A 975,175-nucleotide genomic window follows, 5' to 3' on the forward strand; every position below is an offset into this window, starting at 1 on the left:
GAACGCCCTGCACTACCCCGATAACAATAGTGAGTGCGGGTATGTAGAGTTACAAAAAACCACTCTCCCCGGCCCATGTATTTCTCTATTCGCCGACGAAGGGTTCAATCATACATAACACAGTTTTTTATGTTCGGAATTCCGAATGCCTCTCGTAATGTTTCATCGAATGGGTCGCTCGGAATCGAATCGAAATTTTGGCTGTAATTAATTATTTTTCATGCGGTAGGTTTAAATTGCCTTTCATTATCGAAAAAAAAGCGGTAATTAAGATGGAGTGGTGATGGAGTAGTGGTTATCGTCGCAAGCTCCCAACTTGGTGACCAGGGTTCACAGCTGCATTACGGCGATACGTTTTATCGTCTTCTATTTGATCCTGTCCGCCCGATTTCAATTTAATTTCAATTCAGCAAGCCTAGGCAACAGGAAAATGTTTTTATCACCATAATAGCTTTAATGTAATTGAGTAGTCGTATTCTGAGCGTGAATATAGAAGGGCTAAACAAGAAAGGGTGGTGTGCGCCCAAACATTAATGTTTAGTATAGCTTACACCAATCAACTTCATAATCAAAAATGAAACCTGATTTATGAGAGAACACTACATTGAGGCTGGATAGAGGCGGATATACATGTGGGGAGCTCGGCAGGCGCCCCCCTCCCTCATTTAAGGGGCCGCCCGCATTGCCCAACATTGCAGAACCACAATTGTAACTTATTTATATCATAATATGGCGTTGTCTTGTACATTCGTAAGTATTATCTGTTTAAATGAAGCTTTCCTAAACTTTGCTAATCGATACTCCCACTCCACAAACGCTCAACAATCGCCGATCGAATCAATTCCGTTATTGTGGAAGCCCAGCAATATGAATGCGCCGAGCTGTAGGTAGCCGGAACATAAACGTTCGCTCGCCTCCAATTCTCCAAGCTTCGGAGGTGAGCGTTTGTGTTCCGGCTATTGACAGCGGATCGCATTCGTATTGTTAGGCTCCTAGATGAGCGGATTTCCCCACCCTTGATTCTTTTTCTGTGCCCGCTGCAGAGGCTAGATGTGAGAAGCATCATGCATTCATATGTAATGAAGAAGAACACAAAACGAATATTAATTACCTCTCAAGCACTCCTGTAATTCACGTTACTGAAAAAAGGAGTTTACTTGCAAAGTCCCTAATTTGAATGAAACATTCTGAAATTACTTTAAGTGCTTAAGTTAAAATATAATATATACTGTTGTCGATGTTTGATTCACAGTGTTACACTCCTATGGTAGATGCACAACAGCCCTCGTTTTTTTCCTTATGCTTAGCTCTCGAATGTTCTTTTTACTTCTGTATCTCTTCATTTTAACGAAGAAACTACCCATTGACCCTCCTCGTGGGGGATTTTCTACAATTTTCACTTATATTATAATTCTCATGTAATTTGCGCGTATATTGGTAGTATCTACCCGCAGGGTCCTTCTCTGATGCAAAGTTCTCTTTAGTTTCCATTGTTTCCGAATCTTCTGAAAGCCTACTTGTTTCCAATTGTACTCATCAATTCAATCCTCAGCACCTATTGTAACTAATAACTCAAACTTTCTTAATTGAATATGTGTGAAGTATAATTTAACCAGGGGTGCAGCCAGGAATTAAGGCTGGTGGGGGTTTAGGTGCAACTAATAACGGGGTGTGTGGGGATATGGAATACCCATCAGAATAAGCGGTAGGTGCGAGATTAATAAATTGCGGAAATTTAAGATAAATGGTTCAAAATGGTGATTTTTACGGCTTTCTGAGGGATATTTTATTAATCCTTGCATTATTATATTAGTAATATCAATTCATTCAAGTAAAATGGATTAAACTTAAAATTTCTCTGAGCCCTGGGGGGGGGGGGGTTATCCCCCAAACCCCCCCCTTGCTGCGCCACTAAAATTGAACAATGCAAGGATATTATTTCTCATTCCTTTAAATATATTCGTCTCCATGTATTATTGAAAGGAAGAGATTTTAGGAGGTATCTCTTTGTGATGCCAGTAGCATTTTTTTTTTCTGGCGTAACCGAGGACTCTCAAATATTCCTTAAACTTTCTCCGAACACACTATACTCTTGAGAAAAACTCAGATTACCTGTCCCATGTAGGAATTAACTTTAACCTGACTTTTTAATCCTCATGAATCAAACACATGTTAACTGACAGTTCTGACTTAAAGTTTGTTTTGTTAGAAACCAACGAAAGAGTGGAAGATGATGCTTTACTCCAGAAAAAGAAGTCTTTTCCTCAAGCCTAAACGTTACATCTCTTCTAGGATTTATTTATTCTTCCTCTCTCTAAAGCACAATCGCCAACTTCCAAGGACGCAATCTCGGTACTCTGGTTAAAAGATTTTTCTTTTTATTTTGCAGGAAGTTTCAGAAAAATGGGAAACACTCCAGATTGTTTTTTCCCCAAATATTTTTCTTTAGAAAATTAAAAAAGTTCAGTTTATTATTTTCATGCATAAATACCTACCAAATAATGCGAATATTCAATGGATTCACGAAAAATTGACGGGCTGAGTTGAACTTTTTTCATAATAGGTAATTCAAAACAAAAAAAAAAAAAACTAATGTTTAAGGCATCAATTTATGAAAAATATGGGTCGATGCAAAAAAGGTATTTATGAATTCAATTTATTGCCAGGTAAAGAATATTGATCGTCAAATTTTCAGTGAGTACTCAAAAAAATTAAGGGACGTGCCGTTTGAAGGATTCGTAAGGAGAAGTTGAATGAAATAAAGTGCTAATGAAATAATGCTGTCGTCTATTTTGGTGATGGGAGGCTAATAAACATGTTAGTTCGCAAAATACAACAAGACTTAAAGGAAAACATATGAACGTAGACTCGTGATAGCTACGGAATGTATTTAAAGTAGGGATGGTCGGATCGGATACTTCGGATCCAAATATCCGCGGTTATTTCCCTTCATCGGATACATCGGATCCAAAGTCGCGGAAGACATCGGATCTAGATCCGAAATTTTAAATAATAGCTTCAGTGAATGCAACACCCCATAAGGATGGAAAGAGTTCCGATTCTGTCTTCGAATGCGCCGTCGCATGCGATTCTTGTCCTACTCATGAACTGTTTCATTTGAAAGCTCTGGCAGAGGTTGCGTAGAAGAATTTCAGCTGTGGAAAATAAAAATGGCAAAATATGACTGCCATATAGTGTGACTCTTCCCAAGAGATTGAACGATCATTGGAGGAATCTCAGCGTCAGGAATTTGAAAATGGATTTGGATCCAAAAATAGCCGATCCGAAAGATCCGGCTCCGAAAATCAAGGATCCGATCCGAATCCGGATACGAGAAAAATCCTGGATCCGTCCATCTCTAATTTAAAGGGCATGATAATACTTATAATTAACATTATTAATAGCGCTGCAGGCTGGCACTGTGATGTGATTTGGAAAAACTGTTTCAGGATTCAAATCAAAATGATGAGGAGACATTTTAATTGGCGGAACTTCCTCGTTCAAGTAACTGCCCAGCACCATGGCTACGTATAAGAGGGATTATTTTATTTAAATCGTTTATCACAGTCCAGATCGGATCGTTTTACGATTATTACATTCAGGTACTGATCCATCGCATATCCTTCGTCCATTTCCCCAGAGTGGCAATGGGTACTAGCCGTCTGTCCTTGGGGCACTCGAGGGCGCTAATGAGACTCTTCTCATATGGGATTGGCAAGCCGGGGATAGCTTAGGGGAACAGCTCTTCCATGCTTGAGGAAAACCTCAAGGGACAGTGCTTATGGGAGACAGTGAAGTTCGTTTCCGCAATCCTTCCGAGAATTGCAAATGACTTAGCTGTAAGTGGAAGGATCGAAGGCGCTGCTGAGGCAGTATCCCTTGGTTCTCACAGGAGAGCAAGTGAAGTGATACGTAATGATCGAAAATGAAAAGGAGACTTCGTTGATTTCCACTGATTTATTTCGTCCGTACGACATGTTTCGAACCATAGAGGTCATTATCAAGTACAACAAATTTGACTCCCACAAATTTGAACTCCCACATCCCCTTCAAGGAGTGGATATGTTTGCTTACCATTCAAATTTGTTGTACTTGATAATGACCTCTATGGTTCGAAACATGTCGTACGGACGAAATAAATCAGTGGAAATCGGAGAAGTCTCCCTTTCATTTTCGAATATTAACTTCCAATTAGTTGAGCCTAATACAATTGAACAAATATGTAATTATTCCGGTATACCGGGACTAGCTACGGTGATAGCTATACGGAATCACTCGCAATGTGTAAATGCGCATTTCCACAGAGAAAAAAAATCATTCACCTTTCACTTGCCATGACCAGAATGATGGATGATTTTTCTCTGTGGAGGTCCGCACATTAGTTTATTTCGGGGGACTTCTCAAGTTATCACCGTGGCTAGTCCTGGTACACTAGAATCAATCAAGAGCGAACACCTCTATTGTTTGTTCCTAAGTTCGGGGTTTGCTCCTCGGTGGCGGCGCAGTCACACGACTTGGACTACTACACGCATAGTATGTTCAGTAGTTTATTCCGTAAAACATCCTCCTTGAACCATCTTGTAAAACCAGATGCACTCATTGGCACGGAAAAGATATGGAAAAGATATTGGAGCAATTAGATCATAGGTATGAGAGTTCCTTTTTCCAATTTCTATCACTTCTTTTCCTGCTACGATGTATTGCGTATGTCCACTTGAGGGTAAAAACCGCACACAATTCTCTATAACGACCGTAAATGAGTCGGTCGTTTTAAGTTCGAGCATGAAGGGTAGGTATTAAATAAATTCAAAGCAAACAACAGTACTTTTTATTCTAAAATTCGACAATAATGCAAATTTTTGTGACCATGAGGGTTAAGTGAAAATAAAAAGCAATAACCCCACATTTTATTAAACTATGCGTACATGAAAGAGTGAAGTAACACTGTTAACTATCAGATAGAAATGTTATTATTTCCAGTGGCTATCCCTCTGAGAATGCGTATGAGGTAGATTCGTGGCTAGGTATGGCTCACTATCCCTTAGTCCAGAGTTCAAATCTTGCCGTTGGCGGAGACTTTTCAGTGGTTGCCCTATCTGTGCTAGAGAGTAGAGCGGAGGAATTTTCACAGCCCTAACTCCGTCGTATGGAACACAAAGTCATCGTCCTCTTGACACCTTTCGTACAGAGATCGCTATCACCGAATCCAAGACACTCAACTCTAGCTTCCTGATCCTCCACATTTGGATAGTACGAATTAAGCAGTCAGATCCGATTTCTAATACCTCAATACAATGAAACCAAGCCGAACTACAGTGGATTCCGGTTATCGCACCTTGCAGGCGCTCAATTTTGTCTTTACGTTGAATTATCGGAGGTATTTACTTCATTGAAGCATTACTGTTTGTAATCACTTAATTGAAAACACATTCGAGCGTTTCTCCAAATATGCTTTATATATATTCTTTAATTTCATAATAATTATACATTCTTTTCATGAATTCCTCTAATTAAATATGCTTATATGTTAATTTAGTTAGTTAATTTACAATCTCTTTCACTGTCGATGACGACATATTTTATTTAATATGTTAAATGTTTTTCAGGAAAATTGATTGGTTTTCTCTTCAGAAACATAAAAATATAACTGTTTGACATGATTTAAACGAACTTTCACTAGTTTTAGTTTTAGTATCATTCTGTTTCATTATTTACCGTGCATGGAAACATGGTAACTAAAATCCAAATTTGGTAAGGCAATCTTCAAATCACTTTGAATTGCACCAGTTAATGCACATTAGAAAGTTAAGTAACAAAATGCTATGTTTTTCCGTGTGCACATTAAACTTTTATTGTTCAAATAGAAATAAGTTTTGAGGTCCCGGTTTCGAATGCATTGATAGGAAATTTCTGCTACGGGACACTTATATTCAACACTCCAATAGACTCAAATATGTGTAATGGACTTACAGACAACAAAAGTCTTAAAATATTTCGCCTAGATGAGTTATATTTAATCTTTGTAAATGGTATCAAGTTGAGAGTCAAAGAAGAAGCCTGATTATGATTTCAAAATGTTACAAATTTATTTAAAAAATGTCAAATGTTCATTTTTAGTATTATCAAAGTGCAATGTTATATGGAATGGCTGTATGAAAACTAAAATATGCACGGGTAAAAATGAAAACTTTACTTTTATATGCTATCTCCTAAGTCTACACAAAATGCATTACTTGATCTGACCGATCAATTCTGCCGAACATGGTAGGATTTGTATTGCGTCTATCAGAAGGTTAAGGAAAACAATTAACCACGTGAGAGATTTTTTATCCTTTAATCTTCATTTGATATGATATAATTTTTAAATACATTGTAGAAATGGCATAAGTCAAAAATGGCGGCAATCAAATTAAACGTGGGATAAAAATGAATTCCCGTACAAAAAAAGCGTAGTATTGAAATTTTGAGTGATATATTGAAAGAAAGAACTCCGCATATTTAATGGGATAATTTCTTTGTAGGATAAATTCTTCCACCGCATTCAATTTCTCATAAGATTGTTTAGCTTCCTTACTCTAGAGGAAACGTAGTATTTTCTTCCGTGGTAATCCCTATAATAACACATTTCTTTGATTTTTTTCGTAAACAATTTGACGCGGGGAGTCCCAAATGAAATTGACTCTAATCAGGTACTAACTTCAAATCATTTCCTCCGCTTATTAAAACCAGTGACTAAGACAAAGTTTACTTGCTGCTGGCGAAGGATAACCAGATGCAAAATCTCCCACAATTCAAACGATGGAGACTAACTTAGGTTCATAAAACGATTCTTGCGAAATAAGATCCTTCCTTCTAGTCCTGGGATTAGTAATTATTCAAGTAAACTTAAGGCATATTAGTGCAAGAGACTCTGTTGCATCAAGAGGTTTTAATGCAGGTATCTTTTAGTTAGTACACGTTTCAAGCGATAACATATATTACCATATCTTCAAAGTTGTGTTTTTGCATCAATAAACTTCCGCCTTTGCTATAATCCTATCTTGAAACTTTTCGGTATAAGAATCAACCTTAAGCGTGGTTAATCAGAGAAACCTCAAAACTATGAATGTTTCGTTGAAAGACGTGTTACCCTATAGGTACACTTAATTTTTCTAATCATTTCTTTATTTTTAATAAAATTAATCCATATATTGGAAATCGATTTTGCCCGTTAGCAGTAGTTTTACTTCACTTATTCTAAATATTTCCAAATAATGGCGTCTGTTTAAAATAATACGCAAAAGAAGTGGTACGGGCGGTTGGGAGGTACCTCAATGTCTTTTTATTTCAAACTTATTGTTTGTTTAAAACTACCTCGATCATTTTAAAATTTTCTGGGTTAAATGATGAACCGTTGTTAATTAAGGCACTTACTTCAATAACGAAAGTATTTTCTCAGTAATTTCCCCGAAGGAAATATTTCTATTATAGACACCGGTAAATGATACCAAGGGTTCATTCAATATACCCTGAATGGTTGCCAACACATTGTTCCGTTTAATTTTCTCGCCCGATTTCACCACTGACTACTCTATTTCTTCCCAAGGTCTTCCCGATAGTTCGTAACTGAGTGTTCCTTAGGGAAATGTTTAACCTCAGATGTCTTGGACTTGGACGCTTATTCCAATGGCTGTGACGGAGACCCATCTCAATTTTACCATAACGAGACCTGGCTATTTAGTACATAAGGATTGTAATTTTAAAGCCGAATTTATCATAATCCGAGGCTCATCCCAGATTCGACTGTATTGGAGTTGATTTTTCATCTTGAAGTTTTTTTTATGAAGCCAATCAGCATTCTATCCTAGAGTATTTCTACTTTTTGCCACAAGTTATATTTTTTTGAATATTTTATCAACATTTTACGAAGCTAATTTGATTGGAATCCTTCTGATAAACATTAACACACACAATAATTGTTTATAAATATAAAATTTGTCATGGAGGGACAAGTTAGCTCCTTTTTCAAGTTTATTGATTGTCTAATCCTCAGTAGTTACGAGTTCAACCCAGTTTCTGCAAAATAATATAATTTGTGTTGCCTCTCGTTGAGTTTTAAAGTTATTGAGTCCAAAGACAAAGTCGTCGTTGATTTTCGACTTTCAAGAGGCAAATTAAATACCATATATACGAATATTTCCTATTTTATATTTTCGACAGATCCTGCCTTTCTTCCACCCTTTCTCTTTTCTTACAATAACATTCTACCAGAAAATATAAATTCCTTCAGCTCCTTTCAATGTAAAATTTTCAGCCTCCCTTTTCCTGAATAAGCGCATTCCTTTTCACATTTCTAACAATGATTCATTATTTGAGTGATGCATTTTATAAGCAGATACAGGTTATTCGATACAGGTTATTTTGACAGAGGTTTTAAAAAATGTTTATTCAGCGGTCGATTTCTGGAGCCTCCATCTCAACGATGTTATTGATTATGTGTCATCTCCTGACTTTCTCCCTTTCATAAAACCAGCTGTAGACCTTTTGTCTGAGAAAGAAAAAAATCTCTACGGCGAGAAAGAAAAAGTATTTTCAATGATATTTGTTTTTTACACATTCTATGTAATGAAAGATTTTATCTTATAAATTTGTTTTTGGCCTGCCTTTGCATAAGCGATTACTTTCGATCCTTAACGCGGTCGAGATGGTACTTACGATTGAAAATGATTATGAGACTAAGGTAAAAACTATATTCTAAGTCATTTCACAAAATATATTAGTTGCGCAATTAAGTTCCCGCCGTTTGTTGTTAGATACTTCTAGCACTAATTGCAGGTTGATTTTGACTTATCAGAAACGTCATGAACCAAGCTAAGACATCTGGTAAACAAACCGTTTCACGACAATGGTGAGTTTGTGTTGGCGTCAAATCCTTATTGTTGCGTGAAAATATCCGAGTTATTGGGTGCTTTCCATTCATGTGACTCACGCGTCGACTTGTGTCGACTCGCGTCATTTGTTTATAACTCTCCTATTCCTGTGCGTTACCGTTTGTTGACTTGTGTCACAACAGTCGGCGACATACACAGAATGGAACACGAAAACCGTGACGCAAGTCGACTTGTGTCGACGTGTGTCAATGAATGGAAAGCACCCATTGCCAAGTAATTGTCATTTGCGGGAAGAGTTGATTTTCTTCTTTAATTCGGATAAAACGGCGGTCAAAGCGCATCGAGGGTTCCAAAAAGTTTTCGGAGATGCTGCTATTGGTTCAACAACGTGCCGTGATTGGTTCCGTCGCGTCGCTTCAAAGACGGTCAATTCAACGTTGACGACCGTTCGCGTGAAGGGAGACCAAAAATCTTCGAAGACACTGAAATTGAGGCATTGCTCTATGAAGATCCATGCCAAACTCAAGAAGGGCTTGCTTCAGCATTATGAGTTAGTCGACTAGCTATTTCCAAGCGGTTGTTGCGATAGGAATGATTCAAAGGTCATTGGACATTGGATCCAAGGGACATTGATCGACGTTTTGTCTCCTATGAAAAATAGCTCCATCGTCAAAAAAGTAAGGTTTTCTTCATCGCATCACGACTAGTGATGAAAAATGGATTTATTACGGAAACTTAAACAGAGAAAAGTCTTCGGTACTGCGTGGTCATAGCTCTATGTCGTCGGCTTGGCCGATATTCACGCAGCGAAGGTTATGCTGTGTGTTTAGTGGGACTAGGTTGGTATTCGTTCAATAGTATTAGGCTCAACTATATGGAAATTAATGCACGAAAATGAAAAGGAGATTTCGTTGATTTCCACAGATTTATTTCGTCCGTACGACATATTTCGAGCCATAGAGGTCATTATCAAGTACGAAAATGTCGAATGTTAAGCAAACATATATACTCTTTGAAGGGGGTTGGGGGAAAGAGTGGAAGGAGTGGGTGTCAGGAGGGGGGGGAGGGGAAGGTGCTGGGTGCTGAACCCAACATGGAAAATGGAAAACATGTCATACGGACGGAATAAATCTATGGAAATCAACTAAGTCTCCTTTTCACTTCAGGTCGATATTATTTACTATGAACTGTAGAAACCAAACAAAACCATTTCTGGGGAACGGTATGGACACCAATTGATACGGTTGAGCTGAGTACCGTGCGTGCGAAAAACGCCACAATACGAGCAGGGGCAGGACAGTGTTATTCTACAGCATTACAATGCCCGACCTCATGTTGCCAAACCCCTTAAAACCTACCTGGAAACTCTAAAATGGGAAGTCCTAACCCACTCGCTATATTCTTCAGATATTGCGCCGTCCGATTATCACTTTTTCGGTTTGATGGCACATGTCCAGGCTGATCAGAAGTTTCACTCACATGAAGACCTCAAAAAATGGCTTGATTAGTGGATAGCCACATAAGATGAACACCTTTTCCCGTAACGGTATTCGAGCTCTGCCAAAAATATGGGAAAAAGTTTTAGTTAGCGATGTAAAATACTTTGAATGATTCATTTGTAAAAAAAATTACAATAAAGTTATGATTTCATTAATAAACAGCGAGAACTTAGTTGCGCACAAAATATTTTCATAAAATTATATTCTATGTCATTTGAAAACCATTAGAATCATATTCCCTTTTTTTCATCTCACTCACTCAATAACTGATTCAAACCGAAGGTTAGTTCCGTTATATGACGGTATAACTAACCTTGAACTAAGCCGCTGGTGTGTAAATTCCACACATTCAGGGCGGGAGGGCCAGATCATATCACTGGTCCACCTTGTACTTGGAGGATTTTGTTATAAAGTCATCCGAAGGCTTCGTCCTTCCATCATCAGGCAATTTAGTTTCCCATTTAATTTCATCCTGTGATTATTTCAGCACTTAAATGCCTTCCGATTTGAAACCTTGAAAGTAGATTAATTTTAAAAAAATTCAAGTGTAGAAGTAGAGTCATTTCGCTTAAAATCAACATTATTTTAAATTAATGTTACCGCACAAAGTTTTCCATTTGAGAGATCTGATTATCACGCTTTATATGATACTTTCTGAAATTTATGTCGCTTCGTATTAAATTGATGCCACAGTTTTTGGATTTTTCTGCAGGATAAAATTATTTTAACAATTTGTTTTCTGACTTAAGACTCCTTTGGGATTTTTTAAGCTGTCAGGACCAAGCGCAAGTTTTCATGGAATGCTTACGAAGATGGAAATTAAAAAGATTTAAATGAGTGATCTGGCAACGAAACCTAGTCTCCTTCTTATGAAATAATTGCTTAAATTAAATAACCTATGGAAGTAAACGAAGAAATATTTTAAAAAATCAGCGGAATATATATGAAAAAATAAAAAAATGGAATGATATATCGTAATGGTTAAATATGCCTCTAAAATTGTAGGGTGACTGATTTTTTTGCATGAATAGTAGAATGAAAATTATTTGGATGAGTCTACTTCTTTTTTCCAAACCGGTCACCTATATGAAAACATTGAGCATAACTAAGATAAGTATTTATTTCTGTGAAGCAATTTTTTTTTTAATTAGGCCAGTTACTTCAGTGCCATATGAACTGCAATTAAAATTTCTCTAGCGTCACCATGTTTGCAATGGGAAACGAGCGACTGTTCCCCATTAACGAGCAATAACGGTCAAAAATGCTTGCTATTGATTCAAATTCATCTAAGATGTGTCCACAAATATTGTCAATGCATTTTTGCAGTTGACGTTTAATTACGAAGATATGTTTTTCATGTATTTTTACGAATTTTCATTTAATTGACGATCCATCATCTGCTAATTAATGATCATCCAATTTGTGTCTGTGTACCTGATTAATTAGCCTCCACAATTTCCAATAACTAATGGAAAACGGTTTTCTTCTCTTCGTTACTGTTTACGGCCGATTTTTAATTAAAAATCACAACTGTCTTTGATGGGAGCATATCAAAACCTGAAACACCTTAATTGTTTCAGTGACAAGCAAATGGAAATTTTCATTTTCCCCTTTATTTATTTAAAAATAAAAATAACTATTAACTTTTTTATGAGCTTTTGACCCTTCAATCAGGAGAATGCTCCTACTTTTCAGTCACTGTCCTAACAAAGTCATAAAATTATATCCACTACGTTCAGCGTAACAGTGGCTTATTTATAACGCTTGAACACTAATGATTGAAACGAGAGACTTTAATATGCATAAAGGTTATGTTAATGCATGAAAAATATCATAGATAACTATCAAGCCCCCATAAAAATCAGATAATTTATGATTTTAAATTTTCTCCTTATTTAGCGGATCAAATAACGGGAGAAGAATACAGGCAACTAAAATCTAGCAATTTAGGCATCCTAAACGTCAAGCATAATCAGGAAATCCAATTAAAATCTAAATTTATCACCAAACTTTTGATTTTATATAAATATTCTTTCATGATTGGTCATGCAAATAAAGTACATTAACACATCTTATGATTAAATGATCATATGTAGTAATCACGTTCTTGTGACTACAATAATTCGTATTGCCATATTATTACCTCATGTAGTCCTCAATCGTAGAATCAATTAGTTTTATCAGTGAAAGTGATATCGAAGAATTTTTGAGAGCAAAAAGTGGTTCGGTTTTTGCAGTTTGATATCTAGACCGCTTGTGAATGTAGCTTTGACTGGTTTTATACCGCCTTTGTACGGCTGTTAATTGGCCCGCGACAAAATACGGCATTGTTTTAATATCACGAAAAGAAACTACTTTGTATTATATAAATTGAGTATTCAGCTTAGTAAAACCACTTGTCTGTTTCCACACACTTTTATTTACACCGACCATGGTTTAAATAAAAGTGTGTGGAAACAGACAAGTGGTTTTACCAAGCTGAATATCAAAAATATTTCCACCGTATCACGCCGGACACTGTATCTTTTATGCATTGATTATAATGAATTCATATGATGGAATGATGATTGGCTGACTCAGTCAATATCAAACAGATTTAATTAGTTATTAATATTAATTTATGTACTCATTTAGGGAGAATTAATACATAATGTGATAGCAAAAACAATATTAAATTATGTCTGATCCATTGTGATGCATATAATCATCATTACAACTTTTCATTAATCACTTATTCATTACTGGCAGTCAATGATTGCGAATGTTTCATGCACATCTATTTGTTCTCACAGTGCAGCTTATGCATAGCATAACCTTAGTGTACACATAAGCTTCACTAGATAAATTAGTGTTCAGCTTAGAGAAGCCATTTTATTGCCCCAAATCCACTAAGAATGACGAAGTGGGGAACATTATTAAGTAAATTATTATAGAATGAATACCTTAGATCTAACTAGAAGAAGGGTCAATCCATTTAAAATCATCCAGGCCATGTTGCTCAACATTTTTAACTGTCCTGTTTTTTTTTATCATTGGTTCCCTGCAAGTAGGGCAAGTTAGCACACCGGCTTGGTTAAATAATTACTGTAACAATAAGTATTGTTTAAACTAAAATTACAGTTTTAATAAAAATTCATTTAAATAAAGAAATATTTTGAATCGTTGGCATCGTGACCACCATCTGTTTGAAACATTCTGTACTGCAGCTTACTCCCGCAAGTTCGTTGTGGTTGTAACAGACTGCGGTCACGATGCAGACCATGAAAAATATTTATTTTTTTATAAATTTTAATTATAAGTGTACATTTAATATTTCAACCAATACTTATTGTCACATTAATTATTTGATCAAGCCCCTGTGTGCTAGCTTACACTGTTCGAGCCCTTCTTTTCACTGAAGGAGAATGTAAAGTGGTTGCATTTTCATTGGAATTCACTGCTCCACTACTCTGAATGCTCAGTCTCAATGAGTATCACTCATGAGTTTTTTTGTGAGATATTTACACGTATATAAATAACGTTCTGTAAAATTTTCACCTGTTTCCATTCAGCCCCTTTTTAGACCTGTGAAAATCGATGTGAAAAGGCTTTCGGCATTATTTGACAAGCTCTAGAAAAAAAGGAGTGCATTCTCAGTGCTAAAACTTATACTGCAATTATATAGCTCAGAAAAAAAAATATTTTATTAGTGAGTCTCGTTTCCTTCATAAAAATGTATGGCATTAAAAACTTAGTATTTACAAAATTATCCCGAGTTTTTACGGTAAGATTTTGTCTGACTGTATTTTATGATAGAAAAATAATTTTAAAAATGGTTTACAAAAGTTCTTTTGAACCAGAAATAAAACTGTCTTGGAAAATAGTTACCTAGATCATTATTGAAATATGTCACTCTCTTACTTCAGTAGAGTAAATCGTGGAGAGACGTCGCACACGGGATAGACTGCGCACTAGGCCGGCCCTTATTTTTCAGAATTGCGAAAAGTTATGTTTTCCTGGTCTCAAAATGATCCAAATCGTTTTTATATTCACGTGTTAAAATTTGGTTACTTTAAAATAACGGCAACCCGTGCCCCAAGGGCCCTAAGTACTAAGGACCCTCAATTGAGTATTTTGGGGCCGAAAAAGCGCTATTTCTATGTAAAACGTAAAAGTAAAGCCCTTTAGGGCCAATTTTCTGTTTGTTTTAACCTATCTCTAAGCGTTTAGGAGATATTGTCCGTCGTAATGCAATCCCCCCCTAGGGCGCCACCCCGCACCGCGGCACCGCTGAGGTACGTCCCGCACCACTTACTAGAGGCTTCCCCTCAACCCCCTCCCCTCCCTCGGCAAAGACTTTGCTCCTGATGACAAGATTTACATGCTAGTGGTACAGTATTGAATAGGTTGTTCCTCTTGTGTCATGATTAATGTTGTTAAAGCCTATAATGTCAATTTCCGTCCTATGTACTGGGTACCGACCCCTTAAACGTTGATTTTTGCCGCCATACGGCCGCGAACCATTCCAGCAGGCTTTGTTCCAAAGTGCTTTTTATGTACAAAATATTATAAGCATGTGTTACAAATGTGTCTATGAATAATAAAGGAATGAAGGGAATGAGAAGGGCTTCCAGGGCTCCAACAGTAAATAGAAATATTCAAGGAAGAAGAAACGAGGCAGTCAGCTCACGGATGTAGACCACTGTGGATAGATAGAGATAGTTCTTGTGTATAGTGTGCAAAGGATAGGAAGTGCTAAGTTTTTAGGATGTAAGGAGAAAAGTGGTGAAATAAATACTTTATCATGAACGTGACGTTCATTTTAAGAATAGACCAACAAGGAACGGCATGTAATCAAGACTAAATCCAGGCATTGAACTGGTTGGAAAAGAAAGTGAAGAAATACTCGGCTAAAATTTACCGACAGTGAGAGAAGTACTGCGTGTTTTCTCTATCACCTAATGGGTTCTAAATTTGTAAGACTTAGTGCGAGAAAAACCGTGAGAAATGCGTCTCATCCATAGTATATAACTAGAATTCCTGTTGTTACGGAAAATAAGGCGATTGAAAAGTTAGAAAAATGACGCAAAGAATGGATGAACGTGCAACGGCATAAAGAGAGCGCGAACTACAGTGGATATGAAGAGAAGAGAATCTTTCGTAACAAAACTTGATGATTTGCTTGACATTGCAAGGAGCGGTACCATTGCATTCTTGACGCGCGAGGAGGAAAGTGCAGTTAATATTTCGGATAAATGTGCTTGGACTGAAGAAATAAAGTTCTTACGCAAATAAAGAGGAGAACGAAATGCAGTTATTGGTTGAATAGATGTCAATACATTCAAGAAGAAATGAAAAGATGTGGTTCTCCGCTCCTTTTGTTGCATTAGCTCCCATCAGTGACCCGCAGTTCCTACAAAGACTTGTTAATTACGAAAGTGTTAACCTGGACATAGCGAAAGCAGCACAAAAGAGGTTTTCAAACCACTTGTGGTACATGAGTGAGGAGTTGGTATGCCTGTCATTCTTTGACGGATCCATTTCTAGGTGTGAAAAAAACATGATACGCCGTATGTGCTCTTGTGTAGGAAAATATGATCCACCGAAGAAGGCATTCTATAAACGTAAAGACATGACTAAGGTATCTATACCAAATTTTGTCACCACTAATTCGAGAAAGCTATTTAATGTATTGTAAATATGTATTGCATTCTTTGATGTGAACATGCGAGAATGTGATGAACATACAAGAACGATTTGAAAATTATTCGGGGTCATTAAGTGGGAAATTATTGTGCAGCGAGAGGAGTGAAACTAATTCAAGATTTTTAGGCAGTCACGTTTAAGGAAGAGAGCTTTCAAAATATGACTAACAATAAGTGTGACTTTTCATCGCAATACAACCCTTACGTGCGGAAAGGCACTTTAATTGCCAAATATGGGATGTCAGTGAAAAATTAGAAATACGATGAAAATCAATTTTATTTTGGTTAATGTACCGAAATTCATGGGCAGAGTGAAAATAAATTGATTTCATGGATTGGAAGTATTGTTATAGCAATTAAATTCTTTCTAAAGTAAGCACATTTCTTCAGAGGCTAGATCTTGACATCAGGAGCAAAGTCTTTGCCGAGGGAGGGGAGGGGGTTGAGGGGAAGCCTCTAGTAAGTGGTGCGGGACGTACCTCAGCGGTGCCGCGGTGCGGGGTGGCGCCCTAGGGGGGGATTGCATTACGACGGACAATATCTCCTAAACGCTTAGAGATAGGTTAAAACAAACAGAAAATCGGCCCTAAAGGGCTTTACTTTTACGTTTTACATAGAAATAGCGCTTTTTCGGCCCCAAAATACTCAATTGAGGGTCCTTAGTACTTAGGGCCCTTGGGGCACGGGTTGCCGTTATTTTAAAGTAACCAAATTTTAACACGTGAATATAAACACGATTTGGATCATTTTGAGACCAGGAAAACATAACTTTTCGCAATTCTGAAAAATAAGGGCCGGCCTACTGCGCACCCTCCTTAGTTCCGGCTTTTGCTGGCAGATTGCGGGCAGATGCGCAATGCAGATGCGCAGTGCATGCCAGGCAATAAGTGATGATGTCCCGTTTGTGTTTCATTCGTTTTAAATATTTTAAAACGCAAATACTGAGGTAATCCTGGTATTTTACCTCCATAATTTCATCTCTCAATTTATTTTATTTAATGGAAAAAAATACTGATCGATTCCAAAACAACTAAAGAGGTTGTGTATGTTATCAGTAATCATCAAGGAGGTTGTGAATACCTGGAGGGGGCACCACTGGTTTCGAGATTGGAGCGAAGTGTGGCTGGAATGGGGGGGATGGGTCACGCCCACTTTGCCCAAAACATTGGCAATCTCATAAGGGTCAATGCTAACTATATGATGACGTCTAACGTTGAAACCATGGTCGTGAATATATATTAATGTGAAAGAACAAAGTTCTTCTTTTTTAATTTAACTAACTATTTGGTGAAATATTTGGTCATAACTCGTTAAAACATTAAAATAAACTATGGAATGCACAATGTAAACCTTTTTTCCTACTCCATTGGCAGGCTTCGCGAAGTTATGACTCAAACATCTTTTCCTAGGAAAAATTATTATCAATCACCAAGGTTAAGTTCTACAACCAACTCAGCCTAAAATAAAATTTTACGGAAGTAAACTAGTCATTTTCCTGCATATACATTTTGGTATTGAATTTCAATTTAGCCTGAATATACGGAATATAGGGAAATTAACAAACAGAGTAGTAAAGTATATTTTTAAGGATATTCCCACTGGTAAAGTGGCCTACGGAAACAGTGTTTATGCAGTATCGCGAATGATGGGAAAAATCTAATGACAACCACGGGCGAAATAATAGTGATTATCGTAGCGTTTTTCACTCATTGCTATACCTTTTCAGAACAAAACTTAGCCACCTCAAAATATCAGTCTGAGACTGAGTCCAAAAATTGTCAAACTGAGATGATGGAAATTTATCCACGCCAAAAACTCGGAAACAGCGCCTCCAGTTAATTACAACCTCCTTTTTAATCATATAAATTCTATAAAATTTCTCTTTACGCAGTTATTTACTCCTATTTTTATTTATAAAGTGGCTAATCTCCCTAAGCCACCATTTCTATGCCGCGGCTTTTGATTGCCACTAGCGCTGCAAAATTTGGCAACCAGTTTACTTTGCTTCCGAGGTTGCCATAAAGGCACTCTGAGGCTACGGCGAGTGAGTGATTCCTCGTCGCCGGGCATAAATCCAAGTGACTCTAACGACGTCATTTATTACATCGAGTACGGTCGACCGGTTAGTGAGAACCTGTGGGTCCAAAAGGACACACATTTCTTTGAGCTTCTTTTTTTTCGAGACCCGAAGTCGCCAAATTAAGTAAACACATCAATCTAATCAATTCTCCTCTGCCGGCCCTCAAGGCTCCCATTCCTCGCAATTCAGGTTTGTATTCACCTCGTTTCATCCTCACTCGTCGCTCGTAAATCAATTCGCATCCAACCCATGGCTTCGACTCCCCACGGAGTCCCATTAATGCCCCGCTCTTCTTCGCAGCCGGTAGGTACTCTTCCCGCAAAGTTCTTTGCCGGCAGCTCTCCAAACTTACCCAGCCGTGCTGATCGGAGATACACTTTTTCCGTGTGGGGGTCACCCTGAAGACGTGGGTAAAGGAAGGAAAGATGTACAAAATGCTTAATTTTAAGTAATTAAAGGAATTTTCTGTACACTTTACCATTATCGTATGCATTACGTTTGATTTTCAAATAGAGAAAACAATTTCGTAGACAACACCTTTACATTTACTCGGCTTGATCGCTTTGAAGGAAATAACTTACAGCATGAAATTTAAGCCGTTCCTCTTGCTTTTATTAAATTCCAGAAAGAAAAACTTCCATCAGTGTAATTACATCAATATGGTAGGCGTTGACATTATTTACAAAAAGGGAGTGCGTTTGAGTGTACGATATTAATATGATATTTATAAATTTCTTAATTATATATTCTTTTATCTCTTATCATGACCCCATTTAATTTATGATTAAATAACTCTTGGAGTATAGGTCACATATAATGCAAATGATTTGCAGATATTTTTTTATTCATAGCAAACAAATATATGCAAAACTAAGCCCGGATGAAGGTTTTAAAATAAACCGTAACGTTGGCCAACAACTTTTTGCACTATATAACCTAAACTCCAGGAATTATTTGATCATTAATTGAGGACAAAAAATGAAAAAGATATACAAAATGTTTACTTTTAAATCATTAAAGAAATTTATTTTTTGCCGAAAGCCCTCGCTAGAAAGAAAGCCTGCGCTATTCTACCGACAATTTTTTTCTTGTTTCGTTCATCGTTGGTAATTCGGCTTCCCGGGTAAGAAAGCTCTTTCATCTCTTCAATCTTATGCTTCCCTAGGCTAATCTTTGCCTTAGCCTCCTTTTATTTGCTACAAATTAATATCTTAGTTATCTTTTTATTGATTATTTAATATGATATTAATAAATTTCTTTTAAAAGAATGTAGGGCTCCACAATATTTGTTGCGATTTTCTGTGGATAAAGTAGCCCTTTAGCCTCATACCCATACTGACTGGTCGAAGATATACTTTTTCCGTGTGAGAGTTCTCTATAAAGACATGTGTAGTGGAGGAACAGAACGAGAAAAGGATAAAATTTGCTTACTTTTAAATCATCAAAGGATTTCAATCATCATTTTCATAAGAATTTACAATAATTATTTTCTATAACTTATTTGTGTGCAATTAAAACATGAACAATAGATTTTCTGCAGATATTCTTGCAAATTTGCCTCATTATTATACTGACTAATCGAGGATACACTTATTTTACACAATGTGAAGACGTGTGTAGAGGAAGACAAAATGGCATCAAATTTGCGTCATTTTTAATCATTAATGGAATGTTTTCATTACTCTCTATTTGATTTTTGGACAGTTAACCATGAGCGATACATTTTCTCTGGGTGCTCTTGTTCTTTGACTCCATGACTGTAGTCTTCATAATTGAGGAGTTGTTTATAAAATTCGTTACTATTACAGTAATATGCAAATTTTTCTTTCATTGCCTTAGCATAAACAATTATTTTTCATATGTTTTGAATTAACCGCAGCTTAATTATCGATCACGGCTCTCAAGAATCACGTTTGGCATTTGCACATGTGGCAAACGCTTATTTGTGAGTAAATTTGCAGCCAGACCCCCCAAGCTTCCGGTAAATTCAACAAAACTCGCAGAACGAATAAATTGGCTAAATTTAGTTTTCCTCAGATCCACCCGAAACATAAAATACATGTAAAAATACATATGTAATATATATATAATTAAATGTAATCAGGTGAACCCAGTTTCTCATGTTGACCTGAAAGTTCCTGTCTAATGTTTGTGATGTCCTCAAAAATATCTGGAACGTGATCCAATAACCTCGGCAATTTGTGCAATGGTTCAAAATATTTTTCCAACAAATTGGCCCGCCTCATTTGTGTCACTTGACGAAATTTGACTCCCTCTATTTTTGTATGTTATTCTAAGAACACGCAAATGAAGTGGGGTAACATATGATTTGTGTTTGCTTTTCAATCATGGAATACAATTTCGCAAACGGCGCCTTTACATTCACTCGGGTTGATCACTATGAAGGAAAGAACATCATGGCTCTTTTTTAATGATATAATATCTTGCTTTGTATAATATATTAATGCATTTTTGGCTGCATTTTGATTTTTAAATTGATTTTGTGCGAAATGGCAGTAACCTTTCATATTTTGCTATTGTAACTGTTTATTGACTAACATGCTATAAATAAACAAGTGCAAAAGGTGCCATCATACAGAATAATGAGCGTTGTTGAAGTTATCATGTAATAAAATCATTCAAACAAGCATTCAACTTTTATCCCTGCACCCATACAACAAACAATTTTTTTTCTTCCCACCAAAAGCAGTGCGAGATAAATCAGTTACCCCGCCAATATAAAGTGAAGATTTCGAAAACAATTTTAGTGTAAAAAAATCAAATTTAAAAATTTATACAGCATTATCATAATTTGGGGTAACTAAGTTACCCCACAGAGTTACGGAAGGGATAAGGTAACCAATCAAAATAATTTCCATCCTCAAGTGAGTGGGTTTGAATGAAATACAAATAAAGTGAAATTCAAACTCTTATTAAAAGCATAAGAGACTGAATTACATTTATTGGGGAGCATTTTTGATCAATTGTATATCTACGAACACCATCTGCTGCAATCTCTTTCGTTCATTCATGTTTTCGCTTTATTAATGCGATTTCCTATGCAAATCTTCTTCAAGCCCTCTGAAGGCGCCGTTCTTCTGAGGAAGAGGAGACCATGGTCGTAAGCAACTCGCGATTTATTTTTCTGATGCTATCGTAAGACCTGCAATTTTACTTATCTGTGATACGTGGTTCCACTTCATTTCCCGGAGCCGTGTGACAATCACCAGTTGCTGACTCACTTGGCCCATCATGGAAGGTATACTTTGCAATGTAATTATTCCTACCCATGTTGCACAGTTATAAGTCCTACTCAATGTCCATGTTGTAAGGGCATGAAGAATTATGGTACCAACCAACATCGGCCAAATGTTCCAGACTAAGTTCCCACTGTACTTAAGAGTTCAATCGATGAATCTTGGCACGAACTACTACGGAAAAAGTCTCCGCTAATATCAGTATTAGAACCACTACTATTGTATTAGAAAACATATTTGCATTATCATACCACGCTGGCACCTTGCTTAATTTTACCATAAGTACCTGGTGCGCACGTATGATTCAAAATTATTTGGACAGCAGACAAAGAATTTCTATGCCTTCTCAATTTCATACATACCTACGTATATATGAGCGTAATTAGGCATTTTAAAAAGCCTAATGACTTAGGAAAATTTCTATTTTCAGCTCTTTTGCAAGAAAATTGGGCCGCAAAACGTATCCGTTGATTTGCCGGTGCAAACCCCTTTTTTTCCTTTTTTTCGTTATTCGGGAGGTATACTAATGAACTCCCCGTTATAAGGATACATTCGTAGACAAAATACTTTCAGGTAATTTGCTCTGTCACGTTATAGATGGAATAATATTTTGAAATAAAAAAATCTCACATTCAATCATAGGGGTAGCACGGCGATGATATAGTATGGAGTAAAACTTAGGAAATATAGTGTCTGGATTTCCTACTAATTTTTTATTGAGGATAACGACAAAAATAATGTCTTCTTACAAGTAAATTGAAGTCACAGTTTGATCATTTTTACATGACCAAATCAGATTTCTGCAGGAATCTGCTCGGTTTCGTTTATTCAAATTTTTCTTCATTCGTGCCATTTTCTCTGCACCTTTGCATTTTCATGTCAGCTTTTATTTTTTTGCTTTTATTTTTTCATCTTTAACCTCTTTCATTTATCGCGACATCTACTGTTTCGTCGCGAGAACAGCTTGGGGGGTGTCCTAAGTGGTGAAGTCTTCGAGGTCGTTGAGAAACTTCACTCTTCAAGTTTAAAGTTTTCGCGCTTTCCCACGAGAGCACGCCTATATTATCCGCGTGGGCTTGGTATTTTTTATCCAATATCCAGCCGGGGAATTTCACAAACTTTTCCGAGTTTTTACTTTGAGACGTGGTCCCATAAGGTAAAGGCTCAAATAAGAATTGGGACCAATTCCCCTTAGACTAGTCAGGATTTCTCAGCAGCCAATACAGAAGTTCACTGAGCAATTTAGATGGATCATAAATAAGCCAAGCATATAGAAATGGGGAACCGAAATTCTTATTTAATTCCAAAATTTATTTCCAAATAAGTTAATTAGATTTGGTGTCTACTCCGATCATGTTTGATTTAAAAATACATCGTTTCTCAAATCTCAGGTATTGGCTTCAAAAAAGCGTATTAAAATGTAAGATAAATGTCAACTTGGATATGCATTCAAGCAAATATGATTGAGTAATTCTGTAAGTGGATTAACATTCAGACATTAATCAATTAATGTAGAAAAAATCACCTCCAACACCTAAATTTTTAATATAGAATTGTCGCGGTTGTTAAATATATTAATTATATTAAGATTTATGGAACTCTACCTAGTCTTCAATGTTTGTTATAATAGAAGTAGCCTCTTTCAATCCCCTTCATAAATTTTAAAGCTTGAGAAACAAATTATACGAAATTTCATTCTCCAGGATATGTATTATGTTTTTCATGTTTTCGAGCCATTTTCACAGTAATTATTAGTAAAAGTAACAAAAGCAGGCGAGATATAGTGAAATAAAATTCTATACGTATTGTAAAGTGCCATCCTAAAGTGTTCTCTCTCTCTCTGTTCTTATTTGTTTTCGTTCGATTCGTTTATTTGGATCCGTTCAACACTTATAGCAATTGTTAGCACCAAGGGTGAAATTTGCCTTGAAAATTCATTAGGCTAAATCGGAATCCAAAATCAGATTTCTAAATTATCGGTGCGGTAAGCCACCAATTAACTCAGCTTCTTCCAAAGAAGATTTTAGACTAGGTTTTCAGAACAAAGTTGCTTAGATAATGTGGTAATTTTCCGCGTGAGCAGTGGACTAGGCCAACCTGCAGCCAAAAAGCCTCAATGACGAGTGGACATGGCCGGGGAAAATAGGGTCGCATCGTTATGTGGTTGGTGGATTCCTGATAAAGGGAAGGATAGTAGGCTCGTTCTAAAGTGGTGAGAGATATTAAACCGGTATCGAAGGAAATATATTTCCATTACAAACTTGGAGGAGACGTTTGTTATGACACTTCAGAGTATAGAGTTCATCTGTTCAACTTATTCGTAATTCCCCGTATTTTGATAGCGCCACGGAAAAATGCACGCCACTTACGTGGGAATTGATGACCTCCAATTTTCTAAAATATATGACGTGAAAGTACAACGAATATTCATAAAGTAAAGTCGGTTTGATCACAGGAAAAAATATACTCATGTAAAACACATTTTATTGGCACTTTTAGTTAGCTACAAACCTAGCTGAAATTCAGCAGTCGAGAATCCTTTTCTATACAAGAATCGTATGCCAGAATGCACTTCACCGCTACCGGGATCAACGATTATCGCGGACATTTTTGTTTGCATACAATGACAAGCAAGCTACTTCTGAAACAAAACAAATGCTGCAATAGCCTCTCAATAAATGAGTATATGGCGCTGCAGCAGTAAAACTGTGTTCTGAAGCGCCAATCTTTAAATATTTGCAATAGGCCCTTACTTATGAATATGCCTCGTACATTGAAGTAATTTAGGCAGTAGAAAGCTTTAGCATTGGATTACCTTTCCTCACCTGGAGCGTGTGCTCCACAGTTTTTCTTCTCTTAAATGAATTATGAGAGTACTGCTTCATTGAAATCACTTTATTGCTTATTTTCATACCATATGCTTTAATGTAAATCTACTTTATTACGCTTATATCCTCTTCTGTGTGAATTAAACATAGTAACTGAATTGAAATCCCCGTTACCTATGATAAAAAAATAGTTTGAGGCGTTTATCGGTATACGTTTACACTGCCTAACGTTTTTTCAGCCACTGACACCAATCATTAAAATCTTGTTCGAAACATATTTTTAAGCCTGATCCTTCTTGCAAGGAAGGGTAATGTTGGAGTTGTCTACTCAGTTAATATTTTCGTGTAGACATGCATTAATCTTTATAACCATAAAAATAGGTACGGATATAAGAATTGTTGTTACGTTACATCCCTAGATTCTGACTGTTGTCCTAGAAAAGAATATACTCTTGTCATTAAGGAATGAGACTTGATAATCTGATATTATATTCTGCCAAAATTGTCTATTAAAATCGTTAAAGACAAAGAAATCCAGGATATGCGACTTATGCCTTCGGTTTTAAGTATATTTGTCCAAAATGAATTACCTTGTTTCCCCTCCATATGCGATATCGTAAACTGGTCTGATACATTATCCTCTATAAATCCATTCGTCTTAGCATTCACCCGGGATATTAACCACTGACTTGAGGTATTTGTGACTAATTTCCTCTCTCTCTCGGTCATTTGAGTCAAAATAACGCCCATTTAGATTAATTTATCCCCCCCTTTCTCCTTGTCTAAATATCTTGATCCTCATCGTAAAAAGAGCGTTGAAACACCTCGGTATCTTAACTCCTTCATTTTCCAGGAATTAACTTCAAAGGCAGGGAAAATGAATATGCGTCGAGGGAATATGTACACATTTATAGCCAAAGGAGTGTCCTCGATCAGAAGATTATAATTTGTCATGTTAACCCATTTATAGTACGACTGTCTAATTAGATTGTCTAGGCATTCACACTTACGGCGAATGGAAGACATGAGTTCATGAGACCCTTCGGATGAAGCTGGATGGTTAATTCCAAAGAGGCATATTTCCCTTTTTCAGATAATTTACTGTTTTACTAAAATATTTTGTCCTAATGAATCAATAACATTTTTTATTGTTTTAAATTAAGATGTGTGACGAAAACTTCAGTTCTGTGGCGCGCTCAAAGCAAATGACGCACGATTCTTCTACGATTATGGTTTAAGTTCATGGGAATTGATATCTTCAGTCGCAAGTCAATAATGCGAGGAACCTTGTTGCAGCTAATTTATGGATACGGTTGATAGATATTTCGAATGAACGAGGATTCAAGCCACTGCCTTACCACACCAGTTACACAACCTAATATTTGTGACGTTTTCCATAAAAATCAGCAAAACATGTGATGTAGGCTTTGATTTCGGTCGACTATAGCCATGCAAAAAACTCACCTTCACTTTCACGATATCAATAACGTGACGTAATTGAAACAATCCAGTTGGATCATTTGATAATTGAAATAAATATGAGAAAGGTCATTGCTTATTTTCAATTTCAGTTTGCCATGGTAAACGAGTAGAGGAGTAATATGATATTGGTCGCGTAATTTTGTTTCCTGGAACTCTATGCTAACATATTGAAAGAATTTTGAGATTTTTTCTTTTTATCTTCACAGTAAATTAGGTTGCTGAATTTGTTCTGGGACGTTTTAAACTATTTAGGTTCACAACTGAGTCGTTACCTTATTACTAACTTTTACGTGAATAATAACAAATTATTTGATGACTTTAATATCATGCAAAAGCTGAGCTGAAGTCTGGCTATTTTGCAATAAAAATATTATAGGGGATATCTCTAACATGATATTTATATAAAGGGAGTAGGTATTTTCAAACTATATTCCTTATTTCATTACGCTAAATTGATTTCAATTCATTTATTTTTTCTTTAGTTCATATTTACTGTAATTACTTATGTATCAAACGTTCATCTAGAAGACATATATTGCTATGCAACAATGTGCAAAGTATTACGATTGCAATTCTGAAGGTGATCCCACCAATAGGCAATAGTGTCTAATAAAAAAGCGACGGGGAGAACTTAAGAAGAAAGTTTTGTTTCTCCGCGGCAACGATCGTTCACACATGTTAATTCGAACCCAAGGTGGTACCCATTCGAACCCATGGTTATTCGAACCCCTTGGATGGTTTGTGATACATATGGGCTAAATTCCACCGTAATCGATCAATCGTATCAAATGATCATCGGTTCCCAAACATCGATCCAGTGTAAAATTCGGGATGGCATAATCGATATTTTTGAAAATCGGTTGAATCATATGATTTTTTAGCAGGCATCGAGTCATATGATCTACCTATTATGTGCAGCAACGAATCATATGACTTTTCAGTAAGTATCGAGTCATATGATTTTTAGTGGGCATCGAAGTGATGTGTTTCTATCGATTATGTGCAGGCAACTAATCATACGATTATAGCGATTCTATGTTCGATAATCGCGAGGATATCATATGATTTTTTGATTAGAATTTTCCCTATCATTATCAATTCAAATATACTTCGATATAATTTCTATATAAAAATCACGCGATTAGAGATATAATAAAAACAACAACTAGTGCCGCCGATTTTTCAAGTGAAGATCGAGCTAAAATAATCGATTCAACGATTAAGTAGACACCCCATATTCGAATACATCATCGAAAGAATCGGAACACAATAATCGATTATCATCGAAAATCGATTTATTCACCCGTCACTAGTTTGGGATGAGAATTTTTTAATGACCTGCCATCAAGGAGGTTGTAAATATCTGGAGGCGCTGTATTCCGCCATCTTGGTTTCACAATTTTCAGACTTAACTCAAACAGTGTTCGTATATAATCAAGTATTCTATTCCTTATATCGCCTCTGTTTTATTAAAAGAAAAGGAAACAATTACTTCTAGATTGTCGTCGGAGTTTTCCGATCGTTCGTCATACTACTGTGTATACTAAACTGTACATATATATTCATAACGCGGTGATAATATATCTAAAGATATTCGAGGCATATTTTCACGAAGCCTTCCCATTGTGACAGAAAAATAGACTGTGTTCATTTGCGATAGTTTGTTTCAACGTAACAACGATCATGACCGAATCTTTCATCATTACTTAGCCTCGACTCTTGTTGGATTATCAATGTTTTGGTGATAGTAGGCGTGGCTATCCTACCCAAGCACCCCTATTCCTGCCACACTGCGCTCAACGCTCGGGACCAGTGATGCCCCCTCTAGTATATTTACAACCTCCTCCCCACCACACAGCCCGAATTTAGCGCTGAGAGACTACCAACTGTTCCCATCGATGAAGACGTGGCTACGATTCGACAATGACAATAACCTGCATGCCGGCGTAGCTTAGCCGTTGATTGAACTCGCTGACGGCAGATTTCTACTGAGAGGGTATTAAAAGGCTTGCATTACGTCATGATAAATGCCTATATTTAAATGGTAATCATGGATAAAAATAATTTATGAGTTATACTTCAAAATTGATATGATAAAAATTGTTATTTTCACTATTTTTACTTATTATTTCACAGCATCTGTTACTTCCTGAATAGCCCTAGTACGAGGCCGTAATATCAATTTTATTAAAATTATCGTATTTTTTAGCCATGAACGTGATAAATTCCTTGCCGTTATCCTTCTGGCTTTCACGAATTCTAAGTCGAGAGGATGCGAATTTCTGAGATGAAAAACATCCTCGGAGGGTATTTTTTTTCTCCTTCAGCGCGCGTCACCATGGCAAAACGAGTGGGATAATGTGAGGTTGAATTTATTATGATGAGTGGAAACGGTTCAAGTGGCTGAGATCCTGTCGGTGGAGGAGGAAACGGTAGGAAAAATTCTTTCACGAAAGAAGGCAGTGAAAGAGCCGGGCGGAAGAGCGCAGACGGAAACGGAATGCGGAGATAAGATGGGAGGTTCGCTAAGGAAGATTCCTTTAAAATTTGCGTGCAGACATGCATTGTGTCCCCTTTAAAGGATGTACCGTCATATATCATTAGATTCTAGCGGGTTAAAAAGGAAACGGATAAAACCCTCTTTGATAATGAGTGGGAGGTGGAGTTATATATAATTGGGACTAGAATGGGGAGCTGAGGAAGCTTCCAATGGGGGATTGTAGAAAACCTTGGACGCTTACTCTGTGGAAAGGATGTGGGGTTGCGGCAGGAAACGATGAGTAAGGAGACATTACGGGCGTTGAGAAGTGTGAGAGACTCTTCCATGAGAAGTGGCATGTATACAGTTTATAAAGGTGAAGGGCAGGAGTTGACGCAACTCCTTGGAAGTAGCAGTTATATGGTGAGGATGAAAAGGCTCCGAAGGGAACTGGAAAGAAAGCCAAAATTTTAGTTTTCTTGGAAACGCTTATGCCCCACGGGATATTTCTCAAGCTTCAAGCAAACTCTCCTTAGGAGAGGAAGAGAAATAGTTCAGATCAGAATTTCTCGGAAGAAAACGGGAAGAAGGACATTTTGCTGTAAAGCGTTGGTGTTTAAAATACGAGAAAAAATAATCCCCAATAAACCCACCCGTGGGCAACATTGCCATTTTCAGTGGATAAAGTAGACCAATATACAATTTTCACGCACTTAGGCAAAGATTCAATCCGAAGGCTGGTTTGGATACACAAGGGTAGAGCTTTCCCTGGACTAAGCCAAAGGCGTGTGAATTTCACAATTTCATGGTCGGTGGTACAGTTTCTTTCCCTCGGCGTTTTGATTTGGGATGTTCGAAGGTTCATTTGGGGGAGTGAGTGTGAATGTATTTTAGACTTCGGTAAACCTATCCCCTTCAAAAATTTAAAATTGGTCCCTATGAATGATATTTTGTAGGAATTCGCAAGAATGCTAGTTTTTTTTGCGATTTGTCGAATATTTAATGGTTAACTTCGTATTTGCAATTTTTATGGTTACTATATAATGCTGCGCAAATGCCGTGCGAATTTTGGCTCTCGTTACCACTTAAGTTCTATATTTACTGCCTCATGTATTTTAAATAAGGTGAGGTGGGGGTAAGTGCGACCCTTAAATAGCATATATCAATTTTAACTAGCATAAGAAAATTTTCTAGGCTTTCTTTTCTTGCTAAAAATATGAGATTCAATGTAAAGTATAAATGTTAATCACCGAAAAACATAATCTGATTTATATTCCTCTCTCAGTAAAGTGGTCATTTTTTTACCTTTTTTTCTTGCGTGCGATTTGCCCAGAAATTCAGCTTTACATTACTTTTTAAAGTACCAAATTATGTTTAACCATTCTTGAGAAATCAACTTTTATCTTAGGCAAGGTAAGTACATTTTTATGGAATTTTCGGTTTATTATGACGTAATATGAAATTTTAGTGAAATGTGTTTTTTATGACAGTAACAGTATTCAACTTTTACAAATTAATCTGCAATGGTATTAAAATAGCTACTCCGCAAAAAAACTGAATATATAATAATGAAAATAATATAAATATTATATACAACAACATACCTGTATACAAACTAGAAAACTAACAAAAATTGCTTCTCTAATGTAGCTTGCGGTATAAATATAAAAATACAAAATTAAGGAAAACTCGTGGTCTTCAAGCAATTGAACATTGAATATTGATTTGTTTATTTTAAGCTGTACCTACCCCGAGAAATATAGGCATTACCCCTTAATTAATATCCGCTTTATTCACATTACCTATTAATTAATATTAGAACAGAAAAATAATTTGACTAAAAATTGAAGAGAAATTCTATTCGCATCAGTCATCATTCTTTTGTTTGGGTCTCAGCCATGTATTCATGACTTTTTCGTAACATGCAAGCTATTTGAAACCAGGGATGGCAATCGAAACTAAACGAAAGTGAAAAGCAGTAAAATTTCAATAGTTTCTTTCCCGGGAGCGAAATGTGGAAACGAAACGAAATGGATTTAAACCCGAGGAGCTAAACTCAGGGTCGAAACGGAATCGGAGTCAAAACCACTTCGGGACGAAACTAAACTAAACCTCCGGGACGAAATGAAACACAGATATGTTTCGCACCAGAGGGACCACGTGCTTCGCCTTCGAAAAGTTTAGTTTCGACCCACACACATAGTACGAAGTATAGTTGAATGGAGTAGAGGTTCGCCCTACCGCCTCTAGATGCATTGGTAACTTTTCCACTCATGATGCGCAGCACAGTATTCCGTGGCGATATTACGAAGCTAAATGCTACAACCTCTCTGCATTCTGTAATGAAGTGGGTAGAAACGATTCACTCATTCCCCCCCACTCGGTTTCTGGGGTCGAAACTATGAGTATCGATTAATTAAGTTTCCTTCCCGAGAGTAAGGTTTCCTCCCGGGTCGAGACTGAACATTTTCTTTTCGTTTCACTGTCATCACTGCTTGAAACGTAAAGTGTGTTACATTTGATATCAAGCTAAACAAACGCCCATTCAAGGCCAGCAAGCGTGTAAATTGACAAAGTATGGAAGACAATTGCATATGACTGTATAAGCTCTTTTTCTTTTCCATATTTCTTAACCTATTTCTCATTTTTCCTCCGCCTCAACAGTTAAGCACTTGAAATGTGTCAATCAACTGTTTTACAAAGAATTCATCTTGAAAACAAGATTACAGAACGCTGAAATATCTTGATTCAATTTCAAATATGTCCACTGACTAACTTATAGGATGAGTGCCATTATTTACCTCCTCGAAATTGAAAAAGGTCATCCATTTTAAGCGCAAAATTCCAATTCATCTCCTTTCTTATTATGGGTGGCTGGTTATGTTTATCTCTGCGTAACAATATGACTTCAGTGATTAATGGTCAATTAAATGAGATTTATTGCTTTCGCACTTCAGTGAGCGCTTCAAGCAATAATTGATTCAACTCACGCAAATTAAACTGTCACGGCGGTCCATTAAATTTTATCTCCTCCACTTGTTTGTCAAACTTCTTCAGCAACCGGCGATTTATGGCTGGAAAGCTTGACACGCCACTTGAGTCCAACACGGGCTATTATTTTTTTTAACGATGAAAGCTACATAACAGCAGGTCCAACGCTATTGATTTTTATGCGTGTTATAACTTCAGTTGCTAAGATATTACTAGCAAAGATTTCAGGATGATCAAGCCAAATGCAGATCATTGTTGCGGATGTTCACAGCCAAAACCGATCGTTTTATTGATTCTTCAACAGTCTGGTGGTCAAAAAAATAATCTGCTAGCAAAACGGATGCATTTAATTGTGGTAGAAAGGAAAATTATGATAGATATTATATGGAGTTTAAAAGTAGAATGGGAAAAATAGGACGAGGGATTACAAATTGATTATTTCACCTTTGACGCCATCGTTTACCTTATTCCTTTTGATGAATGTAGTTGAATATAATTTGAGAAGATGACCATGAGAGGGAATAGAGGTTGGTTTGCAAAAATAATTCAACACACCTTTCATTAAGATTATACATTTATAAACTTAGAAATTTTTCTACTCTTTCGATACCGCTGGTGCTTAATTTCTTATCACACATTTAAGGTAAAATTGTGTGTATAATGATTTCTTAACAGAGTAATACCTGGATTTCCTCTTGAATCCTTAATTTCAGTTCCAAAGTGGCACTTTTATATGTAAGTATAATGAGTAAAGAATTGAAAAGGAACTCTGGGAATCAGAAGTCCCAAATATTACCTTGTTTTATCAGAGATATGACTAAAGTAATATCAGAACTAGTGCTGGTGAATTACGTTGAAGTTCAGTGAAAAGGCAGAGCAGGAATTGTGGTGGAGTGCTGAAAAATAGATTAAGGAAGAGCTCTATGTTTTACTGAAGGTGTGCCAACGCTTATGTTGACGCTCAGTATATGCTAAGGACTCATAATCTGAGAAAATAGAAAGAATTGTCCCCCAAAGAAGGAAGATAATATAATAAGGACGTGAGATAATACATTTTGAAAGCAAAATAACGACCATGAATGTGATAAACCAATCAAGGATTATAAGTGCTATGGAGGGCTAGGACATAGAATAAAGCAGCGAACAATGGCCAAAATCGCATATTTCAATTTATTTCGCGATGTTCCACCACCTAAAAATTTTTCCAATAAACTTAACGAAATTTATTAAAAAACGCCAACGGAAAACATTTTTTCTTTGTGGCCCTCTAGAAATTATTGTATGAAAACATGCTCACATCCTTTAGAAATTTTCAAATCGACGCCATTTCTCCTTGCCCCACTGAAAATTATTTTCTTTAATCGGACATCTGCCCAACTGAAATAGCTTTCAAATTCCGAAAACTGAATTAATATGATTTCTAGTCCGAGATATCTTAAAAACAATGAAAATCAAATTTTCGAGCTAGTCAGCCCTGGTGGACCTCTATTGTACTGGAGGAATGGGGTAATTTGTTCTTTTTGATCCCAAATCTGATGCCCTAAGTATGGGAAAAATCGCGGAGGGGGGACTTTTCACCCAATAATACATGCCCTGTATGCTATGTTTTCACAGTTACAGATTTTGTCCCAAAGATGGTACATCTCCATGTTTCTTTATAATAGATAAACAAAAAATACTAATTACTCATTTAAAGTAGAGGATGATTTGGTGGACTTATCTTATGCTTTTCGCAGAGGAAGCAAATCATGTTTACCTGAGGTAAACTTACTCTAGGATTGTGTTAATTGCGAAATCTGATAGATGCATGATTCAGTGTTCTTTGAGTAAAAAATTACGCTCTCCTTCCTTTTTAATGATATATTCATGAATAAAGAAAATCGTGTCAAAAAAACATGAGCAAGCATTCTGAAGCGTTATTTTTCCGGTTACACTCATAAATCACGTGAGGTGATGAAGGAGGGGGAGAGAGTTGATGAATATTCACGAGGTATCACGTACGATTTTGTTTGGTAAATCACGTTTATTTTCATCAAACGGTACGCATAAATTAATTTTGTTATGACTTTTTTCTTTACTTTACGTTCTTTTACTTAACGTTTTAAAAATATCAATTACAATCAGGCCACTCGGCGTTGCTCGGGAAGGATAGTACCCAGAACTTAGAATTTATGATGACAGGGGTGGATTTTTAGGCTAAGGAGCAAAGCAGATATGATGACGATATACGTATGAAACAGAAAGCAATCTAAAATACGATTTCCGTATACCGCGCTTGGGATAAGCGTATACCCCGCTCCACAACATTGATCGTCATGTATATCCGTACTAGAGTAGACCAAAAACTTCATGTGAACGCATAGTCTAGCAAAATGGTTTGCACCAAGAATATTAATATTTAAGAGTAGATTCCTTTGAGTTATGCTTTCTCTTCGATCGAGTCAAGATATGGGCCTACTCCGTAGGATGTCCAATCACCTAAGTTGTGTGACGTGACGTAAAAAATGTTAATGAGAAAAGGATGCGTTGGATGAAACCAAAAAGAGCACTGCAGACTTTGGAAACATCAAATACACCTGCGCACTGATTTTGGCTGCAATTGGTGCAGCTATATGGAAATTCATAGCGGACAGACAAACAAACATTATCATTTATATAAGGATAGAAAGATATAGATCCTTTTTTATATGTATAAAAAAGGATCTATATCTTTTGTATAAAAATATGCTCTACAAAGTTATTCATTCATTCCATTTTCAAACTAAATCCCCAAGGAAATGTGTTAAACAACAATTTACAGTAGTTTTGCATCAGGAAATATTTTAAGATTTGCAAAGATGTTAATGGTGTGAAAACTCGCCTTAAGACTATTTCGCCAGCTTATGACGTCACAATCACTTCAAGGTACTCAGGTGTGTTCCCTTATTTTGTTTTTACCAAAAACTTAATATGTTGCTAAAATACCTCCACAATGGTGCTATTTAAAAGTGTCTGTAACATAATTCTTTAATACATACGTGAAAAAGTAATTTAAACAATACTTTGCATTTTGAATCCTCTCCTAGGTTTACAACCCAGTCGCGGACGTAGTAAATGAACGTAACACCTTCGTCAAAGTAGGTTTAAAAATCAGGAGATATAATTTCTTTCTAAATGTGATCATTTTCAGCGCAGTAATGGAAAAATAGTCGCTGGGCGGTAATGGGTAAATGCTCTACAATTTTTTTGTGATATCTTAACCGAATAATAGTATTTTACTAACATTTTGCTTTTAACATCAAAAGAAAAACACATCAATTGTGATCTTATAATCTCTCTGATGGCCTATGCCTATTGAATTATAATGTTGGAAGCATTGAAGTACCTTTGAAATAGTGGTAAATTTGATAAATTTACTGCTATAGTCAGATCCCTTATTACGACATGAAGAAAAATGTTTAGATGCTGAAAAAGCGCTGAAATATCGGTTTTTTACCTTAACCAGAGTTTGCACCGTTCTTTCAGAGTTATAAATCTCTACTATTTATTCCGTTAGTTTTCCCAACTAGGTTCCAACAAAATGGGAAGTACGCGCATTAGTTTATGCTTTAGGTAACCCCTTTGCGTGTAAGTTTAGACAGGCTTAGTGTGTAAAGAAGATGGCGGAGAGTAGGTTGTTGTCCATGGCGAAATGTGGGGGGTGAAGATCGAGGGGGGAGGAGGTGAAGGGGAGGGGAGGCAGACACTGAGGCACCGCTAATGAGCAAACTCTCCACGACAGACAGGGAGAAGCAGAATCGCCCTGTGACCCCTCTCCTCCTCCGTCCCCTCACAACCCTAGTGCTACTTCAGCTCCCCTTCGGCCATGAGTTCTCCCTTATGGTCCTTAGGCAGTTTCCTCATGCTCCACCTGATGAGATAATAAGAATATAAGAAGCACACGCACGGCTTACTTTCAGGTAAACAGCTTTAGTGAGGGCCTTGAGTTCGTCTGATGGCTAGCGTGTTGGCTTCCCTCCCCATGGATTCGGGTTCGAGTCTTGGCGGGGACGGAAATTTTTCCGAGACTGCCCGAACTCCGCTTTAGTGCTTTGTTGAGGGCACTTAATAACAGCTATCCGTCCGTCGGATGGGACGTAAAGATGTGGTTCACTTGGTGCCTTTCACTTGGGCATTTCAAACACAACTTTCTGTCCGTTGGATGGGACGTTAAGCCGCTATCCCCTTGGCGTCTTTTGTCAAGAGCAGACTATTGCCGACGCCGGGATTCTCTCCACTCTTCCTTCCATAATCATCCCTCATGGCGCAAATAACCTCAGTACCATCCTCCAAATACCACCGAGGGTCAAATGCGTCAGGTGTTCGATTCATCCAATTACAATACCATTATGCTGCACTTCATTTTGTCTGAATAAACGTATTGACATTCGTTTTGGAGGTGCAGGAATTGCAGGAGGTGGCCAGCAACGCAGATCAAACGCGGTTCGAGAGATTCTTAGGAGGGAATAATAGTGAGAAAAGAAGAGTCAGTAATGGCCAAGTCTAAACGAAAGTTGACAAGAAGATCATTGCTCAATGTCCCATCTGACGGATGGAATGTACTCCTCTGAAGGCAGGAGTCGGGTAATCTTTGAAAATCTCCGAAACTACAAGGATTTGAACATTTTATCTTTATTTGAGTCTTGAAATTTTAATCCTGTCGAAGCGAACGCAAATATTTAATTATTGGTCTTAAAAACAGTATAATCAAACTTTGAAATTTATAATTGAAGCTTGAAGCTGTTGGGCTGTGTTTTGTTTGCACCAATCTCTACCCAAATTTCTTGGAATACCCGTCCATATTTCCTGAGAAACCACATGAAAGGCTTCATTAAGGTACATTCCCTGCCTTGTGTTTTGGACACCACCACGGAATCGCTTTCAATGGCCAAATAGATGTCATTATACCCCGGCTCAATATTGTCAAATACGGCTTTCGTGTTATGTTAGGTAAAGGAGAATTGTAATCTCGGGTTGTGAAGAAACATGTTATTGCTTCTGACAAGTGTTTTTCGCTGGATCTTGATTGTATTTTTTGACGGATAACGTCCTAAATTTTATTGTTAAATAGATATTATATGGATAAAATATACCCAGTTTTTGCGCTTCTGTACCTGCAGCTCATACTAAAAATAACTCTTATTTCCCGTGAAATTACTACATAACTTCACTTTACATATTTCAGTGGGAAAAAATGCCAGTGATTCCATAATTCTATTGTGACATTGCTTCAAATTTATTTACAAATACTTCCCCGCCAGCCTCCCCAATAGTCTTGTCGCGAGAGTTAACAAAAAGGAAAAAAAGATCGCGTTGGATATATTTGACAAATGAGTCCTACCTAGGATTTATTAATGCCCTTAATTGTTTACTGGGTAAAACAAAGTTCTATGTAAATTCTGTTCGGTAAAGCATCTCTCTAATGTTATCCATACTAAATACAAGCACTCTATCAAGCAGCTTCCAAGTCTCTAACGGATACCTCAAGGAGGCAGCTTAATTCGCGTAAAAGCTGTGTAAAGCAATACGCAATATATTGATAAGTTCGATAATTTGGATTAAAAATAAACAAGATTGATATATGTATTAGCTTTTGAATTCAAAGTTTTTATGGGTATCAATTGTTGAGTTTTCCACTTTTCACAAAGTTATATCGTCACAATCACAAGTCGTATAGAAGCCCTCGTGGATATTAACTTATAGATTCTGGAGAATATGGAATTATCGGTTTCCAAGATGGTGATCAAAAAGATAGTACCGAGAGAGATAGACCGAATCAGAAATGGTATAGTCCTAAGAAGACTAGACTAGAAGAGAATCTTCATAAAAGCAGACATAAGAAGACGGAGTAGCCTTATAGGTCTAAGACATGATGGCCTAATGAAGACAACCGTAGAGGGACAAGTTGATGGCAAGAACGGAAAAGGAAGACCTCGAATGAAATATATTGAACAAGAGCAGAAGGATGTGTAAGAGAAGAAATAGATGTGAAAAGATTTGCCAGTCGGAGAACTGAGTGGAGAGCTGCGTCGAGCCAATTTTAAGATTGTTGACCAGAGACGACGATGATGATGCTGAAGAAGAATATATTAATTCAATCAGAAGCACATAGTGCTGGCCAGTAATTTGTTACGCGAAGGTTTTTTTTATTATGAGCTGTATATCGGTCAAGCCGAGAGTCATAACTTAATGTGAATTTTCTTTACATAGTTTGAACGCTATCATTGGCATTTTTCAAATGATAACGCTTCAGAAATTTCGAGATAGCCCATTTGAGCCATATAGTGGTTAAATATGTTATACGTAATTGATAATATTTCGATTCGAAAATCGTATGTCTGGTGTCTTGAGTAGCAAAATTGATGGACGTAAAGGCAGAAGATTAATCATCAGCTATCACATGCTATTGTTTAACCATGATTAAAACTTCAGTAAAATTGCTTCCTTCTAAAAAAACTAAATTGTTATCACGGATACTTATCTTATTCTTTTTAATTGAAGGTTTTGTTTTATACATGTATGATTCTTTAAAATTTGACGTGGAATACTTATATGCAAAATATTTTAATTCTGAATCTGCTTTGAATATCAATCTCCCGAACATTTTGTTTATTCAAAGCGGTGTATATACATACTTATACTTACAAGTAGGTGACCATTTGCCATATTTTTGCTTTCTAATGGCTATTCAGTAAAGACAATCTGGCGTTTTATTATCGTCCTATTGTGTCAACTTCGTCGATTCAATTCGTGTCCTTATGATAATTGGACGTTACAAGTAGCATTCCAAAGGGCTTTTACATTTACTTTTCTATCAGTTAACCTGTACAACATTTTTTTCTGCAATTCCTCGGAGAGTAGTATAAGAAGCTCAGAATGATAAAATTATGAAATGGTCATCACCTTTAATTCATTCTTTCCTTATTCATGAAATCCATCTAGGTATCTCATATATGCGTGCTCTTGCCACATACCTAATCTCTGGACAACATTATTGAGAATCCAATATTTACGTACAGGAATCTATTCACAAAATATATGTTTCACTGTCAGAGAAATAGTAGCCTTTATGAGCAATCTGATGCAGCATTGATACCTTATATGAGTTTTATACCCAGAGTAAAATATTAAACACCAATAGTAATTTCCACAGTTAAATACACAACTCCAATACCGACCAATGGTATTGACACATTAAGGTCATACTCAAAGAGTTGTGTATATAGTGTAGAAATTACTATTGGTGCTTCATCTTTAATCGTAGATGTGTGTATTATAGTAGTAGGGAATTACGGTTTGTGTTTTATATTTTATCATGGATATGTCGTTCTTCCCCCACGTCAACTACGTCATTGAAACGATTACAAGCGTGAGTTTTATCTAAAATATTTACGGAAAATATTGTTCCCTCACAGCAGGTATATTTCTTCTTTCTGTTGTATATATATACCTATCTCACGCATCTGTGGGTTGAATCATAAAATACATTCAAATTCTAAAATACTAGCGAGGTTCACTGGTGATAGTTTAGATAGTTCATTTAGAATGCAGCGCACGTCCCTTTCACCAAACTCTCGTGAAATTGCATTCATATGTCCCGATAGGTCGCCTCTTTTATCCTCCCAACGCGTCCAAATGGCGCTTTGACGCAATACGGTTGACCTTTCCTCCTCCTGTGGAGTTTAGTCACTTGCTTGATAATTCACCCTCATCCGCCGTCCCCGGCTCAACAAAGGTCACTCCCCAGCTTGATTTGGGCGCAAAGTACGACTGATGGTAGGAAAGAATTGATTTGAAAGTAGAGGAATGGAAGCCTCGCCCAGCTGAAAATGTCTCAGAGGTTCCGAAAGTGGATTTCAATCTTTTAGCATAGAATGAATAAGTAATCTATTTTCATTTCCTTCAACATGTAGCTCAACGTCGTCTGATACTTACATTGTCGTTGTACAAGAATTATAATACCTATTTTCACAACCTATCCATGTCAGAAAGTTCATGAGATCTTCACGTCTAGGAAACGCTAAGATAAAAGTGTGTTTTTTAGAGTTTTATCATTGTTCAATTAAGGGTATATCATGTAAAAAATTTACGTCACAAGACTTAAATAGGTACCACTCGAAAGTTCATATCAATGAGTTACTTATTGAATTCCTGATACAAATCTTCATAGAATACGGTTTTGGGCAAAATATTTCCTTTTCTTCAACAGTTCTTTGTCCAAAAATGAATATTACATAACATTCATAACTCATTTATGATCAAAAAATAGAAGGATGCCTATATTATTTGACCAAAGAAATATATGTGAAATCATAAGTGAATAATTTAAGTATCGTTAGCAATAGATAGCTACGCAATTCCTACCATTTTTACATCGCCATCCTCTAAAATTAGATACGTTTTGATTGTGATCGCAGGAAATCCTTGAAAATGTCCTAGTATATCGATACCATGGTCGATAGTTGAGTTTTTTTTACTAAGTTGTGGAAATAACCATCTGTAGTTTTTATCATGAATGCATCTTACTTCCACCAAGTTAAGCCTGAAGCGATTATATACATTTTATAAGAATTAAAATACTTATTTTCTCAGTCTGTCCACCTCATAAAGTTCCTATGACCTTCACCTCTAGGAAACGTTCAGATCAATGAGTGATTTACAGAGTTGCTTAACTATTCAATCAAGAATACGTCAAGTAGCAGCATTTTATGTACAAGGCTCTAATAGGTACCGCTCCAATGTGCATACCGAAGTGTTCGTTATTGGTTATCTGATGCTTCTTAGTTAGTTATCAGTTCTTCTTATGTGGTAGTGGGCGTAGACGATTTCCTTTATTCAGTTATTTTTGTGAATGATCAAAATTTACATAAGATTCATACCTTATATAAATCCATGGGAAGTAGGAGGATGTTACTATTATTATACCAAAATAATGTATATGAAATCAGAAGTGAATAAGTTAAACATCATTAAAAACACATTTTTACGCCATTTCTACGAGTTTTACTTCGTCAACCTCTTCAAAAAAAGTCATCTGAAAGGTTTTCGCAGAGGTTTTTTTTAATAATATTAATTTCATTAAAATAATGCATAGATTGAGAATGAATTTATCTTGAAAAGTTTTGGCCAAAAGTTCTTGCGTGCCGCTCTTAGTTTGCATGCACAATATGTAAGTTATTGATGGACTGATTGGTAGTAACATCTTTAGAGTTCACATTAGAAGTTTCAAAGAGGAGTGATATTTCATTTCAAATTCATGACTTTAGAACTTTTAATTGGTGTGAAAACAATTTGAACTTTAGATCTACTTGGTATATTTCACGGTATTATGTAATATATCACCCCTTAACTACCCAATGGCTTCTATTGCGTAACTGCCGTAATCAGTGGTTAGGTTGTGTGTTCCGGCTTTGCAATTCATGCCCTTATCAAGGTGCTGCTACTAGTTTTCTTAGTGTTTTAATTCTATTAGTTTCTTTCATGATGTGTTGTTGTGAGCATGTAGAATGTAAGCAATCTCTGATATCAAAACGATATAAATTTTCAATTTTGTGAAATACATTCCTATGATTTATCCTTTGTCACCTTTAAAACCAAATTAAAAATCACGAACATTGCATACCGATTCCAGAAAATATAGCATAGAGAGTCATATCATATGACCCTTATTTACAACTATTTCCTATATCTTGTCCATTTGTGAATACCTACCTATTATAATAATATAAAATAATTTATTATCGTGAATAAGGGACATAATATTCTTATCCTAGATCCAACCCATTCTTATCTTATGCCCATATGATCATTACATAAGAGTGGGTTGTGAATACTAGTGCACAATTCTTCTTGTAGAACTAGAAGGGATTTATTTGACAACATATTTAAATCGAGTAGCTGATGTCTAAATATTAAGTACGTCGCATATAAGTGGGAAGCGTTTAACTTTGGGAATATATTTCTGGCTCAAGTGATCAAAAAGTTTTTCTGCGTGTTGTATTGCAGCTGTCATTAACCTTATCGATATCTAGCTTAAAAGTGATAGTAGTATATAGGAAGCGTTGAACTATGGAAATATAGTTTTTGCATCAAACTTTAAAAGGTACATTTTATTCCCAGTATGTGAAATACTACCGGTACGTCCTATTCCTGAATTTATGTTCTAGCATTTCCATGGTTTCTCGGTAAAACGTATCTCTGCAACTGGCCTCCTTTTCTCGTCGCATCATACAGCCTTGCCCACACGTTATGGGTCTCATATCCCCTCCCCATCGCCCTGCGGTCACCTTGGTCACTATCTCTGTCCCTCAACATCAACTTCAATGGCTTGCAGTTCCATGGAGACCCTCGGGGCAAAAGCAAACGAGGGTCATCGGTGGCCATTTCTCCCACGTTTTTCTCAGCAGTTTGTAGAGTTTGGTAAGGGGGAGGGGAGAGGGGGATGATTTAGACAGCCCGGAGGGGCAGACTCTTGTCAAGGGTTGAAATGTGACTGGATGAGGGTCTCTTAGGCGGCGTATGGCAGACGTAGGGGGTAGACATAAGATAAGTGTAGGTAGTGAATGCTCCTACCCAATCCGTCATGTAGACTTGGTAGGGATTTATTTGACAACAAATATTAATCTAAGTAATTAAATGTAAGGTACACCGTATATTTCTAGCATCAAGTGATCAAAAGGTTCTGGTATACTGTAGCTGTTATTAACTTAATACACCTCATTCTCAAAAGTATTATATTTTTTTGTGAAATAAGAAAATTTATGAACAAGCAAGGACCAAAACTCGACCATATATCTTTCTAATATATTTCACGCTGGATGAATTTGCCTGAAACTTGCGAATATGCTTTCCAGAAAATTTGTTTCAGTGTTGATGGTATCTCATGGCGGCCTCCTGCCCAGATCCTTCAAATAATTCCCTGATGAAAAGTTTCACCGGAAATATCAAGCATATTTTGTATTCATGCGGTAAGTGGTTTGGATTTTAAAAACAGGTCCCTTTTAAATACATAGAAAATTGATACATTCAGTGGAAAGTGATGCTACTTAGACTTTAATTTGTTTAAATTTTGAGAAAGCATTAGGTTAAAAAAACATTCAAATTCCATAATACCTTCCGCGAGATCGTTAATGAACAGGTGACTTGCTAAACCCCAAATGAAAGTACTAGAGAAATAAAAGTTATTGTTAAACACTCGCGTCTTTCATTATCGAGAGAGACATGAGTCGCTCTTGTGATGGAGACGATAAAAAACGAAGATGGTTATCAAACTGTATTATTATTTTTAAATGCTCATATGTGAGGTGCTTGGTAATATATACTTACTATGTACGAGTATAAAAGTTCTGCAATTCAGAAAATAATCAGGAATAATTGTCGAATTTCTTATACAAATGTTTGTGGATTCTATGTGCTCTGAAAATTTGAAGCGGAAATAACTTGCGGTTAAAAAATAATACGTCAAAAAGAAAGGCCTCTGAAGAAGGAGTGGTTAACCCTTTTGCGTTTCGTAACTTGCTGCTTGCACCATAACTACGAGTACTCGTCGTTTACTCCTGATTTCAGGTCAATGGTAATTTTTCATCATATCTGAATGGAAATAGTTGTTTACTGTCACTCCCTTATCCAAATTACGCCCTGTCAGTGCTCCATTTTCATCGCATTAAAGATTAAGCACGATATTCTCTGGTGATTGATGCATGTCGAATTTATTGTCTTTATGTTGATCTGTGGCCCAAAGTCTTGCTCCACGTATTCGTTTGCGGTTGGGCACTTTTGACCTTGGTGCACCGCTATTAAACTTAATGGAGCGACACACAAGACACATCATACCGCACAGTGATCCTGCGAAGAATTTCTGTTGATATTACACCTTCACGACAAAAAAGCACCTTATAGTACCTTACTCTAAACGTAATGTTTGTGAATAGCGATGGAACTATTTTGTTACGGGTACTACCACCTTCTCCAGCGTTTTAGCATCATTTTGTGGCATGCAGATGATTTCAAGAGCCTAACGGTCCACTGATGCTAATCACCGAATAAATTGTACAGAAGTTTTCCAATCTATGGTATTTATAAGGTTTTCATTATAATAATCCTCGCATCTTGAAGGGGCTACTTTTTTATCAATTTTGATTCAGTATTTATGCTAGTTTTGAAAATAATGAATCTATGACATCAAACTTGATACCTGAGTTCGGTAGTGATTCCCGCATACAGACCAAGAAAATAAGTGACGCTTGGGGGTAAGGAAGAAATGTTTGTGGGAGGAAATGGAGCGGAAATAGTAAGGGTATCCGGTAAAAAGAAATGGAAAAAAGAAGAAGGGAGAGGCTTGTTTAGGAAGGGCTGAGTAAGGTGAAAGGAGCGAGGGTCCAGGACTTAGCCTTGTGGTACCACTCCCCAAGGCATGACTGCGATGACTTTCATGAGACTGGGTGCCTCATTCCGCCGCAAGTCATGCAAGTAATAGGTGGAAAGAAAGGAGGTGAAATGGGTTGATCGGGAGATACGATTATGTAAGGTTGGAAGGGTCATCCTCGTGGCGACTCCAATCGTGATTTGGTGGAAATAAAGGCATCGAGTGAAAAGGAAGGACATTCCCTCCACTGAGTCCACTTCCAATGAATGAGACTGGACACTCTCCCAGGAGACCTTATATTTTTCTCCCTCATAAAAACGTGCTTACTTCCTCATTTTTGGATCGCTTGAGTTTTCTGGTGCGTAATTTAAACTGAAGAGGTACTGGTGAAGACGACATAGGAATAACTATTTTTTTATGCTCCATATGAATTTTCATGAGAAAAGTGTGGATTGGTTAATAATTTTCAGTGTCCCCGGTAGATAATATAATTTTATTCTTGCTTATAATCACCCCACGTATTTTGCATAAGGTTTTTAAATAGCTCTTTTAAAATTAAAAAAGCTCTTTATTTTTTTAATTATTATCAGAAATATTTTACTCCTCAATGATATAGTAACTGTAGATAGAACCAATCAGCGAAGTTGTTATAAATTTTAGGTCACACATTTAGAATTCAAGTATAATATATGGAGAGTAGTGAACTATTAACTCTATGCTTAGGCATTTACTCCTGGTCATTAGGCATTTACTCTTCGGACTGTGCATCAATAAAACATGATCCAAGTTTTAAATTTTCGTGTTCATTCCTAATCCGCCACCGCATCAAGATATTTGAAGTTCATCTTTTCCAAAGAGTATACGCTTTGAAATTGATTTTCATATTCAATATTCAGGGGGTTCGTTATTAATAGACACATATCGATGGCTAAGTTCCAACAACACGTATCTCAAATTCGGCCGGTGTGAGACAGGTATCTTAAACAAAGTGCAATATAATTTTAAAAATAAAATACAAGCAAAGAACAACTCTTCATTTGCAAATGAATGCTTCTTTTGCAGTTTTATGAGCTTTTGGTTTTTAATTTCAGTGCGCAAGTAAAAGAAATTAATCGTTTTTTTGCTCTCCTGAAAAGTTTCTATTTTTGAGATACGTGATATTAGAACTTAGCCATCGATATGACTACTTCGTCATTTTTAAGCAAGTAACCGTGATGAGAGTATACGATAGGCATTAATAGCAAGCATAAAACTTTTATTCGAGTATTTGTATCGATCAAAAAGGAAATATTTTTATTTGCCAAAATTTTTATTTGATGAACATTAATCCTACAATTGAAATTCAATAATAATATTAACAGAGTTTGACATCAGCGCCTCTAAAATTCAAATTTATGTAATCCCTATTGGTGACTCATTCACCGCTACAATTATGGGTTTATTCCGTTACTGGTAATGGCAGCTACATAATCCATAAATGTTCTAGCATGATTACTATCTTGAGTTACTTATTATTTTTAATCACAAAATAAACTTTATAGCGTTATAGTCTTTCTTCTATGTCTGTAATGTTTGACATTTTCGGACATTTTTTAATCAAAAGAAACTTGATTCAAAAAGTAACTGAAATAGTTGTTTTCTAAACGTGTTCTTTGTATAGTTTTATATTGATCAATCCTGATGCAGCTTTAGAAATATCGCGAAACATTGGACTTAGCAAGTTTTTGTTTTCAGTTTGAGAAAAACCACCGAAAAGGAAGATTAATATAGTAGTGCTTGAAAACAAAAACATGAGTTGTGTTTCTGCGATATAGATCATATCGATAGACCGTATTTTGGAAGTGTGGAGTGTGATCTTTTAATTCCATAACGTAAGGGAGCAGTGAAATGAGCAATTATTCCATTTTGCATACCAACCTGAAACTTTAGACTTCCAAGCTTTTTTCTGTAACAGCATCGGTCCAAGTGACGGCCAACTCTTAAAGCTGAAGTGACTTTCCACGATTTCCAAACCATTGTTTCCGCCCAAAAATCAAATGACGACCTCGGAAGAACTTGCACGTGCCCATCAAAGAAAGGGGATGGACAGCGTTTACGGATGTTATCCGTGCCCTATCCGTGAATCGAAGGCACGTCTTGCAGAGGATTTGGTCTAGGGGGACCAGAGAAAAGATCCATGGAAGAGTTGGGGGCTCACAGGGAGAGTTAGAGTGGACAGGAGAAGTCGATGTGTCAAGGGGGTGCTGCCAAAGAAGGTGTAATCATGATATCCTCGTCCCTGAAATCCCCGAACAAGGGCGGTTACTCTATATTTCAGAATGAAAACTAATATACTCCGAGAGCTTTTAAATCTTCCTATGAATTTCCTATTTTTTTCCTAAATTTTTTTCCTAAAATTTCCTAAAATTCCTATTTTGGCAGTTAGAATTAAATTTGGAAAAATGCGTCGTAATGAATTTCTGGAAGAAGAATAACTCCCTACAGCGTAACTATATCATTCGGGGCACTCAGTTAAAGGCAGTTGAATCCGTGAAATATCTAGGGGTTAGACTCAATAATGATCTATCGTGGAATAAACATATTCGAGAAATAACCGGTCAAGCTAATCGTAAAATGGGTTTTGTTAAAAGAATATTAGGAAAGTGCGACGACAAAGTGAGAGAAATTAGCTACTTTTCCCTCGTTAGACCACATTTGGAATACGCTGCCAGTGTTTGGGACCCTCATGAAAAAGGCTTAATAACAGAGTTAGAACGCGTGCAAAGAAGAGCTGCCAGGTATGTGAAAGGTCGTTACGATAGTCTTGTTAGTGTAACTGACCTCTTAGATAAACTCGGATGGGAATCTCTGTCGGACCGTAGATTGAAAAATAGACTAAACCTTTTAGATAAATTCAAGAGCAGTGTCTTTTCTGACGAAGTTAACCATATCTTGCGGACGCCAACGTACTACGGAAGATCAGATCATATAAATAAAATAAGAGAGATAGATTGCAGAACAGACAGATTCCGAATGTCTGTTTTTCCTCGATCAATAAGAGATTATAACGGCAGCAATAGACCTCGTAAATAGATTGCATGACTTGTAGTGTAGCCTACTAACCTATGTAAAACTTAAAGCATGTTTCTGAATTTCTATTCTATATTCTATTTCTAACAGCATATAGTAGTATAGTTTGTTATTATACGGGACGTTTTTTGGACGGTGTGGTGTGCATGTGGGAGTCCAAATACATGCTGCATGCTGGTGATTGATCACCCCCTGCCAAACACCCTAGAGGTGGCTCGCAGGGTATTATGTAGATGCAGATGTAGATGAATCATAGAATGAGTCATTCATTTCTCGAGACTACAAGTATGACGGGGTGGAAATGAACCGCTCACGTAAGAGAGAACCGTAAATCGCGCGAAATAGGAGTTAACTGTTTGAATTTCCAAACAACGCCATAGGTTGGCTAAATCTGTGACGTCACCCCAATTTGAAAACTAATTCTGAAATATAGCGGGTTTATTCTGTACCTGCGAGTAGAAATGACCTTGTTCAGGGTGCTGGAAAAACTTCAAATGAATCGTTCAATGAGTCATTCATTGCTCTTAACAGCGATAAGTCGATAGTAATGAATTTTAATTTAGAGGCATAATAATGTCCCAAAGGGGTTTTCAGAGGAACAAATGTAATGAGAGAACGTGCAGTAATTATGTGAGAGAATTCAGGTGAGCGTGAAAATCTGAGGCATAAATGGTTAATAACATTCCATAATAACACAATTAGAAAATACTTAAGTGCTTTATATCTTGTATTTAAACAATGTCAATTTTCATAATGAACGTAGTATCATAGGTCGATTTTGTTCATTCCTTCCTACACAGAAATGAACTTTGGTAGTTATTAGATTCCTCATAACTCCTTATTCATCAAAATCCTTTTTTGATTACCGCACCCATATCTGTCATAAAGGTCAGTGACACCTTGAAGCAAACTTGAGGATTTTAAGGAGGATGGGATATTAATATTGTGAACTCCGGCTCCCTTCAGCAAAAAGACAAAAGAGAGAGAGAAATACATGGTTCCAAGGAGTGAATTAGGTGGCGCGGAACGAAGGAGGAAATGATAACTCGTTACACAGCTTTTGAATGTCGGGCAGGGCCTTTGATGTTCCTCTAATTTCTCAGCCACTTTCCCAGTCTTCGAAGAGATTTTCCACGATGTACCCACTTCCAGGCATGATGCGTTGACTTCCTTCATGCAAAGAGTTCCTTGCTCCCGTCCTACATTCAACAATTAACTCGCCGTCTGAAGTTCTGGCGTTAACTTTTGGATGAGGATCAGTATGTGTGAAACGATGGCGAAATTACCAAATCCATGAAAGGATGGATATTTTAAGGCGTGACTTGGTGAAATTGCTTCATGTTGAATCAAAAGCCCTTGTAAATTTTCTGGGGGAGGAACGCAAGGGTCTGATAGGTTTTCTCATGTGTGAGAATAAAAACGAAATACAAAAATTGCTGTATAAAATAACCTCTTTATTTTGATAAGAAAGTTATTAATATTAAATTAAATGATTGAGGCTATGTAATGCACAAAATTAAACGAATGTAATGATAACCGCATTAAAAATCTTGTCTTTTTTCAAGCGTGTGTATGGGGGGGGAGGGGCACGTGCCTCTGTAACCCCCCACAAATTCGAATCCACCTATGTATACAGCGGGGAGTCAGTAGGGTTGCTAGGCTTGCCAAGGTAGGCGACCAGTCCAAGACAACCTTTGTCCCCCACCTCCCATTTTGTGTACTTCCCATTTTGTGACTTTGTATGACTTGAGTTAGTGAGAGCGGCATCGGCTGAAATCAAGTGATGTACTCCACCGACCCGTACTGGGCCGGCGGGACATATCTTGGTGTGCACTCCAGCTTGAAAATCTTTGGCGCTCTCGTGCACCGAAACTGACAAATTTTGCTGTCAGAATACCAACATTGAGCGGTTAATTTGATTTCAATGATATCTCATTTAACAGCATTATTAACACCGTTTTGAGTAAAGAAAATAATTATGAAAACTAATTCGTCCCATTCGACGGACGGAGTGTTTCGCTTGAAATGTCCTCCGCACAACACTCAAGCAGGGATCGGGCAGTCTCTGAAAAAAAAATCCGGAATATCTAGCCCATTATTGTTCAATTATTTAAGATATGCGCATGGCATTGACATATGTCAATCCCGATGTTGCACCAAGTCGCATTTAATCTTCTTCATTTAAAACGATACCGCAAAATATGTTGGAAATAAAAATGAAAACACCGATAAAGAAATTGATGTATCCTAAGGGATTTTGCACAAAAAATTATTTTTCAGCTTACCTTGAAGAGATACCTTTTCATACTGGTATTTTCATGCAAAGGAATAAATAGCAAAAATGTCCCGAATTTTGAAACTCTACATTTTTCCTGACTTATTATTTTTATCAGCGTAAATTTTAGTGATTCATAATTTGTGAGCATTGCAGAATATTACGCGAAGACTTAATTATAAATTATGTATATTCGGGCCAACGATTATATAATAATTTTGACACAAATTTATTTATAAGGAATACAAATATTTATGTGGAACTACAAAGTTTTCTTTGCTTTTCACTATGACAGGTAGATTTTATAAAGTCACGTCTGAACCAACTAATAATAATTAAAATGTTTGCGTTTGGATTCACCTGATCATACACGTATACCGTATTTTTCAAAAGCAGATTAAACATTAGGAGTATATGTACTGCTTGTCGACTCCTTATCTCCCAGGAAGTAATTCAAGACGGGATTCAACGAAGGAGTGTGTATCTTCATTAAAAGACCCTATTGTCAAACCCTTACTTCTTCGCCTCCATTCTTCCGCGTCAACCCACGTCCCATTGAAAAATAGGGAGTATTTTTTATCACGAAAAAGCGACCATCTTCCCTAGCTCCTTTTCACCTCTCCCTAATGCTGCTCGTAGAGAATCCTGTATCATCTGCCACAATGCGCCAAGGGCGGACAGACCCCTTCACACTCCAACCCTTCTCCTGGTCATTGAAACCCTTCTCCACCCCACACTCTTCGCGAACTACCCCCAGGCATCCACTCATTCTTGCCGCGTACACATAAATCACTTGTGCCGGGGTTGAGGGGTGCGTGGGGAGGCATAGGACGAAGCCGAAGAGGTGAAGCCTGAGTGGCTCTCTACATGCGGGGGTATGGCATGAAGACGATATCCAGGGAGGGGCCGCGTCCACAGGGAGGATACAAGTGCACGCGTTAGTCTTTTACGTTTGCTTGTTAATTTTGAGGTATTTTTTACATAGCCGTCGAATGCTTGAATGTTTTAAAATGACTTTTTCATTCCCATGAAAGCAAACCAAAAATATTCTATACTATGTATCCTATATTACCAATCGCCGTTGGTTGAGAAATTAACTCATGAAATAAACATTAAAATACATAGAAAAAATAACACTGGGACAATAAAAGCTAATATTTATTTACCACTCAATCTTATAAATTACTGAATAATTTTATTTTTTCTGCTGGTATCATGCACGAAGATAATTTGCTTCTGTGAACGTATATCCTGCATGAGCATTGCCCTCTTCTTCATTAACGGATAGATTAAAAGATTAACTTTCTCGACTATTTTATGCAGTTAGATTAGTTATTGACTCCTCAAAACGATCTATAGCTACGCTTAGTATCATCGTTACAAGGTTATTGATATAGTGTATCGCGCAAATAGTTACGGGGTTTTTGTTCAAGGAATATTATATTCGCTTTGATTGAAGGAATTTATCAATCTCTAAGCTCACTTTTCCGATTATTTGGAAGGCAATATTGTAAATCAATGCTTTTGAAATTCTCATGCTTGTATCACAACTCTTCACTGTTCACTCACTACCCTGATGAAGTTGAATGCCGAAAGATTTAGCAGATCTACGTTTTGGAGAATTTTAATTTTTTTGCCTGAAGATTTGCGCAGCTTCTTTTATCTATCAGGTAAGTTCTTTTCGGGAAATCTAAGTTGGAAGCATTTTCGGTTCGACACTTTACTCCTCTGATAAAAAAAAACTTCTCTTGAAAGCGCTCCCAGTAGATCAGTGGAACGCTGAGCCAAAAGTGTTTCCAACGCAGAATTCCCCAATAGAAACTTACCATATAACATTAATTTTTAAATCACGCGTTTTAGAGAACATACAACATATGTGTGTGTTTTCAAATTGTTTTTTGAATTGAATTAATAAGAGGTATAGAGGTGGTAGACTCAAAGTCAGCCTTTCTAGAGGAGACACGGGTAAAAGCAAGATACAGGGGTGGTCCCTGGAGAGGTAGGCGTGCGTAGGCGAAGGCAGAGGGGCGGCGGACCGTGAAGAATGTCTCCTGGAGAAAATTTATTAAGTATCCCACCCACGCTGAACACTCTCACGACCCACTTGCCTCCCTCAAATCAGACAGCCTCACAGTACTGCCACGAGTGCCACGCCATCTTCCTGCTATCTCCCGCAAAAATGATAACGAATTCATTATCACGATGTTTACAAACCAGGTGTTTAATTTCCTCAGATTTTATTTCTCGACTATTTATGCTTTGACAATATACAGTGTCACTTTTGACAGACTTTTCACAGTGACTTTTGATAGAGATCAGGACACCAAGATGGGTCCTCTGAGGGTTACTAGGCACCGGGGTCCGGAACCAAGTCCGAGACTTGCTCCCGGCTCCCGTCGACCTTGCTCGACCGTGACGACCGTGCTCCCGGGGAGGGGTTTGGATGGAAAGGAACAAGGAAAGAGGTGCCGTCGCGATAGGAGCCCGACGAAACCTCTGGGGCAGGGATAGGTTTGGAAGAGAGGGAAGAGGTAAACACCTCACTGCTATAGAAGCGGTAGAGGCCCACTAAATAGTGAAACCAGGCCTCAGCCATTAATATGCTAACGATTTTGGTGGATTTTCCTATTAAAGAGAAAAATCAACCGATAAAATCTTCGAACTTTTGAATGCGTCATTCGATAATGACAGTGTCATCATCATCATCATCGGTCAACAATCCTAAGATTGATTTGACGCAACTCTCCATTCCTCTCTCCTATCCACTAGTCTTTTAATAGGGACGTATTTCTCCGCTTTTATATCCTTTATAACATGCCCTTTTAAACTCATTCGGGGTCGTCCCTTGCCCTTCTTACCTTCCACTTATCCTTCTATGATTGTTTTCATCAGACCATTATGTCTCATAATGTGACAAACTAATATGTCCCGTCTTATGCTTAAGGTTTTTACAAGATTTCTCATTTCTCCCACTCTCCTTAGCACTTTGTCATTACTTACTCGTTCGATCCATGTTCTTTTAATCATTCTTTGGTTGCGCTACATTTTGAATGCTAATGATAGGGTATATTTTCAAAAGCTAGGTCGGTTTATGCATAAAATCTGTGGAAATAAAAAAAATTTTTTATATTTATCATGATATTGATTCGCGATTTCCACAATTTATCGCCTAAGACCTTAAACTCAGTTCACCATTTCATTGCATATAATGTGAAAAAGAAATAATTCGAGCGTATTGGATGTGATGAGAAAATGTGCGAGTGATTTTAATACCCTGAAATATTACAGTATTTTTAATTATCTGTCATCATTGATTCAACATGAAGGCAGATATCAATGAGTGAACAAAAATCCATTTTGTCCACCAGCAATTATCAATGTAACATAGTAGGCATGTCTAAATTTCGGTTGCTAGAATTTACATCAAGTTCTGTTGATAAATGATTTTATAAATACCCGAGACAAATATCCATACAATGGGAGCTTGGTGGCCCGTTGGTTTGTAAGTACGCTAAAAATAAGATAATTTCGCTAAAAATAAGATAATAATGTCTTCCAGCTTTTCCTCAATTCCTTTCTCAAGTCAAGAGGGAGGACATTCATTAATACCTACAGTTGAGATGTATAAATTACTCCTTGAGCATGAATTTCTTACATTTTTGGAGAAAAAAATTGAATGGAAGTCATAATGTAGGCGGGAAGGAAGTATTTGGAGATGAGATGACTAAGAGAGAGGGAAGCGGAGGCTTCAGTTAAGAAAATGAAGAAAGCAACTGGGGTTTTGCGCGCATCACAAGATAAGAGGAAAAGACGGAGAGAAAATCAGAGCGGCTTTAGTGTAATACGTCCCCTGAGCATCAGAAAAGTAGCTCTGAGCCGGAAAGATTGCGTTAAATATAAGTACCGAAGATTAACGTGTTCATGGCAAGGCAGCAGAAGTAAATTATTGTGAAGAATAAAGGAAAAAGGATCAATGAGACAAATTTAGAAACAGAGAATGTCGAAGATGATGGCTTGGGAAGTGAAAGTAAAATTAATTAAAATTAACCATTAAATTCGATTGTAAGGAGAGAGTCATTTGTAGTAGCAAACATACCTAGGTTAACATTATATAAATGCTGTTTTCTTTACATGGGGCCAAAGTTATTTCATTTGCTGCTCGAAATAATTTATAAAAAATTCCTCAAATGAAATGTTAAGACTTGCCAATGACTGGCATTTCTCACAAGAAATAATTGAAAATTTATTTTAATACTGTTTACTTAAAACACTCATGTATCATTTTCTGAATTATTATTTTTTAATTTGCATACATTTTGTTATTTGATGGTGGCTCAATTCTGGTCCTCTGACCTTGGAGACCACCTAAAGCTCCTTCTCTCTTTGTTACTTTTGTATTCAGATGTAAAAACAAAATGTAGGAGTAAATAAGTTATTGTTAATATACTGATTTCAATTATAAAATGAGTGCAATATTTAGCTGTCAATTTATATGCGCATTTAAGTAAATTTTAATGGAATTTATGTATGTTAATAACGCTAGAAAGAAGTGGCTTAGCCAGGAATTTCGTTCGGGGGGGGGTCCAAAACCAGGGGGGAAAATTATCAAAAACAGGGTACCAAGTAATGAGTTTTAACCTAATTTTAGCATACAAGACACGGTCTTAGGCGTTACTTTGTGGAATTACTTCGTTATAGATTAAATAAAATAACTTTGTTTAATCCCACACTTTATTTTGATGATAGTATTAGATGATGAAACTCGGGTCGTGTTATTCAAAATGAAGTGTAGAATAAAACAAAGTTATATTATTAAATCTATAATTTTAACACTTTTCATACTGATCGAAAAAACTTCATTCGTTGAAAAATATTTTATAAATTCATGATTTTTAATATTTTGTCTTCTTTTAAGAAAGAAAATAATTGTGTTTATATTTTTCAGGGGGTTCTGACCCCCCCTGAAGTAGTTAAAATTATACTTTGAATTCGGTAATTCTAATTTCGACTATAAAATGTGTATAATATTTAACTGTTGATCTACTGTACACGAATTTAAGTAGGTTTTAATGGAATTTATATATTTTAATGATGCTAGAAAGGGGAGGGGAAAAATATTAGTATTTACTTAGAAAACAATCACAATATCCTAGGAGAGGAAGATTTCCTTCGAAATATAGTAGTAGCATTAAAATTATACATTGAATACGATTACTAGACGAGTGAATATTTTCTTCTTCATGAAGTTTTCCTTTTGCTTTGAATTTCTGAATACGATGGAAAAAAATCGATTGCAAAATATGCGTACCTGGAAAATTTTGGGAATTTTCACACGCAAGGTAATTGTTAATTAATTATTTTATTTTTACGTTTCCCCAATCACTCAAGGGAAAACACAATACATTGATTACTAATTACAATAATGATTTCAAAACCTTTTGCAAAAAAAATAATTAAAAAAAACATTTCAAATTAGGTATGCACTTGTTTCCCAAAACTGCAATAATGTTTTAAAGAAAAATATAAAATTCACTTGCAAGCAATGCATAATTCACAGTTCGTCATTACGCATATTTCATTATAATGAAATTTACCTGGGAGGTGAATACATTAAACCCCACGATAAATCTGCATCTGCATGCTAAATGCACACATAAAGTGTTTTATTCCTTATAAATTCTTGAACAAGGTGAGTTGCAATAATATCTGGATTTGAAAAATGGAATAAACAAAGTTTCTTGATACCTTTGGTTTAATTTTGGGGCGTAAAAAATTAATTTATGCAGGGTTGTCCTCTCTTAACCATACTTCATACTTCGTTAAGAATCTATAACCTATGCCCTTCCTTCTTGAAATATTGGTTACAAGTTCATAAAAATGCTGCAGGTGTTTATAAGTTATACAATTTTCGTACATTGGATACACTTTATATGCCCTGTAGAATAGAACTACAAAAAAGTGTTTTCGCTATTAACCCCTCAAGCGCGGCGGGCATTAATTAAATCCCATCTCAGCGGCCGGATGAGATTTAAATGACTTCGCCTTTTTGGCATAGTATCATTCAATAATTTATATCTTTCATAATATACGATCAGTATAATTGAAATTTTTAGTAAACTTGCGTAATATAATGCGCTACTATATAATAATTTTTCCAGCGATTTGAAAAATATGTATTGTTTTATGTATCTCCTTTTATGAACTAATGAATAAATTTTCAATTTCGAAAGATTTTAATTTGGTTTCGAATAAGCTGCGAGATCTCTAACATTCCATGCATTAAAAAACGCAATTACATTATGTAATTTAGTTATTTGGGGTTGAAAATGTCATAACAGATTGGATACTTTCGATAGGATTACCGGTTTCGCCTACTTGAAAATTTACCACTACGCCCACTTCTCTGACTTTGTTCCATTACTACCGTATCCTTTCATTTAGATAATCACGTGATAATGTTTCAAACGTCAATATTTTAATATTCAAATGATTTTACCTTAGAAAATCTGCTTTGTTTGACTTGATTTGAAGCAATTCAAACATAATCCCACTGCACATTTTTCACACCAGTACACGCAGTCTCTTCATTTCCCATATTAGGCACAAACTGCACACCTCCTTTGAGACTTTGATTTCTTCCCAGCTGCAGGAATTGTCTTTAGGAAATGTATTTCTGTGAGTACTGGTACTAAATTGTGTAATGAGTGACGGCCATGTCCAAACAGTTCGTATGACGTTGGATATTTCAAAAATATTACCTCGACCAATGGCACGCGAAATGATAAGTCAAATTTTTATACGTGTTTTTCCTATGATCAACATATGAATTTAGGACCGCCGCATTCAATAGTATCCTAAATAACTTCATACACCTCTTGTAATGGCGTTTTCTTTCCATTAGTTACGAATGCAATAACAGGTCCTTGAAATTTACCCCACCAATGAATTTACTATAACCTAACACACAAACAGACCTCCGAGTCTCTATTTTGCCTTTCAATACTATTCCAATTTCGTAGGATCCCCAATTATAAAAAAATACCACTCACAGGAAGTACACCCGATGAGAATTTCAACACACTGCCTGATAGAACTCCACACAGCATGAATGACTCTAGTGGACTGAAGCTCGTGGTTTAGAAGCTACTTCGAGACGAGAAAATATCTCGAAGGGGCCCTGGTATATGCTGACTCTTTAGATGGAATCTTATCTTCGTTGATTACTGTCCAGAAAAAAATATAAAAAAATAAATGCAGAGCAAAGCACATGGCCCCTTCGCCTAGGACGCTAAGGACTAACGAGGCGGGCCAAACACACTTGGGGCTCGAGGTGACGACAAACAAGGAGAAGACGGAGAGAAGGCATTCAGCTTAGAAGATACCATATCTCAAGCTAAAGTAGCTGACCCTTCTTGACGTCTCTCAAGCAGAATAGGCGGAAGTTTTCATGATAGAACAGTTGAAGGAAGGCGTTGAGTTTTTGGACCGCAGTCGTCCACGCGCTGGTTTAAAACGGAATTTTATCGAAGCATTTTAAAAACATCTTGAAGACATAAAGCCGTAATGAATATTTTAATGGAGAGGAAAAATATTTCTTCAAATGATAGAGTAATTAGTTTTAATTTAACATGCAATATCTGGCGGAGAAAAAATATTATATAGAGTAGGTCAGGAAGCGTACTGGGTACGCATGACGGCGGCATACGAAATTTAAAGGGCGCGTACTGGGTACGCATGACGGCGTTGAGGGGTTAAATATATTACTGCATGATATGTCTGCTACTCAGGCGCTATTTTATTTAGAAGCTTCCGTCCTTCCACTTCAATAACTATTCGTTTATTCGAATATAGGAAAACAGTATCATATGCACCGAGATATGACTATACATATTTCCTTTACCTTATAGTAATGAAATGGCCTAGTTACATGTATTTACATAGGTCATTATCCTGAGTTAGTTCTCGGTTATTGGTCAATTAGCTACAATATGTATTTTAATGCATAGCATTTTACAATATTGCCACCTTTATAACGTTATTTTCCGTCGATATGATTAGTTGTACCCTATTAACATTATAATTGTGGACTAGTGCTTTTTGTCTAATAGTGTGTAGTGCTTTTTGTCTTCATTATAGGGGTACTGTAACCTTACGGGTATTGTACATGGTGCTCTGACTTTAGCAAAAATTATAAAGAAAACATTTTATCTTCAGTAATTTTTTTCCACTCATCAAGCGTCAGATAAAGTTTTGTTCTTAAATTACCGGATTAAACCTAGCAGTTTTTTTAACGGTTAGTTGAAAGAATTTATAACACTGACTGGTTATGAATAAATGTTTTCCACAGAAATATCCTCTCTCGCGACAACCGATCATAAAATCAGCCGATAAATGTCCATGCCGGCGCGTTTCACTCAACAGCGAGAATCACGGCTAATAAATATTATTTTTCCGGAAAAAAGGCTCCAAACGCACATGAAGCGTAGCGACGGTGACCCCACACCGCAACCCTGCAGCGCGGCCGGAAATCAATTAGCCTCACGTTGAGATTGATAGCGGAACGCGCTCCGCTGATTGGCACGGAAACCGAACCGTTACAGAACCGCGGGTCGGTGAACATCGAAAGCGACCGGTACGCGTGAGTTATCCAGGGAAAGTGTGCGTGAAAGATAATTATTTATGGATTTATTCGGGCAGTGTGGGTGTAATTGTATTCTAGGATCCGGAGTACCTCAGGTCCCCAAGTTAAATTAGAACAAATATTTCAAAAACCGAAACGACCGTAATAGAAGATCAGACATTGACAACCTAAGTTACTTTTTTATTTATTTTTATTTAATAAATACAAAATTGACGGTATCTAAGACATTGCACGAGCTAATTTAAAATCAGTAAACAAGTATGTGAAAATATGGTACGTTACAATTCTATTCTCTTCTTTTTAATTTATGAACAATTGAATTTTTTAAATTTTTTTATTATAAAAAACATCCTATACCAACCAAAAATTATTATTCAATGTATCAATTTAATGTAAGCATTATCATTCATAGTCCTGGAGAGGAGATATAAGAAAAAATATTGATACGTTGGCAAACAAAATTGTATATCATTTTTAGAACTATGCTCCGAGACGTTAATAATAATTAAATTATTGAGGTCACGAAAAATAAATCGATATAATAAATATGTCCTTGATTTTTTTGCCGACTTCGCTCGGTTAACCCTTCTCTGCATTCTGTATTTTATACCGTACACTACACTAATTGCCGATTATTTCTCAAGGTCAAAATTCTTTCTCTCGTGGTGTATCAGATATGTGGTGTACATGCCATGTGGTTCTCCAAGCAGTCAGTATGTACCAAAGGTGATCATCATCCAATTATGTCGAAGGAAATCAGCTCTCCGCATGAGAAACAAGGAAAAGAATTTTCCTGAGTGTTATCTACATATGTAATTACTAAATGTACGGGCGCCAATCAGAAGTTTTCAGAAATAAAAACTTTTTGTGGGAAATTGCAAAATCAGTGACACATATCCATTTAATTTAAAAGTTATCTATAACCATACGGTGTCATATGTAATGCATATTAAAAAGTTTCGTTAAAAATAAATAAATATCAGAAAAAGTTAATGAAATGTAGTGAGAAAAGCATTTCTGGATATATTTTACGAAGTAAATACTTTTTGGCATGTATTTCGAAATTCATGCAGTAAGGGTTAATTTTTTCGTTGTGTTGTGTTCATCCAAGCGGTAGGCCAGTGGGTTCACCGCTCGGTAAATTTTTTTTGGACGCATCCGTTTTCACGTGAATCGCGGCAAGGATTGTTGAGTGCGTGGAGAGTTCGTGGAAGGTTGAATGGAGGTAAAGGGATGGAACGGCAGGGTGACGAAGGGTGAGAAATTTGGGAGACACGGCATGACCACGGTGACACGACACTCTATATATGAATCATGGGTCGTAAAATTGTGACATGGGCAAGCGATGCCATGAAATATTTGTGCTACAGCGGGGAGAAGAACAAAATTCTTTCTTTTATTCCGGGAAAATTTTATTGGAAAAGAGAAAAGAAAAAAGGAAACCGCTTGTCACCTAAAAAAATTGCTGTTTTTACGCAACGTCGCATCTTCACCTATTTCAAGAGAATTGAAAGTTTTAAAAAAAATCCCCTTATGATACAAATAGTCGATGGTGATTGAAATTTCCTAGCTTTTGTCTTTTTCCCAGTTCGAACTCTAAAATCAATTAGTGCACAGTAAAAATTAAATATTTACCTCACAATGGCGGTGCATGCAATTTTTATAAGAGGAAAAGGTTTTAAAAAATTCTTCCAGCGAGTTATTTTATTTTAACAGCTTCCTCATCTGCGGGAAAATATAGTGAGATTTACCTTGTCCACATTAAAGAAAAAATATTGAGCATGTGTTCTGCCATTTTATAATGAGATAGTAGAAAAATGATAGGCAATTACGAGGAACAAACAATAAATGCTTTTCTCTTAATAAATCGTTGTAAAAATTGCTATTCATAAATATTTTTTTTTTGTTTGCAATTCATCAGGAAGTAATTGAGAGTTAACTCGGGACTTTGTGCTTTTGTTACTTGTGAAATGTGATTCCCAGCAAATAATGTGGGTAGACTCTTTTTTAGATTCCCATTGGGGTAAATTATTCAAATTTGCCAACGTTTCAAACTCCAACTCGAGACATCCTCAGAACAACCCTGACGTTCCCACATTTTTTGCTTGTTTTCAAAAGAATGGTCATAGGAGCTGGGTAGTATTGATGACTTGATTTTGAATGCTATATTTAGCGTTTATCCACCTGAAATATTTGGAAAAATCCTGTTTAGAATATAGGTTTTTTATTATAGGTTTATATATAGGAATATAGGTTGCAAAAAAATCTGATTGTTTCTTAATGTTTTAAATATTCTTTTTCATTTTACCCCCCACCCTTCAAGTTTTATCAAGCCGTATACATATTTTCGTCTCCAAATAAGGAAATTATTCATTTAAAATACAATTTCTTTCAATGAAAATGGGAGATATTTTAATGCTGATGCTCAAGACAAAAAGTAGAGGAAGATTGATGCTGGAGAGGAACAGACTGGAAACACTTCTCAATATTAAAACACCACTCTATATTTCTTTTAAATTTCACGAGGTTTCTCTTTTAGTCTGTGCGCAAAATCAATATCAGAAAAAATGAGCAGCATACTTTCATTGTTATTTTCATGTTTAAATTCAAGATTACAAATTCGCCCGGGGTAACAATTATTTTGATGAGTCAAGAAGCCGACTAAAGGTTAAAGGGGAGAGAGATAGATTGGAATATTTGAGGGAAGTGTCACCTTTTATGGAGACTATCAAAACATTTTCTCACCTTCTTCCAGTCTGGCTGTTCGATTGGAAAAACCTCATGTAGCAGTTACCACCAAACTTCCAATGTGCTACATTACGCAGATATTTTGTTGTAAGAAATGCACCTTAATGAATTTAAGAAATTGAAGGATGGCAGTGCCACAGGTTTTGGATAAGGGTTAGGTGGTCTTGGATCTTTAATGTCTTTCGTCATCGATGGTGAAGTCAACATTGAGCTGCTTTCAAAGTTTGAATATAAAGCTTCAGGCAGATGCGTTTGATCAATTAAATCTACAAATGTACATCGTAAAATTTCACTAGGAAAATGTTTTGAAATGACAGCAGTCGTAATTTATGTCTAGCGTAGTAATCTATCTGTATGACAAACGTGTTAAAACATAGTGATTATTATTAAAAAAATTATTAGCTTGAATTGCTATTTGGTAATTCAACTCGCTTACGGAGTATGTAATCGAAGTAGAGTCCTTTCACGTATAAATTTTCTCGTATAAATAAATACTAAAGTTACATTATAGTTGTTGAATCGCATTATTTAGGTCGTTTAATCAACAAACATCCGATGTTAAGCTATGCATTGGTACTTATTATTTTTTTACTCTTGGATTCAACTTTGGTATTGGAACCATATTGTACTTTCCCGGCTGCCCATAGTCGGAACCGATTGGTGTTTCAGATGTTGCGATCGTGTTCCCAAAGACTTGTGAAGTCAACGTGGTCATTCTGTTATTGTGAAAGAATGGTTTCATCCTTGATGTGCATCCCATTCTATGTGAAGACGTTTGCAAAAGGAATATGGGAGCCTGAATCATACTATACCTCGGGAGTCCCCCATGCGCATCAGATGTTACCCTCTATAATACCATTCGAGGCGAAAAAAACAGGAGGGAAATAGAGCAGCAAGTGTGGTTGGCACCTGGGACGCATAATAGACCCCTGTAAAATTCATGGCCGAGACAAATGGCCATCAAATCAGACTGCCCATGAATTCTCTTATTCTCTTTCCAAATTTCGTCTGAGTCGTCTTTTGTTTCACAGTTTCAAATATTTTTTCCATAAATTTCAGTATTTGAGAGGATGCATTAAGCCATGTATTCTCGATGAATTTACCCTTGCAATCATCTCATACGATAAATGGTCAGATAAGTGCACGAAATTAGAGTTGGGCCAATTTTCTGATCATATATTGGTACATTTGTTCAATTTTGAGTGTTCACATGTTACAATCTTGATGGAAAATGTATTAAGGCAAATACCTGCGTGTATAATTAATCGTCTGAACATGCTTTACCACTACTCCTCCAGATTGTTTTTTAATTTATCGTAAAACTTTTGAACAACTTGTAAACTCCTTCAAATTGTAAATATTTGCAGGGTAAAAAGAATAATCCCTTGCCTGCAATTAATTTTCTGTTGAATATAAAAGAAATTAGTCCGAGAAAACACTCGAGGGAAAAGCATACATTGATAATACAGGTGAAGGTTGAAAAGGTCTATTTTATGCACCTACTATGAAATTTTAAAATGATATGCTTATGTTCTGAACGAGTGTTTAACTAATTTATAGTAATGCAATCCCTATATTGCAGACCTTCATTTCTCCCTTTCCAAAGCCAATTCCTTCAGTTTCCTGATATGCATCTTCTTTGCATCCTTCTTAAGCTGCCTCAAGTACTTGTTTCATGATCGTCCACGGTGGACTTTCTTTCGATTTTTCCCTCCGTTATATATCTCAAATTATGTCTATTTTATGGCATTGCCTATCCACAGGGCCCTTATCTGGGGTATGGTGCTTCACCACTCTATTTCGTCTCCATTTATTTTTCCATTTGTCCTGAAACAACTGAAACCAGCAACAGGACTTAGAGACAGGCTTTAAGTATATACAATATTATTCCTTTTCTGGACCGTCAAAACTTCGTATATTGCTGTCATGGCTTCCGGAGAGGTAGATTAAATTACAGCTCAAGCTCTTTTTTCACGATATTCTCAAAACTGACGAATCGAAAAGAGAAGCTGACGCATTTTTTTAGATTTTAAGAAAGCTTTTGACGCGGTACCTCACAAAAACTTAGAGCAATTTACAGTCATACGGATCACACAAAACAGTAGTAAACTACATATGCACTTTTCTGAGTTATCGGAAGAAAAAAGTAGTCATTGCGCATATCGCTGCGCAATCCAGGGTTTTGATACTAAGACAATCGTCCGTGGTTTTATTCCCAGTATAGAATAATTTCTCTCCATGGCAATTAATTTTAATGCCTATGTTCATCTGCCGATGACGTAAGTGTGATTTTATCATAAACATGGGTGATTACTAATTTCTCAGTAATTGGAATAGATGGAAAAACGTGGTTGGCGAACTATCTCTCAACAAGTGACATGGGTATAGGAGCGTGGTATGATGGAGCAATTGAATCCAAAAAGTTCAAAAAGATAGCAGAAAACTGACGGTATGTAAATATATCCAAGTGTGCCCAAGAGGATTCGTGACCAATATTGGATTTCGCTCATCGACACAACACGGTTCGTGTATTTGAATCTCTTGAAGGTACTTCTGTCTGTGGATCATTGGACCCATGTCAACTGCAGTTGGGCTGCATCAGCGCTGAGATGATGCGCGTTTTGATGGATCAGAACACTTCCAGAAGTCAGCATGTCTCTTCTTTTGTTCTGAATGGGAATGGACGTAATTTCTCACATTGTTTCAAACTTTAGCCACAGTGCATTTAAAGAAATTCTCTTTTATCGGCATAAAGGTCAAGACATGTCAATGCTGACGCCATTCAGCGAGTTTTCTGACTGTCTCTCTGACTGACTGACTGACAGTGCACAATTGGCGGGATAATCAATTGAGGCAGTGTAGTTAATAAGATTGCTCCTAACTTTAAACTAACAACTTATGGTCAGAAAGGACTTGAGGGTGTGGTACGGAGGACGCGCAATTGCTCTACCTGCGCAGTACCCATCTGTCGCTTGTATGGCGTTTTTTTCTGAGCGACCGGAGGTTGATATAAACCACCCTCGTAGTATTTTCTCTCCATGGCAATGAATATGAATGTCTACGATTATCTACCGATGACGCGTGTGTGATTTTATCTGAAATATAGGGGCTATCATCAACTTTTAATTCTTTTATCGGCCAAAAATGACACCTTTCTAGCAATTTTCATGAAAAAATAAATTTTCAGTGAATTTATAAATTCACATATCCAATACTTTTTTAATTTGGAGAGTAAATTAGTAAAAACGATTCCTTAACTATGTGATCGTTTATGGGCCATTTATATAATTTATGTTGATCAATTTTGTTTACCTTGTTGGTAAGAGCAACGCCGAGAAAAATAAAGGCGCGTAAATGCTAATTTGAGTGGATATTTCTAATACACCGGATAATAATATTAAACTTTTACAGGTAGTTACATATTCTATAACATAAAATAGGTTCTAAATACGATTAAATCCGTGCTGAAATTATTAAATTTTTATATCCAATTTATTCTTTCTAAAGTTGAAATATTTTTTATATCCTCCTGTGCTTATAGTAAGTACAAGTTGATTAACTCTAAGCAAACTACATACTATTACCGCAAATTTGAAATGAAATAATCGCTGAGAGGAAAACTATGCATCAGAAATCACTCAGAATATTCGCAAATCACAATTATTTACTTTTACTTCGGATTTTAATTTATTTTCGTTGAATAATAATTATGCTACTCAATGAAAAGTTCAGGCCTACTCAAAGGATCCTAGGTAATTCCCTTGTGGACCAAGTTCTATGCCCTGGAAACTTTTCACATTATTCCCATTCACCTCTGTTGGTTTCGCTTAGGTATTCCACCGGGTTTTCTGCCTGAAAGGTGTTTCCTCGGCGTTGTATCGTCCTTTGACCCCACAACTTCTGCCATGGGGATTTTGCGATCCATCATCTGTCCTCTCACCTCTTCGCATGAGGAACTTCAGAAAAACTGCCTTTCACTCAAAATCCCTATAGAAACCCACAGTTTTTGACCAAACTGGGAATTTAACTCTCGAAGATACTGCTTTACCTTTACGCCATTAAAAGGACTTAATCGCATCATAAAAAGGACCGGAAATTCCGAAATAGCTCGGAAAAACGTTTCTGTGCATCTGTATAACTTTACTCTAAATGAGTGTGCAAACAAACACCCACAGGCACAAAGATAATTGCTAAAACTATCACTATCCCCACAGGTTTTCTATGAGAGATAATAGATAATTTTATGTGGAGTAATCAGAATAAAATTATCTTTTTTGATAGCGTTTTGCAGAATAAGTTTTTTTTTTCAATTACAACTTTTTTGCCAACTTTTCAGTAGAACTTTACAGTACTCTTGGGTTATTTTTTAAATTTCAGATGCTTCAAAAAATACGTTTCTGTTTGATACTGTTTTACAGCTTTCTTCCTCTTATCACACATTCTCTGATAGCTCTGATAAAGGTGCATAAATATTCCAAAACGTTGTCACCAAACTTGGCATTGGCACTTGGTTGGCATATAACATTTATCAAGACCTACACTCCAAGATTCTGATTAAATATTATATATAAAGGTCAAGAGAGAAAATTTTCCATGAAATTATCACCAAATAATGTAATTTTGCATAATACTTATAAAAAAGTGACGAATCTATGACACGACTGAGGGAACAGCTTTGCTTATAATATAAATGCTTAATGTTGAAGCTAGTTCGTCATTATTAATTATTTTATCATGATCACTCCATTAATTTTTAAAGAGGACAATTCGATAGTACCTACGTATTGCCCGCAGAGGTGATAATTTCGCTAAGCACACTCAGAATAGTCCCCATCCTAGATAGCTAGTCTTGTATGTGTGAAATCCAGAGTGCTAGTCCCTCTCTCTTGCTGGATCTGGTGGAATTTTTCTTGTGAAAAGAGCTTCTAGTACAAAGCTCTGTCAGTATTCAATTTATGCGGAAAATTAAATACCTCTTAGCTCATCCTTCTCTTGGTCCTTTTATCTTGCTCTCTCTATCCTTTGGTAGAGATATTGAGGTCGTTCCCTGATGCATCAACTCCTTCCTCTGTTAAATTATTATTGATGCGTGAAAGCCTGGGTTATTCTGTCATTTCTTTCCTCTTATCCCACCGATATTTCTATTTGTTAAAGTTTAAGTGATACTCGGCGTCTTTTCCTCTTGGCTTTTTCTATCTCAATAATCACTTGTCCCATCAAATTCTCATTTACGTGAGCCCCCATTTAGAATTCACAGTATAATCTTCCTTTTAATTAATATTAAGTTGAATAGTATGGAATTAAGGTCACTTCAGCACAAATTTTATAAATATATAATTTTCATAATATGCGACATTTTATTTGTTCTTTATTTTGATCTTTCTTTTATTCTTTACGCTTTTTTATCAAAAAAGTAAAAAAATACAAGGAAAATGAGAAGTATTTAGAAGTTTTGAATCTAGGGGTTTTCATTATTGGAATCCATGATATTATAAGGAACATATTTTTAGCCATAATTTTCGGCATATTTCCTTTATGCTGGGTATGATAGCGATAGCACGTCAGCGACGGATTCTTTATTACTCAAAGTTTAGAAAACGAAAAGAATACCAAACACGAAGCTAACCAACACGGTATTTGTAGTCTACGTAGCGCAGGAGACAGCCTTATAAAACCAGTCGCGGAAATATTACACCATGCATTGTTTTTATTGGATAATAGAGTATCTCATTAAATAAGCAATTTACTTTATACAGAATAAGACAACGAAATCAATAGCAACATACGAGGTTACCTGATTTAAGAAATTCATTCCGAGAAACCTTATATTTACCAAGCGTTCCCCGACGGGCGCACGGAAATCTTTACACAAATGTTAAACGAATTAGGCCTAGAGCCGATAAACGCTCGGACCCTGAGCGCTAGGTTTAGATTGCTTGAGCATTTGAGAAGAGATATCTTCAAGAGTAACTCGAATGATATCATGTTAAAACCCCGTAATATTTCCAGGTCCAACAGGAACAATACATTAGGAGATATATTTTGGGAATTTGTTTTTATCCCTTACAATAACTCAGTGTAATAAATGATGAACGTGATTTCGTCAAAGCATTTCCTTCTTATTTGAAAACAACTGGTGTCTTAACTTCTCCCGCCTCTAAACTATTGAGATGTATTGGGATAGTATGCAGATGAAAGCTTAGATGAATAATGGAAGTTAATATTTGGTTTATGGTAAGTGTTTACAACGGAATTTTTTTTTACCGATATTCTATGTCGTCGCGTATTTTTTATACAACATGGATCGATTATTCTAAGTCCTTGATCGATATCTTTGACCATGTTAACATTATATGCATTGCTAGGGCATTATACTAGACAAGATCATTTGTGAAGAAACATGAGGAACTCGTCTCGGGCCACTGGCCTCATACACCTCATACCTCACGATGAGCAACTACGAGCAGAAACAACGAACTTAAAGTCATGGATAAATGGGTTCGTGGAATAGAAATGTCAGATGGAGTAAACGGCGAGGTGTGAGTGGTACAAGGTTATGTTAGGACTAGCTGCCTCAATGGTAAAGCAGAGTATAAAACGGGATATTTTTTACGCATACGATCAAAGATAAGAGCTAAAATCAACAAACAATATTACGCTCAATAAAAAGCATGGTTTAATCAATAGTTTGCCATGTCACTCAGTGAAAACTCTTGGTGATGAAATAAGAATTTCACACGCATTCAACGAGTGGTTTCGTCACCGCGAGGCGTGCATTGGAACAGTTATTTGCCTTCATTGCTATCACCGTTCCATCTCTATATATCAAGCGCATTTTATATGTAACTTAGTATGTCACACCGCGTTGAAACCAGTCGTTTAAAATTATGCTCGTGAAATTTACAAACTTTTTCATTTTAACACGAAGCAATCTGACAGAGTTCAGGAGAAAATTGTCAATTTTATCACGAATGAATTCAATTAGTGTTGTTTTTTATTTATTTGAGTTTTAATTTAAGTTTTCTCACCTCAAAATTTCCTTAGTTCCGATCATACGTTCAGGCGGAAACAAAATCGTTCCGGACACCTCAAACGTCTCTCCCCCTTTTGGTTCCATTCCCCCCACCTCTGTCATACCCCTCTCACTCCCCTCACCTCCCCTTCCCTCCCAACTTTGGCGCTCGACTTTGCCGAGTCGTCTCAGTCCGTAAAGAGAGTTCGGGGCGAGCGGGCGACAAGTGCACCGCCGGTCACGTCCACAGCCTCCGCATTTTACCCTGTGTGATATCGGCTTTTCCCCCGTGCAGACACGTCGGGCGGGCAGTCGTCATGCGCCCTTCGGAAGGGCTCGGACGCAGCGGGGTTCAGCCGACTGCCGTCGGGGTCTGATGCCTCGGTTTCCGTCAAAAGTTAACCGCAATCCGAGTGGGCTCGCCGGCCGCCCACCTTCGACTAGCCGCCAAGCTCATGGTACGGATGCCGGGGTCACGTATCGCACCACCCATTTAGTCTGCTGATGACATTAAACTGATTAACGTCCATGGATTGGGACGGATGAACAAAATCGTTTGACGATACGCAATCAGTGAAGCAGTGAAGGAATTTGTGAACCACGGAAATATGAATTCAAAACTTAAAGCGACCTCAAAGAATTATTCTCACCTCTAACCTCAAGAGGAAGTGTTGTGATAATTAGCATGTGATTAGAGACCATGAAGGGTTGAGTGATAACGTAAATAATAAAAATTAGTACCGTGTTTTTTTTATTTAGGCAGCGACATCAGTTCGTCTTGATTATTTGACCGTGGATTTAATCGCTATAAAGACTGAGTTTAAAAATATAAGCGAACTCTGGAGTTAGTAGAGAAATGGGAACATGTTAGAATATAAATTGCGAAGTGACGATTCTTAATTGATTGTTACTGTAGTTCAAAATTACTATAATTTAATATATTTTTATCGCTAGTAGATAGCCGCTTCATGAAAAATTTGATACTTTGTAACCAGAGCTGTTCCTTGAAGTTTCAGTATATGTCCCATTCACGACTTTGAGTACTTTTCGTAAATATTTTCGTCAAATGTAATCTGGTGTAAAGATCTTCTTGCAATCCTTGTCATGAATTGTAATTTTGACTCCACGCATGCTCTGCCATTAAAATCGCCAACAGCGTACGAGAGAGAACTGGAGAAAATCATGGAATGAAGCATATATTTTATGAATCCCGCTCAAATTCTTGTTACTCTAGTGACTTTCCTTCGGCAGTCTTCCACATTCACGTCGTGTTCATTCATAAAACGCATCCTGGACTCCACATGCCGTTTCTACTGCGTGTTCAACGTTAGTGGTTTTGAGTGGAGTGGAAAATTGACAGCAACAGGTTGAGAAGAAATGAAAAGACACACTGAATACCTCGACATGAATTCAAGAATATTTTTCTCCTTAATATAACAATTTTCGCGAACGAAATTATTCGTGGACTTTCTAGGGCAGTGTTTATCGATTCCCGAATCTTGAACTTTCGATTTATTTCTTCCAAGTCATGATGACTGAAACGCTACTCTGATAGAAAATTAAAAGGGTTTCGCCAGTTTAACTTTCTATTGTGATATAACTTAATTAAGGAACATATTGCAAATCTTTAATTTTTTCCCAAAACTTGTAAGCATTATATGCTCCCATTGATTTCTAAGCCTAATTTACGATCAAAAATTACACACTTAAGTGATCATTGATTATTACTCATTCAAATAAATACATTACGATTGGTGTTATGCTAAATAAGCTTCAGATCCCTTTTAAACACTGACTTTGTAATTAAACCATGTGTTGGTTTAGGTAGGTGAGGGTATAGCTCACCCAGAACTAACTTCAGGCGTTTGAAATTCACTGGCCCAGCTCTAACTCTCCGATCTAATAGTTCAAGATATAGTGGCACATAGTTTTCGCAGTTTGTGAGCCAAGGAACTCCACTACTTTACTACTGCCACACTACTCCAGACGCCGAGAAAGTAACTACCATTTGTATCGTTGTAACTCGTGAAAACGTGTTCGCATCCATTTTGGGGAAAATAAGCAGACCATGCATAGTATAGCGTGCATTCAGAGAAAACTATACCTACTATTTGACTTATCGCATGTTGTATTACGCTACCGCATTTTTGGAGAGCCATCTGGGATCAAATAAGCTGTTCTACTATACCTTTCATCGAAATAATACCAATTGAGTAGTATTTGATTCGTCGCTTGATGTGTCACGTATCTTATCCCACCATGTCTTCGCAGCCGGGCAATGTGCGTCGGCTGGCCCCAATAGTCGTGCTCCTTCTCGCCTCGCTATTACACGTGTGTCTCCCTCAGGAAGCGGCCGACGAGGAAGACAACGGTGGAGGAGCGCTGGACTTGCTGATGATGGAGGAGGAGGAGGACGAGGAGGCGTGGGAGGAGGACGATTGGGGCGACTATGAGGATGAGGAGGAGGAGGGGGAAGATGGGGAGGGGGAGAGGGCGGGTGGAGGGGGAAACGACCACAACTGGACGCACGAGGAGGACGCAGCGGCCGCGTGGAATGCTGGGAACGGAGAAGATGCGGATGACGCACCCGGTGAGTCCTTTATGCCGCTTTTCTTCTAAAAGTAAAATGTCGCCTCCGGTGCACGCAATAGTCTGGGGGTTGCGAGCCCATGGGGTGCATTGCACCAAATGGCACGCACGTGCGAGGGAGCGCTCAGGAATGGGGGCTGGGTCCATTCGGATAAAATAAATCTTCGACATAGGAACACGATGCGTTCCATGACCTTGGTCGTAAATTGAAAAACCTTGCATCATGCATCAAAAAGTGTACTCATCTCACTGCATACAGCACTCCGCAAAAACTTCGCGTTAACTCATGATCGCCACAAATAGTTCCCTGCACATTTGACATGGTTGGGGGCGGATAAATTTCACTGCCCGTGGGTTGCAATACGGGAAGGAAACGCTGAATGTTTTCTGACTTTATGAATGTTAAATTGATAATTAAAATTATATCATTTCATTTTAAATCCATTCGTCTTGAATTTTATTCCCAAAATGCGAGATCCTCCTCGCCGCACCGGCAGTCCCATCGGCCGACTGAAAAGGCGTAGAATTTGAAATTTCTGAAACTTTTTAATGTTTCGATTGGGTACGGTTGTTCTTATTGCTGATTATCGTAGTCATATTTTCGTAATTTGAGGACTAATTGTATAAGGAGTCGAGATTCCAATGCAATCGCTTCACGAAAATCGAACCTTCAAGTTTTAGCCTATTTTTACAGCACTTGTTCTGTTCCACGTCGTTTATTCCCTTGAACAAGAGGAAAACCGATTACACTGTTCTGCAAAAAAATTGTTCAAAAAATTCCTGGCTACAATTTAGGGTGCTTCTGGCTAATTTTCGGTCGCTGAATCCGAAAATTACCTCCGTTTTTTTCTATCACCCTCCATTTTTACGCAACCCCTAAATTGGGGAAAACAACCCCTTCTCTAAACTTATCGCTTTTCAAGGGACTTTTACTAATGTTATCTGCTTCTGATTGAAAAAAACTGACGTTTTAAGGCAATTAAAGTCTAGAGAGAGACAAACTTCACTGGGGTTGAAAAGATTTAGGGGGTGAAAATTGAAAAAAAAACTTTAAAAAACATCAAAATAACCATTTTTCTTCGTTTTTTGTGACATATGATATGGTAGCTAATGGAAAAGTTTTTAAGGGATGAATACACTCTTCACCCCCCCTATTTTGTAAAGGATTAATATAACATAAAATACAAGAGAAGAAGGGGGTATACGAGTGGTATAGGAGGGGGTTTAGGAGGTGGTATAAAGAGCTGCCACAAAAATCTGGAATATGGGTTTCCTTTAAAACAGTGGCATATCCAACAGGAACCGAAGGTAAATCGTGGCCGTTGTTCAGTAAAACAACCATGAAACTTGCCTTCGACGAGTCGATGAATAGCCTACATTGGTCTGGATCATTCTTAATCGCTAATTCCCTCATCAGTCCTTCAATATCAGTGCAGAAAATCATATCATCATTTTCATCATCCGTTGAAAAAAATTGAGTAAGGGTTGACTGTCTGCCTCTGTAGTAAGATACATTCACATTATCGGCCAAAAGATTCCACAGCTACAAATGAGAGCCTAAAAGTTGTGCTTTACCCTTTGGTAAGTCTAAATCTTGTATAAGATGACTTAGGTCCTCGTGTTATGGGATGAGGTGCCCTTTTTGACTAGTCTAGGGTCCTTCTACATCAGGGCTGTAATATTCACCTCGATGGCTAGGACCTGCTTCCACTTCCGGTGTAGCTTCGTTCACTAAGACATCAGAATCGAATAATTATTGAAGATTTTTTGGCTCAAATTAATGTTAATTTAGGTTCCTTCTTCTGTCTTTATCTTTTAAGCCATTAAGTAGCTCATATTGATCATTTCAAAGGTGCGTCCCAAAAGTATCGCAATTATTTTTTTTAAAGAAAGTTATTAAACATATTTGCACAAGCACTTTATATTCTTCAAAGTCCTTCCCTTGGAGTTCTACGCATTTTTTCAAGCGTATCGGGCATAATCGGTGCGCGCCCAGGAGGGCATCTTCGGAGATCTCTCGCAAGGTCCTCATCACGGCCGATTGTCTCTCCTCTAAGTAAGAAAAATGGGTTGATTTCCGGACTGCCTTCATCTGAGGTAATAGAAAGAAGTCTACTGGGGTGACCTCTGAACTATAGGGGGTTGGAGCAGCGTTAGAACCTCATGTTTAGCTAGGAACTCGCGGTCACGCAGAGTGTTGTGGCAAGGCGCTTTGCCGAGATGGAGTAGCCATGTAGCGGAGATGTCCTCTTTCGTCCAGATGACCCTTTTTAAGAATCTTTCCGGCACTTTCATGTAAGGAGCAGCATCAACTGTTCATCCTTGAGAAATAAATTCCTTATAGACCACTTCTTAACAGTCTAAGAAGACAATGAACACTGATTTCACATTTCATTCTTGCCATTTTTGGGATTCACTTCTTCCAGGCCCTTCTTTAGGGCCTTTGAAACCTCAAAACTTGACAAAGCAGAGTCCCCGTAAACCTTGTTAATCATTTTATTTGTCTTCACAAGGGATTTTTTCAGTTTAGCATAAAATCATTGCATTCAAAAAATTCTCTTTTATCAGCATAAAAGTCAAGACCAAGGCCGTAGCCAGGGGGGGTTAGAGGGGGATTGATCCCCCCCCCCCTAAATGAAAAAAATTAATAGATGTTCTATGCTCGCTTGGTGCTCACACGACGATATTATATAGCGGCGCAGGGACATCTAGTAGTCCACTGCGACTCAAGTCAATAATTATCTAAGCGAATTTGTAGGTGCAGTGTGTGAAATAACAGTGCTGTGAATTAGTAGAGAGGTGAGTGACTTATGAACCTACTGAGGGACCGCTGAATTGACATCGACACCGAGGAGTTAATTCATTTGTTCGCTGCAAAGAAAGCTAGAAGACTAAATTCAATTTTATAATAATATTTTTATATTTTCCTTTAAGGGTATTAATTATAAATATGTGTACTTAACTGTTTACGCTATTCTATTTATCCTATAAAAATAATTTTATGTTTGTTTACTACTCCATAAAATATTTTATAATTATTTAAAAAATTTGAAAATATTTTCTGGCTACAGCCTTGGTCAAGACATGTCAATGCAGAAGCCATTCGGCGAGTTTTCTGGCTGTCTCTCCGCAGTGCACACTCGGCGGGATAATTAATTGAGGCAGTGTATATATGCGATTGCTACTAACCTTAAACTAACAACTTATGGTCAGAAAGGACTTGAGGGTGTGGTACAGAGGATGCGCAATTGCCCTACCTGCGTAGTACCCATCTGTCGCTTGTATGGTGTTTTTTCTGAGCGACCGGAGGTTGAAAAAACCACCCTCGTATTATCGGCATATAAGTCAAGACATTTCAATGCTGAAGCCATTCGGCGAATTTTCCGGCTGTCGCTCCTCAGTGCACACTTGGTGTGAGAATCAGTTGAAGCAATCTAATTGATGAGATGACCGCTTACCTGAAACTAACAATTTAGAGTCAGAGATGACGTCAGCCTGTGGTGTGGAGGACGCGCAGTTGCCCTATCTGCGCAGTACCTCGCTGTCGCTTTTATGGTGTTTTTGCTGAGCGATTGGAGGTCATCGTACTTCATTGTAGCACTTTCCACACGTGTTTCATCCTTTCCGATCATGGCTTCGTTTAAGAGTAATAAAATAAAACCGGTCGGTAATAAAATAATTGTGTAATTATACCAAATCTTTTTCATCGAGAAATCCTTTGTAAATATCCCCAAATTTATTCACTCAAGGGCCCATACTCATTATTTAATCCTTACTTAGCTCTAAATTTTGATTGCAACACCATCCTAAGCCTAAGTCAAATTCTACAGTTAGCGCATATGCTTACTATAGACTATTTAAACTGAGCGACTTTTGCTTATTCCCAAACACATACAGTGCAGCCCAGTAGTAAAGGAAGGAGTTCATTCTGCAAAGTTTTGAAACTACTTTCTAACTTTCTTACATTTAATACTTTTATAGTTCGAAATTGTATCAATTTGTATATTAGTAAGAGCAAACATTTTTCACAGTTTCACATTGCGAATTTTGCAAATAACCTAAGAAATAATTTAGACTACAAGGGGAAAAATTGATTTTGGAGTCATTTTATATTGACATCGCGTTTAGTCGAGATTGAAACAAAACATCTCCTATCGGATTGGAAAGTTAGTATTAGATGCAACCACAAAATCTTTATGTGCCTGTTTACGGTTAATGTCATGCATCTACATTAATGTAATAAGCCATCATAAATGTATGTTTCAGAGGGGAAAACAGTGTATTAAACGATAAAGTTAACTCAAATTATGTGAGAACCATTGTAAATTCTTCTCAATGATAGTTATATTCAGGTGTTAAATTGATTACAGCAAAACAATCGTAGCAATAAGACGCATATTCAAATTTTAATGCTTACAAAATTTGTTTGTTTAAATTATTAACGTATGTAAAAATTTGCAATGAATATCACAAAGCTATTAGCATGTAACGTATTATACCTAAAGTTGCGTGGCGTATATCAGACTCCAAAAACAAAAAAAATATCAAAATTAATTCCATAAACGTTGAAAAACATATAATCATGTTGGTGGCTATTTCAGAATCATAAAGTAATGACTTACAAGGAATATGAGTTCCATAACTATGAAAATACGATGTGGGTAAAGAAAAGAAAATTGCTAGAAGACGCCACGCGACCAACGGAGTTAATGGCTCAGATGATATATATGTCTTTAAGGTAGACCTCAAATCTCTAGCTCCGGTTCCAAGCCTAATTTATATAAAGCTGTGAAACATATTGAGTTTCTAAGGCCTCATTTTTTCGCCGTAAAACATTTTGATGTTCTATGATTTCTTTCTTCGTATCGAAAGATATTGCGGTATTGAAGATATAACAATATAGTGTATTGAAGATATAACAATACTGCATATCGTTATATCTTCAATGGTAATAAAGAGTAATGAAATAAAAGCGAGCAAAGCTATTAACATGTAACGTATTATACCTTGTTAGTGTGGCAAGTGGAGATGGCGTAGCCATGTAGCGGAGATGTTCACTATTCACCATTGAAAAGCATGGGATACTGTAAAGTATAATGACACATTATACCTTAGTTAGCTCGTCTACGTTTTGAAATATATTGAGTGGTTCTCCGTACCACTTAGAAAGACATCAGTTCTTAATTTATTCGTTCAATCTAACCTACGCACGAAGCTTCCGAGTCTCTGGTGACACCCAGTCACGTGAAATATTGATATACTGGGAAAAGTGTACTATATATATATGTACCGATGTAAACCGCAAATCCTTACCTCGAAGTGTCGTCGGGAAAGAGGTCCAGCGTCGCGTCGCCCACGCTAGAGTTATCTCTCCGTGAGGGGAAATACACCGGGGAAAGAGTTGGGATGGCGCGTGGGTGTTGAGGAGGGAGACGGCGGCAGTCGGGCCGTGGGTGGCCGGGAGAGGATTCAGAGCAGCGCCAGTGTTTAGGGGCCCCCTGAACTTTTTTCTCCCCGATTGACTCGTCTTCCCCCGTGGGTGATGGTGGAAAAGCTGCAAAGAGAAAAGTTCCAACGAGGCTCTCATCCTCTCTTTCTTTCTCTCATTTATGCCCAAAGTTTTCTTTTTTCTTTCTCACTTCCATATTCTTTCTCTCTTTCTCTCCTCGCTATCAAACCCCTCCATTCTATTTGTTTTTCAGGGTAAAAAATGTACTCTGCTAAAAGTTACGTCTGTAATTGATGAGTAGTTTTGGGTCTAGAAAGTTTTTTATTGTTAGATAACATTACAAATATTTGCCAAGCATAATTCAGCCAATTGATAAGTGTTCAGTAACTATTAATTCCTCGTATCTTTACTGCTAATTTCATATCATTCTGTTCGTATTTGAAGTATTTTATGAAACTCGATTTAAAGTAATGAGAATATGGTTCTGCAATCCATTTGGAGGAGGGCATTCTCAAAATATGGCGTATTAAAATATAAAGTTTTATTTCTTTGTCTTAAAATAATTTCTAGGAACGGAAATTGCTTTCCTCAGACTTTTTCCTGTTTTGATAAAGAAAGAAAAAGTCTCATTTTTATATAAAAACTCTACTGTTATTTCTTCACATACTTCATGCATATTATGCGTCAATAAATAACAGTCTTACAGCCTCCTTTATTCGCAAAATATTTTAGAATTGGCACAAATACGAATACATTATTTTCGTAATTTTTCTGACAGCGAATAAAACAAACTTTTGGGTATAAATATGAATGAACTCACTCCAAGTTTCCCATATCCTCTAAATAAAAAAATGAGCTCTATTAAATCGGCGAATAAATTCTAATCCTCTGTTCAAGTCATAGTCAGGTCAAAGAGTGGAACTGGAGACTTCTTGGAAGCAAAAAAAGCGTTTTTTTTCTATTTATGTTCCTGACCCCGCCATTTAGACATGATATCGAAAATAAGAGTTTTAATGCAGTAGTGTGAGGGAATTTTGTCCAATGAAACTTGTAAGTTGTAAAAAAATTCCGGGGGTTTGGAAACAAGAGGTACGGCTAACCTCATTCTCAACCTTAAAATTAATGTTGTGCCTAGAGTGGTAAGGTTGCAGGATAAAATATGTCCCAATTATGGGATATGACGAGTCAATTATTTCAGCCTACCTTAAATATTTTTACCTTCTCATTCTTTCCGTAATACTTTCATTGTTCAAGCGTTAAAATGAAAATGCATCCTTGTTCAATTGAGAGAATCAGTCATATCCTTCTAGGTACCTACTCTGGTAGGTAGGTTCTGTTTTAGATAGATTTTTTAAGCTCACCTTAAATCACTTTGGTTAATTGCACAGGCTTAATGGATTTCACACGTAGAACGAAGAAGTAATTTCTAAAGTATGCTTTAGTAAAATTGTCATAGAATGTGATAAATGGAACCGGAGAGTTCTTCAAAAGCAAAAAACTAAGCGCTTTCATGGCAAATGAAAAGGCAACTTCAGTCCGGAAATATCTAGTATAGTTAACAGTCATGAAGAAAAAATAAAAATATTTATGCAGTATAATAAATATCCAAAAAAATACTGCATACCATGTCAATATTTTCGAAATATCAGGCAAAACTTCGATAGTTAGCTAAATTTTATCACCACTATCCTTGTACCCAGTAGTGGGGGAGAAATTCCTAGCGTGAATTAGAACTTAGCGCGAAATAAAAAAAAAACATCCACTAGACATGGAGACTGAAGAGCTCCCATTGCCTGTAGATCTTTTAATTGGCTCTTGCGTCATCAAATTTAGAGGAACCAAGACTTCGATACATCATCACGGTTAAATCATTCCACAACGTTGTCCTCTATTACCTCTAAAACACTCTAAATGCGGATCACTCTGAGGCCGTTTCTTCATTTCTTCATTTTTGAGGATTTTAAATGACAATTTTAGTTAGTACCTTTGACTTGAATCGTGAGAAAATACATTGGGTCGATAACTATAGAAAATTAATTAGTTATAAATCACCGTCATGCAAAGCTTCGGTATATTTCTGTGGTTTATTATGGTTTTAGCTACATTTTTTTTGTATTAAGATATATTTTTTATTGCCAATAACTCTATACCAGCTACTCCAAAGTGGATACCACAGCTGCGGTGAGGATGAAAAATTTTAAAAACTCATTTTTAACTTTGCGGTATTCCATCATAACATTTCTTGGATATTACACTTACCGACACGGATTTCGATGAATTATCATCATCTTCAGGCGTAAACTATGATATTTTTATCTAATAATCTAAATTATGATCTATTTATTTTCATAATTTAGATTCCCGTTATGTAAAAAAGCCGTGGTAGAAGTTACAGTGTAATTTGCAAGAAAAATTGGATAACTATTGCTTGTGCTACTTCTTTTTTATTAATGCGACCTATGTTTCGTTGAATAATCATCATCATAATAATTGATGCCTGAAGATGATGATTATTAATTGATACCTGGGTCACTTCAATTTAAAAAGGGAAGTGAAATAAGTAATGGTTATCCAATTGAAAAACTTTGATATGAAATTTGATCAAGGTAAAACTGAATTCGGGAATCTTATATTTCATGAGCTATCGAGAATGTATTATAAATAAGGAAGCTGTCATGAACTCGTCACTGTGTGACGTACTACAATGACGTTGATAGGGGAATTACCATTGATAATCCTGTGTTAACGCAAATCACCCATTTTCTGTCATTGCGAAACATTTATGCATTGTTAATGTATAGTCGCATTAGTAAACCCACTCGCATTGAATTCAAGAGCTTCCCGCTAATCCATTGTGCGTCCTTAAATTCACCCCCAAAACGGTAATTATTCGGAGATATCAGACGGTGAATTTTTCATCACCGCTTTAACTCTTGCAATCTACGCTCTCTTTAGAATCGCTAATGGCCTTTCCGCGAAAATGAACGTGAATCTCTCTTCGCTGTCCTGTCAACCCCTCCCGCCGCACCCCACCCAACCGAGTTCTTTGTGCCCCGAAACTCATCAAGTTGGCCTTATCCTCACTCGCATTTGGAAAACCCATCCCCTTTTCTACTTAACCATATGCTCTGAGAATAAGAGAACCACGATCGTCCTAATCTCTGAAAATCGTTCTCTCGTAATTTTCGAAAATCCGCGGCTAGAATTACTTCCTGTCCCCTTGCCAGTGGCGTAGCGAGGTGGGAGGTCCAGGGGGTCCGGAAACCCCCCCCCCCCCACGAACCCAGAAATATAGAAACACAGTTATTTGGCTTCATAAAAGAAAACAATTATGACAAATCAAGAATTTACAAAAGAATTCTTTGAAAAATTAAGATTTTTCTATTATTTAAAGTGTTAAAATTAGTTTGAAACCTTCCTCTTAGTATGCTTTCTTTTATATTTCCCCCCCTGGTTTTGACCACCCTTCTCCCCAAAAAAAATTCCTGGCTACCCCTCAGCCACTCGCCACCCTGTCAATTGGTCCTCTATGGCCTACCATCTTTCTTCGAACGCAAAAAATAGTCTATCCTTTTATCATCCTTCATTTATACTCTTTTATTCTTCAAGAACAGCAACGAGACTTATGAGAACATTACATAATGGGATCAGTAGGAAAGATTCAATGATTATCTCCTTATTCTTTATCTTATTTTTTTATTCTTTCCAGATACTGGGTGAAATTTTCGTGCATTTTCTTGTATTTAAATACATCCATGCTTACATTAGCTCTTTCTCAGAAGGTTCTCGCAGGTTTATACACCCCTCTTTCTGTTAGGAGTTTTCCTGGGGATCGGGTTGGTGTGGTGGATAGTGTGTGGTCTTCAACATTCCATAAAAGAGCATGATCGGAGGTTTTTCTATTCTTCTATTTTAATACGTTGGCCAATTAAATTTCTGAGATTGGAGGAGTGGCTAATACGGTATGAAGGAATATTTCTGGGTATCGGGTTGGTGTGTCGGCTAGAAGTTTGGCTTCCCACACAGTGGGCTCGGGTTCAAATCCCGGCGGTGGCAGAGAATTTTCAGAGACTGCCCGATCCCTGCTTGAATGTTGTGTGGAGAAATTTACAAGGGCAACACTCCGTCCGGACGGAGATGGGACGTTAAGCTGTGGTACCCTTGGCGCCTTTCGTTAAGAGTAGGCTAACGCCGACGCCGGGTTTCTCTCCACCCTTCCTTCCATACACTTCCGTCATGACGCAAATGACCTTAGCTGTCGGTCGCCTCATTCACATACAGTACCAAACCAGGAGTTTTCCTGCAGTAGGTTTATTTTCCAACGAAAGACAATATTTTACGTTTTTTTTTCATGTTTTTCCACATCTTTTTACACTTGGTAAACGTAAGTATCTTTGTTCACTTTGCATTTTTTTAAGAATTCTACTCTGTCTCTTTTGTCATAATTTGAATGCATCTAATTTCAACCGCAACTTGACAATGTATTGCTCTGCAAATATTTAATGTATGATTAGGGATTATATAGAAGATGGCACTTTGAATTTCCAATCCCGCCCAATAAAGAAGAATGGTCTCAAATTAATCAAATGTTGATAGTTAGGCCGTTATAAACTGAAAAAGATCATAAAGAGTGATTTTGAAAAATGTATTTATATTGTCAAGTTAAAATAGTTCTTGGAGTGTAGGTCAATGTATGTTATGCAAAAAAGTTTTAGCCAACGTTTCTGTTTATTTGAAACTATCATCAGGGCTTACCTTTGCACATATTTAGAAAATTACTTTTACATTACATGTACATTTTTTGTTTTATTTTTTGTTTATTTTTTGTTTATTTTGCTTTGATGATAGTTTAAAAAAAACAGAAACGTTGCCTAATACATTTTTGCATAGCATACATTGACCTACACTCCAAGAACTATTTAAACATTAATTAAACGAGGTCAAGATAAGGAAAAAAATTTATATTATCATACATCTTTTACCTTATCTCTGCGACTTTGAAAAAATAAGCCTTTTTTATTAATGCCTTTAACCCTTTTAATACCAAATTTAGATTTTCGATAAAAATTTTAGCAATTTATAACCTCACGGTCAAATTTGGCAAGATCGAGTCGGAAGGCATTTATTGGCATCTTGAGTATAAATTAATCCTGTATTTAGGTGCATTTTCCCTTTATTACTAAATTCCGTTAGGACATGAACTTGGTCATTTTTCAATACTATTGTTCGCTGAAGTCGAAGGACGCCTGAAATAGTGTGGGACAACAAAAATAAATAACAATAGTTCCAGGAAGAGAAATGAGTTAGGTAAGTAAGATCGAGATATGAAATGGAATGGAGACGGAAATGGTGAAAAAAGTGACGGGAAAACAAAACCAGAGGACATGGATAACTCTTATGTCCGGCTTCCGCTTTTTACGGCTGGCCACGAAGATGATGCTGGTGGCTACCCTTACCGGGCTCAACCTCATTATTTCCCCTTATCTTTCTCGCACACCCATACTCGGGGAAGCGTTGGTACGGTCAAGTGTGTGATGCAAGGGTTAGAGCGGAGGAGTAGGACGGGGTGGATAAATATAAAAATAATATTTATAGCACTCGTGTCATCCACTTTTTTTACCGGCAATAATCAAACAAATCTCCGAAAGAAATTCTACATAACTGTTAAGATTAAATATTATTGCACCATGACACTGCTTTGAGGAGCAAACGAAATATTAATTTACACAATTGGCCTTCAAATATTACACGATAGGTGAATAATAATGTAGAAAAGAGCCTTATATTTAATTACACGAGAAAAACTTAAGGCAATCACATATTGACATGTAAAAGTATAATTTCATAACCTAACCTAAGGATATAAGGTTTAACACTTTCCGGCGAACAAGTTTATGTAAGAGCGCCGCTCTTACATATTCGAACCCGCGAGAAGAGTTTATACTAACCTGAGGATATGTATAGTTCATTTTCAACCTTTGGTGTTATAACATCACTCAATGTATTCATGATTATAACCAAAATAATGCCAGGAAATACATTATCATTATCGCACAGCAAAGAGATATAAAGATATCTGCAAAATGGAAAAAGCTTCTAAATGTAAACGATCTTAGTAGAGAGGAGAAAAATAAAAAACCTTCGAGGAGGTAGTACTAGCTATTTCCAAGAAAAATAAGGTGGTGCTATTCACATGTACACGGTTAATTTAACAGTCGAAGAAATATTTATTTATATAAAGTATTTTTCACATAAAAGTAAATTCAATTACTCAAGTTACGGCATGCTTTTATTTAATAATGCAGGTAGGCCACCATCAATCACCATACGGCCTTGTAGCTTCAAAAAGAATATGAATTTCACAAATGAACTCAATTGTTTTCAAATTCCACTCTCTGATGCAGCGGTTACTTTTTAAGATAAAATTTTAATATTTATAAGAAACATATACCTAACGTGTTGGAACAGAAATATCCTGCTTGAATTTGATGTATGTCAACAAATTCACTTTTGTTTTGTTCCCAGAAAACCTAGAGCTCCAAATCTACTCACATCTCTGCATTGTCCTGAGAATATTTTCCAACTACAAGTTGACAAAATCTAGGTACTGCCTCGCTACGTCATCATGATTTACTCTTATGAAATATGCATATGTGCATTTGGTCCTTTAAAAGAAACCACTGCCACCAATTTGTTGAATTAAAACTTTTGACAATTCAATCTAAGTTCAGGACTTTTAAAGGTATGTGTTAAAGTGAGGAGAATTTCGTCGAGGCAAGCGGGTGTGTATTTATTCCACCGCATACTCTGAGAGTGGGATGCCGGCAACATCGGAAGGGTTGAGGGTGGAGAGATTTGGCTTGGGGAGCCAGAAAGGGGAGGTGGAGAAGTAGATAGGGCATGCGATGGGGATGGAACCAAAGGGGTCGGACCATGTGTTGAGAGGGTAGTAGGGGGATGAAAATATGAACGAAAAGCGATAAAAGGGTTGGTGGAGGGGTCGGTGATGCCCTACCCGAGTTCATCCCCTTATCGTTACCCCGGGTTTCAGGCTGGGGGGAGAGCGATATGGTGTTGTGGGTGGTGTTTTTCAAGCTCACCCCTTCTTGCCCATTGTTACCACGCGTGCCGGCGGACGGCGCGGGCGCCCTCTGATCTCTGCGGTCGCTACGGTCACGACTGCTTGGGGAGAGTTGGTATACAGGATGTCTATAAGGGCAGTGGGGCGTGGGCAGGAAGGTGTGGTGAGAGATATCGAGAGGAATTGGGCCGATATCGTTCGCACATGGGAATGTGTGCATGCATTTACTGCTTTGGATTTAACTACCTGAAGCTCATTGAATTCGCATATCGCTTCGCTTTTGTTTCAGTGTTTCAGCCTTCCGCAAATGACACAGCGGAGACTTTCGCAGTTGGTCACTTATGTGTCGTCAAAAACCTTGTATTTAAATGGATTTACAAAAGTCGCCACTCGTGTCACTGACGGCAGAGCGATCCAAATTTCAAGTTAATAAAGATATAATTATAGTAAAGCCTATGTTATTTATTATGTTATATAATGTTATGTCTTAGACCATTCCTCCGTAAAAAAAAAGTCATCCAATCGGTGAAGAACTTTGATGCCGGTCGAATGAAGCGGCCCTGTACCCCTTACGAATAAATATAATAGCTTTTTTTACGTCAAATGATTGGGGCAATATGGATGAGTTTTCATTGATTTACTGAAAATACGAGAATATTTCGTCGATATTTTGTTTATAAATTCATAATATTGCCGTGAAAATCAACTACACATACCTGTGCTACCTTTATATGACTGCTTTAATACTCTCATTAGGACCAATTTCGGACACCGGCCTCTGGAATGGGATTACTATTCGCTTGTACGATTATATTACGTATTTTTTACGTTTCAATTGCTGGTTAATTCTTTTTATTTTAAATTAAATTCTCTAAATTAATTAATATAATTTTTTCCTTGATTTAAGCTTACATCGTAAATCCTGTTCCGTAATTAGTTATTTTACTATGTAATTCGATAGCTACAGTATCAAACCTTACCTCTTTCATCAAATATTCCAAGGAAGTCACGTGAATGTAATATTTTACACTACCAGTTTTGCGCTTATCACAAAATAGTAGCGTATACAACTCAAAATTATTAGTAACTTTTCCTTTAGCTCAAATCAATAACTTGAAGGCTGGTGGAGAAAACTTTCATTATAAAACTATGAGTGCCGAAATAAGAGAATTTTGAATTAGCAATTTCTCGTGTTTCAGCTAGCCAATTAATGGCATAAAACCCATCATTAATATAAGTACGCAGCACATCGTCTTAGGCATGCGAATCTCGATCGTTACGTTGCGTCTCAGTTGATGCCCATGTGGTTCTAATCGAAGTAATTTCCTGGTGCTTAATGTGCCTGCTCCATTGGCAGTCACAGTGACTTCCGGGTCTAGAGATCGTGAGGTTACGCGACGGAACCTATTTCATGCGAACTCCCGAGCGCTTTCAACGCTTCCGTTCCTGCTGGAACTAATGATTGATGATTAGCAGCCAGCTATTAAACCCTGCATTAGAAATAAATATGATTAAAAACTGAGCAATAGATATATCAGGATACATTTATCAGCGGTTAAGCTGTTTTGAACCAATATTTTTGCATGTCTGATGTCATTACATCTAGCCGATTACTTAATTATTAAGAGTTATAATGCTATCTTCGATTAAATTCAACAGCTTCGTAAAAGTATCATAGGATATTTTTGTGTTGCAATTAAGCAGTTTGACTTTGAATCAATGAAATATCCACTGCTGATTTTTAAAAAATTGCACTTACTTGTATGCTGGGTCTAAGCGGAGTACACTAATTCACATATAAGTTTAAGCTATTCCGAAAATTGAAAGAGATCCCCGATTATCAGTAAATAAATAAGGGTCTGATATCAATAGCATCTTATTTCTATGACTAGGAATTGAAATAAAATTAGTCCCTTAATCTTACAACCTTTCGCTAGGTAGGGCATAGCAAAATTCTTGTTGTTTTAAAGGTGAACTAAAATAATGATCTCTAATCACATGTTATTGAGAGCCAATCTAATTTATGTTTCATTTTGAAGGATAGTTTAAGCCAATAAGAAGAATAATATAAGAATAAAGTCCGTATTGGTTAACTTCAACGCTGAATGTATTTATTTAGAAAATCTTTCATTGAGTGAGTTCTAAATTTGAATAACAAATAAGTGTGCACATCAATTGGATCACATTTAAGAGCTGAAAAAAACAATTAATTTCTTTCATTAAATTGAACGAAATGGATCAGAAACTTTTATTTAGTATCTAAATGAAAGTTTCTCCAAAAGTAAAAGTTGACGTTTTATTCGCTAGCGGTTTGTATTTTAATTAATTTACGCCTTGTTTCTGGTGAATCCATGGTTTGCGCAAACCTTTTTTGCTTAGAAATAGGAAAAAGCAGGAAAATAGGTGATAAATGGTTTGTTACTTTAGTCTGGAATGAACCCAAAGGCATGAAAAATTTATTCTTTTCAAGCCTTTATCTATTCAATTTTTCTTTTTTTAATTTTGATTTCAAATAACTAAACTTTAGGGTGGTTTACCACTTTAGGAGGAAGAGTTTAGGTTGAAATTTTGGTTCCAACGACTTTTCGATACTTGCCTTGGCAACAGAAAGGTGATAGTTTCCGAAGGTTTCGATGATCAGTGAAGAATGAAAAGGCTTTTGCTTAATTTAGCGGAATGAAAAACGGTTGAAGAAATCGTTAATGAGGCACATACTCTCAATGGTAAAACTATGCTTGTCTTTACGCTAATACTTTACATTCCTTTACTTTACCACTTAATATTCACAACTAATATGTATAAATGATATATCTCAGTAAAAATAAATAATTATTTTTCTTTGTTTTCATGTGTTCGTGAGATTCTTTAGCGGGTTTTTTGTCTTCACGATACCACAAAACCCACTTCAAGCCACTGTCTGACTAATGCATACATATTTTTTGGGAAGACGCGACGAAATATGACGAAAATTAATAGAATCGACCCCCTCTAAATCATATGAAAACGAGGAACAAATTCCCGAAACATTGAAAGTTAAATTTTATATCTATTAAAGTGTTGCCAACTCTTTCTACGCCTCTAATTTTTGCGGGGTTTTGGTCGAATATTTGAACACTTTTTAATGACATCAAATTCATCGAGGCAGCCTCTAGTCCGCACCTTGCGTCAGTGAGACAGCGTGGAAGCCAAGAACTGTTTGGCATTCCTTGTATTCAGTTTAATTTGATTGTACATGTATCACAAGCAAACAACGATTATTAAGGAACAAACGGTCTTTTCTGGTCACTCATCCTGCTTATTACAGGAGTGTAATCGTGTATACAGGGACAGATTCAGGATTTTTTTTCTGGTGAAGGCTCAAGGGTCTGACATGTCATCTCATATTTGAGATTAAAAACAAAATAGAACAATTAATACTGAAAATATTCTCTTTATTTTGATATGAAAGTTAATAATATTAAATTAAATGATTAAGGCTCAGTAATACACAAAATAAAACGAAAGTAATGATAACCATATTTAAAATCTTATCTATATTTTAAGCGTCTGGGGGGGGGGGGGGAGCGTGCCCCCTTCCTAAATCTGCCTGTGCGTGTATATATGATAAGAAGATACCATACGACTATGCGACGTCCTAAAAGTGCCGTAAAAATATGGAAGTTAGAGTGGAGGGTACGAAAAAAGATGAATAATTTTATCAATGTTCCAGTACATCCATTGTGCAGCCTTAACCTTACCGTAAAGTAGAGTGGGTATCTTGAAATCAGTCGGGAAAAAAGATAAATAATGAGCCCATTATAAACATGAATTAATGAGGATACTCTCCGAGCGGAAAAATAAAGTAATAAAAAAGCAGCTTGTGGAATAAATCAAGTTTCATGTGGCAAAAGTTGAATTATTTCTTACAGTAAAAATACCTAATTTGTACGAAAATTATTTCAATTGTCATTTAGAGGCCATCACATTCCCATGATAATAAATACAGTTCAAATGTTCTGCTGTTTGGCGGAATTTCGATTTACATCAAACTTCTTGTTCACCTGTCCTTGAATTTTTTCTTTCGAGTCTGGACTAATGCGTCTTTTTTCTAAAAACTCTTAAGGCTAAAATGATAGGCTAATTTATGTTTACCATGCATTAAAACTCATATCACGAGGAGTGCACTTTAGTTATTCATTCCGAACCGCAGCAAATGTATGCCTGGCCGGTCCACGTAGTGGACTAGAGCTGAATTGATTCCTGCACCACTCTTCTAAAAATTTCGACTTTATCGCAAAAGGAAAACGGGTCGAGGAAAAATAAATCAGCGAGCGTGCTAAGGCGAGAGAGTCCATAGCAAGAGAATCAGGAAAGGGCGAGAAAGGATTTCTTTAAAGCCTTTTGCCGTAAATTGTTGGTGAATGTGGTGGAAAGGAACGATACGGCCGATAGGATTAAGGTCCCTTACCCCCTCCAAACCTTTGCGCCACCTCTGTTCCATATCCATCGGATCCTTTGGACCTCCTTATACACCCTCCCCAAACACCTCCAAAAAAAACAACCCTTTCTTCCCTCATGGCGCGTCGTTTATCCCAAAAAAAAGAACGAGGATAAACCCTGAACCGCCCTACTCGACTCGACAAACCTATCCCGGTAGAGCATCATGCCCACGAAAGGGGACAGCTAGCCGGGAGAATAGATTGTGGGAGTAGTAGTAGATACACCCTTTCGTATTATCTTACTCCCGCTTTTTGCCACCCGTTTTGGCAAAGAAAGTAAGATGAAGGTTTGCCGGAAGGCCAGCTTTCGATGACTCCCGTTCCATTTCAGCGTATCTTAGCCGATTTATACGAGGAATCTGTGTGAATAATGTATGAGAAGGTTATGTAAGTGAAGAGGTGCAATGAAATTTTTACCGTGCAAAAAGTCGGATGAATGCACCAATATTTGCATGCAGTTTATCGTGCAAAAAGTCGGATGAATGCACCAATATTTGCATGCAGCTCATGTCAGATGAATGCACAAAAGAAAACATACTATATGCAACCCGGGATATTGCTTCGTTTTTAATTTTTCTCTCGCACAATCTACTTTTAAAAATTGTGCATGCATCGGTGTATTTGTTTATTAGCCTCGCACAAAAATGAATGCACGTGACTTAATTGCGAAGGGGTGACGTAGAGGATGGTTAGTGACTAACAAAAACGTTTGTCTTTGCAAAACACCAATAAAAGCATCTGCACTAAATAGAGCAAGACATCCTCTGGTGCAATCACTGTAAAAGTGAAAGAAGAAGATATTTGCATGTTTATTTGCTCTGGGAAGTAATCTTGAAGCACAAAAAGAAGGCTCAAGATCTTCTTTGTTGAGTATTTATAGTTTATAACAAAAAATGGCTACAATCACAAAAATGTACAATAATGTGATAAAATTCATAATTCAAAGGACTGAGATCACCTTGAAAGTCTACAGATCAACTAAACGTAAAATACACATCCAGATGATAGAAGCTTCAGTGCATGAAAAATAAAGATTCAAACATGTTGAAATAGAATACAGTAACTAAAAAATGGCCAATGAAATAATCTCCATTAGTATCAAACTATTTACAAAGACATTATAAATCAGTCTTTACTGTAGTGGATAATTGGCAAGTGCTGCCTTTCGTATTAACTGTCTCCCATCCAACCAACTAATCAATTTGACAAAGGAAGATAGGTTAAGAATTGTCTAAGGCAGATGAACCGCCTTCGAAGAATCAAATTTCGTTTCAGGAGTATCATGGCCGTGGTATACGAAGTATTCGAGTGGATTATGTAAATGAAGAGATGCAATGAAAATGGAATCATGCAGAAAGCTAGAAGAATCCACCAATATTTGTATGTGACCCGGAAAAATGACTTCAATTTTTATTTTTCTCACGCACGCGGCATTTAGCATCTCTGCATTGATCAGAGTGTAATGGCTATTGCCTTAGTTAAATTTGAACGGATGTGACTTAAATTTTATAGAGTAACCCTAAGGGTGGCAACCAAGCTGCTTCTTTCAAGGTCAATCCCATCTTCCATCTTAACTCTAGTAGATATGGAAAGGATGGGTGATATATTCCGTGAGGCCTCAAAATCAAACTCAATATTTTGATTGCTCATCGAAGTTAATTTACCATCATTTTTTTACATTTGTTTATGCATAATATTTCAAGCCTAGTGGTACAACACCTAATACCATGAGCCTCGAAAGAATTGCTATGGGTAATCGGGCACCTGGATAGCTAAGTGCTCTGCGCAGTGACCCGGAAAACCTAAGGTCCGAGGTTCAATTCCCATTCGAGTAGAATTCTCATCATTATCACAGGTCAGAAAACCTAAGATTGAAATGATGCAGATCTCCACTCAATTCTCGTTACAGCTAATCTTTTTACACCCACATATCTCTTCTCTTTCACATACTTCTTTACCTGTTCCTCATATTTTGTTCGAGGATTTCCTTTTCCGTTCTTACCATCCACTTGTTCGGCTATTGTCTTCATCAGGTCATCATGCCATAGGAAAGGGAATCCTATACCATGACAGTCCATATAAAAACAGAATAAAGTAACGCCTTGCGAAACACCTGCAAACATCATATCTCAGGGGAGCAGGGCCCTCCAGGCTAGGAGAGGGACTGCGTGGGAGTGTTTGGTGAAGAGGAGAGATACACCCTTTCGTGTTATCTCGCCTTCAGCCACCCGTTTGAAAAAGTAGGGTGGTGGGATAAGGCGGCCCACGCCTCAAGACCTCCCTCTCCTCTCCTTTGATGCTTCGGAATCCCATTCAAGGGAATAAAATCGATCGAGTGAGTCATAGGAAGACGAACACGGAGCCAAAAAGTTTCACTTTTGGAGAGCGGTGTGGCATGTTAAGGGGTTGGCAAAGGGTGAAGGGAGGTAGTTAGGAGGTAGAGAGGAAGAGAAAACAGTTTATTTCGTTATGTCATTTCAGAATATTGGACAAAAATTTGCCACATATTCCGAGGCTGCTCAGCCTCACATGAGCCTTGTAATTTTTTGCCAATTCATCCTCAATATTCTTCCGCAGTAGATACTTATTTTGAAAATTTCACATTTTTATTCAGTATATTATTCTCCTCGATTAAATGTCATTTCGCCAAAACTACATTTTGTGAAATTATTTATTTAAATGAATTTGAAACCATCTATCTTTATTAGTCAAAAATAATAGACATTTAAAAGTTTACCACTTCGAACTCCCTCACCAGAATTGCCACTTTTGCTATTTCTTTTCAAATAAATGCAATGTCAAAATTTATTTTCAAAATTATAAAGCAAAATGTGGCGAATTTTTAAACCGTTATCATTAATCTGCAACGTTTAATTTGTTTGAAAAATATCTGCAATCGTGACCTTCCACTTTGTGCATGAATTTGAATAGAGACGTCACAGTGTAATAATAGTGACCGTAAAGCTGATATTATGAGAGAGAGAGAAAACATTTTTTTTTCGTATTCCCAGCACGAATATTGAACAAAAATTTTTATCGTACTCGAAGGCTACTCAGCCACATATGAGCATTCTATAAATTTAAAATTGAATAATCGGCCGTACCGTGCAAATATACCAGTAGTTAGCGGACCATTTTTGTTGGTAATACAATGAAAACAAGAAAGTGACACAAGTAAATCTATAAGACAATTTATGAACTATTACAGAGACAAAAATTCGTTACGATATACCATTTTTAGTGCATTAATTTACATTTATTTCATATAAATATAAAAACTAATACAGAAGCATTTTTTACGCAAATATACCGATCATTGCACATAATTACATTCATTATTGTAAAGCCAGATCAGAGTGAAAAATTGTTTGAGAAACAGGTAGTTAAAGAGTCTATACCTATATATTCTGCTACTTTTGGTACTTCGTAGTTCACTTGGTAAGACATTGTAAACTTTTGAACCATTTACTACGAAGGGTCTATCAAAGGACATACTTTGAAAAAGGTAGAGTGTGGGGGTAAGCGTAAGTGGAGGGGGTTGAATCGGGTGGGCTAAGAGGGGAGGAGGAGATAAGGAATGGAGGGGCAGAGTGGGAGCGTAACATTTTTTTTTCGTGTTTTTATTTTTTTAGGTGGTTGGGGTGGGGTGAAATGTGGCTCTGGACAAGATATGGCAGGGACTAAGGTGGGGGCCGATCCTCAGAGGCCGATAAATGCATAGAAACGGCTATTTTATGCTGGGGGAATTTTATACAGCCCCGAAAACCGCTCAATGCATCAATGACACGTAGAAATTATATTCTGGGAAAGTGTAGGGGGAAATGTCAATGCTTTAAATTTCAGAAATGCGTCGTTTTAAATTTTCATAGATAGCTTGATAAATTTACTTTTCTTCAAGCAATTGAGACACATCTTTAGCGAAAAGAAATTTATGCCTCTCTCCCTTAATCCTTTAAGGTCCATAAATATTCTACCCTTTAAATTGCATTAAAAAATACGTTTTTAGGCTAATATTAATGCATAGATGTTAACAACATTATATGGAAACGATATCTCAAATAGTTTTTGATATACAGTCTGGGTCGTGAAATAATCCCAATTCTCGCTCCCTTATGATCTATAGGGACATGTATGTCCCATAACATAGAACACTAGTTTTGTGAAAATTAAAGCTCAAATGCGTGCTCACTCCACAGGCATGGTACACATAAAGGATAAACCGAAGGTCCTGTAAAAAATGACCTTCACGGACACCGATATAAATGAATTTAAATTCCCACCTCATCAGATTCCCTTGAGAAAGCGACCAGCATCGGTCGGAAAACGTTGGGGCCACCCAAAATTGACGCGGCGATATAGCCCAATTTTTTTTATTTAACACGACGAATATCCGCGAAAGTTTTAACGAAGAATTGTTCCATACAATTAGCGTCATGCGCCTCTAGTGTAGCCATGTGCATCTGCAACCCCGGAATGAAATCAAGTCATGAATGGGCTCCTTTGGTGACTTTGTTGAGTGTGTGACGTCAATTATCCGGGTCCGAAAAGATTGGAGCTATTAGATTTCATTACAAAATAATTTTTTAGGCTAATATTATTGCGTAGATTCCAAAAAACATTAAATGAAAGCGATATCTCTAATAGTTTCTGAGATACAGTCTGGGACGTGAAATAATACCAATTCTCGCTCCCTATGATCCATAGGAACATATATGTGTCCCATGGCATAAAAACACTTTTTTTTTAATTAAAGGAAAAATGCGGAGTTTTTCGTACTAACTCCACAGGCTAGGTACACATTAAGGATAAACCGAAAGTCCTGTTGTAATTGACCTCCTTATTGATTTGTTATAAACTATCTAATTTCCACTTCACAAACAACATTTCAAGTGAAAGTTTTTAACAATGTGGAAACTACAATACCTAAAGGATATTCCAATAAGAATTTAAAATTAGAAGCCAATAGCCTATTATTTAATAGAACCAATTCTTACAATCCTACACCTTTTCATTTAATTTCGCGATAATTTAAAAAATTTGGGACACATATGTCCCTAGGACCTCAAAGGGTTAAGATGAGGCAACTTCTTTTTGATAAACAACCATTACATGATATTTTTAAATCGAATATTCCGCAGTGATGGTATGTTCTCTGAATTTTCTCGGGTATTCTTCCGCGTCAGTTCACTTTTGACCAGTTAGTAGGTCTAAGGGCATGGGTATGGGGCGACCTTCGACCTAAAGATGCGGGAAGGGTAGTCAGCGGAACTGTTATCCACAAGCCTACTGATGAGGATGATAACCCGAGTAATGTATGATTTGATATGTGTAGGAATATGGTGATCAAGAAGTGAATCTAAAAAGAGATAAATTACTTTGCTTCCAGCACAGCAAATGCAATTTGCAATTTAGCCTTTAATCGCGTAACACTATCCTCAAGTTGGAGCAACACATGTGCACTAGTTGCCTTCAACCTTTATACGAGAGCACAGTCAAATAATTCTTGTAACTATTCTAGTTAGTTGGATTCACACTTAAAAATGTTTTATGAAGAGTTTAGTTGACCAATTACTAAAGCAGGATTTTTTTCGTCTTATTGCGATATTTTCTTTGAGGAGTATGCTCGTTTACCCGGCTCTTGGACTGTTGTCAATCTCAGCAAAATTTTATTGGCTTGTAGCCTCGAAACACACGGCACAGAAAAAAATATTGGTGAGGAATTTGGCCATTAGTATGCGTTTGAATGGACAATATATCGACAGTATATACGAAATTTGATGGCGAAAAATATTTTATATCATCATTATAATGCATATTTTTCAGCGTATGTTTCAACTACATACCTGTATTAGGAGGAGGAGAAGACGCTTGATATATTTTTTCCGATTATCTATATACAGAGGTTAGTAAGTTTAAAAACACCAGGCCAATTTTTGTTTACTGTCATTGATCATTTTTTTCCTTTCTTAATTCGTAGAAAGTTAATTGGATTAGGATAATCGTAGTCAGATTTCAATAATTCTCATCATTTTAATTCCATTTTTCGTGCATACTCTTAAAAACTGGTGGTGATAAATTACACGTGTAAAAATTCAAGTGAGACAAGTTTTTCAACTACCATCTTGTAGCCTCGTTCCATCTCATATTGGTAGTATGACCTAATTTTCATTAATTATAATTGCAACAGTTTTACAGGAGAAGTTGATGGAGCGAGTTCTAAGCAGGGAGGGAAGAATGTTACGTAATGATGGGTTACTAAGAGTAGGGAGTGGAAATTTCAGTTTGGGCATTAGAGACTGTTGGGATGATTTTCAAAGCACTCCGTGAAAACCGACTTACAATGGCAGTAAACATTAATCAAGAAGTATAACCAGTTTTTTTAATAACTTGCGTTACTTTTCTTTATACTTTTTGGTTATACCACCTTTCTTGTATGCAAATTAAAGTATATGTTTGCATATCGTAGATCAATAGACTTTGACACCGAGTTTATGCAATTTATCTATGAGATTTTCCCACTTTTATGACCGCTGGAGGTCCCCCAAACAGTCCATATTCTGAGCATTGGGTTCGGTGAAGCGATTTTTTTTATTAATTGCACTTTCACTCAAAAATAGATGGTTGGTATATTTTTACGGCGTGGGTGATAATATCACGTTTTTGCTAAGCAATTATACCGGTTTTCTTTTAGACATTTTATTTATTTTTTTAATCCAGTTTTTAGGGACAAAAATATCAACTTTTTTCGTGAAATCAAAATTAAGGTTAAGGGATCCCGCCTAAGTCAAGTATTTTTTCATGGCGAACTTCATCCTCCGATGTATTTAACTTTCACCCGTGCGCATGACTGCGTCATAAGTCACTTGTTCCTGCAGTGCTTTAATCAAAAATAACATATATCCTCGGCAATCAGAGGCAAAAAATACCGGCGATGATCATGAAATTATCAATAGCTGAGTGAGTTTTAAATATGATATTATTTCCAATCATATTGCATAGAGTGCTGAAAGTTAGGGTTTGATAATTACGCCTCATTCGATAACTTAGTCTTAAACATGAGAACCCTATAAGCCAAGTATACAAGTGGAATTTTTATAATGCTGCAGATAAGTGCAGATAATTATTGGTGGGGTGTACAATACTGTTGTTGCTAAGGGATACTAGTGAATCACTGAGAAATAAAAATATTTATAATGTTAATTAAATCTATTAATTTATCAGTGATTCGGTTGTAGGTCTTTCTCGCAGCAATATTGTAAATCCCATCAACCATTATCTGCGCTTATATACAAAATTATAATAATAGTACTTGCGTACTTCGCTTCTACGTTCTTCATATAGGTACGTTGAGGTGATGAATCATACACGCATTAGGCATACAGGCTTAGAAACACCAGCCGGATTACTACATCCGTGCAATATCCATGTTAGTCCAATTAACGTTGTATGGATGTCTGTCAAACATCCAAAGGACCCACAAAACATTTGGCATTTGGTATTTGGCATTTCCATGAAAATGTCAACTTTTTCTCTCAAATTAAAACTTAGGCTGGAAATATTTTATCTTGATAAATCGACAGTTAAATGATTTAATTTTATGAAATCAATATTTGAAGGATTATTCAGTGCCTTATTAAAAGTTTTCAAATTATTCTTAGAATCACAGTTTTAAAGTTGTTTGAAATATTACTCTTAGGAGGTTGACCTGGCAGTAATTCCGTCACATGTTAATTTTGGGCATATTTAGAAGGTATTTCGATAATTTATTTTTTTTTTTATTTTAAAAATCACCGACATAAATGTTTTTTGATCATGCTTATTTAGAAGTTTGGCATTTTTTTGTGTTTTACAATTTTGTCGAAATATCCTATGGCATAATTTTCTCTAAAGATAATTCCGTCACAACTGGAATTACTCTATTACCCACTACATCTCTTAGATATCTTCTCAATACCTAAGGAGCAGAAACTGGCTATGCTTATCATAGTTTTTGGTTATCCCCAGTTAAACAAACAAAACACATTTGCTCTTCACTTCTTTACAGAACATACTAACGACGGATACACTCAGGAAAAGCAATTTTTTATTTCACAGTTTTTACAACTTGAATATCAATACTATGTTATTTTTACAACTCGTCGTGAATTTAAAAAGAATGATATCTATGTTACATTTTCAAAATATCCATCGTGTAATAACAACCCCGAGCAGCAGATTATATCCATTCAATACCCATTTAATAATATGTCAAAATAACTGCTTTAATATCCGTAATATATCCAGTACATCAGTATAACCTTGTATGATTATTCAGACAATATCAGAGCTTTCACCCTTTCACATGTCAATAGAATATTGATAGCTAACATTCACACACTTTTATAGCACAGTCTCATGGACATTCGAATAATAAACACCTCGTCTCGTAGGCCCCTGCAGCAAACACTTTTGCTGCATAATTTAATGCAGTAATATAATCATGATTGTGAATTAATTTTTTAACAATTGCAATAAATTTACAAATACATACGTAAGTACTTATAAGTAATTATTAGCGCGTGTGTTACTCAGAAATGTTATATGAATATTACCGGGATATCTTTGCATGGATATTACCGCTGAATATCCATTGAATGTTACATGTTGGATCCAACGGCTTTTGGATATTTTTAACCTTTTTTGGATATATAAGTGCAACATTTTCTGCTACTGGGGAACGTGTGTTGGATATATGAACATCATATAGATATTCTATGGATATCGTCTACAGCTTTGGATAGTACTTGATAACACCCCTGGGGTCAAGACCTAATAAATACGTGGAAAACAGAGAGTGGTCAATGAGAAGAGCACTTTTGAGAACGGTGCGAATCTAATTGAACGAAATCGAGCGGGTTGGTAGTAAACACTACGTTACCAAGGAGAAGAAAAAGAAAGCAGATAGATATGGCCTTCTTGGAGAGAGAGAGAGACACCGCCGGCTTCATCTAATACCTTCCCATCAAGGCCTCTGCCTGCGCGTTCTCTTGAATGCTGCATGAGCCGTGGGAAGAGTGGAATGAGGAGAGGGATATAACTGCCACGAAATCCCACTAAGTGGTCCGGGGCCGGAAATGCACGAAGCGTAAACGGCTTTTCATCAATCTAGGCTCTGTGCCGAGCCGTGTAACCGCCTCCCGAAATTAATCCTACCTTCGAGAAGATTATCCAGAAACTAGCTAATCACTCAACTCATGTGCATGAGCTATTGATGCAACTGAGATTCGGGAAGGAAATGATTTCTGTCATTCCTCAGGGATGAATTGATACTTGAAATACGAGTGATTGCGTCCGTAATATTAAGTTGGGAAAATTTAATTAGCATGGTAATGACTGTCAGTAGGTCACAGTTGATAGAAAATGCATTGTGACATGCAGCCTTGTTTTCAAACATCTGATTTGCGCGAGCCATTAGTACAACCGATATTCGGGAAGGAAATGCAATCTGTGATTCCTTAGGGTTGAATTCGTCTACCTAATACAAGGGATTACGTCAGTAGTATAAAGTTGGGAAAGTTTGAATACCACGATAGTGTCTATTAGTAGGTCACACTTGATAGAAATACCTATACGCTACGACTTATTCTAGCATGCATAAAGTGTCCAACTAAATAAAAGTCTCCTTATATTTAGGCTCAATATATTCTGTGCAAAGCAGTCCTCTTAAGAGCTAGAAATTTGAATGTAATTATCATTTCATTTTAATCCTTGGGTTAAATGTTTACCCGTTTATATTTTACTACGGCGGCATGATCACCTGATGTATCTTCCCTAGTATCTGTCTCTTACCACAATTGCTTTTTGAAATTGGTTATATTTTCCTTAGTCCTCTTCACAAAAGAACTTTTGTACTTAACAGGCATGTTTATCTTGAAAAACAATCCGCTAAATACGTGGCTTTTATACAAACCCATGATTTTATCACATTCAAATAAAAAATTGGTCTTTCATTCTAACCGTTTTGAATGACTGTCATTAATTACCTATTTATCAATAGGATCATCCTTGATTATTTCAATAGAGTTTCATCAATTAATGCATCTTAACAATGTCATCAAGCAATAAATATATCTATTTTATATATGTGCTCAGTATAAACTGTTTCATGCTTTTATTCAAGCTATGTTTCTTTGGTTAGTATTAGCTGTTAATGAACAAGCTAATGTAGTCTTCATGAATGCACCACACGAGTAATTCAATATTGGTAAAGAAATAACAGCCATTGGCATTGAGTAAATAGAACATTATTTTAAAATATGTGAGTAAAATGTCAAGAATATGAGTACTATGTAATGTCTAATAAAGAAGGCATGAAGTGCTTACTATGAATGATAGTTATCCTGGCGAGCTATAGGAAAGGCTGAACGTTAATTAAGGAGTAAGAAGAAATTTTCAATCAGTTACCGCATGAAAATAAAGCATGCACAAATTATCCAGAATAATGTTATCATATCAAGTTAAATTGAATAAGAATAAGCATAGAAGATGCTTCTTCGTTGACAGTGTTAAGTAGAAAAAGATATTCAGACCGTCTAAATTGGTGCTATTACTTCATATTTGCAACTTCAGATTTCTACTTCTCGGCTTTACGGAGCAAGTATTTATTTCAATGCTGGTTTAATACTTGGAGAGGCATAATGATATTCCAACAGTTCGTGTGATGGCAAAATTCCAACTTTAATAAGATTGCCAATTATTACGCTACCTTTCAAAGTTGGGACTATGCAGTTCTCAGCATCTACAAAATAGAAAGTAAATAGTTTTAAAATCCATTCTTTTTTATTTTGGCTAATATGTTTAAATTCGTCCCTAGTGATTTAGCCACTTTTAAAGATGTCTTACCTTCCCTGTTGAATATTTGCTCCGCATGTCAAAGGCTAATGCATTTCCGCACATCCCAATATAGCGCAGCCTGAAGGCAAGGCGCGTTTCCAAAATATAATGGATTTGTAAAGTCTTGAAGCCACAGATCACTACTCATAGGCATAATTTTCTAAACAAACCTTTCCTGCCTTTTTAAAAGCATTGAGTACAGTAAAGTCATTTTTCCTATCTCACCACGGGATTCTTAGAGTTATACTTTGCTGAAATTATTAGTTAGCTGAATATTATTAGGCATGAACTTATTACTTTTGTACTTTATCACATAGATTCTGTACATACCAAAGCACTATCAGATAATATTGAACCCGAAATTACACTTTCTATTTATAAAGCTCGCCCCTGAACGGCCATTTTTACAAATGTGATTAACTTTTGTTTTTTATTCAATTACCTAACAATAAGTATATTTAAATAGTTCTTGAAGTAAGTACATCATAAATCTAATAGTTCATTTTATTGTTTGAAATATATTATATGGAGATTTTTAACTTTAATTTATAGCAGTAGAGAAAAGAAGCGTTTTCCGCAACAACGACTAGAAACGGGCGAACTACTAGACTCGCAAAAACATCGGTCGATTGTGAGTACCCAGTAGGAAGTTTCATTAAGTAGTGAGATGAAGGCGTAAAAATACTACAGAGAGCAGACATTCCCTGTTCCAGAATTCCCAAATACACTTTATCAGTGCACAAGAACAATCACTAACAATAGAAGAACCAAACGCGTCATTTTGATGGGTAACCTCGAATTACTATATCATATTCCCTATAAATGTTTTCTATGATCTTAACTTCTTCTTAATTTCCCTTATTCTTAATGGAAATTCTGATTTCTATTAAAAAAACGATATAATTTTTTTCACATGTAGTTGAAGTTATACCCCCATCTACCTTAAAAGACCAACACCAGTCAAAATGACGATTTTTGCCTTTCTATTTTATTTGCCACAGTAACTTGTGTTTTATTCAGGAAATCACTACTCTACATCACGTCTACTCCTCTATACCAATCTGACCATTTTAGTTAGCAATTTTACCCATTTTACATTCGTTATTACATTTTAAATGGAAATAATACCATACCGAGTGGCAAGTGATAGGCCAGTGCAGAGGAAACAGCGGCGTGACCGCTGTTTATTTGAAATTTTTTTGTAAAGTTATTTGTAAAAAATTACTCATTTATATTGATAGATAAATAATAAGTTTATATTAATATTTATATAATATTTAATGTAATTCAGCTTTCAATTAATTTTAGCATAAACGAAATAATTACTGTTTAAAATAATTCACGTCAAAATGACCAGTATTGGTCCTTCTAGGTAGCCATACGACCCCGGTCCTTGTTGTGCTTAGAACTCCTTATGGCAGATATTGCATCCGCTGTATTTGGACAAAAAGTTGGTGATCAACATCTCCATGGTAATTACAAAAGAGGATCATCAAGTCGTCATCTGAATGAGTAGTCGAACACCGATCATTTAAATGGGTTTACAAAAGTCGCCACTCGCGTCGCTGACGGACAAAGTTATCCGAGTTTCACGCGGAAATAAGGTATAATTAGGGGTATGGACCGAAATTTATAACCACGATGATGTGATCCATCAAATATATTCATTTTCAATGCTATTCTCTGCTCTGCTAATGACCTTAGTTTTCGATGCACCCGTAACCCCAAACCTACTACATTATACTCAAAAATATTGGAAAAAAATGGACCGCATAGCACTCATCACCGCGATGTGGACAATTTTGAAAACCGATTAAAATGCGACCGAAGTGATAGCAGATATTAGCCTTATAAGGAATGTAATTTGTCCTCCTCTAAGCATTCTCATTGACCGTAGCAAACGGCTGCCGTGATGTCAGACTTTATCGGTTCGTAGGACCAATCCCTTTGTAGTCCCCCAGGCCGCGTTAGCACTCGCAGAATATGCCGCACCCACCGCCGTTCACAAGCCCGTGTCGGTGACCGCCGGGTCCAAATGGGTGCCGCACCCACGCATACCAACACCACAACCACCGCTGGACCAATATCTCTTCACACTTTCCCCTTCACTCTGCTATTAAAGGCCTGAGTTATGGATTTCGGAGCATCAAATTTTCGTTGACGATGCCCGAACACGTAACTATCACGTAGCTTCCCACACGCGGTTATAAATCGGGCTGTAATTTGCGCAGGGTCCACACTTCATGAGCGACGTTCTTGATATTTATTTCTCTCTTCGTTGGTTGGTTAGGATAAGTGAGGCTAGAGCTCACCCCTATCTTAGCCACAGGCAGGCGTGTGAATATCACACCTTCGGGTTAGGAAGATCTATTTGTTTCCATGGTTCACGTCCCACTTTTTTTGGGGGTGGGTCGGAAGGCTTCACCCAAGATGTGACCCTGGGAACCTACGATCAGTAACCCAATCTCTATCCATTGGGCCACCACACTCCCCCTTAACACAACAAATAAATTAGGTTTTTTCTCTATCACCGTCTGTTTAAAACGGTCTAAAGTGAAGTGAATACTTTTGTATTCGAAGAGCTATCACTAAGTCTCAAAAAAGCAAGATTTCATGCGTGAAAATAATTAAATCAATGTTCAATATCCAGTTGTTTTTCATTACTATAAGAATAAGTGCTGTTATAGTTTAAATTTTTGAAAGTATGAACCCTGAGTCAATTCTCATACTGGAAATGAAATATTTCTTGGATTCGTACGTCTATTACTTACAATTGGAAAAGGTTGTATGAGTACCAGTGAGTTAGATTTAAACAATTGATTTGTTCCGATGGTTTATCTTTTTTAGGTTTTTGCCTATGGGAAAAAATTACGCATTTATTTATTCATTAATGCAATATTATATCATTATGTTAATCAAGATATCCTGTTGCGTCTCCTTGTAGGAATTGCCAAATGCCAGAGCCTCTTCTTTCCAAACCTCTTTTGAAATTCAACATCTAACATTGTATCATAGGGATTCTTCGATGCTTGAGTGAATTTTATGTGAAGTTGAATGAATATTTATTGCTAGGAGAGTTGAAATTTTTTTTAAGGATTTTTTTTGATACAGAGAGATAAATGGCCTTGACTGAGTTAGAAATCATTTTTTTTCCTCTCCTTATCAAGAGAACTCTCTGTATGTAAGAAGAAAGGCAGGAAAAAAATGCTATGAAATCATAGAGCTCTGCGAGCAATATCATATTTTCCGTCTCAAGGATAGGGGAGCGTTCCAATTTGTGTTTAACTTTGCTCTACGGAGGAAGACTGGAAGTCGAAATCACCGAGTCGGGGAAAAGCAAACGTTTAATCTAGCCGAGTGCGTCACTATATTCCAGGAAAAAATCTAGTAATTAAAACGAGCCGAAAAATTGCCTTGGCCGGAAATTGCCTCATGCCTAAATGAAATTCAAGCGATATTTTGGCACAAAATTTTTGTATGAATAAAGGTATTTTTACTGAATCATATATTTACTACAACAGACCCTTACATTGTAAATGAAGTAGCTGAATCGCCTCATGACTAACTGACATTCAAGCAATATTTTGTCACAAAATTTTTGTATGAAAAAAGGTAAAATTACTAAAACATATATTTACTATAACAGACCCTTACGCTGCAATTAATGAAGTAGCTAATTCGCTTTATGACTACATGAATTTCCAGCGATATTTTGGCACAAAATTTTTGCATGAAAAAAGGTATCTTCACCGGTCTTGTTTTAAAACCTTAAATTGTGAATAATGAACTAGCTCAATTACTTTATGGCTAAATGAAATTCAAGTGATGTTTTTGCACTACATTTTTATATGAACGAAGGCATTTCTATCAAAACATAGCCTTGTTTTAAAGCCTTACTTTGTGAATAATGAAGTAGCTGAATCACTTTATGACTAAATGAAATTCAAGCGATATTTTGGCACTACAGTGTTATTTGAATGAAGTCATTTTGATTCAAACATAGTCTTGTTGTAAAACCTTACAGTCTACATAATATTAGTTGTTTGGGTTGGAAGAATGAAAAAGCTACATTCCCAACAGTGATGGAAAAACAGCGTATAATTTAAGTTTAAAAAAGTGTCTTCGATCAATATTTAACGGCTATTTAAATCGGATGATATATTGTATTGATGTTACAAAAATTGTAACATCAATACAATTTATCAATTCATTCGATTTACATACAATTTAAAGCAATTTGTGCAAAATAATTGCTGTACTCAAAAATAAATATTATATAACTATTTTGTGCCAACTCGAGTTTTCTGGACTGGATCACTGCGTTACGTTAGTTATCGCAATCAGCAAATTAAGAAGCAGTTTTTGTGAGTCTTGTTTTTTATAATACTAATATGTGTGGTCATACACTAATAGAAAAAATATATTTTAAAAATCTCAGTGAAATTCAGGAAGAATAACTCATCCAATTCGGAGTTTTTCTTTTTTTTCAATAAAACAATATATATAGTTTTTAAATACCTAATTCTCATGGAGGTTATAATGTATAGTTTTCATAATTAGCATTTATTCTGCATATTATTTTCCGCACTTCCGAAAACAGCAGTATTCCAATGCCCTGGAAAGAGTAACATACCCAGGCAGAACTTGAACTCGCGACTTTTGATTTGGTAGACGAAGACTTTACCCCGCTGCCACAGAGGCCATCAATCTTTACGAAGGAGCAAATCATTTTGAAGCTGATTTCCCTTTAGAATAAAATTTCATTAGACTTCTAATCCGAATATAGCCGGGACATTCACTGTGAATTTTAATCCAGGGTATTAAGTCTCTGAACATCATTTTGCATGTACTGCTAATAACTTGGAAATAGCAGTAAAATGGTCAAGCAACCCAATTAATAGGAGGAGGTCACAGGAAAATTAAGCAGAATCATTCTGGGAGAGGCGTTGCGCAAAATGACTTGCCAGTGATGTTTATAGGTGAATCGGGATGAGTCATCGTCGAATAAGGGAAACTTTCCCGCAAAATTGTGTGTAAAAGCTTCGGGAGTGGCGTGGAGAAACACCGGAGGGTTGGTCGATGAAATTTTTGGAGTCCCATGGCTTCGGAGAGGTCTGCGAGAAAGGCATACGCAGAATAATTGGGGCGAAAGTTGGTGTGGAATAGGAGTCGACGAGTTTCCTTGGTTCAGTTGAGTACCTGAATTAGGAGTAGTCATGCAACTTAGGCAGCTTTGGTAATATGGGGACAGAAATAACAGGGAGTATGTTCAAAATTCCTCCAACCATTTTCGTCACCTAGTCTAAAAATTTAGAATTGTACCAGCTCAGTTAATCCACTTAATAACAAAAATAAGGGAAAATAATCTAAATTAACTTAAAACCCAATTCTTTTGTTTTCAAGTTACTATCTAATTCAGGGGTTCCCAAACTTTTTTGTACCACGCCCCCCCCCCCCCCCCGCCACACAGATCAGCTTTCTATTTTGCATACCCTATTACCACGGTGCCGCACATACCACCTCCTACTTGTAAAAGTACTTGTACTCGTACTAGTATGTGCCTACTTGATAAGGTGAGTAGGTAGATTTTTTTTTCACTGTTGAATGCAGTAACGCATGTGACTGATGAATGATGGGTAGGTGTGGAGAATGCAAAGATTCAATAATTGTACGTATGATGAAAATTAAAACAAGTATTACATGAAAAACGAATATAATTACTGATACAAAATTTAACATTGCAACACAGATACATTTTCAATTTAAGGAAGGTGAAACAATAGGCCTACCTACTTAAAAAAAAAACATAAAATGTAATTTAGTGAGATGGGTGCGCTTGCATGTTGATAAGTTAACAGATCCTGGGTTGAGTTTCAGACAAAGCACAGCGTAGGTCACCTTCGACATCAAGTTTGTTGCGGTACTTGGTTTTGATCGCCACAAGAGTTGAAAACGCTTCTTCGCACATGTATGTTGTTGAAAAAGGCAAGTACATCCAACAGCTTTCTCTGAAACACTGGGGTAAACTTTTAAGTACTTTAACCAGTACTGTAACCTTCTTTGATAAATTTTACAACTGTATTGAAACTTTACAAAAACAATTATGAAAACTTAGGAAGACTTTATTTCAAAGATCTGAGGAAATTATTTTGGTAATTTTTTTCATTTTTTTCATTTGGGTGCCCCCCCTGGACTTTCTCCACGCCCCCCAGTTTGGGAACCCCTGATATAATTTGTGTCACGTTTTACATTTGCCGTAAAAGGGTAAACGATATATCATATATATAATAAATATATCCATTATTGTAAATTATTCTACCATCTTAAGTATTTCAGTATTGGGAAAAAATGAATTAATCGTTATTACAAAATTAAAAGAATACTTTATATGCATGAGAAAAATTAAGGAAGCATTTTGGAAATAATTTTATGCAGTGAACATTGTGACCATGTTTTACCTTGTCAGAGTATGTAGCAAATAATGATTCAATAGCAGTAAAGATCTTGTTCGTTTTACCTAAATGTTGAATGATTAGTTATTGCAGCCATATTTCACAATCATCCGAAATTATACTGTTTCCTATGAGTTTCTAAAATAAATCAGCTCTTCTAAAAAACCAGGCATAAAATAGGTTTTATAACTTTTGATAGGTAAAAGCTTCATATTTCGTCAACAAATTTGGAGCCTTCTACACATTTTTTCCTAAAAGTCGCTGAGTGTACCAAAAACTTAATTTATGTAGAAATACCGACGATATTCTGGATGTAACCAGCGATTTCATCTTTCGAAATTGCGGGTGGGTATAATTCCTCCCGTTTGGAGCCGGATATTAATTCACTTAGTTCGAAAAATCATTCCAGCCAGACTGCAGACTTCGAGGTGGGCGAGATAAAATCTTCCATTTCGATTTTTTCGTCCCATATCACTCCCCGGATTGCTGATACCTAAATTTCATTTCGGCGGAGAATGTAAGAACTGTCTCACATCCAATTCCAAATGTTTCTTTTCTCATCCAAGGCAGCACTGACATCCTCTCCCGTCGTGTTGGCCCGCCTTGCTCTGCTCTAACCCTACGCAGTTTTCATTCCGACGAGAGGGACCTAATATCCCAATATTCTTTTAACGTGGATATTTTAATATATTCAGTCTCACCCGATGCCCAACGTTCCCTTCGCCCAAACGAAAAGCAATCCAACCGCCAGTGCTACCCCCTCCCTTCCTTTCCTTCTCCCCCACCCTCAACCCCCACCCCTTCCACCCTCCCCTCTGTCTTTCCCCTGGAGCAGTACTTTCGCGAGAATGCCTCTGGAATCGGCCAAACTCCAGTTTCGCTCCTTCATCCCTATCCCAATCTATTGTTGCGGTATTGTTTTACGAATACATCTACACCTGGATTTACTCTTCTCTCAAGGTAGTTAAAAGTAAAAAATATTTGATGAAGCATTGGTCATATATTTTTTTAAAGTCGACCTCTCCATGATTCAAAGAACAAGGTATTCCCATGTGCCGTTCTTGAGAATTTTGACGGTAAAGTTAACATAAGTTATGGTCATTTATGACATGGTCATTTATGTCATGGTCATTTGTGGAGAAGTATGGTTTTTTCGAGCTAATGAAGCTGTATGTAACAATTAGTTGTTGATACTTAATTGATTAGAAGCAAAATTTTGTGGCAAGTCTAAATATGCACGGAAAAGTATAAGTTCATGATGGAATAAGTAAGATTTTGGTTTTAAAGCTTCCGCAGCGATTAGATGCACTATTACATTCCATTTTTCGGGTGTACGTCTGCGTGCTTAATATATAACGACGACATTCCCAGCAGGAGGAACGAAAGGTCAATATTAAGCACGCAGACGTACACCCGAAAAATGGAATTTAATAATGCAAATAAGAAAGATATTTGCGAAAAATTGCCTGAAACTGGCAAGATGGCCGCCGGGATCTCTGGTACCTATCAACATCGCACAACAAAAACCATTACACCGACTTCGCCTAAATTAAACAAATGTATTTAGTTTCCCGGATTTTACATGCGTCTTTTACAGCTTTTGTTTATGAAAAAATATATTTATTAAGGATTTACCACTCAGACTGTGAATATTCAGTCAAGATGTGTCGTCATCATTTGTTATGCGTCATCAGACTGGAAGAATTGTTGAAACTAGTCAAGTTGATTACTCTTAATACTTTTTAAAATATCGTTTTTGACGTTTTCATTTTGCTGAGGTGCAAAATTGCTCTCAAATTTAATTCATAATTATATTTGTTTTGTTCAAATTCTTTTTTGACGACTATTTTGCGTAAATAATTGGTAGTTTGAGTACATCACTTGACTTCAGCTATGCTGCTCTAAGTTCATTAAACCAGGATTTCTCGGGAAATATCAAGCCATCTTCTCCTAGCGTATTTCGACATAAATTGCAGAAATTTTCGTGACGCATGCAAGACACGTTATAGTAGGTTCCGAAGAATTTCATGGTGTTGATCAGATGATCTGAGTCAACAAAAGGCAACGGAAGCGGTGAGAACTCGAAAAAATACAGAGATCATACCATCCATTATTAATTAATGCCTAAACATTTCCCTTCGACTAAAATTTTCCGAATGTGTTTAGGAAAGGAAATAATTTAGGCACAAAAGTTGTCGGCTTGTATCAGGAAGGCTGAGCGGAACGTCAAAAACCGCTACGGGCGTACAGATAGCGTTACCCAGATATTAAGGGAGTTAGGCTGGGAGCCACTGGAGACTTGGAGGCGGCACTAGGCTTAGATTGCTTCAACAATTGAGAATGGATATCTTTAACGACACGGATAAAATAATATTACCGCCCCACTATATTTCCAGGTCCGACAGAAGCGATAAATTAAAAGAGATATTTTGCCGAACCGAAAGATATGGGTATTCGTTTTCCCCCCGAACCGTTAAGGACATTAATCTAATCCTAATTTCCTTAGAGCACTTCCATTTTATGTAAGAACGGCTGGTGTCCTAAGATCCCCTGCCATACACATTTTTGGCGAGGTATTATAATAATAATAATAAATAAATTTTTTTGGCTGTAGGAGCTTATCCTTTGGAGCCTATATTAGTAAATACATGAACGCTCAGACTGAAAAAGTAATACATGAAAAAAAAAAGAAATCATAAAAACACTCGGTATGATGTGGAAAGCAAAGATAACAAGTTCTTATGTTATTTCATACATTATCAGTCATTCATATTTATACTACATAATGGTATGCTATATAATGTTAATTCATACATGAAATTTCATCAAAACAAATGTAAACAAAAATGTTTATAAAGATATGCAACAGCATGCAATAATCTTTTTTTTCCTTTCTCATCAAAACAACTGTAATTTTCAACATAAATAATTTTAGTGATTTTTAACAATGCAAAATTATACAATAACCATACAACAATCGAGATAAATTTATTAATATTATTAATATTATCGAGATAAATTATGCAGATGTAGATATCGACTTTGCTCACGATCTTTCATCCTTATACATACTTTATGCGTTGACGCATATTTTAAAAATTGTAAGATGATGTTGTTATCAACAAAACAATATTGACATTTGCAAAATATTCAGTGTCACCCGATGCCCAACGTTTCCTACGCCCAAACCGGAAGCAATCCAACCGCCAATGCTAACCCCTCCCTTTCTCTCTCCCTCACCCCCTACAAACCCCCTCCCACCTTTCTACCCTCCCCTCTCCCTTCCCCCTGGAGCAGTACTTTCGTGCGACTGCCTCTGGAATCAGCCAAACTCCAGTTTCGCTCCTTCGTCCCGCACACAACACCGAGGGCCACAGCAGAACCCCCTCTCTCTCCCCTCTCTCCACACGTTTGGTTTAATTCCCCAAAGCCTCGCCTCTCTTCCTCCCGGAAAGAGCTACACAGAAGAAAACACATTCACCTCTCCCCTATTTCCTTCGTCTCCCTCTTTTGCTCCTACATCTGTGACGAAACGTGTTTAAATTTTGCATATTCGTAACGCAAGCCCAGACACAGGGAACTCCGATCGTCTGTCACTAACTGGATGAGGGAAAGACTCCACAAAACAAGAATAATCAGCAGTCAGAGAAACAATTGCGACAAAATTACAAGTCATGTTCAATCAAAATGTGCTCCAAGTAGAATTATTCAAAATCAAAAGTCATACAAAAATCAACGATGACAACTAATAATCTCATAAGGAACATTACCCACAATTTGAAAAGCTAAGTACAAAGCTGTGTTTGCCTGCCAGCTCCACAAATGATTTTTTAAGAGATCACTCTCTCAGCCGACCGATGTCACCGCGACGAAAGCCCGTGACCAAGAGGCTTGCCGTGACCGGGAACAGAGGCAGTGCGGAATGAGGGAATTTAGCAGAGGGGGCGTTGCCCACTACACCATTTCATTCTTCTCTCTATATTTCTGATTCTTCGAAGACCACACATAGTGCCGGAAAATCTATTCGATTACGATCGAAAATCGAGCTTTAACAGTTGAAGATGAAGGAAATCGATATCGATCGAGTCGAGTTTCGATCGAAATCAGTTTTTGAGGTACCATTAGAGATAAAAATAATATCCTTATTATTCCAAGGCAAATTCTGACTGAGTTTTTGGCAGTCCTGTCTGAGAATCGTCTTGGAAGCACATTGCTTATGATAGCATACTTGATGGCGATTCGGGATTCGAATCCTTGGTGTGTAAAGTGATTTTTCCTTGTAAAATTTCATTCTTGGTGTAAATTTTCACTGTGAGATTGACTGCGTACAAAGTGTCCAGTTAAATGGAGTGCTTAGTTTTGGCACATTAGTTCACCAGCAGGTTTATTTTCTAGTCATCAAATTCTCATCAAATTTTAGAATATCTTATTATCCCAAGAATGCTAACTTGATTTAAATATTCATAATACCATGAATATTAGACGCGTAGATCTTTGAAATACGGGTACCTCTTATTGAATTGAGTCAGTTGCAATAGTCTCAATTTCGAAAGCAAATAAATGAAATTCAGTTTTATTTGGAAAAATGGACTTTTTAATGAAAGCTTATCCATAAATTTTTATCTTATTTCATATTCCATTGGAGGGATATCCGCCTTTCTTGAGTAATGCTGCTTGGAATAGTGAAACATATGCCATTAGGAAACAAAAACTTCATGCATATGCAATGTGCATTGCATTTCGTTTCTTTGTTGCGAAGTGCTCTCAAGTGCTGATCTTTGGAGACCAGGGAGGTGGCAAGTAATGCTGTGAATTCGAGGACCATCTTGAAACTGCTTCAAGAAGCAATGAATGTGTGGAGGAGGACGCTTCAGACTTGAGTGGAGCACTTGGCCCGTCTCGTCACCTCAACGGCGAACGAGCTACACACCATAAATTCACTACCCTCAAGTTTCTCTTACGGCAGCAGCGTGCTTGACCTGTTTGGTGACGGAGGTGTGAACAATATCGGCCAGGGATCCTCGAAAATCCTGCAATCTTCTTCGAAATGCTCGAGAGAGAGAATAAGGTAATTACGTGTGGTACTTCACCGTAATCTCTTCGAGAATTTGACGCAAGAGTGTAGTTTTGTAAGACAAGGGTCTTTATACGTGAAATCAACGCAAAAAAGGTGACGTTTTCGACCCAAGGCGCTCTTCTAACACAATTAGACATAACTAGCAATTTAGTCAGATATGTGTGGTCTTGAGGGCGCCACGGATAGACAACGTTTTCGTGCACACGTGACAGTGGAAAAGGCGTCACGCTTGTTGCGTTGAGGATGAATATTTTATTCATCGGGCGAGAAACCGTCGAAGGAAAAAGCGATTCTCTACCTATCACGCTAACGGATAGTGGAGCTGATCTTCTTTGCTTCCACTTAGAACTGATCTTCTATCGAATTCCTGTCACGGGCATTTTTTTAACTTAGACCAGGAATAAATATCGCATTCTTATTCTCACAAGGTTTTTCTAATTCTTTTTTATTTTCCCACGGGTCAGTGTCAATACTGACCCATTGAGAAACCTGAGTAGTCTCCAAAGGTTTTCAAACCAGCCCTCTTTCAGTTTATTTCAAATTAGGAATATGTTATGACTTTGTCCAAGTGGTTTTCTTTCTTATTTAAGCCGGCTTTCATTATTAGCATGTATTTTCTTACTTCACCCCATTTTTCTTCTTGAAAACGTGCATTACATCTAGAAACCAGTTTGACAAAGCTCAAGTTTAATCAATAAGGCTGGGTAGTAAGTGGGGAGTATGAATGTGAGATCACAGCTTATTCATTCTTATAAAAAATCAATTGGTTTGAAAGTTATTGAATTCGATACTTTCCATAGCTTATTGAGTTTATAGAGCTTGCTTTTTTGCATTAACAGCATTCGGTTCTCGAGTTTATAATGTTGATGATGATGATAAAATACGTTACATTACAGCAATCGTGAAAAGCATTCATAGTAACACGGTATTGGTAGTTCATCCAGTTAAGGCTGTAACCTAACCACGAGTGCATTTTTAAATGAAGATACCTTTTCCGTTTCTGATTTATTTACAAAATTGGAAGAGGACTCCCAATATCTCATTTGCCACCATAATTCCGCAATTTATGACGAGGATTATTTGAATTATTTTCCGCTGCACACTATTTGCGTCTGCAAAGGGAAGAAAAATTACTTTGCTGAGATTTTACGAAAAAGAGGGTAATTATATATAACCAAAATATTAAAGGGCTACAGAAAACTTTACTGCCTATGCGCAAATGTTTTCACCCAAATTTTTTCAGATTTTTTTTCATTTAAAATCTTATTTTTGCGTCGTGTCTACTTTTTCATCATGTGCGTGATTGCAAAGAAAGTTTATCTTTTAGTTTTCTCAATATTTACGGTACTCATACAATTTTTGAGTTAACATTTAATATCAGTTGCACTATTGCACAAAAAAATGTTTTAACTTTCAAACCAGTGTAATATAGAGTAATCTCTGAGTGGAAAATTAATAGTCTTCTTCTCACGCCATAGAATGAGCCCTGGATAACGCGCTTAGGTAATGTTCTTTCCAATACATTCCGAGTTGTTTTCCTCTTGGTTCTCCGATACGTAATTTTACTCCACACTGTACCACCTACTTGCAAGCTGTTTGTCTTTTCAAGGCATTCCGCCCTTTGATATCGGAGACACGCCCTTCCCTGCGTATGCATTGGAAGCAGGTGCGCTGTACACATCCGGGTAAATACCTTTACGACCTTCCCTCCGTAAGCTCGCTTCCAGCATTGCATGCGGAGACGTAGGAAAACTACCGGAGACAGCAGAGGGATAGGACGTCTAAGCTTGGAAGGGTGGTTGGGAAGGTGAGCTGGGCAACTTCGATGCAGGACATAGAGGCAATGGCAGGAGAAATGGAACCAAAGCATAAGGAGGGGGAGGGAAGGCTTAGTTTCCATGGTGACGGCTGTTTGGCCCTAGTGCTATCCCGAGTCCCTATTTAGAGAGCGGCATTCGACGGTCGTATTGCACGCCGTTTGTTTCACCGATCGGCCGCGAGAGAAAATATTGCGACGGTGACGGCGAAAACAGTTTTACGGGCGGGAAGGTGTCGTTTTGAGGCCGCCGCGGGTCGACACAGTTTGTGTGTTCGCGCGGAGCCGTCTAAAAGGGCGTCACGCTCGTCGTACCTACGTAGCGGACAAATATTTTTTCACCGCGCGAGGAACCCCTCGTAGGAAAAAGCGATTCTATGCCCATCACGCTAACGGATAGAAGAGCTGGTCTTCCCTTGCTTCCACTTTGCACCGGTCGTCTATCGAAATCCAATGGTCTATTACGGAGCATGCCGCTGCATCGCACCGTTAGTTCGCATGGAATACGGCAATGAACGGGATGCGAGGAGGAATTAATACCACTGCTTTGGGTGGTTTACTATTTAGAAACAAGCGCCCATTCTACAGAGCCGTTTTCGATAGGTACTGGAGTAAAAAAATTCCTCCGCTTTTAGGCACAATTGAAACAAATTTGAAAGTGTTTTACACCAAGTGCGAAAGGTAATAGGTAGCCGTAAGGGAATAACGGTCTGTGCGAGAGACTATAAGGTGGGTGAAATAAATTCCAAGGAAAGGCCATTAAGGAAATGTTAGCCAAACAGAAAAAATGGAAATGTTACAAGGAATAGCTTGAGTTACCTTTTAACGAAAAAGCCACTTCAAAATTATTTATTTTTTATTCTGTTCTCAGGGTAAGATTATCTTATAATACAACTATTATTATGTCAGATAAACTCGTTTAAATCACGTTTTTTCCGTATTTTGGATGTTATAAGTTACACAAAGTCATTTTTATCTCTCTTTAGCAACCGTAAAAACTGCTTATGAGGTAGCAATATTTTTGCTGGAAAATGTATACTGTATAGAAAATTTACTGCCAAAGTATACCTTTCCGTAGAACGAAATTTTTTTCGGGTAGGCATTTATTTATAGGAGGGATTAGCAGCTGAGTAAGGACACTCACAATATATATGCGCGAATGAGAATTTTTTAGTAAGAGAGAAAATTCTTTGGTTGTAGATGATATCTCTCGAGTCATTATTGAGGGCGATTGGAAACGAAAAAAATGGACTTAGCAAGTCAAAGGATTGATATTGTATATTTGCGGCAGTCTTATGCACATATTTCATTTTTTATGTTTTTAGGTAACTACCAAATAAATTTCCAAATAATAATTCCCATTTCTCCGTCACCACGATGCTGGTTAAGTGAATGGAAAATCATCCTTCGTAATTATTCCGGAGAACCAATGAAACGACGAGTTTATTAAGGTATCCGATTTTATTATCTTGCGATAAAATGAACTCCAGGCGATATTTATGGCAATTGCTTACGTAATATCTCCAGGCCAAAGAAGAGCAAAAGCATCATATCATTGCATCGGTACAGTTGAATTAGTTTTAAATATAACTCTATTTTTCTCTTACTTGGACGTCATTAATTTCACAAATTTGATTAGAAGTAGTAATTTCACCAATTCCTCAGTATCTTTAATGGAATTCTTTTAAATCTAACTTACTTATTACTGAATTTATGTGTTTCGGGGCCGGATTGTCCAAAAAACGACAAAGACTCAATAATGACCCCAGAAAGATTTTGAGTCTTTTTCTCACAATCCGCCTTATTAAGAAATAATGGGCGTTGCCTCAAATAATGAAATAAATTGTCCGATTTTGGACATTTTAAGCAGGTCTCACTTGATATTATGTTATTGATACCCGAGTTTTCTTTGGTCTCTTCCAATTTGTGGACAAACAGGCATTTTGAGCTCTAAAAGATGTAAAATTCTGTCTTATAGTAATTGAAATATTGCTCGCAAGGGCGTAATGGAAGGGCTACATAAGGGATGGATATTGCACGATAAAATTCCACTTTGCTTTATATTTGGCAGGAATAAGCGCTTATAATTTGTAACAAAATCCAACTGTTTGCTCAAATCCATAAGAATGGGCTTGTTCAGCAATTTTCTTTTTTTTGCCAGTTGTGATAGAATTTTAAAATGTAATATTATTTTAACCATTCCGTATTTTTAGAGCTATCTGATGCAAAAAATCTAAGTTCTGAAATCCCCGTTCAAAACAACTTAACCGAGCGTAGTTGACTTAGTCGGCACTCTGATCCATTTGTGAAATATTCCACCAATCAAAATTAAGACACTGTAACGATAGTGAAATGGTCATATGAGAGCTTTTAATCGTTCACTTGGCCGTCGATAAATATTATTATTTTCGTGGCCTTTAGCTACTTTCTAGATATAATTGATCTTAATATTTGATGCTTTCACCGCGAATAATGTGGGTAAACTTCTTTTAAGATTCCCACCGGGTTCAAAACTATTTCTGCAGCTATTTGAGTAAAAGCAGATATTTCCGCTGAGTTCCGCCAAGTGACTTATACCGCGCCTTTTCTATGAAGCTTCTGCATTCTGAGACTGGAGTAAAATCCTGCTCACACTAGCTAACCCCGAATTTTAAATCGTGTTATCAAACTTGCGGTCTACTCCGACTCTGTATCGCGGCGGCGGAGAGTACGGCGACGCGGCAAGCGTGTAGATGCTTTATGGCCATATTCGTTTTACTATCTTGATAATCTATATGATAGAGATATAAAAATAATCACCATGAGGGAATGAAAATCACTACAAATGGCACTTATAACCTCCATTGTCACGCCAAATTATGTCAAATTAAGCCGTTATGAACGGGGCTTATTTATTGAGTACCTAATATACAGAAATAAAAACTGAACATGGTTATTATTCCGAATATGACCACCAAATGCCATTGGAGGAGCTGCAAACTTTACTGGTGTAATGAAGTCTCTTCAGAAAACTGGTATATCAATGTCCGCCGAAACGTAGTTGTGGGCGACTCTTGATCAGGGGCGGATCCCGCGCAAACAAATCTGAAAAGTCGATGAGCATGTAAGATTATGAAATTAACACTTGCTAGTCTTTATATAACACTCTTGTCTCTTAGCGAAAGTGATTATAGTCTTACATGCGCGCCATGTTTTCCCTTTTTTGATATCTGAAGCGTTCTTCAAAAACTTATTGTAACCTTCTCATTCAGTATATTTCAAATTTTCAATGCTTTAACGGGGTCATTAATTTCTTCCTTTCAATTAAACTCCGATGTTTATTAAACATTGTATTTTTTATATAGTAATATTTCATATTAACATATTATAAGGCTTTTGTAATATTCTACAATATAAAAAATCAAATGATAGTACAATAATGAAAATTATAAATGTTTATTTGTCCCTTTCATTTTTGCGCATCTTTTTCACATCACTTTTAGCCTCTTCTCTTCGCTCACAACCATCTGTGGATGGTTACCACGGCTTAAATTCAAGCTGTTCCGTGCTCTATCGCGTGTGCCGGAAAGAGACGCATTCACAGATGGCTCATCTCTCCCTCAACCAGCTTTCTCTTTGCTGCTACTACTACTACTTTCATTTCATTTTGCCCTACCGAACTCTTAGCACGCTGCGACCTTGATGAATGGTTTGCAGCGGCGAATACCGGAGAGGCCTTTTGAACCCTATCACGTACTCTCTAGGATACGTGCGGGAAAACTGACTTCGCTCTAATTTCGCGGCGGTGCAACCTGTACGCGAGGAATTAACCCTTTCTAACCCAGAGCTGCATCTGGGAGAAATCAAGTTTCAAGATATTTCATTTTGAAAACTTGACAATTTCGCACTCAATCACGATTATCGTGGCAGCTGAATATTTCGTCTTTAAAATGTACACTACAAAAATAATGCGTAGTTAAGTAATTTCCTGTATGGAGCTGAAAATTTATACATTTTTGATGTTGCTTAGAAGCAAAATTGGGTTAACCCATTAGTTCATAGCGTCCGATATATCGGACACTCACATTTAATTTTTTCCTGGGCTCCAGTTGACTTGCGCTACATTTTGATACTATATCAAGTTCAAATGGATATCTGTCTTCACCGCCCCACTAATATTTTATTCGACTCCTTCAATTTATTGACTTGAGATGCATTTTTGTGAGACATGGCCTTGAAAGAGTTTTCAGTCGCCCTTACGGGTAAGTAAATTATTTTTTACGGTAGTATTTTGCTCAATATGTTGATAACTTTTATCTCATTTTTCTTCTAAATAAGGTCTTTTTATTGTCTATCTTATAAAGTTTTTCTATACTATTTTGAATGTGTAATCAACACTGAAAAATGACCGTCCGATACATTATGTATTATTTAAACTATTGGTTGTAAAAATTTAAAAATTCAGGAAATAAGTTAAAATGAACCTTCTTAGCCAGAATAATTACTTTCTAAATGAATATTTGACAAAAATAACTTTATGTACTAATGGATTAAGATGGGTTAGAGGACAACTCTAATGCATTCTCTGGCGGAAACACCTCGCAAATGCATCAGATTCATTTAAGATGAATGCACTTGTTTATTCGGTAGTTAAAATAAAGAAACTGCGCGTATACTTCAACATAAAATGTGTTCGATTCTTGCAATTTTCCACGATAATTAGTTTACATTCTGAACTACTTAGGTTTCGATATTACGTCATCATCATTAATATAAAAATTGTACAAAAACCATTTTGTACCTTGCATATGATGTGGTTACATGGATACCTAGGTAGGAATAAAAGTTTATAATCATGGAAAATTGCATGTGTTTATTTCAATATGGAAAAATTCCACTACGATTGGTAATTTTGTTTTTATAATGTGTTCGATTTTATTTGTGAATTATGCTTCGATAGGGATCATTTAACAAACCATCCGAATATTTCGAGTATTCCTTTTCGATTGTAAACATGTGACCTCTGACTAGGTGTGCCTGAAACTCATCATAATTATTCCGATTTATTTTCATTAGGAGCGGTTGTTACCGATTGGTTGCTATGCGATCGGAATTCGTTCGATCTACCTACTCATCACAGGGATCACCCCGTCGCCGAAATGAAATATTTCAAACTCATCAAATTCCGATCTCGTTGCCAGCCGCTCTGAATTTAACCATTCGTAATAAAAACTGATCAGTATAAAGATGATCCCCGTGGAAAATTTTGGACCTAATATTTGAAGAATTTCTTTTACCACAGTCGCGATACTTGAAAGGAAAACTAATAATTTGATTAAAATAAAATATTCTTATTTCTTATTAATATATGTGCGCTATTTTTTAAGACGGCCGACAAAATTTGACATTTAAAATATAATTGAGTGTATCGACCGGTGTTTGTAAGAACAAGAGCCTAAATAATGATAGACCTTACACCCAAGCATCGTGTGAATATCTTTAATTGTCAGTTATTTTGTGGGAGATATTTTGAAAAAGTGATATAACTGCTATAAAAACTTCGCCATCTGATGTATAAATGAAGTCCCGTCTATCGCATTTGTAAATTTTTAACTCCTGGCGGGCAAAATTTCAATGTCGTCCATGTCCTCTACCATCTATCTGTTCCTATGACCACGTTTACATCTAGGATGGGCCGAAGTTGGGTTTTACATAAATGCATTAATAATAGGATGACTCCATGTATATCATAGTGTTTTGACGTTACTCGGTTAGCACCAGAATGAATGAGCATCTTTTCATTTTCGAAGAAAATAACGTTTCATAGGCTTCTGAGTTTGAAACATACACTCAAGTTCAACAGGTAGGAAACACACATTAGGTACGAATAAAAAGCAATAACATGCAATCTGTGCTCGATGAGTCACCATGTGAAAATATTCGTCTGAGAATGGCATTTTAATGAGAATGTCCGTGGGATTTTATAGCCACTCATTAAGTTTGCTATCGGATATGTAGATGATGGTGCGTGAGGAACCGGCTAAAATGCAAGTGAAATGTGACTAACGTTATTAATGGCCCAGCACGCCGTAAGATAAAGGGTATTGTGGCTTTAACATGGAAAGGGGGGAGAGGCTACGGAGGTGACACGCAAGGTTTTCGAAGCCAGCTGGGTGGAAATAAAGGGAAAGCACAAACAGTTAATAATGAGAGCGTAAGCGCACACTCAATGAGCTTAGTCTATTTATCAATGAGTTGATGTGAGCTGATTATTTTATGCGCTAAAAATTTTATATTGAAAGCAGATCTGATATCCTTTCATAATATATCTCACCTTTTTTTTAATTTTCCTTTCTAATATAACAGCCAGTTTTTAAAGCATAGTACATGTATTATTGATGCTCATTCGAAACTTGCGTTTCATCATTTCAAATTCACCTATTTTTGTAATCATTCTTTGGTAGTATAAATAGTTTTCTATTGTTTATATTTTAGGAAAATTAATTTTTTTAATTTCCTTCTACAAAGTCTTTACAGATTCCAGCATGTAACCCTTGGGTAGATGAATTTCGATGAATTCACACGATTATTTATTTATTTTACATTTATACATTAAGCAGTAGGTACATATAATTGGAATGAAGGTGAAATTGGAAGAAATATTTTGTGCTTTCACAGAAAAATAAAATATATAGTTCTCTTATACTGTCAACAAGAATAAATTGGTGAATCTAGAATTTCATTTTACGTAGAAACACAAATAATTACTTCAAATGTCATAGAAGAATTTTATGAGAATATTTTTGGTAGTTGACTTTAAATTCAACTTGATGGTAAAAAAAACTTTAAGTCAGCAAATAGTGAAAATTATAAATACAAATATTAGTTATATTGAATGAATTAATGGTATTCAGTAGAGGAAAAATTCCTTTATCATCAAATTAAAAGTTACTGAATGATGCAAATTACATTGAAATCTGTCGTAAAGTGAAATTATTTGTTGAAAATTGCCTGTAAATTGTAATTTAATAATATGTTAGAATTCCACCAGATCGATCCCTTAACAACTCTCTATTTTCTAAACAGATGAGGGACATTAAAAATGGGTCTAAAACCGTGGTCATAAAACCATCATCAGAAGGTGTGAGTAGGGACGGGGTCAAGGACATAGTGGTTGAGAGGTTTCCGAGAGCAAGGATACGAGTTAAGGCGAAACGCAGTGCAAGCTCAGTCGGTTGGAAAGAGGGTCGACCGCTGGGTCGCCGACGACGGAATTTCCGCGGGGGAAAGGGTTTGGAATCAGGCGAAGGTGTCGCCGCCGACGCCCGTCACTGCAGATTAAGCGGCGACCCTTTGCGAGCATTTCACCTTGGCCTCGCGGTTGTGATAGGGGCAGTGAGAAACTGAAGATTTTGCTTTATCTTTAATGTTATTCAAGCTAAAGGTTCATGCTACTGCAACCTACATTTCTGAGGTTGTTATTTGGAGTAGATTGTCGACAGCGAAGGTCATTTGCGCCAAGTGAGAAAGATAGCACCTGTGCTTTTCTTTGCTGTTAATTACCACGACGATATTGATTTCTAACAATAAAAATATCTTTAATAACATTGACAAAAACATAGTTATTTCGTATATTCCCATATTATTCGTCAATGATTAATTACTTCAAATCACGTACCTATGTATTATTGTAGATTCATCACATATTTTATTATTTTTAGAGAATTAAGGTAATATTTCTGCTGTGTATGGGGTAAATTTAGGATTTAGCTGGAAAGAAACCCGGCGTTGGTTTAAAATCTTATCGAAAGGCGCCAAAGAGCCCATGGTTTATGGTCTCTTCCGACGGGCGGAGTTTTGCGCTTGAAGAATTCTCCACACAACACATAAGCAGGGATTGGTTGTTCAATGACATTACTCAGCCACAACCGGAATTGGGCTTACGGGGTTATATCACGATTTTCCATTTTCTTCTGGCATACTTAAGTGAAATATTTGCACACCTCTAGGTAAAATACAAATTCATGACAATTTTCCACAAATGATTTTATCTTACCAGTTCCGATTGTACAATTTGTAATATCATCAGGTGGACATCTATCACTGAAGTATCTAAGTATCGAAAACTTTCTTGAATAAATTTCCTCTGGCGCTATCAAGAATTTACGGTGATACTGAAAAGTTCTCATTTAAGTGCACAAAACCCTCTCATACTAAAGCTGATATTTATGGGAGCTATAAAAATGCTTGAATTTGAGATGCGATTGCAAAAGCATTTTACGACCATGGGAATCAATATTTGTCGAAAGATGCGGAAACGCGATATAATTTTGAGCATCGGTAAACACGAAGTTTCCTACATTAAGTTCAATCGAATCACCATCAATTTAATTCATTAATTAAAGTTGAAGTTGTTTTTATGTGAAAAGAAAATGCTTTTTAATCGAAAATTAAATTCTCCACAAGTTTTAAAAATTTCCAAATCTTCAGGCCAAGTAGATGTGAAGAATTGTCTACGCATGAGGTAGAGCAATTGAAAAAAAATATTTCATCCACAAATGCACGTCTCACAGCATCAGTTAGTAACACATGTTTATTTCATGCTAAAAAGTGAATATAAGGTTACCTTATCGCAGAAAATGTCGTATTTTACCGGTAAAATTGACAACTTGGGTAACATAGGGATTAGTCTTACTTATGACGATGAAGTGTAGTCCCAAGTACAGATACAAATTACCAAATATTGAATCAGGATGTAAAAAGGATAATAGAAAATTTATTTTCACTACTCCATTATGCGTTTTGCAAGACACCATTTGAATCTTTAAAATATTCAATATTTTTATGCTGATTGAAGCCTTAAAAAAAACAGTTTTTGTAGGTATTTAACTTTGATAACTTCTCAAATGGGATCAATCCAGTCAATTTCAGTACTGCTTGAGATTATGTTATCCATGTCTTGAAACTAGTGGAACCGAAACGTCAAATTGGTGGAAAATCCGTAATATATTTTCAATTAACCGCGTGGCGTATTTGCTGGAATTTTTCATAAAAGACATCGACCGTGCACATGGTTTCAAAACTGTTATATCAAGATTTCTGCCTTTACTTTGTGGAAACATGATGTACGGATATAAATTTCGCTTTTCATGTTTTTCTCGGAATTTTAATTTACAACGACGATGATTTCAATACTACTTTAACAGTATTTGGTCCGGGTTAATATGTTACAGCGTAGAAGGTAAAAAGTGAACTTTTTTATCCCTGTATAATGGTTCCTCAAATTTATACGGGAAACCATATGAAGTTTTCAAACATTTTCTATCCATGGCTTTGATTTTTGTTTTTTCAACCATCATAAAAACTTTATCTTATCCTAAAACTAAGCGTTGAATGAAAAATGAATTATCAATACGGTGTAGGTACGTAATTTAAGTATTCAGAAGATAGAGCGGTCATTGAAGCGATCAACGCGATGCGGAGTTTATGGGATCACTGATAGTTATTTTACATGCTCTCATACAGCCTCGATCATTCCCCTTTTCTCTTTACATTCATGTTCATAATACTCATAGTTAAACCTCCCATTTAACATAAAGAGTAGCGGGCCCGAGCTGGACACCTTCTTACGGCGTTGGACGGCCATGTCCAGAGGGCTCCAGCACTATGCAGGGAGAGGACTACCGGTTGGTCTGGGAGTGTGGAATATAGAAAGTTAATTTTGAAATTTTAATCCTTACCCTCTTGAGATTGAATTGATTTTTACCAGATTGAATTATATTAATTTATTATTTTGTCTACTCAAAACGGTTTTAATTATGCTGTCAAATGAGACATCATTGAAATCAAGTTAACTGCTCAATTTCGGCATTCTGACAGTAAAATTCGTCAGTTTCGGAACAGAAAGATTTCCAGGCTCGAGGGGGCACTGGGATACGTCCCGGTGCCCCGGTGGCCCAGCACGGGCCTGAAGAGTAGGCATATTTGGTAAAGTTGATGAAAAATCAACTCTTCCCAACCATCCACGAGCTTGAGGGTATTATGTAGATGCAGAAGTAGGATGGAAATTAGCAAGGAAGCGAGAAAGTATGAGTGCAGGAGGGTAGGATCGCCAGAGGGGTTAAGAAGGCCATGGACACGCAATCCCGACCCTTTTTAGGCCCTTGATGACGCATTTGCGTGGGTCAAGTCCTTTGCTTTCGATTTTCTTCATCCTCGCCTCCCCAAAAAGCCACATTTCCCATGGCCTGCTCCACCGTAGCTACCCCTCTTAAAAACACACACGAACGCGTGAAGAAAGGAAATTCGGCGTGTGTATAACCCACATACGTGCCCGACTGCCCGCCCATTTACAAGTCAGATGAAGAATAGCTGGGTTGAGGGCATAAAATGGGAGGTGTTCACAGTGGAAGAGGAAGTGTAAGGGAACTGATAAGATGAGGGGAAGAAAGAAAGGCGGAAGAAGAAGAAGAAGGTCTGTTCTGTGAGGTCGAAGCAATAGAGGAAGACGGCTTATGGCACGCTAACAAGAGTGAGGTCTGCTGCTTTGGTCAAAAACCTCGGAAAGTTTCCTTTCTTGTAGTGTTGAAAAGAGCAGTGGAATGCGATGAAAACACCACAAGTGAGCAACATCGCATAACCGTGATTACTTCTTGCTGCTTATCTACATCTCCATAATAGCCTGTGAGGATGGCCTACTCTAGGTTGTTTGGCAGGGGTTGATCATTGATCAATCACCTACATGCTGCATGCAAGATTATTCCTAAATGTACACCATACGGTCATAAAAATGTTACGAATACTAATAAATTATAATTTCACATTCAAGCAAGGGCAAAACTTACCAAATACTCATGGAGCCTTGAGTATTATAGGCCAGATAGTGCCTATCTGCCTTCGAAGTAAGAACATGCAAAACATGATGTTAGAAATACTAGCAAAATTCATAAATATGCATAGAGGAATACATAAGTTAGCAGGGCACAAGTCAACTAACGTATTAGTAAGTCCTAACGTTAATAGTCTCTGGTTGATCGCGGAAAAATATATTTTGAATCTTTTCTGCAGTCTCTCTAATTTTATTTTTATGACCTCATCATACTTGGATCGTATAAGATCGTTCGTTAGTTCATCCCCATCTTTATTGCAACGGGTTTCCCTGTAAATTACAGCGTCGTCTGCAAGTAATCGAAGTTTACTGTCTACTTAGTCATCAGTGTCATTGATATAGAGAAAGAAGAAGAGTGTGCCTATGACACTACACTGAGGGATGCCAAAAGTGACACTAGCCTCGTTATGTTTTAGGAGGAGCTGATTTTACACGTTCGTCCACGAGTAATACGGTACAAAATTCTTTAGTCGGCCGATGAATGTGCTGTCACCCACTTGGAATTTAAATGGGTTTACATAAGTCCCCAGTGGCGAAGTTGACGGTAGAACGATTCAAATGTCACGGGGAAATAAAAACAATCTTAGGGCTGTAAACCGATACTAATATTGGTGATGATATGGCCTATTGAATTCATGAATTTTCAATTCTGTTCTCACGATTAAGAATACTCTATGACAAGAACAAAATAAATGGTTCGCTTTGCGGTCATTGACTTGCTGTAGAAAAATTTGTAAACCTAGTAAAAATCGCGCGTAAATGACAGCAAAAATCAAGCTTCTGCGAGACGAAATGAGTCTTCTTGCTACGGCATATATACTGTCCAATACTACTGCTCAATAAATATGACTTTGCGCTCATACCTACTTAAAGCTAATTGGTTCCGAATAAATGCAAACAAGAGCAATGCTGGTGATTTTCAATTTATTTTCAGTTACACCGCGTCCAGTATGGCCGATGACTATAGTTATATACAGGTCAAACCTGAGGATGCCAGATGAATCAGTAGCAATTAGAGCGATATGGAGTGTCTGTTCATGTGACCAAGATTGAAATGTCAAAATCCGAGATCGCGTGACAGGACGTGTGGATCTGATTGGCTGTGAATGCTGATAGCCTTTTTTTATGCTTTTATTTAAAATGTAAATTCAGTTTTCTATTTTAAAGTCTCGAGAAGGGAAGTAAGGCTTGTGGCATAGATTCCATTTTAAATTTAATTTAAACCAGATTGGTCAGATATTTATTTTATCTTTGATAACTATTCATCCATTTTGATAACTCTTCCACTACTTCATGATTGGCCATGGAGATTTAGCGAGATCTTCGATTGATGATAAATGAGACATAGTACAGAGCAGAGTAAATACATTGGATATTCTAATACAATAGGGCTATTTTTGTTGATTTTCTTGGCATTACTTTAATTTTGGTGTTCCTCATGAGCGTAAATGAATAATAGCAAAATATCTGTAGCAGCGGTGCCGAATCCATGGGTCTAGAGGGGACCCGAGCCCCTTCCAAAATTTGTTATGGGGGGGTGAGGAAAAAATGTGTCAGGCTTGTCGATATTTCCCGGGGTGTACAGTTATCGAGAGTCGAGTTTTCAGGGTTCTAATGTTCATAGTATGACTCCTAAAATGCTTTAAAAACTTTAAAACTCATAACCCACGGTATGGGCCCCCACAATATTTCAATAAGTCAGCCCTTGATATGTAGTACCATGGGAATACTGCAAGTGATACTGAAGTACATAGGAGATTCTTCTCGTGATAACTCTTACTTTTTATTTGCTTTGCTTTTTAGAGTAGTTCGTCAATCATAATCATCCAAGGGCCAATTGAAGTTGGAGGTCACTTTGAGAGAGGTGGAGAAAAATGCACTGTTGTTCTAATGTTCTCGAATTCAATTTCAGTCAAAAATGAGAATATCAATGCTCTATAACTCTACATGCAAGCATAAGAGAAAATTAATTCGTATTAATCATTGCAAGTAGCTTAACAATTCATTAATTTGATTAATTTTAATCATATAGCCTTTCATCCCTCACATTTCTTTGTCGAAAATTTCAGCAATAACTGTGCCAGTTTTTAACTATCGATAATTTTTGCCTATACAACGGCCTAGTTTTTTGTTCTTGCATCGGAGTGTGTGAGCTATTTTAAGTCCATTCCACATTTACTTTCATGGATACAAGGAAACAGGTTCACCACCTCGCGATCAAAAAAAACTGCGATGCACTGCGTTAAAACTGCGTCCTGCCCATGTAGTTAAAAAAATTACTTACATCGTCGATGAGGATATGAGCATAAGTTGTTAAGAATAAGATTTACAAGATTTTACTTTTCACTATGTTGAGTCGATCCCATGAAGTCTCCTAGGACAGCGAATTAAAACAAGACATCGCTTGTTATTTGCAGCCGACAGTCGATAAGGTACAGAATATTTATATTTTTGAACAACGAAGCCTTTATTTTGAAATTCCCTTACAAATTGTACATTATTCTGTGTTTGTAAATGTTTCTCGTGCTAACCTCCTTAATTCAATAAGATGAAAATTCAACGTGCGAGAGATTTCTACACCGAAATGAAAACCTGATAAGAAATGAAATTGAAATAGTTTTCTATTTTTTTACGAGTAACATGGAGACCGGGCGCGAAAACTGGGAATCCAAATGAGAAATTCAAGTGTCTAATCCCAGGATAACACGGGTCTAATGAAGGTTTAAAAGGCTGAACTCACCGGTAGGAAAGGGGAGGGGGACTATAAAGGCATTATGTGTCTACGGCCAACGAGGGCATATTAGGGTGATTACTGCAGGAAGGAAGGCTCTTCCCCCACTGTGGGCTGCGTGGGTCCGGGAGACAGACGGGGGTTTAGCGGCGGACGGAGAACGGAGGAAGCGGCGAACGAGATTAGGAAGGATGCCGTAAAGAGGTGCGGGCGGGAGCGGTCCAAAGCCGACCGTAGAGGCTGGAAGAGCTGAATTGCGGGGAGGGGCAAGAATACAATGGCGGAGGTGGTTATGGGGCAATGTGGCACAAACAGGAAGTATGGCGCCAATGATGAAGTCATGAGTGAAACTAATTAATTACATTTACTTTTGCCTGTTATTAAACCTTTCGTCAGGCGAAATATTGGAATTGCTGAATTCAGGCGCAGATGTGAAAAAAAATTATTAACTCACAGCATGACTCAGTGGTATGCCTTTAAAGTTTAATTCACGATAATCATCGTAGTTGAACACTTAAATGATGTTATATGTGCTACTCATGTACCCTTTTACACACCGTCCGATCGGACCGATATAGCAAGTTGCGATTTCACGTGCTCTTTATTAATATTTTTATTATTATTATCATTAAATTTTAACACGTAGGCCATTGGCCTGGTGGTAACATGAACATGCGTTGCAAAACAGTTGGAAACGTCATAAGAAACCCTTGGTCCTTACTTCTTCAACCGCTTTTCTAAAATATGCAAATTTTTCGGGAAGGGCTCAAATAGTTTTGCTGGTAGGTCGTTCCAGCCCCTCATGGTCCTATTCAAGAAGGAGAACTGCTTTGCTTTCGTCCTTTGTGATCGTCACCTTATCTTGAACTGGTGATCATTTTTTCCAACAAAGCTGGGTTTTGCAGTGTCCTTTCCAAACTCCATCCATGCTTTTTCCCCACTCATTATTTTAAACATACCGCATGCCGCGCCTTCTTTCCTCCTCTCCTGTAAACTCTCCCACCTCAGAACTCTGAACATTTCTTAAACTCTCTCCATTTTCTTGTGCTTTCCCTACACATACCTAGCTGCTTTTATGTGCACCTTCTCCAAGTTCGTCACCTCTCCTTTATAATGTGGGTCCCAAACAAGAGATGCGTACCCTAATGATGGTCGTACTAGAGTTCTATTGGCCATTTCTTTTGTGGCCCTGGCGCTTCCACTGAGGTTTCTCATCACCCAGTGCAATATTTCAAATGATATTTTGATCGTGTGTTTGACGCGTAAACCCCATCATAAATGTTTTGTTAAATGGACTCCTAAATATTTAAAGCTATTTGATTTTGGCATTGAACTACCCGAGAATTCATAAATTCTATTTCCGCATTTTTTTTCTGTGACTGAAGTTAACATAATTGCATTAATTTGCATTTAATGCTTTTTATGCTATAACGTATTGTGTTATGTAATGTATTTTAACGTGTGAATTCTATAAGATATTTTTTTTCGCTAACTTATTTAGCTAATAATGAATTTATTTTGCTTTATTTTGCCATTATTTTGTTTAACTATGCCAAGTAATCCACCACTGATCAGTCGACATAAAAGCAAAATTTAAAAGGCTGTGTAGAGCATGTCAAAACAAACAGCTACTAAAAGCGCCAAGGTTCTATGCCACCTAGTGGCACAGAGAAATGAAAAGACACTCGCGCGGTGCCTGTCAGATCCATTGCGCCCGACGAAAGGTTAATCTAATTTGACTGTATAGTTATGAAATATTAAACTTTCTTCCGGCGAATAGATGACGTAAAAGTTTTCAGCTGTAAAAGCATACATAAGGGAAATTTATTCCGAAGTGATATTGGAAGTGGCTACAAATAAGATCATAATAAGATAATCAAATAAGATTTACCTTCTGACCTTTATTTCATTCAACGTTTCAGATGGAGACGGAGATGGAAGAAATCAGGGGAATGATAAATAAATGTTTATGTAATTGAAAGAATGTTTCTCATGCTGCTCATCGGGTAATGATTCTAATAAATGCCAACGCACAGCCAGCTGAAATCGAATAAAAAGTGTAAGAAAATGAAAAATGACTTTTTCAGTGGTTTGAAGCCGAAAATTTGTGACAGTATATAAAAATTGTTTACAATTAACGCAAAAGAAGTTCATTGTCATTTTATAAATTCATTTGTGGCTTTAATTAAAGTTATTTACTGTAAAAGTGTTCCTCAGGCTGTTCGACTAGTGATGCTTCGTACAAGCGCGAATGGGCAGCGGGCTGAAATCGAAAAAAGTGGAAAATAATGAAAAATTACCCCTCCAGAGATCATATCCTTAACATTTTCTACAGTATTTAAAACTGGTGATAATAAATGCAAAGGAAGTCATATTTGCCATGCACATTCTTCGTTGTTTGTATACAGGAATGCAAAATAGCGTATCTTTCGGCATTAGAAGCAGATTGCTGATTTTTCTTCAGATGTCTTCACTCCTCTTCAATGCAACCCATTGCATGAATGCACTTTTCTGGTTAAACGCTAGTTTTTTTTGGCATTTTATCCCAAAAACACGTTAAATTAGCGTAGGACACTAAGGAAAGTTACGGCTACCTGGCTTAGTTAAAATCTCAGAGACTTACAATGCGTTACAATAAAGTATCTGGTTACTAGATGATACCATTTTATTATCTCATTGAATTATTTCTAAAGCATAACATTTCTAGATTATAGCGTCAGATTTAAGCGTAAAATCGATCACAAGAAAGGTAAAACAACACGACCGTTTGACTAGAAGTTATGCGTTCCTTTCATGCTGAAATTGGATCTTTCAAATTCCGTTATTTATAATTATTTTAAATTTATTCATAGCACACTACCATATCATGAATAAAATTACTATTTTTCATGCCTCGCAGCATACATAAAACCTCCAAACCCACAATGGTAGACTATATAAAATCCTGTCCTCTTTTATACTTTACGTAATAGATTAAAGTGATTACGTAATAGTTTAATGTAGTTATTCTTATAAAATTATCCTTTCTGCGATTTTGATTTTCCATTGTGTTTTTCCTGCAAATGGGAATCCATTAGTAAATCTACAGTGCTTACACAGTACAGAATCCCTAAAGATTGAAAATTTGATCAATTTCCAATAAAATATTGCTTCAGAATCGGTCAAACTCGAATTGAATCAACGGCTTAAGGGGAGAAGTTAGATCTAAAAGTTTTATAAATCCAACTCACTAGGTGGGTTTAAGGAAATCAAATACGATTTTCTTTTAATCCCACTCCATAACATTTTATTAACAGGAATGTTACCTTTTTTACAATGAAGCGAAAGTTGAAAATGTTAAAACACTAGTTTTTTTCCTACTTGGTACGGTAAAACACCTGCTGGTGGCTTTATTCTGATATTCTCCTTCAACTCCGCGAAGTGCATCAATTATTACTTAGATATACGGGGAAGGTTGAGGTCATGGGATGGTGCACTGGGTATCGGGAGGCTTAGTGAGTCAGGGTTACGTGTGATCAAGCGGGATCAAATATGAAACGGCGAGGACGGTGGAGCTTTCAAAAGCCAATGGATATTGCATCTGGACTTCGTGGACAGTAATGGTGGGCGTTTCTAAGTGACAGTACAGAATGGGTACTTAGCTTCGCCGGTAACTACAACAGAGGCACTTAAAACAGCGATTAAATTCTCGACGATAACGAGAATTTATCATTCACTCTTTAGTACTCCTACGTTGATATTCCTATTCATAACTGCAAAGGATATCAGTATTGAATATCTGCTTCTTCAGAACTTAACATAGGATTGACCAATTTGCAAAAGGGCACTGTCAATCAAGTCTCGGCACCTTTTGCGATAGATTTATTTTCCATCCGCTGATCACGAGCACTTAAAGTGCGCAAATTTCATGGAGGGAAAATTATTTATATTGACCATTATTCGAAACTAAATCTCACGAATTCACACTCTGTTTTCACCTAGTTAGCTCAAGAAAATAAATCGTAAATTAAATTTATGAGGTTATTATTAAAAAAAAAATTATCCACATGACCAACTAGTCTGTGCTAGTACTATAGTCTGGTCAGAATCCGTCATGTTAGACTTCCACCAGATTACGCCTGAATTTATTCTCTGCATAAAGACAGAACTCCGTTACGGAAGAATATGCCTTGGTAGTTCAAGTGGTGTCCCGGTCAGTATGAATGGTTCTTCTTCTGTAGGATTTTCACAGCTGACGGCTGTTAAAGAGCTGCTGTTTATTTTCATAATCTTATATTTTTGCCCTTCGCATTGCTTTTCTGGTTGTTAACACTTTAAACGAAATTCTCCCCATAGGGTCTTATTTCCCATCGGGGAGCGTCTTCAACGTCAACTTTTTCCCCACCTTACTCGTCAACGATTCGATTTCTTCATCCAACATAGTTACCATAAATATATCACACCCTCAACGAAGTATACGATGATTTTATTTAAACGGCAATCAGATGGACTTGCATGGTAATGAACGAATTAATTTAAGATATTGTCAATTATCGCTGAGCCATTCCGCTAAAAAGAATTGTCTCTGCTGTCGGTTAGCTCTTATGAGCCAAAGAGAAGCGTTCACCATCACCATTTCAATGCAGTTGTTACGCTTTAATACCCTACGAAAGATCTCCAAAATAATAAGCTCTCACAAAAAATAAGATACGGCTTATGAATTTAAAACGAATTCAATGGCACTACATATAACTCTTATGTTATTTGAATGAAATGCATTAGATGATAATGCGCCAATTTTTAGGATGAGCCGTGAGTTCAACGAACGCATAAAGACCGTTAGTAATTACTTTCTCACATATGCTTCTTACACCAAATTACGTAATAGTGACTCATTACACAGTGAAACTGAACGGCGGAAAATTTTAAGGGTCTGAACTGATAACTACCATAAGTATGACATCATTGTTCAATCATAATTAGTATGACATGGGTGACACCCGATCATGAGTTTTAAGTGCAATATGTCGGCATCCCGCAGGTGATTGCCACAATCTAGTATTTATTTAACTTCAGCCTGCTTCTGCTGGTAACTAATATTGGCACTTCTAATTCACATAAACCTTCCCTGGGGGAGTCTTAATTCCCTTTGGCATCCTCATCAACCACCAATCTTCCCCACCTCAATCATAGACGTCTCCCTCTCACCATCCCTTAACATGGCATGCAAGCATTAAGTTACACCCCACACGGCTCTCGCTGTAATAATCGCTTTAGTTTCCCAAAATAAAACTCTCCATTTCCCCATCCATCTCCCATCGAAAGCGTCGTGCTCAGCCTCTCTCTACCTGTCCTGACACCTCTCCCACGATGAACCTTTTCCTCAGTTTCTGCTCTTTTCAAATCCTCCGCTGCTCCTGACGTTTTCTGATTCCCTTATCACATTATTCCGTCGTCGAGTACGTTGAAAGCGCGGTTGACGTGGCGTAACGCAGTTTGTTTCCCTTGATGGGCCTTGATGCCGGCTTAAGGGCCTAGCGTGCCCTCTCGAAAATGTGTCACCCTTACCCCATGAGAAAATCAGGATTAATTAGGCATTGATTGTTGCTGAAAATTTTATAGCCATCTAACCATGACATAAAATGGAATTTTTTCATCAATTTATCGTGGTAAGATATATTTAGAGGTGAACCATATATTTGTAGATATTCACCTTTTTAATCCATCCCAGCTTCCTGAGAAGATTATCCCAACTTTCATGAGAAGGTGAAATGTTATTAAATTATATGGGTCTCTCTCATTTTCCTATATGTACTTACTTAATATAGGATAAAGTTTATATTGTATTACTGTATATATGTTTCTCCGTGTTTATGTTTTTTTTAATTGCAACGTTTAGCTGGGTAAAATTAGTCATTATTACCTTTGGACCTAATCTTCTTTCGTGGTAACTTTATTTATTAATAATAATAAAATCGATACACAGAATATTAAACTTAAACTGAACAGTGTGGGCACTAAAAAGCAATATTTTAGTGAAGAATTCACACAGAAGCTACTATAACGGACGAAATTACTTTAACGTTTTAAGTAAAAGAAGGTGAATTTCCTCGTGGAATTTCAGAGTTCGCGGTAAAATTATTTTGAAACATTTCTGTTCTCGAAAAAATATTAAAAATTTTGTAGATCCAAACCCAGTTTCCATATTAAGTAGGGCCTATTGCAAGGAAATGCTGCTCTCTCCTTGAACAAGTGCTTATCCACAATCAATACAATGAGGAAGTGCCTTAGGTGATAACTTTCCTAGTGATATTCATAATATTTTGAAAGGAATATACCTCCAGGGATCTGCTATAGCATCGCCGAGAGGGCTCATATCTTTCTTGAGTCACGCTTCCGGGTTTTTTTAGCCCCTCACATTTATGAGGATTTATTGTCCTCCGGAATAATTTTAAAACCAAATTAGCTCCTCTGAATTTCATCTTGTGTATAATGCAACTCTATCATTTTGTGTCCGACCCTTTGGTCTTATGAATATTCATTGCCAAATCCACTTCCTCATGTTCTCCATTCCCAGCTCCGCTCTTAATGCAGCCCGCAAGCATAGGCCACGAGGCACTTCTCAATCTCATCTGAACCGGTAGAGGAGAGCACTTTCGGGAACCCGCCCTACTGCGGTATCATTTCGCGTCATACCATCATGTGGATGGGGGATTCGCAAAATATCATACTGTGTCTAAGGAAGAAACCGAGTCCATTGTTAGGCGTTTGGTTGGTGGAGGGTGCTTAGTAAACATTTTCCTGTCTGGGAACCACGAAGTTTTGAAAATCGTTTAGAAAAACAGAAGTTCATCAAAATGTTTTACCACGAAATATTAAATTCCAAATGATAAATCACCTTCTTTTATTACCATTTGGGGATTTCCTCTGGTGTTATACCTATTTTGCGTACTCTACATCGTAATATTACATAATAGAGACATTAACAAAATTGTTGCGACATATTAAAGACAAACCATACACTACGCGAAAAAGACATTTTTAGATAAACAGTATTTAAGGTAAATAAATGGCTTAATGTTTCACACTAGTTATCTAAAAAAATTGACTTTTTCGCGTCATTTATTGCATGCATAGCGGAAAATGAGGCGGCATGCTGCGTCCACCCCACAAACGTTCTTTCGGGGACACGATGCAAAGCCATTTTCTCGATAATTATAAGGGATATAGCTGACGCTTGTGGTCTAAAATATCAATGTAAGTGATAAATTATACTTCATTTTAAAAAAGAATTCTCCCTTAAAATCAAATTGATTTTATTTACAATTTTTACATTTTTCGTTAAAACTACAAAATTTGATGGTGGAATTGAGAGCAAAAGATTTAAACCGATTTGGAAAAAAATCGTATTTGTAATATCTATCCACTTTTATCGGGTATTTCGACTCGTTCCTAGAAACGAAGTGGCAAAACGAGTCACCGTTTGTTTTCCCTCCCAGCACCATGCTACCTGTCACCTTGATCAAGATTATAGAGCGAACTGTTATACCATACAAACGATACTATTGCATTGTTAGGGAACAATATCTCGAAATCCTGGCATTATCGATCAGTTATAAAAGAAAAGTTCAATTTTAAGTGTAATAATGTTTTGGAAACACACTTATTAATGAATGTCTTGAATTAAGTACATGAGAAAATAAAATCATGAGATTTATATATATTCATGGAAATTTGGAGGTGAAATATTTAGAAATTTCAAATACATGCCTCGGAAATTCATATCAAATCCAAGCAAAGATGTTAATGAAGCATCAAAAATATCTCGATTACACCGTCCTTTTCGGAGAAAATATTTTGCGTTAAAACTTAGGAAAAGCTTTGTATTGAGTGGCCTAAACATTATTATTACTCTAAAAATATAGATTTTAATTTGCACACCACTTAAGCTCTAAATTTAATTAAAAATAATTTAATTAAAAGGGGCAGGTTAGTAAATTTTTTGCCTAGAATTTCATTGATCGAAGGTTAACTTTGTAGACCATTGTCAAATACCACGTCATTCTTCTATTTCATCATAATCGAAATGATTAAATTTTAATCATGGAACATTTAAAATCTCTTGCGTCAAATAAATACTGCCAATTCCCGTTGAGGAGCATGTCGGCGCTAATTATAGAGTTCATATGTCTGCCATCCCCATCATAGAGTCAAGTATCTCTGAGGAAAATCAATTCAATTCGGAAGCTGCACTCACTATTCCTCTCTTAAACTGTCTTCATTTTGCGTGCCAATTAAGTGGGACCTAATTGATGCGAATGACCTCCCCAGTTTGGAAGCCACCTAATTTTAATCGTATCCCACACTATTCGTCCCTCTTCGCCATTTGACTTCATACGCGGAGGAATATTCACTATCCCTGGGAACAATGCATGCACTGGGCCGCATATAATTCTTCCATCCTAATATAGCCTCATCTTGTCACTTGCAAAATTTCACCCATCTCCTCCCATCAAAACTGCATCTTCGTCTACACTGCCTTGCGTCTTTCTCTAAGGGGTGTTTCCGAGGGCCTACAAAGCCTTCGTCAATGAGTGTTGATTGTTCCCGCGGATGTTAAAACTGAGCATTCTCCGGGCGACCGCTAAATGTGTTGCCACACAGCGCGTATTTATATAGGTTTACGAAAGTCGTCACTCGCGTCGCTGAAGGCAAAGTGATCCGAATTTCATGAGGAAGTAAGATATATTGAGGGGAGAAGAAAGATTTGATGCTTTCCCGGCTAGCTGCGTGACGAGTTCTCATGATCGCCGCAGGGTCATCGTCCTCAGGTCTATGGCTCATAGCCCTGAAAACTATGGCCAAGGAAAAATAACACGTTGAGAGTAATGCAGTTCCTGACCTGGAGGCGAGTTCAAGAACTATTCGTGCGCTATATTTGGGAATATCATCCAAAATTTAAACCCACGATGATATAATGTATCTTAAGAATGATTTTTCTTTGTCTATCTTTAGGTGTGCAAAAGTTCAATTACCAATATTGGGGTTGCGTGAATTTTTTTAATCCAATAAAAACATGACCAAAATAGCAGAATAAATCAATCTCCCATCAATTTGGGACAAACTGGAGCTTCAGTTACACATTCCCCTTGATTGTCCTCCTCAGGAAGACAGTTAATTATGATTTCAGTCTGATCACAGGCCTTTCAGAGAGCCATTGCCGGGGGCATTTCCGATCATGCCGCAGTACTGCTGAAAAGCATCAGTTAAATAAAAGATAGTTAGGTGCAAAGCGCTCAAAAAGACGGCTGTTATTATAACAGCGGATTCTCCAGCGTGCAATTTGATGTGCCATCATCCACCGCAAGTAGTATGAATAAATCACCTTGTCGCGTAGTAGACGGTATGGCGATCCAAATTTCGTACGTGAAGAAGCTATTTTTAGAGCTTTTTACTTATATTTATACTTTTGATAATATAAATACTCAGATTTACAGCTGGAAATCGGGTTGGAGTGGTGGTTAGAGTGTAGGCTTCCCACCCCGTGAGATCGAGTTCGAATCACGGCCTTGGCAGAGAATATTCAGAGACTGTCCGATCCCTGCTTGAATGTTGTGTCGAGGGCATTTCAAGCTCAACCCAAGTCCGTCGGATGGGACGTTGAGCGGTGGTCCCCTTGGCCTATTTCGTTAAGAGCAGGCTAATGCCGACGCCCGGTTTCTCTCCACCCTTTCTTACCTACCATTCCCTAATGGCGCTAATGACTTCATCTATCGGTCACCTTCTCCATATACTATGCCTGAATGAGCTGGAAATAGCGGTATTCCGTAGTCTGCATGAGTAACACTAATCGGGGAAGGATGATGAATAATTTGCTACTTTACTGCTGCCCTGTGCTGGCTGCATTGAATTTAAGAAGCATGAATTTCGTATGCAGTACATTTAAAAGTGTTGAACTCGGTAAAGTGGCAGTGCATCTCAAGAAGCTACCACTCTTCTGTTGATTGCTGTACAAGTGTAATTTAGGACTCCTTTGGTACGGATTTGCTTTTAAAAATCACGCAAATGTGTGAGTGCAAATGCTCTATTGCAAACATCCAAAATAATAGGGTCACCCTGCGCTCATCGCCGCGCAAAGGACATTTACGGAAACCGATAAGAATGCGCGCAAAGTGGCAACATGAATCAAATTTCTGCGGAACACATTGGTAATTTCTCTACATATTCCCTTTGGAGTAGGAATTTTTCTCTTTGACCGATCTTTTTTTTCGTTGGGTTTCACTAAATTCAATTTTATGCACAATCATTCTTGTACATCTACATTTACATCTACACACGACCCTGCTAGCCGCCTCGATAGGCGTTTGGCGGAGGTGTTTAGACGCCAGAAATCGGTCAAAAATAGTCCATGTGATAGCCGTTTGTGTCATCTATTTCGATCTAATTTGGCAAATCGTCAATACGTACATCGCCCATCCGTCCACTCATTTTATTTCAGAGCATGTAAAGTAGACCATTGTAAACAATTTCCTGAATAAAAATAAAAGTGTTTACCTCAGTATCATCTCCTACTTGTATGTTTTACATTTATAGTTTTATTATGCAAAGAGTGTGTTGCATTTATCATTAAAATTTCAAGAGATTCAGACTGGTAATACGCCAAGGAGAGAAGTAGCAAAATGCAATCTGTCAATTAGGCGTCGGAGTAGATAACTTATGAAATATATTGAACGGAACGGAGATGCGGACTTTTTAATGCTGAACAGGTACCTCTGTCCATGCAAAGTAATTATTTCGTATTGAAAAAAATCGTATTGTCAGTAAGAGTGAGTTTATGTATTATTATTGAGAATGATCTGCAATGAGGAGGTAAAAATTAACTGAGAATACGAAATAGTCAAGGCCTCATTCCTTTAACCCTTGGTTTGACCATTTCTTTCCAATTTCCTGAAAAAAAATGACTTTAACACTTAACCTTATATTGAAGCAGAGGTCGCAGCAATAAGTAAAACTAGTGCCTTTCAGTAAAATGATTATATGCACATAATATGGTCCTACTTTATGTATCAGATAAATTATTAATTATTATAAAGTCGGGGTTGTGTGTTTGAGTCTAAACACACAACCCTGACCGTCTTACAGTTGTTTAGTTCATATTTTTTTTGGAAAAATCGGACCAGGTATTGTCAATGATATCATACCTACATATCACATTTCCAAATTAGCTTGTGCAAGTATAGTTATTTATTTTTGATTCTCGTTGCCATGTTTTTTAATAGACTGTATAAGCTATTTACCGGTCTGGTACATCCTGATTGTACGAATCCAGTTGCACGTTTCCATAGTAACCTTATTTTCCTGTTTTATTAAGCCTCAGTAACTTTCTCTTTATCTTTATACAAACAGGATCCCAAAATGTCAATTCAAAAGGTTCTATCCATAATGCTATCGTTTCCCCTATCCTGGGAATCCCTTAATCCTCAGAATTTACAATGTCCTGCGTCTGCAAATTATAAGAAGTGTAATTTATAACCCGTGAAATTGATTTCATCGAAGCCCTTAAAAAATAAAATTTACCCATTGAATTTCAAGATTTGTGCTTTTATGGAGAGATTGTCACTGATGACGTACCTCGTAATGTCCTGTTATAGCTGTCGTCGTTCTTCACTCATGTCTCATATGTTTCACCGCACTGAATTATAATACACAACATTTTGCTCAATAACATAAATGCATTCCAAAAAAAATATGGCTACATTTAACGTTTGTTACAGAGCAATTTAAGCTCATAACTAAAGCATGTATATTTTTCAGAGAAATTGAAAGCTTTGATAGAATCATTTTTTATTTATAACTAATGATTACAGGCTTAACTGTATGAAACGCATGCATTACGGAAAAAGGAAAGGCTAAACTTTATTAGGTCCACTAATTTGTTATTTTAAATTGTAAATAGGTTAGGTTATTTTAGGTCCACTATTAAATACATTTAAATCTAAATGCATGTATTGGTGAATGTATGACCCGGGCATAAATAATTTAACAGTGAACCTATAAGCGTTTTTTTCTTTCATTTTACATATTTTTAATTTTTTTTAGTACTGGGGTGTTCTATATTATATTATATTGTTCTATTGTATGATATTAGAATTAATTTATATTATTTTTTTACTATAGGTGCCTTTCCTGTTTCTTACTTGTTAGTTATTAGGTAGGTACATTTATTATTCATGTGTGTCATCTACAGTATGCTGCCGCCAGCCAATTGTCTACTTGCAGCAATTTGTAATAATAATAATATCACACTCTTCCCCTTTGGTTATACAACTACATTACATGGCTCATTGGGGTAGTGATAAAAATAACCATACTGTAATTGAGAATAAATTCGCAAAGAATTTAGACGCACCACAAAGAGCTGACGCAACTAAATAGGTGGCCGTCAATTTTTTTCCTTTCATTATCTAGGGTGAGCGTTTTTCCTCCAGCCTTTGTTTTCACCCCGCCTAAATGCCGCGTCTTTTCGCATGAAATTTGATTGGACCGATGCTCTCATCTCCCTTCGCTGGCTGCGCCAACCACTTTCACTCTCTCTCTCCAGCCCGCTCCCTCTCGCCTTCCAAAATTATACATCCCATCCCCTGACACCACCCCCACCCCAGCAGTCTACACCCCCAGACCCTCATCTAATCATGTTTTCAACCAGCCTTTTTTCGCCTTTTCTTTCCGTCTGTTTTCCAGTCCTCGAGAAATAAAATAGCCCCGGTAAATTCTATCCGATTGAAAACAAAAACTTTTCCTCCTTTTCTCGCCGCATCTTCAATTCCATTCCATCCCTCTTCACTTAATCATATCACCCTCATATTTTCATTCGAACTCACCGCTCTCTCAACTGCTATCCGAACGCTCTCCGTTAGGCGAGCAATAAAAAAATAATTCCAAGCTCACAGGGATGAGAATTCCATTTCTTTTGCCAAAAAGGGAAAGTGATGGGAAAATGGGAACCCACGGAACACACGTTTTTTCCCCTGAACAAGTCAATTATATCACCAAATTTAATGTGTAAACACCTTAGCTTTACGGAATAAATTCCAAGCATGAAATTGGATGAAATTTCGAATGTGATCACATTTTTATTCATAAAGACCGATCAATATTGAACTTTCGTGTTCTGCAGATCGTTAAGACTCATTTTTTTCGAACTCTAGAGTAAACCTGAGATGATAAAGCATTTGTAACCCAGCAAATGAAAACGGAATTCACGACGCTTTGCAAGTTTTGAACAAGAAATAGCAATTTACATTTTATGAATGCTGCGGAAATCTCAAGCCCGTCTCATATTACTTATAAGTAAATAATAATTCTTTTCTATGACTTTGGCGTCTTTAAGTATCAAATGAAGTGTTTTAATTAGCCTCTATGTAAATTAGTGCATCATATTTCGAGCATTTGAATTTCAGGTGACAGGTATTTTGTAAATAGCACCGCCCCTCCCCCCTCCGGGTAAAACAATGTTTGATTAATTTGGTGAAGGAGCAAGGGAGGATTCTAATTGATTATAGTCACCAGTCTGCGTTACGTTACTTAACTGCCGTACCCTTAAATATGGAAGAAGGGTACAAAATAATATTTGGTAGTCTCATGAGGATGAAGACATTGCGAAACCATCGCATCGAACGTAAATCATGCATGCACATTTTCTTCTCGAGACACTGAAGTAAGTGTGGAAAGACCGATAACGTCAGTGAAAATTTAATTTTTTTTAAATAAATTGGGTTTATCACGAAATTTTCAGCAGCTAACAAGGAATTATATTAAAAATATTTTATTCGACAAAATCGGGATCTTAAATTAGTATTAGAAATTCTTCGTACTTCCCACAAACGACTCAACTTCTACCTAGCCTCATGTCCGCCATTCTAGATTGGCCCAACAACTTTGTTTCCTTACAACCGTATTTTAGAGGCAGTATTTAGTTGGAGATTATAAAAATTATATGTGTCAATCCGGATTTGGTATCTCAGGTAATGGTTTACCGCATGCTGTAAGTTCTTCAAACCTTAATTATATTCTGTGCTTATTTTTCCGTCAGAAACTACTAACCCACGATGATACTAGTATCTAGAAAAATAGCATATTTTTGCGTGAAAAAAATTATCTAACTATACATCAAACACTTTTACAGTTTAGGTAAATAAATTTATTATTATTATTTTTGAGTTTATCTCGGAAAATCTTCTACAAAACTATTTGCGTATTCCATGTCGGCAATTCCGAAGTCAGCTCATTCATCTTTGATGAAGTACCCTTCCTTACCAAAATGTCACTTTCACCATAATATACACTAATGGACGTTCTTTTTTTCTAGGTCTATTAAACTCTAATTTTTGTTTTACACTTCAAAAAACGTATTTTCCTTTATCGCTCATTATTTGGCATTTCATCTATTCTAGCTTACATCCCTCACCAGAAGCTCGTAATTCCAATCCACGACAATCCTGATCCCCAAAGATTTTATTTAATCCCTGCATATTTTTCAAGAGGCAAGTTAAAATAATTTCAAACGCCTTCCATATGAATGCATTTTTTTGTAAGGAGAGTAACTGTACTACTTATTGAATATTTGTCAAGCAACTCATTTATGTTTTCAAAAAAACCTTATGTGCTGTTTTAAGTAAAAAATGTTGTAATTATTTTTTCACTTATTCTTCTTTCAATTACTATCCTCAGAAGAGAGTCTGATGGGAGATAATTGAGGTTGTTCAAATCTGTAAAGGTTGTCCTTCCTTCCCTTCCTTCAGTTTGAATTTTTAATAATGTTATTAGAATGAGAAATTCATCTATAATTTTTGAATTATTTAGCACGTAGGATCGATTTCTGAATGGAAATGTTTCACACATGAAAAAGTCAGGTATAACAATTACCAATTCGGATAGGTCTCCCTTCCATGATTATTTAAATACTGAACTATTGCTGAAAACATTTTCCTTCTATGTTGAATTTTTTATTTTATTTTTTATTCCAATTTGATCACATCAATACTTGTTTCTGTTTCACCTGATCCTATGTTGACATTCCATGCCATTCATATCGCTTTTGTATCCAATTTCCAAATATATTCCTTCATTTGTTGTCTCTCTGCCAGTCTGACAGACAATATCTTATTCCTTGAAGTCATTGAGCTTTAATTTATGATTTTTTCATTGATTATTAACTCTTTAGGCAACTTATAGTCAATAAGAGGTATACGTTACCATTTATTCCTTCTTCCTATATAGGAATTACGAACTGGTAGAAGTGTAATTAATGTTTCGTTATTCTTCGAAGACACGATCAAAAAACAATTTCAAAAAGTGTTCTAAATTCTAAGCATAAAAATCTTTCGTGAAATATTTTAGACGTTGATACATGTAGAAAATTTATTAAGAAACCCATGAACAACAAGAATCAGAATTTATTATAAATATTTTCTAGGTATTTTTTGGTAATAAACAAAGCGTTCGTCCCAGAAAAAACTTTAATTTTTGGTAGAGTATTTTCCATACTCGCAAATCGTCTTAGTTCGTAGTTTCTCCATATTTAAGGACTTTTTTGGATTATTTCTGTTTTTAAATTGATGGAATGTTTTTCTTACTTTTCGAAATCCCAAAATAGAGCAATAACTAGGGGCAGGAAAGTGAGCAATTGGAACGAGACTAGACATCTCTGAAATGCAAGCAAAAACACTTTTCTCCGTCTCAATGGGCAATTAGGTCCTCTCATTTGGACTAGCATTTCTCTTCATCCGCTTAGCAATCCCATTTCCCTCTTTGAGAAATAGGCGATCCATTTTTAGTTTATTCCTTTTCAGGAAACCACTCATCGCTAATCGATAGTATTTTATGTTATTTGAACTAGTAGCTAATTTTCTTTAAGAGACCTGATAATGCTAATTGACGGATTGTTAACGATGCTTCAGAGTACCCTTGATATTTTTCACGCAACAAAATATTGATTTCATTACAAAGATGTGCGTTAAAAAGATAAATATTTTCCTTTTTCAATGGATCCCAGAGGCAATGAGGAGACGTGGCTTTTTCAACTTTTAAAAAATATTTACCACTCTGTGCATTATAGGATACGTAAAAAATACCCCACTAGAAAGTTGCACAGACTAATACCATATTACTACAGATACCATGGTTCTAATCTGATGATTAAGCCAAAATACTATCCCGTAATGTGGTATCAACGTCTAATATATTAAGAGCAAAAAATGCCACCAAAATACCCACTAAGCAACCTGGATAATTTGCAAATTGTATTATCACTATCACTACTGGTCCTATACTAGACTCTGCGTTATTATGAAACTCGGGTCGTGCTTTTTTATAAGCACATTAGTGAACATTTTAAGATATATTATATTTATTTTCCATAATGAAAAGATTATCTGATAGTAGAGCTGCGTCAAACTAATCTTCGGATTGTGGGTAAACTCTTCTCGGGATTCCCACCGGGTTAAATTATCCATATTACCCAATTTTTTAACTTTAAAAAATTGTTAGCGCTCACTGCATTATATCCAGCAGCCCTGAGGACGAGTCCCGAGTCTGAGCTTGAAACGTTGGCTAATATGGACAATTTAACCCGGTGGGAATTTCGAGAAGAGTTCATCCACATTATTCACCGGGAAAGATTCAAATCATATTTCGCTAATCTTCGGATTGATTACTTATGATGATGGTTACTTTACAAACCTGACAAAATATTTTTTTTAACTCCTTTTTAACAAAAGTAGGATCTAAGGTTTTCCCGGTGAACAGACTGGAGGAAGAGTTTTCGGGATATCCAGCTGGGTCTAAGGGTTTTTCAGCACCGACGTTTCGAAGGCTAAGCCTGCCATCGTCTTCAGGGTCATTAATCACCCTGAAGACGATGGCAGACAGGCCCCTTTCAGACGCAACGGCTTTTCGCCGGCCGCCGTCCACGGCACCACGCCGTGAAATTCAGGCAGCTTTCAGACGAGACGACTTTCCGCCGGTCGCCGTTCACGGCGCGGCGCGCCGTTAAATACAGAGAACAGTACGGCAAGCAATCGGCACGGCCATCAGCGACATTTATTCAATAGTTCTTGAGTCGTCATCATGAATAGGAGCGAATTTTAAAATAATAATATAAATTATTATTTTAATTGTTTATCTATACTGCTGATATAAATTTTATCTATGCTGCTCATATATAAAATTTAGTTTAGGGAACCTCGATACAAATATGAAATCTGTAACTAGCTAATGAGTAACTCATTTGATAGGTTATTATTATTTAATTTCTTTTTAAAATTACTTATTTAAGCATTATTTTTCATAAAATTGTTTTTAGACAAAGGAAACATAAAATTTCATTACTAAGGAAAGATAATGTAATAGATATTAACACTTTCATGTGAGCTGGGGAGTGCATCATAGTGATTTTTTCATTCAGTCCGATTTTAGAATTTTTTATTGTTTACTTCTCAAAACATTATCTATCAGAAATTCTTTCCAGTACTTTCAAATAATTAAAAAAATCAAACAGGAAGAAAAAAAACAAAGAATTTTTACAAAATACATAAAATATTGATAAAGTTGAAACCTTTCGCTGCATCCCAAATCCCAAAACACTATACCACTTCTCTCACAGAATAAGTTGACTGGTTTGACGGCGTAGAATTAAGTGATGTCGGAGAACGAATTGATCCAGCTAGAGGAGAAGAAACTGCTCACAACTGCTGTATCCTCTCCAGAATGTTCAATACCTCGATTTGGTAGTTAACTGTTTCCGCATCCTTGAGGTTATGCATGCTAGGTAGAGTTCCTTTAAAAAAGTTTAAATTACTAGGCTCCTCTTTTCCTCAGGCTCCACTTTTATGTCCATGTAGGATTATAAAAAAAAGATCACCGAGTTACCTCGAGATATTTACACCACATATGCAACAAAACCTATAGAGAGTGATACCAAAAGGAGAAAGCGACCACCCGCGACGCCGAAATTAAGATCGATTTTTCGAACGTGTGGCACAGTTCGGAGCTTTCAGCTGTCCACGGGGAATACCGTGCTCGACGGACGTTGGAAAGTGAATTTTTTAGCAAGTTAATTACATATAAGAAATAATTTATTTAGTGCCACCTTCAATTTACATTTCATATAACCTAATTTCTTCGTTATAATTATCGATATTTATCGTCGATACGATACAAATTGTAGGACTGTTTTTCGTCGAAACTTTGTATTTATTTGGGATTATAAGAAAAGGATCACCGCGCTATCTCAAGATATTTACATTAATTTACATCAAACTTTTTAGAGTGTCCATCAAAAGAAATCAAATACGACCATTAGAATCAACTAAAAATAAAAATCGATGTTTTTGCCGCGCGCGCAGTCCGCGACAGCTCCCCGATCATGTGGAATGTCTAGACTCGGTGTAATTTACAATTGATATGTACATAAAGTCATATAGACTATTTTTGCGTACATCGTTAGTATTATTATTTACTTAATAGAATACACATATTTTAGCCTTTTTTCTCTATTTCTCCATTTAAATAAATTATTAGCTCTAGATAGGTTGATAGCTGTTGGACATATCGCACACGTAATTGCATGACTTGGATTTGGTAGAAAAGCGTCAACGTCCACTACAAAATCTCCCATCTCGCTCAAAAACACAATTTAAAATATGGGAACGATGAAATATTATTCATGTCCGCATTTCTTCGCCGATCACGCTACTCTGAATTCTATAGAACTACGCGGCGGACGGCATAAGTCGACGCGTCTGAACAGTCCAATACACCACAGTGTTTATTTCACGCCGTGGACGGCGTACGCCGGGCCGGATTGAAATGGGAGCCATGGATACCACGGCGGCCGTCCACGGCGTCGTGTCGTCCACGGCGTGATTCGACTCGTCTGAAGACACCCATTGCTAACTATGGTTATTTAAAGGCATTGTGCCGTGCCGTGGACGGCGGCCGGCGAAAAGCCGTCACGTCTGAATTAGTCTTCGAAACGTCGCACAGTGGGCTAGAATCGAAAAAAGCTGGCCAAAACCTCAAAATCGATTTTTTTGAGCTAGGAAGTTGAAACTTCGCATACACATTTTCAAATAAATTGTCCATAACTACCCAGATTATTTTGGACCTGTGTTTTCACTTTAACAATATATGTGAGGTCAAAGTTGAGCAAATTTAGCGAAAAACGACCACCCTCGAATTTTTCTGAAAATTGCCGACTTTATCCTCGTGCAGTGGTTTTAAAAATAGTTTTATCGAATAAACTTTTATACCATCTTAATTGGCACTTCTTATTCTTTCATTTGAAGGGTTTTTAAAGATTTTGTTTCATCAATAACTATAGATACATAACAAAATGGCGGAGCCTGTTTTCAACCCATTTTTTTACAAAAACGTAGAAAAAAAGTAGACATTGTCACCGGCTTACACTAAGTAACTTATATCATGTCGTTCTTTGAAGCTTCTATATTGTGAATCTAAAGTCAAACCTTGCACCAATTTGCAACCCCGAATTTTAAATCGTTTTTTCGAACGCACGGACGACTCCGGTTCTGGCCGGCGGCGGCGGAGAGTACGGCGACGCGGCAAGCGGGTGGATGCAATATGGTCTCATTCACTTTTATGTGTGGATAACAGATATATTAGTGACAGAAAATAATCACCAGAAAGTAAAATTAATAAATATTGCTACGAACGACTCTCATTATGCAATCGCTGGGCACTGCAAGAGGTGCACTGAAAGGTTTCTTTCTTTGAGTGCATTCCGTGGAGAATGGACTTTAATCGCGTGCTTTAAGTGGGGAAACGGACTCTTTTACTAACTAATAAACTTTTTAACAATAACAATTAATATATTCCTTATACGTGATGGAAAATGGCTCAATACAGTACTTCATTTTGCCGAATTTTCCCAAATCAAGTACTGTCTTGGTGCTTGAAGAGTTCATTATTCTTATCCAGTAAGGTTATTTAGTTTATATTCTTGATTTAAAGCAATTAATAACTATTCCTTATGCAGCACAATTTACATGTTGCTCTAGTTAAGCCAGTGCAGATGGACGTCAATTCATGTTTTCAGGGTTGTATCGAGAGAACGAAAAGGAGGAAAACGAATGCAAAAGGAAGATACAGTGACCATCCTCGGAGGCAAGAAGAACTCTTGCTAAGTGGATAAAATGCAACCCCAAGTATTATGTTATGTCAGATTAAGAGGCCCTCTCACTAAGTAATTGTTTCCATGCAGCTCACACAATTTCGGTGTAAGGGTCTTCGAAAATCTGAAATGCCAGGGATATAATATTAACCCCGGCGATGAGAGAGTGACGCGAGCATATGATTTCATTTACCTGAGTGAAATAATTGTAGCAGAGGTTACATAAGAAGTTTCCAAAAATGGTTCTGCATCTTACTGCGACTCGAATCTTAACGTGCATTTCCACAGATCCAAGTTTCGCGTCGAATATAAAGTGCACTTTAATTTGTAAACACGGCTTTGACAGCAGTTAGGACATGCGCAATATAATCGAACGTGAGAACGAAGGCCTATGTCTCATGAATTATTGCTCGTGAGCACCTTTGTGCCTTCTTGTTTAGGTAAAAAATGCGGTTCGTTTGGCGAAGCATGAAAGAGGCACGAGTATTCAAAAGCCATCACAATTATTCTAGATTTCCTCTCCAAATAATTTAATTTTCTCTCTCTCTTACTGGCGCTTTAAAAACAATTTTGCTATGCCACCAACCGTACATAAGGTCTTCATTCACGGAGCTGACATTGCAAAAGAGTCCATTGTTAATTTCGACAACTGTCAGGGGAAGCAATATAGGCACGGTATAAGGACGTGAGAAAGTTCCGTGAATGGTTGACTAGAAAAATGGCACGAGTGGCCACAAATAGGGATTTATTCCGAAGACAACTCCTAATGTCATAACTGATAATGACAAAAATTACGCCAATTAAACTGGAGGAAACACACAGCTTGCCGAAAAATGTAATGGATCTGTTTTTGAAAAAGGAAAACTATGCTTTAGCTCAGACAATGAAAGTGATAAAAACTCGTCAGATAGTGAATGAAAAACGGTAATCTTTTATTGCTGACAGTGCTAATGGCAGTATGTTAGTTGGGAAAAGTGTAAATTGTGTTGCTTTTGTTTGTGTTATGTTTGTATGGTAAAATATTTCTGAAAAATAACCATTTTGTCAGCAGCGCAGTTTATTAAGAATAATGACGTCGATATATAGGTAAGAGATTTAAATCAATACTTTAAATTGAGCATAAGACATAGATTAAAATGAACTGTATTTCTTAGAAAGAATACATTATTCGATGTGAGTAATATGCCTTCCGAAACTTTTAAAGCTAGCAGGAGTTCAAACCAAAAACAAGTTCGAAGGGCTCGGCACTACAACAATACTATAAAACGACCGTTGTCAGAAGGCCTTTAAATATGTATGGCAGGTTAGGAAGTGGAGGCCATGGATCATCGAGGGCTCTTGCCTAGAAATAGAGCTTGTTAGTTAGTAAAAGAGTCCGTTTCCCCACTTAAAGCACGCGATTAAAGTCCATTCTCCACGGAATGCACTCAAAGAAAGAAACCTTTCAGTGCACCTCTTGCAGTGCCCAGCGATTGCATAATGAGAGTCGTTCGTAGCAATATTTATTAATTTTACTTTCTGGTGATTATTTTCTGTCACTAATATATCTGTTATCCACACATAAAAGTGAATGAGACCATATTGCATCCACCCGCTTGCCGCGTCGCCGTACTCTCCGCCGCCGCCGGCCAGAACCGGAGTCGTCCGTGCGTTCGAAAAAACGATTTAAAATTCGGGGTTGCAAATTGGTGCAAGGTTTGACTTTAGATTCACAATATAGAAGCTTCAAAGAACGACATGATATAAGTTACTTAGTGTAAGCCGGTGACAATGTCTACTTTTTTTCTACGTTTTTGTAAAAAAATGGGTTGAAAACAGGCTCCGCCATTTTGTTATGTATCTATGGTTATTGATGAAACAAAATCTTTAAAAACCCTTCAAATGAAAGAATAAGAAGTGCCAATTAAGATGGTATAACAGTTTATTCGATAAAACTATTTTTAAAACCACTGCACGAGGATAAAGTCGGCAATTTTCAGAAAAATTCGAGGGTGGTCGTTTTTCGCTAAATTTGCTCAACTTTGACCTCACATATATTGTTAAAGTGAAAACACAGGTCCAAAATAATCTGGGTAGTTATGGACAATTTATTTGAGAATGTGTATGCGAAGTTTCAACTTCCTAGCTCAAAAAAATCGATTTTGAGGTTTTGGCCAGCTTTTTTCGATTCTAGCCCACTTTGCGTCGGAGCTGAAAAACCCTTGGACCCGGCTGGAAACCCGAGAACTCTTCCTCCAGTCCTTTTTAACATTTTCAACGAAGTATAAGGCTTTCGGTATTAAAAAAATCAATACAAGCTTGACAAGAACCGATTGTCCGAATCTGGGGGAATATGTGCACAATTCGGTGGAGGAGGGTAAAGCAAGGGGGGCCGTGGCCAGTCCGGGTGATATATTGAGAGAAGCAATGGAAGGGGAGAGCATTAGGCGTTCGTGGAGATGGCCGGAGGATTTTCAAGGAGAGAAATTTATTAACGAAGCGAGTGGGGGGGGATAATCTGGGTAAAGGGGGTGGGGTAGGTTTAGGTTGGGCGTTGGGCGTTGGGCGTACCAGCCCGTGCACCGTCTTTTGTTTGGTCTCCTCCATTCTCTACAGCCGCGGCCGCTGCGGTCCTTTGCGTCGAAATGCCCCAGCCAGGGGTTCCCCAGAGGGGGCGCATTGCGGGGTGACCAGGGGTCAGGGGCGGGTGAAGCATGCTCAAGGAGCAAAGCGGTCGACCACACAAGGTTCCGAGGAGACAGAAGGCGGCAGCCGAGCCGCAGAATCTGGAGAATGGTGGGGCGCACTTAAACGCCCGGAAAGCGTACAGATTTTGAATAGAAGCTCTCTCTCTTTTCCACCTTCTTGGTCATTCCTTTCCTTCACTCCTGTTCTGCTACCATGACGTGGGAATCCAGCTGAAGACACGTTGGTGCAAGGATAAGAAGACAAGATCACGGATTGAAGTCATTCGCTATGATACAAATTTCGGAGCTCATTTAAACATTCGGTGCATGGAAGGGAAGATCGCTATTTCCTAAGATGGCTATGGATATGGCAATATATGGTTGGAGACCAGTTCGGAGACCTAGCAAGACATGGATAGATGAATTAAGAGAAGACTTGCATTAGCTAGAAATCTGCCCGAATTGGCGGAACATAGCACACGACAGAAGGGAATGGAAAGCCTTATATGTCATGCGGTCCTCTGGGCCTAATTGCATAAAGTAAAGTAGCATGGAAGAGAAAAAGAAGTCACCGCGGAGTAAAAAAAATATTTCATTCATCAATTCTTCAATATCAAAGCACTGCATGAGGCAAAAGACATTGTACCAAGGAGTAGGGATGCCGACTCACAAAAAATATTGGGGGGGCCCAAACCGGGAATCTTGCCCCGGGAAATTTTATAAGTAGTAAGTTTTAAGTTTTCTAAGCATTTTAGAAGAGCCATATGATCAACATTAGAACCCTGATAACTCGAATCTCTATATCTGGACACTCCGGGGAAAATCGGCAAGCCTAACACATTTTTTCCTCACACCCATAACGAGTTTTTGAGGGGGCTCGGGCCCCCTCAGGCCCCATGGAGTCGGCGCCACTGGCAAGGAGGTTTTAAATATCTGGAGGTGGTCTTTCCGAGTTTTTGGTATGGTTAAAGTTGCACCATCTTAGTTTGACAATTTTTGGACTTTGTCTCCAAATGATATTATGAGGTGGCTAAGTTTTGTTCTGAAAATGAACTACCTACATGAAGTAAAAAATGCCATATTTCGCCCGTGATTGTAATAGGATTTTTTCCATCATTCGCGATACTTCTATTAATGTATAAACTCTGTGCCAGTTACCCACATTACTGGTGGGGACATCCTTGAAAGTATACTTTATTAATTTAATTGTTAATTGCCGTTGGCTATGTTGAAGTTCAGGTAAATGACTAGTTTGCTCTCGTAAAATTTTATTTTAAGCTGAGCTGGTTGTAGAACGTAGTCGTGATGATTGATAATAATTTTTCCCTGGGAAAAGATGATTGAGTGATAACTTCGTGAAGCCTACCAACGAAGTAAGAAAAAAAGGTTTAAATTGTGCGTTTCATAGTTTCTTTTGATGCATTGCCGAGTTATGACTAACAATTTTGCTAAATAGTAAGCATTGGCCCTTATGGGATTGTCAATGTTTTGGTCAAAGTGGGCGTGGCTTGTCCTACCCAAGCACCCCCATTCCGGCCACACTTCGCTCCACGGTCGAAACCAGTGATGCCCCCTCCAGATATTTACAACCTCCTTGCATCGTACGCAGTCATGCGCAGCCATGTGTAAAGTTATTTTCTCCATGAATGAATTTCGTCACAAAAGTACAGGGTGAGCATAAAGTCTTGCCCTGATTATAATAATTTATTGTACAATAACGGTTTGACACAATAATCTCAATGCTGCTGTTGCATAGATCAATGCTACTAGTTTTTTTAAGGCAACTTACGTTAGTAAACTTCAGTGTGTGCCCCCCAGGTAGCTTGGAGAATGTCGAAGTGGTATTTCAGTTCTCGCCAGAACTCGTGTTACGAAACACCTGGCGGGAATACCGATTTGTCATTTTCCGAGTTACCAACGGGGCACTCGTACGTCTCGACTCCCTGGTTTTGAAGATGCAACAATGTATGCTTCTGAAATTTGCTTCGAAAAAATATCACTCTCTTTCTCTCTTAACTTCCATCAAAGTGCGTGTTGGGAATTGATAGATTCATGAAGAATGTGTTCCCTGCAAGTCAACGTTAACTAAAATGTATAGGTAAAAATATATTTTTTGAGTTTGACATACGTTTCCCGTCATTCCGTATTGAGTTGGGTAGCTTGCACTCATTTCCCCACCTTGAGTCGGATAAAAAAAAACACTTTTAGAGGCTTTCAAAGGTAGAAATTACTGGACCGGGCAATGAGCCCCACTTATAGAGGTTTCTCACTTTTTGAGGTTTGATTGCATATCTTTCCTCACTTTAACGTCACTTCACAGAACACCATGCAATGTAACATGAATTCGATGGTGGTTCTACGTTCGATATGGTCTGGTCTCCACTGGTCTCAGGATTTTGTTTGATTAGATATGATGATTATTTTGTCGCAATTCGTTTTCTTCTTTTCAATTTAGCATTATAACTATCGCAGCGTAATACAATAACCGCAGTAAAAAAAAACTGATTTATACAAGAGGAAATGCGCTGCATGTCACTGACAGCAGAGACTGCTGATGTATTTTTCTTACTTGTTGATGATCAACTTTCCCACTAATATGAGCTCCATTCTGATTTTATTTGCCGGCTCATGCAACTTCGTTTATTAGATTCGGGGAAATCTTTATGTAAATATGTGAAAATATATATGCAGACAAACCGAATTCAATTGCACCTTTTTCCTATTTCTGAGAAAATGTGGTAAAAAGAGATAACGAACCTTACTCAGTTTATATTCATCGAAGGATTTCCCATTGCTGCATATAATTACTATATAGAATAGATTTGTTCCTTAATCAATCTATAGGGTTAATTTTTTCTATTTATTTGAGTATTCATTCAAATTATAAGTAGCAACACAAGTTACGGAAGCTATTTACATTGCTACGACGCATGGCTGATGATTCCACGAGAAGTGTAACTAGAATAATAAGCCCATCTTCTGTACGAGTATGATCCAATGCAAATAACATCTGAATAATTGCGTATCGAATAATGAAATGTGAGCTTGTATGATATTAGGCACGATGTGGTGGAAGTTCGTAATATTGTTGAAATGACACATTGCAATATTTCCACTTATAGATTTATTTTACACTACGCGTTTCGTCGTTACAGCGACATTTTGAAAATGTCGCTGTAACGACGAAACGCGTAGTGTAAAATAAATCTATAAGTGGAAATATTGCAACGTGTCATTTCAACAATACGAAATGTGAGCTTTTTATTTTCCTTGAGTGACTCATTTACTCCTGAGATGGGATCTATAGCACAAAACTATACGGTGGAAGATATTACAGAAATATTTTGGCAGAGCCCTGTAGAGCAGGGATATGCGACCTTTTTTAGTGCAAGGGCCAACAATAGATTTCACTTCGTCCAGGGGGCCACGATGCATCACGTCACCTTACCACCACATCAATAAAAAAATTTTAAGCATATTATTTCAAAAAATCAATCATTTTTATTGGTTAAAAAGTTCAGTCAATCAATGCGAAATTTGGCATTGCTTATTTTTGACGAGTGTGTCAATATTTGTTTCGCGATATTAGAATATTTTCTTTTGCCTCTAGAGGCCGCAAGAAATTAGGGGGCCACGGGTTGAAGACCCTTGCTTTAGAGGATGGGATTCGATAAGTGTACTGCGGGAAGATTTTCGGACGAGAAGTTAAAAGAGAGGTTCTAATTCACACTCGTGCGGTCTCGCCTTGAATATGCAGCGAACAAAGGTATGGCATGCGGTGCGGAAAGGTTTAATCAGTGAACTAAATAAAATACAAACGAAAGCGGCGCGATTCATTAAATGCTGCTGAGGGCATACAGTATGGGTTACAGAATCTACTGATTTGATCGATAGATTTTTCTTCCTCATAGGAAAATCTACTAAAATTGGTAGCATATTAATTGCGTAAGCTTGGTTTCGTTAGTAGTAGGACCTGCCCGCCTTTGTGACGGTGCAGGATTCCTCGTCCCTTCCTTCCTTCCCCGTCCTTTCCCTGGAGGCGTCGTCGGGCTCTCATCGCGGCGGCGCCTCCTTTCCTTGTTCCCTCCCGTCCTTCCCCTTCTGGTGGCAGAGGAAAAAAGCTGATCGCTTATAGTCCCTGCTCCAGGAGTGTATCCTGCGAACCCGACCCAAGGGTTTCGTTCCTATAGTATGGGTTACAGATGTTAAACGAATTAGGTTGGGAGCCGCTAGAGACTCGGGAGGCTGCGCGGCTATGTTTGCTTGAGCAAATGAGAATAGATATCTTTAAGAGCGTCACAGAGAACATCATATTAGCACCTGCTATATTTCCAGGTCCACCAAAAAATGATAAATTAAGAGAGATATTTTACCGATCGAATAGGTATGGAAAATTCATTTTTCCCCGAACAATAAAGCACTTAAATAAATGCTTGGAATAATTTCGTTTGAGAATTTCCTTTTTATATTCAAAAGTCTAGTGTCCTAACCCCCCCTCGCCACTGGCCTATTGTGGGGGCATGTGGGGTGGTATATAGATGCAGATGGGAGTACAAGGCTCCTACGTTCAGGCGTCTCGCACAATATGTTTGGGAAACTGAGATACTTTTGGGGGTTTCTCAAGCCCTTTTAGCACCTCTCCTGGTTACGCACCTGCTGTTGGGGGTGAGCGGCTGCAGGACATACGTACGCCTTTCGTGGAATAAATCATTCTCTTGGTGTGATAATTCGTGCGCCGCAGCTCGCCCCTTCCCCCATCTCTACCCCGCAGAGCAATAAATACAGCCGCGATTCTGCATCTTTTCTTCTTCTCTTCGGGAGCCCTCGTCCACCTTCCTTTGCCCTTAGAGCCACCGCAGAAAAAGCTGCTGAGCTGCGGTTACATTTGAAATTATGGAGAAATCGCATAAAGCCTACCTACGCAAAAAGAGGCTTTATAAATTTTAAGTCTTAGGAGAAAGATCACGACGCCCGTTGCGCTGTATAAAATGTTTTGGGGCTAAAATAGTATATCTTTTTAAAACCGTATTTTTTTAAAAGTATGAGAAATTTAAATGATGCATTTCACAGTATTTGAAATAGTAAGCGATATTATAAGCACCGTGCGACAACCAGAATGATCGCGTCTGGTCACTCGCTTTACGGGCATCCGGCGAATTTAAATTGAATTGCCAATCCTTGCCCCTAATATTTCCCTTAACCTCATCTTCTCTCCCTACCCTTGTCTATAGCCTTGCAAAGCTCTCCAATTAGCTTATTTACCCATCCCGGAATGGTTGCCATTATTTTCATTAAATGGAAACGTTTATGCTTTTATTGACTTGTATCCCTTTGCCGCGACAATATTCTGCACCCTTACAACCATTATCAGCACTAATATCCATAGTTGTTGGCCTCGGTGGCGGCGGAGAAGAGCTTACATCTTCAAAACAAAGGTCGCGGGTTGGAGTCCCACCTGTTTCGGAAGCCCTTATCCAGGACATGGGTGCTTTTATTCATTCATTGTTAACTGTTGAATATCCCCCGTAGAAAAATACTGCATTTGTTCTGTTTTCGGAGCAAATTTGTATTTCGAAACAATTTTAAACATAACAACTATAAAATTTTATTTTTCAATTATAATACAAGTAATACATATGTGTATGCATAAAATACTTAAACTTCTTCAAAAATAATCCGCAGCACAGCATGTTTAGTCAACAATAGTATATAGGTCTTGAATGAGAGTTTTATATTTTCATTTCAGCCAAATTAATCTTCTAATTTATAACAATTTAGTTATAATTGCACTGTATAAAGCTGCTCTCGTTTATTTAGATTTCACGTTGGATCCAAGTCCACGGAATAATGAACCATCTTAATTAATAGGCCCCCAAAGATTTCTACGGTGCTGAAATGAGAAGGAGTATGTGGAAGAACGGGAAACGGGATGTACCCCTTGACCTCAAAAAGGAAAGAGACGCATTCGAGATGGGAACAAAAGAAATGTGAGTGACGCAAGCCGATACGAGGGAGGAGGAGGGTAGAGGGATAGATTTACATCTGTATGAGTGTGCAGCATCCCTCTCCCACGCCGCTTCACAAGTCTCGCTCGGCCGACCTCCTCGCGACCCAATGAACGATTCTCTTCCGCCAACGATCGGCGATTTTCTCCTTTGCCGAGTCTCACACCACTCCCGTCTTTGAGTGAATACGTCCACCCTTACCATTCCCACTGCTTTTAACATCAATCCCTCTTTCCATTCAACTTCCCTTTGGATTGAATGGGCGAAATAACAATACGTAAACCCTTCCCCCTCCCCAAAAAAAATAGGACGAGTTGACCCACGCAAACCGTGGCGGGTGACGTAGACGGATGAAAATATCCACACTAATATTCCATCTCACTGGTTTCCTAGTTCTTATTTAGCAGCTCCTATTTTTGGGCATTCTAACCTTTTCTCTCTTGCTTTGTCTTTTAGGTGGGGAGATATGTATCGAAAGGGCAAATGTAAATACAGGTCTTCGAAGTGAGCGCTTGAATGAGCAAATGTAAATAATAAGTTAAAGTCATGATTTCTCTCTGTGTGAGATTCGTTAGTGACGTAATAAAGGGCTTTAAACTGGGTCAAAGGCAAGAGTGAAATTTAGCCCATTTTTAAAGTTCCATAAATTCAACGATATACAGCTCACGCTAGAAAACCCGCATTGATTACAATTGCCAAACAACAATTCGCGGCACTCTGCAAGTAACAATGAATTCAGTCAAGCGCACGGATGCAAAGTTACGTACACCACTGATGAACTTTGCCATGCATAAATTATTTGGCATAGCCGGGATTCGAACCCGGATCTCGCAGGTGCCGGTCAGGTTACTACTAGTTACACGGCTTTAGGTCGTAAATGGTAGCATACTTGATCGTCAATCGGGAGAGACGGGTTCGTATCCCGGTATGCTAAATATATTTTTCATCGCTGATCTCAACCATTGATGAAAAACGACATTTAATTTCCTGTATAGCGGGGGAAAATATTTTTGGGAATGTCAGAGTATAAGCCACACTATTCAATTAGCTACCCTAGCAGTGCGTTTGGATGCATGAGCAAAACATCTCGAAATATTTCTTGATAACATTTATCCGCCTAAGCAGTATTAAATAAGCTCTTACAGAACTGTATAAAAATACCATCAATACGTGTTGCGTCAATCTTTAAGGATTAAACATGCAAGACTGTCGACTTTCTACCTTCTATTTGGATTTTATTGTTAGTAATAACTATTTTTGGATATTCATTCATCAGGTTAGGTGCACACGTGGTAATGCTCAACCATTTTACACAGTCACCCCAGTCTTCCACCGTTCCCTAGTCCCTATCGCTTGCATCATTTTGGCGTGAGGGTTATAGCATTCATCTCAGGCACTTATTCAATAATGTCACTGACTTTTGCTCGCTTACCCTCCGAGGTACATACACTTAGCGTGAGCTTTAAAGCACAGTGGGATTGACACATTTGCCTTCTTCATTGACCTCGTTGTTTACACCTTGAAAACCTCCAGCATGTTTTTCTCGTCCTCCTCGTTCTGATTTCTACCCCATCATAGGATATCTTCCGTATTAATCTCTTTTACCTCTCCTTTGTATCCCTAAACCATTCTCTTTTAGTCATCTTGTTTCATATTCATAAATACCATATTTTACACTGCTATCATCCATCTAGATCTTTTAATGATGTCCCCGATTTCATTCAACGTGCTACCCTAATATTTATGTTATTCGTTATTTCCTCTTGTATTTTTTACTATCTATGACTATGTTCACTTCAAGATCTCTGCCATCAAAACCTTAACACATCTGTATGACTTCGGTTTCCCAATGGCAAACCTTCGTACAATATTGACCGCAGTATTTAACTGGGACATACCACAACGTCTACAAGCCTTTTGTCAATTGGTATGACTTCAAATTGAAAAAAAACTAACTAAATTCTAGGTATAAGGTCTAAAATGGAAGATACTTCTCATTTTATTAGCGTTGTAAACACCGTTTAAGAGATAGAACGATAGGTGTTTTAATTTAATTTGATCAGAGCTCAGCATGATCAAATTTTGGTCGCAGCAGCTAGCAAAAATTTCGGCAATTCTTGCGTTCAGCCTCTTGTTCCTGAGAAATTATGTGGAATAAATCAATTTTGGACGAATATCAAGGACGTATACGTTCGAGTATCGAAAGGTATGAGAGAAACTCAGAAGGCCGTTTCCGATTATTCTATTCTCCGGGACCGTAGCCAAGAATCTTTTTCTATTCGCGTCTCATAGATTGAGGAGGGCGTGGAGGAGACTTGAGTGAAAGGCTTCGGGAATTGTGAGCCGGGCATCAGAATAATAGAGAGGTGGTAGGCTTCGTGACAGCGGAGGTGAACAGGAAAGAGGGCGCTCTTGAAATATTCCCCCCGGCCGAGGAAGGAATATTATTATTCTAAAGAGGGAGACTGTTGGGTTTGATACGGTCGAGGTTCCATTTTTTGCGGTCGTTGGCCCGGCTGCATTAGCGGTTCGTATTCGAGTTTCACGGTTGGAATGGCAATGATTAATGGACGGGAGAAAGAAAAGGGGAGAAATGTATAAAAAGGGGAGTTTCCAGAGACGGTTTTTTTTTCATTGTGTGACTCAGCTCCTCACTTGCGTAATCTGGATTGTATCCACCGCGGATAACTTTCTTGAATTAGAATCTTGAGTTATCCACCGAGGATAACTTTCTTGAATCTGTTCATTTATCTTTACCGCACTGAGTCTTAGAGGTAAAATGCATAATGCATTGCAATTACCTCATCACTTCTTCGGCTTTCTTAAACTAATTATTCCTCTTATAATGTTGAATAAATGTGAGAATTTAAAGCGACTTTGCAAATTTAAAAATCTTGATTGACTGTCAATGACAAAATATAAAAAAACAAATGATAATTTTCGAACTATGATACATAACTCACTACCGAACATGGTTTTAAGGTTGGAAATGACCTTGAAAATTACGAGTTGCTTCGAAACCATGGTCGGTAGAGGATTTATCTATTAAAGTGTGAAAATTACCATTTGTTCATTTTATATTATGATGTACATGTGGAATTTCCACCACGACAATCCTGAAACGATTTTACAAGTTGATTTTGCGTGGAAAACTTTATGTTGAGGATTACCAAGAACAGGAAGAGCGGCATAGGTTGAGCTCTTGGCAAATGATCGATAGGTTCCATTGACCAGGATCATCTCGACGCTAGGGGTGGCCCAGAAACAGGAATTGGCTCCCCTGCCGTTGATGTTTGAAGGTGGAACTTAACAAGCCTGTAGCTTGGCCTAGGGTTAGGTCTACCCTACCCTATCCAAATCAACCTTCTGGTTTAATCGCTGAATAAGTGAATTACAGACGCATGCTCCTTCAGAAATTTTCCCCATTCAAGCAGGTTAACAATGGTATGGTGCGTAGTTATGAAAGTGCTTACATTTTTTTATTAATTCGCCGCAGCCAAATTAATCTCTTCATTTATAGTAATTTGTTTCACATTGTAATGCTCAAAGCTGCTCCCGTTTATTTAGATTTAACGTTCGTCCTTCTTCCTCGGAAAAAGCCCTCAAAATTAAAAGTGATCTCTCTATGCAATAAATATATTGCAAGCATCGAAAAAAGAAAACGGAGATATAGAATTCATTGATAAGAAGGCTAACTAACGTATGTGACTCTAGTGTATTCGTGTATCTGAATATTAGCAAAAGTAACTCAACTTTTAAAGCTTACTTCCTTCTCATGAAATCTTCCATAGTATGCTTAACCAATTGCAATTTGATTAAAATGTCCGCTCAATAATCTAAGTATCAATAAAATCGATTTAAATACGTTGAGTACCCCTGCACAGTGTGCTTAAATTGAAAAAGCCGAAATTCATATCTTCAACGTTTCTTTGACTAGGGTAATGAATTTCCCATTTTCATGCTCCAGAGGTCTAGGATGCAAATACAGCATTACAACCTTAAAACAAGACAGCGACGCTACACGTTGTAAGGCCTTACACGGACGTTCGACTTTAATTTTCTTATCTCAGAATTAAAGTATTATTAACTTCAGAAAGAAAATTAACCAGTCAATTTTTATTTCCACATCAGAACCAGTGAATATTTAAATAATTACCAGATTAGCTACACCTCGGGAAATATTTTTCCACTAACTCATATTTCTCTCGCTAAAATCCGTGGTTAGGGTTTAACTAGCAATTTTTTGAAAGTTATCCTCCATTTCAGCTTCCTTGAAATTTTTTGTAGAGTAATTTGTCTATACTTCTAAATTTCTCAGTGCCTAAACTCCAAGGCTCCTTTAGCTCATGGTAACTTTGAATGCAGTAAGAATTGAAGGCTATGAAATTGAACGAATAATTCGAACTGAGAAGCGGCAAACGTTGAGTTAACTTTACAGGCAAAGGATATTATTACGGGTTGCTTTTTCTTCAATGTGATACGAATGAGAGATCAATGGCACCGCACGATCTAATTTATCTATATGAAATATAAATTTCTCGCAATGATGGGGTGAAGTAAAAAATTCCTTCTCGCCATCCTCATTTTCTTTGTTTCTGTGCTGCTGCCAACACGAAGCGTATCGATACTCTAGCGACACTTCTGTGTTTTGGCAATAGTAAGAGTGAGATATTTTTTTGAGTCTGCAGATAGACCAGCTATAGAGAAATAAATCATTTGCGTTGACCGGGATTCAAACCCAGATCCCCCGATTTCGGGTCGAGTGCTTTAGCCAGTTAAGGTACCGAAGTCATTATCCCCTGTGGAAACTTGTGGACGTCTTGACCGGATATCGGGGGATCCGGGTTCGAATCCCAGGCAACGCCAATGATATTTTTCTGTGTAATTTCCGATACATTTGTGCAAACGGGTGACTCCGTTACAGTTATCCCCCAGGCTGGTCCCGGTAAACTAAAACAATATTTTTTTGAGCTTCTGCTAATTAGTAGTTAACTTCAACGTGTAAATTAGGTCCAAGACTCTATTTTCAAAACTTTTCATGGGGTTTTTGTATTACTTGACACCTTACTACCCGCTCTCTATAGCATTAATGGGACATTTCCTAGCAATAACATGTTTAGTCGACTTACTTTGAACCGCTGCACAGTGGTCCGAAATCGGAAAAAGCCGGACAAAATTCCAAAATAGCGTTTTTTGAGGTAGAGACTTGAAATTTGACGTATATGCTCACAAATGATTGGTGATCATGAAACAATAAGTCGTTTTTCATAAATCTCATCCGTTGCAAAGATACAGAGGACCAAACACGACCAAATTTCCAAAAACACGCCTGATCTCATTGTTCTTCGAAACACTTAGAAGTTAAGCTGCTCGTAGAGTTTTTGAAGGATTTTAATGCAGTAAAAAACATTATATTCCAGTAATATGATACTTTATCTACATTTTACATTATTTTTAAATATTTTGGTTGATATCGAGGTGGTATAATGTCGCAAAATGGCGGCTCCGTTTTTATGGCAAAACCTGACATAAAGTAGACATTATCTTTAGTTTGAGAAATAATAGTTCTCCAATTTTTACTGAGAGTATTTAGTAGAGATAGCTTAAGAGTATAAAGCAAACATCTTGGAAAAAAGTTTGCAGCTGCGGAAATGAGCGCAACTTTTTTATCGCACTTCACGTCCCGGCTCCGCGACGCGGGGGCTTAGAGACTCTGAGACACTGTTGGATATTTCACTTTCTCTGGAACTTAATTATTTAAAGTCGTCGTTTTATGCACAGTAAATAGTCTCTATAGACCCTAAATACTTAATTGAAGATACTGCTAAGATATTTGATCGATATACTATGTTACTGAACGCGTAAATCTGGTAAACATGCTTTGGTTTCCAAACTCAACGGAATCAGGTCGCATATTACGAACATCCTTTGAGTAGGATTGAAGTTTTCTCGCGTCGACTGACATGTACAATTACCAGGAAAGGCAACAAATGGCATTCTATCACAAATTAATTCCCTTTTCAACCTTGCCGTGGAGGTGCGTGCCAAAAAGGGACATTTTATCATGCCGCGCAGCCTTTGTTGTTATACAATGGATATTTAAGAAGACGGTTTTTCCGCTTCCTATCCTGTTTTAGCATACCATATAACCTACCACGAGGAAATTATAGTTATTAAGGGATAATATCATGAATTAATAGCTTTTTTTAAAGAAATTTTTGTTATATAATAATAAAATGTGAATTCATGCAGTTAGTATAATTTTACAATTCAAAGTTTTACCTTTTTAAAATCCCGTCAGAATAGAGAATATATACAGTATATGCCTTATTCAATGATAAAAAAATACAGAATGATAAAAATAGTTAAAGCAATAGGAATAAAATGTTGAATTTAGACTCCTCGAGAGAATAGTTTGAAATCATTAATCTAATGAAACATTAATCAAAACAACTTAAATATAACTCCAACGTATGATTTACAATGAACTTGAAGGTTAGAGAACTAAGAAAGTGTACACAAATGAATTTACCTAATACCGCGCTGGTTTTTTGTAATCATGGTCATAGTTTGAAACTCTATAAATTCATGAATTCAGTCCTCCGAAGAATCTTGGCCATTACTACAATCTGATTCTTCTCCTTCACTTTCCTCTAAAATCAAAACTTCCCTCAATTCTTTAGGCATCTTCCTTGATATTTTTGATTTGAATTCACGGTAGACGAAATATACGGATCTGACGTAATCAAAAGTCTTTGGAAGATGTCGTGATTTGTGGCCACTCTTGAGTGCTTCCTGGTGAATCTTTGTCGAAATTTTCTGGTGTCCTTATTTCTTGCTTCTAATGCCTCTTCGGAAAGTTGCCCCAGTGAGAGAATTGCCTCCTTTCCAATTTCCCCTCCATGCATCAGTACTTTATGAACTGTGGTTGGCATATAGTACCACGGGTACAGCTCCACGTACAGTTCCGCCGTTCCCTGGCAGTATTGCGAGAATGCTGCATATTTTAGGCTTATTTCACAGGATATTGCCCTTAGACTTTACTTCCTTCAACTGTTCTATCAAGAAAACTACCGCCTATTCTGCTTGTGGGACATCAAGAAGGGTCAGCTGCTTTAGCTTGAGATACGGTATCTTCTGAGCCCACTGCCATCTCTCCACCTTTTTCTAGTGTGTCATCACCTCGAGCCCCAAGTGTGTTTGGTCCGCCTCGTTAGTCCTAAGCGTCCTAAGCGAAGGGGCCATGTGCCTCGCTCTGCATTTATTTTTTTATTTTTTTTACTGGACAGTAATCAACGAAGATAAGATTCCTCCTAAACAGTCAGCGTATACCAGGACCCCTTCGAAATGTTTTCTCGTCTCTTGATGGATCTTCGCACGCGCTTCAGTCCACTAGAGTCGTTCATGGGAAATGAAGAGACTGCGTGTACTGGTGTGAAAAATGTGCAGTGGGATTATGTTTTTATTGCTTGAAATCAAGTCACACAACGCAGATTTTCTAAGATAAAATCATTTGAATATTAACATATTGACGTTTGAAACATTAGCACGTGAATACCTATATGAAATGATACGGTAATTACAGAACAAATACGGAGAAATGGGCGAAGAGATAACTTTTTAAGTAGGTGTAACGGGTAATCCTATCGAAAGTATCCAATCTGTTATGAAATTTTCGACCCCAAATAGCTAAAATACATCATGTAATTGTATTTTAAAAAATACATGGAATCTTAGAGATCTCAAAGCTTATATGAATCCAAATTTAAATCTTTAAAAACTGAAAATTTATTCATGAGTTCATAGAAGGAGATATATAAACAATAAAAATTTATTCAATTCGAACAAAAAATTATTATACAGTAGCGCATTATATTACGCAAGTTCACAAAATCTTCAATGATACTGATTGTATATTATGAAAGATATAAATATTAATTAATTAATTGAATAATAGTATGCCAAAAACGTTAAGTCATTTAAATCTAATCCGGCCGCTGGGATGGGATTTAATTAAATGCCAGCCGCGCTTAAGGGGTTAAGTTTTGCGTCTGGTCGGTCAATAATGTGAAGAATGTTGCTCCGATTGATATTTAGCGTTAATTGAAAGAAATGTATGGCTCAAAGTGTGGGGGCAATGGAATGACGAAAAACTGGAAGGCCTGTGTAGCGGAGACTATATTTGGGCATAAAAACAAAGCATGTTTACCAGATTTACGCGTTCAGTAACATAGTATATCGATCAAATATCTTAGCAGTATCTTCAATTAAGTATTTAGGGTCTATAGAGACTATTTACTGTGCATAAAACGACGACTTTAAATAATTAAGTTCCAGAGAAAGTGAAATATCCAACAGTGTCTCAGAGTCTCTAAGCCCCCGCGTCGCGGAGCCGGGACGTGAAGTGCGATAAAAAAGTTGCGCTCATTTCCGCAGCTGCAAACTTTTTTCCAAGATGTTTGCTTTATACTCTTAAGCTATCTCTACTAAATACTCTCAGTAAAAATTGGAGAACTATTATTTCTCAAACTAAAGATAATGTCTACTTTATGTCAGGTTTTGCCATAAAAACGGAGCCGCCATTTTGCGACATTATACCACCTCGATATCAACCAAAATATTTAAAAATAATGTAAAATGTAGATAAAGTATCATATTACTGGAATATAATGTTTTTTACTGCATTAAAATCCTTCAAAAACTCTACGAGCAGCTTAACTTCTAAGTGTTTCGAAGAACAATGAGATCAGGCGTGTTTTTGGAAATTTGGTCGTGTTTGGTCCTCTGTATCTTTGCAACGGATGAGATTTATGAAAAACGAATTATTGTTTCATGATCACCAATCATTTGTGAGCATATACGTCAAATTTCAAGTCTCTACCTCAAAAAACGCTATTTTGGAATTTTGTCCGGCTTTTTCCGATTTCGGACCACTGTGCGCTGTCAGTTTTACTTTACCTAGGAAATTCCGTTCCTTAATGTAATTTTCTAGTACCACCACTCACAGTGAAATGCAGTTTGAGCACTTGAGCATAGAGGCGACGTCATTTTAAAAAGTTGGACACAATTGAAAATTAACGTCTCCTTCTGAGAAAAAAACGGCATGTTTCAGACTTCCGTCGTCTTTAAGTTCGATGTTCGTCCGAAAAATTTTATTCTCGTAAAATGAAAGATGAGTTTGGAGAACTTTTTTTCTTCAGGGAGCAACTTTTACTTATTAAGTTGCCCCTCGGTGGTGGAATAGGGGTGGCCCCTGCACGGGGAAAGGTGAACTAAAGTAGGGAAAAAACAGGGTAGGATGAACGCACAAAGACAAGAAGCGGAAGGACAACGCAGCGTGGCCTCCGCAGGGGCTGATGGGACATCTTCGCTCCAGTTGCCGAGGAGCTAGGAATAATAAAATCGAGAAAAAGTTCAAGGTAGTTTGGGTACCTACCTTAAACTAATGAAAAAAAAGTCTTGGAAAGCAAGCGGGACTTTATACTGCTCGGTGGGAGCGAGGGGATGAGAAAATTAATATGGAAAGAGTTGGCGAATGTCGTAATATCTCCTCGCGCGGGATGAATGGCCCGTTAAAATGCGACAAAACCGGGAGTTGTGTACAGCGGTTATGTCTCATTGGAGAGGAAATAAACGGAAAACACTATATACGTATATGCACTTTTTACGGGCGTTAGAAACCTGAGCTTTTTTCAAGGCTTCTTGGGGTGTTACTACCCTTTCCTATTCATTTTAAGCTAAAAAAAAAACTTCCAATAGCAGTTTTTTTATTTTGAGTAAAGGTACAACGGTATTATTGCCGCGCCAGAAACAATAGCATTTTTTGAAAGTCTCAGGAAAAACCAATATATAGGTACAAATTATTGTACTTGGTGTTTCGAAATGAATAGCGTTGTTTTAACACTTCATTACGATTCAATATGCTTAACTTACAGCTACGAATAATATTTCAAATGAAAGAGCAACTCAGACAGTTGTGTTTGGGAACAATGCAAATTTGTACCCTATGTTACCGCGTCATTCGTTAGAGAGCGCTAGTAGCAAATATGGCGACTAGTGAACAGAATGCTGTTTGTATTTTACACATTGCTGAGACGGAATCTGTAGTTACTGTGGCAGTTGCGTTCCGTTTTAAATTCCTTTGTCATCCTCAAGATGGATAATCCTCCACTAACAGCTGACCTTTCGGAATTGAGAAACAGGATTGACGTAGCTATGGCAACAATTACTTGAGAGACAATAATCAACGTTTAGGAAGAACTCGGATGTCATTTTGACGTGTGCCGTATGACGAACGGTATTCTAATTAAGCATTTGCAGGCTTTTCTATAAAACTTTTTGAGTTGCTCTTTCATTTTATGTTAATTTATTTCTGTATGTTTTGTTTAATAAATATAAGAAAGCATCAAAAGCTCGCTATAAATGTTGAAACACTCTATACTATGTATGGAATAGGTATATTCTTCTTCGATTTTCATCTATTTCATCGAGTATACGGGTCGTTGTGGGAGCTTAATGTTTGGGCATGTCTCGAGTTCAGAGGAGCAGATATTGCCGTCTGTCTAGAATCCCAAGTCCCCCGGGAGCTCATGAATTCAGGGTCGGTGTGCTACTTTGACTTATGGGTCTATAATTTGGAGTGCGCACGAATAGCCAAAGGTCACGAGGATCTCCCAATCAGAGAAGCTGTATTACTTCCTGATTGCCGGTATCGATTGAAGCACTGGTGCCACTACTTGCGATTCTTTCCCGGCTAATAAAATGTGTGAAAGGAGATTCTGTCGTTCAAATAATAAGAAAGCAAACTAATTTATCCCAGTTTATGTATTTATTCTTGTTTTTGATTAGAAAGCAGGGAAATTTACTTCTATAACATTTGTATATCCTATGAAATCTTTAAAACACGAAAAATGAACACGTAAGGCCAGAAAACAATGTAATAGATACCTTTAATCTAACATCCTTAAAATTTTTAACAATCTTGATTTATCGCAATATCAAGAGATTTTTGTATGTAGTTAGATAGAAAAAATGATAACGTTAACATTTTCTTAGATTCTCAACTCTTAGGGTCATTTCATGGGGTCAAGTACAAAGAAGGTGTCCGGTAGGTAAGTATAAATTTATAGGCAGAGTAGGAAAGTAAGAGACAATTTTATTTGCTTAAAATGAATATTAGAAACTTAAAAAAACGGAAGCCTATTCAAAACTAAAGTCATGGATAAGTTAAAAAAAATGTTCTAACTGCTTATAAAACGACTATATGCTTTGTTTTTTAGACGCTTGCAATCATCATGAGATGCGATCATGATATGTAAGACTGATTCTTTTTACACCACTCCCTTTTCCCTGACCAACTTAATAACAGCTAAAATTAGAAAACGCATAGCATGCAGCAATCTTAACTGTCACCCTTGGCTTTTAATATAAAAAAATGTTCCCGCTTTTTCATTAAAATTCCAAGAAAAATGCATGATTGTGAAAATAACGAGATAGGACTTTGCTTTGCTAAAACACCCTTTAGTGGCAACATTTATTTTCCCAGGTGATATAAAGAATAAACACGCCACTAATTTCGACTTGGCAGGAGTCAGGGGAGGTTTCAGAAATATGTGTTGGAGCACAAACAATTTCTACGGCTGCCGAGTGTATGCTTAAATTATTTCCTCGTGAGGCCTCCCAATCTGATACCTAAATCACGTTGTTTCTTATTTCATAGTCCCTGTGATACATGGTGAATATAACTCTTAAGGTGGATGAAAAAAATGCAAATTGTGGGAGTAAATAAAAAATGGCGGTTTAATCCATGTCATGCAGATGGCGTAAATTTACATTGGACTGGATAAAATAAATAAGGAGTAGAGAACTACAAATATCCTCCCATTTTCTCTAAATATTCCAACCACCCTTAACCCTAAGTGTGCCCCACAAATATTTACTGATGATCGAAGCCATGGTATCGAATTTACTGTCACATTATTGGTGTCAAAGCAACTCTCATCATTACTTCAATTACTAATGACTATCTTTTTCTTTTCATAGGCTGTTTAATCTTCTCGTGTTTTTCAATTACTTAAAGTCATAATTGCCGATTTTTTTCACAGCTAGATTAGCTTTATGATTACTTTGTCACACTCTCACACTTAATATTCAAAACTTGGTTGCTTATAATGGTGACTATGAATTGAATTACTTTTAAAATGGCAGCTATTACAAAAAAAATGAGTCTGAAGTAGATTTTGAAATGAAATCGTATCTATTCAGCAATCGTATTTCACCTCGAATGACAGCAGGCTCATTTGTAAGTGAACTTCATGGTCATAGTGAGCGCCTGAGCATGCGCGGGTGCCGAATAAGCACTGAGAAAGCTCAAACATTTTAAACACAGTAAAAACAGAAAGAAAATATGGAATCGTACCTAATTGTAGTAAATCTTGTCAACTACAATTCAATACGTCCCAAGCGCGGCGCATATTTACCAAGTAATGCGATCCCTTCAAATTATAATGTGCGCGTAAATTTTCCAGAAAACTGAACTCTTGCCGTGCCAATCCTTTTCAAGTTACTCGGGATTTTTTCCCCGGGTCATGCAAAGATATTTCAGGGGCAATGCTTCTTTCAAAACTCAGAAAAATATTATCGGGTCAAAAGATTTTTAGAGCCCTCTCTTTCGTAGCTCTCAGTAAGTAGGGGACTAAAATATATAGATTTAAGTACAGCGTGAATGATACTATAATTAACTCCACGGAAACTACTGTCTGGCACTCTTAGGTCGACGGTTGCATTTTTTGAAGAAAAAATATTACTATTGCCTGTATTTATGACATCTTGATCAATCAAACGTATTCAGGAAACTCGAAAAAAATGATCGTAATTTGTGATCGTAAAAATGACCATTTTTGTAACAGTTAATTATGATGATGATGAACAACAGAGGTTAATGAAATTAATAAAAATAATTTATTTACTCCTGCACTTTGTTTTACATGTGAATACAAAAATAACAGAGAGAAGGAGCTTTAGGTGGTCTCCAAGGCCATAGGACCAGAATTGAGCCACCATCAAATAACAAAATGTATGCAAATTAAAAAATAATAATGAAGTAAATGATGCATGAGTATTTTAAATAAATAACATCAAAATCAATTTTCAATTATTTCTTGCGAGAAAATCTAATCTTTGGCAAGCCTTAACATTAGCTCTTTTCTTGCTCTAAAATTGCTCTTTTCTCATTGATAAGTCTCTTTTTCCATTCATTTACGTGTACTTATGCATTTTAAGGGCTGGGATATAACTTAGGTTACGAATGTGTGTCTTATAATATTTTCTGGAGTTATTTAAGTCAATTCCGAGAGACAAAAATAGAAGCATGGAATTTGAAAGTGATGTTAGAATGCATTAGACTCAACACTGGATAGTTTTCGACAAAGGAATCTTGGAGAGAGATTGATCAAACAAACGTTTCTGTCTGTGACACGATCTTTCCAATAACATTTTGGTGGGTACACTCGTTGCGCTAGAAGCGTCCTTTGTGTCCACGCACTTTCATTGTTTATCTTTCGTTCTTTGACATGCCCCTGGTTACGTGTCCGACACAGCCACTAGTTCACTTTCACGTAGAACTAGGCCTGCTATTGTAGCTTCAAAATCATATAGTGGTTATACGATATAATATTTCCTGGAGTTGAGGTCAATTTTAAAACAAGTTTCAGCCAACTTTTCGATTTATTTTTAAATCATCATCAGGGCTATGTAAGAAAAAAGTATGAACAATATAAAATACAAAGATTAAAACGATATACAATATTTATGCATAAAAAAAGGTACAATCGGGTTTTTTATACAATAATACAATTTAAAAAAAATATAAATATAAACATATATACATATATAAGAACAGAATGGAATACACAAAAAATATTGACAGATATATTGTTCATACTTTTTTCTTACATAGCCCTGATGATGATTTAAAAATAAATCGAAACGTTGGCTGAAATTTGTTTTAAAATTGACCTAAACTCCAGGAAATATTATATCGTATATTAAACAAGGTCAAGAAAAAGAAAAAAAAATAGTGGTTATATACACCAAGAAATGAATTTGCTATGAAAAAATATTTAGGCTATTATTTAATACTAATTCACTTGTTTTGTGCTCATCTTATGTAGTGGTGTTTACTTAAATATATAGTACCATCAACCAACTACCATGATCACACGGTCAAATCTCTTAGGTAATCTTCAAAATGTATTCCTGAAATGAAAACAGTAGGATTAATGTCATACGAAGTAAATATGGAGCGTATATATGGGAAAATCACAAAAGCAGACTTTCACGCAGGCCAATTTTTTCATGATATAAGAGATGCGCTTACATTTTCCGAGAGGTTATTTTTTGCCATTATTTGGCATCTGGGTACCTCTTTTTGGGAATATATTGTGCCAAACCAACTTATTGAAATTTGAAGCGTAATTTTATCTCTCGAAACTTTCGTCTCGTGATCTCCTTATAGTAGCAGAGGCTGTAATCGTACCCATCTCCTCTTACGGCTTCGTGTCCACTCAGCCTTCCTGGGCTCTCCTGACAGTGATTGTCTAACAGTTACTCTTCATTCAAAGGACCTTATATCTTTAAGGCCACTGTGAGACGAGCGGTGTTCTTAACAGACCTGAGTTTTGCTGGTCCTTTGCGGTGGCTGGTCTTCATCTCCTCAGGGGTTAACGCAAGGTCCTCGATATTTATCCCACGGTCGAACTAAGAACCCAGTTAGTCCTTCACACTGCGTCTCGGGCGAGTGGTCGAAGATATTTTATGTTTGGGACTGGAAGACTCCTTAGTATATTCCTATTCCATCGCCCTATTTATTCTTAACCATGTGGGGAAAACGTTTACACAACTCTTCCTGCGAATTTTCTTCAAGCAAGAATTGGAGGTTTCAGTGACAATGTTATAACATTGGGTGTGACCCTATAGGGTCACGCCCATGTTTTCCTTCTTCTATCAATTCTTCTTTAGTCTGTCTTCACAATTTTTTTATCCCTTATTAGTGCGTCCCTCCACAAATCCCGCTTATCAATATATTTCCTGTAAAATCTTTGTTTTCAAACTTGCTAGCATCTTATCTGCAATAGATATAATCCCTACCATCGGCAGAAATGTAGCCGTTGGCTTACCACCTGTTAAATTTCCCTCGATTTCAACCTCCTTGCAGGGATCATGATCATTTTGGTGAAAGTGATTATCATAATAAATTTTTCAAAGAATGTATATTAACACCATGAAGGGTGGATTTTCATGCACTCAAGGCAAGATGCTTGATACACCAAAAGAGCATCAAAGATATAATTCATACGCAATTATCATTATAAATGCTATCATCTCATTAAGCATTTATATTAATACCAGTATTTTTGGCTAGTACTATTGAACACAATTGTTTTTTGCGTCTTATATCCTACCGAAAAATACTTGTACTTGTTAGCAATGGATACACTCAGATTTTAATCATGGGAAAGTGCCCTTTTCCGAACCAAAGCGAAGGAGGGAAACGATCGAGAAGAAAGAAAACCTTGAAGTTATTATGAAAAATAACGTCGTTTTTGGAGGCAGCCTGCTTGAAGACAAACATCTGTGAAGGTAAACAAGCCTCTTCCCCAGGTTTTGGTTCAATAAACATTGAAAGTTTATGCTCAGGCTTAACGAGAAGGCAGGAATAAGTAATCATCAGTGGTAGGAAAAGAATAGGGAAACTTTCCCCAAAGCAAGGCGTTCTTTCAAAAGACACCCGGGGTGCACGCGAAATAAAATGTTTTCGGAGAGAATGCGGTGGAAAAAAAGTTGAGCAGTGACGCTTTGGTGGGAAGAGAAGTGAATCTATAAGGATTTTCTGAATTTACCGGACTACTTCGCAGTAACAGAACTAAGTTTTGAAGTCAACTATTATAAGAGGCATCGGAAATGCTGGAGTTGTATATTCCTTCGATTACAAATTTTGAGATGATATTTGAATTCTTAACAGTACTCATCACTTCCTCTCAAACTTCCCATTTATCGTCAAATTACTCTAACGTTTTCAGACTATACAGATCCAACGTTCCCTGTTAGCTAAAATTAGTTCAAGCTTGTACATTAATAGGCGATTCAGATACTGTACACTGGTGGTACAGGTAGTACACGGCCAGTCGTGCGGCGTAATTTATACGCCACGGGTGTCGGGTTCCTCTTGGCGATCTAAAAAAATTGCTGCAATACTTTGTGCTTCAAAAACTCACGCTATAGACAGTCAAAATGACATAGAGAGATTGCACGAGGCTATTCAAGAAAAGCAAAGCACGAGGTACAGGGCCGGTCGCGCTGCGTACTTTGTACACCTCGGGTGGCGGTTTTTCTTGACGGTCAAAAAATAAATTAGCTACAATTGAAAAGTCGCACTATAGACAGTCAAAGTTCAATGTAAGAATACACGAAGCCATCCTATAACAAGAGGTACGTACAATGCTGAAATCCTTGGTTTTCGAATATAGGCGTACTTTATACGCCAGCGCGTCCGATCGAGGGTTAATGCTGAAATGTTTACGTCAGTAATTTTTCAGAAATTTTTACGCTTAATATGCATGCAAATTTTGAAATTGGTCAACTTGATATAATATGATTACTTCAATGTTATAATAGAAGTTATATATGAGCGAATAGGGACGAAAAATAATATGACCGATTGTTAGGGTAGTATAATGAGTCCTTCCAGGACGCATACGCTCAATTTCCCATACAATTGTTAGGTGTTGTTAAAACTAAATTTAATTGCAAAATGAAAAAATAACTTATTGATGTACTACCCGTAGCTCATTTTTTCAGCATATTAAAGGATGTTTTTATAACGCTCTCGAATTGCAATAGAAGAGGCAATTTTTGCAAGCATCTTCAGATAAGTTTAGATTGCCACGAACAGAAACGATATTTCTACCTTATTTAACTATCCGGAGCGGGATTGAGTAACTATAATTTCACTAAGTAATTCGCCCATAATTCGCTACCATATAATTATGTATTCTGTGATAGGCTGGTCGATTTGTAGCATAAAAACACAATTTAATGAAGAAGAAATTATTTGGACTAAGACATCGAGGATTTATAAACCTTCCTATTTTAATTGTGTTGTAAATATTTCCAAAATTATACCCTCTCAAAATACTGAAAACGGATTGATAGGAGTAACGTCGTTTAGGTTATCGATTTAGCTCGATTAAAATGGCAAATAATATTACTTTAAAGAAATTTACAGTTTTTTTGGCAAAAAAAGACGCGAGCTTTATATCAGGTGCATATTATTGTCATCTACTGCATATTCAACGAATAAGAATTGCGAAAATACATTTGGTGAGGGATGGAGGAATTTCATTTTCCACTATTATTGAATCATGTCATTGGTTGTTCAAACAGTGAAATTTAAGATCATTACATTATTATTTAATTGAAAAAAATGATCGAAATAGTTTGAATATCGCTCTCATTAATTTCTCCCAAAAGAGTTTGGGTACGCTCTCTTCTTTTTCAGAGAAAGGAATAATAACGCATTATTACTTTTTGGCATTTTGGATTAAAAATTATATTTACATACATTGCAAAATATTGACAGATATTTTGTTTATAATTAATTTTTTTCTTCGTATCTTGACCTCATTAATCAATGGTAAAATAATTCTTGGAGTATAGGTCAAATGTATATGATGCAAAAAAGCTGTTAGCCAACGTTTCACTTTATTTAAAACTATCATCAGGACAATGAATGAAAACATGAGAACAATATAAAATACGATGATGTACAAAAGTTTTACTTAAATAAATGTTACGAAAGATTTTTTTTTCATTTACAATAATATAATTTTTTTAATATATAAGAAGAGAATGCACAAAAAATTTTGACAAACCTTGTCTTTGCACATATTTATTGATATAACGTTACTAAGCTATTACCAAACCTAGTTACCATTAATTTTGATTTATTATAAAATTTATCATATAGACTTAACTTCTAGGAAGAAAAACTTTAAATATTAAATAGTTCTCAAACTAGCTACAGTGAACCGGTAAGAGTATTTTTTAATGCATTCATGTGAATTTAAAAAGCATGTCCGTACCACAGGAGTCAAATACTACAATGATACAGCAATAAACAGAGGAGTGGTAGCTTTTTAAGAGGTGCATTGCCAATTTACATCAATGCCACTATGAATAGTACAGTGGTGGCTGATTTTGAGTACCAGTGCCGTTTTTCCGAGTTCAGTGGTTAAATGTTTTTAAATGTGGAATGTATGTTACTTCAATTCAATAAAGCTGGCTTAGCAACTTGAAGTTCAAAATAATTATAAAATACTAATGCTTCATTCAAAAACAGGATACAGGGTACAACAACTATTGAACTAATACAAATTGATAATTTTTTTTTAAATTTGGGGGTGGGTAATGACCCCTGTTACCCCACCCCACGAAATCCGCCAGTGGAGGTTGGTCGGTTAAATGGGTCCTTTGCTGCCCTCCACTTCGTACACGCTTAACTGTTGCTCACCGGACTACCGGAATCATTGGCACCCGGATGACGCGAGTTTCAAACCGGACACAGCGTCAACAACCTCGGATACACCGTCATTGAAGTGCTCGGTCGCCGGGAAACTCCCTGAGCCCTTCCCGCTTCTCCCAACAACATCCCTGCCTTCAAAGTATTCACACACTTCCTCAACCGGCGTAGGTGGTGAATAATCATTAAGCCCTTATGCATTCCATTAGATAAGCTCCGACATCCGGGCCGGAAACTGCATTAGATGAGCTGCAGACTGCCTGCCATGCTTTGGTTACCCTCGTGGAGTTTGGGACAGTTTGAGGGAAGATGGCAAGCGATATCCTCAATCTTCTCCTTTAGCTATGCTCTATTGTTCAACGAACGGGGTTTGTCGCCCCGGTGGATTCGGGTCGGAAGTATAAACGAGACAGGCATTGATCACAGGGTCATGTTGTTAAATTAGCACAACATAGGATGAGGATGAGTGGTCGTTATGCAAACGTGATGATGCATTGAAAAACAGCCATTTCAGAACCTCAAGAGATTTTTTGAACATGTTATAACCTGCCCTAAATTCCGTGGCAAAGCTACACACATTTTTTATGATAAAAAATCATTATTTTCTTATAATTTGTTTTGTAAAAACTTCAACAATGGTCGTAATTCAAAGTTTTTAAATTTACGTTTAGAAAAAGGTGCATATGTAATCCAAATCTTCATTTAAAACCTTAATTTGTGTAATTAGATGTATAAAGATATAGTGGCAGCTAAAGTTTCAATTTCCCAAGTATTCACACACTAATGGGTAACATAAGCATGCTGAAACTAGAATGTATTTCCGAGAACTACTTTGAATTTAGGAAAAATGGAAGACTGTGCTTTCCTCTTTCTTCTACTTTAACCAGGCTCGGAATTCAAGGAGAGCGTCCGTAAAGAAAATATGGGAACAGATGAGGTTATTGCTATGACGACTAGCTTCTGTGGAATTGATGAATTTCTATATATCCCTCCCTCACTCTTTCGTTTGGATTTTGTATCAGAAAATTGCAAAAAAAATTTAAATTTCTTTAGTTGACTCCATATACATTCTACTTAAAACTTGAAACGTAAGACGAGTGAGATATTAAGTACCTCAAAAACCGGCGAAATAGACGTTTTCAGATGCGCACATCCGGATTTGACTATACAAAATTAAGAATATTATCTCTAAATAGCCATTTTTTGTTTAAATTTTATAATTATGTTCAATAGAGGACTTAATTAGTATTTTTTATTCGTGAAATTTATTTACAGTCGCGACTTATTTCAAGACAAATTTATAAGTAATGAAAATGGTTAATTATGTAAATGAGAAAATTATTGGTTCATGTTTTTATCATTCATCTCTCGATATTTTATCACCCTTTCTCCAAATGAGTCGCTCAAATATTATTAGAAAAATTATTTATATGTCTTAGATGTACGTCAGCAATAAAACTTCCTCGCACAATTTACCCAGATCTATTGTTGCTTGTGCCAGTTCAAACCTATTCTGAAAGCTTACATGGAAGCGTGTTCCCAAATATTCCTTGTAAATCAACATATACGTATGATAACATGGTCGGGCTTACATGGAAACAATGGAATTACTTTATCCTTGCAGGTTATGTCTCTGTTGATTATTAATAAATTGATTTAATGTGTCTTCTGTCTCAAATTTCCTTAGTTCTAACTATACTTAAAGCCATAGTGACGCCATCCAAACACAATTATACTAGAATGGTCCCTATTTCCAAAGCCTGCGATTTTAAATCAGGTGTGACATGCTTAAACTTAAATTTATTTATTATTTTTGGATATTTTGTAGTGGTCGATTTTTATTTTTTTTAATTCTTAAATATATCTATTTCACTGAGAAAATTCATTTTCATTTTGGTATGCAGCTGAATTTTTTTATAATAATGTTTTTAACATCCATGCCGATTCCGAAGCAATAAACATCAGTGTGCATCATTTTTTACTGGACCAAATGGTGACAAGCAGCGAGTCTTCATCCTATAACATCAATGCTGCTCATGTGGCAAGCATGGTGCTGCTTGCTGCATTCCATGAAACAAGATATCTAGCTCTAGGCGAGGATAACCTTTCCCTCTTTCGAAAAAACTAAAGCCGGTCGCATTCCATTAGTTACCTGCCCATCCTTCCCTTAGCCTAGAGCCCTCATTGCTTACAATCCCCCAAAAAATTTCCTCTCCGGTAATATGTTCATATGAGTTAATTGGCATATTATCCCTCCTCTATGTATCCCATCTCGAAATAGTACTCTCCATGCGAAATCCCACCAAGTGCATTTTTCTTCGTATGATATTCCGTCAATCTCACTTTTCTATTATCTCTATACTCATATCTATTAAAGCTGCTACCCGTTAATACATTTATTCACCATCATAACTCCATTCCTCTATCCTATCCGCTAGTCTTTTCATAGCGACGTATTTCTTCCCTTTTACATCCTATATAAAAATTCCTATGTAACTCATTCGGGGCGGTTCCTCGCCTTTCTTCCCTTCCAACTGTCCTTCTATGATTGCTTTCTTGAGGCCATTATGCCTCATAATGTGGCCAACTAAGTTCTCCCGTCTTCTCATAAAGGTTTTTAGAAGACTTGTCTATTCTTCCACTCTTCTCAGCACTTTCTCATTACTTACACTGTCAATGCATTTTATCTTCATCATTCTTCGGCACCAGCACATTTCGAATGGTTCCACTCTTGACTTCTCTGCTGCTGTCAACATCTAAGCTTCGCTTCCACAGAGAAAGAATCATGCTTTTCTATGGTTTGGAATGTATAACTGCCTTTATTTTACCTCTCTTGTCTATCTATATATTCTCACATCCGCGGTCAATTGGGATTCCAAAATATTTTTCATTCTCTTTATTCTATTTTTGACCACAATTTCCTCCCAATGGGCATCTTCACTTCTAGCATGCTGAACCTCACAGCTATTTTATTTTTAGTAGCTCATTATCTGGGCGGATCCACAGGGAGCTGAGGATGAACCGTGAACATCAAAAAATATGTTTTTATTTCTATCTTAAAATTGATTGGAGCGGGATGTGGGGTAGGCCGTATGAAAGAGGTCAAGCGAATGATTAAAATAACTCCTTTCCAAATCTCACTTTCTTTTTTCATAGGATTAATCTTATTGTTGACCATACTAATAAGCCCTTCAGTTCTTCTTCTTATTGTGAATCTCATTATATTCCATGCATACCCTGCCACATATCTACATCGGGGAAGTTAAAAATATGTGATTCCTTCAATTTTTCCATGGACTCACGTCCATTTATTAACCAATTATTATTTTATTTTATTTATTCGCTGATTTTCACGACCAATTAGCAAAATTTCATATGATATAAATTCATTTTTACTTCACGTATTCTATTTTGATTGCATTAAACATCACCCAAGTATGCTTTCACCCCATCAGAAGTACCACCAATTTTATGGACAGCAACCACACCATTATATCTATTTTTACGCGCATGCTCAACTTCCCTTCAAACTAAGACCACTTTGGCTGTTGAACTCAACAAAATAACTTTCCTGGTTATTTGAGTTACAGTGGTATGCTTTCCGTAAAATTTCGAAATAAATTACTAATAAAAGAGTGAAATATAATTAATCTTCTTTTCAATTTCTATCCTCATTTGACTCTTCTTTTTTCTTACCATCCAATTCGAATAGCCCGTTGCTTGTCTTCATTACCAAGAGTTTCACTATCCCAATCCTAGTCAGTATTATATCTAAAACGCCAGCAGCCGGTTGATGAATTTAGTTTTGATCGTTAATCACATTCAATGGTAGTAACATTATTCTTACTATCAATTCACGTACTCATCCTCCAAATTATACCCTGATTACTAAGTTCTCCATATTAGCATCCTTCCACAGTCGATTAAGGGCCTCTAAAACTTGTTTAGTTATTCCATCATCTCCCTATTTAGCTAGTCAGTCTATCTTAGGCCACATTGACTATGAACCTTAATAACATGAGGTTATAATAATAATAATAATTTGCCTTTACTGGTTGAGATTGGGACTAGAAAGTCCCATCTTCCATCTAACCTCTCGTCATATATTAAATATTTGCAGAAGAATTCATTGGCAAGTTTCTCCCGAAATTAAATGAAACCAAATTATAGCAAAAGAGTCACAGACAGTTCTTGGTGGTTCGTGGTGAAATACAATTTTTTTATAAATCCATTATCTTAGACAGTCTATCTGTTATCGAATTAATTTTGAACCTCAACAACATGAGGTCCGTGGAGAAATTAGGATAGAGTAGTACCTACGCTGGCCATGGAGGCCAGGTTGCAAAGTGATAAGAGTGGATTAGCACATCAGGGAGGTGGGACTTTTTTAGAGGCACTCCGTCCCCCTTATGCTCGATTGGACTTATCCATGATCCACAACCAATCAAGGAACTCTACTACTGTTTTTTAATTATTACATTATCTCCCTATTTGGCTATTTAGTCTAACTTAAGACCACATAGGCTATGCACTCCAACAACATTTGTTTCGTGGTGAATTTGGGAAAGAGCAGTGCGGTACCCATGGAGGTCTGGATGCAAGGTGATGAGATGAGAACTCTGCTTATCCCTTGAGTCGAGACACATCCTAGATAAAATCGAAATTTTTGGAGGTTGCCACTTTATACAGAAGTATTTAGTTATATTTTCCGATATAATTAGGTACATACTTAAACGATTAGAAATACAAACAATCTCTTAGCTTATGACCTACTTTATACCCTCTTGATATGCTACAATCCAGGGTCATATACAGAGAAGGGCTATGGGGGATTGTAGACCCCCCCTGGGTATCCAATGTACACTAGATAGAGTGGTAATTTTGTTCGGACCCCCTTCACTGAGGCCACCTTTATCCCCATCCTGGATCCGCCACTTATATATATATATATATATATATACTACTTCATTCATTCACACGACGCCTTAAGCGTAAACATACAAATAAATTCACAGGTAAGGAAAGAAAGGGATAGGAACATGGAATAGAAAAAGGACATGGACAACGGTGCTGTGGTAGGTGGAAAAAAAGCCAGAAATCAGAGGGTAAAAATGCGGCCTGACTGGGACAGTCCCAGTCAGGCCGCATTTTTACCCTCTGATTTCTGGCTTTTTTTCCACCTACCACAGCACCGTTGTCCATGTCCTTTTTCTATTCCATGTTCCTATCCCTTTCTTTCCTTACCTGTGAATTTATTTGTATGTTTACGCTTAAGGCGTCGTGTGAATGAATGAAGTAGTGTATCGGCCATATTGGCTTATTTCACTTGGGCTCTGCGTGCCCCGAAACGCATGTTCCTGTCTCTTTCCTGCTATCGTGTGAGTGTGTACCTTTCCTTTCATCCTTGTGTCCTCGTCCATTCCTTCCGTTGGTGAGTGGTGAGCTGCCCCAGTGCCATCTATTGGTTACTCTTGTGGGCCAAAGCAAAGGGAGTTTCCTGTGTATAAACCCCCGCCGAAATCATGGTAAATCTAAGCGTCCTGGTAGCGCAACTGGTAGAGCACCTGGCCGGCAACCAGGAGGTTCTGGGTTCGTGTCCCAGTCAGGCCGCATTTTTACCCTCTGATTTCTGGCTTTTTTTCCACCTACCACAGCACCGTTGTCCATGTCCTTTTTCTATTCCATGTTCCTATCCCTTTCTTTCCTTACCTGTGAATTTATTTGTATATATATATATATATATATATATTCAATGTTTTGCAGAAATGCGATGCAACGTAGCACATAATATGAAAGTTAAAAAACACAGTCACCAAAAATAGACACAAAATAAACAAGAAAACACTCACACGAAAATTAAACTGAGAGACTTTCGCGGTTGTAGCCGCTTCATCAGTCAAGGAGAGAATGAGGTGGGAAGGAGTGTATAAATAAATGCCATGATAGGCCACAAAAAACACAGACACAAATAAAAGAGGACTCACACGTTAGTTTCTTTCAAATTTTCGACCTCTTAGGGTCTTCGTCGGGAGGGAGGCAAGAAGAGTCTCTTCTTGCCTCCCTCCCGACGAAGACCCTAAGAGGTCGAAAATTTGAAAGAAACTAACGTGTGAGTCCTCTTTTATTTGTGTCTGTGTTTTTTGTGGCCTATCATGGCATTTATTTATATTCATATCACCTGTGGTGTCTTTCATAAGTAACATATATATATATATATAAATAATTTAAGTTAATGTCAATACACACAGAGACACAAAAAAGAAACACTCACATTGGATAAATAAACTTGAAGCTATCGAAGCACTTCCGGCTTCTTCGTCAGCTGAAGAATGAATGGTGAGGAAAGGAGAGGGTTGGAAAAAGGAAAAAGAGGGGTAAGGGGAGAGGTGTATTATATATATATATATATATATATATATATATATATATATATATATCATGCATATTTACATTGTGTTCAAAAGGGAGTGATTAGTTTCATTAAAACACATTAAAAAATACTACATATTTCAAAAACTAAGTGATACGTGCAGATGGTTTTGTTTCTTCATGTTTTACTTACTATACAAGTATCGAGTAATAATGAATTTGGGAAAGATTTGTCGGAATGATCGCCAAGCTAAAAGGAAATGGCATTTTCACTCAGAAATTGAATGAAAAAATACCTTATGTTCGAGTGAACATAATTGAATGTAATAAAATTCCACAATCACTGGAGATAAATGGTATACACCAAGGATGAAATTTACCATGAAAAAATCATTTGGCTTACTCAGCAGCTTAATCTAATGATATTTTCATGATTTTTGATGGTTGATTTTTTTCATTGGGAATTTCTTCCTTGGTGCCTGTAACTTTGAACTTGTGCGTGCATAGTTATTTTTTCCTTTGTGATTCGAAATGGATGATATTCAAAATCATAGGCTCTTTTTATCCGACGTTCCTGGAGTAGGAGTAAGTGAGAGGAATAATGGCGAAAGAAAAATAGGAATTGATAGATTCCCTCCGCCAGCGGTCGGCGATGAAGTCCATACCAAAAAATAGGATGCGGACTGCACGCGGGTATATGAAAAAATGAAAAAAAGAAAGCAGGGAAGGAGGATTAGCGATGTGGAATTGTAATATGGAGTGTGGGGGATTAGGGAGTAGGGTATAGAGGCGCCAGGGTTTGAGTGCAGGAAGTATTTTTTAATGGGAGGGGAATATCTTCATCCATCCGAAATTTATATAATTATCATGCACATTTACATTCTATTCATAAGAGAGTGATTAGTTTTATTTAAACACGTTTAAAAAATACTACATATTTTTAAAAAAATACACTTATTCATACGTGCTGATGGTTTTTCGGTATGATCGCCAAGCTAAAAACGCTGGAGAAAACAAGGATTAAATAATTTAAGGATATGTATGAAAAGGAAGTATGAGCATATTAACCTGAGGACTTTTGATGGTTGAATTTATTCATTGCGAATTTCTTCCTTGGTGCATATAACGTTGAACTCGTGAGTACAAAGTTATATTCCTCCTTTCAGTGATTCGAAATAGATGGTATTCAAAATCATAGACACTTTCTATTCGTCGTTCCTGGAGTAGGAGTAGGTGAAAGGAAAAATGGCGAAAGACAATAGGAGTTGATAGATTCCCTCCGCAAGCGGTCGGCGATGAAGTCGATACCAAAAAATAGGATACGGCTGCACGCTGGTTTATGAAAAAAATATAAAAAAAGAAAGCAGGGAAGGAGGAGAGCGATGAGGAAGTGTAATATGGAGTGTGGGGGATTAGGGAGAGGCCAGGGTTTGAGTGCAGGAAGTATTTTGTGCCGTGAGGGGAAGAGGGCGAATGAAATATTAAGGTCTCGCGGCGCGTGGGTCCAGATGCGCCGGTTCACGCAACCTCAAAACACGACCGAAAGGGGGAGTAGCAGCGCATTAACACCCAGGTGGGCGTGTGGGATGCTCTCCCGTTTTCGGGTGCGGCGCACACTCCCTCACACACCGCGCCGACGATCCCCACCGAATCCGAGCGGCACTTGCCGCTCCCACAGCCGAGAGCCGCGAATCCCCCATTAGCCTCGGCTCCCCATCCGCCGATCCTCCCACTCCGTTCCGACGCCGCATGGTTCGGGGCTGTTATTGGTCCTCGGCCGGCCGTGAAGTGGAATGGCACGTTCCTGGGGGTTACCATAAGGGGGACTTGGCTGCCTCTATAACATACCCCCCACTTCACTGTTGTACTCTGCTCCCGTCTTATCACTTTGTACCCTGGTCTCCATGGTTAGCGTACGTCTCTATCCCAAATTCACCGCGAACCTCATGTTGTTGAGGGTCACAATCAATTAGGTCTTATATAGGCTATAAAAGTTAGTGGAATAATACAAAAATGTAATTCACCACGGACCTGCGTACGAACTTCTACGTCTCTTTTGCTATAATTTGATTGCATTTAATTTCAATGGTAACTTGGCAGTGAAATCCTCTGCAAACCTTTAAGATATAAGGAGGGGTTGGACGGAAGATGGGAACTTCTTGTCCCAATCTCGAACAATAAATACGAAGTATTATAATAATTATTATTTAACTTCATGTTCATTAGGTTCATATTCTTTTTAGCCTCAGGATAGGCTGGATAGCCAAATAAGGAGACAACAGAAAATTATTTAGTTCCAGGATTGGTTGTGGAAGGATGGTAGGATGAAAAACCTCAGTGATAAGAAATATCCTTCGGAGTAGGGATAAACAGAGTTCAATCAATCATAAGAACATAGCACGCCCTAACTGCAACTTCTGCAACTCTCATCTCATCACCTTGCATCCTGACCTCCATGGGTACCGTACTGCTCTATCCCAAATTCACCACTAAACAAATGTTGTTGGAGTACATAGTCAATGTGGTCTTAAGTTAGACTAAATAGCCAAATGGGGAGATAATGGAATAATTAAAAAAAAGTTGTAGAGTTCCTTGATTGGTTGCGGATCATCCTTCAAATCCCTCTAACCATCTACTCCGTTCCGACACCGCGTGGTTCGAGGCTGTTATTGGTCCTCAGCCGCCCGTGAAGAGTAATGGCACGCTCGTGGAGGTTAACCCTGAGGTGGCTGGTGGGAGGTGGCTGCCCCTACAAAACCTCCACCTCCCTGTCGTGCCACCTCTCCTCTTATCACCTTACATCCTGGCCTCTATGGTCAGCTTGCTACTCTAATTATCGTACAACTCTGCTATCCCAATTTTACCGTGAAACCCATATTTTTGATGTTCGGGGTAAAAATGGGATAGGCTGAACCTAAGATAGACTAGACCTCATGATAGCCTGGAAACCTAAATAGTAAGATACTGGAATCATTAAAAATGCTGAAGAATTACTTAATTGGCTGTGGAAGTATGCTAGGATGGGGAACTTTGAATATGTGCTGATTTATAAACCTGTATTTACAAAAAAAACACACGTATAATATCAGAGAAGTTAAGTTTGAAATGAAGTGACACTTCGGCTCTTATTTTTTGAATAGCATCAGAAATATTTGCCATGCTATCATACAAAATGTGTCAAGCTTTGTCAAATATTTAAGGACCGGGTTAAAAAGAAGGAAACATAAAATAGTTTATTCGTAATTTACCATTGTGATAGCCCCCTCATATATAGAACCCTTAGCCCACCATATAGATCCGTCACTGTTTCTGTTGAATCAATTACAAAATGCACAATCCTTACATTACAAAATACTTCCTGCACTCAAACCCTGGCCTCTCTATGCCCTACTGAGTAGGGAGTATTAGGGAGTAGGTTCCCTACTCTCTAATCCCCTACACTACATATTACAATCTCTCATCGCTCTCCTCCTCCCGTGCTTTCTTTTTTTTCATAAATCGGCGTGTAGCCCGCGTCCTATTTATAGGTATAGACTTCATCGCCGACTGCTGGCGTAGGAAATGTATTAACTCCTATTTTACTTCGACATTTTTCTTCTCACTTACTCGTACCACAGGAACGACGGGTTTAAAGAGTGTAAGATTCAGCCCTTACGCTCTCATGGCGATTTCCGCGTTCACTCCGAGAGAGCTCAAGCCCGAATCAAGAACGCGTACTGTGTATATGCAAACAAATTTTATGTAAACACAAATGTGTCCTGAATTCAATAATAATCGCGGGGTACAAATCCGCGAAATACAAGAATATTTCTTCTCCCGCCTCCCTTCATGTTGGACAACGCATTCTCTGCCCTGCACTGCCAAATCTACGGGCCCCCTTCCCTACCCACCGTCACGAGGACATGATACGAAAGCCACGACGAGGGTATTAAGGTGCACGGCCACAGCCTAACACAAAATTCCGTCACACAGAACGCAACCGCAAACGCCGCAGCTTTAACTTATAATCTATTCATCGCGTAAAAGCAGAGGGCCACTCACTCGCACCCTTATTCTTCGTTACCAAACCCCCCATCGCTCCCCCCTCTCCCTCCTTTTCTAAAAGAGCCCCTCCAAACCATATTCAACCCATCCCCTGTTTCATATTCAATATCGCTCCACCTCGAGCCCGCATCATGCCCCCATTTATCAAGTCTTCGGGAAAATAGGAAGTTTCGTTTGGAGATAAGAAGGAGGCAAAAAATGTGTGCCACCCGTCCCACAATGGACGCACTCCTGAATCCTTGCCTTTCGCGTCTAATTTTCTATCGCCCGTGTCGCTCATGCCCACCTTACCCCGTGGCGGATTAAGGGGCTTGGCCGCTCCTCGGTAGATTTGATAAAAAATTGAAAATATTTATTATTCAAATTCCGAAATCAAATTTCCAATACGACTCTCTAATGTTCTTTTTCACCAGTTTATCGAACAGTGATAAAGAATAATTTACGCATATTTATAGTTTAAAAATGGTGTTTTTTCAAGCAAAGCATCATTCGTAATTTTGATTCCTATTGGCATCAGCTACCCAAGGCTCAAATTTCATAGCATAATTTTTCTCCATCCTTTATAAAACGCATGGGAGCCGGCCAGGATTGGAGGACCCAGAAGGGCATCTGCCTGCCTTTAACGCGTTGTCTTTCAAACCTCACCACCGTATAACTCTTCATGGTATTAATTTCATCTCTCGGCTTTATTTTGGTTTTCAATCAAACTATTTCCATGCTTGTCCCTTGTGGTATAACATCTTGCACTACGTTTCTTGATATACGAGTTACTCTCGTAGTTACTCACTAATCTTAAGACCGCTTCTACTTTCCCTTGTACCAGATTATTTACCATTAATGATATATCTAATATGATTAAATAATATACGCAAGGAGGTATATTGGTGGAATATCTATGTCTTAGTTAAGTTATTTCATGCATTCAATTCATAGGAAAATTTTAAATTTGTTCGCACAAATCTTGTATTTATTTTGTATATTAGCCAGCATTGAGCCTCCTTTGTTCAAATATGTATAATAGCACCCATTAAATTTTAAAAATCAATAGGTAAAACGAGTCGGTGACTCTAAAACAGAATCTTCATTCTAATGGGTACCTATTTCGCAAATTATACATGTAATAATAAACATTGTGTGGAATAAATATACACATTATCATCTCCATCAGGTATTGCATACCAACAGGATGCTTCAGTAACAATGAACCGCCAAAAACAACAACCTAAATCCGCACTTGCGTGGCGGTATTCCTTTATTTGAATAACAATTTGTCCTTTCTTGTTTTAAATAAGTGTGCTCTCTTTATAGATTAAGTGGCACAAACAAAAATGAGTTTAAATTAAATATGCTATTGATGGCCGATTTCAATAGATTAGATAAAAGAGGAAAAAACCGAAGACAGGGAAGTAATATAATAAATCACGATGGTAAAATAAGAATCAAGTATTTCCGTTGCTTTCTTATAAATCCTGTCCATAATTTTTTGCCAAAGCTTGACATATTTTGTATGCTAATATGGCAATATTTTCTGATGTTATGTGAAAAAATGAGAACCGTAGTGGTACTCCTTTCTGATGTTATATGCGTTTTTTGTAAATATAAATTTATAAATCAGTACATATTGTTACTTTATGCATTTAAAGCCTTATTTTGTGAAATTGCATGCGTGAATCGACACTTTTCGAACAAAGTTTCACTTTGCCTAGTATTTTTAAGTTAAAGGTAATATAAAAACTCCGAAAAACATTAAATTTCAGAGAACTACTTGAGAACTTGGAAAAATGGCCACTGTGAATTGCCCGTACTTGAGATATCGAAACTTTAAGACCGGTGCGGTGTACCCACGAACTGATCGGGCTGTATATTTTAAATGCTATTTAACTATTCTTTTCAATGCTGTGGAACGCAGTATACTTAATGGAAACCAAATACTTCCTCGTTTCATCGATTAGATTACGTTTATTTGTTCTTCGACGAGCGATGCCTCATACATTGCTGAATGCATTGCCATGCAAGGTGGCATTAAAGCAATTGCATCCCTTTCAATCAAAATAATTTCATAAAAAATTTAGTTTGTAGTTTCCGGCGATATTGTGGAATTTGCTGAACATTTTAAGTTAATTACTTATACTTTTTTTCCATCGAATTTTTTTAATATCTCGACCATGGTTTCGACTGTTAAACAGACGGTTTTGAGCAGATGACGACAACCGATGAAACACTGGTCGCGATTTATTAAAAAATTCTTAGGAAAAACAAAGTTTAAGATATTCATTCAAAACATTTAATTCAAGCTCAAAAAACTTAGTGAATTAATTATATAGGCCTCTGTTCTTTTACCGAGAGGCTGTAAGAACCTTTTTTGTTCCTATGCCTAATTTACATGCAGAATTCTAGGAGCTCTAAAATTCTGAGGAAAATATAAATCATTCTCTCGTTTGCACTTTTGAAAATTCCATCTCCAATATGTTCAAGGAACTAGAAGTTAGTGTCAGGCTTTCTTTGTGATAGAAGCACCTTAGCATGGTATAAATGGCTTGAAATTAAATGTACAGTTTACATATTTGCCGTTTATAGATAGAAATGCTAGGGTGCACTCGCCGTAATAAAGGTTGAACAACGAAAATTTAAAAATAATGTATTTAACACCCCATCATTTCATTGTTCAAGACATTTTCCAAATTTCCATTCTTCATCTCCCATTGAAGTTATCGCGCAGAAATCGCCATTGATAATATCGCATATCTTCCGTGTTTTCGTATTTCTAGGATTCTCGTAAGAGGTATTTCAATATGTATCCCGAATGACCTAGGAATTAATAACATCAAGCCTCGCAAATAGATATACTCAAACTAATTGTAAATCATTTGACCACGAGTAAAAAATTTCATAGAAATGGAATTTTAAATAAGTGAATAAATGATAACGATTATTTTCTATACGTCAATCAATTAAAATTTGTGAATATGACAAGGAAAATAACGGGTAGCGATTGTGAAATTTTGGATTTTGAGCCAAATAAAAACATTAGTTGGATGAAACTAGATTTTTGATCTTGATTAATATTGTTAAATAATGCGTTTTTCATTAAATAATTCAGTGTATGGCGATATCTGGTGGAAATGTTTTATATCCACAATTGTGTGGAAGTTTACCATTTTATTTTATTCTCATGGCGTTTTTCACTACCTAGAGTGTTGGTGGTTGCTACTATAAGCGCTGGATAGTAAACTCTCTGGCTTAGCTTTTATCCACCTACCAAGCTTTTACTTTTCTCTTGATCAAGCTGTATTTTTGTGTAGCAATATAACAGGTGTGTCTACTCTCTTTACTCTCCTGCAGCTGTATTCAAGTGCCTGGCAACGGGACTAAAAATAAATAACATTAGTTTTTCGGGATTCAAAAGAAATTTATGAGATATTAAGTGCCGTCTCTCTGCAGAGTTTACATGGGAAGTTCCATGATTTTCTTTTGAATGTGAAGATAAGTTTCATGGGAAGGCTGGAGAGCGTTTGCCTCCCATTTTGTAGTCTTGGGTTTGCATTAATTTTAGCGGCAGTACTGGATGTGTATCATGTAACTGTAACCCTAATAGTTATTGTGTGGAGGCGAAATGAATACCTAAAATCCGTTAGTTGAATGGGACGTCAAATTATGATTTGATTGGATCCCTTCGTTTAGTTTGGCAAAAATCTTGCACCAGGTTTACCTCCATGATTCTTCCTTTTCTCTTCCTCTTACTACGCAAGTGACTCTCACTGTTTGTAACTGTTCCTACTAAAATATCATCCTTCATGATATGCTATGTCTTAATCCCTTTTAAATAGCAGCCATAATTACGAATCAAGTGAAATTGTGATAAATCTATAAACAAAGATAATTGTATATAAAATTTCAAGTTATTTGCTAGATAAGTGCATATGCTGACGATATGAATCAACGCTATTGTAAAAACTTTCCATTAATTGCAGGTATCGGTCAAACTAATTTCATATCCGTGCTATCTCTCGCAGTTAATACCAACGGGAACAAGGAGAGAACAGTAACAAATACAAGATTTTTGATAAAAGCGATTTGAATCACAAATATTTCAGAATGATCCTGAGATCACACTGGCATGTGTGGTAGAAACATGATTATTCTCAGGGACCAACCATTAAAGATAATCGGAAGGTGGAAAAGTTTGCCACGCGGTATAGAAAAATATTTCAAGAGGTAGGTTGTATCACACCTCGCTTGAATAAATGAATACATCAATTCTTTCGTACCCTTTTGTTCTCCATCTGCGAAAATGCTCATCCCTCCAATTGATGATCTGCGAAACTCGCGCTCTGAAGGGGGGAAAAAATTGGCTGACAGCGTTGTTAAAGTGGGGAATATCTTCATGCCGTCTTCGAACCCCTTCCACTCTTCCGTCAAGGTATAGCTAAAGAGCCTCGCTCCCCCTCCTCCCCCTCTCTTTACCCTCATCAGAGAGCCACGCCCACCTTTCCAGTCTGCCCTATCTCCTCCAATTCCTCATTCATTCATTTTCGCCGTGGAGAAATTGTGGTCCATTACGAAGATGCATCGTCGCTGTACCTTTGTTCGCATCTACCACCCTTAATTTTCCCACACTCCATCCTTTCCCATCGGTCCTGACTCCTCCAGCATCCTTCATTCCAAAGCGTCCGTGTATCCTTTATAAACAGCTACAAGACAGCAACCACGGTCGCACATGGCAGACGATCGCCTAACGCAGCGGTATCCTACCTTTTTTATTTCCTCCCTTACCCCTCTATATGTATATAACTAATTTTGCACCCCCAAATATGTAACGTGCATATTTTATTACATAATTTGACTTCGGGTAGGTGAAAATTTTAGTTGTAAACAATTTTATAAACAGAAACTTTGTTTTAAATACCTAATGTAATATGTAGACGTATTTCCTGGTTAAGAGATACATAGTTCATGGCGTTCGCCGATTATTTTCTGCATTCCTCCGACTGGGTCGTCGCGTGCGCCCAGGGGTACGCTAGCCTCCGTTTGGGACCCGCTGTTCTAACGAAATCCTAATTTATAAAAGCTTCGCTTGCCGTTACGGGGCTAAACTATAGAGATAAATATAATTAAAATGTGTATGCTATGAAGATTGCTTGAGGGTGACGTTCGCTAGCAGGCCTTACCGGCATTTGGGAGAACCGGGTTCGAAACCTGGCTAAACCAAATATTTTTTCATGGGGAGCCTTATCCTTGGCGTATATAAACTTGAGAAGTGCCTATTCACAAAAAGTTGATACGGTGAAACTCAGCATAACATAGACCTGCGTTGAGAAAAGCTAAAAAATTAAAAATTATTCTGGAATGTTTATGTGTCTAGGACGAGAGGTTTATCAAGATCTATTAAAGACTGCAGCTCTTTTTAAATTTACAGCACGTTTAATACTCAGTCTAAGATCTGGAACTCATTAGTTACTGCTTAGGGTCGTATTAGTCAAGCCGTAATGAACGGCGCTTTAGCCAACGTGATGTAGCTGATGGAAAGCGGTAATTCGCAATAAACTGAAATTCAGGTTATTTTCAACTAAATATTTTTAATAACAGAGTTAGATACAATTCTGCTCTATTGCGAATAATATGGAATGAAAACTCTGAGGTTGGAATTTTCATTTATATTTACGCCTTTTTTTATGAATAGTAATATGTCGATTTTTTTCGAAAGGCTAACCCAGTCACAAACTTCTTTTTGAAGAAAATTTTCTAGCAACCTCATAAAATGAGGAAATGCCAGACCTTGCAAGAATTACTTTTTGCCCAAAATTAATTTTATGAAAATGTTACATTAGAGATAAGAATGGCTATTTGAGCTCGGAAAACAGCTTCTTAATGATTGTTTGTGAATTAAGGACTCACAAGAAAATTAATAATGAGCTGAAAATTTTCGGAGGAATGTAGAAGGTAATTTTATTCCACAGGGTTGTAAGGGTCACATCTCCGAAACTTTAGGCCACTGGAGGGATTGGCTATAGACGCTAGGGCCTCGGGAGTTCACTAGCCTTTCTACTCCGTGAATCCGCAGTAGATACCTCTCCCTTCCGTTGTTTCTTTTCCTCTAGGGACAACTCGTGCAAACTCGTTTGTCCTGCCTAGAAGGCATTTGCACTGCCGAATAAAGGGCATTGATAGACGCCCTCAATCGGTGGATCACATGGGGACATGAGATTTAACTGAGAATTCAATTATTCTTTCATTCTGATCATATGATCTAGTGGTTTATATTCTCAAGTAGTGTAACAAATGTGCTCAGGCAATGGTCTCATAGGAGATCACCTTATAACCTCAGTTATATATTGGTTCTGAAATGTGGATTATATCCTTTAATAATTTGAAAAATACGACTCGAAAAAATATGCGATCAACGAAATCTACATTTCTAAAAAAGAAGACCCTCATTAGGCCGTAAAATATATATTTTTAGCATCCTATGCAATGTCTAACGCAACGCAATACTCTTTCTTTAGGGGAAAATAAAACAATTTTTATCATTAAATTGCCTAACAAGATGAGCCTCAGTCGAATAAATGTTATAGGGCTGGAAATATACGTAAAAACCTAATTAGGTAGCGTGTTACAATTTATCAGCGCCCGACTCATCATTTTACACCTACTATCGCCGCAAAAAAGGTAGAAGGCTGAACTTAAAGCGTTTGCATTAAATCCTGCCGAATTTCCATAGGGCCGTGTCATATATCGTTTTACTCATTGTTTATGCGGCTACAATAATGAAACATTAAACATTGTTTAAACGTAAGCGTTTAGCTTCTACGGTCGAAAGAGTGGAGAAAAACGCGCGAAAAACTATGAGAACGGCGAAACTGTCGTCTTCTTCATCTCGTCAAAGACAAAATATTTTATTGGTGCATTTCATTTCATTTTATTATTATTATTTTTTCCTCTTCTATTCTTGACCTTGTTTAATACATTTTATAATATTTCTTGGAGTTTAGGTCAATGTAAAACAAGTAATAGCCAACGTTTCGATTTATTTTAAATCATTCTCAGGGCTATGAAAGAAAAAACATGAACAATATAAAATACAAAGATGACAACGAAATACAATAAATAAAAATAAATTATACTGAGGTTATCAATGTCAGTTTTTTTATTACAACTGTTTTTTGTTTTTGACATGTAAACCATTTCTTTGAAAAAAAAATTTTTTAATATAACCTCATGATCTAAAAGATCAAAAACATGGCCATTCCTTATGCTGTGGCTAGCAAGAGCACACAGTGTTATACTACCTTCTACTGATGATTTGTGTTGTGAAATCCTATTTTTTAAATATTGTGATGTTTTTCCTGTATAGCAAGTGTTACAATCGAGGCATGAAATTTTATATATTATACTAATTTTCAGATTTTTAGGGGTTTCAGATTTTAATTTTGTGTATAGGAGCTTGTTTAGAGTATTATGATTTTTGTGTGCAATTTTATAATTTATTTTTTTGAATACCTTCATTTTATTTGTTATAGAGACATATTTTTATTACAAAGAGCACTTAAAAATTAAATTTTACCCATTCCTTGTTTTTTTAAATGGCCGAAGGGTAGATATCAATTCTCGAGGTGTAGGATAGTAGCTACATAAATATCGAAGTTACGCATGCTTTATGAAAAAGATATTCTAAACTTGTTATGTAAGGAAATGTTTATATTAAGTATTTCTCTAACTTACAATAAACCAATAGTACGAAAATCGCCATTTTGGTAGTGCGCATTGCCGCAACGACCGTTTCGCCGTTTTCATAGTTTTTCGCGTGTTCTTCTTCACTCTTCCGACCATAGAAGCCAAACTTTTACGTTTAAACAACGGTTAATGATTCATTATTGTAGTCGAATAAATAATGAATAGAGCGATAAGTGACGCGAACCTATAGAGCTTCGCCAGAATTTCATAAAAAGGCTTAAATTTCAGCGTTCTACCTTTTATGTGCCGATAGTACATACTGGGATAACGTACCAGTATTTATACTTAGGAAGTAGGAATGAAATTGGTGTTAGTCTTCTTCGGTGTAACTGGGTTGGCTGAAACAACCTAGAAAAACCCACTGTATATCACTTTTCCCAAAAGGTATTAAACCAAGAGTCACTTTTTCTTCCTGTTTTTTTAAATGTTTTTGGCCGTGTATTTACTTAAACTTTTGATTCATCCGTACCCAAATTACTTGTTTCGAATAGTTTTTTTTTCTTTTAAATGCATGATAAAAAGTAGCTGTTAATGAAAATGACCTCGTCCCATGCATTGCTCCTGCAAATCCATACGCCATATAGGTTATTTTCTTGTTTTCAAAAGTAAGTATTTAACTTTTAATGCCGTATCCAAACGTTATTCGAGAAAACAATCATCTTTAGATTTTTTGTATTTTCAACATTGTTACGCATGAACATAAATTAAATTAATTCCTGCAACAGGAAAACACCACGACTTGTGACGTATTTTACCACTTCAAGCTACCACACCAATTGCGTATGACTTATTTTGCACCGATCTCAGTTTTTAAGTCGCTATGGGGAAACACCTTGGAATCCTGTTTCCATATTTACAGCATCAATCCCCAGGGAAAGAACGCATACAACCGTGATAAAGCAGTGACTACTACCCGCGGAATGGGTAAACAAGAGTTGACCCGGAAGCCCAAAGAAGGAGTCTGTGCAGTTAACTGTAAATCCATCTCGAGGAAAAGTTCCGGATAAAGGTCTCCAGCGCGGTACAAAATTTACGGTCCCAAAGAGAATTGAACAACCTTTTCTGCCGGCCTAAAGAGATAACCGATTCAACAAGACACTCCCTTTCCTTAGGTACCATGCCCCAATATTTGAATTTGGCCAAAAAGGGAAAAGTGTTGCGGCGAAGTTGGTGTGGTCTCATGAGAGGTCAAAGGCTTGAGTTTTAAGGTGAATGAGATGTGTTTTTAAGGCCTGAGTGCGTGTTTCCCCGCATAATATATGATCATTTGGATCATATTCACTGGTAAGTTGGTAGATATGAGGGAAAATTCATCCCTCGCTTGCGCTTCGTCATCTTAAATTCTTTCTTTTGCGATCTTTGCTCCGCCTATTCGCAAACGTGTGTTTTCATTCAGCCCTCAGAGACATGTATTTTTCATCGCATGTCCTTATTAGTGAGTCTTCCCCTCTCTCTATGGCCTCAAAGTCCTCTCCCTAATTTGATAAATCCAAATTTACGCATGCAAGAATTTTTTCGGCATTATATTAATCTATCATTTAATTTTTCAGTTTTATGACTTTAGTAAAATTTTTCATTTCGGAGAGAATTAAAAAAAAAATTTTCTTTCAATATGACAGCACCATTGTTAATAAAAAAGAAAGAAGGAGCAAAAATTGGTCTATAATTAAAGCCCAATTTAACTCTCATTATTTTTTAAACATTTCATGTCTTTGCATTACATTAAAATATTAATTCAATGATTTAAGGTGTTTGTGCCAAGATTAGTGCAACTGAGTTCAGATGATAGCTTTTTTTTGATGGTAGAGATTACATAACTGTAAATGCTTTGAAATTATGTTATTGAAGAAATAATGGTAAACTCCCTTATGATGTATTTTAAGTTCCTTACAATAATTCAGTTCTAGTTTAATGGTAGTTATCTCTATCGAGTATCATTCTAGGGTACCATTCCAGCTGGATATGCATTTAATGATAAGGTATTTTGGCTTTTTGGGCGAAATACGGCAACATTTAGCCCAAAAAAAGTAAAACAGGCACAGGCACTTATCTCTACTTGGCCCACTCGCACTACTTTATCTTTCCAAAAACGTGGTTATGGTAATTGAAGGATCACTATACAATCATATAGATGACATTCGATGAAATATTATAGTTTTACTTCCGTTATCCAAATGAAGTCAGCCAGTTTAAAATATGTTTTGAGTGCTCAAGTCATTAAAATAAATTAAAATTATTTTTTTTACTTGAAACTATGATAGGACAGAAGACTTTGCAGTTAGTATTATATTACATAGAACCAAGTAAGCGCGATAATCGGACATTTGTTTTCAAAATGCTATTCAATTTGAGCTAAGTATCATGAAAGCAGCTTTTATACATTATTCAAAATGTAATTTTCATTTCCGTTGGATTGGTATTCCCCAATTGTCTTGTTTTTTGGTACATTTTAAGGCTTCTATTCGAGGATCCATCCACTATCTAACATGAGTATTAATAATGAAAGACACTTTGTTTCTTCCTTAATAAGGAGCCCTTCCACCACGTAAGTGCCTCTAGTTTCGATTTATTCTAACATGAGTACTCATTCACCATAGTAATCCCTTTCTTTATAACCAAATATGAGGTGGGAAAATAATATTTAGATATTTCTATAAAGGTTCCACTGAGAGTTTTAACGGCACAAAATTAACAAATTGTATTCACGGTTGTTTTCCTTGTCGACGCCGATGAGAACGTGAGCGACGGTTCAGATGATGTGGTAATTCAGGAGATGTGGATGTCGGAATGTGTAACCTGTCACATGTGAACCATCTAGAACCGAAGAAAATGAAACCATCAAACGGCTTAGTGATAATAAAGCTCCAGAGATTGATGGTATCCCTATAGAGATGTAAATATTTGAAGGGAAGACGCTTCAGATCAATCTACATAAAACTTGCCCTAGAAGTATGGAGGAAAAACTCAAGGCCTGATGATTGGAATGAAGCATTGATGACTTAAATTTGAAAAAGGGGAGATAAAACGTAATTTTTCAGCTTCAAAGGGGATTCAAAGGATCTCTTACATGCGCAGATTATAAAATATTGCCAAAAATAATTTAATGGGATAAAAGTCTATATAGGAGAATATATAGAGGACCGTAAAGCTGGATTTGTCCACAGGCATTCTACGACTGACCAAATATTTGCCATCAAGCAATCTCTTTCAAAACATTGGACACATAACTACAATATTTATCTACTGTTTACACAGCTTCAAAGGCACCTGATAGAGAGGGAATGTTTGAAAAAAAATTTAAAAAAATTGGAATCCCTGATAAACTTATCAACCTGAATAGAATGCAAATGAGGCAAAACCTTCCTTAGGTTTCAATGGCTTAGGAGGTTAGGTATGGCAAGTCTATTGAATAAATTCTGCGCTCTTCAAGAGACAGAATTTTTACACATCAAAATAAACTCGCAATGCTTTAGTTCCATAAATTCTAGGTAATATTTCTAGATATATGCTTATATTTCAATACTTAGGCCTTTTTGGAATTGATGAGGAAATTTTGAAATTGAAAAAGAGACTAGCTGGGATGGTATGCAAAATTCTCCATGATAACCTTGAATAAAAATAATAAATTGGTTGCGAGAGGAATTAAGTAATTATACTTGCTTGAAGCTATACCGTGTTGTATGGTGTTATTAAATGATTGTTTTTTGAGTTAAATCTATTCTATGAACAACAAGGCCTCAGAATGACGAGTTTCTCGGTAGCAGCCTTGTAATTCACTACTCCAGTTTTCCCACTGCTTCTACATCCTTATTAACTTTTAACGCGCACTGGCTCTGAAATATTTCTTCGCTAGTGTGGAAGAATGGAAAATTCCGTTGAGCTTACCTGATCGCATATTTCTTGGGGTCCACCGCATGATTATAAGGACCGTACCCTCGAAGAACCCACGAAAACTCCCAGTGGAGGCGTGCCTCACAATTTAGGGTCTACGGTTGAAAATTTCTCTGGTATCGCGAAAACCTACGAGAGAAATAAAGCTGGCAAGACTATATTCATGGGATCCCTGAGGTGGAATCCTTGGAGAGACTATATCAGGTACTGCTAGGTAATGATTGCCATGCAAAAACGTGAGGCTTAAATGAATTAAAAAGGTGTTGCAATATACTTCGATGCAAATTTAACAGCAATATGGGAAAAGATAACCTAATCAACAATTTCTATTATAAAAAATTCGCTCTACTTTGATAATATAAATAATATTTCGATGGTCAAACTTCTTGTTTTTCAGTTTGATTTACTTTTACGTTTTTGTGTGCATGGTGAGCATAATTATTGCTACACTCATGGTTATTGCAATTAAAAGAAGGAAATCATTAAACAATTATCTCTTTGTGAATATACTGGGCAGTAATTCCAGCTAATTAATCCTCAAACAATTCTTTCTACGCTTTGCTCGCTGATTAGCAATAGTCTCTCACCAGCAACATATGGCTGGAGTCAGTGGATGTTTTTCGCCTTCCATTTTATTGTTGACTTTATTGATAGATTGAATCATTCTTATAAATTTAATTCATACTATGAATTAATTAAAAGTGTTGAATATAAAAATTTAAGCCGCAGTATTAGGTATCTCGTAACAGTAGCCAGTCCACAGTCATTTACTTGAAAGAGGGCAGACATGTTAGGAAGGGGCGATTTACATGTGAAATCTAACATATCCATGGACAAACGGTACGGATGGTATGGTATTTGAAGGAGGTGACCGACAGCTGAGGTCATTTGCGGCATAAGGGAAGGGTATGGAAGGAAGGGTGGAGAGAAACCCGGCGTCGGCATTAGCCTGCTCTTAACGAAAGGCGCCAAGGGGACCACGGTTTAACGTCCTATCCGGTGGAAGGAGTGCTCAGCTTGACTTGTGCTCCACACAACACTCTAGCAGGGATCGAGCAGTCTCTTCAAATTCTCGACCACCGCCGGGATTCGACCCCAAGTCCACTGGGTGGAAAGCCAACACTTTAGCCACAACACCAATCCAATCCCCTGCAGGAAGGAGGTAGTTCCGCTTGCGTAAGGGGGATTGGATTTAAATGTAAGGAGTTTTGGGTAGGTATCGCAGAGGTAATGTGTTTTTTGTGGTGGGAGCCGCAAAGGTTTGTGAGCTGGAGATTCGTTCAGCCAGGGAAAACCCTATGTAGAAGGTGAAAATGATAAAGGGCGAATTTAAAGTTTTGCGCTGTTGAGCACTTTCGGGCGACAAGAAATCTCAAGGGAGTTTGAATATGGGACAAGGAGTGATATCAAAAATTGAACGCGATTCGGAAGGAGTGAGGGGAGGCATAGGTCTGCGTTTTGATAAAAGGGAGATGTGGCTGATGGTGCAGCGAACGGTGGAAGTGAGTGTTGGTTTGATCGGGATAATTTTAGTCACAGCATTTCATTCAGTCGAGAGGCAATCACATCGCTAGAGTTTTATACGGTTCTATTGTTGTTGAAAAAAATTGGCCACACTTATAAGCTTTTGTGTTGGCTTGAAAAAAATGCATTCAACATAATATGCTAAATATTGTACCGTAATTTTGTGTGGAAGACAACTGTAATTAACGCTAATTATTCGATGATAGAATAATCGCTTTTGTTTCTTATGGTAGTTTTGGAATAGGCATTATAATATTCTGGATGGAAATGAAGAGGTTCTTAGTTTTTCCTTAAGATTAAGTGAAAAGGGAAGAAACAAATGATTTTATAAAAAGTGTGTGAACATACGTGTCACCTATCCTACATTTTGATCTCTCCGTATAAATTTACCCGATAAAATGTCGACTTAGTCTCTTAATTTCGTAAACTTAGAGCATGCATTTTTACGTTCAATCATTTCCACGATAACATGTTTCAAATGAAGAAAGAGGAGATTTTTCTGATGAAATAGTAGCAAACTTTTATTTTGCATTCGTTATTTATTGAATGAATCTCATATCAAAAAAACAATGTTTTCTCCAAGTCGGTTTTGAAATAAATAACCGAAGTAACATTTCATGAGTTAGGAGTGCGATACAATTCAGAGTACGTAAAAAGGAAAAATAAGTAAATAAAATTGATAAGATAGTGATGATTTTTGATACAATAATTCATGAAAATATTATACCGATTTTCATCCTTTTTGAATGTACTATTGTAAATTTAATGGTAGAATTTGAACATAAAAATTTAAGGACGTTTCAAAATGTTATCATATAATAGCATTAGCGATTAATTGAAGAATTGGCATTGATATGAGCGTGGCAAATCGAAAGGGTCGTAGCAAATGGGTACGCAGGGGCTTTAAATTACTAGTGACAACCGATTAGCGTGGAATTGTGGCCCTGGGATAATTAGGTAGCCAGATCCGCCAGAATAATAAAATCACTCGAATCACTAATACATTTTTCTCTTCTTGAAAGTATGAATGATAAACGCTTCAGTTTCACCTCTGACCTTTTGTCTCTTTTGGTGCCGTCATAATTCTATTTTAGATACGTATCCTGTCCCGTTCTTCCATGGCTGCAAGGTACTGAGTACTCTGACTCGTCTTGCAATGTTTCATTTCTAAAGGTAGATATGTACAATGTTTTGCACTAAAAATTACTCCGAAATCCAATGTCGCCAAGCAACAGGAATATATTTATAATCAATTTATTGTATGATTAGAAATTATAGCGTTCAAACCAGCATTATTTTCCAATAATAACCTCATTCATAGTTGAATTATATGAAACGGATGGGAGAATATTTCATACTTGTACATACATACCGTCGTAGCTTAGTTCCACCGCTGGCCTAATGTCTATTTCGGTGCAGTTATAATTCAATTTTAGGTACATATAGATTTCCTATGTTTCTACTGTGGCTACAAGGTACTGAGTACCCTGACTTGTCTGGAACTGTTTTATTTACAGCAGTCTGTACAAATTTTTGCACCAAAAATTACTCCTGGAGTTTCAATTGAAAATCTTTTGTTTTCTGTGCGTAAAATGTCCCTGTTTTGTAAATCAAAGAGGGAAACTTAAAATATTCAGGAATACGTACTAGAAAATTGCATAAAAATTGGTAAGCATATTCATTCGCCTAATTTGTTCATTGAAATTGTTCATTTGTTCAATGAACATTGTCGTGTAAGTACCCCTTGGCTTCTCATTCCCTCATATACTTACATCGTGTATAGCTGTCATAAATATGTGCCAAATTATTATTAGTCAAGGAGCTGGGATTTTTCATTCTCTTGTGAATGTTTGTATGCTAAAAAATACGCGCAAAAGAACTTACCTCTGCAAAATTTAAATCCATTTATTAAAAATCTAACACTTGATATTTGCAAGAGCTGTGGGGATGAACTTATCTACGAACTCTCTGCACATTTACACTGTTCATATACTTAGGTCGTTTTTAATTACACAAAACTAAATAATCGTGTATAAATGAAATTCCAAGTTCAAGGGTGAGCCTTATTTCAGAATATCAATTTTAAATGGGTTTTATTTTCAATCTAGATATCCTAACAACCAAATATTATATGATTACTATTATCACTCTTCGTAAAATACATTAGTTCATCAATTATTTCTCTAAAATCGGGTGAAAGGTGACAATATTATTAAATCAGCAAAAAATAGATTTCTACTCTCCGTTTGAATCATTTCACTGATTACATTATCTGTGCAGTCTGTATAATAGTAGCATCAAAGAAATACATAAATTGAAAGTGAATAATTTATACCTAAACCTGGCTCTGTGATGTACATTCTATGTTACTGAAATATCTTTTTTTCTGCGATAAAGTCACCTCGCTACAAAATATCAAATGATATCACGTTAAGTTGGTTACAAGATAGCGATTATGGAAGTAGAATAATGCCAAAGAATACTCGTTTTTCTTGCAAGCACATTAGATACTTTATAGACCACCTTAATACTATCTGTCATTTTACCGAATACGTTCTATGTGTAGTCTGTAATACAGTTGAGTGTAGGATATACATAAATTTTAAATGAATAATGGCATACCTAGTACATTCATTGTAAATTAATAATAATATACCTAAACCTGGTTATATTATGTACATTCGATATCAATCAAACATTTTTTTCTCTGTGATAAAGTCACCTCGTTAAAAAATATCAAATGATATCATCTTAAGCTGGAGAGAGGAGAGCGATGATGGTAGCCGAATAATGCCGATGAATACTCGTTTTTCTTGCAAGCATGTTAAATACTGGGTAGACCACTTTTATACTCGCTAGCATTTTACCGGATAATGTTTATGTGCAGTCTGCAATATAGTATTGTACGTGTCAAAGAAATGCATACATTTTTAATGAATAATTACATACCTTATACATTAGAAAGTAATAATAATAATAATAACATACCTAAACCTGGATATATATTGTACATTTGACATCAATCAAACATCTTTTTCTCAGGGATAAAGTCACTTTGCTGCAAAATATAAAATGATATCTCCTTAAGCTGCAGAGAAGAGAGCGATGATGGTAGCAGAATAATGCCGATGAATACTCTTTTTTTTTGTTTCACACGTTAGATACTGGATAGACCACAAAAGAGTTCCTTACCGCGGGCAAAGCTTCTTCCTTCACTCAAAGCCCTTCTCTCCTTCACCCTCATCTCCGTCCCCGACCCCCGGCACAATCTCCTTTCGGAGTGAGAAACACCTCTCTCCAAGTCTCCCGAGGCAATCCTTTTACCGCGAAACGGAGCGGGTTGCCGCGGAGCAGAGCAGGGGGGGAATGCGGCAGGGAGCGGTGCGGGAGGGACATGCATCTAGGTAAAGGAGCAGGAAGGAAGGCGATAGATGCAGTAGTGACTGGAGATTCTGAGAGGAGTCGATGTCTACACGAGACAAGCGACATTCCTCCACATGGCGGAAGGTGTCTTCCCTCAGAGTCCTCTGGATGGCAATTCTCTGTTTTGATCTACTACTGAGGAATTAACTGAATTTGCATTTAATAGGTTGAAAAAGGCTACCTAAAAGGTTGACTTTCTGTCGATTTTTTAAAATCTATAAATCATTGTTGAGTCCACTTAAATGATTCACCTTCACCTTGTCGGTCAGCTTGCTTGGATCTGATAACGAGGAAATTAATTAATTTGTACTTATAATTCGGTCCGTCTAAAAGCTTGATACTTTCTTACAATTTCTTTTGAATCGACTACTAAGGAACACAATTCCAAAACGTTGAGATTTTCACTCAGATTGTCATATGATTTTCTTTATTTCAATAAATACAAAAACCGAAATACCTCTCTCAGAGGCTTTCTATACGATATTTACGTCAACTTCTCGCCAGTCGTTTTTATTTGCATGTGTTAAGGTCCTGTGTAAATGCACGACGTTTGCTTATTTTTTGGTGCTGTTGTCGGGTATACCGGACGTTCTCTTTTGTCCATTCTCCAAAACTCCTTCACTACTCCCTACACCAAGTCGCCGCATACATTTCCAATGTGGGAATTGAGAATTCCGCCATATTTGTTCCACGTTTCTATAGAGTGCTATGGGGAAAAGTGAAAGTAACTTAGTTTCATAAATGCGCGATTCCCGTCGCATTCCGGGTGATCATATTTTATAACAAATTCTGTCTAGATCTTGTAGTAGAACATTTTAACAATACTTTATAAATGATAAAACGTGAAAAATAAAAAATTGATCGCGTATTATTCATATTTTGATATTTTTCACAGGACTTTGCCAACCATTACGCTTCATTTCCATTGTAAATAAAGGAAAATCCTAAGGAGCCACCATCTTTTACTTTCACACAGTTAACAAGATGTGCAGAGGAAAAAAATGGTGGAAAGCGACGATGACGTATTGCATCCAGAGTACCCCGTGTTCCCTCAGAGTCCTCTATATTGCCATATAATAACATGATGAGAGAGTAGTGTTGAGAGAGCAATCTAGAGGACTCTGGTGTTCCCTTGCACGCCAACTCCACCTATCGGCGCCGACGGTGAAATCCACTCTTGCCCCATTCACCAATATAATGGAGCTCTTTCCCGAAATAACGGGTGAGCAGGAGAGAGGTGGTGGTTTGGGAAAGAGAGGTTTTTAGAGGTCTTAAGAGTGTTTCAGTCTGCCGATGCGGTAAGAGTGGACTTAGACACAGGGAAGGTGCTTTGTTTTGTTCGAGATGCTCCCTCGTTCTGGGGTTTTTAAAAGGTCTTCGCGTTGGCGGCAGATGGCAGATATTTACGGCCCGCCGGAGACTTAAGACCCCATCGCTCCAATCAGCTTTGGAATCAAAATTCCTTTGATCGAAAAGGGTGGAGACGTAATCGTGTGGCCATTAATAATGGAAAAAGCTGAGAAAATGGACATTTTCTGTTACCCACTCGTACATTTCAACTCCGGAACTTATCGTATTTTAAGGAAATTTAGCATTAGCTTATCATATTCTCATGTTGGTAAATTTATATATTGATATATATTTTTCTCTAGGCATAGAGAATAATGTTTAACACATTTTTTCATCCAGGATATCCATTTTCGTGAACGCCAGTGGCTTAGTTTATCTGCGTATGATAGTCACTCATCCTTGAGGTAGCTAAAATCCTGTAACTCTTTATTGCTTTGATTGGGCGTTTTATCTCTGGCTATTTCTTATTCATAAATATCAGAGAACTAAATGCATTTATAAATCAAATTTCTAATTTATGACGTAAACATATTCTTTTGAACACCCACTCAAAATAATCTCCTATCAATTTTCGAATATCATTATTTGTAATTAGTAGTTTATTTCCATAATAACCTATATAAGTTAATCTATTACCACTTTCAAGAGCCAGAAAGTAATCGAATCTTGATGTAATTTGATTAATAATTGTTAGAAGAAATCCTTGCGATGAAAATTACAGTCAGCCTGAAGAATGTTCAGTATGTGTGGATAACCGAAATGAAATGATCATCTTTATCTAACTTACTTATAACCCTTTGACTAAGATAATTAGGTTCTTGAGCGAGGAGATAGATGCTGTCTTATTGAGCCTAGAACAGTTGACAGCACAGTAGCGTTCATTGGGGTTTAAAGCGTTGCCATCGTGTAGCAGTGCTTAAAGTTAATTCATATTCTATCCAATGATAACTCGATAATATTTCCAATAGTTTTAATTGGCCCATGCGAGCTATGTATTGTTGCATGGTGAAGCATTTTTGCCAATCTTTAGAGCAACCAGAAAATAAAGATGAAAAACTGATTTATTATTATAATGGCTTAATGCATATGAGTGGATGAGAAGCCAAGCAGTACAAGTAATTTTTTCCTATACAGAGTTAGATACAGAAATTGAATGAAGAAACGTACAAAAAATTGATGGGACACGAGTTAGTGCCCGTTTGAGCTTTCTTTGAGTTTGTACTGAAATCGAGAGGATAATAAAATGCACTACCAAATATCTAGTTGATTTCTTTTGTTTCATTTGCCTAGTTTGTGTACCTAGCTCTGTTTAGAAAAAAATCGCTTGTACCTCTTGGCTTCAAATCCCTCATATGCTTGCTTTATGTATAGCTGTCATTCATATGTGCGAAATAATCATTAGACTAGGAGTTGGCATTTTTCGCAATCTCGCGAATTTTTAATAATAAAAGATAAAAGAGAGAAAGGTAAACAAGAGATTAAAAAAAGAACTTAACGTTCTTAAGCAAAATTGAAATCCATGTATTAAAAATCTAGCTCTTGTCATATGAAATAGTTTGGGAGATAAATTTTTCTACGTATTCTCTCGACATTTTCACAGTTTACATTGACGCCTTTCTCTGCGTTCTCTGTGTCACCATTCCCTGTTTCTCTTCCTGCTCTCGATAACTATTAAATGAACGAATTTATCTAACTTAGTGATAACTCATTAGAAATATTTATACTCTTGAGCGATGAGGTGTATATTATTTTTGTTTCCTAAGAATTTTTAAGAGCACAGTAGCGTTCGTTGCCGTTTAAAACTTTGTCATCGTGAAGAAGTGCCGTTAATCAATTTTATACCTAAAGGTAACTAAAGACTATTTCCAGTATTTAAGTTGGGTACGAGCTACGTATTGGTGCATGGAGAAGCATCTTAGCCCATGTCTAGAGTATTGCGTGTATAGCTGTAGTAATTAGACACGAAATAAGTATTAGACTAGAAGATAACAATTTTAATTATTTTGTGAACTTTTCCATTTATAAGAATACAAAAAAATAACATGACTTTCTTCCAAAAAATTGCCATCCATTTCGTAAAAAACGAGCTCCTCATATCTGAAATTATTGGCGTGATTAATTTTCTACGTACTTTCTTCACATTTACACAATTCATATGGACGTTTTTCTCATCGTTTGCTATTCCCTGTTTCACTTCCTGCACTAGGTAACTATCAAATGAACGTTTTATCGAACTTATTGTTAATGCTAACCCTTTAACTTAGATACCTAGGCGATGAGGTAGATATCGTTTTCCCTCTGAATGATGAAGACAGTAGCATTCATGAAAAAGCACAAATGGTAATTTCCACAAAATTTAATTTAGCACTTAAATACAGGCCATAGTTTCGACACTTTGTGTTATTTTTGCGTCTTTATGACCTTGAAGATGACGCAAAAAGTCGAAACCATGGTCGGTCCTTAGGTGTTAAATTTAATAATGTGGAAATTACCATTTGTGTTTTTATCGTGGATCCAGCAATATTCCACAAAATCAAGCCTGTAACGGTTTTATACTGGAGTAGCGTTCGTTGCTGTTTAAAACGTTTTCATCGCGAAGCAGTGCCGTTAATTAATTTTCTATCTAAACATAACTCATTAATTTTCCCATTAGTTCCAAAGGGTCGATCTGAGCTACGTATTGATTCATGGTGTAATTCACCTTCGCTAATCTTAAAGAGTTTCCACCAAATTAAAATGAGAAATGTATTAATTTTTATAATGGCTTAATTTATATACTTTCTACCTTTGTAGTTTTTGCAAATAGATGTATAGATGGATTGTTGCAAATAGATGTATAGATGGATTGTTGCAAATAGATGTATAGTTGTTTTGTGATTTTTTCCATGCTAAAAATACAGAAAAAAGTAATATTTTGTCTACAGCAGTAGTAAATAGATGCAAAGCACGAATTAGACTAGAAGCTGGAAATTTTCACTCCCTTTTGCATTTTTGAATGCTTAAAAATACAGAAAAGAGAAGCATATCTTTCTTCTACAAGACTGTGCTCTTGTTATCAGAAAGAGTTGGCGAGATAAATTTATCTACGTACTTTCTTCACACTAGCACGATTCATGTGGACGCTTTTCTCTACGTTACCCTGTGTCGCTTTACCCTGTCCCTCTTCCTGCACTCGATAACAAGCCTTATCCCTAGCAGATGTTGTGCGAAGCGGTTTCCGAAAGCGTCGGAAATAGGGACCCTGGTGAAATAGGGCCGGCGCGGCGTGGGGTATACGGCCTCCACATAGAATGCGGTCGAAGGGACGGGTCACTGGGTAAGAGCCCATATCCCTGATGTCCGACCTACATTGTTGAATTTATACGTTTCGCAGCTTTACAGCGTGACGGCGCATAAGGAAAGGACATGCATAAAACCGCACCATTAGGAGCTGCGTACAAGGTGCGACGAGCGAATTCGGGTGTCCCTTGAACCTTTGAAGTTTGAGAATGGTTTTATACCTTCTTTGAATGGCGATCTGTGAGTGTTGTTGGCTAAAAAAAAGTTCTGGCCAGTCGGGGGTGTAACGATCAATGATCGTCGGAAGAGCGATGCAATTTTGACAATGTATTTATTCCAATTTATCAATACTTGATACAATATTATACTTTGCTACACGTTGGATTTCATCTCGATATATCATCATGTATTTCATCATTTGATATTTTTAAATGCCACTGACCATTACCAGGAGCTTGCTGTTGGAATTTAATGAATTCTAGTTGCTCTGTTAGCGTATGGAAAAATAGTGTTGATTGAGAGGATAAACCTGGTAATAATTGATTGAGTTCAATTTTTTCTTATTTAAATTTCATTTTGAGGTGAAACTTTTAAATGTTTAGAGAATCTACCTGTAAGCAGAGCATATCATGTGGTTTCAAGCTTAAATTTTTCCACAACTTTTTTATTTTATTCTGTATTTGGCGTGTTGAGCATTAGCTTTTTACAGTTAATCGTTATTTTCCCATTCATAGTAAGGTATTTTCAGTGTAAATCCTTAGATTGCCTATTGTTGGATTACTCACAGAGCATCTAAAATAATCCCTATTAAAAATGAATGAGTAATAATTGAGAAGTTCTACTCTTCATTGCGGTCTATGTTGGTAAAATATAGAAATGAGAGGTGAATGGAGGACTGAACATAAAAAAAAAACTCCGAAATGTGCACTGCAATCGGGGGTATACATGCTACAGGGGTGATAACTTGCGTAGTATTTGATCTCGGTTCACTGTATTTTTATTTCCCGATATTGTGATCAAATGGTATAAAAATTGAGGAAAACATTTCTCTGGCCGTTTTTCAATGTAGCAACTTCCGAATAACATAGGCGCAGCGTAGCACTTCTTGCCGTAAACGTGTTCACACGTAACAAGTTGTGGAGCCCAACTTTGGCGAATCCCTCCCCTTCCGCGTATCATTCGTACGACCCACCAGTTTTAACGAACCGCCGCTAATTAAAATGCCTCGTCGAGGTGAGGGGGCACGACGATGCGAAGATACCGCCCGTCCTTTGCATAAATCACTGTCTGATTAAAAATGAGGAGAAACGTGCGGAACAACTCCTCTTAATGTGCCTGCATGCGAGAACGATACGTCTGGATGGTCTTTGGGGAACTTTGGATTCAAGTTTCCGCCATACATATTCATTTGCTAATACACTCGTCGCCAAGTCAGGCGCACGTATAATTCTTAATCTGTTTCCTTTCCCCGACTCTCTTCCCTCTCGTCGGAGTCACCGGAATCTCCGAATAGGTTAACCCACTCCCACTGTTTTTTAAAACTCTCTGAGTGTTCCAAATAGGGATGGCAATCGAGACTAAACGAAGGTGAAAACCAGTAAAATTTCAATAGTATCATTCCCGAGAGCGAAACATAGAAACGATACGAAAAGGATTCAAACCAAGGGAGCTAAATTCGGGGTTGAAACTAAATCGGAATCAAAACTAAGTCGGGTTGAAACTAAACTAAAACTCTGGGACGAGACTGGGACAAATATTACTATTTCAATTTCAATAGGGATTATTTTAGATGTTCTGTGATCAAATCAAGTAATCAAACAATAGATTATCTAAGGATTTACACTGAAAATACCTTGCTATGAATGGGAAAATGACAATTGACAGTAGAAATTTAATTTTCAACACGCCAAATACACAATGAAATCAAAACGTCTGCAAGTCGCTGACACAAATTGGCTTATGGAAAAATATAGCTTAAAACCACTTACTAAGCTCTGCTTACAAGTAGATTCTCAAAATGTTGAAAAGTTTCACCTCAAAATGAAATTTAAATACGACAAAAATTGAGTACTTAATGTTGTTTACAAAACTCATTTAATTATTTACAGTTTTTTTCTTTAGTAATTATATTTTTCCATATGCTATCAGAGCAAGTAAAATTATTACATTCCAAAAGCAATCTCCTGGGAATGCTGAGTGGCATTTTTACGTACTATTCAATATTCCTTGATAAAATTCAATGTGTTAGAAAAATATGATATTGTATCAAGCTATGATTTAGACCAAGTAAATTGACAAAAACGAAACGCAGTGCTTTACCTTCGAACAGCTTAGTTTTGACCCACACACCGAGTACGAAGCATGGTTGAATGAAATTATTACCACGAACAGGAGAACGGTGAACGCAAACTGGCCATTAGATTTTTTTTTCCAATATTTTAACCTCTCTACACGTATGCCAAACGTTATGGGTCGAAACTATTCCCTCTTCTCCCCCTCCACCCAACTTCTGGGATCGAAACTTAACTATGAGCATAGGAGTTTCGATTAATTTAGTTTCGTTGCCGGGAGTAAAGTTTCGTTCCCGTGTCGAAACTAAACTCCTTGGTGATTTTAATTTCGTGTGGGAACGAAACTAAACCCGAGAATTGTATTTTCGTTTCCCTCCTGGTCGAAACGAAACATTTTCGTTTCGTTTCACTAGCCATCCTTGGTTCCAAGGCCCTCCGTTTACTTATGCCCCAGTACCCTCTTCCTACGACCTCAATTTTAATTTTCACGATTGTCCTTCACCTCTGCCTTTTGACTCTCTGTATTTATTCCTTTGCCATTACCAGTGATTGGCAAGTGATTTGGTTTCTTTATAAGATTTAAATGCCAGGTACTTTAAAAACTAAAGTGGAGAAGGAATTGGCAGAGTTTCTAACTGAAAAATGTTGAGAATGAACCATTTTCGTGTCCCAGTGCTAACTCAGGTGGTCAATAAGATAATAATAGTAATAATAATATTTCTCCACACACAAATTACATGACAATAGCAAAATTGAGTTGTTTTAGGTAGTCTCGAAGGATAACCTGTTTGAGGCTACCATCCAAAATAATAATAATAATATAGTACACTGCTTTACATACAGTGTAGCTCATTTTGTGCTGCCTTGGTAATCTATGTCAACAAAACTTAAGTGCGTACATGAAATATAACAACGAAAATAGTATTTATAATTAATTTACATCAATATTTTTCTACTCTTTCTTTAGTGATAAGCCTATAATATGCATTTCGCAAAAACGTTTTCAAAGACTTCGAAATGAAGCATGGCTGGGGTAACAAATTAAATACCTTTGGTCCTATATACTAGAAACATCTCTTAAACAAATTCAAATTTGGCTGCGATAAGGGCACTCTTCTTTTAGGCAGGATAAAGGGAGAAGGCAGGAACTGAAATATTTGAGGTTTACCAATTCTAGAATAAAAACATCGTAGGACCTCATAAATATATAGCCTAAAAGGAAGCAAGCGTAAATGAAGAAAAAGTGGGAAATATCTTTCAAACCTTTACTTTTTCAAAATAATACTTACAATTCTTATTATTATATACGTAAAATTATATAGATAATTATTTCATAATTTCAAATTCCCTCTGGTCGTCGCCAAACTGCGATTTCGTTCGATTATGCGTGGACTTCTGCGAGCTTTTGTTTTCCATTGAATATTTTCCTTGTTTGCTGAGCATGTATATGCTAAGAAATATTTTCATGTATATGCGATACCTTTCCCAAAATTGCCATTTATTTTTTAAAAACAATAAATGATTTTTCTTATGAGGATCTGCATTGATTTTTTTGTAATTGATAAAATGATGATGCTCCAATATAAATATCGGAGTTTTAACGCTTTTCAATACTTAATTCATTAAATCCACAGGTTTAAATCATACAGAGCAACCCAAACAGTTTTACTTGATAACCTACGAGTGTTCACTATGAGTACCAATCGTACGCGGTACATTTTAGGACGATATGTCTTCAAATGTTCGTCCTACACGTTTATTACTGTCCCTCAAGTGATTACAAAAGCTGCCTCAACCCTTTTTCTTAATTCGGAAAGGTCAGCGGGTAATTGAGGCGCTCATGCTATTATCACCCGGAGGAAAAGGACTGGTTCAAAGGGCTAACTATTCCATTCCGTGTTTAACCCTCACCACCGCCCTTTCAACCAGTCCTTTTCCTTTCCGATAGATGCCCTCACTGTCACTTGTGTACTTTGTCTATAAATGTATGATGCATGCAAGATCAGTCACCTGACGATGTAACCAAGTTACGAAACCCGGGTCGTGCCCATAATTAAATAACAGTTAACCTTACAAAGTTTTATTTCCTCACTTCCAATAAGTATTTTATTGACCACCTGGGTGATCACTACTTCCAAGTAAGAAAGTGGTTCTTTTTCAGTCTTTTTTATTTAGTAGCAATCCAATTTTTTTCTTTCTGCGTCCTCCACTCCAGTTGACAAAGTAATCCTTCCCCTAATATATTTTCGCATATATTATATATGCGGCCTCGTATGCGGTTTTCATTCAGGATTAAATGACGATAAAAAAAAACTTTAGAAAAACATTGTTTTCATGTGAGGAAAAACCTAGGCGAGATGTTTATATATTTAAAAGTTTTTGCTTTTAATGTCAAAACTCAAGCTTTGTACTTACTAAATATTGCCTTTGTGATTGGCGGATAAAATTATTTACCTAATTCTGTCTCTAAGCCAATATGTTTAAACGTTTCCTCGTATCCTGAATAAAATGCTGCTGTACAACTATTTGCATCAATTACTGGGCCTTTAGGTTTTATTAATGAAGAGTTTAGCGATCACGATGAGTATTGATAGATTTCAACATTTATCACTCTAAATCCCTAAATTCTGAAGGCAGTAATATTTACAAATCAACTGAATAAAATCAGCGTCACATGTTATTCCCTTTTCGATCAAGTTTTTTTTATTTAAATAAAAAATTCTACTTTCAAATATATCCGACTTAACCTTCACCCAATCGTGCTTTACGAGATCAAAATTCCTGGAAAAGCGAGATTTCAATTTAGACGGAACTTCCATTCTGCGCAACTTCTCTTTCCTGGTCTCCTCCCTTTTTCACTCCAATATTCAGTTTTTCATTGTCTTTCTTCCTCCAGCCTCTCTTCCATAATCCTTTGTTCTCTCCCGTGTCTCTGAGGAGGTTGAAACCAAATAGTATCTGTGTTGAGAGTCTATTACCGTCGTCCTTACATGACTATCTGCGAGATCACGCATTATGGCTGTGCAGAAACAAAAAGCTGATGCCAACGTATAAACCTCACTTCATTATGACGTAGGGAAATGGGAGAAGTTTGTACATGAAACACCTTTATAAGAATTGAATTTAAATTTTCTTACTTTGAGACCGTCCATCTTTAAAATAAAGGAAATATTCCAAGCTAAGAGTGAATTCCACTAAAGGAAAAATCTACTTACATCGGGGAATTTTAAAATAGAATGACACGATTTTACAGATAATACGAATATGCTTTTCTGCGGCCTTCGAAATGTGGTGCCACACTAGAATAATGAGAATCAAATGAATCAACAGAGTAACTATTAAGTAGAGTTATTATCGGAATTAGAAAAGCTGGCTAATGAAATAATTCTGATAATGATTTGCTTAAAATCCTAACTCCGAAACATTCTTAAATTATTTATTTTTCTTAGATGTAATTAACATGCTAATGCAAGGTGAAGAGTCGTAATTACGAAATATTTTTACTAATTATTTTTACTTGACCCGTTGCAACCCAATGTTGTTCATGAGCAACTCTAAAAATGTATAAATGTTCAGATCCATTTAGGAAATATCTAAACTGCGTATCATTTTGTGGTGTAAGGTTCAATGATGAAATATTTAACTGGCAAAATAATTGTGATTAAATGCAAATTTTTCAAGCTTACAAAATGAAAAATCTTGAAATAATATTTCTCCCAGAAGCAGCTCTGGATTAGAAAGAGATAATTATTTAGTTTTCCATAAGAAGCGATAAATTAAGAGAGATATTTTGTCGAACAGATAGATATGCGAATTCCTCTTTCCCCCAAACCATAAAGGATATTAATAAATGCCGGTCGTAATTTCGTTGGAGCGTTTTCTTTTTATGTGCAAATGGCTGGTGTCCTAATACCCCGTGCCACGCTTCTTTTAGGTGGCTTGCGGGGTAGTAATTAGATGTAGATGAATATCACTGGGTTTAAGGGTTTGGGGTTGGCCTCGGCTTTTCAGCTACCTAAAGCGCTCTCACTCTGAGATGGACACCACTAAAAAATCTTACGGCTACGGTCTCAAAAATATCATTTTGATGCCATTTAACCTACTGTCGGTGTCAAAATTACGTACCGCTATATTTTGCAAATTTATATCTGGACTTCAGTGCATGGCATAATAATGAATAATGCATCATTTCAAAGGAAATTTTATTGTCAATTGTACTATATTTGTGTTTTCTGAAAAATTCAAAAAACCAAGAAACGCGAGGGCAATAAATGACTCCGCGCAGCATAAAATTAGCCGTTTTGTCAACTTCTAGAACTTTTTAACTCAACCTAGGGAAAACTACTACATGTATGGTTGCAAACATTAATGTAAACTAATAAATGGCTTTCACGTATTTTTATAACGCATATTTTATCGTAAAATAACAAAAATGTTTAAACATTATCTAGTCCTACACTTTCCCTTGAAATAAAAAATAAGACAAATAGAAACACTTCATAATTTTTATGTAGTATAGATTACATATGGGAATTAAAAAAAAACGTCGAAGCGAACGAATGCTGCGTTGCCACGTCTGTGGCGCGAATCTTTGCTTTCTGGTAACCAGCACTGGCTCGGCGCGGCCCCGGTTGGCAACATGACATTAATAGTAGTTATAAACATTGAAAAATATCGATATTTTTATAGAGTATGGATCATAGAAAAATATAAAAAAATTAAGAAGTGTTTTTATCAGTTTTATTTTTTCTTTCGAGGTATAATGCCGGACTAGATAATGTTTAAACGTTTCTGTTATTTTACATCAAAATATGCGTTCTAAAAATACACAAAAGCCATTTTATTAATTTAAATTAACGTTTGCATCTTACTGTGGAATGTAAATGTTGTACCCGTAGTAGTTTTCCCTAGGTTGTGTTACAAAGTTCATGTAGTTGACAAAACGGCTAATTTTATGCTGCGCGGAGTCATTTGTTGCCCACGCGTGTCTTTATTTTTGAATTTTTCATAAAACAAAAAATACATTGTAATTGAGAATAAAATTTACTTTGAAATAATGTATTATTCATTATTATGGCATGCACTGAAGTTCAGATATAAATTTGTTAAGTACAGCGGCACATCATTTTGACGCCGACAGTAGTGCATACATGCTGTATCAAGTGGAGGCCAAAAGTCCCTCATATTTCTCCCAAGCCCTGACGCAAGGTTTCTTCCCGATTGAGGGTGTCTCGGCCTTCAACTAGCGACGTTCAACCATTAAGGGCATTACTCCCTAATTGCAAAGCGGAAGATGCTGTGGGAACCGAGAGCTCTCGACAAGGTTGGGGTCTGAAGCATCCTAAACGAAAGGATCTCACCTCATGCCTCGCCTCCACTTTTGTTTCTCAGACGAGATGGCGGGCACTCTGCCTTAATGAATTAAGAGAATAATTTACATCGAAGGAAATGGCTCTTCAAATTTAGGGAATGGAGATAATATTTTGAACCTTCTTGTCACCTTGAAGCTATTATTTTTTCTACCCATCAACTTTCTTCGCCCATTCTTTAGCGCTAAAATATCAAATCGAATATGAAAATTCTATATCAGGTATATTTTCTGCGATGCGGTTCAATACCGTTAGGAAGGCATTCAAGACTAATATCCCCGTTTTCGATGAAATATGTCGTATTTAATAATATTATATTGTATTGCTTTGTTCATTCTGGGATGACTTAGGCCAGTTAGCTTCTGATTTTATTCTATTTTATTCTAAGAACTTATATATGCTTGAAAAATGCAGGCAGGTGTTACACGTTAATTTTATGATACGTAATAGTCACGGAAGAGCGAGAAAAATTACATATGATTAGGGAAATATAAATAGTGAACCGGAAAATTAACAATTAAATATAAGTTTTTAAAAAATATTAAAAAACAAAGGATAAGATATGAAAACAGTGAGCTACAATCATACAAATATACACATGACTAACAATGCATAATTTTTAACTGCAGAAGGAACGTACCCCCAAAGTACTCCCTTTAGAGTATATTGACGCTGTACGTCTTGTGGTACAGAAATAATTTACCACGTGGGTAGTCCATGTTGCTTGCCTGCCAGAAAACCATGGAAATATATTCTACCAGAGTCCATTGTCCGTTAAGAGACGATTATTGTGTGTGATTGTTCTATTGCTTTCCTCATGGAACTCCAAAACAATTAGTCAAAATGGGTTATCATATCCTACCAAGCCCAACAAGTTACAGGATTATCATTTTCCTCCAAATAGTCATTCATTGAATTTTCGACTTCCCGATATTGTTATACCATTTTGGGTGTAAGAAGAAATAATGTCTAAATAAAAGGATGCGAGGGAAATATTAGGGGTCAGCTGAGAGTAAAAACATTTACCTATCGCAGAAATCCTCGAGGATATCAATTAATTGATGCTGACGATTTACAGCCATATTTCAAATCAACAATTCCAGCCACTAGGCAGAATTTTTTTCTGAATATTTCATATACACTCATATTTCTCCTATAATGATGCTGTATTTGCAGTGCTGTGACCGATACCCATGTGTTTGTTTCGTTCACTAAGTCACTCATTTCAAATGTGTCATTTAATAAAATTTCAAACAGTTATGCCTTGCATAGCTTAATTTCTTGTCTTGTCAATATTAATGGTATAAAGGACGAATATATAGAAGTAAGGAAAATGAGCATTATCTAAAGTTTACCATAAAAATGGAATGTCACCATTTGGATTGTAAATAGTTCATAGACACCACTAAGGAGGTTTTCACTTTCAAATATGCATGGTATCTATCAAAATTTGTAGATGTACCATAAAAATTACCAAATGGTACTAATGCTTGTAAAAGACCACTAAAATTGGATTTTAAAGACTTCCACGGACAAAACTTATACCATGCAAGCGTAACAGTCGAGTTTTTGAGGAAGCATATGCTGATACATATTTTTCCAAATGATGAGGTTAACTTTCAAGTTCTCAATTTTCACCGAATGCAAAACACTCAAATACCTTACATATAGGAGATATTTAAATTTTTATTTCTTACGTCACAAACAATAAATACTTAATTTGTATGGCGTGGAGGTTAGATAAAGAGGCAAAATGCAGCTAAGGTAAGTTGAGCCAAAGGGTAGGGTAATAAGGGTGGAGAGAAACCCAGCGTCGGTATCAACCTGCTATTTATCTACATCTACATATTATCATCAAGCCGCCCCAACAAGCATATGGCGGGAGATGTTAGGACACCAGCCGTTTCATTGCATGTAAATGAAATGCTAATGAGTGATCGCGCCTATCATTTATTGTAGTCCTTTTCGAGAAGAAAACGAATTGCGATACTTATCCTATCGGACCTGGAAATTCAGTGGGGTTCTTCGTGTCGCTCTTAAAAATATGCTTTGTGTTTTATTAAGTTCATGGATGAATAAACGATTTAATTTTTTTTCCTTTGTATTTTATTAAGTTCATGGATAAAGTTTATCTGCGTCGGATCCCATATGATCGCTAAATAATCAAGTTGTGTCCGGATGAGTGGTTCTCTTAACGAATGGGTCAAGTGGATCACGGCTTAACGTACCATCAGTCAGATGAAGTACTGTTTTTGATGTGTCCTCCAAAAAGTACTCAACGGTAGTCTCTGAAATATCTCATCCACCGTCGAGACTTGAATTCGGTCCCATATAGTAGGAAACCAGAGGACCCTGGTAGGAAACTAACCGTCTACCCACCAATCCAACTTTAATTTGTCTTCTCTCCGCATTTTTAGTCCTTAGATGTAAGTACTCAAGCATGGAGAATTAATCAAGATCAAATTTCCCGGGGCGTTCGTGAAAGTGAGAAACCTTCGAGGCTGTAAGGAATTCCCAAGCTGAATTCCATGCTTTTCTTACCTCCAGGCTCTCTACTGTTGGAACGGAGTGACTTGAGGCGTGAAAGTAATTGTATCCGAAATAATCCAAGCACTAACTCGCAACACTTTCTAACTCTTTGCTGGACCCTATTTATCCTAGCCGTCACCTTCTCTTAGCAACCTACAATGTGTGCTTATGACCTGGGGTAGCCAGGTAATATTTTAGTGCCGATGTCTTGGCCCGAGGCGGTGAAAGTAAAATAACCATAAGTCTTATTGGCACAAGAGCAAAGATACAGTTTGGAATTTTTGCGAAAATGTCCTTAGGGTTGAGCTCAGCAAATATCTTATGGGGCTAAGAAAAGCTAGCGAGGCCTTTGTTGAATTGTTTTCATTAAGGGACAACAAATATTTGCATCGATTTAAAAAATTACTATACTCCAGATATCTTACTATTTTTATTACCTCTTATGCAACTTTAATTCCTTCGTTTACGTTTTCAGCAGATTTGTGCAGATTCTACTTTGGGAATAAGGTTGGTCTTTCACATTTGAATGGTCGCCCCAAATGATGATAAAAATACATTGTATTTGTAGCCATATCATTTTCAAAGATAATTAATCACTCTTAATGACGAATACTCTGAAATAGTCACGTTCGGGAAATAAGTGTCGGGATATTATCCTGGAGACGGAGCACACTTGCTGGATTGATTCTCGAGAAGTCTTTCTTACAGCCATCACAGGAGCATTCACTTTTGTCTAGCATTGGAATGTTACTTCGGTTAGTTGACACAGGAAATGAGTCCAATGCGCAAATATTGTTCTGATCTCGAAAAAATTGAAAGACAGTTGCACCTCCAAATACGCATGTAGCCATCTTGGAAAGGACCTACCAGTATTGCTCCCCATTACTCTCATGAGAAACGCAAGGAACCGCGGATATTTTTTCTGCGTTCACATTATTCGAATAGAAATCATATCAGGGTAATCTATGGCTGGCATCGTATACAAGAGTGTGAGCACCTTAGAAAGCACCTTACTCAAAGCATATTTTGGAACATTATTCAATTCACATTGAAAGCTCTTTTGCTCTGGAATACATGACCGTCTTACATCAGTTGATTCCGTACGCAGTATTTTGCGATCGCCATTCCATTGAATAATTTTCAGAGGAATTTTGGGTGTTAAATGATCAGTAAGTTACCAATTGGCCAATTGTTGTCGTTGTCTAGAGAAAAATCTCTCGATAATTCTATTCAAAGGATGGTCTTCGCTTTCTCTAGTAACGGTGCAATCGGTTTCTCTCACCGCCATTTAAGTGACGCAGTAATCTTCCATTCTTTCCCTTGCACACCTATCCTAACTCCGCAGACGTCGGCCGGCTCCAATCGTGGCGTCACCTACTTCCATTTTTTTACTCGCTTTTCCTTAACTCACAAAGTGATTGTGTATGTTTCATCAATAGAATTTTGTAATTGATTTTTAACATACTTCTCGTTGCCGGATCAGATCGACATTTCGTACTATTTTGTTTCTGATGGCAATATAATATTCAAATATCAGGCATTTGAAAATTTGTTATATTGTGCTTTAATTAATTTACTTAATTTCGATATTAAACACAATTTTAAAGTATCTTGATAACGAGCAAAAGTTATATTTTTTTATACATTTCTTTAACAATTCTTGTTTAATCGAATACATGATTCACCACTAAAAAGTAGAAAATAAAATAAAATACACCTTTTTCCAAAAATAAAACAATTAAAATTCACTCAAAAGTAACATGCATTAACATTTCATCACTCGAAGAATAAATCGTAGGAGCTGATTAGGTTGAGATAAAAGTATCGCGTGCCAATCCTTACTCACCTAATAGGCTCTTCAACACTAAATCGTAATAAACTTAAGAAGAACGCAAGATTTATTCTCAAAGGGATGAAAAGCTTATCATCTTTACTTTTTAGTATGTTCTATTCTGATTTTTGAAGAAGCGCGATGATTTAATTTTTTTCTTTTTCCTAATGCCCTCCCCCCTCCTGAGTTACGGAAGTAAAAGTCTCGGGAGAGATATGAACTTGGCCTCAGGAGTGCTCCCCCGTGGGCCCGCTCAGAGTTTTGCTTCCATTTCACGTCCGCCATATCGATGAACTATTCCGCTCATTTTGATCCTTGGCCTTCCGTCAGGTGCAATATTGGAGTTGCTAACGTGAGGCACAATTTTCCTGACAGGCACTGATGTGAAAAAAAAGCATTATTAACTCTTACCATGGCTCAGTGGCGAACCTTTTAAGTTCCAAGTACCATTATTATTAGGTTAAACGAACACTTTAATGATATCTTATTTGCTATCTTATTTCCCTGTACACACCTCTATACGGTCCCTGACCGATTCTGCGATATTACGTGCTCTTTAGGCTATAAATTATTATTGTATGTTATGTTATTTGGCTTTTGAATTCTATAAAATCAGTGAGTTTTGTTTTGCTAACTTATTAAAGCTAATAATGCTTTTATTTTGCTTTATTGTGCCATTATTTTGTTTAAAAATGCTAAATAATCCGCCACTGATCTGCCGGCATAAATGCGAACATCAAAATATTGCATAGAGCATGTCAAAAAAAAGCACCTGCTGTTTGCGCCAAGGGTCTATACTGCCTAGTAGCAACGAGAAATGAAAAAAAATCACGCTCTGTGCCTATCAGATCCATGGCTCTCGCCGTAAGGTTAAGGTTTTCTCATAGGTGATTCATATTATTCCATCCTCAGCTGAGTAAACACTCAAATCTCCGCTCGCCTCAGGGTCCGATTTTCGCTTTCACTTGAAAATTGATCGATCGCCTTCATACCGCCAGTTACAAGGAACCATCAATCCTAGGTGATGCATGTGTTTTTGGTGAATTATTACCCTTTCGAATCTTAGCCCACACATTTTAATTTATGAAATTCTTGAAGTATATCGTAGTCCATGTTCGTCTGTATCTCAAATTTGAATTCATTATAAAATAATAAAAATCTCATTCTTTTTATAAATTTTATTTGTAAAATACATGTTTAGTATACGCTAATCCTGAATGCTAATGGTAGTATTTATTTATACTGTATACATATTGGTCAAAGAAACCATTTTTCAGTGCAACATTTTCAGCAGTTTTAGTGACCATCGACGAAGTTTTCATTCAACTTACATGTTCTATCTTCAACTACAGCATAATTTTTCTGAGAACTGAAGAAGAACTTTGGTGAGATAATTATTTTCTTCGCGACCGCAATGCTGAGATGCACTTAGAATCACTCTTTGCGGAAACAAAATAGTAGTTAATTTGTACTATTCATAGTTTTTACAGCGGCTACAATCGTTTATTTAGAAAATTTTACGTACTTCGTCCCTCACTCGAACCTCATCGATCCTCAATCTGGTGTCATCGAGTCCCGTGGATTTCACGCAGAGGCCTAGGGGAAAAAGTAACTATATTCCTACTCTATTTGCGTTTCACAGTTTTACAGCTTGACAAAGCGTAATACGCAGCTGCTTCCCAAAGCCCCCGATTCAATTTCAGTCCCTCAGTATTTTAAGCATGCCATGATCCTAGTGTTCCAAGATTATTCCTGCTTAGCCTATACAGCCCATATTATTGTTCAGTTGTTGGAAAAAAATAGTATTACTGGTGTATTTCCTGACGCCAATACTGCGCTAGTCAATAAGGGGCATTTTTAATAAATTTACACTTCATATGGCGTTATGAGGTCAAGAAAGGATAGACAACGTAGTTACTTATAAATTAATGCGCATTGCACAGGGATAAAGTTTAAGTATTTTTTTGGTTTACTCTTAATGCATAAAATCAGTGCAGGCAAAGGTAATGTACCATTTAGAGAATCAATATGATCATGCAATGAATCTCTAGCCTCCTTGAAATGCACTTCCCTAATGTCAGAACATGAGTGTGAGCAGATTACGTAACATTCTAATTTTTAAAGTAAATCGTGATTCTCCTTTCCTTGGCCACTCATTAACGTCTCCGGTTTCATATTTCATGAATAATAGCTTCCTGGACGCCAATTCTCCAAATAATGAGACAAAATAGTAATGTTTCAAAATTTATAGAATTGGGAGCGAATTTTGGATATTTTCGTCATGATTAAGTAAAATTGATATCCTTGCTGGGCTTGAAAATAATTCTGAATTCATTTAGAACATAAATTTTAATGTTCACCGTGAGAGCTATAAGCTGGAATTGAGAATTTTAAATTTTCATCATCGTCTGAGAATTTATGAACTCACTAAAAGTACATGATATTATAATGTATGACTAAAATAAATTCTGTTGTTAATAAGTAAGCCATCCAACCTTCATAGCTCCTTAAATTTTGTCACCCATTTTCAAATACCAATTATCAATACATGCAATTTTTCTATATATTTATCTTTTCGTTAGATAACTTTCGAAGCTATATTATATCTTGTCGGCTTGTTTCTGTTTAATTCTCACATACCAAAATAATTTTCTTTAAATTGTGACTTGGTGACTGTATTCTGTGAATGAATTTAAAAAACCATATTCGTTAAATGAATACCAATTTTTTTTAAGTAAAGATAATCAATATTTTCATCATCGTCAGAAAATTTATTTGCTAAATAATAGTACTCGTTTATACAAGAGCTGACTATGTACATAAACTTGAAGTCATCCAAGATATCGGAAAAGAAATTATTTTTAATTTTTTCCCATAAATTTATATGTTTCCCTTCTACTTTCCTACCGTTCGCTGATTCTAATATTTCTGCTACATTTTTGCCATGTGCATTAGTTTTTAAATGTTTTGTCTGTTTATTCATTGAAAATTATAAGTCAATGTATCTCATTTAAAGGCCAAGATAATTCGGATTTGTATTAGGATTGTAGGATTTTCACTAAAAGGTATTATAGCGGCATAGTGTGAAGTATTGGGTTGAAATGCAAAGTGGTTATTCGTCTAATCTGAGACTTGCTCGATTGTTTTGCAGTGAGCACGGTGAGCGTTGAGGCGGTGGTGGGTCGAAGTGTTGGACTGCCCTGTGACATCGAACCAACAACACCGGCCGACCGCGTCTACATGGTGCTGTGGTTTCGTGAGTCCGCAGGAAAGCCCATGTACAGGTCAGTACACTCTGCGCCATTCACCCTCCTAAAAAAAAGGTATCCCTCTGCAGTGTATGCCCACGAGTATCGAGTAGCCGAGGAATTTTGGGTCAAAACGTCTGCATGCGTTTATCAAGGGAATCGGAATAGAATTTAAGTCTTTAATCCCACCGGAGACAATTTTATTTTTAAATTATATTTTAACCGTCTTATAATGACCAATCTTATAGATTTGAGCATATCAATACCAATCAAATGCTTCTCTTGCATTTTCTGTCTAAATAACTTCATAAATCACGTCTTTACCCGTTGCCTAACCTACTATAATAGTTGAGGCGTTTTATGATTTCGGGATGCCTATATTTTGTTTTGATGATAACACATTTTCAACATCATTATTTATTTTTTTTTATATATCTGCCAAAGTCATTATGTGGTCCTCCTGAAAATTAGGTCCAATTTGGTGTGATTCAATTTAACTATATAAATTTTAGAAATAATTTTTGCCTATTAAAAATATGCTGCATTATTTTTTGTTTTTTAAACTGATAACTGGAAATATCTCAACCCTCTTCCGTTATTAAGCTGCGATTCTGGATCAGTGTAACTCAATCTGATATACCTCGCATTGTGCACAAAAAACAGGGTTCATCAGGGGGCTTCTAAAGCCATAGGACAACCGCCAATTAATAGTACTGATTTTTTTTAAATTTCATTTTGGTGGTCATAGAGAATAGACTTCACGATTATTTCGTCAGGAAATTCTTAAATTATTCTTTGTTAATATAATTGTGTTCAAAAATACTTACTTTAAAGAGGATAGAGTTAGCAATTTGCCATCTATAACCATAGGGTATTAAAACGGCACAGCATGACCATAAAGCTTGCTAAATACTGAGGCTGAGGCCACTTTAATCAGTTTGATGTTTTTGTTATGTTTTCTTATTGCTTGAGTTGTAGTTTTAATTGGCTTATTTGTTTAGTTTTTAATTGTTATGAATTAACATTAAATTGGCATTCTTGCTGTATGTGTGCCATTTCATTCAAAGTAAAATGAAATGGAGTATTTAAATAGTAATATTGTTTATCTCGGTATTCCTCCAGCCTCCCTGAAAGTAAACGAGAAGCTTTAAACGTAGACGCCGCACAAATGACTGCATTTAATTTTGAGCAGGCAACGGAGACCACCAATAAATGATTCTGATTCTTTACACCGCTTTTATATTGGTAGAGAAGAGACTTCTCGCCACTTCGTAAGGATATTCTTAAAATATTTTTCTTCTATGCAACTGATTTAGAACACTTTAATTTGACTCAGGATAGAGTTAGCTAATTGTATAAAAAATATGATGGTTGTAATTTCTCGCCTTCCGTAACCAATTTTAACGGCATGGTGTATTTAAAATATTATTCTTGTTTTTCCCCTTATTTATCTAACATCCATGAAAGTAAACGAGAGTATATAAATGGACGGTCCGCACATTGACCCGCGGACTGAACTTACTTGAACCGGGATAGAGTTAGCAAGTTGGATAAAGAAATAAGGTGGTAGTAATTTCTCACCTCTCGTAACCAATTATAATTGAAATATTATTCATCTTTTTCCCCATATTAATCTAACTCTCCTGAAAGTTAATGAGAAGATGTGTAAACGGACGTGTCGTAAAAATGGCTGCCTTCAATTTTGAGCAGGAAACGCAGGCCATCCGCCTGATCGTAAAGCCTTCTGCAGCCGGGCCACTCTGAAAAAACGAAACGCTATCCGCACTGGCAGAAAGCCGCACTCACTATGACGCACAGTCGTGCCCGAATGCAGCAGCGAGTGTGGCGCAAGGGATGAATACGCTAGAATGGCCGAGCAGCACTCACGGGACGAAAGGACGGCGAGCGGGGGACCCTCAAATGTGGCGCGATCTCTTCCTCCTCGTGCACGCCACTCATCCTCGGCGTATCCTCGCTTCACGCCTCGCTAAGTGTATCGGTTTACATCACTCACACCTCTTCTTGCTTTAGCGTTTGGCAGTTTGCAGAGGGCGACGCGAACGGCAAATCTCTCTCTCTCTCTCTCCACCCTGCAGATCGTTAATGATCACCTCTCGCGCGGGAGGGAATTGTCGGACCGTATTCGCGAGGAACTGAACGCTGAGTGTATGCAATTTTTTGGGGGAAAATTTTCCACCAAAAAAATGCCTATGAGAAAGTGATAGACACTTTTCGATATATAAATCTGATTTATTAGCATATCGATGGCAACACGTATCTCAAAAATAGCAACTTTTCAGGGAGCAAAAAAAACGATTATTTATTTTACACTTGTACACTGAAATTAAAAACCAAAAGTTCATAAAACTGAAAAAGGAGCATTCATTTGCAAATAAAGAGTTGTTTTTTGCTTGTTTATTATTCTTTGAATGTTGTTACACTTTGTTTAAGATGCCTTTCTCAAACCAGCCGAATTTGATACACGTGTTGTTAGAACTTAGCCATCGATTTTCATAAAATGAGGGCCGTTTGGTCACAGGAAATATTCAAAAAATACAATAAATACTATACTCTTATGAAATACATTTTATTGGAACTTTTAGATAGCTTGAAACTTACTTCACTTCTCCACATAATCGTCGTTCACTTCTAAGCATTTTTCGTCCGGCTGCTCCAGCTTCTTTTAACCCCTCTGCACAGAAGCTCTTCGCCGGAGAGTTGAACCAATTGACAACGCCGTTTTTGAGTCCTTCGGTATCGAAACGTTGCCCACCGACCCACTGTTTCACGTACAAGAAGAGGAAGTAGTCGCTAGGTGCAATATTAGGACTGTATGGTGGGTGGTCAAAGAGTTCCTAACGATATTTTTGAATTTTCCTGGTGGTTTTGACAGCAGTGTGATCCTGTGGCGTAGTCCAATTGGTTCACTCTCAGGCAGTGAGCGTCTGTGGAGAGGAGTTAAATAATATGGTGCAGTAGTCCGAAAATCTTAGAAGTGAACGGCGATTATGTAGAGAAGTGAAGTAAGTTTCAAGCTAACTAAAAGTTTCAATAAAATTTGTTTCTTATGAGTATATTTTTCATATGAGTATAATCATCGCACATAGTGAAACCATATTTATGAAGAGCAGTAGACGTTGATGCCTCGAAATTTTTGCGAGACCGGTGTCTCCTCTTCCAAGAAATTATTTTGAGGAAAATCAATATATGAATTTTTCAACATCCTCACACATATATTTTGTCCAGTTAAAGTTTGACTATTGCGAGGTCTTACTGAATTATACCCTCGTTTCGTAAAAACTACTGGTTGATGTACAATAACCCAACTATAACCTTTTCTGGATTTTTGAACAATTTGAAGCTCGGAAATGGAGTAATTGTTAATGACATTGTTTTTATGGCAGTCGTATCCATATATCATTAGCACATCCTTGATTTACGCGTCGCTTGGTGCAGTATTGGTTATCTTGCCTCAACCTCTGGGAATATAATTCAGAACATCCTCATTTGGGGGGAACACCCGAAGTGTGGTGTTTCCCAGTCTTCACAAATTATGTTGAATTCAAAAATTGTGTAATGCTCAATAGCGAAATAGTATTTGACATTGTCCACTGCAATCATCCTTAGTATATCCCTGATTTAGAACTAAGTTTGCAGGTAAGCATCATTCACACCTCTCGCTTTAGAGCTTATCAGTTTGTAGGTCGCGACGCGTCGGGTAAATCAATCATCCCACACTCCGGCCACCCGTACTGAAAGCCACGCCGGAATATCACTTTGTTTTTACCTTCCACCAGTCCCAACCAAAAGCCGTCTCCATTTCGCTTCAATATAAGTTTTCAGTCCTTTAAATTTTTATATTTTACAATTTAGTCACATTATGGCAGTCGGGTAAAGTAAGGGGAGTGGATATGGTTGGCTAAAAGGTTGGATTGTGGGCTTCGGTGGGTTACGTTTGCAGACGGTTCTTACAAAGGGTTCCTGCTCCTGCATATGATGTGCAGTTCTCGTGTGCCCATCCTTGGCACTGGCTGCACTATATCCAGTCTTCGGTAATCGGCTCACTGTATTTTTCAGTACACTCCAAGCAAAAGAAATCTGATATAGCATTTTTATTCTTAGATTTCTCTGTCTTCTTGCAACTGCTAGGCCCTGAAAATTCAGTATCTTTGTCCTTTTTAAATTATCATATTTTATGGCCTGCTCAGCTCGAACAGAAGTCGTCGGCAATATATTTTTTTTTGTCTCTTGTGTTAACGATTTGTTTTGGGAGCAACCATATCTGGAATGAGTCTGATTTGCAGTGGTTTAAATATCGCCGAGCATGCTGGTGTTGATCGTCTTTCTGCATGCCCCTAAGATATTTTTGCAATTGACATTGAAAAAGGCATTGCTGCAAAAAATATGTAAAAACCTTTGAGAAAAATGTTAGAAAACAACCAGTCGCCAAACCAATCAGCTGACCTGGACTACGCGTATCGTGACGCCATCTATCAGCGATTCGTGATAAAACCGCTTATTATTCCTCTAACCCGCAAAATGCTTCTTGCCCGGACCTCCCGTAAGCTTCTCTTGTATTTAACTGGTATTTCAATAAACCTCAAATGTCATCGTTTTGATGTCACTTTCGATCAAAGCTTCCATTTACATTCAGTATTCATCGTCAATAGTAATTTAGGGTGTCTAGTTTAAGAATTTCTCCCCTAAATTGGAATGAATGACAGTCCAATTTTCAATCGAATTAACGCTCAAGTAATCACCTTGATCACACAGTGAGAGCTATTCAAGCGTCAAACGCTACATAAGCATTGAACTAACACAGCAGCTTTGTGTCATGCATCAAAAAAGGAAGAGTTGAAACGCATTTATTCTGAAAGAAAATTTGTTAAAAAGCATGCATAACTATTCATTTACAGGATGAGCAAAATATTTCTTCTCTTAAGCCTTTCCATCGTTTCAAAATTGTTCTCTTGGAGACCATTCTTTAATATTGAAAAATTTCAATGTTCAATAACCCAATCGGTGAATAGCTGCTTTAGTTACCATACAACCTGAACGATTGTGCTGTAGAGCAACTTCAATGCCCAGTACGTTGACACCTCACCTAGAATCATGTCATTAAAATTATGTTTAAATAACTGTGATTTATCTCCTCATTTCACTTCATATCTCATACTCACTACCTAAAACTGTGTAGTGATATCTTGAAAACACAAAATAGTTTTGATATGACGGCATTAAATCATACAATGCATTTTAAAACAATTCATGGGTCATCATTTTAGGACGTGATCTCACTCTGAGGCTTCTAAAATTTTTTTATAAGTTTTAGTTGAATCACTAAGTACAATAAGTGTACTTGATAATAGAAGCCTTATGTCTCCCACATAAGCAATCTAGTATCTTTAGTTTTAACTACTCTTGCCGAACTCGTAAGAGAACCCTTTCGCGTCTTAATTTCCTTGTTCACGTCCTGAAATAAATATAGTTGTTACTCATTACTTTTCTGTCGGTGATGAAATATATCTTTTCCAGCTTATTACATCAAATATTTCTTACTAGTGGAATGGATCTGGCAGTAAATTACTCATTAATATATATTATTAATAATTTTACTCTTCACCCTCAATTTCAACATGCATTATTTCTTTTTGTATATCATATTCATCATAATTTATGGGCTCAGAAATTTTTAAAATATAGGTTGAATAAATATCTCACACTCTGAATAATTATCTAGCGACATAAATCTTCCATCCTACGAACAAACTCTTCCCATTTGCATTTTTGTTCTGATTAACCGAATGATAAATGAGACGTTTATCAGTTCGTTTTAAGTGAGGGAAATGTTTTCCTTCCAATGGCTACAAAAACTTCTTCCTCCCTCATGAAAAGATTCCTTCACATTAGCATCACCGAATTACAATTTGATTTGTAAAAATTTGAACGTGGTAAAATAGAAAGCATTTGTGAGAAAAATATCTACGTTTTCTTCCAAATTCATTCTGATTTAAGCAGATAGTCCAAATTAATTGAATAATACACATTTTTTCTGTGCTATTTCGCAGAAAGAACGTGGCGATTCAAAAATTGTTGAGGTAATAAGGTCGGTGATGTATTTAAAATACGCTTCTGTGTCTATCATTTCTATTTCTCACATTTTTGTCCTGGTTTGAAATAAAAAATGGTTTCGGGGAAATAAACAACTTACAAATCCACTCTACCTTTTTGTCAATTCATCACAAACCTTAGTTTGCATTTTTTGTTTAAGCTCGTGTCAACACCATCTTTTGAACCAAATACCCGTTTGGTCGAACGCAGTTGGTCTCTCACATTACCGTGACCCGCATTGGTGCAGTTTTCGAAACGTGACGTTTCATGAGCTTAGCATTCGTGCATCTGTTCAGCCAGGAATGTAAAGGTGTCTCGGTCTCTATTTAACATGTAAAATCGCGTATAAACCACATACTTGCATTGAGAAACATTTTTGGTTGAGGTTCATGTCAATCTGTATATTCACATCCACTCAATTTTTTTCTGTTTTCACTGAATGTAGCATAAAGTTTTGAACAACTCATCTTTCACTTTTCTAATTGCCAATTTTCTCGAGAGGTTAGTTCTGAAGGTAATGATTTTACACTTGACAGCAGGCCATTGATTAGAAAATCACAGTAAGTAGAAGGCATAAAGGATCTACAATTATAATGGCATGCATGGAGAAATATTATTTCTTTTTCCTACTTCTTAGGTGACCGTCTCTCACTTCCATATTTAATGTCAATCAAAAAATAATGGAGGTGTTTGTCCCACCTTAAACAATGCCTTGAGTTGCCCATGCATGGTTAAAAAAAAATAAAACAACAGTCTCAGAGTATTCATTTTGAGGTGAATTTAGACCCATATAGACAATTTCATAAAAATCTGTGGCTCTAAGGGACAAACCTTTGTTTGATTGAGGTGAACACGCTTCAGAAAACTATTTAATCTGCTTAATAATTAAAGAAGCTCATAATTTATCATAATGAATTTCAAACCTATTTATCTATGTAAAACCATTACAAATTCTGATAAATAAATTGGACGCAGATGAATGTTTGAAACAAGTCTCTCGTTCCCTCCACGATGCCCTCGATTGAGCGACTCCGGGAAAATATTTGTCGCACGACCCAAGCAGTCGAGCCACCTGAGACCTTTCCTTACCTTTCCAATTCCTAAGTTTTCGTAAAGATGTAATATACCCGAGTTTCAGCACTCGCTTTTAGAAAGTTTTAGTGCAAAAGTTTTGCACAAACAGACCGATTAGAACTTGGAAAACCCAAGCAGGCAGGATTCGTGCTGCGAACTTTCTTTTGTCCGAAAACCTATTATTATATTGGCGGTTTGTGGGTTAGACTGGATCCCTAATCCTCAGAGTTTTAGGTTCAAATCTATCAGCTTTATATATTCATGAAACCCATGCGAGTGAGTAATGTTGTTAATTTGGGGAGATATAGTATTTTTGATATCAAGGGTGGAATATGTTTTTATTCTTCATAAGAAACGAATATCCCACGATAGTCGATCAGTTCTTTATGCAGATCTATCATTTCATGTCATATTACACTATCATACTCTCATATACTCTAAAATCTGCATCTCCCTCTACATACTACCACGCAAGCCGCCTACAAGGCGTGTGGCAGGGGGTGCTAGGACACTGGCTATTTACATATGAAAAGGAAGTGCTCTAACAAAATTACGACCAGCATTTATTAAAGTCCTTTATGTTTCAGGGGAAAAACGAATTCCCATATATATCCGTTCGGCAAAACATCTCTCTTAATTTATCTCTTATTTCTATAAATCAATGATGCAGCAGATTAAACTGCGTTTATCTTAAGCCATACGACATGTTAAATATCTCATAAACATAATGAAGGTATTGCTGAAGGAAAATCTCAAACCTGAGGAAGGCCAAGCATGAATACCTCATGAGGCATATAATGAAAGAGAGGAACATCAGAAAACTATATTGAAATTCATAATGAAAGGGTAAAGCTGGTAAACTTACACCATAAATGTTTGCCATACACCGACCATATTTTCAAGCCATGGAGTCAACACCAAGGTAAGGACAGCTCGGAGGTCTCACGAATATATGTACTACATAATCAGAGAGGGCAAGCTGAGTGTGAGTGTGTAGTATTTATAATGAATATATATACGTGTATTGTGAAACCCACCAGATTTCTCATTTCAATACGGATACTCAGAATTTCTGGTAATTTTCGACATTATTTTATACCATCAGAATGCTAGCTTTTGAGAGAGAGAAATAAAGGCCTGAAGTATCTTAGGATCCTATTATCTTAGGGTTACAGTTTTCGTAATTCACGAACCAAGCTTTATTAATCTGCTCAGTTTTTGTCCCCTGAACGTAGCTGACCCTTGAGTTTTTTTATGAAAAATGGAACACATGCTAGCCTCTCCAAATAAAGATTATAATTTTAGGCGCTTCGCGATAATCTAATAAACCAGTGAATTACAGGTATTGGTAAAATTTATTTTAATATCTTCAAGTATTATGCCCACTATATTAAAATTTTTATTGTTTTTATTAAATTGATTTATCAAATAATTGTATAACCAGCATGTTAATCAAATTTCCAATTTTAGTATTTTTCAAATTTTCTAAAGGCGTGGGACATAAATAATCTGCTTATGATATATTTCCTGTGATTTAATCACTTAAAAATTGGCTATGAGCGTATAATTCAATGAAGGACCTCCATTTAAATATTCCGGGTATTAAGCTGTTTTATGTATCGGCTTTATCGAAACGCTCAAAAAAATTATTAAGAGATGTTAACGTATGATTCTTCTGATGACAGTTCGCTTAATTACTTCCCGCGAACTAACGAAATACTCAATAGGGAAACAGTGCTGTTCTGATAAGCATTTTACGTATATTATTATCATCCCGAAGTAAAATTTAAATGTATTCTGAATTTTATCAATCAAATTGACAACAATATTTTATTAATTTCCGGGAAAAGCTTATATTGAATTGATAAGAAATGATATAGTCAGTGATACAAAATGTTATAATGTTTAAGCGAATATTTTTTTTCACCTACGTGCAATCATTTGAATCTAGGGGAACGCAACCGTTTAATATGTGCGTTTTCAGACAAATCGTCTCGTATTGTGATTATATTTGCTCAAATTTGCACTTGAATAAATGATTTCGCGTGATTGAGATACATTTTTAATGAGAATAATTGAGAGATCCTGATGGAACCCATGCTGAAATTATACATAGGACACTCAGTCTTGAATTTGATTTTTATTCATAGGGTAAATATTTTGTTGACTGGAGTCATTCGTCTGAAAAAAGAACTTCGGCAATTTTATCAAATAAATCATTTTTGGATAGTTATTTCATCCATTATTTTAATACGAGAACACTTATTGGGTAAAGTTTGGGAAATAGTGACCCGTGAAGTTTTTCATGCTATGAGGCAGATTTGAAGGAAACTTTTGAGTATAGATTTTGCTGGACTTTTGAAAAATGTTATCTATTTTGTTGAAACGAAGCATTTAAATAATATATTCAGACAATTAAAACTAAAAATTTCCGAAAACTTAATAAACTAGACATCTGTATTTTTCACCATATTGTATTTTCATTAAAATGTATAATTGAATGAAAACAAGGAAAACCTAGATTAAAATTTTTTCGAACTTTCTGAAGGTGTTTTGGAACAAAAAAGTCTGAATTAAGTATTAATGAAAAATATATTATATGAAAAAGCAAACTAATTTACTTTTGATAGGTTTGAATTGCTTTAAATACGTATCGTCAAAAAAAAACTATATCCTACGTTTTTAATGGAGTTTTTGTCTGTAATTATGTTAATGAAGTCAATGAAAAGCAAATTTCGTAATATTCTAAAACTAATAATAGCCATGAAGATGCTAATTGTTAACAGTGACACGTAGACCTAGAGAAGTGCTTTTAATGTTTATGTATGAACATAAAAATTGAGCTAAACGCCAGAAATAACTTAAAAATAAGTAATATTGGTCAACAAAGGTATATCGCGTAAATTATTAATAGTGCAACATGGTGATCAAAGTATAAGAAAAATCTTGATATCCGGATTACCAGAGAACGTCCTTATCCTGACCCGCGAAAACCGCAGGGTTCGCCTTTATAGGTTTAATTTTGCACAAGCCTTTTAACTTGTGCCATACCTGGTTTGTTCACGTAGTAGCAGCTTAGTAATTATGTGTGACAGTTTCTGAATTATTACATCTAAAGGTGAAAAGGGTTTAAGTAACTCCTTTGTGACTTTGTAATTATGTCCACGTCCATTTGAGTTTGTAGCCAATTAGTGCGACAGCGACCATGCAATTTCCTCAATTTTCGTAGGCTGTGTTCACTATTTGGGTTTCCTTTGTACATATATTGTTCATTTTCAGAAAATGAAACAGCATAAATGATTTGTTGCTAAAACTGAATTGGAGACATTTGATGATAACATCGTCACATTCAAAGGCTTCATATTCAATCTTACACAGTAATTGTCCTTCGTTATCATTTTGTCAGAATCAACTATTTTGAACAATATACATTATACCAAATTGTATTCAGTTCCATCCGACATCACGTTGCATGGTTAAAACATTATGCGATATCGCAATGGAAATCTTTTCCTCTTCCCTACTCACTCTTCTGTATGTTTATTAGCGTGTGATGTCATTGATTTTATATTCTTACTGCAATTCTCTTTGATTATTACTGAAAGTTTTATTACATTGTTACTCGCTCATTAACGTAGTATGCTAAATATTTTCGAACGCTATTTAGGATTTTATCGTAATTGATGATAAAATAATTATGCGAGATGGTAATAAAATTGACGATGATTTATTGTTTTAAATCCTGCCGATAGAGCAATGCAAATAATTTAATTTGAATACTATTGGTTTAATTATTTTTAAGATTAAAGCGCATACAAAAAAGATCAGCTCAGTTCGTTGTTGCGGTGACTTCATTTGAATCTGCCGTTTTCATTTTTTATCAAAAATGTCACATTATTAAATGCTATTTTGGTATTTCTATAGGTCCCACACAAATTTCATGTACAAGGTTCAGTAATTATGATTTGACTGTGGAAGTGTTCAATCAAGTTTAGATCACCAATTCATGTTTCCAATGATTTTGTGATCGGTGTATGCAAAGGCTGATTGTGTATTTATGAAATTCGTAATGAGAATAAATTTTGGCTTTAATATAATGAACTACTTACTGTAGAGAAATCCGTGAATAGCACTATGCGGCATTAAAAAAAATTACATTCGATTTAAAATATTCTCCAAATGGTGGCTTAAAAAAGCATTTCCAAAGATTCATAGGTTTCGTGAGTCTTTGAAGTCATTCTTATAACAATGATGCAAAAAATATGGCTCCCTAACCTTGAGCCCCGGTGCACAGATGACATCATTAGCTAGTCTAAATACTACGAGTTTCACTTCCGGGAGGCGTCTTTGGTTTACTTCCGCAAGAGTCAACAGAACTTGTTTTAAATTTATGGGAGACACTAGAACGTCAAGAAAATCACTGTTTTTTATAACCTTTACAGCTTGCTTTCCTAGAGCAAACAATGGATCCCTCTCAATAATTGCATTAACTTTCTAGGGCGAAGAAAATATGTTTTTGACAACAGAATGAAAATCGGCAAAAGTAGCCACTCGTTTTGCACAGTCATCTTTCAACAAATTTACTTTATGAAACCGTGACCACACAATGGTTTTATTTACGACGCCAATACCTATTTTTGTCCCAAGCATGTAATTGAGAAACTGTCTCTTCAGGCGATTTTTAAAAGTATCAAGCGCAAGGATGCAATAATGAATATATTGTACTCCTGAAAAGGGCTTGAAATTGTGGAATGTGAAGTGATGAATTTATCTTTATCATATAACCAAGGGTTATAAGAGTCATAAAAGGAACGTTAGTAATTGTACATATTTTATTAATAGTCATAGTGTAATCATTTTTAGTCGATTTTAATAACATGCGGCGTGTCACCCACAGCATACAGGATAGACGCCGCGATGTAATTTTTAAAAAATAATTCTTAAAGCTAAGAGAGGATTTATATGAGTAGACGTTTTGGTGTGTACGTCATAAATAAGAGTAGTCACTATATTTACTTCTTAGCTTAATCGAAAAAGCAAAATAGGACTAAATATAGTTGTTTTACAAAATGTGCGCCATCTAATTTACCCTATGTAAAATATGTAGGTAGGTAATTATAATGTCCTAGTTTCCATAAAATGTATTGTTAGATATCGGTAAAAAAAACATACACAGCATCTAATTATTACTTGTATTAACATCGGCAAAATCGTTGAAACATATGGTGACTATTCTTTCCACTATGATATTTTTTCATATGAGCAATTCAACTATTTAGGCAGTACGTTAGAGGAAAACGGATACAGTAGTAAGGACATCAGGAAGAGAATTGCATTAGCGAAGGAGGCGTTCATGAACAGGAAGAAGCTTCTAAGAGGATCGTTATGTAAGAGTTTAAAGAAAAGGTTAGTGAAGAGTTTGATCTGGAGTGTAGCTCTATGGTGCGGAAACGTGGACACTGAGGAAAGAAGACGAGAGAAGATTGGAGGCTTTCGAGATGTGGGTGTGTAGAAGAATGGAGAGGTGAAATGGACGGAGAGGAAAAGGAACGACGAAGTACTGGACATGGTTTTCGAGGAGATCAGCTTTTAAATGAGATACGCAGGAGACAGAAGGTATGGATGGAGTTAGTGCTTAGCGGTGAGGGGATGTTGAAAATTGTGTTGGAGGGTAGAATGTTAGGGAAACGAGGGAGGGGAAGGAAAAGAACAGGATTTCTAGATAGATTGAAAGAGAGTAGGCCTTACAGTGAATTAAAGAAGGCAGTGCTGGAAGGAAATGGAGGCCACCAGATCACTTCTTGAATACTCCATGCAAACCTACCTTAATCGGTAGAATACTATAATAATGTATCCAAATTCAATCTGGCACCGGCCAGACGCACGGCTGCAACAATAACTTTTACAGATTCTTCTCTGTAATTTTTCCACAGTTTCGATGTTCGCGGCCGGGCGTTCGCAAAGGCCAAACTGTGGTCGGACGAGCACGCTTTCGGGCCGCGTGCTTACTTCGTGACGGTGTCACGACCCGCGCAGCTCACCCTCGACGCGGTCATCGAAGAGGACGAGGGAGCTTACAGGTGTCGCGTGGACTTCAAGAATTCGCCCACCCGCAATTCCATCGTCAATCTCACCGTCATCGGTAAGTATACTTCATTCCCATTTTTACCTTGTTTTTCCCCAAAATTTACGACGAGAACAGGTGGAATATTTCAACTCCATCGCAATAACGACGGCGAATCTCAAATGAATTGCAATGGGAAAAAGTTCTGCTCAATCGAGAAGGACGTTTAGGTGGCTATGTGGAAATTCCATTACATTGCCATCTTGGATAGACTGCAACCTATGAACCCCTTTAATATTACCAAGGGATTCAACGGACCTGAATGGTGTATTGTCCTGCGCAGTGGCTATGAAACTCACAAAGTTTCGTGGTTAGATTCCCAGTCCAAGACAATTTTTCTAGTTAATGAGTGCTAAAAGAGGCATGATCTGGAAAATTAACGAGTACAATCCCTCAGTATAAATGTAATGAACAATATTTACAATGTTGTATTAAACTAGCCTTCTTGTTTGTGTCCTATACCGGAAAAAATCTTGCAACTTGACAAATTTTGACCACTTCCTGATCTACTAGAGCACTGAATAGCTCGCAACTGGATGACAAAGCAATTTTCTTGCACTTTTACCATGAATGAAACAGCATCTCGAGTAATACTCAGAAATAAAAAATTTTGTATGGATGTTAGTTCCAAAAAAGGCCACCAAATTCCAGTGTAGGCGCTGCAATCATTACAGGTGCAGAGTCCTCTAGATTGCTCTCTCAACACTACTCTCTCATCATAGGTATTATATGGCAATATAGAGGACTCTGTACAGGTGTATTAAGTATCTTGAGAACTCTGGCATATCAAGTTCCGCCGCTGCCTTGTTATTTCGGTGAGTTTTCATCGTTTCAACCGAGCTGGGGGCCAGGATCTAGGCTCTCGAGAAGCCAGTATTTTAGGCGTAGCCGTTTTCTGCTCTAAATAAACTAATAGGTCTCAAATTTACTTACTTACTTCCTCGACACTACAGCCCGGTATGGGCTTTGGCCTCCCTCAAGACGCCTGTCCATTCTCTCCTGTTCTGCACTTTCTCCCACCATCTGACAATCCTCATAACCTTTATGTCTTCTTCCACATCCTGCATCCATCTTTTCCTCGGTCTTCCTCTTTTTCTCTTTCCATCCATATTTCCATGTAGAATCTTCTTAGGCATCCTTTCTTCACTCATTCTTTTTACATGACCTAGCCAAGCTAGCCGTTGGGTCTTCACAAATCTCACTATGCCTTCGCCTCGGATAATATTTTCTATGTCCTTGTTTGTTCTTATCCTCCAAGTTACCCCATCTGTCACGGGACCATACATCTTTCGCAAAACCTTCCGTTCAAATATCTGCAGAGCTTGCTCGTTTCCAGCGGAGATGCTCCACGTTTCTGCTCCATATGTCACGACCGGTCTGATAAGTGTCTCATAGATCTTGAATTTGATCTCCTTAGATAGAACAGTTGACTTCAGGAGCTTAATATTATCAAAGTAAGCCCTATATCCAGCAATAATCCTCTTGTTGATCTCTTCTGTCATTGAGTTCTTACAGTTTAAATTAGTACCGAGGTAGCTGAAATATTTTAAATTTTCAAAGTTGTACTGCCCAAATGTAACGTTTTGAATCCATCATCTGTCTTCCGTGGTCGACATTTTCATGTATTTCGTTTTTCTGTCATGGATTCTGAGCCCTATATTCTTACTCTTCTGTTCTAAGATTTTGAATATTTCTTTCAGAGAATCCATATTCGGTGCCATTAGAACTATAGAGGATCTCCTTGTCTTACTCCAGTTGTTATCTTAAAGGCTTCACTAGTTTTGCCCCCGAATTACCCCTAGGTTTCAAATTACCATATAAAATATTAATTAGTCATTAATACTTGCTGGAAAATAGATATATTCTAGTCTCTTAGAAAAAAGTGAATATAATCATACAAGTGCACCACAATTTTCGTTGTTTATATCTGAAAAGTTCTAAAATTCACTGCAACTTTCTTATCAGATATATTTGATATTTGCAACCATTTTAGGAACTGTAGGCGGATATTTCCTTCTTTTAAATAAAAAGTGATTTTAAAACTTTATTTTTTATACTGTAATAATATTCATCTTATTTTTCTCCAAATTTACAACTAGAAGAGGAGGGATACTTCTGTCCTGTCGCAAGAACGGCGGTGAACCTCTCATTAATTGCCTTAGGATAAAATTCTGCTGTATCGAGAAGGACTTTGGAAGGGCTGAGTGATTTTTTGGATGCCCAGATTCAGTAGCGTTGACACAATAGATTTACTGCAAGGATCTAACGCCCAAGGCAACGAAACTCTGTAATATTGCCAAGGGATTCCATGGAAGTCTGTGGCATAGTGGCGACACGAAAACCTAAGTTCCGTGGTTTGTTTCCCAATCCAAGAGAATTTCTCCGATAAATACGGACTAAAGGAGACATATTCAGAAAAACTAACTCGTACAATCCCTCCGTATAAACAAATCAAGCGATTCCTGGCTTCTGCCCTTAGGAACAGCATGACGAAACCCAAGATATTGTGTTCACTGCAGGGTCTTATTGGCGATGATTATAGTACATATGTTATTTATTTAAATATAAAGTATATCTTTTAAAGTTATTCTATCGCTAGTTTTTTACACTTCCCAAAATAATACTGAATTTCTTGTTTCGATGTTGACCTAAGCCTCATGTATATGCTCTACCGCCTTGTGTAATCCAGTTTTAAAAACATTGATTATAGTCTTAGCGAAATCTTACGTCTTTAAATGCACAAAACTGAGAGTGATAAATAAAAGGGAGGAGTAACGTTAATAAACGGAGAAGAAATTGCCCATATGGTGGACATAATTGCCACGTTAGTCTGTGGGTAGAAATATACTTTCGAGTCGCATAAAAAATAACCCCTTAAACTCAGAAGGAAGAGATAACTAATCTTCCATAATCCTTACAATTTATTAGCTGGAGACACCAAAATTCTTTGAGGACATACGAAGATATCAAATTTGCGAGTTAAAATTGTAAAAACTGGTTCAATGATGTCAAAATTCCCGTTGCGAAAAAACGGTCTTTAAGAGTATCTAAGAGTAAACACATGATATGTTTTAATCTGTAAAGAAAACGTTCCGAAAATGAGTCACTTTTAGAGGCTCCAAAATTAACTGTATGATAAACTTTTTATCCCCCTCAGCTGCCTCCCACGTGACTTGGACATTACACCCGAAGGTGATCCGACATTACACCCGAAGGTGAAGGGTCAAACTAGGAACCACATTACGGTCAACGAAGAATTTTGGCATTTTTGGTATCATTTTTTTACTATTCATTTTAAATAAGGATAGTACGGGATAATTCCGTTGTATAAATATGGAAATATTTTTAATTTAAGCTGTACTAAATTTGGTACCTTACATTATTATATATTTATATTCTTCTGCTTCATCATTCGATATTTTACGGCACACTCTAAATACTATTATCGTATCTGTCACCAGATCATGTTTATTTTTTATGTCCTAAATTGCAGTTTTCATCTTTTTTCTACATTATGTCATAGTATGGTGCGTGTTTAATCTTTTCCCAAAAAAAATTCCTTTGGTTAGAAATATTATACATTTATTATTTATTATTTGTAAGCTGTGTGACAGTATTACAAAATAACTTTATTCCCGCTAGGGAATCATTTAGCATTTTTCCTCTATAATTCAACCCATATCCAATAAAATATCGAAATATTTAAAAGCGTTTAGCCAAAATATAGTCATTATACAGCTTTAATAACCTGATGTGCGTACGAAAACTTACTATTGGACTTTTATACACTAACGCGTTATTTACCTGCATTTTTACTCTGAAAGGAAGACGTGCATCCATTTAAACAACTAACTTAGCCCTTGTTACATCTTTACCAATAAATATCATTGTTCATTTACACACTCTCGGATTATTCCCACCTCTTTGGAGGAAATAAATATACTGAGGCTCGGCTGTTTGCGTTTCAGATGGAGGTCAGTTTGCGCAAGCGAGTCCGGCGCTCAAATAAATTCAACAAACACGCACGCAATCCTATGCAGCAAACACATGCGTGGGACACACACACACACGCACCCAGGGCTCAAACACACGAACGCACGAACGCGGTGGGATTCACCCCTGCCAAACTCCCTCATTACTTAAGGGAACCTTTTACATTGGTCTCCCCGCCGGTCACTCCTTTCTCTCTCCACCCTACACATTTCCCCTGTCCCTCGAACTCACCTTGGTCCCTTAAACATTTCTCCTTCTATCTCACCCCTATTCCGGACCCTAGTGTGTCTCCCTCTCTCTGTCTCGTCGCCCACGGTCTCGGTCTTCCGGCATGAGCTCGAAATTTGTGGATATTACGCACAGTGTCAACAGGATCGGGGAAGGGTGGTCTCTCCTCCACCCCCTAGACTCGTAGGCCTCCCACAATACATTGGCGTGTCTCGGAGCTCACCCGTTCCCTGGGGTAATGCAAGGGAGGTACTAAAGGAAGGGTAAAGCCCTATAGCTCCTTTCACTCCTCACGAGTTCGCTTGCAGATGGAGAGGCAAAGGGCCTCAGCAAGTAGAAAGGGGTCATGAGAAGATGTGAACTTCATTTCTGACCTCCCGAAAATGCCAAATACGGTAAAGAATATCTCTTTATCGTATTGAGTGAGCGTAGTTTAAAATATGCCAAATAATTTTATGCTGAGAAACCTTAATTAGCCAGTTTGTCTTTGAAGTTATTGGTTATATCATTGCTAAATTATTTACAAGGAAATCATGTTATTATTTCGGTCGAAGCCATGGGCGAAGTTTATCGTTTTACGTTCGAGAGGGGGCTGCAATCCTGCCGGGGTTTCAGAGGCTATGGAACACTACACAGTAAAACGGAGGGTATTCCATAGACCCTGAGTTTTCCTGAAAATTTTGTTTAAATTAGCCTCTGAAAATAATATTTGAAGTACTATCTAGGACTTATATTTATTTAAAACTTTTGATTTCATCATATTTGAATGTACAGGTTCCGTATATTTTTCGGACAAATTACCATTTAAGTTGGGGCGCCAGACTTCCCTGAGCCCCTTAAAACTCCGCCCATGATCAGAGCGTATTGGCAAGCCATGTGACTTTGAGATAAGATCAGCCTTGGATTTAATGAAGTGAAAATTGATGAAATTATTTACGCATTAAGTTTTGATTTCTATGTAAAGGTAAAGAAAAATGTACTAATTGAAATGTGCAATATCTCTGTTTTAGGAGCTGTAATCATGGTCAGTTGTGTAGATAGTCCCTCATTATATTCCATTTTCGTATTTAGTGAGCAGTGTCCAAAAATTAACACTCAAAATTGAATATTTTTTTTCTAATTTCCAATAGTAATTCAAATCGGCCTATTTATAAAATAATTTTTTGCAACAATAATCAAAACTATTTGGACATGAATTGATTTTAGATGTCAATTTTTCATGATGCCTAGTTTGAATATTTTTATTCGCAAGGTCTTTAAGTAACTCCATAAGCAATAAGTGAATTGCTTTATTTATTGTATAAGTTCCGGTCGGATATATAATAATAAATCAAAATACATCTTGCCTTGATAGAATGAAATTTAATAGTCCAATGTTCTTTACTTCCTGCGTATAACATTGACCTCTTAGCAGTTTTCTTCTACTTGGACAGTATTTCGAGTCGAAAAGGCTGTTATCCTTTGGGAAAGGTAAAGCTAACCCGCTAATTTTGTTTCTCGAAGCGTTGAGGAATCTTCTTGTGCAAGGATAAGCATTTATGTGGCATGTAAGTTTCTGCAACCAAGTAATTTCCATAGATCTCTTTTGATAGGTCCTTAAGAGAGTCCTACGTTACAGCAGTATACCTACCTACTCAAATGCAAGGCTTCACCTGAACACGTATTTCAATTGGAACAGCTAAACCGTCTCTCATTTGAAAGTGTAATTATACTGGAAGCGTAATGCCTGATTGGTGCTTGCTCAAACAGCTAATTTTGCTGAAACTTACTGAATAATCCATAAGAATAGATGTTCCTCACTTTTACGTCACTATTCCCATCAATTGTCAAAAAGCTATAAACTTACCGTCAAAGTGAGTCGTCATATCACTACTTTGGATCACGACATGGTATACAATTCCCTGTTATAATTAATACGACGGATTCATGGTATCTATGATCATAAGCATATGGGGCTTTAAATATTTATTAAAAGTCGTCAATGAAGCAATAAATCTCATCATTAGCGACCGATAGGACGAATATATGAGGCGGATTTCTCGAATGTATTGTATTTTTTATCCTGTTTGTATCCTTTTTTAAATTTTGTTTTTTGGTAAAACCTTTTATTTGGTAAAATTTTCATTTCCAATCGTTATTTTTTCAAATCGTAATAAACATGGGAAATTTATGATGCATCAGATTATACGTTAAATACAGTTTCATATTGTCAAATACTGATGTTTGTTTTAATCAAATTATGATGTCTAGGTCTCTTAATTAAGTATCGAAAGAGCCTTTATATTAAGAGACTTCTTTTTTCGACACACACTTAAAGAAAGGAAATAAAATTCACTTTAGTAGTTCGACAATGCTTGTTTATCGAAATCTACCACGGTTTCAATACATTTGTAAAATCATCAAGGTCTAATAAAAGTATCAAAGCTCTCCTTGGTATTAATAAACATTCACTGTGTATCGTATAAAGTAAATTTTACGTTCCCATATCGTTAATCTACAAAGTTGAGCCGGAAACCTTAAACGGCTTTTCACATTTTAACGCAATGACAGCTTGTTACACCACACTCTCTGCAATACATTAGATCCAAGTTAAGCCGCGTAGGAACATAAATGGGAAAACTTCTTCCAGGTCTGAATCGTGGACTCCACGAAGATAGTTGGACGTCAGGACTCACTTGCGCAACGAAAGGGTGAGCTCTTGGCTGTGTACAACGCTGCATGTCGGGGGCAGCCTTATTTTCTTGAAGGCTAGAGATGCGTGCTCAAGACTTCATTGTCCAAAGGGGGAAACACTGGTGAGGTTCTCCAGGGCTCGTTACATTGAATACGTGCCCGTGATTACCATTAGCTCGGTGCTTTGCGGGGTTTCCTCATTACACACCTCTCTCCTCACTCACTTATCTTTCCTTGGTTCCTGAAGGAGGACCAACAAGAGAGGATGGAGAGAGGAAAGAGAACTCGTGAGCCTGCGTGGAGATGAATAATTTGACACTAATACGGAGGAGACATTTGATGTCAAGAGGTTGGAGTGAACCATTAGGAAAGAAAAAAATCTCTAGGAACCAATCCATTGAAACTCGTACGGGTAGTAGAATGGTAGTAAAGCTGACTTCACACGATTATTCTACGAGTAAACACTCTTTTATGCCTCAGAAGATGTAGAGAATACAATGGTTTGATTAGTTCCGTGCATCCTAAGATTTTCAGTGATTAACTATTTTATTTCTCAGTTGAAAATACGGTAAACACGAATGATACATTCACTTAAGTGATTATTGGCTTATGCGCATCTTAGATTTAACCCTCATATGGATTTACGACTTTAGTTACGTCATTGGATCTACGGCGCCGCAGCGGCGCAGCGTTATATTTTGTTATTATCTTGCTAACTTGGCCTTTATTGGCATATTTTCTGATTGACAATGTTAGCTACATCTCTTTCTGTTATTCCTCGCCGTGGTTTGCTAGATTAAGCCCATTATTGCAGAAATTGTACCAAAAAATCTTGAACGCTGCATTCTTTTCATTTTTGTTGCCTTAGTACTCTCTATTTCACTTCCTTTTGTCAGTTAATATCAAATGAAAGATTTAATTCCATGTGTAATGGTTTTTTTAAATACTTTTTTCTGATATGCAGTGCTGAATTTAACTCTGCTTTTAAATGTGTAAATTGTCTTATTTTTTATGCATCTTAATACTAAAAATGAGGACCGAATAAAAGTCATATGGATCCATTTGATATATTTTGCTTCACTGAGTCCACCTACATGTTATAGCTTTGTAGTGTACATAGAAGTCTGAGTTCTTAAGACTAGAATACCGGACAGTGTCATTTTCATGCCATACACGTACATTTTTTTTAAAGCTAGCCTTTGAAGAGTGTTGTAGAATGTAATATTTCGTAACTTTCAAGCATTTTTAGGGCTTCATAAGACGACAGCGTTAAATTATAGGAACCTACATCACGTAATGTATCTGATAGACAAACCACGATGAAAGCATTTGTTAAAATTCTATTAATTTAGTTTGGATATTTTATTTCCATAAAATGTAACATTTACCAAGAAGGAAACATGACAAGAGTTCAATAAAATCTTATTAAATGTATACATCCATACGCCTGCATATATCCAATCTTAGGTTTTTGGATAGCATATCCATTCGTAAAGAGTGTTATAGCGACTTGATTTCATGATCTAATTTTTTTCATCTTGTGTCAACACCAAAAGCTTTAATTTTTATAACTTGTAACGATAAAATGTTTTTTAAATATATTTTTCGAGAATCTAACTAGCTAGAAGCTATTTCTAGTATACCTATGCATATAAATTTCTTTCGATACTTCTAATGGTTATGTGCAGTCTAGTTATGTGCAGTTGTAAATTAATTTTGCTCTGTAGCTACATTCACACTAAAGCACCATCACATTAGGAAATGAAGCGTATAATTCGTAGATCATGTGGTACAAGAAAAGATTTAAATCGGTGGCGAAGAAAACCGAAGACTGTAATTAAATATAGTTTATATCCCAAAATATAGAATCCAATTGATACAAAGGAATTATTATGTAGCAACTAATAATACGTTTCATGTAACTACGCGGTTAAGAATGGAAAATATGTACTTAAAAATTAAACCATCCATGATTCTTGCTGTTATTAGCTAAGAATAATAATGTTGCCTAAGATTTTCAGTCATTGATCATTTTATTTCTCATATGAAAATAAATATATCACTGATGGGATTTCACTTCTTAAATTAAAGAAACGAATATGCCAACGATGTCTTTTCAGAAGTAACTAAATTGTGAGTTTATTAATGGCAAACTTAAAGTTCTTAGACTAGGAAGAAATATCAACGTAATGTGCGGAGAATCGGGTCTACCGTCTCCATAATATATTTGAAACAAATATATTGCTCACCTTATTTAGGGGAGCCAATTGTCAGGCATTATTGCATTCTCGTATTTTTCATTCACGTCACCGGGAATTTATTTACCTTATCAATCACCTATGGGGCACGTAATGCACTTTCAATTTGCTGAATGGAGAAAAATGTCTCAGACAATGAAAAGGGCGCCAGTTGGGAGACTGTGACCCGTGAATTGGCATCGTGCCACCGCAAGAATCAATTGAGAATGATTTAGGGCCATACGGGGTGGAAAAAAAGCAACGGAAGAGATTTTATTCAAAATTCGAATTCCCAGGGTAACCAGCTGCTTTCCGTCGCCCCTTCGAGTGGAAACCATATTCTGCGGCGTTTGCCACCCCGGTTGGTCATTTTGGGAGGATCTGTCAGAGGTGGCAGCCACTAGCGTCCGATTCGAAGAGCCACTTTCATTTTTTTTCCACATTGCCATCCAACCTCAAATATACCCTTATCCACGATGAGGTTTTATCTAAGGCGAAATATTAGGTAGGCATCGTCGTGTGATTCTCCATATGTCGCCGCATTCTCTTCAAATATCACTTTGCAATCGATTGTGGCTCAGTGGCTTTAGGTCAGTTTACCGTTTCTAATTATCCTAATTATCAATCAAACTTTCTTTTGCGAAACAGGGATCTGAATGCTGCAGGTTTTAATTCTACCTAGCTAGGTATTTTTACCTCCTATCGCATTGACGTGGGACAAGACATCTGTAAGAGAAAGCTACTACTTATTTCTAAACATTCTTCCTTCCTTATCCTTCAAATATTCTAACCTCAAATATACCCTAATCCACGAAGGGGTTTTATCTAAGGCGAAATATTAGGTAGGTATCGTCATGTGGTTCTCCATATTTCACCGCTTATTTTTTTTAAATATGACTTCTCCATTTATTGGCGTTGTGGTTCAGTTTCCCGTTGCTAATTTTCTGATTCTCTCTCTTGTGAAACAGGTGGCATTGTAGGCTGCAGGCATGCATACTAGCTGGCTGAATATTTTTACCACAATAGACATGGGACAAGAAACTTGTAAGAGGCAACCACTTATTTTCAAATATCTCTGTGCAACATTATATTCTGGCCTAGTGCAATATCCTACGTGATTTCCTCATCTTATGCAATCAATAAATTCGTCCTGTAATATTATTTTACTTATTATAAATAGCTATGCATAGTTCTATAGATAATAATTGTGTCTCAGCAACGAACTTAGAATAGGTCTCAGACAAAATACTTAATTTTACACCCTACAGCGTTTGTTTTTGAAACATTGAAAGTCTGGGAAAGCAAGGCAGAGGTTTACATAAAACGTCATTCCAAAAAAGGATATACGTGAAAATCGTCAACAATTTTAAGCGAGCATAATGATTCTTCGTAAAAATGTAATATACAATGCCTCATTAAATTGAATAAGTTGGTGAGATTGTGTCTCAACCAAAATATTTGAGCAGAGGAAATATAAGCGCGTACTTTAAACTCCAAAGCCTCCTTTTGTGAAAGATCAGGGTGTTGGAATGAATGAATTCAGAGTCTGGGACAGCTAAGCAAAGGTTAATATAGAACTTAATTCCGAAAAAGGATGTGCGTGAAAATCATCAAAAATATTAAGTGAGCATAGAAATGAATATTTGCAATGCAAAAATTAAATAAATAAAAATATTGGTGAGGTAAAAGGAGCAGTAACTTATCTATTGCATATGACGTTCCATTATTATATCGGGATATAACCAACCTCCTTTACTGCCAAAGTATTTTGTCTCATATATATAAGGGGCATGGAGCTAAAAAAAAAGTAAAAAAAGGATCTTTGCTGAGATGTATTGAGAACATATTTACATTTTTCCCTCACTGCTCACTTTGTTATTCCTTGATTATAACACGTCCACCTTTTCTTCTTCTTCTTAATGCTCTTTAGTAGCTCTAGAAATCTAGCCTTCGTCATTCCGACGGCACATGAAAATCTTGTCCCCCCATCACTAATTCAATGTTTGAGAGGACGGTTTTATCGCGCTTGTACCGAATTCCATTCCCCCGGCTTTAAATGCATCCGGTCCTCATCTGCGTCGACTAGCCGAATTGCCCGGACTCTTTCTTTCCTGGAGAAAGGAAGGTCGCGGACCGGGACTCGAGATAAAAATTTTGGACCAGGCATGATCGCTTTTAACTTCGGCGCGCGCACCATATATATTTGCCCTGCCCCGGATGTCGTTGGAAAGGCGGCAGAGTGAGATGGGGAAAAGGGGGTTAACTGTGGAGCCAAGGCCTGTGCCCAGGATTAAAGGAGATTCAGCGACAGTTAAAACCGGATTTACGGAATGAATTTGGAAACGCGCGCGAGCAAGGAAAATGGGATTAAGAGATAAAAGGGAATGCGATAAAGGCTTTTTTCCTTGAGCTTTCTCTTCTCACTCTTTTCTGTTCACATCTCCCTCCCTCCCCGGTAAATAAAAAACAAATGCCGGTAGATATTCATCGTGGCGTGATCAAAACTCGCGATTCCTATCTGGGAGATGCGTAAACTTTGTGTTCTTCTCCGGAAAACAAATATATTGCAAGCTGACTCTTCCTTTGTATCCGGGAAATGCAAATTACTTTTTTACTCGCGAGGATATATCCTTTTACTTCCAACATGAACGTTAATTTCTTTGTAAAATTGCGTGGTTGCATTAAATATCGATTGTAATTTATTTAAAACTTATATTGCCCAAAAATGTATCCTTCTATCACTTGTTATAAGTAATATGAAGGAAATGAAATGGATCGTTTATTCATAATATGCATATAATGATGTCTGCATTACAAATCGATTGCAATTTATTTCAAAATGGTATTTTCTAGCACTTAGCCTTCTATCGCTTATTGTAGCTCATAAAAATTTAATTAAAAGGGTCGTTTATACGAAATATGCATATTAACGTAGCATCATTTATACTGATAATTAAAATTACAACTTAAAAACGCTTCCCAAAAATCTATTATATCTAAAAATGGGAGCCGTTATCACCTAAACTATTAAACGACCGAAAGCACGACCTAAATTAAATTTACCTTTGGAGATTATTTGCATGATGCATTGTTCAACTAAAATATGAAATGATGAATTTAAAATATTTCTGTAATTTAATTCATCAAAAACAAATTTAATTTTGCAGCAGAAAATATCTATGCTCATGTTCTGTGTTAAAGTCGAAATGTTAGCACACTATGACAGAAGAATGTATTCATACTGATCATGAAAATATCTATGCCCATGTTCTATGATATAGTCGAAATGTTAGCAGAGCATGACAGAAGAGTTGGTGCATGCATTGCATTCCTCTTTCATCTGATGGTTTTTCTACCTAGAAAAAATTATTATCGCTTCCATAAAAGATTAAAGAGAGACATACGGGTGTATTCCGCGTGATGCATCTGAGATTTCCCCGACGTTTCGCGACCGACTGCTGGTCACTTCTTCAAGAGAATGGTGCCGGAATTTGGTTCTGCAGCATTTTTATTTCAGGTGAGAGAGGTGGTCGGAGGGGGTGAGGAGTGAGGACTGGAAGGGGAAGATGAAGAAATTTTGTGGATGACTGGGTTCCATGTATTGCTAACTCTCAATCCGGTGTCTCTGTTATGATTTTTTTTATAATTATGGCTTCGCGGATGTGTCGGGATTTGAAACGTTTCACCTTTACGATGATTCTAGATTTTTCGAAATCGATCCAGTATCCCGTGGCTTCGTACTCCGCTACTGCTGACTTCGTAGGGTAACTCAGTCGAATGGCCCGCTTATGCTCCTCTAGTTGAGCTTTGACTGTTCGTCCAGTTTCCCCGATGTCTTTCTTATCGCAAGTTCCGCAGGGTATTTCGTACACTCCTTCAATTTGAATTGGCTTCCCGTCCTTGACATTTCCCTGGAAGTGTCGTACCTGGGTGTGTGGTTTAAAAATGGCTTTTATGTCAAACTTCCGTCAGGGCAATTTCCGATTCATCACGCGGCAAACACCCGTATGTTTCTCTTTAATCACCATGAAAGTTTTAATCACGAAATGCTTCCATAAAAGGTTTAGAAAAGTAAACTATGGTGGGTAGAGACTCGGAGCAATAGAATTGTTAATAAATATGAATTCATTACTTGAGTTAAGGGTATTTATTTCTTCAGTCTTTTTTCCAGTTCGAGATTCAGGTAAATTAGGTGAGAAAAATAGGTAACAGTTGAGATAAGAAATAAGGAATTTTTCACCATTAATATTGCCATGTAATAGGTTAAGTCATTGTTCGATTTATTGAACGAATGCCTATTTTATGATTTACTTCAACAGATACTGTCTTACGAAGATTTGTTGCATCATGATGGGCTATGCAAGTATGGAATATTATTTTTATATATATGAATCCTGGACTAGCCTCTAGGTTATTATTTTTCAATTCCTGGATTCAGGGAAATTATGTGAGATATTTCGGTAGTTGAGATCATAAATAAGTAGTTTTCCACCTTTAATATTACCATTTAATACGTAAATTCATTGCTCCATTGATTGAACCAATGTCTGCGTTATAATCTTCTGCAGTAGTGTTGTCTTACGAAACTTTGCTGTCCAATGAGGCAAATATGTAATATCATTGCTTATAAATATAAAATCATTACTTGTGTCTAAGTTATTTATTTTCTATGTAAGGATTCGGGTAAATTATGTAGGTATTTAGGTAGTTGAGGCTATAAATATGGAATTTTTCAACTTTAGTATTGTCATTTAATAGCTCGAGTCAGTGATCGATTTATTGTACTTTATAATTTTTCACAGCAGCCGAAGTTATATTGTCGTATGGTGACGGGTGAGAAAAATACGTAATAGTATTGTTAATAAATATAAATTCGATACTTGCGAGTAGGTTCTTAATTTTCCCTGAGCGAGATTTAGGTAAATTAGGTGAGATATTTAGGTAACGGCTGGGATGAGAAATGATAAATTAAAAATAATAAATGTTTTGCATGTAATATTGCTATTCAATAGGTTAAGCCGTTGCTAGATTTATTGAACGAATGTATATGTTGTAATTGTCTGCAGCATCTGCTGTCTTACGAAGCTTTGTCGTCGTACGATGATGGGTGACACAAAGCTTCGGCTATCCAAGTGTAAAGTGGTGATGAAACTAACTTTACGGCCGAATCACCCCAACGGATCAGCCGCATGTTTCACCAAACCGTGAATCCCGCGTCCATAAAGAGAATCACCCAACGTCACCATTAAATGAGCGCGCGGTGTCGCGTTGCCCCACATCCGATAGGCCACGTGCTGATTTTATTTTCGGGCACGGTTTACTGTCTAATCCATTAAATCCCACATTCCCCGGCTTTCACCACGGCAATTCAAACTTAAAATGCGTGTGTCGTATGCATGTATTCATATTATTTCTAGATGCGCCTTGATTAAATAGGACTTTTTTCTTTTTCCTTTCCGAAATAGCGTTTTGAGCAAACGCTTCAGCGCTAGAGCCAGGCGCTGTTTGCAACCATGGTGGATAAAGTTCATCTTCCTCGCGGCTTGACCGCATTTGATTCAAAATTACCTACCTACGCTAGTTCAGTTCAATTAGCGCCGCTCTGTGTAAAGAAAGATTTGTAGCTTGGTTGCCGCATAGCACCAAGAGCGATTTTCAATCGGAGGTCATTTCAAGTTGTAGTACATAGCTGGATTACTTATCGCATTTTTATTCGTAATATGCTGGGCATAAACTAAATTCGTTGCCAAGATTCTTTACAGAAAACACAGTTTTTTGTTTGCGTTTGGCGATAGGTTTAGCAAAATGTCGAAAAAATTGATAGTTGAAAAAGGTAAGTATGCCTATGCCCTGTTGACAATTACCTCTAATTCAATCAATAAATGAATCCTTAATAGCAGAATGACAACTTGTCCAATTTATGATGATTTATATTTTTTATTATTTGTCGATAGGTGCAAGGATAAACATTTCCTACCAAAAGGAAACATGTCATGGTAACATTGAGTATATGCTTCCATAACACGTTTCCCTTTAGTAAGAAACGTTGAGTCTCCCACCTAGAAGCAACTTAAAGAAGAAAAAAGAAAAACCGTCCATTTTGGACATGATGCACGTGGACTAGCATCCAATTTATCTTAAGCACTTTGCGTGTACTTCATTTCGAGAGCAGTGAAAGATCAAATTAAGCTGTAAAAATCACTGATTTGTGTAATAATATTACTCATTTTATAAGTAAAATTTCACATTTCATTTATAGGCACTATTGCATTGCCATAATGTGTTTCCCATTATCAAGTAGAGTTATATTTCCACTCGTCGAATCGTTGTTACTGACTGATTAGGGTTCCAAAGAACCTTAAATACATTTAAAAACTTTGTCATGGCCACACTGAAAACAAGAAATGAGTGAAATAAATGTGGTTATGAAAGTGATACTTAAGAATAGAAGTACAATACGCAAAATGGACTCAATCAATTGTCCTCCTCTCCATTTCCCTCTATCTTGGGTACATTTTTTGCCACTTATTACGACTTTATTTTCAAATGCAAAGCGGAAATTTTTAACCGTGACTACTGCGATAGTAAATATTATCACCTTTCCTTGGTCTCTAGTTCATGTTATCCCGAAGAATAATAGAATGATATAAAGATAGCCCTAAATTTCGAGTTACAGTTGAAAACTTTTCATCTAAAGAGATTCATCTATATTAAATATGTGGGGTAACGTCTAGTATTACGTGGTATTTAGTAAAAGCAACTCTTTCTTTATTTTTCTTATTCTTTTCCTATTCGCATCCTTATTAAAGCTGCAAAAATGAAAAGACAGTAAAGATATTCTATACTTATTCCATAAATTTATGACGGTTTGAGAGATGTGATAAATTTCTATTTCCATCTTTATGATTTCTCAAGTCAAAGTGATTAATTTTTCAGAACCTTTTTTGCTTATAAATATACCGTTCCTATGTGATGATATATTTGAATTTTATTCATTAACATTCTTCCCATGGTTTTATTGATGTTATAGGGCTATATAACTCAGACACTATAATGCTTCGTAAGGGCAACGTTGAAAATATTTTTAAAAAATGTAAATAAAATATAAATAAAATAATTGAGAACACTAAAACTTGCTAGAAGCAAGACATGTGTAATATATTTCTTCGCTTGTTTACTCCTCCATTCTTTCATCTACTTCCCATAATATCTTCAATTTACAAAAATTTTATTAAATTCATGGCGAAGTTAGTACCTTCGGTTACTTTAACATGGATTTATCCATATTTTATGTTTAGTAGATTTTTATTGGAAACCCTAATAGTTCAAGCAATTTTTCCCGAGGTCGCGTCGACAGTTGCAAAATAAAGATTTTACGGAATGATGGTAAGTAATTATCTTCTACAAAAGTTGGAAAATATTCATTGGTAAAATAATTCCCATGGGTGCTAAAAGATAAAGTTATTCGTAGTTTATATTTTATAGATTTTGAGTGGAAATCTTCTAGTCCTAGCTAATTTGCCCGAAGTCGCGGAGATGGGTTCATATATTTTTTTACGGAATCATGGTACGTAATTACCTACCTTTCTGAATGCGTCTAGCGTACCACCCTCATTTCCCCTGAGCACTTGAGGGCTAGCCATACACGTGTAGAGGAGGCCTCGGATAGCGTCCGGCCTTTCTTTCCTCCCTCGTAAAACGGTGCCTCTCGTCATTTAGCGAGGACTTAATAGCTCGCGAGCCCTCGTATATAGCCCGTCGCTCACAGTCCAGCTCGCGGAACAATGACGTTGACGGACAGGTATCAAATGGGATCGAAGTGCGCGAAAATAGAGAGACATACAGCGTTGCATTCAGAGTGAAGGCTTGATGGATAAGTGTAGCGATGTGGGAAGTGTTGCGGAAGTGTGGAGAAGGATGTGTTGGGAGCTGGTTACGTTGGCCTGTTGACCGGTGTGTCAATCTGGACCAAGTATGCGGCAAGCGGGAGCTATAAACTTATGCACCCTACCTCTATGAAGCCATCTTCTATATCTCTCAATTAGTTCCGAAATAGACAACTGGCCAATGGCCATGCTTGCTTAAAACATTTCCGCCCATAAGGCTTTCTGCTTGCGATTATTATATATTATAGTAGGTACGTTGTTGTTGTGGTCATCGTTAGTGATCAATTGAAATATTTTTGTGATATATCAACTTGTTTGATCTCCCGGGGAATGATGCCTTGTAGTTGAATTCGGCCACCTGACATTCACCTTCTGCCTATATATCCCGGCCACATTTCTTCTCACGTCGCTTGCCCAGAAGACGAAAACCAGCTCGGTTTTCGAAACGCCGGCATCAATGGAGACCTTCACCCGGTGGACAGCCCTAATTCAACAACAAAATATATACTTGTTTCTTCAGAATAACCTGTAGCCATATAGCTAAATTCGGTGATGACGAGATCATTATCAAGTGTTGTTCATTTTCTACGAGTGACCTTAATGGATAAGATCAATCTTCAGGGCAAGCATATTTATTGGATGAAGGAAAGTTAACATAATCTATGCATTGCCATTTCCTATCTCCTTTTATGATACTATCATGAGACTTACAGGCAGTCCACATTTAATATTCGTTTGACACCAGAAATGGTTCCGTCAGTGGGCACATTAGAATAAATTTTAGTCATTCAAATTTGAAAAAATTTTCCTCAGCATTTTCTCGGATGTAATATTTTATACAGGCAGATGTTTATAAAGGTCTATTCCGATTCTTCCTCAAATTTTCAAATACGATTGCGTAAATTTTAAAGGAGTAATTTAACGCCGAAAATATGAAATAATATGACCAATGAAGAGAAAAAGATGCTCATAAGTGAGAGGAGTACTATGATTTTAAGTTTAAGAGACCACCTCGTTTGTGTAAAAGATCCGATTGGCCTTATGACTCCAGGAGTTAATAATATCCTTTGTGAGAGTGGTGATGTTTACGTGGGGGAGACTGGACAAACAATATCTACTCGACTCAAAGGACACCAAAGGCATTTCCGACTTGGTAAACCAGAAAATTCAGCTATGGTCGAGCATAGCCTGGGTGAACACCATAAAATAAGGTGGGATGACGCCAGAGTTTAATGGCGATCGAACCAAATTTGGGATCGTTTAACTAAGGAGGCTATATAGATAAGACTGAAAAATAAATATGTTACAGAGATACCGGATATTCGATCAGTAGCTCTTGGAATCGAACTCTAGAAAAAATATGATTGCCAGAGCTAAGTTTACGCTGGTCCACGGTCCTCCGCGACAACAATCGGGACTTGACCAATCCCGCCCCTCCTGGTGCTAACAAAAGCTTCAACGGTCACTCCAAATATTTATTCAGTAGCCTTGAGAATGGGTGACGAGTCGGAATCCGATACGTCGGCGCTCTTAGAATACATTACCCGTGCGGAAACCCGAGAAAAATTTAAATATGAGTGAAGTACTCTTAATCCGCGCGAAGCCTTAGAATGAGTCTTTAAAGGAAAACTCGGAAGAAATCATAAGGTTATTCACATAATGATAGGTTTCACCGAATCATATGTGCCATGTCCAAGTATTAATGTAATGATTCCTCTACACATATTATGCGTCGCAATATTTCTCGTAACAACATGATATCCCTTTCAGGGCTAATGAATCCTGAAAATTTGTGGTATTGCGAACTGAAAATACCCTCTTTCATTAGATTCATTACAATCCCTCATTTTAACGAATGACCTAAATAAAATATAAAAAAAACAGTGCGATTCGTCGAAAACTGTAACGATAGAAAAAATGGCTCAACTTAGCTTTCGTACAAGAATAAATTTGAAAGTCGCTAGAGACTCCGAGGCTTCGTGACAGACTATGATCATTTGAGCAAATAAGAACGGATATTTTTCACCGGCATGGCAGTATCAATGTGGAACGCGTTCACTGCCAGGGGATACTAATTTGGTTCTCGCAAATTCTTAAACAAACACAATAATTGCAACAATTGAACTAATCAAAAAACGGATAAATTTAACATTTTTCAATTAAGGTACACATCTTTTTGCACTACTCAAAATGTTATTTAATGCTGTTTATCATATGACTGAGATTCTATTTTTGCAATATTGCCTACACCGATTGACCGCATCTTCTTCAATTTCTTAATAATGCATTAAAGTCCTTAGGAAGAGCATTTACATGTTCGAACCGTCGGCGAACAGAAGTATTTTATTTATAGACCAACGTATCAAGACAAATATGTATAATTAATGTGCTAATTAATTACTTAGGTAACAAGAACACTTTCCATTTATCAAATTTAAGGCTCAAGAAAAAGAATTACTGGTCAGCATTTTAACGGAACACATGTAAGTATTCCATAGCGGTGCCTTCTCATATTCCCGTGGTAACACTAAAGTTGAGGTTTCAATATCAGTTACGGCTTTATGGTACTACGCATTCACCTTGAGCATCCTTGTATTTTTATCTCTAAGACTGTACCTTACTAGTTGTCTCTCTGCCAGCACCGTCAATGAATAAAAAACGCCTTTTCCGCAACACACTGTGGCAAGTAAATATATTTAAATTTATGGAAGATGTGTTACAATTTTTAATTTAGAAACTAACTGTGAACCAAGAGTTCATTGAGTATATATGCTTGCTTAAAATTCAATTTTTTTTTGTATTTAAAATGACCTCTTTGGATCGAAACATGTCGTCCCAAGAAAAAAAACAAGTGGAAGTCAACGAAATCTTCTTTTCATTTCTGAACCAAGATCCCACCAACACTACCCCCTCACTCACAAAAATCAAGTTTTAAAAGATAGCACTCTAGCATACCCAAAATCTTCAATAGCGTATTTCCTTAAGCTTTTTCGGGACTTTATCTTTGCTAGACCCCTTCCCTATTCCATTTAATAGATGACAATCTCCCCTTCAAGTTTTTCATTTGTCCCTCCGACCTGTGGCACGCAACAATCGAGCCGATGACAGCCCTCTGACGCCCACGGAGTGACATCAAACATTTACGGAGCAAATCCCGCGGAGGAAATTGTTTGCGCCTAATCCAAACATCTACATTGTCCTGCTGCGCCAGACCAATAACCACGGGCGGGTGTAAAGCCTTGGGCATCCTCTTCGGGAAACCATCGTCGACGCCAATGGAGGTAAATATAATATTTCGAGATAAAAAAGTTGAGGCGAAATAGTATAGACTCCAAATATCCTCGTACGAGATTTTCCACGGGAGAAAGTGGAATGACGTGAATATATTCAATAAAACACTAAACAGCTTATTTCCGTTTATACGAAGAAATCAATAAAATAATTCACACTTCCATTCATACTTCGAGCTTCATATGCATTAAATGCACGACTCAATTTAATATATTTAAAATCACCATTGAGATGAAATTTAGACCATTTATCTAGTTGAATAGTGTTTATAATTTCTATTCCTAATTCACCTAACATTAATTTATTCAAAGACCACTATGTTTTAACTTATTTCGAAAATTAACAAATTTATTACTAAAATATTTAGTAAAAAAACGTCAGAACAGTTTAGATAGTGAAAATAAAAGAAGCCTCATAATTATCTCTGGTCAACAATCCTAAGATTGGTTTGACGCAGCTCTCCATTCAAATTTGTTACTATCACCTATCATTTTAACACTTATGTATTTCTTCTCTTTTACCTCCATTTTGCCTGTTCCATATATTTTGTGTGAGATCTTCCTTTTCCATTCTTTCCATCTACTTGTCCCCCCACGATTGTCTTCATCAAGTCATTAAGTCTTAATAAATGGCTCATAAGGTTGTTCCGTCTTCTTGTCAATGATTTCATGAGGCTTTTCTCCTCCCTACTATTCTTGGGACTTCCAATGTTATTTATTTCCAAATTTAAGACATTCGCCAGAAATTTGGCGATAGAGCAGCAGTGGCGCCGACTCCATGGGGCCTGAGGGGGCCCGAGCCCCCTCAATAATTCAAGAAAATAATTAAGTTATTATGCTTTGTGAAATCACAAATATATTCGTAATTTTTATTTCCCATGTTTGACGATAGTTACCCTTTAAATAAATTTAACAATGAGTGTTGAAACAAATAATTATAAGGTTAAGCAGGTTAACTGAATGAAGTGGTGTGAATCATGGTAGTGTTTCGGTGCTGCGACACACTTTGAATTTAACCTCTTCCCGGGGCAAGATATGGGCCGATATGGGCCCCCCCAATATTTTTTATAAGTCGGCGCCCCTGTAGAGCAGTAATAATTCGTAACTAATTTATGAACGAATATGCGAGATTCTAGATGCCATAACAGTGAAACCAGGTTATATAGCATCTCTTGCGGATGTAAGATATTATTCATATTAAAGCTCGAAATAATTCATTTTTAGAATGACTTATAATTTTAATTTTGGTACTTTTAAGCAAATAGGTATCTTTTACCGAGGACAAGATTCTTATTTAAAAAAACAATTTCCAGGCACTGCAGCAAAATCCCTTTCATGGAAGCGTTTCGTGGTAAAAAAAATCGTACCAAACGAATGCGTTAGTAATTCCCATGATTATCCCGAATGTCCCTCGTTTTAAAAAGTCCCCTGTCCCCTAAACATGCGGCTCTTCTTCCCTCACTCTCCGAAGTTGGCAGCAGGGTACAGCAAACGAATGCTTTTCTCTTATGCCTCATTCACATTACGATGGTTCCAGCCGTCGTCGGAACTATCGTGCATTCACACAACGATGGTTAAAACCTGTGCTGCCCTCTACTGCTGACATCTAAAGTTAACGGGAAATTGACGGTTAGCAAAGCTGTTGAGGTATACATGGACAAGATATTACTGTGTTCAGCGTGTATTTACCGAATAATTTTTCTTCCGCCCATATTCTTCCTTCCAAGGACAAATCCATGAAATGTCCATGAAAAAAATAGAGCTACACGAGCTTTTCGCCTTTCTCTTGTCGCTTCCGTTTCCGGTCTCCCAGCGCCTAACCATCGTAAAGTGGCAACGTTCGGAACTACGTCAACTATAGTCAGAACTTGCATTCGCACGGCTAGTTCGGTCAACTATCGTTAGGACAACGGCTCGGACGATCGTAATGTGAATGAGGCATTAGCAAACTTCCTCTCCACTGTAAAATTTCCGCGTGTCGAATTGATCCCTTTCGTCAAGAGCGTACTTAATCGTGGTCGGAGATTAGTGTGAAAACGGGCAGTAAGGTCATTCAATTATACCCAAAATCTTTATTCATCGAAAAGATTCGATGAATGGAAGGGAATGATAAGATGTAAAGAAAATATCGAGGTGATTTTTTTATTCCTTTCAAGCGAAAAAACGCAAAAGTCGTCTCTTTTCATGAGCTGGTGATGTCTTTTGAGCTTCGGGTTCTTAGCGTGTTCAGAGAAAGCCTCACATGTAGGGAAGAAATCACTCATAAGCGTGTAAACAACAAATAACCGCGCGAGACCAATGCTCGCGGCCGTGAGGTAGGTAAGACATGTGACTTCCTCGAAAAAAGCCAGTGACATCATCACCTTATGTGAGAACTTAACAAAATATTAGTTTCTGTACTTATCAATCTCCATCACAATCGATAAAAAAATTATGAACATACTCACTGTGTCTGATGTTGGACGAGAAAATTTTATTATGTAATACGGATAGTTCTAATCTAAGAGAGAGAGATCAAATTTTACCATTTTTTAATTAAAAAATTCCAAATATTCTTCTCCAATGATTCTACGTTGACTGACGGCCACAAAAAAGTCTTTTCAATACTTATTTCGTTTAAATTGGATTTTGAAGACGCATTTCAGATTCTTATAGAAACACCTACACGTGTAAATAGAGGGGAAATATTGATTATTGCTAAAAATTTACATCGTTTCGATAAAATGCTGTGATCAGGAATGACAAAATTAGCATCATTACCATCTCAAAGAGCTCAAAACTAATCGGAAACAGGAAGATAAAAGTATTATATTATCAACACTGTATGTGCTCTATTTCACCCTGATAGTTGTTGTTTATGATAGCAAAAAAACCTATTTTTATCGATACTCACAGGAAAAATGTTGGTCTGGGATTGCACAGGAGCGGAATGGCCTCCTTAATTGTGATCAAAAAGCGGAGGAGGGGTTAATTTTATGATGGCAAACGGAGAGACTTTAATGCCCGAGATACGCTCTCCTGATTCTTCACTACGACGATGTCCAGTCATGTTAGGCGGTGGTCCCGTTTTTGCGTGGTGTCGGTAATGGGGATTGAAGACGAGTGAGTGTGTGTAGGCTTTGGCCAATAGGGATGGTAAGGGATTTAAAAGTTGTTTGCGCAAGGCGGATGAGGTTCGGGCGATGTTTTCCCTGTTCGTGTGCTCGACCCAGTTTGCTGCTAAGAGGACCTTTAGCTTCGCTCCACGGCTCTCCAACACCCCCCAACCCCCGATGTACACGATCTTCGTCCGCCATGTAAACGTTCACGAATACTCTCGGATTCTGAGCGGTCGTCACGAGGGAGATTATCATTCCTTGTACATGAGACCACTAAGGAGAAATTTTTACTTTAATTTGTGAGAGGAATTATTTTTCGGCCCGAAAGGAAAGTATCTATACTATATTTCTCAGCGGGGAACATTCACTTTTTTTAAGTTCTATAATAAGAAGGTCCCTTCCTCAAATGTACTTGCCGAAAATATGGCGGATGAATAGTGTTCTTTAGCTGAACAATGAGTCTTTAAAAATTAACCTTCATCGGCTGCTCGAATACACGACGTCATCGGAGCGTGATGTCACGGTACGATATCCACTGTAGTTTAAAGTTTAGAGATAATATTGAGGTGGATTAAATAAGAATATTTTCCTATGACCTATAATTTTCTCTCTAATATTCTATATATTAGAGTTTTACGGTAATATGCCTCCGTAGAATTAGTGGCCAAACAAATGAGAATAAACAAACTCTATCAGGAAACAAGTTGAGTGATATGAATAGTTAAATTTTTCATTGGTTGATATCATCGATAAAAGTCGCTTTGCCACTAAGTACTATCATTAATAGTAGACGCTTCATCATTCATTAGCAAATGGGTCAGTTATATTTCGGAATTTACTTCGTTTATTTCATTATATTAATTGACAAAAATGATATGTAATTAAATTTACATTAACATTTTGAAATCGTGAGAGCGAAAATAAAATGGCATTGATTTCATTTTCCCGTCACAATTTTATATTTTATGGTATACCCCAGATATCTTCAAAATGCATAAATAGGAATAATACCTATTGACAAAAAATAATAAATTATATTTACGGTACATTCTGTAATTTAAAATAAAGTACCTACGAAAACAATTCCCGATTGATGTTATATGCACCCGCAAGAAATTTTTTAAGTTACTAATAAATACCTCCTAAATACCAATTTCATTACAACTGCTTTCAATGGCAAATTTTTACTGTATGTCATTGAAGGGACAAGATAAACTGGAAAATCAAGCCTCGGTCAATCGTTTTGAAAACTAAGAAACTGAGTACGTTTGTAGTGTGTTTCAGTAGAAAGAAAATGTCGTAGTTCAGCTCAGTAAGTAAATTATAGAATGAAAAGTGTGCTTGCGGTGTAAATAATTCAACAATAAGTTACAAATGGAACAATTGCAAATCAATTTAATAAACTAATGGAGCACTTAACATTTTCCTGTTCAAAAATGTGTAGTGTTATACTCATCTTACCTTTTCTCGTTACTTACTTTGAGCGTATTTAAAATAAATTAAAATTGATTTTTCATAAAAAAAATCTCTATTGCAATCATGCATCTGGGAGTATTTTTTATATATCACATTTTTGCATCCACATGAAAACCAAACGCATTTTAATGCCGGTTCCTAGATGAGAAATGCGAGATCCAAAATTAAACATGAACGATTTTCTCAAGGACCAAATATGAAATACCTTTGAAATAGCTGAAGTAATTATCGTCTTATTACAATATTTTGGAATGAAATGGAAATTGGCATTCTATTTTAAAGAAAAATTTTCTGAATTACTATGGGCTGGTTCAGTTACAGTTCAAGAAAATAGTTTTTATTCGAACAAAATGATATTAATTACAGTTCAAAAGATAAATAAACTTTGATTATTTTAACAATCAAAGGAAATGCTGAATATTTATCAAGTCATGAAAGGGAACTTAAATTTAATTCAAACTAATCGCTATTTATAAAGGAAGAAACATAAAAAGTGGTATGTTACGTAACATATCATCAGGGTGCCTTATACTGTGTTCAGTTATGATTTCATATAGGTATATTAAGTTTACTTCACGAGAATTAAATCATTAACAAAGAAGTTGGTTAAAGTTTGATTACTATCGACCCCGAAATTACCTGATCCCGTATTTGTCGCAAGGATGGAAAAATGCAGGTGAGCAAACGGCTCTTCAGTGAGGAATTCCTGATGACACAGTTTGAAGGTAATTCAGGTGCCTTCAAAGGAGTGGTGAAGTGGTTTAGTAGACCCCGGGGGAGTTTCGATGGGTGCGAGAGAAGAGAAGCTTCGCTCTGAGCAAACAGCAGAGTGAGAATCGAGTGGAATAAGGGCAAGACATCCGTGGGAATGTTGGTAAGGCAGAGATTTAGAAGAGAGATGCAAACAAGGTGTTGAAGAAATAGGATTTAAAATATTCTGGCAAATTAAATCCCGACTTTTCACCTCGCAGCAGTGGTGCTATGTTTGGAAGAAAGTTACACAATCAATTAGATCGCACCAAATCGATAGGATTGGGAAATACTTAAGCACATTATATCCAAATGTTTCTTCAAAGTAATATCAAAAATATGTACATTTTCAGCTATGTTCAGGAAATATGTATAGTACATGTTTTTTGTGCTATAAAGTTTAATGGCCAAACATGTAGCTGCCACAATAATTATGACAGAGTAGTAACAGAAGTATTGAAATTTAATTTCTTCCAGAATCAGCTTAGGGTTAGAGAGGGTTCAAATCAAAGTCTAAACATAAAATTTACCATCAGACTTTGAAATGGTTAAGCACATCTTTTCGCAGGCTTTTTCACTTAAAATTCATGTTTCTCGATATCTCAAACTAAACCGTACGCGTCGTTTTACGCAAAAATAATTTAAATTCAGAAATAAAATTGCATCATTTTTTAATCTTGGCACGAAAATGTTAATGCGAATCCAAAACTACGTTGATTTTTTTGCCGAATAATATATGACAAACATCAAAGCTCTTGAATATTTATGCTCTCAATCACAAATGAGCGGCATTATATTCACAATGGGTAACAAGCTATTGACCTCAGCTAAGAGTGAAGTCACCATCAATAAACATATAAATTTCCCAAAACGGTTTATGGGATACCTTTCCGCGATCTTGTTCGGAATATCAATTATACATCCACACTATTAATGCAAAGGTTTATAGATATATGAAAAGGGTAGTCAATCAATTAAACTATCTTAATGATAAATGTGATATATTTGTTAGTTCATATGCGACAGAAACTGGACAAATCACTAATGTTTTGAAAATATATTTAAGACAGCTCTAAGAGTTTTCCATTAGTATAAACTTAAAAAATAGAAAAAAACTTACTACAACGAAGGAAGTTTTGAATTAACAAAACGATTTCTCAATATAGTTTAATTTTTACCCGTTAAATTGGCTGTATCTGTAATACTGATGACATGGATATTAAATTAAGATGAAAGTTTGAAATAAACGAGTGTATAATATCATCGTAAAATTCGTTCTGAGATCAGGATTGATCGCTGGATTGAAAACTTTGTTCCCGATGAGATTGTATGTATCTTTGGTAAGCACACAAATTATGATTTTCCTAAGGCAACCAAAAATTTATGACACCTGCAATAAATTTATATCTGTGATATTTTCTCTGCAGGATAATTCATTGAGATTTTAAAAATAAAAACTGCCTGTTATGTGGCTTTAAAAAAAATTGGACTACAATGGATTTATTGCCAGTGCTGATGTATTCGAAAGCCATAAGCTGTTAAAAGATTTTTACGGATAAATACACATTCTCCGATGCAATAAACAGTTGTAAAGATTATATCCTAAAGCTAGGCTTCACAAACCTAGGTGTTGTAACTAATGAGATCATCTAGGTATGCAGAATGCTGAATTGGCGTCAACTTGTTAAATTATGAATCATGTGTAACTGCTCATGACAAATCGTTAGAATAAAAAATTAAGAGACATAATATCACTACGGCATATTTGAACTTAAATATGTTACGTGTTACGAAATAATATCTGTCCAATTCTAAGCTAAAAAATATTTTATACCGCCTTAAGCATATTTGAAAAACTCAAGGTGAAAAGGTAAAAAGAATTGAAAATATGGGCTGGTAAAATATAAAACTAAAACATATTTTTAAAGAGATTTTTTACAGAATTGTAATTTGTAGGAAAAAAGGTTAATACAATCCCAACAAATGGTAAATGGTAAACGAAAAACGGCAACCATGCATTTTTTCTGCATACGAGCAGTTATTTAATTCATGTTATTTTTTTCTAAACTTGGTAGTATCAAAATATTTTCCCAATTTTAAAATAAGCACTCAAGGCGGGAGGTATAAACAATAACACGACGTATCTATATTCATCATCTGTTTTCTGTTTAAGATCATTCAGGGAGGTTTATGTTTTCTCATGGACCGGCTGCAGCATAAAAATATGAATCATTCTCATTTACCTTCCATCAGGCGCAATATTTGAACAGCTGAGTTCAAACGGAATGTGCCTGATAGACACACATGCCAAAAAACACTATTTACTCTTAGCACAGCTCAGTGTTACAACTTCAAAGTTTAAAACACCGTTTTAAGTGCAGTCAAACACTTCATTGATGCCTTATTTCCTATTAATATACCCCTTTGCACACCGTAATATGTCCTTAAAAACGATTCAGCAAGGGTTGATTGAACGTGCTCTTTAGGCTATTAACTATTATTACATATAATTGTTAATGCATGTAAATAGGGTAGTGTCCTTCATCAACGAAAACGAAAGGCATTGATTGCGATTCGTTATCCACCATTAGTGTATTCATAATAAACAAATTATTTGGCTTTAGAAATCCCAGTTCAGACGAATGTTAATGGTCAATTTTAACCTCATTTGAAAAAGGCCATATTGGCGCCCATGCGATGTCACTCCACGTGACATCACTGGGACCTAGATTCTATACGATTAGTCAGGAGTTTTACATCGACTGAGATTACAAATGAATGCATGAGGCATAGAGCTCAGGAAAACATCTCTTAATAATCACTTATTAAAATTGCCTATGGTCGGAAAGTTTCCTTCGTTTGATGTGGGCATTAATAATCCTTATTGAAGCCAAGCGCTACCTGCTAGCCTAGTACCCTGCTACCTCCTAGCAGCCTGCATCGTAGCGGCGCTCAGAGTGGCCTCACATGGCCGCAGCCCGAACTAGAATGACGTCACACGGGTTTTTCCCAGCATTCATACTTAGCCGTCGCGTTTTTGCGCGCTTGAGAATTTTCACTTTTCATTAAATCGCGAAAAATGCATATTGTCATTTAAAAATCTAAAATTTTCAAATTATGCTATTACGTTGCCCAATTATGCTAAATAATACGCCAATGATGTATCTGTAAAAATGCAACAAACGAAAAGGCTTCATAGAGCGTGTTAAAAGAAACAGCTGCTATGACCGTCATAGGTCGATGCCGGCAAGTGGTGCGGAGAAGTGAAAAAACACTCGCGCTGTGCGTGTTTGATCCATTGCGTCCGATGGAAGGTTAAATTAAAGTTATATGTGTAAGTTTCTTAACTTATTTTCACGCTGAAAGACACTTGTATCGCGTAAAAGAATAATATGACTTCAACTCAGATCGATTGACACTTCATTTAAAGAACATCACATAAGAAGGTATTGTTGCTGAGAGCGCATAAAATAATGTGGTTGGTCGCCAGTAAACGAGGGAAAAACATCAGTGATAAAGAAGTACACATAAAAAACAACTGAAAATTAGAAATACAACAATACGAGCCTTATTTGGAAAATTAAGCCTCATTAATTCATAGTCAGTGTTATCATAACACTCATGAAATGTATGTTCTCGTCTCGTACTATTCATTTAGAGAATCTCAAAGAAATTAGCTCAGCTACTTCTCAGTCAATAATAGTTCTTCATGTCTCTAATCAGTACATTTTAATTGTTGCAGTGCCGCCTACTGATGTAAGAATCACCAAATCATCTGGAGAGGAACTTCAAGGTTCGACTCTCGGGCCCTTCTTCGAAGGGGATGACGTCATCCTAGATTGCTACGCCATTGGAGGTAAGTTGATGCCGAGATACTTGGCATGAAACTTTTTATACTGCCGTTCAGCTTTAGAGATCATGTCACTTTGCTTTCAATTTTTTTAAATGCACACACGTTTATTTATATTTTAAAAGGGTATTCCCTAAAACAAAAGTATCATTCCGCTGGTTTTTGGACTCTTGATTTTTCTGCATAATCTACGCGTAGAAGACCTGTATAGAGGATTAACATTTTTTACCTGGAGGCTATAATTGAGAATATATATATAATTAAATTAACTTAGTAATTATTAACAACAAATTAATTTTTAAAAATTATAATATATAATAAATTAGATTGATATCACAATACATGAAAAAAAATTGAAACTTCCCCTTTTCATCGGTCGAAAACTTGTTCATTTTGGATTTTGCACTAGAATGAATAGGAGGTTTTGAAAATGTAGATTCTTTAATGAATTTTTTTAATAACCCTGCATTTCATCTATATGATAAGAATAGTGATCGAAATATTTCTGACGCACTCAAATTTCGATATTTGAATACAGTATTTTTTTAAGGAAGTGCTGCACCAATATTTGGACATTTTATTCTTACTTTGCATTCCTATATCCTTCCACAAAGGAGTCGAAGAAGCATTTTATGATTGTCTCGATTCTCGTGTGTCGAACGGCGCGCCGTTCTTGCCAGAACGGGAATATATCTCACCGTAGCCGGTGAATAGACTGATGGCATGAAATATTGAATAGATTACTTCTACTGCCTTGAGATACCCCGCATCTGTCACGCGCTTAACGCAAGCGTGTCGAGGAACTCGTCCATAAATCACGGCAGTCGACGAGTCAGCGAGTAGCAATGAGTGGTATTTTCCCACCTCCCCTTTTTCCTCGCGCTGTTCTAAAATGCGTCGCTGATCCAGATAACATGCGGTTTCTGCTTCGTCCACTCCACGCAGTGGACCCGTATCGGAATGGATTCCTCGCCGTTTTCAAATCCCAAACGGCGCGGCGGCCGCCGATGGGTAAGCAACGTCGCATACGGTCACGTCAAATCGCAACTCGGGAGGGATGCACGGCAGCGGGAAATTTTATTTTGCGAATCCTCCGAGAAGACAGACTGATCTGCTTTCCTTCGATACGAAATAAATAATTATTCTTTTGTTTCATCATAATTTTTGGCCTTTTTATCCGTCCGAGTTGTTGTGTCTTAGCTTTTGAGTTTTCATGACTAACCCGCCATATATTATTTGAGCAGAGTATTATTTAATTAATTGAAATGTAAATACACAACCTTGGTGAATTTTTACTGGAAATTTTCACTTGAGAATGAGGCCTCAGCGTCGATACGCGTCATACCAATAAATACTTTCCAGTGAAAATTTACCAAGGTTATATTTTTCATTTCAACACTTATTTTCACAAAGCAAAAGCCGAATCGAGTGATTTCATCTGATTAATTATTAATAATTATGAAAATAATGTCCCACGAAAAGAATATGTTATCCATTTCATTCATAAAATCTTACAATCATAAACCCTGATTAAGCAATGGCAATGATACGTAAGACATAAACGTATTTAAATTTCTTCATACATTTAAACGACGCTATAACCGCACACATACGAATAAGTTCGTAGGATAGGAATGCTTAACAGAAAATGGGCAAAGGCAACGGCGGTATGGTAGATGGATTACCTAAGCTAAAAGTCAGGGTGTAGAAATGCGGCCAGACTGGGTAACAAACCCAGAACCTTCCAATTGCCGGTTCGATGCTCTAACAGATGCGCTACCTGGACGATTTAAAATTTATATTTAATCATAAATTGGTGACTTTCAGTCTCTTGGACCGGTAAAAGAAACTGTGTACCCACGGCGGGCCTGTGTAGGATATTAGCTATTCGATAACGACCTCAGATTAATCCAATAGCGTATTTTTCCATTTTTAGTATCATCGAAAACTTGTCGAAAGATGCAAAATGTTTTGGTAAATCTTTTTTAAGCGTCGTTTAAATCAATTATGACCTCAAATTTGACCAGTGGCCACAGCATTTAGAGTTTTTTTAAAGCAAAAATATTCAAAGAACTTCCGGGATGCATGTTGTTTAGAAATGGCCCTTCGGATGGAGGATCCCTAATCTATTACACTCGTGCATAGACTCAAGATGGCGGCATCTTAAAGTTCAGCTGCAAAGCGCTGCGATCTTACCAACATCCCATGACCATGTGTCTGTTACCAGTAGGTTGACTACCTAATTGCGTTCGTGGCGTCCTGTGCCAGTTTTGCAAGCGCATTGCGACCAGGGAGGCCGCTGAGACTTTGAGACTGACATGAGAGGTTGAATTTCGGCTTTCGGGTATACTTAATTGCTGACAGACATTATAATTTTTAATTGATGAAGCAGAAAATTAGCTAAAGGCACGAAAATTGATTCTTGTAAGTAATTATCCCTACTTTTTAGTCAAATTGACCTTGTGTAGTAGACTTCATGCTCCATGTCAGATCAGCAGTTAATTGACACTTAGGTTCTCTGATTCGAACCAAACTTTTTACATAGGTAAAGCGTCTTAATTTTTTTTGTTTCTAGGGACAATCAATGTTTTGAGCATTATTCGTAGAAGTTATTTTACTTTTCACCATATCTCCTAAACGATAACTGTTAGAAAAATGGTATAGTTGTCATTTATTTTTTTATTGCAAAATAAGATTTTTAAGAATTCGAACTATTGAAACTTTGTTGCAGTTTGTATTTTAAATACCATATGCAAAAATAGCGTTCCATTAAATTTTAATTTTCTTTTTAACGAAAAGTTTATTAGTGGCCTGGGGAAAAAAGATTTATTTAACTTCAAAGATTGCCACGCCCTTGTTCTCCGCGAGGTTTTGCAAGTTTTCGCAGGGTGACGTCTTATTCCCATCCCATTACAAATCATCCCATGCACAATCATCCCACCCCATACACAAATATCGAGATTGCGTATAACAGTGTTATATTGAACAATTTTATACTATAACATGATATCCATCGTTAAGCATAGTGTTCGATAAAATCCTTTTATAAAAAACATAATATTCTTTATCGAAACCTGCCATAAGGTAAATACCTTCCTGTCATATGCATTCAATAATAAATAGATCAATTGCAAGCATCTACAACCAATCCTCTTGAAAACCATATTTAAAAAATTACCTTCAACATTATAACTTAAAAAAGTTATTACACTGATGGCACACATTTAAAGTTTTCGCGTAGGCTAGAAATCACAGCTGAATTCCTGTTAACACTTCCTCATTTACCCATTTTTGTGCTCCTGAAGAAGTATGCAATTATATTTCTATGGGTTTGGTTATTTAAAGTGATTACTCTTGATAGGGTTGATATCACAGCTGATTTCCTGTTATCTATTTCTTCGTTTACCGATTAATGTGCTCCTGAAGTGGAATGCCTGAGCATAAGCAAAAAATTAAATGCTTCAAAATATCTTGAAAATAAAATGTATACTTTTTTATTTAATTTTCATTCATTATCCATTCTTATACAGTTCTCACTTAAGTTTCACATTCCCAGAGATTACCCACAAATTAAAGTCCATCCTTTTTCTTTTCTATGTCACCGTATAAATTCTACGACTACTGTAAGCAATCATCAATCTTTCTTTCCCTACGTATGCAAAAGCAAAAAATCAAATGCTTCCGAATATGCTGAAAATTTAATTAAAATTTATTTTGATTAAAATTCATTCCGTATATTAGATGATTCATTTTCCCTCCTTATATTTATCTTCATTTAAGTCTTGCATTCCCGGAAATCATCTACGAATGAAATTCAGTCCTTTTTTCCTCTATTCCATGATACCGTATAAATTCTACGACTACTCTAAGCATCCATCAATCTTTCCTGCCCGTCCTACAGCTAAGCAAAGCCGAATTTCGATTAAGGCGAGCCCCGCCATTGGAGCCAAAATTTTTGATTGACAAAAAATATATAAAACCTACGGTACACGACGACGATGACGGAATTCATTCGCTTCGATTGTGCGAAGGCCGACGGCCGTGTTTATCTTTTTCCGACGAAACACATCGTTGACCTTGTTTGGCGGCTGCAGTATCCGATGATCCGCGGTAAAATAAATATGCTTATTTTTGCTCGCACCCCTTTTTTTGGACCGCACCTACCCCTCTACCGTGTTCGGCGGCTCTGCACCTCTCTGCCGCACCCTCTATCGTCACAAAAGTGCACCGCGGCTCAGCGCCGCCATAGCTTGCTGTCACAATTTCCCATGAGCCCTTGCAATCGCGCACCCACCAAATCTACATTTATTTGCGGAAATAAAACGTATTAGTGTGCGACAGGGCTCTTGTCGCGGCCCGCTTGTTTCATTTTATTTTTACCTCATAAATCTGTTTCCACGTATGAATAACCGCCGACAATGCCATCCACGCGATCTCACAGCTTTCGCGTACCCCTTACCTCGGCCGCAATTCCTCACCTATATAACTCCCACTATTCCCTACGTTCTTCCCCCATGCTGCCATTCCCATCTCGTTCATGCGAGCCCTTTGGCCAATTTCAACGTTTTCTGTCTTGTTTCGCACTCGTTTTTGCAAAGTATTTCAGATGATTAAAAAATCGTATTTTTTAACGTTGTACTCACATATATTGCATTATATATCCATCGAAAATTTTATTTAAAAAAATTATATCTTAAAGCAGAAAAGCCTTCCCTTGACCAATTTAAAAAACTTTAATTAATCAGTTGATGGGCTCAGTGATTTGATGGATCGATTAGTTTAGTTATTTCTGCTAGCCATACGCTGTTCCATGAGGCAATTAATCACTAAAAAATAATAATAAGTAAAATTTGATTAATCATATTTGTGGTCAGTCATTTAATTTATCATAAAACATGGTTGCCATTATACGATCACGATTATCCCATCAGAAGTACAGAGAGCAGAAAGCACGTTTTTCTCCATTGAATATTATCAGTGAAATAGATAACTTTTAAGATCGGTCTATAAAAATTAAATTATAATTAGAAGCATTCCAATGGAATAAATTAAATTTCATTTTATAAGATTTTGGTTAGCCCTAATAGTTTGTCATAGCATTAAGTATTTACTTTCACATATTGCTATACCATATTGCTAATAAAAAGATGTGATATTTAGTTAAAACCAATAAATAACATGCATGAATAAGGAGTGGATGAATAAAATAATTAAATTTAGGACTATTTTGTGCAATATTCGAAGTTAAGGGATTATATGAAGTGGAACCATTCACCCAAAGTCAATTAGAAAAGTTTTAGGGGCATAGTTTTTGTCGGCACTTCCTCCTGTCAAGCAAATTCTATTTAGAAAGAAAAATAGTTTCCCTCAATCCGTTTGTTTTTCTTGGTTACGCACCGCTAATATATCGTATGTACGTGAAGGAATTCAAAGGGTGAAGTTACTTTATTATTGCAAATACATCATACTATTTCGATTCACGTTAAATTTCATTATTATTTTATGTGCATTTACTGCGGACTTGCTCCTGTTTAGTATTTCACTTACCTATTATAAATTTTGATTATGAAAGACTTTGAGTTACCTAGAAGGAAAAGAAATTCTTGCGTAAAAGATGGAAGTAGAATTGAGTCGTTGGGTTTTACATACAATTTCTATTTCATCTTGTTCACTCATTTTGTAATATTTACATTTTTCCAATTATTTTAAATTCACTGCCATTGCTTTATGTGCTTCAGGATTTGTAGTTTGTCCTATAAAAGTTAGAAATTGCGAAAGGGACGTAAGGAATTTGCAAAACAATGAAAAATGCTATTTCAGTGAATCTACGATAATTAGGAACTTGAAAATAAACACAAAAGGAATAAGTTGGCTGAAATTATTATTACATCACGGGGATTCGATCCCGAAGTCTTCACTTCTACATCAACTCACCTTCCCCGCTGTGATACCCCAGCACCTTACGCGTTATAAGAATGATGTTACATTCCAACGCAATTACTTTAAGTCAAATTTTGATGCAGTCCAAGACATCAAAAAATTTAAAGCCCGAGGTCTTGAATATTTTGCATGTATCCTATCAGGCATAATCAGCATCTATATTGGAATCGGAAGAACATTTCTTGGACGGTACGGAGTGTGATTGAAATTAGTGTTTACATTTCTAAGTTTGTGGTGCGCGGCTGTGTTCATATTCCGCGGAGAAAGATTGCTATGTGATAATTTTATACGTATTATACGTTACATAAATGTGTTTTCTAACTTTTTATATTTTCATTTTTAGGTATTTAAGTTAAGTTTTAAGTCAGCTTTTAATTTTTCACATAAGTTTAAAAAAAATGAATGGTTATTTTCACATACTGAGGGTGTGCTTAGATAATTCATTGGAGTTAGGATCAGAGCCGGATTGTAATTAGTGTTTGCATGTTTCTAAGTGAGTGTGCGCGGGCCTGTTCTTATTCTACATAGATTGACTGGTATACAATGTTTTATCTAAATGTCTCGGCCAACATATTTTGTTCCAATCAATATTTTTAGTCATAAGTATGTACATTCATGCATGATGTGCATAAAGATGTTTGTTATAATATCGGGAAAAAAATTTTTTGAATGGTTTAAAATTAAAAATAGTAATAAAATAATGTTAATTATTTTAAAAAATACATAAAATTATTAAATTGACAGTCTAAGAACTTTGCAATGTATTTGAGGAGAGAATCATTTTTTTAAAGTCAGTTTCATAGTCGTAATCCAGTATCATGAAAAATATTCCCCCATTATTGCAGGGCATAATTAACAATCAATATTTTCACTGTCGTTTATAGCAAAATATCCAATCTTGTTAAAAAAAAGTTAATTTTTCTTTATTTTCAATATTATTTTCGGAATTAGCGACCTCGAAAACTATTATATTTCAGATTTCTAACAGAATACATGATTTTTACTTATTATGACCATCTTTTAAGAATTCCGCCCCACTGTGCGGCGGTGTAATAAAACGTAAGGTATAAACCAGCAATGGAACTAGGATAAGTAAGCACTAAATGCACACTAGCTTATCCAACATAAAGCGAAACTGAGTGATAAATTTGGAATAATGGAGCGACTTCTCCCTTTGAGTGCATATATATTCGAGCACAAACTAAATATTTGCTGTGTGTAACCAAAGACACCAAAAGGAGAAAGGGACTCTAAATTTTCTTTAGAAGCTGAAGTGGGCCAACAAACTTAACCCAACAACTTTTGAAAGTAACTGTACACAGAGGGAAGAAGTAAATCTGATATTAACCGTCCAAGAGCCTAATTGCGGCATTCGCAGCTAAATATTTGCAAAGTTAGTGTAATAAAGGAGAGGAGAAAACATTTTTCATGACTTATAATACTATAGTAATACTTATAATACTATAGTAATGAGTGCCACTCTATATATCTGAAGGGCCATTAGAAGACGTCATCGGCATAGAATAGGAACATCGATACTTGGTGCTAGGGCCAGTGAGATAAACAAGAAACAAGTAAATATGTATTAAGTATAATTGTCGAAGTACTTAAGAAACAGAACTGTGTAACACAAAAGTACCTCATCAATCAGCAATCCTAAAATAAGTTTTACGTATCTCTGCATTCTCTCTCCTATCTGATAGCCTCGACGTATTTCTCCTCTTTTGCATCCTCTATAACCTGCCCTATGTAACTCATTGAGGCCATGCATTACCCTTCTACCCACCTGTCCTTTTATGATTGTTTCCATCAGGTCGTCATGCCTCATAATGCACCAAATTAAGCAATCCCGTCTGCTACTTAATGATTTTCGAAGACTACTTAAAGAAAGTATTACTTATTTGTAAACATCGTACCATACTTATTACACGAGCACATGCCGGAGAGAATGTCCTTAGGGATAAAAATGAATTGGCACGGGAAAGCAATAATAATAATGCGTTTACCCTGGAGCTACATTGTGACTTGAAAGTTCCTCTACTGAATCCCCTCCATTACATACAATATCTAATACCTAGAAATATCCCTATTCTTGAAACAACAAGTTTAAAATGAAGAAATAAAGACACTTGAACGAATTGGGTGAAAACACGCCTTATAACAATTTAAAATGCTAGCAGTAACGCTGAAAGGCAATCCCTTTAATAAAAAATTACAATTCGTAAAGATATCAAAATATCTATTTACTAAAAGTGCAGACATATGTGAGAATTTTTAGGATAGAAAATATAACGATATTGACTGTTAAATTCATTCATTCAGGTTGATTCATCCTTTTAGTAAAACAAAAAGGAGGCAGTGAAAACCAAGCGAAAACTTCTGAGAAATATCTATCGTGAACGTTGACTTGGAAGAAGTTGATAGCCATAGTATGGCAACCGAAGGATTGTTTTATTAACTGAATATTAAATGCGCATGGAAACGCATCTCCTCAGACAAAATGGGCGTATCACTTAACTCTTTCCGGGGTATAGGTATGTACCAAATTGTGTCTTACCAAATCGTTGTACGGCTATTAACTCAAAAGCGGCCTAATTTTATCTTGTGCCGCTTTTTAATGAATCGCCGAGTGACGATTCAGAGAAGAATTCTCCAATAGTAATGCTTTGCCCTTAATTTAAAAATTGCTGAAAATTCTGATGCGATGGATTAACCTGTATTTATAATGTTAAATTCCAGCTAATTTTTGTTTTGAATATTCCTGAAAGACGTGCTTTGATTCTTTCATGGATTGCAATCAATTAAGACCATTTTTATGGATAAGTAGTTCGTTTTATGAATATATCCCTAAAATATCTTAAACTTACCAATTTTAAACTATAGAAAGCTATTATTACGACCCGAGTTTTGTTTTTGAAAGATCTTAAGATCTTAAGGGAAATCCTGGTCGTAATTGAAGTTTTTCAGTTTGCTGAATTGGTATATATTTGATTTCTTAGAGACGGTGATGTTACGCAACAATATGAAAACGCCTAAATTATTTCAATGTTTACCTTTTATTCATGTATTGTGACTATTTTTTAACATATTATTCGCATAAACTACAGTATGCACTGCCTCTATGAAAAAAATACCATTTTGCGTACTTCGGACCGGCACGCTTTCGTTAACTTTGCCCGGGGAATATGCTTTTCCCAATTTTATCCTCCACAGTGCGTATTCGTGTGGCGTATATTATAAAGCCATTTGTCTTCTGTCAAGTTGAATAGCTTCCCAAACGTTCATTTCGCGTTTAAATTTAGTTTGTTCAAGTTGTAATTTGATTTAGCCGCGTCATTCCAGCCTTTAACGAATTTCGGCGGGGAGAAATGCGGAAAACCGTCAACAATTTTTCAAATTAGAATACTTTTATTTTTATTTGTGGCTCAGGCCGTTTCGTTCCAAGCGCCAACAAATATCTGTTATATTTCAACAAATGAAGGTTTTTCCTCATGCATATTTTCTCGCGGAATTTGAATAATTAAAGGGTTCTTTTTTTTATTTTGGCCATCCCCATCGTCCGAACGCCTCATTTATTAGAAAAAAGTTTTAATTTATTTAGGGAGCAGTCCCATCACGTGGAGAGGGGTAAAAAAAAGTAATGTATTTTTTTCGCGGTCGGTGTTGACAAGCGTGGTTGAAGTCTCATTGTTAATGCATCCCTGAAACCGAGCAATCACATTTTTTTGCCTTTATTCCATTCCTTCTCCTTGTCTCAGCACTTATTCTCTCCCCTCTCTCCCGATTCCTTCCTACTTGAAATTGATGGTATGCGATTTTACTGAGTGGAATCGTGGCATGATAAATTAAAAGTATACTTTGTTGTATTCCACACAAATTTTATTAAATGAATCGACCTGTGCCAACCTTTACGGATCATTGCCAATGTTGGAGTGTGTGATTTTTATTGTTACTGCATTTATATTATTCATATCGACATCACGTAAGTTGTCTATTTTGAGTATCGTCGTCTTTTGCCTGGAAAGTAAGCCAGTTGCCAGATGCTATCGCTTTGTATGTTTATTTGGTTGATTGTGCTATGTAAGTATCGAAGTGTAACTACGTCTTTGGCATTTTATAAAAATCGGTGACAAAAAAATATGTAAGTACATGCTCTTTTTCTCAAGTTCTGCTTCACGAGATATGAATTGATAAGTAAGTATTCAACTATAAATTGCAACAAATAAGAGATTAACAAATAGATATGCAGACAGGGCGGTAAATATACTTATGAGGGGATCACAATAATTGAACGCAGGGGTCGAAGCAAGGGAGAACTACAAGGACGGTAGTAAGTGATTAGGAAGCTATAAAAATGGTTGGAGGGAGGAATGTAGAGAAAGGTAAGTCAACAGACAAAAAATTGAAAAACTGGTGGGTTAATGACAACAAATCTGAATATGGGGGTGGGGATGGGTATTGAATAAAAAAATGAGGAATTAGAAGGGGATATGTCATTTAACAAATCATTCTTACATGCCTTCAGATATGATAAAATTTCAGAGTTCTTTATAATATTCATTTTCTTCCCTTTGTCACACGTATATAAAAATTTTCGAATTAAATCAGAGAAATAGTCATTTTCTTTCCCCTTACCCAACTTTCAATAGTTTAGAGACCCTATATAAATATATATACCACTCTGTCTGTATATCTACTCGTTCAACTCATCACAATGACCTGTAAAGGTTGAAACCGGTCGCGTCTTTTACCTTTCATCGCGCGCGATATATCTGACAGGAACAGCGGGAGTTTTTTTTCATTTCTCCGCTCCACTAAAAAGAAGAGACCAATGCCGTTCATTGTAGCTGTTTCTTTTTGCACGCTCTATCCAACCGATTTTCCCATTTGTACCGTCAGATCAGTGGCGGAGTATTAAGCACTATAAAACAAAATAATACTATAATTAACAAGCTGACTTAGCAAAATAAATAATGCTGATCGCATAGAATTCAAATGAAAAAATACATAACATTTAAAACACTTAATATATATAAAGATGAGGGCATATCATGGGGTTTATTCAGAGCTCGTAAGACATCATTGAAGCGTAAGACTACACCAGAGATTCCCAACCTCTGTTTTTTTCCTCCTGTTCCTCTCTATATGCATAAAACTAATATTGCACCCCCAAAAATGAAATGCGCAAATTTTATTACATAATTTTACTATGGGTAGGTAACACTTTTAGTTATAAATAATTCTATGAATAGAAATTTATTTAAATATCCCATATAATATGTTTGCATATTTCCAGGTTACGAGATACATTTTTCCTGGCGGCCGCCATCACCGATTATTTTCGGCTTACCCCCGACGAGGGGTACGCTTACCCCCTTCGGGAACCGTTGGACTACACTAATAATAAAGCTTTAAACATTCAAGTTGCACCACTAATCCATCCCTTGAGTTTATATTGTTCTTTCGCATGCATGCCTATCAGGCACATTCCGTTTAAACTCAGTAGTTCAAATATTGCGCCTGATGGAAGTTTAACGAGTATTTTTCATATTTTTATGCTGCGGTCGGTCCATGAGAAAACATAAACATCCCTGAACGATCTTTTGCAGTAAACAGATGATGAATGTAGATGCGTCATATCTTTTTTAATCTCCCGCCTTGACTTCATATTTTTAAAATTGGGAAGGTATTTTGGTATTAGGTACCAATTAAAAAAAAAAAAAAACATGAATTTAATGACTGCTCGATTGCAGAAAAAAATGCCTGGTTGCCATTTTTCGTTTGCTACTTATACCATTTGTAGGGATTGTAACAACTTTTTATTCAACTAAAACATTTTATCTAGTGCAATTCTATTTTTTTTTTATCTCTTTAAAAATATTTTTTTGCTTTAATTTTTACAAGTCCATAATTTCAATCTTTTTTTTACTTTTCAATCTGAGTTTTTTTTTTATCTTTAAGGCAGCATGAAATATGTTTTCATTTACTATTTGATTCTGTCTCGTAATTTTTTATTCTATTGATTTTTTCATAGGCAGTTACACATTAATCATAATTTAACAAGTTAACGCCAATTCAGCTTTCTGCGTGCCAAGATGGTGTCATTAGTTACAACACCTAGGTTTGTGCAGCCTAGCTTAAGGATACAAACATTCATGACTATTTATTGCACATAGGGGGTGTATATTTATCCGTAAAATTGATTAGGCACATTGAGCCTAAACGCAGCAGTTAATATACTGCGCCTGATGAAATTTTTATCAAATCTGTGTTGAAAACAACAAAGTTTACTATTAATCTATCCTTTCTATTTCCCTTCTTCTGCCAAACTCACTCTCAACTTTTCGAACCATTTTGCTCCGTCCTTTCTTCCGTTTTACGGCGTCCCATCCTCTTTTGCAGCCCCTCTAAATACTCTCTTCCCTCTTCCATAGCCGTATGTGCGACGGTAACGATACCCAAGGGCACATTTCCGCTTTCTCTCCCCCCCTCCTCCTATCCGCCGGCCAACTTTTGCGGGTCCCCGCAGGCGGAAATGATTTATCTGCCCCAACCCGGGGCGGCTGTTTCAACGCCGCGACCGCCGCTGCGAAGACGCATGCCAGCCAATCGGATGTCGCGGAATAATCGGGTTTTCACCGCGCTGACATCGTTAGCAGCGCTGGAATCGTTCGTTTTCCCATGGATGTCATAGTCCCTCAACCCCTTCCCTTCGGCTGGGAATTGAGGAGGGAAATTTGTGTTTCTTTTTGCTGGATTAGCTTAAATTGACAGTAGAAATGGTTTCGAATTTACGAGTAAATATTATCCTAGTGCGGCGCTTGTTTGCCGTTCATAGCCATTTCTTATTCAATTATTCTTCAGAGTTGTTGTTTTATTTATTATCTATCTCAAATGATATTTTGTGAGGTTGGAAACGGTTTATATTCATTTAAGATTATTTATTTAACCCTATTCTGCTTATGTTAAAATATCCTCACATTCTATATTTAGAATTTCTTAGTTCATCATACGCAGGTCATGTCATAGTCCTTCATGCTCTCCCTCAGCTAAATATTAGGGAGGGGCAATTTGCAGTCTTTTTCACAGTGTTGGCAGTTGGATTGCTTTAGATTAGTTGTACTTTAAGTTAAACATTTTATTAGCACTTTGCATAACTGTGTTAGGGATTATATTTAAACTTTTAAATATTAATCAGGGTTCTGATTTACTTCAGGAGCTTCCATTAGATAGGTAGGAGCTATCATTGATCGCTTAGGACACCTGTCATCACGCAATGCAATTCATCTGTAGCTCCTATATTCTCTTTTAGAATAAAGTATTCGTGTTTATTAAGGTTAACATAGGCAAAGTAAACTTAGACGGAGCTAAGTTTTTATTAAGACTCTTTTCGATGGCTTTTTTGTTTAGAACTTAAATTAAATTCATTTTGATAAGAAAGGAAATAAATTATATTTTTGGGTGTTTTCCTGTTCCTTTATATGACCAATATCCTGCAAAGGATATTTCCTAAAAAACTCAGATATTTATCTGTTATTAACCGCTAATTTTGGTTTTATGATTTCATTTATCCAATCAGTATAATATTGTTGAATACCGATCTTTAGATTGTGTCCTCGAGAACTATCAGTTACTCAATACTTTTTTCTTTCCTCTATGTCATGACGCTGAAGTGCTGAATTGACCGAATTGAATTGGATCAATGTTACAGAGAACCCGTGTTATGAATAATGATCCTATTAATTGCAAGGGCTAATGTGTGAAAAAATTAACTCTCAAATCATCCTTGTGAAGCGGAAAAGCTATCCGGCGAGTTAGGCCTGATTTTAAGTGTATTTAGGAATTTATTAGGTATTTATTTTTGTTGCATTTATGATAATATATATTCCATCATATTACCTTCACGTCATGGTTCTGCTGACCAATATTTAGCTTATCATCAGGTTCCTGATTGAATATTATCAACAGAGACATTTATTTAACCTTAACGTCATCAGCTGTAATTCTGTGTTGCTTGTGCATAATGTGTTAAGTCACTCGATCATAGTTTTGAGATAATTGCATTTGAAAATTCACTCGCCCATCATAAATCCAAGCGTATGAATTATTGTGAGATAAATAGCTCATAAGCGACCTCCTCATGTGCTGTTACTATTACCACACTATGCACAAACGATTCTATATGATTCATTTGATGGTTAGGTGAGAGTCCCATTTTTGGGGTTTGGACTTAACACATTATGCACAAGCAACACAGAATTATAATATACATCTGAAATACCAACATTACAATAATTAATAATTCATAGTCATCTCTTAAAACCAGAGCTATTAAGTTGAAAATTCTAAATACATTACTTGCATGGAATTGTTGTTATGACCATGTCTCTATATATCTCTTAAACCTCTCTAAATATGTAAAAATTTATTTCTCTATTTCTCGGCGCTATCATAATATGCTCAATTTCTTTTTCGATATTCTTTGGACGTCCTCACCATTCCGGTAAATTCGTTGTTAGAGTAAGAATGACACTTAAATGGAGGTGATGCAAAACGAGGCCGAAACAGAACGATTCGAAACTGAATTAATGTCTATTTTCCTTGACGCTTGAGTGCGGCGAGAAATGACGGTCGTCCCAAGGTATTTGCGAGGAAAAGAGGATCAGTGCTGCCATCTAATTTCAAATTCAAGCACTTCTTGCCGCACGTTAGTTACCGAATGATGTGCTGAAGCTATTATCAACGGAATAAAGGGAAACCTATGCATTAAAATTTTGGGAAGAGATAAAATATAAGAGGGATAGCGAGGAGGATTTCGATCAAGCGCGGGAAGGAAATTTAATGGGGATTCTGAGGAATAGCGGACCAGAGATAGCTTTTATTCCCTAAAAGTGTTATCATTCCATTTCGGGCCCGCCTGCTGTATACGGTGAGAGCATCCCTAATCTTTGTTGGTGTAAATTCTGGGATGAAAATATCGCCCGTGGGATTTATGTTGGTAGCCGCGCATTTTTTTTTCCTTCTCAGCTCTTAACAATGTGCCTCCGTTTTTTAAGGCCTCAGTTTCGTTTTATTCACAATATTTTCAGTACGGCCCATATTTTATCGCAAATATCCTATTTTTTTAGCATGATTTTGCATCTAAAATGTATTTTTTCTTCCATGAAACCAAAAATATCAAAGGTTTATCTTATAGCTTAACCAGGTTGTTCCATAAGTTTTCCTGGACTTGCAATTCAAGCAAACCCTATTTTATTCAATATGTTAAAAGCAAAAATCAAAAAGAGGTATTCCAGGTGTCGTAGTGTCGAGAAATTTCCTTAAAAGTCCGCATTGAGAAGATTAAAATTTATTCAGACCTAGGGAAATATATTGCATCAGATTGAGTCGGATAAACAACAGTTTTTGAAGAATTCTGCTAACTTTAGTCATAAAATCAGTCTTGAATATTTTTTTAGAATGAACTTATATCTAACGTTTCGATAAGAGATGTGATTGCGAGTAAAATACCGGAATACCTTATCTCAAATATATTTGCATTGTTGAAATACCATGCTTGGAAACAATATTGATCAAATTAACCTTCATTTGCATTAGTCATTAAAATTATTCTGAGATAAAATAATGCGTCGCAGTTAATGACGTAATTATTTTCAGCATAATTTTAAAAATACTAATGTATTTTAGTGCATATTGGCATCTAGCCCGCACCGTGGCTCCCATTCGTTTCCTTTGGCATTCCTCGTTGGCATAATTCACAAATAGGATCGTATTGAACTCAGGAATCACGCTGGAAGGATAATCTAGGTCAATTTTAATTGCCACCGTGCAACGCAATTTTGAGATGGCTCAAAAGGTTTTGCACTTCATCATCTCCCGTATGTATCCATCTATCACCTTCACGTAATCACCACTAAATCCTAAGCACCTAGAAGCCAATTGGATGCCGCGCCGAATGGAAAAATGAAAATAGCAAACGGCTCAATTTTTTAACGAGTACGAATCGTTAGCAAATCCGTGCGCATCATTTTTTTTCTTCGTCTTTGGCAATGAAACAAAATAGAGGAGATAGACGTAGCGGATGAGTCGGAACTGCTTGCACGTGCAGAAACATTCCTCGCTCTAAATGAATAATAAATTTTGCTCGCGGAACACTTGCTGAGAAAATTTTGAACGGCATATTGCGTACACGGTGGTGGTTGGCAGGTGCGGTATAGCCCATGTATCCCAGAGGAGGGATTCCAACCAAAGCCCCGAACGTGGGAATCCACGTACGTCACTTCACGAATGCCTTGCTTCAGAAATTTGCGCACGATGTGGCCCGCCGATAGGAATTTCGTCGTGCTTTCGATCGCAGCTGAACCTCTGCAGTGATAGAATTGTGTACTTTTTCTATGCTAAATTTCCGTAAAAGCGTCTACATTTTTAGACATTTCTCCCCAGTTCATTTTAACATGAACAATTTTTTAATTAATATGCACCATCATAGATACATTATATATAATATCCGAATTATCAAGCGTGATGGAGTGGAAGTTTTCCAAATCGAAATAAATACTCAATATTTTCCACGATTTTAGAGGAAAAAGAACGGCGAAGTGCTGGATATGGTTGGTGCGGGAGGCAGCTTTTAGATGAGGCACGGAGGAGACAGAATGTATGGATGAAGCGAATACTTAGCGAGGAGGGGATGCTGAAAATGGTGTTAGAGGGTAGAATGTTAGGGAAACGAGGGAGGGGAAGGAAAAGAATAGGATTTTTAGATAGAGTGAAAGGGAGTTGGCCTTACAGTGAATTGGAGAAGGCTGCGCTGGAAGGAAAGGGAGGCTCCCAAATCACTTCTTTAATACTCCATGGAAAACTATCGTATCGGTAGAATACTATAATAATAATAACATTTATTACACCATAGGTTTCAATGTCACTGTATCGTCTTCAAGGTGATTGAATCTTACTTGCGATGTTACATCACCATCTTCATCTTCAATGTACTTTCAAGGTTACTACATTATACACAAGTACCTTGAAGATCATGCAGTAACGTTGAAGCCTTGGTCGCAATAAAGTTTATAATTGTGAAAAATTGCAAGTACATATTTCAACACAGACATTTCCGAGGAAAATATGAAAATTTAATCGCATCATCATCAATAGTCACCAATCCTAACATTGGTTCCACACAGCTCTCCACTCAATTATTCTATCGGTTAAGCATTATTCACAAACATATTACTTTAGTCTTACCTTCATCATTACCTACTCCATATACAACATGTATATCATACTTAGAGATATTACGTGAAAATAGCACTCTGATTTTAATTTTATAGCACTGTCAATTACAATTTATAGAATTTTTTAGCATCTATTTTTTGTTTATTTCCATAATGTAGTTGAAGACAAAGTGAGATGAAACACATCAATTTGAAAAATTACGGAATAGTTTAAATAATTATGGGATAGAGCAATAATAAATTAAAGTATAAGATGCAAAATAAATAATCAAAAATGATATAATTAGCCTGAATATCATTTAATCTAGTTGAACATCAACATCGGAAAAGTTTCAACACTTTCTTCCTTCAACCAGTTGAGTCTGTCTGTCACAACTAGAATGTACTGGCTGAAAAATCTCTCTGCATCCACTATGCTGTCTCGCGTCCATATTGTGTGCAGTGCAGCATTAACAAACTCAGTTTTTCTATGCAGGTGGAAAGAAATATTAAGAAACTACCAGGGTTCTCCGTAAACCTCTCCTGTAGCTGCCGATAATTTTTTTAAAAATACATGTAACTATTTATGAAGCTGTAATGCCCAGTGGCGTAGCGAGGAGCAGGCTCGGCTCTAAATTTACAAATTTTTCCGTCGAAAAGGCAAATTTGCGGTTAAAATATCTTAGGAATCCAGTCATCGCGCCTACGTCGCAATTTATTCACGTGTGTCGCATCGACCTCGCATTTATCGCAAATGCGATTTTCACGTATCACTAATCATACTATATGTACCTCATACTAGATATCTCTTTGCCGTACTTTTCTTCAACAGCTGACTAGTTAAGAGTACTGCTTTTTGAGGAAAACTAATTTTTGACATTTAGAGTGCAATATCTCTGAAATTCTAAGGAATTATTGAATGACCCTCATATTAGAACCCCTTAACATTTCGAGGTCCGGCAGGAACGATAAATTACGAGAGACATTTTGCCGTACGGATTGGAATAGGACTTATGGGTATTCGTTTTACCCCCGAGCAATAAATGGCTTTGATAAAAGCTAGGCGGAACTTCGTTTGTGTTTTCCCTTCATTTGATAACGGCTGGTTTCCTAACAAACTATCGTTGACACACGACTTGTGGGGTAGCATGAAGATGCAGATGGGCAGGAAGGGATGTACGACGATTCCATTTTCTTTCATGATTTTTTTTTCACCTTCATCCTAGGCTTAGGTGGTGGAATACACATCGCAACTCCAGCCATACTCTTCACGTGTCCGCATTGGGATAGTCGGGTGGCAACGTCCGCACAAGCAGTACCGGTGGGGAGTGCGTCAAGCGTGGCCGGCCGGCGTCGGACCCTCGCAATTATCTCTCTTCAAATTTCCAATTCGAGCCCGTCTGCCGCGCGGACCACCTCCATTTCGTATTTCTCTCTCTCTCTCTCTGCGTTGCACTGAGCGCCATTAATCTTGCACCGGCTTATGCGTGCGCGATTTGTCAAGTGGAGGCCGCACACTCCTATAAATGCCCCGGCGTAGACGCGGTACGTGCGATATCTAGGACGACGGCCCGGCACGGGGGCGAGGAAGATTTGCTTCGGCATCCACCGCTCTCTGAGTGGATGCCGGGGTGCGGGGAGGAGCTTAAGGGGAGTGGGAGAGGAAACGATGCCGCACCGCGGAGCTCCACCGCCTTTCTCCCGCTGCACCCAAGCGCCATGCGAAAATTTTTCCTATTTAAGATACCGAGCACACTTCTACATTCAATTCAAGCCATTGGCTGTTTTGTATGCGGACTTTATACATTCAGACTGGACATAATTCAATATTATGCATTGCTTATAATTAAAAAAGACTCATTATATGCATTGCATTAAAAAAATATGCTCTTAAATGCAATCCCTAGCGAAAATATTGTATTCAATTACTACCCTAAATGCGTGCAACGAATAATTTTTATAGAAATATAATTACAGTTATATAACCTACTAAGTATACAAAATATGCTAATGTATTCTTTTAATAAATGGAAATGCATTTTATATGATAATAAATACATTTTATGCTTATTTTATTTTAATAAAAACATAAATGAAGGTAATGTATACAATACTCAAACAAAAGGCTTACCAAACAAGAAATTTGGCACCGTTTCTATGCAACTTTATAGTGAATTCAATTATGTATTGGTATATTTAGAATTAGGTGTGCTGTAGAGGAGGCATGGGCAATAAAAACATCAGAGAAGTCAAGACTGGAGGCATTTGAAATGTACATCGCAGAAGAACGATGAAAATCAAATGGAATGATCGTTTAAGTAATGTGGGAGTGTTAGGAGAATAGGGGAGGAGAAAATCCTCTTAAAACCTTTGGAAGAAGATGGAACAACTTATTAGGAGACAACATAAAATACGATAGCCTCATGAAAACAATCTTTGCTGGGTATATCAGCTGTATTAATGCCATAGTTTCATTGTTGTTGCCGATTGTGGTAAATAACTTTTATTTGTATAGAAAAATGGATAAAAGTGAGTATCGTACGGTGGTTAAACAATTGTTTTTAAAAGGACTAATGCCGAAAGAAGTCAAATTTGAGCTGTATAAGGTTCATCTCATATCTTCTCTTGTGTTTGCAATTATTTACAATTGGGCAAATGAAATTGAACGTGGCCGTACGTCCAAAAAAATTAACATCGTTCCAGGCGCCCTGTAGAAGTGTCTGCCACCGATATGATTGAAAAAATCCACGGCATGGTTTTAAAAGACAGACAAATCAAATATAGTTGAGGCCACAGGCATATCGCAACGCACAATCGCTTTATTCGCAACGCAAAATCGCTTTAAGTTTGCACGAAAAATTGGTCGTGAAAAATCTCGACAATATGGCTGCCGCGTTTGCTCGCAGTGGAGAATAAACGAAATCGAGTGGTCCACTCCGAGGCTGTTTTGGCGCGTTTCCGACACAATCCTGAGGATTTTCCTTTCCATTGCATAGCTTGTGGTGAAATATGGATTCATCACTACACTACAGAGAAAAAACAGTCGAAATAATGGAATTCTGAAGGTGAACACGCTCCAAAGTAGGCGAAGATGGTGAAATGGGGCTGTCAGGTCACGGCAACGACATTTTGGGATGCATGCAGAGTAATCTATATTGATTACTTAAAAAAGAAAAAAGCGACCACGAGAGAGTATAATGCCTCGTTATTGGACCGGTTGATGGTAGAAATTAAGAAAAGCGTCCTCATTTGAAAGGGAAAAAAAGTTCCTTCTTCAGCAAGACAATACACGGTAGCACACCTACACAGTTGTATCGGCCAAAATTACGGAATTAATGGTGTTAATTATATTTTACGGAATTAATGGTAATTAACGTTCCAATTGTTACAAAACTTTCCGTATGCACAAGATTTGACACCCAATTACTTTTTCTCATTTCCCAACTTGAACAAATGACTTGGTGAACAAAGGTTTACGTCTAGTAATACGTTTGTGCGCACGGACGAGTGCGAAATAACTCCTATTTTCCTACTTTTTAATCCAAAAATCTTCCCACAATATGCTTAAAGAATCCTATCTTCTTGAGGGCTCTACCACTAAATATTTCTAATATTTTTATCCCCGATAGGCTATAAGTTATAAATTATCCTAACTCCCACATGATTCACTTCATCTGCCATCATTATGTTTACACCATCAAGGGGCGCAGCAAAGAATTAAAGCTAGGGGGGTTTTACGCGCAACTAATACTGGGCAGTCTGGGGGGGTATGGAATACCCGCCAGAATAAGTGGGAGGTGCTGGGGCCCTCTCTAAGAAATTTTTCAGATAAATGGTTCAAAATGGTGAGTTTTACAGCTTTACTGAGGGATATGTTATTAATCCTTACACTAATCTATAAGTTATGTTAACCCGAGTAAGTAAAATGGATTAAAATTACAATTTTCTGTGAGCTCTGGGGGGAGGGGGTGGGGTTTATATCCCAAAACCCCACCTCGCTGCACCACTGACACCATCCATAACATATAACCGGGGAAATTTGGACGACCTATGCAAGGAATGTACCGTCATGCATTTGCTCAGATTAATTTTTAGTCCCCACCCCTGGCTCCACGCATAAACGTTGTTGAAATACGATGATTGAATGTCAAAGCCAAAGTGATCTATGATTTTGATGATTTTGCGATAGATGACAGCTTCGTCAGCAAATAAACGTATTTTACAGCTTATTCGGGTGAGTTTTATTAATAACCTAAACACGTCATCATTTCTCTTCCACTCACCTTTTCCATTTTTCTCTATATCCTTAACTCGATCGCCTCCAGTCTTTTCTCGTTCGCCTCTAGATTGTAGAAAATCTATAATGATAGCATGGTTACCATGGTGAGCCTTCAAGGAGTATATTTGTTTGAGCAAATTTACTTTAAATTCAAAATATTTGTACTTGAAAATGACCTCAATGGATCGAAACATGTCGAACCATGAAAATAAATCAGTTGAAGTCAACGATGTCATCTTTTCATTTGTGAATATCAACTTCCATATAATTGATACCATTGAACACTCTTGACTCTTTTAAAGATGAAACATCAAAAATGCTACTTATATGATTATGAAATCCAAGTTCCAAGTTTCCCACTTCAGTGGGTTCTATCATTCTCAGCGACTTCGGGTGGACTGCTAGGAAACTAATAAGTAGATTAAGTCATTACAAGGATCAACAAAATATTTGTGGAAATTTAACAGCAAGAGGGAGTGCGAGTTTCCTTTGAGAGCCTAATATGTTCAGAATGGTAGGATGTAGCCGTATGAATACGGTGGGCGGAATAATATCCCCTTGAGCTTGACCCTCACTTTGGTCTTCTTGTGATTAACCTTAGCGCCTTATCCCTCGTAGCGATTAACCCAAGCACTAGCTAAGTGGGAAAGAATGATCACAAATTCAAGATAAAGTGCCAATCACAAAGGAATAATGTGAAGCAGATCTCCTTCTTGAACAGGGCCTTTTTCTTTAATATCTTCTTTAATATTTCTTTTATAATTATACAATAATATTAATATTTCTTTTTCTTTTATGATTAAAATATTTATGATTTTCTTATAATATTTTCAATTTTTTCATTGCATTTTCATGATACCACGAGGCCAATGGCTTAGTTGTAACGATTAAATAATAATAATAGTACGTTCAACCCTTTCGTTGACTGACTGACCGTTGCTTGATTATCCTCGAACCTCACTTTTAAAGCTCGTTTCTAACGCCACCTACGCTCCTTTGCCTTCTCTTCAGAATTAAAGTTAAATACCAAGGACAATATGGGACAAATTTACCTTATTCCTTGGACAATTATTGCATCTGACTCTTTATCACCCTCATGCGGCATGAATTTTTAAAGCAATCAAATATAATTAGAGGGGAGAATTTTTTCTTTGAAAATTCGGAATTAAATCATCGTTTATATATCAATATTTCATTATTATTGCCTCTCCTGGGCAGAGGGTTTCCAAAAAAATATGTTTATTTAAATTCCAGAAAAAATAACAATATTTTAATTAAATAAGCTATCAGATATGTAAAGATCGGACAACAATGAATAAAACCTTGACATAATTATTTTTTATGTATTCATTTTTTTTTAATATTGAAACCAATGTTTGCTTAAAATAATGCTCGAACTCTTCCGGTACCTAAAGGCTCCACTTTTTTCCAATGATATCTTCATGGAAACCTTTTGTTTCACTCTCCAATCTCGAATAAAATATCTGGTTTAAATTGCATTCGTGACCATCTTTTGGGTCCTTTTATGCACTCATTTTTCCCACTTGAACAGTCTCTGATAAGGCTCAGGAAACAGGGTAAAATGAGAAATGACGAGAAAGATAATCAATGATGAATCAACTTCATCATCACTTTTGGACTTTGTATCACAGCCGACCGACCGAAAGATATTTAAACTAGAGTGTAATAGCAGTTGTGGCAGCAGATTATAAATGAACATTACAGAAAAATAATGTCACGTGGAAAAATTATACCAATTTTTGCATTGAAACATATTAGAAAATAATAAATAGTAATTTTAAGTGATTCATGAATTTTGATAATCTTGCATAACTGCAGATGGACGTGGCGAATGGTCACTTAAGACAAATATTTGAAAGCTGTAGCAGTAATATGTTATTTCTTCATTTTATACGACGCACTACTTATAACCTAAACATAACTCTTAATTCTCGTAATGTAACCATCAACTTTAAAAGCTGATGGCAGCTCTGTGTATCCCCGATGACTTTTGACGGAACTGGAATACTTGCGCTGAAGATGTTTAGAATTAGAAAGGATTCTTTTCTCCTATACTAAGCATGACACACAAGCCTTGTATTTGTATAATAGTCATCCAATTAAGTGATTCCTGGGTGAGGCTTGGGTTTGAATTATCCCAACATTTCATGAGCAAACCTCCCCTCAAATGTGCGCATTGCAGATTTTCAATGTTTTATGAATAATTCACCACACGATTTAATTTGATTTCTTGGCTGAGGCAATGGCTTAATTCACGGAATATGACTGCGCTGTTATTCTTTTGCCATTGTGATTGTATTTTTTTCAATAAATATGACCATTCCCTGCATTTTTCATGATGCATGAACTCGCTTAGTTTCAATTGGGAATAAAATTCGGCGAATTCATATAAACAACCTTAACGTGGCGGCAAATATCACTCCCCAATGAAATATGTCGGGATGATTTTTTAACCCAATGCCAGAAATACCTCACCATACTGTCATCCATCAAATTAAGGTGCATATTTTAAGTACACAAGTGATAAAAAAAAATAATGCTCCAAAATAAGTGATCAATTTACCATAATTGAATTTAATGAACGCGAAGTATCGGTCAACGCTCATACGCCGATATTGCCGTTGCCATTAGTGTCCTTACGCAATTTGTAATCAGCGTTTTCTTTCCCATGCACCTATGCTGAACAGTGAACATGGTATTATAATGAATGGTAGCCATAAAAACGTACCTATACGTGGTGAATGAGGTTAGTCGTGAGATATTTTTTGTAAAAAAGTATATGATAAGACATAGCAATACATTATAGTAATAGTAGTACTAGTTTTTATTTCAAGAATCACGGCCCTCAGACTTTCGGTTCAAGTAAATACATTATAGTAATAGTAGTACTAGTTTTTATTTCAAGAATCACGGCCCTCAGACTTTCGGTTCAAGTATGTTACAGTGATGACATAAATGTACTCTCACAGCTTCAGCTGGGCTTCATCAGCACTGAGATGACGGTCGTTGTCATGGATCTGTATACTTTCAGAAGTCAGCATGTCTCTTCTTTTTATTTTGAATGGGAATGGACGTAACGTTTCACACTCTAGCCACAGTGCATTAAAAAAATTCTCTTTTATCAGCATAAAGGTGAAGAAATGACAACGCTTAGGTCATTCGACGAGTTTTCTGGCTGTCGCTCCGCAGTGCACACTAGTCGGGAGAATCAATTGAGGCAAAGTAGCTAATGAGATTGCCACTAACCTTAAACTAACATCTTATGGTCAGAAATTAGTTGAGCGAGTGGTGCGGAGGACGTGCAGATGCCCTATCCGCAGAGTACCCGCCTATCGCTTGTACGGTATTTTGCTGATCTATCCGAGGTTAAAAGAAACGGCACTCGCACTAGTACAAATACAAGAATTTTACTCTTTTAAGAGATGTTTTATGTTAAAATTATTCTAGTAATATGCTAGATTTTCCAGATGTTAGATTCTGATCGTAACCACGATTTTCTTTGCAGGTTATGATATGAATCATTTTTTAGCATACTCCATCGATGTATATATTTCATCAATAATGATAGTGTATAATTTATCAATCTCACACTCAGTAATTCCACACGGAGGTTGTTTCTGATAGGCGAGGGTAGAGCTCACTCCAAACTTAGCCATTGTCGTGTGAATACCTTCGGAATACATTTATGGTAGAGAGGTCAGTTCCTTTCCCTGGGCCACCGCGCACTTCTAGTATTTTACTTGGAGATATCAAAAGGGTTAACGGAGATTAGAAGCCAAGCGCTCCACCCGCTAGGCTTTCACGCCCTCATAATTAATCAATAACACTGCCAATTATATACTCCCTTTTTTCTGTCTTTAATCGGAAAAAATGGAGAATGAGAAATTGCGCAGGCAATATTCAAACTCTTCAAGAGTAATTTTCAGTCATTATAACCAATATCAATTAAAATTACGCAAAAACTATTTTCCTTTTAAATTGTTTTTTTGTGGCTCAAACCATTGCAGTTGGTGAACTGAAAATTACCTAATAATTTTAAGTGTACCAAAATAACGATTTAGATATATCTCGTTCATTTGATTATGAAGGCGATTCCAATATATAACTTACATTATAAAATTATACCTTAATGACAACAATATGTAAATTATACCTTACTTCTGTTAAATTTTTATATTCCATCAAATAAACAGTGCCAGATTTCCTGTAACTATTAATACTCCTGATATTAAAAAATTAATCACATTCGTGCTCAAAAATGTTCATCTCCGACCTGTTTTGAAATATTTTTTGAGTGAGAATTGAATAAAAAAAAGGTCTAAGAGTAATGACCTACATCCTTTTTATTCGCCGGAGCAAAGGCAGAAATATAGAATGAACTCCACCGGCGCAGTGCGCAATTGGTACCCAAAATGTCTCCTATCGGTACCCACCACTTCCTTTCCCGATGTAATTCCAAGACGGCTTCCCCCACTTCTGAGGCTCCGCTAGAAAATACATTCAGCATCGTGCACAAGGATGTCCTATTTCAGCCGCCCTTTTGGGGAGGAAAAATTTGCGTCGCACCCGAGGCGTCGTAAAACTAACGAAAACATCAAGGAGGGGAGGGCCAAAGGCACAGGGGGAGGGGAAGGAGCACTTTTCTCCCGTGCCCGGAGGATCTAGCAGAATCCACATAAACCTCCACGGAGCCGAGGTAACATAAGCGGCGAAGCCATTCCTTAGGGTGGTCCAACAGACGGAAGATATTGCAGCGCAGGAGCGGGAGGAGGAATAGGAGAAAATAAAAGAAAAACGATGGGAAACTTAGGGAAGGAAGAATTATTCCAAGACATCCCGTAAGGAAAATGAATTTTGAGAGAAATATTTGTCGGAATAAGCATTTCTCTCCACGGTAGAGCGTTGCATAAAGATCCGCCGTTTCGATCCTAAAATATCCTGCCCCGATGGCCGAGTTATTGTGATGTTTTCAAATTAATCAAAGAATGTGCGCTGCCGTTACGTTTTTCATGCATCTTGGGTCTTTGAATAAGTTATTTTTGGAATGTATTGCATCTTACATGAAATGAGTCGAGAGTTAAACGTTTTTAAATGTAAACCGTGGAATCTACAACTTGGATAGCTTCATTTCATACATCTTGGATCTTTAAATGAGTTATTTTTGGAATTTATTGCATCTTACATAAAATGAGTTGGGAGTTGAATTTATTTAAATGTAAGCCGTGGAATCCACAACTTGGATAGCTTTTTAGTCCATATCTTCATTCTCCATCATGAAAACATTCGCCGTTTTCTGATTTTTTTTCAACTACGACGGCATTAAATTTTGGAAAAAAAAGTTTTGATACTAAACAATATTTTAATTTTCCTTTTTTGGCATATTATCTGATTATTAAACATTAAAAAGATACTCTAATAGAAAACTAAGATATGTTTACCACCTCAGCTATAGTCTAAATTCTCTTCGATGCAAGCCAGTAAAACTAAAACGTGTAACTTCGGACTCATTGTCAACGGAAGCTGTCTTTGAAGAATAAAGCACACTGAGCTATGGCATTCCAGTTTAGCTGAAAAAATGAAGCGCATACATTCTTATGTTTTCGCTGACACTGATTAACCTCTCACCTTCATCTTCATATTTTTCAGTCATTCTCTAATGAATCGTCGTTTAATAAAATACCACTCCACAGTCATTGGTTGTAACAAATATCCTAATCTGGCGTCCGATATCTTCTATTTTATTTCCTTAATTAGTTTAAAGGAAAGATTAATAGCAAGCTAGATTTGGAATTACATGAAACATACATGAATATGGGCAACAAATTTAGTTTTTCCTATTCAATTTCACTGGATCACTATGTCTGGAACTGAACCAACCCATTCCCTGGTTGTGCGCTCAGCTATAATTTCCAGTCAGTCAACACATTTGCCATTAACAGGATTTGCTGTCAAAATCGCTATATCTCCTCAAATTTTCGATTGATATATTTTATCACCCGTACAGGTCACCTTTCTTTTTTGACTTAAAAAAACTCCAATGAGATTCTCAGTGGCTTTACCTCTCATTCATTCGAAAGAAAATTTCTCGACATTGAAAAACTGGCTCTTCAAAAACAAAAAACACGCTAGATATATTAAGTATGGTGATCATACATCAAGTATGGTATTAGAACGAAATGTCAAATTATTTACAAAACCTTTTCAATCTCTGATATATTCTGATACATAAAAATAAAATCTCTAATAATTTATTCCAGTTTTTATAGTGACGGTGTTATTAATTATAATAAAGTATAGGAATTAATTAATTTTCTCACCAGTGAGGTTTCCAAATATTTTGTTTCTCATTTTTTGAAAAATCATATAGCTAGGTACACGCATAACCTCTCCCAATCATCACGCCTGTTATTATCACAAATCAGTTTTCAAGATCTAAAATCAATGTCTTCACTTCAATTCTTATCCGAACCATCCAATAAAAATATTTCCATTGCTAGCAAAATGACGGTCGGTTAAGACCTTACGATACCGCGTCACATTCTTTATATTTAGTATATTCATTATTTGTTGGACAATTTTTATCTTCAACTAAGCAAATTTTATCTCCGGAATTTTTTAAATTACAGATGAAGTATAAAAATATCTAATGATTTTCTGGGTATTTACTGAAACCATCCGTCAAGCAGATGACTACTGGTAATATTAGTGAGCCAATTATTAAATCGACTGTAAAAGAGATGGATCTAGGAATCGTTTGATAAATTATGTGGCACTTGTATCCTCAAATTAACTAATTTAATGATTAGAACACCTGGACCTTGGACTTGCGATTTTTAAGACCGGAAGGAAGTTTTTAACTCGAATTTATGTACTTGCGATTTTTAAGACACTACCAGGAATTAGTAATTGCTAATTTGTACAAAAAATATCTTATATTCGGAGTATACCAAGACTAGACCATACCATGTTCTATCTGCAGCAAAGCAAAATCGTTTCAAGTTTTTATGTGTGCATCAACTTTTTCTTGCCAATATTGAAATTCACATTCATCTAAAATTCATGATCATTATGGTAAAAAAATTAAATTTAATATAACTCGGTGAATAGACTGACATTTTTACTCAAGGAAATGCAGGCTTAAAAAGAATGCAGATCACCGCGACTTTATTTTGGCCGTAATAAGAAATCGTCATGATGGATCCTAACGGAACATACCTGAAAATCTTGACCATAAAACTTCACGATCTTTATGGTAAAAATAACAAAATATCCAGTTATATTAGCCTCGGCGAAATTTCCAAGGAAATTTATAAACTTAGATATCAAAGCAATTTGCGCTACAGTTACGTGGTTCCATTTGCAATTGAGGAGAATATTTATCCATGATTTCCGAGCCTCTGCGCAGAACACTGCGCCATACAGGTTTCTTGTGGAAATTTTACCGAGGTTCAATGGTGCAAGATGTTTGGCCTACTTGCCTTTGTATCCTTATTGGACCTGCACATTGGCCCGGAATTTCAAAGGTACATGGTTCGTATCTCAATCCAGGGGAATATCTTCTCATGGCAATCAATCTGAATAATTTTATCTTGACACCTGTTCGATTATTAACGTTTAAGAACTTAGCCCTCTATGTACCTTGCAAAAATATATAATATGGGTGGACGCTTTGAAGCAAAATTATATCACATGGGCACATACGACTTTATTCGATCATCATTTTTAGTATTGAGTTGCATAAAAAAAATAAGACAATGTAAACATTAAGAAGTGGAGTTCGTCCAGCACTGCATATCAGAAAAAATATTTAAAACAACAGCTACACATGAAATTTAAACTTTCATTTGAAAATAACAGACAAAGGGAACAGAAATAGAGAGCACTACGGCAACAAAAGGAAAAGCATGCAACGTTCATGATTTTTTGCTATAACTTCCACAATAATGGGTTAAACCTAGAAAAACACGGTAAGAAATGAAGTTAATAGATGTAACTACCATTATCAATCAGAAAACATCTCAATTAAGGTTAACTTTGTAAGATAATAACAAGAAATAACGCTGTTGCGCCGTAAATTCAACGACGTAACTAAATTCGTAAATTCATGTGAGGGTTAATGAAATAAAAACTTTTTTAGTAAAATGAGTGACTTGATAGTGGCATTGACGTCAAATTTAATCGATAGTTATTATTTCATAGATGTAAATTGCCTTATTTTACAGCATTATTTATCATCGTATGCCTCGTACATAGGATGCCTTAGGGTAGAGCAATGATTTTGTTCTCTGAGGTTTCCCTCTTCTTTTTCAGGTAAACCTCCTCCGACTGTGTCCTGGTTCGTTCAGGATAAACTGGTCAGTGGAATCCACGAAGAGAGGCACCCGGGAAGACCGATGAATAGGTTGGAGATCCGGAATCTACGAAGGAGTCACCTCAACGCAACGCTGAAATGCCAAGCGTCGAACACGAAACTTGCTATTCCCTCGGAGAAGTCTGTCAAGCTTGATATGTTGTGTAAGTATTGCCTGTGTATTTCGATTTCCTCCCCAGTTTTGATTCAAACTTTTTAATTAAAAAAGTAGTACAATCCTGGTAGGTCAAACTTGAGTCAACTGAATATCGAGCAAACTAATGCGATTCCACCTATTATAGAAATCGCTGTTATGAAATGAAGTAGTTTTGATAAAACAGGGAAATGTTTGTGTGACACTTAGCCCTCTAGTTCTAGACAATAGGCTCGTTAACTTATTGTCAGGTACACGTTCGAAATTTAAATGCAGAAAATTATTTTCAAATTATCACAACTGATGGCGTGAATGGAAAATGGTTGGCAGAAATTTCTTTGGCAACTCTGGTTTTATTGAGTACGTATTTCTCTACTAAAAATTATGTAACAGACAAACTGTTTTTTGACGTGCTTTTTCCAAAAACAGTATAAAATCCACTAAGGAGAAAAAAATAAGCCCTTCAACACTCGGCACATTGTTTCACTTTCACTTAGCCTGGGTGCTATGGTAGTGTTTGAAAAATAAATACATCTGTATTTTACCGTTTCTTTTCTTCCTCCACTACTTCTATAGCTATTCGCTGCAAAAATTCAACGATCTTGAACCCTAAGCAGATAAGTGGGTGACGTCACAAATTCACGCCATCCGCGTAATCGCTTCTTAGTTACTCCCGGGCATCACCCTTGTTGGTGTTGTTTATACACTTGTAAGCGATTCCTTAGTACAATGAATGGCTCTCTCTGAATGACTGAATGACCAGATCTCTCATGACGTCACCAAACCATGAAAAGTGGGAGGTAACTTTCGCGTTTCCTAAATTTAAACTTACGAGGAAATGGCTAAATAAGGACGATTTTTTTCGTAGAAACTTTTCTTTCCCTGTCATCTATTGTGTTATTTTTAATTAGGTACGATTTCGTATCTTAGTGAAACACCCTATTCAAACTCACTACATTCTTAATATGATCATGAAGCCTCGAAACCTTGTAATTCTATTAAATTAATATTATTTTTATTGGTATTCGGTGCGCAACTAATTTCCCGCTGTTTTTTGAACGAAAATACATCTTTATTGTGAAAAAATTGTTATAAATGAATCATTCAAAGTATTGTCCATCGCTACCTACAACTTTTCCCCATCAATGTGGCAGAGGCCAAAACCGTAACGGTAAAGTGCTCTTTTTTGAGGCTACCCACGAATCATGCCATTTTTTGGTGTCTTCGTAGGAGCGCAACTGCAGATCAGCTAGACCATGTGTCATATAACAGAACAAGTAATAATCGGACGGCGTAATATCTGGGGAATACAGCGGGGGGTCAGGACTTCCCGTGTGAGCGTTTACAGGTAGGTTTTAACGGGTTTTGCAACGTGGGGTCGAGCGTTGTCATGCTGTAGAATCACTTGGAATCTTAAGGAATCCAAGCTCATTGCCTTTTCATAAATCTCAACGCATTCAATCGCTTGGAAATGGATTGGTGGGTAATCCCTAATGCATAAGCAAGCTCTTCTTGAGTTTGGTACTGATCTTCATTGAGCAATGCTTCCAATTCAGCATCTCCGAAAGTTTTTGGTCTTCCTCCACGTCAGCATTTGAATGACCGTCATTGAAGCGATCATGGCACATTGTTTCACTTAGAACAGCATCTCCGTAAACGTTTTGGAGCTCTCGATGCACGTCAGCATCTGTTTTCTTCGAATGAAAGAAGAAAATAAGCACTCCCCGCAAATGGCGGTAACCTGGCAACAAACTCGGACATTTGCACGCAACAATAAGGATGATATGTCGCTTAAAAAAAACTCTCCATTGTTATCCAGCGGTTTGTTTACCAAATGTCTAACAATAAGCTTGATTCGTGACGTTTCCGATACGTCAAAATCGACCAGTCATCACTGCTAGAGCCATCTGTTAACAAGCAGCGGGAACTTAGCTGCGCACCTAATATTATTAATATTATATTATACAAGATTTTTTCAAAGGGTATCGTGTGGTGAATTTCTATATTTTATTCGCACGTAAAGCAAGGACAAAGAACAGAATTGCATATAATGTAAATTATCACTCTAAAAATAAATTATTTCTTCACAGTACCTATTATCTGAAAAAAGTTGTTAGCTGAAAAATCTCAACCGCATTAATTGGTTGAACAGAGTTTTCTTTAATTTCTCAACAGGATACTTGTTTTCATACTGGGTATGCTACTAAAAATTCGTCAGTCTTCCTCCCCGAAAATGGTGATGTATCCATTATAAATTCTTCACCTGTGGTCTCAAATCACCTATGGTATCATTTTTTCTTCATAAATGCTTCTCATACTCTGCTTTTTAATAATTAAATGAGTGAATCAATGTGAACTAGAGTTTGATTAATAGTAATACGCCCATTGCATAAACTTCATACCTTAAATTTTCATATTTTCTAACTTCTTAAACAAACGATAATTAACTTTTTAAGTACGAGTATGGAACTCACTGTTTGTTCACGTTTCTTTTCCATTCGTATACCATTTGTAACAACTTGGGGGAAAATCATTCAACTGACTGCCAATAATATTTTAAGTCTCTGTCCTGCCCATTCAACCCCAAAATCGAACCATATTTGGCAAGCAGAAGGGAACTCCGCTTTATGACGCTGTATTTTAACGGCGCTTGGTGCAAAAAATATTAACTTTCAGGATATTGCCACCCATTATAGCACAGATAATGCAAAGCACCCTAGTTTTCTCAAGGCATCAATCTCAGTCAGCTTTATCGAGGATTTCTATCTCAGACATGAAATAGATTCATCTCTTTTTGAGAAAAACCGAATAATTTGTTGTACTCTGAATTTAAAAACCAAAAGTGCATAAAACTGAAAAAGAAGCATTAATTTGCAAAACAATGGTTGTATTTTGCTCGTATTTTACTTTTTTAATGTTATTACACTTTGATTAAGATACCTCTCTCAAACCGGCCCAATTTCAGAGACATTTTGTTAGAACTTCGCCATCGTTATGCTTTTAATTAAGTAAAAGTTACCGGAGCTATTTCTTCCAAATATTTGCTTTATCAGTAAATTTTCATTTCCCTAGTTTAATTTTCATCTCAAGTAAGGAAAATATTTCATTTAGCGAGGTTTTTGATGTAGTAATAAAAAGTGTAGGAAGTAATACGGTGTATTTGATGGTAAATTTAATCTCAGCCGCTTGAATTTCAGTTGAAAATAAACGAGCAGATCCCGCCCTTTAAAATGACGGAACCGGAAGCCTTACAAATTGAATCCCACGTCAATCAATCCTATGACCTAGAAAATCGTAGCCCTATTATACGTAGATAAATATCTTTAAAGTAGGGTACTGAATCAAGATTTTCGATCGCGTTTAATTTAAATCCGAGTTTAATATTAGGGCTACGGTATATTGTTTTCTTTTTCCTTCTGAAACAGTTTTTACTATGAGCGGAGGAGGAAATACTTCGCCGTCATTATCGGCATCATTAAAGCTGGATCTGCAAGAAAGGCTTTTACGGCTAACGCAACTGATTTAAAGCTTAAAAACGCTCGCTGCAGTTTGCCAAGATATTTACAGCAGTAGCTCTTAAATAAATAACGCGGGTATCAGCGAAGAGCCATTTCTGCAGCACACGCAGAGAGAAAGAGAGAAAAGTTTTGTCTCGGATAAAAAGAAGCCATAAACCATACGCAGAGCTGTTGGCCGCAATCCTCGGAGCACACATCCTGTCTCCTTAAAAAAATAAAATAAAAAAAGCTCTATTCTCAAAGCGGCTCGGCTTATTATAAGGAATGAAACAAAAAAAAATCACGGGGCGCTCACTGTAAATTATCTCCAAACTTCATTTCCACGCATCTACCTAACTCTATTTCAATTAACGAACTTTTCTCTGAGTGGGGCCCCTTAAACGCGTAAATTAAGCCTCGCAGGCCCAAGGGGTTAAGACTCCTTTGATTTTTTCGACCTTTCTTCCGCCCTCCTCGCCACCACCCCAAAAAAACTAGAACGGCGTTGTGGAATAAAATGAAAAAAAGAAAGAGCGACACTCAAAACGAATACCGTGGCAATCGCGGAAGAAAGGAAAAACACACCAGCAGCGGGAAGGTCTTTTCGCGTGGATAAGTGGGTCTGAGAAAATTTTCTCCCGGAGCTTATTAGGAATTCCGGCCATCGGAGCAAGGAGGAGTAAGGGTGGGGTATCCGGAGTGTAGGAAGGAGTAAGATATAAAGGGTATATTTTTATCGGCAATATCCACGGGTGCGGACTGTTCTCGAGAAGGGACCCTTCGGATACACTTTTCGGACAGTTTTACTGCTTGTTTTATGCCTCAAAAAAGGGTCGTTTCCGCAAAACAAGTCGGGCACACGAGGTTTGGAGCGTGAATGGTGTGTAAGGGTTGGGTCGGGAAAAAAAGGGATGAAGCCCCGTTAACAACAACTTAACTTGGCGTAACTCAACTCATTATGAGCATGATCAATTAAAATATCAATAAATAAATTCATGCAAAAGGAAACTAGCCATTTATCAATCATGAAGTCAAGATCACTCACCTTATTTTTGTCACTGAAGACACTTGTCTTTCTTGTTACTGATTCATTTCTTGAGAAGCTTGATCTTTTCTCAACTTACGGCCATCTCAGCATCAGAATTGCAGCGTGAATGGTGTGTATGGGTTGGGTTGGGGAAGGAATTTATAAAGCCGCCTTAACATCAACTTATCTTGACGTAACTCAACTCATTATGAGCATTATCAATTGAAATGTCAATCAATAAATTCCTACAATCTCAGCACAAGCCACGTATCAACCTTGAAGCCAAGATTACTCACGATGTTTTGGTCCTGAAGACACTCTTCTTTCTTGTTACTGATTAATTTCTTGAGAAGCCTGATCTTTTCTCAACTTATGGCCATTCTTGTGTGCCCGACTTTTTGTCATGGAACAAGTAGAGCACACAAGGTTTGGAGCATGAATGGTGTGCAAGGCTTGGGTTTGGAAAAAAAAGATATGAAGCCCCATTAACAACAACTTAACTTGACGTAACTAAACTCTTAATGAGCAGGATCAATTAATGCCTCGAGTAAAAAATTCCTGAAGGTACAGCACAAAGTAAATATTAACCTTGAAATCAAAACTATTCACAATATTACGATAGATAAGATTATATATATTTTCACTCGAGTTTTATCTTTCTTGTTATTGAATAATTTTGTAAAAATCTTTTCTCCAGTTATGGCCATCTCATCATTAGAATTGCAGCGTGAATGGTGTGTAAGGGTTGGTTGGGAAATAAAGGATAAATCCACGTTAAAATCGACTTAACTTGACGTGACTGGACTCATTATGAGCGAGATCAATTCATGATAAATTCCTGCAATCATAGCATAAACCATATATCAATCTTGAAATCAAGATGATTCACGATTCACGATAATATTTTTGTCAATCAATAGACCCATTTCTCTTGTTACTGATTAATTTCATGAGAAGCTTGAACTTTTGTCAATTTATGATCATCCCGGACAGATAGCTAAAATTTTTCAACTATCGCACCCCTATCCGCGCAATAATTGTGAATTCTATGCAAAGTATTATTCTCGGATTATAAGAGTCACTATAGACAGAAAAATTTTCTTTTACTCCAGTTAAGTCATTTAGAGTCGTTGTTAACCAACATAAGCCCTCATTAAAGGCCATTGCAGTTTCCCATTGTGTAAGCTCTCTTACAACTGCCGCCGCACAGTAACACCAGTTCCTAATGTGCTTCCGTAGTGAAAGAAAAAGTGTAATGATTCAGTTAGGTTTCGAAACCAAAGCATGTTTACCAGAGTTACGGCGTTCAGTAACCAAGTATATCGATCCAATATTCTAGTAATGTCTTCAGTTAAGTATTTTGGGTCAATAGAGACTGTATAGTGTGCTTAAAATTACGATTTTAAATAATTAAGTTCCAAACAAAGTGAAATATCCAACGGTGTCCCCGAGTCTCTAGGCCCCCGTGTCGCGGAGCCGGGACGTGCAGCGCGATCGAAAAATCGCGTTCATTAATGAAGGGGCAAACTTTTTTCAAAGATTTTTGCTCCATTCTCTTAAATGATGTCTATTAAATACTCTGAGGAAAAATTGGAGATATGTTTTTTCTTAAACTAAAGATATTGTCTACTTTATGTCAAATTTGGCCAGAAAAAAGGGTCCGCCATTTTGCGACATTATACTGCAGCAATACTAACCAAAAAGTTAAAAAATAATGGAAAATGTAGATAAAGTACCATATTTTTGGAATATAACGTTTTTTACTGCATTAAAATCCTTCAAAAACTCTACCAGCAGTTTAACTCCGAAGTTTTTCGGAGAAAAACGAGATCGGGCGTGTTTTTGGAAATTTGGTCATGTTTGATCCCCTGTATCTCAGTAACAGATTAGATATAGGAGAAATAACTTATTATACCGTGATCACCAACTATTTGTGAGTATACACGCCAAGTTTCAAGTCTCTACCTCAAAAAACGCAATTTTGGACTTTTGTCCAGCTTTTTCCGATTTCAGACCACTGTGCGCCGTTTCGCATTCTGAGTCGACAGCCATCTTCTGGGTACACGAATAGAAATCCTCCAGGAAATTAGCCCTAAAGATGGATCCCGACTCGTGAGGAAACTGAAACGTCGCTATTAATGAGATAACTTACCCAGAGAGCAACCCGAAAAACTATTATTGAGTTAGTGCTGCGGAAAGACTTCAGAATATACTCAATAGAAGCTCCTTTTTAGGTTTCAGCTTTAAACAGGGTGGATAAAAATTGTGTGGTAAAATTTTAACCCTGGATAGATGATGACAGTAAAAACCAAAATTACTGATGATATTTAGGTCGACAACGCACCATTTTTAAACTACAGAAACTTTATGCAAAGCTCTCTGATTGGCCGCAAGTTTGCCCTGTTGCCAGATGTCTTGGATACATCACCATCTCCGGCAGGCTAAGCATTCGAAGTTATGAGTTGTCCTGATTATCTGGCAACAGGACAAATTAAAGGTTTCTGCAGCTTAAAAATGATACCATTTCGATTTAAACATCATTGTTAATTTTAGTTGTAACTGGCATCAGCTATTCAGGACAAGGGCGTACCCAGGATCAAAACTAGGAGGGGCAAGCCATGGTGTTTCTAGTTACAGGTAATATTTAAGCATGGAAAAGGTGAATGAAACTAACATTCATTTTAAGGAAACTGACAGCTCTTCATTAGTTTTTAAAATTATTTGCTTGAAAAAATATTATTTTCCTTATAGACATTTGCGATTTTTGCTTCTAGGGGGGGGCAGCTACCCCCTCCTGCCCCTCGCTGTGTACGCTCATGATTAAAATTTCGTGACACGATTATTTTCCACCCTGTATAGAGTCTAAAAATACAAAAAGAGCTTCTGATGTGTATAGTCTGAGGCATTTCCACCCCACTGCCTCATTCTTTCCTTACATGGGTTTTCGGGTTTCTCTCCGAGTAAGTTTTTTCATGATTGGTGACGTTTCGTTTTCGCATCGAGTTGGGGTCCATCTTTAGGGCTCCTTGGGAATCGCTCCTCGCAAATCATGAGATTAGAGGATGGTTGTCCACTCGAGTCCCGAAATATCGGCAGTTACGATAGATCTAACCCCATGGGAAACCAGAATTGCCTTAACCCTCTAGGGGGCGCGCCGGCGTATAAGTACGCCAATCTTCGGAACCAAAGGATTTTGACATTTAACGTACATTCTGATCCAAAATTGCCTCATGTATTCTTAAAATGTACTTCGACTACCTATAGTGCGTGTTTTCAAAGCACGAAGTATTGTAGCTAATTTATTTTTAGATCGGTATGCGGGACGTCGGTGGCGTACAAAGTAAGACGCGAGACCGGCCGTGTACCTCATGCTTCGCTTTGTTGAGTGGCCTCGTGTATTCTTATAATGCCATTTTGCCTCTCTGTAGCGTGAGTTTTTAAAGCATGAGGTACTGTTGGAATTTTATTTTAGATCAGCAAGAAGAACCCGACACCCGTGGTGTATAAATTACGCCGCGCGACCAGCCGTGTACCACCTGTGTACCTTTATATCTGTATAACCTATAAATGTTCAAGCTTGGACTTATTTCCACAAATAAAGATAAATTTTGCTGCACAAAGGTTGAGAAAAGACTTCGCTGTTTCACAAAATAAATTTAACAAGATAATTTTTTTTAATCGAGTGTTATCATATAAATGCATGTATCGTGAACAAAGTACGCCACGCGCCCGTCGTGTAAAATATCAGGCGCGCCAGCTCGAGGGTTAAATGAGAGCTTATTTATTTATCAAGTTATTTCTTTATCCTCATCACCTGGAAAACAGTTGATTAAAGGCTTTACGCATCTGGAGAATCAACGTGTATGAACGACAATCTCACACAGCAATGCCCAGAGTTGATAAAATTTACGCAGGCGGTACTCGAACCCGCGACCTTCAGTTTGGCAAGTGAGGACTTTGCCTCGCCGCCAACGGCTTTATGTTGGCTAACAACGACCGTAAAGTTACTGTGCGGGTGACTCCGTAAAGTTATCAACGTGTACACTTAAATTAGGCAAACCCGGTACACTTAAATTAGGCAAAAACGAACAAGTGTTCATAGTTTGAGCTTTGCTCTATAGCTGCGACGCTGCGCGCACGATTTGGACTGCTTGTCACATCACATGCTCAGCAGTCCATATCAGCTTGTCCGTTACAGTCCTCAAATTTCCACAGAGGAGGATGACGCCTCAAGAGCTTAACTGGCTAAAGCACTCTACCGGAAATCGGAAGATCCGAGTTTGAATCCCATGCAACGCGAATGATTTTTTTTTCTCTATGGATTTTCGCACGACTGTAAATCTTTTTAATCGAGTATGGACAATAATTAGTTTGACAAAATTGTCTATTTGTCTTGAAATTCGCTAACTGCATTGTTACGCCAGGTAACGTAGTATAGTGATCAAGTTAAGCTGTTATGGGAACGTCTTGAAAGTTCGAGGAAGGGTAGGAATAAGTGCTGAGACGCAGAAGATAGAAAGAAACAAAGGGAATAAGGAAGGATGGAGATCGCATGAGAGAGAAAAAGATGACTTTGAGGGACTTTGGGGGAGAGGCTGTTCTGGTTGGGAGGCTGTGAAGGGGAGTGAGAGTAAATCAGAGGCCGTTGATGGCGCACGAGTGAATGCAGCTGTTGCTCAGGCAGTTTGAACCGGGAGGGCAGGGTAAGAGTCCTTTCGCGAGAGGAGAAATCCTGAGAATGGTTTTCGGGACGGAGTTTCCGCAAGAGTGGGGAGAGGCTGGAAGGAAATGGGCGTGGCCTCTTTAGAGGGCAAGTTGAAGCGAATTATTGGCGGCGTTTTGGGGAATGGCTCGGTGGGAGTTTGAACCCCATCAACTTAACGACAACTTAACTTGACGTAACTTGATTTATTACGGGGTTATTGAGTTGCACTAACAGTTGGATAAAATTAATATGTCCGAAGACAGGATATGCAAATGCCAATGCAAGTTAGAAGAGAAAAAACTATTTCCTAAATCGATTTTTCGACTGCCTTAACCGATCATCAACGGGGATGAGAACAGGTATCAGCCCGCCGAGGACCAGGCTGTAAGTCATGAGTCATGCCTCTCCGAAAAGAAGACAATTTGGCTACGACGGCAGTTTTTTCATTTTAAATGCAATGCTTAATAGTAATTTTTCTCATTATGTAAGTTGAATATATGAATATGTGAAGAATATACAATGAACAACATGAATGTATGAATGTATAAAATGTATGAATGCAATCAATACTCCAAGTTTATTATTTCCTATATTTTCCCTAGTGAATGAGATACAAAAGTCAGAGCAGAGGATGGGCCTAATGAAAGCGTGCCACTCAATGAACATCAATTATTTTGTCGTTAAAGTAGCACCGATATCACGATTAAAATAACACCATACACCACGTTTTATAAGACGATAATATTTGTATTTTCTAACTTGAATCCGATGGTATCTATAGGAACGGATTACCTGGTGTTTGATATCGAATAGGAAACAGAAAAAAAATCAAAAAAAAAATAGGAATTCCCGTAATTTTTTTAACACACCTCGTAAACCCTTTTACTAAGGATTATATGAACTGCGGTCAAAATGACAGCGTTAAGCTTTCTTGGTTGGCTGACAAGTTCATGTGTTAGTGTTACAGGAGATATAGAAGGAATCAGTGTACAAGGGCGGATCCAGGATATTTTCTGGGGGGGGGGGGGGGCTCAAGGGTCTGAAAGCCAAATGATCTTCTCATACTTGAGATGTAAAAAAATCACAACATTTACGGAACGAAATATTATTTTTATTTTGATACCGAAGTTTTAATATGAAAATATTAATAAGTTACAAATATAATAATGATAGTTCCCCTTACAGCTCGGGGATGCTTTTTTTCGAGCGCTGACTGGAGAGTGCACGACTGCACGTGCCCCCCTCCCCGTAAATTCGCTTATGTCCTGTAAAATACATTAGAAATCCTAGAAAATACATCATGGCATGTTTCATGTTCAATGTCCTCTAATATCGAAGCTTTATGTATTTGATTTATCTTTTTCTCACAAATAGTAAAAACACGAATTTAGTAACACGACAAGAGTTTTTTGTATGCCCCACAAACACAGTTGAAAAATCTTTTACAGCTGTTGCCTCAAAACTGTGGAACAAATTTGTATAAACAGGAAAAATACCGAGCTTCACTTGAAATATTTACAACAAAGCAGAGTCCCCGAAGCCTCACGAATTATTTTGCTTGTCTCTTCAAGGGATTTCTTCAGTTTTACACCAGATTAAAATTTTTTCGATTGGCGATTTATTTTTTCCGTAACATAGGTGATGTGCAGAGGTTTACAATGACTGACGTCCCAACGCATCCACTGCTTGGAGACCACTGAAATCGGTATCGTTAAGAAGCTTAGCGTCCACTCCACCTACTGCTAGTAGTAAGATAGGTGCGGCGCAGGAAATTCAATTGCATTACTTTCGAAAAGTACCCTGTATATTCTGACAGAGGTATTTTTTTCTGTAATTGTTTGATTAACTTGTTCATTGATACATTTTATGTTCATTTACTGTCAGACGAGGAAATTGAGCTTTTTTTTGTTGCATGAATATTTGATTGCTCCTAAGTCTATTGTCAACTGAGTTTTTTGATTTATTTGTTTATGGATACGTTTAATTTTTATTTTCTGTTAGAAGAAGAAATCAGTTATTTTCATGTTGTTTTGAATGTTGGTGGTTGTTTTCGGCAATTGCTGCGTTGGTAACATTTTCTTACTCGACGTTTCACTCCTCCTACTGGGGGCGTTTTCAAGAGAATGGGCAAAAAAACGCTCCCATTCCATTCTATTTCCATTTTCCATTCTTCCCATTCTCTTGTAAACGCTCCCTGAAGGAGGAGTGAAACGTCGAGTAAGAAAATGTTACCCACACAGCAATTCCCGAAAGCAACCAACAACATTGATAAAAATTGTGAAAATCTTCATAGTAAAATTCACATTGTTTTATGAATCCTTTGTTACCTCTATGTTTATTGTCAATGCACAACTTGTTATTAAATTCTATGTTCTAAAGGATTTCAGCCTCCTAGAGCAGTACATGAATGTATTTATTTATTTATGTCAGTATATAATGAGGGAGGAGGAAGGCTTTTGATGGACGCTGTGAGAGAGAGAGAGATGCTAAGGGGTGCGAAAGGGTTAAGGCGTGTAGTGTGCTCTTGGAAGGGGTTGAGGGTGCGGCTGCGATTGTCACCGCGAGGTTTGAGAGGGAGACAACAGCCAAAGACGAGAGAAGTGGCGTTGGAGGTTCGCTGCAATGCGTGGAAATGACGCCGGAGAATCATAAAAGGTGGCTTAAGTGTGAGATAACCGTCTTACTCTCACCCTTGAAACTGACAGCCACTCTTGACGACTCCCACTTCGTGCCCAGTATTCGATCATAAATTATTCCCTCGGAATGGTTTTAGCGTCTGTTCGTCGTAAAAAAAATACATAACAAGAATTATGAGGGGGATTTCGGAAGCATTGGTTTATTCTCAGCGGGAATAATATTGTTGGCCAGCATGAATACGGAGGATCCACAGGAAAGACGTATTTTGTTTTTTTATATGAAGCATATAATGAAACGGCAGAGCGATGTCCCAAAAGCGTTTTTGTTTTCAAAATTTTACTATTTCTTTTGGTGTTTTTTAAAAAATTAGTACTTTTTGCTGGGCTATTTTACGGCAGTCAGTTGTCCTCCCGTCCTTTTCACTTTCAACCTATTGTTACAAGTGCTAGTTCTTTCAGATTGCTGAAGAGGGCCACTTTGTGCGCCAAAATACTTATTCGACCTGTTCCTCGTCCCCTTCTGACCATCGACTGTGCTCTTCTTGAAGCAATTTTTTTTCTGGAGTGTTGGGGCCACAAGCCATTCTCGTGTGTGAGTGAATCTGTGTGTGATTGTTTTTTTTTCAGAGCGCTTGTTTGCGTACATCGTCATACCACCAGGCATCCTTTAGCAGGAGCGGATTAAGCATGAAAATTGGAGCGTCTTGACCTGGGTCTAGGAAGTATGGAAAACCCCGCGGAAGAGGCTTTTTCCCGTTTAAATTCTTTTTAAATACCCATTTTGGAGCCAATAATAATTTAATTTTTATTCTTAAAAACGGATTAAATTGAACAGTTTTAGACAATTAATGGTATAAATACTATTGGACTGGTAAATATTAAAAAATGTTGATAAAACTTTGGGAGCGATGACCCCTGTGATGCCCCCCTATATTCTCCACTGTTCTTAGCCGGGTCTGTGGATAATCCCAGGCTGTCAACCAGGAAGCTTTAAGTTGGCTCCCTTCAGCCCTCACAAAGGATGTTGTCTTGGTTGTATGTATGAGTATGTGCACATTTTTGGGTGTGAATTTGGCTTTTGCAATTGAGATGCTGGATTTGGGTCCCTGCAGTAAATCTCTCCTTATACGGCACACCAACACTGTGATTAAGTGTTGCAAGATAGATGATAGCAGATTTATTGTTGGAAAAAATCATACGACCCATTGAATTTCCATTTCATATTGCTTACAGTTTCTTTGAAAAAATCGGTGAACAAGAATCTTTCCTTCCCAACAGGAATGCTGTAATTTTTTATTCAATTACTGTAATACAAAATTTAAATCAATGAAAGTAAATGGTAACTTCTGGTTATATTCTTGTGTATAACCATGAATCTTTTTTCTAATGAATTAATTCTTAATGAAACTTACTTTATTTCCGGCAACCCATTAATGCTTCCAAGATCATCAAGCGTGTGTGGTGCATAATATTTGGTTAACTTGTTTCAGTGTAACGTAATTATCTGCGTGTCACGAATACATAGGATAACAATGAAGAGAATTTGTGACCTCCACAGTTTATTTACCATAGAACGACCAGTTTGGGAAGTCAAGTTATTTACAAGTGCATTCGAAAATATGGAGAGGGCAGGTTTATATATACTATGAGAAGTTGTTAATCTGTAAAGGGTGTTTTAGGAGGTGCTGGAGGAGAAAATCTTTAGAATTTTTTGTTCCATTGACATGGGTTCGCGACTCCTTAGTTACTAGCTATGGCAATACAAATATTTTATTTTATACACTTTGCAGTTAACATGAAAACGCTAAATAACGTAATGTGCAACGATGTAAGGGATCTGGAACTTGTTTTGAATGTGCTTGAGATATGTTTCTTTCATTTTATGCTGTACACAAAGAGCTTATGTGTGTTGAATTGTAGCTTAGTTGTGGTGAATTCATTAATCTGTATTTCCTCCCTTGTGTCAAGCTCCATTGCTGTTGCATATCACTCCGGTGGCTGAAATGCATGCTATTATCCGTAGTCCATTGTAAAAATAAGTTATAATTTTCTTTGTGGATAGAATAAAGGGAAAGAAACAACTTTCCAGCAAAATCAGCTTCAGGTCCCATTCATCACTGCACATAACGTTATTTAACGTTATCATGGTATCTGCTGAAAGCATTCAAAAAATGTCTGCGTTGCCATATCTCACTAACTAAAGAGTTCAATTTTTACAGTACAATAATGCTTAAAATTGTCTCCCCTACCAACTCCTGAAATATTACAAATTCCTCCTGAAAAAAACTGTATAAACCTGCCCACTCCATGTTTTTCAACGTACTTTGAAATTGTTTGACAGCCTAAACCGGTCGTTCTATGCTAAATGAAATGTGCAAATCACTAAGTCTCTTCATTGTTATTATTTTGAGCCTTTCTACCACGTCATAGCTTCCAATTTCGATTTAAATACGAAGGATAATACGTGGTAGTTCTTTTTTTTTCATCTTTCTCCCTTCCCAAAAATTATGTTTTTCCCCCATCTCCTTGCTTCGATCCAAATTTCCATACTTTTTTCTCTCTCCTACCTGACCCTTCTCATTCTCGTCTTATTTCGCGATACCAAGACTCTTATAAGTCTCTCATCTCACAATGCGTCATTCATCTACATTTTCACCACCTCTTTTTCTCTCCCAATTCTTCCTCCAGTACTCCTATATTATTTTCACATCTTTCCGCACAACTTAAAAACCACCTCACCTTTCCCTTCGTCCTGACGAATCTCTTTTAATGCCTCCGATCTTCTGCGCTAATTGCCCGTCTTTTGTTTCTTCTCACCATTTAGAAGCGATAAAATTATATTCTTAAGCGTATGGAGATAAGAGCTTCTGCCGTTAAATTATTCCATATAGAGCCACTCGGATGCCGAAGTGAACAAAAGCCTCTTCGCTTCATTCAATTTTCAACGGCTCTGCCGTGGGTCATAGATCATAATTAAAGACCACTAAAATATCAGGTAAAAATTAACCCATGTATGTATTGTACATATTTATTGACCTTTTTGTGGGCATATCGTAAGTTTTAATTAATAGGCGAAGTAGATCGGATTCAAATATCCTTTTACTCAGTTCTACCGACACTTGAGTTCATAACTCTTTGGGGTTAATATGATCCTATTGGATAGCGTAAGACTCTATATAACTTAATTAGCATATCACTTCATAATTTTAGAAAATTTGTCAAAAAGTCACTTAAAATCTGTTTTCCTGATTTAAATGGATGCATAGATGGTTTTGAAAGAAAGCAATTTGGCCTTTATTCTCATTTATGACATGCATTTCTCAAATTAAGTGCTCTTTACATCTTCACTTTTTGGTCCTAAGATAGCGCCATTTGATAGTTAAAGGCTTCTAATATTAAATAACGAGAAGCATTGGCTATGATGTTCATAAATTTTAGATAAGTCTACGCAATTCTAAATCCATACCATGAAATAAGAAGTTTATATTTGATCAGGCGCATCAAGTCCGTGACGGTATATTTCCATTTTCCCAAACCAAATCTACACAACATTATGGCATATATGAACCATTGTAGATATATTTTTTAAACGCCGATTCAATTACTTGCCTGAAAAAAACGAATTAAACTGGTGGAAATCGGATCTTAAAAATCTAAATGTAAGCTTTAAATACGATCGGATGGTATAACACCCCTCCTATTCCATTTTATGCTAGCGTAAACACATAGGCAGCAGTTAATTTGAGATATGTAGGTCGAACAGTTTAATTTTAAATCACATTACTTGGTATAAATAGGGTTCGCAAATGATTGGATTTAGGCCACACTTCATTACGGTAACATCTAGTGTCATTTTAATGGTCTTATTTCATTTTAATTACACCTGAGCTGATAATTTCAGACTTTATTTAATACTGATCACACTTGGTGACGAGGATCATGAATTTATACTTGTTTCAAAATAACAAGTTGCCTATAACGAAGGCTAAAGGACACGTAGATGCTATTAAAATTAAAAAGCTCTCTGCTTACTGTCATTGATACGAAAAGGTACGGCATTGATAGAGTACTTGAGAGATTATAGATAGGAGATGAAAAATAACTAAGACATGGTTACCTGTTACCCAAAGTTTCTACATTTTCCATAATATTCGTGAACTAGTGAATATTTCGTGATTCTATTCAGACAGTGGATTCGGGGATCCCAGGGCGGGCCCGGCAAAGGATACGCTCTCGAGGGCCGGGGACCAAGTCCGAGACTTATACGCCCGTGCCACCTCGAGAGGGGGAGGACAGAGGAAGCATAAGGATGGGAGGCATCGCCGCGATGAGAGCCCGACGACACCTCCAGGGGAAGGATAGGAAAGGAAGGGAGGGGACGAGGAATCCCGCAACGTCACAAAGGCGGGCGGGTCCTACTACTAACGAAACCAAGCTTACGCAATTAATGTGCCAGCGATTTTTGTGGGTTTTCCTATGAGGAAGAAAAATCTATCGATCAAATCGCTAGATATTCTATTCAGACTGTGAAGTAGTGGCGATTAACAAACAATTATTTGCCGGTGTAAATTTATAAATATTATATCAATGCATTTGATCCAACAAATATGGCCGTTTGACTTCAATAGCAATTGGAGGAATGAAAACGCTGGATGGCTTTTCAATTCTTCAGGACAAAACTGTATTTAATTTGTTCGTTTTCGTGGTTCAAATAATTTCTCAAGGTAACTTTTATAGGAGTGGGAAATAGTTTGCACTCAGTCCATATTTTTCGAGACTTTTTCGAGAGAGTTTTTTTATGACCGTTTTATGTACAGCGCAGTAATTATTGTAATTTCATTTCCAGTGCGGCCATTATCAGTGCGTTTACTCAACAAGCCAGTCCAATTACGAGCTAATAAGGAATACCAAGTGACTTGTGAGGCTGTAGGGTCAAGGCCAAGACCCGTTTTTTCGTGGTATAAGGATGGTAGAAAGGTGAAAAAATCCAAGGTAAGTGGTAAGCATTTAAATTTTAAAAGGGGATATCAATAAAATCTCTCTCTAAGCAATATAACTAAGAGCTAATTTGAATAGCAAGTAACGCATAAATTTGAGTTCTGAAAAAAAATGTCCCACACTAAAAGACATTCAAAATCGACCTCTCATTAGATTTTATATTGAATCACAAATATCTCATTTTTCATGATCCAGATGATCTCCGATCTGTGTTATGACATTTTATATGATCATATTGGCGCAAGCAGTTTTTACGCAATTTGTACCAATAAAGTAAATGAGGTAAATGAGTAAAATCTATGTTTCAAGTCAACTTCATATTTCTCTCGTAAATCACGGCTATAAAAAAGGGACACAGCTTGCATCAACAGGATAACCGTTTGAAAATGAATTATGTGATCCATTATCCAGTATCACCTTCATTGCACAGTTTGATGTTCACTGACCAATTGAATATTGTTCCATGGTGGGCTCTCTCAGCCTTGCTGTGATCACATTGTATTGAAATTTGTACCTTTTAGATAACTATATGCTACTTTTTCTATCTAAATGGATTTTCCGATATCTAATTTATAATCGTGAGAGAAAAGTATCATCTTTCCTCTCAGGTGGCTTAATATTGATAACCGATGGGAATATCGGATATTAATTCTCATATTTAACGGATCATTATTAAGTGTCCAAGCTATGTTCATCTATGAATAACTTTAATTTCAATGCACATAAAACATTGGCAAGAAACAAAGAGTTTTCTTTACTCCACCATTTTGCATGTGTATGGCAAAGAAGTATATGCCACTACAAATAAGATTTGGAAACATTTCAAGGAACGAAATAAGAGCCTGTGTAAATTTAAATCAGTTCGAGAAGCACCTCACTAGTCATCTGATTTAATAAACAAAACGAAAATCATTATACTAGCTGGCCGGTCAAATTTGCCCAAAAAATACATAAATTCCCAATTAGCTGAAAATTTACAGAGACGTTAGGAATACCACTCATATGAAATCCTGAAAAGTCCCCATCGATCCCGTGTGTGCAAAAAAATTTATTCAAGGTCAAAGGTTATAAACGGTTATTTTATGATAAAAAGTGTTCAAACCAAAAATTTTTGATGAGGCAATTATCTTCAAAGTTGTCACTATGTTGTTTTTTCTCTAATATTTACCATTTCTGAGAAAAAGCCATTCGAAAGTTAGCAGGAGCCGTATTCTCCGTAATGTGCATGACTATTTGTTGCGCTCTCCGAACATTATTGGACAGATCCAGTAAACTCTCGAATTACTTTTTTTCAGAAATATTACATCTTACAGAGAAGTATAATACAGTTTTGTAGGTAATTTTCTGTTCTGCAATTTTTGCATGGGGAAATTTTTATCGTAAAACTAACCGTTTGGCCAAAAAATGTAAAAAAAAAATTTTTGTAACCTTTGACCTTGTATAAATTTTTTTGCACTCATGGGATCGATGGGGTCTTATCAGGATTTCATAAGAGTGGTGTTCATGGCGTTCCTGCAAATTTTCACCTGGTTGGAAATGTTTGCAGGGCTCAATGCCTATTTTGACCGAACTATATTGTCAAACCTCGATAAGCGTGAACTGGTTGAATGAGAAACCTGTATAAGCGAGACTTATTGCCAGTTCCAGACACTTTTACCTTTGTAAGTCTCTGTAAGTGAGAGATTTTTAAGCAGGAATAAGATGGGGAAATATGTGCACGCTGTCCTACTCAATACAGAATGAGGGGAAGCCTCAAACTTTGGATTTGTATACATTTTCGCTAACGTTGAATTGAAGGGAACACTTTCTTCACGAATGTAAATCACCTTTCAATTCCCAACACGCGCTTAGTCGGAAGATAAGAGGTAAAGATAGACAGTGATATTTTTTTTAAGAAAATTTCGGAAGTTTATATTGTTCTGTCTTCGAAACCAATTAATCGAGACATGCCATTGCAGAGTCTTTTCAAAAAGGTAACAATCTATCTTTGATGAGATTTATGGGATCAAAAAACATATCAATAATATCATAACAGAATCTCAAAAGACATTTACAGATTTCTTTAGCCCTTTATAGACCGAACCAACTTACCAACTGATTTCCTTATTTTTGTGTATATCTTATTTATTTTAAAACCAATTAAAAGATATTATGAAAGAAAACCCGAACAATAAGTTTTAAATGCGTTTTCAAGCATGTTCCCAAATGTGAACACGACACGAAAAAAATTTACTAATGCTTGGAAAAAAAATATACACTTGACCAAAAAATTAAGGTAATCTTTTGAATGAATGAGCATTTGTTACTGTAGAACGAGTGTAGGGAAAAATATCGAATAAAGCGCATACTCACTACATAGGTGATGAAAATAACCCATATTGAAAAGATATAATTAACGTCCCATGCATGCACAAGTCATGCAATTCACTTTTAAAAAATACTTCCACACTTTATTTACATATCAAAAGCTATATAAGTAATCACAGAGGCGATTGATATATTTTCATAAATTTTTATAAATATGTTCCCAAATGGGAACATTGGACTGTAAACGAGTAAATGAACATTGTAAATAATTTAAATTACATGGATAATTATATATTTAATAAGCTGATAACGGTCGATTCCCAACAATAGCCTCTGCCTACATCCTTACTTACTAGTGTAAAAAGTGCCGGTTCCTTGAACATTCACTTGTCATGGTTTGACTGAATCCTGAACTTAAATCATTTGGACAAAATGCAATTCATTTGCAAATATAATGTGAGCGAGGAAATTATTTTCAAAGTGGCCTTGTAACCTGCGAATATTATTGTGCCTGGAACTATTTTTTTGTGTGTTTTGTGATCATATCATTTTAATGAGTCTGTTGATTTCGATTTTTTTTTCTTTTATTGTATGAAAGTTCCCGGGGACAGTTTTTCCCTGAGCATAAATATATCGTCTACATATCTATTTAATAACTTTATTTTTCAAATCAATTTCAGTGGCACGAGTCCGGCAATGAAACCGTGGCTGTGAGTGTATTGACGATTACGCCGATTCCAGATGACGATCGCCATCAAGTCAAGTGCCACGCCCACAACCCTTATATTTCGTCATCGGGATACGAAGATATACTCAATTTGAACGTCCTCTGTAAGTTTTTTTATATCTTCTTCTGTTATAAGATAAATTAGTGGGAAATACTGATAGCAAATATTTTGACCTTTTATTTTGGCAGACCACACAGCATAAAATCGAATTTTTCTCAACTCCGTGTACTCCAAGATAGATTTTTGCATTGATATTAATTCTATTTACAATGCAACCTTTTTTTCACATTTTTATCCTTTATTTATAGTTTACTCAAATTATTAATGTAGCCATGCATACTTCGTGTTTTTCCATCATTTCAGTTTCTGTAAGTGAGGAAATAGTCTTTCGCTCAAATATTATTAAAAATGGTGTAAGTGACAAGCATTATTAATTCTGAGATTCTCGAAGCTGTTTTATTATATTTTTTACTGAATCAATAAATGGCATAGATGATAATAAAATTCAATGCACTAATTGTATCGAAAAATCTTGTAATTTTCAAATAGATAACTTTAATCTCGACCAGTTTCGTCGCTGGGCAACATCATTCATCAGATAAAAATGCATAGAAAAAAATACCACGTTAATGGCACTTAATCTAAAATATACATTTGAATTAGCGAAAGTGTAATACAGGGTACCGGCGGACGCAGTTTGCAAGTAGCAAATTTCTTCATTTTGTAGTCTTTTTTTATTTGGATTTTTTTTATGAAGCAATAAAAATATATTGCAATTAAGCGAATAAGGTATAAATATTAACTTACTAAAGATGGTGGCTATAAATACTTTTAAAAATTCAATGTTTCACACCATCCTGGACCTGTCGAGAAATAATGCTAATAATAATAATAATAAACATGCTAATAATATGTACCCACTTGGATACATATTATTAGCATGTTCATTGATAATAATTTTTAAATTAGTATTATGCAACGAATTGGGATAGCAAAAAATATATTAATATTGTAATATTAGTGAATCTCTTACCATCTTAGTCAGAAATTCAATCTCTCATGGAAAAAGGGAGGTACTTTATTGTATAAGACAGAGGTTGTAGCAGGAAATCAATTTTCAATAACCACATAGCGCCGGCAGGTGCTTTCGACAGGAAAGAGGGCAATATTGCAGGAATATGGGATGAAATTTTAAAGCTGAGATGTATTTTTATTGCATTTGCTTAAGGAGATTGAGTTCAGCTAGAAAATAAGTATCGTCAAAAATTCAATTTGGCTGACTATACCTGCGATTAAAAAATAAGCTCCATGCTGAATACACCTCTTATTCTCTCCAAATTTACATAATTTTAATTTTAATTACGTTTTCAACCGGATCCCGATCGTATATGTGCATATGTGAACAAAATATTTACATTCCTTGACCTTTGAACCAACGCTCTCATCGAAACTATGCTTTATCTTTAAATTTTTACATGATTCGATTCATGTTTATCTAGGTTATTCCCGATATTTCTTTTGAAACGAAGAAAATCGCGTAATTAATGAACACCGTGTTCAAGAGATACCTATTATTATTTATGGAATTTGTAGGTTTGCGTTGCATTAAAATTGTGAATTTGGAGCGATCGGTAATGTAACTGTTTGGTGCTTTTTTTCTCAAAAATAAAACGTTACAAAATTATGGCAAGCACCAATGAGTTTATTTTATTTTTTCATTTAAAAAAATGTTTCGTTAAATTAAAAGGAACATATTCTTAATGCTAGCATCGAAGAGGTGATTCGAGATTTTAGAATATTCCCTTACCTGACGGAGTCGGGTCTGTTACCATGGTTTTTTCATGGCCTGAAGCTCGTTAAGTTTAAGAAAAAATCTACTTTTTCCATCCTCTTATCCAACGCCTATTGGTTATAATACTTTGTATTTTTCAAGAAAGCATTCTAAATTGAAGGAGTTGGCCACAATTTACTATCAAAATGATATCCTTAAATTTATGCTATCTTTAAACTACTATTCTATAAGGATCCCCTCTTAAAGTAAGGAAACTGTGGGTACCTATTTTAGATGGATATACCCTTTATACGAGTGGACGCTTCTGGATTTAAGAAAACCTATTTTTCAGAGCACTGTTTCAATGGCTTCATGGTACGTTATCGAAGGTATTTAGAGAAGTCCCTGCGTTCTGTAAGCTCGTGTCAGGGAACGTGTGTATGTGCACAGAGCGATGTAGGAAATGGGCTCGTCAGCGTGCACGATTTCCCTAATTGATTGCATCTCCGTTCCATTTGCAGATGCACCCCAGGTGAGCCTCAAGTTGGGCAGCTCCCTCAACCCAGACGAGATCAAGGAGGGTGACGACGTCTACTTCGAGTGCCAAGTGAGGGCCAACCCACGCGAGCAGAAGATATTGTGGAAGCACGAGGCAAGTACCACACAATCCCTCCCTGCGGTACCAACAGGAAATCCACTCGACGCTCCTCACTGGCGAAGCGCGGGTTCCTGAGGACAAAGGCAGATGCAAGGAGCACGATAAAACTCCCCCTAAAAATATAATATAAAAAAATGTAATCTAATTTTTAAAGCTCTGTGACTGTATGAGAATCTGAATAGTAATTAGATGGTCTAATTCTATCTGATGAGCATTTTTGACCCAAATTTGACCCAAAAGAGAATTTTTTTTCTCATCACTTATGCTTGCCATGCCCGGATGGCTCATTTTGAACCAAACTATCAAATCCATTTGAAGTCTTTCTACTAGTTCTTTGTATACAATGTAACGGTGTGTGCTTTAATTTTTTGTCAAAATATTACTGTAATTTTTTTCCTGATACCATTGAAATTCATCGTACCTCTCAAACCCATCAGAGCAAAAGTTATAGGTATTCACAAATTTGTGGAAGCTAGTTTCCCATAACATCATAGAAATTGTTGAACAACGACAGTTTTAATATTTTTCCTCTAATTAAATTTTCTTCTACCCTCCCAAATGTTTTATAAACAATATTAATAAATAAACTGGGAAGGAATTAAGTATTTTGAGTAAAATATGCAAACATGGTAATATTGGGTCAAAATGACCAACTCGGGCATAATAGGGTGTAATGATGGGTCGGGCATGCAGTGTTAAGAGAAAACTATGCCATAGGATATTTCGATAAAATTCTAAAATACAAAAAAGTCAAACTAAGCATCATCAGAAAACATTTATGAAGGTGATCTTCATATACAGAAAAAAATAAATTATCGAAATACCTTCAAAATATGCCCAAAATTAACATGTGACGGAATTAATGTCGTGTTCAACCTCCTAAGTGTAATTATTTCAAACATCTCCAAAACTCTGTTAATCGAAGTGTAATTTGTAAACTTTTGATAAGGTTCAGAATAATGATTCAAATACTGATTTCATGAAATTAAATTATTTAGCTGTAGGTTTATCAAGATAAAATATTTCCGGGCTAAATTTTAATTTGAGAGAAAAAGTTGACGTTTAAATGGAAATGCACCATTGCTAGTTAACCTTTAAACGCGTAGCCAGGGGAAAGAGCTCCATTCGGTGCCTGGCGGTCGAAATAAAGGCATGCAAATTTTTACGGTAAAAAGAAAATCATAATAAAATCCGCCAGGGATATTTTTACGCCTAAAATGTGTAAGACAATCTAAAAAAATATGTTACATAGTGGTTTTACCATAGTTATTTTTAATTTATTAATAATTTCACTGAAGGGAATGGATTTATACAATAAACATCCATTACTGTTTTGTCGCAGATGAAAATTGACCAGTCCCTTTTGCAAAAAAAAACTTGTGAGTAACCATATTAAATCCGGGATACCGTTCATAGTTTAATACATACTTTGGCACGTGGACTACGATCTTTTCAAATTGTCAAGCATGTAATATTTTTGAGTTTCTAAGGGCTTTCTCTTCTTAATTCTTCGTGTTGACCTTTTTCGGTTGCTCTTGAAAAGGTTTAATTCAAATTGAGTATTTTTTCATTAACATGTGTTAAAATATTTAAAAACGGCAAACTAAAGAAGTTTCAGAGAGATAGTGAGATTAAACGATTGGTAACAAAATAGGTTAATTAAGAACCAGAGGATACTTCATTTAAGTGTTTTTTAAGTGTTACTCAATCATATTTTTGAATGCCTAAGATATTATAGACTTGAAAATTTACTGTGTCCTGATTTAGATCTTTTTTTGCTGCTGACCTTTGTAAACAATATTCAAATATAGCACAAAAATATTTCTTGGATTTATTGCTTAATTTAACAATAAGATTGAGATTTTTGCCATCAGTTGTAAAATCCCGTCCCACTAAGGGCTGAAATTAAAAAAGAAGAACGAATAATCAAAATTTAGGTTTTTTATTTCTTATTGAGGATGAACAATAAGCATTTTAGAATACATAGATGAGACAACTCAGGAAGATTTTTGTTTAGTATTTTTTGTGGCAATCTGCCAATTCCGAATAGAAATGGATGAAATCTATATAGAGAGTTAGTTTATTACGATATATTGATTTTTTTTCTATTTTAGAGAGTCAGTTCATTTTAAGAGTAACCATTAGCAATTTAATTTTTCCAGAGTAGGTTGATTTGAACAATTTCCTAACGGACTTTTATTTTTTGATATTGAGTTTCATTTGAAATATGCAATCTTTTAAATCTGTTAGGAGATTTAATTACAATATAATTGCAAATTTTGTTTTTTAACTATCGTAAAGAGGTTGTAAAGAGGTTAAAGAGTATCCATCAATAATATTACTCATTAATAACAGTATTCTTTAGAGTGTGTTCAGTTAAAATTTTTCTTGATTGACTTTTATTGAAAAGATTTGTTGTTCATTTGAATTTTGACACTTTTACGTAAAGTTTAAGCTGTTGCAATCATTAAATTAATTTTCGTCGCCTGTCACTCTTGAGATATTTACCCTTGCTGTAGGATTAACATATATTTTATTCGTCAGACTGGTCATGTGATCGGGGTAAGAGCCTCCTAATTCCTCCCTCTTCCCCGCTCCCCTACGCAGCACCCCTGACTCCGCTTAAGCCTCCTGCTGCAAGCCTGTTCCCTGTTCCCGCTTGCCTCCTCGTGCGGGGAGCCAAACAATTGGGCAGCGAAGCATCCGTTGGCCGGAAGCTGCGAATCTCTCTCTCTCTCCCTCTCCACTAGGAGCTAAGGCCACGGTCCCACAGATTGTGCTTGGCTGGGAGAGGATTTGGCTTGAGCCTAATTACGCCGCCCCGCGGGCAAATGGCGAAACTTTCGTAATGGCCCTGTTAAGCCCTCTTGAAGGGACCAAGTAGCGATTCACACTGGTTGGGTCTAGTTTCTCGTCTGCTTCCGTGTTTTTTTTTTCTCCCAATCCTGATGCATGAGTCATTTATCAGAATTCTTTATGCAATTCGTTCTCAGGAGGTAAGCGCCGTTGAAAACTGTTGCTGACTCCATTTTTTTTTAGTTTAAGAGTAGGTTTTTTATGTTTTAGGTATCACTCACACTTGACCAGTGTTTTCACTGAGATACTTCTTGTTAATAACGTACGCAACCATCTTGAAATGTTCCGTGTAGATTAAGTTGACCATTATAAATATACTCTATTTCACAAATTTGAAAATTTACTATTTTATTTCTGTATTTTTATTTTGAAAAATCCACATTTGAAGCTCTAAATTCAGTATTTTCCGTGAGTATCTTATGTAAAACTTTCATATTCAAGGCAAAGAAAAATACAAAGGTCTTTTCTACCTACTTCTGGGATTTCAGGATGATTAAACAAGTTTTAAATGAGTCATACGCCACAGGAAAAACAATAAACGACCGATGAATTGGAAGGGATGCGTACTCCTGAGTATAACCGCATTTTTTTAAACTAAAAATTTGTAAAAAAAACTAAAGATATCGAAGATTTTTCAAGCACAAAAGCACTTTGATACATATTTAGACTAAGTTGAAAGACTTAGACGAAACACATATCTTAATATCACTTGCAAAATGTAATAAACGTGTCATAATCCATCATGTTTACTGAAGAACTGCGCGCCCCAAATTAATACGTGCTATTGAATCCCGATACCAAATACACCAAACCCAATATTTGATATCTAAATTTGCTTTTATGCAGTTTCCTATGGTGTTATCTCTCGAGCGGTGAGTTACTTAAAATGCTAAAAATATTTGCTATCATCATGAAATTTTCCGCGTTTATCAAGTTTACAGTTATAAATATACTCCATGTCTTAAAATTTGTAAATTTAACTCCAAATACACCAAACCCAATATTAGATATCTAAATTTGCTTTTATGCAGTTTCCTATGGTGTTATCTCTCGAGCGGTGAGTTACTTAAAATGCTAAACATATTTGCTAAAATCATGAAATTTTCCGCGTTTATCAAGTTTACAGTTATAAATATACCTACTCCATGTCTTAAAGTTGTAAATTTAACTAAAGTATTTTCTCATAAGTAATTTTGTGGGGGCACAGAAAAATGTAGACAAAGGTCTATGTACTCCAGAATGATGACGCAAGTTTAAAATGAGTTACACGCCACGTAAAACCTAAATAACGGCCGATGTATGGGAAAAGATGCGGAAATATGAAGGGATGCTTACTCGTAGCTAAATGCGCCCACATTGCTTTAAATTAAAAAGTCGTAAAAACTAAATGCATCTAAAATATTTGAAGTACAAAAGCACTTTGACGAAAGACTGAGACCTATTATGAGCACTTATCTTCATATCACTTGCAATACATCCTCAACCTGTCATAAATCATCATGTTTATTGAAGAATAGCAGAGCAAATGTTAGTACCTGCAATTGATTTTCAATACCTGATACACTATTCACGATAGTTGATATCTAAGTTTGCTTAAATGCAGTTTCTTGCAGTGCTCTTTCCAGAGGAAGGCAAAAATACGTATATACGATGACTTGAATTCTAACCTCACTATATCCCAATATTCTATATTAATATTGTTGTCTTGAGGCTGTGGCAGTATTTGCACAATGGTGATGGTTTTCCGGGTTTACACCGCGTTGATTCATGTTTTGCGGACGACAGTTTCGGGCGCGTTCCAGCTCCCGTCTTCGGGTCGGGTTCGGGTTCTTCGGGTTCGGGTTCTTTCCGGTTTTGGACCCGAAGACGGGAGCTGGAACGCGCCCGAAAATGTCGTCCGCAAAACATGAATCAACGCGGTGTAAACCCGGAAAACCATCACCAATCAACTCACCGCGGAAGCCTCCGTAATAATATTTGCACAATGTTCTTTTTCCCTAATGAACGTTTTTTAAGTATCTTGTCCTTACCTAAAAAAAAGTATTTGTGAGCTCAATTTCTACATACATTTTTTAACGTTTTTTTCCCTTACTGCACTTATTTTCAAGAAAATGGTGTGTCCATTCTTAGCTTCAGCCCTTGGAAGAGAAAAGAAAGGATGAGTGAGCTTGAGCACATTGCAGGCTGAATAGGCAACATAGCGTATGGGTGCAGAATTGAACTGAGCTGAATCTGATAATTTGTCTCGGCGTTGAGCATCGAACTGTTAGCCATCCCATCCCCATATAACCCACGCCAGCTCTGTATAGGGAGGGACAGCATACCTCACATCAACAACTGCAGCACATAGATGGGGAGATGTGGGTGAGTATATAAACCACTCGGAGATATTCCAAGCGAGGAAAACTCGATTCCGCAGGATTCTTCTTTGTTTTTTTTTAATTCGCTCAAAAATTCTGAAAGTTGCAGTTTGATTATATATCTTGAATCATCCTAACACACCCATTCAAATTCATTGAAGGCATGTGACAGATTTCAAATTTGGCATTAAAAATTGTAAACTACCTCATTAGAGCTCACCTTCCATCTGTAACAACCAGTTATGAGAGTTTAAACTCTTCCAGATCCTAAATCGTCTGCGGCGCCGAGCCGTAAATTTCTGCGGGAACTGTGGAAAAATCCTCAGGCCTTGCGTAATTTTTGCTTAAAACTAAAGCGCGAGATTGGAAAATAATATTACCCTTATAGTTATTAATCTTCACTGAATGTTTTTAATGGGCTCGAATCGGGTTTTATAACGTATTTACATCTTCAGGTGAATGCCAAGTCACCATTCCCATGTCATGTCCATTAAACATGCATAGCGAAACTTTCTAAGTGTGATATTTTTTCCAAAGTGGAAAGCATCATAATTCTAAAGTTTAACAAGTCTAAAATTATTGGTAATAAAGTACCTGATGTTCACATGATGACTCTATTTGGTAGTAACTCAAATTGCGCCTTTAACACGTTTGTGAATAACTCGTTGATGTATTGCATATGCCTAGATGTCGTCTAGGCCTCTCGCCGGAGGCTAAGGAAATTCTTTTCTTTGCTCCGTCGTTTCTACTTTGTTGCCAATCCTCATGAAAGATCTAAACTACGCGCTACTTTCCACAGTTAATTAGTCATTTCATTAGGGTAATACATTCCGTATATTTGGGAAGTAATCATCCAAAAATACAACTTTTCCGTTTGCAAAAACTTTTCAAGCAAAATATTGTGTGAAAACGATGAAAAAAATGTAAAAATCAGAGTTTTAGCATTTGAATTAAGAAAAACAATTTCGATTTGACTACGTTGACTGACATATGTTGTAGTATCAGTAGTAATAGTATTCAATATTACATATTAAGCAAATATTGCCATAATTAAAAAAGTTAAAATAGTGCAATAATCGATGTTTAACTTGATTACAGGGCAAAATTCCATTACAGCGCTGCATTTTTCTAGAAATTAAACGAGAAAGGTAAAGAATATTTTGGATGACTTTTAAATACTTTCTAATATGAATGACAATATGCATTTTGACTTTCAATCATCTCTTAGTATTCTTAAAGGTATGACTGAAGTCAGATTTAGGAAAAGTAAAGTTTAATGATGAGATTTTATCGTTCTCCCATTTTGATGGTACGTGGTTAACATGGGTAGCAGCTATGAGCTTATCCTATACATTTTCATTAAGTGGATGATGAATTTTAAAATGCTTTAGCAATAAGGATGTAATAACGCTTTCTACAGATGTAATAATGCTATGAGATAAAATTTATTTCAAAATTAGGCTAGGTGAATGAGCTTACAAAAAATATTTTTTTTCATTCATAAGATTGCAATATACAAAGGAGCCATGATAAAAAGAAGAACACAATGGTAATTTCCACACTTTTAATGTCACAACTCAGCAACCGACCATGGTTTCAACACGTAAGTGTCATTTTCAAGGTTGTGTTCTTCTTTTTATCATGGATATAAAGAACTACCACAAAGTCGATCCGGATACGATTTTATACATACAAAGGAGCACCTTCGCACGCAAATAAATGCATAAAAACTTTAATATGGTAGAAAAGACTCGAGAAACTACGACAAGCCACCAATCTAACAAGTAAGTAGAGGTAGATGAGCAAGTTTGATTGGAATAGGACATCGCACTACCATTCTGTTCTTCGGAGCCTAAAAGGTTTCATGGTACGTCTCTCCGGATTCTCTCAGTGTGTCGCAAAGTTTTAATGCCAAAGAAACAAATGAAGAGCCTGCCTTAGAATAACTCGAAAGGCCTGGTCTCGTTTTCAACTTCAAGGCTTCCCATTTTTCACTGCACGGTACATCTGGATCACCTCTGAAGTTTGACCTACAGCTCTCTGTGCACGCAGTCGAAGTTTTGTCGTTGAGATACGAGCAGTTCAGTGACAAGAACTATTGAGTTCCTGATGAGCGAAATAAGTTCGTTCACATTAGCTATATCGCACAGAGGGCGGAATACGAAAACATCTGGCCAAAACCCCAATTTTGCGCTTTTTTGTATTGATCAAAAATTGGACTATTTTTGTTTTAGAATGCCTAGATACCTAAATACGTTAATTTATTTTTCTTCGTTTATTTTCGCTGTAAGAATGTTAATCTTCAAAATGTGATTTAAAAAACTGCGTAAGTTTAAACATATATTTTTTGCAAAATATCCCAATGTTTTTTGCAAAATATCTCAATTTTTTTGCCTTGGTGTGTGAGCAAAACATATAGATTGGTCTCTTAGCGAATATATAAGGATAAAACATATCTCTTAAATACTATTAAGCTATGGTTCTTGGGAAATATCACTTTCTGAATGACCATTATACATTAATTAAACATTAACCATTTTTCCCTTAAATCTTTACTAAATCTGAGATAAACCTACTTATCTCCGCTTATCTATGAGCAGATATGTTCATTAACAGTTAGATTATTGTTTATTATACGTAAAAGAACCATAAAATCCTGCGCACATCTTGCAGCTTTCCGATTTTTTCACGCGTCGGGTTCAAATATACGAAGTATATCTAAAATTATCCAACTAATTCACAGTCACTAATTTAATTTTCTACCCAATAATAATAACTCATCTATCGATGAATAAAACAAAATCAAATTCTTTTTGTTGTGCGTGTTGCTAGGCTAGCGGCTAGCGTCTATTTTGGATGATAACTTCAAAAAAAAACGTGATGAAACGAAAATTAATACAACTACAAATCCATCAAAACAATTTATATAACATTTTCTTCTAAAAAAATGTTAACCAAATAAAGTTTATTAGCCTCGTTTTAATTACATTACACAGTTAAATTATAACAGTCAGCTTTTTTTGAGAATTTTTTCAATACCTACTTAGTTGGTTCAAGTTAGAAATTTGTGCTGCATTGTAATTATTTTTCTTCAAATAACATCCACTATTTCTTTTAATTCTTTGGAAATTAAGAGTTATTCGATTTAAATTCTTACAATAATAGCCATTTTTAATTAATAATTCTACCGAATTTAAACATATTATTCGACCCTCTCCTTCAATGAAAAGCTGGATTGAATGCTTTTAGATTTCCATCTGTATGAAATGCAATTATTTTACCCTGAATATAGTCATATTTATGTCATAATCGTTCTTTTTAATTTATCCATCGTAATTTGCCACTTCAATTTACCGAATATTATAGTAGAAATATGTTAACTGCGGATTTCAGTTGATTGGAAAAGCTATTGAGTACAACCGAGGATTAAATAGAGCTAATTATATTCCACATCTGGTCACCGAGAACGGTGGCAGTCTTTCAGCAATAGCTTGGTTGTAAAGTATGTACGTAGCCTTATTTGATGAAGTAAGAATGTACATTAATTAAGGGGACGTGATCCAGTGGCTGGAGGTGGATCGTATCTTGAACATGAACACTCTGGGAAATAAGAATGATGGAGCTGGTTCCTCAAAACTCAACTCTAAGTAGGAGTGGAGAAATCTTAACCAACCTATCGTAACTTATGGGAATAATTCTGGAGTATTGGGTCGGCTTACACACTGTAAACTTAACGATGAAATAGAGTGAACCCGCAATGCATCTTGTGTTATTCAAGCAATTTCTGGTTTGAATACCTTCAAGTAAAGGTGTAGTCATTCTTCGGAAGGCTAATTAACCGTAGGAAAAGCGTCGTCACGTATCTCAAGACATGGAGCTTGTTTCCATGCTCGGGGCAATAAATCAAGCATCTTCTTCATCGCTAACGGAGGTACCGCAATAGCAGAGACTCGAACCAGAAAAATTCCGTCTATTATGAATTATTTTATCAAATCCTTCATCGGGACAAAAATCTTATTTATGTTTTCTTAACTAAGAATTACACGTTTTCCGCAGTGGTTTTATTGTGTTTGCCAAGAAATTTTCCTGTTTCATTAACCGTGGGCAATGTTGCTCTGTAGAAATGGTGTCGCTAATAGTCCTGATGAGATATCCTCGGGATAAAATACACTTACAGAAGGAATTTAGATCCATATAAGCATTTATTAAATGCTTAATAGTAAACAAATTTGCAATCACTCGTGAATATTTTATTCCAATCCTTCTAATTAATTGATCCTGCATTGATTTTCCCAATCTTTCGTATTAATTGCGTAATTGTTCTAATTACGCTTGCTGTTTGATTTTTCATCTTGCTTAATTAAATTTTTCTTTTCTTTTGCACACCCGTTTGCCCCTACATAATATCCATTCTCATGAAATGTCTTCCAATATTTAGACAACTTCGTACTGAATTTAGTTGTCAGAATATTGGACTTTTTGCTTTTCGCCGCTTTAATCATTTCAATTAAAATACTCCTCAGCAAAATCTCCTTAGAATAAACACACAAAGGTCGGTTAATAATCTTTCGAGTAAAATCAAGGAGGAGAAGGTCGGTTAACGTGACAGGAGGATGTGGTGACAACTTTGGAGTTCGGGACCCGCCAGTGGTCAGAAAATCAGTTAACCCGTTAACGCCTAGCGGTACCAATTGCTACCAGCTGGTAGTGCACTGATAAACGTAACTTTTTTGTCATCGTAATTTATTAGGATTTTTGAGAGTTTTCAATTGATAAAAATATTTTAAATAACATTTTTCCAAAGAGTTTGCTATTTTAAAGTTGTATTTAACGTTATTAGAGCCGTTTGAAAATTGGTAATTATCAACTAGCCGAAAAAACGGAAGTTTTAGAGCAAGCATTTCGATTTTCTTTACTTACGCCTTATGTACACTTAATGCGAAGTTTTTTAAATGTAATTATGATTGCTATAACATGTATATCTCATATAAAGCATGGTTATTTAATGTGAGCCTAATATTTGGGATGCTATAATGCAAAACATTTTGATGGTAGCATATGGTAGTAAACTATTAGTGGTAAAAGAATATGTTTTGCACCTAATGACTCAGAATTTCATTGATATTTGGATAAGTACATGATTGCCACAAAAATCGCAGAAACTTTTTAATTCAGGCGTTACCGGGTTAATGGTGATGAATGATGTTTCATAAATGAAGCCTAATATTGACCAAATTTATCATTTTTCTCGAAATGGAATGTATGAAATGGATCATTAAATTAAAATTAAGGAACCATTTCTAACAAATATCACCTCAAGTCAAGAAAAAAATAATTAATATTGCTAATATTAGCTTTCGTATGCAGTATCCACGTTCGTGTTTTCATAACTTCGTGTAAGCGTACCTTTGAAATTTTTCATCTGTGCGTGATAAGCAAATTTAAACACAGAATATCATTTTATTTAAAAAAAAAAAAAAAGAAACACAGTTTAATACTGCTATGTATTTGTTTTGACAGTGAATCACATCCAAACTCATTATTTTCGTTACTACCAATACAAATGCGTAGATATACGTAAACTTGAAAGAAAAGCGCGCCAGACTATCAAAATATTTATGAAATAAGAATGATTTCTTAATCATAGATGGGCAAAAATGGAGCAATAATATTTCCGAAATTTCAGCGGCTGCACCGCTATTATCAATTGTGTCTAGACTAGTCTATCTCAATGAAAATAGCGGTGCGGTTTCTGAAATGCCTGAAATTTTTGCGTCTCAATTTTCTTGAACGTATCTGTGTTTGAGAAGCTTTATTTATGTTGTATACACTCCAATTGTACATAGATAGAGCCTCATGCGTGATATAAATGCAGGGAAATAAACATGCAAAGGCAAACTTAGATTCACTACGCTACTGCACCGTATAGAAAACCCTTCCGGAGTACACAGCCAGCTAGCTATATTTTCAGTGCCGATACGGAACTCAAGTCGGCCGCGATGCATTTCGAGGCACTAGAGAACGTGTGCAAATCCCGTCCATTAATCGCTGAGGCGCGGCTGGAGAGAGCAAAAAAAAGCGGGGAAGTGGATGGTGGAAGAGGTGGTTGGGGCGAGAAGGGATAAAAAGAAATATTATCTGGAATCGAAACGGAGTCCAGCAGGGCGGGGGATTTGCAGTGTGGGAGTGAGTCCATGGCACTGCCGAAGGAAAGGGGAGAAATGGAAAGATGAGATTTGGATGGTTGTGAATGAGCGGATATAGATAGGAAGGAAGGAGATAGAAGAAAGGCCATACACTAGGATTATCCCGCCCGGGTCGGTGACCTACGAAATATAATAACAATAAAAAGCAGTTATTTTCGTGAACTCAACGGTCATCAAGACATTGATAAATAAATAAAATCAATAGTTCTCGAGTTGCTTCGTGTAATAGTGACATTATAGGTTCAAAATTAAAAATTGATATATTCCACACAGTAATTATTGGAAACTACCGGTATCGACCTTTCCAGGCCATAATCAATGTGTAACAAAACAATAAAATATACATGCAAAAATTATATTTGCATTGAAAATTTACTGGATATACGAATTACTATATTATATATAAGAAAATAAATACTTTTAGATTTTTTTGTTTTTCCCCTAAAAATCTGAAAAGTAATATAACATATAAAATTTCATGCCTCGATTATAACACTTGCTATGTAGGACAAATATCACAATATTTCAAAAATAGGATTTCACAGCACAAGTCATCAGTAAAATGCGGTATAACACTGTGTGCTCTTGATAGCCACAGCATAAGCAATGGCCATGTTTTTGATTTTGGCAACGCCGAAATTTTAGATCATGAGTTTATTTTGGAGAAAGACTTTTCAAATAAATGGTTCACATATCTAAATCAATAATCAGTTGTATTAAAAAAAACAGACATTGAAAACCTTGGCAAAATTTATTTTTATTTAATTAATCAGAATAAATGGTAACTAGCTTAGTAACCTAATATCATAAATATGTGGAAATCTAAGGTGTGTCAAAATTTTTGTGTATTCTCTCCTTATTTTTTTAATTATATTATTGTAAAAAACTCTTTCGTAACATTTATTTATGCAACAATATTGTATTTCATTGTATTTTATATTTTTCTCATGTTTTCATTCATAGCCCTGATGATAGTTTAAAATAAACTGAAACGTTGGATAGCAACTTTTTTTCATCATGTACATTTGGCCTATACTCCAAGAATTGTTTTATCGTTAAAATAAATATTGTGTGGAATATAACAACAACAATATGTTAATCTATTTATGAATGAACAACAAAAAATACAACTCCAAGATCCTGAATAAAAATATAAGTAATATCACGTAGAGTAAATGATAATGTGTACGTAATATCACGTAATAGATTATAAATGGATTGACCGTGTGAGTAACCAGGAAGTGCTAAGGAGAGTAGGAGAAAAGAGAAGCCTCCTAAAAACATTAAGCAGAAGAAGGGACAACTTAGTTGGCCACATTTTGAGGCACGATGGTCTGATGAAGACAATCGTTGAAGGACAAGTGGAAGGGAAAAAGGGCAAGGGACGGCCCCGAATGAGTTATATAGGACAGGTTATAAAGGATGTAAAAGAGAATAAATATGTAGCTATGGAGAGATTAGCGGATAGGAGAGAGAAATGGAGAGCTGCGTCAAACCAATCTTAGGATTGTTGACTAATGATGATGATGAGATTATAATCCAATGATACATGAATCAATTTCACTTTTCATATAAATGCGTTGGAATTGATCAAATAGAAAACATTTCTTTAAAACTCGCGATGGCATTACATGCCCTAACATTATCAGGCAACGATTTCCAACTGCGGGAAATGGACAATATTAATGATTTATGATACATCTCTGTACGACCGTGTTGAATCAATAGATTGGAAAGATGAGTTCTTGTATAACGTTGTTAAACATTACTTTTGGAGACAAATTTGTGGAAAAAGCTAGGTGGACATCCAGATTTATGAATTTTAAATGCCGTTATCAGGGTAAAATGGACTAGTCTTTCGCGTGCTGTTAGTCATTTTAGAGTTATGAATGCCTCACTTAAATGCTCCCAACATTTAAGGTCGCAAGTTAATCTTGCTGAAGCATAAATTTCTACTTGAAGCCCGCTGTTAAAATTCACGAAAGGATGACCAGATGCTGAAGAGACGTTGCTTTTTGGCCCTAATCAATCAAATATCTTTATAATCATGTAATTGGCTCCTTCAATGTTTTTCTTTTATAAACGGCCTAATGATTATGGCAGAGTTAAGAAAACCTAGATACCCGTACTCCACTGTTTTGTTATCTACCACCGACTTACCGAGCTATTCACGGCGAAAAATCAACGGTCTTATGGCATGAGATGCATGCTAAGTGATTTTTCATTTACCACATAACCTCCCAATCGAAGTCGGAATACAGAGAACGCAGCATGTGCGTTCTCGCTATTCCGTTCTTAAGTGGTGCTTTTTAATCGTATGTATTTAAATCGCCCAGGGTGCTTTAATTCGGTAGCACTGAAGATTTTGTGCAGACAGTAAGTAAAAACTGTTTAGCGTCGTAATCGCACTCCGAAAAAATTTCTAAAGCATTACATTCTATATAATTGTGTGAACTTGATAATTATTAATACAGTTAATAGGTATTTACAATTTTCAGAGTCGTTTACTTTTGTCTGCTCCCTATAGTAGTTGACCTGTATGTGGTGTTGCTCAGAAAGGGTCCTCCACAGGTTCCTTGGCAGTTTTTACATATGTATCCTTTCTCATGCCACTTTCCGTTTTCCTCAATCACAACGACCCTCTCGTCTATTTCATTGATGACTGAAAATTGAAATATTGCCCAAAAATGTCTTTCATTTGGGTGGAGGTGGATCTCTTAAATTCATCTTTTCTAAGCAACTAGCTCACTTAACTTTTGAAAGAATGCGGGTGAACAATTTATATGAATGCTAAAGGATACATTCTCCGACGAAATTCGATGAAAATCATTCTGATATATAACATAATGAATGCACTTGTTTGCACATAAGCACTTGTCGGTAAATAATGCCATTTTCAAACGGCACTATGAGCCGAAACCTGAATCGGTAGAAATACGTCGATAAAGCCTGGGTCGGTAACAAATAAAATTACTTGTATATTTCCACACTTCTCTATTTCTACCGACCCACGTTTCGGCTCCTGAAATAACTTTAAACTTTGAAAATGGCATTCTGTGCCGAAATTACTTTTTTAAATCTTGAAAAAACTGTTAAAAGGAATAATTATGTTCAGATGAAATCATTGCAGTCAAATTTATTTTGCGTTCCCCCGAATAAAAAGAGATCAATAGAATTCATTCGGAGTACCGTCTCATCATGATTCACCACTTATGCAAAACTTGCTGCTAACGATAGCATTCATATTTAGCATTATGAAAGCACTTCAAGGTTTCACTTTCAAGCTTTGAAAATGGGATTATGTGCCGAAACCTAGGTCTGTAGAAATAATGAAGTGTAATAATGAGCAAGTATTTTCATATTGTTATCGTTAGCAACAACTTTTTTATAGTTGGTGAATCATGGTCGCACGAGAAGAGTACATCAGTACACCAGTAAATAGTACAGGTATTTTCATAATTTTATCATTGGCAACAATTTTTTTTATAGTTAGTGAATCATGGTCGCAAGAGAAAAGTACATCTGTGATAATGTTTGCGCTGCCCCCGTCAGGAGAAGGAAAAGGCAGATTGCTACCCGGGGCTGACCCCGCGGTACGGGGCAAAGTTTCGGTGGTGGGGGGATGCAGGAATTGGAGTGAGGGGTAAAGGGTAGGACGGAGGGTTGGCGGTACGTTTTGCGGCCGCTATGAGCCGATGATGAAGTGCAATCGAGAGCATTTTGGGTCTCCGTGAGCCCTCGTCCCAATTGTAAGCGACGGAGTAGGGACAGCAGGGATGGTTGACTAGATTTATTTTTTTTCTCCCACTTTTCACCATTTTTTTGCCTCTCTCTCTCCTTGGCGCGACCCATCTTTCCATTCGCATCGAGTCCTTCTTTTGTCGTTCCCATGAGCGAGTTTTGAATTCGAGCCGACAGTAAAAAAAATAATAAAGGTCGAAAAATATATTCACGACTTCATGCTGCGATGTATTCAGGCAGACGACTCCCTTCTCCCAATGAATTCTATTCAGCTCTTTTTTATTCAAGTGAATGAAAAATATCTTTGACTGCAGCGATTCCATCTGAACCTAATTATTCCTTTTAATAGTGTCTGCATTACCTAAGGGCGTAATACCGCCTACCATTTCCAAGATTGTGGGGGTAGTAATGATGTTAATAACGGTAGGAGTAGAAGGAATAATAACTTGGCTATTTCCACATGGTAATTTATTGAGACTGACTATGGTTTCGATACAGCTTAACATTGCCAAGGTGATGAATAACGGGTAAATTGACAAGTATATATAGCAGAAGGTTGGGTATTTATACTTGTCGATTTACCTGTAATTCGTCACCTTGACAACGTTACGCCTTAACGAAACCATGGTCGGTCTCAATAAATTACCATGTGGAAATAGCAAAGTTATTATTCCTTCTATTCCTATGATTAAGGATTTCCACCAATTAACGACCGCTACTATTAATTATTAATGTTAATAATAATAATTTAACGCCTTAACTCGAGCGGTACTAAGAAAATGAAGTCCCATATTTCATCCAAACCCTTAGACAGTGTAGAAATGTTTTCTATGTTACTTTGTGAATTCTTTCTGCAAATTGATATTGACTTTACTATTAGGTCATGGATTCTCTCTTACATGAACCCTTAATTTATCAATGGAGGTCTAGCATAGTATTTAGAATTTAAAATAATTTGTGTCTATTCAAGAATGTGCAGTTGTGATAATTTTATTCCAGAATACGTATTTAGATCAAGGGATGAAATTCGCCATGAACATAATCACTTGAAAGGAATCCTAATTGAGATCTCTACCAGTATCGCTAGGCTATAACATTTCATCAATATGTTTGTATTGGATATAGTGATATCTGTCCATAACTTCTCACGCTTGGTAAAAGTGAGGTGGAAGTATCATCTATCGAAGAAAATTCATGCAAATTACGCTAACACGCAACCAGAACATATGCGAGATGGTGTAAAGTACTAGAGGGACCCCCATGAAACAAAAATGGCGACTTTTGTTCACATCAGGTGATTGTGTCGACGTTGTTAAGTTCCAATAGATGTATGTAGAGTGCGAGAATATTTCATCAATATTTTGTTGTTCCATTTGTCAAACTGCAGAGCAAACAAACCTCGAAAACTTCTTCTAATCTTAAATGATTGCAATTAACAATCGTATCCCGATACTGACCTTTGAAACAGCATTTGTATGCACTATTATGATTATTCTAGGATATTATTCCGCCGTCTACCCTCTTTGCTCCTAGATTTTAGATCATTTTTTTAGGTTTAGCATGGATTTCCCGAACACCGGTTTTTTCTACTTCATAATGCCTAAAGTATAAATCCATTGTAAATACTAACACGCATAAAAGTTACATCTCTAATGGATTATGTCGATATTTTACATATTAAAATGGAATAAACGCATAATTTTCTAGCCTACTTTTGTGTCATTTTACCGGGAGTAGAAAATGGGCCACGAATCCAGGAGAGCTGATACCAGCAGGAACCAAAAATTTTGATGATTTTTAGGTCTAAAAAATGTTTTTAAAAAAAACTTACTCAATTTTAAACTCCAGAAACTTTGAGCTAAGCGCTCCCATTGGCCGCGAGTTTGCCATGTTTCCTATTGTATTGGATGCATCGAGATCTCCGCTAAGCATAGCATTCGAAGTCACGAGTTGTCCATAACAGAACAACGGCAGGAAAAACTCGCGGATAATTATTATTAATTACTCGCGGATTAAATACTGGTTGATGGGTTTTGATAAATATTATGCTCTGTTTGTTGTAATAAATAGTTGATTTTTCTCATTATTGTGTTTTTATTTTGCAAAAAAACTATAGGTGATTGAGAGTGTCGGAAGTTATTTTTGAAATCAGCGTACCTTAAAACATAAAATTCAGCAAAAATATCTCATGCAGCTGAAAAAAAAACATTTTTTGCAGACCTGGGTAATCGGTGAGCTTGACGTTCGAGTAGTTTAAAAATAGTGCTTTTTCGACCAAAACCATAAGTAATTTTTCATATAGTGACGGTTCATACTAACACTATCTATGTTAAAATTTCGTGCGACATTTTTTTCCCCACCCTGTAGAATGGCTTAGCTCTTACCGAAAAAGCATGATCGTCTGAGAGCTGTGACCGATGCATCCGCTCGTACTATGCACACTCGCTAGATCAGCTCTGCCGTTTACCCTGGGGACTAATCGCATCGGACCCCGACACCCTGGGGTGACGCTTGATAAAAAATATAAGGATTTTCTTCCTTTTTTTCCTAGCGGAGCGCGGATGAAGTCCCGAATCTCGGCTTGACGACTCGCAAAACAAGTGAATGAAGTAGATGATGGCCGGTTCGCGCCGGTGCGCTTAATATTCCCAGAGCAATCGTTTTGACGAATGGAAAAGAGAGTCCCGGTCGTGATTTCTCTCGGCCGTAAGGACTTCCCTTCGTTTTTTTCGGCCTTTAATTCCTACCGATCCATAAAACTTTCTGCTTCCGATTTTTCCCCTTTCCCAACGTGCCTTTGACTTCATGCTGGAGTGGACAATGGGTTAGTTCGCCCACGATTTTCACTCACCCTCCCTCCCCCTCTCTGAAAGTGAGCATAGGGTGAGATATGCCTTTTCGAAAAAAGTGGAGCGTACGTGTTGTAAATGGAAGTAACCTCATAACTATGGATCGGTAAATTACTGCGCTCTGTTCATCATCAAACTTCATGCTCACAACCCAGGAAAATTTCGAATACTATACGAAGTAGTATAGATACTACTTCCTGCTTTAGCCGGCCTCGGTGGCGCCGGGGTAAAGTCCCCGACTACTAACCTTGAGGTCGCGGGTTTGAATCCCGCCTGGGTGGATTGATCACCATCCAGGGCATGGATGTTTGTGATTGTCAATCAAGTTAAATGTAAGAGAGGACAATTCTGTCCTAAATTCGCTTGAAAAATAAGAACAATTATTATTATTACATACGCAAATGCATCTTATTAGAGAGTCACCAGTGCTCTAACTACGAAAATCTCCAAATTACGCTAACTATTGCTTCAATATTATGGAAAGAACTATAGTTTTTTAAGTTTTTTTATGAAACTTTCTACCCATAATCCTCAAAAGTGTTTTCAAAAAGTATTTTTCATGAAACTTTCTACCCATAATCCTCAAAAGTGGTGAATACTTCATAAAGTAGTATCCAGCGTACCCATGAAAACCCATAATTGTACAATACCTGCCGTGTTAAATGCTAATAAGTACTTTAAATCAAAATTAAATATTGTATTTTTCCGCTTCATTTAACTCCTCGGTGGCGGCGGGGTAACGTTCTCGCCTGCCAAACAAGAGGTCGCGGGTTCGAGTCCCGCCTGGGTAGGTTTCCCCGGTCCAGGGCATGGTCGTTTGTGTACGTTTACTTGTTACATTTGTTAAACACCCCGGTGTAAAATGGCCAGTAAGAGCTGTATCCGGTGGTTTGAGAATAAAATAAAAATAAAAAAATAACATTTGAGCGAGCGGGAACCTTTTACGCTAAGAAAATCAAAATATGACAAATGTTAAACTTACACAATATCTATATCAGCTCGTTTTCATCTTTCCTGAAAAAAAAATTGTTGGAGTTTTTACGAAAAATATTTTTATACAATCTACTCATTGGAAATGAATTCCTCCCACTAGTGAGTGTTATTAAACAGAATAGCTTTCCTCTTATCTAATTAGTGAATGTTTCGGGTAGGAATATTTTATTACCTTCTTACTCAAATCCAGCAACTTCTCAGTTCTTTAACGACTCTTAACTACAGAGAAAGGTAATTATCAAAGTGAATAAAAAACGAACGCCATTTTTTATCTGAGAAAAACTCTTTAATTCCTTGATCACTATTGAAAGGATACTAAATGCATAAATGATAAGCGCCATGCTCACTGAAGTTTCCAGAGCGCGCGTCGTTAAGCTCGTCACTTAAGCGTACGAGAACTGGCACGCCAAAAGAAACGCTATTATTTTTTCATGAGGAGAGAGAGAGAATAAAAAACGATGAATATTTAGTTCGACTTACAATTGATCTCTCTCTCTCTTTTAGTCTTTTGAACTAAGTCCACGAGAGAGGCGGCAAGTGACGTCACAAAGAAGGGAGTAGGTTAGCGGCACATAAATTAAATTTTAACAGCCCGGGAGCGTTAAAAAAATGTGGGAAGAAAGGAAAAACAAATGTTGCTCCAACGATTATGGGTTGGAGGAGAGATAAAAAAAAAGGGAATTTTGATGGACCGCTCGGGTGGAGAAAAAAAACTCTACGGTTCCCAGTTCAAGAGAGTGAGTGGGAACGGCTAGCTCTATGATACCGCTAAGGGTATGGCTGTACATTTTGCGTCCCTCGAATACCGCGATGGCAGAAAAACGCTCTCGGCCCACTTGTATCCGGGGCTATGTCACCCGTGTTGAAAGTACGTATGTCTCGTCCGTGCCTCTGTAGTGTTTTCATCAATTTTATTTTTTTCCACGGCTCGCGCGCCGCTCATTTTTTTATGGCTCTCGTTCACGCTTTAAAAAAAGTAGCATCCCTCATTCATGGTAATCACAAGAGGGCTATTCTCATTTGGAGGAAAAATTATATTTTTTAAAAACCCGCCCTGTTTTAATTCCCCCCTTTCTGTTTTTTCTCACGCTCTTCATGTACGCACAGTATATCGCCGACACCTCTCCAACTCGTTCTTTTGTCTTCTTTTCGTTTCAATTTCCGGAGCCGCGTGTTTGGTCCTTTATCCTTCGCACTTTCCTATCCTCCCTCCACCCCTTGCCATCCCCCTGTACTTGCATGGACTTCTCTTTAGTGCCCACTTCGCATTTTTTGTCCTTTTCCAAAAAAATATACCACGCTACCAGAGTGTCCCGACTCAACTTTTATTCGGCAACAACGCTCTTCGTGAAGTGTGAGCGTTTTAAACACGCCTTTTGACGGTAAACGTGACTGATGATTGTTAACAGAGTGGATTGGTGCCTGAAAAATTCCTGTGTACTCCATGTGACAGCTGGTACCTACTTATACATTCCGAATACAGAGGTGCATGCCCAACTTTGGAATGCCTAAAAACAGTTGAAAAATATGTATAAGTCTGAGAATGGAACTATAGGAGATTAAGGGATTAGGCCCGTATTCTTAGTCGACCCTACATATCCGTCCCTAAATAACAGGAGGCCCATACATGCGTTTCTCAGCGACCAGTGGCGCCGACTCCATGGGGCCTGAGGGGGCCCGAGCCCCCTCAAAAATTCGTTATGGATGTGAGGAAAAAATGTGTCTGGCTTGTCGACTTTCCCCGGAGTGTCCAGATGTCGAGATTTGAGTTATCAGGGTTCTAATGTTGATCATATGACTCTTCTAAAATGCTTAAAAACTTGAAACCCACTACTTATAAAATTTCCCGGGGCAAGATCCCCGGTTTGGGCCCCCCCAATATTTTTTGTAAGTCGGCACCACTGTCAGCGACCCTACATAAGTGGTGGGGGGTAATTCCGTCTTCAAGTTCTCAGAAATGACGTATATGATGGCACAGCGCCATTTTCAGTTTTCATTTACAGTTTTCCACTCTGGTTGCGTAATGAGACCTAACTATGAAACTAAGAAAACACGTCCGATAATTTTCTAGCGTATTTTTAGGGTAACGGCTCAAGGTACATAAACAATCGATGTCGTCCGCCAGATCGTTTCGGTGCATTAGTTATCGCTACAAATACTCTCACATCGAGCCAAAATTACAATCATATTGTCTTTAAATTACTTCAAAAGCGGTATGTACAAGACAGTGATAAGTACGGGGCAAATATGATCATTGACGTGAGAACTTACGTTGCATCATCAAGGTTCGTCTTTCACTATTACCTTCTTTAGTGGCAAAAAGCGACATGAAAATATGTTTTCTATGGTTGTACGTTTCTCAAAAACGTAACAAGTGCCAAACGAGAAAAATAGTAATATACATCCGCAGAAACAAGGTGATGGACTTCAAACGAAACCATTCAAAACTTATCTCTTCAAAGTAGCCGTGTTTTCCTAAAAACATTTCGGTGCATCCGTTAACGTCGTCGTAATGTAGAAAATTGAGCCTGGTCAATAAATACAAGAAAGTATTACCAAGTGTAGGATTTCTGTGAAGATTTTATTTATTAGCTTTTGAGGGTATTTAGTAAAATAAACTACGAACGCAAAACTCATAGATGACACAAAGACACCGATAACCTTTATATAAAAATTTTCCGCCATTTTTTTCTTTATCTACATTCCACGATTAGGATGCATTCTTGATCTTGAATGTTTGCATCACAATAGTCACGACGAATACCGTGATGAATCAGTCTGTAAATCCTCTTTTGCTGACCAAACCAACGGTATGATTTTTCTGAGTACCTTGGGCTCTTCCATAAAGTATTCGGTGCATCTAAAGAACTTTTCACTGTAAAAACAGTATTGTAGTGCGTACAACAATTGCTTGGTTCTGAAGTAAAGGTAGTGGAGGAAAGCCCTTCATGATTCCTTTGCCATGGGGATCCCGATATCTATTATGCGACAAAGACCATATCAATGGCTAAGTTCTAACAACACGTATCTAAAAAATAGCAACATTTCAGGAGAGCAAAAAAACGATTATTTTTTCTAATTGTACGCTAAAATTAAAAACTAAAAATTCATAAAACTGAAAAATAAGCATACACTGCCAACAAAGAGTTGTCTTTTGCTTGAATTCTATTTTTTAATGTTATTACACTTTGCTTAAGACACCTGTGTCAAACCGTTGTTAGAACTTAGCCATCGATATGTCGCGCGAAAATACTTCTGGGATATCTTCCCCGTGAACGGTAGATGTCCACACTCTGCAAAAAATATAGATGCCTTTTTACTATTTATAAGCATGTTTTTCACGCTTAACTGGATTTTTTACGGATGATCCGATGGCGTAGGAAATTAATGTGACAGCATTTTTGTCGCCATTTTCCACGGCTCTTTAGTTCTTCCTATCTTCCTGCGTTTATAAAGGTACTATCAGAAATATGACTGACTGTACGTCGTTCTCGGCGTGTTGATGTGCGTGGGCACTGCTCGAATTATGGCCCGCGTCACCGTCGATCAAGTGATCTCCGTCATCATCGGTGTCACCCCACTATTGAGGAACTAATGGAGCAGTGATATTGCTCTTCCCCACCCACCCTGGAAAGAATGCAAATGCACTCTGGCTTTTCATCGCCAAGTCACCTTTCATGCTGCATAGGATGACGAAAGGTTAAAAATACTTGATACTATGATTACGACCTATTTCCAGTGATCTAAAAGTAGTCGAGTCACTTTTTCCCAATTTTAAAGTTTTAGTACACATCTCTCTTGCTTACTAGTTTTCAGTACTTTCGACCACTGCTAACTGCCCGTTGACTACAACAAGACAATAAATTGTATTCATGAACAGCTTTTTATTTTTTTCCTCCATCTTTCAATTGGCCTGATTAAAATGTGGAACCTTTCAATTAGGCCAATGTTATCTTTATGTCTGGTTAACTTTTTTTCAGCCCAAATATTTCTTAGAGGCCCCAAAAAAATTGTTTGAGAGAGAAAAAAGCTGTATTATACAACAAAATAAAATATTTTTACTTAAATATTTATTTTATACATCTCTACATACTTCTAAATTTTATTTCAGCTAAATATCTTTAAATATCAGAAAATGACAATGGGAATTGACATAGAATATCCGGACTTACAAGGTCTCCGTATCTAAAATACCTTAGACCCCTAAAGTTTAAGTTTAGTCTCTGTTAGTTTATAATTTTCAATACTTTCTATAGCTGCTAACACATTGCCTTTAACACTACATTGCTATAAAGTACTAAATATTAAATTTTTATTGCGGTCAATTTTTTTCAAGTTTATTCTGAATATATTTCTAATTGATCAAATTTTAGCCCGGAACATAGCAAGAATATAACTATTTCTTCATTTCATAACTGAGGCTTCGTTTACCATTTTAACCAAGAAACCCAGGCACTACCATTATTTTAGATAACTATACCGTAATAGGTACCTACCATACTTTTTTAATTCAACCTTTTACTTCTTACAGGGAGTCAGGGTCATTTTTTTAGAGTATTGTCACTTAGTCCCTCCGAACAAGTTCACTCTTGAGTGTTTGTCACATCTCCTATTTTCTTTTTAAATATGTTTTCATCATAATTTTAAGTCTCTCATGAGGAATCAGAGCAAATTCACGTTTTCAATTATGTCTAAATACTCACAGAACCCTTTTGTATATAATTGCACCCAAGCGAGCAATCTTGAAATTTTACCTTCTTTTTTTCAAAATGATACGGAATGGTTATGAATTGAATTGCTTATCACCCTTTGGTAATTTTAATTAAACTCTACTTCAAACGCACCTACAGACGTACAGATTTAAAAGAAAATCATTTTTCATTCCAACAGTTTTTTTATTCAAATTTTCTATTTATTCGTATGAATACTAGCCCATTGTTTCGGGAACGTACTGCGAGAGGCAATTATGCGTTCAAGACAAAGTTCCTCAATTCTTGCCTAGCATTTAAGCAAGGTAGTTTGACACGTTAGGGAAAGACCTTTCATGACGGAAAATCTGAAAAAGTGAAATGATCGAAATGATTGATTGCCTTCCATCTCGAAAGGTACTGACGTTTTCCAACTGCTATACAGAGGTTATTATTTTTATTATCAATCACCAGATGGTCTCAGCTTCATTGGCTTGAGTTCACGTTTCCTCTCTGATGCAGACCAGGACAAATCGTGGATGGAAATAAATCAACATCTGTGTTTGTTCAATCCGTCGTGAGCACAATTTTTCTTCATTTTTCTACCATTCATCAAAGTCTCTCAATTCGGTATTCCGGTTGACATGTAATTTTGGACAACCCTTTTGATACTGAACCTTGAATGATATGTTATTTTCAAGAATCTATTTATTTGAATTAGCCCTTGAGTGCATGCAGCTTTTCACAGGGATGAAAATATTTGTGATCAAACTGAGGGTAAAGGGATAAAAATATAATATAAAATATTATTCTCTGGTTTTTAAAGGTAAGTAAAATACAGTTGATATGTAACAGACAGTATGATAGAAATTGATTCACACTTGATAGCTTTCAGAGATAGGGAAACGAGGATATACTAGGCATAGTAAGCCAGGAGATTAGATATGGAGACAGAGGGTCTAGATGGATCGATTATTGAGGGCTTACGGGATGGAGGGAGGAGGGCTAAGGGATGGAGGGAGCAGGGCTAAAACTCTTATTAAGGCCGTTTTACACGGGGCACGTATTGCGCAGGTTAAAACTTCATTCATTTCTAAATTGGCATGGAAATGCGAGAATGCATGAACGAAATTGGAACAGGGGCTATTTCCCCATCTCTCGTCCACGCATTCACGCATGTGTTCGAGCAATTCAGCGCCTTAAACGACGCAATTTTGACTGCGCCTCCGTACACGCGTCAGATTGTGCAAGTACGTGTCCCGTGTAAAACGGCCGTTAGAGGGAAGAATGTTGAGTTAATGGGGTCCAAGGAGACAAAAAATAGGATTTATAGGAATTGTGAAAGATTGTAGATCTTATTGTGCATTAAAAGGTAAATCCAGGGGTAATGGGAGAGAGGCCGGGGTAATTCCTGAAATTTCGCGTGCAGAATTTAAATAACAGGTAAAATGATTCATAAAGAACCGTTTAGGCGAAGGACCAAGACTAAGGAAAGGAAAAATCTCCAAAATACTCCCTTGATACTGAGAGCAAAAAAAATTGAATAGGCAAGATTCAATATGGAGGTTGTGGTACTGAAAATATCTAGGATGAAAATGCACCGTAATTAGTAGTCCAAATATTTCGGATCCCTCAAGTTTGAATCCAAATGGAATAAAACATGCTTTCGAAATAAAAAGTGAACTCCATCCCTGGGTCACTTGCTTCCAGCGCTCCCTTCTTCCAAAAGCCTTGAATTCAACGTAATCCGCGCGTAATATTCTTAAAAGGGGGCCTCTTGACGGGCACAGCGCATTAACTGTACATTGCTGAAGCCAAACTCGGGGGCAGCAGCTTTCAGTGATGCCAAGTTTTAAAGGGTCTCTCTCTCTCCACTAATCTGAATGCGGGGACGACGGAAGCATCATCGCAGCCCTAAAGGGATAAAAAGTGAGCAGGCAAACTGCTCATCGTTCTTTTCAGATTCGCCGCCAGAGGCGCCCTTCTGTCCTTCCGGTTCGCGTTTCTTCCAAACCGGGGAAATCGTCGAGATTTTGAAGCATGAGTAAATGGGACTGAAAGGAAGAGAGAAGAGGAGTATGAAGAGAGGGGTTGAAGGAAGGAGCAGGTTCATTCATTCCTGGGAACCGGAGGCAAAGAGGTTGAGCTTGACGTATTCACTGAGGTGTTCCCTCACAAATAGTATACGCACAAGGACGGGGTGGAAATAAAATACGTTGATGTTGGGATGCATCCTAGGGTCGTTGCGCTGTTGGGAATAGTATTGGTACAAATAGAAAATAAGTAATGGGAGGCAATTAGGAATGCTTTACCAGTAATGAAATGGTTAAGTGTCCCTCCACGCCGATATGTAGCTAGAGGAGTAGGTGCGTAGTTGGCGGGCGGGTTTGTGGAAAAGGCCACGGTATATGTGTAAGAAGGGAGTAATGCATCAAAAACAATCAGGCTATTAAATCGTAGAATCATATTTCTCAGTCACTGTCCTACGCTAGACTAGAATAGCAAAGTTTGAAATTGCACACATTTCCACTTTATTGGGATGAATGGATAAATAATATTATATTTGGCGGCGTAGGTGGGTTTAAAGAAGTTAAAAGGCTGCGTTATGTGTGAAATAAGGGAGTATAGAATCAAAAATTATCAGGATAGAATGTCGTGGAATCAAATTTCTTAATCACTGACTAGGCAAGACTAGAATAGCTAAGTTGGCAAATTTCACATATTTCAACTTCATTGCGGTGAATGGATGAATACATTATATTTTGCGGAGTAGGTGGCTTCAAAAAGTGAAAAAGCTACGTTAAATGTGAAAGAAGGGGTCATTGAATCAGGCTATAAAATCATGGAATCTCATTTCGTAGTAACTGACTAGGCTAGACTAGAATAGCTACGCTGGAAAATTTCACACGTTTCAAATTTATTTTCAAAGAATGGATGAATGACATTGCATTATTTTAAGTGGCTCACCTTCCCAGAGATTTTTGCGAACATTATGTCTAACACAGAGCAGAGTGCATTGAAAATGAAACTTTAAAAATTCCAAAATCACCCAGAATTTTTGCAAGTATACTCTCTCAAAATGTTTACACTTATCACAACCATTATACCTATTATTTTTTTAATTCTCTCTAGAATAGCTTCCTCCAAATTATACACTAGGCACGTCTGATTCATTCTTTGAGAGGAAGTTACTCGAACTGGTTATTAATAATTTTTCCATGACCGCTTCCCTCGTAGGTAGCATGGGTATGCTCATGCTATGTTTTTTGCAATATCTCGGCTACTCAATTTAACTGTTGTTATATTGTTTTCCATATAAGAGATAGGTGATATTATGGAGTCTTTTTTTAATTAATGGTATTATATTCACCGAAAAATATTTTTCTCCAAAGTTATCTCGATTACCATATTTCAAAATCATTTTGGTAAAAAGGCAATTGATTTATTTTTTGTCCAAGGGCCTACGATTCAGAATCATACTAATCAAAATAAAATATACCTTGGGAGCCTCATTTGAATTCCAATCAAGTGTAGATCTGACGATGACACCATTGTAAGCAAAACCATTGCTCACGATAATGCTTAGGATGCTTTGTAGAAGTATGTATTCATACACACTGTGATAATCAATCGAGAAAACTTGTTGGTTGTGTTTGTAGCAAATAACGTTTAATCAATATAAAGTATGATGAATAACAGTAGTGGGATGTCTTGGAACAGGTAAATGTAGCGGAAGCGATACAACAAGCAAATAAGAAATTCTTGAAAAAAGATTCAACATGGATGTGATTCAATAAATCTATACACTCCATCTATACACAACTAGAGAGGCATTGCAGGATAAGAATAACTGCTAGTAAAAAAATATTGACTGAAAATATCTGGTAGACCATTCATTTTGGCGCAAATACGATTTCATAAAATGAAATAAGGTTTCATAAAATTCTCTGTAAAACGTTGGATTTTAACTCCAATTCATTAAGTTTTTGATATCAACATTTTCATGGTCTCGATTTTATTTTTATTCAGTGGTGAATAAATAAAATGGATGCTACCTCTTTCGTTTTTAATGTATAGAGAGACTGTATCTACCTTTACATCGTAATTTCTCTTAGTACTGCGAAAACTAAATCGTTTATATTATGCAGTGTATCGACACCAGTCCTCTCATTTAGTTGTTATTAACATAAGACGGCGGTACCCCTGTGGGGTACGCGTTGAACCAGTCGGAGATACGATGAAAATAATCGGTAATGGCGGAAGCCAGGAACAATGTATCTCTCAACCAGGAAATATGTTTTTGTACACATTTTATGGAGCATTTAAAACAAAGTCAATGTCTATCAAATTTGTCCTTTCGACATTACCGCCACAGCAACACAGCAATTGAGGAATTGGTCGTGCCTGTGGACAAGTTTTACTATACCTTCTTAACGGAATGTTGCTGCAAATGACTTCCAATGAATTATGCCTTTGTCCTGAAGCTTATCGTCCGTTCGAAAACGCTCCCCTCCTAGCCACATCTTCATTTCAGCGCAAAGATGGAAGTCGCACGGTACTTGGTCGGCATTGCACGGCGGGTTATCGAAAATGTCCCATTGAAATTGCTCAAGGAGTGGTTGGAATGCATCAGTGTTGAGATGGAGGGCGTTGTTACTGATCAGAACACTTCCAGAATTCAGCAGGTCTCCACTTCTGCTTTTAAGTGGGAATGAGCGTAATTTTTCACACTATTTCACACTCTAGCCACTCTGGATTAAAGAAAAATTCTCTTTTATCGGCATAAAGGTAAAGACATGCCAATGCTGAAGCCGTTCGGCGAGTTTTCTAGCTGTCTCTCCGCAGTGCACACTTGGTGGGAGAATGAATTGAGGCAATGTAGTTAATGATATTGCTACTAACCTTAAACTAACAACTTAGGATAAAAATGACTTGAGCGTGTGCTGCGCAGGACGCGCAATTGTCCTACCTGTGCAGTACCCGCCTGTCGCTTGTATGGTGTTTTTGCTGAGCTATCGGGAGTTGAAAAAAAAACCTCCCTCGTAATATTCCCTCCCTCGTTACATTTTTGGGGTACAATATTAGTTATATATACATATGGAGTGGGAACGGGAGGAGGAAAAGGTTGGAAATCGCTGACATAAGTAGGAAAAGTAGGTGACGGAACCACCACGTCTACCTAAGTACTTCAGCATTTTTAGTTGAGCCAAAAAGAGTACTCATTTCGTTGCGATTACGGCTCAAGGGGAAAGTGGGCGGAATTGACTCGATAAAATTCGTCACAAAGTTCTCTTTATTTTACGTCGAGCAAACACGAAATCCCACCTCCATCAACTTTCACGGCTGGGTAGGATACGAATTGTGTTCGCGGAGGAAATAAAAACATGGATGCGTGAGTTCGAGGTGGGTCTCGTTTTTTTGACCAAAAACGTGGGTGGTTATTTTCGTCTCCGTATCTCACTTTCTTTTTTTTATCCACGTATCCCATCATTCCTCTGTATTTTTCCCGTCGCAACCATAAATACCGCTCTCTTTTCTTTTTTTTATTATCATTCCTTCAACTCCCCCTTACGTATACATATATATATTTCGCAACCTCTTTCACCCCCGCCCTCCCAAAAACCGGAGCAGTAAACTCGGTCCGACCATGCGTGAGGCCTTCCGTCTTATTCGAAAGCGTCGGGCTTTTTCGCGGGACCCACAATCCTCAGCAGTTCCCCCTTCGTTCGTTATTTAGGTCCTTTCATTTTCTCTTTTTCACGCGCTCTTTTGTCCGTTCGCACCGCAGCCGACACACCGATTCAGCGGCGGCGTGGTCTCTACCACTCATCAAACTGGTCAGGGAGACCCCTTTTCATCGGCGCGCAAAATAAAAAAAATAGAACGGGATAAATATATGTGCCGCTATATTTCAGCTCCGAGCGTAGGCCGACTCTTAAAAGCCCTTAATTGATCAGCTCTTTCCCCGATTGTGAGCTCATTTTTCTCATTTCCTATTTTCCCTCCAGTCCCGTTCATTTAGCTCTTAGGCGAGTTTTTGGGCAACGCCTGATCGTCTTCATAGGATAAGGTATTGCAAATTTTAATTACATACTAATTTTCACTTTTATTTATGTGATGCTAGTTTGTGAGAAAATTGTAAAGAAACTGCGAAAGTACCTACTTTTTGAATGATAAGTTCAAATAAGGACATTACTTCTGTCGACGTACAACATATTTTTTTATATCCTAGACAGTGTTGTAGCACGTGTGCATGTTTTCCACAGGGACCGGAATGACTATAACTTTATTTTCAATTTGTCACTTCTTTTTGCCATCGCCAGTGCTTAGATTTGAACAGTGTGACTGGTTCATATTTAATGCATTTGTATATTAAATCCACCTGCACCCCGTAAATTTAGGAAAAAATTGAGAAAAATTGAATGCAGATATTCCCGAATTTTGAAAGCATTTCTGCAAGGTGACATCATATCTCATTGAATGTGAATTTTTTAAATAAATTTTGTTCAATTGATTTTAAAATTAAACAAATATATCGTCATAACTTCCTTTACATCCCCTAATACTGCTTTTTCAAAATATATTCCTTATATATTGCATAGTTTTGTGATATTTGAACCTATAGTAAGAACGAAATATTTTACTCTATCTCTGCTCACGTAAAATATCTTGTTTAAAATTAGGCTTAAATTAATTACTTAATGATTAGTACTTATTTGAACTCATCGTTTAAGTTAATAATATCTTCCGGACAAAACTTGCACCGAAAAAAATGTTTTTTGCTTTGCCAGAATAATCGGAAGTTCTTTCCACGCTAGGTAGTCACTTTTATGTCTCCCATGTGGTCTAGTGGCTAGGATATCTGGCTTTCACCCAGAAGGCCCGGGTTCGATTCCCGGCATGGGAACTTTTTTTTGCTGGCCTCAATGGCAAGTTGGGGGGGGTTACAACGTACAGTCCTCTCTTGCTAAATAAGAGGTCGCGGGTTCAAGTCCCGACTGGGAGGGTTATTACCATCCAGGTCATAGTGATTCGTGCCCTTTGAATAGTTAACTTGTTGAAAAACCCATTTGAGGCCAATATACGCTATTCTATGTCGTATGGAATTAAAAAAAAAGTTTTCTACTGTTTACGGAGAATAATTTAGTTCTTTTTTCGCTACTACTTACGCAGAATAATTTACATTTCCAGAATACAAGTAGAATATTTTATATTTGTAATAACGTTTCACGATAAACATTATAAAAATATGGAATCCCCCTTGAAAGTTTTTGCTTGCTACGATCGACTTATTCGAGTTTTAATATGCAAATTTTCCTTATCAACATTATCATTTGTCCGTAGGCCGCTTCTTTCTACGAATTAAATTACTCCGAAATGCTTGATTAATCAGAATAAATTGATTTCACTCTAAAAATAACTATAAGACGTATTTTTTTAATATTCAACTTTACGCAACGATCTCAGACTAAATTACGTAACTGGAATAAAAGATAATTTTAAATACAGCTAGAATATGTCAACCGCTACATATATCTAATGCTAGATATGTTAACTCTTCACTTCGATATTTTTTAATCCTGTTGCCGCTACTCACTACGATGATTTCCTCACGGTCACGAGGAAATCTGGAACGTTTAAGCTAACAGTGATCATAACTCCATTTCAGACATCGCGATCAGCAAATTTAAAATTCAATCGTTGACCGACCGTCTAGAAATATACATAATAGATATGTATTCAAAACAAAGAGCTTGGGATGCAGTCTTTCTTTCGACTCAGAACATGACTTATTGACTTCCCACCCTGTCGGTCCAGGCTCAAATCCCCGCGGTGGCTGAGATTTTTCAGGGACTCGCCGATCCACGATATGCTTTATGGGGGACACTTCAAGTTCAAGATTCCGCCTCTCGAATTGGAGTGCCGTATACGCCATGATCCCCTTGGCGCCTATCGTTTAGAGCAGACTGATTCCGACGCCAGGTTTCTCTCCACCCTTCTTCCCTTCCTTCCCACCCTTCATGGCTCAAATGACCAAAGCTTTCGGACGCCTCGCCGGTACGAATGCGGTATCACAGATGGCGTTATTTGCGGTTTTGTATACCGACTCCCAGGGGCGGATCCAGGATTTCTTTCTGGGGGGGGCACAAGCAAGGCCGTATTCAGGATTTGGTTCTGGGAGGGGCACAAGGATACCCCGTAATACAAAACGAATGCAATGTTAATGGGACCGTATTAAAAATCTAGCATATTTTTGAGGGTCTGGGGGGGGGCACGTGCCCCCGTGCCCCCCCCCCTGGATCCGCCTATGCCGACTCCCACTCCTAAAAACTTAGCAGGCCAATGCCGACACCGTGTGTCTCTCCATTCTTCCTTTTTTCCTCCCTTCCTTCCCTTACGGAACAAATCACTTTACCTTTCGATCGTCTACACAGTATAAATGCGGTACCGCACGGAGTATTATTTGCGGTTTCTATCGGTCTCCCATTTCTGAAAATTTATCAGACTGATGTCGACGCTGGGTTTCTCTCCACCTTTCCTTTTCTCATGGCCTTAAGTTTCGGTCGCCTCCTTGGTACGAATGCGGCACTGCACGTGGTATTATTTGCGGTTTTCTATCGAACGGGGTATTATTTGCGGTTTTCTATTCCGACTCCCATTCCTGAAAACTTATCAGACTCATGCCGGATTTTCCTCCAGCCTTCATTCCCTCATGATCTAAGTTTTCGATCTCCTTCTCGGTACGACTTTATTCATTATACTCATTAATGACCTCTGCTCCCGCACTAGCAGTAAAAAACGTTTATTTGCTGACGACGCTGTCATCTATCTCGAAATTAGTGATCACTCTGACTACGAAATTCTATCATCGGGTTTAAACAACGTTCATTTGTGGAGCCAAGAGTGGGGACTCTAACTTAATCTGAGCAAATGCATGTCGGTGCATTTCTTGCGGAGTTCGTCAAACTATAACCATGGTTATACTGTGGATGGTATCAACATAAAGGCAACAGACGAAGTGAAGTACCTATGAGTTACGATAACCTCAAACCTGTCGTGGGGAACACATAAAAGGAATATTTGTGGCATAACCCTGAATAAATTAGGATTCGTCAAGCGTATTGTGGGAAGATTTTCGGATGAGAAAGTAAAAGAAAGGTGCTATTTCGCACTCGTCCGACCGCACCTTGAATATGCAGCGAGCGTATGGGATCCGGTACAGAAAGGCAAATTGAATAAAATACAAAGGAAGGCTGCGCGGTTCGTGAAAAACTACAACGGGTGTACAGACAGCGTTACCCAGATGTTAAACGAATTAGTCTGGGAGCCGCTGGAGACTCGGAGGCTGCGCAATAGGCTTAGATTTCTTGAACAATTGAGAATGGATATTTTTAAGAGCGACACGGAGAAGATGACATTAGAGCCCCACTATATCTCCAAGTCCGATAGAAGCGATAAATTAAGAGAGATGTTTATCCGAACGGATAGATATGGGAATTCGTTTTTCCCCCGAACCATGAAGGACTTTAACAAATGCCATTGCTATAACTTATTGCTTGCTTATAACTTCGTTAGAGAACTTCATTTTTATGTGTAAACGGCTGGCGTCCTAACACCCCCTGCCACACGCCATTTAGGCGGCTTACGGGGCATTATGTGCATGTAGAATGCGGTGCCGCACGGAGTATTATTTGCTGTTTTCCATCGGACAACCATCCCTGTAAACTCCACCCAAGAGCAGAGACCTCCTGTTACTCATCATCCCCGTGAAGTTCGCCAGCCTTTCTCTCTCCTGGGTCGGTCGTCCTCGTCTCTTGCGTTTGAGCGCCTGTCGTCACACCGGCCAAGTCATCTCATTAAATACCTCCGAGCTGCAAGACTCCTCCGACGTCCTCACCGCATAATTACGCTCTCCTCCACTCTCTACCTCTTCAGCTCACTCCTCTTTTCCTCACTCATTAAAATAAATCCCACCGACGACGCGACGGAATAAAACGTGGCGTAAAAACTCGTCCTTAAAAATCCCGGCTTGAGTCGCATCAAACGTTAAGCTCTCGAGGCTATCCTCATAGCCTCAAGGCCCTGTCCGCAAACTTTGCCATCGCGGAAAAACACTAGAGCTACAAGGCAGGGGTGGCTAATATACTGCATTCGACTCCTTTCAACCGCGTGGCAGTGAAAAAGGAATAAAATAAAGGGATGTTGTGAGTCGAAGGAAGAGTTCTACCCCCAACAGCACTTTGCCCTGAATACGTCTCTATCGTGTATCTTTCGAGACGTTTGGTCAACGATTGAATTTTCATTTTCTCCTTAACAATATTCTTTTATACCTATATATTTTATATATCTCTGTTATATAGTATATTTATATTAGTACAGTCTTCAGGGCCAGCAACTGAGGTACAACGAGATATTTAAGTATTGAAACAAACTTATACCTGGAATTTTACACGGATAATTAAAACTGATACTCACTATTTAAACCCAGATAGTGAATTCATCAAAAATGCGTCTCGTCTTACTCTGGAACTATGAATTCATTCAATTACTTCGATAAAATATTGTGGCACCGTTTAAGATTGAAACGATGAAAAAAAAACTTGCATGAAAATTATTTTCAAAAATAGGACTAGTTAACTATCTAATATGACGAAAATCATTGAATCTTCATCGCCTCAAGACCCTGTCTGCTCGCTTTGTCATCGTAGAAGGACTAGAGCTACAAGGCATAATGTAATTCATTCGACTCCTCTCAAGCGCGTGGCAGTGCGATTCTCAGTAAAAAAAAAAAGGAATAAAAATACGTTATATTTTGAGTCGAAGGAAAGATTCAATCCCTAAAAGCTCTTTGCTTCGGATACATCTCTTTCGTGTGACATTCTAGACATTTAGTCAGCGGTTGAATTTAAATTTTGTGGCTAACTATAGTTTCGAGAAATATATTTATGTTAGCACAATCTTCAGGGCCAAAAACTGATGTACCACAGTATATTAAAGTAATAAGTCAAAATAAATAAAAAATTATACCTCGGATTGAACAAATCCCATTAAAACCAGATACTGAATGCATAACAAATATAAATATCTAATTCTACTCTTTCATTAGGCATCCATTTAATTACTTCGGTTGAAGATTGCGGAACCGTTTTAGAAGAAAAGGTCTTAAATTGCAAAACAAAAACTTTTACAGGGTAGCTATTCAGCCTTCTTAAATTGCGGAGATTTTGAAATGCGCGTGAAAAATCAACTTATGTTAAAAAATTATGATTGATAATAATTAACTAAACGTAAAACCTTCATGGTATCATTGATCGCACATGAAAAATACTGCATAATAAAAATGTACCCAATTGTTTGAAAAGAATGTAGTGAGTATAAATGAATCCTTAGTATATCTCCCATCAAAGCGGCTGCATAGGGAGCTATTCCTCTTTCCGTAATGACGGGTGAAGCCAGGAGGCGTGGGAATTTATTTCTTTAAACCTCAAGTGAAGCAGAAATACGCAGGTAAATATGCCTACGGAAACTCAAACTTGTCTTCAGAATACTTCGGTGGACTCAGATTACAGCAAAATTGACCATTTATTTAACATGCATGCTTACGGAAAACGCAGCCAACACGATTGATCAATAAGGCTCCTGATGGCTTCTCGGTAAAGTACTAACGACCCTATCACCTCCTACGATCTCATTCTTTTCCAAAAACTGGCTTATAATAAAATGCGGTGGTTTGGTGATTTGGAAAAAATGGTGCAGTTTTGAACAATGTTTAAATTAAAACAGAATTACTTACAGCTTATGCTTTCTTATTTTTCGAATTCGCGGTCTCAATCATTTTTTTACCAAAATTAATAAATTATTATATGTGCGGCCTTAGTCGCTCTGCAAGAGAGACAGTCGTCATTTTCGATTCCTGACGGTAGGCACCAAGGTGACCATGGCTTAACGTCTCGATGAATTTGCTTGCTGTACTTGAAGTGCCCTCCTCAAGGCACTCAAGCGGGCAGCCTCTGAAAAATCGCTGTCACCTTAACCCTACTCGATAACTCCACTGCACAAACGCTCAACAATCGCCCACCTAATCAAATTCGCTCACCTAGTACTCCTAGGGCTGTCTTCCAAAGAATAACTGGAACCGCATCATTCTTTTGTGGTAACCCACTATAAGGGTAGAAAAAGTCGTCTATACCTTTTCCTCTGGGTTTGGGCTCGAGGGCCAATTTGTATGAGCGGAGGTTATCGTAGGGCCAAACCCTTTACATTCATTAAATTCCTCAGTTAACATTATACATATTTGGTTTCAGAAAAAGTATGAATTGTATCATAAAAATTAAACAATGGTGGTAGTTATATTCTACTTATTTATTTGATTGATTTGATATTAGTATCATTTCTAGCTGCCAGAAAATTTAATTATGTAACCAATTTAATGAGGCAAGTGTACCCTATCACTTTTTTTGCGTTTTTTTATCAAATTTTCGATAGTGCACAGGAAGCAATTCTAAGGTAAAGATAAGTTTGTTCCGAATATTTTGACGGGCCAAAAAGACTTTGACGGGCCACAATTTTCCCTAGGTGCATGTTCAGGTTAAATGATGTCCGGACATTTAGTACATCAGTAGTGTAAAAATGAGGATACTGGGACAGTCGCCATCTTGGATTCTCCGCCATCTTGAATTTTTCCTCGAAGGTGCTGCCATCTGGCAAAACAAATGAATATCGAAAATCTAAACGTCTCGTGGATGAACTGAGGATACTGGGACAGCCACAATCTTGGTGATGATGGTCTGAGGGTGTAGAGGTCAAGTGATAAATTAAAAGAATGGATAACAATAATTATTTATTTTCATAATATTAATACAATTCATCAGTCTGCGTTGCAAAATCTCTCACATCCTTAAAAATTTTATTTCCCCCTAAAAAAACTTCTTGCTGCGTTGGCCATGCTCGCACGTTTGGAACACTTAATTTTGTATGCACCACTCGCGACTTCTTAGAGGATGAGAAACTGTAGAGGCATTCGTTATGAGGGTATCTGTATTCTCCGGTCTGGGAATAATTGTTCATGGAAAAAGTATATATTAAATACTTTTCCCACAGGTACACGTAAAAGGAGACTTGAAGTGGCAGACAACAGAATTGAACAGATATCTGCGGTGAACCTTCTTGAGTAAACAGTTTAATGAAATTATGGGGAATCTGCTCATCAATAAAACGGGATGGGATAGGGAGGGATCGACAAAGGTTTTTCAGTAATGAATCTTCTACTGGGTGAATTTCATAAATGGAATGCACAAGAGACTTAATCGAAATCATTTTCAAACTCAGTGGGGTAAACTTCACTTTAGCCGGCCTGCATTCTGTGAGTATCTTGCTCACAAATGCGTTGAATTTCTGAAATAAGTGAGGAAAGAGAAATGAATTAAATTGTTTTTCAAACTTATTTCTCCATATTCCCACTTATTTTCCTCTCTTTCCAATGGGAATACTGAGACAGTCACAATCTTGGTGATGATGGTCTGAGGGTGTAGAGGTCAAGTGATAAATTAAAAGAATGGATAACAATAATTATTTATTTTCATAATATCAATACAATAATTCTTCAGTCTGCGTTGTGGCATCTCTCACATCCTTATGTATTTTTTTTCCCACAAAATTTCATGCGGTGTTGTCCATGGTGGTACTTTTTGGAAAATTGTATATTTATGTGCGTTTCTTCGATTCCTCGACAATTTATAACACATGAGGCATTCATAATGGGGATATAAGTCTAGACCGGTCTGCGAATAATTATTAATGGAAAATGTATAAATGAAATAACTTTCCCACAAGTGTTGATAATATGAGAAACTCATTGGAAGGCAACAGTATTGTACCAATATTTGCGGAGGACCATCTTGAGAATACAGAGACATGAGTATTTGGGAAAATATTTTGTCAAAAAATCTGAAGGGGATGGGAAGGATTTGGCAAAGGTTCTCTATCCTTGGTAACGAATCTTCTTCGCGAACTTTATGAATGCATCGCACAACAGCGTTGACCGAAAGCAACTGCAAATTTAGTGGGCAAAACTTCACCATAGCTGGCCTGCACAATGCGGTCGTCGTATTCACAAATGTGTTCAATTTCTGAAATAATCAGCGGAAAGAGAGGAATATGAGTAGGAATTTGAAGGAATAAAATTTCAACAAAAAAGATTGAATATGTTATATATTTTTCAAGACAAATTATGAAAAAAAGAGGAACAGAAAAAACAATGAACATCGAAACTAAATTGAAACAAAATCAAATAAAATGAAAAATATTCACAAATCTCTCAAAAAAATCAGTTTTAGGAACAAATCACATATTTAGGAATTCAAGAAATAATATAAAAATTAAAGACAATAAAAATAATTGTATCATGATATTAAAAAATATGAAAAAACAAAAAAAATATTAACTGAAAAAACTACTCCCAAAACAACATGAATCCTCACAAAAGTGCATGTAAATTTTTTTTCCCTCTTATCCCCCGAGGATCTCTACACACCTTTTTCTTCGGAACCTCATCATCAATGGAGAGTCTTTTCATAGGTGACTTTATAACAGACGTAGAAGCTGAGTGAGCTCCATCACTTTGTAAAACAGGCATATCAAGAACTTGAGCCTCCGAGGACGCACGCGAATGTGACGATGGGATCCACTGCACATCGTCCTCCGATGATCTCGGTGACTGAATAACAATGGAAGGAGATCTTGGCGGTGGATTTGTAGGCTCTGGGGATGATGGAGGTGATGGTGAGCAAAGACCTTCGGTATCGGGTGGTGGCGATGCGGGCGACTCAACTTCAAGCTGTGGTGTTACAGCAAGAGGTTGAGTATCCGGCATCGGAGATGTGGGGGAATGTGCTCCAGGCAGGGATGGAGACGTCAACGGTTGCGAGGTCGGCTGCGGTGCTGGTGATGTGGGGGGTTGCACCGCAAGCAGGGATGGTGATGTCGCCGGCTGAGTTGTAGGGCGTGGTGGTGATGGTTGAGTTGTGGATGGCCTGCTCAGGCGAGATATGGGCGGTGGTGGTGTTGAACGCCCCGATGCTGCTGATGCTGTGGACGGTAGAGATGATGTCTCCTCGTCGTAAGACCGCCCCATCCGCGAAATGGGGATAAGTGGAGGCGGTGGAGAATGTGATGACGATCTCCGCGTTAAATCAAGTGCCTCCACCCGTCCAATCTGTGGAATGGGGATAAGCGGAGGCGGTGGAGAATGTGATGGCAATCTCCGCGCTAAATCAAGCGCCTCCGCCTCATTAAACAGCGCCGAAACGAGGTCGTCAAATGACATATCACTCGGTGAATCATCCTCTGCATACCCCCAGTAGTATGGAGCTAAACAGAAGTTAACTTCGTTCCGCGATCCATTCCACACCTCAGCCATAGGCCTACACGTGGAGCACCTATGCGCTGGCTGATCAACAGTAATTAGAGGTCCATCACACAGATCGCAAACAAAGCGTGGAATACGTAGGCGGGACGAATAAATTGAGTGCCTAGTTTCCACATGCGAAAGTTCAATATATTGAAGACGAATCCGACACCATCTGCAAATGGACACTGTGGCCCTCGATGTCGACCGCGTATCCAATGCGTGGTAAATGGTTGCCTGAACGCAATGGAATGATTCCATGGTGGATGTATGATGTGTTTTCTTACACAGCGTATATATAAGACTGTCCCACGTGACATTATTCGATATCTAAGGATGAAGCTATTGGAGGAACTCTCAACCCAATGAGCTCACAGGGCCGATGGTCTGAGGAGGCGTAAACCTTGAGGTCGGTCCCCCCACAGCTTCAAGATTTCATGCTGGCGACCCCAATCGGCTGGGGCATTGACGCACGAAGGAGAAGTCAGAGACCTTCGATTAAGATTAGCAATCGACCCTCATAAAAATTGATGACCGGCTGTGCGATTGACGCAAGCAAGCGGAGACAGACGGGTGATAAAGATTAATGAGCGACCCTCGTACGATCGGTTGGGGCATTGACGCACGAAGGAGAAGTCAGAGACCTTCAATTAAGATTAGCAATCAACCCTCATAAGAATTGATGACCGGCTGTGCGATTGACGCAAGCAAGCGGAGACAGACGGGTGATAAAGATTAATGAGCGACCCTCGTACGATCGGTTGGGGCATTGACGCACGAAGGAGAAGTCAGAGACCTTCAATTAAGATTAGCAATCGACCCTCATAAAAATTGATGACCGGCTGTGCGATTGACGCAAGCAAGCGGAGACAGACGGGTGATAAAGATTAATGAGTGACCCTCGTACGATCGGTTGGGGCATTGACGCACGAAGGAGAAGTCAGAGACCTTCAATTAAGATTAGCAATCGACCCTCATAAAAATTGATGACCGGCTGTGCGATTGACGCAAGCAAGCGGAGACAGACGGGTGATAAAGATTAATGAGTGACCCTCGAACGATCGGTTGGGGCATTGACGCACGAAGGAGAAGTCAGAGACCTTCAATTAAGATTAGCAATCGGCCCTCATAAAAATTGATGACCGGCTGTGCGATTGACGTAAATTACCTAGAGGTCGAAAAACAATTCACTCCACCCACCCCGATGGGATGGGGGAAATTCAGTATATAAAGGCATAGCAGAGCTCTCACAACCATACTCACAGCAAGAACGCCTTACGGTACCACAGAAAGTAGCAGCAGAACCAGCATCAGCAGAAAGAAGCCAGGAGAAGGAAGAAGTTCCCGATAATTTCCAACACCAGCAGTTGCCCTCACAATCCTCAACGATAGCGTGAGTAAAATCATATCATTAGTTTTTAAATGTATAAAAATTCAAGTCCTATGAGGATTTAGCTAGAAAAACTGCTAAAATGCTCATTTATTCTATCTACTTCAGATGGACGCTTTGAAGATCAAGTTGCTTACGCAGCAGGAGGAGGCAAAATTCTTGAAAAAGGAGGAGCTTAAGGAGGGTCTGGCATATGAGGTGGAGAAACTTTCTCCCACTATTACAAAATATGGGAGCAGCATAATAGCGGAGATAAATTTTGAAAATGCAAAGAGGAAAATATTCCTCCCCAAGCATTTCATCCTCACTCTTGACGAAATCGAGGCCTTTAATGCCGACGCATGGGGCGTTGGGCTAAAAATATCCAGAAAGGATAATTCAGTTGTTTTATTGTAAAAAATTAAAATAATACATGTCTTCGCTTATAAATGACCATACTGAATAATCTTGTTTCATTTAAAATAACCCTCAAATACACGTTAGGTTACTTATGTATAAAGCCTAATTCTCATATATAGAATTTCATTTCCACTGGAAAAACCAACCAGACGATAATGGAAGAGATGGTGCTATGCCCGGTATGCTACGTCTATTACCACCCAAGGTACAGAGCCGGCCATGAGATGTCGGAAGTTCATCACCGCCATGCAATCAGACAAGTTGGAAGAGGAGCTGACGCTTCTTCTTCAATTGTAGAGATTGAATCAGCGGTTAAAGGACGGCTTAAAACCTTTTGGGTGAGTGCAGGTGGGGAGCATACAGACCTGGTAATTTTTTTAAACAGCAAAAAGGATTTACTTTTAGAGAAAATTAGAATTTATCTCAAAGATACAGCATTAAAAATAAACATACTGGTGAAAGCTAAATTTCATAATGATAAGAATGAAGAAAGAGTTGAAACACAGGATAGATGGTTTAAAACAAAAAATGTTAAAGTTTTTGAAGCAGATGATGTGAATGAAATTTTAGAAATACTATTTGCGAAATTGTTGAAAGAAAAATCAGAAAGCTCATCTAAGGGATCAGGTTGGTCACTAAGTGAAATAATCGGCCTCGAATTACGGATAAATAGATACATCCCGCTAAGAGGGTCATCTTTCATTGACCTTCCTGCTAAAATTAAACTCACCCACTCAGTTATCAACGTAAAGAATGAGGATGCCTTCTGCTTCAAGTACGCCATATGGGGGAAGAAAATAAAGTGTCATCCCGAACGCCTTTCAAAATATAATAATATAGAGTTTTATCAAGGATACAATTGGGATTGCATTAATCATCCAGTAGAATTATCAAAAATTTCAAAGTTTGAGCATGAAAATTCAATTTCAATAAATGTTTTCGGTCTTGATGAAAAAAATAATGTATATCCAATTAAAGTTGTTGATCAGGAGTTAGATGACCACCGCGATCTTCTCTACCTTGTTAAGAAGGACAAGACGCATTTCTGCTGGATCAAAAATTTTGGTAGATTGATTCGATCACAAATGTCAAAACATAAAAATGCGTTACACGTATGCAAACGCTGTTTTAAACCTTGCTATTCGAGTGATACTCTCATAGAACATAATATTGATTGCTGTAGAAATTCTCCAACAAAAATAATAGTTCCAACTGCTGATGACAACATCTTGAAATTCAAAAACTTCTCACATTCCGTCAGAATTCCCTATGTTGTATACGCTGATTTTGAATGCATCCTTAGTAAACATTTGAGTTGCTCTCCCAATGATGAGCATTCATATACAAATAAGCAGCACCAGCATGAAGTCATGTCCTTCTGCATGCTTATGGTATCAGATACTGGAGAAGTATTCGAACCATTTCTTTACCGAGGTAAAGGTGCGGTAGATATTTTTCTTGAAAAGCTGAAGCAAATGGCTCTCTTTGCACGAAATAAGTATAAAAATATAATACCTATTGATACTTTGACCGAGAGTGAGAATGTTGCTTTCATTTCAGCACAAATATGTCATATATGTCAAAATGAGCTCGGTTCGGATAGAGTGAAAGATCATGATCATTTAACGGGTAAATTTCGTGGGGCGGCTCATAAGAGTTGTAACGTGAATTTCCAAGTGCCTGACTACCTACCTGTTTTCATTCATAATCTTTCAAATTATGATGCTCATTTGATTGTCCCACATCTCGGCTGTGATGAAATGAAAATATCATGCATCCCTAATAATGAAGAGAAGTACATTTCGTTTGGAAAAAATGTAGATAAGACTTTTTCATATCGTTTCATTGATAGCTTTAGGTTTTTAGGGACATCCCTATCTAAATTGGTTAGCTCGATCCCAAAAGATAAATTTACGAGATTATCCAAGAATTTTGGTGATAAAAGTGATCTCGTGATGCGTAAAGGTATCTTCCCATATGAGTATGTGGATTCGTGGGAAAAGCTTGGTGAGGATAGATTACCTAATATTGATGAGTTTTACAGCACCCTTACCCAGGAAACTATTAGTTCAGATGACTATGAATTTGCTCAGGCGGTTTGGAACGAATTCCAGTGTAAATCTCTGGGGGGATATTCTGACCTATATTTGCTAACAGACGTCTTGTTATTAGCAGATGTATTTGAAAATTTTAGAGACGTATGTTTATCTACATATGAGTTAGATCCTGGTTGGTATTATACCGCACCAGGACTGTCTTTTGATGCGATGTTGAAGCACACAGGGGTGGTACTTCATCTTTTAACAGATTATGATATGATACTTATGATGGAGAAGGGAATTCGTGGTGGTATAAGCCAGTGTGTTAAAAGGTACTCCGAAGCTAATAATAAACATATGAAGGAATTCAACCCTAGTTTAGATTCCAGATATATTGCATACGTAGATGCTAACAATTTATATGGTTGGGCGTTGTCAGAACCTCTCCCAAAGTCCAACTTTCAATGGATAGACCATGTAGATGTCATGAATGTTCCAGACAATTCCAACAAGGGATATATTCTAGAGGTGGATTTGGAATATCCTAGCGAACTGCATGACTTGCACTCTGATTTGCCCTTCTGTCCTGAGAAGAAAATTCCACCAACTGGGAAACATCAAAAGTTAATGACTACGCTTGATCATAAAGAGCGATATGTGATTCACTATAGAGCACTGAAGCAAGCGCTTTCTTTTGGTCTGAAGCTTAAAAAGATACATCGGGTCATTGAATTTGAACAATCGCCTTGGATGAAGACCTATATTGATATTAATTCACAAAAACGCAAATTGGCCAACAATGACTTTGATAGAGATTTTTACAAATTAATGAACAATGCCGTTTTTGGAAAAACAATGGAAAATGTTAGAAAAAGGATTGACCTTGAACTTGTTTGCAATCCCAAAAGACTTGATAAAGTGATATCTAGTTCACTCTTCATTGATCGCACAATTTATTCAGAGAATTTAGTCGCGATTCATAAAAGGAAAAATTTTGTTAAAATGTATAAACCGTTGTATATAGGACAGGCTGTTCTGGATCTTTCAAAAACACTTATGTACCAATTTTTTTACGAAAATCTTAAACCGAAGTATGGGAATAACGTACATCTCATGTACATGGATACAGATAGTTATATTGTTGAAGTAATGTCTGATGATTTTTATACCGATTTGGTCAAAGACTTATCTTCCTATGATACTTCCAATTATCCTAGAGATCATCCATGCTATTCAGCGAACAACGCTAAAGTCATTGGTAAGATGAAGGATGAATGTGGAGGAAAGATAATGACTCATTTTGTAGGACTGAGAAGTAAATTATATTCCTACCGTGTTCAAGGTGATGTGGAAGGAAAGCGTGCCAAAGGTATTAAGAAGAATGTAATCGATAAATCCTTAACATTTGATGACTATGTCACATGTTTGAAAGAAAAAATTCAATTATATAGGAAAATGACACTAATAAGGTCGCAGAAACATCAAATACACACCGTTGAAATAAATAAAACTGCTTTGTGTGCAAACGATGATAAGAGATTCGTCTGTGAGGATGGAATAAACACCCTCCCTTGGGGCCATTATAAAGTAGACCGCAAAAGATCATATGGAGAGGCCTTTCCAGATTCTTGATAGGCAGCAAGAATTTTTTGTCTTTATCGCTGCTGAAATACTCGATGCTTGTTTTCTTCGCAACACGCAAAAAAATATGACCTTGTGAAGTTGCTATAAATACTGAACTCTCCTCAGCGGGATACTCATTTACAATCATGAACAGCAACCGCTTGGATGGTGTTGGAAACCTACCAATGGATGGTGAGTTGGCTGATGAGAGAGCTAAAGCGAAGGTCTTCGAAAAATTCTTGATGGAATTTTTTTGTGGGAAAAATCATGCGGATATCCCACCATTATTGGATGAAAAGAAAATTTCAGAGGAAATGGCGAGATTTAGATTCAAAAGAAATATCGAATGTGGGAAATGCGAGTGTAAGCTGAATAATCCCCCTATTTTTAAAAAACCGGATAAAGAAGAAGATATTTATAAATTCGTACAGTATAAAACAAAGCGTGCAAGCTCAAAAGTCGCTGAAAATGAGACAAAATGTCCTTTGAAACATTCACTTTCATCTACCCCTATGAGCAGCAAAAATACGAGTAAGGCAGCAAACCCTTCATTCGAAGAGATTTTTAGCAAAGTGGATTCCACAATTAAGAAATTCTTGAAGTATCCTTGCATTTCAAAACTAACTGACGTTGAGATTGCCCATCTTCCTCCATCGCTGGTGTTAAAAATAGCTCCAAGTCAAATGACGCGATTAATGGAAAGACGGGGTATAAGGGATTGGAGATATGAAAAATGTACCGAACATTATAACAAGGGAAGAACGCAAATAGATGGTCCACCGCCTTTGCGAATGGATTGCTTAACTTGTCGGTTGAAATATCTATAGAAGATTCGCAGGCGTCTTTTTTTATTTTTTCGCTCACCTTTTTTCATAATTTAAAAAACGCATTACAAATTGAAATGGTCACTCGTTATAAAGCCCATTTCTTAAAAAGACTCTGAAATGTGCAGAATGATGAAATTGCTCATTTTCTTAAATTTATTTTTCTTCTCACTAGGGAAAAATCACACACTTAATAATACAGCATGCGTAGTGAGTTACCTTAGCGAATATGGTTATCTTAACTTGAATACAACAGAAATAAGTCAAGTAAGGCTCGAATCAGTTAAGGATGCTATAAAAAATTTTCAAGAGTATAACAACCTCAGCATAGATGGGGAGCTTAATGAGGAAACAATGAACTTGATAAACAAACCGCGCTGTGGTGTACCAGATGATATAAGTTACTCACTCTTTTACTATAAGTGGAATAAATCTGTATTAAAATGGCGTTACGCTTTCGCAAATGCCAAACTTCAAGAACTGACAAGGGCAGCTTTCGATGCTTGGAGTAGAAATACAAATCTAATCTTCATGCATGATTTAGACAATCCAGACATAGTAATTATGAATACTCGTCTTACACATAAAAATTTTAAAAAGGGAGGATTATGTCCTGCCTCTTTTAACGGGAGAGGAGGCGCTATTGCTCATGCAGATTATCCTAAAAGTGATGGTCGAACCGTTGAAATTCACATCGATATGGATGAAAATTTCTATTATGAATTAAATAATAGAACTGGTTACGATGAAATTAATTTGTACAAAGTTTTGGTGCATGAAATCGGTCATGCTTTAGGCATATCTCATTCTCTTAATCAGAATGCTATCATGTATGCACAATACATGAATGGATATAAATTAGATCTCGATGAGGATGATGTGTTAGCTATTCAAAGTTTATACGGAGTTCGAAAAAAAAATGAAGAAATTGAGGAGGATGAGAGCGTAGAAAATGCGGATGAAATCACACCGACAGAAGCTGTACAGCCAGCTATAAAAAAACCGTCACTATGCGACGTTGAAATGGATCTTAATACTTTTCTAATAGCAAACCGAATGATGTACATTTTTTACGAGAAATGGGTTTGGTTACTAGATTTGGAAGACCCAAATCGAGGTCTTCAAGGTCCCATTTCCATCAAAGACTGGTTGACGTTTCTTCCGAACAGTTTTAGTAAAATAGATGCTATATATCAGAGACCTTCTGGTGAGATAGTTATATTCGTAGACGGTGTTGTCTATATGATAAGATTTCCCAGCATCGAATTAGTGGATGGATATCCTAAACGAATAATAGATATAGGATACCCTCAACATACAGTGATTCAAGCCGTTGTAAACACTTACTCGGGACGAACTTATGTCTTTTTTAGTGATAATTTTGTGATTGAGTTAAATGAATGTGAATTCAGACCAATGAGCATTTCTGGATTGTCCAGGGTGTTCCCACAATTACCTCCAGGTCTTACTTCAGCTTTTCGGTACACAAATGGGCTCTTATATTTCTTCCGAGGTCGGAACTATTTCGAATTCAACGAGTTCAACAATACCTTAACTAAAGCTGGTATGAATTCTATATCATTATTTGGAGTCCACTGTCGCAAGAAGTCAGTCTTCCCAGAATTAATAGCAAATTTGAAAAGTATTATACACAAATTAGAGGGGAATAACTCAATGGAGAGCTTCTGAAATGATATTATTAAAAGTAAAGAGAAATTTGTAGATGGGGTGTGAAAAAATACTTAAAAACAGATTGTTTCTACTGCTTTCCATTCTAAGCCAATGAGATGTTGAAGTGGAAACATCCTTTCACTTGCATTTTAGCCGGACCCTCCGGTTCTGGGAAAACGAGTTTCGTGTTAAAATTAGTCAATTCGAAATTAATCGATGTTGAGATAAAAAAAATTATTTGGTGTTGTAATCGTTACAGCAGACCTAAAGATAAAGAGTTAAACACGCTCAAGAATACCACTGTAATGTTTCGAAATGATATCCCAAATTTTGAAATAGGAAGCAAGAATAAGATGCCCACTCTGTATGTAATAGATGATTTAATGTATGACTGTTACAATAAAAGAATTTCCGAAGTATTCACGCGAGGTTCACATCATTTAGGTATTTCAGTCATTCTTATAACGCAGAATGTTTTCTACCAGAGCCCACAAGCACGTACTATTTCACTTAACGTGAAGTACTTAGTGGTATTTAAGAACCCTCGCGATCAATCACAATTCTCACACCTTGCTAGACAAGTTTATCCCAAAAAACCGGATGAGCTCTTAAGAATATTTAATGAAGTGACATGCAGACCATTCACTTACTTACTCCTCGACCTTCATCAGAAAACGAACGATCTCCTTCGATTTAGAACGGAAATTTTCGACGAATGCAAAGCGATAGTATTTGTACCCACAAATACTGCGGAATATGAAGAGGTTGAAACGTAACAAACATCTTTTCGTACTCTTAAAGACTGCTGAACCTAAGTTACGAAAGGCAATAATTAGTAAGCTGAGTGACGATCAAATAAAAGCCTTGGGTGATTGTTGTAGCCTAATTTTAAGTGGAAAATATAGGATTAAAAAGTCGCTAGAACAGAAATTGGGAAAGCACAAGAACTTACTCAGAAAGTTGAGTTGTAAAAAAATCACTGTTAGCAAGAAACGAAACTTAATACAACAGAAAGGTGGTTTCTTATCCTTATTAGTAAGTTCCGTGCTAGGTGGTCTAATAAGTAAGTTAGCCGGTTTAGCATAATGAGTCTGAAAAAGATGATTCTCATTGAACCGTCCTCGTTAAAGAAAGAGCGATTAACAACTAACATCACAAATCTAGATGATCGTATGCGTAAGATTCTATCAAGTGATATGGATGACACTAAAAAGTGGCATCATTATCGTCGGGAATTGGATTCTTATTTAAACGCAGTGAGTGAACGAGGTGGGCCCATTTCATATTCTTTCTTAGAAGATTCAGCTGCTAATGTCAATGAAGAAAAACAATTGAAAACAAGAAGTAGGAGTTTAAAAAGGAAAAAAATAACCTCCAACAGTGGTAGAAAAATTTTGCGAGCTAATCGCAAAATCGGAGAACAATGGGAAAAAACGTTGGAAAGAGCGGGAAATATGGAGGACTTGTTGGAAAATCTAGAGAGAGAGATAAGCTCCGCGGAGGTGAAGTCAGAAGACTCATCTCCCGAAAGAGAAATAAAAGTTCTGTTCCAATCACCTCGAAGAAAACGAGCAAAAAAACCGAAAAAAATATTCTCTCCGTCTTAAGTTTAACTCCACAAAGCAAAAGTCGTTCGAAGAAAAAAAAAGTTAACAAAAATGATGATGGGAATTTGAGTAAAACTGATATTAATAATCTCTTGAGTTCAACCTATTTTGATCCTGGAAATCCCGCCAGTTATTCAACGGTCGGTAGACTTTGGGAGGGTATAGGGAAAAAAATCCCGCGAAGCTATGTGAAAAAGTGGTTGGAGGCTCAGGATTCGTACACTTTACACAGACCTGTGCGAAAGAAATTTCAGAGGAATAGATACACAGTGTCTTATATTGACGATACCTGGCAATGCGATCTGAATGATGTTCAGAATTTGAAAAAACATAACTCCGGATATAAATATCTTCTCACTGTGGTGGATATATTCTCGAAGTATGCCTGGGTAAAGCCCATCAAAAGTAAGTCGGCCGATGATGTTATTCGAGCTTTTAGAAATATCTTAAAAGATGGTCGAAAGCCTTTGAAAGTTCAGAGCGATAAGGGAAAAGAATTCAATAACGAAAAATTTAGGAAATTCCTTACTTCTCGGGGAATTACATTCTACACTACCAATAATCCTGACGTAAAAGCCGCCGTAGTGGAAAGATTCAACCGAACGTTAAAAAGTATTATGTATCGATACTTCACTAAATCAAATTCACGTTCCTATCTGACCGCATTACCAAAACTCGTAAATGCTTACAATCAGCGCTATCACTCCAGTATTGGTATAGCTCCTACTAAAGTGAGTGATAAAAACGCATTCCAAGTAGCGCTTCGTTTAACGTCACGTGATAAAAAAAGGAAACCTCGTTTCTCTGTTGGAGACTTTGTTCGTATATCTAAAGAAAGATCGCCTTTCACAAAGGGTTATACTCAGAATTTCTCCAAGGAAATTTTCACAGTGGTTAAAATAAATGAAAATTTAATTGTTCCTACATATCAATTAAATGATTTAAATGGTAAACGTATAAAAGGTGAATTCTACGGTTCAGAGCTGACAAAGACGGAAGTTAGCGAGAATAAAGAATATGAAATAGAAAAGATTTTAAAGAGTAGGGGCACTGGGAAGAAGCTTGAATACTTGGTTAAATGGGTGGGGTATGGTGATGATTTCAACAGTTGGATCGCAGCATCTCAAGTAAACAAGTTAAAATAATGGAGCAAGGAGAATTCTACGTGACCCTCATGAGTGATAGCTCGGGTTCTAATTTGAACACGATAGCAAAATTTCGATCAAAACTACAAAAGCGAGTGGAAGTTGCCGGTAAATGGGTAGTGGGACTTGTGGAAGTTATTCTACCAGACTTTGAATCACCACCGAGAAATTGTCAGTATGATGGAGAATATATTGAGATAGAGATTGTGAAGGGGGTAACTTATAAGTTGCTCGATCATCATACATACATTCTTGATAAAATGCTCATTGATATGAGAAAATCTTTAAGCAATGACTTACATCGCACTGAATTTGATATAATTGTGGAGAAATTCTTTAATTCGTTGAATGCGGATAAAAAAGCATCCCTCAGCAAGGCAGATATCACATCCAGTAAAGGTTGTGAACATATAGCAATAATTGTTACGGCTACTAACCACATTGTACGGTTGGCTTGTGCTCGTTACACCCTGATTGAACTATTGAATACGCTCTATGAAAACACCCCAAAGAAGTTTCAGAGAGGTTTTCATAATCTCTTAACAAATGCAATGCATATTAATAAACAGATAAGACGGAAAAGATCTGCGGTAAATGAAAATGATGAACTTCAGCAAGTATTTGTTTACACGGACTTGGTAGACCCTCAAATTGTCGGAGACAAGTTAATTTCATGCATAAGGATAGTAAATATTGGTTCGGGAAACCATCAACTATTCAATCCGCCATACTACATTCCACTCTCCAAGAGAGAATTCGATACCGTGAGTATTGAACTAAGAGATAAGATGGGTGAGCTTTTCCCATTCACATCCAGCGTGAATCCTGCAACCTTAGTACTACACTTTGTTAGGCATTCATAAATATATACAAAAGATAATACACGCCTCATTCATAGACGTGATGTCGAGGGATGTGGATCGATATATGAGATATTTTTCTCAGACTGGTGGTGATTTAGGCCCAGTGTATCGCGCGAGTATATATAGACAGAGAGGCAGGGGATTGGGAAGTTTTTTCAGCGGTCTTTGGAAATTTGTCAGACCTTTAGTTTTTAGCGGTGCCAGAGCTGTTGGAAAAGAGGCTAAGGAGGCTGGGTTAAAAGCTCTATCGGACATTAACAGCGGTAAATCACTCAAAGAAATCTTACAAACACGTTCTGGAGAAGCTGTTCGTAACTTGAAAACAAAATTAGAGAGTAAAATTGGGGAAATGAGCGGATCAGGTTTGAAACGGGCGAAAATTCGTAAAGTTGCGATTAAAAAGAAAAAAAACCACACTGGCTCTAGAAAACAAAGTAAGAAGTCTAAGCAGATTGGAGGGGGTCTACGAAAACACAAAAAAAATCCAGGCAAAAAGAGGCAATCACGTAAGGGACGTGATATATTTGGATAAATACTTGAATAATTTCATATAATTGCTTAATAGACGATCAGTCGTCGAAGAGTTATCATCATGTCAGAGTACATTCCATCGTGTTTGCAAATGTTCCAACGCCCGCCTATACAAACGAGCATTATTGGTAATAGAATTATAGAATACAAGCCCGTTTCCTCTCTAGATGGTGCTAAGGAGTTGAGATTTTCGATTAAGGACAACGGTGATCTATACAAGGATCTTAGTGGAATTGTCTTAAATGTCAGAGTAAAGTTATGTAAATCGGACGGTTCAGATTATAAGTCAAGCGATGCGGACCAACCCGGTGTTGTCAATAATCTCCTCCACTCCATGTTTTCTCAATGCAACGTATTCTTTAACGGGGACAGAATGACATCTTCTGAAAATTACAATTATGCCGCATACTTTGAAAATTTGCTGAATTATGGTAACGATGCCGCACGTACACACCTTGAGTGTGATGGGTGGTGTTTAGATACCGGTGATAATTTGAATGAGCAAGGAGAGCATAATAAGGGATTCTTAGCTAGAAAGAAATGGTTTGCAAACAGTAATGAGAGAGAATTAGAAGGAAAGCTACACGTTGATCTATTCAATCTCCCACACTACCTCGTAAATGGTGTCTCAATTGACATAGTGCTCAAGTTGGCCGAACCTGAGTTTTACATTAAAGAAGGTGAAAGCGGATCATCAATTCTAAAGATAACCCAAGCCACTCTCAAAGTACCCCATTTTGACATTAGTCCTTCAATTCTTCTATCACATAATCGACTTATGCAGAAGGGTGAGGTCGCTTTCTATCCATACAAGAACGTTGAGGTTAAAACGTTTTCTGTCTCTGCAGGGAATTCGGAAATAACCTGTGATAATCTCATACTAGGTAAACTCCCAATCACATTAATGGTAGCATTAGTAGATGATGATGCGTTTCATGGTAGAAGGTCTAAAAACCCGTTCAGCTTGAATCATTACAGCATGACCAAATGCGGTCTGCACGTCAATGGTACTCCTCACGAAGTTGAAATGTCTTACGATGGCTCGAGCAATCATGCCGTACAGCCCTTTAGGCAACTGTATTCCGCTTTAGGTGTGCATCATAACGACTGGGGAAATCAAGTAACTTTACACATGTTCACCCATGGGAGCTCTGTATTTGTTTGGAATTTAACTCCAGACAAAAGTGGAAACGATGATCATATATCCAAACCGGAGACGGGCAATATACGATTAGTGATGACATTCAAGGATGCTTTACCCAATGCTGTCACAGCAATTGTGTATGCCGAATATGAAGCAGCTCTCGCCATTGATTTTAATAGAGTTGCTATGGTACAGAAAGTCTAAGTAATGAATAAGCATGCAAACAGAAGACATCGAGCGATCCCTTTCAAAAGACTCTCGCACGAGAGCGTCTTTTCGCGGAGTTTTTCCTTCAGATAAACTTCCCAGTAATCCTAATTATGGAACTTATGTGATAAATTTTGATCCCTCTGGTAGCCCAGGAACTCACTGGGTTGCAGTTAATGTCCCTAAGTCAAGAAAGAAGGCCGAGTATTTTGACTCTTATGGATTCCCTCCTTTCGTTCAAGATATAATTACCTTTCTTCAACCTTTCACTGTGAAATTTAACCGTACTCGTTTACAAAATTATGAATCAGATCTTTGTGGTGAATACTGCTGTCTGTATGCTCTCTTCAAGTCCACCAAAGGGTCCCTATCTCAGTTCACCTCCCTTTTCCCGAATCCTGAATTAAACGACTGTGAAGTTGTTCGCCTCTTCTCTGAAGAGTTTGGATCAGTTAGGAGACGACTTAAGTGTCATCCACGCTCGCAAAAGTGTTGTGCTCTGATAGAAAAAAAATCCATGAGCAAAAGAGCCATTCGCGCTCGCAAAAGTGCAAAAAAACAAAATCCGCATTTAAGTGACATACTTCCTTAGACGTGGTCAGTTACGATGCAGGAGTCGTACGGGAAACGTCGGAGATCATCATCATCAGAATCTGAGGAAGAAGACGTGGAAGTTGATACATCAATTCTCGACACACCCATCACCATCGGCAAAAGCAAATCAGTTGAAATTGGTTGGCTCATAGACTCTTCACTCTATCTCTCCGGACCTTGTGTGGTGATTTCATCGTTGGGGAAGACTGTGAAATTAAAGGCGCATGAGTGGACAAAACTAGATTGCGAAGAACCTGCAATAACAGACTACTTCAAAGGTGCAGCGAAACCTGCGTATGTGAAATCATTAATCCGATTTCCCAAATTCTTTGGTAAACCTCACATTACTTTGGGGGAAGAACGTGTACCATTAAACGCCTCTGATTGGGAGACGTTTACACACTCATTTGAACAGATTAATGCGATCTTAGATTACCTTGAAAATCGAAGAGGTGAAGTGCTTCACAATCTGAGTAGGATCTTGCAAGCCTTGGAAGATTTCAACCTCGATGAGGTGTGTATCACCTTTGGTGAGAATCCATTCAGCAAGTTAAGAATACCATTCCCAAAGGATGTATCACACTGAACAGTGCCCCAGTAGAGGCAAGGAAATAAAGGCGGCGGTCTTGGATTTCCAAGCGCTCGTTGATGGGGGAAACAATTTTATCGTTCGCGAACTTGCTATCGAGGATCTCGAATATGACCGACGAAAGTCGTGGGTATTCCAGATGCCTTCCGATAAGCAGTTGGACGACGACAATGTGAGAAATGAATGGCTGGTGAGATCTTACCATGGAATTCCCATTGATGCGGGAACAGTATCATACGAGGAATTTCCCAGAATTCTGAAGGAACAAATCAGGTCGTACGACTTCTTATTCGCAAAGGGTGTGGAAAAGTGTCAATTCCTTTCATACGCGTGCGATCGTACGGTGTTTGAATTGGAAAAATATTTTAACGTTCCCTCTCTAAAGAAACTTGAATCATCGGGAGTTGAGTGCTCTTTATTGACTCATAGGAAGGATGATTTCGCATGTGCTGTGAAAAACTGCTCCAAGTTGAAAAAGTGGCTTCTTTCGAATGTGTCAAAGAACAAAATATTGGCGGTGATGGAGACTGTGACAATGAAGTGAAACATATACATTTATCAGTGATGTGATTTCCTTTACCTCAAAGAAATGGTGATGGACCTACTATGTGGAAAAAAAGATTTTTTCATTTATATGATTTCTGTCTTATTCTTCATTATAATAATGTTTTATGGGGATTAATTACTTATGTGAATCTGGTGTTTTTATTGATGTACAATGTAATGATAAAAAAAAATATAATTATTTTATTTCGTCATATGTGTTTCTTTTTTTAAAAAATAACTTCCCCACCTCACCCTCACGAATGCGCAATCCACCACACTTTCAAACAGCTAATCACTAAGCTTGTAGCAAAAGCGGGGAAATCCCAGCATCCCCAATCAACTTCCCCTCCCTATTGTCTCACTAATAAGTGTATATATACGTGGTCCCCGAGATTATTAGCTCATTCAACGTTGACATTAGCTCAAGAACTGTTGCTAAGATGCTAAGAGCTTCTGCAGCCGCTCACTCACTCGAAGCTAACATGACCTCCAGAAATGTTGCTGAGCTGCGAGGTTATCCTGTAGCCACCCTGGGGAATACTGACCTCCGGGTGGAGAGGCAGTCAGATCCTGATACTTACATTATACACATCCCTCATCGAGGTAAAGATTTTGTGCTCACGTTGTATTTTGAGGAAGAGCACATCTGCGTATTCCGATACGAGAAGAGGAAATTTACTTATATCGGAGAGAATGCGATATTCTCAGGTTTCAAGAATGAGAGTGGTGTAGTGGAGAGATTTAATATAACTCATCAGGATGATATCACCGATCCGGAAAAGCGGCGCCTTGCGGAAAAGCAGCACCCAATCATCTGGTGTGATGTGTACGAAAGCATCCGGCCTCGATGCTACGCTAAAGGACTTAAATGTGTTTCCACTGACGGTCCTAAACCTGTGTGTTATACTGACCATCAACGATCAAAAGTGAATTATATTACCGTTGAGGCTAAGAAAGGTAGCCGTCTGCGTTGTATTAAGTTTATACTTCAACTTGAGGACGATATGGATGTATATTGAATAAAGAAAATTTAGTCATTTAAAAAAAATTGTTGTTCTGATTTCTCCTTGAAAAAAAGAACAGGGTATTGTTTTTTCATTCGTTTAATCACCTCAACCACCACGAGGTTCCACTATAGGTCACGTGAGCACTAACAACCAATCAAAACGCTGGGATATCCATACATTTCAAAAAAAAGTGCGCGAAAAAATACCTCCTAAACCAAGCGCACCCTCTTATTCATTTGTTTCATCACCTCAACCACCACGAGGCGCCACTATAGGTCACGTGACCACAAACAACCAATCAAAACGCTTGGATTTCGTTAACTCGATATATCGAATCGAAAAATTCAAGATGGCGGAGAATCCAAGATGGCGACTGTCCCAGTATCCTCATTTTTACACTACTTACATCCGCCATAGTGAGTCGAGGACTCGAGGTTAGTTGGTAAATGGAAACCATGAAGGCCGACTGAGCCCCGTTGATTAGCATAGGGCAACCGCCCTTCCTCTTCTATCCCCACGCAGCATGACTCCCTCCTGGTTTTTCTCTTTTACTGTCTGTCGCTAGCTCTAAATTAGTGCACGGGGGCTGTGAAATCGCGGCAAAGTTCGCGTCTCCGCTTCGTCTTGGATGAAATGAAAAATAATTCCGTCTGCTGAGCACGCTCAAAGTATTATGACGTCAAGTCATTTCTCCGATTAAGTGCCTTCCCGTGAGTTCAAGCTCATAAACAGAATCGAAACGTTTTCCTTGTAAAATTTACCTATTATTGTCTGAAATCTGTGAAACGACCCTCAGTGATAATCTTTCGAGATTACGGTTGAGCGATAAAGTTTGCTAATTAAATAATTCTTGCGTTTTACTACTTTATAGAGGCTTAGGAAGCATCGATTTATTTAAGGGTCAGAACCAAGCCCCTGTTTTATAAACCGTTATAAGTAATTCTTCGAGAAAACTTTCGCGGGAACTCGTCATGATAAATAAAAACTTTTGGGCTATGTCACCGCGTCATTTTCTTTTTTGCCCCAACGTTTCCGGACCGATGCTGGTCTCTTTCTCAAGGGAAAGGTTATAGGTAGTTTATAAATACATTTCTAATTGAAATTGCTGCTGCTTATATATCTAGTCCATAACACTGGCTCAATATGTTTAAGTATCAGGTTTAATACGTCTCAACGCTTGTAATTGGACTCGTTCCCAATTTTTGTCATTTTGTAGATCGCGATAGTTTGAAAAATAAAGAGACCCATATTTTTTCGTTTTCTGATTCGTCGCTTACTTCTCGAGCTACTAGCGGCGAATTATCGGCGGGCTTACCATTTTCTCTGAAAAGTTTATGTCTTTACTGACTCTTTCCGAATAGCTCACCGCATTTCCGATACTTGTCGGCCTCGCGCATCTGTCCAACGTGGCTCGTTGACATAAAGACTCTAATGATCAATTATTTCCGTCAAAGATTGGATTACCTTGAACCACTTAATGAACCAGAATTTAAATGACGTCATTGTAAGGTTTTTCCACGTTAATGAATCTGCAAAGTTTGCATCCCTTATGATCACGTCTAATTTCAATGTCTCCTAAATCAATTTAAGGAATATAGTTTATAAAAAAAAGATGAATTACCTAGGGCCGTACTGAGCGAAAAAAGGGGGAATAGGTAGATGGAAGGATAGGATATCCTCCCCTTACCTACATCCCATCCATTTTTTCGCCCAGTAAAAAGTGCGGCTTCGGTAAATTCATTTTCTTTCAACTATTTAAAGGCAATAGAACTTTCATTTAATTATAAAAATAATTTTTTTCACTCTTTTCAACACTTGGATTTAGAGTACAGGCTGGTAAATCATTCACGTGAACTGGAATCAGATAGGTAACTCCGTAACTCGCCCCAAAATCGCGCCATTTAATCACAGACATCTCTCTCCTATTTTTTACTTTAGAGTAAAAGGTCTTGTACGTTGCCTGACATATTATGCTAAGAGGTAACAAAATATTCATCAAGAATTGAGAATTACATAGGTGATTATTATACGTAGTATTAAGAGATCAAGCCATCAAAGACATTTGGAACTATTACCGTAATTTCTCGTGTATTGCAAATACTAAACCTCCATTTTTGATTTGCGCAATACAAAATGTCATTATTTCAAATTCCTTAGGAAAATTAGAGCCAAATTACGAGTAACTTCTGTTACTACATAGTTTTCCTTGTCAATTACCTAGGATTCACATTATACCGACTTTACTCCCAGATAACTTGAAAAAATGATCAATTGTGACACATACGCATACATATGATGAATTTATCATCTTAAGCGTTTATCATTGCGTAATTTTAATCAAATAGTTTACAAGTATTTTCGCATTAACTAGTTATTACCAAAAAATAGATAAATCGGTTTTGATTTAAATTACAATACCTCATAGGTGTTCGACACTTCCTCTAGTGATAACCAGTGCTTAATTCCAAAAATTTAACGCTATTATTGAAAAAACTTAGACCTTAGGGCATTTTAAGCTGAGTATGTATGTACCTGCTTTATAAAATGTTATTCAATAGAAACAATCAGCGGCCCTGGTAACCGCTGATACAAATGTTCCTGAAATGTAATTATTAAAAAAAGCATATTTCGAGTTATCGTTAGCATAGGTACTTTGTTGATATGGTTTGAGACATCGCGCCTAGCGAGAGAAAATTTCCCCAGTGAATTTTAATTATTCTATAATTGGCTCCAACGTGATTTTTCCCTCCTCCAAATGATACAAAGTTAGTATGACGCATAAAAGCTGATGTTTTGATAGCTGAAAAAATGCATTGTGTTTGGCGCGGAGGTCGGCAACCTAACAATATTATCGAGCTGAAAAAAAATACAATGGGCCACGACCATGTAAATGAGTGACGGTTATGGACGTGTTTCCAACCGCTCTTAATAATTCCCTGCGTAATTGGTATGATGACGTCAATGCTAGTTCAATAATTACTATCGATTACTCATTATTTCTGGACGTTGATTATAATGTGTAATTTAGCCTTGTGCCCGCTCGTTCGCCATATTTGCTGAACAGATATCGGTTTGGGAGCTAATGGAACATTCAGTATGCTTGCTCACGAAAAAATAGTTCACTTCATAACGTCTGCTGGAAATTCGAGTGATGATATTTTAGGACGATGTTCATTTAGCTATTTTGAAACCAATTAAATTAGCAATATCATGAAAGCAATTTGTGGACTTTGACTTCTCCGCAACTACCTAAACCAAACATAGCAATGCCAATTTTGTAAACTTGTAAAGATGGAAATGGAAATTATTTTATTAATTAGATAATAGCTGTGTTCGGAATGAAATTGGTTAAAATAAATAATTATTGTTAGTTATATGCTTTTTTCTAGCAGCGACATACATTTTTTCCGATATAAAACACTTTCAAGAGGCACCACGGAAAAAAGAACGTAAAACTTTGTTTTTTGAAATAAGATCACTTTTCTCCAAAACTCATAACTGCCCATCACTGTTGTTTCCTTGCCTTACATCATGAAATGTGGTACACGCAATGTGATCTACAGAGAGATGGACAGTTCATAGAGATTTTTTGACCTGATTTTTTTCATGTTATCATTTCCTGCGTTATTTTTGGTCTTCTCTCCTTCTAAATTTAATTGAATACATCAGCACGCAAATATTCAAAACAAATTTACGTAATCCATTGTAATTTTAAATTTTTAATTCAAATTATCAAATGAAACACTTTTAACAAAGACACTTTTCCAGGGTATTTATTCATGGCGGAAATCGGAAGCGACGACACGCACTATTACTTCAGAAATCTAATTAACAAAACTTGCAAATACAATCCAAGAAAAATGCTCACGAAAAAAGTCGGGATCAAAATACGAACACATTGCGAACACCATATGTACATGGGGCGAAACATCGGGAGAGACGACGCGTACAACCGAATGCTACTATTTTCATTACATTTCTCCCATTTTTGTTTATTTCGCGTCGTCAACTAGAATTGTTGTCCATTATCACGTAATTTCTTCATGCCGTCAACAAGAATTATTACAGCATTTATTAGGCACTGATTTTAGAAGTAGAGTTGAATATAGCGATTCTTACAAATCCCATAATGAGTTACGTGTATACCCACTCAACATTTTCTCTAAAATCACACAACTCAGTCATAAAACTACGCAATTTATCGAATGCATGAAACTGCACTGTGAATGAGAATCGACGACAGCTGAGGGAAGTGTACAAATTAGGTGCCATGCGTGGAAGTAAAATCACTCCTCTCGCAATGCAAAATCTCGTCTGCATCGTCTTTCGCGTGGCATATATATCTTGCGGAACTCGGCCCACGGGACGCATAACCATGAGAGTTCCTGCTTAAGCCTCTTCCCTCCCTGTTTCATACCTAGCGAGCGCATTAAGATGCTTCCGATTAGGCGTATTAATCAAGTGAGGGCTATATATCTCGGCAAGAGGCAAAGTTGGACATTTTCCCTTCACCCGAACTGGATATTCCCGAAACTACAACCGAAATGGTAATTACCCAGAGGAGGGCGGTGCATTGGAATGTTGCCTCGATAAATCAATTGGCTGAAGCAGAAGTACTAAAGCAACGCCCGCCCTAATGAGGTACAGCCTCACGGGTGTTATCTCCTAGAAATACCAAATAAACACGGATTCAGTCACAAAAAAGTCAGCACGGATTTATCCGCTAATGAACGCGAGCTAATAATTAAAAAATATAGGATGACTAAAGCCGCCACGAAGGAAGCGTTCAGGAATGCGTTCACGAATTTTAAAAGAAAAACACTAGTAGAGCAGTTACAGGATAACCCAAAAGCATTTTGGTCATATGTTAGGGAAGTTCAAGGTAAACGATCTACCGTATGTTCGCTGAGAAACGACAATGGAGATGTGTTGACAAGCAGTTACGATAAAGCCAATTTATTAAATTCCTACTTTAAGAGCGTGTTCACGGAGCCTTCCGAAAACTCACCCGAGACCGATGACAATCCCTGTATACATAAGATGCCAGCTATTGATATTAGTACGCTCGGAATAGAAAATATATTGAAATCGCTTAGTCTAAATAAATCACCTGGTCCAGACGAAATCCCTTCTCGTGTATATAAAGAACTAGCCTCAGAAATTGCCCATTACTTGCAGTTAATATTCAGTAAATCCATCAAGCAACACGAAGTACCTAATGACTGGAAAATCGCTAATGTAACGCCAATATTTAAAAGTGGAGACAAGGAACAGCCATCTAATTACAGACCGATATCTTTAACGTCCATCTCTTGCAAAGTCCTTGAACACATCGTAGTCAGCTCGGTAATGAAACACCTAGACGCGCAAAACTTATTAATGGGAACTCAACATGGATTCAGGAAAAGCAGATCGTGCGAAACTCAGTTAGCGCTTTTCGCCCACGATATTCTAGTCTCCGGGGAAGACAACATTCCAGTAGACGCGATTTTTCTTGATTTCAAAAAGGCATTTGATAAAGTACCCCACGGAAAGTTAATAATAAAACTGAAATCTTATGGTCTAGACGAAGATGTCATTTCCTGGATTAGAGAATTTTTGAGCGACCGCGTCCAAAGAGTAGTATTAGACGGTGCAGTCTCCAATGAGGTTAGAGTGACTTCTGGCGTTCCTCAGGGTAGTGTCATTGGCCCACTCCTATTCCTTCTTTATATAAACGACATTGGCGAAGTAGTGCAGAGTAAGTTACGATTATTTGCAGACGACGCTGTAGTTTACAGAGAAATCCGTTCCAGCAAAGATATAGATGAACTAACGAATGACCTTGCTGCTATCCAAGCTTGGTGCGATGCTTGGCAGTTAGAATTAAATTTGGAAAAATGCGTCGTAATGAATTTCTGGAAGAAGGATAACTCCCTACAGCGTAACTATGTCATTCGGGGCACGCAGTTAAAGGCAGTTGAATCTGTGAAATATCTAGGGGTTAGACTCAATAATGATCTATCGTGGAATAAACATATTCGAGAAATAACCGGTCAAGCTAATCGTAAAATGGGTTTTGTTAAAAGAATATTAGGAAAGTGCGACGACAAAGTGAGAGAAATTAGCTACTTTTCCCTCGTTAGACCACATTTGGAATACGCTGCCAGTGTTTGGGACCCTCATGAAAAAGGCTTAATAACAGAGTTAGAACGCGTGCAAAGAAGAGCTGCCAGGTATGTGAAAGGTCGTTACGATAGTCTTGTTAGTGTAACTGACCTCTTAGATAAACTCGGATGGGAATCTCTGTCGGACCGTAGATTGAAAAATAGACTAAACCTTTTAGATAAATTCAAGAGCAGTGTCTTTTCTGACGAAGTTAACCATATCTTGCGGACGCCAACGTACTACGGAAGATCAGATCATATAAATAAAATAAGAGAGATACATTGCAGAACAGACAGATTCCGAATGTCATTTTTTCCACGATCAATAAGAGATTATAACGGCAGCAATAGAACGCGTAAATAGATTGCATGACTTGTAGTGTAGCCTACTAACCTATGTAAAACTTACTGCATGTTTCTGAATTTCTATTCTATATTCTATTTCTAACAGCATATAGTAGTATAGTTTGTTATTATACGGGACGTTTCTTGGACGGTGTGGTGTGCATGTGGGAGTCCAAATGCATGCTGCATGCTGGTGATTGATCACCCCCTGCCAAACACCCTAGAGGTGGCTCGCAGGGTAATTTGTAGATGTAGATGTAGATGAACACTTAAAAGCCAATATCCAAGGCAAATTTTCCACTTGGGAAGGTAGCCTGCAACGTGGAGGCAATGGGATTCCGCCACTCAGAATGTGAAACCAGAAGCAGGTCGAACAAAAACACATACTCACAGCAGGCATTTGAATTTGTAAAACTGATTATAATTTAGTAGTTAAAAGTTATCAGGATACTTAGTGTGCGGTTTTTTTGTTCAGAGTGATATAAAATTTGAAGAAAAGAAAATTATTCACATCGGTATAATTTTTTGAATCAATTTTCATTCCATACGAGATCTATAAAAATGTACGTATATTTATAAGTAAACAAAGATTCATAGAACCAATTAATTGTTATTTTACCTGAGTCTCTATAAAGATTCAAATTTAGGTGAACGTACTGAAGTCATTACATTACTACCAATTTCTACTGTCTTCTCTATTTTTTTCGCAACAGCAAATTTGAAACATTCAATAGATCAAATACCCCATGTCAGAACCTACAGCCATTATCCTCGTGGAAGGAAGAATAATTATCAAATTGGTTTTTACTAAGCAAAGTGCGTGTGAGGAGTTTTTCAGAGTGATCTATAAAAGAAAAATAGCTAGTTTCTTTATGGGTTGGACCTAAAAAAAAAATAACTGCATACCCTAAATATATCTTTAAAATGATACGCCCACGTTGTTGACTATTTCCCATGAGTTGGTGCCATTGATTGATTACCGTAAACGTGGATTTATTTGGCCCTAGGGTCCTTCTTTGGCCCAAACTGAGAAAATAGTACATCGTATTCCGGTTACCTTAAGGAAATAGTTTTTCGACTGATTACAGCAGTTTCCATTAGGGTGCAGCATAAAGCTTTTACTGATGTATTCTAAGTATTTGATTGCTCACAATTTGGATCAGCACCAGTGGTTTTCTTTTCTTCGTGCAACCATTTGTTTTTCTGTGCTCTTAAACTTTTATTTGTGAACACAGCTCTGCATCTGCCATAATTCTGGGAAGTATCTGTTAATTAGCAAAATTTAATAGTTAAGAAATTGGTATAAGTAGTTGAATTTTTATTTACTATTAAGGTTTTTATGCAAAAATTTTATAATGACAACGGGTCTCCTGATCTCAAAATTAAGACCTACTTGGCCCACCATTTTTCTGGGACAAAGTAGGTTGTACTTTAGCAAAACATTTTTTCCCTCCATAATAAATATTTTAAATGCATATTGCGTTCTTTTTTCTGAGTCAAAGTGGGTAGTAGGCCAACATTTTAGTTTTTCTTTATTATATCTGTCCTGTTTTCGGCACCAGCTCTATTGCTGGTAAAACAACCGAATATAAGTGTATAAACTTATAATTTAAAAAATATGATTATTTGAATATATCAGCCATCTGGGCCGACATATTTATGTAATATATTTATTTAGTAGAATGCAACAAAGCAACATGCTGAGTCTGCTGGGGTCACATGTTAAGCCACGTATTTGTATAATATTTTCATAGACAAGGATTTAAAAAATTAGATAATTTTTATTCGATTATTTTAAAAGTAAATAGGTAAAAAATTAAAAATAAAACAACACTCATATTCTTCTATACTTTTACTTTCTTTTAAAAATATATATTTAACTTAAACCGCCTTTAAAATGTGTTTTTCTGTAAAACATTTTTTTAATTAACACAATTTAAGAAAGGAGTTAAAACTATTCAAATATTGTACTAAAGACTGTCTATATGGGTCATAATGTTCTAAAGGCCTGAAAAAATAAAATAGCGAACCATAAGAAAATCTTTAAAAAAATGTTTGACAGCGGGGCTAAAGTAGCCCGTTTTTACGGTACGAAAAAGAGCAAATTTTTGTCTTCTTTATGATTACAATGCGTGTAAATATAGGTCGTTAACATTCTATTTATGTTCAAAAAAGGCTATTCGGGTTTCCAGCCGGGTGGTCTCCCTCCATTCTGAAGAGTAAACAAGCTGGCAAACTTCATCCACTCACCATTAGCCCTGAGGATGGAACCCGACTCGTGTTCCAAAACGTCGGCAGAATGGAGGGAGACCACCCGGCTGGAAGCCCGAATATCCTTTTTTGAACATATTCGCCGGGAAAGCATCAGATTTTAATTCTATTTATGTCATTACTGCCTCCATTATCTTTATTTTCATTTGATGAAAGATGACTATTCATTAAAATATATCGAAGTTACATAATCTCCTCCATAGTTTCTGACATTTAGGCATGTATTTTAGTTTATGATAGTTTCAACCATAAAGATCGCCTCATGTGGTATTCATCTAGGGAAAAAAATGTGAAATATCATTTATTGTGTGGATATCTCTTCGTAGACTATGCTAAAGTTAAACAATGATTCAAAGAATCAATTCGCACTTTCATCGTTATTATCCCTGAGTCTCTATAAAGACCCAAATTTAAGCAAACGTACTCAAGCCGTTAAGTCACTACAAGGGTCATTTCTCCCCTATTTCTTTAGCGAAAACAAATTTGATCGCGGAACACATGGACTCGGGTATGAAAATTGGAGGGCCTTGGTTCCAAAAGTTACACCTGTGATTAATATGTCCTCCGAGCCGCTTTTCTCCTCTCCTTGAGTTCGAAAGACAAATAAATGAGGAGACCTTGAGTATTTAAGCTCCCTTTACGCTTTGGCGTCGTGGTATCCCTGGAAACCGAAATGACTCTCACAGCCCGGCCCCACCCATGTACTGCGGCAAATGCATCAAGGGACTCAGAGGCGCGCTTCCTTCTTAAAACGATGCATTATGAAAGAGGCGTAAACTCTTGGGGATTATGCACTGCCGCTTTGTTTCGGATTCAAATCCGTGGCTTCCGAAGCGGTGAGGCGGAAGGGGAGGATGGTCTAGGCGAGGGGCGTTCTTCATTTTTTTTGTTTGGAGTGTTGCGGGAGATTAGCGCCGTCATGAGGCGCCAAGGTAGACTGAGGAGTTGGGAGAAGCAAGAGGAAAACGACGAAGTGGTGTTCCCTTAGGTGTGGGAGCACGGTTGAGCCTTTTGGGGAAAAATAATATTTTGTTTGCACCTTTTTCGACCGGAAATTCCATTCGTTTTCCTTTTTAAGCCGGATGTGAATCGAAAGTCGAGAACATGAGACTCCCCAGCTACTTTTAAAAAAATTCTCAAGGCTCTTGAAGGTGGAAATACATCCTTTCGTTCCATCCAAAAATAAATTTCACTCGTAAATATTTGAAAAATGCTGTACTTATGAAAGAAATAAAGATAGAATTTTCATTTTTCTGCTTCGTGTGGTTCAATGACTTTGATGTAAGCATTTATCTCGTGATGTAGAACCGTGGTCTCGAAATGAAATATCCTTCATTTTTCGTAGCTCTAACCCTCCTCCTTATTCAAAGTCCGTCAGTCTTGTTCAAATTATTTAGTCATTATGTACATACTAACATGATGCCCGAAAGATTGGGTACCTAAATCAAGTGCTGGTTAAGATTGCTGTCGGCGAAAGTGGTCATAACAAAACTTTCATCCTAAGCCAACAGTCCAAAGTTTGGGATGACGTAGCTATCCACTCTGCTTTCCTGTAAATTAACCTTTTCCCACTGATGTATTTTAAATGTACAAAAAAATAACCTAATCATGCTACAAAATTCAATCATTTTAGTGTCAGGAACGATGGGAAGTTTTAAGGGATGGTGCTGCAACTATTTGGGTCGAAAGTTAGTTCTTCTTACGCAGCTCTTAGTTTTCGTTAAAAGACGGATGTGAATTAAAAGTTGATTAAAAAGATAACTGCGAGCTAGTTTGTAAACACTGAATAGTTTAGAAAGGTCGAATATTAGCTGTTTTTGTTTATTGAAATTCAATGAACTTTTCGTGTCATATTGTTGTTATTTAATTTATTCGTAAATAAAATTTTGAATGTTATATATGCAATGTAAATAATATCTCAGTAGGGCAATTTTATTCACAATATTAAATGCAATACTTGTCACTATGTCGTAACATAATGGGATCTTCTTGCGAGCTTTATGGATATGAAGGACCAGGTGTGTATAAATGCAAATCAAGTCTTTTATTCTCTAAATTGTATGCCAAAACACGCTCAAGATACTTATTTGTTAACTAATACAGAAATTACGCGGGATTTCGGAGTTAGACACATCGCGTTTCCTCTAGGAAGCCGAATCCTAGAGGAAATGCATCGATCTAGGCTTCAAAGTAAAATTCTGTGAGTCCTGCGGTTAAATTGCTATATTCTTTCTTTGATTTGTGCAAATCTTTTGCTTTGCTTTGTGCAAATCTTGCTTTGTTTTGTGCAAACGGACTGCATAGAAGAGGCCCAATCCCAACCCATAGAAGTTTGATTTATGTGCCACTTCGGTCGCATTTTAATCGGTTTTCAAAAATGTCCGCGGCGCGGTGATGAGTCCAATGAGATCCAAGATTTTGCAGTATGCCTTTGCAAATGCGAGGAATAGCTTTGATAAACAATGACTTTGATAGATCACATTATCATGTGTATAAATTTTAGTTAATACCCCCAATCATACCTTATTACCCGTAGAACTCGGATTAATTTGTCCGTCAGCGACGCGAGTGGCGACTTTTGTAAATCAAAGTAAATGCGCCGTGGTTGACAACACATTTATAGGCCGATTTGTGGATCCTCTTTTGTAATATTCGTGGTTTTTTGTGTTTCAGGAAACGCTTTTGGTGCAGAATACGAGTGCCGGCGTCATCATGAGCGGATCGAGCCTAGTGCTTCAGCGAGTGAGGCGACGTCATGCCGGCAACTACCGCTGTGCTGCCTCCAATTCGGAGGGCGACTCCACGAGTGACCAAGTCCGCCTCAGGGTGCAGTGTAAGTATTCACAAACAAATCTCCCTTTTCGTGTATGCCTAGTACACATTACGATTGTCCGAGCGATCGTCGTAACGATAGTTGGCCGAACTAGCAGTGTGAATGCATGTCCTGACAATAGTTCACGTAGTTCCGAACGTTGCCACCTTACGATGGTTAGGCGCTGGGAGACCGGAAACGGAAGCGGCAAGTGAAAGGCTCGTGAAGCTCTATTTTTTCATGAATTTGTCCTAGGAAGGAAGAATATGGGTGGAAGAAAAATTATTCGGTAAATACACGTTGATCACAGTAATATCTTGACCCTGCAACCTGCATACCTCAACAGCTTCGCTAACCATCAATTTCACTTTAGATGTCAGCACTAGAGGGCACGACAGATTTTAACCATCGTTGTGTGAATGCACGATAGTCAGTGGCCCCGACTCTGGGCCTGAGAGGGCCCGAGCCCCCTCAAAAATTCATTATGGGTGTGAGGAAAAAATGTGCCAGGCTTGTCGATTTTCCCCGGAGTGTCCAGATATCTAGATTCGAGTAATCAGGGTTCTAATTTTGATCATAATACTCTTCTAAAACACTTAAAAACTTAAAATTCACTACTTATAAAATTTCTCGGGGCAAAATCCCCGGTTTGGGCCCCCCAATATTTTTGTAAGTCGGCATCCCTGACGATAGTTCCAACGATTGCTGGAACAATCGAAATCTGAACGAGGCATTAGGCCCCTCGCACACACACCGATTTTGCACGGCCGGTAAAATATCAGCCGTACACATTCCAATAGTGAACAATGGGAGGGCACGGGAGCTTGCGCACAGGCCGATCACGAACCAGCACCGGTAAAAAGCCGGTCGTCACCGGAGCCGACGCAACAACCAGGGATGTGATCGTATGACTTGTAAAAAAAATCCGGCGTGTGTGCAAGCAGCGCTTCTCCGGTAAAATATCGGCCTTCCGAAATCGGTGCTTGTGCAAGGGGCCTTACAGTCTTACACGCTTTTTACGACGATTTTATAAATTCGCTTTGTTGATTGTCATCTTGTCCGGGCCAAACTTTGCATTCAATTTCAACCCACTTTCCGAATAGCTATGGAGCTGAAATTTCGAGGATAATTCAGAACCGAATGAAAATGCAATATTCTAACACTTACATTTTGATTTGAACTATATCTCGATGATTTTTACACCAGAATTTAAAATTGAATACGGAGAAAAGTTCAAAATGGCCACCGATGGCGGCATTGCGAATATTTAAAGGAATGAGAATAACTGTCACAACAACAAATTTATTCTCACCATTGTTCATTGAAAAATTGATTGAACAAAAATTTACTTACATTCTTTTTTGCTCGCAATAACAATTTTTATTATAAAATTTAGATTTATTTAGTATTTTTTTATTCTTAACATGCTTCGTTTGTTTCATCTATGGAATTTTATGATTAAGATTTCACCCACTTCTTACAGTCGAATCGGCTTGAAACATTCCTCATTAGCTTGCTTCTAATGACAATGTAATATTCATTAATCAGATATTAGAAATTTTGATTGCATTATGTTCAAATTAACTAGATTTCCCTAAGGAAGAATATTTTTAATTTTCTCAATAGATGGCGTTAGTTATAATTTTTGGGCAGATATTTCTTTAACAGCCCTGATTTAATCAATAATATGATTCACCGCTAAAAAAACAGAGGATAATATAATAAAATAATGTAAGAATTGCAAAAAACACGCTTTTTAAAGAAGCAGTTTAAAATGCACTAAAAAGTGAAAAATAATATTTTCAATGTAACACCTAATAATAATATAGTAACTCATTCGAATAAAACTCTTCGATGAAAGTGAGTGTAACTACTAACTTAAAATATTATCATTTCCATCCAACGCTTTCTCATTTTGTAGACTTTTACTCTCAATCCTAATTAAGTTATTCAGCACCCACGCCGAAATCCCCGGGTGATGAAAAAGTTTTTCCTACCTATTTTTTATTGTATTTTACGGTTTTCAGAAAAAGCATATTTTTTTAATCTTTTTGTTTTATTTCATTTGCCACTTAAAAAGGAAGGGCGCATATCTTTCTCTCGACTGATCTTTTTGGTTAATAATTATTTGCTTAGAAGTTATCATATTGACCGACATTAAACGTTAAACGAGTTTGGCTGGGAGTCTATAGACTTGGAAGCTTATAGCCTCAGATCATTCGTCATAGCATGCAATCACAACATATAAACCAACACCCGTCAAAATGACAGGTTAAGCATTTCTATTTTAATTGTGATTTAAATATTTGCTAATTGAAAATTATCAAACTTAAATAATGTCACGATTTTTCTTCAAACACCATGCGTTAAGTTTTTCAATTCGAAATTTCGCGTAGAATACCACGGTAGCAACTTGAAAACGTTTAATTTCGCGAATGGAAAAGTGTGTGCGAAATTTTGTCTAATTTCGTAAAAATTTAAAGTGGCAAATTTAAACTTGTTGCTGCTTTGTGCACCAACGTAGCAACTTTAATGGTCAATTGAGAAATTCGAAAAATATACTATTGGCGAAATTTCTCGGTCTCCAACCTAACGTAATCCGGGCTCTCATATTTAATCGCATTTAGTCATTTAAATTAAAATGCATGCAACAGCAGAAATCAAAGCTGAAGGAGGAAAATGAAGACGGTTATAACAGAATGTATAAACTAAGCAGACTAATTTGAGTGATATCATAAACATGAATAATTGTATTATTGTAAGCTTGCAGACCATAAACCTAAGCATACTAATTTGAAGGATACGATAAAAAGGAATTATTTTATTACTCTACACTTGCTAAAATGCCTGCTAGTTTCTCTGGTGATTATAAGTCGCTTTCTCAATTGAATAAATCTCACACTTTCGTTACTGGATGGGGGGATGTCATGGATAAATAACATTGTAGTAATGTCTCCGAAGCTATAAGCAATGAGTACAAGCGAGAGAGAGACCAACATGATCGCCAACTGCTCGATTGTAAGAATAAACTCATGGATATATTAGGTCTTCTGCTATAATTTTGGTTTACCTGAGGCACTACTGAAACATCTAATCACACCGATAGATGAATTTAACACACCGTATGCTGAGTTATTGGGCCAATGTAAATCTTAATCATTTCGACTACGAGTTGAAAATAGAGACAGTGAAAATATGCATAGTAATTATGATCATAAATATAGTACTAAGTGAATATTTTTATTCATGATTATCCCAGAGAGTAATACTAACATAATTTTTAGAATTATATGGAAGTGCTGGTATATACTAATTATGAAAAACCTACATGAATTAATTCCTCTAACAAAAGGCAAATATTGTGTTTCAATTAGGCCATGGCCTAATTTACTTATGTATTCTTCGCTATAGCCATATAATTGTATCATGAAAGTTCCCTCGCCCTTGACATACGTATATTCTGTATCCTGGCATTGGACTTGCGGTATAAAAAAGACAAATGTGATAAATTTGATATTCAGTTTCATAGCTTTATGCTCTAAAAAATAAATTGGTAGCTTTAATTGTAAGTTCTCGGTGATCACCCATTAAATAATACTAAAGGAGGTTTATAATTATGTATAAGGTGTTGTAAAAAATCCAAAAAAACTTTATAAAATATAAAAACTTAAAAATATTAGGAAAAAAATTATTCTAATCGATCGCAACTTCACTAAATTCACTGACGCAAATGAAGATTATTTTACCTTTTTTTCCGAAGCTCACTTGAGTTTCATTCTGTAAGCACAATCTAATCCTCACAATGAGGTTGCGAAGCGCACCGCTTTCGAATAAAAGGATTCGCGCATTTCATGTTGATGAGAGTTGGCCATCTTAGAATTTCCTCTTAAAAACTAAGGGCACGTTACGTTACCTTACTGCATGGCGCCCTTAGCAACGAAACACTGGAGAACGGTCTATAATGGGAATAGATAGAATGCAATTCTGTTGAGATAGGGAAGAAAAACGTCACTAAACCAAACGCAAATACTGAGAGTTATTCTTGATTGCCGCGGAGTTAGGAGTGCTTCTGGCGGGTTTAGTAGATCTAATAACTAGACGAGCTCAGCGGCTAAAGCCCCTCTATCTCTTCTTTCGTCTCGTCTTCGATTTTACTGCTTGGATGGAATGAGAATTTGGTATTTTATAGCCAAGACGTGCACTTCTTGCAGTGGCGGACTGGGAGATGAGGGATATATCTTTCCATGCGATTATATTTTCTTTCCCGCGAGAAAAATGCTTTCGGTCGCATTTTATTGCTTTCGAAATGGTTATGTCGGCCTCCGTAACATTTTTAGAACTTCAAATCCCGTTTAACACCCAGAGAACATCACGTTATAATGGATTTTCAGAAGCGAACTTAATTTTATCGTACCCGGGCGCTCTTAAGTTTGGCTATACGACACTAAATGAAGTCACCATTATGAGTCTTTTTGCCAGGTTACGAGTAAGGAATACATTCGCAAAGGTTCCGATTAAAAGGCATCAAATGCCAAGTTCGACTCAATTCAACGACCCAGGTTACGATTTGCATTTCAAATCGATTCCATCCTATCCAGAAAATGAATAATGGTTCCGAGCGCTTATTGTATGGTATTTGGTGTAAGCTATCTACAGCCTGGGTCATATTTGCTACTGAACATAATACTTACATTTATCTGGCTATATTTTTATTTTTACAGCAAACAGATTTGTTTAGATTATAAAATATAAGTTCGGACCAATTTTTATATGGATTAATTGATAAAAACCAACTAATTATTATTTAAACATTTAAATTCAAAAGTAATACAGAAGGGCAATGAATGAACTACTTATGTGCACATCAGAGCCTTATGCAAATTCTTGGTTTTAAAATATTTTATAAGCCGGGGCGACAATTTGGAGGTGAAATAGGAGAAATTAAATAATCAAACGCACGTTTTCTTGGAAAAAATACAAAAAAAATCAAAATGCGCAAAATATTTTTTCTCACAACAGTTTCGGATTAGGGTTAGTTAAAGGGTCATATATGGATATCCATGTAGACATGTTTATCGAAATTTGAGATCCTAAGGGACAAACATTTGTTGATTAGAGGTGGAATGACCCATCAGGCCTGGAAATAGGGCGGAGCGGAGGAGGCACGTGACTCGGGCGGCAGATTTCAGGGAGCGGCAAAATTTTAAAAAATCTTATTTTAAAAAGTTATTTAATTTTTATTACTTATTTAATTACTCAGCAGTAATTAATAACAATTAATTACAGCAAACATCCAGTGCGTCATTTCAACTACCGCATCTCAAAAATATAGCTTAGGGATGTATTATATTTTAGTTGTATTGTATTTAGGGAGAGATTGAGGGTGGATCTTATTTATATATGAGGGTGGATATAGTTTAATAATTTATAAATTAATAATTATTGTTAAGTAATTTAATAAGAAAAATTTAATAACTTTGTTAAATAAAGTTTTCAAAATTTTGCCGCTCCTTGAAATCTGCCGCCCGGGGCATGTGCCCTCTCAGCTCCGCCCTAGTTCTGGGCCTGATGGGTCATTCCACCTCTATGTATATAGTATACAGACTGTTGTTCCGGCCCTGTGACCCATATACATAAATGCTGCTTCCACAGTCGCTCCTATATGCGCCACTGGAGGGCCTCCGAGTGCGGAAGGCGGCCACGTGGACCAGGGAATCATGGTGGTGGGCGCGTCGCTGGAGGAGCGGCTGAGCGTGCGGTGCGAGGTGTCTGCGGATCCTCCGGACGTGGCGTTCTCGTGGCAGTTTAGCAACTCGGGCGAGGGCTTCGAGGTGCCGTCTGGGAGGCACGCCTCCTCCAACGGAACCGTCTCCGTGCTCGCCTACACGCCCAGGACGGATCACGACTACGGTACCCTCTCCTGCCTCGGAGCCAACGCCATCGGCAGACAGGCCGCACCGTGCCTCTTCCAAGTCGTCCCAGCAGGTACGTACTGGCTACAGTTGGAGCCTGTGGCGGCGACAGGAGTGAGTCCACCCGAATTTTTTTCGTCCCACCTTCTGGCCTGCCCAAATAAGACAGACAAATTTCAGAATCGAAGTCCAAAATGTAAACTTCATTTTATGAAATTGAAATAAATTGTGTACAGTCCCAGGCATATGGAAAACCATTCTGTTAATTTGCAAAACAATTTTTTACTGTCCATATTTATTTATATTTCAGGGTCTTTCGATTTTTTCTCAGAGTAATCAATAATTTACCTGTTTTTTTAAGTGGATAAAAAATGAATGCACTCTTGAAAACGCGTTGAGGCTTGAAGCATAATTTGTTTTTGCTGCGAGGCATATCAGGAAAAGGGTGCCATTCGTGTAAGGTTAATAAATACATTTTTAAAACTATATTCTGTTCTTTGTATTTATCCAAATTAAATCAAGGCTAGCCCCACCTATTTTATGACATGGTCCACCCATATGGCAAATACTAGAACCGCTGCTAGTTTGATGACATGTTTATCAGAGAATCTCGAGATCGGTCAGATCGGACCCCCCTTCAGCTGCGGTAGCTAGATTGCTGCGTCCCCATTTCGCTTACATTTTCACTTGATATTTTTATCAGATCACCTTTCTGCTTTGGGTTAAGTTTGCGAAGGTGGATGCGTTAATGATAGAGTTCAGTTTCCCCCTTGTAAATCGTATCAGATTACCTTCCGTATTGGTTTACATAAGCAGAAGCTTTTATGGATCGAATGGAGGTAAGTTTTTCCCTCGAAAAACGTATCACATTACCTTTCCGTACTGGATTACATTCGCGGGATCACGGGAAAGGGGAGAGCTTTGAGCTTTCTTCTAAATGGTTTCACTTTACCTTTCGGTATCGTATTTGGGAGAGGCAGGTGGACGGATTTCGTAAGACTAAGGAGGTACGTGTTCAATTAATGAGCGCCAATTTTTGTCTACTCTGTCCCCATTCCCGAGAAAGATCTGGAGTTAGCTCTCTAGCCCTATCAAAATATCTCTGATACCGTCTTATCCTTGATGGATGTAGTCTTGTCAACCTGCAAATGTTGCGTTTACTCGAGATCGTCCTAATATTATGAGCTCGATTGCTTGAGCATACTATCTTCATTGTGTTTACGGAGTGCCCGTAAATCGATAGGGATCGGATCCAACTGAAAGAATTCCAGAGCTTCACTGGATTCACGTCAATCGCCAAGAAACGTAATGTTTGTGATAACGGATTGGGTGAATAGGTTTCGGAACACTGGCAAGACAGAAAGCATTCTATTTGATGATTCTTAACCTAATTTTATTATACCGGGACCGGTGAAAACATTGTGCAGTCTCCCTTAATAAATTAATTTAGCGAAAATTCCGCAGAGAAAAAAATTATTCGCCTTGGATTTGAACCCGGATCTGACTAAAGCACTCAACTGGAAATCGGGGGATCTGGATTCGAATCCCGGTTGAGGTGTATTATTTTTCTACCCATGGAATTTTCGCACAATTCTCAGCCCGTTATACTAAATATCGCCTTGAAATTATTTTACTGCTTAAAATCGTAGGAAACTGGAGATTTCAAGTATTGATACTGTTTAATTAATACAATTGTATCTCGTTGAGTAATTGATCTGTTGCAGCTGTAATAATAATCGATGGCAATTTATTTTCACGATTTTTAATATTATTATTAGTGATCCTTCAAGATTAACCATTTTTTAAACTGGATTTGAAACAATTTATTTAAATTATGCGTATATATTTATTTATTTATTTATTTATTTTTAATTAATTTTTATAACTGGATTTAACTATTTTTTTACTACGTTTTGTATGACACAGTATTGGCACTCAGAAACAGTAGTGCCACTTTCAATGCTACCTTTTTAATTGCTATCGCTTTATCCCATTCCCTTACATAAAATACCATCACCTGCTGTTATTATGCATTCACACTATGTAACAAAACACTTTATACAACTTTTTGCAATGGAATCCACTTTTTCTAAATCAATATATTAGGTATATAGCAATGTTGAGTAAGTATACAACTTTTATATTTATATTACCAGTGGCGCCGACTCCATGAGGCCTGAGGGGGCCCAAGCCACCTCAAAAATTCGTTATGGGTATGAGGAAAAAATGTGTCAGGCTAGTCGATTTTCCCCGGAATGTCCTGATATCGAGATTCCCTCTACCCTTCGACTTCGACAGATCGACTTCACTCTACCCTACCTCCTCCAATTTACATACTATACAGCAGTGGTGCAGCGAGGGGGGCTCAGAGAATTTTTTCAAGTTTAATCCATTTTACTTAATTGGATTGATATTACTAATGGAATAGGGTAAGGATGAATAAAATATCCCTCAGAAAGCCGTAAAACTCACTATTTTGAACCATGTATCTTCAAAATTTCGCAATTTACTAATCTCGCACCTACCGCTACCGCTATACTATACCTCCACACACCCTGGTATTAGTTGCACGTAAACCCCTCCCAGCCTTAATTCCTAGCTGCACCCCTGCCATACAGTACCATATTATCCTGCTAAAGGTTAGGATAAAGGCCAGTGGTGAATCTAGGGGGCTATAGCTCTCCCCTTTGGGTTGAAACATTCACTAGATAAAATAGAAATTTTTGGAGGTTGCCACTTTGGACATAAGTATTCAGTTATATTTTCCGATATAGGTATGTATTTACCTACTTTAACAAATTGAAATACACTTATTATTTCTTAGGGCGTATTTTACATAGAATTAAACTTAGGGCCTATTTTAGATGCATTACGTTACAATCTAGTGGAAGATCCAGAGAGGGTCTAGAGGGATTACCTATATTATCCCTTAGGCATTCAATTTACAATGGATAAAATGGTAGTTTTCTTTGTAACCCCTTGTTCCCACTGGCGCAGCTAGGAATTAAGGCAAGGGGGGTTTTAGGCACAACTAAACCTGGGGAGTATGGTATACCCGCCAGGATAAGGGGGAGGTGGTGAGGGGGCCCTCCCCCAGAAATTTTTTAAGATTAATGGTTAAAAATGGTGAGTTTCATGACTTTCAGAGAGATATTTCATCAATCCTTACACTCTTCTATAAGTATATTAATGAAGTAAATCAAATTTAGTAAAATGGATTAAACTTAAAAGTTTCTCTGAGGGTGTTTTATCCCCCAAACCCCCCCCCTTGCTGCACCACAGCTTGTTCCTATTGTGGATTCGCGATTCACCACTATTGGAGACTAAGACTCAGGCATGTGAAATTGAAATTCACTCGTTCAGCATAGGGGCAGAGATGGATTTAGGGCGTGGGGGGTCACAGGGATTCCCTTCTTCCCCAAATTTTATCTAAAATTTCTGATTTGTATATGTTTAATAGTTTTTGTATCCTTGTAAAGGAGCTAATGCATGTCTATACGTCCCAAACGTGAGAGAAGTTTTAATTGTATTTTTTGTAGAACGTAGCTTTCCCTACTATAAAAATCCCCATCTCTCTCAGGTGATATTCCATTCTCCCAAAACCCAGGTCATGACAACCCCTAAATTTCATGCTGAATCCGCCCCTGGGTTGGGGATCCATTTTCTTTCCTTGGACTACCTTTCCAGTGGCCCCGGCTCCTAGGGGCCTGAGGGGGCCCAAGCACTCTCAAAAATTTGTTATGGGTGTGAGGGAAAAATGTGTCAGGCTTGTCGATTTTCCCCGGAGTGTCCAGATATCTAGATTCGAGTTATCAGGGTTCTAATTTTGACCATATGACTCTTATAAAATGCTTAAAAAACTTAAAACTCACGACTTACAAAATTTCCTTGGGCAAGAATTTGTTTTAACTGCCCCAATATTTTTTGTAAGTTGGCATCCCTGTAGGATTATTTTTTTTGGGGGGGGGGATTGTCAGAAGGCTAGATTTGCTGAGATAAATAATGATAGTCAGTATAATGGCTAAAACAGTTATATTAATGTCACATGATACCTATGGTTGTCAAAAAACTTTTTGGCTTTCTCTGATCCACCCTCTGAGTTTTTTCACTTTAATTTCCATGGCATAAATTTTTAAAAAATCAAAATACATACAAGTTTCCATATTCTATTCGGTATATTGATATTATTAAAGCAGTATAGTGTATAGGTTTCATTCAGAGATGAATGATGATCACTTTGTTTTTTATGCATGACACTTTCCTCGTAGGTTGTGTTCCAGCTTAACATATGACATATTGTATTGTGATTCAGGGCGGCCGGCTCCACTGAGCAACTGCACATTGGGAAATCGCAGCACTGATTGGGCAGAGGTGGAGTGTGCTCCCGGCTTTGATGGTGGTCTCCCGCAGTTCTTTCTCCTTGAGGCTTATGATGCCCGTACCTCACGTCTACGCCTCAACGTCACCCGTAATGATGCTCCACTCTTCCGCCTCACCGACCTTGCTCCTGGCTCCTCCCTTAGACTCCTGCTCTATGCTGCCAATGCCAAGGGACACTCTGAACCCACTGTGCTTGAAGATGTGTCGCTGTGGGATGCCGAGGAACGAACAGGTAATCAAATACATTAGATTATAAGGCGCGTGGAGGTTTAGTAATACAGTTGAGGACCTCAAATCCTTGGGACCAAAGGGTTTCTGAATTTCTGGGTTGTTCTGGATTTCTGGCCTTCAGCGTGCGGAAAAAGTGGTACACTTTTATTTGATAATTTTAATGCAATATATGTCAAATCACGACCGTAGCTTCCACAGCATAAACTATACCTGGTTAATACTGGATGAGAATGAGCAATAAATACATCTTTTTGTTCATGATCAACAGCTTTCATTGATAGCATTCGTTTGCAGACGTTGTGATATCTATCGATACCTTCCTTAGTCCGACAGTAAATCTGTGCAAATACTTCTATTATTTGTTAATTAATTAATTTATGAATGTATTCAGGCTCTTGTGATTGATATTTAAAATCCCTACATGCCCTTGCCTAGATTGTTAGTATATGTTAGCATAGCATGTGCTAACTTCCTATTCGTCCCAGCCCAAGGCTCGGAGAGTGGTGCCACAAGGTGGCAAGTCGAAACACTGTGCAGACGAATTTGGTTCCGGATTTCTGTTTTCCGGGTTTCTGGATTCCGGATTTGAGGTCCTCAACTGTATTTTAAGAGGACACCGGGACACCATAATAAAAATTGAAAATTGAAGCCAATAAAGGAAGAGAAGCAAACAAGGTATAAAACAATAAATAAATACCAGCCTGCATACGTTCAGGTTGATAACCTCAACCGAGAATAAGGAAAAAGGTATGAATAAGAGATCTTTCAAAAAAAAGATAAAATATAAATAAACTATTTCTTAAAAAAGAAAGAACCAAAAACAACAACAAAAACAAATTTATTAAAAGAAACAAATTTAAATTATTTTTCCTAAAGTAAAACCCAGTTCTAGCAAGAATTATTAAACGACAGATTCAAAATCTAAGTAAGACCAACCCATAAGATAAAATATCCTGACCAAAATAATAACCAATTCCACTATAATAAAAAGGTATATGACCAAATAAAAAAAAGATATAAATAATAACAATAGAAAGGAAAAAAAAGTTCAATAATTAACAAAAAAAACAAGTAGGGACCATAAAAAGAATAAAAAATAAAAATTTTAACATTGCAGAATATTAAGATTTACAAACTGGTCTCTACCGTGACTACGAATTATTGATACTAAAATAGCGAAACCCAGAGCCCCTTCACAAACTCTAAAAGTAAGAAAATATATTAAAAAATATAAATCCATAAAATTCAAAATTAAAAGGAAAAATATATAAAAAAATATAGATAAAACCATAAATTCTAGTCTAAGTAAAGTAGACAATAAATGTTTATGCTTACTTACAAAAGAAAATAAACCACAGAAAAAGAAAAAAATAACCTTATAAAGAATTAACATTAGTTACAGTAGTTTATTAAAACATTGGTCTTGTAAACCAAAATTGAGAATTAATTTCTCCTAGAACAACCCCCCCCCCCCCCTAATCAGAGGTATATAATTATATTCATACCCAGATGGCACAGAATCCTCCGTATCTAATTCGTATGCAGATAGTATCCATTGACGAAAAGCAATGGAGCAGTAGTCAATGGATACTATCTGCATACGAATTAGATACGAAGGATTCTGTGCCGTCTGGGCATGTAGGTATTCTCACACATGAGTAGTTAAGTCTGAACCACATGATGATTTTTTCCATCCCTTTTGAGGGACTGCTCACGGGATCACATCAATGATGGCAGAAAAAATTATCATTTTGCACCGTGGCTTTAGGGATGGATATCCCATCCTTTTCTCCATCACTCAGCATGTCCCTTTTTCCGTCGCTGAAACTATTGCTGGCACCGTCCTTCAGCCAATCAAAATGTATGGCGCGAAAAATCCACAGAGAAAAAATCATTCGCCTTGACCGGGATTCGAACCCGGTCAAGGCGAATGATTTTTTTCTCTGTGGATTTTTCGCACAATTGTGCATTGCGGGTGACTCCCGTAAAAGTTATCACCGTGGCTAGTCCCGGTATACTTAAAAATGTATGGCCTCTAACAATGATTGTATGCCATGCTTGGCTTTTAATTGTATATCAGTTTTAAATACAGAAAGTGACGTAAAGGACAGTGGGAATGACTATGTGATTCAGAAAATGATGGTTTGAACGAACATTCTTTCATTTTCTGAAAATCTATCATTGGAGATACTATTCTGAAGGACGGAAAAAATGATCTTGTGATTTAGGTTTTAGGAATAAATAGATCAATTCAGGTAAATGTTTCTAACTTTGGAAAAATTATTTTATCCAAATAATGAAGGATGTAAGAATGCTGACAAAACCTCAGATAGTGTGTTGAAAGAGCCATTGAAAGCGTAAGCATAATGTCCTGCATGAATTGAAAATCGTCAATGAGACACCCATATCTATCTTACTTTCTATTATAATATGTCCAATGCAAGATGTGTCTTAGTGATTTTATATCCTGCTCCTTTTTATTCATTTTTATTTGATATTTTAAATAGCTAATTGCATCTTCTATGAGTTTATTGTTTTGTTTGTTCATAGCAGAATGTTTTTAATTCCCAGAACAGTTTTTTGTCCAACTACTTGACTTAAGTGATGAAGAGGAGAAAAGGTTAAAATGTATTAGTACTCCACAGGGCAATCAATTTGAGGTACAAATTCTCTTATGGGGAAAATTCTAAAGACAGGAAAATCCAAATTACGGTAAAATAAAAAAATTTTTGAAAAAGAAATGTTTCATAAACAGGTTTTATTGACTTTATTGACAGATTTAATTTCCATCATTAAGCCCAATAGATGATATTCATGTCAATAAAAACCACTTTTGGAGATATTTATTTCCTTTAATGTAATTAGTCACTGTAATTTTTTCTAACTTTGGACATTTCCTTTTTGGTGCTGTTGAGTTATTTATTGCATTCACTTCTTGCCCAAATCCTCTTTTTGGATACTGAATGGAAGGTCTTAACAAAAGGTAGTAAAAGCATTCTGAAACAAACGGCTGAGCTGAAAGGCTCTTGGAAGATTCTTTTGGCAGTGTGAATATATGCAATAAAAGCAATTAAAATGAGCAATACATAAAATCACCAAGAAATATACATGTACATTGAACATACGAAAATTAATTGTGAAAAGGAATGGCTGCTTGATGATTGTATATGTATGCAGGACATTTTACCTATGCTTAGAACAGTTCTTTCAATACACTACTTGAGGTATCCTCATCATTATTTCATCCTTTTTTTATTCCATGCATCCTACAAGTTGTTTAAATGACTAGTTGCCAGAAAATTAATTTTTTAAACACTTACAATTAGGGAATATTTTATCCTGAAAGCCTTGGATAACATTATCTGGGCAACTTATTTTTCATTTGATAGAGTACATATTAGGAATATTATCATCCATTTTTATTATTTTCTTAATAGCCCTGTAAACACAAATAGCTGCTGAAGCGCTGCAGCAGCGCTGCACCGTAGCGCTGCAGACGGTGCCCACGCGCTGCTGACGCGCGACAGCAACCTTCAAATTTCCGTTTTTTGAATGCCACACGCGCTGCTAGAGCGCCACTGTAGCGCTGCAGAACAGCTGCGGCAGCGTAACGGAGGAGCATCACGAGCGCTGCTGAATAGCTGCAGCAGCGCCGTTCAGTTGCTGCGGCAGCGCTGCAACAACCGTCTTGCAGCGCTGTAGAAATGCATTAGCAACGCTACACCAGCGGTGCTGCGGCGCCCGAATTTCGCTTTAATTGCGTACTGAATCAAGCTTATCCTTGCCAATTACTACCCGGTGGCCTATCCCCAAAAGCAATTCCATCATTCATGTGCAGGTCTGAATTATCATCGCTGCAATGCTCGTAGATATGTCTACTTGTCCGGGCACTCGTCAGCCTGGCAGGTGAATGAAGAAATAGCTATTGGGCAATGGGCATACGCTATGAAAGAGTACTGAAATAAATTATTAGGTCTTGATTGAATTACGCAGTTCAATCAAGACCTAATAATTTGTTTCAGTACTCCTTCATAGCTTATGCCCAGTAGCTATTTCTTCATTCACCTGCCAGGCTGACTAGTGCCCGGACAAGTAGACATATCTACGAGCATAGCAGCGATGATAATTCAGACCTGCACATGAATGATGGAATTGCTTTTGGGGATTTACACTGAAAGCATACCATCAATGAAAAGGTCCGGAATAACCTGCATAACTATGGCCACAGGGTAGTAAACCAAAACGAAATTACCTTGACAAGAAGTTTGGCACACAGGGTAGAATTCTATGACGGTCATAACCTAGAAAGTAAAATTTTCATAGACTTTCACTCTAGGCTTACCATCAGTACTTCACTCAGCCAAAACAGCACTAGTTCTCAAATCTCGAATCAAAAAAAGAATGCAAAATTAAGAACTGGTAACCACTCCATACAAAGCGTACAACAATCCTCAGAATAACTAAGCATACCTTAAACACAGATACTTACTCACCATTCGCTATATAGCATTATCCTTACAGCAGAATGAGTTTATGGTAGAAGAATAAAATCGCAAAAATTCAAAATATGCTTAAAAAAATTTATTTTCAGTGCATCATTTAATTTGCATCCCAAACAGTTACAGAACAAAGAGACAGTATGCAAGGCCAGATTTAAATAGCAATTAATGGCAGTGGAAGTTTCTCTGCCCTCTCCTCAGAATATAAATTTGAAAATTAGAGAATAAACAAAATTCATGTTAAGTAATTAATGCATGATATGTCAGCAGAAGCAATGCAACGAAAAATCATCAAAAGCAAAGGCAACAAACATAGTACTCAATATAGAATGAGAATGCACCACAATTCCTAGTTACAGAACAAAATGACAGTACCCAAGGGCAGAATTGCATGGCATATAATAGCAGTGGAAGTTTTTATGCTCTTTCTTCGAATTACAAAACTGAAAATTTGAGAATAAATAGTGGTCGTTTAAAGTAATTATGCTAGACACATCAGATGAAGCAAGAGCAATAGGGTTGTTCACCATATTTTTTTTATTTAAGAAATCGAAAGATCGTGCTTCAGAAGGAGCAATGACAATAATATTATGCCATTTTCTTAATTGTACATGTTTAGAGAAGGCTTTAAACAGTGACAAATTTTACGTTACGCCAAAAAGCCCTACTTCCATCTTGAATTGATGTGTGACGTCACAAGCCTGTAGATGCCCTACTGCAGTGTTGTTTAAGTGGCTCGGCAGGGTTATTCCACTTTTTTTCAAGATCTCCAGCGTCTGCCGCCAGATCAGTGTTTAAAGAAAATCCAAATTTATCCTTTAATAAGAGTAATAATAAGCAAAATTACCCTTACTTGTACATATTTATTGCTCATCATATCATAAATAGCACTACAACGTACACATTTCACGAGTTGTCTTTTTGATACGAATTATTCGAATATATTCCGAATCAACTGATTCAATGAAAAACTTGACTCACAATAAATATAAAACACTAATAAAACATGATAATCGGTTTTCCAATCACTATGCACACGCTAAAAGAATTTGCACTCCTTGAAGTTCGAAAGATTCTCCACACCTCACTTCTCACTCATCACTAACGACTTAGAATCAGTTTACGTTATTTCACATTGACATTTCGAGGACAATGAAATGAATAGGCTGAAACAAATAGCTAAACCGGTTATTGTAACATCAAAAAACTTCGAATTTCACTATTACTCTTACCCGTACTCTTACCGTAACCAAAATATGACCAAAACAAAAACAAACAACAGCGCAACGAAATTCGTGAAATGTAAACACTCGTGAATGCTCAAAATGAATAGGTAATAAAATCAAACGGAACTTAGAAGCGAACAAACGATTGAAAATTAATATGCGTTCGATGTATCCCTAAAGCACAACTATCTCAAATATGAAAAATATCCCCTGGGCAATAGTTAGATACCTTAGATCGAAATGTATAGGGTTGATTGAACTAGCATGGAAGAAATAAATAATTTCGTCGAAGCAGTTACATTCACAACTCACTTCACTCTTTACTTCATCGTCTATATGCAATCATTCACTTAGGGGTACATTAAGGGCACAAATTGTGTTCACTTGCACTAGAAGCACAATGAAAGTTCACTGCACGTAGTTTCCTAGCAAATGCAGCAATATAAAACTTTCAATTCCTGTCAACGCTACATACATTGCCTGCCTAACTTGAAGAATGGATTTCATGTCGCCTTGATCCATCCGGAAGCTTCATGCACAACAAAGGCCATTTCAAAATAAGGAATAACCTTGGCAAATGTCCAGTCGGCATGCAGAGTACTCAGCTTGGCATCGAGCGATCGAGGGTACAGGCCAGCCGTACAGGCTTGTGTCGTCATCACCTCTATTTCAAGATGGCCGACCGTTTTTGGCGGCGTTTAAAATTGTTCGAATTTTGATTGCTAATAATTCCATCATTACTTTTTCAACGCATCTGTCATTCATCCCAATCAAAATGAAATTACATCAGAAGTGATATACATTCGTTTTTTTAGACCGTTTTGATAGGCTTGAACAACCCTATTCAATGAAAAACAAAAGCATATATTCATAATAATGCAACAGTACACACAATCGCTGTCAAAAACAGATCTCCTTATCCTGGTGCAATTGCTGGTACCACTCTCCTATCTTTTTATTTATTTTACCAAAACCAACATGAACCAGCGTAGGCTTCTTATCAGCATCTGAGGAAATGCCAAAGAACACACATAAAGCATCTACTGATACAAAAGACGCAATCAATGGGAGATCAATTGTGAAAGGAGGGAAGGAATAAATGACAAGAGTAAAAACTATACCAAGAATAGCTTTGCAATAATTATAATATTTATCATTATGAATCAAAAGCACGCAAGAGGATTCCCACATGCACACCACACGGTCACAACAATGTTACATACGCCAGAAAATTACACTTTCTCATTTATATAAAGGCTAAACTTGCCAAACACTCATGAAGGCAATCTACCCTGAAGCTAGAACTTGCAAAAACATTGTCAATATTTTCTAATTTGTTCTCAGAAGGTTCAGTGAACACACTCTTGAAGTAGGAATTCAATAAATTGACTTTCACGAAACTGTTTGCTAATACTTATCCATAATCGTATTTTAGCGATCAAACGGAAAATATTTTACATTGCTCGTACTTCCCTAACACCAGACTAAAATGCTTTTGAGTTATCCCGTTACTCCTCTACCAGCGTTTTCATTTTAAAATTCGTCAATGCATTCTTGAAGGCTTCCTTAAGCTTTAAACAACTTATATTTTTTAATTAGTAACACGAGATAATTACTGGATAAATCAGTATTGACATCTTCCATTTTAGCAGGGCATTCTCTCTGTCGCTTTAATGATTTTTTCACTCCCGCGTCAGCCCATCTCGTTGGACAATCTTTTTAGTATTTTACTAAAAAGGTTGGCTAACTAAAAACTTTTCAGCTGTGAACTTTTCCTGAGATATGCGTTACAAATTTCCTATTTCACTATTAATGGAAACCTATATGATTATTATTTTAAAGCTTATTTCCAATGGTTCCAAACATAACTACGACCACGTATGTAAACAAAAACACTCACTCTTAAAATGTGTTTATATTCACCATGAAAGAAAGCCAATCCTACCTAATTTCAAGGAGCATTGAATTTAAAGTAACTAAAATTATACATTTTAAAAGAAGATGATAAATTCTTACCTTATTAGAATCCCCAAGGACGATCAACAGTTCCACGACGTTGGCCGCCATAGCCTCAGCAAACTTCCCAAGCACCCTGGTAAACAATCGCGTATCACGTAGCGGAGGATTGTTGCACAAACTCGCATTTGCAGCGTTCCAGCAGCGTGCTGCAGGCATGCTTTGGGCATGCGCTGTTGATGCGCTGCAAGTGCATGTTTCGCCAGCGTGCTGCGAAAGAGCGCTGCACAAGCGCTGTTACCGCGCTTCATTGAAACGGAAACGAACTTGCAGCTGTGAAACCCCTGTGCAGCGCTGCTGCAGCTATTTGTGTTTACAGGGAGTGGTCATTTGGACATTGCATGACTTTTCAAGTCCCACGTTAGATGGGAACAAATGATGACATGAGATTTTCCCTTACAGAATCAGTGAGTGCAGCAGGATCAGGGACCATGGGTGCCCTTCCCTTACTTGCTCTACTACTCGGAGTCCTCCTTGCCTTGTCCTCGATGACTCTGGTCGCTGCCATGGCTGCTCGACACCGTCGAAATGCGGATCAACCCAGTTTACCCAGTGGAGAAGTCTCAGTCCCACCTTTACTTTATCCAAAGGCTCCACCTCCAGAGCCTGTACCCTCACAACAATTACACCACCACCAGGAACACCAGCTTCAACATCAAATGGAACAGCCAAGGTTGGAGACAAACAGAGGTGGGCTGATGGTGTCATACACTTTAAAGGCTGATAACAACAGGGCAGAATGGTCGAGTGGTAATATTCTCCAGGGACAAAATGAAACGCCAGCACCTGACATACTAGTGGATAAGCACTATGGTGAGTAATGAGATTAATGAAGTGCTTTTGAAAATCATCAATAAAACTAGGTATTGACGTTCAAATGTCATGAGCAAATGACAATTATATCATATAGGATGTGTGAACAATCTGCAATGTGGCAAATTCTCTTGTGTGAAACATTTTTTTGATTTCCTTGGCCTATGGTAGAGACTTCCCAGACAGCACACATGCTACTGTATACATTAAATATACGTATACGTAGTGTATAACATGCGTATACAGTAGAAGATACACGTATACTGTATACGTATAAAAACCTTCTACCCACCATCTACCAAATGTATATAACGCAGCAAATGTCCTCCTACCACGCATATACAGTATACGTATACAGTATACAAGACATATATATATACAGTATACAAGACGTATATATGTATGAAAGCAGAAAATTACTGCAGAATTCCAGGTTTTCTAGGGAAATTTTACTAAATTCCAGGTCAATCTTACGAGATAAAAGCTATGTATACGAATTTTACAACACTACATTTACTTAATACTTTTAATTAATTCTATAATTATGTATTGTCCTAATTAAAATTCTTACATTTTTAAAAGAAATTATTCACTTATTTTATGAATGCAACACTTGGAATATCAACAAATTTTTTCAAAATTGTAAAAGTTATCTAAACAGTGTTTGCACTCATAAAGTGCAATTTAAAATGCAATCAATGCATTTTGAAGCATGCATGTAAGTATATAAAATAGGCCTTGCACTGACAAATTTCATGTGAAACGAGTTTGAAATAAAAGATTTTAAATGCAAAGCAGGAGCAAAAATTCATGGATATTTTTAGTGACAAAAAATCATGCATATTTCCAGATTCCCAATCACTAAACACCCTGAGTATATTTTTCTTCATTGAGCAAAATCCTGAATGCAGCTGTTGACATACACTGCCGTATTAAAACTGAAATTAAAGTAGCAAAACGAAAACTAAATCTCTGTTCTGGTGCCAGTGTGAATTTAGTGCAAGCGTGGAAGTACTAGTACATTCATTTTGTCATTTAGTGTGAGTGACATCTCCAGCATTTCACAGTGTTTACGTACATTTGAGAACATCCTGTCTAAGCAGCAGAGAGCGTTCATAAACATAATGTAACATGCTAGTGTGTTTTGCATTGTTCTGTGGGAACACTTACCAGTTTGTTTGAGACTTCTTGCTGACAATAAAGTGAATAGAGAAAAAAATCTGTGAGATTCAGGTCTTAAAGGGTCTACAGAGGAAATGGAAAACACATGTGTGCTGTTAAAACGAAATAATTATATTTAACTAAATATTACACATTTTTACTAATATACCACACAATCTCAGAAATACATAAGATATTGAATTCATTAGACACAATAAAGGGGCCAAGCCCGGATGGTAAACCACATTTTGTGCTTAATTATCGTCAAGAGGTTTTAGTGGATCCTCTCACAGTATTATTTAATCAGTCTATTCATCCAATGTAAAAAAACATCTTATCGTATGAGTAAATTCACTAAGCATAGTAAGTTAAAAGTCAATTTAAGAAGTAGTAAGAATTTAGATGTCAAATATAACTAGACAAATATTTTCTGAATATTTTGATGAGTGTTGATAAATAACAAATACCGTTAGAAATGCCTTTATTCAATGTAAACGAAAATAAAGACCAATAGGATCAATATCAATGTTTTTGCCTGATTATCCTTCCTTAAGGTCACAAGAATCCATGAAGAACAAGCTCACTTTTCCTCGTATTTCTTCATCATTGGCAATTTGGAAAATTCTTCCTTACTACACCTGTAAATAATATCACATAAACTTTATTAGAATCTATTAGTGATACATCTAATTTGTCTAGTTAAAGTAAGTCATTTTGTTAAAAAGTAATCTCTATTGATGTGATTTTCCCTTAAGCTATATAAATACCAACTATCAACAAAGGATATTTCGAAAAAATTCCCCATCAGTTCTATATGTAAAAAACGATAAGTTATTCACCTTGAATAATCGAAGTACTAAATTGATTTGAGAATTTAATTCTTAATAATTTAAAACCGATTTGTCTAAACCTAAAGAGTGAAATACCCTCTGATCTCCAACATATATGATTACATTTTAAAGGAAGCAACACTAATGGCACAACAGCCAATTAAAAAAATGTAAATAACTTTAAATGACTTAATAAATAGTAAAGTCGAGAAATGTTTGTTCACATTCCTCCCACACTACGGTGATTAAATGCGTCAAGCACATAAATAAATTAAAGTTTACGCAAATGCAAAGTTTTTCAATCAATAGAAGATGGATCCCTCAGTCTCAGAAAGTGTGAGAAGGTTGAAAATATTAAGAATTTGCGTCATTTAAGAAAGAAAAATGTGGCAATGGCAACACTTCTACTTACCCAGATTGTGATGAAGGAAGCAAAAGTAGCACTTGAGCGGTTGATAAACTTTCATTGGACAAGTTTCGCAAACAGCAAACACAACACTACAAAGTTAAGTTATAACGGTAATTGATTGCCTAGGTGCAGGTGAAACAAGTAAATGAAGAACTTAAGAGGCTGATAAACTTCGGCAGGATCAATTTCGCAAACGACGAACACAACACAGTGAACGCAACATTATTCGCGTGGTCTTTGATTGTGAAAGCGGTTATGGACGCATTTACGTTTTCATATGTTTGTATCTGTGGAAATCGACAACTGGTGGAATCGACTATCGACGGAATCCACTATCGATAGGTCGAAATCACGGGCGGGAGTCCAAATCTTGGCATTCAAAAAAATTAAGTTTCGCGTTATGACTCGAGGAATAAATTCCACTGAAAAATATCTTTTTTGTTTCATCGCCTCAGTAGATAAAAAAGCACGATTGAAATCACATTTCGAAGAGCATTTTTCTCTATGAAAAGAGGGACTTTTCATGGCAGGATTTTTTACATCTTAAGGCAGTTCATTGATTTTTTAAATTAATCTGGATTTCTTAATAACCCAGGCGGACGGCGTTCTTGGGTGTTCCGAACAGAAATGATAAAACACTCTCCAGTACCGTTATCAGCCTCCTTCATTTTTGCCAGGGCTGCCTGAAGCCAACCGGGGAAAATAAATTAACTGATGAATCAGTTTAAAGATATTAAATGAGACGACGTCTTTATCCAATGAAACCAGAAGGAGAATAAGAAGAGAGTAGTGGCTCGAGCCGATACCTTTACAAAGAATGAAGATACATGTACAAACGTAATTATTTGCTTTGCCAACCTCGCTGCCGTGAATGACACCTGCCCTTTGCGAAAAGGTCCCACTCCATGTTTTCAGGGAAGAGTTAGCTGGTAAGGTTTTCCAACTAAATTCCAACAGTGTTTTTCACGTGACACCATCACGTGGACTACCATTCGTCTGGCTCCTACCCTTCCACATAGTTGGCGTGAGTGGCCCTTCCTGAGGTAATTTAGATTTATTCCTGTCAGTGTAGCTCTTGGGGTCATAGGAGCACGCAAGTAACGGAAAGGTTTTAGCCCATTGGAAAGGACGCTGTGTATACTGAAGGCTACATATGGAAATAGTATACGGACAGAGTAACCTTTAAAGGACACTAATTGTTTACTAATGGCTACACAGTAGCGGATACAGAAAAAAAACTCTAGAGGGGGGCGTAAAAGATATCTTGACCAACCTTTACTTTTATCCTAAAAAAATAATCAAGTCACATGCAAAGTTTAAGAAAGTGTTATTTTAACTGATTATACGCACATGAAATACAAAGCCATCTTATGACATAAAAAAGTTAAAATTGTAGTCCTGCAATGTTTGGTTATGCGGGCGGCCAGGAAAGGGTTGGGGGGCGCGCCTCCCATATGCATCCGCCACTGAGATTACATATGGAAACAGTATATGAAAGGTATACATATACCTTTCAGATACTGTTTCCATATGTAGCACATACGTATACAGTATATGAAAGGTATACAGATACCTTTCGTATACTGTATACGTATACGCTTCAGGATACTGTTTATGTATACCTAGAATCTAAAACATGTATACAGATTCTCAAGGAAACAGTATACACCTGGTATACTTACGGTATACGTATACCGTTACCAGTGTGCTGTCTGGGTTGTATCCAGTCAAAAACCCAGCAGATTCCAACTTATCTCCATTTGTTGCCCAAGTACATTTTCACACTCTTTGGTGTGATGTTGAAACCCGTCCATGACAAACTACCCAAGTCGTCAGAGTTCAGTTGGGCTTTGCATGCCAACTTAACAGTGGTGGACCTGCCCCACCCAAATTTTTTCAGCCCACTCTCCAGCCCTCCCAAATAAGAGGCAAAATTTTCAGAATAGGAGTCCAAAGTTAAACTTAATTTTCTAATATTAAAATTATCTGTTTATATAAAATAATCATATGTAAAACCACTCTCTTAACTTGCAAGGTAGTTTTGTATTGTCCAATGTTAATTTATTTATGTTTTGCAGCAAGGGCAGATCCAGGATTCTTTTCTGGGGGGGAGGTCTGACAGGCAAACGGTCTCCGCATATTTGATATTGTAGACAGCATGCAACAATTAATTTATGAAATATTCTCTTTATTTTAATATGAAATGAAATGATTGAGGCTCTAAAATGCACTAAACAAAACGAAGGTGATAATAACTGTATTCAAAATCTCAAAACTCAAAAAACTTTTAAAGCATCTGGGGGGGCAGGTGCGCCTATGCCCCACCCCAAAATCCACCTTTATTTCAGTTTTTCACTTTCTTCTCAGTCAATAAATTTTGCTGCTTTCCACATGAATATAAAATGAATGCACTCACAAAAATGTATTTAGGCCTGAGGCATAATTATTTTGCCACGTGGCATATCAGGAAAGTGATGCTATTTTTGTGAAGTCAATATATAAATGTTTAAAATTATGTTTTGTCCTTCCTATTTATCCCCTTAAACTCATTTTATTACCTGGCTCACTCTTGGCCCACCCATGTGACACATGAAACTTAATGAGGGAAATGAGAAGCCTCACTAAAAGCCAAACATTTGTCTATCATTTGCACACTGCATTCAGAAATGAATTAAAATTTAAAAGTGCATACACAAGAACACATATTTGATCAATCCCTCCTAACCACACACTCCTGAGATGCACCAATTTTTTAAAAATTACTTCTTTTCCCTTTTAGCCATATGGAAATTCTCCCTTTGAGTTCACAGTAAGGATTCCTTTACCTATAGAATCCTCTGTCCTTCATTTTATTTAAACTTCATTCACACATCCAAAGTGGAAATAATTGCACTTTATTTCCTTTCTTTTTATTGCCATGAGTTAATCCTCCCCGTGGCTACAAATGAAATATCATTTGCCAGGAGGATATGGTGCTGTTTTCAGGGGTAATTGAGATAAATAAATAAATAGACAGAAGCATACCTTTCAGTCCAGATATTTTTCTCATTCTTTTGCATGCTGTTACTTAGCATCATGGTTTTCTTAGCTTTAGTCTTCATTAAATTAAGGTAAGTATTACACAAATGGGCCCAGATAACACGGCATTTGTATTACATCAATAATACAAAAAAAAAAACGTGACCAAATACATATGTATAAGATGGAATACGATCGTATTACATCGGTATATTTCACGTAGAAGTGGTTCAAAAGTCCCTATGGATGTATGTATTCGTACGTATTACAAATTGGAAATCTGAATACCCATACATGAATTATACATATGTATACAATGGAATACAATTGTATTACGTCTGTATATTTCACGTAAAAGTGGCTCAAAAGTCCCTCAGGATGTATGTATACATGCGTATTACAAATTGGAAATCTGAATATCCTTACATGTAATATACATATGTATCTGCAGGCCCTCGTACACGAATTATACATATTGATTTTCTGACCCACATCCACTTAATATCAATATGGATCAAATGGATGAATAAATATAAGGAAACCAGAACGTACAGATAATAAAACATTTATTCAAAGAGAAAAATAAAATAATACACACAAATAACAAGTGTGGCCATGAATATTGCTAACAAGCATTAAGGGCCAGCAAACAGTAGGTGAAACTTAGTTAAAAAAAATGGCACAAAGATAAATCAAGTACAAACAATGGTTTGAGTTGGAAAATAGAAAAAAATGTTAGCACGGAACAAGCGTTGTAACCCATTGCACAAGAAGAAACCTGAATTCAGGAAACCAACTCTGCACAATTAGCCACTTTCTGAAAGGAGAAAAGAAGATGTCAAGTTTAAAAGTCATGCAAAAATATATCTTTTTGTAAGATCTGAATAGGAGCTCAAGGCCTTTCAATTTTATTTTTATCAATTCATATAGGCAGTCAGTATTCTGTGAAGTCTGTAATTTTAGTACTAATTCTGTATTCTGAATGCAAATGAAAGTTTGGCTTCTCTGATAGATTCCAGACATAAGTTTTAAATTTTTTCATTTACCAATTATGTCGAGGTCCCAGCTAGCACAGATTTGACCTTGTCCTTTGAGAAATCATATATTTTGGGGATATGCTTTCATTTTACAAAATTAATAGCCTTTCTCTTAAGAAGAATGAGAAATATGAGAAAAGATCATATGACTACTTTTAAATATAAATTAACTAGGAAAACGTGAATCCATTGGTATGCTTATTTATTACATGATACTAATATATTACTACCATGATTTAGTAGCGGATGACTCACACAGAAAAATATAAACTTGTGATATCAAATTTTCAAACAAATAAATTTCATACATAACCGATAATTTCAGGCTTAACTTTAAGAAACCTCTCCATTATGGTAAAAAAAAAATTTCCCTCAAAGCTTACCTCGGTATTAACAATTCCACCTGGTCTTCTGGCTTTGCTTCGTCGTCTTTTCCGTAATCCATTCTCCTCTTGTCCAGGCCAAGCTATTTACATCGTCGCCTGCTGGGTATGCGCGAAAGAGCATGAAAAGAAAATTATAATTAATTAATTTGGCCCGTACGCACCTTTTTCTTACATATAATGACAAACTTTCGCATGAAAATTACGTATTTATCTTGTGTTAATAATAATGACGAAATGCACCTTGATTGACTGCATTTTAAGATGAAAGAAGTATTACATTTTGCTTTAAGGGAACCGATATTACACGACCAATACTTCTTGTTCGTTAAATAATTAGAAGTAGAGAGCAAAACCGCTCGGAACCTCGAGGAATCTATTAGTGACAAGGCTACGCTGATAAGTCTACGGTCAAAGATGTTATGACTAAAGCATAGGATAACTAGGAATGCAAGAACTACAATACAGTAGGTTGTGGTAATAAACAGCGATAAAACAACTTACACGTGAACGAAAACATTCCTTAAACAATTTTTTCTGCTCTTAATTAAGAGAAGAAAAAATTTAACTTCAGCCGCGAAGCACGGAATTACTATACGACGCATAATCTATTAATTTATACGTACAAGATTGACATTACTATGTTTTACCATATAACTTCAATGGAGACCAGTCTCCTCGATACATAACTCAACAAAAAAGGAAAACAATAGCCAAACATAAACAAAATAATTACCTCTATTGGCGCAATGTGGTCAACAAATTGCGCCAATAGTTGTATCCAAATATACTCAAATAACATAATTAATGTAGTCTATGTAGGCGTACAATACAATAAAAGAGAAATCATACCTTACCTTAATAATCCAGTGACAGGAAACTGCTGGAGCTGGCTTGCACGAATCGCAATAACGTGTGGGATTGAAGCACATTTCCAGCAAAACATAGCTTTGGGTTGAGCACACCATCCACACGCACCGGTTATCGAGGATTAAAACACTATGTCAATTCTTCCAATAAGTATAATAATACAAACAAATATAAAATTAACTATACATCAGTAGCTAGTTAATAACGGATTTCCTTTTGTTTATTAGCGTAGATGCCGGAGTTCCTCCTACAGCACGTTCTCGTAGTCTCGAACGAAATGCCGAGGCCGAGGTTTACTGTCAACGAGATTATAACGATTATAACTGTATCACTCCCACTCACTTCCCTAGCGACAGTGAGCCGCGGAATTGAGAATTTAATTTTTTGTCTAAACAGTTACATTAAAATATTGTTTAATAAATCAAACTTCGCTTTTACTTTTGATCTGTGCAAGTACTATGTTTTGTATTTTTCATGTATTGTGAACCATTTTTCCATGTGTATATTTCGTGGATAGAAACTGAATTTTACATATGTAATACGTCTGTATTTCGCGTGCATTTACAAATTAACATAAACAGCCGCCATATTTACTACCCTTGCTCACATCGACCAGTATATGATTTATTTTTAAGCTTTCTGGGTATAAATTCGAATGGATGAATGATCATTAAAATAGGGAAATCTGGCGTTTGCTGTGAACATATTATTTCTGGAAAAAATGTTTATGAACGTTTCGCAAGACGCCACGAAAATCTACCTCCCAAGTATTACAGGAAATATACATAATGTATATTTTGTGTATTTTTGACCACATTTACATACGTATTTCCTCTGTATTCATACATATGTAAAAGTGGTACGTGTTGTGGTACTTGTTACACGATAAGTACAAATGTACTTATCGTGTAACAAGTGCCACTTTTACTTATGTATGAATACAAAGGAAATACATTCAATAATACATATGTACTACAGATGTAATACATAACAAAAATATATATGTATGTGACCCATGAAAATACAATATATATACATATGTATATCCAAATGTGTGTTGTTGGGGGGGACACAAGTGAAATGGTTTACTTGGAGAATTCTCTCATACAATTCATACATATACCACAATTCTTTTTCTAATTTCTTACTTCACTGCACAACTACCAAACATTTATAGATTTCGTTTCATTCATTTATTTACATTTTGTTGGCCTCGGTGGCGGCGGGAATAAGTCCTCGCCTACCATACTGAAGGTCGTGGGTTCGAATCCCGCCTGGATTGGTTGCCCCTTCAAGGACATAGGTGTGTGCAACGTCTGTTGTTGATTGTTTAAACACCCGATGTAAGGGTCACATTGTGCTGTTTTCGGGGGTAATTGAGATAAATAAATAGATTGAAGCATACCGACCTTAAAGTCCAGATATTTGTCTCATTCTTTTGCATGCTGTTAGTTAGTATCATGAAATCCAAGCATGCTCACTTCCTGTCATACATTTCAAATATTTAGCAGGTTTGAACCCATAACCAGTTGTAATTTATAAAAATAGGTCCATAGTTCTGAAAATCATTGAAAGCATTGAAACATTAACGTTTTCAAGTTCACTTACCATTATTGACTATTGTTACTAGCTATAGTAACATTCACAGAGCTCCTAGTGACTAAGCCATCAATTACACTTGAGGAATTGCGTAGTGAAAGATAAACTCGTAACTTCCACCCCAAAAGTCTGGTCACTCCATCCCACGGATTCCTAGCATATCCAATTTCATCTTTGGATTTCCACCATCTGTTTCTCCAGTCTTCTACAGATTCAAAGTGATCCCTCATTCCACTTCCCAACCCTTAGCATTTTATAACACTTGACCAATATAATCCCTTCAGTAGTTCCCAACAGGGGAGATTGAAGTCCACCTATGGAATATTTTACTTGAGACTCCATCAAGTCTGATATTAAAGAAATGTGTGGAGTAGCTGAAACTCCTCAGGATGATAATATTCTGATTTCTCCTTGCCTTCCACACCCCAGTGCTTTAACATAAAATTAACCATTACCAAGCCAGCCTTGGGAAACAGAAGTACTCCATCGCCAAGTCATGGCTTCCTATCACTTCATGGAAAAATTAGCAGTGCCCGAACGCACTTTCCTTAACTTTTTTTTAGAAATGTGTGTGTTTTTTATTGCAAGTTATTATTTACATTTTATTCTACCTTTTTTATGGTTACAAAGGTATATATTAGAAATTTTCAGGCACCAAAATTGATAAAAGTGCTATTCAAGTACATATTACATATATATTTTGCTGACCAGTGCTGGAACAGTGTTCAGGTGTGCTCTGGCACCATGAAACTACTGATGGCTTCTTCTCTGGTTTTGGAATGACTTACATGGCCTAGCCTACTAAAAAAAAACACTGACACCCCTTCAGAATGCTATAATTTTTTTTTCCTGACTGCATATTTTATGCGTAATATTACGTTTGTTGCAGACTATATACTTTTATTTCTAAAGCTTGACCCACCATCTGTTGTGAGTGGGTGCTTTTGGTGGCTTTAAGCTTAGCAGCAATCTTATCATTCTACTTCTACCAACGCAATACTCATTTGCATTTTTATAAATTTGAATAATAAAAAAACACCAGTGTTAACATCTATTATGAATAAACCACGTTTCTAGATAAATATTCTGTAATTATATGAAAATTTCAAATTTCTTTGCAGGCCTCGGAGTATCAGAGACAGGTTACCCACTCAGACACTGCAGCGGCTTGCAGATGGATCACAGAGATCCAATGTCTAGAGTAGCTCTTCCAAATCACATCTCTCACCCAAGTGCAGTGCACTCAAGTTTATACATGGAGGACCATTCAACATTAGAAAATATACAGGTGAGAATACAACATGCTTTTACTCTGGAAGGACCAGACTGTTCATTTTGATGCTTAATCTCATGCATATGTGTTTTTTTAATTGATGATTTTAACTGGTAAATATCGACAAAATATTTTTATATTTACTGAAATAAGTTATAGCAATGTGATACATAAGTTATAGCAAATTAACACTTCCAGCGCCACTTCGGTCATAATGACCAAATCATGTACTTCGTCTCCACACCATTTCGGTCATTATTCGGACTGAAGAATGAGCCTTTCTTTTGGCCACTCATAGCATGCCATCGGTCACAGCGACCCAGGTACTTATTCAACGTGACCTATGTGACCATCAGGCCTGATCATGATACCATGTATACGAAACCAGTCGCAGTATTTATTAAATTGTGGAACCTGCCATTGTCTTTCCTTTTTTGATTCAGCCAATACATGTTTTGGCCCGCCTCACAAAAAGAGTCAATCATACTGCCTATAATTTTTTTTCTGTCATCTTAATTTTTTCTGAATTCTATTTATTTTCTATTGCACATATCCTATTAAAATATTACTTAATTTTTTCACACATAAATGGAGTTATACCATTGCTTTTTACCTTAAATGACCAACACCCATCAAAATGACAGGTGAGGCATTTCTATTTTATTTGTAACAGTAATAAGTGTTTTGCTATCTCATTATTAACTTTCTGGTATTCCTTTATAAGTTTTCTTGGTTATTGCACTATATCTTATACCACTTCTTTTTCACATAGCACGACCCGCGTTTTGATGATTTGTCATTAATTTGCACCTGAAGATGATGATAATTCATTAAAACCCAGGTCGCACTATGTAAAATAGAAGTGGTGTAAGTAATAGTGTAATATCCAAGAAAATTAACAAGTGTTTTATTCAGGAAATCAATACACACTATTAACCCTAAGACTGCAGGAACATTTTTCAGCATTTTGTATGCTGACTACGGGAAAAATATTTTTAAACGTTTGACTACCTACTTAAGTTTCCCAAAATTTTTATTGCTACCCAGGTATAGCCAAAGTGTACTTTCCCTCACTGCAGGGAACACTAATACACCTTAACTCTTCCCAGCCAGCCCAGAAAAACAAAATGTTTAAAAACTTTTCCCCAGTCTAGGGTTAAGCCTGGCCATTTTCATATTTTAGTTAGCACATTTATGCATCAAACATTCCCATACTACATTTTGAATGGCAATAAGGAGAATATCAGCCATACCAAGTGACGTGTGGTAAGCCAGAGCAGGGAAAGCAGGAGAGACGTGACCTCTGTTCATTTTAAATTTTTTAATGATCGGTAAATACCTGCCGTGACGTGACCTCTTTTCATTTTAAATTTTAAAATGATCAGTAAATCATTACTCAGACAATAAATAAAGTAAAGTTTATCATGAATGAATATATCAATCAGTTTTATCATAAGCAAAGAAGTATTCAAAATAATTATTACCCATCAAAATGACGGTCAATGGTCCTTCTAGGTAGCCATATAACCCTGGTCCTTCCAGTGTTAAACAGCATTTATTATCAAAGTGCAAAAAAAATATCTGTTCAGTTGCTGAGGTGCTTGGGACAGGGGTCATTTTGATCGGTAATGGCAAATACCATTATGCATCTTTTCTGTAAGTGCCATGCAATAGGGTGGATGCCATATTCTTGAGGAAGAGGAGTGGTGGAACAGGGTTGTGACTCCAGGTTGTAACTTAGCAGCATGGCTTCATTTATTTCCCCACCTCAGTTCCAGCAGTAATGTCTCAGATGAGGGAAAATGTCATCTTTTCTATGGCTGGGGTGGGTGCAAAAACTTATGGAAACAAAAGTTAGTTGTACTTTTCCATAGTTATTTTAATGTGTACGACATGTTTTGGCTCTCAGAGAATTTTGGTGCTGTGTCACTTCCACGATATCACTCCTGAATCAATTGATTTTACAAATCTTATTATTGCTTAAGGTTGTGCCTACATCCCTGTTCCACCTGTGATTTCATAACGAGCAGAAAATGCCCATCATTTCTGTGCCTAGAGCTAAAGGATGTGGACACAACAACCATGAGGTGTAGAGGGATGTAACTCGAATTAATCATTATTGAGCGTCTAGCATTCATTACGTCCCCTGTAATTGGGGAGCTCTTATGACCTAGAAATAGAATCAATGATTCTGATGAAATGACATTGATGTGTCCCATTTAGTAGAGGCATTCTTTTCTTTTTGGGTCACTATGTCAGAAAACATACGTGTATATCTGACAAAATTATATGAAGAGATGATGAATGGGGGGATATCAGGGACAAAGTGAGTTTGAAAACGGTATTCATACCCTTCAGTAGCGATTTAACTTTTACTTGAGGTTCAAATTCCTGGGTTTTTACCTAAGGCGACGTTAGGTTTTACATCATGAAGTACTTTTCAAGCTAATCCACAAACATCTAACAAGCTTAAACATCAATACCCACATGAGGTGGGCATTAATGCATCTTAGAAAATATATAAAATTGCAATAGCAGTTCATGCACTTTTGAAGACAATTAGCTCTTATTTGAAGAATATATGTATTTTAGGGCTCCTTGTGTAGACCTTTAAGGTCTCAGTTTCATCATATTTTCTTTATGAATTTGATATATTTGCACAAAAATGTCACAAAATACTATTTATTATCATCAACATCATAAGTTAACAATCCTAAGATTGGTTTGACGCAGCTCTCCATTCCTCTCTCCTATCCACTAGCCTTTTCATAGTGACACATTTCTCCTCTTCTACATCCTTTCCAATCTGTCCAATGCACATAAGTCATTCCTCATAAGTCATACATAAGTTCTCCTCTTCTACAACCTTTGCCCTTCTTCCCTTCCACCTGTTCTTCTATCGTTGTTTTCATCAGGCCATCATGTCTCATAATGTGGCTAACTAAGTTGTCCTGTCTTTTCCTTAACGTTTTTAGAGGAAGAAGGGAAATTTGTGATGTTATTATGGAAAAATAACTGGGAACAATAAATACCTATGAACTACAAAACTTCTTAATTTTTACATTTATATGGGTTTTAGGTGAGTGGGTGCTAAAAGTAGCATTTTTATTTGCTTAAAATGATTTAATTTTATGAATAATATCAATTGTCAAAAATAAGTAGGTAGTTAAAATTCAGGATACATTGGGATGATACAGGGAAAAATCTAGGAATTGTGACTTTGATAAGGAAAAGTAGCAGCTACCTGTCAAAATGACGAGTTTGACTCCCCTGATGTTAAAATTCAAGATTGTATTTTTATTAACTTGCCTTACAGGAAATACCAAGAGCAATGCAAGATAGGACCACAAACTTTCTTCCATGGCCGAAAGGAAGAGAAGAAAATAGTTCTTTTGTATCCTATGAATTAAATGGCAAATTCATCAAGGAGCAACTTTTATCTGATGATGTGCCTGAAAGTTGTGTATGACCACAAATAAATGTATTTCATGGCAAAGTGAGTAGGCTGTGAAAGAAACTCAAGAACAAGCTGTGAGAATGGATGTAAATGTATGATAAACTGCCAAATTTTTTCCCAGTGAAATATTTATGAAATTCTACCAGTGGTAGGACACAGTACTACTGGATTCAGCTCATTGGAATCAAGATCAGAAGCATACGAGTACTCAAGAAATAATCTGCATGTACATGATTGTTTTTGACAGCCTTTCTGTCATGTCTTTACTCGAAAACGTGAACTTGTTAGTTATGGGTTAAATGCTTCCCATGTGTTACTAGCGGGAACTCAATCGTATAGAGTATTGTATAAAATATTTATAAAACTTTTAAAATGTATTGAACAATAAAGGAGAGAAACTCCTTCAGCTTTGTTAAGGGCTGTTTAAATTATTCTCAAAAGGTCCATTAAAATTTCTTGCAGAAGACCAAATATGCAGAGAGAAAAAAATGAAGAATTAAGTGTCTCTTTTATTTTTACAATTATGCATGTATTGTTTTTTTTTATTTTGCGCATATAGGGTGATTTAAATTCCATAATCCATATGTTCACCTATGTATATCAAATTTTCTATTCAGGAGGACCAATATTCCTTCCAATTTTTTCTTTATATGTAACAGTAATTTTTTATCATCCAAAATATTTTTCATCCAAATGAATTATTTTTCATACGAAGCATGTTTTTACCCTTTTTTACCAGTTTATCAAGTTATTTAATTTTTGTGCTCACAGTTTTGGAAGGTTTAAGCTATGGACATATTTTACATCAAATTCAAGTATGTATCTAATCCTTGTGTAAAGCTATCGAAATATGTATGTACCTACAATGCAATTTTTACTTTATTGGGGATTACCTTACAAAACCAAATTACATAGATGTATATAAAGAGATGAAAGATAATTTTATAAAGAAGAATAACCCAGAGATTTTGACGTAGATGGAGGCTTTCTGACAGGGGAGATTTCTTCCAAATCAATTTTTTTGTCTTCCTGGACTGTAATCCAGGGTGAGCTCTACCTTCATCAGTCCAGCACACTCAAAATGGATCACTATGACTAAGGTTTCTCTGCTGATTGGTTTTCCAGCATGCCGCCTTCTGAATAATGAGGTAACTTAAGTGCATGAATATTTTTCAACCAAATCATCTTTTAAGTGTTTCAACCAGATTGAACACAAAGGGTAGAAAATTGATTTAGATGTACATATATGATTCAAAAAGGAAATTCCTCGGTAAAAGTGGAAAATTAGTAAGGTTGATCAGTTGGAGATTAAGGCCAGGAAGAGCAGAAAACACCAGCAGGGATGTGGACACTGTGGACCTTCTTATACCCACTGTGTTATAACTTGTCCATGTTATTGTCTCATCTTTAGTGATCATTCAGTAGATGGCAGTAAGGACAGTTTCCCTAGATAACCATTGCACACACATAGGGAATTCAATGGGAAAATGTATATTTTCTAATTTCTTTTCTATTTTCATCGACAAAATGAATACCGCATACTTTTCTTTATGCTACTGTCTTGTTACTGTAGCAATTTCAATAGCAAATTCCATGTCCAAGTTATTTTACACCTTCTGTCATCTTGGTGGACATTTTGAACACCTCCATAAGTATGAGGGATAGAAGTCAATTCATCAAATTATCACTTACACTTGAAAGGTAACACTGGCCCCTTACACCTGTTTTGTGCCAATTGTCTGCTTTTTGCGTTCAACCGCACCACCAATTCTTCTAAAGAGGTGGAAATTTGCACACCATCAAGTGGACCTGTGCCCGGTATATGTATCAGGGAGCAGGGGCACAGCTAAGAATTAAAGTTAGGGGGGGTTGTAGGCACAACTAATACTTAGGAGTGTGGGGGTATTGCATACCCACCAGGGTAAGCAGCCGTTGCGGAGGCCCTCCTCCAGAAAAATTTTAACAATAATGGTTCAAAATGGTTAGTTTTACTGATTTCTGAGGGATATTTGACACTAACACTATGCTATGAGTAATATTGATCCAATTAAGTAAAATGGATTAAATTCAAAAATTTCTCTGAGCTCTGGGGGGGGGGGGAGCTATCCTCCAAAACCCTCCCTTGCTGCGCCACTGTCAGGGAGATAATTGTGGATTGTCACCATCAATTCGTCAAATGGTGAAGCAGTATGTTCTACAACTTGGAAGGCAATGGTCAATGGCAGTAAACCAGGATGTACACAAGAACCAATTATTTAGAGCAGCAACCATGATATTGTTACAAGGACCAAAACAAAACTCTTCAAAGTGGTTCATACGAAAAGGAAACAGGAGGAGGATTTTGAAATGCTGCCCTGTTGATATGAAAAAAATAGAGACTGGAGATCAATTGAGGAGATCTACACACTCTTTATTATTATTTCTTTATTTCTGCTATCACTATTTCTACTACAATCACTGCTACTATTCGGTATTTATTTTTATTTTTCACTTCTTCCTGTCTTTTGTCATTTCTTCATATTTTTCATTTATTCCAATGTTATTATTTAATTGGCTATATTGAGTAGTATTTTTCTTTCTCGAATTATTTTCATTTTTTTTTCTCTGCCCTTATTTCTTCTTTTATCGGACTGATTTTACTTTTGCGTTTTTTTTGTTGTCTTTTCTCCTCTATGATTATTGATTGTTTCAATTGGAAAAAAATCGTTTAATTCTTTCTAATTTAATTGTTATTCTTTAATATTTTTTTATTTTATTATTCTTCCCTTGCGAGGACTACCACCTTGTCGTTGATGGGGGTCTTAAATGGATTAAGTGTTTTTATCCTATAGGAAATGCGCTCTTTGGGAGCTGTAATCACGGTTTTAGTTTCCTGGAATTCTACAAAGAATAGTGCATTCCCTCTAACGGCAAATATTCATGCTTTCTTGTATTTAGGTCTTCTCTTGTTAATATTTATCGAAACATGGACTTCCAACATGGTATTCTATTTTCTTTTACTCTTCTCAATTTTCTGCAATAAAAGGTTGAACTGATTTTGTGTTATCTGGAAACATTGAAAAACCTATTAACAATGAAAACACTTTGTTACTTCCACACAATACACAGTTTCTATTTATTACCGGTTTCGGCTCCATTGCATATTTTCTCTATTGCACCATTTTCAAATACTTTGGATATTTGAAAATGGTGTAATAGCCGAAACCGGTAATAAATAGAAACTGTGTATTTTGTGGAAGTAACAAAGTGTTTTCATTGTTAATATGGAACCCTTCCACCACGTAAATGCTTCAAGTTTTGATTTAATTGAAAAACCTTTCTTTTTCATCCATGAGTGCCTAATAAAGAGTCCAATATTCTCCATCTACTTTTCCTCGTTTTAAACTCTTACATACACTAAAACAACAATGTCGCACACATTCGCACATTTTATTTCTATATAAAAAAACAGATATTTAAAAATCATGGATTTACAAAATATTTCTTCAGCATATGAAGTTTTTCGATTATGAAGTGTTCAAATTAGTTTAAAACCCATTACTCATGTTAGTACCCTGTTTTTCAAAAATTTTCCCCGCTGGTTTTGAACCCCCCTTGAATGAAATTCCTGGCTTCGCCACTGTGGTGACATGTCCCTAAACCAAGGGGACTGCATAGAGAAGGCCCAATTCCATATAATAGAAGGCTGATTTCTGTTGCCACTTCGGTCGCATTTTAATTGGTTTTCAAAAAAGTCCGCAGCGCGCAGATCAGAGAAACGAGATCCACTTTTTGCCAATATTTTGCAGTACCTACCATGTTTTTACTTGTGAGGGATTGCACTGAAAAGTTATGAATTTGATAGATAAAAATCATAATGCATAAAAATTTTAGTTACTACCTCTAATCATACCTTACTTCCCCGGGAAACCCATTGGTCTGTCAGCGACGCAAGTGGCGACTTTAGTAAACTCATTTAGATGCGCGGTGGTTGGAAATACATTAAGACTTTAGGATCCTATTTTGTAATATTCGTGCCCTAAACACTCACAATATATATCTTGCTTAAGAAACGCACGAGATAAATGTCAATTTTTGAGCCTCACTCGTCAGATGCAGCCGAAAAATATTGGACTCTTACAGGAGGCATTTGACGATGCGCCGGAAAAGCCTCGCGGTTATTTATTCACTGGTTTAAAACAGTCAACGCCTGACAAGTATCGCTATCGCTCCGAAGTATTTCCGGATATTACCACCATTTATTTTTATGAACTAAAGAAATAATATTCGATGAAAAGTAAAAAATCCAACTCTATGTGCTCCCAAGTCACTTCTAGATTATTTCGGTCACCACGTTGGGGTTCATCTCATTTCCATTATGCCGACTGTGTTCACAGATGACCCGACGAGAGTAAACTCCATTCCGGGTGAGACGAGGGCGAGGCATACTTCGGAGAATATGCGGAAGAACTCGTAGTTTGGTCTTTTATGTGCGACGCGTATGATTAATATACCCGGTACAAGGGGTTTTGTGGTTTGAAAATTTCCGGTTGCATGCGCGAATTACGATGACAACATATTGGAAGGCAGACGACTTCGAGTAGTTCCTGAGCTGGCCGCTTTCAGATGCCACTGAACTTAGCGTTCATTTTTTCCGCCACAGTCAGTGATGTCATGGTGCGGCGGGTGCGGCACTGGCTAACAAAAGACATAATAGTCAAATGAAATTTTTAACAATGCTGTTGCCTCCAAATTTCTAATACATACATTCGTAACCAAAACACAAAATGTTGTAATAAAATGTAAATAATAACTTGTAATAAAAAAAACAAACAAACTACTATTTCACTTCTTAAAAAAGTTATATGAAGTGCGTTTCGGCACTGCTAATTTTGCCATGACGTCACTGTCCGCAGTACAAACAATGCCTACATCGTTTTTCCACTTCCTATGCTAGTGAAGAGAGGAAACCATTAGAAAGACAGCGATACAACGCATACCAAGAGAACGGAAAACTCGGAGAGTAGAGGCACAGTAACGACTGTTCCTCTCAGCCCTGAGGTTATTACGTCCATCTCTCGCAAATTTCAGAAGAGGTGAGTTCCTCCCAGGGACGGTCTGGCCAGGTCGGTTGGTCGGCAAACGCCGAGGGGCCCCAAGATTAGGGGGCCCACACAACTCTCGCGTCAATCTTGAAGCATATGTGAAAGGTGTAATATGAAAGAACCTTAAGTTCTTTTGCAATTATAAAATTATATGTTTTCATTAGCTGATTTATTTACAACATAGTGTAAAAATATTATAACAAGAAATAAATAAAGGTGTCAGAAGGTAAAAGAGAACCTGAGGCTCTATTGAAAGGATTAATCGAAAAGGCTATTTTAGAGTTTTTTTAGATTTCAGTGCGGTTTCTAGGAAAAAAACTGTCTTATATCTATATATAATAAAGACCACTTACGACCACTCACTCACCTATACAAATGTTTGGGGTGAACGAGACGAGATACGGCAAAAAGTCTAATGAAGACCCCCTCTAAAATTGTCAATGGCGGCGCGACAGTCATACAAACGAACAATCATAGCAACATATTTGTTTATGCAAACAAGAGGAGCTAAATTGGGAAAGAAGATAAAGGAATTAAAACGAAAAACTGATAAATATAAGGAAGGAAATCAAGAAAGTAATATTTGAAGTGTCTATTTCTTTGCGTCTTCTTTTCGCAGGAACAAACATCTGTTTAAATCAAAGCGCATTCAAATGAAAAGCGGAGAAGTATACGGTAGGAAATTAGTTGTTGTTTTTGGTATATTACATCGAAAGTGTGGTGGTTATGAATTTCAAAGTTAACAAGTGCACTAAATGCCAATTAAGAAATATGATTCGTGCTGTTGACTATAGTTCGTATCTTGTTGGCGATACACGATTGTAGTAGAAAGACTTTCAAACAAGTCTTACATAATATAGGTAGGTAAAAATGATTTTATTTTCATTATTTGTGATGGTGATAACTTTTTATTTTTGTTTACATTCTTTTTTCCGTTAATATCCTTTTTAATGTACAATGTTATCCGTGAGCTGCAGGAGTGAATAGGCAGTGAATAATACAGTATGGAAGATAAGTGCAAATAAAGGTATTTCTTATTCAATTATTTGTCTTGCGAAAAGCACGTTTCCTTGAGTGACTATGTTATTCAACTGTGAAAATTGTCGAAATCTTGACATTCTCAATGTCTTGTACACCAAAGGCTGTGATCCGTTACTCACCAGATTTATTGCGCATTGCGTTGAATATTAAAGCTGAGATATTTGTGTATCCCGATTCATTAAAACTTTAAATAGAGGCATTTCTGAAGTGAAATCATTCGCGATCACGATAAATAATATTTCGATAAGATTCGTTATACTAGCCCCAATTCATGCTAAGGCGCATTTGTTTCTAGATATTGATATTCAGTCCCAACGTAATTCGCTTACGAAGGGGAACAGTTGTTACATCTTATTCGTATATCAATAATTTGGTTGAGTTTTGTGGAAAAAAATTAATAAACGTGTTTTTCATTGTAATTCGAAAAGTCGTTATGTTATGATATTACGTATGCATTGGGTGGTACAGTGGAACGTGGTCTCAACGTTTTTTGTATTTGAATTGAATAAATTAGAGAAACTCGTAGAAATTTATTTTACTTTTTTAGCCCCTCAGAAAAACATTTCTCTTTACAAATATTTACATTCATATTGTAGCCTACGTACCATGCGCTCGTTTTACGTGAAAGTGGAAATATTGCTTATACCTAAGCTAGCCAGCTTAAAAGTAAACGATCCTTAAGTAACAAGTAGCAAACAAAAAGTGTAAGACCTCCCATAGTGAGCATAACAGGCCGCAGACCTTTTTCGGGGGGGCCTAGGGGGGGCAGAGCCCCCCCAGCGAGCAAAGCGAGTATATGTAATAGAACCGTAATGCGTTTTTTATATTTTATAAGCTGTGGAATTCTCTCTTCTCTCTATTTTTCTTACAAAATTGCTATTTTTCATTACATTTCATCAAGTTTTTAGAGCCAGAATACCGTCTAAATTTATTTCTGGGTATGCAATTTCCTAATATTTTCTAAAGTGACCCATGAATCTCCTAGACAGGAAGGCCGCATCATAATCCCTATTCTGAGGCCCTCAATCACCTCAGACCGCCCCTACTAGTAGTTCTTCCTTACACGTCTGTTGGTATCTGGAAAAAATATCAGGAGACCCGAACAATGACTATCTGTCATTAATGATATTCAATTGTTTACTTAAAATGAGAATATGAGACATCGGTATATTAATGGCTTTTTTCCTTATTTTTACCTATCAATCCTAATGCTGGTGTAATTCAAAAGCTTATCAAGGCCACTGATTTTGTTTACCAGAAAAACGTCATAAGGGTTCATGATGTATACATCTGTAGTCTCATTAGATCTTTGTTTCGTCCATGATATAATTGCATTATAGCTGAATTGACATAAAAGTCTCTGGTAAATAGAAATCGGTTTCATTTTGAAAAATATTATCTTTCATAATTTAAGAAATGAAAATAAGATCAAATTTTGTCGTTTTTTACTCGGATGCCGAGCTTTTTATCCGCGCAGGTAAACTTCAATGAGTTGGTAATACTATTTACAAGTTCGTTGATAGGGGAAAGGCAGGAAATTCGGTATTACGAATAAATATAAGTCCTAAAACAATATTCAGATTGGATCAGGCTTGGATTTTAACCAGAGAATACCTGAATATGAAGTTGGCACTCTGCTAACACAAAGCCAAAAATCATTCTGGACTACAAGGAAAGAGGGCAAATGAATTTTTAACACAAGAAGGAACGGGGTTGTAGGCTACCTAGCAGGACCATTACCCGAAATTTTTACGGGTAGTAAATACTTTTAATATTTATTCGTTGATGTTAACATTAATTTCTAAATTCGTTGATTATAATCTTTTCGTTTATTTATCAATACAACTGAGTAATCTTTCTCTTCTTCTTTCTTCCAGGATTAGGCTACTAAGCCTGTTCCGGGACCATATTACCATCTTTTTCTTAGTTTTCCAATACTTCTCTTGCCAATTGATTGATATTCCATTGCTTGTTTTGGAATTCTTTCATTTGGTATTCGAAGTATATATGCTCCTTCCATCTTTTTGTAGTCTTGTAATTTATCATTGACTGCCTGGACACCCAGTTCATCTCTTATTTGAATGTTTCTTAATTTATCCATCTTGTGCAGCCTTTCACTGATCTTAAAAATTTCATATCCCATGATTCTATCTGCCTTAATTCATTATTTTTTGGTACCCAACATTCAGATCCGTAGAGTACAGTAGGGACTGCCGTCACTTTATAAAGTTTTTTATTTGGGTTTCTTTTCTCGTTTTGCTTTTTAGAGTTCTTCTGATTGTGCCACATATTCTCTGGAAAGTATTAACTTTATTTAAATTAAAAAGTAATTTTTTTACAAATTCTTTTAAAACGAAAAATTTTAAATGAACATAGGTCACGTGGCTCCAGCTACCTCTACCATGGCCTACAACACACGGCGCGCCGCTCGGTATAGTAGATATGCCGCCCATTTCCACCGACAACGTAATACGGAATAAAATTATAACAGAGGCTTCCGAGGTAATTAAATTGATGGTTATTTTTCGGGTTAGTTCCACGTCGACTCATTTTTTGCGGACGACAATTTCGGGTGCGTTCCAGCTCCCGTCTTCGGGTAAAAAAAAAAAAAAAAAATTCTGTGGCATTCTTGGTTAGGTGTGGGCGAAGCATTCTTCGGAGAATACGAGGGAGGACCCAAAAATAAGCGGACGGAAATCACTGAGCACGTAACTCTTATATTTTGGGCTTCTCTCGCTAGAAAGGTGTTATTTCATCATTTCTGAGGTTTCTGAGTCAGAATGCGAAACGGCGTGGCTTTAGACGGTTGTAGCGAGCCCCTGTGATAGTTTACATTCGAAGAATTTTTTGATCTCTTCGATTTTTAAACTGTTTTTTTTTTAACCGGAAGACGGGAGCTGGAACGCGCCCGAAATTGTCGTCCGCAAAAAATGAGTCGACGCGGCATTAGCCATTAAAAAATAATCATCATTATACGGAATGTTAAATGCTTAAATTTGCTACCTAAAACATCAAGATCGCCAGACGTGATTTAGAAAAGTGATTTCATAAATAAAACACGCGTACCAGTTATAAATAAAATAGATACCTACCCTGTCATGTGTACTGTTTAACGGGTTGTCTTTTGAAGTAGACAGAAATGGTGTTATGGCAAAATCAGCAGTGCCGAAACGCACTTAGGTACATTACAGCAAGACACGATTCACCCATCCAATTCGCCCAACCAGCAGTTTTTTTCACCAAATATGGTATAAAAAGTCGAAAAAAAATCGTTTTGGCAACGAATGTATACATTATACATTTTGTGGCACCAGAATTGGTAAAAGTGTTACTTGAATATTATGTCTTTTCTTAACCAGTGCCGGAACGACTTTGACACGACTGATATGCAGGTCCTCCATTCGCTCTCGCCGCTCCTCCAACTCCATTTCTATGTGAAAAAAACGAATTATATTTTAACAGAGTACGCACTTTAATAAAGAAATAAAATTCAGAAAAAATCAAGGCAACAGAAAAAAAATTCTATGAAATATGATTAATTAAGTAGAAGTTAAACGTATAATTACGGGTTTGGTCCTTCTGGTGTTGAAATAATGAATAGAAAAAGAATGAACACATTCGTGGTAAGTTATTAATACTGTTGACATTGGAAAGGCACTAGAATGAAGTTCATCTCATTTTCTTTAAGTCGGCTGTGTTCACGAATGTCACGACGCGACGGGAGTGAACGTTCTTAGTTAGACGTGGGCGAAGCATACTTCGGAGAATATGAGGAAGAAGTCGTACTTGCGTCTTCTTTCGCATTGTCACTCTGCTACGGATATGATTTATTTTCCTGGTATTACGGGTAAGCGGTTTGAAGAATGAGAGCATCACGAGGAAAAAATTTTGGAATAGTTCCTGAGCTGGCCGCATTCAGACGCCGATGAACTTTGCGTAATTTTTTTCGCCACTGCAATCACTGGCAGTTAAATTACACCGAAAGCCACGATGACACAGATAAAATAACAAGCCAAACAATAGCTAAAAAGCTCAACCGATTATAAGATAAGAAACCACACTACCAATATACATAATAGGAAGTATTAGTAAACTGGGAATAAAAGCTATATTAGGACCAGAAAACTTACACAGAAAAAGCAATAGCACGTTACCGACCAGACATTACACTTCAGAACCAAAGGAAAAAGTTATCTAAATTTTTGACGCATCAATTTGCTGAGTTCAAAATATTCATCACATGTACAATGAAAAAATGTAGGTACCCCTTGCAATAGAGCTAGAAAACATTTGGATACAAAACCTAGTATACATTATTATATCTATAATTATGTCCGCTACTGGTAATACACCACGTAGTTTCAAAGAAAACCACTTCTTCTTTTACTTGAATAAAATATTCTATCCAAGAATACAAAAAAATGAAGCCATGCGATATGATCATAAAATTTATAACACCACTGCAGTAAAAAAATAGAATACAACTTGACTACCGCCCGCAATATTTGAAACTGCCAGAACTGTTTTATTCTATCATAAAAATGAATAATAATAAATTATAATGCAAAATACACCCTGAATGATAAAATCACAACCGAAGATATATTTCCAAGATGTTTTTAAGTGCCAGGAACAATTCAACATATCATCCCACATAACACAAAATATCCTCTAGGTGCCTAGAAAATATCTTCAATGTCTTGGATATTTTAAACATCTGTAGATGTCTAGAAAATATCTTCAATGTCTTGGATACTTTAAATAATATATCCTACTTAATCATGCCTAGAATATTCTTGTGTTGCACAGTGGGGACCAGGGAGTTCGGACATCCCCTACCCCGCTCAAAATATTAAAGCAGGCTTCCTTTGCTTCATAAAAGGAAAAAAAAATCATTAATTTTTAAATTTGTAGGGGGGGGGTCCAGGAGTCCGTACCCCTCTGAAAAATAACAACACATTTACTTTGCTTCATAAAAGAAAAAAATGAAAAATCATCAATTTCTATGTTTCGTTGCGGGGAGGGGGGGTCCGGACCCCCTTCGACCCCCCCTCCTGAAATCCGAAATAGAAAAACATATTAACTTTGCCTCATAAAAGGAAAAATTGAAAAAGTCATCAATTTTTATTTTTGGGGTGGTCCAGTGGGTCCGGACCCTCCCCCCTCCCCAAATATATAAAAACACATTTCTTGCCTTATTAAAGAAAATAAATTTTGAAATTTGTGGGGGGGGGGGGAATTGGGGGGGGAACCGGACCCCCCAGACCCACCTACTCGCTATTCCACTGATTGAGGTTCTGTGATAGGTACACAAAATTAAACGATCATAATGGTAAAATGTCTTGAAATTGTTGCCTAATTTTAAACCATCTAGGGGGTACGTGCCCCCTTGCCCCCCCATAAATCCTCCTATGTTGGCTGGGATCATTAGCGAATCATTTACCCTGAATTTTCCTAATGGATCCAATTTGAATATGATTGTCTAGAAAATATTTTCTCAAAGATATCTAGTAGATATCGGAAAAGCGGGCATTCAGATATCTACAAAATATCTAGAAGATATTACAAGATATTTTCTAGACATTAGCTGAAGACATTCTAGATATTTTCTAGACATCTAGAAGTTATTTTGTGCTATGTGGGATATATAATTTTAATGTGTTGGCCAATAGAGAATATCTAATGATACAATGAAGTTGCAAATATTATCCATCAAAAACTGGCCTATTAGTGCAAATTAGTGGATACTAAGAATCCATATTCTGAAAAACCAACCCGAAACTGTGTGTGAAAACAGTTCATTACTCTATTACGATTTATCGATCCAATCAGATAAAAATCATCGTCAATAATATACCAGAAATTATGTTAATTAATAAGAACAATAAAGGTTGTTACATTGATAATATTGAAGTACCACTCTCACATAGCATCGAAAAGACTATATTCGGAAAAACTAACAAGTTCCAATAATTGGCAATAGCAAAAAAAAGAATATGGAACAAGTTTTAAAAGCGTCTGTTGTCATTTTTGATACTTATATCGTCCCACAAAAATGAAAAATAGTTTTAAAACACTAAATCTTAATAGAAATACATTTATTAAATTGCAAAAGACCATAAATAACTCATTCTGCTACATCACGAGAAAATTTCTCAGCTCAGTACAACAGTTAAGGGTTACTTTGATGACAACTTTGCATAAAGCGCAGTGAAACTTGGAAAATAAAATGAAAAATATGAGGGTAGTCCTTTAAGTGTCGGAAATAGAACGTTCTTTATCACCTAGCAACTATAAATGGTGTTTATTAACAACTTTTTGAGTTGGTTAATGCCCATGCAAAGTTTCATTAAGATCAGCCTGATAGTTTTAAAACGGTGGCGTGTCAAAGTTCCCAAGTCGCTGTACGAGATGGAATTAAGTCATGAATAGAGCCGCACCATGATTTTACATAACTTTCGACGAAGCCTCGCCCAGCAAGAATGAGTTTCTGAACTTTTTGTTGTTTTTGGCGAAGAAGCACCATCAAAGACAACTGTTTATCGCTGGTATGCAGAGTTTCAGCGAGGACGCTCTAGCCTCAATGACCGCGTGAAGGGCGGCAAAAATTCGCCATCACTCAAGAAAACGTGTATGCTGTACGTAACATGACTATGGAAGATCGTCATGTTAGATACCGCGAGATTCAGGAATTGTTGGACATCTCAGGGACCTCAGTTCAAAAGATCTTACACGAAGAGTTAGGTGTTAAAAAATTGTTTTCTCGCTGTATACCGCACCTCCTCACGGAAGAACAGAAAGCAGCTCGAGTCAAATGGTGTCGAAATACTCTACAACGATTCAACTCAGGAGCATCAAAGCACGTTCACAACATCGTAAGTGGTGATGAATCATGTATCTATAGCTACGAGCCTGAATCAAAACGCCAATTTTCAGTATGGGTCTTCCAAAGTGAGCTCAAACCGACAAAAGTTGCTCGCTCTCGCAGCGTTTCCAAGAAAATGGTCGCATCGTTCGTAGCCAAATCAGGGCAAGTAGCGACGATCGATCTTGAAAATCAAAGAACAGATAATGCTCAATGGTATACGGCCATTTTCTTGCCAGAAGTGATTACCGAGCTTCGGAAAGATAACCCAAATTACGCTCCATCATGACAATGCAAGCTCACACACTGCTCGAGTCACAAAGTCGTTTTTTAAACAGCAAAACGTCTAAATTCTTGATCATCCTCCATACAGCCCGGACTTAAGCCCCAATGATTTTTTTCACATTCCCCAGAATCAAGAATATGCTACAAGGAAAGCGCTTCTAGACGTCTGAAAAAGCGGTTGATGCCTACAAAATAGCCATTTTGACTACCCCTACTTCGGCATGGAATATATGTTTTTAACTACTGATTCCATCGAATGCAGAATTGTATTGAGTATCGTGGAGAATACATTGAAAAACAATAAAAAAATTGTGTTATTGTACCTCATATAGTTTTCTTCATTCCCGATACTTAAAAGGCTACCCTCGTATAATATTATCATTGTCATTATTTTGTATAATAGTAAATAATACTAAATATTATATTTTCAATGAATTGCACAGTCAATGGAAATAGTACCTACATGAATAAATTTTTATACGATCGTAGCTAAAAGCGATTAATAGCACATAAAAACATAGTGGTACTGAGACTTAGCCAATGAGAGGACGGAGTTGAAAACTGCGTAAAATTATTTTCAGCATCATTCACCATAGACGATAAGATGAAAATTAGATAAGGATTATTACCCGCCAATAGAAGTTTCAACTTTTAAAGGGAAGCGAGCAAACTTGGCTGATACTTATCCTCTTATCTGCTGTAATCGGTGCAGCAGGCACTAAGGTAAATAGAGTCATGAGATAATTGAATTCCATTGACCGGCAAAGCCTTGACGTGACAGCGTTGAACGAGTACCGTATCATAAAACTAATACTCGAAGAAAATCGCCGAAGAAAAATTATTTCATTTAAACGAGCTTCAATAGTTGATTATTTGGCGATTAACGAAAGCGAGAGAACCGAATTCGTGCCCCTGTCAAGAGAAATTATTATAAATAATCAAAGATATTTATTGCACAATGGAGACAGAGAAAAATATTGGCGTGGAAAAAGATGTTTTCAAGAGGAAATTTAGATCCCCGAATGGACTTATGAGCAAATATTTTAGGATGAGTCTTACGAAGAGTTTTGTCTGGAGTTGCAAAGGAGGTTAATCGAATTTTATTGGAACTAGAGATGTGGAAATCGATTAGAATAAAGAGAGTAAATTGAGATGACGGACGAAAAGAAAAAATGCCATTTCTGAACTATATTTTCTAGAAATACATTAAATAATCCGCATTTATAAAGGCTCTCATGGAAATACTTAACTTGGCATGGGAAAAAAGTTGATTACTGCGAGAAAACACAAGTCATCTGAACAAAAAAAAGTATAACCATTGCTTTACCATAAGAACAACGATGAAAATAAAATGAAGATACGTTTCTGTAGGTGCTTCTAATTGAAATAATGGTTAATAAAATCTGTTGATATAGCTAAATCACTTTAGTTGAATCATGAAAATGGCTCTACAGTCGGCTGAAATAGCAAGCTAAAAAATATGAGGAGTGAATTTTCCCCATTCTTAACACCTTAAATTAGCTTTTTGAGTGAAACGGATACCATATATAATGGTAAATCTATTTTATAGCACACGCTGAAGTTATCAGTTTGTAATTGCGCAAGCGCGGATATAGCCTTTAAAACGAAATGTAAACTTAGCAAATTAAAATTTAACAGACGAAAAGAAAACGAAAATGAATCTTTTCACAGGGCCATTCGTTAGTACGATATTCCGTCGTAAATAAACCTTAGCAACACAAGGCGTATTTTCGATGTAATTTTGAAGATCGCAGGATCATTGGGTAGCCGTACGAACAATGCTGAAAACAAATAATATAACATGTAAAAATACAGATGTCGTAAAAAATAAATTAGTGGAAACAAAATTTCGTGTTTAATGCACACTAAGTATTTTATTTTATGTTATTACTCAAAAAATGAGTAAATTGAAAAAAAGTCATTAAGAAGTAATCATTAAGTATTTGCAAGTAATCATTTTAAGTGTTAATCACATTGATGTCAACAGCAAACTTTTCATTTTGGTATATCCTGTGTGTAAGAGTGGTTCCAAGACGTTACAGGAAAATTATTTTTTCTTTCATCAATTAATCTCTAAAAAACTATAAAAATATTTGTTGACAAATTTTCAGCTCATTTTGATAGCAATGACATTCAGGCGCACAGCTAGGAATTAAGGCTAGGGGGTTTTAGGAGCAACTAATACTGGAGGGTATGAAATACAGGAGGTGCGGGAGCCCTCCCCCAGAAAATGTTCTAGATTAATGGTTCAAAATGGTGAGTTTTACCACTTTCTGAGGGGTATTTTATTAGTCCTTACACAATTCTACAAGTAATATTAACACAATTAAGTAAAATGGATTGAACTTTAAAATTTCTCTGAGGTCTACGGGGGAGGGGTTGATCCCCCAAAACCCCCTTCGCTGCGCCACTGATGATATTGGCTTTTGGAAATACAGTTAATTATAAAAATTGTGGATAAATTGTAATTATGGCGTACCTAAATCATCCCTAACAATCTAAATGTTATTATTTGACCTCTCTCTAGGTGAATTATCTGGGTAATCACCCTGTATCGTAAAAACAGTTGAAATGGAGACACATATTCGTTATCGAAATCACCGATATCAAGCAATTCAAAGATTGGTTTGACTCAGCTCTCCTCTCTTTTCTCTTATCAGCTAGCGTTTTCACTTTGAAATTATTCTACTTCCTATCCTTCGTCACCTGATCGATAATCTTATTTGAGACATCCAGTCGAGACGTCTGCAGCACTTCGCCACCACTTTTCCTTCAATGAACGTTTTCGTGACAGCATCATGTCTCATGATATGGCCCATCAAGTTTCCCAGTCTTCTTCTTCAAGATTTTAAGGAGCCTTCCCTTTTCTCCTATTATTCTCAGGAATTCCTTATTGGACACACAATCAATCCATTTCATATTCATCATCCTTATAAAAACACATTTCGAATGCAATAATATCCGTCAATGATGACGAGATATTTCAAGAAAAAAGACTTTGGCAACATTTCATAAAAAAATCATTAATAGCCGGAGTGGAAAAAAGTTTTATTGATGGCATCATAATCGTTCTTCTTTCTATCATATTCTTAAGGCACCTCAAATCGTTACGAATTTCATGTTAATATTTGATTATTATATGTAGTTTCTTTGAGCGATGGATATCTATGAATAATGATGTCTAAGATGATAAGCTTTCCCTGCGAACAAGTTAAAGGAATTCTTCCCGGGTTCTTCACAGGTTTATATTCTCCATGGCCAACGTTTCAATGCTTAACTCGAGTATCCTCCTCAGGGCTGATGAGTGTCCATAGGATGAGGATTCCCCTCTCCAACAATATATACCCTAGCCTGGAGGTCAGATGCCACGCGAATTATCGCCACAGTGACTGTCTTCTTTACAGCCAACCCGGTGATCCTTTGATGTTTCAAAAATTTCAAAACGGGTTTCCAGGAATTGTTTTTCAAAATTTTGAATTTCAATTAAACCCCCAAATAAAGGACAAAATTATTTAAAACCAGGGTTGGCGAAACGAAAATGTTTCGTTTCGACCCGGAGGGGAACGAAAATACGAGGCCTAGGTTTAGTTTCGCTCCCGAACGAAATTAAAATCACCAAGGAGGTTTCGACTCGGGACGAAACTTTACTCCCTGGAACCAAAATAAATTAATCGAAACTCCGCTGCTCTTAGTTAAGTTTCGAACCCACAAGTTGAGTGGAGGGGGATAAGAGAGAATAGTTTCGACCCATTAGATACCTTTGACATACGTGTAGAGAGGCTAAAACATTGAGCTTAAAATCGGATGGCCAGTTTGCGTTCACCGTTCTCCTGTTACTGATAAAAATATGACTGCCCCATGCATCTCATGGCGGTAGGCCGAACCTCTACTTCATTCAACCATACTTCGTACTCAGTGTGTGGGTCGAAACTATACTGTTTATAAGGTGAAGTATGCGGTCCCTCCGGTGAGAAACATTCTCTTCGTTTCGTTTCGTCCCAAAGTTTTAGTTTAGTTTCGACCCGAAGTAGTTTTTACTCCGATTTCGTTTCGACCTTCCCCGGGTTTAAATCCATTCCGTTTCTACATACCGCTCCCTGGAACGAAACTATTGAAATTTTACTGGTTTCGACATTTGTTTCGTTTCACTTGCCAACCCTGTTTAAAACATAATCCAGTAGAATTATGGAAAACAAAAACTTTCAAAAAAAATGCCAAAAGAGAAAGTTTATATTTTAAACATCTTAATGTGTTCAACTTTTCTTATTTTTATTTTGCACTCTAAAAATATTTTTTTCCTGCTGTGGACCGAAATTTGGCCAAACGCCGGCGCAGTGTTTATGACCATTAGTTGTAAATTTGTTAATATTAGTTTAATTTTTTAAATCTTGAGTTTCTCAGGTTTGCATAAGTCTTTCTAATTTGATGAGCATCGCACGCGCTCGACTTTTACTTCAAATTCTCCTTGACTTGCACTGGAAATGTATACACTGGTCCACTTACATATTTTTTACGTCATTCCCTTTGTTCGAGCCTAGTGCACGAACTTTATGGTTGAAAAGGGAATTTTTCGCATCGAATCACTACATCCACATCTGCAAACTACGCCGCAAGTCGCCTAAAAAGGAGTGTGGCAGGAGGCGTTTGCATATAAAAAGGAAATGCTCAAACGAAAGTACGACTCGTATTTACTAAAGTTCTTTATGGTTCGGGGGAAAAAGGAACTCGCATATCTATCCGTTCGGCAAAATATCTCTCTTAATTTCTTGCTTCTGTCGGACCTGGAAATATAGTGGGGCTCTAATATTATTCTCAATTGTTCAAGCAATCTAAGCCTGGCGCGCAGCCTCCGAGTCTCCAATGGCTCTCAGCCTAATTTGTTTAACATCTGGGTAACACTGTCTGTACGCCCGTAGCAGTTTTTGACGAAACGTGCAGCCTTCCTTTGTATTTTATTCAATTCGGGGATTAAGTCTTTCTGCACCGGATCCCATACGCTCGCTGCATATTCAAGGTGCGGTCGGACGAGTGCGAAATAACACCTTTCTTTTACTTTCGCATCCGAAAATCTTCCCGCAATACGCTTGACGAAAAATCAGAAGAGGAAGCACGGCCGAAAGGCCAAACCAATGAAAGCGTGACGTCTCAGCTTGACACTCATGAAAACTGAGGACGATACCTGAGTTGAGCATTGAAACGTTGGCCATGATGAGTCTCAACCGGTGGAGAACCCGAAAATAATTGATTTTTATTCGCAAAACTCCGTCAAAAAAACAGGAGTATGGATTCACTTCATGCTGTTTTACACGGGGAAAGTAATAACGCAGGTTAGAATTTCATTAAAGTCTCATTACGCACCCGAAATTGCGCGTATAAACGAACAAAATTAGAACGGGGGCCATTGAGCCATCTCATGTTCACGCATTCTCGTATGCGTTCTAGAAATTCACTACTGTACACAACACATATTTAACTGCGCATTCGTGCACACGTCAGATTGTGCAATTATGTGTTCCGTGTAAAACGGTCTTTACACCGTAAGTTGGACAGCTAACAAACTAAACCTCGGTAAACTTGCCGCTGAATTTGAAGAGCCTGGTTAGCGTTGTGGTCTGCGCAGTAGCTCCGAAATCCAAATCATTCCATCAATCTTCGTCCCTAAAATTGTTATCCCATGCGGAAAGTGCAGGTCTGCATGCATGGGATCCGTTATTTATTCTTTTGTATTATTATATGTTTATTTATATAAACAAAACAACTACAAGTAGTACCTACCTTACAATTGAATAGGTGAGAGGCCAACGAGTACAACTGATCTTTTTTATAAACAAAGTTAAGTACAAAAATCAGGTAAAGAAAAAAAATGGGATCAACTAGATATATGGTCGTGAATTTGATTTTCCACTCGATGTCAGCACAGAAGAACCAAAGAAGAGAGACAAATTCGTACCCCTTGGCCACCAAGTTTTAAAAATATTTTTCAGTCAATTTCTGTACATAACTCTGTTTAGAAAAAAATTACTGGTAAATTTCACCCCCTCAATTAGTAAATAAAAATGTAATAAACAAACAACTACATAGCATCAAATTGCTTTCACCCGCCGTATTCCGTTATATATTCAACAGTTTTTTGTATTACAAAATCAAGTGCCTTTTTATGGGAATCGGAATTTGTATTGGATAATTATTTCCACGATAATTACATTTGAAAATCAAAATGAAACCTTCCCCTCTTTTTTTCATAACGGTGCATTTCATTGGCAACTAATGAATAAGTTTTCCGGTAAATCGGGACTTCAGCTGCCGAGCTGGGCATGCATTTAGGTCTGCAAATGTTCTCCCTAGTTTTAGTGCTTTCTTAAAAAGGTATTTACCCCCAAATCAAGAATGGAACTGACGCATGAATCACTTACGCTTTCCTCCGAGTGCCCCCTTAACCCAAATGTCCGCTTCGAGTGAAAGTTCTTAACAATTTAAAAGCTACAATATCTAAAGGATATCGCAAAAAATAATTTAAAGTTAAATCAAAGAACCTATTCTTCAATAGAATCAATCATTACAATCACAGGCCTTCTCGATTGAATTTGAGAGCATTTTAAAAATGAGGGACATATATGTTCCTAGCACCTTAAATGGTTAACCCATAGACGCTCAAGGTGCCGTTATATCGGTTTTTAGTTTTCACCTTAGATCGCTCAAGGTTTTGCTATGTAAACAAACACATGAAATGATATAAAATTGCTGTATTTAGTTGCATATTCTGCAGTTATTTGGATGGTCCCGTGGTTAATCGCATGTAAAAATATTGTTTTTTAATATTTTGAGTTAGTTTCACTTTCGTTCGGGAGATTAAATAAATGCTTATTACTCCTAATGAAATGTTATTTCTTCTATAGTATTTAGTTATCTCTAGAAACGAAGTAATTTGTTTATATAAAACGCTAAATTCAAAAAATGCTGACGAGTTCTTAAATTGGGCTTGAAGTTTCAAGGAGTGAAAACGGAAATTTACGTGAGAGGGAATCAGCCACCAAACTCCGTTTTTTTTATTTTAAACATTAGAAAAATATTGAGAAATAAATACAAATGATGGCATTATTGAGAGAACGTTGTATCAAAATATTTATAAAACATCTATAAATTTAAAAAATTGAAACACAAAGATTATTAGCTTAAATAAATAAGTCGCACGTTTAATTAAATAAATAAGTTTGTTATAAGTTAATAAGCATAAATAGGCTAGGTATAAGTTATAAATAAATATTTTTAAAAATAACGAACCCTTTCACTCAGTTAACTTGTTACAAAAGGCGGCACTACGAATTAGTAAGTTCATTCGTAAAATAGTTCAAATATAAATTATACATGCACATCGCCATTCAACTCCTCCCTTTTGTCTACTCGCCGATGATCATAGAAATATAGCAACGTAAATTATTGCATTCAAATCAGTGCGTCAATGAGTTTGAAAATTTGTCAATTTAGAATAAACCCCGCCAATAATGCCAGTGGATTTAGAAATTTATCAATTCTAATTGTAAGTGTTTTCTTTCAACTCATTGCTAATCACTTCCACTTCAATTTATTTTCTCAATATCATACTCCCTTCCTTTATTTATGTTTTATGTGGTTATTTTTTAAATGGATTAGTGGGTATTGAAATGATATTTTCCAGTTTGTAATAAAAAATTAGAACAGTAAAATAAAAAGTGATTATAATTTCATATTGTAAAGTATTGGCCAATGCACGCTAACATTTTCGCGGGGTAATTTTCATCTTTGTGGTTTAGTTTAAGTAGTAGGAAAAATATCAACATTTTCTATCATGAAATGTTTCGAAATATTTTTTTATATATAGCACACATAACTTCAATATTCGTGCAATATTCTACACCTCGGAAATTGAAATGAACCTTTGGCCATTTAAAAAAATCAAAGAATGGGTAAAATTTATTTTTAACAAGGTATTTGTAATGCGAAGATGTTGTTCTTTCAATAAAAAAACAATGAATAGCAGCAATCAAATTTTTTTCCTGTGATGATATGAACAAGACGACCGTTTCGCCATTCTTATAGTTTTTCGCGTGTTCTTCTTCACTCTTTCGACCGTAGAAACTCAACGCTTACGTTTAAATAATGTTTGATGACTCATTGTTGTAGACGAATAAACAATGAGGAAAAGGATATATGACACGACCCAATGGAGCTTCGGCAAAATTGCATACAAATTCTTAAAGTATAGCGTTCTGCCTTTTCTACGTACTAAGTTCGCAGAGCTGCCTTTGGGGAGAGATCGTTTGAATATCGCGGCTGCGCGCCGTGCGCAACAGACGGAAGGAAAGGAGGCTTTTGCACACGGCCCGCTTCCCTTTCAACACGGCATATCGATCTGCGATGCGGTGACGTATCCTTGCGTGCCGGCAGAAACACTCCCCGCTTCCTGGACCTCGGACACGGCGCACTCGCTACTATAAATAGGAGGAAGACGCAGCAGTCGGTACAGAGAGCATTTTGAGCCCAACACAGCAGCAGCTGAAAGGATAGAAGAGCTGTCAACGCTTGAAGAGTCGAATAATCGAGACACTACACTTCCACCATGCCGGACCCATGCTGTGAAGCCTGCAAGGGTAAGCAACCGGTCACTGATATACGTTCTTATTGATCACCACAATAACTTTTAGATGACCTACCGCCCGGCGGATAGAGGTCTTTTAAGTTATGACCAGCATGAATGCTCATTTTTTCTCAAGGATTGTAAACACGGTATATAAATTCGCAGGAATTTATGTCCTAATGTTTTTTTAATAATTGTTCAATAATTTTTTAAATATTTTTTCTTTTATATTTTTTTAATTGCATTGATGTTTTTTTTATATTTGCCAACACAATTGAAAATTCTTAACTCTAGAAGTTGGAAACACTCTTAGAATTATAGTTACTAGATGAGATAGTGTGCATGTAGTTGGAATTGTTGGATCATAATTTCAAATTTCTATTATTAGTTTCCCCGAACCTGGACTTGCACGAAAGTCTTTCATTGTTATGTTACACTGTTTGCAGTTAGCATGGCTTAATGCGATAGCAAATGCTAAGCCTATGGCACGTTAGATGTTCCATTACGATCCACCAAAATCATTCATGCAGTCAGACATTAACACGTAATGAAGTGTGTAAATTGGCCTTTAGTTAATCGAGAGAGAAATAAATCTTCCAGTGGAGCAGAGAATTTTGGGTCTGCATTATTTTTCCAGGTCTGATAGAAGCGTTAAAATAAGAGGGATCCATTTATTATTGGATCTAGTAGTTTTAAATAGCTTCATTAGGTCAGTAATTGCATGACGTAAGCTGCTCTGTGTCAAACTACTTTAATAAATGAGTGTACTCATTGGCATAACTATGGGGAGGGGATGAAAGGGATAGATCTACCCCCCCAAAAGCCTGAGAGCGTTAAAAAATATTCATAACTATTGTCTAGTTTTAACATATAATAACTGCACATGCTTAATGTTAAATGTCATTCATTATAAACGATGTAAAAAGGATTTCCAGGCATGTCACTTATTAAAAAATTTTCCCAGACCCCCAATTGGGGGGGAGGGTCACCCTCACCTTTTGGGTGTTTAGCATGTGTTTAGTATTCTTCCACAGGGTGAACTGACCTGCATGTATATAAGCTAATACTATATACTAAATCCGTCTATATAAACGTTAGAACTTCGTTTAAAATTTCCTCACGCTCAGAAAAAAACACGAAATTCATTTTGAATTTTAAAAAATCGATACGAACAACAAGTATTTGCATATTTATATTACTATCACAATGACATGTCATAGAGAAATATAGGGGTTGGTAATCACCAAGCATGCACCATTCGTTCTGTTACAACACTATTCATATACCAACCCATCAGTACTATTGGGCACAGTGACGGATCCAGGATAGGGTCATGGAAGGAGCTAGGGGGCTCTCCTCTCCTGTATATGTTCGAGTTCGACAGCTAAACAAAATTACCATGTATCTAGTGTAAATTGGATACCCCAGGGGGGTCTATTGCCCTCCCTTGCCCTTATCTGGATCCACTGCTGACTGGGCATGATCAGCAAGAATTCATAATTTTTCTTAGGTGTTAAAATCTACATCAGACAGCTAGACTTGGAGTCTCTATGTGCTACAATTATATGGCGAGACATTATTTTTCAAGGTTCTATGGAAACAATAAACTAAGAGAGAATGAAAGATGAATGAGCATAAGAACTTTCTGAATGGATAATACATAGGTATATTTACATGAACCATTCATTAATTTGGTTTGTCTTCAATAGAGGAAAAATAAAATCCTCACACAAACGAATCTAATTGACTGGTATTAGTTGAAGATTATTATTAGTATCAGAGAATAATTTCCAACAAATACTTTTTCACAATCAATTCATTCAACTCCAAACAGATTTAAATATAGACACCTATTTTATTTTCATGGAAATATTATGAACTGATGGGATATCTGCCTTGCCAAAGAACTGTATGAGAAAAAATTTTTAATATGCATTACTGAACGGAAAAAACAGTAATTTATGGAATAATCTTATGCAATTCGTAAATGTAAATATAAGTCAATTACTTGATCAGATAATTCAATGCTGACATTACTATATTCCTCCAAATATAGTCCCCCTCGGAATATATTCCCCCCCCCCTAATTTTGAGGCTTGAGTTTTGGGAAAAAATTTAAAAAATGGGTTTGAATATAGTCCCCCCCTTAACTTTTATCTCGGGCATTTTTGGAAAAAAAGGGGGGACTATATTTAACATATATGTACATTATGACCAAAAGTTTGAGTGTTTGTTTTTTATATTCTAGGTTTTATATTTTGAACCTAGACTAAATTGGTATGTAACTTAATTAGGGCTGTTAGAAAATGAACGTGGTTTCAATTTCTGCAGTTTACCATGTACCTTGAAAATTAGCACTGATTATGGGAAGTGAAAAATAAAAAAAATAATCTTAATAAATTTTCAAATTATTTGTGGTGTTTATTCTAAATTGAAGACTTTGTAACTATGTAATTGATGTACTGATTTTGATGCAATAATTTAAATTTCAATGCATGTACATACTTTGTTCTTTATTTTTCTTATTGACATTGCTGTTTACATGACCAGCTTGAAGACAAAGGGATTGAAAAATTGTAAATTTTTAATTAAAGAATTTCCTTAGGTCATTCTTTAAAAAAAAGAAAAACATTTTAGGCAGTGAAAATGTTCCATATTGGAAAAATTTGTCTGTTTTTACTGTGACAATTTTATTCCTCAATTTTTTTTCCAAAGGTATGGTTCTTAAAGCCATGTGCTCTACTTCTATTCATTGAGAATATTTTGTAACCCATAATGAACTGAAATAGCAAGGTTGTTATTATTTCATGACGGGTCACAGTAATGATGATTTATTGCTTCCTTTTCAGACACTTGTGCCAAAGCAGAGGGGAAGAAGTGTGCTGACAGCTGCAACTGTGGTTCAGATTGCAAATGCTGCAGCAAGGCAGATCCAGGTGAGGTTATCTATCATCTATCCAATCATTAACCCTTCAGTTGGCTCGTTTAATTTTGTTACGCAGTTCTGCATGCAGGCCACACTGGTCAGGTGCACAGCTATGACAAGGCTACCCCTAGTTGCAAACAGCAATTAAACACAGCGGTAACCAGGCGCGTGGCTAGAAATTAAGGCTGGGGGGGGGGGGGGGGGTTTAGGAGCAACTAATACTGGTGGATATGAAATACGAGAGGTGTGGGTGCCATCCCCCAGAAAATTTTTGAAATCCATGTCCATGTCCTCCCAGATGCTTAAAAAAAATAGACAAGATTTTAAATACCGTTATTATTATGTTCACTTTGTTTTAAATATTTCATAGCCTCAAGCATTTTATTTCCTATTTATAACATATTAAAACAAAGAGAATATTTTGTATAGAGAGAATGAGGGCTCAAGGGGAGCCATTCAGGGATACAACACACCAGGGCCAGGAACCAAGTCAGTGACTTATACGCCCGATCACTCAGGGAGGGGGAGGAGACGAGGGAAAAAGGAAAGAGGCGCCGCCCCGATAGGAGCCCATCGACGCCTCTGGGGTAGGGATAGGTTCGGAAGGGACGGGACGGGGAAAAAACACCTTAACGCTATAGAAGCAAAAAGGGCCCAAATAAATAGCGAAACCAGGCAAAGCCATTAATGTGCCAGCGAATTTGGAGGATTATTCTACGAGGAAGAAAAATCCATCGATCAAATCGCTAGATAATATTTTGTACTGTAATTGTTTCACGCTGTTGATTACTGTTAGACTAAGGGAACGTTTTTTAACATTTTTTTTCTTGAATGGCCGGAGAGACTTAAGCCACATTAGCGATCCTTACCGTGAGAAAGAGTGCACTTGTAACCAGGGGCGGATCCAGAATTTATTTCTGGGGGGGGGCACAAGCAAGGCCATATCCAGGAATTTTTTCTGGGGGGGGGGCACAATTTTTCTGTAGTTCCTCATACTTTGTATCCTTCTTTAGGCAAAAATAAGTTCTTACTGTTCTTCGAAATACATGTAAAAAATTACACTCAAGCACAAAAATAATATAGGTACATACATTATTGCTGGAGTAGTTTTTGTCTTTTACAAAGCCTTGTTTCACAGGAAAGTGCTTCTGAGGGAAATGGAATGTGCATGATTTAGAATCTCATTAATAGTTTTCAAAGAAGTTATCTTCATATTAATTAATGCCTAGAATTTATATGCTCAAAATATTTCTGTAAAAAGTAATTTCTCTGCTAGCTATAAAAATAATCTCCACATTTATTGTAGTTCCATATTTCTATTGTAGTGCCATAGTTTTTGTGCCTAAACGCATTCTAGGTTACGTAAAGCAAAATTGAAAATTGAAGATTGTACATGGTGGAAGGGTTCAATATTAACAATGAAAAAGAAGTGACAGGGTGTCAAATCCGTTGACCGTGGAGCCCAGCTGAGACATGCTAAGTCGCCACCTCCTTGACGACTGATCCAATGGCTCGGTAGAGTTTCATTCAGATATTCAAGCACTTGGCGACTCCAGTGAGGGGGTCTTATTTAAAATTGAAGTTGCCTTCGTACAGCTATGGAAACAACCAAGGCGTAATGATCGGTAGTTTGGACAAAATAATAATTTATACTGCATACATTCTTTTCGAAATACCCTGTACATTGAAATTCCACAAGATTATGCTGGAAACTACTCTTTGAATGCTTATAAAATATTCAATGCCTCCTTGCATTGGAAAGTCAAGTTAGGATTGTTATTGCAATTTTCCCAATTCTCTGTGAGATCAGGGGGTCCTTGCCCTCCCTCCCCCATCCCTCTTAAATCCGTTGCTTTGCACTGTTAGCTCAGTGGTGTCTTTTATTTTCGACCAGTTTTATTTGTGTGCCTTGCAAAAAAAATAAAATCGCATGTTCCCAAATTGATTATTCCAGTTCACGATTTAATGTTTCTTTTTCTTCTCTCCCTGTAGGAAATTGCTGCTGCAAGAAAGGGAGTGACTGCAAGTGCCCAAAAGGATCATGCAGCTGCAAGTGAAGGGGACGCAGTGAAGAGCTGTTCATCGTTATCATTAGCTTTCAGAAACCAGCGAGTTACTCACACACGATACATTTATCAGAGCTTCCCATGAAAAGAAGTGAATGAAGCAGATGTGATGCAACATTCCTTTGTTCCTACACTAAGAGAAGGATTTGTTTTTACTAAAACACTATATGTTATTATTTTTCACCATGTTTTTGAATAAATGTTTATAATTTGAAGTGTGTACTCTATCTACTAACCTGGTTTGATACTAAAAATGCGTTCCATATCCTTGCAAAGTTCAATATACTACTCTCGGGAAAAGTGCTGGCAAAATCTGTCATAGTAATGGGTCGATTACCTCGAGTTATCGGTCAAGATTGAAATCCGTAACTAATCAGTTTAAGTTACATTTCCATGCATTAAAAAATGATTAGCACCTGAGGGTATTAAGTTCCAAATAATTGGAATATGTATTGTCTTCTGAATGCGTTAGTCATTCTTGGTGGGCTCCATCCTCCAGTACCCAAAGAGGGGCAAGATATTTAACTTTCATCTTACTACACAAAATAGCACACAGTGAGGTTTTGGCTGTGGAAAGAGGTTCACAAGTTTTTTTAAGAACGGGAATCATGCTTCTGTCTCTCAAAGTGGGCAAAATAGTCAAGTTTCATCGATTGTATCAGCCGATGATTGAAATTCACTGTCCTTAGGCATGGATCACATAAGCTATTTGCAAAGGTCCAGTTAAAAAAAAATAACAGTGTGACGGCTGTGTGATGGCATTTAAGCAGACTTGATAGTGGGCTATAAGCTATATCTCATGGTTCACTTTATGAAGGAGCTGAAGACTTAAATTGACTTTCATGGTGTTGATTTCAAATCAGCCCTGCTCTTCAACGTGGTTAAATCGGGTAAAATTATTGTCAGCCATGTAAACTATAACTTCAACTATGGAGCCAAACTTTGCGTAGATATCACTGGACGGCATGAAAATCGGCCCTGACACCATTCCTGCTAATTCTTTGGTAAAATGACCTCCTAAATCCAAATATGAACTCTGTTTTATTCCAACACCCACCATTTTCCGGGGAGCTCCCCTCCCTCCAATTTTCATAACTTTTCGGTCATTTGGAGGAATTGAAAGGAATATTTTAGCATTTAAATTTTTCTAGGGGTTTTGAGGGGAGCAAAATCCTAAAAAATCAATATTTATGGTAAAGAGGTAGATTTGACGGGAAATAGTCTCCGTAAATTGTGTAAAAACGCATTGAAAATGATGAAGTTTGCATTTTTTTTTCGCAAATTTTCGCGAATTTTAAAAAAATTTCCAGCTTCCATTTCTTATCATCCTACCCCAAATGATAAAAATATATAACAACTAGAAATGTCAGTAATAATAAAAATATTTTGCTGCATAGCATAGCAACAACAATTAAAAAATGTAGCAATGGCTCGGAAGATTCACTTTACTACAATGGACTCTCCCGCCTGTCCTGCTCAGGCTTGGACGGCAATTTGCTTTCGCAGCTAAAAAAGGAAAAGTAACCCTTTCTTATTATACGAATAATATAAAATTGAGATTTTTATACTCTCATTGGAGTTAAAAATTATTCTTTCTCCTTAATCATGGAGTTCCACAAAGTATCAGCCTCTCAAATCAATTATGTATATTGAAGTTGTCGTCACCTTCCCTCAGTATACCTCTAATGATTGCAGAGTCAACTATTTCCGTGTTCTGGATAAGGGTCCTTTTTTCAAAGTAGTTTAAATTGTGCAACACAATAAAAGTTGTTGTACTCCGGCTTTTTCCGAGTGAATGTCAGTATGTGGGCTTGAGTTGTGATTATTACCATGATTTAATTTGTAAATATGTTACGCGTGTGTAAAAATCATCCTCATCGCTTAAGCTATGTTTGCAGTGAATTGACTTAAACATCGCAACAATAACCTCTTTCTTTAATTCTTAAAAATGCATATAAATTTTACTCTGACTCAAATTGGCGGTCAGGGCTAGGATTAAGCTCCAAGTGTTTGCTGTACCACTTGTTACACTGATTTGACGAAATACTTGGTCAAACTACTATCATAGAGTAAGTATATATACTTACAAGTATATATACTTAGAATATACTTACTCTATGCTACTATTGCTGCTTCTGAACTGCTTCCTTTGTGAATACAACAGCCGCGCCTGAGAAAAACATTACATCTTACGGAACTGGCCTCTGCGAGAAAGCTTCACACATGGTTATAAAAATGTCGCTCATGTTTCCCTACTTCCAGCAGAAAATGTTCACTTGCCACCATTGCACATCAAACTAGGACAGATGAAATATTTTGTGAAAGTAATCAACAAGACAGGAGCTGAATTTCAATTTTTAACTTAAAGTCTTCGTTTTAGTGTGGCTTAAACCAAGGAAGAAATTCGTGGGCCCCCAGGATAGGAAACTTTTCCAAGATTCGACGTTTATGAAACACCTGAATCATAAATAGAATTGAGCTTGCCATGGATTCTGGAACGTGTGTTAGAACTTTTTGGGTGACAACGAAGTGATGATTATGTTGCCCATGTCGAGGAATTGCTGTCAGAGTATTAGGCCATGGGGTTTAACATATCACTAAATATGAATTTCCTTCATTCACACCTGGACCTTTTCATAGAATATGTTGACGCAGTTTCAAATTAACATAGGGAACGGTTCCATGAAGATATCACCAAAGGAGAGGAGATTTTTTGAGAAGTTGAATGCGGGCATGTTGGTATGTATATTAGGCCTACTGCTGGTTTTTGTATGAGAAACTCCTACCTCAGGGTATAAAGGGAAATCAAATACCAAATTACTTTTGTTATTCATTGTTCTTCACATTTGTTATTTTCTCTTTGTTGATGTGCGTATGGTATTGAGGGCGCCAGCGTGGTAGCGTGCCTTCTGAACTGTTGGCACAAATTTTCATTATTTTTTCTGTGCCGTGTTCTTAAATATTTTTATTATTGCTAATATGAACTGTTGATATATATTTTATCCATCATTCTGGGATATTTCGGGTAGGGGAAGATGAAATGGGAGCTGAAAAATGAAGAAAATAAGTGAAAAAATTGCAAAAAAAGGAAAGGATGATAATTTTTAATGCGTTTTTAAAATCATTAACAGAAACTAATCCCCCCAAATCTACATCTTTATCATTAATTATCATGTTTCAGGACTTTTCACCTCTCAAAAACCTAGTAAGAAATATAAACGTTAATATAATCCTTTTCATTCCTACAAATTATTGCAAAAGAGATGAAAATCAGAGGGGGAGCTGCCCCCAGAAAATGGTGGCTGATGGAGGAAAACGGATGTCATATTCGGATTCAGGAGGTCATTTTACATAAGAAGCGGCAGGAATGGTACCAGGGCTTGAGAAAAAATTACTTTTTGCCATCCAGTGTATTCTGAGCATGGGTACCATAGACCATAGAAATACGCCATCTTCTAGGAGCCCTTGATGTTGGCTCAACGGGTCTGCACCCGGTTAGGTGATGTTTTGGTAGCTTACACTACTCCCATCTGCAACAGTTACGAGCAGGATTGCAGCTAAGAATTAAGGCTAAGGGAGGTTTTAGGTGCAACTAATACTTAGGGGTGTGGGGGTATTGCATACCCACCAGGGTAAGCAGGAGTTGCAGGGGCCCTCCTCCAGAAAATTTTTAAGATTAATGGTTCAAAATGGCGAGTTTTACGGCTTTCTGAAGGATATTTGATCGATCCTAACACTATTCTATAAGTAACACTGATCCAATTAAGTAAAGAGGATTAAACTTAAAATTTCTCTGAGCTCTGGGGGGGGGGGGGTCGTTTTATCCCACAACCCCCCCCCCCCACCCCCTTGCTTCACCACTGGTGACGAGAGCAGGTTTACGTAAGAAAGAACGAAGAGGGCATGAACAATGATCACTCTAAATACCTAATGGTGCTAGCAGAGCCATTTGACAAAGGGGTTGGATGAAAAACTATACTCCCACATGCAATTCCAAGAAGCCCTCTTATCCTCTCGGAAAGAGTCTAATCTTTTATCCACCAAGAGAGGATTGCATGACTCTTCATCCTCAGATAAAGAGGATAAGAAACAGCTGCTTTTGGCCTATAAGTATGTGCAGGGCGACCAAATGAAACTGTATAAAAAATGAGGATGATGAGCAACAAAAATGAGGACAAAGTAAGAAAAAAGAGGACACACAGAAACAAGGCTCAAAATTAATTAATAGACATAAGATAGGTTGCTAAACTATTATTTGTACTGGTTTGGAAGATCCAATTTTCAGCAGAAGAGCAGGCTTTCTTAGGAGAAAGTTGTACAAAGATGCTCAAGAAAATTCTTTCAAATTATAATGGACCATCAGCATGCCTTTAATTGTTTCAAAGGTCAGCCTATTCCTGTCATCTTCCCACTTTTTTGTAATGAGCAAAAATGCTTAGAACAATTACATTTTACTGCAGTCACTTTTGCAAAAAACAAGGACAATATAAGAATCTGCCTGGACCCCGGACGAAGGAAGGCATGTCTGGATTTATCCGCACGCCCGGTCATCATAAGCTTCAGGCCAAGGTTGAAATGAAAAATAACATTAAGTGACTCTCCTCCCTTCGAGCTGGGTTTCACTGGTGCCCATAGGTGCCCTGGAGCAATGTGGCAAAAGGGTCCCGATGGGAGCATAACCTCTCTAAAAATTATTGGACAAATTTTGGAGATCACATGGTAAACAAACAAAGTAAACAAAACAATTCGAAACAAAACAAGCAAATACGGCACAGCGGCAAGTACGGCGTTTTGAGTCAGCGGCAGTTCCAGGAGAAGGTCCTAGAAATCCTTCGAGGCAGCTCCGAAGTTTGGAGTCTTTGAGAAGTCCCCTGGTCGAGGTCCAGAGACATCCCCAAATGATGGCAAAGTACTAGCTGGGAATTAAAAAGATTAGTGAAAGCGTCAGAATTAAGATTTTTTCAAAATTAAATAGTTAATTTCCTTAATTGCCACTGGAAAATGGATATGTGCATAGTGTTCTGTAGTTTGAGACGTATATACAGCATTAACACCGTTTAGGAAATTTCCTCTTCAGGGCTTGTCAACATGATATTTCAACATTTGTTAGTGAGCATGTAGCAGCAGGGGCACAGCCAGGAATCAAGGCTGGGGGGGTTTAGGTGCAATTAATACTGGGGTGTGTGGGGGTATGGAATACCCACCAGGATGAGCAGTAGGTGTGAGATTAATAAATTGCGGAATTTTAAGATAAACCGTTCAAAATGGTGAGTTTTACGGCTTTCTGAGGGATATTTTATTTATTCTTACACTAGTCTATTAGAAATATCAATCCAATTAAGTACAATGGATTAAACTTACAAATTTCTCTGGGCTCTGGGGGGGGGGGTTTTAACCCCCAACACTCCCCACTCACTACACCACTGTGTAGCAGCATATTGCAGTCACACATATTAACTGGAACTCTTTTCTTCTGGGATGGCTTTTGGTCTGGCATTTATCTGAGTTGTGACCGTCAAAACCCCACACATAGAATGCTCAATGCTCCCAGAGTCACATTCCTATATATACCTATTCCCGATTTCCCGATGGGTGCAGGTGGCAATCGGAGGGGTGGGAATGAGGGGTAGTATCATAGGCAGATTTAGGAGGGGACACGTGCCCCCCCAAACGCTTTAAAAAATGCATGTTATTTTTAATACGGTTATCATTAGGATCATTTAGTGATACGTAATATGCAGACTCATTCATTCAATTCATGCTAAAAATTAATTCGATATTAAAATAAAGAAATTATTTCGTAAAGTAATTGTTATATGTTATTTTTAATCTCAAAAATGAGAAGACCAATTGCCTGTCAGACCCTGGTGCCACAGAAAAAAATCCTGGATCAACCCTTGGGTAGTTTGCCCCCATAAAAGTTCAAGAGGTCATGAATGATTTCCTGGAAATGCTCCTGGTCACATGCACGGACTCCAGGGCAAGGATTCCAAGAGTCCAGGATGGTAAAAGTGGCAAAACGCTTCCTTTCCCTCATTGAGATGTATATTCAGCTCACCCAAGGGCATACCCAGGATCAAAACGAGAGGGGGGCAAGCCATGGTTTTCCAAGTTGTAGGTAAAATTTAAGCATGGAAAAGGTGAATGAATTCAACATTTTAAGGAAACTGTAACAGCTCTTTATCAGTTTTTAAAATTATTTCCTTGAAAAAATATTATTTTCCATTGAGACATTTGCGATTTTTGCTTCTGGGGATGGGCAGCTGCCCCCTCCTGCCCCTCACTGGGTATGCCCATGAGCTCACCACACCTTGACCACATTTTCCTAAACCTCATTTGTTGAACGCAGGCTTTGAAATGGTGGGAGGGAAGAAGGACTGGGCGCCAGATTTCAGGGGACGGAAAAATTTTTAAAGTGTATTTTTAAAAGTTGTTTAATTTTTCTAATTAAATTACTCAAAAATAATCTATGCATATAAAATAGGATGTCTGTTTGTATGTCCACTATATGTGTCCAAACAGCAGTACGGATTGGGACCAAAAGTAATACACAGGTGAATCTCATGATCCCAAACCCCATAGTGCTACTTTCGGTTGCGTCATACGCGTTCTGTGCGTCGTTTTTTCATTGCCGCTTGTTACGATACCTCATAGAATTTCTGCGTTTTGGCATCCTGCCGGGTAGGCACACCTCTTGACACGCTCAAAGAGAAAATATGAAAATCCTACGATGCGACCATGAATTTCAAGTTTCCCGCTTCTCTGTACACTATGCTTCCCGCCTATGAGAAACGCCGGATGGCCTGCTAGTTAAATAATAAATTATTAAACAATAGTATCAATACAACGTCTTAATGGTAAGCATACGGTGTGTAATTTCAACTACCGCATCTAAAAAAAAAATAGCTTACGGATGCATTATTTTCTAGTGGTGGGGGAGGGGGAGTGAGGTTAGATCAGGGGAGGGGGGCGGCAAACTATTTGGCCCCCCTGACAAAACTCCTGCCTCCGGCTCTGGCTGAGCGTATCACATATGCGTAAGTTGACTGTCATTATTCAGAAATGCCACCATCTGAAGATGACGCAATAGTTGTTTTGCATGCTACCTGGGATCGAGTGGAAAATCAAATGATATACCAAATATCTAGTTGATCTCTAGTGTTTTCTTTACCTAATTTCTGTACCTAACTCTGTTTTTAACAAAAAAAATCACTTGTACCCCTTGGCTTCTAACCCCCTCATAGATAAAATTTTATAACAACAATCCAGATAATAATTGTCATACCCTCGTAGTTGTTCTACGGAAGGTAACTAAGATACGCTCAGTATTATTTCAAATCGGCATAAAATTTATTTTTGAGTATTTAATTTGCTAACTCTTGAAATCTACTGATTTTGGCGTGACTTGGTGACTAGTTTCGACGGCTATAACGTCATTATCAAGACAAACAACTTGTCTGACTGTTTGTCTTGATAATGACGCCATAGCCGTCGAAACTAGTCAACAGCAAATAAAAGTTTGTGGAATGGTCCTGGGTTTTGTTTTACCATGAATTGCTGACTCTATCAAATTGTCGTAAATGTGTAGGCTTTTTCTTTAAAACAGGACGATTTCATTGTTGGTCACAACTGTTTAACATTTAATCGGAAAATAGATCTGCTCCCAAATTTATGTAAACCATCAGTTTCGGAAAATCTAACGAGGTAGAAAATGGCTTGGTGGGATAGTATATGGCTTGCTCGTCTAAGGTGATAAGAATTATCTCTGTAGCGATAACATTCCCAGCTTTCGACAGGCAATGGTCCCAAACCAAAAATTTTGCACAAGGTTGAGTTGTGTTAGCCGCGGATACGAAGGCAAAGCACTAACGGCTGTTGGGTATTCCAAGTATTGAGCACCAAAATGTCATCAAAAGGACAAGGAAATCCAAGCATCGGCGGCTCAGGATCGGAGAAAGGTGTGTATCACTCAATTACATTAGCATTTAGTTAAGGACAAATTTACTGCAGGAAATTCGTCTTATGACGACCAGATACGAATTGGGAACATTTGATTAACGTCCTTAAAATTGGGGAACAGGCCGTTGAGGCAGTCAGGAATTTCGTTCGAGGGGTACAAAACCAGGGGGGGAAATAAAAAAAAACAGGGTACTAAGTATAGGGTTTTAAACTAATTTTTAACACTTTTCATAATCGAAAAAACTTCATTCGTCGAGGAAATCTTTTGTAAATGATATGAATTCGATAAGAATTGTCTCTGTAGCGATAACATTTTCAGCTTTCGAGCCCTATAGAGATAATTCACAATTTTTCAATATTTTGTTTTCTTTTACGAAGAAAGTAGTTGTGTTTTTATATTTCGGGGGAGGGGGTCCGGACCCCTCGGACATCCCCCCTTGCTCCGCCTCTGGAACAGGCGAAAATAGGGAAAAATATTAAAATTCTAGAAGGAGAGAACGCCCACGAAGGGGTTTTTATAATTATTTCTTTACCAGTAAGCGATCAAAGGATTCGGGTTTCTTGTCTAGCCTTTCGTGAAGTTATTAAAGGCATTGACAAAGTATCCTTCAATTACCCGGAATTGTTCTTGAAATATATACAGATATGAAGTTATCCGTACAAAATCTGATAGTTTGTGGAATAAAATACTAGTTCCAAGTTATCAAAAGCATTATTTAATCTAATATGAGACTGAATTTAAAACTTGCTAAGAGACTAAAGCTCTCTGGAAGGGCAAAATTTGGTTGAAACGGATATTTTGGTTTTAATTTACTAACCTTTTACCTGTGGAAAGATATACCAATATTTTTATGCAAATCTCAAAATTTAGACCCTGAGATGAAACTTAACGGCATCCGGTTAATTTATGCTAAAACACCAAGATATCCTTAAATATATTTTAAAATTATGGCGATATCAGGGACAGTTGCTGCTGAAAATTCAAGATGAAAACAGGCTAAAAAGGAAATGAAATCATTGCCTTAAATCTTCAATAAGAAATCAAAAACTGGTAGTGCTTCTTTGTACAAATGCGTGCGCTTGATGGATATAAGTACTTTTTATCGACGAACTGGCAAAAAATAGAATTCCGAAGTTGCATTTTTCAGTAGGTCTCATGTTTGAGCAACCGAATCTTCATACAGTCTCTTCAGGCGATAGCTCCCTAGGCATGCAAAAAAAATTGATCACCGCTAGAATATATGTCGTCTGATGCAAACTGTTATAAGGTTCGTTCGTTAATGAAAAATAGGCAGCAACTTACGCGTTGTTCTATTTTGAACTGACGTGGATGATTGGCTGAATGAGGAGAAATTTTCCCCCTTATCTACCCTCTCTGCCGACCGAATTATTTTAATGAATTTATCTTCGTGAACCAGGCCATTCTAATAGCTTTGTTTTTGGTGTACCACCCCAAGTAGCAAAATCTTATGTAAAAATTATTTTAAAATATATTGCAAGATTATTTTAAAATGGTTTTAAAATAATTTTGAAAACATATTAGCTTTCTCTGTTTCAATGTTACAAATATTTTTTACATTATTTTAAAATGATTTTAACATAAGTTTAAAATATGTTAAAGTCTTGAAGAAGTTTTGAATTATAACTATAAAATCATTTTAAAATATTCTTAACATATTTCAGCATACTTTTAAAATAATTTTAACACAGGTTTAAAACATGTTAAACCCTTGAAGAAGCTATGAATTTTTTCTTTAAAATTGTCTCAATTTTAGCATATTTTTAAAATAATTTTTACACAAGTTTAAAATGTTAAAGCATTGAAGAAAATATGAACTATTATTTCAAAATTTGTTTTTATCCCGATATTTTAAAAATTCGCAAAATATAATTCACTGGGAATTCAATTCAGATCGGTTAAGTTTTGGGCATGACTGTAGCCATAGCCACGGCTGGAGACACCGCACTTCCACGTCGCAAGTATGAGAACTCTAATGCTGGTTTATTTCACTTTGATATGACAAAGATTATGCGGTTATGCAAATTTATATGAGGGTTTTTAAATGATTTTAAAATGATTTCAAAATAATTTTAAAATGTTTTCAAAATCATCTCGAAATTGTTTTAAAATAAGTTTGCTTAATATTTTTCTGCGAAATTTAAAAAAACAAAATTTCATGCAAAACAATAAGTCATTGCTTATTACATATCCATATATGCACTATCAACAACATTAGGCGACATGATACTGGACTTAAAAAAAGCAATACCTAATACATTATTTTAAAATTATTTTAAAATCTTGAAAAAGTCATGAATTTAGCCATCTTATGACATTTTCATTTAAAAATCATTTTAAAATCATTTTTCAATATTTTTTTGCTACTTGGGACAGGGTCCTTGACTCCGTCTGGCGGCCAGCCTAAGAAGTCAGCCAGGCCGTTCTGCAACTGTACCCGAGGTGGCCCTTGCACCTGCCCCTACGGAGTGTGCAAGTGCAAGAAATGAGCCAAGAATCCACAACAAAATAACAATACTTCCTCACGGATAGGTCCTTGAAAGGTCCACGGATACGTCAGGTTCCCATTGGGAATGTATTAAGACGCGGGTAAACCAAAAGTATTACCTAGCTCGGTGGAGCCAGGCTAAAGGCAGACCTTGACCTCGAAACACGACCGACTAACATCTATTTTAATTGCAAAAATGCATAAAATTCTAATGTGAGAATATTGTATTTCGAGACGCAAGAACTGTCTCATTCGCTCTCGGTAATATATTACCAGCCGCAATATTATACAAATTATGAAATAAAATGAGAAACATTTTTCAGAGTTGCGTGATTTTCCCATAGAACGCGATTTTCGAGTTCTTCTCATTATAGTAAAATGCGCGGTTTTGGCTTTGGTTGGGGAGGGGATGGCAGCATTCCTTTATTTAGAGTTTCGTAAAGTAAAGGACCGCCGCAATAACAAGACTTAAGACTGCCAAAATGTATTCATTAATTTATGTATTACTTAATGTTAAGATAAACCAAACTAAAATTTGAGTGAGACCTTGTTAATTTGAAAAAAAAAATTTTTTAATGCAAATAAATGTAATAAAAAATGAAAATTTCTATCTTTTTTCCATCGCTTCAGTAGACAATCATTACCTGCCGAATGCATACGAGAGGAATGTTATTAAAAAGAGACCTAGGAGACCTCTCAGAGAAGCACTTCTCCGGGAATACAAAGTATGACTCAGAACTTGTGTCTCAAGTAGTCGGCGATAACATAAATATGTGAATCTTATAGTTATGAAATAGGATGAAGATTATAATTCTTATTGTGTAATGAGTTTCTTTTGAGTTATGCAATTATTTATAAAATATTATCCGGGTAGAAAAATTTGAATCCATTTCTGATGCATTTTTATAAATTGCGATCACGAATATTTCAATGGAGATAATTACTCCTTTTATTTAAAAAGCAATCTAAATCAAATAATTTCTTAATAATATCATGAATTCTACAGGGTAATTTCACCTCAATTTAATAAAAGTTTGTCCCTTTGGGTCTCAGATTTCGATGAAAATTTCTATATGCGTCAGTATTTATCTCAAGATAAATACCTCGAGAGTGTTTTGCGAAAAAAAAATTGTTGTGCGTTTCAGGCGCAAATGCAGCGCATTTTAATTTTTTCGCATTTTTATCATAAGAACGTGCCTTGAATCATAATATTCCTTCTATTTCACCACTAAATTGTCGTAGAGCCATGAATTATGTTGCATTTTAAAGATAATTTCAGAATTCGCCGGAGACTTCTTCATTCAACAGTTCTTAAAAAATCCTAGGCAAATGAGCAGAAAGTTTTGAATGTGAGTCTTACAGCAATGAAGTGAGAGTATCTTCATTTGAACCACGTTGTCATCCAATGAATTTGTAATCGAAGACTCCATTTGGATGCAACGTAAATTGTCACAGAAAAGTTTTCCAATATCATTATTTTTCCTTCGAAGAGTATTTGAGGGGTGAAACGCCCTCTTTGACATAGTCAATTTTTTTCTGCATTAGTTTTTACTTTCATTGATATGATAAAGGATTACTCATGCTTTTCATGAATCATCACAGGCCCCAATAACCCCAGACCGCCTCTGCCTACGTGTTAGAGAATTCAAATGGTCCAAATTCCCTACAAGTCGATGAGGCAACGTCAGGGAGGAGATACGCGAAAAAGGTGAATTTTGGAAAGAAGCAACTAGAACCTAAGGATTGAGTACATAAAGATAAGCATTATCTCGGCGATAAGGTTTATAATCTTCATCAAGCTCGGGAAAGAGACCAGAGTCTTCATGAGAGCCATGCATTTGAATCCGCCGCGAGGCCTATAAGATTTTCGGCAGTCCACTACCATGTAATACGAGGCCAAAGTGAAAACCAATTTTTTCCATGGTTCCCACCCCAACATACACCGGAGATGATTTCTCTGATCATGTGCAATGAAGTGATGCATTTAGGTGAAATATTATCGTTGTGTGCCATGAGATTGATGGTTTGAAATGTGACGGTACAAAAAGTAACGTCCAGTGGTGAAGAGATTGCACCGTTTGTCAAAGGTAAGCGATAAATTCAACTCTGCGGGGAGATTTGCAGTACTTTTGAACTTATTTGGTAGGAATTGCGAAGCATGATTAGCAGTAGTAGTAAGAATTCGTCTTCTGTGTTTGAGTGAAAACATTATCCAAACCCTATCAAAATTTGGCAACATTGTTGGTGATATTTTCCAAATTAAACTGCACTTCTACTTGCTTAAACCAAGAAAGGTCGGCTTCTCAACCCTAAAATTCGAGGATATGGAAGGTAAAGCTACCATTACGATACATGCGAGTTCTGACGAAAATGTGTTCTAACGAGTACGTCCCAATTTGTTCGAAAAAACAAACGCCTGTTTTCCAGTGAAAGTGTTTAAACTGGCAGCGACTACCACGTCAAGACATGCAAGAGGTCGCCAGAAGAAGTTGAACGATCAAAAAAATTAAATTTTTTATAGAATAAAATAAAGTAACTTTGTTTTATTCCACACTTTATTTTAAATAGCACGACCCGGGTTTCAGCTTCTAATGCTATCATCAGGATAGATGGATATCACCTAATGATAGCATTAGATGCTGAAACCCGGGTCGTGCTATTTAAAATACAGTGTGAAATAAAACAAAGCTATTTTATTTTATTCTATAATGAAGCTATTCCACAAAGTAACGCCTGAGACTGTGTCTTATATTGATTTTTTTAGTCTGCTATCGGCGTTTTATTGGTGTTGGTATTTTTTTTTGTTTTATTAATGACTTTATTTTCGAGTGATTTGGTTATTTCATTATGGATAAGGAAAAATTGATAAATACACCAAAGAATGAAGTTCGCCATGAAAAAATATATTTGACTTAGCCGGGATTCGAACCCGGATCTACCGACTGCCATTCAGGTGTGTTAGCCATTCATTTGCCACAGTGGGAACGAAACCCTTAGGTAAATATAGGACGGGCTCGCGGGATACACTCCTGAGGCAGGGACTATAAGCGATCAGCTTTTTTCCTCTGCCACCAGAAGGGGAAGGACAAGAAGGAACAAGGAAAGGAGGCGCCGCCGCCGCGATGAGAGCCCGACGACGCCTCCAGGGGAAGGACGGGGAAGGAAGGGAGGGGACGAGGAATCCTGCACCGTCACAAGGCGGGCAGGTCCTACCATCAGCGAAACCAAGCTTACGCAATTAATATGCCACCAATTTTAGTAGATTTTCCTATGAGGAAGAAAAATCTATCGATCAAATCGGTAGATATTCATTAGCCACAGTGTGGACTTGTGACGTCAACATCTTGTTCGCTAGAACTCATCCCGAAGTTCATTCTGAAAAAAATAACTTGGTAGTGTAACTGACTAGCACACTTGACCGGTAAGCGGGAGATCCGGGTTCGAATCCCCGCTAAGTCAAATATTTTTTCACGGCGAACTTCATCCTTTGGTGTATTTAACTTTGCACCCGTGCGCGTGACTGCGTACAAAGTCACTCGTTTCTGTAGTGCTTTATAAATTGATAAGTATAAATTGTTAACTTATAGTTAAAAAAAAGAAACCCTATCAAAAATAAATTTCCGATCTGAAAGAGAGCGCCTCTATGTGTTCAAAGTTCGGGCCTTACTTTCCCGCTGTGGCGCTGCCAACACGATTTGGACTGCTTGTCGTATAATTTGCAGCAGTGTGATTATGTGGATCGTATACTATTGATATGGAACTTAATACTAGTTTTCCTCGCTCTCAAGTGAAGTACCTCAATGAATGGATCTCTGGAACTTATAGTTTCCTACCTGTTCCAGATCTTATCAGAACATTTTCACTGATGACTTTCATTGGAAACTGGTATAAACTCTCTGAAAATAGTAACACTGAATTTAATATATAAGTATACCGGGACTAGCCATGGTGATAACTTTACGGAGTCAACCGCAATGCAAAAATTGTTCAAAAAAATCCACAGAGAAAAAATCATTCGCCTTGTCTAGGCAAATGATTTTTTCGCTATGGATTTTTCTCACAATTACTGATTCAAATTGGAGACCAAGTGAAAACATGGAAGGAGAATCTAAATATCACGGAGCTGAATCATGGACTATCGACAAAAGAACGGAAAATAAGTTAATTGTCTTCGAAAATAAAGCGTTAAGGAAAGTTTTTGGACCAGCGAGATAAAATGGAACCTGGAGAATAAAACACAACAGGAAAATCAGGGACCTTTTCGACTCGCCAGACGTAGTAGCTGAAGAAAAGAGCCGCAGATTGCGATGGGCAGGACACATAATACAAAGAGAGCTAGAGGCCCTATTAAAACAAGTCTGTGCAGAAAACCCTGATGGAAGACGACCTCCAGGAAGACCGAGAAAAAGATGGAAGGATGAGGTGGTGATTGATATGGGGAAAATGGGAGTCACCGTGGCGGATGCAGAAGAGAGTCAGAAGGAGTTGGAGGCAGAAGTATATACTCTAAATGGAATTTGCGAAGCTAAATACCATTTAGAGTATAAATGGCCATGGGAGTGAGTGAAATAGTATCTAAATATTGAAAAATTTATGCATCGAAAAAACCTTTCAGTTCAATTAATTGAAGAGAAAACCAGGAGAGCGAAGTCGAAAAGGATGACGTGGGAGCTTCATTAATAAGATGGACTGAATTTGACGCCTCAATAAATGACCTAAGGATGAATAAAGCATCTGGAATTCATGATATTCCTGCAGAGATTAATAAAAATACGAATGCACCCAGCTGGCAATAGCCGGAGTACAAACGCTCACCTCCAATTCTCCACACTTAGGAGGTGAGCGTTTGTGCTCCGGTTATCGCCAGCTGAGCGTAATTGTTGGACTCCTAGATGAGCGGATGTGAATCGATGGGCCATTGCTCAGCGCTTGTGCAAGGGAGGTAGCGAATAGTTCCGGAAAAAGTTGAGTATTGGCGGCGGCGTCACCGCTAATCATCAGTAGTTCGCGCCGAAGGCGCGTTTACTCTGCTGTACCGGTGAGAACAAACTCACCACAACCAGCCAGTTTACAATAGAAAATTTAAATAAATGGCGCATGTGTAATGTTGTCAGTGTTAGTGTTTGTTATGAGAAAAAGAAAAACAATTTTATTTTAATTTTGCATAACAAAATGCATCAAATAATCTATTATTTTTTAATTCTTTTTGGCTAATTATTAATGGATTTAGATATTTTTTTTCATCACATTTGGAAATACGGATGCAGGTAAAAGGTCACCAATTTTGACCGGGCTTTATACCCGCTGACGGTCAAACTGCCGGTGAGTATATATGCCACCTCTTCAGCGGTGATGATTTTACGCGAAGTGCGTAATCGGGACAAAAATGACAATGCAAGAGTAAAGGGACCAGTGTGACCTTTCCAGTGTTAGTGAAGGAGAATTAGAAAGACAGGCTTATAGTGAGCGCGTGCAAAAGCACTCTAAAATTACGAAGACTAAACTTAAACGGCGTCGGAAGCCGGGAACGGCCCTGATTGGCCCAAAACATAACAGGCAATAACTTCAATACTAACATGGTAACTACCCCCTCTCTGAAATAACTTACTTTTGCCTATCACCTCCGTACATATTGTTCTATTCACCTAGTTTAGCAAATCGCGCAAAGCGCTCGAAGGTTTGGAGTAATCAGAGCATTGGAGACATCTATCAGATGAGGTAGGAGGTTGGGAATCAGCCGTTCAAATGCTGCGCCATCTTTTGAAGAAATTTATGTGAATTCAAATTCGTGCATAATAAGTAACTTCAGAGGCCAAGAGAATGCAGCACTGCATGTGATTCTACTTATGTCAGGCTCTCGAATGTTCTCGAAGAAATGACGCTATGCTCCCGAAAAGATGACGCGATAATCTCGAAGTCTCTGAAGAACAATACCTTCATTTAGAATGGCGACAGAGGTGGGAGAATAAACAAGTTATTTTGGATTACTCAAGAAATTTATCCGCTCAGCTCTACCTACTATTTTTCCCGTGCCTACAATAAAGGTAAATAAGTTTCAGCTTCTTAAATCTTTCAGATAATAGAATTCAATAGGGTGATTTGTAGTGATTTAGTAATGAGCCCCGATTGGAATTAGCAAATTTCTAAATCAATCCCCATGATTTCGTCTCGTCTTTCCATATGAAATATTAGCTTAAGAAACTTCTAATTATTAGAAATTCATGCAGATAATACGCCAAATTAAAAAAAACTAAAATACATTCTCTTAAAGGGAGAAAATTTCCTCAAGCGTAGGGCTTTTTTATCCTTAAATTTTCGAGTTTATCCACTGCTTTTTTATATCATGGGTACCCGGATAAAAATAAGGTCAACTGTTTAACATTTAGAATTCGTGAATGTGAATCGTGAGTGTCGTGTGAGAATGAAGTGTGGTGTGTCACCTACCTCTGACGGTGAAGCTGTCGATTCCGTTGTTATTGCAAGGGGGATCATCATTGGGATAAAAAGTTGACATCAGCAATATATCGACAATGCATTCCGCGTTGGTAGTCGCTGAGCGGGTAACCCAAACCGTGCAATCTTAGTAGGTACGTTTTATGAGGTTCCGTGTGGCAGAGGAATTTGTCCAGCTGCGTGAAATGAAAAGAAATTTATACTTGAAGGACTTAGATGTGCCCCATTTTGATTCATATTCACCAAATCCCCTCATTTACGTAAATTAATCATTGACCCCATCAACAAAAAACTACCCAGAAAATCCCCTCAGCCTTAGGAAGGAGGGTGAAGTCAAGTTCGTCTAGATAAAAAATGGAAAAGTGCACATGATAAAAAGCGAAGGTGCCGATCGAGTCTAGGTGAAGACCAAGAAGATTGAAATATTACTGGAGGCGCTGTTTACGAATTTTTAGCGTTGTCCGCCATCTTAGTTTCACAAATTTTGGACTTGATCTCCGACTGATAGTTGATGTGTAGTTTTCCGCGGCGTTGTCTAGATGATGTCTCCATGTTCCTGGGTTTCACCGCGTGGATTTTCTTTGTGACGACAGTTTCGCCGGTATTCCAACCGGCGTCTTCAGGTCGAACCTTTATCTTCAGGTGAAACCCAGGAACATGGAGACATCACCTCCGACTGATATTTTGAGGTGGCTAAATTTTGTTCTGGAAAATACATTAAGTGAAAAATGCTACTATAATCGTTAGTATTTCGCCGGTGATTGTCATCGGAGTTTTCCCATTATTCAAGATACTTCTGTTAGTATATTGTTTTTGGCGTGGTCAATGTTCCGCCGCCTTAGTTTGACAACTTTTGGACTTAGTCTCCGACTGGTATTTTGAGATGGCTAAGTTTTGTTCTACATTAAGTGAAAAACACTACCAATATCACTAGTGTTCAGCCCGTAATTGTCATCGTAGTTTCCCCAGCATTCACGATACTTCTATTAATGTATAAACTCTTGTCCTATTAGCCATTTTACTGGTGGGGATATCCTTGAAAATATACTTTTTTACTATGATTGTTAGATTTCCATTGACAATAATAAAATTCTATACCAATATAAGCACAGGGAATGACTAGTTTTCACTCGTAATGTTTCATTTTCAGCTGTGCCGGTCATAGAGCGTAACCGTGGTGATTGATAATATTTTTTTTCCTGGGAAAATATGTTTGAGACATAACTTCGCGAAACCTACGATAAAGTAAATGATGAAGGTTTTCTGTATGCGTTCCATGAAGTATTTAAATGCATAAACGAGTTATGACCAAAAAATTTCACCAAAACGTATGCATGAACCCTTATGAGATTGCCAACGTTTCGGTCGAAGTAGGTGTGGCTTATCCTACCCAAGCACCCCCATTCCTACCACACTTCGCTCCACGCTCGGAACCAGTGGTGTGAACCCCCTTCAGTATTTACTAGAGATGGGTAGAATAGCAGATTTCTCGAATTCGAATATCGGATTCGAATATTAAATCATAGCTCGAATATTCGAATACCTCGAATACTAAATGATGAATGCTGGAATGTTTGACTCGGTTGCCTATGCAGCAGGCAACACAAGATTTTGGGGAGTAATTTTGATTTCCTTAAAATGATTCGAACAGGAATTTAGCTGATTAATGAATAATTTAATTTTATGGAAACAATTGGGCATATAATTAATTCAACTAACATCGCTTTACCCCCACTCCTGCTGCCAAGTGCTAGCTGACAATCTGAGGCGTTTTGCAAAATACAAGCTCTTTTCCACCGGATTTTCTTCAATTATTTTCAGTCCATCTTTGGGAGTTCTCACGAGATAAGAAGATGAATTGGAATTGCTATCAGGGAGAAACCAAATATTCTGAGAAAATATCCTTTTGTCTGTGACTGTAACAATAAAGATTTATAGCACCACTCATAAATTGTAACTTGATATATGTTTTCGGAAAAAAATACCGCATCAACTTCCGAGAAGCTCTGCTGCTCATATCGAGTTTCGCCAGAATGCTAAGTCTCCGTCGTGTTTTGACATTTATTTCTTTGCGTAAAATGCTTAAATAAACTCAGAAATACGTCGTGTTTGGTCTTATTCTTTTTGAAATTACGCGCACATTACTAATATTTCAATTCAATAAAGGTGTAACATCAATTGACGAAAGTCATTCTTAGACACCCTTTGTGCTAATAGATGACTCATGCAGCGGTTGACCTCCACAGAAATGGGGAACTTCGAAGCTGGTAGGAAAAAAAAAGTCAGTGGGGGAGGAAAGGGAGGGCCCGAAACACGTTTCTATTGTTCTCGCGTATTTTTTCGAAGCTAAGGTCTTCGTAATATGATCCCTGCGCGAGCTGTGACCTTTTTTTTATTTTGAAGAAGAGGAAAGCCTCAGAGGGGGGGCTAGTGCTGAATGGAGAGGGATACCGGACCTTGGGAAATGCGCTAATGTAAGTATCCCACAGTACTCACACAGCAGTTGACCTCCAGAAATGGGGAACTTCGAAGCAGGTAGCCAGAAAAAGGTCAGTGGGTGAGAAAAGGGAGGAGGGCGTGAAACACGTTTTTATTGTTCTCGTAACTCGATATTTGTTTCGAAGCAGGGGTCTTCGTAATGCGATCCCTGCGCGAGCTGGGACCTTTTGTTTGATTTCGGAGAAGAGGAAAGCGTCAGAGTGGTTGAGGCGAGTGCTGAATGGAGGGGGATAGAGGATCGTGGGAAATGCCCTAAGGTTGCTATCCCACGGCACTGAGTTTCTCCTGGTGGGGGGAATCGGGGATTTTCGGATTTTTTCACCCGACTATTTTCGGTTCCCCTCGTCGAACACTTTTCACCGCTAAAATCCACGAATTTGATGCAATTCGTCAACTTGCGTAAAACGGCGCTGCGAGCACTAAATGACTACAGTTCTCTACATTTTTCCGAGTCACTACCAACGACGTGCGTGCGACAGTGTATGACGCGAAATTCAAAGTATTCGAGGTATTCGAGGCGGTACTTTTCGCATAACTATTCGAAATCTCGAATATCGAATACTTTCTAGTATTCGAGGTATTCGAGTATTCGCGGATACTATTCGCACATCTCTAGTATTTACCAACCAGGGGCGCAGCCAGGAATTAAGGCTAGGGGAGATTTTAGGCGCAACTAATACTTACGGGTGTGGGGGCGTTGCATACCAACCAGGGTAAGCAGGAGTTGCGGGGGCCCTCCTCCAGAAAAATTTTAAGAATAATGGTTCAAAATGGCGAGTTTTACGGCTTCCTGAGGGATATTTGATTAATCCTAACACTATTCTATAAGTAATACCGATCCAAATAAGTAAAATGGATTAAACTTAAAATTTCTATGAGCTCTGGGGGGGGGGGGGGGGGTTATATCCCCCAAAACCGCCACCTCGCTGCGCCACTGATACCAACATCCTTGGTGAATACCGAAGAAAACCTGCTGAGGGTCAAATAGGATACAAGTGCATACAGAGAGGCCGACTCACAAAAAATATTGGGGGGCCCAACCCAGGGATCTTGCCCCGGGAAATTTTATAAGTAGTGAGTTTTAAGTTTTTTAAGCATTTTAGAAGAGTTGTATGATCAACATTAGAACTCTGATAACTCGAATCTCGATATCTGGACACTCCGGGGAAACTCAACAAGCCTGACACATTTTTTCCTCACACCCATAACGAATTTTTGAGGGGGCTTGGGCCTCCTCAGGCCCCACGAAGTCGGCTCCACTGTGTGCATGTTAAAACTAGGGATGGTAAGTGAAAAGAAACGAAAATGTTTCGTTTCGACCCGGGAGGAAATTAAAATATGATGCCTAGGTTTAAGCCGTGTCCCAATTGGCCATTTGGCTATGCCAATTCCAGGATTTAGCCATGACGCCATCTTGGAAGGATGTCCCAACTCGTTAGCCAGCATAAGGGAGGGAATTTAGGCAGCTAACGCGGCCGCCAGATTTAGGCATCGAGGAGTGCATCCTTCGCCCGACTTTTCCCATGATTCAAAGCGTGCAAAGCGTCTTCAGGAGATAGGGCATCATGGCTGTCAACAAGGGATAGTACTTGTTTGCAAGTAGTGTTGATATTTTGAGACTTGTTCGAATAATTATTAATTTTTATTTTGTTTATAATAATGAAATTGCGTTAATGGAAGTGTAAGAATTACGGAGAAATTAGTTAATAAGAAAGCGGCGTTAATTTTAACGCCATAATTAATGTTTGTATGCTTCATACGTATGTATATGTTATTTTATAACTTTTTATACCGATCATATGCTATCTTTTGCTACCGTTTACTTTTTTAACGTGTTAAAAAATGCTTAATTATGTAACACTATGTCTAAATTCTTATTTAACACTTTTTGTACATTAGGTTAACACCCGTAAGAATAAACAATTATTATTATATGTTATTGGACAAAGTCCCGAAATTGGAATCGGAATAAGTAACAACATTTAAAATCTATTGTGATTATAAGATATGATACCGAAACCTGATTTATGTACGTCAACCATACTTAAAATAAATTTTGAAAATAATTCCCAAGTCAGACGGTAACCGTTTGAATAGACTAAATAGACCTGTTCTTAATAATACAAAACTAGAAATTAAATTGCTAAAATATAAGGTATTCGAAAAAGTACTTGGTTGAGAGACGATTGAAATATTACAAACCAATTAAAAGGAATATACGCTAACATTTCGCCACAAACTTAGCTAAAACCTCTTTAACAAAACCATACAGAACTAAAAATACGAATTTGAAAGTAAACCCCTACTTTACTATTACAAAAAGTTTGTCTAAGATACTAAAATTATGATTAAATACTCTTCTCCGACATCTAATGCTCAAAATCACTTGACACATCACATTTTAACAATTTAGGGTGGGTTTTGTTCATCATTTGTTCAAATCATTCCGATTATCTCTTGTTTTGCATTGGCCCAGTGCCCAGTAGATTGCAGCACCTGCGTAAGGATGTCCCAATTCATGCTCCCTTGTGGTTGGCTGCCCAGAATCTGGCTGGCTAAATACATGATGCCTAATGGCTAACGAGTTGGGACACGGCTTTAGTTTCGCTTTCGTTCCCGCACGAAATTAAAATCGCCAAGGAGTTTAGTTTCGACCCGGGACGAAACATTACTCCCAGGAAGGAAACTAAATTAATGGAAAATCCGCTGCTCATTGATTAGTTTCGATCCCAAAAGTTGTGTGGATGGGTGTAATAGAGAATAATTTCGACCCATTGCATGACAGAATGTGGAGAGGTTAAAACATTGACGTTAAAAAACGAATGGCCAGTTTGCGTAAACCGTTCTCCTGTTTGTGGTAAAAATATGAGTGCCCCATTCATCTAATGGCGGTAGGAAGAACCTCTACTTCATTCAACCATACTTCGCACTAGGTGTTTGGATCGAAACTAAACTGATAGAAGGTGAAGCACGTGGTCCCTCCGGTGCGAAACATATTCTGTTTCATTTCGTCCCAGAGGTGTACTTTAATTTCGACCCGAAGTAGTTTTGACTCCGATTTCGTTTCGACCCTGAGTTAAGCTCCCCCGGGTTTAATTCTTTTCCCAGCCTTTATATCAACTCACCAACCTGTCTGTTTGTTTGTCTGTTTGTCTGGTACAAATCTTGTAACTCAAATTTGACTCACTTCCTGTGAAGCAAAAATGCTGAAATTTTGCACACTTCTTCATTTCCGATGACAATACATGAAAATATAACTTTTTCTCTCCAACCCCCCTTTAACCACCCCCCCAGTCAACCTATAGCCCCCCAAAACATGTTTTTGATCTAAGAAGCTCCAAATGGTCGATTTTCGTGTTTTGCGACCACAGTAAAAGTTATCCACTTTAGGCATATCCACATAGTAGGCATTTAAAAGCATAGGGGTGGCATTTTGAAACATAGGGGGCTTACCATTCACTGAAAATTTAATAAATATAGTGACTTTTTTAATACGTCACTTTTGGTTTTTCGGGGTCACTGAGTTTTTTTGCTTTGTGTCATATATAAACGTTGCTCATCCCCTGTAATCTAAATATAAAGGCTGGTTTTAAAAAAAAAATTTTTTATAAGTGCTTATTCGTTTCGTTTCTACGTTTCGCACTCGGGAACGAAACTATTGAAATTTCACTGGGTTCGACATTCGCTTCGTTTCATATGCCATCCCCAGTTAAAACTCCGAAATTTACACATTACCTTTAAGTACGAAAGTTTTTTTCTGCGAGTGATCCATCGAACCTTAATGTATTCACATCAATGCTCAATCTTTATTTGCGCACAGTGATGGATTTTGACTCTGCTTTCTTCCGAAAAGTTATATTTTAATCAGAATATCTAAAACATGGCTTGAAGGACATATAATAAATGATATGGAGAAGCTTCAAAATTATCAGTTAATTTGGAATGATTGACTTGATAGAGGCGGTGGTGGCGTGGCTGCCTATATTCATGTTTCTAATGCAAATGGCACGTTATTGATTGTAGGTACTCGTGCATAAACCACAAAATAGCTGTTACATACGTGCTGATTTTGAAACTTTGATTTGAAAAACCTTTTCTTTACATGAAAATATCATTCTTTGTGGCAATTTCAACAGTGATGTGCTCAAAGATACACGTAACAGAGCTTATCATAAGAATTTATTGTTTTTTTTTCATAATCTTCATCGCCTTATTTTCAATTGCTCATATCTTGGAATCAAGTCAAACATTGCTTTTCTGTTTATGATGCAAGTAAACTGGTCAACAACCCGTAAACTATCTATCAAAGAATGACTTAGACTATGTTAATTATGTCTTCAACACGCCGCCATACAAATCTCCTGAAATCCTTTTCTAGGATGTGGCTAAAATGTTTACGATAGGAACGGACGGGAAAGGTCTTTCGCGGGAGAATTTCTTTTGAACGCGTGATGTCAATGAAAAAGTTAAAATATTCAATGCCGGACTTACTTGTCTTCTATATAGACACTTTATGTGTAATATTGTACATTATAAGCACATCACTCCATACTGCAATGGATAAAAAATTTTAAAAACAAAAAAAAAATTCAAAAGGTGCTCTCCATGTACATACTTTTACAATCTGGAACTCCTTTCTACATTATCCAGCCTTGCATCGATGACTCTTTGGAAAAAACAAGGAATTACAGAAATAAGAATAAATTAATGGCACCTTGACATAGAACTACTGTGTATCGAAGTTTCTTTTATATCAATTCATATGCTATGCATGGAATTTGAGTCCCCCAAAGTTGAAAGATATCTCATCTGTTCAAATAAATTTTAAAAAATTTTCTTCAATTTTATTTTCATGAAACTTGATAATTTTATTAGCATGAAGAATTTTTTTATTTACGCGCTTTCGTGCTTACAAGATTTTTGTTTATTATTGTATGATTAAGAACAAAAAACAGAAGAAATGGAAAGGAAAGCACTAGGATGGTATGGACATGCGGTTAGGATGGAGGAAGATAGGAAGCCAATAGAGGTGATGGAAGTAAGACCGGAGGGAAGGCGAGGAAGAGGACGGCGGAGGCTGGAGTGGGAAGGTTATGTGGAGAGACTGGCAGCCCAGCGCGGGCTGAGTGTAAACGATGTGAAGCGGTTCGCTCAGAATAGGAGGGAGTTTAGAAAGTGGCTGGTGGAACCCGACGCCTAACAGCAAAAGGGGAAAAGAGAAAGATGAAGAAGAAGAGATTGCAAGATTCTTGTATGATTTTTAACGTTAGAGCCAGAGTGTCTATATATTTGTATAGGCCTCAAAGGAGTTTTATAGAGCCACTAAAATGCATTGATTCATTATTTCACTTCATTCATTCACAAGACGCCTTGAGCGTAAACATTCAAATAAATTCAGAGGAAGGAAAGAAAGGGATAGGAACATATAATAGAAAAAGGACAAGGACAACGGTGCTGTGGTAGATGGAAAAAGCCAGAAATCAGAGGGTAAAAATGCTACCTGACTGGAACTCGAACCCAGAACCTCCCGGTTGCCGGCCGGGTGCTCTAACCAGTTGATGTCCCTGGAGCGAAGGTCTAAATTTATTTGCTGAGGATTTGTACAATGTTTTATCTGCTTTTATGATTAATGTTGTTGAATCCTACAATTTCACCACCACTGTTATTTTATTGAATCTCTCTATCCATTTTACTGACGCTCATGTTTACATTGTTAACCCGTCGTTGGAACACTTCGTCAGTTCAAACCTGTGCAAGGGCTATCGAATGCAGTTATGATCCAAGGCAAATATAAAGTAACGCTTTTAAAAGTAAAGGTTTTTGGATAAAAATTGAAAGCAAAAACAAATTAAAACTTTGCATGATTTCACTGTGCACACTAAATTTACACAACAAATAGTAGCCAGTACCAGGATCATGGATACTAAAGCGGTTCCGATTTACCTGCTTATAAATACAGAATACAGTATATTCTTCAAATGTTCCGCAACACATTTTTACTGACGGAAGAAATTGAACTTTTTAAATGCATGAAGTGAGATTTTATATTTAATATCATCAGGAATATTACTTTACAGGCTAAGTTCTGAGTGACTGGGGCCTTTGAGGCAGAGAGCAAGAGTATTGATTAGAGAGATAATATTTATTAATTGGTTGAAATGATCACGTTAACAGATAATTTAGAAAGGTTTTCTTTAACGATGCAGGAACATATAAAGATACATGAGGGAAGTGTTGAGATTTTATAATTAGTCAAGAAATGTTTGCCTGAAGCGAGAATAGGGACTTGACACATAGCTTTGATAGCTTGTTTTTTACCTATAGAAGCCCGTTTAGAAGCGGACGAATTCCCTCAAAACGGGATACCATATGAAATATAAAGATGTACTTAGGCGCAGAATTCCATTTTAATAGAATCATACGACGTATTAGGAGGTAGCCTCCTTATCATGTACGTACACACAGAGATTTTGCTGATTATAACCAGCGTATGAGTTGCCCAATCTGGTCATAAGAGATTAAATGCCCCAGGAAGCCAGCACAAGTGACGTCACAAGAGTGATTAATTTTATCAATTTGCAGGATGAGGTCATGCTTATTTGTTTTTTTAGAAGGAATTGAGAGAAAACAGCTTCCCCGTCGTTAGCAATGAGATTGCGAGTATTACGACACTGTTGCATTTCCATCATAGTGAAATTAGCAGAAAAAATACATTTTGAATTTTTTTGTTTTAGTAATGGTGGAGGTGTCGTCAGCATAAAGAATGGTTTCGCTGTGGGACGGGCGATTGGGTAGGTCATTGACGACGAGTGGGAATAGCAGCGGTCCAAGGAGGTATCCTTGAGGTACTCCCTTCGTATAGTGCATTAAATGGAATAACAGTTCACTGAAATTTTCGTGTACACTTCAAGTAAATCTAGCATTAATTTTCAAAGCAGATATTACAATCGAGACATAACTGATATATACTATCATTGTGCTTTCGAAATAATACGCAATTATATTACGCACCGATAAGACCTGCCAGTGTCACCGGTATGTTTTTATAGCGAATTTTTTGCTCCTCCTCCCATCGACGCTGAGTCAGCAAATTAAGTCTCTATCACGAGGAAGTACGTATAATTCAGAGCACTTGGTAGTACGCTCGAACACTGTCTAAAACTGACCCTCTTGACAGTAAATGCATCTAGAAGATTTGACAAACCCACATATTGCCCCGCGTTGCTCGATCGCAAATGTTTTTCTCCAGCGTAAGACCTCTACACCTTCCACAGATCTTACATTTCGGATTACCAAATTCCGTAAGAAGGTACTTACGTTACCGGAAACTGACCAGCATTAGATTTTCCTTCTTGAGGAAATAAAGACAACGATAATGTGCAGTGGCGCAGCGAGTGGGGTTTTTGGGGGATAAACCCTCCTCCCCCCCCCCCAGAGCTCAGAAATTTTTAAGTTAAACCCATTTTACTTATTTGCAATAATATCACTTATAGAATTTTGTAAGGATTTATAAAATATCCCTCAGAAAGTCGTAAAACTCACTATTTATCCTAATTTTTTCTGGTAGGGCCCCCGCACCCCCCCCCCCCCCCCAATCACCTTGGCGGGTATGCCATACCCCCAGACACCAATGTATTAGTTGCGCCTAAATCCCATCCTAGCCTTAATTCCTAGCTGCGCCCCTGATAAAGAGGACAATAAATAGTAAACGAACAGTACAGTGGACCAACCCAGTCGTTGCTTGGTGGCGTAGCAAAACGTAATAAGAAGTAAAGTTGTTGATTATATGCTCATTTTCATTAACTGACCAAGGTTTACCCCACTCTTGTGAGTATAATTTCGAAGAAAAGTGGCAGGGTGATAGATATACAAAGTTAGAATTGTCGGAGCAATGGAAACTCAATTTGGTGAATCACAATTTGTGTAAACTTCACAAATTATTATTCTACATCCTAAAGAGGTAAATGAATTCTGTTATCTCGAAAGCCGAATAATCAGCGATGGAAGAAGCCACAAAGAAATAAACGGGCTGTCTCGGGTTGCATCGCTGAGCGAATGACCATAGAACGCTCAAAATGGCTACGCAGAAGTTGAAAGCTGGGACCAATCCCTCAACTTCACTACTATCCTAGATAGTAAATTATATTTAATACATACAATAAGAATTTTTTGTGAAATTTATTTTAAAAATTAATATGGAATTAATTAATGAATGAATAATTAAGCTTCACAGCGAAAATTATATTTCACACATTTAAGTATATAAATTTGAAAACCACATTACGTAATACATTAAACTAACGCAAAAGCCTCATAATTCATTCATTACGCTGGTACAATAGATAAAATTTCCTGTATAGAAGAATGCTTGCCCAAAATATAAGAGCCGGAAATAGAATAGGGACTTTAGAAAATTAAATACCTAAAAGTACATATACTTCATCAATCCTTTTTCTTTCCTCACCTGTGACTGTGTTATTGAAAAGAAGGTCTAAAATCTAGCTGCAGAACATGCAAAGGAATGATGTTGTTGTAATTTGCCGAAAAGCGAGCTATACAGAGGGCGTGCTTGACACAGATCAGGGATTATTCTGATTTTTTCGTTACGAGTGGTTGACATCGAGTGGTTGGCAAGGCGAATGGCGTTGGTGTGTTTTGAAAATATTAATTTCGACGACTCATTAGTCATTAACCCTTTCTAAGCCAGAGCTGCTTTTGGGATAAATTACATTTTAAGAATTCTCATTTTAAAAATGTGAATTTTTTCTACTCAATCATGATTATTGTAGCAGCTACATATTTCGCCATTAAACTTTTAAAGCACAAAAGGACACGTTGTTTAAGTGTTTCCTGATAAATAGATGAAAGTTTTTTGATGAAACATTTGATAAAATGAAGCATTTTTAATGCTGCCTAGAAGCAGCATTGGGTGATAATGGGTTAAAATAGCTCATCCAGTCGTCAGAAAGGAAACTTTCAAACATAGCCAACTCGAATTGCATTTCCAGCCACGCGTATCGATAAGCGATCGGAATAATTCCGATAAGCGTCGAAGACACCTCACCCCAGTAAAGAAAGGTCGGAGGAGGAGGAGCTATGGGATCACGCGATTTGGAATATACCCAATTAATCTTGGTCGCACGAACAGGAGGAAATAACTTGTTTTTACTCGTTTATTAACTTGCTTAATCTGTCTATTTGTCGCTTTCATCGATAGATTCTTGTAATTGATTTTTAACATTAGATCGGCTTGCAATTTTTTCACACTTGCTTGTTTCTGATGACAATGCAATAGTCAACAATGAAACACTTGAAATTTTCTTCCATTTTGCTCTAATTGACTAAATTTTATTTTTTTTAATTTCGCAATAGATGGCGTTAGTTTCTTTTAGAACTTTTGACACTGAAATTTTATCGAAGGAAACGAGTTCATTCCGAAACTTTGTTTTTTCAAATTTTAACTTTTTTTGTATTCCGCAATCAGTTACTAGCTCTAGCTCAGCTCTAGTACACTTTCCTCTAATAAACCTATTCAGAATCCACGCTTTAATCGCTTTCAAGATAATATATACATAGCATGGTAATATTGCATACATGGTACCATGGTATTCGTGGTATTCCTAGCAAAGTTTCAAATACGTTTATAATTTAAACTAACAACTTTCTAAAGCATTAAATTTTGGATATGCGTCTTATTGCTACGAATATTTTATTGTAATCAGTTTGATATAATTTCGATGGAAGAAAAACTGTAAGAAACTTCAATATAGTTTTATTCAGTCTTTTATTAATACAAATATCTCCATCATTATCATGCGTAAATCTGTAGTCCATTCATGAAATTAAGTATTCAGTGAATTTTAAATATTTATTCCACCTCTGACTATGAAGGCTATCTGATATCCTACTATAGTACAACTTGGTTACATTGTCAGTTAACCCAAAAGGATCAATTGCAAGAGATGATGGTACCATGTTAAGGCTGATTAAGTATAGAGTATAGAAGAACATTATTGGGGCTAAACTGAAAAAGAATTTGACCGTTTTCATGGCACATGAGATGGAAAGCAATATAGTGACTCTATCCGTATCTCGGCAGAGATCCCTACAGCAATTGGAGTTAATATTATTTCATCAGTCCTTTTGCTTTTAAAGTCATCAAGTCGGATGAAAATCTTTGCTAGAAATATTTTAAGCAGCCACCGATTTTTGGTTGAATAATTATAACTGTACCCCTCCACAAAATTTGTATAAATCTATCTTTACGACGCCCTTCACTGTATTATAGCATCTTGAGTTAATCATCAAAATCCTCCTTTTTCCTCACCCGTGACTGTGATTAAAAAATTTAATTACAACTGCAGAACGTGCAAATGAACGATATCATCGTAAACTTCAAGAGAAAATAACCGTTGTCATAACACCAAAGACGGTAACAAATACAGTGACTCCATCCGTACCTTTGCAATCGTTCGCTACAGCTATTGGAGTAAATATGATTTCATAAGATCTAATGGCTCTAATGAAAGATATCTAATCGGGTGATAATCTTCGCTAGATATTTTATGAAACAGCCATGGAATTTGATTGAATAATTATTGTAACCCTCCGCAAAATATAACTATCTTTACGATGCCTTTCACTGCCTTATAGTATCTTCAGCTAATCATCAAAATCTTATTTTTTCCTTACCCGTGATTGTAGTATGGAAAAAATTGAATTTTCCATTCGAATTAATGAAAGTGCAAAGTAATGCCATGGTGTGGAATGAACGTACAAAGGATTGCCAGTCCTTCATATTACATTTTCATATTGACATTTATTGGTATTAAGCAATAACATTTTGTGGATAACTATAAGGAATAGCACCATAAATATTCTACTTTCACTACTTACTATTCACTTCTAGCAAGTGAATCCTGAAGGTGTACTTATGGGTAATGAATTAATTATGGTTTAATTCCTTTGCAACTTTGCGCCATGTTAAATATGAAACGGGTGTTGGTTTTTTCTCTTCCGTTCAACGATATCATTGGAGTACTTAATAATTGGTCGCTAATCATTTCCAACTCACGTGCCACTGTTAGCATTTTATCTTTATTTGAAGCCGGCTCCTTGTGAGAGTGATCATTGATTGTACATCTACTGACGCAAACGAATCTAAACATAACTCGCTCGATCTTTTTTTGAAATAATCGTTTGTAATGCTGAAGAGAATAAAATTTTTAACGTGACTTGACGTAATTGCCGTGACATTGGAAATGACAAAAGATTACGAGCACTAAATTTTCATGCGCTAACGATCCATTACTTTAGTTTGCCTTTTAACATACTCTCCTTAGGTTGTGGTGCATATTGGTCACCATAACATCTGAGGAAAATCGATTAGCGATATTCGCTTGATTTTATTTTTTATTTTTAACGTCTCCTGATATTTTTTGCCACAGATTCCGTAGCAGGCCTGACGGACCAGGAAACAACTAACGCCTCATTTGCCAGGCGAGGTGCTTCTGGTAAGTCATCATCCGTTGACACCCGCACTTTAATCTTTATGTATTTGTACTGTAATCATGAATAGGTAATCCATGTGGTTTAATTTTTTATTATATTTAAGCTATTTGACTCATTTATGTTTTTTTTTAATTCATTTATTTGTTGATGGAGTTTGGTTTTGATTGCGGTCTAGGAAGTAATAGAAAATGCGGCACTAGACTCAAGGCTCGGTTCTCCTCAAATTTCTCAGTCCATGTCTACTTCGGTATCGTACCATCTAACTCCTTTGAAAGTCCTCTGGAAGTCTTCCACCTTGGTAGCTATCATTTATAAAAATCATGTAGGGCTTGACTTTATTTCCGACCACCTAGATGGTTACTCCGTTGATGCTGACTGCTTCAGGTGCTTACTTCACCTTGAGATGCTTCACCTCAATGAGGACTTGTTTAATTTTCTCTACACTTCTTCTACTTCTTCGTGGTTAGAGGTCGACAAGTAAACGATACCAGACCCTACGAGTATCACGATACTCGTAGGGTCTGGTATCCACCATCAGCTTTACCATCAGAATCCTTTTGCTGAACGGCCAGACTGACTCCACTTTCCTGCCCCATTCTTTCCTCAGCATGATTCCCACACCTGTGCCCCTTTGGTTTTCTCCAAAGTATATCACTCGATATCCGGTGCTCCAGTAGTCGTCTCGTCCACTATATCTCGCTGACTCCCAGTATATTTATCCCCAACTCTACCATCTCCATCTTCGCGTTTTCCAACTTCCCGGTCACCTCTAGAGATCATACGTTCCATGTCCCTATCCTGCATCTATCTTCCCTAATCGACGGAGGATCGGGTTGGTGTGGTGGCCAGAGCGTTGGCTTCCCACCCTGAGGACTCGGGTACAAATTCCGTCGTTGGCAGAGAAGACTTTTTAGAGACTGCCTGATCCCTGCTTGATTGTTGTGTGGACGACAATTCAAGCTCAACACTCCGTCCGTCGGGTGGGACGTTAAGCCGCGGTCCCCTGGGCGTCTTTCGCTAAGAGCAGGCTAATGGCGACGCCGGGTTTCTATCCACCTTTCCTTCCATATCTTTCCTTCATGGTGAAAATGACACAATTTGTCGGTCGCCTCCTCCAAATACCATAGTATACCCTGTCCGAAGTTTCCTTCCCAGAAGTCCCCATCCTGATGTCCGATTGAGGGACTGTTTTACCTCTGGAATAATCTACCGAGAAAAATTCGATCATTTCATATATCGGCTGAGAGATTGTCTCATGATGTGCCCGATTAAACTGATTAGTATTCCCTTCATTGTTAAAAAAAATACTTATTCGCTCCGTTACTCATCCTAAGACTTAAAATTATAAGTCGGTGGCAAGGGTTGAGGTTGAGACCAACTTCCACAATTGTAAATCGTATGACAGTGTGCATCTGTTTGCGAGTACGATCGAGGGACTTAAAACATTCAGTATTATTTTGTGCTATCTGATGTTTCCATACATTAAATTTACTCGCAAAAAGTCACGAGAGAAAATTTTCGTTCCACAATTCATCATAGCATACAACGGAGATTACCAAGACACGGGATGGACATTGATCAACTTACTTCCACATTTGAGGACAAAACCTTTTCTTTTGCCAATTCGAAACGCTGCTATGACGAGTTTTAACCGTGACTCCCGTTCGCGCAATGTTTAAAGCAGCTAAGGGAATCGATGAAATCTCTCTCAGCCGATATATGAAATGAGTGAATTTTTCTCAGTAAATTATTCCGGAGGTAAAACAGTCCCTCAATCGGACATCAGGATGGGAACTTATGGGAATGAAACTTCGGACAGGGTATACTATGGTATTCGGAGGAGGCGACCGACAAGTTATTTCATTTGCACCATGAAGGAAAGATGGAGAGAAACCCGGCGTCGGCGTTTAAAATCAGTTCAGGGAGATCTGACAGTGGGTATCTGCATCTACATAATAACCCTGCGAGGCACCTCTAGGGTGCTTGGCCGGGGGTTGACGTAATAAGTAATATGGTTTAACAATTTCCCATGTCTTCAGGTTCACACAAGAGGGAATCGATGTTTAATCATCCTGCTTTTCTTATTGCACAGGCACCTCCTATTTAACCAGAGGCACAAGTTCAGATCATTACTTCATCCATGACTGAAAAGCCGTCAAATCGACAAAGGAAACTCTCAGCGGAGTCCAAAGTGTTTAAATTGGCCCATTATCAAGAGGAGGAAATGATAGATAAGCCAGGTAATCTATCAACATAGCTGTTAAAGATGTTGGTCCGAGAAACTAGGTAAGTACCTACCGGCGATTTTCAATAAACTTTTCAAGTATGCTCCTTTTATTATCCTTCATCGAATGATGGCCACAAAAAATAGGTCATCCGTACTGTAATTTTTGGAAATATAATGTGAAAGTCCACATTTTTACATTGATTCTTATTGCAATACTTGTCAAAAAGGTCCGAAAAATGCTCATTACGGCTTGAACACACTTCCATTTCAATTTCACAAAAATATTCAACGCTCATCAACCCTTTAAAAACTTCACCAAAAAATGAAACTTATGCACGTCACCGGAATAATTTTTGAGTGATTACAAAATGAATGCTGTGATTGAAGTCAATTTACGTTAGTTGCCTAAAAATGGCGCTGCACTCGAATCTATACCAAGGGGGCGACATACCCATAAGGATAATGCGTATAGGTTTTGATACATCAGTGCCATCTATGCCAGTGGTCCAAGGCTGCCGCGAAATTTGAATGGACATCTCGGCGCCTGTTCTTTTACGCGTCACGATAGGGCGTGCTATTCAGGCTTAATAATGCTACTGCGATTGCGAGAAACTTAAAAGCAATGAATGTGGGAAAATCTTCCTGATGAACTTCCCCAGGTTACTTAACTAGTAAACATAATACAAGATTCATGTACAAAGTCAACTGGCGATCTGGTTGTTGGTAAGAATAATGATCTCGGAAACTTACTTCAGTGGACATTGGTATTTATTGATACAATAACTGGTAAAAGAAATACAACAATAACAAGTTCAATATGACATACTAGAGATGAAATCTGTGGAAGTTAACAATTCTACAAGCACATGAGATGCACAAGCAACAAATATCAATAACAACATGAGATAGCAGCCTTTGCGTAATAGGAGAAAGATTCCATTACTTAAGTTAACACTCCACAGTTACAGACAAAGAGGGTGACCCAGTATTCCTTGAGGTAGATGTATCTTGCAACACCTCTGGGACTGGGAAAATAATGCTAATCCTGAAACCATAGACCATAACATTACTTCACTAGAAATAAGCATGCAGGTTTGAATATCATTTAATGGAAGATAATTATTTAATTATGAAAGGAGAAGGACATTATTTCGTAGGAAGTAGTTCATGACGAGTACCCATTAAGATAGCATATCTTGGCAGAGGAGTCTTAAAATGAAAGGTTCTTGTAAGTTAATATCCATCACTTATACGAAAGAAAGTATCCCAAAAGTAGAAAACGAGAAAAGTGAAGAATATTTTGTAACAATGTAGTAGAAATTAAGTTCTTACTTCAAAGGGAAAGAGATTAAAGTTTTAAGAAATGTAAACATCGTAGAACACTTAATGAATAATGCTCAATTAATGACAATTAAACAGTTGAAAGGGCAGAGTTGAAATAGCAAATTACATACATAACCAACAAAATGATTAGCATTAAACAAACCAAAGAATAGCACTAGCGATAAATGAGTAGTTTGAACACTAGAAAAACTGCAAGTACAATGAAAAACATATTGAAATATAAGGAATAGGAGTCACCATAAAATTTTGAAAACATGAGAAAAGGTTAGCTAATCACAGGTTGAAATCAAAATGGAATAATGAAGGAAACAGAATTACTCACATTTTCATCAACAAATACATGTCATACCCACGCAATTTAGTAATAATCAAGATCATTGAGACTCGTATCCTTAATCGAGCACATTCCAAAATCGTAAGGGACACTGTAAGCAATAAAAAAAGTCTGCAGTTAACACTAATGACTATCAATACGCCTCAATATCACGTTTGTTTACAGCGAGATTCAATATGGCAGCCCCCAGTTCATTACTGCTCAGAAAAACAGGCTACACCAGCGCCTCTATGTTGGGTAGGCCGTTGGACCACTGGGGCTCCGGAAAAATCAAAACAAAAGAGGTTTTCCATACGATATATCGCAGTTTTGTCGCCCCCTTGTCTATACTGCGGACGAATACTTGAACTTTGGAAACGCCGGGGAAGGTTGATGCTGAGGCATAATCTGCAGTTTGGAGTGAGAAATACTCCACATTTCACCTTTCAACAATCTCTCTCCCTCCAAGACCTCATCCTACCATTTTTCTCCCCTCGTTGGCTACCAATTGCCTATCTGAATTTTCCTCACCCCACTTGGGAACTTATACAATATAGAAGATTGTGAAGAAGGAGGTATTCCCCGCAGAGTATTTTGGTTCCCAAGCCATGCTTGGAATGTGAGAAGGTACTGTTCTGGAGTTTCCTGTCAACACAGGTGAAGCAGAGAAAATTGGACCGTTTGGGCTGACCGGTGTCTGAAGTTAGCCTCGGAACGAACATCCCCTATGAAAAAATTGTATAAAACCGTATAAAATTTCTATACAGTTTATACAGGTTGTATACAATTTGTATACATTGCATACAAATTGTATACATTGTATACAAATTGTATAAACTGTATTAATTCACATGCTGTATACAGCATATACAATTTGTATAAAATGTATACAATTTATATACAATGTATACAATTTGTACACAATGTATACAATTTGTATAACAGCAATTCAAAGTAGGCCTCAAAAACTGAAGTCCAAAAATGAACTTAGTAGGGGACAAAAATAATGTTCCACATTCGAGAGTTCAATTGCTTCTAAAGATCATGAATCGCGTTTTAAACAAGATTCTCGGAGATCCATCAACGCTAGTCATTCAATGCCACTTGGAAAATTTTCAACCGAGGCGTCAAAAATTTAAGTCCAAAAATGAACTTAGTAGGGGACAAAAATAATGTTCCACATTCGAGAGTTCAATTGCTTCTAAAGATCATGAATCGCGTTTTAAACAAGATTCTCGGAGATCCATCAACGCTAGTCATTCAATGCCACTTGGAAAATTTTCAACCGAGGCGTCAAAAATTTAAGTCCAAAAATGAACTTAGTAGGGGACAAAAATAATGTTCCACATTCGAGAGTTCAATTGCTTCTAAAGATCATGAATCGCGTTTTAAACAAGATTCTCGGAGATCCATCAACGCTAGTCATTCAATGCCACTTGGAAAATTTTCAATCGAGGCGTCAAAAATTTAAGTCCAAAAATGAACTTAGTAGGGGACAAAAATAATGTTCCACATTCGAGAGTTCAATTGCTTCTAAAGATCATGAATCGCGTTTTAAACAAGATTCTCGGAGATCCATCAACGCTAGTCATTCAATGCCACTTGGAAAATTTTCAACCGAGGCGTCAAAAATTTAAGTCCAAAACTGAACTTAGTAGGGGACAAAAATAATGTTCCACATTCGAGAGTTCAATTGCTTCTAAAGATCATGAATCGCGTTTTAAACAAGAGTCTTGGAGATCCATCAACGCTAGTCATTCAATGCCACTTGGAAGATTCAATGTCACCAGCGGGCGTCCATATCTTCATAGTGTCCCCGTGTCCCGTTTGTATGAAGCGGTACGAAGGTTTTAAACAGTACACTGACAAATTCATATACAGCGATAAAATTGTATCACATACGCCCAAATTTCCTAAAAACTCGTGATTTAATATATGACACAGTAGTCATTTCGTTTCTGGATACTCTGGATAAAAAAATTCATATCCGGTGTGGAACTATTTTCTTTTGCGGATGGGGCCATAGCCACCGAGAAAGAGAGCCCGCTGACCGCTGGAGCCCGCGGAAGGATCGCCCAGGATCGCCGTTGGAGATTATGTGGTTTACGTTGTTTCACCATATTCCTTAGATTTTTGTGGTTAAGTTGGTGAAAATTAGAGTTTTTGTGAATAGTGAAGTTTCCGTTATTCTTTAATTTCATTCGGTGGGCTTCAGAAACTTGTTTGTGAGGCATTTTTGTTAAATATGCCTTTCTCGTGTGTGGTGCCGGTATGCGAAGGAAACACCCAAAGTTCAAGTTTTTACCTTTCCTATAGATCTTCATGGATTGAAGAAGAAGTGTATTTTGGCGATAAGAAGAGACAATTTCACCCCTACGGAAAACATTAAGGTATGTACCCTTTCTCCCTGAAATTCTTTGGACGTAATTTCTAGTTAAAAGTGGCTTCATGATGTTGATGTACAGGACAAAGTGGTGTTTTAAAATATTGTAGCAGCAATTCATTTGGAAATTCTTGCATTTTAGTTTTGTTCGTTGTATTCTGTCGTTCGGATCTGTCGTGCAACAATTGCTCTATGAAAAATGTTCTTAATTATAATATATGTATTACTAGTATATTTTATAACTTTCATTTATAAATATATAATGTATTAATATTTTTACTAAAAATATTTTCTTTTTTAAGAAGAAGAAAAATCCAAAGAAAAGTTTCTAAAATGTTTACGGCCTAAAATGGACAGGTTTCCTAATTTTGAAACCTTAAGAATGTTAAACACGAGACTAATAAGACTGTAGTTTCCTGTCTTATGTAATCTGCTTGTTACCTACAAGAGACAATTTCTTGCTACAATGAAATTTTTATATACTTCATTACTACAGTAGCAGTGCAGGAGAGCATGTCAGTCCCTGAAAAAGATGTGGAGGTGGCTATTAGAAACTCACTAAGGCACGCCAAGTGACAGCAACAACACGGTTGCAGGGGGAGAAGAAAATTAAGTACATAATACTTATGTAGTTTCTTGTGTTGTATTATTTCACCAAAGAAGCCCAATAAATATTGTGTATGGAATTGAAGCCTAATTTATTTAAATTCTTGTCTGGACCTATTATTTAGATACTAGTATCGAACGAAATTCAGTCCTAACCTAAACGTGTCTTAAAGGTGTCCGTGTGCTGTGTGGGAAGTACCTTGTAGACGTTTATTTTTTTATGAGTAAGTGATGTTTTACTTTGAATTAATTACATGCTATTCTTAATTTCCACTGTTTAACTTGAGAATCCCCTATTTATCATTTAAAAATCTGGTATTGAATGGTTGGTTAGTTTTCAGTTTAACAATGTTTAAAGGATTATAATGTTATATTTTGGACAGCATTCACTCCATTTTTATTTATGCCTTTGTATGCATGTGAGTTCCTAGAGGAAGTATGGTAAGGGAAATGGTCTGTTGGAATAATTTTTATGAGTTTTTCTTTATGACCTGAGATGAAATGAGGAAGAAAATGGGTAGTATTACTCCACCTATTTTGGATGAGGTATTCTTAGGTCTTCTTTCATACAGTTTGTATACAATTCTTATTCAGCCCGTATACAGCCCATGTACAATTCTTATGCTGCCCATGTTTAATTCTTATGCAGCCCATGTACAATTCTAATACAGCGTGTATGTAATTTGTGTAAAAATGCATATTTTTATACAAATTGTATATGTAGACTCATTTTTGTATCCTATCTATATACAGCCGGCGTGGTGACTGACTCACTCATGGATACAAATTCCCGACCACTTCTAGAAGTGCTGGAGAGCTGAAATTTGGCACGCTTGCGGGGAACCCGAAATGATCCGGAGGAAAAATCCGAAAACCGGAAGTTTCCGCCACGTGTCGTCGCTAGGACGACAAAATGGCCGAAATCGGGCTTTTTTCGGGGACAGTCTTTCGGTTTTTATTTTACTGCGCGCGAATGGTGTGTGCCACACGGATCGCTAATGCATTTCCTGAAAGCTGATAAATGTGGGCACGTAATTACGTAATGCTGTTAATTTCTTTTTAAGAAAATTGCAGCCAAAATGGCGTCCAAAAATTCGTTTTTCTATTAAAATTTCATAACTTCCGCTCCCTTCGACTTAATTTAAGGTATAGGATAACGAAAATGATTAATATATATGCTTATAACATCGTCTACGAAATTTAGGTAACAATTTCCTTTCGTCGTCCTTGGTTACTCAGAAAAAAATTAAAATATTCCGAAAATCACCGAAAATTACGATTTCCGAAAGATTAACACAAGATTATGTCAATTTTAACCTGACCGATTTCTTTCAAACTTTGTAGTTACATACACTTATTTATTGTCTTTCAGAAAACATGAACGTTTAATAAATGATTTAATGTATTTAACCGCGAAAAAATAAAAATGGCGGGTTATACTCACTTTTTTCGGGGACTGGTTTGCTTTTTATTGTTTTACTCTCGAAATATAGATGTCATAGGGCACACTTCTGTTAGATATGACAGTAAATGAATGTGACCATATAGTATTGTCATCTTTAAACCCCCCGAAACCCCCTAAAAAATTAAAATTTGCACAAAAGTAGCCTTTTCGGGTACTTTTCGTCACAATTCCGCCCTTTTTCCAAGCTTTAACAGTCATCGCTACGGGATTGATGTGGACGATAGATGACCGCTGGCAGTAAAAACCTATAAACCCCCGGTAAACCCTCATACACCCCCACAAAAAATAAAATGTTGCATATAAGTCTACTTTTTGGGTATTTTTCGTGACTATTCCACCGCCCCCAACGACTCATCCCCACGGAATTTATGTAAATGGATGGTGAACGCCAAGAGTACGCACATTTAAACCCCCGGTATCCCCCTTAAAACCCTCCCAAATGTAAAATGTGTCATTTAGTCTCCTATTTGGGTACTTCTCGCAAACATTACGCCACACTACCCGTCCCCTCTGAGGTCTAGATCCGGAATATTTGGTGAGGGCGAGCAACCGTAAACCATACGGGAAAAAATACCAGAAACCCCCGATCACCTCCTGGAACATCGCTGAAAAAAAATAAATGAATTTTAAAGTCGCCTTTCCGAGTAGTTTTCGTCACAATTTAACCGGTGCCCCTACCACTTATTAAAACCCCCGAAAACCCCGTGAAACCTCACAAAACATTTCTAATAAATCGCCTCTCCAGGTAAAAGAATCGTCAGACCACTGTTCCGGACCCCTAGGACTTATCGGCACGGAATTTATGAGAACGATTTGTGACCACTGGTTTAACACAAGTATAAAGCCCCCCGGTATTCCGTTGGAACCCCCGCAAAAAATGAAAAACTTGCCATTAAGTCTTCTTTTATGGGTACTTGTCGCCACTATTACTCCGCGTTGCACTACCCTTTACAATCATCGCTACGTGATCACTGTGGACGATTAGTGACCGCATGCATAACACATTAAAACCCCCGAATCCCCCTGGGCACCCCTCTCGGTGGAGAAGAGCATTAATGAGAACTAAGCGGAGCAGCCGCGGGGGGGCTCATCGACCCCAAGGCGGCGAAGCCGCCCCACAACGATGAACGGCGAAGCCGTTCCGAGGAGTGACTGGCGTAGGCGAGGGGGAGCTTCAGTAACCTTGGGCGGCGAAGCCGCCCTGACGTTCAAGCGGCGCAGCCGCTGTAGACTCCACCCATCTCAACTCACACTCAACCCCTGGGCGGCGAAGCCGCCCTCCAGCGAGGAACGGCGAAGCCGTTTCGAGGAATGAGTGGGGCGCCTCCCTACCCCCTGGCCGGCGAAGCCGGCCCCTAGCTGAGGTGAGATTATTCGAACTTCAAAAGTCTTCGAGCGACCACAAATGTAGACGGCGAAGCCGGAACCGGGGTTTTTAAGGGGCGGAGCCCCTTAACGAGCGCGCGGAGCGTGCGAGTATAACTTATATACAGACTGTATAACATCTGTATAGAAATTTTATACAATCTGTATTGAGACTGTATACAACTTGTATAACATTCTATACAGAATGTATACAAAAATTTTATACGGGTTTTATACAATTTTTTCATAGGGTAGGTCTTCTTTCATACAATCCGTATGCAATTCTTATTCAGCCCGTATACAATTGTATACAGCCCATATACAATTCTTATACAGCCTGTATATAATTTGTATAAAAATGTATATTTTTATACAAATTGTATACACTCATTTTTGTATATAACGTATACAGACTGTATAAAATCTGTATAGAGATTTTATACAATCTGTATAGAGACTGTATACAACTTGTATATAATTCTATACAGAATGTATACAAAATTTTTATACAATTTTATACAGGTTTTATACAATTTTTTCATAGGGGATGCCTTTCTCGTCGGAGTAACATCGCCCTTGTTTGACAGAGATACTCAAAATGTTTTTTCGTGACGCCGTTCAACTTATTTCTTGTATGGTTAAGGTTTGTTTTGGAGAATAGTAGTTGCTTTATGTTATTACTGAAATACTTATTGAAATTGAAATACCGTTACCTAATGAAATTGAAGTACTTATGCTTGAAATAGTTGTTTAATGAATCCTCTATGTACTTCTGATATAATTGCTCTCTCGCTCGTTATGTTCTTGCCTTTTTGGAGTTTTCCCCTCGCTTGATCAGCGGCAGATGAAAAGAGTTCCTTTTGTTAGGACTGTCACAAAAATTTTATTCGCATTTAAAAATGGGGATGATTTTGACAACGTTAGGTCAGTTTATTATTATTATTATTATCATCATTATTATATTAACTTTGATCGCAAATGGTTAAATTCCAAGACAGACGTATGCAAACAAGCTTTTCGTATTGAGAATTGATATCACACCCAAATAAACACTCATTCAAGCTACCTTATAGTGGCCTCCCTTGTGAGAGACTTATCTCTCAGTAAGAATGCAAACACAATTCGCACCCTATCACACCATACAGTGGTTATCTTCCGACCGAAATTGGAAAACCCCAGTTCCTGAGAACTTTTTCACTCCCAGTAAGAACGCGAACGCAATTCGGTCCAGTGGCGTGGCGAGGGGGGAGGTCAAAGGGGTCCGGACCCCCCCCTCAATAAATATAAAAACACAATTTCTCTCCTTCATAAAAGAAAACAAAATACAAAAAAAGTCATCCATGCTGTGATTTTTGGAAATAAAATGTGAAAGTCCACATTTTTACACATATTCTTATTGCAATACTTGTCCAAAAGCACGAAAAATACTCATTACCGCTAAAACACACTTCCATTTCAATTTCACAAAAAAGATACAACGTTCACCAAAACTTTAAAAACTTAACGAAAAAAATTAAAATTACAAAAGATTTTGGATTGGATCCAATTCACAAAAGATTTCTTTGACAAATGAAGTTAAATCGATTATGAAAAGTAGGGATGTGCGAGTACTCAAAAATTCGAGTCGAGTCGAGTAGTTGGTACTCGACTCGAGGTTTCGATTAGTGTTACAAATGTCGAGTCGAGAAGTTGGGTTACACATCTCTCGAGGCCAGTAAGTTCGAAATCTTCCGACGTGAGGTGCTATCTTGAATCTCATATAGTAGTATCGTTTTTTAGCGTCGATAATTCGTTCTAAGGCTTTGGCTTAGGAGTTTCAGCTTGCTGTATGCGTAGCAGTCAAGCACAATAGCAGTCGACGTGGGCGCCCATTACCTTTTCGTCAACCGCGGCGGTCATTTCGCTACCGTTCTCGTACGTGCGAAAGAGATTTCACCGTGTTTGAGGGAGTAAGTGAGTGAGGTAGTGAGTGAATCCTCCATTTCGAGCATACCAAATTCACTCGCCGTTCGAAAAAAGGTCACTTTAATCATACGAACCCTTCCCTCGCATGCGAGTGAAAACTCAGGCATAGGCAGTCGGGACCCCCCCTTCCGAAATATAAAAACAGAATTACTTTCCTTCATAAAAGAAAACAAAATATAAGAAAATCATGAATTTACAAAAGATTTATTTGACAAATGAATTTTTTTATTACGGAATGTGCTAAAATTAGTTTAAAACTTTCTATTTACTAGCCTGTTTTTCAAAAATTGTCCCCCCTGATTTTGGACAGCCCCCGAACGAAATTCCTGGCTACCCCACTTGGCATAGGCTCCTTTCTTTCGCCCGCAGAAAATCTTTTTACTCTGACTACGTTGTAAATAAAGCAACTAATGACTAAATAAAATTTTATGATGGCAAAAAAACTTAGCTTCAAGTTATCCGAGTATTTTTATTACCCCTTTCATATATGCTTCACGGTAGACGTGTTATGAGGGTCCCCAAATCTCGGGGCCCTCGGCGACCGCCGACCGGCCGACCCGGCCAGACCGCCCCTGATTTAAGCCCCTTCGTTCCGTAATTTTTCCCGAGGAATGTTGAAATACCTCCTTAACTACAAATCCTTCTTTAAATGTTCACTAATGGAATTAAAAAGCAAAGATTTTTTTAAGAGAAAAATAGAGTTGCAATATATGTATACATGAAAAAAAATCAGGATGGATTATCAAGGTAAAACCTGATGTGTCACTTTCACCCAACGTGAGTTTTACGTAATACTTCAACTGTACATTTGCGCAATTTTGTGTGTAAAAACGGTGCAATTTCGATGGTGAATGTTTTAACGCATCTTTCCGGGCGGGTAAATTCATCGAGCAAACACTTGCCTTAGTGATGAAACTACTGTCTCGGATGGAATTGATGGAATCACGAAAACCTCACACATTCTTCTAATTATAACTTCTGAGAAGTACTTTTCCCAAGAGCAATTTTCCACTGCGATTAGTATCTAACGGAAATGGAATGGAAATTTAAAAGCTTCTGCGATTTTTTCACAGGTTTTATATCGAGTAGGTGGCTGATATATCGTTATCTACAAAGCTATCAGGCAGAAAAAGTTCACGTCCTTCATTGGAACTCAAAAACATTCCTAACCTCAAACTTAAAGTCTAATGCGTTTAAGGTATCGGAGAAGGGGTGACTCACAGTTTTCCATCGCGCCACAGATATTATGTCATATCCTCTGATGTTGAGGATATCTTATCAAATATCTTCGGCTCCCGTCCGCTACCTGTGGATTACGTAGACTCATCCGGGAGCCATATATGTGGAAAGATATTGCACGTACCTATTCCATGAAGGGTGGTGTTATATCCATATAACTACACTATAAAATACATCATTTGAACAGCATATGAGTTTCTAGGACAAAACTAAGAGGTAGGAAGCCCAATATGAGGCCCAATTTCATCCCATAAAAGGCTGATTTCTGTTGCCACTTCGGTCGCGTTGTAATCGGTTTTCAAAAATGTCCGCGGCGCGGTGATGAGTGGGATGCCGACTTACAAAAAATATTGGGGGGGCCCAAACCGGGGATGATGCCCTGGGAAATTTTATAAGTAGTGAGTTTTAAGTTTTTTAAGCATTTTAGAAGAAGATTAGTCATAAGATCAACATTAGAACCCTGATAACTCGAATCTCGATATCTGGACACTCCGAGGAAAATCGACAAGCCTGACACATTTTTTTCTCACGCCCATAACGAAATTTTGAGGGGGCTCGGGCCCCCTCGGGCCCCATGGAGTCGGCGCCACTGGCAATGCGATCCACTTTTCTCCAATATTTTGCGGTGTAATGTTTGTAATAGGGTTGTTTCCTATTTTTTAATTGCCTAAATCGAAAGATTATTACTCCTGTACAACGTATTTCGCGCTTTTAGATTTTTAAATGACGATATCTATTTTTCGCGATTAAATGGAAAGTGAAAATTTTCAATCGTGCGAAAACGCGACGGCTAAGTACGAATGCTGGGAAAAGCCCGTGTGACGTCTGGCTGCTGCTGTGTGAGGCCACCTGGGTACGAGGCTAAGAACGCCGCTACGATGCAGGATGCTTGCTGCCGAGCATGGCAGTAGCATAGAGTACCCTGCTAGCAGGTAGCGCTTGGCTTAAATAAGGATTATTAATACCCTATCAAACGAAGGAAACTTTCCGACCATAGGCAATTTGAATAGGTGATTATTAAGAAATGTTTCCCTTGGCTCTGTGCCACATGCATGCATTGATAATCTCAGACGATGTAAAACTCCTGACTACTCGTATAGAATCTAGGTCCCTGTGACGTCACGTGGAGTAGCATGGCATGGGCGCCAATTTTTCAAATGAAGTTAAAATTGACCATTAACATTCGTCTAAACTGGGATTTCTAAAACCAAATAATTTGTATATCATGGATACACTAATCGGGGTAACGAATCGCAATCAATACCTTTAGTTTTATTTGATGAAGAAAACTACCCTATTGCGATGAATAGCTTTGAAAAGTAATGAATGTGATAGATCATATCATCATGTGTACACATTTCGGTTAATACTCCTAATTATACCTTATTTCCCCGTGAAAATCGGATCAATTTGTCCGTCAGTGACACGAGTGGCACCCTCTGTAAACCCATTTAAATGCGCGATTGGTGACAACACTTTTAGAGGCCGACTTGAGGATCCTCTTTTGTAATATTCGTGTGTGGTATTATATCCACTGAACTACTCTTACATCACATAAACACCGAATGCATTTCTAGGGCAAAATATTGGTACCACCACCAAAACTGTATTCAACTAGCAACTTGCAAACTTTTCGGGGATCTAATAATGACATTTAATGATCTTTTAAGGATCTTTGAATGACAGGGGTCCAGTATCACTCTTACACTTTTGTCTTGATTTTTTCAAGGTATTTATGGTAAAACCTTTTCAACATTTATCTCCACCTCAAGTATAAAAATTAAGCATCTTGACTGAGGCTTGTTTTTCACATGCAATATTCAGTTAAATATTGACTAGGGTTTATTACTTGCATTATGCATTATAAATTGTTAAACATATAATATATGTATTCCAAATATCCAGTGGCATAGCAAGAGGGGGTTCCGGACCCTCTCCCCCTCCTAAATATATAAACACAATTATTTTGCTTCATAAAATAAAAAAAATATCGAAAAATCATGAATTTACAAAAGATTTCTTTGAAAAATTAAGTTTTTTTGATTATGAAAATTGTGAATATTAGTTTAAAACCCTCTACTAGGTACCTTGTTTTTTAAAATCCCCCCCCCCCTGATTTTGGACCCTCCTCCCCCTAACAAAATTCCTGGCCACCCTGGGGCAAATATAAAAAAGAAAGCATGATTATAAGAAAAAAGAGTAACAGTCGAGCTAAGTTGACGCGAAAAAATTGTATGAGCACCTTTTTCTCGTCTCATTGACCAATACTACCATTTCTACCCAAACAGTCATGATATACCGAATGGCAGAAGAGGAGACATGCGTAGCTGAATAATGAGGGCTGCCATGTGGTGGTAGCCAATGAAAACTGAGCAGGGGAGAGCGTTTGCAAGGTAAATGATCACAAATGGTTGATATATGTGAACGGTTGTTGTCCTAACTCCTAACTATTGTTGGTTGCAGGCTACAGGTTTGTGACGGTAGTGAGGGGGGGGGATTTTGAGGGATAAACCCCCCCCCCCCCCCTAGAGCTCAGAGAAATTATTAAGTTTAATCCATTTTACTTAATTGGATTGATACTACTAAGAGAATAGCATAAGGATTAATAAATATCCCTCAGAAAGCCGTAAAACTCACCATTTATCTTAAAATTTCGCAATTTATTAATCTCGCACATACCGCTTATCCTGGTGGGTATTCCATACCCCCACACATCCCGGTATTAGTTGTACCTAAACCCCCCCTCCCCCAGTCTTAATTCCTAACTGCACCCCTGTGTGATGGTACTAAACCGTCACAAACATGTAGACATGGCTTGCAGGGTAGTGAGTAGATATAGATGATGTAGATGAATTTATAAATTCGTTATTGACTCCAGTGCAGTCACTTAAGTCAATCACACGTAAAACCGAGAACCCTATAAGTAAGGTTCTTGTGTAAAACATTATTTTTCTTAAAAATCAGACACATTGCAGCTATTTTATTAAATGTACCATTAATTTATCGGGTGGAGACAAATTCAAGATTTTAAAGAATGACCCGATCTTAATTTATCAGGCAGAGTTAAAATCCACGAGTTCTGTGATTTAAAAAATATGTAAAAAGAATTCGCTCCTTGCTCTGTAATGTACCTCAAGCATCTAATGTTAAAATCCTTCTTCACTACATCTCTCAATTCAAGTGTTCTTACGGTGCTGAAAATTCCATTGTGTTTGCTAATAAATTAATATGGTCTTCATCTACCCCTGAACAGCAAACTGTTGTCCTTTGGCATCAAAAGTTTGTCCATTTCTGTACACACAGTAGAAGAGGTATCCCTCGCAGTCCGTCATGAAGAAATCGGAGTGTAGTATTTTGTATGTAGTACAGCATCAAATAGTACAGCATCATCAAACCAAAATCTTATAGCGTTCTTGAGCACAAACCAATATAAGTTTCAGTTTAATTATAAATCGCTACCAAGTCGCAGTGAAATAGGGCTCAAGAAGTTTTTGTCAGCCATTTTTTATTCACTCACACGGACTATTTTTTATGGTCACAGCCAACTCCGGAGAGTTTATTCTGTTTTTTAAGTGTCTAGTTAATAAACCACAGAAACAGACTGAAGATTAAAAGATCGCACAAATGTTTATTTATGATTTTCTTAAGGAATTTGGTTGAAATGGGTATTTTGGATGTTCTGGCAACAGTAAGGAGCTGACTTGGGAAATTGAACTGAGAAACCAGTGCTTACCTAGAGACCTTGGCTAAGACTGATCTATTGCGACATTGATGGTCATTAATAGGTGTCGTAGGTAATATCGTAGATGCCCACTTTTACATTACTAATGAATCTAACATGAACGCAAAAGCGCTATTAATAAAAGTGGACTTCCATGGTAATCTATCACTCATATGCATCTGTAGAAAATTTCACATGTTCCTACTTCTAGGGCAAAATCAATATCTCCTTTCCTGACAAGTGGTTTATAATGGTTTATAGTGGTTTATCTGTAATAATATGGCCCCAATTCATATTTAAAGCAACCCATTTTTCCTTCTGAATGCAAGTTATAGTTATTTTTTTATTATAATATACATACATGAAAAAGACAAGGCAATGCCTTCGAATTTTGCTTCAGGCGTGGCATAAGGGCTAAAATTTGCATCATGGGTGAACCCAGCCAATGGCATGTGCAGGGGCGGTGTAGCCAGGTCAGCTGGTCAGCGCTCACCGAGAGTCCCTAGCTTAAGAGGGCCTCAACACGCTTACGTCCATCATGAAACGTATGTAAAAGGCGTAATAAAGGAAGACTCATATTACTTGAACCAATTTTTTTGCAATTAGAAAATAATACTTTTTTATTATTTGCTTTATTTACAACATACAAAGTGTAAAAAGATTATATGAAAGTTCAACCAAACAAAGGTATGAGGAGATAATAGAGAATCTGATGCTTTTTTGTTACTCGGAAAAGTTATATAAGAGGTTTTTTTTAGATTTAAGCGCGGAAATTCACTAAATAATAGATAATAGAACCATAATAAATCATTAACATTAATTAGCTGTGTAATTCTAACTTTTCATACGCATAGTTATTTCTTAAGAAAATGCTGATTTTACCATTTATAGTTTTTAAGAACCAGAATAGCGTAAAAATCCATTTACGTGCATGCAATTTCCTAAAATTTTCCGGGGGAGGACCCCTGAATCCCACGTTAAGGAGGGTCCCTTCATGAGGCCTAGCTGAGGGGGTCGGCCAGGCCTGCAATAAATACCAAACACCTAGACCAATAAATACTCTCGTTTGGAAACCATTGGCTTTCGTGGAGAAATTTATTCTATCACATTTGAAAATAATTTTCACTCAAAACACTTGATGAAAAATTTTAGTTTTGGAAATCTAAAGGCATGTGATCTTATTTCTGTAAAATTTCCACAGTTATTTGGTGTTTTTAGACGTTATATAGCCATACGTTTTCAATTCATCGATGTGCCCCTCTTTACTACAACTTTCATAAAAATAATCACCCCAGAATGTCCCCGGGCACGAGTCTAAAAAAAATACCGCCCCAATGTAAACAATGCACATTGTGTGGAGCAAAATGTACGATTGCTTTTAAGGGATTGTTTACTTTTCAGAAATATTCGAAACTGAAGATGGAATTCCACGGCAGAAATGAAATTAACCGCCCGCTGTATGTACGGAGGGCACTGGACTTCAAACGACGGAGGAGGACTCAGCAATTCTTTCACAGCACATCAAACAACTTTCATGCATATAAAGAAAACAACAATTTACCAAAGATATTTATTTTATAATCATCGCCAATCGACAATGAAGAATATTAATGACGCAGCTCTCTTCTCAATTTTTATACTAGCCACCTTATTACATGTTGAAACATCTCATTCTCATTAAAATACATGTTAAAAGGGGAAAAAAAAACAATGATTGAATACGCTAATGTGATGAAACAATGATGAAATGAAATGATTTTATATGTGTTTTAAAATATATTTATATAAAAAAAATTGCATTTTAATTTCTTCAACACAAGACCTACAATCCAAGAAACTCATTTTCTATTAAAAAGGAGGTCAAGAAAAAAACCTCATTTTATTAAATATATTTTTACACAGAATTCAGCAATAGGTGAACATCTCTATTAAATAATTGCAAAGAAAGTGACTTCAAGAGGCGAGATTTGATGTGAGTATATGACGGTCTGGATATCTTGTCAGACATAATTTACTAAATATATTAGCTGAAAACGGTGCAAACACACCTAGAAAAAAATACTTGAAATTGGTGATACTCACTCCTGGGCTTTAACAATGTTAGTTTTGAAACTTAAAGGAAGAGCTCACCCCAAATCAAACATAGGCAAAACAATTTTAAAAATTAAGGAGGTGAATTCCTTCCCTTGTGCTGTGAGGATTTCTCACTCGGAACATTCAATGCCTTCACCTAGATCAGAGCACACCCTTGCATGATCCCAAGTAGCAAAAGAATATTGAAAAATGATTTAAAAATTATTTCAAATAATTTTAAAATCAAAATGTCATAAGATTGCTAAATTCGTGGCTTTTTCAAGATTTTCAAATAATTTTAAAATAATGTATTAGGTGTTGCTCTTTTTAATTCTTGTACCATTTGATCTCATTTTGTTAATATGTAGTGTATACATGGATATGTAGAAAGTAATGGCTTATTTATTGCATAAAATGTTCCTTTTTTAATTTCACTGAAAAATAATTATGTGAACATTATTTTAAAACAATTTCAAAATTATTTTACACACATTTTCAAATAATTTGATTACTATTATTTTCTAATCATTTTAACCTAATGTTGAAATCATTTTAACATAATTTTGAAATCATTTCCAACATAATTTTTAAATCATTTTAACAAAATTTTGAAATAATTAGGTAATTATTTTGAAATCTTTTTAAAACACTCATTTAAATTTTCATTGGTAAGTATACAGTCTCAGTCATATACCAATGTGATAAAATGAACCAGTATAAAAATTCTTATTCCTTTGAGGTGAATGTGAATAACTGACAAGTAGCTTTACATAAAAGAAGTAATACAGATGAGTTTGGAGACTTTTTCTACCAAAAATGAATCCCTTTTTTCAAAAGTGAGTTTGAATTTTGCTGTTTTCAGGCCTTCTTGAAATCCATAAAGCAGTATTTTTTGGCAGTCTTCCATAAGATTTCTAAAATTTTAAATAATGAATTTAAAGGAAATATATCCCAAAATGAAGGCATATCATCGAAAATGGACTTTGAATGATCCGAGAATGCAATCAAGCAATGCCTGAAAACACTCTCAATATGTACTTTATTGCATACGAAAAAGGGATAAGACCTAAGTTTATGACATCTACTATTACATTTGCCTTATAATCCCAACAAGGACATCAGATTTGAATGTCTTCAACACGTCTCGGGTGATGATGGGCAGTCAGTGAAAGCATGCAGATAAGGAATTCTTTATTTCTCATGATGCTTGTACTACTTCATTCGAAATATTCACGCATGCAAAACTATATTGCCGTAGGATAATTACTGCGTGCGAAAACATTTTTTTACTGTTTCTGGCACAGTTCGTAATTTCAAACGTGTTTACTTATATTGTATTAGCATAAAAATTAATCATTTTAAAAGGAGGCTGAATTAGTTACAAGGTGTTTTAAAACAATTTAAAAAGTATAATTCATAGCTCCTTCGAGTTTTACAATAAATTTTTAAATAATTTTTACATTGCTACTTGAGATAGGTATTTGGAAGAGGCAGCCAACAGCTTCTTTAGGCTCCCTTCATACCTTCCGCTGGATTGGTTATTGTTGATAATGATTACTCTCTTAAAACATGCTATAATCTTGACATTTTTGGGCCCTATGGAGTAAACCCTGGTCAATATTTGCCTTATTTCAAAAATTTATCTCAATATGTCCTCAGTCATCTGCTGAGATGAGACAATGCTGATATATATCTATAGCTACATAGAATGAAAAAAGTTGAACACCGTATATACATAAAGTGTTTGACGCGGATGCCAAAAAATTAAAGCTAATTGACACATTACCTTGAGCACATGATCAAAATGAACATAAACAATAAATATTTCAATAAAATTTATTGCCATTCGTTCAAAAAAGTAAGTTCAAGTATATGTAGTTACATAATTATATACATCCCTTTGAATTCAGCGACATTATCCAAAGGTGACTTGACTTCTTGGCAAGAGAAGACAGCGTCTTTTGCATCATAAATAGCCCAATTATAAACAACAAACATCCTAGGCCTCTCTCTGCCTGTCTACATCAAGTGTTGGTCCACACAACAGGGAACTGGTAGTACATGCAGTTTTCTCTTGTTCAGGGGGTGGCCGCTTGATTTGCTGATTCGAATTGTATGCCAGGGAGCAAGGCTTGGCCACCAGAGGTTTGAGATATTTTCATTTGAAAGGGTGGATCAGAATTGCTCTTCTGACTTGTAATATAGTGTTGAAAGTACGCTGGAATTAAGGATGTGTAGAAGTTTGCAACTTATGATTACTTTTGTAACAATTACTCTCATTCTCACCACACAGCAGGAGTTCTGAGCCTATGCCGTAGCCAGAAAACATATTTTTTTTGAGATGGTAATACTGAGAGAGTTGTTCAATTTAATGTGTTCACTTACAACCATAACCCCCAAATATATTGCAAATATGCTTAACCCATGACTGCAATACAGCCTTGTTTAGAACAGTCATCAAATTTTTTGCTCAACAATGTCTTCCTGGTAGGCAAATGATTGCAACAAGAATTGAATATGTTCAAGGAAATATATAAGTAAGTATGTGAAAGAAAAGATTCAGAGTACATATAGTGACAAGATCAGCCCACAACATCTAGGTAGTGAGTTCATCTGGCAATCTTTAATGGCTTGTTTACATGGTACAAAACACATACGACTTAATTTCAGAATGCAACAGTGATTTTGATGGACCGGAACAGAACCAGGACAAATGTATGAATCAAATTAGAACAGGTTCTATGTTCTGTTCATGGATTCGCACACATTGGGTGGTAATGCGGTGCATTCATACATTCGTTTACCTGTTCATGTACTTCCGCACAAATCCGTACATGTTAATATATAGAGTAACCAGGGCTTTAGACACACTCAAATGGCAATTAATAATCTGATGATGGATCAATTGTAAGAAAATCAAGCCTTCATAGCAGACAGGTTCAGCTCCATCATTCTACACTTCAGCACTAACACTCATGAACTTCCTGATCCACCCCTTTGAATGACATAACCCCAACCTCAAACAGTCACACCTTGTTTCCTGGTGCCTATTCCAAACCAGCAAATTACCCAGCCATCCCTCGTGATTGAGAAGAAAGGGAATCAACACCAGTCAAAGGGTTAAAACGTCCAACCAGGACTGATGAACAGACTTCAAATTTGTCTTCCCACAAAAGGCACTGATAAATTAACTGTCATCCTGACTACAGTGAAAGTAGAAATCCTCCTTCCACAAAAAATCGTTCTTCTGAGCATTTCAAGGAAGTAGTCGGCAATGAAAACCACTGCACACCAATTAGTATTCCTTCAACTGTTTTAAAAAAAAAAGCTCTTAAAATGATGCCTTTCTAAAACTTCATTGACCAATTACGGCACATCAATCTTTAACCTCATAAAATTAATCAAATTACAATCTCTGTCAACTTCATCAATAAACAACAAATATCATATTTTTCATAACATTCACACTGCGAATCATCTGTACATATGCAATACAGAATTTTTTCTTCCCTTTGGCATTAATAATAAAAACTGAAGTGCTATATACCAATACCTCCTTTCACTCCATGCATTACCCCATGGTAAAATTGAACCACCAATAATGATGGTGACATAACTTAGCATTTACCAGGAAAAATCACGGCAGTATTATGCGTCCTTCAGATGTTTCTCTTTCAAAGATGACAGTATGGCCAAGAAGCAACAAGCACTCTACCACCAACCAAACTATACTGCCACCAGTTTATATCTGAGTGGTTCTGTTTTTCAGTTGGTCAGTTTTCTTCCTCTCAATGGGATATCAAATGTATAAGCCGATATCTTCCAACAACCATGAGCAATGTAAGACTTTTGCTATGGGCAGGAGTGGACCCAAAACTTAGTTAATTACTCACTCTCACCAATATCACAATTAACAGATTAAAACAAAATTTAAAAAGCTATCACAACATTCAAACTCCAAATTCCAAATACACACAACCAGCTAGAGGCTATCTACCCAGGAGTTATTCTACGATTGCCTTCAGGCTTATGAACACCTCCTGGATATGATTATAGCTTGTAGCGAGTCGCGTGACTGAATTTCAATGTCTCCCCTCATGTGGTTCTGATACATAGAGTGTAATTAACAGAGACTTTGGTAGACTCCAAACCCATGGTTCTATTGCTTACGGCAGTAGTGGGAAGGAGCTCACTCAATTCAATGTCAGCCATATCAGCTCAACACTTCCCATCACGGGATAAATCAGTCATTTGTACAACATTGCAGTCGGTGTCACCGTTTCTCGACCACGACTCACGACGCCACCGTTTCGCTCCCCACTTCCTTTCCCCCCTCCCCCAACTCCACCTCCTCCTCCTCCTCCTCTTCCTGACCTGTCTCGTCCTCCTCCCGGTCCGACGAATCCGACGTGCTGCTGCTCTCCTCCCCCCCACTCTGCACTTGGCGCACGATGGATGAGAACAAACGACTCTCGACGCCCGTGCGCCTCACGCTCATCAGCGGGTGGAGCGCAGAGCGCAGGCTCCAGAAGAGGCGCGGGAAGAGTATTTCCTGCTGCGCAAGCAGTTGCTTTGTTCGGTGCCTCTCCTGCAAAGCAAATTTACTCACATGTGATCAGGGCAGTCAGATTATGATAGGTTATAAGCAGGTTTACAAGGTCTATTTAAACCCTCAGTTGTGGGGAACGTTTAAGTACCGGTGATTGGGGAAAAACATACATAAATGGTCAACCATTTCTTTTTATTTGTCCTCCAAGGCTCTCCTTATCTATTTGGCCCAAACTCTTTCTTTTATGAATGAGAGAATTGGAAAACCTCCTATCTTACCCAAACTAGAACCTCCCTTGCTCTTTAGCAGTGTCAATCGTTCTCTTGAGGTACTACCCTGTCCATCCATTATCCTCTCAATGTGCTCTGATATTTTTACCACTAGTTGTACTTGCTCACACCCATGAACCATCTCCAGATCTGCCCTTTTCCATGTTTTTGTGTGCGCGTGTTATTTTTTAACTTCCTCACTATCGTGGCAAGTAACAGTAATTATGCTAGAAAGTATGTTGTACTTGCAGAATCACGAAAAATTTACCCAAAGCTTAGCAAGAAAAAATTATTTCTAATGAAGGCATTCACAGTTTTCATACAATTCTGATGGTGAAAATGAAAATTTTCTGCATCGTCAGAATCTTTGAACCAGAGATGAGAATGAAGACAGTATTTTTGATGGTAATGTATTTACATCTTTAATTTTTATCATTTAATCATTTTATGTTTGCTATAAAGATTTTGGCCCTTGGAATAATTTTTCCAAATGATACTCCATGAATGTGTTCCTTATCGGATGGGGTCTTTCCTGTGGGCCCTTGGGAAAAAAATTGGGAGGGAGCCGCAAGGGCTTCTTGCCAGCTCTGCCCCTCTGCCAAAAAAAAGACTTCAGGTTCTGGCAAATTTTATTGTACAAAGAGGAAGACTTGCGATCAAGCTACTGCAGCTGAAGGGTTCACTAATACCCATGCCTATCCCCCTTCACATATTGAGCTTCTGTACTCCCCTGCTTTCTGAGCATGAACATTGGTATTGAACACGTAAGCCATAAAGCGTATACTGTAAAATGTCAGCAGTAAGAAGTTGCCAGTCTGCATTAGAGACTAAAGCCATAAGAAAAAATTTCAAAATCACAGTCATGAAGGCACTGATGGAAACAGCTGAGTTCAGATATCATATCTGGCACTCGACACTCGTGTTTCATTGCCATCTTTTTGCTGGATACTGAAGTTTACCAAACTACTTCCTGCAATATGTATTCTCCCACAGCCCTGATTCAGTTATGTATTTTGTGTAACATATAACTACAGATGTATGTACCTGATTTTTCAATGTTTTTAACCACATAGAGCAACTTAGTACAAGTTTTGTTGGTGTGACCTACTCTCCTATTATTTTTTTCTTTATTCTTAGGCGGTAGTTAATATCAAACGTCTTCAAAATCGATGAACAAGTACATTACATAGTTGTATTTCACCGCTATGTTATGGGTATAGAACTATTTACACGTACCACATAAAAAAATATAGGATGTCACTACAGTGACGTCTTTGAAATAGATTACAGCTAAAATAAAAACACTAACAAGGAGACATCGCCAAAGTGATGTTCGGGATCTGGATGTAAATGTTATTATCTGAAACTATATAGGTAAGGTAGAAAAAGTGTCACTGCTTTCTTCCACATAGGCCCGGGTTCGAGAGATGTATAGATTTTGCGCAGCATTAGGTCCCTTGAGTAAGATGGTCTTCTCAAATGTGGCCGTGGTGGTGTGGTCTAGGGCGTTAGTCCCCTAATTTGTAGTTGATATTCCGGGTTTGAGTCCCAGTGTCGGCAATATTTTTTCTCTCTTCTAATTTTTGAAATCACTGTTACATTTTATCCCATTTCGTTTTATTTAGTTACTTCGCGATATTTTAAATTTAATATCAATTTATGGATTTTAAACGAAACTCCGAATTGTGCCTTACCACGCGAATTATAGGACGTTTATATGTAATTGCTTACACGCAAATTTCCGGGGAATTTGATCATCCTTGCCCTAGCCATTGCTCCCACAGCCTCTTCGTATATTCGTAATCTCAAGTCTTTCTTATCAACAAACAAACACCAATGCCTATCCTCACATTCAGTTACTGACCCTAGCCAGTTTCCCCTTCCACCCACCCAGCACAATGATCCTGCTTTTCAGCAGCCTACTCAAGCCGTTTTCGAGGTCTTCTATGTTTACCTTTCGCACCCGCTTTCACACAATTGGGCCTTGGCGCCTTATTCAGGGATTATTGAGGGTCAGTTGTGGACGGAGGGTTGTTGGGACGTATTTGAAGGACGCTAGAAGGCAGGTCATAAGGTAGGCATGGTGAGTGTAAGGACATTCTGTTTTAAAGATCGAGATTCGTTGGGAAGACAGTGCGTGGCCGGTGAAGAAATCTAATGGAGGGAATGCCTAGAGGAAATGAAATTTTGAATAAAAAACGTTGAAGCTGGAAAATACTGGTGCTGCAGAAATGTAAAAAAGGCATTGAAAGTGGAGGCACACGCGTCAAAAACCGGGGAACGATTCATGAATAGATTTACAATCGGTTAATTGATGCGAGGCAGAGGTGTGCATCGGTGCACATGATAAGCACATTACACGGAAATTCATGTGTAAGTAATTACAAACGTCCTCTAATTCGCGTAGTAAGGAACATTTCGGAGTTTCGTTTAAAATCCATAAATTGATATTAAATTTAAAAAATCGCGAAGTAAATAAATAAAACGAATTGGGATAAAATGTAACAGTGATTTCGAAAATTGGAAGAGAGAAAAAATATTGCCAGCGCTGGGACTCGAACCCGGAATATCAACTACAGATTAGGGGATTATAACGCCCAAGACCACACCGCCACAACCACATTTGAGAAGACTATCTTACTCAAGGGAGCTGATGCTGCGCGAAATCTTTACATGTGAATATCTCTCGAACCCGGGCCTATGTTGAAGAAAGCCGTGACACTTTTTCTACCTTACCTATAAAGTTACAGATAATAACATTTACATCCAGATCCCGAACATCACTTTGGCGATGTCTCCTTGAAAGTACATAAAATATTTCACATTGTATACACAGGACTCCTACAAGACCAAATATAATTGTGAGGAAGAGTATTATTGTAAGAGTATTATTTTTGGAAAATGTTCGAAAATCAAATTACTTCATTTCACAAAAATGCAGTGTGATAAGAGTCAATTAGCTTCATATCCTGATGAATGATGAAAAAGTCATCTTAGAAATCTATACAGGATGGTGGTAAAGAAAAAACTTGCATGCTATTGCAAGCATTTAATGATAAATAATCAATGAAATTTAACATATTGGCTATTTCTGGTTTGAATTAAGGCCAAAAGGCAAAAAAAATATAACATGCGTGCATTACGAAAACATAAAATTGCTCGCGCATAAGGCACTAAAGACAAATAAAAATAAATCCAAGTTATGCATTGCTCCTCATTCTTTATAAGACATCTATTAATTTAGTTTCTACCATGTTATTTCACTTGACAACATGATAACTCATAAAGAATCCTCACACAACAGAAAAGAATGGAAAATTCAGTCATGTACTCACCTTCGGAGCCTCAAAACACATTGGGCAGTTTTCTGGAATAATTGGCAGCCTTTTCCCCTCAGCAAACTGCCTTATTGTTTTCTCCCGCACATACACAAACGGCCTTATGACTCGAAGGTCCCTTTCCCTATACGTGGAGAACATGCAATTCCATGTAGCTGACTATACAGAAAACACTTCTCTCTCACACTCTCAGCACAAGAACAATTAGGCTTTTCAACTTGTTTCAAAGGTGAATATTTTCACCCTTGCATATTTTTTTGAACAATGAAATGACTTATGGAGCAAAGTGTTAATTATTACCAAGAAAATTACAAATAATTGAGGAGTTAATAAATGTTATTAGTACCAGTTTAGTATATCAAAATTGGTTTCCATGCAAAATCCAAAAATAATTTGAAAAACACTTTGAAATTTTCTGTTCATCACACACAACAGTGGCATACTAAGGCTACTTGGTGCCCAGAACAAACTACAGCAGACTCCTGATTATCCAGGCTAACCACGGGGAGAGGCGACACAAATACAGTGGAACTTGGTAAGTACGTTCCTCCTGAGCACGATGATTACTCACGGTCCCAGTACCATCCGAGCAAAATACATGTAAATCTATTTGGTTAATATGCTTGCAATAGTGGCACTTCCCTGGGTAGGACACTAGGGTGCCTTTTTTTGCCACTTTTATTTAGGAGCGAATCGTAATACCCGGCAAAAGTTGCGTACCCATGTGGGTATTACAGATATGAATTCTTTTCAAAATCGGTTAATATCTTCTGTTCGCCATTTTGTCTTAAAATTTCGAAATTTTTAACGAAAAACGTTAAAAATGTAAATAATTTTAATTTGGTTTTAGCAAGCACTAATTTATTCCAATGGTGTACAACATTGGTCTTTCCTTGATATTTTAGATCAAATATGTCAACTCTATTCCTTTTAATTATCGAGAAAATGACCTTTTATCGTGTCCCCGAAAGAAGTTTTAGTGGGAAGGCAATCCGCAACACACAGTCTCATTCTACGCTATTCATGCGATAAATGACGCGACATAGAGATTTTTTTTCAGTCAAAAACGTGTAAATCATGTCTGAAGTTGTCAAGGGTAGTCACTAGGATGAGTGTATGCTCTTCAGTGGCGCCGACTCCATGGGGCCTGAGGGGGCCCGAGCCCCCTCAAAGTTTCTTTAGGGGGGGCGGAGCCCCCTCAATAATGCAAGGTAATAATTAAGCTGTATTATACTTTGTGAAATCATAAAAATATATTGGTATTTTTTATTTGCCATGTTTGACGATAGTTACCTTTTAAAATACATTCAACAATGTGTTAAAACAAATAATTATAAGGTTGTAAGAAGGTTAACTGGAAACAAGTGGTGTGAATTATGATAGTGTTACGGTGCTTCGACGCACTTTGAATTTAACCTCTTCTCCGGGGCAAGACCCCTGATATGGGCCCCCCAATATTTTTTATAAGTCGGCGCCCCTGATGCTCTTTTATGCCATCGCCGACTATATTGACCATATTTTCGAGTAAGAAGATATCACTGAAGTTTCTGTCAAGGTAGGTATGTGCTGCTTGGAAAAAAGCGTCTATTTTAGTAGTTACGTAAATAAGAGTACTTCAACTCATCTCACACTACGTACTGAAAACAATATGACAAATTCTAAAGAGTAAAACGGTATTTCAGAAAACATAGGATGACTTATTAAAGTCTTTTACTAAGGAGGCGACAAAACTGTTTGATATAGCCTTCTGCAAATGTGCCAACTTTCCCAAATGTGTCCGTTATAAGGAAAAAATGTTTCTATCCTAGAGCACCAGTTAGCTGTACGAGAAATCTATGAAAACGTCTGGGAAATCTATGAAAATAGTATGGAATACGGGAGGTGCGAATCCCCTCCCCCAGAAAATTTTTATAGGAAATGTTGAGTTTTGTGGCTTTCTGAGGGATATTTCATTAATCCTTATACTATTCTATCAGTAATATTTATCCAATTAAGTAAAATGGATTAAATTTTAAAATTTCTCTGAGCTCAAGGGGGGGTTTTTATCCATAAAAACCCCCCCTCGCTGCACCACTGCTCCCCTTTTCAATGCCTGAGGCATCTGCCCCCTTGGTATGCCACTGCATGATACTGAAACATTGGCACAGCACAAAAGAAGGTATAGATTTATATGAAGCTTGAAGAAAAAGACGATCAAGTATCAAATACGAAATGCACAACAAGAGAATGACAGTGGAATCATAAGCGTCCAAAAACCTGAATTCTTAGCTTCAATCAGTTAGCTTACTTGAAAATAGGCACCCTTCTTGCACATACATGCCATAAAAAAACAATAATCAAAGAAATTTATGACACATGATAAATAACAACCAACCTGACACGATAGTTGGCCTTCATTGTTCTGAGCCTTCCATTGTGGAATATTGACATTAAAAAGCTCTCGACAAGGTCATCCAAATGCTGGCCGAGTGCAAGAACATTGTAGCCCTCACGTCGGGCTGATGCATACAATCGACCCCTCTTCATTCGACTGCAAAAGCTGCAAACAGAAGTGCCTTCGGGTAGAGTGGAGGCCTTCTCGATTATCTCTGGAATAGAAGAAGATATATATATACATAATTGAAAGCATTTAATACCAACTACATAAATGAATGGCTCTATAGATACACTAACAGACAGTACGCAGGTTAAATAACAATGGAAAGTCAGCAAGTTAGTCATAGAGAAAATATTACTTAATCCATAGAAATTATACATATTGATAACATATTAAATAAGAATACTACATATTCAATAGAAATTTCAATATCACAAGAAATATTGCACATTGATAGATGTATTACATAGTAAAGAAGTACATACAGTGCCACCTCGATAAAATGAGACCCCACGGTGCTCCAATAAACACTCGCTATAGCGAAATGTCGCTTTACCGGAGGTGGAGCAAATAATAGCCAATATACCTATTGCGAACAGTTATACAGGAACAGGAGTGGTGTGGTGACAGAGAAATTTCTATCTGATAAACGTAAGCATAAATCCAGACGAGAGGCGATGTTTTTTTTTGCATCACTAAATTTCCTTACTTAAACAACAATTTATATGCGCTGCACTGAATAAAAATCATGCAAAGCATTGTTTTGTCAATCATTATGCCAATGCACGACCGACAAAGCCATTTTTCTATGTACTTAATCAGTGAATTTATGTAATCATTCCATTATTTTGGTATTTTCCACTGAAAATTCAAATTTTAACTGATAAAACTATATCGCGGTTATTTAATGCCTCAGATGCTTCTATTGGTGTATGTTTATTTTTCCTGTACGTTAAGCGGCAGTTAAGTGAAATAACGTATGGCATTTTTTTTCTGCAGTCGAAAATGGTGGAAAGTTGTATAACGATCCTGCCTCGGAAGACTTGTTCTATCATATAATGTAATGTCTTCATTATCTACGGTAAAAAGTTTGCTAAGCATGCAAAATGATGTGATTAAAATTGCCATTGTTAAAAAAAGTTCCTTTTTGAGAGTTACGCTTGCGATGCATTTGAAATAATACACTACCACGGCACAGCAATAAAAACGTTTTGAATCAAAATTGGTAATATTAGAAAAGATATTGACGTGATATTAGTTCATGAAAAAATATAACGCAGATACTATGCTGATATCACTTAAGTAAAAAAAAGCAAGATGCAAGAAACTGCGACGAATATAACTCACATGGGTAATATTTGCGGCAAAAAAACGGAAAGGCATACACATCTGATGGACCCTAAGGCCAAAACAACTTAAGAGTATGAATTTATTGGTATAGCATTCTCAATAATGACTGAGAAACATGAAAAAGGAATGCAGAATTTTTTAAATTAAATAAACTAAAAGCACAGCATCAGCTCTTCACCTATGCCTTCTGTGGCGGCGCCAAATGCATACGACATGGCACCAAACGAGAGTCAGTTGTTCTCTGAGTTCTTCCAGCCACCAGGGGATGCTCGGCTACCCAGGTGATGGAAGAGAGCACCAGTACGACTCCGACCACTGACGCAAAATAGTTCACCGTTGTGAATAGTACATTGTGGTCGTGACCATTACTTGTAACCGCAACAGAGAATAAATACGTCCATCCGGACAATTCACGCTGAGTATCATTGCATCGTACATCCTACATCATCGCTAAGGCGCACTACCTACCTCTAGAAGCATCATTGCAAGAAATACCTCGTACTGAAAGGATTTTGTCGGGGATTAGGTTGTCAAAGAGTTTCATTTCGTCTATGTTATATCACGCGAGGAATACTTCTTAAGATACTTAGGATCGGAGTCCTTTCTTCCACGACTTCCGGTTTACACCGCAGGCATCACCAGCAATTATGACGGGAGATAACGCTTTGGTGCTTTGCATTAGTATAATCAACCTTCCGAACTCTTGAAGTTCTCGATACGCAATCTATCCCTGAAATACTCCGCTTTAGGCTTAAGCATAGCCCCTTTCTCAGAAGTTCCCGCAGATTGAAGTGAGCAAAACCACCCGAACAAAGCTCCTTCTAACTCTACATAGTCTGCATTTCTTGGGCACTTTTGTTTTTTTTATTGCGAAGAGCGAATAGGAAGATAAATTAATTTTGCCACTCTCATATTGCTCTATTACTTTTATTTTCTTGCTTAGACATGTTTGGTGTTTTTTGTCCATGGTGGCTGTCATCAAATGCTTTCTATTCACGCAACTCACGGACGTGCGGGTGTGCTGCTGACTGCTTTCTGCTGCCCAACGAACAAAAGAAGATCAAGCATTCGCGAATGTTAATGCCACAATATTTTCACCAAAATGAACTTCTTATTTATCGAACGACAGTATACTACATGAATTTGAGACTGAGCACTCCATTTTAACTTCATTTCTAACGGATTGCAAGAAATTACAGAGATAAGGGACTCTTAGTGAAGGTTTTCCGGTGATGGAAACTCTCGCAATGGCGAGTGCCAACACCAAAAGGGCCTCATACAAACGAATTTTTTTACATGATTATTATAGGGTCAATTGACAGTGCATTGGCTATCTCTCGTAATGGCGGGGGTCTCACAATAGCCCGTACTCGCTTTAACGAGGTTCCACTGTAGTGAGTTTGAAAACAGTGAATGAAATAGATACACATTAAGCTAACTATGATTTTGCTTTCGATTTGAATCAACTCTTATTTTCTTTTGCTTCCAGGTAGCTGGGCATTTGCTACACATAACTATGATGATATGGAATGGACTATTTTTTTAGTGCTAATTCTAAAAGACTACAATAAATAGATTTGTATCACTACTAGCCACTAAGGTGTGATTCTAGGGCTGCAGAAGACAACCTTTGCAATCATGAGGGCCGCAATTCAACATCTCTCCATCAATATCTTTCACAAATTAAACTACATACACTTATGGGAATCCATACAATAACAGTTACACAGGCCTTTTAGCTTGTAATGTGAGTCACTGGCTCATTGTTTAGAGCAGGGAATCAGACCAGAGCTAAACCAGAAAAAAAGAGCTGATTCAAGGTTTTTTTGCCAAAGTGGTTGAACTTGTGATCTGACTGACTTACTCTGCTCCTCATAGAAGTAGGGCACTCCCAAATACTTGAGGTACGGTATGAGCGGCCGTGGGTCGTACGCTGTGCTCCCTGGGTCCACAGTGGCTGCTCCAAGGACAAAGTTGATGCCCTTTGCGCGTGCATGGTACTGATATTGATGAAGAGTGTGCAGTAAGGTAAGAGAGTCCTTTCCGCCGGACAAACAAACCAGCACATGGTCTCCATTGCGAATCATTTCAAATTCTTGAATAGCCTGGAGAATTGATGTGGAAGGAAAACAGGAGATCAAGCAAAGTTGAGACGGACAAAAATAGCATTAATGGTTCTAGACATAGATCTCCCCAGGGTCGTAGCCAGGAGGGGTCTGGGGGTCTGGACACCCCCCCAAATTTAAAAATAAATTTTTTTCCTTCATAAAAGAAAACAAAATATTGAAAAATCATGAATTTACCAAATATTTCTTTAACAAATGAAGTTTTTTCGATTATGAAGAGTATTAAAATTAGTTTAAAACTAGCGATGGGTCGATTCCAAAATTTTATCGATTCCGATCCCGATTCCGATTCTGACATTTCGATTCCGATTCTACCGATACCGATTCCATCGATTCTGACGAAATAGGCTCCAAGAAAAAGACCACTTATAAATACAAGGGAGAGCCCTGAGTAAAGTCATATTCACAGTTATAATTAAGATTAAATACTGCTTATATGAATCGTGTAATATTTGGCCCTTACAAATTCTCAAGCAGAAAAACCAACATGCTCATGCTCAGCCAGCAGGTTTTGATGTCTCCATGTCACTGTATTACTGCCTGCAGAAAATTGCCTTTTGCTACATAATTGTGTGACTGGGAAAGTACTTTCCTCCCTAAATTGCAAGATTTCGGAAACTTGAAGTATATCATCGATCTTTGTGGATCTTGAAACCTCATGGAACTCAAGTTGCCTAAGCAAATGAAGTAAAGAACTTAGCTTTAGTTTTGTAGAGCCAAAAATACCTATACTTCTCACGTCGTTTAATCAGCCTTAAAACTCTTGCTTTTTTAAGTTCAAGAAAGAAACTAAACGCTACAAATGAATATCACATTGGACGGACACAGTATTAAAAAAGGCTAAAAGATGCCTTGTGATGTGAAAACTCTGCTTTCCGCGCGACTCACCTTTGCGAAGGTGGAGAGGGAAAAAGGGTATCGGCTGTTGCCTTTCGAGGAAACAGTTCATTTTCCTCTCTCTTAAGCATGCCGAATTAATCTCTTCACTTTACTTCAATACCCGAGCCATATTTCTTATGCGTGGGATGGTTCCCGAAAAATATCCAATCCTTAGTATTTTCACTCGAGTAATGCGTTAAATGGTCAAGTCGATCTATATCCCAGATAGCATGCAAGCTTGCAGCAAACTTGTCATAGGCTTGTCCTTGGCTTGTCACGACAAGCCTTGTCGTGGCAAGTTTGCAGCAAACTTGCTGTGACAAACCTATTCTGGCATGAAAGCTATGTACAAGCTTGAATAAAGCTTACAAGTTATGTGAACACATACAAGCCGTAGACTTGTACATCACACCTGCAGAATACATGCCATATTGCACCCATAGCAGATTTGTCATATCATTCCTGCTGCGAACTTGCCATATCACACCTGCAGCAAACTTGCCATATCAAACCTACAGCAAACTTGCCATATCACACTTGCAGCAAACTTGCCATATCAAACCTGCTACTACCCACACATAGCATGTTAGCTTACGTGAAGCTTGACTTTTCCTTGCCATCTCAAGGTTGAATTTTTCATGCCTCTTTCCAGCCTATTTGGCTTGGTTGTAAGATTTTAATAATATGTACTTAATGAGAATTATAGTAATATAACAATATAATGTTATTTGATATAATTATCTTCATACTCATAAAAAAATTCAAGTAAAAAACTTTTCCCATTATATTACGAACTTATTTTAATATTTTGGATTAAAAATCGTATTTTGAACTCGCGCCAAAACGCCCGGCGGCAGTCTTTTGTACCACGTGACCTAACGGTTGCCGTTATTTTGTGCTTGTGACTTGTGACTTTGTGATTGTGAATTTAGCGGTGAAGTAAAATCCTGTTTTACAAGCAAATTTACGTTGAAGTATGCTATGGAAGAAGAAAATAATCCGTGTTTCGTAGTGAATACTGGCAAAAGGGGATTGGAAGATTACTGAATTCTCGGAAACAGTGGCTTTTAGCGGCACGAAGAGATTTAAGAAGTTGCCTCTGTCAGCATCTACTCATCTCTGCTGTGCTGACCATGCGTAAATGTGAGTAAATGGAAAATTTTTTTCTATTCGATACTATGTATGATTAATGAACCGCCAATTACTATCCATGTAAGATTATTCATTATTTTATTCTCAGTGTAATTACAATTTAGCATGATCTTTGCTTTCGCTGGCATAGTGAAAAGACTCCATTCAGACGGTTTAAGTTGAACTATCAGGGTTCTCGCAGTAGAATCCACTTTGTTAGCAGTTCTTTATGACGTTAAAGTATTTGTCTCAACCTCAGTAAACTCGTTTATGAAGGATTTTTCTTGAAAATGAATAACTACTGGGAATATGTCGAAGAATAATAGCAGTTAATTAGCTGTTCTAAACATAGCCATCAGTTGAACTCTCTCTGATCATTATAATTTTGGCATTGATTTGTGCTTTAGTTCATTTTTTTTACAAATGCCCATGTATATATCGTACATTCTGCCAGTACATTCTTAACAGGCATGTTGCACCCAAGGGCATAAGTAACACATTTCTAAGCTGTTTCTGTGCAATAAGATTGCAATCCTTAAAATTTTTGTGATGTAAAGTAATCAATTACTCGTGTTTGTTGACAGAAAAATTAGTGGTGTATTAAAATCTATGGTTAGCACCTGTTCGATAAGCATCTAGGCAGGATTTATGATGATTAAGTACCAAGTGTGCTAAGGTAGTATAATATAAGCAAATCAATTGGTATTATTGTATTTATAACAATTTTATATTTACAGGCTGCAGTAAATTAAAACTACAGAATGGCCAGCTCCTCATGTGGATGGGAGAAATGGCACCTGGGTTTTTCCACTTGGAGAGGAAAGTAGATGCTTTATTGGCATGTGACCCAACGCGAAAGGATGCTGCTGTGGAGGAGATGAATTTCAGCCGATTGCCATTGACAGCAGATGAGGCTTTCATCAAACTCTGCCGTAGGATAAGTGAAGATCCCTCATTTGAGCCAAAGTTGGTAAGTGAATAATGATAATTTGTGTGCTGCCATCCTGATTCAAACAATGTATGATTTTTTTAATGAAAGAAAAATTAAGTTTTTGTAAGAAAGTTTCAAAATCGATGTAAATCTGGAGCCCGCCAGACACTCGGTGTTTGGAATTCAAAGTGCTATAAAAATACTCAAGTACAACATAATTTTGAAGTGCGTATGGATTATTGTCCAATGAAATATTAAACAGTTTTGGTATGATTGGATTTTTGTGATTTCATATGCACTTGTGCACACATACTACATGTGCATACTAACCATGACAATTGTGTTAATTTTTTTGGTGAATTTTTCTTCTGGCTATAAACATGATTTTTGTTATTCTTGTATAAGCTGTTAACTCTTAATTGATCTGATCTTTTTTATCTCTAGATGCAATGTTTGGTAGCAGTTGGTAGAAGAAATGAATGAACACTTCTACAAAATATGTTGCGTCGTCTTAGAATGACTATGAAGCAGAGCTGTATTCCCTTACGGGCAAACTTCAGAAGAATTCGGTTAAGAAATCATTTTATAGCACTTCAGTGTGTCCTGTTATTTTTCGTGAGTGCATCCAATAAGATATTCTAAGATTATTATAATAATTGATCGTTGAAATTAACTTTTAATGTACAACATTAAGTATGTTTTTTATAATTTTATAGGTGTATGCAGAAGGGTCTACCCTGATGCATCAGATGTGGTGCTGAAAGGGTGTCTGAGTAATTGGCTCAACCAGGCTAAAGTCAGGAAAATAAGAATGTAAGTAGTCACTTCTCATTTCCCTGCCACATTAATTCGATCATCCCAGACATTTTCTTCATATTTTCCATTCCCTCTTACAATAGGTATACACTATAATGTTCCATGGAAGTTGAATCATTAACCGCCATTATGAGAATGTGGGGGTACAATATGGACATCTTATTTATTGAATCTGATTGCTTATTCTTTTTGGAATATTAGTTAATAATTTCTCAATTTACCTCCCTGATTTAAGCAAATGATGATATATCATTTCACATGGAGTAATTACTATTTTCTCTTCAGGGATTGGCAGGATAAACAGACCGAGGATCAGGCTGATGAAGACAATAATTTTGCTTAATAAGTTCATCAGTAACGATCTATAAGTATGTAACCATGTAAGTTCCATGCACAACCTTGTACTCCCATAACTAAACAACAATTCAAAAGAATGAAGTTTTAATTTTAAATCCTCAAAGCCAATCAGCATACTTGTGAATGTTTTGATAAAATTCGAGCAATATGTTTTTACCTTTTGAAGATTTCTGTAATTTAGTTATTACCATGTGTGGCCTAGGGGGTCATACATTTTTTAAAGTGTTTCTGTCTTAGATGTTTCCTATTCAGTTTGTAAGTACTTCACTCACTTCATTAATAATGATTAACTATCGATGACTAGATATCTATCTTAATGGTATGTCCACCACTGCCTCAACATGTACATAATTAATGAGAAAAATAAACTCTTCGGCATTTATTTGTTGCACATTTTATTAAATAAATTTAGCAGCCAAATTCTGTGCATGTGAAATGACTAACAATTGATAGAGTGGAAAATTTTCAATTTTGTTGTTGTAAATTGATCATTATTTAGGAGAGCATTTTATTTAACAGAAATTTTAAGGCAGTTTTTCCTCAGCAAGTGTCACTACAGAAATGGTAGGTGTGGAACTAGTTTTCCTAGTATGTAGCAGGTGTGACACTACACGTTTTCAGCAGGTGTGATGTGACAAGTTTGCTGTAGGTTTGATGCGACAAGTTTGCCGCAGGTTTGTTGCGACAAGTTTGCTGCAAGTTTGAAAAAGCGTAACTAGGAGGTTTGATTCAAGCTTGCCGCAAGCTTGCAGGCTTTTTACAGTTTTTTTTTATTTTGTAGAAAAATAATAGGCAAATATTATTTTAAAACAATTTCAAAATTATTTTCACTGCATTTTAAAATTATTTTGTAATGTTTGGATGATTATTTCAAAATAATGTTAAAGCCATCATATAAATTTGCATATGTGAGCACATAATCTTAGGCAGTGTTAAAAGATGCCAGTGTTAGAGATCCCAAACCTCCTTCGAGTTGAGAGTGAGGTGACCAACAGCTATAGCTATGCATAAAACAACATATTGAATGATAATTGAATTCAAAGTGATTATTTTTAGTGGGATTAGACCAAAGAAAAAAATGTTTTTAAACGTCAATTTTTATACCAAACACAACGTTATTTTTCTACAGAAAAAGTTGATTTTATGTCGACTTTTATCCGCAAAAACAGCCATTTCGATTTTATGCCGAGTACATTTACGAGTTACAGAGGATATAAAATTGGCATTTAAAAAAATATTGTGAATCTCCAAGAATATTCTCAATACAAGGGTGCATACACAATATTTAATCTTAGAATTAAGCACTATTTAGTTCTTGGAACTGAATTATTAATTCTAAGCGATCAATACATGCCATAAAGACCATCACCATGCATAGGGGGACTTATGGGGAGAGCACGGGGGCACGTGCCCAGATGCTTAAAAAATAGATATGATTTTTACCTAATATGGTTATCATTATGTTCATTTTATTTTGTGTATTACAGAGCCTCAATCGTTAAATTTAATATTAATAACTTTCATATCGAAATAAAGAGAATATTTTTAAAGTAATTGTTGTATTTTTTTTGGTCTCAAATATGAAATGATCTGTGAGACCCCCCCCCCAGAAGAAAATCCTGGATCCGCCCCTGTCAGCACAGATGTCAGGCTCATGCCATATACCACTAAAAATATAATCAAATGCCACCCAAGTAGCAAAAGAATATTGAAAAAGGATTTTAAAATTATTTCAAATGATTTTAAAATCAAAATATCATAAGATGGCTAAATTCATGACTTTTTCAAGATTTTAAAATAATTTTAAAATAATGTATTAGGCGTTGCTCTTTTTAAGTCTTGTACCATTTGATCTAATTTTGTTGATAGTATATATACGTGGATATGCAGGAAGTAATGGCTTATTTTTGCAAAAAATGTTCCTTTCTTAATTTCACAGAAAAATAACTATGTGAATATTATTTTAAAATAATTTCTGAATTATTTTACACACATTTTAAAATAATTTGATAATTATTTTCTAATCGTTTTAACATAATGGCAAAATAATTTTAACATAGTTTTGAAATAATTAGGTCATTATTTTGAAATCATTTTAAAACAATCATATACATTTTCATTGGTACATATAATCTTAGTCATACCGGTGTGATAGAATAAACCAGCATAAAAATTCTCATTCATTTGAGGTGAATGTGAATTGCAATGCATTGCAATGGAATTTAAAATGCTGGCATACTATTATTTGCTTACCTCAACGGCAGGCTTCCAAATGTTCTTTGGGGGACAGTGCCACCTGGCGATAGAAACACTGTGCATTTGAGCTTCCTCCTTGCTGTCTGGTTCTTTCTCATTTTGATCCCTAGAGCAGGAAGCCCTCTTGCAAGCCATCAAAGACGTATCCTTGCCCTCGGCATCAATCCCAAGGAGAGGGTTGACTGAAGAGTCCATAAGGATGTCCGGCAACGCGAGGTTGATCCCACTGTCCTGTGAGCTGATGCTCATCGCACCCTTGCTTTCCCTCGAGATGGCCTTTGATCTCACAGCTTCCACAGGACTCGTTTTCTTTTCCTCAGGAGAGATGTCGCGAGGAATATCAGTTGGACTGACGTCTACCGACTGCATTGCACCTTCCCGATGGCTGCTACTCGAGTTGGAGTCTTGCTTCTTGATGGATTTACTTTTGGGAATCTGAAAGAAACACACAGACATTGTGGAAAAATAGAAAAATCAATACTAGGCTGAATAAAAAACCAAATCCATCAACATGTCCAAATACATAATATTTGGTTCAAGTAGGAGGGGAAATTGCATTCAAGTTGTGTGATTGAAAAAAATGGACAAAGAAACATGTACTATGATATTCAGACTACCAAAAATAAAATTTTCTAGCAACATCTTGTTATTTCAGCTTCCTGGAGATTTTCTTGCTCTATTTAAAAAAATGAGAAGGCTAAAATAAAGGAATGTACCATTATGACTGAAAGGAGTTCCATTTCCCAAATGAAACAAGAAATGTAGGTCATACAGTCATAATACAATCATACAGTAGATCCTGTGATGAAGTAGCAAAAATACTTTTTCACAGAATGCTAAGAAGCCAAAGGCTTGTGAAATTCACAGTTACAGGGTATGAGGGCTTCACACCTTTCCCTGGACCAAGATGCACTAAGAAAATTTCTCCTCTGTAGGTTTACAAGAGCTTTAACCAGAATTGAAACCAGGAGCCCATACATGAGTAGCATTCTACCAACTAGACCATTGTGCCTGAATAATTAAGTTTTATAATAAATAATAATGGGAATAATTAAGCATGTCAAAGCTAATAAATTGTCCAAATGAGAAGATGCAAAGCTAGAAAACATTTTTAGCCCTATGCAACCATGCCATATACATTGCTACACAAACTGCAAGCCAGGTAGCATTTTAAAACCATTTTGAAACTGATTTTAAATCTGCTGGGTTTCAGATGACCCAGCTACATTTTTTCATACACTTGTTACATGGCAAAATGGTCAAAAACTCATTTGGTTAACAATTAAAGTTGCAAAAAAATCAACCCATGTGAGGATAGCTCAACTATTAGAATATCAGTTCATCATCATTTAAGCACCATATTATCAAGAAACGCTATTATGTACAGCTTGATTTAACAACATTCCTTTCTATAATTTAAATGCAGACAACAAAGAAAAGTTTACTATTGTCTGAATAAGTAGCGTTTGGAGCGAATTAGTAATATGAATGAAAGTATTGATGAAATGAACACAATGGGGTAACGCCAAAACCCAGTTCGGTTTTTGTATTAAATAAGTGTGGGGTACCCCCTGTGTTTTTTCATCATGAAAATCTAATACTTCATCAAAGTGAAGTCACAAACTATTTTCTTAATCCTAATATTAGCTTGATTCAGCTTCACACACAAATCCTCCATCAGCTAATCTCCTCCTATAAACTATAATCATCGCTTTATTAAAAGATTTCATGTCAACATACCACAGTATTTTCACTCTCATCGCTGGAAGCAATGTTGTCATCTTCCTCCATTGCCAGAGATGGAATATGCACGGGAGACGTCACCCCCTTGCCCAGCTCTCCGTTGCTATCGTCCTGGGGGCTCTCCGACATAATCCCATCCACCACACTCACAACCTCACGGATTTCTGACTTCACTTCACTCGCCAGCTCTCGTGACACCTCCATCAGGTATTCCGCCACCATCTCGGGGTTCATGCTGTGTGCAGGGCTCTGGCCCAGAGTTTGGCTTTGCTGATGCGCACTTGTATTGGCATTGCTCAACGATAAGTCCGCATCGTTGCCTTCTGACAAAACATCTTCCACTTGCGAGATGACCTCGCGGATCTCTGACTTAATCTCCGTCGCCAGTTCTTTCGTCATCTCCTTCACGTACGCCTGTATGTCACCTTCAGAAGAGTTCACTTCACCCATGGAGTGGGTGATGACACCAGATCCCAGCCTCACATTTGTGTACTGCTGACCTGCAACTGAAAGAAGTAAACAGGTCAATTAAAAGCTGTCATTTTTGTCAAATACATCTGACAATTTTAGTTTACAAGTTCACTGCAAAAGTTGTATTTCACATACATGCAATCAAGACAAAAAATTACTTTTAACAAATCTGGCACACTTTTTTTATTGGGAAATGGTTGATAAGGAATATTTAAAGCAATTACACTATGAAAATATGGAAATGAATTTAGGATGTGCCTAAAGGATACCTATGAATTATCAACTGACAAGAGTCGTCAAAAGAGGAAAATTGTTGTAGACATGTGTTGAGTATGTATCTAAATTTTCAACGGTTGGTGTTAGAAATTCATATGAAAACCAATAAAAAAAATTCAATTCATAAGATGGAGTTCTAAAGCATTAGAATTCTTATATTTGGTGAAATAATTTGGCATGATGATCAGAAAGCGTGCTGAATTTTATGGTACTAAAATTCACGCCATATTTCAGTAATATCTTTGTTCACAAAAATCTTTACCTCTTGCAATGGGTGATGCCCTGGATGTAGAGGGATCTGGATTCCCTTCCTGATGCAGCAGAATGAGTGAGTTACCGGGAGACTGGTCCCCATCAGTATCATCTGCCGTGATGCTCCTGCGAGCGTTGAGACGTGCCATGGATGCAATGTCCATTGAGCGAAACTCGGGCTGGCTCCTGCAGCTACAGTGGCGGTGCCTGTGGTTCAAGCCCAAAGGACTGGCCTCCCTGGAGGAAGGAGAGAGTGGGGGCAGGGCAGATGGGCCGACGCTCCCTGAAATTATGAACACATGGGTCTCATTAATGAGGTTCATTTTGTGAAATATGATGTGACTTGTGATATTATTCTCCTTGTATTAATCATGTTCAAAAAATTTGAGGATCTCCTATTTACCTCTTTCGAATTCCCAATATCTTTACATTGAAGCAGGATCCAATTGGATGGACTGCTAAACATAGGTGAGGGTGCAATCCCTACAGTCCAGCCGGCGAGAGTTGTCCAATGACAGTACAATAGGAGGGGCAGAGAACCCTGCGCCAAAATGGTTTGCAGTTAACCGCTTTCCCCCAAACGCACCTCACACCCTTGCCTAGTCATACAATGTTGTCAAATGCATATGAAGCACTGAAACAAGCCTTAGCCACCAAAACAAGCCCTTTCTTCGAATCACCAAAATAAAGAATTTTTCCTTTGGATCCTTCACGCACATCGTCCCTTCTGGCTGCTTTCTTCACGGAACCCTTTTTTTTACCAGTAACGTGGGCGCTTCCCTTTCTTACCAGTCAACTTTGCCCCCTACCCCAAACTCTACCATTCTGCCTGTCATCAGACAACTCTCGGCAGCCGGACTGTACAACAATTTATTTTTTCCCCAACTTCTTTATACATCTGCTGTAAGGCAATGCACAAGTGAAGAGCCTATTGATTAGTTTATTTTATAGTGATATGAGGCTAAGTGCTGGCAAGAAGTCCAGAAATCCAGAGGTGTGTTTAAACATCCTCAAACACCCCGCGACATGCTTGGCAGAACGTGTTTAAGTAAATTTTTCATCGCAAATATGAGAAGAAGGCAAGAGATTGAAAAACTAAAAATGGGGCTAGTTATTTTTCAAACTTGATCACGATCCAGACTTTAAATAATTGGTCATACATCCATTCCCATCCATGTTTCCTTTTCTCTCTCATTCATGTAATTAAAGCAATGCAGAGGAAAACACCAAGTTTTGAAACATTGGCTCAAAAAAACTCCTCCATAAAGACAATGTAGGAACTCCACGAATCATTCGGCTGACGAGGCATTTGATTCGCCCTGTGACTAACAAATATTGAGGATGGGGTTACCTGAGACCATTGAGTTGAGGCTGTAGCAGCGTCCCCAGCTGGCCAGGGGGGAGTGGCCGCTGCACTGAATGGGCGGGGAGAAGTTGGAGGGGTCAACGGTGGCACCAACTGCGAATGTGGGCCTCGAGTGGTGTGGGTGCTGCTGGACGTTGGGCGGAGAGTAGGAGGGGCCGTCGTGAGTCCATCCGTTGATGTGGTAGTTGTTAGGGGGGCTGGGAGAGGGGACGGGGGCATCTTCGCAAGATCCGCTGCTCCCTCGGGACCCAACATAACCGGCAGGGTCAAACGGAACCTCTGTCTTCACCTTCTGTGAGTTGGCCAGCAACAAGTCCTGTGCCTCGCTAGGCAGCATAAACCAACGCAGCCTCTCCGTCTTCTCGTCGAACATGACCGACTGATCAGCGAGGGGAAATCGCTGGGCCATCTATTGAAATGAACAATTCAAAAATACACTAAAGAGTGAAGAGAGAGGAAGGTTATGTGAAGTGTGTTCAGAAAGTATGTGTACAAGACTTATATATTTTTAAAAAATGTACATAAATTTAAAAAAGGATATGATACGATCTCAGCGAAATGCTGTGTTGAATCTTTCTCTGGTTTCCAAGTAGGTCAGGCTCTCCATTTGCTCAGCAATCGCAGAGCACTCCATTGATCTTGGCCAAAAAACAGCTTTGCCATTCCAATCAATTCTGGGATAGAATCACCACTGAGGCCATAGAAATTCATACAGCCACCAATAACTTCAACATACATCAAGACCTAAACCTGGGTATGGTATGGAATCCTATTTAAAATATAGCAGAAAAGTCATACCTGTCACCTCTGATACAACTGGCCTAACCCACCTTAGGCAGTCTGTAAGGCCACATCACCTTAGCACTCGGCATCAATCAACCCTTAAGATGATAGGAAAAGTATTACATTGAAACGTCAGCAGAATGGAGAGCCTGAAAGGTCAGAAGCCTGAATAATATTCATCTCCTATAACACAGGAACAGAGTGTGTTAGACTGGAAAAGGCTTCAAAATATAAACAGGGCTGATGTAGAATAGTGATGACGCAGAACACTGCTAATCGAAACTCCGTAAATCAGGCAGTGGGTTAATATAAATACCTTCACAGATGAAAAATATACTGTATATATAAATATACTGTATATATAAATATACTGTATATATAAATATACTGCGTATATAAATACACGCAGAACACTGCTAATTGAAACTCCGTAAATCAGGCAGTGGGTTAATATAAATGCCTTCACAGATGAAAAATATAAGATAGACAAAAGTGCCGATTAAGTTTAGCACATGAATAAAATAAAAGAAACTTATAGTACCTAACCAATTTTAGCATTTACAGTATACCATCTGTAAAACATAAAATTGAACTAACGAGCAAATTTTTATGTAAAAATGACTTTATGACTAGCACACAGCATGAAACAGCACCTTGAGGTCATTAGGAATGAAGCTTGAGAGTGACTTATAGCTCCATATTAACTCAATGATTGAGCCAGCTGCAGAAAAAAGGTATTAGATGTTTCATATATTTTCTTTTGTTCACACGATCCTCCATTCCATATATATAATGCCAAAAACAAAGCCAGCTGTGTAGCAAAGCTTTTCTTAAATTTATTCTTCATATCTAAAACTGTAGTAACACAAAAAATAATAAAAATAGGAAAGTACACAGCTATTGTAGGTATCTCACCTTTCTAGCTTTGTTGAAGATGCCTCTAGCTGTCTGAAGGCAGTCAGCATAATCCTGAGGTAAGGATGACATTGAGCTGCTTCCCTTCTGATCTCCAAGAGTCATCTTCCCATCCGTGTACCGTATTGAGCTCAACCACTTCCGGTCTTTGAACACCTAAGTGATAGAGATCACATTAAGGTCATAAATCCCTGAAAAAGCTGTGCGTGGTCCCAATTTCAAGTGTAACTTCTTCATATTTGTAAGTAATTTACATATGCACAGTATACATTAAATCATTGGTGCAATTTGACAGGAATAGCTGTAATATCCCACAGCATAAATTTCTCTATTACAGCCAGTGCATGTGTTAAACAGAAACAGTATTAATCTGCTTTCAGATGGTAGAACTTCTTGGCATCTGCCGCTAACAGCAATTGTTGGTGAGGCTAGGAGCCCCTCCACATTTTAAATCCAACCTTATTCCAGGCCCAAAATTGCTAAATTTAAGAGATCATTTGGGAAGCAGTACGTCAATTTGGATAGGTCCTTGCACATTGGAACAACACATTCTGCTGATTCTCTATTTTTCAGGTTATACTGGATCCAGATTTGCTGAAGACAACAGTTCCACCATTGATCTTCCTGGTATCTGCAATTTGAAGGAGCTGCTCTGCATTTTTTCTCAGCCTTTACGTAGCCATACTTGACCAACTTCACCCAGAGGTGGGGTATTCTCTCCACCAATCATAGAAGAGAGAACTCTGAGAGGCAATAAATCAGTGAACACAAAAAAGGAATTAAATTAGGACTACATACAGACCAAAAAAAAGGCAGAGCAGCACCTTCAACACGAAAATGTCAGAATGTACAATGGTGAAACTGCTCTCAACAGCATAACTGGAAGCAGCTTAAACCTAAGAATGCAGAATCATCAGAATCACTCTGAAATTCTTTATTTTTGGCCACTACCTTGCCTTAGTTGCCATGGCAATGACAAAGGCTTCTTTGACTTGAAGATGCTGGCAGTAGTGCCAGTGAAACTGTTGTCCTTGCAACAGCAATTGATGCAGCAGTAACCAAAAATGAAGAATTCCATCGCACACCACAGAAATCATTCTCACATCATCAGTCACTCTGCAGAAGTAACCTGAGAAGTAACAGATTCTGCAGTAACTTACAGAAATGCACAAAGGGCTTATAACTGCAGATTGGATGGTTTAAGCCCAGCCAATGATATAACGATGGTTAAGTTATAACAACATGTATCTCAAAATTTGGCCGGTTTGAGACAGGTATCTTAAACAAAATGTAATGACTAGTGATGGGTCGGTTCGATTCCTCGATTCTTCGATTCCTCGATTCTCGACCAAGAACCGGAATCGAAAACGAGTACTTGCCAAGGTGAAAAATCGATTCCGATTCTATTAGTACTTCAAACAACAAAATATACGACCGCGTTTCCAACAGTCATTTGAATTTTCGCGCCACGTAATCGTAATGACAAAATACATATCTTCCAGGGATGAGCGAGTACTCGAAAATTCAAGTCGATCGAGTAGTTGGTACTCGACTCGAGCGTTTTGAGTAGCATTACGAATGTCGAGTCGAGTAATTAAGGTTACAGAGCTATCGAGGCTAGTAGGTCCAGCAATCTGCCGAAAGAAAGCGCTATCATGAAACTCATGTAATAATGCAGTTTTTAAAGCCGATAAGTCATTCTAATGCCTTGACCTGGTAGTTTCAGCTTGCCGAATACACTATAGTTGTCGACGTGGGCGCCGAATATCTTTACGCCAGCCGCGGCGGCCGATCGTCTTCCTACCCGGCGCACACTGGTCCGAAATCGGAAAAAGCTGGAATAAAGTCCAAAATGACCTTTTTGGGGATAGAGGCTTGAAACGTAGCGTAAATAATCATAAATCATAACCAGATATAGATTTATATGCCATTTTACATAATTACGAACCTTTAGTGAGATACAACGGCCCAAACATGACCAATTTTTCAATGCCACGCGAGATATCGTTTTTCCTAAAAAAATCTTTGAATTTATCCAAGTGGTTTTGCGTTGGTATGAGTTTTATGGAATAAAAAACGAAACATTCCTTTGATCTGGTGCTTTGCCTATACTTTCAATGGCTTTTGAAGATTTTGGCTCTCATATGTCTGGTTTTACGACGCAAAATGGCCGACCCGTTTTTCGCATGAAATTTGACATAAAGTAGACATTATCTTTCGTTTACGAAAAACATAACTCGGAAAATTTGAACCACAATATAAAGTAGAGATTTCTAAAGAGTACTAATTAGAAATCTTGGAAAAAAAGTCTGCGACGAAGGAAACAAGAGCGATTTTTCAATCGCGCGTCAAAGCTCAGCTACACGCCGCGGAACTCCTAGGCTCGGTAACTGAGGCCGATTTCTCAAGTTTTTTAAAACATTAGTCTTGAAAATCGTAATTTAAAGCATGGATAATCGTCTTCATTGACTTAAAACACTAAACTGAGGATGTTAAAAAGGATTATGTATAGATTGACTTGAACAATTAGCGCATTACTCAAGTGAAAATACTAAAGATTGGATATTTTTCGGAGCTATCCCACGCATAAGAAATATGCCCTGGGTATTGAAGTAAAGTGAAGAGATTATTTCAGCATGCTTAAGAGAGAGAAAAATGAACTGATTCCGTGAAAGGCAACAACCGATACCCTTTTTCCCTTTCCAACTTCGCCGAGGTGAGTCGCGCGGAAGGGGGAGTTTTCACACCACTAGGCTCTTTTAGCCTTTTTTCTTACTGCGTCCGTCCGATGTGATATTAATTTGTAGCTTTTAGTTTTTTGTTGAACTTAAAAAAAGCAAGAGATTTTAAGGTTGATTAAATGACGTGAGAAGTATAGAATTTTTTTAGGTCTACAAAACTGAAGTTTAGTTCTTTAGTTCGTTTGCTTCGTCCACTTGAATTCCAAGAAGATTCAAGATCCAAAAAAATCGTTGATATAATTTTTAATAAAAATTCCAAAGTCTCCATAATCTTGCAATTTTGGCAGGAAAGTACTTGCCCAATCACACAAGTGTGTAGCAAAAGGCAATTTTCTGCAGGCAGTAATACTGAAACGTGGAGACGTCAAAACCTGCTGGCTGAGAATGTAGAATAATTGGTTTTTCTGCTTGAGAATTTGAAAGGGCCAAATATTACATGATTCATACACGTAATATGTAATCTTTATTACAGCTATGAAAATTTCTGTACTCAGGGCTCTCCTTGTAGTTTGGATACATATATATATGGTCAACATATTATGAGTGCCAATATTCTAAAGTAATACCTATCATGTAACACCACTTTTCAGGTATTTTCTGTTTTGAAATTTAGCTATTATATTTTAATTACATAGTGATGATATGGAAGATGCTTTTGTCAACTGACTCTTTTATAGAGTGATATTTTTAAAAGTGGTTTTCTTGTTGCCTGGAATTAAGTCATATTTTTCTTGGAGCCTATGGCATCAGAATCGATGGAATCGGTATCGGTAGAATCGGAATCGAAATGTCAGAATCGGAATCGGGATCGGAATCGATAAAATTTTGGAATCGACCCATCACTAGTAATGACATTTAAAAAATAAAATTCTAGCAAAAAACAACTCTTTGTTTGCAAATATGTATATGCATCTATTTCAGTTTTATGAATATTTTGGTTTTTAATTTCAGTGCTCAATTAAAAATATAAGTCGTTTCTTTTGCTCTCCTGAAAATTTACTATTTTTGAGATACACACATGTTGTTAGAACTTAGCCATCGATATGGAATGATGAAAGCAAAAACTTGCATCCATCAAGTAACCACTTCAAGTGACATGGTCTTCGCATCAATCGACATACACCATATGAAATGATGTGTTTCATGCAATGATTGAGTCAAGTACAAGAGCATACCATGTTTGAGTGGTGTCTCCACTCTCCCGTCTCTGGCCGAAGGGTGTATTGCGGCAGCAGCTTCCAGCCCTCAGTGGCGACCATCTTGAGAGCCTCCAGGATGAATGCCACCTCCTCCTCGCTCATGAAGTATGGCAGGCTGATGCGAGTGAAGCCGGGACGAAGCATCTCAAAGTTGGAACTCTCCTCGTGCCTGCGAAGATGCGTCCTGTCCAGACGACTGTACCCACAACACAAAGTCATTACGTGGTAAAGTGAAGGAATACAGCACTAGTTAAACCACTTATGTATTTATTTACATATTACATATCAGCAGCTTATCCCAATTGCTTGTTAATGATCATTATTTTATAATTGTTGCTGAAAAGCACAAAAAAAGTAGTATGGACTTGCAGGAAAACTTAAAAAACAGTAGAGCCTCGTATATATCTGTCATTTCATTAATAGGGAACTTGCATATATTTCAGATATAATCAATAGCCCCAAAATTATATAAAAATATATGTTTGCATACCTCGGTGAAAGTTTTTTTATTATTTTATGACGTGGTTTGCGATATTTAATGCATCAAAGTTCACGAGAATTTTCAAATGCAAGTGAGAAGCGAAAATGCCCGATGATTGGCTGGTAGAAAATTGACGTCATAGTTCAGTACGAGGCACGGCGGCACGGCCATAGTATAGGTTGCATACTTGAATACATGCGACGGCGTGGTTATGATTCATTTATTGAAGTGCAGACTTATCGGAGTTGTTCATTGTGACTTCAGGGCTATTATTTGATCTATTTCTCCTCCATTGAAAGCGATAGATTGCGTAAAGATGAAGGCATATGGTTATTCTTAGGCTGATCCTAGCAAGCTTCCTGTTACTGATTCCATCATGATAACAGGGTATTTTAGTGAAACTGTAGACTTCGTCGGCTCGGAAAGTCGATGCCGAGAAATGGAAAGGTAGCTGATGTGCATCTGTAATGTTTTATAGTTCATAACAAAGTGAGACTTGCGTATTATATTGGCGAAAGCGTATACTCATGTGAAATGTGTATTCTTTTGGCAGTCCGGTAGAGTCTTACGGTGAACTTATTTCCACCTCAAAGCTGTCGATGATACTTTCAACTTAAAAATACCTTGCCTGGAGGGCGACAGGAAGCTCTGAGGAAGCCAGACTATTAATGTTTCAATTTAGTAGCGATAATATAGACGAACTTCCAACACAATCTACCATCTTGTGACTATAAAAACCCCGAAGCCACTTCCTATTCTGCAGAAAGAATCGGTCAATCGCACTTCGATCAATATAATAAACACAACGTCTTCAGGTGTTAATAAGTTACTTTTGAAATGAAATACTTCCTAAATTAGCATTAAAATGTGCATGTTTTCCAAACAGAGTCTTTAATACATTTTGGGAGCTTTTCTCAGGATATATCGGAAACCTTCTCTAAAGGCGAGCTCATCGTCATTGCGATCGGTTGTCACTTAAAAATTCCGTATCGGAAATCCTAGAGGGATGACTTTCGACGATGACCGTGATCACCTGCACTCTCACTATCACTGGAACCCGTGGTGAAAATATCATCCCAATCCAATTTCTATTTGGTTTTAACTGGGGAAAGAGCAACATAGAACTGCACATTCTTTGGGCAACTTTGGGTTTGACTTTCCCTCAAACACCATTTCCCCTGTGGTGCACATCAGTCCTATCTTTATACGATGGCCTGACAACCTTTAAATGGATCCTTGGTTTATCCTGACAGCCAACTAAATGGAAATTGCTGATCCACACATGTCCATTCTTATCTCCATAGTTTCCAAATCAAAGGCCGCGGAACATTCCTCTTGTGACTCAACTTTTTTTTGAAAAGCAAGCAACGGCGCAGAATAAAATCAAAGAATGCTGCGATTCATTTTTTGTGACCACCTCTGGATTCCATTCTTTTTCCATCAACAACTTCCTTTATCTTTCGGGGTAAACTATGGGGCAAGATAATGTTTAAATATTTTCATTAATTTGTAACAAAATATAAGTTCTAAAAATACCCAAAAGCCATTTTATTAATCCGCACTGATGAGTGTAAATTAATGTGGAAGATGAATGCTGTAGACGTAGTAGTTTTCCTTAGGTTGAGTTGCAAAGTTCATGAAGTTGACAAAACGGCTAATTTTTCGGTGCGCGGAGTCATTTATTGCACTGACCGTGTCTACATTTTTCAATTTTTTTTGTAATAAAATAAATCAGAATTTAGGATAAAATTTCCTTTAAAATGACGTATAGTTCATTATTATAGCATGTAGTGAAGCCAGGATATAAATTTGCAAAGTACAGCGGCACATCATTTTGACGCCGACAGTAGAAGAAAACGCTGTCTTCTTGGCTGGCACTCGAATGCATGAGGATCAACGTTGCTCTATATTTTCATATTTCCTCCCTTGATTTTAAACATCATGGAATTTTCTATGTCCTTCCGTAACTGAAATTGAACAAGTGCCATAAATAATTTGAGTCCATCATAACCATCGAGAAACGCCTATCTCGATTTTTGCTCGGAAGTTGAGTTTTTATTCTACGGCGGCCGAATTATCGAAAAATCTCAGTTTCAAGTTATTCAGTCAATGAAATATGGAAATATTATTTATATTAAAGTTATCTTCGCTCACATAGCACACGGGTTTATCATTCCGTTTATTATACTCTTATTTTTCCGTAACGCTCATCCCGACAGACGGCATGCATCGAGGCTTTTCTTCTAATTTCCTCCGTGGGAATGCAGACGAAAAGTTTTTCTGGGGTGTTATTGAACAGAGGAACAATGCACCACTTGTAATTTTTCCTTATTTCACCCACGTTCTCCTTTAAACGCAATGTGGCTCTTCCAAACCTGCAGTTACTGGGCTTGGATCTTGGACTCGTACTGAACTATGACGTCACAGCCAAAGATTAGTGGGGGCGGTATTTTTTAGCCCGCGAAACTCGGGCGACTTTTGGAAGTCATTTTCTAGGGTATAAACTGAATTTTAAGCGGAAAAAAGTATATTGCGGTACTAAGTGTTTACTGTAGTATATCAGCAAACTGTTTATAAAAAGTATGCAATTTCCCTATTCAACCCTCCAGTGAGACAAACTTGTGCATTGAACCCAATTCTACCACCACATGAGTGTGAATTTAAAATTTTTCTTCATTTAATTAAGGCTACCATTCAGCAAAATGAGGTGTTGTATCAAAATGGGTTGTTATATCAGTATGTCTATTCTATAATTGGTATAATCTATTTGGTGCAGCCATGGGGGATATTCAGTATTTACAAATGGAAACTACCACAATCAGAGATCTGTTGGATCCCAAGGTGAACCATTAAATGAATCATTCATTGCTTGAGGCAACAACCATGGCATAATGGAAATACAGTGAGCCACTACAAGTGCACTGTAGGCAATCACTCATTGAATTTCTAATGCTCGTACTTGGCTAAGTATGTGACGCCATCTGCATTTGAGGCCAAATTGAGAAATACATATTAACATCCCGGGTGTGATCCTCTGGTGGGTTAGGTCACCCAAGATGAAACTCCTTTCCCTCAAGCGCTGAGTGTGACCCTCCGGAGGGTCACAGTCATGTCAGACTGAATGTAGCCACATGAAATGGCCAACCGTTTACAACTCAGCCCCCCACCTAAGACTGGAGCAAACGTGTAGGTATTTTTAAAACAAGGCCAATACAGATACTACATAGTTTAAAATATTTAAAAAAAAAATAGAAGTAAAGAAGGCTTCCAGGGTCTGAAGCCCTCCAGCTAACTTGATGGTTATTGAGTTGGCGTAATGAAAGCCATGATTGACTGAGCTTTTTGCCATGTCACTTCCAGGTGCTTGGAACAGATAGGGAAAAGGAACGTGCCAAAATAAGTGATGTTTTTCATTTGATTTCTATGTCATGCTTTCTCTATATCTTTGTGGTGTTTATCATTAAAAAAATTATTATTTTAAGGCGGAGAAAGGCAGGAAATGGAGAATGCATGGGGGTACAGGCCAAGAAAGTGATAGGTGGATAATCCTATTAATTGGACGAGAGGTAAAGAAGATTGTACTGTACATAGTTTACATTGAAATTCTATTGAAAAACCTCACCTGTCCTCAAGGAGCACTGCCTCATACTCAGCAGCCAGTTTCTCGTCAATGCCCAGCAAGTCTTGCGCGTATGGCCCAGCACACGCACACCCACCCCTCGCCTGCACACCAAACACGTCATTGAGCACGGCGCAGATGAAATTGTGGTGCAGGAAGATGCCCCTGGGGTGTCTCACGACGAACGAGAAGATGGGTAGGTGGCGGGGCGTGGAGGAGCGGACAAAGGGTGAGGGGGAAGCTGGGCGCCCCCTCGCTGGCGACAGGCATGGAGACGGCGAGCCACACGCTGACCTCGATAGAGAGTTATTGTCCGTGTACGTGGGCCCAAGCAGGTGCAGCTCTGGGATGGTCCGTATGTGGGCAAGGAACATTCTGGAAAAGAGAGAGAGAAGTCATTCAATGCCGAGTATCTCTTTTTGCAACATTAATTGAATTACCATTGGAATTGCAATGCCAAGTGAAATTTGCCAACCCATGTCGATGCATTGAACATAAATCCTTCTCCCAAAATGGTTACCCTAAATTCCCAAGTATAACATGCAATCATGTATAACTCACAAGCCAACTTTTGGTTGTCATCCTTCAACTGATCTTGCCCTACATACGCCACATCAAGCCCTACAGTCCGGCCGCCAAGAGTTGTCCGTTGACAGCTAGAAGGGGTAGGGGGCAAGGTTGCCAGGTAAGAAAGGGAAACGCCCACCTCACATGTAAACAAAAGGGTTCCGTTAAGAAAGCGGCCAGAAGGGACTATGAGCGTGAAGGATCCAAAGGAAGAATCTTTTGTTTTGGCGATTCGCAGAAAGGTGGTTCAGGCTTATTTCAGTGCTTCATATGCATGTGACAGCATTGTATGACTAGGCAAGGGTGTGAGGTGCATTTGGGGGACAGCGATTGGTTGCAAACCATGTTGGCACAGTTCTCTTCCCCTTCTTCTACAGTGTCATCGGACAACTCTCGCTGGCTGGACTATACATATGGCCATTTTTGGAACAAAATGTGCCCTACTTTACGTAAGGTACACGAACCAGCCCTACACCCTACAAAAACGTGGCAGCCAAATTTTGTCTGCTGATCACTTCGATTAAAGAATCTATGTTGAAATGGATATTAAGGGAGGGATCTCACATGAGCCATTTTAAAATGTACAGTAACACGGCAGAAAGGTAATAATACTACCACATTATACCCATCAAGTGAAATAAATAATAAAATTGACTGAAGTATAATAAGTACAATGTAGTGGTATACATCACCTAGTTTCTGCAGATATATTTTAATATTTTCCACGTTTGACACTTGGTACACTTTTGAGAAACCAACATCGTTTATGCACAACCATATAAAATATATTCACAAGCCCCTATTTGCCACATAATACACTTAACTACAGAAGGAAAAAGCAACAAACCTTGATGATGCAATGTAAGCTCTCACGTCAATGATCATAATTACCCTGTACTTATCACTATATTGCACACCCGCTTTTGAAGTAATTTAAAGACAACATGATTTTACTTTTGGCTCGATATGAGAGTATTTGTAGTGCTAATTAATGTACCAACACGACCTGGTGGACGAGACCAATTTTTTATTTACCTTGAGCCGTTGCCCTAACAATACACCTAAAAATCATTGGACGTCTTTTCTTAGTTTCATAGTTAGGTCTCATTACGCAAACAGAGTGGAAAAATGGCACTGTGCCATCATCTACATCATTTCAGAGAACTTGATGATGGAATTACCCCCCACCACTTACCGTATATGTCTGAATATAGTCCCCCCTTTATTTCCAAAAATGCCTGTGGCAAAAGTAAAGGGGGGGACTATATTCAAACGCATTTTTTTAACTTTTCCCGAAACTGAAGCCTCAAAATTAGGGGGGGGGGGACTATATTCAGAGGGGGACTATATTTGGAGAAGTACGGTATGTAGGGTTGACTGAGAAACACATGTAGAGGCCTCTTGTTATGTGGGGAGGGATATGTAGGGTCGACTAAGAATACGGGCCTCAAGCTTGTTTAACGCAGCACATGAATCTAAAAGCTACCTGGTGATTCTTTCCTCGTGGGACATGATCACTTTAGAAGTGACTGACTCTTTAAGCTGCATCACCAGTCCTGCTCGGATGGATTCCACAACTGCGCCTGTCCCTCCTTCTTCCCGAAGCTCTGTGTCCTGCACACAAGAAAGTATTATGTAAGTAATTAGTTTTGAGTTCTTCTAAACATCCATGGGTAAAATTAGCATCAACACGACACCAACCTTGAGATATCGATGACTGTCTCGGGACACAAAGAACACTGAACCTCCTCCGCACCCATTTGGAACTGAATTTTTAAATAATGACTTCTTCGCAATGAGGACTCCTGCGAGAGAAAATTTAAAATTATTTGACCATAGCAGTACGTATTATAAGTCAAGTATCCACGCAGAATATATGTGGACTTCTTCCACACTTGCCATTATATATTGAACCATTGTCACACATACCTGGCGTCTGGACTCCTCCGATAAACTTGTGAACCGAAAAAAACATCGCATCTTTATAGACAGATCTTTCTTCGACTCCTGGAATTACTGGATTCATATCCAATTTCACATAGGGTGCTGGAAAAAAATTAATGCATTTTATTCCATGAAGAAGTAGAATGGCTTTAGAATCGAGACTTTTTTTTCAATTATTTTCAGACTCTATTCATGCAAACCTCAAATGTATAGACTTGGGCGCAGTTTTGTTATGGTCCAAAATAAGCTAAAATTTAGTTATTTCACCATGACTACAGTAAAATTACCCATGAGTGCTTCATTTTTCGCACGCATTTCTTTCTGGATTGAACACCAGTTCCGTTGAATTTTATAGGGACAAAGATACAACAATATAAGAGTAACATTGGTTCACTAAAAGGTTATATTTATTATTTCATGAATGGTAGAAATTAAAATTAAAATCTATCAATAAATAAAATTTCAACAACTATTGATGTCTAAGAGTAGATAGCAGCGATTGAAAAAATTGAAAATTGTGCGGTGAGAGGAAAATAAATTAAATTATATAAGTTGGCCCAGAGTAAGCCATGCTCATCCTACCATTGCACTGAATTTTGATTACTCAAGAGAATTACCTGCAGCGGCATAGTCCCAGAAAGCAAGGGCACCATATTGGTGCAACAGAATTGTGGTTGCAACGTCATCTGCGACGACGCCAGTGACATTTGAGGCAGCAGAGAAGCAGCCAATGAGACACCTTCCGAGTCCATGGTGGGCTTGTAGCTGCTGCTCCAGATTATCTAGATCTAAGTGTCCTTCCTTTGATTCCGCTATGCGTACAATCTAATAATCAAAAGGGTAAAAAAAGAATACATACAGACGAACCTGAATAATTTGAACTTCTTTAATTCGAAATGTTCTTTAATTAGAATATTTTTCTTGGTCCCCAGCATTTTGTATTCAAACAATGCTAAAAAATCGTGGATAATTCGAATTTTTGGTGTGTCAAATTAAGGTATACATTATGATCTGTGACTCAAAATAATTGTGAATCCATTGGAAAATATGCTTTACTGACGCTATTGTCAAAAGGTTTGTGTTAGACAAAATGCTTGCCAGTGTAGAGTCTGATGACTCACCCTTTCCCTCCCAGCTTAATTCTTAGGAGAAACGAGGAAACAGGTAAAAAAGACATCCTTTTTTGAAAAACAGTAGGTTTTGTTTTACGGTTGCCATCCCAGGAGCTTTATGTTTATTTTTCAATACTCTATTCCTCAAGAGAATGTGTACGTATTCAATATTTTAAATCCATTTGGTCATTACGATTCTATTGCAGAGTATTATGCTACGACATCTTGTGTAAACGTATATGATTACGAGTTAAGTTGGTAGTGCACAGCAGTAAAGAAGTTGCAAAGGATATTTTAAGGTTAGCATAAAAATGTTCCTAAACTTTACCTCGTAGTTTATTGAAATAAATATGCCTGTTTTAAAGTTTCTTTAATCTTGTTAATATGCATTAATCAAAGTATTTATAATTCAAGAGTGTCAATTTAATAAAGAGTTTTGACTGGGAATACGAATTTTATTGTTTTGGACCTATTTATTAAGGACTTCTTTAATTCGAATTTTTGGTTAATTCGAAGTTTTATACTGGTCCTTTGATGTTCAAATTATTCAAGTTCCACTGCATTAGTAATATCCCACATAGAAAAATTAGGCCACTGCATACTGGCAGCAAGAACTGAAAACTATGTATGAGGACTGAAAACTTTAACAACGAATATTACAACAGATGATTTTGCAGTCAGCCGTTAAGTGTGCTGTCATCCACAACCCATTACAAAAGTCGCCACCAGCACCACTGATGGTATAACAATCCATATTACAAGGGGAAATAAGCTTTAGTTGGGGCTGTTAGCATATATTCATCTTTAAGATAATAGGTACAGTCTTATTAAGAACAGTACAGTCAGGACAATCACACTGAAGCAAACAGAATTTCCACCAAAGTAAGAACTGTCCAAGTCATAAGTAAACTCCAAATTTCATTGATGAGCACAATATATCGATGGCTAAGTTCTAACAACACGTATCTCAAAATTTGGCCGCTCTGAGTCAATACTTCCTTGTAATACTGTTGATATAAAAATTAAATTCAAGCAAAAAACAACACTTTGTCTGCTAATGCATGCTTATTTTTCAATTTTATGTATTTTTGGTTTTTAATTTCAATGAAAATTATAAATGTACAATTAGAAATATAAATCGTTCTTTTGCTCTCCTGAAAAGTTGCTATTTTTGAGATTTTTTTTATACGTGCTGTTAGAACTTAGCAATCCATACGCGGAAACACTGTCGCGCCATACCTTGGCCCCTAGCTCCCGCCACGGCAGCAGGTTGGAGTGGTGCTCCCAGGGCCCCACAAAGACGACGACCGCTGGAAGGTTGGGGTCCGCGCAGCCAGAGGCCGCTGCATTTTGGAAGAGCGAGGGTAGGTCGAGCGCTTGGATCAGCTTGTGGATGGCTCCCGTGCAGCCGCTGCCAGCAAAGATCACCGCATCATGCTCTGATGCATTTGTCGCATTGCGGAAAATGTCCCTCGCCTCATGCCTAAATGGGGAGTACAGAGAAGCCATTCTATTTGTGTCCATCTACACCAGGAAACTCTGAGGTGTTTGGCAGGGGGTAAACTTATCATATTGGCCATTCCACGCCAAATGATCCATTAAATAGTAGACTTGACACCCAAGGTTCTTGAATGTTAATAAAATTTTGTATGCAAAATACATGTATGCATTTAGATAAGAAAAAGTCCAAAATGTCAGCTCATTCTGACAAATAGTTCCAGAGATATGGTAGTTTGAAGTTTTAGTCTATTCCGATTTCCAAGCATTGTGTACATGCCAAATGAGCGTGCACGAATTCCAGTTTTCACATGACAAATCAACAAGGCTCCAAAAAGCTAGATGCTCCTAAATTGATTCAATAGGGTGGTTTCCTGTTATTTTTATGGCCTATATCGAAAGATTATTACTCCTGCAGAACGCATTTCACACTCTTAGATTTTCGAAATGCGAAAACGCGACAGCTAAGTAGGAATGACGGGAAAAGTCCGTGTGATATATTTCTGGTTCCAGCTGTCGGCGTGTGAGGTGACCTTGGGGCGAGGCTTGAGCGCTGATATGACGCAGGCTGCTAGTAAGTAGCTAGATGCTTGGCTTAAATAAGGATTATTATTCACCTATCAAACGAAGGAAACTTTCCAAACTTAGGTATTTTTAATGTGTGATTATTAAGAGATGTTCCCCTGAGCTCTGTGCCTCATGCATGCATTAGTAATCTCTGACAATGTAAAACTCCTATCTACTCGTATAGAAACTAGGTCCCTGTGACGTCACCTGGAGCGGCATCGCATGGGCGCCAATCTGGCCTTTTTCAAATGCAGTTAAAATTGACCATTGCCATTCGTCTAAACTGTGATTTATAAAACCAAATAATTTCAATATTATGAATACACTAATGGTGGGCAACGAATCGCAATCAATGCTTTTCATTTTCTTCGATGAAGGAAACTACCCTATTGTACAAAATATATTGGAGAAACAGATGATACTTCAAACTACCATATCTCTGAGACTATTTGTCAGAGCTGAGCTGTCAGAATGAGCTGAAACTTTGGATTTATTCTTATCTATATCAATACAATATTAGTACAAATTTTCATGACAATGTGTGACTAGTGGGTGTCAACCCCTGGATGACTTGTCATGGAATGGCCCCATAAGATAATAATCAACAACACATATTTTAACTTAAGCCATTGATATCTATATCTAAATAGCACAGAAATAAAACTGCTACAGAGCCAAAAGCAATCTGCAATGCTAAATTTTTTGAGCAATTTCTAATGAAAATGATTCAGTAAGGTACAGAAAGTATCATTTTGGAACTGAATGGAATGACAAAATTTGAGAGACATTGTTGCACAGATACAGAGAAAAGGAATTCACTTTTTCATGGGAAATTATAGACATAGCATTTAAACGAAATATGAAATAATTTAGGACAGTTTCTGAAAGTAGGAAGTTTCTAATTTGGCACACTCTATAGCATGTAAAGTTTTGGTAAGGTCTCCAGTCTTGAAGATTGAATGCCCGTCAAATCGCTTATGTTAATAAAATTACTGTCATTACTACTTTTCTAGGGCTGCTCCTAGTAGCTTCAGCAACAGAAAATGCCGCTGATTGAGCGATGCAGTTGAGAGGCAGCGATGATACAGCCAGCAGTTTACAAAGTGCTTTAGCAGCACTGACAGTGAATTTTGGAATGCGTCCATTGAAAATTTCGGGAGAACAGCAATGACCAAATAATTGTTTGAAATTAATTTAAAATCCAAGTTATTCAAAAGTGTGAGTAGCCGGCAGTATGGTTTTAGGAGGAGCAGTAGCGTCCCTAACAACACCGGATATCCTACGGATATCCCTTTCAGGTCCGCTATGTCATATCTAGGTCCGCCGGCAATCAGGATATCCGTCGGATCTCCCATGGATATCCGAAGCCGGATGATCCGAAAAATGTCCGAATGGGATGATCATAGGATATTCTGTTACAGAGCTATAATAACAATAATATACAATTGTTACCATTATTGCATTCAGATTTGCACAATACCAATGCAGTTACACCATATTCATTGATGAAAACTAGCTGAATACAAATAACAACTCTGACTGCAAAAAAATATTCGAGTTAACATTCGAAGTTTTTCCTGCAATTTTTGGTTTTCGCTCATTTTTAATATGGGTTTTCTGTCGAATGCAAGCATATATATATCATAGCAAGCGAAGTCGAAAGTCGAATGCAAGCATATATACGTGTTTAGCATGCGGTATACTTTTAGGGTCAATGTGCTAATGTGTACTAAAGGCAGTATTAATTTATGGTGTTGTCACTGTCGTATTTACAGCACAAAGCATGATTTCAGAAAGTTTGAGAATTCACTTACTTAATGATGGTTTTAAAATCCAGAATTGTCAGGCGATATCTTGTGAACACGTAAAATCTTCAACAGTAAGAAATAAAAAGCTAACCAATAGGGTGGTTTCCTATTATTTTTTTATTGCTTTAATCGAAAGATTATTACTCTTGGAGTACGTATTTCACGCTTTTAGATTTTTACATGACAACATCTATATTTTTCGCGATTAAATGAAAAGTGAAAATTTTCAAGCGCGCGAAAACGCGACGCTTAAGTATGAATGCCGGGAAATATCTCCGTACGTCGTATTTCTGGTTCCCCCTCCCGCCCGGTGAGGTGACCTTGAGGCGAGGCTTAGCGCTGATACGTCGCAGGATGCTAGCGGATAGCTGAGTATCTTGCTGGATGGTAGCGCTTGGCTTAAAAAAGGTTTATTAATACCTTATCAAACGAAAAAAACTTTCCGAACTTAGCCAGTTTTAATAGGTGATTATTAAGACATGTTTCCCTGAGCTCTGTGCCTCATGCATGCATTGGTAACCTCAGACGATGTATAACTCCTATCCTCTCGTGTAGAAACAAGGTCCCTGTGACGTCATGCGGAGTGGAATCGCATGGGCGCCAATCTGGCCTTTTTCAAATGAGGATAAAATTTGACCCTTGCCATTCGTCTAAACCGGTATTTCAAAAACCAAATAATTTGTGTATTATGAATACACTAATGGTGGGTAACGAATCGCAATCAATGCCTTTCGTTTTCTTTGATGAACGAAACTACCCTATTCCAAGAAGCAAAAAAACGAATTATACGAACTGGGTTTCCCTCACAATAGCATCGTCAGTTGACGATGATACTTGTTATAGCATCGTCAACCAGGCAATGCTGTTATAAGCCCCACCCGGGTATTAATTATTATTTTTATACTTTGTGGAATTGGAAATAAGTTTTTAATTTCCCTTTGGAGACGATTTTCATATTAAGTTTGATTCTGATAAATAACGAAAAAATTTGAAGTATGGTGACACTGTTTCTCGGCGAAATGATGAGCAAAAGAGTTCTCAGGATTACTCTTATGGTTGATGAGATTCCTTCTTTAATTAATATCATGAAACTCCCCCTTTTTTAATAAGAGAACTTTATTTCAATGGGTTTTTCACGATTTTATTCCCGAGCAAGAGCTAACCCTGAATAAAGCGTACGGCCTTATTCAGAGAAGATATGTCCAACTCAAGAACTTACCGGAACAAAGTGGTCTGAGCAGATGTGGAGGAGGTTGTTGTATGAGTGTTGCCGTAGGTTGGCAGCACTTCCTGACGGATGTAATCTTCGATGAAATGCAACGAACGTCCGGATGCAGTGTAGTCACAGTAAACAACTGAAAATAGAAGAAAATGAAATCTTAAGGTCGACAAAAATGTTGCTACTTTACCAATGGACTCGATAAATGCAATAATCGTGTTTTTCATATCAAATGTTGGCCAAACACACAATGAGGTATATATATAATAATTTTCCACACAGCATCAGCAATACGTCATCCGCCTGTCATATACAAGTTATTCCAATGAATGAATATGAGGAGAAAAGAAAAATAAATCGAAAATAATTAATAATTACATGCTTTTTTATTGTCATATCAACTGCATTGAATTGAATCATTATCGTAAATTTATAAATTTCATAGGCACTCATTCGTATGTATCAACGAATAAAAATGAATTCACAGGGACAACATGAAAATTCGTTAAACAATTTAATCATGTATGGAATGGTATTCGGAGGAGACGGCCTACAGCTGAGTTCCTTTGCACCATGAAGGAAGGGTAGAGAAAAAAGGGCGGAGAACAACTCAGAGTCGGCTCTAAACTCAAGGCGCCAAAGCGAACACGGCTTAACGTCCCATTTGACGGACGGAGTACTTGAAGTGTCCTCCATACAACATTCGAGTATGGATCAGGCCGTTTAAGTAAAATCTCCATCACACATGAACCCTCAGGGTGGAAAGCCAGCACACAAACCCGATCCCCACACCTCATTTTTAGAGGAAAACATTTGCCAATACATCGGTCAGCCTCCGTTCGGCGCTCGGGGAAAACATCACCCACTTCTTTAGGGGGGTAGATTCTAGGACACAGTCATGCGAGGTTTTAATAAAACCTCTCTCATAAATGTCATGAATAGTGATGAAAAAATGTCGGTCGAAATCGATTCTTCGAGAAGTCGATTTTTAATCGAAATAAACCAAAATATCGATTAATCGAAATAATTGACCGTTCTTTTTTAACACAGCCTGTGCAAAAATGTTTAATATTCACTCGAAAAACACTCAAAATACACGTTTCAGTGGCAGGAAAAAATCCCAAAAAAATATTCTTGGAATGCATACTTGAATTACTTGCAGTAAAAATTTACAATAACACGCACGTATGAAAGTTTGGGTATCACAGCTTGTAACCATTCGGCTTCACTAAAATTTTTAAGAAAGGTCGTTAACTTCTTTTAGATGCTTTCTTGACGATCGTGGGCATGCCTTGACAATTTCACCGGTCTTGGAGAAAATTCTTTCACATGGCACGAATGGCGTTACCATACTCAGCATTCTGGCCACGAAACGGTACGTATCGGGATATTCACCCTTAACGTACAACTACGCGCTGCTGAGATCGATCTTGATTTCTCGGAACCACAATTCGGGAGATCACGGAAACTTCATGAAAACCTGCCAAAAATGACAGAATACTCCAAACAAAATTCTTAGATTCTTTGTTAAAACTTTTGCCGGCACTCGTCATGTTAAATTAAAACTTAACTTTTGGACTATGTCGCCGCGTCAATTTTTGGGTGGCCCCAACGTTTCGCGACCGATTCTTCAGATTCCCTTGAGAATGCGTCCAGCATCGGTCGGGAAACGTTGGGGCCACCCAAAAATCGACGCGGCGACATAGCCCAAAAGTTTTTATTTTAAAATTCATAGAGTTATAGTTACTAATTGTAAGAGGTAGGAAGCCGATTAATAGCCTCTCAACGTGAAAATGGTATTCATAGTCGTTTTTGAAACTAATTTAGTAACTGATTCTTAAACAAGGCTACCCCTAGTCTAAAACAGCAATTAAACAATGCGGTAACGAGACGCGTAGCTAGGAATTAAGTCTAGGGGGGAGGGGTTAGGAGCAACTAATACTGGGGGTATGGAATAAGGGAGGTACGGGTGCCCTCCTTCAGAATTTTTTTTATGAGAAATGGTTCAAAATGGTGAGTTTTACGGCTTTCTGAGGGATAATTTATTAATCCTTGAAATATTCTATAAGTAATATTTTTCAAATTAAGTAAAATGGATTAAATTTTAAACTTTCTCTGAGTTCTGGTGGAGGGTTTATCCCCCAAATCCCCCCCCCCACACACTGCGCCACTGGTAACCGATAACAGGTGTCCAAACAGAGAAAATTCGAGTATTTTTACAGGTGTTGAAGATGATTTGATTAAATATTGCAAGGGTCATCCTCATTAAATCATGCAACAATTAGTTCTCCGTTGACAGAAGGATCAATTGGGTGTAATTCATACAAATTTTTCTGGAGCCAGATTATATCACCGAGAACCTCGGTAAAATCGCCATAGGAATTCAGGAATAATGATAGTGTAGTGGTCTGCGCAATGGTCCCGAATTTCAAAGTTTTTTAAGTAACAATTTTTCCTATTGTAATTATTGTGGATTTCACCGCTGCTCTCGCAGCTGGTTCAAAAATCACTATTGGACGTAGTTTATCCCCACTCAAACGCTAATAATGAGTGAATTTCTGCGCTCGAGAGGAGTAATTATAACGCATAAATAACTTGCAGCAGTGGTGGCTTGACTGCGTTTGGATTTATGGAAGTGCTTACATTTTCTTTAGGAGAGAGTAACTCGAAATAGCTTTTATGTGCTAGAATTTGCTGCATCCTAATTATTTTTTAAAAATTAATCTAAACGCTTCATTTCTTCAAATTAAGACAAAAGCAAAAGTCAGTAATCACGGCAATTAAGCAAGGAAAAAAATGCAAATACCGAAAATGTGTTATCAATTATCTTGATGGGTAAAATTAGCGAAAATTATCCACTTCTCTTTCGACTGAAAGTTTAATGGGACTACAACTACGACTTAACAATGGAAAGTCTTTAAAATGTCGACAACTCAAGCGAAGACAATGGCGGGGCGATTTCGCGGCTTTACAGAGGATTCATAGAGACAATAGGCGAAGCGTGCGAGAGTAATTAAATCGATAATCAGTGGCGGTGTTAGCAACCATCGAAGAGAAACTGAAGAGGGATTATACGATGCTTTAAAATTTAATCATCACAGATTACCCAGGGACTATGATTGATCAGACGCTCATGCACAACGCTGCCAGTAAGTCGAACCACGCAGAAAAGAGGCCAACTATTCATCTCCATACTAGCAAATGTTGACGGCTTAAAAAAAACAGATTATTAAAAATGTTGGTGGTGGTAAGCTTGGAAATATACCTGGCTATGAAAGCGGAACCATCACTGCATTCAGGAGATAAAACTATTGGTCAAAATAATGATGATTTAATCGTAGAAATACTTTCTGTATTAAAAAAATATATCCCATCCATCTGCTTGGAAAAACACGATTCCAAAACTAATCAAAAGAATCCAACGAAAATTAGAAATTTTATTGAAACTAAACTCAGTTGCTATCCCGATAGAATGATATTCAACGCAATTCATGGAATGAAGAGTATAAGTTAAAATTTTCTTCCCTTTCCAAAGACTTTTAACATCCCTTTTAGCTTAGTAGGTACTCCTTCTTTACACACTATCTATCCCCTCCGTATCTCCTCCAGAAGTTTCACTGCCTTGCCTACCACATCTATCACTTTTTCAGTCCTTTTCCTGTCCATTCACTTCACCTTCTCCAACCTCACCTAAACCCACAGTTGTGGAATAAAGACGAAAAAATTATAAAGAAACGGCGAATGTATAGATTAATAACCTCTGTAATATCGATGCGTAATGATAGCACTTTCCAAGTAAATAATTCATTCTGAAAAAACGGGGCTCCCAACTGCTGAACAACAACACCTTGAGTGAACACAGTTGCATACCATAGCCCGCGCTCTAACTTCGCTGCTTATAATCCTATAGATACGCATAAATCAAGTCTGTCAAGAGGCATGTATCGATTCGTTCCGGTCCCCTCAACAGGCTCCAATGAATGACATCCCTACCTATTTCAACCCATGATTGCAGCATACATTATAAAGTCGTCCATATTATTCATGATCTGGCATTGTGAAATGTGCTTCCCTTCATCAAAAATTATCCTTAATTAACTTAGAAAATCAATGATTATTCAAGGCACCACTGTTTTTCACATTTGTAAAGGTTATCTCCAAGCCTATCTCCAATATCCATATATAGTAAATGAAATTACTATCGCAATAATTCATTTCCTTTATTTTTTTCCTTTTGTGTCGTCACTTTGAGTGTCGGAGGCATTATATCGAATAATTAAGAAACTTAATGAAATAAAAATATATAAAATACATAAATAAAAAGTACATACGAGTATTAAAAAGAAACATCGAATGTGTTAACGAATAACTTCTGTGGTATCGATACGTAATGATAACATCTTCCAGGTAAATAATTCGCTCTGAAATAAATGAAAAACGAGGCTCTCAACTGGCAAACACCAGCATAGAGTGAAAAAATTTGCTTTTAATAGCCCCCGCTCCAAATCCGTCACTTTTAGTTCCATAGCTAACACGCATGTAATACTTATACTTCCTTCTCGTCCCAATAATTTCAAAATCCCCTCAACTTAGCAGGCTCAAATGGATGATATCCTCAATTCTTTCAATCCATGATTACAGCATATATTTTATAAACTCACCTATATTATTCCTGATCTGGCATTGTGAGATATGCTTCCATCTTAAATCATATCATGCCTTCGCCATAAATTATGCATAATTAACATGCAACGCTATTTATTGAAATAAAATGATTTTTACAGACAGAATAGTTTCTTTTACTTTTTTATGTTTTCTCCGTGCCCTAATTGATGAAATAACTATCGTAATAATTCACTGCCTTTTATTATTTTCACTTTTACTTCATCACTTTGAGCCATGGTGGCATTACATCCAATGTTGCAGAAAAGTTTCTCGGGTTTTCCACCGGTTGATGTCGTCCATGTCTCGCGACGTTTCGATCCGCGACTTGCTGATCATCCTCAGGGGATCTTCCGAAGATATCATTCGGAAGATTCCCTGAGGATGATCAGCAAGTCGCGGATCGAAACGTCGCACAGTGGGCTAGAATCGAAAAAAGCTGGCCAAAACCTCAAAATCGATTTTTTTGAGCTAGGAAGTTGAAACTTCGCATACACATTCTTAAATAAATTGTGCATTACTACCCAGATTATTTTGGTCCTGTGTTTTCACTTTAACAATATATGTGAGGTCAAAGTTGAGCAAATTTAGCGAAAAACGACCACCCTCGAATTTTTCTGAAAATTGCCGACTTTATCCTCGTGCAGTGGTTTTATAAATAGTTTTATCGACAAAACTGTTATACCATCTTAATTGACACTTCTTATTCTTTCATTTGAAGGGTTTTTAAAGATTTTGTTTCATCAATAACCATAGATACATAACAAAATGGCGGAGCCTGTTTTCAACCCATTTTTTTACATAAACGTAGAAAAAAAGTAGACATTGTCACCGGCTTACACTAAGTAACTTATATCATGTCGTTCTTTGAAGCTTCTATATTGTGAATCTAAAGTCAAACCTTGCACCAATTTGCAACCCCGAATTTTAAATCGTTTTTTCGAACGCACGGACGACTCCGGTTCTGGCCGGCGGCGGCGGAGAGTACGGCGACGCGGCAAGCGGGTGGATGCAATATGGTCTCATTCACTTTTATGTGTGGATAACAGATATATTAGTGACAGAAAATAATCACCAGAAAGTAAAATTAATAAATATTGCTACGAATGACTCTCAGTATGCAATCGCTGGGCACTGCAAGAGGTGCACTGAAAGGTTTCTTTCTTTGAGTGCATTCCGTGGAGAATGGACTTAAATCGCGTGCTTTAAGTGGGGAAACGGACTCTTTTACTAACTAATAAACTTTTTAACAATAAAAATTAATATATTCCTTAAACGTGATGGAAAATGGCTCAATACAGTACTTCATTTTGCCGAATTTTCCCAAATTTTCCTGTCTTGGTGCTTGAAGAGTTCATTATTCTTATCCACTAAGGTTATTTAGTTTATATTCTTGATTTAATGCATTAATAACTATTCCTTATGCAGCACAATTTACATGTTGCTCTAGTTTAGCCAGTGCCGGTGGACGTCAATTCATGTTTTCAGGGTTGTATCGAGAGAACGAATAGGAGGAAAACGAATGCAAAAGGAAGATACAGTGACCATCCTCGGAGGCAAGAAGAACTCTTGCTAAGTGGATAAAATGCAACCCCAAGTATTATGTTATGTCAGATTAAGAGGCCCTCTCACTAAGTATTTGTTTCCATGCAGCTCACACAATTTCGGTGTAAGGGTCTTCGAAAATCTGAAATGCCAGGGATATAATATTAACCCCAGCGATGAGAGAGTGACGCGAGCATATGATTTCATTTACCCGAGTGAAATAATTGTAGCAGAGGTTACATAAGAAGTTTCCAAAAATGGTTCTGCATCTTACTGCGACTCGAATCTTAACGTGCATTTCCACAGATCCAAGTTTCGCGTCGAATATAAAGTGCACTTTAATTTGCAAACACGGCTTTGACAGCAGTTAGGACATGCGCAATATAATCGCACGTGAGAACGAGGGCCTATGTCTCATGAATTATTGCTCGTGAGCACCTTTGCGCCTTCTTGTTTAGGTAAAAAATGCTGTTCGTTTGGCGAAGCATGAAAGAGGCACGAGTATTCAAAAGCCATCACAATTATTCTAGATTTCCTCTCCAAATAATTTAATTTTCTCTCTCTCTTACTGGCGCTTTAAAAACAATTTTGCTATGCCACCAACCGTACATAAGGTCTTCATTCACGGAGCTGACATTGCAAAAGAGTCCATTCTTAATTGCGACAACTGTCAGGGGAAGCAATATAGGCACGGTATAAGGACGTGAGAAAGTTCCGTGAATGGTTGACTAGAAAAATGGCACGGGTGGCCACAAATAGGGATTTATTCCGAAGACAACTCCTAATGTCATAACTGATAATGACAAAAATTACGCCAACTAAACTGGAGGAAACACACAGCTTGCCGAAAAATGTAATGGATCTGTTTTTGAAAAAGGAAAACTATGCTTTAGCTCAGACAATGAAAGTGATAAAAACTCGTCAGATATTGAATGAAAAACAGTAATCTTTTATTGCTGACAGTGCTAATTGCAGTATGTTAGTTGGGAAAAGTGTAAATTGTGTTGCTTTTGTTTGTGTTATGTTTGTATGGTAAAATATTTCTGAAAAATAACCATTTTGTCAGCAGCGCAGTTTATTAAGAATAATGACGTCGATATATAGGTAAGAGATTTAAATCAATACTTTAAATTGAGCATAAGACATAGATTAAAATGAACTGTATTTCTTAGAAAGAATACATTATTCGATGTGAGTAATATGCCTTCCGAAACTTTTAAAGCTAGCAGGAGTTCAAACCAAAAACAAGTTCGAAGGGCTCGGCACTACAACAATACTATAAAACGACCGTTGTCAGAAGGCCTTTAAATATGTATGGCAGGTTAGGAAGTGGAGGCCATGGATCATCGAGGGCTCTTGCCTAGAAATAGAGCTTGTTAGTTAGTAAAAGAGTCCGTTTCCCCACTTAAAGCACGCGATTTAAGTCCATTCTCCACGGAATGCACTCAAAGAAAGAAACCTTTCAGTGCACTTCTTGCAGTGCCCAGCGATTGCATACTGAGAGTCATTCGTAGCAATATTTATTAATTTTACTTTCTGGTGATTATTTTCTGTCACTAATATATCTGTTATCCACACATAAAAGTGAATGAGACCATATTGCATCCACCCGCTTGCCGCGTTGCCGTACTCTCCGCCGCCGCCGGCCAGAACCGGAGTCGTCCGTGCGTTCGAAAAAACGATTTGAAATTCGGGGTTGCAAATTGGTGCAAGGTTTGACTTTAGATTCACAATATAGAAGCTTCAAAGAACGACATGATATAAGTTACTTAGTGTAAGCCGGTGACAATGTCTACTTTTTTTCTACGTTTATGTAAAAAAATGGGTTGAAAACTGGCTCCGCCATTTTGTTATGTATCTATGGTTATTGATGAAACAAAATCTTTAAAAACCCTTCAAATGAAAGAATAAGAAGTGTCAATTAAGATGGTATAACAGTTTTGTCGATAAAACTATTTATAAAACCACTGCACGAGGATAAAGTCGGCAATTTTCAGAAAAATTCGAGGGTGGTCGTTTTTCGCTAAATTTGCTCAACTTTGACCTCACATATATTGTTAAAGTGAAAACACAGGACCAAAATAATCTGGGTAGTAATGCACAATTTATTTAAGAATGTGTATGCGAAGTTTCAACTTCCTAGCTCAAAAAAATCGATTTTGAGGTTTTGGCCAGCTTTTTTCGATTCTAGCCCACTGTGCGTCGGGAGATCTCCCTCGGGAGATGTCGACATGGACGACATCAACCGGTGGAAAACCCGAGAAACTTTTCTGCAACTGATACGCCGGGAAAACCTAAGATTATACACATCCAATGTTCTTCTCAAAAGATTTGTTTTGCAAACTGTTTATCAGTTGAAATATGCAACTGTATACGTGGATCGCGTAAGTACGGCTTCACGCACAAACGAACCCCTCATATCCGAAGGACATAAGCCTACTCGCAGTAGATATACTTCTTGCCCGCGCCTCTTCCGAAGGCCGCAGCAATTAGGATGCTAATGAAGAAGGGCGCTGATCACGGTCGCGGTTATTTTCGCTCACGAAGACAAACGCTAAGGCCAGATAATTAACGCGACGACCACACGCACGAACTTCGTCCACCGACGAACAAAGTAAATGCAGCAAATTGCTCATATCTATTCTATTGTAGAAGCAGTGGCTGCTCTATACATGACCGCGAAAATACTGATAACCGTGAAATGCTTTCGTGGTTCCCGGGAATCACTTCCCAACTCTCTTCTCTGCGCACTGTCGTGGAGAAGAAATCATTCCTTCAACAACAGTTACTTCTTAAGCAAACAGAGTGATTTTTCATACTGAAGGGTATTAACTTACACTTTAAAGACAATAAACAATTTACACTGCCTCAAATTTCTCCTCTTCTATGATCTTTCATATGTCTTAACCTTCCTATAATCGTAGGTTATGAATTAGTATTTTTAATTTATCAAATTGTTCACATTTTTGTGAATAATTCACAAAAAAGAGAAAAGATCACGCTATGAATTGAAAATAAAAGAAATTCACCTTTGCGATTTCCAGTTAAACAAAAAAAATGAAAAAATCGAAGTAAATTACCAGTTTGGTAATAAAAAGACACAAATATTTTGTTCATTGCATCACATACAATTAAGACAATTATTTCTTTTAACTTGTTTAAAAATCATTAATTTTAAGTTACCATTTCACACAAACATCACATTACATTGTCAACGGAAAAATATGCACCAATTAAAAAAAATATTTGTTCAATTGGCTGGTTGGGATACCTTTTACTCACCGGGATAGCTGATTGTACGAGGGTTGCCCAGGAAGTAATGCTCCAATATTTTATTTTCTCAGCCGGCAACAATGGTGTGAATTCGAAACATTACGAATCCATTATCTGAAGTTTTATAAACGCGCACGCAACATTTCTGGCTCTTACGACATATATCATGGCTGCAGGACCGTTCAGTGCTGGTTTAGTGTCCCCGGTTGAGTGTCCGACATGGTCCACAAATTTCCACAGGGGAGAATGACGCCTCGGCAGCTTAACTGGCTAAAGCATTTGGCCGAATCGAGGGATCCGGGTTCGAATCCCTATCAAGGTGAATAATTTTTTACTGAGGATTTTTCGCACAACATTGCTTAATATTTACAGCTATTCCGCGTGAGCGGCGGTGAAATGTACAAGAATTCACATGAGAAAATATTCCCCTAAACCGGGAATCGAACCAATGACCTTTAAATTTCCGGGTCACTACCACTATCCACTACGCCATCCAGGTCCCTGATCTCCCAAGGCAATTTTACCGAGGCTCATGGTACTTATGATGTTAGACCCACGTGGTCCATCAAGTATGGCAAGCCGCGAATAACAATAGAGTAATATTTCAAAGCCTGCCGCGTGAATGGCGGTGAAATATACATTTGAAGTATACAGTACATTTTTGTTGTTCTTCTCAAGTTTTCAGCTCCATAGTTACGCCAAGTTAAGTCGACCGTAAGCAGAGGGTTGCCTTCCTCTCCAAATTTTCTCTCTCATGTCTTCCTCCCCTGACCTTATAGCCAGTTCGGGTAGTTCACCCCTGACGGCGAGCTTCGAGCGACCAGCTCGCCGTCAGGGGTGTGACGCGCTGCTGTAGCTTGCGGAAAAGTATTGTATTCCTGGAAAACTGTTGAGCGGACGTTAAAATGGAGCGAATTTTGGTCCTAGAGACCTGCAAAATCGTGCGTTACCCCTGAAAATGATGTTACTTCAAAAATTCGGGGAATTTTAATGTTATTGCATTTATGCTCTTTGAGCGACCTCTAAATGTTAAAAAATTGAGCTGAAATTTTTAGGATATCCATTCTGCACCCCATAGCATATTTTAAGAGGTAGAAATCAAAAATCCGAGAAAAAATAAAAAATAAGCAACACGCTAGGGCCCCGTCAAAACTAACAGACGATGGAAGAGGGATTCGAGCCTTCCTAGTATGTTACACCCCCAGTAGCCCATTCTCACATACAGATACGTTTCCCGCAACTAAAGGGTTAAGCTCTAGAAATCCGGAATCGATAATTATTTTTGGTCGATGAATTGCTAATCAATGGAGCAGCTAATGGAAGGGCAGAGTAAAAAATCGAGAAAAAATGAATGAGTCACACAGGAAAGTGGGTCTCATTAGTCAGGCATTGATCCGTGGATGTAGGACCGCTATTTCCGCCGCGGAACAAGATGACACGGGTTACCCAGCAAGAAGCCGTCCCACGCGGCGGGACGCCCGGATCTCTGACATTGGAAGTAGCGAAATGTCATGCGTTAAATCCATTCATATCACGACTTTTTTATTCACTCGATTTTTGTGCAATGTTTTCCGGGTCAAACCTTGAAACTTAATTTCAACCCACTTGCCGATTAGCTATAGAGATGACATTTTCAGGATAACTCAGAATTCAGGCTGAATAGAAAGCGTTACTTGAACTCCACAATTGTTAAATAACCACTGAATTAGGTCATATTTTTTAGCACCATGGGTAAATTTTTAGGTCAATTTTTTTAGCGCCATTAAAATTCCCACAACAACAAAAATCAGCTTGACAATGCAACAATCTAACACTTTTACTCTGATTGGAACCGTATCTCGATTTCATTCAGAATTGAAAATTAAATGTGGAATTTAATTATTTAATGGCATATTTTGAAGCTCTTCCACAATCTATTACCCTGCAAACCATCCTACAGGGGTGTTTGGCAGGGTTTGAACCATCACCAAATGACCAGTTTGGCGAAGTAGGAGAAAAGCCATTAATTCCAAATATCTATACTTGGAATGTAATAAGACTAAAACTGAAAATTTACTTTATTTTAAAGTAAATGCCAATTATTTTCACTAATTTTTAAGAAAGAAATTTAAGCTGAATATAAAGCGTTACATGGAATCCACAATTGTTAAATAACCAATGAATTAGGTCAACTTTTTTAGCGCCATGAAAATTTCCATAACAACAAAAATCAGCTTGACAAGTTGTACTTATGCATTTTACAATGCATCGCAGATTTTAGTGCCTCCAATATAGTAGTTATCCTAATAGGTATGACTTAGAAATACGAAACAAATAAAATTTTTGCACGAGCGAAGGAGGCAATTTCTCGATCAACTAGACAATCAAAAAGAAATTAAAATTTTCTTTAAAATCTGTCGTATATCTTAATCTATATCACAGGTATCTTAATACGTACCGCGAGTATATTCCACTAATATTTACACTTCCATGCTATAATAACCGGGTTCGGGGAACTGTGAATACCTAACAACTTGAATTCATTAGGCGGTCGCAAAGAATCCTTTTTTTTTTTAAATTCACGTGAATTTGATTATTCTCAGGAATCACTCATGGTTTCCATAAATAAAACAACAGGAATTGGGGAAGTAAAGCAAGAACTAATACAAAGACTTTGATTCGCGATTGAGTCCCGATTTGATTGCCAATGCATACTGCACGTGGAATAAAATATGCTAGTTTATTTTCCATGGGACGTAGCAACTACTGCGTAAAATTTTACTCCCTTTATTTGTAGAGCATGATAGGTCGCCAACAATGCATCGCTGATTGCGAGGCTAGATGAAGAGAATTTTAATTGGATGCTTCTATTTGACTGGTTCCATCGAACAGAGGAGCGCCCTCCACGTGTAGCTTGATACGAGATTTTATTTTCAAATTTAGCTACGCTCTGTGCACCGCCTATTGACCTAGTTTCCTAAGACTACATCTACACATTACCCTTCATGCCACCAACAGAGGTACTTGGCAGGGGGTGAACCATATTTAATATTTACCAGGATTAAAATTTCCTTCCATTCGGGGTACCCAATTAGATTTGACACATAACTACAATATCTTACTTATGAAGGAAATATGACTACGAAGCTATCACATGCAAAACAAGCCTTTATAAATACTAGGAAAATCCAGAAACATGCATTTAGGAATATATAATTTAGTAAGCTACGCTACCAGTCAAATGACCTATTTCTGAGTCCTAAAATAGTCTCTAAACAATCGCGGAAAAAACGATGTTCTAATTCAATTTGCACTACAGTCTCTCTTATTTTATTTTTAATATCTGATTTACCGTAGTATGTTGGTGATCGAAAGATATGGTTAACTTCGTCAGAAAATAAACTACTCTTGAATTTATATATTAGGTTTAGTCTAGTTTTCAATCCACAGTCTGACAGTAATTCACATCCGATTTGTTTTAAGAGATAAGTGACGCTTACAAGACTATTTTAATGGATTTTCACGTACCTGGCTGCTCTTCCTTACATACATTATAATTTAATTTTTAAACCTATTTCCTCTACCACTAGCAGCGTATTCCAAATGATGTCTAATGAGGGAGAATTCGCTGATTTCTGTCACTTTGACGTCTTTTTTTCCTTGTATTCTTAACAAAAATCCCAATTTATGATCAGCTGGACCAGTTATTTCTTGCATATGTTCATTCCATGATGGATCATTATTGAGTATTATAACTCCGAGATATTTTACTGATTCTAAAATCTTAGGTTGGGCACCCTGATAGAAATAGCTCTTTTGTGGCGATTATTTTTTAAATTTTTTTCCATAAATTCATTACTACGCATTCTTTTCAAACTTAACACTATCTGACACGCATTGCACTATACTTGGATTGCAGTAACATTGCGAACTACCTGCTCTACCGACCCAATCACTTGGCGATGGCGATATAGCCTTGTAAATGCCACTAATAACTCCAGACGGCGACGTTTCGCACGACACACAGTCCATCTATTGCAGGCGAGTCGCACCCCGCCATCGTTCATTACTCCGCCGCCAGGCCTTATTTCCCGGGAACGAAATTAATAAACAGCCTTCTTTTCGCAACGTATTTTAATGAAGCAACTCTTTAATAAACGAGGCCTCCCTCACTCTCAAAGAGTGCTCGGGAGAGAGAGAGAAGGGAAACACAGACTGGAAACATGCAAACGAGTGTAGAATAAAGGAACAGCAAGAAAAAAGTATATTTTCCCCTCTTCCTCCATCTCTTTTTTTTTAACGACTCGAGCCGACTGATCTCCACTCATTACTGGTCTTCAATTGTTCACAGACAGCGATTTTCATTGTCGAACGGGAGGATTATCCCACTACCTATTCGTGCAATTGATAGTTCATGCTCACAACTTTAATAAACCTCGGATCCTCCTATTCAGTTCGACCGCGACGAACAATCCACAACATGTTGCTTCGACTCAACCCCCTCCGTTTTGATGTTTGTGGAATAGACCGTGTAGACTGTATGCATAGGGAATTGCAGTCATAATATTAATCCCCCACAAATTTTCTCGGTAAAAAAATCAACAAAAATCCTTCTATGGTTGGATATGGCTTCACGAGTATTTATAAATGTACGTAAAGTTTCGCTTGCATTTCAAAAATTCGACCGCGCCTCAAATAGAAACTCAAGAGGACAATACTCCGATATTTATCATTATGCGATATTTGATTTTCTTAAAAATATATATTTATAACCGGGATGAAATAACCATGATGTATCACCGGTAATGGCAAGTATCTTGGCAACTAGCTCACGTCAACGAGCGGCAAGGGAGTGATTTAGCAAATGGTAAAAATAATGATTCATTATTCATCACTGCCCAAATTTCTACAGTTACAGATCTACTTGATTATTTTTTTCCACCGGCAAAATAGATTCTATCTATTATACCGTTTAAGGTTAAATAAGAAAATTCTTCTCGAAATAAGATTAAGTTTTCAAACAAAACATCATATCGTACTCACTTCGTCAGGACTTTAAGGATAGGACGAAAACTTTTTACCACAACGCCCGAGATCTTAATCGTTGAAACTAGAAAATGTCCGTCCAAACACTTGAAAACCAGGTGGCCGGTTCAATAAAAACATTCGACGAATAGTGTAGACTAAATTTCTTTCAGAAAAGTAAAATTTCCTATCGCTTCCTCTAAATAGGGAGACCTTAGGGAAGAAAGATTCATTGCAAAGGAAGAAGGACTTGGAGGCCTATAGAATGTTTCAGAATGATATTTGGTTTCTCCTCTGTTTCCATGAATTTCTCTTTCAAAAATAATTTTGTGTTTCATCGCCATGACTATAATTACTCGAAGGATGATCAAATTAAACGGAAAGAAAAATCAGCACCTCTATCTGCGCAAAGCCGCGAGCAAACTACGAGTGAATTTATAACACTATTTTTCTTTTCAGCATGAAATCTTTGTAAGTGACTTCCCAAATGACCATTGCACAAGCCAAACTGATTCTTCAAGGGAAATCATTACCTATTCAGGGCCTTGAACCACGATTTCAAGGACTTCAGCACACGAGAAACGATCAATGGAAACAGGATTATACGCTCACTGATCGCTTGACCAACAAATGTACCTACGTAAGGCTTCGCTTGCATTGCAAAAGTTCGACCGCGCCTCCGATAGAAATTCAAGAGGACATATACCCAACCCTTCAGTTAAAAGACACCTAGAATAATACAAGAGTCACACGAAATGAACGAATGAGCGAAATTCCACAGTGAAAAATCATTCCAACTGAAGGGGATTCGAGCCACGAACGAAATAAACGCCTCGGCAGCTTATCCGGCTAAAGCACTCGGCCGAAAGTCAAGGGATCCGGGTTCAAATCCCGGTCAAGGCGATTGAATTATCCCGGTGGAATTTTGCACATAGAACAGAATGGAATTTTATCTCGGACGTTTGGAGTCCATAGTTTTCCCACGTGAGGCGATCACTACCGAAAGTGAACCATATGTTTTTAGTGGAATGAACTGATTTTGAAACAGGAAAATTATTATAGCCAAATGTCGATTGAGCGTCAAGGGCCTATTCCGCTCGCCAATTCTGTACCCGTGCCGCTGGTAGCCTGATACCTACGTTTTCGCGACGGCTTTTCGAGGTAATTAGCACAACGCTCAAAAAGAGGTAGCCACACTCACAAATTCACTCGCGTTCAAAAGGAAAAACAAATTTAAAACTAAAACCTAAAATTTCGTTGCACCGCCAAGAGGTGGCGTGAATGAACCTCAACATTTCAAAAACAAAATGAGGAATTAGAGGATTATTTGTCGTTAGATTGCAGTATGTATTATAGTTAAAATACCCGGAGAGTTCTGTGATTCTTTTCTTGTATATAACAGTTGCCTTACGTGCCTGTTTCATATTTTTTTATAATCTGAGTTAATCAAAATATGGCGCGACATGTTCATATTATATGATATCAAAAGCATACGGAGCCCCGGAGTTCTAAATTGTCTAAAGTCATCGTTCTTCTCATTGAAAAATCCTGAAGTATAATTATTTTCTTTTTCAAAGCATTCGTGGATCATCTTCGACAGCTGTTCTTTTGTCATCGAAGCGGCCTTGGCTGTTTTTTTTTCAATTCTCTGGGCATCTAATCTGAGAAAGAGGACTGTGAGCTTTCCCGGCGAAAAAACTGTGCAAATATATCGCCATGCGTAAAATATTCGAATATCATCGGTGGTTTGGATAAGTTGCTGAAGAATCAATTAGCGATAACATCTTCCACTTAAGATGCACCATTACGGTTTATGCACTCATGGAGAATTCACGTTTTCTCTCATTCGAGAAAAGAGCTGTGCACCTTTTGGAGGCGTTCCTTCCAATGGCATTTTCGTCGAAAAGCACTTCTCTCTATTCCACCATCAACGTGAGATGCTCCGACCGGGAGAAGCCTAATGAATTAAATTTTCTCCCATACGTATTTCAGTATTGACATTTCAACCATTATTCAGTGGCGTACACCGATGACTTTACGCAGTAATGAGTTTCTCGCTAGTCTTTATCCTACTGGACTTATACACGTTGACGATAGCTTCATACCCAGTTCCAGTCATAGCCCCAACGACTCCCACCACGTAAAACCGAATAGTGCTTAGTGAGGGCGTCTAAAAATAGCTCAGCACAGCGGGCACTGTGAACTGGGGGCATATGAATTTGCGTTCTAGCTAAATGACAGGCTGCAACTGGCCTGGTGGCGAGAGACCCATAGTCTGAGGAGAACATTGCTCTGCTTATCCGTATTTACAAAAATACGAAATCTATTACTAAATCAATATTCGAAAATGGAAAATACTAATCTTCTAAAAATAAAGCTCAGTTTAACAAATGTAATCCATATCCTGTAGCAACGGAAAACTAAAAAATATGCGTAAAATGTAAATTTTAATTAATTTTCATGCGTAAATTTTATACGTAGGTTTTGAAAAATAAACTCCTTTATTCTTAACGTTGTAATTATTACAACGTGGGTTACAGATGAAGTTACAGAAGAAGCCAACTTCTCGAGCTTTCACGGTGAAAAATCGATTGCTTCAACCCTTTCGCAGATAAGTTCACGTCACGAACTCACGACGAGCATATCGCCGCTACTCCTCGACCTTGTGCAAGAGACGCGTATGGTTAGTTGTTGTTTATACTCTAGTGAGCGATTCGTTTTCTCGATGAAAGGTTCTACCAAGAACGAGTAAATGAGTCGAATTTATGATGATGTCATCAACTCGAGAAAAGTGAGCGGCAACTTTCGCGTTAAAACGCCTTCAGCCTTCAAGAGAATGGATGAATGTGGGAGATTTATTCGCCATTACCTATCTTACCCCACCATCGACCATATTATTTTAACGAACGTTTTAATAAATGAATGCAATTTCGGTCTCAGTAAGCGACGCCATTCTTCCAATATCCTCCATCATGGGATTTTATCTTGGGATCCGTTTGATAACTCCTTGCCCCTTAAATACGTTCGAAAGCGTAGGTTGCGAAGAAATTAGTCAAAGACTCTCTCTGACTACGTAGATTTCCGCGGTGTTCAGGTTCCAATTTCTCCATATTTCCGGTGCAACCGCGTCGGTTTGTTGGTGATGACAACAGTTTCGCTGGCACTGCTGCCAGCGTCTTCAGGTCGAAGATGATGCCGGTCCACGATTTTCGTCCTCCTTATATAGGGGGTCTATCCGCGTTTCGGATGCTGAGTCGCTGGCAGAAGAAGAGAAACATCTAATTGCAGCATTGAAAAAAGAATGGCTACCCGGATTCGGCCCTGAAAAGGACCATTAAAAGAAAACCACTTTCAAGTGAAAAAACGGAAGACGAAAGACCTTGGGCCGTCATTCCCTACGTCGCAGGGACCACCGAAAGGATTGCCAGGGCCCTGAAAAAGCACGGCATCACCACCAGGTTTAACTGTACGACAAAAATTGGTGACTTGCTGCCCACAGCCAAAGACAGATTACAGCACGACCTTCATGAAGGTGTTTACAAGGTCCCTTGCTCGTGTGGAAAAGCATACATCGGTGAGACTTGCCGTTCACTCAAGATACGGATGCAAGAGCACCGAAGGGCAACGAAAAACAGGCAATTCCAGCTGTCTGCCATATCGGAGCACGCCTGGACCCCGGGACATGACATTAAGTTTGACGACGCCAAGATAATAGTGAAAGAAGGCAGATATTTTCCCAGACTCATCCGCGAATCCATTGAGATAGCCCGGACGGACAATTTTAACAGAGACGACGGCTACCATCTGGATGCCCATTGGAGGAGGCTCATTAGGCGGACCAATAGGAGAGCGGCAGCCACAACTGGCGGGACTGACCCCCTATATAAGGAGGACGAAAATCGTGGACCGGCATCATCTTCGACCTGAAGACGCTGGCAGCAGTGCCAGCGAAACTGTTGTCATCACCAACAAACCGACGCGGTTGCACCGGAAATATGGAGAAAAAAAGACTCTCTCTGTTCATTTCCCCCCAAAAAAGTCTCTCACCGAAGGAAGCCACTGAATTTTCTAAATGGATTCCCGGACGTATTCTTAGCCCATCTAGCGAAATTATCAAACCAATTTCTATTTGTTTCCAGGCACCAACTTCAATCGAATATACAGCGAATGCGATTCTAAGGCAATTATATATTGGCCGCAACCTCAAGAGTAACCATGCACAAGAGGCATATTCGGCTACACCGCACGAGACCAAGTTTGAAATTCTTATTTTACATATAAAAGCGAATGACTCAACGGGGGAGATTGTTTTTTCGCCGTGACGTATCTTTCCCTTCCATCTACCGAATTACAATAATGAATAGCGATTTCGGGTTTGAGTGATCGACCCCATTGCCGGACGATGAACCGCTTGTTGATGAGCCGTGACGCTCAAGATGAGAGTGACTCAAATCTCAAACTGCGGCCAGCTGGCGTGGACACACGACCCAGGATCAAAGGGCTGGAGGTCATCGGAGGATGCGACGCTAATTAGCCGTGACCGATACGGAGACAAATGACGAGCGCTTTCGGATAAAAGTTCGGCATCGCTTTCAGATAAAAGTTCGGTCATGTTCGGATTGGGGAATAGAATATCCAGAGGGATAGTGGCGAAAAGGAGAATCGTTGCAGAAAAATTACAGACCTTAAAGAGGACCTATATCCTGAAATGAAATTACGGAACGACCTTCTGTCAACACACTTCCAAGAGAACGCATCACAGGCGCTCGATCCGCGTTTTTTCGAGACGTGATATCACGTTTTAAACCTACGCTATCTCAAGTAAATTTGTTAGGGCTGGAGTGTTGGGCTGATGTTGGGTGGGTTGGATTCCTACGCAGTCGGTCCGGGTTTGAATCCCGGTGGTGGAAAAGATTTTTCATTAATTGCATTTGAAAATACGAATTTTTAAACGGTATTCAATGGTAGAACTCGTCAAAGTGTAGGGAAAATTTTGATTGCTGCTAGAGAGTATACTTATTTTAGCAAAATACTGATATAATGTTAGTAATCATGTAATTAACTTTATAAAAATGCAATGTTGGCACGTTACTGGACTAGTGTAAGCAAATAACCTCAGCCGCTAGGCGCCTACCTCAAATACTATACCACACCTTGAAATATTCAGGGCACTTATTCAAGACCCTAGATAACATATACCAATATCTTAAAATTGAAACTTTTACCCCTGTAATTTTTTGAATGTAAAAATCAATTAAATGAGGTAAATTAAATAATTGTAACGGTCTACTATATGCACTTTGAAATTTTCAAGATGATAACGTTATTTTTAATCGAGTAGCTAATTAAAAAAACACTTCTTAATATTCTTGTTAGGGTCTATAGGGATAACATGAAGATAATGCGAAGACATTGCTTTACTATTTAAACGAGTAATTCGTCGCAAAAAAAAACAGCACTAGCACTGAAGTATGTTAACGGAAGTGTTAGCGTAGACATCCTTACTCCGTGAACAACTGTTCATCTTCACGTTATGTCATATCAGTGTTGTCGACAAAAAAATGTGAAAATAATCGCGAACATGAGTATGTAGATTATATTATCGCTTGGTTTAAAACATTTTTTACTGTTAAGTTCACATACATCATGAATTTCGTCCTTGGATCAACTGCTAAGAGAAAACACTGAAAATAGCATACGTTACCTTTAAATCAAAAATACCCTTTCAGTACTTGTATACACATGTACAAGAAATATGATTCTAGCGCTGAAAAAAGCACAGAGGGGGTTTTAAATTTCTTTAAAATGAAAAAAATGGAAATATCCTTAAAAAGGGTTGCAAACCATTAAAAAACACTGGGGTCTCTGGGATGAGACATAGGAGAGGAACTTGAGCTTGCCACCAGAAAACATCGACAGCAAATTGCTTCGGTACACTTGACGACACATTTAGAGGCGATAATGAGGTGCTAAACGACCACGCTCCAGATATATTATGAGGAGCTTAGTGCAGCAGAAATAACAGCTATACGTCCTCGATATTTGTTAATTATCCAAACAGCCTGGTCGATAACGCGGATAATATAGGTAAAAATATTCGTAATTTATCATAGAAGTGCAGAATCTACATCTAGGAATCATTTTACGTTGAATAATACAGTAAATGAAATTCAGAAACGGAGGATGTAGGTACAGCAGTGAAATATTTTATAAACGTATTTTGTCGAAAAATGTCACTTTAATATCCGCCAATACTGCGTATTAAAATATAGATTAGTTTTTTTTTTTAAACAGTATTTGCAAGCGTTTTGAAATTTGTAAATGCATTATAACTGGAAAGCCTCTTTTAATGCGAATAACCTAAGGAATCCTCAGAAATGCAACAAATATTTCGTCACAATTGTGCAATGCATTTCGCCACTATTAATGCGTAAGTTAATTTACCTGAGCTACTTAAACCATGTCCGCCCAGAAAACTTTCTTTTGCGATTGTTAAGATATTTAGAAATGCTGTTCCTATGGTTGTCCTTGGTAATCCAGCAAAATATTTTGATGATATATCACTTTGATACTTCAGAATGGCCCGTAGACATGTAACTTTACTGCGTGGTTGCGAATTCTGAATCTAAAGGCCGTTTTACACGGGGCACGGAATTGCGCAGGTTAGAGCTGCATTAATTTCTAAAATGGCGTGAAATTGCGCGAATGCATGAACGAAATTATAACAGGGGCTATTTTGCCGTCTTGCATCCACGCATTCTCGCTAGTGTTCTAGCAATTCACCGCTTTACACGACGCAATTTTGATTGCGCCTTCGCACGTACGTCAGATTGCGCAATTCCATATACCGTGTAAAACGGCCTTAATATTTCTCCATTTCCTACAGGTGACCTTGATAGAGAGGATGAATCTTCAGGGCAAGCATATTTTCGGATGGAAATAAGTTAAGATAATCTACACAATGGCATTTTCTGTCTACTTTTATGATACTCGCACGTATTTTACAGAGAGTAGTGGTTCATATTAAATTTCCGTTTCGCAACTTTCTCTTTCTGTAAGTGGGCTTATTTTGACCAGCTTAACAAACAAACTAATCAGTGGATTAAGTTATTACAAGTTTCAACAACACACTTGTGACAATCTGACAGCAAAAAGGTTCATATGCTCATCAAGAGCTTCATATGTTCATATCATCAAGAGCTTCATATGCTCAGAATGGTAGGACATAGCCATTAGAATACGGTGCGCGGAAATGAGTTAAGTTAAACGTGACAGTAAGAGAAAATAGATCGTAAAAGAATTGAACAAATTAAATGATTACTCTTACAAATGTTTTATATTTTTGAAAGCGCCGCTAGAGGAGATCAATAAGTGACAGAAGGGTTTTCGGGCAACGACATTCCCGGTAAACGACCTCATAACAGCTCTAGAGGATTATTTTTATTTTCTTTCCTAGTCTCGCGGCAAAGAGGTTTTCATATTCCTGGAATTCATTTTCCGAGGTCGTCCACTGGCTTCGCAAATCAAAAATAGATTACGCCGCGGTTGCAATGACCTCATTTATACATCCTTTGATCAAGAGAAGAAATTGTCCCGGCCGCTAAGAGGTCAACGCGAAAAATAGAACAAGTAAAAACAAATCAAAAAGTTTATCTCGCAAAATTTAATGGAAAAAACTCCAATTTAAAAAGTTAGCTACAGGAGGCACTCCGGCAGAAAATATCAATTAAGGACAGTTCATCGAACCGATGGAAAAAAGAGCTGTTTTCTTAAGTTATTTCATTAATTTTTGTACGAAATAAAAACAAAAATATTAAGATTTACCGATTTCTATCAATATGGAGATGAATATGAATACTGGAATACTGCGGAAGGATATTGAGAAGTTATGACGCTAAAATAAAAATGAGACGTAGGTCCATGGAAGCGTTCATTTCCGTTTATTTTTCCGAGCCATTACCAAATCGAACGTAGAACTGAATTCAGACATTCGCCAACTAAGACAATATAAATGATTTTCCCCAAAAAATACTCTTTAATATGAAAGTTCATTCGCGGTCAAGAAGAGTGCAAACATTCGATTACGGAAATGAATTCCGCAGTATCACAAAAAAAGATGAAGTCTGTAGGGTATTTCCGACACCAATGAAATGCAAAATAACAAGCTATCATGCATGCATAAGTTGATTATCACCATCAATGTAGTTAAAAATGGAGAGCAGTTGAAGGCAGATAATACGCATAGTTATAATGTACAATAATTAATAGGAATGACACATTAATTCATAATGATATTATTAATAAGTAGCTTTGATGATAAAATTAGGGTATTCACGTGTACTTTTTACGAGTTCCATTAAACTGATTGACACTCCCGCGGATTGAATTAATATACATTAGATTTTGATTAGTCCATATTGAGTCCCAGAATGATGCACAAAGGTTAAGAAAAAGACTGGCCAGATGATGATACGCTGTATCGAAACCGGTCGCAAATATATTTTATTTTATGAAACAGCAAAGTCTTTTTCTTAACCTTTGTGCATCATGAAGGAGTTTCACCACGTTACGCCAACCACCATCGCATGAGTCCCAGAATTTTGCCATTCTCTTCCAAAATTTGCCATTCTCTCATAGTAAAATGAAGCTGAGATTTACATCAGCTTCAGTGAATACGTCCTTAGACAAGAAAATATAAAATGCGAATTAACATTGAAAAAATTGAATATCTGAGAAAAAGGGTTTTACGTTTGACTTAGGCAATCAACTAAGGAGAGGAGAAAAGTGTCAACCCCTGAGGGGTAGCTAAGAGTGATTCATACGTTAGTGGGGGTGACCCGTCGCCACACGACGACATCAAGGGGCCCAAAAAGGCAAGTTTCCCCCTTAAAAAGTAAAATAAAAAATATACGAGAGCGTTTTTTTTTTAACAATTCAAACAAAGAATTTCAGTAAAAGAAGCAGGCGAAATGTAGTGGACATTCTATAAGTATTAAAAGAAGTGCCATCTCTATTTTCTTTTAATACTTATTTAATACATAGAATTTCAACTTAATATTCAAAGTAACAGACTTTTTAGTTCTTCTGTGTCAGTAAACATGCGCACAATTATATTTCTGTCTAACTTGAAAGATAATCGTCTTACAACACGAAAAAGCTCACAAAAATTTCTTGAAAATGAGCAATGCAACCTGAAAGTTAGTACCTTGAATTTTCCCATTTCCCTATTTCAGTACCACTCGATTTTCTAGGTATAATGAAGAAATTCCCAAAGCATTTTTGCAGATTTAGCTGCAGTTTAGAAAATAAAATATGTCCCAAATAAAAGTGAAGGTAAACATTAAAAAAATCAAGGAAAACTTAATTAAATAATGATTCACCTTTTTATTGCAATATTACTTAACGGTTTTGTTTACAAAATATAATTTCAGTAATAATTTCAACAAATTATATCATGTTACAATAAAATTAATATAGACTTGCAGGAAGTGCGCAAATGCGCTCTCCGGCACCATGAAGACTAAACAAAACTCGCTAGGGAGCACCGGGCGGTCGGCAAAAAATACATGATACAGGTACATTTCTTGATCACTGGCGGGGCAGGGTGGGCATTCTTGCATGCCCACTCTGGTCAGTCTTTTCCTGATAAAAGGATTTTCGTGATACCAGCGTGACACGAGACAAGACCGTCACGTGGAAGAGAGCTCGAACGGCGGAGAAGATCATCATGAGACGAATCGAAATTAAAAGGATGAAAAAATTTAATAAGAGAGGAATTAAAACGTCAACTATTCCTGGACGGCTTGGACCGTGAGGGAGCCTGAGAAAAGAGCGCGAACTTTACGATAACGAAGACAGATGAGACAAAGGGAGGGGGTGGGGTATTCCGGGCTGGAGATATTAAAAGTCATCGGGGAAAAAGAAACGTTACACAGGCTGAATCGATTCCGGCATTGCGGTGCGCTGATTTTTTAGAAAGAGGAGAGTGGATTACAAAGGTTTTGCTAGGACGAATTTTTTTTTAAAGAAAACGCACGGATTTTTATGAGACATCACCATTAGGCGAAAGTGGAAGTTTCATAAATCTTCATTACAAAAATAATATTATATACTTGTAAAATTCACATTTACTGCAATATTTACCGACCCAAGTTATTTTGGCACCTCAGAGCCATTTTCAATGGCAATGACAGGCACCTGTAAAATGGCACTGATCTGCCGAAACCCAGGTCGGTTTACATAACAATTTAAATAAGTGTAAAAAATATATAATATAAATGTAAATAAACGTCTGTTAAAAGAAAAAGTGGTGTTTACAATTTGTATTACGAAGCACAGATTTGAGTGAAAATTCGTTCTCATATTTTAATTTCTACAACTTCAGGATACAATTTTTAAATGCGGTTAAACCATAAAAACCATTGCAACAATTTATTTTATAAAGTGACTATCAGAAAATTGCGCTGATGTCAAGGGGGTTATAAAAATAGATGTAGGTTCGTTTCTGTGTTAACGTAAATTCAGGCTATATTTAAATAATACTACCCACTTTTCAGTGTGAAGATCAAGATATTCCTCTGAAAACGTGAATGTCACAGGGTCCCTTCCTGAATATTAAATTTAATGGAAATTGAATTCTCAATCAAAATAAACAGCATTAAAAAAACGCTTGTCTAAATCAGCCAGCCATACCCATACGACACATCACGTGATCTCTAATTTTGCTATTTCAATCCTGGTCACGTACGCAATAGCCAAAAGTGGCTATTGTTTATATTTACTCTTAGCTTGTCCCAGTTGTGCATGCCTAAGCGTTGATAAAAATAACGCTACGCAATTGACCATCAGCGAGAGTTCTTTTGATACTCCTTCCAACATGCGTTAGACGTCTATAGTACCTCCGATAATTTCCAAATTTCAAATAACATACTTTACAATATGAAATTTAATTAAGTTTTAAGCGCGTTTGATTCATTTACAAAAATAATAAAAATTTAGGCGAAAGTTAATAAATATATTTCATTATTTTTAAGGAGAAATCGAACAATGAATGGCATACATTACTTTATACATAAATTAAGAACAAAAACATTTCCTTTAAAGTCAAATACGGGCTTAAAATTAAAATACATAGTTTAAGTTAAAAAACAACAATTTTTGCTTTAATAAATCTAAAATACATAATTGAAAATATATCTATGGACGTCACGAAATAATCACATTTTAGAGAAGACAAAGATGTAAGTTTAAAGGCTATGAGGTCTCCATTTCTACGAAATTAACGAACTTTAATTATTAACTAGGCATAAATATTGTCTGAATCTGTACCGATGAAGTAGTTTTTCTAAGACTTATTATTAGAACCCTCAAGCAGGGATCGAACAACCTCTGATTATTTTGGCATTCAGCGATCAACGATAACCGGTCTACAACCTCACAAAGTAGACGAGAGGAAAGCATATAGGATTTGGGATCAGGAAAGGAAATGACACCCAAGGATTGTCGAAGCACTGACATCATCATCACGCTCGTATGTGCTTAACGCGAGTCGCATCTCAGATTAAAGTCACCGATGATACACCCCGTGCTCCAACGGCAAGAATGGGGAAGAGATCAAGTCCCCGGGCCATACTTTCACTGTCACGGCTGCGAAAATGAAACCGCGTGGGGCGACGATGAAAAACGAGTGACACGGCATCGCTCGTCTCGTGACGACGTGAACTTTCTTCGACGACTCACGGCGCGCTTCATCAAAAACTCCTACGGACGTACAGAATGCGTTACACAGACGTTAAACGAATTAGGCTGAGGGCCGCTAGAGACTTGGATGCTGTGCGCTTGGCTTAGATTGCTTGAACAAAAGAGAATGGATATCTTGAGGAGCACACGGAGAATATCATGTTAGAGCCGCACTACATTTCCAGGTCGACAAAAAGAGAGTTGGGTTGGGGGTTGACGAGTATATTAATTGACAACTTTTTTTCCTATTTTTCATTCATCGCCTGATGCGACCTGCAATGGCCACGAAATATCACGTGACAAAGCGCCAAAACGCAGCTGCTCCCGAAACTCCGAAAGCCTTTGACAACAATGCATCTTGCTGCGACAGCCTACGCTCCAAAAGAGAGATATTTTGCCGAACGGATAGGTACGGGAATTCGTTTTCCCCCCGAGCAACAGAGGATTTTAACCCCTTCAGAATGCCATTGTTTTTTTTCATGATGGCATATTTTATGAGTAATATCACATATGTTGCAGAGTACCTTTATTTCCAAAGCTTGACCAACCAGCTCTGTCAGTGGATGCTTTTGATGGCTTTAAGCTTAGCAGCAAGACTTTTTCTTATCATTCTACTTCTACGAACACAATATTCATTTGCATTTTTATAAATTAGAATATTATAAAATCACTAGTGTTAACATCTGTTATGTAGAAACCATGTTTCTAGATAAATATTCGGTAACTATATGAAAGTTTCAAATTTCTTTGCAGGCCTGGGAGTATCAGAAACTCTACCATCCACTACACTACACTATCCACTCAGACACTGCAGCGGCTTGCAGATCGATCACAGAGATCCAATGTCTAGAGTAGCTCTTCCAAATCACACCTCTCACCCAAGTGCAGTCCACTCAAGTTTATACATGGAGGACCATTCAGCATTAGAAAATACACAGGTGAGAATGCAACATGCCTTAACACTGGAAGGGCAGACCGGTCATTTTGACGGGTAATCTCTACTTACTTAACCCTCTTATTGCTATCTTTCTTCCTGGGGTGCTGGCGAGAAATGTAGATGGTATTTTCATAAAATGTTGCAACTAGGAAAACATACAATACAAACCTATTTTATTACATATGCATACGTGTTTTTTTATTGATGAGTTTAACTGGTTAATATTGACAAAATATTTTTACGTTTACTGAAATAAAATATATCTATGCAATAAGTTATAGCAAATTAAATAATGTACTACGTAAGAGCCGATACATCGGCCCCGCGCACCAAAAGGGTTAACAAATGCTAGGCGTAATTTCGTTGGAAAAGTTCCTTTTTATTTGCAAACGGCTGGTGTCCTAACAGCCCCCGCAAAACGCCTATTGAGGCGGCTTGCGGGGTAGTATGTAGATGGGTTCTGAAAGGACTCTCTCTTAAAAAAAGATTGTACTTCATGTACATGCACAAAAATATTGCAACGTAGAATTACCTTATACATAATATGGATTATTGTAGAAATTCCATATTTATATTTTCCTGTTTATGTTAATTACTATTGTCGTTGAAGTTAAGATTTATGCCTCCTAATCAGGTAAATACCACCCTTTATCGGTTACACAAACGTGCAAAATTAATTATCAATTGTCAGTAGGGGGATTTGGGTGATTTTGAGGATTCGAAGCTGGCTGCGTATTTTCGGCTGCGTAGGAATCCAACACTCAGCCCACCATGCCAACCAGATAACATTTCATAAGTTACCATAAGTTTTAAACATGTAATAATATGTTATGAAAAAATTCTTAAAATTAGGGATCGAGCTTCACTGAAAATATCCACCACCGCTGCGATTCGAAGCCGGACCCACAGGGTGGGAAGCCAAAACTAGCCATCACACTAACCGATAACAAAGATCAAAATATCGCGCCCGATTTAAGTGTCACGATAAAATATCGTGATTTATTTCCCAATAAAAAATCGCTGCCCGACAAAATATTACCATGTACCAATCAATAAAAATCGATATCGCCTTAAAAAAACTACATATCCCTATATTTTACGAGATAGGTACATAAAACATTTTATCGCGCTATTTCATCGGTTCCGAAAAGATGATAGCCTCCACATTATTAACCGTAATCGCCAATTACAGATATTAAAAAATTATCGTTTTCCGATATTGAATTTTCAATATCACCCAGACCTAGTCCCGTCCTCCGTCTAACCACACCCGTCTCGAATTATTGACCTCGGTCTCGTCTCGAGAACGAGATGGCGAGGAATTCTCTCGCGGCAGCACACACTATAGCGCGTTGCGCAACAATACCCTCCGGACAGCCAGCCAGCCTCCTCCCCTCGCAGCGAAGACGAAGAGTTATATGGTAGGGGGAATTCTCAACAATCGGCGACCCAGTTTTCCGTGGCGGGAAAGAAGCTAGACTGACGGACGACGTGCGCGCCGTCCAGTGGCGCTGTTCGCTTATACGCGCTCTTAAAGAGCCTTCCTAGCGCCCGCATTCCGGGAATATCAATTCGAATGAGTTACGCAGGACGGAACGGGAAGGTAATGTAATGTAATGCAAGGAAAACACCGGAAGAGTAGTGTGAGTACCACTTAATGAACCACCGCGGTTCTCAGCCATGACATAAAAGTTGTAAAACTATATAAATATTTGGTCCGTTAAGAGGGCTAAGAGGGGTGGGCCAACGAGACGACGAATAAACGACATATTTATGAAAATTTACGATTTCGCTCTTGTACCTGTGGTTCACACACTGAAGACGGCCAAGAAATAGTTTTACTATGCTTTATTTTCTGGAAATGGATTTTAAAAATACGCATACGTTCCAATGCCGATAATTTCCTAAGCATACAAAAAATAAATATCTATGCCGGTATATGAGCGTTTTTAAAAACTGATATAGTAATCGCTTCATCATAATAATTTCGATAAAACTAAAAATTAGGATCGTCACCGCATTACTTTAGGAGTTACACTGAATGGATGGATTGATTTGAAAACCTTCTTATCAATATTGTAAATTACGTGGCCCAGACGCTTTGAATAAATTTTGTGGGACAACGCTTTAAATAAATTAATACTACTCTATGACCAAAAAATTTGTTGTTAACATGGAATAAAGTTATATGTGTCGCAAATTAAGGGCATTTGAACTCATATAATATTCGCTGCATAATAATGATTTCGATAAAACTAAAAATTAGGATCGTAACCGCATTCTCTTAGGAGTTCTACTGAATAGACGGCTTCGTCTCAAAAACCTTGTCATCGTTATTTTAAATTACGTGGCCCTGACGATTTGATTAAATTTTGTGGGACAACGCATTTAATGAATTAATATTTTTCAATGTACAAAAATATAAAATTATATGTGTCTCAAATTAAGGGTAGATCACCTTGGTTAAAACCATGAATATAAAATGGAGAAATATTGGAAGTTTTTGCAAATATTAACGTGCCCCTCCTTCCAACCAATGTATCTCAAAAATTTTAACCCAATCCGAAGAGAAAGTGCACGACTAGATGGCCGAAATATAGATGAGTGCCCTTGAACACCTTTTATAATATTATAAAAGTTTTTTAAGCCGCTAACTAATTCATCGGTGATAACCTCTCATTCTGTATCCCCAGGAAAGACTTATCGAGAGCAACAGAGGATATCAGCCTTGAGAATTCTAGAGCATTGACTAAAGGACATCGGAGAAGAGGGATGACCACGCAACGTATCTCAAAGAGAGATTGTGGATACTGGCTCCATACTATCGTGTTTCGGGAAGTCCACGGGGATGCTCAATCAGGTTCGAAATCGTATTTCAGTGAAATAATTAGATAGAAGGAAGGGGAAAATATGTTAACGCATTTCCGCCCAGACATGTGGATACACCCTAATGCGTTCGGCAAATAAGGCTCATGATGATAAACTGGGCACTATTTTGTTCTCAAATACATGGGCGTACCCAGCAGGGGAGGGGGCAGCTGCCCCCCCACTTAGGAGTAAAAATCGCAAAAGTCTTTACGCAAAATCAGTACTGAATTGAAACGAAAGTATTCAACACATTTTCTTTTAAGGCACGAAAAATGATATGCATTAGTATAAGATATATAACTAAAATAAAACTATTTTTTTCAAGGAAATAATCTCATAAACTAATGAAGCGCTGTTAAAATTTTCTTAAAATGTTGGTTTCAATCACCTTTTCTATGCAAAAATGTCACAACTTGGGATGCACTCCCCCTAGACCATGACTCCCCCCCCCTAATTAAGACCCTAGATACTGCCTTGCTCAAATAGTCACAAGCATGTTGCTAAAGGGTTTTAAAATCTAGTTTTTTAACCACCACTTTATATTATTCAACTGGTTTTTGATAAGTGGCTGAAAAGTATGATTTGGAGAGAGGTAGGAAAATATTGTACAACACAAATGTTATTGGTGAATTTGCGAACAAAAATCTGCCGTATTAGCAGGTTCACAACTGTTTCGGATTTATATTTCGAGCTCAACATTTTATTTTGTTTAACAGAAAAGTCCATTACCTCTGAATTAATTCCAAATTTTCGCTTAATGCACACTCCTGTGTTTCCTTTACAACTCGATATGAGATATAGTGCTCAATCTATTTCTGACCACTTCAACCGAGCTGGAAAAATGCGGATTTGATGAAAAACTGCGCACTATTTTGCATTCAAATTGTTACAGATAGGTATGCTGATTTAGTTTTGTCACCTAAAGTCACCATTCGTTACCCAGTAGTAGATGGTTACATCTACTACTTCATTTTTGAAGCTGGTAGAAATAATCCCGCTTGTTGTAAGAGATGGATGCAATACGTAACATCAATACGGAAGACGACTGTCTGTAAATAAGATACAGGTTTAATAGAAGGAAAAAGTACAAGGACATAGAAAATATTATTCAAAATTTCCTTCACTCAAAACTACGCTTTATCTGAAGATTAACCCTTTTTCATGCTGGTAGAAAATAGATCACATTTGATTTTGATACCGCTGTCGCCCAGGGTATAAATGTGGCCACGGGTCATTCTGACAAAACTATTAGATCAATGTGTCGCCGAAATAATTTAAAGGGTTCCAAAGACCTAATTATCTTCAAAATCGCAAGTAGACATTTTTCTGGGCGGATATGGGTTAAGAGGAAAACAAAAACTTTCTCTATTTTATTGTAAGTTTAAAATAGTTTAAAGAGTAATTCAAGTTAATAAGTGGGTTAAAAATCAATAAGAAGATTCCACTGATGAAACAGACAAATAGACGAGGCAAGTTAAGAAAAGTGTAAAAAAATGAGCAACGAATTTACAGTAGTAACGATAGTAACGAAGTGGTGATCGCTAGATTTCTCCTTTGTTGGATGTATTTCCTACCTTGCCATATGAGGTCTTTGTCAGACGTCATCAACTGAACTCGATATCAAGTTAACTTGATAAGAGGGTAGTTTCCTTCATCAAAGAAAACGAAATCATTGATTGCAATTCGTTACCCACTATTAGTGTATTCATAATATACAAATTATTTGGTTCTATACATCAGTTTAGACGAATGACAATGGTCAATTTTAACTGCATTTGAAAAAGGCCAGATTGGCGCCCATGCGATGCCACTCCACGTAACGTTACAGGGACCTAGTTTCTATACGAGTAGATAGGAGTTTTACATCGTCTGAGATTACCAATATATGCATGAGGCACAGACTTCTGGGAAACATCTCTCAATAATCACCTATTAAAACTGCCTATAGTCGGAAAATTTCCTTCGTTTGGTAAGGTATTAATAATCCTTATTTCAGCCAAGCGCTACCTGCTAGCAGGGTACTCAGCTACCTGCTATCAGCCTGCGTCGTATCAACGCTCAAGCCTCGCCTCAATGTCACCTCACAGGGCGGCAGCGAGAACCAGAAATACGTCACACGGACTTTTCCCATTATTCCTACTCAGCCGTCGCGTTTTCGCGCGCTGAAAATTTTCACTTTTCGTTTAATCGCGAAAAATAGATATCGTCATTCGAAAATCTAAGAGCGTGAAATGCCTACTTCAGGAGTAATAATCTTTTGATTTAGGCAATAAAAAAATAATAGGAAAACACCCTATTGGTGCTTACGAACGCCCTAGTTTTTTACTTGAAAGATGATTGTGTGAAGCCACATTTAATAACAGGAGTAACAGCCTCAGCGTATCTATGGCGATGAAATATGAAATCAAATCCTTCCGACTAGAAAAAGGAAGCCTCCGGACCTAGACAAGAACCTGGTATGACCTTATGGTTCTTCATTTTTTTATATAGTTTCAAAAAATCAGAATTAGGTTCCTATAGAACTCCTAATTATTTATCCTTATCCCTTCCAAGGAATTTCCCTCCAGTTACCAAATTTTAAGGAAGCATAAAGGGATTTTTTCTCATTATTTAGACTTTGCACTTAGATTTTCTCTCCATTTAGACTTTGTATTGTTTTAGAAAATTTTCATCAAACAACGATAGATTATTTTTTAGCTCCGGCAGCGCTTAGATGCAAAAGCAGCAACTAAAACGGTGGTGTCAGGCTAACTGCAATTAATATTTATAATTACAGCAAAATATCAATAGATAGAGGTGTGCACGGCTGAATTTATACCTAAATCAGATGCCGAATCCTTGAAATGCAACCCTATATCACCAAGGCAAATAGGTTAGAAAAGTCAAGGGTGGAAATAGTAGGAGAGGAGGAACTAGGCCATTTATTATTATCTCACGTTTCCAGGGACTGTGGGGCAAGGTTTTTGGCTGGCCACAACGAACAGTTGCACAAGTCACATTCCATTAAATGGGGATGACACAATGGGCTGCCAAATCCTTTGAATCAATTTCATTGCTCAAAAATGCGACGAGAAACGCGCCAATGTTCGCCATACCGAACGGCCATATTCGCCATACGGCAACAATCTGGCATTGGCATTTAACAATAAGCTGGAAAAAATGTTAACTAAAAAATGGAAAACATAAAGACCATACGCATTCTCTACACTTTTATTTTGCATTTAAACTTCGATGCAGGCCGTTTATAATGGTTACACTTTTTAAATTTTAAATGCAAAAAGTGTTTACTTTAACCTCACAGACCTACCTCTTAAATGATTTCAAGTCTAACTCGGTGACTGAAACAGCTGGAAAATTATTGGCTAAAATTATTCAAGGATTTAATAATCTTGATATTATGCTTATTTTAATAATTTTATTAATCTTATTTATAATTATTATTATTATTAATCTTATTTAATAATCTTGATTTTGAGGCACGATGGTCTGATGAAGACAATCGTTGAAGGACAAGTGGAAGGGAAAAAGGGCAAGGGACGGCCCCGAATGAGGTATATAGGACAGGTTATAAAGGATGTAAAAGAGAATAAATATTGCTATGAAGAGATTAGCGGATTGGAAAGAGAAATGGAGAGCTGCATCAAACCAATCTTAGGATTGTTGACTAATGATGATGATGATGATGATATTATGCACCATAATAATAAACCTTTTAGAACTCCATAAAAGTTGCCAAAGACAGCATAGTTTATTTTAAACACAAGAGGGGAAAGTATTTATTTCGATCGGGCTTTAGTGAACCTACCTCCAGAGCTGTTCAAATCATCAGACTCGAAGGCGTGAAAGAAAACAATCGTCGAAGTGTATGCGGATCGGAATAACGGAAAGAAAGGTGACAATGGAATGAAACACATAAAAAAGTAACTGAACTCAAAGTACTAAAAAAAAAATAAAAGTAACTTTAGAAAAAATAGAATGATGATACCCCCAACAGGATGTGAACCAAGATATTGCGAATTTGGCCGACTCAAAGAAGAAGCTCGACCATAAAATTCCATTTCAATTCATGGGAAATAACGAAACTTTGTACAATCAACCAATTCCTCTACATATACATACTACCCCGCAAGCCACCTCAAAATGCGTGTGGCGGGGGCTTTTAGGACTCCAGCCGTTAACAAGTAAGAAGATAATGCACTAACGAAATTACGCCAAGAATTTATTTGAGTTCTTTATTGTTCGGGGAAGAGTATCTACCGATTCGATCGATAGATTTTTCTTCCTCAAAGGAAAATCTACTAGAATTGGTATAAGAAAAATTGCGTATGCTTGGTTTCGCTAGGTAGGGCCTCCTTCGCTTCTATAGCGCTGGAGTGTTTTATCCCTATTCCCCTCCCTTCCATTCCTATCCTTTTCCCGGAGGCGTCGGCGGGCTCCGATCGCGACGGCGCCTCTATCCTTTTTCCTTCCCATCCAGCCCCTCCCCGGGTGTCCGGGCGTATAAGCCTCGGGCTTGGTTCCTGGCCCCGGTGCGTTGTACCCTTAAGAGGGTTCGCCTTGAACCCTCAGAATTCTTGTTCGGGGAAGAGCCTCAGCCTCCGAGTCTCTAGCGGCTGCCAACCTAATTCGTTTAACATCTGTGTTATGTTTTCTGTGCGTCCGATAAAATGATAAGACCCTATCTAATATACTAGCTTAAAGAGCCCTATTTCAACAGGAATAGCGGCTTCCAATAAACATTTCCACTGTGTTGTGGTCGAAAAGTTTGAGGCTGAAAATCTTAAGGGATAGATATGGAAATGTCAACGAAGTCAATTCTACTGCAAGGAATTCGTCCTTTCCCTCGAAAGAGTCAAAAAACTTCATCGAGAAAATTTTCCTTATACATCGCACTTGGTATCTCAAGAAAATTGATCGTTCTTAAGTAGCTTCTGTATTCGAAAGTTTGCTAAAAAAAGATCACTCCCGTACAATCACCATAAAACTCCCTAGATGTTTCGGGCGAGCTACAGTGCTGCCATCCATGAGAATAATTTCTCGTCAGCGACAATAGCGACGACAAATGAAGCTTTATGTGCCCAGTCCTGATCATTCTAAGTCCGTGGTCCGAATCAATTAATTGATATTCCGACTGAGAAGATAAAGTATTACAGTTTTTTCGCCTCAAAATGCACCATCCTCACATGCGAATTTTGCGCATTTTCATAATTAAAATATTTGGTAGTAATTTTTTGGATGTCGGGAAAGGCTTCAGCCAGGCTTCTACCTATACCGTGCGCATAGTGACCTACATTCTGATCTTTTACGTTCACTGGGGTAGGGTAATGAAGGAGAGGAAAGAAAAAAACTATGCTTGGGTGAAAAAATTGGCTGAACCGATTGGAGAGCTGCAGCAAGCCAATCTTCAGAATGTAGACCTCTTATGTTGCTGATACGAATATGGCGCCGCTTCTACGAAGAAGAGAGAAGGAAAGAGGGGTAACTCAGCCACAAGAGAGATCTTTCCCCATCGCTCAATACGATTCCGGCAAAATCAAAGGGACCAAGAGCATTACCCTGTGGAACTCTTATTAGGGTATTCCCCTCTCAATTTCCGCGGTTGAAATGGCGAAGGGAGAATTTGAAATTGAAAGTGGAAAATAAAATACACACCCGTGACTTGAGTGGAAGATGGAGTACTCAAAATGGCTAGGAAAAAAATTAAGAAGGGCTCGCGACTGCGTCATTCATTTATAAATTATACTCCTTCCCGTGATTAAAAAGAAGTTTTGCCATATCGTACGACATCAATCGAGATGAAAAAGCAAAATTACGAGCAGAGAATATGGGTAATTGAATTAACTAACACTTTCCCAGCTATTTGAGCAATACGCGGGGTCATTTTTGTGCTACGAACGAGAATTTACTTAGATTATAGCATTTACTTGATATTTTAAGGTGATTAGAGGAGGCGTTCGTTAGCTAAGGTCATTCGCGCCAAAGGGAAGGAAGGGTGGAGAAAAACCCGGTGACATCAGCCTACTCTTAACGAAAGGCGCCTAGGAGATCACAGCTTAGCGTCCAATTCGACGGACGTAGTGATATACTTGAAGTGCCTTCCCCGAAGCTCCCGCGCAGGGACTGGGCAGTCTCAGAAAAATCTCAGCCACCGACAGGATTTGAACCAAGTCGCACAGAGGAATTCACTTGGTTATCATTAAAAACCTACTCCTGCAACGTACCAACATTGCATTTTTAGCTAAATAATTACATAATAAGGAGCATTATATCATTTTTTAGAAAAATAAGTATACTCTTAAGCAGGAATAAACATTTTTTCTACGTTTTGACTAGTTCTGCCACTGGATGCTTTGAAAATATTCGGATTTTCAAATGCAATTTCTAAAAATTAGAGCACGAAAAGCAATGAAGTATAGTGAGAAGATCATATTTTTAAGTTTTCATGAAAAATATATGCAATTCGTCTCTCGGACCAGCATCCTTAAGGAAACCACAGTGAAAAAATAATTAAAACTCACGATTACTGAAAGAAATTCCCAACGTAGCAAATTTAATAAAAATCTATTTAAAAAATCTATTTAGTAATACGGCAGTCCAAGCATATTATTGCGCATAATTTGAAAAGTAGAAATGAGCAGTGCAAACACTATAAAAACTATCACGCGAGTCTCCTATCCATCTTTAGCACGATAAATTAATGGTGCGGCTTGATTTCAGAACGGAAATCAGTACTTTATAGAAGAGTTTTCTAGGAAAGCAAGTACAACCTACATTCTACTATTTCCGGATTGCAATCACTAGATAATACAGATAGCACAATCAGCGGAATACAAATAAGTATTCCCCCTCTTGACTAGAGCAGGTCACGCATCGTTGTCCTTGTACATGCGTAGAATGGAATGTAAGAATTTTAATGCAAATGAAAATAGCTTAGAGCCATGAGTACTCACTAGATTCCATTTACTGAAGAGAGAAAAAAACTCACCTGAAAATATAAGACAGAGAGGGTTAGAGGCAATGATAAACGTTAGAATCTTTCAGTGATTGATAAGATTTTGGAGAATATGAATTATAATAATATTTTAAATTTCATTACGCTCGACATTTTTCATGCAGAACACAGATCAAGATAATCAATTTTTATGAAAACATTTTCCGCTCATAATTCGAGGTTGTACTCATTTTGCGATAGGGTAAATTGGGGATAGACTGAGCACCCCCGTTAGTTTCGACGTTTCGGGTGACTCCGTAAAAGTTATCACCACGGCTAGTCCCGGTACACTTAAACTAAACCAGCTGTTTTATCTTTATCATGATTATCGAGTTCCACAAGGCATCGCCTAAGACGTTCAACTCAACCACTTGTATAACGAAGGCAATGGAGACACGATGTCTGTACCCATTGGCATTATTCACCCTCCCCCCCTGGTAAAATAAAGTGACTGTCGAAGCACGCACCAACGGCGTTTGAAGTGGGGGCAGAGAGTTCCTTTGCCACCAGGCGCGCAGGAAACCGTTCCGCCCATTAATATCGTTGGCGCCCATGAGCTTCTCCTAAGAAGAGCCGTGACCTATTTCCAGAGACCCTGAAAATAGCAGTGGAGAGGAAGGGCTGGAGTCTTATGGCTCTGGAGGAGTTGCCACGGAATTTCTCGGACAGCCCTAAGGGTTTCCGCCCGCATCGGACGGAAAACCACGGCGGCTCTGCAGGAAGAGCATTAAACTCAAATCGATGGGGGACCTGGCGCTAAGCACGCATAGCACGTATGGGGGTGACCCTAGAAGAATTCATTCAATGCATCATCATTAACGTTAAGAGTACGCCACTAAGTCCCGTTCAAGCAACAACTCAACTTGGCGTAACTTGACTTAACATGACTTAACTTGGCGTAACTTGACTTAACTCGTCCAGACCTGCAAGTGATTAATCAACCAATCGAAGTTCAGACTGATCATTAATATTGAAATTGAACCAAGATAAATTTGAATAGCTCATATTGCTGCTGAGAATTATTATCGTTTTTACGCACTTTCTCTAACCTTGTATATATTAAAAAAAAAGCCCAAGATAATTTTTTATAAAGGTATTTCTAAAATTCACCATTCATATATTAAAAAATTACAGCAAAATAAGACTCTCGCCAACATTAATGATTTATATTTAAAAAAGTTTGATATTACTCTAACATTTCACTTAACATCAAATACAGAACAAAAATAAATAACTCGAACATCTTTCTTATACCATCCTAATTTTCTTTTACAGATATCTATTACGAATCACTCGTTCATTAGATGATTCATTTCATACAACTGAATAGCTCCACGGTGTTCTAACTTTGTTGGCCGACTACCTTAATGAGTAGTTGGCAAGCTTTGCCTTTTCATGAACTTGAGAGTATAATTTGTTAGTATGCGCAACGCTTTTTTGGACCGTGCGGTGTGGATGGGAATCCTACTGCAAGCTGCTTGCTGGTGATTGATCACCCCCTGCTAAACACCCAGTGGCGACTCGCAGGGTATTATGTATATGTAGATAGCACACTATTCATTTAAACCTGAATCGCAGATGATAGCTATTTTTAGGCGATTGCAAAGGTTAAAGCCTATTTATTGTTTTTCACCAATGAATGATGTTTCTAATGGATTATATAGCTCATAAGCGACATGGTAAGAAAAAAGGTTGCTTCGAAAATCCGGCGTCAACTGTGATTAATCGGTAGCTCCCAATGAAAGCACGGCAAACATTCGCTCCCAAAACCTGCGCTCCGTACCCAGCAATATTTTTCTTAATACTGGCTACATTAAGGAAATATTTTATCATCTTTTAACCAATGAATGTTTCAAATCGAGTTGTACGCTATACCTTTTTTTTACCACTTACTTGTGGTTAAATTAAAAAAAATTTCACCTCAGAAAATACCGAGGTGAAAACTTGAAGTATGAGATTCAGGAAAATATTGAAAATTGGTTTACTATAAGTTACTCAATAATCAAAAAAGCCACAAGCAAGTTTAACGTCAGCATTGAGGTCAAGTTTCAAGTCGAGACTACAAGGTAAGGTTTTAGCCAAAATTTTGGGCTCGTCTGAAGCGAGAAACTTATGTAGCTTTTGGATGCTCTATAGGCAAGGCCACCATCTTGTTGAACTTAAATCACAGGAAAACGTCTAGTCACGTTGCGTCGCCACCAAGCAAAAGTTAATGCATGTCACGGCAAAGGAAGGTCAGCTACTAAAACCAAATAATTTAACATCTGAAACGCAATGACCCATTTCTAGGAGGAACGCGTGGAATAAAAAAAATAAGCCAACTAGTCTACTGGACGCCTTTAAATCAACGACCACCAAGGATAGTACCACAAAATTTACGGATATAAACCACCAATTCGGAAGTATATTTATTACGGCAAGCTTGAGCCTGCGAGACTAGTTTCTTCGCTAGAGACGAATCTAGCCACTATCACTTCGATAGAGAAGAAACTAGTCCCGCAGCTTCCTTGATTCCCGACTTAAGCTCTAAATACTTCAAAAGTTGGTAAGGGATATGATAAAAATATTTTTCCCGAGAACATATGTTCAGATCTTGTTGGTTATGGAGCTAAGAAAAGGTATATTTTTCTAATGAATTAGAGGATACCACAAAGGCGCCTCAAAATAGAGAAGAATAATGATACACTTTTCTGCTTTGGGTTTTATTTTTTTACCTTATCTCTGCCCAAATGCATTTTCCTATTGATCGTAAATTTCAAAACGGTACAGAAAGGATAAAATCTTCTCAAAGAGGAAAAATTCATTTCAAGTAATGTCATTATCAACAAAAATGTTTTTTATAAGTCTTTCATTCTTCAATTTCCTATTTTTAAATCAATAATTTTCACATCTCATTATTTTATTAAAATACCTAAAGAGGAGAGATAACATTTCACCAACCAGTGCTTTGGAGGTGACTTGAGTTAACCGGAACAGAATTGTCGTTTTTCGACGCAGAAAAGCAAAGTAAAATGAACTTGAATTAGATGACTGCTCTATCTTAACATTGGTGTTGATTCTTTAGAAATGCAATGCAATCACTCTATCATGGCCAGGCGGTAATTCGACACGTCCAGTCACTGGGGGGCCAGGGCGTCCCATCGTCTCAAATAATATCATTAGTTATAAATGAACGATTTTTCATTGCGTAGTTAGATTAATTTTCGTTATTTCGGATGCATGTGAATCTACTCTTACAATCCGTATGAAGTTTTGGTGACGTGATCCACTATATCTGGAAAAGAAAACAGTTACGTGAGGAAAAAATATCGCCAATGACTCAAATCCGAGGAAGTCAGGAGGTAATAGGCGTAGCAACATTACAAATTCCTAAATTAGTTTTTTACAGAGCATTTTGTGGCGTTGCATTTGCTTCCTGTTCGTTTCGACCAACCGACGTTTTCGATGATCCGGCCAAGGCACAGTTGTATGTGTGACTCATTACGGAGATCACACTGTACATTTGTGATATTTTCTACAGCGCCTTAAAAGTTAACCGGATCGAAATTCAAAGCGTCGCGTTATTGAATTCCCCTAAAAAAAGTCTTTCATGCAAATAATATCCTCTTAGCAAATAACCTTGTCATGTCTCTTTCCTTCTCGCAATTGCTATTTGCAAGCATATCTATTCCTATAAAACAGTTCGATTTGTTAAAAAAAATTGTATGTTGCTAACAGTGACTTCATTAAGGCCAAAAAATGTTGATACGATCACTAGAACTCATCTCTCCCTACCTCACTACCTATATCAAGAATGTTTTATTTTAAGACGCTTCCTCTCTTTGCCATTTAGTTTTATTCTCCTCATTTTTTTCTTCTAAATTTCGTGGTGAACGTAAGGCTAAGCTCCGGCCCTGAATTATTAGCATTTCGGGCGGGAAACAATGGCCCTAGACGCGACAGCGACGGAAAGGGAAAACACTCTTTGACTGTGTAAAATTACACATCAAGCATTTTTCTAATCTAAAACGAAAAAAAAAATTTATATATATTCGGGATTTTTATTATTCTTGTCACTTACTTACTTTGAATCCTTAAATCTTATCAATACCTGCTAAGGAAATGGAACAAATTTTTTTTAAATCTAATGTCACAAAAATATATATCAGGTATTTTTACTATTCTCGTCACCAACACTAATTATCAAGCCACCATTAAAATTGGTAAAACTCATCAATACCAGCTGAGAAGGAAGAAATATTCCAACGCGCTTGTTTTTTAAGTGAGTTTTCTTTCGCTTGGTGTTTGAGGAAGGAAAGAAAGAATTGCTGAGAAATTTCATTTAAAGAAAATGTGCGAGCGAAACTTCTAATGCGGAAAAGACGGGTCACGAGAACGTTGATTTGAGACATGCGACATGTTTCAGAAAATGGAGAACATTCTTCTACTGTAGAGATTTTAAAATCTAATGTGACAAAATTATATATATATTTGGTATTTTTAATATTCTCGTCACCTGCTCATTTTTTACCATTTTAATCACATCAAAACCATCCAAGCAAGCAGAAAAATTCCATCAAATGCACATCACTTCCTGCACTACTTTCGTAACAATAATAGAGGCGAGTCATGCCACTGCAAGGCCACCCCATCTCGCCTGGCAACCGAGGAGGCGTTCGTTACTCAATCACGCATACACATTTATTGCCGCTGACCTCACAACTTTCCCTCCTCGCAGAGGCCCCCAAAGTCATTGTCCGCAACTCCACCGCGATATTCGATATCCTTATCGCACTCTCTCTCTCTCTCTCCCATGTGTGCTTGTGTGAATGGGAGCGCTGAAGAAGATGAAACCTATAAGCGAGCAGCAGTGCAGGCAAACAAACATTGGTGCGACCATAAAAAACACGGGCCATAAAAATCGCTGAGAGCTGCGATACTCAAGGGAGAGAGGAGAGAAATCACTGCGGAACAAAAGACACGATGTGCTGTTTCTAAAAAAAAGTGCGGAACATTCTGAAACACGAGTACAATGGGCTGTTACTTCAAGCTCCTCGAAATGGAACCTATGATTTACACTATCTAGCACGGATTATTTTGCAAATACTTTTATTCATCATTAATAGATCTAACAATATTCAAGTTAAAAATTTCTCAGGCCTGTGACTTAGTCCGGGTACACTTTAACCTCACCTATCCCATCAAAATTCAGGTTGAGTCATTGAGTGATGTTTGATTACAGTAAAACTGAGGAAATACTACTACAATGAACGAAATGAACTGGCACCCCTCCGACAGCGATTTCAACCTCAAAACTAATTGAATACCTTCTGACTCATTGTCAGTCTTGTAAAATTTTGTTTCCAGAAATACTTCATTTAAGCCCAGAACAAAATTTCGTAAAAATAATTTAAACGGTCGACTAGTTACGTCTTAGAACGACAACCTTCAGGGCTTACAATATATGTTATGCATGATGATTTAGCCCAAAAGACAAAAACGACCGACATTAAATTATTATATCGAAATCTTGCACAAATTTCTTTTTAATTACTTTGACTCATCATCGATATTTTCAACGCAATTCAAGTAAATATTTCTCACGCTTAGTGTGGGGTGTGTTCTACTCTCACCTATCCCAACCAACATTCAGGATGAGTCACTGAGTGACGTTTGATTAAAGTACGTAAGAGTAACATTGTGGAAATTCCGGCGTAAAAATTTGCCCAATCTCCTCTTGAACTAGCTTTAATGCAAGGGTCAATGGTTTTCCAAAGAAATACATACTTACATCCAACCTTTAATTTATAATTCGATGAATAACTCTATTTAAGAATTCCATCCACCATACCCCTCAGTTCACCATCTTCAACAGTGACGGGTATTTGGTAAGGAAACGGCTCACTCACTCAGGCGCGCAGCTATAAATTAAGGTAGGGGGTTTCAAGAGCAACTAATACTTGGAGGTATGGCATACGGGAGGTAAGGCTGCCCTCCTCCAGAAATTAATTAAGATAAATGATTCAAAATGGTGAGTTTTACGGCTTAATGAAGGATATTTTATTAATCCTCACACTATTCTTTACGTTATATTTATTCAATTAAATAAAATGGATTAAAGTTTAAAATTTCTCTGAGTTCTGGGGGGGGGGGATTTATTCCTCAAACCCCCCCTCGCTGTGCCACTGCACTCACTCACTGGATGTAGGTACCCTTTCGTGAGATTCGGACGGGGTAGGTAGGTAACTACCTCCTTTCGTGAAATTACGTAAGATAAGGACTAACCCAAGCTACGGGCGTGCGAATTTTCGCACCTTCAGAAAAGGGGAGGTCATTTCCTTTCCTTGGGCTTCATCACACTTCGAATACAAGTAGGGACCCTCCTAAATTGACGCCATACTATAAAAGCTACAAAACAAGCGGTTCCTTTTAAAATTTCTGTCTTCTCTGAAACATAATTTTAGGTACCGATTTTCCACGTAGGCAACAAAAATGATTTTTAACTTCCCTTTCTGAAAATAGCAATCTATCGATCTCGTCGATTTTTCTAACAAACTCTTGTAATAACTAAGGGTTAAGATCAGTGATGGCGTAGCACCGGAACGTGCCGGAACGCCGTTCCGGTAGAAGACATGACTGTCGAATAACACTTGAATCAATTTTGTTTCCTCAAAATTTTTTAATACATACATTCGTAACAATAACAAAAAAATTTAATACAATTTAAATAATAACTAGTAATAAAAAACACACAGAGTAATATTTCACTTCTAAAAACAGTTTGTGAAAAGGCGATTCGGCACTGCTAATTTTGCCATGACGCCACTGGTAAAGATATTTTTAATGTTTAAAAACTCGGTGTAATAATTTGGGGGTAAAAAGGCACGAGCTTAGAAGTGCCATCGACTCAAAGACGGAGAAGAAATTGTGTTGGCAGAATTGTGTATTCAACCACTGAAGGTTGTTACTAAAGATGGGTTGGATTTGAAGAGAAACAGAAAAACACGTTTAGCCTATGTTTCGCCCATATGTAAGTAAATCTCCCGTGTATTCCTTATCGTGTGCGTTATTTTTCTCCAAGAATTACCGGCGTCTTTTCGTCTTGCTTAGCCTTCAAGTATGACACTGTTCATTTTCGAACGATGAGATTTTACCAATTCCTAAGAGAGGCGCTGTTTCGACACCTTTATTAAAATTATCAGACAGCAGGGAAATTTTGTAAGATCGTGGAGTGCCTCACATACAAAAACCTTACCCGAGGGCCTAAAGAAGGAACCCGTTCTCTGTCGAGAGTGAGTTGAGTCGGGCTTGGAGGTGACGTCCGACAAAACGACTTTCGCCAGATGATGACGCGACGCTTTCCACTCCTCATCTGTTTCTGTTCACTTCGAAGGCCGCGACTCGAGGAAATCTCTGCGACTATGCTTACTTCGGGATACGCGCTTCGATTTGATCGTGTAAGTGCTGCCCTCTCGTAAGTGTATGTGCTGCTAAGTCATTCACGACTAATGTCCAATGCCTTACAGTGTTACTACTGATTTCAGGATACACACTGTGGTAACAATCCATTAGGGAAAATAAAAATATTAAAATTATAAAGGTTCACTGCACATGTTCATTCGACACTACCCGGATTTAGCAATATAGTTCCATCTTCAGAACTACGTTACCGAGAGTGTATCCACAGTACATCCACAATGATCCATTAATCGCACAACAATGCTCCATTAATCCATTTTTTTCATTCTAGGCACTGTAAGTCGCGCGATTTTGATGAAATTAGGAACAAAAATCAGACATGGACGAAAAGTCTTATTTTGCCTAATGGAGTATTGATGTTTACAAAATTCAAGGTAGAAAAATTCTTAGATTATCGATGAAAATGTAATTTCCTATATTTTTGGAACTACTAATTTAATGAACTTACAATGGAACTACTAAGTTAATGAATTTACAATGGAACTACCCTTATTTTCAATAAATCCTCCCTTTATAAGAAATAGGAATGTATTGAACTCTTATTACTTACCTAAGAATGTAGTGGAATAATATAAGTTGCTTATGGGCGTTTTTTAAAGCGTAACGTATTGTGTAAACTTCGTCCACGTTCTTAAGTTTGCGATATTCCAGGAATAAGTTAGAAAAAAATAAGCAACCATTTTGAGTGAATTTAAACCAATTTCGTAGTAGTAGTAGTTTGTAGCATGATATCGATTGATGAATTATTTAATGGCAATTAGGTATATTTCAAACGTTAGCAAATCAATAATAAATATAAGCTGGTCCTAATGAAGGCGTGAGGCGTCGAAATTCGGGTCACGCGAGGGAGTATCATTTTTATCTTATCAGATGATGTATACACCAAGACTGAAATTCGACATGAAATTAAATCATTAAGTTTAGCTGGGATTGAACCCGGATCTCCAGATTGCTAGGAAGGCACACATTAATTACGTGAGGCGTAAGCCGGCCCTTATTTTTCAGAGTTGAGAAAAGTTATGTTTTCTTAGTCTCAAAATTATCCAAATGAGGTTTATATTCACGTGCTAAAATTAGTTAGTTTAAAATAACGGCAACCCGTGCTCCAAGAGCCCAAAGTTCTGAGGACTTTAATCGAGTTTTTTGGAGCTGAAAATACACTATCCTAATGAAAAACGTGAAAGTAAAGCCCTTTTTCGAACCAAATTTTCGTTTGTTTTGACCTATCTCCAAGCTTTTATGAAATATTGTCCGTCGCTAAATGCGATCCACCCGCGAAGACGCTACCCTGCACCACGGCGCAGCAGTGGTACGGCCCGCACCACTGGCTATAGACTTCCCTTCCAATCCCACCCCGCCTTCGGCTAAGTCTTTGCTCCTGCTGGCAAGAATTACATTCAAGTGATGTGGACTTGAACAGGTTGTCCCTCTTGTGTCATGATTAATATTGTTAAAGCCTAAAATGTCACTTTTAACGCCGTCCTACGTGCTCGGTACCAACCCCTTATACTTAACTTTGTACCCGCCATATGGCCGCGCACCTTCCCAGCATGCTTTGTTTCAAAATGCTCTTCATATACAAAATATCATTAATATGTGACTCAAATCAAGTCCTCAGTACTTAGGGCCCTTGGGGCACGAGTTCCCGTTATTTTAGAGTTGCCAAATGTTAACACGTGAATATAAACCTCATTGGGATCATTTTGAAACTAGGAAAACATAACTTCTATAAATAGTGAAAACTAATGGGCGGCCTAGTGAGGCGTTTAGGGGGAGGGGGTCAAGCCGATTCTCACCCAATCTCACGTGAGGGATAGGGGGCCCTTGCAAGAATCACGTAAATTTTTTTCCGCAAGAAACAGCGTAAAATAGCGATCTTAGTAAACTTGAATACCAGTTTTAACTAATCTCAAATAAAAATAATTAAACAATCAATAAGAAATACAACGCAATGAAGCATACATTAACTCATTTACACTGAAAATACGAATTTTGAATGATCTCACGAGAGATTAGAGGGAGGAGGTTGACCAAATCTCAAGATGGTTGATACCAAGGTGGTCGGGGAAGGTCCAAAAATCGCCAAAATCACCTTAAGTAATAAATGGACAAAGTTTAAGTGGTATACTGTCACTAGAACCACCAGTACAACTTCTCTTCAGTTGAATCTCTGACAGTGACTGCGATTTAACATGATCCGGCAGCCTAAATAAGCACGACATCCTTCTCCAGCGCCAAAGTGTGGACTTGAGGCGTCAACGTCTGGTTCGCTTAAAACCAGCCTGAGATTGACCAAGGGAGAAGATGGATCGGTGCATAACTGGCAGCATACCTGACCGAAAATCGGGTGATCAAGGATCGAATCCCGGCTGAGCGAAATTATGTTTTCAAGGCGAACTTCATCCTTGGCGTATACAATTACATCCCTGCGCGTGACTACGTACAAATTTACTCTTTTCATACAGTTCTTGCACCAGATTATGTCCCCTATTTCAATAAACCGGTCGTAGAATTAAAAAAAACTGTGGAAGAAGTATTAAATCATTTTAATTCATAAAATTTCTGCCCTCTCAATACGAAATCCACACCATTCATTGGAATACGAATCCTATCTATATACAGCCCTTGTGGTGACTGACTCACTCATGGATACAAATTCCCGACCACTTCCAGAAGTGCTGGAGAGCTGAAATTTGGCACGCGTGCGGGGAACCGGAAATGATTCGGAGGAAAAATCCGAAAACCGGAAGTTTCCGCCACGTGTCGTCGCTAGGACGACAAAATGGCCGAAATCGCGCTTTTTCCGGGGACCGTCTTCCGGTTTTTATTTTACTGCGCGCGAACCGTGCATGCCAAACGGATTGTTTATGAATTATTTGAAAGCTGGTAAATGTAGTAACGTACTTATGTAATGTTATAAGTTTCTTTTTAAGAAATTTGCTGCCAAAATGGCGTCCAAAAATTCGTTTTTCGAATAAAATTTCATAACTTCCGCTCCCTTCGACTTAATTTAAGGTGTAGGATAACGAAAATGATTATTATATATGCTTATAACATCCTCTACGAAATGTAGGTAACAATTTTCTTTCGTCGTCCTTGGTTACTCAGAAAAAAATTAAAATATTCCGAAAATCAACGAAAATTACGATTTCCAAAAGATTAACATAAGATTATGTCAATTTTAACCTGACCGATTTCTTTCAAACTTTGTAGTTACATACATTTATTTATTACTTTCAGAAAACATGAACGTTTATTAAATGATTTAATGTGTTTAACCGCGAAAAAATAAAAATGGCGGGCACTACTCACTTTTTTCGGGGACTGGTTTGGTTTTTATTGTATTACTCTCGAAATATGGATGTCGTAGGGCACACTTCTGTTCGATATGACTGTGAATGAATGTGACCATATAGTATCGTCATCTTTAAACCCCCCGAAACCCCCTAAAAAATTAAAATTTTTTTACAAAAGTAGCCTTTTCGGGTACTTTTCGTCACAATTCCGCCCTTTTTCCAAGCTTTACCAGTTATCGCTACGGAATTGATGTGGACGATAGATGACCGCTGGCAGTAAAAACCTAAAAACCCCCGGTAAACCCTCATAAACCCCCCAAAAAATAAAATGTTGCATATAAGTCTAATTTTTGGGTACTTTTCGTGACTATTCCACCGCCCCCAACGACTCATCCCCACGGAATTTATGTAAATGGATGGTGACCTCCAGGAGTACACACATTTAAACCCCCGGTATCCCCCTGAAATCCCTCCCAAACGTAAAATGTGTCATTTAGTCTCCTATTTGGGTACTTCTCGCAAACATTACGCCACACTACCCGTCACCTCTGAGGTCTAGGTCCGGAATATTAGGTGAGGGCGAGCAACCGTAAACCATACGGGAAAAAATACCAGAAACCCCCGATCACCTCCTGGAACATCGCTAAAAAAATTAATGAATTTTAAAGTCGCCTTTCCGAGTAGTTTTCGTTACAATTTAACCGGTGCCCATACCACTTATTAAAACCCCCGAAAACCCCGTGAAACCTCCCAAAAAATTTCTAACAAATCGCCTCTCCAGGTAAAAGAATCGTCAGACCACTGTTCCGGACCCCTACGACTTATCGGCACGGAATTTATGAGAACGATTTGTGACCACTGGTTTAACACAAGTATAAACCCCCCGGTATTCCGTTGGAACCCCCGCAAAAAATGAAAAACGTGCCATTAAGTCTTCTTTTATGGGTACTTGTCGCCACTATTACTCCGCATTGCACTACCCTTTACAATCATCGCTACGTGATCACTGTGGACGATTAGTGACCGCATGCATGACACATTAAAACCCCCGAATCCCCTTGGGCACCCCTCTCGGTGGAGAAGAGCATTAATGAGGACTAAGCGGAGCAGCCGCGGGGGGGCTCCTCGACCCCAAGGCGGCGAAGCCGCCCCACAACGATGAACGGCGAAGCCGTTCCGAGGAGTGACTGGCGTAGGCGAGGGGGAGCTTCAGTAACCCTCGGGCGGCGAAGCCGCCCTGCCGTTCAAGCGGCGCAGCCGCTGTAGACTCCACCCATCTCAACTCACACTCAACCCCTGGGCGGCGAAGTCGCCCTCCAGCGAGGAACGGCGAAGCCGTTTCGAGGAATGAGTGGGGCGCCTCCCTACCCCCTGGCCGGCGAAGCCGGCCCCTAGCTGAGGTGAGATTATTCGAACTTTAAAAGTGTTCGAGCGACCACAAATGTAGACGGCGAAGCCGGAACCGGGGTTTTTAAGGGGCGGAGCCCCTTAACGAGCGCGCGGAGCGTGCGAGTCCTATCTATATACAGCCCTTGTGGTGACTGACTCACTCATGGATACAAATTCCCGACCACTTCCAGAAGTGCTGGAGAGCTGAAATTTGGCACGCGTGCGGGGAACCGGAAATGATTCGGAGGAAAAATCCGAAAACCGGAAGTTTCCGCCACGTGTCGTCGCTAGGACGACAAAATGGCCGAAATCGCGCTTTTTCCGGGGACCGTCTTCCGGTTTTTATTTTACTGCGCGCGAACCGTGCATGCCAAACGGATTGTTTATGAATTATTTGAAAGCTGGTAAATGTAGTAACGTACTTATGTAATGTTATAAGTTTCTTTTTAAGAAATTTGCTGCCAAAATGGCGTCCAAAAATTCGTTTTTCGAATAAAATTTCATAACTTCTGCTCCCTTCGACTTAATTTAAGGTGTAGGATAACGAAAATGATTATTATATATGCTTATAACATCCTCTACGAAATGTAGGTAACAATTTTCTTTCGTCGTCCTTGGTTACTCAGAAAAAAATTAAAATATTCCGAAAATCAACGAAAATTACGATTTCCAAAAGATTAACATAAGATTATGTCAATTTTAACCTGACCGATTTCTTTCAAACTTTGTAGTTACATACATTTATTTATTACTTTCAGAAAACATGAACGTTTATTAAATGATTTAATGTGTTTAACCGCGAAAAAATAAAAATGGCGGGCACTACTCACTTTTTTCGGGGACTGGTTTGGTTTTTATTGTATTACTCTCGAAATATGGATGTCGTAGGGCACACTTCTGTTCGATATGACTGTGAATGAATGTGACCATATAGTATCGTCATCTTTAAACCCCCCGAAACCCCCTAAAAAATTAAAATTTTTTTACAAAAGTAGCCTTTTCGGGTACTTTTCGTCACAATTCCGCCCTTTTTCCAAGCTTTACCAGTTATCGCTACGGAATTGATGTGGACGATAGATGACCGCTGGCAGTAAAAACCTAAAAACCCCCGGTAAACCCTCATAAACCCCCCAAAAAATAAAATGTTGCATATAAGTCTAATTTTTGGGTACTTTTCGTGACTATTCCACCGCCCCCAACGACTCATCCCCTCGGAATTTATGTAAATGGATGGTGACCGCCAGGAGTACACACATTTAAACCCCCGGTATCCCCCTGAAATCCCTCCCAAACGTAAAATGTGTCATTTAGTCTCCTATTTGGGTACTTCTCGCAAACATTACGCCACACTACCCGTCCCCTTTGAAGTCTAGGTCCGGAATATTAGGTGAGGGCGAGCAACCGTAAACCATACGGGAAAAAATACCAGAAACCCCCGATCACCTCCTGGAACATCGCTAAAAAAATAAGTGAATTTTAAAGTCGCCTTTCCGAGTAGTTTTCGTCACAATTTCACCGGTGCCCCTACCACTTATTAAAACCCCCGAAAACCCCGTGAAATCTCCCAAAAAATTTCTAACAAATCGCCTCTCCAGGTAAAAGAATCGTCAGACCACTGTTCCGGACCCCAACGACTTATCGGCACGGAATTTATGAGAACGATTTGTAACCACTGGTTTAACACAAGTATAAACCCCCCGGTATTCCGTTGGAACCCCCGCAAAAAATGAAAAACGTGCCATTAAGTCTTCTTTTATGGGTACTTGTCGCCACTATTACTCCGCATTACACTACCCTTTACAATCATCGCTACGTGATCACTGTGGACGATTAGTGACCGCATGCATGACACATTAAAACCCCCGAATCCCCTTGGGCACCCCTCTCGGTGGAGAAGAGATTAATGAGGACTAAGCGGAGCAGCCGCGGGGGGGATCCTCGACCCCAAGGCGGCGAAGCCGCCCCACAACGATGAACGGCGAAGCCGTTCCGAGGAGTGACTGGCGTAGGCGAGGGGGAGCTTCAGTAACCCTCGGGCGGCGAAGCCGCCCTGCCGTTCAAGCGGCGCAGCCGCTGTAGACTCCACCCATCTCAACTCTCACTCAACCCCTGGGCGGCGAAGTCGCCCTCCAGCGAGGAACGGCGAAGCCGTTTCGAGGAATGAGTGGGGCGCCTCCCTACCCCCTGGCCGGCGAAGCCGGCCCCTAGCTGAGGTGAGATTATTCGAACTTTAAAAGTCTTCGAGCGACCACAAATGTAGACGGCGAAGCCGGAACCGGGGTTTTTAAGGGGCGGAGCCCCTTAACGAGCGCGCGGAGCGTGCGAGTCCTATCTATATACAGCCGGCGTGGTGACTGACTCACTCATGGATACAAATTCCCGACCACTTCTAGAAGTGCTGGAGAGCTGAAATTTGGCACGCGTGCGGGGAACCCGAAATGATCCGGAGGAAAAATCAGAAAACCGGAAGTTTCCGCCACGTGTCGTCGCTAGGACGACAAAATGGCCGAAATCGGGCTTTTTTCGGGGACAGTCTTTCGGTTTTTATTTTACTGCGCGCGAATGGTGTGTGCCAAACGGATCGGTAATGCATTTCTTGAAAGCTGACAAACGTGGGCACGTAATTACGTAATGTTGTTAATTTATTTTTAAGAAAATTGCAGCCAAAATGGCGTCCAAAAATTCGTTTTTCGAATAAAATTTCATAACTTCCGCTCCCTTCGACTTAATTTAAGGTATAGGATAACGAAAATGATTATTATATATGCTAATAACATCGTCTACGAAATGAAGGTAACAATTTTCTTTCATCGTCCTTGGTTACTCAGAAAAAAATTAAAATATTCCGAAAATCACCGAAAATTACGATTTCCAACAGACTAATAGAAGATTATGTCAATTTTAACCTGACCGATTTCTTTCAAACTTTATAGTTACATACACTTCTTTATTGTCTTTCAGAAAACATGAACGTTTAATAAATGATTCAATATATTTAACCGCGAAAAAATAAAAATGGCGGGCACTACTCACTTTTTTTGGGGACTGGTTTGCTTTTTATTGTATTACTCTCGAAATATGGATGTCATAAGGCACACTTCTATTAGAAATGACAGTAAATGAATGTGACCATATAGTATCGTCAACTTTAAACCCCCCGAAACCCCCTAAAAAATTAAAATTTTCATATAAGTAGCCTTTTCGGGTGCTTATCGTCACAATTCCGCCGCTTCTCCAATCCTTACCACTCATCGCTACGGAATTGATGTGGACGATTGATGACCGCTGGCAGTAAAAACCTATAAACCCCTGGTAAAGCCTCATACACCCCCCCAAAAAATAAAATTTTGTATATAAGTCTACTTTTTGGGTACTTTACGTGACTATTCCACCGCCCCCAACGACTCATCCCCACGGAATTTATGTAAATGGATGGTGACCTCCAGGAGTACACACATTTAAACCCCCGGTATCCCCCTGAAATCCCTCCCAAACGTAAAATGTGTCATTTAGTCTCCTATTTGGGTACTTCTCGCAAACATTACGCCACACTACCCGTCACCTCTGAGGTCTAGGTCCGGAATATTAGGTGAGGGCGAGCAACCGTAAACCATACGGGAAAAAATACCAGAAACCCCCGATCACCTCCTGGAACATCGCTAAAAAAATTAATGAATTTTAAAGTCGCCTTTCCGAGTAGTTTTCGTTACAATTTAACCGGTGCCCATACCACTTATTAAAACCCCCGAAAACCCCGTGAAACCTCCCAAAAAATTTCTAACAAATCGCCTCTCCAGGTAAAAGAATCGTCAGACCACTGTTCCGGACCCCTACGACTTATCGGCACGGAATTTATGAGAACGATTTGTGACCACTGGTTTAACACAAGTATAAACCCCCCGGTATTCCGTTGGAACCCCCGCAAAAAATGAAAAACGTGCCATTAAGTCTTCTTTTATGGGTACTTGTCGCCACTATTACTCCGCATTGCACTACCCTTTACAATCATCGCTACGTGATCACTGTGGACGATTAGTGACCGCATGCATGACACATTAAAACCCCCGAATCCCCTTGGGCACCCCTCTCGGTGGAGAAGAGCATTAATGAGGACTAAGCGGAGCAGCCGCGGGGGGGCTCCTCGACCCCAAGGCGGCGAAGCCGCCCCACAACGATGAACGGCGAAGCCGTTCCGAGGAGTGACTGGCGTAGGCGAGGGGGAGCTTCAGTAACCCTCGGGCGGCGAAGCCGCCCTGCCGTTCAAGCGGCGCAGCCGCTGTAGACTCCACCCATCTCAACTCACACTCAACCCCTGGGCGGCGAAGTCGCCCTCCAGCGAGGAACGGCGAAGCCGTTTCGAGGAATGAGTGGGGCGCCTCCCTACCCCCTGGCCGGCGAAGCCGGCCCCTAGCTGAGGTGAGATTATTCGAACTTTAAAAGTGTTCGAGCGACCACAAATGTAGACGGCGAAGCCGGAACCGGGGTTTTTAAGGGGCGGAGCCCCTTAACGAGCGCGCGGAGCGTGCGAGTATTCTCATATAACGCTCGTTTAAACTTGAGTGCGTCATAAACTGGGAGGTATTATGTGAAGAAAATTACGGCACTCGGAGGACAATACTTTCTGCGGGCGCCAGCCATATTGCAGGCAGTAGGGGAACGCCGTTACCTCGATTACAGATTGCGAGCGCGAGCACAGGAGGACGGGCACGCCTGAAAAGAGACGCCATTAATAATTCTCGCCGTGCGTGACCAAACAAAAGCAATTCAACAGGTTCACAGAAAGAGAGTCGAAAGGGAGAGGGGTACAACAGCGCGCGCGAGCTGAGTGTATGTGCTAACGGATGAGACAAACGAAATATTAAAAAAAAGATAGACGCGAAAAGCGCGCTCTTTCCGTGCCGATGCTGCTGTGGTGGAAAAAAAAGGAAACGAGTTGGGGTACGTGTGCGACTCGAGGGCTGACTTATCGCTGCTCTGTCGGTGGTGGTCGTGGAGAAGTGAACGGGGAAATGAATAAAGGTCCAAAAAAGGAAGGAAGATGAAGTCGAGAGAGAGAGGAGGATGACAAAAGAGCAACGGCCGCGCGACACTCGACGGATCAGTGGCCCGGGGGTATTCATGCCTTCCCGTCATACCTGCAGGCGATGAGGGCAACCAGTACAAGCATTCCGTGAAGAGGAACAAGTAAGAGAATGAATTTTTCACGAAATTTCGACCGGGAAAAAGGTACGATGGAATACTTAGCAAGTGTTCTACACCGCTCGGAAAAGCCATTGCACGAAAAACAGAGACATAAGGCCATAAACCAAGGAGGGGTAGTCCCAAAAAGCAACAATCTAGAAATGTCCAAGAAGAAAAACACAAAAATAACGAAACTACCGAAATATACATGCATATAAATATAAATATTTAGTCACTTGACTAAACACATCCCCTTAGGAAATTCTTGAACATTAAACACTAGTTCTAACCACTTCATCCTCATTGTGTAAACCGAACGGCAGTGAAACCAGCTTAAAAAGCCGAGACAAAAGAGATTTAAATACGACAATAAAATTACAAAAAAAAGTCTAATCACTCTAAAACATTTTAAGGGTTTTGAAAATTTCTATAACACATTCCAAAACCTAGGTGAGAAAAATAAAAAGTAGCAAAATTTTACGACGCTAAATCATATCCACCGTCGTTGAATAATACAAAGTCACTCCGTTCAGATGTATCTAGTTCTCCTCAGTTGTTTTTTCCCCTCTACAGTGAATTATTTTGTTCAAAGGCTAAGGACGTAATGTTAAGGCCTCAAAAACAATGTTAACCTGTAAGACTGCTGGGAAGCGCTACGTCGCTCCTCCTATATCTCTCGAAAAGTGTCAGAAACGCGATCTGTAAATCAATATTTATTTTTTTAACATAATATGTTTTATTTAAATTATAACCGAACTCACATTTTGTAATAAAAATCGTCACATAATATTTTCAAATTGTGCAACCACATGTACTAAAGTTTTCCTTGAGTTAATAAATATTTTTCCTCACTTTCAGACATTTTTTCCAGAACTACAGAAAAATACCTCCGCAATTTTAGCATAATACATAATAATCGGTTGTCACTGAAAGGATTAAAAGCAATTACTTCCTCACCATGGCTCCGGATTCGAGATAAGCGATAATAGGTTGCGTGGCTCATTTATGAGAATGCCATGCTAGGGAACTTAGAAAGTGTGTACGTGCTTTTCTTCATTTCGGGATCAGACACTAATCTAACGTGGTCCTGATTAAAAATCCTCTACGTTCACGAGCGGAACTAGGTAGACTGAGAAGAGAGACAGGCAGACAGACTGCCGCTTGAAGAAGGTCGAGGTCAGCTTTGCCCGGGGCTATCTGTCAACCCACTCACCCGCAAATCCCAGAGAGCTTTTTAATTAGTGGCCTGGCGGTCTGGGTCGTAACGCCAAACACATGACAAAGGTGAACAGACGAAATATAGCGGTCAGACAAATTAGAAAGACAAAAGTTCGAAATTGCTTTTTTTTAAGGCACATCATTCCTGATCAACCGGTATTTTTATCATGACGTATACCTTGCTAAACTCTTACTTGTGTTCCAGCACTCTGGAAATGTTCCAGTACTCACATAGAGTTACGAAGATTTTTTTCAATAAATTCTTGCACTAAAAAATGAAGTTTTAAGAACTACCATCAGTACTTTGTCAGATTGAATATATTCATGTTCGGGACGCCAGGAAATGCAAACAAATATCTACTCTGTATACCATGAATATTAAAATTTTATAGCTGAAGTTTTAAACAAGTAATGCATCACGAAAAAGACAAAATGAGACCTTTTCAGGGGGATGAGTTATATTTACGGTATAACACTTTGACAACAAGATTCTAATGAAACATTCCATACTTCTTTCCGTAAAACAATTTTACAAAATATTCCCACCTCAAGAAAGGGTAAATCCTCGGGAGTAATAACTCGACCGCTAACTAAAACCTCCGAAACAGTTTTACTCGGTTACCATAGGCAAACATAATAGGGGAGAAAAATATGTGCAAACCTCATAGAAATCAGGAAACGGGCCGAGAATTATTGCTTGACTTTTAGCTAAAACGACAGAAATTATACGGAAACATATGATGATGATGAAAGATTTTATTTGCCCAAATTCGAATGAGAGCCCTATTCTTCCTTGAAACCAGCGGAGAGGTTACCCGATAAAGGTAAGGTATGGTAGTCGGAGGAGGCGACCGAAAGTTGAGGTCATGTGCGCCATGAGGGAAGGGTAAGGAAGGAAGGGGGAGAGAAACCCGGCATTAGCCTGCTCTTAAAGAAAGTCGCCAAGGGGTCCACGGCTTAACGTCCCATCCGACTGCACTAGAAGTGCCTCCTCATGGCACTCAAGCAGGGATCGGGCAGCCTCTGAAAATTCTCAAACTCACCACCGGGATTTGAATCCAGACCGACCGGGTTTGAAGCCAAGACTCTAGCCGCCCCACCCACCCGATCCCCACCCTAAAAACCACCCGAAAACTACCTGATACAGAATAACAAGCCAAGAAAATTCTTGCACGTCTCTTGTAGAGTGAAAGTCGTATATAAGATAATACAACATCTACACTACTCAGGAATTCAGCCCGAAGGTTGTTTACCAAACAATGTTTGGGATAGGTAGTGGTAGATCTCATCCCAGTCAAAGACTAAGATGACCCGATGTAGGTACTACCTGATGACCCATCCAAGTCAATGACCGATGTTACCCGATGAACCACCCGAAAGATTCACGATGCGGAATAAGAAATTCTCGCACACCTTTTGAGGAATGAAAGTCTCACTGAAGAGACTACACCAGGAGTTCACTAACTCGTGAACCGAGGCGTGAAATTTAAGAATTTAGGGCATGGGAGCCATTCACTTTCCATGGGCCACCTCGCAATTTGAGTATTTCAGTCTTGAGGTGTTCGAAGGCCTCACTCGGGATTTGAACCCAGGTTCAGAAGCCAAGCGCTCTGCCCACAACATTATCACGTTCCAATTACGTGTTTTGCATGATTGGTGAAATGCTCAGAAAAGGTATTAGGCGGAAAAATGGATCAGATAAAAGAAGCACATGAACTTGAATTACACAGAAATCGACGAGTAAATGATTCTGTGCCAAAATCAACAAGTCGCAGTCCGCGAATGAGTTTTCATTTCATCGGTAAGAAAAAAATAATAATATTGACGATAACGAGAGCCGTCGGTTGGGTAAAAAGGCTTATGTTGGGCAGGAGGTGCCCGCCAATCAATGAAGAAAGACGAGCGGAAACAGTAGACAGGGAATGGTCCAATCAATAATGTCCAAATCGATTCGCAGTAAAATTAGCGCATTCGGAAGAGCCCACTGCGAAATGAAATGCACGCGGCCAAACGGAAATTCTGACGCGACAGCTCCTCTTGTTTTCGGCTGCCGCTGTGATTGACGCTTTCATACCGTATTAATTACGATTAATGCTACCTGATTAACAGATTTCTGTTTTCAAACTGCCAACACTCTACTTGTACAATTATTAACAGAAGTTTCTCAATGGCACGATGATATCCTGCGATGGAGAAATATGATATGATGCTTTGCCAGGCGAATTATTTGGGTAAATCTCTCTCTGAATTCCAACCGGGATAAAAAAAACTCCATTTCTGCCGACGTTTCGAGCTGCGACTGGGGACCTCAGGGAAAATTGGCCTTCTTCGTCGAAAAGTGTAGAATTCAGTAGCCCTGAGGATGAGTCCCGAGTCGGAGATCGAAACGTCGGTAAAAATGAGTTTTTGACCCGGTGGGAATCCCGAGAGAAGTTTACCCACTTCCTTAAAAGGAGATATCGGCTATGTACAACCCTATTCCAGGAAACTTGTAATGGGTAAACGCAAGGCGCAGTAGTACAGCCTATAGCCTTTACTCATAAAGTTTAAATTTTTTAGCACCAAAATGTATTGAACTTCCTCCCTGGATAGACTTTCCAGGCGACCAGATTGCTAGAATATAGGAATGCAATTTCAGGATTTTCGCATTTGCGAGTATTTTGATTTTTTTCACACCGACGTCAAAATCTTAATCAGAGCCATCGAAATCCAATATATAAAATACTTGGGTTTCAATTGGTAACCATCACCCGAAAATAACGGTCAAGCGGCAGTTCTGCTTCTTCATAACATGTCGAATACATAACGCGAATACAGGAGATAACTGGCAGAAACATCCCAGTCAAGGAGTGTGTTCATTCCTCTCTACTCATTACTATTATTCCTCTATGCAATTTGTCAACTTTATGTGCACTTACGGTTGAATCCAAAAGGAATTTCGCTTACGAGAACGTGGTCATTTTATTGAATAATATTATTTATCCGTCCGTCCATACGGGCGTGGGAGGGAGGATTATAAGCCGTGGGTGTCACGGTCTTTCATCCGTCTTCAATGTCATCTTGAGATATGGGTTCTGTTCAGTGGTGAAAGCACCTCTTCCCGAGCCGATGTCCAGCCATGTAAAAAGCTCTGCGTGCAAATCAAATATGGACGACGGAAAATCGACATAGGTGAAATCCTAGCTGGTCTTTTTCGCAGAGCATGGACGGAACGGAAACCCGGAAATTTTCAAGAAGGAGATAATATAATACACAGTGTCCAGCAAGCAAACAAAGCAGAAATACTCATGCATAATTTTCCAGGTCTTCCAGGGAAATATTACTAAATTTTAGGTTAATCTTATGTGATAACTACGATTGTTAAAAGTTAAAAAAAAATATTTCAATGATTTCAAATACATTTATAGTTATCCTTTACTTTACGTTCCTCGTATAAATACTAACAATAAGTAACAGAAACGTTGCACTAAATTTATGAATGTCCCACTTGGCACCTCAAGAGATACGTCGTAATTTAAAGAGTCTATAGATAAATACATGTTTTCGTGAAGGGCAATTTTAAATGTAATCAATACATAGTGACGCATACATGTACATAAAAAGTGTCTTTAACAAATTACGACAAACGCATTTTAGGCCACGTTCGGAGAGTCCAGCATTTTAGGCGCGAAATCGACCACTGACCCTGGAGGGATGTGCTAGGCACTTATCGGGATTATTCCGATCGGTTTTCATTCCGAACGGTTCATTCCGGATGAATGCAACGCGATAGTACTACGATATGTTTGAATATTTTCATTCCGACGACAATGTGAGCTCCCTTAATGAGTCGTTGGAGTGAAAATTTTCGAACACAGCAAATTCCAATTGCTTTGCAGCCACTCGGAATGTACCCTTCGGAATGGAAACGGATGGGAATGATTGCGTTCAGTGTCAAGCACATACCCCCTGGAGCCTGATTCGTTTGCGTGGCACGAATCACGTGCACAACCGGTTACGAGGAGCATAAAGTCACGCAAGCGTCGAGAAAGATTTGACTTGAAGAATGGCGGTATTCCTATTTCAAGAGAAACTTATTACATCGAAGCAGCATCATGTTTACCGGCGTTTCGACCATCTTTCGAAGCAAAAACCATTCATTCATTTAAGGCACAATAATCCTAAAGGCCGCTAAACACGGCGAATGATTTCATTCGCATGATAATTCAGCATGATCATGCGCATGATCATTAACCGTGTATGACGGAACAATTCGCGAATGAACCTTCATGCGCATGATCATTCAGTGAAAATTTGAATTAGAATTCAGTGAGAATTAGAATTAGAATTAAAATTAGATTCTGAATTACAGGACCATACGAGCAAATTAACAGAAGCATACGACAAAAAAAGCAAAGACCTGTATCACGTGATCACTCAGCATGATCATTCACCGTGTATGGCAGCCTAAAGACTGGGTACTGCAGCCACCATTTCTCCCATTCAGGACCCACAATTAACGACCTCTTAGCATTAGCCGGGGTAGCATGTGGCTTACAAGCACTGTGAGATCACTAGCTCTGACGAATGCAAGATATTTATAAAGTATTTATTTAAACTAAAATTGCAAAGCTTACTTTCCTCAACATGCAATCACAAAATAAGGCTTCTGGCGTTGTTGAAAACTGTCAAATTAGAGACGACACCGAGATTTCCGAAAGAAACTCGAAAATATACTTTGTAAAGTAATTCTTATAAGGTCTTCTCTATTCCAAAGAAATGCTAAAAGAATTTTAAGCCAGGAATAGCAGTTATAATCTCAGAGAGCCGAAGGAATTGGTCGAGGATACCACCAGCTCCGCTACACCTAAGTATTTTTTTTTTCACCCTTTCCACGTCTGTTGAGAGCCTGGAACTAATTTCCCTGAGATTATAAACTCTCCATCTATTGCAAAATTTAAACAAAAAGTCAAGAAATACTTTAATTAAGATAAATTATAACAATTACTATTGAATTCGTTCTAATAAAAATTGTAGAATTTTATGCGATCAAATGTGGATATACAAATGCATATTTAACTTCACCTATTCTCTGCGACAATTTATTACTTTGCTAAACCATAAACTGAGCTAATAGCTCGTTGAAGTATTAAAATAAAAAATAAATAATGGAATGGAATTCACATAAAATTTCACTGTGGCACAGTTCACGCATGTAACTGTACTACGATTGAATATGGTAATATTTTAATCATTAGGGATTTGATCCACTTGCTTAAATAGAGGTTGCCTCTTTCCTTGTCTCAATTTTTCTAACGTTCGCCGACTTACTACAGTTGAGTTCCCCGAATCAATAAAAGCGACGCCGTATCTTTGAAATTGGGAGGACAGTCTAGGACGTCCAATAATACGTAGGCGTATACACCGATAAACTAAACTGACACACTCACGCGCGGATTGCTGTCGGAGAAACGGAAATTCTTCCCAGAAATCCCGCTTTTTATCGCCCAACGGATCCCGAGGAAGCGGAGATCACGGTCTCGATAAGATAGTCGCCCTCAGTTCGACCCGAATTCACTAGAGGGCGGCTAACCTCTCTCGGGGATAAGGGTAAGGAGTTACCCGATGAAGAAAAAACGTGGAATATCGACAGACAGAGCCAAAGCGGCTTACAATGCGTAGCCACGCCCACGTTCGAAATAAAACATGGACACTATGGGATGTACGTGCCCCCGAACAATAATAGAGAACGAGGTTGAAACCCCGCAGTGGACCTAGAAAAATTACTCGATTGCGCAATCGCGTTTACATTTTTCAAAACTCATGCGTAAGCATGAGGTTCCAACATTTCAAAAATTTCTATAAACTGAGTTTTTTCTATCCCGTGACCTCAATGTTTAATGTTGATTCAGTGACTATCAAATATATTTTATTTTTATTCTTTCCAGTTCATTTCATTTCTACATATACCAATAACCCGATAGCTAACTTTTTAATATATATTTTTTTATAGATTTAGTAGTTTTTTATATCCCTTGACCTCAATTTTTAATGTTGATTCAGTCTCTATAAAATATATTTAATTCATTAAATTTACGAAAAATTCAGCACCTTTTACTGTTCTTATTCTTTCTAGTGATCTTCATTTCTACTTGTTCCAATGACCACGATAAAAAACTTTTTCATACATTCAATCCCAGAATGGAGGGCAAAAATGGAAAATAATAAAATCGCTGATGCAATATTTCAGCTTCAAGAAAAATGAGAAACATTGTATGCATCTTAATATGTTGGCAGTAATCAAGACTTCTTCCATTCTTTATATATTATAGGACATCTTATTCAGGATTTAATGAAAAATGAGCTAATTTTCAAATTCAGTTGTTCGTTAGAACTCGTATGTTTGCTAAATTAGAAAAATTCAGATAAAAAGATGGAAATGCTATGCGTAACCTGAACCATTTATAAACAGCAAACGCGTGCAGTCATTGGTCCTGGTTGATGTAGGTACAAAGTAGTACATCGAAAAAGTATTGGAATGGTCGTATTTGTTTACATAACAGGTGGAAAATAAGATCACATATATCAATTTAGGGTCACTTATCCAACTCGAAGTACGTTATTACTAGCGAACGGAACAGTGATTTTCCAATCACTCCGTTACCCGTCACTTCTACTCATCAGTAACGGTGATTATTAACTGTGATTGCGATCACCGAGGAGAATCACTCATAAAAGTCAGCCGTGATTTGAGGCGCTGCTATTCCTGCTACTTTGTCCAATTCCAATGAATGAGGTCTCAGCAAAATGAACGAATAAACTTATTGAAAATTGGAAAATTAGGCAAAATATTTTTTGAGGGAATAGTTCTGATTCTTGAGTTTATATTACGATAATTATGTAAATTTGATATGGTTAAGGAATTGAAAAGTATCAATCATTAAAATCCCGTCGAGTCGGCATCTTTTTAACACATTTTATATTCAGACCATCATGATCCAAACCGTTAGCTGTATTTTTCGTAAATAATGTCTCAATCATCAAAAAATATCCTTTATTGGTAGTTGGTAGCAGTGGTAGTAGCCGAAGCTATATTCACCGTATTCAAAGTCGCAATGATTTCGAGTATTTAGTGATTTAGTCACCGGCAGTGATCGGCTACTTCACTTCAATCACAGGTAGCGATATATCGCTCATCACTTAGTAGCAGCCTATCCTATCTTCACCGAATCCAGTGATCCAGTCACAGTGATTTCTAGTATTAAGTCACCGACAGTGATTGCTACTTTTCAGTAACGGTGATTCAATCACAGCGATATAACGCTCAACACTAGTTATTTATCCTCATATAAATGATGACGCTTGGTTCACCATGGGAACCCATATTTTTGTTTACGTCTGAAGATGATGCATTCGAGGAATACGAACGGAAAGGAGAGTTTTATTCGCGAGGGCGGTTTCTTATCTTTCCCGGCAGAGGGTGAGGCAGTCGCCCCTCATCACCCGCCATTGTATACATCACACTTCTTCCCTCTTGATGAAAGGGTGACACTCGGATCGATCTGATCAAAGGACACTTCCTCCTCACACAGCGTCGCTCTATGACGCAAACCTATACCATAAGTAAGTACAAAATTAACAGAGTTCAGCAACTATCGAGTGAAAATGAGTTACCATGCTAGACATAAAAAGCTGTGTTTCCGATGCTATGTTCTGAGCAAAACTCAACGTACATTTTGAGCAAATACTTACCTGAAATAATTTTATTCAACTCCGATTTTAAATTATTCCTCCACGTATGGAACCGGTGCAGTCGACTTTCCACATTGGGTATCCTGACGGTACTGAAATGGCTAGGTAGCGTAATGCTTATGATTACGTAGATCTTACGTCAATTTCTTTACATCAGAAAGTCTGACAAACAAAATAATCAATACGTACATTAGACTACGATCACGTAATGGAGAACCTAACGTAAAACAGGATGACTTTTCAAGTGAGTTTTTTCGCATATCATGGCAAGAAACAGTTAAATAAAGATTAAAAAATCAAGATCAACTGGGATAATCATTAAACAATCAATCAACAACTAAATTCAGTGAAACGTTTTTCCCTAAACTATAATCATAAGAGGTAGTTAGTCCATTAGTCCAATATTTAAAGCGTTTCTACGCGGAAAATAACTTTATATCTCCTACTTCTTAAAGTAACGAATGATTGTGTATTTTAACCAACCTGGAGTCCTTACAGTAAGCACTCACATCAAAACAGCTCAGTTTTATCAAATCATCAATAAAGACAGCTAATCACAACTCAAACAGATAACCGTACGGCAGTCGTAATAAGACGAATTCATCAGATCATAACTCGATAAATAAAAATGTGTAATCAAAGCAATTCGCATCGAGATCAATTCGTATTTAGGTTGTAACATTCAATCATGTCCCATGTTTTCTTTGGTTATCAGCATACAGTTCAAATGAAAAGATAAACTCAAGATTACCCTATCTCCCTCCTTCCGTAAATGAAGCCAAGCTCTGTTTTCCTTACCCAGTCCATCCTTTCCTTCATTCCCACCCCAATATTGAAAAAATCTCCCACCGGGCGGCGTCATTAGCAAATCCGTCAAACCCGCATCCGAAGAACCGCCCTCTAAGTCATAACTCATTCCTCAGTCTCGACATAAAGTGCTTTTCAAACGAAATCAAACGACTCTAGCACTCAAAAAATGCTTTTATCTCTTAACCCACTGTCGGAAGGAAAAAAATTAAATGCTGCGAGCAGACGTCGAAGCAAACATTCACCCCAGAAACTCGATTCCAATTAAGGCGATTCATATCAAATCGTAAACCTGACCTCTAACCACGATTCTCAGCACCTTTATCTCGAGATGAATTTCGATAACGGCTCGAAATACTCGAACGGTAAACCGAATGACCCAGAGTCTCCCGTAAATAACCCTTCAAAACAGAATGATAACGAGATAATGCAGCCAAAACAAATCACATCCCTCGGAAGTGTCATTAACATGTAATGTAAAAATCATAATTAAATTTTTGCCTTATAGTTTTCAGAAGAAACTATTTCATACAAGTACACAAAAAGTGGAAAATTGGGGAAGTATCCATCAAGTATTATTTTTAACCTCAAATGTTGCATTTAAAAAAAAATTAAGCAACAAACGGAATTATTTCCATAAATGTACAAATCATAATTTCCAACCCCTAATGGTACAGATGGCCGTATGCAATAGTCACCTCCTCCACAATCGTACCTACTTATAGATAGCAGTAATTCATTATTTCGAAAGAAAAAAGGGCAATTCCTTGGAAGAATAGTTACTGCTGATGGCAGGGATGCCGACTTACAAAAAATATTGGGGGGGCCCAAACTGGGGATCTTGCCCCGGGAAATTTTATAAGTAGTGAGTTCTCAGTTTTTTAAGCATTTTAGAAGAGTCATATGATCAACATTAGGAACCCTGATAACTCGAATCTCGATATCTGGACACTCTGGTAAAAATCGACAAGCCTGACACATTTTTTCCTCACACCCATAACGAATTTTTGAGGGGGCTCGGGCCCCCTCAGGCCCCATGGAGTCGGCGCCACTGGCTGATGGTGAACTCAAGACGAGAGATTTCGTCAAGTCGGAAAAACAGCAAATACACCACTGTCAATAATTAAGACAATGATCAGTGCAAAGACATGAAAGTTAATACGACAATTTTTAAATCCTTTACCTACACTACTTATATATGTACAAAGGGCATTTTAGCTTTCAACCCTTAAGAGTGAGGGAACGTTTTCATATGTCTTGCATGCTGACTGCGGCATTATCCAAATTGCTACCTGGATACCTTGCACTTGGGCACTCTCTCTGACCATAAGGATTGCTAAGGGGCTTAACCCTCTTAACCCAGCCCTCGTGACAGGGGGTGCCTCTTGCACAGGGGATCTGTTCCGCACTCGCTGGCAGCTAAAATCGTGAACTCCATCAACCAAAGTTTTAATCCACTATGTTGCAACAAACTCGAAAATGCTGGATCTAAGATTTCCGCGGCGTTTCTCCATATGAATCACGGCTTTTGGGCGTTCCTTCGCGTTGTGAAAGCGGAGGAACGCGGAAGAACTCCCAAAAGCCATGACTCATACATACTCGTAAAAGCGATGAATCTGTGCGGCAACTAGAAAAATTCTCTGGAATTCCGTTTTTTCCTGAGCGCAGTGAAATTATTACCAACATCAAATTAGTTTAAATTCCAGAAGTAAATGAAATAAAAATCTTTACATTGATGTAATTCGTTTCGAAATCGAAGGAGCGGTCTTCCAGATATTGGTTTTAAAAGTTCAAACTCGGGCAACAGAATTTCGCAACTGATAGTACATTTTCTAAGGGTGGAATCTACACCGTACGTGTTTTCAGCATTTTATCTACTCGTAATTGGCCCCTGGCTTGATGGAAAAAAATCCTGGCTCCAGCCTGCATCCCTTCACGCAGAGGCAGACGATGCGCCGGGCCCAGGCATCGATTCCACGACCTTCTTGACCCCACTGAGCCCAGCCTCTCCCCTCCTTCTGTCCTCCGTCCACATTCTGCGTTAATATTTCCATTTCCACGCGTATGATTTCCATATGCCTCCCGTACCTTCCTCACATCTTTCATGTCGTTAGTTAGCCTTTCAGTACTAAATCTAATTCATTCAACTGCTACTTGGTAAGCTATGTATATGTACTGTTGGCATGCAAGAAAAAACAAAGCAATTGTTAACTGATTAAAACTAGACAAGTTTCAGCGCTCATTATCAAATCTCAAGAATCTTGGAGGATGATCATAGTTTGCGGAAATTGTAATTTTCTCATCAAATGGCCTCTCTTCCAACATCCTTAAGGATCCCTCTATTTATTCTTAACCTCTTTCCCTCGCAGTGTCGATGACCTCAACTAACGAATTCCTCCTCCTAGTACCTATCTACTTACGGATAGCTGTAATTTACTCTCTCGGGAGAGAAACAGATATGCACTTTATGGAAGAATAGTTCCCTGAATTCTATGATCAAGGTCCGTACTCAAAGTCATTGTTCTGAATATGAGAATACGCTTTAAAATATGAGGTGTTGAAAGCGTCAGACTAATTACTGTTGTACCTTACCTTTTCTACGTAGACCATTGAATTTTTTTCTTCACAAATACTTTCGAACTTGAGGTGTTTTCTTTTAGTAGCAACACACCAATCCATGTTTGAGCGTCCATTGTTGAATTCAGGGCATCTCGAACTGTTATTCTCAGCAAACTATTAGCAACATCTCATCGCCATTCCATTTCCAATTTTTTTAAATATCCCAAGGGTGAGAATTCATTTTCCTTTCCCGGAGTTCTGATGATCAAAGGAAAAGATTTTTCTCCCGATTAATTGGGCAAAAATATTTTGCTTATTACCGCCGGTTCTGACCGAAGGAGTGAAATGAAGTTCATGAAATCAGTCAGAAGTTGGTTCCTGAAAACTGTAGAGGTTGAGTGTTTGCTCACGTATATAGAATAGAGGCTGCATCCAACACATAAGGAGTGATGACGGGTTGTTGTGAAGTGTAGTAATATTTTTTTATTTTCTTTCCTCGTGTACTTAACTTTGGACACTATTTTCTCTGCGAGTCATGTATCCGTTGTCTATATATTTTTTTCACTCCAAAAGTTGGGTGAAAGTATAAAAAAGAGAAAAATAATTATGGAACACGGACCAAATTAATATTTTGGATTTACTTATAAAGGAGTGAGTCGGCAACCTTAAAGCCAGCCTTAAATCTCAAATGGTTAAATCCCAAATCTTTGTTTGTACATACAAAATGCATTACTTGTATTACGAGCAATTAAAATTAATATCATAAGTATTATTATACTTACTATTATTATTCTATACTCTTTGAAATATTGCCTCCTGCCTCCCCTCATATATTTCCAAAACAACCTTTTCGCAGCCCTATACGTACTCTGTTTTTTAATCATGGTAAGAGGAAAACATTTTATCTTATCGCTTTTTTACCCAAGTCTGCGACTTCCAATATTTTCACATTACGGATTATCTTTCATGTTTTTTGGTTACCGAAAGTTTACTACGTGTACCCGTCATTGAATTTTACAAAATGTTCGACTGAAAACTAACATTTCAATCCGACTTGAGCTACCAAATTGGTGGAGATTCATGATTAACCTTTAGGAGATGCTTAAATCATTTTATTTATATGCAAATATTAGACTGGGTGCAGTACGTTTCGTGAGTTCCATTATATAAAATCAAGGATCAAGTCCTCTATACTTGTGCTTTCGTTCGAAGTATTGTTTCAACGTGAGAGACCTTAAAAGTCACCTCTGTCTAGAGTTTATATAGATTTCATATTTTTCAAATTTTAAGCATGGCTCGTACCCTCTTCAGTATTTTTCCTGCAGTTTTCAATGTATGCCTCTTCACAGCGCTGCGCAACTCGTTCGAAATTTTTTTTGGAGGAAAGCCGTAACAAAAGAAAAACGGAGGACGTAAATATCGCCTCGCTGTGAACGACAGCAGTTCGCCCGGTGGTGGATTGGAGATGAAAAATTTCGCGGTGGAAGTACGGAACCCAACCTTGATTGTGCTTCGCCCTCCGGATGAACTGCCGGATCCGTTTACGTGACTTTGAAAAATTGAATCACGCATGGCGAAATTTATGCCTTGCTCTCTGGGTGAATGGGTTCCATGGTTGCTCGATGAACGAGTTTATCCGGCAATGAAAGCATTCCCGTTCTCCCGATGAAAACATTTCCTTTTGGAAATTAAATATTGCTCTACTTAACACGGGCTCGGAGGTAGAAATCGTGTTGTGCATGAGTACAAATGAAACTTCGAAAATCAAATTCCGAGTTAAAATACGATTGCTCATTACCTGTATTCATGCTCAGTGTATTTACTACCGGTTTCCAAATTAGTAAATGAGATCTCGGAGGATAATTTGAGCAACCTAATTACGACACGGTTACTCGAGTAATTACATCATGGGTTACCATATCGCCTGGGCACTCATTATTGCATTCGAGCAATAATTTATTCACCGGAATATCGCAGCATTTATTTCTGCGCTAATGCGATAATTTAAGTGTCAATTCATTCACTCTAATAATAATATTGTCATCCAAATATCCTGGTATTCATAATTATAACGAGCGAAAATGAATGCATGAATTTGTCAAGTTCCTATTCAGTCAATTTTCTCCGGTACGCATGTCATCTCTGATATTTGCAGTGAAATTTTTCTCCTTTTATTTTCAACGTCTTTCTCGTCTTTCTTCGATTTTTTGCATACAAGTTTAATTAGAGGTAGGCCATAATTTTAAAATGATTCTTCGTACACATTTGCCCCAATTCTCCGAGAAAAAAAATACTACAAAGTAATGGCGAGAAGTCACAGTTTTGAGCTATCATCTAATCACTATGACCAATGAAAATACTTCTTTCGAGGTATTTATCCTACAACTACCCGTATCTCAGGCACTAAAAATCAAAGTCTAAATTAAAATACGATTTCTCATTACTTGAATAATTACATCATACCAATGGTGACTTAATTTCAACAATCAATAACCAATGTATGTGCTGCGAGCCGGAAGTATGACGAAATTTCCTATTTCACATATTCTGCCTCATTCCTCTTAGATCTTGAAAATAGTTTATGGCATCAAATCTATTGAATCATAGTTCGCAAATTCATGCAGAAATATTGACTTTTTCCATACTTATGTGGATGACTTACTGCCCAAAAATATAAAAATTTTCCTTTACCTGTAGTTCAAATTTAAATCCTCATCACTTACCTTCTTAATATTTCTCTTTCATGATCCAGAAAACGTGTAGGAGAATAATTCATTATTATTCTCGGACATATTTTGGAGCTTATTAAAAGATAAGCATGCATCTGAAGAGAGAACATTTATTGTAACTATATGTCAGTATTTTACTTGCCGAGTTATATGATATGAGAATATTTGCGGTCGCATTTTTGTGGAAACCATTTCAAATGCTAATGGAAATAAAAGAAAGCGAAATTCCAATTCATTTATAATATTAGTTTTGATTTACCATTTATTCTTCACATAGGGACAGGAAGCAGTTTTATCAGAAAGTTTAATACGATTTATTTATAATGAAAAGATAGTGATCAAGTATGTATTTTACCTGATCGCACGTCAGGTTTTTATTCACTACTAGTATACATGAACACTTTCTTAATGTGTTCAAGGCTATTTCCAAATACCGACTACCATGCAAAAATAAACAAACCAATTTAAATGATTACAACTACGGCAGCACTACACTTCACGCAAGTTAGCAAGGAGAGGACCTCTTCCTGCATATCATTCGTATGGAAATTGTCGTCTAAATAAACTTGCATCCTGAAACGGCTGCCACCAGCAATCCTCACCTGTACAACTGGGACTTTTACGCTTCGCCATGAATGAAGGGCCTTTAGTCAGATAAGGGAGGTGGAAATATTGTTCCTGATTATGCTTATTTGTGAGCAGAATCTATTTTTAAATGACTGTAGTCATAAAACAAGTTACCTGCATGGATATCTAAATTGAATTCCCAAAGCAAGTAATCTAGGCTATGCTTTTCATGAATTCTTTAGAGTAATAAGATAATTTATTATTTTAATGATAGTATTGATATCTTTTCTTATCATCAAATTTATTTTCTTTGTTAGCTTCCATTTTTTCTATAAATTTAAATTTTCTTTTGACTGTGGAAAACATTTTTTACATCCGACATACAAGTTGAAAAAAACGGTTTCTAACAATCCTTGGAATAGAGTCGTTAGAAAATGTATAATTGTAATAGCATTGATATCATTTCTTTAAATTAAATTTATTGCTGCGATTAGCTCCTTTATTCCCTAATTTTAAATTTCCTATTGAATGTGGCAAACATCTTTTTTATCCTATATAAAAGTGGAACAATAGCAATTTCTAAAGATCCTAGGAATAGTGTCGTTGAAAATGGGAATGCGTGACGCAGACACCGTTCCCTTCTTAAGGAAGACAAATTTGGCGAGGCAATCACCTTATATTGCTTGCGAAACGTGCTCTCCGCGAAATGGCCTCCCAGTTGGGTCCTATCGCAGAGCCCTAAGCTCCTCAGGAATATCGTGTTTTGCCAAGGAACTGAGGAGCTGAAAGTGGCTATTTACCCTCTATCACATTCTTCTTTGTTTCAAGATAGACGTTCAGCTAAGGCGTTCAATTTCAGCCCAAGCTTGACGCTACTATTCCGCTTTATTATCCTCGTTTTACTGAGCCAACAGTTCCGGAAATCTAAGCGACAGCCATTTAAAATAGGCTCATTGGGCCTGAGCGTGCAAAACTTTGTTGCATTCAATATTTTTCTTGGAGAAATATTTTTATATATATTGATGCTTAAAAAAATATAACCAAAAAATAAAGCACCCTTATTAAATACTCTTTTATTTAATCTATAGCCAAATTAAAAAACGGCTTAACTTCACATTGATGAATTAGCCTGGAGGTTCATTGGTGCTTGATTAAACCACAATATGGTCATTTTTACCAGCAAAAAGAAGACTAAAGAAAGGCGTGGAAATTTTCAATTTTGAATGGTGACATGAATTTTGAAATCATGACACACATGTTCAATCATGAACAATGTTTTCTTCATTAAAATTTTAACTCACAACCTCCTAACTTGCACATTTGTATGGTAAAGTATCAACGTTTTATTTTTTCTATGACTCCTATACTATGATGCTCCTAGCGCTATTTTTTGTCAAAATGCTATTTTTTCCAGGCTTTTATAAAAGATTTCTTTTGCACACAAAGCGATAGAAATTTAAACATTTATGAATGCGATTTCCTGGATATTTTGCAAGGCCAGCTGAACATTTTCACCGTTGGTCGGTAGCGGTCGGCTAGATTAAGGTCTTTTGAACTCGCTGGGTTACTTTTCCGTGTCAACAAGTCAATGGACTTTTTTACCCTGCGTCCTCAGAAGAGGCTGAATGTAGGGAAGGGTGAGAGAAGGAGCATCGCTGTAATGACAGCGAAAAATCCTCAAAGAGTTAATATGGGTTCGGAAAGTTAGGAGAGGAAGAATCTTTGATCATCATTAGTAGGGCCTCTACCAAGTTTCACAAGTGACCCAACCAGCCAAAAGCAAAACCTCAGTAATTTTTCGTAGAGAAATAAAAGATCAACCAATAGAAGTGATGTTTCAGAGATTTCTCCCTATATAGGACACGATGATATTTTCTTAAATTTTCACTTTATCTTTTCTTATATTTCATACATTTTCTTATATTATAACTTATATTTTCATATTTATTTTCATTACATTATTATATTTTCACTTAATTTTAACGTTGATGAATCATGGCGAAAATATCTGGCCAGAAATAATAAGTCTATATCTAGCTCCGACATTTATTTACGATATCACGAGAAATTATCATGGTATGCGAAAACGCGGTGAGATGTGTAAAAAAAACCTTGATCACACGCGATACCCAATTTTATCGTAAAAGACGGCGTTATGGTAAAATGAACTAGACTCCAAGGTCGGCAGAGGACAGTGACCAAGAAATATCTCGAAATATACGTCATTATTCCTTTAAAACATTATCAATCATTGAATAATATAATATCCCTATGGGAGCTTTTCAATATTTATAATTTCAACCCCGTCAAAAATCTCGATTATCATAAGAGCACTTTTAAATGGTATAGATACTCTCATCTTGATAAGAATCTCTTGTCTTTTTCCCTATACCATGCCATTCAAATGTGAACCACTCCAAACCCTAACTGGAAATGCAGTCTATTTGCTCCAAGGGACGATTGCTCCCTCGGAAACAGGTCAATTGCGTGGCCAATAAAAGTAGAGGTGCATAAGCCGATTGCATGGACGAATCCGATTAAATATTACGACATTGAGCTTCCGGAGATCACCACCAAGAAAAAAATGAACGCAGCGATTTCTGCGAGAGAGGCAAGGGGAATATGGCTACCTATAGGAGTCCCTCGTTCGTCTTGTAGAAGATCAATTTTATGTTGCCACCTAGAAGAAATATTCTAAAAGGTTTTCCCTACGTCCACAGATGAGAACAGAGCGATTTATTTATTTAACGATTATTTTTAAAGCGATTTATTTATCATCGACATTTACTACGCAGTATTCGCAATCACGTGAAATAGTAACTAAAGATCGATATGCGCAAGATGACAATTGCGTCCTTTTATAAAGCGTCCGTATTAGAGTGAAAATTCGAACAGGTACCCATTTGTTCATATGCCAGGATACTGATGAGAGAATCGTTATGTAGGAGCTACACACGTTCAATGCGTTTGGCCTTTTAAAGGGCGATGTCGTTGTTTTTGCGGGTGACAGATGACCTCTTGAAGAGTCCGTGGAACACCCTAATGCTTAATTAAATTCTTATGCTCCTAATACAGCTTTACTGGAGGATTTTTCTTTATTCCCGACTTAAATAAAAATAAAATTTCTCATTATCTTGCCTTCTTTACCAGTAACGAAGCTTTGCTGACTTTATGGCTCTGATTTTTAGTAATTGGAGATTTTAATTACTTTGGTGCAACGATTTTTTTTCTCCGTGCATTCAAGTAATAATTTCAGGTGAATTAATATGATCTTCGAGGCTAAACCTGACGATTATGAATATTATATTTAGTAACACATTATCACCATTATCGGGTAAATTTTAAATTTTAAATGTATTCAGGATTAAAAATATATATTCATCATTTATCAGCTGAAAGAAGCCTACCTATGTGAGTATGGGAAAATCAAATGCTTTATACGATTTCTCATCAGTTCATTCTGTCAAATAACGTCATTTTTAAGGCAAAAATAAGTTTTCCGTCACCGAGTGACATCAATATAAATACTTTTTCCGCATTGAATGTGTTTAAGAAAGACCAGTGAAGAATCTGAAGAAACGTACTGTTCTAGATAGTGTAAATGACGCCTTCGCTGCTCTCGGTGTAAAGTAAATGCCACGAGAGTGAATCCCCAGGGTTCCATGAGTTCGGTGCATATGCACATAAATTTGAACTGCGATGAAAAAAAGTTACTACAAATACTGGAAATCGCAGTAACCGTGGGAAAAAATATCTCCGTAATGTCTCCCGAGGGAGATGAAACTTCGTTGCCACGGTGACCCAGATGACTAGCTGGGATAAGAGTGACAACAAATAAAGGATGCTCACGTCGTGAATATTCTCCCCGAGTTCGAACGTAGGAGGTGGCTACACTGACTGAGAGAGAAAACTTGATTTTTACAAGTAATTGAAAAAAAAAACTTGCGGAAGTTAAAATTAAAATACACAGTTTGAATCGAATGCCTTCATTCATCACAAAGTCAAATGTGCATAAGAAGTTTATTTTTAACTGAATAAAACATATCAAAATACTAAAAAAATAATAAAAATACATTTTCAGCTTAATTGACATCAGATATTACAAACAGCGAGATCAGCGAACGGGAAAACAAAGTCTTGATAGTGAAATTACGAAAATAAAAGAATAAATACAAATTGAAATAGAAATGACAACAACTGAACGCTACAGCTAGGAAATACTTAGTGATACACCCCTCAAGTGTATTTTTAAACCCCATATTTCGTATTCTATAACTCCCACCTGATAAAAAATATTTAAAAAATCACCATTTTCCTTACTTGAAATATATAACAGCAGTGAAAGAGATGGTAACATTTTTTCATAAATAAATAATGATTCATTATATGCATTCGATATCAATACTGCGGCTTCATGGATAAAAATGGTGACTTGTGTGAAAAGCTAAGCAATTTCTCAATTATAAAATAAATCCACCAGATCAAAACCAACAGGTAATTAAATATTCCATCTAAAGTGTTCATTGGGTAAACTTTCACGCATTACTTTTAAATGAATGATGATTAAAATTTTGTTGGCATGAATGAAAAAGGGGAGAAGCTGAGTGCTAACTATAATTTTAAACACCTTCATTCATTGAATTGATTTCAGTATAGTTCTTTATGGTGATAGCTAGACTTGCAAATAATTTGAGTTGAAAACGATGAATATCGTCAGAAATTTCTCGGAAAAATCGCTCATCCAGACCTCCGCAATAGTACTTATATAAATCCGAAATGGTTATTGAGTCAGTATTAAAAAAAATGGTACCATTGAATAATGCGAATATTTTATGGAATAGATGGCATTGTCGCAAAAGCGATTTGACAGCTTAGTATTTCGTATTTAAGTAACATTTAAAAAATCCCAACCGATGCGATGGTAGTGTAAGCGATGATGATTAATGAAAATGGGAGAATAATAAATCCAGCAGCGGTTGCATAGCGACGAACGCTATGCAGCATCCTCTCATTCACTGCCCATCATAGGTATCGCAAAAGGTATAGGTAAAGATATTACAAAAGCATGTCGTCAGAAAATGGGAAGCAGATCGTATTTTAAGTAGCTACTTACAGATTGAGACAGCCCACAATTAGTTCGATCAACACATTCTGAGCACTCACCTGTAAAAGAAAAAAATGCAAGTTAAATATCAGAAGCATTTAAAACAATATCATTTGACGGAAGATATTTCACCGTGACAATACGAGCAAATATGAGGGTTTTAAAGCGTATAGATGAAATGTTTTGATGAAGAAATGGATTGGATAATGGATAAAGATTGGAAGAAAAGCTGGAAGGATATGGTAGACACATATTAAAGCAAATGCTTCCACTAGATCCAATATTTCTCCTCTGACGTGGACGTTGGCCACGACTATTTCTACGTCTTATTCAGCTTTTTACACATCATATTATTAATTTTCTAGTTTTAATTGAAAAATATTTCGACGCACAAACACGCTTTGGCAATTTTTTCAAGATTTTCAAAGAAAATCGCAGAAATGCTTAAATCCAAGCTTAAAATGTAAGTTCCAATTTTTTCAGTGATATCCGATAAAGTACTGTTGTAATAGCATACTTTTATGGAAAATGAAATTATACCTTTTTTCAATCGGATAGCCTCACGGTGAGAGAAAAAATTTTCATCTGCAAAGGGAAGATTGGAAAGATGTCATTGCTCGGCTAGATTACTTTTGGTTCAACCGTCGGAGCTGGGCAGAGAGTAATTCCTCAAAACATGGAATTCCGAGTTTTTTAACGACCAACACGCGCGCGGAGGAATCCGAAGAAATATAAAAAGGTACGGTGACCAATGAGCAGGGCGAAGTAATTTTCTTCACGATAACAAAGGCACTGTGAGGATGAAAATAATGAGGAGGAAAAAAAAAGACTGCCGACTGTCCGTCTCCGGCAGCTGGCTTTCCTTTGAAATTTTTCCGAAATAAAAATACTTGTGGTGGAGAACACTAAAACAGTACCGCCCTCGCCGGCGACGTCCGCGTATGAAACTAACGCCGCTATTTCCGAGAAAAGAAATTTCAGGATGATAGCGTTCCTTTCGAAGGGAAATCCACTTACTCTTTTCTGAGTTAACTCAAGAGGACGCATCACTCCTCACGTCCTCTAAAGGTATCTCAAAGAAGATTGGGTGGATTTCCTGCCCTGTCGTGGTGGTGTAACTGGTTGGATTACCCAGTGGCGCAGCGAGGGGGGGAGTGAGGGGGATAAACGCCCCCCCCCCAGAGCTCAGAAATGTTTTTACAGTTTAATCCATTTTACGTAATTATACTGATATTACTAATAGAATATCGTAAGGATTAATAATATATCCCTCAAAAAGCCGTAAAACTCACCATTTTCAACAATTTATATTATAATTCCGCAATTTACTAATCTCGCACCTAACGCTTATCCTGGTGGGTATACCAAGCCCCCACATACCCCGGTATCAGTTGCACCTAGCCTCAATTCCAGGCTTTGCCCCTGGGATTACCTGACCGGGAATTGAAAGATACGGCTTCGAATTCCGGTAAGCCAAATTATTTATTTTTTCGCCCTTTGAAGTAAAGTAATTCCTTCTCTATTTAAATAGCTAAACGGCCACATGATTATTTAATATTGTATTGCCACCTGGTGCAAGCGAGTGAGCAAAATTTCATGCCGATCCGACAATGATAATCGGTTAAACATCAATTACTTAGAAGATTCCATAGATGAAAAAGACCAACAGAGAGATGAAGCAAGTTAAGAAAAAAGAGTAAATCGTGAAAAAACAAATGTGCATCGGATTCACAATAGTAACCATAGTCAAGAAGTCACCAAGGGCGGAGATCGCTAGATGACTCCTTTGTTGGAGGTAAATATATGAGATCTTTGTCATACGTCATCAACCGAGCCCCCTACAGAGTTAACTTGATAATTGGTACTTTCGAACTTTTAGTAAAGATGATCGTGAGAAGCCACTTTTAAAAAGGGGAATATCCTCCTCAGTGCATCTATGTAAAGAATAAATATATCCCAAAACTGGTTTTCCAATTGACTTGGTAATCATCTACGGGGAGGCTAATCAGTGCTGTAGTTGGACCGGCACGGGCAGGTACGGCGTACCCCCTTCAGTCCGAACTCGTTATAAGCGTACCGGTTAAGCCACCTTTTTAAATCTGTAAAAAAAATAGCCCTACCGTAAATTGTGCAATGAATTTCAAAAAGAAAAATCGGAAATGATTATTTACTTGTTCAGGGTTATCTCGTGGCACAATTTGGAACTAATTTAAGAGTTGGAGTTTGACATTTCAATCGCGGCCAGATATATAAACATGTTCAGCTGTTGGCAATATTTGATGAGTACTGTCTAAATTTTTTTCTCAACTACAGCATTGAGACTAATACATGTTAACCCTACGATGGATAGGCTATGAGTGACTCTGAGCCCTTGACCGGGTTGACTGACCACTGTGAAGTCATTGGAAACGGGAACCCACGTCTAGCCCGTTGGGATATTCCTCTTTGGTCCGGAAACTAAGTCATATACTTATACGCCCATGTACCCTTAGAGGGGAGGACAGCGGAAGGAAAAGGGAAAGGAGATCCCGACGCGATGAGACCCCGACGACGCCTCCAGGGTAAGGATAGGGATGGAAGGGTAAGGCAATCTCAACGCCTTCATAAAGGCGACGTGAGCTATCACTGCTAAAACCGCATTTGCCACATCTACAGTAATGGAACATAAATCTATTCTAATCCAGAGATTTTTCCAAAGTCAATCGACTATTTTTTTGTTTAGTCAGTAGGAAAACCAGTTTGGATACATAAATTTTTCCAGGCTTAACTGGCACCAAGATTTTCCTATCTTCGAGCACTTTAACACAGGCCCAATTAGCAGATCAATTCAATTACTAGATATCAAATAAGTTTCCAGGAAAAACACATGGCTACAAGAAGAGTGGCAAATACGGATTTCGCAATTTCAGCACTCACATTCGAACTTTTCAGCCACACATTTTTTCTATATACGCTGATGAATAAAACTTATACTACTATTTAAACTTAATTATATTGCTACGAACACTTCGCCAAAAAGATTGGCTATTTTTTGCGAAGTAAATTTTATGGTCTACGACCGTAATTATGGTCGAGTATGCACACAATGGAGCTAAAAAATCCCCTAAAAGTCATGTCCATTTTAACGGACACCGTGACTGAAAGGGTAAAATTTGATGGATGGTTCGTAAGAGCGCATATTCTTACATGTTGTCCAGCCATAAAGGGTCGTGGAATAACACGTAGTAATTAAAGAAGAAGAGAGTAATATTTTATATGTATTATAGCCTTCATCATATATGTATGAATGCGAGGCACGGTTTGTAAGAGTGTGTCTAGGCGATTAATGGTATCTGTGGTGACCTCAGGGGAGAGTTAGTTAACCCAGCAGACACAGCGAATGAGTGTGGATTATTGATTTTGTACCCCGTGGCTGTCGCTCCTCGTATAAACACACACCTCTAGGGACAAACATGACCCCGCTGCGTCACAAACCACGGAAGACGGCTTGGACGTACAAGTACCAACATGTGGGACGAGTTATGTTGAGCGGAAAATCCATAATACCGGTAGTAAACGACGAATTATGTCCATAGGGGTGTTGAGGATTTTTTTTGCGTGGGTTATAGGATTGCTTATGAGCGCCCCCCTAAAATATTCAGTCACTTACACACCGACCCACTTAACGGATTTGCGGAAAAACATGCATGAAATATAGTAAAAAGCATAAATAAAATACAGGCACAAAAAAGCAAGGGGTGACCACATGCTAGTTTTGGAACGTTTCGACGGTTTTAACGAACCGCCGCGCCGTCCTCAGCCAACATGTATCTGTTATTTTTTTACTAACGTTTTCTTAGTTTAATTAACATTCTTTATATTATATTTCATTCATAAATGATTAAGAAGCGAATAAAAAATAATAATCCTAATGAATGTAAAATTTAAAAAAAATAAACATCGGTCCCGATATTTTTTCTGTAAGTAATTCAAATTGCTATTAGAAATCAAAAAAATGTCTTATTGTGAGTTTTAAGGATTCATGTTTGCTAGATTGCTCGATAGTCTGTGCTACCAAGGCTACTATCGTGTCCTTTGAAAATGGCACGTGGGTGCCTACTGCAGACACGCCTTTGATGACGTCATCAAAAAGGAGAATGGCATGACGAAAGGTTACCTGTTACATTAGGGCAAGGAAAACTAGTGTAAGGATTATTACCATTCAATGCTGACATTCTGCTGTTTCTAGTTCTTATTTGCACAATCCTGCGAAGTGACTCATCGTTGATCAGCAGCCAAGTAAGTGATACATAGTTCGAAATAAAATATCTGATGCTATTTAAAAACATTATTATTACATGGCATATTTTCATGCAAAAAGATAATGATCCAATCACTACATAGTTGCCATAATAGTTTCCTATGTTTTAAATGAAAAGTGACATAATCTCTCATTGCCATAGCCTGTGCCTCTCAAAAATGCCTGCTCTATGGAGAAGCATTCAAATATTTCAATATCATAGTAACACAAAAAGGGCTCAAATATTGTAATTTTTCGGTGATATTTAAGTATTGTTTATGAACAATCATTTGTGCTCCTAAGGGACGAAATTTTCCCGGGATGATAAAATGATATTCTGTACTATTCTAAATCAGCTCTCGAAAAATATATAAACACGAGCGATTTTTAGCTTCTGCGCAAGCGTCCAATATGGAAACAAATCACGTGACCTATCAATCCACTCTTCTCTACCTTCCCGCGTCAGGGAAAATAGCCGATTGCCCTGTAAACACAATGAGTTGCAGCAACGTTGCAGTCAGGTTGCACGAGGTTGCAGAGGTTGCAGGGCTGTTGAGGTCTCTTTGCAATGTCCTGGCAACGTTGCAGACAGGTTGCACGAGGTTGCAGAGCTACTTAGGTCTCTTTGCAACGTTGCAGACAGGTACCTTGCAGACAGGTAGCAACGTTGCTTTGCAACGTCCTTACAACAATTTTCCCTCATTCATTAAAATATGAAAATATTGAGCTAAAAGAATAGGTACCCACACAGCAGAGGATATTCCTGGAATATCCTATTTTGATCCCTTATATTCCTATTTCGTCCCAGAGACATTGCGAACCATTGTGGGATATTCGCGGTATATATTTTGACAGTAGGCTTTTGTGTATGTAATAACTGAGTCACAGTTGTTACAGTGTGTTTCATCATTTCTTTTCGGAACACCCAAGAACGCCGTCCACCTGGGGTGCTACGAAATGCAGATTAATTAAAAAATCAATCAATTCCCTTAAGATGTAAAAAAAATCCTGCCATGATAAGTTTTCCTCGTTTCATAAAGAAGAATGTTCTTCGAAATGTGATTTCACTCGTGCTTTTTAATCTACTAAGGCGATGATACAAAAAAGATATATTTCCCAGTGGGATTTATTCCTCAAGTCATAAGGCGAAACTTAATTTTTCGCCTACCAAGATTTAGACTCCCGCCCGCGATGTCGAGCTATCGATTGTGGATACCATCGATGGTCGATTCCACCAATAGTCGATTTCCATCGAGAGAAAAACAACATGCCAACGGCCATGGCCGTTTGATGGCCGTTGTCGTATTCATGTGCACATTAATAATGTTACGTGAACTGTGTTGTGTTCTTCGTGAGCGGAATTGATCCTGCCGAAGCATATCAGCCTCTTAAGTTCTTCTTTTACTTGTTTCACCAGCACCTAGGCAATCATCTACTGTTACTACGTAATTTTGTAGTGTTATGTTTGCGAAACTTCTCCAACAAAAGTTTATCAACCGCTGAAGTTCTACTTTTGCTTCCTTCATCAGAATCTGGGTAAGTAGAAGTGTTGCTTATTGCAACATTTTTTATTTTAAATGAAGCATATTCTTAATATTTTCAACCTTCTCACACTTCCTGAGACAGCTCAGTCAATCCATCTTCTTTGGATTGAAAAACATTGCATATGCATAAACTTAAATTTATTTTAATGCTTGACGCATTGCATCACCGTAGTGTGGGAGGATTATGAAGAAAAACTTCTCGGCTTTACTATTTATTGAGTCATTTAAAGTTATTTACATTTTTTATAGTGTTTATTTTTCATTTAGGTGTAGTGGGTTTAAGTGTAGCTTCATGTCAAAAACATCTTCATGATGATGTAAAAAGTTTTGGATCAAAGTTCCAATCAGGTAATTGTTATTAAAAGAAAACATTTCAATCAATTTTGTGTCTCGTTTTTGATAATTTTTTGTAGTTAAAGATGTCACTGTGATTTTGTTAAAGAGGGGATAAGTAATGGGATTTGATTTGTTGGAGGCAAGTCTATTTGTGCACATTACTCAGGGATAAAACCATTGGGCCATAATGATAAAGTGAATATCAGTTTATCTGTGGTAATATTATTAATACCCAGCCCAGTATAGGAAATGGTTTAGATTCATCTTCCTTTATGTTTGCTTGAAGCACTTTTCAATAGAGTGATCAAAGACTTTGAGATGCGTTGGCTCCCTAATATTGTTTTCTTCTAAGCAAGCAGACTGTTTGATCTTGATTCCAATTATGCAGGGTATCCCATTTATCTTGACCACCCGAAATAACTTTTTGTTCAGATGGAAGTTCAAAAATGTGTCAAGCTAATGTTCATAAGCCCTCAGGGGGACATTAATCAGCATGACTGCCTTCCTTGTATCTTTGTTTCTACAAAGATTTGAAGAGTGTGTCTTTTTTAAATGACACCCTATATTTTTTATGAATGACTGGTGGAGTAGTTCCAATACCCGCCTTCCTGCACTAAGTGCTATTGAGTCAGACATTTTTCATAACACTGTGTTTATGTTAATGGTCCACTGTGCTACATTTTTGAATAAGTCTTTAGGAGAGGAAATGAACTGCCAAATAAAAAATATAGGGTGCCATTTTAAAAAGACATACCGCTGTTCATATCTTTGTAAATAATAAAGCTACAAGGAAGTCAATCATGCTAATTAATGTCCCCCTGACGGCTAATGAACATTTGCTTGACACATTTTTGAATTTCCATCTGGACAAAAAGTTATTTCGGGTGATCAAGATAAATGGGACACCCAGTATTCTTCATGTAAAATTGTCATAGTGGATGTGTACAGCCTTTGGTTCAATGAATTATCCCTAATATAATAATTTTTATTTCAGATTGATTTTTTGAAAAGAGTTGGGGGTTCTACTCCACCAGATGCAACAAGGCGTGGGTTGAGAGCATCATTCTTAGATGATATTGCAAAATATTATTTATTGGAAGGCCTTAAAGGGAACATAAAGTTTGGACAGACACACATTCATTTGGCTCTAAGCTGTAAGTAAAGTTTTCAAATTTCTATTAATTAAATACTTCAATGAGACCAACATATGTCAGTAGCTTAGGTATTTTCCTTGAGAGCTATCAGCAATCCATCCTTGCATTTTGTTGAAATTCTTGCAAGGACATTACTTTTGTTATTTTGTGCTGTCCAGCGCCCAGAATTGAATTATGCTCTCTAGTCTCTTGGGTTGTATTCAAAGTTAGTACTCTCCCTTTCAATACAACCCTAGCATTCGATTATTTTTATTACCATTCCTATGATTTTCAAGATTGGCTGTTCTAAAAAATATCATGAGATAATTTCTGTTTTCTTTGAATGACATTCAATTATTGTTGTGCTTGCTTATTTCATTAACATTTGGACTAAACTTTTATTTCTCTAAAGTAAAGAAACCACTCTCCAGCCTTAAATTTATCAGGTGGATTTTGTGGGAAAATTAACTGCTTACGCCTTAATTATCGAGGTCATTTCAAGATCTCATGTAATGACAGTAATGATAATAGAATCGCTCAAGAAAATGACTAAGTATATGCAGCCAAGCTCGTGTCTCAAACCCTTGTTTGTCATTTCATATGAAGTAATTTTCCAACTCTTGCCTCATAGAAAGTCCAAATTTGTGGGCTCTGACCTAGGTGGCAAGTGCAATACTAATCCTGCTGATTTCATCAGCTGACCATCACATCTTATTGGTTATGTGCATCTATTTAAAAATCGCCCTATAAAAACTACTGTCTTAATTATATTATAGTCAATTTACTTCTCACCTTTATAATAAGATGAAAAGTACATTATACATATTTTTTAGTAATGTAAACTTCTTCTGGTCCCATAGTTATTTCTGAAGACCTTCTTCAGTATTTAAAGAGAATTGAGAAGACGCAGCTGGAAATTTTAAAGGAAATTCGGGCTTTGAAAAGAGCTAAGTCGAACTGCCAGATGCCAGATAAAAGTGACAACGACTTATTATTGATCTGGAAATTCCCCATGGATACAATGGAAGAATTTGATGCCCTGGAGGTGGAACTCCTCAAAAAGCCATTCCACGCAGCTCTGGTAAAATAAAACTTTTGAGTGTCATTTGTTTGATGGGCTTTTATAAGTAGCTATTTGTGAGTTTTTTTGTGTTGTAAAAATTCCTCTGATTTTTCAGACTGTAGAGTTATGCAGACGAGGTCGGAATAACATTACTGAGGGTGTTTTCGGCATGTTATACCACCTATTTACCAATAACCTTGGTCGGAGATTTTCATTTTTCGGCCATTCCGAAATGAACACTAAAAAAATCCAGTTCTGTGCCACCAGAACGTGTGCCTGTATTATTGGTATGTTGTGCTTATAAAATTATTTCAAAATGGGAACTGTTCAATAAAACTACTTGTGTCTAAAATCCTTACTAAAATTTAATTTCAGATACTTTCCGTTGCAAGCCCACATTAAAGGAATATGGCCATAAGCACATAAAGGAGAAGGCAATTGACTGGTTCAGGCACGCTGAGTCAAGGCATCAGAGGGTGGAGGAAAGGAAAACAAATTGTAAATAAGGAATAATAAAAAAATTTCCTTTGAAACGACACAATTTAAAGTATTATTTATTAAAGGTTGCATCACGTTACGCTTCTGGTGGCGAAGATTTGTGAAAATGTAGTAAGGATTAAATTTTGGCAGTAAATTGGTTGACGTGAGACGTAGCTGCAACGTTGTGGCAACCTATATGGTTTACTGAAGGTTGCAGGCAGGTTGCAATCATGTTACGTGTCACGTTGCAAAGATGTTGTGAAGACGTTGTGAAAACGTAGTACGGAGGACGTTTGGCAGTAAATAAGACGTTGTCACAACGTTGCATGGAACTCCCAATTGGTTGCCGTGAGACGTTGCTGCAACGTTGTGGCAACCATTATGGTTTACAGGGTGGTTAATTCCGGAAATAGCGTTTTTAGCCCTGCAGCGGTGAATTTCTTTATACGTGTTTACTTAGATTAAATATTATATATTCTCATTAAATTTGTTATCTTATGTTCGGCTATAAAATGTAAACCAATAGTTTATGGAGCAGTTAACTATTTTATTCAAATACTTCACTATCACTTTACTTAGAAATAACTCTTAATTAATTGGCATTGCCTTGTTCATATTTACTCTGAGTCAGCAAGGACTTATTTTGCTGAGTAGTCTCACTAATACTAACAAGTGAAAAGACAATGTGAACCTATTCAAAAGCAAGATTTAGTAAAGAATAAAATAAAGGAAGAAATCAGAAAGCTTTATCGCTTGCCCACAATTTCGAAAAATCGCTCTTAAGCAGATCACTTCTCCGTTGTATCAATCACCCAGTTAACGTCTCAAATAATAATAGGTATTGTTTATGAACAATCATTTGTGCTCCTAAGGGACGAAATTTTCCCGGGATTATAAAATGATATTCTGTACTATTCTAAATCAGCTCTCGAAAAATATATAAACACGAGCGATTTTTAGCTTCTGCGCAAGCGTCCAATATGGAAACAAATCACGTGACCTATCAATCCACTCTTCTCTACCTTCCCTTATTTTTCAGTCCTATTAGTTGAGCCATTTTTCGTCTTTTTCTCATATGCTTTGCCGTTTTGCATTCGCAGAAAGTTTTCGGTAGCTTCCGTTAGCAACAAAACCTGTATCGGGCCGGAATTTCTTTTCTTATGTCCGTATTCTCAGTGGTAAGTAGTTTCTTTCCGTAGGATGTCCTCTTCGCCTGGGCTATTCTTTTGACAATTTTTCTAGCTTCTCTCATTTCTCAGCTTTCTAGATAGCAAACATAGTATATAACAACGAATGATTAGAGATAATTGTCGTAAAGGGCGTGACTTAGGTTGGATTTCCCTTTCGGTGAATTGCACCTGTTCTTAGGAATATAAACGGTGAACTGAGCTGAGTCATCCGTCACTAGCGTGGCTACCAACGCAAGATTCACAATGACACGCAGTCTTCCCTAAGTTCTCGTTTTTTCATTATTTTTTGCGTATTAAATACCGATCCTCTTACGTTACGACCTCTTGGTCAATAATTCTAGCTTCCCTGGTGATATTGGAATCGGGTCGCGGTCACTAAGTGGTGTCAGCCATTGGTCTGTGGCCTGCGGTTAACCTCAAGTCGTAAACTTCTGATCCCTTGTAATCCGATAATTAATCGAACTATCTCTTTGTGTCTGCAAACCTGGATGCCTTTGCGATGTCCGTTATCGGCCAAGCCATTCGATGAAAACCTTTGTAAGTTATTTTGGGTGCAATTGGCTCGTGAAATCCAATTTCGGAGAATGAAGGCTAGATATCGGAAATCCTAGTCCATCCATTCAGCAGAAATAAACTTCTGTGGCTAATCTGTCGCTAAATCTTGCGTCAAGTCTACCACTTGCCAGAACGAATTCTTCGGATTTTCAAAGAAGGCTCCTTCATTTATTTATATTTTAGTGTCTCAAAAAATGAGTGTTATTTCAAATCAATACTTAATCCTAGTATTTACTACCATGACGCGGCGATGCATGTGTGCATTACTTTCTGAAAACGGAGTATATTTCATTGAATCAGATATTTCCACTATTTTTTTTCGTTAAATAACATTTCCTTTTCACCCGCAAAAAAGTACAAAGTTTTGGCTGCGTATTATTCTTGCCAATTTACAAGCATTAAATCGTAGTAAACTCCCATTCAAAGAACAGGTTAGTTTTACCCGTCCTTCTGGATATTTATTATCATAACGTAATGGGATCTTGTTTGCTTAACGCATTTTCCAAGCATATTATACAGACGCAAAAGTGAGTACGCCTCCTGGAGTGGTCATATTCTTAACATGCTCACGAGGTTCCTTTCAATTCGGCCAATTACGCTAAATCTGGATCAAAAAGTCATCGAATGTTACGTTCTAAGGATCTTATTTTCCTGCTTTCTATATTACCTTGAGTCCATTCATGGCATATTCCTACATATTACAATCCGCACAACTTTTACTCGTCGCATGTTGCAGCTAAAATTCCAAATAGGAAAAATTAATCGACACGACTTGCCCTTATGAAGATATATTTTTGGCGAGTTTAACCAAAGGTTGCTTGCTCTTTTCAAATGCAGTATTTTGGCCTAACCAATTTGAATTCTTTCCAAATCTTTATCCTATTTCTTTCATTAAAATAACCGTGTTGTGAAACTAGACAGTTCACACGTTTCCCTAAATTAACCACGGTGTGCAACAAGGTACAAATTTACAGCCCCAAGGGCGCTGGAACGTCCACTGGAACAATACATCAATTAATTAGTCAAAAAAATATTTCTTCAACCACATTTCTTTTGCACCATAAAAACAGAGCAAAAAGCGACAAAAGAAAAGTATTGCTGTCCAATCGCGTTAACCAAACTAATTCCGTATTCAATGAAGCGATGGTAAATTCAGAAAAGGTACGACGAGGAAACTAGAGTCAAACTCTCGCCATATCGATGCCATCCGCATATTTTAAAGTCCGAAACCTCGTAACAATGCCCCAACAGAGATTGCTCAGGCTCCAAACTTTCTGAGAACCTAACACTAGAAACAGTGCCGCAATCGTAGTTATGCCAATAAAACTTTCTAGCACTCCTGGGAGAAGGATAAGTTATTCAACCGTTTCATGTCACCAGTCTCAGAGGCAGAAATTTTTCGTGACCTAGAAAGTAAATGGAAGGTAAAAGAAAGTTTTGGCGGCAGGTTTATAATATAAGCAGGATACGAGTATACTTTCACATTGGCATTACGTATAGCAATCAATTGTTTTTCCTCAATACCTAGATGTCAAGAATTGAAGGATGCTCAAAAATCCTTCCCGATGCAGCCCAAATCTCAACCCAATGGACTACTATCATCCCGATAGACCAACACAAAATTTAAAAAAATAGTACAATAAATAAATAATAATAGTACAAAATCAAATGTACGGCCACACCTCTAGTTTATCTCGTTTTTTTTTCTTTAGCTAATTTCTGTACCTAACTCTGCTTAAAAAAACAAAATCACTAATACCCCTTGGCTTTCTATCATTTCAATTATCATACACATCAGATTTTTTCCGTCGAAATCACTCTCCGTAGCCCATTTTCTCCAGAAAAATTATTGTAAAGTGACGTCTTTTGATACGGCTATTCCAAATGTTCACAATGCAATGCAAATGTGCGAAACTAAAACGATATGTACGTCGGCAATGTGATGTTCGGCCAAAGTAAAAACTTCAGCTGATTGAGAATCCAAATTGAGAGCAGAAATGCCCGAAAATTTAGTCAGCACCAGAAACCATGATTTCATATCCAATTATAGCATATCATTGATTTTGAAAAATAAGCAATCGTTTAGTGATGATAAAAGTTCAAAAGTAGAAAACTCATTATGAAAGCCTTTAGCCTCTCGGAAGGTGAATATGATTAAAACAAATTAATTATCGACCTAATTATTGATCTAATTCACTACATTTCTGACGTTAATTACATAACTTCAACCTGACACCACCAAAAATCACTGTGGAAGAACTATAATCGGCTGGCATTTACAAGAATCAGCCCCCATTAATTCTTTCACCAGAACAGTAAATGCTAAGAGTGGAATTCCGCATAACAAGAATCGAAAAAAATAACCACCACAAAGTTTTTTTTAAATCTAGTTTTAATGAGTGCTTCCATTAGCGCTAAGAAGAGGCGAAAACACGAAACCGCAATTTGGCGGGAAGGCATAATTTCGTCGATCGTTTAGCATTTGTTTTCACCACCACCTTCGTGTTTTCTGCTCGCACAGTCACCGAGAAGTAAGCAGAAAGCTCTAAACGCACGTCGGACGAAATAATCCCCATGGCAACGCGCTATTTGTCGAAATTACAAGACCACGTTTTAGAAGGCCTATATTTGAACAAAAAATAAAGATTAAAATGATTTAGAAAATTACAAAGAAAATATACGAACGAAGCATGGAACAATACCGGTCATCTCCACCTATAGCGGTTAAAAAAATTGAACGAATTAAAGATAAAAAATAAATGAAGACGGCGGAGCGAACGACTTCTGCTAGTACTATTTGAAAAGAAATAAAGATTAAAATGATTTTTAAAATTTATATAAAACATAAATGAGCGAGACATGGAACAATAGCGATCATCTCCGTCTATAGTGGCAAAAATATGAAACGAATTAAAAAACAAATGAAGACGGCTGAGCGAACGAATTATCTAGTTCTATTTTATAACTGCCCCTCTCGCTCCCTCGACGGAAAATTTCACCGAGGGACACGAAAAAAATCAGTATTTCTGCAGAGTCCGGATAAAACAAGTGAGCATCCAGCCACAGGCTTAAAAACTCTCGCTTCCTGCCCTGTCCGTCACTATCAGGGAGCGCCACAAGCCAGACGACGCGACGAGCCACTGAATCTGGACAAACACGGCCATGGTGGGTTCACATTTTCGGAGACTGAATTAAAACAAAACATAAAAAATAATCCATGCGCTTCCGCATTAACGGGAGAGACCTCGAATACGACAGAAGCTAGCAGGGTGTCGCTTGCACAAGCAAATAAACGACGCGGGTAAGCAGAATTTCAGTAGAAAATCGTAGCGCACGACATACACGGGGGAAGTAAAAACAACAAAAGCCGCTTGGTTCCATTCATCAATCCCATTTGGAAAACAAGCTAGGAGTCGCGCGGAAGAAGATACGATTTCCGACTCCTATTTCCGTGGCGAAGGAAACAAGTTGGGCCAATCACAAAGAAAAGTGAAATTCAACAATGAAAGGCAACAATCCAATAATACAGTTTTTTATCGACATGGCCGAAATTCGAAAATTTTCCGATAAATTTGTTCCCGTTAAATTTAAAAGAACACTATGAAAGTCATTCGAAATTAGTTTTAATTTAAAAATTCCTGGAATGAGTATTTTCACTGATTCAAAGTCGAGAAATTCAAGTTGGTAAATGAAAGGTTAACAACATTCACATATTTTTTTCTAATAGCATGACGTTGATTATTTGAGGGAAATCATTGAAATTGTGAAGAACTTTCCTCTTATAATTGCGTGTAGGAAGACACCTTTACAAAATAAATAGTGCTTGTAAAACGTTTCGTAAAATGTGTCCTAATAGTGGAAGAATTGAATAGGAGAAGGAAATAATTACTTTGAGAAAAAACCAACTAAATACTTAAAGCTCGCGTATCTAAATTTATGGAAGCGTTTTCGTATAAATTATTTTAAAAGATCCTTTTCTATATAAGTGTAAATTCTGGTATCAAAAATAAGTAAAAATTCTAGTATCAGGTATAAAACACGGGGAACTCAGAAAATCTACCAATAAAGGATAATGCCAGGAGAAGAGCAGAATAAACGATCAAAGAAGGTAATACAAGTCTACACTCACAATAAGGATACAAGTATAGCGAACACAAGGCAATGTACGAAACGATGCACTGATGTAACGGTTATAACACTTACCAAAAATCGTACATACGAATAAAAAAATGTAAGTAAGTGCCTTTAATCCTACAGTACGGTTTTCTAACAGTCATAGTCATTTCATAGTAATTGCGATTTGTAGTAAGTTTAATCCTGATTTCCTACACTCGTTAGCCCAGATGTTGCTATAAGAGCAAAATATACCTTAAACAGCTTATTATGCTCCGGACATCACCAACGGTGAAAGTTCCATTACAAAAATAATTTGAATAAGCAAACAGCAGAGAAATACAAGAAAATGGACACAGATATGAATGAAGCAAGCCAAGTTAGGGCAATATCAAAAAGGCCACTTCAAGGAGTAAGTTTGCGTAAATTTTGAATATTTATTGCCAATTATCAAACTGTTATTTCTACTGAAATTTCATTTTATATGTTTTGTACAACACTGCTATATGAATATGCCACAGAGTTGTGAAATGCATTGTCCGAGTTTAAAATAAAATTTCAGAGGAAATAAAAAAGTTTGATTATTCCATCGTGAAGAAAATATCGAAAGAATGGCACAAAGGAAGGGACTTAGAAGACCACCTAGCAACAGGCTGCTATAATGAGGAATGCAAAAAAGTAGGACAATGCGAAAGAAGTAAGTAAAGCTTGCAATTAACAGCAGTAAAAAACCAGAGCACTTTAGCTGCATAAACGAGTATTTGACTTAATATCTAAAAATTATACGAAGGGGCAAGGCAAATGGGAAATCTTATACATATTCCACCCTGTCAAAGCATTACTAGCCGTGATGAAGCCAAAACAATGAGAACAATGGATAGGCAATCGCCAAATGGTTAAAATACAATAAGAAAGCGCCAAAGCCATGGTTACTCGAAATAACGGTATAAAAAAATACTCAAATCCATTAGTATATCGTTGTGAGTGTCAGCTCGGAGGAAATAAAAATTGGCGCACGGTACGAAATAATTAGTAAATCAGAAAATTACCAAAAAAATACTCAAATGCATTAGTATAACGTTCTGTGAGTCACGTCGGAGGAAATAAAAATTGGCGTAGGGTACGAAAGAATCGGCCAATAAAAAAATTGATTATCAGATTGGGGAATTAGGAATGGGATAGCTAACCTATTTCACGTTCACCTTAATTTATTCATCGATTGTTTCGCCAGCAATCCCGTCAGCATCTACAGGTGAGAAGGGGAATTTGACGTAAAATGGGCGTGATAAATTGTGTGCATACGCCGAATTGGTAGTCACAGCGGTAGTTTTTCAGTCAGGCTTGCTCTGGTTAACTGAATTCGTCAATTTTCTATGAAAATATGCCTCGAATATCTTTTCCCAAGGTAAAATTACTGTCAATCACCACGGTTCCACTGTGCAACTAACTTAGCCGAAAATAAAATTTTGCAAGTGTAAAATATCCATTCCCCTGCAGTTTTAATTGTAATTAATATTATTACAGCCAATGAAAATCTGACGAAAGCGGACCGGTCGCTATTAGCGTACGAAAGTATGTTCACGACGATACATTATCACCACGGTATGACTATGTGGTCAGTTTAATATACACAGTAGTATGACGAACGATCGGAAAACTCCGACGACAATCAAGAAGTAATTGGTGCATTTTTTCTTTATAAATCCGATGCGATATAAGGAATAGAATACTTGATTATATACGTACACCGATTGAGACTAAGTCCAAAAATTGTCAAACCAAGATGGCGGAATTCTGACTAAGCTTAGAACTCGAGCACAGCGCCTCCAGATATTCACAACCTCCTTGGGTTTATTATATATTTATAACTATTTAGACTAGAGTTCTGCGAGTAATTGTTTCCTCCAATCGCGGGAGAGGGGGTTCCCACAATTGAAGTTTCTTGGCGTTTACCCGAGGTCCATAGCCTCTCCGATCAACCTTGTGAAGAAACATTTTCCTTTGGCGATAACTCTGGAGTCATCAAACGACTCGAGTGTTGCCATCAGACATCAAACAACGCGGCGGAAGCCCGGCAACCATAACGACAACTGTGTTCTTACGTCGAAAAAAATGCATAATATTTCAATGATAACAGAAATACCATATGATTAAAGAAATAAGAAATGCGACAGCACAAGTACAATTTGGCTGAGTAACCAACCGAAAAAGGCGCACTGACTCCGTAGTTTCGTTTTTATGTAAAGACACCAACGAAAATTCCATAGCTAACTCGATACTTCATGGGAGGTTACCATGAAAAAATAAAATTACATGAAATTTTATTTTTCCCGGTCTTCGCGGTTTTCTAGGGACACCTTGACATGCTAAAACTGATATTTTTATTCATGTTACAAAAACATTGTCTTTTTGTGACATTAATTAAATTAATGTCACAACAAGGGATTGATCTCGTCCTAAGCGCTTCCACCTGGACCACCGGTATCACGTGTTTGACTCACCCTGTTCGATCGCGGCGGTTGCCACGGGAACAGCGGCAATCCGCTCTGTATCCACGCGATGAATCTTTCAGCACACACTCGGAAATTCCGTCAGCGTGCTCAACTTTCGGGAGAGAAGCAGTGAGTGGATTGTATGCTGATCAAACTACTATCACGCGCATATACTACATTCCCTAAAATCAATGCGGAATATTACATAAAACTATTTTTGAATGTTCTCGCTAAGTATTTTATCGTACTGACTCTATATTCCCAAGAAAATTTGAAGCAATCAAACAATTTTCGAAGATAAGACGCCAGCCCTCATAAGCCAATACTTTTCATAGCATTTCTATTGGATGGCTCATCTTTACTACGATAAATTAAAAGCAACCAGTTAGTGATACGGTTATAAGGAAAGAATATTTTCGTTTTTTTGGACTGTATCGATTTTTCACTTTGTTCGATTAATTTCTACCGGGATTTCAGCCGGGTGAGGTAGCCCATGAGAACCGAAATTTTAATGCACTGTCTTTACAAACTTTTAACTTACATTTTGGTGGAAGAAGTTATTTCGTGAAATCATTATTAGAAGCATGGTCTACATTTTTTTAAATTCCCACATTTTTAAGGAAATAAAAGCACAACTTATATCATAACACCGAACATGATTTTATTACGTAGTACATAAAACAACAGCATAGGTCAGGCATATTCTTCTCGAAACTAACGTGGTTGCGGTGACGACCAAGTAAAATCGAAACGTTTAAGAAATACCCTGAACTAGGCAAAGTGAGTTGATCGAGTTAAAAAAAAAGGAGAGCAAAATCTCTAAAACCATATTTTTGAGCCAGGAAGTTTACAATTAGCATGGGAACTTTACTATGCATTTTTTGCCTGATATTCCGCATCGATTTGTTTCACCACATCCGTTATAACCCATAGTAATATCCGTTCCGTTAATTAGCAGAAATTCATCAGTACGACTTAATCAACCGTCGTAAATAGTTAAAATAGTTCCAAGTCCTTTCGTTAAGATAATCCTCAATCTACTTGTGTGTCAAGGCATTTCACAGTACCTGATAAGTTGTATGCGCACCCCCATGCCCATTTCTTTACGATATGAATTAATTCATGAGCACACCTTATAAAATCTATGATCTTCACGCACAAAAAAGTAACTAACGAGCGGATTCAAATTTAGAATATTACAGCCTTGGAACAGCAAAACTGACGATATACTAAACATACACGCCAACACATAACACAATAAACAAAGTATACAGCCATAGCGACTAAACCGGTAAACAGGCCACTGATTAATTGATGAGCATCCCTCGTAAAATCTAAGATTTTTATGAACACAAGAGTAACCATGGGATGAGGAATATGGCAGCCTCGTATTACAGTATGAATGACGATTTATTTAACACGGATGCTTACGAAAACAAAAATGAACGCAGTAAATCACTATGGCGTTCACTTATATGCATTTACGGCTTCTCTAGAAGCCTCCATGGCAGCTATACACGGGTTGCACTTTCTCCACTTTGAATGCACTCTTGCGATGTTTGCGAACCTCTTTTCCTTTCTACCTTCCTCAATCTCTCCGGAGACACCTCTCCGTCCCCCAAAATCTCCTTCCTCAACCTCCTTCCGAGTGACACAAGAGCATCGCGAGGCGAGCTTACCGAGGATTCGGGTTACACTTGCATCCACTTCCCAAAACTGTGCCAAGACCACCCTTTCCTCTTCGGATTTGCTCCAAAAAGAACCGGGATTACATCGGGGAGAGCAGGTTGGTTTCAGAAGCGGTCGGAGCGAGAAGTAACTTCTCTCGACGATGAAACGGACGAACTTTTCCGGGGCGTGGAGGAAAAAAATACAGAAACCTACTATCGCAGAATTCACATTCATTATTAAGCAAGCTTCAGCATACGACACTGTCGCTTCGTCGTGGGAAACAAAATTCACGCCAGAATCTATATACTTTAAAACTCATTTTCGAACACTAACTGACTGGCTGAATGAATCATAATGACTGAAATGCTTGGGGTTGAGCGAAACGAGATACGACTAAAAGTCATAGAATCGGCCCACTCTAAAATCGTCTGAAACCTCAGGAAAAGATTTCGAAACACTAAATTTTCTATCTATTACTTTGTTGCCGACTGCCTCTATGACTCTACATTTCGGACTTTTGGGAGTAAAAAATTAATTTTTCAAAAACATCACTTTTCACATCTAGACCACGTGATACGTCATCGATTAACTCATAGATTCGAACCCCTCTAAAACCGCCTGAAACCGTACGAAAAAAAATTCGAAACACTAAATTTTCCATCTATTACATTGTTGCCGATTGCTTCTATGGCTCTACTTTTGGAAGCATTTGGAATTCAAAAAGTAGATTTTCAAAGAACATCACTTTTCTAAAATAGACCACGTGATACGTCGAGAAGCCAATTCTCAGACCGTCCGGATCACATTTAATATTGGCCAAATCGTGAAATTTCACCATTTCGTGAATTATTATCTCAACAATGGAGGGAGATACGGCGTTTTCGTCGCAGGGGTCTACAAAAATTATAAGAATTTGCAGAATGATCACAAAAGGCCCCAGGCCTTTTCTGCGGGACTCTTGGGGCCAGACCCCCAAAGGAGCGAAAGCGAGCTAATATACAGGAAAGCGCAGCCTTAAACGAACGCGTCAACCTTGTTCTAACGGTCGTATTCTGTTTTTATTTCACATGGCATGTTAGTTTGAAAAATAATGCTATCATATTTAAATTTTAAAGGTACACAGGATGTATATAGATAAATCCTTGTTAATATTTCCTGCAGCTCAAAAACAAACAAAGTTTGAATTTGAGAAATTAATGAGGTAAAATTTTAGATACAGGCAAGGGTAAAATACGTTCGTCTTAATGCACTTTGAGAATTTCTCGATAATAGCGTCAGTATAAAGCTAGTAGTACGTCACAATCAACGACCGGTTTAGTGGAAGTGAAGAGTACTCTTAATATTTATCTTTCATCAGAGTTGGAAGCGTTTAAGAGAGGAGGTGGCTAGGACATATATAAATAAAAGTTCAGCTGCGTACTACACTAGTAAATACTGAAATAAATAATAAAAACAAACGCAGAAAACACGACGCATTTGTACGACACATTAAACGACTCTGCCCACTGACCGGAGGGTCACGGGCTCATATCCTGAGCTTAGCCTTTGGACTTTCCCCAAGAAATATTCGAAATGGGTGAGGTGGCCCAGGGAAAAGAATTGTCTCTTCTACCCTGGTCGTGAGAAAATTTACAATCCTTTGGCTTAGTCTGTCGTGAGATTTACTCTATTATATCCATATTAATTAGCTGCACAGAAAATAATAAAAAAATATTCGGTGGATGTTGAATACTTAATTTTTAATACCAATTTTTCGTGTTTAGGTAGATAAAGCCTGGATAACACGATCATTTGTTCCATCCCTCTTAATGATCGCTGGAGTGATCATTTTTCTGAATCATACGGTCCCTCGCGCCGTCGCTTTTCGCATGACTTTCGATATCACAGCTCGTTGTCATGGGACCCGTATAAGGAAAATACATAGCGTGTTTATGTTTACTTATGTCGTTCCCACGATTGTCAAACGTTACGCTGCTTTCACTCCATACTGGCATGCGTTCTGATTGGCTGATATGGTGTTTCAGTGGCGGTTTCAGCGACAGAAAAGCGAAAAGACGAGTGATGAAAAAAGTTATGGCAATCCACATCCATGGAGACTTCGGGAAAATCGTGCGTGACGATCATTTCCGAGTGATCACTCAAATGATCGCCGGATTTATCACTGGAAAATGACGAAAAAATGATCGTGCGATTCAGGCTTAATTTAGGAAAATATTTAAAAGCTTTCCCAGGAATAATTTTGATATTACTGTACTCGCGCATAAAATTAAAGTGTCTATTACTACAGAAGTTTGGCACCGTATTTAGTGTAATGAACTCACATCCACAGTTATGGGATACTTCTACCCCGCCAGCAACGCCTGGGTTGACCCTTTCCGATGACCCAATGACCCTCTCTCCCTAGGGACTAAACGCTCGCAGTGGAGAGCAGATCAATGTCCACCCCTGCACACCAATGACCGCCCTCAATGACCACTGGTCATTCGACCGGACATAACTAGCTCCTCCGCCGGGCGAATGCCAAATGGGTCAGCGCTCAGGGTAAATATATGAAATAATTTTCAGCTTATACGCATGCGACCAAGATTGAAACAGAAGAATGTATATTACGTGATCCCAGATGAGTTTTACTGGTTGATTTCGACAATAATGCTTTATAAACTGTCTTTCTTAGAAATTTTATTTCCGGTTAAAATTATCACTTCATCCATAAGTAAATAATATCGCCTTAATTTCCAAGCGAATCCAGGAACATGAAGTGCTCTCCTAGAAGTAATTATAAAAATAAAACACACATTCATGTCTTAGAATTTGAATATCACACTCATGCAGAATTCGAACCCGGGACCTTAAGGATAACAGCCACGGGCGAACACCACCTTCACCACTACTGAAGCCCGATAACTGCTCATGTACAAGGAGATATACCAGGGCTCAATAAATCCATTAATACGAATATGGTTCACAAATGTTATCAATTTTCTATTTAGCATAGTAGTGGAAGCGTGGTAGCCTATTGTGAAGAGAGCTTGGATGCCGACTCGAGAGCCCCAGGTTGAAATCCTGGGTGAAACTTTGGGACCCCTTAGTAAACAAAAATCCTCGAAGTGCGAGGTGGTATACGCAAATGACCCCCCTCCCTGATTCCAATTGAAAGAAGTTTCACACGCCAATGGTTCAGTCCAAGCTACCTCTACCCTCACTTATCCAAGCAAACATTCGGGTTGAATCAATTAGCGAATGATTAATGTAATACCATTTGGTAATTTCAGCATAAATAATATTCTACAGGTTTCAATGTTGGACGTAGCTGATGGCTACTGCACCATTGGCTTGAACCCTCGTTTGTTAATATTTACTCATGTGGCCATCCAAGGGTCACGGATAATGCGTTCCCCGATGGATAAAAAGGCACAGAGAATAGAAAGCAGTGAGGTCATGGCCAAATTAGAAGCGCCGGAACGCACTTTCCTTAACTTTCTTCAGAAGTGTAATATTACTCTGTGTGTTTTTATTGCGAGTCATTATATACATTTTCTTACTAAATTTTTTGTTGGGAATAAACGCATAAAACTTTGTAAGGTTCAGTTATGTATTTATAAAGGCACGACCCGGGTTTCGTAACGTAGTTACATCTTCAGGTGACTGATATTACATGCTTCTTTTATTTCCACATAATTGAGTGCGACAGTAAGGACATCTATCGGAAGGGATTTGGTGAGTGGGGGTGGGGGTTAAGCAGGGAATGGAGGGGCTTTCAAAGTTTTATTCGTTTATTTCCAATTTGAAGAGGTTTCACATTGACAAGCCTGAAGTTAACGGCGTTCCGGCATCATGACACCACTGGTAGAGAGATATCTTTCCATCGGGACTAATGGATGCAAAAAGGCACAGATTTAGAGAATTGTAGTTCTGAAGTGGTTATTACTAAAATTCATAAACGATTATTTAGCAATCATAAATTTAAAGCCTGCGCATTGATTTATCTTCACAGCCCCGAAAAGGGCGCATTTGGGGTCTTCACGGCAGAGAAACAAACAACAACGTAGGACTTTCATTAAAATCCATGCTCCCGATAGGAGTAATCAACCCAGGCTCGAACCCGTGACCTTATCTTTGGAAGGAGGCCAATTGGACCGCAAACATACATATCGCTTGAAATGGTAACTTGTTAAAATAGGACTTAATTCTGACAATCTCATCTTACAGAAGATATTCTTCCAGTTTGATTCTTCAAATCAATATTTTTATGGTATTTACAAAATAATATCCAGTAAAATGATCATGCACAACCATACATAATACATACTAAAGACTTTTATGTGGTCATTCTATTCCCAGTTTCGTTTGGTAATATTTGCTTATTAATAGTCGTAAATAAAAAAGGGATTGAGCTATCAAAAACAATGGTTCACCGTTGCAGTTATCATGCAATGTAAGTAGGATGCACTGTGTAAACAACAAGCTGCAATACTTTTCATTCATTATACAGTGAAACCTGTCTTAAGCGGAATCTCTCGGGCCCTTCACTTTTTTCCGGATAAGACAGTATTCCGCTTAACTCAGGGTCTGACAATTCAAAAAAGACCGCGAAAGTCATATCACGTCCATTGAATGCGTTGCCTAAAAGGTTGGTTTGACTCAAATTCTACACGTAGACGATTATGAAATGATTAATTATAATGAAATTATAAAAGAACAGCATCGCATTATTTTTAAATAGTTTATTTGAAGTAATCAGTCATTTTTGTCTGTCTTTCCTTTTTTCCTGTAGAATACAATTTTCTACGTTGCCAATGGCCCCATGCAAGATGTTAAACAAATCAGTGTAATCTTTGGTGAGACTGCATTCTTCTAATTCTTTTGATGAGACCAACATTTCTCTATACGATTTTTTATTTTCTTCACATATTAAGGTCACTTCTTCGTCGGTATCACAGATTTCTTCTTCTTCATTATTGGCTGTTAAGGAACCATCTTCATTGCTCGTGAGAAGATCGTTGTCGAAATCCACAAATCTCTCAGCACTCATGTTATCTCAGTTTATTACTTACTTCAAATTCGCTTAGATCCACCATTGGCTCCTAAATAGCAAAGGTCATATATATAATCCTGTAAATGCGTAAATATGCATTTACATTGGTGATATGTCAGGATGTAAATTATTTTCTTTACCTTCCTCGGGGATCAGCTCTGGCAGAATTCCAGCTTTGGCGAAAGATTGTTTAACAGTTGATGTTTTAATATCTTTCACTGCCAAATTAATCCAATTAATGGCATCCAGCACTGATACTTTTTATACCTCTGATACTGAATTCGCAGTATCTGCTGCAGCTAATAATGATCGCATCATGTTTTTCCTATATTGTGCATTCTGCGATCTAATTACTCCCTGATCCATTGGCTAAGTGATGCTTGCTGTGTTTGCCGGAAACCAGGCTAGCTTCATATTCGCCAGGTGAATTTTAGGGTAACGGGTTGCATTGTCAAGGAAAAGTATGACTTTCCTATTTTTCCTCCTCATTTCGACATTGAAACTTTTAAGCCACTCTTCCATGATTGAAGCCGTGTTCCATGCTTTTTTATTCTGACTCCATTTGACCGGTAGCTTCTCAATTTCAACGTTTTTAAAGCATTGTGGTCGAGCTGATTTCCGGATGACAAGAGGCTTTAGGAGCTCCCCTGCCATATTCCCACAAATGAAAATGGTCAAATGCTCCTTTGAGTGCTTCCCTCCCACAGAATAAAGAATTAGTGTACATAAAACATCATTGTTTGAATTTTTACCCTAATTTATATAAATAGAACTCGGAAATGCATGTAAACTCTTGCAGTTGTCTCCTTTTACACACAATGACTTAGACGGCAGAGCCCTAAAATACATCCCGGTTTCATCCCCGTTGTAGATATCACATCGTTGATAATCTTTAATTTTTACTTGAACCCTACATTTCCACTCCACGGTTTCCATATCAACATCATTTGACTCGCCAACAACACTGCTCCAAACAACATTGTGTCTTGCTCTGAAGCTCTCTAACCATCCATTGGAGGCCTTAAAATCCAATTTTCCTAAAGAAACTGCGAATTCCTTGACCTTTTCTTGGACTATTGGACCTGACAATGGAATATTCCTCGATCTTGCCCGCACAAACCATTCCCAAACTAAATCGTTTATTTCTTCATATTCGCAGAGAGGCGTTTTCCTCTTTGAATGTAAACTAAGGCCTAAAATAATCGACGGAAACAACAATTATTTTATGGTGTGTCGTTTTGCAAACTATTGTGGCATGGGAAAAGAAGAAATATGTTTCTTAGAACCTACCTCTTTCAAATTCTTTCTTAATTTCGTCTTTCTTCTTAATGGCTTCGTAAACTTGAGTCTTTCCACACTTCAACTTCACTTGTATCTGCTGCAAAAATGGGTTGGCGGATTGGTTAAGAAAGGAGGTAGCAGGAGGGAAGAGGGGTGGAGTATTGTTGAGCATGTGATACAATGTACGTGAAACGAAACGCACGGCACTTTACATTAGGGACGAGGGACATAAGGCACTGGAGGAGGATTAACACTAGGTTTAGGGAGACGCGGAAGTGCTGTGGTTAAGGTCGATGCAATATTGTCCTAAGTCCCTCCTGCGACGTGATGTCAGTCAATAATGACGTAGACCATGGTGAACGTGCGACGCATTTGGCCGGTTCCGTTGGATTATTTTCAATGGAGATGGCTTTACAAAACATTTTTAGTACTTTATTTCCTTACGGTAAAAATTGTCCATGGAATTTTTTTTTGCAATTCCGCTTAACCAAGAAACACGTGCCCGGGAATCGATTCCGTTTCCGCGTTTGACAGTTTCCGTTTAACAGAGGGCACCAATGCACGTAAAACCCTATTGTGACTGCCAGGACCAACAAAATTTTCCGGATAAGACAGGTTTCCGCCTAACTCAGGTTCCGCTAAAGGCAGGTTTCACTGTATTTTCAAATTAGAAAACGACGAACTTTATGAAGCCGTGAACGCGGAATGTGTACTTTAAAATATTTTACGTGATTTCTTAGAAGTTGCTATAGCCTGATTGAAAGTTTGATTATAATTTAAGGAAATGATATAAATACAGATTTTGAATTTGAAAAGATTAAACAAGTCATGAAATTCTTTCCGCAAAGGTACCAGCAATTTTTAATCAAGCTTGACAGTAGATAATCGCCCTTGATAAAAAAATATTGTACTCTATGAGTTTCTATAATCATTTTTATGTTTGCGTAGTTTGCCAAAAACAGTTTGCATTTTTCGTAATTTTTCATTCTATACCACTGCGTAAATTGATAATAAAAGGGAAAATTATAATTCTCTGAGGCCTGAAACTCCCCGAAAGATACACATTTGTAAATGTCCCTGATCTTCATCCCAGTCATTAAACTGTTCAAAGAAAAGGTGCGAACGAGGATCTCGTAAACACATGACGGAGATATATTAAAGACATGACGTGACCCACATGCTCACGAGTTATTATGCACGTCTAAGCCACTTTTACGTTTGGAAATCGCGTGACTGACTACAAGGACGACTGGTAACTCGAAAAAAGGCAATATCCCATTTTCACGGCCACTGTTCAGTAAACAGGAAAAAAAGGTGCGATATACAGGTAAGTCTACACATTAATACGTTAAGTTCATGGCTGGAAAACAGCTGAAATATGATGCATTTACGCCGCTACATACCCAGACCGAATTACGAAAGCAAGATTTGATAAGAAATACTGTCTGTGCACGTAGAATATACGCCTTAAAGGAATACTTCTCTTTTTTTTCTTATCTACGTGTCCTTTAGATCAAGATAATCCAGTGGAAAGTCTTCATCAGGGAATCGAATAAACAGTCGGATAAAAACAACCTAACCCTGAGAAAAACGTGTGTGGGCGATATTCGATCCCAAGATTTCGTGATCAGAAGGACAGCCCTTAAGCCCACATGCCAATAAATCAAAATGATGACTTTCATCTTTTATTAAATGTTATTTAAACAATACCGTACGTGTATCTTTCTTCGATGCTACAAAATATAGCGACTCTTCGAGGGATAAGCCATTTCAATACATATATTTTTCTCTCACCCACCATTGGTTTAGAGCAAGATATGGATTTTGAAAAATTATTTGCGTTAGGTGAGGGGCGAGCTCATTCCAGACTAAACCACAGGCACTTAGGCTCTTAGAGAGTAGGGATTCACACATTTTTCAGCCAAGTCAAAAGTTAAAAAGCTCCTTTTTATTCACCAACAAACGTATGTCAAACATATCTGGATATTATGACAGAAATACGCCGAACATTCAAAAATTAGTAAAATGACATGCCTTGAGTTTAATTTCATCATCATCTCTTTGCTTTTTTATGCGATTTCAAACGAAGAAGAAAATAATTTAGGTGCAATTTCCATAACTATACATAGAGCTTCTTAATTCTAAAAGTATTCGGCGCAATGAGATACAAATATCTATAAAATTTATCGGGAAAGAACACCTTTTTCGTTTCTAGTTGTAATACCCTAAAGAGGAGGAACATATTCCGCCACCGCTAAAGTAGCAACCACCCACACCCTGATTCAAGAGCGGACAAAAACCGTGGATACCTTCTCCACCGAACGTGTTTTATTGATGTTCCGGCACTTCAAAAAATTAGGGTTTACTTCGGCAAAACGCGAAGAGAATGCAATTAGGAAGACATATTTAGAAAATGTATCGGAAAAGACTGAGACATGATGGCCTGATGAAGACAATCGTCAAGGGACAAGTGGAATGGTAAGAACGGAAAAGGAAGACCTCGAACATAATATAAATGGAACTGGTTAAGAAAGATTTAAAAGAGAAAAAATACGTGGGTGTGAAAAGATTATCTGATTGGAGAATTGAGTGGAGAGTTGCGTCAAACCATTCCTAGCATGATGATCGGGAAAGACATTGCAGATAAGTTCCTCGTTTCTCGTTCGAGTTCCATAAAGGGATAGATATTTTCCGTCACCGTAGAAGTTACAACCACCAACACCCTGCTCCGATTCAAGAGAGGGAAAAACCGTGGATACCTTCTCCACCGAACACCGTGTTCCTTTGAGGTACCAGCACTTTCAAAAGCAGGGATTAACATCGGCAGGAAGTGAGAAGAAGGCGATGACAACTCCAAATGCATTTCTCATCGGCGGAAGTGGGGGCGGACAGAGTGATAGAGACCCTTTTAGGAAGAGCACCACGTCGGCTCGGCAATAAATCTTTACGAGGGAGAAATGAGCGAAGGAGAGAATGAGGCTGAACACGCGCCATTAAGAAGAGCACTTAAGAGCAAAGAAATCGAGGAGAGTGACGGAGAATTGTGACCTAATAATGACAGTGAAGAAAAAAATTACCGTATTTTTTCGCATGTACCTGGTTCACCAATTTTTCCACGTTAGTGTCATCAAAAACTGGACGCGCGTCTTACACGAAGACGCATGGACTACCCCAGTATTTCCATTTAAATATTATTAATAGGAGTCTTCCATACTAGAATTGAAACACCCGGTATAACGTCAAATAACAACAATAGTAATCTCACGCACAGGAACAAAAACCTACGACTCGGATCTGGAATACGTATTCCGAATTTTATGCTGATAATTCCACCCACTATACGCAGTTAAGTTGAGTTTACTGTTAACAAGGATTTCAAAAGGTATTTTATTCGTGCTCCAGTAATCCCATGGCGTACGCATGCAGCGGAGTTGATAGGCACATTCGCACGCTTTATTAGCTGCAATGCTGTTCCAAAAGAACTATGGAAAAAGATGATGCTAATACTCGCCGGCAAAGGTATATAGTGTTATCAGTCCATTTCCTTCCGTAAAACTAGCCCATACGAGTAGATATCTCACACTACTTGCTCTGAGCCAATCTCATCCTCATTATTAGAGCAATACAAAATTATCACCATGGAGATGAATAGAGGCGGATTAATAGGAAAAAAGCTTTCGTAGATAAGTCTTATTAGCATACGAGGATTATACAGGACGCTCTCGTTACCACGATAGACCAGACGAAAAAAGCCTGGAGAAAACCAGAAAGTCAGGAAAAATAAACGGCATAATGTGGTTAAAACTAAGTCTATGTTTACATGAACATAATTACAACGTTATAAAGTGGACTTATCTCCACTTGCTAGCTTTTTTGCGACCATTTATTTGTTTAAACGATAATAAAACTTTTAAAACTCGCTTATATATAAGACGTACGTTATCATCTTGAATTTTTAGGCGTGTACAGAGAAGAACTTTCCCCACATTTTTCCATATCTCAGCTTTAGACATTGTGCACCTTCGGTTTTATTAAGGTATTTTTATTAATTTTACAAGCAAATTATAAAAAAGTCTCCACACCATATGCCATAAAAATTCAATTCATTTACGTAAAATTTCATGCGTTTGCAAATCTCTATTAAGATATGCGAGGTCTTACTAAACGTTGAGTTTTGTCTCTAGAGTAATTACTGCAGCTGCTGCTTCAATCCTGTTTCTTAATGCAGAAAGGTCAGCTGGTAGTGGAAGCATGGTTGTTGTTATCACATGAAGGATCACAACCAAATAAGGGTCAGACGTTGCTCAATAACTACAGATTCTATCTTCTAGCCAAGATTTTCACATGAATTCTCCTCTTTCCTACTTTTCTTAGAGCTTCCGCATCATTCACACGATCGTCATCAGTATTATATTACACCTCATTTCGAAGGTTTACAACTTTGATCTCAATGTGGCTGTCATCGTCCATGCTTTACGGCCATAAAGAAAGAGCATGTATTTGCATTTTCTGAAGAAAAGGCCTCAGTAGAGCCTATAACATAAAGCCAACTGATGTAAGCATTTGACGTTGACAATTCGGGCCACTTTTCTCATAAAATCACTGGGACAGTCCCTCCTCTTCTGACCAAATATTTTTACCGAGCAACGCTGCTATTGTTTACGATATCTAAGGTTTAGGGAAATAGGCGAACGAGAAAACAAAATGTCTCAAGAGCCCCTGACGATACTAACTCATCCTGTAAACAAGCTACAGTCGATGCACACGCGGTGTGAGGGTTGCAGATATACAGGCGAATCTTTAGAAAGCTGAATATGAGGTCGTTGTTACCCAATCAGTCCAGGTGATTGTCCATGATAAATGTATTAAACAATGTGAAAGTCACGGAATGTTCTGCTAGAAACGAAAAAGTAATATTTAGACTAAACCATTCCAAACATTGGTTTAATAAGTTAACATTTCAGATATTAGCTTTTATTGTTCATCAGGAAAATATTTTGTAATTAAGGAAAATGCAAGGATATTTGTATTTCGTTCGTGCATTTCGCCAGAGAATTTATTTATTAAATAAAGCGTGTCCGGAATTCCATTGCCTACAAAGTACTTTTATGGATAATTTTGGAAGAAAATAATAGTGGTATACAAGGTAAAATGTGTGGACCTTCCCACATCACGCTTGAAGATTTCTAGCTTGTTCAGGGCTCTGCCGCAAACATTAATTATAAATGCCCCCCAGTCTTTGGCATCTATTATCTCCACGAAATAAAAAGTGTTAAAAAAATTATCATTCCAAAAAGAAGTATAAAAAAATAATGGTGCTCTTAAAGCTCTTCTTTTTTCACATTGCGTGCGAGCGTGCTTGTACGAGGGCTTTGGGGATATTGGGGGAAACTTCACGGCCTTAGGCAGGAAATTGAATGAATCCATTCTTGTGCAGCGAGGAGAAGTCTGACGTTAGGAGAGTTGAATCTTGTGTGCTTGCGGCCGTCTTTAGGTTTTCCTCGAATAGAGCCGACGGGATTGGAAATTCATTATTCAAAAGGCGGTTTGCACATAAGAGCGGGTATTGCGAGGCCACATTCAACCGTGGCCAACGTTTCGTAGGTTGACCAAAGATTTAATGCTTCATCCAGGAGAAAGGAGTCTCATAATTATTCGTTTTTTTTCGCTGTTTATAAAAGGATTGTTTTAATACAAATTGATGTTTTCGTTTACAGCTGTGGTACAGCGTGTAAGTGTTGTTTCAATTTTGCATTTTAATTATAACGAGCGTGATGCGCCCGCTCCCAGCGGGCTTCCCCCCTCTTTTCAATGCAAGTTCACAAAGGGAAAGGCGCGTTTCTGATTTTAAAATGTAGAAAAAAGGCAGGGTCTTATGTACAAATTTAATTTGAATTTTCATGTACAAATTGAGGTCAGAGGACCTCTTTAAACACAACATTGGAAGTAATTACACTATCCTCTGTTAAACGCACATGATGACTCATACTTACGTATCAACAGGAGACTTGAATGTGGAATCAGCCGCATTTTGATAAAAGTTATTTAAAGAATGCGAGATATTGTTGCAAATGAACAAATGTATCAGTTTGTGCGCCGTTAACGTGAGGAATATTTACCGGTATTTGTTTTTTTGTTTTTGTTTTTTTTGTTAATGTTTTATTTTTTTTATTATTCAAAAACCAATTTTAGGAAACAATAGCAATATTTAGGAAGTAAGATATGCCGTCGCATGTTCTCTTATAAATTCTGTGCATTTTTGTACCTCATTGCAGAATTTGGTTGCGTATAAGTTGAGAAAAAGGTATCTATATAGTAGAAATAATATAGAAGATAACCATCATGCACGCCTTCCTATGGTGATAGTTTTTATAAGGATGGAGACAAAATTTACTATCAAGTTCAAGGGGAAAGCTTCTCGTTAAGAATACACCCTTTTTCACATTAATCATAAGATAGGCCGTTTTCTCATTGCTTCAACTAAATAATTGACAGGATTGATGAAATTGAAATTCTATAGGTCAGGGTGGAGTTCACCACGAACCAATTCACAGGTATTTGGATAGCGAATATTTATTGTGTGGGGGGCAGTTCCCTTCTTTTGGACGCCCTGTAATTTCGTGTGGCCAGTTTGTATTTTATTTTATTTGAGTGTCCAGGGGCTTCACCAAATATTTGAGCCCGAAATTCCATTATGAAAATGCTTTTTTATCTTGCTCATGCGATAAAAAACATGATTTATGAATAGCTTATTTTTTGCCCTTCAGCCGATGTAGCACAATGAAAATAATTTGAAATTTATAATGTTATAATTTGAAATTTTCAAAACGATGAAATCTAATATTTTTGTCGCCGCATGCAAATTAATCTGTAATCGGCTCTGTCGCCCTTGGCAGCAGCCTGACTCCAGTTACAGAGTTTATGTATTATCCATAGGTGTCGAACACCATTGGTTTTTTTTACTGAATATACGACGCCAAGTTTGGCATAAGAAATTATTTTCTTTTATCCTTCTCGATTGGCATTTTTCGCGGCAAATCACTTGTTTTGAATTTAAGCTATAGTCTCGAAGCTTTATATTGATACAGAAATTCATCTATATAAGTTCTATGACATCCTGTCTCTTGGAAAGTTAATGCAGTTGCATTGAAAGAAAAATATCAACATAGATATAAGTAGTCTCATTTTAAATCAAAACATACACCGTTTACTTTCAGAAACAGTGCTTATTGCAATAATATTTACAGTTTTATACAGGTGACTTATGAAATAGTTCGAATGGTGCACACATTCAAAACTTGTAGCCTTTTATGTAAATCTGCTTGCGTTTCTTTTTCGTTTGCATGATTTTTAGCCGTGTGTTTAGTGCAATAATTATTAGAAAGCGTTAAAATCCCGCTATCCATTTTGAAACACCCGGTATTATGGGTGTGGAGGAAAATAGTAAATATTAGGCAAGCGTGTGAAAGCCGAAATTCAAACTGATGCTGGGACCCAAGGCCACAATGGTGAAGCCTTCTCATGGATGCGTTACTCTGACGCTCACAATAGAAGTATATAGCTTTGAATCAGGCTGAATTATCAAAATGAAAATAAACACATGTTTTTCTGCCTCTCGTCAACTTTTCTCATCATCGGCAAACTATTGAGGTCACGACCGCTGGTTTTCACCTTTCAATTCCCACTAAGCGTCCAAATATTTAGGCTTTACTTTGTCTAGGCAGAAATTCTACTATTTACCAATCATATCATGATGACCTTCGTAGAAGGAATTTCTTGACTCCAACTGAAGTCATTCTGTAGTCAAAGGATGACTTCTTCGAGAAACCTAATATAGCACCTATTAAGAAAAACAGTGATGAATCCATTCAAGTGTGTAATACATTTTGAAATACGTAATTTTAAATTAAATGTCGTCTTACACCAAACTGTAATCTTTCTGTCATCAATTAAGATACATATCTTAATAGTCCATATTTATGCCTGCAATGCACAGACTCAAAAGGACTACAATCCCGAATTTCGTTTACATTGATATTCTAAATTTAGACCTTTAAGCCGAAGCGTAGCTTTAATAACCGAAAATATAATAGAGTACTCGCGGCATTCTAGATGAGAAAACCTTTTCTGTGGCAAGGTCAATTCAACTTCAAAGCTAATTAACTGGGACTTCATTTCAATATTCCATGACAGCCCCCAGAGATCGTCTCAAACTTCATCCTACCTTCGTCTTTTTCTAAAGAGAAAGCTTGGATTTCCATTTGTTTCATAAAAAATGGAGCTCAGATACAAATATTTTCTTATGGAGGCGAACTCCTTTCTGAGATTATGGTCTTCTTCCAGGGCAGTACGTGATACCGTAGTAAAGATTTCTGTGCCTCAAGTATTTTTGAGTTTTTACCACCTTCTGCTTTTTTGGCTGAATTCACTGATCACTTTTTCTAAAAGTTCTCGTTGAAACACTGAGAGCCAATTCTTCTCACTAAAGTTGGGGTTAGGATTTTTGCCTTTCGTCATATTTCAAATTCATCACTTTTGGGTATGTGTTGTGCACGCGAGTCTTACGTAATACTTTTCGTTTTGTGCAAAAAATACGATTGTTAGAAGAGCCATCAGGTTACAAAGATGGAATAACACATGATAAAGAAAAACTATCTCACCTACAGAATTGACAAAGCGTCATTCCTGTTCGTGAGAAAAAATGAGGGCAAAATGTGAAGGTGGTGTCATACGTCTGTATCTATTCAAGCACACACAAACACACTCCTATTGTAAGCCTGACCCTTGGCTCCTTTCTCCCTTCAAAAGGGCTTTCATATTATTTTGGTCCCACAGGCGAACGTGTATCCACAGTACACCCCGGGGCGTCTATGCTCCTCATTCACGGCTGCTCTCCATTCGAAAATCGTGGATGGGCGTTTGACTCGCATGTCCTCTTCGCCTTGCCAAGGGGTCGAGATCTCCACATTTAAAATGTTTTTTTTTGGAAAGAATAGAAAATTTACAGTTCATTGGAATGGGTCAAGACGTCATCGTACAGCGTTTCTGACGTCACGAGCTCTCCTCAGGCTAACTTACTCTATTTCTATATTTAGAACAAATTTTGAGACGCTTTAGGAAAGTTCCAAAGAAACTATACAATTAACCCGATTCCGAGAAAGACATTTCGACGGCATGCGATTCTAGTGACTGAGACAAAGGAGTTAGGCGAGCACTATTTAAAGGAAGACTTCAACAACATCAAGCGTAATAGAATGAGACTGATAATGAAACGTGTCCGCAAAACGAAATTGAATAACAGCAGAAAACTGTAATGATATTTCAATCGCATCAACTAAAAAATACCCGTGGTGCAGTAACGATCAAATCTGACAAGGATAGTGCCATAACACAGGGTTATCATAAAATTATGGTGCGGTTCAGTAATTAATACGAAGAGAGCTATCATTTCAGAAGCTAGATCTTGCCAAGAGAAGCAAAGACTTTGCCGAGGGAGGGGAAGGGGTGGAGAGGAAGTCTCTAGTAAGTGGTGCGGGGTAGCGCCCTGTGGGGTGGATTGCATTATGACAGTCGATATCTATAAAACGCTTAAAGATAAGTCAAAAAAAACAGAAATTCGGCCCTAAAGACCTTTAATTTTACGTTTTACACGCAAGAAGCACTTTTTTTACCCTAAAAAACTCAATTGAGGGTACTAAGTACTTAGGGGGGCCTTGGGGCATGGGTTGCCATTATTTTAAAGTAATAAAAGTTTAACACGTGAATATAAACTTCATTTGGATTATTTTGAGACTAGTAAAAGACAACTTTTCTCAATTCTGAAAAATAAGGGCCGGCCTAACGGATAGGGTAGCAAAGACTTTCCAAAAGCTGTCAAATCCCTGCTTGAGTGCCTTGAGGAGGGCACTTCAGGTGCAGCACTCCGCGTAGCGCCTTTCGTAAGGCGCAGAATAATGTTGGAGCCGGGTTTCTCTCTTGTCTAGCGACTAAGGGCACACATGTCGAAATGTATCTATTGTTTAAAAAACTGTTAAGAGACAAGAAAGAAGAAGAGAAGAGAAAAGCTGTTAAGAAAAAAATCGAAAAATAGAAACGTAAACTGTAAATAATTCTGTTTACATTTAAACCATTTTCAAATCCGTACCATTATTACATTATGACCCTGAATAAAAAAACGCATAAAATTGAGGCACAGATAACGGCTGAGATTAACAATGAAACACTGAACTTGCCGTATTATTTTGGAAAATGGTAAAAGATAGATTACTACATACAGATGGAGGGAGTCCATGAAAATCCTGATATTATTCCTTCTTCGTGAGCGCTATAATCTAAAGTAAGTCAAAATTTTCAATCGAAATAGAGAGCATCAAAGCAGCTCTATCGTCATCAATCATGAATCAGCCAATTATGGATCACGTGATCTCGGATTTTGCCATTTTAATCACAAGGCTAAAATAGCTGTTATATCGTACACACCCTTCTTTTAAGACTTTATATCAATCCCACTAATCTAGGCTTATTAAAAGGGTACCACCAGTTCAAAAATAATTCCATCATGTTGATATGTACAGCATGCCTAGAATAAAGCATTGCCGACAATGGCCAGTATCTCAAATTTTAAAATTCACTTAAAAACTAGAACACAGAACCTGGAGATTTCGAAGCTTAGAATTAAAAAAAAATCTTTTTAAAGATTTACAATCTGAATTTGTCGTCGTTAACATCAAGTCAGGTGAGTTCAACTTCAAAAACTAATCAAATGGGTATTTAAAACCTATCACTTAAACTTGATTTCACTTCAATCAAAATATTCGTTAACGAGAGACTCGCAAAAAAATGGTTGACCTGCCTAAGTTTTCCTTACATTATTCATTTATGCTGTACATGAAATTTATATCCTCCTCAATTTATCATGAAAAATATTCCACTAGTTATGCACCGTTACGCCGTTTCATACACGTAGAGCTCCTTAATTTTCGTGATTGCGAATTTTCGCCATCGCATTTATAGCTTGAAGTTTTTGAAATGTGGTCAGAATACTGCCCATAAGTGAGGAAAAGGTATTCGATAACGCTACGAATACTAGCAATTGAAAAAAATGCCAAAAAAAAAGAATCCAGAAACATTTTTGTTCACGAAAATGAGGAAGCCCTACAATATACGTTATCACATCACAATGGGAATAGGTACTAGCGGATGCCTGTATCCGAATAGAGTAGCCTCATTTAGGTCAAACGATCCATCTAAAGCAACACCAATCAAAAATAAAATAAATTTATTCCTGAAAGCCAAGACAGCCACTCACCAAAAAAAACTAAAGAGAACGGAACTAAACTTCTCGACGAAAAGCGTCTCATTTATTGCGGCCTTTTGCTGCCTCAGCCATTTCCATTTTTTTCTGCGCTAGATTTAGCCCCAGGGGGTGGGGCTGGATGAAAAATAGCACGGCTAGCTGAAATGCTACGCCGTGATTGGCGACCGTCGAGGAATATGACAGCGGGGATTCGAGTGAGCGGTTGGAAAAGGGGCGGGGGGAAGCGGATGAGGTATAAATAAAAACATGAAAGAAGAAAAAAAATCGCCACCTGAATGCGTTTCGCTTTTTTTTTATTTGGAACCCGCAATCAGACGCGGATACATCAAGGCGGAAGATGAAAAAAAAAAGAAAATCCAAAAACAGCGAGCGGAATTCGCCTGATCCCCATCTCACTTGGATGATGGAAAGCCCACGCTAAGGTCACGGGGAACCCAAGGAATCAGGGGTGCTTTACCACACACCCACACATATGTCACCCCGAGCGGAAGAGATCCTAACATCCGTCGCGCGCGGAGGGGCGCGGTTCTTGGAGATGAAAGTCAGCACTTTTTGAGGCACAGTGAAAACATCAACACGAGTGCAAATGCGAAGGTCAAGAAGAGGTGAGAATAATAACGGTGGAATGCATATTCACATTCACTATAAAAATTTATCTCACGCAAAATTGTAGCCAAGGATCTTCAAAAGGGTAGTTTCCTTCTTCAAAGAAAACGAAAGGCATTGATTGCGATTCGTTACCCAACATTAGTGTATTCATAATATTAAAATTATTTGGATTTAAAAATCCTAGTTTAGACGAATTTTAATGGCCAATTTTGACCTCATTTGAAAAAGGCCACATTGACGCCCATGCGATGCCACTCCACGTGACGTCACAGGGACCTAGATGCTACATGAGTAGTCAGGAGTTTTACATCGTCTGAGATTACCAACGTATGCATGAGGCACAGAGCTCAGGGAGACATCTTTTAATAATCACCGATTAAAATTGCCTATGGTCGGAAAGTTTCCTTCGTTTGATGAGGAATCCCTATTTAAGCCAAGCGCTATCTGCTATCTGGGTACTCTGCTGCATGCTAGCAGCCTGCATCATAGTGGCGCTCATAGTCTAGCACCAAGGATGCCTCACACGGCGTCAGCTGGAACCATAATGACGTTACACGGGCTTGTCCCAGCATGCATTGTTGGCCGTCGCGTTTTCACTCGCTTGAAAATTTTCACTTTTCATTTAATCGCGAAAAATGGATATCGTCATTTAAAAATCTAAAATCTTGAAATATGTCCCGCAGGAGAAAAAACTTTCGACTATTATTCGCCGCGGCGTCGGTATTAAAATGCTCTTAAGAGTCATTTTTCCATTCAAATTCTGCGTAAATAGCCCGATATACGTGCTTAACGCTCGTATTTGGCAGCAAAAATTACATAATTTGACAGAAATATCGCTTACTGATGACGGGAATAATACATTGGTGGCAATATTTCCCTGGATAATTTATCTTTTAGGTAGGTTACACCTTATAAAGAATTTACAAAGAAAGGCACCAAAGGACCATGTCCGATACGGCGCGGCGGATAGTGTCGCCCCAGAAGTATCCAGTCCTCAAGCAGGGATCGAGTAACCTGTGAAACTTCTCTCCTACCCACGGGATGTGTACCCGCGGAGTGTGAAGCCAACACACTAACCACGGTAAAGTGACTAACATATGAACATAGCCTACATTTCTCCCTTTCACGAGCGAGTTCCTCCAGTTTCCTGATGTTCTTCTTTCAGTTACCTTCTACATCTCTTCCAAATACAAATCCCTCGGGTCTTCCTCGGAGGTATTATGCTTCGAAATTTCTCCCTCACGGGTCACTTCACCAGTAGCGCCGACTCTATGGGGCCTGAGGGGGCCCGAGCCCCTTCAGAAATTCGTTATGGGGGGCGAGGAAAAAATGTGTCGGGCTTGTTGATTTTCCCCGGTGTGTCCAGTTATCGAGAGTCGAGTTTTCAGTGTTCTAACGTTCATCGTATGACTCTTCACAAATGCTTTAAAAAATACATTCAAGGTTTCTGGCTCAACTTTGTGGAAGCTGAAGTCCACAAATGACAAAAAGACTTCGTTTTCTTCCATGGCTTTTCTTCCTTCAAAGGTCCTTGAAAATTACCACTTGAGGTTGAAACATGTTGTACCAAGAAAAAAAAATCCGTGGAATAAAACGAAGTCGTTTTGTAATCTGTACTTTAAAAAAACTTTAAAACTCACTATTCATGAAATTTCCAGGAGCAAGACCCCCGGTGTGGGCCCCCCAATATTTTTTATAAGTCGGCACCCCTGTACTACACCTCAATTTAGCGTTTGTCACTGCGGGTTTCAGATTTTGATGAAAATTACTTCTGTAAGTGTGTATCGTGACCTCAAACTAAATACCCAGGATTTAATGAAAAAAATGTGAAATTTTTACCCATTTTATTTTTTCACGTTTAAAAACCGTGCTTTGCATCATATAATTCCTTCTACCTTTCCACCACCTTGCCGTAGACTCATGACTTATGGCTGATTTTAAGGCTAAGACCTTGCTTAAGATATTAATAAATATGAAAGATATTTATTAAATTCTCTTTCATACTATAGTTATCTTTAAATTCTTACGGTACTATTAGTTACATTATCTAAAATATTTTATCTCAGAATCGGCTGAATGCTCTTGTTTTGTGTATTAGACTAATCTACCTCACTATAGCAAAAATTAAATTCAGTTCCAGCTCATAAAAGGATTTTTAAAACAATTTCAAAGATTTACATTTACCTACTTGACAGCGTATCAATCCTTTTATTGGAAATTAATTTGGAAGGTTTATAATACAACTCAATGGATGTTAAATACTACAGACCAACGTGATGAAACCTTCGGCTTCAACGATAAATTACAAAGGCCACCAATATTTATCTTTTTTATTTTTAACTATATGTTCTGCGCGAAATTTATGCGAGAGATAAACTCAAGATTAGACAACCAGCAAGTAGGAATTGATTTTCCTACCATGATGTTTCCCATAAGAGGTTTCTGTTAAAAGCTACATCACATGATTATAATTTAGAAAATTTCCGATATTAATCTAAACTTCACGACAAATTCATAGAAATTTTCCTATTATGAAAATTCACGAATAAATCCTTGAATTCAAGGTTTTCAAAGCTCCCAATTTTGCAAGCATCCAATTCTAATGGCACTCAAAAGTTGTGTAATTTCATTCTTATTCGGATCCTACACGAAGATTTGACCTGCGTAGGCTACGAAATGATATAGCAAACATTAACAACAATGTAGCATTTCCAGAAAAACAACTATATATCACCGTAATGAAAAGTTATCGGTACATGTTGAGCACGAATGTAAAAATTACATTTTTGTCATTTTTTCTGAGGTAAAGACTCTTTAAAAGGACTGAAAATGTATCAAAGGAGTTTTTATTATTTCCCCCTTTCTACACCATGAAATTACGTAAATTGTTACAGCTATTAGAATTCTACAATCGGAAAAAATCGACTTTTTTACCCGTCCTTGAAGACAGACTTTGTCTACAGCAATTTTAAACCCCTCAAGCGACGAAAATCGACTTTTCTGGTCCTCCCTAGCAGACAGCCTACGTCTATGGCGATCCCCACGCCATCTAGCTACGAAACATATGGCAAAAGATGAAGAGAAGGAAATAACACATCGATATTTCGCCCGATCCGTTCCCCCAAGAGAATGAATTCGACCGAGAATCCGTGGTGCATTTCATCGCTCGCATGTTTCCCAGCATTCTCGAATGTGAGTGTAATGCGGGTGATGCAAGGGGGAATGAGAGAATGCGTGAGGAGAGTGGAAGGCGCTTCGATCCGACGAGAGAGCGAGGAACCTCGACGACAAAAAAAAGGAAGGCCGGAGGAGGAAGAAAAAAAGCGAGAGGCGAGATTGAAGAGGGAGAAGAGACAGATGAAAGGGAAATGAAGCAAAGGAGAGAGTGCGCACATGGAGTGGAGGGATGGAAGTGAAATGATAATGGTGGGAGGAAAAAACGAAGATAAAGGAGTGGTAGAGGAATTGCGATTGAAAAAAATAAGTGCGTTATAAAATTTCGTTCAAGAATTATATATCAATAGAATATATCCATTGGCGTTAAAAAAAATACCAAAATAATGGTAAGTACGCGGGCAAGTTTATTATTATTCGTAATTAAGTTATTTCTTTTTTTATTTTGGTTTTAAGGATGGATGTCGTTATTGTTATTACTGTCGTTTTACGTTGATGACGAATGCTCTCTTTATTATTTGCTACATATAAAAAAACAACGTTTATATTGCTGAAGGTTAGGTATAGGTTATTAAATACGGCCTCTCCGTAGGGTGAGGGAAGGTTATAAGGCAAATAGTTCTTCTTCGGTGGCCATCGGTAGGTTCGAAGTTACCGTAGATACCAGATATTTCAACTTAAGAGGTTAGGTTAGTGGTTGAATCCGTTGACAAGATGTAGGTTAGACCGGGGCACGTTTGCGAGGATTTTTAAAAATTAATTTTTATTATTTGCCTTTGCGAGTTTCAACCTGCTAGGTTGGTTCCGCTATCGCTGTCGTGCAGTTAATCATGGCTGCGTCGCCTTCTATTTGCACCACAGAAGAGCACCGTTCAGTGATGCGTTTTTTTTTATTCTGAAGGTGTATCAGGGGCCGAAATTCATCGAAGACTTTCGGTACAGTACGGGAACAGTGTTTTGCCACAATGGAGTGTCTACGAATGGACATCATATGAATGGGTGTTTCGAAATTAATAGTTGTTTTTAAAGCTTGATAATATTATTTATTCCATTGAAACGCCCACATTCTACGAACCCTTCTTTTCTTTTTGCTCTTCTAACGGTAATGTATTTAACCTATATACTAGACCCCAAAGTAGAGAGCCTAGTAGACTCCAGGGGTTATCGAAGCGGTTTTGACCTTAAATTATCTTCTAGGATAAACTCCCGCAATGAACATTTTTATAAGAGCAGCACGAGAGAAAGCATATGTATTCCGCGCGGAGAGACTGGGCTCCGATCCCTGACACTGGCAGTAATTATTCACCCGCCGCTATCCGATCCGCTTGGATGCTTAAAGAAGACGGTTTCAAGTGGCTACTGGGATCACATCGCCTCCAAATGTGGGGTGCTTTCCGTCTCGCCGTACTATTGCGTATGGCGACTATTCCTTTCTCAGACATTGGGCTCTATTTGGCCCTCAATTTCTGGTCTTGAGGGCAAATTTTTAACTATAGATTGCAATGAAAATAAAATTAAACTAGCGTGCTGCGCTCGCTCCCAGCGGGCTTCCCCCGCTCTTCTCAATGCAGGTCCACAGAGGGATAGGCGCGTTTCTAATATTAAAATGTAGAAAAAAAGGCACGGTCTTACGTACAAATTTAATTGGAACGTTCATGTACAAATTGAGGTCAGAGGACCTCTTTAAACACGACATTGGAAGTAATTACACTATCCTCTGTTAAACGCTCATGATGACTCATACTTACGTATCAACAGGAGACTTGAATGTGGAATCAGCAGCATTTTGATAAAAGTTATTTAAAGAATGCGAGACATTGTTGCAAATGAACAAATGTATCAGTTTGTGCGCCGTTAACGTCAAGAATGTTTAACGGTTTTTTTATTATTTAAAAACCAATTTTAGGAAACAATAAAAATATTTAGGAAGTAAGATATGCCGTCGCATGTTTTCTGATAAATTCTGTGCATTTTGGTACCTCATTTGTAGAGTTTGGTTGCGTATAAGTTGAGAAAAAGGTATCTATACAGTAGAAATAATATAGAAGATTGACAGATAGGGTAGACCGGGGAACGTTTACGCAATGCACTTTTCTGAAACGAGTTATAATTGACGCGCCAACAGTCATGGCATATTGATGCTAGTTACTAGTCGGTATTCTCACATGCTTTCGAGCATCGGTCAAGCATGCGGAAAGAAAAACCCGTTTTCTGTGAAGGTAAGAAAATTTTGCGTTGAATTTATTGAGACTTGTTGTAAACTAATACTACTTAAGGATAAACAAATATATGAACAGAAGCAGAATTTTTTCCTCTTTGAGAGCTATATTTGCATGAAAATTATTTAATTAATATTCGTTGCATGTAAAAACAAAAACAAATATGGCGACGAGGGACGTTTATGCATTGACATCGGGACACCTCTACGCACGTTCTCGCTGCTTACGCGTGCCCCTGAAGCTCTTTTGCTATGTTCCATCTGAAAACCATTTCCAGTACTTTCACAATATTTAGTTTTGCAAATCATCATTTAATGTTTAATTGAGAAACAGATAAAGAAAAAATGATGGCTCAATATATTTTTTACGGTTAGTAACACAAATAAACAAACAACTGAATGCATACTTTTTAGCTTATGAACTATACTTTATGAAGCCACTACGTCTAAAATTTCCTAAGATAAAATAAAATAATATTAAAAAATTCAATTTGAAAAGTCCACGCAAGCGTGCCCCGGTCTAACCTACACCCTGTAAAAAGGATTCAACCACTAACCTAACCTCTTAATTTGAACTCAAATATCTGGTAACTACGGTAACTTCAAACCTATCGATGGCAACCAAAGAAGAACTATTTGCCTTATAACCTTCCTTCCTTCACCCTACGGAGAGCCCGCATTTAATTACCGAAAGCTAACCTACAGCAATATAAACGCTTTTTTTTTATAAGCCCAATGAACTAGTGGGTTCGTATCTGAAATCGAAACATAGCTCAAATACGAAAAGTTTAGAGCCTTGGTTGTTTTTAGAAGACAAATTATGGCAAATATAATCCTTTCATGTAACACCATGCAATATATGCATGTACTGCAAATTCAAATGCTATGTCAAAAATGTTTCCATTAGCGCCTGACCTTTTTGTAAATGAAAGGAACCTTAAAACAAGTTCTCCTTAGGGGAAACTTAAAGTTACTCCAGGATGTATTACATCAAGTTCCTACGATGTACTTTTTAATTTTTTTGAAGTAATAAAACAATTAATTACTAACGATTTCACTGTTTGTGAATACCTTATGATAAGGGAAGAATAAATCGTTTGCTATTGATCGATTTTCGGCAGGAAAGGAATGGAAATCATACCCACATCTGGCTTCAACCAAGACACAGGACAAAGAAGATTTACCTGAAAAGGAAAATGAAAAAGCAAATTAGTCGCCGAATAAACATATATTACAATACATCGTATACAATAACTATATGCATATTTCAGACAAAAAAAATATTGAACATTGCGTAAAAGTTAAAATTTACGTTATCTCCACAATTTTATTGCGTGGAAACTAAAAGTGCTTCAACACCTACGTATCATTATCATGTTAGAAAGCAGACCTAATGGCCTAATGTTTACATATATGAAGTTCACATATGAAACAACAGTGGGAATTAAAATAGCACGTAATAACCTTTCTTGTTCTCATGCTGTTTAAAGAAATCTCGTCTGTAAGGATTCGTTAAAAACCAATCACGTTATTTCAATCATCGTCTTCTGTCAAAAGAATGAAGAAAAGATAATATATCATTTCCACATCAATGCCAAGTAATGTAGACATGGTATTTTCAAAACCAAATGGACCGACAGATATGGGACCACCTAGGCTTCGACGGTTATTGGTGCATTTTATGTATAATCGTATCAATCTTTGACGTAGAGTAGGACGCGGTTGTATTCTGCAGGAGTTACATTTGCCGTAAAGAGGACGGAAATCTTTTAACATTCGCATCAAGTACACGCGCAATGTGCATTTACAAAGAAACAAAGCACTAAACGAATATCCAGTAACAGCATTCCAACGGGAAAGATAGGTATCATGATCAACGCTGTTAGCATACACGCAAGGCATATGTTCAGGCAAAGGTATTTGGGACTAAGACATTTTCTCAGCATAGAACCTTTGGCATCAATGGGCGAATTAGAAACACGCGAAGGAAAAATTTCAATGACACTTTTTATGGGAATAAATCAAGAGAATAACTTCTATACCAATAAGCCATTTTGTTATGACAAGCCCGTATTATGGCACTAACCCTGTTAAGTTTGATTTATACTGCACCAAGGTAATTATTTTATTAATGCTACTCTATCAGCATTACAGTCACGGACGGTCTGGCCATGTCAGCTGGCCGGCAATCGCCGAGGGCCCCGAGCTTAGGGGAGCCCTACAACGCTTACGTCTATCGTGAAGCGTCTATAAAAGGTGTAATAAAAAACACTCGATTTATGGAACCAAAGTTTTTTTGTAATTATAAAAGAGTACGTTATCAAAAGTTAATTTATTTACAACATACTCAGTGTAAAAACATTTTTAATGAATAAAATAAAGATGTCAGAAGATGTAAGAGAACCTGATGCTTCTTTGAGTGAATTGTTTGAAAATGTTATTTTATAGGTTTTTTTTATTTTAGAGCTGATTCAATGAAAAAATTCACTAAATAAGCAATAAAACCATATTTAATAAAATCAACTGATTTGGGCGTTACTTGGTGGAACGGTGAAATATTCATGGTGAAACAAAAACACAGTACTATTCCACAAAATTATTTAAGCTGTCTACTAGTTTCGACGTTTACACCGTCATTATCAAGACTAACTCGTAACTAATAATCGTGGTCTGGGGAACAGTTCCATTGCCTGAGAGACCTCACTTGGAGTTAGTCTTGATAATGACGGTGTAAATGTCGAAACTAGTAGACATCTTAAATAAATTATGTGGAATAGTACTGTGTTTTTGTTTCACCATGACCATATTTAATAATTAAATTTATAATCTGTGAAATTATCACTTATCATAGAACTTTTTCTTATGAAATTGCATTAATTATAAAGTTTTACCAAGTTTTAAGAGCCAGAATAGCGTCAAAATCCAATTCCAGACATGCAATTTCCAAAAACTTTACGCGAGTGATGATCCCTAAATACCCCGCGAAGGAGGGCCCCCAATCACCCTAGACCACCCCTGATTACAGTTTTCTACTCTAATTCAATTTTGTTTCTCGGTCACGTTTTAGTATCAGTCTCATTATATTACGCTTGAAGCTTGTGAATTCTTCCTTTTAGTGGTGTTCCGCCTAACCCCTTTGCCTCACTAGAATCGCATGCCACCAAAATGTCTCTCTCGGAATTGGGTTAATTGGATCGTTTCTTTGGAACTTTGCTTAAGCGTCTCAAAATTTCTTCTAACAATGGAAATACCGCCTGTTACCCTGGAGGGAGTCCGTGACGTCAGCAACCCTTAAGGGTTATCTATAACCCGCACGATGCGGTGAGCAGCGGCTGCTGTGTTTCTACCTCACAAAATAACCGTCGCGCCTTATTATACATTAGACCACGACGAAACGATTCCGTGTTCCATAAAAATAAAACATTTGAGGAGTAAAAGGCGTGAAGAAATAAATACGTGCATGCAAGAGTGTATACAAAATCTTTCAAATTTGCAAAATTTTCAATGAAGTGAGTGGCCGAGGTTACTTTACACGCATCTAACCAATGAATTAATAATTAATGATACGGAAAAAAAATTTCTCAGACAAAAGAGTGAGAAATATAATCATCACAATAAGTTGGTTAATTAAATTTATTAATTAATGATCACTCATACAGTAATTCAACCCAAAACACAGCTTGGTTAGACGAGGGTAGAGCTCACCCCGATCTGAGCTATGTGAATTTCATATAATCGTGGTCTGGGGAACAGTTCCATTGCCTGAGAGACCTCACACTTCGAAAAGGTTTGTTAGAACGTGTCATTTTACTGTCAAGAAATTTCATGCCAAAAAATTCATCCGTATTTGAATACGAGAGTTTTCGAAAAATAGCCAGGTGCTATATCCGCTAGCCTACTAAGTTCCCGTTACAGCTCATCAGTAGCTGATAAACATTATTCGAGGTCCACATGAGCCCCGCGGGCTTCGCTTCGCTGATCCCTGCTCTATAACCTGTTTCACACGTGGCACGATGTTGGTCGCGTATTCAAGTCCCGTATTCAAGTCGCTTCTTTTTACCGATTGGGCTGGCAATCATTTTACAATTAGAGCAGGGGATGATTTTCTGCTTATAGTCTGTATACCGTAGGGTGGCGTATGGGCCCGCCACCTACCTGAGTCGGTCCGCGAGCCGCGATCGCCGGGGGCAGGGAAGGACAGTTCATAAGAACTATGGAACCGACTAAGGTAGCCGGCGGGCCCGTGCGCCACCCTACGGTATACAGACTACAGCGTTCATACATTTGAGCATGCGTTTATGCAATTAACGGCTTCACTGTTTTCCCTGTCATCAATGTTAGAGCAGTTATCCCTCAATTACCACTACTACGGCTTCACACGATGCATTTTGAAGTGCTCGTGCACTAGGTACTGAATTTACCAGCTTCTCAAGTAAAACGGAGGGCTTAACGCAATTCGAGGTCTCTACGACGACCAAGCATCCATTCATGCGGGTATAAGACAATCAGGGATGTACCCAATAAAGGGTACACAATTCGCTAGGAGTTCTTCTAATTCGGGCTACAGGAGACGAGGGGTGGGCAGACAAGGAGGGAGGGATATTGTTGCCAAAGGGGCCGTTTCGCCATCTGACTAAGAGGGGCAGCACCGTCGGTAGGATGAGGTTCCGGCGAAACGAGAAACCGCGAGACGGAAAGACAAAAGAGTCATCACACGCGCACTAGTTAAGGGCGACGGACGGTCTCAAAGGAAACACACACGGGAAAATTCCACTTAAACGTTCCGCGAAGGAAATAACAGGGTGTACATCTACAGGCTACCACGCAAGCCGCCTACAGAGGCGTGTGGCAGGGGGCATTAGGACACCAGCCGTTCACGTGTAAAAAACAAATGCTCAAGCAAACAAATGACTTGTATTTATTTAAGTATTTTATGGTCCGGGGGATAAACGAAATTCCACGTCTATCCGTTCGGCAATTTGTCCCTTTTAATTTATCTCTTTGTAATATGACAATATGAGAGAAACGTAACAGTCTACCAACGGAGAAAAGAAGAATTATTTCAGACAAGAATTTATACAAAACTTGGCAGTAAAAACATATTTAAATTCATGAATTCGAGACAAGGACACAGCACACTAATAATAACACATTTTCAGCATTGAGCAAATTAAAAAATTTTTGTCATGTCTTATATCCCTAGAATATTTTGGCTCATTATTTTCGCGAACAGCAAATTCAGGTAAATAACGTAAAATATATTTTTTCCCGAAAAGTTAGAGTGAAATAAATCAACTTAAAGTAGAAAATAATAGGGTTGAATTGAATGTTTCGCCCGGGATTTGAATGCGAGATCCTACGACCACCAGCCAAGTGTTCCGCCCTCTAAAGCTAACCACGCTCCCCTTAAATGAACCAATATCTAATAAACAATTTTGAAATCCAAACGAGGCCCGCGGTAAAACAAATTCCTGCAGTAAAACTTGTTTTACACGTCGTAAGAATTTACACAACTTCAAACTGCATACGTTAGTGTTCTAATAAAAACAATAACTGCCAAAATGTTCGTTAATGAATTAAAAAAAGTCAGTATTGCGTAGCATAACCCAATCCGTTAAATACTTCTAGAACAGTGGCTATGAACGGTAGCTACATAACCAAGGTAGTCATCTTTCCAATATATAATGCAAGAAAAAAAAAGAGCTATCAAAGAAAATATCATGACTAAATTTAAGTCAACATTTTTTGATAGTATAGAAAATTACAAGAAGCTAACCCCAATGGAGAAAACTAAGCTTTGGGATTGTCGACTCGTTTTCAAACAATTGAAATACTTTATGCACGTTTCAATATAAGTAAACATTACTTCATTACCAATTATAAATCCTAATCTGCTGTTAAAGAAGAAAATAGAGCATAAGAAAGCAGTAAAAGTAGAGTACAAATGAAGCAAACTGAAACTGGTGTATTTTTTTACATTTGCAATGAATTCGCGATATGCGCGGAATATTTTAATGGAGCCTTAAAACTCCTGGAAGAAGTGTAAACTAAAAAATATAAGAAATAAGTCATTCATTTACGGATGTTTTGATATCTTAACTAGATGTATTTCGTCTAAAAAGCAATTTTTTCGCGCGGCCGTGTGCGTTTGAGTGAAGTTTATAAACGAGATAATTCTTCGGTAGGAACCCTACACTATTCTTCAGTAAAATTTTTCTCAGTTCTTTTTTTTCAATGTTGGCCTCCGATGCCAATCTGATATATAATCAATTTAGTATACAGGGTAATCATAGAATAATGGTGCGGTTTCGGTAATTCATAGGAATATAGTAGAGATAGCGCGTCAGATATTTTTCAGAGGCTGCCTGATCCCTGCTTGAGTACAGCACTCCGCCCGTTGGATGGGACGTTAAGCTTTGACCCACTAGGCTCCTTTCGTTATGAGTATACTAATGTCGACATCGGGTTTCTCTCTTGTCGAGCGACAAAGGGCAAAATAATGAAATTAATGATTTATGCATTGCGTAGAAAAACTGTTTGAGATGACAAATTCGAAAAAAATAAACTGTTTTCAAATCCGCACCATTCTTTAATGATAACCCTGTCTAGTTCACTAATAGTTATATTCCAATGGCCATATCCAGTATTTTGTATTCATACAAAAAAGATCGCGTAAAAATATATCGTCAAGCGGTTACCTTTTTCCTTTTCGTTTTTTTTCGTCGGCTTTTAAAGCAAGGAAATGAGAATTCTTTCGTGTTTTCACGCTCCCGTTGGCGGATCAGACACCACGTGAGGCATTGTGGGTCGCAGACGACGCACGTCAGATACACCCCCGTTCTCCTACGTCGTCACAGGTGTATTATGGGGGTGTGGGGGGCAAGGAACCCTGGGGAAGGGGGTGAGCGGAACTTTAAGCCAACTAATTGTGAGGCAAGACGGTCGTGTTTGACTACGGTTGCCAAGGGACCAGAGAGTAGGACGACACTAAAAAGAAGGGATGTGTGTTTTCGCAGGTGAGGGTGTGTTTTGGGGCGAGGTGGTAGGGAGGTCCCGAGTGTTGATGGAAGGGTTTTTGTTTGCCGAGGGCAAGGAAGCGTTTTTGGTTTCGTGTTTTTAGTCGGGGAGCAGAGCAGAGATAGAAGCAGGAGGAATGCGAATAGGAGGCCCAAATCCATCCCATAAACGGCTGATTTCTGTTGCCACTTCCACGAATAGTACAAAAGAGGATCCTCAAGTCGGTCTCTAAATGTGTTGTTAACGACCGCTCATTTAAATAGGTTTCAAAAGTCGCCAATTTCGTGTCGCTGACGGACAAACTGATACGAGTTTCACGGGAAAATAATGTATATTTAAGGCCGCTATACACAGTGAATGATCATGCCGAACGATCACGTGATCATTCACAGGATCATGCGAGCAAAATAAAACATTTTCTAATTTTCATGAAGGTTCATTCGCGAATTGTTCCGTCATACACGGTGAATGATCATGCTGAATAATCATGCGAATGAAATCATTCGCCGTGTGTAGCGGCCTTTAGGGGTATTAATCAAATTTATATACACGATAATATCATTTATCAAATTCATAACTCTTCGAATTTGCTAGCGTCGCATTTGCAAACGCAATACTGCAAAACATTGAAAAAAAAGTGGATCGCATTGCGCTCATCACCACGCCGCGGACAAATTTTTAAAGCTGATTAAAACGCGATCGAAGTGGCAACTGAAAGCAGCCTTCCGTGAGATGGAATTGGGCCTCCTCTATGCAGTCCCCCCGGCAACTTCGGTCGCATTTTAATCGACTTCCAAAAATGTCCGCGGCGCGGCGAGTGCAACGCGATCCACTTTTTCCAATATTTTGCAGTATGTTTTCCATTGCGAAAGATGGCATTGAAAAGTAATGAATTTGATGTATCACGTCAAAATGTCTATAAATTTCGTCTGACACCCCTAATTATCCCTAATTTCCCAGTGAAACTCCGATCAATTTTTCCGTCATCGACACGAGGGGCGATTTCTGTAAACCCATTTAAATGCGCGGTGGATGACAACACTTCAAGACGCCTACTTAAGGAACCTCTATAGTAATATTCGTGGATAGAAGGAAAGCGGTACACCCTATACCGTCTCTGCTAAGACGTGACTGTTAAAATAAATATTTTGAGCAGTAGTGCTTTCAGTTACTTTATTGATGTAACGAGACTTATTTTAACATAACAAAGATTCAACATTTTCATTATTACCTAGTATTTTATTTAATTTTTGTTCGATGAAAATTCTTCATATCCGTTCAACATAGTATCCGTGGTCATAAACGCTTTAATTCTTACGCTGCGAGCTGTACTCCCTTACTAGAAAAGTATCTATTAACTTAATTTTTGTTTAATTTAATTTTATTTAATCGTAATTTCCACTGAGTTCACTTGGAAAATATACCATTTTTCGTGTTTCACGAAACACTAAATTGTAACACGGATTCATTCAAAATCCCCAAACTAATTTGTTTTAAATAACTAGTGCCTTTACAATATAGGTGCAGTATCAAACAAGCAATCCAAATAATGTTTCAAATTTCTTTTAATCCAATCGAAGAGTGCAGTTTTCAAAATACGATTTGGTATGTTTTCAGGTTCTACGATTCAAATAGATACAAGGAAATGTCGCCAATGATTCGATAACGAGGAATCAAAAATTGAAACCCCTGAGATAATTAATACATGAGGTGAAAATAAAGAGTGGTTTTTGGAAGAAATGGTTTTAAACTATGAATATAGTTCAATTGTGACAGTAATTCGAAGTCAGCCAAAGATCCTGCTTACGGAAACTTTGATGTGAAACATGAGTAGTACATGAGGAAATAAGCTACAATTATAAGAAATATTGTGAATTTATGCAAAATTATAAAATGCAATTTAGATATCTGATTGACATTGCATAAATTCCAATTTGTCACCCGCATCGGTAATAGATTAAGTAATTCCTCAATGATGCTACCTAGTTTTCAACTGAGCCTTTTTATGTAAAGCATGTACAATTTTGATGACTGAGCTTAAAATTAAAACGTCCCTGCTAAACAAAATGAATACGGGAATCAATCTTTTTCTTCTAGCATTCCCAGATAGAGAAAGTAAAACCCGGGTTGCATTATATCATCTTTTGTTGAAGTGGCTTGTTAAAGCCACTGTAATGGCTAATGTACTTTATAGGTGTATACAATCTTTTGTCCATTTATTCCAATGAGAGGGCCAGATAATGCGTGGCCTTCGAAGAAAATAATCTTGCAATAATATGCTGTAACATGTTGAAAAAACCTAATAGATTTCAGATAAATGTGTGAAATGAAACATCTACAACGTTTTCCGATTCAACATGAAGCAATTTCACCAAGTCACACCTAAAAATATCCATTTTGTTATAACATCTTTATATTCAAACTGTTGCATAAGTAACTTCATTTTCAGAAAAAATAATAGGTATTCATTTCATCCTTATGGTAAAATTAGAGATAAGAGCCATCAACATTTGGCCGGTTTGCGCGAACTTCATTTTTCAACCTTCTGCTACCTTTTTTTTCGGATTTCGGCTTACTGTATGAGGCCCAACTATATATCGACCTCGTATCGACAGTGTCCTAGTATCGTGGAGCCGCACGAAAGGAAGGCGGGGTGGAAACGACGTTCCTGTGGTAGAGCTACAGGCAAAGAACTTGGGAGAGAGGGCGTATTTTTTTACGGCCAAGAGCAGATGGGTGCGCCAGAAAGCGACGAGGCGGAGGCTGCGGTCCAGGAAGTTGAAACAGTGCGAGGGAGTAGCACCTGAATAAGGGGAGAGAAAGAGGATGAATTTTTCAGGCCTACCACGCTTCCTTCGTTTGCTCGTGACCCCCCTCGGGACTTTTCTCTTCTCTCCACGGGTCGGCCATGGACCGGAGTTAACATTTCAAGTCGCCACAGACTCGGGAGGTAGCGTGCACGCCGACGTTTGCTGGCTGGCTAGTCGCAACGGTTACCGTCGCTTGAAGGTCGGTGTACTACAAGGGGATATCATAGGCCCTCTTTCGTTAATTCGAAATTTAAAAACGTTGAAATTTAAGGAACAAAAACTTGATTGAATATATTTAAAGCATGCTTAGTATTTACATATTTATAAGTAAATATTTTTTTAATGTTGTGTAAAATCGCATACATTTATTGCAACAACTTATGGATCATTCGTATGGTTATATATTTTTAATACTTCGTTCTTTGAAATCGATCGATTCGGCTTTCACTAGGTGAAAATTCATGCTATATAAATATATACCTACAACATTTGTAAATTTTCCCAATTTTTTTATTTTGTGCGACGCGTTTTGAATAAAACAATTAGAATTATTTTATATTTTGAATACCTAATCCTTTGCAAATCGAATGGAATTAACCCAACTATCTGGTATTTGTGCAATGCACATTTCTGTGAATTCTGCTGGTGTAAATTCTACCTTTAACTATCCAAACCAACATTCGCGCTAACCTAAATAGTGAGCGATAATAACACCACTTGTGTTTCAGTATTCTAAAACATGCTCTTATAATCAGATTTGCAAAGAAATATTAAACGCGAGGAAAAAACGCCTCTTTCAAAACATATTTTACGCTTTCGTTACACTAGAAACTGGAGTTGAAGAATCGGAAACAGCTTATTTCCACCCATAAATATTTCTTACTTCACGTTCCAAATTTTTTTGACGGAGTGGGATCAAAATATATTACTACTAATATTACTCACTCAAGGGCGTACCCAGGATCATAACTAGGGGGGGAAACCATGGTCTAGGGCAAGTCAAGTGGTGACATTTTAGCATGGAAAAGGTGAATGGAATCAACGTTTTAAGAAAATTATAACAGCGCTTTATTAGTATAGATTAGTAGATTATTTCCTTGAAAAATAGGTTTATTTTAGTTACATCTTATACTAATACATATCATTTTTCGTTTGTAAACGAAAAATGAAATGTATTAGTATAAGATGTATTACAAATAAGTATAAGATGTATTACAAATTATCTTTTAACGCGTTTAAAGGAAATTTGTTGAATACTTTCGTCTCAATTCAGTACTGATTTTGCTTAAAGACTTTTGCGATTTTTACTTCTAGGGGGGGCAGCTGCCCCCCCCCCCCAATGCCCTCGCTGTGTACGCCCATGTACTCACGTATGAGCATGCCATCTTTCGCGGTCTTAAACTCTGCCATCATTAGTAAATAGGGAAGATGAGAGGTCAGAAGTTAGACTGGTGAGTCGGAGCGTGTTCACCGTCTCTTGAAGTGTACCGCAGGGAAAGATGCCGGAGCCTCTCACGTTAATTTGGAATTTCGTGACGGAAGGAGAAAACCGCCTCACGCGTTCCCGCCCTCTTTCTTTCTTTCTTCGTCCGATAATTTTGTTCGGAGCTCCTTTGCGTCCACGAATAGAAGCCCAACCCTGCACAACCTCCATTTAATCTCTCTCGCTGTCTCCCCGGTAACAGAGAGTTCCGGAGGTTAGTGCCCCCTTCGGCCGCCGTCCCAACAAAGGCGCCACAAATCGAAAATATTATTAAGAACTTTGAATTCGCAGAATTTTTCCGTCTCAAGACGTTTTATACCTCTCAATTAGTTGAGGGCATGCGAGATTTTTTTTTCTCACCCCTTCTTTGCGCTTGCTAAGTCACAAAAATGTTCACGACTCGGAAAGCTTTCGCCTGAATAAACACCTTCCGAGCTAAACTTAAACCGTGTCAGACACGACAAGAGGCCGTGTAGAAATAGGAACGGAAGAAAATTTGGTACTAGAGATCTTAGAGGATTAAGTGCTTTTGATGTCACGTGGAGACTGAAATTGGAGTAGAAAGTCAAGAATAGGATTTCTAGCGCGCCGTATTTCAACTCTGTTATTCTCGAAAAGCCAGTTCTCGAAATTAGAAGAATATAGAAGATTTTCTAGTTGTCCGTCTTTTTCAGCCTTTTTCTGTGATGTTTGTGGTGGCAAAACCTATAGAATCAACGTATCGCTGTTAATGGAAATATGATAATTTTTTTTACGCTAACTCATACCCAGGTTATTGCTGCTGGACTCATAGCTAGCTATGAAGTTTCATAATAATCTCTATGTTCAGGTTTTATAACTTTCCATTTTGCACAGCATTAGTCTAAAATGAATGAGAATTTTCAATTTTTAAATTATACGTCCCGAAATAGTACATTTATGGTTTTATAAATTAAAAACCCTGTAAAGCATTAATTCTTCTTACAAGACTTCCTCGTGCATCAGTTCGTCAAAGAATAAAGTCATAACATTCACGTGATTAATCCTAACAACTTTTCCAATAGTCGCCATAAGTAAGAGTAAGAGTAGTAAGTAAGAGTAATGGCGCCATAAGTTAAAACAATAAATATTAAGATTTTAACTCTACTCGTTAAATCCATGGAAAGAAAACTATACGTAAAATTATTTTTGTACGCACTTCTTATGTCTTAAATTCAAGCCAATCGTTGAAAATTTTGCAAGCAATATTGGTACTTTTATATAAAGAAATAACAACGCATAATTTAAGTAACTTGACGAGTTATTATAAACATAAAAAGGCTCTGGTTGCAGTTCATTAACGAAACCCTGTCACAATACAGAACTGCATTAAATCCTTGTACTAAAGTGAAAGACTAAAAACATAAAATATATTTACATTTATTATATAAAATTATATTTAACAAATTTTTATCGAACAATTTTATCTCACGGTATCACTTGAGAAGTTTTTGTGGAATTTATGTCATTACCAAAATCAAAATACGATGGATGAAAGCGATGCCAGAAAATATCAGCCTTCAGGAATTGGTTTTTACTGAAAAATAAATCGGCAAACTGATCTGAGTGGCATATATATTTTAATTTATCTTTAATATTGAGGTTTTCGCCTCACAAAGAAGTATTTTTTTAAATAGAAAACAGAAAAAGCTGGGAATTAATCACGTTAAAACCTCCGTACTTGCACTACTGACACACTATGCATTACTGAAGACGTATTGAGGAATCTGAAAAATTATTATGAGCACGCAAATCTCCCGATCGACCCGTTTTTTCGACATTTCTCGCATTAAAAACTTTATCTATGCCTAATCTTAATATTTAAAAGGTTGAAATGAAAAATAAACAACCTTAGTAACTTTTCACTAGAAATTATTTATTGGTACGAAGCGTTTCAACGCTGAGGCGTCATTTTCAAATACTTGTCACCTGTGCCCGTTTACAAGTACAAGTACTTGAAAATGACGCCTCAGCGTTGAAACGCGTCGCCCCAATAAATAATTTCCAGTGAAAAGTTAAAGTTTCACAAAGTTAAAGCCGAATCTATTGATTTCATTTTAAAGGTTATACGGAATAGAACCTTGCAAACATTAGACTTCATATAAAATTTAAAATTTGACACGAGTATTTTCATTTATGCAAAATTTTCATATCTGAGATACAGGCAAATGATCACTAACTCCTTAAACCTTAAACGTTTCAATATGAAAGCTTAAGCTTCAAAGGGAAACACGTCAAGAAAAAAGACAAAACGTGTCCGCCAAAGGGGGATTAATATGTCCTCTTAAGAAATAACATTACATGTAAATAATATTTATGTTATAACAATAAGGACTTAATTTTTAAAAATCAGAAAAAATTTCGAGGACAATTTATCGACTGCATTTTATGACGCCCAATACCCAACTAGCCACTGTCACGATCCACGCCTGACATCGACGAGCACCCTTGAGAGTCACAGAATCGATGCATGCCTAAAAATCCACATTCCTCGGCCAAAGTGTGCGGGACGGCTTGAGGGGGTCAGGAGGAAAGGGCGCCAAGGAGGGTTTAGGCGCCCCTTGCGTAATAATTTCCGAAAGAGCCCGCGCTTCCCACAGGTAGGGAAAAAGGCACCCCAGAAAGGGTACGGAATAAAGAAAAGGAAGGGCCAGGGAAATGTTTTAGGCTTCAGGCAAGGGGTCGACCCCGGAGGAGGAAAATGCCCTCTCGCGGGAGAAAGTAAAACTATAAATGCTCCTCTATTGACCCTCAAGATGGAAGAGGCATTATGCATGTGAAACACGGATAAAATGCCCTTATTTTAACATTTATGCTACGTACGTAGCACATGATTGTTATCATGCATACTGTAAAAGTTTTAGTCTCATCGTTTATTCATTACAGAGATATTAATTACACATTAAGGAGTTACATAGCACATTTCCGTATACGATTGGATTTCTTCATTGAGAACCTGCATTAAAAAACCTTTTTTGCCGCAAATTTAGCCAGAGTAAAACCTTTTAAAAAATGAATCAACTATAGACAAGGTTACGAGGCTCAATAAAAAGATTTAATCAGCCAAGGTTATCACTTTTTCTAAGGTTATATTTAAATTAAAACAATACTAACGGTTTTATTCGAAGTTGGGAGTTGGAATATTGTGAATTTTGGCACGATTCACATGGTGCCATTATGCTGTATCATGCATTTAAATATAAAATACCGGAAAAACCTAATTCTTTAAATTTATAATACAGCCATTAGTATGTATTTCCTTAAAAAACAACGCCAAAAGCTCAAAATTTAAAAAAAAACGGAAAAACCTCATTCTTCAGAAGAATTTATCAGTTCTCCGATGGAAAAATCTCTAAAGTGAATCCATTATGATGATCATGATTTTTAAGAGAAAGTAAAAGGTTGGTTAATAAAATTTCAACTATAAATTAAATAGGTAAAGATTTCGATTGAGGTATTTTATTCCTCGCATAGAGTTATGAAGCTAAGACATCCTAGTAGGTGACATGCCATTGATACATATTTGAGCTAGATACTTTTGAACTTAAAAATTGATGAGTCGTCTTCCATTTAACGTAAGTTAAGCAGCATACTACGTGAAACATTAGCAAACAACAACAATAGCAAAATTGACTAAACGTAACTTACAATTACATAGCTTACACTCCCTTTAGCGGAATTCAACGTAGCATTGCATCCCCTTTAAAAGCAACGAATCCTCAACACTCGACTGAATTTAGGCCTGGGTCGAATAAATACGTCCAAATGCTTCCGACCCATTCTTCGCACGCGATCCCAAGGGGCGATTCTTGGCTCGCAATCGAATCATATCTTTCGTTACATCGCACCGGTGGGAGGGCATGGTATAAAACGAAGACGAGGAGACTCACAATACCATTGTTAACCAGTAACAACACCCTCAACAGCCTCAAGCCATGCATCTGCCAGGTGAGGAGTGTCAAGTGGGATGCATAAATATGCTAAACATATCATTACGCGAGAGTTTCAAATTCATCATCATTGGTCAACAATCCTTGAATTGGTTTGACGCAGCTCTCCACTCAGTTCTCCTATCGGCTAATATTTTCAAACCTACGTATTTCTTCTCTTTCACATCCTTCTTTAATATATATATTTTTTCCATATATTTTGCTCGAGGTCTTCCTTTTCCGTTCTTGCCATCCACTTGTCCCTCCACGATTGTCTTCATCAGGCCATCATGTCTCAAGATGTGGCCCATAAGGTTATTCCGTCTTCTAGTTAATGTTTTCATGGGATTTCTCTTCTCTCCTACTCTTCTTAGGACTTCCTCGTTACTAACTCGGTCGATCCATTTGATCTTCATCATTCTTCTGTAGCTCCACATTTCGAATTATGCTCGTTTTAATCTGATTCGCCTCCTACTACTCAGAACATTCAATCTTCCTATTACTCATCCCTCGAAAACTGCATTAAAAATACCAAACAAATTACCTATGGCAGTAATTTTGATTGTTAACTATACTATAATACAAATGTCATTTCCATAAAATAGTCATATTAAGTAGACCACGAACAGAAAAAAAATTCATGTTTTTTTAAAATACCTGTTTCATAGACCTAGTTAATTTCCTAGATTTTGTTGACCGATAAGGAGTAACCTGGTTTTTTAAATTGTTTATCATTGCTTCTCAAGTTTGTTTTGTTGAGTCAAAATTACTCTTTCGCCCTGATGACGATGGATGAGTCGTCCGTTGAAATACTGGTGATATACGACGAATTAAACCGGAAGAAATCCCGAAAAGACTGAGACGGGTATCTTAAAGAAAGTGTAATAACATTTAAAAAATAAAATACAAGCAAAGAATAACTCTTAATTTGCAAATAAATGCATCTTTTTCAGTTTTATGAACTTTTTGTTTTTAGTTTCAGTGTGCAAGTAAAAGAAATTAATCTTTTTTTGCTCTCCTGAAAAGTTGCTATTTTTGAGATACGTGTTTTTAGAACTTAGCAATCGATATTTAACTTCCCTCCATCAAAAGTTTATAGAGGTTATTTAAAGGCATTCGATAATTGGAGGATTTTTGTACCTCTGATGGAAAGGAGTTCCGCGGATAATTTTCCGTGAATATTCCGAGGCATAAATTTTACCATATAAATATTTAGAGGTGTCGCTGTGAAAACACCATTTTTAAACGAAAGTAACGAAAATTTTAACATTCGAACTCGCTGAGCCAAAACATATTACATAGAGTGAGAGGGAGAAGGTTTGAAGTCCCAATAGATGGGGCAAGGTTAACAATAGCTCCTTCTTCCGCTGGTTGAAGCTGAAATAAAACCTGCTCTCCGCCAGGCGAGTTATAAATCAGACCCGATGGAAGTTTGATAAATGAGCGCAGATAAGGTTTCCCAGCCGCGAATGAATGAATCGGCCATCCAGCAGCAACAGACGAAACGAAATTTGGTCGATTTCAATGAAGGTACGTCACACGGAGAAAACCATTCAACACTTGGTATCAACAGTTACCGCTAGTTGCACCGCTTGATAAAGTGGATTTTTCTACCTTAATGACATGGATATTACAAAAGAGGATCCTCAAGTTGGCCTCTAAATGTGTCGTCGCCAGGGATGGCAAGTGAAACGAAGCGAAAGTCAAAACCAGTAAAATTTCAATAGTTTCGTTCCCTGGAGCGAAATGTAGAAACGAAAAAGGATTAAACCTGGGGAGTTAAACTCCTTTGGGTCGAAACGAAATCGGAATCGAAACTACTTCGGGTCGAATCTAAACTAAAACTCTGGGACGAAAGGAAACGCAGATAATGTTTCGCACCGTAGGGACCACGTGCTTCACATACAAACAGTTTAGTTTCGAGCCAGACTCAGGGTACGCATTATGGTTGAATGAAGTAGAGGTTCGGCCTACCGCCGTTAGATGCATGGGGCACTCATATATTTACCATCAACAGGAAAACGGTGAACACTAACTGGCCATTCGATTTTTAAGCTCGATGTTTTAACCTCTCTACACGAATGTCAAACGTAACGGGTGACACTATCCTCTCTTATCCTCCTCCACTCAAATTTTGGGATTGAAACTTAAGTGGAGGTTAACGTCCCGGGTCGAAACTACACTAATTGGTGATTTTAATTTCGTGCGGGAACGAGACTAAACCTAGGCCTCGTATTTTCGTTTCCCTTCAGCTCGAAACGAAACATTTTCGTTTCGCTTCACTTCCCATCCCTGGTTGTCACCCACAGCGCATTTACATGGGTTTACAAAAGTCGCCACCCGTGTCGCTGACGGACAAATAAATCCGAGTTTCACGGAGAAATAAGGTACAATTAGGGGTACTATCCGAAACTTACACACATGATAATGTGACATATCAAATTCATTACATTTCAATGCTATTCATTACAATTTCAAACATGGTATGGTATTTGGAGGAGGCGATCGATAGATTTGTCATGAGTCATTTGTGCCATGAGGGAAGGTTATTGAAGGAAGGGTGGAGAGAAACCCGGTATCGGCACTAGCCTGCTCTTAATAAAAGGCGCAAAGGGGACAACGGCTTAACGTCCCATCCGACGGACAGAGTTCTGCGCTTGAAATGTCCTCCACTAAACATTCAAGCAGGGATCGGGCAGTCTCTGAAAATTCTCTGCCACGGGGTGGGAAGCCGAAACTTTAGCCACCACACCAACCCGAACCCCGTTTCAAACATTATAATGCAAAATATTGGAAATGTGTAGATCGAATTGCACCCATCACCTAACCGCGGACATTTTTCAGAACCGATTAAAAGCAACCAGAGAGTAAATAAAAATCAGCCTTATATGGGATGTAATTGTGCTTTCTCAATTCAGTAACCTTGCCTACTGAAGCGGTAGAAAGGGTGCGAAGAGTAATTAAAGCCGGTTTTCAATATCCACGGCAATATGAATAACTTTTTCGGGTTCACGTCCATTGCTCTAGCTTCAGGCTCCCTTCAGACACCCCAATAGCATCTAGCATCGGATACCATGAATATTTAAGGTGTATCGATCACATGCAAAAGATTTCCACATGAATATTACAATATCCTCATTCTTACATGGCAGCTTTCAACTCGTATTTGCGCTCTCATTTGTCTCATTCGAATATCTCATAATTTTTTTCATAATAGTTTTTTCTGTTTCCTTTAGATAGATTGATCTCTCTGCCTTCAAAAATTCCCCTTACTTACTATATTATCTACCGTAGAACACCTTTCACATTTTCTTCCTTTCACAAAACTCGAACATTTTTCCGTATTCAACACACAACAAAAAATATTTTTGTACATTCTTAGAATCCATTGTCAGGGTCCATGTTTCCACAAAATGCAACGCTCCAATCCACAGCCAGCCAAATTTCAACTATGCAAAAAATGCATGCATAAATTTAGTTTTACATTGTCCGCGCACTGATGCAAAAAAATATACATAATGATATATATTATTCATCATAAAATAATTGAATATAGCCAAGTTAATAATCATTGTTACAAGCCGTAACTTTTTAAAATAAAATTTAACCAGTTAGGTTAAGGTTAAATTTCACCAGTATACCGTCCCAAACGGCAAGAAAAACTTTAAAATTCACAGAAACAATCCACTTTCACTCCACTACATTGATCTCCCTGTATGGTAACAATATCTTCACCTGGTAACAGAACTATGCTGGTGAATTGAAGTTTTATTCTCGGAATATCTAAGTTATTGTTCCCCTTATCCTTAGGTGCACCAAGGGAAGTACAAAAGGTAGCTTATTTTGCACTACCTCGGATCCTGTGCCACAATATGAACTATAAAAGGCGCGAAAATATTGCCCGAAGGCTCCCTCCAAAATCGCTTCCATAGACGAAAATATTGGTGCCGTAACCGGCAGCTTACCGGGACTGCAATGTGGAGATACGGGAAAGAACTCCGGTTAAGTCAAACGATATTTCCAAGGCGAATTTCATCCTCAGCGCGGATAATCTCTATCCATGATTTACATCCTTGCAAGATCCGGATTAATTATTGGTTCTGAATTTATATTTATCCCTGGCAATGTCACGTCTTCATCCCATCGAATTTCTCTCGGTCAAAACAAAAAAAAAGAATAGAATTAGTTTCAAAGCCTCTCCTCTTCCACTTAATTTTTCACGGCGGCTCCATAAAAAAAATAGCAGGTGTGAGAATGGAACCAGGAAGCCGTTCAGGTCGCTGGGGAGGTGTTGAAGAGGTGCCAAAGTTTATTTCTTTTTTATTCGAGGAAGAGAGGGCACAGGAAAACCCCATTCTTTTCTCCCCCACCTCCACCAACCCCTTGGCAAGTATCCTCGACCTTCAGGGATTGCAGGACATCGGGCGAGGACCTCTTCAAATCTTCCTCAATTTTTTCCACATTGTGTGCGCGAAGTGGAGAAATTTTGCGTGCAGTCGCTGGTCGAGTTAATTGGATTTTGGAACCGAGAACGGCGGCAGGGGCATCTCTATTCTCTGCTCGAATATAATCTTATTTTAGTTTTGGGGTTAATTCCTTTTTTTCATGCTTTAAACGAGGGTTAATGTCACTTCCTTTGAGCCCAGGGAAAAAAGTAAAGAAGTTTTACGCCACACAGCAGCCTCTGTGGGGTTCCTTTTTCAACAATGCTCCATAAATTCGATATATTTCGGCTACAACTACTTTATGGAACTACATAAAGACTTATTTTAAAAATAAACACCTGTTGTAGCAGATTTTAGCTAAACATTGGCTTTAATATAAGACAGGTTTTAACCAAGAGCGGACATCATCAGGCCTGAAATTGGTCAAAATTCGTTGGTGATTTAAAAATATACTTTATCACGAAAGTTTCGAAAATGTATCTAAAAGAGACGACCTGTTTCAAAAAGATAAAGAAGAATTTCAAGAAGATAAAACATTAATTACATAGTTTATCGACACTCATATACTAAGTTTATCTTTCGAATAAGCAACGGATTTCCTCGAATGCAATGAGGAAAGTATTCGACTAACTACATACCGAGACTATCCGAATCACCTGAAGATGAGTTTGTTGATAATACATATATCGAAAATACAGGGCATTTTAAAATGATTGCCCAAGTTTAATTGGCTCGGAGTATTTGAACTATTTCACTTGCAATTATAAATGATGTATGAAAAGAAAAATACACTAGTTTTATATTTTATCAATTAATGTTCAGTAAGAGTAAATTAATATGTTCAGTAAGTTCATTCGTCACTTGGCAATTTTTTTATCAATAGGTGAGTTCTTCCAATCACTATATCAGTTAGTTTTGATTAATCGTAGCAACGCTTGGCTCAATTCTGTTTCTTCAGTATAACGTATCAGCTGATAGTATAGGCACATGTATAAATATATATCTAGATGCTTTATGAAATCCCGATCTCATTCACAAAGATGCAATTTCCATGCCGTCGTCCATCGCTTTTCAGTAATTGACGGTGTACACGGCAATTTACGATGTCATTTTTTTGTAACTTTTCACAGAGAGATGACGTTTTTGTGAGCCTCGCTCCAAAGCCTTCAACTAATGAGTAAAAAATAAAAGATTACAAACATAGGATTTTATGAAATACAGGCTTTCTGGTTTCTTTTGTGGAGATGAAAATCATTCAGACCTTTAGCGGTTACACTTGATTCACACCCTAGAACTAACCGTAAATCTGTCTCTGAGAAAAATATAATCATGAAACGCTCTTTATTCACTAAATTATGATAAAATTCAGAAGAAATGATGATAACTTGGATAACAACAGAGGACAAAAATTCCAAATCTCATGGAAAAAGTATTTGGCTAACAACCTTATGACAGAAACTAACCTACGTAAAGTGATTAATCGCATAATTTCAGATTCGGGTTAGCTAAAATCCCGAAGAGGGATAACTAGACTAGCATGGCAACTAGAAGGGACGAGCAGAGCAACACATTTTTTAAACAATATGAGTGGGAGAGCATCAATGACATGCGGCATGAATTCCTCAGAAAGTAGGCGTAAGTAACAGACATTTTATTCAAACGGCCGATATTGCCAATTTGAAACAACTCATCTATGACCAAAAGATAAAACAATATTGCTAGTTGGGAATCATTAATCACGCATCTCCTCCGCAATTCTCTTCTTGATGTCCTCACTGCCGTATAAGTATTCCTCTAATATACTGCCCAGATATGGCGACAAATATTATGTCCATCACGCGTGGAATTGAAAAAAGAGACGGGAGATGAGGCAGACCAAACACATCGATTAGCACGAAGAGCGAACATTAAAGGCAAACATGCCAGAGCCGACGTTCGTCACGACGAGGTTGAGCCCTAAATATAGCGGAGGCGCCTAGCAGGCTGCTTGCTGCGGGAAAAACGCCTTCTTTTCCGAGAGCTTCAAGCCGAGTTGGCACAAGACTCGACGACACACACACAGGAGGAGGAAATTCCGTCTTCGCACGGATGGTGGCCATCGCACCGTGAAACGGCATCTCCTTCCACTTTGGCCCTGTTGAGTGTAAACAGACTGGAGCATATTTTGCGAGAGCAAGGCTTTTTGCGCTTCCTGAACGACGTCGAAACCCCCCCCGAACTACTGATGATACTGACGCATATGAGTGTGAAGCGAGTTTTCAAAAGCAAAGATGACGATGCCGGACAGGGATTGCTTTGATCCTCTACTTTTAAGGTAAAACTGGCTGAAACTGAAACTTTCCTCAAATTGCATTCGAGCTTCCAGAATCGTTTCCTCCTTTCCTTCAGAAATAATAAAGACATTTATTAGTCTGACAGAAATGATGAATTAAGAGAGATGTTCAGTCGAACGGATACGCATAGGAATTATCTTCCCGTTCAATAAAAGACGTAAAGGATAATAAAAGACTAATAATAATGAGTTTGAAGGGAGTTTTCAAAAGCAAAGACGAAGACGATGGACAGGGATTGCTTTGATACACCGTAAAAGGTAATAGAGGTTGCGACGAAAACTTTCCTCAAATTGTATTTGACCTTCCAGAATGATTTCCTTCGGCATAATGATATTTCTTGGCCCTAACGAAACGATAAATTAAGAAAAATATTATGTCGAACGGTTAGGTACAAGGGTTTGATTTCTCCCCGAGCAATAAAGCGACATTAAGCATAATAATAGACTTTAATAATAATGAGTGTCGAGGGAGTTTTCAAAGATGACGAAGATGGACAGGGGTTGCCTTGATCTTCTATGTAAAAGGTAAAACTGGCTGAGACGAAAATTTTCCTCAAATTGTATTCGAGCTTCCAGAGTCGTTTCCTCCTTTCCTCCTGAATTAATAAAGACACCTCTTAGTCCGACAGAAATTGATGAATTAAGAAAGATGTTTAGTGGCACGGATAGGTATCAGTGGTGTCATGGCGCCGAAACGCGCCGGAACGCCGTTATGGCACTGGCTAATAGAAGACATAATAGTCAAAAAATGGCTAAGTTCTAACAACACATATCTCAAAAACAGCACATTTTCAGGAGAGCAAAAAAAACGATTAATATTCGTTACTTGCACAGTGAAATTAAAAACAAGAGGTTCATAAAATGAAAAAAAGCATTCATTTGCAAACAAGGAGTTGTTTTTTGGTTGTATTTTATTTTTTTAATGTTATTACACTTTGTTTAATATACCTGCGTCAAACCAGCCGAATTTGAGATACGTGTTGTTAGAACTTAGCCATAGTTTTATCTATTTGTTGGCCTCAAAATTTCTAATATTTACATTTGTAACAAAAACAAAAAAATTGTGATAAAATGTAATTAATAAATTGTAATAAAAAGAACACAAAGAGTAATATTTCACTTCTAAAAAAAGTCAAGGAAGTGCGTTCCGGCACTGCTAATTTTGCCATGACGTCACTGATAGGTGTAGAAATTTATCTCCCCGTACAATAAAGGAATGTAAGGATAATAATAACTAGTATGAATGGAGTTTTCAAACGCAAAGATGACGACGCTGGATAAGGATTGCGTTGATACACCGTAAAAGGTAATACAGGCTGCGACGAAAACTTTCCTCAAATTGCATTCCAGCTTCCAGAATCGTTTCCTCCTTTCCTACTGCATCAATAAAGACATTTCTTTGTCCAACAGAAACTTTAAATTAAGATAGATGTTTTGTCGAATGAATATGTATAGGAATGTTTTTTCCCCCAAGCAATAAATAAAATAATCCTCTCAAGAGCTCCTTACTGTTCATGGATTCTTCATTTCCTAACGCAATTCTCTTCTTAATGTCCTTACTGCTGTATCCGTGTTACTCAAAGGTACTGTCCAAGTAGCTGAATTCCCTATTTCACATGTTCTGAAAATTTTCTGACGATATTCCTAATTTGGAATAAGTAATCCGTAACGAAAAGAGAGCACAATACTGCCAGTTGGGAATCACTCAGACAGAATTAGTAACGTATCTCCTATGCACATCACCTATTATTTAGTAAATTAAAATTTACAAGCAAATTTCCACAAACCTCATTATCAAGACCGAATTCAATTAATTTCCTGTTATCGTTAGGCCTTAATTGTTGGCAAACCATATCACAACACAGTAATGATTACGGCCAACTCCCTTTCATTGACTGTCACATACACCAAAATTCTCAAGTCAAAATATGCTCTTTGGCCTTCCTATGTAAGACTTAAACGTCAAAATTGCTACGATGGTTAAATTCGCAAAAATAAAATTGGCAAAATAAGGATATTCCACATAAATTATTCTTTCACTCTATTATTTATGCTGAGACCTGTTATACTGATGTAGCTATGGTAAAGGAATTCGTGTTACCCTCCAACAATATCGGACTAACATGCATACGAAGTCGAACTCAGGCCATCAAATCCGTTACGACGTACACCTAATTGTTAAGTGCTAAAGGCTGATGTCCTAAAACATCCCTCCGCACGTACTATTCATAGTCATGATTCAGCTTGCGGGATAGCATGTACACGAGAAGAACGGCAGATGGAGGTCTATTATGTATATAAATATCAAGGGATTAAGCATTTTTATTATTATTAAAGCATTCTACCAATTAAGGTAGGTTTTCATGGAGTACTGAGGAAGCATTTTGGCAGCCTCCACTACCTTCACGTACTTCTCTCTGCAATTCAAAATAAGGCCTACTCCCTATCATTCTACATCAAAATCTAATTCTCGCTTCTCAATCGTTTATCCAACATTCTACACTCTAATGCTGTTCTCAACGTCCTCTCTTAACCCAACACTCCCTCCATTCATACCTTCTGTCTCCTCATTATCTCATCAAGAGGCTGCCTCTCATCACCAGCACTACGTCGTTCCTCCTCCTCTCGGTCCACTTCACCTTCTCCATTCTTCTCCAGAACCACATCTCGAACGCCTACAGTGTTCTCTCGTCCTCCTTCCTAAGTTTCCATGTTTCCGCACCGCAAAGTAATAAACTCCAGATTAGACTCTTCATTAGCCTTTTCCTTAAACTCTTATATAACGATCCTCTCAGGAGATCCTTCCTGTTCACAAACGTCTCCTTCCCAAACGAAATACTTTTCCATAAGTCCTTAACGTTGCATTCGTTACCGTCCAAGCAAAAGTCATAGGATAATAATTGAAGAAACAGAAAGAAATATCTTCTAATATAATTTAGAAAATATCCGCGTCAAATAATTCCTTGCATTTTTTACCAGTTACACAGATGTTAAACGAATTAGGTCGGGAGCCTCTAGAGAAGTGGAGGCTACGCGCCAAGCTTAAATTACTTGAGCAACTGAGAATGGATATCTTTAAGAGCGATACGAAAAACAACATATTAGAACCTTCCTAAATTCCCAGGTCCGATTGAAATAATAAATGAAGAGAGATATCTTGCCGAGTGTATCGGTATGGGAATTCGTTTTTCCCCACAGAATAAAAGACTTACATAAATGTCAAACGTGATTTCGTTAGAGCATTTCCTTTTTATGCGTAAGCAGCTGGTTTCCTAACACTTCCCGCGACACGCCTATTGAGGTGGCTTTCGGGGTAATACACAGACGAACATATAGATGAAACGATGTTTAAAAAAATTGTAAATAACGCACACGAAACGATTATATACACGATAGGCTCTTAAATCGACACTTAATCGAGAGAGTTTGTAGAGAAGAAGACTTCGTGCCCAGAGAAAATGTGAAAACGCCTTTCTCGCGTCATCAGAAGGGTAACTGCCCTTTGAAGCGAGAAATGAACCATGAATCTGCGCGCATTACGTACAAAGAGCCCGGACGGGAAAAAGGGTGGACGTGCTCCGACTGCAACAAGGGGTCCATCCCCCCACTCCTTTTACCCCTTTCACCTCGAGCCCTGAATAGAGAGTGCGTCATTCTAAGGGCTTCATTCTCTCCAGCCCCGTTCCAACGTTAGGATTCCACGGACGGGTCGAACGCCTAACACAACAATGGCTGCCCGCAGAGCCAACCCCGTCTTAAAAACAAGAGAGCCAATTTCTCCGAAGGCGATGAAAATAATATAATGTCATGGACGAGCATCATCACCTAAAAAGAAGAAGAAAAACATTATTTCTTCAGACATCACAAGAGATTGCAGAGAAAGTGACGATGGAGAAGGAAAAAAAAAGTATTTCATCTGTTTTCTCCTACTTCTTTTCCAACAGTAATCACGCTGTTTCACGCCCACAATTTTTCGAAACGACCGCAAAAATTACATATAAATATAGGGAGGAAGACGCCATAAGCCTATGGTTAAACGAACGGACGCTTGCGATTTAGTCAAATAAATTTGACGGGGGAGTCGACAACAGAAATACCTTAACTTTTCGAGGCAGGTGATAGCTGCAGCTAATTTTAGTACCTAACATGAGGTGGAAATTCTCGAGAAACCAATACTACGTGATCTTTCATATTTTTACGCAAATACATAAATATCACTCGACATAAGTTTGGTCAACTTTATCCTATTAATTCAAACCACCTGGTTTTTAAATACCATCGTACGGCATTACTTTTTCTTCAACCTCTATTCTAGTTTCCTATATAGTTCCAGAATGGAGCCAATGATTAATACTTGGATCAGAGCATAACTCTTATTTGGTACAATTTATACGGACAATTTATTCCCATCCACAAAGAAAAAAGGATTGGAGACTGAACTAAAGCAACGCTTAGACGAAAGATAACTTTCTTTAAGTAATCTAAGCTGCTCAGAAAAAATGCTACTGTGAGAAACTTACCCAAAAATTCTTCTCTCATTTGGACTGAAATCTGGATCACTCGGATTCCCGATAAGGGTCCGCCATTACCTAGCCCGTGGCAGTTACGAAAAAAATTGTTTAAAAAAATTTGGTGGCTTAGTCACATATCACTATTTAAACTCGCATTTTTTCCTTGAATTCCAGGGAAAATAAAATCCGAAAAATATTCACAATAAAATTTTCTCAGGGGGAAAAATCTTTTTGGGTCCAACTTGGACGCAAACCAGGGTCACTAGAATTCCCGATAAAAGGCCCGCAGCAGACTAGCCTGCGGTAGTTACAAAGAATTTGAATTTTTTAAACGAGATTTCTTAGCCTATATTCATAAATATAGCGTAAATTTTTTATACCCTTTCAGGATACATAAAATTCGAACAAAATACAACGGAAATTACTGGCATTCGGGACGTTTTCCCTAGCCTTTATCACCCATGAACGAAGATCGCTAATGCATGCATCCAGCTGCCCCGTCCGCGATCAAATTTATAGTTCGAAGAAGAGCAGCGGAATCCTGTGTGCATCGGATGTTTGGAAGGGAGCCAATGGGGTGAATGGAAAAATACCCTCAACGTCGCAGTCCTTACCACTTGACTCGTACGACCTCCTCCGCAATGAAACGACGGGTTCGCGCTTTCGACGGAAAATTCGAAGAAAAAAAACCGCAATGGTCTATTCCAAATCTAGGAGAAGAGTGCACTACCCAACCAAATATACCCTCTGTGGTGTAGTCCATTCCAAACACAACCATTAAGGAATTCCATTGTGGAGTGAATAACAGGTCTTTGGTTTCAATTAATAAGTTTTCCTGGATATCACATAATTACTTATGCCACTTCTTTTTTTTACAGAGCGCGATCCGGGTTTGTTTTTAAATTATGATTTGCGGATAATCAAATCATAATTTGCGCCTGAAGATGATGACTATTCATTGAAACCCGGGTCGCCCTATGTAAAAAGGAAGTGGCATAAGTAATTGTGTGATATCCAGGAAAACGTATAATGGAATACCACAAAGTTAACCAAGAGTTAGTGAATTGTGTTTCAATGAATGCTTGAAGCCACGCTCATATAACTCGCTTAAGATAGATCGGAAACTTCCTCTTCTAGATGTTTTAATATTTCAATTGTAACAAAAATTTATAAGTTAAAATTGCCTATAGTTTTCGATACACACGGACATAAATGTTTTAGTACTTGCATGGTTAAAAGTTTTAGAAATGAAAGTTTAATAAATCATTCAAAAGCAACGTTTTTACATCACCTCGTCAGAAACCTAAAATATCATGAGACCTCCTAATTGAGAAATTCGTTTGAAATAGTTACATATAGTGACTTCTCAAGGTGAATGTTTCACTAGCACTATAAACATCGCGCAAAAGCGTATCATAAAAGCTTTAAACTGCCATATAGTAAACTGAAAAGTATTATTCTATTTTGCGGCAACATACTGCGCAGGAAATACGGCAAGATTTTCATTTCAAATAATCAAAGGGCGACACCATCAATGACAAGCCTTAAAAATAGGTAACACATCATCAAAGCTTAAGAAATATTAATGAACATCATGGTTAATCCAAGTACATTGATGTTTACATTTACTAGAAGGGATCATGGTGGCTCAGTGGTAGAGCGTTAGACTGCTGATCGGAGGCTCACGGGTTCATATCCCGGGTGAAGCCTTCAGACATCCCAAACAAATGGCGAGATGGCCCAGGGTAAAGAATTGGCCCCCATCCTCTCAATATTTTCTCTTAAAATCCATTTCGTACACGGTTTTTAAGACTCAAAACAGTTAAAACAATTTAGACTAGACATCTTATCCCCGTACCTCTTCGCCAAAAATCAAGCGATACTCTTGTTTTCCCACATATATACTATTGCTGTGTGGCAGTGGCGGGTCCAGGGAAGGGAAAAGGGGGCTAAGTGGGGTTAAATATACCAGCAGTTGTGGAGGTCGGAAAAAAATTACCATTGTATCTAGTGTAAATTGGATAACCAAGGGGGGCTATAGCCACCCTCCCCCATAGATCCGCCATTACTGTGAGGTATAATCTGACCTTACAAATGAACTAAATCTAAAAATCCAGAGTACTCCTGTATAAGGGACCTATATTTTTGACATCAAATATTATGAACATATGACACCATATTTTGAAGAACTAAGATGGTTAAAAATACAAAACAGGCGCTTACTTTAAGGTAACATTCGTCGTGTACGAGTTAATAACGACATAACTTCCCACATATTTACACCGAAATGTATAATATATCGCTGGAACAAATAAACGTCCAACACGCCACATGGATTAACTTTACATACCACACTATCGAACATCTGTGCTAAGTCTTTCCATGTGACCTCTTGCGAGGTGTGGAATCAATTGTCTGATGATGTATAAAAAATCTAAAGATGCACATCCATTCAAAAAGAAATACAATGAAATATTGCAACATGCTAATTAAATATTTTAAGTATTGTAAAATTTTAAATTGTATTGTAAATGTATTGTAAAATTGCGCTCCAATTAACAAAACCAGATGTTTTCCATGTATAGTATACGTTTGCCTGGCTGATATTTAAAAAAAATATATTTTGACATATATAGTATGTCGCATTCTGTGACATCGATGTTTCATGAAAACATTCATATTTTATGTAATAAGTTTATCTCAAATATATTTATAATCATGTATGTTCCTAAGGGACACTTATGCCCCGAAATAAAACATTCAATTTTTATTCTATTCTATTTCTATTTCTATGTGATATTCACGCGCCTGTGCCTTGGTCTGGGGTGACCTCTACCCTCACTTAACCAAACCCACCCCCTGGTTGAATCACTGGCTAATAAATACATTTCCTGCTGGCCCTGTCGATGTAACCATTCACCTCTGTCATTTACCGCCCGCTCCAGACCCTTGCATACCTATATACTATTAAGAAAAGAAATTACCCAAGGCCATACCTACTCTTTGCTGGGAAAAAAAACTGGGTGGTGGGAATTTAGAAGGATGAAAGTGGGGTGCACAAAAATTTAACTGAAACACAATGAAACAAACAATCACGCAAGCTCACCCACTCACCTAGTAGATGTGCTCTAAGGAACAAAATTCCGCGTAGGTCTCAATCACACACACATTCAGGTTTGCGAAGCTTCCGATTACGCCAGTGACTCATTCACAGCAAAGAAATAGACAAAAAAACAACAGTATCAACAATGAGCGTGCGTTTCCTAGTTTTATGTTCTTTGCCTACTTCTTTAAGCCTCTAAATTCCCACATTTTTGCCCAGCAAAGAGTACGACCTTGGTTAATTTATTTTCTCTCAACTCTATAACGTCCGTATATCGCTCACTTAACGTCAGCTGCATCCTATATGCAGATGATAAATACATTTCCTGATGGCCCTGTCGATGTAACCATTCACCTCTGTCATTTACCGCCCGCATTCGCATTCAATGATCATTCTCAATGCATATAATCATTCTTAATTTAGTTCAAATACTCCTCAGCCGATCTCTTTCTTACTTTCGCAAGAAGTTAACACCGAGAATGTTTGCTATAAATACACTGTGTATGATGAGCCGTCCAATAAAATGAACTCTCTTCATTCATCTCAGTCATAATTATTCTCATTCCTAGCACATCTCTTTGCTTCCCAATTTGTTTGTGCTATGGTCAATCTAATTGATAAAATAATCGTGTATCTATATGTTTTTCCTTAGGATAATCTACTTGATAGGATGCACAACACATGTACTATTCACAATAAGACCCGCAAAATAAACTTTTCTCGGAAGGATATGCTGATTTCGAAGGATTACAGATACATGGAAAGGGGAATTCGCATCTTCCACGTGGAGTGCTAATAAAAATCTTCGCACATTCGTAGTGGGTGAGTAAGCGACCCAACGGAGCAGAAATTAGAACGTCGACGGGTGACATAACCGCTGTAGCTGTTCAGGTCGACCTGGTCGCGAGAAAAATAACCCCCACGAGAAATGAGGAAGTTTGGAAATAGTCGAGTCAAGAGGGGCGAGAAGGAAGGATATTTGGCATGTTCGTTCGCATGAGAGCGAGGCTAATTCGCTCGCTCCCTCCGAAAGAAGAAGATAAATATTTCGCACTCGACGGCGTCGCTTAGCGACGGATACGGTCGGTTGTCTGGGGATGATGAAAAGGAACTGATGATTCACGGAATGGAAACTTGGTCGTATCTGCAAGACTTTTTATCGGTCATGTAGACGCTACAGTAAAAATTATTACAAAAAATTAAATATTAATTTTTAATCTTGGGAGTGTATGTCTTAAGATTAAAATGCAAGTTGTTCCGAGGTCTCGGTTTATTTATAAAATGTCATCAAGGTTTGAAATGAAAATGATTATATAGAAAATATATTTTATGATATTTCTTGGAGTTTAGGTCAATGTAAAGCAAGTTATAGCCAACGTTTCGATTTATTTAAAATCATCCTCAGGGCTATGAAAGAGAACAATATAAAATACAAAGATGACAACGATATGCAATATTTTTACATAAAAATGTTACGATCGCGTTTTTTACATAGCAATATAATTTAAAGAATACACATATATATATATATAAGAACAGAATAGAATACACAAAAAATTTTGACATACCTCTTAACTTTGTACATATTTATTGATGTTATGTTACTAAGGTATTGCCACACCTAGTTACCATTAATTTTTATTGATTGAATAAAAATAAAGTTTACAGCGGTTATCAATGTCTGTTTTTTTATTACAAACTGTTTTTTGTTTTTGATATGTAAACCATTTCTTAGAAAAGTCTTTTTTCAATATATTCTAATGGTTTCTCAATACAGGTCAGGAAATTAAAAAGCGCGATCGTAACATTTTTATGTAAAAATATTGTATATCGTTGTGTCATATATCGTATCGTATATCGTGTCGTATCGTATATCATAAAATGCATTAAACAAGGTCAAGAAAAATAATAATAATAATACTAATTATATAGAAAATGTTCGTTTCTGGCCCTAATGATGGTTCAGAAAAAAAAGTCGGCAAATTTTGAATTTCAACTTAAAGACCAACACTCCAAGATTCAAATTTAATAGTTATTTTCAGGAAATTTAAAAAAATACTCATTTTATAAAAATATAACTTAAAATGCTTCTCTACGGAAGTGACATGGGAAATTGTAGAGGCCTTCGAAATGAGGTGCTATAGAAGAATGATGATGATCAAATGGATCAACCGAGTTAGTAATGAGGAAGTCCTATGAAGAGTAGGAGATAAGAGAAGCCTCATGAAAACCGTGATAAGAAGACGGAACGACCATATAGGCTTTATCTTGAGACATGATGACCTGATGAAGGCAATCGTCGAGAGACAAGTGAAAGGCAAAAACGGAAAAGGAAGACCTCGATTGAAATATATGGAAAAGGTAAAAAAGAATGTGGAAGAGAAGAAATACGATGGTGAGAAAAGATAAGCTGAGAGGAGAATTGAGTTGAGAGCTGATTCAAACCAATCTTAGGATCACTGGTTAACAATCTTAAGATTGTCGTCCAGTGATGATGATAAATTAAAATAGCAGCACGTTAAGAAAACAGGGTTTGTGGGTAGGAATTTGGATGAGGCAACCGCAAGCCCGGGCGCCACTGGGAAGGCAATCGAGGGTGGAGAAAAACCCGGCGTCGGATTTTGCGTGTTCTTTACGAAAGCGCAAGGGGACCACGGTTTAACGTCAAATTCAACGGACGGCGTGCTAAACTTGAAGTGCTTTCCACACAATCTAGCGATTTGATCGTTGGATTATTCTTCCTCATAGAATAATTCTCTAAAATCGCTGGCACAGTAATGGTTTTCCTGGTTTCGCTAGTGGTAGGACCCGCCCGCCTTTGTGACGGTGCGGGATTCCTCGTCGCATCACTTCCTTCCCTATCCCGTCCCAGGAGGCGTCGTCGGGCTCCTATCACGGCGGCGCCTCCTTACTTTTTCCTTCCTGTCCTCCCCCTTCTGTGGTGCAGAGGTGATAAGCATATAGCTTCAGACTTCGGCCCAGGAGAGTAACTCCGCGAGCCCGCCCTATGGTTTCGAGTCCACTGCCTTCCACAAACCACTCAAGTAGGGACAGTACATCATTTCAAAAATCTCCACTAAAAATATACTGTTGAACTTATCATTTATGAAATTTTTATTCAACTGAAAAACATACGTATTTGATCTTACAATTTTTTCTGATTTTTTTATTCACACGGCGAAAATATCAGCAAACTTTGAGAATTATTCAATACTAAACTATGATCATAAAATAGGTTAAAATGCTTCATAATTGTCTATATGACGCTATCATACATTATTTGAGCGCTAGATTCCCCGGTCGGAACGAATAAATACTCCTTTAATAGGAAGAACCCAGAGGTATCAACCATTATATCCATGCCACATCGTCATCATCTACGATGCCCAAGAATGCCTTGAGCCAAGCAAAATGTGAGGTTATTAAGGATATATCCCCGAGTTAAGCGAGGTAATGATAATGTGGATTTTATTAGAACGAGTACCATCCTTGCGTCATGCTTTCGAGCGTGTTATTTTTACAGGAAGTAGCCATGCATAATAATTAATTGTAGCGAACAACGTCTATACTTTTTCCATGAAAACATATGATTCACGTGCTTCTTCTATTAAGGTAAATGAGAGTGAGATAAACTTAATGGTTAGCTTGATGTTTTGCATAGCTAAGGTGGGGGGCATCGTTAGGTGTCCTTACTTCTCTCTTGGTCTATTGAGCCAACCCCATACTTATCTTGACAGCCATTTGCAGACATCAGAGCAGGGCACCACGGCTATGGTAGGATCACCTATTTAATCTTACTCTGGACCCAACGATACTTAACTTACAGTTATCTAAAGGAAACCGTGAGTTAATACGGCTAGGCCCTTGCCGAAAGGGCTAAGAGCTATTCGCTAATACAAATTCGCACTAAATATATAATACTATTCCTCCAAAATTTTATCGCATTACTTACTGATCATGTGTTTGGAATTACTGAATTTCAAACAATGCTAGCAATTTAAAAATAATTATCATTAAAAAAAAGTTTTTCTCGTGACAATTTTTCAATAAAAAAATTTGTTGTTATAATTTTCTAACATTCCCTTACCTTTTAATGATTGCAGCGCCTTCATCGCATTTGGGTGGCCATTTTTTTTATTAATCTCCGCATTTAATTTTTAAAATCCGAATATAAATCGAACCACTGTTCCAATAATAATAAATGTGTTAGAATATTGCACTGTCATCTGTTTCTGAGTTATCCAGAAAAATTCAGATTGATAGCTAATCAGTAAAAGGGTTAAAATTGAGATTCAAGATTTGACCCGAACAAGACGACAAACAGCAAAGCGAGTTTATAAAAACGTCGTCATTAAAAGGCTCAGCTTCATTCCGCGGAGCAACGTACCGATCGCCAGATGCTTCCTTGCTTGGTTAGATCACCGTCAAGTGACTCGATAATCGTACCATATCGTTTAGAGGCTCGACGATGCAGTCTTAAGCATCACCAACCCCGGGAGGGGCAGAGGTCTTGGAGATCACTGCCCAATTTTCAATGGCAGTGAACCCAGTCTTTCATCAACCGGAGAGGATATCTAAACGTTAAAACATTTTACATCTAACCCTCCCGCAACAGATGGCGCAGTAAAGGGTCATTGGAAGGGTCAGCCAATTCCAATATTCCAGGAATGGCCGGCTTCTATGATAACAGAGAGAATGGACTCAGCACTTCCCTGATTTGCCACTTTCATTGTATCGAAATTATCTTTAATATTTTTTTAACATTTCGAATGCCTCTCTGAACAAGACTAGAACAGAACTAGGACAGATGACATTCAGAATGGCTACTGAACTTTTCTCTCTCGTTGAATACACTGCCTAATGGATGAAAGGACTAAATTTTCTTTATTTATGTAATACTAGTCAGCCTATTACAAGTTTGTATGGCCTTCGCAAAGAAATGACCAGAGATGGTCTTGAACATGGAAAAATGTAACTGACCCCCCTTACAGTTAATTTATTCTGCATATAATTCAGTTCTTTTTGTCTGTTACTTTCCAAGAAGAGTAATCGATAGCAGGTTAATTATAAATATAAACATATTTTGATTACCTTTGGCAATGATCCTCCATGGGTTTCACCGGAGGAGTATTTAATACGAAAATTATTCAAAACGAAAATAACACCTTAACTCCAAGACGGAGCAAATACCTTCAACTTGGTTTGCGTCATTGAAATGACGGTCAAAATCGTTTTCCGAAAATTTTATGTTAAAATCTTAATTAAGACTCTTAATTCTGGCTTCCCTCGCAGTACAGAAAACACCAATCTCGAGCTATTTATTGCGACGTCAACACATCCGAACACCATATTTTCAATAAAAACCAACACATTAATATTGATTACATCAGGAGTAATTTCATGTAAATATTGAATATCCAAGATAAAATAACCAAACTTTTTGATTTTTACTGAATTTTTTTAATCGCACAGTAAAATAAAATTTCGGTGTAAATTATTAGATTATTTTATCATGAATATCAAAACATTCCTTGGTGAAACACACAAAAGAAATTTATTATAACCAAATATATTGAGGAAAGCTATGTTGGACTGATGTACGCTTCGATGCACGACAAATAAACAGTAGTAAATATTCACGTTCCCAAGATAAAAATCACAATGAAGATCGAAGAGAGGACCAGATCAGTATCAGGTTTATCAAAAGATAATACACTTATGGCTTATCAGTAACGGAAATTACTTTCTTCTTTAAACAGCTCTTAACCAAAATTTTGGAGATTATTTCAACTCAAAATAAAAACACTTGACTTTGAAATGCTATCTCAAATTCTCATTTACTCGAGTTTTGTGAAAAAGTTTCGTATTCCAAAATTCTACCAGAGTTACGAAATGAATGAATAATAATAAAGCAGAAGAAGAGAAGGTATACGGTAGTCGAATCTGGAACGAAATCAAAGCAATTAGTGATTCAAATAGACTAGTATTCCACTGAGCTCATGAGTAGTGGAAAACTTTTCCCAGCCAAGAAGTCGATCTATATCTGTTCTCCCTATGCAGAGAACTCCAAACAGTGGCCCGCGGGCCTCATCCGGCCCGCCAAACAAATCCCTGTGTGTGGGCCTTGAAAAAATAATTATCGTACGGCTGGCATAGCTGAATTATTCAAAGCGGGGGAGGCTGACTGGTATGTGTACATGTATGCATAAATATTTGAAATCTAACTAACGAGCAAATTTGTCTGTAGATCATTTAAAATCAATTCTTACAATTGGCTCACCTTCTTCGGAACCTGATTTTAATGAAAATTTGAATTCAAAACGACAGTATCGTTCATCACACCAAGGTTGCATAAAACTAAACGCAGGAATCTATTTAGTTTACTCTGACTTTTTCCAGAAAAATATTTTTTTTGTTTCCATTGTTATACTCTTATTTTTGAGGAAATTAAGTTACTGGCACTGATTTTTTAAATGGCTTTTATTCCTTCGGCCCGAAATAAACGAGGAAAATGTATGAGAGGGTTGGAAGACAAGAAACACAAGTGATATTTTTCAAAACAGAGTTAGTTACAGAAATTAGTTAAAAAGAAAATAAACGAGACCAACTAGATATTTAGCAGTGCATTTGATTTTCCAATCGATGTCAGCAGACAGAACAGAGACTCACTCGTATTCCTTGGTCACCAAGTTTTATGTAAATCTTTTATCAATTTCGGTACCTAACTCTGTTTAGAAAAAAAAATCACTTCTACCCCTATGCTTCTCACCCCCTCATATATTGTGGCCATCACCTTGAAAAGTTTGGAGACCCCGTCCCAATGGGATGGCTGGTAGGGATCTAACTATGTACGAACTTTGCCGGTAATGACCAACTAACTCTGCCTGGATGGGGAGCACTCCGGATGAGACCAGCTCATCGTTAAACATGCTGTTGGCGGGGGGAGAAAACTATCAAGGAGATCGTCTAGAGGACATGAGAGAAAAAGAAGACTAACCCATAGCGACCAACTTCCCGCAGCGCTACAGGAGATAACGGAACAACGGACACGTCTTGAGGGACCACGGCCAACAAAAACTCATACGGTGGCACACAAAGGATTTTCCCCGAATATATCAACGTTTCTAGTCTGAATCTACCAGGAGATCATTCCTTATGAATCATAATCATTTCATAAAATTTATACTTTCATAAATGACGCGCTGGAGATTTCAAAGTCTCATTTTGAACCTTAATTATTTCGAAGTTATTGACATTACCCGAGTATATAACGAGAGCATCAGCGAAAACGTATAAATATATTCATACTAAAGGAAAGTAAGGGATAAGAACACATAGGTTGTAGAAAAAGGACTAGGACAACGTTGCTGTGGTAAATGGAAAAAGCCAGAAATCAGATGGTAAAAATGCGACGTGATGGGGATTCGAACCCAGAACCTCTCTATTGCCGTTCACATGCAGTTGAGGACGCTTATATTTACCATGATATCGGTGAGGATTTAAACACAAAGAACTACTTATGATTGGGCCCACAAGAGTAACTGGGGTAATTCACCACTCAACAACAAAAGAAATGGACAAGGACAAAAGACTGATAAATATAATGAAATATACAAACTCACACGATAGCTGTGTAAGGAGAAAAGACGTGGATTTACAACTGCTGTCCAAAAATAGCGTAGGTTCTATGGGGAAGTGGAGCTTTCACTTAGAAAGGTAGCAAAAACATTCTCTTATTTTAAGGTATTTTGTGTGCATGTACCTACTTGCTGTGACTTTTTGAAAGAAAGCAAGTCATCGTGTTTGCTATTTTTCTATGTATGTAAGTCAAACGCTAAAAAAATAGAAATAATAAATGAATTCAATTGAAGACAATTCGTATCATATTAGCACCAGTTCTGTCGTAACAGAGTATGATGGTAGCCCTAAAACAGGTTCTTATGGGATACCTATTTTTACCACTGCTTTTGTAAAGGGTCAATTGTAATTGTGTAGGAGTGGAATAAATTTGTATTAATATTATTATTTTAATATGGTCAAAAATTCATTCCTTTCACAGTTTCCGTTCTAATTTTCTTCTTTTCCACTCTAGGGTGACACGTATGTACCAGCGATCTCACAGGAATAATAGAAATCATGACTAAGGAAATGCTATAACTTCTCATGGGCTCATTGGAATACTCGGTTTCCCTGGATTTAAGCGCGCTAAAATGGACCATAAGGTTTTTTAAGAAGAAAAATAAGTTTCAATATCAAATTCATTGGTTATGTTACTGACAATAAAGTGTCTATCACGGATCTCAGATACCAATTCTGATTATTTACGGCAACGAAACGCAATAAATATTTTAAAAGATTAACCCCCATTTCGTTAGCTACTCGGCAAGTGCCCAATTGTTGTTTTAGGAACGATATTTTTATGAAAAAGCTATGCCCGCGATTTTCCTTAGAATGGCTGTCGTGGTAATGATATAAACTATTTCTATTTATTCCCGTGTCATCGTGGGATGTGAGATTTTCGCCGTATGCGAGAAAGCAAAAAAATACGTCGAGAAGAGTCACGCACATGAATATCGGTCGCAGAGACATATATCAGAGAGGGACAAAGATTGAGTTTTCATATTTTTTCTCTTGGGATGAATCAGAAAGGGGATGTATGATTTTTCCGGCCATTGGTGACGACAGTCGGAGAGTGAAAAAAAATCATAAAAGAGATGAAGGGATAGGAAGGAAGACATGAGTGAGACGATAAAGGAAATGAAAAAAAAGTTGACAGACGCCGAGCGAGAGCAAATCCTTTCAAATAAATGGGAAATGAGGCCACCGAAGTGTGGCCCCTTTCGGCAAACAAAAGTCGGCCTCACTGTTAAGTCCGAATTGGATTTTCTTAAATATTTGACTGGATGTCTGATATTTAAACTGAATACAGATATACTGCAACGGTAAGATAAATATTCACTATCGCGTAGATATATAATTCAAAATAGCAGATGAGCAGACCACTGTAAGCCACAAACATATATTCAGTCTCTGGCGATGGACTTAAATCCGTTAAAATAAAAAAACTTAACCAAAATGTGCAGTGGAACAGCAAACTGCTTTTACCGGTTTACGTTTCATTTAACTTACAATCGCATTAAAGATGCATGAATTGAATACATGAACTTATAATAAAATATTTAGAAAAGAGTTGTTATAAGCAACCAGGATTATGAAGTTATCGATTTTTCCTCAAGAAAATTTTTATAACATAGTTAGTCAAAATTTATACAAGTAATCAAATAAAACTGAACCACATTGAGTACCGTACAATACGCAGTTACGTATGAGACAGAGTTAAATAAATAGATCAACTGCCATTGAATTGCAAAATATCAAGCAAGTAAAATTCATTTAGCCATTACGTCCGTTTACTCGTTACAGCGCAACAACAGCAATTTCTTAATGTACTTATTCCTGTACCACTGAAAAAGCACCATGACCTTTTACGTTGAGGTTTGTAACTTAAGAAACGTACATAAACATCCATGCCCTGGATACGGGCAACCTACCCACGTGGGACTCGAACCCGCGACCTTTTGTGGGGCATGCAAGAACTTTATCCCGCTGCCACCGAGGCCGGCAATAGGACATACATCAGAAGTGATACTATAGAAAACCATCATATTAAATATCATCCATGATAAAAACATAAATGGTAATTTCCCCACTTTAATTCAAAAATAAACCACCGACCATAGTTTCAACAGAACATGCCATTTTCAAGGAGAAGAAATAATACCTTGAAATAACGTTGAAAATGACATATTATGTTGAAACCATGGTCGGTAGTTGAGTAATGAATTAAAGTCTGGAAATTACCATTTGCGTTTTTATCGTGGATATATCGAACAGGGGATCGGGTTGGTATGGTTGCTAGAGTGTTGGCTTCCCACCCCGACGGCTTGGGTTCAAATCCCGGAGGTGGCAGAGTATTCTCAGAGACTGCCCGATACCTGCTCGGATGTAGTGGGGAGGGCATTTCAAGCGCGAGACTCCGTCCGTCGGATAGGACGTTAAGCTGTGATTCCCTTGGCGCCTTTCGTTAAGAGCAGACTAATGCCGACGACGAGTTTCTCTCCTCCCTTCCTTACATACCATTCCCTCACGGCGAAAATGACCTAAGCTATTGGTCGCCTCCTCCAGGTACCATATTATATCGAGCTTCCACAAAATCAAGCCTGGAACGATTTTATACGTTAAATATCATATTTTATTAAAATGGCTTTTTAAATGGACGCATAATTTGCTTTTTTAGAGCTATCTTTTTTTCATTTTTAGTCTCAAAAAGGATTAGTTTAGCCCGTTTTTGCCCGAATTATTTTTTTCTACAAATTCTAATATTTTAGCATTCTTTGTCATTTTTATTTGTCCTAAGTACATAATTCATATTTAAAAGGAATTTACACCCTTAGAAGTACAGTAATACCATTTCCCAATTTTGGAACACTGGAAACGAATGGGAGCATGGAGAAAAATCCTTTTTTCGTGAATATTTTTCTTAATATCACGTTTTAAAATTAGAAAACACTTGCTTCACTTCATTATTACACATGGTATTTTTTAGAACAAACATCATAATGTAAATTCATAATACATTTTTCACAACAATTTGTTGATTTTTTTTGCACAGAGCACAATCTGTTTAGTCTTGCGCCACACCATCATCCCAAAATCACCGCGCCCTATTTTTCCGTCCCTTTTCGAAATTGGGACGCATGGCGTTTTGCTTTTTTTATTTTTTTTTGTTACCAATGCAATACTTTTGGAACAAGGCGCACGGGTGCTCCCGATATGAGGATTTTTAATGGCATAATCACTCGACCGAACTACGCGAGGGCGAAATTGGGGTCGCCAGCCTCAGGAAGAGAGGGATTTGGGCGATATTAGGGAGCGTAACGCTTATTTGGGTCGGCCCGTTTGATTCAGACGGGACGCACGATTCGAATTGGATCATTTAATCTGACGCATAAGACGATATTGCAGGAAGCTATGCCTCATCGCATCGAGTTCTAAAGCAACGTATAATGTGAAAAACAAGAGCACCTATATGTGGATGCACGCTTATTCGGTCGGGCCGTTCGATTCAAACTCGGCGCAAAGATAAGGCTCGGATGACTTCACTCCCAAATTGGACAATATTTGATCCTGCTGCATCTCTTATCAAGTTTGAAATACCAATATCAAGGAGTAACAGGGTAAAAATATATAGAACATTGGTCCGACCAGTTGTTACCAACGGGTCTTAGAAGGTGGGACAAGTTATTGGTACACGATAGTAGGTACAGTTGTAGGTAAATACTGAGGTAGATAAACGGACCTTTAAAGGAAAAGAGTTGACCTACTGAAATATATATCCGTGACTTTAATTCCAATTAAAATTTCTAGCCTAGAAAATAAAATGTGTTATTTGCGCGAAAAGACATCGAAAATATCCTTTGTCTCGGGCGTGACTTCATGGAATCAACTTGACATAATGTAATGCAAAAAACTTTAAAATTCCACATAAAATGATAGAATTCTACGTTAATTTAAAGGAATAATAAAGTTTTTTGCATTTCGTTACATCGAAAATATGCTTTAAAACTATGTATCATTAACTCAAGTATGATATCTTTCTTGCTTTTATGTAGTGAATCACTTCTGTATTTATGCATTAAATTTCATAAATTCCTCGCTTGATTATCCTTGCCATGCCTTTCATTAAAATTTATCTATTACTCCTGTATTTGCGTAATTTTCGCCATTTTGCATTTTCCGATTAAGAGCACCTTAAAAATGTATTTCAATTTGTTTTACTTAACACACATATTTTCTACAATTAGATAAGTATGCATCACGTTTTTATGCATAAATATACAAATACTGCAGAACACTGAATATCTAATTGATGGTAACACACGGCTTCTTCTGGGGTATATGGTTTCATACAACCCATGTTAAATAATTTTTTACTTTGATTTTTTGTGAAGTAATGATAATATTTGTCACTATAAAATAATGGATGGAGAATACTATAAAATGTAGAGCTGTATCAATTATTTGAAGATTTAGGCTTGAGTCAGACGTGTTAAGGAACGGAGAACAGAGAGGCTAGGTTATATAGAGAGAATGGAAGAAGAAAGATTACTAAAAATAATAATGAAAGAACAGTTCTAACACTCAAGAATAAAAAGCAGACCACGAATCAGATGGGTTGATGAATTTACTGCTAATCTGAGGCTGATTAACATCGAGGAGTGGGTAAGAAGAGCGAAGGACAAGGAAGAGAGGAGGTAAATTATGGAGGCCGAAGCACACATAAGGCTATAGCTCCATAAAGAGATGCAGACACATTTTATCAAGTCCTACACGCAATGCGCATAGTGCAAAAGAGTGTAAACATAGAATGATTGCCGAGATAGTGGACTGCTCTATTAAACAAATAAAATTTTGAGCTCAAACGATAAATTCAACTAAAAAATTGTCAGTTATGACCCTACAAATACAGACGATTTTCATCCGAAAATTTGTGGATGATAATTCTATAGTCTAAAATATTCCTCCTTCTTCTTCCCACAACGCACTTTGGTAGCTTCTTATACAACAAATAATTTGATCATTTAAAGCTGTGGTCGCTCTCAAGTAGTTAAAATGTCAACAAAATTCCTCATAACATGAAACTTAGCAGGAAAGCCATTATATTTACTTAAGTCCCATTTTATCGATGTGTATACGACAAAAAAGTTATACTACTAAAGTAAAATAGCAAATACCTAGAAAGTGTTAAGAAACGTCTGAGTTTGCTTGCTTACACTAAAAAAAAATGAATCGACTCGTAATGTTCGTTGCACATAAGCTAGACCGTTGTCAACAATTACCAGGGTCCAAAATACGAATATTTTACAGCTAAGAAAATACTGCAGACAAGTATTCATATTTAATTACGGCCAATTTGTAACCATGGTCTCCTCCATGCAATAATAAAATTTGACAATGATAGAATAACTTTGAAAGGAGTAATAAGTAGGACGTGCTAGATTGACGCGTCCTCTAACTACCAATACGAATTAAGAGTGTAATAATGAAAGACAAAGAAATGGATAGCAAGGAAAGATGAAGGATTTCAATACAGGGATGTAAGGAACGGTTGCTAGGAAATAAAACGTAAAAAAACGAAAATTCAATACTCGATCGAAATTTAACCAATTCAAGGATATGGATATATGGCCACAAATTTTAACTTTTGAGAGAAAACACGCGAATGTCGACCAAAAATCAAAGGCGGGTGAGCGTATATATAGGCTCCTGGCTGCGTGTTACACTTGTGAATCAAGGTTTTTTACGGACCGAAGGTTTCGGAAAACAGTCAATCCTTGAATGAAAAACACGATCAGAGATACACGTACGAAATCGATGCATAATCAATACACTGGGGTGTTTCCTCACAAAAGCCCACGAATAGGGAGTGTGGATCTGAAGGCACGCTAAAGCTGTAACTGACAGGCAATTTTCCATCAATTAAAGGATCCTATTAGACCTATGAACAAAGCACGATAGATTTGCAATCCGTGAAAATCCCAGAATACTTCCTTTCAAAGGCGATATATTGTCTTCCGCTCAATAAGTTGTCCTTTTGACCTCGATAGAATGCATGAAGTTAAAATTCTTCGGAAAAAATAATGAGTAAAGATATTAGGCATATTTTACAGCACACACTTTTTATTCGAAAACATAATAAATTAGCCAGAGTTATTTAAAAAGAATTTATATTATTTATAACATTAATATTTATTATACTACATTTAGAGTTCATATTTAACTCTGATGTACAAAACCATGAGCGAAATGTACTCAACAGGAGGTATGACGACTGATTTCAAGAAGAATTTCAACATCCCTATTCCCAAAATGGAGAGAACAAAGAAGTGTGAAGGTTTTAGAACAGTAAGCCTGATGACACTTGCGTTAAAGATACTTTTTGATGTCAACATAGAAGGTTGATGTTCGTTCTCAGGTTTGTGCGGCGTCGAATGAAGTAAACTTTCTCGGGCTACATCATCATCATCACTGGTCAACAATCCTAGGATTGGTTTGACGCAGCTCTCCACTCAGTTCTCCTATCAGCTAATCTTTTCACACCTACGTATTTCTTCTCTTTCACATCTCTCTTTACTTGTTCCATATATTTTGTTCGAGGTCTTCCTTTTCCATTCTTTCCTTCCACTTGTCCTTCGACGATTGTCTTCATCAGGCCATCATGTCTCAAGATGTGGCCTATAAGGTTGTTCCGTCTTCTTATTAAGGTTTTCATGAGGCTTCTCTTCTCTCCTACCCTTCTTAGGACTTCCTCGTTACTAACTCGGTCGATCCATTTGATTTTCATCATTCTTCTGTAACACCACATTTCAAAGGCCTCTATCCTTGCTTTCTCCGCTGCGGTCATTGTCCATGCCTCACTTCCGTATAGGAGCATACTCCAGATGTAGGTTCTTATAAATTGTTTCTTTACTTCCATATTTAAGTTTCCCGCTGTAAGAAGGTCTCTCTTTTGGTGGAATGCTCTCTTCGCCTGGGCTATTCTGCTGATAATTTCTTTCTTGCTTCTCCCGTCACTAGTTATCTTGCTTCCCCAATAACAGAATTCATCCACCTCTATCAGTTTTTGCCTCCCTATTTTAATGTTGGTCTTGACTTCTTCTCTTCTGCTGCATACTAAGATCTTGGTTTTCTTCGTGCTTATTTTCAGTTGATATCTACTCATTACCCTACCCATATTAACCAGAATATTTATGCAGACAAAGATTCACAACAGGTTCACCAGCTATCCTGCTGGCGTCCTCAGGCGGCAAGAGGCTTTGCGGTCATCTCTTGAAAAGAGGATTTTATGAGCTAAAACAAGGAATTAGCCACGTATTTTCACGGATTTCCCAGATTAGCCGAGGATAATTACTGGTTGGCGCCGTAAATACCCTATTTAAGAGAGAACCACGAAGCTTCTTGCTATCCTTCACTACAGGAAGCCAGCAGGATAGCTGTCGAAACTCCGGCGAATCTATGTCAATATACGCTGACGGAATTCCAAAATGCTGATTTCATAAGAAGGTTTAAAAGGTTTTAACATCGATAACTTATAGTGAATCCTAAAAGTCTAAAATAATATCCCTTTTTCCACATTGAGAAATTATTAATTGGATAAAAACGCAGTATATAGCAAAAGAGAACCAGGGTGAACATCCAATCAAATTAATGGAAAAAATATTTATAATATTAGCCATTTATCCACCTTTTTTCGGTAACCATTTCAAAATGGTTTTCCTTTGGAACTACTGCTAATAAGTTTTGACCTGAATAATATTAAATGCCATAATATAGTAATTAAGAACCTACTCCTTCGGACTCTAGGTACAACATATGTTACATTTTTGAGATAAATTCACTCTCCCGGTTAAAAAATTACACAGTTACGTTTTCAAACAGTACAGAAGACCATTAGAGAAATAAAGAGTGACATGAATGAGATAATGAGTGAATTGTTGGCCGGGATACCACAAGAAATAACAATCCTCGACACCTACCCCCATTCTTCCAACCCCCAACCTAATGAGCATTACTTTTTGTATGCCAATGATAAGCTTACACATTTTAGAGATATTTTATCGGGCCCTCGATAATATTCCAGAAGTAAAGAATTACTCGTACCATTTCTCATCACTTCACAAATATAATTACAATGGTTCATTGGATTTTCCGTTAGGTGCGAATCTAATTTCCAATGGTATTGTATTCCATATGCGGGTTTGCGGGTTGCCTGTACCAGGAATGATTCGCTATAAGAAGTAGTTTCCGTGCTGTGGTAAGTCTAGGTAGTCAAGCGGGGCACGTGTAACTCTGTTTTTGATATCCCCAGCGAACGCAAATTGGATTATATTCGTTATCAGTACTTTACGGGGAAAATTTGCAATTAAGCATATTCTTCTTATCCTAACTTTGAGTAGTTTTGCTTTCTTGCTGTGTATACTAATGTGATTATATTTTTAAAATATAGGTTGGTAGGTTTTCATAAAAAATTTCCAGGTCAATAACGTGCAAAATATCACGTAAAAACTGATATAGTTATATTACAGCAACAATAAAAATGTAATTATGTCGTGATACAATCATTCTCCGGGTTCTGGGAATGGGGCTAGTCGGTCCACTGTTGGCTGCTTCGAAGATCTCCTCGCGGGCATACGCTCGTGATCGTACGGCGCGAGACAAACCTATATCTACACGTGAATAGAGAGTTCGCGTCTAGCAGCGCTGCGTTGTTTCGCCTCGTTAAGCTTAAAGGTCGCGGGCTTGGACCCGCCCTCGGTCGTGACGTCGTCACTGAATAACGCACTCCGCCGTCGGCAGCGGACTCTATGTGATCTAATCGTTAACGGATTCCATTCACTGCTCCCGGCAACCAGTCGACTTCCTTGAAGACGGAAAGAACGAACTAGCATGGAGGAAAACTGTGATGAGAAGAAACAAAACTGTTTCTCGACCGCTCTTATTTCGTATTTCCATTTATATATTTTTCTATTTATCTCAATTACCACCGAAAACAGCACTATGAGGCCTTCACGTCGGGAGTTGTTTAAACAACTAGCAACAGACGATCACACATAGTCACACACCCATGTCCTGGAAGGGGCATCCTACCCATGCGGGACTCGAACCCGCGACCTTCGGTACACATCTACATATGTACTACCCCGCAAGCCAACTAAAAGGCGTGTGGCTGGGGGTGTTAGGACACCAGCCATTTGCACATAGAAAGGAAATGCTCTAACGAAATTACGACTGGCATTTGAAATAGTACACAAAAAATTTGACCCCCCAACCCCCCCCCCACCCCCCAGTTTCACCCTTAAACTTCGCTCCATGACTTCCCATGGAGAGAAAGTTTGGAACCCTAATAAAAATTTGCATTGCCCAATTATAAGGCAAAGCATTCTCACAATATTAATTAATGAGTGTGTATGCAAGTACAATTCTCTAAATGTCCAATTCTGACAGCTTTTGAGTTAGGCAAATACGACGGCGTGATCAGCGAAATCGAATCAGAAATAAATGGATAAAAAGACATTTAAAAATTCCAAAAGAAGAGGATTATATTTATTAGAAATACTGCCTCTAAAAGACCTAGGAACAGTGTAAGAATACAATGTCATGGTTTTGATCTGTATTGAAAATTTCAAGCCAGATTTCAAGCCGGATTTCAAGCCGATTGGCCAGTGGGTTAAAATTCAATTACAAGATGTCATCGATAAAAAAGAAAAGCAGAAAAAACAATTTAAGAAAAAACTTCTAAATATGGATTATGATATCGTCTTTTCCAGCACATTTTCACGAGTTACGACCCTTTTGGACGAAATTTTTATCCATTTTGTCGTATCTCCGACTGTTTAGCCACATATTGACTATTGGGTAGAGAGCCCTGGGCAGCAATATTAAGGTGCGACTTTAAAAAAAGTTTGCAATAAAATTTCTCACAGACAGGATCAAAGGGCACCCAAAATCAGCGACCAATAGCACATTTTTACGGTTGTAAACAGGATCCAAGCGTTGCTATGCATATTTAAAGGGAGGCGAGGTCAGCAAGAAGGTCCGCGATTAAAAAATGCAGTTCAGTTGGAAGGCCAAGAAGAGACCTTGTATGGTTCTGTATTCGGTGTGCACGTGGCAACAATGGCGTTTATATGTGCAGTACTTTCCATTTTTTTCCTTTCCGAATCTTTCCATCCATTCGAAAATCGGTCCTTTTTTGTGAGCATGCGAATCTCTTCATAGAAGAACTGACCTAGATTTAGACAACTCGACTCCACTCAGATTTCTTAACCCAAATATCTTAATAACAGCGACAAAAGGGATTAATTCAAAACGAGATCCATTAAATCTTAGAACAACAGAAATTATATAATAAATCTCAATTTTCATTGCGACATCAATAGAACATTTTCGCATTGATTTTCTTTTGCTCCATCTCCTTTACTATGAGTTTAATTGCTATTTTTTATACTTTGCATACAAATATACTGCTACGCTCTGCTGCGTTTTTTTTTCAGTGGAACGTTAAAAGGAAATTAAAACCCAGTTAATCCTAAAGGAATAAAACCTGTTCATGAAAATAGTTGGTTTTATTATTAAGTTATAACGCAACGGATTTTATGCTTCCCTTTCAATCACAATATTTAACAAAAACGTTCAAATAAATTGTTCACGTCACAGGCCATAGTGAGTTTAAAGCTCTATACATTTTTAACATTGATACTCCAGTGCCCAGAGAAAATACGTATATTTTAATATCACAAAAAATGAAAGTTATGACAAACAGAAATATTATAAACAAATTGTGCTACCTATTTGATGAAAATTTATTTGTAACTCGAACGTCACGTTATAAAAAAAGCCGAAAGTCATGCAATTAGTAAAGACACAACCGTTAACACTGAAATTTTACTTTCCTTATTCCAAATAATACCATAAAAGAAGCGGTATAAGTATCCCTCTTGATTGAAAGAGCCACAAGCGTCCGTTGCGCAACAAATTTATATTCGGATTGCTCGATTTTGAGGACAATCTCCAAAAAGGAATACACTCCAAATCATGCTCTTTACTAGCTTTTTCTTTAAGCTCTTGCATAAGGACCCTCTCATAAGCTCCTTCCTGTTCATGGACGCCTCCTTAGTTAATGCAATCACTTTCTGAAGTAAGACATTAATAAAGCACATTTTCCGTCAACAGTGAGAGAGCACATTGATGTAGCCTCTTTGCGACAAAGCACAGTGCAAAAATTATTCGGGAGTAAGGCAGCGTGAACGACATTGCCGGCGCCTTTCAAAGGGTATCCGCTCCACTGGCATGACTTGGCGTAACGAGGGACGGAAGAGCCGAAGAGAATGAACGGAGGAACACGTGTGGCGGCAGGACTGAGCCTTGAGGAACTGCACTTCCCTTCATCCGAAATCTTATAACCATGTGCTTGGTAAAATAGAGGCTGAAAACTAATAGTGCCATCCCTTCCCACCAAATTTCGGATGCTGAAATTTCGCATAAACACATGAATTGCCAAAAGAATAAATTTCTCTGAAATAAATTCCTCTGATCGGACAAGAGGATTTTGAGTCTTGCGGGCCACATTTTCTATAGTTTTACTATGCTTCAATCACCACAAAGGTGTTTTTATTATATCGCTAACTCCTCCGAGCTGATATACCCTGAGATATTAATTAATGAGCCCACAACGGCCGTGCAGCAGTAGAATAAAATAAATTTCTCCTGGCCATCCTCTTTATTTGGTAGGTTAAGGGATTGAGTATAGTTAAGGAATTGGGTTTAGGAATAGGCTGACGTAAGTTAATGGGTAAACCCCACCGAGACTAAATAATAACCGCCAATCGTGAATTTGAAATGGTATCGCACACTTGTGGATTAGAGAGCTTTACCATAATCTATACAAACTAAACTTAGCATTTTATCACTGTATATGTGAGTGAGTTTTTCCGTTGTTGTGTCCTTCCGTGAGACGACGCAGTTCATTCAGCTGTGCGTTGGAGTGCCTTACAGCCTCGCTGCCTCTTGAAAATCCAGCCAGCAGTGGAGACGCTTCAAACTGATGCTTCAACCATCGCATGGATCGATAACGCGTAGGATACATCTCGCTGTTATTGCAAACGATGAGTTTTCTGTTGAGGAAAATTTGCATCTTCTCGAGTCGCCGAGAACGGATATGTTCACATCTATATTTTTCCCGCCAACCATTGAGGCCACACAAAATGCGCTGCGATTTAAATCCTAGTGGTTCTTCTGAAATTTTTGCTTGATGCCTTATCTCATAATTACCTATTTATGTACCCAATGGTAGCAAAACGTCCAACATATTACCTCACTTAAAACGTTGCAGCGGTTGAGTAGACATACCATGCCACTTCCCGTCTGAACCGGAAGTGAAATTTTGATCAAATAAACCCGAATTTTCAAATAAAATGTTACCATCTCTAACGTAACAATTCCACCAATATTTTTTTATTCAAATTGGTGGAGGACCCTACGGTAAAAAAAAAACATAATACCCATGAGCTAAACACAATACACTCCTGTTTCCTTGGGCAGTCGGGTAAAAAGATTGTTGATTGTTTGGTGACATTCAACCCACGCCACAGGGAAAATTACGTGCATAAGTACGTGCATAAAATAATGAGAATTGTAGTATGTTTCATGTCGAGTTAAAAAATTTATGGCCAGCAAAGGTGACAATCAATGTTGAGTAATAAAAAATTGCATCAAAAATAAAAAAATAAAAACAAAAAACACCCTCGCTCTACTGAGAGTGAAAGAGTTCACTAGTGTTTTTCATTTGTTTTCTATCATTTTTGCTGTATCTTGTGCAATCATTCCCTCCATTTCCACTAAATCCCATAACTAACTCACATAAGATTACTTCATAGAGGGAGTAATGTTATTCGTCTATCTTTCCCTGTTTCTTTCAAGTTTTCCATAGCCCAAACTTTTTCTTTTTACGCGAAACAACATCGGATGCGTTTGTTCCATGAGTCGCATCCATATGAGACGACCACACGTAAAATAGGCAAAATTTATTAAATCCACGGCCAAAAACAACAAAACATATACAAAGCTTAGGGATATATTGATGAGAATTTCAATCAAGCCATTTTTTAATAAAAATCTTCGCTAATAAAAGGGAAACGGTCATTTGAATACATAACTTGGGGTATACAATCTTGAGCAATAAAAGCAGCCTAGTTTCGTGAATGACCTAAATACGTATTCATTATACCTATTACTTGAGACAGAACTCATAACGTATAATCTAGGCTATACATCCACGTGTATTACAGCCACTATTGCTATGAAACTCAATGATAATTCCGAAGGAATTTTCAAAAAATGCATCTCGTGAGCGATAAATTGCACTGAATCAAACGTGAGAATATTAATCATTTCCGTCTTTATTTCTGCATTTGTAACATATGCAATGGTCAAGTTCTCCATACTTCCACCCCAAATTACGTTTTTTTTGCCTAGCATGAATTTGTTTTTTCATTAAACCCAGAACGAACAGCCGGGTATCCAAACATAAAGATAACAATGGATTCGAGACGATTATGCGTCTTTTCTTTTTTAAAATGCAATATACTTGGGTACTCGTGCATTCAATACGAGCTGGCATAGGCGAAACTGGTATGATGAATGAGTATGCGGTGCACTAATGTAGATAGATAATAAAGTCCTCTACACTCCCGATTCTAATTCCAAAGCAGCATTATAACCTTTCCTGCAGATGATACTGAAAAACCCCTCCCTGTATGTGGAGATGGTTAAATAAATATATCTCCACGTTATCACGTACTTATAGTGAAGCCTTTATGTCTTGACTTGCTAAAATCTCGGTCTTAATCTTGGTAACATGAACAGGCAAGCCCTACTTGGCAATTATATTAACCCTTAGATGCTCAAGTTGCCAATACATCGACTTTCTGTTTTCGCCTTAAAGCTCTCAAGAAGCCCATATATCGGCCCATAGTTTACTTCTACATAGTATCCTACAGTATTTAGTTTTCCATATAAACAAAATAATATATAACGCCTGACGCGTTCTTGAATCGGGCTTGAGCTTTATGGGAGTAAAAACAGAAATTGCCGTTAGAGCATAAGGGTTAAAGGTGATGATGGCGCCATTTACAGTAACCACATGTTTCAACAACCTTTGCAATTTTCACAGAAATTTTTTAAAAGACACGACGCGTTTCGCCGCTTAGGCGTCATTCTCGAGTTCTCGAAGACCCAGGAAATTTCATTTTCCTAATCATTCTAGTATTATACATTCCCCTAATTTTGCATACCTAATCAGCTGAAGATATGGGAAATTCCAGACTATACTGTCCAAAAAATTGTCTGTATTTCGTGAATTCACCGTGGAGAAAAAAATCATATATTTAGACTTTTCACGGACGGACAGAAAACTGAAGTCGCATGATCGAGGATAGATAAATGCTGACGCATGCTAACAAAAGAATTTTATCAAAAACCTGAGGAGATGCTGGTCCAAGCATAACAAAACGTTTATTAAATAAGGAAAGCAAAAGTCACAGCGTCAAAAAAATAAAATTAAGTCAACTTTCCAGCTACACTGGCATTCGAATAGACTAGATGAAAGGCTTGATGACACTACAACGCAGAAGATCTGTGAGGAAACGCCTCATGCAGAATGTTCATTCTTCCGAAGGAATTCATAGCGCATAACATGTTCTATAATTAGACTTTTCACAGGCGGGCGGAAAACAAAAGTTGCATGATCGCGTAAAAAGGAATGCTGACACTGTTTCGAAGGGACGCCCGAGAAGTGACGCAGTGTCCGACTGACGGGAAGAACGCAAAAGAAACGGACACCACCGTATTTCATGACGGCAGACTTCCGGCACACATCGAGGGTCAACCGGGAGGAAGTTACGAGACTTCTCGAATGGAAGACAAAGTACAACAATAATGACCTCGCCGCCACCTTTTCCACGAGTCGCCCATGCATTCTTCACGGGATTAGTATGGAGAAATTTGCCCATCAAGAGCGGTAATATCAGAAAAGTAACAAGAGTGACTTCATTCGAATCGATGAAAACATGGAGGGAGCTTCACACAATCATCTTTGAACCATCATCGATGAAGCAATGCTGGCATTCACTTTCATCCCAAATCTCAATTCATGAAAAAGAGCTGGATAGACGGAGGGGAAAGATGAGTTACAATGGAAAAACTATTCCTGATAATTTTAAAATAAAAAACGATAAAATTGCTGCTCACTTTTCATGAGTTGGGGACGTCATTATTGTTTCATTACATTAATTCGTTCAAGATTAACCCATTATTGAAGGCAATAATCGCTCAAATGAGTCTGAACTACAGTGAGCCACGCGAGACCAATGCGAGAAGCCTTGGAGTGGAAGAGATATGGTTACGCGCTCGGAAAGAGTCAGTGACGTAATAAAATTATCAGCAAAAGTGTGAAAGCCGCCCGATATTTGGCTGCGAATAGTTCGAGATGGTAGGTGACGGATCAAGAAAAGGAGAAATAAGGCCCTGAAGAAAGGCATATTACGTGTGCTATTTGACTCTTGTGATCCTTCTTTCTCTGATATCAAATAGGCTGCCAGTTTTTTCCAAAGTTAAGTAAATAAAAAGCAACACAATTGTATCTTTAGACATGCAGAAATGAATTAATTTGTAAGCACAATATTTTTTTCGTTAAAATACGCGTCTTGCTAACATATAGCACATACATGCATTGATGAAAATATACATGGAAGATGTTTTATGGGCATTACAAGTGATAGTTGGTTCAAATTATTTCTCACTAAATTTTCTAATTGATTAAAAATTCTGATTCGAAGTTCACGCATAAATTCAAAATGAAAGGATATCCCGCATTTTGAATGCAAAATCAATCACCAAACTCCGAACGGTCTTTGACATTCAATGTTCCAAACTACTTATTAATATCCACATGCTTTTAAAAACGCTACAAGTATAATCACCTCATTTTTTCTATCAATGAATAAGAGCAGGTGTTATAAGGGTTATAATAACTCTAGGAAGACAGCTAGCGCAAAAAAAAATGAAACAGATGTATGGTTGAGTAGTCTAAACCTCCTCGGTCCAGACGTATTGTATGCAATACATTGACGTTAAAATTGTTCCCGTTTAGCTAAGTGAAATATTGTTTTTGCAACTAGTCCAGTGCTTTCTGATCGATGACAGTGACATACAAAAGCATGATTCACACAAATCATTAATGTTGTTAGTTAAAATCTAATTAACCAAAAAAACACTAAATTCGGTCCAAAAACAGCAGTAGATATGTCCCGAGACTGGGGAGGATAACCTGGAGAAAGATCCTTGACCGTCCTAATGGAGACGAAAAGGCAAACGTTCGGAGTAACCAATACACGGTCGGAGTAATCGGAGATAAGGAAAGAGAGCTGGAAACGTCGAATGCGAAAGTCGTTTGTTGCCATCGTCCCTCAATGTGGGTCTAGGTTGAAGCTGTTTAGTCTTCCTCCATCCATTCTCATTAACGACCGCCCTCAGCGCTGACCCCAACTGACCACCCCAATGACCACGTCACGTTTAATTGCTTGGCTCTCAGTTCCCCCGTGGGCTCCCGTCCGAATACGTAGCACTCATTTCAAGTTGAAATATATGTGCCACGACCAAACTAATGCAGTCTCAGAGGCAGAAAGCGACACAAATAAGCCATTTCGAAGACGTGCATTCCAATTTTTTCATGATTTATGATAAATTTATTCATGTGATTTATTTCAAATTTTATTCATATCATAAAGGATAGGAATTACTGGCGCAAACACCGTAGGCTTTATAGGATGCATCAGTCCCCGTAGAGCGAAGGTATTTTTTCACGATAAATTACTCGTTCGTAAATTGAGTTATCACATTAAAATATTCGAGATTATTTACGTACAGAGCAGCACTTTTGAAAATTTCCCCATTAAAAAAAATAAATAAAAATTTTACAGCAGAGAAACATATTTAGGTGAAATTTAGGAAATGATGGAAAGGTCCATCTTTATAAAGCCTGACTATGTCAAGATCATCGCGTAAGTTGAAATTCAAACATCGCAATGTCATATAATGTTAACCGTGATGACTAACGTCCACCCCACAAGGTAATTATTAATTACCAATGTACTCAACCGATCACACGGCAGTTTTTCAAGGACCATTTACGAATTATTCTAAGTAGTATTCTCTACCTTCATGGACTACCTTCTTGTAAACTTAAACCACCACAGGGTTGGTGGGTCTCGGCTCAATTTCTACCACCAGAATCCTTTCTGTTACCTGATCTATACCTATAACCTTCTTAACCAGCTTCCTGCTTAATACTAAATCTAACCTTCGTTGACAACTTTCCCCTACCACAATATATTTTTCCTTAATCCCGACCGTCTTTATTTACTTTGCTCTATCTTACCTCACTGAATATCAATAGCAACACTTCCTATGCATTTCTTACCACTGCTCCTCTTCTCTTTATTTTTATGCACTTGTATTCGGTATTTTCATGGATTTGCAAATTTTCCTGGGTCCTCGTTGCCTGGGGGTTATGGGGGTCGCCCCCTCGTCCCCCCTAAAGCATATTCCTAGTTACGCCACTGCCGTACGTACTAAAAACGCTCATTTCCCTAATGTGGACAATTCCTTGATTACTTATGGAAATTTATTCGAAATTTTAAATTTCACCCTAAATTCCAAAAGAAAATTTCACAACATTCGTTTGCAGGAAAGCTCCACGTCGTCAAAATATATAATAGCGTGTGTTTCAAAATGAAAAGCGGGGTTTTAATGCTTTCGAATATTTATTCCACTAAACTTACACCAATCAATAAAACATCAAATGAAAGACCCAAACAGTTTTAAATAAAAGCCAACAAGAGTTCAATGAGAGCACAATTCGTCACATGGCACATGTCAAGGCGATATGCGAGTTCTTCCCAAACGTTGATTAAATTCTCTCGAATAATTGTTGCCACAACTGCTTAAATCCTGTTTCTTAATTCGCAAACGTCACCTGGTAGTGGACGCACGGGTGTTATTCTCGCCTGTAGTGCACCCGACTTTAATACCGAACGCACGTTGCACAGTAACAACAAATACCATCTTTGCAAGCTGTAAAACACAATAACTTTCTGTTCACAAGCCACCATATTTCCTAACAGCGTTTCCTAACGGATGGCGACGGAAACATTGGGTACACATCCGCACTGTTTCCAACAAACAAAACTGTATGAGTTGCTCTAAGACCTTATTTATCATTCATAGCTGTAATCGCATCATGTATAGCTGTAAATGCATCATATAGAGTAGTAATAAATATTATGAAGCGTTAAAACCCTACTATTCGTTTTGAAACAACCGGTATAACTCTTCTCCCATACGTTCGCACCCCATCTTTCAACCCTCCTGACTTTCTTCTCCCCCACTTCGTTTCCTAACACGCACGCACTCTGTTCCATTGCCTTTCTCCCTAAATCAATTAAGAAACCAGAGGGGGGAAAAGTTGCAGAGACCTACTTTCAGACCTTTAATATTGACTTCATTCCACACACTATTTCGCTCCCCTATTCTCGCGTCCCACGAGTATAACTTACACCGATTCAGGCAAGCTTCACAACTAATTTTAGTTAGTTCACACAGAAGAAGCAGAGGCTATACCTCGGAAAAATAGCATAAAAAAGCTGAAAATTTCCTGTAGTAGTCATTTATAAAGTAGGATAGAGGGATGAAAATAAATAACGTAGATTTCCGTAGTGTCAGATCAAATTCTTCATTTTCGGTTATTACCGCGTCGGTTGCTGTTGCTAAGACAAAAGTGACGCTGGAACTACTGCCAGCATCTTCAGGTCGAAGATGATGAGACGTATTGCTAGAATACAACTTATGCTACTACTCTGAAATTTTTCCATATTCTTCGACCAAGTAATGCCAGCGAAACTGCCACCTTCGCCAAAGAAACCGACGCGGTAGTAACCGAAAATGAAGACTTTCAGACGAAAAATAAAATATAAGAGGAAGAATCACATCCGCTCGATTAAGAAAACTTACGCTATCATTTCGACATTTTAAGGGAACAAAGATTAGCCGAAGGCCAATATTCTCCAGTATTTTGAACAAGAAAATTTTACCTCAGTAATTTGTTTGATGAAAAGTTTTCACATTTGAGAGAGAAAATGCAGGCAAGAACTAATATTTCAATTTGGATATGACTCGGTCGTCAAATTTATTGAGGATTGGCTATAGAAATTATGTGGAAAAGCTAGGACGATTGATTCTAATTCAGCCAAATACACATTTATAATCAACTTGACTCCACTTTTTTCATGAGATGAAAATAAACTTAATTTGGCAATAAACATCATCGCCTAAAGTATCAGTACTATTTTGCATACTCATGTACATCACGACTGTGCTGTAGTGTACTTAAGCGCTAGCAAGCACCCTGTTTAATTTCTATCTAAACTCTTACCAGTTATGATTTCTCCATTCACTCAAGGGTTGAATACATCCAAAATCTTACCTGCAAGAAAAAAAATGTTGGTTAAATGGTTGAAAAGACATAGTGTAAAGCTATAAAATAAACAAGACAATAACAATAAGCGGCCAAATACTACATATAATAGATTATAAAGATGCATGATGCCACAAAGAGATCTAGAACTGCAAAAATTGTTAAAGAGAGCATACTCGATTAACGAAGTAATTAGATTGACCAACGGGATCCAAGAAGAATGAATGGATCCAATGAAAGAAAGCATAAAAGAAGAAGGAAGATAGGAAGATATTTATAGATACGGTGTTAAAATGGAGATGTTACAAGGTGAATAAAATGAAAAATAAGGCCATCAGTGACCTGACGAAAGAAATAAAAATTCTAAAGATGTGAATAACAATAACTTTCAAATGTTTACACATTTATATTTTTTAAACACATAGCACTGAAAATCAACCTGTTTCAGAAACAGTTGATTAATTACAGTTATTAGAGCATAAAATGTGCTTTTCACGATACTGAAATTTTACTGAATTATTTTTCTCTGAGACGAGGAGAGGCAGCTTTTAGATGATATACGAAGGAGACAGACGGTATGGATGCAGGGAGCACTTAGCGGTGAGAGAATGTTGGAAACAGTGTTAGAGGGAAGAGTTTTGAGCAAATGAAGGAGAGGAAGGAAGAGAATAGGATTCTTTTTAACAAAATAAAAGAGGGTAGGCCTTATTTTGAATGGTAGAAGGGAAGTCCATGAAGGGAGGAGGCACTACCAGTGTACATCGTGAATACTCCGTGGAAACCTACATTAATAGGTAGCAGTGGTGCAACCTATAACATGCTTAGAGAGGTGTATGGGAACTTGAGGGGCGACCCCCCCCCCCCCCCCCAGGCAACAGGGGATCCGGGAAAATTAAAAAAAAACATGACATGCCTAGAAATACATTTTACATATTTAAATGATCTTTAACGCTAAGCATATGCTGTTATTATACATCAAAACTAGACAACAGTTCCAAATATTTTTTTTTACTTCTAAGAGGCTTTGGGAGGATCTATCCCCCTCATTCCCCACCCCATGGTTACGCCACTGATAGGAAGAATACTTAATTAAGAAATCCCCTTAATGCACAACCTCTGTTTTGCCTGCGGTATACCCATTGTGCACCTTCTCTGTTTTGGCAAAAAGATAGCACCAGAAACCTCTGACTTTCTTTCCCATCTGACGCAAGCACGCCCAATTCTGAGCACAAAGCCAGAAAATTTTGTGACGTCCACGCTGATGTCATTTTCACCGCAAAAATCTTACGCTTGACACGAAGGTGGGGAACGCGAACTGAAAATCCAATTCGAGGTGGCGCTTAAGACAAAAAGAATAAAACAGCCTTTTCTATATGCTTTGCGTCTCAACTTCTGCTGACGCAAACTTGAAATCGATATCAGAAAAAAAAGGCTCGCAATAAACCAAGGAGGCGAGCCGTTTCCAGAAAATCCACAGCAACCGTAAAAAAGGAGGATAGGCGCAAGTTAGATCCAGGAGTTCGCAAGGGAGTTTTCAGATGGGAAGCGTACGGTGAACCGAGAGAAGCCAGAACTTCCGGAAGAAAAAGGAAGCCTGGAAAAGCGGAGAAAAGAACAAGGCTCCTTAATTACGTGGCACAGATGCAAAAGGGGCTTGCAAGTAGGCTTCAAAGTAGTGCACTAGGTAACCTCGGAGTGAACGGAAAAAATATCCTGCTCGGGGAGAAGTAGTTACTAGAAAAAAATGAGAAATAATACGGGATAAAACAATGAATCATTCTTGACAGAGGAGAAAGACATCTACAAGGCAGTAATATTGTACGGATTTTCAAATCTAGTCCATATTTCGATAATAAACCTGCATTAATGAACTTGGCGGCGGCGGGAAGAAGTCGTCGCCAGCCAAACCGAGGGTCACGAGTTCGAGTCCCGCCAGGGTAAGTTGCCAGATAAATAGCCAAAGCATGAACGTTCGTATACAATTAAGCGTTTACCAGCTACAAAAGCATCGATTTAAAGGCCGATAATGCAGTGATATAGAGATAAATATATAAATAGATGAATAAATGCCATAATAAATGTTATGAAATCAATGAAACTAAATCCAATGCCTTAACCAAATGATACGAATAATATATTCAGTGGGTCAAAAATCTGAAATGCGACAGTAAGTATCCGATAATTTTGAGCAGTATGATTTTTTAAAGTCTTAAAAGGTATGTTTTTTTGAGAAAATTCGTCGAATATAATTTTAAAAAATTCTTCAAAACTGGACAAAAATATACTCTGTGATGATTATCCAGCCTTACAAAGATAATGACCAACACGTGAGACCATAAGCGTCAATCGAATGCAAAATGTAGGCGAAATTACGTCACTCACTAAGTAACTCAACCCGAAGGATAGTTAGAAATGACCCAAGTAGGTAATATTAATATCTTATCTGTGCTGCACACCCTCCCATCTAATATCTGTGAGTGCGATTGGTTTTTCGGGCCACTAAACGTAACACTACGCAGTAAGGATTCTTTAATTCTATTCCCATGGCAATTCCACTGAGGTTCATTGTGAGATGTTAGACCCACGCGGTCCACCCAAGATGGGAAAACAAGGGAAAATGGACTTCGAAGAAACCACAATCAGTTGAGAGCCTCAAACCAGCGCTAAAGACTCGTATGGAGAAAGATGTCATATATTTCAAAACAAGGATTATAAATACCAGGATTTAATAATTGGGCATCTTGAAATACTTTTTCCATTGTTATCCAGAAAGCAATTTATTCTCATTAAATTACTATCACTGACAACCATGGTTTATTCTTTTATACACTCTTTCAAACAAGCGTTTTTTAAGGAGAGCAATAAATTTCAATTTGAGTTCACCTGTCTATAATCACAATACGACAATAATATTAAGAATTGGTGAGTAAAGCATAGTATTCGTAAGAGTTATAACTATCTAAAAATTGTGAGCAGAGATATGTTTTTAAAATGTTGTTCCGTTAATAATATTAAAAATCCATTAATAGATAATTCTCACAATGACGATTCATACCATCCTACGAGTCTCGAAATAATTCTTAAGTAAAAACGAAATTCCTTCTTAAAACGTTTTTTTGGGGGAATATAGAAAAATTCTGCCTAGTAGCGAGACAGGACCGACTAATGAATCGCAGTAAGCCGAAAAGTTCAAAGGGGCAGGAGCGTCGTCAAGAGGGTCTTTCTTCCAAAAATGACTTCTTCGCAGGATCCGTGAATTTCTAGCAGAAATACCAATTGGTAATTAAATACAGGACGGGCCAACCAATTACTCCGTTAAAACGCCAAAAAGAAGCACAAGAGAAAAAGTATTACCATTCTGGGAGATTATGGAAGCCTAATTGTGCAACTTATAACAGCTATCGCTCAAAGCAAGAGCAAACACTAAGTTAACACCTATTCTATTACCCATAGATAATTCCCATGTCAATCGAATAATCTCTTCCGGATATTTTTTTCCTTCATAATTCTTCATCTTCCAAACGTTGGGTTCGAATTCGATACAATCCTGGGAATAACACAAATGAGAATTAGCCTCAAAGGCGTAACTGCACACTTACCTGCGAGGGCCAATGGCAGTGAAGAAAGGCAAAGAGCAGCCCTGAATGTGTTACCTAAGACAAGTGATTAAGAATGTATTCGGAGAGGGGTAAGTGAGCAGATCTGCAAGTTTATCGAATCAATTCAATAGAGCTCTAAATGGAATACCCCTTACAATCTTAGTCTATGACTTGGTAACATAAACAAATACAAATCAGAAAGGTATCCTTGGCAACAATATAAAAGATGGCGGCACCCTTTACGATCGCCATATCTATAGACAAAGAAAAACCTAAATATGAAAATACTAGCAGATAGAGGTGTACTATAGAGGGGAGAGCTGCGTCAAACCTATCTTCGGATTGTTGACTCATGATGATGACATAAGTCTGAAAGTTCTCGGTTCCACTGCCAGTCTAGTGATAAATTTCTCACGTCATTTAATAGTAACTTCATCCACGATCACCCAGTAGATTCAAAGTCGGTAGTTCTCTTCATTCAAATGGATGCTTTTACTTTTTAAAAAGTATGATCAGGTCTCAAAAAATACCATTTACTAAAGCTAAGAGGCTCATTTTGACATATTATTGACGAAAATTATACCTGCGTTATGATATAGGATCATAATTAAAGAAAAACATCTCTTCATCCGACAGTAAAAATTAAAATAAAGTTTGGCCAGACTAGGAGAAAGAAAAAACGCAGAGGAGCCGGAAATTACTTAAGTTGAAAAACAACAATTCAGCAAAGAAACCATTTCAATACAGAAAACTCGTTCAGCATAAACACCGGTTCAAAATACATCATCTCGGCACAAAATCATACAGTTGAAACGGTACATCGCCGTCGCAAACGATTCTTTTCTGAGCCGAGAACCGGTTCATAGTTTCGCGAACCGTCCAGCCCTTTTTCAGGCAACTCGATGATATCCATTCGATTACTGGCCATCAATGAAAGGGGGAAGATAGAGGACAAGGGGGTGAGAAGGATCCCAGGGTCCAATGAAAGGTCGACACGGTCGAAAAACGATATGACATTGAGATCATAAATCAGTTTCAATCGATTGTTTTTCTCGGATTGACCACAGCGAGTGTACCACGCGAGCATTGGCCTCCAGTGACAACGGAAACCCCCTTCACACAAAATAAAACACTGCCGGCCCCTTTATTGATTTTCATTCACATTCGTGTCGGCACGCGACGGGGCGTATGCGTCAAACCCATTGAAATGGCTGATTCAAAGTTCGGTAAGGTACTCACAATTAATGAAATAAACCCAGTGGGAAGACAATTAAGGGGCGACTCCATAAACCAATACAAAGAGCCATATGAAAGGACATGTTATAAGAAGTGAGTTACACCCTTCGCCAAACAGGATATTAATTTAATGAACAATTATGTTTCCCGTTGAATAATATTCCGAAATTCTCCTCGGGTTCTACACCAGATCAATTCAGTGGAATTGGCCGACGTTTCGGAAAATGACTTGTCTTTCACTCTCAGGGCGTGTTACTGTCTAAATGTCCCATTTCACACAAAACGCTTAATTTCCGTGTTTAATTTAGATTAGTAATTAATTTAGACAAATTGTATTTTAAAATTACGCTCAATTTTAACCAGGCAATAACGGAGTGCATGCTTTTCCAAAGGAGCTTTAGCCAGCAAAAGGTACTTTAATAACATTGAAAAGCTTGGAAATCGTTGAATAACTCTAGAGTAATTTCTTCACATATTAATAATACGATAATGTGCAGTGAAACTGAATAAACTTAGACGCAAAATAGAGGCGACCTCGGAAATAAATTGAACAACGTTAGTATTTGTGGTTTGCAGTAACTTGCTTTCCACTGCAAGAGCGACTCCAACATTCATTTTTTAAATGAAAGACTACTTCCAAGTAACACATATAAGTCCCCAGATATTAATTCAACTACACTGATTTTCCCGTAAAAAGTCTGCTAGGTATAAAATAAAAATAATTTACCCTGGAAATAAATTAATAGATTTCTAAGAAAAATCAATTCGTATTCAATACTCATATTTCCGTTATCTTTCGACCGGAAACCCTATAAGTATCGAGTCCCGCAGAAATGCAAGAGAGGAATGGAATGTCGTGACATTATTGGGAGGGAATTCGTATTGAACAATAATAAAGGCATGATTCGTAAGACGAGGTCTGTTTGCAGATCAAATTAAAAACGTACGGGTGACAAATTATACAAAGGTATCACAAAAATTAAATACCACACACTGCCCTAAGCATAATTATGGAAGGCTATACATTATGTCATACATGTAATAAGTGTTACATATTGCAGCCTAGCATTTGTAAATTTCTTTACACTCTAAAGACGATGTTTATAAAATTTTATGTATTTTACATACATTGATTTCCCACTTATGCCATTGAGAAAACCAATTAATTTTTTAAGCGAGAAAGCTGTTTTACTGTGACTAATCACTTCAAAAGCACATATTTTTTACATAATTTTTTTCAGAAAAGTGCCTCCAATGAGACTTTATGATTAAAAAAATCAAAATAATGGTAAATGTGATGTGAAATTCAATGAGAAAATTTATTATTCAATGCATTTTAAAGATCTCGTCAAAGTTAACGTTTGATCTAATAAAACTTTCCGGCACATAACCACTGAGGCGTCTGTCAGGGTAGATGAGGTCCTTTAATCCAGTTTATGTCACAACGAATGTATATTCTAGTTGTAATCAACACATGCCTTGCTCTCAGGCCAAAAAGACCCTGTATGAAAACGATGATTTTTAGAGAAAAATAAGGCAAACAAAAACCATTTTCTTCATCGTGAGATGAAGAAGTCAAGTCAGGGACCTCATTTTAGAAAAATCATAAAAATGAAATGTCCTCGGTTCCTAGGTTATATGAGCAGTTTGTACAGCTTATTGTGACACCGGAGTCATTATGAGAAGGTGACATTGTCAATTTATAAAAAAAAAACTCGTTCGTGCTCATCCTTCCCTAGGCGCTACAAATCATTTCGTTTCACGTGCAACTGTCGTGTGCTCCTCGCTGATGGAATTGATTCCCCATTAAAAAAAAGAAGTTAGCAAAAATATTCATGCCAGGAGAACGTCAATTTTGAGAAAATTGAGGTAATAATCAAGGGGCCGTTAAAAAAAAGTAATAAAAAGGAACAAAAAATTCGTCTTGTACCCGTCCCTTTTATTTTATGAGCTTCGTTCCTTCCTCTCGTGATCTTTGACCTTAGCCCTACTTCCGCGGGCCAGCATTTAATTCCCTTATCTTGACCTTTTTAAGGTTTTCCACAAAGGGAAAGGAGTTGTTCCTCCATTTAAGTGGCGTAGTTTGTCAAAGCCCTTTTACGCTGCCTATGATCTTCCTACGCTTTTATCTTCTCCGGATATTTATCATCTCTCTTCGTCATTGACGGATTTCCGTACTGCGTGCCAGACTGGAGTCTCTGAGTTAATTTACCACGGCCATCTGTGAGTAGGCTTCTAAGTATGGAAGGTAAGTCATTACCGGTGAATCGGTGTAACAGGAAGTACCCCATTTACTTCCAGCGGTCTCTACAATACGAGAGCTGCAGGGCACTTAGCTGGATAAAGGATCATCCCTCATTCAGGATTTTCATAAAAATGAGCGTCTAAAGTTAAATCACCACAGAAAACTGCAACGGATATGAACTTGAGATGTTCATTACTAAAACGTTAATGTGTTCCGTGTGATATAAGCTCTTGCTCCGCAATAGACAATCTAACGCAACATTAAATATCCCCGAAAAAATCGTTTTGAGTGATTCAATTAAAGGTACTTAATTCGTTCGTTAAGTTGATCACTGTTACTGCTCTACGATTATAATATTATTACGTTCGACAGGTTCGTTCACCGTTCTCTTTCATAGGTCTTGAATCATCCCCTACTTGATTAACCCCATCCGACTGATGAAAATTTTAATGCATTGCAATTTTAAATTTCATTGCAATCTTAAATTTTAACACTGTGTCAAGTGACTTCCTTATCCCTGTTTGAATGTTGCGTGGTGGACATAACAAAGTCAACGCTCTGTCCGTAGGATGGGAGACGTTAAGCCGTGGTCCCCTTGGCACATTTCGCTAATGCCTCGTTCACATTACGATTGTCCGAGCGATTGTCCTAACGATAGTTGGCGTAATTAGCCGTGTGAATGCATGTCCTGACAATGGTTCACGTCGTTCTGAACGTTGGCACCTTACGATGGTTAGGCGGTGGCAGACCCGAAAAGGAAGCGACAAGAGAAAGACGGAAAGTTCGTGAAGCTCTCTTAGCTCCATTTTGTCATGGATTTGTCCTAGGAAGGAAGAATATGGGCGGAAGAAAAATTATTCGGTAAATACACGTTGAACACAGTAATATCTTGACCCTGCATACCTCAACAGCTTTGCTAACCCTCAATTTCTCGTTCACTTTAGATGTCAGCACTAGAGGGCAGCACAGGTATTAACCATCGTCGTGTGCATGCACGACAGTTCCAACGATTGCTGGAACAATCGTAATCTGAACGAGGCATAACAGCAGGCTAATGTCGGCGCCGAGTTTCTCCCTGTCCTTCTTTCCATATACCCTTCCCTCATGGCGCAAAAGACCTCAGCTGTCGGTCGCCTCCTCCAAATACCACTACCATGTCTTTGAAGTGACCGCTCAGCTGATGACACAGCAAAGTGAGACATCTTACTTCGATTGCTCCTCGGCTCTAATGTTACGCTACAATGAGGAGTACATTTAAGTGGGACACACTAATATGGTGATATAATATGGTGATAAAGGAGTGTCGTTTAAAATGAATGCAAACGATTTTGGGCTCCATCCTCGTACACGCCGTAGCAGGCACCTAATTTTACCGAAATTAGTTTTTTTCCTTGGTCAATGTTGAGGCGTGGTTAATGAGAAATTAAAAATGGAGACACTTATTTTAAGTATCGATATTTATTCTTCGAAAATAAGCATTAAAATGTCATAGGGTTGGAATAGCAGATGCCTCAGTCGAATCCGCCCAGACGTCAGCAGCGTAATTTTTTGGCTAAGGTATCCGGGAGCCTTAAAGCATGAATCACACGATAATTTTTCCGTCCCTCAGAGTGATATATCCCGCATTAGCTTTTAAGGGACCAAAAAGATAACACTAGACCAATAAATCACTAAGGTGAGGTGGGGTAAGTGCGACTGCGGGGTAAGTGCGACCCCCCTTCAGGAAAATCGTATTTCCGTTCTCGAAGCAGGTGGCGGTCGTGCAACATATTCTACACATAGTAATGAAACCAGAGCCAACGACTTTGTAATACTTATCCCTTAATTTCTCGTTCCACATGCTTAGGAAATATAACCGTCCGTTCATCTCGTAGTCTTAGTTGGTTGTGAGGAGAGGCTATACCGCAGTTCCCTCTGAATCAACGTATCGGAGGTGTTAGGTAAGAACTATATCTTGTTTTCTCTTCTTTATGGATTGGTTTTCCTTGCTTTACTTTAAATTTAGGAACTCGGGTCGTTATATTTAGTTTAGATGGGGGGTCGCACTTTCCCCGTCGTAATCATCCATTCCTACCTTCCGGGGCAAGTGCGACCCCGTTGCCTGGGGTAAGTGCGACCCCCTGTCGCACTTACCCCAGACTACGAGGTTGACGTATGGATTTAATTTTTAGTTTCTGACTAACAGTTCTTGCGTTAAACTTTTAGTTTCTGTCTGGCAGTTCTTGCGTTAAACTTTCTTAAACAAATGTTGCAAAACACCGAAGTATATAAAACTAGGTCTTTTAATTAGAGTCCTCTCATCAACTTATATTTTGAAGGTTTATCTGATAAAGATAGCTTACTTCAGTTTGTTGATTGATTATGATAGGGCATTGGATATCATGTCTTTTGACGAGAAGGATGCAGACGACATGGTATTAATGCCAGAAACAAGATAGCATGAGTCGAAAAGCTTAACAAATTCGGTGACTAACATTCAAAGTGGAGATTGGATTCTGGCTAGATTCAGCAGCAAAAAGTCAGTTGCTCACTATGTAGGGAAAATTCTGGAGATTAATGAATAAGGTGATGCCGTGGTTTTCTTTTTGAGGATATTTTTTGGAACTGAATTAAGTTTCACCTGTCCACGGAATGAGGATTCCAGCGAAATACCTAGGGAAGATCTCTTCTTCTTCTTCATCCTAGCGTTTGATGGTCTTCATGTCCGCCTTAATTTTGTCGAGCCAGCGTATCTTTGGTCGTCCTCGTGGTCGGCGTCCTTCAATACTCAGCTACATTACTGTTTTGGCCACGGAGTTCTCATCACCACGCACCACATGCCCATACCACCGCAGTCGAGCCTCCCGCATCTTGTCTGTGATCGGTGCAACTCCCAATCTTTTCCGAATGTCTTCATTCCTGATGTGATCCAGGCAGGAGATGCCTAGGATCCATCGCAGCATCCTCGTTTCCATGACTTGCATGGCCTGTTCTTGACTTTCTGTGGCTGGCCAACATTCTGCTCCATATAGGGCCACTGGGCGGACTACGGTCTTGTATACTTTGGCGCTGAACCGTTCGGGCGTTCGACGGTCGCACAATACGCCAGTCACTTGGCGCCATTTCAGCCATGTTGCATTAATTCGAGCTCGTGTGTTGGCGGTTGTGCTTCCATCGTTGCTGATGACAGAGCCCAAATATTTCAACTTCTCGACCTTTTCAAGGTCCTCGCCGTCGATGCTTATCGTGCCATCGGTTTGAGGACCACACTCCATGTACTCAGTCTTCTTGGTGTTTAATCTCAACCCATAGTTGTCGAGTCGTACCTTCCATAGTTGAGTTCGCTGCTGTAATTCGGGTCTGGTGGTGCTGGCAAGGAAGACATCATCGGCGAACAGTAGCGACCAAGGATGTGATTCTTGGAGACGCCGTTAGTGTGTCCATGCACAGGATGAAAAGGAGCGGAGAGAGGGCCGATCCTTGGTGGACGCCATCAGTGATTGGGAAAGGCGGTGATATTCCTGATGGGCAACGGACCGCGCTGGTGACGTTGGTGTAGAGAAGCTTCACCAATGGCACGTAGACTTCAGGGACGTCGTGAGATCTGAGGGCATGCCAGATAAGGTCGTGCGGCACGCGATCGAAGGCCTTCTCCAGATCAAGGAAAGACATATGCACTGGCTTGTTCTTCTCTCGGTGCCTCTCCAAGAGCAGCCTAGCTGCGTGTATTGCGTCTGTTGTGCCACTCCCCTTTACAAATCCACACTGGTTGGGTGTGATGTGAACAATGTGTCTGAGCCTAGCATCAATCACTCTTTCGAATATTTTCATGTCGTGGCAGAAAAGCCGGATCGGGCAGTAGTTGGAGTATTCTGCGACGTCGTCTTTACCCTTCCAGATGGGCACAGACACAGAGAAGATGTTGTAAAAATATAACTGAAGCCCTCTGTCGGCCGTCGAGGAAAATTAACGTTTTGCCTATCTTTCTCGGGGTAAAACTTAAAATAAACAAATAAATATTCAATGTTCAATTGGTTGAAGATCATTAGTTTTTCTTCATTTTGCTTTTTTATATTAATAACGTAAATTACATTAGAGAAGAAATTCTTTGTTCATTACAATCTAGTTTGTATTCAGATTTGTTGTCATATGCAAGATTTATAATTTTTTAATTTTTTTTATTTATTCGGCTTTTATGCACACTAGATATTTTAAATACACTTTTGAATTAATGTGTAACAGTTGAATACTGTTACTATCGTTTAAAAACACATTGAACAACAATTCCTTACTGTGCCATAATTAACCAAAAAACGCGAAAAAAAATCTACTTACATTACCTAACATAAAAGTTGATTTCTCAAGAATGGTTAAACATAATTTGGTACTTTAAAAAGCAATGTACAACTGAATTTCTGGGCAAATCGCACTTACCCCATGTGCCGCGTAATGTATAAATAAATTGCACATCAGCCGTGGGACGCACTTGCCCCATGTACGGGGTAAGTGCGATCCCTCTACAAGATTGTAAGTAAAAATTTATAAAAATTACCACTTTACAGAGAGAGGATTTTTAATCTAATTATCATTTTCAGTGATTCACATACATATTAGACACTGAATCTCCTGTTTTTAGCTATCCCAGAAAATTTTCCTAAGCTAGTTAAAGTTGATGTATGCTATTTTGGGGTCGCACTTACCCCACCTTACCTTACATTATCTGGACTTTCATTCCGCCCTCCTTTTTCCATCGCTTCTTCCGTAATCAAAATGTTCATATCATTAAAAGCCAAACATGACATTATAAACGTTTTTAGCGAAGGTGCGTCCGGAACGGCTGAAATACGGCAAGAGAGATGGTTTCAGAAACCACCAGAAAAACTGACATGCTGAGAGATGGAAAAAGGAATAAGATTTCAATCCTTGGAGCCATCGCGTAAATAATCGCGTGAAAACTGTCATTTTTTACCATCGTTGGATCGTTCGCTCGAAAGGGATGAAAAAGTGATTCAGGCTCAACCAACGCTAAGTTTCTATAACTTTCGGTACCGGAACGCGTACCCAGATGATTTCAAACATAGGCCGCCCCTCCCTTAAATTTTCCGATTTTTCAAGAAGAGAAATAAAAGTTATTATGAGGAATTATATTTTACCAAATATAAAAAACTATGACATTTTTATAACTTTTCATTTAAACCTGGAACTCACAAATGAAGACTGTAGCGTTCTCTCTAGTGACCAAAAAGCACTTACCCCTGGTTAACAATTTATTTCTCGTATATTACAATAAGGAAGCCGCAAGCATCGCTTCTGAAGACTGCCCCTGGGAGTTACGTACATTTTTTCTTCACACACTTCTCCTTCCACTGCAGCTTAGACTCGAAGCTTCCCTACGCACAAAAGTTCGTCCCTCCTATGCCTGCCAGTCGCATAGACGTAGGGGTTAATTTGATCCCTTGCAATTTATCTTAAACCACGAGGGGTCCTAACACTGTTACATCTGCCCCCGTGTCTATATTGAATCTAATATGAACACCATTCAGCGTGACTGTGACATTTCTCTCTGAACTATGTGCCCTGAACATTTTAAAATGACGGCTACAAAGATGTAATTTGCGACCAAAAAAGAAAAAACAAATACGACCGATTGAGACGGATTAATGTGTCCTTCTAAGCATCGCCAGTCACTAACCACGTGACGTCGCTTCCCGCGTTAGCGTAATCAGATTCTCTTGTGATTTCGAAGATATGTCCTAAAAAAAAGACCGCAAAGAGGCCAACGTGGTGGGAGGAATGAAGAAGGCGCAGCCAAAAAAAATTGATCGTAGCGAAAAAAATAACCGTCTCTCTGAACTGTTTGCTCTGAAAATATCAAAATGATGACTTTTTATGGAGTGAATTGTCATTTTTTTTAATTCGACCAGTCGATAGGGATTAATGTGTCCTTCTAATCTTCGCCACTGTTCCTAACCACGTGATGTCGCTTCCTGCGTTAGCGTAAGCAGATTCCCCGAGGATAATCAAAAGAAAAAGCCAGCAAAGGGGTAGGCAGAAGAAGGAAGTCGGACCCAAAAACATTAATGCGTGAGGAGAAAAATGACTGTCTCTTAACTATCTTCTCTAAACACTTAAAATTATGAGTTCAAAAAGGAGTGATTTATCATCAAAAGAGAAAACATAGATTAGTTCTCACAGCAGTGAGTGACATACAGAGCATTTTCTCTGGTGTAGACTAGTTTCTTTTACAGCGATTTCTTTATTAAACTGCGATTAGTACGACATATCAAGCTCCGATTACTTTATTACGCTTTATTGATGCAAAAACATACCTTACACCACAATCAAAATTATTGAATTTATTTCGCAACATTCGTGAAAATAGCAAACAAAATTCATCATATCTAATCAAACAAAGCCACAGACTAAGATCGTGGATTCGAGGCCCTGGCATCATCATATGATTTTGGAAATGTCATTTCGTACCGATCATAGAACCCCCATCGAAAACATGTTACATCGCACTGTGTCCCTTAAAATGGCGTGAAAGTGAGGACAGATCAATAAATACAGGCAAACCGAAAACAATAGAAACTTTTTCCCATATATGAATAAATGCGTTGTAAATACGACCGATTAAAAGGTCCTTGTGTCCTTCTAAGCCTCTTTACTGTTTCAACCACGTGATGTCGCTTCCTACTTTAACGTAATCAGATTCCCTTTTTTTCGAGGATATTTTTTTTTTAAGACAGCAAAGGGGTGGGAAGAAGAAGGAAGGACACATCGATATGCGGAAAGCAATTCCAATACAGCATTGACCCCGATTCCCACTTTTATTTATTCCCCTGAATTTCCTTTTGTCTCAATCTCCACGGAGACTAGAGGATCAATGTCGCCACAAACCCCTGCCCAAGAGGATGGGATAACACCCCGCAAAACAGGCCGCACTCAAATTGAATGGCTAACCGAGAGTGGAAAATGAGATGGCTATAATATATCTCCAGAAATGCCCACGGATAGGCTTCCTATTGCACGGTGGATTTGGCAGAGGCTGGGAAAACCGACCATACGTTGGCACACATTATTTCAATGGATAACAATCACACAAAATGCCAGGGAAAAAAAATTCTCGAACGGAAAATCCAACCGCAGGAGTCTGGGAGGTTTGGGTCGATACCGAGACTACTACGTCACACAGATACTTTTCATTCCAGTTTTATTTTTACGTCAGAGAGATCCCAATGTTTTCCTTTTAGTGCAGTCATTATCGAATAGTGGGTAGAAAACGGGGAATGGCGAGAATAAAAACTATTTTAAAAATATTGTAATAAGCTAAATTTAAGAAGTCTTGGCCAATTCTTCTGTGGTTCCACGAGCGGTCAGGAACTTCAAGCTGTCCTAGAAATGTTGGCCAGCACGGAAAAAATAACAATGAGTAAAACCCCATACTTAGGAACCAATGCACAAAAACCAATTAGAAATCGAGAAGGCCTTTATCATAAACAACGTTGGTCAGCGACTGGTCTATTCAAAACTTATACTTTTCGCGAACGCGATTTTTAAAAAGTTTTTCCATCGTGTACCAAACTAAACGAAGATAAAAATCCAAAATAGGGTTCACAAAGTGCAGAAAACTAAACACTGAAAATGTTAATTTTATATATATGTTTCTAGCTATTCGCGATAGCCACAGTACCATTTTCGTGTGACGAACGCAATTTGACTGTACTCTCGGCGTTTATGTACTAATAATCCAATAAAACCCTGGTTATACGCTAAAGATTCATAATTACGCAAGTGAAACGATGCAATTTAAATCAATGATCATAAATTAAAGATATTAAGCAAGTGCCGCTAAAAAAAGTGTTATTCACTACACTATATCACGATTTTCGATCCATTAACATAGTTGATAACGCTCTGTGCGTAGAAAAAATCGGTTAAATTTGAAATTTTAAAAAGCGCGCACAAAATCAGCTCAAATCGTTTGCCGAATCCATCGTAAATGGAAACTATCGAAAGTCAGGTGTGTACTGTATTGAGATTTAAATGTACTACTGGCCCATACAGCAAAACCCCTAAAGTCACGAAAACGAAATCATGTACGTGAACAGAAATGTATATAGCACATTCTGGGACAATTTACTCCTTACGTTCACAGCCACAACTTAAACTCATGAGCACCAGATCCCATAGTGTGAAACTGACCACATACTAGAAACTGACATAGTGTGAAACTCTTCGATGTTTCAAGCTGAGATAAAAACCACACAGAGAGGTTTATTTTGTATTATTCATATATATCACTAGCGATCATGGGTGCAATTAACGGGGACACTTCCCTCTTCCCACGCGAGATAAGTAACTCTGTCGACGTTTACCTCTTTTTTTGTTCACCTTTTATTCCGCGTGCCTCGCCAGAAAGAGATCCTGCTCCGTGAACTCTGTCCCCGAGAATGTAGCCCACACAAAGCACACGACCTTCGACTACAAACCCCAAATGTGTGGCAAATATATAAGAGCACAGGCGAGGATTCAGAAACCTCCACGTTCCCAAAACCACCGAAGGGTAAAAAGGTTAAAAATAAAAAAAATAGAAAAAAGACGTTTTTTCCTGCTTTTTTATCCTTCCATTCTCGCCCCTCGATTTTTCCCCAACTTTTCCCGGCTCTTAAGAGCACCCTCTCCACCGGGCAAGGTGCATTCATCGCCTGCTCAGGGGTCAGGTTGTAATGCGCCTCGGGACCATACAAGAGGTGGGATAGAAGAACAGGTGAGGAGGGTGGGGAAACGAGGATAAAAGCATGGAAGGTCAAAGGGTGTGTTTCCTGCTGGAAGGATGACGAGGGACACTACTACACTCTGGAACTCTCTATTTAAAATTTACGTAATGTGCTTTTATAAATATTGACAATGGGTACACAAGCGATCATGCTTTCTTGGAAATCATCGCGTTCATTGATGTCAAATCATTATTACTTTTGTAAAATATATATAATTCCATTTAATCATTTTTCACATTTTATCTTGTTCTTGTAAAATCCTAAATAACATTTTTATTTGGTCAATGAATATCTAACTAGTGTAAGGAGGGTATGATTACAATGCATTTTTATGGGCTACTTGCGTGGGTAATAATATTGATGCATCATATATAATGTGCATATAATGTAAATTGATCTCTGTACTAACAAAAAATATAATTTTTACTATTATTATTCTTAAAAAGAAAGTTACAAGTCGACCATTCCGTCGGGTGATAAAATAGATTGATTTTACCCAAGTTACTACGTTGCAATGAAAAAAACATATAAATGAAGAAGCACAGTATAAAACATAAACTTTACCCTAAACATAGTAAACTTACAACAATGAGAAAGACCCTTACAGTTCGATATTGTTTCAGATTCTCACGAAGGTCTTTAGGTTACGCGGTAATGGTTCAAAAACTACCTTTGATAGACCGTTCTACTATTTCTCGATGCAGGAAAGAATATTTAACAGAATTTGAAAGCTGTTTCGTAGCTTGTGATCTTTGAGATGACGATAGTTTCACTGGCAGAAGTCCTGACCTGAAGTTGCTGGCAATATTTTCGAAGAAACTGTCGTTATAAGACATAAAATAACGCGGTTTAAGCCCGGAAAACATAATCGCATCAACTCGCACCGCAGAAACCTTCGCAAGATACAAGTATACAGGTTCAAGAATTGTTACACGGTTACTTAACAACAATAGAGCCAATTTAGATCTTCACGTTTAAAAAAATATATATTCACCCACTAGCGCAAAATTGATCTCTCTGTCAGTTAAGTAATTGCATTTAACGAGGCCACCATACAAAGGAAAAACACTAGTCTGATAAATTACGTTAATATAATTATTTTTTCGCCGTTCAAATATTTACAACAAAATTAGTTGTATTGCATTTGCCTTGGTATGAAATACTACCTATTCTATCATATGAATTCATTCAGGTGGTATGAAGAACAATTGAAGACGGTGTAAGCATATTTTTGGAATCGAAGAGTGAAATGCTAGTGTATTTATCTCAATATGAACCTATGCATTTCTTATGCTGACACATGCAGACATTCACGACAATCCATTATCACCGGTCCATATTCAGCAGAAAGTATAATTTCTTCCAATAACATTCAAATGCAAATTACACAAATACGCATGTACCAAACAGCATGTACCTATAAAAAATATATTTTATACGAATAAATGCACGTGAGCTTTAATATTGTCGAGTCCCACTTTCCAGTTATTTAGGAAAGAGCACTTTGGAACTAGTGGGAGAATAAAAAGACACCTCAAAACAATATCTGAATAGAAGAGATTCATCAAGAAATGACTGCACGCAAACACCCACATTCCCATTCTCTACGACGGAGTAATGAAAACTTTTGTTTTACACAAAATATCGCCAGAAAGGCTACGTAAATACGAAAATATTCGGATTTAATACTACTCTATTAATTTTTAATACTACTCTACTAATATTTAATACTAATCTACACCATTGGTAGAAAATTAAATAAAATAACTTACCGAGCAGTATTCAACACTGTCGTAATCGTGCTGAACATGATATAGCGCCGCTCTTAAAAAAATTTTCAAAAATGAAGACTACACATGAGACTGGTTCTAATAATGGAGAAAAAAGAATATCGATACTTGCACTGGAAAACTATACATATACCTTTACAAAACGTTATTTTTAAAAACCAATTCAATCTATGATTCTCCAGTAAAATTAGTAAAAGAAAATCCAAAGGCATAAATTAAAGTGTATGTAAGATTCAAATAAAAAGCAAGTCGTAAGTACCAGAAAAGTCGTAATCGACACACTATTCATGAGCGTAGGAGAGACATTAAGTGCAGCCGTTCATGTGACCCAAATACATTCACTTAACCGATTGCCACTACTCGAACACTTTAGAACGCGCTCTTGCGGTACATCAAAGGAATTACATGGAGCATTGACAAGTGTGCGAGACGGAGACAGAAAAAAATGGAACAACACTTCATACGATAAGCTTCTAGGAAAAAATATGAGTTTCACGTCGTTCAAATATTGTGTGCACCTTCCTTGATTGAGAAAAAATTTTCTATCCTTCGGTTTCATAAGCTTGAATGGACTGTTATTTATATATCGCCATGAGTCGTGATTTTAAAACCAGAGTAATAAAATACTGGAAACTACAGGGTCTGGAAAAGGTTGACAAAAGCAATGCATGAACTCGGCTTAATGTTTTATTTCTATTCAGCACGTACATCAGGATTACACATTAATAGATACTGGGTAGCACCCAAGGGTATGACAGATAATATTTCGATGTTTTTTATACAAGGACTGAATACGAAGAATTTTGCCGAAGGTTTCACGGGGATAATTTAAATCTATGTTTTTCAGATTTCTTCACCGTTTCACCCATAGATGGCATTAGTCAAGGGCCATTTGTAAATGAAAACGAATCGAGTTCATATACATAATATTAACAGCAGTTTCTCAATTAAATCGATTGTTCCCGTCGATTATTCAGTATATTTACATGGATTCATCGCTGCCCTAGCGCAACAACATCCACCGACATCGTTAGCCGATTTGCGATTGCTAAAATCACTGCCGATATTTCGATTTATCGACCAAGCCGATAGCCTAGTTTAAACATCAAAGCTGATAAACATCAATGATAATAGCTCACCAACGATACCTCGCTACCATAAGTATACAGTAATTCTTATATTTATCAAATAAATATCATGTTTCTTCTCAATTAAAGTAGTATACAGTTCTCCATAGGTAGGGACAGAGATGAGAACTTTTTGGACCCATTCGTCTTGTAGTGGTAGAAGTCACCAAAAAATTATGTGTTCCATGTTATATATCTTCTTTAAAACTCAATTTGACTGATTATTGGCCCGTGATGACAATGAAACAAATCAAAAACCTTTTTTTCCACAGATTTTCAGGTCAGGTGTTTTTTTATTTTCCTAAGGGTCCTTTATGAAAATATTAAATTTAATTTACATATTCCAGAGAAAAAGGCCTCCACGTTCATACACGATTTATAGAGTAACTTCCAACATGCTGAAAACTATTGTTAAAACTGCATTCTTCTTCAATTCCTGCAAAAATAACTCCAAAAGGAACAATCTTTCTCCTTAGGATGAAACAGAATTAATAAGTATGTAGGCGAATTTTCACACATTACTGTGCAGTATCAAGGAAAGGTCTAATGCAGCGAGGGTGTCCATGAGAGGGCGTATAGGGAGTGGGAGACGGGGGTCAGGTAAAGCCAATTAACCTCGGGGGCGAAGGGGTAGGATTGATATAGGGTAAAAGCGGAACGTGCCTATCCATTTTCGAAGAATATGAGGAGGTGTGGGAGAACGATACAAAGACTACGAAAGCGAGAGGGAGATTTAAAGAGAGGGAGATGGATATAGAGTTGATATCAACGCACAAATAATAATGGGTTATCACAAAAGAATGGTGCTGTTTTGAATATGGTTTAAATGAAAACATAATTGCTTGCATAGGTAACGGGGGAAATTAGCTCTACGGCATCTATACATCGGTAGTTCAAAAGAGGTTCTCAAAGGGCTATAAAATTTGACACCACTCGTCAGAGGAATAAACAAAAACTGTGAGTGCTTGTGTCTGTGGTAGTCCCTGAGCGTGGAAGTAATTCCCGTAAACTGCCACAGGAGGGCATTTTGGTTATGTGTTTTTTTGTTTATTCCTCTGACGAGTAGAGTCAAATTTTACGGCCATTTGAGAACCCCTTTTGAATCACGTGTAATAATTTAGTTTATGTTTTAATTTTCTTTTCGAAAAAGTCGTGTCAATTTGCTTGTTTACATAACTCATCGACTTCGATGTTTGCGCCCGTAGTCACTCGACAAGAAAGAAACCCGGTGTCGACATTACCCTACTTCTAACGAAAGTGGACCACCGCGAGAAATTCCACCGCGGAACTCACATTCATTTTCATGGAAGCTGCAAATATTCTTCTCAGACTGTCCCTACCCCAACGACTGACCATAAAAAATAGGCTATTCAAGCAATATTTTCCGCAAATTTAAATTTCCATTGGAGAACGTTTTCACAGGCTCTTACGTCAATGTCTACATCTTTACACTAAGCCGCATCAACAGGTGTGTGTTAGGGCAATAGACTGAAACATAATAATGCTAGACAATACACTGAAAAATATTGATAACAACAAAAATATTACTTTTGTCACAAAAAGCTGCTATTAACTTCTCAATACGATCAATATTACGATAAAATAAAACGTAGGAACAACATCTGACGGCTGCTAAGTCGCAAGCAAAAGTGTTGCTCTTGAAGTCTAATCACATTAATTATGTGATATACGGACATAATGTCGGCTCTTAAAGTAAAAATCTAATTTTGCAAACTTCCGAAGGATACAGGTAGCGAAGACAACCGAATTACTCAGGTCGTCAGTCGATGATTTTTGCACCATCGTAAGAGCATATCTGTTAATTTTTTTAATATGAAAGTTTCTCGATGGAACATCATTGTTTCACTCTTCACAACTACATAGTTAAACGTAACTAAGTTAGCAGTGACCCTCACCTCATGCCGTGATTATTCCTTGACAACGACTCATATTTCGTATCAATCGTTAAAAATTATGCTTACATAAGCCATAATTTACATTAATGAGCGAAGGAGGGCCCAATATTGTCGAAGAAACAAATTGTAAATTCAGGAAATTTTCCCAGTTTGAAACCACCTCCTTCAGAGGATTTCATTGACACATTATATTTTTAGGAAGTTTCACAAAGCCTAGATATCTTCCTTCGTATTGGCTATAGTTAGAAACACACACAAGTATGCCTTGTTCATTTTACGGCTACGGCTAGAGTCCGCTTTCAGTACTGTGCACTATGAGAGCAGAACTATAACTATCTTCTCAAAGTCTGAGCTACAAAATCCTGGTGCGTCAAGTTGATTTTTTTTAAATACTCTGAAGGTACTTTTCCATGTTTAAGAGCTTGTTATCAGCAAATGGATGAGGACGTATTCCGAAAATCCTTGCTCTAGTTCATTATCGAAGCATTCACTGTTTCACTCCTTTATCAGGAAACTTCTTCATGAGATTTCCAACAGTCATTACCCAAGCAGTTACAGTGGAAATCTTTTTACAAAATTGCTTTCCGGATATGGGATTATTATCAATGCTATTAATCAAATTGCTAAGAAAACGACTCATGTTTTTGTATTTTGAGGTTTACTATAGCTAATTCTGTTTTCTTTCATGGTTACGTAAAACACTGAAATATTTAACTACCCAAATATTCCATATACCTTTTAATAACCATTTTATCAGCGCTTTCCGACTATTTTAGACACCGACTCCTGTATTTTTTTAATTATAAATTTACTCTAATTCTGTTTTCTAATCGTGGTTATATAAAATAATGAGAACAATTAATTATCCCTAATGTATTCCTAATTATAATTTAATTGGAAAACAAATTCATCAATGTAGCTTATGTTGGGAAGCCCTGTTTTACATAATATTGAGTTGAGTAACCAATAGCTTCTCTTATTATACAACTGTTGCCACGTCCTGTCGAGGTAATTTGCTATCGCCATTCTGTTATCCTATTTTGTATTCATACGTATTCCTTTCACCGACTCTCCAGTGCAATAATATCCACTTATTATGAAAAGTTGTGAATTAATAGACAGAAATTAATGTCCTAAAATTGCATGGCAATTGTTTTTCCGATGACAGCTATAAAATCGCAAGTGTAAAATATGCTTCAAAAATTATTAAACATAAGGCCACAAATGAAACTTTCCCAAAAAGTAACGATCGTAAGTTCAAATGTAAATTAACGCTAGTTGAAAAGGGCTCCGTAATGGTGCACTTTTCAATGAGATACAACTTTACAAGTAAAATCAAAATTGCAACGGTATTTTTAATACTAAATCGAAAAAGAAAGTTACACAAAGCTTTAAAAGCATCATTAATTATAACACGAGTCTTCGATGGATACTTAATGATGTTTTCATCCGATTGGACGGATAATTCTGCGTGCAATTGTGCTTAGAGTTTACATAAGTAAAAGAGATTATAAGCGCGTGCGCTTACGACCAAGGTCGAAATGGAAAACAATCCCGGATCACGTAACCTCGTGGTCACCCAAATTTTCCGTGATAATGATAGAGTTATTATATTTTTAGCAGTAAGTTAGTTTGGCTGCGTATTTAATTTTTTTTGCTTCCCATTATATTGAACGAACGAGGAAGGAAAAGATCAGGATTTTGGTGAATTCCTTCGAAATAATTTTGTATGCTTTACCCATTACAATACTGAAATTAAGGTGGTTTAAAAGACGTTCTTAACACTTTGAAGGCCCTGCTTTTATCCTCTCTGAGCAGTGAAAGCGGCACATAATATTTTGGTCATCGTAGGCGAGGCACAAATCTCATCAGTCACCTCTGTTTCCTTCAACGCTGGAATCCCATGCACGTTACCCCGCCTGTCGCCTCTCCAGGATATTTGAGGACCGTCTCCTTGGACCTTGCTTTGAAACTCTCCATAAGGCCTCCTTCTTTTTATTCCAACCTCCTTGCCCACCCTCGATTTACATTTTTTTCGTTCGTCCGTTGTTCCGCCACCGCTGTTTTCGCTGCCGTCGTCTCGGCCTCTTAAGAACGAAACCCACGCTCTTAAAATCTCCCATCCTCTACATCTTTCTCTCCAACCTCCTACGTAAGTCCTTCTACCGCGTCTTTTTTTTCTCGCGCTTCGTGAACTATGAACCCTAGATGCCGCTTAAATGCGCGCGTGCGCTCCCGCCGTGACGTCATCAACTCCCCTCCCACTCAAAACTTCAACGCCCTCTCCCGGACTCCTTTCTCTTGTGACGTGAGACCCTTTTCCCGCCCGATATAATCGCCGCGGCCTCGTTTTCCGGGAACGGCTCTCCGTAAGCGTCCTTGCATTCATCCCCTGGAATACGTTAATTCGCCCGTGACACTCGCCACGCGGTTGCGGTAGCGTCCTTGAGTGTAGTACGAGGCTAATTGTTTTCCTGTCACGAAGCTGTTGTTAAGGTACCCGCCATTTTCGGTGGAATGGCATATTACAATTAAAATTTTGGTAATCGAAACATCGAGATGTTAGGTACTCTTTAAATTCACCGCGCGGTTGCGGTTACGTCCTTGATTATTTTAAGACGAGGCTAATTGTTCCCCTGTCGTTAAGTTGTTGCTAGGTTACCCGCCATTTTGGTGGAATGATAATTAAAACTTGCGATTAAAATTTCGATAATCAAAAAATCAAGATGGCAGATACTGCTTAAACTCACCACGCGGTTTCGGAGGCTTCCTTGACTGTAAGGCTGAGCTGATTGTTTTCCTATCGCGAAGTTGTTGCTAGTTTACACGCTATTTTTTGGTGAAGTGACAGAGTGCAATTGCCATCTTAGTATTCGTAACATCGAGATGGTAGATACAGCTTAACCCACCACGCGGTGACGGTGGCGTCCTTGACTGTAAGACGAGGCTAATTGTTTTTCTGTCGGGTAGTTGTTGTTGGGATACCCGCCATTTTTGGTGTAATGACATAGTGCGATAGAAATTTACGTATTCCGAAATATCGAGATGGCAGATACTGCTTAAAGAGGGCAAATCATTCCCTCTCGACCCGGTGGTATTTCTGCCAAAAGCTAGAATTGATTGAGTGAATCATTCCTAGGTCACTTAACGTGTAAACACCTATTTACCTCCCCATACACGATTTCCAAGTCAAACGAAAAATCTGTTTCTGAAATATCTATCCTACACATATTGGGACTTCAATTTTCAAATCTTAAGATATTCATTTCGCTTGAACGAATACGTACATTGACAGGCATCACCATGAAACAATACATGAAAATGTCGACATTTAATAAGGTCCTACCGAGTAAATTTAATGTTCATAGCTAAAAATCTTCAATGTGTTCCCCTACCTGTACGTCATCACGAGCGAAAAAAATTGAGCATCTATGCTGGTCGAAGAATAAGCATGGCACTATCTGAGCTAAATTAAAATGAACGCTGCGATTCAAGTCAAAACACTTTCGTTACACGAAAAAGGTCTCCGAGGTCGTCTCATAGAGCTCGTAAAAGCTTTACATCCTATTTTTATGCATATATAATTGTCTAAAATCTCAAATTCGACAACCCTACGGGAAGCTTTGCATAAAGTAGTTAAATCGTGATTCCTTTCGAGTGACAAAATCTTGAAGCCATAGGTAAAGCGCGGGAATGGACTATTGTGAATATAAAGCATTCTTGTCTGCTCCAGCAACCAGAATGGAGCGGCTGGCTCGGAATGGCCCACTTCGCGGAGTGTGACGTGGGCACTTTTACGAAAGGGGAGAGAGGGGAGGATAATTCGAAGGGTGGGTACAAGGGTTTTGGCGGGGAGGGGATCGAATGGGGCCGCGCGGCCTCACTTTATTGCATCGAATGCGCCGCTCCTCCATGATCTCTTGACACACTCCTAATTGAACAGTTCACTATCGAGCATCTGTTAGGAATACACAGTTTCGCTAAGCAATGCGATACCTATGACACGCCTAGGCAGACAATAGGAGCACTTCTTCTCGATATTGATAGTAGAGGATATGGAGCATGAGTATTTTAAAACACTCGTTTCCATTGCTTATTATCCAAATTTGCACGATAGAAAATGTAGCTTTTCGACAATTTTTCCTGCGTAGTCAAGATTCAATGCATGACTTTTTTTAATCCATTTGTTTTGCCCCAAATGCCCCTAAAAAGACTAAGCAGTTGGCATAGGCATCTAAATTGTGGTGTTCCCACAATATTTCCTACGGTTTCAGACGATTTTAGTGAGCGTCGATTTTAGAACGTTTTGTCGTTCCTCGTCTCGTTCACCGCAAACATTTCTATGAGTCAGTCTGTGGTCCGAAGTGGGTTTTATAGTATACAGATTACAATTAGATTACAATTGAACCAAACATAGTATAAAACGATGCCCACTTCCCTCATGAAGAAAAACAAGAGCAGATCGTATCCATCATGGAAGTTCCTCCAAGAATTGAGAAAATACTGATGCAAGGGAAGTTGGACGGTCTATTGCAAACTGCCTTCAGCTAATTCCATGCGTGGTACTAGAGATGGACTGCATAGAGCCAATGAATATGGAGTATGCTAACCAAACCACAAGGTCCACATGATCCTATAGCATCCAAATATCACGAAGAACAAATTCGACAGAAGGAAATTCATTGTTGTAACGAAAATACACATGGCGCCTAAAATTACCCCGATTCCTCGCTCAAATATGCCTAAAATTCAAGGGGATTATAAAAGTATTGTCTTAAGGGTCCAGACTCCCCCTGAATTGGGAGAAAAATTAATTATTCTGGTCTGAATTACTTTAATGAATCATAAGCGAGGACATGGCCACTGAATGCATTCATACTTCGTTACACACAATATTATTCGTATAAATATAAAATATTATGCGGTGAAATAAGGGATGGGGTCATCCCCCTCCGAAATAAGGATCTAGTATAAGCCACTGTTCATTCATAACCTTATTCATTATTTAAGTTTTCAAAGCATATGATCTCTTCAGAAATTCCTATGACAAAATTGATACTCATGACTCCCAAAATTTTTCCATTTTTCTCGTTCATTTAGCCCACTAATATTCCCGCAAGCCGAACATGGGAAGAGTACATTTTCCATTCGGTCTTATCCTGAACATTCGGCAACCCGTCGTGCGCTTTAACTCGTCCCCTCGAGTTCCCACGAACCGTACATCATTTACTGACAATGGAACCAACTGCAAAACGACTTAAAAACCAAAGGAGGAGCTGAAGATATGAGAGTATGAGAATATATTTGAATAAACATTTATTACACAAATCAAATGTCAACTATTTTATGTACATGCATTTGTTGCCCTACTGTCTTGGTTGCATTTCTACAAAAGCACGAATACGACAACGTCCTGCAATGCCTACATTCGTGATATTATTATTACAAATAAAACTAATTGCTAAAAAAATGTCGTCATCAAGGATGCGGGTACAATAAGCAAGGAAACCTACTTGACAGTTAATCTTTCCGGGCCTTCGATCAGGTCAGACTCCATTTCTGCCGACGTTTCAATGAAAAAGTATTCCATTGATTCATCCCAGCAGTTCACTGAGAAAACACCAAATCCTTATAGACCCACTTTCATTTCATTCGTTTCATTACTATCCAAAATTCCATAAAATTGCAGGATGGTAAAAAATTTAATGGAAGGCGGACATTGATGCCTATAATATTGTAATCATCCGTGAACTTTTGAGTAAAAATGACCACTATGATGATTTCTAGCTACACGACTTCTTCTTCGCGATATTCGTATCGGAGATTGATTTTAAGACCGGGGAGGTTGAGAGCTCGGAGCCGGCGAAAAACAAAAGAGGTCGATGAGGCGGAGCGAGCGAGTCGAAAAAAAATGGAGAGAGTGAAAAAGGAGGGCAAAAAATGAGGAAGCTAATACGAATCGATCCAAATACGAAACCGCGCCGTGTTCCGTAAGAGGGCGTCCATTGAGAGAACGGAAAAGGAGAGGTTGTATGCGTGGAAAAAAAGTAGTACGGAAAAGGAACAGGTCGAGCATTTCAGGAGGAGGAATCGAAAGTATTTCCACCTCGCGGGAGCTACATACTTCCGAGGGCGGGACTACAAATCATAGGCAATTTTTTTTTAGCTTTTAACCTCTAAAGAAGCGGTTCACAACCGGTGATACGCGTACAACGGGGGTAACTCAGGGGTATGACGTACCACCACGGTGTGTGACTCAGGGGTACAACAAAAATAATCGGTGTATGATCTTAAGGCCGTTTTACACGGGGCACGGAGTTGTGCAGGTTAGAGCTGCATTAATTTCTAAAATGGCGCGGAATTGCGCGAATGCATGAATGAAATTAGAACGGGCTATTTTACCATCTCACGTCCACGCATTCCCGCATGTGTTCCAGCAATTCACGGCTTTACATGACGCAATTTTGACCTTCGTACACACGTCAGATTGTGCAAGTACGTGCCCCATGTAAAACGGCCTTTAGGTTTTCCCGGCGTATCAGGTAAAGAAAATTTTCTCGGGTTATCCACCGGTTGATGTTTTCCATGTCTCCCGACGTTTCGAGCAGGAACTTGCTGTTCATCCTCAGGGGATCTTTCGAATCCAGATCCTAATCCAATCTTCATTCTGTAGATCCCTTGAGGATGAACAGCAAGTCGCTGCTCGAAACGTCGGGAGACATGGAAAACATCAACCGGTGGACAACCCGAGAAACTTTTATGCAAAAATAATCGGTAAATGCGGACGCAAGGAACTATGTATGTCTTAAGCAAGAAATATGTGTACATATTACTTAGGATATTTAAAATAAAGTTTCTATTTATACAATTATTTATAAATAAAAATGTTATATATACAGGGTGGAGCTGAATGGGCTCCCTAATTTGAGAATTGAGACCTATTTTGAATTCGCTCATCTATCTATCTCACTATCGCGATCACCAGAGTGATCACTCGCAAATGATCACCGCCGGCAATTTTCGCAATCACGATGCGATGAGAATTCCCATCACTATTTTTCATCACTCGTCCGGTCGCTTTTTCTGTCGCTAAAATCGTAACTAAAACCCTATATCAGCCAATCAGAACGCATTCCCGTATAGGGCGATTGCAGCCCAACGTTTGATAAACGTGGGAACGACATAGATAAACAAACACTATATATCGATGGCTAAGTTCTAACAACACGTATCTCAAAAATAGCAATTTTTCAGGAGAGCAGAAAAACGATTTATTTTTTGCACTTGCACACTGAAATTAAAAACCAAAAGTTCATAAAACGGAAAAAGACGCATTCATTTGCAAACAAAGAGTAATTTTTGCTCGTATTTTATTTTTTTTAATGTTATTACCCTTTGTTTAAGATACCTGTCTCAAACCGGCTGAATTTGAGATTCGTATTGTTAGAATTAGCCATCGATATTTTCGTTATGCGGGTGCTATGACAACAAGCTGTGATATCGAAAGTGATGCGAAAAGCTACGGCGGGAGTTAGGTACCGTGTGATTCCCTGTATATATAGGATCAACATTTTGGGAGGACCCAAGGGAATGGAGGTCAAGCCGTGATAGGCACGACGGTTCCCCTAAAGGGTTGGGATAGGTTTGGACGTAGTACTGTTATAGCCTGAATCACATGATCATTTTTGCCATCCCTCTGAGTGATATCTGTAGCGATTGCTTTTCAGGGGCCAATGAAATGATCACTTATCTTTTCCTGAATAACACGGTCATTTCCACATTTCCGTATTTACAAATTTCGTTCAATTAAAAGCCAAGCGCGTCGTTAAGATCGCCGTTAGCGGCCGTGCGTTCTGATTGGCTGAAGGACGGTGAAAGCGATGGTTCCAACGACGGAAAAAAGGACGAGCAGAATGATGAAAAAAGGGATGGGATTTCCATCCCTTGAGTCATCGCGGAAAATAATGAAATAGTGAAACGGTCATTTTTTCACCCTCATTGGAACGATCGATGGAGTTGTCCATAGAAAAGGAATGGGAAAATGGATAGTGTGATTTAACCATGATACAAGGTAGGTCGCTTCCGCGACCAAAGATAGACCCGTTTGACGCATGATGTCACTGAATAGCAATTCATGCAAAAAGTTTACAAAAATGTAAATAAATACACAAAAATTTATGGACTAAATAAGCAATGGCTCTGAAGTTGCGGATGAAAGCTCGGATAAATAATTTTTTAGTAACAGCAGAATGGCGTCAGGGCACATGCGTACTTAGGTACTGCTATACCTTGTATAATTGATTGGTAACTGGGCACTTATGTACCTAAACTATGAGAAATGAATTCTAGTAAATGAAGAAATTAACGAACACTGCGATTCCGCGCGTTATTGAAATCGAAGATATTGGAAACGAAGTTCTTTATTCTGACAAATATTTCTCGGGTTTGCATCCAGGTTAAAGCTTTTATGCAAGCCGACGTTTCGGAAGACGACTTGTCTTCCATCCTCAAGGCTGTGTTACTTTATCGAAGTTCAATTTGAAATTTGAAATTGAACTTCGATAAAGTAACACAGCCTTGAGGATGGAAGACAAGTCGTCTTCCGAAACGTCGGCTTGCATAAAAGCTTTAACCTGGATGCAAACCCGAGAAATATTTGTCAGAAGTATTCACCAGGAAAAACTAAATCGTTCATAAGTTCTTTATTGTTTTGCTTTTACTGCTGACATTTAATGCTTACGCAATCAAACGAGTATTATAAATAGGATTATGTGAAAAACTAAAACTGTATGCAAGCATTTCATCAGTGAATAAATGCACGTATTTGCAATGCGTATATATCTGATGTGCGGGTGATTTCAGTATCTCTCGTGGCAGAGTGTACTAACCTTACTCCAATATTACAATAACTTCCATTATTCAAGCATTGATAGCCCCTTGAAAGGTGTGAGATAGATTGATTTGGAATAATTCCCTCCTTGTCAGAATTGCAGTTCATTACCAAATTCTCTAATTGCATTTCGACTGCATATTTAAAAAAATATTAATCGCTTAAATAATTCAGATTGTAACTGATTCTTGAAAGAGAGTGGGATCAAAATTTCGGGTATGTGACTTTTATTATGTGCATCACATATTTAGGTTGTGATATCATTATTTTTTTAATGAAAACATGCCAAAAATTTCTGTTAAAACAAATGAAGGAATACATATCATTTAAGAATCAATGATTACAACTAACTTGCCCGAATCTTATGGGCAGAATTAGCTCTCCCATCTGTTGCATCTGCCATTTAAATTTACGTTGCTTGTCTCAAAGTGCATTATTAGCATGGGGATAGGGTTAGCTTCAAGATGCTGCAGCTCATAAAGACAGATATGCAGCGTCACACAATATCCCGCGCCAATAGACTGGTGATTCAGAAGTAGTACAATTATTATTCACTCGGACAAACTTTTGCTTACCATTTGGCGCGCACACATGCCATTTGATTTATAACACAGTCGCTTTCATTGCTAAATCAACCTATGGCTGAAGAAAAATTACAATTAGAACGTCTAGAAATCGATTAAAATTACCATATGTTTTTTCTCACGACTTTAAATAGGCTTATATACGTTGAAGAAATGCCACCTTAATATCACACTGGAATGAAATAATCTCTTTTAAACTACGCAGAAAAAAATCAATTTACTTAATACGTTCAAAAATAATCTAAAGTTTACACAAAGGAAGACAATACTAATACGCAGGATCACAAACCTCACCGGGTAAGAGTTAAAAAATAAGCACCACTTCAAGATAAAAATGCCGTCCACAAGGACAAACGTAAAGCAGTTCTCCTTCTTGAACTGGACCATACAGGACTGGAACAACCCACCTGCAAAAATAATTAAGCCCTTCCAGAAAAAGTTATAGTTTAAAAACAAATCGGTTAAAAAAAGGTTTCAAGGGTTGTTATAATGTTTTCAATTGTTTTAATTCAATGCTCATGTTATCACCAGGGAAATGATCTGCTTCTAAATAATTTATTATAATAATAACCAATATCACAATGGACGTTTCTCGTTCACCCTAATCAGATATACTTACACGCAGCTTTCTGAGAAAATCCCTACGTGGAAGCATTACAGATGCGTTGTCTACGAAGAATAATAGGCGAGCGCGAGTAATAGATATCAATCAAACAGATAGAAAGAGCGTGAAGGTAATCCGAAGAAGAGGAGGAGAAAAGAGAAGCATTCCAATAATCCTTGGAAAAGAAGGACAAGAGTCGTGAGACGGGATGATCCGATGACAACTATCATCGAAGGACCAGTGGACAGGAAAAACGGCAAAGAAAGGTCTCGTCTAAAATACGATAAAATTATAAAGGATGCAGAGGAAAAGAAAAGAAAAGTTGATCCAAAAGAAAAGAAAAGTTAATAGAAAGTCGCTCATTTCTCACATTAGACGGATTACCTGCTTGGATAATCAAGTGGAGAGCTATATGAAACCATCCTTGGAATATTGACCATTGACGAAACTCTTACACGAAAAAAGCAGGAGGAAATAATATAAAAATCAATCACTCTTCGTTTTTCGACCGAAATTTAATTTCAAAAAAATTGAAAAATATACATGATTTTTCTAAAAATAAATATGCTATTGAACACCATTTCCTTAAAATGATAAGATAAATCTATAAAATAGTGGTTAGTACAACATTACTACGAGATTACCAACAAAATTATTTGGAGACTGGACCTTAATTAGTTATGGTGAAAACAGTGAACATTTTGGTTTTATAAAAATTGTTTACGCCTACACTTTCTTTACCGGCATGTTCCTTTCAACAATCCCACTGAACAGTACTGGACAACTATATTGATTTATAATGAAAAGTGGGAGAAGAATTAGCAGTCTATAGCCGTGATAGCAATCATTTTTCCAAATGCACTCATTAAAACGTATTTTCAGAGCGTCAAACAAGTTTCAGTGATTTTTAAATATCATTGCATTAATTAAGATTTCGTAAAGACGTACCAAATAAATTTATATGCACATGAGCTCCCGTGAGATTCTAAATGATATTATGCTTCAATTATATAATTATGCATAAAATCAAAGCAGCAACAATTTTTATATTCCGGGTCGTTAATAAATGTTACGTAAGGCGTTCACAACATCATGTATTTTCGCACGTGTTCTTAATGGATTCTTAACGATGTTATCACCCGATTGGACAGCTAATTTCGCAGAAAACTTTGCAAAAACAAAATTGAAATAACAAATCAAAACTTACATAAAAGGGCTTACGTAAAAGTGTAAACTCAGTGAGAAGTAGTTATATATTCACACTTTTAGATTGGTCTGAAAAGTCTAAGTAAATGGAGGCTATTTGCTTTCGCTAATGAATTCCCCTTCACCATATCCCCGAGTTTACTTCCCTCATAAGTCACTGCCAACTCTAAACGTTCCGTCCACTCATGCTGGAGATAATTTGCTTCATTTTTTCTCAATCTTCAACTCTTTCTCGATACCTACACTTCAACCCCAGGGTGTTATTCAATTAGGGGTGAACTGAGGAGGAACAAGGTCTTAAAACTACAATGTTGCCTCCACATTTCAAAAGCAGAGCAAACAGAACTGCTATACTGGAAGACAAAGCAATCAGTAACTTTTTAAATAGTGGAAATCTATACGCAGCCCAAAATCTAACATTTTAATAATAACAATATTTTACTCAATCAGTAATAAATTTAAAATTTCTTCCACATAGAAGAATGTTTAAGAATCGTTCTGCGTTAGTGTTAATCCAGCGTGAAGAACTGCTTGCCGGAAAAGTGAGTAAAAGACGGTGACGTTAGAGCCGCCGTAATCGCGGAATGAAACGAAAACACATTGTATAAATGTTATCACAAAATGAAGGAAAGTGCTTCAGCCAGCAAATGCAGCGACTGTGTTTAATTAAATATTAAGTGGCACAATTTTTATTTTTTCCTGCTAAGATAAAAACAGCTGCGCTCAGTGGAATACACCGTACGTAATCGAATTAATAATTATTATTATGTATTATTATAATAGGCATAATAATACATAGGTCCGAGCAATATTAATTTTCTACCACTATCTGGTGAAAACGCATACGGCGATTAACCAGGAAAATTAAGTCCGTAAGACCGGTACTGTCTGCTAAATTTGTTGACAACTAGAGGAGTTTGGAATAATTGTGTTGGTCAACGGCAATATTTCCATTTCAACAATTTATTTCAATTCAGTTTACGCACAAATTTGCGAATAACTAAGAAAAACGCATATGATGTTACACAAAGTCTTAATTCCTTGTTTGCTTCATTATGAGTTACATAAAACAAGTAAGTTTCCCTTATAAAACCTAAAATTTTATTGCAGCTATAAACAGCTTTCTTTTAACCAAAGACAAGTTAAACCAAAATACTGCATACACTTTCTGATTAGTCCAATTTACTATTAACAATTAACAGCGCGGATAGAATAATTTATTTATTTAATGGCAGTTGTTGGGATTGCAGTTGAGAATTTTTAAATTCTTTTTCGAATTTTGAATCAAACGTTTCCGGTTATTTGGGACACCGGATATTAGAGGACGCCGCTTATTTAAGAGTAATATAAAATAACAGAATCAATTTTAGACATTATCTTGGGTCTAAACGGGGCACACATGGGTTATATTTGTCAAATACTTACGTGATGATATGAAATGTTATTCATTGCTAGAAAATGATTTTCACACAATCTTCCTCACAAATGAACAAACCCCGAGAACGTAACATTTTTCTTTCCTCATACCTCAGCAAAGTTGTGACCACGCATTCAGAAGCGCAGGCATGCATAATAATTACTGTATTTTCATCACTTCGGAAAAAATATACAATTTTAGTATTTCCCATATAACTTCTTCAATTAATAGATAACATCAACAAGGCATTTAAATACGCAAATATTATCCATTTTTACATACCCGTGTACGCTTATTTACGGAATCCTTTACATAATTTGGGCAGCCTCTTATTTGGGGCAAAAAGTTTCCCAATAAAACGGAATGTATTGCATTTACTTTGCAATATGAACGAATATCCAAATAAAAAATATTTGTGGCAGAGCCCCGAAGAATTTAGGATTCGCCAAGCGTATTGTGGGAGAGATTCTCGGATGAGAAAGTAAAATAGATGTACCACACCATGAATTTGCATTTACTTCGTAAAATGAACGAATATCATAAGAAGAAATATTTGTTACAGAGCCCCCAAGAAGCTAGGATTCGTGAAGCGTATTGTGGGAGAGATTCTCGTAAGTAAAATAGAGGTAGGTACTATTTCGCACTCGTCCGTCCACACCATGAATATGCAGCATGCATACGGGATCGTGCAGAGAGACTTAATTCGAGACTTCGATAGAATACAAATTAAAGATGTGCAATTCGTAAAAAAAAAAAACTGCTAGACCCGTAAGGAAAGCGTTACGCAGATGTGAAACGAATTAGGCAGGAAGCCGCTAGAGACTCAAGAGGCTGCGCGCTAGACTTACATTGCTTGACCAATTAAAATGGATATCTTTTAGATCAACACGGAGTGCGTCATTTTAGAAACCCACTACATTTCCGGGTCCGACAGAAACGAAAAATTAAGAGAGATATTTTATCGAAAGGATAGGTAATGGAATTCATTATTTTCCCGCGCGATAAAGGAATGCTAGGAAGGAATAAATGCTAGGCGTAAATTTGTAAGATCATTTCCTCTTTATATGTCAATGACTGATGTTCTAGCACAGGGGTCCCCAAACTGGGGGGCGCGCCCAACTCGGGGGGCGTGAAGAAAGTCCAGGGGGGGCGTGACACCTAAACGAATAAATAAAAAAATTACAAAAATAATTTCCTCAGATCTTTGAAATAAATTCTTTCAAAGTTTTCATAATTGTAATCTTTCCATTCTGCGTTTCCCGCATCCAGCAGTGAACAAAAAAATCTACCTACTCGCCGTATCGAGTAGGCACATACTTCAAGTACTTGTGCAAGTAGGAGTTGGTATGTACGGCACCGTGGAAATAGGGTATTGCAAAATGGAAAGCTGATATGTGTAGCGGAGGGGGGGGTGGCGTGGTACAAAAAAGTTTGGGAACCCCTGTTCTAGCACCTCCCACCACTCGCCGAATGAGGCGCCTTGCGGGATAGTACGTAGATGTTGAATTCGCCAATAGGAAAATTTTACAAGCTCCAAACCGAGCAGACGCGCAGTTACTTAGTATAGATACACGTGTGCCTGGCGCAAGAAATAGCTGAAGTAAATGAATAAAAAGACGCGCTCAATGATAAGCGACTCATGAGATTACTTATCTCTGCAAGAGGACGAGGCACCTTTCTCAGAAACTCTCCCGGGAGCAATTCAGAGGAGGACAGAAAATCACGACGAATCTGCATTATGTACCTTGTGGTAGTCCCATTCGAGAAATTGTTGGTTTCACGAGAAGGACAAAAGACATATATGATTTTACACTTTCCCGGCGAACAACTTTAGAAAAATCTCCTCGGGATACCGCGCGGGTTAGATTATTTAAGAGCGCCGACGTTTCGGTTACCGACTCGCTACCCATTCTCACGGCTACTGATAGAAAATTCGAAAAGATCGTTGAAGCCCAGCGTTAGGAGGAGCCGGATTGGTCGAGATCCGATTGCTGTCGCGGAAGACCGTGGACCAGCGTAGACTTAGCTCTGGCAAGCATAACTCTTTTTTTACCACCAGAGACACCAGATGACACCAGAGTTTTATGGCGATCGGATCATTTCTGGGATCGTTTAACCAAAGAGGCGATTGAAATAAAACTTGAAAATAAGAAAGTAAACAGAGACACCGGATTTTCGATCAGCAGCTCTTGGAATAGAACCCTTAAAAGAGTTATGCTTGCCAGAGCTAAGTCTACGCTGGTCCACGGTCTTCCGCGACAACAATCGGATCTCGACCAATCCGGCTCCTCCTAACGCTGGGCTTCAACGGTCTTTTCGAATTTTCTATCAGTAGCCGTGAGAATGGGTAGCGAGTCGGTACCCGAAACGTCGGCGCTCTTAAATAATCTAACCCGCGCGACAAAAGACATGGCCACAGAGGGACAGGACCGGAGTCGAAAAAAGAACCTCAGAAGGAAAATATTTAAATTATATTCTGGACGTGGTGATGAAAAATAACAGCTTCCAAATGTATTGAAAAAAATTAATAGCACTTTTCGCTAGATGCATTCCATTACAAAAAAGGTCAATTCGAGGATTAATTGCGAAAAAATGACGATGCCCCGTTTTGGCCATTTGGCAACAAAAGATCTTCAGTCTGAGAAAATAATCGACTAGGAATACTTCACATTAAGTCGGACTAAAAATAAAATTCAGTGAACAATTTCGTTTCCCTAGACACGTAAGATGCCGTTTTAAAGATAAGCGAAATTCATGAAATGGCGATCCCTAGAGAATTTTCCTCGATTTTGAAGCGCACCACAGAATTGTATCATCGTCCGCAAAGGAAATACTAAAAAGTTATAAGTATATCCGATTACAGATTTTGATGAAGAATTTTCCTTAAAAAAAGGATACTTTCCAATTTATCTCCTTTTACAATCCTTAAATTACATAATATTTTATAAACATATAATTCATTCATCAATAAGAGGCATTTTGAGAAAGTTTAAATTTAATAACTGTTAAAATAGAAGCAATGGAAAATAAAATCCTAAGGCACTTTAAGACTTTTATTACCATATTTGATGTTGCCAAATTTTCTGAATCACCTCCTCCCTCAGAGCGCTTATAAAAGTAACTGATTCCTACTTATCCATTTTTATAAAATCAATTAAGGCTGTTTTCATCAGATTTTTTGCTTTACATATCTTGCACTTAAATGTTTGTTCATAAATTCACCTCTGAAACTTTAAAAAAAAAACTTAAAAAGTCCCAAAAAAGAGAACTGAAACTCCATGATGCATGAATTTAGATTTTACAAAAAAATACAAAGAGAATAGCTATATCTGAAAATGGTAATTCCCTCAAGTAATGGAAAAGATCCACCGCACTAGTCCTACTAGCAAGTGCCAAAAAAGTGAGTATAAGGGATGTAAAAATTTTTACGGTCACAACGAACGCCAACATAGGGTGATATTATGAAAACAATCGCTCCGGTGGTATGTGTACCATGAGCTATTCTGCCGTTAGCGTACGTCTCTATGGCGGTACAAAGAAACAGCATCGCAGCCGTAGACTCCCCACAGAGAGTCAGTGAATCGAAGGCGCGAGATGATGTCCCACATAACGGACCGCGGAATCGATCCGGCGCGCGAAAGACAATGGACGGCCGTAATCCGCCGCGGGGGAAATATATAAATAAATTAACTTGACGCCTCAACGGACAATTAATAATTCGCGAGCAAATCGAATCAGGACCACTTTATGTTACCTAAGGAGCTCAAAAAATTACATATGCATATAAAAATGGGTATTTAAATAAATGAAAGATCGTAGCACTTTTCCACAAATTTCTTTACTGCGCACAATGCGTTTGGGCTCACTGAGCCATCATCTGTTACAAGACACTGCAAAACATTTGAAAATCATCTTTATACCCTTGTGAAAGGGGATGGGGAGGATTTGACATCTTTGAAGAAGGGGGTGGGAACAGGCGTACAGAGTAAATCAAGTGATTTTCAAAAGTTTTGCAGTGTCTTGTAACAGATGATGGCTCAGTGAGCCGAAACGCGTTGTACGCAGTAAAAAATTTGTGCGAAAGTGCTAAGATCTTTTATTTATTCAAATATATCTAACTTCCACCAATTGAAGCCTGAATTTGTTGAACTTATATAAAATCGGTGTTTTTTACACTTGAGATCGATAGACTATGACACCGTAATACCACCGATCAACGTGAAAGCTCGAGCGAATACGTGCTTTTAAGGAGGAGACTTTAACAATGTATACTTTGTTGCAACTGGCCATATGAACCACAGAAAACCTCCTGTGATTGGTATATGGTATAGAGAAAGAATTTCATCCTTCCATTGTTTAAATACATCCTCGCATCATGAAGGGCTGAGATTATTAGATGGCTGAATGAAGTTCCTAATTGCTTCCGTTGAGTCTCTTGTGCCCAATGATTTACCCCTTTGTATCATGTGCCTCATGATCGTGCTTGAAGGAGGAAGCCACAAATTTTTCTTCCGAATCGACTAAATCAAATTTCCCTGAAAAACTTATAATATCAATAGACAGTGATAGTTACTTTGTTACACTTCCATTCAAATTTTATTGAGTGCTATACATTACATATTACACAATTTATTATTCCTCTTTCGATTCGTGATTTGAATATACATACCATACATATTACATTTTAACTCACTAATAAATGATACACAAACTAAAAGGGATGGAAGAAGTTGAATATTTATTTGGCTTTGTGGCAAAAAAAGGGGGCAATAGTGTCGCACCCGCTCGTAGTTTCTCCCTCCGTTCGCCGATATAACTCCAAAACTCGAAATCCATGCACTCGCTATAAGAGTGGAAAGTCGGACAAAGCGTAGCCAGGAGGTATCGCCAAAAGAACTTTTTATTCTTCACTTTGCCAGCAGAACCCAAATGCATTTTGCCCCTCTCATTCCCTGAACAAGCAGCAAGATAAGGAGGACATACTTCCCCTTTAAAGCAACGAACTGAAGTTACTCAAACTTTTTGAACTAGAGTTATTAGGGAAATTGGAATAAATATTACGATCCGTATGTTTCAAATCGCAACGCTTAGTTTCAGCAAGTCTCATATAGCTTCAGGAAGTATCTATGTCTTCTTGTTCAAGTGGCATCTCTAGAGGATAGAGGAATCTATCCTTCTATATGCTTCCGCGGGATAATTTGAATGAAGATGAAGCCCTTCCGAGCTTTACTCCACGTACATCCATTTTTCTTCCACACGTAAATATCAAATTATCCGCCTGCCGTAGGAACGATATACCTATATTCGTTCCAAAAGGATCACGACGTCAAGAAAGCGGACAGGTATTTATCATATGATGGATGCTCGAGATTCATAGATATTCAAACTAGCGATAGAGACCAAAAAATCAGATAAGAAGAAAACTAACCATTCCATTTATGGTGAGCCAAAAATTAAATAAAACAGAAGAGTCATCCATCGATCAAAGTAATTGGAAAAAATTCAAATATTGTTCACGGAAAAAATATGTGAAGGGCGTGGCCAATATAAAACGATAATTCTTTCTATTAACGTAAAATTAATACCTATTTTTATGAATTTTGAATGAAATTCACCATTTTACTGCCAAATTACTACACCAACAAAGTATTGAAAGCATTGCTTTTGTAAAATACCAAAATTTCGGATCTACCGTAAAAATGGGAGAGGTTATTCAACCGTGGAAAATTTGACTGGTTAATTCACTGTCATAAAAATTCACGCCTTTGGGGACTGAACAACTATTGTCAAGTACTTTTCGTATAATTTGTTAAATTAGTTTTGATTCAAAGACGACATAAATTCTGTTCAAATCGAAGTAACGGTACAGATATAGAATATTAATTGCACATCTACACAAAGTAATCTCAGTTAATGCTTTTTTCAAGATTGATGACCTGACTGTACCAAATATTTTATTTGACTAGCATGATTTGACTTCAATCCCCGTAATCATTTGCAAGTATCATAAATGCAGTAAGATGACGGGGCTAAGTTTAATTTCCACCTTGATTTTTTAGTATGGCGAATCTTATATCTGTTATTTTCCTAAATACCTAACCTTAATGTTCTCACTTCCATCAAAGTTACACTTACTTAATTTTGACATTCAACAAAAAGTTCAGATTGTGAAATGAAATTTCAAGAATTGTAGCCCTGGTATATTTATCTTCCGTTGATAAAGTATTTACGATTAGAGGATCGCATCTTGAGTCTGTAATAAAAACGATATTTCACTTGGTTTTCGATGGAACTTAACAAAGAACCCAAACTATGCAGCCACAAAGATTACGTGGTACAGTTTTACTCGAGTGCGCACCTTAACGACCACTAACCGGCGAACCCAGTTTTTGCCATAGACAAGATATCTCGAAAGTACGTCAAACGATTGGTTTGGTGGGGCATTATCCTTTCGCCATGGTCAAATGGCACCGACGCCGTCCCCAGACACAGGAAGACACGGCTATACTGCCGCGGATCACGCAACGAGGGAATTACATTGGGGATCATCAGATGATCCGCCTACCGCGGGAGGGAGATACCTATATGGCGCTGATTTGAATGTTCCCAGACGTTCCAAAGCAATCAGCAAGGATAGAAGGCGGACAGGTATATATCAAATAGATAGATATGCTGGAGATTCACAGATATTCAAACTAGTGATATACCTAGAAGCAGAAAAGGTACAGATGAGATTATGACAAGCCATTCCACTTAAAGTGAGCCAAAACCCCAAAACAAATCATCATTCGTACACAATTTAACCTAAATCAAACAGACTTAACTGAAAAATCACAAATTCGCACAAAGCCACAATCTAATTTATATGTAACTATTACATACAAAAAAAATGGAGGAGCCCATTAGAAAACTCAGGACACATATCGTAACTTAAAAAAAATGCTTGTTAGTAATTCTCTATTAGCTTATTAATTAAAAAAACATGACCCTGCGCCTTAATATCAATACCTAATTTGAAGCTATTCGCAGGTTTAAAACATTGAGTCAGTCAATTTAATTTATGCCTGCATTTTTCGATATTATAAGCCCAGAGGATGCACAAACAAATATACAAAATATTTTCCTTGAAACGTAAATATTTTCTCACTGTTTGACCTAATAATAGACGTATCAGAGAATTTTGAAATAAATTAGTTAATTAATATTTCATGACAATATAAATTTAGACCACCTACTCTCTTAGTTCTTACGGAATTAATTGAAAAAAGTTGTCTCTTGACATTTCGTATCTGTATCTATATCTGTCTTTTCTCTTTGGCATTCACTTCATCAAGTTCCACTTCTGTACCACTTAAATTTCTAATTATCGACCAGTAAAAAAAACCAATGATTATCACTGATCGTGCGTGGAAAAAAGGTATCCACCAATGGGGAAGAGGGAATATAGAATAGGGGCACACGAAGCACCATTGATCGTCCAATATCTAACGCCACATCTCAGCGAGAATATTGAACACGAAGGAAATCAAAGAAAAGCATAAACACGGATGAACTATAACTATCGGCCATCCAAGAACAATGGATATCGAGCCGATGAAAAGAACTCAACCAGCGAAAGTTGTCGTTCACTCCACAGCTAAAACGAGCATGCATAAAAAGAGGCTGTATACATCATTGGACGTCTTTCGATCGACTGAATAAATCACTGGTTTATTTTTGCCTCCAACAATAAAAACATTCTATTTTTTGCCATAGGTTTAGTAGTTGCCATAGGTTAGGTAAGTGCTAACCCAGGTTGTGATTAGGAGGGTGTTTTAAATTAATTTCTATACGTACCGTGAACGAGAATCATTACTTACAGAGCAAAATGTTTTTCCAAAATAAATATAAAAAGGTTCTTTGGCCGAGGAGGAAAAACAATGCAGTGACCCTAATAGGCTATTCGACACACGACCTATTAACTATCAATAAACGGAAAAATATTATCTGCCATCAATAAATAAGGATAAAAAACTATATTATTTATGCACGTAAATTATAAGGAAATCAAATGAGCGTCTTTGAAACCTCACTATTCAAACTTTAGCGATGCAGTTTTCCAACCCAAAAAAAGTTACTAAGATGGCTAAAATATAGTAGTCAATCTCCATTCATGAAGACGGAATAATTTTGGTGTGTAGGTCGGAGTTGCTTTAGAGCAGGAAGAAAATGCATGCAAGCACATTAAAACAGAAAGAGGTAATACAAAGTTACCACTCACCAACTGCATACAATAAGAAATAGCCACGGGAGTAATGGAAGAGCTTACCTGCGAAAAAAAAGAAAACCGGTTTAAATTATTAAAATACTAACCTCCAAGACGACACTGAATAATGAATGCTTCCGAAAAATGAATTCCCGAATACCAATAAGCACAGGAAGTATAACCCGAAATCGATATTTCTATTGATTTCGGCAACCATCTACGGGGACTGGAATACGTGTCGCCCAGCTGCGCTATAAGTACGGACTGATGGCTCCTTTTCCCAGTAGACATTTACGTATGCCAACCGTAAACCCAGTTTTGGAGATGTTACTTCCTAATTATATTCGCATTCTGATATTCATTCAACCCAAACCTCCATTTAAATCCAAAATTAAATTTTGATTACATAATTATGTGAATAATAAATACAGTAGATGTTGGTGGCATCGATAGTTTATCACTGAAACTAAATTTCATATTATCAAGTCCTGTACTAACTAGTACGCTCATAGACTCGTGTTGCAAGCCTTATTTATTCCTTTAAAATGGGATAGTTGAAGCACACCACAAGGGAAAGTTATAAATATTAATGTTCGACATTATATCAGTAGTTTAATATAATATTTCAATATTATGTTGACGGATTTATGAGTTCTCACTAAATTCTATTTCTGGAATACTAAAGTATATACCTATGCCAAGATCGTTAAGTAAACGTTTCTGCCGTTTATGAGATGGATTATTTAAGAAAAAATTATTAAAAATAATTTTAAACATTACAGTTAAAGTACAGTAGTAATTGTGAATAAATCAATGTTTCAGATATTTAATGTTTTAGGCAAAGTACTAGCTTTCATACTAGTGAAAAACCATAACTAAAAGGCAATTGGGAGGAAAGATGAAAGGAATCAAATGATTCATCTGTTTTTTGTGAAAATGTGGTGAATTAAAATGCGCACAAAATCTCAATTAACAATATTTTTCTCAAAACGGTCACAGTCTTTGACATTGTCATTGAAATTGTCATGGAATAGACAATTTTCTCACGAGTCCAAATATGCAAGTCAAAACTATCCTATCCCTCCACAAACGTCATTAAATACTTATTAAAAGTGCTCGAATATCGCTTGATGTCACGTCATCGCACGGTAGACCATTCACTTCGCTAAGAGAAGGGCAGTCTTCATTGCAAGATATCGAAGTAAAAATCATCAACGAGCTATGTAGAAGTTCCTCAAAGGACAAATTGACTTAAGAGGGATTTAAGAAAGCACAATACGACAGTTTACTTTTGGTCGACTTCCTTATGGCGGCTGATTTTCTGAAAAATATTGATTGCTTCCAAATCTCACCAAATAATCCCCTTCATTTTTTTCAATAGCGCCTTGGCAGCAATCTACTATTTGACGTTGAAACAGCAATTATTTTCGCCAAATTTGCGTTTGAACACCTGCATAGACCGATTTTCTATCCACTTCCTCGGTCTGTCATCAGTGGATACCGTGCCGTGACGTCACGCTCCGATGACGTCGTGTTTTCAAGCAGCCGATGAAGATTAATTTTCAAAGACTCATAACTCAGCTAAAAAACATTGTTAATCCACGAAAATTTCGGCGAGTATATTTGAGCTATGGACCTTCTTATTCTAGTACATTGAAAAAATTGTGCATGTTCCCCATTATAAACAGAGCACTGAATATGGCTACCCAGTCGCCAAAAGCAGAGTCCAATGTTAAAGCCGCACACTTTTTGAAATAATACGGTAGAAAACTGGAATAAAGAAATAATAGCTACTCTTACAACACATTAATTTCACATCCAAATTCCTGTTTCATCCAGAGAACTAAATTTCAAATTTTCACTTCACATGAAGAATCACCGAGGCTATAATTAATAAATTGGACGACACAGCACTACTTTTTCGTATAATAGTGAATGAAGTTGGAAAGAAAGCTTCCGCGGAGTGCTGTCGTAGACTGGCTGCTTTGCCGCGTCTGTTCATCTCAGGCGACGACATGTTTCGCAAAAGAAGATGGCTAAACACTGCCCAGCTGTTGGAAACGAGTTTTCAGCGACAACAAGAAAGCTCACAAAAACGAACCGGCCCACAGTGGGCTGAAATCGTAAAAAGCTGGACAAAACCTCGAAAATGGTTTTTTTGAGTATGGAAGTTGAAACTTTGCACAGATGTTGCCAACACATTAGTGCATTTTTTGACGCAAAATGTTTTTCATAGGTTGATTTTTTGTATAAAATACATAGCCTCAAAGTTGAACAAATTTGGCGCAAATTGCCCGCTTTGAATTTTTTTCGAAATTCAGCATGTTTAAACTAATGTCACACCTTTAGTAGTAATTCAATAGCAACAAAAATGTATGAAATTGTTAAACGGTTTGTAAGCATTAATTACCATCAACTTTCACGACTTAGTTGTTGTATTTGTGACCAATACGATACAAAATGGCGGACCCTGTTTTTCGTCGAATTTTTGGGTTTATGTAGGATTTTAAAAAAAGGATCACCGAGTTACCTCGAGATATTTACACCACATATACAACAAAGTATATAGATTGCGATAATCGGAAGTGCAGCTGCGACCACCAGCGACGCCGAAATTAAGATCGATTTTTCGAACGTGCGGCACCGCCCGGAGCTTGCTGCTGGCCACGGGAATTGCCGTACTCGACGGATGTTGGATAGTGAATCATTTTAAGCAAATTTATTGTATAAAAGCTATGATATATTACTACATTTATTTTCCTTTTGTTATAACCTGATTTCTTTACTCTCTTGTAATATTTATAGTCGATGCAGTACAAAATGGCGGACGCTAATTTCAGTAACATTTTTGCCCGTGTGTGGCTATATAAAAAGGACACCGAGTTGCTCTCAGATATTTACATCGTAATTGCATCAAGCCTTTTAGAGTCTCCATCCACAGAAATAATCTGCGACCGTTCGCAACAAACAAAATAAAAATCGATGTTTCTACCGTGCCGCGCAGTCCGCGGCTGCTCCCTGGGCGGATGGAATGTCGTGACGCAGCGTACATTATAAAACGCTATGAATGCATAGTCTTTGTTGAGGATGTATTTAATGTAATTATTAACAGCATAGGCTTTTAGGCTTTTTTCTCAGTCCTTTCATTTTGATAAAAGGTTATCAATGAATATCTAAATAACTGTTGAACTTTCCCCATGTACGTGCAATAGTATCACTCCGAGCCGGTGAAGTACTGTCGGTTTCACTTCCAGGCTGCAGGATTTCTGGCTCATCGTCATTTAGTAACAGTAAATTCCTCACTTCTATCGGCATTCTTCGGGATATCTTCGTAATTAGGGGTGCGGCGTTGGATATAACTGTATCCGAGGTCAGGAGGAGCCGACGAAATAAGTCATTGTTGGTAGATATTCTTGAGTGCTTCCTGCTGAAGCTTTCTCGATATTTTCTGGTATCTTTATTGCGTGCTTCAATTTCTTCTTCAGATAATTGCCCTAAAGGAAGAATCATCTCTGAAGCTATATATGCTCTGTGTATTAGGACCTTATGGACGGTCGGAGACACGTGAAACCATGTGTACAGAGTGACGAAGAGCACAGCGGTTTCCAAGCAATAATCTTTTAATTGATATTCTTTTATGGGTGTATCGCTGGAAATAGCCTTCAAAATCGTTGAAAATCTTTTGATATGCTCTTCATCAATTTCTGCAAATTAAGCACGAGAGATTTAGCTAAAATTATAAGGCAGCTGTTGACAGAAATGCCAATCGAGGTTGTAAAGTCAGACCTGCTTTTTCATCATAATATGAATTAAAATGTTTTTACCTAATATTTCAGATGACAGAGTGGGATTTTCAAAGAAACAGCGAGCCGTCGTTTGTTGTTCAGCACCCTGTTTCGTCACATCAACAATCAAACCTATTTCTTCTTTAAACTTATTTTGTATTAATCCTCTTCGGTGTAATAGCAGTTGCTTTGGTCTCCGCGGGCCTGGTTGAGAAAGTTATATTGAATGATATAATAAGTAATTTTCATAGGGTAAAAGAAAAAGTTGTCTTTCAGTGAAATTACAACTTACCTGCCACTGCTTAAAATCCAATATGTATGAAATATGTAGAAGACATTTAAAAAATCTTATGTAGCAGTGCAATGTGGAAATGTCAAATTTCAGATTTTTCATTTTTACAGGTCGGCTTTTCAATTCTTGAATTCGATGCATTTCCGAAATTTTTGCACCCCAAACAAAGCATGTCATGCTTCCCGTCTCAGTCAATGCATTGCAGACCTAAAGTAATTAATTCATGCTATCAAGAATGAAAGAGTAGTTCGTTTCAGTTATATGGCAGTTATGCCCACCTTTCCATTAACTATTGTGAGAAGCATGGAGAAGCCGATGGTGTAATCTCCCACATGAATCGGCCTCAATTTTTTTATTTGCTTCTTAAGGTGCATCTCTTCTGCCTTGGCTATTTCCTTTGTTTCTTTTTGCTCTGGTTGGAGTGGTCGTTGTAATGTATTATGGAATATACTTACCCGAAGAATTAGAAGCTCTTGGCAGTTCTAGAACGTTTTCTGGTACATATATAGGTGCTTTCAGCCACTTAATATTTCTCCTCAAAAATCTTTCATAATTTCTACTGCAGGATTCCCATTTCTTTGGTAGCGAATCAAAAAATGTCGTTTAAGACAGTCACTAAGGCCCTTCGTAGCTTCAATATTACCTTGCACGTGAAATTTTTTCGTCAGATATTTCATTAAAAATTCATATCTCTCAACAAAAGATTTACGTCCGGATTTGACAATACAACACTGGTTCTATTTCAGCTCTACGAGTTACCAATAACAAGTAACATACATAAAAATTAAAGAAAGGGTCAATTCTAGAGGCGTTCATGGTAAATAAAAAAAGGGAAATTGCATATAGCACGAGGCAAACTATAAAGAACTACAAATGAAAATCTCTTACCAGTTTGGATGATAGATGCCTGGCGAATGAGTGATTGACACCGCCAATGGAGTTAAAGCAGAAAACCGATGAGGTTCCCCGGAGTTCTCAATATCCAAAGCGCGTGTTTCCGAGTGCATCCAAAATCACCACAACACAACAAACCTCTTTCACTGTATGTTCAAAACTACCTAAATTCATATATGCATTTCTTTCTGGAAACGGAATTTCCGAAAAAGGCAAAAGGGACCGCACACGAGCAACGGGGGGTCATAAAAAGACCATTTCCGCGACTACCGTAGGAGGTGGACGGGCAAATACCAACCAGCTGTGGGCTGGTCGGCTGGTTGTAAAATCTATTTCGTCTTTGAGGTTAGAAGCAGGCTAATAGAGCCGTTTTACCCATCCAAGGGTATTCACGTGCGGAATTGTCATAGTTTCAAGTCAGCTAGTTTGCATTCGGGAATTTGGTAAATAGTCACTAGTCAGTAAAAATTGATAGAGGAGCGAATTCATTTACCTAAAGTGACAACAAGCCAACTTGAAATGAAATAGTAATAATTATGTTGGAATCAAACATAACCACAGCAAAGACTTCATAGTGCTTTATCATGTACGCTGCGTCACGACATTCCATCCGCCCAGGGAGCAGCCGCGGACTGCGCGGCACGGTAGAAACATCGATTTTATTTTGTTTGTGGCGAACGGTCGCAGATTATTTCTGTGGATGGAGACTCTAAAAGGCTTGATGCAATTACGATGTAAATATCTGAGAGCAACTCGGTGTCCTTCTTTTTATATAGCCACACACGGGCAAAAATGTTACTGAAATTAGCGTCCGCCATTTTGTACTGCATCGACTATAAATATTACAAGAGAGTAAAGAAATCAGGTTATAACAAAAGGAAAATAAATGTAGTAATAATATATCATAGCTTTTATACAATAAATTTGCTTAAAATGATTCACTATCCAACATCCGTCGAGTACGGCAATTCCCGTGGCCAGCAGCAAGCTCCGGGCGGTGCCGCACGTTCGAAAAATCGATCTTAATTTCGGCGTCGCTGGTGGTCGCAGCTGCACTTCCGATTATCGCAATCTATATACTTTGTTGTATATGTGGTGTAAATATCTCGAGGTAACTCGGTGATCCTTTTTTTAAAATCCTACATAAACCCAAAAATTCGACGAAAAACAGGGTCCGCCATTTTGTATCGTATTGGTCACAAATACAACAACTAAGTCGTGAAAGTTGATGGTAATTAATGCTTACAAACCGTTTAACAATTTCATACATTTTTGTTGCTATTGAATTACTACTAAAGGTGTGACATTAGTTTAAACATGCTGAATTTCGAAAAAAATTCAAAGCGGGCAATTTGCGCCAAATTTGTTCAACTTTGAGGCTATGTATTTTATACAAAAAATCAACCTATGAAAAACATTTTGCGTCAAAAAATGCACTAATGTGTTGGCAACATCTGTGCAAAGTTTCAACTTCCATACTCAAAAAAACCATTTTCGAGGTTTTGTCCAGCTTTTTTCGATTTCAGCCCACTGTGCGGCCCCCAGCTGAAGGAAATGTGTACAAGCAAATCACCAACTGCATCCTACACCTCGGACCTGAAGAAGCAAACTGCAACGTTTGCGAAACATGTCGTCGCCTGAGATGAACAGACGCGGGAGAGAACCTGAAAGCAGCCAATCAATAGTAAATGATTTCTGAAATTGGATCCACATCATATGAAACTGCGTAGATTCCACTAAAAAAATATGAAAATAGGTTATCTCAATAATCTAGGGATTGCATTATTCAAATTCTGAGCATAGGTGAATTATGCTTTTTTTTTAAAGGATTCAATGCATAGCAAAATTATTTAACAAAATATACCGTACTTTCTCATTACATGAGATGGAAAGGTCTTGGAAATGGAAGGAATGGATTGCTCATCTTAAAACAGATTCAGTTCCTTGTCTCACACCTATTCATCATCCAGATTCCCAAATTATAACATTTAAAATGTGCACTTAAAACAAATCACCGAGGCTTCAAGTGAATAACATTCAAAAAATGCATGAAGCAGTTAAATTATTGATAGTTAATGACAAAATATTAGAGTATATTGCATTAATAAGAATGCTATAAGATGGTATATGTATGTGTGTATTTATTCAATTGATGGTATCTTGATGTCAAATTAAAATACCTTTTAAAAAAACTCAAAATACCGGGTGTTTCAAAATAAATAACGGGGTTTTAACCAGGGATGGTAATCGAAAGTAAACGAAAGTCAAACCCGGTAAAATTTCAATAGTTTCGTTTCCGGGAGCAGAATGTAGAAACGAAACGAAATGGATTTAAACCCGGGGAGCTAAACTCTGGGTCGAAACGAAGTCGGAGTCAAAACTACTTCGGGTCGAAACTAAACTAGAAGTCTGGGACGAAACGAAGATAATGTTTCGCACCGGAGGGACCTCCGTTCAGAGACAACAATTGAACAAAAATTCAACTATGATGAGAGCTTCTGGAAGATAGGGTCGAATTAAATTGTAAGACGTGTAAGACGGTCAAAATTAAAACTACTGACGCCCTCCATGCAAAATTGAAAACGACATTCTTCTAAGAACACCGCTGTGTAAACGGCTCCGTTCCATGGTGGATAAATTCCCTTCCTTGGTTGAGCCGTAGCGCATCGTGCATGTGTGTGAGAGAGAGAGACATACACTGGGTAGACGTCATCGCAGTGCATCGGGCCGTGACCTTGGAGGATAGAAGCACGCAGAATCACGGTCACAGCGAGGAAAGCAAGACAGCGAGAGGAAAGTAACATCACATGTGTGCATGCACGCGAGAGGAAAGCAGAAAGGAAAGCACAGCATCCGTCGTTGCGGTGAAGTGAGAAGAACCATACAATCTGGGCTAACAAACCGTAACGCTTATGATGTATCAAGTTTAAGTCATATCTAGGGCCGGTTTTATATTATTTAACAAATAGTTAAAAGTCGACCATGTGGTCGGGTGGTATCATAAGCACATAATTACATATGTGGTCAGAATAGAAAATTATATTGATAAATACAAAGACATCGTGTTCACACAAAGTTCACAAAGATATGTATAATCCAGAAAACACAATATAAAAAGCTAAGTCCAAAAATATAAACAATACCCGAAAGTACAAAAAATATAGTTGCCCTCATAACTCAATTCGTACTATTATTTTTGCTTTTTAGCCTCATCATTGAAACCCGGCTATTAATTGGGAAGGGCTCCAATAATTCGTCGGTTAAACTATTCCAGTCATCAATGTAGGAAGGAAAATTTTTAAGTATTCGAGAGCTGCTTCGGAGGCTCTATTTTAAAATTATGATCCTTCCTTGCCAAGTAACTGGGACCTTTATATTATCTATCTGGCGTTAACCGGATAATTTAGCAGTTACCTTAAGTGCAAAATACTTTAAAGTAACGAAATCAGGGAAGTTTAGCTGAACTGTTGATGAAATCTTCTCGGGTTTGCAACCGGGTAAGGCTGTTTATGTTCAACGTCTCGATTAGAAACTCCCTCATCGTCATCAGGGTTCAGTCTGTTTATCAGTAAACATAAACAGCCTTACCCGCTGCCAATTCAGAGAAGATTTCATAGTATACGCTGGGAAAGCTTTCGATCTTTCAACTGAACTCATTACCTTAAATGGAAGAATTCGTTAATAACCGGCTTTAATACTCCGCTACATAAAAAAATACATTATACCACCAACTCTTAATGTAAAACTCATCACTTAGTAATATTCTTATCAAACTCTTTTTTAGTAACAATGGTTTTGGGTCTCTAGGGAATTTTGGTCGAGAAAAAAGTTTTTATTCAGATAAAAGCCCACGTTTCGGCGACGTCATGAATAGTAATGGGTCGATCATGAACGATTCGATCAAAAAGATTGAATCACTAGGTGAATCAAATGACTCATGATTCATTTCGTTAAACAAGTCGATCATCAATCATCAATCACTCCGACTTCCAGTTTCATATCAATCATCCCGGTTTCCGGTTTGTTCCAAAATTTGGAACGATCGATGCTTGATCTCTTTTCGTCAGGGCAGAAATAGTTGTGAGAAAATTAAATACTATGTTATGAAGAACTGAATACTTGTGTAATCTTTTTCTTAAATTTTTTTCCAGCAGTTATCAGTATTAATAACACCAATACACGTAAAAGGAAAATATTAAGATGACTCCTGTAGGAGAACGTTAAGAAGTAGAAGTTAAAGCTGGTTACATTTTATTGTGCCGTTCATAAAATTATTCTGCAGATCAGATTCATGCATAGTGTGTGGTGTATTTTGTGTTACATTTTGATCAACTATAGTTAGAAATTATTTAATTAGTGTTAAGAAACTGTGGCAGTTTTTCCTTCCCAAATATTTTCATGACACTACTTCCTTCATTTTTGCAATCTAATTTACTCATCTAGGAATTCACAATCAAAATAGTATATGAAATGATAATATAGATAGCAATCAGCGTTACCAATGATCTTCGCAGATGAGGCAGTATTTATTCGATTATTCAAAGTGATTTATTATATCCATTGATTGAGTCTTTTTGATGATGATTCCTTTTGAGTCTTTTCAATCATGACTCCTTTGAGTCTTTTCGATCTTGATTCATTTGAGTCTTTTCGATCATCATGATTGAATCAATTGATTGAATCACTTATGTGACTCGAGTCAAAATGATTGAATCACTAAAATGATCGGCTTTGCCCATCACTAGTCATGAATCATCTAAAGTTCTAACTTGGCAGATAAAAAAATATGGACAAAAACTCCGAGGACACTCTTTAGCATTTTAAAACTTCTTTCTCTAAGGTTTCGGAATACGCATAGAAAAACCAGAAGGTATTATTAATCACAATTACAATTTAAGGACCACATGGAAATATCAGCACCAATATGAACAAACTTATAAAACTGATAATGCCTTGGCCACTGTTACAAAATTATTACTTCAGCATTCATCAGAAATCACATCAGATTAATGTTGATTCTTGGTAAAATTGCTTCGAGGATTTAGAAACCTTGCAGTAGTAGAGAGCCTGATTACAAGTTTTTAAATGAGTGTTGAAAGTAAACAATTACTGCTGTAATTGTGCTAAGTACTGGGCGTTTACGAGATGTGTTCAGAAAATAACAGGAATTTTAGTTTTTCGAAAAAAATGTTTATTCTACATTAATGTTGTCACCTCCAAAATAGTCTCAATATGATATTCGCTAGAGTAAATGTTCATAAACATTTAACTTTTTCCACATTTTAATCGGTTGTTAATGTGCTGGGTCGTCACTTTCAACTTCTCCACGGCCATTTTGAAAACGCTTACACCACTATTAAATTCTTGCTATATGCAAAGAAGACTCACCATAGGACTTTTTTTAACATTTCACACACTTTATTTTCTAATCATTCATTGCTTTGCATTAAATATTTTATTCATTTCTTTAATAAACGAAAATCGCCGAGCTCAAAAAACACCTTAGCTACTGCTACACACAAAATAAACAATGAATACTTCACAAAATTTGATCATACTTCAGGGACATTTATACCAACATGATAGAATATTAGACAAGACAACTGAACTCCACAAATCATCGAAATTTAAAAATTCCCATTATTTTCTGAACACAGCTCGTATATATTTATTACTCTTCTTTTATCGATAAGAGTTTTTTGGCTCTATCTCTGACGTAAAGAAATTGATCACGTCTGCTAAGTTTTTCTAGTTGTTTAATATCTTCCTACTTTGAAAATGAATATCACCTGTTTAATGCGTGGATTTCATATGACGGTGGATCAAGTGCTCTCTATGAGAATTAGCCGGATATTGCCTCACCCGGGCATTCCACCGGCGTGACAGCCTCCATTAGGTACGTGTCCAAACACCTCCCTCAATTTTCCCTCTGCGTGACGTGATTGTCACCTCCTCTTGATGTTGGGGAAACTCACGTGTTTTCGACCTCAAAGCGTTGGGCAGGTAATGGAAACTGTCATCGAGGCGAGACCCAGAGAATATTTCATTCAACTGGATGTGATATGAATCCGATGACCCCCCCGGCAGGGTCCCTATTTACGACAGGTGTGTGAAAATCCACGCCAACGGGACACGTCACTCGTGCTCAAACCATCGTATTTCGCCATTCTATTCAATCAGTTTGGGAGTCTGGTTGGTACAGCACATGGCTGCTAACGGAGGGGTCGCACAGGTATTCCGCACATTTTGAAAAGGGTCGAAAAAAAGGTTCGCTAATCTTTAAGTCTGAATTCCGCAAATGACCAGTGGCTGGTTGTTCGTTTTGTTAAAAGAATTCTCGGGAAGTGCGTAGTAAGAGAAACGGGCTACTTTTCCCTCGTGAGACCTCATGTGAAGTACGCTGCCGGTATAAGGGATCCTCATGAGGTAGGCTTGATCGATGAGCTGCAGCGCGTGCATTTTTTTTGGTTTGGCCAGTTATGTCTAATATGTGCCTCGACCAGCTAACAAAACAACTTTTTTTTACTACAAATCACGATGTTTTTTGCCAATACATACAACGACCTTGCACTTAGCCTATTTACATCACATTTTCGAATACTACTGACAAACTCGAAAATTTTTAATGTTCGATTGCCCATTGAAAAAATGTCGGTAACAATGGTACAAACAATGTGTCATTAGAAGCAAGAAATAAACTATCAGAAGAATACATAAGGGGAAGAGATTATTCCACAAAAAGAAATAGGTACAACATACGTACTCAGAGAGGGGAATTTAGACATAGAAGAAAGGTGATAACTTGAGGCACGATGACCTGATGCTGTCAGCCATGGACGAGCAAGTGGATGGTAGGAACGGAGTAAGAAGACCTCGAAAAAAAAATAAACCTAGGAGTGAAAATTTTAGCATAGGTATAGGAGAATTGGGAAGGGATGATTCTTGCTGCATCATAATGATATTAGGCTTGTAGACCAATTGTAATGATGATGTGTCATATTCAATAAACTCGCTTTGCTCGCTGGGGGGGCTCTGCCCCCCCTAGACCCCCTCGAAAAAGGCCTACGGCCTGTTATGCTCACTGTGGGAGGTCTTACACTTTTTGTTTGCTACTTGTTACTTAAGGATCGTTTACTTTTAAGCTGGCTAGCTTAGGTATAAGCAATATTTCCACTTCCACGTAAAACGAGCGCATGGTACGTAGGCTACAATATGAATGTAAATATTTATAAAAAGAAACGTTTTTCTGAGGGGCTAAAAAAGTAAAATAAACTTCTACGAGTTTCTCTAACTTATTCAATTCAAATACAAAAAACGTTGAGACCACGTTCCACTGTAACACCCAATGCATACGTAATATCATAACATAACGACTTTACGAATTACAATGAAAAACACGTTTATTAATTATTTTCCACAAAACTCAAACAAATTCTTGATATACGAATAAGATGTAACAGCTGTTCCCCTTCGTAAGCGAATCACGTTGGGACTGAATACCAATATCTAGAAACAAATGCGCCTTAGCATGAATTGGGGCTAGTATAACGAATTTTATCGAAATATTATTTATCGTGATCGCGAATGATTTCACTTCAGAAATACCTCTATTTAAAGTTTTAATGAATCGGGATACACAAATATCTCAGCTTTAATATCCAACGCAATGCGCAATAAATCTGGTGAGTAACGGATCACAGCCTTTGGTGTACAAGACATTGTGAATGTCAAGATTTCGATAATTTTCACAGTTGAATAGGGTAGTTTCCTTCATCAAAGAAAACGAAAGGCATTGATTGCGATTCGTTACCCACCATTAGTGTATTCATAATACACAAATTATTTGGTTTTTGAAATACCGGTTTAGACGAATGGCAAGGGTCAAATTTTATCCTCATTTGAAAAAGGCCAGATTGGCGCCCATGCGATTCCACTCCGCATGACGTCACAGGGACCTAGTTTCTACACGAGAGGATAGGAGTTATGCATCGTCTGAGGTTACCAATGCAAGCATGAGGCACAGAGCTCAGGGAAACATGTCTTAATAATCACCTATTAAAACTGGCTAATGTCGGAAAGTTTTCTTCGTTTGATAAGGTATTAATAAACCTTTTTTAAGCCAAGCGCTACCGTTCAGCAAGGTACTCAGCTATCCGCTAGCATCCTGCGACGTATCAGAGCTAAGCCTCGCCTCAAGGTCATCTCACCGGGCGGGAGGGGGAACCAGAAATACGACGTACGGAGATATTTCCCGACATTCATACTTAAGCGTCGCGTTTTCGCGCGCTTGAAAATTTTCACTTTTCATTTAATCGCGAAAAATAGATGTTGTCATTTAAAAATCTAAAAGCGCGAAATACGTACTCCAGGAGTAATAATCTTTCAATTAAGGCAATAAAAAAATAATAGGAAACCACCCTATTACTTAGTCACTCAAGGAAACGTGATTTTCGCAAGACAAATAATTGAATAAGAAATACCTTTATTTTCAATAATCTTCCATATTGTATTATTCACTGCCTATTCACTCCTGCAGCTCACGGATAACATTGTACATTAAAAAGGACATTAACGGAAAAAAGAACGTAAACAAAAATAAGAAGTTATCACCATCACAAAAAATGAAAATAAAATCATTTTTACCTACCTATATCATGTAAGACTTGTTTGAAAGTCTTTCTACTACAATCGTGTATCGCCAACAAGATACGAACTATAGTCAACAGCACGAATCATATTTCTAAATTGGCATTTAGTGCACTTGTTAACTTTGAAATTAATAACCACCACACTTTCGATGTAATATACCAAAAACAACAACTAATTTCCTACCTTATATTTCTCCGCTTTTGATTTGAATGCGCTTTGATTTAAACAGATGTTTGTTCTTGCGGAAAGAAGACGCAAAGAAATAGACACTTCAAATATTACTTTCTAAATTTCCATCCTTATATTTATCAGTTTTTCGTTTTAATTCCTTTATCTTCTTTCCCAATGAAAACGAAACCCTTGGGTCGGGTTCGCTGGATACACTCCTGAGACGAGGACTATAAGCGGTCAGCTTTTCTCCTCGCCGCCAGAAGGGGAAGGACAGAAAGGAACAGGGAAAAGGAGGCGCCGCCGCGATAGGAGCCCGACGACGCCTCCAAGGAAAGGACGGGGAAGGAAGGACGGGACGAGGAATCCTGCACCGTCACAAAGGCGGGCAGGTCCTACTATTAGCGAAACCAAGCAATATGCAATTAATATGCTACCAATTTTAGTAGATTTTCCTATGAGGAAGAAAAATCTATCGATCAAATCGGTAGATATCTTCTTTCCCAATTTAGCTCCTCTTGTTTGCATAAACAAATATGTTGCTATGATTGTTCGTTTGTATGAATGCCGCGCCGCCATTGGAATTTGGTGGCCATTTTTTGAACTAATACCCATACTCAATTTTATATGAATAGACAGATAAATAATTGGAAATTTAGTGTTTTCATAATTTTTCCTGGGGTTTCAGACAATTTTAGAGGGGGTCTTCATTAAACTTTTTGCCGTATCTCGTCTCGTTCACCCCAAACATTTGTATGAGTGAGTGAATGAATGAATGAATGAATGAGTGGTCGTTAGGGGACTTTATAGAATATAGATGCATGTTATACATAAGGGCAATATGAGTGATGAAAATAATTATTGTACAGAGAAATGATGGAAATGAATTCAAAACAAATTATATAAATCAATATGCCCTACAGGTCTTTAAAAGCTTGATAAATATTTAATTCCTAAGACCTACAGAAATGTTTCCATGACCCATAAGTCACGCCATGTAGTCTACAGGGTACGCTTAAACCTTTCTGCAACGATATATATACATTTTTATAGTGACCCAGATGCCCTTAAACTGTACATAACGTCTTCGGTATTTTTTACAGTGCTATGTTAGATTTTTTGCAGATTTATCACTTCGTGGATATTCTTAATGCCGTCTCTGGGAAAATTAATCCCATCGAGGAGTTGTTTCGACTTCCGACTTGGCGCGATAATTCACGGCGAGTTTACGAAACTTGGCAGTCTCGCGCGTAAGAAGTTCAGATGTAAAGGTCACTACGCTGTCCTCAAAATGAATTTGCCGAAAATCTTTACTCGAAAGAAGAGAAAAATTTAGGGCTAACATTTCTGGAGTAAATTTTAAACTGATTCATGCCGTAGGTGGCGAGGAAAAGAGTCTACGCCTGATATCGAAATACAACACAAGAGATTACGACAGGAAAATAAGCGACTAAGAAACGGGAAAATTTAACTTGTTCCTTCACCGTATAATCAGTGATAGCAGAAGCAGCGCAATGCATGAGAAAGTGACTATATTTGTATTTATAAAAACTTGGTTCTTCTAAGCCTAAGCTTAAGGCTTGTCAGAAGGTTCCATTATTATATTACAAAGTGGCTCATTATAAGCATCACATTAAATTAATATCATGAATAAAAATCACCATGCTGGTACATTGTTTCTATCTATCTATCTATACTTTTTATTTTATGCTAGCCTTGCATGGTTAAACTCTTTTGTACAGCCAGCCTGGTGATTTTTTGTAGTTTTTCTTTTGTATTTTACACTGGTTTGTAAATGAATCCATGCGTGATATGTGGAACCCGCACTTCGAGTGTATTATACAGTAAAGGGTGGGTAGTAGACATTAGTTTTTCGAGAGGCGAATTCTCAAAGCACTCACAAGTCGCGTCTTTTCACACTGATCAGCGGTAAAAAAGTACTGACAAAAATATTATGAGAGATCTTAAGTTCACGGAAAGTACGATAAAATTAGTTTCATAATTACAAAAATCTGTCAACAGCTACCATTTCTATGGTAAACATTATTTCTGTGATGCTATGCCGGATAATTTTGTTCATGTCAACGGTTTCTTGATCAAATCTTATTAATATGAATTAATTATAGAGCAAATTTTATGTGATAAATTCAAAACATTTTTAAAAAACAAAAAAAGCATAGACTGATAAAATCAGAAAAAATACGGATAAGTAGCTAGGTATATGTGATTAAAATTAATATAGAATGACTCAATCATATGCATTACACAATTATCATGATATTGCCAGCTTATCTAGACAAATTAATACACATAAATTGTTAATCACATTAAGTTCCAACAAAAATTTCATGGGGCAAAAAAATAGTTTCCACTGAAATTTCACAGGGCCTGGTGTATCATCACATTACGGGCAGTCGATACTACTCCAAGAAATTCGGAAAAGTTGTTCCAACATACGAAGGATACTTCATAGTGCAGTAAATGGTACAATATAGATAAGAATAAAGTGCTATCGGGAAGAGAATTGGCAGCCCAGTAAAAAAAAGGATTCCACGAAAGCATGACCACTGCTTTGGCAGTGAGCCGGTCAACACGAGTTGTAGAGCTTGCCAACTGCGGAAGTGAGCAACGTGATCAAGTATGACAGCAAGGACCGTGAATTCTGGGCTATTCGTACCGTGAGGCCTTATCCTAAGAAAATCCTCCTCTGAAGGCCGTGAACATAAATCACTAACAAGTGAGTAACGTCGCTACGCAACCGAGGGTTGCTCCTCCTAGATTGAGGATGACTGTTGCTCTTTCGGAGGACCGTTCCGATTTGGGTCATTCAGGGTTGCCAACGCACTAGTATTTTTCGTGTATTCTCGTAGTCATCAAATTATTTTCTCAGTAAACATTTAAGACATACCTTAGGCTTCACCACGAACGAAGATCTTAGCATCATTAGTACGAAAGAAAATTTCCAATTTTAGCTGGCATTTAAAAAGTTCTTTCCTAATTAACGATTAGATTAATATTCAATAGCGGTAAATAGATTAAAAATCCACCATCACGAGTTATATTTAAAGCATTTTTAATTTTTTTTTCGGAATACAAGGTCGTATCATGATTTCACAGCAGTTTGTTCATGTAAAAACGGTCCCTCAAGCAAATATTTATGAAATAAATGAATTTCCACACTGATCAACGGTAAAAAAATACTGGCAAAAATCTTGCGAAAGATCTTCAGTTCGCGGAAAGTGCCATAAAATTACTTTCAAAATTACTTATCTGTCAACAGCTACCTATTATAGAGTAAACATTACTTTTGTGCTGCTATGCTGGATAATTTTGCTCGTGTCAACGGTTTCTTGATCAAATATTTATGTAATAAATGAATTATAATTTACAAGGCAAATTTTATGTAATAAATTCTTAATATTTTCAAAACAGAAAAAAAGTATAGAGAAATAAAACCAGAAAAACACAAATAAGTAACTGTTGATGATTAAAAGGAATATAGAATAAGGCACATTTCATACAAATTACACAAATGCGCATTACACATAATAGTCATAACAAATATCGGCTTTTACAAATTCAAGAGGCAATATTTTCAGTCTCAATATCATTCCGTATGTATTAGGGAGACATGGTGGCTGGCTGAAGACTGATCCTGGGATTGTAATTCGTATTTCGCACATAGAGCACCCATTATTTTTTTTTAGATAAACGGGAGATGAGGAAATTGACAAAACTACACCTGAAATACATCCTTATATAATAAAACCCACTCCGACCACTCACTGACTCATTCATTCAAAAATTTGGGACAAACGAGACGAGATACTAAAAAAGTCATAGAATCGACCCCCTAATAATATCGTCTAGTAAACCCCACTAAAAATCGCCTAAGCACAAAATTTTCTGTCTATTAATCCAGTTTTTCACACAGCCTTTATGTCTCTACTTTTTGAGGGCATTTTGGGGTCAAATAGATTTTTCAAAAAAGTCATTTTCTGAATGTAAACCTCGTCGTATGCCGAGAAACCAATTTTTAGACCGATCGAAGCATTTTTAATTTTGGCCAAATCGTGCAACTTCATTATTTTGCGAATTATTATCTAAAAGATGGAGGGAAATACGGTGTTGCGTAGAACGGTTCCACAATAAATTGTAAGAACTGGCAGAGTTACCAGTAAAAGGACCGGAGGCCTCTTCGTGGAGGTTTGGCAGGCAGAGCCCCCCAACGAGCAACAGCGAGTCCATTTATTAACGACTTCTTTAGCATCCATTCACGGTCTATCCTCGTGACATGCCTACTGTTCTTCTAATACTTAGGCTATCTCTTTGAAATATGAAAGACAAATAGCATAAACCATTGCCACACATATCTACATCTCAGTTAAAAAAAAATATATCTTCGAGGAAATACCCGAGAAATTTTTTCAGGTTCTGAGATGCAGGCGATTATCGAAAAAGGGTCTACTCCAAAAATGGTTCATGAATGCTTGAAGATGAAACCGCAAATAAAAAATAATGAGTCGCAAAAATAGACTGAATAAGATTAGCAGAGCCGAAGTGATGTTTACTTTTAAAGTCGTTTTTCAAACTTTTTTTTGAGGTTTTACAGTTAGGATCTATGGGGATCAGACGGATCATTCATGAAGACATCCTCTGGGGGTCACCTATTGAAAGAGCAGGATTTACATTCCTTACTGTCCTCCTCTCTCATCCGAGCGAATACTTAAGGAGCCGGTGTATTATGAATGCGACTGCATATGTCATGCTCGTCTTCCCGTGACCTTGCTGCACGAGGTTCGCCCTTGTCCGTTCGCTCTCCTAAGTGGACAATTTGCCGATACTGCCTCGTGTCTGTGTTCCATCCGCCATACCTGCTTCCCATCGCTCCCGCTACAAAGTTTATTCGTGAGGAGGTTTCGCACGATCATCTTTTGAGATCATCAATTGAGTGAGTTAGAAGCCAAGGGGTACAAGTGATTTCTTTTTTCTATGCAGTGTTAGGTACAGAAGTTGGGTTTAGAAAACAAACCAGATCAATTAGATATTTAGTAGTGCATTTGATTTTCCACTCGATGTCAGCACTGAACAGAGACTCACTCGTTTCCTATGGCAACTAAGTTTTTGTGTATTTCTGCTTACAATTGACTTTATTTAACTCTGTTGAGAAAAAAACACTTGTACCACTTGGCTCCTCACCCACTCAATTGTTATACATCGCACCTGGTGCCTCTTGGTACTTCCGTAATACGACCACGGAATAGACTAATAATTAGCGTTAACGCACTGCAATTCAGAGGGCCCAAAAAAATTAGAACACGTTTTATTTGCTCGGCGTACTCATGAAGTATGATATTGATGCATATTCTTTTCATATATGACATTAACCCTTCTGAGGTGGGCCACATAATAGAGAAAAGGAATTTTTGACAACAAGATGAGCAGAATTTTCTTATCAGCACTCTGCTTCGAAAAAATTCAGCGTGAAGCTATTTCATTTAAAAGTTAACCTAAATAAAGAAGAAAGGATATAAAAATTGGTCAGAAATATTAACCTCAACTAGAATTGATGAAACTTAAATTAATTACACGTGGTTACGTTAAGAGTCAAAGACCATTTCTTAACTAAAGCTGAGTATTGCATAAAGTACAAGAGAATTTAGGTCACAAGCCTGTTCCAAATGTAAATATTTCTGAGAAACTAAAACAACTAAGCATTTCTCAAACTTAGATTTTGTTCTCAAAACGCACGCATCGGATAAACATACATTTTATTAAATCGGCTATAAATTTCGTTGAATAACGCGGGATTTAAGCTAAATTCATCGTTAGATATTGGCAAATTTTAAGAAATATAACTATTATAGCGAAAACTTGAGGGTCCAAGGATAGAACCCCCTGTTATAGTGGTCTCCTCAAGATGTCGCCACGAGGGAAAAATTTCGCGGGGTGATCTTGTATCTCCCAAAGCTACGAGCCTGTTCATACCTTTTGCCATGTATCACTAAACCTTCGAAATTTTTACTACGCAGCATATTAAAATTCCAAATTTTTGGAGAATGCAATAAAAAATTATGTTTTTCGTGGTACAAATATTTTCCCCCAGCAACTTACATCAAATTTTTTGCTATAATTCATAGCAATAAAATTACTAAAAACACATTTCCAATGAAAGGCATGTGACTTAAACTTTAAAACAAACATTGTCAAAAATAAAACTTTAAGTTAATTGGTTTGAGCCACAAAAATATCCGCAATAGAAGGTACCCAAAATAGCGTCGTCAAAATGACGAAGATTTAGTGACCACGTGACTCTGAGGCAGGTTTAGTAACACAGATTTAATAATACCGGGACTAGCCACGGTGATATCCTTACGAAGGCATTCGCAATGCACAAAATTGTGCGAAAAATCCACAGAGAAAAAATCATTAGCCTCGCCAAGGCGAAGGTCAAATCATCATCCTGTCTAGGCGAATGATTTTTTTCTTTGTGGATTTTTAGTAATACAGGGTTAAATACGTAAATTTTCCATTAAGTACCACCTGAGTCCATCCAATTATGATCTCTTCTTCTTATGCAACCCACTCCCATGGTGGAAGAAGGCTGGGGGAGGGCGGAACCAAACAATAGCACACCCTTGATCCACCAAGGACTCCCAACCTTCGCTGGCGCCCCGTGGAAACTACTACGCAGTAAGAACATATCCTCTCCTCCAGCTAGTAAGACCCTTCCAACGCTGACACAATGCCAAGCATAAAATGAATGACCCGGTTTCTTTTAAATACACATGCCCATAAATTTTTGCCAATTCTCGGTACTCGAAGCGTAGCAGTACTGTGCATAAAAACTCCAGCCACTGAGAGACATAAATAATAGAATATACACGTAATTACCTTCACCAGGCGAACTATCCATGTCTAAATTACATTCAATTTTACTTCCCAAAGTTATTTCTGCACAACAAAGCCTGATAGGTTAATGCCTAAATGGTTTAAGCACCTTGGTGACTGCCAGGGCAAAACCTTGATGGTTGTGATTGTTACTGCTGAAACAATGGTTAATTTTGGTTGAGATTTTACTACACCAAATAAATCCGTGTGAGGAGTAAACCTTATTTCATTAATGCTGATTTTCTTCTTCAATTTCCTTCCAGCGACTAAGCCTGTTCCGGCTCCACATTATTATCTTTTTCTTGGTCTTCCTACACTTCTCTTGCCAATTGTTTGATATTCCATTGCTTGTTTTGGAATTCTTTCATTTGGCATTCAAAGTATATGTTCCTTCCATCTGTGTTTGTATTCTTGTAATTTTACAGTAACTTCCTGGACACCCAGTTTATCTCTTATTTGAGTATTTCTTAATTTATCCAATCTTGTGCAGCCTTTCACTGATCTAAAAAAATTCATTTCCGATGATTCTATCCGCCTTAATTCATCTTCTTTGGTACCGAACATTCTGATCCGTAAATTACAGTAGGGACTGCCATCACTTAATAAAATTTTATTTGTTTTTCCTTTCTCGTTTCATTTTTTAGAGTACTTCTAATTGTGCCACATATTTTCTGGAAAGTATTAACTTTATTTATAATATCTTTGATCTCGTCATATGCTATATCGCATCCTAAGTATTGAAAATGCGACACTTGTTCCAGGACTTTATCCTCAATCCTTATGCTGATGTATGTGCTAATTTATTTTGAAAACTTGGGCTAACCCACTCGCCAACATGCTTGATAAAATAATTGTTTGTCTAAAACGGCTACACGGTTAAATTCACAAGAGTGATCATATTTTCTCTACAATTGCAATTGATTATTTACATACGAAGACCTTCGATTATGACTTATTTGAAATAGGTACGCAATACTTCGTACATGACATATTTTAATAACTTCCGAGATCTTCAAAATAGTAAGAATATTGAAATAATTTTCAAATCCTTTAAAAATGATCTGTATTGAACAAGATTCCCAAAGGATGTTGAAAAATGCAGGAATGGAAAAGGAAAGTAGATAAGAAAGAAGATTCGCCGTTTTGACGCCGCAAGATAGTAATTTAAAACTACATTGAACATAATTTGCCGGTTGAAACCGCCATGGGGAGACGTCGCAACGTGAACGAAAATACCAATCCTGGAGGAGGAAAAATCGACGAATCAATGTCTTCCGATTAAAAAAAATAACGAAAGAAAGTTCTTTTCCAACAAGGAAATAAGGTTGAGGAAAGCCCAGAGATTCTTATATTCCAGGCGGAACCAATTGGCCAATCCATATTAAGTTTTTTTTCGACAATAGGCAAGATATTTTCGCAATGAAACAGTCGTGGAAATTTTAAGTTAGACTCTCAAAGAAATAAATATTTATCAATACACGTGGCAAAATCGCGCTTCAGTCATTCCATTATTTTCGAAAGAGAATCGTTGAAAATCATTTCTAAGACACGATATTAAATGTATTGACTGAATTCCCAGAAAATATTCGTATTCAATCTCCAAGTTCAAAAGGACGAGAGTCGATAAACACGATAATCATGAGAAAAGCTTTTTTAAGGTTGTGAAGAACACAATTTCGTTGAAGCTCAAATTATCCATTGAAACTTATTAATATATAATGCAACAGAAATCCGAATCGCTGTTACCCGAATGATCACTGTGATGTTTATTTCGTAAAATAGATTAGATTTCGTTAATTTCAGAGGTAAGGAAAACGAGGAAAAACTAGGAAAAAAAAGGAAAAACTAGGAAAGCATGAGCTTGAAGAGGTGAAAGAGTTTTGTTACCAAGGAAGCCGAATAACCAACGAGGGACGAAACAAGAAAAAAATAGTCAGGTGAATAGCACAGTCGAGGAGGGCTTCCTACAAAAAGAAGAATCTTCTTGCAGCTGAGAATACAAGCATAGAAGTAAGGAAAGCATTCATCAGGTGCTCCTTAGGGAGCATGCTTCCCTATGGGATCGAGGCTTGGACTTTGACAGCAGCAGAGAAGTCAAGAGTGAAAGCATTCGAAATGTGGTGCTTGCGAAGAATGATGAAGATAAAATAATCGGCCGAGTAAGTAATGGGGAAGAGCTAAGAAGAGTGGAGGAAAAGTGAAGTCTTCTAAAAACCGGACAACATAATTGGTCATACTATGAGATATGATGGTCTGATGAAAACAATCGTAGGAGGACAGGTGGAAGAAAAGAAGGGCAAGGGACGGCCACGAATGAGTTACTTCGGACAGGTTATAAAGGATGTAAAAGGGAAAAAATACGTCACTGTGAATAGGCTAGCTAATAGGAGAGAGGAATGGAGAGCTGCGTCAAACCAATACTAGGATTGTTGACCTATGATGGTGATGAGAGGTATGAGAATCGGTGATCTGAGAATGGGGAGGAAAATAATACGATTTACAGAGAGAATTAAAGGGAACAGGCCTTAATGGGAATTGAAGAGGGAAGTTCACTTTGGGCATGGGGACAACCTGAAGTGATTTTCAAATTGCTTCAGGTAAGCCTGCTTTACCGGTAGAATAGTTTTAATGATAGGGGTGAAGACGCACCAAGGAGCTCGTATAAGTTACCGAAATAGATAAGCAATCTAAAAAAACGCAGTCGCTCTTCAACATCAACTAAATAAAAGATTAAGGGCCGCTTTTATAATGTCTGGTTAAACCTCACGTAAACTAACGTGGAGATTACGGTAACGTGGAGTTTAACGAGAGGTTGTGTTTTATAAAGCAAATCCTACCGCCAGTTGGCTGATGGGAACTTTAACGAGAGGAAAGCGCAGCTACTGTAATTCTCATACCAACAATTGATCGCGAAAAGTGAAACAGACGAAAGTCAAAATTGAAAAAATCGAGTTGAAGTATGGTAAAAGGTTTGCTTACGTTTGTTTTGAAGTGATGGTTAGCTTTGAAAACGAAGATGACGCCAATATTTTCGGTTTTAATCGTTGACGATCTTATGGTCAATCATCAGTTTGTCGTTAAAATAGAAATACTCGCCTCGGATTATGAATATTTGGCAAGTACAAGCGTTAATTTGAATGAGTGCTGCTATACGTGTAAACCATAAATTACACGGAGATAATGAATGACTATTTGTGAATGGATTGAATCAAGGTGGAGTCCCTTTGCAAGAAATAGTGGTAAATTAACCTTGTTTGTGCTTATTAAACGAGAACGAAGATTCTCATTTGTATTGTTAAACCAATCGAAATGGTTTTCTATTGAGTAGGCCACCAGAGCGATTTTACGAACATTTTGAGGCTACAATGTAATCATAATGACGATAAATTTTAATCATACTTTTGCAGTAAGATATATCTTCTAAGCGTTAGTATGGCCCCTACGCTAATTTATCATAATCTCTGCGTTCCTTACGGAATTAGGAACAACTTGTTAGTTGTGAATAATCAAAGCCTTTCCCGTTTTCAAAGTACTCACCATGGCCATAATTTAAATAACAGAATTTATAACCAACCACCGTCTAATAGAAAAATTCATCAGTGTTCATTAAAACGATAACGAGGCTCCTGTCACAATGATGCCATTGTTATGATTAATTCATGGTGATTCCTTTGATGATTTTTGTGTTTTTATAGAAGCATTTTCAGTTTTATTAAAATGTTCACAATAAGGAGGTATATTCAGCCATGTGGCACTCGTGTAACAGACACGAAAAGAATTGAGCCATATAATTGTCAGCTAGCAGCAGATATTTCATAACTTTAAATTATCTCATCTTATTTATGACTATACATATATATACTGTTGAGAAGCAATATGTTTCATGTAATCCATAATCTCTGGCAAATAAATTTTCAATAAGGGACAGAACTAAGTTTAAATTTCTTCATTAGAGAGATCAAAACCTATTGCATGACACCAAGTAACCCTTACCATTGAAGTATAAAGTGAAACATATTTTGATACTGGCTGTCAATAGTGTAGTTGATACTGTAATAGGGATGACTGTGAGTCTTTATGGTAATGCCATTGAGAATGTATTCATTGCCATCATAAAATTGAATGGGTGTTCAGAAATCACTGATTATGAACATAACTTCACAGTCTAAAATTAAAATTAGAGAAGAATGAATAAAGTTTGAATAACTTATGCATAACCCTACCACAGTTAGGTACTTCAAGGGCTCATGCCATCCAATTATTAAATAAATGTACAGTTTGCAGCAAACCTTACATACTTTACAAGTAGGCTGCATGTTGTTATGACAGTATGCATCTGTAACAAAATATTGCAACTCTTTTTGGCTCATAGCTTATGATGGGGGATCTATTCTTTATGTAAAAACTATTTTTGCAAACCTTGTGTGAGAATAAGTTTTAAGTGCTAACGTAACTAACTTCATATCTAATCAACAGCAAAGGCTTGTATTGTCTTTAAGATTTAAGGAAATGAGATGGGGTGCAACGATATTAAAGTTGCTGGGTTCAATTTGTAAAAAATCTGTTGAAAAACATATCTAATCAGAATGAAAGCATTAAATTTCAACTCTCAGTGGTGTTTATGAATACTATAATATATATTGTGATAGACATTTTCTTTTATTCTCAGACCACAAAATAAGAAGCTTTCATTGAACATGTTTTAAATATTTAGCAGAGTACTAAATTATACAAAGACAGAAGTGGATCCAGGATAGGGATAAGGGGGTGGGCTAGGTGAGGTTAAAATTCCAGCTGAAGTGGGGGTGGTAAATAAACCACCATTCTATCTAGTGTAAATTGGATACCCAAGGGGAGTAAATTGGATACCCTCCATAGCCCCTCCAACCCCCCATGGATCTGTCACGGTACAAAGATACAGTTATTTATATAGCATTTAAAGAATTTATTTGTATCAAATGCAAAGCATAAGGATTCCATCATGATGACTCCTTCATTGCAACTGTCTTTTTGGGATATGGGTTTTCAATGGAATTATGTTGTTACATGGCGCCACAGTAAGTTATTAAGTTATTTTTTTACTACCTACTTCTGGGGGATATCCTTTTGAATGCTGTACCAAGTAATCTCTAAATCACCACACTGACATCACTCACTTATAATTAACGTATGTGCTTCCATTATCATAAATGCAATAATACGACTTCCCCACATAATTTTATCATACCATGTTCTATTTATGAAGTGATTATAGAAGTAATTTCCCTTACATCCACTCCACTTTCATAAATCTATTAAGAAATTTGCCTTTGTGACATGAACATTCTCATAGACTGTTTCTCATTACATACGTTGCAGCTATGCATGTTAAAATATATCTCTAGTGATGCAGATTGGAGCGAGATAATTGAGACAGAGATAATCCTTGGAATAAATAAAAAGAGGAGAATTAAAGGGAAAATCATAGTACCAAAGTGCAAATAGAAGTCTGGTTAAGATACATGGAGTAAGGTTTGCCATGGAACTGGTATTTTTGACCCAGAAGGAGGATAAGAATAGAGGTATACAGGAATGTATAGATAATATTGACAGAGGAAAAGGAAGTAGGAATTGTAAGTGAGGTGAGGGAATTTTTGCAGGAGATGAATTAGATATAAATGATGTAGATGAAGTGTATATCAAGCTTGAAATGCTGACAACAGTGATTAAGGTAAGGATTTTAAGTAACAAGCAAGGGCAGGGAGACAATGGTTCTGGAATAAATGGAATAACCATGTATGTTACAAAGAACTACGTCAACCTTAATGAGTAGATCACTTCTAACAGTAAGTATTGGAATGAGATATCTAGTCATGCATGATTATAAGTGTTGATGATATTATACCTAATTGATTTTTTGAACGTATGTACTCATTAGTGACAGTTCAATGGATGGAGCATGAAAAAATTAATAAAAGCTACGTATGGGATTGAACTCCCAAGAAACTAATGAGTGTACCAGATATGTGATGTAAATTGGCTGTTATAGGAATATGTCCTCACTTATCCTTTGAAGACGTATTAAACATATTAGTTAGTTAAACGTCGACAAGTAGTAGTAAGGGTTAATATTTTATGAAGAAACCATACCAAGGATCCCACTTGAGGCTTTGAAAGAGTTATTAGTAAAATTAGACATTGCAATATTTCCACTGATTTTATTATAATAAAATCAGTGGAAATATTGCAATGTCTAATTTTACTAATATGAAGAACTTCCAACTAGCCCAACATCATACAAGATACTTTGAAAGAGCTTATCGATGAAAAAATTTCAGTGGTCACTGATAAGCATGGAAAATAACGAATGGAATGGTGGTGAACGCAGTCATTTCCTGTAAATTCAACCTCATGAGCAAATACATATGTACACAGACAACAGCTTTCCCCAATAGCAAGCAAGAGTAGCCCAGCTGGCTCAATGTTGTAAGAAATACAACTGACTCTGATTGTTTCAAACATTCCCTTAGCAGACAATGCTTGAGAACCTCAATAAATATATTCCCTTAGCAGGCAATGCTTAAGAACCTTAAAATAATATTTCTTTGATTAATCTGGCTTTGATGTTCCATGAGTCTTCAGGTGCAAGGGTCCAAATTCTCTCCTTGAATTAAGACTCAAATGTGTGGAATAAAACCAAACATTTTCAGGATAAGGTATCGAATTGTTAACTTTCACTATATTAAAATATTCAAACCTGAAATAAGATAAGTATTGGTAACCAAATTGGCACTCTTATATTTTAACATGAGGTTCTAGATGGGCGCCACTGATTCTATGGCTCTGAAACAACTTTTGATGGTAGATGCACCACTGATTCTATAGCTCTGAAGCTACTTTTGATGGTAGATAATTTGCTAGGAGGTTTTAATAGTACATAACCTGTGTTTGGCTACGAACAGCACTTAGGCAATAAAGTCGCAATTTTTTCCGTTGAAGGCTACACATTAGAACACTCAGAGACGAGAAGACTTCTCTTGCTTACGGTGCCTTTCCATATCTTTTTCTATCAAAATAATGAGAGGTCATTACTTAGTCACAAAAAGTACAATAATTAGTAAACTTCCACACTCTAAAGGCTCATTTGCCTAACAAATTCATTAATATGTCATACCATCTTATGAGCAAATCAGTCATTCTTACTTTTTTACCCAAACGAGCTGTATTGGTTGCATCAATGTGCCTTTCTCAGCTTCCAAAGAAAACTCAAACAGTATCTTGTATACATTACGTACGAAACGTGCAAAATCCTTTCTTTTTCACGCAATCTTTCACTTGCCTCACTTATTCCTACATATTTATCTCCAAGAAATACCAAGCCGTACACCAGATATTGTTAATGGACTTACCTACAATTTTTGTTGTAGTACTTTGACAAACATATATTTTGGAAAAGGAAATACGAAAATACTTTCACCTCATAACATATATCCTCACAATTTATTATAAATTCTATAGTGACATCAAATGCTAGTAAATCAGAATGCAATCAGTAAGTACGATCTTTTTCTCTCTTTCGATTGCCAAATACGAAACTTGGCTGTTCTTCTAATTCAAACTGTCTTTGTAAACACCGACACATTTTAAATTCGTTGATGAAGTCAGCAAAACCAGGTAATAACAGATTTCTATACCTACACTCCTGTTACACCTCCTTCTTTTTCTCCGATATGTAATTCTAATATTTTTCATCAACTCACTTGGCTGGCACAAATCATAACAAACTCCTACACCGGCACAAATATTGCATAACTTCAACATTTTCAGGGGTTTGGCACACGATCTCCGACTGCAGTCCATAGAATAGACAATATTATTTATTGGGTGGTGATTATTATCAAACTTGACATGTTTGTAAGGATTTCGTAGCCTATACCGTAGAATACGTCGAATAGCATGAAAACAGTGGTCCGTTCCGGATATATCACCGGTCTTATGGAAATATTTCACTTATTAAATTGCTAGTATGGTGCTAAAAATATTGGAAATTGATTGCTGATATCGTAGATACGGATAAAAACGGAGGATGCTGCGCTTGGTCGATTATTTCTTCCGTATATTATCGTAGGGTACTTCAGCATTTCAAAACATCCGCCATTTTCAACTATTTAAACTTCACGTTAACCTTTTACCCAAGGGAAATCCATGGTTTAGCTTGACTACCACTTTAACGCTCAGATTCGACTTAACCATCGATTATAAAACAGAATTTTGGGACTTAACCGACGCTTAGCTTAAACTCCAGTTTAACCAGACATTATAAAACCGGCCCTAAAAGAAACAACAAATCTTAAAATAAATGAAATTGAATGCAATGGTAACTACATTCCATAAAGACATGACCCGAGTATAAATGCCAGGCAAAAATCATCTCTAAGTCACAATTTAATCTAGAATGCATTTCGTATAAATCGGTAAAACTAAAAAAATGCCTTCAAAAAATATGACACCCCACTAATTTTTTACTTAATCTCGTGTCATTCATTCTTCGTTACATGATTTCCAAAATTCAATTTCCCGAGCTATTTGTAGCACGCACGCCTCACTTGGATAATTATTTATATTCGAGTTCCTTTTTGTATAAATCTGAATAAAATAGATCCAAATCTGGCAACGTTTTAAAGATACCGGTGTCGATAAAAAATTACTCTACAGATCGCTTATGATCGGCTGTGAAATGAAATTACTCGCCACGTATAAAGCATGAATTTCGTGAAACTCAGTAAAATATTTATTCCGTCAACAATGATGGCATCCAACGTATTTTCACATACTCTCTTGTCCTTCGTTTTTCGTTACATGATTTCCTGAAGGCAATTTCCCGCAGTATTTGTCGAATGCACACGTTACTTGGAAGTCTGGCAGCAGATGAATGAACTCCGTGATTATCCGCGAACGCTCGTGCCTTCATAAGGGAAGGATATTCATTTCCCCTAATGAACTTTCCCAAGGAGGAGGATCGGGTGTCGAGGATCCATTCAGACGGCAGACATCGAGAGGGAAGGTTGATTTCGTTTCACTTCTCCAATTCCCTCGCAATTCCGTCTCGTTCATCCATTGATCCTTTCCAACCACCCACGCACCCAGCAAAACGATAGAGGAAGCACTGCGTTATGTGATCAAGCGGAGGGTCAGACGAGTTCCACACTTTTGACGCTGGCACATCTCGACTAATTAGGCTAACGTCACATATTGAGGCGGATCCGCAGAGACTGAAAAGGTCAAAACAAATACCAATTCATAAATCAATCTACCAATGACACTTGCGTTAGGAAAATATACATTGTTCTTAAGATTATTTACTGTAATCAAATTAAAAAATATAAACTTAATAATAATTTTCATGTTGCGAGTAATTTCATTTCATTATCATCATCACTGGTCAACAATCCTAAGATTGGTTTGAAGCAACTCTCCACACAATCCCTCAATCGGCTAATAATTTCACACCGACATATTTCTCCTCTTTCACATCCTTCTTTACCTTTCTATATATTCTATTCGAGGTCTTCCTTTTCCGTTCTTGCCATCCATTAGTCTCAAGATAATAAGGTGGTTTCCTATTATTTTTTATCGCCTACATCGAAAGATTATTACTCCTGGAGTACATATTTCACGCTTTTAGAGTTTTAAATGACGATATCTATTTTTCGCGATTAAATGAAAAGTGAAAACTTCAAGCGCGCGAAAATGCGACGGCTAAGTATAAATTCTGGGAAAAACCTGTGTGACGTCTGGCTGCTGCTGTGTGAGACCACCTGGGTGCGAGGCTATGAACGCCGCTACGATGCAGGCTACTTGCCACCGAGCACGGCGGTAGCGCAGAGTACCCTGCTGGAAGGTGGCGCTTTGCTTAAATAAGAGTTATTAATACCCTATCAAGCGAAGGAAACTTTCCGACCATAGGCAATTTTAATAGGTGATTAGTAAGAAATTTTTCCCTGAGCTCTGCGCCACATGCATGTTTTGATAATCTCAGACGATGTAAAACTCCTGACTACTCGTATAGCATCTGGGTCCCTGTGACGTCACGTGGAGTGGCATCGCATGGCCAACAATCTGGTCATTTTCAAATGAGGTTAAAATTTACCATTAACATTCGTCTAGACTGGGATTTCTAAAACCAAATAATTTGTGTATTATGAATACACTAATGGTGGGTAACGAATCGCAATCAATGCCTTTCGTTTTCTTTGATGAAGGAAATTATCCTATTGCCTTCATAAGGCTATCATGTCTCAAGATATGGCCTATAAGGTTGTTCCGTCTTCTTGTCAAGGTTTTAATGAGGCTTCTCTTCTCTCCTACCCTTCTTACGACTTCCTCATTACTTACTCGATCGATCCATTTAATCCTCATCATTCTTCTGTAGCACCACATTTAGAAGGCCTCTATCCTTGCACTCTCCGCTGCTGCCATTTTCCATGCTTCACTTCCGTATAGGAGCACACTGCAAATGCAGATTATTATAAATTGTTTCTTTACTTCCATGTGTAAGTTTCCCCCTCTAAGCAGGTCTCTCTTTTGGTGGAATGCTCTCTTCGCCTGGGGCTTCTTCATTTCATAGCCTATTACAGGCGATCAGGAGAGTAATTTTTTTTATCTGCCCAAGTATCAATAAAACGTAGCTAGTATCAATCGATAGTTGGATCAATTTCCCTCATATTTATACACGAAGGGGACTCAATTATAATTAGTTGTCCAAACACACTCAATTCAAGAGCGTATAAACATATGATATACAAATGATTATTCGATTGAAAACATCTCACAGTGGAACATTAATAACCTGGAAAGGTAAGTAAGATTTCTCAAGAGCTAAAAATTAAAAGACCACGAATTATCTCTGCTAAGATAATTGAGCTATTACAATAAGATTCATCAGTACTTAGAAAAGTGAAGTGCGTATCTTCGTAATATCTTCGCCACTGATTGTAGTACAATCGTATACTAACTTAATTAATATCCTGGATAACTTTAGGTTAGCAATTAAATGGGTGCGTACAGTAAATCATCGACTCATAAACTAGTAATGACGTGTAAATAAATACCAATAACAATTTTGAGTATCATAGCCGCGTAACTAAATTGCGTAGCAAAAATAATGGACACCATGAACATTTCGGGAGGCATCAGAAGACGCAGCTTACTCGAGGCTTGCTATGGGGACAGTCCTGCATTAAAGGGATACCCTGAGTAAGGTACATCATCCTCTAAGCTTGTGACTACGCTTAGTAATTAGCGAGTTGGTCGAAAATGTAAGACCATTCCTATTGGAATTGAGTTGGTGCTGGGAGTTAGTCTGATTTTTATCTCTTATTTTTATACCTTTTCATTGGACCGAACAGGAAGTTCATTCAACTCTGTAACGAGTCAAAAATATTTATCAAACACCTGAATTATCCGTACGAAGTTTAGAGTACTTCAGCACTTAACACCAATGAAATTAATGGAATCTCACTAGAATGGGTGATAATTCATTACCCCATACTCCTCTACAACTACTGCATTCTATATTACATACAGCAAATCGGTTTTTACATTTAAACTGATACATAAAAAATGTATACATGCAGGATGGCGTCCCTTGGGCTTTACTCTTGGACTACATAACACGAGCTGCGGACTTCAAACTTGGAAATCAACCCGCTAGCAAGTAGCATTGCTCACCAGCGACCCAGACGCTCTAACTGCCCAGAAGAACATTTGCTTTTTTTACGACTCGGTTAACAATCGCAGGCACTTCTTTAATGGCGAATAAAACTGCAAATATGGGTCAAGGCGTCCCCAGCATCTCGGTGAAGGCCTCGCCAAGAAGTCCTGTAGGCACGTCGCATTTACATTTAGCAACGCGAGATATTCCGCGAAATTAAAATTGGCTCGGTCAAGTCCGTGGGTATGCATACACATTAGCCTGCGATTTGAATAGAACAAGTGCCTGAGAGCTCCCTTTTATTATTCAAAACGCAATCGCATACCGTCCTCCGTTTGCCGATTACATTCAACAAGAAGGAATCACAAGAGCTGCACAACAAGAGGCATGTTCACGACGATAATATCTACCACACACGACATCGGGATGTACGTAAAACTTCCACAATTTATGGAATTTCCACAAAGAAAGGAATGAAACGACATTTTCATTATATGTTATTTTTTATTTTAATAATAGCAATCAGCTGATTCAGCGATTCAACACGAAGGTTCAGAAAAGCTTTTCGGGTTTTTCACCGGTTAACGTTCTCCATTTCTCCCGACGTTTCGAGCAGCGACCAGCTGTTCATCCTCAGGGGATCTTCTGAAGCATCTACAGCAATACGCTTCTCGAAACGCATGGAGACATGGAGAACATTAACCGGTGCAAAACCCGAGAAACTTTTCTGCACCTGATACCCCGGAAAAACCTAAGATCATACAACACGAAGTTTAGTCTCCATGCTAGTGCAGTCTGAACCGTATATAGGTAGCAAATTAGATACCAATACTTCCATTATACAATTTCTTTCTTCTCGCACTCTTTGCTACGGATAAATGAGGGTAGATCTCACCCCTGACTAAGTCAAAAAAGTCCGAATTTCACACATTCGGGGTTGGAGAACTATAGCCACTCACCAACTCCCCTTTCGGTAATATTCAGGTCTAACGTTAAGAGCCTACCTGTGAAAACAAAAGAAAATTGGTACGTATTAATTCAAGGAACACTTTTCCTCAACATTTTGCACAATAAAATCCAAAGTAAAAATTTTTAACCAAGAGAGTCGGAGGTTACACTAAAACTTGTAACATAAAAGGTCTTAAATTCACATTAATACCACGAGTCCTAATTCCCCAGAACCGGCAAACGAACCACGGAACTTCGTCCTTTCATGCTACTCCATTAAGTCACTATGCTATTCAGGGTTAATGGCTTCCATTAGAATTAAAGCACCTTGGCATTGTTGTGGTCTGCTCATTATCCACGAAATTTCAAGATCAGTGGTTCGATTCACGCTCTATGGCAACTTTTAAACTAGAGCTACTTAGCTATCATAATGTACTTTACCAGTACCCACAGTTCTAATAGAAAAATCAGCACTGAATTGAAACAAAAGTATTCAACAAATTATCTTTGAACCCGCGAAAAATGATATGTATTAGTATAAGATATGTAACTAAAATAAAACTATTTTTTCAAGGAAATAATCTGATAAACTAATAAAGCGCTGTTATAATTTTCTTAAAATGTTGGTTTCATTCACCTTTTCCATGCTAAAATGTCACTACTTGGATAGCCCCCCCCCCCCCCAGACCATGGCTTGCCCCTCCCCCCTAGTTATGACCCTGGGTACGCCCTTGTTTCATAGGGTCTATCTCAGTCGTACCAAGTGCTACATGGATGGATTCGGAGCTTTCTACGCAGAATCGATGCACGAACATTTTACGCTTGGTCTTAGTGCTGTAGCTAGACATTGTGTAAATTTTCGAAAAAAAACGTGCAAAAACACCCTGCCCACAAAACGGGAGACAAACCGTGGCGATCCACAATAAATTCCTGACTCCCCACTGCGGCGGTTCTCCTTTGCAAAACTCAAGCAACCAGCAGCAGGGGCAACACTATGACAGGTAATAGCGTCACAACGATAAGGCCGCTATACACGGTGAATGATCATGCGAATGAAACCATTCGCACTGCCATCATTCACGGGATCATGCGAGCAAAAATATAAACATTTTCTAATTCTCATTGAATGAAAGGGACGGCCCCAAATGAGTTACCTAGGAAAGGTCATAAAGGATGTAAAAGAGAAGAAATACGTCGCCATGAAAAGGTTAGCGGATAGGAGAGAGGAATGGAGAGCTGCGTCAAGCCAATATTAGGATTGTTTACTGATGATCATACGCATGACGGTTCATTCGCGAATTTTTTCGTTACAATTACTTCATTCGCATGATCATTCAGCTTGGTCATTTTCATGATCATTCACCGTGTACAGCGGCCTATACGCGACAAGGCAACGACCGGCATCACAGCAGAGTTAACCTGGTTGTGGAACAGACAGGTTAGCACTGCTAGATCGAGGTGCGTTCAAGTTCTAAGGCCTCCAATTTTTTTTCTCCAGACTGGAAACAAGTAGAAACGTGTGTTTTGTTTCAAAAAAGGGCGCGCCCTCTTTGCCAATACGTGACAGAGGTTGCTGAACAATAGGACAAATACAACTCTTTTGGCACCGTCTATAATGAAAACTGTTTTAGATACTTGAAATGACGACGTTTTCCTTAAAGCCGTTTTACACGGGGCACGGATTTGCGCAGGTTAGAACAGCATTAGTTACTAAAATGGCGTGGAATTGCGCGAATGCATGAACGAAATTAGAACGGGCTATTTTGTTATCTCACATCCACACATTCTCGCATGTGTTCAAGCAATTCACCGCTTAACACGACGCAATTTAGACTGCACCTTCGTACACACGTCAGATTGTGCAAGTACGTGCCCCGTGTGAAACGGCCTTTATACGAACAACGTGCAATCATTGGTTTTCTGATTTTTCATGGTTTGACACCATTTGAAATTCATCGACAGTTGAAGGAAACATGTGGCGATGAATTTATGGATGTGTGGAAAGTGCGTCCATGAGTGTGGCAATTTAATGAAGGCAGAACATAGCGTGACAACGAACCAAAACTGTCTAGGCGATTTTCCAGTGGTCAAAATACTTTTACATAAGCCGTCGCCATGGAATCATGGCGTCGACATTTATTTATCTATGTATTTCCATGCCACCGAAAGCAGTTCTATACGGCCTTTTACATCGGGGTTATTAACATTTTAACAATTTAACGTACACAAACAACCATCCCTCGAAAAGAGTAACTTACCCAGGCGGGACTCGAACCCGCGACCTCCTATTTGGCAGGCTAGGACTTTACCCCACCGAGGCCGGCAAACGAACACATTGTGAATAATTTGTACGTCTGCAGGGAGATTACGTCGAGCATTAACACCAATTTCATCTTTTTCGGGTGAGTAGCCAATTAGAAAAAAAAATGGGTGGCATCAAACTTGAATGACCTCGTAGTCATTTACAGTAAAAATATGTACGCATGCTTCATGAGAAATCCACGCAGAAGTCTTAAGAAAGGTTGTTGAACCATGCATGATGGTGAATTCGTGACTTTACCCGCGCATCTGCCGGTTAATGCGACGTGACGCAGCCAGACGAGCGCTCTCGATGAATGAAAGTGCTGAGTGAGTGACAGACTTTGAGTGCGAGCGAGGTGGGCGGCGCGAAAAGGACTTTTTCTCATCCTTTGGCGAGAACAGCGGAGGAGCGAGGCGGTGGGATGGGAGATCACATGACTCGTCTCAGACTGAGAGTGTATAAGAGCGGCACATTTCGCAAGAAAATGCGACAGTGATGGATGGGTGGACGGTGGGAAAGAAAAGCGACTTCTAAAAGGGATGGATTGCCTTTACGGCGTCTTTCTCGAGGAGGTCACTGTTTTTTGGTGCCGCACATACCTGCGAAGGAGCAAGAGAATCGCACGAAAACGAATCGCACATGAGGCTTGCATTACAATCACCTACATTACATGATGAACCTGAGACGGAGCTTTTCATATTTTTATGATGTTTGGATATAGTCATTTAGTAGTACGAATTTATCATTAGGTTGATACAGTAAAAATGTAAGGTGATAGAAGAAAAGATAGGATGTTATCTGACGAATAACTTTACGATTGTTCATTAGAATAATACAAACTGCATCGAAAGCCGTAGATATTAATACATCGGTAAAAATGTTTCTCGGAACAATAGCATTTCAACTGACAAGGGAATACCACGTATCTTACTACGACTTTTTCAATGCCATATTTTTTATTGCATTTGGAATGCCGAACGCTTCTCGGATTGGGTAGTGGTTTTATTGAATGGGCGTTAGTTTGACTGTAAGTATTTTTTTCGTGCGGTATGTTTAGCATGCCTAACATAGTTCAAAAATAACAACCCACTTCCCAAGAGGTGTGATAATGTAGAAGTTAGATTCGTCCGCACCCATCATGGAGACCAGGGTTCGCAGCTCCGTCAAGGCCATATATTTTTTCGTCGTCAATTTCATCAATTTTGCCCGGTTTCAATTTAATTTCAATTGCAGCAAGCCTTGGCCGCAGGAGAAATTTTTTATCGTCGCAATGACTTTTAGTTATTTAAGCGGTATTATTCCCACGGTTTTATTGTCTGGATTCACCCACACTGACTCAGTGATTCAACCCGAAGGTTGGTTTAGATTGGTGAGGGTGGAGCTCACCCCGAACCAAGATACAGGCATTCTAATTAGGAGGGCCAATTCCTTTTTCTAGGCCACCTCGAATTGAAAATATTTTTTTGGCTGTGTCCAATGGCTTCACCAAGGAATTGAACCCGGAACTCCTAGATCAGCAGCCAACTGCTCTATCCACAAGGCTACCGTGCATTTAGATTTTCTTACCCGCCCGGAAAGCCGAGAATATTTTATTCGTTCTATTCGCCAGGAAAATGTTAAATCACGCAGACCACGCCCACTATTTTCTGAATTATTATTCTTTCGAAAATCCGCATTTATACACACAGCTTCCTATAGACACTTACCTCAGCATACGCGAAACGTTGATAAATGATAGAATATATGCGCCTTTCTGACGAAAAACTGAGAACAAAAGGTAAAAAAAACGAGTATTGTGAGGCCAACTAATCACCCGCACCGATACACACAAAAATCACCACAGGAACAAATTCCAGAGGACTGGGAATGCAGCCACGGAACTTCGGCTTACCAAGCCACCGTGCAGGCCACTACGCTACCCGATTTCCTCAGCTCCCACGGCGATCAATGTGAATTCTCTGTTAACGAGGCAGGTTAGAAATATATCACATTCGTACCGATAGATTGAAACATGTCAATAACACAGATAAGATACACACATCCGCCCTCTTTCTAATTGCTTCGCAGGAGGATATAACAGCAATACAAGACTTGAAGGCAAGAATCAGATAGTGACCATTTTTGCGGAGAGGATATTTCTACACACACGAATCGTGCCCTCCATCAGAAATTACAGTCACTTTCGGAAATGAGTACGCATTTCTTCTCTCACAAATTTCAAGCGAAAATTATAATAAAAAGGTTATTGAGAATTGATCAAATAATACAATGCTTTATTACCGGATAAGTTTTCGAAAAATATTTCTCTTCTTTAGGGGAAAGTACAGGGTATTGAACAGAAATATGACGCTCACAGTTCTGATACATTGGCTCTACGTTTAATCCCACTTAAAAATGTTTGTTTATCATATTTTGAGTTTGTTTAACTTTTATACAGGATATTTTATGACTTTTTATCACTCGTGAAGAAATGGTACTTCTTCTGGAGTATTTAGAGTTCTACATAAAAAAAAAGAAAGTCTCTCTTCTTCAAAACGCCTAACGCGCTCTTGAATCGGGCTTGTGCTTTCTGGGATTGAAACACAAATTGACGTGAGAGCGGAAGGTCAGGCCAAAGACAAGTAACTTCAAGGGTATCGGATTAATGCGGTAGCTAGGAGTATTGGCTTCCCACTCAGTGAGCCTGGAATCACATTCCAGCGACGGAAGAGATTTTTCAGATACTGCCCAATTCCTGGTGAGGTATTTGCCTTCTGGAGGTGACTCAGTTGCAGCCAGATCGCACGTAAAGTAGTGGCCACTTATCAAGGGATGACCTCTTCCGAGGCCGGGTTTCTCTTCGTCCTTCTTTCCCCAACCTTCCTCACCGCCAAAAGAACCTAAGTTCTAACAAGAAAATTGTCTCTTTCAAGAATCACACGGCCCCAATTACTTCATTACTGCACAAAAACAAAAAATGGTCAGTATTTCAATCAGTGGCGGAACTAGGAATATGCTTTGGGGGGATGAGATGGCCTGGGGCAGGAAAATTTTTGAAATATGACATGCCTAAATATACATGTTACATCATTTTGGCACCAAAAATTTAAATTCAAGCAGGTGAAGTTATTATATTTCAAAACTAGGAAATATTTTTAAATAACATTTTTATTTCTCTGATGCTTTGGGGGGAGGATCTATCCCCTCATCCCCCCATAGTTACGCTACTGATTTCGATCATTTACGAACGCAGATTTGCTCTTATACACGCTACACGGTTGAGGAAGCTTCTCCCAATATTGGCAATGTGCGGAAAACGGACGTTCTTACCTACCGAGGTGGGTTACAATTGGCGGATTATCGATGAGCCGGGCACAAGATCAACCTGGACTAATTACGCCACAATGCTTATATTTTAACCTCATGAGGAGCTTCGTCATTGGTCCACGGTAACTTCTCAGAAAAAGTTTTGACGTTGGCACCAATATTTAGCCCAGGAATGCATCTCCTATTTTCATGATAGAAGGGCCTATAAAATGAAAAACACCTATTGAAATGACAATAACCGGTAGACTTCAGAGGGCTTCTTGCATACAGGCCTTGCTGACATTTCATTTTCGCAAAATAAGACCATCATCTCGTTCAACAATCAGGAGCTCAATAATGTCATTTATTCTCACACTCAAAATCGCAATTCATTGAAATAATTCGGTAAATCGAAATAAATGATAAGTAATGATGAAAAAAAATTACGATAGTCCTTAAGCCGTTCCACCGTAAGCTTTAAATAACGGAAGTTGCCGCCCACTTTTAATAATAAAAGGCTGACGTCATTGTATTTGTGATTCTTTTAATCGCTCACATCTCAACTTTTCACTGAGGAGTGTCCAAAAACCAGGTCTCTATTTCAAACAAATTTTCACGGAGGGGGAGAATCCCTCACAAGAGAGTAAACAACAACAAACTGTGCCAGGATGATAAGCGGAAGAGAGGAGTAGTTAAGAAGCAGTGAACCGCTCGACATGACCTCGTGACGTCATCCACTTATCTACGAAAGGGTTAAGGCCTTGATGTTTCGCTACGAATATTTCGAGAAGCATATGACGGATTGAAAAAAAAAACAGATTAGACAGGTCCCATTACTTTCCAATTTGTAGAGGCCGTTTCACACGGAGCATGTGGTTGCTCAGTCTAACGTGTGTTCTAAGGCGCCGTCAAAATTGCGTCGTGTAAAGCGATGAATTGCTATCACACATGCGAAAATGTATGAACGTGAGATGGCACAATATCCCGTTATGATTTCGTTCGTACCTACGCGCAACTGCAAGCCATATTGAGAAATTAATAAAGTTCTAACCTGAGCAATTAAGTTCTCCGAATAAAACAGCCGTATAACAAACGAAACTCAAAAATAATGGCGAAAGAATTCATTGGAGCCCAAAACTATTCCCTTCCCAAACCCGATCCTCGCCATCTTAAGGCCGTTTTACACGGGGCACGTACTTGCACAATCTGACGTGTGTACGAAGGCGCAGTCAAATTTGCGTCGTGTAAAGCGGTGAATTGCTAGAACTCATGCGAAAATGCATGGGCGTGAGATGGCAAAATAGCCTCTGCTCTAATTTCGTTCATGCATTCGCGCAATTCCACGCCATTTTAGAAATTAATGCAGTTCTGACCTGCGCAATTCCGTGCCCCGTGTAAAACGGCCTTTATAAGGAAAAAAAGAGAATGGTGACAAAAGACGAACGAAAAACGCTCGCACGGCGGCACATTCCAGCCCAGCGACCGTGAAAACGATGCGCCCGATTAGATAAGCTTGAAAGGGGGAAATTAAGAAGGGGGAAGGAGAACATGCAAGCGTGAGTGTGATCTACAAAGGGGAAGTCTCCCTTGCCAAGAGGTACACAGTCTTGAGGATGGGGAGAAGACGCATCGGAAAAGAACGGGCAGCTGGGGGAGCAAAATTTAGCCTTCGGATGCAAGGGGAAACCTCGTTTCACCCCTTATCTCAAAGCGAGAGAACATAAATAAATAAATATGTTTACAATTGGAATGAACAACATGAAAACAAACTCAAATCGTCAAAAAGATATATCACGTGGTGTCGGATTTCGCCTTCTAAGCCTTGGGAGCATGCACAGAAGTCGAAAATCGCCACAGTTCACCAATGATTCAATGTTTTTTTTAAGTAAATACGTTAGATAAAGCTCCCTCGAGATTCCAATCGGATTTGATTTGGCTTGACCCTTGCAAACCAAACATTTATAGCGAGGAAAATCAATTTTGATGATGAAACATTTATAAATATGTACATGAAGAAGGTAGCTGCTAAGGATGGACATTGCTGCCTGGGCAGCAATGTCCATCCTTACCCGGCTGAATTTCCGCGAAGACGTTATCAATATGTACATGTTCAACTCAAATCATAAATATGATAGCAGCTACATTTTTGAAAATTTAATTTTGCAAACAGAATAATAACAACTCTTAATTCGGCCCTCTTTTTGATAGCACTCACTTAAAAGGCACTCATTTCTTTAACGACGGACCTTCAGATTTGATTTTGATTAGCGAAAGCGAGAGCTAAAAATTAAGCGCCTTAAAACAAAGGTATTTTCTGAACATGTTTTCGAGTTGGTAACGTAATAATGATTACAAAAACTATTAAAATTGATTTGAACATTTCCGGTTAGTTTTTTCCTTTTCAGAAGTGCAACCATCAAATTATATCTATATCTACATACTACCCCGTAGGCGAGTTACGAGAAGTGTTAGGTCACCAGTCTTTAGCCTGTAAGATAATTAAAAAAAAAAATTCAGATGCGAATTGTGAGAGATTATATGAATCGTATTTATTAAAGCCCTCCAAGGTACGGGAGACAAAGAATTCCTAAAGTTATCCTTCGCTTAAAATGTCTCCAATACTTTATCGTTTCTATTTTACCTCGTTTTTTATTATACTCGCTTTCTTGTATGTCCTTCCCGGAAAAATCTTGCATCTCAAATTTCGACCACTTCTCGATTAGCTATAGCGCTGAAACTTACAGGATAGGTCTGAACTAGATGACAATGCAATTTTCTTACTCTTTTACCACGATCGGAACAGTTTTTCGTGAAATACTTAGAAATGAAAATTAAATCTGGAGTTCCAAAAATGGTCACCAAAATGCAGGCGCTGCAATCATTGTAGCTGTATTTAACTGACTTTAGAATGTAACTACTACAACATCGGCCATAGTGTAGTTGTTATAAGCTGCGGCTGCTGCGCTGAAGAGTCTCGGAACGAGTCACTCGAAAAGTTTTTTTTTATATCATTTAATTATTATACGTCAACAAACACTCAGTAAAGGGCTCGGTATATATAGACTCAGCTTTCATACTCAGCGAAAAGACACTCTATCTTTGATAACTGGGTAGGCTAATAGGTGAATTGGATAAGCGCCAGCCGGCGTTCTCACGGTAAACTTCCATTGGCAATGAATGCAAAACGTAACATGAGTCCGTGACTACGCTTGCCAACTTAGGTGCAAAGAACACGACAGTATTTAAAGGAACGATGCACAGACAGACGAAGGTCGCACGCTGAGAAACGAAAAACACAATATATTACGTAAAATTATTAAAATTCACTCCTCCAGCTACACTTCGCAGAGTGAAGATGATAAAAAATTCAGTTTTCCTCGGCATATTACGCGGAATTGCATTTGAAAATCAGATTTTTTACATAGGATCTTATTACCACGTTTTTTAAGCATGTTCAAGTTTAAAAATATCGCTAACAACTACAACGTGCGTAAGTTTTTGACGAAAACCTGAAATAAATTGCGTCACGCCAATGCACTGCGGGCAGTGGCACTTTACGGGTCACGAACGTGGACTATTGGAAAAATTTTGGCCACAATATTGGAAAAGTTGGCTAGCCACAGATACCTGGTGCTACAGACGGTTGATGAATATCAAATGGAGAATATGGGTCAGTGCTGATTTTCGGGTTCCTCAGCCGCGTAGGTTGTTTCTGGATGACAACAGTTTCAATTCAGTGGAGAATAGGGTGAGAAAAAAGGAGGTATATAGTGAATAAAAGGAGAAAAAAGGAACTATGGAGTGCTCCATGCTAAAGAAGGGTAAGCCACGTTAAAAGATAGTGAATTAGTGATGAATTCATGAGGGAAATGTTTTAGAAAAGGTTCGCCGAGGCAGGTCAACTTACAAATACTTGGGAAAGATAAAGAAAGATAAGGGTATGAAGAACATCAGAGGACTGAAAAAATATCTTGGGAAAGGAAGAAATGTAAAGCTGAAGTATACAGAGACAAAAGTATTGCAGTACAATTACAAGAGGAACTTAGTGAATAATCAGTTTTTTCAACCCTAGTATGAATGCACATTTTCCTCCTCTTGTTGCTGATGCGCTAATAATTGCACACATATTGTGAGCCACTTCCAATTGTCATGTTCACGCGGAAAATCCACAGAAAAAAACATCATTCACCTTGACCGGAATTCGAACCCGAATCTCCCGATTCCCGGTCGAGTCTTTTCAAGAGCTTTAGCCAGTCAAAATACCGAGGCGTCATTCACCTCCGTGGAAGTTTGACGATTTTGTCGGGCGCTCAACTGGAAATCGGGAGACCCAGGTTCGAATCCCGGTCAAAGCGATTGATTTTTTTCTTTGAGGATTTCCCGCTCAATTTGCGCATTGCGGATGACTTCGTAAAGTCATCACCGTGGCTAGTTGCGGCATACTTAAATTAGGGAATGTTCATGATATTTCCTTCCTCACAATCAGAGTAGTTGCTGCGTAATCACTTAATCTGTCAAACCGTTAGCATCTTTTACTCTCATTTCTCAACAAGAACTTAGATAACGGTTATCAAAAGCCTACATCACAGTTTCGGTATGTTTATTGGGGTGAAATAATTGAGCTATTATATATTGGATTTCCTAGTCATCAACCTCTAAACTTAATGAAATAGAGACTTATCACACATAATTTTACTGCCTTTTTTTAAAATTAAATGAATACGCCACACAGAGCCCGTGAAATAAGCAATCTATAGGCCTTCAGCATTCTGCCTTAAAGGTTCTCCATAGGAACTTCGAGGCTAGTAAAATAACTAATCTAAAAATAAAATAAGATTTAAAGAACACGCCTTTTCCAAAAACAGCATAAAGTAAGCTATTCAACAATCGGAGATTAAAAAGTGGGTGCTAAATGGCATTATTTGTTAAAATAATAGAGTTAACACAAGTGGAATAAGTTTACTCTAAGAGCTTAGTCCTGCTACAGCAATACGTGAAAAGAGTAAATACATTTCATGATACAAGTTGTCATGTAAACATAACAACAACAAAAAACTGGAGAAAAGATAGAATATTGAAAGTTGTTAGATTACAAATTCAACATTAAATTAAGAAAGAAGAACTTTGTACTTTCACATTAATATTTAATCACAACCATGGTTTCAACGTTAGACGTCATCATCAGGTGAACTCTACAGAGGTCCATCACATCCTTTTATACCAGGCAAGGAGGGGATGTGATGGACCTCTGTAGAGTTCACCTGATGATGACGTCTAACGTTGAAACCATGGTTGTGATTAAATATTAATGTGAAAGTACAAAGTTCTTCTTTCTTAATTTAATTATGAATCGCTTTCACCAAGTTACGCCTCAAACAATTAATTTTAAATTCAACATTATTAGACATTCGTGTGACCTGTGCACGAACCTAATAGGTGAGTAAGGATTGGTACACAATGTTAAAAAATAAACCTAATCCGCACCCACGCTTTTTTCTCAGAGAGACGAACAGCTTATGTTTTACTTTTTAGTGTATTTTATACTTTCATTGTAAAAAGCGTGCGTTTTAAAATCTTTTGTTTTATTCTAATTTTCCACTTTTTCGTGATGAATCGTGTTATTGATTAACCCGTTAACGCCTAGCGGTACCAAATGGTACCAGCTGGTAGTGCAGTGCTAAACGTAACTGTTTTGCCGTTTTTCGTAATATATTAGGGTTTTTGAGAGGTTTAATTTGATAAGAATATTTTTAATAACATTTTCCCGAAAAGTTTGCTATTTTAAAGTTATAATTAACGTTTTTAGAGCCGTTTGAAAATTGAGAATTATCAACTAGCCCATAAAAACGGAAGTTTTGGAGCAAGCATTTCGATTTTCTTTACTTACGTGTTATGTACTGTTAATGCTAAGGTTTTTTTATGTAATTATGATTGCATTAACATGTATATCTCATATGAAGTATGAATATTTGATGTGAGCCTAATATTTGGGATGCTACGATGCAAAACATTTGTGTGGTAGCATATGGTACGGATAGGCGTAATTATTAGTGGTAACTGTATAAATTTTGCACCTAATGACTCAGAATTTCATTAATATTTAGATACATGATTACCGAAAAATCGCAGAAACTTTTTAATTCAGGCGTTACCGGGTTAAACCAGTACTCTTAAAAGAAATTTCAGCTCAAAACATTACCACAGAAAATGAACACAATCGATTGAGAAATTATAAATCTATTTCTCCACGAGGAAATTTTATTAATAAATTAGAACGGAATGGAACACAATTTCAAACGTCTGATTATTGAATATTGTATTGTTAACAGAAAAAGTAGGTGTGAAAATTGCAAGCAGATAAGACAGTGGGAAGTGGGATAAAAATCAGTTACAAAACTCCATCGATGAAAAACAGATAAAGAATGTTAAGAAAAAGCGCGTAAAACAGCCTCCAGCGCTTCAAGATTTGTGGTATTTTTTGCGGTCAATAGCGTTCTCGGCGGTTAAATGCAATTTAATCGCCACCGGAAAATTAATTCACGAGGAAATTAATGTGAGACTCAAGATTTATTGAAGACGCCCAAGAATGTTCAATTCATAATTTTCCTGTCAGCATGTCGATCGGAGGTAAAAGGGTAAAGAAACGGGTTTTATGATTCATGAAAACCTCATGCAAAAACTGTTTTTATGACATCAACGGTAAGTAGAGATCCTTCCAGCTTAGGTGAAATCAATGTAAGTGTAATCTCTATATCATGGCAATGACGGAAACTGAAAACAAAGCGAACATTTAATAATTTTTTAGCATAACGAGAAAAGACGTAATTCCACTGAAATATTTTGCTACGAAAATATTTTCGACCGCTTCCATCTTTTCGCAGCTACCATCATTTTAAGATACCTAAGTAAAATAATTTTATGGATAAGGGTCAGTGAAACAGAACCAATCAAATAAATTAAGCATGTAACCACCCTCTTCTTATTTGTGTAAGAGAGAATGTTAACCAATAAAGTTTACCTAAACTTACACTTGCTTAACGATTGATTTCTCGGTTTTTTACGAAGTCTCAGCTAGCTCAGCTCTCCTCCTAAAATGAATATTAATACCGATATTTTCGCCCAATAATCCCTTCACACGCCGCGTTAAAACCCGCAAAATTCAGCCTTCATTATCATCGCACCGCGGAAGCCTTCGCAACAATTGCTTTATGTCGAGGATCTCTCGTCCAGTATATCGATGGCTAAGTTCTGACTACACGTATCTGAAAATCGGCCGGTTTGAGACAGGTATCTTAAAAAAAGTGTAATAGCATTAAAAAAATAACATACAGGCAGATAGCAACCATTTGTTTGCAAATGAATGGTTCTTTTTTAGTTTCATGAACTTTTGGTTTTTAATTTCAGTGTACAAGTAAAAAAATTAATCATTTTTTTGCTCTCGTGAAAAGTTGCTATTTTTTGAGATACGTGTTGTTAGAACTTAGCCATCGATATACAGGTTCCCTTCCACGACCCTGCCGGAAACCGACGTCCGCCCAGGGAGCACCAAGTTTTTAACCTGACTGTATTTCGTCTGCCGCCTTCGCGCTGTATACAAACACTAGTCGCCACAACAGAAGTGCGCAGGGCGGCCGGCCGGTCGGTCGTGAGAGTGAAGTAGAGAAACGGGTCAATCCGGAGGAAGAATGAGGAGGGCGAATCCAGTTCATGGCGATCCGATAGCGGAGCGGCCTTTAGACTTTAGATGGGCGAGGTGCGAAGGAAGGAAGCCAGCAGAACGACGGGGCGCGTGCGTTACGCAAAGAGCGCCAGCCTGAAGAGGAATCACAACGTCCACTGACAGCGTAACGATCGATAGGAACCCGACGAACTTTGAGAATTTAACATTCGCACATTATAGCATCGTTTGAGCACTTTTTATGACAAACTTAATCATTCTCCAACCGGTGTTACCAGCACCCGTGCTGAAATATAACAAACCATTAATCCTCTTAAATTCTCTAACCTCCCTCTCCTTTGGATTCAGGAAAAGTAGATCATGCGAAACCCAGTAAGCGCTTTTCGCCCACGATATTTTAGTCTCCGGAGAGGACAGTAGACACGATTTTCCCTGATTTAAAAAAAAAGCATTTGATGAAGTACCCCACGGAAAGCTAACAATGAAACTGAAATCTTACGGCCTAGATGAAGATGTAATTTCCTGGATAAGATAACTTTTGAGCGACCGCGTGCAAAGAGTAGTATTAGACGGTGCAGTCTCCGACAAGATTAGAGTCACTTCTGGCGTCCCTCAGGGTTGTAGTAAATCCCATCGCTTGACTCGTCAGCTTATATAAAGTAGACCCCAGCATTTGCCTAAATCTTAAATTGAAAAATTTTAATTAAGAATATTTCTTGCATCGATTTAAAATTTAAAAAAACAGGTACCTAAGTGTTACGGTCGTCTTTTCTATATACTTTGGAAATTTCAAGATGATAGCGCAAGTGTCAAAGGAATACTACCAAGAAAAGCGAAGAACGACCGATCGTCTGTATTAAATAAACAAGTATGCGCCATTTTGACAAATTAATGATAATAATTCCCTCGCAAATCTAAACGACTATATACATAAAGGTACTGAGACCCTTTTTTTTCAAAAATTGGCAAACATCCACACCAGGCATGCAGCACTCATCCCAACCTTTAACAGAAATATCTACATCTAAATGATACCCTTGAGCCACCTCTAGGGCGTTTGGCAGGGGGTGATCGATCACCAGCATGCAACATGCAATTGGATTCCCACATGCACACCGCACGACCCAAAAAACGTTACACAAAGTAACAAATTATACTACCACATGCTGTTAGATATAGTTTTTTTTAATTCAGAAACTTGCATTAAGGTATACATAAGTTAGTAGGCTACACAGCAAGTCATCTACTCGTTCGCCGCACACAGGCGAAGCACTCAAGACAACGACAGTTAGCTTAGTACGTGATTCATTCATGAGTTATAACATGCCAAGAAATGCATGAAGATATCGACAATCATAGTGAGGTATTAACTATACACGCAGAGCCTATTTAACCCGGTCCGAGTCAAGCTATCCAAGAGAAGAACATTCATCTACACCTATCTACATCTACATAATACCCTGCGAGCCACATCTAAGAGTTTTTGGCAGGGGGTAATCAATTACCACATTCCCACATGCACACCACAATGTCCAAAATCGTCACTATGGCCCCTCACAGCATGCGCATAAAACGGCAGCCTTCGGTTTTGCAGTTTATGTTGCGCCCCCTTAAATACCGCGCGTAGATGAGTGCGTATTCCGGTCGGACATGCGACCGGAGGGGCGGGGCCAAACAAAGAGACTCGCCGGGAGTGAGATAGAGAGGTAGCGTGGAAATTTCCAGTCGGTCGTTCAGATGGGGGGGGGGGAGGAAGAGGACGTGGTAGGGGGCGCCCACACGCACTCAAAACGCCGCACGGAGAAGCCGGCTGCCGGCCGCCGCGAGGATTCAGACAGAACAACACAGGAGGACTATCCAACAATGCAACGCAACGCACTCGAGTAAAGCCTGAATCACACGATCATTTTCTTTCGTCGCGAAAAGTGATCACTGGGGAAACTGATCGCTCTGGTGATCATTTTTCTGAATCACACGGTCCCTTCCGCCGTCGCCTTTCGCATCACTACCGATATCACAGCTCGTTGTCATTGGACCATCATCACGAAAATATATAGCGTGTTTATCTATGTCGTTCCCACGATCGTCAAACGTTGCGCTGCAATCGCTCCATACGGACATGCGTTCTGATTGGCGGATATGGGGTTTTAGTGTCGGTTTTGATCGACGGAAAAAGCGGCCGGACGAGTGATGAACAAAAGCGATGGGGATCCTCATCGTTAGAGTGACCGCGAAAAACAATTGCCGGCGACGATCATTAGCGAGTGATCACTCCAGTGATCGCGATAGCGATCACTCGGAAATGACGGATAAAATGATCGTGTGACTCAGGCTTAACTGTGCCAGCAGTGATATTTGATGATGTTCAGAAAATGCAGTTAATCGAAGTGTTTATGGCGGTATTAAGTGTATTTGACCATTGTTATTGTGTTTCCACGTAGGCTTCCGCGAAGATTTTGACCGCAGGCAGTGAATCTTCCGGGTTTCCTTCCGCGTTCATCCACGTTTCTGGACTATATTTCGCCAACACTCCAGCTGGCTTCCTTAGGTCCACTGCAATGAACCTGAACTCAGGAAAGTTAGCGAAATACTGTCAAGAAAAATGGATAAACGGAAACCTGGAAAAATAACTGCCTACATTTTTAATTGTGTTACTTAATTGCGCGCGTAATTACGTTGTGTTTATGGCGGTTTAAAGTGTATTTGGTTGTTATTGTGTTACTGAACAGCCTGTGTAAATGACTTTCTTGGTATTTTGTGTTTGGAGTGGGGGTTGTCTTTGTCGTTCCTTGGTGATTGAATGAGACGGTTTTGTGTTCAGTGAGGGGAGTGTTCAAAAAAACTTCGCGATATCGTCGGGGTACTTCTTTGACTAATATGGAAAGTACAATTACCAGATATCAGCTGAAAATCAACAGAAAGTAAACCAATATATTAGTATGCTGCGAAAGAAAGGAGGCTGGGACAAAATTAAGCTACGAAAAACAAAAGCAAGAAGAGGTGAACGAGTTTTGCTATCTAGGAAGCCGAATTAACAAAGACACATGATTTGAAAGATATAGTCCGTAGAATAGCGCAGGCGAAAAGGGCTCTCCACAAAAAGAATCTTCTACAGCTGAGAATACAAGCATAGAAATAAGAATGCAATTCATTCGATGCTACATATGGAGAAAGTTTCCCTAAGGAAGCAAAGCTTGGACGTCGATAGCAGCAGAAAAGTCAGGTGTGGAAGTGTTCGAAATTTGGTGCTACTGAAGAATGATGACTTTGAAAAAATGGATGAACTTAAGGGAAAAATCTCAGAAGAGTGAAAGAAAGAGAATCCTGTGAAAAACCTTAAGTTGAAGACGAGACAACGTTGTTTGCCACATTATGAAGTGTCCTGAGGCCTTTGTTGAAATGACACATTGCAATATTTCCACTTATAGATTTATTTTAACTACGCGTTTCGTCGTTACAACGACATTTTCAAAAAGTCTTAAAGATTTTCCTTATATATATTGGTGCTTGAAGGGGGGGGGGGGGTAAGATGGAGAATGGGGTTTGGGCGACGAGAAGTGAGGATATTGAGGGCTGTGGGGGGGGGGGGGGGGTGAAGGGTCGTTTTTAGGGTCTCGAACTGAAGCAGGGTGACGGGGAAGGAAAGAAAGGTTCTAGGATGGGTGAGGGTACCCCGCACTCATTCACTGTCTTCTTTCGGGTTGTGGTTGTCCGGATGGAATCCTCGCACAGATGATCTCCTCCTCCTGGGTAGTTGACCCCGTGTCCTTCTTCTACTGTTCTTCTGCGGTGTGAAAGTGGGGGTGTAGTGTGGAAAGGGTTTGTACAAAAAAATTTTTTTTTTAAACCTTTGGATATAGTAACGTATTTTTCCACCACATCGTGCCTAACATTATACAAGATGTCCTGAGGCCTGATGAAAAAAATCGTAGATGGACAAGTGAAAGGAAAGAAGTGTAAGGGACGGCCCCGAATGAGTTATAGTATAAGACAGGTCATGAAGGATATAAAAGAGAAGAAATATGAAAAGGTTAGCAGATCGGATAGAGAGGAATGGAGAGCTGCGTCAAACCAATCTTAGGATTGTTGACCAATGATTATAATGACGTTGAGGTACTGTGTAAGTGGTTTGATATTGAGGTTTCCATGTCTGTAGCTGTTGCGGACGATCCAGCCCCCTCCCCCTTCGTTGTACTTGGCGCCTTGCTTTGATTATATAGTTTGTTTACATGGGTTTTTTAATTGGAGCCCCAGGAGTATCCGCAAGTGAGTTCTGATCTAATCATTGTATATAGGCCTTTTACTTTATAGCAAGTCCGCCGAACTGGCTTGAAGCACTTTCGGAGGGAAACCAAGTCTCAGGAGTAAATAGGTTTTACGATGAAACCTGGGTGCTAATGATACAATTGGATTCAAGAAAATCTGCGGACCAGGCACATATCCAGAAACTTATTTTGGAGGGATAGAGGGCATAAAACTTATTCGAGATCTAGACTTTTTTATTACACGAAAATAGGAGTGTTTTTAATGAACAACGAGGCCAAGCCCATCTCTAAACCCACCTTACACAAGCACTATCTGAAAAGTATAATAATAATAATTTAATAATAATAATGTATTTACTCCTACATTTTGCTTTTACATCTGAAAACAAAAATGACAAGAGAAGGAGCTTTAGGTGGTTTCCAAGGTCATAGGACCAGAATTGAGCCACCATCAAATAACAATATGTACGCCAATAAAAAAATAATAATCCAGTAAATGATACGAGAGTGTTTTAAATAAACAACATCAAAATAAATTTTCAATTATTTCTTGCGAGAAAAGCCAGTCTTTAGCAAGTCTTAACATTGCATTTGAGTTTTAAATTCTAGTAGGCAGTAAATGAAATAACTTTGGCCCCATGTAAAGAAAACAGCGTTTGTATAATGTTAACTTAGGTCTGTTAGCTACTAGAAATGACTCACTCCTTAAATTATATTTAATTTATCACATCCACTCGGCATATTTCCACTTCTGGCAAAAAAACAAACAATTTAAGCGCTTTGAATAAATACAAATTCCTTAGTGGACACAAATTTAGAGCCACAAACAACGGAAATGAGTGCTCATAATAATTTTTAGACTGTATTACCCTAATTATTTTTTTTGCAAAAAGAGTGCACACTTAAATGTGCTCATGGAGGCACTGCCCCAGCACATTATACCATAAGACATTTTAGAATGAAAAAGAGCATGATAAATGTTTTTTTTTAACTACAAGACATATATCCATTTAAATAAATCAAAACAGGTAGTTCTAACCGTTGAATTCAGCCGTAAAAATATTCCACATTTTCAATATGTTCGATATTTCTATAATTCGCTGATTCGATATTTACAGATCACCAGCTGCTGCGAAGGATGTGATGCAGCTCTATAGCAGAGATTCTTCTAGCTGTAACAATAATCTTTCTCCACTCAGAAGCACGCTTCGAAGCAAGTGCAGCAGTCAGTCACGCCGCGACCAAGCTTTCCTTCCACCCGCCCCCAACCGCTTCAATGGCAATGAGCAAGTAGTTGGGCAAGAGCCAAGCAGAAGATTCGAGCCAGAAGAGAGGAAAGAAGACAGACGCCTTGGGGCTTGTAAATCACTGGTAAGAAGATCACGCCGACGACAGCGCGTTAAACCAGAAGAAAAACCATCGCCAGCCACACAAGCCTATATAATAGACGCCAAGCAATCCTCTCGAGTTGACTAGCAACAAATTGCTACTACGCGTCCAACAATTAACGACCAAAAATAGGGTATGAAATAATTATGTCGAGGAAAATATCTTGCCTTGACCATGACTCAAACCAGGAAACCCTGAATTTGCGTCCAGGGGGCATGTACGAGATGTCGAAAATATGCATAGTCCGGAGCAGAATAATCATGAACGCTCAATACTCCACTAACCTATCGAAGAACTAGGCATACCTATTCAAATATTTGGGTTCCATTGCCCCTAATTCGCTGGAACATTTGCAACTATTTGTGGCTAGCTTAGGCAATATAGTAGGAGAGTCCTTGACTTTACCCCGGATGGGGCCGTTCACACAGGAAACCATAAGACCACCAATAAAATAATTCCGTATATAGAGGGAAGTTTAAGTTACGACGAAAAAATAAACCTTCATTCAGCCAATTTCTCCTAAAATTACTATTAAACTCTAAATTGGCCGCCCACTTTTCATTGGTGGTGACATCATTAGAATTACAGTTCATTACCCCGTTCAGGGAGATAAGCCGAAGCTCAGGGAAGAAATCCCTCACAAGAGTGTAAACAACAACGAACTACGCGAGGCTGAGGAGTAGCAGAGAAGTGGAGATCCGTTCGAAAGGGATGCATGACGTCATCAACTTGTCTTCGAAGGGTAAAGGTCGTCCATTTTACGCCGAAAATAGTTCGAGAAATAAGCATACACGAATTGCGCTAAAATACGGGTCTATCTATTTTTCACATCATGTCACAATGTACTCAGTCACAATGTACATAGGTGTTCGTGGGCCCGACACAGGCCAAGCAAACTGGACAACGATACGCAGTCAGGCCAGACACTGGGAGAGTCCTAAGTGCATGAACATGCTACCATGCAAATTGAACAACATGGTAGTAATAAAAAACGAAAAGATTAATAATTTAATTAAGTAAACGAATAGTAAGAGATTCAAGCATGAGCTAACACGCTAAAAAATTTCGTAAAATGTTCTCGGGATCGCCTGCGGGTCAGAAACTGCATAACTCCCGACATTTCGATGTCCGACTCGGCCATCGCCCTCGGGGCTGTGAGTGAGCCCTCAAAGCCCTGAGAACGATGGCCGAGTAGGACACCGTAACCCAGGCAATTATGCAGTTCCTGACTAGGTGGCGATCCCGAGAACATTTTACGAATGCTAAAAAATGCTTGCACTTAGCTATTATTGACAATTATCTATTAACATCTATTAATGCAGACCCTATTTAAACTAGTACGAGTTAATCTATCCTAGAGATAAACTGTCGCTAGCAAATGGTCCCTTATTTAACGCGGACAAAAAGGCATCTTAAATTATCGGTTCTGCGGTCTATTCCCCGGTGACGTCATGGCAAAATAAGCACTGCGGGAATGCACTTTCCTTAACTTTTTATAGAAGTGGAATATTAATTCGTATGTTTTTTTATTACAAGTTATTATTCACTTTTCATTGCAATTTTATTGGTAACGAATGTGTATATTACAAATTTTGAGGCACCAAAGTGATAGAGAAATTGATTAAGAATGTTATTTGACTATTATGTCTATATTGCACGCATAGGCGCACGCATATTGCACGCATAATTTCTTTGAAATACCTTCAATATCGATAACTTTACGTTATTAAATGATCAAAACAAATTTCTATTGACCTGAGGCAAAAATTGTCCCCCGGTTTTCACTATATTGCCTGAAAATTAATTATTAGGTGGAATTATTATCCCTCCGTGCGAATTAATGTTTAAGCTATCAAATATTTTACCATTTTTCATTTGCGATAGCTTAAAATTTTCTGCGTCCTTGGATAAGAGATAACGGCAATGGGTACTAGCCCCATCATATTTGATGAGAGGTTCTTACCAGGTTTAATTTAGTGGTGCAGTTTCTAAATGGCCTGTGAATTTAAAATTACTCCAGTATCTCCTTTTTGAATGACAAATTTTAATTTTAATATTTACGATGGAAATAGCAATGTTACACTGTTTCACAATACTTAAATGTTACAATTTATAGAAAATAATCACTTATAGACATTTTCATCGGGTGAAATTTATTCTTGCTAACCCTACCAGAACATTGCACCTGATACAAGAAATTAATGGGTATAAACCAATCACTTTTCAACATTTAAATAATTTAAATTTTACAATTTACAGATAATAATCACTTGTAGACATTTTAATAAGGCGAAATTTACTATTGTTAACCCTATCAGGACACTGCACCCAATACAAGAAATTAATGGGAATAAACCAATCCGGCACGCCGCGGCGCTCCGGCGCGTTCTGTCGCGTTCCGGCACCATGACACCCCTTAATTTTACCAAGGTGGCATGCGGAGTAGTACGTAGACGGAAAAACTACTACCTCTTACCCATGCGAAGCCCAACGCACCGCCCGTCTGACACTATACAGTAGTCTCTCGCGTGTTGCAAGAAACGGACGCGCGATCGCTCGGGCCTTGACATTCTTTTCACTTCTCCGCCTACTTCCGCCATGGCATTGGCCTCGTGTCCACTCCATAATCCACGATGAGAGGAAGACCCGCGGATGCACACGAGGACAACAATTACGAGACGAAACCTGCCGAAGCCGTACGAAGATACCACTATCACCTACCACTCACGATCAAACGTGAGAAGCATATCGTGTTCGGTGAAACTCGAAAAATGCGCCAAAAAAGCTATGACACACTGGACACATGAGGCGAAAATTTTTAGATAAGCCCTTTATATATTTTAGATTTCTACCGCTAAATATTACATTTCCCATTAACCCATTATAACCCCATATTGCTTCTAGCAAACATCAAAAATGTATAAATGTTCAGGTCTATTTAGGAAATATCTACACCACATGCTATTCGGTGTTGTAAAGTTTAATGGAGAAATATTTAGCTGCCTCGATGATTAGAATCAAACCGAAACTTTTCACTTTTTCAAATGAGAAATCTCGTTATTTGTTTATTCCAGAAGGCTCTCTAGGTTAGAAAAGGTTAAAACCATCGGTCAACATTGTTTTCGCGCAGCCACTTCACTCAATTCTCCAACTAGATTATATTTCTTTTCCACATATGTTTCTTCCTTTACATCGTTAATGAAAATATCGTTAATATGACAATAAATATTACTCATTTCTCCATTAAATATCTCTCGTTTAAATCTATAAGACACTATTCAATTCCAAGATTTTATTACAAATTGAATAACATTTTCTTGAGACAATCATTCCAGCGGAATCCTCTCCCCTAAATTTAAACAACAATCTTGGCATCCGCTTTAGAAATTAAATCTTACTGTTACATCATGAGGGGACTTCTCAACTTAAGAAAAACTTTTTTCAGTGCATCTTATAATATGCCTACCTTTGCAGATTATCATTATTTCATTCTACTTTATACCGATTCCACTTCACATTGGCGGAATATTTACACTTCTAGTTTGAGTTTTCCGACGGTATATCCTTATAAACAAAATATTTCCTTCCTCATACCACAAATTTATCTTAGCACAAATTTGTCTCAAAGACAAATATTTTGCGTATGCGTATGGAATATTTCCCCTCGACATGAATCCATAGCTCTTAGTGTCACAAAAATAAAATTACCGTTAGATTTAGAAATTCAACAGCTTTATCAGCATTGGCAACTGGGTGAGACATGAATTACTTCAACACAGAGGTAGTCTACGGAGCAAAGTGGGATGAAGGTAACTCCTAAAAACAAAACAAGTTTTTTGCTGACGAGATGACACATATACTCATTAATTCTTTCTCTTGGAGGTTAAACAAACAAATGTATTTACCGCAAGGCAATCTCTTACAATTCATTATAGCAAATGACTCAATACTCGGAAATCCGACAAGATAAACTCATTTCCTCAGCAAGATAGAGCAAACATGATAATCTGTAAAAATTGGCAAGTCAGCAACGGAATAATAAGGAAACATACCCATTTTTAAGGTTTCACACCTCATTTCATGAGTTCTTCGACTTAGAATGAAAAAATTGCATTTTTCGGATCGTTTACTGCACGGGTAGAGAGAAATACGAAAGTGTGTCGCGGGATGCCTACCAACTAGATATATGATACCGCTGGCTGCGAATGAAGTTATCTCATTGATAGAGAATGAGCATGTGATTGAAATAATGAGATTTTAATGTAAATAAACATCATGCTTGCCAGCAGGAGGATGTGAACCGAGAGGCCGCAACTTCGATCCCGAGGTAAGCATTAAGCCAATCCTGACACAACGGAGTGAGAGACCCAGGGTCTTGCCATGAACCCGTGAATATTGCCAGAGTGTGAGTATAATAAGAAAATTTCTTATAGCCCGGTCAAAATAGACATTGACCCTTGCATAAATTGCCAACAAGCTGAAAATTTCCAGGAGCGTTAGGGATACCACTCTAATGAAATCCTGAAAAGTCCCCATCGATCCATTGTGTGCAAAAAAATTTATTCCAGGTCAAAGGTCACAAAAATGGATTTTTTTGGATTTTTCGGCCAAACGGTTGGTTTTACGATAAAAATTGCTCAGTTCAAAATTGTAGATCAGTTAATTTTCTACAAAATTGTCATCCTACTTTTTTCTCTAAGATTTATCATTTCTGAGATAGAGCCATTCGAGCAATACACGTGTTACGTGTCCAATAACGTTCAGAGAGCGCAATAATATAGTTATGCATATTACTGAGAATACAGTTACGGGTAATTTCGAATGGCTCTATCTCAGAAATGATCAATCTTAGAGAAAAAAGTAAAACGACAATTTTGTAGAAAATTAACTACTCTACAATTTTGAACTGAGCAATTTTTATCGTAAAACCAACCGTTTGGCCGAAAAATAAAAAAAAAACCATTTTTGTGACCTTTGACCTTGAATAAAAATTTTTGCACACACGGGATCGATGGGGACTTTTCAGGATTTTATTAGAGTGGTATTCCTAACGTTCCTGGAAATTTTCAGCTTGTTGGCAGTTTATGCAAGGGCACCCCCTTTTTTGGGCTAATTTGACCGGGCTATTATTATAACAGTCAGTGACACGATTTTCAGAGGCATTGCGATCGATTTTTCGTTCGTTTCGTCCAATCGCTTAAGGTGCCAAAGTATTCTTCTGCGGGTTAACGATACCATTTGGGGAGTTAACATACTTGCCTTAATCTGAAGTTTGAGCAGCACAATGCATATAAAATTAGGGTTTTTACATAACCCTAAAAAATTCTGAAATGATGCTGCGATTACAACATAGCAGGAGATACGCCCAGAGTAGGACCTCTCAATTTATTTCAATGCTTTTCCACTTCAAAATGGATCCATAGCAACAGGTACGAAAAGGAGGAAAAGCCAAATTGGGACATCACTACTTACCCACATGTCGCAACAATACCGTCAGGTACGAAGGTAAACATAGAGACCGCCTTAGAGCCATTGTTGAGGTTCACGAGCAGCGTTTACACGTCCTATTCAAGAACAACACGCGCGCAAAGGTTAACGGAAAGGGAACAGCAGCCGAACTACGAGAGATCTTAAGACGAGGGCGCTAAAAGGAAAAGCAAGCATTGGGATACATTGGCTGAGGAAACACGTTTAACAGTGTGGCTATAGTCTCGCAAGAAACATCGCGGCGTGGGATCACATAGCGTTTTACGTAGCGAAGCAGATGTTTTTTACACGCTTATTATTAACTTGCTTCGTCTGTCTGTTACATCGATGGAATCTTTTTTTAGGAAGTTTTGACTCCGCATAATGTTCTATTTTCTGGTCATATGATACGAGTGATTTTTACAAAAATTGATATTAACGTTTTCTTATACCTTGATACCTAAGTATTATTAGGATAAATTTTATTGGGCACGTAAACAGACTAACTTTTGAATTATTGGCATATAGATGCCGCAATTGAAGTCAAATTATTTGATTACGTGAAAATGGCACTTCGGTCATTAAAATAATTGAAAAAAAAAAGTTGCTTAAAAATATGGGTATTAAATATTCCACATCCAGTGTACCCTAATTTTGCTTTGTAACAGGGTGGTCTCCTATTACTTTTTTTTAGCCTATATCGGAAGATTATTACTCCTGGAGTACGTATTTCACGCTTTTAGATTTTTAAATGACGAAATCTATTTTTCGCGATTAAATTAAAAGTGAAAATTTTCAAGCGCGCGAAAACGCGACGGGTAAGGAAATCTCTCCGTGTGACGTATTTCTGGTTCCCCCTCCCGCCTTGTGAGGTGACCTTGATCGAGGCTCTGAGCGCTGATAGGACGCAGGATGCTAGAGGGTAGCTGAGTACCTTGCTGTCTGGTAGCGCTTGGCTTAAAAAAGGTTTATTAATACCTTATCAAACGAAGAAAACTTTCCGACCTTAGCCAGTTTTAATAGGTGATTATTAAGACATGTTTCCCTGAGCTCTGCGCCTCATGCATGCATTGGTAATCTCAGACGATGTATAACTCCTATCTTCTCCTACAGAAACTAGGTCCCTGTGACGTCACGTGGAGAGGCATCGCATGGGCGCCAATCTGGCCCTTTTCAAATGAGGATAAAAATGGACCATTGTCATTCGTCTAAACCGGTATTTCTAAAACGAAATAATTTGTATATTATGAATACACTAATGGTGGGTAACAAATCGCAATCAATGCCTTTCGGTTTCTTTGATGAAGGAAACTACCCTATTGTAGATGTTGTCATCGATATCAACAATTTTTTTCACGACATATGGGTAAAGTATTTGTTTTGGATCATGCAGCCGCGAAGCTACCTCCTTGCAGAAAAATCTCAAGGACCAAGAACCTAACTTCAATCAAAGAAAGAAGCCGTCCGGTGGGAGGGGTCGGCAGCGGGAAGACGTTAGGGGAGAAGATTTTAAAAAATAAGTAAGAAATGCGCAACTCCACGCACTCATCAAGCGGCAATGCATATGGTAAGATCGTGAGCGCTAAAGAAGTAATTTCCAGTGGAGAAGACACAATATCCACGTAGCGGATTCCACTCTTTGCGGAAATTCATGAACAGTGTTTCGGAATCGTGTTTTCAACTCACAAAGCAAATTCTTAATCGCTGAATTCTTGTTATTTCTCGGCTTCAGTCACATATTTTACTAATTACGATTATTTCTTCATCTTCCGAGAAACGCAGATGACTTCATCTCGCGATGAGATGACCGTGTAAAGGAGTGCATTTGCAGATACAACGAGAGCAATGAAGCGCAACGCAGCGTGAATGTTAATTAAAGAAAAAATTAATACCAATAACATTGTCAGGGTTGCCACTCTAACTAAATTATAAAATTCATATTTTTCAGGTTTTTACGGTCTAAATATCTTCAAATTCACGGTCCGTTGATAAGCTAACTTGGGCAGAAATATTGATCTCGTAACAATCACCGGCCGCACGTCAACTAAAAATTTAACAAACGCGGCAGACGCCGTGAATGCAAACGCAACAATGAAAGTGCCATCTGTTATGACGTCACCTATTGTTAGAAACATTCAGGCCCGACTAAAGGTTGTGAGTGGGAAAATGGAGGGAGCAGGAAAGTGAAGAAGTGTCTGATTTTTCGCCATGTTTAATGAACACTTTGGCTACCGGTCTTCCAATCACAGGTTTAAGGTCAAATTGTCTTCATGGCGCACGGACCAATTATTGCCCTTCGAATATACGTGTGCAGATGAATGCTTAGACAGTGTCTGCGAGTGACTGACCTTTAAACATGATCGACACATTGATTTTTCTTTGGTTTGTCAATCGTAGTTTTACAATCAAGTTTGAGAATTTTGTAAGGTTTTAATGACGAAATTCACGGCTTTTTACGTTTTTTTTTCACGGTACACAAAATTCTCGGCTTATTCACGGTTCAAAGGAAGCCTTGATTAAATATGAGCATGAGTTTTCGGTATGAGTAGTAAGCCAAGTAAGAGTTCTCGAGTAAAATTGATACAACTGGCAACACTGCAAGCAAACACAACAATGCAAATGATAAAGTCAATTTTTTTCCGGAGAGTTATCGTGGAACAACATACTGAATGATTAACAAAGATGCCGCACTGCCCACTTATTTTATTTGACAGCTCAAAACGCGTGTTTTGGGTGCCTTACAATCATCATCAGGTACTGAGTCACTTACATAATATGGTATAATTAAAATTACATTATATTAATTACGTACGTCATTAGCATTACATTAAGTAGAGGAGCACCTGATGATGACCGTAATGACAATCGAAACACGTGTTTTGAGCTGTTAAGTAAAATTATTCGGCAGTGCGATACCTTTGTTTATCATACAATGTTAATCTTGCCATCGTCTTCGATCAAAGTAGGAAAACATTCAGTCAAAATTTTAGGCGTAAGTAGGGTACTTTTTGGCTATTAAACTCAGGCCAAGACGTTTGATCATCTGGGTATTTAAACCTGAGACCTATAGGAAGTAATGGTCCATGTACCTCTTTGGCTGAGGTACAGTAGAATGGGTAGCAAGTCATTTCCAATTCCAAGATAATCAACAGTTTTAAAAATTGTCCCTTTATTTTATTAGTAAAAAGTCATTCTTCTTGCTTTTGTACGTAATTTTAAATCAAACAAACAAAATATGCTTTTGTAATGCATTATATAATTATACATTAAGAAAGGTATAATTGATAGCGTAAACGTTAAAATTCCAATTCCCATTTCTTTTTCCGACCAGCATCGACTTATTGAGACATCCACAGGCAAAAAACTCAAGATTCACACAAATATATAGGCACAAAATATAATATGTGAGAATCTTCCTGAGCTGCAATTAAGGATGACCTTATAAGCCGAAAATGGTCGCAAATAAATTTTATGTGGGATATCAAAAATTTCGCTTCCATTTATTTACAATTTTAAGCATATTCCAATGATTTTCAACCAGTCTGAATAAACGTACAGTGGATGAAAGCACACTTAGATATAATTTATAAGTTGCTGTAGATAGATGTTTTCCTGTACCTACCATTGATGGCGTCCGACCTTGGAACATTTTAGCCAACCGTGCTATTGACCCAAGAGTTGACAGTAGACACCCATTCCTAAAAGATGGCAATGTCGGAAAAGGGGCAGCTGACGTCACTTCTCCCCTGAGACAAATATTGCATAATACACCCCTCCATATAAATCTGCCTCTCGCTGACTGTAGCGCCCCGTTCGGCCTTCAATGGAATGAGATATCTAAGCCCAGCAAAAAGCCGTAAACAAGCGAATTTATACGCAGTCTCTGGCACGGCTGCAAAAATGTATACAACGTGCCAAAGGAAGAAATTCGCGGAAAAAATCCTTTGGCTAAACAGATATCTGGCGATTGCGGAAATGAAGGCTTGCGATGGAAATTATGATTTACGGTTATAATTAACTAAAACAACTGAAAATGCGATCGGAAATCTAAGTACGGTCAATACAAATGTGTTATTATTAGAATTTATTCCAGCTTATATATTTGGAATCCGAACGGTGCATGTGTACACAATGAAACAATGTGAAAAAAATGACGGTTCCATTGACCGGCAATTTCCAAAACGATATAATGTGTCATTATTTCTTCGGTCACAAAAAGTAGTAATAAGAAGTAGTAAAAATGTAGTAAGAAAAAGGAAAAATAGTCACGCACGATTTGAGGAGGCCGTTTCGCGACTGCGATATTCTAAACATATCTACTCATTTCGCGTATAATATTATAATCAAGGCTTTCCATCAAAGATGACATCCATCGAAGTCAACCAACAAAATTAGGAGACAAAATAAGGGAATTGTTCAATCTTTTCAATTTCAAGTTAAGGCCCCTTTCAGACGCAACGGCTTTTCGCCGGCCGCCGTCCACGGCACGGCACAATGCCTTTAAATAACCATTGTTAGCAATGGGTGTCTTCAGACGAGTCGAATCACGCCGTGGACGACACGACGCCGTGGACGGCCGCCGTGGTATCCACGGCTCCCATTTCAATCCGGCCAGGCGTACGCCGTCCACGGCGTGAAATAAACACTGTGGTGTATTGGACTGTTCAGACGCGACGACTTACGCCGTCCGCCGCGTAGTTCTATAGAATTCAGAGTAGCGTGATCGGCGAAGAAATGCGGACATGAATAATATTTCATCGTTCCCAAATTTTAAATTGTGTTTTTGAACGAGATGGGAGATTTTATAGTGGATGTTGACGCTTTTCTACCAAATCCAAGTCATGTAATTACGTGTGCGATATGTCCAACAGCTATCAACCTATCTAGAGCTAATCATTTATTTAAATGGAGAAATAGATAAAAAAAGGCTTAAATATGTGTATTCTATTAAGTAAATAATAAGACTAACGATATACGCAAAAATAGTCTATATGACTTTATGTACATATCAATTGTAAATTACACCATACTTCTCCAATCACTTAGAGCCGACTTTAGGGTCTTTAATTTATTAATTTTAAGGGGAAAATTTTTATTCTTTCAATTAAAATGGCAAAAATACAGAAAGAATACAAACATAAAGTGCATTTATCTCAATAAAATGAAACAAAGAAGATCACTAAAATTACATATCAAACATTTTTTTTAAAACAAAGCAACAAACCAGTTACGGTGACCACAACCTCATTTTTTTGGAACTTATATAGTCAGTTTGCATGATGATGCTATGTCAGCAAAATGTTTAGTTGATAACGATAGGGGATGCCAATACAAAGTAGATATTAACCATTAGTAAAATAAATAAAATGGTCGCTTTAGCCTCTAGATTTGGTAGATATTTCTTTTGAGGAGTAGGCCTGCAACGTTTCAGTATGCTAACGTTTCGAACATTTATTGTTCTTCCTCAGGCCTTAAAATAAAATATGATGAAATGGAATTTAGGTGCAAAAATTTTTTTAGCGAAAAGCCATTGCAAGCTACTAAAAATTGTTTTATAAAAATTCTACTTATCATATTCATGTACATTCTAATGATCAAAATCCCTCACAGTGGCTGTCCGCTTTATAGACAACGTTATAATCTTAAATTTCATACTACTTCATATGCTTGATAATCTCGACAGGATAACCGAAGTTCTTTAAACGGGCAATAATTCACCAATAAAAAGACCGGTCGCGCGCGAGAGATGAGTCATCTTAATGGAGGTCACGCCGCGGACCAGCGGAGATGAAATTTCGCCGGGCAGAAGTCAAGTCCCTGAGGAACACCGACCTTGGGTCTGGGCGGGAGATCGACCCGACGATAAGATCGCACCAGAATGAACGGATCCCGAGAGTCCATGACCCACAAGCGAACAATCAACTCGTCACGGTATTTCGTAACATGTTCGGCCGAGACTTGGAATCGGTTACGGCATGAAAAAAAAGAGAAAAAAAGTGAGCCCTCGGGGGAAAGAGGGAAAAGGCGGTCTCTTTGATCGATAAACAACCAGAGCAGCACGCCACCGTGCGTTTAAAATTCAGATTCAAGATCTTCGCGAGGGAATCGATCGAGAGACGAAACGATTTCGACCCACGCTCGCGCGAACTACGACAAGGCGAAACCAAGAGAGGATGGATTTCATAATGGTGACGTGAGGACTCCCTCCAATGCTTCGTTAGGGCAAGCCTCCAAGAATTTTCAGTGTAACTCATCGTCAGGCCTATTTAGTGATACTGAATTTTCAACATCAAAAAACGATATTTTTTAACCCTAGATTACTAAACCTGGCTCACAGTCACGTGGTCACTAACCATCATTTTGACGACTCTTATTTTTTTACCTTCCTTTATGTCTTTCATTTAAAATATTTGTTGATAATTCTTTAATTAATTAATTTTATTTACAACAAATTTTGATAAAATAAGCTGGGGAAATATGCATTTTCCAAAACTTTGGAGTTATAATTTGGTGCGTCGTCAAAATTACGGAGATTTAGTGATCCATAATATCGATAATTAGCAAATAAATTTGCAAGTATCATGATGACAGCTATCCCCTTACAGTGTCTCATGAAATTTTGTTATATACCACCCTTTAAAATATCGCCTCAGAATAAAATATCGCAATTTACCCCTCTATAAAAAATCGTATCCCGATAAAATATCATATTATATCGGATGATATTTTATCCTAAGGCCATTTTCATTGGGTATATCAACATATTTTGGCGGGATATTTTTAAGGGGCAATAAGTCACAATTTACAACGGACAATCATACAGGTATCTGCCAATGTCCAAAACACAATATCAAATTCTCCGTTTATTTATATAGCGTGATTTTAAGCGATTTTTCGATATATCGGCCAGTCGTGAAGCAAGTATCCCCTTCTTACGTCACTAGCAACGAGAAAGCCTTTTGCTACAGTCACTGGATTCGAACTGCTCGAATTTCAAATGGAGTTTCCCTATGCAAGAGAATGTTTCAACGTCAGTTGAGGGAGATTGCGTACGATGACGACCGAAGAGGCGAGTTGATCCCATGACAACGCATCCACGTCATGCAAGCTCTGAGGGCAAAACTAACGCAAGAACACATTATATGGATGGTCTTCAGTGGAAGACGACTCAAATTTGACTCCAAATATTTTCATTAAAAGTCATCATCGGGTGCACTCATGATGGGGTGGCTTTAGATATAATAAAGTGAGAGACATATTTCCTAACGGATGAGGTTTGAAATTAACTTCCATTAAAGAGTAACGCAAGTAAAGAGTAATTAATTAAAGGTTAACGGACCGTAAAGAACAGGAGTAAAATTCATTAATTAGTTGTTAGCTCGACCTTTTCTCTCTCTCTCTCTGATTATGATTAACAATAAGTTGATTTTTAGCGAATGAATATTTTCTCATGCTAATGCTTCAAAAATGATATTTTCATCATGGCAAGCATGTTTTCATCATAAGACAATTAATACTAAGCTATAATAATTATTTCTATAACACTTAAAATATTATATTCCACACCCTCAGACAAAAAGATCCCCACTCCGCACCAAAAGCATTAGAATTTAAAAAAGAACATAGTAGATCGCGTAAATTTCCGCAGAGGTAGAGAAACTCTACGGATCAAAAGCATGGGCTATAGGAAAAGCTGATCAGAAAAAAACTAAGAGCTTTCAAGACAGTGGGGTAGACAGGAATTTCGTTCGGGGTGATCAAAAACTGGGGGTGGGAGAATTTTTTAAAAAACAGGGACGAAGTAGAGGGCTTTTAATTAATTTTAACACTTTTCATAAACGTAAAAACTTCATTTTTCATAGAAATCTGTGGTAAATTCATGATTTTTCATCATTTTGTTTTTCATTATGAAACAAAGTAATAGTGTTTTTATATTTTGGGGGGGATCCGGACCCCCCCGAACTTCCCCCACGCTACGCTACAGCTTCGAGACGTAGAACTGGCGGAAGGGGCTGGAGATAGACGGATAGATAGAGAGAAAAGAAGAATCAAAGAAAAGGAAAAAAAATTTAAAAATCGACAAAAACCTTATAAAATGTACTAAAAAGTAATTAATTAGCATTTCATCACTTTGAGAGCAAAGCGTGGGTGCTAATTAGGTTTCTTAGAAATTTTACATCTGTAGAACAACCTGATATGCTATTAAGGATTGGCACACATTCATTATTCTCCGAGAGTTGAATAGCATATTTTTTTACTTTCTCGTGAAGCTATTTCATGCTATTTTTGAAAAAAGCGAGCTCATCATGCATAATCTGATATTTTATTTGTATTTTCTTCTTTTTATTTTGAATACATATGTGAATTTTACATAAATGTTTTAATCCATTTTAATATTATTTTTATAATTTTATTTTATAAAAGTGAGGTTACCCATACGGCGACTAACAACTTCATCATATACAGTGTGAAATAGCAAATTTAATCATATAAACTTAGAAGAGATAACGCATGTCCACAATCTCAGGAGGAAGTCTTGCAAGGTTATATGTAGATATAAATGATTGTAAACAGCAGAAAATGAGATGAATGAGAAATACATCAAACGTGAGCAACGGACATGAAATAACTATCAATAAAAGAAACGAATGGTCGCATTTCCTATGAAGGGTCAAATTTTACCTTCAATTGGTAACTGATACGTCCTGATCACTAACTTACTTTTGCATTTAATTCCTACATATACTAGGCAGTGAGTGGCAGGTTAGAAAAATGGTACTAACCCTAATTATGGGGTCCATCTAACTGCTTACGTCCAGTATAGATCAGGCTTTTATCAACAAACCTTTATCCATTTTCCATGGTAATATCTGATATACTATTTCTTGGAGTTTAGGTAAATTTTAAAACAAGTTTCAGCCAATGTTTCGATTTATTTTTAAATCATCATCAGGGCTATGTACGAAAAAAGTATGAACAATATAAAATACAAAGATTAAAACAATATACAATATCTATAGATAAAAAAGTGATATGATACATGGTGATGCCGGCATGGTTGTGAGGTCACATGAAATAAAATTTGCCATTGTTGTGAAGTCACGTTGAATAATGTTTGCCTCTATCGAGTCACCGTTGGCATTCCTGTTTATATCAACTTAGAGATTAAAAAAACACTCAAAGTTACCTCACCTCTCGACCTGGCTAAGCGCTAACATCGACCTTCAACTCAGTAAATCGTCGATTAAATAATTCAAGCCCGTCACCTTACGGCTTCGTCCTCCGCCCAGCAGTTATCACGAAAGAACAGAAACCTCCGCGCATTGAAAAAATTGTCGTGGGAAAATAAATAAACACGGAATTCAAGATTAAAGAATGAGGATCTTCAAAACAGCTGGGTCAACACTTGGAGAGGGATTTACAAACTAGAGTCACCGCCCCTTTTGAACTCTACCAACACATTGGAAGCGCGCTGTCGAAAGATATCCATACCACTAAAAGATTTACGGTAAACAAAGTAACGATTAAAATTAATTTTAAAAATTTACTTGAGTAGTTAATGCAATCGTTAATTATTAGAATTATAAACGTTTAATTTATTAACGGTAAAATTATTCATAACTAATTAGAGCTACGTTTAATATAGTAGGACATAACAGTCTTCAAATAATACCGCGGAATTTCTAGTTTTTATGAAATTATTAAAAGATGAAGATGTTACATAGAATTTACTTTTCCTAAAATCTTTTTATCAGTGTTTACTTTTTCTTAAATCGGTTGCTTTTACGGTAAAAGCAACGGGCTTTAACAAAATTCCTACAAAAATTTAACTTTAAGCGTACTTAAAATCTGATTACAATTTTAACTTGAACTTTGCCGGCTTGGGTGGCGTCGGGATAAAGTCCTCGCCTTCGCGTGCTCGAGCCCCTCGAGTAGGTTGTCTCTGCCCAGAACATTTATTTTCGAGAACGTTCAGTAGTTAAATGTTATGAAAAAATGTAAAAGTGCCCAATAATTCTGTTTTCGGAATTTTGGCAATAAAAAATAATCAGTTACTCATTCATAAACGCCACTTTTAATGTAAACCAGCAATTTTTTCACACATCAACTTAAGCTTTCAATGGTTATTTTTTGGTAACCTTCCAGCCACAGTAAGATCCCTGGCTGGGGGGATAAGCCGTTACCAAATTAAAGCATTCGAATCACCGACAACTCATGCAGTCTGGAAATGACTAAGCAAACTTGGCGCAAGTATATCAACACCATGCCATAGCATCGAGCAATAATCTTCGAGTTTCGATTGATTTTTCAATTTCGATCTTGACCATTTCGTTTCATCTCAGCAAGGTCGGTACTGGTCTTAGATAACGTCATCCGTCCCTTGTGAAAGACTCTTCTATAATGCCGAGTATAATTGGAAAGGCACGCCCTCGTCCGTCACGAAAGCATCTCATTCAATCGATCTTCCTTCAAAATTTTAGTTAAACAGAATGGCTCCAAGCGGTTATCCCAAAACTTTAATTTGCGAGCATTTATAAATTTTTACTAATAATGGATCAATCGTGTATTTTAATTACATTTATATCCGCTCCTCATATGTGTATCTCGAGTGATATAATAATGAATAATACACACATTTATGTACAAATTTTGTTCTCATAAGACACATCGAATTTTTTCGATTAATCGATCATTTTGTTAAAGTTTCAATTATTTTTATTATTTTGAAGCCGAGCTTTTCATTTCGATTTCTTATCGATTGATGAAAACATTGGTTTCGACCGTCAATTTTTCATCACTAGTTCCAACATACACTGCGGTCGATGACGTTATACTGATTATAATTTCTCCTCAGGATCCTTTCGATGACATGGTTTTCATCAAGTAGATCCGGGTTGTGCATGTATGAGCGCAACTCATGAGACGTATGACGCTTGAAGCTGGGAGCGAACTCCTCACGAATCCTCATGAAAAAAGTTGTCGAAGTTCGGATGTTTCTCTACGGAAATGAGGCATCGATGATGACGGCCGCGGGGATATCTTAGGTAGAGGCTTTCCAAATGTGGTACTACAGAAGAAGTGAACTAATGAGGAAGTCCTAAAAGCCATTTTACACGGAATTTCGCAGGTTAGAACTGCATTAATTTCTAAAATGGCGAGGAATCGCGCGAATGCACGTACGAAATTAGAACAGGGGCTATTTTTCCATCTCACGTCCACGCATTCTCGCATGTGTTCTAGCAATTCATCGCTTTACACGACGCAATTTTGCCTGCGCCTTCGTACACACGTCAGATTCTGCAAGTACGTGCCCCGTGTAAAATGGCCTTTAGAAGAGTAGGAGAGAAGAGAATCCTCATGAAAACCTTGACAATAAGACGAAACAAGGCCACATCTTGAGACATGATGGCCTGATAAAGACAATCGTAAACGGACAAATAGATTACAAGAACGGAAAAGGAAGACATCGAACAAAATATATGGAAAAGGTAAAGAAATATGTGAAAGAGAAGAAATACATAGGTGTGGAAAGATTAAATAATACAAGAATTGAGTGGAGAGCTGTGTCAAACCAATCTTCCGATTGCTGACCGGTATTGGTGATGATGATGTTCGAATCAATATTTTGGCCAAGCGATTCATTTACTTTTTATATTACCGAAGGGAATATAATCTCATGCGCTACGCTGAAGCGCGCGAATAACGCAATTCAGACACGGCTATGCACTTATCATGACGTTTGCGCAATGGGAGAGCGATTGAGAGAACAGTTGCATACAGGCAGTCAGCTAAGCCCGTCTCGCTTTATCGCCACTCGACCATAAATTAAATAGCGACCACCAAGGGAATTGGAGCTCATTCGATTCACCCATCAGCAGCCCAACGCTATAACTACTATGCCACTTCCTCCTTAGCACAAAGATATTCCGTCAAATAATAAAACTTCGGAGTACCTATTCAAAATTTTACATCTTTTCAGATTATAATAGCCTGGAAAAAAAGCATTTGTTATGGCATGGAGATGTTGATTCCCCGTTGGGAAAACCAGTGGAATATTAGGTCATGACATTAATTTATGGGGTTCGGGTTGGTGTGGTAGCTTGAGTGTTGGCTTCCCACCCCGTGGGCTGGGACTCAGATCCCGACGGTGGCCGAGAATTTTCAGAGACTGCCCGATCCCTGCTTGAATGTTGTGTGGAGGACATTTCAAAGACAACACTCCGTCCGTCGGATGGGACGTTAAGCCGTGGTCCCCTTGGCGCCTTTCGTTAAAAGCAGGCTAAAGCCGACGCCGGGTTTCTCTCCACCCTTTCTTACCTACCCTTCCCTCATGGCGCAAATGACCTATGAGCTAGTCTATGAGCTGTCGGTCGCCTCCATACATTAATTTATTTATCCTTTGGTGTACTGGTCATTAAGAGCAAAAGTACGACGATTAGAAACTTTTACAAGTATTTACACGTCTTCGAGTATAGAAATAGCAAGATGAAATCAATTGATAATAAAAAATCAAAAATCAAACCTCGTCAAGTATGTATGTAAATTAAAGCTTTAGAACTAGTACTATTAAGCAAAAAAAATCATGCATTCTATTTTCACATTTTTAAATGGGATTTCACATTTTTTAAATGCACATATTTTTTTTAATCGATACATACACGACGTATTACTTTGAAAGCAGCAAATGAAAACATTCGTCATTGATGTGATTATCGATACATTCATTTTCACAGCCGAATTCACCAGAACGACAATTTTCTCGCTGATTTAAGTTTCTAATAGACGTTGCATAATTAAACTGGGGTATTTAGTAATAACAGCACAAAGTCATATGTTTCTCTGTAATGATGAATACCCCATGAATATTTTTCTATGAGATAAAGTGGTGATAAAGTGGGGAAAGCACTGTACTAAGGCGATTAGTTCTTGATCAGTCAGCAGATTAATGCAAGCTTAGCGAGGAAAATGAGTCTGGAATATGTATTATGAAATATATTCCTCAGCGAGCATCGGTTAACAGCACAGTCCCTCGGATCGACATCAACTCGGATGCCTATCCGGATCCTTGGCTTTAGCGTATTCGAATTTTTGCGAATCTTGTTCTCGGGTTTTACACATATTTGAGAACTATTGGCGTTAAAAGATCGCAGGCTTTCCCTGCGAATAATATTAATAAAATCTTCTCAATCAAATGCCATAGGGTGAGGCTGTTTAAGGATTTGAGTGCCAAACCTAAGAAGATTTTATCAATTATTGTCGTTATTTACGATTAAGTATGGTTTCCCGACCTTAATAACTCACGTAAAAACAACAAACGAGCATAAAATTCGCAAAGTTCGCAAAAAGCGAAATCTCGAGGAGCCTTAAACAATGACAATAGAGGATTGAAAACGAATTAAACGTAGGGGGTAGTGGGGATGATAAGGAAAGCGGAGAACTCCAGGTAGGCCTTATATGCAGTACATACATGTATATATATATATATATATATATATATATATATATATATATATATATATATATACGCGAGATCATATATTTATGAACCAGCAATACACGGTTGAGAGCGAACACCAAAGTTTTAATGAGAAATCTCGGATCGAGGATGATGGCTTATAACGGAGTGAAATGAGGTATGAGACCCACCGGACGGCTGATTAATCAACGAGAATTCGAATGAAAGGCATTCTCGAATCGCAATTCCTCATACCCATAAGAGATCAGTGACGGAAAATATCACCAGGAAAATTCAGTTATGAAAGAGGTAGGTCTTTCGCTCGATCGGTTTTTTTTGGTGAGGGATACTAACGTCGTCATATAAAATGTAAAAATAACTTTATAATTCATGGTGTTCAACCAATCAAGGCAGAAAAATTCATGCATAATTCCATTTTTTTCAGAGAAATTTTTACGATTTTCCAGGTTAATCTTACGTGATTATAGCAATTGATAAGAATTTTAAGACACCCAAAATTACTTCAATGCTTTTAAATAGTTTTGCATTTTTGTACTATTTTATTTAAAACACGTAGCATTTAAAATTTATATTTATTCAATGCAAACCAAGAATCTTATTTGACCTCATAATTAGATGTAGAATTAGACGTCGCTTGGCATTCTATTCTTCGCGATTTTGAATCATACAAGAGTCAAGAGTGATATACATTTCGATTCTGTTGTCTTGTCTGACATTCCACGTTTCGATACGGCTGTAAAAATTTTACTATGCTAGTTATGAAAAACACATTGTAGTCCAGAAAATAGGTGTTGAAGAGACAAAAATTTAAGAGAAATTGAATTTGAAATAAAACATTTAGAAATTCAATGTTGGAGCAAAGATTACGTGATTATAGCAATTGATAAGAATTTTAAGACACCCAAAATTACTTCAATGCTTTTAAATAGTTTTGCATTTTTGTACTATTTTATTTAAAACACGTAGCATGAATAATTCCGGCATAATTCCAGGGGCTAAAAAATTTCGCATGATTCCCGTTAGAAATTCAGGGACTGGACACCCTGTGATTCAGGCCGCTAAACACAGTGAATAATCATGCTGAATGATCGCGTGATCATTCACAGGATCATGCGAGCAAAATAGAACATGTTCTAATCTTCACTGAATGATCATGCGCATTACAGTTCATTCGCGAATTTTTCTGTTAATACACGGCAAAAATGATTTCATTCGCACGATCATTCAGCATGATCTTCACCGCGAATAGCGGCCTTTACACATCAATTTAATACTGCAAGACCTAGGTTTAGACGTGGCACGTCATCAACTGGAACATTAGCATCGCAGATTGTGAATGAACAGTCACCCACGATTTCGGTTCAAGCAATCCAACGGTCTGATTTCTGAGGTAAGAGTTTGGGGAGGAGACTATTAATTTTCTGTCTTCGATGCAAATGTACTATAGGGTGACGTTCCATATCAAAACCCAAGTAGGTCGCACAACATTAAATGTAAGTAGAATTATAAAGTTTTTTACAATTCAAAATATTTTCCGTCGATTCGTTTCGAAGTCGATTCCATGAAGTCTGAGACAACGAGTTATAATGTTATCATCTTGAAATTTCCATCGATAGTTATCAACATTTGCCTGTGAATCCAAATTTGAAAATTTAAACTTATAATTATTTTCTAAGGAACATTTATTTTTTACTTTTATGCTACCTTTCATCAAGTTCTCTTAAAATCACAATAACATTTTCATGGCATGGTATAGTTTTTCAACATTTGCCTGTGATTCAAATTTTAAAATTCAACCTCAGGTTTATTTTCTTAGGTAAAATTTAATTTTTACTTAGATGCTACATTTCTTAAAATTCTCTTAAAAATTACGGTATTGTATTGTCTGTGTTGCATGCGTGTGCTTGCGTGATACTTGTGTTAGCAGAAACTTAAAAGATAAACATTGACACCATTGCTTAGAAAACATTTTCCTGACAGTTGCATATAGGCATTCATGATATATTAGGTTTTTTATTTTATATTATGTTACCTTTTTTTCCATTTTAATTTGATTTATTTTATTTTTTAGTGCAAATAGCAATTATCTTCATTCTGTACAGTTTTTGTTCTCTTTTTTTCTATTTTTGGACATAAAATTCCAAACTATAAACTTATACAACAATTTACAACTTATAAACAAGAAGAAGGAAATACATAGGATATACTCATAGAAGAAGACCTTGATGAGGTAGTATGTCTGTTATTGACGTTGTTGGATCATAATTCCCAATGTCTGCAATTAAAGTTTTATCGGATGCTCCGATCCTGGAATTAAAATCATTTGATTAACTGGGAGATGAACTGGTTGACGGAGCCGAAGGAATGCGCCCTCTTGACTGGATTTCCCTGGCAATATTTTCGCTCGCTCATCTGTGCCTGTTTAAGGATTAGTGACTCGAAACTGCCGTTCATTCGTATTCTCATAGATTAATAAGCCATCGGGTGCATCACACACCTCATTAACTTCCGTTACAAGCAATCATCCTCGATCCGAAATTTCTCATCAAAACGTGGGTTTTTGCCCCAAATAGCCCTATAAAACGTATCAAATCGATTCAGGCTTGACTTGGTGGAAATGCGATACATCCATGATAAAAACTACGAATGGTAATTTCCACAAATTAAGTAAGGAAATAAAACTTTGTAAGGTTCACTGTTATTTAATTATGGGCACGACCCGGGTTTCGTAACTTGGTTACATCGTCAGGTGACTGATCCTGCATGCATCATACATTTATACGATTTATACACAAAGTACACAAGTGACAGTGAGGACATCTATCGGAAAGGAAAAGAACTGGTTGAAAGGGTTCCTTTCCGATAGGTGTCCTCACTGTCACTTGTGTACTTTGTGTATAAATGTATGATGCATGCAAGATCAGTCACCTGACGATGTAACCAAGTTACGAAACCCGGGTCGCGCCCATAATTAAATAACAGTGAACCTTACAAAGTTTTATTTCCTTACTTCCAATATGGAGAGGTTTCACAAAGTAAAGCCTGAAGTTATTAGTTATATTCCACAAATTAATATTAAACTCTACTACCGACTTTGGTTTCGACATTCTACGTCACGTTCAAGGTATTATGACATAGAATTTCCAAAACATGATGGATAGTGAAGTGGTAACAGAATGGATATTATTATATTTAAGCATGGAAATTACCATTTGTAGTTTTCATCATAGATATACCTATAAAAGTAGATGATTATCAAAATTTGGCGGTATCTCAAATTTGAACATTTTACCTTTAAATCATTTTCGTAAGGCCTGTTTGCATGATGCATTAACTCGTACGAGGTAATTCCTGACAGCATGAGCGATATTGGTGGACAGGAACGGAATATTTGCGAATGCATGGGTGAAATTAGAACAGGTTCCATTTTCTGTTCATGCATTTGCACAAGTTAGGAGGTTACACGGAGCATTTTGGCGTTCATTCTCGCGTTCATACATTTATACAGTAATTTGTACAAGGTAATGTACCGTGTAAACATATTTTGCTATTAATAACACCTTTAGATATAATTTTTCCTACGTTTCATATACGGAAAAATGCTGAAAAATATCTAATTTATATAATTCAGTGTTAGTAGTACGAGTAGTTTATGCGTTAGCAGAAACTTAAATACATATTAACATTGACAGCATTGAGCAAGAAAATTTTTTATGACAATTGCATACTACATAATATAAAAGACTAAGTATTTTAAACATTATATTGTTCATTTCTATTTTAATTTACCTAATTTTTTGTAGGACGAGGCAATTATTATCATTCTGCAAGTCAAATTTGAACATTTTACCTTTCAATTATTTTCTCAGATATAATTTTTCCTACATTTGATATACGAACAAATGTCGACAAAGGTCTAATTGATATACCTCCACGGATAATGTCAACATAATAGCAAACGTCACCAAAATAATAACAAACGAACGACAACAATGCGTTCCATGCGACACTGTAGAGGATATTTAGGGTTCAGGTAATCGAGATAAAGGTAAAAATAGTTAAAATGAGCGTTTTCCAATTAAAATATTTACCATTGATTTTGATATTTTTTTTACTTTCATACAAAATAAAAAATAGATATCCGTGATTGATGTCACTGCTATTTTGCAACAAACGATTGATGCTACACAGTTTCGGGATGAATTAAGTCACTAAATAATAATTAATTAAATCAATAATAACCTACCTGATACTCTACCATTTCATTCATTATTGCTGTAGTTGCAGACTGTCTGTCTCAGCTGAAGCGATAACAGAAATGACGCCATAACAGGCAGTCAAAGACTGTTTCAAGACAACGTCTACTACGGCAAGCCATTTTCTTGAGGCGATGTTTTCTCCAAACTATACTTCGTAAGTTCATTGACTACGGCAGTTTTCAGGATTCAAATGAGTTATTTCACGTAATGCTCAATTTTGCGGGTGCTAAGAGCTATGAAAATTTTTAAATATCATGAAAATCTCCCAACACATTCTAAATCGGTCTTTGCCACAATAGGCAAAAGTATTGTTTAATGTTAGTGGGGAATATAATTTATTAAAACATGGCGCTCATAATCATTACTTACATTGCGAATTGATCCCATCCGCTGATCAAGGTCGCGCGTTAGAAGCAGGCGCAGTCGTCGGTTATGGCGGTAGCGATGCTTAGCGCCTCCCGAGCGACTAATTCTAGCTAGCTCGCCTTTAAAGAGTAATTAACTCGCGAGACAAGTGAGATAGAGGGATGCGCGAGGCACAATGCATCATGGGAGCATGGGTGGGGGCGAGTTGGTTTCCTTGGCGGCACTAACAAGGGAGTCCCACAGGGTCGCGCTCTAGCGCCGCAAACTTGCTTTCCGCAACACAAACTCATTTCATCGATTTTCGCGAACAACAACAGCGCTGGGGGAAATGTTTTATCCGCTCTTTAAGGAAGTTCAACGGAGTATGAACAACTAGTCCGAAATCCACGAGTTTCCAGCGTCAAACCTTTAGAAGTAGGAATTGAAGTGATAAATAAATGCATGTTTACATTAAAAATTAAGGTTTTAATAGGAATACAAATTTCGTTTTCACTTTAGACCTATATGAAGTAAGGCATGACATTTAACAGCCAAATACATACATATCGCAGGCGGCTCACCCCTGAAAATTTTCTGAGGTTGTGGTAAAGTTATACTGACAGAATTAAACTCAAATTTTGAAAATTTAAATGAATGAAGCACTAAATTTCTGATTAAACATCAACATGAAAAATTATCAAGGTTGTAATGAGCATTTTAAGTATCCCAACATTTTTGTTTTACACCACAGGATATTAAACTACAAAGAAAAAAATACGAATGCATAGTACTACTGCACTGAGTACTACTTCGAATCGGTTTATACGAAACGTTCTTGAGGAAATGTATGACTCTCCCCACTCGGCCAGGTGTCGTTTTTTGGAGACGTATTATTAACTTAAAATTTCTAGGATAAGCAGAGTAGATCCTCTTCAATATTCACCTGTACTTCAAATATGTTAACTTCATCTACGATGTAAAATAATGGAGTAACATTTTCATTCTAAAGATATAGACAACTACAGACAATGATGAACTCTACTTACTTTGAAACTGTCAAGATGATAGTATAAGTTATATTAAGTGTTAGTTCGAAAAAATACAATCAGTCAAGCGGGAGTTCAACTTCCTCTTAAAAGAATGCATCACTTCAACTTGACAATCTTTTGCGTATAAAATGCGCTATGGTTCTCCACTGAGTGAGTTCTTCCACCACTGCCAACGTTTCGATGCCAAATTCGAGTGATTGCCTTTTTTTAAACTTAAGCTATCATTTTGAAATTTACAGAATGAGTAAAGAAAATCTTTTCAATATAAACAACTATTCATCAAATTAAAAATATTACCTCAGCATTTTCTCTGCAGTTAGTTTGCTATTTGAGACAAATGCGAGCATGTAGGCATATTATAGGATCTAATCAATGCACTAAAAAATTTTCACATTAAGTACCTAAGTTTTAGTATGGAAAAACGTTAGGAAATCTGATCGATAAAGGATAAATATTACGTCCTATTAAGGATATACAGTCGTGACCAGCGACTTAGGTACAGGTTCAAATCCCGGCAGTGGCAGATACGTGATAGAGAACTGGTATCCGGACCCGGTATGTGCTTGAGTTTTAAGGAGAGTTTTGTGGAGAGCTTTATAAGTAAAGCACTCCGTTCGTACGATGGGAAGTTAAGCCGTAGTCCCCTGAGCACATTAAGTTCAAAGAAGGCTAATGCTGACACCGGGTTTCTCTCCACTCATCCTTCACTCACGGCTCAAATAACTTCAATTGCCGGTCGTCTCGCCGAAGTAAGCCGTACCAAAATCATAGCGTACCTTTTGGCATAAAGACATTTTTTCCCATCGTAGATAACACCGTTTTCATGAAGGGATATAATGGTAGACAGAATGTGGAGAATTCAATGCCTTTAATAGAATGATTTTTAAGCTTTAGGAGCCGAAAATAGCCCCATTTTACCATAACAAACATGTTAACTATGTTAATAATGAAAAACACTATGTTACTTTTTCATTATTAATATGGAGCCTTTCCACCACGTAAAAGTTTCAAGTTTCGATTTAATGTTAACTATGGCTGGAGTTTCCTATGATAAGAGCCTGTGCAACAAAATTTATGATTTTCAAATTGAAGTTCCGGAGAAAGTAACATGCCAAGCCCAGTGTTTCCAAACGTCATTTGAAGAAGTAAAGCTGGAAGAGCATATTTTGGAATTTAAATAAAACGGCTCTTCCATTAGTGCACGTGAGCATACGAGCGAGAAACAGAAGAATACATCGCCTTCACTTGTTCTCTCTATAGGAGACATACGAAGTGGCCCAGATAGCAATCCGCTGTTTTCCCCTCGCCACTCATTTGTCTTTTGTTTCTTTTCCATCCTCGATGTTCCTTCGGAGGAGGCTATTAAAAGCGCCCGGCGCACAAACACGTGTAAAAGCGCAGAGTAGCGTTTCTTCCTCGAGAACTTTAAACAGATATCTCTCCGCCCACACAGTCATCACTACAGATGATCGCGAAGGAGGGAACGTCCATTACGTGCCTCAAACAACACAGGAAGAAGTAATATGTTAACGTTAAGGAGTAATTGCGAGGGGTATAGTGGATGAGAGCAAAGTTTTGGCGCCCTCTATGCTGATAATAAAAGATGCTTAACAACACGTGAAGTGGCTATGGGTAGGTAAAGGTAAAAATTAAAGATAACACACGCTGATTAAGAAAATACTGAGGCCTCAAGATAAGCTTAGCTGAGCTAGAACTCTCAAAATTCATTCACGTATTTACCGATCTGGTTTCAACAATGGAAACAGTATACGACTCTCTACCTCCAAATAAATTTAACCATAAAAATTACTATTACTAAAAATCGGGGTTGGTGTTAATTATATTGATCAAAAAGTCTTCTTAAAAGGCAACATATTAGAACAAAGCAAGCCATTTTCTATTACAAGCTTTCATGATCAAAAACCCAAACCATGATAAGCATTATTCGTGAAGAAAAGGTGAGCACAATCTTCTACTTGAGTGAAATTGCACAACAATGCTTTTTTTCTTATTCTGATTTTTTTTAAGTACCGACAAACATCAAACTCACAAACAAATTTTATGTTGGCATTAATGAATTTCTGCGTTGTGAAATTAAAATAAAATGGCACCCATGGAAATTTTTGATGGGAAATTTTAAATTCATGAAGTGGCCACACCCGCAGACCAAAGTACAATAGGTGACAGGCGACGATTGCTACTCACCAACTGCAAAATTCGGCAATATATCAGTGCTGGGATTAATCCAAGTGCTTACCTGTGAAAGGAAATGAATATTGGTATTAAAAAACGGAACACCCTTCTCCAAAATCATACTGAATAAGGGCAGGAAATGATATGATCTCAGATTTACAGCAATCATTTGTAAATCACATACGCTTAACGGGGAACTCTACCTCGACGCATAGTATAACGCTCGAGAAATAATAGGTTGAAGATTGGTCCTCTTATTCTCTATGAAACACGGAAAAAATCCTGAATTTCAAATAATGGGATAAAGAAAGTATAATGGCATATTTTGAGGTTTTTCTGTCAATATCGTGGCAGCATAAGAACAAAATCTAAAAATATCCGACAGCATTTTCAATAGTATAGAATTTAATTAATAAATGAAATGAAGCAGACTGTTTACATTCGTTGATAAATACAATTATTCGTGGCTACTACGGGATTTAGTTTTCTTTGGAGTTGAACCTGATTGAAATTATGCAAAATACACTGAGGAAAAAGTTATTTTTAAGTCTATTCTTCCTCAAAGTCAAATATAAAATGACCGATATCATGTTACGACATCAAAAAATTCATCTTTTCCATCATTTGCCATTTCATAAAAATTCCAGAGCGCCACGGCTAAGGTTTAAGACACGAAACGGCAAATTTTGACGACCTTTATTGGCACTTCTAGCCAAGGTAGCTGTCCCCCGAAAGGTTTTTTACACAGCTTAAGTATTTCATCCTCCCGTTGTCAATGATTGCTGCGTAGCACTTGAAAACGGGACCATCACAGAATTGACCAATCGCACTTACAAACAATCCGTGCATCGGACCGTCGTTCGTCACCTCGTCGATTAAAGGGACGTGATTGGCCATCTGGTCGCCGTAGCAACGGGCATCGAAGCGAATTAACCTCGCGGCCCCGGACTGCCCGTGCATCTGGGCAATGCCATGACGACCTCTGCGCCCTACCCCCAAATTAACGCGCAATATATTTCCTCCGCGATCAATGCCACAGTACATGTTGAAGCTTACTTAGGGACAATACACTTGTAATCCGTGCGCCTTTTGGGGCTATACCTAATACCTCTGTCTCAATTTAATTACGTATTGATCTATCACTAAAAATAAAAAATAATTATGGTGGGTGTGCTATGTTTGCTACATTAGAAGAAACTTTTCAGTAGTATTTTAGCTTTAAAATTATCAAACAATGAAGATATCTCAAAAAGAAAACATAACAAAAGGCTGATACAACGGTTATGATGGCTTAGACTCGAATAATTCCAGTAATATAGAATTTTTTTCCATAAATAGACAATAATATAGAATGTTTTATACTGATTCGTGCCTTAATTGTTGTCAAATAGGAGCCATGTTGCATTATATGCTAGCAGAACGATGGAAATTAATAATTCAAGGCATCGTTCCGTAATTTAAAAAAAAATGCACGAAAATCTAGCGCTGTTCGATACTTGATGAATTGGAGCATCAATAGGAGACGATAGACGGTCCATTTCCTCTTGACGTCACTCTTTCCATCGTAGCTATGGCTCCAGTCTGTCTGTTCCTGGCTAAAGCAATGCATGGAATGACGCAAAAACAAACTCATATCAGCGCAAGCCATTTCATAAAGACACTACCCTTCCACCAAACTTTCGGAAAAAGCCGATAACAACTCCCTGCACTAAATCGCTGAAATAAAAATTCTACTGAGCAGCTTTCTAATTCAGTGCAGACTCATCAATACTGATATAAAAAACAGTAAATATGTGACGATTAGCAGTGGAGAAAAATATAGATGGATTCCCAATATGTTTGCTCAATCGGAGAACAACCTTTGAGCGCATTCATATACACACCATGCATGTACCAACATATTAGAGTCATGCAAATCATGTCTAAAATGTTCATTTATTCGCAGACAATATGGAATTGAATGTGTCGTAAGTCGCGGAGAAATATCATCAGTAGTTAAGTCATGTAGGATAATTATCAAAACGTTTTACGAACACAATTGATACAGTTCATTGCTAACGCGCCCCGGCAGTTTTATCAGTGTTACCGCTTCCGCACCAGATAAAGTGTAATGACTCGAAATAAGATTACGTGCATCACCGATAGTGTGATTCGCAATTCACGTCTCGTTTGTTTGTATAATGCTACCATTGCGATGAAAAATCGGGCATTTTCAGTAGACGGATCGAGGATTTACAGCACACAGCTATCGCAAAGTAGCTGCAGTTCAAAATTTAAACTACGAGCCATTTACTATGGAAAATAACATTAATTAGTGCTTCGCGATGTTTCTTTAAGCATCAAGAACATCTCAAATTGAATTCTCTATTCCAAAGAAATGCTAAAAAATAACTTAAAATCCGAAATACTGTAAAATTTTGAGCAACAAATAAAATTATGCCTAGGTATTACAACATTTATAACTAATAATTAATTTTTAAAACAGAAGACACTTGTATTAATATAATGAATAAATAGAGGGACGTCTTTGAATATTTTTTAATTACTCCTTGCACTAAAAGCCAAGGATCGAAATCCTACAACCGCAGCTTTACAAGGACAACTAATTAGTAGCAATTACATTGATTTTTGGCGGATCTCACACTGCGGTTCCCAAAGGTTTATCTTAATGTGGATACCTATGCGTACTCGCGTGAATGAATTAATTCTTAGGATGGAAAGAATAATTTAACAACCTATTCATCTCTTGAGTCATCTAAATACTTCAGGTTTAATTAAGTTTGAGGTTTTTAACAACATTCCTAAAAAGTATTTGAATTTCATCACAAGGAAAACATGGTGACAATATTACTAATATTCGTTCACCAACACCTCTTGCCATTCAATTACCACAATAAGCTATTATTTTTGGAATGATATCTTTTGACATCACATTTCACAAAATATTGCTCCTGTTTCAGTTTCCATAGTTACATGAAATGTAGCTGAGATTATTTTTGAGTTACAATGAACTACATTTCATAAATTACGAGTTTAAATCCACATTCGTAGGGAATTATGCATAAAATAGTCTACCCTAGCCCTCCTTAAAAAGTAGATCCATTACAGAAGCACGCACTGCGTATTAGACAGCTGGTAGCTGACATTATGCTCAGCTCATGAAATTCCCTCACACTAAAATTGAAAACCTCATCGGATGAAATTTAGCAGTTTATTCCCTTAATGATCTACAGCGATAATGGAACTTCGAGTCACCATTACGAAAGTTTTTTATCGAGCGCGGGAGCGATAATATTGCCTACAAGCGATGTATCTGTCACTGGTCGATAGTGCTCGGGGTCAGTTCTGTTTCCTATTCGAATTTCGGCGTAACGTTTTCAATTTTCCAGTCCACAGGTGTCTTTCCTAGAGACAATGACTACTTGAACATTATTTCTAAGGACAATGCGATCTGTGGCACTAACTCCTCGAGGAAACGCGCGGATATTCCCTCCGGACCCACAGATTTATTACTTTTTTATCGATCATGTTCACAGAAGCAGCAAAAATGAAAGTTTACATACACAGGTATAAGACACACACAATCGTTTTAAGTATGCCTAAGATATTAAGTTCAAGTTTTAAATTATGCTCAAGACATTCAAGGTTCAATCCTCATACCCGCATTGTCAAATTCTTGTCCTCTTCTGTCATACGGGGGTCAAAGGTTACCGAAGTATTCGACGGTCTACAGGTGAAACCAACATGCAGCACAATGGGCTATTAATGCACACTATACACACGCTGCGAGATAGTTACCTCTTCCATACCATTAAACCACACACATCGTACATAAAGGACATAAGGGACACAGTCAGCAAGGGGGACCGATGACAGAACTTCGGCCCTCAATATTACGACGCCGTCATCGGACCAAGAAGTTACAGCCCGCCAGGGAAATCACTGCCATCCATAATTTAATGGGGGAACCAATACCTCACGAGCGGACGCGTGCTTCGAAAACAAATGCATACCATGTCACGAAAACAAAGTAAAAGCGGATTTGTGAAAGGACATAAATTCTGATTACACCAACAATTACTTATTTCTTGACGTAACCACCGCCAACATATGTCGTAAATAAGACACACTCACCATGAAATCACTACTGAGCAATTGATAATAACTTCCCTAACGTAGATCAATATACTTTTTTCTTTATTTTAACCATATTTAAAGCTAAGCATCATTTAGCGGAGATATTGCTGGCTTAAAGGAGGATATGCAGTGGTCATGAGTGAAAATTAAGCATGATATCAGTGGATGCAAAAACTCTACGTGATTAATGTATTTGAGATTACTAACATCGTAGTCTAGAATGGCATTTTAGAGTGTTCCTTGGGGAAAAAAAATTTGCTTGATATTTCTCAGGACGCCGCTCTTACCCATGTGAGATGGGGTGAGAATCGGCTTGCCCCCTTCCCCTCCCTAAACGCCTCACGCAAATAATAGATGCCCCCTATCAGTTTGTAGCATTATCTCTCTTACTTTACGAATCTCCAGTCGGGCACTACAGATAATTTTTCACTCAACGCGCATTTACAATTGTTCACCGAAGTTGTTAGTCGCGTCTCTGACAGCAGAACGATCCGAATTACGCGGTTAATCAACCCATGATTACGTATAAGAACCGAAATTGATATTCGTGTGATAAGATCTATCGAATACATAACTTTTCAACGATTTTCTTTGAAAAATCAAACACTCTATTGCAAATATTGTGAATAAATTTAACGCTCTCACCTAATCGCCGCAATTTCCACAGCTTTGAAAACCGATTTTAAAAAAGTCCCAAGTAGCAAAATAAATCAGGCGCTACGGGACGGACTGGGGCCTCTTCCATGTAGTCTTTAGTAGGTATCATCATTCCGTTGTATCTAATTCATTTGGTGGGAATTACTACTTAAAGTGTGACGATATGGGTTGTTTTGTTTCGCTCGATAGCCTCCTCGTAAAAAACACACCATTATGGCGAGGCTTTTGGCCGCATCTGAGGGGTATTAGGAACCATAAGAGGATCATCAAATCCAAGCGACTCACAGGCATTAAGAGGTAATTTCCACGGCTAATAGCTGACAAACGATCTATTACGTGAGTGGTAAATCCTTTCCTGGATGAAATTAAGAGATTCCTGGACGTATGACTACGAGAGCTGAACGTTCTGAGGCGTAAAATTTACAGCGACGACCAGAGAAAATCTGTTTTATTCCCGAATAAAGCACACCGGGAAAATTCTTCCCTACATTTGCCACACTTGATGTACTTATTTTGAAATGAAACTGGAAATATAACCACATCATCAGAATAACTATTTTAAAAAGTCGCTTTTTAGCTCCTGCGCAGTAGAAAAAAATGAAATGGCAAGACCTGAGATGATGTGGCAAGGCCTGGTAGGTTAACCCTTAATTACACCATCATTTTTTCTGTCCCTCGCAGTGATAGCTCCGACGATAGGTTTTCAGTGACCAAAACAATGATATTTTCCGAAACACAGGGCCATTCCCAACTTCCCTTTTTCCATCGCATTTTTGCGGCATTTTCCGTACTCACAACTGTCATTCAATCATATGACAAGCGTGGCGTTACAATCGCTAAAAGCGGCCTTGCGTTATGATTGCCTGAATGACGGTTCCACCCATGGCATCAGCTATGGAAAAAGGGATTGAAAGCCCACCCATCGAGCCATCGAATCGATTGAATTGAATCGAATTGAAAAAATTGATCGCGAGAAACGATCAATTTTTTCCGTAATCGCTGGATTTGTCCCACCAAAGGAATAGAAAAATTTATCATTTCATACAGCCTTTCGATTAACGTTAACGATAGCGTTTGCTCACTGGTAGTTTATTTCGACTGTAAAATTGTTTCCATTTTAATTTAAAACCCACGAAGTGGGATAATGATCAGAACTTGAATACCTACAATCTATTTTTAAGTAATCAACATCCGAAATCGCACATGACGTTAGAATTTTAAAAAAGCGACGGAACGACGCTAAAAATCTTCCAGCAACGAAATACCTGCCTCAGCTTTTTTTAAGACGGAAGCAATCCCTAGAATTTCAAACCCAAAGAGAAATTCATAAATATTTAATGAAGCGGCAGCTGAGCCTTCTTTGGTGCATGTACCTTATTAAGTTTACTAAATAATTCTATATTACATAACAGTAAAAACTACGGTGCTTTCAATATTTGACTCTTCTTCTCGTTACTGACCACTCTAAACGATCTTCCTCATATTTACTCTTGCACTATATATTTTAGTGAGGGGAGAAAAAAACATGAAAGCTCCTCCATCTCGGGGAGACAGGAGAACTTCGAAAGTAATAGCAAATCTTAATGAGTTCCACAGGAGGCCGTACAAAAATAATCGCATTCTATAAAGGAAAGGGGAGGTGTAGGTGCAGCTTGATTGAATCTTCCAGTTCGCAATGGAAAATAAAAACCGATAAATATAAAACGTGACTCCGTCGAAAATATGGAAAATAATTATCATAAACACGTGTGAAGCTTGTTCAAAAAAATTAAGTCTCAGAGGTGACCGTGCACGTGCGTTTATTTAAAAAAAAATATGTGGTTTCCTTTTTTTTATCATTTTTTTCACACGAACACACAATACATCCAAGTAATTAATTATTCAAAAACACTCCGCGATGACCCCGCGGTTTTTGTGCATTAACTTCCCGAGAGACCTCATTTCTCATTGATCGACCCACGCGCTTCCTCTCAGAAAAACAAAACAACAGCGATGTCCGCAGGAACAAAAAGATAAGGTCGCGCACCAATTAGGTACGGCAGCGCCTACAGTAACACACATTCACAGCACCGCCCTCGGTGTTGAGCTCGCAAATTAATCTCGGGAATCTCAATACTATGGTCACGCTAATTCGGTCAGTACTCGCTCTCCTATTCCCTATTATACGTACAAATATAGACTATTATAAGGTCGCCGCTGCAGAGCCTGAGGTAGTTCAAATGAAGAATGGGTACAAAAAATATTATAAGCGGCACTATACTGACGGTCCAGTTACCAATAATCAAAACTGAGCAAAAACAAAATTTCAAAATTCAAAACGCTTCAAGTGATGTTTTTTTTTATTTGAGGAGGTACGCATGTTTACATGGATCAAAACCTGTGAAGTCAGGGGTCAACTCCTGTCCGAAGTGGCAAACATTAATCGATTGACAATTCCTCTCAAAAAATAACTTTAAACTTAATGAAATCTGAAACAAAAAACTCTAAAAAAAAAAGGATTGAAATTTACCTGTCCATTTTTTTAAAAAGAAACTGACAGAATCAAAATTTTAAAAACATTAATTTAAAAGTTAAAATTTACTTTTCAGTTACTTTTAGGTAGGGGTTTCTTCAGCCACATCCTGGCACATGATAGTTTAATTACATTCACGTATTAGTTTCAGATTTATATTTTCTAAAGAAATATTTTACCATGGGTGGCCATTCTGCAGAAAATATATCAACCGAATATAATATAACCCAGGTCTGTTCGGAAAACTGAGTGCCTCAATGCGTAAAGTTCGAGATTCGCTAAAATAAATTAACGAATCAAAGGAACTGAAGTTGGTTCTTATCAGTTATTAACTTTAATTTCGCCGCATTAAAGTGAAATGCTGACCCATATAGACTATCAATTTTTATAGCCTAAAGCATTTTAAACAGTCATCGTCAATATTTTTCGCCGTTTATTCCTCGTGTGCCAGTCTAAAAGCAGCCATGGTTAAAAATATACATAATTTATTTATATCGCTATTTGAATTTATTATTTAGATATTTATTTAAATACTTCGAGGGCATACCGGAGGGAAAAATTCTCTGATGAAAAAATCGTCTGCCGATAGTAGATGGAGATACTTCAACTGATAGCATACCTGACCGCGCGACTAAGAAAATCGGGTTCTACCCTTGGTTCATGAGTATGTATAAGTTTGGACCGGTGCGGTGGTGGGCGTCACTGGACATGAAGCCGATTGTATCCTTGAATACTTGGAAATACACTTCTTTTAAATAAAAAAAATAATGATAAAATTAGTGGAAACAGGCACTAATGTGACTTCACGAAATCGTAGTAAAAATAGGCTTGTGGCAGGGGGTGCTAGGAAACCAGCAGCCAAAAAATAAGTAGGAATTGCCCTGACATAATTGCGACTAGCATTTATTAATGTCCCGTACTGTTCGGGGAAAAAACGAATTCCCATACCAATCCGATCGGTAAAGCATCTCTCTGAATTTAGTTTCTGTTGCACCTGGAAATATTTTGGTGTTCTAATATAAAGTCAACCGTGTCGCTCTGAAAGATAATTATTCTCAATTGCTCAATCAATCTCAGCTTAGTGCGCAGCCTCAAGAGTCTCTAGCGGCTCCCAACCTAATTCTTTTAACATCTGTGTAGCGATATCTGCACGCCAGTAACAGTTTTTGACAAATTGGGTAGCTTTCCTTCAAGTCTTACTTAATAGAAAATCTCTATACCGGTGTTCAACAGACTTTGTAGTTTCCACAATAAATTGCCGAAGCACTGTTATTAAGGGGCACTTTAACTTAATCCAATAGATAAAGTAGTCGGAATTTTAAAGGCATTTACGTAGTTTAAAGGCTAGCCTTAGTTTTCGTACTTCCTGCGAAGCTACCGACTCATCGCGCCGCACGCGCGTTACCGCTGTACCGGTTAACAATGTTACCACAACCAGCCAGTTACGTAACAATAAAATTATAATTTTGCGCATCTGTTTTTGTTATACGGATAGTGTATTGCTTGTGTAACCAGAAACTTAAATAATAACTGATTGCATAAAATAAGAAAATTTTGATTTTTTTTCTATCATTTCCCCATTTTAAACATTTTTTGTCAATTTTAATGAGCAATTCTCTTCATTTCATTATTCTCATTTTTTTATTTTGCATTTTTTGGAAATTTTTAACACAAATAATAAAACAAATGATATTTCTAGAACCTAATCTCGAACGCTCTGTTAATATATTTACTCTGAGAAATTTAGCGAAAGGCGTGCGAAATTTGCACGTTCGTTTAAGACAGAGTAGCCCCTTTCCAAGTGAGCCTGCACAGCCTTCCATAAGATTTTCGTGAGCTATGACAGAGAGGATGGATTAAAAGATGTGATGGATGCTCTCGAAGCAGGGTACGGACGCCACATCGGTCATCAAATTCCCAAGAGGATCCCTGAACTGACGTATCGTATGGCTGTGAGAACCCACTCGCCAAGTGTGGGTTATTTCTAGCAGGAGCAAGGGACGGCGTAAAAACAGCAGCGAAGCGCAATAATCAAAAGCATCGCATTGAGTTATATGCCACAAGAAACCACTAGAATAAAATGCTTCGGGAATAAACCCACTCCTGCAGTACGTATTTTACGCTTTTAGATTTTTAAATGGAGACATCTATTTTTCGCGATTATGTGAAAAATGAAAATTTTCAATCGCGCGAAAACGCGACGGCTAAGTATGAATGCTGGGAAAAGCCCGTGTGACGTTATTCTGGTTCCGGCTGCCGCCGATAGAGGTCACCTTGGTGCGAGGCTGTGAGCGCCGATACGGAGCAGGCTGCTAGCAGGTAGCAGAGTACCCAGCAGGCAGGATAAGCTTATATGTATGCCAACCAATTTGGTAGCATTGTATTTACTCCTGCTGTCATTATTTCAACAAAATTTCACAGAAAACTCTTAAGACACCTCCTTATAATAAGCTTATAGGTATTCCAACCCATTTGTTAGCACTGCAAATACTTCGGCTGCCATTATTGTGCGATTCCACGCGTCACGGACTGACCGTCACAATGCGTTTTTGAACTTTTAAGAACGCCTGTAACGCGAACGGACTGACATACAAAACTTTTTCAACTTCCAAATTGCTGCACAATGGTGTGAAGTTTAACTTTGGTTGATACACTACTTTGTCTTGAAAAATACAGGACTTACGTGACTTAAAATTCACTGTCACGGACTGACAAAAATGAAACAAACTTTCAGCTCAGAGTAAAACCTCTAAGGTTTGCTCTGAGACAAAGAGTGATCAGAGTTTCAGTAAAATACATCTAAGAACACCAAATGCAAATTTCATAATGCTGCAAAGCCCATTACAATAACTGATTTTACAGAGGAGTAATTCCTCTTGAAAATCATCGTCACGGACTGACCAGAAGTGTCACGGACTGACTTTTGTGATTCCCTTCTGGTATAAATTTATTCACTGCCAAAAAATTTTACAAAATAACTTCATTAATTTAAAATAAACAAAACAAATTTGTGCAAAAACCCTTAAAATCATTCAAAGTAATGAACGAACCTCAAAATAGAAAAAAATTATTCATACAGTGGCCATAAAAATCAATTAGCGAAACGTATTTTTTGCGCGTAGATGACTCATTAAATTTAGCACGTGGCTAAAAACGGTGGTGACCACATAAAAAAATTTCTCTTATCACAGACACACGCGACTCATGCTAGTGTCAGCACTTAATAACGAAAGTCTAGACTTTATAGCACAAAATTTGATCCATATCAGAGCCTCCAACCACTTTTTTTTTATTTAACCCGTCAGTATGACATTCACGTGGAATTGCTCTATTTCCATGTATACAATCGCTGCTATAGACAGTACACAGAAATGTGTCGAAACGAAGTGTGAAGACTTATTATAAAAGATACAGCAGATCGCCAGTTATCCAAATCAAATAAATGCAACATGCAGCGACCGCTATCTGTTCGTCAAATTTAAAACCGACTGCCGCGCCACATAAAGTCAACCAACGTATTTCGTCAGCAATAAGTACAGAAATTGGTTACTATCGCGAAAAAAAGATGAGTTGAGATATAATTTTTAAATTATTAAATTTCTGTTGAAATTGCGAATCCAGTGCCAGTAATTCTCAACATTGGCATAATATCATGAATTTTTAAACTCTTTTCGCGTGTGATGGCAATGCTCGTCATTTATCGTCTACGCCGCCATCTCTCGCCTAGAGTGCATCTTGATATATTTTCCATGCATATAGTAAAATGTAGGAGCATTAACATCTCCAAATTAGTATTTTTCCATCTCTCATCAGGATCATTGAATACACCAACTTTGAAAGAAATCTTACATGGTCCGGTTAAAAATGTCACTTTTCTGTGTTGAATTGACGTGGAATTACCTTTAAGTGACTTAAAACGTAATTTATACAAAAAGTAACACGAGTTGGTATAGTTAAACTTACTTTTTTAGATATATACACTTTAGTTCCGTGAGTGCTGAAAATACAAAATAATTTTCACCTTTCAACCAACCTCTATGGAGGAGTGAGTTAACAATTGATCCGTAACACGTTGGACGATATAACATTAAAATATTCGAGTGAAAAATCCATGCATAATTTTGAGAGTCTAATGATACTGTTTCCATTAACTCTAGAAATTTCGACATAAATGCATTTCACTCGAATTCTTCTGAATCAATGTTTTTACGCATTGCGGGTATAACTGACGATCGTGAATAAATGCACGTACACGAGATGAATACCAGGCGATCAATAACAACAGATGCCAATGCCCGCAATCATAATGTTTGATTCTCTCTCCGACGTTCATTCCAAAAATCTTCGCTTAAATTGCCGAGAGGTCACAAGAAGAGGAAAACGGAGATAAGGGATAAATGTGGTGACTTTAAAAGCTCGCGAAGGCAATTACGAAGGAAAACAACGCGAGATAAAAAATCGATAATGATGACATGGAGTAGATTCATTGCCTAAAATCAAAACAAGAGATTGCTCAGATCCATTAGGATATTTATGCTATGCTATTTTTAACCAATCTTTGAAGAAAGCAAGAACAGATAAAATACATGATCCGTATTGTTATCAGGGATGAAAGGTCCACAGCATCCATGGATGAGAGATTCCTTGTAAAAATTCAATAAAGATACGACACGTTTCGACAGTTACGTGTCATTTACAAGGGCACCCAGAATTATGGGTTGTGTGATCACTAGATAATGGTAGAGGGAAGAAGATATGCCGGCAGTCATAGAGCCAAAAATTCCATAGACAACATGGGACTTGTGACTTAACCTACTTAAGGTTAGAAATTTATTATGTAGATCCAGAGCGTACGTTGAACATATATAACCAAATATGTTTACAATACCAAATATAGAAGCAATGAAGAAAATAGCACTCATTATTATGGATAAGAAAGTATAAGAAAGTTATGAACGCATTTGTTGGGTACCATGAGTATCTGCGTCATAAGTCCTACGGAATGAAATGCCATTTAAAATTCCCATGCCACACACTATAAATTACTTAGGTAAACTAGTTATGAATTAATGGAGACATTTCCAGACAACTTTTTCCGAAAAATTAGGTGCACATGCGTATTGTTACCAACAAACAATACTGTTTCAGTTTCTCTTTCATTATAAGTATCATTATAGTTGTAAATTAAGTTTAATAAATATTATAAAGAGTTAAAACCCCGCTATCCATTTTGAAACACCCGGTATTTCCCACATAAATCACGTGTCTTATTTAATTAACGAGTCATGTGACATGAATTATCCACTACGTCCTTCTACGTCTAACAGAAAAACTAAGAGCAATTCTGTCTTTCCAACCTCTCCAACAAAGATAGAGCCGTAGCCACGCTGCGATGTCCTAAATATTTTCAACAAGTTACGTCAAAGTTACGAATTCAAGACTGTTAGTACCCTGGAAACCCACGGATTGCCTTTCGGCGCAGTCGAAATTCAATCGGCCGTTGCCTGAAATCTTAAGGAAATAATATTCCCGCGAAAACAGAATACTGAGCCTCTATAATGCATTAAAGATATTTTATATTGAATACAGGTTGTCAGCAATAGGAACATTTTTCTCCCTTACTTTATCATGCGTTTAATTAGGTTATGTTATTAAGAAATGTGTATTAAGGCCTTATAAAATGGAAGATTAAAAGCTCTTTCTGTTCGTACAACTTATGAGAGAGACTCTAATAGTTCTGAAGAAATTTATATCATAAAAAGTCATCATATCATCGTAAACCCATCCGATCACAATTCAATGAGAGGTAGTTTTAATAAAGTTAGTAAATGTATACACTGTGCCCAGACGTTAAAAAATAGTGTGCTCAGCTATAATGACGAGAGTAATGATGAACGAGGAAGACACTCCACAAATTTCACAAAGATGGAAATATTATCACCCTGAATTCCTCCCTTTACCCACACCCTAATCCTAATGCATTCTTTCACGGCAAACGGCCAACTCAAAACCAACCCCATCCCCTCCCAAATCTATTTTGTGAGAATGAACAGAAAACATTAGCTAGGGTCACATTTGAAAATGATGTTAACATTTCGAAACACGTCATGATTTAAATTAAGTTTTATATGGCATATGCGAAAACGTTTTGAAAATTGATGATGGAACAGTTCTACCACATCTGACCTGAAACAACTTGTTTCTTTCTTAATAAAATTACTCTATCTCCCCCTTGGGGAGCACTTTGGGGCACAATTGGATACATTTACTAGCGCCTTTAAAATTCACACTAAACATGAACTTCTTTGCGAGAAATTCAACACTCAATATTACCGGACTTTGCATAAATAAACGAGGGACACTTCATTCGCTTAATTCGACCTGTATTTTGAAACAAAATACAATCTGTATTAGTATAAGAGAGGAGAAAAAATTATATTCTTAAGCTTAAAACTTCGATTCACCGCGTGTCGTTCGCTCTGGGGAGAAAAAAATCTTTCCCGATTGCTCTATAAAAATCAACTGCCGCGCAACACCAAAAATAAACAATTTTTTAAAAATTCTAACGGCATTGTCATCATTTTATTCACCTCTAAAAATTCTTTCCGTTGGCAATAGACACGATTTCCACCTTCCTTCCACTTAGAAATGCCTAACATGATCAAATAAATATGTTCTCCGAAAAAACGTCACAACAGGCAATCATTTACTGTTCCAGTCGAAATAAATAATTTTGGAACTCCTTCGATCACCCATCGATTCGAGATTTCCATCTCACGACCTCAAGTTTTGGAAATGAGATCAAAATAGACGTCGATTAGCGTATTGGAATATTGCATCGCACCATTGACATTCCAGCAGTTCATAAATATTCAATAGGCAGCGCTGGAAGAGAATAAAAATGGTAACATTCAAAGAGCTCTGTAAGGAAGCACAGGGCAGGGAGAACGAGACACCTCAAAACACATTACCTATCCCCGCCCTAGAACTTTCTGCTACATATAAAGTATACTTTCTGGCATTACTCCGTCTTTTCCCATGTATTTCAAGTTACACATACTACTTTGAGACACTTAACATCTAAAAGATGCTTATGGTATTCTACCTTAGGGGTGGTGATGGCCCAAAAGTTTTGGATAAGCCCCATTCATACTATCTACATACAAATACTTCACATCTAATTGACAAACCAAAATTTTATTTGTTAAAACGAATGTTTCTTTTCTCGGGGTCAAAAATTTGCAACTCAAAGAGAGGAACAGCATATATAACCTTACTAAGGATGTGAAACTCCTGCTATCTAACGACAAATTTATATTGTAGGGGATATCTCATGAAAGTAATTTCAAACCATATTCCTTTTTTAATTGTGTTCATTTATTTTCAATTAATGTTTTTTCTATTTAGAGCTTCTTTTCTATATAACTTAGGAGTCAAAAGTTCATATGGAAGACATTGTTTTTCAAAAATATACACAATATTACGATTGTTTCAAAAGGTGATCACACCAACAGGCAAAAGCCTATGTGGTCACCTAAACCTCTAACCTAGTTTTGCATTTATAACATTCTAAAATGCATCAATTGTTTAATGATCTTGTATGTATATTATCATATTATAATTACCTGGTGGAACTCCATGTTTAAATGTAAATTAACTTATCATCAATTAATCTAACACTTTTTGTAAATTCCACATATTTTAAAAATTAACCCGACCGAGATTTCAACTGCTTGCAGTCATTGTCAAGTTATGATTCCGGTCATTATGCGAGCTCTTAATATGCATTTATTCCCATCGGACGGTCAGAGGAACAAAGAAAGTAGGAGAAGGCTACAATGAATTCATGAATAAATAATTTATTCAATGTCCTGGAGTTATACCCCTTAAAAACAAAGATAAATATACATTTTTGGGCAAAAAAACAACAATTTGGAACAGACATTGCGAAAAATGGACTATAAATTAATACAGTTTACACAATTAAAATTCTGAATGGAAAGTATTTTATAAATCATTTAACAAAATCATCTACAATTTTTTTTAAGTTAACAATAGAAGAACTGTAATAAAATACCATTATAATTAAGCAAACTGAACTACTACAAACAATTACTACAATTTGCAAAATAATAAAATTTAGTGGTCAGAAAGAAACATTTATAATATTACATCTTCAAAATGGCAACAGAGGAATCCTGGAACTTCGTTGAGCGATGACTAGGAAAATAAAGATACTCTGGATCACTTCGAGTGCACGCATCCCTCGCGGAAGGTTTCATGGAAATCATGTCGAATAAATATTCAGAGGATATCTCTTTATATAAGCAGTACAAGTCGAATCCTAGGAAATATTTCCTTCGGGTTTTTACATCGAGTCATCTAAGTTCATTGCCGTAGGGGGTCATGTGGACACCGCCTAAAAGAACTAGAGCAGAATAACGTAACAAATAAAGTAAAATAAATGGGGTTGAGGGTTGTGGAATGCTAAGCAGTAGGTGAATCATCACTGTTGGGACAGGAATGGAGGGTGGGAAGGGAAATTAAATTCATTTAAATGGTCAGCAGATATCAATTTTGGAGGCCAGTACCATTTCTAGCAGCTCCAGGAAATCAATTGTTTCACCATTAACGTGAGCGTGGAGATATTGCGGGCTTGAGTCAATACTGTTATCTCCGTCGACCAAATAGTTGGCGATTTCTGACCTTGTATCACCAGATTTTTAAAATAGTTTTTACGATCTTCCACGAGGTTAGGAATTGCCCTTCCACTTTATCCAATATAAACAACACAGCAATCGTTACATCATGATAAATATACACCTTTCCTCTAATGAACATTTAATTGAATGAATTAATTTATACAACTTTGTAAATCTTCACAGATTTTATTTATACGGTACGACGCGTTTCGACGCTAAGATGTTATCTTCGAGTACTCTAAATACTCGGAAATGAAGCCTTGGCATCGGAACTTGTCGCACCAAATATAAAAAAATCAGTGAAGATTTACAAAGGTTATATATCTTCATTCAGCATGAATTTGGATCAAGTCAAATCCGATCGATCGATTTCATTGAATTGAATATTATTTACCCTGGGGTGCAAAGGCTGTTCTTACTACAGCGCTTGTTGTTTCTGTCGACAGAACTGCAAAAATTTCGGGATACGTTTCGATATACGGACACGATGGTGCACTTTGAACTACTAGAAAGAAGACAGACAGGGCTTCAACAAGTCTCCACGGAATAATGGGGGCGCGGCGAGCGTGGAGGGAAATAGGTCAACACTGCTGCGCCCGCCACGAAAACGCACTTCATTTTTTTCCTATCCTGCCTCATCTCCCGTCCCAAAAAAATAAAAGATGACAGGCGCCTTCCTGCCCCATTGCCAGCGGTCGGACGAGGGGATTTAAAAAAATAAGATACTATAAAATAAATAAAATAGAGACATCCGCGATGAAAAGACAAAACTCTTTATGAAGACGCAGTGGACGGTTTTTATAAGACGAAGTTTGAAACACAAAACCACTGCCACCACTAGTAAGTCACTGCCGAAACAGCATGAGCAAACGCGTTTCATTTCTAGACGTGGTCATGCTACCTTGAATAGTTTACGAAGGTTTGAAGGTCATGCAATGCCGTTTTATAGCGAACATTACATATCGCATTTAAATTTAAGAGAAATGAGTATCCAAGATTCAGCCCAGAAATGGCCGATTAAGTCGATTTTGATACATTCATGGTATTGAAATTATAAGATAGGTATACAGCAGCCCTTCATTTGTCCCTATCCCAATATAGTTTCTTTTATTCCCAATCGATCCTCTCCCTTTTCTCCTTCTTTGTCTCAACCAAGTACTTACCTCTTGGTCTTCTTTGGGGGGCTTCCCCTCAATTTTTCCCTCCAGTATGCCGGGTTTTATAGCTTTATAATATTTATTATACTAAACTTATAGCGATAAATCATTCATCAGACGAAAGGGTAATTCATACAGCTTCACATATAAGCCTACAACTGTTCGATATGAGCACCACTTGTCACACGGAACACGGACGATGTGCGAGTTCTTCACGAACGTTGATTAGTGTATCTCGAGCAATTGTTGCAAGCCCTCTCTACCGGATGGCAGCAGAAATAATAGGTGCGCATGCGTATTGTTACCAACAAAAAAAAACAGTTTCAGTTTCTCTTTCCTTTAAAATATCTTTTATGTAAAGCTGTAAGTTAAGTTTAATAAATATTATGAAGAGTTAAAACCCCGCTTTTCATTTTGAAACGATCGGCATTACCAACATAAATTACGTGCCTTATTTAACTAACGAATCATGTGGCATGAATTATCCACAAAGTCCTTCTTTGCGGTATGGCACTCCATACCTCACGCTATTCTCCAATCCCTTGATACATAACGTTTCTCACCCTGTCTGACCATTTGATCTTCAGCACTAGGTCTCAAAGATTCTTTTTTTCTGATCAATACGCAAAAAAGCCAACTTGTCCATGTTTCTCATCCGAAGACTTCAACTGTCTGAACTATTATCCAAGGATTTGATCGATGGATTTTTCTCTTTAATAGGAAAATCCTCTAAAATCGTTGGCACATTAATGGCTGATGCCGGTTTTCGCTATTTAGTGGGCCCTTTCCGCTTTCATAGCGGTGAGGTGTTTACCCCGTCCCTTCCCTTCCAGCCCTATCCCTATCCCAGAGGCGTAGACGGGCTCCTATCGCGGCGGCACCTTTTTCCTTGTTCCTTCCCATCCAAACCCCTCCCCCGGAGCACGGGCGTATAAGTATCGGACTTGGTTCCCGTCCCCGGTGTATTGTATCCTTCAGAGGACCCACATAGGAGTCCTGATCTCTCTGTCTACACTATTAAATCAATGACATATTTTTTTTTTAAAGAAATTCGCCAACTTACGGAAAGTATTCTCCATTTCCGTGACATCAAACTTCAACGGGACTGCCCTGGGTTTCTTCTGTGCAGTCCACTTGCCTCGTCATAACGATTTTTAGGCACTCTGTGCCGCGAAGGCAACTTATTTTCACAATGGCTCGCAGAAAGGAGGGGAGGAGTTATGTCAAATATTTCATCCGGCGCATAAACCGGACTTGAATCAGAGCAGATAGAACCATAAAAATCTCTTTTTTCTCAGAAGTAGCCAAGGACGGATGAAAAATCTAGCATCAATTTTTTTTTTTTTTTTTTCTATTCTCAAACCACCGGATACAGCTCTTATTGGCCATTTTACACCGGGGTGTTCAACGAATGTAACAAGTAAACGTACACAAACGACCATGCCCTGGACCGGGGAAACCTACCCAGGCGGGACTCGAACCCGCGACCTCTTGTTTGGCAGGCGGGAACGTTACCCCGCCGCCACCGAGGCCGGCGAATTTAACTTTATTGCTAACAAAAATGGGTTCGTTTAGGTAACGACTAAATCAAGATCCATCAGGGCCGGATACAACCAAAGGTACACTATAGGCCCTTGAGATATTGAACCTCACATGAGCCCCACCCTCTCCCCGATTTTTATGATAAAGCATAGCCACTCGCATGAGGTAACAGAAGGCGCCCCTTGGACAGCAACGCCCCTAGGCACGTGCCTATTTTGTCTTATGGTAAATCCGGCTCTGAACAAACGCTGTATTCATTCAATCCGCAAAGCGTACTTCACTCAAACTAAATAAAACTTACAGAAGATCTACGGAAATTACGCCAGAATAAGTCCAGTAAAGAGGAAAATTAGCTCACTTTTATAAGCAGCTTGCGTCGACTGTGATGATATTTTCATTCACTCACGCACACAGTAATTCATCCCGTCGATAAATTAAAAATAATTTAAGGGTAGAGTTCACCCCAGACTAACCCACAAAAATGCACATATTCAGGGTAAGAGAATTTTTGCATGGGGAGCTGAAGGCTTCACTCAAGAGTCACCTTCATTTAATTAACTTATTGTTTTACATCAACTACAGCAATGATTTCCCACGATCTCAGACGCCAATACTATGAGTTCTCTCTGAGGAGTCAACCGCAATTCCTTTTGCTGTAACGGACTGGACTCATATACTAGTTCTGTGATCATACCTACTTATATCTCAACGCTAAGGATCGAAGATCTATGGATTAATGGTTCCAAGAATTTGATGATGAAATTCAATTTTATGATCAACCATTACATGGCCTTAGAAACATACACATAGCATAAGATAGTATGTTAAATAAATTTTCATCGATATGATTCCACAAAAATAAGTTTTATTTTATCATATAGGCACACGACCATAGTCAACAGACGACAATTAACCACGTTCCTAATAGATCGCATTTGTTTCGGAACAATGAGCACGATAACTCCTCGCGTGCTGCCACCATAACTAACAAAAGCCACTGAAAACGCGAATCAAAAATAATATTTGAATCCGCCATATGGTAATTAATAAAATAAAATAATACTTCCATTCGCAAAAACCATCGGTGTTAATAAGTAAAGTTTGTTCACACAATAATAATTTTCTTTGGTCTGTGAATATAATAATTTCCACTCATCACTTTAATCAGTGGCTTGAAACGACCGTATTAACATTTTCAACGACATTTTGCCGCAGGCGCGTTCAGTACCTGTTCCGGTAAATCAATATTCCCTCTAATCAGATATTTTACAATTGAATAAAATTTTGGACGCATGTTATTGTGTTGCAAAAATAGTGTGTTGTTTGCGCTACCAAGAAACTTAAAATTAAACACTGATGAATTTGATTCATCACATTTTTTCTTTAACAGAAGCAAACAAATTAGTTTTGTACACATATTATTTCATTTTTCTTTCATAAATAGTTATTTTACCTGTTCCATTATTTCCCACTATTTTTAACAACATTTTTTATTCGACGCAAGTAATAATGCTAACGGATGCAACAATGGATGGGCATTAATTCACATATATTAGCACTTTTTTTATTTCATCACGACGATAACTGCTACAATGGACTTAATCACATTCTGGTCAAAATATCAAATATATTCTAGCTGCAATCTGCGCACCAAAAGAATTAGGATAAAAATGCGAGCCTAAAAAAATGTTCTGATGTTTCATGTAATTTCACGAAATAATACGGCTGTGAGCGCTTGCGAGTTCTCGCATGCTTAATTTTTACTTAACTTCAATCATTAGAAGACAAAATATAAAGCTAACCTATTCTGGAAGATTCAAGATAAATGACCCAAGCACCAACTTCCTTTCTAGGTGGAAACTCATGGTGTAAAGCAAAGGAAGTAACTGGAGTAGGTACGTGCTACTTCACCTGAGGTGAGACAATACTTGAATGAAAAGGAACGCCGCGTCAGACAAGTCGGACGTCTCCGACACAAGACGCTGGATGGCCCTTGACCGCGAAGAAAGGAACGAGTACCTATAAAGGCGAGAGAAGGCGGATGGGAGCTTGGTAAGGGTCACCATTCGGAATGTTGAAGGAAACTTGTCGAGAAAACGAATTGCACGAGCTCACCAAGTACAAAAATTAAGAAGAGGACCTAAACCCTCGTATTTAAGCGCTGGAAAAAGTACAAAACGGACACTCCTCCGTCCCAGAAATTTCCGCTTTTTCCTAACTTGGAACATATGTCTTTAAACTGTTTGATTTGGAGAGCGAAGAGTCATATCGCATCGATTGCAATTAGAGTGAAATTATTTTTATGATTGAGTTATTTTTTTATATTGCACTCCAGAGTCAAAGTGGTATAGGTCTAGATCAATAATAGATCAATGAATGTAAACAATACAGCAAAACAAACTGTTCCTTAGCAACGCCGTACAGCATAAGGAAACCTGAGGACTTTAACCTACCGCCACTGACAAGGGGAATACACGACCTTCGGGTCGCCGATCGAGCTCAAATTTTGCGAATTCGGTAGTTCATGGGTACAAATGTAATACGCCGAAGAGAGACGACGCACTTCAAGTAAAATTCCGAGAAAAAAAGCAATTAAAAATCGTAAAAAGAGAAATGCGTCGCCTCGCTTATGAGAGATCCCTTTTTTATTTTCATCACGACGATAACTGCTGCAATGGACTTAATCACATTCTGGTCAAAATATCAAATATATTCTAGCTGCAATCTGCGCACCAAAAGAATTAGGATAGAAATGGGAGCCCAAAGAAATGTTCTGTGAGACCCCTTGTGAGATCCCTTGTAGTGACGTTGCGTCCGAGGTATAACAGGCGTAGACAGGTAGCTTTTAGATATTCATCAATTAGTTTTACACGTCAAACTGGTGAAATATAAAATAGCATTGGAGAACCACCTAAAAAATTAATCTATTTTCAATCTTTCCAGAATTTACCCACTGTCAAAGGTTTATGGTTTAGAGAAATTAGCAAAGGAATACTGCAATAGTGGTCCATTAACAATTTAATATACGAAAACGGCCAACGGCCGATTCAGATAAATGCAAAATATATCTACCAACTTAGAATTACAAGGATTGAATTGATTATCCTCACTCTACGTGACCTAATTATGCCTTTTCACCAAGATGGATCTTATTTACAATGCCAATACTTGCGATGGTGGGTGGCGTAACATGGTGGAACTCCATGATGCACAAACGGTAAGAAAAAGACTTCGCTGTTCCACAAAATAAAATATATTTGCGACCGGCTTCGATACGGCGTATCATCATCTGGCAATTTCACATATTTGTACATAGAACCCTAGTAGCACCAAAAGGATTATATCTAGATTTAATACGTATCATAGTATACATTGTATACATATTATATCTGTATAAAATACATGCAAATTTCCTCTACCACGCAGATAATATCTAGATATTATACGTATTATGTCCGCATTCATAATATGGATTTTATATAGATTACATACGTATAACTCGTCGTAAATCTGTATATTATACATATCTTATACATGTCTGATGATCCCTGGTTACGCCGTAAAGATATTATTTGTATATTTTAAAGATTCTGACATACATCAAGAACCATGGATCATCAGACGTGTATAAAATATGTAAATTTTACAGATTTGCAAATCTGAATACCGATGTATTTCGAAATCTTAAAAAATATACAGATATAATCCTTTTGGTGCCACTAGGGAATTTATACCCTTGAAGAAGTTAGAGGGGCAGTGGAGTGGGGAGGGAAAGAGAGGGGTGGGGAAAAAAACTCCCCTCTCCTCCCACCTTTCCCCACCGCCCTTCTAACTTCTTCAAGGGTATAAATTCTATGTACAAATATGTGAAATTGCCAGATGATGATACGCCGTATCGAAACCGGTCGCAAATATATTTTATTTTGTGGACCAGCCTTGTCTTTTTCTTGCCCTTTGTGCATCATGCCAATACTTTTTTAGCAACGTACGCTAATAGAATTTGGTTCGGCAATGGCGCACAAGCCAACCTACCACCTTCCAAAGTAGAGAATTGCGATTTCCAATATCAGTGGATTATAGGTCTCGCGGACCAACAGACAACGCCCGATGACAGTCCTTTCTCCATGATCATCCAATTATCAATGACGAGCAATGTGCAAGCATTGTGAAGCATCTATCGCTTGAGGCAGACTTTTCCATGCGCGCCCCAGGTGTGCATCATAAAAAGAGAGGTGGAGGCCTATCTCCATGCCGCTGCCAACAGCGAAGCCGATGAGTCTATTATTCACGCGCTTGCGCACTGTGACCTTAGTGCATACATACACCGTCAACACCGACGATAACATCACAGCACCGATCCGAACTAACCCGGAACACACGATGAGAAGACTTCGACGAAGGCAACAATACAACCGCACCCACACATTAATAGCCATGGCAACGAATAACTGATTAAAACAATCCAGCGAGCGAGTTCATTGTTCCAGCTATAGTGACTTAATTATACTGACGACGTATATTATTGGCAGCGTAAATTTTCAAAATTGATTGTGAAAAGCTATAAACTACTCACCTACGATTTTTACGTAGAACATACCATTAAAGAGCTCCTAACTGGATGTTATATGTGATGGAAATAACAAAAATTATGTCGGAAGCTTTTATTCCTTCATATAAACATTCTTTTTTCATCAGAAACACTTTTATTATTCCAATAGTATCAATCTAATTTTCTACTAGAACTTCATCAAAAACTACAACACATTAATAGTAACTGTAACCTTAGTCAATATAAATATGTTTGCCAATACATACAGTAAACAGTATTTACAATAGGTGTAAGCTTAGGTGATTGTGGGTGCTGGATTACCAAACCTTTCCAAATAATATATTCTTTGTAATTCATACTGTAAATAGTTATATTTTACCTATCCCTCAGACTGATAAATAATCACTGCCGTTACCGGATCTACTGTTGAGGAAGATTTTCAGTGTTACAGAATCGGGTAAACCTATCTTAAAAATCGTAAAGGCTTCATAATATTCTAAATGCTTACTACAATGGCTGACTAGCAGTTTTTTGCTTTCTTTTATTCCAAATAGAATGTCACTAGCAGATACCTATCACTAGTGTAATATGTATAGATATTGTACCACAGGTCTCAATTTCAGGTGTCAAACACGACTCAAAGAACCATTAGCAATTATTGGCATACATAAAACTATGCAAACACATTCGTTATGAGATGGATTGCACATAAAACAAAATTAACTGTGCGACTAACACTGAATCAAGAAAGGAAAAATGCGTCTAGTGAGGTAATTACATGGTAGAGCTAACCGAATTTACGTTAAAACTTAAAGAAATAGTGATAGTTTTAATAAGTATAGTCCCAATTACTCACACGGATTTGAACTGGGGACTAGTGGTGTCATGGTGCTGGAACGCCGTTCCGACACTCGTTAACAAAAGACATAATAGTCAAATAACACTTTTATCAATTTTCTAGCATTTACAATCGAAACCGAGAAAATTTTTTTTGTAATAATATGGAAATAATAACTTGAAATAAAAGAAAAAACAGAGTAATATTTCCCTATCAAAAAAAGTTAAAGGAAGTGGGTTCTGGCACTGCTAATTTTGCCATGACGTCACAGCTGGGGACCCTTCAATCGGAAGCCAAACGCTCTAACTGATGGGCCAACAAGCCACCATCTGCATATTTTAATTCAATCTATTCATGATGAAACATATCACCACTATCCCAGAGAATAAAAATAAAATAATCCATAAAAGATCATACTTCAGTGATTTCCGCCACACCTCCGCGGGAACTTGCAACAGAAATCCACTCGACCGACATTAACAATAGAATGCGAGAAGCCGCACCTCACTCAGCGAATTGCATCACACTCAAAATGGCGAATTTATTAGCACACCGTCGCTGCCTTTTACGGCATCCCGGCCACGCAAGGAAAAAAAAGAGTAACGCACGACTCCGGCGAAGAGAGAGAAAAGATCTGTGGAGGAGTGATTAGCGCCACTTAATGAAAGCAGCTGATCGCAATTTAATCAATAGTCATGAATAATACCACTTCTATCCGGCTGAATCTGGTGAAAATAAGTGTCTTAAAGCGTTATGTGCCTCTTTCCTCCTCTCCCACTCTCTCGTAGCGGATACATGCACGGAAAAAATTACCAATCTCGTCCCGATATTAAAGATGTGATTTTAGATTCGAATCAGCTTAATTCATGACAGATTTTTTTTCCACTAATTATCTATCGAAATCATTGGTATATAATATTATAATAATATTTTTTATCCAAATTAATTAAATACAATTATTATTTTAATTGCATATTTTTTCTGGAACGTACCGTGGACCTGTGGGCAGTATTTCCGTTTTGGGGTACTGACTCCACCAGGTGAAGGATATACTTAAAAATACAGAATTAGTGAGTTACTACTACATTCACATAGATGCTATCATTGGCGCTTGATAAAATAGTAATCACCCGATGGTTTGAAATATGTAATCAAAGCAAATCTATAAGATACATTAGTTTAAAGACTCGCATTTGAGCTAGCACAGAATTTGAAGCATATTTTTAACATAAACACATTTGTATGTAACCAGCAGGTTACGTTAATACATACGTTCGTTTCGAGCTGCATGCAAGAAAATTATATTAACTGTTTATTTTAGTGCTTTATATGCTATTATGCTGTTTCTATAACGTATGAATGGTTATGCTATCACTAGCCAATGGGTTTCATCATTCTGTTATAACAGCCGATGGTGATAGAGAATGACAAATTAAGGCACTACAATTTTTCCATTTTTTCGACCGCTCGCCTATCTATCGAGTGGCAAAAAATTGAAGGCCTTAACCCTTTCGCAGATAAGTTGATGACGACACGCATGCCGGGCGAGAGGTTCCTCACTTCTCATGAACTACACGGAATCACGCATTTTCCTCGCGCATTTCGTTGTTTTTTACACTATTTAGAGCGATTCCTTCTGTCTATGGAGCGGAAATTCCCGAAAAAGCAAATGAACCGAAATGCTGATGACGTCACCAACTCTTTAGAAATGGGCGGCAGCCGTCCCTTTTCTATTTTCAGCTTGAAACATAATGAGGAAGACAATATTTCGCCGTAATTCATTTCTCCCCACCATCCACCTATTTCTTTTAATGGATTACGAGTACGGTCTGCTTTAACGACCCCATCTCGTCTTAATGTAATGGCTTCCTTAGATTACGCGAACTTTTCGAAGATAGAAGAAACTGTCCTCATCTCTTTCACTTAGCTCGAAAACTCTTCTGCTATAAATTCTACGAGAAATTGAGAGGAAAAAGTGCCTCCATCGAGCCATTATCAGCGAACAAGGTTTGTATGTTTGCACGTTTGTAAAAAGAGTTTGTAAAAAGAGTTTGTAAAGAGAGATTTGTATAAGGCTTGTATGTGGGCCGATTACAACCGGCAAATGTCGAAAGATTCATTTGTTCCGAGTTCCCATTCGGTGTGTTGACTTCTGTGAACAACAGCTTCGGCTAAATTACAACACGTCTTCTTCAGATAGAAGTGATTTCAGCAGAAGTGATTGTCGACGTTGCTGGCGCAGAAAGAAGCTGTACCGGTGAGCCCATAGACTAATCCCAACCAGTCGGTTTACCATGATCAATGAATAATTATGCGCATTTGTTTACGTTGATAGCGTAGTGCTGTGTTTGACCAAACGTGAAACCAAAATCTAAACAGTCGTTATATTCAATCAGGATATAGATGTCGTTATCCATTGGATTAATTACTTAAATCATAGTATTTCGGTAGTTGACATTCGTTTATTTTTTATTAAATTTAATCCTTTTTGACACGATTTTTGTTGCCCACCCAAGGCAAATTTTCTCTTCCGTTGTTTTTTCAACATTGCCATTTAACGTATTCATTTTTTTCTTCCATTACGCCATTTTCATGAATTGTTAGAATTATTAACACTAGAAGAAGGTGCCAGAACTGGTAGACATTGGAAAAATTCACGTAAGGTGTCAGGCAGTATAGTAATACAGTGAAACCTTGGTTAGCGAACACCTCTGATAACGAACAATTCGGATAACGACCAAAAATTTCGCTAAAAATTTGCCTCGGATAGCGATCAAAATTTCGGTTGGCGAACAGATGTGTAGCGGCCATGTTTGTGTTCGGTGCTGCGCGATCCCAAATGGATACAAAGTAATACCTCCATCCACTCACGCCATCACATGGAAGTAGAAACGGTCAGTTTTCCTATGTTTCCTTATGTTTAAATGCTTTCTTTAATGTTTTTATTTATATTTAATTCAATTTCTACTGTATTATAACTATTCTCCTTTAAAAAAGCATACCTATATAGCCTGTAACTTTCATACAATTACGAGTCAATAGAAGCTAGGAACCAACTATTCCTTTTTCCTTCATTTCTTATGGAGAAAATTGTTTCGGATAGCGAACATTTCGGATAACGACCAGCTTTCTGGAAAGGATTGTAGTCGTTATCCGAGGTTCTACTGTATGTTGTAATACACTGTGGTATATGTTGTCGGGACAGAGATTGCGGTCCCTTAAGTAAGTAGTGGAATTCTTGTTCCCTTAGGCATAGACTTACATTTTGTCACCAAATGAGAGGCGAAGTATTCTATGGAGGGAAGTTTGTAAGGAAAGCGAGTATTTGTAATAGGGATCTGTGAACACTGGGATTATATAGCAGAGCCATGGGACTCGCGCGTCCGAGAGTTAAAGTCGTGGGTAATAGCGTTAAGCCCACAAACAACAGCTTAGACGGCGTAACTTAACCTGAAAGCACTCAGAAAAACTGATCAAGTATTCCCTTAATCATCGATTTTAGAGAACTTACGACGCTTTTTTAATCTCTCTCTCTCTCTTAATATAGACAAAACTATTTTCCTCTCAAGTGAAATTTGAACTGCAATGTGTGATACAATATTTCTAAAAAATATATCCATAAAAATACAAATGAAAGGGAAAAAAGAGTGAAGAATTTCCAAATTATTGTAAACAAGATGATAAAAAATTATTACTTGTAATAGAAAAAAATAATTAAATTATTTAAAAAGGAAAAAAGACAATTATTATATAATTTGTGGAGTTTTATTCGGGATTTCCACCGGGTCAGGTTCTCCATCACGGCCGACATTTCGATGGACGACTCGTGCACCGAAGCGACGCGACGGCCGTGTTGGAGAACCTACCCTGGTAGAAATACCGAATAAATGTCCACAATTCTATACGCCAGGAAAGCCTGCGATCATTTTAAGCATAAAATTTGTAATAGAATATAATCGTTCTGTAATAAATGTTGTTTCATCAATGTTCTCACTTAAGTATACAAGTTTCTGCTATCAGTGAGATGTATAATGATAGATTGTGGAGAACTCGGTTCAGCAGTATTAGGCTTTATGGCGACCGTTCAGACACAGGGAAGGTAGGAGGACCATCTCACAAAACAAGTCGCCCAGTTTTCCATGAAATTTGGGCCTGTAGTCGGCTGCTGGAATGGAGCCAATATTGTCGTCCATCAAAGTCCGCACTCGTGGCAAGAACACCAGAAGAGTGAATATTTATAAAAATGCACGATGTCACGGAAAGATCCACAGTAAATTTATAGCACATTCTAAAAACGTATTCTAATGACCTACTCACCTAATTTATGGAAATGGGGAATACACCTGGCATATTGATTTTTCAATTTGAATTATCTTCATAGATGATATTTTATCAATTAATATGGTCGCTGTGACCGAAAAAATCTAATGAATATATCGGATCAATTTGGGCCTGGGCCAAAATTGAAAGCGAGCAGCTTATGTTATAGTATTATAAAGGAAAACGGAAAAAGTTACTGAATTTCAGCGCTAAAAATGGATGCTACTCAAAGCATGACGCCTGTCCTCCTTCGTATTACTTTGTGATTGGAATAAAAGTTTCACTCTAAATGAACAAACTAACCTTATCAGTTTAATAATGCTAATCCAAAGCCTGAATCACACGATCATTTTTTTTCGTGGCGAAAGTGATCACTATCGCGATTACTGCGCAAAATGATCGTCGGCGGCAATTGTTTTTCGCGATCGCGATGAGGATTCCCATCGCTATTTTTCATCACTCCTCCGGTCGCTTTTTCCGTCGCTAAAACCGTCACTAAAACCCCATATCAGCCAATCGGAACGCATTCCCCTATGTAGCGATTGCAGCGCAACGTTTGACAATTGTGGGAACGACATAAATAAACAAACACGCTATATAATTTCGTGATGTGGGCCCTATGACAACGAGCTGTGATATTGGAAATGATGCAAAAAGCGACGGCGGGAGTGACCGTGTGATTCAGAAAAATGATCACAAGAGCGATTGCTTTTCGCGACGAAAAAAAATGATCGTGTGATTCACGCTTAACACGGTAAATTATCAACCTCTGAGTTTAATCGCTTAGCCCCAATACGGTCGAGCTTCAACTTACACGAACGGCTAGTAGACCCGAATACAAATAGGCAGTGGCGTAACTATGGGGGGAAGAGGTGGTAGATGCCCCCCAAAATCTCAGAAAAATAAAAAATATGTATAAAACTATTGTCTAATTTTTTATTGACCCAAATTTTAACTGCCAAAATAATGTAAAATGAATTTCTAGGCAAGTCATTTTTTTCTGGGGGAGATGACTGAAGGGGGGGTTTAATGAAGGAGGTCGCCGCCACAGGCTCCCTCATCCACCCCCCAAAGCATATTTCTATTTACGCGACGGCCCATAGGGCATAGGACCCAACAATACCCGGCAGAGGCCAGTGGGGCATCGATGACAACGAGCGCTTGCGTTGGTCAATATCGCAGTGAGGGCGCTAATTGTTCGCCAATTGCTTCGGAGATAGCGAAAAGGGCTTCTGGCGAGGACGTGAGAACTGAGCGAGCTGAGGTGTTGAGGGGCGTCCATTGAATATGTTAAACCTTACGTGAGTTCAATGTGATTTTTTCTATGGAAATAAATATATTAATAAATCTTGAATAGAGGAAATCAAAATGGTTCCTATTTCAGGGTCTTCCAGAAAAATAAATCCACCGTTACTATTCAAATATCCATATAAACTGACACCAGAGGACATAAATGTCTTTCGCAGTGATGTCGATTTTTCCCTTGGTGGAAAGAGTGAGGTAAGGATTAAGTGTCCCCTGAATTGGAGTCGAAATGTTACAAATCAAACACAAGGTGAGGTCGCCACGGGAGAACAAGAGCCAACCTACCCTTAAAGATCGATATTTATGTAATATAAGATGAAATACAAATAATTTTCTCGGGCGTAACTTCAGTTGTCAGTATAGTGTGTTGTTTGTGTTGGCAGGAAATGTAAAATTTAGCATGTAGGAAGAAACAGGAAGACGTTTGAAATTGTAATTCACCTCAGAGCTGCGTCGTGTCATCCTAAGTCCACGCTATCAGAAAAATCTAATAGCCGGCCTGTGTGACCGGGCGTCACCAATGTAGTGGAAAATTGCCTGTCACCGCGTCACGAAGAAACAAAGGTCGTACAGTAAAAAAGTGATGTGGAATTACTAAGTTTTTTATATTTTATTATGAAATATAATTAATTGATTGACTATGTTCCTTTACGTAATATCCATTAATTACAGATTAACGTTGTATCGGAAGCAAGGGCATCAATCAGACAATATTATATTCTCACCTTATATAAGGGGAATTTTAAAAATTTTAATCGAATTTTTAAAATCCCTGCGATGTATTTCGGTGACTATGGAAACAAATATCGAGAAAAACTATTGTAAGTGATTGTTATCGATATTTATATTACTTATGCATCGATACTTATGTAATATACTATCAAGTACAAATTTAATTAACAATGTTACTTTACGTAATATCCATTAATGGTAGGCTTGAGTCGTATGGGAACCAAGGGCTTCAATCAGTCATTATTATATATTGCCTATTTAAAGGAGAAATTTTAAAATTTTAAATCGATTACTTTAAAGGCCTGCGATGCTTTTGGGGATTGTTGACACAAACCATAATTAGAGGAGATTTTTCCTATGACGGGGTCTTTACAGTAAATATGTACACGTAAAGAAATCCAGTATTACAACGTAAATACCAGCTTAAAATGCCAGCACAGAAAATGCACAGACTGAAGGTCTGAGTAACCGGGAGTAAAAATGTCACGCACTTACAAGTTGCTTCGGAGCAATAGCGGCCGACACACGCCACGCCATGACGGCGATGCAAGCCGGGAATGAGATAAGGCACGCTCAAATGCACTTCCGCGCCTTGAACTTCGAAACCCTTTACGGAAGTAAGGAAGGCCTTGAAAAAAAAGGCGCTGTTCCCCCGTGGAAATGCATCATAAGGCGTCTCGAAAGAAAATGAATGGATGAGGAAATAGAGGAAAGCAAATAACACTTGCATTCCGTTTTAAAAGGCGTTATACCATAGTTTGGAGTAGGGAAAAATTCCCTTCGGTAGAATGAGGTTTGCTGGGGCTAAGTGTTGGCTGTGTTGTTGCCAAATTGTTACAAATAATAATAATAATAAACGACATATTATGTACATTTACTCCACTGTATTTTATTGTATCTTTGTACTCTTAAATTTACTCCATCACTGTTTACATTATTTAAGCAAAAATAATTCGGACCTTCAGGTAGCCTAAAAGGTACAAGCACCAGTAATGAGACTGCTTTCGGTAAAATATTTCATATCATAGCAGGAATTGCTGTAAAATAACTGAAATATTCCCAATGCACATAAGGACCAATGCCAATGCCAATTTTTTTACAAAATAGAATACATACCTCTTCTTTACAATTCATCAAGCTATATCTGATAAACACTTAGCATGATTAGTTACAATATATAATATAATTTGAGTTACAATTTAATAAAAAAACATCAATTTATTTATCGACAGTATTCATTTCTCCAGCGGCTTTAGATTTTTTTTATTTTGTATTCTGAAAATTATACATCCTACGGCACAGCATAAATTCTGCGTGAGCCCGAGAATGAAACACGAAAATACGTCGTATAACCACACAAATTGTACGAAATCATGAACAGAAAATAGAGCCTGTTCTAATTCGGTTTATGCATTCTTAAAAATTCCGCTCCATACCACCAAAATCATTCGTGCATTCACATATTAACTCATACGTGCGAATTTTTCGTATAAGCAGTTCTTCACAAAATTATTTTTTTTGGATGCTAAAATACCCTGGAATAAAATAAATTAATAACTCAGCTCAGTTTGCTTGATAACTACGGGTTAAAACCGGCATTGAAAAATGGGAGTTGATATCAGTCGCATTGGATAGAAAATAATACACAAGATAAAATAAACTAGACGTGAAAATCACTCATTAGTGCTTATAAAGTTTATGCAAAAAGGATACTCACAAAATATCTTAATAAAATCAAAATATGGACATAATACAAGATATATAATATAATACAATAATAATAATGATAATATTTATACATTGTTTAACGCATCCAACATAAATGGAAAAAAATACAGGTTTCTTTATCGTTCAAACTCTTGCAAGATAGCCAAAAATATAAATTCGGTGAACGAGCTAGACCACCGCCCAACGTTACCTCGCGTGTCAAGTTTACTCAAAATGATACATAACTTCACTGAACTTTTGCGCATCCGCGTGGAAACGAAATTGCATCATTAGAACACTTTGTGAAACGTAGCCATCGAATGACAACGAAATCCTCAAACACTGACCTAGGTTAACAACATGCAACAGAGGAAACTATTTCGTCGGAATATCAGGAAATGAAAAAAATTGACTCTTAGTATACGTGGAAGGTAGATTTCAGTCAGCAAGTTAGAAGCATACAAAACATGCATCACCAGCGAAAACACTAGGGAAGTATCAACGCATTCAATGTTACTCCATGACTAATGCATCCCAGCTCTCCCATATCCGCTATCGAGGGAAAAAAGTGGCCAAACGAGGCACCCTACTCCATCATACTGCATATAAGCATTTACCGCAAGCGCGTAGCGCACAGCAGCTGTGGCAATTAGCTGGCGAAATGTATGGAGCGTTCGAGAGGAAGAAAAAGAGTTAAGTAGGTAGATACGCTACAGCGCGATTCAACATCAATACTTTTTAATCGGGTGCGTAGTTAAAAAAATTCTCATGGACGAAATCCATTGAGGTTTACATGAAAATTCGATGAGGATAATATATTACGAAATCCAGGTCGTCATTAAATATTTTAAAAATGAACCTAACAGCGTGTAATACCATTATTTTGCAACAGAGGAAGGTTTCACAGAGTAAAGCATGAAGTTATTAGTAATATAAATCCTTGTAGTTTGATGTAAACGGTTTTTCCAACCTACTATCTTACCTCCCCACCTACCGAATTCTTGTAATTAATAGCGACGATTTCCAATCGTAATCAATGATTACATTGGGAAAAGAAGATGCAAGGAAAGCCAAGCATTGTCACCGTCATGATGAGTATTTTGAAGCTTCACAAAAATGAAATATTCTTTATTTCTCGGACAAACCAACCAACAGAGTTTAGACATATCTTACAATAGTGGCATGGACATAACTTGGCATTGGAGGGGGATAGATAAGATTGAATAGCACACCACACCAGGTAATAACAACCAAGCAAATCGAAGCCTGGGTGTATCAATTAAGGAAACCTATTAGAATACGTTAATTATGCAAATACACAATTAACTTGAATAAATTGGAGACAAAATTAACACTGAACCATTTGAACACGCCAAGCTGCCTTATAAAGCGCGGGAGATAACGGATAGAAGTGCAGATGACGTTTCCCATCGCAGCCCTACCTCCTGGCTGGCCTTTAGGAGGGTCAGCGGAGGTCAAAATGAATGACAGAAGCAATAAGCAACCGCCAAGCGAACCACGAACGACAGCCGTAGGTGGCATACACATCTCACAACGTTGCAAGGAGTTTAAGCAAACTCACGGGTGACTGAGTTGCACCATCGATTTTTCTGTTAAAAATTCTTAATTAAACCTACTTTCTACACACATTAACGATCAGTGTCGTAAATGAATTGGCTTTGGAGGATTAAATTAGCACACCACACCATAAAATAATACACTAAATTTAGCATTAAAACATGGATTCGTATTAGAAAACATGGCTAAAATTCATATTTGTTACTGAATGGTACAAGTCTTCTAGTTTTTTCCCCCAATAATGGAGACGAAATATTATAATAGATAGGTTAGACGCAAGGTTCTTAGACTGTACTCTAAGAACCTTGGGTTAGACGTAAGTCTGAGTGGGTTCTGGAGGGGTTCTACGACCCTTACCTCACCCCCTCCCCCATAGTTACGCCACTATTACCAATTAAAGCAGGGGCCAGGAATAAAAGTAGCCAGGAATATGTGTTGGGGACACGACCCGAGTGGTCAGGGGGGGAAAATATGAACATTTTCATCTCTAAAAATCAAGTTTTATACTATTTTGGAAACTTAAAGTTCCTATTATTGGTGGAGTAGAATACATTTGTATAATAGGTTAATATTATTCAGCTAAAATTAATTGGTTTGGGGAGGCACGTGCCCCCTGTGCCCCCTCCTGGATACGCCACTGAATTAAAATGTATTTCTATTGATCGAGTCCCCAAAGCGGCAGTCGAATTCTCTAGTTAGCATTTTCACCTATGTAAGTGATTAATATCAAGGACGTATCTCGTAGGGAAGAGGGGTCCAAGGGCCCAGACCACCCAGAATTTTTTATCACTTCAAAATGACCCACCGAAACAAATCCCCTCTCCATGAAAACACTAAGGTAAAATATTCAAGTAACGGCCAAGATGAAACCAGAGAGGTAGCCACCTACGCTTTGTGATGCTGATCGAAAGTTCGCGGATTCGAATCCCGTGTTAAGCCTACGATAAAAGTGCTCGAATCACGAGGAAGATAGCCCACGACATGAAATTTTCGACTACTTCCAATTTTAAACACTTTCCCGATGTGTTAACTGAATAATTTTCACAATCATACCGGCTACTGATTACGAAGATAACGAACCCGTTGAGCTCTGAATCTTATCTTCCTATAGGTATATTAAGTTACCGTTTCCGGGTCAAATTCAATACTTGCCCCAATAAATACGATCTACCAAAATAATTTACCCAAAGCCGATCTCAAATGAATTCATAAGTGCAATACTCAAACTTTTAAAAAATATTGTATCACGAAAAACTCACTTTCAGAAATATATTTTTTTTATTTTTTGTGGCATTGCAGTCCAATTCTGTCGTGGCGGGTGAGACAAGGAGCTGATCGTGAATAAATTCACATCACAGGGGCGCTAAATCCACCAGCTCGCTATAATCATCAAGTAAAGATTCTAATTCGTCATATTTTAGTTTATATTTTACTATTTTACACAGTAAATTTGTCCAACATATAAAATATCCCACTGTCAGTCAGCTCACTTTTCCAGCAATGCCTCAAAGTCACCTCACCTATGGAAACTATTCCCTTTCGTAACGACAAACCGGTAATTTCTCTTGCCACGCCACGTAACCTAGATTACCTCTCATTCATTTTCTCACAGGAATTTCCGCATAAAAAATAAAAATGAGTTGATAGGAACTGGCGACTTCCCCTGAATGCCAAGGGAGTTTCATGAGGAGAATTGACCCACTGGTTTCCGGATAACGGGTTCTCGTTTACAATAAGTCCAGCGCGATTACCACACAGATAACAGACAGACCGTCAAACGCAGCAGAAATCGCAGCAAACAAGTCCAAGTCGGTTTAAGTGAAGAAAGGGTCCGGGCTTGGAAAAGATAAGCCGCTGCCGCGATCACAACATTCCTTCGCCAAATACGACACCAGCTGACCGCTCTAGAAACGTAAACCACTAGAGGAAAATTCACTCACAAAATACCGTTTTGAGCACTGAGCGAGATGGTATTACGGCAGCATTAATTATGTCCAATCAAGGTTGGATCCAGGATTTTTTCTGGGGTGGGGCACAAGCAGGAGCGGGTCCAAGAATTTTTTCTGGGGGGGCACAAGAGTTTGATGGGTCTTCTCATATTTGAGATTAAAAACAAAATACAATGCAATTACTGTAGAAAATATTTTTTAATTTTTATATGTAAGTTATTAATATTATATTAAATTATTGAGGCTCTATAATACACAAAATCTTTTTTTATCTTAAAAAATCCCCGTGCCAAATCACCCCATAAATCCGCCTATGGGCACAAGGGTCTGACAGGGAAACTGCCTTTTCATATTTGAGATGAATAACAATATACTTACAACAATTATTGTGCGAAACATTCTCTTTATTTTATTATGAAAGTCATTAATTGAATATATCGTATTAATAAGTTTCGTCTATAATAACGGCAGTTTTTGGGCCCCTTTGCCATTTGGACGATGCTTTTTTTCGAGTGCTGACTAGCGAATGACCAATGACCAGCAAATATGTTTTCTTGACTCGAGATTCGAGACTCGAGACCTAACACTATAGCAGCGCCGTATTTTTGTCATACTTAAAAGCGCCGGAAGCAGTCATTTTTATCCAGTAGCTGTTTTCTCTCGTTGTGGTACTAAGTGTAAATAATTTCTATCGTATTTTAAAGTACGTGTCTTGTATTTTTGACTCAAATATACAATATTTTCAAACAGTAAAAAAGAAATAAAAAATATAATTTTTCGAGTTGAACACAAACATTGGTAAGTAAACTCTAACCCAAACTCTCACTCTAATCCTGTTATGCATGGAATAGAAAGAACTTGACTCGGTAGCGGATACAGAAAAAACTCCAGGGAGGGGGCGCAAAATACATCTTTAGTTGTCTTTACTTTTATCGTAATAAAAAATGATTAATCCGCAGGCGGAGTACAGGAAAATTTATTTAAAGTGATTATACAAATGTAAAAGACATTGCCATCTTATGATATTAAAAAAAATTTACAATTGTGGTTTTGCAATGTTCGGCAATACGGGAGGACCGGCAAGGGGGGGGGGGGCGCCCCCCATCTGTATCCGCCACTGACTTGACTGGAAACATGCGGCAAATAAGCTGTGAATTCAATCTCCTATCATGACTGCTACTCATAATGCAAACAAAATCTAATTTTATAGGACAGATATCAAAAATAGAACGTAAACAATACCGGTCAAAATAACCGCTCTTAACCGCTTTTAGTTGTGTCAGCAAATCTTTCGTAATTCATGCAGCCAGCTGTAAAAATTTTTGGCGTGTGGTCGGAGGACAAAATTTCGTTAAAAGTCACGAAATATCAACATTTTTTAACCATCATGAAGGAATAGGAGACCATTTTAAATTCAAAAACGGTAAAAATGACCGCTCCGACGCATCTAGTGTTAAATGATTGAGGCACCATATTACATAAAACAAAACGATGAAGGGGTCCAGCACGGGCCTGGAGGGTTAGCGCTGCAAAATAAAATGGGATATCAATAATAATAATAATAATAACCGTAACGTTCTTGTCTTTTTTATGCGTCAGGGGGGCACGCTTTCCCTCTAAATCCGCCACTGTTTCCAATGATAACACACAGAAAATCTTTGTAATCCGGTTTCCCGATAATTCGCCACGTCCAGTAATCCGGCGTGCAAGGCTGGCCCGACCTCCCTTGGAGATATATAATGTCGACAGTTTTAAATAAATGATACTTCAATACATTGTAAATATTTGTTTTAATAATGTGTATGTTAGTCAGTTCATTATTTGCATTAAGTTTTGGTTACGTGACCCACTGAATCGGGGAAAGAAATGTCCTTTGCAGAGTCACAGAGGTCTCCGCAGTTTATTCTGCCTTATCGACCATATTCACTACTGTTAATTTTGTCATCTACTTAGACTCACACCCTAAGTAGTGGGGGTAGTTGGCGTCGTATCATGTATTTAATCGCAAAATTACCTAGAATATATTTTTGTCTTGTAATGTAATTCTATTTTTGGGTATAGCTATCGTTTCCTGTACGTTTACAATGATGCGGTTTTTTTTAGATAATCCGGCAATGCCACGGCTGCATGTGCGTCGGGTTACCGAGATCACACTGTCCTCGTTACGCTGCATGTCATCATTGACATATCGCTCTCTAGCAGGAGCGCGTTTTCAGATGCGACGGGAAATGAAACCCGGGATAACGGTACAACAACATACTTTCTTGTCAAACTTTGCCATTAAGATAGATCTGCGTGATCAAAAAATTACAATGATGTTATGAGGCATAAATATAGCCATCTAAAGGTATTAAAAAAATCAAAATCGCCAAACACCGAACCGATCCTTTAAAATCACGAGTTCGAAAAAATGGAATAATCGCAAATATTTTCCTATCCCGCGTATAAATGTATTTTAATCAAAACTTATATAATTTATTATTTAAGTTTCTGCCAACAGAAAACATGACATTACACCCGCAACACAAAAATATGCGCTTAATAATTATTGTATCGTCAACTGGCTGGTTGTGGTAAATAACGGGACACCGGTTAAATAATGTGAGATCGACAATTTGAGACATTACGCACATAAGGAATGAATTGGGTGATTAACGAAACAAACAACGAAGAATTTTTTGTCAAGACGTGAACTACTCTGCACCCAAGACCAAAAAGTTCTGCACCGATAACAAAAAAACCTGAGCGGGCATAAAATTACATGTCCCAAAAGTCATACCGTCTATACGCTTGGCATGATTACCGACGCACATATTCTTATTGATATCAATCAATTCAAGCAGATAAAATCACGCTCGCACTGGAAAAACTATGTATTATGTACACCCAACAAAGAATTCATTATAGACAAAATGTTAAATTAAACCTAAAGGTAGGCTTTTCATAGGTCACATTACTGACAGTAAACTTTTCAACGTACATCAACATTCACCCGCTATTTTTTGTGCTACCTCGAGAGAAACTGACCTACAAGTACATTTTCTCATACAAGGAAAATAAACAGGTTGGCACTGTTTACATCACAAGTCCGAAAAGGGGTCCAATAATTTGTTTGTAAACTTACCTCGTCTACGACCGAAGGGTCCAGAGAAAGTTGTTTCCCGTCCGATCACATTTTCTTCAATGTATCTGATGAGTTTCTCCGAATCTTCACACTTGGTGGACTTGGTTTTCACAACCTCAGAATCAGAGTGAGGATAGTCTTCTGGTAAAGTGTAGAACTTCCGAGAACCGAACGACCTAGACGACATAATCAAATGGAAAAAATACCATAACACACTTCACACGTTCACCACTCACAGTAGTCAAGTCGAAACTGATCGGCTAGGTCAGCTGCTGCGAGCAGAAACAAACAAAAGAAGAACGATATTCGATAGATGGCGCACGCGTATTCACGACGCGGTTAGTTTAACTACTCCTCAGAAATGAACATTCATTAATATCGCTAGAAATCTCCACTAAACCAATAATATCCAAGAAGCTCCATAAACAAAAACGTATTTGAGATTCCATTATATAAAAGTAAAATATTTTGAGTTAGAGTTTACGACTTAAAGTAGAAAAACTGCATTTTTTCTAGAATGCAATTGGTATACAGATTTACTCTCTTGGACTGATGTTGTCGATTATTTACAAAAACACGAGCAATAACCTATATCACCTTCTAAATTCTAAAAAAAAATGCATGGTAATTGAACATATTTCATAATACGATACTTTCAAGCATGAAATTTCATGAGATTTTCACTCTCTCGAATGTATCACAAAACTCGACAAACTACTACAACATAGCACTACTGAGTTTCTTGAGGATTCTTTCTCTCAGAAAAGTGTTTGATTTGTATTTAAATTTGTAGTGTATTTTTGACTAGTTTGAAAGATTATAGAGTAAACTCCCGGAATAAAAAAAATTATTATTAGTATTGTCATACATACAGACCCATGTTGAAATATGGATGATTCAGGCAAACTTGTTATCTCAGAAATGAAATTGTTGCGGATACATTGCAAACGAATCTTTATTTGCACCACGAGACGTTTCATGGTAACACAATCATATGCTGCAAAAAGTGTACACAAATACGTCCCAAGTAACATTTTTGGTTGGCCCTCTGTTGGCAGATGGTGGGACACAGCGGTTGGCCCATGGTATGATTTGGCCACCTCGCCAACCGTATCCCAACCAACGATTCCCCAATGATGGGCCAACAGAGCATTACAGTCGGGCCTTCGTATTCCCAACTATAGGCCAACCCCTCTCCAACGATACACCGTTGGCCCTTTTCAATTCTGCCATCCGTTTCCCAACGAAAGCTATATTTTACTGGCATTCCTCATTTTTATAGAATGAGAGTTAAATTAATTTACCTTCTCACTTGATATGATACCGGTACATAGATAGAATCTTTACCTTTAACTCCCGATAAATCAAAATGAAATTAAATACATTAACAATCAATGCTATAGGACAAAGTAAGGTTACAGTGGTTAAAAGTGGAAAACAAAAAATCAATATCAGTTCAGAAGGTCCCCAACTTTTCTTTTCACAAATTAGGACACTTTTTATTAGGACAAAATTAGGAAAATTTCAACAGCACCTTTCCATATTACAATATGGCACACACAAAAACTGTCCATCTTCTTTGTAGGGCAACAAAACACACTTAGATAAAATCTGGGTGGACTGTGCAATTTGCATCCAGGTACTAATTTTTTTACTACAAATATACCAATGGTACCACTTCTAAGAGGTAATTCCTCCTTAATTTCAAACATGTCACACTGCAAGATGTACACCCCTGAGTTATTTGATTCAATTGCCTTCACAATTCCTATTCTCTGGTCTTCGGTAACGAAATTGTTAAGTTTAGTCCATTTTACTTAATTGGATTAATAAGTGCAAGATTTAGGGATATTAATAGGAATCACAGAAACACTGATTGAGTATAATATAGTTGATGTATTTTCCATAAAATAATAATTGTGCAGTTGTTATTTAGGTTTACTCCTACAAATTCAATCTCATTCTCTTCAGAGAGGACTAAATCACTCACTTTGTCCATTGAAACACTGTTTTCATTAAAACTTCCACTTGTAATAGATATGCCACAATCTGAAAAAATATACATATCGATCTATCTAAATTAATGATGAAAAGTTTAAAATTCCACGAAACTATCTGTTTAAGGTAACATGATTTTAGGAATGCCAGTTTTGTAAGACTTACCAAATGAGGTCAATGCCTTATTTTTGTTAGAAGCACTCGACTTATTTTATTTAACTGCTATCACAAAGACATAGTGAATGATTAACATATAAAAGCAATCCCTAACAACCAAACAAGTTTTGGTTGTTAGGTTGCTAGGGAACCATGTGAACCGTATCCTGCAACTTATGCAATCGTACTATAATGTTATGATGTCCCAACAGTGGCCCAATGATAATCCATTTCGTAGGGCCATCGTTGGGGATTTCCGTTGGGCCAACAGCATAAACCATTTCGTTGGGCCGACGAACAATATCTGCGTTGGGCCAACAGTGGAATTTGGTAGGCATATCCACCCACAATGAGCCAACCGTGACTACGGTTCCCCAACCGAGGCCCAACGGTCAATGTTACTTGGGGTAGGTAGAGTGCACTTCATGCACAAAACAAAAGAAAAACTAAATACACATAAAATTCATCAGTAGACAATATTGGAAATAAAGATAACTAATACAGCTCAACAACCAAACAGACTAATAAAGGTATAGTAACAGTAAGAGTGGAGGTTTGCCAATTGTCTCTCTGATGAAAGAAAGAGTTGGGACCATAAAGATATGAATGGGCTAATGAGAGCATATGAGAACAGAGTGTTGAAGTACCTTTCTCCTACAGTTGCACTACCACATGTACATGGGCTCATTCATTGCAGCTGGAGGGTTGCCTTGACCTTACCATAAAAGAATATCCTGTATGACCACAAAAGGGTTACAATGAAATTCAAATGACATTCAATACATCCTTCCAATGTTTCCTCTTGGAGTATTGGTTTCTGCGTCCCTCATCAAAGAGAACTGCCGATGGAGCTCGGATTGGGATTAATTTTCGAATTCCACGCCCATCGACCATATTCTCATACACTTGCAGATACTCCCGACCATTGAAAATATTCACTTCCCTGCTAAAGTTATCACCATAATCTTGCCGAGAGGTGACCTTCATAGATGTGTTTCCCAAATCATCTTTCTTTCTTGGAATTGAATGTTTATGATTTTTGGCAGCCATCATCCACTTTCTGGCAAACACTGCATTCATTGCCATCCTTTCAAATGGTATTCCTACAGAATTAACTTTGAGCAGATGTTTTGCCTTAGTGTTCTTCCACCTCAAACACCGCCATAATGCCCGTTCTCCGAGAAAGGCCACTGCTGCTACTAGCAGTCCAATGCACACTGCCTTGTAAGTTGTCATCAAATCTGAATTCCTCAGCTGCCTTTCCTTGTTGCCCAGGTTCAGTGGACAGATCTCTGATTTGGGAAGGTCAGCATTCATGAGGTGATCAACTATTCCAGCCTCCACCAGAGAGGTCAACCTGCGGTTTGGGGAATAATTGGGTAATTATTCAAGAAAAAATATCTTCCATAACTAATTTCAATTTTTCCACCAATAAAATTTTAACCAGGGACCTGGAGTAGCAGTGGAGCGGAGCGAATTTTCATTGTTGCTCCGGGGTGCTCCACTCCGCTCCGGTCGGAGCGGAGCGGAGTAGGTCGGAGCAATGTCGGAGCGGAGCACTCGGGTGGAGGGCATGTCGGAGCTCCTCGGAGCGGAGCGAATTGCTATGATGCTGCTCCGCTCCGGTATTAATTTTGTGTTAACTTTGTTCCATAAATTCTATTGCCACCTGGAAGTGCGTATTTTCCAAATAGAATTAACCATAATTAATTATTAATAGAAATACCCACAATAAAACTTAATTAATTTAAATATAATGAAGGGTTACCCGCACGTGATGGCACAGCGATATTTAATAGCAATTCCCTTCGTGACATTTTTATTTAGAATACATCATTTTATAAAGAAATATCGGATTCTTAGCAAAATGATACCCTTGTAAAAGTTGACTAATATTCATCAATACGTCCATAGCCAAATCAACCATTATAACAAAAAATTTAATTGGAAATCAAAATTAAGCGATGCACTACTTTCCGCTATGTTTCAAATTTTAAGCATATGTTTAAGAATACGTCGGTAAAACCTTTCAACATGTTATATAATGTCTTCACAGCAATTACGCCAACTGCGATTTTTATCTTTCACGTGTATAATGTAGATTTTTTCCTGGCCGCAACAATAATTCACAATGATTATTATTTATGCGGGTTTTAATGGCACTGGAGAAACATAGTAAACTAATAAAATAATTTAATTTTGTGAACATGATTTTTATAGTTGAATATTACATGTTTTACATACTATTCTTGGCTATCAATAAAATTCAGAGATTTAACAATACTGCCATATACCTGGCCTTAACTAACTGGCCTTGTAGGGTATATATGGATATTTTATCTTATTTTTTGTTGATGTTTTTCACACTTATGAGCAAGGAAAAGAGCGTATTCCGAAGTTATGCGCTCGTGAATCCAAACTTAATTTTATTGTGATCCTCTCTGTTGAGTAAAAAATCAACAACTGATGGTTACCAAGGCCGTTTCATGCCATAATGTTTACGATATTTTTATGAATAAAAGTCGTCTGCAATTATGAGATTATTATTTTTCTATAGTTGTAAATATCAATTTTCCATCATTTTACAATCTAAAGATTATGATTAAAATTAATTAAAGGTTTATTACAAAGGTATTGAAAATTTGTGTTTCCCTTGTATTTTGCCTTTTTATTACATCTGAATTGTGAATCATCTGTATACAAGAAGTTTAAATACAACTGTTATGCAATTGTATCACAAAAATCGGTACAATTTGTAAATGTACAAAAGATATACCATTTGTAATTAAATGCTTGCATTGTTTGGGAAAGAAAATCTACATTTCAAAATAGGTGTTATCGCGGAATTCAGTTTAACAGACAGAAATTGCTCAGAAGAACCTCTAATTACAAAGCATGTTATTCGGAAAAAAATTATGGGCTTTGGTTAAAATATATATTAATTTTAAATCCAAGTACATATGTATTGTAAAATTTCATTAGAAATGCTCTTTACACCCAACGAAGGGCCATATCCTTAATATTTTAAACGTACTGCGTTATGGCATCGTAAAAAAACGATATCCCAGAATTTTGAAAATATTAGCCTACAGCATTTTTATTTTTTAATATCGCTCGAAAAAGAATTTTATAATGCGATAATAAAATTAATAAATTATTAAAATGGCGACACAAAGCCTGTCAAATTATAAAACAACAGAGATATCGATTATCGACTATCGTATTGTATTAATCCTTAAGATTATCACTATCATTATTTATTATTCAAAAGTATCTAACGCAAGGTATTTAAATAGAACACATATTGGACTGCCCAATTTGAAAAGTATTTTTTACATAATGAAAAGTAAAGAAAACTTTGTAATTCCGCATAAATATTTAATTTACGACCTAGGTTTCGACGTGGCACGTCATCGTCTGGTACAAATGCACAGAAGACAGAGAATAAACAGCCGCACACAAAATTTTTTTTTTTAATCTTAACTTTTCATCGTGTCAAGAAGGTTCCATTAAGTCACGCCTGAAACAAATACTTTTTTTTACATAATACTATTTGTAAATTGAAAGGTACTGGTATTAAATAATACCGCAAATCACATAGAATGTGTATTAATAACTCAACACAAAAATAGCCGCAGGGAATATCCGATGCGTGCCACGGCTGCAGAAGCGTGCATACGTCGATTTCCCGCCAAGAAGCGAAGCATTGACGTTTGTGTTCTGCTCCGCTATGCTCCAGCTCCATTGTCGGAGCGGAGCAGTTCCAATCCTGCTGGAGTGGAGTTCTCGCAAGAAATGCTCCGCTCCGGAGTGGAGCACCTAGGTCCCATTGTCGTCGCTCCGCTCCGGAGCGGAGCAGAAGGAATTGAACTGCTCCGCTCCGACAATGGAGCCGGAGTATAGCGGAGCGGAGGGGCGCTCCAGGTCCCTGATTTTAACCCTCCATCAGTCGCATCACATTTTGGAATGCTATTTGTCGCACGGCATCTCACAGATACCTAACATTTTGGGATGTTTAAACAAAAGGCATGAAAGTAGAAGTAACTGTTTTAACTACAATAAATCATTCAATGAATGTGTAATTTCATGAATGGAAAACAAATTTATGCATGATAGTAATGGAAATATTTGTAGAAATAAAAGACTTAATATTATACTTATTTTGAAGACCCTTAGTCTTTCTTTCATTAAAATTATATCAACATGTTTAATTTGGACAGTCTGTTAGACGCCGGGCAACCAACGGAGGTTTTAACACAATACCTTATGACAGTGGCATAACTAGGAATATGCTTTGGGGGGGATGGGATGTCCAGGGTGGTGACCCCTCCCCCAGGCAATATCTGGTAAAAGTCTTGAAAAATTACATGCTATTTGGCACTAAAAATTGAAACTTAGGTAGAAGCAGTTATTTTACGTCAAAACTAGTCAATACATAATTTTAAATATTTTTTAAATTTCTCTGAGGCTTTGGGGGGATCTATCCCCTCACCCCTCCCCATTTTATACCACTGCCTTGTGATACTATTAATTGTAAATCGAAGACAAAAACATTAATTGAAAACCAGTGTAATTGGCAAATATAAGTGGAAAATGAGTCAGAACAGGTAAAAATTATCATTTGAGGACCAAGTGCAAATTAAAACATTATTGGAAGCAAGGGGATACAATAATGTTGAAGACCCATAGGCATGAGAGGTAGAAGCAGTTATTTTCATTGAGCATTCTGCCTTACCCACAAGATTAGGTAAGGCTAAGAGTGATGAACAAGTTCATCTATGAGGTAGGCATGGCGGCACCATCCATCCAAAAAACAATAGGTGCATAGGCAAAAAAAGATGGAACCTAAAAGCATTGCGGAAATATATGGCTGAAGCACAGAGTTGTGAACTGAGTTTTTGGTTGTAGAAGTTTGTTTTGCTTGGTTGCCATCTTTTCACCTGCCATTAAGTTAGACACTTTTATTTCTGCTACACTATGCACATGCTTCTATCTCGTTTGCCAGTCTGAATCAGAACCTCCACTGTGCAAGTGGATCTAGAAAACAAGATGAACAAGTTCTTGTTCATCTTGTTTTCTATATCCATCCGCATTAGGTTTAGTTTTATTATTATTTTGTACATAACACATAGGTGGGTCATGAGCCATATATCTAAATGCCTAACAACAAAGTGACACATATGTATATGCAAATCCAATTCAAGCATGCAGAGTGATGTATTAAACCTAACTATTCTATAATCTGTTCACTTTAATAGCAGGTGAGCTTTCGTCAGAGCCCGAACATGCTCTGAGGGCTCTGCCGTAGGAGGGGTAGTATCAGTTGGGGTAGTATCCCCATGGGGGAGGGGTGGTATCAAGAAAAAAGAGAGCAGGAGCGAACTTAATGTTGCCAAATGTAAAAAGCTGCCCCAGTTTGCCCCTGAAAATGAGTGAGTCATGGGTGGCCACAGGGAGTTGGGCCTGTTGCCAAGGCAAGGCAGGTAACTCATTTGGAAGGCGGTGAGGATAATCCCTTGACAGAAACCCATGACAATGTCAGCTACCACACTGAATGTGGCACCATTGGTGAAAGGTATACAAGGAGAACACGTGAGGTTTGGCAACACTGCTCCATGAGCAGATTCACGATGCTAACATGACGGAGGCCTGAGAGAGACTGAATTTCCAAAGTGCTAAGCTACGCCTGCTGTCTGCCGATTGGCAAAGGAAGAGTCACGTGTCGAAAAACTTTCCCTCCCCACACCCAGTGGCGTAGCCAGGGGGAGGGTCCGGACCCCCCCCTGAAATATAAAAATGCCGTTATTTTCCTTCATATAAGAAAAAAAATATTGAAAAGTCATGAATTTACAAAATATTTCTTTAAAAAATGGAGTTTTCATAATTATGAAAAGTGTTAAAATTAGTTTAAAATCCATCAGTTAGTACCATGTTTTTTAAAAAAATTTTCCCCTTGGTTTTGGGCCCCCACTGAACAAAATTCCTGGTCACGCCACTACCCACATCCTCACTTGCTTTAGCCACACCAGCTCACCCACAAAGATAAAATCAACAGAGTCTAATGACTCACTTGGAGGTGAACAGTATCCGTAGCATACTGTTCTCAGGGAAAACAAATCCGAGGGGTATACTCAAGAATGGTTCAGGAGTGACGGCAAATGTGCATCGCTGAGCTTCCTCCACTCCATCCTCAATTTTTTTCAAGTAGTCCTTGTAAAGGAGACGATCAACAACCCTCTTCTCACGGATAAACATTAATCCCTCTGCAAAGAACAATTAAGTTAGAGCCTTGAAAAATGGCATGTATCTTGTTCCAAGTGCTGACTATAGTGGTGTATAACAAAATTAAAACTAAAGCATTAATTTTTAAACGTTCAGGGTAAACTGTACAGACCCTGGTCAACATTTGCCTGAATCTCAAATTTGAAAATTTAACCCCAGTATTTTAAGAGGAAAAACTTTTATAGTTGAGATACAGACAAATTTTTTCAAAGGTTTGCTCCTTAAGCACTTAGGAGATACCAAGAAGCTAGTCTAAGCCTTAACCAAGCAGTGTTTGAACAAAATATCGCTGGTTGAGCAAGAGTTCAACGCATTCAGTACTGAGCACATCAATTGACTTGGTCCCATCCATGCCGAGATACGGAGCACGTCAAATGACGTGCTCTGCCGGTCAGGCCAGGAACCCTTTCTCCACCTCCGTACATGACTAATATCCACTTCCGAGTCTTCTGATCATGTGTATGGCCTTCAGCAAGCTTCCCTCTTTCGAGCCATGTGTGCCCTTTGTATAAAGCAGTATTTGAATGGAAGTTATGGTGTGGAAACCTCCCTCTATTTTTCTTTCTTATTTTAACGGACAATTTCGACGACTATAGTGAAAATCGGTCCCACATTGAATGTGTTAACACCCTCTTAATACATAAAATTGACACAGTTCTAGCTTCAGGAGAGAATGATAAACCTTTTTTTTATTTCCTGTGATTATGACACAGCTCACACAATTGTGTTTGATATAGTTTCCTTCCTGGAGGACGAAATAGGTGTGAGCCTCAACAGAAAGAAATGTGTTTTACATCCCACACAAGTCCTTCCCTACCTTGGTGTTCGAATAGATACAGCAGCATCCACAGTGCGACTCATGCCAGGTGCCCTCTCTCAGCTGCACTGGGCCATTAAAATAATCCCGTGGCTTAGTGTGTTGGATGTACCTAAGCTTGCCGGCTATATAGCATGGGTGTGTTATATTATGCATTTACCATATTTTCTTATCAACAACGGTCACAGAAGAAATACCAAGTGGCTTGACAAGTGTTTTAGTGAACATATATTTCATAAAGTGAGACAGTGTGCACCGTTTAGGGTTAAACACATCGGATATGCTGATGCCACACCATTCCAGTGGGCGGTGGTGTCTCAACAACGAGAACTCGAGCATATCGAAGCCTTCAGCGAACAACAGCCAATTTACTTCGCCGAGGGAACGGCAGCTAGGAATAAAAGGAATGTCTATCATGTTTAATAATGTACCAGATTTTTCAGACGTTGTATTGTACATTGATAACCAAGCGGTCCTCCATGCGGTCCGCAAAGGGTCCGGTCCGTTCTTTGAAGATGAATTTTATTGTAACCTGTATTTGAGTTTAATAAATAATGCAACGCGTGGTGCATCTTGGAGGTTTGTCCCAACCGAAGCCAACCTGGCAGACTGTCCTTCTAGGACAGTTCTCCCTGCTGCCAATCTAGCCTAGGCCAGCCATTTTGGTCGGTTTGGACTATATAAGGCTGGGGATAGCTGGACCTGATGGTCGTGATTAAACGGGTTGAAGGCAGTTGGGACAGGTGCCCAGTCTCTCATCAAAGACTACTTCTACCAAAGTTAAGCTCGAAGTTGAAAAAAATTTTCAAAGGAAATATATTTATACATACCATTTCTTACAAGCTCCATTAAATCCTCATCAGAACTATTCACAAATTTTCCCAGGCCTTTCCCTATGGATTTCCTTAAATAATTGAAATTTTCATCGAGCTGAAAAGAAAAAAATATTCATATTGAGGCAGAATTTCATGCAGTTCCTTAAAAGGCTCAAAAAAATCATATCTTGCAGATCACTAAGAGTATGAGCCATTCCTCCCTCAAAGGATGTTTGAGCAGCTAGGCTTAAATTGGATTGAATAAAATTATGTTTGTATTGTAATTGGGACACATTGCATTAGCCCGGGGAATGAGAGCAGAACCAGACAAAACAAAAGTAGAGAGTAACTTCCAGGTTCTGAGTAATCTGAGGGTGATATTTTTTGGGAATGTTTAGTTACCACATGTGTTTTGGTCCTCATTTTTTAAAGAAAGCCCCTCTGAATCATGTTAGTTAAAAAATTTTGGGCTATGTTGCTGCGTCAATTTTCAGTTGCCCCCAACATTTCCCAATCAATGCTGGTCGCTCTTTCAAGGGAATCTTTTCAAAGGGAGATTCCCTGGAAAAAGTGATCAGCATCAGTTGCGTAACGTTGGGGCCACCTGAAAATTGACGCGGCAACATAGGACAAAAAGTTTCTAATGAGTAATATGTCAAGTACCCGCGAAAGTTTCCATGAAAAGTTCCCACTGAATCAGTAAAATTTAGAAAAACACTCATCGCTCATGGGACATTTTATATATCTCGTGCCCATTTGTTCCTCAGGTGTCATTGCCTGGTAGCATGATGGAGGATTACACCACTCACCTAGCTGCTCTACCGCCACCCTCTGAGTGAGGAAATGCTCAAGTGAACCAGATTCATAAATAATATAAGAGGAATGCAACACATTATGAAAATTCACACTCCTATATATTAGCAATCAAAAACTGCTATGAGTGCTAGTTTTGGCAGAATCTCACATAGAAAGAGGGTAGGACATAAGGCAAGGAAGAGTGAATGAAGGATAGTCCTCAATAAAAGCAACACTATCGACTTGAAACAAAGATTTCTATTTTTATTATTGAAAGTTTAAAATATACTCTTAATGCAGGTTATAAGAGTAAGATATGGCAAACATCAATACATAAAAACTTAAAATTTCCCATAATATTAATATTGAAAATCGTTAATTGCATGAGTTTGTAGTGCTGACAGCACTTCTAAATGTCTTGTTACTCTTTAAATAACTAAAGTACATGAAGGAACTTTCCAAATAAATTTAACAAACACACATGGAATTTCAGCAGATGATTATTTTGTTGGCTGAAACCCGTAGTATGTTCATATTCCTGAGGAATTTATTTAATGTATTTTAAGTACAGACACTTTCCATGATATCAAGCCTGAAAAGTTCACTGCTAACATTTTCTCATTTCAAAGTTCAACAGAAAAGCTATAAATACACTTACTTGTACCATAACTTCAAATGGGCTGCCGCTATGCCCTATCCAGCTATAAGATTTCCGTACAATGTCTAAAGGTCCATCAATGGGTAAAGTAAAACGTGAAAGGGTGAGAAAAGCTGTAAGATTTGCCGTATAGAAAGCTGTGACCACGGTGATAAATATCCACCAGGTTGCAAACAGCAATCGGGAGGAATCTGAAAAATAAACATTTACAAAATGTTACACTAGGTTAGCCTATGGGTACACACAGAATGAATATTTTATCTGAAACTGTATTTTTTAAATTCAAATACTTTTCGGGCAGCATTACACACAGTAGGCACTAACTTACATGTATTACTTTTAAATTATTATCATCAGAATTAAGAGCAACACCAGTACACTAGTACACCCCATTATGATCCTTACTCGTCTCAAGCCAAATATGTAGTTGGCTTTTTTTTTGTGGGCTACTACACAAAGTATGTAGTCTCTCTCTCAGTTATAACAGAATAGAATGATGCATTTACCTGAGATTGGATTGAGGGTTGACCCTTGCCTCATCAAAGCACCATATACAAACCAGACGCATGATGTCAACGAGAACACCTTGGATAGACGGGCACTTCCTCGGCACAGCCTGACACGGACCACCATTATGGTGTAGATGACAGGCCCGACAATGGAAACAGACAGTAAAATAAGGATCCAAACCTGTTGATCAGAAATGAAGGAATTGATGAAATCTACAATAACAAAAAAAAATTAATTCAATGGATTGACTATGACAGCTCTGTCATCAACAAATCACAACGTCCTTAGTCTTTCCTCATTGATATTGATTCCTAAAGTCTCCTCTTTTATTTTATCAATGGCTTTCATTGATGTGGACATTAAATATTAAGGGAGAAACTATTCAGGGAAAAATATGAATACCCCAATGGAATACCCTAGATAAAAAGACAATGTTAAATGCCGTAGAAACCTGCTCTTTAATTTTACACATAACTAAGGGGAAGAAATTTTCTGGAAAAGAAGATTTATTCAAGACCTAACGCTGCCAGCTGAAATATGGGCAAAACTCTTGTCCAAAATAAATTGTACATATCAACATGGGAGAAACCAAAATAAGATGTCTTTAATGGCAGTTTTACAAAATTACATATATCACATTATCCAGGGGTGCCTATTACCCTCATCTTTAGTGTCTCATCATTCCAAGCTTCTCCAAAAAGGATGACTTAACCCACTGCCCCCTAACTTTTTACTTAAATTACAGCTTTAAATGAGAAATTTTTTCAAGTCATCCTTCCCATCATACATTGTAATAAAACTTCTTCAAGTCAATACAATATTAGCTATGCAGTTGGCAGTATTTGGAATCATTAAGCAATATCCTCTGAAAAACTAACAGCATGAAATTCGTGCGTAGGTTTCCGCGGCGTTGTTCACGATGACTGCTAATTTCCGGGTTCTCCAGCCGCGTCTGTCGTTTATGGTTGACTACAGTTTCGGAAGCCATCCTGCTTCCGTCTTCAGGTCGAAGGTGAGAAGTTTTCATTTTTTGCCGTCTTATATAGCACTGGCCGATCTCCTCCTGTGCGCTGATTGGTCAGAACTCTCTTCCAAACGTTGCTGATTGGGTAGCCGTTGTCCCTGTTAATATTTTGTCTTTTGTAAATTTCAATTGCTTCCCTGATTTGCCTTGGGTAGTAGCGACTCTCTTTTGCCACTATCTTCGCTTTTTCGAATTCAATGTTATGGCCGGTCTCACTCCAAACATGCTCTGCAATGGCTGACAAGTGCAGTTGTTTTTTATTGGTAGCTCTCACATGCTCCTTCATCCTTGTCGCCATTCCTCGGCATGTTTCGCCAACATATGACTTTCCGCAGGAGCATGGCACTGTGTACACGCCTTCGCATAGTGCCTGCGGGATACGATCTTTTGGTCCAGGTACAATGTTTTGTATCTTGGTCACGCAATTGAACCTTGTGACCACGTCATGCTTCCTTAGTATCCTAGCAATACATTCTGACACTCCTGCTATGAATGGAATAGTAGGTTTGGTCTATTCCTCCTCCTCTGTGGCCTGGCGTTCTTCAGATGGTCGTGAGTGCATCTTTTGACCTTAGCGGCCCTTTTGAGGACCATTTTCCGGTCGTAGCCATTCCTGATTAGTGCTTTGGTCAGGTGCTTCTTCTCTGAATCTAATGATTCGGCGTCGGAAATGGTGAAGGCTCGGTGGAGTAGAGATGTTACCACCGAGGCCTTCTGGGCGGGATGGTGGTGTGATTCTGCGTTCAGGTATCGGTCCGTGTGCGTTTCCTTTCTATACACCGCATGTCCAAGACTGCCATCGTCTTTCCTCTTAATCATCACGTCCAAGAAGGGCAACTGGCCTTCGCATTCCTTTTCCATTGTGAAGCGGATCCTTCGGTGTTGGTTGTTGAGATGTATTAAAAATTTGTCCAATTCCTCTGCACCGTGTGGCCATATGATGAACGTGTCATCAACATACCGAAGCCAAAGCTTTGGTTGCTTGTGGTAGGTATTCACGGCCTCCTCCTCAAACTTTTCCATAAAGAGGTTGGCCAACACAGGGGAAAGGGGCGAACCCATTGCTGCTCCGTCTGATTGTTCATAATAGTTGTCATTCCACAGGAAGAAGTTGTTCCTCAGGCAGTGCTCCACAAGCTTGGGGAAGTCCTTGGGAATTCCTGAGCTTGTCAGCTTTTTCACAATTTCCACTGATTCTTCAATGGGCACGTTCGTGAACAGCGACACTACGTCGAAGCTCACCATGATGTCTTCTCTCTCGATGGTAATGCCTTTTATCATATTCACGAAATGGGCTGAGTTCTTCACATATGAAGAGGTGTTTCCCACGCAATCCTGTAGAGTTTGGGCTAGGTATTTGGCGAGTCGATAGGTTGGAGCGTCAATTTGGCTCACAATGGGCCTCAGTGGTACGCCCTCCTTGTGTAACTTCGGTAAGCCGTATAGCCTCGGTGGTTTGGGTGCGGACGTAATTAGCCATCTCTGTTCTTCAGTCGGAATAGAGGACCTCTTGATCATGGCTCTTGTCTCCCGCTCTGCTTTGGCCATGGGGTTCTTTTGTAGTTTGTTGTAAATGGTGTCGCACAGAATTTCTTCTACCTTTGCATTTCCTCTACCTGGCATTTCCTCTTTACAGGATTGCGTGGGAAACTCCGTTATTTTTAATGCTAAAACTTCGTTTAAAATTTTCCTACCTACAGAACAAAATGAAAAATTCATTTCAAAGTAAAAAAAATTGTAGCATGGCACACAATATATCATTGCAAAAACCATTGACAATATCGCCAATACCGCTTCGCAAAGGATTCCTGCTGTGCAGATGATCATAAATGAGTGGGAGAATCAGGCCGAGGAGTGGTCCTAAAGTCTCACTAAGCTGGGTCTCAGGCCTGGCCTGAATGCATCCGACAATTGCTACCTCTGCGGTCACTTCTCTTACCTTGAGTCAGCTAGAGCTGAGGTCGGGTCGTTTGAATAGAAAAATCCTTGACAGCTATACCCGACATCAGGTCTTCTGCATATGAAAATGCCTGTCAGCTCCATCCGACATTCAGCACGAAAGGGTTAATCATTTCTCTTTTTTACTTTTATTATTAATTTTACCTTAATCCCCCCTAAAAATAATTTTCATGAGCCCCTCCCCAAAATTTCATCACCACAAAGCACCTGCACTGGAACCTCTGTGAGCAACGTTCAGCTCTTGTGTTATCCTCCTTGATGGACCATTGGGTGGATATATGTACCATTACTTTAAACATTCCTAAAATAGCCATGGGAGTAAATTTGGAATTTCAATAGCCCAGCATTGGAGTTGAGCCGTGGAAAGTAAAAGTTCACTGGCTCAATGCATAAACTAAGGGGAAATTTTCTGGTACAGAAATAAATGTGAAATTTATTGCCTTTCATGATGAAGGTTAAAGGCCATAGCAAATTGGGGATCTAGAAGATCAATCCCCTCAAATTGTTTGGGAGATAAGAGTCTTAACTTCAAACTCACTCATAAACACCCCCAGAATGTACCTTCTCTCTAAGTTTACCTCTTCAAATTTTTTTCTGAGCGTGGCCTTGAGCAGGAAAGGTGCTAAGAGTTTTGTATTGTTTATGACGTGCAGTTGCCATTTTTTAAGAATGCCATTGCATTTACTTTTCAATTGTGAAACTATTTAACATTTAAGGCAACAGCATCTCTAAAAATGGCAACTAGCCTCATCCAGGGCCAGCTTAAGGGTAGGGCAACCCAGGCAACTACCCGGGGCTACGTAGCTAGGTGGGGCAACCAAACACCCAAACAGCAAAAAAAAATTTTGTTTTCCTATTCTGGCTCTGGCCTCAGGCAGGTTTGAGGTGACAACGTCCAAGGGGTGGAGTAAAATTTTCCTGTAGTCAGAGATCTGGTTACTCAGCCAATGTTGATTAGGATAGAATAGGCCCTAAGACTGCGGAGTAACTAGAATGGCTTAAGAAAGGTAACGGCTCAATTTGCGTATCACATCACACTTGGTAGTAATACATGAAGTAATGCTAAATATTGGGTATATAAATTAGAATACATTGACTATACAAATACGCTAATGATAGGAATAAATTAGAGAGACCTAATAAAAACTTAAACATTCAATTATGTATTTCAAACAAGTAGGATTCCTGTGATACGAATATTTTATCTCATTTTTAGGATTCTGGGGGAGGGGGTTTCAATTCCCCTCATCCATACACCTCTCCCCTCCTTAGATATGCCTCTGCTTTAAGATTTATCTCCACCTTTAAGGGTTTTAACCAGTAAACAGTTTCTCCACTGACAGTCATGTTTTGCTGGTCTTAACGAAGGATCAGGTTGGCTGGAGACCTGTTTCTTTTGTCTCAAGACACTGAAATGTAGATGAGAATCAATTGAGGCAGCGTAGTTAATGAGATTACTACTAACCTTAAACTAACAACAAACGGTCAGAAATGACTTGAGCATGTAGTGCGGAGGTCATGCAATTGTCCTACCTGCGCAGTACCCACCTGTCACTTTTATGGTGTTATTGCTGAGCTATCGGAGGTTAAAAAAAAACCTCCCTCCTATCTCACACCTAACGCATCAATAACATTTTCAGAAATAGAAGCGAATGAGTAGGTGTTAATTTCAGCTCACCCTAGTATCAAATGGTGCAAGAAGGCTGGATCCCGAGGCTGACTCCTGGGGTCTGCGAAGCAACACCACCCAATTCTCCATGGCAAGTCTTTTCGAAAAGGACAACCCTGGCAGAAAGATTATGGGGAGGAAAGCTGCAGCCATGTCTGCCTTCTTCCAGCAAAAGAAGAAAAGGAAAGAGGTAAACATCCATTAAATTCAATGCAGTTACTTGTGACACATGAAATATTATGAATAGAAATTGATAAATGAATATAAAGGGAGATTTTAGGAATGGATAACCATAGTATGCAGGGGTAATATAAGAGGGGGGCAGCCCTGAAATTCTTAATACTTTGAGGCCCAAGCCTGAGTATACCTTGGGATGTTTTTTTCCTGCCAGAGACCCGAGCCCAAGTAGAGCTTGGGTAGTGGTACTTGATTCCATGGGAAAATATTCCGTACGTTTTTCTCGGTACGCTACTATGTAGCCCATTTCTTAAGCACTTTGGTATTTTTTTTGGAAAGTGCTGCCACTGTCCCCCAAAAACTATGACATTAATCTAATCCTGAGAGTGTGAAGGAATTATCTAGACCTCAAGGTGAGTCTACTATAAGAATCCATATCGGCTTCACATTGGTCCTGACTGCAGATTTGTCAGGGGATAAAAAATTTCAGGGGTTGGGTAAGCAAGCCAGCATGACAACAAATTGAAGATACTAGCCGTGAACTGCTAAAAGCAACAAATTGTGAAAAAAATGGTACATTGGGCCTGAATCGTGCATATTGTTTGCCAAATAAGGCAGAAAGGTTTCAAAGTGGGATTTTTCCAAGCAAAAGGTGAGGATGCCAGAGAGCAGTGCTATCCTGAATCTATGCAAACCGCAAACGATTGTTACCCCAATGATCGCTACAAGTAGGCACAGTATGCCCTCAAAGCAATGGAAGATGTGATTGAGATAAGCCCCCATTGCTCCACCATGCATAAAAGTGAGCCAACTTCCATGATACTAGTACTGCAAGTGAAAGCCCCAGAGCAAGATGTACTAATGATATGCCCAGCAAATTACCAAGGTCTCCAGTCCAAAACAGTGAAGAAGGGACTCTTCATGCTCTCTGGGTTTGATCTGTCGCAATATTAAATGGTTGGACATTTGCTTCCTAACAAGGGCACTCCATTATACCAGTATAAGCCCCTGGCTGGCTGCTACAACCTTCTCTCAGAATTAACTCTGACTCATTTTTTTAATACATATTTTGATTCAGTCTATTCCACACATAAAATTATCAGATGTAATTCACCAACTAGGGTAATCAGATTCATTAAGTCCAGTTATAGATTGGCCAAAGTGAAAATGTCTGAAGATAGAAAAACCTGACCGCTAATCAAAGTTGGAAGAAATAACGTCTAACTAAACTAAGCTTTCCTAAGTTTTTCACCTGTGTGAAATGGTTTATGACACCATTTTAAAAGGTCCCCTACACAAATGCATACTTTTGAAAAATTTGGTGATACATATCAAATTCTCCCTTATTACCCCACAACAATCATCTTGAGTGACTCAAGTACTTCATCTTAGTGACACCCTTTCACAATAGAGTATGATGACAACTGTGTTCATTTTAAGGTTTTCCAAAATGTTAGAAGTATGTAACAACAATATTTTCCACTGAATAGGAACCCAAATTGAAATGAAAAATAAAGAAGCTACATACATTAATCAATTGATAGATATCTCCATTCTATTCATCACTTAATTCCATTGAATTTAAGATACTTAGACATTAAAATAAGAAGAATATAACCCTAAGTTGGTGATGCCCAGTCTCTAAGACCAGCAATTCTATCTTTCTGGTTATGCAGACACAATAACTCTCTGCATAACATTAACTTAAACTCTACTCAGCTTAAACATTTGCTCTAATCAAACAACTCTCAGCCCCAAAGACTGATCATCACCTCCTTTGATTTATTTACCTCATTGATGATGATATGCTAAAAATAAGGATTACTGATATCTGAGAATTGATAGTCTGAGCCTAAATTTGTTTTTTTTTAACACGTTGCGTACAGATGGCGAGAATTCTCGTCCCGAACGTTCCGGACAGATGACGAAGATTCTCGTCATTTAGGCGCGTCAACCTGAACACTTTTTAAGCGTACAATATGTATTCGTTTGTATGTTTTCAGTTGTTGTTCGTTATTCATAATGAAATGATGCATCATAACGTTTGATTGGGTAAAGTTATATTCTAAACATTAGCTAACCCCGGTACGCAAGGTGTTAACAATGCAGTAAAATATGGGCACTGACAAAACAATTTATCAAGGAATATTAGGTTTAATGCGGTAAATAAATGATTAATCAACTACCTAATTTTTGTGATGAAAATGAGCTGTATCTGCATAATATTAAACTAATACATGATTGAAAACTGTTTGAGATCATTGTATTTGTAAGAGAAATTGTTCATTCATTTGAGTCTTGGCTTCCGGGCGTTCCTCCGCGTTTAGATGTCCATAAGTGACGACAGTTTCTCCAGCCATCCTGCTGGCGTCTTCAGATGCATAAAATTTGGCCACCTATATAAGACGGCCAAATTTTATGCATCGCTACTTCTGACCTGAAGACGCCAGTAGGATGGCTGGAGAAACTGTCGTCACTTATGGACATCTAAGCGCGGAGGAACGCCCGGAAGCCAAGACTCATATGAAGAAACGCCGCGGAGATCTCAGATCAAACTTGTTCATTCATTTTAAAATATATACTTCAAAGTGGTTGAAAGTCACCACTAATGCCGCAGTCCTTTACGCCATTACTTTAACACACTCAATGCGGATGCCTTGAATACAAGGCATCGGTCCCGCTAGGTTTCTCGGCCCGCCATCTGCCTCCGCGTCTTCTACTAGACCCTGCAATTTTGCCCAGCGTCTCAGTGTGTCTTCTCCTGTGACTGGATACAAGTAGTTTGCTTGCAGCAGATTTTTTGCCCTCTTTTTATTATAATATATTTATTATAATTTTATTATAATATTTAATATTTTCCTTATTAATAGTGCAAATTGTTATAATTTTGAACTATGTATGATTGCATATGATTAAGGAATGCATAATATCTGATATTATTGCAAAATGTTTTTTCCGCGTGGCGGTGTGTTATGATAAATTTTCTCAGCATTGAGTGTGTTAAGGTAAAGAGGTCACTTTGAATTGGATTATGTGATAACTTCACTCTAAAGGCGTTTTTGCATGTACTTACCCCTTTGATCACTGTTTGTATGACACCATTTGTGGTGTTATCTTCTGGAGTCACCATCACATAATCGAACCCAAACTCATTCTGGAGCATTTCCATGAAGTGAAAGGCAATACCGATGCCATAAGTTTTGTTGTTTGTCTTGTTGATTTTGAAATCACTCATTGGCCAATCCTGAAAAGCATTGAGTGGTTCATTATAATAAATCCATCTTATTAAAAATCCTAGCAGAGTACAACATTCTGTAAATTCATTACACTTCAGATGAAGTAACAAAAACTTTAGTACTACATTTATATGTGATATGCTTTCTCACTATGAGCCAAAAAGAAGATAAAATGATGCTTATAAGAGATTTTGCATCTCAATATAAGACAACTTCACAGGCAAAGCAAGTATGCATTCAAAAGAGAGCATTTGAAAGTATTAAAACCAAAGCCAGTGTGGGCACAAGCATCTGACTTGACAGGTTACATACTTGGTGAAATTACATTGCATCTGGCAATGGCTCAGGAATTGGTGCTAGATGTGAAAACAACCAAATTCATTCCAAAAACAATTTCAAATCATTAACTTTAAAAAACATCACAGAAAAAATGAAATATGAAAATAGTACAAATATTGAAGGAATAATGGAGTACACATTGGATAATTTAACATAAAACATAACATAACCAAGTTCACCAATCAAGATATTATAAAAATTAAAATGTTTTTCCTCAAGGGGAGAATAAAATTGCCTTTACCAGCCCATTCAACAAAAGATATGACTCCTTTAATTTTCCCCATCCATTATTGCATAGCAATAATTTCAATATGAAGTATGAAGGAGTTAGATATATTATGGCTTCATTCATATCTCACTTTGAGTGTGACAACACGGAGAGTCCTTCCTTTTAATGCCATCTTATCCTTAGCAATCTTCTCTGCTATATTTTTCCCAGTTGAAGGAAACGTTTCCCGTCCTCTCAGCCCCTGAAGAGAACCGGTTCCTGAATAAAATGGAAAGAAGAGAAAAGAATATGACCTCAAGGCTCATATACAATAGAATTCAACTCTGTGGGGGACCTTACAATACAATAGAATCCAACACATTCATATTTGGGGGACCTTAACCAGTGCAAGATTCCTGGGAGGTAGAAAGGAAGGGAAAACTTCAAAATAAGAGAGATACATTGATGAACCAGAGGTTAATTTTGGCTGGTTTGTGCTGGAATGGGATTCAAGCACCTCCTTTAGAAAATTGAATATGTACCATTAATAATTATCATTTGTGGGTACCGAATATAAATAAAAAGTTTTCTAAATAACATTGGTTTTTTTTTATAGTGGGAAAAACATGATTCCTCAATGTAACTTTAATTACTGGCTTTGAAAAATTGAAAGTTTTAAAGAGGGGGTTATATTTTAATCATGGGTAAATAAAATGTATGAATATGCATACTGGTGCCTAAAATTTTATAAATTGAGCACTGTGATGAACAGATGGGTATAGAAATTTATTTCCCTCTAAAAATACAGAATATAAAAAAAATGTTACATTAATCTCGGAGTCTTGGGCAGTCAAATGACACTCAATGTTCACGAGTGTGCCCAATTTTTCTTCATATTCTTTGCATTCTTTCATAGGTGAACAACTAACAGGTGGTGTCCTAACACCTCCTGCTGCATGCCTATTGAGGTGGCTTGCAGGGTAGTATGTAGGTGTAGATTTACCAATTCCAAGAGAGAGGATCTTTGCAACTATAGATGACATTTTGAATTTATTCTTACATAAGAAATAAATACTATAAAAATTTAAAAATTTGAAATATTTCATCTCTGTGCAAATTATGGGGAACATGGAAGTTGGTAGTTGTGGAGTATGGCAAAGTGGTTGGCTTCTATCAAATTGGTCCTTGGGTCTAAACCCTGGTGAAGCCTACGTATGACCCCAAATATAAATCTTTGAAATGCAAAGTGGCACAACAAAAGGAACTGGCCTACTACCCAAAATGAACGTTAATCACATTCCATTGGCTTAGTTCAGAGTGAGCTCAGCCCTCACCTATCCAAACCAACCTTTGTGCTGAATTACTAAGAGAGGGAAATAATAAGAAACATTATTGAATTTAGAACAGGCAGTTCCTAAACAGAGTGCTTTTGCCCCAAAAACCAACATTTCTGTGGCAAAGATTAACTTATATGTACTCATATAATTAATTTTATATCATTTCATTGATTTTTACCACAGCAGAACTCTATTCTCAAAATATGTACATATAGGAATAGTTCAAAAGAATAGAGGTAGGCAGAGCATAATCAGATGAAGAAACTTCCAAAAGTTCATAGTTAAGATCTAAAGATGGCTTCAGAGCTGCTTAGAGATGGCTTTTTCTTACCATTTTCGTGGGCAATGATAGCAGGTGTGGTCTCCCCAGTGTAATTGGACAGAAGATTTGGTGAATTGTGAATAAAAAGAGGGCCATCAGTAGAGTGGTTGCCCAGTATAGCAGCTGCCATCAGGACCACGCTAGTTGGAAAACCCATTTCCAAAGGTGACTCACCAGCAGAAATCTTGAAGCATGGACTACATGTAGAAATTTCTCTCCCTCACATTGCCAGACCTAACAACTGAAAGTAATTTTGGTAACTCAGATACGCCAAAAGGCAAATTCAGTATTGGAAACCTCAATAAATTTTATCATGTACTTTCAGCAAATATATACAAAACTGAAGTTTATTGGAGGAGACTGAATAGCTCAGGCCACATGTGCCACGAGAAGGGAAGTAACAAGCGAGTTAGGAGAAACCTGGCATCAGAGTTATAACTTCTACTTTACCTCCCAACCTGCAGGGTAAGTAAAGGTAAGTCTCAAAGGGCTTAATGTACCATCCCACGGACAGAAAGCTGCACTTGATGTGCACTAGCAGGGATTGGGCTTCCAAGGAAAATTCTCTATCACAACTGAAATTTGAACCCAGGCCCACAAGATGGAAAGCCCATTATACCATCTGGATCGCTCAGAAATTACTGCAGGTAGATTTTTTAATTTAAATACTCCATTTGATTGCATACTGATGTCAATGATGGCATGCATCCAAATGTTGATATCATTTCAATCAGTGTTAAAATGAGAAAGTAAATTTCACCCTTTCAAGGGGAGCCCCTCAAGTGTCACCACCAGATGTCGTTCAAATTTTTCTAGGTGTTAGGAAATGGATAACCTTGAGGTTTACTTTTAGATTCCGCTGTCAACGCTCAATACTTTTCGATATTTTTTATTTTTTTTTTGGGCGACGGAAAGTAAAATATGCAACCCGCATCACACAAATAGCCCCTTTTAACTCCGTTGCTAGCAACAGCACTGACGGTGTATTGTTGTGCTGTGCTTTGCATACATTTTAAGCGTTTTCCTAGCATTTTCCATCGCTAATATCTATAGTATTGAGCGTCGGCAGCTGAAACAAAAACTACACTCAATGGGTATCCATTTCCTATCACCCAGAAAAAATTGAACGAGACCTGGATGTGACCCTTGATGGACTTTCCTTGTTAGTCAGCGCCAATGAAAATATTGTTTTCAGTTAGGAATGAGGAAGCATGGCAGCTGCTATGCTTCTCGCAAACAGGGACTGCATGAACATTTTTTCCCAGTAGATAGACAAATATCTATCAGCAGCCAATCAACCAGTTCTGCCCTTCGACAATGTAATACAGTGTCGAGGGTTTCGGCACTGTGTGATAATGTGTCTCGATAGAATGTACAAGTTCATACAGGGCCCTCTTTTATTGATCTTTTGAACTTTCAACACATTCCCCAAAAGCAGCCAATGTTTACACACATATTTTTATTGCTGGGGATCCACTGCAAAGATATAATAAATTACGCTTAACGGATGATTCAGCAAGATATCAAATTAAATCTTTTGCTTAGCATCAGGTAAGGATACCATGAGCCAACCTTGAAATATTTGTATTTTTTCACCCAATTCCAAGATAGCAAAGATAAATGAATCCATGCATTCCGAAACTGCAAAAGTCCTTCCCGCAAAGAGTTGAAACAAGCAATTATATCCATACGTCTTCAAAGCTACCACAGCCATCACATAATCTTCTCCACGTGAATAGATGTATTACTCTACACAGCGGCGTATCAAGAGAGGAGCAAGGGAGGGGCTGTAGCCACCCCTTTGGGTATCCAACTTACACTAGATAAAATGGTAATTGTGTTCGGACTACCACTGCTACTGGGAAGTCACCCTCTACGCTCTCCACCTAGCCCCCAATTTTTGCTCTCCTAGATCCGGCGCTGACTCTACGTACCATCCATTAGCACACCAAAAAATCGAAGCAGTAGCTAAATTTAACCTTAACTTAATCTAAGTAGACCCAAAGATGCTCAATAAACTGTTCACCCCAAATTCCTGAAAAGTGGCTTTAAAGTCATTTTGGAAATCATACCGTCTTCACGTGAAAAAATATCTCAAGATTAATCCAACCTCTGCCAAACAAAGCAAAATATGAATTTAGCTTCATAGTAGGGAAATAATTTTAAAGGAGGAAGCGAAGACCGGTATAAAAATTCTTCAAAAGAGTAAAAAATTCTTACCTCATCGTGACACTGCTAACGCTCCAGCGGAATTCATCCCTCTAAGAGACCAAGATGGATGCTCTCTGCGCTGATCCCCTAAATCTCATTGCAGAAGCTAGTTGTACATTTTTAGTGTGGTCAGTTCTGTACACGCACTTGCTTTGAATTCCATGGATAATTTACCGATCCAAAAACATTTGAAAACCTTCCTTTATCCCAACGTACACACACGAGCACATTGGTGATTTGAATCCATTCGAACTTAAAAGCACGAATGATCGAGATTAGGTCACTTTCAATCACCACTCAAATGCAACAATAATACCTAGAGGATCTTCCTACTTCCATCAAAACGCGAAGCTATTTCACACTAAAGCCTCCAGCGTTATGGGACAGGTTTCCTCCTGCATCACGTCAGTGCTCACAAGGAGAAATGACTTACTTTTCGTACATATGCAGCGGTGAATACGCAAGATGACTATCGTCTAAAAGTAAAAAAAAACACGTGAATCCTAATTTATGAAAAGTCAAATATGACCAGGGTTGCGAGTAATAAATTCAGCATGATTTGAGGGGATTGTAAAATGTCGAGAGATTCGATGCGAAATATTTACCGGAGATCGTTTTCAGTGCGAACTTGACTAGGCAGAGCTACGGAAGTTTTGTGAGTCCAATGCCTCAACTTTGACGAGACTAAACACTTGAAATGTCTCTTTTTTTTTAATGTTCAAAATCCAGACGTTAAAATCACATCATTCCCGTGGCTCGAGTACTCAATGAATTGAGTTGGTGTGGGGAGAGAGTGGCGATCTAATGGTCAGAGCTACGGTTACTGATCGAATGGACCCGGGTTCGAATCAGGGTGAAATCATAGGACACCACTAACTCCAAAATCCTCGCGGTGCAACTCGACCAGGAAAAGAAACTGGACCCTCTCCACTGAATAAGGGAATTTCAACCGCCTGTGTCCTGTTCCGGGGTGAGCTCACCTATCCAAACGAACTTACGCGTTGAAGCACTGAGAGAGTGCAGAATAGTGCCCCTGGAACGAAATTTCAAAATTGTTAACGATAGAAGGCAAGACAAAACAAGAAGAAATTTTGGAGCAAGTTAATGCAGTGTTTGGCGACTGATCGATGGTTCCTGGAGTCGCCTTGTTCCCTGGTTTCCGATCATGGAAAAGCCTTCTTAAACAAAAACCAAAATTTTCACGATGACATTACACTCGAAGACAGGAACTGTCTCCCCTAACCCTGCCTGGGGGATCCCCTCGCCTGTGGCTTACTTTGTAGTGAGCTCTACCCTTACCTACTCAAACTGGCTCTTCTCACCTGAACGTGGGAAAATCGCACGCCTCTAGCTTCGTCTCGGGTGAGCTCTACCCTCTCCTACCCAAAGTTCAGAGGAACAAGAATTATCAGTTTCTAATGGCTGGCACGCCAAGTGCTCGAGTAACTAAGTCAAGTGAGGACGCAAATGAACAGGGTATGGATCTATTCCAGCTGACTTGAGCAACGTCTTCAACTGTTTGGAGGAGTCAAGTCAACCTCACATCGGATAAGAAGTGAGGCGGTGAGCATTCCGGGTTGAAAACAGTCGATTGAGGGGAGTTTTCGTTTTTTCCCTTCTGACACGTTTAACCTTGGCGTGGGTGTGTCATAAAGACGAGGGGTGGGAGAGGGTTTGGAGCGTTTGGAGTGAGTGCGCTGCGATGACCCTCACTTGTTTGCCCAGCAGCGGCGGAGAGGTCTCACGCGAAATGACAAGGAATAGTGTTGGGAGTCGATCGTGCGATGTCCGATGACAAATGGGAGGAAGACATGCGAAGGTGGTGGAAGGGGCGGGCGACTTGGTAAGGGTGCTTCACACCATCGAGAAAAATGAAGGATCTGGTATGTTCGTCGAGGAATCGAATGTCAGAATACTTAACGCTCCCCTTGACCCAGTCAGCAAAGGACACGATTCCCATGGTTGACGATGGTCAGGCCAAATGGAATGGTTGCTAGGGGCAAGGTTAAGGAGATTCTTCGGAAAAACAAAGGAAATAAAAATGGCGAAAATTAGGGTTGCGTGTGATTAAAATCCATCTTGATGCAAAAATGTAAAACTTGAGTTGGTGAAATTCCACTTGAATATCTAACTGACCGTGGTTTAAACAGTCGAAAGCCTATTTCAAGATACTGAGGGTAAACGCGGGAGCTACTTATGCGTATATGAAGGTATAAGGGCGTACTCAGGATAAAAACTAGGAGGGGAAGGGGGACAAGCCATGTTCGTTCAAGTTGTAAAATTTTAGCGTGGAAAAGGTAAATGAAACCAGCATTTTAAGAAAATTATAAAAGCGCTTTATAAGCTATTAAAATTATTTGGTTAAAAATATTTTTATTTTAGTTACATATCATTTCTCGTGGGTTTAAATAAAATTTGTTTACAAATTTCGTTCAGATCCAGTCCTGATTTTCCTTTCAGAGTTTTACGTTTTTGGCCTTTGGGGGAGGGGGAGGGGGCAGCTGCCCCCCTATCATCATCGGTATTTACATCGGTAAACGGAGGCCCAAGTCGGAGCTTGAAACGCTGGCTAATATGGATGAATTAACCCGGTAGAAATCCCGAGAAGAGCTTAGCCATATTATTCGCCGGGAAAGCATCGAATCAAAACATCTTATATGTTATTACAGAAAGATTTATTTCAGTCATTCCTTATATCGACGGCTAAGTTCTAACAACACGTATCTCAAATTCGGCCGGTTTGAGAAAGGTATCTCAAATAAGGCGTAATAACATTAAAATATAAAATACAAGCAAAAAAAACTGTTTTTCTGTAAATGAATGCTTCTTTTTCAATTGTATGAACTTTTTGTTTTTAATTTCTGTGTGCAAGAAAAAATCTGAACGTGATATTTTAGAGATGCGTGTCGTTAGAACTTAGCCATCGATATGCTCCATTAATTTTGCACACACAGTGATATATGGAGTATCGTTTTAAAAGTTGAATGACCATCTTTTGATAAAAAAATTCAATCTCAAATTTCACAATTTACCCAATAATTTGACTTAAATAAGTTTCGATTTTGCTATGTCGATTATTCGTTCGAGGTATATCGACTCCACACTTTTTTATTCTAAACAGGTATAAAGAAAGCACTTTATGATACACCTCTACTTGAAACCCCATTCCACCGTTTCCTTGACATACTTGATATCGTGATTTTTGTGACAACTTATCACTGACACAGTGAAAGTGCGAAATTTTCGCACGGGTTACCCAGTTTAAATTTTATTGAAAGTATTCCACCGATTGAACCCTTTCATTTCGATTAATTTTACGAATATTGTGCTCTTGTTCTCCATTTATATTTTTCGGTGGCTCTTTTTCAAATGGTAGGTAATGAAATGATATTTTGAAATTTGTAAAAAACGTAGCACCGTGAAATAAAATGTGATTATTAAACATGGAGAAGACAGCTATCGCTACTCGAATAAAATCATCTTAATCCTTCCAATGCATCATGTTTCATGAAATGTGAATTATTTATGTGTACTATGTATGTTTTAACATTTTTAAGTTTTCAAAATAACTACATTGTTCCTCTAAATAGTGCTAAAATTATGCAAATCCGATGACGAACTACACTCGTCTACGCGCGGTTTGGCGTCGAAAGTTCATGACGAGCTAGACTCGTCATTACAGCGCAAGGGATTAAGGTAGGTTTACACGGAGCTCCGAGACGCATTCCGCCATGCTTTTCTCCCCTCATAGACTTCCCTCTTCGATTCAAAATAAGGCCTACTCCCTTCATGCTATCGGCAAATCCTATTCTTTTCCTTCCTCTCCCTCGTTTACCGAAAATTCTACCCTCCAACACTGTTTTCAACATCCCCTCCCTACGTACTCGCCCCATCCATACCTCCTGTCTCCTCCGCATCTCATCAATAAGCTGCATCTCCTCACCCACCATGTCCAGCACTATTTCGTTCCTCTTTCTTTCCGTCCACTTCACCTTCTTCAAACCCACATCTGAGACGCCTCCAACCTTCTATCGTCTGCCCTCCTAGTTGTCCAAGTCTCCGCACCGTAAAGCGCTTCACTCAAGATTAACCTCTTCATTAACCTTTTCTTTACACTCTTGAATAACGATCCTCTTATAAGCTCCTTCCTGTTCATGAACGCCTTCTTTCCTAATGCAAATCTATTCTCGATTTCATTACTGCTGCATCCGTTTTCCTCTGATGTGCTGCACACAAAGTTGAATTGCTCTACCTGCTCAATTTGTCTCCCTCCTCTTTCAGCTTGAGTTTCACATTCCTAGCTTGCGCTGCTTTTCAAAACCGCATAACCTTCGTCTCTTTGTGATAAATCCTTCTCGCAGCGCTTGTCTAACCTATTCACAAGAGCCAATAGCCCCCTGTATGACTGGCTAATCAAAGCCTGATAATCCGCGAAACTCACTGATTTAAACATCATTCCTTCCACTTTTACTCCAGCTTCTAATCCATCCAAAGTCTCTCTTACCATCTCCTTCGAGTACAAGTTAAAAAGCAACAGCGATAGTGGACACCTTGCCTCACTCCTCAGCCAATACTTGCCCACCCTGATTCTCCGTTCGCTACCCTCACTTGCGCAGTCTAGACCATGTACAGATTACGAATCAGTCGCCTATCCCTCCAATCTACACCTATTTTCTTGATAATATCCATTAACTTTACCCAGTCCGCTCTATCAAACGCTTTCGCAAAACCCACGAAGCAGGCATACACGTCCTGGTCAATTTCTAGGTTTCTCTCCGCCAGGGACTTCATTGGCGCTATTCCATCATGAGTTGAATTTCCTTTTCTGAAGCCAAATTGATTGTCACTCAAATACTGACCAGACCTCTGAATGACTCTAGAGCGTCATATCCATCCTTCATTACCTTTAGTTCCTACTGCTCTTCCAAATTTCTATCTTAACTTTCTATAATAACGGCCAATTGCCAACTAAGAGAATTACTACCTACTGTAGCTAAAAATGCACCCACGCAATCAAATAAATCATGATGGAGTTCATCACTCCGCTTAATACGATATTACATGCATGTGGTAAACCTAATGCATGCATAAATGTGATTTGGAAGATTTATGCGACTTTTTCAACATATGTCAATTCTAAGTCGATGGTTGAAGAACACACAAACTTTCGTAATTTTCCACACTTCAATGAAACTTACGCCGACCTATATTTTAACAGATAACCAGTATTCTCTAATTACCGAACACCAGAAAAGAACCAAAATAAATTCATGTTACAGAACAGACACTCAATATGGCACCCAAACATGTCAGCCAAATACCAATCATACGAACTTCAGAGCATGGTAAAAGCCACCAAGGCCCCGAAAGGGGATGTTAGGCAAAGGGGAAAGAAATGGCGGGTTTCTAACAGATAAATCCTTCCAGGAAGGTAAACACCAAGCAAAAGTGAGCTAAAGTCATAAAAATGGTCTTAAAACAAGGAACCTTCGTAAATTACCTTCTTTAATTGATAAACGATAATGTAAATTTGATTTAAGCGAGGAAAATTACAAAATTTTGTGTGTTCCATCCTCATGATTGAAAAATTATGCCAAATGAAACTTGAGTCTCTCGCTTACATTAAAAGTCGAGTTACGCCGCTTTAAGTTATTGTGAACCGGTATACGCTCTTCCCAAGTTTCAGCAACGGAGATAAACCAAATTTAGTAAAATTCAGTTGCTGCCCCAACGAGGCCTACGGTGGAGGCGACGTCGATCATGGAAGTTGAGATCGTCTGTTGACGTATGCCTAAGGAAGGACTTTGCAGGTTGTTGTTTAATCGGTATGCGATAAATAAGTTGAGAAATGAAGGTCTTGGAAGGAAGGAAATCGGTCGGCATAGAAAGTATGACGAACGAATAATTCCAAGAAATAGCCGGGTTCCGCTAAAAATTACTATGCGCGAACAGACACCGCTGAATAGCATTGGTACGAATTTTATTAGAGGCCATCAATGATTCCGTGGCAACGGTCAGTCTAGTAGAGCTTCAAATTTTCAGAATAGGCATTTACCATGAGCGACAAAGAGGGCATAACGTAAGAACCATATTTTCAGGTCAGGAGGAAACGATACAATGAGAGAGATACTTCGTCGAATGGATAGGTAAATATAGTCAATTTACCACAAGCAGTTTATGGTATCATTCAGAAAATATCAGGATATGTATCATATACACTTATAAGTAAATTCTGTATTTACAATATATAATTACCTAGGGGAAATTTTTCGTGTCCTTCGCTAGGCCGCAATTCACATCTAAGCCATCGAGGTAGCGTTCAAGCCACCACCAGGGTGTGTGGTACGGAGTGTTTCCACACAACTGGACCATTCATCCCAGCCTTAAATTAGAAACGAGCTCGTCCATCTCACACAAGCCAAACTCTCAGGTCGACGACATGCAGTCTGACTAAAATCTAGGGGAGTGCAAAGGACACCAATGGTGAGTCCAAATGTGAATATCTAAAGATAGGGAAAACCTTGCCACGGAGCCCGCAAAAAAACATTCCGACTACCCAACCTGTGCGTGGACGTCAGTTTCCTCAGGGCATTCTATTCGCTAGGGCATTTGAGCCTGTAGTTTGACTCCTGTCTCGCTAGCCCGGTCGCCCGCGCGTCCGTCCTCGTCGGCTATTGCTGGCGTACTGGTGAGAGATGCAGGCTACCTCATGTGCCAACCATCCAAGTTTTTACCGACCCTATCACATCAGTTAAGTGGGGCTCGTGGGTGTCTACATACTTTTGAAAACGATAGTACATGACTTCCTCTTAAGTATTGACGCGGCGTCGCTTTTTACCAACATTCCCTATGACGAGGCCACCATCATATTCGAAGAAGAGTTCACCGAAAATATAGGCAAGTTGACAGAAGGGTGCCTGACTAGCAACTCATCTCGATGGACAAATAACTTCTATGAGCAGATATCCGGTGCAGTTACGGGATCGCTTATTTCCCCACCGGTGGCGAACACTTTGCGATGAACTTCGAAACTACAGAACTAGAAAATGCTCTTCGATCTTCCTAGCAGTTTGGATACATATATTAATTGAATTTATGACGTATTGCCAGATCTTAATTCATTTTAATACTGCTCATGGAACTGTTTAAGACACTTTAATTTTCATACATCTCCTAATTCTGACAATTGCATCAACATTCCTCATTATCTTTTCCTTATTGCATCAGAATAAGCATTCAGAGTTGAAAATTTACAAGACGACTGGAAATACGGAATATATCGGAGCATTGCTTAATGGCATGGTCCAGAAATTAATTCACTCGACTCAATCTTCGCGAGTAGTTTTCAACCCGACCCGAAATCAAAAAGTACTACTCGCACTTCCCTAGCGAATTCCATTCTTGGATGCATTGGTGCAAAGGAAAGAAGATGGAACCCTGGGCCATGCGGTGTACAGAAAGCCTTCCATCAACCGATACCTCAATGTAAACTTGTACCATCGTCCTTCACAAGTAAATGCAGTGCTGATGGCCATTACCCAGCGTTCCAACAGAATTAGTGACGTGAACAAGGCCGAAAAAAGAGTGGAAGCCATTATGAACTGATCGTAAATGACATAAGAGCCATTTATAGAACGTTTAATAAAATCATGATGAAGGGTAAGGAAAGAATTGGATCTCAGGACGAAGACACCCCTCCAACCAAAAAAGACTTCCTGCCTAATATCCGTAGAGCAAAATAAAGGTAATGAAATTTTCTCCGCATTCATGACATAAACCCCATTTTTAAGCCGCACCAGTGGCGTAACTATGAGGGATATGGGGTATATATCCCCCCCAAAGACTCAGAGAAATAAAAAAATATTTAAAACTATTGTCTGGTTTTGCTATATAATAACTGCTTCTCATTAAAACTAAATTTTAATTTCCAACATGATGTGAAATGAATTTCCAGGCATGTCATTTCTCAAAATCTTTCCCGGACCCCTCGTTGCTTAGGTCTATCCACCAGGACCCCTCACCCCCCAAAAGCACATTCCTAGTTACGCTACTGAGCTGCACATAAAATTTAGGAACTTCCTTAGGAGTGTGAAGGACACAACACAATTTCAAGTGGAAGGAGTGTATAAGATACCCTGCCGAGATTTCTTTAAGAAACGCATCGGTGAAATTGGACGCCCCGTAATAACCAGAACTGAAGAACACAAGCGCGTCATTCGCCTGGGACAACCATCGCAGTCAGCGGTGGCGGAAAATGCAGCCTCGGACACGCGATTAACTTTCTAAATGCCAAAGTAATCGCCAATCCCAGGAGCGGTCTGGAGACCCACGGCTGGGCATCTCCTCACCGTGGGAAGCGGGGGTCCTCCCCCAAAAAGTTTTAGGAAATTTTGTGCCCGGAAATGGATTTTGACGCTAAAATCGCTTTAAATAACTAGATAAAATTTAATTTGAATAGAAATTTCGTAATAAAAATACTTTGATGAGTGAGAAATTCACAGCTTATTACTGACCCATTTGGCCCATTTGACTGAGAGAACCGCAGCACTACAAGGTGGATAATTGTATGGCCTGTAGGACCGCCACTGGCATCGAAGTGTAGCAGTCTCTCAAAGAGATGACGTCCGAAAGGAGAGAATCATCCACTAGAGGATTAACTGATCGATATTGATGTGACTGATGCATGGAGGCAGCCGAATGGAACATTCTGCGATAATTCCAACGGCATTTGAAGAGTTTTCGTACGAGGGGCGTTTTTTTTCAACCTCCGATGGGTCATGAACAGAAGACGATGTGAATGATCAAAAACTATTTCATTGTTAAATGTTGGGCACACTTTTGGTATCCTTTCGACATAACCCCCCTGGCAATTGAGGTATTGGTCGTGCCTGTTTACAAGTTTTACTATACCCTATTCAGAAGATGTTACCGCCAGTGACCTCCAATGAATTTTGCCTTAGTTCTGATTCTCAAAGCCTGTTAGAAAATCCTTCCCTCCGAACCACTTCTTCACTTCAGTGTTAAGATGGAAGCCACACGGCACTATGTCAACATTGCACGGCGGGTGATCGAAAATTGCACAAGGAGCAGTTGGGCTACATCAGCGCTGAGATGACGGTCTTTGTCATGGATCACAACACTTGCTGAAGCCAGCATGTCCCCTCTTTTGTTTTGAATGGGAATAGGTGTAATGTTTCACACTAAAGCCACATTGCATTAAAGAAAAATTCTCTTTTATCGGCATAAAGGTCAAGACATTTCAATGCTGAAGCCATTCGGCGAATTTTCTGGCTGTCGCTCCGCAGTGCTTTATTGGCGGGAGAATCAATTGAGGCAGTGTGGTTAATGAGATTGCTGCTTACCTTACACTAAAAACTTAAGATCAGAAACTACTTGAGCGTGTGGTGCGGAGAATGTGCAGTCGCCCTATGCGCGCAGTACCCGGATGTCGATTGTAAGGAGTGTTTGCTGAGCTATAGGAGGTTGAAAAAAAACCTTCCTCGTATTTTATAATACATAATGTTCAGTTATCTATTAAGTGAATTTGTTCTTCGAAACTGCACTAAAATTAAAGGAACCTTCAAAATAACGTTTTCGAATTACCCTTTCAAAAAAGCATTGGGTTTCCTTTATTTTTCTGATAATTTTTTATTTAAATTTATGTTACATAATATTTTACACCGGATATGCTGTAAACAAAGCAGCTAGTTAACAAATGGAATTATATAATAGCAAAAAAAACTTTGGTTTAAGCACTCTGTCTTTTCTTTATTACACCTTCCATATACACTTCACGAAGGACGGCAGCGGTTTGGGGGTCCTCTTAAGATCGCGGCCCTCGGCGATTGTCGACCATCCTATCCCCACTGGCTGAGGTGAAAAACTTCCGCGAGGCGCTAGAAATTAGTGATTGCGACCAGAACTTCTGGAAGGGACTGTGGCTTAAATATCAGCCACGCTTGGTATCCTGCTCTGAAGTTATGGAATGACAACTCATCCACCCCATCCCCTTTAAACTTCCTCCTCTCTATGAACCCTAACAAATATATACTCCGAGAAATCTTTATTCCCTCAGAAATAGTGAAAAACAACGGCCATGAAATGTTGGGCAACAAACATTATAAGTACGCGGAGCACACCCGAAAAACGTCATCAACAGTTCAATTGAAATCTGAGGTTACGTGGGTCCATTGAAGGCATATATGCAATAACCACATAATAACCTAAGGTGAAGTTTAGAGAAATTTGTGGAAAAAATAACAGTTCCTGCCAGCAAAGAGTAGAACATAAGATTTTGCCATGTGTGCTGAAGTAATTCGGAACTTATTGCTAAAAACACAATTGCTGGATGTGAAGGGCAGGAAGGGTTTCATATGCTTGCGGAAATTCGTTTTTGCAAAAAATGGTCATAATCCGCTTCTTGAACTCAAGTCTCCAACTGTTTGTTGAATTGACCTGGCCCATTTGACTGAGAGAACCGTAGCACTAAAAGGTGGATAATTGTATGGCCTGTAGGACCGCCACTGGCATCGAAGTGTAGCAGTCTCTCAAAGAGATGACGTCCGAAAGGAGAGAATCATCCACTAGAGGATTAACTGATCGATATTGATGTGACTGATGCATGGAGGCAGCCGAATGGAACATTCTGCGATAATTCCAACGGCATTTGAAGAGTTTTTGAGGAACATAATAGCCAAAAATTATATAAACAATTGAAAAATTAGTGTAGATCTTCCCTCATATTAACTCCATTAATTTTACTTGCGAAGTAATGAAAATGATTATTCCATTTTATATAAAGGCTACATAGATCGTTGAACAGTTAATAGATTCTCTCCGTTTCTTATAGCATGGTTTAATTAACTTTGATTATATTCCTATATAATGTTATATTATTGCTAAAGAATCATTGTATTCGATTTTCGGAGGTCATACCCCAAATAACCAACTCAGAGAAAAAGTGAATAAGAATCCATGAAAATATTAATGAAATTTCATTGAGACCAACACTTGAAAAGTACACCAAGAAAACGAAAATCACGGAGGTAGAAATAAAGAGAAGTGGGGATATTGCGAACACTTTTATAGGTGGAATGGATTAGAAATAAGTTACCGAATTCCACTACTCTTTTAGTACACTGCATAATAATAACAAATTTTCCTCTGAAGCAAAAAAAATGTATACAGTAAGCCAATAAAACCCTTCAATTTAAGGAAATTCTCCTAGATAACATTAGCGTTAGTTCTGGATGAATTCTTCTCGGGTTTCAAACTGGGTCGGGATCTGCAAGTTTTAAATCCAAGTTCCGGCCTTCCGACTCATAAACTCTGGGACAAGTTAGTCCGGGCCAAGGATAAAATTGGTCCCAAAACACCAGGGATACACAGCATTCCATGTAAATCCAGGTCCGACAGAAGCGATAAATTAAGAGATGTTTTGCCGAACGGATAGGTATGGAAATTCGTTTTCCCGCGAACCATAAAGGACTTTAATAAATGCTAGTCGTAATTTACTTAGATCACTTCCTTTTTATTTGTAAACGGCTGGTGTCCTAACACCCCCTGCCACACGACTTTTTAGGCGGCCTGTGGAGTAAGTGGCGCAGGTAGGAATTAAGGCTGAGGGTGAGGGGGGAAGGGGGTTAGGTGCAACTAATACCGAGGTGTGTGGGGGTATGGAATACCCACCAGGATAATTGGTAGATGCAAGATTAATAATTTGCGGAATTTTAAGATAAATAGTTCAAAATGGTGGGTTTTACGGCTTTCTGAGGGATAATTTATTAATCCTTACACTATTCTATTAAAAATATCAATCCAATTAGGTACAATGGATTAAAATTAAAAGTTTCTCTGAACCCTGGGGGTTTTCTCCCCCATGACCCTCCATTGCTGCGCCACTGTGTGGAGTATTATGTAGATGTGGTAGAGTGTATATCGGAGACACAGAGATTCAAAGAGACCATAGTGAAAGAGAATCGACGCCACCTCCGATTCGGGCAATTTGAGATATAGGGCGTGGTGGAGCACTGAGTCTTAACAAATCATAGCATCCATTTGGAAGAAACCACGCTACTAGGAAGGAGCAGAGGTTATTGGAAAAAAATTAAAATTGCGGCAATGGAGATCCGGCTTCATTCCAATAACACGAACAAAGATCTTCATCGAAGCAGGACTCGGTACCACGACCACAAAAAAGGCAGGAAAGCCAACAGCAAAACCAACCAATCAAGAATCGCCTAGATGAAGGAGGAGGCTATATATATAGAAGGACACAACTGACATCGGCATCATAAGCCCTGAAGATGTTGGGAAAGTATCCCAACGAAACGTCGGCCTACAACATGCAAGCCCTCACCCGATTGGAAATCTTAGAAGAATTCACTCAAGCCATTCACCCGGGTAAATTCCGATTCTGCATTAGAGTTAGTGTAAAGACAAGGAATAAATTCACGAACATTTTTCAATACAGTGTGCCGAAGCATGGATGTGAGACATGGACTCTAAGGAATGGTAAGGTGACCAAACAAAAAGCAGACGTGGTTTAGAAGAGGGGTATACGAACCGGGTGGACAGAATTCCAATTGAGCGCGTATCAAATGAAGTCAATGCAGAAAAAGGTACTATCGGAAAAAGTTAAAAAAAGAAAGTAAAAGTCGTCCTGAAAATAATCAAGGAATCCATATTCATAGAGATTACATAATAAGGAAAAAGTCTTGGCGAAACGAAGACGGCCGAGACTTTCATGCGTCGAAGTACAGGCGATGGAAATGGGACTCGCATTTAACAATAAAATAAAGAAAAAGGCTAAAGATCGAGTTTTAAGGAAGTCATGGCTGCAGCAACTAGGGCAACCTTTAAAGGAAAAAGCCTTGGGAAGTGCTAAAGATTAGCGAAAAACTAAAATTCACGTCAATAACGCCGACGACCGACGTGTATCTGTCGCAAAATTCAGAAAGCAGAATTGTATGCAACCATGGTAAAATTACTTTATCGCATTTTCAAGCAATTTTTTTTAGAAAATTACGTTTTCTTAATACGGGGGCAATTAATCCAAATGTAGAACGATACGGCACAAAAATTCCCGCTTGAATAACTTTGGAAATCAATAATGTGACGATAGGTAACCTTAGGGATAAAAAAACACTGGATAGATTATTTAGGCGTTACATACGAATATCTACAGCAAGCATCTCCAAGGAATAATAGGGTGGTTTCCTTCATCAAAGAAAACGAAAGGCATTGATTGCGATTCGTTACCCACCATTAGTGTATTCATAATATACAAATTATTTTGTTTTAGAAATACCGGGTTAGACGAATGGCAATGGTCCATTTTTATCCTCATTTGAAAAGGGCCAGATTGGCGCCCATGCGATGCCACTCCACGTGACGTCACAGGGACCTAGTTTCTATACGAGAAGATAGGAGTTATACGTCGTCTGAGGTTACCAATGCATGCATGAGGCGCAGAGCTCAGGGAAACATGTCTTAACAATCACTTATTAAAAACTGGCTAAGGTCGGAAAGTTTTCCTCGTTTGATAAGTTATTAATAATCCTTATTTAAGCCAAGCGCTACCAGCCAGCAGGGTACTAGGCTAGCCGCTAGCAGCCTGCGTCGTATCAGCGCTAAGCCTCGCCTCAAGGTCACCTCGCAGGGCGGCAACGGGAACCAGAATACGTCACGCGGAGAGACTTCCCGACATTCATACTTAAGCGTCGCGTTTTCGCGCGCTTGAAAATTTTCACTTTTCATTTAATCGCGAAAAATAGATATCGTCATTTAAAAATCTAAAAGCGTGAAATACGTACTCCAGGAGTAATAATCTTTCGATTTAGGCAATAAAAAAATAATAGGAAACCACCCTATTAAATGACTAAAAATAACGTTTAAATGACTAAAACAAGGAATTACACGGAATCATTGAATGACTAAAAATAATTTGTTTTCGGAAAGAAGTCAACAATCCAATTAGGAGCCTTTGCCGTATGTTTAATTATACTGTCTATACCAACGCAAGAATATGAAAAAAGATGTTGGCATTGCGAAGAACAGAGCTCAATGAAGGTTAATGCACTTTCAGAAAAATATCTACAATGCAGGACAAGTTAATTTTATCAGGATAAAATAGTATCGATATATAGCATGAGAATCGATAATAAGTAACATTGAGGCATAAAAGTGTTTATTTTTCAAAGGAACTTATGAATCCAAAAATAACAGCAGCGAAAGAAATAAAGTCATCCATTCATCAAGTACCAATAAACGCAAAGGATCACTCGTCAAGCGTATTCAGAGGACGTCACGAGAACTCAAGTGTAGGTAAAACTGTAAAAGCCACTCAGAGGTCTAATGGTAAAATTTGATACAAGAAAACAATTCACAGGCAAATAAATAATAGAATTTCCATTCGTGAAGGAACTGGCCAAACAAAAATTAAACGTTGGCAAACATGGATATTATAACATGGATATTTACCCACGAAATAAAACTGTTTGCTCGCAGACCACAATATATAAGCCCCAGCACGTAAAATAAATTGCTCTTTTTTCAAGTAAACATTAAGAATCAGCATACCAATGGCAACTTTTAGGCATGTAACATAATAAAATGTTGTATAATATAGAACTATGAAATTACTCACCATTCATTCCGTACAATCTCTTCCCAACGTAGAAGAATTCCAAGAAATTTCACTGGTCAAATGGCGCACCACTGCTTTCACACGCGCTCGATTCACTGGAAATAATTTGAAAAAGGCAAATGTTAGAGGCATAATGGAAAATTACATTAGTGAAAAATGATAGGTAATCCACTACTTTATTTAATCATGTTTCCTTATTGACTGCTAAGGTAATGATAGGTAATCCACTACTTTATTTAATCATGTTTCCTTATTGACTGCTAAGGCCAAGAAAGTCAACGACCAAGAAGAGAAAATTAAATAAGAAAAATGAAAGGTCTTGGTAGGTTGAACGCAGAGGGAATTCGCGAATAATGTTGATAAGTTAAAGCAATTACAATCTCTTGCCGAGTACACAAAGATGAGGCGTCTATTTCAACTCTCAAAGCGAGATATTAAGAAAGGAGTCCCGGAAGCTTTCTGAATAACACCATGCCAAACAGCACATCTGCGGTCAAATGGCACAGTCTTACAAAAAGTCGCTTATCTTAGTGAAAGGGCTTCGGATATTCTTCCAGGCTTCCCTGCGGGCAAGAGCTACGAAGAAGTAAAAACTCAATCACAATGGCTTTCAGCCAACGATGGGATACAAATTATTGTATTTAATCAGTTTCCAAACTCCTTTAAAAATCACCCGAATAGCACCTACGAGTGACCTTGGGGAAAGGACTTCATCAGCGATCTTCCAAATGCTCAAATCAGGTCAATTAAATCATAATCCACCTTGGTGACGAAGCGATTACAATATGACCAATGGATCGTGGCAAGAAGCTATTTACCATCATATGATACGTGAGACATGCCGACAACGTTGCTGGAACTTGTTTACTGTGCATCACAGTCGATGACGAACAATTAAGGCGTACTTCGTTTCACAATACCATACGGACCCGTGAAAGTGAATACCCGGAAAAAATAGGGGGCGGATTGAAAACATATCCCTACTTCCCTCGTATTTTTGGCAGGATATATCCAATGGAATCATACAATCACTCACGAAGATATCACTAAAGCACTTACTTCGAACCTTGAGGTTCTTTGCGAAAGGTAAAATATGATCTTAGCTGTAATAAATCTAAATAAAGCCGTGAACTACGAATTATTATCGTCGTTCACCACAGTAAATTCAATGATAAAATAAATACTAGAATAAAACACTAACGGGATTGATGTAAAACGGGGATACGAATAATAATACATGGGGTGCTTACTTACCTCATCACTCATCGCCGGCTATCACGAAAATGAGACGAATCGAAGTTCCCGAAGATTCGAAGATTGAACAGTTACGTGATTGGATAACACCTGATGACGTCAGGAAAACAAAAGTCCGATATATTTTCTTAAAAACAGAGTTTCAGTATTAAATGAATAAGTAGGATTTCATTGAAATGAATTTTACGATTTTATATTTTATATAAATCCTTTTAAAATCAATTAGTTTTCAAAATAGCTCTTTTAAATTTAGGGGCAAAACTAAAATTCCACTTGTTGATTAATACTTCTGAACACTGATTGGCCCACCCATTTCCGAACTTTCGCGGTATTTCCTACCCCCACCCCCCAAGATTAACGACCTTGTTAACCATCAGCAGACTATGACTCTTGCCCTGTGTCATTTCAAACTAATAGCGTAACAGTGTCTACACCAACGGGCCACCATGTTTAACTTCATCAAGAAAGGTGTTACATGCAATCGATTCACGGATGCAGTGACAAGACTATTTGGTGCACACTGGGCAAAATTGAAGATATTTAAAAGGAGTGAAAAAATGTGTGCACGTGAGGCTGGAGTTAAAATATTACCTGACGAATGCAGCGGGTTGTTGGGACGAAATTCATGTGATTAATCGTGATTAAGTGAGTGAGTAAAATATTATTAATGTGGATTTTTATTGCGATTATTATTTGAATTCCATTGCCTAGTACCCCGGCTGTCGGCAAATTGCCATTAAAATACAACAATATGATCAATTATTGGCAATTTATTATGCAAATTCTATCGTAAGCAATCCTCGTAATAGTTCCTCAAGAAGTGGTATTGGTAAAAACTGATATTCCTTCGATCTTTAGGATTCTCCGACTAGATTTTCTGGAATACCAACAAGAAAACCTAACTGTGTGTTTCTTGTGCCAATTTTTCAGTAAACTTCTTCATTATCGTGTTTCTGGGGGAATGATCCGAAGGTACTAGCAACTACAATGTGATCTCCTTTGCTGTTGATAGAGAATGTGATAAAGGAGCGAAGGGAAGATTTTATACGAATGTGCTGTGAGTGTTTAAAAACTATTCCTAATGAGCGGTAATGATAATGTGGTATTGCGCAACGTAACTTCATACGAAAACACCATTCCAGTGACAGGCGGGTAGTGCATGGATAGGGCAACCGCGCGTACTCCGCACCGCACGCTCTAGTAATTTCTGATCATAAGTTCTTGGTTTAAAGTTAGTAGCAACCTCATTTACCAAATTGTCTCAATAGGGTGGTTTCCTATTATTTTTTTATTGCTTTAATCGAAAGATTATTACTCCTGCACCTCGATTATGTAAATGTGACAGCGACGACGGCGATAGATGACCATCACGTTCTCCTATCACGTTCCGCTGTATCGCGCGATCATGTAAGCCACCGTCATCGCGCGTATCATATAGATACGAGCGCGTGAGGTTGGTATCATTGAGAAATCTGAAGAGCCAATGAAATCCTTCGACACATCTATGCCCAAGAATGCGTCGTCTGCGGAGTATTTGAAATAACAATAACAAACAACGAAAACATAAATTGGATGCAGTTCAAAGCTAAGTACTTCGCTTCGCCAATAGATAATATTATAATAAAGTACTCGTATTATGGTAAAGTTATGGGGAAAGTGTTGTATTACTTTCCGATGTGTGATGACGTAATCCATTATGCTAATGCTCGCCGGGAGATGCTGCAGTTATATTTACTATATCGTAGAGAATGGCCAAAAAGTCGTGATCTTGGATTGAAACTAATTAATGTTGAAATGATATAATGGAAGTGTAATCGCGCTAGCGATTTGAATGTAAGTAGTTAATAGTTGATTTCATCATCATCACTGGTCAACAATCCAAGGATTGGTTTGACGCAGCTCTCCACTCAGTTCTCCTATCAGCTAATCTTTTCACTCCTACGTATTTTTTCTCTTTCACATCTCTCTTTACTTGTTCCATATATTTTGTTCGTTATATAGTTGATTTATGATGATTAAAAAATCGAAAAGGAGTTTAACGATGTTCATGGAGAAACAATTAACTCACAATCAGTACTATTCCACAAACTTTAATCGTAACAGTCTACTAGTTTCGCTGTTTATACCGTCATTATCAAGACTAACCTGACTGTTAAAATGAAAGTTTGTGGAATAGTTCTGAGTTTTGTTTCATCATGAACATTTCATCGTCCCAACAGGTAACGCCCAAATCAGTTGAGTTTAACGATATTGATATGTTGGAGAACGTACTTGGCAAATGTTGATAATTAAACTTCGATATAAAGTAATTGACGTTTAAATCACGGATGTACTTCAATTAGCAGTACTTTCCAATTTGCTGTGTGGAAATAAAGCAGCTCTATCGAATTCACCACCGTGCGCATATAACGATTGAACAACGTGGGCAACTATAAAGTCAACAGAGCACTCCAGTTGAAATAATTAAGAATTATATTGGTTTTTAATCGGTTATAGGGCATTTTCAAATTAAATAAACAATAATTGTTTGCTAACATATGCATTTCGTGCTCGTTTTTATGTCAGCATATGCTTGTCACCATGGGTTTCGAACGTGATAGGCCGATGACGCTCGCAGCGTGATAAAGAGAGCGATCACGGTTTCATAATCGCTGCTATCACCTTCCGTCGTGGGAATCGCGTTGCCCCTGGCAACGACATCGCTCTCACCCTTGTCACAGTTACATAATTAGGGCGCTGGAGTACGTAGTTCACGGTTTTAGATTTTTAAATGACATTATTACTTTTTTTTATTTTAAATGACACGCGATTAAATGAAAAGTGAAAATTTTCAAGCGCGCGAAAACGCGACGCTTAAGTATGAATGCCGGGAAATATCTCCGTACGTCGTATCTCCCGCCCGGTGAGGTGACCTTGAGGCGAGGCTTAGCGCTGATACGTCGCAGGATGCTAGCGGATAGCTGAGTACCTTGCTGGATGGTAGCGCTTGGCTTAAAAAAGGTTTATTAATACCTTATCAAACGAAGAAAACTTTCCGAACTTAGCCAGTTTTAATAGGTGATTATTAAGACATGTTTCCCTGAGCTCTGTGCCTCATGCATGCATTGGTAACCTCAGACGATGTATAACTCCTATCCTCTCGTGTAGAAACTAGGTCCCTGTGACGTCATGCGGAGTGGAATCGCATGGGCGCCAATCTGGCCTTTTTCAAATGAGGATAAAATTTGACCGTTGCCATTCGTCTAAACCGGTATTTCAAAAACCAAATAATTTGTGTATTATGAATACACTAATGGTGGGTAACGAATCGCAATCAATGCCTTTCGTTTTCTTTGATGAAGGAAACCACCCTATTGATCCTCTCGCCAAGTGTGCTCTTCGGAGCGAAGGTCAGAACACTCGCCTGAATGGCTTCAGCATTGACATGTCTTCACGTTTATGCCGATGACAGATTATGTTTTTAATGCATTGTGGCTTGAGCGTGAAACAGTTTAAAAAATTACCTCCATTCCCATTCAAAACAAAAAAGAGATATGCTGATTTCTGGAAGTGTTCTGATTCATGCAAACGCCCGTCATCTCAGCGCTGATGCAGCCTAACTGCTCCTTGAGCGATTTCAATGGGATATTTTCAATAACCCGCCCTGCAATGTAGACCTGCAGCTCGATTCTGTAAATGTCATACCTGTGCTTCGCGTGATTCGAACCACAGTGGAGTTCTCACGCCTCTCACCGTGAAAGACGTTCAAGCGATCCTGTAAGCCTGTGTCGTGAGATGTTTGACGGATTGCGAACGATCACTTCAGTTTCTTATGTTGGTAGCTGTGCGGACGCGAGGAACGAATCAGAATCTCCGATACAAACTTACTTCAGCGGCCAACTGCAACTTCAGTTACCATAGAGAAACATATACAATGCCGTGGAATATTCACTCCCAAAGTAAATAATACTTCTTTACTCAATTTTGAGTGAGGTCTTTTCTTTTAAAAGTACCCATTAATGATAATTTACGGTTGTTTAATTAGTTTATAGCTATAAACTGTACATTACCTCTTTTATATGTTGTCAAGTGCTGCGTATCAAAGTCAGTTATCACGTAGCGGGCTCGTAATTGCGCAATTAGCTCTAATTTCCTCATAATATGGAGCTAATGCTTACGCGGAATGAGAACAAGTGTTATTTTATTATTTAATAATGGTTCATTCTCGTACGCGTTTGAGCTGTTCTCATCATTTCAGTACATAATTTTAAATGCGCTGTGGTGCGTATACATATATGTCTGATTATGCAAGCACATGCCACTATTCACGATTTATACTGATGAAAATGTTTCTGGCGCGAATACGAGTAGATTATCAACTGTTTCTGCTAGAGGACGAGATGTTTACATGTCTTAGTATTTCTATAATGTCAACAGAAAAACGAATCATGTTGGTCGTGTTACTGAACGGCAGCAATAATGCATGGAAGAGATGGAATAGATGATCAATGTTTATCTTAACGTACTAAAGTATGCCCCGGCAAGCCATCTAAACGTCTACGAATTAATCGTGGTGTGAACTCAGTGATCCATCGCCAATCTCACGTCTCGAAGGGATTGTTGATATCGCGTATCTGCCGCCGAAGTATGTGCATCTCTTGCCTCCGTCGACATTGGTGCTCATGCATCAGTAGCGGAGGTATGTAAAGAGCCTCCATTCTCGTTAATAAAAACAAATCGAAGGCTTGAACTTACGAAACAAATATTAAATAAATCTGTTAACATTCAATACCGCACAATACTTTTACCGTTGGTTCTACTCCAAATTATTATGAACATTAAGTTGTGAGTATTTTACTTGTACATTCTAGAAGATGCACAAATATAAGATAATTGTCAAACCCTCAGCTCAAGGTTTAACTTCCCACCAACTTCAATCGCAATGAAGGCCAATCAATTTAAATAGGACGCGAATGTAAATTTAACTTTACGCATTTCTTTCATTTGTTTTTAATACATATTACTTATGGGAAGTGACAATATGAAATAGCCACCATCGTAATTAATGAATAATGTGCTATTAATTATCAATCACAGCGTAAATTCATAATGAAAAATTAGAGCGCATTGCCGCGACGAAGCTACCACGGGCCCTCTTGGGCGTGAATACTTTCACGGACGCGGCTGTGAGAGTGACGTCACTATAAAGTTTCAGAATCGCTCCAGCGTCAAAGCCGTGAATACATTGACGAAATCCGCTTGTGACGGCCATATCACATTTACAGAATCGAGCTGCTGGTGCCGTGTGACTTACATCTTTATGCTGAAATGAAGATGTGGCTAGGAGGGAAGCGTTTTCAAACGGGAGATCAACTTCATAACAAAGGCAGAAATCGTTGGCGGCAACATCCTATGAAGAAGATATAGTAACGCTTGTCTACAGGCACGACCAATACCTCAATCGCCGAAGCGATTATGTCGAAAGGACACCAGAGTTGTGCTCAATATTTAGCTGTGAAATAATTTTTAATCTATCAATTCACCTTCTGTTCATGACCCCTCGGAGGCTGAGAAAACAGCCTTCCTGTATTGTGATTCATGTTTATGTGGGCCTAATTTTTTCTCCCGGGCTCATTGATGTTTGAATTTCCCACGTCACGTGATACTTACATACCAAGGGTATACGTATTTTCTGAAGATCTACCCAAACTTTGCGAATCCTTACTCTTAGACGGAGAGGCAGCTTATTTAAATCGGCTTTCCATCAATAACAAAACGATGGAAATAAAATGGATAGTTGAGGACCCTAGAAGCCAAGGGGGATAAGTGCAATTTTTTTTATTTTTGGAGATAATGAGAAATAATGGTTTGTGAGGCACACAATATTATAGTGGCGAAGGGATACAAGCGAATCACTGATAAGCATATACATATAGATTCAGCAATTTACATGTATGTTTTGTTGCAACATTGTTGTGTATTCCACCTACTATTATCTGCAATCATCTAAAAACAAATGGCCCTAATCCCTGTTGGCCTCTAGGATCCTTAATTGAGTTTGTCTCCTGTGCAAATTGCAATGACAGTTGGGGAACAATATTTGTAGTAGTATCACTCAAAAAAAAAATAATTTTCGGATTCATTCGTTTCAATGTAAAAATGCTGCACCGTGAGGGTAAAGAATTCTAAATACACTCAGTGTGATTAATAAAGCCCATACAATCATTTTATACACAAGTAACTGTATATATATTAAGATAATAATTCGTTTTAAGAGGTGAAAATAATGCTTACTTGGTTTTTCCTTGCATTTTTAGTCATCTGACTCTTTCCACGAGAATTGAGCCAAATTCTAAGATCCAAGTGACGTGTTTAATGTTATTCCTCTTCTGTTACCCTCATGGTAGCACAAAAAGCTAAACATTGTAACACAAACACAATCACCACACGATTCTTCCACACTTATATCATCGAATACACTTAACACTATGCCATGCAATGACCGAATGATTTTCAAATTCAGATTTTTTTCCTACTCCACATAGACCAATACACTTCTTCACAAAGCGCAACGAACAATATACATGTATTGGATGCAATAATCACCTCCTTCGTGTTATTTGTAACTGAGAATAATTAATTCACAAGACGGAAAGGGAACACCACTCAGAAGTAAAATTAAACACTCTCCTCACGTGGTTATCCAGGCACTGAACTATATTCTGAGTGGCTTCGCACTGGTCCGATATTTTCTCCACCCTCAACTCTGAATGCGTCATGCCGAAGGCCTAAAAGCAAGGCATCTTTCTACCGGGAAGTACATGACGCAGATCAAGGGTTTTTATGCCCGAGAGCCTTAAATCCAATACGGCCAGTTGAGCGATAGCGATGCGTTGTGTTTACTCATGACGGCATCGTACGGAATCCAGAGTAATTCCTCTCTTCAAGAGCATTGCCAAATATAGGGGAAATAAAGGCCAGCTATTACCACAGCATACGATAAAATCGACTCAAAATTAGAAGTATGAAGAGACACGAGGACTCATAAATCCATATAATAGAATAACGATTGCCGTCAGAAGTATAGTCACCCATTAGACATGCCACGGGGTCTATGCACCTTGCGTGGGAGGGAAACCGGCCCATTTATTTCAAACGGGAAAGCATCGGAAAGTTCTAATGTACGAAGCACGAATATTGCAAAAATTCCCTGAAAATGTTCTCACTTTTCCGCTTCCTTTCAGTCCATTCCCAACCTGCACAACTACTAATGAAATCCAAATCGTTTTATGCAATTCTTGCCCCGCCTTTTATATCGGTCTAACCACCACTTCACTCAACCTGCGACTTAACAACTATGGCGCCTCGTGCAATTCTTCCTCCCCATCTGCCTCGCTTCCTGTCCCCACCAACGCTTTTTCCACAAAGCCCTAGTAATGAGCCTAAATCAGTCCTTGATCATACGGGCAGGGGCAGGCCCGGAGCTGGGGCGGAGCAGAGGGGGCACGTGCCCCGGACGGCGGATTTCAGGGGGCGGCAAAATTTGAAAAGTTTATTTTTAAAAAGTTATTTAATTTTTATAATTAAATTATTTCACGATGATTGCTAATTTATATTATCAAACAATAATATTCAATACAATAAAACTTCTTAATAGAAAACATATGGTATGTAATTTCTACTACCGCATCTCAAAAAATAGCTTACGGGGGTATTATATTTTAGTAGTGGGGGGAAGGGAGCGAGGGGAGATCTGGGTAGGGGGGGCGGCAAACTGATCTTTGCCCCTCTCACAAAACTCCTAGTTCCGGCCCTGGGTAGGGGAACAAAGCACTTGGACAGAAAGAGGAAGGTAGAGGGAACTTACAAATGTGTGAGATATTGGCTGGAAAAGGAAATGGGAGAGGAAGTGGTATTTAGATACGATAAATGAGTGAATCATCTCGAATAAAACGATATGGGCCACGTAGGAGAGTTAAAAGGAACACATATTCATAAAAAAGTCAGTTTCACATTTGAAGGGCAGCGCAGTCACTAATTTTTCAACGAAATCAAGCTTTTTTTACGTTTTGTCTTTCAAGCCTTTTTAATTGTCATTTTAATGGAAATGTCACAATACTCCTATTATCACGTAAAGATTCGTATAAATATACGTACTGTAAAACACAAATTGTAATTCAATATCCGAAAAGTTGAGTTTTCCATTATATATTTTCTGGAAAATCTCAGGAATAAGATAATCAAGCTATACATCTTAACATTTTTGTTATTTTCACCGAAGAACCAAGACACCCTCTTCCTATTGTATTTCATCAACCGCCTACGAAAATGTGGGGGTTTTAAAGTTATATTATCTGGAATTTGCATTTGAATATCCGCATTTTTACCCTGTCTCTCGTGGGGATTGCCTTAACACAAAAAATGTCGCATGCAAATAAATTGATCTTACTTAATGGTTTAAAATAAATCTCGTACCGTTATATAAATCATGATCAATAAGAAAATAGTCACGTCAAGATTTTCCGTTTTGCGCCGAGACCAATTACTGACGTAGCTAACTTCATATCACGTTCTCTACATTCAAATGGCATCCAATGACCAAAATCAGCCTGCCCACAACATGGAAGACAAAACAGTGGCAAGGCACAATTAATTCCTGCCTCCACACTGCAGTGGTTCCATGGTATAATTTGTCAAAGGATGCATTGGCGGGAGGAGAAGTGTGACGTATTTTGAGAAGAGGGGATCTTAAAAAGAGATGCGTCATTTTCAAATGGTCAGATACACTTTTGAGTCTGTTCAATATCTAATGCCATTAATTTCTACGTTTTTCGTAATATTTACGTATGATTTTTGCAATCCGTAGGTATGAAATTTTTTTCCTTTGCCTCTATATTTGATATTAAATCAGGATTCTGGAGTAATTAATTATAGTATTTAAGTAAAAATTTTGCCCACTAAATTATTCAAAATTGATAGATTACCATGAACTGTATTAGCTTAGATATTACCATCAATCGAAATTACAAAAAGGTTGTACATTGTACTACATTGTACTCCTCTGGTACATTCTGGTCTCCTCTATTTTGTTAATTTGCAACGGAATTTCTTTTTTTATTAATTTATCGTAAAAACATTGTTATAACCCTGTATTTTGTTTATTAATATAATTATTTATATTTAATTTCATTCCAAGCCCTAATGAAGATCTAAGATAAACCGAAACGTTGGTAAAGTATTAAATTTCAAAATTTTCAAGATATACACTCCAATATTCATTTATTATTCGCACGCATGTTTGCGGTAACTTGTAGGAATGTTCGTTGTAATTTTTATGAATGTTTGATGTAATTTTTTATACGTTTGTGTAATTCGTACGATTTTTGTTTTAATATGTCAACGGGTGCCTTCCACTTGTCGTATATTTGCGGTGGTAGAGAAAAGTCGACCCTCTCTCCTTCTCCCCTCGAGCTGGGAGCAAATCGTATCCGAGGTAACCCTAGCAAGTTTGCTTCTTCCGTCGAGCGCGCTTCAGGAAAGTGATTTATGATTCACGAACCTTCGCCCGCCGGCATTCGTCGCTAATGATTTCAAAACAAGACGACCGATGTCACTTGCTTTCCCTCCCAACAGCACACATGCAAGTTGGAAGAGGGAGACAATATTCCGTGTCGATCTGTGTCGCCTTCAAGGACAAATAATTTTCGATCAGAAGTCTGTCGATGACTCAATATTAAGCGAAGGATGAAAAGACCTTCCTTCGATTGTTTACTCTATAGTTTGAGCCAATAAGAAAATACTGAAGCGAAAATATAACTGATTCATACAAAAGATGCAAAATCTATCAAGATTGTGGCATTGCCAAATATGGCAAGGCTGGCACGCAGTAAGTGTTAAGCATGCATAACTTAAAAGCCAACAACGTAATATGCCGAGACCTATCTCATATTCCCAACCACATTGTTTTGAACCATAGAAGGAAGGCAATCATAAAAGAACTCCACTTTCAAATACACTCATTCTCACTAGTCAGAAGTGGCCGTACTTCTTTGACCTTTACCTCGTATATGCACGGTGCTCGAGGCCAGCGACTTTACATCCTGACAATACTGGCAACCAGTATGACTTAAAATACTAGCAGGTTGCATACCCACGTACTACAAGGCGTCAACAATAACGAGTACATGCCTACATTATTTTCTGAGAATAGTTAGATATGCGCTTTAACGTATAGTTCTTCTGCTACCTCCTATTTATTAAGTGAAAATTTATCATGTTTTCCTATTGTTTGGGACTTTTCGGGTCTACCAGACAAAAAAATTAATTTCAACGAATTTGTAATTAAATTTTGCAGCCTACAGATTGCTATGAATTGCTAAGTTCAAGTAGCTAAAAATCGGTTTGCGATAATATCTATCATAAGTAACATGTGTATCAATCAACTAATTTGTCGACTAATGAGGACATATGTAGTGAAATACGCAGTTTCAGTCCTTTTTTTTTCCCATCACACATCAAGTGTTTTACTGCGGTACATGCGATAGCGTGATTTAAAAACTTGATAATATGAAACAAACGAATTGAGTAACCTCCTGAACCAGAATTAAACCCTTTGCCCTGACACTTCCCACTTAAATAGTTCAAGATTTAACATTACCATTATCAAATCCCGTCTTAGGATTTAACTGAAATTTCGAGAATAGCCACCGGATGGCAGCAGCTATCAGGCACACTATCTGGACAAAAACTTACAAAAAAAACTTGTAAGATAGCAGCATGATCAACTGATAGATATCACTATGCATTCTGCGTATGCATACGCTTTTGGCGTTTGTAGCCATCTTCAGGCCAAGTACCAGAACGCTTGGGGATGCGAATTGGTTAAGATTACATGTGTGAGTGGTCAGCACACAATGTCATTAAGAGACAGGTTTGTTTATTGAAGAATTCTGGAAACTTCATTTTGGATCCTAAACATTTTAAATGGTGGCAGATCTAGATAGGAAATTTTGAACTTCCTGCACAAACACTAAGAATCAACATGTGAGTACTTACAGCATTTTTGCGGCACTCAATATGGAAAAACTCCCAAGGGGTTGTGGGACGTTATTCACGTGAAAAATTTTTGTTGGTCTTGTGTCATCTTCTAAGGCTACAAGCATGTAGAACAAAGGTGGTTATGGAACAGTCAATAATATTACTAACGCATTTAACCCTTGGGCTGCAGGAGTTCACGATTTTAGCTGCCAGCCAGAGCAGAAGAGACCCCCTGTGTAGGAGGCACCATCTGCCACCAGGGCTGGTCTCTTGGAATTAAGCCCCTTAGCGATCCTCATGGAGACGGAAAGTGTGGAAGTGTCAAAATATCCAGGTAGCAATAAAAATTTTGGGTAAATGCCAGTCAACGAGCAAAACGTGTAAAAACATTCCAGCACTCTAAGGCTCCTATTAGCCGAGGCAACCAGATGCGCCACCGGTGGTGCGTCTGGTGGAACTGGTCAGTCGTGGGGCATAGAATCAAATGAGTCCAATTAGCCGAGGCAACCAAACGCGCCACCAGACTTTCCACCAAAACCAGTCGCCTGGGCCCCGCAACCGCGCCTTCCACTTTGGCCCCTATAGGCCGAGGCAACCAGACGCGCCACCGGACACGCCACTGGTGGCGCCTCTGGTTGCCTCAGCTAATAGGGGCCTAAGGGTTATTTAAGCCTGAATTCCATGTTCTGTGCAAATGTGGACCAGTATGATGAAATTGTGGCCAATTATGTACATACTAGGAAACAATTAACTTCATAATTTTGATTAATATGCCAATCCCTGAATAAGTATTTTCCATCTTTTAAGCAATCATTCATAAAAATTAACTATGATTAATAGGATGCCTAACTACAGGAATGGCTTACCCATGGCTTATTATAACTGCAGGTCACTGGTTCACTATTCTAAATTTTTCAAATAGATGATTAATATTGGTTGTGTCCCAGTAAAGTTCCACTGAATCAAGTAATTTTTCATTTAAACATGTCCACATTTCACCAAGTTTTACATAGAAAACAAGAACTAGCATGATTATTGAAAAATTGATTTATTTGCTCCAAAAGCATACGTGGCATTGTGTATAAAGCAATATAGAAAGGCTAGACATCGTCACAAAAATGTTTCGGATGATAATACACCACAAATATCACATACATGTATGTACTCTTTCGATTCATGAACAAAAGATATCATTAAGCATTTAAAAAACCAAGGATAACTTCAACCCTTCTCTAACTGCAGGACAAGCAACCTTTCATACACACATGGCTCACGCACAAATTCAATTCATTGAATGCATTCACTTAGGCTGGCGGTGAAACGATATCTCTTCAGCATAGTTCAACACACAAAAATATATAACCACCAGCTGAGTAAATTATTGGACGCGGCAATGAAAATTTGCACATGGCTTATTCTACTGTTGGCACAGGAGAAAGTCATACAACATACAGCCAACATTTGATTTTGTATGATGAAACAACAACAAACCAAAATTCAATTGAAGCATTTCCCTTCCACATTCCAGGAAAGATTTAAAAGGTGTCAAATTCCAGCAGGGGATTGACGTATTAAATGTGCATTCACACAATTCAACAGGGAGCAAACTTGCAGGAATCTTAAAAATGGTGAACACTAATATCTCTCAAAGGAGTCGAGAATCCACAGAAAATTATGATCAATTGTATGTACATTGAAGTAAAAATATTTTTTTAGCTCAAATGTGTACTTAAAAATCGAATGTCACATTAAAATCAGCATCACCATCTCAACGTGAATGACAAAGTTATTTAGGCATTACCTTGGTAGCCACTATTACTATACATGCACAAACACACACATCGCCTAAGTTCAGAAATTTGAGTACTGCAATCAAATATGCATTTAATGTGTCTTTGGTATTCCCAGAATAAGAGCTCAATTTAAAAATATATTCACGTGGATGATATTAAATTACTTCCGATGACACTTTGATGTCAATTTACTATTATGAAAAGCGCACAATTAGAGTTCATTCCTCCCACACTTAAAGATACCCAATGGAAAATGATTTAACAGCAATGGGTATCACTCATCAGAACATAAATGGATATTCAAATCAGGACAGAGACAAGGAAGGCTAATACAGACCTCAGAATGCAGATGCACGGCTAAGATGATGGTATGGCAAACCAACGTCAAAGTCAAACATTAAGACAACCCGATTTGAAGTGAAATGACAATAAATGAAGCATTAACAGACAGAGAAAACAATGTAAAATTATTTCCAAATTTTATCCCTAATGACATGGCACGTTTTAACATCCTCTTTGAAGGATACTTCTCATTAAAGAGAAAAATGATAACTGAAAGATAAGCATTTGTCAATCATCACGGTTAAAAGCAAAGATTTAATTCCAAATCTCTTTTGCCATCGTTAAAATACTTGAAAACAGCAAATGGAACAACTAAAATGCCATAGTAGGAGACATGCACATGTGAGTGGTGGCATGAAATTCTAAGATATCATTTTTGTGGTCCATCAAAGCTATAGAACTCCCCAATTTCACACCCAAAACATTACTAATGGATTCATCATTACTGATTGGATCGACAGATAACATTAGTAGATGGAAATTCTAATTTAAACATCTAAAACATTGTAGAATTGGAATTTTTTTCAACATCAAATTGAGTGAAAACTTGCTGATCTTCATGGAAAATAAAGCATCAGAAATGCACCATAGAATTATCTGCCATTCAATTTTTAGGCTCTCACACAACTCGCATGACATTATTGAAACATAAAATTCAAACAGGCAATGTCAAATGAGTACAAACAAGTATTGTAGGAGGCTTGATTGAAGTAAATAGGGTCAACATTGCATCACATTAGATTGAAAAAATCATTGGAACGTGACAATTTGAAACAAAATGGAGGTAACCATAAGTAATTAGTGAAAAATAAACTGCAAATGAAAAAAATACTAATAATGACAGAGAAAAGAAACTCATTCTGAGATCTGCAATGAAAGCCTTAACAGCTATGAAAAAAACAGGTACATATCTACCAAATCTTGCAGCATACAACACCTTAATTGTGGTCAGGTATAATATAAATGTTTATCACAGATTGCTCTCCAAATGTACACACAGTACCACATAAATTATGTACAGTAATTATGTATCCATTGCAGTAGCATATTTTCTATGAACTTATCAACCCCGGAGCCATCAAATCACAAAGTGAAATAACTCTCTGAGCCTTAAGTCCATATGCACCATGCATTACCTTTTAAACTTTGAACTACTAAAAAATTGATGGTCATGAGGAAAAGCTAAAAAAATACTAACATTCACAGGGGTATTGGATCACATCAGATCTAAAGAACTATGTATTAAATTCCATGCTCTTCACTCTTTTTTGAATTTTGAAAGATATTTGTTAATCTTGTTGAATTAAAATTAACAGTTTGTTAAAATTGGTTGTAAACATGTTAGAAGAAATTAGAAACACAATTACCTGGGAATTCGAAACTGGTCAATAATTCACAATAAAAATTCCAAATAGACATTATGCCATACCCAGTTAGAACTACAAAACTGGAAGCATTGAGCAGCGTAAAAAAAATGGTACAAAACCACCATTTTAAACTAAATATTTAAATAAACTTAAGAAAAAGGTAACAAGATATAAGTTGACGATATAAAGAATACATATTTTCCTTCCCCAACACAAATTATGACACACAAACATATAGTATTGCTCAGGTACCACACAATACACAAAGGAGTGTACAAAAATATTGCACTGATAAAATGATATCCGGGAGACAGCTATTCGCTGGCACATACCAAAGTGCGTGACTACTCTCCCAGCAGTTTTTTCTTTCCCATACTGACACATATCTCCACAAACTGCCTACCACCAAAACTGATTTTACCTTTCCCCAAGGCAATACACAAGGCTTTCTGGATATGTTACTACTGTGAATTGCCCAGAAGAGGGTTGAAGGCATCGATCTAGAGAAGCTGATGATATCTCGCAACTGTTTTCCAGGAATTTCTAAAACAAATAAAGTTGAAAGCTGTAATCTATTCAAAATGATACCAAGATTTCCCCGAGAAAGCAATGTATTCATGCTTCTCCAGTTTGTATCGGAGATATTATTTTTGCCATCACTATCGGCTCACCATGAAACAAAAGTTATGGGGATAATCAATCGCATATACAATAGAGAGAGAGCTTCCCAAATAGACAAAAGGTGCCTACAGGATGGATGAATGGAAAAAGCTCTCAAGACTTTGGAAAGGAGTTGCAGAGGAAAATAATTACAGCCTCTCTCCAGGGAAATAGAGCCTAAGTCTGTATCGAAAGCCACTTTATTCTCAAATGGTTCCGTAAATTGGGGCAGGTCACTTTCAGCAACATTTAAAGAAGTTAGAAATGCCTTGACCCTTGAGCTGGGGCAGCTATATCACAAATTTTCCAATGTGCACAGGAAATATTTGAAGAAGATCAGACCCTCTTGAGCCGCAGAGCAGCTTGAAAACTGCAGGAAGGATTCTAGGGTTCACCACCAGGGTCAGGCTTTCAATAGCCAATGTTTCAAAGTTCAACTTGCATATTGTCACTTGGGCAGATGAGTTTACTGAGGTTTCTGATAGCCTTATGTACCCTTGCTCAGCAGCCAGGTACCACGAGATAGGGTATACAAAGATGACCTCTGGGCATGGGTATAAAAAGTGATCACAAAGATCAGCTCGACACTCATCTCCCACATGGGCGGATCCAGGATTTTGTTCTGGGGGGTGGGTGGACACAAGGATACTTCGTAATACAAAATGAACGTAACGGGACCGTATTAAAAATCTTGCATATTTTTTTAAGGGTCTGTGGGGGGCACGTGCCCCCCCCCCCCCTGGATCCGCCTATGATCTCCCATAATGACAATGGGTGAGTTAAACATTGAAACGTCAGGTATGGAAAACCTGACCTGGAGGAGAACCAGAGTACAATCCCTGCAACTATTTTGCCGTGCAAGCCAATGATCCTATTCCAGGTAGAAGGCCTTTGTAATACCTCTCAACCTCGAGCTTCTTTGAAATGTTCTGATTCAATACCAGACAGCTATGCAATCTGTTAACATACACCCACTTCAATATAAGACTACCATAGCAAATTGAAGATAATTCAGAAAAAAGATCCCACTGAGCCACAGAGAGAATAGAGGAGTATTGAGAGAGGGTCGTAAATTGACCCCCTCAAGAAATAAAGAGTTTGGGCCATTATGCTATAAGGGGTCTAGGGTTATAGGAAAGGGTTGACCTTACAAGTACGCTTTTTCAAGCAGTTGCCCATGCATGTGTATATTTACATTCGCAGCAGCTGAAGGGTAAAATGCAGATCCTGATATGACTGAGCACAGAATGTTCCACCGAAGAACGTGATTTCGACTAAGAGCATCATGGAGAGATTAAATGTTTGACAATACCAGCACAGCTGTAGGCTCACCATCATGCTATTATGATAAAAAATTCATCCAGTAACTGAAAAACACAACACTCCTGTCATATTTGATTTAATTCTCCTGATTAACTAACGAAAACGCACACAGACTCACACAAAAGCCACCGATGAGAAGCGTTCAAAATTTACAGCCAAAGCTGAAAACATATCGATTAATGCCCAGCTGATTTTCAAGAAATTGGCCATTGTTACCCTGAGAAGTACAGTAAATGCTAACACTCACCAGATTCACAAAACACTCAAACTTACTTCCAACGGATAAGAAAATGGATATCCCACATAAAAGGCATCCAGAGTTAATTGCAGTTCCCAAAAGTTTAAAGAGGGTTATGCAATATTCACCATGCTATTCCAGGTCTATCACCATTCACATAAAAAATCAAATTTTCAATGTGACTTGTCTTGTTATGACTGCAGTTGACTTAAAGATCATTTAAAGTTAATGTTAATAAAAATTTTAACACACAAGTTCTGGTTTAAATCAAATAATACTATGTTCCTTCAGCGATGAAAACAGGAATCTATATGCTAGATCTTTGATGATGCCACTAACCTGTCCTTGTACCTTCCCTTTAAATGAGCAAAAATATTCACCAGTGTTGGCAAACTCTAATACCACACAAAAAATGTCAGTTGTGTGTATTTATACTTTGGGTAAAAAAAGGAATACACTTCAGAACTACTCGGTAACTAATTCTTCTATCTGATGATGTCTTTTCTCAAACTACCTAAAAAAACTTATTTTTGCAAAAGGTGTAGAGCATCCAAAGGCTACAAGAACTGAAGAGATAACTATAAGAGTAGATGGTAGGCTAAGAATCTGTTATCAACATCCAGGGCCTTTTCCCAGCAAAGATTTACAAATTTTAATCTCAAAAATCCAAAATAAATCAATTAATTCTATAAATCAACTCAATAAATTCTATAGTAATTTCCAAATGGAGAACAAAATTAATACCATAATTAGGGTGCAGGTAATTTGCCAATCTGTTTTCCAAGATGAAATATGAACATGATGCCATTTGAATGTGTATGGCAACATGACTAAATTTACACAGCATGGTAGAAATGTTGGAAATGGAGAGATAAAAATGAGTTAGTCCTATTGTCAGGCGGACCACTACAATTCCTAAAATTTAAATGTGCAGCTCTTTTCGCACACAAAAAGAACAGGCTACCCCTTTAAGATTTTCAGCTTCAACACCTTAAGAAGTTGATCAATGTCAAGACCAACATCATTTTTACTGTAGATTACTTTTCAAACCTTAATAAATTTGTCCCAGACAGCAAAGACACCAGTAAAAATGTTTTTATCACCAAAATTCGACTTCATTAATAGGAAAAAAGTGTTTTCAAATCTGCAGGTGAATATGGCTTTCATACAATACTTTCATAGCATTTTTCACGAACGGTACAAAAGTAACAATAAATTTCAATGAATTATACAATATCATCAATAATTAATATTTCTAGAAAGATGTATTAGAACCATTTTTGAGTTTGTTGGCACAAACAAATGAAAAGAAGTTATTTTTCGTTCTCTTTTAGCTAATTTCTAGCAGCTTACAGAATTTTTTTCAAAAGCAGAAAATAGTCACTATGTTTTCGACCTTTCTGGGACCTCATTTCAGTAATAAATAAATCATGGCTCATCTAAGCTTCCTCACTCAACAAGATAAAAGTCTGTAAAAAATATTTCACAAAGACACACTGGCATTTAAATACCCTGATGAAAATTTTCACTTGATAAATGATTTATTATACCCTAAAATTCAATGAATTTGAATTAAGTAAATGGAAAATTAACATTGTGGTAACTCTCTCAGCTAACCTTCCATTATTTCAGCATCAAAAAAAGGCTGATAGTGCAAGAAAATTTTTTAACCAGTCTAGGTTAAAAAAATATGTATTTTTCAAAACTGAGTGTTGGCTCTAGACATCCTGAGGAAAGCTCTCAAAACTGATACAAGTCCTACTTTTCATGAGTACACATCAGACCGATGAAAAATTTAGTAAAGAAAATACAGCCGACATTTTACTAGACCATTATCATAATGACTATACCATGAGTTTATTTCATGGGATGAATACGTTTATTCGCTAATAATTAATCTCAATGGAATTTGCCAATAAATAGATAATGTAGTAATTAAGAACAATGCTTTAAGAATTATATAACCTTCCTCACAAACAGCTGTTCAAAGGTGATTTTGAGACCAGGAATAAGAGAAAATTCGGGGCTTTTCAGGGAAGTATAAACTTTTGGAAATGGAAGTGAATTTAACGTGAAATAGGTGATCAAAAAATATTAAAGTCCATAACCTTTAAGTCAAAACAACTGTATTTTGATGCACTTTTTCAATACTCCAATAGAGGGATCATCATTGATTGATGATTTTTCTGATGCGCTAATTGTTCTAAACCCTGTCCAACCCACCACAACGCTATGCAATTTACAAAACATAATCCAAATCACTGAAGCATGAACAAGCAATTTTTTTCTAATCTGAGAGTAGCCTCCTTTTTGGAAACCGGAATAAAAATATAACAATCTGAATAGATGTGGCATATTTCAAGCCTGCATTGTGAACAGCAGTCAAGTTCACAACAAATGCCAATAGAAAAAACTCCCCTCACCTGGGAATTGAGCTAGAGACCTTTGGTTTTCTGGGCCACAGAACTGGTAGAGAAAACCAAAAGCTTGTTCTCCGATTCCCAGTCTATGGGAATTTTTCCCATGACAATTAATGTGAATCTGAATAAGGCTCGGTAATAATTTGGAATCGATTTACCAACAGTGAATACTATTTTAGAACAAAACATTGTGTAAAGGAAGATGCCTCAGTCAATAAAGGATGAGCAAAAGTACCTAAGGTAGGTGATAAATAGTGGAATGGCATCCTGATTCAATGAAAAAGAAAGATGGCCCTTTTTCTACGAATTTATTGATAAATGTCCGATGCAATTCAACCATTAGGTAATTTTCAAGTGCAATGTGAATTGTTGAAATCAGCAGCTGTCTTTACACAGCTCGGATGACTGTGGGGTAGAAGGGGAAGGTTGAGATAGGGGAGAAGACATAAGCAGATTTAGGATTGGGGAGGAGTGGTACGTGCCCCCCCAGACGCTTAAAAAAATTAACATGATTTTTAATAGGGTTATTATTACCTTAATTTTGTTTTGTGTATCACTTAATATCATATTAACAACTTTCATGCAAAAATATAAATAATAATTTGTACAGTAATTGTTGTACGTTGCTGTTAATCTCAAATATGAAAAGACTTTGCCTATCAGACCCTTGTAACCCCCCAGAAAAAAATCCTGGATCTGCTGTTGGGAGCAGGGGCGCAGCTAGGAATTAAGGCTGGAGGGGGTAAGGGTGCAACTGATACCGGTGTGTGTGGGGGTATGGACTACCCACCAGGATAAGCAGTAGGTGCAAGATTAATAAATTGCGGAATTTTAACACGTTGCGTACGGATGGCGAGAATTCTCGTCATTTTTTTCCCGAACGTTCCGGATGGATGACGAATATTCTCATCATTTAGGCACGTCAACCTAAACAATTTTAAAACGTACAATACGTATTCTTTAGTACATTTTCAGTTGTTGTTCGTTATTCATAATGAATTGATGCATCATAACATTTGATTGGGTAAAGTTATATTCTAAACATTAGCTTTTTAACCATGTTTAAACCAAAGGCATTACGCCCTAATAGGCACATATTTCCAAATCGGCGTTCCTAAGAATTTAAATACCCCGGTACACAACGTGTTAAGATAAATGGTTCAAAATGGTGAGTTTTACCGCTTTCTGAGGGATATTTTATTAATCCTTAGACTATTTTATTAATGTATCAATCCAATTCAGTAAAATGGATTAAAATTAAAAATTTCTCGGAGCTATGGGGGGGGGTTTTAACCCCCAAAACCCCCCCTCGCAGCACCACTGGTTGGGAGGAGATGTGTCATTGGGTAGTGGACTTATTTTGGCTATGGGATGGCAAGGAGTGGGGAATGGCCCATGAATGTTTCTTCGTTCATCAAAGAAATGCCCTCTTCTGGCACAAATTCCATTTTTTCCCCCATAAATCTTGAAAAGTAACATTTTTGTGATTTTGACTCAGAGAACATAAAGAATGGTCGAATCGCATTGTACATTCATCAATAAACTTATGGAAGAAGTGCCATCCCTCTATTTCATCAAAAGGATGAACACTTTGAAAACTAGAGCCATTACTTCTTAACTCATGTTGTTTAGCTGAGGGCCCAATCTAAAGGGCTAAATTTTGTTTCTCTTTTTTCTTTCTCTGGCCGAATTCCACACGTTATCAAACTCTTCCAAACTTTGAACATGGCAAATGAAACAAACTTTGTACATTCCACACATCTTTTTATAGACCTTGATCAATTTAGAAGACTAAGTAATATTTTCAAGGGGAAGCCAATAAATGCTTATCAAAAATTATGGTCAGCTGTCCAGATCGATCAGGGTACATACATAGAAATCTGGAAAGTAGAGAGTTTGTTTCATTAACTGTGCTTAATGTTCATGATTCCCACAAAGTACTGTCTACATCCATTAATTCAATTCTTTCAAACTTGATGCAAACTGTTCATTCTTGCAGCCAAATTTGTATTGAAGAGTTTTTTCGTGTTTCTCTTGGAGTAGTAAACATTATGCCTAATCCAGACTGTAAGGATTACCAAATGTTTGAAACAAACTTTCCATTCAATTTGTGGACACTGATATAGTTGTAGGACAAATGAAAATAAACTTTAGAAATACGTAATCGATACAGAACTCTACACTAACTGCAATTTTTACTGGATAAAATCATACCTACAAATGACTAAATCACTCTTAAGTACACAAAATATTTACCATATTTTGATCTCCAATTGATTTTAGCCATAGAACTTGAGGTCATTGGAGGTTCCAATTCTTCAAGAGTCCGAATCAATTGATTGTTAATTAAATTCCAAATTTTCCAGAGGTTGAGTAACCTTAGCTAATTAGTGCCAATTTTTGATGACTCGTTCGTTGGTGCTGATTATAGTGGAAGTGCTGGCAGTGGTGTGATGGTAGCTAAGATATTAAGATTTTAAAAATAAATTCTGTTTTAAAAGTAGTAAGCTATTGATAAATGGTATATTTAATCAAAAGTAAAACATAGCCAGTCAGCAAAGTGCACTAGATTTTTGACTTCTCGACTGAAAGGTTCAATATAGGGGAACAGTTTATGAATCATACTGCTTTCCTCATTGGTTTGGCCTCAAAATACCAAATTCTTAATCTCTGTCCTAAGTATGAACAGCTAAGGGTGCTAAAATAATAATGTATCTAAAATATGAGACATGAAGTTGAGTTTCACACAGAGAAAACTTAAGTGTAGCTGAAGAAATAGATCACAGTCCGATTGCATTGGAATATTCCATTGATGATTGGTGAGGATCACAGAGGAGAAATATCTCCTATGCACCAGCAGTTTTTTCATTCATATTTGAAGACATTTGACAAAGTCAAAGATGTGGGTCAAAAGAGTTTAGAATGTATTTTGACAAAGTCAAAACTTCTCCATGAGTATCTACCAAGATTTGTTGTGAGATCACTCGCAGGCAGCGTACATTAGCACTTGTGTTATACCAGTACAAAAAAACTAAAAAAAGACTAATGGTATCTCTCAGAGTATCTTAAGTTTTTCTTCGAAAATAAGCTTAGGCAAAAAAAGTGGTCCCTTTATCATTCTACCAACATGGTCTTGCTGCATTGTCCCTCATTGAATTTCCAAGGAAGTGTGGAAACTACCAAAGGAAAATTACAGGAATAAAAATAATCCTGCATAGATTCACTTCAAAAGGAAACAAATAGTTTTAAAGAATCTAATCTAGAAATTTTAAAAATGATCCCCAGGAGGTACATAAACTATGTATCGATCAAAATTTTCAAAAATCCTTTCACGAGCCACAACTATAGGTTGATGTGCTCACAAGAATCAAGAATCCGCACGTACAGAAAAAATAGGAGCCACAGTGGCGAACAGTGGAAACGTTTTGCAAAATTTTTTATAAAAGTATACAACATCCATCACACTCACTCATAGTAACACAACTTCAAATAAATATGGGTAACAATGCGGCCAGTACGTTATACTTCCCTATGAAAGGCCATGGTAGCCACACTGACGCTGCAGAGACACAAAGTAACAATGCCCAGCACTATGTACACAGACGTAATGAGCCAGAAGGCAAAAAGGTAGAGTGTGCGATTACAGTAGTCCTCCCTTTTTGGATCATAACTTGGCTCATATTCTTTGAACACCCACACTGAACCTGAAAATATAAGAAAAACAGACGTTAACTAAAAATCCCAGTTCACACATTGACCACCAGGGTGTTTTAGTGCATAGTTCTAGTGACACCATTGGTAATGGGTGAACTGTTCTCGAGATTCCCACCAGGTTAAGTCTTTCATTACGGACAACGTTTCAAGCTCCGTCTCGGCGCTCATCATCAGGGCATAAATTTAAATAAAACAACATTCAGCCCGGATGCTGAGTGCCAAGGCAAAGCTTCAAATGTTGGCCGTTATGAAAGAATTAATCCGACAGGTATCCCGAGAACAGTTTACCCACATAATTCGCCGGGAAAGCTTCAACTCGTATTTCACCACTCAACCAACTCTGTATCACCAGATCAAGCAACTAAGAAAATTTGCTATAGAATATTTTACTTTAAACAACATGACTAGCTGAATAAAATTTACATTCCAAGTGAGTTGGGGTTCCTAAACTTACGCAAGTATGTGGGAATTAGAGTCTTACAAGGGAATTGTCCAAAAACGGGTCTAAGATTACAATCAAACTTTTTAGTGCTGTAGTCCATTGGGAACTGTCAACGAATCACCCCCATATGGGGTTATAAATCCAATATTGCATAAAATGCAGTTAAATATTTACTGGTCTAACATATTCTCACAGAAATATATTTCCTTCCACTGTAGCCCTGTGGGTTTATTTATACGACTGCCCTGTGGTTACGGTGATCGTCTCCTATCCGGAGATCCTAGGTTCGATTCTTGGGCGCAGCACTTTTTCTTCCAACAACCAGCATTGACAGGTGTGGTATCCATCCTGAGTGAAGGGCTTGCTTACTTGTTTATGTTGAAGTTTCAATTACTTTACACACAAAAGTGTTGAAAATTTCCATACTGTACACGGGGTTGCATACACCCAAGTGAATATTGGTCTCCAATTGAGGCCCACCGCAATAAAATTGGGCCCAACTTCAACAGACTGTTTGAAAAAGCATTTTTATATATATGAAAGTTGATAATGCATCGTAGGCTTGTTATATCTATTGGGTATTCATACCCGTACTAAAATTCAAAATTCCACGTAAACTGAGTAATAAGAGACATTTGAGTGCCTGCATGATCCAAAACTCGGCCATAATTTTTTTTTTTAATGGCTGATTTCACTTTTGGGGGGGGGGGGGGGGGGGGGGGGGGGGGAAATAGGTGAAAAGGCACTATTTCCAGAATTTTTCCTTGATTTTGACTAACTACCTTCCGTAAAATTTACAGCACTATAGCTCTCCTGAAAGCAGTTGGGATAGTATATTTGAGTGGATCAGTCATTTATGCAAGGGGCTATATATACAGTGGAACCTCGTTAAAGCGAGTACGGGCTATAGCGACACCCCCGCTATTACGAGAGATAGCCGATGCACCGTCAATTGACCCTATAATAAGAGTGTTTAAAAATTCGTTTTTACGAGACCCTTTCGGTGTTGGCTCTCGCCATAGCGAGGGTTTCACTGCCGGAAGACTTTCATCAAGACTCCTTAACCTCTGTAATTCCTAGCGATCTGTTAGAAATGAAGTTAATGGAGTGCTCAGTCTCAAATTTATGTGGTAAACTGTCGTTCGATAAATATAATGATTGACGAAACAATGCTTTGCATGATTTTTATTCAGTGCGGCGCTTATAAATTGTTTGAATAGTTAGTCGTTATTTGAGTAAGGAAATTTAGTGATGCAAAAAAACATCGCCTTTCGTCCGGATTTATGATTACGTTTATCGGATAGATGTTTATCTGTCGCCGCACCACTCCTGTTCCTGTGTATCTGTTCGCAACAGGTGTATTGGCTATTATTTGCTCCACCTCCGGTAAAGCGACAATTCGCTATAGCGAGTGTTTATTAGTGCACTGTGGGGTGTCGTTATATCGAGGTTGCACTGTAGTTAGGTATAGACCTCTATTATAGGTAGACTTTGAAAAATACAACAGCAAATAATAATGCCTGCTGCAACATAATTTATAAGTACCAAGATTATGATATTGAAGTTGCCAAATTTCTTACATTTGATTAAGTATATCCTCGCATGTTTCAATTTCAATTTTTAAACCCTTTTACTGCCACCAGGCCGATATATCAGCCCTCGCTGGTTAAGCGAAAACTGCCATAGGCCGATTTATCGGTCCGAATTATTTCACTTTTTTTTTTCGTGATTGTGGCCTTTTCAACAGGTGTAATTTATGTAAACCCCCATAATCTATCTCTGGTTATAAGATATAAATATATCTTAAGAATTGGGAAAAAAATCTAGACATATTAAATAAAATTAAGTAGCTGAAAATTTTTTAAATCTGAAATGTTGCTAATTCCTACATGGCACTGATTACAGTGCACAGGTACACTCAACCATTGACCAAACCAAACATTGCAAAAAATATAGCTTCATTTCTGGATGCATGGACTTACCGATTATGAACCAGCCCAGCATGAAGCAATTGATAAGCGTCTGCATGTTGGACTGCCTCATTCTCTCTTCAGGAGGCTCCTCTTCCCTCTGCCTAACTTTCGAAGAAATGTGAAGGAGTTGCTTAAAAACCCCAAAGCCACCTGGAGAAGGATAATGCAAGGGCTTCTTACTTCAAACTACCCACAATAAGCACACTGTTGCTTCAAAGATTTACCAATGCAACGGACACTATATTCTGGGACAGAGGATAGCATGGAAGCCACACAAATGACTCTCACAGAACCTGTGTGAATGCAGTTAAATGTACGTATAACAGATACACCCATAATTCTCATGCACTATCACCAATGCGGGCCAATCATTCTGACATTTGCTTGGCATGAGGCACCCATCAGTGTGGTATACATATACCGTATAAGCTTGTGTAAGAGGCGCACACGTGTAAGAGGCGCACCCCTATTTTGAGGATCGAAGCTATAAAGAAAAAAAAAAGCGACATTTTTTTAATCCTATCGTGCGGTGTTGCAGACGTATGCCTGGAATTTCGACAGTTATCGAAATGTCCTCTTTCAGTACTATTTGAAAGAGGAAATTTTGATTACTGCGGCGGCATAAGAGGGAGTAGAAAGAGTTCCGATCCTCTCTTTGCCTACGCAATCGCTCTACGTTGCTTGTCCTACTCACGAACAATTTTGTTTGAAAGCTCTCGCAGGAGTATTGCAATAGAATTGCAGCCGTGGAAAATTTTATGGCAAAACACGACAGGCAAATGGCATGAGCTTTCCCAAGAGTTTGAACAACAATCGGGGCAATCTCAGCGCCGTAGGATAATAACCACGTCGTAGATTTAAGGCCCCTTGCATACGCACCGATTTTGGACGGCCGGTAAAATATCGGCCGTCCACATTCCAATAGTGAACAATGGGAGAGCATTGGAGCTTGCACACGTACCGACCACACGCCGGCACCGGCAAAATGCCGGTTAGCTGCCGGCTATTGTCACTGTGGATCGCCGATGCCGGCTCAAAAACTTATCAACGTATCGTTTGACCGGTAAAAATCCGGCGTGTGTGCAAGCATTGCTTCGCCGGTAAAATATCGGCCAATATTTTACCGGCCGTCCAAAATCGGTGTGTGTGCAAGGGGCCTAACGGAACTACACTCGGCTCTCCATCAGCTAATGCCTCTGCCGTTTTTTTCCTTTCCGAGACTCCACAGGAAAATATCAAGTTGCAGGGGAACAATGGAAACGTGTTTCATCCCTACCCCATTCCACCAACTGACCTTTTTCGGTCTACCAGGTTCAATTCCCCGAGTTTCTGGAGTTCAAATGCTACATGAGTCACCTTCTGAGCTCGAAGATATCTCGAAATCTTTCAGCAATTGTATGACACGTACGAGGTTCTAAAAAGAATTAGACCTAACGCGACGTATATCTTACAGCATTTAAGTTTTTTGAGCTCTAATTGATCGACACAAAGATTTATAGCTAAAATAAGGCTACTAATATTCAACATAGTCCAAACAGCCCAATTTCGGAAGAAACAAGCGTAGCATAAGTGCATTCAAACAAGACGAGACGGACTGGAAACTCAGGCAACGCAAACTGCGTATATCACATTGCTGCGCCTTCGCCCCTTCGCTTTAATGGCAACGACGTCACATGCAAGATCGGACGTGTTCTTCCCTTGCTCCTTCGCTCGTAGCTTTAAATACGGAGGGGAGGTAGCCATCTTCCCCTCGACCTCTCCTTCAGCGCTCTTCACTTATAAGCATTTCCGATTTCTTCTATCCACCATTAAGTCCAACAATGAGCACACTCGTTCGAATTTTTTCAACCGCAGGTTTTGACACCAATATTACTATATGCAGTATAAATGCCGCGGGATGCCCACTCATGGCAATAAATTTAGCGCGCGCTCCGGAGCGAATCACCCCGCGTGATCTTTTCAATGTTCACCTCTGGGGTACCGACGTGACGGCGCGATGCTTGCAAGAAATTTTAAGAAACAAGAGCATTTTAAAAATACGTCACTAAGGGAGAAACTCTCCTGCCTGCCGCTTGATTTTGACCCAGGGTTTCAGATGACTGACTCACGCTGAAAATCAAGGCCACTCAGTTCCCCTTGGACTTGCGACCGGGGAAGGGGAGGGGGGGGGAGACTAGAAGTTTGTGTAAGAGGCGCACCCCCATTTTCGGCTGCAATATCTGGGAAAAAAGGTGCGCCTCTTACACGCGCTTATACGGTATATTACTTCTGACCTAGCAAGTGTGGGTGAATTTTTGGGTGTGTCATTAGTAAGAGAGATACAGTAACAATCAGCTTGATAACACAATATTGGCCCAGCCAAATCACATCCAAATGGAAACTTGCAAATTTGACTTATGATAAAGCTATTGCAAACATGAGCACTCACTATCGTCAGATTATTTCCCTATACTTATCCACATAAACCAACCAACACAAAAGATCACTCGCTATAATTAGACCACACTCATTATAACGGACTTCTACCATATTTAAACGAACATGATAAGAATACCCCCACTAAACAAAGATAAAGGCCTGCTTGCCATTACTTTCTTTTCAAAGTTCTAGAGAAAAGGATGCATTGATACTTCCGCAAGACTAAGAATCCTGGCAAGACACTCATGTTGCATTTCACACAATGTAAATATCCATTGTCCACAATTAGTTCTTACTTTCTTTTAAGTTATTAATGACAAATCATCTCTATGTGAATGAGGCTTGGACGTTTACAGCAGCAAAAAACTCAAGATTGGAAGAATTTGAAATTTGGCAATATCAAAGAATGATGAAGATAAAATGAAACAACAGAGTAAGCAATGAGAAGTGCTAAGAAGAGTGGGAGAGAAGAGAGGAAGAAAAAAGTAAAAGACAACTCTGGACAAAGGGACAATTCTGTCGGTCTGTATTCTTTATATATAAAGAAGTGTCTTTTTGATGTAAAGATCAATCAAAACTTCTTGGAGACAAGAGGAAATGTCCACCAGCATTTCACCAGGAACAGGGAGACTCTTCAATGTTCCCTACTGTAGACTATCTAAAACTTATAAATCATTTCATGTAATTAAGTTGCACCTGCTTAATAGTTTACCCTCTGAAGCTAAATTTGTTAGTGTTAACAAATTCAAAAGAGTTGTGCATGCCTGGCTAATAAAAAAGGCCTTCTAGTCAATCGAGGAATTCATTGATAGCGACAAGGGTGATTTAATTTTTTTGTGATTTAATTTTTTTGTGATTTAATATTCTCCATAATTTCACCAAAATGTTCATTATAATTTCTTGTATCTTTTGATATTTTTTGTATATTTTGTGACTGAATATTTTCAGAAATTGCACTAATAATATAATAATTTTCTGTAGTTGTAATATTTTGTATACCAAACATGACGAAGACTAATGCAAATTGTGTTTTGTTTTGTCTAATTAATATTATTATTATTATGAGGCATGATGGCCTGATGAAAACAAACGAAGAAGGGCAGGAGGAAGGAAGGCTAAGTCATGGCCCCAATTATCTTACAAAGGACAGGTTATAAACAATGTAAAAGAGAAGAAATATGTAGCCAAGAAAAGGCTAGTGTATAGGAGAAAGGAATAGAGAGTTGCATCAAACCAATCTTCGGATTGTTGACTAATAATGATGATCATCACAATTATAATTTTCTACACAATGTCCAAACACAAAAAAATATTTCTAGCATAAATGTGACGAATAAATAGATCTAATTTATGTTTGAAAAGCAGTCAGTTAATTGCCAACTTCCTGCAGGGCTAGCGGCAGTGAGACACATGACTCAAAACCACCATAAGGCCCAAAAATCTGCTCACAATAGGGTATTATAGCCAATCAAAGAGTTAGATTACTAGGTAGCATGAAAGGCCACAGGTATCAATGAAATCATGACACGGCCAAGGGTATAAAATAAACAACACTAGTTGCAGCGATGGAGGGGCAGTTGTTAAAGAAAATAGATGTTGGAGTGGTTTCGATGGGGTTATAGAAGGCGATCACTTAACTCCGGCTCCTTATAATACTTACCTCCAACGACTAGATAAACGGGTATGTATTCTCCTTGAGGACAGTCGTTGAAGTACATGGCGCCAATAACTATCATACAAACTGGAATCACTATTGTTATACCCAAGATAATGGAGCACCCAACTGAAAAAAGTAATTTTTTAGGTTCAGACAGATCACAAAATGACCATTACAAGGCACCGTTACTGGTTTTACAACTATGTAAAAATACTTACTTGTCCCTAATAACAAAATAAAAAGATTTTTTAAGAAGTCAAAAATTCCTTTGGAAGATTTGTGTGCCTCTCTAACACGACCGAAGAGTGAATCATACGAGGGTGGTGGCGCTGAAAAGGAAACGATTATGATTCGGCACCGCATAAAAGAAATAGCAGATTTCATCGAAATCTATTATACAAAATCCAACCATTAGGATCGATGGCTTCTTCGTACGATGGTGGAGGTCCTCTATCGTTACTCCCATGGACAGGAACAGTCCCGGGTATATCACGGTATGACGGAGGAGGTATGTGAGTCTCAGATAATTCTTCCGCAGGAGTGAAAGGCACTGGGGAACTGGGTTCTGGTTCTTCATAATCCTTGTCGCAAATAACAAAATGGGAGATAAAAATTAATCGACCATCATCCGTAAATACCACACAACAATGAACATGTTTACTGTCATGACGTTCATGTGACAGAGTTATAGAATCCAATCAATATCACCGTGACAGCTCATGCAAAGAATAACTTAGCAAAATCAAAACTACAGGGTATGAAATCATTCAGAATTCGTAAGAGTAATAAACGTGAAAGTTTAAAAATGAAAACACACCTGTTGGTGGTAGAGAGTAACATACGGAGAATTCGCAGCGGCCATTGTGCCTCATAATTACAGCTATGCACTGTAGAGAGCAGCAGAGGCACATCCACAAAATAAATGAATGTATTCGTAATTTCAGCGGAATTTTTTTTGCATTCTTCATTCCTGATTTCTCTTCATCTTGCTTGATTGTTTTTTTTTTAAAGTAACCCTCTTGCGTCAGTATATCAGCAAAGTTTAAATGTACCTATTTTATTGAATTTAAATTAATTTTTTTACGTGTCAGCTGTTTATGGTCGATGCCTCCTTGTTTACAGGTAGGTCCTATTTGGAATTCCAAACTGTTCTCAACTCCGATATTGCAACCCTCTACCATTGTGCCTCTTAATTTCTCCCTCTTGTCCTTATCAATTAGTTAATGGATACAGAATACATCCATGAGCTGACTGCTGTCATGGAATATCATCATATCCGGCTGAGCTGCCCAGATCTACCTCCCCATAGGACTTAGGCATTATTCCTGAATGGAGACGTGAATTTCTGCAAACTTCACCCGTGAAACTCTAGGTTAGCCAATTCTTCATTTAATGGGACCGGCAATGATTAAAATGGTCCTCATTTTCGTGGGTTATTTAATCACCTATTATTCGGGGAATTTTATCCAATGCGAGAAGGCGAACTTGGGTCACAATTTTTTTTGTTTTTGAACGTTAGTGAATCTCATGACTTGTTTATGACAGTTGTTATTTTTTGTTATAAAACTGTAGTTAATATACTAAAAAAATGTCGAGGCATAGGGAAATGGTTCGCGAAGCTGAGAAATACTTCGATTTATTCACGTGGATCATTTTTTCCAGAGTAGTTGGCTGCCGATAGTCCAAGATGGGTAAAAATAAGCCTCTCCAAGGAAAGGAGGCATTTTTGAGAATGAATTTCTTGTACCAGGCTGCTAACACCATAATTGCTCACAATCCAGATTGTGAGAACTTGGTTTCCCATTTTGGGAGATGCTTGGTGAAAATAGGGAAGAAAAATGTGTTAAGGATTGATAAAGACTTAAAAAAAAGAATTTGCAAAGGGTGTGGTAATATACTAATTCCGGGAGTAAGTGCAACATTACGCCAACGGCGTAAGAAAGGACGCAAACGTGTTGTGATAACTTGTTTATTGTGTTCGACTGTAAAGCGCTTTCCCTTACGTGGTAAAAGTCCTCGGAAAGTCAGCACTGCGCCGGTATCAGAATGAACTCTTTTGATCTTTAGAGTGTTGAATAATCTTTGGTGTTCAATTTTTCATTCCACAAAACAGAGTCAACAAGTGCCTGTTACGACTAGATGTTTTTGCTGTTCATGGGGTAATTGTTTTCATCTTGTTTTAAGGTAGAAATCGTATAGATCTTGAATGGATTCCCTAATGGAAATATTCAATTCCGTTCAATTGAAAAGTGGCGTATTCCAATTGGAGATTTGAAAATTCAATTGAATATGAGGTAATCCAATTGAATTTCCATTTATTCAATTGAATATGAGGTAATCCAATTGAATTTCCATTTATTCAATTGAAATTTGTCTCCTTTCAATTGAACAGAATTGAATATTTGTAATGGGGTTTGGGCAGAATTTTGTTGGTGTAATTAAAGTTTTTGTATGCCCATTATCTGCGGACTTTTTCCTTACCCTTCGACATGAAATTCCAGTCCATTTCATTTATTCAATGTATTATACTTCTTGTCATTTCTTCTCCATTTAATAGTTAAAATCATGAACCTTCTTGTTGTATTGATACTCATTGCTTGGCAATAGTTAAGGGCTGGAATATGTCTTAAAGTTATTCTTGGTTTGCTCTTTTGTAGAAATGCACAATAAAAATCTGTATGTTACACATAATTTGTTTTTAAAAATGGCATTGGGAGTTGAATGCCATTACCCAACTTACTCAGATTTTGAGACGGATAAGGTCATTAGTTTTTTTAAATGAGGTGTGACCCATAAGTGTGCAATACAGGGGTCTCATCCTTTCAAAAATTAAATTTGCATATAAATCTATGTTCATTACAGCCTTATTTATGGTAGAAACAATATTTTCAGAGGTCATTTAGCTTCATGCTGGACAGCCTTTCATGCTGAACGTATAAGAATCAGTGAAGATCAAGTGTTATACATACTATTAGCTTTGGTTTTCAATGCATACGTGGCAACATGCATTTCATCAGACATGGTGATCGTGATTTCATGGTTGGCTCTCACCATTTGTGCCAAAAAAAATTTCCCCATTACTTTCATTGGCTTCCAGTAATTTGAAGCAATGAGGAGATCTTGCGGCTAAGCTTAATGCCAGTGTTGCAAATGGTGGGTATAGATTTACATTAAGCAAATTTAATCATTGAGAGTACTCCATCACTCTATTCTAGTAAAGAAATATTAATGTTTAAAAATGAAAACACCTGTTGAAAATGAAGTAGTTAATATTCTAATAAGTTAATGAAAAGTTAAAATTTCCCAGTGGCTATAATGCCTCATAAGCACAGCAGTTGCAATAGGGAGTAGATACAGGTGGTATTGATATTGTTTCTGCCTGTTCCTGCTAGAGGTATTTGATTATGGAAGTGTGGATGCAAGAAAATGAACAACATGCCTCTGGCAGACTTCACCTTCAATTAACACTTTATTTCTCTTTACATTTTAATTAATTTTCACTTGCATATCATTAATTAAGTTCATTTTTGTTGTTATGCTATTTTAGTTTATTTTTGGAGTAAAATTTTACAAGATTGTTGATGAAATATTGCTACTACATCAAGCATAGTTCATCTATTTTATAATCATATCCACACCAGTCAAAATTACAGGTCAACTGAACTATCATGTTGCACTGTATACAATGAGCAAATAATCGATTATGAAAGACGTGCTACTGAATAATTCCACACATTGAGCAGGGTTGGTACTTTAATTTACAATTTCAGTAAGTCTTACAAAAGCCACAGAGTCAATGTCTGTAATGGCCTTGACGTTTCATTGGATTACTTATTGGTATTGGTACTTGGGATTTTAATTTGTGAGGCTAAACTGATCTGAATTTCAAAACATATACAATACGAAGCCTTACGCTCAGTATACTTGAGAATGGAAATTTTACAATTCTATTCAAGCAGTCGCTTTCACGAAATTTTTTTTAGTTAATTCTAAGTTAAACTGTCTAGACATTCGAATAATTAAACATAAATACTCCCAGATGCTGTATTCAAGTAAGTCACAACCAGAAACTTTTTTTGTTTTAATATTCCAAGCGAAACACTCCTTATGCCAAAAAAATTCAGTTATATAGTCTCAATACTCAAAAATTTTATAAACTTAAAAAAAAAAAATTATACCTATGGGAAGGTTAAATGAGCTAAATTATATCAATAACAAAATGGGTCTTCTCACTTACTGAAAATTCAGTTTTTGTGGACATTGTAGCAGCAAATTGAATACGTTGAACACCATGCAGTATGTGCAATGAGCATATTTGTCTCGCTTAGTTGCAGCTATCGGGGAGAAGAAGAAATTCCTCATCACACCTCTTGTTATAGGGGCACCTCCATACATTATTGAGAGCATCATATGAACAGACAAAAGTTATCCTTTGCGTGGCCTACATCTCCAAGACTGAAGTGGATTCTGTGCACCAGCATTATAAAAACACTAAGTAATATTTAAACACTCTTTAAGATTCCTTAATACAAATAGAAATTTAGATTCAAGATAATTAATCATTTCCGTGAACCCCGTCTCTTCATCGATGAAGTGCACTGTGGGCAGTACCATTTTCCCTTGGGTGACGAGGTTATTCCAACACATGGGTAGTGGAACCATTCCAAGGGACACTGAAAAATGGAAACACCTTCATAAGCCCCAACATTATATTCCAGATAATCTGGATAAAATTCCCTTTGGACTACTTATTTAATGATCCTGCACATAACTATGAGTGGTATTAAAATTAGAGGGGCTCACATTCATGAGTTAGTGATCATCATGCGGTCATAGCACAAAAATGAAATATCTATGAAAATTTTGCTTTGTTACGAATTTGGAACTTAATTGCGTTTCATGTTATTTATGGTAATAGGTACTCAACCACTAATATTGAAAAAGGACTATTCTTGTCATGTGCACTTGAGGCTGTTAATTAATTAATGAAGAGTTTACCTTCATGACTGTTCTATACATTACAATGTCATTCTCAGTGATCATGAGATTAAGTGCCATTGAATAGATAACTTAATTACAGAGCTGAACTGAAAATATGTACCAAATATTTCCTTCATTGCTATACTCTTTGCAATAATAATAAGAATAATCAACTTTTACCTTAATTCTGTATAAAAATAGCATTGAACTACTTAATTTTTCCATGGTATTAAGCCTCAAAAATATCTTCTGCAATGGGATAAACACTTTACGAATTAACAAATATGAACGAATTGATAAAAAATCTGAAATATTCTTACTTCACACAGTAAAAGTGAAATTTGCCCATGCCGAAAGATTACAAGAGTGGATTAGCACTATTTGAAACCAAAACAACAAACACAGACACAGTGAAAGGATTGGCACAGAACTTTTTTTAGAAAACACAGCCTGAAAGCATCGGTAGAGAAAAGAGGCTGGGAGATTATGCTAATCTGTCAGTCTCATGGGACTTTAAACAAACTAAATAAATCACCTTCAAACAAATTTGAACTTTTCTACATAATTAATCTTGAATAAACTTTCCAAAACCACCAACACACAAGCTACAGTGATACTAACATCTTCATTGTCACAAGCAACCATGTCTCCGTAAGAAACTTGGTTGCAGATGCAGTAGCGAGGTTCATTTGGATCGTAAGTCCAGTCAGGATCATCATTCGCATCGTTCACTTGGTCGGTGGAAGACTCTTCCGCTGGGGGTGGGGGAGATGGCTCTGAGAGAGCTGGCATCGTGTGAGTAGTTACGACAGGGACGACTGGTGAGGCAACAGCAGCATACGATGGCAGTGGGTGGCTGGTGGTGGCACTACTGTTTGGCTGGCTAGGGATCAATGCCAGAGCATTGGAAGTCGTGGACATTGATGATGGCACGGGAGCAATTACCGCTGTCAACGCTGTGCTTGATGACATAGGTCCTGACACAGATTTCCTGGAAAAGAGTATGGACTTGAATCAGAGACAGTTTTCGGCATGAGGTAATAATAAACATACAGTAACAAAATATCATCGTTTAAGATTGCCGGATTCATCTGATTACACCGAAAGTTGTTCATTATTTTATGTGTGCATATAATTTTCTTCAAGTAGGTACATACATCGATTGTTCTCTAAAATAAATGTTAAATAACAAAAAACAGCAAATAAATGCGGTCAATCTGCTAATGCTTTACACCTAAGTTATATACAATGTATTAAATAGAGAAACCCATTTATTGAAGAGTCCATTCTGCTACGTCATTGTAAGAGGTTGACAGCAAAATAAATGTAGTGGAATTGTACCGCATATTTTTTTCAATCATAATGAACATTAATTCCATTGGCATACATGAAAACATAGTATTTATTCTAAAATTTTCAAATAAGAAACAGTTCAAGGGCATCTATACTAAACTTCATCTTGTTTGACAGAAGAAATAACAACTTGGTGATATCCCAAACAGGTTTTATTCACCCAACCAGTTTTGTTGCTTAGTGCTCTATTTTAAGAGTACAACCCCACACAAGTTGTATCCATGAAAATGGTGCAGCAAGCACTCTAAAGATCTGGATATATAAAAACTGTCTGGAGTATTACAATGTTCTCGTTCTCTCAAGTCTAAATCCCACAAAGTGGAGTGGAAAACAGATGAATTTACACTTCACTATGCTTTACAGGATCTGTTAGGAACAAAGCTTGAATTTCATCAGTTGGGGGGTAAACAGGACAGTTCTCCTACCTTGGGGGAGCGACGTCAGCAACGGTACTTGCACTGTGAATGCCATTGGACTGCACACTCGTCTGACCATTAGAATGGCCATTGACATGAGTTTTCACCGCAGCCTTCTCCTCAGGCGCGCCATCCAAACCGTCATACTTGGAATCCCACAGCTTGGCTCTTTTTGTCTTTGTTTTCTGCCTAAAATATTCATAACAGTATGGTCAGTCATAAAGAAACAACATAGTGGTTACAAAGAGAGAAAAATAATTCTTTAAGTTAAAGGTAATTATAACAGTACATACTGTCACCAACAAAAACATGCATCACAACCCTCATTTCCCACAAAATATTTCTAGGGTTTTCCGTATTCTGTTTCTTTAAAGCCACTGCTAGACATAGGTGGGTTTCTCATGATTTTTTGAAGTGATACCAAAGCTTAGGGGACCCTGAATAATTTCCATTTCCTCAGTATCAAAGAAAGTTGTCTAGCCAGCTTGTTACATTAACTGCTTATTAGCTTATCTACCTTACACTTCCCTATCTGGTCTCCTCAGTTACTTTTATAGTTTCCCATTGATTTCTAACTTACTCTGTCCTACATTTTACCCTTCCACACCTCAGAACAAGTTTCTCAAAGGGATTATTTATTTCTCGTTACTGCCCTGAAAACAGAGCATTTAAGTCAAGAAAGATCTGAGGTTTTCCCGATGTATGATGTTGTTGAAGTTGTTTCGGGTTTCCCACAGGGTGAGGTTCTCCATCTCTGCCGACGTTTCGATGGCCGTGTCGTCCATCGTCATCAGGGCAAGTGCCCCCCCCCATCTGTATCCGCCACTGGTACCAGTGCTTACGGGGGCAGTGGCGTAGCGAGGGTGGAACCCACCCAGCCAAAGACGAAAGGCCTGTTTACACGATACATTAACACATACGAGTTAATGTCAGTTTGCATGAATGATTTTTGTGGACCGGAACGGAACGTGAACGAATGCATGAACCAAATTAGAACAGGAACTATTTTCTGTGCTTGCATTCGCACAAGTTGGGTGGTTATACGGTGCATTTTGGCATTCATTCTCGCATTCTTATGTTTAGACATTAACCCGTACGTGTTATTGTTGTACCTTGTACGTGTTAAGCCTTGAGGCCACGACGGAACGTGTATGGTAGGCTTCAGCCACAATGTCTCTGAGTTCCAACATGCATAGACAAGTAGCTTTCAAATATTCATCAATTATTTTCACAGATAGCTTTGAAGCTTATTAAATGAAAAATTTCATTGGAGTACCACCTTTAAAATTGCCATCTTTTAATGGGTGACCTTTGCTCTCCCCTTTAACCGTTAAACTGCAGGAAATTTTGTATACATTTTGTACACTGACTGCAGAAAAACTTTTTTAAACATTTGACCATTGCTAGACTGCCTTGCTCAGTTCTACGAAATTGTTATTGCTACCAGGGTAGAGTCCAAGTGTACTTTCCCTCACTGTAGGGATCGCTAATGCAGCTTCAGTCTCCCCGACCAACCCGGAAAAACAAAACATTTAAAAAAGTTCCCGCTGTCTAAGGGTTAATTACTACAGCTGAAAAACTCCACGCAAATAGTTTCACATACCAATGCATTAATGAAATCTTACTTTGATAAATAAATATTGAAGGAAAATGAAAAGAGAGATACTTACTTCTTCTGCTTCTTGGAGGTGTCTTGGATGGCAGCGATAGCAGTCTGTGCAGCCCCAGCCAATTCTCGGCCTATGCTAAACTCATGAGCGTGCACCCCTATGTTGATCGCCTCATATGAGGCTTTCAAACTAGCGGTTCTTCTTCCTTGCTGCATCTATTTTCATGAAAGAGATGAGGAAACAAACTTTTATCAGCACCGTTATCAAAATTGACAAAATGAAGCTACCATACAAGGGAGATTCAATAATTTCCCTCGCCCATTTCTGTAACGAACATACAAATGAAGTGAGGATTGCCGGCCAATAAAATACAGCCTGAAAAATTAAGGTTCATATATTCCATGGTGCTCTACCCAACACACAAAAGTTCAGTATCCCGGCTTATCTCAACAGAAACACAGTTGCAGCGGGAGTCTTTTTCAGCAAACAGAGGGAATTGGAGGGCTACCAGTGCAGTTTAATTTACTTCACAACATTTTGATAAAAGCATAAGTTCTGTAAATGAAGATGACTATTACTACTACTAAAATAAATCCAAATGAGTAACATTTATTAATTTAATTGAGTACTGAAAAACAAGTTTACAATAATTTTTGGCGATTTATTTGCAATTAAGGTTTGCACTCTCTTCAGGCTTTTCAAACACTAGGGGATCAGAAGGCATACATAAGATAGCACCCACATGCAAAATTGAAAGAAAAACGTTATGAGTACTTTTGAAAGTTGCATATTTTATTACCTTTCAGATTTTTTGCAAATTTATATGTTTGCAATGCGCAAAATATTTATCATGTTGGAAGAAAATGAAAATTATAATTCGGACTTATCACAAAAAAATACTGTGGTATCAATTGTTTTAGACTAAAAATACAACAATTGACTCGTTTAATTAACTAAAGAGAATGAGATTTTTTGCGGAGATGTGCGCAAAATGCCAACTTTAAAATGGTACTGGAGTCTAAATGGTTTATCAGAGGAAAAAATATCTAAGGTATAAAATTTGAAGGAAATTTTATCCCTTAGAACTTTTTATGCACATAAATTTTGAACTGAAAACTAATTCCTTAAAAGTTGATATACTCTAATTTATAAACAAAAATGCTAAACAAGTAACTACTTTTAGCCTCTTTTGCCATTTTTTGTGGCATTGTGTCATGAAATTTTGTTAACAAACCTCAATTTTGGATTCAGCACTCCAAAAGAAGTCTCAGTGGAAGAAATTGATACTATCCCATACGTTTCCTCCTAAGGCCTTTTCTGACAATATTTTGATTGAACTCCAGTAGAAATATACAAAGTAGCAGTAACAAAAGAGTGAATTCCAGGAAAGAAATGATCCTTTGACATAATGCCTTGAACAGCACTTGACTATGAACTCAGATACCAGACAATACCAGAAAAAACTATTCATTTTGGACAAACTTTATCTTCCCATTTTTACTAGAGGTACTTGGATATTTAACCAGCCAAACCTTTCAGTTTTTTAATCTATGGCCAACTTTTTGAATAATTAATGTCAGACCATAAAGATTCTTAGCTCTAACATGTACGTTACTACACTTGTTTTACTAAAAAATCAGGGTAACTGAGTAAATTCCACATTATGACCAAATATATATGATACTATTCCTTCTCTATGAAACTTTCTCCATTTATTTTAACTGTCAAAGCAGGATTTATCATGGCATCTATGACTTTGGCTTTGTTGAACAATTCCAAAATACAAAAACTTAGAGCTAAAAATTGAGAATATTTCCACAAATATGAGGATATATAGCAAGAAAGAAAGAGATTGATTCAATCATATTAGTCATTGCTTCAGTGAAGGTACAGTTATGGAAAAGAGTGAAAATGATTCTTCACAGGCGTTCGAAGAAATGTGATTGCCAAAGAGAAGAGTTATGTCATAGGAAGGCTATGGTTAATTTCCAATAATTGTAAAAAAAATTCTTTTCGTCTTTAGTCCAGGGTAATAATCACTACAAACAGGACACATTTTAAGTGGCAGATATTCATAAGTGAGTCCTTCATAGTACATAAAGGTACGTTATCCAGAATTAACTAACCAGATTATGGCCTACCTAATCTATAGTAAAAGAAACATTATTATGATCCTCAGTCCCAGTCCTGGCGGTTACAAAATGAACTTTATTACAAAGTTCCACGAATAAGCATTTAGGTGGATATGCACTAGGCTACATTATAATCATAATATGTGCTACGTTTAAGTTTTCCTCAAGTACTGTGCCCTAGAGCATCAATTATGATTCTTTCATCGGTAGGAGATACTTCAGTATCCATGCAACATCATATAATAAGCTTCATTCCCGTGGAATCATGGTGACTCATTACCGCTAGTAAATTGGACATACAGTTGGTCCTCTTCCGATGCACTTTCAATTTACGAACTTTCAGAGATACGAACATTCGGTAAAATTCAAGCGTGCCTGAAATTTCTAATTTGGCGCCTTTCGAGTTGGCCGTTGTCACGCGGTGTGGCGTAGAGGAACTCGCACTTAGGGCATAATCTAAACAAAGTATCACTGAATCCGGTGTGAAGTCAGGAACTATCCAGCATTTCTCCCATTCTTCCTTCCCACGGAGAGCGATTTTTTTTGCTCCGGCTCTGTTGCATGCCCAGCTAGATTAGTTTGTCACAATAGTGAATTAACGCACATCTGTCAAGCAGTGTTGCAGTTCTGCAGGATAACAGCTCTATTTAATACCTTATATAGGTTTATCACCTTATGAGCAAGGTCTCAGAACATATCTTATTTGTATATCAAGGACTTACTGTATTCAACCCTCGATTGCACCATTCTGCATTCTTCTATTGAAAAAATCAAATGAATGTGCTTGGTTTCATTAAGTTGTAAATAATTTAATCGCATATACTCTGAAGCTATTTCGCAGTGCATTATAAGTACGGGAGATTGAAGAGACAAATTTCGACAAAGTATGTTTTTTTCTATGATTCCTAAAAGAAACTTTCATACAAACTTTGTTATTACGAACCTTCGGTTTTTCGGTCCTGTGAGCTTTGTAATAATAATAATAATAAAATGTCTTTATTCGGGCGAGGTTGAGACTGGAAAGTCCCCTCTTCCACCTAACCCCTCGATAACGTCAATGCAAGCATATTATAAAATATTAGACAAACGTTTACAGTACCAACTGTACCAACAGTACAATAAGGGTCTACTGTAGACCCCCTTGGGTGACTGACTGACTGACTTACAGATGAATATGATTAACCCACCACTTCCAGAAAAGCTGAAATTCTGCATGAGATGGGGAGGGAAAATGAGGAGGAAAGAGGAGGAAAATCGTACGCCAAGCTAATATTAGTACCTGTTTCTAACACACTAATGTGGAGCCTCGATCAACATGAAATCTACATGAGTCAGTAAATCCTGTGTTAGGCAGTAAACTACCAGGAAAATATTTAATCACCACAGAATTATTATGTAGAAAAACAGGGTGACATTATAGCACATAAACTTTTGGAAATAACATTTGAAGTATGGGAAAAGGAGGAAATGCCAGTAGGTATGCAGATAGCAAACAGTGGTACCCAAACAGGGATGGAGAGAAAGAATACAAAAAATAATTTCAGGTATTTCACTTCTTAGTATCCAATATTTAGTACTCATAAGATAATTATAAATAGTGCCTGTAAATGCCTGAAAAAATCTTACTACATATTGGGTAGAGTAGTATGTTGAATTCATGCAGAATGACCAAATGAAAACTTCAAAATGAGGGTCTATCTCCATTGTAGATAAATTGTAATTCTCATTAGCGATAAACCTGATTATTAATGTGTATGTCTGCTCCATCACAAAATGAAATCGGAGTCCAACAATAAGGGCAATGTAAACCCTGAAAATGCCATACAAAATAAAATGACCAAGCCAAGGTGAAATAATAGCTTTATCTGTTATTTACGAGGTCTAAAATTCATGTAAATCAAATGGTTCCCAAAATTAAAAAAAATGACATTAGGATTCAGCACTAAGCATCTCTCCAACAGAATAGCAATAAAAAGTTGGATGGATGACATGTAGACATGAAAAATAAGATTCCAACTTCTGAAACATTTTATTGGCAAAAGAAAAATTTCATACTTTTTACAATCGGTAAAACCAAAATTGTAATAAATAATATTAGTGAGAAGAAAATAGAAGACCCATTATCCTAAAACAGGAAGTATTTGACTGCAATAATGACATAGATTGTCAAAACCATGATTGAAAAATAAGACATGATGAATAAACAAAAGTAATTTTCTTATCCCAAATGATTTTTTTATTCAAGGAACATTTTTTTCAAACCATATACACCAAGGATGGAGTTCGTCGTGAAAAAATATGTATTTGGCTTAGTCTGGATTCAAACTCAGATCTCCTGATTGCTGGTCAGGCATGTCAGCCAGTTACACCACCAAGCCATCTTCTCAGAGAGAACTTCAGGATTATTCACGGCGAACTTCATCTTTGGTATATATGTATAACTTTGCACCCGTGTGCGTGACTGCGTACTAAGTCACCTGTTTTATGCAGTGATTTTTTTTAAATCATTGGATTGTTCGAAATGCACATTCAATTGCACAAAAATAAGTGGAGGATGAGAAAGTATGAAGTGGACAAGAAGAAGAAAATTCTGAGCCAAATAAGAATGAGACACTTAGGATTTGAACAGAACGAAAATGAAAGGTGAGGGGAAGCTGAAACTGTATCAGAAGGCAAGATGTTCAAAAAGCGTGGGAAGGAGAAGAAGATAATAAGGATAATGAATAGAATGACATTTTAATATGCCTTGATCCGTATTAAAGAGAGTGTTTCAAAAAGGGAGGAATGACAAGCCTTCTAAAGAGAAAAATGTATTACACAAGCCTACCTGAAGAAGAAGTTTCACTCCTGCACTATTAGCTGTATTATGTCTTATTTTTGGTGTGTTAACAGTTTAAAATTTACAAACTGATCAAAAAGATTCCAGGGTAGTCAGAATTTTAGGGTAGATAATTTTCAATAATCCCTGTACTTCAAGCACGAAAATTTTTCACAAGAGAAAAAACTGAAAATTTTCAAATTTGAGATACGAGTGATAAATGAAAATGGTATAATCGAAGCACCCTGAAATTTCTATGTTGATAGAAGTAGATTTCTACACAAGAATTATGAAAATCAAAGAGATTAACTAAGTCTCCTATGAGGGAGTGGTAAGAAGAGAAGGAGAGAAGAGAAGCCTTATAAAAACCTTAACCTTTGGGCTGTGGGAATTCATGATTTTAGCTGCCAGCCAGTGCAGAAAAGACTACCTGTGCAGGAGGCACCCCCTGTCACGAGGGCTGGTCTGAAAGTGTTAACCCCTTGGCAAACCTTATGGTCAGGGAAAGTGCCCAAGTGCAAGATATCCAAGTAGCCATTGAAATTTATGGTAAATGCCGCAGTCGGCGTGCAAAACATATTAAAAATGTTTCTGCATTCTAAGGGTTAATAAGAAGGTGGAACAACTTAAACGGCCACATATTGAGGCATGATGATCTGATGAAGGCAATATTAGAGGGACAAATGGGTGGCGAGAATAGAAAAGGAAGAAACTGGATCAAATAGATGATAAAGAAGTGGATCAAATGGAACAGATAAAGAAGGATGTGAAAGACAAGAAACATGTACATACATTTGAAAAGATTAGCTGATGGTAGAATCAAATGGAGAGCTGTGTCAAACCAGTTAATGGATTGGATAATTTTTGAATTGTTTACGTAAGTTGATGACGATAAGAAGTTTAAAACGCGTCAAATTCCTGGACATAAGACACATTGAGCATAAGTGATGCAGCCCTTAAACCAGTAAAATATGTACCTTTAAAATAATATCTTTTATGGGAAGAACACTATACTTTATTCCCTGAAAGTTTAAATCAGACTCTATCTCTCTACTCTTCTAAGTTGATAATAAAGCCGTGACGATCCATAAGGATTAAAGAAAATTCTCAATCACATTACCATAAACCCATTTTCTATAAACTGGACTCTGGATAAAAGCCTGACAGTAAAACAATTTTTGGTTCATGATTAATTGTCAGATACCTTTAGCTAATAAATAACCACGATGGATGGCAGAACAAACGTTACCACTCACTGAAGACCAAATGGAATACTGATACAATATGATCTAAATAGAAACAATCAACTAAAACAACCCACTAAATTACTTTGTTACCTTATGCCTTACTAAATTACCCAAAATGCAACAACAGGTGCAACAGCTTCCAAAGCTTTAGTATCTAAGAATATAAATGGAGATAAATAATGGTGGAATATTTGGAGAGCAATCACAGAGCCTCAGCCCATATACCACCAGCAATTCAAGGAAAAACTAACCCATTATATACATGAGGGGAAGATTATAGCTTTCAAATTAATACATCAACAGAAGCTTTTTGATTTGACAATTTCAATTGTCAATAGAAGGTTGAAATTGAATTAAACTGTTATCAACAAAAGCCAGTCCACAACCATGAAAAGCATGTTTTGAAGATATGGTCATAAGTCAAATTCATCTGAAGTTGGAAATGATGTGTACAAATGCAGTATTGAAGGGTATTAACACCCTCCTGTCTACAAATGCAGCTTCTTTTTGAAAGATACTAATTAACTGTAAGACTTATCATTCAAATTATGGATTGACATTAAGCACTATTATGCACTAGCCACAAAATATAAATTTTCAATACCAGCACCCACAAAACAAAGAAATAATAAATACTGATTAGGAGCAAATTGCAGATGTGCAAACCTTGAAACAATTACTCTTCACCTATTGCAAAGATTAGATTTCTTTAAAAGATGTTCATGAAGAACTTACACTCTCCCACACAGGTATATTCAATCAAATTTAAGGAAGGAAAATGAGAACTTTGTTGGTTTCTAAATTACTTTGAGAAGGGCTTCAACCTCTAACCTTAAAAGTAAAAAGAATGACTTGCTTGAAGTGATTTGTTAGTTTTTGATAGTTACCACTGCTACCAAAGAAATAAGCAGTGATAAAATTGAAGACATTAACATTATGAAATATTTAAATGTATAACATAAAAGTGATTCAGAATTGCTACAATGCTCAATGCTTTTTAAGGTGACAGGCCGAGATGAATAGAATTTTTTCAACGCTAAATGTCATTTTGATTGATTTTTGAAGATTTTGTTGAATATAAAACTTCCAATTAATGTAAATATGATTACTCTGCCCAAATTATAAGTCCATTTAAAATCAGTGTATCATATTGGTAAACATTGCCATACTTTTCACTCACTTCCCAAAGAAATCTTCAGCTTTAGCAGTTCAAACTTTATTGATTGAAATAATTATGGTTGGACATCAGACAGTCATTTGTCAAATGTTTTTTAAGTAGGGGACTACAAATACTGACAATTTTACTTGGGATGCTACACAGGGATTGCTATCAGGGGCATATGCTAACCGAAGCTCAAAAATCAAAGCCATAGCTAGTATTCCATGAAATCACAATGAATTCACTCTTTTCCAGACAATTATACAGAGTTATGACCGGTTTCTACAGACTTAATGGTAGTAGGCATGCAATACGGAAATTCATTACTTGGAATGGATGCAAAATTGTCACAACAACAGAGTTTTGACAGTTGAAACCTGGATTGGAAATACCAAACTTTGGGGGAAATAACTAAGTTTTGTATTTAAGCTGTTATAAAACAGTCAAATTTTAATGCCTTGGGGAGAGTATAGATACGTACTGTTATATAGAGAGAGACGGGTTAATTGGGGTGATGAACACAATGGGAATAGAATCAGCCAGGTTGATTTTGAGCAGAGGGGAGAGGTAACCTGAAGAAGTAACCACATTACGAAACCCTGGTCGTGCCCATAATAAAATAATAGTGAACCTTACAAAGTTTTATTTATTTCCAAATAGGTATTCGTTTGACGATCAAATACCATACAATTAAACAAAATTGGGTGGAGGTGCTACATATTTGGCTGAAATGAAATATGTAAAAAAAATTCTTAAGCTAGTTAAAAGAGGAATTAATATCTCTGAAACTGGCTTTTCGGTTGGCTAGGCAACCAACAACGGGGAGAAGAATGTGTCCTATCACATCCTCCGACAGGTTAAGACACATTCTTGTTCCGACGACAGCTGCCTAGCAACCGAAAAACAGCTTCAGAGATATTTAATTCCTATTAATATTGGCTTTCAGAGAAATAATTCTAAATTTCACAATGCAATTCATAGTGAAATTATTACATTTCAATGACTTCCGTTTGTAATATGCCTCAGTGATCACTCCCTGAGTTTGTAGGTCTATTGACCAAACAATTTTCATTTTGCTGATATTCTGAAATCAAATTTTTCATTCTCGCCAGGCTTCTGTGAATTGATTCAGTCCAAGTCACTCTAAACAGGCTACAAAAGCCAAAAATGTTGACACAATTTATTGACAGCCAGAGGAGGGAAGAAAATCATTCCAAAAGTTTGGCAACATAAAAATTGTTTGATCATAAAACATATAAACTCAATGAATGATTATTGATAAAATTCAAAATGTGAAAAAATACAAAATTTTAAATACTTTCCTTTTTTATGTGCAACACCGCTGCTTTGAAATCTGATGTAAAGTTTTATTCGTGTTCCTAACAAAAATTAACGCTCCACTTTTTATAAGAATAAAAATTTTTGTTTACTCTCCTTTTGATGTTTTCAACAGATTTGTATAAAAAATGGTTATGGAAAGGAAAATTAGAATGCAGTAGGTACACTCCATGCTTCTCTGAACTAAGACACTGATGCATTCAAAATGAATTTTCATATAAGTATTATTAATGACGATAAACCACACTTCCTGGTTTTCATGCCCTGCGAGATGATCCTGACACGGATTGGAATTACACAAATTGGTTTTCATTGCGAACTTTTGATTCTGAATGTTTGGCAATGCAATAAGAATTTGTTGTGCTTGTGATTCATCATTCACAACTCATCACTATGGTTCATATTCTATTTAAAATGAAAATTTTTGAATAAAACATGGGTATTCCGATTTCCAAACACTCGGAATGAAAACCATTCAGAATAATTGCCATCAGAGTCAAGCAACCACCTCCCTATAGGGATGAATCTACATATAATGGTAAAGGTATGGTATTTGGAGGAGAGACCAACAGCTTAGGTCATTTGCACAGTGAACTTAAGTGTTCGGAAAGAAGGGTGGAGAAAAACCTGGCATAGGAATTAGCCTCCTGTTAGTGATAGGTGTCAAGGCTCAAAGTCTCATTGATGGATGGAGTGCTGTGCTAGAAGAGCCCTCCACAAAGCAACTAAAGCAGGGATCGGATGGTCCCTGAAAATATCTGCCACCTCTAGGATTCAAACCCCAACTGGATGGGAACCCAACGTTCTAGTCACCATACTACCCCAATAGCCCATCTACTTATGCTCTATTTCTACATGTATGTTTATATAGGTCCTGAGTTCTTTGTGATTTCAAGATGAATATAGATAAAGTGAATTTGTTAACCAATTTCACTAGATTCTAATGGATCCTTGACAAGAAGATACATCCACAGGGCTTCCACTCACTTCTTTTTCAACAGTAAAAAGAAAAAGTGAGCGAATTTTGCCAAAATATTGAGGAGAGAATGTGGAGAAAGAGAGAAAATTGACAATTTTTTCCCTATGTTAGACTTCAGGCAATGACTAAAACACTAAATTTAGCATTACTATCAGTTGGAACTTGTTTTTAAAGCAGTAGTAAGGGGGGGAAATTGCAGTGCAAAGAATTGGACAATGGAAACATTTAAGGTACTGGAAATCATAAATAATATTTGAAAGAATGAAAGTTCTCACCTAGAAATGCAGTGAAAAATGGAAAAGAATGAGGCGCACAGCATAGTCTACACAAGGAGATCAAATTTAAAAACCAATAATTACAAACAATAATTTAAGTCTAGAAAGGGTCCACCTGCACTTTGGACTAACGTAAACGTATGAAGCACTGTCTCTCAAGGAAACAAATGATGGCTAGGCAGTACGTAACAACACAAACATGCTCCCATATGTCTACCAATGGCCCATAGCTACACCTCACTTGCCTCCTTGGCCACACTAGTGCTCTCCTAATGGGTAAGAAGAGAGAGACAGTGAACTATTTATGCTACCAGTGGCATGCCACTTCCAACCAACCCCAAAGCACAAGGTGACTTATATCTGAGGAGAGGGAAAGTTGTTGGAGGATAGGCTCTCATTAGGAAGAAAAGTCAGCATTTCCTTTTTCAAAATAATGTGAAATGTGAGCATTTTTGCTAAGTGAGGAGTGTCACTCAGTTTTTTAATGAGTGAGGAAAGTGAGTCATTGGAAGCCCTGTACATCCACCATTAGTTTAACACAACATTTGGGTGCAAAGGGGCCAACAACAGAAAGGAAGCTGAGCGTGAGGTCACAAAACAAAATGAGTTTATGCCTTAAGCTAACCACCGTCACAAAGCCACAAAATCGCCACCACATTTTATGACAGAAAATGGCAGCTTACCTGCTGGGTTGCAGCTATTGCTTGGGAAGCAGCAGCCGCAATGGCATTCCCACCAACTCCGATATGGCCCAAATTATAACCAACAGTTTGGTTATTTGCAGGCATAACTCCCATACTACCGATTCCTCCTCCAGGACCAACGATTTGTGATCTCATCTCAGGAACCTTTTCCAGGGGACTTTTTTTTTCAATCATTGAATTGCTGGAGATGTACTTCTTATCTACACATATAAAGCAAAAATTTAATGCAATGGAGGAGAATTACTCAACTGGAAAACAAAATGAGAGACTATTGCACTTGAAGAACAAGAGAATGGATGTCTCCTATTTAACATACAACACTATAACATTCAGGGAAGACTACCACGTAAAAATCACAAGCACTGACGTGAAATATATTTGATGAGAAACACCTAAAACAAATTTCTAAGACCATTATAATCTAATGGATAGCCAACACAGCTCACATCAAAAAACTACTCCAAGGAGGATTCATACGAATGAGAAGACAATACAAAGAATAGACAGAAACAAGCTCTTTTCAAATTTATTTAATTCTGAAATATATTTCCTCGGTAAAACCACACCATAAAGTCCTTCCCTCTTCATGTCTTATTCAACAATCTGCTCCTCACTAGATTAATACTAAACAAATTTAAAAACCACATGATTCTTTTCCTAAAGGTTATGTTCACTGACCCACAGTTACCTACAAACCGTATTTTTCCACTCATCCACAACTAAAAGACACGGTGAGCATAGCTCCTAACTTGTTCCCGTGCAGTACTATAAGTATTATCAAGACATGATATGTTTTATGTGCTAGTAACAGACAGTTAGTGATATCAGACCCACCACGACCTCCCAAGAATGCTGTTACATTTTATTTCTATCATGTCAACATCACATATTATGAAGCCACAATCTACATCTCTCATCAACGCTCAACCCAAAACCTGCATAATCATCCCCTTATAATGGTAACTAAATCTAGATACTAAAAAAAATTATTTACAACCTATCATCTACACCATTAACCTGACAGCATGTTTCAAGTGTTTCATTCTGAAATTTGTCAAGCGACAACTTTAACAGATTAAAGATGATTTTTATACTGGGCTTTGGTGTGACCTATGATTGATGCCAAAGAAGTAATACTACCTCTTATCTTAGCAGCATGAAGCATCGGCGGGTCACACCTGAGTTCTTGCCTGCACTATGGCAAATTTACAATTTTTCTTAATTTTACTTTGATACCAGTTAGCGAAATGAGAAGTTAGAGTCATAATTAGGGATGGAAGGATCCAGGATTGTTTTGAATTCTGATCGGATACTTGGTTTCCGGAATCAAATCTTTGGATATTTTCGGATCCAAATGGAATGTTAATTGGCCCCTATAAAACGAATTTATTTTTCAAGTTTCTTCTAGGTTTATACCGTCAAAGTAATGCTATTATGATTGACATTCACATTTTAATATTTTTACTGATTAAAAATCACTTTTATAAGCTTTCAAGTTATTTTTTTAGAACACAAATATTTATACATGCTCAGGACCTAAATGGTTACGTGTTAAAATGTCACATTTGGAAATGAAAATAGGTTTCAACCTTTGGATAAAACATCGACTGAATTCAAATTTTCCTCACACGCATTTCCCCTGAATTCCGTCACTTTCTCACTGGCTTATGTTTCACCTGTAGACTTCACTTGGCTCAGTAGTGGTGAGGTGGATTTTCCACTTCTTCACGATAGTTTCACGCCACAATTCACGCACATGGCATACATTAAGTTCTCTTCATCTCGATAAAAATGTTCCCACACTATATACGAAAGACATTTTTATCACCATATCATTAAATTAAATTTCAACTGCACAATATGCAACCCAATTAACAATTTTTAGAGCAACACTGACATCACGTGCAGCGAGGTGCGGCAACAGAACAAACGACCGATCAGCACGCGCGTAGGCAACATATTTCACTTCTAATTATCATCAGTTCCCAGCCATTGACTATCTACTACTTATTCCATTTTTTGTTGTTTCAAACTAACATTCAGTAATGGCATATCTGGTAGTGACCAGTGAGGTCAGTGGGCAGCAGAAGAGCATAAATTAGAGGGAAGAAGTGGGCCCCCTCTTTCTTCCAAACAACAAGGGAGCAACGGATGAATACGTCTGATCGTGCATGTGACGCCATTGCCTTCAAATCGAAAGCAGGCGGGCTATGTGATGTCTCTGACTTTTCTTGTTTGAGTGTGCTTATGTGACACTTGTTTATTTGAAAATTGTGCTGTATGGACGATGTTGAATATTGATATAGACTTGTTGTAACTAAAACTTGTGTGTCATTTTTGACCCTCGTGCATGTAACCCAATTGCTGAAAGCTATCGATCTCCGGACTCAGCAAGTGACTCATCTAGCCTCCAGAAATGGGGAGAATTGAAGCTGTTAAACCGAAAAAGGTCATTTGGTGAGACAGGGTAAGGATGAAACACATTTTCATTGCTTTTGTGTTACTTGACATTTTCTTTTGAAGCTAATGATTTATGGTCTGTGTTGTCTCGGAAAGGACAAAAACCAACAAAGGCATGGGCTGATGGAGGGCCAAGGGAGGTTTTGTGAAATCTGTGACGTAGTTACTTTAGACGTGACTATATCCTACTGTGCTGAGATTCCCTTGACAATTGTTCTATCTCTTAGGAAGATTGGCACAATGTGCCTGTTGTATTTTGCCATAAAATTTTCAATGGCTGAAATTCTGTGGCATAACTCCTACGAGAGCTTTTAAACGAAATGGTTCACGAGTAGGACAAGCATCACAGTGCAACGGCACATGCGGAGAATGGATAGGAACTCTTCCCACTCCCTCTTATGAGATGCTGAATTCACTGAAGAATTAGTTTAAAATTTTTGGTCCAGAATCGATGTCTTCAGCATATTTGGATCCGAATAATCCGTTGAAGAGCATTATCCACGGATATTTGGATCCAAGGTATCCGATCCGACCATCCCTAGTCATAGTACTTAGTGCATCTTTACTGCACAAGGTGGTAAGTAAAGATGTCACCAGATGTTAGGTGTAACCTCACCAATGGATCACTCCCAAAGACAAGATCATTTAACACTAGGACGGAGCATGACCCGCCGCTAGTGGCAGAGCCAGGATTTTGAAAAAGGAGGGAGGGATATACTGGAGATTTTGTGGCCCTTCCGCAGTGATGGAAAATACCCCAGAGAAAATGGGGATCCTCCCCTGAAAAATTTTGGGATTTTTGATGGTGAAAATGAGATTTTTAGGAATCAAAAACAGTAATTTTGTACCAGTATTTAATAAGTTATATATGGAGACCTTCTTACTCATTTTAGGTGCCTCTTTTAAAGGCTCGAGTGGGTTGTGACCCGGAAAACCCCCCATGGCTATGCTACTTTGACCCACTAGTGGGTCACAATCTCACCAAATTGTTAGGCACCATGCAGAGTGGCCAACCATCCTCAACTTAGACCCACCACTTAAGACCAGATCCAAACTGTCGGAGTGCTAATTTGCATGGGACGCATGCATTCTGAATGTTACACGACCCTAATCACTGACCTCACTTCAGAATGGAGTTTGACAACTAAAGTAGAAAAAATTGGATGGTATGTACAAAGTGGCTGCATCTGAAACTGGCCTAGGTCCAACAACCAGTTTAAGAAAACTTGATTAAAAATTAGCTGCACCAAAACCCTAACTGTGGATGCATAAATAAGCTGATTTAGGGGAGATGGGTACTTGCCTCCCCCAGACCCTTAAAAAATACACAAGATTTATTATATGATTATCATTAGGTTTGTTTTGTTTTGAGTAATATGGAGCCTCAATCATTTAATTTCAAATTAATAACTTTAATATTAAAATAAAGAGAATATTTCACATAGTAATTGTTCTATGTTGTTTTTAATCTCAAAAATCAGAAGACGGTTTGTCTGTCAGACCCCTGTGCCCCACCCCCCCCCCCCCCCAGAAAAAAATTCTGGATCCACCAGGATGCATGCCACATTCTAGAAGCACTGGACTTGCAATAGGTGCAGCTAACAGCAGTGGTCCTAAAATATGGCTGCCTCATGTTCACTCACTTCCCCTCTATTAACTTCCAAGGACAGACAGCAACCACATGTGGTGCCACCTCTAGGCAGTGGCAAGAAGACAAACCTGTGCGTGACCCACCAGTGGGTGATATCATGCAAAATGAAGAACACCTGAGGCCCACCAGAGGGTCCCACTACAATCTGAACCCCAAAAGGGAGATCAAGCTCCACAGCAATGATGCTAAATTCTCAAGCCACCACCAACACTTGGCCATTTAAAACAAATGCTTTTCTAAGTGCAAAGTAAAAACTTGTGACTACATATAAAGTAGCAACTAATAAGCCCTCAAAAACATGCTGATGTTCTTAAATAAATAACGATGACAAATATATTGATCCTAAAAATCTCCAAAAAATTATAAAGTGATGCCATATTTTCTAAAGCCCATGAAACTACTACCAACATGTTCCTTTCGTGTGAATTCCTGAGCATCTTTCTAATGGCTTTTATAATTAATCAGAAGTAAATCAATTCTTTCATAATCTAGATTTATTGACAAAATTAACTCTTTCAAATAAAATCACCAAAAAGTCATTTAGCTCGCCTAATTTTGATGACAACAATTTATCAATATCTCAAAATCTAATTCACCTTCATCCATGGCCTAATTACTGCAAAAAGTAGTTGGACTCAATCACTGTTACTTTAAGTAAAATAAAACTGATAGCAAGAATTGATTACTCTCCAAAAAGTAATGCACCAGAAGACAATTACTTTAAAAGAAACAGATAAAGTCAGACACCTACTTTAAACCAAAATATGTTCTTGAAAACTAAGGAAAATCATAACACATGTAAGTCAAAGGAATGAATTCCTGTCAGAACAGTGGAACAAAAATTTACGAGCTATACAATGATGACTCCAGCATATGCAATGACACCTATTCAGATCTCAAATGAACACAGAGGTCAATATCTTGGGCCACCTTAATCAAAAGAGTCTATATTTACTACGTCCTCAATATGTAACTAAATGGTCAAGGAATATACTGCCAGTGATATTACGGAAAAGGAATGATTAGAATGTCAAACTGCCCAACTATGTTGTATACAGCATTCAGTGTGCACAACTTATTGCACTATACCTTTCACATATGCATCAGCCCTCACAAAATCTCATGCTGAGACACCATTTACTGGTATGGGATATATCTAATTTTAACTTTTTTATCCATAGTTACGGTTCTTAGGTTAAAAAAAGGAATTACTTGCAGCATTACTTTTGACAAGAGTAATTAACTTCATGAAAACCAAATGATGATTCAAGATAGGGAGAGAAAAGACAATCAATAACACTACAGAAAATCCAAAAAGGCCAAGAAAACTGATATGATGTGCAAATGTAGCCACTCCATTTGGTGCTCACGGTGAATTTCAGCTGTTGATTGATATCTTATTACTGTAATGCTATACATAGATGAGGATTAAAATTACAATATAGATGTTTGGATGACTTGATGCCATTGAAATCAATTGTGGAAAATAAACTCCTAGATGTTTCCCAAAACAAACACCATTTTCACTTCACAATTTCCGCAAGTATATTGATATTCAAATAGCAAGGAAAAGAGTGGATGTTTGAACTGAGTTGTATATTATATGAAAGAAAAATGAGCAGAAATCTATCTTTCTGCATATTTAGGGTGCCTCAACCATAGATCACTTCATCGACTTTCAAACTTCACCAATTTTTACCAGGCAGCCCAACCATTACTTATTTCCCATAGAGACTCAACACTCCATTACAGGATAGATATTTTTGTCAAATGAGGCAGGTTTACGAAAAAATTGAGAAATTCAATTTCTATGGCTCAGCCTAGCATATTATCAAATATGGATGGATGACTACATTAATGACTGAGATACATTCCCTTTTTGAGTGCCAACTGCACACCCATTGAAATGGATGATTGAAGAAATATTCCATGGATTATGCCTTCACTAAAAAGCCCACAAAGAGGCAACTAGATGAATGGATGTGATAGTAATTCTAAACACAGACCCCTAAGGGTATTAAAATATATCAGTGATACCAAATACTGCAATAAAAAAAACAATTCTGAGTCCATAACAAGATCCTATGGAAATTAAAACTTAGCAGTAATATTATAAGAATGAAGAATCACACTGTAATGACCCATTCACATAAACTAATAGTTTTTGCACAACATAAAAAAGCCTTTGACTGTGCATCTACTTGGAATGTGCAAACTTCAGTATACAAGCAAATCCTGTCCCTATACACATTAAAAGTAAAACTGAACACTGAACAACAAGATGATATCAATATCTAATTATAAGTGAGGCAATGTTTGAGAAAACTGTTACGAGTCACCTCTGATGATGGAGGAAGGGAATGTAAACATTAATATGTAAGAAATACAGTGAACCGGAAAATTTCCAGGATCACTTTAATGATGCAGCTGTAGAATGATCTAGCTCCTAGTGTGAAATGTATGGTCAGCAGAACTAAAAATAACATGAACAACAAGACAATAGGGTAGTTTAATACCATGAAGAAATAAGTATTTTCAATATTTGGAATTAAAGACACCAATTATGCACTCTCCTCAAATATTCCAAAATTTATACATTTTCTTTCTTAATTTCTGTAAGTTTGCCGAGCAATGTGAAACAAATCCAAAGCTCACCCCTCATCTTCATTTCCCTACAAAATGTATTAAATTTTATTCAAGCAGGACCTTAATTTATGGTGTGGAGGCAAAAAAAACTGATTAACAGTATCCGAATTTAACTCCATAGCCATATGATGTACTCCCAGAAATAACAAAGAGAACTGGATGCATTTGCTCACTTAGTACACAAAACTTTAAATTAGATATTTGAGCTTTGGGCTCAAACTCTTAGAGAAAGGTGTTCCCTTTTCACAGAAGAAAATCCATTGCATTTACATTTATGACCAATACATAACACTAAGGCATTCAGTAGCTCAAATTTAACAGTTTTCATTCAAATAAGCATATCATAGCCAGTACAAAAGGCCAATATAAAGCAAGAAGTTTGGTCCACATTATCCACGTAAAAAAAGAAAGATTTTCACAGCTATATCAAGTTATTCAACAGTAAAAAGGCTAGCCCAAAAAGTGGATATTTACAAGGTAGGCAGGTAAAATGACTTCAAATGATAAGGGATGATCAAGTAAAAGAGGATCAAAACTGGAAGGAAACTGACAGCAGGTGAAACTTTGATTGAAGAACAGGAAAACCAGAGCTTTGAGTGAAAACCATTGGTCCAACACTATCAACACAGATTAATCTCATTTTGATCCACAAAACACATTGTCAAAGGCATATGGCCAAAAGTTGCCTGGTAAGAGAACCTTAAATCTTCCAAAACTTGTCCCTCAAAATCCAAACCCTGCTGGCTACACTCCAGCCATTCCCAACCAAATTTAAAACATAAAATTGTGTTGGAAAAATAATGCCTATGGGATGCCAAGGTTCAAGGAAAAAAAGACTAAAACAAATGCAGGCGAGCAATATATTATTGATAACCACTAAAGCTTCTGGAACTCAAAAAAGAAGAGCTTGAGATGATTCAGTGGATGAAACTGGTGTTTTACTAGCACCAAATACTGAGTATTTGACAATTCAGAAAAAATTGTCTCTCACAGACAGGTTTCACAAGGAAAAACAACCTGGAAAAGGTAATGAATGAAATAATCAACCTATAGCATATATATAATGACAGCACACTGAGAACAATATTATAATGAGGAAGTAAAACAGAGGAAAGGAGCCTTAGGTGCTGTCATCTAAAAAATGCCCTGCTCAAGATCAAATACCCCAGCAAAGAACAAGTTTGACCACTGCCTCCCCTAATATTCCTTTCTTACGTAAGCAAAGCACGAAAATAACGAGTAAATTAGTAAAAAGATGTTTTCTGATTCAGAAACGATGATTAATTTCCACCAATTGTTGGAGCATATTCAGCATACATAATTGATGGGCCTTATTACAATAGTTGAAGAGGGGTAGAGTTAAAAAGAGAGTAAAAATAGATTGACTGACCAACAAAATTGAATAAAAGAAGATTATAGCATGATTATAACAATGAAATAAATACTAAGACAGATAATTGAAGGCTTCATCCTTCATAATCATACATGACACTGTACAGCATAGCTCGAGTTCAGGAGCTAAATTCAACCAAAAATTAGATGGAAATGACTGATTGTTTAAGCAAAATGTTCCTCTGAGGGGGCTGAGAGATTTAATGATGAAGGAGTATTTCCAAATTGTTCCACAAGAAGGATATGAAAAAATGAGATAAGGTGAATGCCATTAAAGACTGAATGAGAAGAATTTTAACATCTACATAATTGCATAAGACCCCTGAAATATTCTCAACTTAATGCACGTACGAAAATGAACTTAAAGTAACAACCAATGATTTAGCATATGAAATATGTGACTTCACCGGCTGATGAGACAGAATGACCAAGAAACATAGTCTCACATAATAATAGGTATATGCATTTAAAAAAAAAACAATTTTATACTGATGAAATATAAACAAAAAATGAAGTACATAATTTGTACACATGAGAAAGCTTCTAAAGGCAACAGTTCCTAACAGGCTGCATTGCATAGTATGGAAATACTGAAAAGAGATGAGGCGGAGTCTTAGGCAGAGGAATTTGAGTATGGATGATCTAGTGATAAAATCTCGGTACTTACACAATAGATCCAAATCCATATTGAGTTGATACAAGGACTACCACGTAGAAAACTTGGCAGAATAAAGAAGTAACTAAGCAAGTAACTGAGCCCCACAATGATAAACTAAAATGGGATCCAGATTAACTGGGCAGCAGATTCCATAGTTAAAGTGGGGCAAATTCAGGAACTAGCTCAATTGAAATATGTAATGGACACAAGAAAACAAAGCAAATACCTAAAAATCAGTTACTGGGATAAATACTTCACTTGTATCCCATCTATAATTTTTGTGTACCACTGAGGTGAAAACCAGTGGCTTTCACAATACATAGAAAGGAGGCAACTTTCTGCATATTCTCAAGAGAAATTCATAATAAAATGGAAAAATAAGGGCCATGTCGCTGGATGCTAACAACTGCAGATGAATACTGGAATCTAAAGAGCAAACAACAACCAGCCAAGAGCGGTAATAATTCAGGCTTTCATATAGACAAGAAAGGACTTTCTCCATTAATTTAGCAGTGAGAGGGGAGAAATATGCTCAGTTTTCTTTTCAGCTAGAGGGAAGTAACATGGGTGTCACTAAAATGTCCTACCACAAGCAAACACTTAATGAAGATATTACTGATTGAGATGAGTCTAGGCACCATAAGAAATTCCTAGTCTTGACTTTAGCGTGACACAATCAGCCATCTAAGAAGCCTCTTTCACAAGAGGGAAAGATCTATCAAGGCTACAGTTGCTGGTAGGAAAGAGGAATAGGCATTCTGTAATCAAATACCAATCTTGGAGGCGGCCAGGTAAAGCTGAATGGAATGCTGAAAGTTGTGAGTTTGAACCCTGTCTTGATAAAATTCTTATATCAAAGGCACTCTCTTCAACCTGGGTGTTTGTCACTACATAAGAGCCAAACATTATGAGCCCTTATGTGAAAGGCCCACAGTGGCTGTTTTTGGTGGCAAGGAAATTAAAAAATAAACGGTCAATCCCTCACTAATCCTTACGTGCCATCAAATCAAGTTTTGTTGTGCATCTAAACGAAGCCTCAGTTGAAATAATGCAACTTATGGCTAATAATTGAATAAGAAGGTTTTTCAAATACAGCACACAATTTGTCACCACTAAGGACTTCATATTCTGTTGCTGGATGGCAACTCTCTTTGCACAACCCTATGCCAAGCTGAGTATTCTTTATTTCCTTGCTTATGGCAGCCACTTGGAATATCAGATGTGCAAAATTTCTGGCTGTGTTCATAGGTAAGAATGGATTTATTAACAGACCTAAGTTAAAAGAGCAGTCACAACAGTGGATTTAGCCTAGCATTGACTTTAAATAGACTGAAAAAGGCCATTCTCCATGCTGGAAAGCTTCTGGCCTTCTTGTTTCGAGATTCTCAGGTTATTAACCACATTCACTATTAACAAACTGATTGCTCAATCATAATTGAACCATATGAAACATTTCATTGCATCTAAATCTTTATTTTAGCTATATATATATTATGAGGATGAACATTACTATTTTCTTACATCATGAATGAGTGAAACATTTCTTTAGCTTAGTCTGGGGTGTGCTTGACATTCATGTATTCAAGCCGACCTCTTAGTTGAAGCACAAAAAGTCATATGTACTAAGGTTCTACTTCCGGTTCAATAATCCGTGATTATGGAACACAAGCATTCCTATACAGCCAAAATATTTAGTTGTAAGTACTTTCATATCCGAAATAATAATTATAACTCAAGGTTAGGAGCAGGAAATAGGGTATAGGTTATTATCCAATAAAAGGTTAATTTCAAAGTTACGCGTTATAAATAAATGCAGTTACACCTTTGATGTATCATATGTCATTTGCATGCCTCACTGGTAAGCATCTAAAGTCTACGTTATTCAAGGAAATAGAAGAAACTTGAGGCTCAATACATTTTTTAATCAAAAGAAACTAAAATGAAGGAACATATGGAAATTATGACAATGATATTGGTGAAGATTGTATTATTCAGAAAATGACTGTAACTTCAAAATATGTATGTACACTACACAAAGCCATCTTGCGAAATTCATGAGAAAGAGAACTCTTAGAAGGCAGGTCTTCCAAGCACCATTCCAAAGAATGAATTCAATGAATGAATTTGAATGTTTAGCAATTCAAATGACACAATAAGGTATTATCCCCAGACAAATGTAATACAGCAATAAACCCGTTAGCATAAAGCAAAAGATAAAAGCAACTCGACTTAGGAAAGAAACATAGAAAAAAGACATACATCTGCTGAAGAAAACTTGAAAAGAAGCCATAGAACAGGTCTCACATCCAGATATTTATCTTGCAAACTTTTCCCACATTCCTTCGTGGAGCCCTCCCTTACCCACTCTACTCCTCAATAACTGAAAGCTAGTTTCCTATTGATCATGGCCCAGTGGTCTGTCACTCTTTGAATTGCCATACATTTACTCATTCTTCTGCTGGCTCATTTCAAAAGAGGAATCCCAGCATGTATTGCTCAGTTTGCCTTAACATCCTTCATTTGTTCTATTCCCAGAGGTCTCTATGGTGAAACACTCAAGGTTCCCACACCAACTAAATTTTAAATTCACGTTTTTTTTCCAGGTTTTCATGGCCTAAATGTCGTCAAATTCACGGTCTGTTGATAAGCCATTTTAGGCAGAAATATTGATCACGCAACTATCACGCACGTTAACTAAATATTTAACAAACGCAATAGATATCGTGAATGCAAACGCAGCAGAGAAAGTGCTACCTTTTATGGCATCACCTATTGTTTGCAGAATTAAGGGCAGGCTAAAAGTTGTGAGTGGGAAAATGGAGGGAGCAGGAAAGTGAAGAAGTGTCTGATTTTTTGCCAGGGTTAATGAACACTTTGGTTACCAGTCTTCCTATCACAGGTCAATGTGTCGTCATGGCACTAGGATCAATAATTGCGCTTCCTATATAAGTGTGCAGATAAATGCATGGACAGTTTAGGCTCAAGTGCAGGTTAAGGTGCATGGAGTTTTTTAGAAGTCGAGAGGTGCGTTTCGCAAGGTTGTTTTACATGCACAGTCCATTGGGAGAGTCCGGAACTGACGCTAATACACGAACATAATGAGGTTTCCCTAAAATTTCACTGGGTTGGGGTTTATCGCATTGAGGTTTTACTGTACAATGTTTCAGAGCTATTGCACCTATTACATTAATTATGTCCATTTATTAAAAACAGAACAGGAAAAGCTAGATAATATTTATTGCTAAATCCTTATGTTTGACATCGATAAAATTGCAACAAATATATGGAAAACATATTTCAATGTTTTTAATAAGAGACAAAAAATAAAAAAATAGAAAATGAATGACATATCCTAGTTTTATCAACTATATATTACTTTGCATATAGATATAAAACATACAACTGAAAAAATATGGCCATCAATAACATTTAGTGGTTGCAGTAGTATGTTGCTTATAAGAAATGTTTAAGCACAGTAAGCAAAGCTAGCAGTTGCAAAAACAGCTATTACCATCAAGATAGCTATTAAATAACTGTACGATGTAAATGCCACCAACAAAAATGCTCCGAACATCAAAGGAAATTCAAAATTTTGATTCGCAAGAAAATCTCCGGAGGTCCAAAATTTGAATAAGACCATCACATCAGAGGGGTAAATTAAGAACAGATGTTAGTGAAAGACTGATTATACAAAACTGAGCAGAATATGAAACCACCAATAAATACAAGAAAAAATATCTTGATGAACATTTGTTACAAATGCACTAAAAACTAACAATTGGCTTCCCTCATTATTTAGTGAAATGATAGTTTCACGAAAGTGCTTCTTGAGTGTACCTCATCCGAGGCATCTGAGCAAGACCTACTAACTATACACACAACACTCAGAATGGTAAAGACAGCACAGAAGGGGCAAAATTTCACTGTCACGACGTAAGCCAAAAATTCTAAGAGAACCAAAATATAAAATTTAGCAAGAAATCATGCTCAAGAAAATTACATTTACACCCTGAATTGTGCTACAGTTTCACTCATCCACAACTGTTACTTCTGCACTGATGGGAGGGGTAAGATAGAAGACAATCACCACAAAGTTAAATATGCAACTCATGTTTAATGTCAAAAAAATATCAAAAAGATAATAAGGGTTGTCTTTGGCTTTGACTAATAAAGAATTATTTCACACAAGTTTTCACAGCAATGAGTATCAAGGAGTTAAAAAGAACATGAGAATACAAAAATTATAAGTGATTAGAAATAATTGAAATGCAAGGTAAAATTACTTGATAAATGTATTTACAACTTTAATTTCCATGTGTTCTAAATTCCACATTATTTGTACATAATATTTTCTGAGGATTTCCTGGAATAAAATGGTGAACAGTTATCCAAGTCCTCCAACTGCCACTGATTTATCTGCACTAAACTGATTTACACAAAAACTTTTACATAAAATATCCAGAATGTGCCATCAATTGTCCATATGTATATATTCACATGACAGCAATTCTAAAGCACAGCATATGACTCACCGCATTCAAACTTTTAGCTTCTTAAGCCTTCATGAATGATTTGAGAGTTACGGTTAACTTGTACATGCCAATGATAGGGAATGTTAACTTGATGATTGAGCATACCTTGAGATGGTCGAGATACACTTAGGCTGTAACGATTTTCTTTCTGACAGCTGTTTTGAGGAGGCTGGTCTAATTCAAGGGACCCTAGATCAAAAGAAAAGGACAAAACATTAATATTTTATGACAAGTTGATGCATTTGCTAAACTATAACTTAAATAGCTTATTTCAACATTGGATTCTAGCTTCTCATAGTTTACACCATGCGAAGCTAGAACTTCGCCCTGATATAGCTGAGCAAAGTTTACCAATTAAAATTGAATCAGCTCAAATCAGGAATACTTAAAACTTGAAAGGTAACGGGAAGCACAATGGTTCTTCAAGATTAAAAAATGCATAATTAAACGAACATGATTCTTCTCTGAATTCCCAAGGAATCCTTCACTACAGTTCACCTACTTCAAATTCAAAAACAAGTCATACCATGATAATCCCAAGTCTACCCTTTGAGGAGGAAATGAGAAAATTTTTCTTCAGGCATCACTGTATTTACCCGTAGAGGCCGCGTGCCTTTTAGCCAGAAATGCCAGTGAAAAAAAGGGGGTTACAGGAATCCTACAAATTTTAATGTAAGCCATGCACCATTTTCCCTCAAATTCTTTTCATTTATTTCTTCAGAGTTAAGCATTGAACTGGGAAAAATTTGCAGGAGTTACACTTCTAACGTTATTTAACCTGTTAACCTAATTGAATCACAGTAATGTAAATTTATTGAGTTCGCAACGAATCGCCAGAACCTATATTAGACCGCACCCAAAACGTGCTCGGAGGATTTTTTTTCCTCACGAGCCAGCACAAAAATGGGGGTGCGATGGATACATGAGGACATGGCTTACACAAGTAAACATGGTAATTACCAGTTAACATATCTTGCCACTCAAAGAATAAAAAAACCTGGCATCTTGGAAAGGTAGGTTCATAATTTACTTTTCATAATATGTGTAGTTGGTTTAGTATACTAATATTTGAGATGCATCTCCATCCATAATTTCTTTGCTCTAGCATTTGATACTTGATGATGAAATAGGGTATCATTGATTAAATGAGATTATTTACTTAATTGCAAGAATCCGCTGAATAAGTTCAACAGATTCAGGCTTCAATTGGTGGAAGTTAGACATATTTAAATAAATAAAAGATCGTAGCACTTTTCTACAAGAATTTTTAATGCGTACAGCGCGTTTCGGCTCACTCAGCTCAGCTTGAATCTGTTGAACTTTTTCAGCAGATTCTTGCAATTAAGTAACTGAGCTCAGTGAGCCGAAACGTGCTGTACGCATTAAAAATTCTTGTGGAAAAGTGCTACGATCTTTTATTAATTTAAATCTGCTGAAAGACACAATAAAAATATTTCAGCAAATAATTTGGAAAAATAAAAAAAAAACTTTATATTACACGATGAATATGCAAAATTACAGCGATTAGTAACAGATCCATCGAGATATGCTACAGAGGATTGGAGAAAAGAGCTACAGTACTGAGAACACTGAACTAGGAATATTGTTAATTATCAGCAAAACCAGTTGCAATTTCAGGTGCAAATGAACCACCCCAAGGCATAGTTAATTCTTTCATTACGGACTTGAATATTGTTTTGTGGAATTGCTTTATTCTCCTTATCCTTGGTATTTTATCTAGTATGATATTCACGCAGATCTAATGACCCAAAAGGTGAGTGAAACATCAGTAAAATGCAGGAGAGCCTTCTTGAGTGGCCAATCTAATTGTAATCTGGTGGATAACAACAGCAAGCAATTAAACCAGGGACCTGGAAAATGGATGCCAGTGAAGGAACTTTCTGGAGTTACCTCAACAAATTTATTCCCAGAATAGGTCTTCAAATTGTGACCAGCAGGCTTTTCCTAGAATGTTCCATGATAAAATAATTCCCAACAATCTGATTTTCCCTAGAAAACTCAATGCACATCCGTTCATTATAAAATTTTTGGGTGGCAAAATTCATGGGTAAGTAATCTTAAATAGGCAACTGCCACCCAAAATTATGCACACAGATATGAGGTTTCCTTGAGAAGACACGAGACATTAATTCCCATTTTCACACACACGAGACTAAAGTACAGGTAATCAGCATTTGATCGCCTCTAAATAACCACCTCGTAACATTTAAATACAAGCCTTACTTTTTTCTAACACCTCTGTGATCCCTCGGTGATCTGCTTCCAGCTCCATCTTGAATTTGAACAGTTCTTGGTCAAGGCGGCGCAAATACCTGTCAACCTGGTCGTGCATCTGATTTGCTAAATGAACTTTTTCATCTGAAGGAAAGATAATCAGTAAATCATGATTTAGGAAAGCTGAATGGTAACTATAATAATTTAAGCTGACAAAAATAACGATTCGTTAAATGTTATTTGAAGATGTTGTTCCAATGTTAATGATATCAAACTTGATAAATTTAACACCAACCACATTAATAACCTCATTCACTTACCCGCATCTTCAAGAGCTTTATAGTAATCCTTACGTATACTTTGGTATTCATTTTCCTTGTCCGTTGGTTTCATTCTCTTGGCATTACCGAAGAAAACCTTCACCCGCTTTTCAACACTATCAACTGAGTCTGCAAAAAACGGACATTTTATTAATAATGCAATCACAATTACTCACAACTGTGACATGAACGCTTTTGAGTAATATTTTACAGGCTGATGACTTAATTAAACTAGCTTCGGGTAACAAACAGTGCGAACGCACTGGATGCGAAAAATACTTACTTTGAACTTGTAAATCCATTTCTCTCATTTCAGTGAATCGATCCCTAAGCTCTTGCGGTAAATGCTCTATCACTGAAATTTAACAAATGAAATATTAAGACAATACTGTACAGTGTGAACACATCCCAGAGTTTCAGTTTTATCTTATCAATCTATTTATGTAGAGTAATTTCAGATTTCCCATGCCCGGGAAGTCATCATAATTCATCAAGCTCAACAAAATAAACACAGCTAGGCGATGATTCAAAATTATTCTATTACAACTATAAGTATAAAATCAGGCATTTAAAATTCATGTAATTAATGAAAGAGCTGAGATGTATTTACGTTAAACTCTTAAAAATGAACTATCACCTGACTAAAATCCATATTAATTTAAGGACAAATTCCATTTTACAGAATACAAGAAAATAACTGCGAGACATATTCAAACATTAATAATTCTTTGTTTCCGCCTGATCAATCCCAATCATATCGACTAGAACATACAGCATTTGATAATAATGACAGTTCGATAGATCATTTCCATTAAGAATCATCTAAATTACACCCACTTAAGGTTCTAATCCCATGAAACTACAGGTTGTGCAGGTTAATTATTGAACGCTACTTCGAAGCTCCATTTTGAGAAATGGTGATTACGGATACGCGAGGAGAGAAGATTTAAATATCGCCATACTCACTTTCCAAGTAGTCTTCTAAGTATAACATATTTACAGTTATGTACAAAAAATCCTCAATAAAGCAGTAAACACCCTGGACACAGCGATATCTGTCTTGATTTGCACAAAATGGTAACTAAAATCCCTCAAGCACTTCACTCGCCAACACAAACATTTCCTCAAAACAATTGTCGACCTTTCGACTTGACATACTATCGATATTTCGTTTCAATCGATATATAAAATCGAATGAGCAAAATAATAGCGGCAAGCGCGGGCTGTATTCAAACGACTTGTGCATAGTGTTAAGTATTATTTAGTGTAATACGGCTATTAAGTGTTAATGGAGGCCATGATAGCTCGCGAAAAGTCAGTACCAAGTTCTGGCTATGAACCTAGTACTGATACTGGATATAAATATTTAAATTCATCATCATCGTGTTTAGATATTCCTATTGCCCACGCACTTCAACAAATGAGAGCTATTTAAATTTTTAAAATTATATTTTTGTGATTCTATGTGTGGTGGTAAATGAGTGAAGTGGAAGATGAGACACATTAATCCATTGCAACATCCCATTCACTGCTCATCTCCCATTACGCTTCACATCAGGGGCTAGCCAGTCAGCAATCACTGATAACGGCCCCGAGCTCGGGAGGCCCCCACAACTCTTCCATGGCTAGCCTCTATCGTGAAGCTTGTATGAAAAGTGTGATAAAAAAATAGTAAGATTACTTGAACCAAAGCTTATTGCAATTATTATACCTCCATTAGCTTCTTTATTTACTGCTTACTTAGCGTAAAAATTTATGTAAATAAATATATAAAATTAAAGTGCCAGAAGATAAAAGAGAACCTAATACTTTTTTGAAGGGTTATAGGGAAAGGTTATTTTAGTGATTAAAAAAATATATTTCAGTGTAGTTTCAAGGAGAAAATTCACTAAATATATATTAGAATACCTATTATATATAAAATACATTATTAAATTTTAGTAGATTCGGAATAGGGTGGTTTCCTATTATTTTTTTATTGCCTAAATCGAAAGATTATTACTCCTGGACAACGTATTTCACGCTTTTAGATTTTTAAATGACGATATCTATTTTTCGCGATTAAATGAAAAGTGAAAATTTTCAAGCGCGCGAAAACGCGACGCTTAAGAATGAATGTCGGGAAGTCTCTCCGCGTGACGTATTTCTGGTTCCCCCTCCCGCCCTGCGAGGTGACCTTGAGGCGAGGCTTAGCGCTGATACGACGCAGGCTGCTAGCGGCTAGCCTAGTACCCTGCTGGCTGGTAGCGCTTGGCTTAAATAAGGATTATTAATAACTTATCAAACGAGGAAAACTTTCCGACCTTAGCCAGTTTTAATAAGTGATTGTTAAGACATGTTTCCCTGAGCTCTGCGCCTCATGCATGCAATGGTAACCTCAGACGACGTATAACTCCTATCTTCTCGTATAGAAACTAGGTCCCTGTGACGTCACGTGGAGTGGCATCGCATGGGCGCCAATCTGGCCCTTTTCAAATGAGGATAAAAATGGACCATTGCCATTCGTCTAAACCGGTATTTCTAAAACGAAATAATTTGTATATTATGAATACAGTAATTGTGGGTAACAAATCGCAATCAATGCCTTTCGGTTTCTTTGATGAAGGAAACTACCCTATTGACGACACAATGATTGTCGGAGGTTGACTTCCAGTGCCATCAACTTCCAAGCGCGCCTTTTTGGTAACAAATTTATCCATTGAAAATTTAATTTACAATACACTAAGAGACTAAAGTAAACAATTAACATACAGTCATATAAAAGAGTCTCCCAAATACTAAAGTCGAAATGCTAAACACGCCTGCACTGAAAAGAAATATCCACACTGAATGACTGCGCCAGCAGGGTGAACTCCATATTGCCGCGGCGCACAGTGGTCCCAAATCGAAAAAAGCTGGCCAAAATTAATAACGTCGTAATTTTAGCTAAAACAGCAACAAAAGTGGATGTGTCATATTGATTTCGATCGTCTGAATCTGATTTTGGCATTATTTTTACGATGTCTCTTCATTTTATCATTATTTGAGCTGTTATTATTTAAACAATTTTTAGAAAATCTCAATATAGATGTCATTGCGATTGGCGATAACTTGATGTTCATGGAGAGCTTAAAATAGTATAATTTTAAGGTAAAGATGTATAAATTGTTGTTAAAATCCATTATAGAATTTACGACAT

General features: G+C 37.6%; 5 protein-coding genes, 5 long non-coding RNA genes and 1 other non-coding gene across 15 annotated transcripts; 7 read left to right on the forward strand and 4 right to left on the reverse strand.

The window, feature by feature from the left end:
- Nucleotides 1-69,556: 69,556 nt before the first annotated feature.
- On the forward strand, nt 69,557-414,565 carry LOC124162589 (nephrin-like). Its single transcript, XM_046539169.1, has 14 exons — nt 69,557-69,887; nt 218,910-219,042; nt 232,125-232,333; nt 261,689-261,802; nt 291,560-291,763; nt 308,465-308,610; nt 311,604-311,754; nt 313,944-314,074; nt 380,794-380,953; nt 386,585-386,917; nt 391,157-391,456; nt 399,599-400,009; nt 410,438-410,604; nt 413,906-414,565. The coding sequence occupies exons 1-14, from the start codon at nt 69,557-69,559 to the stop codon at nt 414,056-414,058; spliced, it is 2,943 nt and encodes a 980-aa protein (XP_046395125.1). The 3' UTR covers nt 414,059-414,565.
- Trnae-uuc lies at nt 344,609-344,680 on the forward strand. Its single transcript has one exon. It is a non-coding gene; the product is annotated as a tRNA-Glu (tRNA).
- A 21,197-nt stretch (nt 414,566-435,762) lies between the features above and the next one.
- LOC124162685 lies at nt 435,763-441,163 on the forward strand. The gene is made up of 3 exons (XR_006865649.1): nt 435,763-435,969; nt 438,806-438,892; nt 440,875-441,163. It is a non-coding gene; the product is annotated as an uncharacterized LOC124162685 (long non-coding RNA).
- A 7,595-nt stretch (nt 441,164-448,758) lies between these two features.
- On the forward strand, nt 448,759-451,423 carry LOC124162553. The gene is made up of 2 exons (XR_006865613.1): nt 448,759-448,906; nt 451,303-451,423. It is a non-coding gene; the product is annotated as an uncharacterized LOC124162553 (long non-coding RNA).
- Nucleotides 451,424-457,354: 5,931 nt separating this feature from the next.
- Nucleotides 457,355-490,316, forward strand: LOC124162822. The gene is made up of 5 exons (XR_006865684.1): nt 457,355-457,458; nt 471,814-471,879; nt 473,970-474,117; nt 487,073-487,177; nt 489,907-490,316. It is a non-coding gene; the product is annotated as an uncharacterized LOC124162822 (long non-coding RNA).
- Nucleotides 490,317-492,398: 2,082 nt separating this feature from the next.
- On the reverse strand, nt 492,399-867,563 carry LOC124162951. Its single transcript, XM_046539721.1, has 18 exons — nt 867,316-867,563; nt 533,518-533,653; nt 529,666-529,909; nt 527,932-528,139; nt 527,300-527,416; nt 527,072-527,175; nt 526,857-526,984; nt 524,807-525,178; nt 520,680-520,899; nt 516,764-516,919; nt 515,051-515,474; nt 513,710-513,982; nt 512,698-513,206; nt 510,955-511,392; nt 504,326-504,566; nt 501,109-501,322; nt 498,732-498,858; nt 492,399-495,166 (listed from the first exon to the last, which is right to left on the reverse strand). The coding sequence occupies exons 1-18, from the start codon at nt 867,500-867,502 to the stop codon at nt 494,873-494,875; spliced, it is 4,392 nt and encodes a 1,463-aa protein (XP_046395677.1). The 5' UTR covers nt 867,503-867,563; the 3' UTR covers nt 492,399-494,872.
- A 2,303-nt stretch (nt 867,564-869,866) lies between these two features.
- LOC124162668 (glutamate receptor ionotropic, delta-1) lies at nt 869,867-914,592 on the reverse strand. 5 transcript variants are annotated; one of them, XM_046539266.1, is made up of 12 exons: nt 914,003-914,592; nt 907,730-907,819; nt 906,476-906,570; nt 889,627-889,858; nt 888,110-888,237; nt 887,249-887,419; nt 884,008-884,160; nt 879,343-879,526; nt 878,837-879,027; nt 877,399-877,498; nt 875,540-875,732; nt 869,867-870,826 (listed from the first exon to the last, which is right to left on the reverse strand). In XM_046539266.1, the coding sequence occupies exons 4-12, from the start codon at nt 889,772-889,774 to the stop codon at nt 870,235-870,237; spliced, it is 1,860 nt and encodes a 619-aa protein (XP_046395222.1). In that variant the 5' UTR covers nt 889,775-889,858; nt 906,476-906,570; nt 907,730-907,819; nt 914,003-914,592; the 3' UTR covers nt 869,867-870,234. The 5 variants fall into 5 exon arrangements, with proteins under 5 accessions (XP_046395222.1, XP_046395224.1, XP_046395225.1 ...); XM_046539268.1 differs by lacking the exons at nt 907,730-907,819; nt 914,003-914,592 and having other exon boundaries at nt 906,476-906,631; XM_046539269.1 differs by lacking the exons at nt 906,476-906,570; nt 907,730-907,819; nt 914,003-914,592 and adding an exon at nt 891,838-893,366 and having other exon boundaries at nt 884,008-884,157.
- A 15,715-nt stretch (nt 914,593-930,307) lies between these two features.
- On the reverse strand, nt 930,308-938,034 carry LOC124162327 (transmembrane protein 272-like). Its single transcript, XM_046538833.1, has 6 exons — nt 937,910-938,034; nt 937,502-937,673; nt 937,311-937,421; nt 937,096-937,218; nt 933,027-933,167; nt 930,308-930,592 (listed from the first exon to the last, which is right to left on the reverse strand). The coding sequence occupies exons 1-6, from the start codon at nt 937,952-937,954 to the stop codon at nt 930,408-930,410; spliced, it is 777 nt and encodes a 258-aa protein (XP_046394789.1). The 5' UTR covers nt 937,955-938,034; the 3' UTR covers nt 930,308-930,407.
- A 5-nt stretch (nt 938,035-938,039) lies between these two features.
- LOC124162328 lies at nt 938,040-938,905 on the forward strand. The gene is made up of 3 exons (XR_006865537.1): nt 938,040-938,214; nt 938,313-938,464; nt 938,755-938,905. It is a non-coding gene; the product is annotated as an uncharacterized LOC124162328 (long non-coding RNA).
- Nucleotides 938,906-939,160: 255 nt separating this feature from the next.
- On the forward strand, nt 939,161-939,778 carry LOC124162329. Its single transcript, XR_006865538.1, has 2 exons — nt 939,161-939,386; nt 939,427-939,778. It is a non-coding gene; the product is annotated as an uncharacterized LOC124162329 (long non-coding RNA).
- Nucleotides 939,779-940,542: 764 nt separating this feature from the next.
- Nucleotides 940,543-973,143, reverse strand: LOC124162018 (inhibitor of growth protein 3). The gene is made up of 10 exons (XM_046538344.1): nt 972,964-973,143; nt 972,281-972,352; nt 971,998-972,126; nt 971,687-971,821; nt 969,548-969,631; nt 956,083-956,303; nt 945,512-945,666; nt 943,851-944,030; nt 942,694-943,063; nt 940,543-941,765 (listed from the first exon to the last, which is right to left on the reverse strand). The coding sequence occupies exons 1-10, from the start codon at nt 972,989-972,991 to the stop codon at nt 941,652-941,654; spliced, it is 1,488 nt and encodes a 495-aa protein (XP_046394300.1). The 5' UTR covers nt 972,992-973,143; the 3' UTR covers nt 940,543-941,651.
- Nucleotides 973,144-975,175: the final 2,032 nt, after the last annotated feature.

The sequence above is a fragment of the Ischnura elegans genome, chromosome 7 (genome assembly GCF_921293095.1).
Source record: "Ischnura elegans chromosome 7, ioIscEleg1.1, whole genome shotgun sequence".
Classification (NCBI taxonomy): domain Eukaryota; kingdom Metazoa; phylum Arthropoda; class Insecta; order Odonata; family Coenagrionidae; genus Ischnura; species Ischnura elegans.

Coding starts and splice junctions, on each gene's coding strand:
- LOC124162589 (XM_046539169.1), top strand. CDS start 69,557: ATGTCTTCGCAGCCGGGCAATGTGCGTCGGCTGGCCCCAATAGTCGTG. Junction 219,043..232,124: donor GCAGGAAAGCCCATGTACAG/GTCAGTACACTC, acceptor ATTTTTCCACAG/TTTCGATGTTCGCGGCCGGG. Junction 386,918..391,156: donor CTTCCAAGTCGTCCCAGCAG/GTACGTACTGGC, acceptor ATTGTGATTCAG/GGCGGCCGGCTCCACTGAGC.
- LOC124162951 (XM_046539721.1), bottom strand. CDS start 867,502: ATGTCGTCTAGGTCGTTCGGTTCTCGGAAGTTCTACACTTTACCAGAA. Junction 515,475..516,763: donor TCTTCAACAAAGCTAGAAAG/GTGAGATACCTA, acceptor TCATTTCAATAG/ATGGCCCAGCGATTTCCCCT. Junction 513,983..515,050: donor CCTCAACTCAATGGTCTCAG/GTAACCCCATCC, acceptor TCATAATTTCAG/GGAGCGTCGGCCCATCTGCC.
- LOC124162668 (XM_046539266.1), bottom strand. CDS start 889,774: ATGGGTTTTCCAACTAGCGTGGTCCTGATGGCAGCTGCTATACTGGGC. Junction 884,161..887,248: donor TACAAACAGTGATCAAAGGG/GTAAGTACATGC, acceptor TTTTGCTGGAAG/AAGGCAGACATGGCTGCAGC. Junction 870,827..875,539: donor CGGATACTGTTCACCTCCAA/GTGAGTCATTAG, acceptor CCCAAACCGCAG/GTTGACCTCTCTGGTGGAGG.
- LOC124162327 (XM_046538833.1), bottom strand. CDS start 937,954: ATGGCCGCTGCGAATTCTCCGTATGTTACTCTCTACCACCAACAG. Junction 937,219..937,310: donor TATTTTGTTATTAGGGACAA/GTAAGTATTTTT, acceptor TACTTTTTTCAG/TTGGGTGCTCCATTATCTTG. Junction 933,168..937,095: donor CGTTTATCTAGTCGTTGGAG/GTAAGTATTATA, acceptor ATCCTTCTCCAG/GTGGCTTTGGGGTTTTTAAG.
- LOC124162018 (XM_046538344.1), bottom strand. CDS start 972,991: ATGTTATACTTAGAAGACTACTTGGAAA. Junction 972,127..972,280: donor AATGGATTTACAAGTTCAAA/GTAAGTATTTTT, acceptor CGTTTTTTGCAG/ACTCAGTTGATAGTGTTGAA. Junction 943,064..943,850: donor GCTGACGTCGCTCCCCCAAG/GTAGGAGAACTG, acceptor ACTCTTTTCCAG/GAAATCTGTGTCAGGACCTA.